This window comes from Nyctereutes procyonoides, unplaced genomic scaffold (assembly GCF_905146905.1).
Source record: "Nyctereutes procyonoides isolate TBG_1078 unplaced genomic scaffold, NYPRO_anot_genome, whole genome shotgun sequence".
In the NCBI taxonomy this organism is placed as follows: Eukaryota; Metazoa; Chordata; class Mammalia; order Carnivora; family Canidae; genus Nyctereutes; species Nyctereutes procyonoides.
This window is the reverse complement of record NW_026575046.1, coordinates 62,731,225-63,848,477: the sequence shown is the minus strand read 5'-3', so window position 1 is coordinate 63,848,477 and position 1,117,253 is coordinate 62,731,225. Positions and strand designations below refer to the sequence as shown.

The 1,117,253-nt window shown below is 38.4% G+C and overlaps 8 protein-coding genes, 4 non-coding genes and 2 pseudogenes across 27 annotated transcripts; 6 read left to right on the top strand and 8 right to left on the bottom strand.

The window, feature by feature from the left end:
- Positions 1 to 28,848: 28,848 nt before the first annotated feature.
- On the top strand, positions 28,849 to 34,736 carry PLAU (plasminogen activator, urokinase). Its single transcript, XM_055324755.1, has 11 exons — positions 28,849 to 28,930; positions 29,159 to 29,231; positions 29,665 to 29,698; positions 29,856 to 29,963; positions 30,292 to 30,466; positions 30,651 to 30,742; positions 30,928 to 31,147; positions 31,365 to 31,513; positions 32,087 to 32,227; positions 32,579 to 32,727; positions 33,607 to 34,736. Exons 2-11 carry the CDS (start codon positions 29,190 to 29,192, stop codon positions 33,781 to 33,783), a joined length of 1,287 nt encoding a protein of 428 aa, XP_055180730.1. The 5' UTR covers positions 28,849 to 28,930; positions 29,159 to 29,189; the 3' UTR covers positions 33,784 to 34,736.
- Positions 34,737 to 77,680: 42,944 nt separating this feature from the next.
- Positions 77,681 to 81,242, bottom strand: LOC129509416 (uncharacterized; annotated as a pseudogene).
- Positions 81,243 to 104,916: 23,674 nt separating this feature from the next.
- On the top strand, positions 104,917 to 223,506 carry VCL (vinculin). 2 transcript variants are annotated; one of them, XM_055325217.1, is made up of 22 exons: positions 104,917 to 105,188; positions 149,498 to 149,568; positions 176,875 to 177,025; positions 177,234 to 177,342; positions 179,258 to 179,380; positions 181,118 to 181,278; positions 189,876 to 189,966; positions 190,767 to 190,914; positions 194,153 to 194,306; positions 195,001 to 195,176; positions 198,428 to 198,618; positions 200,422 to 200,621; positions 201,761 to 201,889; positions 206,577 to 206,726; positions 209,090 to 209,198; positions 210,318 to 210,620; positions 211,870 to 211,994; positions 213,272 to 213,457; positions 216,350 to 216,553; positions 218,541 to 218,744; positions 219,150 to 219,254; positions 221,408 to 223,506. In XM_055325217.1, exons 1-22 carry the CDS (start codon positions 105,021 to 105,023, stop codon positions 221,552 to 221,554), a joined length of 3,405 nt encoding a protein of 1,134 aa, XP_055181192.1. In that variant the 5' UTR covers positions 104,917 to 105,020; the 3' UTR covers positions 221,555 to 223,506. The 2 variants fall into 2 exon arrangements, with proteins under 2 accessions (XP_055181192.1, XP_055181193.1); XM_055325218.1 differs by lacking the exon at positions 216,350 to 216,553 and having other exon boundaries at positions 104,918 to 105,188.
- Positions 112,111 to 113,484, bottom strand: LOC129509678 (voltage-dependent anion-selective channel protein 2-like; annotated as a pseudogene).
- A 1,644-nt stretch (positions 223,507 to 225,150) lies between the features above and the next one.
- Positions 225,151 to 244,183, bottom strand: AP3M1 (adaptor related protein complex 3 subunit mu 1). 3 transcript variants are annotated; one of them, XM_055325453.1, is made up of 9 exons: positions 243,903 to 244,183; positions 236,196 to 236,471; positions 235,387 to 235,558; positions 232,181 to 232,318; positions 230,969 to 231,054; positions 229,811 to 229,944; positions 228,782 to 228,989; positions 227,693 to 227,837; positions 225,151 to 227,232 (listed from the first exon to the last, which is right to left on the bottom strand). In XM_055325453.1, the coding sequence occupies exons 2-9, from the start codon at positions 236,466 to 236,468 to the stop codon at positions 227,132 to 227,134; spliced, it is 1,257 nt and encodes a 418-aa protein (XP_055181428.1). In that variant the 5' UTR covers positions 236,469 to 236,471; positions 243,903 to 244,183; the 3' UTR covers positions 225,151 to 227,131. The 3 variants fall into 3 exon arrangements, with proteins under 3 accessions (XP_055181428.1, XP_055181429.1, XP_055181430.1); XM_055325454.1 differs by lacking the exon at positions 243,903 to 244,183 and adding an exon at positions 243,509 to 243,880; XM_055325455.1 differs by lacking the exon at positions 243,903 to 244,183 and adding an exon at positions 243,626 to 243,880.
- Positions 244,184 to 244,366: 183 nt separating this feature from the next.
- On the top strand, positions 244,367 to 738,871 carry ADK (adenosine kinase). Of its 3 annotated transcripts, none has more exons than XM_055325525.1 (11): positions 244,367 to 244,468; positions 284,043 to 284,117; positions 308,010 to 308,063; positions 409,565 to 409,643; positions 481,281 to 481,453; positions 484,299 to 484,407; positions 578,825 to 578,995; positions 642,934 to 642,969; positions 652,132 to 652,246; positions 701,122 to 701,208; positions 738,050 to 738,871. In XM_055325525.1, exons 1-11 carry the CDS (start codon positions 244,404 to 244,406, stop codon positions 738,172 to 738,174), a joined length of 1,089 nt encoding a protein of 362 aa, XP_055181500.1. In that variant the 5' UTR covers positions 244,367 to 244,403; the 3' UTR covers positions 738,175 to 738,871. The 3 variants fall into 3 exon arrangements, with proteins under 3 accessions (XP_055181500.1, XP_055181502.1, XP_055181501.1); XM_055325526.1 differs by lacking the exon at positions 244,367 to 244,468 and adding an exon at positions 265,764 to 265,918; XM_055325527.1 differs by lacking the exon at positions 578,825 to 578,995.
- LOC129510058 (U6 spliceosomal RNA) lies at positions 368,670 to 368,779 on the top strand. The gene has a single exon (XR_008664500.1). It is a non-coding gene; the product is annotated as a U6 spliceosomal RNA (small nuclear RNA).
- Positions 451,606 to 451,672, bottom strand: LOC129510033 (small nucleolar RNA SNORD2). The gene has a single exon (XR_008664490.1). It is a non-coding gene; the product is annotated as a small nucleolar RNA SNORD2 (small nucleolar RNA).
- LOC129510028 (small nucleolar RNA U2-30) lies at positions 659,607 to 659,675 on the bottom strand. Its single transcript, XR_008664485.1, has one exon. It is a non-coding gene; the product is annotated as a small nucleolar RNA U2-30 (small nucleolar RNA).
- LOC129510072 (U6 spliceosomal RNA) lies at positions 734,694 to 734,797 on the bottom strand. The gene has a single exon (XR_008664514.1). It is a non-coding gene; the product is annotated as a U6 spliceosomal RNA (small nuclear RNA).
- A 67,340-nt stretch (positions 738,872 to 806,211) lies between the features above and the next one.
- Positions 806,212 to 993,366, top strand: KAT6B (lysine acetyltransferase 6B). Of its 5 annotated transcripts, none has more exons than XM_055325175.1 (18): positions 806,212 to 806,304; positions 817,372 to 817,441; positions 820,489 to 821,366; positions 923,075 to 923,183; positions 935,009 to 935,124; positions 935,366 to 935,447; positions 937,874 to 938,006; positions 940,781 to 941,712; positions 942,710 to 942,831; positions 944,379 to 944,494; positions 946,574 to 946,715; positions 950,112 to 950,273; positions 953,624 to 953,717; positions 981,268 to 981,499; positions 981,816 to 981,975; positions 982,581 to 982,922; positions 985,464 to 985,755; positions 989,493 to 993,366. In XM_055325175.1, exons 3-18 carry the CDS (start codon positions 820,746 to 820,748, stop codon positions 992,078 to 992,080), a joined length of 6,243 nt encoding a protein of 2,080 aa, XP_055181150.1. In that variant the 5' UTR covers positions 806,212 to 806,304; positions 817,372 to 817,441; positions 820,489 to 820,745; the 3' UTR covers positions 992,081 to 993,366. The 5 variants fall into 5 exon arrangements, with proteins under 5 accessions (XP_055181150.1, XP_055181154.1, XP_055181152.1 ...); XM_055325179.1 differs by lacking the exon at positions 806,212 to 806,304 and adding an exon at positions 807,208 to 807,409 and having other exon boundaries at positions 940,781 to 940,836; XM_055325177.1 differs by lacking the exon at positions 806,212 to 806,304 and adding an exon at positions 807,208 to 807,409 and having other exon boundaries at positions 940,781 to 941,163.
- Positions 993,367 to 998,041: 4,675 nt separating this feature from the next.
- On the bottom strand, positions 998,042 to 1,030,497 carry DUSP29 (dual specificity phosphatase 29). 2 transcript variants are annotated; one of them, XM_055325531.1, is made up of 5 exons: positions 1,030,376 to 1,030,497; positions 1,026,732 to 1,026,833; positions 1,019,655 to 1,019,882; positions 1,006,299 to 1,006,519; positions 998,042 to 998,637 (listed from the first exon to the last, which is right to left on the bottom strand). In XM_055325531.1, the coding sequence occupies exons 1-5, from the start codon at positions 1,030,459 to 1,030,461 to the stop codon at positions 998,396 to 998,398; spliced, it is 879 nt and encodes a 292-aa protein (XP_055181506.1). In that variant the 5' UTR covers positions 1,030,462 to 1,030,497; the 3' UTR covers positions 998,042 to 998,395. The 2 variants fall into 2 exon arrangements, with proteins under 2 accessions (XP_055181506.1, XP_055181507.1); XM_055325532.1 differs by lacking the exon at positions 1,026,732 to 1,026,833.
- A 19,576-nt stretch (positions 1,030,498 to 1,050,073) lies between these two features.
- On the bottom strand, positions 1,050,074 to 1,063,054 carry DUSP13A (dual specificity phosphatase 13A). 3 transcript variants are annotated; one of them, XM_055324757.1, is made up of 7 exons: positions 1,062,882 to 1,063,054; positions 1,060,337 to 1,060,544; positions 1,057,879 to 1,058,058; positions 1,056,769 to 1,056,863; positions 1,053,108 to 1,053,281; positions 1,051,198 to 1,051,418; positions 1,050,074 to 1,050,533 (listed from the first exon to the last, which is right to left on the bottom strand). In XM_055324757.1, the coding sequence occupies exons 1-7, from the start codon at positions 1,063,028 to 1,063,030 to the stop codon at positions 1,050,331 to 1,050,333; spliced, it is 1,230 nt and encodes a 409-aa protein (XP_055180732.1). In that variant the 5' UTR covers positions 1,063,031 to 1,063,054; the 3' UTR covers positions 1,050,074 to 1,050,330. The 3 variants fall into 3 exon arrangements, with proteins under 3 accessions (XP_055180732.1, XP_055180733.1, XP_055180734.1); XM_055324758.1 differs by having other exon boundaries at positions 1,057,978 to 1,058,058; XM_055324759.1 differs by lacking the exons at positions 1,050,074 to 1,050,533; positions 1,051,198 to 1,051,418; positions 1,053,108 to 1,053,281; positions 1,056,769 to 1,056,863 and adding an exon at positions 1,061,913 to 1,062,130 and having other exon boundaries at positions 1,057,952 to 1,058,058.
- A 1,892-nt stretch (positions 1,063,055 to 1,064,946) lies between these two features.
- SAMD8 (sterile alpha motif domain containing 8) lies at positions 1,064,947 to 1,114,951 on the top strand. Of its 4 annotated transcripts, none has more exons than XM_055325292.1 (6): positions 1,064,947 to 1,065,121; positions 1,088,925 to 1,089,517; positions 1,102,373 to 1,102,468; positions 1,104,469 to 1,104,586; positions 1,109,807 to 1,109,957; positions 1,110,338 to 1,114,951. In XM_055325292.1, the coding sequence occupies exons 1-6, from the start codon at positions 1,064,981 to 1,064,983 to the stop codon at positions 1,110,640 to 1,110,642; spliced, it is 1,404 nt and encodes a 467-aa protein (XP_055181267.1). In that variant the 5' UTR covers positions 1,064,947 to 1,064,980; the 3' UTR covers positions 1,110,643 to 1,114,951. The 4 variants fall into 4 exon arrangements, with proteins under 4 accessions (XP_055181267.1, XP_055181266.1, XP_055181270.1 ...); XM_055325291.1 differs by having other exon boundaries at positions 1,064,947 to 1,065,154; XM_055325295.1 differs by lacking the exon at positions 1,064,947 to 1,065,121 and adding an exon at positions 1,065,772 to 1,065,791.
- Positions 1,114,952 to 1,117,253: the final 2,302 nt, after the last annotated feature.

Here is a 1,117,253-nt window from a genome sequence, read left to right as displayed (position 1 = left end):
AGCGCCAAGGTCAAAAAGTCGCTGTCAGGCCGCACCCGCCTGTGCGGGGCGCGCTCTCTCAGCAGCCTTCCCTCTGGGAGCTGATAGTCTAGACCCGGGTAAGCCTCGGGGCCAATATTAGATGAAACCCTTCAGGCGCGGTTTGCTCCGGGAGGCCCGGCCGGGGCCAAGGATGCAGGTGGGACTCTGCCTTCCTGCCCCTCCCGCCTTGGAGAGGAGAGACTGTTCTCTCTCAGGCCAGTAACGAGAGGGCTGAGGCGGGACCCATCACCGAGGTTTTGTGTGGTTGTGGGCCAGAGGAGCAAGCGGAAGGAAGGAGAAAGTATCCCCATTTTCTTGCAGGGCCCCCTGCATATTTTCATTTCACGGCACTCACCACATTTTGTGACGATATGTTTTAATTTACTGCTGTGAGAGGCGGTAGAGCTAGAATGTGGTCGTCCAGACAGTGGATTCTGATGTCAGACTGCCTGCTTGGATCTCTGGGCAACTCTTGGCCCGGCCGTGTGATGTTGGGCAAGTCACTTCATCTTTGTGTGTGTCAGGACGTTATCTGAAAACTGACAAGAATGGTAGCACCTACCTCACGGGATTGTGAGTATTAAACAGGCCAAATCACATAAAGCAGCTTGAGTAGCTCCTGGCATCTAATTAGAACAGAGGTAGCTATTATTATTTGTTTAATATTTGCCTTCCCACTAACTTGTAGGCTCCAATAGAGCAGGGCCTGTGCCTCCTCTGTTCACCACTGTATACTTAGCCCTAGTCCCTCAGTAAACATTTGTGGAATGAAGGGACGCCTTGGGGCCCTGGCAGGGGGAGTTACCATCCCTTCCTCTGTCCCCACTATCAGAGGACAGTAGGAACTGAGGCACACTGTCTCCGTGGAGGAGCAATGAGCTGGGCGGGTTCCCAAGCTGCCCTGCCCAGGCAGCTGTACCCCAAGTCAGGGGCCAGCCCCAACTGGGCAAGATGGAGTTGGGCCAACTGCTGCGGCTCAGGCTTGATTACAGCAGGACGCCCACTGGGAGTCAGTCCTCCATTGTCAGCGGGCTGGCTCCCGGAGAAGGCAGCTGAGAGGCTCCCAGCCTCCCAGGCTGCCTCCCTGAGGGGGTGGGTGGAGCAAAGCTCCCAGGGAAGGCTCCCCTCCTTTCCTCACCCAACCCAGCCCTGAGAGATGGGGAGAACCAGACTGCCCAGTGGGGGCGATTAAGGGAATAGGAGAGGAAAAGCTTTAACAGATTGCCTGGGAGGAGGGCACAGAGGGCCAGCCAGAGGAAGGGGCTGAGGTGAACAGATCACCATGCCCCACCCCTCCCCAGGGCAACAGGAAGTGAAGCACTGGGGAGTAAGGCCACTTCCTATCTCAAAGCACTGGGGTGAGAGCCTGAGCTCCAAGTCCCAGCGTGGGGCAAGGCCGTGAGATTATCTGTGGGGATGACAGTTCTGAATTTCTGTCATCCACCTTAAAGGCAGAAGTGATGTCTAGTCTGCACTCCAGAGATAGGGGCTGCATATTAGTCATCGATGTGCCCTTCCCGAGCCCTCAGGACAACTTGGCTCCTGCCCTCCTCATGCTGAAACTTTGTATTCATTAACGTCAGGGGCAGCGAGAAGATGGAGGGAGATCAGAACAAGCTAGGGCTGGTGTGAAGTCCCCTAGGGTATCCCAGGGAAAAAAAAATGTAAAATCAGGACTACAACTCCCAGGTACCCACTGTGAGGGGGGCTATCTTCCTTACTGAGGGTGAGCCTTCTATGCTGGGTATTTGAGGGTAACCTTATAAAGCTCCTCTCATTGAATGTCTGGGCAAAAGGAAGAATGAGAGATGAGATGAGATGAGATGAGAAAAATAGTGGGGGAAAGCCTGGGGGATGACTCACACTACCATGTAAGTGGAACTAGCTGCCTTTCAACGAATGTTTATCGACTGCCTACTATGTGCTTGGCGATGCCTCTCATTTTGAGAAACGTCCAAATAAAGTGGAAAGTTAGGCTTTACAATTACAACAAAACTCAAATCACTCTCTCCTTTTTCCTTTCTATGTCTACTTCGCTTCCACCTCTCTCACTACTTCTGTCAACTGGTCAGACTCTGACGTGGCCAGAGTGGCAATGTGGAGCCTAGAGACACCTTTGTGTGCACACACAAACACACACCCTCCTGATCCCCACTGCTGTAGCACCCACACAACCTCCAGCTATCCCACAGCAATTAGAGGGAAGCTACATATAAATAATAACGAGTTCACTAGCTCCCTGCGCATCAGTATCTATGGCAACCTCATGGGGTCCTAGAGCTGCGCTGCTTCGGTTGCAGCCAGTCCCCTGGGCAGCACCAGCACTCAGGCTGTGCCCACAGCACAGGGAATGGGAAATCACACAGGAAATTGATGCTCTGGTAATCACCAGAGGAGCTCCACTGGGTGGGACCCTCTGTCATTCTTCCCATCCCTCTCCTTGAAGTCTCCAAAAATTACACCACAGGATTTGCCCCATGAATTCAAGAAGCTTCCCTCCCAAATTTTCAAAAGCAATTTTAGAGTATAAAGGTACTTATTCTTCAGACCTGAGGAAAATGGGGCAATTGAAAGTGAGGTGCCTTAAATGCAAGGGCGATGACACTCTTGGAAACAGAGTAATTACCTGCTTGTTGGAGGATGTTGTAAAATAAATTTGGGGAAGATTTAGTCTTGTGCCCATGAGGGGCTTTCAATCCACATTCCACAGAAACCTACAGGTTACAGGTCATGCCTCAGCAGCTGCTCAACATATATATTGGGGTTCTGCATAAGATTTTGTTGAAGAAGAATCTCTGGCTAAAAAAATGTTCCTGAAAGAAGTTTGAAACTCACAGCAGTGGCTTCTGAAGTCCCCTCCAACTCTAAGGTTCTAATGCTAGTTTTGGAGAATTCTGGGTGGTGAGGTCATGGCCTCTCTCCAAGGACTCTGAGGAAATTATTAGTGGTGAGGTACTTGAAACTAGTAACAAAATATGACAATGAGGATAAGAGTGAGAAAGGAGTACCTGGGTGGCTCTGCCAGTTAAGCCTCTACCTTCAGCTCAGGTCATGATCCTTCAGGGTCCTGAGATAGAGCCCCACATCTGCATTTGGCTGTCTACTCAGCGGGGAGTCTGCTTCTCCCTCTCTCTCTGCCCCTCCCCCTGCTTGTGCGTGCGGGCGTGCACGTGCTCTCTCTCTCAAATAAATGAAATTTTCTTTTTTTTAAAAAGAAGAGTGAGAAAGACAAATGAAAACTCTTAAATTTCTTTTTTCAGTTTTATCTGTTTAAGTAATTGCTACACCCAGAGTGGTAAATGGCATGGGGGGGGGGGTTCAATTCAGATGTGCTCATACCATCAATGGGATCTACATTGGTATCTTAAACCCAAGGTGTGGCTTTATCGCCATCTAATCTGATTCCTGAATCCAGACACTTACTCAATGGAGATACTCATTCATTAATTTCTTTAATTTTTTTATAACGTCTGTTCCAGTCACATGGAAACCTAAGAGAACAAATTGACAAAATTCTTGCCCTCGTGTAGCCAGCACCCACTCAAATTCACGACCCTGACTGAGATCAAGAGTCGCATGCTCTTACGACTGAGCCAGGCAGACACCCTGACAAATGAAAACATTTAAATAAACAAGTTCTAAACTAGGGGGCCTAGTGAGGGATGCCCCTTTCTCCCCTGGAAGACACTTCAAATCACAACCATGCACAGAATAGTTGATATGCCCCATCCTCAGTAACTATTTCCAACAGCCATTGTCCTTAGTGAGAGTGTTTTCCCATCCCTGCTGTGTTTAAGAGCTGAAAAAAAGGATTAGAAACCACAGATTTAACCCATAACTACAGTACTTCTTAAAAGAGGAGCTGAGGAATTTTAAATGAGGGGCTGAGCTCTGAAGAATTGGGCATAGGGGCTGAGATGTTGGGTTGAGAGGCTGAGGACATTGAGGGTGAGGTCTAAAAACTTTGATGTGAGGAACTGAAGTGTCTGAGGTGCTGGGAATGAGCTGAGTTCAGAATTTTGGATAAGTTGTAGTAGTATATAATGTGAGGAACGGTGGTATTAGGAGGGAGGGGCTGAGGGACTAAAAGGGAGAAATTTCCTTCCATTTTCCAGCTAGAGGACTGGTTCCAAAGGGCAGTCTGGTTTCCGCCTTCCCATCCTCAGTCCAGGTCAGGGCTCTCTCTGCCTCTCCACTGCTCCACCATCCCACTAGAGACTGTGCACTCCTTGAATACAGGGGGATACCTTATCTTTCTCCTTGTATCCTTTTTTATTTTTTAAGATTTTATTTATTTATTCATGAGACACACACACACAGAGGCAGAGGGAGAAGCAGGCTCCATGCAGGGAGCCCAACGTGGGACTCAATCCCGGGACGCCAGGATCACGCCCTGGGCTGAAGGCGGCGCTAAACGGCTGAGCCATCCGGGCTGCCCTCTCCTTGTATCCTTAACACGTAGCACAAAGCCTGGCATATAGTAGGTGCTCAATAATTATTTGTAGAATGAGTGGAGTATTGGGACACAAGACTGAGATATTTAGGACCAAGAGGGAGCACCAGCGGAGAGGTGACAAAAACTGTCATGAGAGAAAGAAGAGAGATACTGAGGTAAAGGGCCAGCTGCCTGCACCTGTGGGGTGGTCAGGGCACGGAGTGGCAGGTGGGGCCCCCTGGTGGGCAGATCTGAGGCGTACAAAGTGCTAGAGGGAGGAGCGGGAGAGCCAGAGGAAAGTGAATGAGAAAGGTGTGGTGAAGATAATAAAACCACCATTGTAGCTAACCTTTAGGGAGAGCTTCCTATAAGAAAGGTGGAGGCATTGAGTACTCTATTCCATTTAATCCTCGCCACCACACTCTGAGTGTAGAGGCCATCAGCCCCATTTTGCCAAAGAGGAAACTAGAGTTTAGAAAAGCAAAGTAGGGACACCTGGCTGGCTCAACTGATAGAGCATCTGACTCTCGATCTCAGGGTACTGAGTTTGAGCCCCACATTGGGTGTAGAGATTACTTAAAAAAAAAATAGAAAAGGGAAACAACTTGCCTAAGAGCAAACAACTAACATGTTGCTGGGGATAATGTGACTGAAGAAAAGTGAATAGAAATGGATATTGAGGTGAGGGAGTGGTAAATGGCATGGGGGGTTCAATTCAGATGTGCTCATACCAGCAATGGGATGGATCTACATTGGTATCTTAAACCCAAGGTGGCTTTATCACCATCTAATTTGATTTCTGAGTCAGATTAGACACTTACTCAATGGAGATACTCATTCATTCATTTCTTTAATTTTTGGATCACATCTGTTCCAGTCACATGGAAACCTAAGAGAACAATTTGACAAAATTCTTGCCCTCATGTAGCCAGCAAGCAATGAACCTAGAAAGTGGTCCTTTTAGCCTGCAGCATGTTCTAGAGAGAACATAAAACAAAGCGATGAGATTGAGTGGAGAGGAATAGAGAATTCCTTTAACTGAGGCACTCAGACATGGCTGCCCTTGGAAAGAGACGTTCAAGGGACACCTAAATGATAGTGTCCTTATGGTAGGAGGAGGTAGTCATTGGAGGTATGGGACAAGAGCAGCCCTGGTGGAAGGAACTGCAGCAAAGGCCTGAGATAAAAATGGTCATGGTATATTTGACGGGTGGAAAGAAGGCCTACGTGGCAGGAACAGAGTGGGCAAGTGGGAAGCCATAGGCTAACAGGACCTGGAGGCCCCAATAAACTCCATCGTCCTGGTGCAACCACCTTGAGGCTCCTTCCTAACGTGCATCACAGGGAGTCCACAGGGCAGGCTGCTTCCATGTTCACAAAGGAACACCAGCTGAAACCCCAGAAGATACCTTCATCCAGGGTGGACATCAAAATGGGCTCAAAGTTGGAAGTGACACTGTTCCTTGTCTAACAAAAAAGGAGGGTGCTGGAGGTGAGTTCAGGGTGACCTCTTAGTGCTTCTGGGGCTCGGGGGGTGCTATGCTGAGAGGTTCTGCAGAGAGAGGCAATGTCCCCTTAGTCCATTTAGGTAATCATCTCACTGCCCTGGGTAAGCTTTGGTCCCAACTCTTATAGGGGATAAAAAGATGGGCCAGAGATAGGCCCTGCCTTAAAGGAGCCTTACTCACTGGAGGCAAGAAGATAAGCATGATAATAACACAATGATACAAGAAAAGATTAGTAACCATAGTACAAATGGCTGACTGACTCACATTTCCCTCCCCTTGCCTAACCTCAGTTCTCTGTTCAGGTGTCACTTCCTCAGAGTAGCTTTTCCCTGACCTCTTGGCCAGATCAGATCCCTGAATGACAACCCCCAAAGTTCCATCCACCACTTCTTCAAAGCACTTGTCCCAAGTGTAATCTTACATGTGTTTGTGTGACTAAAGACTTCATGAGGTTAGGGTCTGTGTCTCTTTATGTTCATCCTGGTATCCTCTAAAGTGCCTGGGATATAGCAGGTACTCAGTAAATGCACAAGGGTAAAAGTAAAGAACTATGGGACTTTTAATGGGGAAACAATCAGATCAGTTGGAATAATTGGAAAACCTGGAGGAGATGAAAGGAGGGGAAGGATGTTGGCAGATGGAATTGTGGGTGAGGAGTCACTGCTAGTAGAGAAAAGAGTGTGAGTCAGGCCCTGAGATACTGAGGGATAGGCAGGTGTTTGGGAAACTGGGTGGTCAGGTGAGCTAGAGGGGAGAAAAAGAATAGAAATCTGGGGACCAGCCAGATGTTAATAGTATTTGGCTCTGGGCCAGGCAGGGATGGGTTTTAGGAAGGACCAACGCCCAACTTTCTGACCAGACTAGGTCCAGAGGTTCTTAGATCCCAGATCTTGGCTAGAGATGATTATTTACCAGATATTCCCACTTGAATGTCCTGCTGTCTCCCCAAATTCAATATGATCCAAATGCAAATTAATCAGTTTGAGAGACAGTATAATATGATAGTTAGAACAATGAAGCCAAATCCTGGCCTTTTACTAACTATGGGACTCTGCGCATTTTATGGCTTCTCTGTGTCTCAGTTTTCTTATCTGCAAAATAGGTATAATAATAATAGCACTTACCCTACAGGGGTTTATGAGGAGTGAATGAGAAACATAAAACAGTGCCTTGCATATTTAAGGGCTTAATAAAAATTAACTGTTATAATTGTTTCTCTTGCCTTGCCTATTTTTTTTCCTCCAATTCCTTTAGCTCTGATGGTAACATGACTCTCCTGCCAATGACTTATGTTCAGAATCTCCAAGTCGACTTTGTTTTTGTTTTTTAATATTTTATTTATTTATTCATGAGAGACACACACAGAGAGAGAGAGGCAGAGACACAGGCAGAGGGAGAAGCAGGCTCCATGCAGGGAGCCCAATGTGGGACTCCATCTCGGGACTCCAGGATCACACCCTGGGCTGAAGGTGGCGCTAAACCACTGAGCACCCTCCCCCACCCCCGGGCTGCCCTCCAAGTCAACTCTGACTCATCCCTTATCTCACTTAGAAAGCAGAGCCAGGTTTGAATTCTACCACTCACACTAGTTGTATGACCTTGGGCAAGTTACTTAAACTTCTTGAGCTTCATGTTCCTCACTGGTAAAATAAAGATGTAATTTTCACTCCAGGGTTGCTGTAACAATTTAGTGATAATATTTGTATGTTAGTGGCTCAATTCCTGATGCTAAAGGAATGGTAGTTATTATTATTATCATCCTGTATGCCATCAGGGATCAACACCAGTATGTCTTCCCCTTTAAATGTCTTTGAATCCATTCCTTCCTCTGTATTTTCCTCCCACCACCCTAGACTTGGCCTACCTCACTCTCCAGAGTTACTGCAGTAGCTCTCCTACCTTTGCCAACTCCATTTTATACTTCACTTTTCTTTCTCTTTCTTTTTAGAAATATTGGTTGAACACCTACTTTTTTTCAGGGCACTGTCTTAGTGCTGGGAGTAGAGCAGTGGGAAAAATAGATACTGTTCTTGCCTTCGGGAAGCCTACTTTCTGGTGAGAGGCACAAACTATAAACAAATACTTAGTATACCAGGTGGTGATAAATGCTATGAAGGAAATCAAAGTTGGGGAAGGGGATAGAGGTGCTATTTAATGTAGGGTAAATCAGGGAAGGCCCCTCTGCTAAGATGAGTATATATGCAGAGATCTACGGGAAATAATATCACTTTCAGTACATCATCACATCTTTACTGAAATGCTCTTTCTTTCAGAATTAAGTATGGATGCTCATTTAGAACTTTCTAGATCCTCTGTAATTCTAGCCAGTTTTGTGATTTCATACCACTCCCATAATGCCCTTGTTTCTATAGACATGATTAACATGTTAAGTATGTACATTGTTAGATTAATAGTATTTATCTCTGATTGTGGTATCGGTGTGGACTTTTCCCTCTTCCTTAAGTGTGATTTCTAAATTTTATGATGAACATGGATTACTTGAATAACAGCAAGAAACATAATGCCGTATTTTCTCCTCATCACCTTATTATAATCTACATATAACACTGCAAGGTAAATTTTATATCCCCATTTTACAGATGAGAAAACTGAGGCATAGAGAAGTGAAGCTGATCCTCTAAACTCAGCTCTTGAAATGTCTGGCACCCAATTTCAGGCTCACTGTGTGCTTATTTTAAACTTCAGTTTGCCTTCTCGGTTAGAGCATAGGTTTCTTAAGGGCAGAGATCATGCTTATTCCCATATCTCCCTCTTTCTCCTTCTCATGCTTTTATCAGACTACTATGTACTGTACATAATGGGTGTTTTTTAATGGATTGGTCTGTTCCATGTCTGGTCTATTGTTACAATATGGTTTGTTGTCTTGCTGGTGATGCTATTGTGTATGCTCTTGACCCTGGGCCCATGGGTGGAGAACCTGAAGATCCCCCGGGGGCAGAGGTGAGGAAGCTGGACCTCCACCCAACAAAAGGGCAGTGATTCTGCTTGTCCACTAGAGGCCGCAGTAAGCTTGGGTTTAGAGAGATGTCAGGGCTGTGGATTACTCAGCGGACCCCACCCCAGGAGTCATTTCCAACACCAAGTCTGTCCTAGAGCCCTGGGCCCCGGAGACAGCCTATCAGTGTACCTGGCTTCAGTTTCTTCCAATAGATCATCAGATTCCCAGAGCTGGAATGGTTAGCTCCAGAATAAAAGCTGCTGATGGCAGCTAGATAGCAGGAGTATGCTGGCAGGCTCCAGATGCCCCTCGATTAGCCGAATCAACAAATACGCATGGAATACCCTGTGGATTGCCTGCTGTGTACCACATAGCGTGCTAGACTCTGGGACTAGCTTGGTGAACAAGACAGACTCTATTCCTGCCCTCCCAGCTCTTATGATCTAAGGAGGTACGCAGACAAGCCTAAAAATATTGTATTGTGTGATGAGCTAACACGATTTCTGTTCCAGGGTTAGTTTTCCTTGGGTCTCATTTCAGTGTGGATTATCCCATGAGATATCTACCTGCTTTAGAGAAATGAAATAAATAAAAATGAGAGGCAGAGAAAAGAACCTTTGTCCACATTTGGAGGATCACTGTGGAGCCCCCTCCTCTCTCAAGGGAGAAAAGTTCCCAGTGGCTCTTGGCAGATCTGAGGGTGTTTGGGTTGAGTGGGTGCTGGGGCAGGGAGGTGCTGGGCCACTTCTCCACAGCTTTTTTCTCCCCTTTCTCCAAGTGGCCTGGGAGCTTTGCTTGGAAAGGAAAGGAGAGTCCCCAGATTTTGGACTACCGTACAGAGTGTGACGCAGACTGCTGGTTTTCTCACTGATTTTTCATAGCTTCTTTCTTTTCTTTGTTCCTTTTTTTCTCAGATTATCTGTCAATCAATGTATTTATCACATGAGTGTTATATCTCGGGTATTCCTTTTTGCCCAGAATCATGAAGTCAAGGAAGTTGCAACAGTTAGGGAGATAAGATAACTAGAGAGAGGGGACCAAAACACACTCATGCAATGCAGCATTTTGACAAGTACAAATTGGTAGTTGCAGACACTCATTGCTGGGGTCGATCCCTAGGGCTGATGTGGTCTGGGGAGGCTTCCTTACTGGACAATGAGACCAGGGCCTTCTAGGATGAGTCCTCAATCTATCCTGGTAGGGTTTCTCTGGGGGAGATATCCTCAGAGAACAGAGGGGAGGATAAAACATCCCCCACGCCCCAGCTGTTCATTCCACTGTGCCTGGACAAGGGGCTCAGAGGCCCATGTGCTCAACATTCCTTAGAAGCAGCTTCTGAGTCAGAGCCCCAGAAACAGCTGAGGCAGCTTCAGACTGGAGTCTTGGCTCTCTTTTCCCCTTTTCTGTCCAAAAGCAACTCCCTCCCTAGCTATTTGGATGTGACCAGAAACCCAAGCAGGGCTCTGGGGTAGCAGCCTGGCTCAGCCAGTCTATAAAGTGTATTTGGTCCCTGCATCCCCTCCAAGGCTGCAGCCCTTAGGTAAAGGTGTGTACCCAATGCCACCTCTGCCAGGAAGTCTGAGGGATGAGGAAGACTCACGCTGTGCCTACAAGTCAAAGCCCCCAATGCAGCCATTGTTGAGCTCCCTCTGGTCAGGGGTCTTAACCAGAACTTGGCTTGAGTTAAGACAGCAGCATTCCCCAGGCAATCTGCCAGCACCTCCTCACTGCCTGGGCGTGGGGCCCAGGACATGCCAGGGCAATGCCAGAGAGCTGACTCAGGGGGCGGCATGAGGGAAACAGAAAAACCCTTCTCACCCACCAGCTATGAGAGGAGATGAAGCTGCCCTGAGGCCTGCTGTGATTGCCCTTTAGTGCAGACCACCAACAGGCTCTGTGGGTAAGTCCACTCCTTAGCTACTGATCCATGAAGCACCACATTTCCCGGGGCCACCAGCAGAAAGCCAAGGCTCCCTCTCTCTCCTTTAGTTTCCCTTTTCCTATGAAGACCTCTAGATGTGCAAATCTAGGTTCCCAAACTCCTTCTGCAATTGATTTGGGCCCTGCCATCCTCACTTTCTTAAAACTGTGACCTTGAGTCACTTTGACTTTGGTGAGTTTTAGATTCCTTATATCTAAGGTGTGGGACGGGTAATACCTGTTTGCCCCATAGGACTATAGTAAGGATCAAATAAGATCCCTTCTATAAAGGGAACTTAATATAACTTGACAGCACATTTATAATAAAGTATTATTATTGTCGGGGTTATTCCTAAAATGGGAATTACAGCTGCTGGCCCCTGAAGCTCAAAGTCCTCTTCTTTGCCTCTTTTGTCTGACAAGTTGTTCTAAAGTCAGTGCTGGAATCTTAACCCAGTCCAGATCCTCAGAAGCATCGACACAGGCTTTTCTGCCTGGTGCAATGGTGCCAGCCTAGGGAAGCAGCACCAGCCCAGCTCTGTTAAACTGGTTCTTTCCCTTCTAATCAGACTTCTCCAGTCCAGTGTGCCTGCAGTGATGACAAAGGAACCTAAAATAGCTCAGGCTCTGCAAACACCGCTGGAGACAGCTTGGGGCATAAGGTGTTGCCTGTCACCCGTGAGCCTGTCTGGGCATCCCAGCCAGGTGCAGCCTTCAACCCTCCAGGGCCTGGTGTGTCTTCCTCTATGCAGTAGAGGATGACAGTGCCTCCTGTCAGCACTTTAGGTGGCTGAATTGGATGACTACCTAGAAAGTTGGCCTGGCAAAAGGTGCCAAGGGTGGGGGCTCACGGCAACCCCCCAACTGGCTCCTCACATGCACACTCTGGCTGCACCAAGAGGCCAGGTGAGCTAAGATGATGCAGAATGGCAGCTGTCTTGTAGTCCCAGGAATGGTCGCTGACTGGGAACCAGGGGAGGTTCTGAGGACCCTGCAGCCAGCAGGCCCTGGCTTGTCACTCTTGCTGCAGAACCAGTTTGGTATAGGCGGCTGCTGGGCCTGCCTCTGCTCTGAGACTTTGCACGGGCCCTCGTGTATTCAAATGAGGAGGCATGCCGGGAGCCCTGGGCGAGAGCTGCTGACCTGACTGCACAGCAGCATTCCTTATGGTGGAATTCCCCATATCTTAAGCAGTCATTTTCATGTAGCACTAGTCTCACCCTTAGAACTTTCTCATCCAACTTTGTCTTAAACACTTTTCCTTTCCTGGGTGATTGTTATAAGAAAGATGAAGTCTTAGTTTATGTCAGGAATTCCAAACCGCTGGTCTGTTGGCTAAATCCAACCCATAAACTTGTTTCTGTTGACTTGCACAGTTTTAATTGGGAAGTTTTGACATTAAAAAAAAAAAAATCCAGGGGCACCAGGGTGGCTCAGCGGTTGAACATCTGCCTTTGGCTCAGGTTATGATCCTGGGGTCCTGGGACTGAGTCCTGCAGGTTCCCCATGGGGAGACTTCTTCTCCCTCTGCCTCCCTTTCTGTGTCTCTCATGAATAAATTAATAAAATCTTCAAAAAAAAAATCTGGATTTCAGGGCACCTGGGTAGTTCAGTTGGTTAAGCACTCAACTGAAACCTCTTGGTTTCAGCTTAGATTGTGATCTCAGGGCCATTAGATCGAGCCTGGTGTGGGGCTCTCACTCTGCATGGAGTCTGTATGTTATTCTTTCTCCCTCTCCCTCTGCCCCGCCCCCCCCCCCCCCCCCCGCTCTCACTCTCTAAAATAAATAAATAAATCTTTTTTAAAAATTCCAGGTTTCAAATATTTCTTAACATTTTGTGTTCTAGGTTGGTTTCTCCCAGAACAAGTCTTCAGTTTCAAATAGTTTACTTGGAAGGTGATCCTAGGAAACTCCAGTTAGGAAGTAGGAAAGTGGGACAGGGAAGGTAAGAGGTAAGGGTAAGGCTATTAAGGGAATTATCACCTGGGGCTTGATTCTCCTGAGGAACTCAGAGAAGCAGTGTAGAACATGTCTCAAAGTTATCTCACCCGAGAGGCAAAGGCATTAGCATATTTACCCACCAAACCCAGCAGTCACTGGCTGGGAGCTGCTCCAGTGTGGGAAAGAAGGGGCAGTGGTGGTATTAATTCATAAGGAATGTTCAGCCTGTTGTACGGTGGAAAAAAGTGGGCTCCAAAGGCCAGAAGAAGCTGGAACTGACAGCATCTGGTACGGTATGGAAGATCTAGCAAAACTGGTCCTCAGTTCTCACTCGGCAACAATTAGCAGGAGCTGAATGCCAGGTGCCCCATTAAACAAGACAAGAGCTCTTCTGTCTACCATAGTCATTACACTCCCTGCCCCACATTGTCCTACACTCCACCTGCTTTGCTCTTTACATTACCTGCTTAGCCTCTCGGGTGTTTGCATTTGTGACTCCTGGCTTATGTCTTTGTACAGGCTATTCAGAGCTAGAGCGGTGAATCCCATTGTTCATGTTTCCAATAACTTCTTTCTGTTTGTGTTAAAAATTTTCTGTTTCTCTAACCCTGTACTCTGAATTATTTAATTCTCTGAGTCTCAGACCACTTTACCTCACGTTGTATAACCTGCATCAGAGTGTGTAGGATAGGTACTCACTTTGGGGGCTGACTTGGGGAGGCCCTTTGTTATCTCTTCAATATCAACCTAATTGGCTTTCAGTTCCTAAGATGTACTGAGCCCTTTTCTGCCTCTTGTCAATACCCCTGCCTGGAAAGTTGTTTTTTCCCTTTATGACGTGCTAATGGGGACTAAGCTTAAATGTCACCTCCTCGGTGAAGCCTTCCATATCACTCACTCCTCTACCCCTTACTAGGTTATGCCCTTCCACTGTGGATTCTCACAGTGCACTGTATTCCTCCTTAACATATTTAAAATAATTACATACACATTGGTATAATTTGTATTTATACTGGAGTCCCATCATTAATAAAGTTAATTTATGCAAACCCAACCGTACATACTCAGCGGAAAGAGCAAGAAACAAAGAATTTCCTTCATTCATTTAAAATCACACTATATCATTAAAGCCAGATCTTGACATTTACTATCTTAGGGTGACACCCAAATTGCAAAGAGAAATAGATGTTATTTCTTGGCTTTTGTGCTTCTAAATGCCAAGGTCCTGGCAATGTAAGGTATTTTCAAGAATAATTTTGCAATCTTTGCCTCATGGACTGATTTTAGAATCTGCCACCACCCACTAATACACACAAATGTAGAAGGTCTAAATCAACTGCATTATCTATCTCTCCCTCTAGACTGAGGCTCCGTGAGGACAGACAACATGCTTGCCTCCAACCATTACTGGATCCTCAGGGTCCAGCAAAGTGCTGGACACATAGTCGGTATTCAATAAATCTTTGTTGAATGGATGATGATGGGTAGGTGGTGGATGATGGATGATGGGTGATAAGGAGGGATGATCAGAACTGTGAGAACCAGCGCTGTTGTGCAGGACACACTTGAAGATGGGGTGATTCTTTTTTTTTAATTTTTTTAATTTTTATTTATTTATGATAGTCACAGAGAGAGAAAGAGAGAGAGGCAGAGACATAGGCAGAGGGAGAAGCAGGCTCCATGCACCGGAGCCCGATGTGGGATTCGATCCCGGGTCTCCAGGATCGCGCCCTGGGTCAAAGGCAGGCGCCAAACCGCTGCGCCACCCAGGGATCCTAGATGGGGTGATTCTTAATATGATGTAGCTACTTACCAGGCTGCAGGGAGAAGGATGAAGGGATGAGCTTGCTGAACTACTGCATTTGGACTATCTACCTAAAGGCCTACACTTTTATAAATCTCTGAGGATTTGTTAAGTCCTGTACTCTACTTTCCCCCAAACCAAATTCTCTGGATTAGAGCCTTATCCCAGGCAGTGTAGCCGCCTCTGAGTCACTGCACAGAACTGCTGTACCCCTCAGGGCTCAGACAGTGCACCATCCGGTGTGGATTCCTAGCCCAAATTAAAAACTCCACCCAACCCCCTACTGTGGCCCTGCTCATGACTCCCTCCTTATTTTAGCCCCAAACTTTGTTTTGACCCCAACTGATCTCAATCACAGTTGTTTTTATAGCTCTTGTGCTGATCCCAACCTTGATTCCCACCTGGACCTTGACCTTGGCCTGGACATAGGCTTGCTTCTGATCCTGAGTACATTATACAGCCATGCTTTTTTGGTTGTTGTTATTTATAAAAATAAATAACATCTTTACACATAGTATTTAATTTGAAATTAACAACTCTATGTAATCATCTCCATTTTACAAATGAGGAAACCAAGAGGGTGGAAAGTGCCTAAGGTCACACAGTTAGTAAATTGGGGATCCCAAATCAGATTCGGGTCTTCCTGCTCTAAATCCAGGGCTACAGGAGTGTGAGTCACTTAATGTCCAGATATAAGTCTTCATTGCCCCTGTGGCAAAGTAATCCTAGATAATCAAAGACCTCAAGGTACTGATAGTAGTCATAATAATAATAATTTTAACTTACTAGGCAATTTCTTTGTGACATGCAAAGTGCTGAGAAGCTCTTCATACATTTTCTCATCTAATGCCCACCACAAGGCTACAGAGCTTGTAGCTCTGTTTTACAAGTAACCAAACCATGGCTTTCGGAGGTTAAGTAATTTGCCCAAGGTCACACAGCTAGTTAGAGGCAAGCCAGAATATGGATTCAAGTCTCTCTGATTTTAAATGTATTTCATTTCAGGGATGCCTGACTAGCTCAGTCAGTAGAAGATGTAACTCTTAATCTCAGGGTTATAAATTAAAGCCCCACGTTGGGAGTAGAGGTTACTTAAAAAAAAAAAAAAATCTTCAAATGTAATTCACTTCAACCTTTACAAAGAAATGGGATAGCAACAGGAAGCAGCCAGGAATCTGAGTCTTGCAACCATGTACTCACCATACCTTTTGAGCCATAGTGCCAAATTCCAGGGTTTTGTGTGTTTTATCACCAAAACTGGGTCAAAAATGAGTCAAGTCTTGGTAGAACTGACTCACTGTGGTGTCTGTCAGCCCTAAGAGGAGACAGGAAGCCTCAGAGGGCAACAGCCAGATGACCACTGCAGAGTGGATGAAGGTCCCGGAAGCATCCACCACAAGCCCCACAGTGGTTAAATGTGGAAGTTCACGTGCCTGCCAAAGAAAAGACCCAGACCCCAGGCCCATTTAAAAAATTAGACCTGCCAATCCCCATTTCTTTCTCTGTACTCAGCCCTATTCCCTAACAGTACTCCATTTTGGTCTTTTCTCCGTCTTTCATCTCTGACTCTCACACTTTATCCTTCTCCTTCATGGGCGGGCTCTTTGTTTCCATCTCAGGCCCCCATCCCCACCTCATCTCAAGACTCTGAATATCATTGATGCCACCTTCCCATGCCCTGTTTCTCTGAATCCTATTCTCAGTGCCTGGTAGATCCCTGTGTCCCCCTCTTTTCTGGCAACCATTTTTTAGTAAAATATACATAAACGGTAAGATTTACCATTAATATATATCTTACCATAAATGGTAAGATTTAAAAGTATTAATTAAAAATAAATTAAAAATTATTGATTAATTAATTATTAGCATGGTGAAATATACATAACACTTACCTTTTTCCCTTGTATATATAACATGCCACGTTTTGTTTACCCATTCATCTCTCGATGGACAGTTGAGTTGCTTTGCCTTTTGACTTCACCTATTGTGAATAACGCTGCAGTGAACATGGTGTACAAGTATTTGTTGGAGGCCCTGCTTTCAATTCTTTTGAGTATATACCTAGGAGTGGAATTACTCAATCATATGGTAATTCTGTTTAACTTTTTGAGGACCTGCCAAACTGTTTTTCATAGGGGCTGTACCATTTTACATTCCTACCAACAATACACAAGGGCTTCGATTTCTCTACATCCTTGCCAACACTTGTTATTTTCCACTTTTTTTTTTTTATAATAGCCATCATAATGGGTATGAAGTGATATGTGAAATCCATTTTGAACACAGTGGTTCAAGTATTCCAGATTCCTGGGGTCTGTTCTTCCCCCTGGGTTTCCCATGAACCTCCCCTGGCTGGCAGGATTAGTATTTCCCTGTGGCAGAGAAACCACCATTGCTGATGAGCAGTCAACACACGTCTTTCTTCCTGTACCCTCTGGTCTTTCTTCCAAACTCTGACAAGGGCTGCCCATCTCTCTGCCTTTTGCTTATGGAAAGTTGGACTGAGAAATAACACAGGCTTTGGGAAGAATATGAATTCAATATCTTTAGGCCCACAGTCTTCTGAGCTCTTTTATTCATGTAGTCTTCCAGGCCAGAGGCCATAGGACTCCACAGGGACCGACTTTATAGGTTTGAACTGCCACTGACCTCAGAACTAGAACAGTATCCAGATCCTAGGGCAAAATTGTTTCATGGTCTCATTAGGACCCAAGGGAACTGCTTATATTCTAGTTAAAACCCCCAAACTATTTGAATCAAGCCCTTTCCTTTGCTGAGCCTAGTATTCGGTGGTTTAGGTCTCCAAGACAGATCCTGGGTGTGGTGATTCACCTCCTGCATAACCCTTATGACTCCTTGAGGGGAACTTGGAAACCTGGAATTTTGGTTGGGATTCCCAGTTCATATTCCCAGAACCCAGACTCTCTGGGGCAACATTTGTTTGTATTGTTTAATACTTACGTCCTCTCCATGGACTTCTGATGTCAAGAGCAGAGCACGTCAAACCTGGCCCCCATATGGTCATAAGTTCTGAGTTTTGTTACAGCTCCAGCCTTACTTCTTTGCTTATATTAGGTGCATGGTATATTTCTTTTTCTTTTGGTCTTTTCTGTCTTCTGTGAAAGCAGGTGGAAAAAACAGAGACCTAGGAGGGAAGTGATTCACCCTAGTGCATGGATGGAGTCAGCAACAGAGCTGGGAATGGAACTCTATTCTTTGAGTCTGAAACCACAGCCCTCACTGTGGGCAGTCACCCTTTTCCTCAAGATAAAGCTCTCAGCTTATGCTCCACTATATGGCTTTTGTACTTGACAGGTGCCCCTGGGATTGGGCGGTGGGGCCCTCTACCCTCAATCTTCCCACTCTAACCCATGAGACTGTTATATTGACCTTCAAATATGGATTTTTATGGTACAGCCCTTGAAAGGAAGTTTCTAAGGCTCTTTCTAAAGCAAAACACATGACCTTGCAAGTTTGGAAACACAAAAAGTTCCTGAAGACCAAGAACGAGGCAATTGTAGCTCTCCTCTCTTCCCTTGCATTCTTACTTCCCCTTCACTGTCCTGTCATTTCAATTCTCCCTTCTGCTACCAGCACACAGTCCTAGAGGGTTATCATTTCCCCATTCCCTCCAGCCCAAGCCTAGACAAAACCCTAGTTACTCTCTTTTGCTTCTTTTATTTCAATTGAGACTGGTAAGAGTTTTCAGCTTTACTAGAAACCTTATACATATCCTTGTTTAAGAACCTATAATGCCAAAAAAAAAAAAATAACCTATAATGCCATGGGATGCCTAGGTGGCTCAGCTGTTGAGCATCTGCCTTTGGCTCAGGGTGTGATCCTGGAGTCGATCCTGCATCGGGCTCCCTGCATGGAGCCTGCTTCTCCCTCTGCCTGTGTCTCTGCCTCTCTCTCTGTGTCTCTCATGAATAAATAAATTAATTAAATCTTAAAAAAAAAAGAACGTATAGTGCCTTGGGGCACCTGGGTGGCTCAGTTGGTTAAGCATCCAACTCTTGGTTTCTGTTCAAGTCATGATCTCAGTGTTATAATCTCAGGATCTTGAGATTGAGCTCTGCCTTGGGCTCTGTGTTTGGTGTAGAGCCTGCTTGGGATTCTCTCTCTCTCTGTAACTCCCCACCTTGCACTCTTTTTCCCTCTCTTTCTGGCTAAAAAAAAAAAAAAAAGAAAAGAAAAGAAAAAGAAAAGAAAAGAAAAGAAAAGAAAAGAAAAGAAAAGAAAAGAAAAGAAAAGAAAAGAAAACCGATAGCGCTTTCCTAGAGTCTATGGTATCAAGTACAGACTTCCACCTGGGTTTTAAGATCTCTTACAATTAGACCTCATCCTTTCTAGCTCTACTTCTTTCTCACTACTCTTTGGTGTAAACTCTTCCTAATTGCACCAGATTTCTCACTGCTTATATACATGTGCACACACGTACACACACATACACATAGTTAAGGACTTATAAAACTTACTCTCCATAATATATAAAGTGTTTGTTCCAGCTTCTGTCATTTTCCAGGGCTCTTGTTTGGAACTTCTTTTTTCCCCGTGTCCTACCAATCCAACATGACACATCCTTTAGGATGTGTTCAGGCCTAGGGCATCTCTAACTTCAGTGTGTCTGTTCTTGTCTTTACTGCAATTTTGGTTAGTGGTCAGATTGGTTCATGTTAACTTTTTAAAAAAATTATGATAAAAATACACATAAAACTTACCATCTTAACCATTTTTAAACATACAGTTCTGTAGTGTTAAGTATATTCCCCTTGCTGTGCAACTGATCTTTAGAACTTTATCTTACAAAAGTTAAACTTTATACCCATTCAAGAACAACTTCCCATTTCTCTCTCGTCCTATCATCTGGTAACTACCATTCTCCATTTCTATGAATTTACCTACTTTGGATACCTCTTTATCTAAAGATATGTAGAATCACGTAGTATCTGCGGGGTTTTTTTGACTGGTTTATTTCACTTATTATAATGTTCTCAAGATTCATCCATGTTGTTGTAACATGTGGCAAGATTTCCTTCCTTTTTAAGACTGAAAAATATTCCAATTATATGTATGTACCACATTTTGCTTATCCATTCATCTGTCAATGGACACTTGGGTTGCTTCTACTTCTTGGCTATCGTGAATAGTACTGCTGTGACATGAGTGTGCAAATATCTCTTTGAGACCCTGTTTTCAATTCTTTTGGATATATACTCAGAATTGGGAATGTTGGATCATATGATAATTCTGTTTAATTTTTTTGAGGAACTACCATGATGTTTTCCATGGTGGCTGTACCATTTTACAATCTTACCAACGGTGCAAAAGTGTTCTAATTTCTCCACAACTTGCCAACACTTGTTCTTCTCTTTTTTTGTAGTAACCATCTTGCTTAATGGTGTTTTGATTCCTGTATATTCATTTTGTCTTCCTTATCACATTTTAAATTTCTTCAGGGTAGGATAACATAAGTTCTTCTGCATGCCCTCAGGGCCTAACCCAGCACTAGGTACACCTTAGGTATTTGAAAGTAATTTTTGGTTGATTGAATGAAATTAACAGCTTGAGTTGAGCTTAATTCTTTTATTTTTGAATTTGGGGTAGAATTTTCTTTGCAAACAGAAATAGCAGACTGTCACAATGGACTGAATAAATCCTTAGGATGTTATGCCGTGGAGCAGAGGGTCTGCTCAGGGAAAATGTTAGTGTTGCTTCCTTCTTGACTAAAAATACAAACATCATGGTCATCCCACAAGCTGCTGGGCCCATTGTTGCTGAGGATAGTTCCCACCCTCCCTGCAAAGGAAACCCAGTTTTACTCAGGTGGAACCAGAAGATCTTAGGTGAAAAAAAAAATTGAGAAGCTCAGAAGTGTGCCAGAGCAAGATCTGTCAGGAACTATCACAGAAAGTAAGTACAGATATTCTCAAGTCTGCTTTGTTCTCACCTCTACCCAGTTTCTCCCAATTTTCCTGAGGTCCTAGGGAACTAATTTTTAATCCACTGCTGTGACTTTGAGGGTTACTCTCATTCTCCAAACTCTTTCAATCTCTATATAGAAAAGTCCCTCAATTAGCCATCCACTTGGCATTTTTAAAATGAAATGATCATTAGGATCTAAAAAAAGAACAAGACAAAAGTGCCGAAGCAATTAACTTTTTGAGAATAGATTCTTTAGAAAAGTCGCCTCAGGCTGGCTGGGTTTGCACAAGACTCTCAGGTGTACATTCCCTTCTTGATTCATCCCTGTCTGAGAAATTCTGCCCAAAAGTTGGCCTTCCAGCCCTGGATCTTTCCCATCTCCACACTGGCCCTCATTTCAAAGGATAGAGTTGGAGTGAAAGCCCCAATCAATAGAAAGTTTGCGATTTAATTGGGCACTTCCCAGGTAAAAAAAAGTAAACCAACACTCCCCAGATATGCATGGACTGACATTTTCCCCAAACTTTTTTGGTGGTAAGAATCTTGTAAGATGCGTATTGAGAATCTGATTCCTAAGCCCCATTCTGGACCTAATGAATCAGAATTTCCAAGGAAGTAACCTAACATTCTATATTTTTTAAACCTTCCATCCAGGTGATTCTTATCATCAAACAAGGTCGGAAAACATAAGATTAGTGAATATTTTATATTACAGATTCCTAGGTACCTATTCAACACAGTACATTTTTCCCTCTGTAGGGGTGGGAGTGGTAAAGAGACAACACTATCATAGTGATAACCAACACAGGCTTCAGAATCAGAAACCTAGGTTTGACCTGCCATGTATTGGCATGACTATGTGACTTTAACTTCTCAGAGCCTTCATTTCCTTATCTGTAAGGTGGGGATGGTGTTGCATTTTTGTCATTGAGAATTAAATGAGATAATGTACATGGAACTATTATGCAATGCCTGCTAAATAAAATGCACGCTCAGTAAAGAGATGCTATTATTATTTTCCCACAGAAGAACCATAGAGCATTTTCATCATTTAATGATGGGTGAATGATGGTTATGAAAAGAGAGGACTGTCCATAAATGTTTCCAGAGATCCACATGGATACATAAGCATAGCCAGAAGACCCGGTGATCACTTCTCTGACTAGACCCAGCTGTGGCTGGCTATATTAAACAAAAGGAAAAACATCTTTATTAAAATCTAGCTCAAGCTAGGTAGGCAGGAACCAACACAGACATGACTTGGACAGCTGGGGCTACCCTGGGATGTCACCAGTGGTTAGAAGTAGGAAGATCCCCAGGTATAAGGACAAGCATTCCTGCCTTCCTGAATAGAATGCAATACTGCATCAGAGATAGTTCTCCACCTCTTGGAATCAAGCAGGTATGGGTATGAGTCCCAAGTCTACCATCTACCAATAGCGTGACCTTGGGTAAACTGCTTAATATCTACAAACCTCTGTTTTCTTATTTGTAACATGAAGAAAATAATAGTTTTCCTTAAAGGTTGTTGCTAAGATTGAAAAAGAAATGAATGTTAAGCAAAAAAAGGAGCTTACTACCATTTATCTTTAACAATATCCTCTTGTAGGGAGCAGCCTCCTCCTCCTCCTCCTCCTTCTTTTAATGATTCCTTTTCTTTTTTTTTTTTAAGTAATCTCTTCACCCAACGTTGAGTTTGAATTCACAACCTCAAGATCAAGTCAAATGCTCCTCTGACTGAGCCAGCCAGCCGCCTCCAACCTTCCTCTTCTTTAACCACTGTCACACTTCCCACCATCATTGCTCTCAGAGTAAAGAGAAGCCTCCCTACTTGTCTACCTTCATGCTGTTCTTTCACTCTGCAAACACATCTATCTCAAGGGTTCTGCTTTGTCCCTGCTCCCTCCTCTCACAGACTTCCATACATTTTGTCCTATACAACTTCTTAAAGGATACTGACCTCCCCCCAGGGTTTGGCTGCCTCATCACACTGTTATCGATCACTGCTTAGAGGCAAGCAGCACCCTTCTGCAGGTGGGTAGGAAGGCGGAGAGACCGAGGGTGGGCGTTGAGGGTGGTCAGGAAGGGAGGAGTAAAGATTCAGACTGAGGAGGGGAGAGGGTGGAAATGTGTCATGAGTTTCCTCAAAATCGGCCCCAGCCCTCCTGAATTCTGAATCTCATCATTTTCAGTGAATGAATTCAGATGATTCACTTCCCCTCATTAGCCCTTTATTTTCCTCTCTGTGTAATGGAAAGGGAAGTGCTTGCACTTGCTTTAAAGACCGAGAAGCATATAGAATCCAGCTTGGGGGAGCCACGAGCACATGAAATTATGCATCATCGGGGCTAGGGATATATGTTGGTTTTCTCCTGAGCAAAGTTTTTGAATAACTAACTCCTGGCTGCATGTATGTCCTTAAACATCATTAACTTCTTTGGCAATACCTATTAGTTTCCCATTTCCATTTTCAGCCCCTTCCTCCTGGGTATCCCCTCTAGATTCCAGTTAAGCAGCCATTGCCATCCAGCACAGTAACCTAAGCAGAACTTCTGGGACCAGAACTTAGCTTTGGTTCCTGGAGGGTACTCAAAATCTAGATCTGGAAAGCCATGACCAAGACTCCTTTAAGGTCACAAGTTCCTAACTGAGGAAGTAACTGGGTTTGGGTTAACGACAAAGAAAATTTTAGCCAAAGCTCAAAATATTCAAGCAGAGATCTCAGCTAACTGTCTTGGGTGGGGCTAGGAATTGGGCCAGAGATTGTGAGGCAGAGAACGGGAAGAAAGAGTAGGGGTCAGAGGCTGAAGCTGGAGGGACCAAGTTGGCTGCTCTGTTTAGGGCATGACTGACGACAGAGTATAACCTCAGAGTGCAGTCCCTGGGCTCTTTGCTTTCCATGAGTAAGGAAGCAAGTATGTGGCTTCCTCTGCCCTACTCGTTCCACTCTTTCCACAGGCTGCTGGGGGCCTAACAGTCCTGGCACTTCCCCTATCATGTTTCAGGACCCACTGTGACAACAGCATCTTTTCCCTGAGCACTAAACACATAGAGGAACATCAGACCCAAGGAAGCTATGTGACCAGCATTCGGTGCCTCCTTCCCAGAATTGCAGAGGAATCTGTCTGCCCTGGGTGTAGGGGAAAAAGAGAAGAGCTTCAGAAAACAGACAATGGAGAAGGGGGGAGGGAATGGGAGTCAGGGTTATGGGTGGTGAGCAGCACATGCAGCTGGCCAGTTGCTGGGAACTGTTGGCTAAGGACACAGCATCCCCACTTAACTGGAATTCTGGGATGCACTCCAGAGATTGCTGGTCTTCTGGACCAGTACAGCCATAGTCAGGAAGGCAAGGCAGGCACTCAGGGTAGGAATTGTAGTTTACAAAGTTCATCCTTCTTTTTTCTTTTTCTCTTTCTTTCAGAGAGAGAGAGCACATGTGTGCATGCATGTGCAAACAGGGAAGGATAGAGGGAGAGAAAGAGTCTCTTTTTTTTAAAATTTTTATTTATTTATGATAGTCACACAGAATGAGAGAGAGAGGCAGAGACATAGGCAGAGGGAGAAGCAGGCTCCATGCACCGGGAGCCCGACGTGGGATTCGATCCCGGGTCTCCAGGATCGCGCCCTGGGCCAAAGGCAGGCGCCAAACCGCTGCGCCACCCAGGGATCCCGAGAGAGTCTCAATCAGGCTCCACCCTCCGTGTGGACCTGGGCTTAATCTCACAATCCTGAGATCATGACCTGAAATGAAATCAAGAGTCAGAGACTCAACTGACTGAGCCACCCAGGTGCCCCAGAAGTTCATCCTTCTCTCTCTAGTATCTAGAACTGTACCTGTCACATAGTAGGCTCCTGATCAATACCGGGTACATAGGGGCACCTGGGTGGCTCCGTGATTGATCATTTGCCTTCGGCTCAGAGCGTGATCCCTGGGTCCTGGGATTGAGTCCCGTGTCAGGCTCCCCGCAGGGAGCCTGTTTCTCCCTCTGCCTGTGTCTCTGCCTCTCTCTCTCTCTGTGTCTCTCATGAATAAATAAAAATTTTAAAGTCTTAAAAAAAAAAACACTGGGTACATAAAGGAGCAAACGGATGCTTTCACGCACAAGCATGATCTCATTCAATCTGCAAAGTGAGGCACAAGCAGAGCAGGTGTTGCCTCCTTTTGCACATTGGGAACTGAGATCAAGAGAGTTAAGTGTCTTGCTTAAGATTATTCAATCAGAAAGGGACACAGAACATAAAGACTCCTAACTCTGGGAAACGAACTAGGGGTGGTGGAAGGGGAGGAGGGCGGGGGGTGGGGTGAATGGGTGACGGGCACGGAGGGGGACACTTGACGGGATGAGCACTGGGTGTTATTCTGTATGTTGGTAAATTGAACACCAATAAAAATTAATTTATTAAAAAAAAGATTATTCAGCTAGGATGTGGCCCACCCGGGGCTAGACACTGTACTCTCTATATAGTAACACGCTGAGCATTCTTGGTGTAGCGACCCAGGAATATATCCTGTGACTTGACGTGAACTTCCCCTTAGGTCCTGCTGGTCAGAAAATAGCCTTTTCAGGGGCCCAGTTTCCTGGATATAGTCTCAGGGCCAAGTTTAGACTTCCTGGTTCCCTTTGCACACCTGACATCTGCCTGATCTTTTATGAGAAGCTTCTGGAAAGAGGGCGCCTCCACCAGTCTCCGTTGCCACATCTTACTGGGAAGTTTGGTCCCCTGAACCACAGAGGCGAGGGCTGGTAGTGTGACTCTGAGGGTCAGAACAGAATGAAATTCTGAAATTATGTTCCTTATTCTCTCACCCTTGATAAAAACTTCAGATAGCGAGCTCACCAAGTTAGTTCCCAGAACCTAGGCAAGCAACTAAATCATACTACACCAAGGGTTCCCCAGGAACTAGGCACCCATACCCCAGGGAGTATTCTGGAAGGCAGTCTCCAAAATCAGCAAGAGGGCTCCCTTGAGCTGGGACATTATATATCATCTGGCCCTCATCTTCACAGCATTCTGTCTTGTACCCCGGTTTTGTACCCCTCTCCATGGAGGCAGTGAGGTAAAAAGCATGGGAACAAGGATCAGAAAACCTGGGTCCTAGTACTGGCTTTGTCACACATCAGTCTGTATTTTTTTCTCCACCTCCTTCTTCTCATCAGCAAAGTGGGAATAATGCTTTCCAGCTATGCCACAAAGAGGAATAATTTGTATCAAAGTGCTTTTTAGGGGGATCCCTGGGTGGCTCAGCAGTTTGGTGCCTGCCTTTGGCCCAGGGCATGGTCCTGGAGTCCCGGGATCGAGTCCCACGTCGGGCTCCCTGCACAGAGCCTGCTTCTCCCTCTGCCTGTCTCTCTCTCTCTCTCTCATGAATAAATAAAAATCTTTTTTAAAAAAGTGCTTTTTAAAAAAAAATTAAAAAAAAGTGCTTTTTAGCACAAGACAGTACTATTTTTTTTTTTTTTATGGCAAGAAGAAAAGAGAGTAGGGGAACTTCCAGAGTGACCCAAAGCTCTCTGTTCCCACTTGTTTGCTGATCCATTCCTCATAAAGCACCTATGTGAACAAGGCACGTGCCCAGTGCTGAGAGGAGACAAAGACGTTGAGGATGTGATCCCTGCCCTCAAGGAATTGAAAAGACTAACACAGTTGTGCACCAAAAGATGGACACAGAGATTTCAGAGAGCACCAAAGATCGCAGAGTGGAAAGAAAGCGAAGATTTGGAGGCTTCAGTATTGTTCAACCAGGAGAAGGGACCACAGGGGGAAGGAAGGGGAAGAAAAGTGTCAGCTGCATAACGGTCTCCAAGCCTCTTTGTCCAGGAGGAAATGAGGTCATCCTGCTCTCAAGAATCAGCATGACAGCCTCCAGCCAAGTAATCTAGAGTCATGAGAGCTGTTGGGGGTGCTCTGTGTGAATCATGACAGTATGCTGGGAATTTCCTGATACCCAGTCTAGTAGTTTCGGGGTAAGTCCTCAGGCTGCAACATCTCTGTTTACATTTTGATCACATTTATTTGCAATTAAATCCAAACAAAACATGCTACAGTCCTCTCCAGGAACTAGCGAGGCCAGCTCTGAGACCTATCGCCTCTCTGATTCAGTCCCTTCCCTGAGATGTTGGCAGCTCAGCTGGGCACAGAAAAACTCTTTACAGAGGATAATGGGTCCCCTTCCTCATGAAAGCTGGATGGTTAACCGGCACTTTCCCCAGGAGAGGCTGGCATCCTGAGGCCTCTGACAGGAGCAGAACAAAGAAGCTTTCCTCTTCCCTCCTCTGCTGCCTTCCTCTTGCCCCTCTCAAGTGGATCCAGACACAACGTTCAGGTTTGCCAGGCAGCAAAACGCTGTAAATTCAAGCAGAAAAAGGGACCAAGCCTTGGGCCGGGCTTTAGGGCCCTAGTGAGTTATAGGGATCGGCCCTCTTTCCTACCATTAATGGGGACAGTCCTTCTGGGTAGCAGGAAGTGACCCCAAGCTCTGGTTCCCAACCTTAGGGGAAAGGGATGGGGTGGACTGAACCTCAGAGTCCCTGCTGTGCTTCTTTACCTATGTCTGAGGAGGGCAGCCTGGGTGGCTCAGAGGTTTAGCGCCACCTTTGGCCCAGGGCATGATCCTGGGGTCCTGAGATGGAGTCCCACCTCAATTTCCCTGCATGGAGCCTGCTTCTCCCTCTGCCTGTGTGTCTGCCTCTCTCTCTCTCTCTCTCTCTCATGAATAAGTAAATAAAATCTTTAAAAACAAACAAACAAACACACGTCTGAGGAATATGTGCTTGTGTACCTCTATACAACTATGTGCCCTTGCCCAGGGCAGGAAGGGCGGGTGGAGTCCTTTACACATGGTTTGTCTTCCGGGAGGCCAATCTGGTTTGATAAGCAATCATTTTTTATCTTATTAGAAGCAAGGCTTTATGATGAAGTCTGGAATACTAAGTACATATGTGGTTTTTTTTAAAGATTTTATTTATTTATTCACGAGAGACACACAGAGAGAGGCAGAGACACAGGTAGAGGGAGAAGCAGGCTCCATGATGGGAGCTGGATGCGGGACTCGATCCCAGGACTCCAGGATCACACCCTGGTCTGAAGGCAGGTGCTAAACCACTGAGCCACGCAGGGATCCCTAATACATATGTGTTTTTTTAAAAAAAAATCTGTAATTACGTTTTTGGAATGGGTGATACAAAGGTATGTTTTCAAAAATGTAAACAGCACAGAAGGGCATACAGTGAAAAATAATCTCATTCTTGTCCTCCAATTCCCAAATCCCTCCCCTCAGATGTGAAAACAGAACTTCTTACCCCTCCACAGCTTACTGTCTGGTTAATGAGGCTTTACTAGTGTCTTTATCAATAAATTATACTCTGGCCCAAGCAAATAAAAGGATTGTTTGTTATAGGAACTTTTTGAAACATCCATCAATACTTCAATAGGAAGCATTGATAGTTTGTGCCCTTAGACTTTGCTCTCACAATCCCGTATTCCTCATCCAACCCTTATCAAGCCCTCACTTTCAAAGACCACTCTTAAGTCAAACTGCAAGAAAAATCCGACCTGGCCTACACGCTGCCCCTGCCAGCCACTACCAAAGGCCCTTTCCTTCCGAAGCAATAAACTCGCTTGTCTTATCCACTGGTTGGATTGATGAATTTTGGGAAGCTCCTATTTGACAGACACATCCCTGTTAGCAAGGCTCAGCGAGTCCGTGTCACATGCATTTTCTTTCTTTTCAAAGATTTTATTTTTAAGTGACCTCTTACAGCAACCTGGGGCTGCAACTCGCAACCCAGAGACGAAGAGTCCCACGCTCCCCGCACTGAGCCAGCCAGGCGCCCCTGTCACCTGCATTTTCACGTTGAGAAAGAGACTTAGCTCTACGAGCCGCGCACTAGGTCCCTATACCCCAGGGTCCCGGTCACTCTCCTAGGCAGTGGGGGGCCGAAGGTGGGAAGACTGGAAAAGAGCTGATTTAGGGGATCTGGGAAGAGACAGCAGAGCCGGACGGAGGAGAGTCTCGCTAGTGCAGTTCCGGGCGCTCTCGGCCCTGGGGTGGAGCCGGGGCCAGGTGAACGGGAGGAGGGGGCGAGGGGGTTAGATGCCCCTCGATCCCTCTGTTCAGACCTCGCTCGTCCCCGTCCCCTCCGCTGGGGACCGCGCTGCGCCCCGCTCCCAGCCGAGGCCGTGGAAGCCCACGGGTCCAGGTCGCGGCTGTCCCCAGGGAAGCCGAGGGAAGGAAAGGGTTGGGGAGATCCCAGGCTGGGGCGGGGCCAGGGCCGGGGCGGGTCCTGATATAGATAGAGCCCCGCAGCCCGCGAGCGGCACAGCGCGGCCCCCGGAGCCCCAGAGCCTCGCGGACTGTCAGAGCCCCAGCGGGTCCCTCCGTCCCGGCTCCGTGTCCCCCCGCCGCAGCTACCGGTGAGTGCAGGCCGCCCCGACACCCCCCACCCCGCCCCGGCTGCGCGGGGTGCCCGGCCCGGCCCCGCCGAGCCTGAGTCAGCGCTGCCCGCGCCGGTGCGCCTCGCCGGGCATCCCCCCGCGGGGAGCCCCGCCCGCGCCCCGGCCCTGCCCCGAGCTGCCGGCACCCCCGGCCCACGTCCTCGCTCCCCCGCGTCCTTCTCAAGTTGACCTCTCCCTCCCGAGCAGAGCCGCTGCCCGGAGCCTCAGCCCCGCCACCATGAGAGCCCTGATGACGTGCCTGCTCCTGGGCGCCCTAGTGGTGAGCGACTCTCGAATTAGCGGCTTTCCCGCTCTGGCTCCCGCGGCCCGAGGGGGGCGGGGGGCGGCCTAGGGGGCCGGAGTGCCCCGGGTTCCAGCAACCGCGGGGCCGGACCCCGTCAGGGGGAGGAGGACAGATGTGGCCGTGAGCATCCTGACGGCTCAGGGAGTTCCCACTTTGGGGCAAGGGGGGAAGAAGCCCCAGAGACCGCGCCAGCCTCCTTGCCGGCTCTGTGACCCCAGCTCGAGTCCATCCGTTTCTCCCTGCTTGAAACCTACGATCTTGCACTTGAGGGCTAGTTAGATGTGAACAAGGAGAGGACAGAGGGACACGGAGGAAAGGGTGAGATTTGGGATTGGGGCCAGTGTTTCCTCATCTTTGAGGCCCAGGAGCCTGGGACCTTGGATGAACTTCTCGCCTCCATCTCTTCCAGGGCAGCCATGAGTTTCATCCAGTGTCTAGCGCATGTGAGTATCCACCCGTTGCACAATATCTGGCTGCACAGACCACTTGCAGAAGCCTCAGGGGGCGGCCCCTCCCAGAGGGCGCTGCAGGCCTGGCTCCCCCCTTGCCTGCTCCTGCGCCCCCCCCCCTTGCTTACCCTTCCATCTCTATGATCTCCAGCAAACTGCAGCTGTCTGAACGGAGGAACGTGCGTGTCCTACAAGTACTTCTCCAACATTCAGCGATGCAACTGCCCAAAGAAATTCCAGGGGGAACACTGTGAGATAGGTATGGGGATCCTGACTCTATGTGGGGAGGAGGGGGCAACAGAGACTTGGGGACAGGGAGGATGGGCAAGGTGCAAGAGCAGGCAGGAGTCAGGAGCTGGAGGTGGAGCGGGGAACATCTTCATCCCTGTGTGATATACACAGTGGAGCATAAACACATGCTGTTTCGTGAATCTGTGGTTGTGCAAATGTGTGATGAGGAGGGAAGGAAACCCTTTCTAGTGCTTTCTGCTGGGCCTGAAATCATGTGAGGCCTGATAGGCTCTCTAAAATACCTGTCTGAATTTCCTCTTCTTTCTAATATCTCTCATCCTCCCATTCTTCCTTAGATACATCAAAAACCTGCTACGAGGGGAATGGTCACTCTTACCGCGGGAAGGCCAACACCAACACCAGGGGCCGGCCCTGCCTGGCCTGGAACTCTGCAGCTGTTCTTCTGAAACAGTACCACGCCCTCAGACCTGATGCCCTTCAGCTGGGCCTGGGCAAACACAATTACTGCAGGTGAGGTGGGAGCAGCAAAGAGTCTCTGGTAGCCCCACAGGGACCCTGTTACCGTCCCCTATATTTCCAGAGTGCTGTCCATAAGCATGAGAATAGCAAGGCCTCTGGCTGACTTTTCCCTGGAGGGGAAGAAAATGCATTCTGGGTTGGAATGACACTCCCCCTAACCTCTCTGTGCTACCAGGAACCCGGACCACCAGAGAAAGCCGTGGTGCTATGTGCAGGTTGGCCTGATGCAGCTTGTCCAGGAGTGCACGGTGCAGCACTGCTCTTTTGGTGAGTGTCACTGACCTGTTTATGACAGTCAGGTGGAAGGGGACAAACTTATATGTCCCTTTATCCCATCACAAGAGGGTGGAGGAGGGAGGCCTGCCTGGCCTTGAAAAACTGGGAGGTCAGAGGACAAGACAGGGACACTATCCTACTTGCCTCCCTAAGACATCGTTTTCTTTCTTCTCCAGAAAAAAATCCCCACTCTCCTCCAGAAAAAGCAGAGTTTCAATGTGGCCAGAAGGCTCTGAGGCCTCGCTTTAAGATTATTGGTGGAGAATTCACCACCATCGAGAACCAGCCTTGGTTTGCAGCCATCTACAGGAAGCACCGTGGAGGCTCTGTCACCTATCAGTGTGGTGGCAGCCTCATTAGTCCTTGCTGGGTGGTCAGTGCCACACACTGCTTCATGTAAGTCCCTCCGTCTCTTCTCCCTGACCCTCCTGCCTTACCCCAAAAACATCCCATTCTCCTTCCCAGCAAAGGATTCCACTTAAATTCCACCCCCCTTAAGCCCTCTCCATGCAGTCCATGGCCTTGGGGACAAGTCGTGCTCTGAGGTTGCTGTGGAGGGGAAATGACAAGATCTCATGAGATCAGACTATCTGACAAGTCTCCCCTCCTACAGTAACTCCCAGAAGAAGGAGGACTACATTGTCTACCTGGGTCGGTCAAAGCGTATCTCCAAAACACTTGGGGAGATGAAGTTTGAGGTGGAAAAGCTCATCTTGCATGAGGACTATAGTGCTGACAGTCTTGCTCACCACAATGATATTGGTGAGTGGAAAACCCTTTTCTGCCATAAAGATGATGATTGGAGGAAGTGGGGTCCAAGAAGAGAACCAAATGGGAGATTGAGGTTGTTAGGGGGAACTGAAAATCCTGTTTTATATAATAAAGGGACATATGTGAGGGGCCTGCTGCTCCTCCGTAAGAGTTCTTGAATTTCCAAACATTTAGCCTCATCTAGATGTCAATGGCCCCATGTGCGTATGACTTGGGCTGAGAGGCCCCTTCTTTTGTTGGATGCAACCTCTGCCTGTCCCAGGATCTGGAAATTCAGCATTGGGCTGAATTTAGCCCATCTACCTCAGCCACCCATACATCTGTATATAGCAGCCCTGACTGGCCGAGTCTTATGTCAGCAGCTGGAACAAAGCCCTTGAGGCATGGGACAGGGGAGGCTTGTTTCAGGTAATAAGCTATCAGCAGACTTTCCAGGATGACCTCTGTCCCTGATTTGGGGATAAACATCCAATTCTTCAGCATTTGGAGGGGAGAGACGGTGGCCGCCTGATCAGGTAGAGATCTTTCCCCCTGACCTCTCCTGCTTCCCTCTTCCCCCTTCAGCCTTGCTGAAGATCCGTTCTGATGAGGGCCAGTGTGCTCAGCCATCCAGGTCCATACAAACCATCTGCCTCCCTCCATCACATGGTGATGCTCATTTTGGTGCAAGCTGTGAGATCAGTGGCTTTGGAAAAGAGAATTCCAGTAAGTGACATTTGGGGCTGGCTGAGAGGGTCCTGGGGGAGTCTTGTCGCCTGGAGGTGAGCTCAATTTGAACAAGAGAGGAACGTGGAGATAGAGATGGGAGCATTGTGGAGGTAGCATATGGGTTTAGGGATGGAATGGGGAGCACTGTTTAGGGAGTGATGGATCTTTAAGGTAAATAGATTGGGGGTAAGAGGCTATACATGAGGTAAAAGCTCAGATTTGGGACAGAAAGAGTAAAGGCTTTCCCTGACAGGAGCACCTTTTGGTCCCCTCCCTGGCCAAGGGTCCCAGTGGGAAGGTTGGACAGACACATCTTCATGTAAACTTCTCCTTGTTTACTCCATCTAGCTGACTATCTCTATCCAGAGCAGCTGAAAATGACTGTTGTGAAGCTGGTTTCCCACCAGGAGTGTCAGCAGCCCCACTACTATGGCTCTGAAGTCACCGACCAAATGCTGTGTGCTGCTGACCCAGAGTGGGAAACAGATTCCTGCCAGGTGAGAGTTCCAGCCTCTCTTCCTGTCACCCCCAGAACTCCCCAGGGCTCGTGGGCCTGTCCCTGCCAGCTTTGGGGAGCCTCTCTCCAGCCAGAGCCCCAAGAAGTCAGAATTAGGAGCTCAGGCCTTAGACAGTTTAAACTGATCTTTATGTGTTTACCAAACAGTTGTGAGCCTGGCTCTGTGCTAGGCACTTCAGGCTGGAGACAGGAAGGAAATAAGGCCATAAAAGAGGAGAACAATAGAAAAATAATGCTACTCAGTGCTCAGGGCCTGGTATAAATTGTAAATGATCAGATGTTTGGGAGCGAGGGGTGAGTGCCAATTAGGTGGTCAAGAGGGGAGGCTTTTTTTTTTAATTTTTATTTATTTATGATAGTCACACACACAGAGAGAGAGAGAGAGGCAGAGACACAGGCAGAGGGAGAAGCAAGCTCCATGCACCGGGAGCCCGACGTGGGACTCGATCCCGGTTCTCCAGGATCACGCCCCGGGCCAAATGCAGGCGCCAAACTGCTGCGCCACCCAGGGATTCAAGAGGGGAGGCTTTAAAGAGAATGTGACTCAGTAGGCATCTGAGGAGACAGGGGGAAGAAAGGAGAACATTCCCATTGAAAGATACAAAAATGAGAATGATCATGGCATATTCCAGGATGGGGAGGAAAAGAACCTGAGAATGCAGATGGAATTGTGGCAGATAGCTGGGCTTTGTAAGCCAAGCAGAGTATTTTAAACTTGATATGGTAGGAAATGCGGAATCACTAAAGATTTTAAAACTAAGAAACTCTTTCTTTCTTTTGGGGATGACTGGGTGATTGGGTCAGATGGGCCCCTCCTCACTTTTCCCAGGGCTCACTTTCTGTGTCTTTGGCTTAACAGGGAGACTCCGGGGGGCCCCTGGTCTGCTCTACCCAAGGCCGCCTGACTTTGACTGGGATTGTGAGCTGGGGCAGTGGATGTGCCATGAAGAACAAGCCAGGCGTCTACACAAGGGTCTCACGCTTCCTGCCTTGGATCCACAGGCACATAGGGGAACAGAATGGCCTAACCCTCTGAGGCTCCCCAAGGGGCCAAGGGAAGAGAGGGGTCCACCCACTCCCATGCTGACTATCATTTTTGCTATAGAACCATCTGCATCAGCTCTCTATAAGGAAGGAACTGAGGAAGATAGGCTATTACAGAGATGATTTTGCTTGTACTGCCCACCAGGGTGAGCAGCAATAGCTTGATCTTCAGATACAGGCCTGGGTGCTGAGTGCCCAGATCTCTTGAGGCCAGGATGGAGGAATGGCCCTGACCCAGGATGGTACTGACCAGTTGTTTGTCTTTCTCTGAACTAAAGCCTCCTGGAGTGAAAAATGCCATTTCCTGAGCATAGGTAGAAAGAGAGCCAGCTCCCCCAACAGCGGGCATTCATGAGGCCCACTGTTGGGAAATGAATAATTTCTTAATTAGGAAGTAGAACAGAACAGAGGTCTCTTGAGGGAGCGTGGCCACTGTTGAACAGTGGCTTGGGGAGTGGAGACACTAATGACTTGATGGAAGGGCTCTGACATTCCATGAATGTATCAGGAAATATTATATATGTGTGTATATGTTTGTACACTGGTGCACAGGCTGAGTGTCAGTGTGTGTAACAGCTAGTGTTCCTGAGTTTGACTGCAAGTCTAGATATTTCCCTAAACTGAGTGTACTTTGATGTCACATAAAATGGTCTGGAGAGGTCACTCCTAGGGCCTCTTGGGCCTCTCATGTGATGATGCCTATGAATGTATCATTCTGGGGCATGGCCTGTGACCAGCACTAAATTTTCAGTTTCATTTTTACATAGATGTTCTTTCTTGGCCAGTTATCCCTTCTGACCTTTCAGCTGAGTTTATCCAATCCTCACTGGGTGAGGTGAGGACCACTCGTGTACACTGAATATTTAATAATTATATTCTGCTATTTTTATTTATATCTATTTTTATAATTTTGAATAAAGATCAATAAAATGTGATTTTTCTGAAGACTTTGGTTCCTTCTTGGTACTTGTATGAGAGGAAGTTGGGAAGCTTAAAAAGTGGAAAATAATGGTGGTGGCATATACCCCAGAGTTTCTTGGGGGCCTGAATCTCTGGACTTAATGGGGCTTTGGGAAGTAGAGTCTAGAAGAGTTATAGAGTAGGTCCTCCATATCACATAAGCACATGGTGTGCAGGCTTGATATCAACTGTCAATTAGACTGATGCCTTTGTACAGTGCACATCTTGTACAGCTGTACACAGTGATCCGCTAGGATAGGCCCCACCATATTCTCTTCACCTTGTTCATAATAACCCTGGGGCTGACCTCAACCAAGCAGAACACCTGCATGAGTGCAAATTGCTGATCTAAAACCCAGCCCAGCTTGAGTGTGGCATTCAGGGAACAGAAAACAATTTCCCATCATCTGTGTGAGGGTCTGGTGCTAAGTTTTCTCAGTATGTTAATGGAGCTCATGACCAGTCACTGCTATCCCAAATATTAGGGGACTCAGAATCTAGAGCTAGGTGGTATCCTAATGGAGGTGGCCACACATTTTGAACCAAACATTGACTTCTGGAGAACTGGGGTATAGAAGGCAGGTGGGGAGATACAACTGGATGGTAAAATGTTGAAATTTCCAAGCTATGTTAATGGGTTTTGGCAGTGTTTCTTAACCAAGTCACCTAAGAACATTTTAAAAAATATATACATGCCAATGCTCCACCCATAGAGATTGTGATTCAGGTCAGGGCTGGTGCCAGGTCTTGTGAGTTTAGAAAAATTCCCCAGAGGTTTCTTTTTCTTTTTTTCACCAGATGTTTCTGATAAGCACTCTCGATTGAGATCCTTTGGGGACAACTGGCCAGATTACCTGAAGGTCCAAGTAAATTCAAGATATGGTCAGAATGTGTCCTCTGCATGAATAGTCAGTTTTTTTAGTGGAGTTTGAGGGTGCAATGTCTCGTGGGCTTCCGATTCAGAGGCTCCCTAGACCTTGGGCAACTGGCGAGCAGGAACCCAGAGTATTTTGTTTTTAATCCCTATAATATAGCAGGCCAAGTTATTTATTGTAATACAGTGGTTCAGAGCATGGTTTATAGAGTCAGGTAGTCTGGACTAGAACCCTGGCTCTGACACTAACTGTGTGACTTGGGGCTCTGTGCCAGTTTCCCCATCTGTGAAAAAGAGATAATAATATCTACCTCCCAGGAATGTTACAAGGATTCACGAGTTCCCAAATCTCTTAGTACAATACTGGCACCTAGTAAAGGCACAAAAACGTTGGCTGTTATGACAAAACTTTGTAAATTCTTAAAGAATCGAGCAGGAGCCCCCTCCTCTCCTCCACCCCAGGATTGCATGAGAGGGTTTTATGGGAGCTAAAGCTTGCCAGGAAAGAAAAGGCATGATGTGAAGCTAAGGGGCCCAGCCCAAGCTGAGCTGCTTCATAGCCTCTGCATCCCCCCCCCCCCCACTGCCTCAGGGGCCAAGAAAGATCTTGTTCCAACATGAGTAGTTCCAGCATCAGGGCTCACAGACACTGAAAACAGGAAGTCTGAGCCCCACCGGCAGGGTTGAGCAATGCTGCTGCTAACTCTTCAGACCATTTCCCAGCCACCACCCTGACCTGACACCCCCACCTCCCGGCCACTGCCGCCACTATCACCAGCACCAGTTGCTACCTCTTCCCCAATCTCTCTCAAGGCTATCCAGGGAACAGCCACTTCTCCAGCCACCAGTATTGTGGCTCTAGACACTAACGTGTCCATCCCTTTAGGGACTGCCTTCTTCTCATCCTCACTATGTACAGGGCACTGGGTTTTGTTTTGGTTTTGTTTTTTTAAGCAAATTCTATGCCCAACATGGGGTTTGAATTTATGACCCCAAGATCAAGAGTCACATGCTCTACCCACTGAACCAGCCAGGCACTCCTGTACTGGACACTGTAAGTTCTTCATATGAGAGGCACCAGGGTGGCTCAGTGGTTGAGCATCTGCCTTTGGCTCAGGGTGTGATCCCAGGGCCCTGGGATCTAGTCCCACCCTAGGCTTCCCGCAGGGAGCCTGCTACTCCCTCTGCCTATGTCTCTGCCTCTGTCTGTGTCTCACGAATAAATAAAGTCTTTTTAAAAAATCTTCACTGGTTTAATCCTCACAACAGTCCTGTGAGGAATGTGCTATCACTACCCCCATTTTATGGTAGAGACAGTGGAGGCACTAAGGTTGAATGATTTTCCCTTTTCCCAAAACATTACATCTGGTAAGTGGAAGAGTCAGGCTTCAGAGTCTGCAGGCCCTGCACTGTGACAAAGGACCTTCCAGCAGCTCCCAGCCTGGGAAAAGGAGGGCAGCCTCCTTTCAAGCTCCCTACTTCCTAGATGCTGGGTTTACAGGCTGAGTGTATCAGAGGTTCCCTGCCCCCCCCCGCCTATATTATATTATATTATATTATATTATATTATATTATATTATATTATATTATATTATTTTATATTATTTTATTTTATTTTATTTTATTTTATTTTATTTTATACTATATTACATATTCTCTTTCCTCTTAAAAAATTCCCAGGCCAAGTGAGGAGACCATACTCAGCCACCAGTTTCAAAGTAAAATTTCACTCTTCTCGAGCTAACCTCATCCCTTTTTTGCTGAAACCTGATTTCATTGAAGTGGTTTCCGTTTTCACCAGAACCCCTCCTTCTGAAATATTCTGTGGCCCGTTTTATTACAAGGACTCAACTTGATTTCCACGTATGACAACCCCCCACAACAACCACGTGCCTCACCTACCTCTCCACACTCCCAGTGTGACCATCTTCCTCAACAGCAGCAAACATTTGAATCTTCCTTTGGAATCAGACACAGTGGTGGGGTTTCTTTTTGTTTTGTTTTTTGGTTTTGTGTTTGTTTTTTTTTATGTAACAGGTGTTTTTAAAATAACAGTACTATTGAGATATAATTCACACACCATACAATTCACCTTTAGAGTACACAACTTAATGATTTTTATATCCACAGAGGTGTGCAACACCACCACAGTCGGTGCAAGAACGTTTTTACCACCTCAAAAAGAAACTCCATACTCCTTAGCTGTCACTCTTTTTTTCTTCCCCATCCCCTCAAGCTCCTAATCCACTTTCTGCTTCTGTGGCTTTGCCTCTGCTGGACATTTCACGCAACTGGGATCATAGAATATGTGGTCTTTTGTAACTGACTTCTTTGGCTTGCCATAATGTCTTCAGTTTCATCAGTGTTGTAGCATGTATCAGGGCTGTTGCTGAGTTTTAAATAGCCAGCTGGGAGAAAAGATAGCATAGGCCCCCTTCTGACCTTGCAGTCCTATTCGAGAATCATTCAACAAATTAAAAAAAAAATCAAGTACATGGACACCAGGCATTGTTGTAGATGCTGGGGTATAAGAATGAATGGGACACAGTCCTAGTCCTCAAAGAGCTCACAACTGGGATCCCTGGGTGGCGCAGCGGTTTGGCGCCTGCCTTTGGCCCAGGGCGCGATCCTGGAGACCCGGGATCGAATCCCACATCGGGCTCCCGGTGCATGGAGCCTGCTTCTCCCTCTGCCTGTGTCTCTGCCTCTCTCTCTCTCTGTGACTATCATAAATAAATAAAAATTAAAAAAAAATTAAAAAAAAAAGAGCTCACAACTTTGTGAAGGAGACAGAACCAAGACACAATTCAATGTGATAAATGCTATAATAAAAGTATGTATATTCACAGAACAGTAATAAAGAGGCAATTAATTCTACCTTGGGAAGTCAAGGAAGATTTTATAGAGGAGGTGATGTTTTACCTGGGCCTATAAAGATGCAAAGAAATTTGCCAAACAAGGAGGAGAAAGGCATTCTAGGCATAGGTAAGATCATGAAGACATGAAAAGGCAAGGGATTCTCAAGAAATGATGACTAGGGGTGCCTGGATAACTCAGTCATTAGAGTGTGTGACTCTTGATCTTGGGGTCATGAGTTTAAGCCCCACATTTAGCATTGAGATTACTTTTTAAAGAAGGAAGAAATGGGGATGCCTGGGTTGCTTAGCAGTTGAGTGCCTACCTTTGGCCCAGGGTGTGATCCTGGAGTCCTAGGATCAGGTCCCACAGCGGGCTCCCTGCATGGAGCCTGCTTCTCCCTCTGCCTATATCTGCCTCTTTTCGTGTCTCTCATGAATAAATGAATAAAATCTTTTTAAAAAAAGGAAGAAATGATGAATAAACTGCTGTGGTAGAGAAAAGCATTTGAGCATTGGCAACAAGTAGGCAGAAAATGGGAGGTGGGGGGAGCTGGTGGGATCCAGTTGGTGAGGACCCTTAGGCAGGGCTGATAATCAGTAGCAATCACGAAATAGCTATTGTTCCAAAATCCCTTCCATGTGGCCTCCTGCCACCCAGCCGCTTTCCACTTCATGATCCAGCAACCATAGGGTTAAAAGTGGGCAGAGGGCTCCCTAGCAAAAGCCTCTGAGACCCATCTCTACTCCAGCTGCCATCCAAGTGTTGGTACTCTGAAGACCTGCTAATTAAATGTTTTGAATACCACCTCTTGCCCATGGGTACTATTTTTCAAAATCCAGAAAGATAATTGAGGTCCAGAAGTCATAAAAAGTCTTTTTCCTTTTTTTAAAAAAATATTTTATTTATTTATTTATTCATGAGAGACACAGAGAGAGAGAGGCAGAGACACAGGCAGAGGGAGAAGCAGGTGCATGCAGGGAGCCCGACGTGGGACTCGATCCCAGGTCTCCAGGACCAGGGCCTGGGCTGAAGGCGGCGCTAAACCGCTGAGCCACCTGGACTGCCCAAGGGTTTTTTTCCTTAACTAAAAATTTTCCCCAGTAGGGGCACCTGGGTGGCTCAGTCAGTTAAACATTAGACTCTTTTTTTTTTTTTTTTTTAACATTAGACTCTTGATTTCAGTTCTGGTCATGATCTTGAGATTGTGGAGTAGAGCCGCATGTTGGGTTCTGCTCTCAGCAGGGAGTCTGCCTGGGATTCTCTCTCTCCCTCTTCCTCTGCCCCTCCCCTCCCCTCTCTAGAATAAATGGATGGATCTTAAAAAAAAAAAAAATTCCACCCAATTTTTAAAGTAACTGTGAAAATAAAATATTCCCATAGGATTTCATAGCTGTTGTTAACATCTCTGGTTTCTTGTGTCTCCTTTGCAATCAACCTCCTCTAGTGGCCCTGAATATCAGGTTCCCTAAGGCCTCATCCTAGACCTTCTCCTCTTCCCACCTTAAACTTTCTCTCACAGTCTCGTTCACACCCAGGCTTAAATTACCACCAATAAACAGTTGACTTGCAAATGGTTATTTCCAGCCAGACCTGCCCTTATTTTCTGTTGTCTACTTGACACCCTCTTTTGGTTGTCTCACACAGGGCACCTCAAACTCAACCTGCCCCAAATTGGCCCTTTCTTCAGACCCCAACCTGGTGAACTTATTCTATCACTCTCTGACTTGGGTGATGGCACCACCTCCATTCACATCCAGAAACCCAGGAGTCTCCTGATGCTTCTCTCCCCTCACACCCCTCATCCCATCCTGGCAATTTGCCTCATAGCTCTTGAAGTCATCCCTTTTTCATTTGCACCTGTGTAGAGCCGCCATTAGCTCCTGCTTCAACTACCACTATAGCTTCCCAACTGGCTTCCCCCATTGATTCTATCTCTACCCCAACTTCCTCCCACACACCCCACCAATCCATTCTGGGAAAATCTTTTGAAAATGAAGGCGTGCCTAATGACTCCCATTGCTCCTGGCTGGCTGTATCCGGCAGTGTCTGGTCCCTATTTTCTCTCCAGCACCACCTGGAACCAACCTCTCCCAGTCTTGCTCTACTATGCAATTCTCTTACTCATCAGCCCCTTTCTTATTATCATGGGGCCCTTGTTCATAACGTTTCTTCTGCCTGGGACTTTTTTTTTTTTTAAGACTTTATTTATTTATTCATGAGAGACACACAGAGAGAAGCAGAGACACAGGCAGAGGGAGAAGCAGGCTCCATGCAGGGAGCCCGATCCAGGACCGGATCCCGAACCCTGGGATCACACCCTGAGCCAAAGGCAGATGCTCAACCAGTGAGCTGCCCAGACATCTCATGCCTGAGACTTTCTTTGACTGGTTATCTCTTGTGCTTCAGAGATCATTTCCTCAAGGAAGTCTTTCCTGGGCTACCTCTATTTATATAAGATTCCTCTGTCTAGAGGCAGCCCGGGTGGCTCAGCGGTTTAGCGCTGCCTTCAGCCCACAGTGCCTGGTCCTGGAGACCCAAGATCGAGTCCTGCATTGGGCTCCCTGCATGGAGGCTACTTCTCCCTCTGCCTGTGTCTCTGCCTCTTTCTCTGTGTGTGTGTCTCTCATGAATAAATAAATAAAATCTTAAAAAAAAAGATCCCTCTGTCTATAATGTCATGGCAACAAAGTATCACCTCTTTAATGCACTTGTAATTGTTGCAATTTTGTCTTTGCTACATCAGTATTTGATTGATGTTTGCTTTTTCATCAGATTATAACCTCCACGAGGGACAATATGTTTTTGATCACTACTGTATCCCCAGCACCTAGCATGATGTCTAGAATATGGCAGACATTTAACAAATTTTTATTGAATGAATGCATTCTGATGTATTTCTTTTTTTCTATTTGCTTTTTACCTAGTTGTGTTCACATTCTACACATAATTTTGTATCTTGTCCTTTTCCTTTGACTGTTTTGTCATAAGCCTTTTCCTAGGTGTTACAAGTATCTCCAAGCCTTGTCCATACAATGTAGCTAATAACATTCATCCAACCTACCTTTCTGGATCCAGGCATCATAGGTAAAGTATGTGAAAGTTCTTTATAAACTGTATATACATATGAAGCAATATTATTTGCATTTAAAAGGAAATGTAGGTGCCCTCCCCACCCTTGCCTTAATACCTCCTTTCCTGGGGCTTTTTTTTTTTTTTTTTTGGTGCCCTTGTTTTGCTTGCAGTTAAAGTCTAAAATAACTCATTAACTTTAATATGCTACCAGCCCAAGGACACTGCATTTTTTTAAAAGGACTTCTACAAGAAGGATGCTCAGACCAAGCTGATGAGTATTGGGGGGTGGGAGGGCACTCAAGATACTCATTGATTCGTTGATTTATCTTTCATTCATGTAACAAACACTGAGAGTTTCTTGCAGGCCTGGCACTGTGCTATGTACTGGATGTGGAAGTTAAAGCCCCAGTCTCAGCTTCAGTGGGAGTAAAAGGTCAACTTGGAAAAGAGACAAGCAAATAAACGGGGTACAACGTTCCTATAGCTATGAGGAAGATGTGCATGATGGTCATGGATGGATAAGAATGGGGTCTTGGAGGGCAAATATGGAAGGAGGAAATGACAATCTGAGCAGAGGACACAGCATGTGCAAAAGTAAAGAGGCAGGAGAGAGCAAGGGGGCACTAAGGAACTGCAGGTTGTTCAGGTAGATGGGGTATAAAGCCAGTTTCATACAGGTGATTTGTCTGGAGGGATTGGTGAGAGATAGATAGAACCCAGAGGACCTTGCCTGCCACATGAAGGAATTTGGACTTCATTGTGGTGGAGAGTCATGTGACATGTGGTAGTAGTATAAAATATGGATTAAAAGAAGATTCTTGGGCCTAGATGATATTATGGACAGGGAAAGTGGGTTCAGAGACCACTATGCTGAGCCAAGTGGGAGCTACAGAGGGTCTGAACCAGGACAGTCGCAGTGGGGTGTGAGGAGAGTGTGCAGATATGGGAGATTTTGTGAAGATAGGATTAACTTGGCGCCTGGCTGGGGGGTGCAAGGAGAAGGAGTATCATTTGGCTTAGCTTCCAGTCTTCAGACAGGTAAGATAATTGCATAAATTTATAGCTGAGCTTCTACCATAAGTGATTTCCCTAAAGCCATATCTAGTAGGTAGTTGAACAAATTAGAGTTATTACTGGTGGAATTTGGAGGATCAGTATCTACAAGGCAAGCTAGACCTGCTGATGGCCTCTGTGACTCAGTCCACCCAGTTGGAGAACTTCTTAATCACCAGGATCACTAAGCAGTGATGTTATCCAAACCTGCAGACATTGATGCTTGTTGCCTAAACATCCCTAGTCTGTTCAGCCCTGTGACTGGGGTTCTGACTCCAGGAACTTCTCCAAAACCTCCAGTCCTGTGATGCACTGTCAGTAAGTTAGTGCATAGGCTTTTGGTACATATAAGGGGATCTGCAGACTAGCTCTAGCTGTTTGCTCTCTCGCTTCCTAAAACTGAGACATGACTTCTGGTGTTTGAGCAGGTCACATGCACTTAGCACATAGCCAATTCCTGCATGCAGAGTATGAAAATAAAATGGATTTAGTAATAAATAAAATAAATAAAGACTTTGGTTGCGTTCCCAGCCCAATCCTTCCATCCCCCCGCCAGTTGCCCTTAATTTTTCACTCCCTCTTAATAAAAGGACAGGGAATGACTTTCCTCTTTCATCTGGCTCTTCCCATCTTTGCTTTTTGGTCTCTTTAGTTCTCTTCTCTAGAGCATGTGTATAAGCTGAGGTCAATACTATTGGTGAGCAGGACTCTATAGTCTCAGCTTGGCTTTTCCTCTAATTACTTTGGTGACAAAGGTGACCTCAAATTTTCTCTTATTACTTACTTTACCTGCATGCCATCACAGGCTGAGAGACTCTGCTAGGGTAGCTGTAAGCCCTTGAGTCCCAGTAGGGCTTGACATGTGTGTGTGTGTGTGTGTGTGTGTGTGTGTGTGTGTGTGAACAGCTATTGATCATATCACTCTTATTTTTCACTGGACTTTGGCCACCATCCCTGGCCTTGGAGACCTATTAGATTTGGTCTAGGATGCCCCTATGGTGAGCTTACCAGAAGTCCTTCTCTGATAGCCTTTCTTTTAACCTCCTCAGGTCAAAACTCCTTTGGCTACTTGCCTTAGCCCTTTCTTTCTCCTTGGCTGACTCTTTCATGGCTGAATCAGGAGAAAGGATGGAGAAAGGCATATGAAGAAATAAACACTTTGCTTAGAACATCAATCTAAAGTGGTGGTTCTCTGGGGCTCCTGGCTGACTCAGTCGGTAGAGTAAAGGACCCCAGATCTCAGTTGTAAGTACAAGTTCAAGTCCCACTTTGGGCATATAGCTTATTTTAAACAAACAAACAAACAAACAAACAAACAAACAAACAAACAAGGTAGTGGTCCTCCAAGTTTGGTTCTTAAATCAGCAACTTCAGCATCACCTGGCACTTGTTAGAAATGCAAATTATTAGGCCCTATCCCAGACTAACTGAATTAAAAACTCTAGAGTTGGAGCCCAACAATCTGTTTTAAGAAGCCCTGCAGGTGATTCTGTTACATACTCAAATTTGAGAATCACTGATTTAAGGCACTTATTCTCAGACTGCAGTATGAACCCAAACCTCCTGGTGAGCTTGTTAACCATAACCTGGTTAAACGAAACTGGATTGGCGTCTGGGAAACTGTATTTTTAGCAAGCTCCCTAGGTGCTTCTGATATTCATCAAAGATTGAAAATCATTGATCTAAGGAATTCATCTTATCAATTAGCTGAGTCTCTTGGGGGAGAGAGCAGACAGGAGGCTGTGGAAATGTCTCTTAAAGTTCCAAATGCCACCTGCATCTTACCCTCTGGGGAGATTGTCAGAAGAGTAGGATGTGAGTATCTAATGTATTGAACCAGACTCTGGGCCTGAGATCCTGGCACTTACATTCAGAGTTCTCTAGGTAATTTTTATGCATATGAAAGTTTGATAACCCTGGAGCAACACGTTGGCAGGTGTTCTCAATGATAGTATGCACATTAGAACCACCTGGGAGCTTTAATAATGACATACCTGAGAGTCTGCTTTAGTCTGTCCAGGCTGGGGCTTCAATATTTTTACAAATCTTCCCCCTCCCTTACCCCCATCCCATCCAGCCACATCCAAATGATTTTAATATATTGTTTAGGTTAAACCATCCAGTTAAAGGCTAATGCAGATCTGCGAAGGATCAGGAAACAAGAGAAAGTGAAGGAGTGCCAAGGAAAGAGTTGGTGGAAGTCTGGAGGGGAAATTAGTTATAAATGTCAAGTTGGAAGTCTAGAGGAGATAAAAAGGCAGAGTGTCTCAGGTGGAAGATGAGCAGGTTGGCTTGAATGGTATGGAACTTGGTGAATGAAGAGGGTCAGTGTATTAGTTTCCTACTGCTGTTGCAATAAATTACTACAATTTAGTGATTTAAAATAACACAAATGTATTATTCTATAGTTCTTGAGGTCAGAAGTTCAAAATTGGTCAGCAGGGCGGTGTTCCTTCTGGAGGCTCTAGGGGAGCAGAATCCATTTCTTTGCCTTTTCCAGCTTCTAGAGGCTACCTACATTCCCTGGCTCATGACTCCACATCACTTCAGCCTTGGCTTCTGTCATCACATCTTCTCTCACTCTGATCCTCCTTTTTCCCTCTTGGAAGAATCCCCTTATCCATTGTGATTACACTGTCCCCTCTCAGATAATCTAGAATAATCTCCCCATCTTAAAATCCTTAACTTAATCACATTAGCAAAGTCCCTTTTGCCATGTCAGCTAACATATTCACAGATTCCAGGAATTAAGATGTGGATATTCTTGAGGGTCATTACTCAGCCTACCACCGTTTAACCTCTGGACCCTAAAGCTTCACATTTATTTCATATACAAAACACACCCACTCTATTCCAACCTCCTGCAAAAATCTCAATCCATCAGGGTATCACTCAAAGTCTAAAATCTGACCTAAATTTTATCAGCTTGGGACACCTGGGTGGCTCAGTGGTTGAGTGTCTGCCTTTGGCTCAGGGCATGATCCCAGGGTCTTGGGATCGAGTCCCACATTGGGCTCCCTACAGGGAGCCTGCTTCTCCCTCTGCCTATGTCTCTGCCTCTCTCTCTGTGTCTCTCATGAATAAATAAATAAAATCTTTAAAAAATCTTATCAGCTCAAAATCCTTTACATCTCATCATCTAAATATTCTAAATAAAATATGAGTGAGACCCTGGGTACAATCCATTTTCCCTCCATCTGTGCACTGGTGAAAGTCAGGAAACAAGTCATCAGCTTTCAGGGATAGGTATTGAATAATAGTTTTAGACATTCTTACTCAAGAAAAGGGAGAAAATGAAAGGAAAAAAGGTTACTGGTCCTAAGAAATTCCAAAATATAGCTGCGCAAACTCCTTTAGGTTTCAAGGCCTGGGAATAATCCTCTGGGGCTTGAGACTCTGACCTCTGGGCTTGCCCCTCTCTCTTAGTTGTTCCATCTTTTACTTGAAGGATAATTCTGTTTGCAACTGAGTAATTTTTATCATCTTGTTTCTTGCCTATAGAATGTTGGGAGTCTATCAGATTTCTTTCATTTTGTTTGTTCTCTGTCCCTTTCAATCCAAGTTGACATTGTTTCTGATGGTATAAAATTTCCAAGAGCCTGTAGATCTCCCATGTATGTCACAGACATTCACTTCATTAGACAAAAGTCTCCTCCACAGATTTTTCCTGGATGGTCCCACCTCTATTTCTGGATTCTACTGAGGTGGTGGTGGGGTTTCATGAGTCACATGCCTAATATTTTTGGAAGAGTCCTCTGTGTAAATGAGTACCTTTTGATCCTTCAAGGCATTAACAAAAGGTTGTCTAGTCACACGTTTGGCTTTCTCCCCAGAGTATTCATTTCTGACAGTGATTCTTCTAATTTTAGCACCCTTGCCAATCTAGATAGGCTGAGAATTTCCCAAATCACTAGTCCTACTTCTCTTTTGTTTATAGTTCTTCCCTCTATCTCTTTCTCTCACATTTTACTATAAAGAACAAAAATAAGCCAGATTGCACCTTCAATACTTTCTTTGGAAATCTCCTAAGCTAAATATCCAAGTTCATTCCTCACAAGTTCTGCTTTCCATATAACTGAAGGATACAATTTGGAAAAGTTTCCCACCACTATATAACAAAGACCCCTCCTCTCTTTCCTCCATGTTTCTTTTTTTTTTAATATTTTATTTATTTATTCACAAGAGACACAGAGAGGGAGAGGCAGAAACACAGGCAGAGGGAGAAGCAGGCTCCATGCAGGGAGCCTGATGTGGGATTTGATCCCAGGACTCCAGGATCACACCCTGAGCCAAAGGCAGACACTCAACCACTGAGCCACCCAGGCGTCCCTTCCTCCAGGTTTCAATAAAATATTCCTTACTTCTAAGCCTTCACCAGCAACTCCTTTAATTTTCATATTTTTAAAAAAATTGTTTTTTTATTTATTTATGATAGTCACAGAGAGAGAGAGAGAGAGAGGCGCAGAGACATAGGCAGAGGGAGAAGCAGGCTCCATGCACCGGGAGCCCGATGTGGGATTCGATCCTGGGTCTCCAGGATCACGCCCTGGGCCAAAGGCAGGCGCCAAACCGCTGCGCCACCCAGGGATCCCTAATTTTCATATTTTTACTAGCATTCTGTTTGTGATGATTTAGATATTCTCTAAGACAAAATAGGTTTTCTCTCTACTGTGCTCCTCACTTCCTTCTTACTCCTCATTAGCAATTTTCAACATCCATAGTTCTACTAACAAGTCTGTTCAAGGCGGCCTAGGGTTTTTCTATCATTCTTCTTAAAATTCTTCTGTCCACTGCCTATGGACCAATTCCAAAGCTACTTGGTTTTTAAGGTATTTGTTATATCAACACCCTACTCCCAGTACCAAAATCTGTATTAGTTTCTACTGTTAGTGTAACAAAAGACCACAAATTTAGTGGCTTAAAATAACCAGATATATTATTTTATGGTTCTAGAGGTCAAAAGTCCAAAATGAGTCAGTAAGACTGAAGCTCTAGGCGGAATCTCTTTTCTTGCCTTTTAGCTTCTAAAGGCTGCCTTCCGTCCTTGGAGTCAGGTCCCATTTCACTCTGACTTCTGTTTACATCGTGACAGACCCTCTTTTCACTCTGGTTCCTCTTGTTCCCTCTTATAAGGACCCTTGTGATGACATTGGGTCCACCTGGATAATCCAGGATAATCTCCCCATCTCAAGATCCTTAACTCAATTGCATCTGCAAAGTCTCCTTTGCCATGTAAACTGGGATTCATAAATTCTGGGGATTAGGATGTGGACATCTTTGGGAGGCAATTATTAAGCCTACTACAGTTAGTACAGCTTAATAGGAGTGGAAACAGTTGCTACAGGCACAGTGAAAGCCAAGTCAAGGTGAAGATTCCCAGGATAGAGTCCAGCCTCTCCCAGGGTTTGGTTGGTCACCTCTGGCCAGCTCTGGGAAGCCCCTGGCATGGTTGAGATATTAGGTCAGGGGACATCTGGGTGGCTTGGCGGTTGGGTGTCTGCCTTGGGCTTGGGGAGTGGTCCTGGAGTCCGGAGATTGAGTCCTGCATTGGGCTTCCTGCATAGAGCCTGCTTCTCCCTCTGCCTGTGTCTCTGCCTCTTTATCTCTCTGTGTCTCTCATGAATAAATAAATAAATCTTAAAAAGAGAGAGAGAGAGAGATATTAGGTCAGGTGCTGAGGCTACCTTGGAATCAGTATGCTTATTGGTACTTTTCAGGCCCTGGACTTTCTCCTCAATCCAGAGAAAGGAGAAGGCAAATAACATTTATTGAAGCCCCATGAAGTGCCTGGGACTCAGAGGCCTTTACCCCTGTCCTCTCAGGAGTGTTGTGGCTTTATCCACGGAGGTGCTGGGAGCTGCAGGTCAGGATGGCTCGTTCCCCATGGGTAGAGGGGGATGAGAAGGAGAAAGGAAAAGGTGTTAGAGAAGCAAAGGAGTCAAAGACTTGCCCTTGGCCCAGAACTCCAAAGTCCTTCACAGAACAGCATGGGTTCTTAGCACCCAGGGTCAGACTTGCAGTAGTTTCCACAAGCCCCAATGGCTAATGTCCTTCCTGGGCAAGCAGATGTGTCATATCGGACAGCACCTCTCCCTCACTGGCACCTGTGTGGTGACTCAGATCCCCAGGTAAAGCCCAACCCCATGGGAAATGACTCAGCATTGAAACTGGCTTCCTCTAATTGTGGAGAAAGGAGGAAGCCTGAAGCTGGGCCTGACCCTCCCTCTCCCTCAGATTTCTCAAGGTAGTGAGGGAGAGGATGAGGCTCTGCAGGTGACAGTGCTCCAGGGGATGTCCCCACAGCTTCTGCTTTTATTCTGGGTATGTGTACGTATGTGTGTGCGTGCGTTCATGTGTGTGTAGACAGTTGAGGAGATTTCGGGGTGGTGGCCATGCTGGGAACTACCAGATTTCCCCCTTGCTGTCACCTCTGCCATCTGCCATCTCCTATCATGCTGCCTTTGAAAAGAGTCAAAAGTTTGTTTCCTGCCCCAGGGTATCCATTTTCTTGAGTATGGCAAGTGGGATTTGGGGAATGGAGAGGATGCATGCTGGCTGCCTGGGCTGGAGTCCTGACAGTGGGGGAGCACTTAAGTACATAGTTGGACATCAGTGGAAGGCTTCCCAGTACTGTAGTGACCTCTAGGGAGGGAGACCAGGGAGCTGGAGGATGGGAGAGGGAGCCTTACTCTTCTCCATATCTTTTTTCTTTTTTTTAAGATTTTATTTATTTATTGAGAGAGAGAGATAGAGAGAAAGCACAAGCAGGAGGGGCAGAGGGAGAGGAAGAGAGAGAATCTTAAGCAGACTCTATGCTGAGTGTGGACTCTGACTCGGGGCTTGATCACAGGACCCTGAAATCATGACCTGAGCTGAAACCAAGAATCGATGCTTAACTAACTGCACCACCCAGGGGCCCCCTCCCTATACCTTTTAATAACTCGAATTTTGTTCCATTTTCAAATACTACCTATTCAAATGGAAAGATTAATGCCTGGTTATCTGGGAAGGAAGAGAAATTTTTCCATATTAATGTTGAAGCAGTTCATCAAGTTAGGCATCAACTGTACAAACGTTACAAAGTCCCTGTTGGACATCAGGCACTGAGCAAGGTTCCAGAGACTCTGCGTAGAGCAACACAGCATCCCTTGCCTCACAGAGATCCCAGTCAGGAGAGTAGTTCAGAGAACTGGGCAATGGCCATGCAAATGTCAGAAACAAAATGACAGGAGTGGAAGGAGGCTCCCTCTGCCCTGGCTTGAGAGGTGAAGCCTTCCTGGACTTGGTGCTGCCCATACTGAGACCTGAAAGGTACGCAGCAGTCAGCCAGGGGAGGGGAAGAGAGTACTGAGCATAAGGAACAGCATGCATGCACGAAGACCACAGGAGCCATAAAAAAGTTGACTGCTTCCCTGGAATTGCAAGCAGTCAATAGGTCTGGAGTGTTGAGCTGGAGGCAATGTTAAGGAAATGAAGTTTGAGAGGGAAGGTCAGAATGAAATGTTTTGAAACGTTTTATAAGGCAGTTTAAGGTCAGTTAATGGTCACTCTGAAAGCAGGTGTGGAGCCCTGGGGGGAAAGGGGTAAATAATAAACCACAGGTATTGGAATGCTCCTTTGTGCCAAGCACTTTAATCTTTCTACATGAGTTACTTCATTTAACCCTCCCAACAAGCCCATGAAATATTTATTATCATTTTCCTCTATTTTATGAGGAAATTGAGGATCAGAGAAGCTAAATTCACCCAGAAATACTATAGGGTCATTTAGGAAATATTATTGATTCTAGGCATACAGCTAGCCCAGGACAGAACTGGGGTCTCGCTCAGTCTGTCATGCTAACTCCTCATTCATAGAACCGTGGTTCTCAACAAGGAGTGGTGATTTTGCTCCTCTGGAGATGGAAGTTTCTGGAAACAGTTTTGGTTACCGTAAGTGGGGAGATGCTACTGGCATCTAGGGTTAACATTCTTCAGTGCATAGAACAGCTACACACAGCAAAGAACTATGTGGTCCCCGGTGTCAATAGTGCCAAGGTTGAGAAACCCTGAGACTAAGAATAAGCCATAGAGAGGGCAGGCATAGGGAGGTAGCCAGAAGCTGAGTGTGAGACTTTTGGAAGAGACATTTTAAAAAAGGCCTTGAACATACTGTACTCACAGTAGCAAGAGGCAGGGGTCAGCGACAACAAAGCCTGCGATGGATTTGGCATATCCTTTTCCCGGTGTGCTCATGCTGTTCCAGAGCACCAGCCTTAAGAGCTCAGAGATAGCCATTAATGAGTTATCCTCCAGGTCACCCAGAGCTAACTCTGAAGAGTTTCCTGACATCTAACAGACCCAACACTGCTAAGGAGTCCTAGCCAGGATGACACCTCCTCACCTGCATACTCTGACAGGCTGCAGCTCCCGGCTCTGGTCCCACTGACACATGGTAACTGAGCCCAACATGATTTTTCTTTTTGTTTTACCAATTTGCAATTTAAAAGAATGATAACATCCAGCTGCAGCCAGAGACCAAGATACAAGAAATATATTGGAAGCTCTTATTGCCTGAATTCGCTATTCTTACAAATCGCTCAGTATCCCTTTCACCTGGGTCAGGAGGAGGCATTAGGTGCTTAGCTGCCTCTTCACTGATTTAACACACCAGCCAGGAGCTTTCATTTCTTTTTATGTAATGCAAACTCTAGAGTGGGCGTAGGTCTTTATATTTATAGGAGGCATATAAAATCTCATAGGATGGGGCAAACGGTTAACTTAGCTTCCAGGATTTTTGTGTTGGGTATTTGGACTTCCGCGTGCTTTAAATTGTATTTCTTGCTTTTCTGATCTTCAGCTGAACTTTTATGTATTGATTTATTTTAGAATTTTATGTATTTGAGACATGAGCAGGGGGAGGGACTGAGGGAGAAGCAGACTCCCTGCTGAGCAGGAAAGTCTCATGTGGTCTACATCCCAGGGCTCTATCCCAGGGCTGGATCCCAGAACCCAGAGATCATGACCTCAACCAAAGGCAGATGCTTAACCACTGAGCCACCCAGGCACCCTTTCAGCTGAACTTTTAACTGTTTCCCTTCTGATTCTTGTATGCTCTCCAGTTTGAGTCTTGACATAGGTGTCTGTCCTAATTGGGTTTTCTAGCAGGCCCTGTCCCTGTCCCAGACCCACATGAGTCATCAGAGTATTGCCTCAGTCTGCCCTACTCCAGATTTTCTTCTTTCCCACAGCATTAGCCTTGAGAATAAGGAAAAACTCTCCCTAGGACCTAGGATCTAAGAGCTTTCAAGATGATCCACCTTCTCCTATATCTAAGCATCCACTGTTAGACTTTCCTAGTGTCCACATGGAAGTTCTGTGAGGTATTAATAGGTATGAAGTGGAACAAAGAGTTTTGTAGTCAAATAAATTTGGAGAATGCTCTTTAAGTTTAGTTTCTTGGTGACAAGGCTTCTCAGGGCCTTAAAATGCTATGGATAGGGTAAATATCCAGTCAAGGGGTTGTATGCAGTTCACAATCCAGAATCCAAAACCCTTGTGGACAGATATATTCAGAATTTGGAATTTTTCATATTTTAACAAGATAATATAGTGAATGTGCTATTTTTTCCATAGCATCCCCACCAGAGTGGAACAGGCTCTGTAATCACATACTTCTGCAGCAAAACATATGGACAGTCACACCAAGTAGGTTAAATAAAGAATCTGAAAAAAACTACACATCATTTAGGTCAAGTTTTACCCCAAGTGATGAAAAATTTTGTTTTCAGGACTTTTTTTGACTTTAACATTGTGAATAAAGGATTATATATATATATATATATATATATATATATATATATATATGATGTCCCCCAAACATATTTGACCATAGAACCCCATCTTTCAGGAGCATCCAGGAGGACTAGGGTTGCATAGACTCTTCAGGATACCTGAGCTATCAGTCTATAATATAACCTTCCCAGGAGAGAGAATATTGGGGTCCTTGCCAGTCATTCACGTCGGCCTTATTATTTCCCATGACAACTAGATCAGATGGGGATTCTGACAGTTGAAAGAGGAGGAAGAGATTGAAAGTGCTGAGCCCCAGAGCAGAAACCACAGATCTTGGTAGTGGAGTGTGTGTGTGTGTGTGTGTGTGTGTGTGTGTGTGTTGTGGTGGTGGTGGGGTGGTTCATGGTGCTCAGCCTCCAGGTCCCAGGCAAGAAAAAGGACATGCAGATAAGCAGCGCTGTGGAAATTTGGGTTGTTATTTTCTCTTCAACTGTAAAAGGTGGTTGTTCTGAGTGTTCCTGAGGAGAAGAGGCCCACAGCATTCTGAGGGCAAGATGCTAGTTCCTGGGAAGATGATTTCCTGTTGATGATGCGTCCTGTCTAAGCCCAGAGTGGAGGTGGGGTGGGTGGGGTGGGCTGCGCGCCTGAGGCCAGTGTCCCCTGGGTGAGAAGGAGGATGTTGGATTCCTGGAGAATTTCCAGGAAGACTTCCTGCTCTGAGAAAAACAACACAACCACAGGAAAAGGCTCTGGGGCCTAGGGGGTGGGAATAATGGCCTAGAGTGGAGGTTTTGGGGTGTCAGAGGCTTGTACACAGAACAGCTAGGAGCAGAGAGGCCTCCCTCTTGCCATCCAGATTCATCCCTGAAGCCCGCTGAATGCATCCCCCCATCTGAGGATGACAGGTTGGGAACTGGAAGAGGGGGACCAGTAACTTCTGACACACACACCCCTTCTCCACTCTGCACTCAGTTTAATCTTCCTCCATGGCTTGGTCCTTGGAGGGCAGGGGTGGAGAGTAGACAGTAGACTAGGAGGGCCATTTGGCTAGGGCCTCCCATTCATGAAGGGCCTTACATTCAGACCTTATATGTGGGGCTTATGTATCCATCACTCACTGGGCTCAGGAAAAACGTGCATCTCAAACCTGTCCCATTACCAAGACCATGTCAACTATATAGTGTGCTATAAATTGTTTTCATACAGCTTGTGAATGGTACCATTATGTTGCAGTATATGGGGCTGAGGGTAGGTGGGAGTATCATAAGGTTTAATTTGCTAAATATAAACACTTGAAATAAACCACAATTTTAGTAATTTGGGGGGACATTAAAAAAACATCCGGAGCCATAAAAATGGAACTAGTTAACATATTTTTAAAAATCATACAATGGAAGTACTCTGGCCCTAGCTTCACTTCTGAGAGGGGTGAGGGGAACTCCAAGCAGGAGGCTCAGAGTGCTGGCCCAGCTGGGTTCTTGGCCTAAGAGCTTCTGAAGGACAGACTATTATACCGCCCAGAGGCCCTGTTGGGAGCCCTTTCCCTGCTCCTGGCAACACTGGCTCTATCTGCATTACTCTAGCGGCCTCTGCTGGGCTGGGGGTGAAAGCAGCTAAAGATGGGGTGGCGCCCAGAACTCTGGCTGGGGGAAAGGCTTGAGGAGGGGGGATGGCCTGATGGACAGTATGTGTACTTTGCTGTCAAAAGGGGCTCAGAGAAGATAAGCTTTGGCTACCCCAAGGTTGTTTATGCCACTCTCTGGGTTTTAGAAATTGTTCTGATAGAGGTGCTGAGGAAGGGAGGCAGGTCCAGGTCTGAGAGCATGACTTAGCCCAGGAAGAGAAATGGTCTGTTGCTGGGTGGGGATTTATAACTAAATTTCTTGGACACCTGAGTGGCTCAGTCGGTTGAGCATCTGCCTTTGGCTCAGGTCATGATCCCAGAGTCCTGGGATCAAGCCCTGTGTCAGGTTCTATGCTGAGCATGGAGTCTGCTTCTCCTTCTCCCTCAGTCCCTCCCCCTGCTCATGCTCTCTCTCCCTCTTTCTCTCAAAAAACCTCTTTAAAATGACTAAATGTCTTCTCTTCTGATTTCTGCCTCCATATGGACCATAAAGGGCCTGGCCTTTCTGAGAAGGGCAGACCTCTTCTATGCAGCTGGTTGGGTCATGAACTCTCTGATTCAGAGAGAGGGAACAGGAAGCCTTGCTGAGGCCCCTTGGCCACAGCTGAGTTCTCTGATCCAGCTTTTACTAAAGAACCTTGTTGTGAGGGCAGTGGGAGCCTTACCCAGCCACTTAATAAAAGTGCTTCTTCTTGCCCATGTGGCTGGCATTCATCCCTGTGAAGTAGATGGGTGCATTCAGGCCCTCAAAACTTCTTTGCACATACTGGTGACCAAGTGGGATCCAGTGAGTATTTTGGATAAAAATAACACAAGGGAGCCCACAGCTTAGTGCAGCTGCCATGGCTAGTGACAAAAGCTGGTATCAGGTTATTGAGAAAATAGAGCCTTTTAGGTCTAGCAAAGGCTCACTTCAAACAGACAGTGGTTTTATTCATCGTGAATAAAGCAGTTTATATCACCACAGTTTCCTTCCCCCCTTCACCCTGTTTCTCATCCAATATTGCACATGGAAACTTTAAACTATAGAAAAAACAGCTTAGTTTCATACAGGCTAAGAACACTTAGGTGTGAAGTTTGGCCATTAAGTTGCTAGTAGTAGCAGCTTCCGCCAATTCTGTTTTCTTTCTCGTTTTGTATATCACCCAGGTCATGAGACAGGCTCAGCCACCCCTGAAATCATGCGTTCCTCTACTCATATGCCCAGGTCGGCCCTGGCTGGCCACTGCGTGGACCCCTGTGATTGTGGATTTCACAGGATGGAGACTATGGCTCCACCACAATAACGTGGCCAGTTTTTATCACCGGACCATAAAGAGGAAAAGTATATTTGTAACAACACAAAAAGCCATTTCTAGAGCAGTCTGTGTTTAGGAATCCAGTTTGCTCAGACTCAGGATTACTATCTGGAATGTATAGGAAACTCCCACAGATCAACAAGAAAAAGACCAGAAACCCAATGGAAGGCAGCCTGTGTGGCACAGCGGTTTAGCACTGTCTTCAGCCCAGGGTGTGATCCTGGAGACCTGGGATCGAGTCCCACATCAGGCTCCTTGCATGGAGACTGCTTCTGCCTCTCTGCCTCTCTCTGTGTCTCTCATAAATAAATAAATAAATAAATAAATAAATAAAATCTTAAAAAAAAAAAAAAGAAAAGAAACCCAATGGAAAAGTGAGCAATTGATAAATTAGGAAATCACAGATGGGAAATCAGAATGGCTCGCCAGTAGGTGAAGATGCTCAACCTTAGAAGCATCCTGAGCAATGCAAATTAAAACATATTATCACTTTGTGTTAATCAGATTAGCAAAAGTTAGACAAGTCATATGTTACCTAATATGTGTTGGCAAGGTATGGGGGAGAGGGAACCACAGGTGGAAATATAAACTTGGAGAACCATTCTAAAAGCCATCTGACTCCATCTCATGAATTTAAATATGCTATACCCAAAGAACAGCAATCCCACTCCTGAGTATACTGCCCTGGAAAAAACTCTCAGAAGGTCCCTAATGGAACATCAACAAGCAAATTTGTTAGAGGATTGTGTGCAGAGGCGACCCAGGTGTTCAACCCCCTGGAGAAATGGTGAAGTAAAATGTATGGATGCCCATTTTGCAGTACTGTGCAGCAATCAGATTTAATGAATCAAATGTACTCAAAGCCACACAACAATATTAAAAATGTATGTCACTCCCAGGTGACATAGGGAAGAAATATACTAAAACTTATGGTATAATACCATTTATGTAAACTAACATCATATCTGTCCAAAAAAAAAAAAAAAAAGAACACTGTCTTTTAAGAATGCCTGTAAACCCAAGGACATGTATTTTTTTTAATAACAATTTTTTAAAAAAGAGTTACAGGGGTGCCTGGGTGGCTCGGTTGCCTGCCTTCGGCTCAGGTCATGATCCAGAAGTTCTGGGCTGTGTCCAGCTCTATGCTCAGTGGGGAGTCTGCTTCTCCCTGCGCCCCTCCCCTTGCTCCTGCACTCTCTCTCTCTCTCAAGTGAATGAATAAAATCTTTTAAGAAAAGAGTTACATATGATGTGTAACTTTCTTTTTTAAAGATTTATTTATTTACTTGATAGAGTGAGTGGGGGAGGAGCAGAGAGAGAGTGAGAAAATCCTGAAGCTGAGTCTCCACTAAGTGGGGAGCCCAACGTGGGGCTCCATCCCATCATCGGGCTCAATCCCATGACCCTGATATTATGACCTGACCCAAAATCAAGAGTTGGCTGCTTAACTGACGGAGTCATCCAGGCATGCCCCAAGGACATGTACTAAATGCATTATAGTGAGTATCCCTTATGGGGTGAGGAGAAGGATGAGTATGCAGGGGGAAAAATAAAAGAAGGCACCTACTTACTGATGATGAAATAAATGTATAACGAACTGAAGAGATTTGTCCAACTTTCTGTACCAGAGACAAATGAAGTACCCCCCAAATGTTGGTCAATAATAAGAGCATCTAGAGCTTCCCTTAATGATTAGAATAGTTGGTGGCTATATAAAATTTGGATAGACATTTCAAAGGAAGACCCATGAAGATTATTGCAAAATGTTTCAAGCTTCTTGGAGACATTTTATTTTATTTTACTTTATCTTTTTAGAGAGAGGGGGCATTGAGGGAGGGACAGAGGGAGAGGAAGAGAATCTTAAGCAGGCTCCACGCCCCAGCATGCAACCCAGCACAGGGTTCAATCTCATGACCTTGAGATCATGACTTGAGCTGAAACCAAGAGTAGATTGCTTAACTGACTGAACCACCCAGGCACCCTTGGAGGCATTTAAAAGTGACATAGGAATTGAATGAGTGAGAAAGCAGGTAAAGGCTTTGGCTCCCAGGTGACATGCTCAGGGAAGTCATGGTTTTGGAATTGCAATGGAAGGCATAGAGAAGATGCACAATGAGGGGAGCCAGAGCACCATGGATCTAATCCAGTCCTGGGTGAGATGCTTCCTAATGAGCAAACCTCCTGGCTGGAATTACTCTATTCAGAGAAAGGGCAGTGAGCAGGATTTATCTGACCAAAGGAGTCTTTAGAGAGATCTCTTATCTATGGGGTTCAGAAAAGGCAGTCTATGGAGAAGCACGTAAGAAAAGCAGGAGATAGAAAACTGTAGGAAGGCACTCTGGACCCACATTAGTGCTACATGCAGTGGCAACTTAAGAAGCTGGTGAAAATTGTGAAAACTTGTTTGTGTCAATGCAGTGTGGTATCCTGGAATATAAAAAGGACATAAATGGAAAAACTAGTAAAATCTGAACAGTGCCTAAACTTAGGTTAATAGTACTATACTAATGTTAATGTCTTAGTTTCGATACCTTCAGGTATGTAAGGTGTTAATGTTAGGGCAAGCTGGGTGAAAGTTACACAAGAACTCTCTGACTACCTTTGCTACTTTTCTGTGAATCTAAAATTATTCCAAAATAAAATGTTTCTTAAAAAAAAAGTGAGAGCTCCAGTGCAGAGGCATATAAAAAGAAATGAAAATAGGGAAATATGTCAATCAGGCAAGTGTTTTATAAGATGTTTACATACATATGTGTTTATAAATGTGTGACTTTTAAAGTTTAGAAGAATTTACACCAAGTTGTTTCTATCTCCAGGTCCTATTATTACTAGGATGTGGAGCTATAGGTTATTGGTTCTTTGTACTTTTTTGTATTGTCTAAATTTCACAACAAAAATATGTAGATGTTGGGGCACCGAGGTGACTCAGTTGGTTAAGCATCTGACTCTTGATTTCAGCTCAGGTTAGGACGTCAGGGTCCAGAGATTGAGCCCTGCTTGGGCTCTGAGCTTAGTGTGGAGTCTGCTTGGGGTATTCTCTTTCCCTCTCCCTCTGTCTCTCCTCTCCACCCCCCTCCTCACTCTTTCTCTCTCTCTCAAATAAGTAAATAAATCTTTAAAAAATATGTAAATGTTGTAATTATGCGAAAAAACCTTATTTGGGCCTACCTGAAAGAACAGTGTGCCAGGCTTAGAAGACACCTCCCTGGATGTCTTGCAGAGATGTCTTGCAGAGATGTCTTGCAGACCAACCTCCCCTGGGTCCCAGGTTCATCCTCTTTCAGGACCAAGTTTGATCCAATCTCCTGGAGTTGAGCAGTTTTCCTCTCCCTCTGCAAGGTCTACACTGAATGAAAATGTGTGATCTTGCAGATGTTGAGGGAAAGGCTTGGATACTATCATTGGTGGTTAAAGAGCTCTGAGTATGTTTGCATGTCTGCTTGTTATTGTGCATGTATGCAGTCATACAGTATGGATTGTATATATAGACTGACAATATTTTTCTTCCTTTCTTTTTGATCTTTAATATTTCTTAATTACAAAGGTAGTTAATATATATGTGCAGTGTAACAAATTCAAAAAACACAAATGTGTAAAATATGTAAATGAAAAGGTAGAAATCCTCCATATATGGCCCAAGGACTTGTTTTTTTCTTTAAATAGATTTTTTAAAAGAACGCTTTTAAGCTCATAGCAAAAGCAAGTAGACGGTACAAAGATTTCCCATATACTCCCTACACCTATCCACATACAGCCTCCCCCTCTATCAACATACCCCACCAGAATGGTATATTTGTTGTAATCAATGAACCTACATTGATACACCCTTATCACCCAAAGTCCATAGTTTGTATTACGGTTCACTCTTGGTGTTGTACATTCTATGGGTTTCAACAAATACATAATAACATGTATCCATCATTTTTGTATCATACAGAGTAATTTTATTGCCTTAAAAATCTTTTGTGCTCTACTTATTCACCCCTCCCTTGACATTTTTCATATCAGTAATTCAGTTATTTATATATATATATATATATCCTTTTGAATGGTTATATAGTATTCCATTGAATGATGTACCACATGAGGTATTTTCTAAACCTCTGCTAATACAAATGATGCATCCACAGATACACATGCACCCATGTCTCAGGGCAGTCTTGCTGTTTCCATAGGATAGAGTCCTTCAGTAGGAGGGTTGAATCACACAGTATCCTCACATTTACCATTTTGATAGAGACTACCCTCTAAAAGCATTCATTTATTCAGCAAATATATATTGGGTGAGATTTTGTGTCTGACACTTATGAGACCCTAGGTATTCAGCTATGAGCAAAATGACACAGGCTCATCCTGTGTCACTAAACAGACATTATCACTAAACAAATAATCACGTGAATTAATATATTATGGGGATTGTGGTAACTTCTTTAAAGAAAAAGAACAGAGTTGTCAGAGAATGTACAAAGAGGAAACTAATTTGTACTAGGAGTTTAGAGACAGCCTCCCTGAAGCTGAGACATCCAGGATGAATAGGAAGACTAGAGAGACCAGGGGTCTGAGGATGACTGGGGAGCAAGGGGCTTTCCAGACAAAGAAAGCCTGTGTAGAGGCCCTCAGGTGGACAGTGTGCTAAGTTGGAGGAATACCAGAGCCAGTGTCAGGGAGAAAATCTGGAGTCAAGGCTAAAGAGGAAGGCTGGGCCCGGCCACATTTGGCTCTCTAGGTTGCCTGATTTATAGTCTCCCCAGTGGAGCCTGAAGGGTTCCATTTCCTGCACCTTTGAGAGCAGCGATACTTAGAAGTGTTCTCTTACTCCATTCTGTTACTATGTGAACATTCTTTGATAGTTGACATTTCTTAATTTTCAGTAAAAGCTTTTTTGAGAAGTGAGGAACAGCTCACGTTGAAATTGTCAGATTCAAAATGCACATCAAATTTACTTCACAACATTAACCAAATTCCCCAAGTCCCTGTGCATCCCAGCATATTTTTTCTATTTTAGGACTTCAAGTATGAGAGAAATTTCCTGTTTCTGCAAAATCAATTTGTTCATCTAAAGCAAAATGTGCTTGCTCCATTCAGCTCATGTTCTGGAAGCTCCTTCTGGGGGTCCTGGATCCTGCGTTGTTCTAGCCAATGAGATGCAAGGCCTAGATGGGAGGGAAAGTGCTCGGCAGCTGGCCTTTTAGATTCACATTTTTTGTTCCATCCTCCTTGGTTACAGATACTGTCAAACACAGGCTCCCCAGTCTGTGTGTCTCCTCTGGGCTCCCACAGCATCCTGGGATAAACGTGTCATAGTGAGCGCCACACTGATACTTAGTTTTTTTTATTGGTGTTCAATAAGTATTTAGTGAATGGATCTATTGTATCAACAGTGGGTTAGAAAACATCTAAATTGTAGTATATCATGCAAAGGAATACTATGCAAGCATCAGAAAGAATGCAGTTGATAGAGACCTTCTATATGGAAGGTTGTCCATGAGCTATTAAGAAGAAAAAAGCAACACATATAGTAAAATATTTTTCTTCTTAAAAATTTTGCATACACATATATGCATACATATATGGAAAACATCTACCTCTCTATACATTTCTGTATTGTCTGAATCTGTTACAGTGCATTCACATCACTTTTGTAATTAAAAGAACAAAGGAACTGGGTGCCTGGGTGGGTCAGTTGGTTAAGTGTCAGACCCTTGATTTTGGCTCAGGTCATGATCTCAGGGTTGTGAGATGAAACCCTGCCTTGGACTTTGTGTTGGGCATGGAGGCTGCTTATGATTCTCTTTCTTTCTCCGCCCAACCCCCCCCCCCTAAAAAAAGTTTTATTTTATTTTTATTACTTTTAAGATTATTTATTCATGAGAGACATGGACTGAGAGAAAGAGGCAAAGACATAGACAAGGAGCCCGATGCAGAACTCGATCCCGGATGCCGGGATCACGACCTGAGCTGAAGGCAGGCACCCAACTGAGGAGCCAACCAGGCGTCCCTAAAAAAGTTTTAAAAACTGAAAACAACAAAGGATTTGGGGCACCTGAGTGGCTCAGTCAAAGTGTCTGGGGGTCCTGGATCCTGTTTTGTTCTAGCCAATGAGATGCAAGGCCTAGATGGGATCTCAGCTCAGGTCTTGATCTCAGGGTTGTGAGTTCAAGTCCTTCACTGGGCTCCATGCAAAAAAAAAAAAAAAAAAGAACAAAGGAATGAATGAGTAAGGGACTTTTTAGATTTCTTAGAGATTTGAATGGAGAAGGAAACTCTGTCCTTAAGTTTCTATCCCCTACTTGTTTACAAAGTCTGAGACTTGTTCTTCCAACTTTTATTTGAATAATAATGAAGAAAGGAGACATTTCCAAAGGGTGTTCATGATATAACAAATAAAAATGGTTTCTGAACAATATGACCCCATTATTGGGAAAAAAATGTACACGTATAGAAAAAGGTCTGGAAGCAAATTGCTGATAGGGCTGTCCCTGGATGTAGGGTGGAAGAGGAGAAACCTCTACTTCCCTTGCTTGAATATTTTATAATATGCATATATATGTTTTTACTAACGAAGACAATAGTGAAAGCTTAATTTCCTTTAAAAATTTTTTTTCTATATTTCCTCTTCTTTCAAGATTTATTCATTAATTCAGAAAATGTTTATTGAGCCACTGTTATCAGTCTGACACAGGGCTAGAGTTTTTTGTTATTAAGGAACCCGCAGCCTGATGGGGAAGACTCACAAAGAACAATGTAATAGGAATGGATGTATAACACCAACTGTCATGGGGCCCTCCATCTGCCAGAAGAGACAAGGAATGACCAGAGAAGGCTTCAGAGAGATACTGCTTATGTTGAGTGTTGGAGAATAAAGAAAGGTTTGCCAGTTGGACAAGGTGGGAAAGGCTGTTCCAGAGAAAGGGAATACCCTGTCTAAAAGCAGCTTTTATAGAAATGTGGAGGACTGAAAGAATATATCCTGCTGGTGAACATTAAATAGATCAGTGCAGTAGAAGCACAGGGGATGTGAGGGAAAGATGAGCTGAGGAAACAGACACTCTAAGAACAATAAGAAGCCCTTGAAGAACCAATTGCTGCCCCCATTTAATAGTTTACAAAACTGAGTCACAAAAGGTTAAAAAACTCACCCAAGGTCACACTGGGGGATAACACCAAGCCAAAAAGTAGTTGTAGAGTTTTTATGCTTCCGGCTAACGCACTTCCTGGGCCAGGACATCCTTGAGAGCCTTCTGATGTTCTAACTTGAAGCACTCTAAGTTGTTAACAGTGAAGAACAGGCCCAACCTCACAGTAGGCTCTGACCACACTGGCCACACACTTGGCACACACCCCGGTACCAGAAGCCACAGGAGAGCTTTCTCTAAGAGAGCTTTCCTAGAGAATGGCATGTATACACTTAATCTTGAATTTGATGGGCACGCCTCAGAAATGATGGAGGAGGCAGATCTCTAAGACACTAGCTGTCTTGGAAAAGCCACTTTCCATTCTTGCTGCCAGCATGTAAGTGGTACTTAGGCCACTTATTCCTACCCAAGACAGACAGCCATGGATGAAGCAAGAGCTCAAATCCAGAACTTTATGGTGCTGCATAGGCTTTGGAATTGGAAAGAGCCCATTCTCACACTCATTCTAAAGGCAAAGATGAAAAGACCAATGACTCCGTGTGTTGGCAGGGATGTGGAGCAACTAGGCTGTTTTTTGACAGTATTAAATAAAGTAAAACCTATTCCTACCTAAGAAGAATGTTCATGGCATCGTTATTCAAAAGGGCCTTAAAACTGGAAACCACCTCAATATTCATCAACAAGAGAATGGATGAGTAAACTGGGTAGTATATTCATAAAATCAAATACTGCTCAAGCAATAAAAAGGAATAAATTGATACATACAGTGTGGACAAATCCTAGAACACTATACTGCGCAAAAGAAGCCAGATGTAAGAGTATGATATCATTCATATGAAGTTCAAGAATAGGTAAAATGAATCTATGAGGATAGAAGTCAGAATATTGGTTACCTTGGAAGTTAGGGGGAGTGGGTACTTGCTGGAGAGGGGCACAGGGGAACTCTTAAGAATGATGTAAGTGCTCTAATTTTAATCTGGTTGGTGGCCACATGGGTATATACATATTAAGTATATGCAAATGATAGTTCAATAAAGTACTGAGAGAGAGAGAGAGAGAAAGAGAGAGAGAGAAGCAAGTCTTGACTGTAGCTCCCAGTTCTACTACTGTGACCCCTGGGCAAATTACTTTAACATTTATGATCCTCTTGTCTCATCTATAAAATGGGGATAATAATAGTACCATTCTCATAGGGTGGTGTTTTTTAAAGATTTTATTTATTTATTTGAGAGAGAGAGAGAGAAAGAGAAAGCAAATGGGTGTGGGGTAGGGACACAGGGAGAGGGAGAAGCAGACTCTTCGTTGAGCAAGGAGCCAGATGTGGGGCTCAATCCCAGGAACCTGGGATCATGACCTGAGCCCATGCTTAACCGACTGAGCCACCCAGGTGCTCTCATAGGGTGGTTTTAAAATTAAATTCGTATTTTTATTTTATTGTGGTAAGAACACTTTACATGATATCTGTTCCTAACAGATTTTTAAGTGTATAACACAGTATTGTTAACTACAGGCATAATGTTATACAGATCTCTAGAGCTTATTCATTTTGCATTACTAAAGCTCTAAACCTATTGATTAGCAACTCTCCAGCCTGCCCTTGGCCACCACAGTTCTGTTTTCTGCTTCTAGGAGTTTGACTATTTTCGATGTCTCATGTAAGTACAATCATATAATACTTGTCTTGTAACTGACTTATTTCATTTAGTGTAATGTCGTCAAGGCTCAACCATGCTGTCATATATTTTTAGGCTTTCCTTCTTTTAAAGGCTGAATAATATCCCATTGAATGTATATTTCTTTCTTTTTTAAAAAAAAGATTTATTTATTTATTTGAGAGAGATAGAGCATATTTGTGGGGTGGGGGTGGAGGTGGGGGAAGGGGGCAGAGGGGGAGGGGAGAGAGAATATCTCAAGCGGACTCCACACTGAGCATGGAGCCCCGCATGGGGCTCAATCCCAGGACCCTGAGAGCAAGACCTGACATGAGCTGAAACCAAGAGTCAGAGGCTTAATGGACAATGCCACCCTGGTGCCCCTACATTTTCTTTATCCATTCATCCTTCAGTGAACATTTAGGTTGTTTCCACATCTTGACCAGTGTGAATAGTGGTGCAATGGACATAGAAGTGCTAATATTGATTGGTGATCCTGATTTCAATTCTTTTGGATAAATACCCAGAGGTGGGATTGCTGAATGACACAATAATTCTATATTTTCAATTTTTCAATTTTTTTATTTTTAAAAATTTTTATTTAAATTCCAGTTACTTAACATATAGCATAATATTAGTTTCAGATGTACAATATAGTTATTCATCTATTCTATGTGATATCCAGTATTATCACAAGTGCACGCCTTAATTTCCATCACTTATTTCACCCATTCCCCCCAACCACCTCCCCTCTGGTAACCATCCAGTTTGTTCTCTATAGGCAAGAGTCTATTTCTTGGTTTGCCTCTCTCTCATTTATCCTTTGCTCATTTGTTCTATTTCTTAAATTTCACATATTAGTGAAATCATATGATATTTATCTTTCTCTGATTGACTTATTTTGCTTAGCATACTAGTCTCTAGCTTCATTCATGTCATTTCAAATGGCACGATTTCATTCCTTTTTTATGGCCAAGTTATAATTCATTACATGTGCATGTGTGTGTGTGTATACCACATCTTCTTTATTTTGATGGACACTTGGGCTGTTTCCACAATTTGGCTATTATAGATAATGCTGCTGTAAACACAGGGAGGGGAGCTTGTATCTCCCTCCCCCTTTTTAAAAGATTTTGTTTATTTATTAATGAGAGACACAGAGAGAGAGGCAGAGACACCGGCAGAGGGAGAAGCAGGCTCCATGCAGGGAGCCCGATGAGAGACTGATCCCAGGTCTCCAGGATTACGCCCTGGGCTGAAGGCGGTGCTAAACCGCTGAGCCACCTGGGCTGCCCCCCCCCCCACCTCTTTTTTTAAAGTAGCCTCCACACCCAGTGTGGAGCCCAACACAAGACTTGAACTCATAACCCTGAGCTGAGATCAAGAGTGGGATGCTTAACTGACTGAGCCACCCAGATGCCCCAGGATGCCTTTGAATTAGTATTTTTGCATTCTGTAGATAAATATCCAGTAGTGTAATTGCTGGATCATAGAGTAGTTCTATTTTTAACTTTCTGAGGAAACTCTATATTGTTTTCCAGAGTGGCTGCACCAGTTTGCATTCCCATCAAGAGTACAAGAGAATACTCCTTTCTCCACATCCTCACATACATCTGTTCTTTCCTGTGTTGTTAATTTTAGCCGCTCTGACAGATGTGAGGTGATAGCTCATTGTGGTTTTGATTTGCATTTCCCTGGTGATCAGTGATGTTGAGCATCTTTTCATGTGTCTGTTGGCCATCTATATGTTTTCTTTAGAAAAATATCTTTTCACGTCTTCTGCCCATTTTTAAATTGGATATTCATTCTTGGGGTGTTGTTGAGCTTGATAAGCACTTTATAGGTTTTAGATAGTAATCCTTTATTATATATGTCATTTGCAAATATCTTCTCCTATTCAGTAGGTTGCCTATTAGTTTTATTGATTGTTCCTTCACTGTGCAGAAGATTTTTTTTAAAGATTTTATTTATTTATTCATGAGAGACCCAGAGAGAGAGAGAGAGAGAGAGAGAGAGAGAGAGACAGAGGCAGAGGCAGAGGCAGAAGCAGGTTCCATGCAGGGAGCTTGATGTGGGACTCGATCCCAGACTTCAGGATCACGCCCTGGGCAGAAGGCAGGTACTAAACTGCTGAGCCACCCAGGGATCCCTGTGCAGAAGATTTTTATTGTGATGAAGTTCCAATGGTTTATTTTTGCTTTTGTTTCCTTTGCCTCGGGACTCATATTTAGCAGGAACCTGCTACAGCTGATGTCTAAGAGGTTACTGCCTGTGTTCTTCTCTAGGATTTTCATGGTTTCGGGTCTCATATTTAGGTCTTTGATCCATTTTGAATTCATTTTGGTGTTTGGTGTAAGAAAGTGGTCTGCCTTCATTCTTTTTTATGTTGCTGTCCAGTTTCCCCAACACTGTTTTTTAGAGACTATCTTCTTCCCTTTGGATACACGTTCCTGTTTTGTCGAAGATTAGTTGACCATATAGTTGTGGGTTAATTCTATTTTCAACATTTTGAAGAACCTCCACATTGCTTTTCATAGTGGCTACACCATTTTGCATTCCCACCAATAGTGTAGAAGGTTCCAGTTTCTCTGTATCCTCACCAACTTGCCTTTTACATAGCACTTGTTTTAAGAGTCAAATGCTGGGCTCCTGACTGGCTCAGTTGATGAAGCATATGACTTTTGATCTTGGGGTTGTGAGTTCAAGCCCCATGTTGGGTATCAAGGGTACTTAAAAATAAAGTCTTTTTATAGAAAGAGTCAAATGAAGTAGTACCAAAAAATCTCTTAATCTAAAAGCCTGAAAAATACCAAGAGTTTGGCAAAAAATTATTCTTACTCTTGGTCTCTTACTCACCACCTACTCTTACCAGGAACAGGCCCCTGAAGCCTCACAACCCATCTTCAAAATAACCCCAGTGGCACCTCTGGTTAGTAGCACTTCCAAGCCTCACACGACTAAATGCTATCACTTGCAGAATCCATGAAGCTCCAGTGACTAGAAAGGAGTTTCATTGAATTCTGAACAGGAAGCAGCAATGGCAGCTGATAATCTGTGACCTGAATATAGCCATCCATTATCTCACTGTGGTTTCTTGTTTCTCTGACAGAGGAAACACCCACGACTTTCTTGAAGTTATTCTAAACACCCAGTTCCTTGTTTAGCTCTGGCAGGATAATGTTACCCCTGGGCACTCCTGTGCTTTGGGCTATGACCTCCTTGCCTTCCTGGGGCTCCGGGGTGAGCAGCCAACCTGTGGGGTAACTGTCCTCTCATCTTGGGGGGCAGTGATAGGAACAAACCAGGAACGAGCCCAACCGTAGGTATAGCTGTTGGAAAAGGAAAGTAAACAAAGCAAGAAACCTTAACGACAACACCCACTTTTTGTTCTTCTTCAAGAAACCAATGAGGCAGAACTGACACACTGGGAGAGTATGTGTCACCAGTTCCTTCTTATCATCACTAGTTTCTAAATTGCACTCTATCTCCAGATGCTTCTCTCTGGTTCTGTTCTTCTCAGAAACAATCTGTCCCCGTGGGTCCACCCTCTAGCTGAGGAGCAGAGCCTGGGCCCAAGTCTCAGGTTTGAGCAGAAAATGGATGTTGACTCTTGTTTTTTGTGAAACCCATTGTCCAGGAGGTTCTTGGCCAAATTGCACAGCAGGTAATTTGTTCTTTGGCTTCACCTCCCCCTGGCTGCCTCCTGCCCAACCTGTTCTCTTCCAGAAGGTTTTGTGATACCATGTCACTTACTAGTGCATCTGGGAAATGCATTCTGGAGAATTATGGATTTCATGCGTTGCCTCTCTCAGGAGTACTTATATTTTAAAAGAGAACTCTCAAGACAGTAATGCTTAAATCAAAGGACTCCAGCTCTACTTGACTTCAGGGGACCTGTGTTTGGTGGGGAGAAGTCCTGAGGACTCTCTCTGGCCCCCTGGTGGCCATCACTTCTCGGTAGGTTCTCTGGGTGTGGAAGACAGCATGACTCTCGGTTTAAAAGACTGTTCTTTTTCTGAAGAGGAACAGAAAGGTGGAACTCCTATAATTTGGTCAGAACAAAATGGGGAAGCTGTAAAAGCAGGTGGCTACAGAGCCCAGGAAAATGTGATCAAAAGCTGCTCTCACAGGCACAGAGCTCGTGCTCAGAGCTAGAAGGCCCCAGGAAGGCTGGAGGAGTAAAGAGTCACTCAGGGATTCTGGGACCCAGTGGAAGCAACACACCACATTAGCAGGGATGAAACCAGCATACTGACTGCTTTGCCACATTGCCAGCAGAGCCTTGAGCAATCCTTCACCTCAGAGCTCATTCTCTTCAATGAAAAGACGCCAGGTGGGAAAAATACACACTGAGATGTTGATAGTGGCCCATGGGTGTGGGTTGAGAGGTGAAGTTGGTTTCTTCTCAGTGTTTATTTAGAGATGAAGAACATCTAAGAATGACAGAGTCAGAGGTTTATTGTGGGGATTTGACATCATGCAACCGTGGGAGCTGGTTCAACAGCTTGCATGCATTTGCTGCTTATGTTTTTGGGGCTGGGCCTGAAATCAGGAAGGTAGGTAGTCAGGAAGAACAAAGAGACGTGAAATATGGGGGAGCGGGAGCAAACCAGAAATTGCAAGAAAAATGTGGCACCGCAAGGGTGAAGTAGAACTGTCATATCAATCTCTCACCGCCTCCACAACCTCTAGCTTCAGTGATGGCAATGATCTGCAGAAGGAGTTGGATCCTTTGGCAAGGAGCTAAACACACGTTTGACCCAGGAGGTAGACAAGTCGAAGGACAAAATCTGTTGGGAACTGTGAGTCCAACTGCTCTCCTGTGCCAACAAGATGAGTCAGCAGATCTGAGAAAACTTGTGTGAACTGTAATGGTGCCTGCCTCTATTCAGACCTCCTGCGCAAAAACATGGCTCCTTCCCTTCTGCCCTCCAAGGCCTATGCAAATCGTCTCCTGGCCAACTCTAGCCCAGAACCAGACAAGGAATAAAATTCTGAAAAACATAGTTCCAATTTAGCTAAATTGACATAGTACAAAGCCATCATCATTCCTTTCTGTATTTGCCAAATCTTTTTCAATTAGCATGTATTACTTTGATAACTGGGAAAACAAAACTTAAAAAGCCCCTAGCATATCCAATGGTTAATAAACACGTGAAAAAATACTCAATTCTCTAATCAGCAGGAAAATGCAAATTAGAAGCGCAATAGGAGGGCAGCCTGGGTGGCTCAGTGGTTTGGTGCTGCCTTCAGCCGAGGCCTGATCCTGGAGACCCAGGATCAAGTCCCACGTCAGCCTCCCTGCATGGAGCCTGCTTCTCCCTCTGCCTGTGTCTCTGCCTCTCTCTCTCTGTGTCACTCATGAATAAGTAAATAAAATCTTAAAAAAAAAAAAAGCGCAATAGGAGATGCCTACACATCACACCAGAATCGCTAAAATAAAAAAGGCAGACAACACTAAGTGTTGGTGAGGATATGGAGCAACTGGAGCTCTCAGACATTGCTACTGAAGTGTAAATTGGTTACAACCACCTTTGAAAAATATCTGACAACATCTATCAAAGTCAAAGATATGTATACCTTAAAAAAAAATATATGTATACCTTAGGATGAGCAATTACATTTCTAGAAAACATAAGTTCACTAAAAGATGTGTCCAAGAATGCTCAGTGACATTATTATTAATAGCTAAAAACCAGAAGCAATTCAAATGTCCACCAACAATGGAATGGATAAATAAATTATGGTGAATTCATATAATGGAGTATTATATAGCAATGAGAAAAATAGTCTATAACTACATACAATAGTTAGGATGAATATCACAACTATAATGTTAAGTGGAAGAAGCCAGACAGAAAAGAATACATACTTATCACTCCATTTATGTCAAGTTCAAAAACAGGAAAAAATTAATCTATGCTCTTAATTTATGAGTAGGAATTACCCTTGAGAGCCTAGTGACTGGAAGGGACCAAGGGAAGGCTTCAGGTGTGCTAGTGACATTCTGTTTTTTCATTTAGGTTTCAGTTATACGAAGGTGCTTGCTGTCTGAAAATTTATAGAGCTATCTATTTATGATTTGTGCACTTTTCTGTATATATGTCACACTTCCACAAAGTTAGCAAAAAGAAAAAGACAAAAATTAGTAATCCCTGGTTTAGGAAACTAATCATAACAACTCTTATTATATCACAAACTGAGGGGATTCAAATGTAATATTGTGGATTACATTGCTTGGGGAAAAAAACCCTAAGGAATATATAGACATGGGAATAAGGAGAGAGAGAATATATTTTTAAAAGATTTTATTTATTTATTCATGAGAGATACAGAGAGAGGCAGAGACATAGGCAGAAGGAGAAGCAGGCTCCCTGCAGGGAGCCCAATGTGGGACTCAATCCCAGGACCCTGAGCCAAAGGCAGACACTCAACCACTGAGCCACCCAGGTGCCCCAAGGAGAGAGAATATTGAACCTGGATTGGTATCTTCTTTTCAATCATAGTAAAATATATGTAATTTTTTTTTCTAAGAGAATATGTGTGGTTATATGTGTTACAGAGAAGGTACTGGTTAGTGAGAAGTGAGAAGGAAAGCAGGTTTCCTGTGTCCTTGGTTAGCTTCTGTCATGATTCATTCTGCTTCCTCAGCTAAGGCCTCATGACCAATCAGGGAAATTCACCGCCCCTTGGAGTCAGTCCTGTCATTGCCTGTGGGTGATTCTCTAGCCTCCTGAAGTCACACTAGATCTGATGACAGGAGCTCCTATGAGCTCAAGGAGTGTCATTGAACCTAGACCCCACTCTGTTCTTCCCCACTACCACAACACACACATTTAACCTCGCCAGTGACCATCTCTGCCCTCAAAGTTCTTCATTTCATCAGCAGCCATGAGAAAGACCAGGTCTACAAATTCAGTGAGGGCTTTATTTATTTATTTATTTATTTATTTATTTATTGGAGACAGGGGAGAGTGGCAGAGGGAAAGAGAGAGAGAGAGAATCTTAAACAGGCTCCACACCCAGCATGGAGCCGAATGTGGGGCTTGACCTCACAACCCAGAGATCATGACCTGAGTCACAATCAAGAGTGAGATGGTTAACAAACTGAGCCACCAAGGTGCCCCTGAGTAAGGGCTTATTTATTTATTTATTTATTTATTTTTTGAGTAAGGGCTTTATAGGGCAGTCTTAGGACAGCAGTAGTAGCATCAATTTTGCTTTCTAGAGCATGACATGTTTGCGTTTTTAGGCTCCTTGGGCAGTTGGTTCTTTTTTTTTTTTAATTTTTATTTATTTATGATAGTCACAGAGAGAGAGAGAGAGAGGCAGAGACACAGGCAGAGGGAGAAGCAGGCTCCAGGCACCGGGAGCCCGATGTGGGATTCGATCCTGGGTCTCCAGGATCGCGCCCTGGGCCAAAGGCAGGCGCCAAACCGCTGCGCCACCCAGGGATCCCTGGGCAGTTGGTTCTTTATTTGGCTCCAACACCTTTCCTCTCCAGCACCATCTGGAGAGGAAAGGAACACAAAGCTCTTAAATATCTACACCAGAGCAGAGGGCAAGGATCACAGAAAAATCTATCTTTGACAATGCCACTGGAGAGAAACAATTGAGTACCTACTGTGTACTTGGGTATGATGCTCCCAGCAAGACACCCGCGCCTCTTGGAGACCAGCAGAGGGCTTAGGACTCAGCCAAGTGCAGGTTCCCTGAACTAGAGCTTTTTAAGGGGAAGAGAAATCTGGATAAATTACAGAGGGTGACTCATTCTCCCTCTTCCTGGAAGCCCAGTCAATCTCAGATCTTATTCTACTAAAATCAGGTTAAAATAAACACCACAAACATTTATATGAAGAGAGATCTGGAAAGAATACAGTGCTTATTTCTCATACTTTTTAAGGCAGCCTGTGTAATAAACACATCACCTTTAGAAAGGAAGCACTTGGAATCAAATCTCAGCTTTGCTGTGTACTGGCTATGGGAGTTTGGGCAAGTTACTTCACCTGTATGAGCTTTAATCTTACTATCTGTAAATGGGGATAATAAAAAACCTACCCAAATAACATGATGCACGTGAAGTGCTTTCGTACAGTGTCTTATGCAAAGAAAATACTCCATCAAGGCAAAAGGAGGAGGGGCTCAGCCATGGAGTTGGGGATCGGAGTTGAATCGGACTGTGAATCTTTCTTTTTTGACCTCCAGCTGATGAGCCATCTCTTTCTCCTCTGGGTTACTGTCCTCTGCCCCCAAAGCTCAGACTCAGACATTAGAGTAATCGCCCCCAGTTAGCTCTGCTCTGGCAACATCTCTGATCTAGAGAAGCCTGGTGCACACTGGCTACCAGATGGTTTTTTGCCATGATCTGGGTACAGGGGGACCCCAGCAGCTCAACACAAAGCTCCTATCATTTCCTCTCCTGTTCTGACATGCTGTGTCTGCTTTAAAAACCTCTAAAGATTGGCCCCTGGAGCCTCTCTCTGTGTCTCTCATGAATAAATAAATTAACAACAACAACAAAAAGGAACACCTGAGTGGCTCAGTGGTTGAGCGTCTGCCTTCCTGCCTTCGGCTCAGGTCGTGATCCAGGGGGTCCTGGGATCAAGTCCCACATCTGGCTCCCCGCAGGGAGCCTGCTTCTCCCTCTGCCTAGGTCTCCACTCTACCTCTCTGTGTGTCTCTCATGAATAAATTAAAAAAAAAAAAAGATTGGCCCCTTGAAATCATACCTCTTTAGTTCCTGGTGCTGGCAACTCATTTCACTTTTTTTTTTTTAATTTCACTTTTAATAAGACATTCACTGATAGGTCATCATCAAGATAGCTCTAGAAAAGGGACATAGTCCTTAGAAGAGGCATTCTCCTTGTTTTTTTCTGGGGTTGTTCCTTTTCCTATAAGTGAATGCTTGCTCTGGCTCCCCCGGCCTGGCCTGGCCTGGCACGCAGCGCACACCCTGGGTCTTGCCTGTTGTCACACTGAGCATGCCTCCTGCAACCGTGGCTGGGGCACACATTCTCCCATATTTGGGAGTAAGCTGGAGACTTGGCGGCATGTGGGTTTCTGTTTAAAATTCCAAAGCCAGCGGGGCGTATATTATCCATTTCCTCAAATCCAACACGCTGTAAAGCATGAGTCAGAGTCGGATAAGCTTCTTCCCAGGGGAAGTTGTGTCAGTTGGTTAGTGAGTGTAATTAAACAAGGATAATGTTCACTGGCATTAGCTGCAGATTAATGCAGAGGAAAACAAAATCTCCATCTTGAGTTTCCAATCTTCCTGCCAAGATAAGACTTCACCAAGTGTCACCGATCAGAGAAGGCAATCCAACCTTTTTTTTAAAATAGATTTTCTTTATTCATGAGAGACAAAGAGAGAGAGAGAGGCAGAGACATAGGCAGAGAGAGAAGCAGGCTCCCTGTGGGGAGCCCGATGTGGGGCTTGATCCCAGGACCCTGGAATCAGGACCTGAGCCAAAGGCAGACTCTCAACCACTGAGCCACCCAGGCGTCCCAGCAATACAACCTTAATGCAATTTGAGGGGCATAGGAAGACCCTTTCACTAATTGTCTCCCTCCACATAAGTGAATAATGCAGATATTAGGAACTTTGGAGAGGAGATGTATATTGTGATTATTTTTAAGGTATTTTGCAAGGGGGGTTACATGTTAGCTAATCTCAATGAGGGTTATTTTATCTGATTTAATCGTCATCACTCAGGGCCAGGTGGTTGAAAGCAGACTCTGAGGGAATGGAACATGGGACAGATAAAATTTGATAAGCACTGGGAATGATATTCAGCTTATTGTGCTTTGCATACCACTGGGTCCTTTGGGAGGAATGACCAGGAGGAAAGTTAGGAAATGAGGGGTGTGTAGGGGATATTGGAAACCCATGGTTTCTATTGCACACTTTAGCCTAGACAAACCCTTTTCCATATTATGGAAGTCACAAAATAGAAAGTCAATTCCGCAAAGGCTGTTGAGATCATTTAGTCCAACCTCTCTTCAAAGGATAGCAAACAGAGGTCCACTCAGAAAGGTTAAGTAATTTGCCCAAATTCACCCAGCAAGTTAGTGGCAGAGTTGAGACTTAAGTCCCCTCTTTTCTTTGGTAGTGGAGCTGCTCCAGGAGCCACAATTGCTGACACTCAGGTTGACCTCACTGGCCCATCCTGCAAATATCCACTTGGTCCTGCCTTTTCAAATATAGCCTCTGCACAGGGGAGGAGAAGCAATGCTACACCATCTGAGAAAGTACAGTGTCCTGTCATTAAGGTCCCTCCTGGCTTGAACAGCATAAATAATTCTAAAATGTATTTTTTCTTTGTTCCAGTAAAAAGTGTGCTAAATTTCATATAACTGAGATATAAAGCTTACTGTTGACTAGACCAACTTCTGGGGTTAAAGAAAAAGGATTCTTGAATGTTCTTTTAGCTATCTGATGAAGCATTCCCCCCTCACCCACCGCCCTCCCTGCCCCGTACCTTCCACTTGACCAAAGTATTTAGAAATATACCGGTCATGGGCACCTGGGTGGCCCAGTCGGTTAATCATTCGACTCTTGATCTTGGCTCAGTTCATGGTCTCAGGGTCCTGAGATTGAGCCCTGCACTAGGTTCTGTGCTGGGCGGGGACTCTGCTTCAGGATTCTCTCTCTCCCTCTGCACCTACCCCACCCCCCACCCCCCTGCTTGCTTGCACATATATGCTCTCTTTCTCTTTCTCTCTCTCTCTCAAATAAATAAATAAGTAAATCTTTTCAAAAAGGGAAATATACTTGATATTTTTGTCATTTCTCTGTGTTTCAGTGTTTTCAAGTGCTCCTTCTGATGTAGGACAAAGCATTTTGTTTTTCTTAAATGTAAGATTGTATTCTTTCTGCCCAGATAGCATGGGAAAGACTTTTCCAAATAAGGAAGTTTTGCTGGATTGTGTGTGGCTCAGGCAGCAGCAGTTGCTGCCATCCTAACTTAGTCAACTACAGTAGCTCCCCTCTCCACTAAGCCAGGAAGCATTTAGAGACCCATTAGCACTTCTGCACAGCTGAACCATTGGGTTGGAGGTGCTGCCAGCAGGTGGTTGTGGCAACCAGGGGCACAGAAAAAAAAATTGTAGAGAACGGAAGGTTTGGTTTCAGTATAGCCCTGCTCTCCACATTCTCTCCTTCCCAGCCCCAGCATCTAGCAAGTATTTATTCTCTATTCAGGACAGAAAGTGGGTGCTCTGATTTTTTTGGACTCAGATAGATATGAGTTAAAATCCTGGTTCTCCATGTATAATCTGTGTGACCTTAATAACTTGTTTAGACTCTTCCCCCCTTTTTTAAAGATTATTGATTGATTGATAGCATGAATGGGGGCAGCGGCAGAGGGAAAGGGAGAAAGAATCCCAACCAACTCTGCACTGACTGAGCACAGAGCCAGACAAAGGGCTTGATTTCACAACCCTGAGATCATGACCTGAGCCCAAATCAAGAGTCGGATGCTAAACCAATGGAGTCACCCGGGTGTCTTTCACCTTTTTCCTTTCTTTTAAAATAAAAATTATACTGCTTATCTCATGGTGTCGTTGTGAGCCATAAGTAACCTAACAAATTTAATGTATGTGGTATGTTCCAATTCCCCTTTGTAAGCTATAAAATTACTTGTTTTCCATCTTTTTAAAAGCACCTCCTCTACTATCAGAACATCTTAGTTCTGTACTTAAGCAAGGGTTAAGAGGTAAGTGTAGTTATTAAAATAATTTGTGCTAAGGTGTGAGTGCCTACAATAAAAATGTATTAGCCCAGATGAATTTCTGACTTCTGTAACCAGGGATGTTGTTGTAAGCAAAATGAAGAATGTCCTTGCAATAATTAAAGACATATTTTCTTTTGTAATGCTCCTTAAGTTACACCACTATGTCTTGCTCCACTTGTCCCTAAAGCCTACTCAGGCCTTTGGGATGAGAAGAGGCAAATGCTCCATAAAAGTCTACACTATTCTGGAAATTTGATAAATAGGATCATATTTTTTTCTTTCTAGATAGAAGAATGTTCATCATCATATTTTCAAAAATGTTGAGAGACACATATTCTTCTAGACTGCAAAGTTCAGATCATAATATAGTGAGTCTTTTTTTTTTAAGATTTTATTTATTCACCAGAGATACACAAAGAGAGGCTGAGACACAGGCAGAGGGAGAAGCAGGCTTCCCGCAGGGAGCTCCATGTGGGACTCGACCCCAGAAGCCACCCAGGCGTGCTGAGAGAATCTTAAGTAGACTCCATACCCAGGGTGGAGCCTGACTCACTGCTGGATCTCACCACCCTGAGATCATGACCTGAGGCAAAATGAAGCTGGGAGCTTAACTGACTGAGCCACCCAGGTGCCCATTTTAACAATTTTAGGTGCTGGAAAATTCTGTATCTTCTCAATTTCAATCTTTTGGGTTATACAATATAAATTTCCCAAATTAAGAAAAATTAAAATCCTGGAAAATAGTCTTTCCATAATTTGAGATAGGACAAAAAACAGTGACAGAATTTAAAAATTAGACCACTATGCACAGTTTGAGCTTTCCTTCTAATCTGTCTCTTTTGCTTTAGTAGGATAAATGTAAATACATTTTGGATTAGCTTCGTGTCATTATGTGAAAAGTGGAGTGTTCTTAGTGGATATGATGTTCCTATTTAGGGTGATGGAAATGTTGTAAAATTCATTGTGGTAAGGATTGCACAACTCTGTGAATATATTAAAAATCAATAAATTGTGCACTCTAAATGGGTAAGTTGCGGAGTATATAAATTATATCTCAATAAAGCTGCTACACACACATACACACAGAAAGATAGCCTCAAGGAAAGCACTTGTTAGCTTGTAGGTACTTACAAGTTGGGTAGTTAAAGGCTATAGGACTCCTAAGGTCTGGAAAATGGCCCTGGTATCCATTTGGAGATCCTAGTGAGTGGCTACTAGTTGAGTCCAAGCATTGGTGGGTCGAGCTGGGTTGAGAATCTCACAAGCTCCCCATTTTGCATCCTGGTTCTTCTGACCAGAAACATGAATAAAGCAATAAAAAAAAAAAAAGGCTAGGAAATGGCTTCTAAAATACATTTAAGCAGTGATTTCTATCTAGTATTGCTGCTGTTTTCTTCTAAAAAATCAAATTTCTCTTTCAGTCCTATAAATAGAACACGACTTATTGAAGGGATATCATTATTTAAGATTGGAGTCGCAAGAGAAATCATATAATTACTAATTCCACAGGCAATGAATTAAAATGGAGTGCTCATATCAGCCAGAGGGAAATGAGACAGGATCTTGGGGAAAATGCTAGATTATTAACAGAGTTCTCTTGCACTAAAACAAAAAGCCTTAGGGGTCAACATGAAAGTTAGCTGGACTTGCTTTGCTTTGAAGATCCAAATGACCAATGGAATATTAAAAGGAACTCTTTGTAGATTAGGAAATTTAATACTGTTAGTAGTTGTTTCAAGATCAATTTTGGTAAAAAAAAATAGTACCACAAGTTCATTAATTTTTGTGCTCAGGAAATTTTTCTTCCTTGATTTATAAAATGGAAACAAATAACTAAAAGGACAATTCAGACCTTAAATCAGCAGCCTCCGTTTTCTCTGAAACACCAAGAGAGCAGGGTGAAAATTTCCAGCTCAAAGCATGATTTGATAATTTAAGAATGCCTTTAAATTAGTAAACACTCAAAATTAAGGTTGACTATAACATTTAAAAATAATTTTTAGAATTTCAAAAGCAATGCATGTTCATCATAAAAATACAAGAATGCAGGGGCACCTGGGTGACAGTTAGTTAAGCAATTGATTCGTGGTTTCAGCTTAGGTCCTGATCTCAAGGTCGTAGGATCAAGTCCCATCTCAGGTCCACAATCAGGACTGAGTCTGCTTAAGATTCTCTCTTCCTTTCCCTCTGCCCCTCCCCGTACTCTCTCTCGCTCTCTAAAATAATTAAATAATTTTTTTCAAAAAATGTAAGAATGCAACAGCATATAAATCATTACTAATAATTACTAACAATTAATACATGCTTACAAAGTGCCCAGCAGTAGGTTTAGAGGTGTCTAATTTAATCCTCACAATCACCTAGATAAGGTAGTTATTATTATAGTTTCCTTCACTTTGCAGACAGGGAAAGTGAAGTTCAGCGAGGTTAAGTAACTTGCTTAAGGTCTCACGTCCTGTGAATGGTAGAATCAGTATTTGATTTGATTTGATTTGATTTTTTTTACTGCAGCACTTTATTTTCCTTACACAATGAGGCATCCCTGGGGCCTAATGTTCTCACATGACAATAGAAAACCAAAACTTGGAAAACTGTGTGGAGGTTCCTCAAAGAGTTAAAAAGAGACCTGCCCTACGACCCAGCAATTGCACTGTTGGGGATTTACCCCAAAGATTCAGATGCAATGAAACGCCGGGACACCTGCACCCCGATGTTTATAGCAGCAATGTCCACAATAGCCAAACTGTGGAAGGAGCCTCGGTGCCCATCGAAAGATGAATGGATAAAGAAGATGTGGTTTATGTATACAATGGAATATTACTCAGCCATTAGAAACGACAAATACCCACCATTTGCTTCAACGTGGATGGAACTGGAGGGTATGATGCTGAGTGAAGTAAGTCAATCGGAGGACGACAAACAGTGTATGTTCTCATTCATTTGGGGAATATGAATAATAGTGAAAGGGAATATAAGGGAAGGGAGAAGAAATGTGTGGGAAATATCAGAAAGGGAGACAGAACATAAAGACTCCTAACTCTGGGAAACGAACTAGGGGTGGTGGAAGGGGAGGAGGGCGGGGGGTGGGGGTGAATGGGTGATGGGCACTGAGGGGGACACTTGACGGGATGAGCACTGGGTGTTATTCTGTATGTTGGTAAATTGAACACCAATAAAAATTAATTTATTAAAAAAAAAAAAAGAAAACCAAAACTTGTCCACATCTCTTAAAGAATTTAAAATTGTGTACAGGGCAGCCCCGGTGGCTCAGCGGTTTAGTGCCGCCTTCCGCCCAGGGCATGATCTTGGAGACCCGGGATCCAGTCTCATGTCGGGCTCCTTGCATGGAGCCTGCTTCTCCCTCTGCCTGTGTCTCTGCCTCTCTCTCTCTCTCTCTCTCTGTCTCTCATTAATAAATAAATAAAATCTTAAAAAAAAAGAGAGAGAATTGTGTACAAAAACCTTACATAAATTAAAAGGATGAATAAATTTACTGTTGGAAATGCAAACCAATTTCCAACTCAAGGCAACTAACAACCCACTGTGTTTTGGCAGGAAAATATCTGGTAAGAAAGGAAAGTGGGTTTACCTAGGCTCATACCTTCCCAACCCTGTCAGACCGGCAAGACAGAAATGACAACTGGTTCAGGACACTTGCCAGCCTCTGGCAAGATTTTCTAGAGAAATCTTGGAAGAGGCAGCCCTTACACATTAATATCCTGCACAGATCAAGAACCTCACAGTCAGGAGCACCTGGGTGGCTCAGTCAGTTAAGTGTCTACCTTCTGGGGATCCCTGGGTGGCTCAGCAGTTTAGCGCCTGCCTTTGGCCTGGGGCGTGATCCTGGAGTCCCAAGCTCCAGTCCCACATCAGGCTCCCTGCATGGAGCCCGCTTCTCCCTCTGCCTGTGTCTCTGCCTCTGTCTTTCATGAATAAATAAATAAAATCTTAAAAAAAAAAAAAAAGTGGGGCAGCCCTGGTGGCTCAGAGGTTTAGCACCGCCTTCAGTCCAGGGCATGATCCTGGGGACCCAGGATTGAGTCCCACATTGGAATCCCTGCATGGAGCCTGCTTCTCCCTCTGCCCGTGTCTCTGCCTCTCTTTCTCTCTCTGTGTCTCTCATGAATAAATAAATAAAATCTTAAAAAAAAAAAGTGTCTGCCTTCTACTCAGGTCATGATCCTGGGATCCTGGGATTGAGCCCCATGTCAGCAGGGAGCCTGTTTCTCCCTCCCCGCCTTTTCCTCCATTCATGCTTGTTCTGTCTCTCTAGTGTTCTCTCACTCTCAAATAAATAAATAAAATCTTAAAAAAAAAAAGGAACCTCACAGTCTTGCAGATTCTAAAATGAATGGATTTCTCGTCCATAAACATGTTCTCAACCTCAGGATGAAGTATGATGGACAGTGAAGGTAGAATGGAGCCCCCGGTCCACACGGAGTACTTGCGTTCAGGAGAGATGATCTCGCTCTTCATTGTGCTGGGCGTCAGAGCTGTGATCTCCTTCTTCATCCTATCTGCATTGCTGGGGTACATGGCATTCCCACCATACAGACTGTGTTAGCATAGATGTCATTCTGGATACCAACATCATACTTCATGATGGAATTGAAGGTTGTCTCCTAGGTATCAAAGGACACCATACCCAGGAAAGAAGGCTGAATGAGAACCTTGGGATAGGTGGAGCCGCTGTTGCCACTGGTGATCACCTGCCTATCTGGCAGCTCGTAGCTCTTCTCCAGGAAGGAGGAAAATGAGGTGATGGCTATCTCCTGCTTGAAATCAGGGCAATGTAGCAGAGCTTCTCCTGGATGTCACACACAATTTCCTGCTTGGCTGTGGTGGTGAAGCTGTAGCCATACTCTGTGAGGATCTTCAGGAGGTAGCCTGTCAGGTCTTGTCCAGCCAGGTCCAGATGCAGGATGGTATGGGGCAAGGTGTGCCCCTCATAGTTGGGCACAGTGTGGGTTACCCCATCCTCAGAGGCTATGACAATACTAGTGGTGTGGCCAGAACCATACAGGGACAGCACAGCCTGGATGGCCGCATACATGGCTGGAGGTGTTGAAGTTCTCCATGATCTGAATCATCTCATGATTGGCCTTGGGGTTCTGGGGGACCTTGGTCAGCAGCATGGGGTGCTCCTCGGGGGCCACGTGCAGCTTGTTGTAGAAGGCGTGGTGCCAGGTCTTCTCCATGTTGTCCCATTTGGTGACAATGCTGTGATCAATGACATTCTTGAGGGTGAGGATGCCCTGCTTGCTCTGGGCCTCATTGCCCATGTAGGAGTCCTCCTGGCCCATTCCCACCCATAAGACTCTGGTGTCAGAATCAACAGATGATGGATGGGAACATGGCTCAGGGTGCATGATCTCCAGCAAAGCTCACCATGCACATGCCACATCGGTTGTCAGTGATGAGTTCCAAACTCCTCTTCCATTGCGATTGGTGAAGGTGGTGGGAGAATGCAGAATGCAGGCCGGCTACAGCAAGTGAGCTAGAATCAGGATTTTACACCATGAAGTTGCATTCGATGTCTAAGTGCCTAAATTCCTTTATCCTTTAAGTAAAGTTCTCATCAACTTCTATAATCATCCTCCCTCAAATTAACTATTATTTACTGTTCACTGTAGATTAGAAAGATAAAGTTTGGGCAGCCTGGGTGGCTCAGTGGTTTAGAGTCGCCTTCAGCCCAGGGTATGATCCTGGAGTCCTGGGATCGAGTCCCGCGTGAGGCTCCCTGCATGGAGCCTGCTTCTCCCTCTGCCTGTGTCTCTGCCTCTCTCTCTCTCTCTTTCTCTCTGTCTCTCATGAATAAATAAATAAAATCTTTAAAAAAAAAGAAAGATAAAGTTTAATAACTGGAGAATAACCATTAGTTTTCTCATAAAAATATCAATGAATCAGATGTATTATAAAAGATACAGGGATCCCTGGGTGGCGCAGCGGTTTGGCGCCTGCCTTTGGCCCAGGGCGCGATCCTGGAGACCCGGGATCGAATCCCACATTGGGCTTCCGGTGCATGGAGCCTGCTTCTCCCTCTGCCTGTGTCTCTGCCTCTCTCTCTCTCTCTCTCTCTCTGTGACTATCATAAATAAATAAAAAAATTAAAAAAAAATAAAAGATACAAAATTAATTAGATGTATAAATGTATTTAAATGTAATTAAATATAATTAATTATATAAAATTTATTACATATATAATTAATGTATTATAAAATATAATTAAATATTCATAGACTTAGACGTCAACCCAAGAGAAATGAAAACTTATGTCTACATAAGAACATGTATCTGAATGTTCATAGCAGCATTACTCATAATACTGAAAAAGTGGAAACAATCCAAATGCCCACAAGCTGCTGATTAATAAGCAAAATATGGCATATCTACACAATGGAATATTATCAGTAACAAATAAAAGTGAGGTACTGATACGTACTATCATATGATTGAGCCTTAAAAACATGCTAATTGAAAGAAGTGAATCACAAAGAACCACATACTGATTGTATAATTCCACTTATATGAATTGCCCAGAATAGGTGAATCAATAGAGACAGAATATAGATTAGTGGTACCTAGGCCTTGGGTTAAGGGTGTTGTAATAGGGAGTGACTGAGAAAATTGGGGATAATGAAAATATTCTAAAATTGACTGTGGTGATGGTTTCATAACTTTGTAAACATATTAGAAACCATTGAACTATATACTTTAAATGTGTGAATTTTATAGTATTTATAATAAATCTTAATAAAGCTGCTAAAACTTCGTAACAGTGGAAGAACATCATTATCAAAATCCATTTGGTTATTTCAACCCATTCTTGAAATATAAACAACAAAGAAAAATATAATCAAGAACACCTTCATAAATCAAAATAGTTAGTTTACTACTCAGATATGACAAACTTTTAATGAGAAAACAGCTGTTTTAAAACCACAAGAAACAACCACAAAGTTATGTAAATGGTTAGAGGAAGAAAAGAAAGATTTTACAAGAATCTAAAGCATGTCTCAGATTTAATCTAGTTTGCATTGGTTCATATTTGGATTTTAAAGATGACTTCTCTAATATGATTTTAAAATATAACAAATTTCTGGCAGGGAGACAGGTAAACTAGCTGTGAGGGCACAGAAGCTAAGCTCTGAAGATGGCTCCTGGTATACTCTCCGTTATTCATGCATGTATGGTCCCCTCTCACATAGAATCTGGATTGACTTCATTTTTTTTAATTATTAATAATTTAAATTAGACTTAAAGTTTCATACAAAATTTTGAAGCTAGATGATGGGTGCATGAATGCTCATATACTTTTTGCAATTTTTTATGTTTGAACATTTCTCTACCTTTTTGTTTTGTTTTGGTTTAATCAAAAAAATACAATGAAAATGACATTAGGTCAGTTCTAGACTTAAGCCTTAAGAATACTCAGCAATTTTTGCTTCTGTGCTTTTTTTTTTTTTTTTTTTTTTAGAAAGAGGGGAGAGAGCACTCCTGCTGTGTGTGTCAGAGGAGGCAGTGTGAGGAGGTAAAGGGCAGAGGGAGAGGAAGCCCAGCATTGGGGGGGTTTGATCTCACCACCCTGAGATCAAGACCTGAGCTGAGATCAAGAGTCCCATGCTTAAAAAAAAAAAAAAAAAAAAAGAGTCCCATGCTTAACCAATGGAGTCATCCAGGGGCCCTGTTTTTACATTTTTAAAAATTTATTTATTCATTCATTCATTCATTCATGAGAGACACAGAGAGAGGCAGAGCCATATGCAGAGGGAGAAGCAGGCTCCTCCAGGAAGCCCCAAGGGGACAGATCCCAGGATCACGACCTGAGGGCAGACACCCAACCACTGAACCACTCAGGCGGCCCTGTTTTTACACTTTTGAAGAGAGTCCTAAAGTGCCATGTAGAAAGTTTGGCTTTACTGCAAGAGAGATTGTAGAGGCCACTTTTAGGCAACCAACTTAAACAATGGAAACCTGAGCGCGGTAGAAGGGCCCAGAGTGATCTCCCCAGCTGAATATAAACAGGCCCATTAGGTGACCCACCTCAAAATATCCATAAACCCAAGCTGACCAATGGGTTACTTACACCTGGACACAGGTATCAAAAAAAGAAAATTGCATAGTTCTTATCCCTCCTCACCTTCCTTCTTAACTGCAGCACCCCCCAACCAGTCTCCTGGCAGTCTCTCCTTTGCTCCTTCTGCCCGCTGTTCCCCTTACAGTGTATTCGATAAACTTCCATCTCATTTGTTCTGCCTCGGGTGAATTCTGTTACCACCCGCTGCTGGCCTCTGCCCAATTGGATGGCCCCAAAGACATCACATGGGAGAAGTGACTCGGGGAGGCCAGGTAGAAAAGGAGAGACCTTGAGACTGCATGGAGAAGGAGGCCCAGCTTTCCCAGCAGCCCATATATGCCCTCTCCCTCCTTCTAACCACCCTCAGCAAAGTTCCAGACATGGGACTGTGCCATCTTGGATGATCCAGCCTAGTGGAGGCCCAAATGACAGGGGCTTCATCTGAGTCACATGGAGGAGAACTCCCAAATGAGGCTGATCAATCCACAGAATCATGACAGAGAATACAATAAAGACACTGAATTTTGGAGTGTTTTTATTACGTAGCCATGAATGATTGAAATGAAAATTTTTGTTTTGTATTCCTCCAGTCTTTTAATCCCACAAGTCTTTGCTGTTCTTAGAGCTCTTTGGGGGGAAGAAACTGCCATAGTTTTTCATTTCAAAAACTTTTTATTTATAAATAATTTCAAATTTACCAAAAAGGTGGCAAAATGGTACACAGAATTTCCATAAACCCCCCATCTTGATCCTCCACTTACTATTCTTTTTTTTTTTTTAAGATTTTATTTATTTATTCATGAGAGACACAGAGAGAGAGAGAGGCAGAGACACAGGCAGAGGGAGAAGCAGGCTCCATGCAGGGAGCCCGATGTGGGACTCGATCCTCAATCTCCAGGATCATGCCCTGGGCTGAAGGTGGCACTAAACTGCTGAGCCACCCGGGCTGCCCCCACTTACTATTATTTCTTAATTGTTTGAGAATAAGTTGTAGGCACAATGCCCTATTACCCTTTAATATTTCAGTTTGTATTTCTTGAGTGAAAGGATTCAATACAACAATCAAAATCAGGAAATTAAATTGATCCAGTAATATCATCTAATCTATATACCCCATACAAATCTTACCCATGGTCTCAGTAATGTCCCTTATGGGTCCAGGGTTTGATTTTATTTATTTATATTCATTCATTCATTCATTCATTCCAGGATTTGATTTTAGAATCACATGTTGCATTTAGTTGTTGTGTTTCTTTAGTGTTCTTCAATCTGGAAGTTTCTCAGTTTCTTAGTTATCTTTCATGATCTTGATAGTTTTGGAGAGTCTAAACCAATTACTTTTTTTAAAATTTTTTTTAAAATGTTTTTAATTTTTATTTATTTATGATAGTCACACACAGAGAGAGAGAGGCAGAGGCAGAGACACAGGCAGAGGGAGAAGCAGGCTCCATGCACCGGGAGCCCGACGTGGGATTCGATCCCGGGTCTCCAGGATCGCGCCCTGGGCCAAAGGCAGGCGCTAAACCACTGCGCCACCCAGGGATCCCTAAACCAATTACTTTTGAGAATGTTTCTCAATTATGGGAACTTGTCTGCTGTTTCTTTATAATTTAGGCATTTCGATAGGAATCTCACAGAAGTAATGCTGTGCTAGTCTCTGGGAATCATATGAGGAGGTATGTGGTATCAATTTGTTCCATTAATGGTGATATCAACTTTAATTACTTAGCTAAGATATTGTCTGCCAGGTTCTCTATTGTAACATAATTAATGATTAATTTGTAGCAAAGATCTTTGAGATTATTTGAATGTCTTGTTTCTTATCAAATTTTCACCAGTTTTAGCATTGATTAATGATTCTAACCTGAATAAATTATTACTCTGATGATTATGAGATGAGAATTTTCTAGACTTATTCTCTCTAGATTTATTAAGTAGGATAGAACTTTCCTTACTCTCCTATTAATGACAGTACGGGCTCAGGATTTCTCTTTTACTCATAGGATTACAATCTGTTATTGTGTGTCATTATTTATTTTGATACTCATTTTGTCCCAGACTTGACCAGTGAGAGCCCCCTCAAGCTGATTGCTATGTCTTAGGGACATGTCTCTATCACTTTTCAAACTTTTTTTTTTACTTTCTAGTGTCATAAAATGTTCTAAATACATATATCTTATACTTCTCCTAGAGTCGGCCATTTTAGCAAGGAGACTGGTTTCTTTTAGTGGATAATGTTATCTAGAAACCAAGATCTAAACATACTCATTGTTATCAGAATGTCCTTGCTTCTAGACTTTCTTAGTGAACAGAAACACACACATATACACAGTTACATTTGTCTATCTAATCAGGTCGTAATACTGATATCTCCAATTCTTTTCTTTTTAAGATTTTATTTCTTTATTTGTGAGAGACATAGAGATTAAGACACAGAGAGAGACAGAGACATAGGCAGAGGGAGAAGCAGGCTCCCCATGGGAAGCCCGATGTGGGACTCTATCCCAGTACCCTGGGATCACGCCGTGAGCCAAAGGCAGACACTCAACCACTTGAGCCACTTGCCATAGTTGTAACACTTTTCTCCAATAGTGAGAAATCTGTATTTATTTGTTTGCCTAACCCTGGACATACCAAACTCCACTCTTACTAGATACAAGTGGAAAGCTCAGCCCCAGTGAAGAGAAAGGGGAAGAGAAAAGGAAAGCCTCCCCCCGCCCCATGTGTCAGAAACTTGAGCAACATATAGCAAATATCTATGTATATTCAACTTTTTGATAAAACAGTTTACAGTTCACACTTTCTTAAATAGCAAAAGGGACAGGGACACCTGAGTGCCTCTGTTGGTTAAGTGTCTTGACTTTGATTCAGATAATGATCTCAGGGTCATGAGATTGAGCCCCATGTGGGGCTCCATGCTCGGAGCCTGCTTGAGATTCTCTCTCTTCACCTCCCCCCTGAGCTCTTTCTCTCTCTCTCAAGAAAAAAAAAATAACAAAAAGGACAAGCAAGTTTGCTTAAAAATCCATATATCATTATTAACAAAGAGTTTAGCAACTAGATTTTCAGTGGCATCTCAAAAAGCAACAAAAAGAACGAAATTATGTGCTGGAAGGAAGTCGGTTTAATTTCTGTCTCCAAGACTCAGTGAAGCAACCTTGGGTAAATTTCCTAATTTCTCTGACATGTAGTTTCCTCTTCTGTAAAATGTAGATGAATGTAAAACATTATTGTTTTTAGAACTAAATGAAATGAATCCATTTGCAATGGATTGCCATGACAGAAACTGGAACTTGACATTTTTAAAGCCAAATAAAAACTATTACTTAAAAGTTATAATATAACTTAAAAGTTATATTAGCCCTTCTTGCTAATAAGTGAAGATTTGGATATGTATTGAAAGTTGACTGCCCTCTCTTCTGGAAAAGCTATGACTTTAATTATGCAAGTAAATACAATATATTCATCCTTTGCTCTTAGGAGGAAAAACTGAATAAAGTAAACAAACTAAAATAGTGATTTTTTTCAATCAATAAATTACATATTTGATCACGTAAATTAGGTGTTACTTTAGTGACCTTGAAGATGAAGGTCCCATTCTATGAATTTAGGCTACCTTGAAGATGAAGGTCTCATTCTATTAATTTAGATTGCCCTATATCTATAATTATTACGCATTCTTGGAGAGTAGTGTAAGATGTTTTTCCTGCTTTTTTTTTAAGATTTTATTTATTTATTTATTCGAGAGAGAGAGAGAGAGAGAGAAAGAGAGAGAGAGAGGCAGAGACACAGGCAGAGGGGGAAACAGGCTCCATGCAGGAAGCCCGACATGGGATTTGATCCCCGTCCCCAGGATCATGCCCTGGGCTGAGGGCGGCGCTAAACCGTTGAGCCACCCGGGCTGCCCCACCTGCTGGGTTTGTTTGTTTTTTTTTTTTGTCTTTTTTGTCTTTTTTTTTTTTTTTTATGAGGGAAAGGACTGCAGAAGGGACCACAGGTATGAACTTCATCTCATGTTGGAGGATTGACTGTTCATAATGATAGCCATATTTCACGTGATAGTTATTTTATTTTATTTTTTTAAAGATTTCATTTATTTATTTGAGAGAGAGAGAGCATGAGCAGGGGGAAAGGGCAGAGGTACAAGCAGACTCCTCGCTGAGCTGGGATACTGAGCTTGATCCCAGGACATTGAGATCATGACCTGAGCTGAAGTCAGAGGCTTAACTTAGGCACCCCCACATGATTGTTTTTAAGACTGAATAAACCAGAATGTACTGATGCTAATTTGTTAGTTCTGGTCCTCTGAAAAGCAAATCAAGACGCTATTGAATATGCAAGGAATGAGGGGAAATGCATGTAACAGAAAATGGAGGGAGAACAAAGAGAGTTTGGACAGTCATTTTCCAGACTGTGGATGAAAAAGTAAAGAAATTCAGACTATAGAGGGAGGAGAATGAAGCAGGTTCCCAGGAAAACAAGTGGCCCCTGAAGAAGACACAGAAATAAAAGATAGCTGCTATTGTACTTGACCAATCCCTGATCCCTTTTGTCCGGTCTTTTATGAGACTTGGCTGCACATCTTACCCTTGGATTCTGTGGGATATTCTTCTATTTGCAAAATATGGCTTTTTTGTTGAAGTTTTGACTCACCTTGACCTGCCTGTACTCCGTGCAAAACCTCCTCTACTCAGGGGTACCGGGGACTCTGGGTTCTCCTTCCCTGCATTGAGCCAGGGCAATTGTAAAGCTTGCACCCCTCATTTCCCTTCTTTCAGGGATCAATACCATGCACTGCCTATTGTCCAATGTTTGAAAATGATTGTTTCAAATATTTTGTCTTTTTTTTTATATATATAGTTTTTAGGCAAGAGGGTAAATCTGGTCCCTGTTACTCTGTCAAGGTCAAATTTGGAAATTAACTTCCTATTCATTTACGCCAGTCTGCTATTCGCAGCTAAAGCATTCTTTTTTTTTTTTAGTTTCAAAAAAATTGTATTTAAGTTCAATTAATTAACATATACTGTATTATCGGTTTCAGCGGTAGAGGTCAGTGATTCATCAGTCTTATATAACATCCAGCCCTCATTACATCACATGCCCTCCTAAATGCCTATCATCCAGTTATCCCATCCGCCTCCTCCAGCAACCCTCAGTTTGTTTCCTATGATTAAGAGTCTTTTATGGTTTGTCTCCCTCTCTGATTTCATCTTGTTTTATGTTTTCTTCTCTTCCTCTATGATCCTCTGTTTTGTTTCTTAAATTCTACATATGCGTGAGATCATATGATAATTGCCTTTCTCTGGGTGATTTATGTCACTTAGCATAATAGGCTCTAGTTCCATCATGTTGTTGCAAATGGCAAGATTTCGTTTTTTTAATGGCTGAGCAGTATTCCATTATATAATATATATGTTTTATATTCATATATATTTATATATTTATACGTATATAAAGAGGTGATACATATATCACATCTTCTTTATCCATTCATCTGTTGATGGAATCTGGACTCTTTCCATAGTTTGCCTATTGTGGACATTGTTGCCATAAATATTGGGGTGCACGTGCCCCCTCGGATCACTACGTTTGTATCTTTGAGGTAAAAACCCAGTAGTACAATTGCTGGGTCATAGGTAGCTCTATTTTCAACTTTTTGAGGAACCTCCATAGTGTTTTTTTTTTTTCTCCATAGTGTTTTCCAGAGTGACTGCACCAGCTAGCATTCTCACCAACAGTGTAAGGGGGTTCCCCTTTCTCTACATCCTTACCAACATCTGTCGTTTCCTAACTTGGTAATTTTAGCTATATCTGACTGGTGAGGTGGTATCTCGTGGTTTTCATTTGTATTTCCCTGAGGCTGGGTGATATGGAACATTTTTTCATGTGTCTATTGGCCACATTTGTATGTCTTTGAAGAAATGTCTGTTCATGTCTTCTGCCCACTTCTTGACTGGATTATTTGTTCTTTGAATGTTGAGTTTGATAAGTTCTTTATAGCTATATTATGAAGCTGTAACCATCAAAACAGCATGGTACTGACACAAGAACAGACACATAAATCCATGGAACAGAATAGAGAACCTAAAAATGGACCCTCAACTCTATGCTCAACTAATTTTCGACAAAGCAGGAAGGGATATCCACTGGACAAAAGACAGTCTCAGGGGATCCCTGGGTGGCTCAGTGGATTAGCGCCTGCCTTCGGCCCAGGGCGTGATCCTGGAGTCCCAGGATCGAGTCCCATGTCAGGCTCCCTGCATGGAGCCGGCTTCATCCTCTGCCTGTGTCTTTGCCTCTCTCTTTCTCTCTGTGTCTCTCATGAATAAATAAATAAATAAAATCTTTAGAAAAAAAAAGAAAAGAAAAAGCCAGTCTCTTCAACCAATGGTGTTGCAAAAATTGAACAGCTATATTCAGAAGAATGAAACTGGACCATTTTCTTACACCATACACAAAAGTAAACTCAAATGGATGGAAGACCTAAATGTGAGACAGGAATCCATCAAAATCCTGAAAGAGAACACAGACAGCAACCTCTTTGACCTCAGCTGCAACAACTTCTGGCTAGACATGTCTCCAAAGGCAAGGGAAACAAAGGCAAAAATGAACTATTGGGACTTCATCAAGATAAAAAGCTTTTGCACAGCAAAGGAAACAATTGATCAAACTAAAATACAACCTACAGAATGGAAGAAGATTTTTACAAATGTTTTATCAGACAAAGGGTTAGTATTCAAAATCTATGAGGAACTTCTAAATGATCTTGACTGAGAGGCGATAGGAGTACATGGGTGCTATACCTCGGATGAACATTTCACTAAATTTGTAAATTTCAAAAATTCTCTTAAATGAATTTCTGAAAATCATGGCATTCTTGTACCAGCCAAAGAAGTTTTCTTCTATAAAGAAGAAAATAGAAATTCACACTGTAGTAAATATTGTTCTTATAGATAGAGTGAACAGCTTCCTAGATTAGTGTTTTCAAATGCTAGAGCTCAGTCTGATTTTGTCAGAATCACCAAGGGATCTTACTAATGATACATATTCTTTAGCTTTAGCACAGACCAACTGGGCAGGGTTTAAAGTTTCTATTTTGAAAAAGCTCCCTTGGTTGTTGCTGAGGTGCAACCAATATTTAGAACTACTGACCTAAATGTCTGGGAGACTTTGTGCGCCTAAACAATTTGCCTGTTGCCTTACCACAACACCTGAAATGTTCATGTTGCTTTTAAATGTTTTTTTTTAATTTTTTTTTAATTTTTTTATTTATGATAGTCACAGAGAGAGAGAGAGAGAGAGAGAGAGAGAGAGAGAGAGAGGGGCAGAGACATAGGCAGAGGGAGAAGCAGGCTCCATGCACCGGGAGCCCGATATGGGATTCGATCCCGGGTCTCCAGGATCGCGCCCTGAGCCAAAGGCAGGCGCCAAACCGCTGCGCCACCCAGGGATCCCGCTTTTAAATGTTGAAGTTTTACGTGATGTACAAATGTTATCAATGTGTATTAACCAGTGTTTCTTCACTTGCCAGTGACAAAGACCTAACTTAAGCAAACTGGCTAACACAACTGAGAAAAGGGAGGAGAGATTTTGCAATCCTGGCTTGCTTGCTCCAATAATTCAAATTATGTTGTCAGGGATGGAATCTTTCCATCTCTTAGAAGGCTCTCTACTTAATGGGGAAGACAGCTGTTATTAGGCCATGATTTGCAACCTGGGGGGTAGAGAGGGAAGACAGGAGAGAGAGACAGAGGCAGAGAGAGATTGAGAGAGAAATAATTTTCTAATAGCTCAGCATGAGAGTTCCCAAGAACCTCTAGCCAATCATGGATCACACATACTTATCACTGAATGAGAAAAGGGATGTGGTCAGATTTATTTGAACCATCTCGAATAGATTCTCTTTTGGAAAGGAGGGTTTTGTCACCAAATAAAGATGTGATACTGGAAAGTCAAAATAAAAGATGATTGCTACAAAATGATACAATAGGGGCAAAGAACTCATTGCACGGACCAGTGGTTCTCAAAGTGTAGTCCAGGGACTGCTTTGAGTCTCTGAAACACTTTCGGGGGGGGGGTCCACATTATTTTTCACAAAAATATGTTATTTATGTTAACACATGATGGATTTATCATTATTTTTAAAAATGAATTAATACGTATTCATCAATTTTTTTAAAGATTTTATTTACTTATTTGAGAGAGAGAGAGAGACAGAGAGAGAAAACACAAGCAGTGGAATGGGAGAAACAGGCTGCCCATCAAGCAGGGAGCCCCATGCGGGGCTAGATCCCAGGACCCCGGGATCATGACCTGGGCCAAAGGCAACTGCTTAACTGAGCCACTCAGGCACTCCTCATCAATTACTTTAAAGCAGTAAATATACATATACATATACATATACATATACATATAAATATATATTTAAGATTTTATTTATTTATTTAACAGAGAGAGAGAGCAAGGGGAGCGTCAGGCAGAGGGAGAGGGAGAAGCAGGCTCCCCACTGCAGGGAGCCCAATGTGGGGCTCAATCCAGGACCTTGGTATCATGACCTGAGCTGAGGGCAGACAGCTGACTGAGCCACTCAGGCGCCCCTAAAGCAGTAAAGACTGATAAATATAATCACATAAACAAAAGATCTTTGGGGACCTCGATAATTTTTAGAAGTGTATAGAGGTCCTGAGATGAAAACATTTGAGAACTGCTGGCATATGCAAAAATGAGCTGTTCATCAATTTTGTTATGTAGTAGTTTTACTCACTAGCATAATTCTGGGATCTGCAAAAACATTGCTGAGAGAAGTTCTATGTACATAAAAATCTAGGATGGAAAGTTCCATTTGATAGATTTTAAAAACCCATGGGAATGAGGGAGCCTGAACTGATTCTCCACACAGCTAAGAAAACAGTACAGTGTCCTCTGGTTATTCCTTTGCCATTATACGTAGTTAAAATTTGCAAATTAAAGGCTGTTTGGAAATGTTTAAAAGGTGAGATTGAGTTTTAAGTCATTTTCAAAAGAATGGCAGGACACGCTAACAAATAAAATATCAGAGTGGGCAGTAGAATGGGAAAGTTAGAAGCAAGGGATATTACATTTTAATAATGGCTTCTAAGAAAAATGAGTATATATGTATCCAACCAAAAGACTTATATGAATGTTCATAGAAGTTTTATTTACATGTCAAAATGTGAAAAAGGAAAACAAATGTCCACCAGCAGTAGAAATGATACATTTTGGTATATTTACACAACAATAACAAAAAAACAGACTATGCTAGATGTAAGCATATGATGATTCTCGCAGATATATGGTGAGTGGAAGAAACCAAGAACAAAAGAGTACATATAGTATGAATTCATTTATATAAATTTCAAGAACAGACAAAGCTAACCTATGATGATGATGATAGGAGTCAGATTAGTGAATATGTCTGGGGAAGGGGTATATTACATATCCATTCTTAGGTAGAACATTACCTGAAATCTTAATACAACAAAAATGATTATTATCTCACATAAATGTCTGTGGGTCAAGGACTTAGGAGCAGCTTATCAGGGTGGCTCTGGGTTGGGGTCTCTCATGAGGTTGCAGTCGAGATGTCAACCAACTTGTGGGTCATCTGAATGTTAAACTTCAATATCATTAAAAAAAAAAAAGAAGAAGAAGCAGCAGCAGCGATGGTCTTGGGACCCCTGTTTGGGCCAGTCAATGGAAGGTGCAGCTCTTGATCTCAGGATTGTGAATTTGAGCCCTACATTGGAGGTAGAGATTACTTAAGGAAATTAAAAAAAAAAAAAAAAGCAATAGTCTTCCTACACATGCTGCTAGACTGGAAGCTCTGTCTTATTCACCGTTTTGGTGCACCCGGCACAGTCTAGCACACAGTAGGTTCCTTGTATCAGTTTAGTATCAAGGCTATCAATTTAGTCTTTTTTGGTTGCAAGTGAAAGAAAATCCAAATCAAACTGGCTTAAACCACAAGAGGAATTATTTGCTCAATGTGCTGATTAGTTTTGTGTCAGTTAGCCTGTGCCTTGGGGTGCCCCGATATTGATCAAACATTATTCTGGGTATTTTCTGTGATGAGTGTTCTTGGATGAGATTAATATTTAAATTGGTAGACTGAGGGTGCCTGGCTGGCTCAGTCTGTGGAGCATGCAACTCTTGATTGTGGGGTCATGAGTTCAAGCCCCCCGTTGGGTATAGAGACTACAAGAAAAATAAAAATCTTAAAAAAAAAAAATTGGTAGACTGAGTAAAGCAGATTGCCTTCTCTAACATGAGTGGATTTTTTCCAAACAACTGAAGGCCTGAATGAAACAAAAAGGGTAATCCTCCCCCAAGTAAGAGAGAATTCATTATTTCCTGACTATCTTCCAACTGGGACATTAGCTTGTTTCCTGGCTCCAGACTGAAACTGAAACATGGGTTTTTCTGGGTCTTGAGCCTGTTGACCTTTGACAGGAATTACACCATCACCTCTCCTGGTTCTCAGGCCTTCACACTTAGACTAGAACTAAAACATTGCTCTCCTGGGTCTCCAGATTGCCAGTCACCCTGCAGCTCTTGGGACTTGCCCTCTAATGTAATGGCATGAGCCAATTCTTTATAATAAGTCTCTTTGGTTCCTATTGGCTCTGTTTCTCAAGAAAGCCCTGACTAATACTATCAGTAACTGAGAAATCCTGAGGTCAGTCTGGCTTTAGGTGAGGATTGAGTCCAGAATAAAAATTTCACTGCAGATATATTTCTCTCTCTGTCTCTCACTCTCACTTCTTGCTGTTGCCTTCAAATTCAAGCTCCTATGGTATTCTTCAGAGCTTCAAACTTTCCCCTCATGAAAGCAAAATGATTGCAGATGCTTCCTATTTTCACATTATGCTTTGAGGGAAAAAGAAAGCTTGTCTTTGGGAGCTCCTATCCCTGGGAGTCACTCTTTTTCATATTGGACCAAATTGGACCAAATGCTCATTCCTGAACCAATCACTATGAGCAAGTAGATAGACAGCATTGATTGGCCCATGCCTTCAAGCACTATCCCTGGAACTGTATTCTTATGCATCAGAAAGGGGCAAGGACTTACAACAGGAAAATGAAAAGGTTTCCTGGATCTCTTATCTTAGTTTCATTAAGGCAGATTTTATCACTTGGCTGTCCCAGCTGCAAGAGCCAGGGTAAATTAGCATGTTTAGCTGGGTTCTGACAGGAGGAAGGGAAAATAAATTTTGAGTGGGCAGCTAGCAGTGTCTTTTGCACTAATAACAAAGAGTGGGATTGGCATACTTGGTTCAGACAAAGCATGGTTCACCCCTTAGGTTTGGGTAGAGTTCTACCTTTTCTGAGCATGTTTGCCTCTTAGATTTCCCAAATGTTCTCCTTAAATGTCACATTGATATTTCTCTATGTTCCCTTGCTGAAATCTGGCTAGGCGTGTGCATGACTCAGGTGGGAAATGCTATTTGTGACTTGCAAGACTAGGTTAAAAAGGTGATCAGCTTCTGCCTACCTCCTGATCTCCTGAGAGATGTGCTTTTATAGTACTGAGTCCTGTATAAGAAGTCTGACTACCCTGCAGTTGGCATGCTTGTGAGATAGTGGTGAGGGGGACTATGTACAAATGGAAAGAGATTCTTGAAAAGCTCTACCACTTAAGCCTCCAGCTCTCCTCAACTTTCCAGTCCAGGTATCTAACTTGTGACTGAAGGAGCTTTGGAGATGACTCCTGCTGGCTGCAACCAGAGAGACTCTGAGCTAGAACCTCCCAGCCACGCCACTTTCAAATTCTTAAGGTACAGAAAATGTGAGAGAGAGCAAAGGATTATTATTTTGGTGTAATATATAGACAGCAATAGATAACTAATATACCTCTCCAAACTGTGAGATTCTATAAGCTAAGGATGAGGGAGAGGGAGATGCCTATTGGGGAGGCAGCCAATGGTGTTTATCCCTCTCATAAATAAGAAATGTATTAAAATGATAATTCAATGCCTATAAAAATGAAAACTCAAGGCTATCTTTCCAAGCATTATTTACAATAATGAAAAGTTGGAGGCAACCTAAATGTCCACCAAGAAGATTTTTAAATGAACTATGATTCTTGCACACTTTAAATGTAATATGGCTATAAGCTAACCACAAAAATCAAGTTTTGAAGAATATTCAATGTCATGCGCATATGTTCTTGATATAATAATGTTGAGGTGAAAATAGCAGGAATAAAAGTTGAACATTATACTTTAAAAGGGTGAATTTTATGGTGTGTAAATTATCTCAGTAAAAATTTGTATGAGAAAAAAATGAACACACACATAAAAATATATATGAGCAGAAAAAAGCCTGAAAGGGAATATATTAAAATGTTATTAGTAGTTATCTCTGGGAGTTGAAATTTTACATAATTTTTAATAGCCTTCTTTGTAGCTTTCTCACACAATGCACAAGGTTAAGGTGCAATAAAAAAAATGAGAACATGGAAAAAGTGTGAAGCTGAAAGTGATTTAAATCCACATTGAATTTTTAAAAAATTGGTCAAAAGGGAGAAGAGCAGGATCATAAGGTAGTTCTATTTTTGAGGAACCTCACTTCTGTTTTCCATAATGCCTGTACCAGTTTACATTCCCAACAGTGAATAAGGATTCACTTTTCTCCACATCCTCGCCAACACTTACTATTTTTTGACTTTTTGATAATAGCCATCTTAACAGATGTCAAGTGATATCTCAATGTGGTTTTGATTTGCATTTCCCTGATTTTTAGTGATGTTGAGCACATTTTTATATACCTGTTGGCTGCTTGGATGTCTTCTTTAGAAAATGCAATCCCACTTCTGGGTATTTATATAAAAGAAATAAAATGTAGTTCTTGAAGAGATGTCTGTACTCTCACGTTCATTGCAGCATTATTCACAATAGTCAAAACACGGAACAATTTAAGTGCTTGTCAAAGAGAAAAGAAAACGTGGCATATGTATATAGTGGAATATTATTCACCTTTAACAAAGAAATAAATTCTTTCATTTGTGACAACATGGATGAACTTAGAGAACATGATGCTGAGTGAAAGATAAGGATAAAATACTACACAAAGATAAAATACTACATGATATGTAGAATCTAAATAAGTTGAACTCAGAAACAGAGTAGAAGGGGTGTGGGAATAAAAGGAACGTATAAGGAATATAGTCATTGATATTGTAATGATGTGGTATGGTGGCAGATGGTAGCTATACTTGCGGTGAGCATAGCATAATGTATAAACTTGTGAGTCACTGTGTTGTATACCTGAAACGAATGTGACATTGTGTGTCAACTACACTCAAATTTTAAAACTTAAACAAAAAGAAAAAGAAATAAGACTGAATGCCAGGGTGTGTGTGGGGGAAGTGAGAGAAATGGGGAGATGTTTGTCAAAGGGTACAAATTCTAGGTTATAAGATGAATAAGTTCTAGAGACCAGTCACAGCCTGGTGACTATAGTTAGTAATAATTTATTGTATACTTGACATTTTCTAAGAAAGTAGATCTTAAGTATTCTCACACACAGGAAAAATGTAACTACATGAGATGATGATTGTGTGAAATAGCTTGATTGTGGTAATCATTTCACAGTGTATATTGTATCAGAATCTTATGTTGTACACTTATATATGTGTGTGTATATGTGTATATTGTTTTGTTAATCACACCTCAATGAAATAGGCGGTAAAAAAGAAAAGAGAAAATCCACGTTCTTTCCTTTTTTTCTTTATTCATTATTCATGAGAGACACACACACACACACAGAGAAAGAGAGAGAGAGAGAGAGAGAGAGAGAGTCAAAGACACAGGCAGAGGGAGAAGCAGGCTCCAAGCAGGGAGCCTGACGTGGGACTCGATCCCAGGTCTCCAGGATCACGCCCTGGGCCAAAGGTGGCACTAAACTGTTGAGCCACCCGGGGTGCCCTCCATGTTGTCTTCAAAGTGATGGAGGAAGTGGTTGTGGTTTTGGGTGGGGGTGGAGGGCGGGATTTGGTGTTCATGTAGCATTTAGGGAAGAAAAGGAAGAAGTACTAATTAAGCTGTTGTGTGGTTCTGATGTGGGGACAGTGTGGGGAAGAGGATGGTGAGATGGTCTGAGCAGAGATGGTACATCTGTGCGACCTGAGGGATGCAGCGTGTGTGTGTGTTTGTGTTTGTGTGTAAGTTATAGATTTACTCCTGTGGGTGGGAAGTCTACTAGAAAGTATTGAGAAGCTAAAGCCAATCCTTAGGCACACAATTTAGGTAGAGCAGTCCAAAAACGAATCAGGAGGAGAGAACAGAAACTAAACAAATAAATACAACCATATACAGAAGGCTCAGATTTTATGTTCACCTCCTTCCTTGATTCAAATTTCCACAAACTGTATTTGTACTGACAGTTGCTACTGTGTCTCAATTTCCCAGTCTGTGTAATAAAAGAGAGCTGTACTTCTTGTTTTCCACCTATCTCAGAAAACTGCTGTGGACCGAGAACAATCTGAAATTTCCCATGCCATGGGGCACTGTGTAAAATAATTCCCACCATCAAAAACTATTCCTCAATTATTTTTAACTGAGAAATGCTAAATTTTTACTTATCTTACAAGGTTCCCTATCATTAGTGGCCTGAGGCTAATTATACAGCAGAGCGATGCTAAGCTGGCTGCAACCACGAGAAAAAGTCATACAGTCCTTAACCTCTGTAGGTCACAGTCTTGTGGAAATATACCTTTTTGATCCTACCTTTGAGCTGTGTGAACATTCACTTTCATCCGATGACAGTCATCCCTATCATCCAAAGTCTCACTTTCAGGGTTTCGGTTATCCATAATCAACTGTGGCCCTGAAGAAGCTGGTCTTCCTTCTGAAAATGGCAGAAGTTTGAGAGTCCCCTGCGCTTCATCACAGTGCCTGTCATTCACCTTGTTTGACCTTGGCATCTGATCATCAACCAGCATCACAAGAGGAAAGGCGAATATTGTACAGTAAGATGTTTTGAGAGAAAGACCACATTTACAAACTTTTATTGCAGTATGTTGTTATAATTGTTCTGTTTTTAAAGAATTTTTAAAGATTTTATTTATTTATTCATGATAGAGAGAGAGAGAGGGGCAGAGACACAGGCAGAGGGAGAAGCAGGCTCCATGCACGAAGACGGATGCGGGACTCGATCCTGGGACCCCAGGATCATGCCCTGGGCCAAAGGCAGGCACCAAACTGCTGAGCCAGTGATCCCCTAATTGTTCTATTTTATTGTTAGTTATTATTGTTAATCTCTTACTGTGCCTAATTTATAAATTAAATCTTATCATAGGTATGTATGTGTAGGAAAGAAACAGTGTAAATAGGTAGAGTTCGATACTATCTGCAGTTTCAGGCATCTACTGGGAGTCTTGGAATGTATTCTCCATGAGTAAGGGTAGACTATTGTACTTTAACCACTGTCCCAGAACATGCTCCCACCTCCAGGCCTTATTCTAGAATATTTGCCTCTTGGCTGCTTAACCAAATATTCTTCCTTTGAAGCCAGATTTAGTTCCACTGTCCCATAAACTCTTTCGTATCCTTAGGCCCATGGTGATCTCTTCTTGGTTGGTACATGACCACATGGTCTTCACTACATTTTCTGTGACTCAGTTTCATGATGATTCTTAGTCCAGTGCTGGCTGTGAATTGACCTTGGTTAATGCTTTTCTTGTGCTGACTATGAGCTAAGCCCTTTGTATTAAAAAAAAGACTGAAAAGATTATTATTCCTGTTTCAGAGATGAGAAAACCAAAGCTTTGTAACTTGCCATGTGTCAGTTTGGAATAGTGTGGCTAAATGCTCAGCTATAAATCTGGGGTTCTATTCCTGTGGAGAAATAACAGAACAAATATCGGGGACATCTAGCAGTCTCTATAATAGGAGAGAAATGTACAATTGGTCATGTGATAAAAGGGCAATTGCGAAAGTGTTATGAAGGAAGAAAGATTTGTATAAATAGTTTATGCCAGGGAGTCATATAGAAAGGACTAGAAGTGGGCTTTGAGGGATCCCTGGGTGGCGCAGTGGTTTGGCGCCTGTCTTTGGCCCAGGGCACGATCCTGGAGACCCGGGATCGAATCCCATGTTGGGCTCCCGGTGCATGGAGCCTGCTTCTCCCTCTGCCTGTGTCTCTGCCTCTCTCTCTCTCTCTCTCTCTCTGTCATAAATAAATTAAAAAAAATTTAAAAAAAAGTGGGCTTTGAAGGTAGACACATTAGTATTCTATTGCTATGTAACAAATGCCTCATAGCCCTCATGTATTATCTCACAGTTGTAAAGGTCAGACGTTCATCCTGCATGGTGTGGCTGGGTTCAATGCTCAGTATCACAGTCTGAAATCAAGATGTCAGATGGACTGAGCTCTTGTCTGGGGGTTCTGGGGGAAAATCTGTTTCAGGATCATTCTTCTTGTTGGAAGAATTTAGTTCCTTGCAGCTGTGAGGCTGAAGTCCACGTTTCCCTGCTGTCAGCCAGGGTCCACTCATAGCTCCTAGATGCTGCCTGCACTCTTTGACATGTGGCCTCCTGCATCTTTAATTCAGCGACAGCTTGTTAAATCCTTCTTGTGGTTCTAATTTTTACCTTCTTCTTCTTCTGTGACCAGCTGAAGAAAACTCTGCTTTAAAGGGGCTGATGGGAGCAGCCCCGGTGGCTCAGCGGTTTAGGGCCGCCTTCAGTCCGGGGTGTGATCCTGGAGACCTGGGATCGAGTCCCACGTTGGGCTCCCTGCATGGAGCCTTCTTCCCCCTCTGCCTCTCTCTCGCTCTCTCTCTCTGCATCTCTCATGAATAAATAAATAAATAAATAAATAAATAAATAAATAAATAAATAAATAATCTTTAAAAATATATCTAAAGGGGCTACTGGGATTAGGTCAGACTTGTCTGGATAATGTCCCCTATTTTAAGGTCACCCATAATAGCACCATGGAGGTAAAATCCATTACATTTGCAGTCTTGTGGATTATACCAGGGATAGAAAATCTAGGCAGACATCTTAGAATTTCCCCTACCACAGTGGGCAAGATTAGAGAGGCAGAGAGAGCTTTCTAGTTGGGAAAGAAATGTAGGCAAAAGCTCCAAAGGGAAACTCTACCAGTAATTTTTGGAGATTGTGATTATATCTCCTGTGACTGCTCCAGTAACCATAGCAGCTCCCTTTCACAAAGGATCTCCTAGGTGCTTTGCACAAACTCATTTACCAACCCTCTCGTCGGCTCTATAAGGGTGGAATTATTTTACTGCTTACAAGTGAAGAAATTCAGGCAGAGAGAAGAAAAGCCATCTGCTAGAGTTCTGTCCCAATCAAATTGTAAAGCTGGGATTATGGTTCAATCCCAAATACGGTTCACACTCCAAATTTGTGCTCTTTGAGCTATTTAACCCACTTGCCTGTGCATCTGGGCAGGGATGCAGAAGACAGAGAGGTTGGTCTGAGCCCAGACTGTGGAGGGCATTGATGTTAATTCATTAAAAGGTGCCATGGAAGATTTTAGAGGATGTGTGGAAGGAAGATGTGTGCTCATGGATGTGTGCACATGATGTCTGCAAGGAGGGGGACAGACACGGACATGGATGTGGATAGAGGGGAGCACTGACCTGGATGTGCCATGTGGTATTTTAGGGAGGCTAATATGGTTAGCCTGGAGGTAAGAACAATATATTTCAGTGAGAAGACTAGTGGATGATTAAGCCTCTGAATCTTGCTGCTGATTTGCAGGAAATACACAGGACAGAAGAATGTGTTAAACTGCACATAAGGTATATAATCATCCACCTGGAGGCAGAGTAAAGATTACAGAAAAAAGATTGTACCTAATTCCACTGCCCAAATATTACTAATGTGAAATAATAAGCAGAGAAAACAGCTTTGGTAGCTGTGGTGGGCTAGACAAAAAGTTCATTTGTTTTGATGAGAGGGTTTCTGAGAGATAAGGTGGTTTCTGAGAACTCTTTAGTAATTGAGAGTCCATTGTGGTCAGACTTGGGTTACCAGCTGTGAACTAAGGCCGGGATCACAGGCCAGGATGTCCAGTCGGTGTAGTCACACAAGCTCCGCTCTCCGAAGAGCTTCACATTTGAGGTCTAATGCTCTGTAGTCACTGTCTTGATTTTTTTTTTTTAAGATTTTATTTATTTATTCATGAGAGACACAGGGAGAGAGAGAAGCAGAGGGAGAAGCAGGCTCCATGCAAGGAGCCCGATGTGGGACTCAATCCTCGGACTCCAGGATCATGCCCTGGGCCAAAGGCAGGCACATAACCGCTGCGCCACCCAGGGATCCCCTCTGTCTTGATTTTTAACAATTTTATCTTCGAGTTTTTATTTTAGAAGTCCAATGGGACCGTGGAGCATGCACCAGGGATTTGGTGCTGCAGCTTTGTATGGTCCTGCCTCTCACCATCTCCTTCAGATGGGTTTTAGGCTGCCTGCTCCCCCAACATCTTGGTCCCCTAACCCCACCCGGGTAGCCTCCCCTTCCTGTCCCCACTGCTGTCCAGTGATCCCAGCTGGGTTCTGCTTTGTCCTGGGCAGGGTTCTGAGTGTGCTCTCCGTAGTGACAAGGGGTGAGGCATCGTGGTGGCCATTCCCAACTCAAGCTCCCGGTACCACCGTAGGTTTGGGGGTTGTTAAGGGGCAGTGGGCCTCTTTCTCTCCCTTGATTCAGTTACTGAGCAAGCCTCAGTGTGGAGGGAAAGAAGCCTTTTGTGGTCACGCATCTGCTGTGGGTTGAAGAGGAAGGCCTGTGGGAAGGAGAAATGCCTGGCTTGGCTTCCTTGCCTCTAGCTGGGAACAGTACGTCAGTTTGGCAGCTGGCAGGAGGGGGCTCCAGGCAGCCAGTGGGTTGCGTGGGCCCCCAAGTTCTTGTGGGGGTTCTGTATTCACATCAAAGGTATCTCACTGATCAGGTAATGTGACATTAAATATTAAATAAAAAAATACCATTACAAGTTGAGAGAGAGGCTGCAAAGAAGGGAATAAACCTTATATTTTAGTATCTTTTAAAAAATTGATTTACTTATTTATTTTAGAGGCGGGGAGGGGCAGAGGGAGAAGGAGAGAGGGTCTCCAGCAGATACTACACTGAGTGCAAGCCGGAGGCAGAGCTTGATCTCACAACCCTGAGATCACAACCTGAGCTGAAACCAAAAATCGGATGCTTAACCGACTGTGCCACCCAGGTGCCCCATTTTAGTGTCTTTAACAGCAGTTTTCCCCGCTCGTTGAACAAGGGGATCCACATTTTCATTTTGTACTGGGTCCCACAAATTGGGTAGCTTGACCCTTTGTGAAATTTTAGATAAACTACAGAGTTCAGATTCTTCATCTGTAAAATGGGGGAGAATAAAAAAGTACACTGCATATACCTGAATTTGAATAAGGGTTTTTCCAGTGCCTGGAACTTATAGAGTACTAAACAAATGTGAGCTTAAAATAGATAATGAATTCCACTGCCTGTAAGGATATGGAAGCAGTAACAAGAAAGTGAAGGTATCATGAGAAGGAAAAGTGCAGGATTTGGCAGCATGCACAGTAGAAACAGGTGATCTGTATTACCAGACAAAAAATAATTTCAAAAACTGAATAAGCCAGGGGTGCTTGGGTGGCATCAGATTCTTGATTTCAGTTCAGGTCATGGTCTCTGGGTTGAGATCCTAGGGGCTCCTTGCCCCCTAATCATCAGGAGTCTGCTGGAGACTCTTCTTCCTCTGCCCCTCCCCACCGCTCTGTCTCCGTCTCTCTTAAATAAATCTTAAAAACAAAAAAAAGTTGCACGGGACAACACACCCATAGTTTAGCCTCTTGCAAAATGTGGGACTTTGAGAAATATTTTCATTTGACTTGAGGATCTTCAGCTTGGACATATTAGTGCAAGTGTTACCTTGGCATGGGAAAGCTTGGGCAAAAGAGAATTTGAGATAAGGAAGACATTCACCAGACTCTGTACACAAAGTGCGCCATGAAAGGATCAGTAATTTGGTCATATCAAAATGCAAAATGTATATACTTTTTCATTTTTACTTGGGCTTTCTGGGTATCCTAGATACCTAGGTGCCCTAGATAAAGACAGGTGCACAATACAGAGGCAAGTACAATGATGTTCATGCAGAAACTTTTTTTTTTTAAATTCTGAAAACCAGAACTCAACCTGAATGCCCATTCCTAGGAAATCGGTCATATAAATGGTTTGATTTCACGCAACGGAATACCACGCAGCCGTCACCAAAGAATGAAGTAGATCCATATCCATCAATGGTGAACGAGAACCAGGGGGTTTTAATTAAGGGGGGGAGTATCAAATTCCAGGAAGTGTCTAATCCCACTTACTTAGAAGACAGTTACGAACAAGAAAACGACTAGGCAAGCCTAGAAGGCTGCACCCTGAGCTGCTGACCCTGAGCATCCCCCAGGAAGGGAGCCGGTGGGGTGCGTGCGAATGAATGGGACACTCATGCTTCTCTATGCACTTCTGTTGTCCTAATGTTCTACCCCAAACACTTCCATGTGTTACTGAGAGGAAGCGGAGAGATCATTCCGAGGGCGTCGTGCAGAGGGAAAAGTTGAGGAGGGGGCGGGGAGACCCGGGGTCTGGACACTCCTGCGCCTTGGGAGGTGAGGAGACCCCGCCCCGCTGAGGTGATTCTGCAGAGGGGCGGAGCTCTGCGGAGCCCGGGCGGGAGGCGGCTCCTGGGGGCGGGGCCCCGGCTCCACCGCTCGTTCCGCTCCCACCATGCCCTTATAAGGAGCGCCCCGCGTTAGGGCTCCGGAATCCGGTCGCAATCCCTGCGGCGCAGCCCCAATCCCAGGCCCCTCCCTTGGGAATGGGGGCGGGGCGGGGTCTGGGCGGTGCGGGGGCGGGGGCGGAGCATCTCGACGCGGGGCCAATAGAAGCGGCGGCCCCGGTCTGAGCGGTGCTGCCATTGGGTGCGGCGACGCGAGGGGGCGGGGCGCCCGCGGGGCTGGTTACGCCGAGGGAAGCCCGGACTCCGTAGTTGCTGCTCGCAGTCGGTCTTCCCGCGGGTCCCCGGTCCCGCCGTTCCCAGTTCTCTGTAGCCCGCGGTCCGCCGCCCCGCTCGCCGCCGCGATGCCGGTGTTTCATACGCGCACGATCGAGAGCATCTTGGAGCCGGTGGCGCAGCAGATCTCGCACCTGGTGATCATGCACGAGGAAGGCGAGGTGGACGGCAAAGCCATCCCTGACCTCACCGCGCCCGTGGCCGCCGTGCAGGCGGCCGTCAGCAACCTTGTCCGGGTGAGCGCGCTGGGCCTGGGGTGGGAGCGGGGTCAGGAGACGTCCCAGTGGCTCCCCTTCGCAGGCTCGCTCCCTGTGGCTTTGCGCGTGGGCTTCGGAGCCAGGTGGCCATGGGTTCGAATCCCGACTCCTCTGCTCTGTGACCTTGAGCGAGCCCCCAAGCTTCGGGGTGCCTCAGTTTCTTCAATCTGTAAAATGGGGGCAGTCGTAATAATGCCTGCCTTGCGGGTGTATTGTGAAGATTCAGCGAGGTGGTATTTGTAAAGTGCCCAGCGCAGCGTACGACCCATGGTAGGTGCTCAGTAAATGTGAGTTGTTAGGGTGTCTGATGGCCCCTTTCACCCAGCCGTCCGTCGCCCCTCACGTTGACAGCCCTGCTCTGAACCCGTTTAGGCCTCCCGGGTCTGGCCTAGGGGCTGGCGCGCTCTGCTACGGATTCCCCGCCTTTCCTTCCAGGGATTCTTCTTTGAGCCGCGTTGTTCACCTTTCTAATACCTCGGTCCCTCGCCCTGAGACCCGCCGCACGCACCACCCTTCCCCCGCGCTCCGGAGTCTGGCTCTTTTGTCCACTTGTCTTCCTGGCCACTCGTCTCCCGGCCTCCTCCTCCCTTTCCCAGGCATTTCCACTTCTGCTCACACCTCTGGCACTCTCACCCCCCCCCGCCCCCCGGCTAATTTCTATATATTTCTTTATGCAATAATTCATGACCGTAAGCCCTCTTTCCTCTTTCGTTTCACCCAGCCGCCTTTCATTTTTCTGCCCTCCCGTGGAGATTTCCACCTGGCTTTACCTGCTGTCAAACGGCGTCCTCCCCCTGGGGCCTTTCCAGCCTCCGGGGCCCTCCTCCTCGGCCCCTCCTCCTGGCAGGAAGCAAGATGGAGTGCTGGGAGAGGCCTGTGGGCTCTGGGATCTGCGGCCCCTGCCGGAGAGAAGGACGGGGCGTCTCCTCCCCAGCCCACAACTTTCGTGGGTGTCTGAGTGGCCTGCAGACCCCTGGAGCGCACAGCTGTGACTAATAACTTAGGTGGTTCCTAGGGGAGGCGGAGCTCCCTCCCCAAGTGCAAGAAGAGGCGCTGTGACTAGGCTCCTAACACTCCCCTGACTAATATCACACTTTCTTTCCCACTCTGGGTGGGTGACTCAGACCGCTGCTGCTTGTGAGGGACAACTTTGGAAAAAGTTCATGCGGCTCCCCCAGCGAGCCGTGTAAATAGTGTGTTGTCAGGGGAGTTGGCAGGTTGGGAGGCAAGCTGTGGGTCTGGGTGGGGCTTGGGTTACTTATCTGATCAGAGCCCTAAATACACTCCAGGGGCACCTTAGCTGCTTGAAAGTCTTCCTCAGCCTTTGGGGGCCCTTCTGGGGCAGTTGGAGAGACTGATAATTAGGAACATGGGCGGCGGGGGGGGGGGGGGAGCTCTACTGACCAAATTCCCCTTCTTCCTTCTGTATAGATTAAGTAAGAATCTATTCAGTAGGAACACTGTATTCATTCAGAATATCTAGTTCTACATTGTTCTTGTTCTTTTTATGACTAATTTTAATCTAAGACTCCAGAGTACATTCTTATGTAGTGTTGTCTAACATGGCTGCATTCCAGGGCTCCATTTTTCAACAAATAGGAAACAATGTAAAGAGACAGGGTAATAGTGTCCCTCCATGGAGTACTTCAGGAAATGAAATCTTAAAACCACATGTTGCTCTTGGAACAGAGCTAGTTTAGTCTAGGGGTTGATATCTGGTTAGGCTATTTAGAGAAAAGTTATTTATGAGCGTCATTGCATGAATTAATAAGAATTGAATGTTGTGTAGGGAGCATTGTAATAAATCAGTGGTTCTCAGGTTGAGGTGTGTATCAGAATCACTGGTGGGGCTTCTTAGTAATAAAGATGTCCAACTCCCATCTCAGACTTAACTGAGGAGCTCAAGGCCTTTGTATTTGTATTTTTTAAAGATTTTACTTATTTATTCATGGGAGACACAGAGAAAGAGGCAGAGACTTAGAGGGAGAAGCAGGCTCCTTGCAGGGAGCCTGGATCCCAGGCCCTTAGGATCATGACTTGAGCCAGAGGCAGACACTCAGCCACTGAGCCACCCAGGTGTCCCAAGGCCTTTGTATTTTTATTCTGTTTTTTAAAAGATTTTATTTATTCATGAGAGACACACACACACACACACACACAGAGAGGCAGAGACACAGGCAGAGGGAGAAGCAGGCTCCATGCAGGGAGCCTGACGTGGGACTTGATCCCGGGTCTCTAGGATCAGGCCCTGGACTGAAGGCGGTGCTAAACCGCTGAGCCACCAGGCAGCCTGGCCTTTGTATTTTTAAAAAGCTCCATAGGTGGTTGTGATATATGCTTTATTAGGAAACACTGCAAAGACATTGTGAGACAAATACAAAAAAAGTAAGGCTAGTCAGGGGCTGGAAAAAAAAATTACATATAGTTACATCCCAGTACATACCAAAAAAGGGACTTGGGATTGGTGGTAGATCTGAATTAGCAGAGAGAAAGTTGGGAAGATGGTGCTGATAGTCAATAATGAACAAAGGTACTGGTAAGTCATTTCCAGGTTACAACAAGTATATTGTCTGGACTAGCTCAGAAAGTCAGTTGGAGAGAAATTAGAGACGAAGTCAGCATATGACATATGGACAGTTTAACAGAGGCCTTATCTAATAAGATGAACAAAGACTGTGGGAGGGAGACTGGATAGATTGTGTTCTCTGGAGGCCAGAGGACCTACCTACAGCTTGGAATTCTCAATGCCAGTTGTGGCCATTATATATATATGCTACTGACTATTCTGCTGGATTATGTACATGTGTCAAATTCCCAACTGGGTTGTATCTGGAGGACAGGCTTCATCTGATATTTCTTTATGTGCTCCCCAGTACCTACCCTGGGCACACAGGATGGCCCAGTAAGTATTGCTGAGGGAAAGAAGAAACTATGGGAAGAAGGATAAATTGGGATACCTTTTAAAATGGTTGATCATGGGATCCCTGGGTGGCTCAGTGGTTTGGTGCCTGCCTTCCGCCCAAGGCGTGATCCTGGAGTCCTGGGATCGAGTCCCACATTGGGTTCCCTGCGTGGAGCCTGCTTCTCCCTCTGCCTGTGTCTCTGCCTTTCTCTCTCTCTTTCTCTGTTGTCTCTCATGAATAAATAAAATCTTAAAAAAAAAAAAAGGTTGGTCATGAAGATAATGAAGCTCTGGACTTTGGGTGCGGCAGGGAAAATGGAGAAGGAATTAATTAGAAATATAGTAGAAGAGTTAGTAGAACTTGACAATAGACTTACCAGGTTTTGTTAGGAAAAAATATGTGGTGTTATTGTAAAATAATGAAACTGATTTTTGAACAAATATTATAGAACTTATATAATTCGGGTTTCTTTCAGTTGCCTTGAGAAGTTACATTTTTATTCCTACATATTTACATATTTATTATTTTTATAACTAATTTTAATCTAAGACTCCAGAATACATTCTTAGGTAGTGTGTAACATGGCTGCATTCCAGGCCCTACTATTTTATGTACCATTCTTGAGTCTAAGTGATCTTTGTATAATTCCAAAATTAAAGTTTACCAGAGAAAGGTGAAATTCTCAATTGTTAAGCATAGTCATTCATTTATCAAATAGGTATTTATTGAGACCCCCTTTTAAGGTCAGAGCAGTAAGTATGATTCTAGGCAAAATAAGTTACTGGATTGAAAGTGCTAAGTGACTCTAAGGCAGTGAAATACTCTGGAAGTTCAGAGGAAGGTGAGGTTACTTTTGATGGGAGAATCCAGAAGACTTCCTGGAGGATGTAACATTTGAGACAGGTGGGATTTGATTTAAAGATGTGGTAAGAAAGGCATTACAAGTGGAAAGATCTACTCAAACAAAGGCATAGAATTATTGAGAATCTGAGGACCAAGTTTTGACTTAGGGCATCATTAAGTTGACTGCATTTGGAGGGGCAAGACTCATTTGGATTTGTAATTTCATGTATATTTGTTTAACAAATGTAGTCTGGTCACTTAATATACATACCTTATCGCAACTGAGTCATCACTTTTATTACACACTCAGGGAGGGGTAGGATGGGAATATTTATTTACATGTCCTTTGTTCAACTTGAGATCCTGGACAAGACCATTTTTTAAAAACAGTTTTGTTGAGATTTAATTCACATACCATACAATTCCCCCATGTAAAGTATACAGTTGTTTTTGTAATATATTAACAGAGTTGTGTAACCATCACTACAATCTAATTTTAAGAAATCCATGTCCCCTCAAGAAGAAACCTTGTACCCATTAGCAGTTATTCATTCTCTCCTGGGCCCCCACCTTCCCAGTCCTAGGCAACCACCAGTCTAGTTTCTGTGTCTATGGATTTGCCTATTCTGGACATTTTGTGTTAATGGAATCATAACATATGTGGTCTTTTGTATCTGACTTCTTTCATTTTGCATAATGTTTTCAAGGTTCGTCCATAGTTTGTATCAGAACTGCATTCCTTTTTGTTGCTGAATAATATTCCATTGTATGGAATAAGGCCATTTGAAACAGAGTGATTCTAATGCAATAATAAAACAATAAAGGGGGTCTAAGAGAAAGAAGGGTGGGAAAGGAAAAATAGAGGAGAGGTAAGAAGTTCCAAGGGTGGGATGCTGTGAGCAATGTGAAAAAGTCAGAAGTCTTAGACTGTCTTGTAGCATGGTATATAAATTTTTCTTTTTTTCTGTTGAAGTGGCCCATGACAATCTGTCGGTCTCTGTGACCCTGCAGTTGTGATAGTTTTATTAATGGGGTTTCAGACTCTTTGCCTTCTCCATTGCATCTGAGGGCATGTGTTGTAACCACTCCTTGGGCTCATGAAATATTTATTTTGGGAGTTTTTGTGGCCTTGACTTTTATGAGCCTCACCCATATATCATACACTCTTGAAACCAGCTCTGGTACAAATAGCAGCTTTGTCTTTACTTTAACCTGATAGATGGGAAAGACTGTTCTGCTCTTAAAAAGAGATCAGTGGTTTTGTCATTTGCAAATGATCAATATTAGCGTCTGAAATTATTTTTGCTTCAACTTTTTCTTTTTTTTGGTTGATGTTAGATTTATTTCACGTAAAATCAATAACAACAGGGGTGCTTGGCTAGCCCAGTTGAAAGAGCATGTGACTCTTGATCTCAGGGTTGTTGAGTTTGAGCTCCATGTTGCCTGTAGAGATAACTTCGAAAAAAACAATCTCAAGAAATAATTAAATACAATGAAAACAATGGTGATAGGCCTGTGGGTGAATTTTTTCTTTTTAATATTTTCCTGTATTTTCCAATTTTAAAATGAGCATGTAATTCCTACATTAAGGAAGAAATTAATAAAGTGAATAATAAGAACAGTTGTCTCATCCTTTATAGATAATAAAATACTTTTTTAAAAGATTTTATTTATTTATTCATGAGACACACACACACACAGAGAGAGAGAGAGAGAGAGAGAGAGGCAGAGACACAGGCAGAGGGAGAAGCAGGCTCCATGCAGGGAACCTGACGTGGGACTCGATACTGGGTCTCCAGGATCACATCCTGGGCTGAAGGCAGCGCTAAACCCCTGAGCCTCCCGGGCTGCCCAATAAAATACTTTCATATACAATATCATGGTAATCCCTTAAGGTAGATAGTTTGATGGTCCCAGTTTTACAGATGAGTATACTGTAGATCAGTGAAATTAATCTGCTGACAGTGGCACAGTTAGTAGTAGAGCTTGAACCCAAACAGTTTTTCTTACTCTGTATCCTTTGCTTTCTCTACTGCACTTTCTCTACTGCACTATTCTGTGTCCACTTAGAGCAAGGTTGTTAAGTATCAGTGGACATTTTCCACCTAGAATCTGAAGCAACAAGAATGCCTTTAGTCATAGAGTTTCCATGTGTCCTGAGCCTGGCAAGATTATCTGTTTAAAGCCTGGCTTTGGTATGGCCTGCACAAAGGGCCTATATGAAAGGAATGATGTGAAGGTAGGGTTCTGTTTCACAGCAACATTCAATTTTGCGGCATTTCTTTAGGAAAAAAATAAGAGTAGTTACAGATCAACATAGAAGTATTTATGTCTGCAAAACAAATAAAGGCTTTTTACAGTATATATGGCTGCTCAGCTTGAAAGCCTGTTAGAACTAATAGTATTTAAAGTACTTTTATAGGATTTCTGTATTTACATAGTATTTAAGGCAATCATGAAGTTTCATTTGAAAAATGAAAAACTTTGGATCAAAAGAGATAAATGAATGGGTCAGATTGTGAACTTTGCTCCAATAATACTTAACATTTACTCATGCGATTGAGAGAACAGAAGAATTTTGAAGATTATAATGTTTCTACAACTATGTTTTTAATTTTAGTAGAGCCCCAGTTTAAATATTTGTTTAAGGGGCACCTGGGTGGCTCAGTTGTTTAAGCATTCTGGCTTCTGCTCAGGTCATGATCCTGGTCTCCTGGGATCAAGCCCCACACACCATCTCTCTCTCTCTCTCTTTCTCTCTCTCTCTCCCTCTCTCCCTCTCCCTCTCCCTCTCAAGTAAATAAAATCTTTAAAAAAATATTTGTTTATATAGCTACACATTCAAAAGTGAATTATTCTTTTTTTTTTCTTCACAGTTTTCATAAAGGTCTATTTCATTATTGGTGGGTAGTGCATTTAACAGTTAAATATATATTAAATAATGTATAGGTGACTGCAGGACTGCAGTATTGGTAACTAGATAACCAATTCAACTAGAAACCAGCTAACAAGTAACTGTCTAAATATTTAACATATAGCTCTTGTTTAGATCATCCTTTGTTTTGATCACCTTCTTGGGTGGGAAAAAAGCCTGCTGGTCACACTGGAAATATATTAAGGCCAAATCTTCTGATATCCATTCCCAGAGGTTTCTTTCAGCTGGATTCAGCCTCCATTTCTAGGGCAAGCCCAAATTTGTGGCCTCCAGCATTAGTGCTTTTCTTGTCTACCAGAACAGACAGTGTAAGCTTAACACCAGGCCTCAGAGTCTGAGTGTAGCCCACTCCAGTTAAACTAGAGTTATTGACTTTTGCAGAAATGGAAGCAGTGGGATCCAACTGGTATTTGGTTGCAGTGGCAAAGAGAGTGCATATGGTACCTGATGTCCAAGGAAGGTTTACTGAAGTGTCAGGATCTTCACATATTTTCTGATAAATTGATCCTCCAAATTCTGGCCCATCAGTGACATGAATGTCTAATTGGAAGTCCCCAGTCCTGTAGCCCACTGCAAGGTTATTTCTTTCTTTCTTTTTTTTTTTTTTTTAATAATATCCAGAGTTCACTAGATTTTTCTTTTCTTTTCTTTTCTTTTCTTTTCTTTTTTTAAGATTTTATTTATTCATGATAGACACACGCAGAGAGAGAGAGAGAGAGAGAGAGAGAGAGAGGCAGAGACACAGGCAGAGGGAGAAGCAGGCTCCATGCAAGGAGCCTGATGTGGGACTCGATCCCGGTACTCCAGGATCACGCCCAGGCACTAAACCACTGAGCCACCCAGCCATCCCCTGCAAGGTTATTTCTTGTCAGCTTTGATTGGCACTGTCAAAAGTCATCTGGTAGCCAGCAAGCTAGCCCTCATAACCAAAGACGACTGAACCATAGATTGCAGGTCCAGCAAAATCAAAGTCAACATCACAACCAAAGTTTATACACTCCCTCTTGTAAGAAGACTTGATTTTACTACTTTTCTTTTCCGTGTTTGGTGAAAATGTGGTATCAAATGTCAGTTTCAAATCTTGGCTAATCTGGTCTTCAGTTGTGATTTCTGTTCCTAGAGTGTTATCAGTGTTCTGTTTCTGTGAAAGTCGTACCCACACCATTTATATTTGGTCTCCACGGTTCCAGTAACTTTACCAGTATCCGTATTAGATTAACCCGACGTTGAGATTTCCACAACCACTGCATAACTTTGTTTTCACATCCAGTTTCACCAACCCCAAACCATATCCTTTGTTGAAAATATCTCTGGCAGGGATCCCTGGGTGGCGCAGCGGTTTAGCGCCTGCCTTTGGCCCAGGGTGTGATCCTGGAGACCCGGGATCGAATCCCACGTCGGGCTCCCGGTGCATGGAGCCTGCTTCTCCCTCTGCCTGTGTCTCTGCCTCTCTCTCTATCTGTGTGACTATCATAAAAAAAAAAAATTAAAAAAATATATTAAAAAAAAAGAAAATATCTCTGGCAGCTTTGTCAAGGTCAGCATAGATGGAGGAATACACATTGGCCCTGCAGCTCTGTATGTAGAGCGCCATGGCGAGGCCACAGGAAGAAGTGATCTATGGGCAAAGTTGAGCTTGTCTTAAGGGTTTTATAAATAACACACCAGTGTAACTCTAAGTGGACAAGATAAAAGTGATTGTGTAAAAGGAAAAGTCTTGAGCTATTAAACACAGTATCTTAAGTTGGCTCCTTCTGTTACAGTCCACGAGTAAGGGCAGCATTAAGGGAACTGCTTTTATGGGGATGGGACTTAATTGGTTTTCAATATTTATTTCTTATATATTTGTTAAAAAAGGAGTTTGGTCATTTTATATACTTATTTAATTAATAGTTATTTATATAACAATAAAATACTTATGCTTTATATGTATCACAACTGAGAGAGTCTTATTATTCCTTATCTTTTACTGCAGTTCAGCATAGCATGTATATACGGTCCTGAGACATTCACCATACTTGATCAGTGTTTGTTTTCTCCACTAGATTGTGGGTTTCTCAGTGGCAGGGATCACATCTGTTGGATTAATTACTTTATTTCCAGTGTCAGGCTGTGACCATACATGTACAAATATATATATTTTACTAAATGAACATATATGTAGTATTTACTTTTTATGTGCAAAATATTGTAATAGAAATTTTGTGAATGAATATTCATTCTCAGCTTTTAAACATCTGATATAGCTGAATTTGAATATTCTCATTGAGTTTATTGTGGGCTTTGTCTGAAACAAGTAGAATATATACTAAGAGGAAGGAATGAATGGCTAACTGCCCATTGGTTGAGATAACAAAAGTGTTCAGGCTATTTTGGGTTGTGGATCTCTGTTTCAGAGCTATTTCAACTACACAGGCCACTTACTAAATTCATAATGTGAGAATATGTTCCTATCTGAAAGAGGCATTGGGATTTTGCATTCTTTTAAAATTAGAACTGTCTTTTTAAAGTTTAACAATTTAGACCAGGTGTTGATACATTATTTGGAGTCCTGCTGGTTACAGTGTAGTATCAGTATGATACTCTGAGTCATGAATTCCTTATTAACAGATCTTCACTTCCTTGAACCATATGGCAGGAGAAAAAGATTATCACAAAGTTAAACTGCCTCTTTTTTGCCTTTTCACTTATCTGGCCCAGTCTTTTTGTTGAACCTTGTCATGGTCATGACAGTGGGTGTATTTTTACCTAATAAGCCAGCATTAGAGCAGTATCAAAAGAAGTAGCAGTCCTTAATGAGCTAATGTCAGAGATTAGTTGGTATCACAGCAGCATTTCTTTCTAGAATAATGCTATCTACGCTCAGTATTCTTGCTGAGGAAGGGTCATTCAATCACCTCATGTTGTTTTTGGGCAGATCTGCCCTTACACCTTCTCTTATAGACAGGACTAAAAGGAGAAAACATAAATTTCAGCCTTGACTTTTTAAAGCTTCAGCAGCCTTCAGTGCTGTAGTAGTATAAATACCTCAAAGAGAGGCTTAAGGAGTAAAGTTTGAATATGTAATAAGGCTCTGAAACACCCGGAGAAAAAAGTTGATGTATTGGAGGTAGGGTCTCCTATTGGAGGCTTTTATCTGTCTTCTTATACGTTGTAATCGGAACTGTAGAATTCTTGCAATAGGTGTTTGGCGTATTGGCCCACAGAATTAAGTTCAGGTAACAGAAGTTTTGAATGATCGAGGTGGCTGCTTCTCTGTCTTTTTTAGCCATTTTAGTACTTAAATAGTTTTCATTGGGAATGGTTATGGAGGGGAAGACTGTCTTGTTTTTTCTTTTAAAAACGGTTTATTAGGGAGGGGCAAGATGGCGGAAGAGCAGGGTCCCCAAATCACCTGTCCCCACCAAATTACCTAGATAACCTTCAAATCATCCTGAAAATCTACGAATTCGGCCTGAGAGTTAAAGAGAGACCAGCTGGAACGCTACAGTGAGAAGAGTTCCCGCTTCTATCAAGGTAGGAAGACGGGGGAAAAGAAATAAAGAAACAAAAGGCCTCCGAGGGGGAGGGGCCCCGCGAGGAGCCGGGCTGAGGCCGGGGCGAGTGTCCCCAGGACAGGAGAGCCCCGTCCCGGAGAAGCAGGAGCTGCACCAACCTTCCCGGGCGGAAAGGGGCTCGCAGGGAGTTAGAGCAGGACCCAGGAAGGCGGGGATGCCCTCGGGCTCCCGGGGACACTAACAGACACCTGCGCCTGGGAGAGTGCGCCGAGCTCCCTAAGGGCTGCAGCGCACACGGCGGGACCGGAGCAGCTCGGAGGGGCTCGGGCGCGGCTCCGCGGAGGGGGCTGCGGGGCGGGAGCAGCTCGATGGTGGCGGCGGCGGCGGCTCGGGCAGAGGAAGAGGCTCCGTGCGGAGGGGGCTGCGCGGGCCGGGAGCGCGAATCCAACAGCGCAGGCCCCGGAGCACCGGGCGCCGGGACACAGCCCAGGATCCAGCCTCCCCCGGGACAGGCAGAGGCCGGGAGGGCCCAGGACAGCAAGGACGCTCCTGCCCGGGGCTGAGCAGATCAGCGGCCCCGCCCCGGAGCCTCCAGGCCCTGCAGACCGAGAGCTCTGGAGTTACTGCGGGAGCTGAATCCAGGGCTCTAGAGCTGCCGCAGCCACTGGGGTTGTTCCTCCTGGGGCCTCACGGGGTAAACAACCCCCACTGAGCCCTGCACCAGGCAGGGGGCAGAGCAGCTCCCCCAAGTGCTAACACTTGAAAATCGGCACAGCAGGCCCCTCCCCCAGAAGACCAGCTGGACAGACCAGTTCCAGGGGAAGTCAAGGGGCTTAAAGTCTACAGAATCAGAAGATACTCCCCCGTGTTTTTTTTTTCTTTTTTTTTTTTTTTTTGATTTCTGATTGCTTCCCCCACACCCCCTTTTTTTCACCTTTCTTTTTCTTTCTCTTTTTCTCTTTTTTCTTTTTTTTTCTTCTTTTTCTTTTTTCTCTTTTCTTTCCTTCTCTCTCTTTTTCTCCTTTTCCCAATACAACTTGTTTTTGGCCACTCTGCACTGAGCAAAATGACTAGAAGGAAAACCTCACCTCAAAAGAAAGATTCAGACACAGTCCTCTCTCCCACAGAGTTACAAAATCTGGATTACAATTCAATGTCAGAAAGCCAATTCAGAAGCACTATTATACAGCTACTGGTGGCTCTAGAAAAAAGCATTAAGGACTCACGAGACTTCATGACTGCAGAATTTAGATCCAATCAGGCAGAAATTAAAAATCAATTGAATGAGATGCAATCCAAACTAGAAGTCCTAACGACGAGGGTTAACGAGGTGGAAGAATGAGTGAGTGACATAGAAGACAAGTTAATGGCAAAGAGGGAAACTGAGGAAAAAAGAGAGACAATTAAAAGACCATGAAGACAGATTAAGGGAAATAAATGACAGCCTAAGGAAGAAAAACCTACGTTTAATTGGGGTTCCTGAGGGCACTGAAAGGGACAGAGGGCCAGAATATGTATTTGAACAAATCCTAGCTGAAAACTTTCCCAATCTGGGAAGGGAAACAGGCATTCAGATCCAGGAAATAGAGAGATCCCCCCCTAAAATCAATAAAAACCGTTCAACACCTCGACATCTAATAGTGAAGCTTGCAAATTCCAAAGATAAAGAGAAGATCCTTAAAGCAGCAAGAGACAAGAAGTCCCTGACTTTCATGGGGAGGAATATTAGGGTAACAGCAGACCTCTCCACAGAGACCTGGCAGGCCAGAAAGGGCTGGCAGGATATATTCAGGGTCCTAAATGAGAAGAACATGCAACCAAGAATACTTTATCCAGCAAGGCTCTCATTCAGAATGGAAGGAGAGATAAAGAGCTTCCAAGACAGGCAGGAACTGAAAGAATATGTGACCTCCAAACCAGCTCTACAAGAAATTTTAAGGGGGACTCTTAAAATTCCCCTTTAAGAAGAAGTTCAGTAGAACAATCCACAAAAACAAGGACTAAATAGATATCATGATGACACTAAACTCATATCTGTCAATAGTAACTCTGAACGTAAACGGGCTCAATGACCCCATCAAAAGGTGCAGGGTTTCAGACTGGATAAAAAAGCAGGACCCATCTATTTGCTGTCTACAAGAGACTCATTTTAGACAGAAGGACACCTACAACCTGAAAATAAAAGGTTGGAGAACCAGTTACCATTCAAATGGATCTCAAAAGAAAGCAGGGGTAGCCATCCTTCTATCAGATAAACTAAAATTTACCCCGAAGACTACAGTGAGAGATGAAGAGGGACACTATCTCATACTTAAAGGATCTATCCTAACAAGAGGACTTAACAATCCTCAATATATATGCCCCAAATGTGGGAGCTGCCAAATACTTAAACCAATTATTAACCAAAGTCAAGAAATACTTAGATAATAATACACTTATACTTGGTCACTTCAATCTAGCTCTTTCTACCCTCAATAGGTCTTCTAAGCACAACATCTCCAAATAAACGAGAGCTTTAAATGATACACTGGACCAGATGGATTTCACAGATATCTATAGAACTTTACATCCAAACTCAACTGAATACACATTCTTCTCAAGTGCACATGGAACTTTCACCAGAATAGACCACATACTGGGTCTCAAATCGGGTCTGAACCGATACCAAAAGATTGGGATCGTCCTCTGCGTATTCTCAGACCATAATGCCTTGAAATTAGAACTAAATCACAACAAGAAGTTTGGAAGGACCTCAAACACGTGGAGGTTAAGGACCATCCTGCTAAAAGATGAAAGGGTCAACCAGGAAATTAAGGAAGAATTAAAAAGATTCATGGAAACTAATGAGAATGAAGATACAACTGTTCAGAATCTTTGGGATGCAGCAAAAGCAGTCCTGAGGAGGAAATACATCGCAATACAAGCATCCATTCAAAAACTGGAAAGAACTCAAATACAAAAGCTAACCTTACACATAAAGGAGCTAGAGAAAAAACAGCAAATGGACCCGATGCCCAGCAGAAGAAGAGAGTTAATAAAGATTCGAGCAGAACTCAACGAAATTGAGACCAGAAGAACTGTGGAACAGATCAATAGAACCAGGAGTTGGTTCTTTGAAAGAATTAATAAGATAGATAAACCATTAGCCAACCTTATTAAAAAGAAGAGAGAGAAGACTCAAATTAATAAAATCATGAATGAGAAAGGAGATATCACTACCAACACCAAGGAAATACAAACGATTTTAAAAACATGAACAGCTCTACGCCAATAAATTAGGCAATCTAGAAGAAATGGACGCATTCCTGGAAAGCCACAAACTACCAAAACTGGAACAGGAAGAAATAGAAAACCTGAACAGGCCAATAACCAGGGAGGAAATTGAAGCAGTCATCAAAAACCTCCCAAGACACAAGAGTCCAGGGCCAGATGGCTTCCCAGGGGAATTCTATCAAACGTTTAAAGAAGAAATCATACCTATTCTACTAAAGCTGTTTGGAAAGATAGAAAGAGATGGAGTACTTCCAAATTCATTCTATGAGGCCAGCATCACCTTAATTCCAAAACCAGACAAAGACCCCACCAAAAAGGAGAATTACAGACCAATATCCCTGATGAACATGGATGCAAAAATTCTCAACAAGATACTAGCCAATAGGATCCAACAACACATTAAGAAAATTACTCACCATGACCAAGTAGGATTTATCCCCGGGACACAAGGATGGTTCAACACTCGTAAAACAATCAATGTGATTCATCATATCAGCAAGAGAAAAACCAAGAACCTTATGATCCTCTCATTAGATGCAGAGAAAGCATTTGACAAAATACAGCATCCATTCCTGATCAAAACTCTTCAGAGTGTAGGGATAGAGGGAACTTTCCTCGACATCTTAAAAGCCATCTACGAAAAGCCCGCAGCAAATATCATTCTCAATGGGGAAGCAATGGGAGCCTTTCCCCCAAGATCAGGAACAAGACAGGGATGTCCACTCTCACCACTGCTATTCAACATAGTATTGGAAGTCCTAGCCTCAGCAATCAGACAACAAAAAGACATTAAAGGCATTCAAATTGGCAAAGAAGAAGTCAAACTCTCCCTCTTCGCCGATGACATGATACTCTACATAGAAAACCCAAAAGCCTCCACCCCAAGATTGCTAGAACTCATACAGCAATTTGGTAGCGTGGCAGGATACAAAATCAATGCCCAGAAATCAATGGCATTCCTATACACTAACAATGAGACTGAAGAAAGAGAAATTAAGGAGTCAATCCCATTTACAATTGCACCCAAAAGCATAAGATACCTAGGAATAAACCTAACCAAAGAGGTAAAGGATCTATACCCTAAAAACTATAGAACACTTCTGAAAGAAATTGAGGAAGACACAAAGAGATGGAAAAATATTCCATGCTCATGGATTGGCAGAATTAATATTGTGAAAATGTCAATGCTACCCAGGGCTGAGCCTTCATAGTCTTACAAAAGAACAAAATTTTTCTTGTCATAAAAGTGTTACATTTTTATTGTTGAAGTTTAGAAAATCTGTATTTAGTCACAGTCTTCTCAGTTTTCTCAGCCTTTTTTAGTCTGTTTGAACTTAATTTGTCTTTCTTTTTTTTCTTTCTCTACTCCAATTTTGTATTTCCCTAGATATAAATGGAAACTAAATAATATGTATATAGATACACCAGTTCTTATCCTTTTTGACCATTTAAAAAACTCCCAAACCCTTTAACTCACTTTCCTGTTTAAAATTTTGCAAAGAAAAAAAAAAAAAGAATTTGCAAAGAAAGTGAGGAGACCAGCTGATACAATATTACAAGATTTTGTCATGTGCAGTTTAAGAAGTCATGATGTACTTGTTGGAATGACAGGACTTCAAGATAATGGACGAGGTCCTAATCTAATCTAGGTTAGATTAGAACTTCTAATCTTTACATGCTTATTAAAGATTTGGGGGCTTTAGTCTGATTAAATCTGTTTAGGTATGTGCATTATGTGTGCAAAGAGATAGAGTATGATAGAGTAATAGATAAAAGGAGACTTGGATAATTAGACATAGGAAGTTGGGGATTTGTTGCCTTCTTTCCAGTACTTTGGTAGATTTTCGTGTCCTCCTCTGTTGGATTATCAGTCTTTGATGATTGATTTGTGTTTTTTCTTTCCCCTCCTTTTCCCATTTCATTGGGGTCTCTCCCTTTTACACTGTTGATTTCTGGAGGGGAAGGACTGGGCTATAATCTTGATACTTTTGGTACTGTTCCTGGGACTGGGAGGTCCCTTGCTCATGGTATTCCTTCCATAAGCGTGTTGTGCTTTGATACTTGCTATCTCAGCTTGTCATTCTGATGAGGATAGTTCACTATCTCTTGCCTCCTTTGGAGGCATGGTGATTCTCTTTTCCTGCCTTCCCATGTTGCTATTACAAATGGCTATGTAGTCACAGAGAGAAAGAAAGATTCATAAATGACATTATATTGTGTTGTTACATATTTGGACTTTCAGAGTCCAAAAAATTTTATGTCACTTCTATTAGAAGTCACCTCATTGGATTGGTAGGAATGTGGGATATATGTGTGTACAGAGGATGAGAGGTAGTGAATCTTAGAACTAAAAATGTTTTACAAATATTGTTAAGGTGCAGAAAATAGAGTCTTTGGCCCTTAGAGAATTTCGCACTGATAAGATTTCCAGTTGAGTGACTTTTAAGAGAAAAGTGGCTGAATATCATCGCAGCTGGCTACAATCCAAGTAAAAGTGATTCCTTCTTTTGAAATAAGTTTAACTTATTCCCACAATTAAGCTTTCTGTGAAGGAAGAGAAATAGCACCTGTGTTCTTAGAGTTGGGAGGTTAGGGACTTCTATTATCTAGCTCCCTATATTTCAAGCCTTCTTTTTTTCTCTAATCCATCTCTGAAGAATGGCTCATCTTTTATCTCTAAGGCAGACAACATGTTTTTATTCATACAATTAAAGTAGATAAGGATATATGGATGGGAATATAATTCTTACATAGAAAAAAATTGAGACTACTAACACTTAAATTTCTTATCCTACACTTCTCTGGCCTCAAGTTGTTAAAATACAGATGAAATTTATAATATTTTTTTAAAGATTATTTATTCATGAGACACAGAGAGAGAGGCAGAGACATAGGCAGAGGGAGAAGCAGGCTCCATGCAAGGAGCCCGATGTGGGACTAGAACTTGGGAATCTGGGATCACTCCCTGAGCCAAAGGCAGGCGCTCAACTGCTGAGCCACTCAGGTGCCCCTGAAATTTATAACTTATAAAAGATTTATCTTATCCACATCCACTCCACCAGTGAAGTTGTTTGCAGACTTTAAGTTATTCATTTTATAAGGTTGTGCACTAGTACTGGGAATACTTTATTCTTTGGAGCCATGGAGAAAATTAGAGTGGGCCACCAGCAGAATGAGCAGGTGGTGGGCCTCATAGTGAGGAAAGACCTTTGAGCATTGGCCTCAGCTGCCATCTTCATGTGGTACTCTAGGCACACTGGGTTTTCATTTCCTCTAAAATGCAGTGCTATTCCTGTGCCTGAACTACTCTTCAGTACTTCTTTATTTGGGTAATTTCTACTAGTCCTCAACTTCCATTTTAAATGTCAATGTTTTAGGAACACTTTCCCTGACTTTATCTCTAAAACTAAGTTTAGGTCTGCCTATCATATGATTAGTATATTTTTTCTCTTCTTTTGCTTATCACAGTTATAAGTAATTATTTGTATGATAATTACTTGTTTAACATCTTTCTCCTCCCTAAAGCCCTAAGGGGCAAATATTGGTTCTGTGGTGTTTGCCACTGAATTTTAAGCACCCATCATAGTGCTTTTTGGCATGTAGTAGAATCTTGAAAAACATTTGTTGAGTGAATGAATGGGAAGAGCATTTACTGCTTCCCTACCAAAACTTTTTTATGCTTCTTTGGAAAAATATATATCATGCTGTGGGTGAATCTTGGTGAAATTTAACTGCCAATTAGGAAAGTAGCTGTAAATTGTTGCTTAGTACAAGGCATTTCGTGTAGTAGGACCATCCAGTTCCTAGTTCTTGAATGAATAAATTCCAGGCATGAAGTCCTAGAGTACAGATGAGAATAATCCTACTAACACAGGAATATGCAGAATTTGTAAGTGTAAATAAAAATATATCATGGATTTGAAATTCTCTATTAGTTTTAATCCTTTGCAAATAAACAGAACAGACAGCTTTGGCATAATGCATCTAGTATGAGTTAGCAAATACTGAAGTTAGACTTTAGATATAGATACAAGGTAAATCAGCATACAAACATGACAAGGATCTTGGGGGGCAGTAGTAGTAGTAGTAGTAAAGTCTCCAGAGCTAAACTCCTTGGGTTCAAATCCCACTATTGATTGATACATTTGAGGTATGTAAATTGGAGAAATTATTTAATCTCTTTCTCATGGTCCTCCTCTGTAAAGCAAAGCTAACCACAATACTACCTGACTCATCATGTATTTTTGTGAGTATTAATGAGTTCATAAAAATGGTTAGAACTATGCCTGACATGTAGTTGAGAGCTCAGTGACTGTTAGATATATTAATATATTTTCCATGGTATTTAAGTCATATTTTAAATGTTAGTTTAATGAAAAGGCAGTGTTCGTTTTTTTTTTTTTTAAATGTCTTAGCATAACTTCTAACTTTTGCTTAGGAAGGCAAAGTGCCAGTGAAAGCTTTCAGTAGAATTCCATATGTTGTGGAATATACAGTTTTACCAACTGTGGGGAAAATATCACTCACAGTTTAGGTGCATGAGCTTTAGACTGCCATTTTCCCATGATTAAAATCAAACATATGAATTTTTGATTGATATCTCCTTTGGTGCAATAATAAGGGGAAAAGCATATATAAGTATATATATAGCTTCTCCCCAAGTTTAGAAATAAGAAAAGGGACTTAGGATTTGATGTTTTACCCCAAGCCTTGATTGTCTTATTTTCTAAAAAAAGAAAAACTTGAAGGGATAGTCATCCACTCACTAAAATAATAAGATGGAATCAGCCTTCCAGGTAGAGTTGAGAAGTATAATCCATTTGTGAATTAGAATTCATTTAATTCTGGAACAGACAAACTAATGTAACAAATATGTAATGACTACATACTGTGCTATATACTAAGGGGGCTTAGTATCTCATGTCTGAAAGGAGGGCTAGAATTTCAAATATCCTATCAGCATGAGAGTAAAGAGACAACATGATGGTCACACTACTAGTTTGGAAGGTATACCTATTATTTCTAGTCTTAACAGTGGTTAAGTGGTTAAATTAACAGTGGTTAATTTTCTGGAAAATTTTTAACATGTATGGTTAACTTCAAAGTCTTAAATTAGTTGGCATTTTTACTGTCTTCCTGAGTAATATGAAGATTGTAAAAATACCTCTAGTTCCATTGTCCATTTATATATGGTTGTCTAAGATTTTGTTTCTGTCTTCTTTTTTCACCCCATAAATTAGATACTGTTGTCTCACACTGTTGCTTTCTTCCCCATTTACTCACATTTATGATTTTCTTTGTGATATAAGAAAAATGATGAATAGATCTTTCTTCTAGGTATATCTCTCTACTTCCTGTAGTCCACCCTACATGAATATCTTTAATGGGGTCTTTGGGTAGTATACACTCTAAGTTTTTATTTATTTAAAATACCTTTCTTTGTCTTCTTTTTTGAAAGATAATTTCATTAGAGAAACAAATCAGGGCTGATAGTAATTTTTTTCCAGCACTTCGAAAATATTATTCCAGTGTTTCTGCATTCAAATCAGCCATTGATCTAATTATTGTTTTGTTTTGCTATACATTATGATTTTCTCCCTGGGGGTTTTAAGGACCTTGTTTATTATCTTTCCTGGTTTTTTTTTTTTTTTTTTTTTGGCTCCCTGATTTTTGAGGATTGATTTCTTTTAGCAATCCTAGAGAATTCTTACACTTTGAATTTTTTAATTCAAAAAGAATCTCTTTGAATTTTAATCTTTTCCCTCATTTTATTCTTTCCCTTGGAAACTCTGGTGAGAAAAATGTACTTTCTCACTCTGTCCATCATAACCCTTCACAGTTTATATTTTTCTTTATTTTAAAAAAATATTTTATTTATTTATTTATGAGAGACGCAGAGACACAGGCAGAGGGAGAAGTAGGCTCCATGCAGGGAGCCCGACGTGGGACTCCATCCAGGGTCTCCAGGATCATGCCCTGGGCTGAAGGCGGCGCTAAACCGCTGAGCCACCCAGGGATCCCCAGTTTATATTTTTTATTTGGTAATTTATTCTGCCCATCCAGTGTGCTAATTCTCAAGCAGCTGTGTCTAGTATGTCATTTAGTCCATCTACTGAGTTTTTAATTTAAATGACAGTATTTAAAAAAAAATAAATGATAGTATTTTTTACTTCTAGAACTGTTTATATCTTTTTCAAAATCTGCTTGCAGTTTTGATAGTCTCTTGTTCTTTCACCAGACTTTTTAAAGATTACTTATTCATGAGAGACATGGAGAGAGAGGCAGAGACATAGGCAGAGGGAGAAGCAGGTTCCCTGTGGGGAGCCTGATGCGGGACTCTATCCCAGGACCTGGGATCACCACCTGAGCCGAAGGCAGATGCTCAACCACTGAGCCACCCAGGTGCCCCTCATCAGACCTTTTAAAAAAGATTGTATTCTCTCTCTCTCTCTCTCTCTCTCTCTCTCTCTCTCTCTTTTTTTTGGTTTGATAAAAAATATGTTGGAGTGTAGAAACTATAATAGCTAATACCAGGATGAGAATAGAAAGGTACTTTTGAAATCTAAAGAAATGCCAAGATAATATTGCTGTCTTGAGATTGTAGAAGTCTCTGATTATTTTCTTTTTTTTCTTTAATTTTTAAAAAAGATTTTATTTATTTGAGAAAGAGAGTGCACCAGCAGAGAGGCAGAGAGATAAGTCGACTCCCCACTGAGCATGGAGCCGGACACAGGGTTTGATCCTAGGACTCAGAGATTACTACCTGAGATGAATTCAGATGCTTAACTGACTGAGCCATCCAGGAGCCCCTTCTTTAATTTTTTTTTTATTGCAGTAAAATGATACATAATGTAGAAGTTACCATTTTAACTATTTTTTTTTAAATTTATGATAGTCACAGAGAGAGAGAGAGAGAGAGAGAGAGAGAGAGAGAGGCAGAGACACAGGCAGAGGGAGAAGCAGGCTCCATGCACCGGGAGCCCGATGTGGGATTCGATCCCGGGTCTCCAGGATCGCGCCCTGGGCCAAAGGCAGGCGCCAAACCGCTGCGCCACCCAGGGATCCCCCATTTTAACTATTTTTAAGTGTACAGTTCTGTCATGAAGTATTGTTGTGTCATCATTACCACCTTCTGCCTTTAGAACCTTTTCATTGCTCCCAGCTGAAACTCTGTATCCATTAAATCCTAACTTCTCATTTTTCACTCCCCTGAGTCCCTGACTACAACCCTATTTCTATAATTTTGAGTTTGACTTCTCTAGGTAACTCCTATAAGTAGAATCATGCAGTATTTGTCCTTTTATGACTGGTTTATTTTACTTAGCTTAATATCTTTCAAGGTTCACCCATGTTGTAGCTTATGTCAGAATTTCCTTTCTAAGGCTAAATAATATTCCATTGTATGTACTGCATTTTGCTTATCCATTCATCCATTAAGAGACTCTTCAGTTCCTTTTTTATGTCTACTGTGAATAATGCTGCTATTTCCTCACTCTTGTATTGCCTTCTGAGGTCTGGACTTTGTCCCTGAGGAGTAGAATCTTCTCATGGACTCAGTCAGGTAAGACTATGAACTTAGCCTCTGATTGCAAAGAGCAAACACGTAATCAAATCAGACCAAAGGCTCTTTTGCACAATATGGCAGGAAGACTGGAGGGGAAATTCATTCTGTCTTAGAGAGCCAGTATCGAAGCATGAAGCAGTTTGCCAGCCAGAGAAAAATGTGAAAGCTTTTGTGCAGGGCAAATGCAAAGATACAGAGTATGAATGAACAGTTAGTGAGTGGAGCAGCTTTAGTAATGAGACTAGTAACGTAGATTTTGCTAGTTTGGGAAGGGACATAGGTATTAATGAATAACTAAAAACAAAAACAAAAACAAAAACCAAAACTCCAAACAAACAACCCAACTTTAATTTTTGAATAAGTAAAAAATTCACCTGGTTCAAAAAAATTTTTTTTTAATATTTTATTTATTTATTCATTTGAGACATACAGAGACAGGCAGAGACATAGGCAGAGGGAGAAGAAGACTCCTTGCAGAGAGCCTGATACAGGACTCAATCCCAGGACCCAGGGATCATGCCCTGAGCCAAAAGACAGACACTCAACCACTGAGCCACCCAGGTGTCCCTATGTACCCAGTATTTATCACAAAGCCAGATGTGGGACTTGATCCTAGGACTCCGGGATCACTCCCTGAGCCAAAGGCAGATGCTCAACCCCTGAGCCACCCAGGTGTCCCATGGTTCAAAACATTTTTAAAAGGATTTTATATTTATTAATTTGAGAGCAAGCGAGCAAGTGATGAATAGGGAGGGGAGAGGCAGAGGGAGAGGGAGAAGCAGGAAGCCTGATGCCAGGCTCAATCCCAGGACCCAAAGGTCACTCCCTGAGCCAAAGGCAGATATCTGCTCAACCCCTGAGCCACCCAGGCGTTCTATGGTTCAAAATATTTTATTTTATTTTATTTTATTTTATTTTATTTTATTTTATTTTATTTTATTTTATTTATTTTATTATTTATGTATTTATTTAAATTTTTTTTTTTAAGATTTTATTCATTCATGAGAGACCTACAGAGAGAGAGGCAGAGACAGAGGCAGAGGGAGAAGCAGGCTCCATGTGGGGAGCCCGATGTGGGACTCAATCCCGGGTCTCCAGGATCATACCCTGGGCTGACGGCGGCACTAAACTGCTAAGCCACCGGGGGTGTCCTGGTTCAAAATATTTTAAAAAAGATTTCATATATATTTATTTGAGAGCGAGTGAGCAAGTGATGAGTGGGGAGGGGAGAGGCAGAGGGAGAGGGAGAGGCAGGGAGCCTGATGTGAGGCTCAATTCTAGGACCCTGGGATCATGACCTGAGCCAAAGGCATATGCTTTACTGACTCAGCCACCCAGATGCCCCACCTGGTTCAAAATTTAAAAGGTTTGGCAAGGGATTTAGTAAATAATCTCTCTCCCACCGTTGAACTCCAGCCGCAGTTTTAGTAGGAAACCAATGAACATAAGAAACTCAATGGCTTGGGTATGCTTCTAGACATGGTTTGTGCATATGCAGGCAATATGTTTTCCCCTTTTATACAAATGGTGACCTATCATATTGTCCTGTTCCTCGATTTTTTTCACTTAACATCTTTGGAGAACATCTCTTGTCAATATATATTGAGTCTTTTGACAATTATGTAATAATCCATTGATGCATTGATGATTGTGACATAATTTATGTAACTAGATCCTTATGGAAGGACCTTTGGTTATTTGTGATCTTTTGTTATTTCTGACTGTGGCAATGAATGACACAGTTAAATAGTTTTATGCCTGTGCAAGTATATTTATAGGATAGTTTCTAGAAAGAGACCATTCCATGCACTAGATGTTAGTCAATGGAAGGATTTTATTTAATTATTTAATTAATTATTTAGAGAGGGAAGGGGGGGCAGAGGGTGAGGGAAAGAGAGAATCTTAAGTGGGCTCCACACCCAGTATGGAGCTTGAGGTGGGGCCCAATCCCATGACTTAAGCCAAAATCAAGAGCTGGCCACTTTACCGACTGAACCACCCAGGTGCCCCAGTGATGGAAGGATTTTAAACTGAGGTATAACATGGAGAGTTTGGGGTTTGGAAAAGATAACCCTGGTAGTGGTGAGGAAGATAGATTGGAGAACGAGGCACACATTGTTGCAGTGCCATCTTTCCAAGAGAGAGTAAAGGCTGCCTTTAAGTGTTGGAGTAGAAGAAGAGGGGCAAACTCTAGTTTTGCCTCTTTATTTACATTTGGATTCACAGTATTCTCAGTTTCAGAAATGCACCAGTAAAACAAAATGACTTTAAAAATTACTAATTAGGGATACCTGGGTGACTCAGTGGTTGAGCATCTGCCTTCAGCCCAGTTCGTGATCCCAGCATCCGGGATTGAGTCCTGCATCGGGCTCCCTGCAGGGAGCCTTCTACTCCCTCTGCCTGTGTCTCTACCTTTCTCTCTCTCTCTCTCTCTGTCTCTCATGAATGAATAAATAAAATCTTTTAAAAAATTACTAATTATTTTATGAATTAAGTCATACCCATACCTTTTTGATTTTATATGGAAGAAATAAATATTAAATACAGTGGCTAGTAGAGTGGATCTACCTATATAGAAATCGTGGAAGAAAACAGAAAGAGATAAAATTGAAGTGGGAGCTCTGAGGAAAGGGTTATACTTGTCCCTGAACTCAAGTATGCAAGTGATTTTTAATCACTCCAGTATGTATTCTAGGCTGGCATGGACAGATCCCTATGCTAAGATGTTAGGCAAAAAGCAGTAGGGGGACATATTTATAGGATCCTATTCTGTATTCTCCTATATGTGGAAGAGCATGCACTAAAATGTGGTGGGAATGAGTGGTGGGATTTTAGGTTACATACTTTTTTTCTTACCGTAATTCATGTTTTCCCTCTTAGCAATGAACATGTACCACTTTTGAAGTAAAAAAAGATTAATCCAGTATTTCCGCACATCTTATTCTTGTTACTGTTTGTACTGTTCTCAATGCTTAGAATCACCCTCTTCTCTTGTTAAGATGGGCCCAGTGTTGATGTCACTTTCTCCATGAAGCCTTTTCCAGGCTGCTCAGTTGAAATTAATCTCTCCATGAGACTTGCCTATGTTTTTTTTTTTTTTTAATCAGGTACAATCATGAATTAGAGCTGCTTATGTGCACGTATGTTTGTACTCCTCTTTCCTCTGACCTCACTCACCATACAAATTTTGGAAGGCATGCAGTACTTCATAGAGTGGGATTACTTGCTTTTGGTAGATAATGTGATGCTGACTCCATTGTACTGCAGCACTGCAGGTTTTTCTCCATCAGAGGAGGAAGAAATAGATATAGATTCCAAATCACAGTCAGCAGAGTGATTTTAAAATTCTGACCGTGATGATATATCTATATACACCAGATGAATACTGTTTCCTAATTTGAGAAGGCTACAGAAAAGTCCCTGGAGAACAAGGAGCCATAAATAAATAAACATCATCTCTAAAACTGCCATATCTATTGCATCTCTGACACCAAAACACAAATGCCACATTTTACCTGAATTTACCAGAAAACTTTTATCTTTGAACTAGAAGTTCCAACTTCGACTGTTTGTCCTAAGTTTCCATACACAGGCAGATTCCTTAATTAGTCTACAGTAGTCATGTACTGATGGCACTGAGGAATGGGAATGCAGAATTCCCATCTTTCCCCTTCTTGTCCAGAAATTGACCCCTTTTATTATATTTACCAGATAAACCTTTCCTCTTCTTTTTTTCTCTTTTATTTTTCCCTTTTTTTTTCAAGTAGTGTTCTGTTGATATTTCCTTCCATGTCTTTTTTCTTCTCTTTCCTCAGCTACCAGTCTAGATTAGGCTCTAATAGTTTTCCTCCTTGATAGTTACGTACTAGTCTCTCGCTCCCATCCATTACTGCCAATTTTCATAGTAAATCTTAAGTACAGCTCTGATCTCAACACTTTTCTTGCTCAGAAGCTTGTACCTCCTCCAATTGTCTTTTTAAAGATTTATTTATTCATGAGAAACAGAGAGAGAGAGAGAGAGGCAGGTTCCTTGCAGGGAGCCCGATGTGGGACTCGATGTCTGGACCAGGATCACGTTATGAGCTGAAGGCAGATGCTCAACTGCTGAGCCCTCCTGGCGTCCCTTTATTTATTTTTGTAAAAAAAAAAAAAAAAAAAAAAAAGATTTTATTTATTCATGAGAGACACAGAGAGAAAGGTAGAGACATAGGCAAAGGGAGGAGCGTGCTCCCTGTGGCGAGCCTGATGCAGGATTCTATTCTAGGACCCTGGGATCATGACCTGAGCCAAAGGCAGATACTCACTGAGCCATCCAGGTGCTCCTAAAATTAGTTTCAATATCCATAAATACAATTTTATTGGAACAGCCCTAACCACTCATTTACATATTTTTTTATGACTGCTTTCACCCTACAGCAGTGTTGAGAAGTTGTGACAGAGGCCATATGCTCCACAAAGCCGAATATATTTACTGTCTGGCCCTTTATAGAAAAAGTTTGCCAGACCCTGACCCAGAGTCTTAGATCTACAAAGTTGGAAATAGACCTCTGAGATGTTCTAATCTAACTTTTTCATTTTTTTAAAAGTAAGCTCAGTGCCCACCATAGGGCTGGAACTCATGACCCAAAGATCAGGAGTTACATGCTCTTCTAACAGAGCCAGCCAGATGCCCTCAGCTGTCTCATTTTAACAATGAGAAAATGTATTCTCAGACATGATCAACAGGGGGATCTGGAGCAAGTACCTTTGACAGTGGAAAAGCCAAAATCAGAATCCAGTGCTGGTCCTACCCCACCATAGTGCCTTCCCTCAAAACCTGTGCTAGTCCAGTGTGACTGCTTGGCATTTCACAAGCAAATTCAGGTCCTTCTCAGTTCATTTTTTTTTGCATGTACTCCATTTCCTGCCATCTAAGATACCACCTTCCCTCCAGAAGTTATATCCATGCTTTAAGGCTCAGCTCAAATACTGAAGACTGCGTTAATCTCAACAGCTGGTTGTACTCTCTGTCCACTACCCCCAGTAGTGCTAAGTTCTGCCTCCCTGTTGGCATTCACAGGAGCCATGTATGTAGTCCTAATGCTGTTCCAGGCCATAAGCTCCCTAACTACATCTTTGTGTCACCTGCACATTACCTTACACATAGAAATCTTAGGACATAATTTAAAGAATAAATTAATCTAAAAACGTCAGGATATAAGAGATGCCTTCAACATCTCTAGTTTATGTCTATTATGAAAAAAAAAAAAGAAAATACAGCCACTGAGTAATATTTTTGATGGGATCAGCTGTATAGAAGAATTGATGGTAAATTTACCTATATAATAGCTAACTCGCAATTGATCATGCATACCATAGGGAAAACTTGAATTTGTCCTAAGGAAGATCATCTGATTATGTAATTATTATTTAAGATGAGTAGGTGTGTGTGTGTGTGTGTGTGTGTGTGTGTGTGTGTATTTTTTTTCCCTTTTTTAAGAGAGGGACGGGGCAAAGGAAGAGGAAGAAACAATTTTTTTTCCCGATATTTGATTCATTTATTTGAGAGGGAACATCAGTGTAAGGCAGTGGTGGGGGGTGTTGCAGAGGAAGAAGCAGACTCCTCTCTGCCCAATTCACAGCTCAATACCAGGACCCCAGGATCACGACCTGAGCTGAAGGCAGACACTTAATCAACTGAGCCACCCAGGTGCCCCAAAATGAGGATATTGATTACTAGGCTTATAGAAACTTGCATGCTAAGGTGGGAATTCATGCTTTAACTTCAAATTCCACACTGATAACCTTATACATTGTTGATCTCCAGGGATTCTCTGCTGTTATATCTTCCATGTAAATTTATTTTGGAAAGTTTTCCAATTATGAACCAATATAGACTTGTGTTGCTCTGTAATGAACCATTAGGAGCAAACTTGGTATTCAGTGATGACTGAAGATAAAAGGATTGTAGTTTAGCGTATAGGTGCTTTGCCAGCATTGACTTTTAATACTTTGCTTAAAACAATATTAACAATAATATGGGTAACCCAGGTGGTTCAGCAGTTTAACGCCTCCTTCGGCCCAGGGTGTGATCCTGGAGACCTGGGATCGAGTCCCATGTCGGGCTCCCTGCATGGAGCCTGCTTCTCCCTCTGCGTGTGTCTCTGTGCCTCTCTCTGTCTTTCTCTCTGTGTCTCTCATGAATAAATAAATAAAATCTTTAAAAAAGAAAACATTAACAATAATAAAATAAAAGATGAATGGACTCCCATGATAATGTAAGTCTCTCAATTCTGACTAATTCTGTTTCTTTTGCCCAACTGGAATAAGTTATCTGAGATGGTAGAGCCAGAATTACTTACTTAAAGGTTTAGTTGTCTGTGGCAAGTATTCAATAGGTAGGCTTGTAGTACTGATAATTTTGCTTTAATAAGCAAGTGAGGGATCCCTGGGTGGCGCAGCGGTTTGGCGCCTGCCTTTGGCCCAGGGCGCGATTCTGGAGACCCCAGATCGAATCCCACGTCGGGCTCCCGGTGCATGGAATCTGCTTCTCCCTCTGCCTGTGTCTCTGCCTCTCTCTCTCTCTCTCTCTCTCTCTCTCTGTGTGACTATCATAAAATTAAAAAAAAAAATAAGTGAAACGAAAGGAAATAAACAATATTCCTGTAAAAGTCTTCTGATTAAGCCAAGTCTATGTTTAATCTATTCATGTTATATGAGGAGTAGTGATGAAATACAATCTGCCAAAGGCACAAACACAAATAGTATTGCTGGGAATGTTTGACAGCTTTTTTTTCTATCTGTACATCTTGGCCAATTTGGTCTGGATGTGCTGTAGCTGTGCTCTTATTTCACTTTTCAGCAAGTTTAGAATTGAGTCTTGCTCAGCCCCTGTGCAGTCACACTGAATATATTTGTAGTCATTGAGAAGAAAAGGTAAAAGCATAAATAAGCCTAAAGGTAAAATGTTGGGGGTTTATTTAGTATAGGTACCTTCAAAAAAGTCTTTTCTATGGGCATTTTAAAGCTGGAGCCTTAACCATTTGCCACACAAATGCTTCCAAACATTGGATTTCCAGTTCTGGCTCTTTGTAAGAAATGTGTTTGTAGCTTGAGTGGAGAAATAGAGTAATTTTGTTTCTGGGCCCTAATTTAATGGGTCAGAGTGTCTTTTACAGCCTGGAGCCAAATTTAATTACTAAACTGTAAAAGTGACTGAATAATCTCTAGCTAGCAAGGAAGATGGCTCCCAACATTAGTAAAGACACTTAAGACTTTTGCCATTCGGTTACTATTTCAAAATTTGACCTACCAGTAGTTTAAAAAAAAAAAAAGTGAAAGGCAGGGCACTTTTCAGTCGGTTGGGTGTCTGACTCTTGATTTTGGCTCAGGTCATGATCTCAGGGTTATGAGATTGAGCCTTACATCCGGCTCTGTGCTCTGCACAGAGTCTGCTTGAGATTCTCTCCTCCCTCTGCCCTTCTGCCCCTCTGCCCCTATCCCTGACCTGTGCTAAATAAATAAACAAATTCTTTTTTTTTAAAAAAAGTAAAAGACTACATTATTTGTCAATTTTAAGAGATAATTGAGGCCAGGTTGACACCGTTGATTGTTCCTAAGCAAATAACAGTTATGGAGCTGAAGCAGCAGCAGCCCTAGTGAAAACCTGTGGAAACCTTCCAGCTTCTGGGCGGGGAAACCAGAACAATTGGGTATGAGTTGATAAGACTGCAGCCTGATGGTTTATAGTTGCCCATTGTGAGCCTGAAGTTTTTCTTGTCCTTGTCTTTTGATAGCTCCAGAGAATTATAACAGTAGGAAACATTACTCATCATTGAATCCCTCTCCCTCATTAAACACACACACACACACACACACACACACACACACACACACACACACACACAGTGGTTTAGAATTAGAGCATGTATCTGCTGAAGTCCACACCGTTATCAGAGTAATTTTAAGCATATCAAGTAACATCTCTGTGCCTCTGTTCATCTTCTGTAAAATGAGATTGTAATGGTACCTACCTTATAGCGTTGTTACAAAGATATAATGAGGTAATAAAGAGCTCCTAACTTACAGCATGTGCTCAGGTAAAAAAAAAAAAACCCAAACAAACAAAAAAACCCAAACGCAACTTTTTAAAAAGGAGAAAACAGAAGTTACAAATGAATACCACAATGGCAGAGGGAAAGAAAAAGGGACCAGTGTTTATTTAGCACCTATTATTTTCCAGGCCCTGGAAAATACATATGTATTAGCTAATTTGCATATGCACCACATTCTTTAGCCAGGAGAGAGATTATGCTTTTCCTGTTTTACTGGTTAGGAGAATGAGACTCAAAGAGATTAAGTTACTTGCCCAAGGACACGATATTAATAATAGCAGAGCTGGAGGGAGACTCATTCCAAAACCCCGGTATTTTTCCCACTGCTCAATGTTAACCTTTCACTAGGTCTCCAGTTTTCCCTACATATAAATGGGTTGCATTTTGAAAATGTGTCTACGAGGTAGGGACAAAGTTACAAATGGTGGTTACATACCCAGACTTATCTGCAAAAGCTACTTTGTTATTGAAATTATGCATATTTGTGAACTAAAACTGTTAGGAAAAAGTGCATTTGCATTTCTGGCTATTATAACAGAAAAACAAAAAATATCTTTTAAATTCTATGGACTAATCTTTGAGCAAAGCAGAATTGGTTAGAGAGCAGTAAGAAGATGGAGACTGTTTTGATGCTGGTGGGGCCTTTAGGATACTTTGAGGGACTAAACATTTATAGCTCAGAGACAGTCTATATTTGATAACACTTTGATGATGTACAAAGCACATTCTTATGTGTTATTTCCTTATAATAATGTATGAGCCACATAGGACAGGTGGTAGAGTCGACCTAATTTTTCTTGGCAGTAGTTAGCTTTCTTTTTTTCTTGATTTTATCCATGATTTTTTTTTAAAGAGCCTAGCTAGTCATTTTAATAGAGGATTAATTTGTATGTTGAAGAATGAATGAAAATAAAAGAATGACATTCTTCCTGAGTTAATTATGCAGAAACAGAAGGAATTAGGATGGAGTAAAGAGTGTATGTGGGCAGATACGAAAATGGTAGAATTAAATGTTTTTTTAAACGTATTTTTCTTTATTATTTTTCTTATTTTAGTTGGCACTTTTTAATTTTTATTTTAAAATATTTTATTCCTTTATTTGAGAGCGAGAGTGAGAGAGCATGAGTGGGGGGAGGGGCAGAGGGAGAGGGACACCCAGACTCCCTGCTGAAGCCAGATGCAGGGCTGGATCCCAGGACCCTGAGAGATGGTCACCTGGGCCGAAATCAAGAGTTGGTCACTTAACTGAGTTATCCAGGCAACCCTAGTTAGTACTATTTTTTGATACTTCGTCAGTCATTGTATATCATGGCTGTGAGGGAAGAACAGTCCAGACCCAGCCTCAGTGGAGGTTCTTGTACATGAAGCATCTGCTGAAGATTCTATTCAGATCATGCAATGATCTTTTACTCCCCACCAGTGTTAATGAATATGTGATAGTTACATAATTAATTATAAGACTGGTGCGACTACAACTGAGTTCCCATTTAAATAACTAAAAAAATTAGAAGAAGTAAAGCAGATTGAGTGAAAACAATCCTTTCATTTTCCCATAATTATTATTTGCTTTCCTGTTACTAAAGGGTGAGAATTGGCAAACCTTTATGTGATGTAGTATTTGTTTCTGTATGTTTCAAAACAAAATATAAATTGCTTTAAGTAGGATTTGGTATGCTGTAAATGAATAGGAATGTAGGAATATTTGTCATTTAACGTCTTGCTAGCAAGTTAGAAAGTGTACTTGAAAACACGGGAAATGAAACAAAACAAAACAAAACAAAAAAACACGGGAAATGGAGCCTAGAGGCTTGGATTCACATTCAAGTCCTGCAACTTTCTTAGAGAAATTATCTCTGTGAGCTTCCTTTCTGATGTGATGCATTTGGATTAGATCGCCAAATTCTTTTTGACTCTGCAATTCTCTGAAATGGAGGGAGCATATTTTATGTTCATTTGAGGGGGCTCAGGAGAAAGTGGGTGGTAGGAGAACTTTCCTGTGCTGATGACGTGCTTTATAGCTAAATTAGTGGTCATCAGAGCATAAGTGTAAGTAACTGTGAAGTGTACAGAGGAGTCCTGAGTTGAGGGAGAGAATGAACTATAGTATTTGCAAATTGGAAGCCTACCCACAGCATCTTCATAAATAGGAATCTGATGAGCAGGATGCTCTGCTAACATTTTTCTAGCGTTAATTGATACAGTCAATCTTATGTTGGGTTATAATAAGCAGCTGCCGCCAAGGCAACTTAACACTAGTTCTAAGGAAAGTAGGTTGCAGCAAATAAGCTTGCTTGACACAAGACTTGCCACTGACATGGTTCCTCTACTGTTTGTCTTATGTGATTGTATTACCATTGATGCACATTTAAATTCAGTTTCTTTTTAAAGATTTTATTTATTTATTCATGAGAGAGACAGAGAGAGAGGCAGAGACATAGGCAGAGGGAGAAGCAGGCTCCATGCAGGGAGCCTGATGTGGGACTCCAGGATCATGTCCTGAGCCAAAGGCAGATGCTCAACCGCTGAGCCACCCAGGCGTCCCTTATTATTATTATTATTTTTTAAGATTTTATTCATTTATTCATGAGAGAGAGAGGAGGGGGCAGAGACACAGGCAGAGGGAGAAGCAGGCTCCATGCAGAGAGCCCGACGTGGGACTCGATCCCGGGTCTCCAGGATCAGGCCCTGGGCTGAAGGCAGTGCTAAACTGCTGAGCCACCCGGGCTGCCCCAGGTATCCCTTAAATTCAGTTTTTGGCAGTTGGTCAAAATTTGAACCTTTTAGGCACTGGTGCTTTCTCATTACTTTATAGATTATTACATCAAGAATATTGTAGATACATTTTAGAAAGTTTATGTTTTTCTGTTTATGAAGGCAATACATAGTCATTTTTAAAAATGATTTATTTATTTATTTATTTTAAAGAGGGAGAGACAGAAAGCAAGCACATGTGGGAAGGACAGAGGGAGAAGGAGAGAGACGACGCCAGGCTGAGCGCCCTACCAAGGGCTCCATCTCACGACCCTAAGATCATGACTGGAGCCGAAACCAAGAGTCGGTCACTCAACTGACTGTGTCACCCAGGCACCCCCATATAGTCTATTTTTAAAAAATCTGGCAAGTACAGAAAAAGATTAAGAAGAAAATCGAGATCACCTGGAATTCTACTTTCTGTGTTGTTTCCTTCCAGTTAATTTTTTTTCAGTTAATTTTTTTTATGTGTATATGTATTTGGGGGAGAGTGGGATAATTCATTAGTGAGATAGCAAAGGCATAAGTGGAATTTCCCATGACACTCATGATGTTGGAAGTCTTGCCTCATGCACTGTGCTAATTAAGAACTGAGTGCTTTTGTTAAATTAGTGATACAAATTCAGATGCCTGAATGGCCAAGTAGATAAATGTGTGAATCAGACCAGTTAGAGGACATTGGGGAGTGGTAGGGACCATGGTAAACTGAAAAAATTCAGGACCTGATTGAAGAAAACTGCTACTATCTCCAGGTCATTGTTGTCATATGGAAATAGAGCCTAGTGTTACCAGATCTTCCTGATATCCAATAAAATCCAGAAATCTAGATTTCTTTTTAATGTGAAATTTTCCATTTAAAAAAATACTGTGCAGATCAAACAAAGTAGGTCTGTAGATTGCACCTGGCCCATACACCACCATTTTGTCATTCTTGACATAACTACTTCTCTTGGTCATTCTCATATAGCTCTCACAAGAAGAGCACTTTTATAACAGAAAGTATTTAGAGCGCTTGGATAAGGAATTTTTCTTTTCTTTTCTTTTTTTTTTAAAGAACTTATTTATTTATTTGACAGAGAGCAAGAGAGTATGCACAAGCAGGGGGAGTGGCAGGCAGAGGCAGAGGAGAAGCAGGCTCCCTAGTTGGTACTGTTTATTTTATCACTTTGTCAGTCACTGGGTATCATGGCTATGAGGGAAGAATAGTCCAGACCCCAACCTCAATGGAATTTGTTCTGTACATGAAGCATCTGCTGAAGATTCTATTCAGATTATGCAATGATCTTTTCCTCCCCACCAGTGTTAATGAAAATGTGATAGTTATGTAATTATAAGACTAGCGTAACCACTGCTGAGTTCCCATCCAGGGCTCAGTCCCAGGAGCCTGGGATCATGACCTGAGTCAAAGGCAAAGACTCAACACCGACTGAGCCTCCCAGGTGCTCTGGATAAGGAATTTCTAAGAGTAGCTTCAGGAATTTTCAGTCTCTTATAGGCACTAAGAGGATTGCCTAGTGTAGGAACGATAAACTCTGATACCCACAGGGACCAGGAAGTGACATAAATGAGTGAAATGGTCTGGATGTGAAGATTATGGGAGTGGTGAAAAGAGTATATTTTCTATATGGGACATTTGGGTTCTAGCAAATTGTTTCTTTGCTGAAATGCAGATCTGACGTGGCCAAATCTTTTGATATTTCAAAATCTTTATGAAATTGCTTGATTTCAAAAAAAAAAAGGTGGCCAAAACAAAAATTATCCTTGGTCCAAATGGTGCACAAAGTCCACTAGTTTATAACTTGTGTCCTAGATCACTGTTTCCCTAAGTATTTCCTACATATCCTAATTCCATCATAGGTTAGTAGGTATTAAGAAATAACAAATTTGGAAAGTAGTCGATTAAATGAAATTAAACAGATTTCCTGACTGAAGGTTATCTTAGATCCTTAAATAAACTAATATGTTTTGTAAATTCCCAAGGAGAGATAGCTTATAGACCACACAGTTACAATTAATATCTCTACTCCACTCATTTATCTCACCATACCTCCTGTCTCCAAAGAAGAGGTGATTTCTTGTTGGTAAATGTTAGTCTTTACCTGTTCTCCTGGTTCTTTCTCTGCCTCTTCAGAGACGTTGCTTCATAATCAGTGTCTTGTTTCTGGCTTCCTTTCCTTCAGCCTATCAACATGTTGGTTTTCTTCTATTTAAACAAAGTAGTAACCCTTTCCTTACAGCGCGCGCACACACACACACACACACACACACACACACACACACACAACTTCGAATGGACTTTGGACCTAAAATGTAAGAGCTGAAACTAAAATTCTCAGAATAAAATGTCAGGGTCGATCTTCATGACCTTGTTCTGCAAAGCCTTCTTAGCCCCAAAACTAAAAGCACAATCCACAAAAGAAAAAAAAAAAAAAAAAAAAGGCAGGCAGCCCGGGTGGCTCAGCAGTTTAGCACTGCCTTCAGCCCAGGGCCTGATCCTGGAGACCTGGGATCGAGTCCCACGTCGGGCTCCCTGAGTGGAACCTGCTTCTCCCTCTGCCAATGTCTCTGCCTCTCTCTCTCTCTCTCTGTGTCTCTCATGAATAAATTAATAAAATCTTAAAAAAAAAAGAGGCAAATTGAATGTCATCAAAATGAAAAACTTTTGTGCCACAAAGGACACTGTCAAGAATGTGAGGACAACATAGACTGGGAGAAAGTATTTGCAAAAGACACAGAACTAAAATTATAATTAAAGTATGGGTAAATGATCTGAGTAGACATTTTCTCTGAAGAAGGTATACAAATGGTCAAGGGGCACATAAAAGGATATTCAACATCATTAGCCATCAGGGATATTCACATCAAAACTACAATGAGAAACCACTGCATAGGCTGGCCATGATAAAAAAAAAAAGAGAGATAATATAATATAGCAGAGGATGTGGAGAAATTGGAACCTTCATTCATTGCTGGTGGGAATGTTCAGTGGTACTCTCTGCCTCTTTGGAAAACATCCTGACTATTCCTCAAGAATTTAAACATGGAATTACCATGTGATCCAGCAATTCTACCTCTAGATATATACCCAAGAGAAATGAAAACAAACATCCACACAAAGACATGTACACCAATGTTTATAGTAGCATTATTCATGAGAGCCAAAAAATGGAAATAATCCAAATGTCTACCAATTGATGAATGATAAAATGTAGTATAACTGTACAATGGTTATTATTTGTGAATAAAAAGCAATGAAGTACTGATAGTATGGTCCAACATGAAAGAAGCCAGTCAAAAAAAGTCATATTCTGTGATTCCATTTGTGTTATGTATAGGCAAATATGGAATGACAAAGTAAATTACTGATTGCTTATAGCTAGATGGGGCTGGAGAAGGGTTGGGGAAAAATGAAAGGAATGACTACTAATGGGTGATGAAAATGTTCAAAAATTGGTTGTGTTGATGGTTGCACAGCTCTCTTGAATATACTAGAAACCATTGACTCTGGCAGTTGACACTGATGACTATTTTTCACATTCTTGAAATGATTCCTTTTTTTTTTTCATGTCATAGTTTTTTTGTTTTTTTGTTTTCATGTCATAGTTCTACCTTTCCCTGCATTTTGCTCTCAGACATTTCCTTCTCAGCTCTTTTCACCAGCTTGCTCTTGGATGAGCTGCCATCTGTTTCTTCAGCCCAGGCAACTAAACTGAGGAATTATCTCTTCAGTTGCTTATTGAACATTTGCTTATCTCCATCTAAACACTCCACAGGGAGTAATTATTTTCCCTCCCAGATCTGGTTTTCTCTTCCTGTATTACCTCTCTTCCCAAGTCTATTTGAGTCAGGAAGCTAGGAGTCATTCTAGATTTCTCCCTTACCCTCCACATGGAGTGTCATGTAGATAGACCTCTTAAGTCTGCCCTCATATCCATCCATACTGCTGGTGCTTTAGCTCATCAGTAGTTTGTCTTTCACAAAGACGCTAAGCTCTGTGAGGTCAGGGGCCACATGTATTTTCTTCATTACTGTCTAAAATACCTGGCACATGGTATGTTATATAAATATTTGATCAAATAAATGCACTAACACATGAACTTGTCATTGTAGTTTTTTAAATCTTTGGTCCACTTTTGCTGCTGAATTTTTCTTATTGAAATGCAAAGCTAATAATGTCTTTTGCTTAGAACCATTAAATAATTTCCCATTTCCTAGAGAATAAAGTCTAAGCCCACCTCATACAAGTCTCTCCCTAATGTCTCTTTCTGCTTCTCCAACTTCCTGTCATCTCTATACCTCTTCCCTGTGGATCCATGTTCCCTGAAGTGACCCTGCCTTCACATATGCTACCCCATTACTAGAAAGCTGTCCTTCCCAAAATCCCATTACACTTGGAGAACTGTTATCAGCCTTTCTGAAGTTTCTTTTCCTCTGTGAAACCTCTCCTACCTCATTGACACAGAGCTGAAGCTTGGATTTAACTGTATTACAGCATGCATTACACTGTGTTACAGTGATTCATTTAAGCGTTTGTCATCTTTCTGTGAAGGGCAAGGACTGTGTCTCACTTATTTTTGTATTGCCATCACACACAGTGTTGTACACATAGGAAGTGCTCAATAAGTTCTTGATTAAATGAATGAGTTGGAAATCAGACTAGGTTAGAGAGTCCTATTTTTTCTAGATATATGGATATTTATTTTTTATTTTTTTAAAGATTTTTATTTATTCATGAGAGAGAGAGAGAGAGAGAGAGAGAGGCAGAGACACAGGCAGAGGGAGAAGCAGGCTCCATGCAAGGAGCCCGATGTGGGACTCGATCCTGGGTCTCCAGGATGATGCCCTGGGCGGAAGGCAGCGCAAAACCGCTGAGCCCCCCAGGTTGCCCAAGGATATATGGATTTTTAAATACCTGACTCTAGTATATCATCTGTGAATGATGCAAAAGGTACAGTGGGGGTGAATGGATCACAAGTCCATCACTTCAGGAAAACAACCAAAAATGTTGCTGATGGTGGGCTCATACATTATTATCATCCTTCTGTGGCCCAGATGTGGTGCTGCACGCAGCTGCATATCATGATGGCCATTCAGTATAATGGATTGATCAGCCTAATACTTACACTGTAGAAATAGTGATTTGAGCCAAACTAAGTACAGGCAGATTGTCAGGTCACAATCAGTTGGTTTCCCTCAGTTGGCTCCATAGCTGGCCTACTGTAACTTTAACTGTTCCTTAGGCTTACATTTTCATCATTTACATCTTCTTGTCCAAATATTAGAAACTTGTATTGATTATCATATCCCTGCATCCTTTAAATGTGATGTTCCTTAGATACCACTTATACTGTACAAATCTGTAACACAAGTCCTCTCTGATGTGTTTTGTCTTCCTGTATTCTTATACTTAGTCTAGCTAAGACATCTACATTAACATATTTTTTAGTCTGGGTAATGACTTGAACCAACCAAGCTATTTTTTTTTTTTTATTTTCTGGAGTGAAACCAAACTCTATACATCACAGAACCAAACTGAATTGATTGTGATAAAAGGAGTAATAATAACAATAGCAGAAGACAAAGGGCCTCTCACATAGAATTTTGAACTAAAGTCACATATTGAACAAAAGATATTTAAATTAACTACTGAACAAAGTAAGAGCTCTTCAAAAGAAACAGGGCTTCCTGCCAAGCCCCCTAAAAATGCCCCCAGGCCTCTTACTCATTCACTACCATTATTTCAGTTTATCTAAGGATGCTTTATTTCTTATCTCATTCTCTTCCCACCACCTAGCGGACACATAGTTGGCACTTACTGCCTGTTTATTGAATTGAGCAGAATTGGGCTTCATGAGTTAGAGGCGATTCTCTGAAGAAGAAAATAAAAGAGAAATAGTTTTAGCAGTGAATAGAACCAACAAATCTGAATTTCTGCTGTGGAATAAAGCTTTGAGGTAATAAAATGTATTTACTATAAAGTTAGGTTACTCTGAAGGGTTGTTTTGAAATAAGTGCTGACCAGAAAAACCTACTCAGAACTTAGACTCCAACTAGGACCTATTTGTCATTCTTTTTTCTGCCCTTCTTTTTTAAACCCTTTAACTATGGGTCTCTTTTCAGAGGGAATAAAATTTATTTTAAGGTTGAAAAATCAGGCATCTGCTTTAATCTCACAATCATAAAGCATATAGATAAAATATACAGGAAATGAGAGCTTTTGAATTTTGTATTTGTTAATCATTTCATACCTTGACTTGTTCTAAAAAGAATTTGAGGTCATAAAGGAGGATTTAAGGTAGAGAAGATAAAGGTAAATTTCCTTTATCAGAGAGCCAAAAGGGAATTTAGCCAACCTACAGTAGATAAGTATGGAGATACCTAAAGAGATCACATAGCTTAGAAGAAATATTTGAGTAATTATATTATTTATTTGAGGTCACATGACCATTATTAGCTAAGCTGGAACTGGAAACCAAGTCACCAGATTCCTGTGTGTGTGCTCTTAACATGTGTGTAGCAAAAACATTTGGGTTAACTAGTCAAGTGTTTTGGTGACTGGTGCCCCACAGGTTCGAGAAATATTTGTTAAAATTATTACTGACCAGGGGAGCCTGGATAGTTTAGTTAGTTAGGCATTGGACTCTTGACTTCCCACTCCTGTTGATTCTTGGGTTTATATTTTGGGGCCATAATCTCTGGTCATGGGATTGACCTGGGGGTGGGCTCTGTGCTCAGCATAGAATCAGCTTGTTCTACCCCCTGCTCACGCTCTGTCCCCCAACCTCTTTAAAATAAATATATAAACTCTTAAAAAAAATTATTACTGACCTGCTTATTTGCAAGTGTGGCCTGTATTAGGAATCATATACTTCTCCATTCTAAGGCTGACCTCCAGGAGTGTGTTTTTCTGCAAGCCATGACGATTCCCGCTAGTTAACAAAGAACATATTGTGAATTAATCCCCTTCTTAATTGTTCTACTCTTTTTATTGGAAAAGATGGGTGCTAAAAAAGCTGTTTCTGTTTAGATAGTGTGGGGAAGGAGGTGGAAAGTACATTTCCTGTCGTTTCCTGGTTGATGGCTTAAAAATGTGAAGCTGTGTCTTGGCTCTCCTAGATAGACTTTGCCAGTTGATCATAAATAGAAGATGCCTTTCTGGTCCTGCATATCTTTAGAAACTGGCTTCTTTGGAACTTCTTGAATTGATCCTTCAGTGATGGAACACTGAATTGGAAAGATCTAGAACAGAGGATGACAACCTTTGAATAAATAGGTAGGTTAAGTTACATAATCCTCTCTGCTTTTCCTTGGCGTACAAAGCCTTTCCCAGGGTGACTGGAGCTTTCCTTTCTAGCCTCATTTCTTTTGCTAGACCATACTAGCCTGTTTTTCTTGTCTAGTCCACCATGTGCTCAAATATATCTGAGCCTTTGCCTATTTCCTCCTTTCTGGTTTGCTCTCTGATCCCTCCCTTCTCCATCTGGCAACCCCTGCCTTTCCAGGCCCACCTCCTTTCTTCTGTGAAGAGACCATGTAGCATAGACAAAAATGAAAGTTAATCTAGCAGCTGTGTGAAGAGTAAATTAGAAGAAAGGAAGGCTAGTTTTAGGAGACAGGGAAAGTACCACAGACCTGAGCTGTGCAATATAGTAGCCACTAGCCACATGTGGCAATTTAAATTAAAATTAATTGAAAGAAGCCAATCTGTAAAGTCTATATCCTGGGTGATTCTGACTATATGATATTCTGGGAAAGGTAAAACTGGGGAGACAGTGAAAAATATCCGTGGTTGCCAGGGATTTGGGGACTGGGAGGGATGAATAGCCAGAGCACAGGATTTTTAGCACAGTTCCCTATATGACACCATAATGATGGATACATGTCCTTAGGGATTTGTCAAACCCATAGAATGTACCACACCAAGAGTGAACTGTCCTGTAAACTGTGGGTTTTGGGTGATTATGATGTAGTCGGTGGTGGGTTTACTGGTAATAACAAATGTACTTCTCTGGCAGGGGCTGTTATTGAGGGAGGCTGTTGTTGTAGGGAGCAGGGAGTGTTTGGGAAATGTCTATATCTTCCCCTCAGTTTTGCTATGAACCTAAAATGCTGTAAAAGAAAAATAAAATCTTAATTTAGAAAATTAAGATTAATTAAAATTAAATAAGAAGTAATAATTCAGTTCTTCAGTTGCACTAGCCATATCCAAGTGCTCAATAGCCACATGTGGCTCATGCCTACTGTATTGGGTAAGACAGTTTAAATAGAACATTTCTATCATAAAAGAAAGTTCATATTGGACAGCATTGCTAAAAATCAATTCCTCAAGTGAAATGACATTCATTCTACATAGTCATGCTTTATGCATTGTGCCTTAAAAATGGGATCATTTATTTACTGTACCTAACTTAATTCTGGACTGAATGTACTAAAGATTGGAGTGATTGTGGATATTATCACCATAAGTATGAATGCAGCTTAGAATAGTGAGTCAAATTTAGTGCCTATCATTTAAATACTTAAAAATAGCTTCTGAATAAGTAGTCTTTGAGTGTTTTTTTTTTTTATTTTAAGATTTTATTTATTTATTTGAGAGAAGGGGGAGGGATAAAGGGAGAGGGAGAAGCGGACTCCCTGCTGAGCAGGAAACCCAATATTGCTTTGGGGCTCCATTCCAGACCCTGGAGATCATGACCTGAGTCCAAGGCAGATGCTTAACTGAGTGATCCATCCAGTTGCCCACCCTTGAGTATATTTTTATTATCTATTTTTCTTTCCCCATCTACCCCTAACCTCAAAAAAAGAGACATAAAATAATTACATAAAATTCATTCTTTAGCAATTATCTCCACCAGGGTCAGAAGATTGGCTCTTTGCAAAAATGTTTTTAAGGATTTGGTTGAGTGTACTCATGATTGTTTTATTTTTTGATGATAAATCTTTGCCATATATCAACCTTCTAGCATTGCTGCCTTTGAAGACCTTTCATTGAATTGATCTAGGAGTCATTTCTGATTTTTGTCCCCTCGGTCTACTCCCCATCCATTGCTCCTCCCAGTCTAAGAGAACATCCTATTACCTCTTCCTTCAAAAGAACGAATTCCCCATTTCCACTTTCATGTCTTAAGTCTCTGCCCTCTCTCCCCTGGATGACTGCAATAGCCTCCTAACTGGTCACCCTGCTTCCCCTTGCCTGCTAAGCTCACTTTGCAGTAGAACAGGCCAAATGACTTCTGAAAAACAAAATCAGATCATTTCAATCTCCTGTTTAGCACTCCTGCTTTTTACTGTATTTAGAAAGGATTCCACACATCTTAACCTGGCCCAGAAGGCTCTTTGTGATCTGGCCCTTGCCTTCTTATCCAGCCTTATCACCATACCTCCCTTCACTGAGCTTTAGCCACTCTGGCCTCCTTCAGCTTCCTTGAATATACTCAGCCTTTCCTGCCATAGGGTCTTTTTCTTTTTTCTTCCTCTGGAGTGTTCTTTCCTGGCTCTTGCATGAATGGTTTCTTCTCAGCTTCATTCTCAACTCCAGTATTACTTCCTCAGAGAAGCCTTCTTTAGCCACTCTTTTTGAAGTAGGCTCCTTTTACTCCTACCCCATACTCTTCATGGCGTCACTCTTAACCATTATCTGGGATGATTTTGTTGGTTTATTTATTTACTTGTGTATTCTCTATCTACTACTAGAATATAAGTTCCATAAGGGCAGGATACTCAGGCTGTACCCTCAGTACCTAGAACAGTGCCTGGCTTATGTAGTTGTACTCAATAAATGTTTAATAATGCTAAATAACTGAATGTTTTCTAAAGGAGATATAAGAAGAAGAACTCTCTCCTCTTCTTCCCTTGCTCTGTCTCTGTCCTTGTCTCTTTCTCTGTGTGTGTAAAATAAATCTCCATGTGTCTAAATGTGAATATCCTTCTAAGCCCTTGATACTAGTATGAGCTAGTGACTTTATTGCTGAACTTCATTTTTTTACTTCATGGAATCATGGCCCATAGCTTTTTGAATGGTTGATTTTAGTTGGAAAATACAGTGAACAATACATCTGGAAATACTCTGTCATGTTTTGATCTGAGAAACTCTAGAGAACCAGCTGCTGATTTGAAAGGCTTTTATTATGATACAGACAGTCTATTGTCTACGAAAGCACTGGCTATTACACAGTGGTATATGTGTTTTGCTTTTTTCTGAGCTATTAACTTGAGAGAAAACACTTGTATTCATTAACTTATGCATGACTTGTATTCCCTGAGAATAATTTATCGTATTATTTTCTTTAGCTGATTTACTGTGTGCACTTAGGGATTTTTCTTACTTGTTTTCTTCTTTAAACTCAATCAAGAGTTAAATGGTTAAACAGTAGGGCTGAGATACTTTCCATATTAGGTTTTAAAAAATTTCACTGATTTCTATATTAAACTGTGATTTATATTTACGATTTAGCACTTTTACATAGCTTTACTTTATATTTATATTGAATTTCATCATTTAGTATATTCAAGTTTATCTCTTTTAGAGTACTTTAGAATATGTCATATAACTATAATGAAAGAAAAATTGACATCCAAACCCTCCATAGGAATAATCTTGAAGAAAGTGAGTGTATCTTTTGTGGTATAATAAATACATGTGCACATATATACAATCTGGTTAGTGTGACTTTTAGTATTTTGATATAGTTTTATGTTTTTAACTATTACTATTTGGAAGATTTATATGAAATGACATAATTACCATAGTTGTTAGGTAGGAAATAATTACATCTAAATAGCCCAGAGTAACATTTTAATGTGACTTTTTTTTTTTAGATTTTATTTATTTATTTGAGAGAGAGAGAGGGGGACAGAGCATGAGCAATGGGAAGGAGGCAGAGGGGGAGGGAGAAGCACATTACCTGCTGAGCAGAGACACTGACATGGGGCTCTATCCCAGGACCCTGAGATCATGAGCTGAGCCAAAAGCAGATGCTTAACTGACTGAGCCCCTTAATATTACTTCTTAAATTGTAAAATTGTATATTCACATTTTGGAAAATTAGGAAATTCTGTATCTGTATATCTATTTTCTAAGTATCATTATAACCACTGTTAACATTTTGTTTTGTATTCTTTCAGTGTTTTACTTCATGCATATGGGTTTTTTCAGTTTGTTGTAATCATTGTGTATTTATTATTTTTATTCCTTTTAAATGAAATGTAATGGCATAAACATTTTCTTGTAGTGTTGAGTCCTTATAACCATTGTTGTAATGGCCCTATAGTACACTATCTAAAGATATATCTTAATTCCATTAACTGTTCCTCATGGTTGGATTAGTTATTTAAAAAATATTTTAGCTTTTATAACTAACATGATAGTGAATATTTTCGTGAATATTGTTATTACCACATTTGGTATGATTACTTCAGGGTATATTCTCATTAGAGGAATTCCTAGATAGGACATTTTTTATATTTCCTAATTTATACTAGCAAATGCTTTTCCAAAGAGAGTTTGCCAGTTTACATTGCTACCAGAAGGGTATGAAACTATTCCATTGTAGAATTCAGCATTATATATTATTTTTTAAAGTTGTTCTATAATTAGGGGAAAATCATGTTGTTTTAGTTTGAATTTACTTGATGACTGGTGAAGTTGTGTATTTTCATATGTTTGGTTTCTAGTTTCAGTGTCATAATTGCTTTATATTTTTTTCAGTTCCAGTAACATCTGTTTTTTTTTTCCCCTGTATGGACATTTTAGCCTACTTACCTTGACTCATGTACTTCATGCATTGTTATAGAGATTTAGGGTTGCCTGGTTGGCTCAGTCTGTTGAATATGGGACTCTTGATCTTGGGGTTGTGAGTTTGAGCCCCACATTGGGTGTAGAGATTACTTAAAAATAAAATCTTTAAAAAAAAGACAGAGATAGCAGTTTGTCAGCTAAACATATACATATAAATCTCAGTGATAAGGGGCACCTGAGTGGTTCAGTGGTTGAGTGTCTGCCTTCCGCTCAGGTCGTGATCCTGGGGTCCTGGGATCGAGTTCCGCCTTAGGCTTTCTGCAGGAAGCCTGCTTCTCCCTCTGCCTATGTCTCTGCTTCTCTCTCTGTATCTCTCATGAATAAATAAATAAAATCTTATAAAAACCCCTCAGTGATGAATTTGTCTCTTTTTCTTTTACTATGCTCAGTGGGCCTTCAAATGAATTACTCTGAAGAAGGGGTAATACATTATGTTTGTACTCCATATTGTTATCCAAGTTTATTGTGGAAGCATATATGGGAACAATCTTGATAATTTCAAAAATCCAGAGATTTTCTTTGAATTCAGAAACTCCAATGATAGATTATATATAAAGCATATGTCTGAAATATGTTGAATAGTTTTTAGTCTGAGAATTTATTACTAAATTGTGAATCTTTTTCTCCTATAGGTTGGAAAAGAGACTGTTCAAACCACCGAAGATCAGATTTTGAAGAGAGATATGCCACCAGCATTTATTAAGTGAGTAATTAAAACATTTTTCTCTTGCTAAACAAAATAATCCTCTTATTAGGAAAGAAAATTAACTGATTCCAGGAGCAAACTTTTTTTTGTAATATAAAAGTGCTTACAATTGTAATTTCAACTTTTGATCTTTTAACACTCTGGTTTCCTACTGTTGATTGTATTCATTGCTGTTAGGCATTTTTGACATAATAATTTTAATAAAACTACGACTTCTGAATTTCATTGTCTGGAATGGAAAGGATTCAGAAACATTCTGACCTTAGCAGGCATGAATCAGACTTATATGCTAAACACCTTTGCTTGGAGATAAGGGAATAAAGTAGATACAAACTTTAAAAAATTAATTTCAGTGTATTTCAGTAGCATTTTAAATTGAAGTTATACTTATATGTCACCCAAACTCCTACAAGTAATTTGCAGGTGTTTTGCCTATCCTGAATAAAACCAGAGATAATAACTTTTCATTAGTTAAAACTTGTATCAAGTTTTTGATTACATGGTCTTTATTCAGTGGCTTTGTTCTATGGCAGTCAGTCCTTGTAAAAGCTGATGCATATGACCCCCCCCCAAAAAAAAAGAAAGAAAGAAAGTAGAACCTCTACAAGAGTAAGATAAGCCTATTCAGTTGCAAAAAGAAGGGCAAAGGATTTGATTAGGTGCTTCAAAAGAGAGGAAATCCAAATGGCCAAAAAATTATGCCCAGGTTCTGTATCTCATTAGTCATGAGAGCAGTGCAAATTATTCTATTATAACCCCTAAATTAATCTGATTTATAACTGATAATATCAGTTGTTGATAAGGATGTGGAGCAATTTTAACTGTTATACACTGCTATTAGGAATTGGTGCACTTTGGAAAACAGTTTGGTGTTTGTAAAGTAGAAGACAGGCAATTCTTAGAAAAACTTATGTTCATGTACACTGGGATCTATATATGAAAATATTGGTATCAACATTGTTCATGATGACCCTACTGATATATTTATAGTAGAATGGATGAAAGCAATGATGGTATAGCCATAAATTGGAATACTAATCAGGAATGGAAAGGATTTAGAATTTTTACTTCAAAATGGTTAATCTTATGTTATTTAAATTTCACCTTAATTGAAAAATGAATGAATCTCAAAAATAATTGAGAGAAATGAATGATAGATATGTAGGTAGTCCCATTTATTTAAAGTCCGAAAACATGTAGAAGTAAACAATGTTGTTTAGAGATGCCTACTTATGTGGTAAAAAAATAAAGATAAGTAAGAAAATCATGATTGCAAAAGTCAGGGTAGTGGTACCTCTGGGAGGAAGGAAGGGGGTTGTAGCCAGGGAGAGGCACACAGGGGCTTCTAAAATGGTAACAAGTAAAAACAAACACACAAGTAAATAAAATGGTAATATATCTCTTGACATAAGTATTGAGTTACATGGGTGGTTGTTTTATAATTATTCATTATGTTATACATATGTTTTATATAATTTTCTGTATGTATGTTACATACACAATTTTAAATAGAGAAGTATTCCTTTATTTTTTATCCTCCTTATGTTCTATTTTCATTGAACAGATGCAAAACTTCACCCATATTGATGTCTCCTTATTTCTAACTTACTTGAGTGGGTGCTTCTACATAACGGTGTTTCTGTTAATACTGCAAAATGTTCATGTGTTAGGAAGTAAGGGGCCAGAAGCATCTGTTTTCTGTAGAGCTTGTTTTGTGGGAGTATCGTGTCTGATTTGCCTTCATTAGACTTGGTAACCTCCAAGGTTTCTCCCAGCTTTAAACCATATGAGCCTACTTTTTTTTTTTTTTTAAAGATTTTTAAAATTTATTTATTCATGAAAGACACACACAGAAAGAGGAAGAGACACAGGCAGAGGGAGAAGCAGGCTCCATGCAAGGAGCCCGACGTGGGACTCGATCCCGGGACTCCAGGATCACACCCTGGGCCAAAGACAGGCGCTAAACCGCTGAGTCACTCAGGGATTCCTAAGCCTACTTTGTTTATGTGCCATTCCATCACCATGATAATATTAAGAGGAGTCCTATGCTGTCAGTTAAACACTATAGTTAAACATATTTATGCTACATTAAAAACACAGCTGTAGCTTTTATCCTGTTTGCCCCTCAACCTCTGGAAGGTACACAGTGTGGTAAGATAATGTACAAGGGGTTTCAACATCAGGTAGGTGGGTATTCGAACTACATGACCCTGTAGAAAGTTCCTTTCAACCCTCACATTCAAGTCTATGAATATCGTTTGACTGATAAATGAATTTCTTCAGGGAACTCATTTCTGCTCATTCCCAGAGATATATCCTTGAAGTATGCTATATGCTCTGACAGGCTTTCTTGGGGACTTAGAAAAATTAAGGAGTGTGGCTTAGTCATGATAATATTTTCAAAAAAGTAGGTAACTTTAAAACAAAATAAAACTTCATTGATTTTCTTGGTGGTAATAGGACACCAATCCCTTTCTCTGGGAATTGGATATTTATTCATTTATTGGTAATTGGTAATTTAAAGAAAAAGGTTTGAGCATTTATCTTGCCTTTCCAGAGACTGTTTGAAAAATTAAAAATAGAACTACCATATGATCCAGCAATTCCATTTTTGTGTATTTACCCAAAGGACACAAAATCACTATCTCTAAAAGATATCTGCACTCCCATGTGCATTACATTACTTAAAATAGCCAAGACATGGAAATGACCTGTCCGTCAGAGAATGAATAAAGAAAATGTGGTATGTTTGTATGTGTGTGTGTATATATATTTGGATGTGTATATATATGTATTTACATACACAGGAATTTTGGGGAAGTGAATGAAGGTGGTCAAAAGGTACAGACTTCAGTTATAAGATAAGTAAATCTTGGAGATGTAATATACAGTGTAGTAACTATAGTTCATGATACTGTATTGTATATTTGAAAGTTGCTAAGGGTGGGGGCACCTGGGTAGCTCAGTTATTGAGTGTCTTTGGCTCAGGTCATGATCCCAGGGTCCAGGATCGAGTCCTGCATCAGGCTCCTTGCAGAGAGTCTGTTTCTCCCTCTCCCTATGTCTCTGCCTCTCTCTTTGTGTCTCTCATGAATAAATAAAAATCTTAAAAAAAAAAAGTTGCTAAGGAAATCGATGTTAAAAGTTCTCATCCCCCGCACCCCCCCCCCCAAATTGTAGCTATCTTGCCTTCCTTGTACAGACTTTATCTCAGGGTAGCCTAATAACCCTAGTTGGTGAGGGGAATTCCAACCAACAAATGTGGGATTAATGACAGAATTAGAAGGTCATAATTATCCAATTTTAATTATGCATAATAAAATTATGCAATTTTAAACAGTGGATTTGTGTAAGGATCATCAATAGGTGAGACCATTCGAACTAGGGAAAAACCCTGGTCTTCATGGGGAATCAGGAAAAGACACCATGTTATGATCAACTGAAAAATTTACTGAGTAATGTTTAAAAGGTACATGACTTAATATATTATTTGAAAATGGGGGGGAGGGTGCACCTGGGTGGCTCAGCTGGTTAAGCATCTGCTTTTGGCTCAGGTCATGATCCCAGTGTGATAGAGCCCCTGTCAGGCTCCTTGCTCACTTGGGCGGGGGGGAGAGTCTGCTTCTCCCTCTCCTTCGGCGTGCTACTCTCCCTGCTTGTATTCTCTCTCTCAAATAAATAAATAAAATCTTAAAAAAAAAAAAAGGAAAATAGGATAGAGTACACATAACATGGTTGTGATTGTCAAACAAATTTGGGGGGGGAGGGGAAGCAAATATTCCACAATTTAAAACATGGCTCTTCATGCTTTTCTTTAGAGTGCAAAATGAAGCAGAAAATAACTTTAGTAGATGCTTTGACTTGAAGGGGGAGGGGACAGAGAGAGGGAAACAGATGGAAGCAATTAATGACATCCTTGGAACTGTTGAGTAGGACATTCTTTTGGGCTGTTTGGTTGATGTTTGGAGGTTTCCAGGGCATGACAGAGCTTCCTCTGTCACCCACTTTTACAAGGACTTCTAAATAGTGTCTGCTTAGGTAACACTAAAGAATAAAATGTATTTTAAAAATGTATTCTTAGATGAATTTCTACTCCTAGAATGTTAGAATGTCAGAACTAGAGAAAACAGAAGACTTCTGGCCTGTAGACAGATTTATACTAAAGCAATCTGATATATGTTTAGAGATTATTCAGGGAAAGATATATTTTCAGGATTTTTGACATTTTTAGGATTTGAGGGTTGTCAGAATCAAGTCAGTCTATTTGAGGGACTGGTGGTCATTAAGGACATGTTGATATATTGGAGAATGGGTTTAATATCAATTAAAAATTATATATTTGAGTTATAATGTTCAGTTTGCTACTTCAAATGCTTGGGCAATTCCTTATTGTAAAAGTGAGAACTTTTTAATATAGAGCAAAATTTGCATTGTTACAGAAAACCTTTCTCTTGGGTGGAACAAAAGTTATCTGATCTTTAACCGCCCTGTGAGATAGAGTTTACAATTTACTAATTTTACCCCAGATTGTAATAGCCACACTGTTGCACAGGAGGTGTAGGGTTACATGATGATTGCCACAGAAACTGTCTCAATCTTCATAAACTTTAGGAGTGTAACGGTCATGCTGTACTGTTATAATTTTGGTTAGATTTGCATAATATTGGTTAGGTTTTCTTGGTAGGAAATAGTTTGTTCTTTTAGAGACTGTCAGCAGAAGAGTATTTTGCATTATTGTCAATCATTATCAGGCAGCAGCAGCAGTGATATTTATATGTAATTGATTGATAAATGGGCTAGACACACTAGTTGGTTAATTAAGTATTTATTGATTACCTTCTACTATGTCTAGCACACTAAGTGCTACATAGAATGGCAGTTCTTACCAGTGTATTATGAATGACCACTTGTAAGATGTATTATAAGTTATTTATTAGTAGTAATAACATGCCAAAATTTGCAAATGCTTTTTTTAAAGTAAATTGAGCATATTCAAAATCACATGTATAACATCCCTCTCATTTCCACTTACTAGGTAATTGTTTTTTTTTTTTAGTCTTTATTGAGGTATAATATATTCACTTCCTTTATATTATGCTTTTTTTTTTTAGTAGAAGAGATAATAATGGAATTATAGCTGTTATGCCTGGAAATTGTGCATAATCCCAGATATGGGATTATGGGGGGGTGTCTTACATGTGGGTTTTATTCCTCTGTGTATCATGATGGAACAAATTTCTGCTGTAGAGAAATTTTTAAAAAATGCTTTAAGAAGGGGGTGCCTGGCTGGCTCAGTTGGTAGAGCATGCAACTCTTGATCTCAGGGTTGTGAGTTTGAGCCCTATGTTAGGTATAGAGATTGCTTAAAAAAATTTTTTTTTTTAGACTAAGAAAATGCTTTAAGAATTTTTAAAGAGCTGTAATGTGGAGGGGCACCTGGATAACACAGTCAGTTAAGTGTCTGACTCTTGGTTTTGGCTCAGGTCTGATCTCAGGGTTGTAAGATTGAGCTTGATGTCAGGCTTGTGCTTAGTGAGGAGTCTACTTGCGTTTCTCTCTCCCTCTGCCCTCCCTCCCCCCTCCCCCCCTTGCGCAGGCACACACTCTCTGTCTGAAATAAATAAGAGCTGTAATGCAGACTGACATTCACTGTGTAATAGGTATTCAGAGGGGCACCTGGGTGGCTCAGTGGGTTAAGCATATGCCTTTAGCTCAGATCATGATCCCAGAGTGCTGTGATTGAGACCCCATGGGGCTCCCTGCTCCCCAGGGGGGCTTCCTTCTCCCTCTCCCTTTGCCACTACCCCCCTGCTTGTGCTCCTGCGCGCACCTGCTCTCTCTCTCTCTCCTCCCTGTCAAATAAATAAATAAAATCCTTTTTTAAAAAATAGGAATTCAGAGAAAGTGCTATCATTTTAGGTAGGAATAGTAGAAAGAGGCTGCAAGTAGGACGTGGGACTTGGGAAGATAGATGTGGGGGAAAGGGAAAAACTCCAGGTGGAATGAACTATAGGAACAAGTCATGGGGCCTCTGAGGAGAGGGATGGTCGTGTTAGGAGTGGTAGGATCTAAGCCAAGGTAAGTTCTGCTAGGTGATAAAGGCCCTTGGAAGCAGACAGAGGAATTTGGAGTTGGGCAGCAGAGAAGCTTTGCAGCTTTGAGCTGTAAGATGACAAGCTGAAAGTGATTTTTCATAATTCATAGCCAAATACTGGATGAAGAATAGGTGCTAGTGAAGGAGAGTGAACTATATGAACCTATCAGATTCATTTTCTGTCAGTGTTGATTTATTTCAGATGGATTCCTTACAGGTAAAAAATGTTTATGGCAAACTATTTTATTTGCCTTGGAAAAATTGCTGTTGTAGTGTACAATGGCATTTCATTCTTATTTCTGCAGTGGAGTGGAAATGAAGAGGAAGACAGTTTTTGTACCCTATCCAAGGGTGTTCAGTATCTGAATGTCACTTGTGTCACTTGGGAGGTGGTCTTGTGGTATGAACTCCTTAAAAAGGGCATCAGTGGCTTTGTCTGTTGGCAGGCAAATGATAGTTTCATTTCGAACTACAAACTGTTGCCACTTTCTGTTCAGTGCTGTTATGAACAATCTGCTTGAAATAATCAAAACTTGGGTTGATTCACCAGCTTGTATTATTTTTGAAACATATTTTAATGTCTAGGCCTGTTGAATAAAAGAATGTTCCTAAAACACTATGTGAAAGGGTTTATATACTATTAACAATCTGCATGATTAGCATTAATCATATTTCCTAGAAAATTGCCTTCTTTTAACTCTTAAACTTCATTAGTCAAGCCCAATTGCACTAATATTTGTACAATTTTACCTTGATTGATGTTCATGTACTACAGGGAAGTTTGAAAAGGGTTGATACATGCTTATGCTTAATTTAGATCTCTTTAGACCTAAAGTAGTAGTGTCCTATTTTTGGATCACCAGCCCTTATATTTAGCTTTTTCTTTGCTTATGATCTTGACCACTCAAAATCATCTGTGGTGAAATTTATATTTTTAAACACTCTTTTCAGTCAAAAAGCCCAGAGTATCTCCTTTTAGAATTAATTCTTTGATCATACCCTTCAATGCACTTTGCTTATCTGGTGTGATTCTAATGTTTTATATTTTAACTTGAGTTTTTTGTGATCCTTTCCATTGCTATTTAAGAAAAGATTTTTGTTTCAACATAGATGGCCAAGGTTCTGTGAGACAATTATTCACATCTGCTGGCTGACTTGCTGCATTTTTGACCTAGAGCAAACACTCAAACTTTAAATAGTTCACCTTTGAACTTGCTACATTAAACATAATTGGGAACTACTGTTTTGCACAGACTTTCTCAAACAAAAATGATTTATATTTTAAGTCTTCTCAGTAATAAACTCTGAGTCACTATTACTAATTTGCAGAGGAGTTCTCAACAATTTGGTAGGGATTTGATCCTAGGTTTACTTTGTATACTCTTTATGATTAAGAAATAAACAAAACTTTAAACGTGTAATACTTTGGTTTCTATTTCTACAGAGTAATCCAAATCATATGATTGAAAGGAACTCAAGGGACCAAGGGAACACACATTTATCAAGTGCATATTATTGGGCCAAGTACTTACATATTTTCATTTTCTGAGAACATCAGCGTCAGGGTATTGATAAATTAATTCTATAGGTAAAAAACTCACCCAAGGTCGACTCTCTTTGTATGTGGCAGGACACGTCACGTTTCCTTTTGGTAGTCTCATGACTTCCAAGTCCACGTTCATAATTCATAGCCAAATACTGGATAACTTCTGAGTCCATGTACTTTCCACAATCTGACCTTCTGTGAAGGTCACACTTCTCCGTGTTCTTTTTTTTTTTTTTTTAAAGATTTTATTTATTTATTCATAGAGACACACACACAGAGAGAGAGAGAGAGAGAGAGAGAGAGAGAGAGAGGCAGAGACACAGGCAGAGGGAGAAACAGGCTCCATGCAGGCAGTCCGACGTGGGACTCGATCCCGGGTCTCCAGGATCACACCCTGGGCTGAAGGCGGTGCCAAACCGCTGAGCCACCTGGGCTGCCCCATGTTCTTTCCACAATCTGACCTTCCATGAAGTCATATAGTCCATCCTTTTCTCTCAGGCAGTGCTAATTTTATATCATTCTTCGAGGATAATAATTTATACTTTTCCTAAGCATTTCCCACTGAAGGGATATTACGGGTGTAATTTGTAATGTATGGCAGTGTCTTATAACCCTGAAACTGTAAAGAAGTTAAAGTTGTAACATTTCAATGTTAAAAGGAATCCTTGAGATTATTTACTCCAACTGCTTTATTTTATAGAGGAATGGAGGTCATTGGGCCTGTCCACCTTACTGCCTCAAACAGAAACACTATAAATAATTAGACACAAGTATTCCCTTAACTATTATCTTTACTGTTCCTGTATAGGTCAAGTCCCAAATCAAGAAATTCTCAAGATTAAAATTTTTCCCCTCATGTGTTTAAAATCTTTATTCTTCTTTCCATACTACAGCGAAAGAAACTTACAAAAATAGCTCGATTTCTTGAATATTTTTGGTGAACTGGGTACTTTGAGTTGTATTCTTTGATTCACCTCATCTTGCAGTTGAGGAAGCTAAGACCCAGAGAAGCTCAGGAACTTGTTGCCAAGTCTTCCGGTACATCAGTGACAGAGGCAGGATTCAAACCCTGCACTAACTCCCAGGCTGTTCTCATTCCAGTATGCCAAGACTGCCTTCTCTCTTCATTATGAGAACTTTTTATGACATAATAGTTACTGTGAGGCTTAAATGAGTGAGATGATATATGTGCAAAGGCTTAAATGAGTGAGAAAATGTATGTGCAAGTACCTGGGGGGAGCGGGAGGGGAAGACTTTTGGTGATTATTAGCTTCCTTCCTTAGCTTCTCAGTCTTTTTTTCTCAGTCCTCTTCTTCAAATAAAGTCAGTTTCTTCTTAAACTTTTCTCAGAATTTTCCCTTAATTTAATGTCTCCTATGGTAAGGTCTTTAAAAAAACTGAACAAAACATGATTGCTTGTTTTTATTTAAAGCTCTTTCTGTATCTATTTAGATGATAATGCAGTTTTTATCACATATAAGATAGACTCTGGTCTACTACATGAATGTAGATTTTCTACTGGTTAGCCATCTTTGCATCTCTAGAATTAATACTACTTGGTTGTGATTTTAAAAAGAAAATACAGTCCTAAATTCAATTTGCTAATGTTTTTTTTTTATTTTTTTATTTTTATTTATTTATTTATTTTTATGATAGTCATACAGAGAGAGAGAGAGAGAGAGAGAGAGAGAGAGGCAGAGACACAGGCAGAGGGAGAAGCAGGCTCCATGCACCGGGAGCCCGACGCGGGACTCGATCCCGGGTCTCCAGGATCGCGCCCTGGGCCAAAGGCAGGCGCCAAACCGCTGCGCCACCCAGGGATCCCCAATTTGCTAATGTTTTAAAAAGAATATCACTTCTTTCTTTGTTCATGAGGTATCTTGATATATAATTTTCTTGTTCTGTTTTTTTTTTTTAAGATTTTATTTATTCATGAGAGACACACAGAGAGAGGCAGAGACACAGGCAGAGAAAGTAGGCTCCCTGCAGGGTGCCCGATGTGGGACTCTATCTTAGGACCAGGATCATTCCCTGAGCCAAAGGCAGATGCTCAACCACTGAGCCACCCAGGTGTCTCTTTTGTTCTGTTCCTCCCAAGTTCTGGTGTCAAGGTTACTTTAACTTTATAAAATAAGATCCTTTTCTAGTTTTTGAAACAGTTTATAAAATAAACTTTTTTTTGAAAGTTTGGCCAAACTTGCAAATAAAACTGGGTCTGGTGTTTTGGAAGAAGAAATTTGATTACTCATTCAGTGTCCTTTTTTTTTTTTTCCTGTTGTTTAATCTAATTCTGGTCTTATGTTCATTTTGAGTCAACTTTGCTAATCTGATACTTTTCTAAGAAGTTATCTATTCATCTAAGGTCACAGATTTATTAGTATGAAGTTCATAGTAACTTCTTCTGTTACATTTCTAGTTATATCACCTTTTTTGTTAAGCATTATTTATTTCTGCCTTTTTTCTTATCACTCTTTTAGAGATTTATGTTATATTATTTTCCCTCAATGGTCTGTTTCTCTCATATTTATTAAAGTTTATTATTTATTTAGTGTTTAATTGAAGTAGAGTTGACATACAATGTTATATTAGTTTCAAGTGTATAGCATAAGAGATTTGACAAGTTTATATGTTGTGCTGTGTTCACAATATAGCTGCTGTCACCATACAACACCATTGACTATATTTCCTGTGCTATACCTTTCATTCTCATGACTTATTCCTTATTAAGTTTATTTACATACTTTGTTTTCAGCATTTCAGTATTTATGTTCAATCTTTCTTGTTTCTAATTAAGTATATTTTGAGCTCTTAATTTTGTTCTAAGCTCTACTATAAGTTTGGAAGCAGCTATAGGTATATGTTTTGTTATTATTCAGTGTATTTAAACTAAATAAAAGGACAAAACCAGTTTGCCCATTTCTCTCACCCTGGACCCTGGCCTCTAGCAACCAATAATCTCTTCTCTGTACCTATGTGTTTGGTTGGTTGGTCATCCATCCATCCATCCATCCATCCATCCATCCATCCATCCACCCATTTATTTGATTGGTTGATTTCACATATAAGAGAGATGATAAAAAAGAGAGAGAGATGATATGGTATATGTCTTTCTCTGTCTAACTTATTTCACTTACCCTAGGGCTCTTGAGGTCCATCCATGTTACAAATAGCAAGATTTCATTCTCTTTTTATGGCCAAATAATATTTAGTTGTATATACATGTATATATACATATACACCACAGTTTCTTTATCCATTTATCATCAATAAACACTTAAGATGTTTTCATATATTGTCTATTGTAATAAGTAATGCTGCAGTGAACATAGGGATGTGTATATCTTTTCAAGTTAGTGTTTTCAGTTTCTTTGGATAAATACCCAGAAGCAGAATTGCTGGATCATACAATAGTCTATTTTTAATTTTTTGAGAATTCTTCATAGTTTTCCACAGTGGCTATACCAATTTATATTCCCACCAATAGTGCACTAGAGTTGTCTCTTCTCCATATCCTCGCCAACACTTGTTATTTCTAGTCCTTTTGATAATAGCCATTCTGACTGGTGTAGGTGATATCTCATTGTGGTTTTAATTTGCATTTTCTTGGTAATTAGTGATATTAGCACATCTTTTCATGTGCCTGTTGGCCATTTATATGTCTTTTTATGGGAAAAATGTCCATTCGTGTTTTCTGCTTATTTTTAAATTGGATTTTTTTGTTGTTGTTTTTGAGTTGTGAGGTACTCTTTATATATTTTGGATATTAGCTCCTTATCAGGTATATGATTTAAAAATATTTTCTCCTCTTTAGTAGTTTGCCTTTTCATTTTGTTGATGGCTTTCTTTGCTGTGCAGAAGATTTTTAGTATGATGTAGTCCTACTTATTTTTGCTTTTGTGCTTTTGTTTTTGTTGTTAGAAAAATCGTCTCCAAGACCTGTGTCAAGGAGCTTATCACATGTTGTCTTCTAGGATTTTCATGGTTTCAGGGTTTATATTTAAATTTGTAATTCATTTTGAGTTAATTTTTGTGAGTGATGAAAGATAGGGGCCCAGTTTCAGGGCACCTGGGTGGCTCAGTCAGTTAAGCATCCGATTCTTGATTTCAGCTCAGGTCTTGATCTTGAGGTTGTGAGTTTGAGGCCTGTTTTGGGCTCTGCACAGGGCATGGAGCCTACTTAAAAAAAAAAAAGATAGAGGTCCAGTTTTATTCTTTTTCATGTAGCTGTCCAGTTTTACCAACACCATTTATTGAAGAGACTGTCCTTTCATTATTGTATATTCTTCACATCTTTGCCATTAATTAATTGACCATACATATGTGAGTTTATTCTGGGCTCTCTTTCTCCTTTTTTTTTTCCATTGATTTATGTGTCTGTTTTAAAGCCAATACCAATACCATGATATTTTAATTACTTTAGCTTTGAAACATAGTTTGAAGTCAGGGGGTATGATGCCTCCAACTTTGTTCTTCAGGACTGTTTTGTCTATTTGGGATCTTTTTTGGTTACATATGAATTTTAGGATTGTTCTATTTCTGTGAAAAATGCCACTGAAATTTTGAGAGGGATTGTGCTGAATCTGTATATTGCTTTGTGTAGAATGGACATTTTAATGATAGTAATTCTAATTCATGAATATGGAATACCTTTCTGTTTATTTGTGTCTTCAATTTATTTCATTAATGTCTTGTTGTTTTCAATATATAGGTCTTTCATCTCCTTGGTTAAATTTATTCCTAAGTATATTATTCTTTTTGGTGGGATTATAAATGGAATTGTGAATTTTCCAGCTATAGGAACTTTAATAGTTGTAATTTTGGTTGTGAATTCCTCTAACAATATTTTAAAAATTTCAAAATTCTTTTTGCTATCTTCTTATTGTTCTATTTCTAATTAATTGTGTTATGCCTATAACATGATTGTTATAATATCAATTCTTGGAAATTCTTTTGTGATGTAATATATGGTCAGTTTTGGTAAGTGTGCTATATGTGTTTGAAAAGAAAGTATATTCTCTTTTGCTTGGGTTAAGGTTTTCTTTGCATCAGTTAGGTCAACATATAAATATTATTATTTTAAGATTTTATTTTTAAGTAATCTCTACACCCAATATGGGACAAACAACCCTGAGATCAAGAGTTGTATGGTCTACTGAGTCAGCAAGGAGCCCCTAAATATTATTGATCAAACTTTTTATTGCCATACTATTTTGTCTGTTTGAAGTATCACTTTATGATGAGGTATGTTGAAATCTCCTGTAATAATTGTAGGCTTGTCAGTTTTCTCATAATTGTCAGCTTTAGCTTTATATATTTCAAAGCAGTATTATTAGTGATAAGTGGTTACAAGGTTATGGTTCTTCTGGGTCCTAAATTCTGTCAATTATTTTGTTATTTATTACCCTTTAAAAAAATATTTATTTACTCAGAGAGAGTGAGAGAGAGTGTGTGTTCATGTGCACTAACAAGGGGAGGGGCAAAGGAAGAAGGAGAGAGAGAATCTCTAGCAGACTCCTGGCTGAGCGTGGAACCCTGTGTGTCCCTATCTCACCACCCTGGGATTATGACCTGAACCAAAATCAAGGGTCAGACATGCAACTGACTGAGTCACCCAGGTGCCCATTTATTGCCCTTTTTAAAGAATGACTGTTGACTGATGTTATTAATCTACTGTTGACTTGTATCTCCAGATTTTTTTGTAAACCATATCTTAGTTTTTGGCTGTTTAAGTAAAAATATTCTCCTAGTGTGTCTGTTCTATTTCATTTTGTGTTTAGATATTGATACTTAACTCATTCATCACATTCTGCTGTAGAACAGCAATTGTCAACTTTTTTTTTTTAACATAAGGACCTTCAAATAATAGTGAGATTTTTATTATTATTTAAGAATAGATAAGAATAGGGCAGCCCAGGTGGCTCAGTGGTTTAGCACCACCTTCGTTCCAGGGTGTGATCCTGGGGACCCGGGATTGAGTCCTGTGTTGGACTCCCTGCATGGAGCCTGCTTCTCCCTCTGCCTGTGTCTCTGCCTCTCTCTCTCCCTCTGTGTCTCTCATGAGTAAATGGATAGAATCTTAAAAAAAAAAAAAAAGAATAAAAGATGCTGTGATTTTCTAATGTTTTATTTTTATTTTATTTTATTTTATTTTTTAAATTTTGCTTATTTATTCATAGAGACACACAGAGAGAGAGGCAGAGACACAGGCCGAGGGAGAAGCACGCCCCCTACGGGAAGCCTGACGTGGGACTCGATCCCATATCTCCAGGATCACACCCCAGACTGCAGGCGGCGCTAAACTGCCGCGCCACTGGGGCGGCCCTTCTAATGTTTTAAAATAAAATTTTGTTTTATTCATCACAGCAGCCTTATGACACATTAAAAACCTACTAGTATATGTAAGACACACTTGCTTCTATATTTTCTGTTTCTGCTGTAATCCTACCATGGAGGGGAAGGACCATAGGAGCCAATGGATCTACAGGGAGCAGAGTTCTTGCCTGAACCTTGCAGGCTTGAATCTCCTCTTCTTTCATAGATGCCAAATTTCAACAGGGGTGAAGGAAGTGGAGAGAGAGAGACCACGACTAATCGTTTAGGCTTTAAAGGATTCAAAGGTTATGGCTCCAACTCTAACTTTCAAATAAGCGGCCTACCAAGATTTGAAGAGCATGTGGTGTGGGCAGTAGTGACACTCTTAACTTTCCTTCGCAACATGTCACTTCCTCTTTAGTTACTCTCTCAATTCTGGCAGACTCTTGCTTTGTTTGAAGACCAAGTTAAAACTGGTTGCCAATTCTCCTACTCTCATCTGAAATGAAGTAATTTAGTGAGCCCATGGTGTTTCTGTGTGTGTGTCTTTTAGCTTTGGTTATCTCAATGTACATGTTCAGCAAAAAGAGATTGGTGTGGCCCTTAAAAGGCTTTGAATGTTTTAAATATGATTCATTGTGGTTTCTAATTTTAGTTTTGGGTGTATACATGCAGTGTCCTATGCTATCACTGAGTTAGGAAAGGGATAGGAATAATTCGTGGATGAGGCCTGTAGGATCTTTAAATCTGGGAGCGCGGGGTTGGAACAGCCTGTTTTAGTATTATCGCAGTGTACGTGTGGGTGAATTGCGACCATGTTCTTTCGACTTGAACTAGATTAAAGTTTGTCATTGTACTCTATGTTCCCAACTCCCTCCTAAAAACTGTAACTATTCTTGTGGCCTTCACTCAGGTTTCTAGATGACTAATGGCTGAGGATCCTTGACCTTTCTCAAAATGGCAACGCCAGGACCAAAGCGTATTGGCTAGTCCTAGTCCTGGGATGCCACAGAATGATTCTACTTTTGCTATTTCAAAGTAGAGTTTGTGGCAGATGGCTGGCATATAAAAGTCTCTCTGAGACTTTTGGTGATCTTCACATCTACTATTATTTTTTTAAAGATTAATTTATTAGAGAGAGAGAGAGAGAGAGAGAGAGAGAGAGGGAGCAAGGGAGGGGAGGGGTCATGGGGGAGAGGTCATGAAAGAGAATCCTCAAGCAGACTCCTGAGGCAGGGCTCTATCCCAGGACCCTGAGATTATGACCCCAGCTGAAACCAAGAGTTGGATGCTTAACTGACTGAGCCACCCAAGCATCCCATTCACACCTATTATTTTTATTATTGCTTTTTAATGCTATGTATATACACAACGAGATCTGAGGATGAAATGAATTGCTTATAGAGGTGGCACTTCCTATTGGAGGGATACCAGAAAGGCTGAATTGTCAGTTACTGGTGCCTGAAATTTCACTGGAGCTCATTCCTCAGGTTAACAGTTTAGATGCTTAAATGCCTGGTGAAGGGAGAATTTTTGAGGTCTCAGCAGTCATCTTCACTTATCATATGTTCGACTGAGACTAGGCTCTAAATATGGGAAAGCAGAGAGAGATTGAAGGCCTGACCCTTACCCCACACTGTGGCTTTTCTCTCAGGCTCAGGCCTGGGCTTTAATATTATTTTCAAATGATACTATATATGTAGTCATAGAGAAAAAGAATCTTAAAAGAAGCTGTTGGGGTGCCTGGGTGACTCAGTTGGTTAAGCATCTGTCACTTGGTCTTGGCTCCAGTCATGATTTCAAGGTCGTGATATGGAGCCCTGTGTCAGACTCTGGGCTCAGTATGGAGTCTGCCTGGGATTCTTTCTCTCTTCCTCTCCCTCCTCCTCTGTGTCCCCCCTCTCTCCAATGAATAAACAAAATGGTGTTTATCGTGCCATTAAAATTATTAAATGTAAACACGTGTACCACTCTTTTTATGACCCTGCTTTTGGATTTCTTAACTTTGAAATGTGATGGGCTTCTCAAACTTAGAAGTGATCTGGGCCTTCCCTGACCTCTGAGAGACCCCACACAGATGGGAAGAAAAGGAAAGTCTCCACAAGGATTGAGATGAGAGCAGGAATAGCCTTGACAGTCACTTTTGCCTGCCAAATAATTATGCCAAGGCCAGCCTGGTTGGAAATGGCAGTGATGGAGGTGCTGGGCACTGTGGCCACAAGGAGAAAGCCTCACAGACCAGTTGAACATGTTCTTCTTTCACCTGTTGCCTTTTTATCTTCTGTAATGTTGTTTTGTGTAATATTCCTGTGGCCTGACCAACTCTCTCTCTTAAAAGGACAGGTCCCAAAATGTAAACACCTGCTTCCTTGGGTGTGCCTCAGGGTAATCTGACTTCCATGAAATAAAATTTTCAGGTGTTCGACTTCACAGCTCTTCAGTCTTTAGCAAACAGAATGTATTTGTGTGTGTATGTGACAGTATGTATAACCTAAATGGCTATACTGATTCAGTTCAGATTTTATTAAAACAGTGAATTTGATATAGGATCATTTCCCCCACACCACCCAACATGGTTTTTTTTGTGGCAGGGTGAAGTTCAACTCGAATGTTTCAGGGAGCTTTTCAGCTTTATTTATTTATTTATTAAAAAATATTTTATTTATTTATTCATGAGAGACACACACACAGAGAGGGGCAGAGACACAGGCAGAGGGAGAAGCAGGCTCCATGCAGGGAGCCTGACATGGGACTCGATTCCAGGTCTCCAGGATCACGCCCTGGACTGAAGGTGGTGCTAAACCACTGAGCCCCCCGGGCTGCCCGGCTTTTCAGCTTTATCTTATGGAGCAGTATATGTCTAAATAGGCCCAGCAGACGGTTTCCTTTACATTATTTTATTCCACAGCCCTCTCTTCTTCCCTCTGTTCAATCAGTGAGCTAAGATTTGCTAGTTGATTTTTACAGAAGCAGATTGAGAATGTTTGGCTTCAGAGTGAATGAGTTACCTGCACTTTGTGATAATAAATGGCCCTCTCTAGTCAAACCAGGTCTCTGGCAAATGCATATTATTTTTCACAGAAAGAACTCTGTGTGTGTGTGTATGTGTGCATGCACACGCTTGTGATAGAGAATATTATTCCATTGGAAAAACAACTCAGATGCTATGCAGAGGATCATCTTTATAAGTAGTGCTAAGCTTCTGAGGCAGAAGCAACTTGTAGCCACCTTCTCCATCACCATTTTCCTAATCTTTCAGGTAAAAATGGCTATTCCTACTCTTATGTTCCCTTGGCATGTGCTGGATATACTTCTAAATACTAATTTATATTTGTTTACATGTATGTCTTTTCCTATTGAGGTGGTAACACTTTAAAAATAGGGACTTAAAAATACTTTGTATTCCTAGGACTCATGTAGCATGTGATGGGTCCTCAATACATTAGATGAACAAAAATATATAAGAATTAAAAACTAAAGGAATTTAAGATTAGATGCGGTCTAGGAGAACCTTTAAAAATGACTTACGGCAATCTTTATAATCTCTGGATCTGGTTTTCCCTTATATTTCTTAAATTAAAAATTCAGCATAAGCTTAAGCTTCTTGATTAGTGATCATTGAAATAAAATGAAACTGAGTAGTTTGGGATCTTTATATGTCTTAAATTGTATCAAGTTATATCATGTGTAATCCTGGAAAGAATGGATTAGTGGATTATGAGTGAACATATTTTGGGCCCTGTGAGGCTATTATTGGTCCACTGATCTAAAGCATAAGAATTTTCTGTTAATTTAAGTTGAAGACTCAAAGGCAGAGAGAAGCTTTTAACTTGTGATATTTGATTGATGTTAAAGTATCTAAATCAATATTATTAGGATATACTCAAGATATATAATTATTTAGGAAACAGACCTTTTCCCTATTGTCATTCTCTAAAATGCTTTTCAAAAAATTTAGATTTGTGTTAAAAAGTAGAAGATCACTTTAAGAAGTGAGGCAGCTTGAATGTTTTAATAAAATCACATTTTCCACAGACAAAACAGACTCCTATCTTTTTCTAACCACTGGTTAGTCATGGTGGGATTTGTTTGGCTTTTATGAATGCCATTAAATTTTAATGTACAGATCAGATGTCTTATTGTAGAAAAAATGCTACAGTGTCTGTTTTAGCCCTATCATTTTACCACACAAGGGAACCATTAGTGGAGAATCAAATTGATTCCTGTAAAGCTTTTTGATTTCGTCATTTTTTCTGTTTCTTTTCTCCATGATGATTATTTCTAACTTTCATTTATTTTTCATTTTGTTTCCAAATTTGAAACACTTCTGTAGTAACTGGATCATTGCACGTAGGTATAACACAACTGTACGTGGCATTCTGTGATTATTAGGTTTGCTTTAATTCCATCAATGTTCATGTTACCTGGAAATAAAATCAGGTTTTGTGACTTTTTATAAAGTTAATGATTTTTATGGACCTGTACTGGGTGAAAATTCCTGATTGACTGTAATTAACAAGATAGACAAGGTTCTTGGCCTTGCTGAATGTAGAGTCTTGTGGAAAATAGAGAAAACTAAATTGAGAAGTTGTGATGTGTCTCATGGGAGCATGTAGAAGTACTTGTAGAATTGGGATGGTTTCCTGAAGGAAGGGTCATTTATTATTTATTTATTTAAGATTTTATTTATTTATTTGACAGAACACAAGAGAGAGCACAAGCAGGGGGAGTGGCCGAGGGAGAGGAATAGCAGACTTCCCGTTGAGTGGGGAGACTGATGCAGCTCCATAGTAGGACCCGGGGATCATGACCTGACCTGAAGGCAGATGCTTAACTGACTGAGTCACCCACGTGCCCCAGGAAGAGTTCTATAAAGACAGTCTAAGAGAATAAGTAGTGGTTAGTCAAGCAAAAGTAGGGAGAGGTGTCTGAATTAGTGGGAATGGATATAAAAAATTATTGAAGCAAGACATTAGTGCTCTTTCATCTAATGGTCTTCAGTGAGTGGTTGGTCATCCTTAAAGATCTTCTGAAATATTTCTTTTGAATATTTTAAAGTTTTCATTTATAAATTTTTATTTATTTCCAGTATAGTTAACATACAGTGCTATAGTAGTGTCAGGTATACAATGTAGTAATTCAGCACTTCCATACATCGCCCGCTGCTCATCACAACAAATGCACTCCTTAATCCCTATCACCTGTTTTACCCGCCCCCCCCACCGCCCCTCTGGTAACCATCAGCTTGTTCCCTACAGTTAAGAGTCTGTTTCTTGGCTTGTCTCTCTTTTTTTCCCCCCTTGCTTATTTATCTTATTTCTTAAATTCCAGAAACATTTTTTTACTCATAAGTTTAACTAGTTGCACAGCATGTGTTTTCTGCCATATTATGTATGATATACCTGTCTTAAATATGTTTCCATGTAATTTTGGTTCATTTGATTTATGGAAAACATCTGCCATAATCATTGGCAAGGCCCGTCCTCATTGTCTTTCTAACCACCTGAATCAAATTTACTTTTTTTAACTTCATTTTTAAAAAAGTTTTTGCTTTTGTCAGTTGTCTTTTAAACATATTTAAATAATAAGAATTTTAAAAATATTTATTCACACAACATATTTGTTGTTGTTTGTTGTCATTTTTTTCCCCTGTAAATCCAAGTTTCTGTCTGGTATAATTTTCCTCCTTCCTGAAGGATTTCCTTTAGTTTATCCTATAGTTCAGGTTTGCTGCTCATGAAATCTTTTAGCTCTTACATATGTGAAAAAGTCTTTATTTTATCGTAATCTTTGAAATGTTTTTTTTTTTTTGGCAGGGGGGTATAGGTTGTGAAGTTGACAGGTTTTTTTTGTTCTGTTTTGTTTTTTTCTTTCAGTACTTTGCTTCACTGGCTTGCATTGTTTCCAATGCGAAGTTTGTTGTCATTCTTTGTTCCTCTGTGAAAGTGTCAATTTTTTCCAGTTAGTTTTAATATTTTCTATTTAGTCTTGGTTTTGAACAATTTTATGTATGTGCCTTTAAGCAATTTATGATGTGACTTGTAGTTCTCTTGGTATTTTTTGTGCATGGGGTTTATTGAGCTTCTTGGACTCGGGCTTTATAATTAGTGTTCATTAAATTTAGACACATTTTGGCCATCATTTCTTCAAATATTGTTTTCTGTCTCCCTCCTTCCTCTCTTTTGAGGACTCAAATTACACATATATTAGACTGCTTTGAGTTGTACCACAGCTCAATGATGGTCTGTTCCTTTTCTTTTTTTTTTTTTTTGGAGTCTTTTTTTTCCCTCCCTGTTTCATTTTGGGTAGTTTTTAATTGCTGTGATTTGAATTTCACTAATCTTGCTTTCATGCAATATCTTATCTGCTAGTAATTTATTCATTGCTTTTTTGTATCTGAGACACATTTCCAGTTGTTCTGTTTGAGGCTTGTTTTTATATCTTTCATTAATCTATTTAATATACTCAAACTTTCCTTTAGCTGTTGAACATATGGAATACAGTTGTAATGGTTTTTACATTCTAGTCTGTTCTGTCATCTGTGTCATTTCTGGGTTGTTCTTGAATTACTGTTTTTTCTTTTCATTGTGGATGGTGTTTTCATGCCTATTTGTATGCCTGGCAAATTTTAATTGGAGGCCAGTGTCATACTACTAAATGTTTTGTGTTCCAGTTCTGGAGTTCAGAAGTCCAAAGTGGGTTAATAGAGTTGTGTTTCTTCTGGAGATTGTAGAGAATTTGTTTCTTTGCCTTTTCTTTCTTTCTTTCTTTCTTTCTTTCTTTCTTTCTTTCTTTCTTTCTTTCTTTCTTTCTCTCTCTCTCTCTCTCTCTCTTTCGTTCTTTCTTTCTTTCTCTCTTTCGTTTCTTTGCCTTTTCAGCTTGTAGAAGCTACTCAAATTCCTTGGCTTATAGCACTGCATCTCTTACCTCTGCTTCTGCCATATTTTTTTCTGCTTCTTTTGTTACATCATAGTGAAATAATACCTTCAATATGTGGTAAAATAGCTGTCAACCTAGAAATCTGTACTACTGAAATGGTCTTTGAAGTAGGAAAACAAAATAGACATTATCAAACAAACAAAAATGGATACATTTTGTCACTGCATTCTCTTAGTAGAGGAAATTCTAAAGAATGTAATTTAGACCGATTCAGATGATTCTAGATGTAAGGCCTGAGATATAAGAGGGAATGATTAGTCAAAATATGGGACAGTTTGTTGGTAAATATAAGCAAACTTTGACTTATATGACAATGTAATATCAAGATTTAAAGACTTTTTTTTAAATTTTTATTTATTTATGATAGTCACACACACAGAGAGAGAGAGAGAGAGAGAGAGAGAGAGAGAGAGAGAGAGGCAGAGACACAGGCAGAGGGAGAAGCAGGCTCCATGCACCGGGAGCCCAATGTGGGATTCAATCCCGGGTCTCCAGGATCGCGCCCTGGGCCAAAGGCAGGCGCCAAACTGCTGCGCCACCCAGGGATCCCCAGATTTAAAGACTTAAAATAAAAGATAGAATATTTTATACATGAAAACAATGTAAACATAAAACAAAATTTGAAAACAATAGCATAAAAGTCAGGAAAGGGATGATTGAGAATTAAGTATCCTAAGATCATTCTTTGGAAAGGAGGTAAAAATATTGACTCATTTTAGATTTTTATGAGACTGATGAGCTGCCAGCTGTATTAAGAGGACAGCTTTTATTTTAGATTTTTAACATGACAAGTATGCATGCTAAAATATTTAAGGTAAGCACAAAAAGAACAGAGTATATAACCTTTAAAATTAATAAAGGGAATAAGAAAAAGATAGACAAAACTAGCAATCTCCCCCCTCTCAAAAAAAAAAAAAGGTAAGGAGAAAGAGAAAAAATAAGTCAAAATTACAGGCCATATGGAAAATAAATAATATATGAAAATAATTCTAGGGGTCATTGGGTGGCTCAGTTGGTTAAATGTCTAACTCTTGATTTCCACTCAGATCATGATCTCAGGGTTGTGGGATTGAGCCCCACATTGGGCTATGTGCCAGGTGTGAATCCTCCTTGGGATTCTCTCTTTCCCTGTCCCTCTGCCCCCTCTCCCCCCACCTCTCTCTCTTTCTAATAAAAAAGAAAAAAAGATTCTTAAAAAAAAAATGGATGAGTTGCTTCGGTGGCTCAGTCAATTGGGCATCTGCCTTCAGCTCAGGTCATGATCCCAGGGTCCTGGGATTTGAGCCCTGTTTTGGGCTTCCTGCTTAGCAGGGAGCCTGCTTCCCCCTCTCCCTCTACTCCCACCCCCACATGTGCTTTCTCTCTCAAATAAATAAAATAAAAAAAAGAAAAAGAAAATAAATATACCAGTAATATTAATAAATTTAAATGGGCTAGATTATTAAATTACAAGTTCCTAAACTAGATTAAAAAATGCATGTAGCTATATGTTCTTTATAAAGATACATCTAAAACGTAATGACAGAGATTGAAATAGTCAAAACTGATCAGCAATATTAATGTCAGATAAAATAGACATTAAGGCAACCAACATTATTGGAGACATAGGTGAATGTCACACAAAATAGACATTAAAGCAACAAACATTATTGAAGGTACAGAGAGATGTTACATAATGATAAATAGGTTCAAGTTATATAATAATTGTAAACTTATATGTACCTAAAATGTTAACTTCAATATATTAAAATCCAAACAGAACTACAAGGAGATATAGACTAATCTGTCCATATGATAGGAGATTTCATTGCTTAGTAATTGATAGATAAGGGTAGCCCCGATGACACAGCGGTTTAGCGCCGCCTGCAGCCCAGGGCGTGGTCCTGGAGATCCTGGAACTAGTCCCACATCGGGCTCTCTGCATGGAGCCTGCTTCTCCCTCTGCCTGTGTCTCTGCCTGTCTCTGTCTCTATGAATAAATAAATAAAATCTTAAAAAAAAAGTAATTGATAGATAAAACAGACAAAAAAATATCAGCAAGGATATAGAAAATTTGAACAGGTTTAATTAACAAGTTTGAGAATAAACTATGTAAAATAGTTCACTTAAAAATTGGAGCACAGGGGATCCCTGGGTGGCGCAGCGGTTTGGCGCCTGCCTTTGGCCCAGGGCGCGATCTTGGAGATCCGGGATCGAATCCCACGTCGGGCTCCCAGTGCATGGAGCCTGCTTCTCCCTCTGCCTATGTCTCTGCCTCTCTCTCTCTGTGTGTGTGACCATCATAAAAAAAAAAAATTAAAAAAAAATTGGAGCATATTTGTTCTTTTCAAGAACACATATAAAATTTATAAAAGTTGATCATGTGTTAAGCCATCACACTAGCCTCAACACATTTCAAAGCCTTGCTGTTTTACAGGCCACATTCTCTGGCACAATGCATGTGAATGGTAAATCAATAGCAAAAAGATCACTTAGAAAAGCCCCTTATGCCTTGAAGTACATTTTAAAATATCTAAACAATTCGTTGTCAAAGATGTCATAATGAAAATTGTTCAGAGCTGGATGATAATAAAATAAAAATGCTACTTGTTAAAACTCTTGGGGCCCATAAACATAAAAATACCCCTAGCCCCTACCCAGTTTCATTAGTAGCAGAGAAATGCAAATTAAATTCACAATAATTTAGCATTTCACAATCACCACATTGGGAAATTTAAAAATTCACATTGCCAAGTGTTGGTAAGGTTCTGGAGCAATTGTGAACACTGCTGGTTAGTGTTTTAAATTGGTTGAAAACTGTTTGACTTCCCTTGGTAGAGTTGAATATATGCATTTTCTGCAACTCCATTTTTCTACTACTAGATATACTATTAATGTGCACCAGAAGCCAGTGTAAGAATGTTCATAGTAGTAGTATTGATATAAACACCAGTAAAAAATAAGATAACCTAGAATACCTGTAATGTCAATCAGAAGTTGAATGGGTAAATAAATATGGTATATCCATACAGTGGAATATGTCATATTAGCTGTGGTCTTCAACATGATAGGTCTCAAAATCATAATATTGAACAAAAGAACAGTCACAGAAGCATATATAACAGTATAATTAGACTTATTTAAGCTTTTATATATAAACAAATACCTATTTTAAACAGATGCCTATTTTATATATAAACAAAACTAAATGATTCATTGTTTAGATATGTATAGATACCCAGGTATTAAAAGTATACAAAAAATCAAGAGAACAATTAACAAAATTCAGGATAATGATTAGTTCTGAGAAATACGGAACATTTGGTTAGGGTGGGGCGTCTAAAGTACTTGGTAATATTTCATTTCTGAAGTATGATTGTTGTATCTTGGTATTTGAATATAAAAGTATTACAGTTTTTGTGTGGTTTTATTTTGTAATTTAAAAAATATGAAAATATTTTTAACTTCATTAGTAATAAAAGAATGCAAATTAAAACTATGTTGAGTAAAAAACACCTACAAAATAGGAGAAAATATTTGCAAATTATATCTTTTTTGTTTTTAAAGATTTCATTTATTTATTCACGAGAGACACACACACACACACAGAGGCAGAGACACAGGCAGAGGGAGATGCAGGCTCCATGCAGGGAGCCCAATGTGGGATTCCATCCCAGGTCCCCAGGATCACGCCCTGGGCTGAAGGTGGCCCTAAACCACTGAGCCACCCGGGCTGCCCGCAAATTATATCTGATAAAGATTTAATACCCAGAGTATATAAATAATTCTGGCAACTCAACAACAAAAGAAAAACATCCCAATTACAAAATGAGCAAAGCATGTCAATAAACATTTCTCCAAAGAAGATATATCCCATAGGCATATGAAAAGATGTTTAACATCTTTCTTTGATCAGTAAGGAATCAAATCAGAATCATAATTATACCGAGTAGGATGACTTTAGCTCCCAAATTTTAAAAACCGAAAAATAACAAGTGTTGGTAAAGATGTGAAGAAATAGGAACCTTTCTACAAAGCTGGTAGGAATATAAAGTGGGTGCAGTTGCTGTGGAAAACAGTTTGACATTTCCTCAAAAAAATTAACACAGACTTCCACTTGTTGGTATATATCCAAGAGAAATGAAAACCTAAATCTGCGTAGAAATTTTTTTAAAAAGATTTTTATTTATTTATTCATGAGAGACACAGAGAAGGAGAGGTGGAGACACAGGCAAAGCGAGAAGCGGCTCCCTGCTAGGAGCCTGATGTGGGACTCTATCCTAGATCCCGGGATCACACCCTGAGCCCACGATAGACGCTCAACCACTGAGCCACTCAGGTGTCCCCCATGTAGAAATTTGTATATGAATGTTAGTAGGGGCATTATTCATAATTGCCAGAAGGTGGAAATAGTGCAGATGCCTATCAATACATGGATGGATAAGCAAATTTTAAAATTTTTGTATGTGCACATATACAATAAAATATTATTCAGGTATGAAAAAGAACAAACTACTGACACATGCTATAACCTGGATGAACCTTGAAACATTTATGCTTAGTGAAAGAAGCCAGACACAATGATATGATATATCCAGAATATGTAAATTCTTAGAGATAGAAAGCAGGTTAATGGTTACCAGGGGATGAAGGAAGAGGGAAGATGGGGAGTGATTACATAAAGGGTTCAGGGTCCCTTTCTGAAGTGATAGAAGTTTTGACTCAAGAGAGGTGATAATTGCTTATCATTGTGAATACATTAAATGCCATTGAATTGTATATACCCTTTAGAGCAACTAATTGTATGTTATGTGAATTTCACCTTAATTAAAAAACTATATTGGTCCATCATATTAGTGAAGATAAACTTAAGTTCGATTATATACCGAGTTGTTGAGATGGAAGAAACAGGTACTGCTGTCATCCATTTTGGGGGGAATGTAAATAACCTCTGTGGATGGCAATATGGCAATATTTGTCAAAATTGTAAATGTCTACACCTTTGATTCAGCAATTCCATTTCTGGCCTGTATCCTACAAATATATACATTTTACAATGATATTATTCAAGGTGATTTATTTTAGCAGGCTAATAAATTATGGACTAGTTTATGTGGATTATTAAAGAATGAGGAGGCTCTTAATGTACTTTAACTAGAACATCTCTAAGTTAAATTAAAAAAGTTTTTTTAAAGATATTATTTATTTATTCATGAGAGACGGAGAGAGAGAGAGAGAGAGAGAGAGAGAGAGAGAGAGAGAGGCAGAGACACAGGCAGAGACACAGGCAGAGACACAGGCAGAGGGAGAAGCAGGCTCCATGCGGGGAGCCCAACATGGGACTCGATCCTGGGACTCCAGGATCACACCCTGAGCTGAAGGTGGCGCTAAACCTCTGAGCCACCAGGGCCGCCCTCTAAGTTAAATTTTAAGTGGGAAAAGCAGAATGCGGAGAGTATGCCTATTATGATGCTATTTGTATAAAAAAGGTGGAAGCCTGTTTTTGTTTTTCTATGAGTAAAATATTTTATTTTGAAGAAACAGAGGAGACTCTATAACATTGGTTGCAAGTAGATGGGATTTGAAAGCCTAGGAGATAGTAGAAAGAAGGTGATTTTTCACTGACTGTGTCATAGATATGAATAGACAAATTCTATAAGTTAAAATTAAATTAAAACTTTAATTTAAAAATTAAAAAGAAACAGTAAACAACTAGTTTTCTAGGAGTGATCCACAGTCACAGCAATGAGGTCTAGCTCTTCACTGATTCATTCATTCATTCATTTATTGTTACATATGATTAGGTTGTCTATATTATTAAGCTGTATTAACATTAAACTATTAATAACTGTTTGTTATTAATGCTAGTGACATTTTAATTAACAAAATGATTTTATAGGGTAGTTTTCAAACAGTTCAGTGGATTTGTCAAAATCCATTTAGCTAGATGAATGGGAAATCTATGCATTACTTCATACTTTTTGTTTCCTCCTAATCCTTTGTATCTGATTATTAAATTTCACTTAATACAGTGCTTTGGCATTTTATTTCCAGATATTAAATCTGAAACTGTTGTCAAGGATTTCTGTTCTTAGTGTAGTGTCTTTTAATGGTGTTTCAGAGATGTATAGCAACCTAAAGTGAAAGGTCCAAACCATTTTGTCATCATTTTTTGTTGCCAGGAAATAACAAAGAACAAGGGCTTAGTGCAGTGAATGAAGTGAATGAATGAATGAATGAATGGGTGGATGAATGGACGTGCAGCCCTTTATTGTTGATTTTAAAAGCTAAAACTTAGGTCCTATTATAAATTGGTCTTGGTTATTTTCCGTATCAGAAAAAAATGTGAATATGTCCATTAACGTTCTTTGTATTTGCGTGTCATATTCTACTTGGTTCTGCCAGTGGGTTAACTCCATGTTCCTTCCCACAGGGTTGAGAATGCTTGCACCAAGCTTGTCCAGGCAGCCCAGATGCTTCAGTCAGATCCTTACTCAGTGCCTGCTCGAGATTATCTAATTGATGGGTCAAGGGGCATCCTCTCTGGCACATCAGACCTGCTCCTCACCTTCGATGAGGCTGAGGTAGGCAATCTGAGGCCCATGCAGTCCTCTTCCAGACAAAAATCTTAAAGATAGTTTTAAAGATAATAATTGGAGGATTGCTGATGTTTTAGGATGAGAAAATGTCAAAAGGCTACCCTGCTGAATTAGCATGTTTTCTACATATTGTTCTGTATATTGTTCTCCCGTATGTTCTACATATTGTTTACTCACTAAAATATGTTTACAGGTTCGTAAAATTATTAGAGTTTGCAAAGGAATTTTGGAATATCTTACAGTGGCAGAAGTAGTGGAAACTATGGAAGATTTGGTCACCTACACAAAGAATCTTGGACCAGGTTAGTTGTGTCCAGTTTTTATAATAAAATTTTTTGTGGATTGTCCATGTTTGATCAAGGTGAAAGGAGTACTCCTGCCTGCTTTTTGCAGAAGATAAATAATGATACTTTGGGCTTTTAGGTGTCTCTGCTCTGTTGATGGAGCTGACACTGTGTTTCTACTGAGGAGGTATCATTGTTTCTGAAAGCTGAATCTGCTTTCTACAAATCCTGGCCCTGCCTAATGAATTAAAGTAGACATTGCAAATGTTGCTGGAGAATGTAGGAAATACTTTTCTATTACTGTAATGCTTTAAGGCCACCCTGAATTCTGACCTCTCCATTCCACATTATACTGCATTCCTTCACTGTCTGCCAGCTGGCCCGTAGCTCTTTATGACCTCTTAGCTCATTAATTAGCCCGCCTACTATTATGGATTCATGCCCTAGCCGGAGGCTGCATAACATAATCAGACCTAAAAGGAGAGAATAGCTACTGTGACTAAATCTCATTTTGAAATGATTGTTTAGTCACCTGAGAATTGAATATTCAAAATACGTGAACAGATACCAGCTTTTTCTCTTATAGTCATATAACATGAACTCTGGAGGGTTCTTAAAGTATGATTGAGACCAGTGAAAAGGCACATCAGGTGTTTAACTTGTCAGTATAAAAGATCACCTTATAAAAATCTTTTGTCTTAGGTAAAATGATTCTCAATTAACGGTATTTTCATGAGGTTCCAATACAGTCATTCTATAAACCTCTGGCATTTAAGAATTTCTCTGAGCCATCAATGAAGATCACCAGGAAATGCCTTTAGAGCAGTATTCTTTAAACTTTCCCATAGGACTAGGGAAAAAAGTTTATTTCTTCAAATAAAATCTTACACAGAATCCCAATATATAAAAGACAAAAATGGAGCTACTCTGAATGAAGCAGGGGCAACCACTCCTTTTCCTCCCCCCTTTGGTACCCCTTGATGACCTGTGAAGCTGCTTAAGAAATCCTAGGAACAGTTTGAAAACCCAAGCTTTAGAGAATCACACAGCACCTTTGAATAATAACCAAAGTAAACAAAAAGGGCTAAGCAGACTGATTCCAAAACACCAGATGCTTTTGATTGCTGTCCTAACTATAATTATTTTTATAATATTTCTGTTTGTTTCTAATTATAAAAATAGTACTTACTTATTTTGGGCAAGTTGGGAAGTACAGAAAAATATAAAGATGAAAACAAAACGCATTATTGTAATTCTTAAGATTTTTTTCAGCCACTGGATTCTCAGTACTAGGCTCGCATGAGATTCTTATGTAGACACAGTGGCCAGACACATGACATGAGCCTGGTATGTGTGGTAACCAGGAAAAATATTTTTATTTATTTTTTAACAAACATATATTTATTTTTTCAGTATGTTTTTGTATTTGTGAAGTATTTGTGTCAAACGTGTGAAAATTATGTCATATTTAGGACTTTCATTTATTTACTTATTTACTTATATTTTAAAATTTTTAAAGATTTTATTTATTTATTTGAGAGAGCCTGAGAGAGAGTATGAGTAGGGGGGAGGGGTGGAGGCAGAGGGAGAAGCAGATTCCCCGCTGAGCAGGGCGCCCCTTGCGATGCGGGGCTTGATCTCAGGACCCTGGGATTATGACCTGAGCCGAAGGCGGACGCTTAACTGACTGAGCCACCCAGGTGCCCTAGGACTTACATTTAATAAAGTATGTTTAATAGAAATGAATGAATTTGGATTAAGTAAGAATTGTCCAGAATATTCTGTGTCATAAATGCTTACAGTTCAGTGGTTGTATCTGTTATTTAAGTGGGCATTTTGGACTTTCATCATCATTCATAATGGACTTAGGCTCAGAAAACCAGTCTGGAATGTTTCACTACTCACCCTGCACAATTTACTCCTTATGCCTCAGGAATGACTAAGATGGCCAAGATGATTGATGAGAGGCAGCAGGAACTGACTCACCAGGAGCACCGAGTGATGTTGGTGAACTCCATGAACACCGTGAAAGAGTTGCTGCCAGTTCTCATTTCAGGTATTTTCTGCTTCTACATTATCTTATTACAGGGGAAAAAAATGTCAACATACTCTAAACTCTGTTAATTTTCCTTTACTGCTTAGTTGCCTGTCCTTCAGGCTGGGTAAGAATGAGACCTGATAGATTGGGTGTTACCACATGGCTGCAGCTGATTGTCTAAGAACCAGTATTCATCAGTATTCACCAGAAGGAGAGCTCTCCTCCTTTTCTTTGTTTGAAGCTGCCCTTCCTGTTGCCCAGCTCTGTTCTCAAGTTCTAATAAGCCTGTTTTCTGGGAGATGGAGTATCTATAGGAATTTTTACATTTTTATTTGTGTTATGAAAAAAAATTAGGAGCCGGAATAGATATTATGGAGCACTGTAGGATAAAGAAGTCAGCCCAAAGCCCTTTTCAGTGTCATGCTAACACAGTTTTTCCTAAAAGACATTTAACTGTTCTCTACATTATAGAGTTGGTAGTCTATACCACATGGGACCACTTTCCCACTGGGTAGAGCCTGGTGGCAGCTGTCTCAGCTAGCAAAAGGGTGCTATATTTATTGTCTAGTATCTACCAGACACCTCACAGTTTACGTAAGTTATCTTAATCAAGTTATGGGTGAATTAGTTTAACTATCAGAAGGGGGCAGCTCTATTTTCAAAATCTTACAAGGCATGGCACAGTCATCCTCAGTTCCTGCCTTCCTGCTTTGACATTTCAGGTAGTAGCTAAAAAAGGAGAGGTGAGTATAGGAGCTCAGAACGCCCTCATATGAACTAGAAAACAAAAAAATTGTAAGTAGAGTCTTATAATCTCCATGGGAAATATGTTTTTGAGGGGCTGTTCCATGTGGTAGAAAGGTTTTGAGAGTAAGATTTCTTTCTGATCTAGGTCACTCAGTAGTGTGTCAATTAATTTTTTTTTAAGATTTTATTTATTTATGAGAGATACAGATATAGGCAGAGGGAGAAGCAGGCTCCTCAAGGCAGCCCGATGGGGGACTTGATCCCAGGACTCCGGGATCACGCCCTGAGCCAAAGGCAGAGACGCCCAACTGCTGAGCCACCCAGGTGTCCCAGTGTCGATTAATTTTTAACAATTTTAATTGTTTTATGGGAAGATAGCCTTTTTCTCCAGTGCTTCAAATTAATATTTTCATCTTCTTTACTTTTGGGGGCTAGAAAGTTCCTGCTACATGTTGAGAGAAATTCCAGAAGATAAACTCAACATTTTGGGATCTTCCATTACGATGGGATATAGCAGGATACTCCATTTAGTTTTATTGACTGTTTTCATCTTGTCCTGTTAGGTGTATGTTAGATGGGGCCAGTGTTAGGGCTAGGAAGATAACTGATTTAGAAAGACACTGGGTATTTTGTGATTGTAGGTCATCAGTATATGCATGTTAAATTAACTCCCTGATCATGTTTTAATGATGTCTTGTACCTTAAAGTTACTGATAGTGGAACTTCATTGGCAGACTTGCAGTGTTTTTTGTTTTGTTTTGTTTTTAATATTCTTTTTTGTTGTTGTTAAGATTTCTTTTTTAAATAACTTCTACCCTCAATGTGGAGCTCAAACTTAAAACCCTGAGATCAAGAGTCACATGCTCTACTGACTGAGCTAGCCTAATATAGTCTTTTTAAGACCTTAGAAACCCAAAACATGTACAAGTGTGGAACATCTTGTGTGAATGTTTTTATACAGCAAGATTAAATTCTGAGCTTAGTTTCTGATTGTTTATTTTTTTATAGCTATGAAGATTTTTGTAACAACTAAAAATTCAAAAAACCAAGGAATAGAAGAAGCTTTGAAAAATCGCAATTTCACTGTAGAGAAGATGAGTGCTGAAATTAATGAGATCATTCGTGTATTACAACTCACTTCTTGGGATGAAGATGCCTGGGCCAGCAAGGTAAATGTTATTGGAAGAGAAATAAGCAAACTCCTGAATTCTCCCCCTCACACTTTATCTTGTAATTGTGGGTAGCGTAAGACTACTGAGATATTATGAAATGATTTCTACTTCACTTTTCCTGGGTTTCATGAGTTAGTTGCTGCTTTTGCAAATTTCCTTTGCCCCAGGCTAGAACAAATAAATAGGCATGTGGGGTGAATGGCTGGTTGAAGACTGAGATGTGTAGCTTTTTCTTTAAGCTGGACACTCATTGGGCTGGTGGAGGAATTCTTGTAGGGTGTATACTCCCCTGGGTGGGAACCCTGCCTTATTATATGGGTGGTTGTTGCTAGGTGACTAAGGAAGATACAGAATATGACCATTAATTTAATTTTATGGAAACTTTTCCTTAACCAATCTTTGACCTAAGAAATCTACAGAGGAGAAACTCTTGGCATTTCTAGGTGTGTCTGTTTGTCATACCATTTTCCTTAAGGAAAGCTTAATTAAAATATTGGTTTTCATATTCGCCCTTGCGTTTGAGGGGTTCCTTCACCTTTTATCTAGAATTTCTTCCTGAACTCCAGAAGGGTTGATTCCTTCTGGAGCCTAGCAGCAGTGATCTTATGTTGATACTGCTCTGGTCTACTTTTCCCTGTCTAGTGACTGTCTGGGAGATCTGAGGCACTTAGGTTTATTCTTTCCTTATAGGAGCCCAAGATACAACCAATGGGGGAAACACACTGCCTCCAGGATCCAGCTTCTCCACCCAAATGATGTTTCCAGGGCCCCCCCTGGAAAAGAGGGGATTTGTAGTATGACTTCCATTGGGTACCCAGTATGGTTGTATAGAAAGAGGGGATTTGTAGTATGACTTCCATTGGGTGCCCAGTATGGTTGTATAGAAAGAGGGGATTTGTAGTATGACTTTCATTGGGTGCTCAGTAGGGTTGTGTTTGTTCTTCAGAACACCTCTAAGGTAAGGTCAAAGCTGGGTCTTAAAATCATATTGCCCAGAAAGTGAATCTAAATATGCAGAAGGAAATTAGCTTAACTATGGATTTTACAGAGACACAAAGTTCTTGAACAAGTTTTAAGACTGTATTTTCAATCTATATGGTAAAATCATTTTATTAAGTCTTTGATATTTTACTTAATTTTGCTTTTGCATATTTGACAACTTTCACTTCCCTGTTATGACTTCTTTATGCATCTTTTTTTGTTCTCTTGTCTGTTTTATTCTTTTTCTCACATTTAGAAGGTAAGCTTTCTCTTGCCCTCTAGTCTCTTTTTGGCTTAAAAAGAGAAAAAAGCATGTCTGTAAGGTTTTCTTGTGCTGTGTGCTGTGCCTTATTCTGTGTGCCGGTGTGTAACACTGTGCTCGAATATGTGTCAGAATGTGATTTAATAGGGCCTCGGGGCTGTGCCAGGCAAACTGACTCTGGGTCATACTGAGTTATTGCTTTTGGGAGAGCAAAATAAAAGACATTACTATGGGATATCATGCTTTCTGTATTTGGTGGATGCTTTCATCTTTTTGAACAGGCTCCTAAGCACTGTTTTGGCCTGGTCATTCCCACTGACTTCATTTGAAGGGCAAGTTTCTCTAAGTAGCTGGGTGACCTCCAAGTGACCTACGGACCCTGTTCTTGGGAAATGAAACTTGTAGCAGATGCCATCTCTCGATTTGCATTTCATATCAGTCTCTGCTTTTGGAGATGTGTCATTGAGGTTTTAAACCATAATGAAAATAAGTAGGTTGAAGAGTTTAGATGGGTCACCTGTCCTTCACAGTGACCCGAGCTTTCAAAATCAAAAAGGGAAAAAGTTAAGTGTATCTAAGATTTTTCCTAACTTCAGCCCGTGGTTCACTGCATGTTCTGCTAAGCTGTGAATCATCCATAGTTCTCCATGACCTCACATTCCCCTAACCTAATCTCTCCTTATTCTCTCTCTTTTGCTTCTAGCAGATGAGAAATAGCAAAAAAAGAGGAGCAGGTCTTACCACCCCAATGTTTTTCTATTTTTGGAGGGGAAAAGTTATCCATCATTTAGTAAATAAGTGTTGCTGAGCTTTATTTTGTACAAGTGCCATTGAGAGATGCTTCTTCTTCTTTTTTTTTTTTGAAATGTGGTCAGTTGAGTTTTTCAGGATAAGGATGTGGCACCTGGGGAGATATACAAGGGAAATGAACCTGGTCCCCACTGTGTACATTCTTGTAGCTGTCTCATTTTTATGCTGATCTGGGAGGAACCAGACTGTACGGGGTGTTGCAAAACTATCAGAATGAAAGAAAGTAAATAAAATTAGTTCAACCAAAAGAAGCTCAAGTACAAAATGACATCAGAATGAGCAAGAAGTGTTCATTTTTAAGTCTCATTTTGTTTTTGTTTTACATTTACCTGGTTCAAAAATCAAAATGCTATAAAAAGATATACATGACAAATCTTACTTCTGACCCCATCCCCATCTACTCTACTTCCAGCTACCCCTGAACTGTAATTGCTTTTATTAGTTGCAAGAATAATGAGGAAAAAAAAATTTACCTTGAAAAGGTAAATTGGTACCTAGAATTTTGGTTATTTTTCAGTTTACTAGCATTATGCATCTTTCATTGCTCACCTGTAAGCAGTGAATTAATCAGACCTTGCGTCTATCTGTGAACACTGAGTCCCTATTCTATTTAATACGTGATATCTTTTACCTCCTCTCGACCCTACCAATTAAGAATTAACTTTGTCTTACCATACTTGTTTCATGCTTCCCCATTGGTGCAGTTTTCTCCTGGAAAGTGATGGTTCCTCTAGAAAAGTGGGGGAAGAAAGTAAGTGGAAAAAATTTTTGGTAAAAGTGCGTCTTGCCGAATAAGTTAAGTTCTTAAAGAGGCAGTGCAATAGCTGATTATTTTACCTTTTATACCTACATCCAAATTACATATTTACACATTTAAAAGTACTTTGAATTTAAATGCTTCATTTTATTTTGAGAATAAAAATTTTCCCCTCCTGAAATCAATAATCTTCGTATAGTGATCATTAAAAATGAATTTAGTGTTCATTATGAAAGAAATTTGTGAATTAAACACAACTCTAATTCTGCCCTTTGTAAATTTAGCACTCTCTTTTTAAAATATTTATATTACTTGTTTCTTGATGCATGCTGAGAATTAAGAGGAAGTGAGAAAAATTTTAAGCTAAGAATTTTTTTACCCTACCTAGATGCTCCTACAACTGGACCTGAGTCATCCCATGCTGTTATTCAGAATTAGTTCTTCTCTTTTTTTTTTTTTTTTTTTTTTTTAAGATTTTGTTTAGTTATTTGAGAGAGAGGGAGAGAGAGCACACAGGGAAAAGGAGAAGCAGACTGCCCGCTGAGCAGGGAGCCCAATGTAGGCCTCGATCCCAGGGCCCTGAGATCATGCTCTGAGCTGAATGAAAGCAGATGCTTCATCGTCTCAGCCACCCAGGCACCCATAGAATTAGTTCTTGTGGATCTCCTGCCCCTGTAGGCCTAGGCTGGTGGTGGGGTAAAAGTAGTGACTGACTCACAAGATGTCTTGCACAGAAGATTTCTGTACCCTACCAGAGAAGGAAAAACTGGTTAGAACTTGTGATCTTACTTGGTCTTACTTACAGACAGCTGAGGTTTAAGTGTTGATAATTTATTTCATTTTTGAAAAAAAAGGTTGTAAGTGCGGGTTTTTTTTTTATTAGAATGTCTACTGTGAAAATGAAACATGATTTAAGATTGACTTGATTAATTAAAACGATTCTACTTTAGATGTTTTATTTTTATTACTGAAATACAGTTGACATATAATGTTATAATAGTTTCAAGTGCACGCATAATGATTTGACAATATGTGAACTTTTTAATGAGTCTTAGACTGTTTTCTTTTAGCAGCTAATACAATAGAGGACTTATCTCTTAGAGTTTGAGATAAGTAGTTAATTCAGACATTTATCATATTTTAGCCCCTCCCCTCAAACTGAAGAAGAGCCCAAAATGTTGAAGCGATTGATATTTCCCTTCTCATCCAAGTGATCTTCTACTTGGTACATCTGATTGTACACACATAGGTGGCATTGCATTTTAGAGCTGGGAAGGTATTCTTAAAGATGAGGAACTAAAGCCTAATTTGCCTGAAGTCTCAGGGGGAGACAACTTTCTCTCGTTACTTAAATGTAGTTTGTAAGATTTTGTTCTAATGCCCATTTATTCTTTCCAGAAACATTTGTTTAAAACACGGATTAAGGAGTGGAAATGCCATCAGTAATGGAACAGAGTGGGAAGAGTGGGGAGGGGAGGTGTCAGTGGGAAAAGGGAGAGTAGATTGGGCAGCAAACAAGAGGCAGTCCTTAGTCCCATATTGAAAATTTTCTAGAACATGGCGTTGTAGGACCTCACTTTTTCTATCACAGTTCCTTTTGATTATCTCTAGGAGGAACTCCAGGGTTCTCAGTACTATTCTGTGTTCCTTAGAACTAACTCTATATTAAATTTCAGGAGTGTTTCAGTTCCTGGGAGAGCATATAAAAAGTAGTTCTTTTAAGGTTGTCCTTCCACCTTTTGGTGTGCGTGAGACTGCCAAGTCAGTGTGGTTTTTTCATTTAAAATCTGAACTCATAAGAATTTCACTGTAAAAGGGACCTTGGGGAGGTGACCAGATTCCTGTTAGCTGTCCCTAAAACTGCGTGCCTAGATCTGGTCTTTTTTACACTCACTCTTCAAAACAAAACAAAACAAAACAAACAAACAAAAAAGAACAACAAAAACCCAGAGAAGAGATTAGTGGAGATTTTTCTCTTTTCCAAATTTGAGATTTTACAAAGATACTCCAATGACGATTTTTTTCTCTATTAATATACTTCTTATGATGCTTATGACAGTTCTGTTAATTCCAGAGTAAAGACTGCTCTTCAAAAGAAGTATATATGAGATTCTTAGAAGACCAAAATATTTGTTCCCGTGGACCTTTTTTATTTTGATAGGACATTAAAGTGTAATGTGTTTAAATGATTATTCAAAACTTGCTCTGTTCCAGAAAGAATCGAAAGTGGTCCTTTCGGGAACCCTGGGTGGCACAGCGCTTTGGCGCTTGCCTTTGGCCCAGGGCGCGATCCTGGAGACCCGGGATCGAATCCCACATCGGGCTCCCGGTGCATGGAGCCTGCTTCTCCCTCTGCCTGTGTCTCTGCCTCTACCTCTCTCTGTGTGACTATCATAAAAAAAAAAAAAAAAAAAAAAGTGGTCCTTTCAGTTACTGCTTTAAATCATCAAAATTGTCTAAAATTCATGCTATTAAAAACTCTGGTAACTAACTGAAATTGTCACTTTAAATAATGTAGCTTCATTTCAACTTTTAATGGATCATTTTTAGGGGCAAAATAGAACCTTTTAATTTTAACTTATTTTTTTTTAAATTTTTTTCAGTTTTTAAAGATTTTATTTATTCATAGAGACAGAGAGAGAGAGAGAGAGAGAGAGAGGGGCAGAGACACAGGCAGAGGGAGAAGCAGGCATCATACAGAGAGCCTGAGGTGGGACTGGATCCAGGGTCTTCAGGATCAAGCCCTGGGCTGCAGGCGGCGCTAAACTGCTGTGCCACCAGGGCTGCCCAATTTTAACTTATTGATGTCACATCTTCTCCCACTCAGGAGTAAATTACTCACTTCCCGAGGATTAGATTCTTTCCTTGAAGTGTGGTGGCCATTCATGCTTTATTAGGAAGAAAAAAAGCGATGATTTTTAAGGGTACTGAATAGAGCAAAGCTACTATTTCCATCATGTTTCAAATCATTTTTGGGCAGTGAAGAATAAAATAAGTCATTTATGGTAGTAAGGATTAGGATTTTGATTTTTAGAGCTTATTTTCTGGTCAGTATTAACCAAAGCCAAAATCAACAAGGCAAAGACTTACTATTACTGAAGGTTAGAATCTTTGGCAACTCTTTTTGGTAAAAGAAAAAAATTCATGAATTTCAGTTAATATAAAATAAAGAGGTTTGATGTCAGCAAACCTGTGATCAGTTGGATTTGTAGGACTGTTTCTTAGTTTGTAAAATTGCATTTAAATTTGAGGTTCAATGAAGTAATGAGGGGAAGCACTACCTAAAACAGAACCTATCATGCAGGAAATCCTCAATTAAAGTTAGTTTCCAGACTAGTAGCCTTTTTATTTATTTTTATTATTTTTTTAAAAGTAGGCTCCATGTCCAATGTGGGGCTCAAACTCATGACCCGGTGACCAGGAGATGCATGCTCTACTGACTGAGCCAATGAGGAGCCCCCAAAGAGTAACCTTTATTTTTTTATTTTTTAAAGATTTATTTATTTATTTATTCATGATATATATATATATATAGAGAGAGGCAGAGACACAGGAGGAGGGGAGAAGCAGGCTCCATGTCGGGAGCCCGATGTGGGACTCGATCTCGGGACTCCAGGATCGCGTCCCAAGCCATAGGCAGGCGCTAAACCGCTGAGCCACCCAGGGATCCCCTCAGAGAGTAGCCTTTAATGCTAGAGTAGACCCACAAAATATTTGATCTTTTGAAATGAAATCAATTTCCAGTTTTTTCACTGAAAAAATAATAGCGTGTTAGAGAAATGGTTATTTAAAAGATTATAAATTATTTTCACATGGGTATAATTTCTCCTTAGAATAGGCACAGACTTCCCTAGGAAGAGATTATGATTTTTTCTTTTCTGTGCCTAGACAAAATCCTGTAACTTGTATTAGACCCTAGGCTATCTAATTCTCTGAGGTTGGGAGTTGTCTGAGCCTCTTTTTAAATAGGTATTGATTTGGGCCTTGCTAATCTGGAATCAAGCTAAAGCTGGCTTTTAAAGACAGGGTTTGTTGTACAGATTAATGTAGAACAAGATGGAGGAGGAGTAGATATTTAAGCTATTTGAGAATACAAGCACTTAAAAAATGCCATTTGTCTACTTGTACTAATTCAAATGGATTTCAAAATAGATACTCTTATGACTCTCCCTGCCTTCTTTTGAGAGATAGCCTCCATAATTCCGTATAATTTGATAATAAAAAATATTCTATTTACATTTTTTTGGTAATTTAGTTCACTTCAGTTGCTGTGGCTGAGAATTTGTAGCCAAATTCAACAGAAGGTGAGGTGAAGACAGAAGAACAAACTTTATCTGTTTAGATGGGGAAGGAGGAAATACTAAAGCTGAAAGTCCTTATAGTTTGAATAGATACTTTGGAAAAGCTGTGGTCAGGCTGCTGACCTTACCCCACTGGTGCTTGCTGCCAGTGCTTATTTTGTACTAGTTTTGGGTCTTGCGTGGATTAGAGAAGTGGGGAAGCTCCTCGTGCCCCCATGTGGAAGAGTGGTGATACAACACCTTTAAGAACCCCACGTTGCAGGACTGGGAAGTGAAAAAAAAGTTAGAGATTCAGGGCATTGCTTAGAATTTCAAAGGTTAACTCTGTGCTTTGGTGTGTGAACTCTGTAAGAGCCAGTTCCCTAGAGCAAAAGGAGTTCAGCTGTCTTTTTTTTTTTTTATTTTTAAATTTTATTTATTTATTTATTTATTTTAGAGAGAGACAGAAGGCATGAGTGGTGGGGTGGGGGCAGAGGGACAGAGAGAATCCCAAACAGTATGGAGCTGAACATGGGGCTCCATCCCAAGACCTGAGCTGAAATTGAGTCAGACGGTTAACTGACTGAGCCACCCAGGAGCCCCTCATCTGTCTTTAAGGTGTTAAATAGAGACGAGATAGCCAGCCTGTCAGTTGAGAGGATGGATACCTGGGTACTTTTTATATTGTTCTCTACATTTTTGTGTATTTTAAAAACTTCATCAAATTATAGGTGTTATTTTTAGTGTGCTTCAGCTTTTCATGCTATGTCTTGGGAGATTTTATGGTAATTTAATACTAACTATTATGAATTCTGATTGTAAACAATTAATTGAGACCCACTTATTTTATCCTGCCTCTTCTTCCAGGTTAGGATGATAAGGGAACTTAGAATGAGGAAGATGAAGAGTATGGCAGAGAAGGCCAGAAAAACAGTTTTTTCTTGCATTACATGGAGTGGTTTATTTATGGAATTAAAACTAAATTGCTAGATTAAAATTTTCCATTTTTTTCCAGCCAGTAACTCCCAAGTTTTTCAGATTAATTAAGTATAGTGAAGCATTATCCAGTGTTTGTGTATTTCAGAACAAGATGTAAAAGAACTGTGATTTGTGGCACCACGTGCTAATGAGGCTTCCCTGATGCAGGGAGGGCTGTGCCAGGGCCGCAGTAGATGATTGTTGAGTAGAAGGCTGATAATGAGGCATGTGACAACAGGGCTTTTTCCTGCTGAAGACATTAAGCATCTTTTGGCTTGAGTGATTTTTACCAGTTTTCACAGTTTAGCAATAGATCAGAAAACAAAATAGAATTAACTGAAGATTTGCATGCACGATGCTGCATTTTGACAGAAATAAGCATTCTGGTGTGATGAGAGTATTTTTAAGGCTGTTGTAGGACTACCTTAGCTATTGTATGTTAAGTGCTGTAACTTTTTCTCTGTCTTACTTTGTATCATGGTATCTCAGTTTTTGCAAAGAAAATAACTGTATTTCTCTTCAAAAGGACACTGAAGCCATGAAGAGAGCATTGGCCTCCATAGACTCCAAACTGAACCAGGCCAAAGGTTGGCTCCGTGATCCCAGTGCCTCTCCAGGTAATCTAGTTCTGCTTCTCTGACAGATACAATAAAAAACTAAAAGTTGAGCCAACAAAAGAAATAAAGAAAAATCTTCCCATAACCTCATTCTGAGATAACTACTGCAACATTAAGGGACATACTCTATTCTCTGATAGTTTTGACTAATCAAAGCATTTACTGGTCCTTAAAAGGATGAAGGGCAAAGACCAATCACCTTTCATTCTGGAAGAATTAACCAAGCTGAACTGGGCATTCTTTGCTAGATTATTGGTTCACTTCTTCCCTGAATCAGAAAGGTAATTATTTTGAATAAAAACTCTTCTCTTTTAGTTCCCATTTATGTCAACAAAGTACTTAATTAAACAGATTAAATGATGATGCCAATAAGAATTGGAAAGCAAAATTGACTTATGTAAAGACCCAAATGGGTTATTGAGCTAGGTTTTATGGATTTTCTAATCTAATATTCAGTTTTAGATTAATATTTGAATGGACGTGAAAAGCCTAATGGAGGTTAGAGGTGCTAAGTAGTATTAAATTAGTAGAGCCTATTTTCATCATCCATATTCTTACCACAAGCTGCTTATCATCTCCAGATGGATATGGTTCCAAGTATCTTTTTTAGAAGTATCTGCGGTTGAAACCTCACCCTCTGGTTGTTAGGGCATGGTTAGCTATCAGATGTATTGTCTTCTATTCACTTGTCTTGTCATTTAAAATCATCCATTCCTTCATGAATGAAATGACTTGTGAAGCATCCTTCCTAAATAATTAATGCGTCAACAGTGTAGATATTGAATATCTCTTTATTTTAGGGGATGCTGGTGAGCAGGCCATCAGACAGATCTTAGATGAAGCTGGAAAAGTCGGTGAACTCTGCGCAGGCAAAGAGCGTAGGGAGATCCTGGGAACCTGTAAAATGCTGGGGCAGATGACTGATCAAGTGGCTGAACTCCGAGCCAGGTAAAATTCCTCTACTCTTACCTGAGTTAGGTAACAGATCGGATGGCATTCCTGACAAAGTGATTCGGAGAGTAAGGGCCTGCTAATTTTACTGTATTCTTTTTGATGAATGGATAACAGATTATTATAGTCTATGAATTCTCTTGAGATTGAAGTGAACTTTTCCTTTGATAAACTTTTAAAGTAGGCTGATGCCTTGTAGTAAAGTTGAAATTGAAATGGAAATCTGGTATCTTAGTTTCTAGCCACAGGCTTATGATGAATAAGGGGCAGTGGTGAAGTCTGGCATGGGTAGGCATATCTTTTATTAAGGATGGGTAAAAAGAAACATAAAGAGTGAAAATATTGGAATTGTTTCACATTATTTAAAAAACCACTTAAGTAGGTTATCATGTATGTTGGTTATTTCTAGGATTTTTTGAGTTTCTATTTCATCATTATTCATTTGGTTTCATAATTCTTTTACCTACTTCAAGGCTTGACTTCTAGAACTTTTCCCCCTGTATACTATATATAGTTTGTTATTAAGAAAACTCAGTATAACATAGGCTTCTTTGGAACTCACCCGTAGAGTCAATGAAGTTCTAAAAGATCCTCATTTTTATGGAATTTTATAATATGGGCATTCTTGAAACTCAATTTCAAGAATTGAAATATGGGGACTACTAGTGTGGCTGAATATTAATTTGGCTTCAAGAATGTCATGAAACACCTTGAGATAACTGGAATATACAGGGTCTCCAAACAGGCCTCAGAAATACCCCTTGACAAGTTGTACACTGTTAGACCTGGTTTCAAATGTATTAACAGAATAGACATAAGACTACAGTTCTTGGGGTACCTGGTTGGCTCAGCTGGTCGAATGTGCTACTCTTAATCTTGGGGTTGTGAGTTTGAGCTCCACATTGGATGTAGAGAGTACTTAAAAAAAGAAAAAAAGAATATAGTCCTTTTTTTTTTAAGTTTATTTTTTAGTAATCCCCCCACCCAACATGGAGCTTGAACCCACGACCCTGAAATTAAGAGTCACACGCTCCACTGACTGAGCCAGCCAGGTCCCCCAAGAATACAGTTCTTAAAGGCGTGGTTCTTAACCTTTTGGGTCAAGATAATTCTTATCTGATGAAAGCCATTAATCTGTACATAAAAAGATGCCCATAAACATGCCTGTGTAATATGTGTAATTTCCAGAGGTTCGTGGATTCATCGTAGCCCTGGAAGTTCCAGGGGTTTCAGGTCAAGAGTCTTTACCTTGTAGGGAGAAGGAACTGCATAAATAAATGTGGTCTCACTGAGCTCAATGAGCCTTTTTCTCCTGCTGTGAAGCAGTCTCCCCTGTCATGAGCATGACAAGAACTTTACAGAAAGGACAAAAAGAAGTTCTGTTCCCATTCGGAGAATTGCCAGTGCAGTTTGACAAGATTCTTGGCTCTTCTAATTTCTCACTGCTGGCTCTTTTGTCTGCAGCCTTTTCACAGTGTGGTAGACAGTTTTCACTTGGAATTCTCGAATACACAGTTGTATGTGTTTAGAGAAAGATGAATTTGAGCAAGAGAACAAGGTGGTTGCTGTATGGGATCGACTGTAAATCTGTAAAGGGACAAGGCTGCAACAGTGATGAGCTGTGGGCCTGCTTCACACTGGAGCCTGCAGTGTCCTTTTCTGATGAAAGATTAGTAAGCTATCTCCCTGTTAGCCTTTCTTAAATATGCCTAGCTATTTAACATTTTAGTGGCTGAGGCTCAGCAACAATTTCCTCATTGATAAACTTCTTTTCAGTTGCTAGGGTTTGTAGGTTGTAAGGATCTATTTTTCCTCCATGGGACCCAGTAAACTTTTATTTTGAATGAAATATTATAAATATTTTTTACATTTTCACACTTGGACTTTTGTCCTGTAAAAAGTTTCTCATCACGAATGACTAGAGTTGAAAGAAAAAAGCAAATTAAATTGTAAAAGGTCCCAAAAGCCTTCCACTCCTCAGCACATCTAAGGGGAAGCCTCAAGTACAAATGAAACATACCTGGCAATAAATATTATTGAGTTCATGACTTTACATATTGGTATAGATGAAAAACAAGATGAATTTTAGGAGAACAGATAAATGAATGACAGATCTATGCTACAATTAAGGGGAGCGATGATGTTTTGGAGTTCATCCTAAAGTCAGAAGCTTAGGTTAGGAGGATAAGCTTGCCTTTCTACCAACTGATAAAGTTCCCCACCCCATCATTGAGAGTACCAGGCGGAGTGGCTTAAAAATCTGAGTTTGTGAAACGGTGGCAAATCTTACTTTGTTATGACTTAGGAAGTCTCTTACAAAGAGAAAACAAGTGTCTAATGATGCACCTCATTTTTAATATAGCGTACCACTTCCGAGAGAGGAAAATAGTAGAATTAGTCTTTCAGGAGAATGATGGAAAAAAAAAAAAACCCAGTTTCTCACCAACAGTGCTTTTTTCCTCCTTAGTACCAACTGGTTTTGATATTTATAGATTGCATAGGAGTGGAAGGTAGACATTTACAATTATTATTAGGTTTATTATAATAATGGCAGTTAAATAGCAGCAGTAGTTATATTATTTGTATGGCTTTGTTGCCACAGTGTTCTATAGTTTACCCTTTTGCTTGAAGCCACTCTGTTGGGTAAGCTGGGCAAGTCCTGTTACCTACCTAGTCCTCATTTTATAAGTGAGAAAGCTAAAGCCTGTCATAAACAAGGTTCACAGGTCCCAAGACTAAGAATTTGAACACAGATCTGCTTGGTCCCAGTTTGGTGTGCTTTTAGTAGCACTGGGCATGCTACTTCCTGAAATATTTTCGATGTATACTTGCCCATAAATAAGACAATCTAATGGGATTTTTTTTTCTAAAGCACACATTACTATGGTAACAAACCCTCCATAGCAAGAAGATCACAAGCACATTTTCCCCCTTAAGTTCAGACTTGATTATGTAATCACCATCAAGAGGAGAATCATTATTATCAAAATTTGCAGGCTGGTCTTTAAAGTGGTTATGCAGTTCCAGGAAGCTAATGCATATTTTTAAAAGCAAAAGGAGAAAGTAGATGATTTGGGTGTTTTGCTTTATTTCTGTGTTTTCTTGTGCTACCCCAGATTTGCTGGAGGAAAGGAAAAAGACAAGCATGTTAACAAAAATGACATATTTGTGCTTCTCATGATATTTTGCCAGTAAGTATTTGAGAGAGTGCAATGACAACATCTGTTTTGAACAGAGGACAAGGAGCCTCACCAGTGGCCATGCAGAAAGCCCAGCAGGTGTCTCAGGGTCTGGATGTGCTCACAGCAAAAGTGGAAAATGCAGCCCGCAAGCTGGAAGCTATGACCAACTCAAAGCAGAGCATTGCCAAGAAGATTGATGCTGCTCAGGTAGTAATGATGATTTTCAGGAGGGGTGGGAAATAAATATCCTGTATCTCTGTCTGTTTGTCTGTCTTTCTTATTTACTGTGGGTGGATAACGAGTATTTCTAAGTGATGACTGATTCTCGGCATTTACCAATGTTAACACCTCTCCCTGTCACCACAGATTTAGACTCATGTTATCTCTATTTTGAAATAGAGATCTTAATTTTGAATACTTTGATTAGTTAAAAGAATGTACTCTGAGTACCAAGAAAATCCTAGTTCTTGGTAGAGATCACAGAATACGAAAACTGTTCTTTGTGTTAAAATTCACAACTATATTTGGTCATAGCACTGTTAAAGGGTTAGAGTTTTCAGATGCTACTCTCCTGTAAAATGATTTTCATGCATTTCACAGAGAAACACAAATGTTTGAGCAGGTGAATTAATAAGGTGTGATTAAGTCAAAGATAAGATAAAGCTTGTGAAAATATTTATTCTAACGGGGATGGAAAAAATAACTTATAAGCAGATGAAGGATAGATTTGATTTTACCTGAGCCAAGAACCTGTGCAAAACAATAAGAATCAGCATTATAAAAGTGATCACTGGTGTGCCTTGTGATTACTTTTGAGATCTTTCTGATGGCCTTGTTAAGTTTAAAGAAATAGTTTCTGAGGAGATCACAGTGTGCTTTTTTCCCTTTTCTGTGTGTGCAGAATTGGCTTGCAGATCCAAATGGTGGACCAGAAGGAGAAGAACAGATTCGAGGGGCTTTGGCTGAAGCTCGGAAAATAGCAGAGTTGTGTGATGATCCTAAAGAGAGGGATGACATTCTACGTTCTCTTGGGGAGATATCTGCTCTGACTTCTAAATTAGCAGATCTGCGGAGACAGTATGTATTTAATTTCTGATATTGCCCTTTAATCTCTCTTTTTCCCCTGGCATGTAGATGGTTGAATGCTGTAGGTTAAAGGCACATATGATGTTCTTCCACTATATTCCTGTTGATTCTATATGACATGGCTAGGTCAGATATTACTTCTATTTTATTATTGCCATCACTGAGGCTTAATGATTTATTACTGGTCAGATGGTTTTAAATGAATTAATTTAGGATGCCAAGAACTCCTTTTTTGAGATCTACTTTTTAATTTCTAAGCTAGGACTTTTCCTGCTACATCATGTTTGTGGCATAACCGATTTCCAGGCATATGAGGAAAATAATTTTTGTGGCTCTCTAAGAAAAGATGCTGTGGAGGGGGTGGGGAGGGGAGGCATAAGAAGACACTTTTTTCTTTCCCCAGCAATGTTATTTCTTATGTAACTATTATGAAAGATCCTTAAATATGACGTCCTCATCACAGCTGCTGCGTTTAAAGACTTTCATGGCATCATCCACTTTGATTATGTAGAAAAGAGGTGTAGCTTTGTTCTTTTGATTGATATTTTTCTCTCTTAAACAAACTGCAGCATGTGCTGAAAGAACATTACAAGAGTACAATGTCGAAGTAGAAGTTTCTTCTTCCCCACCTCAGTCCTCTAGCCTCTTCTCCGGGGTTACCGTAGTCAAGTATTTTGTGAGATTTGGGTTTTCATTTAACTTGCATATTTCATTTCCTGTTCTTCCATGGGAGAACCTAACCTTTTTTCTGTGACAGGCACCTTGGAGTTCTTTCAAGTCTTGTATTGACCAAGAGGACAATGGTGGTTAAAAAAAAGCACATTCCTGTCTAGTTAGGGCTGTGAAATAGGAACTGAGTGGAAGCAGAATAGACATGCTTTAGGCAGAAAATTGTGATGAGACCAATTTAAATAATAGCTCAAGTTTGATTATATACCAAGCTTGATCATTTGGGGATGACTGAATTGTTTAGACTGAGAAAATAAATAATTTGACAATTGTACAATATAATGTCTATGCAGTTAGGTCTATGTTCATTAATATTAACCTATTTATATAATCTGTTTACGTTCTTATTAGCTTAAAAATACTGAGAGGAGAAAACTATTTTAAAGACCTTAACACAGTTCCATATACATATCAGGTACTCCTTATGTTTCTTAATGATGAAGAGAGAATTGATGGTAATGGTATCAACAGCAAATGTCCCTGTGTGGCCACATGCCATCATTCCTTATTATAACATGTACATATACATAGCTTCCGGGCAGCAGGAGCAGCCATGATCAGAACCATGATAAATAACCTTCTTTGTCCAGCTCTATAACGGAGAAGGTATTGAAATTTAAAGTCACAAAGGAGTTCTTAGGAGAGTATCTAAATTAGTCATTCTGGCAGCTAGAATAATATTTTCATTTTTATTGGTGAGACAGAGAAGATTCATCTGAAGTTTTCTTTAAATAGACTTGAAATATAAAATGCATTAGACTTGGTATATGTTCATAGTGGTTAGAACCTGAAGTCTTTGGAGTAGAGTTTTGGGGGCAGTAATCTCCCTTTGTGATACATAATTGTGGTTTTCTTTTTATTTCTGTGTTGATGGTCTTGTTGAAGTTCTTTGGTTGCAAGGAACTAACTCACGTAAAAAGTGGAAGTTTATTAGAAATATGTAGAGGCAGCTAATGGAGCTTGATAGTTTGAAGTATGGCCAGGTCTAGTGGCAATTGGAAGCTCCTCCCTCCATCTCTTGATAGTTGTATGGTATGCTGTCTGCTTCACTCTGTGTGTTGACTTTATTTGGGTTCTTTGTCTGGCTTTCACCTACCTGTTCCAGGCATAGTATGGCTTTCCAGTTCCAGATCCACCACTAGTTGATTATGTAGTGTTTTTGAAGTATGGACCAAGGACAACTTACCTTAAAATCATCTGGGAAGGTTGTAAAAAAAAAAAAAGTACACCCTGGACCCCTCACCAGCATACTTGATCAGAATCTCTTTTGATGATAGATTTAACAATCTGCATTTAAAACTAAGATCCTAGGTGACTTTTAGCCATACTGGAATTAGGTACCTTGCTTGACTATGGCCTTGTTGAGTTAGATAACCAGTTTAATCAGTTATAGCAAAGATTGGAGAATTACTTGATAGCAATGTAAGTTTCTAAGAGTGAGGACTCAAAAGTTAGAGCGCCTAGGTTTGAATCCCGAGTCCACCAAAGAAAGTGATAGACCTTGGGTAAGTTGTCCAACCTTTTGGCACCTCAGTTTTGCTTTTTGAATAGCGAGGATAACTTTGGTGTTTACCTTATAGGGTTGTTGTAGGATTAAATAAGAGGAGTGTTTGCAGTAGTAACTATCAGAGTTGGAACTCAAAGGACTGTACTCCTGGGCACCTGGGTGGCTCAGTTGGTTAAGCATCTGCCTTTGGCTCAAGTCACGATCTCAGGGTCCTGGGATTGAGCCCCACATCAGGCTCCCTGCTCAGTTGGATGTCTACTTCTCCCTTTCTCTCTCCCTACCTCCTGCTTACCCCACTAGTGCTCTCTTTCTCTCTCTCTCTCTCTCAAAAAAAAAAAAAAAAAAAAAAGGATCGTACTACTACTAGTTCTATAGCTAGTTCTTTTTTTTTTTTTTTTTAATTTTACTTATTTATTGATGAGAAACACAGAGAGAGGTAGAGACATAGGCAGAGGGAGAAGCAGGCTCCCAGCTGGGAGCATGGTGTAGGACTAGTCCAGGACCCCCGGGATCACAACCTGAGCCAAAGGCAAACGCTGAACCACTGAGCCACCCCGGTGCCCAGGAATACAGTCATTTGAGTTCCAACTCTGATAGTGCCCCCTACTATAGCTAGTTCTACAGGTGCCCCCTACTATAGCTAGTTCTACAACTACTTCAACTACTGTTATACAACATACATGGCTACTTGAGCCCACCTAGTTCCTGAGGGGAGTAGTATTTTCTGCAATGGCTGAGTGTTGCTTGATTGAGCTCGGCTAACCAGATGGTTGAGCTTGATTGAGGTAGAATGACTCAATCTCATATTTAATGTTTTAACTGGGATAATGCAATCTGAATTTAAATTATTAATTTCTTATTTTAGTGCCAAATAAACCATTCTCCTTCCAAACTAAGCTAATAATAATGATTAGCAATTTATCATCTCATTAGCATTTGTATAGCAATTAAAATCATCTCAGTGTAAATAGTGTCTGTGACAGGATGGCTTTTTTTTTCTCTTCAGGGGCAAAGGAGATTCCCCAGAGGCCCGAGCATTGGCCAAACAGGTGGCCACAGCCCTGCAGAACTTGCAGACCAAAACTAATAGGGCTGTGGCCAACAGCAGGCCCACCAAGGCAGCTGTCCACCTTGAAGGCAAGATTGAGCAAGCACAGCGGTGGATTGATAATCCCACAGTGGATGACCGGGGTGTTGGTAAGGCCATAAGTGCACTTAACCTTCATTAAACTGGTCTCAGTGAAAATAAGCAAGTTGTCGATAGAGATCTTGTTTGTCTGTAATTAGGTGCAGAAAGGGTTCTTAGCTCCTGGTAAGTAAGTCATTCTACAACATGACTCCATTTCCAAATGTAGCTGATATGATTCCTGTGATTTAATCAAAAAGAATTAGCAAATAAATGATCTTGCTATGGGCAAATAGAAAGGTCCTTAGATTGGAATTGAAATTTTGAACTAATTATTTTCAGTATATAACTGTGTATACTTCTATTCTATTATATTTCTATTACAGTCATTGGAAAGTACCCAGTTAAATGTAATTTTTGAAAATAAGTAAGAGGCACTTAGGTACCAAGGTTATTTTCATTTGTAAGGGCTCTTGCATCACATAGTCACCAGTGGAATTGATACCTGAGAATTTTGATTTTTGGGAGATTTTAGGGATGAATCTATAAGAATTTAGGTCATTTTATGATAGCAAGCCATCTGAAGCTGAAAGATCTGTTTATTTCATTAACTGTATTTGTTGGATAAAAAGATAAATTTTTAAGTTGGTGATTCCCGGTGTTGGGGAATCAGACAGATGCATAATTTACTGGGGGAGGAATAAATTGGTATAAATGTTCTGAACAGCAATTTAGTATTACATGTTAAGAGCTTTAAAAAAGTTCATACTCATTGACTTAGCAATTTGACGTAGAGGAATTCATTATAAAAAGTAATTAGACATGTTTCTAAGGAATTACACACAAGAATGTATATAAATATAAATGTTTAATATGTATGTCATCAATAATTATAAGTAATATAAAATATTATATAGATTTTTTTTAGGTCATGATTTTTTTTTAAGATATTTATTTATTTATTCATGAGAGGACAGAGAGAGGGTGGGGCAGAGACAAAGGCAGAGGGAGAAGCAGGCCCCATGCAGGGAGCCAGACACGGGACTCGATCCCGGGTCTCCAGAATCAGGCCCTGGACTGAAGGCAGGCACCAAACCGCTGAGCCTTCCGGGCTGCCCTTAGATCATGATTTTTAAAGAATATTCAGTGATGTGGAAAAATGCTTCCATTAAATAAAAGAAGCAAGAAAAATTAATGTAAAGTATGATCTCAATTTTGTAAAAGAGAAATGTATATTTGTGTAGGAACATGCAATGCATCAAATAAACTAGAAAATTTACAATAACAAGGATGGATCTAGACGGTATAATGCTAAGTGAAATATGTCAGAGAAAGACAAATCATTTCTCTCATGATTTCACTCATCTGTAGATTTTAAGAAACAAAACAAATGAACCAAAAATTGAAATAAACCAATAAAACCAGACTTAACTATAGAGAATAAATTGATGGTTACCAGAGAGGATGTAGGTAGGGGAATGAGTGAAATAGGTGAAGGGGATTAAGAGTATGCGTATAGTGATGAGCACTAAGTAATGTACAGAATTGTCAAATCACTATATTGTACACCTGAAACTAATACGACACTGTATGTGAACTATACTGGAATTAAAATTAATACATATTAGTAGAATAGTTTTTAAAAAGACCAGAAGGAAATGTTCAACTGTATCAATTTCTGAGGATTATGGTGAATTATCTATTCTTATTTATACTTTTCTGAATTTCCTACAGTTTCCTATTATGAGGGGCAAAAACCCCACAAAATGTTATTAATTAAAAAACAACAACAACAAAACCCCAACAATACAGTAGTTTACCACACTTGCCTTCTTTGGGTCTACGTGAATTACAGTGCTTTCCTCTGGATCCAGGTCAGGCTGCCATCCGGGGGCTTGTGGCCGAAGGGCATCGTCTGGCTAATGTCATGATGGGGCCATATCGCCAAGATCTTCTTGCCAAGTGTGACCGGGTGGACCAGCTGACAGCCCAGCTGGCTGACCTTGCTGCCAGAGGGGAAGGAGAGAGTCCTCAGGCGAGAGCACTTGCCTCTCAGCTCCAAGACTCCTTAAAGGTAAAACTTGGAAGCATATATCATTACATCTGTGTGCTTAGCATTATTGACAAACTAGGGAGGGAGAGAGATTTTTAAAATAAATAATTTCTTGAGTCTGGTGAAAGTGAAGAGTGGATCGAGGAGGATATAAGGAAGTCCAGAGCTTATTAGGAAAAAGCTCCCTTGTGTTTGACAGCGGCTGAAGTTTCTTTCTGAGTTTCAGTCAAATGGGAGCTCTTTCGGGATGTTTGCCCTGCTGTCACCTGTACTTCTTTATTTGGTCTATATTTTTCTTAAAATGGACTCCGTTTTTAATCGTAGGTGGATTTATTTAAAAGAAAAATTTATAATAAACCTGAAATCATGAGCTTGATGAGCTAGTTATATTTTTCCTAATATTCTTTAAAAGAAAACACGGAATTATTAAAATAAGAACACCAATCTAACACCTAAAATCATCTCAGGTATCATGAACTACTCATCTTGAGAAACAGTGGGAGAGACTGAGACTTCTTTGTATAAATCCAGAACACTGAGGTCAGACTAAGTGTGATAACTACAAAAAGGAGCCTTTTCATGACTTCTAAGAACTGTCTTTAGACTCATGTTAAGAAATGGGTACATACACTGGTTATCAAGTTATTCCAGAAACTTAACTGAAAAAACATGTATCCAAAAGAAATTTCCATCATTAACTTATTTACTTGTAATGTGAGAAAATGCTTAGAAATTTGGGACTGTGTCCATCCTTACAGCTTCTGTGGTCATTATCAGGCTCCTCCAGCATTGGGAGTGGTGAGGAACTTCATTTCATTTCAGGGTCTTCTTTGGGTTCTACCCCATGAATCTCAGTATGATTTCTTAGAGGCCACCAAGAAAAGAAGTAAGATTTCTTGTTTGGGTGGAGCAGTCTCCAGGGAAATGTGGGTCCTGTCTTACTCTTTCTACCAGACACTGATCTCTTAGAGGATAGGATTCATATCTTACACCTGTTCCGTGCTGGCGCAGTACTTTGTACATAGTTGATAGTAAATACTTACTGAATGAAAGATTGAATGAATGAATGAATGAATGAATGTGTCACTGAAGTGAGGACATTGGCAGATGTGCTTTTTGGACATTTTTGGTAATTTTTATTTGTAAACAATGTTTTTAAGGATCTGAAAGCCCGGATGCAGGAGGCGATGACTCAGGAGGTGTCAGATGTTTTCAGCGATACCACAACTCCCATCAAGCTGTTGGCAGTGGCGGCCACTGCACCTCCTGATGCTCCCAGTAGGGAGGAAGTGAGTATCTGAGGTCTTCCATTTCTTCTCTTGGCCAGTTGTAAACACACACACACTCATATATATTTGTATATTTGTAAAGGCAAAATGTGATTTCCGTGTGCATCAGGGGCAGTGGTTGGGAAATTGTGGATGAAGTGTGGGAGGGCAGAAAAGGGAAGGCCTTGCCACATCCTCCTTAGTCATCAGGTGTATCAGTTAGGAATGTCTTTAGGACATGTCTTCAGTTGTAAGCTGTAGAAGACCTGACTATCAGAGACAAAAACAAATGGGTTTTCTTTTTATTGTGTGACAAGAAACATGGAGATAGGTGATCCTTGACAGGTTCAGCAGTTTGTCATCATGAGATCTGGCATACCTGTGATTTTCTTGGTCTTTTCCTAATGGTGTGAGATGGCTGCTATAACTCTGCGCATCATGTTCAGAGCAATAAGAAACAAGGGGTAGGGCCCTCCAGTCATAACCGTCCCTTTTATTAGGACATTTTATTCTCAACACAGAATTCAAGGCAAGCCTTTTAAATGATTTGATGTCATTCAGATATTCAGCCTCTTCCGATGACTCCTTCCTCTTCCAGAGTGAAGCCAGCGTCCTTAAAATAACAGTAAGGCCAGTGATGTGCTGGCAGGACAGCACTCCAGGAAAGTCTAAAGACCAGAACACCCTAATTTGTAAAGCTTGTTTATTTCCATGATGTAAATATTCCCATCATGACTGTTTGTGGAGTCACTGAAAGCAGAGTTGGGAAGGAAGAGATGGGCATGTTTGGCTCTGATGAGCTGGTGTGAGTTGTTCTCGAAGCTTCCGGGGCACCACGGCAGCTGGTTCCCGCCTACTTCTCTGACCTCACCCCTCATGCTCCTCTGTCTACATTGACCTCCTGGTGTTGTTTCCCGGGCTGCCATGTTTATGTCTACTGTGTTCTCACCTTGGGGCAGTTGTACTTGTTCTCTCTGTTCCTCCCATAGATAATTATTTGTATTATTCATTCCCTTTCTTCATCTCCTACTGAAATGCCACTTTTGGGTCACTGCCTAAGATAGCAACCCCAGCCCCGGGGATTTCCTAATCTCCATATCCTACTTTTCTCCTCAGCATTTTTCAACATTTGACATGTTTACTTCACTTTTTGTTTGTCTCCCTCACAGTAGCCTGAGAGGCCATGCAGGCAAGGACTTTGTTTTGTCATACTTTATTCCCAGTTTTTTTTCTTTAAATATTTTATTTAAAATCTTTATAAGATTTTATTTATTTGAGAGTGAGCAAAAGAGAGAGCAAGAGAATGAGAGCATGAGCATGAGCAAGGAGAGGGGCAGAGGGAGAGGGAGAAGTAGAGGGAGAAGCAGGTTCCCCGCTGAGCAGGGAGTCTGACTTGGGGCTTGATCCTGGGATCATGACTTGAGCTGAAGGCAGATACTTGACTGACTGAGCCACTCAGACCTCCCTTTATTCCCAGTTCTTTTTTTTTAAATTTAATTTTTTAAAATTTAAATTCAATTAGCCAACATATAGAACATCATTAGTTTTAGATGTAGAGTTGAATAGTTCATTAGTTGCATGTAAGATCCAGGTCTCCTCACATCACATGCCCTCCTTAATGCCCGTCACCCAGCTACCCAATTCCCCCGTCTTCCTCCCCTCTAGCAACCCTCTTTCCCATAGTTGAGTCTCGCATGATTTGTCTCCCTCTCTGATTTCTTCCCATTCCATTTTTCCTCTCTTCCCTTATGATCTTTTGCACTTTCTTATATTCCTCATATGAGTGAAACTGTGTCGTAATTATCTTTCTCTGAATGAATTATTTCACTCAGCATAATACCCTTCAGTTCCATCCATGTCATGATGTAAATGGTAAGATTTCATCCTTTGTGATGGCTGAGTAATATTCCATCTTGTGTAGTATATATCTATCTATATCTATATCTATATCTATATCTATTTATATCTATCTTCTTTATCCATTCATCCACCGTTGGACTTCTTGGCTCAAAAACAGACACGTAGGGACACCTGGGGGGCTCAGTGGTTGGGCGTCTGCCTTTGGCCCAGGGCATGACCCTGGGTCCTGGGATTGAGTCCTGCATTGGGCTCCCCACAGGAAGTCTGCTTCTCCCTCTGCCTATGTCTCTGCTTCTCTCTCTGTGTCTCTCATGAATAAATAAAAACAATCTTAAAAAACAAACCAACCAACCCCAAAACAGACACATAGATCAATGAAACAGAATAGAGAATCCAGAAATGGATCCTCAACTCTATGGTCAGTGAATCTTCTGACAAAGCAGGAATGAATATTCCCAGTTCCTAAAACAATGCCTGGCACATTGTTGGTGCTGAATGAATGGAAGTAAAGCCTTTCCCAGAAATCCCCCAGGAGACTTTTGCTTATGTTTCATTGGCTAGAACTTGGTCATATGGCTGCTCTAGCTGTAGAGGAATCTAGGAAAGCAAGTATTGGCAGCAAAGAAGAAGGGGCTGTTGGGTCAGGCACCTAAGACCAGGTAGAAGTAGTGGGTGGAGGTTTGTGTTATTCCTTTTTGCTGATGACCCCCGTTTTCCTTCTTTAGCCTAGGTCATGGCACAGTTCAGCTCATGGTCCCCTTCGACTAGGATGATTTGCTATTCTTTTCATTCCAGAGTTCTCTGAGTCTTAGACTAGTAGAAAGAGTCTCTGCTGGTTCCTTGGTATGTCAGCATGTGTTGTCCTCCTGTCCCCCTCTCTTCTCTCTCGGAAATGTGTGAGTCGCCATTGACTCTTCCCACACCAATAAATATCTAAGGCAAGCTAATTTGATCTCACAAATATTCCTTGAATCCTTTACGTTTTCCATTCATGTTGCTACAGCTCTGGTTCTGATCCTTGTCCCCTGTTGCCTAAATGACTGCACAGCTGTGACTGGTCTTCTTTGAATCTGTCACTAAGCCACCAATAAAATAAAAATACAGATTTGACCCTATTTCACTACTTAGCCCTTCGCAGGCCTTCCCTCTCGCATAGGATAAAGCCAGAGTGCCAGGATCTGCTCCTAGTACTCTCTTTATGCCTGTTTCCCACAAGCGTCTGCTTTTCAGTTCATGCCCCAGTAGCCCTTAACTGCTTATAGTTTCCTACAGACTCTGTCCTTTCTCTCTTCCTTGTCTCTGTTCTTTTTGTTTCTAATTACCTTTTCCTTCTTTTTGGGCTAATTCCTATTTATCCTTTATCCTTTTATCCTTTACTTCCAGGATAGGTTTAAGCGCCTTTCCTTTTGCTCCCATGATGTCAGCGCTTAGGTTTATGATTGTACATCATACACTCTAATATAAGTATCTGTTTATGGGCCTTTTTTTACATCTCAAGGATGTGAGCTCCTGAGTTGCAGAAATTGTGCCTTATTCATTTTTTGTATCTTTAGCACCCATTCAAGTGTTCTGGCACATAGTAGGTGCTCAGTAAATTTTGGCTGAGTGATAAGAAAAGCAGGCCAAACAGCCAGTTAAATCAGAGGATGCAGCAGACAGGGCTGGAATTGGGATGATTAAGTAGGGTAAGCAAAAGCCTTGTAGATCCAGGGGTGGGAGACCAGCCAAGATAAGAAACAAGGACTGAGGCTAGGAGATCAGAGGTTCAGACAGAAATTCTGAGCATTAAATGGCAAGAACCCAGGTGGCTGAACCCAAACAAGAGGCCAGTGTGGGCAAGAGACTTGAGTGGGTCAACCCAGCACCCTGGCGATTCGATTGGAACCTGCTGCTGAACCAGGAGACCATTAGAGCTTAGAGATGGTCTGCTAAGAGTCAGAACTGCCCTGGTGGGGCAGGTAGATCCTCGGGGGAAAAAATAGAAGAGGATGGATCCTGTCGGCAGTTTCTGACATGCAATGTGTAGAGTGTAAACCTGACCAGGCACTGGTATGCCTTGTGTTTTCAAGCACTGTTACCCTAACAAGCGACAGAAGAGCTTTTGTCATTTTATCTGAGTTAAATAGTCCCCTTCATCATACTCAGCCTTGCATTAATATCCACATCAAAGGATAAGTTAACTTTTTTTTTTTTTAATTTGAGAGGTGAATGAACAATTAAGTAGGTGGTTTTGTATTCAGGGTAATAAAAATCAGCCTTCCTTGCCCTAGTCTCAGGCCTGAGTGTGAGCACCAGCTATCATTTTTCCCGTGGAGGTCAGGAGCAGAGTTTTTACAACATTAATGGTAATGGATATGAGAGGGATGCTGCCTTGAGGCGGCTGGAGTTCAGGTTAGGACGAGGATGTTCTTGGCCTTTAATGTCCCCAGCCAACTACACTGGAGCCTGGGTGGGTTTGTCTGTCTTCCTGAAACTACAGGATAAGACAGGGAATTTTGAAGTCTGTGGACTCCTTATTGCAGACTACACGGTGCTCTGTATCCTGTCTGCACTTGGTAAGCATTGGTTGAACTGAAATTCGAAGTTGGGTAGGAAAAAAAACAAAACAAAAACCAAAGTTGGGTAGGCTGTGCACGCATGTGATGCTTATGGCCAAATCTCTGAGGACACAGAGCAAGGTCAAGACCTGGCAATCGCCAGATTGTTGTCTTATTGACTAAGGTTTGATGTCATCTGTGAAGTTGTTGCTTAAGTGGTTACTGCCTCTACTTAAAGAGAGTTTTTTCTTTGGCTTCTTGACTTCTTTTACTGAAATAAATTTTCCTAATTTCTTTGTTTTTTCCTCAAGGTATTTGATGAGAGGGCAGCTAACTTTGAGCACCATTCAGGAAGGCTTGGTGCCACAGCGGAGAAGGCGGCTGCTGTTGGAACTGCTAATAAATCCACCGTAGAAGGCATTCAGGCATCAGTAAAGACGGCCCGAGAACTCACACCCCAGGTTGAATTTTGTTCACTTTTTCGTTGTTTCAGTACTCACCGTATAGTGTGCAGTAAAGGTCAATTATAGAATAGTTTCTATACATTTTTGAACACTTATTCTACATTATCATAAAAGAAACAAACTCACAGTGTCAAAATCATTTTTGTATTGTTTTAGCTTTCTACAATGATCATAGATTACTTTTGAGAGTAGAAAAAAGTAGTAAAGCAACCCCTGCTCACACACACCCATAATTTGGGAAATATTTGGATAATCTTGAGAGGTTAAGTCTATTTTGATTGCAGAGCGTCTGCCTTCCCCACATCTCTTTGAGGATATTTTAAAAAAATCCGGTTGTGTTCATAACTTGTTTTCTTTTTTTCTACTTCATTATATAACCACGTTATAGCCAGTATGCTGTGAATAGTATACTGGTAGAGTGGGAGCAAAAAAAAACCAAATTGGGTGGGAATTGAAGTTCTAATATGTGACAAGTATTCTTAAAAATACCAGTCCAACATCTTTTAGTGTGATGTTTGCACTTTTTTTCTAATCAAATTATAGGGAATTCATTTAAAAAATTGATTTATTCAGCAGATATGTATTGTGTGCCTTTAGTATATCAGGAGCTTTACACATCTGTGATACTGGCTTTGGTGGGAACTTGCAGGAAGGGATGGAAAAAACCCACACCTCTTTATTGTTTGCTTTTTTGCCCACGTGGCATGTTAACAAATTAGATTCTCTTGAAAAATCACACATGCCCAACTTTTAAAAAATATTTCTATAAAATATGAACATGTGTAACTTTCTTTAAAAATTTCCATAAAACATAGAACATAGAACATAGGCATTTCTGTATAAAACTGAGATTCCTAAAAAAGAGAAACAGAAAATTAAAAATACCAACTATGGAAAGAGTAAGGATTCTGGAGACAGATCTAGACTTGCATCCTCTGTGACTCTGAGTTTAATCATCTGTAAAATGGAGGGAATTCCTTCCTAATGGATATTTTGGAGGATTAAGAGGATATGTGTGTAGCCTGTAACTTACCAAATATTCGGGCAGTGTTAGTTCCTTCCCCAGCTCCTCTAACTGGTTTGCCGGGAGCTCTTGAGCAAGTCGCTTACATTTTCTAAGTCTTAGTTTTTGCATCTGTAAGTTGGTGGAATTACCTACCCATCCTGTTTCCTAAGGGGTGTTGTGAGATAATGGATGCAGTAAAATAATGCATGTGGAAGTACTTCGTGAACTGTAGCCAGTTCCTTTTTTTTTTTTTTTTTTTTTAAATCTGTAAATAGCAGTTTTAAGTAATTTGCTGTGTCTGTCTTGGTGGTGCTTTTTAAGATGGAAAAATCTACATCAAGTGTTTATTTATTTCTTTTATCTTATTTATTTCTTTTAAACATCAAGTGTCTAAACATAAGTCACTTTCTTTTGAACTTTACAAATTTATTTTTTTTTTATAAATTTACTTTTATTGGTGTTCAATTTGCCAACATATAGCATAACACTCAGTGCTCATCCCATCAAGTGCCCCCCTCAGTGCCCATCACCCAGTCACCCCCACCCCCCACCCACCTCCCCTTCCACCACCCCTAGTTTGTTTCCCAGAATTAGGAGTCTCTCATGTTCTGTCTCCCTTTCTAATATTTCCCACACATTTTTTTCTCCTTTCCCCTTTATTCCCTTTCACTATTTTTTATATTCCCCAAATGAATGAGACCATATAATGTTTGTCCTTCTCCGATTGACTTATTTCACTCAGCATAATATCCTCCAGTTCCATCCATGTCGAAGCAAATGGTGGGTATTTGTCGTTTCTAATGGCTGAGGAATATTCCATTGTATACATAAACCACATCTTCTCTATCCATTCATCCTTCGATGGACACCGAGGCTCCTTCCACAGTTTGGCTATTGTGGACATTGCTGCTATAAACATCGGGGTGCAGGTGTCCCGGTGTTTCATTGCATCTGTATCCACAAATGTTGGAGAGGATGTGGAGAAAGGGGAACCCTCCTGCACTGTTGGTGGGAATGTGAACTGGTGCAGCCATGTGTGGAGATTCCTTAAAGAGTTAAAAATAGATCTGCCCTACGACCCAGCAACATAAGTCACTTTGTATATGTTCTGAAGTATCAAGTGAACGCCACTTTGTTATTCTGGTACCTTCTCAGAATCAGCCTGTGACTATAAAACCTTTTGCTCTGGTGAGCGGTTGCAGAGACCAAGTGTTCCTGCATTCGGCCTGAAAGGCTTGCCCATTTTTGGCTTTCTAGTGCCATCTGTAGGTGGAGAGAGGGGAAAGCTTCGCTGAAGGTTTGTGTCCCAGTGCAAGGGCGCCCTGGGGCTTACGGGTTGTTTTGTCATCCACAGGTGGTCTCAGCTGCTCGCATTTTACTTAGGAATCCTGGAAATCAAGCTGCTTACGAACACTTTGAGACCATGAAGAACCAGTGGATCGATAATGTTGAAAAAATGACAGGTAGGGTTGTGTGCCAAGCTCTTACCGTGGAGCCCTTGAGAAGTGTGTTTGCAGAAACTCAAGCAGGACCGGTTATGTGACTGGGCTGTAATTGGAGGAAGGGATGGTCACGTGCCCGACAGTGTACTTGGCCCTGATTAAGGCCGCAGAGCAGCGGCAGCTTCTCATTCAAGCCTTGCAACTTGTTTGAAGAGAGGCTCTTTGAGTCCCTCTTATTTTAATGCTGCCCTCCCTGTGTGATGTGTATTGTTAGGGCTGCTATCTCCTCTCTGAATAGTGCCTTTGCTCCGTCTGAACCAGAGTTTGGTTTCAGAGGCTGCGAGGCAGTGTTCGCGGACACAGTGAGTGGCCCTGTCATTTTCAGTGGGTTCACATTTCAAGGAACCACAATAGCTACCATTTAATACACCTTGTCTCAGAGTTCCCTCCAACTTATCAACTACGTGGTTTTTTAAAAAAAGAGGAGAAGCCAACCGCCAGCAAACGCGTGTCCGTGCAACTGAAGCGGCACCTCCGAATCTTCACGGTCTGTGGAGGGAGGCCTAGGAGAGGAGGGCAGAAGGGAGGGATGCGGGCTCTCCGGCTTCCCCGGCTGAACCTGTGGTGACGGGAGCCACGGCAGCCAGAGATGAAAGTGGAGCTCCTGAGGTGTCGGAGGAGAGGTAACAGAAACAAGAAACAGCTGCCCGGGGTTATTAGAATCCTCAGCGGCGTGGCTCGTCTTGGGCCCTACAAGCTGCCAGCACGCAACAGATGGCTGTGGAGTGAGGAGGGAAGGGAGAAAATGTTATTAGCAGAATGTGGAGATGCCGCAGAGGCCTGAGTCGCCATCCTCCTGATGTCGCCGCGGTTCTGGTGACCTGTGGTCGACTCGAGAAGGCCAGTGACCACGGTTGGTATGAGTGTTGTGAATCTGTACAGCCTCCTGGACTACATCTTCACTCTTTTTTTGAACTAAGGTAATCATCTGGAAGCTTTTGCTTGTTTAGGAAGGACTCGGAGCTGAAGGAGAGAATTCTGGGTGTGACATTTTCACGTGAGACTCGAGTGGACAACAGGGTTTTTGAGCCGCTGTTCTTCTAAAGTAGAAACGAAATTCCATTTCTGTTCTCCTGACAGGGCTGGTGGACGAAGCTATTGATACCAAATCTCTGTTGGATGCTTCCGAAGAAGCAATTAAAAAAGACCTGGACAAGTGTAAAGTAGCCATGGCCAACATTCAGCCACAGATGTTGGTCGCCGGGGCGACCAGCATCGCTCGCCGGGCCAACCGTATCCTGCTGGTGGCTAAGAGGGAGGTGGAGAACTCTGAGGATCCCAAGTTCCGTGAGGCTGTAAAAGCTGCCTCCGATGAATTGAGCAAAACCATCTCCCCAATGGTGATGGATGCAAAGGCTGTGGCTGGAAACATTTCCGACCCTGGTAAGTGATGCATGGTGCGGTTCACCTCCCTCGAGAGGTTAACTCGGGAAGCTGACAGGGTGCCGAGACGGTGTGCACCCACCCCATAACCACCATGTCCAGTATCTGAGAGCAAAACCTACAGATCTGTAGTTTGAGATTGCTAGATCACTCTTTTGATGTCCCCCCAAAATATCACATTGAATATTTTCTCCAATATTGGCAGGTTTTATTGTGAGTTAGTTTTTCTGGGCCATCTTTTCTGTGCTTTCTTAATGTTGTCTGACTAGATAGCTCCTGGCTCTGTTTAGTCATTGTTTTGGAAATTGCTCAAAAGATGCAAGAAAACCATTTTATCAACCATTTAGCTTATGTAACTGGCATTAACTTCTCTTCTGCTTTTCTTGAACTGTCTTTTCTCTGTAAGACATTTTCTGTTTCTGCCAAATCTGGAGGGCTTAAGTTGACCTGTAGATCTCCTTGGTAAATATCCCGATCCCACACCAAGGAATCTAGATTTTTCTTTAGCTGAATTCTGAGCACATTTCCAGTATTACTAAAGATGTTACTGCTTCTTTGGTCAGAAACATCTGAATTCCTCCGTGTTCTGAGCATCCAGCGTGTCTAGCCTTGTCTCCGAGTAATCCAGGCAGCGTAAGGGAGTGGGAAGGAAGGGCGGCCCTATTCATCCCTACCCACGCCTTCAGCCCACCGTCACTAAGAACACACTCCGTTTCCTAATTGGAGTTTCTAGTAGTTCGAGTAGAATTCCTGAATCCCAGGTGACTGGACACCATAGCAGCATTTGATCAACATAGGGGTTAATACACTTAATGCCAGGTTGAGCAATGAAGTAGGGAGAAAGGTGAGACGTCCTCCAGGGACCGTATGCCCCATCTGAAACCAGCATCTCTCCTGTTCTGACTTGGCAGCCTTATCTCTTGACTGCTTCATCATTATAGGAGAAGTGGTGAGCACCACCTGAGCCCAAAGTGATCACACCCAGGAACGTCTTGAGTACTTGTTAATTGTACAGGCCAGAAGGCACCCTGCAGCACAGGGACTAGCTGGTTTGTGACTCTTCTGGCTCTTTGTAGGCCTTATGGCATCTGCCTTGCCCTGACGTCCCTTCCACTTCAATCACTGCCTGTGATGCTTCCTGGCAGCTTCACATCCAGCTTTTGTTAATAGAAACCAGTTCTTCTGCTGGACAGACAGTGCTCCAGGGCACTGACCTGCCCAGCTGAAAGTGAGGGCGTCTTATGTTTAGGCCTGCAAAAGAGCTTCCTGGACTCAGGATATCGGATCCTGGGAGCTGTGGCCAAGGTCAGAGAAGCCTTCCAACCTCAGGAGCCTGACTTCCCGCCTCCTCCTCCAGATCTTGAACAGCTCCGTGTAAGTAAATTCAGGATGATGGGGAGAACTGAGCAGAGGGTGTTGGGACTGTAGCAAGAGGGAGGTAAGCTGTGCCCTGCAGCCGCATTTACTAGGTGTCTCTGTTTAGCTTTTACTTGAAGCTTAGGCGCACAAGTTGTTTTTCATTCCCAAATCAGTAGAGCACCTCACCCCCTGCACCCCATTCTTATGCATGGGATGTGGGTTGGCTGACTGTGCTGGGGACCCACTAGCGTGGAACAGCTGGCTTTGGCAAATGTGCGTGTGATGAGTGCTGAGGTCCTGGGTGAGTTAATGAGGAGTGGGGAAATCATCTGGTGGTGTGGAGATGTTTTGTGTTCCCAGATGACAGTGGTGAAACTGAGGTAGCTAGACGTGTGTACCTTCTTTCCTTTCCTTGACTTTTTTTTAGTAATAAAAGTGGTACAGTCTTTGTTTTTTTTTAAAGCTTATTTTTCCCCAACTATAATTTAAAGTCTTTTGATGCATCCCCAGAGTGCCATAAATTATTCTTCCATAGGTCAGTGGTTGAAGAGGAGGCTTAGTTGGGCAATATCTTATAGATACAAATCTTAGAATAGGAAATAGTGATTATTCTAACACTACTGGAAATAGCTGGACTTTGGGAATAGTTCATCAAGGCAACCATTTGATTTACTTTCCCATGTTTCATGTCAGTAAGAGATGTGAGTTTCTAGGTTGGTTGGGGACAGAATTGGGTCATTTTGCCTGAGCTAAGGCACAGTGCTTCCGTAGCCTCCAATGCTTCAGCTTCGTTTGAGTCTCTGGAGCAGGGCTGTTGGTGCGTGGTGAGGGCCAGGGTGGGGGCTATTCTGAGACCTGGCTTTGTATGTGATCAGCAGATTCATGACACTTAGACTCAGGATCTTAGAGATCATTTGATCTAGCTGCCCCTCGTTGCCAGATGGGAAAGCTGAGGCCCAGGAGAGAAGTTAACTTGCCTATGCAACTGGCTTCAACAACCGGGACCACAAATTAGATCTTCTCTAGGAATCTTCAGTCCCAGAGAAGTGGTGCTATGTGTGCCTCCCTGGGATGCATCCAAAACTGTAGCTGTTGGCTTTTTATGGAGAAGCAAGGAAGAAAGTATGCATCTGTTGAGATTGAAGCAGGTGGTCCCTGTGCTCAGTGTGGGTGGTCTTATATGGAATGAGTGTGGGTGGCTTTTCTGGGGATGCTTTTTAGAGGAAAAGGAAAGAATTCTAGAAGGGAGTAGTTCCTAGGGTTTTACTTACAACCCAGTAATTCTTCCTTAGCTGGCAGATGAGCTTGCTCCTCCCAAACCACCTCTGCCTGAGGGTGAGGTCCCTCCGCCCAGGCCCCCACCACCGGAGGAGAAGGATGAAGAGTTCCCTGAGCAGAAAGCCGGGGAGGTGATTAACCAGCCAATGATGATGGCTGCCAGGCAGCTCCATGATGAGGCTCGCAAATGGTCCAGCAAGGTAAGTAAGGAGGCTTTTCTTGTTGGAATAGGATGAAGAAGAGCTCACAGCCCAGGAAGAAGAGTCTTCTTGGAAGGTTACCCTCTCTCTGCCTTGGTTCCTGCTGTTGCCAATAACATGATCGCCCTTTTACTTGTGGTTTAGTAAGATATTTGAGAGGAGGTTCCTTTCCTCTGTCCATGCAAGTGTCTGCTCCTGTGACCCTGGACACTTGGGGTCTTTTAAAAATTGCTTTTCTTTCTTGGGATTGCTGAATGTGTTTAGATGCTCTCTTGCTAGTTATCAGTGCTCCAATCGTGAAGTAGTCTTCTGGGGGCTCTGCTCGAGTTAAATGAAGTGTTTGTGTTTTCCTTCTATTTTTCATAAAAGCAGGTTGATGGATGTCTTAGAAGGCACATGCTTTATTCTTTTTCTCAGAATCATCTTACCCCTCAATTCCAGCCCGCTGCAGGCTAACTCTAGCTCCACAAATCTCAAAGTGTCAATAATAACGTGGTTGGTGAAAATGTGGATGCTGCTGCAGCAGCAGTCATGCCCCATGAATAACTTTTGCCTCTATCCCCCTAAATGATGAAGAGTGCATGGTAGTTTTTCTAGATAAGAGCTAAACATTATTGCTAGCCTGACAGTGAGACGTAGTTCTACCTCAGTTCTAAACTGTTTGTCATATGACGCTTCCTTCTAGATCTTCATTCCCACCATTTATTTGCCTTTTCACGCCCTCAGCCGTCTCAGGCTCTTGTATTAAATGCAGTTCCCCAGGGACCTTTTGCAGGCAGCTGATCTTGGGTTTTTCCAGGCTGGGAAATTGACCTTGGTTTTTTAACTCCGTATTTTTCTGTGCTGTTAGCTGTGAGCCCAGGTTCTAAGAAGGAATGAACAGTGACCTTGCTGGTGTTGGGTCTGATCGTGGAATTATTTGCAATCATATCTTTCTACCTGGGGCATGCACACCTCCAGGAGCATTAGCAGTGCATGTGGAAAGTGGAGTGGAGGTGACAGCAGAGGTTGGTTTTACTCAAAGATTTTAAAGGGAATTTAAATTTCATTATAATAAACCCAGATATACCATGTAGCTGGACACAAAATATATGTGAATTATAAATAAACTTACAGGGCACATGGCATCAGCCTACATATTTACCCCACTCTGCTGTTTGTAGCCAGAAGTCTTGAGGCCCGACTGTCTCGGGAGGTTTGGAGCATTGCGGGATTGGCGACTTTGAGATGTGTGAAGTCAGGAGTTCCTTGAACCGTGTGCGTTTGTGTATCTGTCATTCTGACTTTGTACACGGTGAGACTCTGAACTCCAGCAGCAGCGAGCTGCCCTCTTCTCTAAGGAATGAGGATGAGTCCTGGTTGAGACAGAGTTTAGGGAAAGGGTTTAGAATGTACCTGAACCCCTTGTTTGCCCTGAATTCTGGAACTTTGTCATCGCCTTTTGGAGACAGGTTTCCTGTGCAGTATAAGAATTTTAGGAGTGACAGCAACCTCGAATAAACTTCAAGTAAACTCTTTCTTCCTCTTGGTTAGATGTGTTTGATATAAAGAACCTGTGTTCAGGGGCACCTAGCCGGCTCAGTTGGTAGAGCATGTGACCACTGATTTCAGGGTCATGAGTTTGAGCCCTATATTAGCTATAGAGATTACTTTAAAATAAATCTATTTTCTTTTTCTTTTCTTCTTCTTCTTCTTTTTTTTTTTTTTTTTAAGAAGAAACTGTTTTCACCATTCTTCATATGCATGGTTTGGCTTCACTGAGGCAGTTTCTTTAATTTTCTTTCCCCTCCGCCTATTTCAGCATCCCATCACACTGCCTCTTGCCCTGACCTTCCAGAATCCCCATCCCTGGTATTAAATGCATTCTTGCCCACTCATGGGTCCTGTTCTCTCATGGGCACTAATTTGGGCTCCTTTCAACTCAGCCTTGGTCAGTTGCCACACTCATGTGTTATCTGTGAAGTGTGTAAACTGAGGTTGGAGTGAGAATGCTAGTGAGCAACAGGAGAGATTGAGGTTGTACCCAAGGAACAGCTTTCTGAGTCAACCCTAGCAGTGGATATGGTGTGAGGTCGTGGAAGTGTTGTCTCTGAAGACCTTGAGGGGATAGAGAGAGCTGGTCTGCAGTGTGGGCTTTCCCTAAGATGGGAAGCTGGATGTGGCTTATTCTGGAGGCTCCTTTCAGCTGGCTGATTGTGGGGTATCTGATAGGTCCTCTTCACGCAATCATTGTGTTTGTTTTCTTTGGCTCTTTCCTGGTTTGCCATCCGTTGCCTCTGATGTATCATTTTAAATTCTGAGACTCTTTAACTCCTGAAGGAAATAATGATCTGTGGCCTGGCAACTGCAGTGCTGACCCAAGTCACTTCCTGTGTCCAGGAAGATAGAGAACAGTGCCCAAGGGAGCCAGCAAGGGATGATCACTTTGTTCTGTTCAAAGCAAGTTGTGTGGCTGCATTTGCTTCCTCCCCCCCCCCCCCCCCCCCCCCGCCCGGATTCCTTTTAAAGGTAATTAGCCACTATTGTTTGGTTGTTTGGCTCCTCTGAAATGTCGTGACATGAAAATTATTCTTGGCAAGTTTAACTCTGGTGGTAAGTTATAAAAAAGGAATGCCGCTTGCTTTCTTGGTTTAAATTTTTTCTCTGGAAACCTTTTGCCACGGGAGTGAGCCTTTCTTTCACTCACTGAGAACGGAGAGGGCTCGGGCTGGTGCTGGAGGCTGAGAATTCCCCTTCTGTGGGGCTCGGTTCATCTGGCTTCTGGAGAGAGGCCATTCTCCTTCCCATCCTAGGCAAGCTTTGGTTACTAAACCAGCTGATGCTCAGCTTCCCCAGTCCTACTGCTCTTACTAACACTGTCCCTGTTTCTCATCCTTCCTGCCATCGACCAAGCCGGGTAACCGAGCCGCTGAGGTGGGTATAGGCGTTGTAGCTGAGGCAGATGCGGCCGATGCTGTCGGGTTCCCTGTCCCCCCTGACATGGAAGACGATTTCGAACCTGAGCTGCTGTTAATGCCATCCAATCAGCCGGTCAACCAGCCCATTCTGGCCGCGGCTCAGTCATTGCATCGGGAAGCTACCAAGTGGTCTAGTAAGGTACTGATTAGCACCCCGGTGGGGGCTGCTCCATATGCATCCGGCCATGTGCAGCCTTGACACATTGCATCACTCATGGTCTGTGCGAGTCCTGTGAGTCTGGGCGGGCGGGCCTCTGTCTGCACCTTGTTGTTAGGACTGGCTTCACAAGTTTGATAGGTCTGCTAATGCCAGAGTGATTGGATTGCATTATGTTTGGGGCTAGAGATGGGGTCACTTTCTGAAAGGATTCCTTTTCTTACTGACCTCGGGGCCACAATTGGAACCTTAAGCCCCCTTGGGAGGCCATGGATATGTCTCTCAATGACATGCAGGTCGGGGACCATTGTAGACCGTTAAGAGGTCACCTGGCCTGACCGTTGAGCTTTGCCTGCCACCCCCTCCTCTGCTGACCTGTCACTGATGGCTCAAGCAGAGCTGGTCAGGGTGAGAAGCAGCTTATATGGCGGGGTCTCTGGGGCGGACTGCTTGCTGCCCTGCACTTGGCTGCCTGGCAGATGCTGGCCTTAATAGGAACCCACAGGGAAGGGGCTTCACTGACTGCTTGGGTGTTTCGGTGGGAGGGGTGGGGGGGTGGGGGACAGGGAGCACTCAGGGCTGCAGGACAGGCAGCCACAGAGCTTTGGCCTTGGGACTGAACCCACGCTAGTTTGGGGAGTGGAGGAAGAGGGTAATCACTTTTTTCCTTTTGAAGGTAGCATGTTGCAAGAAGGAAAGGGTTTGGAGAGTGATGGGTAATAACTAACCCTGGCACTACACTGTCTTCTAATCAAGTTCGTGAAACCCTGTAATGATCCCAGGTCTACACTGGAAGAGACGGCCTTGTCTAACCTGCCCCTGTTCTCATGACTTCTTCCCATACCTCTGTTCTCTCTGGCCCCAGTTACTGCCTGCGATGATACACGCCTCCCTGCACAGTGATCAGCCACTTCCTGATGCCTGTGGGGGTGTCTCCCAGAGTGCCCTGCAGTGGCATGGTTTGTGTATGCCTCACGCCTGGTCTAGAAATTGAAATGCATGAGGGGAAAAATGAGTAGGGCCTGACCTTTTAGGTCGTTTTGAACATTGCAGTGGTTATTTTTGGTTGTTAGCAGCCAAAAAGCTGCTCCTTTTGAGGGCATAAAGTAAATTTCATGTACATTTCTTGATTATGACCCATGAGGGTTTTAATGAATCCAGATGCCGAATTGAAGATAAACCGCTAGTAGTTGGAGTGGGGGGTTCCATTTACAGCTTGACTCATGAGTTTTATTTTTTTGCTCTTAGCTGAAGGTTTCTTTAATTGAAGCCACTTAGCTGAGAGGACTGATTCTCAGCCTTTTCAAATGTGATAAATTAAAATAACATGTTCCCTTAGGCTGACAGGACAAATAAGAGGCAGTAGACGGGAGGGCAGGAGCAGTCTAGGTGAGAAAGTAGATCTTTTCTCATCAAGGCTGATAATGGTTACTTGGTTTAAATTCTAGCTCAGCTGCAACAGTCCGTCCTTGGCTGTTATTGGCAACGAGGGTTAGGGCGAAGGGGATGATTTCAGCACCTGGAAAGGCTCCTCTGTATTTTTCCCCTCAAGCCAGCTCTACTGCTTTTCCCCTACAGAAAGAAAATGCCTGTTTAACCAACTTCTTGGTCCCGTCCTCATTTTTATTGACATGATTAACTTGGAGATGCTGAGGTGCTCGTTCATTGCCATGCCGGGGCGCACATGTTGCCCTTCCAGACTAATATCCGGGTCTTCCCTTTCTCAGTGGGGTCATCTCTTTCTTTCTGCCTCTCTCACTGAGTGCTGGGAGGAGTGTCCTGGCTCACCCTTCTCTCTGTTCTCCTGTACTGTCCATGTCACTTAAGAGCAGTCCCCTTATTCTCTCCTCACCCTTCCAGAGGCTGCTAGAGCAGCAGGCTCCCTCCTCTCTTCTCTGTGCTTCTACCTCCTTCCCTAACTTGGCCAGCGTGTGGGCTGAGCTCACATTATATCTTTGCTTCTCTCTAGGGCAATGACATCATTGCAGCAGCCAAACGCATGGCTCTGCTGATGGCTGAGATGTCTCGGCTGGTAAGAGGGGGCAGTGGTACCAAGCGGGCACTGATTCAGTGTGCCAAGGACATTGCCAAGGCCTCAGATGAGGTGACCCGGTTGGCCAAGGAGGTTGCCAAGCAGTGCACAGATAAGCGGATTAGAACCAACCTCTTACAGGTACTCAAGAGAAATGTGTGTGTGTGTGTGTTTGTGTGTGTGTGAGTGTGTCAGAGTAGGAGGTGTGGGAGGGAGAAAGCGAGAGAGAGAAAACTGGATGAGCAAGGAGGAGGTGGAGGAGCTCTGAAGAGGCAGCAGAAAGGGGAAATACACATATATATTTGGGAAAGAGATTCAGGACAATTTCCTTCCTAATCAAATGAAAAAATGATAATGGTAGCGCATCGTTCTGAAGAGAGGGACTAGACTGCTTCTGGGGAGAAAGCAAGTGGGATCCTGCTGCTGATTTACCGAATGGCTTCTGCATGCCAGCCTCAGAAATACAGCGGTGGATAAGTCTTGCCCTCAAAGAGCTGGCGGGCAAGAAGAACGTTAGAAACATACTAAATTAAGTTTCCTTTTTAGGTATGCGAGCGAATCCCAACCATAAGCACCCAACTCAAGATCCTGTCCACGGTGAAGGCCACCATGCTGGGTCGCACCAACATCAGTGATGAGGAGTCTGAGCAGGTATGTGTCCTCTGCTGCTCTTTCTTGCCAGCAGCTTCTGTGCCACTTTATAGTAATTTAATCCAGCTGAAGGAAAACTCTTGTGTGGCTTTTGTCCCTGTACAGATAGGAAGTTGAGGCCTGGGGTTTAAGCTCAGTTCTTTTCCTCCAGGAAGTAGCTTTGGCTCTCTTGAGGCCTCCAGTGCCTATTCACTCCTTTGGCTGGAGAGCATTTCTGCTTCCTAGCTCCCCGGGATATCAGTACCTCGAGGAAGAATCGTGCTGGCTTTTCAGGGGCATGAGACAGGTTGAGGCCGAGATGACAGCTCAGAGGAGGTGCTTCTCTTGCTTTCTTTGACAGAAATTGCAATAAGAGTGGCAGGAGGGTTCTCTGAAGTGATGGCAACCACTTTTTTGGAGTTTGTCGTCCTTCACTGCCTCCTGGAATTGTGGCCCAGAACTATTGGGAAAGCTCTCATGTGAGCACCTCTTCCTCTCCTTAGCTCCCCTCTGGGAGGCCACGCTGTGTGCCATACGTCTAGTGTCACCTCACAGTAGGTAGCACATCTTTTGTTGAGCTGCGCAGACAGGCTCATCGTACACGGGTGAGCATGTGGCTGTGGATTGGGCGCTGTAGAGCGGAGTTAGAGAAACAGACACACAGTCCCTCTCCTCAGGGAATTCACAGGTAGTTCGGGAGGCCAGCCCTGATCTCTGGGCCAGGAGACAGAGGCTGCTGTCTGGTGCCAGTGGTGCTGCTTCCACTGCCTTGTTTTAGTCCAACAGCTCTCCCCCTCCCCCTCCCCCTCCTTGTACAACATGGGGTTGGATCTTCACCCCTAACTTCCATGTATTCTAGGCAGGGTCTGGGCACTTGGGCTGTTCCTTGTCATGTGATCTCATCTGCACCAAGTAAAGGAAGTGGAAACAGAGAAAGAAGGATAAAGACTCATGGTTTCAGACCATATCGTTTAATTAACCAACACAAATGTATTTGGGGAATATCTCCTATGTTCCTCCTAATATTACAGTAAAAAGAGAAACTAACAGTGTGGTCGAACTGCAAAACCACAGGACTGCTAGTCAGACGTTTTGAGTCCTCATCCTGATGATTGTGTGAGTTTGGTTGCGAATCTCTGAACCTATCTGGGCCTTAGCCTCTTTGTGGACTGAGTGAAAAGATCAGCTGACCAGGAATTTAAGCCCGTAGTTATGCGTCTCAGAGCCAGTGAACCCTCAGAAACTGTGTGGACAAATTTTATACACGCGAGCATTTTCCAGGGAAGACTCTACAGAATTCCTCAAAATCCTCAAAGCGTCTGTGGCTCAAAAATGGTGTTTTTTTTTTTTTTTTAAATCAAAAATAGTTAAAGATTTTAAAAAAAAATTACTGTCCTAATAGATCAATAAGTTCTCTGAGTTTCTATGTTGGAGTATTAGTGTGTTTGCAGTAAGCTTGTGTATCTAAATTTATGTATTTAGACTTTCATGGATTTATAAGATGATTGGCTTGCTCATTTGGTTAATTTTTTCATTCATTATTAAAATATTTATGAAATACCTCTTTTTGTGCCAGGCCCTGTCCTAACACGGGGCATAGCAGCAAACAAAAGTGACAAAAATCACTGCCCTCGTGGTACTAAAATTTGATAAAATCAGGTAAAATAGCAGATAAAGCAAACAACTTAGGTAAAATTTGCATATAGCATATCAGTAATGACGGGTTCTGTGGAGAAAAATGAAGAATTGGAGGATGAAGAATGCTGTCACTTGGGAAGGTGTTTGTATTTAAAATAAGGTGATCAGGGAATGCCTCCCAAAGTGACATCTGAGCAAAGATCTGAAGGAGGTGAGGGCTAAGCCGTGAGGGAAAAGCATTCCAGGTAGAGGGAACAGTAAGAGCCCGAGGCAAGGCAGCAGCTTGTTTGAGGACCAGGAAGGGAGTATGTGCTAGAGGCCAGCTGCGGGTATAGTACATGATCATTGATGGCCGTTTTTGGATTCTTTTTGGTGAAACCTCCCCCCCCCCCCCCAACCCACCAGTGATATGACAAGTACGGGGGATGCCAGCTGTGGGTCGGGCAAACTGCAGTCCACTCCTAGCTTAAGCCAGTTCTGGAGGTAGGGCCACATCAGGGGACTCTGAGTAACGGAGCGTTTCTCTTTGCTTGCAGGCTACAGAGATGCTGGTTCACAACGCCCAGAACCTCATGCAGTCAGTGAAGGAGACTGTTCGAGAAGCAGAAGCTGCCTCAATCAAAATTCGAACAGATGCTGGATTTACACTGCGCTGGGTTAGAAAGACTCCCTGGTACCAGTAGGCACCTGGTCACATCTGGCTGGCACAGAAACCCCTACTAAACACAATGAAATGGTCTGAGTCCCAGAAGATGCTGAGAATTGCTAGGGGGTTAAAAGCCACCCACATCCTGGCCTGACATAACAGAAAGGAGTGGGGCCTCTTCACTTTAGAAACCTTGTATACTCTTGTCATGGACACTTCGAAACGCGTCTCCGTACACAGCCTATATTCTCAAACACAGTTATACTCGTGCACACTCTGTCCAATAGGAAGACTGGGTTTCTAGCCCACGGACTTCACATAAGCTCAGAATCCACGACTGAACACTAGCCAGACACCCTGCTCCACCCTCATTCCCTAGGGGACAGTTCCTTTTCTGCTTCCTTTTTACTACCCGCCCATCCCTCCCACCCTGGCAGGTTAGTTAAGAAGGAAATCACTGTGCCTCTAAAATGTGTTTTGGGCTTTCCACGTTGCCCCTGACCCTGGCTGTGCTATCTGGGTCCTTTTCAGAAGTGAGCTTTGCTGCTACAGGGGAAGATGGCCTCTGGGGAGCCCCAGCATGTGGGGCCTGGATTCACTTCTTGCCCTTCCCGTTTCATCCTTCTAATTTCCCCTAGTGCAAAACCAAATTTTGCTCTCAGGAGGAAATCGCAGAATCACATTCGTGTGCTTCTGTCTTTACCTTGCCCCTGAGCAACGTCTATGCTAGGGAAGGTTCCTGTCCTGTAGCCTGCCTTGGCCTGCCAAGGTAGTCATCCCACACACTGTGTGTCCTGGTGCTTTCTGCCACCGAGGGGCAGAGTAGCCGGGTGCAGCCCTGCCCATCTTCCCAGCAGGGCTGCGCCCAGGCGCTTCATGCTTCGTCACTGCCTGCAGAGGTCTGCGTTGAGGCCTTAGCATTCATTCTTAGCTCTTACTGTCCCTTCTGAGCTGAAATGCTGCATTTAGTTTTTAACCAAATCATGTCTCCAATCCTGGCTTTTGTATTCCTCCCTCATTACCCTTCCTAGACAAGATTTTAAAGATATGTGTTTGTTCATTGTATTCTGAAAGATCCTTTTTATCCTTTTGAAATTCAGTCCTAAGAACTGGTGCTTGCCACCCCCGGAATGTTTAATAGAAAGGCAATCCTGTCTGAAGGGCTCTTCCTACCTAAGGGAGGTTGGCACTTGCAGACTGGAATTCTGGCACCGTTGGGGATGAATCAATGGGAAATAGTCCTCAGTATATTCTTTCCTCCCTTAACCAAGCCCCTCTATCCTCTCCTCCCTCCCAAGTAATGAATGTCCGTGAGTAATGAGTATAATATTTAATTATCACCATATGTTTCCTATTAGCAAAGTGAGAGAAAAGAATTCTTTTTTTTTTGCACTTACACTGCTGTCTAAGCATTGCCCAGCACATGAAATCGTACTTCTTCCCAAAGCCAGAACTGGATGAGTAAAGAAGTAAGAAACCATTGCCTGAATGTCCTTCCTTCTCACCTCCAATGTGTTAAATCCCAACATCGAATGTATAAACCTTGTCCTCAGTTGGTACTGTACACTCAGGCTTTCCTCTATTTTCCTTTAACTGATGAATATTATTTTCAAGGCCCTCAGCATATTTGTATAGTTGCTTACCTGATATAAATGCAATATTGATGCCTTTAAAGTATGAATCTATGCCAAAGATCACCTTTTGTTTTATGAAAGATTACTTAGAGGAAATAAGAAAAATCATGTTTGCTCTCCAGGTTCTTCCAGTGGTTTGAGACACTGGTTTACACTTTATGCTGATGTGCTTTTCTCTAATATCAGTGCTCCAGACACAGTGAAGCAAATTGGAAAAAAAAAAAAATCCCTGAAGACTGATTAGAGACATCACCACTAAAAAACTACATTTATAAGCTAGGATTTATTATACGCAAATATTTTCTGCCTCTTCTTTTGTTCTGTTTAAAACAATAAAGTGCATTTGTATAAATAATGCTTTAAATGATGGGTATATTATTTTGGCAAACACGTTTAGATCAGCTTTCTCCTTTGTTTGAAAAATGGCCAATGAAACTAATCCTCAGGATCTGGAAATGAAACGCTTTTATTTAACCCAGGTGTTGTACTGGATGAACAGTGTCTCCTACTTCTGTAGAGCAGTAGTGTATTTACTTAATGAGCGAAAGGACAACTTTGGGGATTACATGCTAGAAGGAGGTGATCAAGGTGAACAATAGGAAGGAAACAGATGATATGGATCATTCCCTGGTTGAAGTGGTGTGTCTTTATCTTAATGCTAGCCAGTCATGGAGACCATCACTCCTGAGAAGCTGAAGCTTTACATGTGCAGGAATACCACAGGTCTGTTTTTTCATATTTCAAAGTCCAATATAGAACAATAGGGCTGTTGGAGATCTGCCAGGGTTATAAGGCAGACATAGCTTTGGGGGACATATTTATCTTGCTTGAGGAAGTAGGAGTAGGTACTTGGGAGTTAGAATGGGCACATCACTGTTTTTGCCTGATTTTCTGGATCTGAAAGGAGATCGTTAAAGAGGGGTAGTGCTGTGGACTACATTTACTGCTGGTTTAGAAGCATTGCTGACTAGAGAGGCCAATTTCAGACTGCTGGAGTTAAAGAGAAATGTCCAAGGCTACAGAATTAGTTCAGCAGTATCTGAAAACAGTATTCATGGTCTCATTTTTGTAACTCACCATATGTTCACGGGTACTGCCTTCCTGCTACATTATATTTTAGTTGTTTTCTCAAACCAGAGGACTCCAAGAACAGTGAAGACCAGCATCTTCCAAGGGTTGTTCTGTAACACCACTTTAGGAATGAATCCATCACATGGATTCTGTTTGGATAAATGATGTTAACTTCCTTCTGCAGAGAAATGAGCATCTACTTCATTTGCTCTTAGGGTATCTCCTTTAAGAAATTATAAAATGAGGGCTGCCTGGGTGGCTCAGGGGTTGTGCATCTGCTTTTGGCTCAGAGTATGATCAATCCCAAGATCCAGGATGGAGTCCTGCATTGGGTTCCCTGTGGGGGACCTGCTTCTCCCTCTGCCTGTGTCTCTGCCTCTCTCTGTCTCTCTATAAAAGAATTTATAAAATGGGGCAATTCTGGGATTAGCTGTAATTCTGCATTTGAAAAATATTCTACTACTAAGTTATTTGTGGATCTTTGTTATTAGTATGTGGTAGTGGTGGTGGTGATAGGGAGTAACTTTGATCACTTACTGCTCAGTCTCTGGCGAGACAGTGATGCTCAGAGAAATTATCCATGGCTGTTAACATATTGAGGTTATGAGAGGAGCACTTCCAAGTGCTTTGCTGCAACCCTTACAGCTTATGTGATGATACAGAACAAAATCTGATCATGTTGGGATCCCTGGGTGGCGCAGCGGTTTGGCGCCTGTCTTTGGCCCGGGGCGCGATCCTGGAGACCCGGGATCGAATCCCACGTCGGGCTCCCGCTGCATGGAGCCTGCTTCTCCCTCTGCCTGTGTCTCTGCCTCTCTCTCTCTGTGACTATCATAAGTAAAAAAACAAAAAACTGATCATGTTTAGGCTGCTCTGATGCTGAGGCGTACCCATCTGAGAATGCTCAATAAGCAGTCAAGCTAAAAAATCAACTTGTTGCTTTCATCTTTTTATTGACAGTATAGCCAGATTAGAGAAAGGATTTACTGGATTCAAATGAATAAATACAATAATTTAATTGTAAAAGGAAACAATCTACTTGAAAGTTTTAGCAGAAATTGCTAGAGAGGGACTCTTGGCATATAATCTGCTTACTTATATATAAGAGAAGACAGCACAAAGAAAATTGGACAGTCCAGTTATACATGGTTGAGATTCGGGATTCTGCAGAAAGAAAATGTACTGATTGTTCTTTTGAGATAGGACATTAAAAGACATTAAAAATAAAAGCAACTGGGTTGTGTAACCAACGTTAGGCAAAGACAATAAATATTTGGCAACATCTTGATTTTAGCTGCCAAGCTAATATTGGTTACACAAGAAATTTCAAATTTTGCAAAGTGCCATTTCCTAGTAGGTGAACGGCAGGCTGGGTACCCTATGGAGGCAGAGGTAAGAACGCTGCTGTCTGCTGGGCTCTCTCTGGTAGCCTCAACCACTAGCCCTTAACAGCAGAGTGGGATGAATTTAAGGGCCGTTCTTATGATATGGGAGGAGTTAGAAGCCGAGAGGAAGGAAAAGAAGGGAGTCACAAGAAAAAAACTAACAGCATAAGTAAGAACCAGTGGGAACCATGACAAACAAGCACTTGTATCTTCCAGCCTTCCTCTCTCCTTCAGGTCTAATGAGGCCAAGTGACTGGGCAAGGACTTCAAAGCCAGTGAGGTTGAGTGAAATGATACAACTCTAGACTGACTTCTCAGTCAAGACGATCAATATGGTTTCATCAGTGTCACTGAGGATCTTGTTTCTGCCTCAATATCATGTACTGTATCAGTACAGCAGAGACACTCAAGTGACAATTATGACAACAGTCTGAGGAAGGAACCTACTGACTACTGTAGTCTTGGGAAGCACACAGTATGAAACAGGAGCTTCCCTTGAAGGCAAGGGATACAGGTAAATTCAAGACCTTAAGAACAACAATAAAAAAGATAAAAGATTAAAAAAAAAGTGACCATAGTGAAGCAGGCACATTTTTTTTTTCTTTTGCTGAACTAGGGCTTGAGGCCTTTAGGCTAAGATGGTTTAAGTGGATGAAGGTGGCAAAGTTCACTTAAGTTTCTCTTCTACCCTTTAATTTGCTTCAAATCTCAAATGCTTGTGCTTGCAATAACTTCCTAAAAGCAGAAGTAGTGTTCCCTTTTATTGCCTTAATAAAGCATTTGCCCCTTTGATACGATTTTTACTATGCTATCTAACAGCTGAACTAGTGGCACAAAACTGAGATGGGTACTTACTGCAGCAAGGTCCCTGTAAATCAAAATCTGAGCTTTACATAAAAATCTTATTTATAAAAAATACAATACCAAGTACAGTGAGAATGAAGCACGGAGCAGTGGTGCTCCCTGCCAGGGCCATGTGGAAGTGGCTTTTGCTACAGTGCTTGCTTAATGGCACAAGTGAAAAGCTGAATAAGGCAAACACTTGAAGAGGCAGTTTTTTGTAAACTTCTTGGGGTGGGGAGAACTTCCTCTGTGGGGATAGATGCTGATTTGGGATGGCTAAAATCAGGTGTGATGTTTGGCTGCACTTGATACATCACATTACAGATTAAGACTGCTCCTGCTGAGACCAGTTCACTTGTTTTCGGGGAGAGGTTATCACTGTAGCCTTTTGCCTTTATTGTCATGATGTGCAGCCTCCAGCTGACGCCCCCCTATGGAAGCAGTCACCTCCAGAATCTTTCTAACTGAAAAGATATAAAATAAGCTAAGTCATTCAAAGTTTCCTTAGCTGAAAGCTCCTTCAGAACCCTACATTGATTACTAAGCAACTTCATTAGCGGTGTGTAGCATGATAGGAATGCTTTGATTAGAATATGTATTCCCACCCACTTGGTACCTAACAGTAATAAACTATAATGACACTAGAAAAACAAACGGATCTTGAGGAATTTTGGCCTCTTCTCATGTTCTCACTTGGAACTTTCCAGCTTTCGTGACATATTTGACTCCTTTAAATGGCTTATATTTCTCCCCATACATGTCCAAGCGGTTTACTTTTAAGCCTGTGTCCAAAAAAAAAAAAAAAAAAGGTAAGGAAAGGAACAAATTATTTTCCTGGCCATACCAACCAACAGTTATTTTTCTAGCAATGAACACTACTGAGTAAATCTGACATTAACCAAGTGTCCCTTCTACTATTCACAAATTATAGCACTGTGGGGGGATGGTTTTAGTTCAGATTCCCAAGTGGGCAAAGAATGTCTTTTAAGGATAAATCTTTCTGTATGAATGACTCCTCCCTTTGTGCTTGGATGAAGAGGGTGCAGAGGAAGAAAGCTGTGTGAAATAAAGTGCTCTGCAAATCACTGTACCTCGGACTGTGGCCCCACAGCACGGTGTGACAGGCAAACTGGAGCTATTGTTCTTTCTAGAGAGGAAATGCTTGTACCCTTCTAAGCTCCAAATAGTTGACCCCAGCAAAACTCAGTTAAACCGCAAACATAAGTCAAAACTTATCCTTACCAGAAATAGCAAGCTGCTGGATCTTGAACTGTATGTTGAGACTTGGATTCTCTTCTGGCTTGGGTGCTCCAGACTGTAAATTTACCAGTCCTTTAAGACTCGGGAGCTTTTGTGGAGTAATTTTTCCCACATCCCATGTTAGTACCTTAAAAAGGCATAAGAAATACAATCTGAACCATTTACTAAAGACAAATGTTCAAAGACACTATAAACTTCTGTACAGAATGACGCACAGTATCTTGGAAACAAGGGACCTGGGATCTTCACAGAGTCTTACCACTAATCAGGTCTGTGACTCTGAATGGTGAGGGCAGAGAACCAACATTTATAGAGCATCCACTTTTGGATACAGCACTGTGCTTAGCACTATTCATACATCTCAAAAAGGCCTATGATGTAGGTTTTGTCTTCTTTTTACAAAGAAACTGAGGCTCTGTGGTCAACCTCTGGGGAAGTTCTTCAAATCCTGAGGACTGGTTTTTACTTTAAAAAATGCCTTTTCACTTAGCAGGCAGCTCAATGACTCTGCTGCTGAAAAGAACCACACTTTTTACCCAAGCAGGAATCTGAGAGAAAACCATCTTTTTACAGTTTCTCTGCAAACCCTTTGCTAGAGGCACGTTTACGTATGGTTATGTATGGTGAGGAAGCAGCTATCCTAGCCAGCATTCCCTGTGGAAGAGTATGAATTGCTTGTAAATGAAAAAGAAAGGTCTTAATGATCAATTTCTACAGAAAATCGAATAATTAATAGACTACAATACTAACTTCTTATATCCAGATCATGCTTTTCTCTTTTTAAAAAAGCTTTCTACGTCTTCTTCCTTAGTGAGTATGTCTCTAGATTATCAGTGGATGAGGAAAGGCACCCTCTGAAGGAGAACAGAATGAGTCTCACGTTTCTGTTCATCTCCTCAGCAGCAGATGCGGGATTCCCTCCATAGCCAGTGGCCGAGTATAGGTTGTTCTCAGGTTTTGTGAGGAACTTTAGTTTTAACCAAGACATTAACCCTTCCTTCTGCCCTCCCTGCCATCAGAAAATAAAGACTGCAGAAACATTTGCTCACTCTTGATTAGAGCTAGCTGTACCTTGGTAACTGGATCAAATGTATAGCTGCCTTGTGTTGGTGTCAGGTTCATATTCAGCACAACTTTGGGCATATGAACTGTTACTGTGATTCCTTCAATAGTTTTCCCCATATTCTGCTTTGGTCCAATTGTAATATCAAATCTACCGCAAGAACTGTTCTCCTTAAAGCTGATGCTATGTTTCACATACACCGGTATTGCCACTAGACTGAAAAGAAAAAGACAGATACAACCACAAACATAATTAATTGTGTGAGACAGCTCCTGAGGTAGCCTGAGTATTCCACTCCTTTGACTCTACCACAGGGCCATATACCCCCAGACCTGGAGGGTCAGCATTCACTAGTACTCACCAGAGAGTTTAAGCACCACCACACTAGGAATTACACAATTTCTGAGCAAGAAGTATCAAATCAAGACAGGACTCAAGATAGGATAAACAAGTGGCACAAATAGCCCTAGTTTGAAGAAATTAATTAAGGTCCCATAGAAAAGAGAATTTAAAATTAAACTAAATGAAATGTGGTAAGAGCCAAGAAATAACTCCTCTGCTTTTGAGTATTACTGATGCTACCCAAACGCCTTCTGATATTTTCAAGGGACAAACCATTTACAACCCACAGTGCCAATTCATTCATTTAAACCTTAGTACCCGAAAGAGTGACCGGAAGTCAGTTAATTGGGCGATTGCCTAGAGAATTAGAGATGTATCTGTTTCCCTCTGTCAGATATGAAGTCTACAGACCACAGTAAAATTATGGCATGGGTTCAAGGTTTTGTGTAGGTTGTGCACAGTCCAAAGTGTTTGTTCTCCGGTATATGTTTTACTAGTACTTTATATTCTCACATTCAAGGAACACTGATTATTTTAGATACATATTTTCACCAGTTCTTCCTGAGTTTCCTAATGAGCCATGGCCAAAGAGAGCAGTGATGAATTCAAGTATCCACCTGTCAGAATGAAAAAGGTAAGGGGACTACCCATCACTGATACATGATAGCAGATTTCTAGTTGATGCATCAACGTACTTTTGTGAGCTGACACGATACGATATGAGTCGAAAATTTCCATCTGGAGGAATAAATGACAAAACTCTTTCAGATTCCCAACGCTTGAACCGGATGCAGGGGTGGAAGCTGACATCGTCGAGAAGCCGTGGGTTCTGCCAGGAAAACAAGACGGCAGTATTCACAGAGTGTGCGGAATAGGGCAAGTCTGCTAGGATACTATGAGAAATTAATATACTCCCTAAGGATAAAAGTTACATTACGAGTTTGTTACTATGACCACAATAACACAGTTAACAGTTTCACAAGGCTTTGAGATTTCAAATATATTTTGTAAAGCAGGGGAGGGGGCAGAGGGAGAGGGAGAGACAATCTTCAAGCAGATTCTCCACTGAGTGTGGAACCAGATGCAGATCTCGAACCTCACAACCCTGAGCGGAAATCAAGAGCCGGCTACTTAACCATCTGAGCCACCCAGGTGACCCGCAAATATTTCATATGTTATTTTAGTTGAATTTCAATTACTATTAAGTAGGAAATGTGAGCCGTAGTATCATTTCCATTTCACAGATGACAAAAATGAAGTTGGAAGAACTCAAGGTCAAAACGAGACAGCAACAGAACTTTGTTCTCTTTTCTTAGTAGTGTATCATGCCAAGTCTAAAATGATGCAAAAGATCAATGCCCTTTCTTATCAGTAAAGCAAATAATTCAGTGAGACTACAGATTTGCAGAAGCCATCCAGCCATTTAAGCCACTTCTAACATAGCCAGGAGAAGACTTCTCCTCAGCCTTTCCATAAAGGTCATGCTCATTACATAAGCCACTGTCTTGGGAAGCTGTGCTAAGAGATAGGGGTACCTGAGATAGGGGTACCTGGGTGGTTTAGTTAAACAGCAGGCTCTTGGTTTTGGCTTAGGTCATGATCTCAGGGTTGGGAGAGCAAACCCCATGTCAGACTCCCTGCTCAGCGTGGAGTCTGCTTAAGATTCTCTCTTTCTCTCTATCTTCCCCTCCCCCTGCTCATGCTCTCTCTAAATAAGTAAATAAATCTTAGAATATTTCTGAGATAATACTTACAATCTAAGATACAAACATCTCTCAGTATTTATCATTTCTTTCAGTACTTCATATATATTAGGCATACAAAGATCTACAGGACAGGAGAACAAAACTTACCATGAAAGAAAGAGAAAGGTCAGGCATTCCAGATAGCTTAATGCAAGCATCAATGACCCCCTGAATTTCTGCAAACACTGTAGATCCTGAAGAAAGGAAGTGATAACATCACTGGAATTGGAGTCTAGTAAAGACTAGAGCGATCACTGTCTCTGAAATAATGGAGACATCGCCTCGGTGTCAGACATAATGAAACTTGCACATCTACTAACAAGCTAGTGGGACAGAGGATCCATTGCACCAGTTATGACAGTTTCTTCACTAAACGCCCACACCTAACTGGTAGGACTGGGGTAATTCTACGGAATATCAAACCTGCCTCTGTCTTGACATAGTCAACCTTATAAGACTGCTGGATATGAAATTAAAATGTTTTTGGGGTGCTTAGGTGGCTCGGTCTGTTAAGCAGCTGACTCCTGATTTCTGCTCAGGTCACGATCTCAAAGTCCTGAGATGCAGCCCCACCTTGGGCTTCCTGTTGGGCATGGAGCCTGCTAAAGATTCTCTCTCCCCTTCTGCCTCTGTCCCTCCCAATCAACTCTTTCCCTTTTATAAAAAAAAAGTGAAGTTAAAATATTTTTAATGGAATTTAAAAATGAGGCAAATTTCTCATTGAAATGGACTAAGCTGTTAACTTTGAATAGGAACCATTATTCTGTAATAATGTAGCTATTATTCTGTATGATAGAATTTTTATAATGAAAAGGGCACTGATTGGAGAAAAAATCCTGGCTATAATTCACAATAACTCATTTTCACACAGCAACTAGCTGTGTGACCTTGAGCAGATTACTAAACCCTTTTGAGCCTCAGTTTATAAAATGTGAAGGTTGGACTAGATGTTTTAGTAAAATTTATGGTTCTAATAGAGTACAGCTGTATTGTCTGGGGTCTTCAGAAGTACTGTATGTAAAGTGGTAGCAAAAGTATGGTGCATGGTAGATAATACAATAAATGTTGAATAAATGGCAAGAGGGAGAGGCAGACAGGATAATAACTGGCTTAAAGTAAGGCAGCATGAGATCTGATTTACAAAGGTTTGGCAGATCTCAGCTAGTGGTTATGAAAATTATTATGTAGCCTCTGGGCAAAATAAACAGATTTTAAGCTATCAGGAAGTGAATGCCTTGCTGCTGAAACCATACTACCAAGAGATTTCAATTTTGTCAGCTCAACTGTTTTTCCCAAATAAGATCACATGCACACAATTACCTGATTTATCTATAATTGCATCTATTTCTTCAACGACATCAAAATAGGCTTCATTATTTGTGTACTTTACCCCTGCCCGGCGCCATGGGATGTTGGACAGCTGCCCAGTGGGGAGTGTGTCCCCAACATTACTACTGCCTAGAAACCGGAAAAGGAGAAAGCAAAGGTAATGCATAAAATAGTCATCAGGAAAGCTATTAACAAAAAAAAAAAAAAAAAAAAAAAAAAAAAAGGAAAGCTATTAACAAGGGTGATAGGCTGGCTCAGTTGGTAGAGTGTGCGACTCTTGACCTTGGGGTCGTGAGTTCAAGCCCCACACTGGTGTATAGTTTATTTTAAAAACAAAAAAAGAAAGAAAAACTATTAACAGGAAAAAAAAAAAAGAATGCTTTAGTTGCTTCTTTAATGTTTACGTTTTCTTCATCGAAGTTGTGGATGGTTTCCAGAACTACTGGAATTGCTATACCGACATGATCAAATTTCTAGGGGACAGAAATAGGCCATGTGGTCCTCTATGTGCCAAACCAGGTTAAATTCATTTACCTATCTTTTGCTTCCTGTGTGTTAACAGTAACCTAACCTAATTCTAGTGGCTCAACAACAGAATCTCGTCCTGCTGCCAGTGATGAAGAAAAGAGGCTAGTTGTTGTAGAACCTTCTGCTGATAAAATGTCTCCACTGAGAATAAGTGATAAGTAGGCCCTTTGGTATTCAGCTTAAATTCTACATGAGATGCTGCCAAGCAGGCCTCAGCAGAGTAACTGGATGAAGAACACACTCTGGCCTTTTCCCATTTTAAGGTCAGCACAACCATATGGCTGTAATATGGCTAAGGTTTAATATAGGGCTAATTTACTGGTAAGTTGACATATGTCTGAAAGTAAGTCTGATTGTCCAAAACACACCCTTGAGCTGTGACATATTTAACATTTTGGTTAATTTATATTTCTAATTCAAAAGTAGTATATGCTTAGTAACAACACATGGAAAGCTCAGAAAAGTGGCTAAAAAGAATCTATCTTTCTGTTACCAAAATACAACTACCATTAAAAGTTTGGTATAATTCTTTAAACATTTCCCTCAAAAATAGGCTGCATTTATTTTTTTCTATTTTGGTAAGTTTGTTATTTTTGACTGCACCTTAAAATATAGTTGCAATCATACTGTATATACAATATACTGTATATATATAATTAGATTTTACAGTCTAATTATGATTGGTGTTTGTGTCTCATTACTCAGTAAAAAAAACAGCTCTGCTCCTGTTAAATAATTAATACAATTCTAGGTTTTTCATGTTGTGTGTTTTTTTTCTCATATAGTTCCATCTACAGAATGCTCTTATTCCTCCCTCTTTCCCTAAATTCTGCTGATTCTTTAGGGCCCTGCATTGGGGCCAAGCACCACAGTTCAGGAGGGATTATTTCATCTACTGAACCATTCTCTTGAATGCACTGCCTTAATAACCTATGTATTTTCATTCTCTATTTTAGTAACTATAAAATACATGTTTATTTTAGAAATTAGAAAGTATTAAGCAAAAATAAAGATAGTATGTTGTTCCTTAGTTGGAGACGGTCATTGAAAATATTTTAGAACTTTTTTGTCTGTAGGAATGTTTATGTGTAATTAACAGAAACTTTTATAGTTTTATGTTGGTATTTTTTCCATTTAGTATTATATCATGTGTACTTTCCAATGTCACTGTATTGTTTATAAAGTATGGAATTGCCTTTTACAATGTTATATTATTATTTACATACTTTAATTTTTTTCTAATCTCCCATCCAGAGTCTAAGTTTTAGGTGCATACATTCTATCTTATCTTTCCTTGAATTTCTCCTAACGCTCAGCTTTGTACAGAAGATGAATAAAGGCCTCTTATAGGCCTCTCTTGTCCCATTTTTTTAGGTCAGTACACTTAGAGCGGGGTTTAAAATGGTAGACAGCATAGCTGGTGTGTTATGTAACATTTCACAGAAATCTTTCTCTAGAAGACTTCGATACTCTCAAAAAATATTGTCATCTGGATGTACCTAATTTCTAGCTATATTCAAAAAATAAAAATTACAAACTTATAACATGGAGCACCTGGGTGGCTCAGTGGTTGAGCGTCTGCCTTTGGTTCAGGTCATGATCCCAGGGTCCTGGGATGGAGCCCTGCATCAGGCTCCCCACAGGGAGCCTGCTTCTCCCTCAGCCTCTCTGTCATTCATGAGTAAATAAATAAACATCTTTAGAAAAAAAAAGAAGCTTAAAACAAAGTACAAGGTCACAATGCATGAGATCTCACTAATTTCCCATCTTTTTGTTTTTTTTTTTTTTTTTTTTTTTTTTTTAATTTATGACAGTCACAGAGAGAGAAGGAGAGAGAGGCAGAGACACAGGCAGATGGAGAAGCAGGCTCCATGCACCGGAAGCCCGACGTGGGATTCGATCCCGGGTCTCCAGGATCGCGCCCTGGGCCAAAGGCAGGCGCCAAACCGCTGCGCCACCCAGGGATCCCCCATCTTTTTGTTTTAATAAATCTTCTGCATGTATAAAACAAAGACTTGGAGGAGATAATATGTACTCTGTGGTGGAGAGTCTTAAATTTTCTATATCCTAGTAATATGGGGGTAACAACATAATGCTAGTTTTATAATGCTATTTATAATTTTAATTTTTCTCCCAGTTTTATTGAGACATAATTGATATTTAACATCATGTTAAGTTTAAGCTATACAACATGATGATTTGATATACTTATATACTACGATTATAACCCAATATACTGTTAGTTAACATCTTCATCACATCATATACAATAGTGCTAATTTAAATATTAAAATGCCAGTCTATAAATAGATTAAGTGTTCTTCTAAGTAGCTTCACATATAGGCTTTCCTTTTATAGCCTCACTATATTGGCTTCTCTAGGATTAACTGGGAAAATTTATTCAGTCTTATTATTTAGTGTTAAGTAATAGTAACAATGTTATTGTGGTCTTACAGAAAAGCCTATAATAAAAGAGTAATTATCAAGTTTTCTTTATCATTTAAGACCTAGTCTCCTCATGAAAAGAAATACACATTCATTTCAACAATACTACTAACTTTAACTCTGGCCAAACTGAACTACCTTAATTATTTGCCAGATCAAGCAACAAGGAGTTGTTTATAAAGTGTTAATTGCTTAGTTCCTAAGGCAGCACATTTTCACCTTACCTGTAATAGAGTTGACGACAGAACGTAGAATTGTTGGTGGTTTAATCAGTTCTTTCAAAATATTAGATTCAGTAGCCAGTGGAAATCCATTGTCCAACATTTCTTCCAAGAGCTCATATACAATGACCACATTATCCTTAATTGCAGCTTCCGAACACTCACCAAAGTAGTCCTTAACAAAATGTACATAATATTGTACAATGGAAAGCATGGAGAAAGGCTTGCTAAACACTCTTTGTTTAGAAGGATAAACTTACAGTAGCGTAATTAATTAAGATGTTGAAATATGTAAATTAGAAAAAACCCTCTATAGTTCTATATGCTATTTCTCAATATCTTCAGATTGAATTGAATTTCCATTACATTGAAACATTAAACTAGGATGCGAACTATTAACTTAATTTGCTCTGATTGGGTACCCCTAAAACATAGATAAGTTTTCAATTATTTGGTACATTTAGCAAGATAATAAAATGTAAATATTAAGACGATTACATAACCAATAAAAATCTTGGGGCCATTCAGAGAACTGTATGTGGAGGGCATTACTGTTTCCTGATGACACAATTTGTAATACATATAAAAAATATGGCTTCCATGACCATGAGATTATGGTGTTCTACTGAAATAGTGAATGGAACAGCCATGTATACTGCTATACACCCTACAAAGAAAGGGTTTATGAATTTATTCTTAGTTGAAAAGAAGAAACAGGATACATCCAAAGCTGATTACTTAGAGAATATAATCATTTATCTCACTCCCAACTAACTTTAACTTAAATTCAAAAGATTTGATGAGTAACCAACCTGAAAAGTGTCAGCAACTCGATGTAGGAACTCAATTACAAAGAGAGGTGGCACTTCAGTCTGTATGACAGACACAAAGAAGAGCTTATCCCTGTAGATACTGATGAGGTAGTGATGAGGTGTTGAAATGACAGGTGGTACATTTTCAACATCAGCAGCTTTCTCTTGAGCTTCAAAGAAATAATCACAGACAGACTGGCTCACAACGCTCTTCCAGTGCTTCTCTAGAAATATGTCACCGGAACAGTTTATGAGAAATAGACTGTGGATCATTTTCTAGGGGGGGGGAAAAGTTTAAATTTAGTGTACATCAAAAAGTATCCTTGTACTATTCTGATACCCAAACCAGACAAAGGCAATACAAGAAACTATAGACCAGTATCATGTAAGAATAGTTATAAAAATCCTTGACAAAATACCAACAAACTAAATCCAGCAACATATACAGATTACACACCTTGACAAATGGGATTTATTCCAAGAATGGAAGACTGGTTCAACATATGAAAATCAATCAACGTAACACACAGTATACATAAAAGACAAAACATATAATCATTTCAAAATGTGTAGGAAAATCATTTGATAAAGTCTAGCACTTGCTTATAATAAAATGACTTAAACTAGAAAAAGAAACACTTTAAAATGGTGGGTTTTATAATATGTGAATTATATTTCACTTATAAAATATTCTTACTATGACACACAAATCTACTTCCAGGCAGATTAAACATAAATGTGTAAAAATGTGCACCAAAAACACACATAAAAATGTAATGTTGTAGTGAAAACCTGGAACAACTCAAATATTTATTAATAGTACAATGGAAAAATAAACTATAGTGTATTATTAAAATGAAACATTATACAGCAATGAAAACAAATAGCCTATTGTTAAATTAAGCAAATACGGATGAATCTTACAAATACAATATTGAACAAACAAGCCAGATGCAAAAGGACACGTAAGTATGATTCTATTTATATGTGGTGCTAGAACAGACAAAATTAATCTATGATTTAAGAAATCAAATGCCATCTTTTATGGAGGAGAGAGGGAGGCAGTGACTAAGAGGGGATGGGGGATATTTCCTAAGGTGCTTATAATGTTTAATTTCTTGATCTAGATGATAGTTATAAGTTATATTCATTTTGATAATTCATTGGGTTTTATATTGTGACATACAATTTTCTGAGTATAACTTTATGTCAAATAAAAACTTTATTATCCTTGCAAATGGGGGATAGTAGAAAAATATCTAATAAACCTTAATGTGTTCATTTCTTTTATGTAGATAACATCACTTATCAGGTGTTTAGTCCCGTGGTCCACTAATTCGAAATTATAGTATTGTATAAGTGTACTCCAACTGTAAAAAACTTAAAATGAATAGTTTCTCTGCATGAAGATAAATTACAAAGAGGAAAGGAAGACTTTCCAGAATGCATTCATTCAATTCCATTGTCACAGAAGACAATGACACCAACCTAATTCTTTTGAGAGCAAGTCATTTATTTTATGAATGCAGCTGACATTTAAGGACTACCTGGTGATTATTTCCCCTTCCCATTTGGCATAGTTTCAGAAGTTTTTAAATAAATTACTAATTACTAAGATGTGTTTTAGAAGCTACTGTATTAATAAATATGAACATTAAGAGTTAGGGTTCCTGTCACTAGAAAAAAACAATGTTTCTTTGTTCAAAGCCATCTCTATTTAGTCAAGCAATCAACATGAGCTGGTAGCAATAACTCTGAAGCTTTTTACCTACTAAATTTTTCTAGATTAATACTGAAACCTATTAAATTTTTCTACTTTATCTAGTCGGATGCTCTGTTTAATAGGTTTGCTTTGTGTCAGTCTTATAGTTCTATTCAGGTGTTAAATAGTGTCACTGGAATGTAGACTTACTATGTAGAACCTACTGACTTTAGCTATAACCTCCGCTGATACACTTTTTAAAAAAGTGAAACAGGAATATCCAAGGATAAGATTTGCAACTAAATTTGTATTATGATAGCTTTTCTTGGAATGAAATCTTCATGTGAAATACAAAGTATAACTGAAAGAAGAATATTGTAATCCACTCAATGAGATTTAGATTTGAGCACTTTGGGTTAGCCGGTTGTGGAATATGGTACTCTTTGAGAAACTAAATTTTCAGCTCTATTCAAAGTGTTTATTCATTAAGGATAAATAAATATCTAAAATGTCTTCTAGGCCAGGTACTATACTAGGCACTTACTTACCTACATTATCTCATTGAATCTTTACAACTCAATGTTACAGATATTGCACTTATCCCTGTTTTACAGATAAGATAATAAGGTCTTAGAAATGTTAAATCAGATCATACAATAAGTATCAGAGCTAAGGTTCCAACCCAGGCCTGGATGAATCTTGGGCTCCTGTTCCTACCTGACTCCTGGAGACTAATTATTATGAACACACATAATGCAGAACTGTCCAGTAGGATTTCCTGCAATGATGACTGTCTTATATCCGTGCAGTCCAATATAACATCCACTGTGGCCACTGAACACTTGAAATGTGGCTAATGCAACTGATGTACTGAAGTTTTAATGTTAACTAATTTAAATTTATATAACTACATGTAGCTAGTGGTTATCATACTGGACTGAGCAGCAAATGTGCTCTTTGAGCTTATAATATAAGAAGAGCTGAAGGATATGTTTCCTATTTAGTTAAATGCCAAAATGTCTTCTAATGAATTATTTACAGCAGAAATTATATTTAAAACATCTGACATAAGTTATCTTATTAAACCATTTATTCTATAGAAAGTATAGTTCACATGGATTGGTGGTACTTTGTGCCACAGTACATCCTACAAGAGTTGTTTGTTCTTGAAGCAAGTGGCTTCATAGTTCCTTTATTTTATAGGCCAGCTTCCTAATCATCATCTTACTGGTGAAAAATTCTTTCCAGGGAGTTTGCACTCCTGGAAAGTTGTTTTTGTTGGTAACAGTTCTAATCTCAGAAGAATACAGTAAGTTAAACCAGCCATCTGGATTTACTGCTATCCTTAGTACTGGGATGAAAGCATAACACTTACAGCTCTCAACATTGCTTGGCTTTAAAACCCAATTCACCTTTCTATCATAAGAAAAGAGAGCTTAGAGGTGCTTGGGTGTCTCAGTTGGTTAAACGTCTGCCTTCAAAAAACAAACAAAAAAAAGTCTGCCTTCAGCTCAGGTCATGATCCTGGGGTCCTGGGATGGAGCCCCATGTCAGGCTCCTTGCTCAGCAGGGAGCCACCTTCTTCCTCTGCCCCTCCTCTTGCTCATATCTCTTTCTCTTTCTAATAAATACAATCTTTTAAAAAAGAGAGAGATTATTTATTCTATTCCTTTATGACCAAAGGCTAATGCATATAACAATGAAATAAATGTCACATGTGACAATATAAATTAGCCTGTTTCTTTAGTTACTTATTCTTTTGGTAGCTATAGTTACTTCTTTTCATCTTTTTAATAAACTTTCTGGGAAAGCTACACACTGCAATCACAACCATTTTTTGGTTCTTAGTGACTTTTGAATCAGAAAACAGAATGAGACCAGCTTATTTTAAAGCCACTTGAGGGACCCCTGGGTGGCGCAGCGGTTTGGCGCCTGCCTTTGGCCCAGGGCCCGATCCTGGAGACCCGGGATCGAATCCCACATCAGGCTCCTGGTGCATGGAGCCTGCTTCTCCCTCTGCCTGTGTCTCTGCCTCTCTCTCTCTCTCTCTCTGTGTGTGACTATCATAAATAAATAAAAATTAAAAAAAAATAAAGCCACTTGAGAAAGTTCCATCAGAGCTTTGACTGCAGCTTAAATATTTCATAAATCCTCTTTACCAAATGTTGGACACTCAACCTGATGATTCACAAACAATGCAATTATAATACAGACGGTCCCTGACTTATGATGGTTTAAGATTTTTCTACTTTAAATTTGTGCAGAAGTGATACGCATCCATTAGAATCCATAATTCGAATTTTGATCTTATTCCAGGAGAGCAATATAATACTCTCTTGGGATGCTGGGTAGAGGCAGCAAGCTGTAATTCCCAGTCAGCCACTTGATCACCAGAGTAAACGACAAATACACTTACAACCATCCTGTTCTTCACTTCAGTATTCAATAAATTACAAGAGACTCAACACTTTACTCCAAAATACACTTGGTGTTAGTTTTACCCAACTGTGGGCTAACAGTAAGTGTTCTGAGCACATTTAAGGCAGGCTAGGCTAAGCTATGATGCTCAGTAGGTTTAGGTATATTAAATGCATCTTTGACTTACAGTATTTTCAGGACATAACCTCATCATAAGTTGAGGAAGATACGTAGTCAAAATATCCTTCAAATAGTGTCTAAAAAAGAAAATGCATTCCTTCTACATATAACAGAATGGAGGCACAGAAGGGCCTATATGCAAGGTAAGAGAATGAGATTAGAGAAGAATCTAGCACCTCTGATTCCCAGGCAATATTTTGACCATTTACTCATTCAACAAGTAGTTCTGAATATGTTTTATATATAGTAAGCAATGGCGATAAAAGAGTGAACAAAGTAAGAGTACCTGAACTCAGAGTGTTTAGAATTCAGCAACGAAGGCAAACAATACAGTAAGATGCAATTTCTATGACAGGGGAAATACAGTGTCCTTCAGAATTCCACAAATCTTTGAGATGACAGAGAACACAAGTAAAGAAATCCAGTACAAATTTAGCAACTTTAGGAGGTGAAGGTAGGTGGCAAGAGGAGATTGGGAAGGAGATAACCAAATACTGGTTCATTTAATTGTCAGAGCAGTTTTTTATGGTAGTAAGCAGGGAATTCATGAAATCCAATTGACAGTTAAAAAAACATTGCACTGTAGAAATTTAATAGGGCACCAGTTCAGAGATGAATTATGGTGGTGGCCTAGACTACAGTGTTGACAGCAGTGATGAAGTAAAATGAAAAGATAAATATTCAGGCTTAAGCAAAGATTAGGTGGATTTGGATGCTGGAGATGAGAGGGAAAATGAGGCACTTAGCTCTGATCCTGTATATTGACCCAATTCTGGATATATTTGACCCAAATGGATATATTCGAAAAACTATTATAAATGTAGGTCTAGTGCTTCAGAGAGAAGCTGAGTTGGAGACATGCCTGTGAGTACACGTGCCTTTTGTTAATGGGAATTATAGCTACAAGAAGAAAAAAAAAACTATAAAGAGATTATGTGCATAGTAAGAAGAGAGCCTATGGAAAGAATTCCAACATCTGAGTAGCAAGTGGGTCAAGGAAGTGGGCCTAAAAAAAGGCTGAGAAGATGTGGCTAAAGAGCAGTAAAAAAGAGGGGGCTAACAGTTTTTAGTAACTAGAGGTGTTAGTCTTGTTTCCAGAGGAACAGAATACTACACATTTTAAAGGGCACAAAGAGGTCAAGCTATAAGAACTGAACATGTGGTGTTTTTTTTTTTTTTAATTACCTGCTGAAGGGCTTTTTCAGACTCCCCTTCAATTCCGTAGAATTTTAATATTATATATTTATGTATCTAATATACTGTAAAAATACTATGTTTTATATATGCAATGATTTTTTTTTTTTTGCCTCACAAAAAGCAATTCCTGTCCCTATTGAGAATTTATAAATTAACATATAGAGGACATTGGTGATCTTAGTAAAGGTAGTTTAGTGGTAGTTCAGTGAAAGGCAGGAACAAGACAGGCTGAAATGGGCTGAGAAATAAATAGCAAGAAGTGGGGAAATCAGAGATAAGGAGAGAAGATGATACATTCAAGAACTCTAGCTGTCAAGAGGCTGAAAAGATATGAAAATAAATGGGAGTATTTCACACAGTTAAGAAAGAATATTTCTAATTGCTGAAGGAAAGGTGTGAGTAGAAGGGGAAAGGTGGATGATGTAGGTGGAAAAAACTGAATAAAAGAGGCTCCTGATAGGGTAGGAGAGGATGGTATTGGGTAGATGAAAGGATCTACCTTCCCTCATAAGGGACACTTTTCCTCTTTAAACAAAAGGGAAGAAGTTTTGTACATTTGGTGGTAGGAAGATGATCGCCTCTATTCTCTCTGTGCAATAGGAGAGATCATTTGTAGAGGGAGAATTCCTCTTCTCTATAAAAGCCATCTGCTACTCATGCATTGAGGTATTATTGAGCTACTTAAAAATATCTAGCCTGGGGAACTCTGTGTATAATGGCGAATGTTTAGAAATATTCTAAAAATCCTAAGATTCAGTAAGAAAAAATCAGCCTTCCTGCAAAGAGAGTTTTCCTACCAAAGGTATGTAAATTTCAGGTACTTCCTCATTCATCTCTTTTCCCAGCTTTTCCTATAGTCTCAATTGAGAGTGTCCTCCTTCCTCCAAAACCAATTCTTCCATTTTTATTTTGACCCCACTCCCTTCTCTCTCTTCTTGGATCTTATCTCCTCTTTCTTGAATCTTTAATCTTACAAACCTTGGTTATTGTTTTCTGCCCCCAAACATAATGTGCCTTGTATTCTTTAAAACAAACTCAGGGGACAGCCCGGGTGGCCCAGCGGCTAAGCGCGCTGCCTTCAGGCCCAGGGCGTGATCCTGGAGACCCGGGATCAAGGCCCACGTTGGGCTCCCTCATGGAGCCTGCTTCCCTTTCTCTGCCTGTGTCTCTGCGTCTGTGTCTCTCATGAATAAATAAATAAAATCTTAAAAAAAAAAATAAAACAAACTCAGGACTTGACTGCCTCAATAATGACTTGCTTCCTGCTCCAAATGACGGATTAGTTTACAGTCGCAGTTAGTATCTCCTACCAGTTACTCACTATATTAAAGCAGTTCTCTCAAATAGCCTAAGGACTCCCTAATCATCGAATCTAGCTACCTAGCCTCAGACTTCAACTTCCTCCTTTGATCCTTGCAGCACTTCGTGTCACTGATAACTTTCCCCCCAACCCAAATAAATACTTCTTACCTTATTACAGGAAAACTTCACCTGGTTTAATTCTCACCTTGAAAGTTTCTTTTCGGCTTACTTCCCAGCCTTTTTTTTTTCTTTTAATTTTTCTACCGTCCACACCTAAGACACTGTTTCAAACTCGATATATCCCAATCTCCACAAAATTCCTCCTCATGTGAGGGCTCCTAATTTTAGTGGCTCCACCTCCTTAATCATATAGGCTACATATGCTTCAACTTCGGGCACGACCCAAATCCAACAAATCCTACCAGCCACAGCGCTCATCACTTTAACACCATCAGTTTGGATTCCTGTCACCTCTCCTGAAGCCCTGGGACAACCTCCTCACGGTATTCCCTACCCCGAGCTCATCTGGGCGCCACCCTCTGACTGGACGTCTGTTCAGGTGTGTCAGGGGTTTTGTCTTCCAACGCCGAAGCCTGGGGCTGACGTCCAAGCTGTCGGTACTCCGGCTCACCGTGGATGGCAAGATCTTCTCCCCGAGCCGAAGCACGGCGAGGGACCCCAACGAGTCTGAACCTCTTGGGCCTGGGGCCGGAGCAGGCCGGGCTGCAGGTGCACCTCTCCCTTCCGGCCCTGCAGGCGAGCAAGCCCGGAAGGCCGAGAGGAAGGCGCGGTCAGCATCAGAGACTCTCCCGCAGCACCGGCTGGAGTCCGGAGCCCCAGCTACTCAGACTGCTCCCCAGTTTTCGAGCTGTTCCCAGTCCGCAGACTCCCCGCCCCCCCACACTCACCCCGACACCTAGGCCAGCCAGTGATTCGGCGCCAGGTCCACTCCGGACCGAGGCTAGGCAGCTGAAGAGGCCGCGAGGACCCCGAGCTGGGCTGCCCAGTAGATTGCCTGACTGACAGCTTCAAAGTAACCAACTGGGGCTACGGTATCGGAAAGAGTACACGAGCAGAAAGACGTTGGATGAGAAGAAAGGCGTCTCCTGAGGTTTAGGATCTAAAATCTTCTCGATCACTCAGAACCCAGAAGAAAGGAGGGTTTCGCACCATGAGGACTCAGGCGCTCGGACGCAGCCTAACTCAGTCTGGGGTCCCCCCGACTAGTCGGGTGGGCGGGGCCAGAAAGAGGCTGGGCCAATGGCTGTGGGAGGGAGAGCCGCGGAGCGGAGCGAGTCGGGAGGGGCGGGGCTCGGAGAGAAGGAGGCGGTGATAAGGAGAGGGGGCGGGGCCAGAGAGCCGAGGGGCGGGGCGCACGCCGGGAGCCCGAGTGGGGTGGGCGCGCGAAGATGGCTGCGGCCGACGAGGAGCCGAAGCCCAAAAAGCTGAAGGTAGAGGCGCCCCGAGCGCTGAGGTGAGCGCTACTCGACGTCGGGTGGAGGGTGACGGCGCCTGCCGCTAACCAGGGCCCACGTGGGGTTGCGCGGCTCCGGCTGTCGGCGTGGGGCCAACGCGCAGGACCGGCTGCTCGGCGAGCTGCCCGCGAGCTGCCCGCGAGGCTGTGACCTTCTCGCCCGGCGCCGGCCCGCTTTGGCCGAGTAGCCGCCTGCTCCGGGAGGGCTTCGGCTGCCCTTGGCCAATCAGAGAGCCGGCCTGGGGGAGCCTCGCCGGCAGTGGGCAGGCTGAGGGCGCCACGTGGGAGCTGGTGCGACCCTGGCGGACCTGACCGGTCCGGAGCCGCGTCCGCCGCGGCCACCTCCTGTTCCCTTGGGGTTACGACGAGGGGGCCCAGCCACTGCCCTCCCTTGGGCCAAAGACAGAATTCCCGGGGATTTTTCGTAAAGTGTCGCGGAAGGGCGCCTTGACCTTCCTTTTTTTGTACCTGCTCTGAAAGTGGACACCTTTGAAGACCACCTCTGCAGGGACCCAGATACCCCGCCTCCGAGGCTTTGCAGGGGTGGTATTTGGCTGAATGGATAGGGAATGTTGACTTTTCTTGTTTTCTTTGCACTTTTTGGCAACAGTGCTGCTGCCCCCAACACCTGCCTCAGTGTGATTGATGTGGCAGTTTATTTGCAAAAGATAGTTTGCTAAAATGTTCCCTCCTAATAAGTACAAAGTGCAACATGCACAATCCTGGATGATTTTGAAATATTTGTTGGAAGGCATTGACTTTTCTATCTAGAAGTAGACATAAATTGATTTAAAACTGTTGGGACCTTCCTTGATAGTACAAAATAAGTCTCATTTTTTTTTTCCCCCAACATCATCCACCTTCACCTCCTGAAATAATGAAGCATTGTGAAAAGAAAAGGTCAGTTAGGGACTTGGTAGTGTTTGCAAGCTATTTTGAATGGATGGTTATCAAATCCTTGGGAGTGCCTTTAATGTATTCCTACTATCCTCAAAGTGTTAGTGTGCCTACCTTATGAAAAGAAAATAAACTTGTTTTTCTTCTGACAACTCAGGATGTTCTATTTTTAAGCTTTCAAACCATAGAATAAATAAAGCAGAGGCCTTTTGAATCAGACTTACCTGGGTTCAAGGCATGTGCTTTCCCTACTTTGCCCATTATTGGGCTATTTCTTTAAAAGGTATGTCCTTCATACAGTTTCCTCTACCAAATTGAGAGACAGATGCAACTTTTCCCTATTACCCACTAAACATCGGGCCCTTCGATTTTCCCTTATGCTAATTCATTTTCAGAGCACTTTCCTGTTTCACAGATGAGGAAATTGAGGTACAAATGGAACAGTTAAGGAAGTGAAATATCAACCCAGAGCATCTGGGTGCAAGTCCATTGGTTGAAGGTGGATACTATAATTATCTTCATTTTACCAAGGAGGAAACAGTCATAGAGACATTAAGTTGATCAAGGTCACCTATCTAGTAAGTGAAGGGGTTGGAATTTAATCCAGGTTGATTCCAGGTCTGTACTCTTAATTATCATGCTATACTTAACTAACCAATTATCCAAAAATCCTTGTGAACTGTTAAGCCAATTTTTGTTTCTCTACTTTTGCTTTTTTTTTTTTTAGTGTACATAACTTTTTCTGTTATTGCAATATGTAGGCATATCATACTTCTTAAATATATAGACTCTATTGTATATGTCTTTAGTGTTTATTTAAAACGTGTGAAAGTCCTGGGGTACCTGGCTGGTTCAGTCATTAAAGCATGTGACTTTTGATCTCATGGTCATGAGTTCAAACTCCATGTTGGGCAAGGAATTTACTTAACAAACAAAAACATGTTAAAATCTTTTTTTTTTTAATTTTTTAAACGTTTTTTTTTTTTAAGATTTTATTTATTTATTCATAGAGACACACACACACAGAGAGGCAGAGACACAGGCAGAGGGAGAAGCAGGCTCCATGCAGGGGCCCCATGTGGGACTGGATCCTGGGACTCCAGGATCACACCTCGGGCTGCAGGTGGCGCTAAACCGCTGTGCCACCGGGGCTGCCCCCAATTTTTTTTTTTTTAAAGTCTTTAGGCTAAAACTCATTTTATATAATATCTACTTAGTACCACTTGTAGACATGAAGTTAAAATATTAGACACTTGAGTACTTGAATAAATCTCTTAATTTTGTGTCAAGACCTTTTGGGATTAGCTATTCCTACTTTTATTATATTTGGGTTTAAGGGTTGCAGTGTGATAATGTACCAAGTGGTTGGATTGCATGCATTATCTGTGACTGGCTTGACAGTTAAGGGGCTAGCTGTTTTGGTTGACTTTTTTTTTTTTTTAAGATTTTATTTATTTATTCATGAGAGACAGAGAGAGAGAGAGAGAGAGAGAGAGAGAGAGAGAGAGAGAGAGAGAGAGGCAGAGACAGAAGCAGGCTCCATGCAGGGAACCCGACGCGGGACTCTGTCCCGGATTTCCAGGATCATGCCCTAGGCTCGCTAAACTGCTGAGCCACTGGGGCTGCCCGTTTTGGTTGACTTTTAAGGGGAAGGGCTTATAAAGCCTAAGCAAAGTTTAATGTGTAGAATGAATCAGTGGGGAAAAATGTATGAGACATGTTTGTAGATGTCAGAGGAAGGACTTAGGACTTCGAGAATTTCAGTTAGCTCTAGGGTAGTAGTTCTCAACCAGGTGAAAATTTGCCTCCAGGGGACACTTTGCAATGTCAGGAGACATTTTTGGTAGGGGAGCAATACTGGCACCTAGTAAGTAGACTTCAAGGATGCTGCTTAACATCCTACAATGCACATGAAACTCCCTACAACAACAAAGAATTATCTAGCCAAAATTAACAGTAGTGTTGAGATAGAAAAAAACTGCTCTAAGGGAAAGCATCTGACAAGTCTAGCTTCCCTTTTTCAAATATCCATTATTTTTCTGTTGAATTGCTTTTCAGGTTGTAGCAGTTACTAAAGTTGTGAAGAAATAAGCAGGCTCTAACATATGTTCATGTTGGGTTGGGGAATAGAAGGGGTATTAATTGAATGCCAGACATTATTCTAGGTGCCTTATATATATTAATCTCGTTTAATCTTTCCAGCAACCCCATGAGGTAGATAACAATCCTCATGTTACAGATGAGGTATTGGAGCTGAAAGAAGTTGAGAATCATTTTCAGGAACTGATCCCTAGATAGATATGTTCCATGATGAATACCTACGTTTAGGACCGCTCATTTTCTTTTCTCTCTTGGAAATTTCATACCAGTTCATTTCTTTGGCAGTCTCCTTTAAGAGGATCCTGTTCCTTCGAAAGCTTATTGAACACATGCCAAGTCTGTTTTTTCCAGTCTTTAAATGGCTGCTATTTTAGGTATAATGCTAAAAATTAGGTACTAATATGTTGAGAGGTAAGACGTAGGTACCTCCTCCTGGGAAATGAATAAGGTTTGGGAAAATGATACCTGAGCGTTCTAAAGATGACAAGGAATTAACCAGGTATGAAGTAGGGTGTCTGGCTTTATAGGAAAGCTCGTTTGGAGGTAGATCAGAGAGAGCTGCCTCTGTCGGGGAATTACAGAAGTTTGGTTTGACTGAAGCAGAAAGTAGAGGGCATCCAGGCTTTGTACTGGACATTTATTTACAGGATCACGTGTGTGATTGCTATGTCCTTAAGTTCTAAGAACCTCGTTTTAACTATCTGCTGAATATCTCCTGAGTGTCTTGCTGATCCTTCAAAGTCATATATATCAAACTAAGTCCATCTGTTGTCCTGAATCTGCACCTTCTTCCATGGCTCCTGCGTCTGTTAATGGCACTACTAACTTCTCTTCCTCCAAAATTTGGAATCTAGGTATTTGCTTCATTTTCCATTCACATATAGTTATCAAAGTTGGTCTTTTCTTCTTCAGAAATGTCTCATAAATGCCTTTCCTTTTCCATTCTGGCTGCCACAATTCAGGCGTAGACTATATCTTGCTTAGGTTTTGTTGGCTTCCTAACTAGCCTCTCTACCTCCAATGTCAAGTTCTTCCTAATCTTCAAGCATAGCTCTACTTGTTCATCATAGCAAATATTTGTAAGCTCTGAAGTTGATGTTAAGAAGGGTTGAATCCTAAGGCCCACATTATAACTCTATATGACATTAGCAATTAAAGATTGTTTCACGTCATGACTTTTAGTAATGTTAAAAAGAAAAGAAACTGCAATTTCCCAGTCAGCAAATACTAAGCTTTTCTCAAATTATTGCTTCCAAACCATTTCACTTTCCTGGATTCCTTTTATTCTTTCCCTGTGTCCTACCTTACTAAGGACTCTGTGTTTTAAAATTGTATAGGAAACAGGATAAAAAGTCTATAAGTATCTGAGGTGACTGAGTAAACAGTTTTAGTAACCACTTTTTCTAAAACACATTTTTTTTTCTTTCAGAAAATTCTCTGGAAGATTATTTTTACAAACTGAGTACACTGTTCCAGGAGTGGTCTGTTGTAAGGATAAAATGAGGAAAATATATGCAGACTGGAAAGGTGCAAAGATGATCATGTGTCCTTAATGTGTTACACAGTGCCTGGTCCTTAGGACCTATTCAGTTAATGCTTGTTGACTGAATTAGTAGCCCAGCGTAGAGTGGGAGTGATAACCTTCACTTTTCTAGACCTTTTATGTTTAATAATGCAGCCTAAAATTGAAGTTGGCAGATCTTTTTTGAATGATACCACATGCTGTTCACTTATATTCAGAAATGTAATCTTTTAAGCTTAAGGCTTTGGACTATCAAGGAAAATGGAAAACAAAAGTCTCCTGACTTATTACAATAGGGGAATTGTAATATCTGTACTATCATGTGTTATCTAAAAGAGCACCAAAAAAATAAATAAATAAATAAATAAAAGAGCACCAAGCTTGGAGGTCATGTGATCTGGAAGTGGGGTGGCCTATCTCAAACCACCAGAAAAAAGGAAGGGAAAGTTTTGAGCCTGAAAGTAAGCATAACCATCAGGAGATAAATTCACTCAAAATCTAATGGAATTAGTCAGCAATTTAAAAATGACTAAGTATTTCAGAGACTCTTAAAAAGGTAAAGTAGTAGCCATTAAAAAACATGTTATGAATAAAAAATTAACATATATGAAATAAATAGCTAGGTCAAAGAATAAATCGTTATTGAAATTAAGACAAAAAATAGGTTGATAAAACTTTATGCTAAACATATTTGAAGGGAAAATTAGTGAATTGGAAGATAGTACCAAATAATTCATCCAGATGTAGCACAGAGAAATAAATAGGAATTAAGAGATAGGAATATACCTTAACATCTGAGTGTTCCAAAGAGAGGAACTATTGTGAATGGTGGAGAGGATATATTAGAAGAGATGATGGCTGAGAATTTTTCCAGACTTAAGTTCACTGTTCTCAGGTTGAAAGGGCATTCCACTTTGAGGGGGGGCACTTGATGGGATGAGCACTGGGTGATATCCTATATGTTGGCAAATTGAACTCCAAAATAAATAAATAAATAAATAAATTTTTAAAAAAGGGTATTCCAGGTACATAGTAACATAAAAGCAAAAATCCACACTAAAATTAAAGAGATTTTGATCCTAATTAATATGTATAGAAAGAATCTGAAAATTTAGTTACTTCTACATGGAAAGATTGTAGTTATTTTTGTTTTCTTTATTTTTCTTTTTTTCGTATTTTCCAGCTTTTCTGCACTGCACATGTATATTAGTACTCTGGATTTTAAGCTGGAGAAACTTGATGTGCACTAATTATGTATCCTGGGCGAGTGCTGAGTGGCTAAATATCACCATTATGGAATGGAACTCTGGGATACTAAGTAGACCTGGAACTTTATAAAATAAGTAGTACTATGATTTTATTATAGGTTGTAATCTTTTCATCTATATTTCTGAAATTCCAAAAGCTCTGAAAACTGGAAGTTTTTTAAAAAGGTTGAGATGAATTAATTTGACAAAATGTGATATGAGACTCTCTGTAGAGTTTATCTGCCTTACACAAATGTGTATGCTTTGTTGTAGAAATGTTAGTCTGTTTGTTAATGGCATTCTGCATGAAACTCTGGGTGGTTTACCAAACATATAGTACATATAGTGTATTGTCTTCCTGAAAGCTCTAAAATTTGGAGTCTCATAAAATTCTGGCCCTAAAAATATATCTTGCCCATGGAAATCAGCAAAAGGACTGTGGACTTCTATTAAAATTTTTAATTGCTTTTAGAAGTTTTTAGAAACATTCTTATCAGTCAGTTGCTGCATTTTCCCATTCTACACATCTATGATTTTAAATAGATGTTTTTATTTCAAAGATCTCTTTTGTCTAGCCCTACCATAAAACTGGTACTGGATATGTCATCAAGTTATTAGGCTTTTCTTCCTCTCTAATACTGACTGACTAAAGATTTTTCTTCAGCTTCTGGATCTAAGATTTGAAAGGCTTATTTTACTGAAGTTTCATATACTACTTGGAGAAGATATTTTTGAATATTATCCAAAGGATATTTAAAGTTGTTGCCCTCACATATTTTATTTTTGATGTTTTTGCTTGTACTTGTTTGTACTTGTGGCCTTGTATGATTTGTCTTCATCTAAAAAGCAGTGTAATTAGCTTTCAGCATAAGAACATCTGAACATGTGAGTTTCCATTTGCATTTTGGCTTTCATTGCATGCATGCTGATTTCAATATCTTTTCTAGAATAAGACAGTATGTACAGGAATTTTCCTTTAAGAAATTTTTACCTTCTCAAGTCCCATCAGTTTGGTTACTGTAACAATAGGATCTCACTATTTAGCCACATTTAGTTACTAGTAAATCCTGCTATTTTGCTGTTACCTGCAATTGCAGGATTATAGATAGGAAGGTAACCTATGTGATCATTGATCACTGATCACTCACAAAATTAGGAATGATTAGAAATGATATTGAAGTGATTATTTGGCATTCTAGAGACTGAGGCTGGACTTTAGTGCATCCTTAGTAGAACCATTTCTAAGTCTCTAAGGGACTCAATTTAACTAACATAACTGGTAACCGCAGCCAGATAAGACTCATTCTAGGAGTGCATCCCCTGCCTCCATTGTTCTCGGGGATATTGGATTTATTTCTCATGTAGGCCATCTTTTTTTTTTTTTTTTTTTTAAAGACTTTATTTATTTGTTCATGAGAGACACAGTGAGAGAGAGAGGCAGAGACACAGGCAGAGGGAGAAGCAGGCTCCCTGCGGGGAGCCCAATGCGAGACTCTATCCCAAAACCCTCTGGATCACAACCTGAGCCAAAGGCAGACGCTCAACTGCTGAGCCACCCAGGCGCCCTAGGACATCTTAATATAACAAGAAAGATGGCATTTCTCTGCCCAAAGTAAAAATCTCCTGAGCCCAGTGGAAGAGATTTTCCATGTTCGTGTATCAGTTTTGAAAATACTGCCTGGGTTACATACCCACCATTGAGCCAGTTACTGTATCAGAGGTGGGGATTTTGGGCAGCCTGGGATATATTTTTATTCCTCATCCTGTGTGTGTTGTGTGTGCCCATGTGGATGTGGTTGTGTGTGTGAGCATGGTGTTTGTATGTATGGGGTACTAGATGGAGTTCAGAGGGACATGCTTAATCAATAACTCTACTAGGGCCTTGTAGAGTGAGAGAGGTGCTGTCATTCTTAAGCATGAGAAAAATCCATAGCATAGAAAAATCCATTTCTATAGCATGTGTAGAAAATATCTGTGAAAACAAACAATCGCCCTACTGATAATCTCATTCCTCAAGGTCCGGCCAAAAAAATTTTCCTGATCATCCACTTGGGAACACCTCCTCTGGCTGTTTATACTTTGCATTACTGCTTTGTATACTGTGCATGTTTTGCCTCATTTACTGCTGCTTGAAATCAGGAAGCTAGTTGAATAACTCTTAGTGCCTCAAAATTAATTACTTCATTGCAGTATAATAGGCTCTAAACTTTTTTTGAATAAATGAATTCTTAAGTAACTCTTTAAAGATGTTTTATGATTATGTTTGTAGTACTCAGTGTTGCAAAATGGGTTCATGTTATTACCTGTAAATTCTTACTTGAGAACACTTCATGGACCTTTCATTTTTTTTGTGTGTACAAAATAAATCCAGTGCCACAGGACAGTATAGGGAAGAGATGTACTCCTACATTGCATTTTTGTTCTTTGTGGTCACTGTAGTGAATTTTGACTATAATAATTTCTTGCATTTGTCCATGGGGAAAATTCCTTCAGAAGTAAGAAAAATACTTCTACACAAACAGTAACACTTTATTAAGGCCCTAAGGTCACTGTTTTCTTTACTTTCTCTCTCTCTCTCTCTCTCTCTCTCTCTCTTTTTTTAAAGATTTTATTTGTTTATTCATGACAGAGAGAGACAGGGGCAGAGACATAGGTAGAGGGAGAAGCAGATTCTCCACAAGAAGCCTGATGTGGGACTCCATCCCGGACCCTGAGATCACTCCCTGACCCGAAGGCAGACACTCAGCCACTGAGCCATCCAGGCATCCCTTACTTTCTTTTTTAAATATAAAATTACTTATTTGGTGGAGGAATAAATTTTCTGAAAGAATTAACAAAGAAGATCTGAGTCACCTATCAGAATGATTAATGTTTTTCCTTTGGGTTAGCAAGTACCTTAATTAGTGAGACTATTTGCAATGTAATCAGAACTCTAAAAAACATAGAGGGTTAACAATACTATTCTTAGTTTTGTAGCATACTGTGTAAGCGAATGTACTCTGTAACCAATGGATAATACCGCAAAATGGTCTTTTAAAGAAATTTGTCTCTGTTGACTCATCCAGGAGGGGTCACTTGAAAACAAAATATAGCAAAAGAATTAAATTCAGATATCTTAGGTTTTCTCAAATTCCTTTAAGCTTAATAAAGCAAAATGTTTTACTCTGAGTTCTAGAGCTGGTCTGAAAAACCATGTAAATTTTTGAGTGAACAAATTGAAATACAAGAAAATTATTTCCTTTAAAAATAAACAGTTTAAATATGTTGTCTTTGAAGTTAACCACATTAGAAATTTGAATGTTTTTTGTTTTATAGGTGTGAATAAGGGGAGTCTTAGATTCCTCCTAAAAATAGAATTTTTCACAAATTGTTTCTCCTAAACAGACGAGACCTTAGTTATAATTTTTAGTTCTTAGTTTTGTTGAAGGTTAAAGCTGTTAAGCTGTAGAAGTGATGCAGGCTTCTATCCTTAGTTATGTCTCTGTTTTCACACAAAATTAATGACTATATTGCATTTTAGCATGGGATAGCACGTTGATTCACATGAAAGTATACTGACAAATTTCTACTTTGTCTTGTTAATTTTACTTAGCACTTTCTTACCCAAATGTATGCATCTGGGTAGTGTACATTTAAAATATTAAAACAAAACATAGTTACACTATTTAATTCAGTAAGTAGTACTCAATGTTTAGTATTAAAAATAATATTTTAGTAAGAAAAAAGGAAAAGATTTGTCTTTCTAGGGTGTGGATGGGGAATATAGGTTCTTCTCTACATGGTAGGTTTGACTTCATTGGGTCTTCCCTATGTTTGGACATTTTAAGGATACTCTATAGAGAAATATATAAACTTCAAGATTTACACTCACAGATCCTTAGAATCGGGAAAGATACTAAATTTTCGTGGCTCAGCCTACTACATTAAGCAGGAATCCCTTCTTTAGCACTCCTCTTCCCCTTGTTGTGTACCATTCCTCACCTAGATTCAGCACAAATAGGGGAAGAAGAGTACATTTTCCACTAATGGAAACACATACACACCTGACCTTTGACTTATGTGAAACTTAAATAAACTATATTCCTGAGAAGACTTGCTAATATCCTGTATGTAGTATCAAGTCCAATTCAGAGCTCTTTAAATGATCTGTTAACCAAGATGTTGGATCTTTACACTTATAAAACAGGTCTGTACTTGTAAGCAGGCGCTTCTAGCTTTTCCCTTTGAGAAACTATTCCCTTTGAGAAGTGTTTCCAAAGACCTCTGGTGGGAGTGAGGGTAGGAACAGGGGTGGGAGGTGATGACAGTGCAAATTCCTTGGTAGGGTGGGCCCTCCTAAAGCTGAGGTTTCCCGCAAATTATGGAGTTGGGGTGTGAAAAGAACAGGCCTCAGCCAAGATGTGCCACTGAAATTCTAATATACAATTTCATGTGATTTTTAGGAACCCTTTTTTTTTTAAGATTTTATTTATTCATGAGAGACCGACAGAGAGAGAGAGAGAGAGAGAGAGAGAGAGAGAGAGAGAGAGAGAGAGATTGGCAGAGACACAGGCAGAGGGAGAAGCAGGCTCTATGCAGGGAGCTTGACGTGATACTCGATCTCGGATCTCCAGAATCAGGCTCTGGGCGGAAGGCAGGCTAAACCGCTTAGCCACTCCCGGGCTGCCCTTTAGGAACCCTTTGAACATGTTTTAGAATCTATATTAGTGCCTGATGAAGTACTTAAAATCAGCCTATTATGTTGTGCAGTTAAGAGAATTGAAGCCCAGAGAGGTTAACTGATATCTACTCAGGTAACACAGCTGGTTACTTAAAGCTATGAAGTATTTGAGTTGAGATTTGATCTCAAGTCATAAAACTTCCCATTGAATTTACCTTCTGGAACAAGAAATGAAGTATCTGTTTTCTTTCAAGTTTTTGGATTGTTTTGAGATAAGAATAACATGGTAAAAATTTTATCAGATGCTTTCCTTAACATTTTCTTACCGATCCTTGAAGGTAACCTTTAGCTGAGGAAATAGAGGAGACTCTAAGAAATGAGCTCTCAATTCACACTCAGGACCTAGGACTCCTATTTCCTGCTGTTCACATTACACTTATAAAGCTGTAAATTGAGCACTTATCAAAGTGAATTCTGTGTGTGCTAGATAAGCACACTTTTTTTTTAATAATTATTCCTTTTTTAAAAGTTTTTTTATTTATGATAGTCACACACACACACACACACACACAGAGAGAGAGAGAGAGAGAGAGAGAGAGAGAGAGAGAGAGAGAGGCAGAGACCCAGGCAGAGAGAGAAGCAGGCTCCATGCACCGGGAGCCTGACGTAGAATTCGATCCCGAGTCTCCAGGATCGCGCCCTGGGCCAAAAGCAGGCACCAAACCGCTGCGCCACCCAGGGATCCCGATAAGCACACTTTTTAAATAAATTCTGTGGCACTGTGTTTTTTTTTTTTTAATTTTTTTTCTTTATTTATTTATGATAGTCACAGAGAGAGAGAGAGAGGCAGAGACACAGGCAGAGGGAGAAGCAGGCTCCATGCACCGGGAGCCCGACGTGGGATTCGATCCCGGGTCTCCAGGATCGCGCCCTGGGCCAAAGGCAGGCGCCAAACCACTGCGCCACCCAGGGATCCCTGTGGCACTGTGTTTAGTAACTTTGTTTAGATTTTTGTCTTTCAAGTTCTCTCATTGACACATGTAGCCCTTCCCCCCGCCCCCCGCTCCTCAACAATACTGTATTCCATTGTGGGATATACTTAATGGTATGCTTTGCAAATGGATTAACCCCTTGAACTTGAATTTGGGGCAGATTTCTAATTAAAAAGCCTTGAGCAAACCAATTTTGCTTATGTTTAAGAGTTAAAATGTTCCAGTTAACAGAACAATTTCTAATATGTTTTAAATTACTTTGGAGATTTTACACTTTCCTCTGATGCTAATAATTTCAATCTTGTCTTTAGCATTATTAATTATTATAATACTGTGAAATAACTGTTATATTGAAAGTTTAATATGCCCAAGATTACACGGTGAGTGACAGAGATAGGATTCAAACTTGAATCTTATTAAAGATTTTTCATAATTAGCTATAATACTCAGATATTATATAACCAACAGGAATCAATGGTGATTTGTATGATTAATATTTTTAATCATTAAGCACACCCTTTGCTTCAAAAAGTATTCCTATATTGTACATGAAACAAGTACTAGTAATCCTCTAGAAAGCTATTAATGTTTTTAATACTATTAGTAATTTGAAATCCTATGAAAATGTTGTACCAGATCTGAGATGGCGCTGATGAGAAGGTCTCTGGTGTGTACGTGTTTCCATTAGTGGAACTCCTTTTCAATAAAAATGACCTGCAGTCATGATTAGCCTTGGACCTCATACAAATAATAATAAAGGCAACCTTTTAAAAGAAGTGAAACATTCAGTTAGTCTACTTTTAAGAATAGGACTACTACATTTCATTAAATTAAAATGTTATTTAAAAACTTCAGTCTCATAATGCTTGATTATCATAGGAAAAAGGAAATAGGGGAAGAGCAAGAGAGATGTGTGAACAGGAAGGGGGAGGTAAAGGGAAGTGATAAAAAAAGAAAAAGTCTCAATTCCATTTAGTTATTTTTGATTTCTGTGTAACCTCCAACCTCAGACACTTCATCTCTTTAGCTTTTCATTCAGTTCTGAGCTGTGAATGAGAATTCAGGAGAAGCTTCTTTTTTTTTTTTTTTAAAATTTTTTTTTAGGAGAAGCTTCTTGTTATGAACTAGGTGCTGTTAAGGTTTTTGTCTAGCTTTGTGTATGCACCTGTGAAGTGAGTAATATAAACTGAAATGCTTTTCAAACTAAATCATGACTCAATTTGGTTGTATCACAACTGGTATTTTATAAAAGGAAAATAGAATAGAAAATATCAGTGCATTGAATATGGTAAGCATTAGTATTGCTTTGTGAAACATTGTTCAATTAGCTGTAAGTATAGCATACTAGGTTGCAATAAAAAAAAAAAAGTATTTTTCACAGCGAGTTTGGTTTTCTATCCCAAAATGTAGTGGCTTAAAATAACAACCACTGTATTAGAGTTCATTATTTTGTGGGTCAGGAATTCAGACATGGTTTGGCTGGTTGATTCTTCTCTGTGTGGTACTGACTAGGATCACTTGGAGGTATTTAGCTGACAATAGGTCTGGTCTGGAGTGTTCAGATTGCCCTTACTTGCCTGATGTTGAGGATGGCTGGAAAGCGGGGCTCAACCCTGCTTCTCTTCCCCTCCATATAGTTTGTGAACCTCTCCATGTAGTTTCTTCAACCTCTTTGTTGGGCTTCTTACCTGGCAGTTCAGGTAACAAGACAGGAACTGGCAGTCCTCTTAAGGCTTGCCTGGAATCTGTTACAGCATCATTTCATGTACTGTACCCTGTTGGGTAAAGGAGTCCTAGGCTAGCCCAGATTCAGGGGGAGGGGACATAGATTCCTGTTTCCAAGAAATTGAGTCCATTTTTAATCTGCTACAGTTATGATAAAATAATTTTGAAGAACATGACTGAATTATATTTCCAAGCTTTTAATTCTGTTATTGCCTCTTAAAAGATGATTACTTTTGATAGTCTCCCCCTCCCCATTGGAAAGTATGTCTTTTTTTGGTTTTAAAGTTCAGAATGTAATGTGTATATTATTTTTCCATGATATACTGAGTTTTTGGTTTTTGAAGAAATGATTTAAGGTTCAAAAATATATATGAAGTCTGAAGTTTGCTGTCTCTACCTAAAAAGTCTATTTGACACGCAAAAGGAGCTGCCTTCTTACAATGCATGAAGATTACATTTGGATTTAATAGCTTCCTTCATATACAGGCCGTCTGAGGCTGTTATGTTTGTGTTGAAAACAGAAAGTGAGATATCTCCTTCTGTTCCCCACCCCTATCTCACCATCCTTCAGTATAGAAAACAAAAATGTTGAATAAAAGAAAATGTTAGAAAATCATTCCATTATTGTAAAACAACCAAATAGAAATCACTTTTTAGGACATTTTTCAGATAAAATGCATATTCAATTTGAGACCACATTTATTTTTACTCTTATAAAGAAAATGGTAGGGATTGGGAGTTAGAAAAAGGAGATACTTATGGCCTATATAAGTAAATTTGTTTTGGAACCTATTGTGAACATTTGTGATTTCAACTTCTGAGTCTTGAGAGGTCTTGATAAGGAAGGCCTCAGTAAGGCTTAAATTAGATTCACATAGCTGAATGGCTAGGATGGGGAATTTGCTTAGCTTGATAGTAAGCTTAGCCACTTGATACTCATTGTGTACCCCTAAATTTTTGCAGAGTGGTTAAAGAATGATTTTGTTAAAAATCACTCTTGTGATTTTTGACAAATGAAATTGTGGTTGAAATTTTGAAAAATAAAAAGAGATCTAAGAAACAATTCATGTTTTTTTTTTTTTTTTTTTGGAGATTTTATTTTTTTATCCATGAGAGACACAGAGAGAGGCAGAGACATAGGCAGAGGGAGAAGCCGGCTTTCTGCGGGGAGCCCAATGCAGGGCTCGATCATAGGACCCTGGCATCACAACCTGAGCCAAAGGCAGACGCTTAACCACTGAGTCACCTAGGTGCCCTGTTTTTCTTATTTTAAAGAAAAATTAGTCCTAGCAATATTCTTCCTTGTAATTAGTTACCACAATATGCCCCCCCACCGTTGACTCCAATATGGTTCCTCTTTTGGGGTGTTGTTCAATAAAACTGCATATTCAATTCTGAACATTTATTTTTAGTCTACCAATAGGAAATAGTAGTCACCACAGAGTAAGAAAGACTAGAAGGAAAAATCTGTTTTAGAAGTTTCTATCTCCAATTCTGACCTCTCCCAAAGCTCCAGTCTTCTGAGCTTCTCTTTTGCCTTCTCCATTTCTCAGTAAACAGCACCATTTATCCAGTGTAGTCCACATTTACCCAATATATTCCAAAGTCTAGGAGTTCTTGATTCCTTCCTTTTCCTTAGTCTGTCATATTTAGTTCACCAGCAAGTTCTGTTATTGTCTCCAAAATGTCCTTCTTCTGTGTCTAGCAGTATTATTTGTCATCTCTATTACTGTAGTACACTTCTAATTTGGTCTTTCTCCTTTCATGCTCCTATAGTCCATTCTTTCCACAATAACCTAAAGTGATCTTTGAAAACAAAATTAGATCATGTTATTTGTCTGTTTAAAATGTTAAAACGGTGTTAAAATTAACAGTGGCTTCTTGTCATGCTTATTATAACAAAATCAAAACTTTGTAGGCTTATAAAAGGGAACATGATCTTCCTTGTTCTCTGACTACAAACATTTCTTCTCTCCCTTGCCTTTTTTTCACACCGGTCTTCTAGATCATTTTAGTGCTATCAGTAATGGCTTTCCTCCACCTGGCTTTTCCTTGTCATTCAGTTCTCTCCTGCTGGAAGCTTTCCCTATCTAAAGGAGCCTTTCTCTCCATTGATCTGCTGGTTTTAATTTTCTGCATAGCACATATGATCATTTGATGTTCTTACTGTTGTATTATTCATCCGTATCTCCTCACTAGAATGTAAAGGCATTTCATGTGCCTTTAGTTCAGCTTGATTGTAGCTGAATCTCTAGTGTCTGGAGCAGTTGAATAGCTGTTTAATAAATATTTGTTGAGTTAATGAGTGAATAATTGCTAAAAGCTTGTTTTTAAGTACTGTAGATCAGATCTGTAGTGAAATAAAAATAAAGATCTATTCTATAGAAACTATAAGATTTCAACAAGACTTTGGGAAGAGCTGTTCTTTATTTTGTGATGTCCATATATATATTTAAAGATTTTATTTATTTGAGAGAGAGAGACTGAGAGCGAGTGGGGAGAGGAACAGAGAGAAAGGGACAAACAGACTCCACGCTGTGTGGAGCCCGAATGAAGCTTGATCTCATGACTCTGAGATCATGACCTAAGCCAAAATCAAGAGTCAGACACTTAACTGACTGAGCCACCAGGTGTCCCTCCTTCGTATATTTTTACGTTAAAATGCCCTTTCTTTAATGAAATGGTGGTGATACTCAATTGTATAATTTAAAACTGTGTTCTTGGCAGTATAAATAATTGGGTAGCACTGTTACCCAAAGCACTGGGGGTTTTCTTTGAGCTTCAGAGATTTGTAGTTCCCTGGAAATAAAGCAACACTGTGTAGGTGTTCCTGGGAGGGAGTTTTGCTAAGAATTCTTACTAAATAAAATTCAGTCAATCAAACGTTATTATATTCTTCAAATTTTCCTTGGAAATAAATGATCAGATTCCATTTAAAGATTATATTGCTTGAATATGTAATGTTTAAGTGAAATGTGACACAAGAATCTACAGCTAATAATTAAAAGAAAATAAAAATAGCCGACCTTTTATATATAATGTCTTTGAGGAAAAGAGTTAATACACTTAGCAGTGTTTCTTGGAATAGTCTTGTCTGTAATGAAAGCTAACTAAAATTGCATTAAAACTGATCAGCTCTTTAAAAAAACAACGCTAGTTGTATTGAGACACAAGTGAGCTTTTTTCTTTCCTTGGCCAATAAAAACGGAAATTTCAGGACTTGAGATGTCACCTATAACAAACTTCTTTGTGTTTCAGGTAAGAAAACTGATGGCCAAAGGTTATAATGTTCCTTATAAGGTCCAAGATTAAATAAAATTCCCATCTCTCTTTTCCCAGGCTTGAACCTTACACTGTGGCACACTACTTATTTTTAGGGAGACAAGTCTGAAGAAATTTTTTTTTTTGAAGTAGGATATAGATTGTTTTGGAAGTATTATTTTATTAGCATTTTAATTTATAGGAAACGGGGAGATGTATTTTTAACTAATATGCAGGGAAGGCATTCCACATTCAGTATTGTGACAGCTGCCCTCTTAAGGGCTATGCAGAGCTCTAAAAGCGGTATTTATACTTTTAATTTTTGTCAGTTAAGATTTAAAATTAACCTAGAAAATTATAAAGATATTTTTGTTGTTTCTGTTTAAGCAGTCTTTATACATGAAAAGGTGAGGCATGTATAAAAGTAAGCCCAGTTTCTCTAAAAATAAGTATAGCTTTGATGGATTGTGATTTAAAAAATACAATTTTAAAAACAGAAGGAATAAGTTTTGTATTTTTAAACCATTTCAGAAAGATAATTAAAATTTAATAATTATGAAAATTTTACATTAATAAAACCACTTATAGTAGAAAGTTTATAAACTGATGAAAAAAAGTAAAAATTATATACTTCCACTTTTCTGAGAAACCCATAATGCTTTATTGGTATATTTTTTTCCAATCTTTTTTCTTTGCATAATGGTATGAATTTTTTTAACACGATCAAGATCATACTCTACATTCTTTTGTTTGTTTATTTTGTTTCATTTAACATGAGTATTTTCCTACATCCTTAAAAAGTCTATAAAAACATTTTGTAATAGCTCCATAACATTCTTCTGCAATTTATTTAACCATTACCCTATTTTTGGCTATTTAGAATATCAGATATTTTCTATTATTAATGCTAAAATGAATAACTGGGAGTACAAATCCTTGTTCGCATTGTTCTATTTTATTTATGATAGTTGCCTAAAAAAAGGAATTGGTGGCACTTACTGCCAAAAAGTTTTCTAGAAATGTATTAATTTATACTCCCGCTAACTATGTATGAAAAAGCTGATTTTATAGCATCCTTTGAGGAGAACTGTGCTATCACTTTGTGCCTTGAAACATTTGTTGAAAAAATGTAGTAGGGTGGGTCTATGTATTTATTTATGCTATCTGGAGGCACTTAGCTGTTTGGGGTTAGTTATCTATTTGCTTTTAAAGTGGCTATCTACACTGTTAAATAAAATAGAATACGTATCTATCCAAGAGCAAGCTATTTGGACCCACTTATCTTGATGCAACTATTTATTTATTGGTGCAACTATTTAAGCTGTACGGAAGTTAATGAAGGATCCAAATTTTAGTTGGCTGATTTTTTCCCTAAAGTGAAAAAGAATACTGTTGTAAAAAGTTACTTGAAATATTGATCACAAAAGCTTTTAAGTAAGGGCACCTGGGTGGCTCAGAGGTTGAGAATCTGCCTTGGCTCAGGTCGTGATCCCGGAGTCCTGGGATCAAGTCCCTCACTGGGTTCCCTGGAGGGAGCTGGCTTCTCCCTCTGCCTATGTCTCTGCTTCTCTGTTTCTCTCATGAATAAGTAAATAAAATCTTTAAAAAAAAAGTAATAGTTACTCGGTAGCTGTTTGTGTGTGTATTTGCATGTGAGAGAGAGAGAGAGAAAATGAGAAAAAGGGAGGGAGGGAGAGATGGGAAAGGCTGGGTGGAAGAGAGGATAGGGAATGAGAAGAAAAAGAGTGAAAGGCCTGAGAGAGAAAGAATAAAGAGAATTTCTGTTTTTGCCTGGAAAACCATGTCTTTACTTTTGTCCCTACCTGATTGACTCTGAAAGAACAATCATACATGAGCCCTGTTTGGTGAAATAACATTTTTATGTCTATACCTGCTGAAATGGGACTGGTACCTAAAATACATTTTAAAAGAATAAACTTTTTGAAAGTTGTGTTGACTGATTATAAGTAAAAAATATTTAACATTTTGATTGTTAGATGAAGAGGATGTGATACAGTTTTATTCTGATTAAAGATTTGAATATTGCAGTCTCTAATCTTTCCTTAATGAATTCAGTGTATTTGTTAAAAATAAAATTTCAAGTCTAGCTGTTTTGGCACCAAAATTAATTTAAAAATTAATTTAAAAAACTTTTATTGTTAAAAATCAAAAGTGGGAATCACTAAGTATTTTAGGCATGAGGAAGAGTGCATTTTATATTTCATAGAGCCAAGTTCATGTTAACTTTCATATCATGTTTCGCAGAGATGGAATTTTTACCAGTGTGATTTTAACGAAGTAGTACTCACACCACGTGCCAAGGGCTCCAGTAGACACTTTACTAGAATTAGTTAAGTTTTAGTTTTCACAATGCCCTGAAAAGCATGTAATGGGTAAACTGAGGGACAGATAGGTTAAATTTTTTTTTAATTTTTATTTATTTATGATAGAGAGAGAGAGAGAGAGAGGGGCAGAGACATAGGCAGAGGGAGAAGCAGGCTCCATGCACCGGGAGCCCAACGTGGGATTCGATCCCGGGTCTCCAGGATCGTGCCGTGGGCCAAAGGCAGGCGCTAAACCGCTGCGCCACCCAGGGATCCCGACAGATGGGTTAAGAACCTGTAATATATAAGCCAAGGTCCTGCAGTTGGTAGGGAGTCAAGAGGGTTTCCAAACATGGTCTTGCTGCCTTTTATAGCCTTTCTACCCTCCTTTACAACCTTGACACTTAACATGGTCCGTTGACTAGAAGCAATTGATGAGGTCTGGGTGCATAAAGAACTGGCAAAATCTTGGCCACAGAGACTTAGTGAGTTTAAACCCTTATTTTAATGAGATCCCTCAAATCATATGTATGTATAATAAAGCAGCACCACAATACCTCCCATATTAAAAGTACATTGAGATTTTGAAATCCTTTCTAAGGATTATTACTTTTTTTTTTCTAAGGATTATTCCTGATTTGATTTTAGTTCATGTGGACTACCAACATTTTCCACAAGAGGAGGAGGGAAACCATTAAATTGTTAGTGTCTCCTCCACTTCAAGTTGGTCTTCTGCTGCTTTGATTCAGATCCTCTTTAATCCAGAGGAACAGCTGATTTGTTCTGCTTGTGGACATTTAGTCAAAGTCTCACTCAGCCAAGCATAGTTATGTTTTTAACAGTCTTTAGTCATGGACTAAACACACCAGATTTATAGTTCATGGGTTCATTCTAGATAGTCATTTACCGATTTGAAGAGAACAATGCTAAAGAAAAAAGTATTTGAATAAAACTGGAAGTCTTTAAATTTTGATGTTTAGATGGTTAGCAAGGAGCCCCAGATCTGTATAAACTGATCTCCCTAATTGCCTTTTGTGAATAGAATTATTCTGTCAGAAGGGCAATGATAGGCAAGAAAAGAAGGAAGTCTAACTTGGACAGTAGAACAGCAGTGTCTAGTGGAAACATAATGCAAGATGCATATGTTTTAAGTTTTCTAGTAGCCACATTAAAGTAAAAAGAAACAGTTTAAATTTATCTTAATATATTTTATTTAACCCAGTGTAGTAAGATATTGTTACAACATGTAGTCAGTAATACATTTTTTTCGTACTAAGTCTTGAAAAACTTGGTATTTTATATTTACAGTGTCTCACTTTGGGTGCTAAATTTTCACATAAACAGTGAGATACAGTCCAATGAAAAAAATTGTGTTTGATGGAAAATATTTTACGTTGCTTTGGATTTAAAATTTAACTAAAATGAAATAAAATTAAAAAATCAGTTTTTCTGGTCACATTAGGCATATTTCAGTATCATATGCTGGATTATGTTTCTATATATAACTGATTTCAGACCTGTGTAATTGATCACACCACCCCATAGGGTCAGTAAGTGAACATCACTGGAGACTGCAGTGTGTTAATATAAATACTACTTTACAGAGAATAAGGAGGGAATAAAGAAAGCTATTTAGGTCATAAAGCCTACAGTGATTTTGCTCCCTCTGATCTTTACCGCAGTTGAAATTTACCTGTCTCCTTATTGGTTCAGAATCAGTTTCTTAACCCTTTGGCCCCACTAAATTGTAAGGTTAGGGCCAGGAGTTAGGGTCCTTTCATTTCTGCCCCCCCCCCCCCCCCCGCTTCTGTGGCATTAGATGCTTGCTTCAGAGCTTTGCATACTTTTCAGAAAAGTGTGGTAATTTGACAATTAAGCGTGGCGAGCAGTATCATTTAAGTGGGCTAATTGGCCCAGAGGCTTTGAAACTTTGTGTACCTGCAGCACCTGGGCCTCAGGTGGGCCTCACCTTTTCTAGATTCTGAGGCACAAAGCTTACAGTGGGCCCTGGACACTTCCGCGTTAAATAAGCCGTTCTAAGTGTTTCTGAAGTCCAAGAACGCTGGGGGACCACCGGACACAGCAACTGATTCTGAGAGGCTGCGAGTTCGAATTCAACACATGCTGCTGTTGCCACGCGTTCGGTTTCCCCCGGGCCGAGGTCCCCCCAGGAGGTGGCCGCAGATGGGTTTTCCAGGCTGTTCAGTCCCATCCGCGAGGGCTGCCCGACAGCGTCCGCGCCCCAAGCCGCGTTCAAGCGACCTGAGCGCAGAGGTAGACCGTGGCCATGTGACTGACAAACCGGTTGCCAATCGGGGCGGCCATTTTTGAGGCGGGCACCCAACCTCATGCCCCACCAGCCGGGGATGGGGGGAACCTTGTTACCAAGACCCAAGATGGCCACCGCGCCCGCTAGCCACCCGGCGAGCCGGCGAGCCAGGGAGCGGACGCGAGACACGCGGGCGGCGCCCGGGGCTCCTCTCCGGCCGCCGGCCGTGGGCGGAGCGCCCGCCCCCTCGCGGCGCGGCCAATCAGCGCATGGGGCCGGCTCGGCGGGGGCCGCGGGCGTGCGGGGTGTGTGAGGACGCGCTCCCGGTCGCCGAGCGCCGGAGCCGAGGAGCAGTTGCCGTGGTACCTGCTGCCGCCGCCGCCCGTGCGGACGCCGAGCCTGAGGCGAACGCTGGAGCGAGGGGCAGGAAAGTGGAGCCATGACGTCCATCAGGTAACGAGAGGGCGGCAGCCTGCGGTGCTCGCCTGCTGGGCGGTAGCCTCCCGCCTGCTGAGAACTGCCGCCGCCTCCCTGGAGCGGTCTGCAGCCCCCGGTGGACGGGTCGCCTCACCTGGGAGGTTCTCGCTGCACTTTCCATTTGGTCATTTCTGCTCTCAGAAGTTTTTGGGTCTCGGGCACATGGCGGAGCCCTGTTAACTAGCCGCACCGCTGAGGTGACCCTCGCCCGGATTCCAGGATTTGTAGTGGATTTCTCATGGGGAAAAAAATGCAGCACCTTTAACCCCTCAGGGGTGACCCAGCGCCTGAGGAAGTGTGACGTGGACCGTGTGTGGCCATGCTTGCATGTCATACCCTCTGACAACTTCGTTGGTGTCCATGAGCAGACCAGCATATTTGGCCCTTCCCTGAAGCAGATTGATCGCCCCTAAGTTGCGAAATTGTGTGTCCCTCAAAGGTTAGCTTGTGGCTGGAATCCGTACTCTGGTTCCCCAAGGTGCCATCTGTCTACCTACTTTTATCTGAGAGTCACGAGTGGAATGACTTTGGTGAGGCGGTAGGTGTAGACTGAGAGCAGTGAACGGGAGGAGACTTGCCCCCAGTAGCTCTTCCAAAGTTGTGAAGATTTTTTTTTTTTTTTGTTAATGATGGCAGCTCCACTTTCTCGGCAGGTAGCTAGACTGAATGTTTATGCTAATGCGACTATTTATAAAAAGAGATAAATTGCTTTATTTACCCAGAGTTCTGAGCCGCTTCTTTTAAAGTAGACCTTGGCATTCATTGTCCCAGAGAAGGGGAGGCTCCAGCACAAACTGTGAAGAGAATAAAATAAATTAATTTTTGGTCTGTGAGCTTCCAGCCGTCTTAGCCTTGGTGATTTAACGGTTTCTTATTGGTAATATTGACTATATAATATTTAAGAGATGACTTGGGAACCTAATCCTCAGGTAAGACAAGATGCGACTGTGCTGATCTCAGATACACTTTCTTTCTTAAATTGTGTAATATCCGGACACAGACAACGAGTACTCACCTCATTATGCAGGAGGAGAAATCCAGGTACTAGAACTCGGAGACCCACCTGGAAAGGTTTCACAGTAAGTTATATTGGGACCTAAGAGTCTAGCTTTTATGTTAACAGCGTTTTAAGACGAATTAACATTATGCTGTCAAACCAAGTAAATCTCCCCTCACCCCACTCCCATTTCCATTCCCATCCTTGCAGCCTGCTGCTAATTAGGAGTGTGAGTCAAATACTTTCTGTGTTCAGAACCCGTTCTTATGTGGACTCACATAAGAACTAATTGACCATTGTCTTCCTGGTTGCTCTTCAGTGGAGAAACACAAATCTAAAGCTTCTACTCCTTGGCATGTGACAACAGGATGGGTGTTTTAATGTTGGGCGTCTAATGGCTGTTGTGTTCAAGACTGAATAAGGCTTCATATCAGCCTTATTTGACTTAATGGAAGGATCATAATTGCTAATAGTTAAATTTTATGGTTTCTTCAGATTTAGTTTGCAATTTACATAGTCTTGAACTATAGTGATGACCCCCACAATTTTTTTAAATGTTTTTTTTTAAAGATTTTATTTATTCATGAGAGACACAGAGATAGAGAGAGAGGCAGAGACCTAGGCAGAGGGAGAAGCAGGCTCCTTGCAGGGAGCCCGATGTGGGACTCCATCCCGGGACTCCAGGATCACACCCTGAGCTGAAGGCGGACGCTCAACCGCTGAGCCGCCCAGGCGTCCCAAATATTTTTTTTTTTTTAAGATTTTTTATTCATTTGACAGAGAGGGAGAGTACAAGCAGGGGGACAGGCAGGGGGAGAGGGAGACTCCCCATTGATCTGGGAGCCCAATTTGGGGCTCTGTCCCAGGGCTTGGAGATCATGACCTGAGCCAAAGACATACTCTTAACCATCAGAGCCACACATGTGCCCCTTAAATATGTTATATAAACCAGATACCACATTTACACCTGAGGAAACAGACCAAGAGAAGTTGGGTGCCTGGTTTGAAATCATTTAGTAGCAGTTAGGGATTGAATCCAGACATCCATGATGCAGTACACTGCATGATACTTTTATAGGAACAATATGCTACTTAAATTTCCTGAAAAAGCTGTTTCTATGAACAAAATTTGTCAAGTATTGTGAGAAACAATTATAGCAACTTTTTTGCTTTACTCTAGTCCTCTAAGGAGCTTGATAACTTAGAACTTAGGTTGATGAGTAGACAGGGAGACTACTGAAGTTGAGGCAGCTCTGCACGAGTTGGTCCTACAGATACCAGCCACTTTCCACTGAGGACTGCATTCAGTGCAATTGTGTCAACTTTAGTTTTCACCAACATGGTAATGTTAGGCTTGCTTCCATTTTGTGCCTAGTCTAATAGTGGCCCAAAAGATAGGTATTATTGATTGGCTTTTTCTGGTGAGGAGAGTGATCAAGATAAAAAATTATCCAAATCTGACTTTATGTCCAATGGTGCTTTTTACACCACTTGAAATATTTGTTCCTGGGCAGCCCCGGTGGCTCAGCAGTTTAGCACCACCTTCAGGTCAGGGCCTGATCCTGGAGATGCGGGATCGAGTCCCACATTGGGGCTCACTGCATGGAGCCTGCTTCTCCCTCTGCCTGTGTCTCTGCCTCTCCCTCTCTGTGTGTGTCTCTCATGAATAAATAAATAAGACCTTTTAAAAAAAACACTCATTCCTAAATATTGTAATATGTAACTCTTTGCAATGACAGAATGTAAGATTGGAAGCCAATGAGGACCATGGTCAGCATACCTGGGTTCTGAGAGTCTTTTTCTTTTTTTTTGAGTTAACCATTTTCCTTTTCTTCTCTGGATATTTGTTTAATGAAATACTCAGTGATGATGATACTAATATGTATCTCACTATGTTGTGAGGTAGGTATGAAAGTGCTTTTAAATTTTAGGGCATTAAAAAAACAAAAAAAAAAACAAAAAAAATAAATTTTAGGGCATTTTATAAGTTTATAAAAATTCTGTCATTAAAGCAATTTGAATCTCATAGAGAATAGTGTTATCTGAAAAAATTTAAATTTTATTTTTTCTATTTTTTAAAGATTTTATTTATTCATTCATAGAGAGAGAGAGAGAGAGGCAGAGACACAGGCAGAGGGAGAAGCAGGCATCATACAGAGAGCCTGACATGGGACTCGATCCAGGGTCTCCAGGATCACGCCCTGGGCTGCAGGCGGCGCTAAACCCCTGCGCCACTGGGGCTGCCCAAGTTTAAATTTTAAAGTAGGAAGCAAACTCCCTTACGTTTCAAGAAACTGAAGCTAGGAGATACTGTTATTTGTTTAAGCTCAACCAAACAGTTGCAGATCTTGAACTAGAATCCAGATCTCTAGATACCTGGTTCAGTGCCCTTTACAGTGTAGCATTCATCTATTCAAAATTCATAAATAATGATTTAAATCAAAAGTATTTTTTTAAACTTAAGATCTTTGAATGAATTTGGCTGTAGATACTGTCTCTTCAACTTGCTGTTTATATTCTACTCTGCTGCATCATTACTGTTGAAGAGTCTGAATTACAGCCTCTAAAACCAATAATCCTTTTGAAGAATAACTTTTGTTTTTTCTTATATATCAGATTCCAGTTGACCTTAATTTGGGAAATGATAGAACATGTTTGATAAATTGATACTTTTGTCATTTTTTAATTGACCCAATAGGAAAGTTGATGCTGGAGTTAAATTCAGGAGACATTGGGAAAATGTGCAGTGTCATGACTAGTTCAATGAGAATCTTAGAGGGCATTTTTCCCTTTTCCTGTCTCTATACTGGACCTTGAGGCTCAAAGTGAAGGGTATGTCCTAGTTAGGCAGTGGTAGAGCTTAAGATAGAACTTAGGTCTTTTGGCTCCTACTTTATGTGCTTTTCATTGAGCAACACTGTTTCAAAATACTGCTATGAATATTGCCTTGTTTTCTTAACATCACTGCCTAGTCTGATTTTGAACACTGCTTTAGAGCTTGATTTTGTGCCAGAGAAGACTAGGAAAAAGGGAGACGGGGAGAGTGTTTGCTATAGAGCTAAGGAACCCTATTCTTTGGCCTGCCTAGACAGGTCAGATTTGCTCTATTCTGGGACTTGACATGATTGTACCCTACATGATGATTCTGGAACTACTTTTGTGGATTAGGCCTACATTGGAAAATTTATGTGGGCTGTGGGTTGGGTCTTAGGGTATTTTTCTCCTAACACTCAAGACTTTTGAGATGTATCCAATAAGATCTGCCAAGCCACTCAGATGGCGAACATTCATACGGAGACTAAAATGTGGCTAAGATTGAAACTGCCTTGCTTTGTTGAGTTGGTTTCTTTGGAGCCTTTATTTTATTTTATTTTTTTTCTTTGGAGCCTTTAAATAGAATTTTCAGACTCCTTGCAGGACCTGTGTCTTTTATAAGAATTGTAAATTTCAGATTACTATGCAAACTTTTTTATGCTATAGGACTTCTTAGGTAGATGAGCTTTTATTTATTTTTTTAAAGATTTTCTTTATTTATTTGAGAGAGAGGGAGACAAAGCCTGCTGTGAGAGAGCTCAAGCAGGGTGGAGGGGCAGAGGTAGAGGGAGAAGCAGGCTCCTCATTGAGCAGGGAGCCCAACGTGGGGCTCAATCCCTGGGCCTGGTTCAATCCGAGAACCCCAGGATCATGACCTGAGTTGGAAGTCAGATGCTTAATGGACCAAGCCACCCAGGCGCCCTGCAAATGAGCTTTTAAAATAAAATGAAATTGTTTCATTTATGAAATATTCTGAAGAACTAAAACAGAAATCTTTATTTTCCAGAACTGTGCAATGTTGTCAGTTGTTAATGCTCATATTTGTAAATAGGTCATCTTTGTTTGAAAAGGCATACAAGGTTTTCTAACTACAAATCTTTCCAGCCACTGTATTGCTACATTAAGAACTGTTAAAGATAAAAGGGAACCAAAATGATTGCCTAGACTGTTTGAACTTTAACCCTTTCCTCCATCATTCGTTAACAATCATGTTTCTTTATCTCTTCATGCCTACTTGGTTTTAAATTGTTATTTTAACAATACTACAATAAAACATAAGTATGAGTTTTTATTTTTAAATAGCAAAGCTAGCTTATAAATAGGATGACCATATGTCTCAGTTTGCCCAGGACAGTCCTGCATCATGCTGGTTATCCTGGCAAAATTATTAATCTTCCTTTATTCTCAAAAGTGTCCTGTTTGGGTAATAAATTATCTGGTCACCTACTTACACTCTGTAATAGTTTTGTTGTAGTAGATTTTGGTCATTGAAATGTTCTTTGAAATAGGACCATAAGATAGTGGAATATTAGCTTCTTTTTGGTTAGACATGGGTAGTTTTCATTAGTCAGACATTTTTATTGTACTAAGAGTTCTGGATGTCTAGATGTAGTATATTAAACATGGAAGCACATAATTTGAAGTTGGGAATCATTTATTTGGCCTTTTGCAGATTATAAAATCCTTTGAACCTCCTGTTTTTGTTAAACAGAAATAATTGTAATGCCTATCCTATGGGGTTATTGTGAGGATTTAAAGACAATAACATAAAAAAAAGTAACCTATAAAAATGCTTACGCTACACGTTATATGTATTAGTCATGTTACATATGTGCTTCTGAAAATTGAATTTAAAATGAACAATTTTGGGGTGCCTGGCTGGCTTAGTTGGAAGAACATGCAACTCTTGATCTCAGGGTCATGAGTTCAAGCCCCATGTTGGTTATAGGGCTTACTAAAAAAAAAAATGAACAATTTTATCTGGTTTAGGGGCACTTACGATTTCACAGAGCATAGTCTTTTAGAAATGTTTTGCTGTAACAAGCAGCAGGGACTACTACAACTACTATTAGTTGATATATGTGGATTTTTTTGGGGGGAGGGCTGAAATTTGAACATCTACATTTATGTTGTAGAGTCATGTAGGATGATGCTGGACAGAGAGAAGAGATTTTTTTTTCCTGTCAAAAAGAGATTACATGTTAGTATCTCAGTAGAGGAGAGTATAAATTTTATTTTTGTTAAAAAAGCTATATTAAATGAGTTACTGTATCAGAGATCATTTTCTTGAGCATGCAGGAAGGTATATTCAGAATACAAATGGAAGAAAAAAAAAAAAAAAAGAATACAAATGGAAGGATTGGACTTACAGAAACTAAGGGACCCAGGTATTTCCCTGGTCTGTTCACTTGGCTAGTGAAAAAAAATGCCAGTGATATAATTTACATACAGTTAAAATCACAGTTCCCAAGTTCACTGAATTTTGAATATGAGTATATATATTTATTTATATAACTACAACTTAGGTCAATATATAAAACATGTTTATCTACTCTGCATCTTTTCAGTCAATCCTACTACCTGTCCCATCCAGGCAACATTTTTCTGACTTCTTTCAGTAATACTGGTTTGCCTGTTGTAGAACTTCGTATAAAGTTAATGGACTGAGCCACCCAGGTCCCCCACATCCTACAAATTTTGATATGTGTGTTCAGTTCAAATTATTTTCTACTTTTAATTGTGATATCTCAGATCTATAGGTCATTTAGAGGTTAGTTTCATGGCATAGCTTATAGTCTGTTCTGCTGAATGTTTCCTGTCTCTTTACTCTTTAATTTCACTCAGCAATATTTTGAGGTTTTCAGTATAGACGTTGTGCACACCTTTAATTAAATAAATGAATATAGCAGTTACCGGGTGTAGTGTTCTATATCAGATAGGTCAAGTTTAGTTGTTTTGTTCACTTAACTGTTATTAACTGTTATTTAATTGAGATAATTCACATACCCTAAAATCTACCATTTTAAACTCAACAGCTCAATGGTTTTTACTATATCACAAGGTTGTACAACCATTACCACTAATTCCAGAACATTTTCATCACCCCAAAACTAAACCTTGTATCTGTTACCAGTTAATCTCCAGTTCCTCTGCCCCTTTCCTTGCAAACCAGGGAAACTTTGTGAATTTGCCATATTTTGGATGTTTCATTAAGCAGAATCCTATTTGGCCTTTTGTGTCTGGCTTCTTTCATTGAGTATAATGTTCTCAAAGTTCATTTATGTTGTTGCATGTATCAGCATTTCATTCCTTCTTATGGCTGAATAATCTATAGTATGTATATAACACATTTTATTTTTTAAAATATTTTATTATTTGAGCAGGAAAGAGAGCATGTGTGTGAGCACAAAGTGGAGGAGGGGGAGAGGGAGAAGCAGATTCCCTGCTGAGGGGCTCCATTCTAGGACCCTGGGATCAAGACCTAAGCTGAAGTCAGACGCTTAACTGATTGAGCCACCCAGGCGCCCCCATATATATACTACATTTTCTCTATCTCTTGATGGATATTTGTATTTCCACTTGTATATTATGAATAATGCTGCTATAAACATTCGTGTATGTTTTGGTGCTGTCACATGTTTTCATTACTAGTACTTAGGAGTGGAGTCGCTGGGGCATATGGTAAATATATGTTTACTTTTTCAAGAAACTGCCCAACTTTTTTTCAAGCTAGCTGCACATTTTCAACAGCAATGCTTGAGGATTCTACTTTCTCCATATTCTTGCCAATACTTGTCTTCCAGTCTTTGCTGAGAGGCTCTGTGTGCTTGTTGTGGCATATGTTTAACACTCAGAGGGACTTAACCATTCTGCCATAACCTTTATTTCCTCCTGCTTGTGCAGAGGCTTATGGCTCAGAGATGATTGTTTAGGATCTTTCAGGTCTTTCTTGAGCATGTCACAGCTCTGGGCACATGTACATGGCCTTCTAGATTCTCAGGAATATTCAGAACTTTTCAGAACCCTTTATGGACATCTCATGCCCCCACTTTTCCTTTTAAGTTTTTCGGTTAGCTTCTTGTTTGTGCCAACTGCTTCAGACAGCTAGGATGTTAAACAATTGCAGCTGATTGTTTTTGACAAATTCTCCTGGAGAAAAGGGTGTTAGAGCTGGGCAAGCTGAGTCAGGTCAAATAATGAGAAGCCTCCGGAGTAGGGTTTTTCAGAGAACTGCCTGTAAGCTCAAATAATAGCAGTTCTCTGAAAATAGGGCTTTGAAAGAGCTCCAATCCTGTTCTGACCCCTCCAATAGCTGCTAGGCTTCTAGTTTTCACTGTGCTTGTGGGCTTTTTCTTTTTAAGGCTACCATGGAGCTAGGAAGAGGGGGATGGGAATAGGGCAAGTTAAAATGGCACAAAGCTTGCTGTTTTTAGTGAGATTTGGCTTTTTTCTTTAATGCTTCCTAGATTGTTGTAAGCCTTTGGTTAATATTTAGAGTTCTGAAAAAGTTAATACTGATTTTTTTTTTTTTTTGACAACTTGTTGCTTTAATGGAAGAGAGTTTTTGGAGGCTCTTATTTCTCATAATGTCACCCTAATTGTGTTTTAAAACATTTTTAATATACTCTTTCTTTTGAAATACTTTAAGACTCACAAGAAGTTACAGAGTTATAATAGTATATTATATATACTAATATAATAATATATTATATATAATATAATATAAGAAAATAGTACAGAGTTCCTGTGCACTCTTCACTCAACTTCTCCTAATGATACAGGACTATAAAGTTAACTACAAGTATTATTGGAATGTTACCAGTTTTTGCTCAAACAGCTTTTTATTGGTGGGGTGGTGGTGGTATATAATTCTGTGACATTTTAACATGTCTAGATTAGTGAAACCATTAACACAGTTAGGATCCCAAACTGTTCAGTCACCACAAAGAAACTGCTTTGTGTTATCTATCCCTCTATGTTCACCCCTGCTCCTCAAGTCCTGGCAATTACTGATCTGTTCTTCAACAACATAGTTTTGTCACTTTAAGAGTGTTATATAAACGGAATCATAGAGTATGTAACACATAGTACAGATTTTATTTTCACTCATGTATGTCTTTGAGACCTATCCAAGTTGTATTGTAGTTCATTACTTTTTATTATTCAGTGTTTGTCTATTGTATTGGTATACCACAGCTTACCCACTCACTTGTTGAAGGACATTTGATCATTTCCAGTTTTTTTAACTATTACAGATAAAACTGTTGTGAACATTTGTGTAAAAAGTTTTTATGTGAACTTGTTTTCATTTTTATAGGATAAATGTCCAGTAGTGTGATTTCTTCCTTATTTTGTGTTTTACCAATTACTGAAAGAGTGATATTACGACTGTATTTGTCTCATTTGTTTCTCTCAAGTTTTTTCCCCCAAGTATTTTGAAGCCATTTATTTTCTTGATGAAATGACTTATTTATATGAAATCCTTTTTATATGGTGCCACTCCATGTTTTAAAGTCTACCTTGTCTGTATAGCATAGGGATTACTGTTAATAGTATTGTAGTAGAATATGATAACAGATGGTAGCAACTCTTGTGGTGAGTATAACATGTATAGAATTATTGAATCACTATGTTGTACACCTGAAACTAATGTAACATTGCATGTCAGCTATACTTTAATAAAGTCTACCTTGTATGATAATAATATAGCCACTGCAGTTTTCTTATAATTAGTGTTTGGATAGTATATCTTTTTATTCAGTCTTTTATTTTCAAACTCTCTATGCCTTTATATTTAGGTATATCTTTAGTAAATGATCTTTAATTTGTTTTTGTTTTTTAAAATATTTTGACTATTTATTTGGAGACAGAACAGGCAAGCAGAGGCAGAGAGGGGCAGAGGAAAGAGAAAGAGAGAATCTCAAGCAGATCCTATGCTGAGCATGGAGCTTGACGCAGGGCTCAATCCCATGACCCTGAGATCACCACCTGTGCAAAAGCAAAAGTTGGATGCCCAACCGAGTCACCCAGGCACCCCTGTTTAACTTGTTTAATCCATTTACATTTATTTATTTATTTATTTATTTATTTATTTATTTATTTATTTATTTATTCATTCATTCATTCATTCATTCATTCATTTATTTATTTTTAAAGATTTTGTTTATTTATTCGTGAGAGACACAGAGAGAAAGAGAGGCAGAGACACAGGCAGAGGGAGAAGCAGGCTCCATGCAGGGAGCCTGACGTGGGACTCGATCCCGGGTCTCCAGGATCACACCCTGGGCTGAAGGCAGCACCAAACCACTAAGCCACCAGGGCTGCCCAATCCATTTACATTTAATATAATTACTAATATGGGTGGTTTTTAGAATATCATCCTTTTGTTTTTCATATGTTCTTTATATTGTTTTGTCTTTCCTTCCTTCTTAGTTGAGTATATTGTAGTTTTTCATTTTATATTCTCTGTTGGATTTTATTGTATTATTGTATAGTGATTGCTTTAGGGAGCGCAGCATTTCTTTTTAACTTATCACAACCTATCTTGAATTAATGTTCTGTCATTTAACCCTTAAAAAAATTTATCAAAGAACTTACAGAACCTGAGGGAATGAATGAATAAAACTTTGGAAGGAAGGGCAGCAATACTTAGAACTCCAGAAGCTATCATCCATACTGTGAACATCACCCTCTGGAGTTGTACAGGGGACAACTTGTGCACCTTTACGTGGGAACCTTTTGGTATGAATTGGGCAGAGAAGATTTTCTAAAAGAGGTGTCATATGTGAAATTTAAAAAAGATCAATGGGGCAGCCCTGGTGGCACAGCGGTTTAGCGCCGCCCGCAGCCCGAGGTGTGATCCTGGAGACCCGGGATCGAGTCCCACATCGGGCTCCTTGCATGGAGCCGCCTTCTCCCTCTGCCTGTGTCTCTGCCTGTGTGTCTCTCTCTGTGTGTCTTTCATGAATAAATAAATAAAATCTTTAAAAAAATTTAAAAAGATCAATGGGAATTTGCCAGGCAAAAGAATTAAGGGAAGGATTTTACAGTCAGCCTTTTTCAGAGAACAGTGAAATATTATGATTAGCAAATAGACTGTGTATGTATTAGAATGGTGAGAGATAAAGGTAGAGAGGCAATGTATTTCATTGATTTTAATATGCACATTTCTTTCCATTATAATATCTGTGATATTAGCATGAATTTTGTAACTGTATCTTGCCAATCACCATGAGAAATTGGAACATATATATTACAGTTCATGGCATCTTAGGTTTGATGAAATTTGGTAGGTTCTAGCTAGATTCAATATCTTTTATGTTAGTTAGAATTTATGTTGTAGGGGATCCCTAGGTGGCGCAGCGGTTTGGCGCCTGCCTTTGGCCCAGGGCGCGCGATCCTGGAGACCCGGGATCGAATCCCACATCGGGCTCCCGGTGCATGGAGCCTGCTTCTCCCTCTGCCTATGTCTCTGCCTCTCTCTCTGTGACTATCATAAATAAAAAAAAAAAAAAAATTAGAATGCTTTAAAAAAAAAAAAAGAATTTATGTTGTAGATTTTATCCTACATATAATTGGAAGCTAGGCTAAGTAGAAAAATACAATAGGTTTGTTTAAATAATACAATTCTGGTGATACTGTATAGGATTTATTGTGGCTAAAAAAATTAGTAATATAAGGATTTAGGCAAGATTTGTAGAGGGCCTAGTTAATAGTTAAAAGCAATGCTAGTGGGATGTTGTGGAGGTTCCTAGGTGATAAACTGGTTGAAGAACTGTTTGATAAAAGAGAAAATGCAGTTACTGGTAAGGTAGTACTTGTTAGTGGAGAGAGAATTCACATATAAAGCTTATTAGTATTTATTCTGGTACCATGGTGCAAGTAAACATTTTTGCTAGCCATAGGGCTGATCAACATTAATTTATCAATAGCCTAAACAAATTTATCTTAGGAACTTTTAGTCTGATATCTGTGTTAGTGCATAAAATTTGTTAGCTGTTGAGCAAAATAATAATTATAGGACAGATTTATGTTGGCTGGGAGCCAGAATTATTGGAATTTAAAAATTACTGACCAAAAAAAGATGTTCAGTGTCATTCATCTTAGCATCCATTCCTGGAAAAAGTCGCTGATAACATTTGAAACAAAATAGTAATCACAGTGTGGGTCAGTCGTAGTTTTTGGCCACAGCAGACACCATCTTGTTTACATCTAGTAGAACAAGATCACAATAAATGATCTTATATAGATTATTTGTATAGATTCTTTGTTATTGAAGAAGTGTAATACGTGTCTTAGTATGTACTGGCCAGGACAGTATTTTGTGTTTGTATTTAAGAAACTGGCCATTTTGAAGAATTAGTGTTTTTTTATTAGGGTTTTGTCATATTAGAATGAAATCCTGTTAATAATATGATGAAGAGTAAAGTATTTGCTTCTGGAAATAATTGTGTAATTTTTTTAAAAGTAATCTCTTCCTCCAATATGAGGCTCAAACTCAACAACCCCAAGATCAAGAGTCACATGTTCTGTCCGAGCCAGCCAAGTGCCCCAAGAAATAATTGTATAATTTTAGCTTACTGTATGAAGACACTTCTTATGTGCTATTTTACATTTACAGAGGTGTCCCTATCTCTTAGGCTAGCCATTGTTGCTGCAACAGGGTCCACACAGGCTTTGGACAGTTAGAGCCTAATAGCGTTTCTCATCAGGACCCATGCTACATACTTCTTGTAATGGGAGACAATAGTCACTGTATAAATTCTCTCTTTTGTCCTTTAGATAGGGGTCTCTGAATCACAGTTCAAAACTTTTCCAGAAAAGTTTGAGCTGTAGTCACCTGTGGTGATAAGATTGAATGTTATCTGTAATTGTGGCCAACTCGGTAACATCTTCATAGGCTTTTGCTTTTTCTTGTTTCACTCCCTCATCTCTCACCTCTGCTTTTTGGAATCACTTTTCAAATAATGGCCTTGTTTATAAGCCTTTGTCTCAGGCTCTGCTTTTGGGAGAACTTAGCCTAAGACACTTTTTTACTTATTTTTTAATGTTTACGTATTTATTATATTTTTAATGTTTACCTGTTTAATGCATACTTGTTTATTGTTACCTGTTTATGATAAAATATATAACCAGATGGAAGAGAAGCATAGGGCAAGTACCAATGTATAGGTTTTTCAACACCACCAAGCAATTAACTCAATTTTGACACTATCTATATGGAGATAGTGTTAGATGCCACAAGTTAAGGGCTCAGTCCCACGAAACTGTCCCCTCCCACACTTCACATTCCAATCATAAGTCCCGGTTGTTATATGTACTACTACTTTTTTTGTTGTTGTTTTCAAAGATATTTTTATTTATGAGAGACACAGAGAGAGGCAGAGACACAGGCGGAGGGAGAAGCAGGCTCCATCCAGAGGGCCCGATGTGGGACTCGATCCCGGGACTCCAGGATCACACCCTGAGCTGAAGGCAGACGCTTAACCCACTTAACCGCTGAGCCACCCAGGCGTCCCATACTTTTTTTTTTTTTTTAAAAAGGATTTATTTGTTAGTTTTAGAGAGTGAGCATGCATGCAAGTGGGTGGGGGAGGAGCAGAGGAAGAGGGAGGGAGAGGGGTCATAAATCTCAAGTAGACTGCAGTGTGCTGAGTGTGGAGCCTGATGCTGAGCTTGATCTCACAACCTTGAAATTATGACCTGAGCTGAAACCAAGAGTTGGACGTTTAAACCGACTCAGCCATCTATTATCTATACTTCTGACCAACCAGTTATAGATCAGAGATTCCCACCACCCTCTTCTTGGGTTCAATAATTTGCTAGAGTGGCTTGCAGAACTCAGAGAAGCATTTTACTTATTAGATTACTGTTTATTATTGTCAGATGACAAAACTAAAACAGTTTGATGTCCTTTATTCAAGAGAAAACTGCATGGATTCAGGGAGTACAGTGCCTTATATGCAGTGGAGTACTCCTTCCAAGGGATTTTGGGCAAGAGTATGTTTTATAGAGTGTTAAAAGGAGCAACAATGGAATGGTGTGATTGGCTAGGGTTGCATATCTGACCTTATTTGGAAAGATTAAGGAAAAAAAGAAGTAAGTATAGAGTTGGCTGGTGTTAGGAGAGAAGGTGACTGAATATACTACATTTCTGGTCAGTTGGACCATTTACAGAAACACGAAAGCTTAGTTTGCTCCTGAGGCACCCTGGGCAGGAAGGAGATAGCTCCATTTTAGGCCTAGAAATTATTTTAACATTATAAAAGGATATAACTGAGGAACACCCAGAAGGAAGAATTGCATAAGCCAAGCAAGGTATGTGGGAAAGGATGGGAACCTCCATGTTCTGTGGATGAGCCACTTTCCCCAAATCTCCACATATGTTTACAAGTCTGGAAGCTCTCTGAAACTCAAACTTTTGGATTTATATGGAGGCTTCATTACATAGGCCCAGTTGATAATATCTGTGGTGATTGAAGCAAGTCTCCAGCCCCTTTCCCCTCCCTGAAGGTGAGGGTGGGACTGAAAATTCTAATCCTCTAGTCACCTGAGGTTCCTTTTGCAACCAGGCCCCCACTCATCCTTAGGTTACCAAGTTTTCCAAAAGTAACCTCATTAACATAACAAGACACCTTTATCCCACTCCTCAGAAATTCCATTTTTAGGAGCTCTTTTCCAGGGACCATGATGAAGGCCAAGTGTGCATTTCTTATTCTAAATCACAGTATCACACAATTTAGGAGTGGGGAAATGGAAGTTCCATGGGCAGTGTGACCTTCCCGATAGTTGTATTCACCAGTCTAGCAGCTTTTACATCATCTTAATTTATTATGTTTTTAAGATTTATGTTAAAATGTTGATTGTCATCTTCTAGTATATTTATTGAATTAATTTTGGGGAAGTGGTTTAGGTGTACAATTTAAGAATTAGAAATAATTTTATTAAGTTAAGACATAAAGCCTCTGTGAATAAGATTTATTTAAATATATAAAACTACTATTACCATTTGTTGGAGATATACAGAGAAAATGGTAAATGCTCGTTGAACATATTTTTTCAAGTTCACTGTTTCAATAACAGTAAAAGTAAAATCCATATAACCCTTCCCACAGAGGGAAGGAAAAGAAATCCAAGAGATCTAGTATGCCTGGGTGGCTTAGTTGGTTAGGTGTCTGCCTTAGGCACAGGTCATCATCCCAGGATCCTGGGATCAAGCCCCTGCCCAGTGGGGAGCCTGCTTCTCCCACTCCTGATCTCCCTTCTCTTTGCTTGTGCTCTCTACCTCTCTCTGTCAAATAAATAAATAAATCTTAAAAACAAAAACAAAAAAATCCAAGAGATCTAAGTTAAGACTTTATTTTAGCCTCAGAGGAACTTGTGTTCCTCAGTGGAACACAGTTTGTAATGCAAATACTAACAATCTTGTGGCTTTTATAATAAAAAATGCATTACAAAATAAAGCAGATTCACAAAATGAAATACAACAGTTTATATCTGTTAGTAATAGAAAACGAATCTGAAATTGGAATCAACAAAATAACCTACCTGTAATTGAAAAGTCCAGAGAAAGTATAGATTTCAGGTGAAGCTAAATTGGTCCCATAACTTCATGAATGACCCAGTTTCTTTATATTTTTCCATTCTGCCCTCTGTAATGTTGGATTTATCCCAAGGCAGCCACCTGGAGACCTTGAGGTACTTAAAGAGGACATTACCATTTGCATTTATACCTACTAGAAAGGAAGAGATTTTGTATGTGAGCACTCTTAGAAAAAAGTCTTGGGGTCCTTTTTGATTTGCCTGGCTTAGGTTACATGCCTATCTCAGACTGATCAGTAAGAGTAGAGAAATACACTGTGCTGTTTGGCTTAGGCTTTGCTGTGCTTCAAGGTTAAACCAATCAGGCTGGAGTGGATCAGTTTCACCCAGATCTCTTGAATGAGGAAATTTGGGGTGAAAGTAGGAGAATGACAAGGAATAGATGACAAGCACACAATTCTAGTTTATTAGGAGAATGGCTTCCAATGACTTTAGGTGAATTGTAATATTTGGCAACAAGGCAAAGCCTGTTGTTTAGTTTATTAACAAATAATAAAAGAATAAATTACCAGTTAAATTTTTTCCCAATCATTACTCTTAATAATATATAAAAAATTACTTTCAGTCTTATTTTTTTTTTAACTTTCAGTCTTAAATTTGAGCAATTCAGTCCCAGCATATTCTTGTGCTTTGTGTAAATATATTCTTGTCCATTTGCATTCAGGAAAAAAAAAACTTTTGCTAGACAAACAAGTTTAGGAATACAAGTTTAAACAGGATTCTGAGATTCAGTGTGCTCCTCTTTTCCATGAATTTGTAAATTCCCATATGCATTCAACTATAGAAACCTTAGACCCACAGAGGGTGCATGGATTTATTAATATTTTACTAAAATTTCAAATGGAGTGCAATGGACTATTTTGGGAATGCAGGAGATGTTCAAAGGATTGACTTCTGAAAAAGAAATGTCATTATACTCCTTAAAACCAAGCGAGGACATGTTGGGGTAGAGATTGACATGAGGGTAGCCAGATACTTTGTGATGTTAGAAATGTGCCATATTTTGATTCTGGGGGTGGTTTCATGACTATATACATTGACCCAAACACTAAAAAAGATTGAATAAAAAGAAACAGCCAAGCATTCCAGTAACACCTTACACTTCTTTTTTAAAAGCAAATTCTGGAAAAAAAAAAAAAAAAAAAAAAACAAGTTCTGGGAATTTTTTATCGTTTGAATAACAGTACACAAATCAGGCAGAGAAGTTTCTAATGGTCAAGTTTTACTGTATTTTTATATTAAATTTTTATTCTAATTACAAATAGGACTTAGGTCTGAATAGATCAATGTATTTTCTTTTAATTCTCCCCCATTCAGCTTTCTTTAAAAAGAAAAGGACAAATATCACTATTATATATTCAGCCATAGTTGTCTAATCTGTGGTTTTATTTTGTTATTTTTTAAAGTTTATTAATTTATTTATGGTGGGGGGGGAGCAGGGGGAAAGGGAGAAGCAGACTCCCTGCTGAGCAGGGAGCCCAACCCAGGTGCCCAATCCCAGAACTATGGGATGATGACCTGAGCCAAAGGCAGATGCTTAACAGACTGAGCCACCCAGGTGCCTCCAATCTGTGGTTTTAATATGATACTGTAATTCAGTCTTCTAAATTGTTATAGACTGTAATCATAGGTTATAACCCATATTCTTAAACTCTGGGGTACCAGTTTTTTTTTTTAATTTTTATTTATTTATGATAGTCGCAGAGAGAGAGAGAGAGAGAGAGGCGCAGAGACATAGGCAGAGGGAGAAGCAGGCTCCATGCACCGGGAGCCCGATGTGGGATTCGATCCTGGGTCTCTAGGATCGCGCCCTGGGCCAAAGGCAGGCGCCAAACCGCTGCGCCACCCAGGGATCCCCATGGGGTACCAGTTTTAACTAATATTACTGATGGTATCCAAATGGTAAGGATGGTAACTGGTTTGGAAGCCACTGGAAGAGACCTTCAGCAAACTGGAGACCAATGGCAAATAAAAAGCAAATTTCATTGAAAAACCAGGAGAATTCCTCCCATCAAGGCTGACCCTACCATGGCCACCAGTTCATTTCTTGCTATCAGTTGCACTCCTGTTTAAGACATCACTTGTAGTGGAGTTCTAGCTTTCCCTTGGTTTTGAGCCATACTGTGATCATTGATTGGGAAATAGACTACTTCAAAGTCTGTTAAATGTAATTACTTCATTTTTGGTACCCATCGTGCAAGTCTCCCCACAGTCATTCCCAGTTTGTCAATAGGGCCTTTGGCTGGACTCCTGTAGGAAATTCTGTAACCTCTCTAATAACTTTTGGTAATTGTATATCTAACAAACTAAAAAGAGTTAATTATCTGTCATGTTTGTTGAGTATGGAACTTTGTTAATGCTAGACTTAAAAAAAAAAGCATTAAAAGCATTTTAGTCATTAGCTGTTGAATATTATGGAAAAAGATCACTTGATCTGATTTTCTCTTTTATTTCATCCAATTTAAAAGTCATCATTCTTTCTAAATGGCTTGTGCTACCTCTAAAATGTTATCTGAAACGTAAAAGGCAAATCAAAGGTTTAAATAAGCTAGTATGTTAGGTTTATTTTTAAAGTAAAGTGAAGGTCTTTATTTTTATATTTGTGTGCATTTTATATATCAACTTATTTTCAGAAATATTTCTAACTTATGCTTACATTTGTGTGTGTATGTTTTTTTTTTTTTTTAGTGAAAATATTCTCTTTGGAATGGGAAATCCTCTTCTTGACATCACTGCTGTAGTGGATAAGGATTTCCTTGATAAGTAAGTATTAAATTCTTCACATATACTGTGTGGAACTTATATCTGTAGGAAAACTGGTGAAAACTTTAGACTCTAGCACCTTCACTTGAAGGAAAACTCAAATTTAAACTCCTTAATAGGAAATTTAAACTCCTTAATAGCAAGTTGCACTATCATTTGAGTAACTGACCACAGTTTTCTCTGGGAAAAACTTAGGTACATTTGTTCAATCATATTGCTAGTTTCACTTGAAATTTATTTCTTATTCTGTGCAAGGAAAAAGTATATGTGATTTACCTCATGATTTAATTCCCAAATTTTTAAATTACTGTCCATGTGTTATGTCTGTCATGTACTGTAATGTAAATGGGAGAAGAAATGGGATTAGAGAAGACAAGAAGAATAAGCAGGACATAATTCAGAGGTCATGAATCTATATTCTTTCTCCTTTAAGAGTAATTTTTGATATTTTTAACTTAGCTGAGAAATCAGTTTGTATTTATTTTTCTGGCTGTCTGACCATTTGATACAAGGAAAAAATTAACTAGTAAAAAAAAGATTAATAATGAGAAAGCAAGTTCTGTACCCATAGGGCAACAATCTTAAAAAATGAGGTAAAGTTCACTTAAGATTTATAATTTTAACAATTTTAAATTGTATAATTCAGTGACTACCATCACATTTCTGGTGTTTGTAACAATTGCCTCTGTCTACCTCAAAACGAAATCTGTACAAAATAAGCAGTCATTTCTCTATCGCTGCCTGTCCTTCTCCCATCTCTGTCCTGTACCCTGGTCTTTTGGGAACTACCAATTTACTTTCTGTTTCTATGGATTTGCTTATTCTGGACATTTTACTCTATATAAATAGACACATACAGGATGTAACCTTTTATGAGTCTTAATTTCACTTAGCATGATGTTTCTCAAGGTTTCTCTAAGCTGTAGCATGTTATCAGTACTTTATTCCATTTATGGAGGAATAATATTCCATTGTATGAATATATACACACACTCTATCCTTTCATTGATTCATGGACGTTTAGGTTGTTTCCTTTTTTGTCTATTGTAAATTAAGCTTCTATGGACGTTTGTGTTTGAGTTTTTGTGTGGACATATGTTTCATTTCTCTAAGATTTATATATTGGAGTGGAATTGCTGAGTGATATGATAATTTTGTGTTTAACTTTTTGGGGAACTACTTTTTTTTTTTTAAAGCAAAGTTTATTGGGTGATAGTACAAAGCTGCTGAAGAGGGGAACCAAGGAGGTTTCCGTTGGAGTTTCCAAGTCTAGGGATTTAAAATTTTTTTTTTTTTAAGATTTTTATTTATTTATTCATGAGAGACAGAGAGAGAGAGAGAGAAAGAGGGAGAGGCAGAGACATAGGCTGAAGGAGAAGCAGGCTCCCTGCAAGGAGCCTGATGTGGGACTCGATCCCAGATCCTGGGATCACTCCCTGAGCCAAAGGGAGACAGATTGCTCAACCACTGAGCCACCCGGGCATCCCTGGGATTTTTTTAAAAAAGATTTTATTTATTTATTTATTTATTTATTTATTTATTTATTTATTTATTTATTTATTTATTTATGAGAGAGACAGACAGAGACAGAGACATGGGCTCCTTGAATGGAAGCCTGCTTCTCTCTCTGCCTGATGTGGGACTCAATCCTGGGACTTCAGGATCACGCCCTGAGCTGAAGGCAGGTGGTCAACCGCTGAGCTACCCAGGCATCCCACTACCTAACTTTTCTACACTGATCGCACCCTTTTACTTTTCTATCACTATTGTACGAGAATTCTGTTTTCTTGCCAAAACTTGTTCTTTTCTCTTATTTATGTATTCATTATTTTTAAAGATTTTATTTTTTGGGGCCACCCGGCTGCCTTGTTAGTGGAGCCTGCTACTCTTGATCTTAGGGTTTGAGCCCACATTGGGTATAGAGATTACTTAAAAAATAAAATCTTTTTTGATAGTTTACTTTGATGCACAAGTTTTAAATTTTGATGAGGGATCCCTGGGTGGCACAGCGGTTTGGCGCCTGCCTTTGGCCCGGGGCCCGATCCTGGAGACCCGGGATCGAATCCCACATCAGGCTCCCGGTGCATGGAGCCTGCTTCTCCCTCTGCCTGTGTCTCTGCCTCTCTCTCTCTGTGACTATCATAAAAAAAAAAAAAATTATAAAAAAATAAAATAAAATAAAATAATATTTTTAAAAAAAATTTAATTTTGATGAAGTTTACTTTTTCTGTTCTGTTCTTTTGTGGCTCTGGTTTTTCTGTCATCTGTGAGAATTCATTCTAAATCCAAGGTCACAAAGACATATGTGTATGTTTTCTTCTAAGAGTTTCATAGCTTTTAGCACTTAAATTTAGGTGTTTGATCTGTGTTAATTTTTGTATAAGATGCTTATTAAAAATTCAGTTGAGGGATGTCTGGGTGGCTCAGAGGTTGAATGTCTCTTTTGTCTCAGCCCATGATTCCAGGGTCCCCGGATCAAGTCCTGCATCTGGCTCCCTGTGGGGAGCTTGCTTCTTCCTCTGCCTATGTCTCTGCCTCTCTCTGTGTCTCTCATGAATAAATAAATAAAATCTTTAAAAACAAACAAAAAAATTCAGTTGATTCTTTTGTATGTGGAAATCTAGTTGTTCCAGCACTCTTTCTTAAAGAGACCATTCTTTTCCCCATTGAATGCTCTTGGTACTCTTGATGAAAATCAATTACCCTAGACTTGTAGATTAAGCCTGGATTCTCAGTTCTATTCCATTGATCTATATGTCTGTCCTTTTGCCAATACCACACTATTTTGATTGTTGTAGCATTGTGGTAAGTTTTGAAGTAGTTAGGTTAGGGAAAAGCCTGTTGATAAATAGTGTTAACACTTACTGGTGAAAGGCTGAACGATTTTCCCTAAGATTAGAAACAATTTAAAGATGTTGACTCTTACTTCACAATGTATACAGTGGTCCTAAAGATTCTAGTTGGGGCGATCAGAGAAGAAAAAGTAAAAGACATGTAAAATATTTAATAAAATCTACAAAAGAGCTACTACTAGTTCAAGAACTATTATAAAGCTAGTAATATTCAGGAATCAATTTTACAATAAAGTTTTGCAATAAAATTTACAGTAATCAAAATAGTGATATTACCATAAAGATATTATTGGCATAGAATAGAAAATCTGGAAAAAGGTCCACACAAAAATGTACAACTGATTTTTTTACAAAGGTGCAAGGCAGTTTGGTAGAGAAAGGATTATCTCTTGAAGATATCTATCTGGTGCTAGAACAATTGAATATCCACATATAAAAATCCCAACTTGGGAATCTCTGGGTGGCTCAGCGGTTTAATGCCTGCCTTCAGCCCAGGGCGTGATCCTGGAGTCCTGAGATAGAGTCCCACATTGGACTCCCTGCAGGGAGCCTGCTTCTTCCTCTGCCCGTGTCTCTGCCTCTTTCTCTCTCTCTGTGTCTTTCATGAATAAATTAATAAAATCTTAAAAAAAGTAAAATAAAAATCCCAACTTGGACCCATGTTTTGCATCATATAATTAACGGATAAAACTAAATGTCAAATCTAAAACTATAAAACTTCTGGATGTTAACGTAGGAGAAAATCTTTCTGACTGTGGTCTAAATCAAGATTTCTTATATATAAAATGAGGAGCATGTTCTATAAAAGAAAAAAAAATTGATGATTTGGACTTTATACAAATGAAAAATTTCTGCTACTGGAAAGGTACTGTAATGGGAATGATAGGACAGACTACAGGCTGGGAGAACATCTTTGCAAAGCATATGTCTCACAAAGGACCACTGATCAGACTATATGAAGAGCTCTCAAAACTCAATCAGAAAAGAAACAACGCAATTAAAAAATGGGCAAGAGATATAAACATTCACAAGGATATATGGATGGCAAGCACATGAAAAAATGCTCAACCACTTTTGTTATTAGGGAAATGCAAATTAAAGCCATGATGAAATACTACTACACATTTGTTAGAATGGCTAAAATTTTAAAATTGAGCATACTAAATATTGACCAGTTGTAAAGGAATTGGAACTTTCTGCTCATGGCAATTGTAAAATGCTGCGCTGAGTTTTATAGTCTTAATTAAAAAGTTAAACGTACATCAGCTGTTTGATCCAACCATCCCATTCTAAGGTCTTTAACAGAAGTGACAGCAGATGTCCATACAAATACTCACCAATGTTCATGGTAACTTGGTTTTTAATAGCTGAAATCTGGACATTACCTAAATATCAGCAGGTGAATCATTAAGCTGATTATTCACTCGTATGGTGGAATACTAGTCAGGAATAAAAAAGAGATGCATTGAATATTGACTGGATGAAACTCCGAATAGTTGTGTTCATTGAAAGGTGCTAGACAAAAGAGAGAACATGTTGTATGATTTCATTTATATGAGATTATGGAAAATGCAATTTAATCTGTAGTGGTAGAAGACAATATTTGTTTTATGTGCATGGGGCAAGGTGTGATAGAACATGGGAGGGAGAGATTATAAAGAGACAGGAGGGAGTTTCTAGGGATGTGTTCATTATTTTGATTATGTGATGATTTCATGAATATAAATATCAAAATTTATCAAAATGTATACTTAAAATATATAGGGTGTAATATGTTAGTTATATCTCAAAGCTTTATAAACAACAACAAAAATCAATTGAACATCAACTCATGAATTTGAAGTTAGAGCTTCTTCATTTGCTTAGTGTGAGAGATTTTGTTCAGGAAATCAATTTATTAGTCCCTATTTAAATAAAATAATATATAAAAGTACAAGGAGAAAGTAAGAAATTTGCAATTTTATGATGTGTATAACCGGTGTTACTATTTTGATAAACATGCCTCCAGATATCTCTTAGGCATATACAACCTATAGGTACATGTTTGTGTTTATGGGATAATACTGTGTATAAGGTAATTTGCTTTTTTCTTACTCTATATTTTGGATATTTGTTTTTATTTTTATTTATTTTAGATTAAATTTTTTTTTTTAGTAATCTCTACATCCAGTGTGTGGCTCGAACTCACAACCCCAAGATCAAGAATTGCATGCTCTACCAACTGAGCCAGCTAGGAGCCCTTGGATATTTGTTTTTAAAAGTTCATGCAAATGTGAGCAGAATGATTATGATCTGGCAGCTGTCTGCCTCTACTACCGGTAGCTCAAGTAGCTTCTTTGTTTCATTAGCAGCTGATCCTAAAAGGCCAGCTGAAGCTTAATATTTTTATTTTGGGAGGGTTTTTATTTTTAACCTTGATTTTTAAATTAGTACTTGGAGATAAAAAACAAGTTTTGGACCCTAATCATAAATGTAAAGACTTTCATATTCTTAACCCTAATAGATTTTTGTAGAATATACTTTGAAAGTATTGTTTATTATTTTAGTAGACTAGGTTTAGTTTACATTTCAGACTATGTTTAAGTATTTTTTACATTTGGGATGTGTAAAAGTAAATTTTTTCAGGAATAATTTCTGGGAATAGGTACTAAGTAAATGAAATAAATTTGTATTTATTAGTATCTTACACTATGAAAATGAGTTAACCATCAAAGTTTTTTTGATAAAGTATGTGTTTCTGATTTTTAGGAAAACTCTCTGGCTGTTTCAATAAAAAAATTCTTATCAATATACAACTAGTGCTAATTAAAAAATAAACTACTACTGAAGGTTTATAAGGAATAACGTTAGTTTTTTGCTGTATCTTCTACCTTTCCCCTTGCTTTTATCTTACCCCCCCATAAATGCTATTTTTCCAAAAGCAGCCATTTTTAATTGTTAGCTGTTTTTTCCTTTTATCTGGTTGGTTCTAAACAATACACTAATATTTGCTATGTACGATTTTGATAAGGATGTTTGATTGGAGAGGTAAAGAATAAATGTTCCTTTAATATAGGGAAAGGTTACAAGATCATGATTTATTAGGATGGTTTCCAGAACACAGCATTCTGCTAGAGTGGCACCCTTGATCTTCCATTCCCTGTGGGAAGGGATAACCTAATCATGTTCCTGATGACAGTGGAGAGGATTTGCTCTGTCCTTCTGAGAACTTTGCTTTTGCCATTCTTACCAGAATTTTTATAATCTCTTGATGTTTAATTTTTGAAGAGTCTGATTACTTACCTCCTTGCTGACCAGGTTTTAGTAGTTACTAACAACTGCTATACATTCCTGAATGTTTACTGTGACACTAAGTGAACTGAAGGTTAATTTCTCGTGCAAACCGTCTGTCTAGTAGTCCCAAGCTTAGGGACTGTTTGAGGTCTATCTTATTAGGTATTTCTTGGGTTTGGTGGTTTTTATTTATTTACAAATGTATTTTTAATTTTATTTTTTTAAAAACTCTACCCCCAAGGTGGAGCTCAAGCTCACAACCCCAAGATCAAGAGTAACATTGTTCTACTTACCAACTGAGGAGCCAGCTAGGAGCTGCTTGAGTTTGTCAGTTTTAGATATTGTATATTGACTCCTTATTGTGATAGCTTGTGAAAGCTTTAGCTTTCTTTCACCTACTACCATTTCATCTTCCTCATATTATTAAATTATGTCCAAACAAATCAATAATCATTGTGAACAAAATTGTGGACTGTGATTATGTATAAAACTTTTTGTTTTTCTTCCAGTTACTTAATTTTATCTTGTATTCATTTGCACCATTTTCTGTACAATTACTGAAATTTTCAAACAACTCTAATATCTGTCACATGCCTATTAACCTCTCGCCCTCTGACTCCTCATTCCTCAAAATCAGTAAGTCTCCAACCTCTTTTTCTCTGGTGACCTCCTGTTTAGAATTCTCTATCTTTGTGCTCCAAACTGGACTGATTGTAGTATTAGACATTTTTTTTTCCCTTTAAACAGCAGTTTTCCTTGAACTTCCCTGTGACTTAACCATTTTGGATCTCTTGTTTCCTACACCTCATATCTTCTTAATTGGTTTTCTGTGTGTGGGGGTGGGGTGGGGGGGAGCATAGCCTCAGTAGCTTCCTAAGAGAAAGAGTATGTGTACATTTTTACATATAGTACATTTTTTTAAATCCTTGCATATGTGTGATAATCTTTAAAAATTTTTTTCCTTCACATCTTATTGATTGGTTAGAGTTTCCTTTGCGAATTTTGAATCTATGTACCATTGCCAGCACATCAAATGCATCTCCCTCCTTTATAGATCACAGTTTTTTCTCTGTGGAAGCTTTAGTAGTGTTGTTTTGTTTTGTTTTTGCTATTAGTTAAATTATTATTATGTAACATTCTTGTGTTATGGATATAATTTTTTTTCCTGTCCAAGCATATTAGAGATGGTTTTATTTGTTTTTTGAAGGTTCCTCTTCTATTTCCTGCATTATTTCAGTTTTCTATGGATTGGTTCTTTTCTGATTATTTATCATAGTCTTTCTCCTTCACAATGGAGACTTTCCACTAGTATTAAGTGATTTTTGGCTATCAATTCATATTTAAGGATAAGATATTAAACAGTCATTCCATTTATAGGAATAAAAAATATGAAAGGATATGTTCAAAACAGTAACAGTTGTGGAAGAGTAGATTGGCTAGGTAGATATTTTATTTCAACACTCTCTACAATTTAAAATGTTTATAACATTCTGAATTGTTTTTATAATTTTTTAAAAAAGCATTTGGGATGCCTGGGTGACTCAGTTGGTTGAGCATCTGACTGCAGATCAGGTAATGATCCCAGAGTCCTGGGATCCTGGCTTTCATGGTCAACGGGGAGTCTGCTTGTTCTTCTGCACCTCCCCCTGCTTATAATCTGTTTCCCTCTCTCTCTCAATTAAATAAAGTCTTTTTTTTTTAAATGCTTTAATAAAATTATATATTGCTGTGTAACATGTTACCCCCAAACTTGACTGCTTAAAGTAACAAACATTTAGTATCTCTCAGATAGTTTCTGAGGATCAGGAATTTGAGAGTGTGGCATAGTTGGGTGGTTCTTCTTTAGGGTCTTCCATCAAGTTGCAGTCAGTCTCTTGGCCAGAGAGGCAGTCATTTCAGGCCTCAGCTGTGGCTGGTGGATTTACTTCCCAGCTGACTCATTATTGACTGGCCTCCATTTCTAAGAGCTTTTGAACTCAGGGACTCAGTTCCTTATCTCATGGACCAACATATGATTTGAGAGAGGAAGAATCATTTTCTCTAGATGGAAAACTAGTCTTTTTTTATAACCTAATCTTAGGAGTGACATGATATCACTTTTGCCAAATGTTATTGGTCATACAGACCAAATCTGGTATAATATGTGGGAGGGCACTACACATGAATATGAAAAATAGGAGGCAGAGATACTTGGAGGGGCTAACAGAAGAAATACTGTGATAGCCAGCCTCAAAGATGGCTCCCAGTGATCCCCTCTTGGTATTCCCTTGAGTAGTCTCCTCCCACACTGTGTCAGGGCTGAGCTATGTAAGGAATGACATACGGCAGAGGTGTGATGGTATGCTACTTGACAGATTAGGTTGTCAGAGACTGTGGTTTCCACCTTAGGTGTTCTCTGACTTGTTTGTATGCATACTTTTTCTTTTGAATTACTCATTCTGGGGGAAGCTAGCTGCCATGTCTTCACATTCAGGCACCCTATGGAGAGACCCAGGTGACTGCAGATAAGGCCTCCCTGCTCTCACAGGGAGTGAGGAACAGAGACTTGCCAGCAACCATGTATGTGAGCTTATAAGTGGATTCTCCATCCTCTGTTGAGCCTTGAGATGACTGCAGCTCTGGCTCACAGCTTGATTGTATCCTCTTGAAAGACCTTGAGCCAGAATCCGTTAACTAGGGCACTCCCGGATTCCTGACCCTGAAAAACTGTGTGGGATGATAAGTATTGTTTTTATCTGCCAAGTTTTTTTTTTTTTTTTTAAGCATTTTAAAAAACTTTTATTTATTTGAGAGAGAGAGCACAAGCTGGGGCGACAAAGGGAGAAACAGACTCCCCTGCTGAGCAGGGGGGTTCAGCCCAACTCTGGGTTTGCTCTCAGGACCCCAAGATCATGACCTGAGTGGAAGGCAGATGCTTAACCTACTGAGCTACGCAGGAACCCTCTTTTATTTTTACCTTTTTTTTTTTTTTTAAGATTTTATTTTTCATTCATCAGAGAGAGAGAGAGCTTGAGTGGGGGGAGGCACCAAGGGAAAGAATCTCAAGCGGACTGCACCGAGCCCAAAATGGGTCTTGATCCCATCACCCTGAGCTCATGACCTGAATCAAAATCAAGAGTTGGATGCTGAACCGACTGAGCCACCCAGGTCCCCTTAATCTTCCAGGTTTTGGGTGAATTTGTTACATAGCCAAAAGATACTAATAAATATAGCAAAAAAATGTTTTTTCTTTTTCTTTTTTTAAAAAATATTTTATTTATTCATGAGAGATACAGAGAGAAAGAGAGAGGCAGAGACACAGGCAGAGAGAGGAGGAGGCTCCATGCAAGGAACCCGATGTGGGACTCAGTCTCGGGACTCCAGGATCATGTCCTGGACTGAAGGAAGGCAGGTGCTCAACCACTGAGCCACCCAGGCATCTCCCCCAAATTTTTTTTCAAATACACAGCCCACACCCCACATTCAAAACCTCATTGAAAGGTTGGTATGCATAGGTTGAGTTTGTTGACTAATAGGACTTTATTGTGACTTGATTATACTAAAAGCCTATATTTAAGGGGTGACCCCTAATATTATTAGTATTTGGAAGTCTGTGCTCTGAGTCTCTTCAGTTTCTTTACAGAAAAGTCTTTCAAGCCTCATTACTTTATTCTTTGAGCTGGATAGGGTAAAAGAGCAAAGATAATATAATTAAGTAGGTGGTTTGATCTGACCCTCCTTATCTTTCCTGTTTTGCCTGTTGCCTCTCAGTTAAGAGATGTTTCTGTTTGGTTTCTAATTTATTTTAGGAATTATCAGTTGTTTTGGTGAGATGATAGTCTGTTTCTCTACTTTTAGCTCCATGCCTTATCCAGTTCCTATGAGACTTCGGGCTTCTGCAAGTAGCTAAAGCTTGCCTATCATATATAGCCTCTTTCAGTTGCAACTGAGATTTTAATTTTTTCAGCTTACCTAAATTCCTCATTCGCTTTCATTTTTCTTTTTTTTTTAAAGATTTTATTTTATTTTTTTAAGTAATCTCTATACGCAGTGTAGGGCTCAAACTCACAACCCTGAGATCAAGAGTCTCATGCTCTACTGACTGAGCCAACCACGTGCTCCTTGCTCTCCTTTTTCTGAAGATTGAGCCTGTAGATCTTTACCTTTCTTTTTGTACCTTTATTATTATTTTAACAGAATCTTGGGAGAAAGATTAGATAGTCTCTTTGCCATATTTAAGTGAATGTCCAAGGGGTGTATATGTGTAATATTTCACAGTCATTATATGTGTGCTAGCATATATAACTACGGATTTGTAGAATTTTTGAGATGGATTGGAATCTGGAGATAACTATACCCATTTTATAGCCAAGGAATAGACTCAGAGAAGTTCCATGTTTTGCCCATGATTATAGTTAGCAGTATAAACCTAAGATGGAATCTGTGTCTCTTGACCCTTATTCCTTTCCTGTTCCACCATTCCTTCTAACTACCTTTATTTCTTAACTAGGTTATTAAATTATTGATAATTAAAGGATATTGTATGAGTTAATAATAACTACATGCCAGGTTTTGAGGATTTTAAATGAGTAGGCCTGGTTTCTGCTTCATAAATAAACACTGGATAAATAAATGATTATCTTCCTTTAGGTTCAAATCTCTTTGATTGTTCAAATTCTCTAAGTATTTAATAATATGTTAATTTATGTGATCTTGTAATTTCTTCAACAAGCGATGTTTAGTATAAAAGAGGTTTTTTTTTTTTCTTTGTAGTTTCCTTTGACTTTCTTGGCTCTCATTCTTTTCTGCTTCCTAACTAATCTCTTATTGAAAGGGAGCTCAGTGGTTTTTTTGGTACTAGGTTTTTTTTTTTTAAATTTATTTTAGAGAGAGAGAGGGAGAGAGTGTCAAGCAGACTCTGTGCTCTGCATGGAGCCCATCATGGAGCTCCATCTCCGGACCTGGAGATCTCTACCTGAGCTGAAAGAGTTGGCCGTCTAACAAGCTGTGTGGCTGCGGTGCCCTGTACTAGGTATATGATTAAATATCCATAGTAGAAGCCTTGCATGCAGGGTTTATAAACATTGTTGAGGAGAGACACAATTAAGAAAAGTATCTTAGTAAATCTGTAAGATAAGTCTGTAAACTCTTTTATTTTAGGTACATGATAACATTGTTCTGGGTACATGTTAGGTACTTCGGAAGTAGCATCTCACTGAAAAAAAATTTTTGTGAAAAGACCTTTTTACAGTGGGATTTTAGGGCTACTGGTTGGCTCAGTGGTTGAGTGTTTGCCTTTGGCTTGGGTTGTGGTTCCGGGATTCTGGGATTGAGTCCCATATTGGGCCACCCACAGGGAGCCTGCTTCTCCCTCTGCTTGTGTCTCTGCCTCTTTGTGCCTCTCATGAATAAATAAAATCTTTAAATAAATAAAGTGGCATTTTAGGGGTGCCTGAGTAGATCAGTCGGTTAAGTGGCCAATTCTTGATTTCAGCTCAGGTCATGATCTCAGGTTATGAGATTGAGCCTCCCCTCAGGCTCTGTGTTCAGCAGGGAGTCTGCTTGAGGTTCTCCCTCTCCTTCCTTCTGCCCCCGTGACCCATACGTGCTCACCCACTCTCTCTTTCTCTCTCTCAAATAAATCTAAAAAAAATAAAGTGGGATTTTAAGTGTTCCATATTTAAAATTAATGAGGGAATTAAAACTTTCTTTTTTTGCCTTTAGATATATTTTTCATATAATGTGTTTGTCCAGCTTTCAGAGCAGTGTTTTAAAGAATCAGAACCATCATATGCTAATGATCTTTGCATATTGGCCTGCGCACTGCAAAGATCTGAATCTAAAGAATGGCCGATCCATCCAAAAAATATTCAAGAGTATAGAGAAAAATAAGAATATAATGAAATTTTAAGAATTATCTGACAAAAATAACATTTATTCAGCATGTATTAGGTGTATATGGTATCAGTTTAGTCGTCTTGACAACTTTATGAGGTAGATATCTCATATAAAGAATAATTTGGATTTTTTTTTTAAAGATTTTATTTATTTATTCAAGAGAGAGAGAGAGAGAGAGAGGCAGAAACACAGGCAGAGGGAGAAGCAGGCTCCATGCAGGGAGCCTGCCATGAGACTTGATCCCGGGTCTCCAGGATCAGGCCTTGGATTGAAGGCGGCGCCAAACTGCTGAGCCACCCAGGCTGTCCTAATTTGGATCTTAAGAAATTTGTTCCTGTCCCAAAAAAACACCTAAGTCATTGTGCGGAGATTTGAAATACAGGTTTGTCTTAATTGTAAAATCTCTATTTTTTATCTCTCAATTTTCTGCTACCTTACTATGGAAATGTTAATTTGAAAGTGAAAAATTCAATTATATATCTAGGTTTTTTCAGTGTAAGTTATGGTAGATATGTAAAGGTTTATAAGCTTAGTGAAATTGTGTTTTCCTTCAGTAGTGTATAGTTGAGAAAAACATGTGTAATTCACTCTAAAAATTATTAATATTTAGTTTTAATTCATTAGAGTAGATTAATAAATCCCGAGTGAGACTTTGAAACATTCAACAATTCTCTCCTTGACTAAGATTTCAGAACAATGCACTTCTTTTTTTTTTTTTTTTGAACAATGCACTTCTTGTATGAGTTGGTATGTTGCCTACAATTGACCTGTTTTCAGAATACAATAAGCATTGCCATCATTCTGAAATACCAATTAGATACTTATTTGTATTTAAAAAACTTCTTCAAAAATATCCTATTGTTCATTTAAAGATTGTAAAGCAGTTTTTTCCCCTGGAATTAAAAAAAAAAAAGTAAGATCTTTATCTAATTAAAAGAAAAGCAGAATTAAGTTACTCAGTTTTGATGTGTCCGATTTGTCAAAATATTAAGACTGAAAATAAGTAGGAAAACTTAAGGCAGGAAGTAGGCTATTGAAAATAATCTTTTTAGCATACTGAAGAGACACATTGGGTGTAAGGGGAGGGTGAAATGTGTATATAAATACTTCCAGATGAGTGTTGACTAGTTAATGGAGAGTAAAGGAAGAAGTATATAGATAGAGAAGCAAAGGAATGTATGACAGGTTTGTTTTGATTTTTCCTGACACTAGATAAATATCACAGAAATAAGGGTATGAAGAGAATTAATGACAAGCTGATTGGGAAGTAGAAACCATCATTAGAAATGAAAATAGTTTTAAGAAAGGAAGTTAGAATGAAGAAATATATTTTTCCTACCAATCTGAATCTTTAATAATGTAATCTCATAAACCTTGGGTAAGTCTTAATTAAGCATGAATGAAAGACATTACTTAATATTCATTCCAAAGATACTCAAGGTAATAATAGTTGTAAATTTCTGGGCTGATTATTTAATACCAAAGATTACAACTGGATAATTTGTATAAATCAAGATGAATCATTTCTATAAATGAATATATGTTAGGTTTGAAGTAAAACTATATTTGGAGTGTCAAGTGATACTCCATATATAAGATTAAAAGCAAGGAGGGGGCAAGATGGTGGAAGAGTAGGGTCCCCAAGTCACCTGTCCCCACCAAATTACCTAGATTAAAAGCTATAATTGTTTTGCTTTAAAACTAATTATGAAATGCTCTGACACTTTTGTAGTTAATTCTTTGTAAAGCTACTTTGCATTATTTCTTCTACAAGTTTTAACATTATGATTTGTATATTTAGGTCTTTAATTGACTTGATTTTGTTAATGATGTGAAGTAGGGGTCCAGTTACAATTTTTTTTTTCTTGAGGGAAATCAACTGTCATATCACTATATTGTTGATACTCCAGTCTTTACTCAGTGATTTACAGTGCCAATTTTTATTTATATATAGCTTGGTTTCTGGATTCCCAATTCATTTTTTTTTTCTAGTCTATTTGTGCTTGAACTTATGCAGCTCTATTTTTATTTTGTTACTGAAGCTTTATAATAAATCTTGATGTCTGATAGGGAAAGTCCCTATACTTTGTTCTTATTCAAGAATGTTTTTAGTTATTCTTGGCTCTTTTGTACATAAATTTCGGAATAAGATGTCAAGTTCTAAAGAAATTATGTTTGGAATTTTGTTTATGATTGTGTTGCATTTTTAGATTAATTAGGAAAAATGAGATCTTTACTATATATAAGTTTCTATCTATGCAGATATACATCTCAATTTCTTTTAGGTATTCTTTTATATATTTTAATAACTCATAGGCTCTACATACATTAAATACAGGGTTACAAAATGGTTAGGTGTTTTTTTTTCAGATTTACACATCTTATGGTACTGATCATTGCTAAATTTGTTAGCTTCAAAAATTATAGGGACACCTGGGTGGCTCAGTGGTTGAGCATGTCCTCCTTTGGCTCCGGGTGTGATCCTGGGGTCCTGCATCTGGTTCCCTGCCTATGTCTCTGCCTCTCTGTGTCTCTCATGAATAAATAAATAAATCTTTAAAAAATTATAAAAATAATTGTGTTTTGGAAAAAATCCAAACCATGTAGAAGTGATTAAATTTAAAACAAAATGTAGTGTAAGTTATTATCTCTACAGCAGATTGGCCACTAGAATTTTCTGTGATGATGGGAATATTGTGTATCTGTGCTGTCCAATATGATAACAGATAGTCACATTTAGCTTTGAACATTTGAGATATGGTTAGTGCAACTGATGAATTGAATTTTAGAATTTTATTTAATTTTAATTAATTACATTTATTTTTATTTTAAAAAGTTTATTATTATTATTATTATTATTATTATTATTATTTAGTAATCTCTACATCCAACATGGGGCTTTTTTTATTTATTTTATTTTTTTATTTTTTTATTTTTTTTCCAACATGGGGCTTGAACCCACAACCCCACAATCAAGTCATACCCTGTTCTGGCTGAGCTAGCCCCTAATTAATTAAATAGTCATATATGATTAGTTGTTACTAATATTAGTGCAGCTTAGGTTTTATTACAAAATTGTATCATTTTCTTCACAGATACACATTTTTTTTGTTAGATTTATTCTAGGTATTTTAAAAATAAAGTCTATTGTGAGTGGAATATTTTTTCAATAACATTTTTTAGATTATTGCTGGTATTTGGAAACGTTACTGAATTTTGAATTTTTCTTTTTTTTTAACTTGGTTACCTTGTTACCTTCATTAAAAGAAAATGGTCTTTGGGCTATTCTGAATTATAGGTTCTTAGATTTTGGGATGAACTGGCATTTGATTCTGAATTTTTAGATTATTTCACATACTAAGTGATTAGTCTTGAGTTGCTCTGAAGCTTCTCAAATAAGATCTAAACTATGGAAATTGAATGAACACAGACTCATTTATGGGGCCTTTATTTTGCTTCATAGATCATTAGATGATACTCCTTGTGGATTCTCTGATGTTCAGACTCGACTTTGGATATTGAGAAAATGGTATTTCTAAGGCTTACCTAAACACGAATACATTTTTAATAGTTCATTTCAACTAAATACAAATGTTCTGGAGCACGTGCTTTGTGGTCAGCACAGGCCAAGTATTGGGAGTACAGAGTTTCTTGCCTTTAAGCAGCTAGTAAGTCTGAAAAGACAATTGTAGAAAGAAATCACCTCATTAATGTGGCATTATAGGTAGAGATTTAAGAGTGTGCTTTGGAGCTACTTGCAGCTGTGTGACCTTGATTATGTTTCTTAATCTATGGAAGATCACTTTTCTTGTAAAAAACAAGGAATATTAAAATAGGATGTTATAATGTGAGGATTGAATGAGATAATTTATGTGTTTCCCAAATACTAGCTAATGTTATTGTTGGCTACTAAGGAGCTTGGAATGTCTCTCTTGTCTTTTTTATGGGCAGTGGAGAGCACTTAAGGAGTTTAAGCAGGGGAATGACTGGTCGGATTTACGTTTAAAATTATATAAAGCATGTGTCTACAGTAGATGGGTGGATTTGAGGAGATAAATTAGAGGAGGCTGTAGTGGTAGAGTTGTTGATGGATGGCAACCTGATCATTGTAGTTAGGAAATGATGGTTTGGAGAAAGTTCAATAATACTTTAGTGTTATAAAGGTAAATTTAATGATCGATTAATGAAGAGAGCAAAGGAGACGAGGATGACATTCCAACTTTGGTTTTGGTGACTGAATAGATGATGGTATTTGCAATTGAGTTAGGGAGTATGAGAGGAAGACATGTTAGAGTGGAGAGATTGAGTTCAGTTTTGTTCATGCATGCAATAAATATGTGATATCCAGGTAGACCCATTTGGGAGATAGTTTGATTTATGTTTCTGGTGGGTAGAGGATTCATGGCTGGGAGTTGTGTAATGAATAAGCATTATATTTAATTTTACTTTGATACGATGCCGTTCAATAAATGTTAGCTGTTATTACTATTACTGTCATTGTCATCATCATATCCTCATTAAAATAGATGGTATTTAGAGCAATCAGTAGGTGCACCTGGCTGGCTCAGTCACAAGAGTGTACAGCCCTTAATCTCTTGGGGTTATGAGTTTGAGCTCCATGTTGGATGTAACATACATAGATACATACACATACATATATACACAAACTAATGGCTCACTGATACACATCCAAAGGGTCTCCTGACTAAGGTTTTACTAGACAATAGTAAATGGCTCCTCAGGGTCCTAGAAACCTTGCTCCCAAATTCCTTAGAGACTTGCACTATCTGTAACTCTCTCCCAACTTAAAAATATATAGTCAGTCACTTCTCCCAATTCCAGTGCAGCTTTTTCTGTCTCCTGGTCCTAGACATCTCAAGAATTCTTTCTTGACTATGTGCTCCTGAGCCCCAACTTTTCACATCATGGCCCAGTAGCCAAGCAGGGACATGTTACAAGCCAAATTTTAAAATTTCCTTTAATGAAAATATGTAGCTAGTCATTTTGAATAATTATCAATGGTTTTTAAAAATAAAAACATAAAAATCTAATAATATAGAGTGTAGTTCTATTTAAGTGTAAATCTAGTTTGTCTTTTCTTCAGCCTTCTGTAATTGAGTTATAATCCTTATTTAGTTTACTAATGAGAATTTAAAATATTAGTTTCATAAACCTTGTAACTTTTTGCTATTATTTTCATTCTAACCCCGTGGTTTACTCTTTAATCGGTTTCTTTGTAAGCTTCTTAAATTTCAGCCTTAGTCTGAAACATTGTTGTGGTGATTAGCATTTTTGGCCTCCCCTTTTTTCCTTTCTAATATGTTTTGATGAGTTTATTCTTTAATTGCTAGGGCTAATTTAACGTGTTATTTAAAATTTTGCCACACCTACACTGTGCCAATTCCGTAAAACTTTGCATGCTACCATTAGTATTCTTTGGAGCATGTGGTAATATTTATAGATTTCTTGGAATCTTGTTTAATTCTTAGAGGGCAATCTCAGTTGCAAGTATTTATGGAATATTTTATTGTTGTGGTATGTAGCTAGTTGTAGCTTGGCATTAACTATTTGTGTGACACTGGGTTAGCCATTTCATTTATGACTGGACTGTTTTTGGATTTCACAGTATCTTCAAGGACCTTTCTAGGTTTGAAATTTTATGTTATGCTAATCTTCAGGGAAAGCACATTTGAATAAATACTCTTTGTTTCAGTCTCAAGGCCCAACCTTTATTACTGTTAGTTGCATATTACTGCTATTCTAGCATAGCTTAATAGTTATATATCATATATTGATACATTTTACCTATGTGTTCTGATATTTAATTATAAACCTAAATAACCGTACCATTTTCCATTACCCTTGATGGAAATGCCATTATTGGATTTTATTCTTTTTTTGCTTCAAGTGTGTCTTCCTTTAACAGCTCAGACAGACAGGGATGAAAGAAATTATTCCTCCTTCCCCTCTCCTGCTTCTTCCCCTCCTCCCTTATTTCTCTCCTTTCCCTCTTCCTTTTTTCCTTCTTTCTCTCTTTCTATCCACTTGTCACCTGTTGCTGTCCATATTTATACAATAAAAATACTTAAATTTATTTAAATTCTCCACAAGAAAAGTTTTTTTTTTTAAAGATTTATTTATTTATTCATGAGAGACACAGAGAGAGAGGCCAGAGACACAGGCAGAGGGAGAAGCAGGCTCCTTGCAGGGAGCCCAATGTGAGACTTGAGCCCAGATCCTGGGATTATGATCTGAGCTGAAGGCAGGTGCCCAACCACTGAGCCACCCACGCATCCCATACACAAGAAAAGTTTTGAACTAATCTTTGGAAGCTTAAATGTTCATTGCTTGAAAAATTTAAGTGAAACCTCATCCAGGTGAATATTATGACCACATTCTAAAGTGGTATATATGTATTTGTTTTTAATACATTTTTTTCTAATTTCAAAAGTAATTTGCTTATTATTTACATTTTGAAAAAGCATGAAGAAGAGAATAAAAATAATTTGTAATGCTGTATAATATTTTGAAGTTATGTTTCCAATTCTTTGGAGGAGTATATTGCCATTTTTCTTTTTTTTAAACTTAATCTTGAACCATTTCCCCATTGTGCTGTAATCTACTGATTATAAATGTGCTTTCTGTAGTATTTGCTTACAATTTTACTTTTCCATAAATAATGCTTGTACACAACACTGACATACTTGTACACAACACTGATGTTTTCTTAATGGAAATTTGTAGTTATGCATTTGTTTCACAATGTGAACACTTTAAACTTCCCTCCATATTTGAGCTAATTGAATCAGTCATTTTACAGAGGTGAAGGCATTTCAAGAAAAAGGGGAGAAGTATTTATTATATGTTCACTGCTGACACTTGAACACTTCATGTATTATCTTATTTGATACACATAGTAACCCGGTAACATAGGTAGTTTTATCCTTACAGAAATTAAGTGGCTTGCCTTCTTCAAAAGACTAATTACTAGCAGAATTAGGACAGTAACACAGGTCTCAGAGGTGTTCTGTGGGGGCTGGAGGCAAATAAAGAAGGTGCTTCCCTGTATTCTTTCCAGCTTCCTTATCTTCTGTTGATTGGAATAAGTGCTTGTCTTTATCCTCTGGTAAATTCAGGCAGAAGAAAGGTTGAGAACTGCCACTATACCATTTTGCAATGTCTGGCTTTTTAGAGGCCATGTTTATGTTTGAATTTAAGAAATAATAAAAAAGCAGAACATCTATCTCATGTTTAAGAAACAGAACCCAACTAAAAAATAGACTGTACCAATTTCCTAAAATGCAGTGTGCAAGAGTCAAGGAAGAGATAAGGAAGATAGAATTGATTTAAAAATATCCCCAGCAAAGTTGAAGGAAAGTTAAAGTTACAGAGATGTGATGAAAAGTTAACTTGGTGTGGAGCAGGAGGAAATCAGATGAGAGAAAGAAATGTTATGGGAAGAATGATCGCTTGAAGTTTGGGATTAGAGAACTAATTTGCTTGGAGAATGGTTCAGAGTGGGTCTTGCAAATTTATCCTTGAGGATCTGGAAACGTACTCTGTGAATTAGAAAAGTAAAACTTTCCTTTTAGTGTTTTGATCAAAATCAGGCTATATCCCTTCCTTGCCTGCTTCTTGCCTATGTGGACTCTTTTTTTTCCCTGACTTCCTTCATCATTCCCTTTAAAAGTCTCATCTTGAGACTTTTAGGATGTTTTAGGATATTTTTTTTTTTTTTTTTAGGATATTTTGTTTTGATTTAATGGGAAAGGAACAGAGAAGAGAGGTGAAATGGGGAAGGAAGAGAAAGTTGGGGAACAGATAAAAGCTGTCTCTTTTTTGAAAGGAAGAGAAAGTTGGGGAACAGATAAAAGCTGTCTCTTTTTTGACTGTCTTAGGAAGGAGACTTGTTACTCTGTTTTGTTTGAACATTATACATTGTACTTCACTTTATTGTAACCTCACACCACAAGCAATTATTTTTATTCTAATTCACTTACTGAATCTTGAGGTCCTTAAGTGCAGGAAATGTTTGTTCTGTATCACTAGCCAGCTGGAGAAGGAAAGTAAAGATAGATTGAGTTGCTATTGTATATGTACAAAACACTTTGCTATCTATCCAATCTACTGGTTTCAAACTTTTTAACTTTTTTTTTTAAAAAAAAGATTTTATTTATTCATGAGAGACACACAGAGAGAGATAAAGACATAGGTAGAGGGAGAAGTAGGCTTCTTGCAGGGAGCCTGATATGGGACTCCGTCCCAGGATCCTGGGATCAGGACCTGAGCCAAAGGCAGAAGCTCAACCACTGAGCTTCCTAGGTGCCCCTAAACTTCTTAACTTTCATAAAAATGTTTTATCAGTTAAATAAAACTGATAAACATTCTTTTAGTGAACTCTAAATACTATAGGGGTTTGATATCTAGCATTGTCCATTTATTAAAAAAAAATTTTTTTACCATTATCCATTTATAAAAATATACAAGCAGGCTCTTTTCTTAGCTTTTTTTTTTTTTTAAGATTTTATTGATTTATTCATGAGACACACACACACACACACACACACGCAGAGGCAGAGACACAGGCAGAGGGAGAAGCAGGCTCCATGCAGGGAGACCCATGTGGGACTTGATCCCGGAACTCCAGGATCATGCCCTGGGCTGAAGGTGGAGCTAAACCGCAGAGCCACGGGGGCTGCCCAAATCTTTATTTCTATTACACTTTTTGCCGCCAGATTTTATCCTTGTGTAATGTATTTTTGTGTGTGAATTATCTTTTTATGTAATATATTATGCATATATTATGAAGGTAATATATTTTCATGTTTTAAAGCCTTTCATGCATATTAATCACCCTATCATAGATCTCCACAACAAATTATGCCTGTATATTGAATTAAAAATATCTCCTAGTCATTAAATTATATTTAACATATAGTTAGTAAAACAACATAAATGTAATAAAATTTTGTTAAATATTAAGCAAGGAAACATTTTATTGGAAATGCATCTTTTAATGAGGTGGATGAAACTAATTTATTTCATTTAGTTCAACCTTTCTTGGATAAATAATACTCATTGCTGCAATAAGACAATGTTTAGCATTAATTTTATTTCCCTTTTTTCTTTTAGAGATGTGTAGAGGTTCAGGATAGGCCCCCCTCAGAATGTGACACTTTGGTATGTGGATTATTTTGAGCTGAAGGCGCTTGAGAACCTGTGGGTGCATGAGAAACTGTTGCCCCTCCCTTAAATGGGCAGAAGAATCTAAATTGGGGATCTTTCCCAGAATAAAGATTAACAGAGATAAATTATATCTGAGTGACACATTTATATAATAGGACAAATATCTAATTACTCACACATCTCTCTCTCTCTCTTTTAATTGAGAGAAAGAGAGCAAGGAGGGGCAGAGGGAGAAGGAGAGAGAGAATCCTAAGCAGGCTTCATGCTCAGCAAGGAGCCTGACTTGGGCTCCATCTCATGACACTGAGATCTTGACCTGAACCAATCAAGGGTCAGACTCTTAACTGAGCCACCAGGTGCTCCCAAACATCCCTTCTAATTGCCCTGTACATTCCTTTCCTTGAAATCCCAGACCCCTACCCTCTTCTCCTTATTTCAGAATGATAGGTGTACCTCATTTTGTTTGACTGTCTTTGGGATTTCCAAAAATATGTGGACTCCCCATACATACACCTATTAAATTTGATTTTCTTCTGTTAATCTGTCAATTTTGTTCTTAGACTAGCTAGAGGGACCTTGAGGGGGATAAGAGGTCTTGCTCCCTAAGAAGGGGATGAGGAATTCTTGCTCCTTATCAGGTGAAAATTCTGAAATATATGTTCACATAATTCATTGGATGGTAAATGAAGCAGAGTGTTGTTTCAGCGGCATCACTCAGTTGTTTGAGCTTCTCTATTATCAAATGATCTGTCATCAAAAATTACTTTTATTTGTCTATCAGCTGATTATTTGATTAGGTCCTTCAGTTTTTTTGGTAGCAAAGAATTAGAAACCACCTGACTTTCCAGTCATTAGAGTCGTTAAAGACATGCAATTCTAGGAAATATACCAAAAAAGGCTTTGGTAAGACTTCCTAAATAGCTAGTAATTATATCTTTTAGTGCTTTACCTATTGGCGTATGTTTACCTAAACATTTTAGGAGATGTTGGGGAAAGTTAAATATTGTTATTTTCAAAAGGATTTTTTTTGATAAAATATTTTTATTGAATGCCTTAACCATGTTTTAGTCAAAACTATTCATCTAGTTAAAGGCTGTTATTTGCCTTGGAATCATTGGTAAAATTGTTCTTCATTGTCAAATCAGATTTACTTTCATGGTAGAAAAAAGTCTGGCTTCATTTTTCAGTTCAAATAAATGATTTGACTTGTTTTTCTGTAACATCCATGTTCTGATATTTAATCATTAATAGATAAATGGAAGATAAGGAACCTTGTTTTAAATTTGTTGCTTGGAGGAAATAGTTCACACTTTCTTATTTTTTTTAATTGGAAACTCTCTTAACTTTGCTTCACAGGACTCTTCCTATGAAGAGTCTTCATTGGACTTCATAGGACTCTTCTTGACAAATAATGCATTCTTTAACAATGTACATGGGATGGAAAAGATAAACTTTTTAAAGAAAAGGGTAATCAGCTTGTGCCCCATTCCATGATATATCTGAAAATAGGACATCCTGTGACAGTTCTCCATTTATATTTTGTAGCTTCATTCTTTACAGAAATAATGTATAAAAGAGTAATCTCTGCAGTCAGTTTATGGTATTTTACTTAAAGAGGCTTTGCAGGCAAAAATATTATGAACTGTTTCTTGTTAAGGACTTCAGAGGTTTTTATACCCCAGCCACTGCAGTATGCTTCTTTTCAGGAGGGGTGAGAGATTTGCCATTCTTTTTATAGAGTAAAGGTACTTGTGAGGGGGAGGGAAGAACGGGGAATCCACGTGACGTTTCTGCTAGGGCCTCTGACCCATTGTCAGGCAGCTTAGTTTTTAGGAAAGGGTTGAATACAAGTGAAAATTGAAAACCTGGGAATTGCCACTCATTGTTTATTTTTGTCTGTGTACTCCTCAGAAATCTGTTTACCTTTAGCACTATAAATATATGGTAACTTAGAAGATACTTGTTTTATCTAGAGCAACTTCTGTTTTATAGACAGGGAAAGTGAGACTTAAAGAAATGAAATAATGCCAGTGGTTATGAAGCTAATAAGTGGGTAAGTCAAGGAACTACATTATTTTTCCTCCTATGTCACACCACCTAGGACATAATGTGGTACATAGATTTTTACTATGTATTTAATGAGTGAATAACTGCATATTGTTTTGTTAACACTTAAATACTGTAATATTTTCTTGGAATTTTGAACTTCTGGATGAGTATAACATTACAGATTATTTGCCACAGAAGAATACTGAAGATACCTTGTGTTTTTGAACGTCAGATTGATCCTACTTCAGTTCTTGGGTGGTGTCTGTGATACTGACTAATAGGACAGCAAAGAACTTAGGCATTAGCATTTAAGCAATTAAGACAGAGACCTGGGGCAGCCCGGGTGGCTCAGCGGTTTAGTGCCGCTTTCAGCCCAGGGCGTGATCCTGGAGACCTGGGATCGAGTCCCATGTTGGGCTCCCTGCATGGAGCCTGCTTCTCTCTCTGCCTGTGTCTCTGCCTCTCTCTCTCTCTCTCTCTCTCTGTGTCTCTCATGAATAAATAAAAAAAAAAAAAAAAAGAGACCTGTAACAGTGTGGTAGTGCTTGTTTACAGGGGTTAAGTAACTGTATGTTGATAGCCATAGGGAGATGTCCATGAGGCAAATGTACTTGTGTGTTTATATGACCAGTATTTTTTTGTTTCTGTGTTACAGGTATTCTCTTAAACCAAATGACCAAATCTTGGCTGAAGACAAACACAAGGAATTGTAAGTACATTAAACCCTAGGTGGTCTATAGTTCGCTCTTCTATCGAGATGTATAAACAATCTGATTTTTTTAATTATATAAAATAAAAAGGTGTAATTAGCACTATGACCTTACTTGTAGTAAGAGTAGGATAATTTACATTACATAAAGTTAACATGGAATAATTCTTCTTGTGTGCACGTTACAACATGTGGTATTGTAGTCCATCATCTAGACTAAGGGCATTTTGGGAAATATGTAATTTCATGATCTTTCCTCAGATAAAATATTAAGTTGTTAATTTTTGCTTTTACTCAATTGACTTCCCCACTCTCATGATTAAGATGGCAAAATATAATTTTATTCCTTTATGAAAAGTTAAGTGCCCAGTACTGATTGACATAAGGCAAAAACACTTTAAATATGAAGTTTGAAATATGAACAAAATTTTGTTCCTTTAAAAAATTTTAATGTTCTTAGGGTTCTTTCAGGTAAAAATAACTTGAACATAAGATTCTGGAATACCTCCATGGCTATTTTTCTACTCTGTTGTTGTATTTAAAAGATTATTATTTCATAGGAACTTTGAGGTTTTTTTTTAAAAATGACAGGTTTGGGGGCAGCCCAGGTGGCTTAGCGGTTTAGTGCTGCCTTCAGCCCAGGGCATGATCCTGGAGACCCAGGATCGAGTCCCACGTCGGGCTCCCTGCATGGAGCCTGCTTCTCCCTCGCCCTCTGTCTCTGCCTTTCTCTCTCTGTCGCTCATGAATAAATAAATAAAATATTTAAAAAAAAATGACAGGTTTGGGAATTTTAAAAATTCATCTTAATCTTTTTAGTATCATGACATTGTCCAAAGAGGACAGCTAAAAAAGAATTTATATGCTTCTATTTTCTAGTTAGTCTTTTTTTTTTCCATTTTGGAGTAAGAAAGTTCTGATGACTTTAATTATTATGCAAACACCTGATGTCAAATAATACTGTAGAATTAAGAATTTGAGGAATCTGTGGCTGGTTATACACATTCAAGTTGGACCACAAAACTTGATAATACTTAAGGTTCTGGGGCTGTGGGTGGCTCAGTGGTTGAGTGTCTGCCTTTGGCTCAGGTGGTGATCCCAGGGTCCTGGGATCGAGTCCCGCATCATGCACCCTGCCAGGGAGTCTGCTTCTCCCTCTCTCTGTCTCTGCCTCTCCCTGTGTCTCTCATGAATAAATAAATAAATGAATGAATCTTAAAAAAAATTAAAAAACTTAGGATTCTATCCAATTAATAAGTATATTGGTGAATTTTATGTGCTTCCTTGGGAATTTCCCTAATGTTTGACACTCCCTAATGTTTAAAGATATGTTAACTTTGAATACAGGTCCCTTATGGTTTAGTTTAATGCAATTTTTAATTTGTATACATCTATAAGGAGAGTAACTTTTTTTTTTGATAGAGTCCCTCAAGCATATTATTTTTAGGCACAACATAGAGAATAATAGTCAATGATATTGTAATACCATTGTGTGGTGACAGAGGGTACCTACACTTGTGGTGAGCATACAGTAACCTAAAGGTGTTATATCACTATGTTGTATAGCTGAAACTAGCGTAACATTATATGTCAACTCTACTCAAATAAAAAGTGCACACACAAAATATTTTGTTCTCAGGTTGTATAGTTTTTTTTTTTTTTTTAAGATTTAATTTATTTTTTTCATGAGAGACACAGAGAGAGAGAGAGAGAAAGAGTCATAGGCAGAGGGAGAAGCAAGCTCCATGCAGGGAGCCTGATGGGGGACTCAATCCTGGACTCGAGATCACACCCTGAGCCAAAGGCAGATGCTCAACCGCTGAGACTCCTAGGCATCCCTGTATAATGATTTTTAAAAGTACTTTTAAAACTGCTTTTAAAAATCTTTTCAGAATTATTTCATCCTTCATATTGAAGACATTGTAATAAGTGTTAATCTTAACATGATAGGACCATTGTGTAGGGAGATGATTTCTTCAAGAGTTCTTAAAGTCAATATATCCCATTATTATGCCAGCTTTTCAATATTTTCATATTTGTTCTATTCTCATTTGACTATAATCTCCCTTGATAGAGGGTTATCAAGTATACTGTCATTAAATTTTATTCAATTTCTTTTTTTACTGCCAAGTATAATCAGTGAACGTTGGTGATTGTCACTGTACCATTGATTGGTTACTTGTTGTTTATAGGTCTGATAACAGAGCTCTTTTGGTTTGGGAATTGAGTAGTCAAGCTAGAGACTCCTTTGGCCTTTCTAGACTACGACAAATATTAGAAATAACAGAAAACTGCTTTTAAAGAATATATTCATATTATTTAGTATGTAACTTATATAGTGTGTTAATTCATTTAAAATTTCATTTACCGTCTATGATATAGTTCACCCCTAAGGGTAGACTTTTTTTTTTACTTAGATTTTATTATGAAAAAATTTAAATATGCAGTATATATTCACCCATGTACTCAGCAGCTAGATTTTATCATTATCATCACCTGTCTATCCATCTGTTTATCAGTTTTTCCATGGAACTACAGACATCAGAATATTATCCTCTATATATTTTAACATGCATCAACTATAAGTCAATACTTTGTAGAGCTTTTTTCTTTATGTGAAAATTTCATGCCATGAAATGCACACATCTTAAGCATACATTTGTTGAGTTTTGACAAATGCATAAATGTTTGCAACCTGGGACACCTGGCTGGCTGAGTTGGTGGAACATGGGACTCTTGATCTCAGGGTCTGAGTTCAAGCCCTACACTGGGTGTGGAGATTACTTAAAAATAATATCTTAAAAAAATTAAGTGTGTGTAACCCAAACCTCTAGATATAGAACATTATCACCACCCCAGAAGGTTTCTATATGCCTCTTTGTATTTAATCTCTGCTCTTATTCTCCTAGAGGTAAACTGTTATGATTTTTCTAGCACAGATTAAGTTTTCTCTATTCTAGAATTTCTTATAAATGGAATCATATATGTATATGTATATACACCCTGTTTTATATAACTTTTCACTCAATATTAAATTTTTGACATTCATCCATATATCAGTTAACTTCTTTTCATTGCTTATTAATATAATCCATTTGTTTATCTGTTCTCTTATTGGTACATCTATACTGTTTCTTTTCCAGTTTTTGGCTACTGTGAATAAAGTTGCTTTTGACATTTTTGTTCAAGTTTTTTTGTGAGCATATTTTTATTTCTCCTGGATAATTAGGAGTAGATTTGCTGAGTCAATAGGATAGTAGTTTTTTTTTGGGTCTATAAGAAACTACTAGATTTTCTTCCAAAGTATACATGCCATTTTGCATTCTCTTTAAGGTACGTAGTCTTATGGTAGATTAATAGCTCAATTTTTTTCTCTTTCTTTCTTTTTTTTTTTTAATAGCTCAATTTCTTAATCTAATGTGATTGTTTGGAAAAGAAACTGTATATAGTGACAAGAAACATACGTTAAAAATTTTTTTTAGAAAAATATGTTATTAATGATAGCAGATATTTAGATTATTAGACCTTTTTTGTTAGGACTCCTTAAAAAGCAATAGAAAATGACATTTTTTAGGTTACTCTTTGCTTTAGTTATTTTATTTCAATTAAAAAGGTGGTAGAGGGGATCCCTGGGTGGCGGTTTAGCACCTGCCTTTGGCCCAGGGCGCGATCCTGGAGTCCCGGGTCCCACGTCGGGCTCCCGGCATGGAGCCTGCTTCTCCCTCCTCCTGTGTCTCTGCCCACCCCCCCCATGATAAATAAATAAATCTTTAAAAAAAAAAGGTGGTAGAAAGGGGTCTAAAATCTTATCAGGGGCCACATGACTTGTGTCTTAACACTTATATATTACACATTTTATAGAAAACACAAATTTTGTTGGCCATTGTAAAATGACATCTACTGTACAATTGGATTAGTCTTAAATGATGTTATTTTTCTTGGGCAGTTAAATTAACTCTGTGGAATATTACCCAGTTATTAAAATGTTTTTAGGAAAAGATTAATATCATAATGATTAATTAAATGAAAAATCTTGCTTGTGTATAGCCTAGAATAAAATTACAGAATAGTAGATTTTGAGGTGGCTGGGTTATGGATGAATTTTATTTTATTCTTTTGAACTTTCATGTGTATTTTGTTTTACTTATTTATTAAAATATTTTTTTAAGTACGCCCTATGCCCAGTGTGGAGCCCAGTGTGGGGCTTAAACTTATAACACTGAAGTCAAGGTCTAATCTGAGATCAAGAGTCGGTTGCTTAACTGACTGGGCCACTTAGGTGCCCCTATGTGTATTTTAAATCTTCTTTAATGGGTTGTGTTATTTATTTCTCTGGCCAGAAAAGAAAAAAAAGAACTTAATGAAAGAGATGAAAATTTCCTAAGTTTAAATTGTTAAATTAATATACTTACCTATTACGAGGTGCACTTTTTCAACTTTGTAATTGAACTACGTGAGAAAAGATAGTAAGGGTCTAAAGGGCTGAAAGGGTCTAAATTTAAAACAACAACAACAAATATTTGTATAAATATAACCCGAAGTTTTCCTTCTTCTTTCTTCTGAATAACTAGTGTATATGTAACTGAGGGTCTTATACTTGATAGTATTGTCACTTTATTGTTTTGGCATTAGTTGATCATCTTAATTCTTTGGATGTTGGCTCTCTGATATGTAGTTTTCAACGTATACACTATAGAAAACTCTCAGTTAAGTATGCCGCTGTTAGAGCATACTGTTAATTTTAAAAAATTCAACACCAAAGCCCTTTATGAAGGCTTCTCTTAAGTAATTTTATTTTTATCTTTACAATTAAAATTAACCAAGATGTCTTTGTCCTCAAGACCAAACTTTTAAAAAATACTATGAAAAATATAGATCTAAAACAATTTAATTGTTCAGTTAATAGTTCCATGGTTTGTTCTCATAAAACATTATTATTGCTTCTTAATTTTTCTGTTAAAGACAGTTTTGATTCATCACGATATTATAAAAATGCATTGGTAGCATCACATTAACCAGCATTTTGAAAATGTACTTTAGTTTTGTGTATACCAATAGGTAAGTACAGTGATTAACACTATGTTGGTATAAATTTATGTGGTAATATTAATTATATTTTCATTTAAACTATTCTTAGTTCCCCAAACGTGGTGATTCAGATTCTATATAAACTTAGTCACTTATGCTTCACAGTTACACCCTTTATTTTTCTGTCTGGGGAAATTGGACATATAACAAAACAGGGAAGATTGGTCAGCAATGTCTGTGACCCTTGTTTTTTTTTTAAGCAAAATGTTTTTTCTCCAATTCCTGTTTTTAAATGTTCTACATAGTAAAGATTCTGGAAGATGATTTTAAATAGGGAAAGCCAACCAATTTGGGATGTAATTAATCCAAAGCTATGGAATTTATACTTTGTTCTATACATGGTCCAATAATGAAATGGTTTCATTAGTCTTCCATAGATTTTTCTTTTTCTTTTTCTTTTCTTTTCTTTTCTTTTCTTTTCTTTTCTTTTCTTTTCTTTTCTTTTCTTTTCTTTTCTTTCTTTCTTTTAAAGATTTATTTATTCATGAGCGACACAGAGAGAGAGAGAGAGAGAGAGAGAGAGAGATCAGCAGAGACACAGGCAGAGGGAGAAGCAGGCTCCATGCAGGGAGCCTGACGTGGGACTCGATCCCAGGACTCCAGGATCATGCCCTGGGCCAAGGGCAGGTGCTAAACTGCTGAGCCACCCACGGATCCCCTTCCATAGATTTTTCTTAGAGTATTAGTTTTGTAAATGTAATAATTTAAAATAGAAAATCATCACTCTTTCATTTAGTAAATATTTTTTCACCTACTTATCTGTCACTCTGCTAGGTACTATTTATAGTAAAGATACTGACTTCATTTCTAAATGGAGATTTACTCTCCAATTTAATATTACCTTATATATATATTTTTTAATTTTTATTTATTTATGATAGTCACATAGAATGAGAGAGAGAGAGGCAGAGACACAGGCAGAGGGAGAAGCAGGCTCCATGCACCGGGAGCCCGATGTGGGATTCGATCCCGGATCTCCAGGATCGCGCCCTGGGCCAAAGGCAGGCGCCAAACCACTGCGCCACCCAGGGATCCCCTAATATTACCTTATATTGCAAAACAGTTTCATAAATTGGAGATTTTGTAATACTGGATTTTCTTACTGCTGGATATACCTGCAGTTACAGAAGATAGGACCGTTTTGTTTCCATGAATATTTGTTCATTTTATGAATATCTAAATTTTATATTACCTTGACTAGAATATGGAGATAAGAACATACAGATTCAGATAAGTTAAAAATTGACTGGAGTTAGGGGCAAATTGTAAAGGCAAATAGACAAATTCAGAAGTATCCATGCAGCTTTAAATACAGACAGAAGTAATTTGATCTGAGGATTTTTTTGTCAGTTTGCTGTACTGTATGAGACAGGGGGGAAAACTTCTTTAAGAGAGATTCACTTTATTTACTTGATTTTTCAAGATAGCTGCCAAGATAAAGATATATCAAGACTCAGGATAATGCCTGTGAATTTTTACAGGCATTGTATTCTGTTCTAGATGAAGGATATTTTCCCATCTCATAGTGAGTGAATTCTTTTTAATGTCAGAAATTATTTTGTCTCAATATCTCACTTAAATTTTTAAATTTTCTCCTATATGAATTATATTGTATTTAAATTTTTCTCAATTCAGATTATGATGAAGTGGGAGATAATAAATGAATATGTTCATTAAAATAAATGAATTTATTCACCCTTCAAGGGGTATGAAGCACAAGTATTGCCAAGAACACTGGGAAACCTTGATCTTTGGCTCAGTGTAAAAATATAACGTCTTAGAGAATAGCTCCCAATTTCTAAATCAGCAGGAGAGATTTGTAAGTATTTAAGTCACATGTTTAAGAACATGTTTAAGGGCACTTGGCTGGCTCACTTAGTAGAGGATATGACTCTTGATCTTGAAGTTTTGAGTTTGAGCCCTGTGTTGGGTGTAGATTTTGCTTAAAACAAAAAACAAAAAATTCATGTTCAGAGCTCTTAGAATCATTAACATCTGATATGCTCTTAAATCCATTATTAATATTCTGACTTAGCAGTTCTTTGAAAACATCAAGATTGTTTTATAAGAATAACATCAGGATTGATGCCTGTAAAGAGGGACAAAACTAGCAAATGGAAGTTGAAATTGAAATAGAGAACATTTAGGGCACCTGGGTGGCTCAGTTGGCTAAGCATCAGTCTGCCTTCGGCTAAGATCATGATCTCAGGGTCCTGGGACGGATTTCCGGGCTGGGCCCCCTGTTCCTCAGGAGACTGCTTCTCCCTTTGCCACTCTCTATCACTCATGCTCTCCCTCTCTCTTAAATACATTAATAAGATATTTTAAAAACACAAATAGAGAACATCTAGTGTCAACCATACATCCATTAAAAATTTTTAAATGTGGAAAAAAGCCACTTAGGAACAACAACAAGGTTAAATGTTTAATATTTTTTCAATATTCATAAAGAAGTTATAACATTTTAAATATCATAGATTTAAGGATTTATTTATTTGAGAGAAAGAGAATGCATATGGCAGGCACAGGCTTGCAGTGGGGAGGAACAGAGGGAAACGGAGAAAGACTCAAGCAGACTCCACCAACCGAGCATCGAGCCCACACTGGGCTCAACCCCAGGACCCTGAGATCACCACCCCAGCTGAAACCAAGAGTGGGTAGCCCAACTGACTGCATCACCCTTGTTTCCCTATCATGTATATTTTTATGGCCCCTTTCTCAAGGGCCACTTTCTTTCATGTCTTTTAAATTACAGAATTTTGATTCTAGAAATAAACCCCAGAACTAATACCCATTTTTTATAATGAGTTGGGTGGGATTTATATGACTTGTTGCAGGTTACACTGCTGCTTACTGACAGTACTGGACCAGAACCCAAGTCTCCTGATTCCTATTTAAGTGCTTCATCTGTCATACCAAGCAGCTCCCTAAGTATACAGTGGTTTTTGTTTTTGTTTTGTTTTGTTTTTGATGAAAAGAGTTGATATCCATTGCAAGACTCAGTAACTGATTATAAAGGACTCAATAGCTTTATCAAGACTCAATGATTAATTTTATTGTATAGTAATGTGGTTTTAGAAATCAGCTTAGACCAATAGTTACTACTGAGTGAGCAGAAGAAACTCAAATATTTGTAAGCCTGACTTCCAGATGCAAGTCCCTTCTCATTCTTCCAAGGAAGTGGTATGCTACAAAGGTTTTTGGCCAACTTGATTCTAAAAGCCTTGAGAGATATTATGAAATAAGTCAATTTTATAGTTATAATTTAGTTTAACTGTTACACATTTACAACCACCTATAATGTGAAATAATTTTTTTTCATTTTTACTTTTCAATTTTTTGAACATTCACAATCTACATGGTATGTGAAATAATTTTAAAGTTATTTTTTTTTATTCTTATTCCTTTGAACATTCAGAATTTTATCATTGACGTCTTTGTCACCACTAGAACCTTTTTTCTCTAGGACACATTAGTCTTCTTTGATCTCATTTGATTCCATGTATGATACTTTCATTGGACGTTTCATCCTAAGCTGTAAATGCCTCTTACATGAGAAAAGTGTTTTTTTTTTTTAATTCATTTTGATATACAGTCATGATCTTTGTAAGGTAACTGTTTACTATATTGCTTTTTAAATTGATCTTTAAAAGGGTGTAACATTTACCATTTGTGCTTATGAAGCTATGCTTCCAGGAGTACATACTAAATGTGTGTTAGATTTTTTGCTCTTTTTTAAAAATAATACTATCAGGTATCTTCTGTGAGAATCCCAAACTCGCATTGATTGAATTTATTTGAGGCAACTATAAATGATTCTCAACTTATCTGTGGCCAGAGTTTATCCTTTCTGGTGAACTTTTGACTGTGCTCTCACTTTAAAATTCTAGGATTTCATAGTTTCTTCTTATCTGTTGTTATACCTGGATTATGAAATTTATGAAAAATTTGCTTATTTTATTGTTTGGAACAAAATTATTAACACTGTCAGAAAGAAGTCATTACAGGAGGCAATTTTAGGATTTATATTCATGAATGTATGATAGATGAATGAAAAAAATATAAGATACTATTGGTGAAATCTTAAAACCTTAATCCTAACTTGCTACCTTCTGCTTTTGAAGAAATGTGTGCTGCTTTGGACTTAGCATTAGAAGAAACTTATGTATGAGTTTTCCCATAGACTACAATCTTGGTGTATCAGTTCCACTATGAGTATTAAGAAATAAGGAATTTATTATAGGAATTAAACCTTATTCAGTTGTGGGGAAAACTAGGGAGGTAAAGGCCCACCAAGGATCAGAGAAAAGCCAGTCCTGGTGTAGGTTCATGAATTGAAGCTTTCAAGAATCCACCTGCCAGAGTTAAACTGTGAGGAGCTTGGTAGGTTAGCTCTTTGCAGTTACCACCTCAGAATTTTCAGTGAAACATCTGGTAATAGGCTTGGGACTATTTAGGAAGGTGAGCTAGAAGTGGAGTAGAGAAAAATAAAAGCAAATTGGAATTCTCTGTCTTTCATACCTGTGATCAATAACTACCTTTAGAATGAAATGGCTACTGCTTTATTTGTACCCCCCCAAATTGTACACAGTTTTTTTTTGTGTGGTTAATTCCTAATGTGAAACTATATAGGGAAGGAAATTCTAGGAAATACACTTCTGTTTGACACATTGTAGAACTTGCTACACTTGGATAAATCATTAATTTTCTGAATTTAATGTCTTTATTTGTAAAATAGTAATAATTCCATGTTTGTCATATTAAGTTTAATGAGAGTTAAATGAAATTATAATATGTGAAAACGTTTTGAACTATGAAAAGGTTATATAAAAGTTACTTGTGTAATACAAGTTTTTGTGAGTGTGATGTTTATGAAAGCTCTTGAACTGGCTTTTGTTCTTGGAGTAGCTGCCTCTCAAATATCATTGTGGGATTAGATTAGTGCTTTGCCATTTTATTATTATCCATTAAACAAATGATTTCTTTAATTAGCTACTTTTCTTTTACTCTGTTCACTAATCCTATTGTTTAGTTTGAGTTTTTAGCCTGAAATTCATTAGGAAAAAATGCCAATGGACTTCTTCGTTGTTTTAAATTTATTATTATTATTATTATTATTATTATTATTATTATTTTCTATCTCTTTGATGTTTTGGGTGGAAGGTTGAGGTGTCTCCTGAAACTTTATCCAGAGCATTTTAGTCCAAGTGTAAGTTCATTGATCCTTTGTTACAAACAATTTACTTGACAGTATTTCAGGGTGTCATATCTATGGGGTGAATATTCATTATGGTCAATCTGGGATGGAGAGAGCAGAAACTGCTGATGTGTTGAATTCTTCTTTACCTTGGTCTACACCAAACAGGAATATTTTGAGAATGAAGACAAGTTTCTGCCTGAAAAATAATGTAAGGCTTATGTCAACACTGTTTTCTCTTAAGGACTGAGTCAGACTTTTTTTAGGAATAATACAGATTCGAAAGTTTTGGGGAACTTTTAGTGTTTACTAGCAGCTGATCTAATCCTTGAAAACATTTTCTTTTTACTAACTGTAAGTATTGATTTGTTTTTGGAAAGTATGAACAATTAAATAACACGTATTAAAAAACAAGGAAAAGAGGGCCTTATTTTGGTTACTTTTGTGCTCTAATTTAATCCTCATAACAGTCCTAGAATGTAACTATTATAATCATTCCCATTTTATGGGAAACGGGCTTGGAACAATTCCATAACTTCTCTTAAAGTAGAAAAGGATAGACTGATTTGATTTCAGGTCTATTTTATTGCTTTGTGCTTTGCCCAATTAGGCAAAAATTAGGAGTAAATTAGGAGAAAGAGTATTTTTGACTTTTTTGGGAGGAGTAATAATATTTAAAATGAACACACCTGCCTCACAAAGCATTTGAAGGTACTCGTGATGGATATTACATTTCATAAGTTCTAATATGGTTTAGTAGAAATTTGCCTTAATTTGTAGGTAATACTGTATTTTGGGGGGTTATTAATGTCTAAGGTAAAATCTTAGAAGATAATCTGAGCTCAAGTTGATAAATGGAAATCCGATATTTCTGGGATCCCTGGGTGGCTCAGCGGTTTAGCCCCTGCCTTTGGCCTAGGGCGCAGTCCTGGAGTCCCTGGATTGAGTCCCACGTCGGGTTCCCGGTGTGGAACCTGCTTCTCCCTTTTCCTGTGTCTCTGCCTCTCTCTCTCTCTCTCTCTCTCTCTCTCTCTGTGTCTATCATAAAATAAATAAATAAATCTTAAAAAAAAAAGGAAATCCGATATTTCTAATAGACTAGGTGATTTCTTGAAATTCAGTGTATATAAATTTATTCTTTGTGATGCTAGCTCCCTCTGTGGAACATCATTATGATTGCAACTTGACTTTTTCGATTATTTAGCAAAATGATTGAAACATTTAGAATAGATTTTAAATTTTTCTTGTAAAATTTTACTTTATATCCTAATAACTCCAAGTGTTTTTCTTGTAAGAATGGTACTTTTATAAAAACATCTCACCTCATACATAATGAATTTTAATAGCACATGCGAAGTGAAACCGCCTTGCTCAAACATTCCTGCAAGTTTTGTGCTTTTTTGTTTGGGAAAGCCAGAAATACTTGCAATTTCTAGGTCTGTAGCTCTGTGTCAGGTTAGACAGAAGGAGATAAAAAATGCCTAATAGGGACGCCTGGGTGACTCAGCGGTTGAGTCTGTCTGCCTTTGGCCCAGGGTGTGATCCTGGGATCCTGGGATCCTGGGATCCGGGATCGAATCCCACATCAGGCATTTTTGCAGGGAGCCTACTTCTCCATTGGGCTGTGTCTCTGCCTCTCTCTCTGTGTCTGTCATGAATAAATAAAATCTTAAAAAAAAAAAAAAAGAAAAAAATGCCTAATGGGGGATTTGGAAAAAAAAATATTTTGGAGTGTGGAGTTTGAATGTATGGGCTTTATTTGTATGTGTGTGGTTTGTTTTGTTTTGTTCTTTGAGTTTTTCAGTGTTGAATTGGGTGAGAAAGTATTCATTAAAGGATTTTTTTTTTTTTTTTTGGTCTCGTTGAAGAGAGACAAAATTTCTGCCTTGTAGAAAGAGCAAAGAGGTATCTTAGCAGGATCCGAAAACTCAACAAAGAAATGTAGGAAATATCTTTCATATATTTCTGTAAATTTATGCTCTTGTAAAGAAAATTCTTGGGCAGCCCCAGTGGCCCGGCGGTTTAGCGCCGCCTGCAGCCCAGGGCATGATCCTGGAGACCCAGGATTAGGTCCCGCGTCAGGCTTCCTGCATGGAGCCTGCTTCTTCCTCTACCTGTGTCTCTGCCTCTCTCTCTCTCTCTCTCTCTCTCTCTCTCTCTCTCTCTCTCTGCCTCTCATGAATAAATAAATAAATAATCTTTAAAAAATTTTGTTATTAAATCCTACTACCGCTTTCCCTCTGCAAGAGTGTGTATATTTCTTTTACCACCACTTTTTCTCATTTGTTTCCCAAACTATTTTATATTTAAATATTAAATTGTATAATTATTTTTTCAAAGATATTTTCCATTCTAGAATGAGGGCAGAGGGAATATGATTAGCTTCCAAGATGGAATTTAGAAAAATGGACAACTGATATCAACCATAAAGCTAGGGACTAAGATGTAATGAAGATAGGAAAGCACTAAAGTGTATGTGCTCTTTGAATTTATAAAAATTTGACTATACTCTTTTACTTACTAAGTAGGATTGAAGGCGTTATTAGGATCATGCATGAATAGGCTTTTAAATAATTTTGTAGGATAATTATCTTTGAACCCTTCATTAGTACTAAACATATTTATTCTGTTAAAGTATAATGTAGTTTATACAAACACAGGCATGCAGCGTGGTGGTACAAAGAAATTCATTTTTATATTTGTTTACCTTAACTGATATCAGATAATTATTTAAAAGAATAGAACTAGTTTTATTAATACAAAAAATCCATCCTTTGTTATCCTTAAAGCATATGTTATGCCCTTGAAATAGTAATAATGTTTTCTTATGTCAGTAAAAACTTCGTATCAATATATATTTTGCTGGGAATTATTAGATTTTCTTTGCCACCCGCCCACCTGCCTGACCTCCCTCCCTCCCTCCCTCCCTCCCTCCCTCCCTCCCTCCCTCCCTCCTCTCCTCCCTCCCTTCCTTCCCTCCCTCCCTCCCTCCCTCCCTCCCTCCTGAGAGAGAGCAAGGAGAGAGGAGGAGCATAGGGGAAGGGAATGGGAGGTGGAAAGAATTTCAAGCTGACTCCATACTAAGATTCAGTGCAGAGCCTGGGAGGGGTTCGATGCCACGACCCTGAGATCTTGACCTGAGCCAAAACCAAGAGTTAGATGGTCAACTGACTGAGCCACCCAGGCACCCCTTGTTTTTGTCTTTTGATCATTTACCTTCTCACAATTTTAGGGATAACTAACCCATCTCCCATGAATCTTTGGAAGAAATATGGAGTGAACTTCTTTTATATTATTATTGGCTATGTAAGTCTGTGTCATTTTGAATTTGGTTTAACCTTATGTGTCACATGTATAGTAGTAGTGCTTTCCAATGTTAGTACTTCCTGCATTATTTAAAGTATTCTTAATGTGAACTTTAAAAATTGGGCTCATCTTGTTTAATACTTGTGAAATTATGAGTTTTATACATTTATTTAAATATAGAACTATTAAAAGAAAAAATGTATGTGTGCCACTCAGTATTGTGTCAAGTAGTAGTTCACATGTGCTTCCTGATGTGATACACAGAGGACAGAATATCACATGTATAATGTTCCTACAAAAATGCATGAACTGATTATGAGAGAAACATCAGACAGACCCAAATTCAACAAAACAGCTGGCCTTTATTCTTTAGAAGAGTCACTGTGGTGAAAGATAAAGACTGAGAAACTTCTAGGTTGAGAGATGTCAAAGAAACCTAACAAGTAAATGTAGTACATGGTCCTGGATTGTATCCTGGGAGGAGAGGAAGGATATTATTATAAAGTATGTTGTTGGAACACTTGGCAAAATTGTATATGGACTGTAGATTATAGTATTATAGCAATATTAAATATCCTGAATTAATAAATGTGTTATGGTTATGAAAGACAGTGGTCTTATTTTTAGGAAATAACACACAGATATTTGAGGGTAAAGAGTGTTGGTGTCTGCAGTGTGCTCAGCTGGTTCAGCAATAACTGTGAGTAATAATAAATAGTAATATATATTACTATATATACAGAGAGAGATAAGTCAAACCATGTTATAATGTTAAGTAAATTGAGGTGAAGAATATACAGGAGTTAGTACAATTTTTGCATTTTTTTGGCAAGTTAGAAATTATTTCAAAATAAGAAATTAAAAAATGATATCTCAGCTATCACCAGGGGTACACATACTATATTCTTGGAATCACTTGGCCATATGGATTAGTAGTGGCTGTAGTAAGTACATTTTTTTATACAAGTAAAGCATTTTTATTTTTTTTAAGGTATATTTATTAGAGAGTGAGCATGACTGAGGGTAGGGGCAGAGGGAGAGAGAATCCACAAGCAGGACCCTGAGATCGTGATTTTGACCAAGACTTGGTTGCTTAACCCAGGCATCCCACCCCTATTCATCTTTTAAGGCTTAACTCAGATATTAATTCTTTTGGTAGCTTTCTCTATTGTATAGTCTGCCTGTACTCTGGGTTAGTTTGGTGCAAACCATCAGACAGACCAGAATTAAAATCCTGGTTTTGATAATTGCCAGTTGTGAGATTTTGGGTTGGTCACTTATTTGTTTAAATATTTCTTCATCTAAATTGTGAGAATGATGACACTTAACCTTATAGAATTATTGTGAGGATTAAATAATATGCACATAGAGAATTCCCTGATGCCTGGTGTGTGGATAACTACTTCTACTTTTATTTTTTGCTTACCTTCCCTGTAGACTCAGTGCTTTGAGCACAAGGTTCCTATTTTATTCATCTTTATATCCTTAGTGCCTGGCATGAAGAAGAAACTTAGTAAATATTTGAATACTTAAAGACTATTTTAGTCTTCAGAGTATCTGTGATGTTTTCAATTCATATATTTATTCATATTTTACCATTAAGTGGGTTTATTTACAGTAATTTTGGTTCTGGGTTTTACTACAAGGTTGATGATTAATGAAACAATTTTGTTTTCCAAGTTTTGTCTTCATGAATGTAATCAAATTTAACAGCAGGCTCCTTATGAAAATCAGAATCCTGAGTTAAAATGAAGTGCTTCTCTCATTATTCCTTAAATATTATCAACCTAAGTTTCGCTAGAGAGCAAACAAATTTTTTTTTTTCTAACATTTGGGTTGACTTTGTATATAAGTGCCTCTAATTCTAGAAGGCAGCTGGTGTTGGTGATTAAACTTGGAACAATTTTGTGACTGCTACCTTAGGTCTGGATTCAGAGAGAACTTTTTTAATGTCAACTTTATTTTTTTTTAATTAGATTTTTTTTTTCCTTTTTTAAAGTATGTACTAGTGAGAGGATAAACTTTTCCAGAACAACTTCTCTCCAAGATTGGGAGATACTTATACTATTTATGCCTTTGGATATGTAAGTAACAGATACCCAAAGCAAAATAACTTAATCTGTAAATGGAAAATTTAATTATTTAACACAATAAACCAGAAGTAAATATTGGTTAATTCAGTGCTTAAGGAACATCATCAGGAAGCCTTTCTTTCTGAACATAATTGGACATAATTTTCAGCCTCTTCCTTAATTTCATCCTTAGTAACCCAACAGGACAACTTTAAAAAGAAACAAAAAATTATTTACTGTCTCTAAACCAGGGAAGGCATGTAAAATATACATGCAGAAGAATGGTATACAGGCATAAAGTGTTGCCTTGGTTCATGCTTTATATTTGAAAAAATATGCTGCATATTTTTAGGGAATCACAGTGGGGAAGTGATTACATTTCTACTGTTTGAAAACATCATTATGGTATAGATTTTGGGAGTAGGAGTTTATTTATTTTTGGGAGGAGGAGTTTAAAGTCTTAGTACTTTGGGGGATTTTATTCTAGGCTCATTACTCAATAACTTGTTTAAAAAAAAAAGAAAGAAATTTAGAGTTATTTTACTCAGTCACATAACAAAGGTAGGATTAGATCTTCTCCATAAGAATATTAACACCGATGTAAAAAGGTATGGATTAGCTATTGATGAAAATTAAAAAAAAAGCTTTTTTATTAATGTGAGACTTGGAAAATAACAGTAATAATGTTGCAATTCCTTAAAGATTATAGTAGTATCTAATTTTACAATATTCCTGAGACATGGGTAATTTTCAGCCTCTCTCTAAGACTTTCATATTATTTTTAATTATTATTATTGTCATGTTTCTTATTTCCCTTGTTGATTCTAATTATGCCCTCAGGAGTTAGCATAGAATGAATTTATTTAATATTTTTTATTTGAGTTGACATACAATTTAGATTAGTTTCAGCATAGGTGTACAGCATAGTGATTGAATAACCTATCCAATGTTATGTTTTTCTATACTCATACAAGTATAGCTATTATCTGTCACCGTATTACATTATTATAGTACCATTGAGTAAATTCCCTGTGCTGTACCTTTTATTCTCATGACTTATTTATTCCATAACTGGAAGCCTGCAAGCATATTTTAAATTTATTATGTTTTCTATAAGACATCTCATCAAATACTTAAAGGTGATTAAATATTTTTTAGGGGTAGAAACTTTCATTTGTGTGTCCAGGGCTCAGCAGACCATTATATTCATGGACTTGATGGAGAACTTAATGTTTATGTAGTATATTATATAATATATATTATATATATTTTATGTTTATATGTTATATATATATAAATTCCATTCCAATTAAAAAATATATATTTCCATAATCATTTTACCTGGACTTGCATAAATCAAGTATTTATTTTAAAACTCTAATAATTTAACCTTGTAAACCCATTGTTAGTGATTGGAAAAAAATATACTGTATGAGATGAAGCCCTTTTTTTAATTTAAAATCTTTTTAAAGATTTTATTTATTTATTCATGAGAGACAGAGAGAGAGAGAGAGAGAGAGAGAGAGAGGCAGAGACAGAGACAGAGGGAGAAGCAGGCTCCATGCAGGGAGCCCAAAATGGGACTCGATCCTGGGACTCTGGGATCATACCCTGAGCCAAAGGCAGATGCTCAACCACTGAGCCACCCAGGCATCCCAAAAGGAAAGGTTTTTAAAGGCAGACAGGGAATGGAAAGAAGGAAATTATTAGCAAAGAATCCTGATAAGCACTATAAGATAATCCATTGATAGACCCCTTTTGTTCCCCCTTAAAAGTGGTTGCTGGATTGTGGAGTGCAACAGCCAAGAAAGAAATCTTGAGTGGTATGGTGCAACTTTAGTAAGGTTTACTTATGTAGCAAAAGGACAGGACCCATGGGCAGAAAGGGCTGCACTTTTGCTGTATAAAGCTGGTGATTATATGCGTAGTGCTCAAGGGGGAGGGGACACACAGAGAGTGTTAGATCATAAACTACGTTTGCAAGATTTCTGTGGTGCTTATCATTCAGTTTGATACTAACTATTGGTAAAATATACAGGCAGTCCTGAGGCCCTTTAAGAATGTAGCAGCCCTTTAAGAATGAGCGTCTACCTGGCCCAGTTGGTGGAGTGTGGGACCCTTGATCTCTGGGTTGTGAGTTTAATCCCCACGTTGGGTTTAGAGATTACTTAAAAATAAAATCTTAAAAAAAATGTAGCAACGAAGACATATTTGATCCTTATTGAAAGTATGCAGGTTTTATAGGTCAGCCTTCTGGCCTAACGGTGAACATTTTCCTGCTTTTGTCCTTCATTTTACCCCTGACCAATTTTTGGTCCTTTAATCTTTAAGGTCGTTGAAGGGCGAAAGAATCCTCTTCTGTAACTTCTTCAAGCTGACAGGAGTCATAGGAATGTTCCTACCTATGGATTGAATGAAATTGGTTACTGTATGTTCCTACAAGTAACCACTATGGAGACCATTGCTGTAGAGTCCAGAGTGGACATTGGGATCCAGAGTTTTGAGTGGTAAGGATCATCAGTTGGCTGAACGAAGGAGTCAGAAAATGCTTGCATGTATCTCGATTAATAGGAGAGAACAAAGTGAAAGAGACAACATTTTAGGATTAATATAATAAAAGTAAGAAGTGTGCTAAGAAGACTCTTAAAGGTTGACCATAGTCCACGTCCCAGCTAAGAACTAATCACTGAGAGAACTAGGAGTTATACATTGTCTTAATTTGGGTGTGTATTAGCTAAAATTTTGGATACATTAGCAGAGTCATCTGGGAATTATACAACATTTAGTCTCAATGTTGTCACAATAGCTTCCTTTTTGATTTGCAGTCAGGATATCAAGGGCCATTAGGTTTTGGAGTGCCACTTTTCAAATTTGTGAGTGACTTTGTGTTGGGTTTTGTTAAAGGTGGCTGTTGTATGCTTGACTAGTTTTTATGTAATTTTTATGTCAATAGAGTTGGCTCCCTGGACAGTATGGCTAAGGAAAAAAAAAACATTAAGAAGCTTTCTTTCTTCGCCTGATATCTAATCTTAACACTATCCTAATTATGAGAAATTGCTGGCAAGCAGAAGATGACTTGTCTTGGGGAGATAAGGGCATCCCCACATGCATTCTTTAATCCAGTTAAAAGGAAAGTAGGGTACCACTAAACATCTGGGTGTCTTAGTCTGTTAAACATCAGGCTTTTGATTTTGGTTCAGGTCATGATCTCAGGGTCTTGAGATGGAGCTGTGTTGGGCTCTGCTCTCAGCAGGGAAGTCTGCTTGAAGATACCCCTCCACCCCCTCCTCCTCTCTCCCTCTCTCACTCTGCCCCTCCTCCTGTTCTCACGTTCTCTCTCTTTTTCTCCCTCTCTCAAATAAATACTTTTTAAAAAAAAAGATAGGAAAGTGGGGGTGTCTGTTATCTGTACAAGTTAATAGCTAACCTCATAGAGTTAGGTATGCTTTGACTTTTAAGGAATTTTGTCATCTTAGCCACATAGAATCTATCAAGGCGATAATTGAGTTATGCAGTTGTTGGGGAGTCCATGAAACAAACAAGTTTCAGCAGTGGCTTGGGAATATTCCTTAAAGTCCCCATCCTGAGGCACACTAACCAGATATTTGGCTCCACTTATCATAGCCATTAACCCAGAAAACGAATGATGGTGAAAACCCTACATACAACAAGAGTCAGACAACATTCATCCAGTTCTCTCAAGATATATTTCAGATTTGACACACAAAAGAAGAAGCAAACAAAGAGGAGACAGATGACTCAGGAAAAACAAAGGGAGGCATGTACAGGATCTTGGCATCAACCTATTTACAAGAGAAACAAAGGGAGGGTGTACAAAGAGAACAGGAGAGAACATAGGTAAGGTTATAGATTAACAGTAGAAGGTTTTGAGACAGCTGAGCTGATGGTGGGTTGAGGGGTAGAGGGTAAGGAGAGGAGTGTCTCTAGGCCCCCTAGAAGACTAAAGGGCAGATTAGCATTTTGGCACAGGGCCATAAAGGCATGACTGTATGAAATTTTGATTCATTTTCCTTGACACGTACAAAAAAGTCTCATTGCTAAATAGTATTAAAGTTTAAGGGCCCATTAATGGACCCCCCCCTTTAATCATCCTACAGAGAATATTGAGGCCAGGCATTATTGTAGAAGAAGATGAAGCACTTCTTTAAATCCTGTTGTCCAAATTGACTTCAGTGTGTTATGAGACAGCCCAGAGGGAATCCTTTGAGATTGAGGGAGTTGATCTGGTAGTCAATTCCTACAAAACAAGGAGAGTACATTAAGTACCTAAGAGTCCATTTACCAAAATCTCCCTTGACTTTGAATAGTATACCATCAGGAATATTGCCAAAAGTTCCTGGTGTTCATAGTGGCTTGGGGCATTTCTCTTTCTTGATCACTTTGACACCTTTGTACTACCTGAGAAGGGATGTTGACCTCCCTTTGCTTCCCCATTATATTCTAGACTACAGCAGTTGCTGGTGAATGGACTGAATTGCTACAGAGATTGGGACTGCCTCTTTCCATTTTGGGGGAGCGAATATGTTTGGTGACCAGTAATAATACCCTCTGAAAGCCTCTGGATCTAGTATTAATTGATGAGGTAGAGGTCTTGACCTTTGTTAAGAGCAGCAGCTATTTTATATTGTATTAAGCATTGTATAGTACTTTAATTCTGAGAGCAGGACCGAGAATGCCTAACAGCCCATGGGTAAGGACAAATGAGATACATGAAAAAATGAAAGTATGGAACTCCTGTCTGATGCAGGCAAGTGTCTCATGAGCTCTATCCATGATCCAGTCCCAAGGGAATGGTCCTCCATTGGGTGAGTGCCCCAACTGGTCTCTTTCAGGAAGCACATGGTCAGACATAACTTGTATTTTATGTTCATTGAGGGGTCACACAAGGTTATTTAAGAGGAAACCTTACATGGGAGTCTTGGGAATGGTGGTCATCCTAATGACAAATGTGGCTGTCCTCTGACAAGAATATATGTGTTAAAAGAACAGGAAAAAGTAGGAGAGTCTGATTTCTGAGCCCAAAGCCATTATGGCCAAGGTAATAGTGCTAAGCTGGGTGACAGTATTCTATCTGCCCATAGTGTAGCCACAGGCAGGAGGCTCTCTCCTGAACACTTGGGTGAGACATATTCTAAAGATGTGTTCTGAAGGGTCATACTATTCAGGACACCTCTGAGAAAGGGAAAAGAACAGGTAAGAAACGAAGACGGGTAAAGATGACTTACCAAGTTGCAATGAGGCTCTTGGATTTACTCTGTAATCCCCATACAGGGCCACCAAATAATGTGGGATCTTTCAGCACAATAGCCAAGAAGGAATTCTTGAGACATTTTACTGTGCAGCTTAGCAAATCTATTTAAGTAGCATGGGGCCAAGACCTGTGGGCAGAGAGAGGGCTGCACTCTTGCTGTATAAAGCTGGTAGTTATATGCATAGTGCTCAAGGGGGAGGGGACATGCTCAAGGGGGAGGGGACATGCAAGGAATATTAGATCATAAATATCTTCGAGTTTTTACTTGTAAAACTACTTTTGCAAGGTTTCTATGGTGCTTATCATTCAATTTGATATTAACTATTGGCGAAATTCACAGGCATTCATGAGAACCCTTAAGAATGTAGCAACCGTGGGCAGCCCAGGTGGCTCAGCAGTTTAGGGCCGTCTTCAGCCCAGGGCCTGATCCTGGAGTCCCAGGATTAAGTCCCTTGTCGGTCTCCCTGCATGGAGCCTGCTTCTCCCTCTGTCTGTGTCTCTGCCTGCCTCTCTCTCTCTCTCTCTCTCTCTCTCTCTCTCTCTCTGTCTCTCATGAATAAATAAATAAAATCTTAAAAAACAAAATGTAGCAACCAGCACTTATTTGATCCTTATTGAAATTATGCAGGCTATAGGTCAGCCTTCTGGGTTAAAGGTGAACATTTTTCTGTTGTATCTCTCATCAGGAGGACAACTTTGCTTAAAACAATGCAAACTACAGGTTAGCTGGTTAAAGGTTGCATTCTTGGTGGGGTGAATGGGACACAGAGGGGTATTGTTAAAACTTCAGTTAGGTTTGGCAGTAAGTCTTGGTTTGCTGATGTGATGGCTTAACAATAAGTGACTCCATTTTGCTCTCGTGATTTTTAACAATTCATTAATTCAGGAACGAGGCAGCACCCAATCTAGCAAAAAGAAAGGAGATCCAAGGAACTATACAAAATGAAAGACTTCTAGGCAGAAGGGAGTGAGAACAAGAAAATTTTACTAGACAAAAAGCAATTTGTTTTTTTCAGTTACCTTTCTTTAGGAGATGGGGAGGGTCTAATTAGGCAGATTACCTACATAGTACTGATCAGGCCATTTAAATATTTCATTTCTGGGAAAGCCGAATCTGTAATTAAATCTTGGTTTGGTGATGTAGGTCTTAGTATAAGTTACTCCAGTTTAGGCTTGTTGTCTTCTTTTTAACGCCTCCTAAATCTAGGTTATATGCAGATTTTATGTTAGTTTAATCATTTTGTAATTCCCTGTTTACTTTTCTTTTGTCTCTAGATTATGAGCTACCAAAAGCGAGGGTACTTTTACTTTCATATCATCAGAACCTGGTACTATAGCAGACATATTCTAGGAACTCAATACATTTTAATGACTGTTTATCATAGTTGTATGTCTCCAACTCTGTTCTTTTTTTCATAGTTTTTGCCCTAAATGTTATGATAGTACCTCGTATGATAACTTTGCCTCCAACCTCACCCTTTCTCCTGTCCTTATTTTACATTCTTCTTTTAATGTTTATTGTACTTTTGTTTCTGTCCCACTGCTTGTCCAACTTTCTAGGACACTAATTTGTCCCATCACTTGACCATATTATTAAAACACTTGAGTAGTTCTCCCATTGCCTACAGTTTGAATTATAAGTTGCTAAGCATGATTTTGGAAACAGATTGAATCAGTCTTTTCTCTTTGGCACTATCCCCTGCCAACAGCCTCTACCTTTAGCCCTAGTAAGAATTAATCCCTTGTTATTGTATATGTGCCTTTATCTGTGCTCTTCTCCCCCTGCTGGAATCTTAGTTGCCTGATACTTCAAACCTTAGTTGCTTCTTCCAGAAAGCTCCCTCTTCATCTCTGATAAATTTGCTTCTAGGGGAGTCTGGGTAACTTAGTTGGTTAAGCTTCTGCCTTCAGCTCAGGTCATGATCCTGGGGTCCTGGGATCAAGCCTGACATCCTGCTCCCTGCTCAGCGGGAAATCTGCTTCTCCATCTGCTCCTCCCTACCCCTTCTGTTCACTCTCTCTCTCAAATAAATAAATAAAATGTTTTTAAAAATTCACTTCTGGGATCCCTGGGTGGCGCAGCAGTTTAGCCGCCTGCCTTTGGCCCAGGGCACGGTCCTGGAGACCCGGGATCATATCCCACGTCAGGCTCCCGGTGCATGGAGCCTGCTTCTCCCTTTGCCTATGTCTCTGCCTCTCTCTCTCTCTCTCTCTCTCTCTCTGTGTGTGTGTGACTATGATAAATAAATAAAAAAAATTTAAAAAATTCTGTTGTACTATAATTTGTCTGTGTTATCTCTTCTGTTAGACTGGACTTCTTGAGGCCTGTGACTATTTCATATCTACTTCTGCTTTTTGAATGCTGTTGGAGTGAACTGAATGGCTGTAGTTATGGAATAAGTATTACTTGAACTTAATTTTTAAGAAAAATGATGCTTTCAGGAATTTTAAGAAAATGATGTTAGTTTTTAAAACATAATCCAAAATGATGAGATTTTTATTTATAGAAGGACTGTTAGATAATTTAAAATGATTCTGATTTCTTTCTGTTGAATGTTCTGGGAAAATATGAAGAAGATTTTGATCCATAATGTAGTCCTTTTAAAAATAGAGTTAATTATTAGAACATTCTAGAGCATTACTTTATTTCCATGTTCATGTCATCCTACCTCTTATTTGTTGTCAAGTAAGGGAGAGAAAGTGGTGAAGTAGGGAGGAGGAGAGGAAGAATTGGGAAAGGCAGAAGGAAGAGGGGTAGGTTGTGTGTATGTGTGTGTGAGTGAGAGAGAGAGAGAGAGAGAGAGAGGTTTATTCTTTAGTGTGCAGACTTTTAATCTCTCTGCTTTTTAATATGGATGCATAGCCCTTGTCTTCAGAAATTTCTGAATTCTTTGGCAATTCTGCAAATAAACTTATTTGCTTATTTCTTCCTTCTCCTACCTCCTTCTCTGGTGGTCTAGTTCAGCCATCAGTATTTCTGTTACTTTAAGGACTTTAATATATTATGGATATTTTTCACCAAAAATAGGGTTCTTGAGGGGCAGCCTGGGTTGCTTAGCGGTTTAGCGCTGCCTTCAGCCCAAGGCCTGATCCTGGAGACTGGGGATTGAGCCCCACGTCAGGATCCCTGCATGGAGCCTGCTTCTCCCTCTGTGTCTCTGCCTCTCTCTCTCTCTCTCTCTCTCTCTCTCTCTCTCGGTCTCGGTCTCTTCATGAATAAATAAATAAAATCTTAAAAAAAAAGGTTCTTGTGAGTGTATTGTCATTTTACTGTAAAGAACAGAGATAAACTTAAAGTCTTTTGTATTGAAGCAGAAGTTAAAATGGTCAGCATATTTTAATGTAAAAGTTGTATAAATTAAGATGTTCAATTTTTTTTACATTAGGAAACAACAGTATAATTAAAATGGGAAAGAATTGGTACATCTGGAAGGTGCTTAGAGAATGAGGGAAAAAAAAAGCAGCTATGCCAAAAGAGAATGGTTTGTATCTTTTGTATGTTTCTATTTGCTTTGCATTGTATACACAGTGCCTAGCATAGTATAAGGTAGTGTGTGGTTAACCAGTAGTTACTGGAAAAACATAATAGGTAATTTTTATCATCGGAGATAAAAGTACATCTAAGAAATATGCTGCCTTTTTGCTTGGCTTCAGTATTTTGATCCTGCTTTCCTTTTCCATTTCACCTTGTAAAGCCTGATATGAAAATTACCAAAATAAAAGACAGCCTTTCTTCTGATTTCGTCTCCTGTTTGTTTATATTACTTCTGTAGTTGTTACATGTTTATTTGGCTCATTAAAATTGGGAGTTAATTTATGTTTTTGACCATTACCCAGTACTTTGTTAGTGCATGGAAAGCTTTTATTGTTAATAAACCTTGAGGTCACCCTTATTAATTTCAGCTGATAATTTTGACACGCCTATAAAAAAATTAACTCTAGAATAGTGTAAATAACAGACCATACTATCTTTTGTGAAGGTTATTATGTTTACATCTCATCCTTTTCATTGAATAGTATGGATGTATTATATGAAAAATATGAATTGTTTTTGTATTGAATATGAACACTTCTTTTTTAAGCTAAGACTACAAGGTTAAGTTATGAGGAGATTTTATCCTTAATGGTATCACAGAAACATTTAACTTCTTAATAATTAAGAAACAATGCTGCAACCTTGGTTCAGTTTTTAAATATATTTGTGGTTGCTAATTAACTTACTTTTCATTAATTCATAAGAATACTTAAATATTCATTATTTAATAATAATATTAAATATAATATTTAAGAATACTTAAATTTTCATTAATTCATAAGAATACTTAAATATTAAGTAATATTTATTTAATATTTAAGTAATGTCTACACTCCATTTGGGGCTTGAACTGATGACCCCAAGATCAAGTTACATACTCTATCAACTGAGCTAGCCAGGTGCCCCCAAAATTACTCCTTAGGTAACAAATAATTTAAATATTTAAAGTATTAAAATAATTCCCTATTAGGTAGTTTTTTCAAAGAAGTATTAATAAGGTAAATGTAGACAATTATTTTAAAACTAAGGTGATACCCACCAGATGGTGCTATTTTGCCGGTTTTGTTTGTGCAATTACAGAGTATGAATGAATACAGAACTAAAAAGTGTATGGAGGATCTTCTAATATTTTTAAGGCATACTTTGGGGATAGAAGAACTAACTCAGTGGAAAGTATTCAAACACAAACTTATATATATGGGGATGGCTCAGTGGTTGAGTGTCTGCCTTTGGGTCAGGGTATGCTACCGGACTTGCGCGATCAAGTCCCACATCGGGCTCCCTGCATGGAGCCTGCTTCTCCCTCTGCCTGTGTCTCTGCCTCTCTCACTCTGTCTCTCATGAATAAATAAATCTTTAAAAAAAATTTATATTCAGTACCAAATTTTATCTTAAAGGTAAAAACTATTGGCTAGAGTTACATGCCAGAGAAACTTCTATTTAATCTAAAATTAAGTAGATATACTTAAGGTTGATACAATGTAAATCCTATTAACTATCATAATTCCATATGCATAAAAATGTATTTCTAAAAGGGATTGTTTATTACCAAAATTTATGTTTTAGTTTTCCTTACATTTTCACGTAAACAATATTACTGTCTGTGTTATTTACAAATTAAGGGATTATATTGATTTTGATCAAAATTATTTTATGTCATCTTGAAATTTTCCAAATAAAGGAGAGAAAATTACACTTGAATTCATTATTTTTACAAAAGAAAAGGATGACTCTTCTAAATTAATTTGTATATTAGAAAGAAAATAGTATGTTGTACACTGTTTATTTAGATGCTACAATTGAATGACTGTCCATTATAGGCTAGCAAATGAAATACACTTTTCAGTGAAGTACGAATGATTCAGCTAGTATTCCTAGGATTCTAGTCTACTTAATTTTTCTCATCTTATTATCTCTTCTGTTTTTATTTGTATCTGCCCATGAAATTGAAGTATGAAAGTATGTAGGTACTGTTGTAACAATTTACAAAAGTCATTATTTATCAACAATGATTTTATTGGAATGTGTGAAATTAGAGATTGAAGTTGCTTTTATTTCTTAAATTTGATTTTTTTCTTTGGTGAGATGCATGTGTTACTTTGAATTCAGAGAATGAAACATCTCACTAAAGGCTAGTAAATATAGATAGATTTTCTTGTATTCCTAAACTTTGTGAATAGTTTCATCATAATTATGTTATCATCTTCATAGTACTCTTAAGATTATGAACCATCATATTGCTTTATCTTATAACATTTGTCTTTTTTTCTTTTAGTTTTGGAATCCTTTAGATCTCACCTGTAAGAGTATAAAGTTCTTCCTGCTTTAGTTTCTCTCATTCCGCTTAGAACAGTGCTTTACATATAGTAGATGATCAGTATATATTTATTACATAAGGAGTAATTTTGGGGGCACCTGGCTGGCTCAGCTCAGTTGGTGGTGGAGCATGTGACTTGATCTTGGGATCATCAGTTCAAGCCCCACATTGGGTATACGTAGAGTACTTAAATAAATAAATAGGATAAAAGAGTAGTTTTGTTATGCTAAATATTATTAGAAGTATTATAATACAAAGGAAATCGTTTTGATAGCTTTTCCTCTGTAGGAATTTCATAGTAACAAATAGTATTCCATATTCTGTTGTTTTAATCTTCTTTTCTGAGATGGCTTTTTATAGTTAGCTTAAAAAGGGTCATCTCCCTGAAATATCTCAGAGTCATAATAGTGATGCATACTATCAAAGTGAAGTTAGGCGTATTGTCATTTAAAAAAAATCAATATGGTGTCATGTGGATCTTGAGAATTACAGATGATCTAGTGTGGTACAGAGCTTCTTGGGAGGGTTCATAACACCTTTTAGGGGGTCCATGAAGGCAGAACTATTTTCAAAGTGTCCTTTCATTTGTCCTTTTCATTCTCATTTTCTCATGAATAAAGTTTTTTTCCAGAGGTTACATGATATGTGATATTGATTAAATGGATAAGCGTAGGAGGAGCTAGCTGTCTTATATTAAGCCAGACATTAAAGAGATTTCTAGTAATTATAAAACAATGTTACTCTTCTCACTAAATTTTTTTAGTTTGGAAATACTTATTTTTCATAAAATATTACTTATGTTGACATTTAATGTTTCTATTATTTAAAAAATTAATAAACATTTAAAAATTTTGTTTTAGTTTTAATGTGGTAACCAGGAGTAGGTCTAAAAGCTCTTTGAAGTACTGAATGCTTTTTGTATAAAGAGGTGTGAGATCAAAGCACATGAGATCTTCTCCTAATTCTTTATCTTCATTTCACTAGTGAGGGTATTCTGAGGCTCAGAGGGGTTAAATGGTTTAGTCAAGTATACTCAGTTGTTTTTGGCGTAGCTGATACTTGCATCACTGACTCTTGACTCCTTTGATTTATTTTATTAACTGTTTCACTATTTAGATATTCACCAACCTCATACCAATTCTGATCTCCTTAAATTGTTTTTTAGTTAATATTTTACCTTTATTAAGTACATGAACAAATTGGGAACATTAATATGATTTTTCAGCTACAATAAAATTGTCTTTTTTTTTAAACACATGAAATACCTAGTATAACCTTGCTATAAAGTATGAACTTTCTAGTAGGAAAAGGGAATTGATACGTGAAATAGTGTAGCCTTAGTGTCAAAAAAATAAAGTTGAGGGCAAAGAGATAACCTCTCGTATCTTAGAGACTCTTTTACTACCTTCTTTTTTTTTTCCCCCCCTTCATCAACAATATAACATTGGTTACAAGCTTCCCTGGACATTTATGGCAGTATACTCATAGAAGAACAAAGTATTCTATCCTTAGGTTTCAAAAATCAAGAGGATAATGATTGTATATTGCTCTTTTGTTAGCTGTGTATTATTTCTCATGTTGAAACTCATGATTGAGAGGATGGATTCTAAAACATTCTTTTTTTTTTCATGTTGAAGGAATTTAAAATCATGTCAGGAAGCTGAATTGAAAACCTGGATAGTTTTAACTTGGAAGAAAGAGAACCAGGACATATATGATAATCCTCCTTCTTCACTTGAAGAGCTTTCTTCATGTGGAAATGAGATTAGATCTATTGATTTATTTGTGAGACCTCAAGGATAAAAGAACCAATGAGAGGTGGTATAGACTGAATCATTTTAGCTCAATAAAGGAAAACTTTCTAGTAGTAAAGAAATACAAAAATAGGATAAGCTTGTTTTGGAGGTAATGAATTTCCTTTCTCAGGAGCTGTTTCAAATATGGACCAGGGCCAGTCCTGGTGGTGCAGCGGTTTAACGCCCCCTGCAGCCCTGGGGTGTGATCCTGGACACCAGGGATCGAGTCCCACATCAGGCTCCCTGCATGGAGCCTGCTTCTCTCTCTCTCTCTCTCTGAATAAATAAATAAATAGTCTTTAAAAAAATAAAGTATGGACCAGATGGATTACCTGGTAGAAATTAACTGGGTTGGCACATGAATCAAGGAGACACGATTAATTTGGTTAAATGACTCTTTTTCTTCCTATTTTTATGTGCTTGGGTATAATTTTTGAAAATAACTTTTAATTTTAAGAGTTTTATTAATTTTTGAAATAAGAGTTAATTTTAAAAAGACGGTTTAGTAGATATATTCTACTCTTATATCAATGAGTCAATAAACCTGAAGACTGGGATGCCTGAGTGGCTCAGTGGTTGAATGTCTGTCTGCCTTTGGCTCAACTCATGATCCCAGGGTCCTGGGATCAAGTTCTGTATCGGGCTCCCCAAAGGGAGCCTGCTTCTCCATCTGCCTATGTCTCTGCCTCTCTCTCTGTGTCTCTCATGGATAACTAAGTAAAATCTTTTTAAAAAATTAACCTGAAGACTTTTACGGATCTGTGATTTTACCATGAGCAATTTGATTTTCCTAAGAGTGTGTATGTATTTTATTTGTTCCTTTCGTTGCTGGCCATTTGAGGAAATGATTGATTGGTAGCAAAAATTTGGAAGAGAAAAGGATGATAAGCACCAGAAAGGAAGATAAAAGTCATTTTAAAAAAGATTTTCATTTTTAAGGAACTTTTTATTTTAAGTAGGCTTCACGACTAACATGGGGCTCAAACTCCCAACCCTGAGGTCTAGAGTCACATACTCGGGGTCCTGGAATTGAACCCTGTGGCAGGTTCGAGCTCAGTGGGAAGTCTGCTTGGGATTCTCTCTCTCTCTCTCCAGCCCCCTGTTTGCACTCTCTCTGTCTCTCTCTCAAATAAATCTTTAGAGAAAAAAGAAAAAAGAAATCATAAGAATTAATGTATGTTATAGACTGATAGTAGTTAAAATTTATTGAGTGCTTGCTATGAAGCTTAGCTAACATGCTAAGTATTTTGCATTTATCATCCTATTTAATTCTCATACCAGTGTATGTTAAATATTACTACTCTTTGGATTTTTAGGAGAGAAGGTATCTTGACCAAGATTTTATAATAAATAAGTGGCTGAATGGGTAGTGAAACAAATGTCAGTAATACTTTACAACCTAGGCTTTTAACCACTATGCAATTTGTCTGTCTTGTAGAACATGAGAGCTGAAATGGATCTGAAGACATCTAGCCCTGACCTATAATTAAATATATGTCATAGCTGAAATCTGTAATTTTTGTCACAATTAACTATCCAGTTTAGTTAATAAAAAGCTAACCCAGCACCATTCGTTACTGCTGTTGTCCTTGCAGCAGATCTGGTGTGTGTGTGTGTGTGTGTGTGTGTGTGTGTGTGTGTGTGTGTGTATTTATGTAGTAGGCTGATCCCTCTACCATGTGAGTTGAGTAATTCCTTATCAGTCTAGTCTAATTATGGTTGTCCCTTTTTTTTTAAAGATTTCATTTATTTATTCATGAGAGTCAGAGACAGAGAGAGAGAGAGAGAGAGAGAGAGAGAGAGAGAGGCAGAGACATAGGCAGAGGGAGAAGCAGGCTCCATGTAGGGAGCCTGATGCGGGACTTGTTCCCGGGACTCCAGGATCACACCCCAGACTGATGGCGGCGCTAAATCGCTAAGCCACTAGGGCTGCCTTATGGTTGTCCTTTTTTTTTTTGTTTGTTTAGTTTAGATATAGGCAGATGATTCATATCTGGCCAATGAGACGTGAGGGGAGGTTTAATGAAAAACTGCTGGGAAAGGCTCCACCCACCCCAACCCCCCATTTCTAGATGTTCTCCATCTAAGTGGGTGCTTGGAATTGTGAGACCTACTTTGTAATCATATGAGGGCTAGTTGAGTATGAAATAAAAACTCTATATAGCAGAGTGAAAAGATGGAGAGAACCTTGATCTTTAGTGTTCTTGTTGAGCTAAATTACCCAATCCTAAATCTACCTTGTTTCATGACTAAATCTTATGTGAAATGGGAGGAAATTTTTTAGGCCATTTTGAATTGGATAGATAAAAAAATAAGTAAGTAAGTAAATAAATAAATATTTACAACTGAAAGAAACTTAACTGGGGTCTAAAGTATTTACCCTTGACCTGAGATATAATAAAAAAGGTATTGTAAGGCTTGCATTATTATTAAGGTGCACTTAAAATGGGAATAGTAGACAGTTTTAGTATCAATGTGCCTAAGTTCATTGGGGTATAAACTAGAAATGATCATGTTCTAGAAAATAGGTATTATATGTTAAAGTAGCAAAGTGTCATTGAGGAAATAAGTTTGATTATTTTGATAATAGCTGAATAGATAAAAGGAATAGGAGATTTTTTCAAATTAGGGTAGGAAATAGATATGGATTTCATTTGTAGTCCGTTAATAAGTGTCAGGATTCCTCACATAGACCCTTCCAAAGCCCTGAGAGGATTCCAAGCTATGTGTTTACCTAGCTATATTTTTTGAGAGTGAGGTTTGCAAAAGTTAGATATTTTAACCAGTTAATTTTCCCTCTATCATACCGTCATGTTGGGTAGTGTTATAGTGGCCAGAGGCATTTTTTGGGATCTGGTTAGGGGGAAGTTTAAAAGGGGATACATTTAAGTGGAATACATGCTTTGCAATTGCTTCTGTGTATTGTCAAGTTCTTACTAACTGTTTCTGGCATAGTAGGACTTGTAGGAATATTTCTTTTTTAAAAAAAATTTTTTTTGTGACTAACATAGGTGAGTGAGTCTGCAGGGGCAGGGATAGAAGGAGAATATATTTTTAAAAGAATTAATTAATTAATTATATAGAGTGAGCAGGTGCATGATGGGGCAGGGGTAGGGGGTGGTGAACAGAGGGAAAGGGGCAAGCAGACTCCACTCTGTGTAGAGCCCAACTTGTGTCCTGATTCCACAATCCTGAGCTCACCACCTGACCTGAAATCAGTAGTTGGTCACCCAGCCAACTAAGGCACCCAGGTGCTCTGGGAGGGAGACTCTACATCTGACTCTCAGACTCCATAGTGAGTGTAGAGCCTGATATAGGGATCACGTGGCCTGAGTTGAAACCAACACTCAAGTGACTGTACCGCCCAGGTACCCTTCAGGAATATTCTCTGCTGATGGCTTTGCAATATGTAGCTACAAGGCCATGGGTCTTAGACCGATCTAAATATGTTCTTTGGGTCTAGAACCAGAAATATTTAGGCAGAGGATGTGAAACATGGTTTAAATTTATGTGGAGTCAGAAGCTAGTTTGGAAAATTTTTCTAGCTCTTAGAATTCATAAATGAAAGAAACTTAAGAATTCCTATATAAAAGAAGCTTTATAGGAGTTTTCATAAATCTGACAGCATTCCTAAGAATGTATATGACTTTATCAGTAATAACTTTTAAAACTGACAAAAACTTTTCTTAACTATCAATAATAAAAACTGATCAAACACATTAGCAGAAAGACCAAATTCTTTTTATTTTCTTAATATTATAAAATTTTTATGTGAAAAGGCAATCAAAAGTATGCAGCCAGAAATGTAGGAAAATATGAGCATTATAGAAGTTGGTCAAGCAGTTTGTAAAAAAAATGCCAATCTTTTTGGAATTTATCGTGTTTGTGGTATTTGTCAGCTTTTAAAAATTTGTATTTTTTTGAGTTTTATTTTCATATTCTAAATAAGTGCTTACTTCACATCTAATTTTGTATCCTTTTCCTTAAAGAGAGTTCCCCCAAGTTGTAAGATACTGGTCCACAAAACCTAGATCCATTCCTCAAAGGAAACAAAAGATTTGTTTTCTGTAAGTGTTGAAATAGTTAAGTGACAGGTAAGGGAGTCCCAAGTTATAGTATTTTTTTTTCCCCCACATTTTAGTATTGTGATAGAAGAAAAAAATTGAAAAGAACAGAGATTGGGGGGAGGATAGAATAGAATGTAGCCATTTGAACATCTACAATGGGCTAGAGTGATAATATCTTAATCCCTTAAAATTTTATCAGATTCCTTCTGGTACATGACTAGGCAGCCTTGATGATATTTTCTTCATTAATGTTCTTCAGAAATTAGAATGGGAGAGATTTGATGAGGGGAAAGAAGGCCTCCACTGTTTGCCAGCTAATGAAGAACGGACTCACTCCCTATTGTATAGTAAAGAATTTGGTTTTTGCCCTGGGTTCCTGGTACGAGCAACTAAAACCCTTGGAATTTCCCAAGTGACAGAGTGTCTTTGTTATGTACGAGCTACTTGGATAACTGTGCTATCTCTGTCATTATGCTAATGAGGTGACTTATGGTGAGCCCTAGGTCACTTGAGGGCAAACTGGTCACCCAGGATGATCAAATCATGTGATTGTTTAGAGGGTTGGGACTTTGAGCCAGCCTAACTTTTGGGAAAGGGGTTTGGAGATTGTGTGGCCAGTGATTGAGTCAGTCATGGGAGTGAAATCCCAATAAAAACTCTGGACATTGAAGCTCAGTGAAACTTCCTTGTTAATGAACAGATTATTTGCCAGTAATGTATTGTACTCTGATTCCACAGGTAGAAGACTTGGAAGCTCTGTGTTTAGGACTTTTCTAGGCCTCACCTTATTTGTGTCTTCATGTGGTTGTTCTTGAGTTGTATCATTTACAATAAAACTATAATTGTAAATACAATTGAACCCTGAACAATACAGGGTTTTAGGGATGCCAATTGCCCATACATTTGAAAATCCATATGTAACTTTGTATATGACTTAACTACTAGTAGCCTACTATTGTCAATTAACACATTATTTTGTATGCTATATGTATTGTAGACAGTACTTACAATAAAGTAAGCTAGAGCAAAGAAAATGCTATTAAGAAAACTGTAAGGAGGAGAAAATACAGTACTGTTTTGTAAAAAAACTCAGGTCTAAGTGTGACCTGCACAGTTCAAACCTTTGTTGTTCGAGGGTCAACTGTATAGCACTTTTCTCAGTTAATGTGAATCAGTCTAGTAAATTATTGAACCTGTGAAAGGGTAATAGAAACCCCCAAATTTGTAGGCAGTCAGAAGTGGAGGTGGTCTCATGTGAAGGAGTCATGCTGTGAATTGTGTCTATTAACTTGTGCAGTTTGTGCTAACTCTGGGTAATCAGTACCAGAATTGAATTGCAGTATACTAGTTGAGGTTGGGAAGAAATACCTTTGAAAAGACAAATACTAAAATTAATTGCCAAGATGCTGAACACAATTTAGGACTTGGTAGTTTGTATTACTAAACAAAATACATATACAAACACGTGAAGATATTCAACTTTATTCATAGGAGGTAGAACATTTTATTTTTTAGGCCTCTAACGTGTTCCAGTGTTTCATTATCAGAAGATGTTAATCTCCTAATTCCCATCGTTGTGTCACTTAGGATTGGATTTGTTTATACCAAAAAGTCCAGAATCACAGCAACAGAAACAAAGTAGAACTTTATTTTTCTTTCATGTAATAGAAATCTGGAAGTTGGGAGCTCAGATTGGTTTAACAGCTTTATAGTCATCAGGAACTGAAGCTCTGTCTCCTATGTGCTGGTTTCCATTTTTAGGGTCACTTTATGGTGACTGTTACTTCAAGACATGTTAGGTCTTATACTAGGTTTTATTTAGTCTATAACAAACAAACCTAGTCCCTGACCTCATGGAGTTTTTAATGTGTGAAGAAGCATCTTGTAAAACAATGTGTAGTAAGCTTCAAATAGTGGTTTTTCTTGGGGAAGGATAGAGGTGATTTCTGAACAGGATAAATGAGTAGCAGTGATGATATCATCATTATATGATATAATCAGAAAACTGTGAATGAATTTTTTAAAAAGATTTTATTTATTTATTCATGAGAGACACACAGAGAGAGACAGAGACACAGGCAGAAGCAGGAGAAGCAGGCTCCCTGCAAGGAGCCCAATATGGGACTGGATCCTCACACTCCAGGATCACGCCCCAAGCCGAAGGCAGACGCTCAACCGCTGAGCCACCCGGGCGTCCCAACTGTGAATGAATTTACTTCAAATTGTTAACCTTAAAAATAAAACTGCCAGTTACTTTACCAGCAAAAATGGGTTTATTTGGGTATAATAGATAATTGCAATTCAATTCAAGCAAACTACAGCAAGACCATAGGTGAGTCCAGGGAACAAAGGAGTTATGCTCTTTTATAGGGGAAAGAAGGAAGTTGGGAAGACTTTTATAACAAAAAATTCATTGGGGGTAAACTGGGAGTTCAAAGTATAGTGCCTTTCATTGGCTGAGTTGTGACAGTCTCTTGTTGATTTGGCTGTTGCCTAGGGAGGAGAAAAACCTTTCTTCAGCTGGATTAGTAAAGTAGTAGCTAAAGTAGTATGAGGGCTCCTGGGTGGCTTAGTCAGTTAAACGTCTGTCTTTGGCTCAGGTCTTCATCCCAGAGTCCTGGGATGGAGCCCCGCATCCATCTGGCTCCCTTCTCCCTCTGATCGTGCTCTCTCCCTCTCACTTTTCCTCTCAAATACATAAATAAAAAAAATCTTAATAAAGTAGTATGGATTCGCAAGGTACATCACTTCCTGTTGGGCTTGCAGTTGACCATGAGAGGTCCCCATCTGTCCTCCTGGCTTCATTTTAGTGAGGTTTCCCTTTATGACTTTTTACAAAATTGATAGATAATCATATAGTATGCTAAAAGAAATAATAAAAGAATTTATGTAAGATACAGAGCTAGCTTAGGGGATGGAATGATTAATTTCCCATAACATCAGTATTGAAGATAACAAGATAGTCTTATGCATGACTTGAAAACCTCTATCTGGTTTCTTCCCGAACCTTCTTTTTATTCAGGCTTTATTTATTCATGAGAGACAGAGAGAGAGACAGAGACACAGGCAGAAGGAGAAGCAAGCTCCCTTCAGGGAGCCCTATTTGGGACTGGATCCCAGAACTCCAGGATCACACCCTCCAGGCTCAACCGCTGAGCCACCCAGGTGTCCCTCTTATTCAGGCTTTAGTTTTCTGGTTAGGCACAGGTGTTCTTTTTACAGTTTCTTGATTGTGCCCTGCCTTCAGTGCTTACTTATTTTCTCATCTGGAAGTTTTTGCTCTGGCCGGTATGCTAACTTCGGTTTGCCTTAAACTCAGCATTCCTTAAAAGGTTATTGAGAACCTTTGTGATCCTCCTTTCTCCATCATGCTAATTAACCTCTCCTGAGCTCCCATGTTAGTATTTTTTGCATTGTATTGAAATTATTTTCAGTTTGCCGTTTCCTCTAAATTCTATATTATTTGAAGATAGAAACTGTGTTTTCTTTCATTGCTACTGAAAATAATAAAACATTTACACACAAAAAATTTTTTTTTCTTTTTTTTTTTTCACACAAAAAAATTTTAATGTAGCGTGTTCACCTGCACATGTGTTATGGGATTGTTAATGGCAACCGTCAAGAAAGAATTCTTGAGATATTTTACCGTGCAACTTAGGTTTGTTTAAGTAGCACAAGGCCAGGACCTGTGGACAGATGGGGCTGTGCTTATGCTGCGTGAAGTTGGTAGTTAAATGATTAGTGTTCAAGGGGGAAGGGATATGCAGAGAGTATTAGATCATAAATATCTTTTGTGAGTTTCTACTTGTAAAACTACTTTTGCAAGATTTCTCTTGTTTATCATTCATTAACTATTGGTGAGATACACAGGTAGTTAGGAGACCTTTAAGAATGCAGCAACCAGTACTTTTTGATCCTTATCAAAACCATGCAGGCTATAGGTCAGCCTCCTGAACTAAAAGTGAACATTTTTCTGCTTCTATCATTCATCACATGCTCTCTTGCTCTGTGTGCCTAAATATATAAAAAACTATAATTTTTAAATATTTAAAAGTATAATTTTCCTTAAATCTGGACTTTTGGATCACTTTGTTCCACTTAACTATGTTACATAAATTTATAAAATTTATCTTATGTTTTTGAAGATTTTTTTTAAATTTTTTTTAAATTTATTATTTATGATAGTCACACAGAGAGAGAGAGAGAGAGAGGCAGAGACACAGGCAGAGGGAGAAGCAGGCTCCATGCACCGGGAGCCCGACGTGGGATTCGATCCCGGATCTCCAGGATCACGCCCTGGGCCAAAGGCAGGCGCCAAACCGCTGCGCCACCCAGGGATCCCTGTTTTTGAAGATTTTAAAGTAATCTCTACACCCAACGTGGGGCTTGAACTCATGATACTGAGACCAAGACCCACATGCTCCTCTGACTGAGCCACCCAGGTGCCCCTAAAATTTATTTTAAATGCATTTGTACTGAACATGTACATGAAAGTTTTGCTCTACATTTGAAAAATACTAATATAACTAATAAAATAACAAACTTTTAGCAGCTTTTTCTGGAGGCTGTAACTTCAGTAAGCTATTCTATTTCATATTTTTTAGTTATTATCAATTTTCAAAATTATAGAATTCATCCTTTTTTGGTTCCATGTTCCTTTCTGGTTCATGTTCCTTTTAAAGATCAAAATGATTCATAAGTATATAGAAAACAAGTATTCCTCACAGTTCCATACTGAGATAATACTAATAATTTGGTGTGTGTTTTTCCAACATTTTCCTTGAAGAGTATTTGATATAAGCAAAAGAATTTGTATCATGTGTGAAGCATACCAATGAAACTAACCCTCATGAAGCCATCACCCAATTTAAGAAATTTAATGATATTAATAGCTTTGAGACTTCTTGTGTACTCTGCCTAGATCTCGTTCTTCCAAATCTGCCACAGAAGTAACCATCCTCCTGAATATAGATTTGGTGTTTTTTTAAAAGTATATTTTCTTTATAAATATGTATTCTCAAACAGTGTTTTTCAGTTTAGTTTTTAAACTGTATAAAATTAATATATTTTTGTATATTTCTAGATTTTTCCTTGTTGATACATATAGCTATAGTTCATTTTTATTGTTGAATACTAATATTCCACTGTATTAGTATACATCATTTTATTTTTCTGTTCATCTTTGGATGGACATTTATGTCATTTCCAGTTTTGTGATTATGAACATTCTTATATGTGCCTCTTATACATATGTAAGAATTTGCTTAAGGTAGTGGTTATCAAAATACTGTCAATTGGAACTTTTTTTTTTTTTTTTACTATATGTGCTGCCGAAGCGAGCACTTGTCAAATGGAACTAATAGCAAGAAATATATTTTACATTGACGTACACATACAGACACAAACACAGACCCTCCTCTGATTGAAACTCATATTTCAGGAAATAGTACTTTTAATACTAAACATAATAATGAAAATATGAGAAAGTTAATAACAAGTACAGTTTAACAATCTTTAAAATAGCAATACAAATATGAATATTTAGAAATACTTTGTTTTGGAAATATACAATTTTGGAAATTTTTGTGAAGTGTATTGTCTGTTGATAAATTCATTTTAGTTCACTGCATGCTCAACAATGCAGTGTGTTTATCTGGTATTCTGTTGAGCCTTTTGCTTTTCTGTGTTTTGCATTAAGTCATTAAATCACATTTGGAATCCTGTATGTACTAGTAGGCTGTTGTCTATGGTAATATATCTTTCTATTTGGCAATAGAGATTTCCTAATCCAGGGACGCCTGGTGGCTCAGTGTTTGAGCATCTGCCTTCAGTTCAGGGCGTGATCCTGTGGTCCCAGGATCAAGCCTCGCATTGGGCTCCCTGCATGGAGCCTGCTTCTCCTTCTGCCTCTGTCTCTGCCTCTCTCTCTCTCTCTCTCTCTCTCTCTCTATGTCTTTCATGAATAAATAAACAAAAATCTTAAAAAAAAAAAAAGAAATTTCCTAAAGTATTTAGTTCTGTTTGATTGGGCATCAATTCTAATATAATTATTGATTCATGGTCTAAAAATTGGATTTTTAAATCTAAATGTTTTTCTTTAATGTTTCAAGTTTCTCTTTCAGAAATTAATCATGAAATGTTTTACACAGAGAAGTTAGAAGTTACAATATATTTTATTTTTTGCTTAGTTCAAACCTGTCTTTATTAGTAATATTCTCTTCGTTAAGCTTGGGAACATACAGTGACTACAGTTTTTAATTTTAAGTTTTATTTATTTATTAAAGTCTTTTGGTATCCTTGAGTATGTCTGATGTATTAAAATATAACCTTATTACCTATAGTTTCACATTTATTTCTTTTAGAGCATTAACATAATCACTTAAATATGCTTATTTTGTTCCCCAATTTTTCAACAGTATTTGCCAGTTGAGACTTTTATTCACCTGAATAAAAAACTGTCTTTTTCCTGCATTTCATACCATCTCCTCTGTTTAGCGTTCTTTTTTCTGAACAACCAATAAATGCACTTCAATATTGTATTATAAGAATGATTAGTTCCAGTCTCTGAGCAAAATACTTTAGAAAGTCAGCTATTCAGTGAGTTTCTTTTATTACATTAACAGCTTTTATTACATTATACCCATGAGGTCTGGTGGAATTTCTGTGCTAAAGCTTTATTATATAAAACAATGATCCTAACCAACTGTTTGTTTTAGTAGCCTCTTAATATTTAAGAATGACTCTACCCTTTTCTTGTCATATATGCTGTTATATCACTTAAAATTCTTGTAAATTTTTTTAGTTGAATTTATATTGCTCAGCAGCATACTTCATAATTTTATAAATATATTTAAGCCAGTTATATGAGAGGTTAAAATTTCTACAATGTAGAAAATCTTATATGAAATAGTCTTCACACATGTATTTGACATAAATTGAAAAAAATCCCTATCAAATTAGGTTCTGAAATTTATATGACGAAAAATGAGAAATAAACATTGTTTCTTGTTATTTCTACAGTAGCACAGATATTACGTAATAGTATATCATCACCAAATGATAAAGCTTTTAGTTCATCAGATCTTTTATTATTATTTTTTAAAGATTTTATATATTTATTTGACAGAGACCGAGAGAGCACAAGCAGGGGGAGAGGTAGAATCAGACTCCCTACTGAGCAGGGAGCCCAGTGTGGTTGGTGCTCTATCCTAGGACCCTGGGAACATCCTGCACTGAGGGCAAATGCTTAACCCACTGAGCCATCCGGGTGCCCCAGCTCTTTTATTATTAAAACAAATATGCTCTTAAAAAATACATTCTCTGCACAGTGCTACGTAAAAAAATGTTCAGTGGCTATGTGAGTCACTTTCTTTTGCTATGTGTTAGGCAACTAAATGGTGATGACTAGAATGACTAAGTATTGGGCTGATAACTTTGTCATTTTTCTTTCTCTGAAACTTTCAAGAATGTAGAGCATGGGGATCCCTAGGTGGCTCAGCGGTGCACCGGCCTTTGGCCCAGGGCATGATTCTGGAGTCCCGGGATCAAGTCCTGTGTTGGGCTCCCAGCATGGAGCCTGCTTCTCCCTCTGCCTCTGTCTCTGCCTCTCTCTCTCTCTATGTCTATCATGAATAAATAAATAAATCTCTTTTTTTTAAAAAAAAAAAGAAAGGAAAGCCTTAGAAGCACAATAAAACAAAATTAAAAAAAATGTAGAGCATGCTGTTTTTCCAAGTGTCTTGTTACTTGTGAAGATTTTAATCTTTCATTTGTAAGGTATTATTACAAATAATACCTGGTTTATAATTTTTATTTTTTGTGTGTAGCATTTTCAATATTTATCCTTCCCAATCCAGCAACTCCATTTGAACATGCCTTTGTAGTTTTTACTTCCTCATTTTTCTTCTTAAAATAAAGTCATCTATTTTAATGTAACAATTTGCTCTGTTTAATTAAGGTGTTTAATATTAAAATTGTGAACTTGAAATATGTTCTTCTATAATATACCTCAAAAATAGTTTTTTTCTAAAGATTTTATTTATTTGAGACAGAGACAGGATGAGCACAATTAGGAGGGTTAGAGTGAGAGGGAAAAGCAGACTCCCCACTGAGCAGGAGGCCCAATAACGGGGCTCGATCCAAGGACCCTGAGATCATGATAGCTTAACCAACTGAGCCACCCAGGCGTCCCTCAAAAAGATTTTTTTTTTAAAGATTTTATTTATTTATTTATTCATGAGAGACACACAGAGAGACAGAGGCAGAGACACAGGCAGAGGGAGAAGCAGGCTCCGTGCAGGGAACCTGACGTGGGACTCGATCCCGGGTCTCCAGGATCATACCCCCGGCTGAAGGCGGTGCTAAACTGCTGGGCCACCAGGGCTGTCCCCAAAAAAGATTTTTAAGCTAAAGGTAGTTGACACTTTTATGGCCAACGGATAATATTTGTTCCAAAACTTTTGATAACTGCAGTGAATTAGGTTAATATAAATACACTACGCAATATTAGCCCTCCTGTTATGGTGATGGTAAAGTGGACTATGAAAAAATTAGATGAGACATCAGTGAGTGAAATATCAAATCAACCTATTTTTGTCTCATTGATAATAATAACTCCACTGACAGTTAATGCCATCTCTATAAACTCCACAGTTCTTAGCATTCAATAAATCTTAGTTGAATAAATTAAAGGCTAGGGAATGGATGAAGGAAAAATGAACTGAATGTCCTGTAACTTTAGGTTAATTTTATCAGAATTGCCACCAACAAACTGACTCTAGTATTTAGATACTAAAAGGATCTCAAATAAGCAAACTTATTTTTGCAATTATATCTTCATGAACTGACAGGACCCTTATTTGTCAAAACATGTTGCTTCCTTCAGATCATTCATTTGAGACTGTTGGATGTTAGTTATTTTTCTAGACATTTATGTGTTGATTAGTCAGTATATTCACGTCAGGGGCAAGGGATTCAGAGGTAAATACGACAGTCTGCTTTTGGGGAGTTCATAATCTAGTGTGTAGCTGATGAAGAGTCATAGTGGAGACGTGGAGTACAAACTGGGTGCTGGCATCAGACTCAAGTGAACTTTAAACTGTGGTGACGGGCTTAAGCTTAGTTGGAGAATGAGTAAGATTTCATCAAGTGGAGGTGGCAGAGAAAGACTTCTGACTTGGACAGCATGTAAGAAGATGGAGAAGCCTGAGTATATCACATTCGTTAGTTTCTGTCTTTCTGGAGCATTCTGTACGTTGTATTGAGTGTTCTGAGATGACAGAAAAGCAGGCAGGGATCATTTCATGGAGAATGATTAGAGGATTTTAAGCAGGTGGTCTGTTCAAATTTGCAGTTTGAAAGAATGCTTGATAATTACCGTGGTTATACTTTTGTTGGCAGATTTGGCAAGAATAGATTGTTTTGATATGATAGTGAAGTAATGCAAAAAGGAATTTGGAGTGCTATTTGTATTCAAAGTTCTTTATGAACACTAACCTATCTTTGTAACTATTTTAGAGAAGTAGATATCTTTGGGAAATTTTTTCAAGTTTTTGTTTAAATCCCAGTTAACACACAGTGTAATTTTAGTTTCAGGTGTAGAATTTTGTGACCCAGTGCTCATCACAATAGAAATTAAAACCCCCAAATATTGGGGGGCGGGGCATCTGGCTGGCTCCATTGGTGGAGCCTTTGACTGTTGATCTTGGGGTTGTAAGTTGGATCTTGGGTTGTAAGTTGGTTGTAAGTTGATCTTGGGGTTGTCCACATTGGACATAGAAAGTCCTTAAAGATTTAAATCTTTTTTTTTTTAAAGATTTAAACTTTTTCAAGGTTTTACTTTCTCAGATAATTGGACTAATGAATTAAGAGCAGAAGTGGAAAAAAAAAGTGAAACGTGTTTTTCTGGGTGGGAGCATTTATTTAATGAGCAGTGCAAGACTGTCCAGAGCTCTCTTTCCATCTGCTGTGATGACTGGTGGAATTTTAGATGATGACTGCTCCGTCATCTTGGCTACTGAAATAAGAAGACATAGAATAGAACCCTTAGATGGCCCATGGGCATACAATGTAAATGAGGAAAAGACCTTATTGTTTTAAGCCACTAAGATTTTTTACTTGTTACCTGATAAATTATTACCTAAACCTTACCTTACCTGTCTTCATTGATGCAACCTGCATTTTAAAACATTCTTGGGATGCCTGGGTGGCTCAGTGGTTGAGCATCTGCCTTTGGCTCAGGGCGTGATTCGAGAGTACCGGGATTGAGTCCCACATCGAGCTTCCTGCATGGAGAATGCCTCTCCCTCTGCCTGTGTCTCTGCCTCTCTCTCTGTGTCTCTCATGAATAAGTAAATAAAATCTTTAAAAAAACAATAAGTAAAACATTTTTTGCTTAAAAATAAAGTTAGTTTAGATGGAATAAAAGTTATAGAAGTATAAATTTATAGAAAAATTTTTACCTGATTTGATTTAGAGACATTGAAACCACAGTAGTTCATGTATATTATAATGGAAAAATTTTCACAATGTGTGGAGTTTGTGAGGTGAGTTATTGCAACTATCTATAAGAAAGTCATTTTGAAAGAGATCAAAATTACTTATAATTTGTTGACGTAAATACAGCAAGTGTGGTATGAATCCATTATAAAATTGGGTAAAAATTAGACTACTGTAATTGTATAGGTCACTGAATTTAACCTTACATTATATTTTAGCATATTATTTTACAGTCGGTGTTTAATAAGAAACCCAAGTGGTTCATTTGTACTTTGATATTCACAGGTTCTAAAATAATATATATGTACATATTTGATAAGGAGTGTGGTGATATCACTTTATTTGAAAATATGAGTTACTAAAGCAATTTAGAATTTATTGGCATCAGTTAATTGTTTTGGGTAATCATCATTATCCAATATCATTAGAATAATCATCTATATAACTATAAGTACCTTAATCTTTCTATAAGATTCTCTTTTGGTGTTTTGATTATTATCATGTCTAATTATGAATAATGAGTAAAAATCACACTACAAATATACAAACCAATATATGCTTAAGTTTGTTACCATTTGCTGATAGTAAATTAGATTTCCACACTAAATGATCCCTGTTTCTCTAGGCAATAAATTTAAACTATAGAAAAAAATGCAGTGTAACTTGTACTGTAAATAAACTATTAGCAATGAGCATCACAGTGAGAGCTGGTAGTATATGAATTATTCACTGCAAACTTATTATCTCTCTGTCATTAGCATGTAAGATAATGAACCTAATTACCATGGCTTTAAACTCGGGGGGAGTTAGCAATTTATGTGTGGAACTTTCTGGGCTGTAGTTACCAACCACAAGGGGACTGATAGAACTGCAGACATTATTTTTGTATTTTGTGGCTGAAATATTCTTTCTCCTTACTTCTTGTTGGTGAATTAGTTTGTATTTATTTTTAAGGTAAGACTTACGGGTTTTTTTCTCTTGCTTGAATACCTTTTAAAGGAGTTAAGAGAAATATTTAAGTGTTTTAGTATGTGTTCTTTTTAGCCTAATTTAGTACTGTAGATAGACAAAAAATTATTGGTATGCTTTCATTTACTCACATAGTTAACATCACTTATTGATAGTAGATTAACATAAATAATGTGATAACTTGAAAAATCTAGGCTAAAAAGGTTAATAATCAATTTTCTTCTGTTAAAGGATTTTGGACTAAAATGATTTACTTTGAAAGTACTTGGTATTAGCATATAGTTCTTTCTAATCTATAATATTGTATCTCTGATCTTAATTTAAGGTTTTGATGAACTTCTTGATTCTATTTTCTCTCTTAGGGTGTAAATTATCTGTAATAAGACATCCTAATTAAAGTTGGTAAATCTACAACTGCTTCAATTATACACTAATCAATTATACACTAATTTAATTCTACTTATCTGGGTACAGTGCATCATTAATTGGTTTCAGCCTTAATACAACAGATTTAGAAATGATCAAAATTTGAAGCATTTTATTTAGCTAGGAAACAGTAAAGGATCATAATGTCAAGTAATTCACATATGAACTCTGATAAACTAAGAAATTAATCTTTTTAAAAATGAAGGTCTACATCTGCCATTTATGTTCATTGTTGAGTGCCATGGGATGAAATGGTGATTATATAATATCTTTAGATATTAATAGTATAGTTTTTATTCTATCTTTTAAATTTTTACCTTTAAAAATTTTTTATTTATCTATTTTTAGTTAAAACAAAAAAAAAAGTAGGGGATCCCTGGGTGGCTCATCGGTTTGGCACCTGCCTTTGGCCCAGGGCTCAGTCCTGGAGTCCCGGGATCGAGGCCTGCATCGGCCTCCCCGCATGGAGCCTGCTTCTGCCCCTCTGTCTATCTCTATCTCTATCTCTATCTATCTATCTATCTATCTATCTATCTATCTATCTATCTATATCATGAATAAATAAATAAAATCTAAAAAAAAAAGTAGACTCTACACCCAGCACGGAGCCCAACACAGGGCTTGAACTGATCCAGAGAATAAAAACCTGAGCTGAGGTCACGCGTCAGACGCTTAACTGACTGAGCCTACCATGTGCCCCTTTACCTTTTTTTAAATGTTACCGGCTTTGTTTTCTATAGCACAGTTGTATATATAATATTGTATGGATATATATATACCTTCATTGCTTTTCAACTTTTTCCTTGTCATGACTCACACAGAATATTTAATAGTAGTTTGTTTTGAACATGTAAACATATGTTCAAGTATTTATTTTTTCAGAATTATAAGAAATAAGATGATTAGGTATAATTACCTTGAAAATCTTTAGCAAAGTGATCTATTGTTAAGGTTTTATTTTTGTTGAGGTGGTGACTTAAGTGTGCCTTAGACTGCTTAGGAATGAGTTATGAACTCCGTGTGATAATATTTCTCAAATAACTGCTCATTGAATTGATTCAGATTAAAATTCATTACTCATTCTTTCTCTACATATATATATTACTAGGAATACTCCTTGGCCTACCCCAGTTTCTTCTCAATAAAATAGTATCCTTTAGTGCACTTACCTTTATTTCTTTATAAGAACGTTCTAGGTGGAGTTTTTCTAGGTTGTGATGACTAAATGTATTTCACCCTTTTGAGGAAGTTATTCTTGGTAACAAATTTCAGGGAACGCCATGGCCTTTGATTCATGGTATCTCAGGGCCACTTTTTAAAAATTCAAAGGTGATAGATGTGTACATGGTTAGAAATCAAATAGAATAGATGGTCTTATAATGAAAAGCAAGACAAATCTTGCTCCATGTTTCCCCTCTGCCATTCCCCTAAAGGGAGCCACTTTTAACTAAGTCTGTTTGAGTGCTTATTGTGGTTATCTCTACCTATAATAAGATTATATAATACTTCTTGATATATCCGCTTTGCTGTGCTCTTCTATGATTAGATGAATCTTCATCTCATACCATCTCAACCTTTTTTTCACCCTGTTTTGATCACTTTCAGTTTCTAAACTGTTTATTTTACATCTTCAGATTATGTATTTCATGTTTTATTAACTGTTTCCTGTTTTCTGTCTCAGCTTTTAATTTTAGCGTCATCAAAATTGATTATACTAGGAACTTGGGGGATCCCTGGGTGGTGCAGCGGTTTGGCGCCTGCCTTTGGCCCAGGGCGCGATCCTGGAGACCCGGGATCAAATCCCACGTCGGGCTCCTGGTGCATGGAGCCTGCTTCTCCCTCTGCCTGTGTCTCTGCCTCTATCTCTCTCTCTCTGTGTGTGTGACTATCATAAAAAAAAAAAAAAATTAGGAACTTGGTCATGTAGCCCCAAAGGGGCATCAGAATTTTTAAAATTAATTGTTACATACGGGTAAAAAACAGATTGTCCTGCCCTTTTCTTGTTGTTAGTGAGCCCTCTTGCCCCAACAATAGACCCCATCAGCTAAAAACAGAAATAGAAAAGATTGCTTACTTAACTCATGCTCAAACTAAAATCCTTTGTTGGTTTATTTCTTATTGCATTCTTTTTTAGGCATTGATGGTGTTTGCAGTGACTGTAGTATTCCAGTCACCAGACCAGAAAAGCCCTGATAGCAATAGGATGCCTAGAAGACTACACCCTACACGTCCTATTCCCTGCCCCTAGTCATGGGCTGAACACATACCACCACCTCCCCCCATCATGACCTTTGCCTGCTCTTTTGCATGTACCCCCTCGGCCTCTCCTCATAAAACTTTAGTTGTCCCTCTTGCTAGTGGAGAGGTCTCATGTTAAGGCTTGAGCCTGCCACTTCTCCTGGCTGCTGGTACCTGAAATAAATTTCTACCATTCTCTTTTCCAAACCCTTGTCTCTTGAGTTACTGACTTTTCGTGAAACAAGTTTATCCTCTGGCAAAAGTGTTGGCAAACCCAGCCAGGAGCTGTGCTTTGGATTTGACCAACCCTTTTAAGATTCCCAGGGATGGAGCAGTTAGCCATGGTGGCACTCTAGTACTTAACCCACTCATTTCCTGAGTTAGTGACTGTGGTAGATCATTCAGTAACACTCTCAGTTCTCTTAGAAACAGCCACTTTTAATATATTAGTTTAGTCCTTCTGATACTGCTTCTGTCTAATATCGTTATTCAGCTTTCCTTGAGCCAATTTTAGATGTTATCTGTTGACCTTTTTATGGCAATTTGGGATTCAGATCATATTACATACCTACTCTTGCTAAAGTTTGGGAAGTTATATAATAATTTTGGTTAAACCTATAAACAATCTTATTTATTATAATGACTATGTAGGTACTAAATAACATAATGCATTATATTGCATTTATTTACTTAAATACATTTTTTTGTCCTTTCTCCTATCCTGTATTATTTATTGCCTTGCTTATTCGTTTGCTTAGTTTTCTATGGGCTAAAGTGCTAATTTCCCTCTCTGTTTCATCAGCCTTCTCAGGCACTGCTTATTATTTTTTTTGGAGTACTTAAATATAGGCCCCAAAAGCTTAATTAATATTTTTCTTTTGATTTCTTTCCCTCAATCCTGTTCTTTCTGTCAACTTCTTTCCCTTGATTCTGCTTCAGTCAGTTTTTGTTTTGTTTTTCACTCTCCACAGCTCTCTGATTACACTTTTCTTTTTGCTCTTTTGTTTGAAAAATTACTTTTTATTTGTTTTTCCTTTTACTAGTTTATTACCTCATTTTGCTAAAGCATATCTTCCAGAGATTGCTTAAGGAAGAAAGAGTGGAAAATAAAACTTTTGAGTACTTGCAAGTGTATAAAATGTCTTTATTCTATCTCACATTAGATTGGTATTTCAACTAGGTATGGAATTGTAGATTGAAAATAATTTGTCCTTAAAAATTTGATGATGCTCCATTAGTAGCCAGTGATGTCCATGAGAAGACTGATGCACTGATTGCTGAGGTTTTATATGTGATTTTTTTTTCTCTTTGGAATTTCTTAGATAGGATTTTCTCTTTCCCTGGGTATTTTAAGAGATCTTTATGTAATATTTCTTAGAATAGCTCTTATTATTATTATTTTTTCACTGTGTTGAGCCTGTGATTGGCCCTTACAATCTGGAAACTTGAGTGTCCTTCCTGCCATTTTTGTTGTACATATTGGATAATTTCTACTTCACCATTTCTCTCTTCTTTCTCCCTAGAACTGTGAATTCTTTTTATTCACCAGTTCCTACTTAATGAATACTTTGGGTTTTTCTAATTTTTCACTACCAAAACTACTTAAACTTCCAATCTTTTTGCATTGACTTTAAAAAATTGTGCCAGTGTATTTAAGTATTAAGTATATTTATTTACATGTGTTACAATGTAATAGGTGCAAATATGACATTTAATAGTTCTAAAAAGCTTTGTATTCTCTGATTATTGCCGAGATTGAAAGAATTGTTGTCTTACTGACCATTTGTAATATATTTTGCAAAGACTCCTTTTGTATTCATTTTGTAGACAAAGCTGTTTGGTCATTTTCTCCAGCATTCCTACCCTGATATTTGTCTTTCCAATTTTAGCATTCTAATGGGAGAGACATAACATGAGAAAATCAATTCAAGGGTTAATGGGTCAAGAAAAAGATCTCTTTTCCTTTAGGCTAACAGTGATTGGCCTTAGTCATCCACTCCAAGCCTTTTTCCTGGTTTTGACATTTTTTAGATGGGCTTGTTCCCAGCCATATGGAGCATTGAGAGAAGACCTTGCTATAAGACACGAGATTTTAATCTTAAAATTGGGATTTGGCCTTCATCCTCTTTATCCTCTGAGACATGGAGAGAGTGGGTTCCCTTAAGGCAGAGGAAAGAGGAGCTTTGAAGTTCTCCTATCTGAACTTCAAGTTCTGATACGAAGCTTCAAAGTTTAGAACTGCTTTTTCAAGCAAGTTTATTTCCAGTTTTTCATTTTACTTTGTCTTATTATTGGTTTGTTAGACTTCATGAAGTGAAGTTCATGTGGAACACATTAGATACTCATGCTAAATGTAAATAGGTAGTTTTATTCATTGAGTCTTCATTTACTCATCCATATTATTTTAATCTTTGGGGATATAGTGTGACACTATACTTGCTCTCATGGAACTTACAGTCCCAGGGATTGTTGTAGGAGTCTAATTGATAAAACATGTATTTTGTGCTTCTCAACAGTAGGATTGAATAATTCAAGAAGAATTTTGAATTCAGAGACAGGCTTTCTTTAAATGGAATGCTATGTTTGTTTCTGTTTTCATGAACACATTTATTAGCTTTTGATTTTTAAAACTAGAAGAGAGCAGGATGTTTTGGCAGAAAGACCTAATATGTGATCCTTACGAGTTCTTCAATTGTTGCAAAACATAAACATTCAATAAGGGGTTCAGCAAAGTAGATTAAATGTTATTTAAAACATATGTTTTAGTTGACCTCATGGCTGAATGGCCTGGTTCAGGAATCCATGAATTATCCCAAGGGTAATTCTTATATAGCAAAGTTTTTTGTTTTGTTTTTTGGTCTTTGTTTTTTCATGCTTAAATACTTGATTTGCACAAACACTGCATAGGGGAATTGAATAAGAAGTCAAAAAGTCATAAGAAAAAGAGAAACCTTGCAATTTTACTGCTTTTACAAGGAAGTAGAAAACTTTTTTTTTTTTTTAAAATTTTATTTATTCATGATAGACACACAGAGAGAGAGGCAGAGACACAGGCAGAGGGAGAAGCAGGCTCCATGCAGGGAGCCCGACGTGGGACTCGATCCCAGGTCTCCAGGATCAGGCCCTGGGCTGAAGGTGGCGCTAAACCACTGAGCCACCGGGGCTGCCCAGAAAACATTTTTAATGATAGGCTATGCTTCATCATGAAAATACAGTTGGGTTTTTTTAGATCTTCACAAATTTGACTTCATTGTCTTTAGTAGTGGATGTTAGTAAACTGAATGACAGGGAGAGAAAGAATAAACTGAATCTCTAAAACTTCAGGTGGTTGTGTTGTACAGTTTGGAGCATGGATTTTGTTGTTTTTAGACTTTGTGACATTTTTAAATACATAGTAAAATTGGACAATACCAATACCCCTGTACCCAATATCTTAACACTGCTATATTTGTTGAGGGTTTGAGTGTGGTGGGGGTGGGAAATAAAACATTACAGTACAGTTGGGGGCCTTCTGTCCACTCTGCAATCCCATTCTCCTCCACATTCCAGAGGTGACTGGTAGTTTTAGCTGTTTTTGGTGTTTTTAACTGTAATACTTTTCTTAGTGCTTAAACTATATGAATGCATTCATCAACAATATGAGGGATTGATTTGCAGGTTCTAAAACATTATGTAAGTGCTTTTTACTGTGTCTATCCTTCACATTGCTTGCTTATTGATTTATTGATTGACTGATTTTTATTTTTTTAAATATATTTATTTATCTATTTATTTATTTATTTATTTATTTATTTATTTATTTATTTATTTATTTATTTATTTATTTATTTATGATAGAGAGGCAGAGACACAGGCAGAGGGAGAAGCAGGCTCCATGCCAGGAGCCTGACGCAGAACTCGATCCCGGGACTCCAGGACCGCGCCCTGGGCCAAACTACTGAGCCACCCAGGGATACCGATTTATTTATTCATTTTTAAAGATTTTATTTATTTATTCATGAGAGACACAGAGAGAGGCAGAGACACAGGCAGAGGGAGAAGCAGGCTCCATGCAGGGAGCCAGATGTGGGACCTGATTCCGGACTCCAGGATCACGTCCTGAGGCAAAGGCAGAAACTCGACCACTGAGCCACCCAGGCGTCCCTGTGTTGCCTTTTTAATTGCAGTATAATATTCTTGAGATTTATATATGGTAGCATATTTATTTTTAACATAACTATTAACATGACTTCTTTTTTCCCATATAGTACTATATGACAATGCCAGTTTATTCTGTTGAAGACTTATAAGTGTTTCAGTATTAGGAACACTACTGTAATTAAAATTCATGTATTTATCTCTATGTGCATATGTGAGTGATTTTCTAGGCTGTATTGTTCAATACAGTAGCCACTAACCAGATGTGGGTTTATAAATTTAAGTTAATTAAAATGTAATACAATTAATTTTGTTCCTTAGTTACACTAGCCATATTTGAGGTGCTCATTGGCCACATGTAACTAATAGCTAATGTATTGTATATTACAGATAAAGGACATTTCTCTTACTCCAGAAAGCTCTGTGGGACAGTGCTGCCTGGGATTTATATGGGCCTGTGGCATTGTTGGTCACATACCTCTTACATTTTACTAAATTGCAAAATTGTGCTTGCCAACAGTATCTGAGCATTCACTTTCTCAATTGTCTTGCTAAGAATTAGTATATGTAAAAATTTTACTTTATTTCAGTTTTAGTAGGTGTAAAATGTATTTCATTGTGGTTTTAACTTTTATATGCTCAACTCACATTTTAGAAATGTGAGTTGAGCATATCTTCCTGTGTTTGCCTAAAGATTCCTGTTTTGTGATTGCCACTTATTATCTTTGCTAAATCTTTTTTTCTGTAGGAATATTTTAAAGTTACTATTTGTAGATGTTCTTTATATTTTATGCATACTAATTCTTTGATATCTGTGTTCTCTGTGTGACTTGTCTTTAATTTTGTGGTGTCTTCTGTTTCATACAAGTTTTACAATTTGATGTAATCAATTTATCAGTCTTTTCTCTTATGCTTTTATGCCTTAAGAAATACCTTCCTATCCCAAGTCAAAGAGTTTCCTATATGTGCTCTATAGAGTTTGATCTTTTCATCCAATTGAATACAATTTTTGCATAGAGGCAGAGTTTGAGACTGAAGTTCTTTGTGCATGGATAACCAATTATACTGCCATTTTTTGATCAGTCCACTGTGATTTGTTGAGTTTTCTCTATGTGTATAAGTTAGTTTCTGGGCTCTAATTCTGTTTCATTGGTCTCTTTATCACTATGCCATTATTTCATTTGAATTTTCTTAAGATAAAAAGAACAGTCGTGGCTAGGCCTCTGGCTCCCCCCCCCCAAATGATTTAACTGATGATAAGCTGGAGGATTATAATTCATAATCCAAAATATTAGCAAATGATATTAGTACAACTAGCAGATGTGAACAAGAATATTTTTTTCTGTGATGGTATTTGAGGAAAGCTTGGCTTAACTTTGAAGGAATAAAAAAACTGTTACGTATTTAATCCAGGGCTTTTTTTTTTTTTCTGTGTCTAAAGACAGAGGAATCTGTTCCTTTCCCTCAGTACCATCCTTCCCCACTGCCAATTTACAGCATCCAATGTGGACATTCTTGGAGACCATGTCTCCATCTCTCTTGCTGTTCTTTTTTGCCTTTCTCTCTGTCTTTGTTGTTTAGAAGCTGTTCAGTTGGCCCTCAGTTCTTCTTCAGGAGGAATCATTTTGTAAATAGGTATAATCTTGTGTGTTCCTTGAAGGAGATGAGTTCAGGGTGTTCCTATATCGCCTTCTTGGACTAGAACTGGATGATTACTTTTTGAAAAAAAAAAAAGTGGTTTGGCCATAGTATGAAATGAAGAATTAAGGAAAAGCAGCATGAGCTTTATGAGTAGTAATTAGGAAAATGAGCTTTAAAGTCACACTGCCTGTCCAGTGATCTGTGAGCCTTGGCATGTGAATGGGATACTCATAGTAGTCACTTTAGAAAGTGCTTATGGAAAAAAAAAAGAAAGAAAGTGCTTATGATGACTGATGTTAAACACCAGTTACCTGGCATAGACAACTGGACAGTTGTTGAAAGAGGCATCAGAGGAGAGTTAGGACAATGTATGTACAAGTGAATAAGAAAGAATTGGATTTGGAAAGATGTATCACTAGCAAAAGTGAAACAGTAAGTCTAATAGTGACCAGTACAGGACACTAGGTGGTGCCATTAGCCTAGACTGCTTATTTGATATAGCATGGGGCTGAATAGCCTCAGGGTAGAAAGACTGATAGGCATTCAGAAATTAAGACGTTAGTCTGGAATTGCTGATATATTAAAGGTGTGAAACTCCTTAAAAAAAAAAAAAGAATCAAAGATGTCTTTAGAAGCTGCCTGAGAAGACTGCAAGGTTCCCATCAGGAATGTTGTACTTAGTGGAGAGACTGCTGAAATAAGACAGGCACTGAACTGACCATCTTTATTAAAAAAAAAAAAAAAAAAAAATAGAAGTACACATCAGGGCAGCCCTGGTGGCGCAGTGGTTTGGCACCGCCTGCAGCCTGGGGTGTGATCCTGGAGACCGGGGATCGAGTCCCACATCAGGATTGTGTGGAGCCTGCCTCTCCCTCTGCCTGTGTCTCTGCCTCTCTCTCTGTGTCTATGAATAAATAAATAAAATCTTAAAGAAACAAATAAAAGTACACATCAATTTGTTTCCAATTTAAAAATAAAGATTATATATAAAAACCTATTTCTCTTTAGAACTATTTTAAAACAAGATACCTGATGTTTCCATATTGAAATGATGTAGTCAGAAAGAGCTTAGTCTTTTTTTTTTTTTAAGATTTTATTTATTTATTCATGAGAGACAGAGAGTGAGGCAGAGACACACAGGCAGAGGGAGAAGCAGGCTCCATGCAGGGAGCCCGATGAGAGATTCAATCCTGGAACTCTAGGATCATGCCCTGGGCCGAAGGCAGGCGGTAAACCGCTGAGCCACCCAGGGATCCCCAGAACTTAGTGTTTTATTAAGCTGCAGGTGCTTTATTTCAGGTCTGTGTGCAACTCCATTAAACTTTTTGAAATACTAAAAATAGTTCCTTGATTTCTGTTAATTTTTTTATGTTGCAGATTGAGAATAATTAAGTACATCATTTGATTTTTGCAGATGGTTTATACCGTTAAGTTTTTATTGATAGGTACATTGAACAAGTGACAGAAATCCTCCAATTCAGACTGGCTTAAGCAAATGGAAATTTATTGGGTTACATAATTTAAAAGATCGTGGTATGGCCAATTTCAGGTGAAGCTTGATCTAGTGGCTCAAATAATGTTTTTGGACCTTCTTCAACTGTTCCTCTGTTTATCTTGGTATTGGCTCCTTTTGCAAGTAGGCTCTCATCTCCTTGGAGGTAGGGTAGCTGCCAGCAGCTATCAGTTTACATCCTTTTCACTTTTTTGCATCTGTTCTAGTGGCTCCAAGAAAAGTTATGGTATTAGATTATATTAGGTCTGTTTAGTTTGGCTTGAGGTACATACCTACTTCTGTAGTTGGAGATAGAATTAGCAGTGCTGGAAATATATGGATTAAGCATGTTGGAGAGAAAAAAATCTCTTAACACAAGAGGAAAAAAAAGAGTGTTGGAGAAATGGTTCCCCAAAAAGCAAATTTGGAGTCTTGTTTTGGGAATAAAGAATAGTTGTGAAATGACAGTCATTTATGTAAGAAAGTTATCTTAAAACTGTTTTCACTTTTTAAATTTCATTCTTTAAAATTTGTCTTTACTTTGATCCCATTCCTGCTATTTATTAGTTACGTGACTTTTCAGGCTCCATTTCATTATTGGCAAATTGTGGTTATAGTTATTTTGATGATGAGATAAGATAATGTATCTGAAATACCTTTCCTAGTGCCTGGTATATATTAGATATTATAGAAATGTTAATTTACCTCTGAGTATGACTATAAGCCAGATACTTGGGTTTTATCAACAGTGCTATGTTTTATATTTGCCTATAATCTGTCAGTATTTCAAATGTAGTAGCTATTATGGTAATTTTTAAAAATTACTAATTTATTTTTTTAAAAGTATTTATTTATTTATTTATTTATTTATTTATTTATTTATTTATTTATTTGTGAGAGAGAGAGAGAGAGAGAGAGAGAGAGGCAGAGACACAGGCAGAGGGAGAAGCAGGCTCCATGCCAGGAGCCCGACGTAGGACTCCGTCCCGGGACTCCAGGACTGTGCCCTGAGCCAAAGGCAGGCGCTAAACCGCTGAGCCACCCAGGGATCCCCCTTAAAAATTACTACTTTATAGATTACTATTATCACAGCTTAATATGACAGTTGAAAGATACTGTCCTATTCATGCCTTATTTAAATTTTTATACTTGTACTGAATGTGTAGATTTCATTCATACAGTATTTTGTAATTAATTATTTTGGGAAATATAAATTTCTTTAACGACAGCAATAAATATCATAAAATTATGATAAATGGTTTTACTGTTTAGACAAATAATATAAACGGCTTCGTGTGTTTGAGGAATAGAAGGAAGTTGGCAGTAAGAGTGAAAGATGAATGATTAAATATTGTTTAAACTTGTTTTTTAATTAAAGTGCTTCATTGCCATGTATAATATTCAGAAATGTATTTTAAATGTAACATTAATTTTTCAATTATCATTTATCTTTATTAGAAAATATTACTTATATTTATCATAATATTTTTCACCAACTATAAGGCTTTTATAATCCATTTATGTAACTGGTGTATACTCTCAAGAAAAGAACCCTTATAATGGTTTTTAAACTATTTGAACATTAGATATTTGGTAACCCACATTTCCAATAACTAGCAATATACATGAAACTCTTGATAATGATGGAATAGAACTATTAATTTTCCTTATAAAATAATATAGTGGTACATCATTATATGACTTATTGCATATTTTAATGTGGTTAGCTACAAGTTATGTTACACTGGTATCTTTTATTCATAATTGACAAATATAAACGTGGAATGTAAAAAAGTTTTTTTTTATCAGATTTCATCATATAAAATGTTATACACAAAATAAAGCCATATCAGACCAAAGGATGTTGTAAACAGCTGTGACCCTGTCATTTTATTATTGGTTATTGTGTTTCTTATTCTGTACTATGTTTGCTTGTGTTTTAATTGCAATTTATTTTTAAGAATATTGTATTTGTGTGAAAGCAGTAGGGATACACAGTGCTAATAAGGAGAAGAGGTATCAATCTGATGGTTATTAAAAGTAGAGAATTTTTTTAAAAAATCACAAATGATGAAAAATTGGTTTATGCAACAACAGAAATTATTTTGAAGACAAAGCCAATGTATAAAGTAGTTGCCATTGCTGCAAAGGTATTGCTTAATGGGTTATATCTATTGGTATTTACCATATGAGAAATTAAAAAAGGGGCACCTGCCTGGATCTGACTCGTGATCTTAGAGTTGCACATTCCAAACCCATGTTGGGTATAGTTACAGAGTTTAGTTTAAAAAAATTATTTTAATTAAAAGTTTTATTTTTTTAATTAAAAGTTTTAATGGAGACATTTGAAAATATTAATACATTTAAAGGTAATTGTCATAAACCCATTATTAACATGAGTAGCATAAGTAACATAGGTTTGTGAAAAATACCTATATTTTCCAAAACCAAAAATATTGTAAAAAGACTGGTATTTTTTTACATTTTTCCAAATCTCTTTACTGTTAATGTAATAGAAGGCAGGTGGAGTCTCATCTGCTTCTGCATTCAATCTGTTGCAATATACTAATATACTGATTGAAATATAGGATGTAGGGCAGCCCCGGTGGCGCAGCAGTTTAGTGCCGCCTGCAGCCGGGGGTGTGATCCTGGAGACCCGGTATCGAGTCCTGCGTCGGGCTCCCGGTGCATGGAGCCTGCTTCTCCCTCTGCCTGTGTCTCTGCCTCTCTCTCTCTCTCTCTGTGTGACTATCATAAATAAATAAAAATTTAAAAAAAAAGAAAGAAAGAAGTTGAACTGTAATTACTACCAATTAAAATAGAAAGGAATATTACATAACGATTTTTTTTAAAAGTTCAGTATACTAGGGACACATAGTAATTCTAAAAGTATATGTACTTAATAAAAGTCTCAAATATATTAAGCAAAAATTTAAAAATCTTAAAAAGAAATTGACAAATCTAGCATCCCAATAGGTTTCTACACACATCTTTTTATTATTGACCAGTCAAGGATATAAACAAAAATTGTATGCAAGAAATAACAATTTAAAAGCCAGATCATGAGAGGATCATATATAATGACCTAATTAAATATATGGAATTCCTCATCTAACAATTAGAGTGCCTATTCTTATCAAGAACACAGAGAACATTTCAAAAATAATCAGTGTAATGGGATATAAGACAGATTTCCAGAATTTTTAAAAGCAGATTATCACATGGAACCTGTTCTCTAACTACAATGATGTGCAATTTTAAAAAGACATCCTTTTAAAAGTCCTTACTTCAAATTTTCAAGCAATTCCCAAATAATCAACAGGCCAAAAAGAAATCTTAAGAGAAATTTAAAATACTTAGAAATGAATGATAAAACACTCTTGCAAAATCTGGATGATATAAAACAGGTGTTTTGAGAAAAATGTATAGCTTTCATTGCAAATCTCAGAAAAGAGAACCTAAAGCTGTAAACGTGTAAGCTAAGTGTTCATATTAAGATTTTAGAAGAACAACAGATTTAACTCAAAGACTGTAAAGGAAAGAAAGAACAAAAATCAATCAAATAGAAAGTAAAGGTAAAACATCAATTTAGAAACACACACGTTAACTACAGATACAGCAGAGATTAAAGAGATAAAAGACCCATGAGTTGCAAGCAAGCAAACAAATGGGGCCTCAGTCCTACAATTCCAAATAACTGAATTTGGCCAACAATTTGAATGAGTGTGGAAGCATTCATCTTTAGAACCCTCAGAGAGGAATGTAATCCTGCCAACATTTTGATTTCAGCCTATGAAACCTCAAGCAGAGAACCAGCAGAGTTAAAGCACATGGTACTAACTCTGAAATTATAATTGCTGTTTTAAGCTGCTAAATTCATAGCAATCTGTACAGCAAGAACAGATAACTACTGCATCATCCTCACTTGACAGTTAAGAGCTGCTCCCCAGCCTTTACTACTCTAGAATCCATTCATCCCCTTTGCTATTAGACTCCAGTTTTCTAAAGGCATCTTCCACCATCAGCTTCCCTCTACAATAAACAGCCACTCTTGAGGCTTCTCTCTATGATGCTGGTGGCTCCCTTCACTCTACATTTCCTTATTGCATTATTGCATTATTGACAAACAAAATGTCTTTCTGGTCTTAATACAGTAGATCCATTCTAGCATGCTCATTTCTCTGAGCCTTTTGATTCCTTGCTCTACTATCTGCCAGACAGCCCTGACATCTTTACTTCATTTCATACAGGCCATCACTTCTCCAAGCTTCCAAGAGTCATCACAGCAGCATATTATAACCAGCGCCAGAGGCCTTTGCCAGGAAGTTAATTGCTGTGTCATTGGAGAATGCTCCCATATCAACAGAGCTTTGGCTTGAATGCTCACCAAAAGCAAAGGTTTACAATATTTGACCCTAAATCCAAAAAAATCAAAAGCCTTTCCTTCTTAAGTCTTTGGTGAGAAAGACCTGTCATTTTCAATCTATCCTTAAGAATTATTGTGAAAGCTACAGACCTTTTCAGAATAATGCACATTCACAAGGGAAAAAAATTGTATAAAATTTTACAAAAGATTTATAAAAACCTCCCTATTACAATCTGGATTCTCTAAAAGCAGACACTGCAGTAGTTTTGGGTGCAAGATGTTTATTAGGGATCAGCCCCTATAAAAAGAAGAGGGGGAAGCAGGACTGTAAAACAGAAGTCAGATTACAGTACAAACCTCACAAAACCTCAGGCAACCTGGCAGGAATCTCTAGAAATGTATTAGTTATCTCAGGTGTGAACAAAATAGCTGGGACCTTATACCTCCATCTTGATCAGTTGCAGGATGGGAGCTGCCCTGGGAAGGCTGGGGTTTACTTAGGCAAGGGAGGCTTCCAGCAAGAGAGGCAAACTATGAAGGAGCTGACAGATGAAACCTTTCTGAATTCTTTTCTCCCCACAGCCAGGCTGCAATTCCTTCTTGAGGGAGGATCTGAGCTGCACAACTCTATGTCTATATGCTCTATGTCTACTTAGGAACACGTTTTATCCATTCTAAAAATCCTCTCCTCTTTTGTACTTTCTACTTCTACTCTTTTCTACTTCTTCTGATTATACCACTGAACTTTCTTAAGGCAAAAGCCCAAACATTTGTAGCCAAGTATGTGCACTATAAAGACCTCACAAGAGGTGTTACTATAAATCACGGACATACTGAAGCTGGATGTAGGTAGAAGCCCCACTCCAAGCACAGGACCTCAATTTATTTATCAATTGCTGAGACTGTAAATGAAATAATTAAATAGGAATACTGCCAAAATGATCTAACAGCAAACCAAGTAGTACACTTCCACCAAACTAAACTGGAATTAAACGCAGAATGTATTATAATTCATCCATCACAATAAGTAGTAAGATGTCACTATTTGAGGGTTATAAAACTAAACATTTATAATATTATCTTTTAAATTATAATCAATTAGAAAATAAGGCATATTTTTAATGGTTTCATGATACATTGCATTTAAATACAATCCTCCTTCATATGATAACATTTAAGTTCCTACTGTGTGCCAACTGCTTCTTAGGAGCTGGATATAGAAGTCAATAGGACAAAGCTCCTGCCATTAAGGAGCTTCTACATTGTACTTAGAGGAGTCGGATAATAAACAAGAAAACAAAGTCATTTCATATATAAGTGCTATGAGAAGTGTCATTTGAACTAACTATAAGAAGTCCAAAAGAACCAATAAGGAAGAGCATTCCAAAAAGAATAGACAATATATGCAAAAGTCTCAAGGTAGGAATGAGTACCTATTGAAATAACAAGATAAAGACCAGTGTCATTGAAACATTATGAGTAAGAGTACTCTTCCAAGAGGTAAGAGTTATACTCAAAGTTTCAATGTCAGGATCATCACCTTTCCTCTTACCTAATCTATTTATTGTTGTTTATTATTAGAGAATTATGAAAATGCATGAGATGTAGAGTTGATAAGCAAACACTTTCAGATCTTGCCAGTAACTAGTAATGTTTCCTATCATTTGTTCTACTCCTCTTATATTAAAAAGATAAATCTATATTTTCATAGAAACTGAAGAAACAGAAATAATGAAAAATAGATCACATCCTTTATAAGGAAAATTAATTTTATATGTAACATTCAGTAATGCAAAAGATATTAGTAATACTTCCCCTTTATGCAAATTACCTACACAGATTTTGACTGAGTCACATTAAAGACAGTAAACAAATCATTTACACATCATAACATGAGTATAGTATGAATAATTAAGCTTTCCCTACACGTTAAATCTCTCCAAATAATGTAGTATCAGTGGATTTGCAGTGTTGGTTGGTTTCTACTCAGAAGAAATAAGTATTTGTTTGCAGGACTTAACAAAGAGAAGATGAAGCTAAATATGACAATACCAAGTGGTTTTGTCATACCAAATAACCACAATTATTAGATAAACAAATGATATATTTAAAACAAAACTGCCTTAAAATAAGCCTGAATTAAAGTGTAAAACAAATGCTTTTAGTTTCTGAGCAGGAAAATATAAATGGCTACTCTTCACTTTGGCAGCACATATGCTAAAACTGGAATGATACAGAGAAGATAAGCATGGCCCTTGCACAAGGATGACACGCAAATTCGCGAAGCATTCCATATTTTTGTTGTCTCTCATGAATAAATAAAATCTTTTTTAAAAAAAAGAAAAGGAAAATGTAAATGGCTAAAGTACATGATCAGTAGAATTAGACCTAAAATTTCCAACATAAGAAATGATAATTACTACAAGATACTGTCTCCATGCTTCACGTTAACAATTGTCCATGTGGGGGATCCCTGGGTGGCGCAGCGGTTTGGCGCCTGCCTTTGGCCCAGGGCGTGATCCTGGAGACCCGGGATCGAATCCCACGTCGGGCTCCCGGTGCATGGAGCCTGCTTCTCTCTCTGCCTGTGTCTCTGCCTCTCTCTCTCTCTCTTTCTCTGTTACTATCATAAATAAATAAAAATTAAAAAAACAAAACAAAACAAAACAAAAAACAATTGTCCATGTGGAAGTATCCAAAAAGCCCACAACTTGCTATCAGGGTGAATATGTGGTATACTAAGAAAACTTCTAAATATAGAAAGAATCCCTATTTATAAGTAGGCTAAATCGCATTAGTTCCTTAATCTAACATAACCAGTCCCTATATATAGTTCTATTAGATAGAAGATTACAGAGTTATCCTCTACCCCTAACTTGATGGCACGCACATTCTATCAGGCTTCTTTCTCCAAAATATTACAGCTTTGTTTAGGCTAAAAATTGGTTATGAGAGATTATTTCTCTCTTCTTGATGATCTCTGTACAAGTGTCATAAGAAAATTTTAGCAGTGATGCTATCCAAAATTGCTGCCCTGCCACTTACTTGGTTCTCACATGGATTTGAAGGACCTTAACCCCAAAGAACTATCTCTGGCTGTGGCAAATTTGATCATCAGCATCTATATGCTGCTTTAGACTTTAGAACTCTCAAACACTCGAATTTTTAACATGGAGTCAATAGACATCTATAATTATAATTCATGACGCACAGACAATGATACTCAGACTCTGCTGTAAATTCAAAAGAATTTCTATCAATATTTGTTACTGATTACTTTCGATTGCATAGACCAGCAGTTCTCAAAGCATGGTCCAAGAATCACATGGATCTCTAAAATTCTTACAGGGAATTCACAGATGAAAACTGTCCTTTTTCAATGTTATTTTTGTACAACTAACTGTCCAGTGAAGTTTTCCAGAGGGTACATAACAAAACATCATTCTAGTGCCTAATGGAATGGATGCTGGTGTATTTTTGTCTTGTTCTGTTTTGAAAACGTTTAAGGTAACATATCTAGAGTATTAATAAGCGAGTTTTCAGAGATTAAATTTGTTCTCCAAACTTCTACTGTCCTCTTACTAGCTATACCTGCTATACTCTATCTGTGTGAGGTAATATTTCATTCATATATTTTAATCAATATCAATATTTCAACATGTATATTTACATCGTATATTTCTTTTTTTTTCCCAAAGATTTTATTTATTTATTCATAGAGACACAGAGAGAGAGAGAGAGAGAGAGAGAGAGAGAGGCAGAGACACAGGCAGAGGGAGAAGCAGGCTCCATGCCCTGGGCCAAAGGCAGGCGCCAAACCGCTGCGCCACCCAGGGATCCCTTCTTTCTTTTCTTTAACATTCGGCCAGTACGTCCTTTTTTATCTTCTTTCACTTTAGAACATTAGGTGTCGGGGATCCCTGGGTGGCCCAGTGGTTTAGTGCCTGCCTTCTGCCCAGGGCATGATCCTGGAGTCCCGGGATTGAGTCCCACATCAGGCTCCCTGCATGGAGCCTGCTTCTCCCTCTACCTATGTCTCTGCGCACCCACCCCCCATGTCTCTCATGAATAAATAAACAAAATCTTAAAAAAAAAAAAACTTTCTACAAGGTTATAATTTGGATTTTTCTCTGCTAATTTTATTTTTGTTATATAATAGAATGTATTATTTATTTAAAGACTTCTGAATTTGGTTTTTACTCTTAATTATTTGATCCATCCTATAGTTTATTTTCATACATAGTATGGGGTATGGATCCTATTTTATTTTATTTTATTATAAAGATTTTATTTTTAAGTAATTTCTACGTCCAATGTGGGGCTTGAACTTCCACCTAGAGATGAAAAGTTGCATGTTCTACCATCTGAGGCAGCCAGAAGACCCCTGTTTTATTTTTTATAGTAGGTTATTTGGTTGTTCCAGACTGTTTATTGACTACTCCATCTCTTTCTCATTATTTTGAGATACCACTTTAATTATATGTTTCTGTCATATCTCAATTTACATGTTTATTATTGCTTGTTTTGGACTTTTTCTCATGTTCCATGGATATGGCTTATTGTGTGACAGTTTAATTATTGAAACATCATGAAAGTTTTGTTTTCAATTGGGCTATTGTTCCGTATTTCATTATTTTTTTTTTTAGAGCTTCCTAGTTTATTGTTACTTATTTTTCAACATTTTATCATGTTGTTTCATGTATACCACTCATCCCACAAAAACAAACAAAACCTATTTCTATTCTTCTTGATAGGATTATTATATTAAAATTAGAAATTAAGTGAAAGTAAATTGATGTATTAATACTGAGTCTTCCTAAAGAAGAGCATGATTTGTACTTTTATTACTTCAAATCTTCTGTTAATGCCTTCAGGAGTGTTTTAAGTATATTTTCTTATAGGTATTATATATTTTTAAAGCTTTGTGAATCAAGATCTTTTAAAAGTGATTTTGGTTTATATAAATGCAATTTCCTGACTTCTATGCATTATTTTTCTTACGTCCTTTACCACCTTTTACTGTTTGTAAAATTTCTGTTAAATTTTTCTGAAAACATTTTAAGCTCTGCAATAATAACAGTTTTAAGTAGTAATAGATTTATTTCCTGATTCTTAATATTTATTCCTCTAGTTTCCTTCATTTTGTTTAATGGCATTGGCTGGTGGTATTCTAGTGTGATGCTAAATGGTAGTGGTGATAATGGAGTTTCTTGTCTTAGTTCTCACTTGGCAAATTAGTAGTAGAATTGTGCCTTTCATAGTACTCCCCTCATCTTCAAAAAGTGTATTTTGTGGGCTCTTTTTAGTGAGTTTCTATCACTGGACTCTCACAGTGTACACTTATGGTTGACCCATACCATCATTGATTATCCCATCTTTTCCTCATTAATTTGTAATACTTCCTGATATGTCCCAAATTTTACTGAAAATAAAGTGCAATTTTCATTTTCCTTGATTTTTCATGATTTCCAGTAGGAAGAAAGTGTCCCATGAACATTAAATGTTCTTGTCAGAAATTTCAAACTGAAAATTGGAAGCATCCTGATTTGAACTACAACTCCTTTTTTTTTTTTTTCCTTTGTGTAGAACTGAAATATTTTGAGTTGCTCAGATTTGAGTGATCTTACTATTATTGCTTAGGGTCTTGGCTATCGTAAAACCAACTTACCTAAAGCAGATTTTTTTTTTTTTTTTTTTTGGTGCTAAGCTATTTTAAGTCTCAGTAGTTAATTTCATTTTTATTTTTTGTCAAAATTGAGTTTGTATTTTCAAGACAATGCTCTATTATCTTCTAGCTTTCAGTGTTGCTGTGGTGAGATCTGATGCCCTTCTGATTCTTTATCCTTTGTTTGAAACATTTGTTTTATTCTACAAAAGCCAAAGCCTTTTAGGCTCTTTGTCCTGATAATGTCTTTGTAGGGGTCTCTTTTCATCCATTTTGCTGGACACATTGGTGATGGATTCTTTTGACATGAATCATGTCCATTAGTTCTGAGAAATTTTCTTGAATCATTTGATTTCTTCCTATTTTCTTTGCTTTCTCACTCTTTGTTTTTTTTTTTTTTTTTTTTTTTTTTTATAGGCAGATTTTTTTTTTTTTTTAATTTTTTTATTTTTTTTTTTTTTATTATTATTTATTTATGATAGTCACAGAGAGAGAAAGAGGCAGAGACACAGGCAGAGGGAGAAGCAGGCTCCATGCACCGGGAGCCCGACGTGGGACTCGATCCCGGGTCTCCAGGATCGCGCCCTGGGCCAAAGGCAGGCGCCAAACCGCTGCGCCACCCAGGGATCCCTCACTCTTTGTTTTTTGAACTTCAGTTATTTGGTCATTGGACATCTTGGATTGGTCCTCTAAATTACTTTTCTAATTTTACTTTGGTTTTTGAGAAATACACTGTCATTTTTATTTCAATGGTTTTAAAAATAATGTTTTGTTTTGTTGTGCCTTTTAGTAGCATCTGTTCTTGTCTCATGGATGCAATATTTCTTGTCATCTCTCTGAGGATATTAGTAATAAGATAAAGTTTTTCTCAAGCTTCTTTCCCATTGTATATCTCTCTTTCCTCCATGTTGTCATTTTTAATGTTTGTTTATTTTGGCCTTCATCTTTCACAGTAGAGATTTTAAATATCTGGTGATATTTGTCTCTTTGCTTATTTTTAAGAGTGGCAAATTGAGGGCTGCCCAGGTGGCTCAGCGGTTCAGCGCTGCCTTCAGCCCAGGGTGTGATCCTGGAGCCCCGGGATCAAGTTCCACGTCGGGCTCCCTGCATGGAGCCTGCTTCTCCCTCTGCCTGTCTTTGCCTCTCTCTGTCTCTGTGTCTCTCACGAAAAAATAAATAAGTAAATAATAAAAAAAAAAAAAAAGAGAAATTGAAAGACAGTAAATGTACTGTGGGTGTGTAGGAGTTGCAAACTCCTGGGCTTGAAATGATCTGACTGAGCTGTTTTGTAGCAGAATTCCATGTTGATACCAGTAGGTGGTTTCTTAAACTAGTTTGGTTATAGAAAGGTTCCTTTCATAACTGCCACTGGAATCAAAAAAGAAAAATATTAGAAGATCCCAAAGATTTGTGTGTCAGCTTGCAGTTTATTCTCATATTTTCAGTAGATTTTTTGCCTTCTTTTTATCCTCTCCAGAAAATGGACCTCCAGTCTTTTGCCTGGATAAGAAAGAGGGTATTTGCTTTGATGTGCTGTGTAGAGAATGGATTCTGGAAGTCTATTTCCGTCTTAGAGTGTTATGTCCTGCCTTCATTCCCATTCCCAGAGATTCTTAATGCCAATCAGTGCCTTTTTAGGGGTATGACAGCATAAATTTGATTGCTGCCCAATTTTCTTCTGCCTTTCTCCATTTCTGTTTATCATTCAGCTTTCTTGGGTGTGTTGAGTTAATCATTGTTCTTCACTCTGCTTTACAGTATCCAGATTTTTGTCACCATTGTTTTCATTTTGTCTTTGAGAATAGTTTTAGTGGGGTTCAGGAAGAATCAGAAGTTTGTGTATGTATTTAATATCTTGGTTTCCCTTAAGCTTTTAAGGATTGCAAGATTTAGTTTTGTGTGACATATTTTAAATTATTGCTTTTATCTTATTTTGTCTTTCTTAATTTAGATAGAAAATTATTGCATTACATAATAGTTTTCTAGTAAGTTATTCAGTTGATCAAAATTGAAATATTAATGGTTACAAAAAGAGTTGGCCACATTGGCATATGTAATATTCATTCGAAACATGTAAAGGAAATAATGACTCTTGTGTATTATTATATGCAATGTATGAAAATAACTGATTTGATTCTTCATTTTTGATACAATTAATTTGATACTTCAGCTTTTATCACTTACCATATATACCAATGTGCTTTTCTTTTTTTTTTTTTTTCTTTTTAACCAATGTGCTTTAATGGAAGCTGGGTTATTCTTTACCTTCAGGGACTGAATTTGAATTAACCTAAACCAATCATGGTAATTTAATTCCCTTTGTTAGTGATTGATTTAGTAAAAAGTGGCCAGCAACACTTTAAGTTTAATGAAAAAGTTTTCCTTACTATTTTTTTGTTGTTGTTCTTAGATACAAAGAAGGGGCAGTCTTTCTTAACTTTGGATATTAGATAAAGTGATACTTGCAACAATTATAGCTAGTTTTGAACCATTAGGGGACAAAGGTCATCACATTAAGGGTGGCACAGGGAAGACATGGATAAAACCTACGCCTCTACTGATGTGTTGTAAATTAATCCCAGAACTATTGTAGCCCTGGATGTTTTGTTATATGCGGTAATAATTCTTCTGATTGTCTTAAAAAAAAAAACATCAAAGTAAAATGTTACTTGTATCTAGCTAAAAAAATTCCTAACTAAATAAATGTTTTCAAGTTCAAATTACATAAATATTAGCTCAAAACTGCAGTTTTCTGAAAAGTTAGTAATTATTGTTTTTTATTAAAATGAGCCGAATTAGATATTTATATCATGTTCTTTGATTACTGTTGTCTTTGTCCATAACTTTTGTGGATCTGACATCTTAGCTGTTTGGTAAAACTTGTAATTTTAATCTTTTGTTTTGGTATGATTCTGGTTGACCTGACATTTTAATAAGTCTGGCTCTTAGGACTGATTAAAGAAACATTGTATTTGTTAAAATATGTACATTTTCTTCATGAAATTGGTTTTTCTTTTTATCTGTGATGCGTCTTGCCAAAACTTTGAAGCATATGTTTTTGATACTGGCATTACATTTTTAATTAATATTTTAGATGCAAAAGGTGACAGTTTAAAAGATTGTTTTGTTAGTGGCTTATCCTTAAAAGCAAGTGGCATTTGGTTTTATTTTACAATAGAATTTAATCTTATATGTTTTTTGTTAAAGTAATGTTAACCAAAAAATCTCTTATTGAACTATTTGTGGTGAGCTTTTTAAGGATGTTTAAGATTTCACATGGAGTTTAACTGATCACAGATGAAGTTGTAAATTAATACCTCATGAGTGTATTTGACTTCAGGGCATTGTTTGTGAATCAAAACTGCTTTGTTCCTGTAAACTGTGAAAGAGGTTTAAGCATATGGATTAAAATTGCATGGTGATTCCAATGTACTTATGAAAAGACACTCTAGTTGGATCATTTAAAATGTACTAAAATATTATCAGTGGCTATAAATTGTAATAATTCCCTTAAGCTTTTAAGGATTGCAAGATTTAGTTTTATTCCTTTATTGGATTTAACCACGTTAATAAGAAATTGTTTTGTTGCTTTTAAAAACGGTACATAGCAATAAGAGTAATCATTGATGTATGATGATAATAAACTAAAGTTTCCCAGATAACATATATTTTTATGTGTTCACGACTATCAAATATATACATGAAATTTTTTTCTTGTTTTCACTTAAGTCATTCTCTTAACAGAGCTTATAGAATGATTGTTCATTGATATCTTCTATATGTTTATTAAATAAGTGTTGTTTAGTGTCAAATCAGATTTTTGTTGTTGTTATTTTTATTTTACAATGTATGAAAGTCACCTCATGTAGAATGTACTCTCTGGCCATGACAAACTGAGGTTTCTATTGACAAAATACCAGAAAAATAGAGAAATCTCGTTCCAGAAGACAATGGTAAACTAGAGAAAGCAGAAGCAAACTTTAATTAATTTCTTAAGTCAGTAAGACAGGTGCTAGTGTTAGGTCATGCTTAAAGAAAGGTTGTTGGGAAGCATTTTGAGTGTCATCCTTTTAGACCCCTTCACATTCTTTGAAAACTTTGGTAACTGTTTTCTTCTATCTTCTTAGTTCTCATGTGGATGGTATTTCCAGCACCAGTTATCACACTTCCTTAAATTCCTCTATTATAACTGCCTTTATCTCCATTCCACTTGAGCAACCCACTTTCCACAGTCTGAACCTAGTCCATGCCCTGTTTAAAAAATTTTTTTTTGTACCAGCTTTCTGTTTAGCTCCTTTGTGTTTTTCCTTTGTATTCTCTTTATTTAGCCTGAATGGCATGGTTGGTTGTTTCAACTGCATTTTGTCATTGCCTTCAGTTCTCTCTCCCTTTTGACCTTGCCAGTTTCTAAACGTGGGTCAGTTTAATTGCATACCTTGCTTCTTGACTTTTTATCACAATTAAGGATTTTTTCAGTCATACTAGACATTTCAGTCATCTTTGGTTCTACTCCTTAAACCTTCACAAGCAGATTGTTTATCAGGTATTATTTATCATCTGAATGTCTGTCAGATCTCACCCTTCTTTGCTACTCATGTTTATTGCTCCTATCATGATCTCTTGCATTGAGTCCTATAGCCCGTTCTCTGGCTGCATTTTTCCAGTGCCTTTCCTATCCCATCAACACATGAGGGATTGGATTCCCATCCAGCCACCTCTACCCCTTCTTAATTAAGAGAAGCTCCTTTCAATAGTAATTCTCAATTGAGGCACCAAATACTGAGTCTCTGTGTAGTACATATTTAGTTTTGAAAGCACCCTAAAATGATTCTTTTCCTTTTTTCTTGAGGTTTTGCAGGACTTCCTCATTTGTACCTTCTCTAGTGCTACAGGAGTCATTCTTCTGAAATATAGATTTACTCACTTGACAAATGTATAGCAGCTTTTTGCTAAGTACTGGATTAGTTGCTAGAGTAAAGAAGATGAATGCTAGCTAAGGTGTTTGTCTTTGAGAAAAATATGAATGTCAAAGTACATCTGTCGTTTACTAGAACTTCTTTTTTTTAATTCTTTTATTTATGATAGTCACAGAGAGAGAGAGAGAGAGAGAGAGAGAGAGAGAGAGGCAGGCAGAGACATAGGCAGAGGGAGAAGCAGGCTCCATGCACCGGGAGCCCGATGTGGGACTCGATCCCAGGTCTCCAGGATTGCGCCCTGGGCCAAAAGCAGGCGCCAAACCGCTGCGCCACCCAGGGATCCCCGTTTACTAGAACTTCTGTTAAGTGTTAGGCACTTCCTGGATTCATTCTTATAAAAGTCCTTCAGCGTAGATATTATTAGTCATTGTACAGATGAATGAACTGTATCACAGAGAATTTTGAGCACTCACACAGCTAGTGATTCTATAAACAAGTGGTAAGTGTTATGATAATTACTTTAAAAGGGACCTCTGAGAGCATAGAGGAGAGATATCTAGTTTAGGATTGGAAGATGAACAATTAAAGTAGGCTTCATTGAGACGATGATGCCTTAAGTGGTGTCTTTAAGACAAGTGTGATGCTAGTTAGAAAAAATGATACACAGAGAAGTGCCTGGGTGGCTCACTTGGTTCAGTGGCTGACTCTTGATTTCAGCTCAGGTCATGATCTCTGGGTAATGGGATGGAGCCCTGCATCAGGCTCTGAACTCAGTAGGAAGTCTGCTTGAGGATTCTCTCTCTTTCCCCATCTATTCCTCCCCCAACTCATGTGTGCACTCAATCTCTGTCTCTCTCACCCTCTCTCAAATAAATACATAAATAAATAATAAATAAGTACAATTTTAAAAAATGATACACGGGAAAGTAAGTGTGTAGCATGGTTGTACTTGTGAACAGTCTCTGCAAAAGATATGCAGAGACACAAGAAAGCATTTTATGGGAACACCTCATTGTGACTGAACCATAGTGCTTGAGTTGAGGTTCAGCAGATATAAAGTCATTAAATCAGGTTTATTATACACACACACACACACACACACACACTAAGTTTAGATTTGTTTTTAGTAGAGTTGACTTTAGGGGAGTTAGTTGATTAAACATTATGAAGAATGGATTAGAGTAAGACTTTTCTGAAATCATAAAGGCCTATTTGTTGGAATAGCCTAAAAATAAATAAGGAGGTCCTAAAATGTGCCAGTGATATTGAAGGAGGAAAAGGGTGGAACTCGAAGGCTCTTTGGGAGGTGGAATCAACCGATTTAATGGTCTAAAAAAGTGAGTGAGAGGAATAATGACTTTTCAAGTTATACTCAGCCCAGAAGAGTAGTTGTGCCAATCCAAGAGATAGATAGATGTAAATTTATCTTATTTTGAAGTGTGTTTTTTAAACATCTTGGCCAACTTCTAGCTTTGAGACCTTTTCGTTTATCAAGCCTTACCTGAATACCCAACAGGTCAAGTTATATTTTGGGAGGGAGCATAGTGGAAGTACTAGAACTTGCCCATCTAGTAAAATCTCTTGAGTTTAAATACCTTCTGAACCTTCAGTTTTCACATTCTGCAGCACTGAAGATAAATTTTGGCTAGAGGTCATGTAAATCAGTATTGTGGGTTATAAAACAAGTGGCCATAGTAAATAGAAGTAAACTTTAAAAACTTGATTATGGAATTCTTCACCTTAGTCTGTGTTTTGCCTATTTATTGTCTATTAAAATATTTTTGTGAGGTTAAGCTATACTAGAGATATCTCTTTATATACCTTTGGAGTAGAATCTTGATAACTATTTAATACAGTAGAAAATGGGAAGTAAATTGGGTAACATTGTCACCTCACCTTCCTTTCTTAATATCCACAGAAGTTATTTTGCCTTAAATTCTGTAAAAGATTATTTATATGAAAATTTTTCTAAGCCTGTATTGCAACTGAATGGGGGAGGATGGGTACTTTGAAAATTAATGTCAGTAGCTAGGAAATGAAAATATCAGAATGAAATAGCTCATACTTCGTTGTTGAGTTAAACCATGAAGTTGTGACATAGAGCCTGGATTAAGCTTTATTTCAAGTCAGCTATCACACACACACAAATACAACAAATGTCTATACTACCTAAATTATACATTCCCTGAAGTCTTTCTCATGGCTTCTTTCATGAACCATGTATGATTTTTGTTATGACACTTTGCTGTACACATAGTAGATATTTGATATATATGTGTTGAATTGAACTGAATAAATATTTTACTCTCAAAACTGTGTGAAGATGAGACCTCAAACAGATATATCCTTTAAACTGAGATGAAGGTTAAAATTACTTAAAATTTATCCTTATTTAAAAATAACATGTTTCTTTCTGATTGGTAAGAATTTGGAAAATATATAAAAATAAAATAAAAAATATAAAGATCAGTAATTCCACTGAGAATAAAATATGATTGTCATTGTGTATTTCCTTTTAACTAATTTGTTAAAAACAGTACTGTATTTTTTGAAGAAGTGAGTACTTCAGGAAAGTTTGCTATCAGTTTACTTTCTTAAATTGGTGCTTTTCAAAAACTTTGTCTCTGAAGTGATCTCCTGTAATGGATCTGCCTTTTTTTTTTCTTTTTTAAGATTTTATTTATTCATGAAAGAGAGAGAAAGAAAGAGAGAGGCAGAGACTCAGGCAGTGAGAGAAGCAAGCTCCTTGCAGAAAGCCCAATGTGAGACTTGATCCCAGGGCTCCAGGATCATGCAGGTGCTCAACCGCTGAGCCACCCAGGTACCCAATGGATCTGCTTTTGAAGATTTTTTAAACGACCTCCACCCCCTAAAAAAATAGGGAAGACAATTCTCCTTTATTGAAAAAGAAGACAAAATGTATGATGTCATAGTATACCTGAAAATTGATGTATTTCTATAGATAACATGGACAATTAGTAGTTTTATCATCCTTAAGATAATATTTCTAAACTCTTTTAGAATTCTTGGCTACATGTGACAAGAAAACTAACTAGCACTAGCCTAGGCTAAAAAAGGAATTTAGTAACTCAGATCACTGAAATGCGCACAGAAAAGTACCAGTAAAGTTGGGCCTTAGGGGGAACTAAATCTAAGGACTCAAAAGCTGTCAGATTTTTTTTCTTCAATTTTTCTCTTTGTCTCTGAAAAGTTATCTTTAATTTGTTGAACTACCTTTTCTTTCCTTCAGCCTTTTTTTTTTTTTTACTTTGACTTAATGTGTTTTCTTGGTTTTGTACTAGTTTTTCTTCTTGCTTTTTTGAAAAATTATTAGTACTGTTGATTAGTAATTTTGTATGTTTTTACATTTTTATTTATATGCAAGATAAATATCCAACAAAAAGTGGTTTGGTTTAATATTTTTATAAGATTCACAAGGTATTTCTCTATTTTTCCTCAAAAGAGTAATCTCAAATGAAACATCTGTGATAGGATTGTCATTTAATGGCTAAAAAAGCCTTTCAATTTATACTAGGGACCAGTAGATGAATTTTAATATTTGTGACCAGTATTCATATTCTAAGGCTTTATATGCTTTTATGAAAGAGGTGTTTTACCTACAGGAGAAAAATTAATTTCATTTTTTTGTGATTTACAAAATTTCCACCATTTTTGCTCAATGCTTTCTTTTGAAAGAACTCTGTATTGATTTAGGCTTTTCTTGTTGATCACCTAATGTGCTAAATGTGTTTTGTTAAGGTTACCCTTTAAGATTGCTCTTATAGACTAAAGAGAGGCACTGCATTTTCTAATGTTGTGGAAGAGGTTATATTTAGCTGTTGGTATTTCAAGTTGGAACACTTCATTCTACTGTGACTTTTGTTAATGAGTCATCTGGAGAAAATGGGCTGCCTCTTGCTTTTAGGAAGAGTCTGTAGCAAATAATAATAAGTTAAACACTGTAGGAGATTTTCTGCCAAATAGCAAACTTAAAATGGAAACTGTTTCATAATACATTTTATTGCCCATATGTAAAATATATGTTAAAGGATGCAAAAGCATTTTGTGATTATTATCTTCAGCTGATAAAAACAAGATAATAATCATGATGGCACATATAACAAAAAGTAACCACTTTCTACCAAAGCATTGTATATAGATTGTTACAACTTCTAGGTAGGTGGGAAGCTAGCATAAACTCAATGAAATTCTCTTATATACAGGACATATAGCAGCGGTCAAATCTTTTTTAAAAAATTTAATTTACTTAATGTATTTATTTAAAAATTTTAATTCCAGTATAGTTAACATATGTGTTTTTATTAGTTTCAGGTAACAATTTGGTGATTCAGCAATTCCATATGTTACTTGGTCCTCATCAGGTTGATACCTGTACTCTTAATCCCCTTCATCTATTTTACTCATCTGTCCACTCATTTGCTGTCTGGAAACCATCAATTTGTTCTCTATATTTAAGAGTCTGGTGTTTGGGTTTGTCTCTTTTTTGTTGTTGTTTATTTCTTAAATTCCACATATAAGTGAAATCACATGGTATTTCTGTGACTTATTTCATTTTGCATTATAACTTCTAGATCCTTCCATGTTGTTGCAAATGTCAAGATTTCTTTCTTTTTGTGGCTGAGGTAATACTCCATTTTATATATATATATATATATATACACACACACACACACACCACATCTTATCTATCAGCGGACACCACTTGGGTAACTTCCATAATTTGGCTGTTGTAGATAATGCTGCACAGGGATCCATATATCTTTCCAAATTGGTGTTTTCATATTCTTAGGATAAATGCCCAGTAGTGGAATACTGGATTATATGGTAATTCTGTTTTTAATTTTTTGAGGATCCTAGCAGTGGTCAAATCTTTTTTTTTTCTTAAATTTTTATTTATTTTATGATAGTCACACACACAGAGAGAGAGGCAGAGACACAGGCAGAGGGAGAAGCAGGCTCCATGCACCGGGAGCCCGACGCGGGACTCGATCCGGAGTCTCCAGATCGCGCCCCGGGCCAAAGGCAGGCACCAAACCACTGCCCCACCCAGGGATCCCGCAGTGGTCAAATCTTAATGATAATTTTTAGTAACTGAGGAAAATTTTATGATTATTAAAGTAGTAACTTTTTAAGGTATTTTTATTTTACATTTACTTAGCTTTTTCCCATTTTTAAATTTTGGTAAGATACATATAACATAAAATTTACCTACTTAACCATTTTTAAGTGCAGATTTAGTGGTATTCAGTGTGTTCATACTGTTGTGCAGCCATTACCATCATCCATTTTGTAGTTCTTTCTTTTATAAAGCTGAATGTCTATACCCATTAAACAGTCACTCCTCTTTCCCTCTTTCCTCTAGCCCCGGGCAACTACTATTCTATTTGCTGTTTCTTTAATTCTGACTACTCTAAGTACCTCATATAAATGGAATTATGTAGTATTTGTCTTTTTCTGTGCTTGGCTGATTTTACTTAGCATAATATTCTCTGGGTTCATCTATATTGTAGCCTGTGTCAGCATTCCATTCCTTTTTAAGGCTGAATAATATTGCCTTGTACATATATGCCATATTTTGCTTATCTGTTCATCAATAAACGGACACTTGAGTGGCTTTTTGAATGATGCTGCCTTGAAGATGGATGTACAAATATCTCTTTGAGACCCTGCTTTCAGTTTTTTTGTGTATATACCCAGAAATGAAATTGTTGAATCATATGATAATTCTACTTTTAATTTTTGAGGGAATTGATATACTATTTTTCACATTGGCTATGCCATTTCACATTCCTACCAACTGTGCACAAGGGTTCTAACTTCTTCATATCCTCACCAACACTTGTTGTTTTCCGATTTTTTGATAGTAGGGTTTCTAATGGGTGTGAGGTAGTATCTTGTAATTTCGATTTGCATGTTCCTAATGATTAGTGATGTTGAGGTTTTTTGTTTTGTGCTTATTGGCCATTTGTGTATGTTCTTTGGAGAAATGTTTATTCAAGCTTTTACCCATTTTGGATCAGGTTGTTTGTTTTGTTGTTGAGTTTTAAGGGTTCCTTTTATATTCTGGATGTTATTTTCTTTTTCAGATATATGATTTGTAAATATTTTTCCCATTCTGTGGGTTGTCTTCTTACTCTGTTGATACTATCTTTGATGCACAAAAGTTTTAAATTTCCTGAAGTCCAATTTGTATATATTTGGTTTTGCTTGTGCTTTTGGTGTCATATCCAAAGAATCATTGCCAATTCCAGTGTCTTAAAGCTTTTCCCTTATGTTTTTTTCCTTTTTTTTTTTTTTTTAAGATCTCATTTATTTTGAGAGAGACAGAGAGTGCAGATGGGAAGGGGCGAAGGGAGAGGGAGAGAGAGAATCACAAGCAGACTACTCACTGAGTGGAGAGCCTGAAACGGGGCTTAGTCTCAGAACCCTGAGATCATGACCTGAGCCCAAACCAAGAATCAGATGCTTAACTGACTGAGCCAGCCAGGTGCCCCATTTTTTAAAAATATTTATTTATTTATTTTAGAGAGAGAGATAGAAGAGCACAAGTGGGAACGGGAGAGGGAGAGAGAATCTAAAGCAGACTCCATGCTAATAAGCACAGAACCTGATGCAGGACTTTATCTCAGGAGCCCAAGATCAGAACCTGAGCTGAAACCAATAATTGGTAGCTTAACTGACTCCATCACCCAGGCACCCTGCCCTATGTTTTTTTCCTAAGAGTTTCATAGTTGTAGCTCTTAAAATTTATACCTTTAGTCTATTTTGGGTTAATTTTTTCTATTTGTTGTTAGGTAAGGGTCCTATCTTATTTTTTGCATGTAAATATCCAGTTTACCCTGCACCATTTGTTGAACAGACTTTTGTTTCCCATTGAATAGTCTTTGCATCCTTGTCAAAAATCATTTAACCATATATGTGAAGGTTTATTCCTGGATTCTCTAACTATTCCATTGGTCTGTATGTCTCTCTCTTTGCCATTACACATTGTTTTGATTATGCTATGGCATAGTCCTTTGTATCCTTAATTTTAACAATTTTGTAGTATTGGAGAACCAGTTGTATTTGAGAGATTGATTGGCTGATTTGTTCTTTCAGCATTTATGTAATGAGTGTGCCTGTATTTGTTATATTCTAAACTCAATAAATTCAAGCTTAACTCCCTACTTTTTCCTCACTCCCTATCCCCAAACCTCTTCCACTTGCAGTCTTGTGTTTCACTTGATGGCAACTTTATCCTGGATGTTTCGGCTAAAAACCTTAAAGGTAATGTCAGTTCTTCTCTTTTTCTTATAGCACATATCCAGCCCTTCACACATTATCCTGGATTACCTTTGAAATATATCCTGAATTTAATCACTCTGTTCCATGCTTTGTGCCACTGTCATCCTTTGCCTGAATTATTACAATGACCTCTTACCTAGTCTCTCTCCATCCACCCATGCTGCTTTCCTCATATTCTCAGCCCAGCAGGCAGGTTGACTTTTTAAAAACATAAGTCAGATCATGATACTCTGATAAAAATAGGCATAGAAGTGGCAGAGAAGGAAATATTATTTGCAGATGAAATTATTGTATTTTTTGAAAAACAAAAAATAGAAAGTAAAAAATAATTAGAATCCAACATTGGTGTGGTGAGTTATTACAGAATCAACATACAAAAATATATTTTAATACTTTTCTAAATACAGAGAGTCACAAATGATAAATTAAGAGCAATATAAAAATATAGTCAGATATCAAGAGACTAGTACAAGTCGGGTTTATTCCAAAATGAAAGGATAGTTCAGAATTAGGGAATCTATTAATATGATTTACCATGCTTCTCCAAATGCTTCTCAGGGGGGTTTTGTTGTTTGCTTAGCAACTCCAGACCAGCTAAACCAATGAACTCTGCTATCTGGTGGCTGAGCCATACTTTCTCAAATGAGGTCTGATCCTTTATAAATTTTTCCTTCCTTGGGTACTCTTTATTTACTCAGCCCTGGAGTACCAAATGGAGTTTTCTTTTTTTATCATAGTTAATAATTCTTTATGTTAAAATTTTTCTGTTTAACTTATTGTGTGGTTTTAATCTTGCTGGGTCCAGACCAGTGTATCATTTGATTTTTGGAGAAATTTTATATGATTATTTTCATAGATGCTAAAAATGCATTTGCAAAATTCAACATTCATTCTTCTTTTATTAACTTTTTATGAATTGAAGTATAACACACATAGAAAAGTATACAAATCATAAGTGTACAGCTGAAAGAATTACCTCAAAGTAAACATACTTGTTTAACCACCAACCAGTTCTAGAAATAGAACTTGGCCAGCAGCCCAGAAGCACCCTTGGCCCCCCTTCTTTTTTCCCCAGAGGTATCTACTATCCTGACTTACAACACCAGAGATTAGCTTTGCTGTTTTGAACTTTAAATAAATGGAATCATATAGTGTGTATTTTTTGTCTCTGGCTTCTCTGGCTCGTCTCTCTTTATGTGATTTATCCACATCATTGCATGTAGTAGTGCTTTTGTTCATTTTTTTTTCTTTATCCAATTCCACTCTACAAATCCGTCTGAATTTAATTTTATATTCTACTGTTGATGTGTATTTGAGTTGTTTCAGGTTTGACTTTGTTACAAATAATACTAGTAATGAACCTTCTTGTATGTGTCTTTTTGTGTTCATGTGCACACAATTTCTGTTGGAATTATAGGTAGCAATGGAAATACTGGGTCACTAGGTATGCTTGTCTTAAACTTTACTAGGTACTACCAAAAGATATTTCCAAAGCTTTATATTCCTATCAGCAGTTGTTCTGCTGGTATTTTCAGTCTTTAAAATTTTTGTTTTAGCCATATTGGTGAGTGGGTGACTAGTGGTATTTTAATTATACTTCCTTGACCTCTAATAAAATTAAGCATATTCTTATTTGTATATTGACCATTTGGATATACTTTCTTTGTGAATTGCAAGTTTAAGTTTTTTTTTCCAGTTGTCTATTAATAATCTTTGATCAGTTCATAGGAATTCCCTATATATTCAGATTATGACAAAATGCCTTCTCTAACTTGGTTCTTTCACTCTCATCATTTTATCATTTCATGAATAGATGTCTTCATTTTAATGTGAATATTCTTTATGGTGTTCCTGTCCTTTTTTACTCTCTGGACTACCATGCCTATGTTTTGTGTATTCCTTAAATATTTGGTAGAATTCAATGATAATGCTATTTAAACCTGGCGTTTTCTTTCGTAGGAATATTCCATTTAAAAAACTAAGCACTTTTTAAAACTTTCCAGTTATTCTTGTGTCAGCTTTGGTAAGATTTGTATTTATAAGTATTTGTACATTTTGTCTAAATTTTAAAATGCATTGACATACTCCTGTTCATAATATCTTTCTGTGATCTTTTAACATTTAAATGGTGAATGGCGAAAAGTACCATTTTACATTTCTACTAATGTTTATTTGTTTCTTCTTTGTAAGGAGATGCTTATCAATTTTTTTTTTAATTTTTTTTTATTTATTTATGATAGTCCCACAGAGAGAGAGAGAGAGGCAGAGACATAGGCAGAGGGAGAAGCAGGCTCCATGCACCGGGAGCCCGATGTGGGATTCGATCCCGGGTCTCCAGGATCGCGCCCTGGGCCAAAGGCAGGCGCCAAACCGCTGCGCCACCCAGGGATCCCAGATGCTTATCAATTTTATTAGCTTTTTCAAAGAACCGGCTTTGGCATTGTCGTTTCCTTATAGAGCAGGCTTGCTTGTTTTCTGTTTCTACACATTCTGCTTCTTGTTAATTTCTTCTTTCTACAATCTTTGGGTTTATTTTGCAGTTCCTTTTGTTTTTACATTCTTGCAGATGATTGCCCATATTAAAAGTATTTTTTATACATGGCAAAAAAGTGCATAAAGTCAGAAGACATTTTATCAGCTGATAAAAATAATTGTCAAGTACATCAGAGTCCAAGATCTTTATATGTAAAGAACTTCTAGAAATCAATAAGAAAAACAATTACATATTAATGAACAACGTCTGTGAAGTGATGATGGATAGAAAAGTTAATATTAATGGCATGTAAACATAATGAAAGAATGTTCATCCTTGTTCATAGGAGGAATTGAAAATAAACCTCTTATGATAATTCTTATATTGGCAAGGAGTATAGGGGATAGGCAGTTTCATAATGTGGTGGGAGCATAAATTACCACAGCCTTTTTGAAGGAATAGTTTATATTACTTATCAAACTCATAAGTCTTATATGCCCTTTGATCTATAAACTGTATATATGTGTAAGGATGTTTGTTTTTATATTACTAAAGACAAACAAAATTAGACAAAGCCTAAATGTTTATTCTACAGATTAAGTTGTAGCTATGCAATAGAAAACTATGAAGCCATTAAAAAGAGGTAGACTCTAGGTGCTGGTTGTATGGAACAAGCTCCAGGAAAGACTGGTTGCTAACATAAAAAATTATCAAGAGGAGTTTGTAGGTAAAGTGTTTGTGTTTTGTGTGTACGTAGTGTATTTCTGAAGTGCCTGTATATTTTACAGGTAAATGCTTAGAGTTTATTTTGTTATCTTCATGGAATTGAATTGACTGCATAGTGCCTTGAATGTTGTATAATAAACATTTTGTAAATGTAAAATAGAATTATTTTTTTTATGATTCAGAACCTGTTCACATATTATGTTTGATGATCCTTTTCATTTCCCTTTATGGTAAATAGGTTTAAAATGATCATTTTATTTACCTATTATAGAAGAGTGAACTGAGCCCAAGAGAATACATGACTTCTTTAAAGCAGGGGTTGGCAAACCACAGCCTGTGAGCCAAATCTGCCCCACCACTTGTTTTTATATGGTCTGTAAGCTAAGAATGGTTTTAATATATATATTTTTAAAGATTTGCTTATTTATTTTAGAGAGAGAGAGTGCTTTCACACATGAGTTGGGTGAGGGGCAGAGGAAGAGAGAGAGAGAATCCTCAAGCAGACTCCTTGCTGAATGTGGAGCCTCACGTGAGACTTAGTCCCAGGACCTTGAGATCAGCCAACTGAGCCACCCAACTGTGCCCTGTTTTCTTATATTTTTAAATGATTGTAAAAAGAAGAATATTTTATGATGTGAAAGTTATTTGGAATTCAAATTTCACTGTCCATAATTGAAGTTTATTAGAAGATACTCATGTTCATTTATTTATATATTGTCTATGGCTGCTTTCCCACCACTATGGCAGAGTTGAATAGTTAAAACAAAGATTTGATGTGACATTCTCATTGCTTCACACTGCTACTGGGCATACTACACATTACAGTGAAACAGTTACAATTCAACAGTGTTTTAAGTGTCACATGTGTTACTGTGCTGTAACACTTTTTTATTTCTAGTGCATACCCACTGTGTCAAAACAAGAAAAGGAGAGACAAAGAGATTTTGAATCTCATGGTTTTTAAGGGGTGGTGGCCTATGGGTTATTTTATTAAATTAGATGGTAAAACATTGGGCTTATTAAACTCTATTAAAAAACCACAGTATGAAAAAAAAAAAAAAACACAGTATGCATTGCTATTACAAGGCTAAGTAAGCACTTACTTACAGTATTCCAAACTCACAGGAAAGCAGTTCTTACAAAAATTAGAAAATGTAAAGTATAATACCTTATCACAACAGAATTTTTTCACACATATAAACAAAAAAATCAAAATGAGACTACACCCAAAGTAAGGTTTAGGAATGTCTCATTTCTCAGCCAAGAAATGAGAGCCATTTACCAATGGTGACTTATAAACTGTGTTTTATTGTAGTAGAAATGTGTTTAGAGAAAATAGATTTAAGACTGTCAGTTTTTTGGTGGCAATAGTTGCTTTAACAATTGAGGGCATTGGTAGCAACATCAGTAGTCAATTAAAGAAGAAGATTATGATTTTGAATGGTTTTCTTTAGCTTTCGGTGAGTCAATAGGTATTTACTGCATTGTTCACTAGTTTTTTATTCACAGAGGTGATACTGAGTTTCAAGTGATTTGAGAATTAATTAGCCTCTATGAAAAGTCTCTATCAAACAACTGCAGGGAAGACTGTTTTCAAAGAAGTTAACAAAATGCGATTTCAGTATAGAGTCTAAAGTATAATCTATTAAACTGTTATAGGGGATGATGTGTAAAGATACATGTGGAACAGAAAAAGAGAGTTCATTAGACACATTTACAAGGTTTATGAAAATGTAAGGCTTTAAAGCCTATGACTATTCATTGTATTATTATAATTACAAAATTGTAGAAAATATTTGGATCTGTCATTTATTATTGAACTAATAATGTAAACCGTGAGCTTCAGGGATGCCTGGGTGGCTCAGTGGTTGAGCGTCTGCCTTTGGCTCAGGGCGTGATCCTGGAGTTCCAGGATCGAGTCCCTCGTCTGGCTCCTTGCGAGGAGCCTGCTTCTCCCTCTGCCTGTGTCTCTGCCTCTCTGTTTCTCTCTATGTCTCTCCTGAATAAATAAATAAAATATTTTAAAAAATTGTCTTAAACCGTGAGCTTCATTTGACCTCATGAAGAGATAGTTCCATAGGTTTTTGTCAGAAATTTGAAATGTTTTACTTGCCCTACCATTTGATTGCTGCTGTTATTTTGAGTTCAGAGTCAAGAATCAAAGTTTTCAAGATAAGCCCTGTTAAGTGATTTTGTAGAATATGAAATGGCTTTGAAAATTTCCTGTTGTTTCAGTCTTATTGTTTCTAAATGATACTGATAGTATTTCTTAATTGTGAGGTCTATAGCACTTATACATTTGAAACTTAGACCATGGTGGTCATTTGACAGCAACTATTGTAGCTTGAATCATGAATAATGTCAAGCTACTTTATATTTGTCTCATTTTATCAGAAGTTAAAACAAGAAGTAATATCTCCATTCTCACACTATTTATAGCAGATATATTTTTCAGGCTGAAACAATATTTCCAAGAGTATTTTTCAGATCTTGATGGTCTGAAAGTACAAAGGATGCTTCCTTATTTTAAATCTTCTAACAATGCAGTTGGGGAGCCTCTATCTAATTTTGAGTTGGAAGTGATTAATCTACAAGGTAGTGACATGCTAAAAGGCAAATATTAAGAGACTCCTGTAATAGAATTTTATAAATGCCTTCTATGTGATGAATATACTCAATTAAAATCATATGCTTGTGGATTGATATCAGTATTTGGCAGTATCTATTTGTGTGAAAAGACATTTTCAAAGTTGAAATATGTAAAATCTCGTAATAGATCAATGTTAACAGATGAACATTTGCAGTCATTTTTACTCATAGGGAACAGTAACTTTGAACACCAATTAAAAGAAATGTTATTCTCCCTCAAAGAATTAAATTTTTCTTCCTAGTAGGCCTAAATTACAAAACAAACTAGCAAGCAAAATACAAAACCCTATTCAATTATATTTGAAATTTTATCAGCAAAAATATTTTTGGAAATTTGTTTTCTCCCTTGTTTTCCAACCACCTAAAAGGTATCCTTGAGTTCCCTCTTTACTGACAAAAGCCTAAATTATTTACTACCTGGTCTTTTATAGAGAATGCTTTCTAACCTCCCCTCCTCTCCAGAAAGAATAACTGTAGGTCTAATTAAAAATCAGTTATGCATTGGATTAATTGTCCTTTATTCTCATTTTAGAGTTACTGCATTTAGAAAGTACTAAAAATATTCAAAAATGGTAAAGTTTATTATCACATAATGTAATTTAAATCTTTGAAATATAGGAAACAGATTTATCTATAAATTATGTATCAGTATATCCTGTAGGGTATACTGTAACACTCTTCTGTAATAGCTAAATAACTTTGAAATTCAGGGCTTTGCCTATTGTATGTTGCTTTTTTTTGCTTTTGCTTTCAAATTGGTTGAGGATAGTTTGTTCAGTTTTTACTTTTGAAATTCAGTATGTACTAAAAAGAATATATTTCACGTTGTATTGAGTCAAGTGTTAGTGGTTGTTTTAAAAATAGTATGAATATGTTTTTCGAATTAATAAGCTTTATTGGTAGTTTTATTGTAAATTCTGTAAAAAAAAGATATGAGTTTTTGGGGCGCCTGGCTGGCTCAGTTAGTAGAGCATACTGACTCTTGATTTCGGGGTCATGAGTTCAAGCCCCATGTTGGGCGTAGAGCTTACTTTAAAAAAAATACATGTGAGTTTTAGGATCTCATGTATCGTGCCTTGATATAGTCTATATTGTTTATGTTGGCAAATAGTTTTTTAATGAAACAAACTTTTGCATTAATATTATCTTAATGTAAAAGAAAGCTACCTCTTCAGTTTTTTAAAAATATAAATTACCCCATTTCTTTCTTACAATAGCTGTCTGAGAGTTTATTATTATCACATAAGAATTTACAGCTGGGGAAACATCTTTTACAAAAGAATATTTGTAATCTGAACCCATCACCCAATACTCTACAATAGCAATTACAAAGGATTATTGACCATTGCTTTCTGGTTGCTAATAACTTAAAATCATTATATTCTCATGATTTTTTAATAATTAAGCTCTTTATTTTATAATTGAGCCCTAGTGTTTATTTTGAAAGTTTCCTTTTATGGAGCATTTTTGTCTCTTGGCACTTTGCTTTCGAATTATAGTTCCTTTTTTCTTTTTTTTAAAAAGGTCTGTTTATATTCAAAGGGATTAAAAACACACTTCCACTTTTAGAGCAGATTTATCATCTACCCTTCAGGCTGTTCTTTAACATGGAGCTCTTAAGAATGAATATCTTAAGATATTCCCCAGATGTTTTAAACTTCAGCAAACTTGTGGTTTTCTTTATTGGAATCTCTGTTTGTAGTATTCAGAAGATGAAAGAAAACATCTCTTTAGTTTCTAAACACTTTTCATATTGGTTTTAATATCTTTTGCTGCAAAGGCATGCATAAGATAAAACTTTTATACCGATAATTTTTCAAAAACCTTGTTCTTAAAAAATACACAAACGAGAATTCCATTAACAGTAACGTAAAAAACAGTATTGTATGGCTCTATGTGCATTTGAATCAACATTGTTACGTGGTTAGTATTGGTTTTGTATGACTTTAACATTCGGTTATGCAATAGATTTTATTTATCATTATTTAAAAAGGTAGAGATTGAGAATATTTTGCATCAGATGTTTTCCAGGATTTGGGGAAGTTTGAATTTAAAATTGTAAAGATGTCATTTAGTTTTTTTAGATGATAGCCAAATTGAACATTTTCTGCAAAATCAGCAAGTTTTCCTTCACAATTAATTGGTAACATTTATTAAATGTTTACTGTGTTCAAGGCACTGATAGTCCTCACAATCAAGTGGTAATGTTTTGGATTAATTGAAAGAGAAGTTTTAAATGGAAGAGTGAAATAGTACACTGCGTGTGCACACACACACTTTTTCTCATCTTGAGCCTGTTGTAGAAGCAACTTAGAGCACCTTAATCTAATCTCAGTTGTTCAGATATAATTTGATTTTCTTTTTCTCTCTAGACGCCATAATGTCTAATTATTAACCTAAAATCTATGCCTTAATAAAGTTTTCATTAATAACAATGTTCTACATTCTTGTTTTTTTAAAAGTTCTTTTGCATTAATTTTTTTAATCTAGTGTCCTGTAGGTAGACGGAGGCAAAATTCAAATCAATGTCAAATTCTTTTTTAAAATATTTAAGAAAAGCTTAATTTTTTAAAAATGTGTAGAGATTGGTAGTTTGCAGTATCTTAAAAATCCAATAGCAGCAACCAGCAGCAAGAAGACTGTCACTTAATCCTTCCATAAGTCTTCTGTCCATTCATTCATTTATCAAGTTTAAAAGAAATTTTTTTAATCAAGTTTTTCAGCATGTATGTATCCATTATCTGTTAGGCACTGTACTTAAATATAGAATGCAAAAACAGATATGGTCTTTAATACCATGTTTTACAAATGATGAAACCTAATCTCAGGGGGATTTAAGTTACTTGTGCTATGTCAGATAATTGGATGAACATGAAATTAAAGCCAGGTCTGTCTGACACCAGAGCTTTTGCTTTAAACCATTAAGGAATGCTGCCTACCCTAATGACTTGCAATATGAAATCCTACTTTGATCCTATTGATAACAAATTTGCCTTTAATGTCCTTTAGTAAGGAATTTAGCTATGCTAGATATTCCTTCCTTCTTGATATCTCACTCTCTCAAGGCTCTTTTTTTTTTTTTTTTTTTTTTTTTTGCGAGGGGTGCAAGGGGTAGGTGGTGTTTCTCTTCCTCTCTGTTGGTCCTTTTCCTTATATATAGTGATATTCCATCCACTTTCACACTCTGGGTTCTTCTTATATGTCTGAAGAATAGGTTTCTGTGAGTTTATACTACTTGGGGCTTCTGAACTTCTTGAGCCTGTAGGAGTGTGTGTCTTTAATCAAAATTACTAAAATTTTTCTGTGGTTTTCTTTATATCTTCTATTTCTTTGTTTCATCTTTTGAGTTTTGCAGATGTGTCAAGAGCCCTACGACTCTGGAGTTCTCTTCTTGGCTCCTCTAGCCAGAGAACTGGGGCTTTATTTTCCCAGTTTTGCCACATCCTTCCATGACTGATACCATGTCTGGGGCTAAGTAATAGGAAGATTCAGGGAGAATAGTTTAAATTTAACCTGATTCATGAATTCTTTTTTAAAAAAGTTTTTAATTCCAGTTAGTTAACATACAGTGTTATATTAGTTTTAGGTGTGCAATATAGTGATTCACCAATTCCATGATCTGGTGCTCATCAGAGGTACACTCCTTAATCCCTGTCACCTGTTTAGCCCATCCCCCCTTCCCTCTCTTCTCTATAATTAAGAGTCTATTCCTTGATTTGTCCTTCTTTTTTCCCCTTTGCTTATTTGTTTTGTTTCTTAAGTTCCACATATGAGTGAAGGTGTGGTATTTGTCTTTCTCTGACTTATTTCACTTAACATATTCTCTAGCTCTGTCCATGTCATTGCAAAGGCAAGATTTCATTCTTTTTTATGACTATTATACATATACACATATTCCACATCTTCTTTATCCATTCATCAGTCTGTGGACACTTGGGCTTCTTTCCATGATTTGGATATTATGGATAATGCTGCTGTAAATATAGAGGTGCATGTATCACTTTGAATTAATGTTTTTGTGTACTTTGGGTAAATACCCAGTAGTGCAATTACTGGTTCATTTACTAGTTCTATTTTTAACTTTCTTGAGGAGCCTCCATACTGTTTTCCATGGTGCCTGCACCAGTTTGCATTTCCACCAACAGTGCAAGAAGGTTCCTTTTTCTCCACATCCTTGCCAACACCTGTTGTTTCTTGTGTTTTTTATTTTAGCCATTCTGACAAGTGTGAGGTGATAGCTCATTGTAGGTTTGCTTTGCATTTCCTGGCTGGTAAGTGATGATGAGCATATTTTCAGTTGCCTGTTGGCCACTTGTATATCTTCTTTGGAGAAATGTCTCTTCATATCTTGTGCCCATTTTTTAATTGGATTGTTTGTTTTTTGGATGTTGAATTTTGTAAGTTCTTTATGTATTTTGGATACTAACCCTTTATCGCATATGCCATTTGCAAACATCTCCCATAGTGTAGGTTGCCTTTTAGTTTTGTTGGTTATTTCCTTTGCTCTGCAGAAGCTTTTTATTTTGATGAAGTACCAATAGTTTATTTTGCTTTTATTTCCTTTGCCTCAGGAGACATACCTAGAAAGAAGTTGCTACAACCAATGTCAAATAGACTCTGTTCTCTTCTAGGATTTTTATGGTTTCAGGTCTTTAATCCATTTTGAATTTATTTTTATGTTTGGTGTAAGAAAGTGGTCTAGCTTCATTCTTTTGAATATTGCTGTCCAGTTTTCTCAACACCATTCATTGAAGAGACTGTGTTTTTCCCATTGGATATTCTTGCCTCCTTTGTCAAAGATCAATTGACTATATAGTTGTGTGTTCATTTTGTGTTTTCTCTTTTGTTTCATTGATTTGTGTGTCTATTTTTTAAAAGATGTTTATTTGTTTATTTATTCATGAGAGGCATAGAGAAAGAGAGGTAGAGACATAAGCAGAGGGAGAAGCAAGCTCCATGCAGGGAGCCTAACTTGGGGCTCGATCCCGGGACTCCTGGATCATGCCCTGAGCTGAAGGCAGGCACTTAACCACTGAGCCACCCAGGCATCCTGATGTATGTCTATTTTTGTGCCAATACCATACTATCTTGATGACTATAGCTGTGAAATATAGCTTGATGTCCAGAATTGTTATGCCTCCAGCTTTGCTTTTCTTTTTCAAGATTGCTTGACTATTCAAGATCTTTTGTGGTTCCATACAAATTTTAGAATTATTTGTTCTAGTTCTGGGAGAAATGCTGTTGGTATTTTGGTAGGTGTTGCATTAAATATTAAACTTATTCAATGAATTATTAAACTCAAATATCAAGTTAAGTTTTGATGTGTACTTTATTTTCTTTATATAATTTTATTTCTTTTTTAAAAGATTTATTTATTTATTCATGAGACACACAGAGAGAGAGAAATAGAGAAAGAGAGAGAGAGAGGCAGAGACACAGGCAGAGGGAGAAGCAGGCTCCATGCTGAGAGCCCTACATGGGACTGGATCCCGGGTCTCCAGGATCACGCCTTGGGCTGAAGGTGGCGCTAAACTGCTGAGCCACCGGGGTTGCCCTTTCTTTATATAATTTTAGTTTTCTGTTGCAATTCTCCATTTTTTATCTAGTTATGTATTCTTTCCTTGTTTCTTTGAAAATATTAATCATAGTTATTTTGAAGTTTCTTTCTTTATTTCCAGTGTCTATATTATTTCTGAAACTTTTTCTCTGTTTCCTTTTTGTTTGTAGTCAAATTATTTTGCCTCTTTGCATAACCATCAGCTATCCATAATTATTCTAAGAGCTGTAAATCCTTTAAATTGTATGATCTACCAGAGTGTTTATTTACCCTTTTCTGTATGAGTCTGATATGGAGTGATGAGAAGGCTGATTGCCTTAATAAAATCAAAGATTATGCTAGGTCAAAGTTGATTTTCAGTTTTGGTAGATTCAGTCAATCCTGTTTGCCTCTGTTTCAAGAACTTGCCCCTCTTGGACTTTTATTAATTTTTTTAATTTATTTTTTAATATTTTTTAATTCATTTATTCATGAGAGAGAGAAGCAGAAACATAGGCAGAGCAAGAAGCAGCCTCCCTATAGAGAGCTGATGTGGAACTTGATTCCAGGATCCCAGGATCATGGCCTGAGCCAAAGGCAGATGCTTAACCACTGGCCACGCAGGTGCCCTCCCCATCCTCCCACCCCCCCACCCCCGCTTGGACTTTTAATTGAGGCTATTAGGTCTTTGTCTTGTCAGCTCTGAAACATGGCCCCAGAAGTGCTCTTGGAGATTTCCAACTTAATTCTTTATCCTTCAGCCTAATCCACTTGAAAATTCGGCAAATATCTCAAGTGGGAACCTGACCTTTCATTTTAGACCCTCAGTTTCCAATTTATCACTTTAGTACTAATTGAGTGGCTGAAATCCCTATCTTTTTTTTTTTTTTTTAACCTCCTTGCCCTCCAGCCCCATCTCAGTGTTCTGTTAAACCCAAGGTCTGAATTTTCAGCTTCTAGATGTAAGCAATATAGATGTGTCCTCTCCCATTCCCCAGGGTAAAAGTATCTGTGTTATCCTTAGATTTTATTCTCCATTCCTCCTAGGGATTTCATTTTTTGCCTCTTATGTTTTTGATCTTTCTCTGTTCCTGTCTTTGTTTTTTAAGCCCTGCCAGACTTGGAGAACATTCTGCTTTTCAGGTGATTTTGGTTAACCTTCTTAGCTTACCATTCAATTTCAGAATTCAGCAAATGTGTTATGGGACAAACCAACTGTGTGTTTGAGGTCCTTGAAATGTCAGATTTTGTCTCTCTAACCCCATGCTATTGACTATAAATTCAGGCAGGTTGGACGGACAATCATCTTCCACTTCTAGGCTGCCCTCTGAACAGTTCTCACCTCCTTGGAAATGTATTTATTCGATCCTGTTCCCTCTGTAGCTTTCTGATACCTTTAATGATTTAAGATTTATATTTTATAATTTATATGATTTTTCTAGTTGTTGTCAGTAGGAATGCTGGCTGTGACCTGCTATATGCTATTCAGAATCAGAAGTTCCATATGTTATGTTTTGATAAGAGATTTAAGTGTCTGTTTCTGCTGAGTGATATATTTTAAAATTTGATAGAGAAAAATGATTAATTATTGTATGAATACTTTGTCATTGTATCTGTTACACATGTTTCTAGAATTTTTCTATGATCAGAGAAATTAAAGCCCCCTTTTAAACCATGGATTCTGTGATAGAAATAACAGCTGAACCAAACCAATAAAGGAGGGAAAAAATATAATTTGTGTTTTGGAACTGCTCGTGGACATATGGATGGCACTCTAGGTTTACCAGGAAGCTACATGTTTCATTTTGAGAACCGCTGTCCTGCACTATTTCTCTTTTTCTCATATGGCTTTTTCTGGTATGGTTTAAAACTGTCAAGCAGTTTTACTATTTAATGAAAATTGTAAATTGGTTTAGTGAAATTTTGTTGTGTTTTTATAATGAGTAGAAAATGAATATACATATGCATCTGAGTTTAGGAATAATTCATTTTATTGTAATTATCTATACTTAAATACAAAGTGCTTTTCAACAGTATATTTGATTATCTTACGTGCAAAAAATCTTCAGTTATAAATGAAAAGAATTAAACCTTTAAACATTTTAGAATGGAATAAATATCTAAGCAACACATGCTTAAAAGTGCATTCTTATCAAAGAAAATAAAATTAGAGTTTGGAGAAATACCTTTAAATTACAATTCATATGAACTAATAGCTTAACCTTAGTTTTGAATGACTGTTACTTTTCCAACTTTTAAAAATATGGTTAAATATAAACACATGTGGGAAATGTTCTTTTGGCTTTTATCAAACTGACATTTAAGCAAATTTTTTTCAACCTTACTAAACATTTGTGGTAAAAGATTTCAAAGCTTTGACTCTTACAATTTGCCTATGGATTTGCCCCCTCCCCTGCATTATTCTATTAACATTTGGTCTTAATAAGTATAATCTGTTTAGAATTACTGATTTTTTTCATTTTATTATTTGTTTAGATGAGAAGTTTGGGAAAGAACTTCATCAAAATCCTACTTGGCAGTTATGAATGCTTTCTTAAGGAAATTAAATTTTTTGAGTTTTTCTATAAAGGTTTTATTTGTCTTATTTTACTTTCTCTGTGAACTATTCAAAATTGTTGATGTTTGTTTCTGTGCTATGATGATGTTAATACGATGTGAGATCTTTTTTATCTCCTGGTATATGCTGACTTCTTTTTTTCCCCCAAGAGTAGGGGAAAAAGAGGCTTTAGTTACTGTGGAAGTGGGAAGCAGTTACACTAGGTTAGAATTAAAGGTTGTAACGGGTGCTTTTGTGGACATTTTCCTGTTCATAATCTTACCACATCTTTTTTATAAGTTTTTTCCATATAAGAATGACGGGTGCTCAGTTACAGGGTCTAGTTGTGTTATTTTTCTCATTTTAAATAGTACTTGCTTCATATCAGCTAGAAAAAAATTGCCCATTAAAACTTAAAGAGCTATTTCTTTTTAATTTCTCCTCTCCCTTTTTCCTTTGTCATCATTCTCATTTTCTTTAATTTTTCTGGCTTTATACCACCACCCAGGCGCTTCTGAATGTATCTTGACAATAATTAAGCTACAACAACTTTGAATTAAAAAGAAATTCATTCAGTTTTGTGCCATGAGATGTTTTATTCTAAATATTCTTATTTTTATTATATATGATTGTAATGTTTTCTTAATTATTGGCTGGAGCTCCTAGTCCTTAGTGTGCTGCTAACAGTTGTGAGAAATCCATCAAATGTCAGTTAAGCTAGGCTTAGAGGGTAATGAATCTGAACTTCCTCATCCTTAACACAAAAGATAACAGGGGCGCCTGGGTGGCTCAGTTGGTTGAGCATCTGACTCTTGGTTTAGGCTCAGTTCATGATCTCAGGGTCTTGGGATCAAACCCTGTGTCAGGCTCTGACCTGAGCTTGGAGTCTACTTCAGATTTTCTCTTCCTCTCTTTTGGCACCTCTTACTCATGCTCATTCTCTCTCTCTTAAATAAATAAATAGATCTTTATTTAAAAAAAAAAAAAGAAAAGGAAAAAACAAGGGATACAAATAGAATCACACATAACCTGCACCTTTAGAATTGCTAGAAGATAGAATATACTAAAAATCAAATTTCATATAAGTAGAGGAAGAAACATCACAATCCGGTAGAGCTCTTCTGTACCTTTGGAGAGCAGGGTGTTGGTGGGCGTGCTTAAAAGACTGTGAAAAAGAAGAGAAAGATGTGGAAAATGTAGTTCCAAAACAGACACAATCACTCCTGAAAAAACAATGCCTAGCACAGATCCCAGACAGTCTCTCCCTATTGCACCATTCCCAATCTGTTCCAGTTAGATTTCTCTTTTTTTGCATTGTAAGGGTCTTGTCCCATATAGGACTGAACCATGTGCTGGACTTCAGAGCAAAGGATCTCAGTGTAGAAGAAGGGAGAGATGTGTAATGGAAAAAGGATAAGGAAGGAGAGAAGACAATAGCTTTGAATTGAGTTGGATTAGAATTGAAGGTAGCCATATAAACCCATAAAATTGCTTTCACAGATACAAGCTTCATCTTCTTAGGAAATTTTCACTGAGATGTTATAAATAATAAAAGTGCATTATATACAACCTATTCCAAAACAATTTGTAAAGACTATAGAGCAATAGAGAAAAAGGGACAAATGTTCAAAATGTTAAAAAATTGATGAATCTTTATAAAAGGTGTACAGGTGTTCTCTGTATTATTCTTGTAGTCCTTCCATGGTTTGAAATTATTCCTAAATCAAAAATTTAAAAAGCATGGGCACCTGGGTGGCTCAGCGGTTGAGTGTCTGCCTTTGGCTAAGGTCATGATCCCGGGGTCCTGGGATCTAGTTCCGCATCGGGCTACCTGCAGGGAGCCTGCTTCTCCCTCTGCCTATGTCTCTGCCTCTCTCTCTCTCTTTGTCTCTCATGAATATATAAAAAAAAATTAAAAAGCAATTTACTAAAACTCTAAATTTGTGTCTTAGAAAATTGGGGTGTTTCCATGAATCTTACTTGTCTCATAGTCTTGTTTTGAGTTTCAAGTGTGTTTCATGTGTATCTCTGTGTATATCTTTTGTAAGTAGGTAGGCAGACTTATGCACATACATGCAGAGTCTTTTGGAATTGCCTTGTTTGTTTCTCTAGAGATTATATTCTTTTTTAAAAATTCTCTATAGACATACCATATCCAGAATATCGAATAAATGGAATCATATTATAGATAGCCCTTTTATGTCTGGCTTCTTTCACATAGCATAATACTTTGGAGATTTATTCATGTTCTTGAATGTATTGTTTGTTTTTATTGTTTAACTTTGCATAGATGTACCATAATTTGTTTATCCATTCACTACTAGATGGACATTTAGGTTGTTTCAAGTGTTTGGTGGTTATAAATAAGGCTGTTCCAAACAGTCATGTGGCTGAGTTGCATTAAGTGTATGTTTAATTTTCTAAGAAATTGTCAAATTGTTTTCTAAAGAGGCTGTATCATTTTTACTTCTATCAGCAATTTATGATAGTTTCAATTGCTCCACATCCTCATCAGCACTTAGTATTGCCAGTATTTTTTAAGCCATTCTAATAGATACATTTCCCTGTGCTTTTCAGCTGGACTTTCCCTGATGACTGATATTAAAATCTATGCTTACTTGCCATCTGTATCTTTTCTTTGGAAATGTTTCTGTTCATCATCTATTAATCTTTTGCCCAATTTTTACTGGATTTTTTTCTCTTGAGTTTTGAGAGTTTTCTTTTTCTTTTTGGGATAGTATCTCTTTCTCTAAGTTAATATTTCATAGTAAATATTAAAATTTTATATAATAATGATACTTTTGAAATATTAGGTCAATCATATTTAGGTCAGAATTTATGAACAGTAATGGTACCCTTACTTGCTAGATTCACTATGACCTGTTTAGAATGAATATAGGTTGTCCGACTTGTCAGGAATTAATGTTATGTAACATAAAAAAAAACTCATAGCTTGGTAATAAGTCACTGTTTTCAGGAATGTCAGAAAATAAAAAGTTTATACTTCTAAAATTTCCTATTAAATTTCCCACATTTATGTAAGTTTGCCATTTGTCTTGCCAGTTTACGATATTACCGGGTAATTTATTTAGGCTTAAAAAAAGAGGTTATTTGAAAGAAATTTCTTAACCTTTTAAAAACTGAATGAAGGTAAATTTTGAAACTTTCTTTGAATGTTTCAAATTGAACTGGAGTAATTTTATCCTTTGATTACATAAGTAGGGCTTTACTTTTTCATTTAGATTGTGTTTGGATCATAGTCTTTGGAGTCCTGGGATTGTTTTTCTTTGGTATAGTGAATATACATTGTTTCATTGTTATCTTCCAACAAAGGTTATCCTCCTTACCCTTCATTCCCCTGGTTTTCTTTACTCTTGTGTACTGTATATTCTTTATTCGTGAATGCTAGATTTTCTAACAGAGTAGGTTTATCACATTATATATATTGTGTTAGACATTGTGTTTTTATGCTGTTACTAATCTACCTCTTAAAACCCATTGAAACATCAATTACTGTCTGTTCCTCATTCTGAAGTTGAAACTGTTTGGAAACTTAGCAAATAATCAGTACACTTTAATGACAAGCAGCAAAGTCTAGCTGCTTTCTTTTCAGGATAGCATTAATTAATTCTGTTCCACTAAAATTTTCAGTTACTGACCTTCCCATAACTTATCCTCACATTGTACTTAGTACCATTACTGTTTTTGTAAAGGTGAATCTCTGTATTATACCATCGTGCACTTATTTCTTTTAAAAGTTGTACCTTGATTTTAGTGCTTAAAGGGTCTTTTGGTCTCATGGACAGATTATGTTACTTTGCTTATGTTTAAGTTACTCATTTAGTTGCTGCCCACCTTCCCACAATTGGAAGCTGTGTGCTGCTGCTAGCAGCATGATTATGGTCATCAATATTATTTTCATTTTTACCAGAAGGCAGTGTTATCTTTTAGTAGACTTTGAATTTCCGTATTTGATCATTTCATTTGATACCTTTTCTTGTGTATAGTACCAGGCTGAGGTGATACTGTATCTCAAAAGATTTAATATTAAACCTAGCATCAGAAGACTAGTGGTGGGATGCCTGGGTGACTCAGTGGTTGAGCATCTGCTTTGGCTCAGGGCGTGATCCTGGGGTCCTGGGATCGAGTCCCACATCAGGCTCCCTGCATGAAGCCTGCTTCTCCCTCTGCCTCTGTCTGCCTCTGTGTGTGTGTGTGTGTGTGTGTGTGTGTTTCTCATGAATAAATAAATAAAATCTTAAAAAAAAATAAAAAGACGAGTAGTGGTTAGTCATAGCTTTGCCTGCCAGATGTTAGTGTTTGAAAGCTTCTCCTCTTCCTTGCATTTTAGTTTTTTCTCAAAGAGCAAAACAGATACATAGATAGCTATCATATATTAGTTGTCAGAAATTATCAATTGTTTATAAAGTATTCAATAACATGTGATGTGAGAGTGAAAAGCATTGCTTAGAATTTAAATTCTCCTATTCATTATCAGAACAAGTATTAAAACTTCTTTAGGGGTATGTGGCATATTGCTTTTTGCTTTTTTTCCGTAAGGTTAGTTCACAAGAAATTCTGAATTACATTCCAGTGACATTAATTTGTATTTAAATTTTTCTTTAATAAAAACACTGTCATTATAAAATGAATATAAGCACATGATTAAATTGTAGGAAATATAAAAAAGGAAAAAGGTTTATATAAAAAATACCATTGGCATGTTAATATATTTTCTTCTGGCCATTCTGTTAATAATTTCTAAAGAAAAATAATGAATGTGTTAAATACATCTCTGTTTTGATCATCTATCATTTTTCTTTTGATTTTTTTGTTCATTTATAGATATCTGAGCCTTAACATTTCTTATGAGAATATTAAAATAACATTTCAAAATTGAATTAAATTATTAATACTAAAATATGTAAAATATCTTAAAATATTTTAAAAAATATATAAGTAAATATGACCATTTTTCATATTGCTTAATATCTTTATATTTAAATTTTTTTATTTGTTCAGTTTTGCTTTTATATATTAAAGTTTTAAATACTTCTATATATCAAATTTGTTTTTATTCTCTTTGTTTCCATTATCTGGAAACTGTTGTGTAGAAGTTTGATAAGTACTGAATCCAGTTTTTCCTCTGGCATTTTATTTAAGTAACATTTCCTCAAAGTTTTTAAACATTATGAAAACTATATATTTTATTAATTTGGGTTTTACAAATAGACTACTAGTAGGAAATGGATCAGCTACTGTTCTTTCACTGTCAGTTGTTTGACTGACATGTTTGATATGCCCATTCCATTCAAAGAGATTTAACCAAAAGGAGAAAGTATGAATGAATTGATCAAGTACTAATGTTGCCAGATTTTATTCCCTATAGAAAAAATCACATAATGGAGGGGCACCTGGGTCCCTCAGTTAATTAAGAATCTGACTCTTGGGGGCACCTGGGTGGCTCAGTCATTGGGCATCTTCCTTCTGCTTGGTTGAGGACCCTGTAGTCCCAGGATTGAGTTTTGTATTGGGCTCCCTGCTCAGTGGGGAGTCTGCTTCTCCCTCTCCCTCTGCACACTTCACCCCAGTTCATGTTCTGTCTTTTAAATCAATTAAAAAAAGAAAAAGAAAAGAATCTGATTCTTGATTTTGGCTCAGATCATGATTTCAGGGTTGAGTTCAAGTCCCCGTCAGGCTCTGCATTGGGTGTGAAGCCTTCTTAAGATTCTCTCTCTCTCTCTCTCTCTCTCTCTCTCTCTCTCTCTGCCCCTCTCTTGCTCCTTCTCGTAAAAAAGATATATCACATAATGGAAATATGTTGAAATTTCTCATAACATGTAAAGCTATTAAATAGTTTTTCATCCCTAAGCAACTTAGAAAGTACTTAGTTTTTCACACAGTTGCTTAGATTATTTACTTATCAAGTTATACGCCTAGTGTCAAAGCTCACTGGTATTTTAGCCTGAATTTTTGGTTTCATTCATTAAAGATACTCAGACCTTCTTTCCTCAGCATTTTCCATTGGCTACATTGATAGTTTTGACCCAGACAAGGTAGATCATTCACAGTCAAACAAAATTTTGTATCAGCTAGAAAATTGTACAGAGAAAATCAGGATGTAACTTATGTGCCCATTGCCTGCAAGAGATAAACAAAACAAAATAAAACAACAAATTTTGCCTCATTAAAATCATTTCCCTAAATAGAAATGTTTCTTGGTTTGTCAATATGTAGAAATTCCCTTTGCTCAGTACAGTTTTTCTTCTCTCTTGTATTTCCATTCTCAATACCATCCACCTGCTCATCCAAACTGGAAATCTCAGAATTGTCATCTCTCTACCACATCTTCCACTTCCAGCTATTTATCACATGTTATGTCTTAACCTCAGAATTGCTTCCTCACTTCAATAATTTCTCTCTAGTGCCTTAGCTCAACATCTGATCTTTGGTATGAACTATTTGAAAGGTGGCAATCTGCCTCCTTTTATTCTATATTGTCCTCCAAACAGTGCTGTCATCATTTTTAAAAACAAGTCTGCCTTTTACATTATTAGCAGATTTTAGTAATTCCTGCCCGCCTACTGAATAATGTCTAAATTTATTAGCCTGGCAGAGAGAGTTACCTTTCTGTTGTCAGTTTTTACTACTTTGATTTTGGCCTATATTTTATTTTTTTTTATTTTTTTAATTTTTATTTTTTAAATTTTTTTTTATTTATTTATGATAGTCACAGAGAGAGAGAGAGAGAGAGAGAGAGAGAGAGAGAGAGAGAGAGAGAGAGGCAGAGACACAGGCAGAGGGAGAAGCAGGCTCCATGCACCGGGAGCCCGACGTGGGATTCGATCCCGGGTCTCCAGGATCGCGCCCTGGGCCAAAGGCAGGCGCCAAACTGCTGCGCCACCCAGGGATCCCCTTGGCCTATATTTTAGTCTGTGTTTAAATTGTTTCTCCGAATATGTCATGTTTTTTTTTTGCCCTCAGTCTTGAATATTTTTTCTTCCTTATCTGTCAAACTCGGTTCAAATGTTAAATTTTCCCTGCCTTTTTCATTCAGGATCACTCACTTCTCTCTAAAAAGCTCTATGCTTTTTATTCAGCTTTGTTCTATATGTAGTTCTTTTTAGATAATTTTATGGAAAATTGTTATGTTCTTCCATTTTAAAATGTAGATTAAAAAATGTGTTTGTTGCAAAGCAGTTTATATGCTTATTGCAAGGTCAAAATAAATGTGTACAAGATCCATAACTGCTCCAACTTTGGAAATAACCACTGTTAACACCTTGGTTGTACTTTTCCAGATCCTTTTTAATATATATATATAAACAATATATTAATTAATATATATTAAGTATGTGTTAGATAATTAGATAATTGTAATATACACATGTATATTGTAATTTTATTGGATTATATTGTGTGTTTTGGTAACAATTTAAAAAATTTAACTGTTTAGTAGAAGTGCATATACACAGTAAAAATAAGGTGAAAAATTAAACACTTCTGAGACTTGTAGCTTTGGGAAATGGACCTACCCTGCCTTTCACCAGTCTTGGTTAGAATTTATTAGGTCAGGGGTGCCGGGTGGCTCAATGGTTGAGCACCTCACTTTGGCCTTGGGCATGATCCTGGAGTTCTGGGATTGAGTCCCGCATCGGGCTCCCTGCATGGAGCCTGCTTCTTCCTCTGCTGTGTCTCTGCCCAACGCCCCCTGTCTTTCTCTCTCTCTTTCTCTCATGAATAAATAAAATCTTAAAAAAGATTTATTAGGTCAAAATTTGGAATAAGACTGTTTGCCCACTTACACTATTACTACCCACTATGATCTGTGCATGTTATGGAGACCCTCAGTTTCTGCACTAAGGCAAGAAAAAGAAAAAAAATTGTTCACGAATGATGATTATGTGTGTATGGCAAAACAGGTCAATTATTGGAATTAATTAGAGATGTTAGCAACTTGGGTAGATAAAAATTGTTATATAAAGAATTATATTTCTGGGGCGGCTGTGTGGCACAGTTGGTTAAGCATCCACTCTTGGTTTCGGCTCAGGTCTGATCTCACGGTGGTGAGATTGAGCCCTTTGTTGGGCTCTCTGCTCACTGTGGAGTCGGCTTGGGTTTCTCTGTCCCTCTGCCCCACCACCTTGTGCACATATACTTGCTGGCTCTTTCTCAAATAAATAAATCTTAAAGAATTCTATTTCTAAATATCATCAACAAATACAAATTAGGCTTAAACAATATCACAGTTGTACTAAAACGTAGAAAATATGAAATAGTGACTAAGAAAAGATGTGTAAAATTAATGGCAAAAATTGTGAAACTGAGAAATATTAATGACCTAAATAAATATATTGTGATGTACACTATGATCAAGGATTAGATAGTTTACTATTGGAAAGATTATTGCTTTCTCATATATATGAAAAAAAAAATTTTAAGCAATCTTAGTCAAAATTTCTACATATTGTGTTTTGGAAATTGACATCTTAGTTGTATTGCCTTCTTTATGCTTTTTATATATTTTAATTTTTCTACTGATTGATTTTATGACTTTAAATAATGTACTTAAAATCTCTTTTGAAAAGTTGATTGTTAACATTTGAGATACTTATGGACTCTAACTGAAGGCCAGAAAGTTAGTAAACATTTTCTTTCATCTCTCCCTTCTTCCATCTTCAGAATGTCAATGTTATATATAATGGTTTTACATTTTGTAAATGTCATTAAATGTTACATGCTTTATCTCAGCATAGATTCTAAAATTGAAAACCAAACAAAACCTTATTGCCAAATAACTAGTAACTAATATTTTCTGTATAGTAGCACGATTGGAAGAATTCATAGAATAGAAACTACATTCCTTTATTAAAGTTTTTGCTACTGAAAGGAGAATTTTGCATGTAATAAGATATAACGGGCCCTCTTGAAATTTCTTTTTGGATTCTTTTATTTACTTCCAAAGTCATACACAGTTCTTACCCTTCCTTTCTTCCTTCTTTCCTCCTTCCTTCCCTCCCCCTTTCTTTATTTTTTAACAAGACATGCTATCTTCTTTCTTATGTTTCTTTTTGGTTGTTACAACTCCAGCTTAGTAATTTTTCTCTTATAAATGCTAGGCAAAACAACACCTACATGTGAAGCTTATATTTTCCCATACGAGTTAGTAATCTGAGTGGATATTGAATTCTATTTGGAGAATCTTTTTTTTCTTCTAGCATAGAATATAATGTTTTTTTTTTTTTTAAATATCCTATATTTTTTAAGAAGTCTGGTGTGTTCTGATGCTTACTCCTTTTCAGGTAATCTTTTATTTTTCATTCTAGAAGATCTTAAAGTTTTCTCTTAATATGGAGAGTTCTGGAATTGAACAAGGTATTGTTCAAGTATAGATCTTAGTCCCCTCCCTAATAGAATTGCTTCATATTTGGACAAATCTGACAATTATGTTTTTTTTTTATCTCTTTTGAAAACTTTTTCTAGTATTTCCTTCTTACTCTTCATTATCTCTAGTCTCCCCCTCATTCTTCTTGAATGGATCTTGGGCCACCTAATCTATTCTCTGTGCCTCTTAATTTTTCTTCCATATTTTTCATCTCATTTCCTACTGATTTTGGGGTATTTTCCTGGGTGTTTTCAGCTTTCTTACCTTCATCTTATTTTTTTATCCATGTCCATTTTTATTGCTCATATCATTGATTCATCTATTGATATTTATAAAAATATTTAAGTTTTGTTTTTCCAAATAAGGTTACATTCACTGATTCTGGGAGGACATATCTTTTTGGGGGTCACGACCTATTTGTAATTCAACCTATTATAAATATGATCCAAAATCTTTGGAAGAATTGGTTTTTGAAAGTGGTGGTACTTCAAACGAACCTTGTATTTGATCACTGTATGTTTACTTTACCCATTTACTCTCCTTTTCTCCTCTAATCTCTAACATCACTCTTAACTGATATCTAGTTTAGAAAGTAAGTAGAAGAGGAACTTCCCTTGAAGTGCTGCAACTAACCACCTCTGCACCTGTGGCTATATACTTTGTCTTCTTTACTGTTATTACATTAGTATTATTAGTGGTATACAAATACTGCTGTCAAAGTTCTGGGAGGTGCTAATTATGTTTTTTGGCATCTTAAGAGTTTTATAGATAGAATCACAAGGCGTTTGGAGGTATGGGAGTGGGTATAACTCCACGTTTCCTATCTCTAATGTAACCATATCTGTATTTGTCTTTTTTTTTTTATTTTGAGGGTCTGTGAAATGTTTCATTTTAGTGAAAGGATCTACTTCTACACTTACAGTTTTTAAAGGTTTAAAAATACTTTTCAAGACTCAAACATTCCTTTAATATTATACTCCTATCCCAATCTCTTTCTTTTTTGACTGACCTGTATCACTTGCTGTCTACATTGCATGTATTTTGTTATTCAATAATTTGATGTTTTCTCATTTTCTCTGTTTTCTCATGTGTATTCATCCTTTTGTCCCTCCATGACTTCTTAGTCCTTTGAAATTAAAATTATATACTTATGCCCCTTGGATTTCTCCCACAGACTCTAACATGCTAGAGATGATATGAGTATTGACTTGATATCCAGGTTAATAAATGCCATCTATTTTGAGATTTATTCAGTGTCCATAGCCCTTTGGCTGGGTATGTGTATTAGCAGGGGTGTTCATGGATCATCCATGAAAAGCTTCATGTGTAGTGAATGCATATATTTTCCTGGAGAGAAGTTCTATAGGTTTTATCACATGTCAGAGCAGCAAAGCTTTAAATCACTTCTCTTTATTTTTATTTGGCAGATACAGAAATTATGTCGGCAAGCAGTTTGCCTAGAATTATACAACCCACTGTAGTTTCCCAGTTTTTTAAACTATAAACTAATTGTCTTTATGATATCTAAAACTTTAAACTCATTAGAATATACACTTGTAAGAGTTCTAGAGATCAGCACTTAAAATGGGAAAATATGCATTGCTTATAATTTATAAATTTTTATTTTTACCTTTTTTAGTTTAATGGTTAATTATGGACAGTTTATATATTTTAAATTTTTATAATTGTACATTTGGAAAAAATTTCATAAGTATGGAAATTCAGCAAAGTTGTTTTTCATACATAATTCATTCAACATAATCATGTAACTCAAAATATTTTACTAATTGTGATTTAATTTACTTCTAATCAGGAAAATTAGATTGTGACAACTGAGAGATGCTAACTTTTTTCTACTGTGATTTCCTTGTAGGTTTGATGAACTTGTAAAAAAATTCAAAGTCGAATATCATGCTGGTGGCTCTACCCAGAATTCAATTAAAGTGGCACAGGTTGGTTAATTATTTTAAAAGTTATAAACAAATGGATTCAAAATAATTCTAGACTAAATTTTATTGTTATAGAATGGTTTTTTTGGTTTTGAATAAGATTTTAGCAATCACTGCCCATCTAATTAACAAAATTATTTAAATTGTTGTTCATTTGATTATTGGTGAGCTTGAACATCGTTTAATGTGTTTAATTATCAAATCTATTGTGTTTATTTTATAATTTTTCAGGTGTTAATGACTTATAGGAATTCTTTATATTTTATTGATATTATTCCCTTTATCCGTTGAAAGTATTTCTTATTTGTTTTTTGTACTTTAACTCTGATTAGTTAAATTTTAACTTTAACAAACTTTAACCCAGATTACTATGCAGGAGTTCTTAGTTTTTATTTTTCTTAATTTTTATTTATTTAAAGGACATTCCTATAACAAGATACCACAGATTTTCTTGTGTCATATGCAGATATATAAGCATATCTTTTCTATACATATATACATACATAAACATGTTTTATGTATGTGTAAATTCATATCTCTGTATATATACCCATATCTTTATTTTCCAGGGGATAATTGGATAAATTTATTTTGATATATATTCTTCAAGTCAACAGCCTAATCTAATCTTGAATGAGACTGTGTACTTTTAATCACAAAGGACATAAAAAGCTTTATCTACCTCTGGTTCTTACCTCTGCGATTTGAAAACTAGCTCAAAATCCTACTCACTGCAGTTGTAGGTCATCTCTGATGGTCTTAGGTCATTTTGAGTTTTCATTGATTAATGTTTTCCTTTTGAATTTTAAGTAATTTTAAAGACTAGACAACTGGAAAATTGACAAAAGTTGAACAATTTCTGATTTTTTTTGAACTAAATCTTTGTTTATTTAGACATACAGTGTAATTATCCCACATACATTTTTTTTTTTAAGATTTTATTTATTTAGTTCACGAGAGAGACAGAGATGCAGAGACATAGGCAGAGGGAGATTTAGGCTCCCTGTGGGGAGCTGGAATGCAGGACTTGATTGCAGGATCCCAGCATTACGATCTGAGCCAAAGGCACCCACTCAACCACTGAGCCACCCAGGCACCCTTCCCACATACTTCTAAAGCTCATATTTCAGCATACTATTAAAATATTTTCAATTGTAAAAATTCATCTCCAAAGTAGTCTGGTCATTTGTGTGGAGTGGCCTGAGGAGAAGGTCTTTGTGTTTGTCAGTTGATTTGTATTGTTTTTGTAAAACCTCTTCCTGCTAGTCCTTTGTGAGCTCAGGTTAACAGAAAGAGGATAATTTATTTTTTTGTCCTTAGGTTATGTATTAATTGCTTGAGCTGCCATAACAAAATACCATAGGCTGTGTGGCTTAAACAATAGAAATTTATTTCTCACAGTTCTGGAGGCTAGAAGTCCAAGATCAGGGTGCCTGAATCAGGATTGATTTCTGGTAAGGACTTCTTCCTGTCTTAAAGATGGCTACCTTCTCACTTTGTCCTCACATAGCCTTTCTTCTGTGTCCACTCAGAAACAGATCTCTTGTATTTGTTTAACTTCTGGTAAGGACACCACTCCTATTGGATGAGGGCCCCACACATGGGACCTTATTTAACTTTAATTAAAGGTTCTGTCCAAAAACAGTTACATTGTGGTTTAGAGCTTCAATATATGCATTTTTGGGGAGAGGAGCAGTTCTATCCCTAACCAATAATTCTTTTAAAGATGCAATCTATCAAAGCACAACTTTCATAATATTTTATGTGTCCTGTAATAATGTATCCTCGTAATACTTTATTTGTTCCTAGGTTTAAAAAAGGAAATAAGTGGAATTTAAAATTTGAGGCAATTCATCCAATATTTTTATTTTGTTACTAGTGGTAAATCTGAGGTTAAATCCAATCCTGATTGCCAGACTATTCATTTTCTTTTTCACCATATGCAAAGCAATTCACCTGACATATATTGCTATGTATAAAGCTCTGTGCTACATGATAGACACATCAATAAACAAGAAATATTCCTTGTTTACAAAATTTTGGGTTAGATTGGGAAACTTACCATTTCTTTTTTTCTTTAACCACTGTCCTAAATTTTCCTCTTCTGTTCTTCCTCTTTTTCTTTATTACTTATTAAATTCTTACTAAATGTCAGGTAGTGAGATGTTAGTTAGAAGTTAGTAACACACTCAGTCCATACTTTTGAAGCTTTCATTATAATGAAAATATATATGGGGACACAATGGTGAGGTGCAGAGAGGGAATGGTAAACTATTAAGTACAATATAATTTTATAGGAAAAATCCTCTCTATCCCTAAAAGACAGATAAACCCATTTACAAGAACCAAAGTAAAAAGACATCGATACTCACATATGAGATTTTTCCAGTTACTAGAAACCTAAAGGTAAAACTGTCTTTCCAAGTATACCTCCAGTATAATATTCAGTTGCTAGTTGAATCACAACAATTCCCATTTCTCAGTAGGACTTTTATCTCAAGTTCTAGATTTTAGGGAGGCTTTTTTTTTTTTTTTTTAGATTTTATTTATTCATTTGATAGAAAGGGATAGGGCACAAGTAGGGGGAACGGGAGCAGGAGAAGCTGGCTCCCCACTGAGCTGGGAGCCTGATGTAGAACTCAATCCCAGAACCCTGGGACCATGACCTGAGCTGAAGGCAGACCCTTAACTAACAGCCAGCCAGGTGCCCTAGATTTTAGGAAGTTTTAAATTTGAACTAGGAAAACTAAAAGAGATACCCATGGATAGCAGTTTTTCTCTATGTAACTTGAACCCTTCCTCCCCTGGCATGAGATTGACTATTATCAGTCTATTTTGTGAGATTTTTTTCAAATTGTTGGTGGAACATCTCAGAGGCTGCCACAAGGAGGCAAGGGTGATGCTTGATTTGTTCTAGATTTGTTGCTTTAAAAGTAGAGCTGTTCTGCTTTTTATTTTGTACATTAGCTTTGATAAAAGATTTAATTCTTTTAAAAGTTATACTGCCCACTTGTACCCATCAGGATGGCTATTGTCACAGCAACATTTTTTTATGTTTATGTTGGCAAGAATATAGAGAACTTGAAACTCCATACACTGTTGGTGAACATGTAAAATTATGTATACACTATGGAAATTGTATGCTTCCTCAGAAAAATTACAAGGAGAATTATCATCTCATCTAACAGTTCCACTTCTGAGTATCCTATGGACTGAATGTTTGTGTCCCCTTCCAAATTTATATGTTGAAGCCCCAACTCCCAATGTGATGGTGTTTGGAGATGGAGCCTTTGAGAGGTTATTAGGGACTTAAATGAGGACATGAGTTATTTAATCATGAAGAATTAGTTCCTTTATAAGAAGATACACCAGAGAATTTGCACTGCCCCTCCCTTCCACCACCACATGAGTATACAGTGGGATGGTGGCCATCTACATGCCAGGAAGAGAATCATCTCCAGGAACCAAATTGACTACTCCTGGGATCTTGGATTTCCTATCCTCCAAAACTGTGAGAAATAATTTCTGTTGTTTACACCATCTAGTGTATAGTATTTCATTATGGCAGCCAGAGCAGACTAAGATTATGTACTCAAAAAATTGAAAGAAAGGTCTTGAAGAGATAGTTGTATGCCTGTATTCATAGCAGCATTATTCACAGTAGCTAAAAGGAAAATATTGAGCTATTAGAAGGAAGGAAATTCTAACACATACTATAACATGAATGAATCTTGGCATTATGCTTAGTGAAATAATCTAGTCACAAAAGGCTGACTACTGATGATTCTCCTTATACAAGATACCTTGGGTTGTGAGATTCATAGAGATGGAAAGTAGATTGCCAAGGGTGTTGTGAAGGAGGGATTATTGCTTAATGGTTATAGAGTTTCAGTTTTACAAGAAGAAAAGCTTCTAGAAATGGATAGTGGTAATGGTTCTTGAACAATGTGAATGCCACTGCACTGTGCACTTAACTGATTAAAGTTTGCATATGTCTATTTTACCTGAATTTAAAAAAAAAAAAAAGAAAATTTAAAAATAGATTCTAGGGGAGCCTGGGTGGCTTAGTCGTCTAGTCCTGGGGGGCCTATGGCTCAGGTCATGATCCTGGAGTCCTGGGATTGAGCTCTGCATGGGGCTCCCTGCTTAGCAGGGAGTCTACTTCTCCCTGTTCTCTGCCCCTCACTCTGCTCATGCTCTCTCTCTCTCTCTCAAATAAATGAATAAGTAAAAATCTTTTTAAAAAGTAGATTCTAGAAATGCTTCTGTAGACAATGATATCTGTGTGATTCAAGTGACAGATTTCATTTGCTTATTCAGCAATCAATGAGGCAACATAACAATTTAAGAGCATGGGCTTATTCTTGGGACCATGGGAGTACGTAAGAATGGAGTTTGAAAAAAAAAAAAAAGAACTGAGTTTGAGTTCAAGCATTGTCATTCTAATGGCCTTGAAGCCATGAGAATTTATTCAGCTTTTCTGGGTCTTTCATCTGTGGGTTAAAGCTTATCTTGGATGTTGTAAGGATTAATGTGATAATATTTATAAAAATTATACTATTTTTTTAAAGGAAAGTTTGGAAACCACTGAAGTTGAAGGCCTTTTGTTTTTGTTTTTTTTGCAATTTTCTAAATGTTCTTTATCTTAACTTAAATTTACCCAGTTATGAAAAAAAATTTACCCAGTTATGGATAGGACAACCAGAATTGTGGTTCTCATCTACTTAAAAATAGTAATTTCAGTCTAGCCCTTGACTGAATGTCTTGTTTTGCTTTTCATTTCCCCTAATATTTTGAGACTAGTTTTCCTTTCCATCTGACTGATGATCCAACTACATAATTGCCAAATTATAATTTATGTCTAGGATAACCACACAGTTTTAAAAAATAGTACATTAGAAGTACTTCCCTTCAGAAGGTCAATTTCTCAGACTTTCCTTGGTAGTCAGTAATAGGAAGAACTGATTCATTTGTACACAAAGCACATATTTATTGAGCTTCTGCTATGTGCTAGTCATTGTGCCAGGTAGTAGTTGGTAACTTAAGCTCCCTTGTCTAAATTTTAAGAAAACCATGAAAAAATAGTTAGAACTTTAGAGTGAACAATCCCAATATAGTCTTAATTGTATCTAATTTTTTTTTAAGATTTTATTTGTTTATTCATGAGAGACACACGGGGGAGGGGGAGGGACACAGGCAGAAGGAGAAGCAGGCTCCATGCGGGAGGCCTGATGCGGGACTTGATCCCAGGTCTCCAGGATCAGGCCCTGGGCTGAAGGCAGTGCTAAACCACTAGGACATCGGGGCTGCTCAGTTGTATCTAATTCTGATACAGTTTTGTTAAGTGAGGACATTGAGGTTGAGCTTACAGCTGTCTAAAAAGTCTAGGGAAATACAATAGAAAGGGGTTGAAAGAGATAGCCCACCAGGGAAAGTACTGAGTTTTGTTTTGTGTTTAGTGCGTTTGATTGTTTGGTTCAGGACTTTTCTTATCCATTTGAGTTCTCCTTCACTCCATACAGGTTTGTATTTTTCTATCACTCTATATTATTAAAGAAGCAAGTATTGGACAGCAAGTAACAACCCAATAGAGCTATACTAACTAAATGTCTGCCAGATGCTATGAACTGGAGATCTGAAATAGGATGAGATCTATTCTAAGGGATAAAAATTCAATGATCATCTAAGTTTTCATAGACTGCTTAATTCTGCATGTTTCTTGATGGTATATACCATGTGAAATATGTATTTTCTGTATCTCTGTGTGTTTTATGTAATATACATTTTGAAAATACTCAGTTTTTCTGTATACACAAGAAAAAACCAGGGGATGGAATTCATAAATAGTAAACTGGTACCATAAAAGATTGAGCCAGAAGTCATCAACATTTTTAAAAACATAGATAGTAAATAATCCAGGAAATAGGCAAATCTGATCTGCTATATATAAGCAGCAAATGAGCTTATAACCTGTAAGACTGCTAAGGATAGACTAAAGAAAAACTGTGTAACAAATAAGTGTATTACTTACAGAAAGGGATAGAAAAACCATTTCATGATCATATACCAATGGGCTAATACTTGTATCATCCCAAATTGTCCACTCATCAGTGACACTTAGTATGTTCTCATTCTGGCCTCCCACACACTACCCAGGAAAGGCAAATAAAACCTTAACTATTTAGCAGGTCATTTTTCAAGCGTTATCATCTTTGCTCTTGAGTTTCTCTCAGGGAACATATGCAGTGTGTATGTGTGGTACTAAGCCCTACTGTCTGTGGCACCCTTGCTTAAACTGTGACCCTCTTAAATATACGTACACCATCATCATCAGGGAAGGATGATGAGATGAATGGACAGGTTATTTGAACATTCAGCTAGTGAGGTCCTTAACTTGTTTGCACCCTAATGTGTTACACTGTGATTTTTAGTTTCTCCCACTGCTTCTTGCTGTTTGTTTATTTAAATGGATAAATGTGTACTATCAACATCTTAATTTGGTTGATAGGCCCTTTTTGTTCTCTGCCTTCTGGGATAGCTGGTGTGTTTATGTATTTGGAGACTACTAGTACATTGAGGTAATTTCCCCACACAATAGTAGGTTTAAGTGGATTTCTCCTTGTTCCATGGTTTAATAATACCTTACACGGTAGCTATGGAAAAATATGCAGAAATAGTGAAAGAGAGGATTACTTGCAAACATCCTCACTTCTATGAAAGAAGAACTAAAAGTCATACAGAAAGTAAAGGTTAACTTTCTAGAGTTCATTTTGTCAGATCTGACCAACAATCATACTTTGATACATAAAATAATGTGGAAATGGTGTCAACAAGAAAATGTTCCCATTACTTCTGTGATACTTTGATTTGTTAAATTATGTTCTTGAAGATTTTAACGTAACCACAGGCAACATAAAACAATGTTGTCAAGATGTCCATATACAATTCTAGACTTCTCTCATCTGCATGTTTGACAGTGCAAATTTAAATTTTGGAAAATTTTATTCGGTGTAAACTTCTTTTTAATGAAAATTTTAAAATCTTCTCTGAAAAGAATTCTGAACCTCTTATATAGAACACTGCTAAAAGGTGGTATAATTTGCTTACCTGTGAAATTGATGCTTTCATAGTGAGCATTTTGAGACATTCTATTTTTCTCAATATGTACAGATGCATTTAATGTGATTTTTGACCATAAAGGAATAGAAGGAGGTAGCCTCCTTGGACATGTGCCTTAAAAATGGCTATAATTGTTGTTGGACTTAGAAAAGATATCCTGCAATAAAATATTTTTAAAGTGTGAGACAAGAATGTCCTGTCTAACCTAATTTGGCAATACATTTAGGATGAGAGTAGAGGAAAAGATTATACTAAAACAAATTTATATGCCATTTCTTCAAAAGTGTTCAGTGGTATTTGAAGAAGCTATAAGGAGACTAGAAAAAATTTACACAACAAATGTCTCATTTTTGTATAATATGATTACTTTGTAACTCAAGGTGGAGGGAAAAAAAATCACCTCACCACAAAAGGGCAGCCAAGTTAAATAAGACCTTCTCGATTTCTTTACTAAAACCGTAACTCATTTGGAATGCAACTTTGACAGCATAAATTGAAATTACTAGTGTCCTTCTGAAATCATGCTCATTTTACACATGGAAGCATATATAAGTAATCTGTCAATACAAAACATGATTGATAAGCAGTTGGAATACTAAAACAAGCATTTAGATTCAAAGGAGATGGATATCTTGTGCAATTTGAAACTAATTCTTATGTATCTAAATACCTGTCATTGCTATTAAGTACAGTCCTAAGCATTCTGTGCTCAGATGCTTTTATTGAGAGAAATGTAGTATGGTATCATCACAGGACTGACACCAAGAATTTGGACTTGATACAAGCAGAGTGGTCAAAATGAAATTTAAATTTAACCATATTCAGTTTTACCACACTAAAAAGAAGGCTGTCCTAATGGTTCTACCCAGTTCAGAAAAGTATTTTGGAAAGGAGATACAAAGAGTAAAACTATTCCATTTTCTGGAACAAAAAGAAACATGTTATTTTTTTCTAAATACTGGTAATATCTGTTTAATCCAAGTGTCCTTACTCTTCTTTTTAAAAATTTTATGTTTATATATATTAAGAATATACAATATGGCCTATAAAATTTAAATTCTGACAAAGAGTTTAAAAAAGGTAAAATAAGTTGCTGTATTTATTTTAACAGAAGAAACTAGTATCATATTTTCTTCATGCATATTATTTAATTAGTTCTACTTTGATTATTACTAATTAGCACTATTAATTGTTCCTATTGATTTGTTTAAATAGTAGCACTTTTATAACAGAATAATACATACTTTCAAATAGGTATTTTATTGGTTTACTCAGGCTGCCATAACAATATCACAGACTGAGTGATTATCCAAGAGAAATTTATTTTCTCAGAGTTCTGGAACCTAGAAGTCCAAGATCAAGGTGTCAACAGCTTTGATTTCTTCTTTTTTAAAGATTTTATTCATTTGAAGAAGAGAGAGAGAGAGAACGCATGCTGGTGTGCCCTCCCACATACACACAGGAGCATGGGGAGGGGGAGAGGAGGAGGGAGGGGGAGAGAAAAATCCCAAACAGTCTCCACGCTGAACACGGAGGCCCAGCCCCACGTGCAGGGCCCATCCCACAACCCCAAGATGATGACCTGGGCAGAAACCAGGAGTCTGTCACTCAACTGACTGAACCACCCAGCTGTCCCAGTTTTGATTTCTTCTGAATCCTCTCTCCTGTTGCTGTCTCTTTTCATAATTATCACTCTGCACACCTCTGGGTCTCTCTATGTGTTTGTGTTTATTTTTATAAGGATAAGTGGTCAAATTGGCTTAGGATCCATCATAAGGGCCTCATTTTAATTTACCACTATAAAGGCCCTGTCTCTAAATAATGGTAGCATTCTTAAATTCCAATACTTAAGGCTTCAACATATGAATTTGGGTAGGACACAATTCAGAGCATGTCAAGTACTCATTTGTATGTTTTTTTTTTTTTATTTTTGGTAGTGTACCATTTTGATTTTCTTATTTACTTTTGTGTATGTATTTTAGTTATTTTCTTAGTGGTTACTTTGGAGATTGCAATTAACATACTAAACTTTTAACAGCCTAGTTTAAATAGTACCAACTTGGTGTCAATGCCATATAAACCTTCCTCTCCTCTGGCTTTCCATACTCCACCTTTATATTGTTATTATCAGTAATTACCTCTTTATATATTGTGTGCCCATTAATATGGATTTATGATTATAGATTTATTCATTTGCCTTTTAATTCCTAGAGGAATAAAAAAGAAGTTGCAAACCAAAAGTGTGGTAATGCTGGCTTTTATATTTGTGCAGTTACCTTTGCCAGTGTTCTTTCTTTTTTGTTATGTCTTCAGGTTACCATCTAGTGTCCTTTCACTTCAGTCTCAAGGACTAAAAGATCATTTTTGTAGGACAAGTCTTAGGGGATATCTTAATTTCTCCTTTATTCATAAAAGATAGTTTTGCTGGATATAGAATTGTTGACATTTCTTTAAGCAATTTATATATCATCTCACTACTTTCTGGCCCCCATGGTTACTGATGAAAAGTCAGCTTTTAATCTTATTGAAGACCCTTTATTTATGAAAATTCATTTCTCTTTTTCTGGTTTTAAGATTCTTTGTCTTTAATAATTTGGTTGAGGTGTGGTATGAATCTCTTTGATTTTATCTTCCATGGAGTTCTTTGGGCTTCTCGACATGTAAATTTATGTATTTCATCAAATTTGGAAAGTTTTAGGCCATCTTATTTTCAGGTATTTTTTTCTATGCCTCTGTCTCCTTGGATTTCCATTATACGTTTGTCTGCTTGATAATTGTTTTTTTTTTTTTTTTTGATGTTTCTATTGAATGAGTTTGGAACTGTCTATCAGTTCCATAATTATTTATTATATCATTATCTATATATTTTGTCTGGTATGTCCATTCTTGAGTTAGCATTCTAAAAGTTTGGTTACTCTACATGAAGGCCAGTTGCCTGTTGTATTTTTATTCCCACACCAGAGCTTTTGATTTTCTTAAACTTGGCCTACTTAACTTACCTATTTTACCTTTTTGCAATCCTTATTTATGCTACTGTTGTATACTCTCAAACGTTGAATTCTCACAGCGGCTTATGAGATAGACAAGACAGTGTGGTCTCCATTTTAATAGGGAAAGATTCTGATTAAATTAGACAAAAATGCCATGATGAGTAAGCAAAGCAGAATTAGATCAGGTGTTTTAACTGAAACTTCTGATTGCTCTCCTTAGTGAGGATTTTTCTCTCTTCCTTAGAAAACTTCAGTTCTGACTTGTGTATATGTTTGAAGTTTTAGTGTTTTCACATACCCTCTCCACTTCTGACAGCTTCAATTTAGGAAGAATTGGAGGTTGTCAGGGAAAATCAAGTGTCCATTTTTTAAATATAGTTCTGAAGAAACCAACTCTTTCTTTCATGCTTCTTAGGGACATCAGTTTTCCTTGATGTTTAGATACCTTTTTGATCTTTGGAAATTTATGCCTTTTTCTGAGTTATTGAATTTTTCAGAAGTCTGATGACCATCTACATGTGGTATTCTTATGTTGTTTCAAGTTATATAATTTCACTTGTTTTTATGTTTCCTGAAGATTGATTTACTGATTTTTCTAATGTTCTGTAGTTGTTAAAAGCTTGTCATTGTTTGTTCAGGGCATCTAATCAAATGTATTTGATGTTTTATCCTTTGTTAACTATAAGTAGATCATCATTAGCATTGTTAAACAACAAAACTGAAATTGAGGTCTAATTGACTTTATTTAATGATTTGTGAATCAGGCAGCATCCCATCTCACAAGTAGAAGAAAGCTCTGTTGAGTTGCCAGGAAGGAACAGTTTTTAAAGGCTGAAAGGGTATGGAGAAAAGGAAATTATCAGGAAAGAATGTTGCCCTCCGAATGAAAGGGATCTATCAGTATGTTTCCTAATGTTCATCAGGAAGTTCCATGTTGATTGGTTAAAAGGTTACATTTTGGGGGGTATTGAAATTGCAGTTAGGTTAAAGTCTTGGTTTGCTGATGTGGGGCTCTTGACATAAGTGACTTCATTTTGGGCCTGTGCTTTTCTTTTTAGTAGAATAAATTATTACTTCTCCTTGTCATCCCCCAAAATGTTGGGGTTATGTGGATTTTATGACTCTATTAAATAATAAAGAATAACCTTTTTCTATTATTTTAGTAACTACCATCTTTGTAAATAAAATATATTTTCCTGTCATTTAAAGCAAAGATCTTTGAAATAAAGTAATGCTTCTTTCTTTGCTGTACTCTAAATCATTTTATAGAAGCTACTATAAATATATATGTGTATATTCCTTACCCCATTTCCATTTGTCTTTAAGTAGTAGAGATGACACTATGCCTCTAATTACAGGGTTTTTTTTTTTTTTTTTTTTTTTATTTATGATAGAGAGAGAGAGAGAGAGAGAGGCAGAGACACAGGCAGAGGGAGAAGCAGGCTCCATGCACCGGGAGCCCGACGTGGGACTCGATCCCGGGTCTCCAGGATCGCGCCCTGGGCCAAAGGCAGGCACCAAACCACTGCGCCACCCAGGGATCCCAATTACAGGTTTTCCTGTAATTGTGTATATAAAACCATCAGCAGTGGAACTGAATTTTTTTTCTTCAGATAACATTAAACATTTAGCTTGGATTCTTCTTGAATTCTTAGATCCTTAGTCTTTTTTGAAGTCCTAACCTGGTTCTCTGATCATTAGCTTCCTGGTTTTCCAATTTCTCAGGTCTTTCGTAGGTAGATAAGTCTCCATATTTATATTTAGTTACTATTGAAATTTTAACCACATTTTTAATTAAGTTTTGAGAGAACTAAATACCTGTATGTTTATATTTTTATACGTGATTTCACCTGGAGGATAGGGGAAGTGCTTTGTTTTTTCTTTGATGCAAGCATCATGTAATGAACAAGTTTTCAGAATTGTTTTTTAAAGCTTTCCCAAACTATGTACATTGAGTTCCTAAAAACTTTTTTTAAAAAAAGTTTCAATAATTGTGTTTGAATGAGTAGAAACATGTTGAACCAAAAATTATAAAGCTGGCATTTCAAGAACCATGTAGCATTTCCAATGAGTCATAGTATTTAGAAATTAAAATTGATGAAAATCAAGAGCTTCATATTTGTTTTCTTTTAAAAAAAAAGTTAATTTGTATGGCTTTTCTGTATTAATATATATTTCCAATTATCTCTTTTTTGTGTGTGTGTGACCTATTTTACCTTAAAAAAGAGATTAAAAGGATTTTTATTAGATATACTTCTGGGAATCTGGGAGCAGTCCAGACTGCTTACATTTAAAAAGAAGAAATGATATTGGAGTGATCAAAGAGAATTCTCCATTCTAATGTCTTACACCTGGAACAGTTATAGAAACGTCACTAGCACAACTGTATTTATAAATATCAGAGCAGGATGTAGCAGATGGTGATGCAACACAGAGGCTTGTCAAACCTTATGTCATTAAAAAGGAGGATCTTCTTGGTGCCAATTTTAAGATTAATGAATAATTTTAAGTAAATTTGGGTCTTACAAAATAAAGTTGACTATTTGAAGTGATTTCCTTTTGCAGTTGAAAAAAATTTAAATATGAATCAATACCTCCTTTCTTTGGTAATCTTATCTCTTTGTTGGATTAGTTTGTGAGAGACTTCAGTAGCTAAAATAAGGTGAAAACAGTGTTTTGTTTTCCTAAGTGATATTTTGATGGATTTATGGATTTATGACATTTTGAAATTTATGTCAGATTTTTAGTTTTTTTTTTAATTTATTTTTAATTTTAATTATTAATTTTTTATTTACCCAAAATCTATTTATTGAGAGTTTCCCACTCATCTCGATTTGGGTACTTTTAGTGTTGCTTCCATCAGAGGAGCATCCTTTTGTAAGCCTTGCTTTTCCTCCTGTAGGCTGACTGATGACAGTGGAATAGCGAACACACAAAACTACCATTTGTGCATGGCTATAGACAGTAGTGATTTTGTATACTTGGGTACTTCATGTCCATGAAGTAGGAGTTGGGGGCTCAATCCACACTTATTCTTGTGCTTCCTCTTCTCCTTTTTCCAGGGAAGGGTGGAGAAGGTCCTTTGTGAAGGGCATGTTCTTGTGGGGAGATCATCACCATAAGAGAGGCTGTAAGGTTTATTAATGTAAAGCAAAATTCATATATCTTCTCCTTCCTTCTCTTTCTTCCTTATGTCCTCAATCCTTCCCTTTCCTCTTTATTCTTCCTTCTTTTTTTCCTTTTTTTTTGTTCCTTAAACTATTTTATACCTTATATTAAGATTACAACTATAAACCTTATAAATTTCATTCAGTGTGGTGCATTATTCTTTTGTATGACATTAAACTTGGGTATGATTTGAGATTTTGTTTTTCCTGCCTAAGAGGAAAACAAAAAGACTTCTGTAAGAAATAATACAAGTGATAGTTTCTAATTTCATCTAAAACTCTTGCCTTGGTTCCATTCCTTTTCATTCAGTTTTGGAATTAGAATTCAGAAACTTTAAATATCTTATGTATAATGTTTGAGCTGAAAAATAAAGTTAGACCTCTTTGGGAAGAGAAAAGTCTCATTTGTTTAGTTGGTTGGACAATGAGGATGGTCTTTGCCAATTAAATTATATAGTTGTACTGTCAAGCCACCCGTTTTTTAAAGAAAAGCTTTTCTAGAGTATTTCTGTGTTCTTTGGTACTTTTGTGTTTTTTGTTTGTTTGTTTTTTTGTTTTTTTAAAGATTTTATTTATTCATTCATAGACACAGAGAAAGAGGGAGAGACACAGGCAGAGGGAGAAGCAGGCTCCATGCAGGGAGCGTGATGTGGGACTCAATCCTGGGACCCCAGGATCACACCCCAGGCTCAGGAGGTGCCAAACTGCTGCGCCACCGGGGCTGCCCTTGTTTTTTTTTTTTTTTTTTTTTTTTGTTGTTTTTTAATTTTTATTCAGGAGAGAGAGAGGCAGAGGCACAGGCAGAGGCAGAGGGAGAAGCAGAAGCAGGCTCTATGCAGGTACCTGATGTGGGACTCAATCCCAAACCCTGGGATCAAGCCCTGAGTCAAAGGCAGATGCTCAACCGCTGAGCCACCCAAGCGTCCCTCATTGGTACTTTTGATGTTGAAATACTTGAGATAACAAAGTAAAACACCACATAGTCTAAATTTTAGCAAGGCATAGTGATTAGGGGTGTAGAGGATGTGCTGTGGAATTAAGCAAAGCTGGGCAAGCAAAAACTTGAGCAAGTTCGCTAACTTCTTAAGTTTCAGTTTCTTTTTTTGAAAAGTAGGAATAATCACAGTGATTTTATAGCCTAATATTTTTAAAAGCATAAAGTCGTAGGATGCCTGGGTGGCTCAGCAGTTGAGCGTCTGGCTCAGGGCGTGATCCCAGAGTCACAGGATCGAGTCCCACATTGGGCTCCCTGCATGGAGCCTACTTTTCTCTCTGCCTGTGTCTCTGCCTCTCTCTTTGTGTGTCTCTCATGAATAAATAAATAAAATCTTAAAAAAAAGAGTAAAGTCATAACTTTTACAGAAAATAGACACATCAACAATTTACTTAGTTCATAATTAGTGAACAGATAAGATATTGCAATTGATTTAAAAGAAAATTTGAAGTCCAGAGACAAAAAAAAAAAGACAAAAAAAAATAAAGTCCAGAGACATGTGTGGTTGATGAAATAAATCTAGAAGTATTACAAAACTGACTTTTTGATGGGGTGGCAGGTTTTAATTCTCTTTATAGTGTCAGATTTTATTTACTGATTTATAGACGACAATTATTGCTGTAAGTAAGTATAGACTTATAAAACAGCTTAAAGATGATAAAGGGTATACATCCCATATAATCAGAAATCTAGAAAGCTGTGCTCTAAAAAAAAATGCATAGGCTTCTGCAAATATCTACAATCATTTTGTCCATTTAAAAATCTTTCAAAGTTTTTTTCTTTGATGGTACTTAGCTCCATGTGGTGTGATGTTAGAATTAGATGATATAAACAACATACCTAGTTTGGTACTTACACATAATGAGAGCTTAATAAATTGTAGCTGTTTGTATGCGATAGACATTCCATTAATTGAATTAAACTTAATTTTAATTCCAGCAATTTGATGAGAATGTATTTAAAGCAATAAAATATAAAATGAAAGGCACCCTACTGAATGGGAAGAATCATTTGCAAATCTGATAAGGGGTTATATGCAGAATACATAAAGAACTCATAAAACTCAGTAGTAAAAATAAAAACAAAACAACAAATTTGATTTAAAAATGAGCAGAAGAGAGGGGTGCCTGGGTGACTCATTTTGTTTGTTTAGTGTCTGGCTCTTGATTTTGGCTCAGGTCATGATCTTGGGGTTGTAAGATCAAGTCTTGAGTTGGGCTCCATGCTGGGCATGGCTCCTGCTTGCAAGTCTCTCTGACTCCCTCTACTTCTCTCCCCCACACCTCAAATTGCTCTGCTCGCTCTCTCTCGAAAAATAAAAATGAGCAGATCACAGGAGAAATTTTTGCAGAGAAGACATACAAATGGTCAGTAAATATATGAAAAGAGGCTCAACACCACAAATCATCAAGGAAATGCAAATCAAAACCACACATCACGTATCACCTCCCACCTCTTGAGTTGCTATTATTAAAAAGACTAGAAATAACAAGGGTTGGCAAGGATGTAGAAAAAGGGAACTCTTGTGCACTGTTGGTTGGAATGTAAAACAGTGCCACCTCTATGAAAAACAGTATGGAGTTTCTTCAAAAAAAACAAAACAAAACAAAAAACTAGAATTACTATATGATCCAGCAATTCCACTTCTGGGTATTTATCCAAAGAAAATGAAAACACCAATTGAAAAAGTTATATATATCCTTCATGTTCATTGCAGCATTATTTATAATAGCCAAGATATGGGAACAACCTAAGTGTCCAATGGGAGATGAATGGATAAAAAAGGTGTGGTGTATATGCATGTGCACACACATATTGAACAAAATGTTATTCAGCCATAAAACAAATGAAATGTTGCCATTTGTGACAATATGGATGGACCTTGAGGGCATTATGTAAAGTGAAGTAAGTCAGAGAAGGACAAATAGCATATGATCTTGCATGTGGAGTCTAAAACACACACATACATAAAACCAAGCTCATAAATACAGAGAACAGACTATTGGTTGCCATAGACTAGGTTGGGGGAGTGGGTTAAGGGTATCAAAGGTACAAACTTCCAGTTAAAAAAAGTCATGGGGGTATAATGTACAATGTGGTAACTATAGTCAACACTGTATTACATATTTGAAATCACCAAGAGAGTAGATTTTAAAAGTTCTCATCATCAGAAAAAAATTTTGTTAACTATATATTCCATCTAGATGTCAACTAGACTTACTGTGATGATTATTTCCTAGTGTATACACATTTTGAATCACTATGTTGTTCACCTGAAATAATAATGCCATGTCAATTATACTTCAGTAGAAAAGAAATTCTACCTCTTGCAATTTGTAGTTTTACATTTTAAACATAAAGACTCCAAACGGTCACAAAATTAAAAACAAAAGATATTTTTTACACTCTTTTGAATACATGCATTCATAAGATAGTCACCATGCCTAAGAAAATAATGTCCTGACTCATTTTGTTACATAGAACCCAGCTGACAAATTAGTTGATTTCTGAGGGTTAAACCAAAGATTTGAATTTTACTACCACATTCTTTGTTACATAAAGTAGAAATTTAAAAATATTTCTAGGATGTACTCATTTAAAGTCATCCTTAAGCCATAGAATTCTATTGAGAGTATCCAGGACAAAATATATAGGAAAATAGTGTTTTTCTAATTTTAAGTTAAATATTTTAACAAAATTTTCTTGGGATTCCACTGGGGAAGAAATTCTAAGTATATCAAAAAGAAAATCCTTACAGCAGAATTTGTTTTTTTTTTTTTTTAAATAACAGTACTTTATGGTTAGTCTTTTGACTGTAATAGCTTATTGATAAAAATCTTGAATAGTAAATGATCTATGCCTCTGTTAAAATATTTAGAGTTTACCTTAAATCTTAGGAAATTGCTCTTCATTTTTCATAATATTGTCTGGGTATTGTGTAATATCAAATTTTGTAATCTGTAATAATGAATTGTCTAACTCAGGATCTATGATATTACTTTCTAAGTTCTTTTATTTGCCTCATACTCCTCTTTAACTGTGAGAATGTGAGCCAAAATATTGGCATCTTACACACTATCCTATGCATTGCTGTGTAGAGGTAACCAGATACTTAGAACTCCCATCTCTTTTTTTGTCTCTCCTTTTCCCCCTCAGAGGCATTGTTACCTCCCATTCAGAGTCCTGAATGGACTGAAGTTCAGACTTCCATTTTCTAGTTTTACTCCTTTAGCAGTCAAGAATCTCATTCCATCATTGGCATTTTCAAGAGAATATATTCAAATTGATTTTTAAACTTACTTAAATATGTACCTGTTTAATATTTATATTATGAAATATAAAAGGCCTGATCTTCTGTTAATGGAATTTGAAGTAATTGCAAAGGTGTGAAGTAGGCCGAGGTACTACTTCTCTGGTTTTGAAATTAAACTCTGGATATGTTTGGACCTAAAGACGGATATGTGTGTGCGTATATACAGGACATTGTGAAGTAGAGTGAAGAATTGGTCCAAGGAACCCTATCACTTTCTACTCTTCTTTTTGAATCCCTCCCATGTAAAACATTTACAATTCAGTATATAGTGATACAATCCTTGGCCTCATTTTCATAGGTTTTACCTGGTAGTAATTGCTGTTCATTCCATCATGGACTGGAATTTTCTTCTTTCTCAGAAGTCTCTGTGAGAAAATTAGCAGCTATATAGCAGGCTTGAAATAAGGGAAAAGATTGGTTGGGTAGGTATTATCTGATCACTGAGAAACTCTGTTCTTAATAAATAGAGGTGGGTTGTAGATGGTGTAGATAGTTAAAAAAAACTTTGCCATTCAAAAAACAGAACTTTGGGGATGTCTTGGTGGCTCAGCAGTTGAGCGTCTGCTTTTGGCTCATCCCAGGATTGAGTTCCACATCGGGCTCTTTGCGTGGAGCCTGCTTCTCCCTCTGCCTGTGTCTCTGCCTCTCTCTCTCTGTCATAAATAAATAAATTATATCTTTAAAATAAAGTAATTATAGTATTTAGAAATGATTTAACAAGATGTAATAGAAAACTGAAAATATTGAGAATTTGGAAATTAAAGATTGGTAGAATAAACTTAGATTTGGTTTTATAAAAGCAATATAGTTCATTTCTTTGTGAAGATGAGATACCACTTATGCAAATAAGAATTACACTTGTATGTTTTATTAAAAAGATCAGATTAGGGGGATCCCTGGGTGGCGCAGCGGTTTGGCGCTTGCCTTTGGCCCAGGGCGCGATCCTGGAGACCCGGGATCAAATCCCACGTCGGGCTCCCGGTGCATGGAGCCTGCTTCTCCCTCTGCCTATGTCTCTGCCTCTCTCTCTCTCTCTCTGTGTGACTATCATAAATAAATTTAAAAAAATCAAATTACTTTTCACTTACATTAAAAATAGTAATTATTAATATTTATTGGCCAGTAGGGTTTTGTACTTTATGTAATAGTTCGCACCTATTCTGTATTAAAAATCAAAGGAAATGTTCTTAAGGTAGATAATGTAACTAATATAGGAAAATAATATTTGAAATTAGAGTTATTTAAAAGTACTGGGGAACTTAAAAGTAGCATCTCCATGAAGCATTTATGTAAATGTGTCATGTTGACTTAAATGATGAAAAATTTTAAAACTTTAAATATGTAGAGCACTTCTTTAAATTATTTAAAATGGGTCATTTTCCGTTCCCAAAACTTACAGATTTAATCCTACCTTGAGGAAAATTTTACTAAACGTGAAAGATCATAGTCACTGATAGTGTAGTTAGTGTTGCAGTTTTTTTAAAGCAAGAACTGACCATTCTTAACCATCTCCTTTATGTACCTCAGAGATGAATCTTAATTTTGTAGCCACATTGGCTAAAAGTTATGTACAGAACTTGGGACATGTACAAAATTTCTGACTTGATAGGGCTTATATTTTTGGAGAGACTATGTGGTAGGTAGGGAAGCAGGTTCTGCTGTTGGGCACCTTTACAGGTAATTAAACCTGGCATCTTAGAAGTTGTGGCAGATTTACACTTTAACGTTACACACCCGCAGATATGTAGGATTCCTTAAATTTTTTAAATTGGTTTTAATTGTTAAACTTATGCTAGAAAATTGAAAAGTAAAGAAAGGAAAAATGACCAATAACCTCTTCTTTTGTTTTCTTCCAGTTGTATGTAAGTCAGTGTATGTGTTTATTAATAGTTCTACAATTTTATATTTGTTTGGAGGAGAAAACATTTTGCTTTGTTTTTTTTGTAAAACAAAATTAGGTAAATTTAGTTTGTACATGTAGTTTTACAGAGCCACCAAAACACAGTCTCAGGGAAAATAATGTAAAAATAGTATTCCAACTAAAAGAAAATAGACTAAGAACAATATATTTCTTGACTTACGTGCTTAGTTCTGGGAGACTTATAATTAAAATATATGACAGACTTCTTACTGTGTGTGATCTTGGGCACATTATATAGCCTTCCTATGCTTTACTTTGCTCATTTGTACACTGTAAAATGTACATTATACATTTGGGGATGTGTGAGTAAAGTATAAAATAAAGGAATGAATAGTAGGTAATGTGCTTGCACAAAAAACTTTGTTATGATAGGTGTTATTAGGTTTCAGTGTCAACCACATTATCAAAGATTATGTGACCTAATTCTTCAATATTTTCACAAAATATTTCTATGAAGTAGGTGGTGCACATTGATAAATTGTATGGACAAAGTCAGTTTCGAAAGAGTCCTGTATTCATATTTCAGACACTTCTATTTTTAGTTATATATTTATTAAATTACTGATCTACCTACTGTAACTTTTTAAAAAAATTTTTTATTGGAGTTCAATTTGCCAACATTTAGCCCTACTGTAACTTCTTAGAAGCACATATTATGGGTTGAATTTTAGATATCAACATATGTTCATCCTGGATTGAAATGTATGTTACCATTTTATAAAAGTTAAATGTACCAGTCCTCTCCATCATTCTTTTAATTGATGATGAAAGCTTGTCTTTAACAAAATTAAGTGAATCTTTTGCTTCAATTTCATAAAATTATTCTATTTGTATTTTCCAAAATGTGATATATACATTTTGGATATTTAAAAGTATGTTCACAAATTCTTTGACATTCCTTCATTTAGAAGGTAGAACCTAATTTCTCTGCTCTTGATTATGGGCCAGATTTAGTGACTTGCTTCTAAAGAAAAGTGTGGCAATGACGGTGTGCCATTTCTGAGGTTAGATCATGAAACACATTGTTACTTCCACACTATTTTCTTTTGAAATGCCTATCAGGTCAACTACCATGTCATAAGGACATTCAATCAGTGTATGGGAAGTCCCACATAGGGAGGAACTAAAGCTTTCTCACTACCAACCAGCACCAAATGTTAGCCATATGAAAGAGCCAGCCCTAATCAAATCTTCATGATGATTGGAACTCTGGCCAACTTATTCACTACTGCAGCCTAATGAGATATATTCAGCCAGAACTGCTCTGCTAATAAGCTACTTTCAAAATCCTGAGCCATAAAAACTATGTAAGATTATATTTCCACTATGTTTGGCAGCAACAGATAACTGATGTGTACAAAATCCAAAATTTTAAATGTACAAAGGGATGTATCCTGAAAAGTAGAGGGATTCCCCCCCCCCCCCGCCCTTTGGCCATATTTGGCTTGCCCAGTTGATTTCACTATATGGGATTCCTATAACAAGTTTTTTATACATGCTTCCAAAAATACTCTGTTCCTTTAAATCTATGTGTATATATCTGTTGATGTGTATTTTCTGCATGTATTATACTATATACATAGTTTTGTATCTTGGGTTTTTGTCTTACCATGTATTGGAAATCATTCCACATCAGCATAAAATAGATCTGGCTAATTCTTTTTAATGGCTGTAATGGACTATTCTATGACAGCATTATCATTTATTCAACCGTCCTCTATGTTTGGACATTTAAGTGGCTTACCAAAGGCATTTCAGAGAGTACCTTAATATATATATCATTTTCCTTTTGTGTAAGTATATATTTATTGTTTATTCTTAGGAATAGAATTGCTGACTCAAAGAGCATAGGTCTAGTACTTTTTTAGAAGTTGCCAGCTTTTTCCATGTTAAAGTTTTACCAATTTTTTAAAAAGATTGATTGATTGATTGATTGATTGATTTGAGAGAGAGAGTGAGACAGCACAAGTGGGATGAGGGGCAGAAGGAGAGAATCTTCAAGCAGACTTCCTACTGAGCATGGAGTCCCACATGGGACTCAGTCCCAGGATTCTGAGATCATGACCTGAGGCAAAATCAAGAGTCAGATGCTTAATCAACTGAGCCACCCAGGTGCCCTGAACATGTTTGTTTTAATACATCCTTACTAATTCAGAATGTTATTCAGAATATTCTTTATCAATGTGGTATGTGGAAAATATCCCATTGAAGGTTTGCATTTTTATGGATGGAGTGAACTACTTTCCAAGAAAAATAAATTGCCAAAATTTGCTCTAAAAAGAGATGAAAAATCTAAATGGAATAATGTCCATACAAGAAATAGAACAGATTATCAAAGAACTTTTTCTCCACAAGAGTAATAGCCCTAGTTGCGTCATTGGGAAAATATACCAAACCTATGTGTGACAGATAAAATTTAAAAATTTTTTAAAAAACTTGGGAGCATAGGAGAAAAAAAAGTTTTTAGATTTTTTTTAAACTAGTCTCACATTGATTCTATAACCCCACGTGGATAGCAGAAAGAAAAATAAGTGAGCATAAAGCTAAGAGGAAAAATATAGATTCTCTTTGTGACTATTACGAAGATCCCCAAATATTTGGAAATAGAAACTAGTACCACATTAGTAATAATGACCAAGTTGGGAAGTAGGGCTAATTCTGGGAATGCAAGGATGGTTCAGTAATACAAAATGTATTATTTTGGTCATATATCAATAAACAAAGGAGCAATAGAATCTTTTCTAAAGATTCTAAAGCAGCATCTGTTGATGATGATAGATATGATTCTTTAACATGATAGATTTATCTCTCTCAATTTCAATGCCAGCATCATATTTTATAGATAAAATGGGGAAATAACACTATCTTTAGTGATTCTATAGTGGAAAACCCCAGTAGAATACAATCAAGAGTTATAAACAGAGAATCAATAAATTAGCTGGATTTAAAATTATTGAGGCACTGAAATTAATAGACTGTATTATACAAACTACAAACCTCATTTACAATAGCAAACAAAAGATAAAGTACTTTTGGACAGATTATTATTATCATTATCATTTCTTTATTTAAGTAATCTCTACACGCATTGTGGGGTTCGAACTCATGACCACTGACTCTGCCAGCCAGGTGCCCCTGGATATTATTATATTTAACCCTGTTTGTCAATTATGTCTCTCTTCCCCGAACATTTATGTTTCCTGTTGAAACGTTATTATTCTTGCCTCTTGTTTTATTTCTATTTTCTCTCTGTAATTTTATATCTTTATTGTTTTGAGCTATAAGAATAATTTAATAGCAGGAACATTACAGATTATTTATTTCAATGTATACAGAAATAGTATACATTAATATTGTAGCTTAAATAAAAAAGTACAAAATAACTAATTTTTGGCTCTTGGCTAACTTATAGTTTTTAAACAGATGCAGGCCAGTGCCTAAAATTTAAATGTATAAACCATCGTGTGTTTTAAAATTTTTGAATCATGCTTCTGCTTTGCAAACCACTGTTGATTTTTATTTCTCACAAATGTTGTACTCTTAAATTATTGGAGTGATAAGTGATTATACAAGATATTTTACTTAAATTGAAAGCATGGCCAGAATAATTTGATCATGTTTCCCAGAAGAAAAACAAAATAAAAATCAATGGCAATTCTATATTAACTTTAGCTTATATGTGTATTTCTATTTCTTTAACTTCAAATCTTTTGTTGCTGTTAACTGGATCATATATCTTGTATTTTAGCTTAATAGTAATTTTGCTAAAGTAAATATCATTATAATGTGTTTAGTAATGTCATAACTCTATTAAGCTGATGCTCTCTTAAAAATTGTTGATGATAACAATATAAGATGAGGGGTGTATAGTTATGAAAGACCCTAACATGATTGTGTATCTTTTTATTTAAGTACAAAGCATACTCATATTGTTTCTATCACCAGTATTTTTTTTAATGGCATAGCACAAAGAACAGTATTATGGTGGGAGACTATGAAAAGGTAAATTTATGGTTAGCTTCCAGATCTGCTCTAGAGTTTATTACCATCTGGTCTCTTTGGAGACTATTATAATTATTCATGGGAATGTTTTCAACACAAAAAAAAGCATGATTTGTGTATTGGCAGAAAGTAAAAAATACCAGTGGTTTAAACCATATGTAGTTTTCTTAGAGTTAGGCAGGGGAAATGAACTGAAGAACTAATTGAGAATCATCAGTAGTGATGTGGTTTGTCTCAATTTTGTCAGAATTTATTCATAATGAACAAAATATTGCAAAACAAGAAAAACTAATGGTACTATAAATACAATAATAACTCCATTTGTCCTATTATTTTACCTTCATTTTAATGAAATGTAAGATGGCCTGAGATAAATCTTGGTGTGAATCTCAGAAACAAAATGAGGAAAATACCAAATTTTGAGAGCTTTTAAAAATGAAAACAAAAACATTCATGTTAAAATGATTTTGGAGCTGAGCACTGGAACAATCCCTCTCTGAAAGGTATTTGTTATGAATTTAATGCAAACATTATTTTAAACAATTTTACATGCCTTGGACTAGTGTAAAATTTTTCTGAAGCTTGAGTTGATATGTTTTTTTTTCTTGAGATGATTTAATAGTAAAAGCATAAAAACAAATATCTTTTCACTTTTCCATTCTAAAAGTTGGAAAGAGGTCTATAAAAAATGAGATGACAAATCAAAAAATAGAGATCATCTATTTTTATTCAGCTGTTTTAAAACAAAAATGCCTGGTGGGCTGGGAATATACAGGAAATTTAAATTTGTGATTGAGAATAAGAAACGCATTTGTGGTTTAAAAAAGAAATACCAGTATGTCACATTAAAGTTATGATATCCACGGTATTGTGCAGTTAGCAGGAAAATGTATTACATCAGGGGGTATGTTGCACTTTAGAGAGCTAGTGTGGGGCTGCTGAATGAAGAGAATAACTCCATAGAAGGCATGAACATTAATAATCCAGTCAGAGAGGAAGAATTTTGCTGTCTCTCATGTAACATAAAACAGATGTTACATTCTATTAAAAACCTTCTTAACTAAAATGAATGTTTAGATCACTGGTCAATAGGAGAAACATGAACAATGGCAATTTAATGATTTTAAAATTTATTCTGTTTGTCAGTTAATACTGGTGGTAGGGAGGGTGAGGGGAAGCTTGCCAAATGTTAATATATTTTGGATATCTTAATTTAGAAAGTTGAAAGGCAACAGTAAACTGTATTAGTATTTATGTGGTTTTGCAAGTTTAAACTGTTGCCTTCTCAAGAATTGTAAAAACGAGATTTAGAAACACAGTCCAGAGTCAGTAAGTTTGAATAGGTTAAGTATATCTAAAAGTATAATCAATTAACTGTAAATGAGTATTGCAAACATTAAGTGGTTGGAAATTGAAAGTAGACATACACAAAGGGCTACGTGGGGATGTTAATACAAAGTCCCTAAGTATTCTTCTTTTTTCTTATTCATTCATTCATTCATTCGAGACAGAGAGGCAGAGACATAGGCAGAGGGAGAAGCAGGCTCCATGCAGGGAGCCTGATGTGGGACTTGATCCCGGGACTCCAGGATCACACCTTGGGTGGAAGGCAGATGCTTAACCTCTGAGCCACCCAGGCATCCCCCGCCCTCTTTTTGTCTTTTAGATTTACTTTTTTTTTTCAGTGTTTTTTTTTTTTCTGTTTAAAAAAATTAGGTGTAATTTACATACAGTTAAACTGACCTTTTTAATGCACAGTTCCATAACATTATGACACATGCCATGTAACCACTACCAGAAATAAGCTATAGAATAGTTCATCACCATAGAATTTCCCCATGCCCCTTTGGAGTCACCCCCCCCCCCAACCTCAGCTCTTAGCAATCGCTACTCTGTTTTTGTTGGTAGAGATAGTAGTGCTTCTTGGTTGGTGCGCCAAGAATAAGGCTCTACCTGCTTATTTTCCTGGGAGATTTCTGAGCATTGTTTATACAGCTGATGGACTTAAGATATGAGGTAACAGACTTCATTACTGTTTGCTGTAAAATTGGTGGATTCCCCAGGCTTGATGTTCCTCACCTGCCCGTGCAAACCCACTGCATACATAGCCATCTATCTGAACCATATCATCTTCCCCCTGTAGGACATGGAGGAGGGGTAATTGGTGCAGATATGTTTATATTCTTATACTTTTTTATATATATATTCTTATACTTTACCATGAGTAATAGTCTTTTGTGTTTGACTCAGTTGTCTCATGTCTTCTGCCTTCATCTGTGAATTTAGTAACAGACTTTTTTGTTAGCCTTTTTAAAAAGTGTAAAATCAAATCCCATATCATATTTTTCTGTCCCTCTGGTTCTGCCTTTTTCAGTGTTTCATATTGAGGAATCCAGCTCCTGGCCAAAAACTTCTATGTGATTTTTCAGGCCCAATCAGAGGCATTTATAAAGGTTTTATGTACCTGGTTTTAGTGGGAAAGCCTGGTACAAACCCAGTACATTGCAGCTTCTGAAGGCAGTTTCAGTCAAGGACTTATCCCTCACTGACCAGCTATGTTCTTACCTATATCTGCATTCCTAACCCCTGCATCTTCATTTGAGGACCTCTTTATTTGGGCCTTTCAGAGAGGTCTGCCCCTGTCTACACACCTTCTTACTGGGGAAGTGAGTGAGATTGTAAAGACCCCTTTCTCTGCTGTAACGTAGTACTCGGGATTTTTCCACTCCTAGCCCAATCTTTCCTGGGTCATAAAGCTGCAAGAGCCTTTTATTGGGATCTCCCCACATCTGTGCTGATACACTTGATCCTTGACTAGTGTGCGGGTCCTTGAGGGAAAATGGAAGTAGAGAGCTGGTACTTCCTCTGATTTAGCCTATAATTGTAACATAGTAAGTGATACATTTTGTCTTGTCTAAATGGACTACTGTAGGATCTGGCAGCTTAGCTCTCTCCAACTCATTGGAGTTCTTGACACAAATGAATGGAATCTTGTAGTGTATAGCTTTTGAATCTGGCTTCCTTCACTTGGCATAAGTGCATCTGAGATTCATCCATTGTGTTGTGTATCAGTAGCTTATTTCTTTTACTGCTGACTAGTATTCCATCATATAGATGTGCTGCAGCTTCTATATTCATCCCCAGTAGAGGAATATTTGGAATGTTTTCATTTCAGCCATTTTGAATAAAGCTGCTATAAACATTTGTGTGTAAGTTTTTGTGTTTACATTGTGTTGTTTATTTTCATTATTACTGAGTTTTGAGAGTTCTTTATATATTCTGAATCCAAATCTTTCATCAGATAAGTGATTTGCAAATACTTTCTCCCATCTGTTCTTATCTTTTCATTTTCTGAACAGTATCTTTCAATGAGCCAAGGTTCTTACCAATTTATCAGTTTGATTTTTATTGATTATGCTTTTATATATTATTAAGAACTCTTGGCCTAACTCAGGGTCAGAAGGATTTTCTCTGATATTTTCTAATAAAAGCTTTATTGTTTTAAAACGCTTTTTTTCTCTGATATTTTCAAATAAAAGCTTTATTGTTTTAAAACGCTTTTATGTTTACATCTCTGATCCATTTTGAGTTAATTTTTGTGTGTAGAAGATGAGATATGAATAAGGTTCCTCTTTTTCTCCCACTTTGGCTTATGGATATCTAATTGTTCTAGTCCATACCCTTTCCTGAGTTTTTTAAAAATTGTTTTAATTGCCTTTATGCTTTTTTTGGAAATCAATTATATGGTTGTATTTCTGTACTCTCTATTCTGTTCCATTGATCTGTATGTTTATGCTTTCTCCAATATTATGCTGTACTGATAACTACATCTTCATAGTAACCCTTGATGTGTTTGGGATTTTTTGTTTTTGGTCTCTATAATCATGTTAAAATGAGTCTGAAAGTTGAAATTATTACATTTTACAGGCTGAGAATGTCTTATAGTTACATATAAATTTTCACTGTTGTTGGATTTTGATATAATGTATATGTTAGAAAATGTGTTTTCAGTATGCATAGAAGAAGTGCTATTAAATTAGTTGAAGGGGGGCAGCCCCGGTGGCGCAGCGGTTTGGCACTGCCTGCAGCCCAGGGCGTGATCCTGGAGACCCTGGATCGAGTCCCACGTTGGGCTCTCTGCATGGAGCCTGCTTCTCCCTCTGCCTGTGTCTCTGCCTTTCTCTCTCTCTGCATCTCTATGAATAAATAAATAAAATCTTTAAAAAAAAATAGTTGAAGGGGATTTTGAAATAAGACTAATAAGAAAAAGTAAATAGTAAAAAGAAAGCTTATACATCTTACTGTCCCTACCTTTTTGTTTTAAATATTTATTTTTAAAGGAGACTTATTTTGTTCTGGTGAGTGGTTTAATTTTATAGATTTTTTCAGCAATGTAACCTTGGACATAGATTTTAGAACAAATGGTCTATATGATAGATGTAGGTAATGCTGGCAGGGGTGGCACGGAGGTGATTCAGGGAAGACAATGCAACTAATGAAAAGTAATTAAGCCAAATACCCTGCTAGGTTGTTTTATCCTGTGGGGAAATTTTGAGAAAAATCGGTGTCAAAATTGCTTTCAGAATGAACTGACAGGAAGTGTGAGTATATTTCCTGTTAATGGTTGTGGAGTGGAACCCAGAGAATTATTCACCTGCCTCGTGCTCAGGTGGGCATAGCAGCTTTCACCAGTTCAGGAGGAAAGCTCTTAGGCATAGACAGGCATAGCTGTTCAAAGTAACCTGGAACAAGAGCAAATGGTTAAGTCCAAAGGATATAGGAGGGGCACTGACAGCATTTGATGCATACCCTTATTACTTTTAAGTTCCTTTCCTGGATTATTATAATAAACAACTTTAGTGAAATCATCCCTTTAATGATATTTTCTAGATAAATTAGATTATAGTTTCTATACTTAAGCTTGTCTCTACTTTTTATTCATACAGCTTCATTAATTTCTATATATTTATGCCTGTTGTCATACTATTTAATTACCTAGAAGAGCTTCCTAACTGCACATTTAGAGTTGTTATTGTATATTCCCTCTTCAGATCATGTATTTTAAAATGTTAAATGATAAGAGGGTATATAAGATGACAGAAAAACATATAAAATGTTTTCAATATCTTTAGCCATCAGAAAAAGTATGAATTAAAACTACATGTGAAATCCCTGCATATATATTTGAATAACTAAAAATTAAAATTGCTGACAATAACATGTGCTAGTGGGAATGTAAAATGACATAGCCACTCTGGGAAACAGTTTGGCATTTCTTATAAAATTAAACATTCATTCCATATGACTCCAAATTCTTGAGTATTTATCATAGAGAAATGAAAACTTATGTTCACACAAAAAACTTGCTACACAAATATTTACAGCAGCTTTATATGTAATTGCTCCAAATTAGAAACAATCCAAATAACCTTCAACAGGTGAATGGATAGATGGACTGATACATCTATAAGATAGAATATGACTCAGCTTTATTTTTATTTTTTTTTTTGAAGATTTTATTTATTTATTCACAAGAGACACGGGGCAGGGGGGGGGGGCAGAGACACAAGGCAGAGAGGGAAGCAGGCTCCATGCAGGGAGCCCAACGTGGGACTCCATCCCGGGTCTCCAGGATCACACCCTGGGCCGAAGGCAGACGCTAAACCGCTGAGCCTCCTGGGCTGCCCTATGACTCAATTTAAAAAGGAAAAAAGTATTCAGACAGACAGCAATATGCATGGATACCAAGGGCATCACACTGAGTTAAAAGAGCCAATCTGAAAAGTTGGTGTTCTGTATGATTTCAGTAATATAATGTTCTTGAAATTTAAAATATATGTATAGTTTTGGAAGACAGAATAGTGGTTGCTAGAGGCTAGGGATGAAGGGGAAAGGAGAGGATAGTGTGAATATAAAGTTGTCATACAAGGAGTCTTCTTGGTGGTGATGGAACAGTTCTATATATTGAATGCGGTGGTGGTCTCATAGATCTATATGGCTGATAACATTGCATAGACTATAAATACACTCAAGCAAGAATGTCGATAAAATCTAGTGAAACCGGAATGGATTCAGTAATTTACTATTATACCAATGTCAGGATCCTGAACTTGAAAATGGACTGTGATCATATAATATGTTATCATTAAAGCAAGCTGAGAGAGGGTAACATGGGAGCCCTCTGTATTATTTTTGCAACTTCCTGTGAATCTAAAATTAGTATATGGCCATTGCATAAGTCCTCTTTATTCACATACTTTGCATCTTATATCTAAGCTAATTCTCTTTCCATGACAGAATAATCCCATGGTGTGCAGTTTTTTTTTATACAAAGCAAAGGCTTAAAAGACTACAGAACTAATTGCATGAAAATAAATTTTGTTAACTATTTTGCATTGGTCTATTTTTTACCTTCTTCACAAAATTCCAGGGATCCAAATGTAAATAAAAGTTTTATTTTCAAAATGATCTGCTTTATAAACAAAACTAGAGGGCCTTCCTGATTTCAGATTCTGTGCTATAAATTGAAACTTTTGGTGGTCACCTATCTCATAGACATAAACATAGTATCTTCTCTGTCTGTAAAATTATTTTTCTTCATTTGACCAATTTGTACCCATTTAATGTGTCTCAAGCTTAAACCTTGTGGAGGTCTTACCTTTGATACTCCTCTTCAAATGTATGTTTAGTGCCACTCATATGCTCTTATATCAGGCTGGATTCATTTTACAAATGTACAAAATGACCAAATAATAGGCAAGTTAATCACCCAATTGAAACAGTGGCATTTGGTGTAAAACCTCAGAATACATCCTAAATCTTAAATGTACAAATAAATTATTCAAAACATGAGACCACCCAACCCATTCTAGTGATATTTAACAGAGATATATTTGTAACTGGTAGAAGAAGAATCACTCCCTGGGTACAAGATCAATTGCTGTTCATTTTATTCACCTGAAGATAAATCACTTTCACAGATTTTGCAGACTTCTCTTTTTCCTGAAAAATGATTTATTAAAGTGGAGGTTTCTTTATTATATCAATGCTGGCTTACTCTCCCCTTTATAATACTTCTATATTGAAGGAAGCCAGAGGCCAATCATAGTCTTGTCTGTTCTGCTATTTCATTGTTATTTTAAAACCCGTTGATGAAATTTTTCTCCATTTTGAAGGCCCATTTTTCTCCTACATATGAGAAAATTTTAAATATTTGAGATGATGTTAATGTATTTTATTACTTTAAATTGTCTTTAGTTTGATTTTTTTAAAAACTTACTAATTTATATTCATTTAGCATAATTTTAGGATTCAGCCATATTGACCAGAAAAATAGTATTTTTGGGGTGAATGGGAGAGAAGGAAAAAGGTGTAAATAACTGGTTAAAAATCTAAGGAAATGTTTTCAGTGTTTCATCATGTATATACATTTGCATTGTTTATATTATTATATGAGAAGAACTCACTTGTATCCCTATATTCCCATATACTGTTTGACAGTTTGAGTAATGTGACAGTATTCATTTCTGCACCTCGTGACTTTTCATTCTTAAAATATTTTCTAAACCAGATTCCAAAACATATATTCTGATTTCTGGTTTGGAACTCTTAATGTTACTATTCAAAACAGTAAGCAAATGAGGGGGTAGTACTCTTCTGCTTCGAAAAAGTAAGTAGAAGTTTGGACTCATTTGGAAAATTTAGGATATGTAGCTTTAATGTATATATATCATCTGGGTATATAGGTTGACAGATTAGGGGATCAGAATAGAGTGAAGAAATAAACCTGAATAGAAATGGAAATTCAGAAGAGTATGTAAAAACTGGCAACCAGTGTAGGAAAACTGAGGAATTGCTATTTCAGGAGAATTACTTTCCACTCACTGTGCTTTCTTACTGTGTTAATAATTTTTATAATGTGCTGTGTATTATCAATTTAAATACATAATTTTAAGAAATTAAAATGGCTGGCATATTTATACAGTAGCAGTTTGCTCAATATTTAATTATTGCCAGTTTGTAGAATATAATGGTACTGGTACTAGTACAATATATAGAACATTGGACTGTGCCTTTCAAATACTTTTTTTTTTTAATAAAGATTTTATTCATTCATTCATGAGAGGCACAGAGAGAGAGGCAGAGACACAGGCAGAGGGAGAAGCAGGCTCCATGCAGGGAGCCCAATGTGGGACTCGATCCTGGGACTCCAGGATCACGCCCTGGGTTGAAGGCAGACGCTCAACCGCTGAGCCACCCAGGGATCCCCTCCTTTCAAATACCTGTAAAGAAAACACAAACTTCTTCCCTAACAAATATTTCTTAGTGATTTTTAATATTAACTCTTGGTCTTTCAGTAAGCCCTGCTTATCATATCCTTTGCATCTTTTATCTAAACTAATTCAGACATATGCCCTTTTCCTTTATATCAAAAATTTAGAGAGACACAGTTTATGCCTGCTCCTATTCATGAATACTTGTCCTCATTTTCTTGTGCTGTATATAAAACCCTGTGAGATCAAACTTTAGTTTTCTACTTATATTTCCTTCTCCTTGATAGAATACCAAGTATATTCAGTGATGTCCTGGATTTGTTTCTTTCACACTTAAATTAATTTTTACTCTGATTTCACCAAAATTTCATATACTTGCCATAGTCTACATTCAGTGGATTTTTATAATCATTACCCTTGTTTCTTGCTGTTTCTGTTTTTGTTGGTGTTTTCTTTTGCTTTCTGCTTATGGCTTCTTCAAAGTTTTTTATGTTTGGATGTCCTCAATCCAAAATCCACCATGTGTTGGCTCTTATGTAGTTGCTTACATAATACAAATAACTATTCTTGGAGTTTTGTGTATTTATTTGGCTGTCATTGTATTGAAAATTGTTTTGACAGTTCATTTATGAACTTTCCTAGCGCAGAAATGTGCATTGCAAGATCAGCATGCCCAGGCTTGTGGTGTTATGGATATATGTGTATTTTCAAACGTTTAAAGATTCTTAAAATGTGTAAAGCATATAGTTAACACAAATGTCACCATTCCTTGGTTTTGTCTATAAACTCTACTCCCCTGAAGGAAATTAAACTGTTATTTCGGGACACCTAGGTGGCTCAGTGGTTGAGTGTCTGCCTTCAGCTCAGGGCGTGATCCTGGGATCTGGGATTGGGTCCCACATCTGGCTCCTAACAGGAAGCTTGCTTTCCCTCTGCCCCCCTCTCTCTCTCCCTCTCTCTCTCTCTCTCTCTCTTCTCTCATGAATAAATAAATAAAATCTTAAAAAAAAAAACCCTACTGTTCCAATTAGCAAAAACAGTTTCTAATATAGGTCTTTCATAAAAGTGAAGTGGTATAACACAAACTTTCATGAAGTGAGGAATATTTCTTGCTTCATGCCATTTTGACTTTTGGAAGGTTTCATAGGAACACTCCACCTTCAGATCCTGGGAGAAACTTGTATTTTTTTTCTATCTTTTAACTTTTAATCTATTTGTAACTTTTCATCTAAAGTATGTCTTCTATAGACATACATACATGTCTTCATTTTTAAGATTTATTTATTTATTTGAGAGAGGGAGAGAGTGTGCACACAGCAGGGGGAGGGGCCAAGGGGGAAAGAGAATCTCAGGCAGACTCCCTGCTAAGCACAGAGCCAGAACAAGGAAGGGCCTGTTCCCTCGACTCCAGGACCACCACTCAAGCTGAAACCAAGAGTCAGACACTCAATCATCTGAGCCGCCCAGGCACCCCCATAAATGTCCTTTAGATATAATTATCATAACTATTGCTATGACACTGTAAAATTTGTCCCTTTATATTACTTACATGAAGTCAGTTTGCTCTTCCATAAAACATCTTCTACTCTGTATATAAAGCACAGCTTGTTTTTTTACTAAGGCCTTTGAGAAAAACATTTGAGTAAGCTTAAGTTTCATTGCATTTGGGATGCTTGGGTGACTCAGTGGTTGACTGTCTACCTTTGCCTCAGGGCGTGACCCTGGTGTCCTGGGATCGAGTCCCACATTGGGCTCCCTGCATGGAGCCTGCTTCTCCCTCTGCCTATCTCTCTGTCTGTATCTTTCATGAATAAATAAATAAAATCTTTTAAAAAAATGTTTCATTGCATTTAAAAATTCCCGTTATCTAATATGTCAAAAGTTCATGTTTATTTCCCTTATTTTCATGACATGGGTCATATCACAAGAACAAATAAAAATAGTTATTTGTAGTTTGATGAATACTAGTTTTAATCTTATTATATAGTAGATATATTCTGTAATGGAGATATAAATATTAAATATAACATTTTAGTTAAATTTATGTACCATTAGATTTTTCTCTGAATATTAAATGTTTGTATTGGTAGTTTATTGCCATTTACAATTGTATGCTACTAATGATGTTAATAAGTGCTTCACAGTTACAATAAAATGTAATTATAAAACATGGGTGGGCATACGATGTCCTTCGACAGATGAATGGATAAAGAAGATGTGGTGTATATACAATAGAATATTACTCAGCCATCAGAAAGGACAAATACCCACCATTTGCTTCAACCTGGATAGAACTGAAGAGTATTATGCTGGGTGAAATAAGTCAGTCAGATGAGGGCAATCATCATATGGTTTCACACATACGTAGAATTTAAGAAATAGTGAAAGATTATAAAGGAAAGGATGGGAACCGAATGGGGAAAATTAGAGAGGAAGACAAACCATGAGAGACTCTTTTAACTCTGGGAAACAAACAAAGGGTTGCGGAAGGGGAGATGGGGGTGGGGATTGGGTAACTGGGTGACAAATACTAAGGACACTTGATGGAATAAGCACTGAGTGTTATACTATATGTTGGCAAATTGAATTTAAATTCAAATTTTAAAAATTAAAAATAAAAGGTTCCATTAAACTTTAAAAAAATATGGGTGGACATCATCTATAATTGATTAATTAGCTTATAAATAATGCAAACTAATCTAAACTGTTGATTTCCAGTTTCTAATCAATCTGACTTGAAGTATTATTTTTATGTATTTTTGCCTTAAAAATATCTTAAATGTGGAAAGAAAACACTAATATTTTATTTTTTAAAGATTTGCTTATTTATCTATCTATTTACTTATTTACTTACTTATTTACTTATTTACTTATTTACTTATTTATTTATTTATTTATTTATTTATTTATTTATTTATTTATTTATTTATTTATTTATTTATTTATTTATGATAGAGAGAGAGAGAGGCAGAGACACAGGCAGAGGGAGAAGCAGGCTCCATGCAGGGTGCCTGATGCGGGATTCGATCCCGGGACTCCAGGATCGCGCCCTGGGCCAAAGGCAGGCGCCAAACCGCTGAGCCACCCAGGGATCGATCCCCAGAAAACACTAATATTTAAATGCAAAGTTAAAAGTATTCTATAATGTAAAAAAAAAAAAAAAGCAATCTTGTTTTTGAAATGTTCAGTTTATTTGATTTTCTGTGTATAAAAGTTCTTTAGGGATTTAAAAATGCTTTTCTAAATTAAAAAAAAGGCATAGAACAGAAATAAAGCTTTAAAAATGCTCTAAATCCTTATGCATTAAAAAGTTTTTATTTTTTTAAAAAAGCGTCACTTTAACACTGTGTAAACTACATATTCAACAAATTGGTATATGGATTATAATACAAGCACCTAAATCTCAGGCGTTACCTAGTCTCTCTACTGATTACTACTGTTGAGTATAAGTTTCATATGAGAATAGGAAAAAGGGAGCTCATCATTCCCCTGAGCATCTGGAATAAGTTCCAGCCAGAGGCAAGATAGTAATTTTTGTCTTTTTGTCAGTATAGCAAACCTAGTATTGGCTGAAATGAATCACATGCACAGACTCAAATACTCTCACAGAAAGATTCCAGTGTTTGTGTGATTTCTTTTGCTGGAAAAATTGCATGTTTTTGACTCCTACATAATTCCTTTATCAATAGTAAAAATTTCCTCATGACATAGATCCTTCAATCTTTTTTTTTTTTTTAAGATTTTATTTATTTATTCATGAGAGACACAGAGAGAGAGGCAGAGACACAGGCAGAGGGAGAAGCAGGCTCCATGAAGGGAGCCTGTGTGGTACTCGATCATGGGTCTCCAGGATCACGCCCTGGACTGAAGGTGGCGCTATACCGCTGAGCCATCAGGGTTGCCCCAGATTCTTCAATCATCACATTTTTTGATAATTAACCATTAAGTCCCTGAATATTATATTATTATTATCATTATTATTAAAACACTTATTGTTTTGAATGAATATTACCTCTGAATACTGGTAATCTAAAAACATGAAGTTTACTTCAACTCTTTTGTGGTTCTTTGGAGGAAGACATCTTTTTGTATAGTCTTAAGAAAATCTTTGTAAACCTCTTGGATGATAGAAGCACTCATAACAAGTGACAGTTACGGTGGGAGCTCACAAGATAGATCTTCTCTGTGCTCTACCATCAAGTAGATAAGTGATCTTGGGGAAGTGCTTCAACTTCTTAATCTATTCACTGATTATTTTAATCTTGATTACTTAGGCTCATTATGGTTCCAAAATTTCATGGCATCTTTCTATTTTTAATTATAGTTTTTAAAATCTAAGTAAAAAACCCATGTCGGATTCAAAGGGAAAGTTCTATTAGCACTTAAATTAAATTTGAGTTGCTAGATATCTTACTGCTTCTCACTTTTCACTCACGGCTTCCACTGTGTGTGATTATGATTATTTAAGCCATATGCACTTAATGCATTAAGTCCAAGCAGAGGACTGTGGTAAATCAGTAAAACTTCATTCTGAGTATTTATTCATTCTGTGGATTTGGTTGTACTGTGGTCAAATTTTTTCTAATTTTATATGCATATCTTGGGAGTTTGTTATTTGGCCACGCTCACATGGCTTGATACACTGATAAGTAATGCTAAGTGTTCAAGCACAGCTTTCCAGACTAAGTTTATTTCTACAGGTTAAACCACCTAGTTGCTTTTTTATCATTTCACTTTTTAAAATTATTAACAAAGTATGTATAAGTCAGCTTTTTAAAAACTTCTGCCACTTGAAGGATAATAAAATGACCCAAGGAAAGGAAGAAAAACATATTAGATGATATATAAAGTTTATACTTAGTCCTATGCAGTCAACAGTTAATGATACAATGTTTGTAGGCTAGGCTTGCTTTTGTTTTATTATAAGCCCTTTTGGTGTAGTGGTGTGGCTAGAAATGTAGAGTGTGGATCCAGATGAGTTGGGGAAAATTTACAGATAGAATTTTCAGAAGCTGAACAGAAAAGCATATTGTCCTTAGAAGGTTTTAAAAAATTATTCAGATTTTCCATTAAGCTTTTTAGATCTCTCAACCATCATTTTTTTCTATTACAATTTTAGCCCGTTCCTTTTATATTGTCTTCAGTTCAAGTTGGACAGCTGATCCATATTCTTTCTAATTTTCATTATATTTACAACTGAAGTTTTCTCAATTTTATTTTCTTAAGCAATAATTATTTGTTAGTGGACATTAGGTACTATTTATAAATTCCCAATTCTTGGTTATATTTATATATCTTATTTAAACTTATATATTTATTTAAACTTATTTATTATTATATTATTATAATAATTATTATATTATTATTATATATCTTATTTAAACTTATATATTTATTTAAACTTATTTAAACTTATATATAAGATATTTATATATCTTATCTTTTATAAACTTGGTTATATAAATATATCTTATTTATCTTATCATATAACTAAATACATATGTTTGTCAATCCACAGTAAGAAATGCAGTTTACATCACTTCTAAAGATGCTTTGTGTGTGTGTGTGTGTGTGTGTGTATAACTAAAATTTTTCATTAAATAATTTCTACCCTTAGTACCTTGCAGGGCACTTTGGTTTTTTTATTCTGTTAGATATAAAAGTGATGGCTGTGACCCATTATGATTATCATCATCCATTAGTGCATCACAGACTACTACTTGAAAATCACTGAAAGATGTTGATTAGTATAAATGGGGAATCTTCTCCATCTTGATCACATAGTAGATATATTACTTAGTTATTTTATAAAATACTCATTTCATAGGATAGTTTGCATCTTGTTATATAAAGGTTTTTCCTTTTTTTAATTTTGTATCAACTGAATCAAGAACTCTAATGTTCAGTACATCTTTAGCAAGTCTATTTCAAGTCTTTCTGTCTCAAATAATTGCTCTATATGTTGGTCACTTCATTGGACACCTTACCTCTAAACCTTAAAATACTTCAATATAGCTTCATTTCATCTGTTATTACCCCCATTTCAAGATGGAAAACTGAGTGTTGGGAGATAGTTCATGCATTTTTCACATGCCTGCACAGTATAAGTCTTCTAAGCAAAGGCATTTACATTGCGGGTGTTTTGTATAAGGAGAAATTACTGGGTAGTGAAACTAGTAATGTGTCCATCCTTGGAGACATCCCAAAATTAAAATTAAAAGACCTCACCTCCCCCTTCCTGTAGGAGATCTGCCTTTATACTAGAGTAAGGCACTATCTTTCTTTTCTGGAGCAGAGCAGAAACCTTTAGAAGATCAGAGTTTCTTAGTTTTAGGATTACTCTGTGCTGCTCTCTGCTGCATGTGCCAGTAATATCCAGCCTTCACTGCATTGCCCCATGAGGATTGGAACTCAGGGAAATAGCGCTAAGTTATTGCTCTGGCTGCTGTTTTTGCCATGAGCAATAAATTTTCTTTGTCTCTGATCCAGAGGTCTCATGTCCTCATGTCACTGTGTGTGTGTGTGTGTGTGTGTGTGTGTGTGTGTGTGTGTGTGTGTGTAGAGAAAAAAGGGGAAAAGAGATAGGCAGATACTAATTTAATTATGTAGGACTATCAAATCCTTGATGGTTTCTGAATTAATACTTGTTTATAGGAAGTGCAGGGCTGTGCTTTTAGTAAATTCAAAACTGCAATTTGTTAAGCCTTACATAGGTGGCTAACAAAACTAGACAATACAGTGCCAATGACTAGAATTTAGCATAAGCAGATAATATAAATATTTTCTGTCACATTTGAGTGTTTATGGTCTATGACTCTGAATATTTTTCTCCCCACCCTTATATGTTAAACTAAAAAAAAGTGCTAGACTGGGATTGGAGTATCTAGGATGAAATCCTATTTATATGGATAAAATTTTGTAGCCATATGTATATATTTCATAATACATTGAAAAATAAAAGTGTAATAACCTTTAATAATAAAATAAATTACTTATTAAAAAATCTACTTAATGCACAGAATAAAAATAATTCTAGAATTTTTGAAGTGAACGTATTTCTCAGTAACTAGAATTATAATGTAAACTATAAAACTGGACTTAATTTGCCATTTATTTATAATAGTTTAAAAACGGAATCTATCTCATAATTGTGACAGATGCAAAATTGGAGTATACATCTATATTACCTGTTATGGAATTCACTCATATCCATAAATGCTGATTTCAAATGACAGGGTTTATGTAATACTTTGGGTATTATTAATCCTATGTTTTAAGGCATAACTCATAATGCAAGTTGACCTTATGGAACATTTAAGGGAAATTACTTCATTTAGCATTATATAGGTTTCTATGTGATATATAGGACAATTGATTTAATATTAACATCTGTGTCTATTACAAGCCTATTGTCCACTTCAAATTTTTATATATATATAGAATATAAAATAGTTTGCGCAAACGCATATGGATTAGTTTATTAATATAATTTTATATTAAAAACCCTTTATACCCACTTAAATGTATATATAATTTGCATTACATGTATTTCATAGTAGGGATAAGAAATAGACTAAACCTTCCATTCTCAGAGGTAAAAATTCTTTATCCTGTGTTTGGCTACATGAGGAAGATGAAGGTATTTTTGTTTTCCATAAGTTATCAAGAAACACTTATTATAGATATATCAGCAGATGGTTACTACATCTCTACAGATCCATTCATAAATATAACCACATTTCCTGAAGTATAGTTAGAACTGTCTGACATGGATAATTATGAGAAAATAATTAGCAACATACAAAATTTGTAAATATTAACTAGTTACTTAGGATATTCTGAATCGTAGTTATTCCAAATTGCATATCATGCCAGAAGAAATCAAGATGATAACAGAATAAGCAGTGGGTAGAAACTTGCATAAAATCATATTGTTTGTACAGAGGCATTATGACCCAGTTTGTTTCCTTTATTCACTTTTCTTATTTTCTTCAGAATTTACTTAAATAATTTATTCCGATCTTCAAATTCCTGCCCAGTCTCCTGTCCCTTTTATCAGAAGACAGTTTCTCAACTTTTCTTACTAAGCAATCATTTTAGCCATTAAGAAGTATTCTCAATGTCTGAACTCTCTGTATTTAAATGTAAAAAGTTATTTTTTAGTCTTCATACTAAATATCCAGTACCTTTTGAAATTTTTAATATAGAACATTTCCACTTAGCAATTCTTCATATGATAATGTATAATTATAGAAAGTATAATTTCCTTTGTTGATTAACTGTTACTGGTTAATGCTGAAGTAATTGCTGATATTTGTTTTCTCTGTTCTCTTTTTTTAAAAAATACCACTTGCTTTCTTGTTAGTACTTTGCAAACATTTACCAAGTTAATGTGTCAGTTGTAAAACAGATATAAAATTGTTTTTGGAAAAAAAAATTTAAATGGAAGTGTTTTTGGCAGTAAAACTTTTTCTTTGAGAGTGAAGGGATACTGGATTACAATCAACATTTTTAGATATTTCATATGTAGAGAACCAAATAAAATTATAAAGTTGATATAAATATCAATGTGCTATGCAACTTCACACTTTATATGTTCATGTCCCCAAATTGGAGTGTTTTAAGAAGCATGAAGAGTTCTCCAAATTAGTTTATGTATTGCTTGTCTGGTTATGTTCTGTAGATTTTTTAAAATAGTAATTCTGCAAGAAAGGCAAGGAAAATTTGCTTTGGAAAGAGTGAAAACTGCAAATGCATTTTATGTTCTATGACACTGTATATTGTATCTAGCTGGTAAACTATAATCATTGTTGTACTATGCATTCAGAAAATGTAAGCTGATAGGCATAATGATAGCTATTTTGTAAATATGAATATTTAAGCATTAGTTGAAATCTAAAATAGTTACCAATGGATGTTTTAAAAATTTGCCTATAATCTTTAAAACTGGCATTTTTATTTATTTTTTTTAATTTTTTTTAAAATTTTTATTTATTTTATGATAGTCACACAGAGAGAGAGAGAGAGAGAGAGAGAGGCAGAGACACAGGCAGAGGGAGAAGCAGGCTCCATGCACCGGGAGCCCGACGTGGGATTCGATCCCGGGTCTCCAGGATCGCGCCCTGGGCCAAAGGCAGGCGCCAAACCGCTGCGCCACCCAGGGATCCCAAAACTGGCATTTTTAAACTGTGGTTCATGGATTATCAGTTGGAATGGAAGTCTGTTTATGGACCTATAGGAGGCCCATAAATCCATTAAAGGATTACATTTAAACATGTGGGGTTTTTGGAGAATACTTAACTTTTATCATAGTCTAAAAAACAAAACAAAAAAAAAAAAAACAAAAAAAAACAACCAAGACCCACTGATGTAAAATCACCGATGAAGGCCATAGGGGATCCCACTATATATACAGTTGATCCTCATTATTTGTAGATACTATGTTTGCAAGTTTACCTACTCAGTAAAAATTTACTTGCAAATACCAAATCCGTACTCAGGGCACCTTTGCAGTCATTCACAGTTATAAACAGAACAGGAAAAAAAAAAAGATGATGTGCACATTACCATCTGAAGTAACACTTTACCTTCTTGTTTCATGATACTCATAAACAATTATCCTTTACATGGTATATTTAGTGCCATTTTCCCATTTTTGTGCTTTTGTGATTTTGTTGTTTAAAAAGGCCATCAAGCATAGTACTAAAACGAAGTCTAGTGTTCCTAGGTGCCAGAAGGCTGTAATGTGCTCTAGAGAAAATTTTGTTAGATGTGCTTTGTTCTGGCATGAGTTATAGTGCTTTTGATTGTGAATTCAGTGTTAACAAATCAAATATTATGATGTGTGTATGTATGCTTATATATAGCTATATATACAGCTTTTTATATCTGTATATATAAATAAAATAATGTCTCTCTAAACAAAACACAAAAAACAAAATTATGTACTGATATTAATTGGTTGAAAAATAATGTAACCAAGGCATTGCAGGAACCTAACCCTGTAGTTCCCATAGGTACAATGTTTCCATATTCATAAATTAGAGCTAAGGAAGCTAATCTCATTGATCTTTTGAAGTCTTTTTCTCCCCCCCCCCCCCCCCCGTTTCGCCAATCCCACATCAAACCACAATTTCTTGTTCACACCATGTATTCCATTTGGAACATTAATTATGTCTAAATAATTAAGTGTTCAGCAATGAATATTCTCTTCATCAGGTCATTTCTGAAAGATGATTGCTATCATTTCACTGAAGTGTTTCTTTTTAAACTTAATACTTCATAATGTACTTTTTTATGAACATTTACTGATGTTAGATCAGGCTATGTATGCATCATTCATCTCTTAATATCTTACATCACATGCTTTTAACATAACCATGATAACTGCTGTTGATTTAAGTGGACTTCATGTTTATACTTTGTAGCTCTGCTAGAATTCATTGATCTGCTTCAGATTTCTGCCTGAAATGTTTTTACTGCTCATTATACCATATATTGGAATATAATACCATATATTGCTCTAGGATATTTGTAACCATTTACACTGAGTTTAGTCATTTTATCTGAGGGCTTGCTAATTTGTTAATAGATGAAGAGTTAGAAACATCCTTATCTAACAGTTATGAGCTATATATTTACATACTTGACCATATTCAGTGAATCAAAGTGTATTTTTCATTTTTTAAAACTAAAGGAATTTGAGGCTCCCTCTTTCTGACAAATGGAGTAACAAATAGTAGATTAATTGTCTCACCTGAAATATTAAGACAAGTTCTATGGTCATGTCTATAGATGCAGAAAAAGCATTTGACAAAATCTAACATTGATTCCTTATAAAATCACTTTACAGACTGGGAATATTGGGGAGACCTCAGCCTGGCAGATAGCATTATTAAGAACCAATGGTAACATTGTATTTGTTGCTGAAAGGCTAAATACTTTCCCATTAAGATTAGGAACAAGACCAGAATGTCTGCTTTCACCACTATTTAACATTGTAGTGGAGGCTCTAGCCAGAGTTGTTAGACAATAAAAAGGAAAACATCTAGATTAGAAAAGCAGAAGTAAATCTGTCATTATTCACCAGTGATATGATCTTCTATGTATATTATCCTAAGGAATCTACAAAAAAAACCTAGAGCTAATAATTGAGTTTAGCACATTAACAGGATTCAAGATCAGTATTTTCAATCGAGTGTATTTTTCTTTAGCAATAAAAAATTTGAAATTTAACAAAAAGCAGTGTTTACCATAACATCAATAATATAGGGGACAAATCTGACAAAAATATGAAACTTGTTTACTTAAAACTATGAAACGTCACTGAAGAAAATTAAGTGGACAGATTGCTGAGATAAGTCACCAGTAGAATGATCCATAAAAGAAAAAAAAAACTAATTGTATTTTGGGTTATAGGTAGGTCAAAACTTACATAATTTTATATCTTAAATTTGTGCAAATAATTTGGCATTATTTAAACCTCTATAAAGCTATTAAAACATATCAACAAACAGAAAAACTAAGGAAATTTGTGACCACGTAACACAAAATGATTTGTCTTTAGACTTTAGTCAACTCAATTTTTAATCGCAAGATAACCTCTAAAAATGACAACATCACGGAACAAAAGTTAATGAGTGTGGTATATAGATTGTTAGATGCCAGTTAGCATTATTTCTTTGAAAACCAGATCTAGCTTAAGGATTCATAAGCTTGACCAACTTTTTTACTTGTTAAAATACATTTGCCTACAATGTCTGGAATAGCATTTGAAAATCTGGGCAACATCTTTTGAACCTTTTTTCTACAATTGCTCCAATAGATTATGATTAGAAATGAGTTTCCGTGTTTAGGGTAGAAAATATTTAAGAATTATTTATTATTAAGAATTTTTTATTAATATTTTTAAAGATCATATGGAGTAATGTTAACATATTTTAAAATATTCTTGAAATTTTTATTGTGGAGATACGGTAAACTATTAGTTTCAGGGTAGCTTTTTAGTCATGTTTCCTTTTTAAGTACATTATTGTTTTCTTCAAACAATACATTATTATGAAAAATTCACAATGAAATGTGTGTAGAAGTTGCAAATTTGGGGTTTGGTAAAAATGTAAAATCAATCACATTTATATATTAGAAAAATCTTAAACTTTGCTGCCCCACTCATGCCAAAAGATAAAGTCAATTCCCCTCAACTTTCTGAAATGGTTTAGATTTCTAACATATGTAGTTTGAAAGGATATGTATTTGTTTTTACTTATATTCTGGAAAAACTGGGAGGTTTAGCCATAATGCTGACACATCAATGTATGAAATAATTGATAATCAATGTATGAAAGAGATTGTTTTTTTGCAAGAGAGAGTTCATACATTAAATTAATTGCATTCTTTAATTATGTACATGTCTTGGCTATCAAGGAATTTCCATTGTGTACCTATTATTTCTTAGAAATGAGTTATGAATTATCCTGTAATTGAAATATTCTATTTTTTGTGGACCTTACAAAATAATAGTTTCTATGAATAATGAACTTTTTTGTGTGTCTCTTAATAACTTGTAATTTTTAATACCAGTTGACTCCTTGGGGGTGAGGTCCACATAGTGTTACAGCTGTTAAAAGTGAACTAAATGAAGACTTACAGTTCTTAAAGTAATAGTTGCATGTGTTTTTTACTATATATTTTGTTACTTAGTGCCTGTATGATCATTTGTTATTGTTATTTAAATCCCAACTCTGTCTAATAAATGGGGCATTTATGATAATCAGTACTTTTTATTTTAATAAAAATTCCATTCATATTTTCACATCAGTTATAGTCTCAGTTATTGTTTCTACTTGCTCTCCTCAGAACAATGACTTTATATTAAATCTCAGCATGATTTTTACATGTACTTCAGATCCTTCCATGCTGAGTTAGTAGGCATTTATTGAATGCTTAATATTTCTTTATAGCATTGATTTGGAATACGTTTCTTGAATTTTAAAATATTTCAAGTCACTTATCTTACTCTTTGAAAACATAAAACTTTTATGAGTAACTCATTTACGTTACTTCCATTTCAAGTTAATAATACTAGGCGTTATTTGGAAAACTAAGAAAAAATTGTGAAATGACAATTCTGCTCCAATATTCTCAGGATAATTTAACATTTCTTCTTTAACACTTTTTTTGTATGTGTTATTTATTTGGGTCCAACAGAAGTTGGATAAAATGCCCTTTTTAATAACTTTTATATCTTAATAGTCTAAAGATGTTTAAGTGAATTGAATTGTGGCTAGTATAGGTATCTATTAAGGATTCCCAAATTGGAAGGTAAGGAATAATCTAACAGGTGGTGGCCTGACTTCATTGTTGTAACTTAGTAATCATCCTAATTTCAGAGTTTGTTGAATGTGATTCTTTTTTAGCCCCATGCTCTCATGTCTACATGCTCTACATTATCATCCCTTATGGTTTTGTGTATGAAATCTAAAGTTCTAGCATTCTGCTGTTTGGCTAAAGCTTCTCATCCTTTGTAATCTTTCCCTGACTTTTCTCGTATTATTTCAGTTCTTTGATTATATAGAATTCTCCTACCCCTTGTACCTCTTAAGTTTCAGCGCCTTCCAATCTGCCTTTCTACTGCACTTAGATAATGCATCTGACCTCACTTAAATTTTTCCTCTCAATTTTTGTGTCCTATAATTTCACAATGGCTGTCCACCAATTCTAATTCAGTCTAACTTTCTATCTACCACTTTTTTATACCTTAGGATATTAAGACTATTAGGTGAAAATCATAATACATTATACAGGTGAGTCTTTTACAAATTCTTGGTTTTCAGACCCTCACTTTGCTCATCCTAAGTAACATTTTTGAAAATTGTAGATTTTCTCTAGAAATTCTTTTGAAAATTAATGTCTTATATAATTTTAAATAAATACGTTATTATTCATCCACTTGAACGAGACTCATTTCCAAAATAGGAATGCATTCTAGAAAGTTGAGGAATATAATTGATAGGTGAAAACACTACTGTATGTTCTACTCTGCTTGCAAATAGAAATGTGATTCTTTTATTTATCACCCAAAATAAGTAGAACAAATCTTGTCAAATTTTGCATTGAAAACACTGCTTTATAATTCAGATTTTTACAATTATATACAGGATAAGCACTTCAAAATATAAAAGCAGTTCCATGATTTTGATAATTATCATTGTATAACATGCTAATATTAGGGTAAACTGTGTAAAAGGTATGTGGAAATTATCTTATTTCTGCAACTTTTCTCTAAGTATAAATATCACATCACAATGTAGTTATATTAGCATACTGGTTACATAAAATTTATGTATTAAAAACTGATATAAAAACTAAATTTCCAGGGCTAGGAATTTGGGTGGCTAGGTGGTTGAGTGTCTGCCTTTGGCTCAGATCATGATCCTGGGGTCCTGGGATCAAGTCCACATCCTGCAAGGAGCCTGCTTTTCCCTCTGCCTATGTCTCTGCCTCTCTCTCTGTCTCTCATGAATAAATAAATAAAATCTTTTTTTAAAAAAAAACAAACCTAAATTTCCTAAAGCATATGTTCTTTAATTATCCAAAATTAAATTATAAACCTATTCAATGAGTCCATCTATATGCAAGACATTTTCTAGGCATTATAAAGGAATGACACATGTCTGCATCTACAGTACTTTGTTTCTTACCCAATTGTCATTTTTCTTTGTATTTATTCAAATTTTTATTTCCTGCATTATCTTCCCCTACCCTCACCAAGCAACTTCATATCCTGCTCTGTAAATATAATAGAAATCACCAGGTTTCCACTTCATCTTCTCTTCAAATTTGTTTATATAATTTTATCTTTTTAACTCCATTATGACGTCTTTTTCATTCTCTAGAACCTCAAACTGTTATCCTTTTCCCCCTTTCCCTTCTCTATGAGATGTATAGACAGAATATTATAAAAAATTTTTCAAGATTTATTTATTTATTTTAGAAAGAATGGATGAGGCAGAAGGATAGTGAGAGAATCCTAAGAAAACTCCCTGCTTAATAGAGAGCAGACACTGGGCCTTATCTCGGGACCCTGAGTTCATGACCTGAACTGAAATCAAGATTTGAACCCTTAACTGGCTACCCAGGCACCTCTGTATTTTAAATTTAGTACGAGGTTACCACTCATTGTTTATTCAATACCTGCAGTCTAGGGTCTCAATTTTACCTCCCTTTGAAACATGGTATTTTTTTTTTTTTACAAAGGTCACAAAAAATATAGTTGTCAAATCCAATGACTGTTGAAAATCTGGATCGTAATTGACCCACTTGTTTAATTTGTTGATTACTCTCTCAATTTTGAAACTTATTTTTCTTTCTTCCATTATCTTTCAGGAGAAATGATACTCTTTGTTCTTTGCTTATTAACTCCTTGATGTCCTTTCTCTGTACCCTTTACTGACTTAGCTTTTTCTGTCAATTTTTATTGTTTCTAATCTCATAAATTATAAAGATATAAAATAGATTAAAAGGCCAAAGGATTGTAGGTGAAGGAAAATAAAATGAAAACAAGGAAAATATTTGCAAGATGTATCAGAAAAAGAGGTAGTATGTCCCTTATATGAAAACAGATTCTCGGATTCTTTGCATTGGTTAAGAAGAAAAGAAAAACCCAACTGAAAAGTAAATAAAAAATATAATGAGTAATTCAGTTTACCTAAGAAATGAATTGTTTATAAGTAAATGAAAAGCTCCTCACTTTAATTAACAATAAAAAATACAAGTTAAAATAAAAGTTACATTTGTTGTCACATTGTATTAAAAAAACTGATTAGAATTCAGTGTTAGGAAGTTAGAAAGCAAAGAACTCTTTTATACCCTTCTATACTATTTTGTATGGCTATGAAAACATGCCATGATCTCATGGGTCATGGGATGAGCCCCACTTCAAGCTCTGCGCTCAGTGGAGAGTCTGCTTGAAGAGTTTCTCTTTACCCTGCTCTCCACTTGTGCACGCCCTTTCTCTTTCTCTAAAATAAATAAATCTTTAAAAAAACAAAACAAGATAGTGCAGCTGCTTTGGGATATAGTCCGACAGGTCTTCAAAAGGGTAAAGCTACAGTTACTATATGATCCAGCAAATCTGGTATATACCCAAGAGAAATGAAAACATGTGTTCATAAAATCTTGTATACTAATGTTCATATGTTTGTCATAATAGCAAAAACATGTAAACAACCCATGCCCATCAACTGATTGAATGGAGAAGTAGATGTAGAGTATCCATCTGATAGAATATTGGCTGTAAAAAGAAATGAAGCACTGATTCATACCACAATGTGGAAGAACCCTGAAAACATTATGTTAAATGGAAGAAGCTATATACAAAAGCCCATATATTTTATGAAACCATCTCTGAGAAATGTCCTGAATATGCATATTTCTACTGACAAAATATATTAGTGGTTGCCCAAGGATTCTGGGTATGAGGTGTGAGTGTGACGACTGTGTTAAGAGGTTCTTTGGTGGGGGGTTGAAAATATTCTAAAATCAATGTAGTGATGCTTGAACAACTCTGAATATACTAAAAGCCATTGAAGTGTACACTTAATTTTTTAAAAAGATTTTATTTATTCATGAGAGACACAGAATGAGAGGCAGAGACACAGGCAGAGGGAGAGGCAGGCTCCCCACAGAGAGCCCCAATGTGGGACTTGATCCCACGACCCCTGAGCTGAAGGCAGATGCTCAACCACTGAGCCACCCAGGCGTCACTGAATTGTACACTTTAAATATTAATTGTACATGGACTATATCTCAACTAAGCTGTATGTTTAAAAAAAAATCTTTTGATCTGTTTAACTCTTCTATCCATACATGACTTTTACTGTGATGCGTTGGTCATTTGCAGAGTTTTTGTTTATTACGCAGATCTTGCAAACGTTTGCAAAAGGTCTCATTTTTCAATATCACTATGAATCGTAAGAAAATGGTCTTTTATGTATTGAGAATCTCCCTGTGGTGTATACAAGTTTTACACAATTATAATTTTCAGTTAAAAGCTCAAATTTTATTATTAGCAATATTCTTGACAGTTATTTTTTTAAGTGACAGTCTTACTTTTTTTTTCATTTTCAAGAAAATGTCTGCCAAATACCCAAGTCTGAATAACTATCATTTGTCTGTCAATCAGTTTTTTCAAATAAAAATTTGTTTTTTTTTTTAAATAAAAAGAGCAGTTCATATAGAAACTCAACTGCAAAGGTGCTTTTTCTCAGGAAACCATTGTAATCTATTCATACACAGAATTAAAAAGATGTATATTTAAGGGTCATTGTTTAATAAAAACCAATGATTTTTGCTACTTCCTTAAAAAATTCTTAAATTTATTTGGTATCTTTAATATGAGCACAGGGTTGTGATAAATCCAGTACAACTTGATTCCATTGCCCTTTTTTGTTCTTAGGTAAGAGCAGTCTCATAATGAATTTGCAGTATGAAAGCAAATGTCAACATAGTAAAAATGCAGATAACAAACATCTCAATATTGTGAAAATTAAAAATTAAAAAAGTTGACTTTGTGGATACCCTGACAAGTTCTCAGGGTCTTCCAGCAGTCTTCTGATCTTTTTTCAGTAGCTGATTCTCAGTAATTTTTCTTTATTCCTGACTTCTTTATGGAACTACAAACCTAATTTGCAATAATCCAGTAGGTATCCCTACATTAATATCTTTTTAATTCTATATGTTCAAACTCTATTCACAACTCTCTGGCCTGTTACATTGCACTTGCTCCTTTTGTTCTTATCTTTTCCTGTTAACGACATAACTGTCCATCATTCATCCAATGAGAGACATTATAGTCATACTCAACCTACATTCTCTCACACCTCTGACATTTAATCAGTTCCAAATCTTGTCCTTTTTGCCTCTAAAAAATGTTTCTTACATCTGTTTCCTTTCCTGATAATACTTAATATTGAGATCTTTGTTTCTTAATACTGCATGGCTTAATAATTGGTCTTCCTGTGACCTGCTCTGGTCTCCTCTTGTTTTTGTCAAAAACAGTGAAATGTCTTGGATTTTACCCTACTTGCAAGCTAACAAGTTAGTCTTCCACAGTTTCATAGATGTTGACAGAAGAGCCTACTGTGTCAGAGACAAATGAATTTTTCTCAAGGCACAGCAAGCAGCATGAGTTTCATATTTCCATTGGTTCTGCTTGTCCCCCCAGTGACCGAGGGGCAACGTGGAGATTGACCCAGGTGGAAGCTGTTTTCATAGTTTATATCACAATTGAGTAATCTTGAACTTGAGAAATCCTTACCTTTAAAGGTGCTTCTTGGAAATCTACCCAACCTTTACCCTAAGATAAAGTCACTATCTTTATCTTTTAAGACTGTTCGCTAAATAAAATCTTAAAAAAAAAAAAAAAAAGGGCAGCCCCGGTGGCGCAGCGGTTTAGCGCCGCCTGCAGCCCAGGGCGTGATCCTGGAGACCCTGGATCGAGTCCCACGTCGGGGAGCCTGCTTCTCCCTCTGCCTGTGTCTCTATGAATAAATAAATAAAATCTTAAAAAAAAAAAATAAGACTGTTCGCTATTTAAAAAATAAAAACTAAACTAAATTTGTTAAGACCTATAGAGACAGGATAGACCCATAGAGAATTTTCTCCCAGCATTTTTTGGTTAGTTTTCTGAACATCGTTGCCAAAATTATCTGCCTAAAATACATTTTTATCATGTAACTCTCATCCCAGCTTGCTTTTCAGTATTATGGATGATTAGTCTATCATAAAATATGCTGATATGGACTCTCTGCCTTACTAATTCTAAGTAAGCTCTCAACATAGTATCCCTCTGTGTTTTTATACATATTTTTCCCTGTGTGTAATTTACTTTTCTTTTACTTGTTCTCAGCCTGATCAAATCTTCAACCTTCAGCAACCAGCTTGTCATTTTCTCTTTGACGTTTTTATTACCCTCAAACTTCTTGGTGCTCTCAGAATATTTGCATGTCTCTCTTATAATGCTCATTGTATTTTAGTAGTTTCCATGCTGTCTCTTCCAGTAGACTGTGAACTCTTTAAGGTCCTATTTGAGCTTGTATTCCCTCATAGAGTACCTTAGATATAATAAGAGCTTAATAGAAGTTTATTGGATTAACAGGTATATAATTACATGGTGTGTGCCCAGTAACATTTTTATTCTGATGTTATAATTGAGCTACTGATAAGATCCTCCTTGAATTCTTTGCATGTAAATCTTTTTCCTGAAAGAACTGTATACATTTTAATTGTCAGATGTTACTATGTAATTATCTGATATTACTTTGCAAAAAAATATACATGATTATTTTCCATTGCTGTTTATATTGTTGTAAGAATAGATTCAGACAGGCTAAAGTGTGGGCCCACCAGAGATACAGATATGCCTGGGAAATTGTTCTGTGATTCACCTGGTCACAAATTAACACTTGGTACTATGATCGAGTTATTACCACTTATTTACACGTGGTAGATTCGCAGGCTCAAAGCTAATGTCTTTTAGATTCAATCAGGAAAGACCAGAATAGCATAAGCACCTCAACAGTATGATGAGAATGGCAAAGGGAGCTTCTTGAAAGACATATGGCATCCTCACTCTGAATTGGAAATAGCATCAACACATCCTTAATACAGATATGAAAGCCAATGAAGATTGTTTCTGTATTTGCAAAGTGCTGTAGTTTTTCTATGTATAGCTCTCTTGATATTTTAAAAGCTTATTTTCTCTATCTAAATTAAAGGAGTATCTGTATTATTGCCTATATCTATGGTCATTATTCTCTCAAGCACTGCCATCCTTGTGACAAACTTTCAGATCTTTTTCTTACTGATTTTTGAGAGTGCTTCATACATTAAGGATAATTCTTGTGCATCCTCTACTCTCTGCCACAAACATACTTTTTCCTGGGTTGGTGATCTTAGGTTTATATCTGGTCACAACTAACAATATTTTCCTTTATACTATTTGGCATTCATTTACGAAATATGTCCATGTTTTAAGGTTTTAAAATAAGTTGCTGAATTTTGTACATTCCTGGTTTTTTACATTTTTGGTTAAAGGGTGAGGGGGAAGAGTTTTCCCCCCCAAAATGACTTATGTACTTATCCTAACTCAATGTATTGAATAATTTGCTCTTTTACCATCTCTACGAAATGTCATCTTTATCCTTTACTGCTATCGGTAATTACCACTGGATCTATGTTTGAATTCTGTCTTTTCTCATTGATTTCTTTCTGTGTCAGTACTAAATTGTTTTAATTGTGGTTGTCAAATAATACATTTTAATACCTGGTAGTAAATCCTTCCCTCCAGCTCTCCCCACAGTTGTTTTGTTAAGTAAACTCTATACCCAATGTGGAACTTGAACTCAGAACCCCAAGAACAAGAGTCCACTATCATTACTCACTTTTCAGAATGTACATTCATATTATCCCTTCAGATGAATTTAAGGATCATACTGAGTTTTCAAACTATCACATGGGAATTTATAGGTTCACTGGAGAGGAAATAACATTTTTATAATAAACTTTTTAGAATAAATGTTTGTCTTCTTTTTTTCCTACATCAAGATTTCATATTAATTTCCCACTTTATATGTGTGTGTATTACTTTTTATTCTAGAAAATTTCAGTCTTACACAGTATAGAATGGTATAGGGGCATCTAGGTGGCTCAGTCTCTTAAGTGTCCAATTCTTGATTTCAGCTCAAGTCATCTTCTCAGGATCCTGAGATTGAGGCCCACATGGGGCTCTGCACTTAGCAGGGAGTCTGCTATAGATTCTCTCTCCCTTTGCCCCACCCCCTAAGTAAATAAATAAATCTTAAAGAAAAAAGTAGAATAGTGTAATGAACCCCATGAACCCATTATCTAGCTTCAATAAGAATCAACATTTGGCCCAACTATTTTTCTTTTTCTCATATGAGGCAAATCCCAGTTCTCTTGTCATTTTATCTTTAAATCCTCAGATTGCCTTTCCAAGAATGACACTTAAAAAGAAAACCATCCGGGGCAGCCCGGGTGCTCAGTGGTTTAGCACCACCTTCAGCCCAGGGCCTGATCCTGGAGACCTGGGATCAAGTTCCATGTCGGGCTCCCTGCGTGGAGCCTGCTTCTCCCTCTACCTATGTCTCTGTCTCTCTCTGTCTCTGTGTCTCTCATGAATAAATAAATAAATAAAATCTTTTAAAAAACCGTCCTATTACCTTAAAATATTAATTTCTTAATGCTATTTAATATACAGTTCTGATTTAGATTTTCATAGTTGTTTCAAAAATACACATTTGTGATAGGTTTATTTGAATTAGGATCTAAATAAGAATCAAACATTGCATTTATTCTTTGTATCAGTAATCCTTTATCCCCCCCTTTTAAGGTTTTTTTTTTAAGAGAAATGGGGTTATTTGTAAAATATCTCACTCTGTATCTCAGTTGCTTCATATTTAGTATTTGCTTATAGTTAGAGCTAGATGTTTGTGGGTTGTTGTTTTTTTGTTTTTTGTTTTTTTAAGATTTTGTTTATTCATGAGAGAGAGAGAGGCAGAGACCCAGGCAGAGGGAGGAGCAGGCTCCATGCAGGGAGCCCTATGTGGGACTCAATCCCGGGTCTCCAGGATTATGCCCTGGGCTGAAGGCAGCACTAAACCGCTGAGCCACACAGGCTGCCTGAGAATGTTTTTAAATACATTTTTCAGTAACTGAACATCTTACCAAACTCTCTTTACTATTTCTAATAATTTTTTAATGGATCTTCTTCAGGGATCATTATAGAATAATGGTTTGAACTTGGGCTTTGTTTGTAAAATGTTTAGATTCAAGTCCTGGGTTATTTACACTTTCTGTGCCTCAAATTTTCATCTGTAAAAGGGAGATTATAAGTGTACTACCTCATATGGTTTATAATGAGTTATTTTCCATAATATGCAGAAATTAAGTATGTAAATTTTCCTTCTGCAGATTGTGACATTATGCTTTTACCTTTTCAGTGTTTTAGTGCTTTATATAATTTTAGGATGTAATTATAGTGGTATAACACTTTAAATAATGGCAGTGGTAACATGCATCTTTCAATAATATTAATAAGTAATTTTGGAGGAAGCATTATTTTATTCTTGTTTTAAAATAAATGATAGCATAAAAATAAATGTTTGATATCTATTGATCTCTCTTTTGTTATCTCTTGATTTCTTATTAAGATAAAACTCATCAAATACTTATTGAGTATCTACTTATTTTGCAAGTGCTGGCATTGGTGAGCAAAACATAAAAATTCTTGCCTTTATGGAGTTCATACTTTAATAGAAACAAGAAATATAATGAATGTAATATATGAGGAAATTAGAAGGTGATAATGAATTGGAATAAAAAGTAGAATGTGGTATTGGGAATGTTGGAACAAAAGAAGCGTTTTACAGTATTAAATGGGGTGTGTGGGAACAGTTTCCTTGAAAAGATGAGATTTGAATACAGACTTTCTAGATGAGGGAAGAGCCATCTGGCTAGCTGGGGAAATCCAGTCTGGTAGAGATGTCAGCAGTTGCTAAGGGAGAGCATGTTTGGCATGTTTCAGAATCCTACAAGGAGTTGAGTTTGGTTGGAGCAGAATACGACAAGTGCAGGAGATGAGGTTAAAGTGACAGCAGGGGGTAAAGGAGATTGACTTGATCCTGTAGGGCCTCATAGACTAATGTAAGGATTTTTGCTTCTTAATCAGTGATATGGAGAGCATTATAGGATTTCATCATGGCATTCACTGATTTAACATTTTAAAAGGAAAATGTCGAGGATGGAAGCAAGGAGATTAGGAAACCATTACAACAATCCAGGCAAGAAGTTATCGTAACTTAGATGGTTGGTAGCAGTGGAATTAATGAAAAGTGGTTGAAGAAAAAGGGGTTAAAATCTGGAAATAATTTAAGAGTAGAACCAATAAGCTTTATCAAAGGACTGGGTAGGGATGTGAATAATGTCTAATTGATTTACTTCCTCTACTATTATATACAGTAGCAAAAGTGATCCTTATTTAAATTTGATAATTTTGCTTTTTTTGTTAAAGATCCTTCAGCGACATCCTATTGTACCCTGAATAAGATTTATTCTCCTTCCCATCACCAACAAGGTGTGCATGATCTGAAACTTGAATGTTTTTCCTAATTTATATTAGCTACTCTCCATCCTTCAGAGTTTTAGCCACACTGCTTTTCAGTTGTTTGAATATGCCAACCTCTTTCTTGTCTCAGAAGATTTCCTTATTGTTATTCCTTTGGTTATTGTCTATACAAATTCTTATATTTCAGAAAACTATAGTTTTGCTATTTGTCAGGGATATGGGTCAAAGGAAATCTGAAAAAGTAGCTTCAAAGATATCTTCTACCCCTACCCTGTTTTTCCCTTATCCTAAAGTAAGAAAGGGTAAAAGAAATCTATGGTGTGAGTGCAGGTTTACTACCATAAGTGTTTAAGAAAGGTCCCTGTTACCATGACAACAAATGCATGAATTTCAAGATGAAAATTTTCAGCATATGGTAGTGATAAAATTGTAGCATTCCTATTCTCTTAGTATAGAATTGCTCTTTGTCAAGTTAAAAAATATACTATGAAAATCCCTATTAAAATTAATTTTAAAATGTTTATTTTCCAATCATTTATTGTAATTTGAAATTATACCTAAAGAATATACTTTCATAATTCTGTCATGCAGAAAATTAAGCATTTGGATTGACATTAAAATTTTTTTTCAGTCTGTATTAGATTTTGCTTAAAAATTTTTTAAAAAATCTTTGCTTAAGTGGTAAATAAAGTGGTAAACAGTTTAATGTATTGGGAGTTTTTGACAATGGAAAACGACTTGCCACTTTATAGATTCCTTTGCCTTAAATGCTTTCTAACTCCAGTGGAGGAAAGCTGTTAAGCTTTAAGTGCTCTGTCATATTTGCAGGCTTTTATAGTAGAAGAGAACAGCAGTGAGCAATGATGATGGAAAACGATGGCAGGTAGAGTTAAAACACCATAAAGCACAGACGATTGTGTGTAATGCCTTGAATTGAATCCTTTTTGAATGAAATGATCAGCCATATGTGCCACCCTTATGGACCCTGTAAGAAGAGGAGAAGAAATGTGCCCTAATGCTAACTGTGCATGAAATTGCAGTGTTAGGAGATATTGACCAGATGTTTCAATCTCAACAAATAGCTTGTTATGTGACTGAGTGAAAATATCTTTGCTGCTTTGATCACATACACCTTGAAGGAAGGGGTAATTTAATAGAGGCTGTCATAGTTCATCATTGTCAATAAACTTTGACTTGACCTTTGCCTTATGTTTTTGATGTTGCTGCTGATAGGTGTTGATGGGCAGATGTTTACTGCCTTGAGGGATTTTGCTTTTTACAACATGTTAGAAATAGTAAAAGAGAAGGATTTTTCTCAATTCTTTTCTTGCTCTTTGGTTGGTTGTTGGCATGTTTCTCTGTGGATTTTGTAAAATTTCTGGGCAAATGCACCTGAGTAACATTCTTACCTCTAAAAACCACTGTGTTTTCTATATAAAGGTTTCTTACCCTCCTTACCTCTTTGTCCCAGTTTTAATTTGCCATGATAAAATTCTATTTAGATTTTTTTCCTTGATGTATATACCATATATTCTTCAGTTCTTTTCATAGCTTGAAGTGATGGGTCTTTCAGAAAATCACTATAACTTTCTTTTACAGTGAAGGACAGTGATAACCAGAGAAATTAAGTACTTCCACAAGGTTACAGTTATTCTTTTTCAAGCCAGTTAGTTCTGACTGAGGTCTGATGATACCCATTCCATGATTTTCTTCACTTCCCTTTCTTTCCTCATATCCAAAGTAATGACTGAGTATAGCTTCTGAAATTATACAGACTGGTGTTCTGCCACTGACTCACTTTCTCTGGCTTCCTCATTTGTGAATTGGAATAATATTTACCTTGTGCATGGTGGTTAAGATTAACTGAGAGATAACTTAGTACGTAAAGAACTGGCATAATGGTGGGCATATAGTAGGTACTTACTAATTTAGCTCTTAACTCTTTGTTCTTTCTAATTCGCCTTTGGCTAACTATAGTATCTTTTTCGCTAACCTTTAGGTTAATTTTTTTTTGTAAGATTTTATTTATTTATTCATGAAAGTCAGAGAGGCAGAGACATAGACAGAGAGAGAAGTAGGCTCCCTTCAGGGAGCCCGATGCAGGACTCGATCATAGGACCCTGGGATCACACCCTGAGCCGAAGGCACATGCTCAACTGCTGAGCCAGCCAGGCATCCATAATTTGGTTTTAATGCATTTTTGTTAAGTTGCTCCTTTAAGAAGTTGCTTAGGGGCTCAGGGAGGAAAAAGTATTTTGTAGCCCTCTCAGGGTCCGTAGCTGGGTCTGAAAATTAAATGGGTAAAATATACAGACTTATTTAATATAAGTTTGTTGTGACAGAGCCTTCATTAGGATGTGAAGACCGGACGAAACAGTTTCACCTGAGTGTTTTTATGCTAGATCTGATGAATAGTGGGATACTTAGTAGAAATACGATAGGTCAGAGAGTATGAGGCAAGTGTAGTAAAACCGAGGGAAATTTAGCAAGGCCTTTTTGTTAAGATTCTTTTGGTCCCTTTGTCTTCAGAGATGAGGGTGATCTTTTCCTCCAAGTATAGGGAGAACATCTCTCATGTGTTCCAGGGAAGAAGGAGAAGGTCAGAGTGACTGTCCTGCTTCTGCTATTTTCTCAAATTCCTCCAGCCAGTGTGCCATAATTTGGAGTATGTCCTGAACCCCCATCAGTGTATTGCCACATATTTACAACATCATTTCATTGCAAAGGGGGATTTAGTAATTTTGCTTAATGTTATGGAAGTGCTGTATTGAATTCTGAAATGTCTGAAGGTACTTTCTAAGACTTTTCCTAAAGATCAGATTTTTCCTTAAGAGATCTTCTTCTAACATAAAAGATGTCATTGCATATAAGCAATAGATTAAAGGAAAATATATGAGATTTTTAAAACCTTGGGAGAATATGGAAATAGAATGTATACTATCATTTGTTAGAAATCTTGTTGCATAAAGGCTTCTGGTGAAAGGCATATTGAATAAAAACCAGAGGCCTTTTATAACACCATATTTAGTCACTGTGTTCTTTTTTGTCATCTGGTTTTGGAGACCTTTGAAAATAAATCTAGGCTACTTATTTTTTTTTTTAAGATTTTTATTTATTTGAGAGAGAGAAAGCAAGCATGCAAGAGAGAACAGGAGCTGCGGGGAGGGGCAGAAGAAGAGGAAGAGGTAGACTCCCCAGGCAACAGGGAGCCCAATGTGGGGCTCAGTCCTAGGACTCCAGGATCATGACCTGAGCCAAAATCAAGAGCTGGTCACTTAACTGACTGTACCACCCAGGTACCCCTTTCCTACTCTTTTCGATGTGACCTTCTCTCTAAGATCCTTAGGATCCTCCTATACCATCATCTTCCCCAAAACTCCTTAATAGTAATGTACCTTTTTGGGTAATTTTTATATAACCCTAAACTGTAAGCTTAGAAGAGAGGATTATACCTTTTCTGTTCATTCATTCATTTGACAGATACATAGGTATATGGAATATGGAGACACCCTTCTAGATGTAGAAATGTACCCAATAGGTTTCAGAGAAGTCAGGAAAACAAGTGTGTTGAACAGAAAATTATAATTAAGTGGAATTGATATAATTTCCTGTGACAAAATAAAACATGGCATTTAGTCTAGTGTTCAAGAATAACTCACCCAAGAAAGTGAGGCCTAAAGCCTAAGTCAGAAAGAACAAGAGATAAAATATGAATGGAATATGAATGAATGGAATGGTATTGGCACATTGCATTCCAGAGAGTGAATACCATTAGATGAACTTGGAGAGACAGTTGATGGTTCAGTCATAAAATTGTTTATGTTTGAACTCTGTTTAATAGAAATGGGTAACTATTAAAGGACATTTTTGAAAGATAACTCAAAGTATAGTGAATTGGAAGGAAGCAGAGATGAAGGCAGGGAGTTGAATCGCTATATATTGTACACCTGAAACTAATATAACACTGTTAACTGGAATTACAATAAAAACTTTAAAAAAATAATAAATATAAACACAAAAGAACTAAAGGCAGGGGACCTTTTGCAGATTGTCATGTGGTTAGATTGGGGAGAAGAATGGGGCATGATTGCTAATGGACACAGGTTTCTTTTTGGAGAGATGAAATATCTTGGGAGTGAGTTAGTGGTGATGGCTATACAACCCTGTGAATATATAGGAAACAACTTAATTATACTCTTTAAAGTGGTAACTTTTGTGCTATGTGAATATATTTCAACAAAACACATTTTTAAAGCTTTCACAGTGAGAGAAGATGGTGGCTTGCATTTGGGTGGTAATAATGGAGATAGAAGTAGAAATGTGTAGGGGCAACCTGGGTGGCTCAGTGGTTGAGCGTCTGCCTTTGGCTCAGGTCATGATTCCGAGGTCCTGGGATCGAGTTCCGCATCGGGCTCCCCACAGGGAGCCTCCTTCTCCCTCTGCCTGTGTCTCTTCCCCTCTCTTTGTGTCTCTCATGAATAAATAAATAAAATCTTGAAAAAAAAAGGTAGGAATGTGTAGATTTAGGGTCATAGGCATTTGGATATTCAGGTCAGTAATCTGAAGGCCCGTCTAAATTAAAAATAGAAGTGGGGAGTCTCAGCATATAGATAGAATTTAAAACGTAGGGATAGATTAGATAATATCCAGAAAAAGTATATAGTGTGAAAGGACAGATAATCTTTGGATCCAGACCTGCAGAACCTCAAGGATAGGGAAAAGAAAGGAGGCCTACGAAAGAGAGAGAAATGCTGCTTTATCCATTATTTACTACAATAATGCCCAACACCTGGTATATGATCACAAATATTTATGGAATGAATTGAGTGACATCAGGCTAAAATGTTTTTAAATCATATCTCAGTGTCCTGTTACCATCATCATCATCAGTACTGTTTAACAGGCACTAGTATAGGCACTTTGCTTACATTATCTTAATTAATCATTTACTGCCGTACAACTGGATGAATTTATATTTACCTGAGTCTAAAGTTTATGCTTTTTCTTACTAGGCTGAAGTTTCGTAAAATTTCCTCTGAGAAATAGATGTTAACAGGTATTTAACAAGAAAAATAACTAAAGATTGTTAGGAATAATAGTAGGATTCTCATGAATCAATTTTTATTAATAGGACACCTGTCAACAAGGGAAACCGCAGTTTTGTCAGGAAAGAAATATACTAGTTACTGAGAGAGCATAGTTTCTTTAATAATATTTATGAAAATTTTGTGTTTCACTGTGTCACTTTGTAGCATACCAGTCATCTGAGACAATCAGCCCTTTAAGCCATGTGATATATGCTGTTTTCCTAACCAACTACTTCAATTTTGATTTCCTCATAGACCTTTGCATTCTGCTTATTGTTATTTCCCAGTTGACATTTAATTTCTTTTCATTGTGGTTTACAGTTCTCCTGAAGTTCCTTATTGGCTTTTCTGATCTAAAATTGCTTATCTTTATTTATCCTACAACTATTTTAGTATCATTATTTTAGTGTCATTCTTCATTATTCTATTATGAATTAAAGTATATAGCATTATCTTAGAAGTGACTGGCTCTTAAGCATCATTGTCAGTTATATTGTCCTAAATACTGCATTAGGTGGCAAAGAGGAAATTCATCTGGAAGGTAAAGTTAATATTGATAGAAATCTTCCTTTTTTTTTCCTTTTTATTAAAAAGATTTATTTATTTAATTCAGAGACAGAAAGCATATGTAAGTTGGGGGGAGGGGGCATAGAGAGGAGGAGAGAAATCTTCAAGCAGACCTTACATTGAGTGTGGAACCAGACCCAGGGCTCGATCCTGGACCTTGAGATCGTGACCTGAACCAAAACCAAGAGTCAGATACCACCTGACTGAACCACCCAGGCACCCCCTAGAAGTCTTTCTGTATGTTGTTAAAGACTCTTAATATGAAACTTAATATGTCATTTATTCAGCACCTATTTAAATTCAGTTGCAAATTTTCTCCTCCTGCTTCCTTACCTTAATAAGGCATCTTATCTCATTGCTTTGTTCAAAAATCCTCACATGCACCGTTCTACAAAATGCTGCCTCAGCTTCTTTTTTTAAAGGTTTTATTAATTTTTAAAAAAATAATGGTTCATCATTTCTCCTTTTCATTGTTTTTGTTAACACTTTGCTCTTTTATTTTCTAATCTTTGTGCTAAGGCCTCTGTGTTCTATAACAAACCCACATCAGGTCCACAGGGTATTTTATATTTTCTAGCAAAACAGTGACATCTATCAGAAAGAGCATGAACCACTAGCTCCAGATATTTCTGTTTTAACATTAGATTGAGAGCACCTGCGTGGTTCAGTGATTGAGTGTCTGCCTTTGACTCAGGTCATAATCCCAGGGTCCTGGGATCAAGTCCCACATCAAGTTCCTGTGTGGAGCCTACTTCTCCCCCTGCCTTTGTCTCTACCTTTCTCTGTTTCTCATGAAAAAATAAATAAAATCTTATATATATATAAAAAAACATTAAATTGCTACATTCCTTTGGTGGTATCATAATACTCTACAAAAATGGGTTTTAGGTGGTAAAAAAGAATCTAAGATTCTTTACTTAAAGATTACTTAAAGCACTGCACAAGAATCAGTGTGAAACAGGAAATGGGACTGGTGGCACTTGATCTGATACCAAGGTTTGAGAATTTTACAGTGCGTGACATGTGCTAAATTGTTAGGAAATAAATAACTTATTAAGTTGTTTAGAACTAACTACTTAATACATAGAATTTCTTTTGCCTTAGGGACACCATGATAAAATTCCTAAGATAGGAACAGAGGCATGTGCTCTATGCCTCTACTTTCTTTCCAGGTTATAGTCATTTTTTAATATTTTACCCATTCATCATTGATGAACTGATCATGTCACCTGTCTCTGGAAGACTTTACTGATCCTCTCAGCTGCAACTAATCTCCCTCCTGGGTCTTTTCTGTTGACATTCTGCCCTTATCATTGGTTTTTAAATTGAGCTCAACTAATTCACATATTTATAAAAGGTTACCAATTATGGCCATGGCTTTCTTGATCTCCATTTAAGTGTACTTCTAGCATAGTGTGAGCCCTTTCATTCTCTGTATAAAAGAGATCCAACTATAATAAGTATCATTTACTGAACTAAATTGCATGGCTTGTTACTCTAATTCTTGAAACATCCTTCTAAGATCAGAGATTATATTATCCACATTTTATATTTGAAGAAATTGGAGTTAAGCAATGTTGGGTTACTTCACCCTGACATATCTACCAACCTTTGACTCTTCTAATTCCCTTTCCTTTACTGTTGATTTGTAGAATCAGCTTTTTGATATCTTCAGAAATCCTGTTGAGGTACCAGTTGTGTTGCAACAAATCTATGAATCAGTTTGGGGAGAATTACTATCTTAAGAATATAGAGTTTTCTAATCCATGCATATAACATAGCTTTCCATTTATATAGGTGTTTTTTTCCCCTTCAGCAAACTTTGTAATGTTTTATGTATAGGTCTTATACACATTTTCTTAAATTTTGTCCCAATATGTTTTGTTTTTTAATGTGATTGTAGATGACAATGTTTTCTTGATTTTGATTTTCAACTCTTCCTTCATAGTATGTAGAATTATGTTAGATTTTTATATATTGATACCGAATCTTGAAGCATTTATGTAGGTTCCCTATGATCTCATCTATTCCTTAAATATGCAAAGATTGGAGTTTAGCCAGAGCCTCAGGAGTTTATAACACACTACTCGCTGAAACTTTTTTTTCACAATTTCTAGTCTCTTGACTCTCCTTGAACACTTACCTCTGGCTCCTCATTTCACTAGAATGCCTGGCTTTGTTTGGCTTCTTTCTCCTGGCACCACAGTCTGGAAATTGCCTACTGGCAGAGAGCCTACATGATGTAAGAGCCTACCTCGTTTCTTTTCTATCACAGATCACAGTCCTGCTATACTTGTGGTCCAGTATCTGAAAATTCTGTGCTTGTTTTCTTCTAGTCTTGTTTTCTAGTTACAACATACATGTAATTCTGGACTCTTTTAGGAAAGTTAAAGATAGGTGTTTAAGGATGTACTATACATATATTAACAAAGACAAGCTGAGCAATTTGTTTTAGCTAAAATGAGAAACAATGAGAGGTTATGAGAAGAGTTGAATCTCTTCTGGAGAATCTGAAAATATAGTGATGTGACTGTATTAGCGACACTGTCACTTTCATCTTCTTATCCTCTACTAAACATGCATGAAATACTTATTGACTGAATGTCAGAATGGTAGGAAATTGATTGGTTAGGTATTGGGAATGTGAGATAAAGAAGTACTAAAATTTTAATAAAACTCATCAAATTTATTTATAAACTTTTTTAAAAATTATTTTTACTTTATTTTAGCTCTCTCATTATAGCATCTTTAATTACTCAGCTAGGTTATTAAGTGCTTTGAAGCAGTGAACCTGGCTTCTGTTAGTTCTGTGTGTCTACTTTAGCCTAGTAAGCTCTCACAGTGGATTGACAAACTTAAATGGAAATCACTGATCAGTAGTAAAGTCCTCATATTTTGTCAGTTTCCCAGTACACTAATATCAGAAATAAGATGTTAACCAGTTTCCTGTGATAAAATATTCCATAATAGAATTATTACAAAGCCTGCTGAATATTTGTATTGTTTTTCATTTTTTTGTCTTGCAGGTTTTAGTAATATTGATTGGTAATGGAAGTGTTGTAAGTCAGATTTAAGCCTGATAGTGAGTTGGTATCCTCCCTTTTTCATACCATACTTTGAACATGTAAACTTTGATTTAATTAGGCTTAATTACAATATAATGGCTTCTCTTTCACTGAAGTTTCCTATTTTTTGATGGCATATTAAGTTAAATAATCATACTAAAATTTGTTATTGATTTTGTTTTTGTATTTTACCACATAAAACAGACATGGTTGATCATTTGGCATGCTTTCTACATGAATAAAAATATATGTATTCATTTATCCATTGACAGACACTTAAGTTGCTTCCATATCGTGGCTATTATAAATAATGCTGTTAGGAACATGATGTATATAAAAATATCTTTTTGAATTATTGGGGTTTTTTTGGAGAATATTCTCAGGATAGAACTGCTGGCTCATAAGGTAGTTCTATTTTTATTTATTTATTTTTTTACTTTCCTTTTTTTTTTTTAAAGTAATCTCTACACCCAACATGGGACTTGAACTCATGACCCCAAGAGGTCAAAATTCGCATGCTCTACCAACTGAGCCAGCTAGGCACCCCCTGTTTTTAATTTTTTGAGGTACTCCAAACTGTTTTCCACAGTAACTGTACCAACTTAATTTCTACCACTAGTGCATAAGAGTTCTCTACATCCATACTATTATTCTATTATTATTATCTCCTGTTTTTTTGATGATGACCTTTTGTTTTTTGTGTTTTTTTTTTAAGGCAGGGGAAGGGAGAGGGAGAGAGAAAATCCTAATCATTTTAGGGCATGGAGCCCAGTGTTGGGCTTGAGATAATGACCTGAGTTGAAATCAAGAGTTGGGTGCTTAACCAACTGAGTCACCCAGGTGCCCCAATAATAACCATTCTAACAGGCATGAGGTGATATCTCAACGTGGTTTTAACTTGCGTGTCTCTAATAATTAGAAGCATTGAGCATCATTTCATATACCTGTTGGCCAGTCATATATTTTCTTGGAAAAATGTCTATTTGGGTGCTTTGCCCATTTTAAATTTGATTGTTTTTCTGCTATTGAGTTTTATGGGTTCTTTATATATTTTGGACATTAATCCTTATCAGATATATGGTTTACAAATATTTTTCCCCATTCCATACGTTGTTTTTTTCTCTTTGTTGATGGTTTCTTCTGCAATGAAGATTTTTAGTTTAATGTAGTCTCATTTGTTTATTTTTGATGTTGCTTGTGCTTTAATTGTGATTTCTGAAAAATCATTTCTAAGACCCATGTCAAGGACGTTTTTTTCCTAGGTTTTCTTCAGAGTTTCATGACTACTGGTCATGCATTTAATTAAGTCTTTGATCCGTTTCAAGTTAATTTTTTGAGTCTTGTAAAATAGGGGTCAAATTTCATTCTTTTATGTGTGGACAGCAGATTTTCTCAGTACCATTTATTGAAGAGACTTTTTTCTCCCTTGAGTATTTTTTTTTTTAAGATTTTATTTATTCATGAGGGACACACACAGAGGCAAAGACATAGGCAGAAGGAGAAGCAGGCTCCCTGTGGGGGAAGCCTCATTTGAGACTCGTTCCAGGACTCTGGGATTATGACCTGAGCCAAAGGCCAGATGCTTCCCCAGTGCCCTCTTGACTTCTTTACCAAATATTAGTTGGCCATATATGTTGGGGTTTATTTCTGGGCTCTTGAATCTGTTACATTGATTTGTCTTTTTATGCCAATACCATGCTGTTTTAATTATTATAACCTTATAGCATAGCCTGAAATCAGAAAATATGACATCTCCTGCTCAGACCTTTCTTCTCAGGTTATTTTTGGATATTTGGGGTCTTTTCTTGTTCCATCTAAATTTTAGGATTGTTTATTTATGTAAGAAATAAAAGGCCTTTGGAATCCTAATAGGGATTGCATTGAATCTGTAGATGGCTTTTGGCAATATTGACATTTTAACAATGTTAATTCTCCCAACCCATGAACATGGGATGCCTTTCCATTTATTTGTGTCTTGTTGATTTCTTCATCAGTATCTTACAGTTTTAAGAGTAGAGATCTTTAACTTCCTTGATTAATTTTATTCCTAAGTATTTTATTGTTTATTTGATACTATTGTAAATGGAATTGATTTTTGAATTCTCTTTCAGAGAATTTGTCTTTAGTGTATAGAAATACCACTGATTTTTATGCTAATTTTGTCTTGCAACTTTACTGAATTGATTGATTAGTTCTAGCTTTTTTTGTTATGATTTTCTATATATAAAATCACACCATCTGCAAATAGAGATGATTTTAATTTCTTCCCTTTCAATAATGATGCCTTTTCTTTCTTTTGCCTGATTGCTCTAGGTAGGATTTTCAGTACTGTGTTAAATAGTGGTGAGAGTGGGCATTCTTGTCTTGCTCCTGATCATAGAGAAAAAGCTTTTAACCTTTCAGCATTGAGTATGTTGTTAGCTTTGGCCTTATGATATATGACCTTTATATTGTTGAGATATATATATTTTTTTACTCTCCGTTTGTTAAGTGCTTTTATCATGAACAGATACTGAGTTTTGTCAAATGCTTTTTCTGTGTCTGTTAAGACGGTTCTATGATTTTTTTCTTTCATTCTATCATTTGTATATGTTGGACCATCCTTGCATCCTTAGGATATATCCCACTTGATCATGGTGAGTGATTCTTTCAATGTGGTGCTGAATTCAGTTAGTATCTGGTTGAGAATTTTCCATTTATATTCATCAGGGATATTGTCCCCCAGTAGTGTCCTTATTTGGCTTTTGTATCAGCATAATGCTTGCCTTATAAAACAAATTTGGATGTGTTCCCTCCTCTTCTATTTTTTAGGAGAGCTTGAGAGAGGGATTGATGTTAATTCTCATTTAAATCTTTGGCAAAATTCACCACTGAAGTCATCTGGCCCTAGGCTTTTCTTCATTTAGAGAGTTTTTGTTACTGATTCAATCTTCTTACTAGTAATTGGTTTATTCAGATTTTGTATTTTATCCTTATTCAGTCTTGGTAGAGTGTATGTTTCTAAGAATATTTTCATTCCTTTTAGGTTGTCCAATTGGCTGGCATATAGTTGTTCCTAGTAGCCTCTTATGATCCTTTTCTATTTCTGTGGTATCAGTTATAATGTGTCCTATTTTGTTTATAATTTTGATGATTTATGTTCTCTCTCTCTCTCTTTTTTTTTTTTTTTCCTCCCCTTTTGGTTAGTCTAGCTAAGGATTGCAAATTTTGCTTATCTTTTCAAAAAATCAGCCTTCAGTTTGGTTATCTTTTTTATTGTTTTCTGTTCTCTATTTCTTTCATATTCTGCTTTAATCTGTATTATTTCTTGCTTCATCTACCTTTGGGCTGTTTGTTCTTCTTTTTCTAGTTTCATAATGCATAATGTTTGATTCTTAATTTAGGATCTTGCTTGTTAATGTAAGCAATAATTAGTATAAATTTAACCTAAGTTCTGGTATGTTGTTTTTCCATTTTTATTTGTATCAGAAAAACTTTCTTGTTTCTCTTTAATTTCTTCGTTGAGCCATTGGATTTTCAGGAGAGTGCTGGTTAATTTTCCAAGTATTTGTGAATTTTCCAGATTCCTATTGTTACTGATTTCTGGTTTCATGCCATTGTGGTCAAAAAAGATACTTGGTATGATTTCAGTCTTATTGAACTTGTGAAGACTTCTTTTGTGGTCTAACATATGAACTATTATAGAAAATACTGTATATACACTTGAGAAGATATGTATTCTGCTCTTGGATAGAATGTTCTATATGTATCTTTAGGTCCATTTGATCTGTAGTTTTGTTGAAATACGCTATTACCTTATTCTCATTCTCCCATTCTCTCATTCTCTAGCTGGATGATTCATTGTTGAGAGTGGGGTATTAAAATTCCTAACTATTATTGTATTGCTTTTCATTACTCCTTTTAGCTATGTTTCTTTCTTAAATATTTAGATGCTCTAGTTTTAGGTGCATAAATATTTATAATTTTTAAATTTTATAGATAGATTGGCCCCTTTATCATTATGTAATGACTTTCTTTGTCTCTTTGTACTGTTATTAGTCTAAAGCCTATTTTGTCTGATATCAGCATAGCTACTCCTGCTTTGTTTTGGTTACCATTTCTGTGAAATGTCTTTTTCCATCCCTTCACTCCCAGGCTATATATGTCTTTAAGGCTGAAGTGAGTCTTTTATAGGCAATCTTGTTGGATTTTTATTTTGTTTTATTTTATTTTTTATTTCAGACATTCTGTGTCTTTGGATTAGAGAATTTAACCTGTTTATGTTTAAAGTACAGTATTACTGCAGCACCCCCCCACTCCCAGTCTGTAGTTTCAGTTACCTATAATCTGGGTGCAGATGATCCTTGTCCTGTCATATCATTAGAACATCAGTAGTATTATAATGCTATGTGTCATAGTGCCTATGTTATTCACCTTACTTAATCTCATCATCTAGGCATTTTATCATCACTTATCATCCCAAGAAGGATGAGTAAAGTGCAATAAGATATTTTGAGAGACCGAAACCGTATTCACATAAATATTGTTACAGTATATTGTTACAACTTTTCTATTTTATTATTAGATATTCTTAATATCTTACTGTGCCTAACTTATAAGTTAAACTTTATAATGGATATATATATATAGAAAAATTGTATATGGGGATCAGTACTATCTGCAGTTTTAGGCATCCACTGGGGATCTGAGAACATACCTTCTGCAGATAAGGGAAGGCTACTGTAATAGGTAATGACTTACTGTTGCCATTTTGTTAATTGTTTCTTGATTGTTTTGTAGATGTGTTGTTCCTTATTTCTTATCCTATAGTCTTTGTTCATGTTTTGATGTCCTTCAGTAACAGTATGCTTTGACCTTTTTGTCATGTTATTTTGTGTAATTGCTGCAAGTTTTCACCTTGTGGTTACCATGAGGCTTACATAAAGTATGTTAAAATTATAACACCCTATTTTAAGCTGATAACAACTTAACTTGATTAGAATTCCTAACTTTTACACTTTTACTTCTCTTCTCCCTCACACTTTAGGTTATTGCTACTAAAATTTGCATATTTTTATATTGTGTAACTAATTACAGATTATGGTGTTTATGGTTATTTTTACTACTTTTATGTTTTTACACATAAACTGAAGATCTAAGTGGATTGGTTATACATTCATAATTACCATATTACAGAATCAAACTTTGACGGTATATTTATCATTACCAGTTTTATGCTACCTTCTTATATTATTATGATACTAATTAACATCATGTCTACTCAAAGAATACTATTTAGCATTTCTTATAAGCTAGGTATAGTGATAATGAACTCCCTCTGCTTTTGTTTGTTTGCGAAAGTCTTTATCCCTCCTTCATTTCTGAAGGACAGCTTTGCTAGATGTAGAATTCTTGATTAACAGGTGTTTTTTTCTTTTAATAATTAACTTTGAATGTTTCATCTCATTTTCTCTTAGCCTGTAAACTTTCTGTTGAGAAATCCACACATAATCATATGGGGGTTTTCTTGTATATAGCTTCTCTCTTTCCTTTTCTACTTTTAAAATTCTTTTCTTTGTCTTTAAACTTTGACAATTTAATTATAATGTGTCCTGGTGTAGCCCTGTTCATATTCAGCCTGTTTGGATTTTCTTGGGCCTCATAGAACTGGATGTCCATTTCTGTTTCTGTGTTCAGGAAGTTTTCAGCCATTATCCTTTAAATATACTTTCTGTCCTTTTTCTTTTCTCCTTCTGGAATTCCCATAATGCACATATTACTTCTTTTCATTGTATCTCCTAAATTCTGTAAGCTTTCTTTTTTCTTTTTATTTTATGGAGGGAGGGGAAGGGGAAAGGGATAGAAAAAGAATCTTAAGCAGGCTCCATGCCAAGTACAGAGCCTGACTCAGGGCTTGATCTCACAACCCTAGGATCATGACCTGAGAGATGAAATCAAGAGTTGGACACTTAACTGACTGGGCCACTGACATACCCAGTTCTGTAAGTTTTCTTCACTCTTTTTCATTCTTTTCTTTCTTTTTGCTCTTCTGAGTGAATGATTTCAAATGTTCTACCCTCCAATATTTTTTGGGTTCGTTCATTAAATGAGTATATTGAAAAGTAATAGTATATTGAAAGTTACTTGTATTTTTTCCTATGGGGTTATGTTAAAATTTTATATTTTCTTTGATTTATTGATTTCTATTTTACTCAACTTTATCATTTTTCCCCAAATAAATTTAAAATTCAATTTGAATTGCACTTTCAAAAATTTATAATTTTAGCATTTCAAACGGACACTTTATGTATAGTGGCACATTCAGAGGAATTGTTGTTATTTCTATTTCTTTATTCCATTCCCACCCACCCTGATAGAAAACCATTTTTCTTCAATTCATGGTTTATGTTTCTGTGTTTCTTTTTACAAAATAAACAAACTTAAAATTAAATATAAATTCTGAAAGAGTATGAGTATGTACTATAAAGATATCTATGATTTTAATTTCCAGTCTCCTAAAACACATGCACACATGAAGACACACACTTTTGAACTCTGCTCTTTAAAAAAAAAAAAAAAGAATTTATTTAATCATGCGACACACACACAGAGAGGCAGAGACGCACAGGCAGAGGGAGAAGCGGGCTCCTGCTGGGAGCCCGATGCAGGACTCAATCCCAGGACCCTGGGACCACAACCTAAGCCCAAGGCAGATGCTCAACTACTTAGCCACCCAGGTGCCCTGCTCTTTTTTTTTTTTTAATCTTCATAAAAGATCCTGGCAATTACTCTATATAAATGGATTACTCTGTATAGTCTGTCTTTGATTGTTTTTTAAGTTGCTGTGTGATGTTCCATTGAGGAGATTAACCAGTTTATTCAACCAGTCTTCTATGTATGGGTGTTTAGGTTGTTTCTAACATTTTGGTATTACAAATGATGTCTCAAAGAGTACTTATGCATATGTTGCATCATATTTGTGGACATGTATCTTCAGAACAAATCCCTAGGCAGTTATTGTATATTTATCTTACAGTTTTCTTTGTTATTTTTTTGCCCCTTCATCCCTTTAACTCTCAAATATACATGCATTTCTTTTATATTTTAAGTATTTGAGAATGTGGTAAGATTTTTATGTCTTTTGACTTAGTATGTGGGGTGTTTTGTTCATATAGGTTTTAGGAACAAACAAATCGATGGCAGTTTTATTATAGCTAATATAAGTATTACAAATCTTAAGAATTTGAGCTAATTATGAAAAATAATAGTTCATAGTATTTTTAAAATATGCATTTTAAAAGCAATCTACTGTTAGTTTATAACAGAGATACTAAAGCTTGAGACTACTGAAAGACTGAGATACTAGAATGAGAATTAACACTACTTTTGAATTTTTAGAACAATTTAGTAGACTTAATCATAGTTTAGCTTAATTTACTTATGAATTACAAGTGTAAAAATAATAGTGACCACCACAGCTAGCATACATTGTTTACTGTGTGCTGCATACTATGCTCAACACTGCATATACATGAATTTAAGTTATTTAGTTTAATTCTCAACAACCTCATAAGGTGTACTTCTATATTTTTCCATATTTAAGTGAGGAAAATGAGGTATAGAAATGTTAAGTGACAGACTTTTACTCATATAGGTAATAAGTAGCAGAGGCAAGATTTGAACCCAGATGGTCTTTAGTATAGATTCTGGGCTTTTAAATGACAATGCTACTCTACTCATTTTGGGACTCACTATTATTTTTCTGTATCAAGTTAGCATTGACCTAAAGTCTATGTGACTGAATTTTGAATTCTTAACCACTACACCCTATTTCTGTCCCTGAATGTAGTGTAAGATTTTATGTGGTTGTTATATCAAATTTGTTATCATAAGCATTAGTACAGGATTGGAATTCTATTTGTAACAGTCACAGCATCTAACAAAGCATCCCTTTTATTCCACCATTCTATGTGTACTATATTTCTGAGCCATTAAAATTATTTATGTTCCTGTTTTTCAGTGGATGATTCAGCAGCCATACAAAGCAGCAACATTTTTTGGATGCATTGGGACAGATACATTTGGAGAGATCTTGAAGAAAAAAGCTGCTGAAGCCCACGTGGATGCTCATTACTATGAGCAAAATGAGCAAACAACGGGAACTTGTGCTGTGTGCATCACTGGTAGCAACAGGTCAGTTTAATTCCAGGGGAAGGTTTTTTACTAACTGGATATTTTCACAGCCGTAGACTCTGAATTCTAATCTGAATTTGGAATTTAGATCTCATGTTTTAAATTGCTTTTAGTGTTTTAATAACTCTTCTTTCTGATTTCATTTTCCTTTAAAAGAAAAAAAAAACCTTGTACCTGTTTTTGTATTCATGAGGCATGTGAAATGAAAATTTTGAGATTATCTATTCCAGTCTAATTTTTGTAATTAGATCAGAAAAGGAAAATAAGGAAAACGTTTTATTCAGTGTCTTGTGGTTTCTTGCTGAAACTGGGATGAAAAGAATGCTCTTTTTACCATACCCTGAGATTGGAATATTCAGATACAAGGACAGATACACACATGTATTTTACAACATATATAAAATACTACATTCTATTTAGTGTCATATGAATTAGGTCATCTAAAGCATTTCTGACAAATAGTCATCTCTCCATATCAGACAACCTCAGTTATGGGTAATACACCAGTCAAAAAACAATTCACTACATTTCTATACAATTTTACTTTTTAGAAAATTCTTCTTTATATAAACTTGAAATCTCTGTCTCAGGACTTTCCATATATTAGTTGTATTTATGCCTTTTGCAGCCACATGGAGGTTTTTCTTTAGTATATCCTTGCATTGTTACCACAGTGTTCATCAAACAGCCTTTTTTATCCTTTGCAAGGGAAAAACAAAATAACTTTTCTAGCTATTATATTATTAAAATTGGCAATGATGATCTCTTTCTAAATAGTGATTCACTAGAAATTTCACTTTCCTGATACATAGAAATATTTAGTGTGTCCTCCTCCATTCCTTGCCCTTCTTTCTCTCCTTTCTTATTTGCCTCTTGTCTTCCTTTATTTCCTCCCTACTGTCTCTTCCCCTTATTCCCTTCGTCTTTCTTTGCTCACTCCTTGACCTTTAGTAGATGTATGCTAAGGACCTGACACTCTCCTGGCCAGTAGTCATTAAATAACTAAAATATAGCTTTTTAAAATAATTAGGGTGCCAAAGTCATTTTTAAATCTTTCCTGTGATTTTATTTTTTGTGTGTATAGGGAACTTTATCATTTAAGGTTTTAATAAATAAAACCACTTATTGTTCAAACATTGAAATATACTTATTTAGACCTTCTCCCTTTTCAGTTTTCCTAAAACCAACTTTAATATGCAGACACACTTTTCTGATTAGTGAGAAATAGGTCAAGTTTTGCCTGTTATCTCTCAGGCTAGTGTAAAATGGCTAAATTGTTTTTGTGTGCTAAATCGCCCTTTTAGAGAGAAGTTATGATGATATTAGGTTTCCCAGATGTCAAAAGCTTAACTAATATACTAATATTATGATTATGGTGATTAGTAATGTTCAGGTTGTATTGGAAGTCAAAAACTGGGGGGAAGCTCGCACTATCAAATTCATCATCAATCAAATTATAGAACCTCATAGATACGGATAAATTGTTTTGGATAGGGCTGATAACTCTTACTATTACTATCCAAAACCTAGGAATCAAAGAATTGGGATAATGCAGTATTCTTTTTATTTGAGGTTCTTGCTCTCCAGACTCTGAATCACATTCATTTCGATAGTGAGAATACTTATATGTTGGAGAAACTATCAAAGGATAGTTTTATTATCAAAATAGAATTTCATAACTGGTACCAGAAGTGTTTGCCTTTTATTTTCATATATACCCATATCTGTCAAAATTTTGCTAACATCATGATTACTGAAATGCTTTTTATAAATTAGGATTATTATTCTTAACTTTGTAATATGGTAATACTTGCGTATAAATATACTGATTCATATTGTTCTTATTTTTAATAATCTAATGAGCATAAATTGAATTGATATCTTTCAGTAGTCATTTGGCATGTGGATGAGTAGAAATATGTTTTGGAAGAGTATCAATTGTTTTTCTTAACAGAGGAACCAACCATATTATAAAAATCTCAAGGGATAAAATGTACCTATTTTTGACCATGATTGTTCCCTTTTGATTAGAAAGAATGAAAAAATGGCAAGTTATTTTCTAATTTCTGGGTCAAAATGAGAAAGAAAATATTTTTATTAATTTGTACTTAGCATAAATAATTACTTTATTAACTTTAATTTTTGAACAATAACAAAAATTCCAATCTGGCACTTGTAGCAAGATTTTAAATCCAGTATCCTGCTTAGATTTTTCAGCTGCAAAACTGGACCAATATTGGGAGTTTTCAACTATAGAAAACTAATTTTAATGTATTCTAGTCTTTAAAATGTTTTGGTTTGCAAATTAATACCTCATAGTAAATAGGGCCTACATTTCTTAGGTGTGTTTTGTGAAATTAATCCTATACTTAGCTTTTCAAGCATTAGGTTAAATAATCAATGTATATAGTATGTTGATACTCAAAAACTGAAGTGTTCAATTGTATATATGAATGTATATATCTTTTTTGCATAATTTTTTGGCATAGCAACATAATAGTTTAATTTCCCAACTGCATTTTGAACTACTAAAACGTAGAAAATAGATAATCTCATCATTTTAGTACCAAAGGAAACATAAATTCCAGTTTCTCAAAATACCAGATGGTATTTAGAGCAAGGATTGATATCTCTGTTTATCTCAAAGGCAACATAGAAGTCTCAAAAAGTGCTCAAAACAAATTTAATCTTATTTAATTTATTAATATCAGTGTATAGCAGTTTTGAAAAAAGAATTAAAATGTAAAACATAATTTGCAAAAAGTATTGCTAATTAATTGTAACGAAGTACATGACAATTTTAGCTGCAGTATGAAAGCCTACTTGCTTTTTGTTGTTGTTTTAGGTCACTTGTAGCCAATCTCGCTGCTGCCAATTGTTATAAAAAGGAAAAACATCTTGATATGGATAAAAACTGGACACTGGTAGAAAAAGCAAGAGTTTATTATATAGCAGTAAGTATTTACCTGTTTCATATTTCTGGTACATAATTTATACTGTTAATTATAGTTTGTAATTGGATATACATTTTTAAATAGTTGTATTTTAGTTACCCTGCAAATTATTTACAGCATATGGTAGCTTCTCTATTACAAATACAAAACAGAAACATGATCATTCTATGGTAACATTATTTGTATTACTTAACATTCAAATCTACCTCCTTTTGGATACATTACACATAGATATTTCTTAACTAATTATCAGATTCCATATTAAATCCAAAGATCTTAAGATCTTTTGAGATAATTCTACAGATTCTGTATTTTTAGGCCGCTTGTTGTGAATGGTGCATGCATTGTGTGGGAAAATATTAGTAGTATAAATATGCACTGCAAACAATTTGAGCTTATTTGCCTAAAAAATCTTAATTGCTGTTTATTCCATAGTAATTACCGTGACACGTTTTAATTTAATATTTCAGAAACATTGATCGTGACAAATCTCTTAAATCTGGGACTAAGGGCAGCATGTAATTTGAATTATTAAATATTCTGACATAAAAATAATTGGTTTAAGAATTCTCTTCTAAAATAAGATGGTACTAAAAATCCTCCTCAATTTATCATCCCATGAATACTTTGTTTTTATTTAATATGAGTTAAATGTGGCTAATCACAGATAAGTAGATACCTATGAAAAATTAAAAGTACCTCATATGCATATAATATATGCTTTTGATATAACAGCTGCTGCCATTCACTACCTGAGCTGTGAAACAGCTGCAAAGACGTGTAAAAAATTGATTATCCAGTAGGAGCATGTTTATTGAAAGTATAATTATTTCTTTGAGTCTAATGTTAATGTCTCCTACAGCATGTTTATGTTCACTGCTTTAGGCTTTACAAGGTTGTTATTGATTCTTCTGTATAGCAAATCCTACCCCTTTATAATGTCAAGTAAATACATTGAGGGGATTTTATAGAGGAAAGTCATATTAGCTCTTTAGACAGCATGTGAGAAAACATTTCAGAAAATTAAAAAAAAAATTCCCTCTTGATTATTTTCTATTTTATTTCTCTAAATGGTTTAATTTTTTGTTGTTATCTTGGGAGTGTGTTTTTGTAGTGTGTGTCTTTCGGGGGGATTTCTGTGCTATTTCAAACCATTATACATTTGAAAGTCTGATTTTCATAGAACACATGGTCTAAAATTTGATATTATTTATATTGGCTATGAAATAGGACAATAATTATGGTAGAAAACTATATTTACCAGGCAATTATATTTCTATTTAGATATATGGCAGTTGGACTCCAAATTATGAGTGGGAACACTCAGTTTTAACAGTTATGTATATCTACCATTGGCCAAGCCTGGATGAATAGGATGAATAGAATTTTTATAGGAGTATAGACCTATCTTGCAAACAATTTAGAGTTTCAAGAATTATGTATCGAGCCAACTTCAGGTAAAGTAGAATTCTTACAATAGTAATAACTACTTATATAAGTCCAGTTTTATATAAAATATAGAGTGATTAATTTGGGTCAAATTAATAAAGGAAATTGAATTATTTTTGAAACTTGTCAAAAAACAGCCAGAAACAAATATCAAAATGGATTCCAGCTGATATCTTTGTTAGTGCTTAGTTTCTATTTCAGCGATTTTATAAAAAGAATGGTGTTTCACATTGCCAAGTAAATAGTTTGTGGAGAGTTTGACTATTAAAATAGTTTATATAGGATACCTTGGATGCGGGATCCCTGGGTGGCTCAGCGGTTTAGCGCCTGCCTTCGGCCCAGGGCGTGATCCTAGAGTCCCGGGATCGAGTCCCACGTCGGGCTCCCTGCATGGAGCCTGCTTCTCCCTCTGCCTGTGTCCCTACCTCTCTCTTTCTGTGTGTCTCTCCTGAATAAATAAGTAAAATCTTAAAAAAAAAAAAAAAAAAAAAAAGGATACCTTGGATGCTGTATATTCTATAACTATTTTGCTATTTACTAAGAGCATAATTCTTATTAAAATCTGTGTACTCTCTTCTGAAGTGTAATGATATTTGTATAAAGATATTCTGCCATTCTTTATTCTTAATTTAATTTTTTAATGTTTTAATTTTTTATTTAAATTCTAGTTTAAAAAACAAATTCTAGTTAGTTAAAATATAGTATAAAGAGAGAGAGAGAGAGATGCATCCTCTACCAATGGAGCCTTCACATAATGCTATAAACTTCCACATACAGTAGAAGAACCTTACAATAGCATAATTCAGTTTCACCTCTCCAAGCCTTTATGCTATCATTGTCACATTTTCCTTTTTTTTTTAATTTTGATTTTTTAAAAATATTTTTTATTTATTCATGAGAGGCACAGAGAGAGAGGCAGAGACATAGGTAGAGGGCAAATCAGGCTCCCTGAGGGGACTCGATCCCTGAACTTGGGGATCACGCCCTGAGCCAAAAGCAGAGCTTAACCACTGAGCCATCCAGGCACCCCAAATTTTAATTGTTTTTGAACAGCTTTATTAATATATAATTAACATACCATACAACAGACAAATATTACTTTTACTTGTGTTATAAACACTATAACACATAATTTTTGTTTAAATTGTCAAATATCTTTTAAAGATATTTCAACAATTAAAAAACATATTTACTCATTTAATTACCACTTCCAGTTCTCTTCATTCCTTTGCTTAGAATTAGATTTCCATCTGGTATAATTTTCCTTCTGCCTAAAGAACATTTTTAGCATTTTATATATTTGGGTCTGTTGGTGATGAATGCTTTCAACTTTAGTATGTTTGAAAACATCTTTATTTCACCTTTATTTTTAAAAGAGATTTTTGCCAGTTCTAGGTTGACAGTTTTTTGTCTTTCAGTACTTGAAAAATGTTGCTTTACTGTCTTCTCATTTGAGTTGTTTTTGATGAGAAATCTGACATCCATACCTTTATTCCTTTGCATGTAACAATTCACACACCCCTAACCCTGGCTGCTGTTAAATTTTTTTATTTATTACTGGTTTTGATCAATTTGATGATATTGTACCATAGTGTATTCTTTTTCATGTTTCTTATACTTGGGGTTTAACGTATTACAGCTGTGGATTTATAATTTGTATTATGTTTGGAATCTTTTCAGCCATTATTTTAAATATATTTTCTGCCCAGCTGCCCCCCACCTTTGGGTTTCAAGTTACCCATGAAGTTGTCTCATAGCTCAGTGATACCACCCTTTTCCTTTTTTTGTATTCTTTTTTTTTTCCTCTGTGTTTTACTTTGGATAGTTTTTTTTGCTATGCCTGCTAATATTTTCCCGTATAGTATGAACTATCATTAATCCCATCCAGAGTATTCTTCATCTCATTTGTTATTTTCATATCTATAAGATTGATTTGGGTTTTTTTATTTCTTCTTTTTCTCTACTTTGGACACATAAAATACAGTTAAAAGAACTATTTTGATGTCTTTCTCTGTTACTTTTTACATCTATGTTGATTCTGGAGTAGTTGTAAGGATTGATTATCCTCCTTATTGAGGATTGTGTTTTCCTTTCTCTTTGTAGGTATAGTGATCATTAGCTATCATGGATAAATCTTCTTGAGTTTTTTTTCTGGGATGCAGTTATGTTACTTGGAGCAAGCCTGATGCATTTTGATCTTGCTTTTATGGCTCGTTAGGTGAATCCAGTGTAGAATTCATTTAGTGGCAATCGTTTCTTAATCAGGAACAATTCCCCCCCGCTTAGGGACATTTGGCAAAATCTGGAGATATTTATTATAGTGATGAGCGAGTGTTGCTACTAGTAAATATAGGACAGGAATATTGCTAAGTATCCTATAGTGTATGAGACAGCACTCCACAATAAAGGATTATCCAGTTCTAAGTATCAGTAGAGCCAAGGTTAAGAAACTCTGGTCTAAAGCTACATGTTCCCTACTACTGAGGCAAGACTTTGCTGTGCTCTATGCAGTGCCCCGTTAGTAATGATATTTCCTGCTCTAGATGGTAGAAACAGGCACTGTTCCCAGAATTGCATATGCTTAGGCACTGTTTCCTCTAATTCTTTTCCCTCTCATTCTTTTGGATGGCTCATTCCTAGGTTCTGATCTGATGAATGTTGGAGAGGAATCTCTGCAGATTTCCACTTTTCTCTACTGTCCTAACCTCTGCACTCTAACTTCTCTATTCTTCCCATCATTAGCTCCATCTCCCTAACTCCCTGGGCTCTGCCCTTCCCAGTGCTGGGGTCTGGTGCTTTTAGCCTGGGAACTCTCACAAAACAATACTTATCTAGTGTTAGGGATCACCTAGATGGTTTCCCATCTCTCAGAGATCACTATTTTTCATCCTTGATGTCCCTGGTTTTAAAAACCATTGTTGCATGCATCATGTTTGTTTTTGTTTCATGCTGGAGGATATATATATATACACACACACAATCCCTGTTTCTCCACTGTCTTCTGCCTTGCATTGTTTTTAGAAAGGAAGTCATTCCTATTGTTTTGCCATATCTATCCCTATCTATCTAACTGCTTTTAAGATTTTCTGTCATTGGTTTTAAGCAATTTTATTATGATGTTACCTTGGTATTGTTTTCTTTCTATTTCTTGTGAATGTGGTTTATTCAGTTTAGGAATTTTTCTGTAAATATTTTCTCTCTCCAACCCTATCTCTTCTTGGAAAGTCCAAGTAATATTAAGCCACTTGAAATGTTCCTTACCTTAGTATACTCTTTTAATTTTTTTTCTTTCTCTTCTTCATTTTGTATAATTATCATTACTGTGCCTTAAACTTAATCATTTCTGTTACAATGTCTAATCTGCCATGAATCCCATCCAGTGTATATTTTATCTTCGACATGATAATTTTCGTACCTGGAAATTTGATTTGGGCCTTGTTCATTCCTGCCATGACTACTTTACATACTCATGTTGCCATCTCTCTCTCTCTCTCTCTCTCTCTCTCTTAAAGATTTTATTTATTTGACAGCGAGAACACAAGCAGGGGGAGCAGCAGAGAAAGAAGGAGAAGTAGATTTCCCACTAAGCAGGGAGCCTGATACAGGGTTCAATCCCAGGACCCTGGGATCATGACTTGGGCTGAAGGCAGGTGCTTAACCAACTGAGTCACCCAGGCACCCTGCCATCTCAGTTTTAACTTAGGTAGTATAGTCATAACAACTGTTTTTAATGTCCTTGTCTACTAATTTTATTCCATGGTGGTTGTTTATTTTTTTCTGGTTCTTACTTTGACATTGGGTTTTTTCGTTATGCCAATATACTGAAGACTCAGTTGGAAACCCCTGCAGATCTCAAGTTCTGATTTCACATCTCTTCCTTTTATCACCTCTGTCCTGTCCCTATCTGGACTAGCATGTGCTGACCTCCGTAGCCTCTCCAAGTGGAGACAAATGACTCTACTTAAAGCTCTCTCCTTCTGAACTACAGGTTAGAAGTTGTCTTTAGGGAGTTTGAGCAATTGTAAGAGTCACCTTATTTCATTCCGTGTTTGATTATTATTCAGTGTCTAAAGATTGTTTCAAATGGGTCCCCCCAATTTTTATAATTGTTTAAGTTTAAATTGTTTAAGTGTAAATCCATTCCCTATTATTCTATCTTGATTGGAAACTGAAATCCCCACGTTGATTTTTCTTTTACCTTTCTTAGATGACTCTCTTTTTCTGCAAGATTGCCTAACTTTCTTTCACTTTGAATTTGAGTATGTTAGTAACATAACCATGATTTATCTCCCTCTCTATTGTTCTATACCAACTTTCATGGAACATGATATTTATTTCAAACTGCAGATTTAGTTCTCAGTTAACCTCTTTAGTTTTTTGGTTTTCCCTGTCCCCAAATTTTATTTTTCCTTCCTTGAACTATTTGAAAGCTAGATTGACAAAAACTATCACTCATAAATGTGTTACAGGGAATAATCAAGTAACAGCAAAACTTTCATGTTTTGGTGAGATGAGTTTTACAATTTTTTTTAGGGAGTGGGGAGCAGAGGGAAAGAGAGAGAGTCTGAAGCAGGCTCCATGCCCAACACAGAGCCCCACATGACCCTGAGATCATTACCTGAGCCAGAATCAAGAATTACAGTTAATGACTAAGCTACCCAGACATTCTGAGAAATGAGTTTTAAATTGGTCTTGAGGTTGATTCAACTTCATAAGTTCCCCCAAACTATTATTCTAGATTCTTTAAAATTCTTCCGTTACCATTTTATCAATTAAAAATAATTTTTAAAATTCTCATCTAATAAATATATGGTAGTTTATGTATAATTACTAATGTTAGTAATTTTTTCTAATCTTTTCAGTCAGCCCTTTATAGTGTTTTAGACTACATTGTGAATACAGTGAGATTTTACATAGAAATCTATGCATTATTTCTAATAACATTCCAACTTTCAAATACCAGTCAGCTTGCAAGTTTAGACTGGTATTTAGACAAATACCAGTCAGCTTGCAAGTTTAAGGAGAGTTTTAAACTTCAGAGTTTGGGACATCTGGGTGGCTCAGCATTGGAGCATCTGCCTTTGGCTCAAGGCTTGGTCCTGGAGTCCCAAGATTGAGTCTCACCTCGAGCTTCCTGCATGAAGCCTGCTTCTCCCTCTGCCTATATCTCCGCCTCTCTCTCTCTCTCTCTCTCTCTCTCTCTCTCTCTCTGTCTCTCATGAATAAATAAATAAAATCTAAAAAAAAATAAACTTCAGAGATTAACAGATATTTAAGAAATATGTTTATCAAAAGCTTTCAGTACCTTGTGACTTATCTGACATAAATTTAACTAGATGTGTGCCCTTTTTTACTGATTAAAAATTAAGCACTTTAAATGAAAGAATAAAGAATCATAGTTTGTCGATCTTTGTCTGAGAATATGGGATTTGTAGTTTGAATTTTCTTTCGGCAACGATGTTTATTTTCTTCTTCCTGTGATTGTTCCAGTCCCATGGCTGATTACAGATCTCCTTTTCCTTCTCTATTTATTTTATAACTCTGTCTTGACCACTTATCTCTTTACAGCCTAGAATCCTACCATTTTGAGGAATATGGTTTTTGTGAGAGTAGGGTGTTCAAGAAAGTGCTACTAATGTTTGCCTCTGGAATAAAAGAAGGTATGATTATAAATGAGTGGAAGGCACATGTTGGAGAAGTTTACAGCCTTGGAAAAATGGAATAGAGTTCATAGTTTGAAAAAAATAGGAGCATTTGTATATAAAGGACAAGTAATAATCACTATTTGAGTTTTACATCTCTTATTTTGTTTGGCCTCGTTGGGTTTTCTACGGGCAGTGCGGGTGGCTCAGCAGTTTAGCGCTGCCTTCAGCCAGGGCATGATCCTGGATACCCGGGATCAAGTCCCACGTCGGGCTCCCTGCATGGAGCCTGCTTCTCCCTCTGCCTATATCTCTGCTTCTCTCTCCCCCCTCTCTCTCTCTCTCTCTCTCTCTCTCTCTCTCTCTCTCACACACACACACATGAATAAATAAATAAAATCTTTAAAAAAAAATTAATGTGCCATGAGTAATAATTTATCTTAGTAGAACTGTTGTTTAGACTCAGTTACACTTAAATATCTTTGTCAGTTATCTGAAAGCAATGACCAACATCCTTAAAATGAGGTATTATTTGATAAATTGTAAGAATTATAGTCTAAGAGATCATATATTTGAAAATTTTCTTTTAGAAATGTTTTCTATGAATGTTTGTTGACAAATTAGAACAAATGTTTAATAAAATACGTAATTACTATTTTTTTAGGTTTTTCTTATCTTTTGATAATATTTACCAAAAGATGTTTACAAGTAAAACTTTGTTAAGAATTTTAAAATTTATTCTGATTATGCTCAAAATTTAGTATGATATTCCTAGCTCTGTTGTGAAAAGATTTGAAAAAGGTTCTAGGGAAAGTGAGTGGATTTGTCTTACAATGATAACTTAATAGATACCTGAAGTAATATAAAGAGAAATGAAAGATAACTATTACTTTAATATGTATGTTTGAGATTTTTAGTCCTCCCCACAAAAGAAAAAACATCTGGACAGTTGAAGATACAAAAGTTTTACTGACTTGTGGACAGTTACTTAAACTCATTGTCTTAAATATTTAATAGTCCCTGGCAAAAGGCTTTATAATATTATCTATTGAAGCTGTACTTTTATAATGAATATACTTTGGCAGAGTAAGTAAACTAATGGAATTAAAAAAAAAATAAAGCTGTTTAGTAAATGACAACTGATTTAATGATATCACAATTCTTTATGAAACATTTAGTTAGAATTCAAAACAGTTCTTGGAATTTATTAATTAATCTTTATAACATTCTTCTGAGATTATTGCTCAAGGAGATAGGGCTGAACTACCCACTGACTTTTCATTTTTTCTGTGTTCTAAATGTAGTTTTCAACCTTATATATTGGAACTCATGATATTGGTCAAATCAGTGATCATCATTTGGATTTGATCTTGTATTTTTTTAAGATTTTATTCATTAATTCATGAGATACACAGAGAGGAGAGAGAGAGAGAGAGGCAGAGACAGGCAGAGGGAGAAGCAGGCTCCATGCAGGGAGCCCGACGTGGGACGTGGGACTCTATCCCAGGTGTCCAGGAAGGCCCTGGGCTGAAGGCGGTGCTAAACCGCTGAGCCACCCCTGATCTTGTATTTTTTACTCAAGTTTTTGACCATCCTATTCTGCACTGCTTCATTAATTTTATTAGGGGTTACTTTGAATTGTTAAGTCTTTATTTGGAAACACCCTTGCAGATGCCCTTAAATATTATAAACTCAAAAGAGAGAGAGAGAGAGAGAGAGAGAGAGAGAAGAAATATGTAAAGGGTTTCTTTTCCCCCTCTGTTGAGCATTTTGTGTTTCGTATAATTCCTGACACTTGGAATACCCAAATCTTTGTCATACAGTGGTTTAAAACTTTATGTGCCAACTATGTGGTAAAGACATTTTTCTTTGCCTCAGATATAATATAGAGAATACAAGAGAAAGATTAATTATGTTTCTTTTTAAAAATTAGCATTAAAGTTCAATTTTTAACTATAAAGAATTTTCCGTGTGTGTATTGATGTTCAGGGAACTGCACAAATGATTAATGTTTTTACTTCTTCCTATAGGGACAGTCTTTGATTCTTGCTAGAAAATTTTTCAAATGAGAGTGTGATTATAGAAATCCTATTTGTATTCATTTTTAATTTCTCTAGATTTAGGGGGGGGCATGTTAAATGCTTATAATATTATCACTTTTTTAGACTAATATTTTGTGATTTTTATAGATTAATATTTTCTCCAAGTAGTGTAATTTACTCCTATATTCCTGTAATTTTTGTTAAGTCTTATTTTGGCAAGTTATCAAATGTAAAACTCTAATAAGGGGAAACAATCTATGGAATATTACAGTAAGATTATTGTTAGATAAATAGAATAATCTTTTCACTCTGTAGAAGTAAGATAGTATTGGTTAAAGAAGTTAAAGATAAAGATCGGACGTTTTTGTGTTTTGGACTTGTGGCATTATAATGAGGCCCTGGAATTTTATGTGAGGTTAGAAACCACACTATGTGCTAATTGCCGTAGAATGGCAAGAAAATAAACATGTGTATAGCACTTAGTTGTTAAGACACTAGGCCCTTATACAGAGCCCCAAATGAATTAACAAACCATCTACTGAAATGTTTCCACTTCCATGTACTTTATTTATATATTTCAGACCAGTCAGCAATTGACTGAGAAGATGAAATGTTTACTAAATCTCTTTAATAAACATGATTAAGAGAGGGAAAACTTATAAACATTATGATGGCAGTATACATTTTTATGTGTTGTCATATCTTTGAAATTTTATGTAAGTTGGACATAAATAGTCTAGTATCTGTATGTATAAGTCTGTTTTTCAACATATTTTTCTCTACACATTATAGAGCCTTTATAGCTTACATAACTTATGTGTTCTGTTGTCTCTATTCTAGATGAATAAAATTGACTTTAATCTTTTTATAAAAGCTTTACTAAGATATTTATATACTGTAAGTTCACCTCTTTAAAGTGTACAATTCAATGATTGTTAGAATATGTACAGAGTTCTGCAATCATTACCATAATCTAATTTTAGAACATTCACATTACCATAGAAAGAAACTTTGTACCCATTAGCAGTTATTCCCCATGGCCCCTGGATTCAGTCTTATATCTACATCTCTCATAATAATTTCAATGATATTCAGGTATTATGGCTACAGATGATATAATTGTTCTTAAATAAACAAATAATCTATGTCTTTGTTCTCTGACGTATGTAATGGAAGTCATAATAAGTTTATTTTGATTTCTTGCTGCTATTTATTTCTCTTTTGCAGGCACTGTAAAAAGGGTCTTTCAAGCTTTTGTTATTTATTTGTTCTAGATATAACTGTTTTGGGGTCAGTTCTTTAAAATGTCAATTTTTTTATTTGGATGGATGACATACAGTAGATGAAGTTTTTAAAATATATATATTTGGTAAAGTGGGATGAAAGAATAAAAAGCATTTCCCTTCCAGTACTTAGGAAGGCAAGTTTATATATAAATTCATATTTGCTGTTACCCAATTTGAGACCAATACAGGTTTCTCAGCTGTTAAGTATAGCACATTTGTCTTTAACCTCTTGTGTCCATCATGTGTTTTCTCTTTACCCCTTAGAACTAGCTCCTGGAAGCAGGAAGGGACTTCCCCTCTAGACTTCTAGGACATATTAATACTATCTTTTTCTCTGACATTGTCCTGATATTAGCAAATCCTAGATAGTTGGAAGATGTTATAAAAGACAGATTGCTGCTTTTCCAAATTGTGTTCCTCTTGTCCTCCATACAGATTTCTGGCGCCAGTTTTTCTAGTCATTTTGATATTCTTTTTTCAAAGTATTTCTTTCTTCATTCTATAAAGAATTTAAGATGATATTATATCATTATAGTATTGTTAAGTTTAAAGGAATGTCAAAAACAATCAAATAGAACATAAAATGTACAAAAATTTCTTAGTTCAACTATTGTAGAAAGATACGCATGTAATAAAGTAAAAGAGCATCATCTATTTCATTATTCATTCCTCAAAAATATTTTTACACTTACATAGCTTCTTGTAAGGTTAACATTTATTTATTTAATTTGACAGCTGTAATAAACTAAATTGAATCCTTAAAATATTATTTTGCTTGTGAATATAGAGCTAGCATTTCTCAGATTGATATTCTTAGAGTGGTAGTTTTTAATCTTGTCTTAGTTTTGAACCCTCCCAGAAAATTTATTTACTCATAAATTGTTCATTTAATTTTTGGAAGTTTATAGATTTGAAAAGACTTTTTGCTAATTCTTGGAGACCAGGTCAAGAACCTCTGTCATAGTAAATAGTGAATTAAATTGATACATAGTCTAGTTACAGTTCCATATTAAAAATTGTCTTTTCTGAATTTCTAAAACTTTTCCGATTGTGAATATATATTTACTTTCTTCAATTAAGAATTGATTTTTGTAAAAATATATTAGAGTGGGGAGTCAGATTCAGTAGTGAGATAATGTGGTTTCAGGCCAATGATAAACAGAATTCTGTAACATTCAAATATCTTCATTTGCTTTCTCCTAAGAATATGTGTATATTTCGACTACCTTAATTAACCAACAGCCTTTAAATACTGTTACTCTTTTATAAATATTCCGTTATGTCTGTCATGGTGGTCATTGTGATATTTTTAGGTAGACTTGTAGCATTTTCTCTTTCTCAAATGAGCTGAATTGGGACTATACTTTGTGGGAAGTTTTTTATAAAGTATGTAGACATTGCTAAGAATTGGAATGTCCACTGACTTATTAGTTTCACAGATGCTTCCATAATACTTAGTGTACTCTTGGGTATATTAAATTATCATATCCTGACAGGAATTCTGAAACATGCCATTCTTATATAGCCATATTTCTGAGAACTAATGCAAGGTATCAGCGAACCATATCTGACATGCCATGTTAATTTCCATAACTATTATTACTGGAGTTGGTAGTATTTCTAAGGCATAAAAAATCTTAATAAACCTACCAAGTAAAAAAGGTAAAATATCTGCCTTATCATTAGGTTTCCAATTATGACTTCCTTCAAGCTCAGTTAACTCATTTCAAAAATAATCAGAAACATCTTTTTTCTGCTGTCATGGATTATAAAATAGTTATTTAAGTATCCAGTGTATCAAAACACAATATTTTGATTTATTCTATTTTCATTGTGTCTAGTGTTCATATTGTGAATGAGAACCTCATTCTGCCATCTCATAACATATTTACATATACATATGATTTCTGCCATAAGTAGAAAAGAAGCAGCTGACAGATACATAGGTTAATTTGCTTTTTAAAATTGCAGCAAGTTGTTCTGTGATTCTTTTGTGTGTTTGGGGCTATTTCGTAGAGAAAGAATTTGTCAAGCAACATTTAAGGAACATTGGCCTTTTGTACCCTTTTCTAAATAAACTTAAACAGAAACCTGTCAACTCAATAATAAAATATTTCTTTGTAAATTCTCACCTGTAAATTATTGATAATGGAAGGAGCACCTTTTTCATCCTTACATCCCCTTCCCCTCCACACAGCTTTTAGATTGTAGATAAACTTCCCAGCTCAGTAATTAACTGAGCTCAGTCATTGCACCCCATATCATGTGATTTTTTTTTCCAGTGGAATACATTATTAGAGCACTTACCCAGCCAGTCTAGCTGCAGCAGCCCAGGCGGCAACAGCAGTGCCATTTTTCACAAAGAAAATGTTGAACAGGAGCCAAATGTTTGGTGGCAGTCTGTTGCTAGGAAATCAAGGTCCTGAGGCGATTAATGACAAAGCAAGCAATAACAAGAAGGCAGAATTACAGATTTAAAAGAGAAAAAAGTGGTTGGTGTTATAATTACCCAAAGAAATCCGCACTCATTAAATTGGCTGTTTTTATGATTGACTTTAATTGGAGGTTAGCTCAGATATTTAGCTCCTTTCCCACCCCTTTAAACACACACAGGCACATAATCTGTAGAACTGCAGACTTGTTTTTCTAAGCATTGAGAGGAGCTTGCCCTGTAATTTGATCCCCACTGACAGATGCATTTTCTATGCTGCCATTTTGAATTAACCTATTGTAGAACAATTTTCTTCAGCCCTGTTGAATAAAACATCCAGTCTGATTACCTCCGATGGATTTGATAGAGTAAAAGAATGTACTTCTCATTGAAGTAGATTGTTTGCATGGACTCTACTGATTTTGAACTTTGCCAATAAGCACAATCATTTGTAATAAATGTTCAAAGAAATTTGTGGGGAGAAGGTAATGAGAGTCACCGTTTCATAGTTTAATGTTTGGGCACCTGCATCAAAACAGTACTATGCTTACAAGATTGTTATTTTTCCAATAATATGTTCATAGCCATTTAAAAAATTTTTTTCTGAATCTCCATTTAGACTGTTGATATTTTTAGGAAAAGAATCTTCTATTTATGCGCTGTAAAACGATCATTTCCTCCCCACCAACAGTGTTTTAATTACAGGACTCAATGTGACTCAAAGCCCTCAATTATAAAAAAATATTTTATAATTTTTTTAATTATAAAAAAATATTTTAATATATAACATATTTAAAATGATGTTAAGATCTCATTTCAGTCTGTGACGTGTTTAAAAAATATTTTTTTTGAATTTTCTGGGATTTGATAAAGCATATTACCAAAAAAGCATTGATTAGTTTTCCTGTACAATACCAGAGGAAGCATCACAGTTTTTTTACCTTTCAGAAGCCTTAAGAATAAAGTTACATGATGCCACTGTGCTCCAGATTTCTAATCAAACCCTGGAACAAAAGAGCCAAGCACATTCTATCTGACAATACACACACTGCTAATCAGATGCCAATGCCAAGCTGTCTGCTTTGTTAAATACTTAGCTTCCTAGAGGCAAGAAGACAGCTGCTATAAGTATGATGAAATTTGGTAGTTCAATCTATTTTTACTACCCTTGGGCTACTAAGATAGTGTTAATTTAGACCACCCCAATTTGTACACTTTAGGGAGTTTTTTAAAGAGTTTGTAATTAAAATGATAAAACATCATTATTACGTTGAAGACCTTCTGTAAGTTTTACATTTGGCAGTTACCTACTGAGATAACCCCAGCATGTAATTTACAATGATGTAATGGTTGTAATTGCGTTTTGGAAAAAAAGAGGAGCTATAGGAGACAAGTGCTTCCTTCAGAAGTGTTTTGATATCTGCTTCGATATCATTTAAGTCTACTTCTATCCCAAAATTGCCTACCTATAATTGACTGTAGCAGCCATAAACATTTAGATACTATACAAATATTTTTTTAATGTTATCAACACAGATACTACCACCAGGGGGAGAAAGCTAAACTTAAAAGTCTTTAACTGATGTTACTGCCAGCAAGTAAATTGTACTGCTTAGACCGATATAGTTAACCACCTTACCAGATGACACTGCCTTTGGGGACATGATTCTAAAATTGTACGTGAAATCTGTACAGACTTTTAACACACTATTTAAGTGTAAGTAAAATGGAAACTTTCCTACCTCATGTTTTGTTGTGTTTTGTTTTTTGTTTTTTTATTAGAGTACAAATTAGCAGTCTGAAGATTTTTATTGTTCTTGTATTATCTGTTGTTCTGTTTGAGGAACTATCCTTCTGAAATTGAATCTGTGATACTGGGCAGCTATCCTATATTTTTTTAGTTTATTGTCATTGCAATATAGTTTTGTTTTAATATCTCTCTAATAAACCATTAACAATTCAATCCTAAACATAATCTGTGAGCAAAGATTGTGGATTCTTCCCTTGGAGAACATTTTATAAATGTAGAAAACAGGTGCTTGGGATGAGAACCCAACTCTAAACCATGAACAATGTCAAAATTAATCTCATAGTCTCACATGTTTTATAGTAATGCCATAAAAAAGCTAATTAAGAACATAGGTGACTTTCTCCAGTCTAGAACTTTTAAGTGATAGATTATAAGCTCTCAATTCTAATAACTTTTAAGCTGTGACTCTCCTTACAGCTTATTCTGTTAGGCTTTATTCTGTGAAGAATCATGATATTTACATTTTTAATCATTTTTAATGAGTTTCGTTTCAGTCATTTCAGATATTAAAATTACAAAAGATGGGTAAGGGTAAGGAAAATAGTTGACTACAAAGAGGACACACAGATTAATTTTTAGGGTTATAGAACTATTCTGCATACTACTATAGGGTAGATACTTGATACTGTGCATTTTTAAAGTCAGTAGAACTGTACATCAAAGGAGTTAACTGTAATATATGCAAAATTTTTTAAATGTTGTGAATCCTAGGATGTAGTACAGTCTGTGACAAATGACTCTACCTCTATTACAAATATGTAACATTACCTCACTTGAAGGGGTGGGTGAGAAAAAGGAGCCATCCTAAGTAAGTTTGGAAAATGGTGTCTTGACTGGAAAATGTGAAGCTGAAGACAAAAGAACATTACAGAAGCACTGTATTTTAGTTGGTAAATTTGTTTCTTTCAAGGGCATGGGTTAATAATTCTGAACCTGCTTTGCATATATACTGAGGTTGAACTAGTATCTAAATAAATGATGATGTTGGGATTCACGTTTCACATGTAAGAGTGGGAAATTACAGATAAACAAGAGAAGCAAGGGGGAGACTTGGAGTAAAATCCTGTGTTACTGGATTAGAGTTGGCGATAATCTTACAAATTTATGTTTAGGGCAGCCCTGGTGGCCCAGTGGTTTAGCGCCGCCTTCAGCCTCGGGTGTGATCCTGGAGACCTGGGATCGAGTCCCATGTCAGGCTCCCTGAATATTTTTTTTAAATTTTTTTTAAATTTATTTACGATAGTCACACAGAGAGAGAGAGGCAGAGACACAAGCAGAGGGAGAAGCAGGCTCCATGCACCAGGAGCCCGACGTGGGATTCGATCCCGGGTCTCCAGGGTCGCGCCCTGAGCCAAAGGCAGGCGCTAAACCGTTGCGCCACCCAGGGATCCCAGGCTCCCTGAATAGAGCCTGCTTCCCCCTCTGCCTGTGTCTCTGCCTCTCTCCTCTCTCTTTCTCTGTGTCTGTCACAAATAAGTAAAAATCTTTTTTAAAAAATTTATGTTTAGCTTAGTGTATATAAATGGATAAATGCAAATATGATTATAGATACATATTTATACATGGATTAGATGCAGATATATATTTCCTAGTTCTGTCCAATGAGAAGGCTTAGAAGCAGTGATATGCCAATAGTGACAAACATACCTCACACCTTCATCTGGGTTTGTAAATACCATTCTTCAATAAAAGGATCTAGGGTTCTTTGGAGAAGTGGCTGATTCTAGGGCTAGGACAGGGGAAAATGCAACATGAACACAGTGTCTTATATTCTTCCCCCAAACACATAGTCCTAATCTAATCATGAGAAAAACATCAGACAAATCCAAACAGATGGACATTCTACAAAATACCTAAAGAATATTCCTCAAAATTGTCAAGGTCACAAAAACAAGGAAAGACTGAGAACTAGTCACTGACAAGAGGAGGCTAAGGAGACATTACAGCTAAATACAAAGTGGTTTCTTGGATTGGATCCAGAACAACAAAAAAGGGATATTAGTGTGAAAACTGGTGAAATCTAAATTGAGTCTGGACTTTAGTTAATAGTAATGCAACGAAGGTGTTTTCGTAGTTTTGACAAATGTACAGTGGTAATATTTTAACATAGGGCAAACTGGTATATGGGAACTCTATTTATTATGTTTGGAGTTTTTCTATAAATCTAAAATTTCTTCCAAATAAAACTTTAAAATAAAAAATATGTGTACCTCACCTAACTTAAGAAACAGAACTTTATTAGTACCTTTGAATCTCTATGTGCTCCTCGTGATCCCATGTCTTTTTCCACATCAAAGGTAACCATGGCATCTTGAATTTTGTGGTTATTATTACCATACTTTATAGCTTAACCACATATGTATTCCTGATCATTCTATTATATCTCTTCAGCTCTTCAGCTCTTATATAGTTACCATATCTTCATCTTCTTCACTATATTCTTGATACTTTCTCCAGATCTCCTTTATCATGTTTATCTTTGTGGTGGTGTCTAATATTCTGTTTTATCTGTCCACTGAGTTTTAATATACATTTCTTTTTTTTAATTCTCAGTTCTTTCTCTCCTATCTGCTTCTTTCATGATTTTGATAAACTCTTCACTGCTTTCTATATTTATAATAATTTTATTTCTTTAAATACATTAAACTTACTATTTTCTATTTTGTGCCTAGCCTAATATTTAAACTTTTGCTGTTCTGATTTTGTTGTCTGTTGTTTTTCTAGCTCATACTTCAGACTGCCTCACTTTTTGTATGTGAGCTCATGTTCATTATTTGTGGTACTTTTCAAGGCTGACATGAAGATATGTTTCCAAAAAGGATCTGCATTTGAATCTGCCAAGAGCCTGGGGATACTGTCAACCTGGGAACACAGTGAAATAAATTTTAGGCTTGAGTTTTGTAGGCTGCATAGGTATCATGAGTTCCAGATCCATAAACTTTCATGAGGGTGGGCTTCTATTAAACTTTCAGGGAAGATATTTTTACTTCTACCCAGCATCAAGTTTGAAACAGGCAAATTACCTTGCTGATTCTTCTGTGGGATAGGTGTAGTTCTAAGTTCTACTAAACATGCAACTTTATATAGAGATCTCCAATTAGACTCCCTGTGTTCAGTATACCTAGGATTTCTCTCCTCGATCTTGGGCTCAGTAGTATGCTGGTAAATATTTTAAAAACTGGTTCTCCAAAGGGCAAAAAAAAAGTCCTAGTTTGTACTATTTTTGAATTTTACATTATGGCTGATTTCAAGCTACCAATGTGAAGTCACTGAACATGAGTTTGGGTAAAGATATGTATAGGTAGTTTTCACAAGCTGGCTCCAGCATACCACTGCCAGCTCTCTGTACATGGCTGTGAAAACTGTGCTCAGTTCATGGGTTTGCCATATCCCCTGAATGAAAGACATCTGAGTGTTTGCTTACCTCCCTGGATTTCCATTTTACTTCATTTTAGTTTTCTAAGTATTCTGCGTCAACCAAGTAATATAATTAAAACAAAAAAGATTCTTACCATTTATTGATGTTTTTAGCAGAGGGCTGTGTTATAGTACTTAAGTCAGCTTTACTGTCAGAAATGAAATTCCTTCCTCTTGTTTGTGAGTGTAATTTATTGTTTTTTAATTGTAAATATAATACATGATGATTACATTATACTTGAGAAATATTTTTTAAAAAGTATATTAAATTCCCGCACAGTTCCATCATACATGTTTATATTTTGTGCACACTTGTGTCTTTTTGAGTTTTTATACAATTTGCATTGTACTTTATCTACTATTTCATATGACTTTCATTTCATAATTTTAAAGGATGTTTGCTCATGTCACTAAATATTCCTCCACAATATCCCACACAAATTATACATGAGAATAAAAATAAAGGTCTATACAGATGAGAATTAATTCAACCAGGAATCCAATCTTTTCATCATATAAAAATAATTTTCTTAGATTATTCATTGCAGCATATTAATGATTGCAAAATACTAGAAACTATATAAATGGCCAACCATAGGAGATTGGTTGAATAAGCCTATGGTACTACATACAATAGTCTAGTATGGCATGATCTGGAAATGTTATATGAAGAGAAAAGCACAAAAGAGCATATATAGTGTTACCTTTTATGTAAGAAAAAGGAAAATTAAAACATGCATATATGCAGAAAGGATAAAGCAGAAAGCAAAATCAGTAACCTTAAGTGGTAGACTAGAAAGTGCAGTGGAAAAGATAATGAGGGGGCATGACACTTCTTGGAGTATTTTTTTGTGTGTGTAATTATGGTAGCACATTAATATCACCTATTCAGAAGGTTGAATAAAAATATTATCAGTAGGGTATGGGACCTAAAACTGTAAGCAGACTTAAATGAACTTAATTGGCAAAAGTCAAATGAATACTATAATCACAGTGAGGATAAGAAAGAAAAGAAGGAAGAAGGGAGGACTAATCCAAGTAATTTATGTGCACAAAGTTGGACTATATAGATCTTCAATTTGGGGCAGAGTAGCAGAGGAAGAAATTATTAGAAAAACAAATACTAAATCCTTTTTAGTAGATTTGTTTAACGGGCAAACTAATTCTAAAACTTTTTTGAGCACAGGAGTAAATGAGTTGATATCCATTAGAGACCTGTGTTCTTACTGTGGAAAAAGACATGCAATGTGGAGTGGGAGACCCTGGGGGATGGATTATATTAGAGGTGTCTGTAAAGATATAATGAATTCCTCTTTTGGATAGTTTGTTATTGTATAGAAATGAATCAGATTGTTGTATATTGATATTGTATCCTCCATCTTTATGGATTTTTTTAAGAGCTTTTGGTGGAATCTTTAGAGTTTCTATATAAAATAATTGTGTTACCTGTAAATAGTAATAGTTTTACCTCTTCCTTTGGATTTGGATGCCTTTTATTTCATTTTCTTGCCTAATAGCTCTGGCTAGGATTTTCAAACTATTGAATAAAAGTAGTGAGAGTGGATGTCTTTGTCTTATTTCTGATCCTATTAGAGGAAAAGTCTTCAGCATTTCATCATTGAGTATGATGTTAGCTGTTGACCTGTCATATATGGCCTTTATTATGTAGATATGCATTCCATCTATACCCAGTTTTAGTTTTTATCATAAATGGTGTTGAATAATGTCACATGCTTTTTCTGCTATGAAATGATTGTATGATAGTTTGCCTTCATTTTCCTAATGTGTGTAATGTTTAATGATTGGTAGGTGTTGAACCATATTTCCAACCCACTTAATCACCATGGATGATCCTTTCAATGCCATATTGAATTTCACTTGCTAATATTTCACTGAGGATATTTGCATCTATTTTCATCAAGAATATTGGCCTATAATTCTTTTCTTGTGGTTCTGTTGTCTGATTTTGGTGTCAGGGTAATACTGGCCCCATAAAATGAATTTTGAAGTATTTCCTTCCTTTTTTTTTTTTTTTGGAGAAGGACAGGTATTAAATCTTCTTTAAATGTTTTGTAAAAGTCACCAGTGAAGCCATCTGGCTTTAGACTTTTGTTTGATGGCAGGTTTTAAACTACTGATTCCATCTCCTTCCTAGTAATGGTCTATTCAGATGTTTCATTTCTTCATGATTTAGTCTTGGAAAATTGAATGTTCCTAAGAATTTATCCATTTTTTTCTAGGTCCAATTTGTTAGCTATACTTGTTCATAGTAGTTTCTTCTAATCCTTTCAATTTCTGTGGTTTCAGTTGTAATCTCTTCTTTCCTTTCTCCTTTTATTTATTTGAATTCTCTAGCTCAAGGTTAGTCAATCTTGTTTATCTTTTCAAAGAACTAGCACTTGGTGTCACTGATATTTTCTATTATCTTTTTCATCTGTTTCATTTTTTTTTAGGTTCTCTTTATGCCTAACCTTGGCTTGAGCTTACAACCAGAAGAGAGTTGCACGCCCCACCAACTGATCCAGCCAGGCACCCTTCTCCTGTTTTATTTATTTTCACTTGGATCTTTGTTATTTCATTTCTTCTATGAACTTCAAGCTAATTTTTTTTCTATTTCAGGTGTAAAGTTAGATTATTTGATATTTTTGTTAATTTGAGAGGTAGGTAATGAACTTCCCTCTAAGAACTGCTTTTCTTTCATCCCACAGATTTTGGAAGCTGTTATTTCCATTTTCATTTCTCTGCAGGTATCTTTGATTTCTCCTTTGATTTCTTTGTTGACCCATTGGTTATTCAATAGTTTAATCTGCACATACTTGTGACTTTTCTAGTTTTCTTCCTGTAACTGATTTCTAGTCTCACACCATTGTGGTTAGAAAAGAGGCATGACATGATTTCAGTGCTCATAAATTTGTTGAGACTTGTATTGTGACCTAACATATGATCTATACTGAAGAATGTTTTCTATGTGCACTTGAGAACAATTTAGATGAAATGTTCTGTGTATATCTATTATGTCCATCTGGCCTAATGTGACATTTAAGGTTGATGTTTCCTTATTGCTTTTCTGTCTGAAAGATCTATCCATTGATTGAAGTGAGGTATTAAGGTTCCCCATTATTGTATTGCTGCCAGTTTCTCTCTATAGGTCTATTAATATTTGCTTTTTGTATTCAGGTGCTCTTAGGTTGCATGCATAAATATTTACAAATGCTGCATCCTTTTGTTGGAGTGACCTCTTTATAATCATGTAATGCTATTCTTTGTCTTTTATTATATTCTTTGTTTTAAGACCTATTTTGTTTGATATAAGTATACCTACCCTAGTTGTCTTTTGATTTCCATTAATGTGGAACACCTTTTTCCATCACTTTACTTTCAGTTTATGTATGTCCTCACATCTTAGGTAAGTGTATTATAAGCAGTATATAGCTAGGTCTTTTTCCTTTTTTTTTTTTTTTTTTAAAAAGATTTTATTTATTCATGAGAGACACAGAGGGAGGCAGAGACACACTCTGAAAGAAAAGCAGGCTCCCTGCAGGGAGCCTGATGCAGGACTAAATCCTGGGTTTCAGGATCAGCCCTGAGCCAAAGGCAGATACTCAACCACTGAGCCACACAGGTGCCTCAGGTCCTTTTTTTTGTTTTGTTTTTTTTAATTCATTCAGTCCTTGTCTTTTGGTTGGTGAATTTAGTCCATTTATATTTAAAGATACGTTCTTACTGCCATTTTGTTCATTGTTTTCTGGCTGTTTTGTACTTCCTCTGTGTTCCTTTCTTGTGCTGTCTTCCCTTCTGGTGATGACTTTCTTTAGTGTTATGCTTAGATTCCTTTATATTATATTTTATGTATCCACTACAATTTTGCTTTGTGGTTACCATGAAGCTAATATATAACAGCCCAGATATATATAGCAGTTTTTAAAAAATGTGATAGCAAGTTAAGTTGAATGCATTCTAAAACTCTATATTTTTATCTGGCCCCCCAAATTTAATGATTCTGATGTCACATTTTACATCTCTTTATTTTGTGTATCTTAACTGATTATTGTAGTTATGGTTATTTTTACTAATTTTGTATTTTAACTGTTATAATAGTTTTGTAAATGATTAATCCCCTACCTTACTTACACTTACCAGTTAGATTTCTACTGTTATATGTTTTCTTACTACTAATTAATGCTTTCCATTAAGCTTAAAGAAGTAACTTTAACATTTCTTATAATATCAGTTTAGTGGTAGTGAGCTCCTTTAACTTTTGCTTGTTTGGAAAACTCTTTATCTTACCTTCAATTCTGAACAATAATCTTGCAGAGTAAAGTATTCTAGGTTGGAAGTTTTTCCCCGTCAGTACTATGAATATATTTTGCCACTGCCTCTGGTCTGCAAAATTTCTGTTGAAAAATCTGCATAAAGTGTTATGGGGGTTTCATTGTGCAGAACAACTTGTTTTTCTCTTGTAGTTTTTAAGATTCTCTCTTTAATCTGTAACTTTTGACATTTTAATTATAATGTGTCTTGGTGTGGATCTCTTTGCATTCTTACCTGGACCTCTGTGGGCTTCTAGATCTGGGCATCTGTTTCATGCCCCAGTTTAGGGACATTTTCAGTGATATTTTTTTCAATAAGTTTTCTGCCCCTTTTTCTCTCTTCTCCTTTTGGGACCTCTATAATGCAAATGATATTCCACTCAATATTTCCCTTAAGCTAGCCTCACTTTTTAAAAATTCTTTTTTCTTTTTGATACTCTGGGTCAGTTCTACTCTCCTGTCTTCTAAATCTTTGATCTTTTCTTTTGCTTCTTCTAGTTTATTTTTCAGCTCAATTATTGTATTCCTCAGCTCTGTGAATTCTGTTTGGTACTTTCTTATACTTTCTGTCTCTTTATGGAAGTTCTCACTGTGTTCATTTACCCTTTCTCAAGTTCATTGAGCATCTTATGACCATTACTTTGAATTTTTTATTGAATAAATTACTTATCTCCCTATCATTTTTTCCCCCTCAGATTTTATCTAGTTCTATTGTGTGGAACTTAATGCTCTCTTTCCTCATTTACTTGACTTTCTGTTAGTTTTTATGTGTTAGCTGAAATAGCTACCTCTCCCAGTCTTGAATGAGTGACTTCCTGTAGGAGATGAAACTTACCTTTGAACCTTGCCCAAGCTTGTGGTTATCTCTCAAACCTTTGTGATTGTGTAAGCAACCTGATTTATTCTTGATAAGTCCCAGTTATTGAGGGTGTGCCAAGATCTGTCAGTGTTCAGAAGAAAGGATCTCAAATCTGTGGCTTTAGATGAGTGTATAAGCTCCTTTTGGAGAGGTACCAACAAGCCAAGGGAGAGTGTGAAGATGGGGACCCCTGACCTATTTTCCCTGAGACTACCTCTATAATATCTAGTTGTGTGGCAAGCCTGAAGCCTGTTGCTCAGTCTGAAACTCAAGGACAAGTAAATAAGCCTTTTCAGAGAAAGATTGGGAATGTGTTTCAGTCTGTTTTCTGTGTGCCTTGATGTGGTAGCCTGCCAAAAACTCTCTCTGATTATTAAAGTCCCATGGAACTAGAAATGCAGGCCTTTTTGGCCACCAGAGAGTGTTCAGGGAGTGTCCCCTGTGTAGTCTGCTCATGCCTGCTAATCTCAGTGAGGCAGCAGTAAAGTGCAGGGCTAGAGCTTACCTGCTGGCTTTCTCAGTCAAGAGGTACGTGCTGACACTGTCATTGCAGAAGAGAACAAAAATGGCACCTATCAGAGTTTCCATCCTAAAGAGAGTCCCAACAGGCCCCTACCCCTCCAGCAGGCACTCTGAGATTAGCAAATGAATTTCCTTTACATACAGACTGTATTTTTAAACTACTGCTTTGCAGTGGTCATAGGGGCAGGTCAGTTTGCTGAAGAGCCTTTTAAGAAAAATATCTAAGTTCCTTTATTGTCCTTTGAGCTTCCTGGACATGAACCCCAGTAGTTTTCAAAGCCAGATGTTCTGGGGACTCATCTCTCCTCTGCAGGTCAGGCACTGGGGTACCTATGTGGTACAAACCCATCAGTCCTCACAGAAAAATCTGTTTTTCAGATCTTCTTGATCTGAAACCCAAGGATGGGTTTTTGGTGAGACTACATCTCTGCCTCTACTACCTGTCTCAGTGTGTCCCTTTACCATTTGTTGCAAAAAAGTTGTACAGCTAGTTTTCAGGCCTTTTTCAGATGGGATTTTTCTATATTTAGCTCCACATGTATATTCCATATGTACTTCCATGTGTAGATTCAGTGTGTCCATGGGGAAAAAGTGAATTCAGAATTTTCCTGTGCCACCATCTTGGTCCACCCTTCTTCCAGCCACTTTTCTAAGAGAATATTTTTGAAACCATTTAGGAAACTGATTTTGTGTTGTGTAATGTCTTATTACATTGACTATATGCCTCTTATAGTACTAAATTATGTTACCTAATACCTAATATTACCTAATGTTACCTAAAATCACCTTCAGATTTAACACTTGATAGTAGTTTAATATATAGTTATATATATATCGCTCATATGCATATTATATAGTTAATGTATACATACACATGTGGTTTATACATAGTTTTGTTATAATTGCATCTCCCTTTAAATTTCTGTGTTCTTTCCATTAATTATGAACTATTTTTATATGCATGCAAAATATGGTTAGAATTATTTGAAAATATCTGCAAATTCTTCAGACAAGTGTCTTTATTACCATAATTCATATCTGTTGTAGAAGTAGAGAAGGAAGAGATTAAAAATATATCTATCAAAAAATATCAGCTCTTTCAGTCAAATTGAGTGTAATATTAATGTATTTTAAGGCAAGAAAATTTTCATGAGAAGGGAGGAAAGAGGAGAACTGAAGGAGGAACTCTTTAATACAGAGAGAAATGTTTTGTTGTCAACCATAATTAAAGCAAGTTTGACTAGTGGTATTCTGAATCTCCAAGTTTGAGATTGAGATTTGAGGGGCAGACTCCACTGAGCAGGGAGCCCAACATGGGGCTCAATCCAGGACCCTGTGATCATGACCTGAGCTAAAGGCAGATGCTTAACCAACTAAATCACCCAGGCATCCCAGGTCTTTTTTTCTTTTTTAACTAAATTTTTATTTTGAGATAATTAAAGATTCACATGCAATTGTAACAAATAATACAGAAAAATATCACATAGCCTTTACACAAGTTTTCCCAAAGATAACGTGTATAATACTATATAGTAGAATATTACAACTATTATATTGATGTTGATATAATCCAGAATACCAAACATATCCCTCACAAGGGTCCCTGATTGTCTTAATTCAGGCTACTATGACAAAATACTGTAAACTGTAACTTAAACTCTATAAGTGTGTTTCTCACAGTACTCAAGGTTGGGAATCATGCACTATGTCACCTTTTGATTGGCTTTTTTTTTACTCAGCATAGTCCTCTGGAGATTCCTCCAGATTGTTCCATGTATCAGTGGTCCATTCTTTTTTATTGATAAATAGTATTCCATGGTATGGAAGTGCCACAATTTAAGTAGTCCTTCATTAAAGGACATCTAGGTTGCTTCTTGTTTGTGACTATTACAAATTAGCTACTATAAATATTTGTTTATATTTGTTTTCATATTTCTGATCTTCTAAGCTTCACCCATCACATTCTGCCCATCACTCAATAAATAAAGAATGACTTGCTGGTAAGGTGACATTGAGAAGAGATCTAAAGATCTAAAGTAAGTGAGGGAAAAAAATCATTATATACAGTATGTTAGTTATTGGGCTTTTATGTGGGTCTATTCTATGGTACCTTTAGTTCCTTTTATTTTAGTTGGCTCCAAACTACTATATCTTTTGAATACATATAGATATTTTGTAATCATTTTATGACTTCTAGAGCTGGTATATATCATCACTAACAACCTTCTAATTTTTTTATTTCTAATTTTTTAGCATGTAAAAAATTTTATTAAGTATGTATCAGTTTTAGAAAAGAGTATATAGGAGCACATGGGTGACTCAGTGGGTTAAGTATCCAACTCTTTGTTTCAACTCCAGTCATAAGCTTGAGCTCTCTATTGGGTTCTGAGCTCAACATGGAGTCTGCCTGAGTTTATTTCTCCGTCTGACCCTCACCCTGCTCAAGCTCTCTATAAATCAATCAACCAATCTTTAAAAAAAGAAGAAGGAGAAGGAGAAGAAGAAAAGAGTAAATAAGTCAAGTACTAAATATTTTGGTGCTTGACTACTCTGGGACCTTTTCTGCTTCCTAATTTTCATTTGTACTCTGCATTCCTGAGGTTTCCTTTCATTAACTGTAAGGCTTTATTCAACAAGGTGACTCATCAATACCATGTATTTTCTAGTTGGAAGTCCTTTGGTTCAATGCAAGCAAACACTGCCCATTAATTAGCAATCCAACATAGAATTATTCTGTTGATGAGAGAATTATCAAAATGGATCATCCATAAGTGTTTATACTGCAAACAGTGAATCAGAAATGTCATAATCTCATTTCATTAAGAAATTTACATACACATCAGATTTTAGAGTGCTCATTCAAGATGAAATTCTACTTCCACACTGTTTGTGTTTGGAAACATTCAATAGCCAGTCTTGAATTTAAAAATTTAATTGAATGCTTAAAGAATTACAAGTGTTCCTTTCCTTAGCTCTAATGCTAACCAGAGTGCTTTTCTAAACTGCTGAGAATGGACTGAAGATTCTGCTGAGGGCTGTAGATACTTATCTGCCTAATTGAGCCATCATTTGTTGACATGAGGAAAACCACGTGACCTGCTTTAATGCATTTCTCAGTAACAGCAGGAGGCAACAATGTAGTTCATCCAAAAGTAAAACCAGCAGCAAAATTATTAGACATGTGAAAATAGCATTGGCTATAGATGGTTTTAGTAAAAGAACAGTAATAAAAAAGCATATAATCATATAAACAGTGTAGAGTGATTTTTATTCTCAATTATCTTGAATCTAAATGTTTTCATCATTTAAGTTAGTCATTCAATAAATATTTACTGATGTTTATAATTGCTTGGATTGTTAAGGAAATTGTTGGCTTGTCAAACTTAATTCACATAAGTTAATGGTAAAATGTGAAATTAGTGCTATATCATGGAGTGCTAAAGCAATGCAGTATTTTTGAAAGTTTTTGAATAGGTAGAGTGGTAAGATCAAAACTGTGCTGGCTATATTAACCTGACCCAGGTTGAGAGAGATTACTTAGAGGAACGCCAATTAGAAAAGCATTTCGTTAGTGTAGGTCAAGGCAAGAGAGATAAGGGCCTTAACTAAGATACCGGTAAGAAAGAAGAGAACTCAAGAGCTTTTGGAAAGGAATGTGTTTGGCAGACTAAAATAAGTTAGAGGTTATGGTCTTGGATGAATTGAGAGAATATGGCTCTATTAATAAATCCAGAGGAAGAAATGACTGTCTAGGTATAATGAGTTTTTTTTAGGACATATTGAAATAGAAATGCCAAGTTACCCATAGGTTATCTAGAATGTAACTCTGGCTCTTTAGAACTGACTGCTAAAGGCACAGATTTAGGAGTCTGCTATCATGATGGATTTGATAAAGTTTTTAGAGTATTGAGATTATCAAGAGGAAGAATATAGGAAGAAGACTATCAAAAGCAATACTTTGAGGGATGTTACCTAAAAGGAGAAGAAAAATTAAAACCAACAGAGGAGATAGAGAAGGATGGCTGTGAAAGATAAGAGTTCATCACTGAGTGAACTAAGTAGTAGACCTGATTATAACATTGGCGACAGTTAAAAAACAAAACACTAGACCAAAGTGTGGTCTGGGAAAAATTTGATCCCAGCCTGCAGTGAGTTAAACACGGAAACTGAGAGTACATATTTAGAAACATTTTAGCAAGTGGACATGGCCCCCAGCATCCAGGTGCATGATCACTGGATTCCTCATTAAACAGGGAATGGACAACTTCAAATGGTGGGAAACACCTGTAATGAGCTTCTTGTGGTATAATCTGCACATGAGTCATGCACAAAAGTACCATATTATTAGTCCAGGTTTGAATAGCTTAAAATAACCAATTTGTCCTTTACCACAGAGAGTTTGAGAAGGACTACATCAAAGAGATGATGATAGTAGCAAATTACATAAAGTTAATGAGTGCTAGTGAGAGGGAAGTTTCACTTAAAGACATAAGAGATTGGCATTCGTATATTGGCTGAAAAAAATATGATAGAACAGAGGAGTATAATGATACAATATGGAAAAATGATAACTAATGGATAAAATTAGGTCAAAGGCATATAGATAAAGACCTTATCCTTTTTTAAAAAAAGATTTTATTTATTTATTCGTGAGAGGCAGAGGGAGAAGCAAGCTCCCCAAGAAGCAGGGAGCCCAGTGAGTGGGACTTGATCTCAGAATCCTGGAATCGGGATCCCTGGGTGGCGCAGCGGTTTGGCGCCTGCCTTTGGCCCAGGGCGCCATCTTGGAGACCCGGGATCGAATCCCGCATCGGCCTCCCGGTGTGTGGAGCCTGCTTCTCCCTCTGCCTATGTCTCTGCCTCTCTCTCTCTGTGTGTGTGTGTGTGTGTGTGTGTGTGTGTGTGTGTGTGTGAGACTGTCATTAAAAAAAAAAAAAGAATCCTGGAATCATGACCTGAGCCCAGGTGGCTCAGCCGTTTAGCGCCACCTTCAGTCCAGGGCGTGATCCTGGAGACCTGGGATCAACTCCCACATCAGGCTCCCTGCATGGAGCCTGCTTCTCCCTCTGCCCCCCCCCCTTCTCTGTGTCTCTATGAATAAATAAATAAAATCTTTTTTTAAAAAGTGAAGACATCCACTTAACCAACTGAGCCACCCAGGCACCCCAAGGCTTTATCCTTGAGAAAATATATGTACACTTATTCAATATTTTATGTGTTCTAGATACTATTTAATTTGATCTCACAGGAATCCAGTGAGTTACGTGGAATATTATTGGTATAATTTATCCCACTCTACATGTAAAGAAATTTGAGACAACAAATTTTAAGTGTCTTATCCCTGATCACATGGTGAGAGGATGGAAATATTTTCATGCCTAGTTCTATACTGTATCTACTATGATGTCTGGAAATAAGGACAGGAAAATATTTGAGGAAATAATGACTGAAGACTTCCCAAACTTATTGAAAAACATTAATCTACACTGCCCAGAAGCTCAATGAATGCCAAGTAGGGTAAGTGCAAAGACACATAATAGTCAAATTTTTGAAAGACAACAGAGGGAATCGTGAAAGCAGCAAGGAAAAAAAGTCATCACGTAAAAGGGGACATCAGTAAGATTTTAAGCTGACATCTCATCAGAATCAGTGAAAACTAGAAGGCAGTGAGATCACGTATTTAAAGTGCAGAAAGAAAAAAAATATCCACAAATAACCTTTTGTCCAGCAGAAAGATCTAAAAAATGAAGGCAAAATACTTTCCCTGATAAGCAAATCTAAAGAATTTGTTGCTAGCAGATCTGCCTTATAAGAAATGCTAGTGAGTTTTTCAAGCTAAAAGTGACAACAGACAGTAATTCACATTTATACACAATAAAACAAAGAGTACCAATAAAGGTAATTATGTAAGTAATTATGGAAGACAGTATCATTGCATATTTCTTTTTCTCAACTCATTTAAAAGCAAATGTATGCAAAAAAAGCAAATGTATGCAAATATATAAATTAAAATTATAAACATTTTATATATACATTTATATGTATTATAAACTATATATTGTATATAAAATTGTATTCTTTATAATTTATCAGAATGTAATATATATAACAATAACAGCACAAAGGAGGTGGGGTGGCAACAAACCTGTATTAAAGTAAGAAAACGACATTAAATGGTGACCTAAGTCCACAGGAAGAAATTAAGAGAACCAGAATGATAAATAAAAAAGTCGGTGTAACAAACTCTATAAATACATATTTCCCTCCTTTCTTCTCTACAAGGCATAAAATTATATAAAATAATATATGATAGCAATTCATGTAGACTTAAATGATGTATGTTGTAATATATAGACTTAATATGTGTAATAATAGCATGAGAGAGGAGGAGATAGTGTTATATAGGAATTGAGTTTCTATATCTTACTGGAATTAAGTTATATAAATCTTAAATAGATTATGATAAGATGTATATTGTAAGCCTTAGGACACCCTGTGAGAAAATAACAAAAAATAAGAATTAAAAATTATTAAAGAACTCATACAAATATGCTCAGCTGATTTTTTGACAAAGATAGAAAACCAATTCAATGTAGGAAGAATGTCTTTTCCAAAATGTTGCTTCCAGAATTGAATATCCATAGGCAAAAAAATGAACCTTGACCCAAACCTCACACAATACAAAATCAAAGCAAAATACATTGCAGGCTTAATAAATGTAAAATGAAAACTATAAAACTTGTAGAAAAAGACATGGGAGAAAACCTGGATCTAGAGCTAAGCAAATTTCTATTCTCCGTTGTACTAGAGTTTCTAGCCAAAGCAATTAAGCAAGAAAAATATATCTAGATTAGAAAGAAAGAAGTAAAATAGTCTGCTATAAATTGTGTCCCTCCAAAATTCATATGTTGAAATCTAATCCCCATTGTTATAGTATTTGGAGTTAAGGTCTTTGAGAAGTAATTAGGTCTTGAAGGCAGAGCCCTCATGAGTAGGATTATTGCTCTTATCATATTATTGCTCTATGATTTTGCATACAGAACTTATGATTTTGCATACAGAAATAGAAAATGAGACCAGGAGACTTACATCTAAAACCTAACTTCTTAAGACAAGGGAACAAAAGCAAAAATGAACTATTGGTATTTCATCAAGATAAAAAGCTTTTGCATAGCAAAAGCAACAGTCAGCAAAACTAAAGGGCAACCTGTAGAATGGGAGAAGATTTTTGCAAGTGACATATCAGATAAAGGGCAAGTATCCAAGATCTATAAGGAGCCTATCAAACTCAACCCCCAAAAGCCTAATAATCAGGTCAAGAAATGGGTTGAAGACATGAACAGACATTTCAAAGAAATACCAATGGCCAACAGACCCATGAAAAAATGTTCAACATTACTCAGTATCAGGAAATATAAATCAGAAACTTTAATTTTAATTCCAGTGTAGTTCACATCCAGTGTTATATTACACTAGAGTGATTGAACAATTCTGTATATTACTCAGTGCTCATCATGATAAGCATACTCTTTAATCCCCATCACCTATTTTACCCATTCCCTTACCCACTTTCCCTCTGGTTAACATCAGTTTGTTTTCTATAGTTAAGAGTCTGTTTCTTAGTATGCCTCTCTTTTTTTTTCCTTTGCTTGTTTTGTTTCTTAAATTCTACATGTGCGTGAAATCATATGGTACTTGTCTTTCTTTGACTGATGTATTTCATTTGGCATTATACTCCATAGATCCATTCGTGTCATTGCAAATGGCAAGATTTTATTCTTTTTTATGGCTGAATAACATTCCATTTTATATATATGCCACATTTTCTTTATCCATTCATCTATTGATGGACACTTGGACACCTTCCATAATTTAACTATTGTAAACAATGCTCTAGTAAACACAGGGATGCATGTATCTCTTTGAATTAGAGTTCTTGTATTTTTGGGAGTAAATAGCCAGTAGTGCAATGATTGGATCATACGGTAGTTCTTTTTTTATTTTATTTTTTTAAGATTTCTGAGAGAGAGAGACAAGATAGTGCAAGAGAGCACAAGTGGGGAAGAGAGAGAGAAGCTCAGCAGGGAGCCCAATGTGGAGCTAAATCCCAGGACACTGGGATCATGATTTGAGCAGGAGGCAGACTCTTAACCAGCTGAGGCAACCAGGTGCCCCTGGTAATTCTAGTTTTAATGTTTTTGAGAAACCTCCATACAGTTTTCCACGGTGGCTCACCAGTTTGCATTCCTACCAACAGTGCAAGATGGTTCCTTTGTCTCCGCATCCTCATTAACACTTGCGTTTCTTGTGGTTTTGATTTTAGCCTTTCTGACAGGTATGAAATGATATCTCATTGTAGCTTTGAGTTGCAGTTCCCTGATGATGAGTGATGTTGAACATCTTTTCATGTGTCTGTTGGCCAACTGGATATCTTCTTTAGAAAAATGTTTCTTTATGTCTTCTGCCTATTTTTAAATTGGGTTGTTTGGGTCCTTTTGGTGTTGAGTTGTATCAGTTCTTTATATATTTTAGATACTAACCTCTTATCAGATATGTAATTGGCAGTATCTTTTCCCATGTCATAGGTTGCCTTTCAGTTTTGTTGATTGTTTCCTCTGCTGTGCAGAAGGTTATTATTTTGATGTAATAGTAATAGTTTATTTTTGCTTTTGTTTCCCTTGCCTCAGGAGACATAACTAGAAAAATGTTGCTGTGGCCAGTGTCAGAAATTACTACCTGTGCTCTCTTCTGAGATTTTTATGGTTTCAGGTCTGACATTTAGGTCTTCATTCTATTTTGAGTTTATTTTTGTGTCTGGTGTAAGAAAGTGATCCACTTTCATTCTTCTGCATGTGTCTGTCTGGTTTTCCCAACACCTTTTGTTGAAGAGACTTTCTTTTTCCCATTGGATATTCTTGTTTCCTTTGTCAAAGATTAATTGACAGTGTTATTGTGGGTTTATTTCTGGCTTTTGTATCCTATTCTATTAATCTGTATGTCTGTTTTTGTGCCAGTACCATACTGTTTTGGTCAATACAGCTTTGTAATATAACTTGAAGTTTGGGATTTGATACCTCTAGTTTTATTTTTCTTTTTCATGATTGCTTTGGCTGTTTGGAGTCCTTTGTGGTTCTATACAAATTTTAGAATTGTTTGTTCTAGTTCTGTGAAAAATGTTGGTGTTTTGATAGGGATTACATTAAATCAATAGATTGCCTTCAGTAGTGTAGACATTTTAATAATACTCCAATCCATGAGCATGGAATGTCTTTAATTTCATTATGTCATTTTCAATTTATTTCATCAGTTTCTGTGGTTTGCAGAGTACAGATCTTTCACCTCTTTGTTTATTTCTAGGTATTTTATTATTTTCGGTACAATTGTAAATGAGGCTGTTTTCTTAATTACTTCTGCTGTTTCATTACTAGTGTACAGAAATGCAACAGATTTCTGTACATTGATTTTGTATCCTGCAACTTTACTGAATTCATTTATTCCAGTAGTTTTTTTTTTAATTTTTTTTTAATTTTTATTTATTTTATGATAGTCACACACACACAGAGAGAGAGAGAGAGAGAGGCAGAGACACAGGCAGAGGGAGAAGCAGGCTCCATGCACCGGGAGCCCGACGTGGGATTCGATCCGGAGTCTCCAGATCACGCCCTGGGCCAAAGGCAGGCGCCAAACCGCTGCGCCACCCAGGGATCCCTATTCCAGTAGTTTTTTGATGGAGTCTTGGGTTTTCTATATATGGCATCATGCCATCTGTAAATAGTCAAAGTTTTACTTTTTCTTTACTAATTTGGATACCTTTTATTTCTTTTTGTTATCTGATTGCTATGGCTAGGACCTGCAGTACTATGTTGAATAAAATGGTGAGAGTGGACATCATTGTCTTCTTCCTGACATTAGAGGAAAAGCTCTCAGTTTTCATCATTGAGTGTGTTGTTCACTGTGGGTTTTCTGAACCTGCTTTTTGAGGGTTTTTAATCATGTAATATATCAAATGCTTTTTCTTCATCTATTGAAATTATTGGTTTCTATCCTTTCTCTTATTGATATGATGTATAACGTTGATTGATTTCCGAATATTTAATTACACTTATATCCTGGGAATAAATCCCATATGATCATGGCAGATGATTTTTTTTTAATGTACTTAAGGTCTCAGTTTCTTAGTATTATTGAGAACTTGGGCATCTAAGTTCATCAGTGATATCAGGCTGTCATTCTATTTTAGTGGAATCTTTATCTGGAGCCAGGATAATGTTGACCTCATACAATGAATTTGGAAGTTTTCTTCCTCATTTTTTTTTTGAATAGTTTGATGCTGGTAGATACTAAGTCTCCTCTAAGTGTTTGGTAGCATTCACCCATGAAACCATCTTGTCCTGGACTTTTTTGGGAGTTTTTTGATTACTGATTCAGTTTCATTGCTGGTAATCAGTCTGTTCAAATTTGTTCTTTCTTCCTGCTCCAGGTTTGCTAAGTTATATATGTTTCTGAGAATTTATCCAGTTCTCCTAGGTTTTCCAATTTGTTGCCATAAAATTTTTCATAATATCTTCTTGCAATTATTTGTATTTTTCTGGGATGCCTGGGTGGCTCAGTGGTTGAGCGTCTGCCTTCAGCTCAGGTCATGATCCTGGTGTCCTGGGATCAAGTTCCTCATTGGGCTCCCTGCAGGGAATCTGCTTCTCCCTCTGCCTAAGTCTCTGCCTCTCTCTCTGTGTCTCTCATGAATAAATAAAATCTTTTTAAGAAAGCAACAACAATTATTAGTATTTCTCTGATGTTGATTGTTATTTCTCCTCTTTCATTTTTCATTTTGTTTGGGTCTTTTTTGCTTGTCTTTAATGAGTCTGGCTATATAGGTTTATCACTTTTGTTGATCTTTTCAAAGTACCAGCTCCTGGCTTCATTGATCTGTTCTGTTGTTTTTTTAGTTTCTATATCATTTATTTCTGCTCTAATCTTATTATTTCCTTCCTTTGATGGTTTGGGGTTTTGTTTGTTTGTTTGTTTTTAAGTTGCTTTAGGTGTAAGGTTAGATTGTTTATTTGAGGTTTTTCTTCGTTCTTGAGGTAGGCTTATATTACTATAAACCTACCTCTTAGAATTACTTTTGTTGCATCTCAAATATTTTGGACTATTGTATTTTCATTTGTTTCCATGTAATTTTTTATTTCCTCTGATTTCTTGGTTGACCCATTCATTGTTTAGTATCATATTATTTTGATGTTTGCTCTTGATCAACCATCTGTTGCATGGTATCATTGTAAGGCTCAGGATTATCCTTTTTCAGGAAGTCTCAATCTTTAAAGTATATCTGGAATTTATTTATTCTTCTTTTATCAGTAATTATTACTCTGTTATCAGATATTATTATTTTATTCCTGGCCTACTGCATTAACTAGTCTCCTCAATTTTACTTTCTAACTCTTCTAAGCTATTCTCCACAGAAGAATAGGAGTGATCTTTTAAAAATGCACATTGGCATAAGGCACTTTGGTTTTAAAATCCCTTGCATAGCTGCTAGTTGCTCACAGAACAAAGTCTACACTTCATGCAATGATATATAAGACCCTAAATATCTTCTGTCTTTTTTCTTATAAGTCATATCATCTTATTCTACTCCTTCCCTCATTGACAGTTCCTTAAACATCAGTATCTTTTCCTTCTCAGGTTCTTCAGTCTTATCACCCAAGTGTTCTAAGGGCTGACTTGTTGAAACCCTTCAGCTTTTTAACTCAGGTATCATCCTCTCAGCAAGACTTTTTCCGGTCAGCTATCTAAAATTGCTTATCCTGCTTTCTATGAACTGTTGCCATTGTTCACTTTCAACCCACCCACTGCCTATCATATAACCATGCTAGTTGCCTTTATTGAGTTATCTCATTTGGCATTATTTTTTGTCTAGTCCTTCCTTGAATGCTAGCTAGATGAGAGGGTGTAAAGTAAGTCCTTGCCTGTGTTAATAACCGCGTAACCTGTAGCACCAAGTATATAGTGTTCAGTATTTAATATACATTCAGTGTGCATTTGTACATGCTTTTTTCTTTTTTTTTTAAGATTTTATTTATTGAGAAAAAGCATGAGCTGGTGGGGGAGGGGGATAGGGCAGAGGGAGAGGGAGATGCAGGCTCTCCACTGAGCAGGAAGCCTGATGCGGGGCTCCATCCCAGGACTCTGGGATCATGACCTGAACCAAAGATCCTTGACTGACTGAGCCACCCATTCTCTACAATGCTGAGCACATTGTAAGCAGCCATAAATATCTGTGTGTGTGTGTGTGTATGTGTGTGTGTGTGTGTGTGTGTGTATAAATACATAGTTGTTGTATTTCTGTTTTTCTTTGTTTTCATTGTGTTCCAATTACCTCCTTTCTCCCTTCTGTTTTAGATCATAATAATTATATTTTTCTTAACTTTCATGTGGGCATATTCAAGTATATACATATAGCCAGTATTATTTTCTCCCTAAGTATATGTCTTCTGTATAAAATTTTCTTCTTCATACCATGATCGCTATTTTAAAAACTATTTGATATGTTCCACATAATGCTTCCTTTTTTTTTTTTTTAATGTTAGGTTAGACTGCCAATAAATGTTAACTGGATTTGCTACCTTTGGTACATGTTCTGAACCAAAATTTAATTCTAGAGCTTGGGGTCAGCAGTTTTCCAAATGTGTTAAACTATAATCCTTTGTAAAATGTTATATGTAAAATAGTGAGCAATTTTGTATGTGCTAAAAGCTGAGAAAGTTATTACTTCAGCTTTCACCACGATGACTTGAAGAAAGTTTATCAAAAAGGATTATAGAAAGAGCAGATTTATAACAACTGTCTGATATATAACCAGAATCCCTATGTTCAACTAAAACAGACTTGCCCTAGGCTTTCTAGAGCATAATGCCCTTAGCAAGTAGCTTTCAACAGCTTTTTCAGGAAGCAATATTTTCCTTCAGTAAAAGGGTCACTGTACTGTTTTTCTTTTTCCTTCTCCTGTCTTATCTTTTGAATTCAGGAAGTACTTTAAATTTACAGGCAGCTTTGAAGGCATGAAGCAAGTTCAGCCCCAGAAGTATTTCCTGTTATGGCATTAATCTAATTCCATGAAAGTAGAGCTGATTTTTCATCTGTAAAGTAGATAAAGTGCCTAGAGCAGCCGACCATTATTCTGGGTTATCATGATAAAGAGGCTTAGTTTTGACATGAAAGAGTTTATCAGCCTAACCAGTGGAAGATTTCATCCTTTTTGTTGAAAGATATATTAATGGATTATAATCTGTCTTAGCTTCCAAAAGAAAGTTTGCCTTTATATTAAAAGTGTTTACTTAAATCAGTAAATATGGTTTTCATGTTAATAAAGTATGTAATATACAATAAATCAAACAAACATACTAAGGGCATCACAAAAATTAAATCTCTAGTGTTAAACCATTTTATGTTCATTTAATGTTCAAATTAATGTCCCAATTTGAAATAATCACATATTTGCTTTAAAAACCAACATGGCTGAATTTCAGTATATCTAAATGTGTAATTTCTAGGGCACCTGGATAGCTCAGTCAGTTAAGTGTCTGTCTTTGGCTCAGGTCATGATCCCAGAGTCCTGGGATAGAGCCCAGCATTGAGATCCCTGCTTAGCAGGGACTCTGCCTCTCCCTGTCCATCTGCCTCTCTGTCTCTCAAATAAATATATAAAATCTTAAAAAAATAAACAAAAAACAAAAAAATGTGTAATTTCCTATAAGCCTATGTGTTTGGTATTAGTGATTCATGTTATTAGGTCATATAATATAGAAATAGTTTTTCATAACATATTTCTTTTAATAAATAATTAAAGCTTTTTGGTTGTTTTGTTGACTAACTTGAATACATAATATATGGAAATAATATGTAATTCAAATGGTACAGGTTCATCTCTTGCCCATCTCTCACCTAGTTCCCCACCAACCTAAGATATTTAGATGAATCTTAGTGACTTGTTATAGGTTAAGGAATTCTTTTATTTGGAAATGGATTCCACTTTGGATATATATGCAATGTTTCTTGAATAATAAGTATTTCAATACATGCTTGCTACATGTCAGTACATTACTTATTTAGTCCCTTCAGTAACTGAGTTAAATTCTGTTTTCCACTTGAAAAAGAAACCAAAGCTCAGAGAGGTTAAATAATTTGGTCAAGATTATCCAATTTATAGGTTGTATATTTGGAACTGAAATTCAAGCCCTCATTATAAGTTCATCAAAGTAAACCAAGATTCCCCAATTTTGCCTCTTATACTTGTGAGGAACAAAAGACCCATTGTTCAGTCATTTCACAATAAGAAAATTAAGTTTTATTATTATTTTTTTAAAGATTTTATTTATTCATTCATGAGAATACACAGAGAGAGAGAAAGAGAGAGGCGGAGACATAGGCTGAGGGAGAAGCAGGCTCCATGCAGGGAGCCCGACATGGGACCTGATCCCAGGTCTCCAGGATCACGCCCTGGGCTGTAGGCAGTGCTAAACCGCTGAGCCACTGGGGCTGCCCAAGTTTTATTATATTTTAATGAGGTGGTATTTTTTATTTTGTTTAATATATGTGAACTACTTATCATGTTCTTAAACCAAAATAAGGACATTACTTTAGGGGTGCCTGGGTGGCTCATTCAGTTAAGTATCTGACTCTTGGTCTCAACTCAGGTCTTAATCTCAGGTCATGAGTTCAAGCCCCACATTGAGCTCTACGCTGGGTTTGGAACCTGCTTTAAAAAATAAAAAGATATTGCTTTACTGTAGATATTAATACTTTAAAACTTAGATTATCTAAACGTGAAGAGTCTTGCCTAATCAAAGGCATACTGAGTTCTAAACTTGGGATTAGGAAATTTGGAGTTTTGTAATAGTCTCACTGATTGAAAGCATAATTATTTATGATCATTATTTTTCTAAAGGGTATTGAATGGGGCACCTGGGTAGCTCAGTTAGTTAAGCATCTGCCTTCAGCTTGGTTTGTGATCCTGGAACGAGTCCCATATTGGGCTCCCTGCTCAGCAAGGAGCCTGCTTCTCCTTCTCCTGCACCCCCCCCCAGTTGTGCTCTCTCTCTCTCTCTTTCTTTCTCTCTCTCATTCTGTCAAACGAATGAATGAATGAATGAATGAATGAATAAATAAATAAATAAATAAATAAATAAATAAATATATATATATATATATTTTAAGAATAAATAAATAAAGGGGATTTTGAATACTACCAGTCCATTCTGTCTTAGGGATTTGTTAAAGTAATGAGATCAGACATTAAAGGTATCAGTTAAACATCATCGAGACTGCCTACTCTGTGTATCCTATTAAGTAATGTAGCAGATACAAACATGAAGAAAACATGGGTTCTGTCTTTATTGAACTACCAATTTTTTTTGGAAGGTTAAGATCTATTACAATATAAATTAGAGTTACTCGGTATATGTGAGAGTTTCCTCAGCTAAGCTGTCAAAGCAGACAACTGTAATTTCATCACTTTGTACTAATTCTGTAGCCTTACAAACTAACAGACTTGTCAATATACACATGAAAATATGCACATATCTTTAGCCGTCAGAGAAAAGGAAATCAAAACTGGAATGTAATTCAACGTCACACTCACAGATAGCTATAAACAAAAGACAGATAATAACAAGTGCTCACAAGGATGTAGAGAAAGTAGAACCCTCATGTACTGCTGGTGGGAATATTTGCAGTTCCCCAAAAGGCTGAAAAGAGTTACCATGTGACCCAGCAATTTCATTTTTAGGTGTATACCCGAGAGTAATAAAAGCCTGTATCTATACAAAAATGTGTACGTGAATGTTCATAACAGCATTATTCATAATATCCAAAAAGTAGAACTGTGATATGATTATTGCATATCTCTCTGAATATTCTAAAAACCACTGAATTGTGCACTTAAAATTCATGCATTGTGTGATATGTGAATTAGACCTCAATAAAGTTGTTTAAGAAAAAGATGGTGGGCAGCCCCAGTGGCCCAGCAGTTTGGCGCCGCCTTCAGCCCGGGTTGTGATCCTGGAGACCCAGGATCAAGTCCCACATTGGGCTCCCTGCATGGAGCCTGCTTCTCCCTCTGCCTGTGTCTCTCCCTCCCTCTCTCTCTCTCTCTCTCTCTCTGTGTGTGTGTGTGTCTGTCATGAGTAAATAAATAAAATCTTTAAAAAAAAAAAAAGATGGTGCTAGAGAACTTTTAGACTACTTAGACTTTTTGGTATACTAAGAACAAAGCATCCAGGAAATTAATATTTAGAAGTATATTTATTTGTAGTATTACAGGCATAAATTTAGAGAGCGACACCCTGAAGAAATTTATAAGGTAAAAGTATTACTGCTGTTTTGTTATTATTTGTATCAAACATCACTGATATTGTTAACTTAATTATTTCACTGAAAGTCCTTATTGGTTAAATATATTAGAGTATTTAGAATGAAACTCAAATGTTGGTAATCCAATGAGGAAGAATTGATATCAGAAATCCATACATCACCTATTTCTTGCCTCTCCATTTCAGGTATATACAACTGACCTACCAATTAACATCATTATCTCTTGGGCACTTCATAGACCATCCAGTGTGAATAAATGAGCAACATGCCCAAAGTTTATTGTAATTTAGTTATTTGAGCTCAAAATTCATTTCCCCACAGAAATTGACCCCATGTACAAATGTGGGTTAATTTCCCACAATTCTCTGTAAACGCTTAACACTTAAATGTAGCTAAATTGAAGCATTAATTAGTTAGGAAGCAGGGGACCTGTAGTGAAAGCGGAGGAAGAAGAGAAGTCTCTTGATGGTAAATCCTGTCTTGAGGTTTTGTACTGTTGATGAGGCATGTTTGTCCGTTTTGTGATGAACACATATTTGGGAGTTAGTAGTAGACTCACTTATCTTCTCTTTAATCATGATCATATAATAGATAGGAACCTTTAAAGAGTAAACATCTTTCAGTTGCTTTCTAGTCTTCCCTGTTAAAAATAAAGAGGTTGTTACTAACCTAAGTAACTAGATGTGGAAAGCAATGAGAGATGTAGTAGTATCCTCCAAGGCAGCTTCTCCTCTGGCAACATCTACAACTGCAGTATAAACATATAACTTATAATGTGGAATAAAGAAGATTTTGTTTTTTAAAGAACCATGCCTTCTTAATTCAGCCTGAACGAGTTTAGCATCCAGTAATGATTTTAGGAGTGTTGGTCATTAATATCTTGATCCAATATTTTTCATAAAAAAATAACAATTTTTTTTCTCTAATGCTTTATTTGTCTGATTGCTTTATTTCTTGCCAGGAATCACAAAATCTATTTACTGTGACAGTATAATAATTTTCACAACAGCTGATTATAGTGCACATACACTCAGAAGCTTAAAGATATAGTTTAGAAAAGAAAAAGACAGTGAGAATAAACACTCTGGTAGGATTTATATTTTAGTGTCATAATCGCTAATTTAGAAAAATAAATGTAAATAATGGGTTGTAAATAGATTGTTTAATATTTTCATAAAGAATTAATTCATTACATACACAATTAGTTTTTATACACTTTCACAGTAGATTTTTCAAAAAATTTTTTTCTTTCCCTAGTCCAACATGAAATTTACAGATGGTTATACACAGCCTCTGCGGAAAGATCTGTTAAAATCAGCTGTCCCTGGCTTGACAGCTCTTGAGTACTTAGTGATGAACATGTGAATAACAAGTGTGAATGTCATTAATGTAAATAAAATTTCATTACTAACACCTTATGTTTCTTATTTATTCTTTAAATGAAGAATTTTCCACATAACTAAGCAATTATTATATAATTTTTATTTAATAAAGAATAAAGCCCTGATGATCATAATAATAAAACCTATATTTGTTTATAGCTTGCTTTCATATTTGTTCTTTTATATATTTTTCTATTATTACACAGTATTTTTTAAGTGCCTTTGAGTGAAAGAAAGTGGTTGTGATATAAAAGAAGCTTCTTGGAATGTCAGTAATATCACATGTCTTAGTATGTTTACACCTGCTTGAAGGAAAGAGTAAATTATTTCCTGAGAACCCCACAGTTATATAGCTAGTTCCACCTCTGATCTGCTCTGAGGCATTTAACCTCTCTTAACCTTGGTTTCCTTATTTAGAGGAAGTGGCTGTTGAGCCTTACCTAAATCATAAAGTGAGTGCAAGTAATTGTTTACTGAGAATTCTAAGAAAGGGTAATGGAAAATGTCAAGTATAAGTGAAAGAGTTATAACTGCTCTCATCTCTCAAAGGGATTGCAATTCACTCAATGAACTTCTATTATTTTTTAAATGTCTACCTTTCTAAAAAGCTGTTTAAGTATGAATACATAAATGAACATATATAGTATTTTGATATGTTACCTTCGTAGTGATTTTGAATCAATCGAAGTATGCAGCTTAAACGTATTTTTTATTACACTTAAATAGTAGGTTAGCCAAAACCCAGTAAATAATTTGGGAATAGATTCTGCAAGGGGAGAGCTAAAGTGGGTGGTTTAAAAGGCTTTAACTTTTTCTTTTGTGCTGATTTAAAACTGATAATTTAGCTCCTTATTCTAATTACTTGAACTTTGTTGGGGAGGGGTGGGGAGTGGTCTGCCACTAATTGTGTAACCCAGGTGTAATTTACTTATTTTCTCAGAAATCCTTCCAACCTGCCCCCTCCCCTTAATAGGCTGATGTTCATTTTTAATTTCCCAGAGAGAGATATGATATGCAGCTTTTAAAAATCTATTTGCCACTCAAGCTATTTTCAAAGAGAACTTATTAACAGATTGTGAAATACTAAGGCTTGGTTGCATGTGGAAAAATGGTACTAGATGATGGTAGAAAAGTTAAAAAGTCAGAAGGACCTTATATTCCATGCTTAGAAGTATAAACTCTATACTGTAAGCAGTTGGGAACCATAAAATCCTTTTAAGAAAGAGTATGATATAAAACTATAATTTGGAAGAATAGTCATGAAAGGATGGATAATATACATTTGCATTTAGCCCTTTATGCTAGTAGTTTCCAGGTGCATAAAGTGAATGAAATAAGAAAAACAACAATCTTCAAATAGTCTTCAGTTTCTTGTTACTTTTGGAGCTTTGAAGTATGCTGAGACAATTGTAAATTTATTTCATCAACTATATTTGCTAGTCTAGTTTATGTATTACGAAGATTTTAAGCAAACTTCTACATTGATTCTGTAAGTATATGTGATTAGTCTTAAAGCAACCCATGTTCCTCACTGTTATCTATCTATCTATCTATCTATCTATCTATCTATCTATCTATCTATGAGGGTCTCATTGAAGGGAGAAGGAAACCATCTCAAGCAGAGTCCCTGCTGAGCGCAGAGCAGTTGCGATCCCATGACCCTGAGATCACAACCTGAACTGAAATCAAGTCAGTCCCTTAAGCCTACTGAGCCACCCAGGTGCCCCCTCAGTCACTGATTTTTATTAAGGAAGCTTTGGGTTTAGGTTTTTATTTTTGTAATGCTTTACTGAAAGCATTTCAAATCTACCTTTCCAGCAATAATTTCTTTTTTTTATTTAAATTCAATTTGCCTCCAGTAATAGTTTCTGTCAAACATATTTTATTATGTTCACACTGATTGTTAAATTAGCAGCTATAATATTTGTTGTATTTACTTAAATATCCCTCCATTCTCCTATTCCCCCAGAATGTAAATTGTCTATGGACTATTCCAAGGTTTCACTGAATTGAGATGACTCCTAAGTTTTGATTAATATCCTACTACTCTGTTAATTTCCCACCTTAGTTCCCTCATCTGTTAAATGGAGGTTATGACGGTACTTACCACAAAAGACTAAAAAATCCAGAGGTGCCTGGGTGGCTTAGTTGATTGAGTATCTGACGTGGTTTCAGCTTAGGCCATGATCTCAAGGTCATGAGATCAAGCTTCTCATGGGACTCTGCACTCAGCAGGGAGTTGGCTTGAGATTCTCCCGCTGCCCCTCCAAAAGTAATTTAAAAATACATTTAAATACTTAATAAAATGGTCTAACATTATAAGTGCTCAAGGAATGATTCATTATATTGTTAGGGAACCATTTCTTTCTAAGAATCTATGATGCAGATGAAAAATTAGAGCTTTAAAAATAGGCTTGTATTCAAATGCTGATTCTGCTACCTATTAGCTGTGTGACCTTGGACAACTCCAAGCCTCAGCTTTTCCATCTGGAAATGGGAATAATAATGTTTACTTTATTTAATTATGAGGATTAAATGAGACACACACGCGCGTGCGCACACACACACACATATATATAGTTTCTGGCATATGATAAATATTCCTTTTATGTCCACTCCTCCTCCCTATGGACTTGCTTGACCTCTTGTCTTGCCCCAGGAACTTCTACATAAAACCATGTCCTCTTTCATTGTGATACCAGTACAAAGATCTTTTTGGAAATCACCAGCAGGCTCTTAACTCCATAGGCAGAAGCCAAAACTATCTTATATAGGTAGAATCTATTCTCTCAGGAAAACTTGGACTATGATTTTAAGGCCTTCCAGCTGATTCAGTCTGCCTTTCCAGATTATCAAGGATACTCCTTTACTAGATGTCAACTGATTAGGGCTTTTTAACTACATTTGAAAAATACCTTCAGAGTAACACCTAAATTAGTATTTAATTGAATAACTGGAGTTTGTAGCCTAGCCAAGTTGTTACATCAAAAACATCACAGAGGATAAATTTCTGTGAAAGAAATAGCAGGGCCAGTGTATTTGGTCTTTGTTTTTATGTATTATGCATGTTGCAACATGTCGGGGTTTATTTAACTCTTAATTTTTTAAGAATCCATTATATACCTAGTATTTTGCTGAGATTTTAAAAGGAAACAGAGGGTATCTAAGTTTTTTTCCCAAATCTTAAATCTTAGTTCATTCAAACACTGCCTGAAATCATTGTAAGGATTGATAGAAGAAGTAAAACTTGAATCATAAATATTGTTGCATTGACAGAAAAGGATGATCTGTTCCAGTGTGTGATTAAGCATAGATTGGGGCAGGAACATGTTTGGTGACTAAAAGGATAAAGAGATAATAATATCAAGAATACACTAGGCTGTGAGCTTTCTAAAAGCTAGTATTGTATGTTATTTATCCTTGTATCATCCTGACCTGACACAATACCTAGGGAAAAAAAAAAAAAAGGTGTTCAAAGATTGTTGTTTAAGTGGATTAAATAATGAATAAAAGGATAACTTCAAACCTGTCTGTGTTAATAGTGTGATTCATCTATATGCATTCAGTGATGATTGTACCTGGAATCAAAGCACCATATTTAACTTAGTTAAGAATCCATACAGTCCAGGGGTAACTGGGTGGCTCAGTGGTTGAACATCTGCCTTTGGCTCAGGTCATGATCCCAGGGTCCTAGGATCGAGTCCCACATCAGGCTCCCCACAGGGAGACTTTCTCCCTCTGTATGACTCTGCCTCTCTCTGTGTGTCTCTCATGAATAAATGGATATAATCTTAAAAAAAAAAAAAAAACCCACTTAGTCCAACTCCTAAATTAGAGAAAGCCATTTTCTAACACATCTCACAAGAATGTGAACCTTCTGAGGGCAAGAATTACTATGCAATTTTGGATTTCTTCTTAGTGCTTTATTGCTTTGCGTTTTAAAGATATTTAATAAATATTCCTTGTTGAGTTCACTGAAAATGGGATACAGAAGAAATCCAAACTAGTTTTGCAATATATCTCCTTTGAGACTAAAAAAACAAAAATATTTTAAATATATTATGTAATTGATCAGTAAGCTGATTTTTTTCAGTGTTCTTACTTTTCTGTATTTGAAGTTTATGTTCACTTATTTTGTCTTAAAGCATAAAATCTCTCTGGTTTGGTAACTTTCAGTGAACAAGACATCTTTATAGCTTTTCTGTGGAACAAGGCAAAGCGATTGAATATAAAGGAAAGCTGCTATAGTTTTATCCTACTGAGTACAAATATTTGTTTGGGGATTAAAGGTTTATGAGATAAATGGTTTAAAGATTAATTAACTGTGCTATCTTTTTTACCTTCCTATCTCATTTGTAGGTCAGTGGTCTGTTAATACACAAAAATTGCTTTATTTCCCACTGTGTTTCTACTTCCAACTATGTATTAGAAAAATGTCAAAGGAACAACTGGACATCCTTTCTCTTTTTTGTGCTTTAAAATCTGTAAGAATTATGGCTCTACTGCTTTTTTTTTTCTTTCATAGTTAAATTTTTTTTCCTGGGATTTTATGTAAAAGATAAAATAATAGTTCTACTTATTTTATGATTTTTTTTCAATTGATCCTAATTTTATAATTCCAACCAATAAGATGCAGACATTTCCTTGTAGGGAATGGGAGGGAGCAAAGGATATCTTACTCTGATGGCTTATTAGTGAATTTATTACTAGAAAGATAAACACTGCTTTATTGTTTATTTTTGCCAGTAAAGTTATCTACAAACTAGGTAACAAAATGCAGAGCAGTGTATTTACTTTTTCACCTTTTCCCAAAGAGATGATAAAAGCAGTGTTCCCGTGGAACACTTGGCTAACTGCACTCTTTGTTGGGGAGTACTGGTAGCTTTTATTACATGATTATAGATATGGTGAAAAATGCTAATGATGAAAGATGAGTATACCCATTTCTTGAAATGTGACGAAAAATTTAGAAATGAAACCTATTTTTCTGAGGTGACATCTAGATTAGCAGTTCATTTTCATTACATATCGTGATCCACTTTTTCCAGTATTTCAGAATAAAAGATGGAAGTAGAAGGGCTAATATATAGCAAAGCTACTAAAGTGACTATTTGAGTATTTTATTCCATCTGTGAAAGCTTCACTGGCATGAAGAATTTGGCACAAATGGACATAATTCATTGTCTTTTATAAAGAAGTAAATGACAGAACAAAACTATCCTAAAATGAAAGAATAAAGTGCTAGGAAGTGTGAAAGGGAGAAAACGAATACACAATTCTTTGAAAGAATATTAACATAACTCTTAATATAAAATAATGACTATATTAATACTTTTTAAGAATTTATTTATTCATGAGAGGCATGGAGAGAGAGAGAGAGAGAGAGAGAGGCAGAGACACAGGTAGAGGGAGAAGCAGGCTCTATGCAGGGAGCCAGATGTGGGACTTGATCCCGGAATTCTGGGATCACACCCTGAGCCGAAGTCAGACGCTCAACCCCTGAGCCACCCAGGCGTCCCTGGATTGTATCAATACTTATTTATTTTTTCCTGTATCTTGGGAAAAGAAGCATGAAAGAACTTAATCAGAACCAGTATATTGATTAAATATTTCAGTTGCCTGTTTGCTTATTCATGATGGGCCAGCTATAATTAATTGTCAATAGTGTAGACATAATGTGTTACAGAAAAATTAAGTTACATATAGTCATGCATGATTAAAAGAACAGTATACCTTATTTTGAACAAATTGTATTTTAGTGACTTTGCAACTAAGAAAATAGACTTGGTTGACAAGAAAATATGAAAGACATTTTAGATGAATGAATTTTAAATTTTCAGATTCACCTATAATTTTATCTGTATTTGGATTATATGTCATTAGCTAGAATGTGGAAATAGGCATTCATTCTATTTATTGACTTCTCCTGAAGTACTGAATTTATGGTTTAAAAAAAAAAAAAGCTTTGTGGTACTGCCTTCTTTAGAACTGTTAATGATTTGCTGTTTGTTACAGAATTTTTAAAATTAGTCTAATTGATCACATATGAAAGTGGTAGGAAGAAATAAGGTTAGATTTTTAAGTTTTCTGTTTATTTTAACATTATATTATCCATGAATTTATAAATAGATACAGAAACACAATCCTTTTGAGATATATCAGGAAATTTACAAATGAGAGCTTCATATTACTTCAGAACAGTAATAAGACTTTTATTCTGTCTTGTATTTTTGAGAACAGTCTTTCATGGTAAGTTGATTCTGGTTGAACATTTTCATCCTAGTTTATGTCATAACCACAAATTTTTTTTTAAAGATTTTATTTATTTTGAGGGAGAGAGATAGCACGAGTGAGCTTGAGCCAGGGGAGGGGCAGAAGGAGAGGGAGAGACAGTCTGAAACAACTCCATGCTTAAAGCAGAGCCCAGTAGGAGGCTTGATCTCATGACTCTGAAATCATGAGCCAAAATCAAAAGTCAGTTTGAGCCACCCAGGCATCTCTCCACTAATTTTTAATATAGATATTTTATTTTGACTGCCTTATGCACTTAGCAGTTATAATTAGAATAGCTCTTAAATTAAAAAATTCATTTGGAACAAGTAATAGACAAATTTCTGTTTTTCTTTTTGCCATAGACTATTAAGAATTTTTCCCATTTTTTTTTAGGTTATGATAATCACTGAAGTTTTCAACAATGATAGTGGTAATATCCCCATAGAAAAAGAAATGCCTAGGTTTTACTATAATGAAATTAGAAAAACTTACGTAAGCTTCATACTTTATAGATGTTTATACACAGATATTTAATCAGATGTAATTCTAAATTCTTTATTTTGCAGTTATTTAACTTTATACTTATTTGACAAACTATGGTTTAACATATGGGCAAGAGAGTAGTCTTATGGTAATAGAGATAAAATTCAAGCAAAACTTATAAATCTTCCTGAAAATCATACAAATGAGATGATTTCTTAAAGGGTCAAGAAGTTATTAAATTTTAAAAGTATGAACACCTGGTACCATGCAGTTGTTTTATTTGTTTGTTTGTTTGTTTGTTTTATTTTTTACTTTTTTAAAGAAAAGTCCAACCAGTGAACAGCTAATTTGCTCAACATTTAGGATGCAGTTCTTAGGACTAAGAACATTCATCCCATCTTCTTGACTATGGCTCTAATTACCTCAGCTTGGACTGATCAATATTTGATCTTTTTCCCACTGTGCAAACATGTTACTCTGACTGTCTCTTTCTCTTCCTTTTGGATAATTTGCAGCCATGTGAGAATGGTTCGTTTTGTTTGTTCTCTCTGGCTAGAGGCCAGGGGTCTCTTATTAGTATAATGCAGTTCATTGATGTGAATTTGTTGATCTCCTGGGTAGTTTTTCACAAATTTAAGGCAATTAAAAGCTTTTATATGGCATTTCACTTGAAGTTATTAGTGGTCATTCAGTGATTTTGCTTTTAAAAATTACTTCATCATTTTATGATTATTTCCTTTTCTTCTCATTTCTCTCCCCTCCCAACCTATAAAATTCTAGAAAAAAAAGGATTGAAACAACCATTTCATTGATTGATTTCATAAAAAGTAGCAACTCATAAACTTGTAATTTAATAACTTAATATTTTAATTAACACAATTTTTAGAGGACTAATGAAATTTTTGGCTTTGTTTATAAGACCTGTTTTAAACTTATGGATATTCATGATAGAAGCCATAATGAATTTGGAAAACAATGACAAGAATTGAATCTAAAAATTATTTAGTAATTGCCAAAACAACTTTAAAAGTGTGCATATATATATATAACTTTATATATATAATTTTATATATATATAATTTTTCTTTTAGCGAGGCAAAACACTTTGTCAATTGGAGTTTTATTAATGCTTAAAATTTTCTCATAGGTAGCAGATACCTATGTGTTTGGTTTCTTAACTTTTGCAGTGAATGGACCTTTCTTTAGCACATCAGAAGTAAGTAAAAGTGTTAAATGAAGACCACCAAAGTTTTTGGGACTGTTATAGCTTTGATAAAAGATAAAAATTGTTTGGCTTACTTTATACATACTGGAAATCATTGGTGCCATTTCTTTATTCTTTCCTCATTTAAAAGAATTGTTTATTAGAATTGTTTTCCTGGTGTTTGCTAATGGTATAGTTTCATTTACAGTACTTGATTCAATTTGTTTCATTAGTGTACTTGATTATTTTGGAGAAACCATCAGTAGAGTACATTTGAGGTAAGGATTTAAAGTTACTGCAATGAAAAAAAACTTAAAAAAATAAAGTTACTGCAGTGAGTGTATGAAATGTAAATAATATATAGAAACATTCTTGATATTTTATATTTTTTCCTTTAAAATATGTGTAAACCATTTGCTTCAACGTGGATGGAACTGGAGGGTATTATGCTGAGTGAAATAAGTCAATCGGAGAAGGACAAACATTATATGGTCTCTTTCATTTGGGGAATATAAAAAATAGTGAAAGGAAATAAAGGGGGAAGGGGAAAAAATGAGTGGGAAATATCAGAAAGGGAGACAGAACATGAGAGACTCCTAACTCTGGGAAACGAACTAGGGGTGGTAGAAAGGGAGGTGGCCAGGGGGTGGGGGTGACTGGGTGACGGGCACTGAGGGGTGCACTTGATGGGATGAGCACTGGGTGTTATTCTATATGTTGGCAAATTGAACACCAATAAAAAATAATTTTATAAAAAATTAAAAAATATGTGTAAAAATAATGAATATTTATGAGGAACTTAACTTTCTGCTGTTTTAAGATAAGAATATTGTATTGGTTAAGAGAGGATACCTTGGAGTTAAACTATTAGGACATAGAATCAAATTTTAGTACTTACTAGTTGTGTGATTGGGAAGTTAACTTTGTCACTTTTTTCATCTGCAATAAGGGGACGATGATAATACCTACTTCATAATGATAAAATGAGGTAACATGTTTAAGTTGTCAGAACAGTGCCTAGCCCACAAGAATGTTCATCAGCTATTTGTTATGAAGGTATTTTGTTATTCGCCAGACTCGATGTTAAGTTTTATATATTACATATTTATTCCAAAGTTAAGTCAAAGGAATTCCAGCGAGAGAAATTGGATCCCAATGAAAAGACAACCTATATATAAGAGAAATAACATTTGACTTCTGCTTACTTGGTATAATAAAGACAGTTATTTATAGCTCTCTGGAACAGAACTATGTATAAAGCAACCTCACAGTTCAGAAAAGGTGGTTAACGTTCGCATTTATGGTTGAGTTATACTGAGTAAATAGCATCGGCCTATTCCTTGGCTGTTCAGGAACACCTTAGAGAGCTAAAGTTCTCATTTATATAAAAAGAAAAGTGATTTGTTAATTCAAGTGATAAAATAAGTGACTGTCACTTGTGTAACGTAGGAAATGTTTAACTTTCTTTTTGAAAAATACTGCTTCACCCGAATTACATGAATATTTCTGAAATGATTTTTTTTTATTGTTGTATATTGCAATGACCTGGCTTTCTTGCACACAAAACTATTCTCTGCCTTTTCCTCTAAGTAAATCTTTAAGGGAGAATTTAATTATCTTTTTGACTACAAAATGGCCTTCCTTTGATTTTTTGCCCTGCCTATCTTGCCTGTCTTCATGCAGTGTTCTCCTAGCTACAGCCACTCTGGACTTCTAGATTTCATTCTTCTTTGCTAGAACAACTCTCATATTCCCACCTTCCGTTACCTAATTAACTCTACAATTTCATCAGATTTTGTCTCAGTCATCACTCCCTGATGGGGTCACTTCCATTTAATACACTCTCTCTCCTAAATCCATTTGGCATTCACAGATTCAACAGCAAATACTAAGTGAGTCCATACTCTATGCAGGATACCAGTTATACTGCAGAAATAAAAATCTTTGCTTCATTCCAGAGAAGCAAAGGAAAGGAGTAGGGTATAACAATTATGTAGTATGTACTTAGGTGGTAGTAAGTACTTTATGGCATTCCAGTGGCAGTAAGTACTTTATAGAAGAATAAACCAAGAAAATCAGGTAGAACTTAACTGGTGGGGAACAGGAATAGTCTCTTCTAAACACTGTTCTGGGAAGATCCCTTTAAATTCTAACAAAGACAGAAATTGGGGACAAGTCATGTATATATCTGAAATACCAGTGTTCAAGACAGATGGAATAGAGAGTAAAGAATGCTTGATATTCTAGAGAACCAAGAACCATTTGTGAACAGAAAGAATATTTGTGGCCCCTAGAGAACCAAGAACCATTTGTGAACAGAAAGAATATTTGTGGCCCTAAAAACACTGGTTAGCACATAACATGTGATCAGTAAATTTTTATTGAATTACAGACTGATGCTTGAAATATTGACCCAGATCATTGTGTTATTCTCTTGGCAAAACAAGCAAACTGTTTATTTATTAGCTGTTTTCTTAATTGACCTAAGTCCTTGCCTTTCAAACCGGCTTGAGAAATATCATGGGGATGCCACATCTTCTTGAATGTAAAATTGGGAGTAATTTTTTTTAATTTTGCGTGAAAACATTTTAATGTAGTATTTCCGTGATTTTTTTAAATTGATGATTAAGAAATGCTCACTTCAGATTTATTCCTCAGATCTCTCATGTTCCCACCCACATCCTGTTTGAAGTTACTGCTCTTTTCTATCATTCAGCTGTGGATACTTTGAGACCTATTCCAAAGAAAAGTTGTGTATTCTCATTTGTTTGGCTTTGGGGGAAAAAATTTTTTTTAAGATTTTATTTATTTATTTATGAGAGACACAGAGAGAGAGGCAGAGTCACAGGCAGAGGGAGAAGCAGGCTCCATGCAAGGAGCCCAATGTGGGACTTAATCCCTGGACCCCAGGATCATGACCTGAGCCGAAAGCAGGTGCTAAACCACTGAGCCACCCAGGCTGCCCTCGCTTTGAAAATCTTATTATTGCTCCATTCTTCTAGTAAGGTGATGCAGATGCAATTTGGTATAGACATTCTACATCTTACACCTGTACTACAAGCTCCCATTTGTCTCAGTCCCCAAAATAAGCAATAATAAATAATCTTTCTTTGTCATACTGCTTTTGGAATTCCTCATGGACCTAAACTTTAGGACCAGACCACAGACCATCTAGTTTTCTTCCGTAATCATAGAGTTCTTTTGATTAGTTATGTTTAATAGGAAAAAAAAATATGAATCCCTAGGGCACCTGGGTGGCTCAGTGGTTGAGCATCAGCCTTTGGCTCAGGGCATGATCCTCAGGTCACGGGATCGAGTCCCACATCAGGTTCCCCACAGGGAGCCTGCTTCTCCTGCTGCCTATGTCTCTGCCTCTCTCTCAGTGTGTCTCTCATGAATAAATAAAATCTTAAAAAATAAAAAAACATGAAATACTTAAACAAATCTTGATTAAAAGATTTTTTCTTTAAATATGCACACGTATACTCTACCTTAACATATGGTGAAAAGTAATTTTTTCCCAAATTATATTTCATAAGAAAAGAGTTTCATTTCCAAAATAGCTGGCAAATGTAAGGATAGGCAAAAATTTCTTTACAGATTTCTTTTTTGTGGGACAAAACCCTTTTTTCATAAAATATCTTTTTACATCTCAGGGGACACTAGGGTTTAGCAAAACATAGTTTGGAAAATACTCATACAAAAAGTCAGCTTTCTGTAGTCAGGAGTCATACATTTTCACTGCTAAAATAAGGCAGTTATTTTTTCCCCTCCTTGCTTAATTGCCATGCCAACCTTTATTGGTTCTTTCTTGTCTCCCAATGATTTAAAAAGAAAAAAATATCTAAATATGTTCCTACCCACACCTCCACCCCCATGAGCACTTCTTGCTTTTAGCGTCCCTCTAAGAGTATTTCTCCCCATAATTACACTTTAAGAAATACAAGACAGTCTGTTTTGTTTTCAAATTTCAAATTAGTAAGAGATTTGGGTTTGGGAGCTTGTTTCTCTCTATGGCTACCTAACTGTTCCTTTACCCCAAGGGGAAAATACTGTGAAAGAACACCTGCTATTGAGCACTCTTTGAACATTATTCTCTCAGGCTTACCCCAGATAAAGTAGTTTTTGATGGAAAAACAAAAAAGTCCTTGTGATACCTCTGTATACCAAAAGGTCCTTTTGACATAAGCTGTGTGATACTAACACACACACACACACACACACACACACACACACGCTTGCGAAGTCATTTTGGTTGCTGGGAGTAGTGGGGAGGGTGGAGGTTATTTCATTTGTTGTGTTTGTGCTTCTGCTGCTTTGCAATTGTGAAATTTCAGACATTAATATACCAATATGTGGGTTGTATTTTTTATTTCACATGTATATTATTGTTGCTAAAAAAAGTTATATGAATGTTAAAAAGATTGTAGTTTTTTCAGATGCTCATTAATTCCATTTGATTTTTTTATAATACAAGTAATGGAGAGATTCCTATTCAAAGATGCTGAGTTTTTCCTAAAATTTCAGTTAGGATTTTATATTCAATGTAACTTTTTCCATCTCACTCAGAGTGCCAGATTATCCTGTTTGTCTTATCCCTACTATGTACAATTTACAAACTCTGCTGCAAACAGTGTAGGATAAGCACAGTTGTCCCTAAAAAACATGATATCTGCATGATTTTTGTGTGTTTATGTCTTTTGCTCTGTGAGGTTACTCCTTCAGGGTGACATGATGTGCTGTGTATATTCTAGTGAAGTGTTCCTTTTATTCCACTAATTACAAACAGCTTAAGAAAATATTTAAAGTAAAACTATAATTATTAGTCCTGGTAGTCTCCATTTTACTGAGAATGCCTTTGTCAGAAATTATGTCATCACAATGGACTGTTAGCCAGGAAGTTCTGTCTAGCAGATGAATGAATTAGGAGTACTCAGTTTCTAATAAAAGACACTATTGTAATATTGAAATACTGCTGATGAGGCTTGCCAGTTTTCTGTCTTTAAATTTACAGAACATCTTCTGTGATTAAACTGAGGAATACTTAGAGTAAGTCCTTGGAGTAAACCAACTATAAACTTGAGAAGCCAGAAATAGAAAATGATATTTCCTTTTAACAATGTCATTTAAGTTCCCAACTTTTCTTGGTTCAGCTGCCAGACACTTGTTCCTTTGTCTCAAAAACTGTTAGCAAAAAACAGTAAATATACTTCTTCCTTTACTCGGCTAACATCTGATTTTATCTGTACATTGGTTACATTTTAAAACTTTTCTCACCATCCTAGTCTGAAGGGCTTATGTAACCCTCCGTTATGATTGTCAAGACAAAGACTTTAATTATATATGTTGGAAAAGAATAAAGTCTTGGTAATTCTATTTGCACTTCATTTAATTGTTTCCTTCCAGTTTAAAATGTGTAATATTTTAGGTATATCACTGACCCTTCTGGATCTCAGTGCTATGTTTTTTGCGAATTACCCCTACTACAGTGGTAGAAAGTCTTATAAACGTATTCTTTTTATGCCTGGCATACAACTCTACTAATAGTAGGTGTTCAATATAATGAATGATGATTTGGAACACCTACATTTTCAAAGCAAATATAACTCTCCTGCTGTTTCATCAGCTTTCTTAGCTAGATTTAACAGTTCCTAGACTTCGTGACTTTTTACAATTAATCATAAATTCAATATGCATTATCTGTAGTAACCACAGAAAAATGTTTCAAAAATATTGCTCCCCAAGACTTAGCTTCCTTACCAGTAATAAAATATCTTATCTGTACTAGAGGTTTATTGTACAGTAATTACAGCATTTTCATATGCTGTATCATAGCCTGTTAACTAAAAATAAATGGGTACTTAAAATGGAAAATGAAATTATCCTGTTGCTTGAAATATCTTAACTCAGGTTTTATTACAGGTTGCATATGGTATCTGTTAGAACTTTGAACCTATCTTGGTTGTTGAATTATTATGTGGATTAACTGTTGCATTTGAAAGTTCTTGACTTTAAAAGCATGTCTGTTTTAAATCTTATACAAATGTCTTACAGGTTTTGAGAACAGTCTAATCTCTTTGTTGTGTCTTATTTGTTTATTTGTTTTGTTTTTATACTAGAACTCCAAGTGCTAAGCCCCAGCCAATTTGCATTCAACATTGCTTTGGATAGGTTTATGTTATCATTAATATATTTTTAAAATTATTGAACTATATTATAAGGAACATGAAAATGTTTTTAACCATTGGGAAATATAAGAAGTCATGCAACATATTAAGACACTCATTTATCATGGTACTCCCACAAAAACACGTTTTTTTAAGAGTATGTTTGAAGAGTTTTTCTAAAATTCTGATCAACCTGTAGAGGGAAAAATGTATAGGAAGCAAAGTTTTAAAAAATATAGAGACCACATTTTCTCCTAAAACTGACTATTGAAGTTTTGGAAAATAATTCAATAACTAATATATATTTTGTATCTAATGTAAAAAATCCACATAATTTTTATGTTTTTGCCCTCGGGTAGAGTCTTAGTTTAGTCATACCTGAGCCATCCACTTCAAAATGAAGAACAAAGTAGTTCATTACCATTCACAAATTTAGTTTTCATAGCTTGACTTGCATTTGCCATGATCTTAGGTAATGAATGAATCAAGTTAATGTTTTAGCATCCATTGTGTCATATTTTTTTGTTCTCTACAGCATATCAAATAACAGTTGCCCTTCTGAAATGATAAGAACTTGGATTCTTTCTGAATATTTACATTTAAATAAGAAGAACAAGCCTTTGTGGGAATAAAAAACTGATTAGCTTTAGGTTTAGATATAGGCATGAAGGAAAGATGACTCTCACATAGGATAAAAACAGAAGTTTAAATTAGCATATCCATAATTTATGGATACAGGGATTTGTGGTATTTCTCAAAGCTGTCTTCTCGAATTCCAAGATGGTGATGACTCAGATATTATCAATAAACATGGGGGAGAAAACCTAGACAACTAAACTATAAAGTTCTTGAGAAATTTCTATCTAATGTGATTATTTTATCTTTGTACATTTTTTAAGCACAGAACCTCCATATACTCTTTAGCCAGATACCAATCTTTTGTGCATTATCAGTTGAATCTCTGTACTTTTCCTTATTCCCATGGTTATTAGGCTAAAAGCAAATCTTTTTGTGTAGCTCATGGCATGCATGAAAGGTTTATTCTGTTTCCCTCTGTTTAGTCATGGCCTTACCTTTTTACATCCTTCTAAATCACCTTAATCTTTAAGGAATTAGGCAAACTATAAATAAAATACTAATAAAATTCAAGGAAATGATCCTAGCTTATTATTTGAGAACATATAGATCCTAAATGTGTTATAAGAGAAAAATCAAGCAAAACCTCCTAAAGAGACGTTTACTAAATTAGAAAGGACTACTCCTTTTATGATTAATCTGAATTGGTGTTTTCTTTGGACATCCAAAGATTCATGTAATGTGTTACTTGTATGCTTTGAAAATTATACACATGAAGCATTTCTGCTAATGAGTAATGACTACCAAGAAAAACTTCAGGAATATACATATGACACTCAACTTTTTCTGTATGCTTTGTGTTCTGATTTCTGGAAATTTTCATCTTTGTGAAAACAAGGTCAGACTGTGCTCTTTCTGTCAATTGAAATAAGAATTTATAAATTCATGGAATGATACTGTTTTAGAGTTTCACTGTATATTTGTTTCCATCATACCTTGAAAGAATATTTCATGAACTTTTAATCATTTTTATTCAAGAGGTAATAGAAGCAGAAGTTAAAAGATAACTTATCTTTAGAAATATGCTCTTTAGGGGCACCTGGGTGGCTCAGTTCAGTAAGTGTCTGACTCTTGGTTTCAGCTCAGGTCATGATCTTGGGGTCATGAGATCTATTCGTTGTATCAGGCATAACGCCTGCTTAGGATTCTCTCTCTGCCTCTCCCTTCCCTCTGCCCCTTCTCCCACATGCACACTTGTGCTCTCAAATAAATAAATAATCATCTATCTTTTAAAAAAAGAAATAAATTTAAATGCTTTGTATGCCTAATTGATTTCTATTAAAGGCTTACTTTGTGCCTGGTACTCTCCTATGTGCTGAAAATATAGGAGTGAACAAAATCATTAAAAATTGCTACCCCCCAGAAATTAACATTTAATGGGTAAAGACTTAAAACAAATAGCATATTATATGATAATAAGAACTATGGAGAAAAATAAAACAGAAAAGCAGGCTTAAGAGTGCTGGTGTTTGGAGAGAGGAGTTACAGTTTCAAATAGGACTATGAGGAGAATGTCTTACCCAAAAAGGTAACATTTAAGTAAAAATTTGAAGACGTTAAAGGAGCCAGTCATGCACATGTTAGAAAAAAAAAATCGAGTCCCAGGGAATAAATAGCAAGTATAAAGGCATTATGCCAGGAGCATAACATATTTAAAAAGCAGGGAGGCTTCCTGAAACCAGTATTACACTATGTGTTAACTAACTAGAATTTAGATAACAATTTGTGGGGCACCTGACAGTTCCGTTAAGCCTCTGCCTTTGGCTGGGGTCACGATCCCAGAATCCTGGGATCATGCTCTGTGCTCATTGTGGAGTCTGCTTCTCCCTCTCTCTTTGCCTGTCCCCCTGCTCTCTCTACCAAATAAATAAAATACTAAGAAAAAAAACTTTGAAACAAACAAAAACAAAAAGGAAACAAGGAATCTAATACAGCTTGTGAGCGGTGGGAAAAGTAGTAGAAGATGTAGTTACAGAGGGAAAAGAGTTTAGGGGCATACTGATTAAGACTTTGGAGGCCATTGTAAAGACTTTAGAGGGCTTCATGTAGAGGAGAAAAATAACCTGACTTGTATTTATTTAGTAGGGTTATTCTTGCTGCTCTGTGGACAAGGAACTGAATGGGGCAAAATATAAAAGTTTGGAAATCAATTTAGAAGCCATTGCAATGATCCAAGTGAGAGAGATGGTGGATTGGATTAGGCCACTAGCAGTGGTGAGAATGATTAGATTCTGAATATGGTTTGTAGCTAAGTATGAAAGAATTTTCTGTTGGACTAGAAGTAAGGTATGTGAGGAAGAAATAAGTAAAAATGAAACCTCTGTTAACTGAGGTGAGGGAAATAGGGAGAATTTGTTCTAGTTTTATATAAATTATGGGAATTATGGGAAGGTCAGTGAGTGATAGCATTGACTAATTTAAAATTTCTCTTTGAAAAAAAAATAAAATAAAATTTCTCTTTGTCTCAGACTCCATTTGGACATAGAATATGATACACTTCTATATTTGTAATGAGTGAATTGACTTATTTTTAAATTCATTGATTTCATTATTTATATTATAATGAATTATGAAGAACATTAATGGAAATACAATTTGAAGTTCTTTTCTTTCCTTACTAACATTTTTTAAAAGCATATATAATGTTTTTTGTCTCACTAACATATTTGTACACCCTCCCCCTTCTTGGCAAACTTGTTTGAAAGTATAATGTTACATGTTATGTCATGGGTATACTGGAGCACATGTGTTCAATGCAGTTCATAAATGGAAGCAGCTGGTTTCCTGTGTAGTTAAGAGAAGGCATGCACACAGCTGAGATCTTCAAACTTCAGGATTCATTGGATTCGGTTTCTGTCCTATATAATCATGCTGTGATTTCAATTAGTACAAATGTGTAACAAGCTACCTTAATGGCTTGAAAAAATTATTTTGTTTCAATAGTTTAACTGCTAAACCTGGTTAATGTTCTTTCCCTCTGCCTTGTCTGAACTCACCCATCCTACTCCTAAAAAAGAACATTACACCTATAGTCTTAGTTTTATACTCAATTCTGAAAAGACCTTGGCAAGGGAAAAAAAAAGTTATCATCTCAAAGGGAAAAGCTGAATTCATACACAGGAACTGCAGGATTACTTTGGCGTTTTACTAGTCCCTTGTAACACTAGCAAGTCCCATAAATACCTAATGGAAAAACAGCAGAAAATGAGATCTGCAGCAGCCTTTTGAGATCGAATTTATGTTGCTGAACATTTTTTTGAGGTTGAGTGTAAAGGTCAAAAGAAAGTGGATAGATTAAAGTTGCTGATTTTTGCAAACTTAAGGCCACGTTTAAAGGTTTCTCTTTCCACAGCAAGAAAATTTCAAGATAAATGGCTTTGCTTCATTAGCTGAAATGTCGTATCTTCATTTAATATGTTACATCAGACATCTAGTGATTTAGGAGTATTTACATGAAATAAATAAAATCCTCAATCCAATTTAACAAATCTTGATAAAGAAATTAATTTATGAAATTGCAGATCTTCCCAAGAGTAAGATGATAAATGAATATATATGGCTGTATTACTCTGTATGTATACATATTTTTGAGATGATTAACTTTAGGTACTTTCGGAAAATATAGAAGGAAAATATATACATCAAAATTGTATCTTTTCTAAGTATAGATTATTCATTGATCCAGCAGTGTAATTACCCATCTCTCTCTCTCTCTCTCTGTTTTTTTCATTTATTTTATCTAGCATAGTATTTCAGTGAAAGTAATGACCTCAGAGGAAGAACAGTGGCTATCTTTTAGCATTAAAATAAAATTCATAGGTAATTTTACTGGTCCCTTTACCTTCTGAATAACCCAACACTATATCACTGTTGTAAGTCTGTATCAAAGAAACTGTGAATTACTATGGTACTTGAGACTTGGTGCAGTGAAAAACAATGAACTGCCATTTCTGGACACCTCATCTTGAGTTGATAGGACATAAAGTCACAGCAAGTGTTAACCTGAAGTTAGGGATTATTTATATCTCGAGGGGTTTCCTTGTGTCTTTGATTTCACAGTCCAGATTGCCAGTCATTAATACTTAAATCCAAAAGAATGAAGCAAAATTTTTTACTTACTACGTTCAATGCTGCACTACAGTAAATGGAAATTATCCAGATAATTTCAAAGTAGAATAAATTAAATCTTTCCTTTTTATGGTAGTTAAAAAATAGTAAAACCATTTTTACCTCTAGGAATTAGGCTTATAGATAACTCTTCACTTTGTTTTCCTCTATTTGAATTTTTCATAACAAATATTTCATAAGGACAATATTCTCATTCATTTTCATATACAACTATATGTTAAAGTTTATCTTATAGTGCCTCAGAATCACAATTTATATAAAAATTTATTTCTGCAGGATAGTTGAGCTTGCAATCTCAGTTTATTTCAGTTGAATAAGGTAACTGTCATCTTTATGGAACTAGATAGAGGTCACATACCTCATTAGTCTCTGACAGCCAGTTTCAAGTTCAGGTACTACCCCATCTTTTTTCCCTTATACCACATTTCCTCATTAGTTCTCACTACACTGTATAGGCAATTTCCTCCTCTTAACTTTTTGTATTTTATTACACTGTTAAAGTATAACTATACTTCTCTTCTCAAGTGCCCTTTTCCATTCAGTACTGTTTCTATTCAAGGGTCCCAGGTGGTCAATGATTCTGACTGGAGAGAGGGAGATGGTGGTATTATAGCCAGTGGTATTAAAAGGCCCTTAGGAAAGTAGATAGATGTACAGTTATGACCCTTAAAGAGAGTCTCCCTTCACCCTCTCAGACAAAGGCTGTGCCTTAACTGACTTATTGCCATTCTTATTTTTGAGGCCACTCAATAGGGATGTCTTTGGAGTATTTTTGATGTTTTTAAGGTGAAAAACTCAAATAAAAATGAACCAAAGGTCCTTTACCTTCATTTAGTTAAGGCCTTTATTTTTATTTTTATTTTTTTAGTTTTTATTTAAATTCCACTTAGTTAACATAACAGTTGTAATACTAGTTTCAGGTGTATAATATAGTAAATCAACACAATTTTAATAAACTTATGTTCTCTAAGCCTTCATAAGTACTGTCTAGTGATCCTTTCAAATATGACATTGCTGTCATGTTGATTTTTAATGAAAATTGTTAATGGAATGGTTTTTAATATTTTAGCTAGCTATAGAGGCAGCAGTAAAATTTATGATATATATTCTGTGTTCATTGATGGAGCATTCATGAGGGAGTCTGTATTGTGTATTTAGTAGAGCACTAGATGGCAAATCAGGTCTCAAATGTTTTTTTTTTTTCATTTTTTTTTCAAATGTTAATCATATTTTTTCTGCTAATGTTCAAGTTTAATAAATTTTCTGGGCATACACTTCTCCTAAAATGGAAGATTATTTTTAAAGTCTCTTCTAGCTTTAAAAATCTATAGTTTTTAGGGCAGCCCGGGTGGCTCAGCAGTTTAGCACCACCTTCAGCCCACGGTGTGATCCTGGACACCCAGGATCGAGGTCCACGTCAGGCTTCCTGCATGGAGTCTGCTTCTCCCTCTGCCTGTGTCTTTGCTTCTCTCTCTGTGTCTCTCATGAATAAATAAATAAAGTCTTTAAAAAAATAAACTATAGCTTTTTTAACAATTTTATTATGGAAAATATGAAATCCTAAAAATATATGGAGTAGCTAGCATATTGAACCCCTATGTACCCATTACCCACCTTTTTATGTTTTTGTCACATTAAAAAAAGATAACCAAGGTGATACTTGTATTAACTAACCTTATTTATAGTAATCATTTCATAATATATATGTCAAATCATGTCATGAAACAATCTTACACAATGTTACATGTTAATTATATCTCAATAAAGCTGGAAAAATATATCAATATGGATAATGGATGTTTATTTAGTTTTGGGGTATAATCCAATACTCCATTAATTTTATTGCCCAAATATTGGCTTTGACTATTAGGAGCTCTTTCAGGCTGGCTTCTGTATCCTTGTGACAGACCTCCTACTCTTTTTAGCACTTCTTTACCTTCTGGTACTTGCCATACCTCAGCCTATTTATTTTTCCAAGAAACCCTGTTTCCATTTATTGAAGAATGGTATTTTAAAATTGACATCTGGACATTAGGTTTGCTACTAGTTGTCATTGCTTCTGGGTTCCCTCAGCAAATAGAGCTAGGAAATGTATTTATGTGTATTTGCTCATGTATTACATACACAGTATATTTATTTCCTGTATATATGTGTGTGTGTGTGGCATTTCTTTTTCCTTATTTGTAACGTTTTTCTCTGAGAGTGAGAAAGCTGGTAGTCACTGACATATATTTACGTTACTTGCTCAACCCTGGTATACTTGCAACGTAGTTTCAAATTGCTACTTTCATACTCCTCTGATAAATTTACAAATTAAAGTACAGTGTTTATATACAGTGCTTTTTTGTTTTTGTTTTAGCTTTATAGTATCTAAACAAAGTACATTTTGTTCAGTTAATTCCTTTCTTCCCTACCACCTTCAATAAGATTACATCATACATATATAATATAGTTAGACTAATCTGTCACAGTTGGCATTCCATCCTAGGTTTTCCCAGAATTCTAATTGATATTTTAACATCTGCATTCCCTAAAAGTAACTTATTTAGACATGCAGTTCTCTAGGTTTTAACAAATAGTCATGGATACACCAGTGCAGAGCCATACTGAATAATTTTTCTCTTACCCTAAAACTTCATGAGTGTGGCTCCTTTATAGGTAGCCTCCACCCCATCCACAATCCCTGGAAAAGCAATCAGTTTTTCATCTCTAGTTTTGTATTTTCTATAATGTCACTTAAATGGAATCATCATACAATATGTAGCCTATCGGAAGTGTCTTCTTTCACATAGCTAAAAGCATTTCCGATTCATGCATGCTGTATGAATCAAGAGTTCATGTTTATTATGTAAAATATATTTTGAGGGGCTGAATTATGTCATTTTTTATTATGCTTTCTGTTTTATAAGGGGTTTTTATTTGTATCCTTAACAATGGCCTCCCCTCCCTTTGGCTCGTGTTTGCATTTCTTCCAATAATTTATAAGGCTTGTGTTTTTATTCTAAGATTACCTTTAGATTTATAACTTTATATAAAATAAAGCTTTTTAAGATATTAACTATTAAGCTTATGAGGAATTCTTCATTTTTTTTAAGATTTTATTTATTTATTCATGAGAGAGATAGAGAGGCAGAGACATAGGCAGAGGGAGAAGAGGCTCCACGCAGAGAACCTGATGTGGGACTCCATCCCAGGACTTCAGGATCATGCCCTGAGCTGAAGGAAGGTGCTACACCACTGAGCCACCCAGGTGTCCCCATTCCTTTTTTTTTTTTTTAAATTTTATTTAAATTCAATTTACCAACATATAACACCCAGTGCTCATCTCATCATGTGCTCTCCTTACTGCCTGTCATTTATTCCTTTTTCCTACAAAATGTTACTTTCCTTTTGTACTTTTAAGTATACTTAGAACTGCAATTACATGATTTATCAATTTTTCAGAATCTCTTTGACCTTAGGCTATAAAAGATAAGGAAATCTCATACTCTTACCTTTCTCTCCCAACTACTGTATTTTATATATATCTTTATTACCCAGGTGTATAACATTTACATTCTGTTCTATAACCATAACCACTCTGGTCCACTCATATCTTTTGGTCTTATTCTTAACAGTTAAAAACATTCATTGCCAAGTATTTTATAATAGTTAAGTCACTTTATCTCTGTTTTGCTGAAGTTTATTCTCAGTTATTTTCCTCTGAATGCCACATAGAAACTATATACCCCAAGGTCTTTTATGTTCAAAACTTTTATTATTCATTTATACTTAAATGACACTTTAGTAAGATATAAAATTCTTAGCTAGGTTTTCCTTGAGATGATCAGAATTGCTTCATTGTCTTGTGGCTTTATGTGATGATTTGAATAGTCTGAGCACTCATATATATTTATTTCCTCTTCATTGATAACTCTGTTCTCTTATCTAGCTACACTTTTCTACCACCTGATAGATATATTCCTTGTTTATTTCTTTGTTGTCTCTCTCTATCCAACCAAATGCTAAATCAGTAATAAAGGGATTTGATCACTATCCTCAAGCACGTTATATCATGTTTCCTTTTCATTAAACTTTGTTGATATCTAGGGAAAATTTGCCATACTTTCTAGTGACATTCAGCTATTGATGTAATACTCTTATTTTTGGTTACTAAATTTTAAGTCTAATATCAAAAATATTCTTAAATACATTCATAAGGTGAAAATTTTAATGTCATTAAAATGTCCATTCTCCCTACACTTAGCTGTAAAACCAATGTTGTTCCAATGAACATGCAAATGAGATTCTTGGAAACTTTACTGTAAGTTTCCGTGGAATGGCAAAAAGCCAAAAAAATTTAGATACTCCTGAAGAAGCACAGTAAGAAAAGATGGGACATATCTACAATATGTGCAAATATTTTACAGCTGTATTATTTAGACAATGTGCTATTGGCAGTGGTAGACAGACCCCTCATACAGAGTAACTTGATTAATGAAAGAGCTAGCATTGCAAGTGAAAAAATAGTTCAGCAACTAGTGATGCTGAGTAATTATTTTTTATAAAGAAAAAAACAAAACTGAATTCCTGTTGTATACCATTCACAAAAACCAATTTCAAGTGCCCTATCGATCTAAATAAGTTAAAGTGTTTCTTGAAGGTAACATGGAGGAATATCTGTGTATGACTTTCGTGGTAAGGAATGATTTCTTGAGGAGGACACCCAAAGCATGAAGGAAAAGACTTTTAAAGTTTAATACTTTTGAGACGCCTGTGTGGCTTAGTGGTTGAGCGTCTGCCTTTGGCTCAGGGCATGATCCTGGGGACCTGGGGTGGAGTCCCACATCCAGCTTCTTGCAGGGAGCCTGCTTCTCCCTCTGCCTATGTCTCTGCCTCTCTCTCTGTGTCTCTCATGAATGAACAAATAAAATCTTTAATAAAAAAAAACATAAAATAAAGTTTAACACTTCGAAATGCTGCACAGCACTAAGTTTAGTAACTCTTACTTTGGAAAACAGTATTTCATTATTTGTTACAGTTGAAGATATGAATTCCCTACAGCCCAGTAAATTTTATTACTTTTGGACACTAATTATATTATATATCTGCAACTTTATCTCATGAGCTATGTACAAGAGCTCTGTACAAAAATTATAGGCATAATTAAAAATTAATAAACAGAACTTAAAACTTAAACATACATTTTAAAGATGCTCATGAGTTAGAAGACTCAATATATATATTTTTTTTTATTTGAAGTTCGATTTGCCAACATAGAGTATAATACCCAGTGCTCATCTCATCAAGTGCCCTCCTCGTAGAAGACTCAATCTTGTAAAGATCCAATATCAATTCTCAAACTGATCTATAGATTCAATGGAATTCTGGTAAAAATCTTAACAAGTAGCATTGTGTATATGTGTAGTTTGACAAATGGATTCTTAAATGTTTTGGAAATTCAGAAGATCAGTACTATCCAAGACCCACTTAAAGACAAACATGATGAGAGCCCCCTCGTGGCTCAGTTGGTTAAGCGTCTGAATCTTGATTTCAGCGCAGGCCGTGATCTCATGGGTGGTGAGATCAAGCCCCATGTCCAGCTCTGCACTCAGCAGGGAGTCTGCTTGAGATTCTCTCTCCGCCCCTCCACTCATTCACTCTCAAATAAATAAATCTTAAAAAAAAAAAGTCAAGATGAGGGAAGCTAATTTCCTATGTATAAAGAGCAAAAATAAAATAATAACAAAAGTAATGAAGATACTCTGATAGTGATGCTTCAATAGTGGAAGGGAGTAGAGAATCAGAAACACACCCACAGATATCAGGCTTTCATTTTGAGTAGTGTGTTGAAGCTAATGATACATGTTTTAAATGAAAGTCCTTTCAATAAATTGTTAAAACTTTATCATAAATATGTATATATTCTTTTAATCAAAATCTATTGCCTTGAGAGACAAGAGTGTTGTAGATTATGGCCTTTGAGGTTAAACCAGAGTTTAGATCCCAGTTCAGTCATTCACTTACTGTCTACTTGTTAGAAGGCAGTTATTTAACCATTGTGGTCCTTAGTTTCTTTATCTATAACCTGAAATAATAAATTTTCTCTCTCAGGATTTGGATGACAATTAGAAATAACAAATGTAATCCTGTCAGCACAGGCTATGCCCTTGATAATGTATCCTTGTTATTATGTTTCTCAGGAACAATAAGCACTCTTTATTTTTATAAGAATTCACATTTTGCAAATCTGTGACGCACTATTATATTTAAGCTTATCAAATTGTGCCTTATGTCATCGTTGCCATTGGATCTTTTTTTTATTATGTGGAACTCCTTATTCAGAATGCTTCCTAATCAGGATTAGTTTTGCAGTTTGAGAAGAACCCTATTGTTGCCTTGTATTTTTTTTCTATTTTTTAAATTTTTTGAATGTAGATACACAATGTTATATTAATTTCAGGTGTACAACATAGTAATATGACAACTTTATACTGTGTCTTGCTCACAGGTGTAGCTATCATCTTTCGCCATGCAACACTATTACATTATCCTTAACTGTATTCCTTGTGCTGTGCCTTTTATTCCTGTGACTTCATCAGTCCATAATTGGAAGCCTGTATCTCCAATTCCCCTTAACCCATTTAGCTCATCAACCTAGACCCCTACCCTCTGGCAACCATTAGTTCACTATATTTACAGGTCTGATTCTATTTGCTTCTTTACTCATTTGTTTTTTATAGTTTCCACATATGAGTGAAGTCATATGGTATTTGCCTTTCTCAGTCTAATTTATTTCATTTAGCATAATACTCCAGGTCCATCCATGTGTCTCAAATTGTTGCTTTCTATTCTTGAAGTGGGTTTGTAAACATTGACTATCATAGCTTGATGAAAGATTGAAAGCTCTCAAAATTAATATTCTTGAAAAAAATGCAGTTTGGTTTAGAAAAGGGTCAGGTATAAATATTTTATAGTAAGCCTTTTTTAGTAATTCTTGTACATGCTAAATGTATTATTTGCTATAAAGAATATTTTCTTGTGTGAATTTATGTTTCAGTTTAGGAATGAATAGTTGCTAACACACACACACACACACACACACACAAGATAACTAATCTTAGGCCAAGATTGTCCAGATTTATAGCCTGATTTCACCACTAGCAAATGTGTGGTCTTAGATCAGTCATTTGACATATCTAGGCCTCACTCCTCAAATATCAAATGGGGTATTCTTCTACTTTTATGGTTCTAGGTCTCACATTTAGGTCTTTCATTTATTTGGAGTTTATTGTTATGTATGGTACAAGAAAATGGTCCAGTTTCATCCTTTTGCATGTAGCTGTCCAGTTTTCTGAATACCATTTGTAAATTATCTTTTCCCATTGTACATTCTTGCCTCCTTTGTTATTCATTAATTGACCATATAAGCATGAATTTATTTCTGAGCTCTCTGTTTTATTCTACAGATCTGTGTGTCATTTTTGTGCAGGTACCATATTGTTTTGATTACTCAAGCTTTATATCTTGGAGTCTGGGATTGTGCTATCTTTAGCTTTGTTCTTCTTTCTCAAGATTGCTTTCGCTATTCAGGGTCTTTTGTGATTCCATACAAATTTTCATATTATTTTGATAGGGATTGCATTAAGTCTATAGATTGCATTGGATATTGTGGTCATTTTAACAATATTGGTTCTTCCAATTCATCAACATGGAATGTCTTTCCATTTGTTTGTGTCATCTTCAGTTTCTTTCATCAGTTTTTTAGTTTTTGGAATATATGTCTTTACCACCTTGGTTAAGTTTATTACTAGATATTTTATTGTTTTGGGGATAATTTTAAATGAGATTATTTTTTAAATTTCTTTCTAGTACTTCACTAATGGGGTATAGAAATGCAATACATTGGGCATCTAAGTGGCTTAGTTGGTTAAGCGTTTGCCTTTGGCTCAGGTCATGATCCCAGAGTCCTGGAATCAAGCACCACACCAGGCTCCCTGCTAGCAGAGCCTGCTTCTCCTTCTTCCTCTACCTGCTACTCACCGTGTGTTTCTCTCTCTCTCTCTCTCCTCTCTCTCTTTTTCAAATAAATAAAATCTTTGTTTAAAAGAAAAGAAGTGTAACACATTTCTGTATATTAATTTTCTATCCTATGACTTTACTAAATTTATCTATCAGCCCTAGTAGTTTTCTTGGTGTGGAGTCTTTTGGCTTTTTGTATATACAGTATCATGTCATCTGCAAATAGTGAAAGTTTTACTTCTTCCTTACCAGTTGCATGCCTGTTGTTTCTTTTTCTTGTCTGATTGCTGTGGCTAGGACTTATGGTACTGTGTTGAATAAAAATAGAGTAGACATCCTTGTCATGTTCCTAATCTTACAGGAAAATCTGTCTGTTTTTCACCATTGAGTATGATTTTAGTTTTGTTTTTCTCATATGGCCTTTATTATGTTGAAGTATGTTCCCTCTAAACCTACTTCGTTAGAGTTTTTATCATGAATGGGTGTTGTACGCTGTCAAATGCTTTTAATGCATCTACTGAAATGATATACGGTTTTTATCCTTTTCTTGTAAATGGGATGTATCACATTGATAGAATTGCAAATATTGAGCCATGCTTGCATTCTTGAAATAAATCCCACTTGATATTGGGGAATGATTTTTCTTTTTTTTTTTTAAGATTTTATCTATTCATGAGAGACAGAGATTGAGAGAGAGAGAGAGAGGCAGAGACACAGGCAGAGGGAGAAGCAGGCTCTATGCAGGGAGCCCGACATGGGACTCAATCCCGGGTCTCCAGGATCACTCCCTGGGCATGAAGGCAGGCACTAAACCGCTGAGCCACCCAGGCTGCCCAGGAATGATTTTTCTTAAGGGTACTTTTGGATTCAGCTTGCTAATACTTTGTTGAGGATTTTTGCATCTGTGTTCATCAGAGATACTGGCCGGTAGTTTTCTTTTTTTGTAGTGTCTTTATCTGGTTTGGGTATTAGGGTAAGGCTGGCGTTGGAGAATGAATCTGGAGTTTCCCTTCCTCTTCTATTTTTTGGAATAGTTTGACATGAATAGGTATTAACTATTCTTTAAATGTTCTGTAGAATTCACCTGTGAAGCCGTCTGTTCCTGGACTTTTGTTTGTTGGAAGTTTTTTGATTACTAATTCAATATCATTGCTAGTAATTGGTCTGTTCAATTTTCTATTTCTTCCTGATTCAGCTTTGGGACATTACATGTTTCTAGAAATTTACCCGTTTCTTCTAGGTTGTCCAATTAGCATATAATTTTTCATAATATTTTCTTATAATCCTTTGTATTTCTGTGATGTTGGTAGTCATTTGTCCTTCACATTTGATTTTATTTAAGTTGTCTGTCTCTCTCTTTCTTTTTTAATGAGTCTGGCTAAAAGTTTATCAATTTTGTTGGTCTTTTCAAAGAACCACCTCCTGGTTTCATTGATCTGTTCTATTGTGTTTTAGTCTCTATTTCATTTATTTCCACTCTAATCTTTATGATTTTCTTCCTTCTGTTGGCTTTGAACTTTGTCTTTTTCTGTCCTTTAGGTGTAAGTTTAGGTTGCTTGAAATTTTTCTTGTTTGTTGAGGTAGGTGTGTATTGCTATAAACTTCCCTCTTTGAACAGCTTTTGCTGCATCCCAAAGATTTTGAACCATTGTGTTTTCATTTTCATTTCTCTATGTATTGTTTATTTCCTCTTCGATTTCTTGGTTTACTCATTTGTTGTTTAGTAGCATATTATTTAACCTCCACATATTTATGTTCTTTCCAGATATTTTCTTGTGATTGATTTCTAGTTTTATACCATTGTTGTCAGAAAATATGTATGAAATGATTTCAGTATTTTTTAATTTCTTGAGACTTGTTCTTTGGCCTAACACTTGATCTGTTCTTGAGAAGGTTCCATGTGCACTTGAAAAGAATGTGTATTCTACTGTTTTTGAATGAAAATTTCTGAAAATATCTATTAGGTGAGAAAATAGGCAGTGATTTCTTTGACACCAGCTGTAAACATATTTTTTTAGATATGTCTCCTCAAGAAAAGGAAACAAAAGCAAAATTAAACTATTGGGACTATACCAAAAGAAAAAGGTTTTGCACAGCAAAGGAACCATCAACACAACATAAAGACAACCTACTGAATAGAAGATATTTGTAAATTATAAGAGGTTATTATCCAAAATACATAAAGACTTACACAACTGAATATCAAAATGGGCACAGTACCTAAATAGGCATTTTTTGGAAAGAAGATTTATGGGTGGACAACAGACATTTGAAAAGATGCTCAACTCATCATCAGAGAAATGAAAATGAGAACTACAATGAGATATCACTTTACACTTGTTACATGGCTAAAATCGAAAACAAGAAACAAGTGTTGACAATGATGTGGAGAAAAGGGAACCCTCATGCACTGTTGGGAATGCAAACTGGTGTAGCCACTGTTCAAAACAGTATAGAGTTTCCTCAAGAACTTAAAAGTAGAAGCAGCATATGATCCAGTAATCACACTATTGGGTATTTGCTCACAGAATACAAAAAGACTAATTCAAAACAATATTACATCCCTATGTATACTGTAGCACTATTTAAAATAGCCAAGATAAGAAAACAACCGAAGTATCCATCCATAAATGAATGGATAACAAAGGTGTGGTGTGTATATATACAATGAAATATTACTTAGCTGTAAAAAAAAATGAGATATTGCCATTTGCAACAACATGAATGGACCTAGAGGTATAATGCTTAGTGAAATATGTCCATGAAAGATATATCCTTTATGATTTTATTCATGTGTAAAATTTAAGAAGAAAAAGAAACAAGAAAAATACTCTTAAATACCAAAAACAAATTGATGGTTGCCATTTATATATTTATTATAAATATATATAAGAATATATATATTTTTATATATATTTACTTTAATAGGCACCTCATAATGTATAGAATTGGTGAATCATTATATTCACCTGAAACTAATACAGTACTGTATGTTAATTATGCTTTAATTTAAAAATATATCAAATAGGGTAATAATAGTACCTATCTCTTAGAGTTTTGGTTATGATTAAATGAATTAATATATTTGAAGCACTTAGGAAGGAGCCTGTACCATATAATACCTTAAAAAGTATAGCTGCTACTGTAGTTACAGTTCTTGTTCTTGTTATGTGGATCTTTGCTAAGTGACTAATAGTGTAAGGCTGAGCTGCCACTGAGTTCACAGTGTAATAGTTTGGATCACAGAGAAGATAATTACACATTTTATAGTAAGAAAGTTCATATAGAACACTTTGCTTATATGTGGGGTACCTGGTGGTTCAGTTGGTTGAGCATCTGACTCTTGATTTCAGCCTTGGTTGTGGTCTCAGGGTTGTGAGATTGAACCCTGCATCCATCTTGTGTTGGGCGTGGAGCCTGCTTTGGATTCTCTCTCTCCCTGTTCTCCTCCTCCCTTCCTCTCTCTCTCTCTAAAAATATAAAAATAAAAAAAAACCACTTAGCTTATATGCCTAGTCATCTTTTCTATCATATTGAGTTCTATAATATAAAAGGTAGATTTCAAAAACACATTAGAGGGGCACTTGGGTGGCTTAGTCAGATGAGCGTCTGCCTTCTGCTCAGGATGTGATCCCAGGATCCTGGGATTGAGTCCTGTATCAGGCTCCCATGAGGGAGCCTACTTCTCCCTCTGCCTCTGTCTCTGTGTCCCTCATGGATAAATAAATACTTTTTTTAGAAAAAAGACACATTAGAATATACTTAGGAGAAAGCTTATATGATGAGCATCCAAAAAAATACTACTCAGATAAATTCAGCAAATTTGTATCAGTAAAGGAAGGTCATCAGTTTTGGATAGAGATTAGAAAAGTGAGGAAAGGAGACTTATTCCTAGCTGAGATAATTACTTGAGGAAGGGTTACAGGTACCCTTAGTAGGTATATGGTATATTCAGTGGACTAGACTGTATATGTATGTGTGTGTGTGTGTGTATATATATACATAAATTTTAAAAAAAACCTTTGGAATGTTTAAATTTGAATTAAATTCTGATGTTATGAAATCATTTCCCTCTGCACCCTGTCTTTGATAGCACTTTTTGAAATAGGGATATATCTAGTTCTAAAAATGCTGCTGTTAACTGTGCCAGACTCAGAGCAGGATGAGATAATTTTCTGATTTCTGTGATCCAGTTCGATCACAATGTCATGGCTCACCCTAAGTTCTGTGTAGAACTACTAAATGCTAACTCACAGAATTAAACCAATTTCCATTTTATCCGGTTAAAATGGAATGCACAGAATTTTTTTAGGCCTAAGACACAATATTATATCTAATTTACTGAAACCACTAAATGTCAGGTAGAGAAAAGTCTTGTGTAAGTAGGAATAATATAGTGGGGTTTGAAATGCTTTTTTAAAGAAATTCTATAAAATCATGTAAAATGATTTGCGTTTTATAAGTTTGTTAAATCACAAATAGCCCACATCATTTTTAACATAGTATAATATTTGAGCCCATATTTTTGAAAGCATTAGAGCATTTAACCAGTAGTTCCGAAAATGAATCATTTTGCCGGTGATAATCTATATACTTAAAATTCTTTCCCTTTATCTTTCTTTTTAAATTTTTTCTTTTCTTTATTCTGAATTTGGAAAATATTTCAATAAGTAAAAATAAATAAACATGTTTTAAATGTTTTAGAAAAGATTTTCCAAATTAGGTAAAAATGTTTGAGGAAATAAAAGCTTCTTTATGCATTCATTGCAATATTGATTTTATCAGTGTGTTTCTGTAAAGATTCTTAAATACTAACTCTAAATAGGTTCAACACATGGTATATATTATGTAATTAATGATAACGTAGAACTATGTTAACCCACAAAATATTGCCAGGGATTTACCAACAGCCACAAATTTAATTATACAGAAGAAAATTGCAGTTGAAAATGTAGTCTTTTGTCTTTTTACATTCTTTCTTTATATCTAGATGGTACCGTATTATATCCCAATGCAGCATATGATCTCCAGAATACATTGCCACAATTAGAAACAAAGCTTCAGAGCCTGACTTAAGCTTTAATGGTTACAGTTATTTCCATAATGCTAGGGAAAAATAAATCTTTGATCCAGTATCCCAGCTTCAATCCCCTATTCAAAATAATCCAAAAGGCCAAAGATTTCAATACCTTTCATCTCTGCCTAATAACAAAAGTTCTTTGTTTTTGTTTTGTTTTTGATCCTTGGGCAAGTCAGTTGGTTGATGTTTGTCTTCATTTTCTCCTGGTAGGATTCAAGAAGATGATCCCAAAAGCTTCTTTTAGTTTGAAACTTCCATAGATTTTTCTCTTAGTAACTCACAGATTGCAACTCAGTGTATCCATACATCTGTGATTATTTTAATTTTTATCTTTTATTTATAAGAAGAATTATGTATTCTCAATGGAATGGAATGTTATCTTTTTATTTTTAAAATGTGATACATTGGTCACTCAAAATAATGACTTTGAAATTCTAATAGAGTTTGATAACATACAAGCATTTATCAATTAAATATTAAATACTATAGCAGCTTGAAATGGGCACAAGAAAAATCTGTTATTACTACTTGAGCTATTTACAAAAGTCTTGATGGTTCTAATGAGATAAACATCCTAATGTTTCACTTTTATCCTGAAATTCCCTTCATTTCTGATTTGTGTTGAATACTTGGTTTTTAGAATACCATGGATTCTTCCTTTTTTTTTTTTAAGATTTTATTTACTTATTCATAGAGATGCAGAGAGAGAGAGAGAGAGAGAGAGAGAGAGAGAGAGGCAGAGACACAGGCAGAGGGAGAAGCAGGCTCCATGCAGGGAGCCCAATGTGGGACTTGATCCAGGGTCTCCAGGATCACGCCCTGGGCTGCAGGCGGCGCTAAACCGCTGCGCCACCGGGGCTGCCCCCCATGGATTCTTCCTTAGTTAAATTCTAGTTTTGAAGTTAACATCCTCTATTAACTTTCTGAGAAAGAATACCAGAGAGATAAATATTTAGAAACCTAAATATTTCAAAATATCACTATCAATTATTCTCACTCAAGATTAATAGTTCGGCTGCATATGGAATTCTAGGGAAAAAATCTATTTAGAATTGTGAAAAATTGGTATACTATAACCTCAAGCGTTGCTTTTGAGAGGCATCTAAGTGACGCAGTCAATTAAGCATCTGCCTTCAGCTCAGGTCATAATCCTGGAATTCTGGGATCGAGCCCCCCGTCAAGCTCCCTGGTCACCAGAGAGCCTGCTTCTCCATCTCCTCTGCTGTCACTGCGTGCTCCTCTCTTTCACTCTGTCTCTCTCAAATAAATAAAATCTTTAAAGAAAAAAACTGTTGCTTTTGAGAAGTCTTTTTTTTCCTAACCTTTGTATGTGATCTGATTTTATTTTTTCTAAAAGCATTTATAATCTTCGTCTCTGGTTTTCTAAATTTTCCTGACCAATAAAATGATATTTTCATTCCATATATTTTGTGCCTTCAGATATTACAATCCATGATGTCATTATCTTCTAGTTATATTTATAAAGGAATTTTGTTTTACTTTCTCATTCTCTGTATTGTTTTCAGGTGATTTTTGAGAAAAGAATGAAAATGTCTCGCATTAGAAATGCTGTCTGAAAACCAACTCTACATATTTTAATTATTTCTCATTAAAATCTATCAATAGCTAGTAATAGTTAAAATAAATGAAATTTTCTTTAATCTCTGACTTTTAAATAATCTAATCCATTTAAATAAGTATTTAAGAATCAATAATATTTTATGGTCTGAGATAGATTGATTACATTCTATTTGATTAGAGAAAAGTGTGACTTTTTTTTCGCAACTTTCTAAATAAAAATAGCAATACTGCCAACATTTGGCCAAAAATGAAGATTTATCTCATTTCATGTACATTTATTAATCACCTACTATTTGCCAGAAACAGTGGTATTTGTTCTCATTGAGCAAATATAGTCCTTCTTAAAGACAAATGACTTCAGATTTTCTCAGTTCACTAAAGTTTGCCTGTGAAAAACACATTTTGTTTTTAAATTTTAAAAAAGTGGTCTGTGTCTTTTGAAGAAGGTCTATGTTTTTATTGTAGTGGTTACCCTCATACTTACACTTTCACCCTTCTTTTTTTTTTTTTTTGAGTTTTATTTATTTATTTGAGAGAGAAAGAGAACAGGAGCACAAGCAGGAAGGAGAGAGAAAGGGAGAGGGAGAAGTCGGCTTCCCGCGGAGCAGGGAGCCTGAGCAGGGAAGCCTGACACTAGGCTCTATTCAGGTTTCTGGGATCATGACCTGAGCTGAGGGCAGACACTTAAAGGACTGAGCCACCCAGATGCATGCCCCTACTTATTTATACCTTTTTAAGTTATCTCTTAAGTCCCTGTTACTTTGCTTAACCTTTTACTGTCTGGTTTGTCTGTTTGGGTTGGTATGCTTTAACTCTCATTTATTGTGTATGTAACAGCCCTTGATTTTATTCTGTTTCTTCCTCTATCATTTTTAGTAACATTTACTTACATTATTTTTACTTTTCCTAACATAAAATTTGCACCTTACTTTTTTACCCTATTTTTATTCTAATCATAGATGTGCATAGTTTTAAATGTTTTCCATCATTTCAAAACTCCTCCTCTAATAGACTCCTCAAAACAACTCAAGGGCACAGAATTATATAAACTCTATATAGTAAAATCTTGTCTTGATATTTTTTTTAATATTTTTTAAAGATTTTATTTATTGATTCACAGACACAGAGAGAAAGAGGCAGAGACACAGGCAGAGGGAAAAGCAGGCTCCATGCAGGGAGCCCGATGTGGGACTGGATCCCGGGTCCCCAAGATCACACCCTAGGCTGCAGGCGGCGCCAAACCGCTGCGCCACCAGGGCTGCCCTTGTCTTGATATTTAAAGGAAAGCTTGTCTGGATATAAAAATCTTTGGTATATTCTTTGTTTCATTGAATTTTTTAAAATTTGCTGTTCGTTTGTTGCCTTGTTTCATTAGTTGGTTATGAAAAGTATGATATCAGTCAAATTATTTTACCTTTATCAATTATTTGATTGCTGTACCTGGAAATCTGGGTTTTGTTCTTGGCATGTAATCGTTTCACTCTGATACATCTACAGCTTGCTCATTATAGATTCATTTTCCAAGGTATCCAGTGGACCCTTTCAGTGTCTAGATTCAGGTCTTTCTTATTTTTTAAAAGTTTTCTGGGCTATTAATTTTAAATATTAACTTTGTTCTCTTGTACTTTGGCAGAAGGGGGTTATTCCTCCTTCCACTGTCTTATATTTCCATTATTCTTCTCTCTTTTTACCACCTTATTATCTCATTTTCATTTTCTTTTAGCTTCCTGCCTTTCTTCAGTGTCCCTTATTAAATTTTCATCTGAGTTTTTTCATCCTTGAGCACCCTGTAATTTATTCTTCACTTCTGAATTGATTTTATCTTGGTCTTCCTTTCTCTTTGCTGAGTTCAGTCAACTCTCTTTTTGTTGTTTTGTTTATTTCTGTTCCTAGTTTTGGAATTTCAGATTCATGATGGGTTTTCATATTTTCAAATGCTTGTTTGACTATATTTCATTCCATTTGTGGTATTGCCTTGTTATTTTCTTCTGCATCAGATTGATTTTTCCCTGATGGAGTTCTCCTCAATTGATATGTATTGATTTTCATTTCTGATGTTTGGTAGCTAACTGTTCCTCTTTCTCTTGATCAATGTGAGTGTATGTATGTGGTGGGGGGCGGGAGGTGCTTATTATGGTGCTTTAAGTGATTCCTAGTAAAAACGGTACCCTCTTCCATCAGTGTATCAAAGTGCAGATTCTTTGGTAGATTTGCTTTGTGGAATGGGGATAGGAGTTGTTTTCAGTATATTTTTCTTCTGGGATAGGTTAGGGATTGTGATTTCTCCAACTTTGTACTCTCTTTCAAAACCCTAAAGTTTCCCCTTTCCTTCTTTTCATCTTCATTGCTCAGTTGCTAGAGAGGCTTATTACCTTCTTTCTGTCAGGAAATGTGCACTTTAAAGAACACTCTTTTAAAGTAGTGTACTTTGAATTTCTTACTCTGATCTTCTCGGATGGATACCTGTTGAATATTTTCATATTTAGGATGGATATCATCATTCTGGCAGTAGTTTTAGTTTGACATTAGGCCCAGTTACCAAATTCTCTTTACCCAACTGTTTTTCTCAAACTACCTTTCCTCTCCATAATGCCTAATGGTAGAGTAGAGATGGGTCATGAATGTGAAAGACCTTTATATGGAACATGGTAATTTTTCTCTTTCTAATTGTAGTTATTTTGATGTTTGGGCATTCTTTGTAGCTTCACATTATGCTGAGGGCATGTTTTTTGTAGATTTATTTTTCTGTATTTCCTTTTTCTGTTTTGTCTTGGAGAGAGATAAGACTTAGATGGCAACCATTGCTTCAACTACCTGGTATTCTCAAATTAATATGTTTTAACTTTATACCATGTTTTTTTCCCAGCCCTCTCTCCAGTCTAAGTAAACTTATTCGTTCAAAAAATATTTAAGACATTTTTCTAACTACATACCACGCATTGCTCTAGAGATACAATAATGGATAAAACAGATGTTCTTGCCCTGCTAGATACTATATTCCAATAGTAGAGAGTACAAATAAAATAAATAAATGAATGTATAAGATAATGTTAGGTAGTGATGAATGCTGTGTTTAAAAATAAATAAAGCCATATAAAAGTGACAAGTTTGGGTAAATTGTAGTACTACCTAGAATAGTTGGGAAGATCTCTTTGAGCAAATTATGTTATAGAACAGTAATGTATATCTTCTTATATTAACATTTACCTTATATAAATCACAAAGATTTTACCACTGAGCAGATTTCCATGACAAATAGAATGGGTGGTAGTGGTATTATGGAACATATACCAAATGAGAAGACTCTAAGGGAGTACAACCTCAGATCGTCTGCTCTTCAGTTGTTTTCTCACCCTGCTTTAGAGAATTGATATTGATAGAGGATTATTTAAGGAACATAGAGTCTATCCTTTCTTCCCCAAAACTCCCAAGTTTTAAGCTCAGACCTCAGGGAATGATTTACTTGGTCTTTTTCCCATCTGCATTGCTTTCACTGACTTGCTTTGATATCAAGGCTATAGTCTTTCACTGAAAAATGGTACAGTGAATAGACTGATCCTGCTATGAAGAAGTTGTAGACTGCTTAGTCTTCTGTGTTAGTCAGTGTTCTATGTGTTATGCACCATATAAGAAGTATATTTAATAACCAAATATTTCTCATACAAAATTGTATTTTTCATCTCTTCAAGAATGGAAGCTAGGAAGCTAGAAGTCTTACATTTTGCTTTGGCTCTCAAGAAACTTAACAGCAGATTCTGAGTTAATTCAAGACTCCTGTACTGTGTATTTCATTTTACAGCCAAATTTAACCTAATCTGAGTTATATTCTCCCTGAGAATTCTTCCAAGTTGTCTCATTGTTTATAGAACATGGCAGGGGTGTCTATATCAACAAGTAAGCAGGTATATAAGGCAGTAAACTAGAATTCTAGTGCTTCCTCAAATCTTTAGTTGTATGACTTTGGACAAGTAGAGCAACCTCTCAAGAAGTTTAATTTTAAATATTTTAGCTGCAGAACACTGTTTTCATCAGGAAACTTGGAAGCTTAATAAGTGGACCAAATAGTAGCAGAATCACTGTGTTCAGGCCAATGTCATAGTTACAGGCAAACTAATCCTAATTTAGGAAAAAATAATTTATTTTAATTCCATTATAGTTAACATAGAGTGTAATATTAGTTTCAAGTGAACCCTATAATGATTCAACAATTCTGTATATTACTCAGTGCTCATCAAGATAAATGTACTCTTCATCCCCTTCATCTGTTTTACCCATCTACTCACCCAGCTCCCCTCTGGTAACCATTTGATTGTTCTAATTAAGTGTCCATTTTTTGTTTGTCTCTTTTTTCCCCCTTTGTTTTGTTTCTTAAACTCCACATATGAATGAAATCGTATATTTCTCTTTCTCAGACTGACTTATTTTGCATAGCATTATATTCTAGATCCATCCATGTTGTGGCAAATGGCAAGGTTTATTCTTTTTTATGGTAAATGATATTCCATTGTGTATATATATATGTATATTGTGTATATATATATTTATGTGTGTGCATCCATATCTTTGTCCATTTATGTCAGTGGACACTTGGGCTGCTTCCATAATTTGGCTATTAAAAATAATGCAGCTATAAACATAGGCATGCATATATCATTTTTTTTTGCATATATCATTTTGAATTAGTTTTTTCATACTGGGTAAATACCCAGTAGTATGATTACTAGATCATACATACAGTAGTTCTGTTTTTAATTTTTTGAGGAACCTCCCTACTGTTTTCTATGATAGCTGCACCACTTTGCGTTCCCATCAACAGTACACAAGGTTCCTTTTTCTCTACATCCTCACCAACACTTGTTTCTTGTGTTTTTAATTTTAGCCATCCTGACAGGTTGAGGTGCTACCTCATTGTGGTTTTGATTTGCAGTTTCTTAATGATGAGTAATGTTGAGCATCTTTCCATGTGTTTGTTGGCCAACTGGACTTTGGAGAAATGTCTGTTCATGTCTTCGGCCTGTTTTTTAATTGTGTTATTTTAGGGGGGTATTGAGCTGTGTCAATTCTTTATATATTTTAGATACTAACCCCTCCCTTATCAGATATGTCATTTCCAAATATCTTCTCCCATTCAGAAGATTATCTTTTAGTTTTGTTGAATTTTTCCTTTTGCTATGCAGAAACTTTTTATTTTCTGGTAATCCCCAAAAGTTTATTTTTGCTTTTGTTCCTCTGGCCTCAGGAAACATATCTAGAATTAATCCTAATTTTTGATCTAGATTGAATTAGAGCTACTTCTTGGAACAAAAAGATACAACCTGTTTTTCCTCCACTACAGACTGGTTTTATTTTACTTTTTTAAGATTTTATTTCTTCATGACAGAGAGAGAGAGAGAGAGAGAGAGGCAGAGACACAGGCAGAGAGAGAAGCAGGCTCCATGCAAGGAGCCTGACGTGGGACTAGATCCCAGGTCTCCAGGATCACACCCCTGGCGGAGGACCACGCTAAACCGCTGGGCCACCGGGGCTGCACAAGTTTTTATATTTTTAATGGGTCCCCTGTTTGCAGTCTTCATAAAGATTTTTAGTTTCTCTATGTTGAATAAGAGTCTTAAGGATAATGAATGGCTCTTTTATTATACTAGATCAGTGGCTTTCATACTTTTAACAAATACATGAAAATCACCTGAAGGACTTGTGAAAACAGGTTGTTAGGCCCACCCCAGTTTCTGATTGCATAGGTCTGGGGTAGGACCTAAATTTTTAATTTTTACCGACTTCCTAATGATACTATAGCTGCTGATTCAGCAATTATACTTTGAAAACTACTGCCTTAAATCAGTATTTAAAATGCATTTTAGCTACTTTTCTTATCTTAAAAATTATATCAAATCATATAACCTGGGCAGCCCAGGTGTCTCAGCGGTTTAGTGCCGTCTTCAGTCGGGATGTGGTCCTGGAGACAAGTCCCACATTGGGCTCCCTTCATGGAGCCTGCTTTTCTCTCTGCCTGTGTCTCTGCCTCTCTCTCTCCCTCTCTGTGTGTCTGTCATGAATAAATAAATAAAATCTTTTTTAAAAAAAATCATATAACCTAATAATAGCTGGAACACAATGTTTAATATATGCTCTGAAAAATATTTCATTAACATACAAACTTTAATGTCATAAAGTTTTCATAGCTAATATCAAGACTTATCTGTACCTTTTTGACTTCTTGTGCTACTGTTGTAAGTAACTGGATACTAAGCCATTAGCAATCAGGGTTGGCTTCAGCAATAAAGAAATTATTCAAATCTAAAAGCAATCCTTTGCTTTTGACATCCTGGCAGCACCTAAGGAGAAAATATCAGATTCAATATAAGTGCATTTATTGACTGTTTAGCTCTTTTTTATGTTTAAGGTGCACTTTTGATATATACGTGTACATTATTAATTGCTTCTAAAAATATTATGGAAAAAAATGTGTTAGGAATTAAGTCAAATGTCCCAAACTAGATAGATGGACAAACACATTGTGAGGTATCTTTGCAATGAAATATTATTAAGCCATAAAAAGTAATAAATATATAACATACTACAATATGAATAAACGTTAGAAATGTTATGCCTAGTAAAAGAAGCCAGACATAAAAGATCATCATATAATGTGTGATTCCATTTATATAAAAATCCAGAATACATAAATCCATAGAAACAAAAAACAAATTAGTGGTTGCCAGTGGCTAGGAGTAACTTTTTAATGAGAGGGAGTTTCTTTTTGGGGGTGATGAAAATGTCTTGAAATTAAATAGAGATGATAGATGGTACAATATTGTTAATGTACTAAATGACATTGAATTGTTCACTTTAAAATGATTAATTTTGGGGTTCCTTGGTGGCTCAGTTGGTTAAGTATCAACTCTTGATTTTTGCTCATGGTCGGGTGATTGAGCTCTGAGTTGGGCTCTATGCTCAGCAGAGAGTCTACTTGAGATTCTCTCTCCCTCTCCCTTTACCTCTCCACAATGCACATGCACTCTCTCTTGCTCTTTCTCTCTCTCTCAAATAATAAATATTTTTAAAAATAAATAAAAATGGGTAATTTTATGATATGAATTTCTTTTTTCTTTTTTTTTTAAAGATTTTATTTATTTATTAATGAGAGACACAGTGAGAGAGGCAGAGACATAGGCAGAGGGATTAGCAGGCTCCACGCAGGGAGCCGATGTGGAACTCAATCCTGGAACTCCAGGATCATGCCCTGAGCCAAAGGCAGACACTCGGCTGCTGAGCCACCCAGGCGTCCCTATGATATGAATTTCACCTCAAGTAACAGTTGTTCATTTTAAATCTGAGTTCTATTTTTTTAATACCCCTTTTATTTACTTATTTAAGTAAATTCTGTACCTACTGTATGGCTTGAACTATACTCCATGCTCTACTGTCTGAACCAGCCAGGCACTCCAATTATTATTTGTTTTTAAAAATTCAAAAATTGTCTTCAGAAACATTGGTTAGCTTTATTAACACATTCCACCACTTCCTCTACTTCTAGGGAGAAGCTTTGAGTGAGATTGAGGGGAGGAGATGGGGAGCAACAACTAAAGCTAGATACCAGTAGCCTATGGAAATTGGATGTAATACTCAAATGTAAGCAACTTGTGTTGTCTTAGTGCTAACCTCAGAAAATAGTCAGATGTTCTCAATTCAAGATAGGACATTAGGAAATGTAATTATAGTTTCATTCTCTCTCTAAATCCACTTTAAACTTCAATTTCTTCATGTTCTTTATAAAGAGGAAGCTAACTCCCATTACTGTTCTACATTGGATTTCCTGCTAATATCTCTCCAACTTTCTTTTTATCTTAGTGGTTGTTTTCATTTTCACTTGCTGTGTATTTCTTTCTTTTCCTTTAGTTCAAGAGTCAGCAACGCATGACCCTTGGGCCAGATTTCACCCACCGCCTATTACTGTGAACAAAGTTTTATTCAAACACAGCCATGCTCAATCTTTTATGTATGATATATAACTGCTTTAGTACTATAACAGCGGAGTTGAGTATTGCAGTAGAAATCATCTGCACCACAAACCTAAAGTATTTTCTATTACACCTTTAATAGAAAACATTTGCCAATCTTTGCTTTTATTGACTAAGTAGAAGGTAAAGAACAGATTCTAAAAAATGAATAAATATCACCACAAATGAAAGTATATACAAAAGTATAGGATTTCTACTTAGGTTAGCTAGAAGACCCATGTGGTCAGGGTAAGAGTTTCATGAAGGTGAATCATCAGAGGTAATATAGGAAAGATAGATTACTCTAGAGTATTTTTAATGCCATGTCAGGAATTTAAATGTATAATTAGAAACTGAGCCATTTAAGGTCTTTGAGCAAAGGAATTTTGCCAAAACAGGAAACTGTTGCAGTAGTGTTTACAAAGTAATGAGAGTATATTAATGAGAAGTTAATACTAATGTATTAATGAGAAAGATCACATTAAAGAGTTACTACAGGCTTAAGAATTGATTGGAAATGGGTGCCTGGGTGGCTCAGTCGGTTAAGCATCTGCCTTCAGCTCAGATCATGATCCCAGGGTGCTGGGATTGAGCCGGAGTCAAGCTCTCTGCTTAGGTGAACCTGCTGCTCCCTCTCCCTCTGCCTCACCCCTACCTGTTCATGAGTCCTCACTCTCTCACGCTAGCTCTCTCTCTAATAAATAAATAAAATCTTTAAAAAGTGATTGGACATTAAACATTGGGTTTTGGGAACAAAGAATAATAATTCTTAAATTGAAACTTACTGAGCATAAAATAAAAAATTGTTTACACATATTTGGATGGTGAAGAGCTAATTTTTATGGAAGGTTTAATTAAGTTAGCAGAGAGAGACTATAACACTACGTAGGTTAGAAAACAAATGCAAATTGATTACTAGGTATCATTATTACTAAAGTTGTTAGGGCACAATAGCCACAGGCAAGTTTTCATTGGTTGTATTTTATTTCAGGATACCCCACTGCCATCAACTAGTCAGGGTCCATCTCTATAAAATCCTCTTACCTCTGCTCCCCATAATGTCATGCTTATACCCCGATTTACTTATGTTATTTCATGCAGAGTAAATTATTTCCATTTTCTAAATACTCTGAATCATACCCAAGAAGGATTCTAGCTCTTTCAAATAAAAATGCTCATCAAGATATTTTCTTCAACTAGATCCATAGTTCCCAAACTGTGCAATGAGACCCCTCAGAGTACTGTGGCAAATTCACAAGAGTGCTATAGAATATTTTATCTCAGAGTAATGCACAAGTTCAACATTATTAGTGATACATTCCTTTCGGATAATATCCTATCTTGGAATTGGTTGCCATAATTTAAAAAAGCAAGTACCTCCTGAAAATCAGTGCAGAACAGGAAATAAGGGTTACACTATTCAATTAGAATCTGAGGCTTAAGGAGTTGTGTGATGCCCAAAGCACATATCCCATTAATAAGTATTGTGGTTATTTTTGAAGTAAAAAATATTTTGTAAAATTTATATGTATTATTTTCTCAAACCAGCTATTAAGTTGTTAGGCTTATCAGTACTTACTAGGTTATTTGAACCTGTTAAAAATGAAAAAATAAAAAAAACCTAGAACTGTTAGGAGCCTTAGAGTACCATGAAAAAAAAGTTGCTTATACCCTAAGGGTCCTGAGAACTGAGAAAGTTTCAAATTCTCTAATCTGAAGAGTTGTCCAACTCTAAAATGAATACATTCTTCTCTTAGCCTGTGAAAATGCAACAGTCCTTTTTTCTTTTCTTTTTTCAAAATAGCATTTCAGTTACAGGGGATCTAGGTAAAAAGCTAACCAGATATTTTTAAATTATTTGTACAACATACATACGGTGCTTTGTACTGGAGCAAACATTTAAAAAGTACACTTAAGGTTGCATACAGTCAGGTAAGGGAGATAAGGCAAATGCAAGTTGTTTAAAAATAAAATAGGGTGCCTGGGTGGCTTAGTCAGTTAAGCATCTGCCTTCAGCTCAGTTCATGATCCCAGGATGCTGGGATAGAGCCCCATATCAGACTCCCTGCTCATTGGGGAGCCTGCTTCTCCCTCTCCCTCTCCTGCTCCCTCTAATTATGCTTGCTTTCTCTCTCTCTCTCTCTCTCTCTATATATATATATATATATATATATATACACACACACATAGTATTTATATGATATTAAATATTTTTTAAAGTAAAAATAAAATTCTTTTGGTTATTTCATAATATTACATATTAAAGAGGTTCAAAGAGGAATGAGTGCATCTTGGTGGAAACGTAGTAAGTCTTTGTAGGATAAAATTTAGATTTCAGGGGGCCTTGATGGAGGGTCAAAATTCCAACAGGTAGAACCAGTGGCTATTTCAGATAGAAAGAACAACATAAAGACCCAGAAGACTTATTTTGGGAGAAGCAAATCATTCTGTATGATTGAAGCAAGGACATATGTTGTGGAGTAATATTTGGGAGAAGCAAATCATTCTGTATGATTGAAGCAAGGACATATGTTGTGGAGTAATAGAGGTTACAGCTGGTTTACTGTGGAAGTTGGGAGTATTTTGTGGAGAGTTTTGAATGCTGGGGTGTGAGGCATTTGGATTTAATTTTCTAGGAAAAGAAGAGTGATTAGGGTGATTAATCTGTCAGCAGGATATAGGATGATTAAATCAAGGAAAGAACAGAGGCAGAGCTTTTGGAAAGAGAATGATGGATTTTGTTTTATGTATTTATATTTCGAAGGAAATACCAAACTGTATATTGTTAAAGAACATACTTTGGTCAGCATTGCAACTAAGAGTTATAACTGTAAAACTCACCATTCATACAAAAACAAAACTTTTTAATATTCTTCATATTACTACAGAAATAATAAAATGGAAATATTTGTGAAGTGCATATAACACAACAAATATTGTATTAAGCACTCATTTAGTTCTTATGATGACTTTGATAGTATCTACTATTCCCATTTTTCAAATGAGAACAGTGAGGCCTAGGGAAGTTACATAACCCAAAAATCACAGTTAAAGAGTAGTCAGATTGGCAAAACTGTTAAAAATAAGTGTACTGTTGGGGTGTCTGGCTGGCTCAGTCAGTAGAACATGAGACTCCAGGTCTCAGGGTTGTGAGTTCAAGCCTGACATTGGGTACAGAGTTTGCTTAAAAATTAATAAGTGAGTAAGTATACTGGTTTGTTTAAACTCTCTGGTACTGAAAATTGAGTAAATCGTATCAGATTATTTTCATTGGCTTGGACGTGGCTCCTCTCTTATTATTTTATTTTTCATATCATTCTTGATCCCTAATCCCATTCCTCTTCTCACTATGGGAACTCTAATGTATTTGATATGAGTTTTACCTTGAAAAATGTATCATTTTTAGATGTGTGTTTACATTATACACAATATATAAAAAAGTATGAACTATATAACTTGTCCAATCTGATGTATATATTTCTAGTTTATTGCTTTGAATCTTTATATAATAGTGTGCATTTACCACATTTTCCTTATCTTTTCCCTTAGAGATGGACTTCCAGGATGCCTAACACTGCCTTTCACTTCCAGCAAAGCTATGATTAACATCCTATGAAAAAAAAAAAAAAAAAAAAAAAACATCCTATGTATGTCCCCCTAAAACCTATCTTCTTTCCACTATGTCTTGCTGCCTCCTATTACATGCTTTTTCAGGGGATTATTTCAGATGGAAGAAAGGCTAACTTCTACGTTCATGGAATAGTTAAGATTGCAGGTATTTTAATCCCTAAAAAGATTAAAATATATGTGGAATGAGCGATTTCATTGGTGCTTCAAAAGGAACCATCTAGGCAGGAAGACCTAGGTAAATTATTTGGTTCCATTGATGCATTAGGTTCAGTCAGTGGTAACAAGCATTTGCTAGTGCATTTGTTCTGGCTTTTTTCTTTTAGTGATTCTATTGCTGTCATTGGCATGAAGTAGTGCATATCATAACATTGTAATTGTAGACGATTTATACATTATCTTAATGGTTGTCAAAGTCAGTATTTTTCTTGACAAGCACATAGGAACTATACTTTGTCATAATTCATATTTGATCCTCCCTCTCCTATAAGGAAATACATTTTACACTCTCTGGGAGATTTACGAAACATATAGATCCTATTAAGAAGGAAACATATCATTTGGTTGTTGTATTTGTTTTTTGGCTTCTCGATTATTCATTCTTTCATCCTCATTCTCTGACACGTATTACTATGGCATCTTCATCAAGCTATGGAAAACAGACTAAACATGTTCTTTAGAATAGACAACAGTGGTGTGCCTTGAAACACAGCATCTGGTACTCTCAGCCCTCTCATCATTGGTTGTCTAGGTTTGGGGGCACTCTTTGGTTGTCTAAATATTTTTCTGTTACCATACTCCCTATTTAATTTTCTTCTTTGCTGTTATGAATAGTGATTTATATTTACCAAAGTCACCAATCTCCTATTTAGTTTTTTCCTTTATTCAGCCATGTACTTGAAGAAGTAAAATAGACTTACTATTTACTTACTTATCTGCTTTTGCTCTTACTCGTTTATTGAATCAAGCTAATCACCATTTATAAACATCTCTTATTTGTATAAAGATTTACTTCAAGTAATAAAATATTTTCTTTTAAATAATTTTTATCAGAAGAGAATTGAATATCACCAAAATTTGAAAAATAAAAAATATATATTATAATTACCCACAATTTTTCTACTCACATTTAACCATTTTTACTCTGTGTATATTCTCTTCCACTTTTTTCCTTTTGATTTAGTGCAGTTTGTAACCATACTTTGTACACACCATTTGTATGCTTTATGTATCATTTAACATTTATGTGGTGTAAACATTTTCCATTTTTCCACTTAGTTTTCATAATTATAATTTTTTCCATAATCATAATTTTAAAAATTTTCAAAATATTCTCTAGCAATGTCCAATGGAAATATAAGTCACAGATAGTTGAAAATTTTCTAGTAACCACATTGAAAAAATAAAAAGAAACAGGTAAAATTAATGATGTAGTCTATTTAATCTGTGTAAAATATTTTTCATTTTAACATGTAATTATATAAAATGATTAATTATATTTTTGACATTCTTTTATTCATACTAAGCCTTTAAAATTGATGTTTATCTTAAATTTATAACAGTCGTTTCAGTCACTAAATTGTCAGTGATCAAAATGAAATGTAGCTGTACCAAAACAATAAAATGATGTTTAGCAGAAAATTTTTTTCCACTGTTTCTTTTTCTAAATGATTAAAGAAATTAAATTAAAATCAAGCCCCACAGTCACATTAGTCCATTGCATGTGCCCATTAGCTACATGTGTCTTCTTACATTTAAATTAAAATTAAATAAAATTTGAAATTCAGATCTTCAGTTGAAGTTGCCACATTGTTCTTAACTAGCCACATTTTAAATGATCAACAGCCAGGTTTAAAGTAGGTGTATATGCCAATTCTTTCTTGACTGTTGTTCCTCAGTCATTAAGTACATTGTTTCCAGGTTTTCCGCAAAATAAATAGTATACCAATATGTTCATGAATGAATATTTTCCCATATTTTAGATTATTTCCTTTAAAGTAGACTCTCAGAAAGAGAATTATTGGGTCAAAGAGTGTGAATTTGTTTATGGTTCCATATGTGTATTTTCAAATTATTTTCTGAGAAAGTGTCAATTGCGCTCCCATTAGCAGTATTAATCTATTAATTTTACCAGCCTTTCTTCATCACTAAAGAATCTTTCTTCCTCATGTTGTTTCTTTAATTGTTAGAAAGAAATACTTGTCTATAAATTTGTTAGTATATTGTTGACTTTTAATGGAATGCTTTTTCGTGTTCTTGGCTAATTTATTTATTGATGTCCTCATATTTAATTTTTAATCTATTTTTAAAGTTCTTTATAGACTACAGATATTAACCCTTTGTCATATTTACTCTCGACATTTTTTCCTGATCTTTTGTTTGCTTTTATATACCCCTCCTAGTATTGGAAGAGAATCAACTGAAGGCTTTGATTTTTCTAAGATAATTTTCTCTCTTTAGGCTCTGAAGTCATTCCCACTCCAGAAGTTTGATATTTACTTGTTTTATTATAGATTGTCTATGTTTTTTTTTTAAAAGAAAACTCGTTAAACTGGAATTTATAAACTTCTGTATTTGCAAGAAAGAACTTATAACTAAATTGTAAGTTCTTAACCTTTAGTCAAAATCCAGTGCTTACTCACTACTTATAGATAAAACTCAAAGGGTTACTGACCCTACATCTACAGCTACAACTGTGTGTGAAATTTTACCCAAATAAATTCAAATAGACTGGTTTGAATGCTTGAAAATAATATCTATTTCTACCCTGTTATATTCTAATTAGAGTACTTTTTTAAATAAAAGTTCCTTTCCCCCCCAATAACTGTGTGCTTACATTTGATAATTATAAGGCATGATACTCTATGTAGCTTTAGTCCCATTTATTTATTTATTTATTTATTTATTTATTTATTTAAAGATTTATTTATTTATTTAATTTTTTAAAATTTTTTTTAATTTATTTACGATAGTCACAGAGAGACAGAGAGAGAGAGAGAGGCAGAGACACAGGCAGAGGGAGAAGCAGGCTCCATGCAGGAAGCCCGATATGAGACTTGATCCCCCGTCTCCAGGATCACACCCCAGGCTGCAGGCGGCGCTAAACCACTGCGCCACCAGAGCTGCCCATTAGCCCCTTTTTAATCAATATTTTTATATTTTGAAGAGTTACAAATCCCTAAAATTTACAATCACATGAACACGTGCGCACATACACATAAACACACACACCTCTTTTCTTCAGATAATTGTTAATGGAAATAATAAAAAGAATTTGTGCTCTTAGGTAAGGACAATTAAAAAGCCCAAATGAGGGCAGCCCCAGTGGTGCAGCGGTTTAGCACCGCCTGCAGCCTAGGATGTGATTCTGGGGACCCTGGATCGAGTCCCACGTCAGGCTCTCTGCATGGAGCCTGCTTCTCCCTCTGCCTCTCTCTCTCTCTGTGTGTCTCTATGAATAAATAAATAAATAATCTTAAGGGAAAAAAAAAGCTCAAATGATTTTCCTCAATTAAGATACATAGTGGTAAAGAGCAAGAAGAACAATTCCTTTCCTTATCTTTTTTTTTTACTTTTATTTTTTTATTATTTATTTATTTTTAAGATTTTATTATTTATTCATGAAAGACACAGAGAGAGAGAGAGAGGTAGAGACACAGGCAGAGGGAGAAGCAGGCTCCATGCAGGGAGCCAGATGTGGGACTTGAACCTGGGTCTTCCAGATCACACTCTCGGTCAAAGGCAGGTGCTAAACCACTGCGCCACCCAGGGATCCCTCCTTTCCTTATCTTTTAGTATATTAAGGAATTTAATTATTTTACATCCTCCTATGTAGCATCTAAACTACACCAAGAAATCCTCAGAGTAATTGGATGACAAATTTATTTACAGTTGATTCTTGAAGAATGCAGGGGTTAGGGGTACCAGCACCTCGCACAGTCAAAAATGTGCATATAACTTTTGACTCATCCAGAACTTAAATACTTAGTAGTAAACTATCATTGACCAGAAGCCTTACCCGTAACATAAACAGTCTATTAAATACATAATTACAATAAATAAAGTAAGCTAGAGAAAAGAAAATGTTATTTAAAAACTTATAAGGAAGAGAAAATACATTTATAGGACTGTATTGATTGTATTTATCAAAAAAAAATCTGTGCATAAGTGGACCTGCACAGTTCAATCTCAAACACACATATTAGATTTCTAAGCATCAAGTGTGGCTATGCTAAAATGGTTCTTTGGCTCTGCCTTAGTCTTTCCCCATCCCTCCTACTCCTTTTTGTTCTGTTTTGTTTACCTTTTTTTTAAGATTGTATTTATTTTTTCATGAGAGACACAGAAAGAGGAGGCAGAGACACAGGCAGAGAGAGAAGCAGGCTCCATGCAGGAAGCCCGATGTGGGGCTTGATCCCGGGTCCCCAGGACACACTCTGGGCCGAAAGCAGGTGCTAAACCTCTGAGCCACCCAGGGATCCCTTGTTTACCATTTTAATGAATAAAATCATCTTGCCTCACATTCAGTACTGATTAATATTATCAGATCTTTTAAGTGTTAGAATATGCTTTGCTTTCAGTTGCTCATAGGGACAAAGAGTAATAGGATTAACTGTTGTATAGATTGAAATCCCAAATTAGAAATTACAAAATTTTCTTGATTATATACTTTTCTAAACTAGAGCCATATAAACGATTGGCTTGTTTTTATTGTAAACCTGACACTTGAAAAAAAAAATTTCTAATGGCACTGTTTCCATTTTTAGTGATAATACAGTCTAGAATGTGTGGCCTAGCAAAGGATATAAATCTAGGAAGAAAAATTATGGTTGGCATCAATTTTAAGTCTTTGTACTAGAACAGAACACAAATCCTAAATTGTTTAAATACTAAAACATTTACTTTAAGTAAAACAAGAGACTATTCAAAAATGGGATTTAATTGTGAATTTTCCTCGTTTAAAAGCTGATAGTTTTTTGTATATTCTTTATAAAATTAACAAAACAAAATGGAAGTTATATTGTCCACATCACAATACTCTTGTGTTGCATTTTAAAGTAAAACACACATACACACATTTGGAATGAGGCCAGATTTAGACTCCAGGGGCATACTGTTCAGTACCTTAAATTACAATCAGATGTATTTTAGTACAGATCAAATTTTCAGTCCGAAGTTGGTGAGAAGCCTAATTATTTGACCAGGTTACTATTTGTGTAGGCCATTCTATGGCTGGCTGTGGTTAATCCACAGCTGGCAGAAGGCTAGCTCTGGGAGGTTTTTATTTCATGCTGGAGCAGTCTGGGGAGAAATGGGGGGGTGAGGGGTTTAAACACTCCTCATTAAATGAAAGACTAAAAAGCAAGTACATACTTATTACTATGGAGACAAGATGCTATATAAACTGTTCATTTTAATTCCCCAAGTGACAAAAATAGCAAAGGAAACAGCTTGGATGTTCATAGTTTGCAAGTGACATGGCAGTCGATTAAAATAAGGTGAAAACACTTAAAAAATAATGTTACCTACAACTAAGACTTGTTACCTTTTAGAACGGTTGAATATTGCTAAAGAATAAATGGATTGGGATTTTTAAATAATGAGAAAATATGTTATTATAATAAGGAAACATTCTTATGATGATTTCATTAGCAATCCTTTAAAGTAATAAGAAACAATTATACTATAAAATTCTTTCTTAATATCTCAGAGCTTATAAGGGCAATAAACCCCTTCATATCCAAGTGTACATGACTCCTGCCTCAAAATTAATTTTTTAGTATCCTCTTAATATTCAATTTGAAAGTAATAGAAAAAATACTTTTTTCTTTTTAAACTTTTTAGAGTTTACATGATGGATGTGGTTAGTTCCTCAGTTACAGTTGAACATTCCAATAGCCTTTTTGTAATTTTAAAAGAAATTTAATCCTATTAGATTAAATCTGTATGCCATAAGTACTTCCCCTTAATCATCAAATCCGGTGGCTTTCGCTCATCTTTTCTTTCCTACCCATTGATAGTATTGGGTACCTTTAAGTATATTCTTAAAATTTCCCTTTTGGATTTCTCTGTCGTCATTTCTGCTGTCCTCAATTGCCTTCCTCTGATTATTTATGTTTTTCTTTTCTGCTTTTGACTGTTATGAATTGTTGCTGTCCAGATTAACATTCTTTCAAATTTCACACAAGCTTATTAGTCCTTTCTTTCAAGGAAATCTTCATTACCCTTCATCTATCCTCACCCTGCCTGAGAGACTCCTAATGTGCCACTCAAGGCCTTTTGTGGTGTTGTTGTTGTTGTTGTTGTTGTTGTTGTTGTTGTTTTCAAGTTTTTATTTATTTATTCATGAGAGACAGAGAGAGCAAGAGGCAAAGGGAGAAGCAGACTCCCTGCAAGGAGCGTGATGTGGGACTTGATCTCGGATCCTGGGTCTTACCCTGAGCTGAAGGCCGACTCAACTGCTGAGTCACCCAGGCATCCCTGCCTTTTGTGTTCTTAACTGGCCTTTTTGACTTTACCCTCTGTTGCCCTTTGTGTAGTCAGTCTTTACTCATGCACCATTCAAATCAATTTCCTATATAAGCATCCATGTCTTTGCTTACTTTTTTTTTTAAGATTTTATTTATGCACTCATGAGAGACACAGAGAGAGAAAGAAGCAGAAACATAGACAGAGGGAGAAGCAAGCTCCCTGTGAGGAGCCTGATGAGTGACTATCAGAGGACCCCAGCATTACAACCTTAGCCAAAGGCAGATGCTCAACCACTGAGCCACCCAAGTGTCTCACTTACACTGTTTTTTATCTAGGAAGTACAAATCTTTTTTTTTTAAAGATTTTATTTATTTATTCAAGAGAGAGACAAAGAGAGCACAAGCAGGGGGAATAGCAGAGGGACAGGGAGATGCAGACTCTCCACTGAGCAAGAAGCCCTGCTCGATACTCGATAAGTTATAATTAAAATATTTTTCTATTACTGAATTATTTTCTCATTATTTGAAATTTTCAAATCAGAATCTTCCCTATTTTTTTTAAAGATTGTATTTATTTATTCATGAGAGACACAAAGAGAGAGACAGACAGAGACACAGACAGAGGGAGAAGCAGGCTCCATGCAGGGAGCCTGATGTGGGACCTGATCCCGGGACTCCAGGATCATGCCCTGGGCCGAAGGCAGGCGTAAACCACTGAGCCACCCAGGGATTCCCTCAAATCAGAATCTTCCTAAAAACTTCACCTTAGGTGTTTCATAAGCTAATAGACTAATGATCTTAGTAAACTAACTTAATTTCTAAACTAATTTCAGTTTTTAACAAGTAGTATATTACTTACAAGAATCCAAACTATTTATAAGAAGCTAAAAGGATCCAATCTGCCTTTACGGTTTCTCTAATTTAAATGTAATCATTGTCTCAAATGAGACCTTTGAAATATTTTTTCTTCTGTGGATTCCCAGAATTCTTTCAGTATTGATTATAGAAATCTAATAAAAAATAAGTAATGGATTATACTCTGACATAATGGCACATATTAAGCATATTGTACTCAAATGATAGATTTTTCTAATCAAATGCTGCTGTTTTCTGCCTTGCATTTTATACCTGTATTGTAAAGTTCATAATACATAGACTTTTGCATTTTTTATAGGTGCCTTTTATTCTGACCAAGAATGACTCTGTGGAGATGGCATTTTTAATTTCCCGTCCTTTTTTCTTTATCCAGGGCTTTTTTCTTACAGTTTCCCCAGAATCGGTATTAAAAGTGGCTAGCCATGCTTCTGAAAACAACAGAATTTTCACTTTGAATTTGTCTGCACCATTTATTAGTCAGTTCTACAAGGAATCATTGATGAAAGTTATGCCTTATATTGACATACTTTTTGGAAATGAGACGGTGAGTTGCTTTTAAAAAAAAATAAGTGCCTGATGTTTTTCTGGGCTTTTTTTGGGTTGGGGGAGGTATTTTTTTGGTCTGTGTGTAAGTTTAGAAATAAAAACAGAAATACTTGAAAAAATATAATTGAAAATTACACAACTCCCTCAGTTTAAACCCCTCGAATTTAATATTTGTAATATTTTCTTCACTATACACTAGTTTTCTTTCATAGTAAGAAATTGGTCTTTTAAAGAATTATTGAGGTTTATAATTTACATACAGTAAAATTAACTTTTTGCTATACATTTCTGTGAGCTTTTGCAAACACATACATGACATGTAGCCATGACCACAATCAAATCACTTCTGTCAACCTTTCAGTCAACCCTTCCCCCCTTATCCTGATCCCTTCACATCAACTGATTTGTTTTCTGACCAGTTAAATAACGTTATCCTCTGCAATTCTCATGGATTCAGGTAAGGGACATTTGGTCTAAAATGAATGTTTATAAATTTAAATATTTATTAAAAGTGTGAGTCTACTTAATAAATTGTGAGTAAATGTTGATATATTATCATTTGTATTAAATTTGTTATTAATATCATTTTTGCTAATATTTGTATGTTGTATTTGAACGTGATAAAATAGTTTTTTTTTAACTTTCATCGTTTTTTCTTTTTACCAAGATTATACTTTCTTTTATTCAAAATTAGTGGAAAGTAATTTTTTTTTTTTGCTCATATAGTATTTATAGCCTCTGTTTAACCTATAGACCTTAAACATCCATGGAACAGAAAAAAAAAAAAAAATAGAGAGACCTTCAGTATATCTTCTTGTGACCTGGGCAGTATCACTTACCTTTCATGAATCTCAGGGTCTTTATGTGTAAAGTGAACATATTGTACTGTCTATCCCAGAAGTCCATTTTGACTCAAAGTCTATTACTATAACATAGTTTGATTATATTCACTAATCTTGTATCCAAATAAGATAACTGTGTTGTCTGTATAGAATAACATAAATTTGACCTGGACATAATTATGAGATTACCTTGGTGATTTGTAGAAATAATATGGTCTGAATATCTTCAAAGACACTTTGAAGAATTTAAATGCTACATTTTTGATGATTCACAAACTGACATAATGGCAAGAAATAGTGGTAATGGCCTAAGTATCTGCTAGAAGTCTCATTTGATTAAAATCTACATTTCACATTTTCTTTATCTCTAGTTTTATTTTCTGAAGGAAAAAGGAAATAACTAGGAAAAGTGCTAATCTGGCCTTTTAAAATAACATGAAAGTATTGGTCATCAGTATGGTGGTGTGAGAATCCTTGGGAGAAATTTCTATTTGAACTCAGTTCTTTGTTGTCAGGAAAGATCAAATGGCAATAGTTAAATATATGCTCTGTACTTTAGAAAACAAATTCTTAAAACTTTTAAAAAGATAACTATCATTCCAAAGAATGAGCCTTTAGAATTAAACTTGAGGGAATTAAATACCATCAAAAGTTGAATACTAACTTTATAATATCAAATGACCACAATTAAGAAAGCAATGGGAGGAGCCTTAAAAACAAAACATTGGAGCACGCAGAAAATTGTTTAATAAGAGCTCACATTTGGGGCATGTGCGTGGCTCAGTTGGTTAAGCATCCAACTCTTGGTTTCAGCTCAGGTCATGATGTCAGGGTTATAAAATAGAGTCCCATGTCGGACTCCTTGCTCAGTGCAAAGTCTGCTGGAGATTCTCCCTCTCCCTCTCCCTCTCCCCCTCCCCTGACTTCTGTGTGTATGCTCTATCTGTCTCAGAATTTAAAAAAAAAAAAAACATTTGTTAAACACGTGTAAAAAAGATACAAAGCATTTACAGAACCAGAGAATAACACTAAAAGTTTGGCATAGATTTGGAAGAATAGAAAAGAATAGAGGCCCAGGATTATTAGGTTTGCAGAAAATGCTGATATCAAAATGGTCCTCACTTTAAAAAAAAAAAAACCTCCAAATGCACAGCAAGAACAAGAAAAAAATATTTGGACTTCATCAAAATTAAAAACTTTTGTGCATCAAAGGACACTATCAAGAAACTAAAACCTAAAGCCAGCAGAAGGAAGGAAATAATAAAGATTAGAGCAGAAATAAATTATATAGAAACTAAAATTAAAAAAAATATAACAGATCAGGAGCTGGTTCTTTGAAAAAATTAATAATATTGATAAACCTTTAGCCAAACTTATCAAAAGAGAAAAGAGAAAGGACACAAAAAATAAAATCACAAATGATAGAGGAAAAATAATAGCCAACACCACAGAAATACAAACAATTAGAATATGATAAAAACTATAAGCCAACAAATTGAACAACCTGAAAGAAATGGATAAATTCATAGAAACATATAAACTACCAAAACTGAAACAGGGAGAAATAGAAAACTTGAACAGACCCATAACCAGCAAAGAAATTAAATCAAGGAACGCCTCGGTGGCTCAGCGGTTGAGTGTCTGCCTTCACCTTAGAGCATGATCTCGGTTCCTGGGATCAAGTTCCATATCAGGCTCCCTGCATGGAGCCTGCTCCTCCCTCTGCCTGTGTCTCTGCCTCTCTCTCTCTCTCTCTCTGTCATGAATAAATAAATAAAATCTTAAAAAAAATATTGAATCAATAATCAAGAACCTCCCAACAAACAAAAGTCCGGGGCCAGATAGTTTCACAAGTGTATTTTACTAAATATCTTTTAAAAAGTTAATACCTATTCTTCTCAAACTATTTCAAAAAATAGAAAAGGAAAGAAGGCTTCCAAATCCATTCTATGAGGCCACTATGAGTGTTGAATGTTTATAATGTACACCTGAAACTAATATACTGTATGTTAACTAACTGGAATTTAAATAAAACTCAAAAAAATAATAAAATGAAAGCCTGGAATAAGAAGAAATATTTACAAATGAAATGTCTGGTGAGGGGTTAACATCCAGAATATATATCTCAACAAGAAAACAACCCAATTCATAAATTGTCAGAGGACTTTAAATAAACATTTTTCCAAAGAAGATATACAGATGGCTAATAAGCACATGAAAAGATGTTCACCATCACTAACCATTAGCGAAATGCATTTAAAAACCAAAATGAGATACCACTTGATACACATTAGGATGGTTATTTTCAAAAATATGGAGAGGAGAAACATTTTGCCAAGGAGGTGGAGAAATCAGAACACTTTTGCATTGCTGATTGGAATGTAAAATGGTACTGCTGCTGTGGAAAACAATTTGGTGGTTCCTCAAAATGTTAAACCTAGAATTATTACCATAGGATCCAGCAGTTCTCCTAATAGGCATATACCCAAAAGTCCTGAAAGCAGAAATTCTAATATTTGTACACCACTATTTATGGCAGCATTATTTCCAGTCGCCAAATGAATAGATAAAATTTGGTATATACATAAAATGAAATATTATTCAGCCTTAAAAAGAAATGAAACTCTGGTGAATAATACAACATGAATGAATTTTGCAAACATTATGTTAAGTGAAACAAGCCATACACAACTACTGGATTTTCCTTTAAGGACTCCACTTAATATGAGGTGCCTAGCATAGTCAAATTCAGAGACAAGACAGTAGAATAGTGGTTGCCCAGGCATTATGGGAAAGGGGGAATTGAGTTATGTTTCGTGGGTACAAAGCTTCTATTTGGGATAACGAAAAGGTCTGGAAATGGATAATGGTGATGATTGTACAGCGTTATGAATGTACTTAAGGTAACTCCATTTGAACACTTAACATGGCTAAAATGGTAAAATTTTATCTTATATATTGATATGATTGATTCTACACACCAGTAAAGTTAGACTAGCACTTACAGAATAGGAGAGAGATTATGCTATTGTAACCTATATATAGTATGGATTTTTTTTAATATTTTATTTATTTATTCATGAGAGACACACAGAGAGATAGATAGAGGCAGAGACACAGGCAGAGGGAGAAGCAGGCTTCGTGCAGGGAGCCTGACATGGGACTTGATCCTGGTTCTCCAGGATCACACCCTGAGCTGAAGGCGGCACTAAACCGCTGAGCCACCAGAGCTGCCCTATAGTATGGATTATTGAAGGAATCGTTTTTCCCTACTTAGAAGAGGAAGTTGTAAAATTACAAGCTATAAGTTATGTCAGAATAGCTTTTTACTTTGTTGGTGTAATTACTATTCATTAAAATTCATTTCAATAGATATGTAGTATCTATTATGGCAGACCAATAAACAATAGATGTATAGTATATTTGAGACCATGTCATAATATGGATTATAGGATAATAAATGTTGAATACAGGGCAATTAGATATATTTGGTATTTTATTGAACCAATCTCAAAATAAATAGATTTCTAGTGGTATGCCTCAGTATTTACTCTAAGCTTTGCTCAGCTATCCATGATTCAGATAAAGCTGTATTTGCAGATAATGCAAATGCAGAGAATGCAAATAATGCAATACTTTAACAAATATCAAGTAAGTTGAATGTCAAAAATGAGACTTTGGAAAACTTTAATAGACTGGAAATATCAGTTGAGTGATGAAATTTAATAAGGATAAATGGAAATGATTCCATATTGGATTATAAAAAGCAGTTGTGGCATTGTTTTATTTCTTTAATCTCATCTTTCATTGTTCTCCTTGAATACTTTAGTAATAATAAACTATCTTTAGGTATCCAGGAAAAAAAGGGATATTTTATTTCTAAAATGCAATGAAATGTAAAATATTTTCCTCAGGGAATACATAAAGGATTGTTTTGTCTTTCTTTCTCCCCCTCATCCCCAAAACAACAATCAAATTTGTGTTTATTGGGTTGCCTGGGTGGTTCAGTTGACTAAGCATCTGCCTTTGGCTCAGATCATGATCCCAGGGTCCACACACACACTCTCTCTCTCTCAAATAAATAAATAAAAATAATAAATAAATAAGGTCTTTTTAAAAATCTGTGCTTACTATAAATTTTCAAAATATCAACAGTTAGCAGAAACAAACTTAGCTCTTATTTTCTACCTGATACCACCTTCCGTTTTACAGAAGTTGTACACTACTAATGATGCTTTAAAACTTTCCTGATAGCCTTAATACTAAAAATTTGAAAACACCTTGTCCACCAAGGTTCTCTCTTCACATTGATCCTTGTGAGACAAGAAATGAATGAGGTGATCCCTATGATTACCTCAGCTTAGTGCTTGGAGAGAATTTCCAGGCTAAAGCACAAAGTGGGGAACCCTCTGGGCAGTCTCTTTTGAATTGAGGAGATGGAACTAAAAATTTGGGAAATCTAACAGCTGGATAGCTAGAGTTTGCAAGTCAGAGTATCAGGGAGAAAAGAGCTACATAGAGAACAGAGATTTGCAGAGTCCCACCCAAGTCTTCAGCTGAGAACTAATCGGCACATATTTGTCAGGAAACTGGTGAAGTTGGAAACCACCTGAAAAGATTAGAGAGAATAATCCTCAGAGTGCATGTAGAATCTGTAATCATTCTTGTTCTGTGAGCCAGAGTAAATAACCCCATAATTCATGGGGCTCCAGGTAGAGTGCTCAGAACACTAATGCAGCAAATTAGACTAGAATAGAAGATATTGCGGTTCCTCTCCTAACAGTATTATTCCAATATAATTTAACCAGCTGTATGTAATGGACAAATTCCTTGAAAAACATACGGTAACCAAAGCACACTCAAGAAAAACTAGAAATGGGGCTATTCAGGTTATCTATTAAAGAAATTGAATTTTTAGTTAAAAACCTTTCCCACAAAGAAAATCCTAGTGCCAAATTGCTGCTAACACAAATTTAAGGAAGAAATAATAACAGTGCTATACAAACTATCTCAAACTGTTGAAGAAGAAATCGTACCAAATCAAAGAATTAAAAGCTTCAGACCAATATCCCTCATAAAAATAGATGCAAAAATTATTAAGATAATTTCAGCAAATCAAACCCAACAATATATAGAAAGGATAATCATGACCAGAAATGCAGAAATCAATTAATATGATCCACCTTAGTAAAACTGAGAAGAAAACATAATCATCTGAATAGAGACAGAGAAAACAATTGATGAAATCCAACATCCATTCCTGATAAAAAGCCCTCAGAATACTAATAGAAGAAAACTTCTTCAGTCCAACAAAGGACATCCACAAATAATGTAACACTAACATCAGACTTGGTGATGAAAGACTGAATATTTTCCTTATAAGATCAGGAACAAAACTCTAAACTTCTATCCAACATTGTACCATGCTAATAAGGCATAAAAAACATACAGATTAGAAAGGAAAAAGTAAAATTATCTCTATTATCAAACACCATAATTGGTTTTTTTTAATTCTATAAAATCTGCAAAAAGCTACTTACAACTAAAAGAGTTTAGCAAGGTTGTGGGGTACAAGATAAACATACAAAAACAAATTGTATTTCTATATGTTAACAGCAAATACTCAGAAATTGGTATTAAAAATACTATTTCTGGGGCTTCTGGGTGGATCAGTCAGTTAAGTATCCAACTCTTGATTTCAGCTCAGATCATGATCTCAGGGTTACAGTGGGGCCCCACATAGGGCTCCATGCTCAGCAGAAGTCTACTTGGAATTTTCTCTTCTGAGAAGAGAAATAAATAAATAGGAATTCATTAATTAAAACATACTTTTCTGAAACCAGGGCGCCTGGCTGGCTCTGTTGGAGGAGCATGCTACTCCTGATCTCAGGGTTGGGCAATTCGAACCTGCGTGTAGTGTAGAGATACTTAAATAAAACTTTAAAAAATAAATGAAAAATAAAAATGTTATTTCTGATATCATAAAAATGTATGACATATTTGGGATAAATCCAAGAAAAGATGTGCAAAGTTTGTATATACTAAACACTACAAAACATTGTTGAAAAAACTTAAAGAGAATTAAATGAAGATCAATAGCACGTTTGTAGATTTTAAGACTATTGTTAAGTATCAGTTCTCAAATTGGTGTAAAAACCCAACATAAGTTAATCAAAATCACAGGAGGTTTTTTTGGTGGAAGTCAACAAACTTATTCTAAAATTCATATGGAAAAGCCCTGGACTCGAATAGCCAGGCCAACTTTTAAAAAAACAAAATCAGAGGACCTATATTACATGGTTTCAAGACTTACTATAAAGCTATAGCAATCAGTACATTGTGGCATTGGCCTGAAGATAGACAAATGGATCATGAAACAGAAGGGATAGTACATAAATAGACCCATAATTGATTTTTCAACAAAGTTTCAGAGGTCATTCCACAGAGAATAGTCCTTTTAACAAATCATGCTGTAGCAGTTGAATATCCATATCCAAAAAAGCATACTTAGGTCCTTGCAATTCGAGTGTCCAAAATTAAAAAGTGGGACCATACCAAATATTGGCAAAATATAGAGCTAGAATTGTCATATACAGCTGGTAAGAATGTAAATACTACAACTGCTTTGAAAAAGTTTACCAGTTTCTTAGAAACTTAAATATCCACCTGCCATATGACCTTGCTAGTCCACCTTTGGGTATTTTACCCAAGAGAAATGAAATCATATGTTCCTATAGAAACATAAACAATGCTCATAGCAATTTTATTTGGGGTGTTTTGTTTTGTTTTGTTTTTAGCAATTTTATTTGTAATACCCAATGTCAGGAAGGAACCAAAATGTCAATCAACTGGTGACTGGATGAACAAATTATTACATATCCATACAGTAGAATACTACTCAACTATGAAAGAAGTGAATTATTTTACATGCACCTTACATGGTTGAATCTTAGAATATATATGCTGAGTGAAAGAAGAGATGCCAGACAGAGGTATACTCTATGATTCTATTTAAATTAAATTCTCGAAAATTGAAACTAATCCATAGTGACAGTAGATCCATGGTTGCCTAGGGATAGAGATGTACTGTGAGGCAATGATCACAAACAGATGTTAGGAAAATATTGAAAATAATGGATGTGTTCCTTATCTTGATGGTAGTAATGGTTTCAGGACTTGATTCATGTGTCAACACTTAGCTACCTACTTTGTGCAGGTTAGTATATGCAATTATATCTCATAAAGCAATTTTTAAAAATATATACTGTAATTCCATTGATAATAGTTTAAAAATAGGAAAAATTATGTAGAGTCACTCAGATAAAAAGTTCCAAAGAACCAATGTTAAAATGAATAAGTACCAGTTTATTTTTTTAGCCATGTATCAAATTTCTGTTATTTCCATGATAGATTTCCTTATATTTCGGTGGTGTTATCAAGCCAAAGGAGGAGTTCTTTGATAGTCCTGGGTTTTAATCTTAACAGACTATTAAATATTATCATACCCCACCATTGAGTAATGCTTTAAAGTTACATATGTTTTCCACAAAAACCATCAGTTAGGGCCACCTGGGTGGCTCAGTCAGTTAAGTGTCTGCCTTTGGCTCAGGTCACAATCCAAGGACCTGGATTGAGCCCTGCTCAGTGAAGAGTTTGCTTCTCCTTCTTCCTCTGCCTCTCTCCCCTCCCCATTTGTGTTCTCACAGGTGAACTCACACTCTCTCTCTCCCAAATAAATAAATCTTTAAAAAAAAAAAAAAGCTGTCATTTAATCTACACAATCTGTGGCTGGTTTTTAATGCATAGAAAGTACTCCTTTTTTTTAGGTGGTATTGGAAGTGTTATTACAAATGTTGATCTTGTTCCTCTCTTAATTAAGTTTTACTTAACTAGCTTGCTTTGATAATACGCACTTCTCGTTCCCTTGATTAAACATAACAAGAAGTTCTAAGTAAATGAGGTAGAACTCGTGGATATTAGGCTCTTCTCTAGTATACCACCTTACTTCTCCCACAATGTTCTTTATTTACAGAGAGTCTATTTATTTGTTTCTAAACCTTTTTAATGCAGTTTGTCTTCATTATTAATTATTCAGTTATATAATCTGATAAAATGTGAATACAAATAGAATGAGGATTTGTTTAATGAATGAAATTGGGGTACAAAATTCAATAAAGATAATTTTTTTTTTTAGATTTTATTTATTTATTCATGAGAGAGAGAGAGTGTGAGGGAGAGAGACACAGGCAGAGGGAGAAGCAGGCCCCATGCAGGCACTCCATCCTGAGTCTCCAGGATCAGGCCCTGGGCTGAAGGCGGCGCTAAACCGCTGAGCCACCTGGGCTGCCCCAAGAGAAGTTACTTTAAAAAACTGCTCTTGAATTAGATATGGGCATGAAAATTATAAAATATTAAAAGAAGCAAAAATTTATAAATATCTACACCCAGAAGTAGCTTTATAAGTGTCTACAAGTTTTCACTCTGCTTAAAAAAAACTGAAACTGGAAATTATAAACTATGAATCATGAATCTGGTTCTATAAGAAAGATTCTAGAATATCAGCAGACACTCAAAAATTTTGACCCTCCTTTAAATATTAGCAAATGATATATATTTATATATTAATAAAATGCATAACTTTAATCAACTTGTTGATTTATTAGTCAATTACTATTCCTTTAAATCTTCATGTGTAAAGTGAGGGATTTGTACAGAAATACTACATGATTCTTTAAATTTCCTCTTAGCAGCTTAAAATGTTTTTTAAAACCTAAGTATTCATTTTCTCACACATACTAATATTTAGTAACACTGACCAATTTTATTCTAAGTCAGCAAAGCTCTTGTTCTGAAATCTAAAATAAAATGCCTATCATATTTAATTTTAGATACTCTTTTTTCATGGTTAGTATTTACAGGCTAACCTGTAGTTAAAGGCTGTAGTACCTTTTGAGTTAGATTTTTCCCATTTCTTAATCCTGTTTCTTTAATCTGATTTGCCCAGAGAAAAGGATATTCTTCTCCAGGGAATATCTGAAAATATTTGGTTGGGCAAATCCAGGTACAATGTAGAAGTGTCCACAGGAATACCTTGCTGCATTAATGTGATAAAAACAAAGTATAATTATTAAGTAATATAATTTACTTTTTTCCTTTCTTTTCTTTCATTGTGGTAAAAAACACACAACAGAAAATTTACCATTTTTAAGCGTACAATTCAGTAGCATTAAATATACCCACAATGTTGTTCAACCAACAGCACTATCCATTTCCAGAACCTTTTATCATCCCAAGCAGAAACTCTGCATATTTAACAATAACTCCCCACATCCCTGATAACCACGATTCTATTGTCTGTCTCTATGAATTTGCCTCCTCTAGGTTTAAGTAGGATCACACAATAGTTGTCTGTATATGGTTTATTTCACTTATGTTTTCAATGTTTATCCACGTAACATGTCTTTATCCATGAATTTTGTCTTTGTTTATTAAGTTATCCGTTAATAGACATTCATTTATTTTTGCCTTTCGGTTTTTGTGAATAATGCTGCTATAAATAGTGCTGTACAAGTATCTGTTTGAGTACCTGCTTTCAGGATTTTTAGGTATTAACCTAGAAGTGGAACTACCAGATTGTATGATAATAATTCTGTCTTTAACTTTTTGAGGAACTACCAAATTGTTTTTCACAGCAGCTGCACCATTTCTATTCCCACTGGCAAAGCACAGTATTCAATTTCTCTATATCCTTACTAACACTTATAACTTTCCCCTTTTTTTGACAGTAGCCATCCTAATGGATGTAACCTCTCTTTGTGATTTTGATTAGCATGGTTTACTTTTGACTGAGATTCAGAAATGCATGGAAACAAATTTGTCAAAAAACTTCAGTGACCTGTTGACATTGCATTTTATACTCTTAAACTGCACACCTGAATTTAACAATTTAAGGTAGTTTTGAAACTAGTATATAACTTCTTTAAATGTCATATTTTTAATTTGTTTCTGACATTGTCAAAGTTTAAAATATTTCCCTTCAACAACAAACATTTGTTAGTAGAATCACATGTAGTCAGCTTAATAAAGAACTTTCTATACGCAGATAATTGTATCTATTGATGCTTGCTAATGCAAGCTGCTTTGTAGTCATTATCTAGCAATACATGACTAAAGAACTTGATTATTTTTCTTGTTTTTCATTTTTATTAAATTAAGTTTTTTTTTAATAGTGTCATTTTGCAAATGGTTCTTCAGAGTAATACCTTTCAAGTCTCCATAATCACTAGATAATTAACCTGCCAGGATTAAGTACACTCAACTTTGCCTCAGGAAGCTTAACTCTCAAATAAGGTCAATTATCTCATGATAATAACTGCTTTGTCAAGAATTACCACTTAATTCCACGGTGAAACGTCACATCACCCATACAATGCACTTCAAGATTTTTTAAATAGTAAAATACCGCTTGAAAATTGGGCAGAAGAATTCAGCTTAATTATTTCAGACAGATTAAGAATGATAACATTCTAGATAAAACTCCCTCTCCTATACCTAGTATTTTGAATCTCACAGATGATTTCTGTTTATAAGGATTATATGTTACTCTGTTTCATCAGTCCTTTTGCTGGCAACATTCCCATATCTTACATTATCTTGCAGGGAAATCCATTTTAAACCTCTTGACCCTACAGAGGTTTCACTATATTAAAAATCTCTAGTATAGGCCAGGAAACTAAAATTACTCTTTCCTGAATGATGATTTAACCTTTTTTTAAAAAAAAATCTGTTTTATCAATGAATGAGTCACAAAACAGTGAACATAATTCTACAGTTTGTTGATGTGATTGTGTTGTTGTTGAATAGCTCTTCGATCTCATTAGGACAGTGAAATGCAGCTAAAAACAGGAATGCTACTGGCAAGAACGCATCAGGACATTTTGAAAGAAATGTATAATTGGCTTTAGGTATTCAAACCCATGTTTTCTAAACCTGACTAATGGCTGTCTCCTTATTAGTAAACCCTTATAATCTTTTTACCAAACCAGATGGTTATAGGTTAGGCTTTTTTTCTCTGTTTATCTTTCGGGCGGGGGCGGATTTCATTGGTATGTGTTGTTTACACTGTTAAGTCCATTTTAATCTAATATCTATTCTTTTTAAATGATGAAAGTTAATAATTTAAAAAATAATAGTGCTTTTAATTGTCATTAACCTTTGATAAGCTCTGTCTTATCTAAATTTTTTGTCAGTTTTTGTACATCTGTAACATGGAAGATATTTGCGATTTCAATATGAAATTTGTGTAAATCTATAAATTATGTGTGAAAATATGTAAAATATGATAAGTGCTATACATGAATACATCTTCACTCAGATCATTTCTTTGGTTAGAAAACTTTCTGTTCTTTGTGAAGTTATTATTTTTAATTTTTGGAAGTTCTTTGTCTTTCAAGTCTATGCATTTTTTTTAAGATTTTATTTATTTATTCATGAGAGGCACAGAGAGGCAGAGACATAGGCAGAGGGAGAGGAAGGCTCCCTTTAGGGAGCCTGATGTGGGACTCTATCCCAGGACCCCAGGATCATAACCTGAGCCAAAGGCAGATGCACAAACACTGAGCCACCCAGGCACCTGTGCATATTTTATTATAAGGGAATTCTTTTTTTTTTTAATTTCTACATCTTTCTGTCAAATCTAAGCCCTTAACATAAATGATTTTCAAACATTTTCAGAGCCAGCCTGTCACCAGATCCATATTCTGACACTAGAAGAGATGGCCTTGTTTTATATATATATAACTTGTATCAAGGTATTCCCATCATTAATGTGGATAATAGGACTGTATCTAAAATGGTAATGCTACCCTTTTACATATACAGAAGTGCCTTGTTTCTTCCAAGGAAAAGTAGAAGTCACCTTCCTTAGACTGTTCATACAGATCTTTCCATTCCTCTTTCTTTGCTACAAGCAGCAAGAGGAGCCTTTGACACAGACAAAATCTAAGGTTGTTACAAGATCAGTCAAGGAAGGTGGTAAGAGTTGTTTTTGGAGAAGATACATAACCCCTTCAAAAAATAAATAAAAACTTATGGTGCTCTTATAAAATTCTCATATATTTATATTTTCTGCTGGGGATAATGAAATTTCAATTAAGACAGTACTATGGCATTATAAGATTGCTATTTAGTTCCTAGATTTAACTTTCTCCTTAGGGTCTTTCTGATATATTTTACTGGTCTGGGGGAAAAAAATGAGATTCAGAGTAACACAGGGGAGGCTCCTACTGTCAATAGCATGTTGTAAAGATGTGCGATAGGAAGGATTCAGAAAGAGCCAAAGGCTATGTAACTGTGTGATTTACATCTCCCTTCCTTTCTACTTAACTCCTTTTCTCTTCTGATTCCCACCTATATACTCTTCCTTTCTTGCTCCCTTTCACTCCATCCCTTTACCAACTATATTGCCTCTCTATAGAGGAAGGTTTTTAAGTCATTCCCAGACCACCATCCATTATTGGTGAAAAGCCCAGTAATTTTAAATAGTTTGAATTGTTTTAGAGATAATCATATTTTATCTAATGCCATAAATACCACGTTACTCAGTATTTACATTAATCTTTTTATTTGTTCCAGTTACTGTACTACAAATTTGTGACTGTTGTACTAATAACTATCTAGTATGCCATGATGTAAAAGTAATGTGTAAATATTTAACGTTCTTATTTAATTCATTTTTAAGTGAAATTGACTTATCCTTGTATATTAAAATTTTAAATCTATATGACAGTGGAAGGAGCATTGGACTTTATTCAGAAAATCTGGTGTTTTTGACTCAGCTTGAATTTTTTCTGTGCCACCTTTGACATTAAGAGGATAATTAGCAAAATTTAAATAGGTTCTGAAATTAGTAATAGTATATTATCAACAATCACTTCTGAACTTTGATGATTCTGCAGTGGTTGTATAAAATGTTCACATTAGCAAAATTCCTAATGTCCTTATTCTGATTCAGACCTATCCCGGGATCCTATATTGCATTTAGTTTTCATATTTTCTTCATCTCTTTAATCTGGAACAATTCCTTGGTTTTCCTTTGTCTTTTATGACCTTGACACTTTTGAAGAGTACTGGCCAGTTATTTTATAGAATGTCCTTCAATGTAGGATTGACTAATATTTCCTCTAATTAAGGCTTTTTTGGCAAGAATATCTCAGAAATGCTGTTGTAATGTTTTTTCATACTGTATATTAAGATTTCAACACTTTTCATTATTGGTCATATTTTGATTACTTAGTTAAAGAGATGTTGACCCAGTTTATATACTTTAAAAGTATTATTTTTCCTTTTGTATTTTTTTTAAGATTTTATTTATTCATGAGAGACACTTGGAGGCAGAGACATAGGCAGAGGGAGAAGCAGGCTTCCTGTGGGAAGCTCAATTTGGGACTCAATCTCAGGTCCCCAGGATTACACCCTGAGCCAAAGGCAGATGCTCAACCGCTGAGCCACCCAGGTGCCCCTCCTTTGGTAATTTAATTATATAAATATCCTGTGGGAAAATAAAGGGGATTACATAAATATTTTGTTCTTTTGTCATATTTTACCCATGACTTTTAACATCTATTTGATGATTCTTGCCTCCAATAAATTTTGTGGTCTTTGCCAAATGATTATTTTTTTCATGTAGGGTGATTTTTCTGTGCTGCACCTTCTCCCCCAGTTATTAATTTCTTATTTATACTTATTTTTTTTACTTCAGTATAATTTATGGATGTTTATTTTATTCTATGGGTTATGATCCATTGCAGTCATTGTGTTGTTTCTCCAAATATCCTGATTTTGGCCATTGGGTGCTTCTTCGTGTTGGCTCATCTGTTCTTTTGATGTTCCCTCATTAACTTTTGAGCACTATACTTTCTGGTACCACAAGTCATTCCCCATTCATCTTATCTTTTCTTTGTCTCAGCCCTGGAATCATCCATTTCTCTATAGAGTCCTGGAGACTGATTTATTAGAAACTAACATTTAGACACCAAGACCTGGGAACTAGATATGTTCAGTGCTGCTGGTTGGTTGTCTTACTTCTGGGTCCTCTCAGCAAACAGAACTAAGAAATGTTTATATATGAATATACACATCTATATCTGCCTATCTGTATCTCTATTTATATTAAAAAACATGACACCATAATGATTCCTCCGATTGCAGTCCAACACTACAGGGTTAAAGGTAACTTTCCTTCCTTCCTTATTCCTATTTCTTTTCTTCAGCAGTAAGAAACCTGGCTTTCATCATCTACAATTTAATGACTTATTTGCTCACATCTAAAGTATATATAAGGTAGTTTCAGAATTGCAAAAGCACCCTTGGAGGAAAGTGAGCATATTTTGTATATAGGAGGGGCATGAGTTGTGAACTAGAAAACAGACTGTGATAAACAACCTATAAAATGTCCCCCATTGCTCCCTTCCTCCTAGTATTCATGATCTTATGTAGTCTCCTCACCATGCCTGTGGGGCTAGATAGAGTGACTTCTAACAAATAGACTGTGGCAAAAGTGATAATAGATCATTTCCAAAATTACATTACAAAAGTACTGTGACTTCTGTCTCATTATCACTCTTTCTCACTTTCACAGGCCTTACTCTTGGGAAAGCAAGCCTCCATGTTTTGGGTAACCCTAAAGGCTCATGTAGCAAGAAACGGAGTCCCCAGTCAGTAGCCAGGGAGGACTTGAGGGCTACCAACAGCCATCTGAATGAGCTTTGAAGCACATGTTCCCTTACACATGAGATGACTGCAGCCCTGGCCTACGCTGTGGTTGTTAGAACGACCTTGATTAAGAGGTGCCCAGCTAAGCCAGCCCTGGTTTTCTTATCCATAGAATCTATGAGATAAGTGTTTCTTGTTTAAACCACTAAAGTTTGGAGCAATTTCTCATGCAATAATAGATAATTAATACTTGCTGTGAAAAAGAGACTTATGAACTAGACTTTACTATTTGTGTATAGCTCTTTTTGTCTTTAGCTTTAGACTATATTGTCAAAACACTTTTTTTAGGTTACTTAGGTTAGTTCTTTTTTTCCCCAATCCCTCAGGATGATTATGATACTTAATTACAATAAAGTTCATTTGTTACTATTTGCATTATATTAGGATTCCCCAACATTCTGAATTATTTTAATTTTTTCAAGTGTGTGAAACATTTACATGGTTTTAAATACCAGAACTGTGCAAATAGCTTACTTAAAAGCGTCACTCCCCAGGACCTCACTTCTCATCTACTTCTTTCTTCCTTCTCATTCTTCCTACTCTGTCTTCCCACTTACTCTCTGCCTGTAGATAATCTCATTAGTTTCTGGCTCACATTCTTGTATTTCTTTTAGCATAACATTGGAGAAACATGTATATTTTCTTATATCCCTTCTTTGTTACATGAAATGCAGTACACTGTAGGTTCTCTTTGTATTTAGCTTTTATTTGTTGTTGTGAATTTTATCTTGGAAATCATTCCATAAAAGCTCAGAGAGATTTTCCTCACTTTTTTTTTAAGTTTTTATTTATTTATTCATGAGAGACACAGAGAGAGAGAGAGAGAGAGAGAGAGAGAGAGAGAGAGAGAGAGGCAGAGACACAGGCAGAGGGAGAAGCAGGCTCCATGCAGGGAGCCCGACGTGGGACTCCATCCTGAGTCTCCAGGATCATGCCCTGGGCCAAAGGCGGCACTAAACTGCTCACCCACCCGGGCTGCCCCCTCACTTTTTTTTAATAGCTGCATTGTGCCTCATTTTTTGAATATACCAGAGTGTATTCAGTCAGTCTCTTGTCTATGGGCATTTGGGTTGTTTCCAGTATTTTACAGTTAAAAGCAATCTTTAATTGAATAACTTTATGCACTCATATTTTCATGATCTTAGAGGTGTTTTTTTTTTTTCAGGGTAAATTCCTACAAATGGGACTATTGGGTCAAAGGATACATGCATATGTGATTTTGTTAGATGTTGCCAAATTGCTCTCCAAAAGAATTATAAATGTTTTCATTCTCAACAACAATGCATGTGAATGCCTGTTTCTAATGGAGTTATTTTAATGTTTGGTTATCGAATGTTTATAAGACATTCACTAACAGGGTTAAATACTAGCCTTATTTAAAAGGGGCACCTGGCTGGCTCAGTCAGTAGAGCATGTTATCCTTGATCTTAGTCATGAGTTCAGGTCCCATGTTGGGCAGAGACCTTCCTTAAAAAAAAATTTTTTTTTACGTGCTGTAAGAATTAAACTGAATTAAGACTAACATGATTTAACCCTACCAGCCAATTCATTTTAGCACAATAAAAATAATTCAAGAAATAAAAAGTGATCTTTCTTTAAGGTATAGACTTTAAAGACTCATTTCATTTTTGCTAATGTTTAAAAACATTAGATGAATATGAATGAATCCCCATTACATACTCTTTAGTTTCATTTTCTAGCCCTTTATTTTTATCTTTATGTCTTAACTTGTATCCCACAAGCTCCTCTTTTTCCTGTACTACATTAACTGTTTTCCAGAAGGCACTGTAGTCACTTTTGGCTTTGTGTCCTTTCATAAGCCACTCTCTCAGTCTTTATCCTCACTCCTCTCCAATTCTATCTGGTAAACTTGTACTTATCCATTAAAATTCAGTTCATATATTGGAGTGCCTGGCTGGCTAAATCAGTAGAACATGGGACTCTTGATCTTAGGATTGCGAGTTCAAGCCCCGCTCTGTGTATAGAGATTACTTAAAAGTAAAATCTTTAAAAAAATAACCTCAGTTAATATATTACCTCCTTCACATCTTCTCCCCTACCTTCTCCTACCCCCTCCACCATTACTCATCTAGTTTCTTTTTTAAAATGTGATTCTGTAATATTTTGTGTCGTTATAATAATGAGTTTGTTTAGTAATGACATCTTCTTTTTTAAGATTTTATTTATTTATTCATGAGAGACACACAGAGAGAGAGAGGCAGAGACACAGGCAGAGGGAGAAGCAGGCTCCATGCAGGAAGCCCGATGTGGGACTCAATCCCAGAACTCTGGGATTACGCCCTGAGCCAAAGGCAGGCACTCAATCCCTGAGCCACCCAGGCATCCCAGTAATGACATCTTAATGGGTTTTCTTTTATACTAGGATGTGTTCCTTCAGCACACTTTCATTCTTCATTAGAGTCCCACTCCCTAATATATATATATATATTTATTAAATATTAGATAAGTAAGTGTATGAATTTTTTCCTTTGTATGGAGAGTTTGAATCTTTGCAAATTATAGAAAATAATTATCTTTACAAATATTTATGCTCATACTTAATCACTACTTTTGATCTTAGAAAGATCTAAGATTTAAGATTCCATCTTAAATCTGAATCTACCAAACTAAATTTTATAACTACTTTATATTTGACAACATTTAAAATATTTTTTAGAAAAAAAATATTGACCCTTGCTTTGACAATTTTATATATTCTATGTAACATAGTAATGCAAAATTAAAATTAACCTGTAATGAATTAACTTTGAATTTCCTCTTCACTACTAACTTTTACTTTTCTTTTCCCTTCATAAAATAGAACATTGGGGCAGCCTGGGTGGCTCAGTGGTTTAGAGCTGCCTTCAGCCCAGGGTGTGATCCTGGAGACCCAGGATCAAGTCCCACATCGGCTCCCTGCATGGAGCCTACTTCTCCCTCTTCCTGTTTCTCTGCCTCTGTCTCTCTCTGTGTCTCTCATGAATAAATAAATAAAATCTTTATAAAAAAATAAATTAAATAGAGCATTGTACATTACATGAGCTATTAAGTTGGCTCTTGAATTTGAATGACAACTCTAAAATTCGTAACTCTTGGAACCGTGTTAAGAAATGTTTTGTAGATATGTAGAAAGTAAAACTGAAAAGTACTGAGCCCTATCAATTTTTTGTTTAAAAACACATACATCTTTCTTGCTCTCTAGCCACTAGCACTGGGTAACAACATGGACAATGTATGCTTGCTTGTGTACTTTGCTTTTACTTGATCATTACTTTTTACCTTAGTTTTGTTTCCACCGCAACAGGGTAGGCTGCAATTCAATTCTGATAGTAACTACCCAAGTTTAGTCAGATTATATAGGTTTAAGAGCTTAATTCTCCATAAGTCTGACCCTACTTAAGATTCCAGCTGAACTTGAGCCACCTACACTTCTGACCAACTAGGCTACAAGTTCAGGGATTCCCACAACCTTCTCAGGTTTAATAATTCATCTAGATGACTCACAGAACCCAAGAAGGCACTATACTTACAGCTTTTTTATAAAGATACAATTCAGAAATAGCCAAATGCAGACATGCATAGGGAGGGGTCTGGAAGGATCTTAGAATGCAGAGTTTCTGTGACCTCTCCTCTTACACTCAAGGCATATCACCTTCCTACCACATCAGTGTATTTGCCCACCAGACAGCTTCACTAAGCCTGTGTCCAGAATTTTTATTGCAGTTTTATTACATAGGTATGACTGATTATATCATTGGCCATGTGATTAAACTCAATCTCTATTCCTCCATCTTGGGAGGATAGGTAGACCCAAAGTTCCAACCCAATCTTGAGGCTATCTAAGGACCCACAATGAGTCACCACATAAGGAAGACAATCCTATCAGTCAGAAGGTTTTAGGACAAGGACTAGATACATTCTTTATTATACTATATTAAAGGTATAATACTGAATAGATTATTATTTGGACTAGCTTTGTAATTAGGATAGGAGAGTATAGAATCTTATAGTCTAATCCATAAAAAAATGAGATAAAGTACAAATACACGGAATTTGAAATGACAGATGGAAATAATGAAAACTGAGAAACTTGTAAAAAAGTTTATTTCAAGACCACAGCCTGGGTGGTAGAGACACTCACTGCTACAAGATTGTTTCTTTATTGAATTAAGAAAACAATCTCATTTACAGTTGCATCAAAAATAATAAAATACTGAGGAATAAACCAAAAAAGTGAAAGACCTATACTTAAAAATGATAAAACATTGATGAAAGAAATTGAAAATGACACAAAGAAGGGATCCCTGGGTGGTGCAGTGGTTTGGCGCCTGCCTTTGGCCCAGGGCGCGATCCTGGAGACCCGGGATCGAATCCCACGTCGGGCTCCTGGTGCATGGAGCCTGCTTCTCCCTCTGCCTGTGTCTCTGCCTCTCTCTCTCTCTCTCCCTGTGTGACTATCATAAATAAATAAAAAAAAAAGAAAAGAAAAAAGAAAATGACACAAAGAAATGGAAAGATATTCTATACTCAAGGACTGGAAGAACAAGTATGGTTAAGATATTCATAGTAAAAAAAAAAAAAAAGATATTCATACTATCCCAAACAATCTACCGATTTAATGCAATCCCTATGAGATTACCAACAGCATTTTTCACAGGACTAGAACAAATAATCCTAAAATTCATATGGAACCACAAAAGACCCCAAATAGCCAAAGCAATCTTGAAAAAGAACAAAACTAGAGATATGACAATCCCAGATCTCAAGATATACTACAAAGCTATAGTAATCAAAACATTATGGTACTGGCATAAAAATAGACACATAGATCTATGCAACAAAATAGAAATCTCAACATACCAGAATAGCTAAAATTAACAAGTTCCGAAACAACAAATGTTGGTAAGGATGTGTAGAAAGGGGATCCCTTTTACACTGTTGGTGGGAATGCAAGGTAGTACAGCTACTTTGGAAAACCATGTAGAAGTTCCTCAAAAAGTTAAAAAGAGATCTACCCTTCAACCCAGCAATTGCACTATTAAGTATTACCCAAAGGATACAAACATAATGATCTGAAAGGGCAGATGCACCCCAGTATTTATAGGAGCAGTGTCCACAATAGCCAAATTATGGAAAGAGCCAAGATGTCCATCAACAGATGAATGGATAAAGAAGATGTGGTATTATATATATGTATATATACAATGGAATATTACTCAGCCATCCAAAAATGAAATCTTACCATTTGCAATGATGTGAATGAAACTAGAGGTTATTATGCTAAGCGAAATAAGTCAATCAGAAAGATAGTTATATGATTTTACTCATGTGGAACTTACGAAACAAAACAGAGGATCATAGGGAAAGGGAGGGGAAAATAAAATAAGATGAAATCAAAGGGGAAGACAAACCATAAGAGATTCTTAACTGTAGGAAACAAACTGACAGTTGTTGGATGGAGGGATGAGTAACTGGGTAATGGGCATTAAGGAGGGCATGTGATGTAATGAGCACTGGGTGTTAAATGCAAAAGATGAATAAGTGAACTCTACTTCTGAAACTGATACACTATATGTTAATTAGTTGAATTTAAATGAAATAAAAAATTTAAAAAACAATAGAAAGCCCGGAAATAAACCCACAGATATATGGTCAATCTAAAACAGAGGATACAAGAATATGCAACGGGAAAAATTCTCTTCAACAAATGCTGTTAGGAAAATAGAACAGCTACATGCAAAATACTGAAATTGACCACTTTTCTTATTCTATACACAAAAATGAACCCAAAATGGATTAAAGACCTAAAGTTGAGACCTAAAATTGTAAAAATCCCAGAAAAGAGCAGAGGCAGTAATTTCTTTGACATTGGCTGTGGCAACATTATTCTAGATATGTCTCCTGAGGCAAGGGAAACAAAAGCAAAAATAAACCATTGGGACTACATCAAAATAAAAAGCTTTTGCACAGTGAGGGAAACAGTCAACAAAACTAAAAGGCTACCTACTGAATAAGAGAAGACATTTGCAAATGACATATCTGATAAGGGGTTAGTATCCAAAATATATAAAGAACTGATACGGGCAGCCGGGGTGGCTCAGCGGTTTAGTGCCGCCTTCAGTCCAGGGTGTGATACAGGAGACCTGGGATCGAGTCCCATGTTGGGCTCCATGGATGGAGCCTGCTTCTCCCTCTGCCTGTGTCTCTGCCTCTCTCTCTCTGTGTCTCTCATGAGCAAATAAATAAAACCTTTAAAAAAAAAAAACTGTTACAACTCAACACCAAAAGAATAATGCAATTAAAAATGCATAGAAGACATAAACAGGCATTTATCCAAAGAAGACATACATATGGCCAATAGACACGTGAAAAGATGCTCAGCATCACTCATCATTAGGGAAATGGAAATCAAAAAGACAATGAGATATCAACTCACACCTGTCAGAATGACTAAAATCAAAAATACAAGAAACAGCATGTGTTGGCAAGGATGTGGAGAAAAAGGAACCCTTGTGCACTGTTGGTAGGAATGCAAACTGGTTCAGCCACTATAGAAAACAGTATGGAGGTTCCTCAAAAAATTGAATATAGAACTGTATTATTAGGCATTTACCCAAAGAATATAAAAACACTAATTCAAAACAATATGTGCACCCCTTTCTTATTGTACCATTGTTTACAGTAGGCAAAATGGAAGCAACCCAAGATGAATGGATGAAGATATGATGTGTATATATACACACAATGGAATATTTAGCCATAGGAAAGAGTGAAATCTTGCTATTTGCAACAAGATGGATGGATCTAGAGGTGTAGTGCTAAGTGAAATAAGAGAAAGACAAACGCCATATTATTTCATTCATGTGGAATTTAAGAAAGAAAACAAATGAACAAAGAAGACCAAAAAGAAAACAAAAAAACAGACTTTTAAGTATAGAGAACAAACTTGCAGTTACCAGAGAGAAGGTGGCTAGAAGGAGGGCTGAAATAGGTGAAAGAGATTAAGAGTATACTTAGTGTACTGAGCACTGAGTAATGTGTAGAATTGTTGAATCACTTTGTATCCTCACCTGAAACTAATATAACACTATGTTAATTATGCTGGAATATAAAAAATAATTTTTAAAAATGTTTAAAGATTGTTTCTTTATTGTCATAGGCCTCTTCAGTGGATAGTGTTAGGAAATATGGTTGTTGGGATCCCTGGGTGGCTCAACAGTTTAGCGCCTGCGTTCAGCCCAGAATGTGATCCTGGAGTCCCAAGATCAAGTCCCACACCTGGTTCCCTGCATGGGGCCTGCTTCTTCCTCTGCCTGTGTCTCTGCCTCTCTCTCTGTGTGTCTCTCATGAATAAATAAATAAAGTCTTTTATTAAAAGAAAAAAAGGAAATATGGTTGTTATATATGCACATGCGCACACACATACTTATAAATGTATATACACATATCTGTATGTGTATTTAATATTTTAACCTAACCCATGAATTTGTGCTGTTACTTCCAGTTCAACTTTCAGGCTGTAGGGTTTTACCTCACATCTCCTATAGTATATGTTTTATTCCCCTTCTTTCACACTAAGAATGCCGATTCTTTAGAACATAGGACATGAGGGCAGCCCGGGTGGCTTAGCGGTTTAGTGCTGCCTTCAGCCCAGGGTGTGATCCTGGAGACCCAAGATCGAGTCCCACGTCAGGCTCCCTGCATGGAGCCTGCTTCTCCCTCTGCCTGTGTCTGCCTCTCTCTGTCTCTGTGTCTCTCATGAATAAATAAATAAAATCTTGGGGGAAAAAAAAAACTGTTCTCTCAAAAAAAACAACAACATAGGACATGATAGATTTAGAAATTCACATACTTGCTAATTTGCTTTATGCTATTGAACTTACACAACAGTCTCATAATACTATTCTTTTTTATTTTTATTTTTTTAGATTTTATTTATTTACTAATGAGAGACACACACGGAGAGGGAGAGAGAGAGAGAGAAGGAGAGAGACAGAGACACAGGCAGAGGGAGAAGCAGGCTCCATGCAGGGAGCCTGATGTGGGACTCGATCCCGGGTCTCCAGAACCACGCCCCAGGCTGCAGGGGGCGCTAAACCGCTGTGCCACCGGGGCTGCCCCTCATAGTACTATTCTTAATGTTACCACTACCAATGTGATTACCGAAAATATTTTTAATTTTTTTTACTTACGATCTCCATATTTTCTCCCATTTTTACAAGTTGTACTATATTTTTAGAGTATATAGTCATTATGTTATTCTCTCATTGTTAAATTCACATTTATTCTTAGTTCTATAAGTAACTATATATTTAATTACTGCCCTTTATGCTGTGTTGATTTTTCTTTAGTAGTTTTGATCTGAAGCTTATTGTATAGTGGCTTCCTTTTTTTAATATTTTATTTATTTATTCATGAGAGAGAGAGAGAGAGAGAGAGAGAGAGAGAGAGAGAGGCAGAGACACAGGCGGAGGGAGAAACAGGCTCCACCTGAGCCACCTGGGCTGCCCTGTATAGTGGCTTCCTCAGGAAAACCTCATGGGAGGGAACAATATTCCTTGTGTTATCTCATGTTGCTAACAGTTTGTAGGCTTTATACATGAAACTTAGTCTTACTGGATATAAAATTCTTGCCTCCTTTTTTCCTTCTGTGTTTTAAGCATATTGCTTCCATTTCTTTCCTGTCACAGTCTGATAATAAAATATTTTTTCCCCTTCTAACTTACTTGCTCTTTGTGCCTTCTTGTACATTTTTTTTTCCTCAAAGTGATTAAGTAGAGCATGTCTTGGTGTGTTGTTCATTCTGGGTCTAAACGCTTAGAACATAATCTGCATGCCTTTTCAATACATAGTTTTAAATTTTGGGGTTTGTTTTTTTCCAGGAAAGTTTTCTTAAAATACGGGTTTTAGTATTTGTTGTATTTTCTTGCTTTGGTTTTCTTTTTTCAGGCACTCTTTATCCACATGCTCCTTCTTTGCCTGGCTTCCAGAATCGTTTCTTTTAAAAAATGTTTATGTCTTCTATAGTTCCATTTTTAAACTTTCTCTTTTTGTCTTCCTTTTCTCTTAAAAAATGTTACTTAATTCTGACCATTCTAGTTTTCTCTTCATTTTTGAAATTCTTTTTTTTATTGTAATTCTCTCCTAAATTCTGTTACTTTATTTCTTCATTTTTCTCATTCTAACATATTTTTTTCATGGTATGTATAAGTTTCTTAATCTCTTTTAGATTGTCTTGAAATAGTAAATTATAATTTTAGTCTATTTTATGAACAATTTCTGGCATGCTTTCGTTATACGTAGAAATTCTATTCAGTCATTATGCACCATCTCTTGAAACTATACAATATCCTCTGTGTAAGTCTTGGGAAAAACAAAAATGAACTTGAACCTTAATATAAACTCTGCAAATCTTACTGCCATAGTAAATATAAGAGGCAGAGAAAGATGCTAAATAACATCACTTGAGATGTATTCAACACTGAGACATTCTACAGGCAGATAACTCAGTTCTAAGAGAGGAAGAGAGAAAATGTAGAGGTTATAAGAAACATAACAGATATGTCAACCCATGACAAAGCATAGACTTTGCGTCCCAATCCCAGTTGAACAAATTGGAAAAAAAAAAAAAAGAAAGAAAGAAAGAAAAGAAAAGAAAAACGTACAAGGCAATGGGGGAAGTATAAACAGTGATTGGATTATTTGTCACTACTAAGGAAATACTGTTAATTTTTTTAAAGGACACCTGGTGGGGATCCCTGGGTGACTCAGTGGTTTGGTGCCACTTTCAGCCCAGGGCTCCCTGCGCGGAGCCTGCTTCTCCCTCTGCCTGTGTCTCTGCCTCTGTGTGTGTGTGTGTGTGTGTGTGTGTCTCATGAATAAATAAACAAAATATTAAAAATTAAAAAATAAAGGATGGTTAGTGGTTTGTACTTATGTTTTTAAAAATAATAATCTTTATTTTAGCCTCCCCTAAAATGTATCTAAAACATACTTATATCTGTAGGGTGATTAGAGTATATCTCACTGAAAAAGTAGTGTTTGAGCAGAGATCTGGAGGACATATATCTGAGGGAAGAGCTTTCCAGGCAGATGGACAGTAAATGGACTTCAGTGAGACTAGTGTGGCTATAAAGGGAAAATAGTAAGAGATGAGATCAGACTGTATGGTGTGCTAGATTCTTCAGGGTCTTGGAGGCCAATTAAAGGACTTTAACTTTAAAAAAAAAAAAGGACTTTAACTTTTATTTAGATAGGAGGGAAATGGTAAGACTTGCCTCTTAAAATGATTATTCTGACTGCTATGTTTATTAGTTAAATAAATACTTTTTCAGTGACTCTTATGTGCTAAATTCTGAGAATCAAAACCCAAAAATACCTACCTTCCTTAGTAAGAAAGACTACACTAGAAAGGGGGCAAAGGCAAAAGCAAAGAGACTCATTGTTAGGTTATACCAATAGTCTAAGCAAAAGATGATAGAGGTTTAGATCAAGGTTTACATCAAGGTGGCAGTGGCAGCAGTAAGAATTGTTTAAGTCTGGATATATTTTGAAGATGGAACCAACAGGATTTACTAATAGATTGAAAGTGAGATGGAAAGAAAAAGTTAAAGGGGTGCCTAGGTGGCCCAGTTGGTTAAATGTCTGACTTCAACTCAGGTCATGATCTCAGGGTACTGGGATTGAGCCCCGCATTGGGATTCCCTCTCAGCAGGGAGTCTGCTTGTTCCTCTCCCTTTGCTCCTCCCCTTCCTGCTCCTGCTCACTCAGGCACGCTCTCTCTCTTTCCCTTTCTCAAATATAAATAAAATCTGTAAAAAAAAAAAAAAAAAAAAGTCAAGAATGGCTACATTTTCCTGTTAAAATGGCACATGCATCACACCTGAGCCAAAAGCAGCCATTCAATCACTGAGCCACCCAGGTGTTCTTAGATGTACATATTATAGATTTATTCTTTTTTTTTAATTTTTTTAAATTTTTATTTATTTTATGATAGTCACACAGAGAGAGAGAAAGAGACAGAGACATAGGCAGAGGGAGAAGCAGGCTCCATGCACCGGGAGCCCGACGTGGGACTCGATCCGGGGTCTCCAGAATCGCGCCCTGGGCCAAAGGCAGGCGCCAAACCGCTGCGCCACCCAGGGATCCCTTAGATGTACATATTAATACCATATCTCTTTGCTACATGTACTCTCCAGTTTAATATGTTTATTAGAGTGCTAGCCTATGATCAGTGGAACCTCTAATCTGTTAGCAGATTAAGCTGTGTGGCAATGACAAGTCCATTTACTTCTCTAGCCCTTAATTTTCTCATCTGGAAAATGGTAATAAGCATACTCTTGTTTTGTCAGGATTAAGTAAAATATGTTAATGTGATTTCAAAAATACAAAATGTTATATAAAAACAAGTCAGTGACACTCTATTTTACTTCTCTCTGTTAATGCAGAATACCATGGAAGTAAAGTAGAATCTATATGATCCTAAGCACAAGCATAAGTCTAAAAGAATATCTTTCACAATTTTGATAATAACCAAATTGTGTGCTTTGGTAAAGGGATCAGTATTAAAACAGAATTTTGGGGTGGTAGATTTTGAAAGGAATAGAATTGAAAGTTTGCTTTCTTCCTTTTAGTTTAAGGTACTCTCTTAGAGATTTCGTGTCCTTCAATTTGAATAGTTTATTGAGAGCATATGCTGTGTCAGGCATGGTATTCTGTACTAGGTATTCTAAAATCTCTTAAGAATGTTAACACTGGGACACCTGGATGGCTCAGTAGTTGACCTTCTGCCTTTGGCTCAAGTCATCGTCCCAGTGTCCTGGGTTTGAGTCCCGCATCAAGCTCCCTGCAGGGAGCCTGCTCCTTCCTCTGCCTATGTCTCTGCCTCTCTCTCTCTGTGTCTCTTACGAATAAATAAATAAAATCTTTTAAAAAGAGCAGGGGGGAGGCGACACCTGGGTAGCTCAGTGGTGGAATGTCTGTCTTTGGCTCAGGGTGTGATGTTGATGTCCAGGATCGAGTCCCACGTCGGTCTCCCTGAGAGGAGCCTGCTTCTCCCTCCGCCTTTGTCTCTGCCTCCCTCTCTCTGTGTCTCTTGTGAATAAATAAATAAAATCTTAAAAAAAAAAAAAGTATGTTAACACTGCTATTATATACAGTTACCACAGTCTCTCTCTTTTCAGAATAGGAATCTGCAATATGTTTTCACGTATTAAGTTCAGTTTCAACTTAAAGGTCCCAGCTAATGTAAATAGTTTAAAAAGCCTAAGTTTTGGGCAGCCCTGGTGGGCGCAGCTGTTTAGTGCCGCCTGCAGCCCGGGGTGTGATCCTGGAGACCCGGGATCGAGTCCTATGTCGGGCTTCCTGTATGGAGCCTGTTTCTTCCTCTGCCTGTGTCTCTGCCCCTCTCTCCCTCTGTCTCTATGAATCAATAAAATCTTAAAAAAAAAAAAAAAAAGCCTAAATTTTGTGGTAACCCTGTATACTAATTTAACAAGCCCAGGGACTCTGGTTTCCACCAAAAGCATTTGGTCAGCTTTTTTCCTCTCTGATTTTAATCCATAGTGTAGAGAAGGCTAGGGGACTAGGACTTTAGCTCCCAGTTGTCAAATTTTCTACCTAAATAACAGAAGACTTTTTTTTTAAAGATTTTATTTATTTATTTATTCATGAAAGACACCGAGAGAGGGGCAGAAACACAGGCAGAGGGAGAAGCAAGCTCCCTGCAGGGAGCCCGATGTGGGATTCGATCCTGGATCCCAAGATCATGCCCTGAGCCAAAGGCAGACACAGCCACTGAGCCATCCAGGTGCCCCCAGAAGACTTAAATCTATCATCATTTCCTATATGCAAGAGCTGATTAACTCCTCCTACTTTTTAAATTCCTTTTCTTTGGAAAAATGTTCTAATGTTCATTCAAAAATACGATTGCTCATAGGATTTGTGTTAGGTATTTTCAAGCCCAGCAGATATGCTGTTTTCATTACTGTTGTTTTATTATCAAACTACTGTTCCTTTTGAACTATATGAACTATTTTTAAACAATAATAAATGATTCATTTTGACAGGCAGTATATTTTTTCAGTAATTGATCTGGATAAAACTAATCTTAAAAACATTAGTTAATACAGTAGATACTAGCAATCATTTATTCAAATTAAGGCAGAATTCTTAATTTGATAAGTAGAATTCTTTTATTTATAGCATCAAGCCAACTTGGGTTGATAGTAATAGGAAATTAATTTCTTACCATATGAGGAAATACATATTATCTTTCTCTCAGCATGGTATTAATACAAAAATGACCTCTTCTGTTCCTACCTTTTCCAGGGAGAACATTGTTTACCCCTTCATAATCAAACTTCATCTTGGTTATGCTCAAGTCAGAGTTTATATGTCTTATTATGTGGATTAGAAATGCACCACAAAGAATACTACAAAATAAATTAGAATTTTTGCTTATTGTTGAGGACATTTTGACAGGTACAAAATGGGTGAAAAAGATATGAATTTACCAGAAACATTATCACAACTGAATGGTGCTTAGTATTATTTTTCAAATAGCAAATGGAAGAAGGGGAAGATCTATGAGGCAGGGTTGCCTTTGAAACTGTGACTAAAAAAAAAAAAAAAAAAGAAAAGAAACTGTGATTTAATGGATTAATTATTGTATGGCAAGCATATAGGAAGAGTTAGGCCTTTTCTATAAATATTCTCATCTCTATTTCTTTAGATACTCTCAGATTTATGTTAACTGATCTCAGGATTTTTATTTATTTATTTTCTAAGCAATAGAAAAATAGTCCCAAGACACTGCTGATTTTAGTTATCAGATTGCCTTTGTCTATGTAAGATAAGTAACATGAATATTTCTGGAAAGGTTACTTATGCCTATATCAAATTCAAGTTAGAGCCTTTAAAAACTCCCTGTATTATAAAATAATAGAATGTTCTGGATAGTAGGATTAAAGAGTAAACTTGTATTAGTACATGGACAAACTGTTTTCACACTCACTTTTTGGTATTTCTAATTCTTAGGAAAGTAATTGAGAATATATTCAATCTTCTAATTTATTTTATAATAATTTAATAAAATGTTTAAAATGTTTCTTATCTTGGAAGATTATAAAACATCAACATGGGACATCAAGATAGATAAACTTGACAAATTAATGATTTGTGAATTATATATATATTTCATCGAAGTACCTTTAAGTGACTCTTTTTTTTTTTTAAGATTTTATTTATTTATTCATGAGATGCAGAGAGAGAGAGAGAGAGAGAGAGGCAGAGACACAGGCAGAGGGAGAAACAGGCTCCATGCAGGGAGCCTGATGTGGGACTTGATCCCGGGTCTCCAGGATCATGCCCTGGGCCGAAGGCAGGCACTAAACCACTGAGCCACCCAGGGATCCCTTTTATTTTTTTTTTAAAGAATTTATTTATTTATTCATGAGACACAGAGAGAGAGAGAGAGGGAGAGATGCAGGCAGAGGAAGAAGCAGGCTCCATGCAGGGAGCCCGATGCGGGACTTGATCCTGGAACTCCAGGATCATGCCCTGAGCCAAAGACAGACGCTCAACTGCTGAGCCACCCAGGCGCGTCCCTAAGTGACTCTTTTAAATTTCCAGCTTTAATAATAATAATGCATGACATTGTAGAGAATGAAAAATATAGAAACATGCAAAGAAAATCAAATTAACTTTCATCATATCATGCAGCATTATCAACTCTATATTTTTCATGTGTTTTCTTAGTGTTTTTTTCATACATATTTCTAAACTGTTTAGTTGAAATGATTCACGTCTTAGAGAAAAGTTGTAAGAAGAGGACAATTACATTTCTCCCCTATACTTTGAGTATTCCCTCTCTCTGCATATATGCATCTAACCACAGTACATATTCAAATGTTTTTAGTTCTCCCCAGAATACCTTTTGTAGCAATTTTGTTTTCCTACTCCAAAATCCAATCCAGGAGCATTCATTGCCTTTATATACCATAGCTCTTGATTTCCTTTAATCTGGAACAGTTCCTTGGTCATTCTCTCTTTTTCATGACCTTGGCACTTTAAAGAGTAGAACCAACTGTTCTATATAGGCAAAGTTTCTAGAAATTGAAGTTATTTCTATTATTATAATTTTATATCCTTTTTCTCATTTAGTATTACATTTTTAGCATTTTCCAGTTTTTTTTTAATTTTATTTATTTATTTATGATAGTCACAGAGAGAGAGAGAGAGAGAGAGAGGCAGAGACACAGGCAGAGGGAGAAGCAGGCTCCATGCACCGGGAGCCCGATGTGGGATTCAATCCCGGGTCTCCAGGATCGCGCCCTGGGCCAAAGGCAGGCGCCAAACCGCTGCGCCACCCAGAGATCCCGCATTTTCCCGTTTTATTAATTGCTTTCAATTATCATTTTGTGTAGCTATATATATATATATATATATATATATATATATATATATATATATATTGCTGTATATTTTTTATTTTCATTAGTCTTGTATTGGACATTTTTACATTTTCTCATTTTTTTAGTATTACCAATACAGTTGGGAGGAACATCTTATAAATAAATCTTCATTGTAATTTAAATTTCTGAATACATCTATGAAGTGTTTAAGTGCTTACAATATAGAGCAATAAAACAAAAATCCTACAGAAGACAATAATTAAATGTTAATCTCTATGATTCTGAATATAATTAGAATGGAAATTTGGAAACGGGAGAAATTACCAGATAATGAGGTTGCCCAATTTAGTGAAAAGAAATATGAGATATCCATTTAATTTTGAATTTCAGGTATGACACACAATATTTGGGACATCCACTAAAGAATTATTCATTGCATATCTCAAATTCAAATTTAGCTAAGTATTTTGTATTTTATCAGTTGACCATACCAGAGGACTAAGTGTTCAGAAAAACTTCATGATAGTGATGGAGAGGAGTGAAGACAATGTTTCATAGAATGAATGGCTTGAGAATGCCACTGAAGCAAAAGTGAGTATAATATGTATGAGCTTAGTCCATAAGGATAAGGACTTTGTGTCTCATTTGCTACTGCATCCTCAACCCTTTAAACAGTGCCTTCACTTGGTAAATATTTTCTGAACGAAATAATGAATGAATTTACACTATGAATAAAATCAGGCCTTTTGGAACAAAGGTTACCTGTTGTATCGAAGTTAATAAGAATCAAATTTCCATGAGTTTGGAATACCTGGCAGATGAATATGGGCTTCTTGCCTTTCTTTACTTACCTGAAATAGAAATGTGAAATATAAAGATTTTTTTAAAAAGAAATGTAATGATTTATTAAGTTTCTCAGTGAACAAAAATAGACATGATTTCTACCCTCATGGATTTTACAGTCTGGTGGAAGTGACAAACATTATTTAATTAAACCATTCATTAATTTATAATTACAGACACAAGTTATGAGAGGGAAGTACTTTGTTTTGAAATCACACAAAATGACGGTATATTCTTAAAAACCTGAATTGAGGATGGGTTATGTTGTGTCATGAGGGATAGATCCAGTTTCTTCTGGCAGCCTGGGTGGCTCAGCAGTTGAGCACTGCCTTCGGCCCAAGGTGTGATCCTGGAGACCCAGGATCTCGTCCCGCGTCGGGCTCCCTGCATGGAGCCTGCTTCTCCCTCTGCCTGTGTCTCTGCCTCTCTGTCTCCTTCTGTGTCTCTCATGAATAAATAAATAAAATCTTTTTTAAAAAATCCACTTTCTTCCATGAACACTTTATTCGTTCACTAATTTTCCCCTCGTTTATAGAATATTCTTTAGACTATCACACTTGGTTCTGCACAGCTTTGGTTTTTTATCTTAATATATGGGTCATTTAATAGATTACAAATTCTTTGAGAAAGAAGAGATAAGAGTAAGCAAAAAGGTGTTTAGATATGTATCACCAATGTTTCATGTATGTAGTAGGTGTAAATTATTTACATGTTGACCCACTGAAATTATTATGGAGCTTTTGATAGTAGTAGATATGCCATATACATCTAAGAGATTATTTCTTGATTTTTTTGAGCATCTTGAAGAAGTTTATGATGTCTAGATGTCATTCTTAGTTTATAGACCTTGAGTGACAATTTTAGGTTGGAGATAGATGTCCAGTGATTTGTAGTCAGGGAGCTTCAGTAACCATTGTCACATACTAACTTTAATCAAAGCAGTTGCTTTTGAATATGCCTACAACATATATTGAAAATCTGACTGCTTCTCAACCACCTCTGTTGTCTTCTTTCTGGTTCCTAATGTTATCACTTCCTTGAATTACTATGGTAGCCTCATAATTGCTCTCCCCCAGTCTTGTCCTGCTTGCAACAACAAAAGGAAGATAGCGAAAGTTTTTAAGCAGTGGTGGTAGCATTACAAGTTCTGTGCTTTGGCATGGCCTCATTGTGTTTAATAGATTGGAATAGAGGCATAGTAAATGTGTGTGGACTTGGCATAAGAGGGAATTCTGATGCTTTTTTTTTTTTAAGATTTTATTTATTTATTCATGAGAGACACACAGAGAGAGAGAGAGAGAGTGAGGCAGAGAGAGAAGCAGGCTCCATGCAGGGAGCCTGATGCAGCACTCCGTCCCAGGAATCCTGATTCTTAGCACAATCAATTCTTAAAGACTTTATGTTCTTGGTAGTTAAATAATATCTGTTTGCCAATATTAATACAATTGACCCTTGAACAACATGGGTCACTAACCTCCCTCATACTGTACTTTTGTAGAGAATAAATTAATAACTTAATAAAGCTACTTTTTTTCAAGGACACTATTAAGATAACAAATAGGCCAACCATTGATTAAGAGAAAACACTAAAAAAAAAAAAAAAGAGAGAGAGAGAAAACACTTACAATTCATATGTCTGACAAAGGATTATATACAGAATGTATAAAGAACTCCTACTGGGGATCCCTGGGTCGCTCAGCAGTTTGGCGCCTGCCTTCAGCCCAGGGCGTGATCCTGGAGTCCCGGGATCGAGTCCCACATCGGGCTGCCTGAATGGAGCCTGCTTTTCCCTCTGCCTATGTCTCTGCCTCTTTGTCTTTCATGAATAAATAAATAAATCTTAAAAAAAAAAACTCCTACAAACCAGTAAGACGACAAACAGCACAATAAAAAAATTGGGCAAAATATGTGGACATTTCACAAATATAATGGCCAATGAGCACATGAAAAGGGGCTCAACATCACTAGTCATGAGTGAAATACAAATTAACACCACAGTGAGGATACCATTGCCTACCCACTTAGTGGTTTAAGTTAATAGGACTGCCAAGTGTCAACGGGGATTATGCAAAAGAAAATTTGCATTCTATATTCCATTTAAACAATCTGTGATGGAAGTCAGTAGTTTCTTCTTTATTAAGGAGGCATAAGGATTGACTAGTGAGAGACTGTAAAGTACTCCCTGGAGTTATGGAAGTGTTCTGTATCTTGTTTGGGGCAAATATTTAAGATCTGTGCATCATATTGTGCATTTATTATATATACCTCGATAACAAGAAAACAAAATGCTATAAAAGCCAGTTGCAAGCCAAGTGATTGTATTAATGTCTCACTGTTTTTTACAAGAAAAATAAATTTTGCTTCTCTGTTTCCAGAGAAAGAAAAGTTTTATTTAATTCTATCTTTTATATATTTATATATGGCATACAAATTATGAAAAGATTATCTAAACAAATTGACTAAAGTTTACTTCTGGGAAAGGGTGAATATTTTCCCTTATTGCATATGCATTTTATTGAGGGAAAAAGATGATTTTCCATGGTAGGCTCTTCTGTTCTGTTACCGTTTCTTGTGGTAAAATGTGAACTATGATGTTTTAACAACATAGAAAAGTAATTATACATTGATGAGCTCTTTTTCTCTTCTTGTATTTTTTCTTCATAATGAAATATTTAATATGTATCAAAGAATATATGTAACATGTTACAAAACAGATGCCTCTGCCTCCCTCTTCATTTGAAGTATTTAAGGCTTTTAGCAATCCCTTGCAGAGATAATGCCTATTCTAACTTTTGTATTTTTATTTCCTGTGTGTGTATGTATATATTCCCTTTCATATGTACATATATATGTGTAGGCATACATATATATGTGTATATATACATATATATTTTTATACAATATATTATGGGCTTTTTTAGCTATATAGAAATGTATTATGGTATTGCTCTCTTCATTCAATAATAGATTTCTGTGATTCATCCATGTTACTGCATGTAGCTAAAGTTTATTAATTTACATTGTTATATAATTTTCTATTGTTGAAATATCTTTTTGGTCTCAATTCCTTTCTCATCCTTTGACCCTACCTGTTAAGTCAGCAATATCATCAGTGACTTCACATGTATGGAATGCTTCTAACAAAGAGTTGTAATTATGACTTGGATATATAGATGCCATTAGAAATTCCTTCTCTTCCTATAAGCATAGTAAGTTATGTGATTTGCATTTTTATAGTAGGGTATGAATTATATAGTTATAATGACAGCTGCAGGGTAGAAAGTTTTAACACACTAGAATGAAATGTATCTTGGAGACATTTTTGGTATCTGAAGATCCACATGCCCCATATGGTGCCACTGAACCAATGAGTTTGAGGAAAATATTCTTACTGCTGAAACAGCACAAAGTACAAATTACTCTTTTTTATACAAACTTATTATCTTTTCAGCTAAATTTCTATATGAATAATTATATGTATAAATATATTGATTGTAAATATAATGTGCTTTATTTAACATGAGATTTTCCTCCACATTCCAATAAAGTGGTACTGTATTTTCGAAATTCAAAAGTTGTAACAAAAAGAAGTTGTAAGTCAAAGTTAATAGCAAGTTATAAGATACAAAGCTTAGAACATTGCCATACACTATAAAGAATAACCATAATTCTGATGGGTTTTTTTAGTAGTCCATTTTGATATTAACATTTGTTGTAGTGAAGAGTGTTTAATTTCTCACAGAATATGGTCCTTTATAAAAGAACCCCAAAGTACTTACCTAAAAACATAATTTTATATATATTTAGATAGAGTTTATTTTATTAATAACCATAGTGTCATAGTCATTGTGATAAGCTATTTTATTAACTTAAGATAGGCTTAAGATAGTATGATATTTTATAGAAATTTAACTTTTTAATATAATTTGTATTAGAGGCTGCCTTTTTTTTTTCTTTTTTTCTTTCTTTTTTTTTTTTATTTTTTATTTTTGAGAGATAGAATGTGTGTATGAGCAAGGGGCTGGGGGCAGAAAGAAAGAATTCCAAGCAGTATCCCCTGCTTAGGGCTCCATCTCATGACCCTGAGATCCTAATCTGAGCCAAAACCAACAGTCTGACGCTCAACAGACCTGAGCCACCCAGGCGCCCCTTATTACATTTTTAACTCATTCAACTAATTAACTTTTTTTAAGTCGTTGATGTGATATCCCTTTAGCTGTTCCACAAATCAGAATCATGGATAAAAAGAGGAAGAGAGGGAGGGATGGGAGGATAGAGTAGATTATTAGAGAAACTTGTTATGACTTCTGTTCCTAAGTGGCATCATACAGAAAGGAAATCAAAGATAATCAGGTGTTAAGAAGATCTTTTTAGGTTGCTCTGGTGAGAAAGGACATGGAAGTGAAATAACTCTGATGTTAAGTCAGAGATTTTTTCCTCCCTAAACCAGCCTAAAAACTTGACTGAGTTGGTCCTAACAGTAGACTCAAGCTCCTAGAGAAAATAGGCAAACCACTGTTTTTCTGTTGACCAGACTGAGACTCCATTCATCTCTGTATCAAATGGTACGTTGCACATACTTTTTTAGAAGGCTAGATCTCTAATAACAATAACAGTAGTTCTCTATGAAATAACTGAAACCCTGTATGAAAGACATTATGCATTTGTTTTCTTGAATGGGAAAGGCATTATGGGGAGTGAAGGCTTATTAACCTCATTTAAAAAAAATGGGAGAGGTGGAATTTTATTTTAATAAGTCATGCAGTAAGGAAATTTAAGTTATTGCAGCTCTAGGACAGCAATTACTTAAATATTGACAACTTATACATGTTTTACATGCCCGTTTGCTCTCCTGTTCACTACTGAAATGTAGTTACCATAGCAATGAACACATCACATGGTTCCTGTGCTAGTTCTAAAATAGAGAACAGCAATATGCCATATGAGCCATGCTTATTTTCTACATAAGGACTGCATATACAACTTGAGGCTATTCCATACCCTTCTCAGTGCAGATAGCTTGTCATTGATTTAGAAAGCTTTTAAAGTAAAAAGCAATTGGCAAGAGTACATAGCAAGTCTCCAACCTTTCTTGTACTATATGGTATATATTCTTTGCCACTGAGCTAAAAGAACAGCTGTGACCAGCAGGGACTCTGCTATTGTATATTTATCCAAATATCTTCTACTGGAATATCACTACCACTCAGAAGATTAGACAGGAGGGGCATATATACTATTCGTGGAAACATTTTCTCAGTCTTATTGACCAATCCTTAACCAATCTGAGCTTTTCTCCTACTGTTTCCTTTTATGTATCAAGATTTAAAGAAAATAGGATTCTTTTGAGAATTTGGGGAAAGGAGGATGCCAGGCACAGTTGGAGATATGCTATTAGTTCCCTTTTAGGACCATTATTGCTCTATAAGTTTTTAAGTATAGGTTACACAGCAGTGTATCTATAGAAAAAGACTTGAGATTTCTGTGATTGGTGCTGTCAGGTCCCCACTTCAGCATTACTCTTGCATTCTTTTAGAGTATGTATAGACTGTCAGACCTCAAGAAATAAAACAGGAGCATACCCCTATTACTGTGGATCTTACATATTTACGTGAAATAGTCCCAAGTGCTATGACATGTTAGTGAATGATGCTACTCTGTAACTATTTCTAACATGTATAAAATAAGGAAAATAAATTTCAGTTGAGCTGCCAGTTATACTACACCTATTGTCACTAAAACTACAAACTAAAATTTTTAAATATTGTGTATGGAAACTACTAGAAACAGCAGCACTATTGATAGTGGATGACTCCAGTGCTTTGTTCCCTCATTACCTTATACTCTTGACTGAATTTTGTAAGAAGTAAGTCACAGGTGTTCACACACAAATTAGTAAATTTAAGAAGCTAAATAGGCATATATATTGGGCTGCCTCCTGCTATGTTGATTGCTTCATATTTGTGTTTGCTTTTTCATCCCCTTTATAATTTAAAAAACATGTAATTTAGTATTATGTAAACTATGTTAGGGGCACCTGGGTGACTCGGATGGTTAAGTGTCAGACTCTTAATTTATGTTCAGGTCATGATCTCAGGGTCCTGGTGTCGAGTCTTGCATTAGGCTCCACGTTCAGCAGAGAGTCTGCTTGAGGATTCTCTCTCTCTCCTTGCTCCTCTCCCTGCTCGCTCTCACTCACCCTCTCTCTCAAATAAATAAATAAATAAATAAATCTTCTGAAAAAAAAAAAAACTATGTAATATGGGTACTTTTATATCCAGATAATTTACAACAAAGTAGAACAAATGACCAGAGATGTCATTAAAATCTTGTACTTGAACCTTATTTTTTTTTCTTGGTCATTATTTAAAAATTATAAACTACACTGATGAACATAGGGGAAGGGAAAATAAGATAAAAACAGAGAAGAAGGCAAACCACAAGAGACTCTTAACTATAGGGAATAAACAGGGTTGCTGGAGAAGTAGTTGAGTATAATTGCTAATTGGGTGATGGGCATTAAGGAGGGCACTTGATGGGATCCCTGGGTGGCGCAGCGGTTTGGCGCCTGCCTTTGGCCCAGGGCGCGATCCTGGAGACCCGGGATCGAATCCCATATCGGGCTCCCGGTGCATGCAGCCTGCTTCTCTCTCTCTCTCTCTCTCTCTCTCTCTCTCTCTCTCTCTGACTATCATAAATAAATAAATTTAAAAAAAATTTAAAAAAAAAAAAGGAGGGCACTTGATGTAATGAGCACTGATGAATCACTAAATTCTACCCCTGAAACTAATAATAACACTATATGTTAACTAGAATTTAAATAAAATCTAAAAATCTTTTTTTATTTAATTAAAAAGAAATAGATAAAAGACTTTCTAAAAAGAAAGATTGTACATTGCAGAAAAGAAACTCATTTGTAATCCCACCACATCTCATAGTGAGACAATCTCTTAGTTTTCGCTATGCTCTTCCAGATTATTTTTTATTATAAAAAGTATTTAAAACAATTCTTTTGAGAGCATACTATACTTCTGCATTGCATTTTTTTCTAACAAAAAACCTAGTCACTTTTCTTGTTAATAAAGACTATATCTTCCTTATTTTTATAATAGTATTATTATATGCCTGTACCATAGTTTGTTCTCATATAGAAGGCTATTGGGATGTTTTCTATTTTTTGTTATTGTAAATAATTTAGTGCTATGTTAATATATGCCTGTGTACCTTTATGTAAATTTTTCTGTAGGCTCAATTTTTAGAACTGTAATTTCTGATTCTTATGAAATGAATATTTTAAATTTTAATAAATTTTGTCTAATTCCCAAGAGTTTCTACCAAATCATATCCCTAATTTAAATGTGTGTTGTTAAGCTTTGCTGAAGTGATCGATTTTAAATGACATCTCGTTGTTTTAATTTGCATTTCTAGAGTTATTGTTGAAGTTTCACATATTTTCATGTTTCCAAGCCGTTTGTCTTTTCATCTTCTGTTTGCTCCTTCGTTGTCCATCTTTCTTTTGGATGGTTCAATTTTTTCCTAACTTTTTTGTGTGTTTCCTTTTTTTGTTCACTAGAAAAAAAATTCCTACCTAACTTGTAAATATTTCTTCCAGCTTGTATTTTGTCCTTGTTTTTGGTGCTTTCTGGTATATAGAGGTTTTTAATCTTAGATTTGTTAGTCTTGTTTTATAGCTTCTAACCTTTATTAATTTTGAACTGTACATTTCATATGGGTCCCATGTACATATTTGTTCACTTGTTTACAGAATCTAACCACATCTGAGTCCTATAGTATATCAGGTGCTTGCTAGATGATGAGTCAATACTCTATGTACAGTCTAAGGACATAATCATATTTGCAACAATGTTTTAGTGTAGCAACAGATCAAATTCTCTAGAATGGTTAGCAGGCACTTCTGAATGTTGCTGTAAGGTAAATTAACATAACATGACCAAATCCTCTAGAATTATCAGCAACTACTTTTAAATATTGCTATAAAGTGAAAGTAATGTGTAACATGTAAAGCAAAAGTAAAAAGCTACATATAACAAACAAGTAGTCTGTCCTTTTTTGAAATTCAATTAGTCTTTTATGTGTCTTAATATTTACTTAATTTTGTGGCTTATATATCTACACCTTTCCTTATTACGATATTATGAAAAACATGGCTACTGGCATTTCACACAGAGCAGGAAAAAAATCCTTTATATAAAAGCCAAACTACAATTATCCTCATTCTGTATACTGTTCTAGAAATTATTCAATCAACAAATATTTATTGAGTACCTGTTTTATTGCTAAACTCTTGCAAGGAAAAGAAGTGGTGGAATTTTTTTAAAATTATGGGGCTCAAACTCATGACCCCGAGATCAGGAGTCCCATGCTCCACTGACTGAGTCAGCCAGGTGCCCTGTAATTTTTTTTTCTTAATGTGTGAGTTATGAGCCTATCTTCAAAGAGTTCATGATGATCTAGTTTAGAATACATAGCATAAGTACTTTAAAAGTTAAATGATGGGGCGCCTGGGTGGCTCAGTCAGTTAAGCATCTGACTCTTGATTTTGGCTCCGGTCACAATCTCAGGGTTGTGAGATTGAGCCCCGTGTTGGACTTCGTGCTGGGCATAGAGGCTGTTTAAGAGTCTTTCTCCCTCTCTCTCCTCTCTCTGTCTCTCTCTCTCTGCACTCCCCCATCCCTTAAAAAGAAAAAAAGTTAAATCATAAAATAAATTATAATTATCCAATGACATATAAAGGCCCCTTCCCCAAACCAAAATAAGACAATAGAAAAAAACCTGTCTTGTCTCTTCTGGAGCAGTAGTCAATGATATTGTGATAGCATCGTGTGGTGACAGATGGTAGGTAAGCTTGTGGTGAGCACAGCATCAAGTATAGACTTGCTGAATCACTGTGTTGTAACATTGCATGTCAATCAAACTTTAATTTTAATAAAATGATATTTTTTAAAAAAGAAATCATCAAGAAACCTGAATATGGCCAGTTTACAAGTACGCAGAATGCACAGTCATCTGAGAGTTTATGAATTTAAATCTGCTTTTTCCACCACTTGCCAGTTACTCCTTTGTGTTAAACCTTTCACTCTTATTAAAGTTGAAGTACCTTCTGGAAATTTTAGCATTCTAAATGTTGGCAAGTATTACCACAGTGTGAATAAGTTTAAGATTCTTTCCTCATCTCAATTTTGGACAGAAGATAACAGACAATGAGAAGACTATTAGTTTGAGGTAAAGGAAGAAAATGAACAGTGCAAATCTGGGGATAGGGCATCAAAGATAACCTTTGAACACCTCAAAGTTTCCTCTGAATATAGACTTCATCTGCCCAATATACATGTGTCTACTTTTCAGCTCCACTCATCTTTTTTTAAGATTTTATTTATTTATTCATGAGAGACACAGGCAGAGGGAGAAGCAGGCTCCATGCAGGTTGCCCAATGTGGGACTTGATCCTGGGTCTCCAGGATCACACCCTGGGCCGAAGGCAGAGGCTAAACTGCTGAGCCACCCAGGCGTCCCTCAGCTTCACTCATTTTATTGAAATTGATGGGAATTGTTAAAATATTTAAAAGCATTTCCTGTTTATAATTTATATAGCATCATTATATGAGTCAGAGTTAGAGAAGCAGAACCAGTAGATATAGACATAGGAATTTGTTACAAGGAATTGGCTTATACAGTTCTGGAGGCTAACAAAGCAAACCCAAAATCTTGTCAAGAAAGGAAGATCATAAATAGGTTGAAACCTGTGGACATAAGCTGGTTAGTCTCTCAGCTCAGGGAAAGCCTAAGCCCTTTTATAGGGTTCACCAAGCCCACGTGGGATAATCTCCCTTTGATTAACTTAAAGTCAGCTGATTAGGGTATATAATTACATTTGCAAAATTCCATCACAACAGCAGCTAGATTAGTGCTTAATTGAGTAGCTGGGGAAGATAGGTCAGCCTAACCAAGTGGACACATTTGGGGGGAAAAAAAGCCATCATCATCCTTTAGGCATCATCTAAACAATAATTCTTTCCTTGATCATAATTCACAAAAAAATACCTCTCCTACAAATGGTAATTCCACAAATATTTTCATTTAATGTAATCATACTACAGTAACCCCAGGTCACACTCAGAAAATAAGCTTTGTCCGTGGTCATAAAACAAGACTTAGAACTAGAAGGGTCAGGGATGCCTGGATGGCTCAGCAGTTGAGCCTTTGCCTTCGGCTCAGGGCGTGATCCCGGGATCCTGGGATTCCAGGGTCAAGTCCCACATCAGGCTTCCCACAAGGAGCCTGCTTCTCCCTCTGCCTGTGTGTCTCTGCTTCTCTCTGTGTGTCTCTCATGAATAAATAAATAAAATCTTTAAAAAAAAAAAAACAAAACTAGAAGGGTCCTAACTTTAAGAGATCATCTGAATCTATCCCTTCATTTAACAGTTATAAAATCTGAAGTCCATTAAAAACTGTCAACTTAATTTTTGTTTTTTAATACCACAAAAGGAAATACCTCACTTAGGAATATATTTTAGTTGACTTAGGCTTTCACTTGAGGCCCTATAAGAATCATCTAAGAAAGTGGTGGAATACTGAAAGTACTCCATTTTCAGTTCAATTAAACTAGTTGCCACTTTAGATTCCTATTCTATATGAGAGATCTTGACATATAGAAATATGTTTCTTAGGGTACAAAACTGAAAATCTAGATATATAATGAGTTTTGTATACATTATCAGAATGAATTTTGTACTCTTTGAAGGGTTCAAAACATGTTCTAAGAGGTCTTGTATTTGTGACACAGTTTTACCCTTTCTCCATTGCCTTGCCTCCCAACTTTACCTAATAATTTTTTATAATGGATCCCTAAAGTTTGCCCTCTAATATTATGGTCTACAGTTAGGTTCAAGTGACATTTAGCTATGAGAGGTTTTTTTTGTGATTAGTCATTTTATATCTGATGTCCTTGAGCACTTGCACAAATTTCTTACCATTAAAGGTCCCTAAAAAAACATTTATTAATACAGAAAATATTTAAATGCCTGCTATGTGCCAAGCACTTACTTCTCCTGCTAAAACAGTGAACAAAATAGATAGTCTAGGAGGAAAGTAAGATAGTGAAACACCAGCATTAATTGTGGAGAATATCATCACAGGAGAAGTGTAAAGATACAATTCATGTCTTCTTTATGGCCCATTGCCTGACACATAGTACATACCTAATAAATGCTTTTTGAATAAATAAGGGCTATATGGCATTTTAAAGGAGTCTAGGCTTCTTAAAAATATGTCTATCAGGTACTTTGTACACAACTAGGGTAAGTACAACAGGTAGAAAAGCAGTAAAAAAAAGTTCTGATTTGGGAATGGATTCAAGGACTAGAGTATATTGGAATAGGTGCAAATCCATTTCCACTGATTAACAATTTGTCTCATTTTCTTTAGAGATGGTCTTATTCTCCTTGTCAGTGACCTTTAACCTTTGTTTAAAATTAGTGCATCAGTTTGTGCTAATTGGAATTGCCAGTGACCAAGTGAATATGACATATCTATAAAAGAACAGAGAAAATTAGGTCCTTATTATGTTACTGCATCACTAATCCAGGCTTCCAGCTAAATGCCAGAATATAAATTAGATCCCTTATCAAATGTGGCACATAAAATTTTAGGATCCTTTTTAGTGTAGTACATGTGCTTTCAATAAATGCCTGCTTTGGCAAGAAATTAAATCAGTGTTCTTTGTGTCAAGTACACTTGCGTTATATTTTATGCTCTATAACTTTAAAACTGTCCTTGCAAACCAGGTCAAGGGCAAAATTAAATTTTGTTTCTGGATTTAGTTTTACATTCAACAAATACCATTTTTTCTTTGGTTATATTGTGTTATGGGTATTTGCTTTATTTTGTTTTTTCACTTAGAACAAAGTTCAGAATCCGTAACACTGTCTCTCTACTATTCTCCTGCCACACTGGCCTATTTTCAGTTTTTAAAACCATTGAACTCTTTCTCCTGTCCTCGAAAGCTCTTTGCAAATGCTCTTCCCTCTGCCTTGACCTATTTTTTCCCCACTATTCAGTATTATTCACCCAGTTAACTCTTAATCATTCTTTAAGCCTCAACTATCATTCTCTTTGAGATTCCCTCTTCATTCACACCACCAACCAACTTTAAAATACAGTTTTAAACATCTCCCTTAATATTACTATATTACTAATTCTTAGCAATCCCTGGCATATAGTGGGTGCTTATTAAGTGAAAGGATAGCTTAATATATTGAGTACTTATTGTGTTCTAGTCACTATAAAATCCCCTCAAGGGGCAGTCTGGTGGCTCAGCGATTTAGCACCGCCTTCAGCCCAGGGTGTGATCCCGGAGACTAGACTCAGGATCAAGTCTGGCTTTGGGCTCCCTGCATGAAGCCTGCTTCTCCCTCTGCCTGTGTCTCTGCCTCATTCTCTCTCTCTCTCTCTCTCTCTCTCTCTCTCTCTCTCTGTCTCTGTGTGTGTCTCTCATGAATAAATAAATAATCTTTAAAAAAATCCCCTCAAGGAACTTTCTCAAGTCTGAGTTTCAAAGGCCCATGTTACTTTGTAAATGACATACTTACTTTCACTTTAGGAGACAAAATTAACAGTTCTGAGTGAAATAAGTATAAAAGATACAAGGATATACATTTATATAAATGCATGTATACAAATGTTTGTGTATGGCAAGTTGCAAAGTAAAGTGAATATTTTACTGTGGTTACTGTCAAGAAATCTTGTAAAGCTACTATTTTAGTTAATACTGTTGTACAGTAATTTCCTAACAAGTATGTCTAGAAAAACAACCTGTTTCACATATCAACTTCCCCATGCATTTCTCTCCTGTCTGTATCTTTGGCTTCTAATAGTCTTTGCTTAGAATCAAAAGTTAGAATCTCTGAAATCTCCCAGAAAAGACTGTTTAAATTAAATGAGTCCATCAAGATTTGGAGGAAAGCGATTTGAAAAAAGAAAATATATTACATTCTACCTTTAATTTTCAAAACCTGAAAACAAATGGTATCTCATCTATTCTTTTTGATGCGCATGTGCCCCAGTCCTGTGATTTCCTTAGCATCCTATAATAGTTTTTGCTTTTATGCTTTTGGTGTTTTTCTTCCCAAGATGCTCTTTCAAGGTCCAACACAGAAATCCTGTTTCTTTAACAAACTTTTCCTGACTAATCCTATTCCATTTTTTTTTTACTCTGAATTTTTTCACCATGTTAGTATATATTTCTCAACTTTTGTACACTATTCTATCATATATTTGGTCAAATGTACATTTTTTTTCTTGCAAATAGCCTTTTTGTATGTGTGTCTTTGCTGTGTTCTTGCTCCTTAATCTCACATGACCCACACACAGAGCTCACATCACTTTAATCTTATTTTCCTTGAATTAAACGAAATACAAATTTAAATCCCTCTCCTGGGGAATTAAATATGTCATTACTGGGCTACTTTCCTTCACCTCTTTGGGGTTCTGACAAAGTAAAACATTTGCATACATACACACACATACACACACACTCACACATGCTGAATTTTCTGTCCCCATTAGCTCTACAGAGAGACCAGTGTTATCCCTTAAAGATCATCAGCTCTGCTGTGTCTTAGAATGTGAGAATCTTGTCCAAAGCTGGTAGCTATAATAGCTTAGATATGACTTCCTCTATCCAATATTTTCTGTTGGTCCTTCAAGATTGACATTTTATGGGGCACCTAGATGACTCCATCAGTTAAGTGACCAACTCTTGGTTTCAGCTCAGGTCTTGATCCTGGGGTCATGGGATAGAGCCCTGTTTTGGGCTCCACACTCAGCACAGAGTCTGCTTGAGATTCTCTCTTGCCCTCTCCTCTGCCCTTCCTCTCATGCACTCTCATGCACTCGTGCTCTCTCGCTCGTTCTCTCAAATAAATAAACAAAATCTTTTTTAAAAAAGAGAGAGATTGACTCTTTTCCTTCCCTATTCTGTCCTCGAGGACCCTAAGAAAATTTCTTAGCATGAGCAGAAAAGGTATATAGACCTTGTAGCGCCCTAAATTATTTAAAATATGGTTTTAAAGGCCTGGGAGTCTGGGACACCTGGGTGGCTCAGTGGTTGAGTGTCTGCCTTTGGCTCAGGTCATGATCCTGAAGTCTGGGGATCAAGTCCCCCATGGGGCTCCCTGCGGGAAGCCTGCTTCTCTCTCTGCCTATGTCTCTGCCTTTCTATCTGTGTTTCCCATAAATACATACATACATACATACATACATACATACATTTACATACCTTTAAGAAAAAAAAAAGGCCTGAAAGTCTGAAGGTCAGGTGAAAATAAAAGGATTGAGAAAAGTTAGAGCCTGGAGAGTCAAATTTTAGGTCTTAGGATTCAGCCTGGCTCCAGTAGTGCTCCAGGAACATTACTGTATCTTTAACATGTGCTAGTGGAGTTGATGAAACAATATTTGCATAACTATTCCCTACAACTGAATTTTGAGAGTTAAAGATTTTAACAATTCAAGATTACTGCCTATGATACTGGTGATCTTTTATACAAGTGGTCATGTCAAAAACAAAACATAAACCTTGTTTTAGGAAGAGGAACAATGTTACAAGACTCCACTTGGAATTCTAGTTTTCAGATTAATGAATATGATAAAATTAAGATGGAATAAAAATTTTAGGAGACAGTTAAATAAAATCCAAATTGGATGTGGAATAAAGGCCAAATTGTTATTTTCAGTCATGTGGTGCATATTTCCATATGTTCTGAAAATCCTCAAGAACTTGGCACAAAGTTCTGCTGAAATAATTTCTTCTTAAATGACAGGTGCCTCATCTTTTATTGTACTATTAATCCAGAATCCCATCAAGTAAGAAAATGCAGAACATAAAAGATAAAGTTATAAGCATTTGCCTAACTTTAGCCATAGAATCATTACTTTCTATTTCCTTCCTCTCCTTCACCTTCTGGCCTCCTTATGTCTTTATTTTCTCCTTCTTTTCGTTTTAACCACAATCACTTCTCTATCAGATGGTTCTTGTTTCTACTTCTGAATACATTTAAATGCCATTTATAAAATCATAAATTCTTATTGAATTTATGTTTAAAAATCTAATGGGATTCAGCAGTAGTTTGAAACTGCAATATAATTATTAAATGTGGGTTTTAATACCAGTGATGATTCACATTTTCCAACCTCCATATTTTACAATTTGTTTTCCTTGGCAAGCGTATAAGTATCCATGAATAAGGCGAAAGGTTTCTTGAATTTTGGCTTTTAAAGAAGGAATGAATCTTTTACTGTCTTCTAAAAAGTTACTTTACCATTTACAAAAAGATACAAGCAGTAGAAAATGACAGATACTTAAATCTATTCACTGATTTATGCCAGTTAGAGTCGCTGGACTTTTTGCTTCTGAAACCCTCCCTGATAGGAGGCTGTCTGTGGTTGTTAGGGACCTTCCAAAAAGTCATTTTTATGATCACTGAATTTTAGAATTAGAAGAACTTTAGGAAGTATCAGAAGCTTCTCATTTTCGAGATGAGGAATCTGAGACAGTTTGTGTCTTGCCCAAAGTCACATGAGAGGTAAAGTAAGAGACAAAGCAAGAATTGGAAATCAAGTTTCTTGATTCCAGCTCTAGGACTGTTTTTATACTATTATTTTATGAACATGGAAAGCAAGCTGATTGTTTACCTAAAATTCATTATATTTTGTGTATCTTAGAACTTGTCATTTCTTTTTAAAAGATTTTTAAAGATTTTGTTTACTTATTTTAAAGAGAGAGATTGTGAACAGGGGGATGAGCCAAGGGGTATGGAAAAAGAATCTCAAGCCTACTGTCCATTGAGCGTGGATCCCAATGTGGGGCTTCATGTCACAACCCTGAGATCATGACCTGAGTCGAAACTAAGAGTCAGATGCTTAACCAACTGAGTCACCCAGGAGCCCCAGAACTTTTCATTTCTATGCTTTATTCTTTGAGTTAAAATATTTTGTATTAGTCATCTGTTTTCTGATTTGCCATCTAAGAATCATTTGTCTTCCCTTTTCTATCCAGTCTACATAATACTGCTATGTAAGCTAATCTTTCTAAAATGTGGTCCTAACTATGCCACTTACCTGCTCGAAAACCTTAATTATCTCTCACCTCTTCAATCTGCCTACCACATAATTAAATGAATTAATAAATCCATTGTCCTAACTTATTAAAGACTAACACTACCTTTCAAATCTTAGTGCTTTCTGCTCTTCTACTCATCCCTTATGATCCAGCCAAATTGGACCACTTGCTATTCTCAGAATACATCTTTCATTTTCTATACCTTTATGTCCTTCTTTATTATGTCTTCACCTAGATTTTTACCTGTCTTTCTAGATTTATATCAAATTCTGGGGCACTTGACTGGCTCAGTCAGTAGAGCATACAACTCTTGATCTTGGGGCTGTGAGTTCAAGCCCCATGTTGGGGCAGGGTTTACTTAAAAAAAAAAAATTCCCTTCCACTATAAAGCCTTCTTTTGTTCTCTTTCCTTTTAATTTCAATTGTAACCTGCTACACTCGGACTTTAGTTTTTGCTTTCATCTTAATTATTCTTATTTTTGGTTAATCAGATGAGTTTAGCAGGGTGCCATATAACCGTGGAAATAAGTGGTATCTAATATGTTCATTGGTTGCTAAAGTTCTTGAAACAGATGGAAGATAGTTATTACCACCCTCTTTTATTCCTACAACAGATAATCAAAAATCTGCCTAGATCATCACAACCAAGAGAAGTCCTACAAGTATATATTAGGATTTATTTACTAGAGAAAATAGAAAGGCTTCATTTTAAATTTGTGAAGTGTACCATAGTAACTTATTTCTGGTTATAAGCTCATTTAGACTTCTGTTTTTATCCCATATGCTGTAAATTTTCTAATTATCTTGCATGTCAGCAACGTAAAATAGTAGCTTGTCATAAAAGTGCTTAGTTGGTAACTTACCAAGTCCTCAGACTGAATCATGTTTACTATTTACCCCTGTTACTTAATCTGTATGTAGGGTGTTTTATGCTTTTTGTTTAGTTAACTTGTTTGTTTGTTTTTTTGCTGTTCTTGCCCACTTCTATCATAAATGTTTTGACACTTACCTTTATATTGTACTCTGATACCCAGTATCTTCCAGTGTTGTCTGGACTCTATCTATCTTTGAAATATAATTATAGTTTTAAAATTCAGAATAAGGGGCACGTGGGTGGCTCAGTAGTTGAGCATCTGCCTTTGGCTCAGGTTGTGATCCCAGGGTTCTGGGATCAAGTGCCACATCAGCTCCCTGTGGCAAACCTCTGCCTATGTCTCTGCCTCTCTGTCTCTGTGTCTCTCATGAATAAATAAATAAAATATTTTTAAGTAAAATTCAGAATAGGATATTCTTTTAGGAAAACTATCACCCTGATTATTTGTGTATTACTTGAAAGTGAGGCAAATGCCAACATCCTTTATGGTAACTTTCCAGAGCAGGACAACTGCAGATATGGCCAAGATATGAATTGTATAAATACTCTCACAGAACAGAGCAGACCAGCAGTTTATGAAATATTTAGCCAAATTTTACATCTCATTCTTGAAAATCTCAATACTCATACATACAAAGATCTTTTCCCTTTTTAAATAACATTCTTTTGATCAGTTTAACTGATTCCAGTGCACATTTATTAATCATACTATGTGCAAGGTAGAGTCCTAGGATAAGATATAAAACCCAGTTCTCAAGAAGCTCATAAACTAGGAAAGAAAATAGACCATGTAAATAAATTATAACGTGATGCAAGAAATAGCATAAAGAGGCATATACAAAGCACTAAGTCAATGAACTCTGATCCCCAAAACAAAGTATGAACACAAGAAATCAAGTCAATATAAATCTACTGCAGAGGTATTTCTTCTTTGCTTAATGTAGGCAAGTGCTTTGTCTTTATCATTTGATAAATCAACAAGGATTTATTATCCTGTGCAGAGCAATATGTTAGATGCTTTGAGGATACAAAGTGAGAAAGAATTTTTGCACTAAGAATTTATAATCTAGTAGAAGAGATAAACTGTCTATACAAATAACGGTGTTTCCAGTATGCACATAATTGCCGCAAGAAAAATCTTTACAAATTGCGCAAAACTCTTCTGCAATGCAGAAAGCCACTTCTGGAGATAGGGAAAGGAGAGGCGATGAACAATTCAGGAAGGCTTCCATTAAGCAGAAGATAGCTGAACTAACCCTGAAGGGATTGGTAGGATTTTGACAAGGGTGGTTGAAGGATATTCTAATTCATTTAGTGCCTACATGTGCAAGGTAGCATGAAGGCAAAAAAGCCTGGGGCATGTTCAGAGAATAGCAAGTATTCTAGTTTGAGTGGCATCTGGTACATGTATAAGGGAGTAGTAAAGGCTAGACAGGAAAAGTAGGGACACTTTATGGAGGACCTTTGAAAGTTAGGCTATGGAACTAGGACTTTTATCAGGAAGCAGTAGTAGGTAGCTTTTTGGGCAAAGGCTAATCGAAGTTGATATTTAGGAAGCTGAATCTAACGGTCATGTGCAAGGATACATTCAAGCTGAGAGTGACTGGTACTAAAGACTGGTTAAGTGACTATATAATCTAGGCAAGAGGTAGTACAGGACTGACCTAGGGTTGTGTTGGTAGGAATGGAAACAGAGTTCCAGATATTATAGGCCTTATAGTTGGTAGAATTTGAAACCATCAGAGGCAAAGAGAAAGTGTCAAAGGAACTCTGAAAGTGAGACAGAATATATGATGATAGCAAATCAAAGTAGTAAAGGAAACTACCCTCCCAAAAATGTAAAGAGAAAACAGATCAGAAAATCAGTAACTGAATTCTAGAGAAAAATTGTCTGTAGGGAATTTAACCAATGAGAAAGACGATAAGCAACATTAAGAGAAGAAAGGGAAAGAAGTGATTGGATGGCTCAGTTAAGCCCCTGATCTTGACTTCAGTTCAGGTCATGATCTCAAGGTCATGAGATTGAGCTCTGCATCGGTTCCAGCTCAGCCTGGAGTCTGCTGGAGATGCTCTCTTTCCCTCTCCTCCTGCCCCTCCCCCCACTATCTCTCTGTCTCTAAAATAAATTAAATCTTTTTTTAAAAAAGGAAGGGAAAGAGGATATGTAACCAAAAATTTGGGAGGAGAGTTTCTAGGAGAGTGTAGAAAATTCAAACTCTGAAATATCAGTTAAGTCTTATTTCTCATCTATTAAATTATGCATTGATATTGGAAAATCCAAACAAAAAGAATTTGAATGTACCGGAGTAAGTTGGGGAAAATTGTCCAAAGACCCAAAGGAGGTGAAATATTTACTCAAGAAATGAAGAAATTGGCAATGCAAAGATATTTGGAGAGATTGAAACTCACCCTCTGAAAGACTAGAAGGAAATGAGTACTCATTTTATTTTTTAAAATAATTATTACTAAACTTTACACTATGCAGAAATCCTTCTTTCCTCAAGAAAAGCAATTAAGTCCTATTCAAAAGAGTCAAGAGGAAAGGCTAAGACTAGTGAGAACACAGTCTCTGAAATGGATGTATATAGAAGCCAACTTGTAATACAATGTACAATAAGTCAAAATTGCTGTTAACAAAATCCCATGTTAGCCCAATCACTTTATAACATTCAGTGTAATAAAAATGCCAGTATTTTGTTACTAGCTCTGTGCTGTATTACCTTCAATTACCAATGTGTTGATGATACCCAATGAAAACTCATCCTTTGTCATGGAGACTCCAAAACTCCACAGGCAAGCACTAAGATTGGATAATGTGTTCTTTCAGATTCTGACAAGAGGTAAAAAGATAGACATTTCTTGAATTCTAGTTTTTAGACTAAAATAATTGTCTCCCATTTCATTATCAAATGCAATATGAGCTTTTCAGAAATATTAATCTTTTCAAACCTATTTCTTTTTCATACAGCAAGGGTAGGTGAAATCACACTTTCCATCTAACATTTATTGAGTACCCTGCTACATTCTCTGTTGAGTGTTTTCTACCATTTTTCTGTGATTTTTTTTAATAGCCTGACACTTGGCTAATTTCTTTTTCATGCACATTGGATTTTTTTCTTTGACTTCTTTGTAGTTTTTGTTTTTTTCCTGAAGAGACCTGTGTTGATCATTACTTCCATGTTATCCTAGCTACTTCCCAATGGCCATTGTGAAATTTTAAGTTTGTTTATATGTTGGACTTCTTTCTAAAGCACACATAATTATTATCTGTCAGCTAGCAAGAAGGAAGGAAATAATGCTGGTTATTGGTAATAATATTGCTTATTGGATATTTGAATGTGATGTTTTATATACATATCCATAGGTTAAAACTCAGACCTGAGGAGAAATTATGTTTTTCTTGTTTGGTTGGTTTTTTTCTACTAGAGAGAGGAGACTAGATGCTTTTTTGTTTTTACTATATTTTGTTATTAAATCACAATGTAGTCCTATAAATTCCTTTTTTTACTTAGTCTAGTAACATTTTGGACTATGAATATTAATATTCTGTCTTCTTCCTCAGCAGACAGGAGATCCAAGGAGTAGGGAAGTTTTTGTGATAGGTCCAAACCTAAGATCAAAACAACTAGAAACTGATCTATCTCTGTATTCTTCTGACATATCTCACACCTTACCCTCACCACTTTGCTCACAGTAAGGTTCATAAAAACAACTCTGCCTGTCCAGTTGTCCAAATCTGTGTTTTACGTATTGTTTGCATTTTATTTTTACCTACTTTCTAAAAATTATTTTTTTACAACTTCCAAACTAGAATAAGTTGAGCCATTAGCATGATCCCAGGGAATGGGCTTTATAAGCAGTGATATCACAACTTGACAGTTTGGGATTGGGAAGGATCATGCATGGAATATGGAAAATATAAAGGATACTGGTACGCCTTTGAACTGAGAGAATCCTTAGGCAGTTAACAAGAATGCTAATCTCTCCCCACTGGAGATCTTCCTTTTTTCTAATGCTTAGCATGGGGTCCATAATGCCTTTCTTGTTGTCCTGCATGCATATTTATCTAAGTTCATAAGAATTGGTTATTTAGCTGACTTTTATTGTCCTTTTTTTTTTTAACATAGGTGATTTGAGTTTTAGGTTGTTGGGTTTTTTTTCCCAGTGATTGAAAGAAATAAGATCTGTCAAAAGATGCACATTTTACTTAAGGCTAATAAGCTAGAGCCTACTCTCCATAGGGCCTTCAATTCTTCATTGGTAACTTAAGAAAAAAATACATAAATATCCTAATAGCATAACTCAGGGGTCAGCAAACTTTTTCTGTAGAAGTCCAGTTAGTATGGTCTCTGTTGAGCTAGTTAACTCCACTGTGGTAATAAGCAGAGACAATCCTAGACAACATGTAAATGAATGAGCATTGCTGTGTTCCAGTAAAACTTTATTTATAAAAACAGGCAATGGGCTGAATTTGTCTTACAGGCTGTGGAACTTGGGCACAAAGTATTGATCATACATTATAATAGATCCCTCTATTGGGTGAAAGAGAGGATCAGGGAAAACATTTTTTAAAAAAGGAAAGATGGGGATGCTCAGCAGTTGAGTGCCTGCCTTTGGCCCAGGGCATGATCCTGGAGTCCTGGGATCGAGTCCCACATTGGGCTCCCTGCATGGAGCCTGCTTCTCCCTCTGCCTATGTCTCTGCCTCTCTCTCTGTGCGTCTCTCATGAATAAATAAAATCTCTGAAAATTAAAAATAAAATCAATAAAAATAAAAGCAAATAAAAATTAAAAAAGAAAGATGTTAACTACCTACCTGGAGCTTTCTAGTTGGTAATCTAAAAAAAGCAAGAGGGGTAGCCCCGGTGGCACAGCGGTTTGTCGCCACCTGCAGCCCAGGGCGTGATCCTGGAGACCCTGGATCGAGTCCCACGTCGGGCTCTCTGCATGGAGCCTGCTTCTCCCTCTGCCTGTGTCTCTGCCTCTCTCTCTCTATCTCTATGAGTAAATAAATAAAATCTTTAAAATATATATATATATATATATATATATATATATATATATATAAAGCAAGAAAATGACAATTATATAGGATATGTAAAGTAAAAATGGGTTTAGAACTAGAGTTATTCTTCAGAGGGCTTCAATTATAGATTACTGATAGAGTGTTTATGATTTAATGCAGCAGCTCCAAGTATAGGAACCATATCCTTTGTACAATAACATGCAAAAAGCAATGTATAAGATGCTTAGGATAAGTGATCAATCTGATTTGTCTTTGGCTTGGTCATAAGCTGTTTTAACCAATAAATGGAGAACTGCAGATTTGTTAACGTGCCAGGATATTTTAAGATATGTACTTTAAGACGGATCCACATTGAACCTCTGCTGGACTAATGGAGTAAGCAAGACCAGACTTATCTTCTTCCTTAAACAACCAGACAAAATATATAAAACAACAGTCTCCAGACATTAGACAGCAGGCAGCACGAGACAGTGATCCCTCAGAGAAGGTCAACAAATGAGAAAATCCTACAATTGCCATAGCATTCCATTTAGACAGAGTTTCTAGTCTACAATGTGAGAAGGGGCTCCCAAACCTAGAGGTCCAACTGAACTGAAAGAGTTAAGCACTGAAGGATGCCAAGATGGCTAGAATTTATAGCAAAAAGAGACTCCTGGGTGGCTCAGGAGTTGAGCCCCAGCCTTTGGCCCAGGGCATGATCCTGGAGTCCTGGGATCGAGTTCCACATTGGGCTTTTTGTGGGGAGCCTGCTGCTTTTCTGCTTCTCTCTCTCTTTCTCACTGTCTGTCCGAATAAATAAGTAAATAAAATCTTTTTTAAAAATTTACAGGAAAGAATTCCAGAAAAAAAGTACAGAGATAAGGCACACACACTAAATATCTGCAGAGAGTTCCCTAGAGTCTTCAGCTGAATACTGATCAGGATATGTGTATGAGGAAAGTATACAGAGTGAAGGATGAAACATTGGAGAGAAGCAGAGAGATTATTCCCCCAAGTTCACATGGGCTGATAGCAGTTTCTGTCCCCAATAGCCAGAGTGGAGAAACTGCTAATGAATGGTGTGTTTTATTGAGTAGTCAAAAAGATTATATCAATAGGGTACCAGGTTTGCTCTATATTAAAGGCTGCTCTCATATAACCTACCAAAGCTTAAAACTAAGGCTAGAAAGGATCAAACTATTCCCAAGTAACCTGAATTTCAGAATAAACCTCAAAAATGTGTAAAGTAGTAGAAAATATCCAGCACCCCAAAATGTAAAATTCATAATGTCTGGCATCCAGTCAAAATTATTGAGAGGCAAAGATGTTGGAAAATGCAACCCAAAATGAGGAATCAATCAATAGAAACAGGTTTAGAAATGGCACAGATGTTAGCATTATTTGACAAAGATTAACATTTTTATTTTTATTTTAAGATTAACATTTTTAATATATTCTGTATTTCAAGAAGATAAAGCATAAGCCTTAAGAAGAGACTATACACATATATACATATATGTATGTATTTGTATGTATGTATAAAGATTGAACTTCCAGAGAGGAAGAATGCACTGGATGAAATAGACATTGCAGAAGAAAAAAATAGTAACTAGTGATCATTAGGACAGCATCAGAAGCTATTCAAAATTAAACACTGACAGAAAATAATAGTCTTTGAAAAAACAAACCATGCATGAATGAGCTGTGGGACAATATCAGGTGATCTGATATACATATTTGGAGTCTTGGGAAAGAGGAGAGTGAATGAAAAAGTATTTGAAGTCATAAAGGTTGCAGATGTTCCAACTGTGATGAAAACTATAAACTCACAAATCCAAGAAACTCAACAGATTACAAGCAGAAAAAACATGGAGAAAACCATACCAAGAAACATCATAATGAAATTGCATGAAGTCAGTGATAAAATCTTAAAAGCAGCCAGGTTAATTTTTTTTAAGACACATTATATACAGAGAAACAAAGATTAGAATGACAGCAGTCTTAGCATCTGAAACAGTGCAAGCTAGACAGACCTTAGAGCACTGAAAGAAAAAAAAATTGACAACCCAGAATTATATACCTAGCAAAAATATCTAAAAAAAAAAAGAAAGAAAGAAAGAAAACAAAGACTTTTGTTTTAGACATATAAAAGCTGAAATAGTTAATCAGTAGAAAACCAGCACAAACCATTTAGGAAGGCTCAGATCTAAGTGCTACCTATAACAATTACTGCTATATAGTCTTGGACATACATTAATTTCTCTGAACCTTCAGATATTTATCTGTGATATGAGAAACCTATTTTGGGGATTTTTATGAGGATCAAATGAGGTAAGGAAAATAATTTACATTTGTTGAGTGTTTCTTTTGCGCCAAGCATGTGCTGTCTCATTAAAATGGAAATACAGTATCCAATAAGAGGCCCACTGGTCTGAGATTTTTCTTATGCTATCATCTCTCCTCTTCAGTAACTGAAAAACGTGGGTTATTCTAGAATTTACCCAAATAGCTAGTCAATCAAATTTTGTTGAAGTACTTTTCCTAACTTTGTTTTCCTTTAGTTACCACCATTAAATATGCTTTAAGGTGGGAATGAACAACTCTCCTTGCTATAATAGACTCATCAGCTAATAAATCACTTTGTGAAAGGGTTAGGTATGTCCTAAGCTAAACCTAATTTTTTTCGCTTGTGTTTTGACCGCTAATGTTTTTTTTTTTTTTGGTCATGTTTATTGAGGTATAATTTATATACTGTCTATGTAACTTTTATTATAAACCTATTGGATAGGGGCCATGAATGTCTTTATAGTTTATACTTTGCCCCACTGAGTTTTTGGCACTCCATAAATGTTAAATAATATTTCTATTCAGCATTCTGCAGACAGGAAGCATGTGGTAATAAATGTCAGAGCACAGGTTGAAAATCCCCCAAAGTTGTGTGTTATATTTCTTGGAAAAGCCAGTACAGAAATTTTTGTGAATAAAACTTATTTTAAAAAGCAGTTCCCACGCACATATTTTACTTAATGATTTTTCTCTACCCTTCTTTTACTTTATTTTCAAATTACTTTTCCTCTTCAAAACTAGTATATTAAAAATAGTATAATTTTAATGGAGTCCTGTAAATATATATAAATGATTTTTTAGATAACATAAAGAAAAGGTAATTCTTAGTCTGAAGGACAGCATGAGGAAATATTTAAAAGCTTAAGCAACATAAGTCTTTATGATATATTGTATGAAAAGAAATAAACAGCAGGTAGTTTTTTATTAAATATCAGCATGACTTATAAGTGTATCACTGCTACAGCTGTTGCAGACCTTATAATAGTATTAGACTTTGACTCAGAAATATTTTTCTCACCTGAGGATCTGGCACTACTTAAATATCATACTCTATTCTCAGTAAGGTAATCATTGCTTCAGAATAATGAAAGACAGGGATGCCTGGGTGACTCAGCAGTTGGGCATCTGCCTTCGGCTTGAGGTGTGATCCTGGAGATCCAGGATTAAGTCCCACATCGGGCTTCTTGCATGGAGCTTGCTTCTCCCTCTGCCTATGTCTCTGCCTCTCTCTTTCTGTCCTCATGAATAAATAAATAAAACCCTTTAAAAAAAAAAGAATAATGAAAGACTTTGTAAATTGAAACTAAACCTGATGCCAAAAAACAAATCTTATGTGAAAAATAGTATATCCCAGTTATCTGTGTAGAAGAAATGGTTAACCATAATCAGTTATGCAAAACCATTTTGAAAGTATGTATCTTTGCTCACCCTAAGATTGATGTGCTGACCACACTTTGATTTGATTTCTGTGAGGATTTTTGTTTTTATTTTTTGTTTTTAAGATTTATTTATTCATGAGACACACAGAGAGAGAGGCAGAGACATAGCAGTTAAGCCTACTTCTCCCTCTGCCTATGTCTCTGCCTTTCTCTTTCTGTGTCTCTCATGAATAAATAATTAAAATCTTCAAAAAGAAAAAAAATACTGCACCCTTAGTGTAGGTTTTCTGAGTCTAAACACTGTACTCTTTTTATTTTTTTTAAGATTTCCTTTTTTTTTTTTAAGTAATCTCTACACCCAATGTGGGGCTCAAACTCACACCCCAAGATCAAGAACCTAGGTTCCACTGACTAAGCCAGCCAGATGCCCCCACCCCTGTACTCTTTCCATTTGGCCCACTGACCAGTACTATCTTAAACTTAAGGCCATTCGAAGAGAGCATTATGCATCTAAATATGTATACAAATATGTGAATTTTATTTATAGAAAGACAGATAACATTCTTAGGCTCTCACCTACACCATACCATTTAGGATTTACAGCATTGTTTCAAATATTATGGAATCAAAGTCTAATACCATTGTGAGGTCTGCAATATATATCATAGTGACACACCTCTAGGTTGATAGTATCTGTTAGCCTTAACTATATGTAGGAGAATGCAGAGATAACATGTTGAATGGAGAGATAACAAAGTAAAAACATAACTGGTTTGGTGGCTCCGTTTACCCTTGGCTTTTCCCAAATCTCTGAACTCCTGTGACTTGAGTAAGAACCATCAGCATCCCCCTCCTGTCCCCTTGGAATTTTCTTCTTCTCCCGTGCTTTGGAGCAACAAAGTAGTTTATTTGGGATGGATGGTTTACTTTCTGTAGACAGTCAGAAGTTACCTTTCTTTGGTCCTGAGTTGGATTTTCTCCTTTTTTGTTTCATTCCGTGAAGTTTCAACCTATACCAGGACCCCTCATATCTGAGATCAAAAATAGTGGTAACATTAGCAAGCAGGTAATGGTTCTAGCTGGGTTCAGTGACTTCAGGTACAGAGCAGGAAGTGCAAGGGCAAGGGCAAAAGAGAGGTAAATTTTGTTTTTAAAGCCATTTGCTAACTTCTCAAAATAACTTCATGATATGTTTAATAGGACCATAGAAACCTATCTTTCTTAACAGAAGCTAAATAATAGTTCGTACAACTAAAAAGTAAATTTCACAAAGTCAGAGGGTACAAAGTCAATATACAGAAATCATCTGTATTTCTATATAACTAGTAAAAAAACAATTGGAATTAAAATAAGAATATGGACAACTTATGATTTTAGTTTAATATTGTTTATAGATCATTCTACTTTATAAATTAAAACTGCAGTATTATCAGACAAACTGCAAAAACAAAACCCAGCTTTCTCTTCAATTGAATAAAAAGGAAATAGCTCTTTGATAAACAAACATGCACCCAAGTTTCTCCTTCCTTTCTGTATAATCTGAGGATTGTGCTTTCTAATAGTGGCTTGCTAATCCCTTTAAATAGCTCATAATGTAAGTATTCCATAGTTTTCATTAACCATGAATTTCAGCTTCTTTTTTTTTTTTTTTAAACCTTAAAACCCATATTTGGTGGTTGTTTCACTAGCACTCTTTTAGCCTGGCCGATGAAGCAGCAAGCCTACTGCAAATCCTAAATAGATGAGAGTCTGAGACTTTAATTATATGTCATTTTATTCACAACACTCAATTCCAGGAAGGAAAAAATGACTTTGCTGTTGTAAAAGACATATTATGTGAGTATCATTCATTGTAAACCAAAAATGATACTGTATTAGAGCACAGACAACAATGGGAACTAATTCTGAAAATGTGACCTGTCTAGGAAACTGAATAATAGTGAAAGTTATCAAAATGGAAAGAAGTGTTAATGTGAAATCCAGCCTTCTCAGAAATACTCTTTCCTGGCCTGTTTGGTTTTGCTTTTGTTGCTTGTCATGCATGAATGAAAGTGCTACACTCTCAGGGGAGCAGGAAAGCCTCTGTCGGTTGTTTATTTCCTTAATCCCTCCTCCTTTGTGATTTTTGATGTCAGATCTAAAATGGAAAGCCTGTAAATATAATGATTATCACATGGATAATCACCTGCATTAGGAACCGCCCTGCTTCTCTATTCTAACCCTAGCTGTTCTCCACACGTCACATCCACTCTGCGGTTGGATTTTAACCTGACTGCTTCATTAGATTTGTGAGCTCAGTACGTGGCGCCCTGGGGCAGCACAGATGGGGACGTGCTTGTTTTCTTTTCTCACTTTTACTGCAAAGACACACTAAAAAGTCCTTTTCAATTTAGTATTATCAGTTCACTTGGAATTAACCCTGATATTTGGAACCTGCCTTACTCTTCTGCCAACCGTCTATACCCCTTTTTGCTTCCCTACTTTCAGACCTAATGCCTTTTCTTTCTGTCCCTCCATGCAGTGAATCTGAGGACTAAAATTCTGGCTAAAATTCTTACTAGGTCAAACTGTCCCCCTATGTTGTTGTGTTATTTGTTTTGCTGGGAGGGAAAAATAAATGTTGTTTCATCATTGTATCTACAAACACCTTCAGATCAGAGGTTAGCTGTGGGAAAGTCTACAGTGATGTGAGCCAGCTGCCTTCTCTAATGGAGTGACTGGGGGCACCAGCTCAAGATCAAAAGAAGGTGGGAGGAAGTCAGGAGATAAGATCTTAGCTTTTCAATGATAGGGCACAGCTCTGCAAACCTGTATGAGGGGGCGCTAAGATAAAAAATTGGGTTGACTTTTCTTCAGCATGTCCTTCCTCAATCAGAAATATATTGGTGCTTCAAATAGTTTACAGATGTGCAAGTGTCCTAGGTCCTGGTTTCCTTAAAGAATAATGATCTGACATTTATATATGTGTCTTCTTGCAATTAGTCCATTCCACTGTACCATAACACATCAAAGTTAATTGCTTCTTATATCTGTGTGAGCATAACTGGACCTTAAAAAAGCATTTTAACTACTGTATGTTGAATTTTGAGTTTTTATGTCTTAGTGTGAGTTTTCATCATACAGATTCTTCATATTAATTTTGTCTTATAGTTCTCTGGGCTTCTTTCTTGCCTCTGATGAAGCTCTATATAAATAAGCTAGCAGAGCTTTTCAGTTATCTTTTTTTAAAGGATTTCATTTATTTATTTATTTATTTATTTATTTATTTATTTATTTATTTATTTATTTAAGAGAGAGGGAGAGAGAGCACGCATGAGCATGGGGGATGGGAGCAAAGAGAAGCAGACTCTCCACCAAGCAGGAAGCCCGACATGCGGCTGGATCGCAGGACTCTGACATCATGACCCAAGCCAAAGGCAGACACTCAACCGACTGAGCCTTCTAGGCACCCCATCAGTTATCTTTTTGATATAAGGATTAGCTTGATCAATTCTTGGGTTGGACAGCTTGGGAAAATATTACATTGATATCTTTTGAGACTTACCCTTTTCCTTAAAATCCAGGCCAGCAAGTATTATTGACTATATGGTGTACGAAGTTCTATTATAAGTAAATTGTCAAAGAGGCCAACGTTGGGCAGCCCGGGTGGCCTAGCGGTTTAGCGCCACCTTCAGCCCAAGGTGTGATCCTGGAGACCCAGGATGGAGTCCCATGTCAGGCTCCCTGCATGGAGCCTGCTTCTTCCTCTGCCTGTGTCTCTGCCTCTCTCTGTGTGTCTCTCATGAATAAATAAAGTCTTAAAAAAAAAATAAAAGGCCAACCTTGCATACACCAATTATTAAGATCATAACTCCGTTTTTTCATTAATCTGTATCACCAAGGCTAACTCTATCAACGTTTGCTAGTGAACAGCCTAAGGAATTGTACTTTTAGCTTATCTCTTTCTATTAACTTCAGGGGTTAGCTGTAATCATCCATTTTGACTTTTTCAAGCCCTCTCACAAGGGGTCTTTAAATCTATATGTCATTAATATATCGGACCATAAGCACATACATACTTCTTTCCCCAGTGTTTTCCTTAACACGTAGATAGTACCCAAATTTGTGCTGGAGACACTGACTTACTTTCTGCCTTACATGGTTTGGTGCGGCAGTCGTTTCAGTTGAGTTGGATCTGCTCACTACTCAGGCTCAAATCCCATCCTTCTATTAATATCTCTTGGCAAAGATAATTTTGGAGGAATGTAAGTTAAGATGTAGAGGCTCTTGACAGTTGTCTGCAGTATTTTTTTTTCATTTTCGAGAGGGAAGTTTAGTTGAAAAGTATTATTGCTTCTATTTTCTGTATCAGTCCTAAAATTAAAATATAAGCAGAAAGTACAAAAAGGGAAAGGATCTGGTTACACAGATGTGTTTTTTATCATTTGATAGTCTGTTTTAAGAGCATTAGTAGATATGGTAATGTTCATCAGATTGTGCCCTTAAGATATTTAGGAACCTAGAAAAACATTGTGAATTTAAAGTTTTTAACTAGGGGTGCCTGGGCAGCTCAGTTGTTTAAGAGTCTGACTCTTAATTTCAAGTCAGTTCATGATCTCAGGGTCATGAGATCCAGCCCCATGTCAGATTCCACACTCAGGGTGGAGTCTGCTTGAGATTCTCTCTCCCTCTGCCCTTCCCTGCTCTCACACACACACACTCTATCTCTAAAATAAATAGATAAAATCTTTTAAAAACAAAATAAAAATTAAAATGTTAACTATTCTTTAATGTTCATCTTCTGTTACACTGTCATCTATATAAAAGAGAAATTGGGGAGGAGGAAGATCATGTGCTATAAAAGTTTTCATACAAAAATTAAAAAAAAAAAGTTTTCACACAGACAGACAAAATAGAAATACTAAATGCATCTAGATTTTTTTTTTTTAGGAAAATATCCCCCAAATCTGACTATGTAATTCTGAACAACCTCAGTGAGAAAGAAAAAAATGGGAGAATAGCAAATATCCCAAAAAGTGGCACAATTTTTACCTCCATGAAACACTTAGGTTGGAAAAAAAAAGCAACAAAATACAAATTTAAAATGTGCATCAATAAAGACAGTGCTAACAGGCAAATGATATGACAATATCTTGAAAATTTCAGTGATAAAATACATCTAGATTTAATAGTTGGTAACATTTTGCTATTTTTACTTCACTTTAATTTTTTGAGTATTCTAAAGTAAATTACATTATCATGCCATTTTATCCCTAAATACTTCAGAAGAAGCTTCTAAAATTAAGAACATTTACCTTATCAAATTACTAATTCCTAATGTTATCTCAATCCTGTTTCTTAATCAAATTTATCTGATTGTTCCAAAATGATGTCTTTCTTAGATGGTTTGTTAAAAACAGGATTCAGTTAAGGTCTGTACATTGCTCTTCGTCATTTTTCCCTTCCCCAAGTTATCATGACATTGATTTATTGAAGAGACCAAGCTGTTTGTCCTGTAGAATGTCCTACTTTATGGATTTGTCCATTTATTTTCTCATTGTACCATTTAACTTGTTCTCCTATCCTCTATATTTTCTGTAAACTGCCAGCTATTGAATTAAAGTTTTAATTAATTAATGTTAAAAATGTGGTCAGAAAACTCTATAGATGGTGTGTGTCCTTTATATTGTATCATAATGGAAGGCACAGAATATTTGGTGATTCCAGTATTAATGATGAAAACTGATAGATCGATCACTGGGTTATAGGTGATGACAGCTTGATCCTTCCATTATAAAGTTATACTTTGCTCCTTGTGACCGGCATATAATCTCTGATATTTTGATTCCATGAAATGCCCAGCTTCCCATCATCCTTTCACCTAATAAATTTAGCATCCATTGATGATCCTTGCCTGAATAAATTTCATTAGGGATTGCAAAATGGTGATTTTCTGACTCTATACATTTATTAGCAGACATTCTTCTCTGCAGAAGAGCTTTCTGAAAGGTATTGTTTCAATTAAAAACACAACCACCAGTATGTTCCTTAGGTTTCAAATGATTGTCTTTCTTTGCTGAGGTCAAAACACCTGCACTCACTGTGACAGCTACAGTAAAAACATGCACTACATCTTCTTTATTCCAACTTGTGAAGTGTGTTGACATTATGCTGCCTTTTTTTCATGCCAAGGGAAAAAAATCTTTTTTAGTGTAAGAATAAAAATTGAACTATGTGGGTATATTGAGATAATTGTGTAAAAAGAAGACTGTTTGAATGAGTTTCAAAATGGATTATTTCTTCATTACCTAGCACTTTATAATTAACTGTTCTTTTTTTTTATTTCAGGAAGCTGCCACTTTTGCTAGAGAGCAAGGCTTTGAGGTGAGTTAACCCACAATTGCACACTAAACAGATCCTAAAGGTTTTTTCTAGCTGATAATGAAGTTCTTTTGGACAGTGATTGATGTGCTATTATACTCTCAGAGCCTCGCAGCAGTTGCCATGGAAACTTGGCAGTCGTCATGGTTTCTTTGTTCTGCCAGCACAGTGTTATGACGCACTCTGCTAGGTCTGCACCCAACATCGCCTACAGATGTTATTTATTGAATTTTGAAAAGCCTCTTGGGAAGCCAAGAGGTTGGGCACGGTTTCAAGCTGCCTCTGCAGATATGGGGCCTGTCAGTTTGTTCAGTTAAAAAGCTACCTCATTAGCTGTATTACATTTCATAAGGATTCACTGCTAAAGCAGTGGTGGAGCAAGACTAAATAGTGAAATATAATGTCATTTAAATAATTTCACCCCTACCACATGTAGATTATCATTATGCAAATTAATTTCCAAAAGGTTGTACTTAACAGTTGTTATGAACTGATTAATCTAAATCCTGCTCATATAAACTTCCTATTTTAATCTTTTTTTTTCATCTCTATCTCTCTTCTTTTTTTTTTTTTGGATAGCATGAAACATATATAAATCTTCTGAAACCAAATATCAATAATTGGCTTTGTTTCCAAGTCCTAATTCTGTTTTCCTAGTGGAAGTATTAGTTGTCAAGATTCAAAACTCCATGTGGTTGTTGTTGGCAAAATTAGGACAACAGACAAGACCATGATTTTATCTATGTAATATCCATCTTCTAGTTGATTGTTAGAAAACACTGACTCTAATCTGAGCCCAGGTAACTGACACAGAATTCATAAACTGAGTTTATAAGTTTTATAAGCATCATATTTATTGAGGCAGAACTATGGAGAATGCTGTGTTCTGTACAGCAACTTGCAATGTTGCATGGTAGTAATTTTTAAAAATTAAACTGAGTAGAGCTGGAATATAGAAATTCTTTCTTTACTTACCTGCTCAGTATTGTCTACCATCTAGAGAATCTGTGAGCATTGATTAGATATATCAGTAAGCTAACTTTGAACTCTTTAGAGAAAAGTGTTGTATGAATTTGTGATGGAACTATTATTTAAATGTACTAAAGACAGATTCATTATCGAGCAACAAAGTAATACATGTGCATGTTACCCATGTCATAGGACTTGACAACCAGATATAAAGCTTCCTCTTCTTGGAGGAAGACAATAGCTTGTGTTATAAGTATTCTATGAAAAAAGCTAGATCCTATGAAAAAAACATATCAGGCAGGAAAGCTTGCCTCAAAATACTTGATTATTAGAACTATGATAGCTTCTTGGGAGTTTTCTTTTTTGGTTTTAATATATTCTTATAAATACAGGGTTGAGTCACATGTAGAAAGAATAAAGATTTCCAAGTATTTTTTTTTTATCTAATTTAAGTTTCACTTTGTAATTTCCCAAACTGGCATTTGGTATTCACAAGTAGATATACTCGGGGTAATATTCAATTTAAACATTAAATGTTTGATCATGAAAATATAAGTAAATGTTTTCAGTCATGTCTTAAAATTTCACTAATGTTAAGTTTTAATATTAACAATTGATATTCTCTTTTGTTACATCAATATTTTCCATAGATAAAAGCTAGTAAAATGTAAATTTATAGCCATGTTGCATAACAAATGATCATGATTCTGTAGTACCTGCAGATAATAATTTTTAAATAGTTTATTAAACCTAATTCATACTTTTATTGCCCACTTGAGCTACATGCTTTGAATATGCTTGGTTTAAATTCAGTCTTAGCAACAAACTACTTTTTCTATTTTCTACTAAGTGGCACCATATTAACCTATCCATTAGTTCTTATTTACTGATTCTAGATTTTTTTTAACCATAAATCTGCCATAATTGATTACAGCATATAAACAAAGTGATGATATTTATAATAGTATGTCTTATTACATTCTAACATAGCAAAACTACTCTTGGTGATGCTGACAGTGATATGTTAGATTAGGTAAAGCATACCATGTCTTGATGTGTCCCTTCGTGAATTCCCTAAAATACTACAAGCATTGAAGTATATATAAGAGCCGTGAGTAGAATATTTTTATTAATCCATATATGGAATGTTATCTAGAGGAATTCAATGATTTTAAAAGGTCATTAACTTTTTTTCCTTAGCCCATTAGACGGTAATAGGAAAGCCTAAGTTTAAATTTGGTGTTTTTAAATAATCAAACAAGAATAAATCACTTTATCTTAATGGTTTAATACCTATAGAAATGTGTTAATGCTCTCAGATCTACTGTGACAAACTAGACAAAATCTGTATTTTATCCCTCTCAACCTTAATTTTGCCTCTAAATTGGGGCATGAATGAGGAAAGAAATGAGAAGATTAAAAAGAAAGGTGAGCATTTTTTTTCTTTCCACCAGCTCTGCTGTCCTACCCTCATTTTCTATTATAAATCCCAATCAGTTCCCAAAGCCACTGAGTATTGCCACTAGTGATATGTCTGTTAACAGACCAGTCCAAATGCCTCTAAAAATACCAGTGTTTATTCATCAGGAAATATCTTCAGTGGCATTGTTTATGATATTCTGGTTAGCTTCTCTGCAAATTTTAGATAATCTTTCTTTTAAAAAAAAATCTTTAATCTTTAAAATGAATTGGGCAATTTTCAGTAAGAAGAGGCAGCTTAGGAGGGCACTGGAGAATGAGATAAAAACTGGAGCTGGGCAGAGCACAAAGCAGGAGAGGATATATATATATATATATATATATAATAGAAAATTGCATAGTGCCTGATTTAAATGACAGACCTGCTAAGAATTTAAAATGACAATTCTTGAGGTAAAAAGTTTCATGAGGCCTTTTATTATTCTGTAAAATCAGTTCAGACTGCAGTGTGTTTTTAAATCAACTTTATCTTGAACTGAACCGATTAAAGGCTTGTATTTTTAGAACCTAAATAAAAATAAGGTTACTTAAAAATGTTTCATTATGAAACCTTTTAAAAAGCTGTATTGAAAATTGATTTATTAAATAAAGAAAATATCTCCATAAACCTAAATATAATATACTTTGTATATTCTTTGTGCAATGGACTCTGCCAAATGATGAAGATAATTCAGACCTTCTCTACTGGGTCATTTATTCAGTTTTACTCCAAGCAACGAATTTTAATTTTATTTTAGATCTCTAAGATATATTACTTCTGACCATCGAGGAAACAAAGCAGTCCTTTTCCCAACTTTCCCCCACAGCCCCTGACTCTAACCAGAGGATCCTGGACTTGAAATCTTTCTCTGACCATTGATGACTCTATCATCTCATACCACTGAGACAGGAAAGTATTGAATTGTGCTATCCAGTATGGCATCCATTAGCCACATACGACTATTTAAATTAAAATTAATTAAAATTAAATAAAATTTAAAACTCAGTTCCTAAATCTCAGTGGGCACATTTCAAGTGTACTCTGTAGTCTGTGTAGCTAGGGACTACCATATTGGACTATGCATATATAGAACATATCCATCATCACAAAAATTCCATTGATCAACACTGGATAGAAAGTCCACAGAGTATTCAGGAGATATTGATTCCCAAAGTAGTCTCTGAGATTTTTCTAAGGTTCTTGTGTTCCTCACAAATACAAAGAATACAATGAATGATCACCCAGAGTTTCTGGAAATAAGACACTATGTTAGGTCCTGCTGTCTAAGAGAATACAATGCTGCTTTTCTAGGTGACCGAGTCCCAAAAGAAGACCGTTTTTTTTAAAAGAGTAGGTTAACAGAAAGAGAAAGGTCATCTTTTAAATCTCTTCATTTAATCATTTATTCATTCAGTAAATATTTACTAAGCACTAACTCTGTACCTGACACTTTGATAGACCCTGAAACAAGACAGAAATGACCAGAAAATATACTGTGAAAGAGAATGTGGGAGAGGTTTCTATGTTTTAAATACAATAGTCATGTAATGACTCTCTGAGGAAAGTAAAACTTGAAAAATATGGATATCTAGCATTGACAGAAAAAAGCAAAACAAACAACAGGGAAACAAATTTCAAACAGAGAAAACAAGAGTACACAGGCCCCCAAAGGAGAAAGAGCGTAATGTACTGTGAACTCCAAGAACTGACAAAAGGCCAATGTGACTGGAATGAAGTAAGTGAGGAGGAGGTGGTAGGAGATAAGACTGGGGACTGACACGTCATGTGAACACCATAATTACAGGAGTTTCTATTTGGAAAACAAAAGAATGTGATATGGTTAAGTGAGGCAATGTGTGGGAACACCACAATTGGTATTCCATAGAAATAGGTAGATTATAACAGTATTAACATTTGTATCATCAGCTTGTTAAAAATGGAATGAAGAGAGTGTATTCTTTAATTTGGAAGACAATGCTAAATTTAAGGTGTGTGATCACCAGTGACAATAAAAGCATAATTTAACATTTATAAAATGCTTCACAGTTGATAAAACCTTTCCAACATATCATTAATGCATTTAATACTCACACAAACCTTTTGGGAGTTAGCATGTTATGCCTTATCAGTTCAACAGATAAAAAATAGGCTCCATGACTTGTTCAAGGTCACACATAGCTAATACATCTGGAGCCAGAACCAGAGCCAGCTCTTTAAGTCTCGTACTCTTTATAAACTACACTTATTTCTTTCTCACATCCTAACATTTGGAGGAGGAGATTTGATTTCCAAATGACCTTGGAAATGAGAAATATCTTGGAAGTCAAAAATTGAGAATCACTGGGGTAATATACAAGCCAGAATAATTAAGGGGGGCGGGGAGCAAACTTAAATACAAGATCAGCAATGATTTGTGCATGTGGCAGAAAAATTATTTCAGTTCAACATGCTATAGTTTTGTGATAACAGAAAGCACACTGCCGGAATTCAAAAAAGCAGTACAATCTGCAGATAGCATGGAATATCCGTTAAGAGTGTAATTTCTGGAGTCAGACTCTATGGGTGCTAGCCCTGCCTGGCACTAGCACTTAGTATCTTTATGATCTTAGGAAGCTTCTTAACCTCTCTGTGACTCAGTTTATTCACCTACAGAATAAGTATATGGTAATAATACCCACCACCTATAGAAATTAAGTTTAGTGAGCACTTTAGAGTTACATACATGGCTCATAGCTAAATTGTATGAGCTTTCTTCTACTCCTCCCCCCTTTTCCTTTCTCTCCTCCCTTATTAGATACCATAATTGAATTCCCAATACACAAAACTCTTGAGGCCCTTTTTTTTTTTTTTTTTTTTTTTTTTTTTTTTTGAGGCCCTTTTTAGAGATTTGGGGGCAACCTCAGGATATAACAGTTTTGGAGAGTATTAAAATGATGGTCATTAGAGGAAAGAAATTAATATTTATTAACTGTTTAGCATGTGCTAAATATTGCATTAAGCTCTTTCACTTACCTTCTCTCTTCACAACAATTATGTTCAACTTTTTATTTTGAAATAATTTTACACTAAGAAAATGAGCAAAAATAGTACACTCAGCCTTCCCTAATGTAACATTTTACACAAATAAAGGTATAATTATCCAAACAAAGAAATTAGCATTAGTATGATACCAGTAACTAAACTACAGTTTTTATTCTGATTTCACCAATTTCTCCTTAATTTCCTTTTTCTGATCCAGAATCTAATCCAGGAAAACAAATTGCATTTATCTGTTATGTCTCCTTAGTTTCTTCCTATCTGTAACAGTTTCTTATTCTTTCCTTGTTCATGATCTTGATCCTTTTGAAGAGTACTTGTCAGGGCACCTGGGTGGTTTAGTCAGTTATTCATCTGCCTTTGACTAGCGTTGTGATCTCAGAGTTGAGCCCCGCATTGGACTCCCTGCTCTGCAGGGAGCCTGCTTCTCCCTCTCCAGCTCCCTCTGTTTGAAATAAATAAGTAAATCTTTTAAAAAAAAAAAAAAGAATATTTGTCAATCATTTTATAGGATGCCCCTCAATTTGACTTTTTCAGATATTTTCTGTTATTTAAGTTGAGGTTATGCATTTTTGCCAGAAATACCACATAAGTGATTTGCTCTTCTAGTGTATCATATCAGGGACATAGATGACATCCCATGCCTTAATGTTGATGATGTTAACTTTCATCACTGGGTGAAGGTGGTGTATGCCAGCTTATTTTTTGTAATGTTATTGCTTTCTTATTGTATTTAATAAATATCTTGGGGGCGATATTTGAGGACTATGAAAATACCTCATTTCACCTACTAATCTGTAATGAGAAGTATCTTGGAGGAGATACTTTGAGACTATGCAAATATCCGAATTCTCTTCAAACTTTTGCCCACTAATTTTGGCATATTTCTTTCCCAATGTCATTTTTTCAAAATATTTATTTGAGAGAGAGAGAGCGCGCGCACGGAAGGGAGAGAGTCTTTAAAGCAGACTCCACTCAGAGCATGGAGCCTGAGGCAGGGCTCAATCCCATGACCCTGAGATCACAACCTGAGCTGAAACTAAGAAAAAAAGAAAAAAGAAACTAAGAGTTAGACACTCAAATGACTGTTCTCCCAGGCATCCCCAAATGTCTTTCAACATAATTATTTTCTTAGTTTTGTAGATAAGAAAATGGACCCTCACAAAGGTTTATTTACCTCCTCAAATAGCAGAAATCCAGGTGTGTCACACTCTCAAGTCTCCTGTAATTCATAATTCTGTTAAGTGTTAGCCCAAGTATAAGGAAGAAGAGTCTACAGAGAGATGGAGGTAGCAGCAGAACTAGAAATATCTAACTTTGAGAAGACAAAATGGAGGTTTTAAGAAAAGATTCCATACTAGATGGGGATCAACTATTGAGGCCAAAGCAATGGCTTCTCAAAGACATAGTAAGAAATTTAAATTTGGTGTTCACTGACAGTGATCCCCGAGTGACAAAGGAGTTTTGTATGAACTGTGGATATGGATACAACTAGAATAAAGCTTAACCATTCTGTAAAGATTTGTGTTTTATATTTGAGAAGTTTATTTCAATCTTGAATTGCCATTTTTGTAAGATTTCATTTGAGAGATAAGATAGGTTTCTTTGAGGGATGCCTCCGGGGCTCAGAGGTTTAGCACCTGACTTCAGTCCAGGGCATAATCCTGGAGTCTCGGGATCGAGTCCTGCATCGGGCTCACTGCTTGGAGCCTGCTTTTCCCTCTGCCTGTGTCTCTGCCCCCCCCGTGTGTGTGTGTGTGTGTGTGTGTGTGTGTGTGTGTGTGTCTCATGAATAAATAAATGATCTTTAAAAAAAAAAAGAAGAAGAAGAAGAAAGTTTTCTTTGATTAGATTACCAAAACTCCCATTAAAAAAATATATCTTTCCACTGGCTTGGTAAAAGACAACCATGAATTTTCATTCTTAAATAATTCCTTATAACACATTGAAGAAAGACCTCTATTTTTAAAATATCCACTACATGCAATGGTATTCTGTTCCCAAGTTGATAAAATGAATGTGTTTCTGGGGTTTACCCCTTTATCTTTATTAAATAGGAACTGTACTCAATCATAAGCAAAATGCTGACAGTTGTGAAACTTAAGTGTGGTAAAGAAATTGGGAAAATATATGTCAGTCATTTTAATTTAATATATATGTTTATTTGAGAGAATGAAAGTATCATCATTATGTGACTTCTTTTAATTTTAATTTTCTTTTTTTGGGGGGTCCTTTCAGCTGTTACTAGTCATTTCTAATAGTTTTTCCCTAAAGATTTCTTTTCTCGTATTATCAGGCTTAGTTTTGTTCTAAAATGAACAACACAAAGTGAAATACTCAGCATGTTTGAAAGGTCAGCAGCATTGTCTTACCACACATGGCTATTCTTTTCAGAAACAACGGTTGTCTAGAATCATCATGTTAGGTATAGTAGAAGCTTAGCTTCATTTATCATCTGGAATTTCTTAAGTATGTAGTGAACAAACAGCATACAAATATTTCACTAAAGATTTTCATACCTTTAAAAATATCATAGTTTCTGATGTTCTTTGTAACCATTATGATTTGTCTACCTCTGTTCTAATTAAACATCTTGATACCACTCAGATATATTTCTCCTCTGGTATGTGTTACTCTCTCCATAACTCTTTAAAACTACACAGTGATAGACTACCAGTAAAGCCCAAACTATGGATGGATTAGAGGCCCACTGAATTCAGACATGGATTTTTAAATTATCTAAAATAGTTGAAAAGATGATTCTAAAAACCCTACTGATAATAGCTCAAGAATTAGATTTCAAGTCAGAACATTTATGATTATGATGTAAACTTCATGTTCTATATGATCTGACAAGTAGTATCAAGTTCCTAGAATTAGTTTGGATTTTTTTTACCTTTAATCTTTTTTTTTTTTTAAGATTTTATTTACGTATTCATGAGAAACACAGAGAAAGAGAGGCAGAGACACAGGCAGAGGGAGAAGCAGGCTCCCCACAGGGAGCCCAATGTGGGACTCAATCCAGGTCTCCAGGATCACGCCCTGAACCAAAGGCAGATGCTCAACCACTGAGCTACCCAGGCGTCCCTACCTTTATCTTTTTTATTTTTTTTCCCTTATCTTTTTTAAATAAAATAAAGTCTGTAGGAAACAGCATCTCTTTCTCTCATTTTAGAACTTGGAAAAATTTGGCAGTTTAGTAACATTATTTCCATTGTCAGCATAATTCTCTAAACCTCTAAAATAATTAAGTATTCCTTTTTTTTTTTTTACAAATCTCTCTTTAGTTAGAAATTGAAAGTTGGCTATTTGCTGATAATAAGAAATTATTGTTAATTTTTTTTAACTACAGTAGTTATGCGGTTATGTGTAAGTCATTACCTTTCAGAGGTACATAATAAAACATTCACAGATAATATTATATTGTATCTGGGATTTGTTTCAAAATAATATGAAAGGCGAATGGGTGAGACTGTAGATGAAATAAAATTTATCATAAATTTAAAATTGTTGCAACTTGATGGTGGTCTCTTGGAGGCTATTGTACTATTTATTTTTGCATATGGTTAAAATTTTTAAATAATAACTTATAATAGGGGGTACATATTTCTCATATTTTGAACATGACAAGCTAAATCCTTAATCTAAGTTTTGCTTTCTTGTACTAGTTATGAAAACTTTTCCCTCCTCTCTATTAATAGACTGAAGACATTAAAGAGATAGCCAGAAAGACACAAGCTCTGCCAAAGGTGAACCAGAAGAGGCAACGAATCGTGATTTTCACCCAAGGGAGAGAAGATACTATAATGGCTACAGGTACATGTGGAAATTGTATGCAAGCACAGTATAATGAAGATTAGTCATTTATAACAGAATTCTATACTCTCTTATAATTTATTTGAAAATAACACACCCTTCTTTTTTTTAACCACCTCCATGCATTTTGCTTACCCCACTACCATCCCTGTGTCTGGCAACCACCAATCTATTCTCTGTATTTATGAGTTCAGTTTTGGTTTGTTTGTTTTAGATTCCACATACAAGTAAGATCATACAATATTTGTCTTTCTCTCTCTGAATGATTTAACTTGGCATAATGCCCTCGGGGTTCATCCATATTGTTTAAATGGCAGGATTGTCTTTTTTATGTCTGAATAGTCTTTCTGTGTGTGTGTGTGTGTGTGTGTGTGTGTGTGTGTGTGTGTGTGTGTGTTTCACATTTTCTTCATTCATCCGTCAGTGGACTATTGTCTTAGCTATTATAAATAATGCTGCAATGAACATAGGGGTATAGATATATTTTTGAGTTAGCGTTTTTGTTCCTTTCAGATAAACACCCAGAAGTCATATGGTAGTTCTAAAATGAATATGAAGTAAAGTTTTCTTAAATATATAAGCCTGAGGGGTGCCTGGGTGGCCCAGTCAAACATCTACCTTCAGCTCAAGTCGTGATCCCTGGGTCCTGGGATCAAACCGTGCATCAGGCTCCCTGCTTCTCCCTTTCTCCCTGCCTGTACGCTCTCTCTCTCTCTCTCTCTCTCTCTCTCTCCCTCTTTCACTCTTTCTCTCAAATAAATAAAATCTTTAAAATGTATGTGTGTACACACACACACACACACACACATACATATATTCCTGGAAAGGGTCAAAGAAAAGATTATTGTCAAATTTTGGGGAGAAGAAACCCTAGAATTCATTTATTCCAACTTTCCTAATTTAGAATTGTCAAAAGCAACATTCACAGACTTACTTAAGAAAATATCTATTTCATATTAATTCCCTGAGTGACAAATAGTGGAGTTATAGATGAAATGAGATTCATCATGAGTTAATAATTGTAGAAGCTGGGTGATGGGTATATGAGGGGTGATCATTATATTATTACCTCCACTTGTATATATGTTTAAAATTTTCTATGATCAAAATTATAAAAAAAATAACAGAAATAAAAGTAAAAAATAATTTCCAATCAAGAATCAGATACAGGGATGCCTGGATGGCTTAGTCAGTTGAGTGTCCACCTCTTCGTTTCAGCTTAGGTCATGATCATGGGATCCAGCCCCACATTGGGCTCCATGTTCAGTGGGGAGTCTGCTTAAGATTCTCTACCTCGGGATCCCTGGGTGGCGCAGCGGTTTGGCGCCTGCCTTTGGCCCAGGGCGCAATCCTGGAGACCCGGGATCAAATCCCACATCGGGCTCCCGGTGCATGGAGCCTGCTTCTCCCTCTGCCTGTGTCCCTGCCTCTCTCTCTCTGTGACTATCATAAATAAATAAAAATTATAAAAAAAAAAAAAAGATTCTCTACCTCTACTTCTGCCCCTCTTCCCACCCATGCTTGCTCACTCTTTCTCTCTCTCTAAAATAAGTAAATAAATAAATCTTTTTTTTTAAAGAAATAAAAGAATCAAGAGATACTAAGTGATTTTCCCAAGATATATTGATATGTTTGCTCAGCCTTGAATTCTAGGAGGGAATTAAAGAAAGGAGGGCAATCCAGTTGTATTAGCAAAGAGGATCATATAAGCAAAGGCATCAAGTACCATGTAATCTTTTATTACTGTGACAGAAAAAGCCACGCTGTTAATTTGTGCAAGAGAGAAAAGAAATGTCATGAAAAGACATCCCTGCGTTGATAATAACTATCTGGATTGCTGTCTTCATATAGGATGTGGCCTGTTCCTGTCTTAGCAATGAATACTGTTTAGAAAAGTGAAAAACATGCAGACTTCTTATCTTAGAGGAACTGTAGTACTGCCTTCAGATTCATAAAATGCTATTTGGTTGCTCTTTATAGAGACATTTATTTTAAGGCTTTATATATTCCAGATATACATATTGTACAAGTGTCTTCTTCATCATGAATTTGCACAATTTCCCCAAAGTTGAAATCTTTAAAATTAGCCCCCCCCCTTCCTGTGATTCAATTTCTTTGTCAACTCATTTTGGTCTTTATTAAATCTATTAAACCATTCTTAGGAATATTTACTAGCAGGAATTTATTTGAGGAGAGACATTGGCTAATCTTTGCTCTTCCTACTATATGAAAATGAACTTAAATTAGAGGATGCACTATATCTGCAATGCATGATAAATACAAGATGGATAGAGAATCTGTTCAGTGGTGTCAGCTACAAAAGCAAACATGATAAATGTTAATGCAGTTTTGAGCCCTGGGATAAGCTATTCAGTGCACAAGCATAGCTGAATCTCTTTGCTATGTTGTTATTCATGGCAGCCAAATAAATGTCAATAATAAAAGAGAATTAAAGATTTTCATTTCCCAGAGGCAATCCTCTAATACGGCTTGATCTTTCATTTCATTTGTAATTCGTTCTCATGTCAGGATGCAATCATTCGCCAGGCTCTGGGTGTCATGTTAAGTCATTTAATAATGATTAAGAACATAAAAATGCTTGGCCTGTGGGGCAATTCACAGAAGAGATGCCAATTTGTTATTGTTTTTCCTCCTTTGCTCTTGAATATGGATCAGCTTTTTCCCACCTCCTAGCATTAAAATACTAATGGAAGATGGGGAGGGAAAGTGTCCCTTAATTTACCATAAGTGACATTCCAGAATGGCACAAGGCAGTGCTAACACACTTATTAAAACACTAATTAGGAATCGTTGTTCCTTAAACCTCACACTGTAGAGTATTTTTAAATGATCATTGCTAAGTTTGTGGCATTTAGCAATAATGTAACAAAATCAGTTTTCTTAGTATTTAATGCTAGAGACCTTTCTCCTTTTGAGATTTTGCATCTATAAGCCACTTTCTGTTATTTTATACATGTAGTTCTTTGAATCCCTCTTTACTAAACTGTGGATCTGAAGTCTTTAACACTTATTTTTTTGGTTGACTCTATTTCAGTTGTGTATCCACTTTGTATATCCATCTAGCCCAGAGGTTTTGTCACATATCAACCATTGTCTCATTGCTTGCAAGCTAATTGAGTTCCAAGCTTTTTTGGGGGTGGGGGTGGAAGGTGGCAAGGAGTGCTGGAAAGTAGTAAGAGTAAGAAGCCAGAAATGACAGGCAGGAAAGAAAATATGATTTTGTACATTTTGATCCTTTTTAATAAATGTTGAATGAACTTACTAGGTAGCATAGGAGTCAGGTCAAGGAAGTCATTCTTGTGTCTATAAATATAGAAAAACTTAGACTAAAGATTTGTATTACCTACTGGACAGCAACTACTAATGAGGTCTTCATGTATTAACACCTTATTATATTAACAATTACAAAAATAAATATTTTATATACATGCATATGTACATACAGCCACATATATAGATATATGTCTTTACAGAAAGTTTACATTTCTCCAACTTTCTGTACAAAACATGTCCCTAAAAATTGGAAAAAGCAATAAGATTTTTATTCTAAGTTGAAAATAATGCATTTCACACTTTGGCTCTTATGTGACACAATAAAATAGGTCCATTGAAGAATAAATTGTAGACTTTTCTGAATACTTTGAGAATTCTTTCTGGGCTGTTTGAATTGTAATTTTGCCCAAAAGGAGAAAATAGACTAGGTCAGAGGTTTTCAACTGGAAGACAGGGGCTGCCATGTCAGACAGAATCACCTAGTAGACGTTTGGTAAATATAGCCCTGCCTTCATAGAAGTATGTTTACTTCAACCTGATACATCCCTGTGAAGAGGACTAGAGTATACATCCTCGAAACGATATATGAGAAATATGGGATGTAGAATCTGGGGGAAGAGCAGTATAGGGTTGTGTATTTGTTGAAAAGGTAAAATAGCAATGCTGTCTATCTGCCATCTCACTTTGAGAACCACTGGATTAGGTGATTTGATGTTGCCTCACTTTTATGCTTTTGTGGGATGATAGAAACAAAACTTTTTAACAACTAAGCGTCTAGTACTTCAATAAGTCAAGTCTTGGTGAGTGCTTCTCTCTTTTGATAAATTACAAAGTATCATGTACTCATCTAGTATTACTAGCAATCTATGTTTATCATTTTAAATAATCATTGCATTTGATTGCTTATAATTTAAGATAGTCACATCATAGTGCCCTTGGCATTTCCTTATAAGTAAATGGGGTTATTGAAGTTACTTGTCTTCATGTTCCTGAGACCTGAAAGAAACTTGTCACTCCATTTGCTAGTTAAGTTTTCATGTTCTTTAATAATACTCAGTGCTGCACATTACTCTATAAGAAAAGGTCAATGTGCTTTGCAATCTAGTAGACATAAAGTACAGAAAATGTGGAATAGGAAATGCAAACTCTAAAGGAAAACAACTTCAGCAGCTGGAAGAATAATGTCAGCACATCATCACAACTCCTACAATATATTGTTACAAGTCATTTTGAAAATGTTATTATACTATAGCCAAAGTAATTTTAAATGATGATCTTGTTGGCATAGTTTGGTGATGGTGTGGATAGAACAAATTAAGTAGCATTCTTTAAAAATGTCTATGTATGACATTCATAGAAAAAAGTTCTTTGGATTTTTGAAGTATTTATTTCTTAACCAGGAATATAAACAACTAAGTTATTAACTCATGTTCTGTTTTAGTTTTTTATAACCACAAAAGACAAAGTCCTTTAATTAGGCAAGGAGGTAAAAAATTTTAGAATAACATATATGGAACTGTTACATTTCTGACAAAGGAAAGTCTTTGGGGAATGGTTTCTGTAGTTTAGTGATCTCAGCCCTAGCCCTGGGAGATTAGCCTAGGCAAATGTTAACTATTATAGCATTGTTTTGGAAGGACCTTTAGTCAGATTTATTGAGGTATAGATTACATAGAGTGAAATACACATATATTTTACTAAATAATCACCATAATCAAAATATAGAACATCTCGTATGGTTTGTTTTTAAGTTTTATGCATCTGAAGTTGATATTACTAGTTATTAAGTGAACACACCTGTGTCACTACTACCAGATCAAGATAGAACACTTGTTGCACTTTAGAAGCAACTGTTATTTTGGCTTCTACTACTGACACTTAGTTCTGTCTCTTTTTGAAATAGAATCACCCAATATATAGACTTTTTCATCTTGCTCTGTCTCCATCCTTTTTTGAGCGTTATCTTACTTTTTGACAACCTATGATGCTTTAGGTGCTTGTCTTTTTCCTTTTCATTCCTGGAATCAACCACTTCTTCAAATAATCCTGGTTCCTTTAATTAGCAAACGATATTTAGAAACCCAGATCTGCGTGCTAGACATGCTCATTGATAATTGAGGATCATTGCTTTGGGACCCTCTTAGCAAATAGATTGGCAATATATGTACGTATGATAACTCATGCATACATATCCATCTGTATTTATTTCCATATCTATCTATCTATTTATATATTTGAATTCCATGAGTTGAAACTGCTGATACCTTTGATTCTGGTCCAACAACAGAGTTCATTCTCGCCTACACCCTTTCCTTCCTTTTAACTTCTTCCTCTGTCATTGAAAGTTTTGGCTCTCATTATCTAAAATATATTTACTTATTTGTTCCATCCTAAAGTAGTTTTGAATTACTTACCCACACTCTTGTGCACAATATATTTACTTTCTAGAGTTCACTATTTGTTTATAAAGTTCTTTTCATCTTTAGCCCTCTGATGTCCGGTCAAAATACTGTTCCAGAGTCACTTCAGATTAGTGCTTTTATTCCATCCACTTCAGTGTGTTTACGTTATTCATTTGTAATAAAGTTTGGTTTGTTTCTAAGAGTTTGTATTCCATTTTGGTTTCCTTTCATATCTAGGTTGGTTTTGTTAGTAAGTACAGTTCACCCCTCATGGTGTCAAGGTTCTGTGTGCTTTAACAAATGCACAAGATCATGAAACTACCACCACATAACCACAGTTATGCTACAGAAGAGTTCCATTTTTTTACTTCTAGTTTTCTGAAGTGGTGGTACCAATTGATATGCCCACCATCAGTATATAGAATGGCTTTTATTTTTCCACATTTTCATCAGCATTTTCTACTGTCCATGTTTTTTATTTTAACCATTCTGGTGAGTATGCTCTGGTTTCTCATTGTGTCTTTCATTAGATTTTCCCTAAGTTAGTGAGGTAGGGCCCCTTTTCATTTGCTTATTAGATTTAGATATCTTCTTTTGTAGAGTTCCTGTTGAAGTCTTTTGCCCATATTAGATTGTCTTCTTGATATATAATTCTATTAGCAGTCTGCATACAAGTCTTTTGTTAGATAAATGTATTGCAACTATATTCTCCCACCTTGTGGCTTTCCTTTTCATGCCCTTCATGGTATCTTTTGAGAAATAAAGCTCTTAATTTTAATATAGACCAGTTAATAATGTTTTTCCTTTATGGGTAATACTTTTCATATTCTTATAAAGAAAATCTTTGCATATCCCTAGCTCATTAAAAGGTTTTCCTATTGTTCTTTTTTCCACTAAAAATTTATGTTACTCTTTTCATCTGCATTCACAGTCCTGGAATTAGAATTAATTTTTATATATGGTATGAGGTAGAGGGACAATTCATTTCTTTTGCCCATATGAATAACCAGTTGACCATCATTTATTAAAAGGAACAACCCTTACTGCAGTAAATTGATACCTTTGTCACATTTCACATTACCTTATATCTGTCAGTCTTTTTCTACACTATTCTATTCCATTGTTTTCTTTATCTTTATAACCAGTTTAGACTCTTATTTACTTAACTTATAATTAGTCTTTTTATTTGGTAATGCCAGACTTCCAACTTTGTTCTTCAAGCTTATCCTGGCTTTTCTTGGCCCTTTGCATTTCCGCATAAATTTTAGAATCAGATTATTGTTTTCCCCCTGAAATTTCTTAATTCCTACTAGAATTTTATTGAATTGAATTATATATCGAATATCTTAGCCCATTTGGAAAGAATTGACATCTTTACAATATTGTGTCTTCCAATCCATAGAGTATTTTACTCTATTAATTTAGGTGGTCTTTAATTTTTCTCAAAATGTTAGTTTATTTCAGTATAATGGTCTTACATATATAACTTTTATGAGATTCCCTCCCCCCCCTTTTTTTTTGTATTTTCTTTATGTGAGCTCTATGCCCAACATGGGGCTTGAACTCACGACCCTAAAATCATGTGTCACATGCTCTACCAACTGAACCAGACGGGCATCCCCATTTATTATTTATTTTTTGGTACTATCCTTTTTTTTTAATTCTGAGCTCAGATCAAGTATAGAAATATTCATAGTTATAAAGATCAGTAGAAAACCTTTCCATCATTACTAATTAGTCAGAAAAACTGATTAGTCTTTTATATACACACAAATTCACCCTCCAGTCTTTTATCTATCAACAAGTCCTCAGTTATCCACTGTCACCTTTATACATACAGGTACATCATTTTTAAATGACATACTTTAAGTTTCCAATTGTGTTTTACTGGAATATGGAATTTTTATAATTGCTTTGTTTCTACTTATTAATTATAATAAGATGTCTGTTGATTCTTTTGGATTTTCTGTGTATATAATGATATCATCTATGAATAATAACAGTTTAATTTCTTCTTTCCCAGTCTTTGAATTTATTTTTTATTTTTCTTACTACACTATTAGCACAGTGAAGCACAATGACTATGAGTATAACTGAAATGGTTATAGTGAGTATCTTTGTCTCATTCCCAATCTCCCGTGGAAAATCTTCAGTATTTCATCAAAAAGGATAAAGTTTGCTGTAATCTCTTTATAGATACTCTTTAACAGATTAAGAAAGTTTCCTTTCATTAATAGTTTACAAAGAGTTTGGTTGTTGATGATGTTAAGGTGTTTTTAGTCATAAAGGGAGTTGAATTTTATCAAATAACTTTTCTATATCTATTAGAGATTGCTATATGATTTTTCACCCTCCCCCTTTTTTAATGTGTGAATTACTGCTTGATTTTGGAATGGTAAACATTCCATTTTTCCATGCATTATCGGGATAGTCCCAGTAGAGTCATGATATTCTTTTAATACATCACTGGATTTTATCTGATTATATTTATCGCAGATTTTTGCAGTGTTATGAAAGAGTTTGTTTCTTAATTTTTCTCTCTTGTAACTTCCTTGTTAGTTTGTGCAGGAACATTCTAATAACCTTATGAAGTGAATTAGGAAGTGCCCTTTTTCTGTTTTGGGAGAGTTTTATAAGCTTGGGGTAATTTTTATGTAAATATTTGAAAGAACTCACCCATCAAAATATCTGGGCCTAGAGAATACTTTATTGGATAGTTTTTCATTACAGATTCTTCTTTAATTGAATAGGAGTGCCCGATTTTCTATTTTTCTATGTCAGTTCTGATAAATTGTATTTCTCTCAGGGTTTGTATATTTCACCTAAGTACTCAAATTTAATAGCATAAAATTATTTCTAGTATTCTTCCATCTTCTTAATTACTGTAGGATCTATAGTGATGTTCCTTTTTAGATTCCTAATCTTGGAATTAAATGTCTGCTCTTTCTCTTTTCCTTGATCACTCTTCCTTTAAGTTTATGCTAATTTGGATTTTCAAAGAAGTAGATGCTAAGATGAGGCTTGACACTCAAAAGATTAATGGAAGGAAACACCTATAACAGAAGATAAATTAGAAGCCGGAGGAAACAGGGAAACCCATCAAATTGTTGTACAAGTCTGACCCTTGTGTTAGCAGGACCAAAGGAAGGTTGGACAGGAAGACACATAGATTGCAATGTAGTTAGGTTTTGACAAAGCCAGAGAGGAATCCACAAGCCAAAGTTGCCCAACAAGCAAAGTTGCCCAAAGGAATCCCATGTATCTCAAGAACAGGTCTCTATGCTACTCCTGTTGTGCTCAAGGGAAGCATGGCCTCAATATGAATGCAGTGGTGAATTTCAGACCATAGTTCCACTTGGAATATCTGAGAGGCACATTTTCATGGCCATGACAAGATTTATCAATTTTATTAGTCTTGTAAAGAACGAGGGCACCTGGGTGGCTCAGTCTGCAGTAAGCCAAGGTCATAATACCAGGGTTCTGGGACTAAGCCCCATGTCCAGTTCCCTGCTTACCATGGAATCTGCTTCTCTTGTGGAGTCGTGCTCTCTTGCTCTCCTTCTGAAATAAATAAAATCTTTTTATGAAAAGAAAAAAAAGCCAACCCTGCCTTTGTTGATTTTCTCCCTTGAATGTTTTATTTTTTTAATTTTGCATACTTTTTCTTTATTCTATTTTCTACTTACAAAATTTCTAAATTTTGATATGTCTATTTTATTATTTTTAGTTCAAAACATTTTCTACTTACTATTGTGATATATTCTTTAGAAGTTATTTAGGAAGTTCTGCTTAATTTATAAATATGTGGAATATATTTAGATATTTTCTAATTATCTTTTTGTTTCTGATTTTTGGTTTAACTTTATCGTGGTCAGACAGAATGATTTTATTTAGTTCTTCAAAATTTGTTGAAACTTTGTCTTATTGAACATCATGTGATCAGTATTATACACATTTTTTGTGCATTTGAAAACAATATATATGTTGCCATTCCTTTTTTTTTTAATATACCAACATTCTTAAATATAGTCTTACTATATACAGAAAGGTCAGTTTTGTTGAGTTTGTTGTCCAGATCATCTATACTCTTGTTTAGTTTTTGTCTGCTTGTTTTATCAGTTATTGAGAAATGTTTATTAAAGTGTCCTCCTATGGGGAGCCAGTGTGGCTCAGTGGTTGGGCATCTGTCTTTGGCTCAGGTCATGATCCTGGGTCTTGGGATCAAGTTCTGCATCGGACTACCCACAAGGAGCTTGCTTCTCCCTCTGCCTATGTCTCTGCCTCTCTCTCTGTGTCTCTCATGAATAAATAAATAACATCTTTAAAACACAAAATAAAATAAAAATAAAGTGTCTTCTTATGATTGGGATTTTTATATATCTCGTTTTGGTTCCATCTAATTCTGCTTTATATATTTTGAAGCTTTCATTCATGTGTAAGCTATATATATATGTATGTAAATGACGTGTATAAGTTTAAAATTTTTCTATCTTCTTGATGGATTGAACCTTTTATCATTTGGAAATATCCTCCATTACCTCTAATGATGAATATCTTTTGCATCTATTATTAGTTTAACTGCCAGTTTTATGTTGTTGTAGTGTTTGCATGGCTTTCCAATCCCTTTACTTTCAACCTTTCTGTTCTTAAATACAAGATTTTTTTTGGTAATTAGAATGCACTTTATTGTATTTTTTTATTCATTCTATCTTTTAATTGGAGTCTATTTATATTTAATATACATTACTCATATAATTGGATTCCTATCTCACATCTTACTCTTTGTTTTCCTGTTTGTCTCACGTGTTTATCTTCTTTTTTTCTTCTTTCCTGCTTCTTTTGGAATTGAACAAGGTTTTTTTAATTCATTTCCTTTTCTATTTGCTTGGCAGTTGTATATCCTTTTGATGTTTGCCCTAAAGATTACAAAAATGTATCCTTGACATATTGAAGTCAAATATAAACTATAAGATTTGCCACTTTTCATACAATGGAAGATCTTAGAAGATTTTAATTCCATTTAAGACCTCCAACCTTCTGTATTATTGTTGTCAGTCACCTTAATTCTACATTTTAATGCCTTGTAGTGACAAAATACTCTTATCATTTTGTGCAGTTGAATTTTACTCTTTACATTGTTGTTCTTCTCCTCCTGCATTTCCATGTTTTCATCTGAATAATTAAGAATTATTTTATCATTTTTCTTCTGCCTCCCCTGCTTCTTTTATTATTTCACTGAGAATGTGGATTCTCTTAGTTTTCGTTTGCAGATTTTTTTTTTTTTTTGAGAAAGGGGAAGGGAGCAAGCATGGGGGCTGCTGCAAAGTGAGAGTGGGGAGAGGGAATCCCAAGCACTCTCCATGTTCAGCACAGAGCCCAACGTAGGGCTTGATCTTAAAACCCTGAGATCATGACCTGAACTGAAAACAAAAGTGGGATGCTTAACCAATTGAGCTACCCAGGTGCTCCTGCAGTTATCTTTTACTTTGCCTTTCAGTAAGTATAGAACTCTGTATTAGACGGTATATTCTTTGACTCTTTACAGTGACTTCCATAATCTTTGGATTCTTTTATTTTTGTCAAGAAGTCAGTTGTTAGGGGATCCCTGGGTGGCTCAGTGGTTTAGCGCCTGCCTTTGGCCCAGGGCGCGATCCTGGACTCCCGGGATCAAGTCCCGCATCGGGCTCCCTGCATGGAGCCTGCTTCTCCCTTTGCCTGTGTCTCTGCCTCTCTCTCTCTTTCTATATATATCTATCATGAATAAATAAATAAAATCTTTAAAAAAAAAAAGAAGTCAGTTGTTATTCTTGCTTCTTTAGATATATTTCCACTTTGCTTTTTAGAATTTTTCTTTGACTTTAACTTTGGACTTGGTTCTGGTTTTCTTGTATTTATCCTGCAGAGTTTTTAGTACTTGGATCTGTGGTGATGACTCTTAACAGTTTTGGAGATTTTCCAACCTTTATCTCTTTGGATACTACATTCCTCTCTTTCTAATTGGAACACCAGTTACACATATCTTAGTGACCTGGCATTTAGTTCACTATCCTCCCCTCTACTTTGTCCAATCTGCATTTCAACACCTCATTGAGTTCTTTATTTCATTAGTCACATTTTTTATTTTCTATATTATTAGATCCTTTTTTTTATTACCATCAGTTCTATACTATAATCATCTATCTTGTCATTTATTTTTTTGAACATGTTATTGACAGTAATAATAAATTGCATATCCAAAAATTATATCTTAGTCATCTATGAGTCTTTTTTTGTCTTCTTTTGGGAGGGCCTCATGTCTTGGTTTGCCTGATATATTTTCATTAAATACTATATATTGTCCATTATAAACTATAGCATTTCTGTTGGTGGTATTATTTTCCTATAAAAAAACAGCTAGAACAGATAGTTTGAGGACTGAACCAACTCCAGGTTGAGTTACAGCTTTTCTAAGGCTTTTAATTTGCCTCCACTCCTATGCTATAGCTCTCCTGAAATCTCAACTGAAATTCTACAGTATTTACTAGGGCCCATACTTGATAGGTTGTTGTTGGCACCATATGAGTGCTAAAAATGCTACTCTGCTTTTAGAGGCCTTCTGCTTAGTGTCTTGCCTTCTTGTCCTGTAACATTACAAATTTGGCAAATACCTTTCCTTCTCCTAAAGAACATGATACCTCAATTCTGACTGCCTTGGCAGCCCCAAAGTCCAGTTTTTGTCTCAGCATCCTGGAGATTGTCAAAAGCTCTGTTGACTTTTCAGTCTCTTATTAAGAGCCCTTTTCCTAGATTCTCAACCTCTAACCCAGTGCCAAAAATTTACAAGTGCCCTGAGGGGGAAATCAACTTTTTAAATGTCACCCTAGCTCCTTAAGGTTTTCTACTCCCAGCAACGTTATCTTACCAAGTCTTGGCTACCTTGACAGTGCTCTCATACCTGCATATTTTTTTTTATTTTTATTGTATAGCTTCTCTAGCTGCTTATCGTATAGGAAGTGATTTATCACAAGCTATGGCATTAGAGCCTAAATTAAAGTTCCTAGTCAATATTTTTAATTGTAAAATAGAAAAATATATGGCCCAAGAAAATTAAGTGGATTCATCTGTTATATAAGGTTCTTAGCTGATTTAGCAATACTACTATCCATAACCTACTTTGAGAATGGCTGGATGCAATAATTTACACAAGATCCCAAAGTTAGAGCCAAAAAAACTGGATCAGACCAAAAACTCGGGCCCAAAAAAAAGTCAAACAGCCCAGGTGGCTCAGAGGTTTAGTTCCACCTTCAGCCCAGAGTGTGATCTTGGAGACCTGGGATCAAGTCCTGCATTGGAGCCTGCTTCTCCTTCTGCCTGTATCTCTGCCTTTCTCTCTCTCTCTCTCTCTTTCTCTCTCTCTCTCTCTCTCTCTCTCTCTCATAAATAAATAAATAGAATCTTAAAAAAAAAAAATCCCAGCCTCTTGAATCCCAATCCAGTCTAATCTGTCCTATACTACATTGCCTCATTTATTTACAGCAGTGGTTCTCAACCAGGAGCAGTTTTTCCCTTCACTTTTGGTTGTTACAGTTGGGTGGGCAGTAGGGAATGGACAAAAGCCAAAGATGCCACTTATATATCCTGTAATATACAGGACAGCCATCAACAACAGAGAATTATCTGGCCCAAAATAACAGGAATGCCAAGATTGGGAAAACCCTGGTTTATAGCTTATAGTGTATCTGAGAATGTATATTTAAAGGATCACTTTCTGCCTCTTCATTACACTTAACCATTAGAGCAATACCAATAGATTTTTGTATTCTAAATTTCCTGTAGGAATACATCCAGAGACCTTTTGACTCAAGAAAATGTACATATATGATCTAGTATGTATTTGCTTAACTCTGTTTCTCAGAGCTTCAGCCATATAATCTCTAATTTAAGACTTCTCTCCAGTTAGAATTTTTTAGAGCTGGTTAAAACAGTCCCACGTAGAGGTGTGTGTACATATCTTATAAATGCATTATGTGTATGTGAAGGATATCTAATGATAGCTACATTTACCTACATGTTTATAGATATATATACACATTAACTTAAATGGTTCTTAGATAATGTATCCATCTTCTTTTAAAACTCCAAAGTCAATTTCTATAATTGAAAACTCTTGAAAATATATTATAAATGGATATTTATCTGAGAAGTATATTACCAAATGTTTTTCAGAATAATTACTGTTTTTGCCCAGTGAGTGATTTTTCTAAAATTCAGTTAGACTCCAAAATTTATTTTTCAGAACATTACAGCTTGGCGGCAGAATTTTATTTTGGCTGAAACATGGCGTGTATGTCTTTGGCTCAGATAAAAGTCTTCGGAGGTGTAGCAGAAAAATCTGATTCAGATCATTGAACAGTTAAAATTTTCTTAGGTTAAAAGAAAAAAAGTGGTTGCTCATTGGATATTAAAAACTGCTTAAATGAAGACTTATCTATTGCTTTATTCTTTTAAGCCTTAGCCAAGACAGTTTATCCTAATTAAATTTCTTTAGAAGTGTACATCATTTTTTATATTCATTGACCTTTGAAGTAGCCAAAATAGAAGCCACTATTCCTAAGGATTTTCCCCTGTTGTTTAATCTTGGCCCATGAAGTTTATTTAGCTTTTTTCTGCTTCCATTAAGCTATTTTAAGTTCTTATATTCAGTGCCTTTCTGGTTTAATAAGCAATCTAAAGCCCTAAGAAAATGTCCTAATTTGTTGTCAAATTAATCATTTAGCACTTAGCCCAATATTCAATTTATTTATCTTTTTTCTTTTTTTTTTTTTTTTTTTTTTGAGAGAGAGAGAGAATGCAAGTGCAAGCAAATGGGAGAAGGAGAGAGGGGAGGAGAATCTTAAGCAGGCTCCACACCAGCATGGAGCCCAATACAGGGCTTAGTCTCACAACCCTGAGATCAGGACCTGAGCCAAAATCAATTCAGACACTTAACTAATTGAGCCACCCAGGTGCCCCTGATTTACTTATATTAAATTTTGCCTGTATTTTTATTTCATTTAGTTCTAGAAAACTCTACCCTTACCTACCTATAACAAAGGGGAAATTTTTTTTAACTGTTCTCTGAATAGGCAATACATCCATATGGTTCAGAATTCAAAAGATACAATAATTAGGACTGTTCAACTGTCCAGTACTTATGAGGAAGTAAACAGTTTTTCATTATTAAGATGACCATAAAACATAACAATACTCAGATATATTTGAGAGTGAAAGAGGGTACCATTAATTATACTAGGGCTATCCTGAGCAAACCAGTCCATATTGTCATGCTCCTTATTATAGATAGTAAAACAAAGATATTTAGTAAAATGAATTCTTGTATTGCTTAAGTTTTTGTGCTGTGCTATTTCTAACATTTCTTCCAATCAAAGATCTTTGATTATGTGCTAAGAATATGCCAGGTAATATAGAACTTAAAGAAATGTGAGACTCTCTAACAGGACAAGTGGGAATGGCAAAATACCAATAGATAAAACAGTAAAGTAGCAGTACAAATGAATTCAGATCACTGTGGTTTTACTGAGCACCTACTGTGTGTCAAGAATTATGGTTATAAAAATAAATGAGACAAAAATTCTAATTCTTGAAATCTAGGGGAGGCATAACCCACTAACACAGTAAGAGAAGTAGTATATGACTTTAATGAACTACCCTTTATAGGACCGAAGACACAAGGAATTGGAGAAAGTTTCACAAAGAAGTGGTGTTTTAATGAGGCTTTGAAGAGTACAGTTCATTTTTGGCAAGTTGAGATTCCAAAGGAATATAAATTGATGGAATAACAAGATAAAAATGCAAAGAGGCCTTAAAAGGTATAATGTATCACAGAGAATGTCAAATATTGGGGAGAGATTTGTGGGTAAACATGAATGATAAGTTGTGATAGGTTTTTTAATGCTTTGCTGGGCAGTACATGATTAAGTGCTTAAAGTACATACAGAAGGAGCGATGCCTGAGTGGCTCAGTGGGTTAAGCATCTAATTCTTGATTTCAGCTCAGGCCATGATCTCAAGGTCATGAAACTGAGCTCCGCATCAGGCTCTGCACTCGGTATGGAGTCTACTTGAGATTCTCTCCCTCTGCCCACCCTCCCTGCTCGCTCTTGTTCTTCTCCCCGTCCCCATTAATTAATTAATTAATTAATTATCTTGAAGTGCATACAAAGGAAGAAGAGATCATTTGGGCTGAGAAACATCTTGTGGTCAGTTTATCATAATGCACTTTTATTTGTTTATAAAGCCCTGTTTCAGATGGATCAATGAATACTAAACGTGAAGATATTTTTATTTTCTAATTAAATGCCAAAGAATAAAAACTGCAATAATCCCTCTAAAAGGTATTAGTAATGAATAAACCTGTGGGGTTAGAGTGAGACAAATTTGATAGGGTTAGGAAAGTTGTAGAGAAAAAGAGCTATATATAAATCATGGTAAGAGCACTAGGGAAAATGCCTTAGAAAATTAATAAAGATTGGTTTGGTTTAAAAATGATAAAGACTAATGTGAAAGGGTAATGAATTCAGCCATGGAGACAGTTCATACTAAAGTGCCTTCTAAAAGAAGTGCTACTGGACTAGCTTTATTAAATATTTTCTTTCCTTAAATTAAGGAAAAAGAGTCAGTAACCCATTAATAAAATTTGTAGTTGACACTAAACTAGAAGATAATATATCTATTAATAAAATTATAGAAATTCTGATACTAGAAACCAGAAATAGAAGTTCAAAGTAACATTTAAAATTAAATAAATATATTCATCCCATTTTAAATCTACATAGAAGCAGCAGGTAACACTAGAGAAATGTCTTCATTTTCAGGAGATAGTCATGGTTTAGTGTTTAATAAGTGAATGATAGACTCCCCTAAAATTGAAAGTAGTAGAAATATGTCTTCACTAAAGAGTCTACATTTACAAGCTGTATAATGTGATTATAGTCTATGATTCAAGGTGTTTTTCTGTGAAATTTTTCATATATAAATCTTTGTCATTGAACTTTCTAGAGAACACTGTTTCTTCTGTGACTCACATTTTAATGAAGAAACTGTTCTGTTTTAAAATGGTCTTATTCCTTCTAGATGTTGCTTAAATATGTAGAGTATAGCTAGGTCTTAAGGAAGATTGGATGAGGAACAATGAATGGAGGCCTAGACAAAAAGTCTAGTTCCCTGAAACAGTTACATGGACCCCTAGCAAGGTTCATGTCGAAACTCCTGGTTAATATGAATATGCCCCTGAGTCCTAGAAAGTAAACCGTGGCCTTGACCATCTGTGACTTACAGTACTAGGATTAACCATTATATTTCCACCATAAATTCCACCATAAAATGATTATTGTGAAAGATCAACAGTGCTCTTTGTTATGATCGAATAGTTTTGCAGTCAGCTATTCTGGAATCTGTTAAGCCATTATAACAAATCCATATAGGCTTAAGATTTTTAGAGCCTTGGCTATAGCTACTTTGAGAATTTGACACAAAGGCTAATCAAAAAGCTTTATTTTGAAATAACCTTCAATTTATCCATTCCTATCTTCACATTCCTCTATAAAGAATATCTACATTTATATTTTTTTTAAGATTTATTTATTTATTTATGAGAGAGAGAGAGAGGGGGGGGGGGCAGAGACATAGGCAGAGGGAGAAGCAGGCTCCATGCTGGAAGCCCGACGTAGGACTCAATGCCGGGACTCTAGGATCACGCCCTGGGCCAAAGGCAGGCGCTAAACTGCTGAGCCACCCAGGGATCCCCTCATTTAGATTTTTTTAATTGGATGTTTTATAAGTACAGAGAACTATTTAGAGGGAAAAAGATAAAATATTTATTTATATAATATATATTAATGAAATATATTACTATATTGATTTATATTATATATTATATAGATATATTAATATATGTTTAATATATATATTAAACTTTAACTGAACATTCCGCTGCAGTAAACTTTTAGAAACCTACTCACTGGTATGTCAGCATAAGAAGTGGATCATAATAGGGTCATTAGGTTTCTTTGACACGTGAGAGCAACAACCCAACCCAGCATACACTTGTATGCTTATCCATTAAGCATAAAGGCATTTGTCACCATTGACAGTACTGACATTTAATCTGGGATCTGTTCACAGCTCAGTTTTCCATGTGTTACTATATGTTATTTGGTGGTTTCAATTCAGAATCAAAGCATAGCTAGATTTTCTCTTCGAGTTACGCTAAATTTTACCTAAACAGGGGAAAATGGAAATATTATATAGATCTTGTTGGGGTGATAATTTTCCTCCAGATGAATCATGCCAATCAAGGTTTCGAGAATTGACCTTTTGTGCTGTTTCTATAGTTTACAAGCCAAAGCTGTGATAAAGTAGATTATAGTAAGTTAGATTAATGGGCGAGGAAGGAAGCATAGCGGATCGGTAAGCATAGTGGATCGGTTAAATAGGAAAGTCAGGAAAGCAGAGCCAGTGGGGACTGGGAAAAAAACTTAATTCAGGTGAGGCAGATGTTGAGATAAAGTAGATCCAGGAGTTGGTAGCAACTCATTTTAAGTACAGTTTCCAAGGGTACAGCAGCCTCAGCAGTTCTGGTATGAACACACCAAGTTATTATGTGAGGTAGGAGTGGTTGTGGAAAAAGGAAAAAAGCTCTTTCTCAGGAGGCTATCGGTATCATTCAGAGAAGTCTATTCGTATATAAAAGGAGCTGTATTGGTCTTCTAAGAGGAAAGGTTGCCAGAAACTGGCAAACACTAAAATGCTTAACAAATACATTGGAGTTAGAACAGTTTAGTTTTTAGAAAGTGGAGCCTAGAATGCTAGGAAGGATAATCACTCAGGGCTAAGGATAGACAATCTAGATTGAAGCCCAGGCCAGTTCTAAGAACTGATTAGTACAGAAGACAATTTGTTAAAACAAAAGCTCTGCAGTTCCAGTTGGGCTGGAACTTACATCTTAACGTCTAAAGTAATTCTATGCTCTACTCTTGATACATATCCTGTCCTTGTTAGGACTATCTTAAAGTTGGGGTACCCAGCTCTGCAAGTACAGCCTGAACTGTAAAGACCCAGGAAAGTATAAGGAAGGCAAAATGAGGAAGGACTTCATGCAAAAATGATACAGGACTTGAAATATCAGGTATCTGAACATGTCTATGACAAGAACCAAGTTGCAACTTAACTGAAATGCTATATTGAACCACTGCTGTTTCTAACATATACTGTGCTGGAGTTTTATTGGAAACAAAGGCATATGGCCCTTTAGAGAGCTTATACATAAATAAAGCAGGTAGGATACACACTAGAAAACTATACATAGAAAACATTATTTGAATTTTACCAAGAAATGGGCTGTAGAAATAAAATAATGCAAGCATGAGTTCACTTTACATAGTGATCATAGTGATTTGTGCAATATAAGTGAGGTTTTGGTGCAGACAAGAACTAGAAATGACCTTAGAGATCATTTGGTACATCTTGAAGTTTGAAAAATAATTGAGACCCACTGCTGGTGGGAGAAATTTTGTACAGCTTTCCTGGGTGACAGCTTGAGAATACATATCAAAAGCCTTTAAAATATGCATATCCTTTGACTCAGTAATTTTAGTTACAGGAATTAATCCTATGGAATAATTTAGCATATGCACAAAGATTTACATACAAGGATATTCATAACAGCATTGATCTTAAATTTTTAATGTTTTTAACTTTTCATTTTGCAGCAAAGAGATTGCAAAAATACAGATCTTCCATATATCCTTCACTCAGCTTTCCTAAACACTAACATTTTATATAACTGTAGTACAATTATCAAAACCAGGAAATTAATATTGAAAGAATATTATTTAAAAAGCTACAGACTTTCTTCAGATGTTACTAGTTATTTCACTAATGTTCTTTTTCTGGTCTACAATATACAATCCAGGACCCCACACAATGCATTAGTAGTTAGTCAATTTCTCTTGTTTTTTCTTCTAGGTTTCTCTGTGAATGGAATTTAAAAATACATGAATATATGCATACATCTATACCTATTTCTATATCTATTTGTCTATATCTGTGTGTGCATGTATATATGTGTGTGTATATATATATATTTTTTTTAATATGAGTTCATACGGATATTGCCTACTCCAATATAACACAACAGCATTTCCCCCCACAGTTAATTTTAACTTTCTAAATGGTGTGTATAATGTTATCATGGCTCTGTAGATACTGTGGTGTCTCTTTACAAAGATATATTTAGTGAGTTGTCTCCCCACATCTCTTCTCCATTCCCATTTTCCCATTCTTCCATCCTTTTTCCACCTACCACTTTTTTTTTATCTTTACTTTTTATTTTTATTTTTATTATTTATTCATGAGAGACACAGAGAGAGGCAGAGACATAGGCAGAGGGAGAACCAGACTCCATGCAGGGAGCCCATTGTGGGACTCCAGGATCGCGCCCTGAGCCGAAGGCAGACGCTTAACTGCTGAGCCACCCAGGCGTCCCTTCACCTACCTTTTGAAGGCAACTGAATTCATTAGTTTCTGATTTATCCTTCCTGTATTTCATCTTATTTTTCCCCAAACAGCTTTATTGAGATATAATTCACATACCATATAATTTACGCATTTAAAATGTATAATTCAGTTTTTTTGTATATTCACAGTTTTACAACCGTCACCACCGTCAATTTTAGAACATTTTTGTCACCCTAAAAGAAACTCCTCAGTTTCTCTAACTTTTCCCAGCTCTTTGCAACCAACATAAATTTATTGTCTTTCAGTTCTAAAGGCTGAAAGTCTCTAATATCATCATGTAGAGTGATAAAGATATCATAGGGCCTTGTTTCCTCTCAAGTCTATAGAGAAAAATTCTTCCTTGTATCTTCCTATCTTCTTGTGGCTCTTGACAATCAATCCTTGGCATTTCTTGATAGTCCTTGGCTTATAGCTGTATCTCTGTATGTCCTCACTTCTTATTTAAGGACATTCTTAACTCATTACATATGCAATTACATCTGTCTTATTTTTTTTTAAGATTTTATTTATTTATTCATGAGAGACATACAGAGAGAGACAGAGGGAGAAGCAGGCTCCCTCTGGGGAGTCCGACATGGGACTTGATTCCAGGACACCGAGATCACAACCTGAGCCCAAGGCAGACACTCAACCATTGAGCCACCCAGGTGCCCCTCAACCAGGGCTTCTATTGGAAAACAATTATACATTTGACGGGATGAGCACTGGGTGTTATGCTATATGTTGGCAAATGGAACTCCAATAAAAAAAATATACAAAAAAAAAAAAAAAGAAAGAAAGAAAAGGAAAACAATTATACATATTTTTCCACACCTTGCTTTTTCAGTTAATACATCTTGGAGATCGTTCCATGTGTTTAGAACTATGTAATATTCCATTTCATTAATGTACCATCCTTTAACTTAACTAATCTTCCTGTGTACATCTTGGTTATTTCTAGTCTTTTACTGTGACAAATAGACTAGTGCTATGTGTAATGACCAAAATAATTAGAAACAATACAACTGTCTATAAACAGTAAAATAAATAAATGATACACTAATACAGTGGGATATGTAATGAAAAGAGAATTAATGAATAATATTACACTTAACAATATGAATGAATATAGCAAATACAATGTTGAGCAAAGTCAGGCCTGAAAAAGTGAATCCTGACTTTGAACTTAGATAGTAAAAATAGCTCCTATTAGACCATTCTTTCTTCAGGTAGCAATATAATGCTGAACAAAATATAAAAGCCACAACCTGGGAACACTAGAAAACAAGGAAAATTAGGCAGAAACTGAAGCAAAGGTGTAGTCTTAAGTTTTCTCTTTTTGTGGCTTTTATCTGTAGTGCAAGCCCAAGTTGGCATTAAGTGGCATGCCTAAAACTTGATAGAAAACATGCAGTCTGACTGACAGGTTAGAATTTGAGTCTAGCAAAGATTAACTGCTTATTTTATGGGGGAAAAAATCAACTCTCTTCATGGAAACACAGTTGTCTGGTCTCTACAACAGGGGTCAGCAAACTTTCTTAAAGGGTTTAATATTAAATATTTTAGATTTATAGGCCAAGTGGTCTCTGGTGCAACTACTCAACTATGCCATTTTAATGCAAAAGCATCTATAGACAATACATGCACAAATAGGCATAGCTGTGCTCCTCTAAAACTTTTTTCACAAATCAGGTGACCTGCCCACTAGCTATAGTTGGCCAACTCCTACTCCACAACGTCTCATTTATAATATTCATGGTACAATCCAAATTATAAGACATACAAAGAAACGTGTACAATGAAGAACAAAAGAAATCAGTGGAACTGGGTATCTAACCAAAGGAAACAAAAACACGAATCCAAAAAGATATATGCAGCTCTATGTTCATTGCAGCCTTGGCATTATTTACAGTAGCCAAGGTGTGGAGGCAGGCAGCCCAAGTGTCCGTTGATAGACAAGTGCATAAGTAAGATGTAGTGTGTACGCACACACACACTGGAATATTACACAGCCATAAAAAAGGATAGGGTTGTGTCATTTGTGACAACATGGATGGACCTGGCAGATACGATTCTGTGTGAAATAAGTCAGACTGAGAAAGACAAATACTATATGATTTTACTCACATGTAGAATCTAAAAAACAAAACGAATGAACAACAAAAAAGCAGAATCAGAAAACAAAAACTTAATGGAAAAGAAGAATTTATTTAACCCAATATAGGTAATGAGGTAACATCCTACTGTGTTCCAGGCACTAGTAACATACTCTATATGTGGCAGTGTCTATCTCCAGGGAACTCACAATATATGAAATAGAGATATGTAAAGAAATAATCACAATTTGTGGTAATAAGAACAGTAGTAGATGAATACTTAAGGTGTTAAAGACCTAAGAAGAAGCAACAATTGCATGGAGAAGTCTAAGAAGTGCTTTCTAGAGATTTAACATTAGGGGTATTTGAGACTTGATAAGCAAAGAAGGAAAAAAATTCTACGCAGAAGAAACAATGTATGCCAAGGCATAGGCAAAGAAGAGTAAAGCATCATGCACTGGGGAACAGATTTTATATGCCTACAGTGCAAGCTAAACATAGATACAAGAAGATAGAGAGATAAAGAAGGACTGCATTACTAAAGGCAAAAAGACATCAGGAAAAAAGGTTTAATAGGACTTAGCGATTATGTAACAAGACAAAAGTGATCGAAAGATGATAATACAAAAAGATAAGAACTCAGTATTAAGAATTACATAGTGAATAGGTAGTTTTCATCTGAGTGATGCATATATCTAGAAGGTCTTTTTTAAGTATGTATGATGAAAAACAGTAAATCAATGAAAGTCTGAATATAAAATACTCACATAGATTCTTAAAGTCAACCAACAACATAGAATTGATTATTATGCCAGTTGACCATTGGAATAATTACAAACTGTAAAAGAAAGGAAAAATTACCTGAATGAATATTTTTCTCAGGAGAAAGAAAAAAATTTTAGATACATATGGAATAACTGAAGAAGAAACAGAATTGCTATCAATGTTCCAAAGGTTTGGTTTTAAATAATCAAATTAATTCCTCTTTCATTTGTTTTAAAATACTGTTGTTTCAAGAACCACTAATTATCAGCTAATGCTGGAAGTCTGTAATTATGTGTTAATATATGACAAGACTGGCAATCTCCACAGAAGACTGGCACTTAGCAGAATGCTTAAATCTGCTAGTAGTCCAATGAATCTGTAGCTCAGAAATTTTCCTAGAAAGTAACCTCTGTTGTTCAAATTATATATCCATTTGTAGAGGAAAAAAACCTACTGAGTACAGGCAGTGTTACCTGAATTACTATAGAGTAATTGATTAGAAATCCAAATCAAAATTCAATACTATGGATTAAGATGCATGGCTGCTTGAAGCCTGGAGAGCAGGAAGAGGTAGGGGCTTACAAAAAAACACAAAGAAGGGATGGATATGTTCATTATCTTGGTTGTGGTGATGGCTTCATGGATGTATACCTATTCAAATTTGTCAAATTATACATTTTAAATATGTATAGCTTATTGTATGTCAGTCTTACCTCAATAAAGCTGTTAATAAAAGAAACTAATTTAATTTTAGATTTGTCAGATATATTTTTTAGTCCTGCACCATTATCCATATAAAAAAGTTAGCCATTATTAAATACATATACACAACTTGAAATCTAGGCTGAGTTATGATGAATTGAGTGTAGTGATTTTTTTTTAATTTTTTTTTTAAAGATTCACTTATTTTATTTATTTATGATAGACATGGGGCGGGGGGAGAGAGAGAGAGGCAGAGACACAGGAGGAAGGAGAAGCAGGCTCCATGCTGGGAGCCCGATGCGGGACTCGATCCCGAGACTCCAGGATCGCGCCCTGGGCTAAGGCAGGCGCTAAACCTCTGAGCCACCCAGGGATCCCCGAGTGTAGTGATTTTTAACTAGAGTCCTAAAGGAATATACTTTATTAAGCTGTACATTTGCACGTATGTTTTTGAACCTATGTTGATTCTGGTGATTATTTTCCTTGAGAGTTGGTATCTATAGAATGGATGTTAAACTAGCTTTTTATTTTTTTTTTTAAGATTTTTATCTATTGGGCAGGCCCGGTGGCAAAATTGTTTTAGCACCGCCTGCAGCCTAGGGCGTGATCCTGGAGACCCTGGATCGAGTCCCATGTCAGGCTGTCTGCATCGTGCCTGCTTCTCCCTCTGCCTGTGTCTCTGCCTCTCTCTCTGTGTGCCTCTCTCTCTCTGTGTGTTTCTATGAATAAATAAATAAATAATATTTTTAAAAAATTTTTAAAAGATTTTTATCTATTAGAGCATGCACATGAACAAAGGGAGCAGGAGAAGCAGGCTCCCCACTGAGCAGAGAGGCTCATGTAGGACTCAATCCCACAACCCCCAGATCATGACCCAAGCCAAAGGCAGACGCTTAGCCCACTGAGCCACCCAAGCACCCCATTAAACTTAAGATGTTTAAGCAGCTTTTAGAATATATCAATATCACATTAGTTTGAATATTTTTTCCTTGTGAGAAATGCAGAATGATCAGTGTTTCAGGTGCCCCAATCCTAATAAACACTTTTATTTTTTTTCTAATAAACACTTTTAATAAAACTTTCTTCTAATCTTTATATACTGTTGCTTTATTAATGTGCTTTTAGAATCAGACTATTTAATAGCTTTCTGACAATGTCATCCTGGCTGTGGTTGAGACCAATATGAACTCTAGTTATTAAAGATTAATTTTGTAGGTAGAACCTAGATATGTTAGAAAATATAGGACTTTAATAAAGAAGTTCAAATTGGGCTATGAGATGTAAGAGAAACTTTCAAAAGAATTTGCTATTTGGTGCTTGGAGTATGGTCAGTCAGATGCCCTTAAAATATTGCTAGAGTATAAATAATGAAAGTATTTATACCCTTTTAGACAGTAACTTTAGTTCCTGGAATTTAATCTAAATAAAAATACAGGAGCCACTACATGTGAAGATATATTTGTTTCATTTTTATATATCATAGTAAAAATTAAATAATGGATAAATTTAAAATAATGGATAAACTATGTTATTTATTGATACTACCATTAGAAATAGTGCAACAATTTGAGACTATATGTTTGTTAGATGAAAAATAAACCAAAACAATGGGTTCATTTATTTTGTGAAGCTTTGCTACTAAAAATTTGAGGACTTTTCTTTAAAAGAATCAGAAGATAAAATTTCCATTACCATCAAAATAACAAGCATGGTTATGGTAGGGAGTAAGATAATAAATACTATGTGTTTCCCATATCTTACTTTTATTTTTTTAATTATTAGTCATTTTTAAAAGAACATGCTCCTTTTAATTAACAAATTTAGCTACCCTAAAGTAACATAGACAACTAGTGGCTGAAGCTCTGGGGTTTCATTAGTGCAGTGATGACTTAATTAACAAATCCTCTATGAACAAATCCTCTTTCCCAGGACTGGCCTTGGTGCAGCAGGCATGAGGGAAGGATCAATTTTCTCTGAGCTAGATTGGTGGCAGCAGGGACTAATGAGGCAGGGCCTTGAAAGTGGCTCTCTCTCAGATCTAACTCCTCAGGGGTTGGCTAGAACTGATGCTGAGGGCACTGCTACACTCCTGGGACCTACACAGCCTGGTTACCCAGGTGTTGAAAAAACGATTTCTGTGCCAAGACCATATGTGGCTTTTAAGAGACTCCACAGGATTCTTGCTTTAGGCAGAGCATTCCTAGTGTGGAATGAGTAGGCTAGAAAATAGCAAAGAAGGAATCCCATGTGCTAGGGCGCTTCCAGTTGTCTTGTGCTCACTGTACTGCTTTTTCAATTCTCGAGGCTTCATTTTATTCAACTGTAAAATGAAAGGACTGACTAGAAAATCTCTAATATATCTGGCAGTTCTAATGGACTATGTATCTAGATCACGAGTCAGTGAACTTTCTGTAAAGGGCCAAATAGTAAATATTCTCAGCTTTGCAGTACAGGCAGCCTCAGTCACAACTACTCAACTCTGCTTCTGTAGCATGAAAGCAGCCATATATAACAATACATAGAAGCAAATGGATGTAGCTGTGTTCCAATAAAACTTTATTTATGGAAATAGGCACTAGCCAGATTTGACACACACCACAGTCGGACAACCCCTGGTCTAGATATTAATATAATGGAAATGTAATTAAAAGAATTCTTTAGTGGATAGGATGTAAACCTTATTTCTGTGGCACCATTCTTTCCTTCATTTCTCTTTTAAAGATTAGTCGAATATAAAATGATATTTCACTATCAGGGTTTCACACCATGAGAAAAGGATAAAAATATCCTGTCACCAAACTGTTGTATTAAATTGTCTGCAATAGAGAAACACTGAGGTTTCTCAACTAAGGAAGAAAATGGTGTCCACAACACTTAGGATTCATTTCAGTCTTCAAAATTCTTTGGTCTAGTAGGACAGTTCAGTGTTTGCTCATTTTGTTTCTGATAAAAACGGCTAAATCATGCCTTTCATTAAAATGTAAGCTGCACGGTTTAGCACCTGCCTTTGACCCGGGTGCAATCCTAGAGACCAGGGATCAAGTCCCACGTCGGGCTCCCTACATGGAGCCTGCTTCTCCCTCTGCCTGTGTCTCTCCCTCTCTCTCTCTCTCTCTCTCTCTCTCTCTATCATGAATAAATAAATAAAATCTTTAAAAAAAAATGTAAGCTGCAGACCCTGTGGGGTGTGTGTGTGTGTGTGTGTGTTTCAGAAAGGAGCCACTGCCTTGCTAGGCCAACTTCAGTTCTCCATCTGTCTTAGATTGGGCTTATATCTTGGTCTTAAGTTACCAGGATTCTAATGTGGAAATCAGCCTGTCTTCACTTTGGAGACCTTTGTTAGTTCTTCTACATCAGGCTTCAGCTATTTTGTCTAGTATATTTATATCAAACTTTACTTCTGTTTGCTGTAACAACAAAGCAACCATGGTTAAGATAGTTAATTCAGGCCTATTATTACATGAAGAGATCAGCACAGCGACACTTTATCTGCCTAGAGAAGTCTAAAATATTCTTGTTTGCCAGCTTGCTTTCATCTCAGCACTGTTTGGACTCTGTACTTTTTAAGCTGCAGTGCATTAATTCCTTAATGGCCTATCCCACTAAACAGAGCTATAAGCCCAGCAGAACTGACATATTTGTGTACTTACAACTTATCCAGAGTAAGCAGGTCCACCATCTCAGCATGGTGACAACTATAACCCTTACTTTAATGCAGCGGTTTTCAAAGTATGGACCTATTAGAGGTCTCTGAGACTCCTTCAAGTTGTCTCTTCCATGAAGTCAAAACTATTTCACAATAATATTACAGTATTATTTGCTTTTTTAACCCTCAATTTCAGTAGAGTTTTCCAGAGACTACATAATGTGTGATATAGCAACAAATTGAATACTAAAACAGATATGAAAACCCAGCTGTCTTTTATTAAATCAAACATTAAAGAGATCAGAAAAAATATAAATGGCACTCTTTTCACATTTTTGTTTAGAATATATTATTACTTTTCATAGAAATATGTTGAAGTGTAACTGGTTTCCCAATATGTCCTTTTTAATTTCTAATACAGTAAATATTTATAAATATAACTCACATAAACAAAAGCTATTTGAGGTTCTCAATTTTTAGGAGTATAACAGGAGTCCTAGAATTAAAAAATTTGATAACACCTACTCTAATATAATACTCTCAGTTGCAATGCTCTGATTTCATGGCTACCAATGCCATCCTCAACATAAGACCATAAATAAATATCCACTGAAATTCCCCCAGTCAGAGATTATGGATGTTAACAATTTAGTTATTATCCTTCCAGACCTCTTTCAACTGAGGACTTCCATGCACACATTACATAATTTTACATATATAGGATTATACTATACTTTTCCAAACTTCATTTCATGAGACACTTCCATTTAATTAGTAAGTCAAAAACCTAAGGTCTTGAAAAGGGAATAGATATCATCTTATCATATTCCCAAATCAATGCAAGAATCCTCTTTAAAATACTCACTACCTAGCAGATCTATCTATTCATTTCAGTTTTATAAACTCCAAATTGTTAGAAAGTTTTTCCTTGTTGAACAGAATTTTGTTTTATCATTTCTGTCCATTGGTCCTAATTCCACTTTCAGGACTGTGTAGAATATATCATAGCCATCTTGGCTGTGCTGCATTCTGGATATCTTCTTCTATTTTATTTTATTTTATTTTATTTTATTTTATTTTATTTTTTGGGGGGGATTTTTTTTGATATTTTCTTCTGATCTGTCTTCCAGTCACTGATTCTTTTCTAAGCTGTGTCTAAGTTTCTGTTGAATATTTATCCACTGAATTATTTTCAATTTCCATTTAAATCTATTGATGCTTAATTTCAATTTTTATACTTTATATTCCCCTGCTGAAGTTCTCAATTTTATTTTTAACACTTGATCAGTAAGCATAGTTATTTTTTTTTTTAAGCATAGTTATTTTAAAGTCTCTCTTTGATAAATTTACTATCTGGAACTATTTGAGACTACTTTCTATTATACAATTTCTGCTGGTTTTAATTTCTTTCCTTGCCTCCTTATATTACTATTTATTTACAATTTATTTTTTATAGTGAGCAAGACGGTGTATTTGGAAAATGCTTTGCAGAAATAATTTAAGCCATAGGGTGATTCACGTTTGTTTTGGCAGTTACGGAAACACTGGCAAACTAGAGTCATCTTAATCTAAGTTTAGGAATTCAGTATTGCAAACTAAGCTATAGTCCATTGCGTAGTCCTGTCTACTTCCTGTTCACCCTTAATCATAGATGCAGCCATATGGGTTTCCTTGCATAAGGAGGTTTTACCAAGGCTGTTTGTCTTGACAGCCTCTAGATTCCAACTTTTGTCTCCTACTAGTATCAAACACCAGATTCCTTGGGCTCTGGAAGGAATCATCCTTGATATCCCATTCTGATAATTCTTCACTCTTTTATTAGACCCTCAATGCCTTGAAGTACATTTTTAAAAACATTTTACCCAGATGTTCTAATTGTTCTTCTTGAAATAGTTGGCCTAAATTATGTAATCTGCCATTATCAAAAGCCCCTAGAACCTTCTTAAATTAATATTAATACTTCTCTGGCTTTCTGTGATACTTAGGAAACAGGGTCAGGATGTCTTACCAGGACATCCTTGTATGCACGTCTTATCTGTATCACATTCATCCAGGTACTCTTAAGGGTACTTCTTGAATGTTTAGTCTGGTATTATACTTCGTTCAGACAAAGAGAAGGCATTATTCAAATAAGCAGTTACTCTATAACCTTCATCTCATAATTTTAAATTGTTTGGATTAAAAGTCAAAGTGCTGCCTTTTTTATATTTATTAAGTAGCCTAACAACCCTCAAAATCTTAATGACTTTGATTAATAGATACTTATTTTTATGTTACATTCTTGTTCTATACTGGGTTAGCTGAGTCACCACTCCATGTTGTTTATTCTAGGACCAAAACTGAGACAGCCCAATCCAGAACATGCTAATTATATTAGAGGTGAAAGGATAAGAAAACTACATAGTAGTTCTTATAGCTCTTGCATCACTTCCCCTCATATTTCATTAGCTGAAGCAAGTCACGTGGCCAAGCCTGATACTGATCAGAAAGGAAGTATAATTTTTAACAGATTACAGTTCTGCCACAGGGATAAGCCCAGTAAAGGCGGGGACAGTGAATGCAATATACATTGGCTCCATTTTCCTTCACCGGTTTATATGTATTCTGGTCTTCTTGTTTTAAAACTAATGCTTGAAATAAAAGGTCTTGTTGTAATTTAGAATTTCAACCAACTGAAAACAAAACATCAAAACAAACTATTGTTTAAACCTTGAATTAAGCTAAAGAATTGGGTTTGTTTTAAAAACTACTCTAGGCTCTTTTTTAAAATATTAATTCTGTGTGTGCCCAGTTTCTTTCATCTGGTATTTCTCTAAATTCCTTTATCTCGTCTCTTATCCAACCAGTCGTATGGGAATTAGCTCTTTGGGTAGTTAAATCTTCAGTATTGCCCTCTAGAGTGGCCCAGTTTTGTTTTCCATTTTGTTCATCTACTTTCATGAGCACTAAATTTCCCATATTAGCTTTCCTAGGATATTTATTTAAACAATTTTGTTTGTTCGAACTTTACATTATTCCCATTTATTTGCAATTCTTCTGTCTTCTAGTTGTTTTAATTGCCCACCCACCAAAGGTACATTTATTGTCTCCTACCCTGTCATTCATTATATATGCCCACAATCTAAACTCAGAGTTGTCCCTTATAATTGTGACACTTTTCTAGCTGTTCTCCTATTACTTGTTCAAAACATTTTTGGATTTTTGGAATGTATGGAGATTTTCTTCAGTGTTTGAGGTTTTCTAGTATTGTCATTTCATGGATCAGAGCAATTCCTAATATTCTTGTATGGGGTGTCTTACATAATTTTTTTTCATGACTAAAGAGCAATATTAAGCAACATTGGAAATTTTATTATTTCTTAACCTAAAATATAATCGTTATTTAATGATGGGATGCGAATATATGTTCTGTGAAAGGGAGAGAGAGATACTCCAAATAGAATTCCAGTGTCAAAAAGCAGCAAGTGCTACCACTGTTTTGTGACCCCTGAATGTTGTCGGCTCTCTTTGTACTAAATCTAATAGTAATTGATCCCAAAGATCACAAAATTCCCCATTGTTGGCTTTAGAAATGCATTGATGAGTACCTTGTTTGATGGGATAAAAGCTTCAATAAGTGATGCCCCCACCTGAGTGGTTAATTTCAAAATATTGTTTGTCTAACATATTGTTGTCAGTGACAACTGAACAAGAACTTTTAGGAGCAGTTGGCTGTGCAATAATAGCAAATTTCAAGGCTATGCAAATTGTGCCAGTTCAGCCCCGCTCTTTTCTCTATTATCATATCAATTGAGTCAGTTCATAGTAGACAAAGCAAGGTTATGGGAACCACCTAGAGCATCATGCACCATTTAACATCAATGCAGCATACATGAACATCTGCAACTTCAGTCTTATTAACAGAGGATAGAATAGAAGGCAATAAACAGCTTTCTTCATCATTTAATTGCAAAATAGTATTTCCTAATGTTTGCATTGTTTATCAACAGGAACTTCATCAATAATTGTATAATTATGGCTGCCTAGATTACAGTGGTCTCGTACATCTTGTCATTTTTTACAGAAGTCTAAATTTGAACACACGATTCAAGACTAATTTCAAGTCCCTTGAAATGTGAATTGCATAATACAGATATTTTGTGTACCAGAAGAATGGCAGTTTATGATTCCTCAGTCACTTTGGGGATTAAGTTAACACAGAGAAGAGAAAGAAAGGCAGCAAAAAACATGAGGAAGCCACTAGTTAGATTCAAACACAGACCCACTGAACATGAGAGTAGATTATGTTCTTTAGAATTAATCACAAGTAATTAGATGTTTGCTTTAGGCCAAAATTGGGCCAAATTAAAACACGATTATTATGCCGAGGTCTTCCCCTCAGCCTCTATGTTTAAAGGAAGAAAATGGCAGAAAATCACGAGAATAGCGAGAAAAAAAGCAATAGTGGCCAAAGCTAGAAATTCCAAATGGCAGAGGAAAGGCTTAACACACCTGTTTAGCCTCTACCTCTGTTGATTTTTAAAGCCTGATAATGCCACTACTCCTAACTAGAAGAACGTGAGCATTTACCATAAGCAGCCAAGTGTGTTCTTTAGGTTCTGTGGCAGCAGAATTCCTTTTTTTGCACACAATGGGATATATCCATGAAAAAAATGAAGGGAAATAATATAAGTAGAGTAAGTTACTGGTGTAATCAGTGGGAGTTTGCTCACAATTGAGCAGGAGTAGGAAAATACAAAAAACAATGGATACATGGAAAGCAAATAAAGCAAGGGGCTATTCTGAAAGCTTGTCTCATTTAAACAAGAAAATCTCATATTTTTATTTAAATTAATTTTATCTTTAGGGAAAATCTGAGGCCTGTTCTAGAAATTGCCTTTGAAATGCTTTAATTGGTGATTAAGATTCCTCTCCCTCACAAGAAAATTAAAAATCTTAAATTGAGTGAGCCCCATTTGAACTGTTTCTTCCCAAATGATCAACGTAGTTATTTCCTTTAGAAAAAAGAAGAAAACTCTAGAGTTAGACTATTTCCTCCACCTGATTAGTCTGTTCTTATGCCTTTAATAATTCTTCATTTGTTTTCTAGCAAGAAATCTTTCTTCCCTTCTCAGATATTTTTAAAGATCATAAAAGGAAGGGGGGAAAGCACTTATCTAGTAAAGTATCCAAAGAGTAAAGGAAGATAGAGTTTTCACCCCCTTTTTTGTGGTTCTTGAGTATAATGAACATAGCAGAAGCTTTTGAATATGATAAGTAACCTATCATTTCCTCTCTCTGAGGGATGCTAAGAACTGGTTTGTTAGAGGTAGTAGTTTGACTTGTAATTATTTAACACTGCAAAAGATTCCTAAAATAATTGCAGCCTTTACTATAAACCTGAAAAAGTTCTAGCTCTGTGCAGAATGAGGGTGGAGATTTTATATACATATATACATATTTATGCCTCTCAACCTGAATACTTCAGAGAGCACATTTTTCTAGGCTGAGGCTTTACAATAAATGTGCAGTACCAGTTCTGACACATGTATACCTTTCCTTTGAAGAATTTATATGCATTTTTCAGAAACCCTTTCTAAAAAAATTAAAAAATTAAAAAAAAAAAAAGAAACCCTTTCTAGAAGCTATTTATCAAAACTGCTAAGATAATAACTTTGTCCTAATGAGTCCCAGTCTCTGTTTAGGGAATAATCGATAAACTACAAATTAATGTTCCATAATTCACATTACAATGCACATGTAATTATTTTGAGATGAGGCAAACTCTATGCATTTAATTTACAGCTGTAATTAAGTAAACTCATTTGATACTAATTAGGTGAGCCTAAAAGGATCATAGGCTCATATATTTAATTATCAAAATATAATCAGCAACCAGTTTTTGAAAAGCTTTCCTATCTTGAGCTTAACACTGAGCTTTGGCCACACTACAATTTTATCTTCTTGGAACTTCAACATATTAAAATGCATTGTGAATAAGAGATCTACTTAGTGAATTTGCTTTTTTGACAATTATATTTATAATTTAACATCTGAAAAAAATGGGCTTCAGAATACAGAAGTTCTATATCTGACAAAACTGTCCATCAGAAGTGAAGGAAAAATTAAGACATTTCCAGTTAAACAAAAGCTAAAGAAGTTCAGTAGTAGGAGTTCAGGCCCTATGAGAAATACTGAAGGGAATCCTTCAGCTGAAATGAATGGCTGCTAGAGTCACTCATAGCCATATGAAGAAATAAAGAACTCAAGCAAAGGTAACTACATTGGTAAATATAATAGCCAGTACTAATGTATTTTTGGTATGTAACTCTTCTTATTCACACATGATTTAAAAGACAAATACATTGAATAGTAATTATAAATATATGTTAATTGGCACATATGTATAAAGATGTAATTTATAACAACAGAAGCAGGGAAGAAGCTGTATAGGAAGAAAGGTTTTATACCCTTTCTTGAAGATTGAAGCTAAGTTGGTATCAATTCAAACTAGATTGCTGTATATTTAGGATGTTAGTTATAATCCCCATAGTATCCACTAAGAAAATATCTAATGAATACAGAAGTTTTCTCTCTTTTATTAAAATAATATATAAAATTTGGGGGCAAATTTTACAGGCAAACTCTATAGCTCAGTTGGCTGAGCGTCCAACTCTTGATTTTGGCTCAAGTCATGATCTCAGGGTGGTGGGATGGAGCCCTGCATCAGGCTCCACACTGAGTGTGGAATGTACTTAAGATTCTCTCTTCTTCTCCCTCTGATTCTGTGCTCTCTCTCTCACTCTCTCTATAAAAAAGAAAAAATAGTATATAAAAATCAACTTATTATAAAATGTACTTGATTTCTAGAAGTCTTATAAATTCTACTGGCAGTCAATCATCAAGTATTTATTGAATACCTAAAATAAGGGGCTTTCTTCTAGCTTTAAATAGTGTCCCTGTTTCTTCCCACTAAATTCATAAACATATAATCAGGAAAGAGTTATCTGATATCTAGAGTGACTTCCTAATGTTAGACTATGCTAGATAAAATGTTCACTTTTTCATATTCTCCAGCCACATCTGTGCTTTAAGGAAACATGAAAGCTTGTGCTCATGATTCCCTAAAGGGATAAAAGTTATGTCTGTCTCCATGTGTTTAAAACCAAGACACCTGGCTATGGTGAGTAGAAGCAACCTATGTGGTCAAGTGTATGTTCCCTTCATTCTCAAAGTATTTAGGGTATTGTCATCACTATCAGAAATGTGGAACTTTCCTCAGACACTCAAATTTAGACTTTTAGAATGAGCAAACCAGAACATGGGGTATTTTCCCTTTCCTTAGCAGCAGCCACTATAGTAAAATAAAAAATAATTGCCAATACTTTCATTATATATTATAGCTGACATAGAACATTTACCTAAATATTATTTAAAATGAGGTATTATCTACTTGATGAACAAATGGTGCACCTAAGTGGCTTAGTCGGTGAAGCTTCTGACTCTCAGGTCATGATCTCAGGGTCATGAGATCAAGCCAAGCCCCACATCAGGCTCCACACTGGGTATGGAGCCTGCTTGAGATTCTCTCTCTCTCTCTCCCTCTCCCCCTGCCCCTCCATCCCTGTTCATGCTTGCATGCTCTTTCTCTCTTTTCCTCTGTCTCTACCTCCCCCTTTTCCTCCCTGCCTCCCTCAAAGAAAAAGAAAAAAAGGATGAACAAATGAGAATCTGACCTGTAAGGCTGTTGTTGCTTCTTTTACTTCTTTGGGAGTACAGGACTTTGTCTTTTCAAAGAATTAACTAATACAGCACAAATTTCTTCTGTCCAGATATAATCAACATTAAAGCTTCACATACTACACAGTTAAGACACCAGCCTTGCTACACTGACTTCTGTAGCCTGACCAATTTGTATATTGTTTCTGGGTCAACTAAGGAAGTATAAATAGTATTGTCATCTATGAATAGGCCAAATCTAGCAGATGCCATTTACATAGACTAGAGTATAAATAGCTATGTGATAGAATAGCTATATGATGTGGTGTTACTAAATTGAATTGTCTACCATCTTCTTCCAGTCTGAGAAACAAAGATACTGATTCTTAATATTGTTTGATGGAAAAACTGTGAGTAGTTCAAAATAACTAGCAAAGTATAAAGACTTGACACCTAATGGCTTCTCTTCTCTCTGAGGGTGAGAATTATTTGGTGACTTGAGATGACATTTAAAATGATACCTTGGAGAGGGAAACGGGAGCACCAGCTAAGGATCATTAGACCAATTCTAAGAGGAATTGCAGTGATTGGCACAGTATTTGGATGACAAACACCAGCCTGCTTTGACATGGGGTCTTTATCATTTTTGTTTGTTTGTTTTTTCTTTATCATTTTTTTAAATAATGTTATGCCATTCTTCTTAATCTCCAAAGAGAGATGAGTATGATCATTAGACTATTCCTGCAACTTTTTAAAAATCTGATGCTGCAACTTCCATTCATAAGGAATGATGAGAAGTACAACCAACTTTTAAAAGCATTGTAAAATATGGTACTTGAGAGGGTTTTTTTTAACAGGTAATTAACCATACATTTACACATTTTAATCTACTTTTAAGTGCAAGAGAGATTGGAAAATGACTCAATAAAGAAAAGTATTCTGTTTAAATTGGGTAAAATGGTTGTTTACTGGTATTTATCGCTATACTACAAGTAGTCAAGTTATCTGCGATTCCAATTTAGTTTATTGGACAAAAGATAGTACTCATAACTTTTATCCATGTTTGTCAGAGCACCCACTGAAAATGACCCCATACTTTAGGGAACTTTTATCTTTATTGTAAAGTATAGAGTATTCTAAAAATATTTTTCTTTCAGCATAAATCTGTGACATTCCCTTGAAACATTACCATGCCTACAAACCAGATTGCACTAAAACATCAGTGATATTTCAGCATTGCTTTCTTGCTCTAAGATTTCTTCTAATCCATAAAAAAAAAGAGAGAGAGAGAGAGAGAGAGACACTGGTTCCCTCATACTTGATGCAGTTTTTACTTTGTAAACTTCATAAACATTTGTGATTGCCACCGCCAACAATTCAAACAGAAATCTTACTGATGGGAAGTCCATCAGTAGGTTTTCCTTTAATAACAGAGCACAACTTTGCATGTGCATATCATTTTGAAAATCTTTACTATTGTACTCAGAAGGAAATACATGACATTAAGAAGGGGTACATTTAGAATATCAATAATGTCTTATATCTTCCTACTGCAGTGATTAGAACTAAACCATACACAAAAAATTTAAGAAAGCTGTTGCTGTTTGGTCACTCAGTGTTTTTCATAACCATGACGCCTTGGTTCAAATTATGTAACAAGTGCCTATTCCTGTTCTAGTTTTAACAGCCTACAATTTCTGTATAAGGAAGAATCACATACATATAGATGTTGGTTGGACTTATATGGTATCTTTATGAGGTGAATCCCACCCTTGTCACTGTGATCCATTTGATTACCCTCATTTGATCCTTAACCTAAGTGTTAACTCCAAGTCCCTATTATTAGAACCTTCTATCCTTAAACAAGATCTGAACCTAGGTTTATTGAATCATAAAAGTGTCTTCAGGGGCAGCCCGGATGGATCCGCAGTTTAGCACCACCTTTGGCCCAGGGCGTGATCCTGGAGACCTGAGATCTAGTCCCATGTCAGGCTCCCTGCATGGAGCCTGCTTCTCTCTCTGCCTGTGTCTCTGCCTCTGCCTCTGTGTGTGTGTGTGTGTGTGTGTGTGTGTGTGTGTGTGTGATGAATAAATAAATAAAATCTTTAAAAAATAAAAGTGTCTTCATTTGTGAATGATGGAAAACAACTTGCTTGAATGTACCATTCATATATTTTTATGATTTCTCCAGGATGTCTTCAGCACAGTTAGATCTGGAAAGGTTTTTAGAACAAATTAGGCAACATTGAATTTATTCACTATTGAAATAGCATATTACCTTATGATTTTCAAGTATTCATATGATTTCCTTTCATACAAGCATTTAGAATACATGATTAAATCCTAATAACTCTAAAAAAGACAGGATCATGGACAACTAGAACCTTTAGTTTACTTGGTTTACTTATCTAACCTAGAGAAGCATGTTATAATTAGGTATCACTTATTCAGAATCATTAAGAAAATATATATTGAGCTCATACTCTACTACATGAGAAAGAAACTAGTCTTAAGGAAGTTAAAATTTTGCAGAAATAATCATTCAGTAAAAAGTGTTTATTGAGCACCTACTGTGTACTAGGACTTGGTTAAGTTATGATTCCTACCTACAAGGAGTTCGTAGTTTAGTAGAAAAAATTCATATGAATAAGTAAAACTATAAATATGATAAATCCGTTCTTAGAGATATATAAAAGTTATAAATGATGGCATAAAAGAGGAAACAGTCATCTCTGCTTCTAAGCAAGACCCTGAGAAGTCAGGGACTGCATCCAAGAAGACAACCTTATCTGGGATTTGGAACTAATAGGGAAGGATGATTTGAGCAGTAAAGCTGGTATGATACAGGTATAAAAAAAAAAAAACATGACATGTTTGAAAAATTATGAGTATGAGAGAGACAAAATCACAGCTCGGGAAATGGCAAGAGATAAGGTTAAGATAAGATAAGAGATAAGAGGGATCCCTGGGTGGCGCAGTGGTTTGGTGCCTGCCTTTGGCCCAGGGCGCGATCCTGGAGACCCGGGATCGAATCCCACATCGGGCTCCCGGTGCATGGAGCCTGCTTCTCCCTCTGCCTGTGTCTCTGCCTCTCTCTCTGTGTGTGTGTGTGACTATCATAAATAAATAAAAAAAATTTAAAAAAAAAGATAAGAGATAAGACTTCAATAGAGAACCATCAAAGGGCTTTTAACAGGAGAATAACATGATAAGATTTGTATTCATGAAAAACTAGTCTGTTCATTCAACAAATGTTTCCTGAGCACCTATAATGTGCAAAGCATACCTTTGGGTGCTAGAGAACATCAGACAAATTGCCTTTCCTGTAGCCCTTCTTACCTAAGTAGCCAAGGTTTGTGCCATGAACCCTAGCTGCTTCCTTGGGCATAGCTGAATGAATCAGGGTTAAGAACCTCAACAAGGTTAGGCAATCTATAGATGGCCAGTGACCTATGATGAGCTAAGCCACAGAGGAAGCCAGTTTTTATAAACCTGAGAATGAGCAAGTGCATAGAAAAAAGCATAGAAAAAAGCAAAAAAGTTCAGGTTGAAATGAACTGCTTTAAGGTTAAAAAGATAGACTTCATATAGTGAACCTATTAAAGGTATCAGAAATCTTGGAAGGAAGGAAGGAAGACACCAAAAAAGGGGGAAATAAGGTTTTAAGGCAGTAATTCCATTTATCATTATTTTCTTGGTCACCTTTCTTACGATTTTTTTAAATATTTATTTATTTACTGAGAGAGTGTGTGTGCACACACATGAGTGGGGAGAGGAGCAGAGAGAGAGAATCTTCAAGCAGAATCCCTACTGAGTGCAGGAGCCCAATGCAGGGTTTGATCTCACGACCAATGAGATCATGACCTGGGCTGAAACCAAGAGTCGGATGCTTAACCAACTAAGCCACCCAGTCACCCCTTCAGTCACTTATCTATGGAAAACTATTTTCATATTCAAAGCAAACACTCTTCTACTCGTTACCTGTCCATATTCAGCACTGAAGATTTTAACTGATGTTTACTTGAAACATTTGTAGAAAATTCAAAGAAAACATGAACAAACTGAGAGGCTTTACTGCAAACAATGATCATAGTGCTCCATATCAAAACCATGCCTTCAGTAGCAGCAATTTCAAGTGTGATCTCAATCTCCCATACCCAAAAGTCTTATTTTAAGATTAATAATTCTTGTTCATTTATTCATTAAATGATTACTTTGTGCCAACTTTTGCTCTAAATGCCTTATATGTGTTAAGTGATTTAGCCTCACAGAAATGCTATGAGATAATTAGTGTTAATGTCCCTGTTTTGTACATGAGAAAATTGAGGCATAGAGAGTTTGGCTTGATTATGAGCTAGTATATGGGAATTTACTAGTAATTGGGAATATGAACCCGAGCAGTCTGATTTATATTTTTAATACAGTATTATACTGCCTCTATTCTCTGTGGAGTATTTACTTAATTTGGTCAAATTTAGTTATCAGTACCCAACTTAGAAAGGGAATTTAAGGGACGCCTGGGTGGCTCGGCAGTCGAGCATCTGCTTTGGCTCAGGGCATGATCCCAGGGTTCCAGGATTGAGTCCCGCATCAGGCTCCCTGCATGGAGCTGACTTCTCCCTCTGCTTGTGTCTCTGCCTGTCTCTCTGTGTCTCTCATGAATAAATAAATAAAATCTTTTAAGGAGGGGGAGAGGATTTAAATGTCAGTTAAATGCTATATACTGCTTAATCAAAATCTTGCTTTTTTCCCATGCTCACCTTTTTTTCAGAAAAAATGATAGCAACATTGCTCAAATGGTCACTTTGGAATCCCATTTTATTTTCTCTCTCTGTCTCTGTCTCTTTCTCTCTCTCTCTTTGATCCCAAAGTACTTTGCTCCAAGACCCTGAGCAGTTGACAACCTCTATGAGCCTCAGTGTCTTCACTTATAAAGTCAGGTCAATTTGTGGGATTGCCATGGGAAATACATGATATGAAGTATATAAAGCACTTGCTGTAGTAGTTAGTGCACAGTAAGCACTTGAATGTCACTTTGCTAGCTCACAAACTGCAATTGTATCCCATTGTTTGATGTATTAAATCCAAAGATTTGTCTTCCTAGAGATGGCTGGACCCTACCCATCTTGCATTATTTCTTTCCTTACCTAAGCTTATTTCTTTCTCTGTGCCTCCTGGAATATATATATATATATTTTTATTTCCTCTCCTCTTCACTATCCATATCTTCCTAGCTTAAGTTCAGTCTTCTCCATGAAACCATCTCCAGTTAATTAAATTCACATTGTTTCTTTCCTTTGAAATCCTGTTGCAGTTATAATAAATATTACATTGCATGATACTTCACAAATTCTTTCACATGTGCTAGATTTCTTTCAGTATAGATTATAAGTTATTTCAGAAGATAAATCATGTCTTAATATTTCCCCTATATCTCCCCCAAAGGATCTAAGATATAAGGAGCTCATGGCAAGTGTTCAACAAATACTTGTTACCTGATTGAAGAAAATAAGCTCCTAAAAACACCTTATAAAATTGTTTATCAGTATATACCAATATGTATTACATTTATACATACAAACACATAAGAGGAGGTGAAAGCCATAGCCTTTGCATTCTCTATAATCTCTATAGAGAGATCCATCAGAAATGGACAAAAGTAATAAACCATATTTAAGAATTTTTAAAAATTGTATAGGGCTTTATATTTGAAAGGGTACTTTCATAACATTAATACTTAATCCATATAAGAATCACAGAAAATAGCTAGAACAAGTATTATGCTCATTTTTCTTTTTTCTTTTTTTCTTTATTTTAGGAGAGAGAGCACATGCGCAGTGAGGGGGAGGAGACAGAGGTAGAGAGAGACTCTTAGGCAGACTCCCTGCTGAGCACAGAGCCTAACGTGGGGCTAAATCCCATGACCCTTAGATCATGACCTGAGCCGAAATCAAGAGTTGAACACTTATCTGACTGAGCCACCCAGGCACTCTTCTCCATCTTCTAAGTATAATAAAATTGTGGTTATTTGTGCAAGGTCTTGAAAAGTAGCATCATTGACTCTACTCCCAACCCCCACCATTCTGTCCATTCTATATAAGGCTGCCGTTTTTAAATCAAAGATGGGACTATGTCACTCCCCTGCTTAAAATCTTACAGTGGGGACACCTGGGTGGTATAGTCAGGTAAGCCTCGACTCTTGGTTTTGGTTCAGATGGTGATCTCAGGGTCCTGATATCAAGCCCCACATCAGACTCCATACTCAGCACTGAGTCTGCTTAAGACTTTCTTACTCTCTCCCTCAGCCCCTGCTCACCCCTACCCCCACCCCAGCCTCACTCCCACATGCATGCTCCTTTCTCTAAAATAAATTTTTAGGGCAGCCCGGGTGGCTCAGCGGTTTGGCACCTGCCTTTGGCCCAGGGCATGATCCTGGAGACCAGGGATCGAGTCCCACGTCGGGCTCCCTGCATGGAGCCTGCTTCTCCCTCTGCCTGTGCCTCTGCCTCTCTCTGTCTCTCATTAATAAATAAATAAAATCTTTTAAATAAATAAATATAATAAATAAATAAAATGTTTAAATCTTAAAAAAAATTTAAAACCTTCCAATGGTTTCCCATTCTATATAGGATGAAATTCCACCAACACCCACACACTCTTGATCTCTCCACACTCACTACACTCTAGTGACAGTAGCCTTCCTAAACTTAAAAAGGGTTAGTTCACCTAGCTTGTTGCTAGCCCAGAGCCTCTGCTCTTGAATATTCTGCACCTGGATCTTCACAAGGCTAGCTCTTTCTTGCTATTGAAGTCTCAATTCAAACATCACCTCCTCAGTAAAGAAGTAGCAACCATCTAAATTAATTTGCCTCCCCAGTCATATTTTATCATATCATCCTCTTTTATTTTATTTGTGGCATTTATTATCTCAAATTATCTTTCTCATTGTTTGTTACTTGTATACTGTCTGTCCTCACTAAAATGTAGGTCCCATGAGAGCAGGGGTTTTGTGTGTCCTATTCACATCTGTATTCCCAGTCTGGGTGCCTGACATATGATAAGCTCTTAATAAGCATTTATTGAATAAAGTAGCTGAACCAAAAGCAGACTAAAACCATGGGTCTTTTGAGTCCTAATCCAGTGTTCCTCCAACCATTCCATTTATCCTGCCTTTCATGAAAGCACTTACACCTTTGGAGCTACAATAAGAATTGATGTTCAGAATAATGACATTAACATGTGCTCTAGGATTCTCTATTATCAAAGAAAATTTTCATTCAGTTCAATAAACTAAACTAATTAAAGCAGGGATGTCATGGTATATTATTATATTAATACATTTAGAAAGATTTCTAACTAAAAAGACTTTCTGCTTTTTCTTTAGTTAACCAGAAAATTAAATTAACCCAGAGCTCTTCATTCCCCAAAAGTCCTTGTTAATTAGGATTGTTCTATAAATCTCTATTATTAGTAGAATTTGTCATCTGTTTCATTACCCTGTTTATTAGGGCAGGCTGAGCAGGGTGTCTTTGCTCATATCCTGGTATGTATATCCTAATGAAAAGAAAAGCATTTCCTGCATTCTCACTTTTTTCTTATTCTTTGACACAGGCATATTTCATGCTCTTGGTATAACAATTTAGTTTTCTTATGTCAGTTCCCTATAAAAAGTAGGAATGAAATTATTGACTTTGGCTTTTAAATAAAGCCAAATATTTAAATTTAGGATCTACTTAAAATAAAAAGCATTAGTGCTTTGCAACATTGTGTATAATAGCAGAAGACTGAAAACAACCTAAAAGTCCATCAATAAAAGACTGCTTTAATTTATTTAAGTATAAGAATAAGAAGGGAGGGCAGCCCGGGTGGCTCAGCGGTTTGATGCCACCTTCAGCCCAGGGTGTGATCTTGGAGACCCGGGATCAGGTTCTGCATCGGGCTCCCTGCATGGAGCCTGCTTCTCCCTCTGCCTGTGTCTCTGCCTCTCTCTCTCTCTCTCTCTCTCTCTCTCTCTCTCTCTCTCTCTCTCATAAATAAATAAATAAATAAATAAATAAATAAATAAATAAATAAATATCTTTTTTAAAAAACTGGTAAATCTGGATAAACATTATATGGGAGTTCTCTGTATTTTTCATCAAATTTTCATATTAGTTTAAAATTATGTTTAAATAAAAGGTTAATAAAAAAACAAGCAAACAGGGCAGCCCCCGTGGCTCGCAGTGGCTTGGCACCGCCTGCAGCCTGGGGTGTGACCCTGGAGACCCGAGATCGAGTCCCTTGTCGGGCTCCCTGCATGGAGCCTGCTTCTCCCTCTGTCTGTGTGTCTGCCTCTCTGTGTGTGTGTGTCTATGATAAATAAATAAAATCTTTAAAAAAAAACAAGCAAACAAAAACATTAATACTGTGGAAATTACATCATTATAAGGAATGGCCATGGTAGAGGAGCCACTTTTAAGAATTTCAAGAGTTCTGATTTTTACCTAGTCATATTTTTCACTTTGGAGTGAAGATTTTGCCATCACTTTTCAATATTTCCCATGCCTGGTGATGTTCAGTCAGAGGCAGTGGCAGAGGTTGAAACAGCTGCTTGCAATTGAAAACACCTGTCTACCTTGAGATTGTAAACACCTCATCCTGCTATCTATCTTCCAACAGTTATATCTTTCCTACAATTTAAAGGTGACATAAAAAAGTGACCAAAAGAAGGGACAAAACATGGCATTTTAAAATATCTTGAACAAAATTTTCTAAGGATGTTAATTATCATGGGGTTATATATATACAATGCTAAAATACATAGTTAATTTAGTAGCAGTAGGGCTACAGAAGCATTTAATCTAGTAGTTTGGCATTGAGCGACTGAATTTTATCATTTTTTCAGGTAAATATTGCATGAACTTACTATTTCTACTATAATTGACTTAGCATTATAGACGTGAGGATGTTTTGATTCTAGACAGATAGCTAATAAATAATACCAAAGAAATCTGTTATCAACTGAAGTATCCTTTTTTGTTTCCTGTCTGCTTAAGGAAGCTCATGATCCTGTAGTTTTATAGAAATCTGGAAAATAGGAATAATAATTATTACCAGTCCTTTTCCTTCTCACTTTACAAAATGTTTGGAAAGATTTGAGAAACAATGGCTCTGACTTACCTTTTTTTTTTTTTTTTAAGATACAAAAAATCATTTCGGGTTCTTGGCTGGCTTAGTATAGCATGCAGCTCTTGATCTTGGGGTTGTGAGTTCAGGCCCCACACTGGGTATAGAGATTACTTAATAATAAAATATTTTGACAACAAAAAAGATCATAAGCTATTTTAAAAGTCACTAATTCTTTTTATTAGTAATTCCATGTATAATTAGCAATATTCTTCCACATATCATACATTTACTACTTTTTATGTTTATTTTTTTTTAAGATTTTATTTATTTATTCATGAGAGACACAGAGAGACAGAGGCAGAGACACAGGCAGAGGGAGAAGCAGGCTCCATGCAGGGAGCCTGACATGGGACTCCATCCCAGGTCTCCATGATCATGCCCTGGGCCGAAGGCAGCGCTAAACCGCTGAGCCACCCGGGCTACCCACACTTACTACTTTTTAAAAGCTTTTTATCTGACTATAGTTGACACTCAATGTTACATCGGTTTCAAGTGTACAACAGAGTAATTCCATAGCCCTATACATTATGCTATGCTTGCCACAAATGTAGCTACAATCTGTCATCATAAACACTATTCCAGTACCATGGACTATATTTACAATAGCCAAGATGTGAAAACAACCCAAGTGTCTATGGATAGATGAATGGATACAGAAGATGTGGGAGATATATATATATATATTTTATTCATGAGAGACACAGAGAAAGGGGGGAATATTATGAAGCCATAAAAAGAATGAGGTCTTGTCATCTGCAACAACATAGGTAGATCTAGAGGGTTTTGTGGTACATGAAATAAGTCCTACCAAGAAAGAGAAATATTATGGTTTCACTTATATGTTGAATCTAAAAAATGAAACAAATGTATCAAAAAGCAGAATCAGACTTAAAAATATAGAGAACAAACTGATGGTTGCCAGAGGAGAGGGAGATAGAGGGATGAACAAAATGGGTGAAACAGAGTGGGACATACAGGCTTCCACTTATGGAGTAAATAAGTCATGGGAATAAAAGGCTCTAATGTATCTTAAGCTCTTATTTAGAAGCACTTGATCAGAGCTAACAGTGTCATTTTTCTAGAACTAAGACAAAGCTATTATTGCTACTTCAGGCCCATTTCACACCTAAGTGAGTCATGAAAGTGTCCTGGGCCTCATTGGCTGAATAATGTTCATGCCTATAAGTGTATCTTAAGATTTAGTGAGGTATTTCATATGTTCATACAACAGATGGTCTAGAAGGCTATGGAATAGGTCATGCTTGTAAATGCTGTCTAGTTAGTTGTGTGAGTTTTGTTTTTTTTTAGATGTATTTATTTATTTGAGAGAGAGAGAGAGAGTGCGTGGGGAGAGAGGCAGAGGGAAAGAATCTCAAGCAGATTCTATGCTGAGTGCAGAGCTCGAGGATGTGGGGCTGGATCTCACAACCATGAGATCATGACCTGAGCCAAAATCAAGAGTCAGACACTTAACCAACTGAGCCACATAGGTGCTTGATGTGTTGGGGATTTTTATTTATTTATTTTTAAAGTATTTTTATTTATTTATTCATAAGAGATACAGAGAGAGAGAGAGAGAGAGGCAGAGACATAGGCAGAGGGAGAAGCAGGCTCCACGCAGGGAATATGTGGGACTCGATCCCGGGACTCCAGGATCACACCCTGGGCCGAAGGCAGGCGCTAAACCACTAAGCCACCCAGGTGTCCCGTGTTGGGTTTGTGTGTGTGTGTGTGTGTGTGTGTGTGTGTGTGTGTGTGTGTGTGTGTGTGTTTTGGGGGTTTTTTAATAGCTCTGTAAACAGATCATTTCATTTCAAAAAAATATCAGAATGTCCCAACAATATAATTGAACCTAAATATTATTGAATGTTGTTAAATCCTTCTTCAGTAATTCAGAACACATTTCAGGATCTTGGAAATTTTCAGGGTATTTTGAAAGGAGCTTTCATAACATAAGAGCTAGATACAGAAGGTAATAGAGACTAGACTATATCCATTCCAATTCATGACAGCTCTTTTACAGTCTTAGTATTCTTATATATTTATTTGCATCAATAAGCAGAAAAGGTGAAAAATAATTCTTTATGTTACAAGAAATTGAACTTCTATGTCATCTAAGGATAAAACATCTCAAAGATATACACATATATCCAGAAAACCATTCATTTAGAATTTTTAGTAGTTAAAAAAAAAATTTTTTTTTTAGTAGTTTAGACTAAGAAGTCCTGATTCTTAAGAGCAAAGTTCCAGGTAATCTCATCCATTTTGAATTAGGTTCTATTCATAAATAAAGATTTATCCAACCAAAAATCCATGACTTTTTCAAAGAATTCAAAGAATTATATCTAATTATGGCTTACTTACCATTTATATGTAATTATTTTTCAAATCTACAATCCAATAGTTAATCCTTCTATTAACACTTACATTACCTGAAGTGTTTTGTAGACCTCTTTTATTATTACATAATGTAACCCTATTATAAATGGTAATGGCATCATTAATTTTGCTCATTTTACTAATTTAGTGACTGTTCCTACTTTATATTATGACTTATACTTGGAAGTAATAAAATCAGATTTCTTTATAAATATTTATGGTATAGTCCTTTTTCCTAAATCAGATGGTAGCCCTTTCCGAATTATTTCTTTTTTTTATATATATAAATAGAGAGAGAGAGAGAGGCAGAGACACAGGCAGAGGGAGAAGCAGGCTCCATGCAGGGAGCCCGACATGGGACTCGATCCCGGGTCTCCAGGATCACACCCTGGGCTGAAGGCAGGCGCTAAACCACTGCGCCACCCAGGGATCCCCCCCGAATTATTTCTAGTAAAGTCTAGTTACTTTTTTTTTTTTTGACCTGTGTAGCAGTATGTACTGCATACTCCTTAGAAAATTTAATCCTGGGATCCCTGGGTGGCGCAGCGGTTTGGCACCTGCCTTTGGCCCAGGGCGCGATCCTGGAGACCCGGGATCGAATCCCACATCGGGCTCCCGGTGCATGGAGCCTGCTTCTCCCTCTGCCTGTGTCTCTGCCTCTCTCTCTCTCTGTGACTATCATAAATAAATAAAAAATTAAAAAAAAAAAAGAAAATTTAATCCTAGATATTTATGCCTTAACTTTCAATTAATCAAAATCTTGCTAACTACCATGTAGGTCCTGGTGTTACAAAATGTGGAAAGCTAGTTACTTAAAGGGTTTAAATAGATGCTTCTCAGCATCTGCAGTCATATGGTCAAAGGGAGCACTAAATGAAGAATCCTCTTCTTGAATATCAATCTTTCCAGTAGGATTTTATTTTCATTATCATATCTGTATTTATCTCTTCTTGAAAATATCCATTAGGGATGCTGGGTGCCTCAGCAGTTGAGCATCTGCCTTCGGCCCAGGATCGAGCCCCACATCGGGCTCCCTGCATGGAGCCTGCTTCTCCCTCTGCCTATATCTCTGCCTCTCTCTCTCTCTCTCTCTCTCTCTCTCTCTCTCTCTCTGTGTGTGTGTGTCTGTGTCTCTCATGAATAAATAAATAAAATATTTTTTAAAAAAGAAAGTATCCATTAGTACCAGGTAACAGACCGCAGACAGAAATGCTTTTTGAGATTCTTATATTCTTTATTGAGACCCTGAGGTGCTCAATATCTCCTTTTCCCTCTCTCTTGATCTTAGAGGAGATTGAAGTTCACAAGTCTTTGGCCACATCTCTCCCCATAAGTGATGCAAATTTGTGATTTCAGAAATTCTGGCCACCAATAAAAACTACTGTCCAATCTTTTCAGATGTCCTCTGGGCCAAATTTCATCACAAATAACTCCATCACAAATAACAAGCTTAAAGTTCTGTATTTGGTTACTTTATGGTCAAAACAATCAAGCCCTAGTCCAGACTACTATAAGACAAGAACCCATTGCACTGTCCCTTTTGTTCTACCTAGCTTTTCCTTTTGCTAGTTGACAGATAGTTTAAAGGAAATAGCGACTCCTTGTAAAAAGTAACCAGATTCAGTTACTTGTATAAGCCAACTAAAATCAGCAATTCTTAACATTGGCATGAAGAATTATAACAGAATAGTAGTTATATTTTTATTATGCCATTGTGATTTTATGTAGAGAAACACCCAAGACTCGTTATTTATATATTTTAAATTTACAGCTCTTTAACTCTATCCAATATTTCACTGCTAAGAATGCAGTCAAGTTTGAAGCTTTATTAGAGATCCAGGATCCAGTCCTTACAAATATTTTCTTTCATCGTAGTTTCTGTTCAGGTATTTGTACTGTCCAAAAAGGTACTGCTGTGGTTTATAGTCATTCCCAAAATATGTGATCAACGTAGGTATAACTCTAACAAAACACATACAGTATGTGTATGCTGAAAATTACCCATAAAAAGTGTTGTTTACAGATGAATTTGCACCTTGGTTCCCAAGTACTCGTGTACAGAATATGGAACTCATGTTGCCTCTCTCTCTGAATGATGAATGATGAAAGAGTTTCAAACTTTACTAGGTGAGTTTGTGTATTGAGTGTTACAAAGAAAAGTCAGTCTGCCTTTCTTTGGCTCTACTTGCAGAAAATGAAGTCACCGCTTTTGCTGTCTTGGATCAAGACCAGAAAGAAATTGTTGATACCAATGGAGCAGGAGATGCATTTGTTGGAGGTACAGATTCATTTATTTCATACTTATAAGTTAAACATTTCCTTTAACCCTTGCCTTTACCACATAGCCAAGGTTTATGAATTTAATAGTTTCTTCTTTTAAATAATTAACTCCTAATGTTCTTTCCATATGCTACTGTCGCTTTGAGTATTATGAGGGTATTTTACTATAGGAAGAATACTTTACTTATTTTTGACTTAAATATAATTTGCTATTGTGCTGTACCCCAGTCATCTTCACAAGATTGTGTCTGTGAGAATATTACATAAACAAACTGTATCAAGTACAGTATGTAGTATATTCTTAGCCCTTCAGGCTTAAATGTTAACACATTGCTTTTCTTTAAAACAAATTTTGGTAAATATTAACTAAGAATGATGTCTTTGGATTATATCATTTGGTTAAAACATCTAACTCAATAGTTAAATGTTTATAAATATACTAGGAAGAGTTAAATTTTTGTCTCATCAAGGCTTAGTAAGAACTGGTGCAATTTATAAGGACTGTCATTTTTGGAATGAGTACTCAAAAATAAGATGAAGACAATAGGAGATTCTTAGCTTGATGAATTGGATTGATCTAAAATCTGGTTCAAAGGTTCTTTTTTTTTTTTTTCAAAGGTTCTTTTGATGTCTAAACCCCTTCTAGTTAAGTGTAGGTAAGCTAGACTCTCTAGAAAGCTTTAGATTCCTGAGTGGTAATCCAGAAGAATCCCTCTCAATCTTTCTTTATTTCTTATAACATCAAGCTGAACAAGGAAAAAAGGCAAATAGAATTGTTCATTGTCCTCCTTTCCTTAAAAGATAATTTGAATCATGGGAAACTTTTTTTTTTTTTCAAAAAAAAATTTTTAAAGATTTTATTTATTCATGAGAAAGAGAGAGAGAGAGAGAGGCAGAGACACAGGCAGAGGGAGAAGCAGGCTCCATGCAGGGAGCCCGAAGTGGGACTCAATCCTGGGACTCCAGGATCAGGCCTTGGGCTGAAGGCAATGCTAAACCGCTGAGCCACCCAGACTGCCCTCAAATTTTTTTCTTAAGATTTTATTTCTTTATTCATGAGAGACACACAGAGAGAGGCAGAGACATAGGCAGAAGGAGAAGCAGGCTTCATGCAGGAAGACCCATGTGGGACTCTATCCCAGGACTCCGGGATCACGCCCTGAGCCAAAGGCAGATGCTTAACCGCTAAGCCACCCAGGCGTCCCATGGGAAACTTATATTATGTGATGGTTTTAACATTGTATTGTTTCAAATATAGATGTTCTTTTGTTTTAATGATCTTTTTCACCAACATGCCAACTCTTCAATGAGCTGTTAACCAGTATACTTATAGCATGCCCCATGCCCTATTCTTTAGAAACAGTACATACTGCAGATAACATTCTACTTTACTGTCATGTTTGTATCTTTTGTCTTTGCTTAGGGGCTTCATCATTGATTAGAGTGTTTTCTAGCTATTTTTTCCTATGCCATATTTCTTCAGAGCTATAAATCCACGTAGGCTAAAAATATCTTATCCAGAATCGGGCTAAATTCTGTAATACATTAAAGAAACACTATGGATTTCTTGCGTAAAATTAGTTAAACCAGGAACACCTGGGTGGCTCAGTGGTTGATCACCTGCCTTTGGCCCAAGGCATGATCCTGGGGTCCTGGGGTCAAGTCCCACCCACATCGGGCTCCCTGCATGGAGCCTGCTTCTCTCTCTGTCTGTGTCTCTGCCTCTCTCATGAATAAATAAATAAAATCTTTTTTTAAAAGAATTAGTTAAACCAGAAATCTTAGTACATAGCTTTTAAACCTACCCCTTGTGTGTGCGTTAAGTACTTTAAATATTTAAAATAGTAAGTATTCTTTTTTTTTTTTTTTAGTATTTCGTAGGGCATATCATGAGGCCATCATAAATAAGATGGTGACCTAATTAGTCAGTACCTTGGGTCCTGGGCCACCTAGCCCTGCAAAAACAGGCTCCTTTATGAATGCCTAACTACCTATAATGTTCCCAGACTAGGTAAGAATATATGGACTTTCTGAGGGAGAGAGAAGTCATTCCTAGGGTACTAAAGTAGGAACAGCTAGCTACCCATTTGTACTATGGTAAGAATAATAAATGAACTACCTCATGAAAACACTTGGGCTGTTAGAGAATTTTCAGCCTCTTTTTTATCTCACTCTACCTACCTACATATTTACTGTTGGGGTACAGTGAAGTAAGTAGTAAGGGAAGAGTGTGGAACAGGGATCCACAACATTTTTTTTGTAAAGGGCCAGATAGTGAATATTTTAGGTTTGCGAGTCATATACAAGCTGTATTGCATATTATTCTTGTTTTGTTTGTTTGTATGCTTGCTTGTTTGCTTTTGGTTTTGGTTTTTATAACACTCTAAAAATGTAAAAACCTTTTGTAGCTCTCAGTTATACAAAAACAGGTCACAGGCTGGATTTGGCCCTCAGGCTCTAATTTGTCAACCCCTTGTGTAATATGTTGGCAGCTTCCTCACTTTATTCACTTTCATCATACCCTGGATCCAAACACTGGGTTTCACTACATACTGTTGAAATCACTATAAAGTGGAAGGTAGGCTGACACTAGGCAGGACTTTACTGGTAGCCATTTTTCTCACTTTAACCCTACTCTGATCAGTTTCCAGGATAATTAGATCCTGAAAGACTGAGTCATGTAATGACATGAACACTCTAATGTCATTTTAGCACTGAAATACCTATTTTGGCATGTTTAGCACATTCATGTAAGTCATGCTCTACAGTATAGTAATAGATAACATTTATACAGTACCTACTAGCCAGTAAGCATCTTAAGCATTTCACATATGTTAACTTATGTAATGTTCATAAACACTCACTGAAGTAGGGGTGTTTTGTTTTGTTTTTAAGGTTTATTTATTTATTTGAGAGTGACAGCAAGCATGTGTGTGCGAGCAGGGGGAGGGGCAAAAGGAGAGGGAGAGAAGCAGACTCTCCTGAGCCCAAGCCCCATGTAGGACTTAATCTCACGACTCTGATATCACAATCTCAGCCAAAATTGAGAGTTGGACTCTTAACCACCTGAGCCACTTGGGCTTATTTATAACCCCATTTTACTGATGAGAAAACTGAGACAAAGGAGTTGGATAACTTGTACAGTCTCATAGCTAGAGAGTAGCAGAGCCAGATTTGATCCAGGAAGTCTGGTTCCAGAGTCAGGGCTCTTACTCACTGCACTATATTGCTTCTCTAAACTTTTAGGGAAATCTCATCATTGGGACTGAGAGCGACAGACCAGCCTTACTAACAAAAGCTGGGTTTTGCCAAAGAGAATCTTTCTGTTATCTGAATAGATGATTTCATATATTGAACAGGAGCTTTTGTTATCTGATAGGATTCTGAGGACTCTAGGGTAAGATTGCTGCAGAAAAGAAAGAAAATGAAAGGGGAAATAATCGAAGGACTATAGTCCCCGGTGAGTTTGAACCAGGAGCTTTTTGCTAAGCAGTAGAATTGATTGCACTACAGAGATACAGAAAGACAGATCATAAACTTGCTGGGTCAGCATGGAATCTAAATACAAGGAGCTATATTAATCAACCATTTAATAGCACCAGGCTAATGCATTCCTCTTACAATAGAGATGGTCTTTTCCATTGGAAATACTAAAAAATCCATTGGTTAAAAACCCCTACTTCCATCTCTGCACTAGGGAAAGCCTTTCTAGTAGGATTGGAAATACTCCAGCTGTGGAAACATACTTCTCTACCTTGAACATGAATGGAGAGGTGATGGCAACTCTTACATTTACTATGTAGTTTCTTTGTCTTCACTATTTTATTACCTGATTAACATATCTCCTCTCTGATTGACACATTCTATCTTTAGATAGATAATATATTCCTCCTATTACTTTTAAGTTTTGCTGGTTTTAAGAGTATTTCTGTCTTTTGTGACTTTGCATAACTGTATTCCAGTCCCAATTTCAAGTTCTTGGATAAAGCCTTACTTCATCTACCCTGTGCTAATCACATATCTCAGTACCAGAGTGCCATGTGTTCTTATTAGCCACATAAGAGATATAGAACTACAGTACATCATAAATTTTCATGTATAATGTTAAAATGAATACCCCAAATGTACATAAATTAAAATCATAGTTCCATCTCAGGGGTTCAGTAACAGTGACAATTCCCTCTAGCCTCTACAAGCATGCCTCCTTGTTCTATTTGGAGATCTTAAGCACTCTGTAACATTTGCCCTTTATTTGTCCGTAGCCAGGCCTGATGGAACTACCCTTTTCACATTTTCCCTCAAAAGCCCAAGTGCTACGATTGTACCCTTGGAAATGGAGACAATTCTATAATCTCTAAGTGTGATTTCCTAATTTCCCAGGTCAGGAGAAAATTTCTTCTTGTTGTCCTGCTGTGCTTTGTCACAGCAGGTCTGCCTTTTCATTTGGAACCCTCTTTGTCACTGCCATAGTAACAAATGGAAACATTGAGAACATTTTGTGACAGGCACTGTCATTGTTCCTGGTGAAATCTCTTCCCCTGTGTCTTCCCAGTAAATGAAACTGAGAAGAAAAATCATAACAAATAACATGAAAGGGACCTAATCAATATGTTCCCAGTGGGCTGTCAATACCAGCCTGTGTTAATCTAATATGATTTAGTTGTATGTTTTATGGCAGCTGTAGGAATATGGACTAAATCTACAAATCATCTTTAGACTAAAAGTAAGTACACCTTTGACAGATTATACCCAAGCACATATATATAGCTCTCAGATAAAAGACTGAAGACCTCACCCAAGGACCAACATTCTTAGGATTAAAAAAGCTTCGTTAAATGTGGTTAAGAGCCATATATAGCTTAGAACAGTTTCTTTTGAATGACAGTAAAGTAACTCTGCTACCTGTAATACTTTTTAAGTTTCTCATGGCAGGTTTAGCAGGGAATATGTATTACCCTAAAAGATAATATCTACAGCATATGCATGAACTATTAAAGCCACGTAGCAATCACAACATAATTATCCTATTTCCCCATCTAATAAAAAGAAACATTAATTATACTTTCTAATTCATGTTCAGAAAAGAATTTGGGGGGCACCTGGGTGACTCAGTCAGTTAAGCATCTGCCTTCAGCTCAAGTCATGATCTCAGGGTCCTGGGATTGAACCCCCCCTCCCCACATTGGGCTTCCTGCTCAGCAGGGAATCTTTCTCCCTCTCCCTCTGACCTTCCTCCCTACTTGTACTCTCTGCCTCAAATAAATAGATAAAATCTTTAAAAGAAAAAAAAGAATTTTGGTCAAGGAAAAAAGATTTAAGTTTCTAAAACAAAGATGCTACTTCCTTCTCTTGTACCATATGTCTATACTTATGAGAGTCATGGAGATTGTCTAAATTATCTTTGTATTTTCTGGTCTCACCTTTTTTTTTCCCAAGCATGTGTGGCTTACTCCCCCATTCTTCTTAATGGCTGCTAAACTGTGCTCTGCAAAGAAGTGGTACAGAATTCTTGTGGGATTTTTTTTTCCTCCACCACCTCTTTTCTTAGCTTCCAACTCAGAAAACTAGAAAATAACTTAAATATGTTATTTCTAACACTAATTCACTCAAAAATCAAAACTTTCATAAGACCATTGTATGCAGAGGATTTATTTGATGGTGACCAAGATGAGAGCTGCATACTGCTACTCACCCCACCCCCACCACACCCCTACCCCCAAGGAAACAATAATACCTTTCCCTATCTCTTAACTGTAGTAGGACATCTTTGGTATTTTATTTCTTAAGTAGCAATTTTCCTTAAAATCATCAAATGATGTATGAAATTGACTTCGTCATTAGGAATATGAATTCACCACAGCAGCTCAAGTTCATGGGGGTGGAAGGGAGATTCACACGATACACACTCAGAGAATACTTCATACATGCTATTCTAGTGTTAACATCCAGACATTTAGAAAAGCTGATGGGGACCAGGAACAAATTTCAAGAACATTGGCTAAGATTATTTAAGCTTTCGTTGGTTAAAAGAGGTAAATACGCTTCTCAAGTCATGACCAAAAAAAGAGAAATAACTTTAGTTCACATGGAATACTGGATGATTTTTAAGTTATGAAGTCTGGAACTTCTCACAAACATGAATGTTTCCTCAAAGATCTAATATACTGGATGGCCTCCACTTAGAAGCAATTATAAATAGATAATAGAATTCAAAAGGCTTTGTCTTCAGGAGATTTGGGTAAGATAGAGATTGTCTGAGCCATATAGACTCTCAGACCCTGAAGTTCAAATATGAACCTAAGTTTCCTATATTTGAAGATTACTAAAAAATGTTTATTCCAAGAAAACAATGTTGATATTTATAAGACTGCATTTCGTGGCAGAGGACCAGAGGAAATGTCATAAATAGTTAATTTTTTTAGAATTGTGACATGGCAAAATATATGTGTATCAGTTTCCTGGGCTAGAATATTTGGGAATCAAATGGAACTAACTTGAATTCATTAGTGGCCCCAGCTGCTATTACATGGATTTGGTCAATTTTACCTGTGCTACATGTCTAATTAATATACCATGTATTAATTGTATACATAATCAACTACCCTCAAAACTTAGTGACCTAAAACAACAACCATTTACTTAGCTCCACAAATCTGTTGATTGGCAACTGGGTCTAGGCTCAGCTGGACAGTTCCTCTAGTCTCAGAGGTACAAGAGACTAAATATGCTCCATATCATAGTGAAAACCTGGATTAAAACTCAAAGTTTGACCCCAGAGTTCTTACCCCTAAAATTATTTTGTTATACTCTGGTCTATTAATATATCATCTTATCTTCCTCTCCGGGGAGGAGAAATAATAAAAATGGTTTTCTAAACACTAGTCTATAGACTGATACCTATCTATGACCCAACATTTTATCAGTCAGTACCAAAATGAAAAAAAAAAGATAGGAGCAATATAGTAAGTTTTCATGAAGCTAAAGTATTCAGCTTTAAAACTTGTCTCAATTATGTTTGAATTTGGTACAATATACCTTTTATTGGCTTTGTAATTAATAAAATCAAAATAAAATCAGATTAGTAGTACTGGCTAATCCAGGGACCCAGCAGAAGTCTTAAGTCATTAGAAACAATTTGCCAGACTCTTTATATGGAAATTTGTAGGGGTGCCTGGATAGCTCAGTCAGTTAATCATCTGCCTCAGTCAGGTCCCAGGGTCCTGGGATCGAGTCCCATGTCGGGATCCCTGCTCAGCAGGGAATCTGCTTCTCCTTCTCCCTCCTGCTCCTGCTCACTCCTGCTCTCTTTCTCAAATAAATAAATAAATAAATAAATAAATAAATAAATAAATCTATCTTTTGTAAAAAAGAAAATTTGTGTGAAACATAACCTCTGATGTTATAAAGCTGTTTACAATCAGTAGGTCTGAATAAACAAAAATTAGCTACACTGTTACTAAATTCACAACTCTACTTACTTCAGAATATGAATTCCCAAATCTGTGGTATGAGTACAAGCTCTTTATTTTTCTTTTAATTATCCAGTTAACATTGACATTTTATAGAGATGAGACATGTTTGTTTTATTTCTAGTCCATGAAATAGATGGCAAATTAAAAACCAGTTTCTTTCATCAAATGCTCTTAAAATTTTAGAACCACCCTGCTGTGAGGAATTGTCAGTTGATCAAATAACAGTTTTTCAGTTGAGTTAAATAATAACAATATGAGTTATCTTGCTTAATGAATTAGAGTGTAAATAAGCTCACATAAATAAGCTTGCTATCATCTCCTTATTCGAGGAGCTATGACCTTGTCCTGATGAGTCTTTGTTTTAAACTATATCATTTAATATGTTAGTGCTGAAAGGGAATATTTTTAAAATCACATATTTTGGTTTTCAGGTTTTTAAACTGTTTTCAGTCACAAGACTATGTTCAAAGGAGGTCTTATCTGAATCAGAATGAAATGAGATTAAACAAACCCTTATGTGGCCTTATCTACATTTTATTTGGTGCCTCATAAAGTAATTCCCTGGAATAACTCAATGTTGGGTATGAAAACCATTTTCTGTTCAGAAGTCCCCATTTGATGGATGAGGAAAGTGAGTCCCAAAAAAGGGGATGCAATACTGGGAGCCAGATCTCCTGACTCATTAATTCATGGTCCAGTAATTACACTTATTAATAACCCAAATGAAACTGTCCATCGAGCAGTCTGTTATATAGGTCACTTGGAAATATATAGGTAAGAGTCAATATCCCAAGTGGCTAGAAGCCTTTGATGTACTTTTTCTTGGCATGTGGGTATCCAAGATGTTTAACTTCAACTTAAAAACAGAAGCAAATCCTAAACTTTTATTTTGAGAACCACATGAAGAGATCACACATTAGGTTGAAAATTCAGATTCTAACCTGATCTTGAACATTGCTGTTTCATGATTTTTAAAGCATTATTTTGAAAGGGGTTGGGGCAGATGGACAACTTATCTATAGGAGTAAAACATACTGTTTGGTGGTCCTCTTCAGGGTCTTTCCTGAATTGGGAGCATTTAAAAGTGTTTGGGTTTCGGTGTTTTGTTTTGTTTGTTTTAATTCAAATGCAGTATCGCGTGCCATGTTAATAGAATTTGACAGATTTCCATAAAGAGGAAATAAGTTATCCTTATAGTCTAGCACCGGCCACTTTCTTATAAATTATACTATGCTGCTCAGTTGCTCACTTTCTGTGGGAGGATGTGTGGTGCTGAGCTATTGCAAAGGAGCCTTTGCTCTGAATTGACTTCCTGTCCATGTCAGTCACTGCACCATCTGACACCACTTAGGCTTTGGTTTTCATTATGCAAATATCTACTAAGTCAGACCTTACCCTGGCAGGCAAAGTAACTTTTTAAGTTATTTCAAAATTTAATGTTTGTTGACTTTCTTTTTCCAGAAAATCTGTGTTTTCTAGCATATGGGTCATAACTTGTTACTTGAGTTCATGACTAGTTGGTAATCAACATGAAGTCAAAGCATAACAAAACAAAATTTTACTAAGTAGTCTACATAGAAAATGAAAGAAAAAGAGTTTACATGTAGAGCACTTTTCTGCTGGGGGAAACCATTACTTTGTCACATCTGGGTAGTCTAAGCTAGCCAAATTGAAGTGGGAATTTCCTGCCAGATGTTAGTCCTTTGAGCAACCTGTGAACATCTAAAAGAGGGTATAAGAGTTCTTGTTTGGTAGGACTACAGTCACTGTGGAATCTCGCTCCTAATAGGTAGCAGACATTTTTATGTACTATCACTAGTCAGGAGGTTGTGTGGCCTGTCTAAAGCTAACACTGTTTGGTCTTGCTAAATACATAAATATGGAAGGCCTAATTTGGAAAGTACAACATCAGGTCTCACAGATATCATAGCAAGAGGGAATACTACATTGCAGTGACCTCCCAAATGTAGATGATAAAAGTTTTGTTTAATTAATAAAAAGAAGGTAAGACTGAGCCACCCAGGTACTCCAGATAACTTGAATAAGGTCATTTTACAAAGTCACTGAGGACCAAAATAAGCCTCTAAATATGAAGGAAAATAAAGAATCTGAAACAGCAAGGAGAATACCAAATATTTACATCAGCTTCCTGTTCCAGATGCGTATGGGAATTAGGAAGCAAAAATTTCATTCAGAAGAGTTGTGCACAAAAAAGTAGAAATGCTTTTATCCAATTGAAACAAGAAACATTTTTAAGGGGTTGGGAGACTTTCCACATGATCTCACTGTTTTTGTCATCCTCTGTAAAGGAAAATATTGACATTTACCAGACTGTTTGCTCCAGCTTTCTGATCTCCTGCAGTTTATTTTTATAACAACCTTATCGATGGGCCTCTTACCCAGCTCTCTAGGTTTAACTGAGTTGAGTCGATTTGTTACCACAGCTTCAAGTAGCTGTTACAGAACAAGCAAGACATCCTAATAAAGCTGTAAATGTGTTTACTCAAACAGAGTATTGATTTAACTTGGAGAGGGAGAAACCGGTGCTTAACACAGTGTCAGGGTGGATGAATTTCACTGCAGCTTTTCATTGTCATCTGTCATGGTTGTGAAACACTAAGTAAAGCCATCAGAGGATAATTAGAAGTACCAGAAATTTAGCCCCTAAAATCAGTTAACCGCTTGGGAGTTTTGTGGCTTAATTAGCTTTTATTAAAAATTTCCTCTAGAAATAATAGTCAAGCACTTTTAATGGTGCTTTCAGGTAGAGCAAGATTTCAAAGTTGTGACTTGTTAAATATATGAATTTAATGGGTAAAGGTTTTCCAGACTTTTTCTCACTCTAGTAATTAGGCTAACAGCAGAACACAATGTAAAGGGACGTGATCTATACTCATACCAGCAGGAGAAATAGATGATTTTTCTGAAAAATCAACTTTAAAGAAGTAGTAAAATATTTAAAACACATGTTGTTGTAGAAAAAATATCCTGTTAACATCTTTATTAAACTTAAATGTTTTTGTAGCACAACATGACCTAGACACATAAAACTGTCAATGCCACCCTTGTTTCTAAATACCATTCTTCATTAAAGAAGAATCTAAAATATTCTAGCTTGCTATGAATTAGTCATCATCTTAAAGATAAAAGTTGATGCACATCTGTGTAAAGGGAAAGGTCAGACTGAGGGGTTGCTTACCTTCTATAGAAACCGAATTAGCTATTGAATATGATGAAAGGTATTCATATAAACACTCTGCCAACCCTCTTGCAAATGGCTAGAAAAATGTCATGGTTGAAAAAAATCACTCAGCTAGGATGATGAACACAAAACTGAAAACTTATTTAAAATAAGTTTGGCCATTAGATTTAAAATTAGTCTTCCTCTCATATCTGTAATCCTTTATTCATTGCAGTGTAGTAAACTTCTCATGCCTTTTGGTACTACTGCCCCAGCCTGCCTAAATGACTAATAAAAATGATGATAATCTGAAGGATGACCTCTTCTAAAGCCTAGAAGCAACAGACTCTGTCAAAAAGGACAGTGAAAGATGTTGGGGGGGTGCAATTCTTTGCCTCTGAAATGCTATGTAGTTATAAGCCAGATTCTACCCTGAGTTAATTAAGTCTTTAAGCCACAAAACAGTAGATTATAAAGTTTTGTTACATAAGAGAGTACCATGAGAGCTCTTTCAGAAGACAGAGGAGGAAATTGGATTTTCACAGTTGTATTTATGTGTTTATAATTTAAGTAAGCCCAACATGAAGCTTGAACTCAAGAGTTGCATGCTCTACCAACTGAGCCAGCCAGGCGCTCCTTCACAGTTATATTTAGATCTTTATTCTATATTAAAGTATTCAAAAGCAGAGGAAAAAGAAAGGATATAGACTTATGATTGTAACATATCATCCTATTTCCTACATGTACACTTCAAAATCCCCACAATACAGCCATATATTTTGTTCTATTCAATCTTCTTTAAGAATGACAAGTATGTGAGGGAGCTTGTTTGGCATGGAAGGGAGGGCAAGAGATAGTTAGGCAGCCATACTTTGGAATTAAGGCAGTTTCATCTAACTCCTTTGAACAGAAAGATCAGAAACCCATTTCATTTAGCTCAGGATAAGGAATTTTTTTTTTTAAGGAAGACAGTATAAAATAATGATTAAGACAGTGGGTCACAAGATACAGGTTTGAGTCCTGGTACTGCTATTAACTAGTTGTAGGCTATGGACAAGTTACTTAACATTTCCTAAGCCTTAGTTTTCTCATCCATAAAAATGAGAATAATGAGTACCTGGCCTCATTTAGGGTATCATGAAACTTAAATAGTGCTTGTAAAGAACAGTGCTTGACACATCATAAGGCCTCATTAAGTGTTATCTGTTATAAAAGGAATTTCAAACAAAAGCCAGAACTGGACAGGTTTTCACTGAGAGTGGAGCTAGACGGTAATTCTAGATTCAAATCAGTTCTAGAGACCTGAACAGCATATATTCGTGGATCTTCACTCCAATGCTTACACAGTAATGTTACTCAGCTGCCGTTGCATTTGTGCTTCCTCCTACCTCACAATCAGCTTTCTGGTCTTTCTTTGCTTTCTGTTCTGACTCCTGAAAGAAAACACTAGGTTAGCTCAATTTTTGTGCCATTCATAAGTAGGACACTGGCAGAATCAGAATTTGTTTGCTCTTGGGTCAGATGCCCTCCACTTGGTTCAATTAGTAGTAGGGGTTGATTTACATGCACAAAATACATCAACCGACCTCCTCAGCAATGCTAGAGGGGAGGTGATTTTTTTTTTCTTAAAAGGGTAATGGATGGATGGGCTTTATAAACATATATGTTTGTATGCCAATCTACACCCTTTTTCTCATATTTATGGTCCTGAAAGTCTGTCTACAGTAGAATCTACCTATCACACAATACATGAGACATCAAATACCCCGAATCTCAAGCTAGAAACCTAGGATTCAATTTTTTTAAGTTTTTATTTTGATTCCAGTATAGTTAACACACAGTTTTATATTAGTTTCATGTGCACAATGTAGTAATTCAACAATTCCATACACCACCCAGTTCCATACATCACCCATCACAAGTGCACTCCTTAATCCCCATCACCTATTTCACCATCCCCCCACCAATCTCTCCTCTAGTAACCATCAGTTTGTTCTCTGTAAATATGAGTCTGTTTCTTGGTTTGTCTTCCCCCTTTGCTCATTTGTTTTGTTTCTTAAATTCCACATGCAAGTGAAATCATAAGATATTTGTCTTTCTCTGACTGACTTATTTCACTTAGCATTATACTCTGTAGTTCTATCCACATTTTTGCAAATGGCAATATTCCATTCTCTTTTATGGCTGAGTAATATATATACACAATGAAATATATATATATATATATATATATATATATATATATATATATATATATATACACATCATATTTTCTTCATTCATCTATCAGTGGACACTTGGGCTGCTTCCATATTTGGCTATTGTAATTAATGCTGCTATAAACATAGGAGGACATGTATCGATTTGAATTTGTGTTTTTGTATCTTTGGGGTAAATACCCAGTAGTAGTAGGGGTAGTTTTCTTTGTAACATTTTGAGGAATCTCCATACTGTTTTCCAGAGTGGCCACACTAGTTTGCATTCCCACCAACAGTGCATAGGTGATCCATTCCTTTCCATTTGTTCATTCCTTCAGTGAGTTCTTTGGTGTCAATTTTTAGAATATATCTCAAATCATCTTACCCCAAATCCATCCACTTTTCTCCCATCACCTGAGATCAGGCCTGTTTTCTACTTACTATAATGGCTTCTAACTGATCTTCATACTTTCACTCTTTTTTGCTCTCCATTGCATTTTCTACACAGTAGCCAAAAAAAAATCTTTTAGGAAGAAACTGAATTACTTCACTTCCTTGCTTCAGTGGCTTCTAGTTGCACTTAGACTAGAAATCTAAACTCCTGTAGTGGCCTGAAAGGGTCTATATAATCTGCTATCCATGAATCTGTATTTCATGCTGCTCTCAGCTTTGCATATGTGCTCTGGTGGTACTGATCTTTCTCTTTTAGGTCTTAGACACTTTGCGTGTAGAGGTCCTTTAGCCTAGAATTGTCTATCCCTACTCTTTACATGGCTCTTTCTCATCCTCAGTTTCAACTTAGATGTCACCTTTTCTCTAATTATCCTGTCTAATGAGGGTCCCTTTACTATTCTCTACTGCTACACACAGTTATTTTCGTTATTAGCACTTAACACTCTTCTCTGGAATTATCTTATTTACTTATTTATTATCTTAGTTATCTTAATTACTAACTTATTACTTGAGTTTTTTTTTTTTTAATCTCCCTCATTAAAATATAAGCTTCAAGAGAACAGGGACTCCATGTGTCTTATTCACCAGTGTATCCCTAGGACCCAACAGAGTGCCTGGCATAGAGTAAATACTCAGTAAATATTAGTTGTATAAATGAATCAGTCACATGGCCACCTGCAAGCAAACTTGCACTGTACCATTAAATAAAAACCATTCTAGTCAATATAGCTAAGAAACTGATTAAAAAAGATTTTGTCAGAAGGTGTGGAATGGGAAATAGCAGAGTAGGCCATACTTTAGTATCAAGTCGCCTTGATTTAAGATTAACCCATGCTAAAAAAAATTTTTTTTTAATTTAAAAAAAGATTAAGGGCAGCCTGGGTGGTTTAGCGGTTTAGCGCCGCCTTTGGCCCAGCGCAGGATCCTGGAGACCGGGGATCGAGTCCCACATCAGGCTCCCTTCATGGAGCCTGCTTCTCCCTCTGCCTTGTGTCTCTGCCTCATTCTCTGTGTCTCTCATGAATAAATAAATTAAATATTTTAAAAAATAAAAAAGATTAACCCATGCTAACATCTGTATGTAACTAATCCAGTAACAGAGAGGCTGATCACAGCTACCTATTTCTTACTGCTAGTTAAAATAGAGATAAATATGGAGGGGCTCAGTATGTAGAGCATGTGGCTCTTAATCTCAGGGTCATGAGTTCTAGCCCCATGTTACATATAGAGATTACTTTAAGAAAAATAATAGAGGTAAGTATGGAGAGTAAACAAACATATGTTAGGAAAGAAGGCAACATTTAATATCAATTGTCCTAAGGATTTATAATACAAATAAGAAAACTCATTCTCAGGGTCATAAATCTATATATCAGTTCCTGCTATAATAGGCAGTGGCATACAAGTCAGAGGCCCCACTCAAGATTTCACAGAATATAGTGAAATTCTTCTGTAGATCTTTAAATTTAGTTTGCCAAAATGCCCAGTGAATATCCAGTACATCAAATAATAGCGCCTCTGTCCTGTTCTACCTGGGATCTTTGCTGGTATTCCTCCACTGACAGGTTATAGGAGTGGAGTTAAAAGTAACTCCTCCCCAGAGAAAGCAATAAGAATCTCTACGGAAGAGCACTTGACATGAACTGAGCCTGAGAAATACCCCATGTTTCCTTATCCACACAGTTTCCTCAGCTTCAAGCCACAAAATTGTCCTTAACTGCTTAACTTTTCATCAGTACCCACATCAGATCACTAAACCTGTTTTTTTCTCCTTCTTGTCCTTATTATCTATCACCTAGAATAGTAGTTCCCAAACTTGAGCATGCATCAAGATTACCTGGAAGATTTGTTAAAAGACAATTGCAGGTTCCTATGCAATTTCTAATTCAGTAGGTCTAGGGTGGGACTTAGGTGATCCAGAGACCACACTTAGAGAACCACTTCTAAAATACTGCACTAGATTCCAATTTGATCTCTCTGCCAACAGTCTCTTTCCTAGTATGTTCCTACTTCACACTTTTGCTAGGATTATTTTTAATGTATCTACATAGCTTTCTCTCCGAAAACTATAAAATTCTCAAAGACAAAGACTGTGTTTTATCCATCTTTGAATCATGATGTCTAGTAAGCATTCAATAGCTGTTGACTGAATAAATCAAAGTTTTTTGTTTGTTTGTTTTTGTTTTTTGTTTTTTTTTTTTATCTATCTATGATAGTCACACAGAGAGAGAGAGAGAGAGGCAGAGACACAGGCAGAGGGAGAAGCAGGCTCCATGCACCGGAAGCCCGACGTGGGATTCGATCCCGGGTCTCCAGGATCGCACCCTGGGCCAAAGGCAGGCGCCAAACTGCTGCACCACCCAGGGATCCCAAATCAAAGTATTTTTAATAGCATTCTAGATTTTTACTTCCTTTTCACTTCTTATAATAAAACATCAAGTATAGGAGTGGTAGTAGCATGAGTCTAATAAATTCAGGATTAAACTAGTCAAAGTTTTAAGTATGTATCTTATTTTCTAAAGCAACTATATGTAATAAAAATACAGTCTTTAAGTTGACTTTCTCATGTGCTGTGTGGCAGCATGTATCTGGTAACTATTGATCTAAAAGGTATAGCAGGCCAGTTTAAGAAAGCACATAAATCATCACTAAAGTATAGATATCTAAGAAAGATGGAAAACAAAGAATTAAAAAATCAAATTGACCCAGAAATGACTGAGAGCAAATATTTTACAGGGAGAAGGATAGGGGGAATATAGAATTCAGCACGGTTAGTTGCTGTAAAATATTATATCAGGTTTGCTTTAATTACATGGTAATGTCTCAAAGAACAAAGGTAAATTACATGATAACTTATGTTACTACTCCCACATTATCTCTTAATAACTATGTAATTAACTTGTCACTACTATACACTGTGTAGTTTGATATTACTCATGTATAAAGAACATTGATAACTTAAATGAATGAGCTGAGGTCGGGCAAGGGATGGAGACAGTAGGGAAATCATAGTATTGTAACAGACAAGAATTCAAATGACTCATTAGATCATTGACCCAGTCCTCAAGGATCTGAGCCAAAGCCCTCAAAAGTACCCACAGAATCTGAGGTGAACCATGTAGCTTTCTAAAGACAAAAAACATACAATAAAGTAAATAAATTTACCAAACAGTGGAATAGATAAGTGAGTTTGGTATAATGCATTTACTTTTAAACAGTCCATTTTGTTTGAGGAGGTTTTCTTTTTAAGTAAGGCTTAAGAATTGTTTTTAATGGAAAAAGCACTCTTTCAGCCATATCATTTTACCAACTTATTGGGTTTATAGGTATGACCCATGAAGTGAGGATGTGCAGCACCAGGAACTCTCATTCATTGCTAATGGGAATGCAAATAGTACACCCAGTTTGGAAAACAGTTTGGTAATTTCTTTTTTTTTTTTTTTTTAAGATTTTATGTATTTATTCATGAGAAACACAGAGAGAGAGAGGGAGACAGAGACACAGGCAGAGGGAGAAGCAGGCTCCATGCAGGGAGCCTGACATGGGACTTGATCCTGGGTCTCCAGGATCAGGCCCTGGGCTGAAGGCAGTGCTAAACTGCTGAGCCACCTGGGCTTCCCCAATTTAGCAATTTCTTACAAAACATCCCCTTACTGGGATGCCTGGGTGGCTCAGCAGTTTAGTGTCTGCCTTCGGCTTAGGGTGCGATCCCGGGGTCCTGGGATCAAGTCCCACGTTGGGCTCCCTGCAATGGGAGGGCTTTTATTTTATTTAAGAATAAATAAAATCAAAAAAAAAAAAGATTTAAAAACACCCTCTTAGGGCAGCCCCAGTGACGCAGCGGTTTGGCGCCGCCTGCAGCCCAGGATGTGATCCTGGAGACCCGGGATCGAGTCCCACATCAGGCTCCTTGCGTGGAGCCTGCTTCTCCCTCTGCCTGTGTGTGTCTCTGCCTCTCTGTGTGTGTGTGTGTCTCTCTCATGAATAAATAAATAAAATCTTTAAAAAAAAAAAAAACACCCTCTTACCATACAACCCAGCAATCATACTCCTTGGTATTTACCCAAATAAACTGAATGTTTATGTCCATGTTAAAATGAATACACATGGATGTTGATGCAGCCTTAATCTTAACTGACAAAACTTGGAAGCAACCAAAATGTCCTTCAATAGGTGACTGCAAAACAAACTGGCACACCCATAGAGTGGAATACTGTTCAACCACAAAAAGAAGTGAGCTATCAAGCCATGAAAAGACAGAGGAAACTTAAACACATAGTACTAAATTAAAGTCAATTTGAAAAGTCTGTATGTTGTGTGATTCCAACTATAGGACATTCTGGGAAAGGCAAAACTATGGACACAACAAAAATATCAGTGTATGTCAAGGGCTTGGAGTCGGAGTAGGGAGGGAGAAATAGGGCATAGGGTTGTTTTGTTTTGTTTTGTTTTAAAGATTTTTATCTATTTGAGAGAGAGAGAGCATGAGTGAGAGAGAACACGAGCATGAGCAGAAGCAGACTCCCCATTAAGCAGGGATCCCAACATGGGACTCGATCCCAGGCCTCCAAGATCATGACCTGAGCCAAAGGCAGACTCATAACTGACTGAGCCACCCAGGTACCCTGGCACAGGAGTTTTTTAAGGCAGCAAAACTATTCTGTATGATACTATTACGTGGAAAATAGATCATTATACATTTTTCAAATCTTAGAGAATGAACAACACAAAAAGTGAGCCCTAATGTAAACCATGGACTTTAGTTGTTAATAAAGAACCAATATTGGGCCACCTGGATGGCTCAGTCAATTAAGCATCTGACTCTTGATCGTGGCTCACATCACAGGGTCATGAGATGGAGCCTCGAGTGGGACTCAATGCAGATTATAGAGTTTGCTTAAGATTCTCTCTCCCTCTTCTTCTGCTCCTCATCAGCTTGTGAGCACTCGCTCTCTCTATTAAAAAAAGAAAGAAAAAACAATGAATCAATATTGGCTCATTAGTTGTAACAAATATACCACACTAATGCAAGATGTCTACAATAGGGGGAAACTGAGAGATGAGGAATATGAGGGTATAAGGGAACTCTGTAAACTTAAAAATGCTCCAAAAAATAGTTTGTTATTTTTTTTTTAAGTACCAAAGTTGAAAAGCTTTTTTCCCACCTATCTCATTTTATCAGTATATTTGGAATATGTGTGTGCCCAGTGTTTCTCAGCTTCATCAGCTATGGAGTGCTTATGGTGCTGAGTGTCCTATGGCCAGTGACCTCACATTTTTTACAAAAAAGCTTGTTTTCATTGATATCACATAATAGCCACTCTATCCAAGTACAGTGATCCTTTCTGCTTAATTCTGTAAGGAATTTTCCCAGCAACCCCTGCTAGGGAAGCATTGGTCCTTGAATTTCCATTTCAAAAGATGCAGACTGATTTACTTGGCGTATAGTTTCTATAGATGAAGACTTCATTTGGGGAAGAAAGACTCCGCTAAAGTCTCCTCAGAAACTTTCTAAGATGTGCCCCCTAACACAGCCTGTGTTTCCCTAAGTGTAAGAATACAGAAAGTAGTTAAGATCTTTATGTCCTTGAGGAATCTTCTGAGAAGAGTGACCAATTTCATTGTACTTACACTGATACTTACACTGATTTACTTTGTGGAAAGCTCTATTCCCAAGTGGCTGTAATTATTAATGAACTCTAAAGGCATAAGTGGAAAACTGTTAGAACAATATCACTTAGCTGAAATTCTTGAGTGTTATTCTTTTTTTTTTTTGAGTGTTATTCTTAACTCATCTGAATAGTCAAATATCCCCATGTTATTGTTTAAAATAATATTTGTTGGCTTTTTTGAATTATAAAAGTAATATTGCTTATTATAGAATAGGAGATAAGAAAAGCAGATAACAAAAAATCATCCTTTAAAGCTGAAAATGATAATTGTCTTTTTAGATGCACATAAAATTTTTGCCTTTTTTTATTTTGAATAAAAATGTTTCTAAAGTGGGGGCACCTGGGTGGCTCAATCCATTAAGCATCTGACTCTTGATTTCAGCTCAGGTCATGATCTCAAGGTCATGAGATTGAGCCCCTCTCGCTCATTAGGCTCCACACTGAACATGGAGCCTGCTTAAGATTCTCTCTCCCTAAAAAAAAAAAAAAGGTTTCTAAAGTGTATTGCATGGATCTGACCAAAGATGAAAAATGGAAAGAAAAACATAGTATAATTGCACTCTGTAAAATCTTTGCAATTCTTCTATAAATCTAAAATTATTTCCAAATAAAATCCAATTGTTTAAAAACAACTGGAACAGGATGGATTGCTTAAGACATGGTAGTGGAAGGGATCCCTGGGTGGCTCAGCAGTTTGGCATCTGCCTTTGGCCCAGGGCATGATCTTGGAGTCCCAGGATCGAGTCCCACATCGGGCTGGCTCTCTCTCTCTCTCTCTCTCTCTCTCTGTCATTAATAAGTAAATAAAATCTTCAAAAAAAAAAAAAGACATGGTAGTGGAACAAAAATACAACTTTTTGGAAAAAACAAAGATTGGTCTCTACCAATCATCCTACTCAAAAAATTTCCAGATGGAATAAAGAGTTAAATGACCACAAATGAACTAAAAGAAAAGGTAGTCTAATATTTATCTGATATCATGGTGTGGAAGACCTTTCTCAGCCTAAATTTAGTGGGAAATTTACTAAAGAAAAGATTAATATATCTGTATCACACTAAAAATAAAAGGCAAGTGTCAGAGTAAGGAAAAGTATTTGCAACATATACAGACAAACTGGGAATGTCTCCTAAAAATCAATAAAAGAAGAGAAGTATTCCAATAGAAAAAGAGGTAAAAGTTATCCTCAGTTGTATTTCTATAAAAAAGAAATACAAATGGCTAGTAGACATATGAACAAAAAAATTTTCAACCTCCCTTATAAATAACTGTAAATTAAAACAAGATTCTGCCTTTAACTTTTCAAATTATCAGAGTTTTTTTAAGATTTTTATTTATTTTATTTGAGAGAGAAAGAGCACAAGCAGCAGGGAGAAGCAGAGGGAGAGGGAGAAGAAGGCTCCCCACTGAGAAGGGAGTCCCATGTGGGGCTTAATCCCAAAATGCTGAGAGCATGACTTGAGCCAAAGGCAGACGCTTAACCAGCTGAGCCCCCCAGACGCCCCCAGACAGATTTTTTTAATAGCAAGGATGCTATTGAGAGTGTACATTAATAAAATCTTTTTGAAAAGATATTTGGCAATATGTATGTAAAGCCTGAAAAATTATTAATTATCCTTAAAGAAATTTATCCTAAGGAAATTTAAAATGTGCACAATGATTAATGCCATAAGAATGTTATAAAAATATTCATCACAGTATTATTTATAATTTAAAAAATAGAAACAACAGGGATGCCTGGATGGCTCAACAGTTGAGCATCTGCGTTTGACTCAGCGCATTATCCTGGAGTCCCAGGATCGAGTCCCACATCGGGCTCCCTGCATGGAGCCTGCTCCTCCCTGTGTCTGTGCCTCTCTCTCTTTCTCTCTCTCTCTCTCTCTCTGTCTCTGTCTCTCTCTCTCTCTGTCTCTCATGAATAAATAAATAAAATCTTAAAAAAAATAGAAACAACCTAAATATCCAATAATAGGATTAAGTAAATTATGCCATATCCACATTTAAAATGCATGGTCTCTAGGAATATTTAAAGATATGGGAAAATGTTCCTAATATACTTTTTATTGCAGAAATAATAAAATAAGTAGAAAATACAACAGTTCAAAAAGATAGATACATTACAGAAAAGTAATAGATACAATTAAAAGTAAACATTGCTCCTACTCAAATCCTCTAATTCTCCTCCTTGAGGCAGCTTTCTGCTAGTTTCTGTCAAATCCATCCAGAAATATCCTGCATATATACAAGTTTGTGTATGTGTAAGTATCCCAGTTTTTATCAAATGAGAATACTATATACTGTGCTTAGTGTTCTATACCCTTGATCTTTCATTTACTTATATCTTGAAGATTGTTTTATAGCAACACATAAAGATCTACCTCATCCTGGCTAACTGCTTTATATTATTCCATTCCATGGATTTAACCACTCCCCTCTTCAAACTGATGGACTTTTTAAAAAAAGATTTCACTTATTTATTTGACAGAGAGGGAGAAAGCAGGTAGAATCAAGAGACTAATTGAGAAGTGGAAGCCCAAGGTGACAGCCATCACTGACGTGAGCCACAGTGGCTGTCAGAGCTCTTCACTAAAATGAAGAAGTAGGGAGAACTCAGCCGGTGCGGTGGGACTGATGAAAAGTGCAACTGAGTTGGAAATTCAAGTGCAAGAGTCAGATAGAGGTGGGCAGTGGGATTACAGAGGGTCAAAGCTCAGGGGAGGGAACTGGCCGCTATGGGGTTCTAGGAGTCATCAGCCCGGAGATGTGAACTGAGGCTCCGGGGGCAAGGGGACTTCCTCCCTGTGCGCCGCCGCCAGCAGGGTGGGGACTCTGTGGGGGAGAAGAGGCAGTGGTCAGAACCCCGAGAAATGTTGAGATGTAAGGGGCTGGAAGAGGTAAGCACTACATAGGAGCAGCTGAGAAGCCAAAGGAAGGCCAGCCCGTTTCTGTATGTATGTATATATGTGGGGTTTTTTTTTTTTAAGATTTTATCTGTCCATTTGACACAGAGAGAGAGAGCAAGCACAGTCAGGGGGAGGGACAGAGGGAAAGGAAGAAGCAGTCTCTGCACTGAGCAGGGAGCCCAATGCAGGGCTCCATCCCAGGACCCTGGGATCATTACCCAAGGCCAAGACAGACCCTTAACCTACACAGCCCCTTGATGGATTCTTTTTAACATAAATCATAAAACCTTTGTAAGAAGAAAGAGGGTAGATTTTACCCTTGCCAAGTAATCAAACTTAACATTACCAAGGATGGAACAAATCAACATCAGGTACCCCCAATGGAGTACCCTAAGAAGGACACAGTATCATTTTTGTAACACTCCTACCAAACTTGTTAAAACTGAATCTAATTATGAGGAAATATTAGACAAACCCAAATTGAGGGGTATTATGCAAAATAACTTAGCCAGACTCTTCAAAAATGCCAGTTTTGAAATGCTGAATAGGAGGGGAGTACTTTTCTAGATTAATACAGACTAAAGGAACACAGCAATTAAATGGAACTATGGATCTTGGATTAGATTCCAAAGCAGGAAAAAAATCTATAAAGGATATTACTGCAACAAGCAAGGATATTTTAATATGTTCTATATATTAGATATAGTATAGTATTAATATTAAATTGGTCTTCTTTATTACAACAATGCTGCAGTGAATGCATTATACATATGCCTTTGTACACATATATGCATATATGTAGTTTAGAGGCCATTTCCAATTCTTTTTTTTTTTTTTTTTTTTATGATAGTCACACAGAGAGAGAGAGAGAGGCAGAGACATAGGCAGAGGGAGAAGCAGGCTCCATGCACCGGGAGCCCGATGTGGGATTCGATCCTGGGTCGCCAGGATCGCGCCCTGGGCCAAAGGCAGGCGCCAAACCACTGTGCCACCCAGGGATCCCTATACATATGCCTTTGTACACATATATGCATATATGTAGTTTAGAGGCCATTTCCAATTCTTAGAAGAATTGCTGAGCTTGAAGGCTTTGTACACTTCGTTTTTTTTTTTTTTGTTTTAAGTTTATTTATTTAAGTAACCTCTACACCAATGTGGAACTCGCACTCACTACCCCAAGATCTAAAGTCACATGCTCTTCTAACTAAGCCAGCCAGGCACCTGTACACTTAAGTTTTGATAGATATTGCCGAGGTGCCCTTCAAAAAAAGTGCTAATTTACACTCCAGTATATAATTATGTTTGCTCTCTTTGATAATACAGTATATAAACTAATTTTATCTTTACTAATCTCTTAGGTGAAAAATAGTATCACATTGTTTAGATAATATCTTAAGTGGAAAAAGGCTACATGACAATATCTGTAGTAAGATATTAAGATATGATATGCGTGATTAGTACTAACTAGATATTAGTATCCAGAAAACAAAATTGATTTGTTTTTTCCCTTTTCTTTGAGGTATCTTTGGAGAAACAAATGTTTTTATTTCAACATAGTTGAATTTTTTAGTCTTTTACTTTATAGTTTGTGCTTTTTGTGTCTTATTTCAGAAATCCTTCTTACCTCTACAACATTAGTATATTCGTTGTTTTCTTCTAAATGCCTTACAGGGATCCCTGGGTGGCGCAGCGGTTTGGCGCCTGCCTTTGGCCCAGGGCGCGATCCTGGAGACCCAGGATCGAATCCCACGTCGGGCTCCCGGTGCATGGAGCCTGCTTCTCCCTCTACCTGTGTCTCTGCGCCTCTCTCTCTCTCTCTGTGACTATCATAAATAAATAAAAATAAAAAATAAAAATAAAAAATAAAATAAATGTCTTACAGTTTTGCCGTTCACATTTAATTCCTTGATACATCTGGATTTTTTAAAATATGGAATAAGATAATTTTATTTTTCCAAATCAAAAACTAGTTGCCTAAACACTATTTTCTAATAAACATCCTTTCACCATGGATTCACAATGCTAATTCTATTGAAGCTTAAGATTTCCCATTTGCATAGGCCCACTTCAGAATTATCTTTTCTGGGACACCTGGGTGGCTCAGTGGTTGAGTGTCTGCCTTCAGCTCAGGGGGTGATCCCAGGGTCTGGGGATCGAGTCCCACATCAGGCTTCCTGTGAGGAGCTTGTTTCTCCCTCTGCCTGTGTCTGTGCTTCTCTCTGTGTCTCTCATGAATAAATAAATAAAATCTTTTTTAAAAAATATATTTTCTTTTCCTTTGCACTATTTATCTATACCTATGCCAATACCTGTATTTATTATTATTTATTATTTATTTATTTATTATTTTTATTATTTATTATTTATTTTTAATATTTATTAAAATATTTATTTATTATTATTATTTATTTTTATTATTATTAAAGTTTTATAATAAATGTTAGACCTGGGGAGCACCTGGGGTCTGAGTGGTTAAGCATCTGCCTTTGGCTCAGGTCCTGATCCCAGGGTCCTGGGATCAAGTCCCATGTCAGGCTCCTCTAGGGGAACCTGTTTCTCCTTCTGCCTATGTCTCTGCATCTCTCTGTGTGTCTCTCATGGAAAAATAAATAAAATCTTTAAAAAAATAAGTAAATAAGTGTTGGATCTGGTGAAGCAAGTCTTTCCTTTATTTTTCTTCAGTAGAAATGTTTGGCTGTTGTTGCTTCTTTGTTTTTCTTACAGATTTTAGGATCAACCTTTGCTGACATTTTGTTTTGTGATATATATATATATGATCCCTAGGTGGCTCAGTGGTTTGGTGCCTGCCTTCGGCCCAGGGCGTGATCCTAGAGTTTGGGATCGAGTCCCACGTCAGGCTCCCTGCATGGAGCCTGCTTCTCCCTCTGCCTGTGTCTCTACCTCTCTCTCTCTCTCTCTCTCTCTATCTCTATCTCTATCTCTCATGAATAAATAAATAAAATCTTTAAAAATAATAATTATTATATATATATAGACTTTTGTATATTTCTCTTATATCCAGTAATTTTTCCAGAGTAGAGTCTCCTAAGTCCAACAATTTATAGATTATTTGGAGTTTTCTATATATAGTTCTCTTAACTAAAAATAGCAAATTTATTTCATTTTTATACTATTTTTTTTCTTAGTCTTATTGCTCTTAAGATCTCCATGGTGTATTAAATAGAACTGATTATTGGATGCCTAGGTGGCTCAGTTGGTTAAATAGACTGATTACTCTCTATAATGAGACTATGTGTGTTTTATGTACTTATTAATTCTACTGTTTGTCCTATATTTATTAAAGTCTTGTACCTGAGATAATACTCTATTTCACATTGTTAGTTTTCTCTGATGTTTAAATTATATGGCTTAGAAAAATTATATGGCTGAAAAACTACTTCAAACACATATGCATTTGTTTATATTGTCAGGTAAATGAAGTACTATCCTTTCTAAATGTATAAGAATTTAAATTTAGGGGATCCCTGGGTGGCGCAGCGGTTTGGCGCCTGCCTTTGGCCCAGGGCGCGATTCTGGAGGCCCGGGATCGAATCCCACGTCGGGCTCCCGGTGCATGGAGCCTGCTTCTCCCTCTGCCTGTGTCTCTGCCTCTCTCTCTCTCTCTCACTGTGACTATCATAAATAAATAAAATTTTTAAAAAAAATTTTAAAAAAAGAATTTAAATTTAGCCTAAAATGTGATTTTTAAAGAAAATTATATATACTCTGTAACTGCTTTCAAATGTTTTACTCTCCATATACATAATGTGGTCTACCATATATAAAAGAGTTTGGGGACTATGTAAGAAATAAAGAGATAATCAATGATATGTACTTATGCAGTATCATTAGAGAAACAATTTGAGAATAATACAAGATGCTAACACTTGTAAAAGGTGAATTATTAAATTTCATTCTTCCATTGTGTTCAGAAAAGATGTATGATATGATTTTGGTCCTTTTATATTTATTGAGACTCGTTTTGTGGCCTAAAGTGTGACCTATTCTGGAGAATGTTCCATGTGCTCTTGAAAAGCATGTGTATTCTATTGTTTTTGAATGGAATGTTCTGTATATATGTTACATCCATCTGGTCTAACGTGTCATTCAAAACCACTATTTCCTTGTTGATTTTTCTGTCTCAATCTATCCATTGATGTAAGTAGGATGTTAAAGTCCCCTACTGTTATTATATTACTGTCAGTTTCTTCCTTTGTAGTTGCTTTATGTATCTAGGTATAAATAGCAAGGATAAACTCCTGTTTGGGGTGCATAGATATTTACTGTTGTTCTTCTTGCCAAACTGTTTCCTTTATTAGTGTGTATTGTCCTTCTCTGTCTCTTGCTTTTACAGTCTTTGTTTTAAAGTCAGTTTTGTCCAGGGAGACCTGGATGACTTGGTCAGTTGAGTGACTCTTTATCTTAGCTCAGGTCTTGATCTCAGCCCCACATCAGGCTCCATGCTGAGTATGGAACCTACTTAAAAGATAGATGATAGATAAATAGATAGATAGATAGATAGATAGATAGATAGATAGATAGATAGATAGATAGAGTCTATTTTGACCAATGTAAGTATTGCTACTGCAGCTTTCTTTTTGCTTCCATTTGCATGGTGTTTTTCCATCCTTTCAGTTCCAATCTGCATGTGTTTTTATGTCTATAGTGAGTCTCTTGTTGGCAACATATAGTTAGGTCTGATTTTTTTCATCCATTCAGTCACCCTGTGTTTTGATCAGAGCATTTAGTCCATTTTCATTTACAGTAATTATTGATAGATATGTACTTATTGCCATTTTGTTACTTATTTTCTGGTTGTTTTTGTAGTTCCTCTCTGTTCCTTTCTTCTTTTCTTGCTTTCTTCCCTTGTAGTTTGATGGCTTTTTTTTTTTTTTTTTAGTGTTATGCTCAGATTCCTTTCTACTTATTTACCTTTTCTTTATTAAACACAAGAAAAATCTGGAAAAACAAATACATGAAGTAAATAACATGCTACTAAACAATGAATGGGTCAACCAAGAAATCAAAGAGGAAATTAAAAAAATACATGGTGAAAAATGAAAACACAATGGTCCAAAATTTTGGGGATGCAGCAAAAGCTGTTCTAAGAGAGATTATAGCAATACAGGCCTACCTCAAGAACCAAGAAAAATCTCAAATAAACGACCTAACCTTATACCTAAAGAAACTAGAAAAGAAAGAAACAAAGCCCAAAGCCAGTAGAAAAAAGGACATAATAAAGATTACAGCAGAAATAAATGAAATAGAGACTTAAAAAACAATAGAACAGATAATGAAATTAGAAGCTTGTTCCTTGAAAAAATCAACAAAGTTGATAAACTCTTAGCTAGACTCATCAAGGAAAAAAGAAAGAGGACACAAAAATCGAAATGAAACAACTAACACCACAGAAATACAAAGGATTATAAGAGAATATTATGAAATTTTATATGCCATTTTTTATAACCTAGAGCAAATGGATAAATTCCTGGAAACATAACCTCCCAAAACTAAATCAGGAATAAATCAAAAATTTGAACAGGCTGATTACTAGCAATGAAACTGAATCAGTAATCAAAACAACAATGACAAAACACCTTAATTCTTTCAAGCTCATAAAGTCTGTGTGGTACAGCTTTCTTGATGACAACCAGAAAAGCTTAGTCATTCTTTTTGTTGTGAATTTGAATGAACAATAATGGAGCCTATTGGACTTTTAGTTCTACCCACCATGAAAACTATTGGAGAAGGAACTATATATGGAAAAGAAAAATTGACTTACAGACTTTGTTCATTTCCTTCTAAAATATCCCTAGCTCTTAAGTGCGTTGATTAAGGCTTTCATACCTACTGACAATATTTCTTACCTTTCTGTAAGTGACAACTGAGAAAATTCTAAGTATTATATCTCTTATACAGTAACTACATAAACTTTTTTTTAAATTTTTATTTATTTATGACAGTCACACAGATAGAGAGAGAGAGGCAGAGACACAAGCAGAGGGAGAAGCAGGCTCCATGCACCGGGAGCCCGACGTGGGATTCGATCCCGGGTCTCCAGAATCGCACCCTGGGCCAAAGGCGGGCGCTAAACCGCTGCGCCACCCAGGGATCCCTACAGTAACCACATAAAATGGACAAATTAAGTCAGGAAATGATATTGCCATTTGCCCACACCAGCCATTCCACCTTTCTGTGCTTTGAGGAAACTAGCCTAGCGCCTCCTCTCTGCACAGTTTTAAACATGTTTCAGGTCTCATCACAGATACTACATTCAGTTATCCTAAAATTGATCACTCTCCTTAACATCAGTAAAGGAAAAATCCAAAGGAAAGTAACCAGAAGGTAGGGTGCCTGAGTGGCTCAGCCACTTAAGTGGCTGCCTTTAGCTCAAGTCATGACCCCAGAGTCCTGGGATCGAGTCCCACATAAGGCTTCCTGCTCAGTGGGGAGTCTGCTTCTCCCTCTCCCTCTTCCTGCTGCTCCCACGGCTTGTGCGCTCACGCTCTTTCTCTCTCTCTCTTTCTCTCTCTCTCTTTCTCTCTCTCTCTTTCTCTCTCTCTGTCAGATAAGTAAATAAAGTCTTGAAAAAAAGAAACCAGAAGGTAATAAGCTATACTAATTGCTCAGGGACAGAGGTTCATTCTGATAGTTCTGGATCTGTGATTGTTTCAAGATTCAGAGCCAGCCAGTACTAGCCCTAGGAACCAAATTCATTGTCAGTGAGAAGCCTTAACCCACCATCTGCCTCAACAGCTTGAGACCTAAGGTCCATGACATGACCTAAATTTCAGAAAAGTCAGAGGAGCTGTGGGATAAGCCTATCAGCAGAAGGATTAGAAAGGAGTTACACAGATCCCACAGAAAAAGAACCAAAGTAGAAAGGCAACAACTGGCTCAGCATATGAGTTCCTGACTGGAAACCTATGTTGATGTTTCTTGTTCTCCAGTGTTATACCTCCTGTTTCCGTTCTCTTGACTATGTTGAAAGGCATATATGCAGAATGTTATCCTTCGATTTCAACATAATGTATTGATGAGGACCATAAGAACAGGAAAAGAACCATCAACAAAAGAGGGTTCCTAGGGAACTTTTTCATGTAGAACACATATGCCAAGTCAGTCATTTAAGATTTTTCTTGTTGAACTCCTGATAGACCCACAATCTTTACTAAAAGAAAGCAAACTTTTTTGATATGTATCTGTAAGCCATACTTATCTGCTGTAGTGTGTGCTAACCACACTCTTTAAAATTCACCACATTCATTGACTAAGCTGTGAATAATCACTTTGTTTCCATGCTGACATAGCATTTCTATATATTAAATACATACCTAAAAAATACTTTATTAGAATAATATCCCCAAAATGCAAATACCTTTTAAAAATAGAGGAAGATCAGGACACCTGGGTGGCTCAGTGGTTGGGCATCTGCCTTCAGCTCAGGTCATGATCCCGGGATCCTGAGATCGAGTCCCACATCAGGCTCCCCGTGTGGAGCCTGCTTTCCCTCTGCCTTTGTGTCTGCCTCTCTCTGTGTCTCTCATGAATAAAATAAATAAATAAACTGTATTTTTTTTAAATCACGAGGAAATAGACAAACCCAAAATTAGAATCACTCTGTTAAATAGGAAGTAGGGAAAGACTATATGCTTCAAAAATGTCCCTGTCACAAAAGTCAAAGAAAGTCCGAGGAAATGCTCAATATTAATAAAAGACCAAAAACATAACAAATCCTACATTACATTCTATCTTAGAAGGGGGAAAAAGTGCTATAACGAACATTGATAAAACTGGGATATGGGAGTAAGATTAGACAACAGTATTCTAACAGTGTTACTAAAGTTAATAACTGGGATCCCTGAGTGGCACAGCGGTTTAGCGCCTGCCTTTGGCCCAGGGCGCAATCCTGGAGACCCAGGATCGAATCCCACGTCGGGCTCCCGGTGCATGGAGCCTGCTTCTCCCTCTGCCTATGTCTCTGCCTCTCTCTCTCTCACTGTGTGTGCCTATCATAAATAAATAAAATAAAATAAAAAATTTAAAAAAAATAAAGTTAACTGTGATTATGTAGGAGAATAGCCTTATTCTCAGGAAAGAAACATTGTATTTAGAAGTAAAGAGGAATGATACATGCAACTTGCTCTCAAATAGTTCAGGGCAAAACCTGTATAAAGAGAGAGTATATGTGCACTAAAGGAGCAAAATGTTAACAGTAAGTGCATCTGGGTAAAGGATATATGGGTATTTTTCACATTATTTTAATTCTTGTGACTTTTCTATAAATTTGAAATTATTTCCAAATAAAGGGTTTTATTTAAAATACACTTTAGGTCAGTTAATAATTAAAAATTCTAACTTAAAAAAATTGTTTTGGGAAACATTTCCAGTAAGTCAAATAAGCCAGACACAAAAGGACAAATATTGTATGATCCTCCTTACATGAGGTACCTAGAACAGGCAAATTCATAGAGACAGGAAATAGAGTAGCAGTTGCCAGGGGCCAGAAGTGTAGAGGAATAGAAAGGTATTGTTTAAAGAATATAGAGTTTCTGTTGAAGTGATGAAAAAGTTCTGGAAATCGATAGAAGCGATAATTACACAACTTTGTAAAATGATCTTAATGCTATAAATTGTTCACTTAAAAATGGTTAAAATGGTAAATTAGGTTATATATTTTTTACACAATAAAGAATTAACCTTAGAATGTTTATTCATGTTATCATGGGATTCTTTATGATTCTTAAAATATAACCTCCCTTTGTTTAAACCACTTTTACACAACTTTTAAGATTCCCATCAGCTTCTTTATGAAGGTTCCACTTACAATTGATTATATTACATCTATAGTTTGTCTTGGTTGGTTTTTCAAAATAGATTATTAAAAATTATTATTCACCTGGGGCAAAGGTCTTAGCTTTTTTCTGCATTCAGGCTTGCCACTTGTCAAAGCAAATGTCTCTTCAGAGTACTTCACTTCAGTCATCAGCTAGCTCTTCTCTTAGAAAGAGGATGCTGGTACTTATGCTTCACAAAAATATTTCATAAACATAAGCTTTTCTTTTTCTCACAAAGATCATACCAGAAGGAATGAGGAAAACAGATGTTGCTTATAAGGCTCCTCATAGATGTGTTTCCATTGTAAGTTGATCTGAGTCTGAATTTGGCGTCTGCTCCATTCACTGTGTGGGCTGAGCATTTTTAGTCTCACAGTTTGGCTGAAAGTTAATATTGACCTTTGACTGTTACCTGAAAACTCAATGATAAAATGCTCTTACTAAACCTCTTGAGGGAGTGATTTCACATTCTAAGCAAATGTCTTCAAAATATATCACTCCATTAACCAAATTAATTTTATTCTTTGGTTGGGAATACTTATTTTACTAGATACAGAGCATTCCCCAAATTTGACAGGGAAAAAGCTTGTGTGGTCAGAATGGTAGAGAAGAGAAGACGTAAATCTCTTATAATGTTCTCTGCAGGTCATTATACCACAGCTTCTCAATTAATCTTCACCCCCATCAGGCTGCCAGGGCCAGGGAAGTCTGGCTACAGAACAGTTTCTCATTATCTGTTCTTCTGAGTATGTGCGTACTGCTAAGCAGTTCACGTTTCCCTTCGAGGGAAAGTAGCCCCAGATTCTTCTGTCCTTGACCTGTCTTATTTGTAACTACAACACTTTTTCCCCTTTTTCTCCTTTTACAGTTTTATTGTACTATAATTGATATACAATGAACTGCACATATTTAAAGTGTACAATTTTACCATTGTTAACATAGTCATACATCCATGAAACCAGCACGGTAGACATATCCACTACTCCGATGCTATTTTGCAATCCTGCCTTCCTGCCTCTTTTCCACATTTGGATCATTTCCGGTTTGGGGCTGTTACAAATAAAGCTGCTGTGAACATTCACTACAAATCTTTGGGGTGAATGTATGCTTTCATTTACTTTGAGTTAAATGCCTAGAACTAGAATAACTGAATTATATGGTAAATCTATGTTTTTAAGACACTGACATACAGTTTTCAAAGTGGTATTATCATTTTATGTTCCCACTATCAGATGAGAGTTCCAAATGACCCACACCCTTGTCAACACTTGTATTGGTTAGTCTTCTTAATTTTAGCCATTCTAATGGGTTGACAGTAGTATCTGATTGTGATTTAAATTTACATTTCCTAATGACTAATGGTGTTGAACATCTTTTCATGAGTTTATTTGGCATTTGTTTACCTTTTTTGCTAAAATATTAGTTTCAGCACTTTTGAACCCATTTTTAAATGGGTTGTTTCTTGTTATTGAAGTGTAGATGTATTTAATTTGGCAGAGTCCAGTTATTTTTTTTTCTTTAGAAAAGCTTGTACTTTTTATGTCTTAAAAGATTTTTGGCAAATTCAAAATCATTAAGATTTTCTGTTTTCTTCTCAGAATTTTATAGTTTTAGCTCTTACATTTAAGTCTAGATCCATTTCAAGTAAATTTTTGTAGGTGATATGAGGTAAGGGTTGAAGTCGTTTGTTTGCTTTTTCAAATATGCCATTTGTTCTAATACCATTTGTTTGAAAGATTATCTTTTCTCCACTGGATTATTTTTATACTTTTGTCAAAAATTAATTGACGATAGGTTTATTTCTGGGCTCTCTTTATGCCAATAGCATAGTGTCTTGATTATTTTAGTTCTGCAATAAGTTTTTTTTTAAGATTTATTTATTTATTTATCATGAGAGATGGGGGGAGGGTGGAGCAGAGACACAGGCAGAGGGAGAAGCAGGCTTCATGCAGGGAGCCTGACGTGGGACTCGATCCTGTGTCTCCAGGATCACTCCCTGGGCTGAAGGTGGTGCTAAACCACTGAGCCACCCCGACTGCCCTACAATAAGTTTTAACTCAGGTAGTCTTGTTTTTCAAAGGTGTATTTGACTAATCTTAGTCTTTTGCATTTACACATAAATATTAGAATCAGCTTGTCAGTTTCTATAAGAAAACCCTGCTGGGACTTGATTGGTATTACATTAAATCCATTGAAAATTTTCTTAGAGCTATTAACGATATTGAATCTTCTGATCTGTGAACACTTGATATCTCTCCATTTTTGTAGGTTTCTTTTACTTTTTTCAGCATTGTTTTGTCATCATCAGTGTGCAGGTCTAATACTTTTATCAAGTATTACACATATTTGACAGTGTGGTAAAAGATATTTTTAATATCAATTTCTAACTGTTGCTAGTATATACAGTTACTATATACACACACAGCATGATGTATATATAGTATGGAAATTCAGTTGATTTTTGTATCCTGCAACTTCACTAAAATCACGTCCTTGTTCTAGTAACTTTTTTCTAGAATCTGTAGGATATTCTCTAAAGACCAGTAATTTCTCAATCTCAGATCATAGGCATTGTAAGATATTTAGCAGCATCCATCACTCTACTCACTAGATGCCAGTAGCACCTTCTGCCCCAGTTGTGAACACCAAAAATTACCAGACATTGCCAGATGTCTTGGGGTGGTGGGGGAGCTATTGAAAACTATAGACAATCATGCCATCTGCAAATAAAGACAGCTTTACCTCTTTCTCCATCTTGATGCCCTTCTTTAAAATATGAGGCACTTCACAAATTTGTCATCCTTGTGCAAGGGCCATGCTAATCTTCTCTATATTATTCCAATTTTTAGTATATGTGCTACCAAAGTGAGCAATTGATACTTTTTATTTATTTATTTTGTTTGCCTTATTGCACTGGCTAAAGTGTCCAGTACACAATTTTAAGAACAAACATTTTTTCTCTTGTTCTTGATCTTAAGGGGAAAACATTACATCATCCATCATTTTTTAAAAGTTTATTTATTCATGAGAGACACAGCGAGAGAGAGGGAGAGATATAGGTAGAGAGAGAAGCAGGCTCCATTCAGGAAGACCAATGTGGGACTCAATCCCAGGACCCCAGGATCACGCCTAAGCCAAAGGCAGGCGCTCAACCACTGAGCCACCCAGGCATCCCACATTATACACCGTTTTAGCTGTCAAGTTTTTTCCCTTAGTGCCCTTTTTTTTAAAAAACATTTTTATTTATTCATTCATGAAAGACACAGAGAGAGAGAGGCAGAGACACAGGCAGAGGGAGAAGCAGGCTCTACGCAGGGAGCCTGATGTGGGACTCGATCCGGAGATTCCAGGATCACACCCTGAGCCAAAGGCAGAAGCTCAATCACTGAGCCACCCAGGTGTCCCTCCCTTAATGCCCTTTATCAGGTTGAGGAAGTTCCTTTCTATTCTAGGTTGCTGAAAATTGTCATTAGAAATGTATGTTGAGGGCAGCCTGGGTGGCTCAGTGGTTTAGCGCCACCTTCAGGCCCAGGGCGAGATCCTGGAGACCTGGGATCAAGTCCCACATCGGGCTCCCTGCATGGAGTCTGCCTCTCTCTGCCTATGTCTCTGCCTCTCTCTCTCTGTCTGTCTCTCATGAATAAATAAATACAATCTTTAAAAAAAAAAAAAAAAGAAAGAAAGAAATGTATGTTGAATTTTGCCAAATGCATTTTCTTTATATTAAGTGATCTTATGGTTTTGTTATTTATAGTAAATTACACGGATTAATTTTCAGATTTTTTTTTAAATTTTTTTTATTTATTTTTGATAGTCACAGAGAGAGAGAGAGAGAGAGAGAGAGAGAGAGAGAGAGAGAGGTAGAGACACAGGCAGAGGGAGAAGCAGGCTCCGTGCACCGGGAGCCCGACGTGGGATTCGATCCCGGGTCTCCAGGATCGCGCCCTGGGCCAAAGGCAGGCACCAAACCGCTGCGCCACCCAGGGATCCCAATTTTCAGATGTTAAGCCAACCTTGCATTCCTAGAATAAACCCTACTTGATAATAATTTATTATCTCTCTTTTTTATCTCTTTTAATATACTATTGGATTTGACTTGCTAAAATTTTCTTTAAAATATTTGCATTTTTTTGTATCAGAGTAATACTGGCCTCAAGGAATAATTTGGGAAGTATTTTCAGTTTTCAGTTTTCTGAAGAGGTTACTGTATTCAAGGGCCAAATCTTGATGCCCAACATTGGTTACGGGAGCAACAAGAAAACAAAGCACATGCTGCCCAGTGGCTTCCGGAAGTTCCTAGTCCACAATGTCAAGGAGCTTGAAGTGCTGCTGATGTGCAACAAATCTTATTGTGCAGAGATTGCTCACAATGTATCCTCCAAGAACCGCAAAGCCATTGTGGAAAGAGCAGCCTAGCTGGCCATCAGAGTCACCAATCCCAATGCCAGGCTGCGTAGCGAAGAAAATGAATAAACAGCTTATGTGTGTGTCATATTTGTGTTAATAAAACCATAAAACTACAAAAAAATGATATTGATATTATTTTTATTCCATAAATATTTGGTAGAAGTCACCAGTGACACCATCTGGACCTGGAATTGTCTTTATGGGAAGCTTTTTAAGTATAGAATCAATATATTTAATAGATACCAGGCGGGCATCCCCGGTGGCACAGTGGTTTAGCGCCGCCTGGAGCCCGGAGCATGATCCTGGAGACCCGGGATCGAGTCCCGCATCGGGCTCCCTGCATGGTGCCTGCTTCTCCCCCTGCCTGTGTCTCTGCCTCTCTCTCTCTAGCTGTGTCTCTATGAATAAATAAATAAAAATCTTTATAAAAAAAAATAGATACCAGGCTAATCAGGCTATCTGTTTCTTTCTGAGCTTTAGCTTTGATAGTTTGTGTCTTTCCAGGAATTTGTCCAATTCGTCTAACTTGGCAAATCTATTGGCATTAAGTTGTTAGTGTTTCTTTATTATTCTTTTAGTGTATATAGATTCTATAGTGACATCACCTCTCTTATTCCTAATACTGGTAATTTATGTCTTGTCTCTTTTTTTACTGATCATTCTGCCTACATGTTTAATTTTGTTCTACTTAGACTCCCAAATCCACCTTTTCAACTCAGTGAGACTGTCGAGCTCTGCCTAGGTTGTTGCTCCTTGTGTTGTAGCCTGGTAACTCTCTAAGGGGAAAAGTACATCAGTTTTACAGTTTATCCTGTTTATTTTCCTTCTTTCATGGATCTTTTACAGTATTTGAAAATCTTTGTTTCATATATTTTGTCCTTATTTTAGTTGTTTCTGGAGAAAGGGTAAATGTGGCTCTTTTTATTTCCTCTTGGTCAAAAATAGAAGTCCTCAACACTATTTTCTGCTTTATCACACTTATTTTAATGTCAAGTTGGTCCATGGTGTTTGACTATAGAAATCATTTCACTGTTGCTTCTGGGAGTAAAAGGGAGATGTAAGATCCTTTGTAACTCTTCAGTTCTTAAATCTGTACTTGGAGAGACATCCAGATGATAGAATTTTGTCCAAAAGCAATATGCTAGGAATAACAGCACATAAGGAATCCAGAGAGATGGATTTACTGTCTCAACTGTAAAGACCCAAGGTAATATTATTTGGCCAGTACTTCCTACTCAGAACCTCTTTATCTCAAAACTGAAGGAAAGTGTGGTGATGTTTTAGGTGTACAAAGATTAGAATGACTGATGGTGAGTGGTCCTGTCCCAACTTGAGCTCTTAAAAGAAATATTGAGGGAATGGGACGCCTGGGTGGCTCGGTGGTTGAGCGTCTCCCTTTGGCTCAGGTTGTGATCCCGGGGTCCTAGGATCGAGTCCTGCATGAGGCTTACCGTGGGTAGCCTGCTTCTCCCTCTGCCTATGTCTCTGCCTCTCTCTGTGTGCGTCTTTCATAAATAAACGAATAAAATCTTTAAAAATATATATTGGGGAAGCTCATGATGTTTGGAGGAAGAACTCTCTAACACTTGAGGTTTAACATTTAATATCAACACTGAAGAAAGGGATAGGTACATAGACCTTTTTTTGGCCTGACTCAGTATGATATTTCTGATGCCGTTACGCAATATTCATGTTCTTCCCTTTTGTCTGTGTTTCAGGTTTTCTGTCTCAACTGGTCTCTGACAAGCCCCTCACTGAATGCATCCGTGCTGGTCACTATGCAGCAAGCGTCATAATTAGGCGGACTGGCTGTACTTTTCCTGAGAAGCCAGACTTCCACTGACAGAAAAGCAGGAAACCCAAGCCCAGGAGTACAGACAGTGCTCTGATTGCTTCCTGAGAATTCCCATATTAATAAAGAAGAAAATTATCTGCCATCTTTTCCTACTATAATAATATTCATTCTTAATTTAGGGAGTATAGTAATGCTCAGTAGAATCTTTATTCTCTCAACAACCTAAAAAAATAATGTCTATTTCCGTGGTTTGATAGTGCTACTTAAATGTTGATTAAACAGGAATACAGCATTTCAATGGAAATTTTTATTTCATTTTCAATTACTTTGTAAATTCATGTGTATTTAGCAAATTGATCAGTTTTTTTACATTTCTGCTTTGAATGCAGATGCAATTTAATATAATAGATTTTTAAACAGGAATTAATGCTAACACATCGATCTTTAGCTTTTTATACAAGTATATTTAATTTAGGATTGTGTGTATGTATATATGTATGTGTGTATATGTATACATACATATATGTGTACCACATATATAAATAATAAATGGTCAAATAAGGTACGGAAATATATATCTTGCCAAGTTATGCCAAATAATCTCTTTAGCACATACTCAAACATGTAATAAACTTTGGATAATTAAATAGTTTGCCAAATTATGTTATGATATTCAAATTATAATCTTATATTTACCTATGATACTCTGTGATTTGATACAAATAAAAAACTTGTCATATGGGAATTTTTTCTGTCTTTGCCCTGTGCTCAATAAACTAAGGAAATAAGATCATTATTTAATATTGGGCCCTGAAATGATATCTAATTCATTGATGGTGATAGAAAGAACAACATAATACATTGAAAAATAACTTAGTATTTGAGGCAATGAGTCACTGTTTTAGGGAGACAGAATTGCATAATAGAACCTCTTGAGTCAGATTTAATTATCTTTATATACCCTGGGGCAAATTACTCAACCTCTTTTATCTTCCCTTCTATAAAATGGGATAGTACAAGATTGTTGAGATGACTTGAGAGAGAATACCAAGTATATAATGCTAGCTACATGCCTAGTAAGTGCTTAATAAGTACCTGCTATTTTTATCATTATAAATATTATTGTTGAGTAAGAAAAAGATGAGGTACCTGGGTGCCTCAGTCGGTTAAGTGTGAGACTCTTGGTTTCGGTTTGGGTCGTGATTTCAGGGTTGTGAGATCAAGCCCAGCATTGAGCCCCACATCAGGCTCCATGCAGAGTCTGCTCGAGATTCTTTCCTCCTCTCTCTCCCTCCTCTTCTCCTCCCCCGACTTACACACGTTCTCTCTCTCTCTTTCTCTCTCTCTCTCTCAAATAAATAAATAAGTAAATAAATAAATAAGTAAATAAAATCTTTTTTTAGAAAAAGAAAAAGGTGGGATACCTGAGTGGCTCAGCGGTTGAGCATCTGCCTTCAGTCCAGGGCGTGATCCTGGAGTCCCTGGATCGAGTCCCACATCAGGCTCCCTACATGGAGCCTGCTTCTCTCTCTACTTGTGTTTCTCCCTCTCTCTCTCTGTGTCTTTCATGAATGAATAAATAAAAATGTTTAAAAAAACAAAAAACGAAGACAAGCTGGGTGCTTGAGTATATTACGAAGTAGGAGAGAAATTTTAAAAAGCAAGAGTAGCTATTGTGTTTTCTTATTTTTCTATCTTTTTTGTAAGATTTTATTTATTTACTCGGAGAGAAAAAGGAAGGCAGAGGGAGAGGGAGAGGTAGGCTCCCTGCAGAGCAGAGAGGCCCAGTGTGAGACTCAGTCCCAGGAGCCTGGGTTCACAAACTGAGCCAAAGGCAGACGCTTAACTGAGCCATACAGGCGACCTGATGTACCTTTAAATACTGCTTTATTTCTCTGAAAAAATCAAAGTTAAGACTTTTTTTTAGATCAGGGTAAGGGAAATACATTTTTTATCTTAACTAAAGTCAAAGCAACTTTACCTAAAAGCTATTATTCTTACCAAGTTTTGCAAAGCAAGTATTGTAATTTTTTACCCTTCTGAAACAAACATGCATAATGGAAAGATTGTTTTAGACACAAGCTACAAAGGAAGCATGTGTTTGGCTGGCGGTCTGAAACTACCACCAGTGTTGAAATATAAAAATAGGCACGTATGGGGATCTCTGGGTGGCTCAGCAATTGAGTCCCTGCCTTTGGCCCAGGGTGTGATCCTGGAGTCCCAGAATCGAGTCCCACATCAGGCTCCCTACATGGAGCCTACTTCTCCCTCTGCCTGTGTCTCTGCCTCTCTGTGTGTCTCTCATGAATAAATAAATAAAACCTTTAAAAAAAGATAGGCACTTATTCATTTATGTTACTATATCACCTTCAGAAAAGTGTCCATTTAGTAATAATTCCATTAGATAAAGTAGGTTTAAAATGTAAACTTCTTTTAATGATTCAGTAGTAGTTCTATGTTCTAGTCCTCAGCTTTGTATCTCCTTGGACAAGTTCTTGAACTCCTCTGAGCCTTGGTTTTCTCAACTGTAAAAGGAGGAAAACCTATCCACCCCTAGTGAGAGGATGTTAAGAGAATGCATATGTAAAAACATTTTATAAATGGCTAAATAAATTTAAATATGAAAAGCAGTTTGATATCTTTCAAAGGTACCAAAGCAATCTAGTGGGGAAAGGAAAGTCTTTTCAATAGACAACACTGTAACAATTAAATATCTATATAAGAAAAAAAAAATGAACCTTACCTCACACCATACATAAAAGAGATGGATCATGGCCATAACATAAAAGCCAAAGTATTCTGCTATTAGAAGAAGATATATGAGAATATTTTCACAACTTGAGTATAGGCAAAAGTTTCTTGGAGAGGGCTTTGAAAGCACTTACCACAAAAGAAAAAAATACTGATAAAATGAACTCGAAAAAAATTTTTTTGTTCATCAGGACATCATTAAGAATATGAATAAACAAGCCACAGGCCAGGATAAAGTATTCACAGCACATACATTTCGACAAAGAACTTATATTTTAGACTATATTAAAAACTTTTACAACAATGAAAAGACAGATGACCTTACAAAAGAAAATATATGAATGGCCAATAAGCTCATGATAAAGTATGTAGCATCATTAGTCATAGAGAAATGAACATTAAAATTTCAATGAGTTCTGTAGTAGAATGACTAAAATTTAAATGACAACACCAAATGTTAGGATGTGAAGCAACATTGCTAGTGGAAGTGTAAAATGGAACAACCATTTTGGAAAAAGGCCTGGAAGTTTCTAATAAAATTAAACACACCTATTCTTTGAGCCAACCATTCCACTCTGGTATTTACCCAAGAGAAATGAAAGCATATGTCCACAAAAAGACTTGTATTAGACTATTTATAGCAGTTTTATTCATTGTTGCCAAAAACTGGAAACAGGGTAGTTGTCCAACAGCAGGAGAATAGATAAAAACTGTGGTATATTCAAACAATGGAATAATACTCAGCAAAAGAAAGAAATTACTGACAAAACAACATGAATCAATCTCAAAAACATTTTATTGAGTGAAAGAAGCCAGACATGAAAGAGCACAAACTGTAAGATTCCATATAAAGTTCTAGAACAGGCAAAAACAAACCTATAGTGAAAAAATCAGACCAAAGATTGGCTTTGTGGGAGAGAGAAGTGGAAACTGGGAAGGGAGATGAAGGGCATTTTACCTGACAGTGAGTTTCCATGTCATAATAGGGGATACACAGGTGTATGCATTTGTCAAAACTTGGAGAATGTCCTACTTAAGTTCCATGATTGTTTAATCACACATACAAAAAACTCAAATAATGAACTCTAGTTTATCATTAATGATATACATAAAAAACAGAGATGAAGTGCCTTGATGTCTTCAACTTACAGTGGAGTGCAGCAAAAAATAAGATGAATGGAAAGAGGGATGAAGAGATATATAGCAAGTACACCAAAATGTTAAATTTTGTAGAATGTAGGTTGTAAATACGTGTTTGCTTTTCAACATTTCTGTGTGGTTGGAATTTTTCCTAATTGGAAAAAATATAAAGTATTTAGGAAAACCTATGAAACTTGATCAATAGCAGCATCTCAGGAAGAAGATAAAACAGAACATAATACAAAATCTTCCTCAAGTTATGATGGGATCACATCCTAATAAACCCATCAAAAGTTGGAAATATTTTACTTACAACTTAAAATGCATTTTAAGTTGAAAATGCATGTAATACACCTAACCTATTGAACATCATAGCTTAACCTCACCTACCTTCAATGTACTCAGAATACTTACATTAGCTAGAGTTGGGCAAAATCATCTAACACAAAGCATATTTTATAATAAAGTTGAATAGCTCATGTAATGTTTGAATACTGTACTGAAAGTAAAACACAGAATGAATGGTTGTAAATGTTTTGGTTGTTTGCCTCATCTGTTTAAAACCCTCTGCCCCCTTCAGTGTCAAGAAGCCTCCACCCTCTTTGACTATCTACCACTTAACCACTTTAACAGCCTTCCTACTGCTATCCCTCCTTGTAACCCTTCACTCCAGCCCAAACATATAACTATGCTCATGCCTCTGTCTGGATTACTGTTTGTCTTCTACAAGATCTCAGCTGTAGATCTAATCCAAAAGTCAGGTCCTCTAAAAAGTTTTCTCTAGGGATGCCTGGGTGGCTCAGCGGTTTGGCGCCTGTCTTCAGCCAGGGCTGATCCTGGAGACCCAGGATCAAGTCCCACATCAGGCTCCCTAGATGGAACCTGCTTCTCTCTCTCTGCCTGTGTCTCTGCCTCTCTCTCTGTGTTTCTCATGAATTAATAAATAAAATATTTTTTTAAATAAAAAAAAGTTTTCTTGAAACCTCCAGGTTAGGACGCCCAGGTGGCTCAGCGGTTTAGCCCGCCTTGGGTCCAGGGTGTGATCCTGGAGACCCAGGATCGAGTCCAAAGTCAGGCTCCCTGCATGGAGCCTGCTTCTCCCTCTGCCTGTGTCTCTGGCTCTGTCTCTGTGTCTCTCATGAACAAATAAAATCTCAAAAAAAATAAAAAATAAACCCCCAGGTTAGTTGCTAGTATATGCCTTCTTCTAAGGTAGGACTATCCACTGCCACAGAGTAGATGCTGAATAAATGTTTGCTCATTGAAGGCCTCTCTCATTTCTCCAGATCCCTGTGGTGAGTTAGAGACTTGGGGATGGCAAAGTCACCAAACATTTTAGCTGCCAGGACAGCTATAATTGTTTATATTATCTGCCTATATTTTGGATCACATTCTCTATGATAGAACCCTCTTTTCTTTCCTATTTATCTTCATTCTTAAAAGTCTGTTCCCTGAGTTGGCAAGAGAAAAGGGTACCCAGGGTATGACAGCTGGACCACCTTCTCTTCCCATCCAAACTACATAATCTATATGCACATAAATGAAGCATGATTGTGTGATATGGTGCAATCTTTTATCCTTTGTGACTTCTTGATCTTTTCCTATGTCAGGAAAATCTGGGATCCCTGGGTGGTGCAGCGGTTTAGCACCTGCCTTTGGCCCAGGGCACGATCCTGGAGACCCAGGATCGAATCCCACGTCGGGCTCCCGGGGCATGGAGCCTGCTTCTCCCTCTGCCTATGTCTCTGCCTCTCTCTCTGTGTGTGTGTGACTATCATAAATAAATAAAAATTTTAAAAAAAGGAAAATCTATAATGTGGCCAGAATTTGAGAACCAGGCTCTAATTTAATCCCTGCACTAATTAGCAACTAAGGGGGAAAATTATTACACCTTGCTGAGCTTCAGTTTCCGCTCTTTAAAATGACTTTGCATGAGACATTTTGGAAGACCTAGTACAATGTATAAATATGCAGGAGTCATTCATTCGTTTAGCAAACATTCACCACTTAAATGTCAAGTAATGTGCTAGATGTAAGTATATAGCACACAATAAAAATGCAAGGTTTTTTTTCTTGCAAGTGTGTTTTGGACTGTATTATGTTTTTAATATTCTATATAGTGGTGTTTCTTCCCCACTCCGCCCTCATTTGGTCAAAATAATTTTCTCTGATTTCCTTCTTTAAGGTCTGCTAAGTAGCATAGAGTGGTGGTTAACAGCATGGGCTTAAACCAGACATTCAAGGTTTGAATCCTGACGCTGCCACTTTTTAGCTGTGAGACATTGGGTAAGTCGCTTAACTTATTGGTCCTTTGCTTTCTGAATCTTTAAAGTGCAATAATACCTACCGCATTAGGTTTTATAAAGAATAAAAGTGTTAATATGTATAAGTCTTCAAATGTTATTGAGCATTAAGAAATGTACTTAATAAGAAATGGTGGTTATTATTATTTGGTACCTATGGTTCATAGAGTACCTACTTACCTTGCCATGAAATCATCCTGTCCCAGGTACAAGAAAGCAGCTAGATTAGAGACCTTGTTTCTCATCTATATTTTTAAAATAAGTATGTGATTATATTCTTATAGGCCTGCTCTACCCAGTATGGTAGCTACTAGCCTCATGTGGCTATTGAGAACCTGAAATGTGGCAAATGGGAAGAGTAGTGCTGCAAGTATAAAGTAAGCTAAATTTTAAAGATTTAGAAGAGAGGCATCAGGGAAAATAACTGAGAAAGGAATGCCATAAGTCTACCTCTCTATAAGAGCAACTAAAAACTAGCAAAAACTATGAGAATCAACTTTTTCAGAATTTTGAACAGTAATAAAAAAAAACTTGAAGCAACTTGGGAGCACAAGACAAATGGCTGCATACTCTACTCAAATTAAAAAAAAAATTAAATGGCTACATCTTGATAATGTTGAGCTACATGGCATTTTACCTTGCCCTACTCCCATCTTCCACACTCAAAGGAATGCAAGAAAGAAGAAGAAAGTATTGGCCTATACATAGAAAAAAAGCAACCAATATAAAACTGTCTCTGAGGAAGCCCAAACATAAGACTTAATGGACAAAGACTTTAAATCACCAGTTTAAACATGTTCAAACAGCTAAAAGAAAACATGTCTAAAGGAAAGCATAATGTCTTTCCAAATAGAGAATATCAATAGGGAGATAGAAAATATAAAAAGGAATCAAATAGGGGCACCTGGTTGGCTCAGTCTATAAAGCATGTGACTCTTGATATTGGGGTTGTGAGTTAAAAACACCACATTGGGTATAGAGATAACTTAAACATAAAATCTTAAAAAAATTAGGCAGCCCGGGTGGCTCAGTGGTTTAGCACCACCTTTGGCCCAGGGCGTAATCCCAGAGACCCGGGATCGAGTCCCACATCAGGCTCCCTGCATGGAGCCTGCTTCTCCCTCTGCCCATGTCTCTGCCTCTCTGCCTCTCTCTCTCTCTCTCTGTGTGTCTCTCATGAATAAATAAATACAATCTTTTTTTTTAAGATTTTATTTATTCATGAGAGACACACAGAGAGAGAGAAAGACACAGGCAGAGGGAGAAGCAGGCTCCACGCAGGGAGCCTGATGTAGGACTCGATCCCCAGGACTCCAGCATCACGCCCTGAGCTGGAAGGCAGATGCTCAACCACTGAGCCACCCAGGCGTCCCAAATAAAATCTTTAAAAAAAAAAAAAAACTTAAAAAAAATATAGATACTCTGAAATTAAAAATTACAATGACTGAAATGAAATCACTAGAGGGGTTCAGCAGTGCATTTGACAAGGCAGAAGAAAAAATCAGAGACTTGAAGTTAGGCCAATTGAGATTATCTGAGGAACCTAAAGAGTAAGAAGACAAATGAAGCCCCATGGTACACCATCAAACATACCACTATACTCATAATAGGAATCCCAAAAGAGGAGAAGAGAGAAAGAATATGTGAAGAAGTAATGGCTGAAATATTCCCAAATTTGACAACAAACATAAATCTACCTGTCCAGGAAGATCCACAAACTCCAAGTAGGATAAATTCAAAGAGATTTGCAATCAAACATATTAAATCAAACTGCCAAAGGACAAAGACAAAGAATCTTGAAAGCAGCAATAAAAGAAGAGACTCTCACATACCAGGAATCCTCAGTAAGGTTAACAACGGATTTCTCATCAGAAATCAGGAAAGCTCTCCCTCTGCCTGTGTCTCTGCCTTTCTCTTTCTCTGTGTCTCTCATGAATAAATAAACAAAAATCTTTAAAAAGAAGAAGAAGAAGAAGAAGAAGAAGAAGAAGAAAGAAGAAATCAGGAAAGCTAGGGTGCCTGGGTGGTTCAGTCAGTTGAGAGTCTCCCTTCAGCTTGGGTCATGGTCCTGGGGTCCTGGGATTGAGCCCTGAGTTGGGCTCCCTGTTGGGCGGGGAGTCTGCTTCTCCCTCTGCCTCCTCCTGCTCATGCTGGCTCTCTTTCTCTCTATCTCAAATAAGTAAACAGACAAACAAACAAATAAATAAATAAAATTTAAAAAAAAAAGGATTCAGGAAAGCCGAAAGATAATGGGTCAAGAAAATGAAAATATAAGCCACGGTGGGGGGAGGGGAGAATCCCTGGGTGGCTCAGCAGTTTAGCGCCTGCCTTTGGCTCAGGGTGTGATCCTGGAGATCTGGGGTCAAGTCCTGCGTTGGCCTCCCTGCATGGAGCCTGCTTCTCCCTCTGCCTGTGTCTCTGCCTCTCTCTCTCTCTCTGTGTGTCTCTCATGAATAAATAAATAAAATCTTAAAAAAAAAAAAAACTCAACAATAAGAAAACAACAGCTTGGTTAAGAGTAGGCCCAAGACCTGAACAGACATCCTACCAAAGTTATACAAAGGAAAATTAATTATATGAAAAGATGGTCAACATCACAGATCATCAGGGAATTGCAAATTAAAACAACTTCACACCTATTATAAAGGCCAAAACCCAAAATACGGAAAACACAAAATGCTTCTGAGGACGTTGAGCAACAAGAACTCTCATTCATTGCTGGTGGGAATACAAAATAGCGCAGCCACTTTTGAAGATTGTTTGGCTATTTCTTACAAAACTAAACATACTCTTATCATACTGACCCAGCAATCACAGTCTTTGGTATTCCACCCACGAGCTGAAAACTTACACCCATCCTAAAACCTACACACAGATGTTTATAGCAGCTTTATTCATAATTGCCAAAAGTCGGAAGCAACCAAGATGTCCTTCAATAGGTGAATGAATAAACTTGTACATCCAGGCAGTGGAATAATATTTGGTGCTAAAAAGAAAGAAACTATCAAGCCATAAAAAGATATACAAGAAGCTTAAATGCATATTACTAAGGGAGAGAAGCCAATCTGAAAAGGCTACAAACTATATGGTTCCAATTATATAACATATTGGAAAAGGCAAAACTATGGCAACAATAAAAAGATCAGTGGTTGACGGGGCACCTGGCTGACTCGGTCAGAAGAGCATGCGATTCTTGATCTCAGGGTCATGAGTTCAAGACCCATGTTGGGTGTAAGCTTACTTAAATAAAAAAGAAACTTTAAAAAAACTAAAGATTATTGGTTGCCAGAGGTTGAAGGGCGATGGGATGAATAAGCAGAGCACAGAGGATATTTAGGATAGTGAAACAGTTTCTGTATGATATTGTAATAATGAATACATGTCATTATACACTTATTCAAATCCACAGAATGTACAACACCAAGAGTGAGCCCTAATGTAATATATAGAGTTGGGTGATAATGATGTGTCAATGTAGGTTCGTCATTTGCAAAAATGTACCACTCCTGTGTGGAATATTCATCATAGGGGAGATGGTGCATGGAGGGGAAGCAGGGAGTATATGGTAATTCCCTGTACTTTCTATTCAATTTTGCTGTGAACCTAAAGCTGACCTGAAAAAAAAAATATATTAAAAATAAAAAAGCAGTGGGCTGACATATTCAAACTGCCGACAGAAAAAAAAAACAAAAACTATTAGCCAAGAATCCAGCAAAAATATCCTTCAGAACTGGAGGTGAAATTGAGATTCCCAGAAAAACAAGTTTGGGGTGTTCATTGCTGGCCAAACTGCCCTAAAAAATACCCTTTGTCCTTCCAGCCGAAATGAAAGGACACTAGCCAGTAGCTTGAATCCACACAAAGAAATAAAGAACGCTGGTCAGGGTAACTACATGGGTAAATATTTTTTAGATAATGTATTTTTATTGTAACTCTTAACCTATTTGATTTAAAAGATAACTACGGGGGATCCCTGGGTGGCTCAGCGGTTTGGTGCCTGCCTTTGGTCCAGGGCGCGATCCTGGAGACCCTGGATCCAGTCCCATGTCGGGCTCCCTGCGTGGAGCCTGCTTCTCCCTCTGCCTGTGTGTCTGCCTCTCTCTCTGTGTGTGTCTGTCATAAATAAATAAATCTTTAAAAAAATAATAAAAAATAAAATAAAAGATAACTGCATAGGGGCTTTCAAGTCTGTGTGGATTCTTTGTAGGTATGCCTATTAAATTTTATTTTCTCCTGTTAATCTGTCTCATATCAATTTGATTCTAAATCTAGCTAGAAAAGGGCACCTGGGTGGCTCAGCGGTTGAGCTGAGCCTTTGGCTCAGGTCGTGATCCTGGGGTCCTGGGATTGATTTCCGCATCAGACTCCTCACTGGGAGCCTGCTTCTCCCTCTGCTTATGTCTCTGCCTCTTCCTCTGTGTCTCTCATGAATAAATAAATAAAATCTTAAAAAAAAAAAAACAGAGTAAAATGGTGGTTACCAGCATATGGGTGGGAGGAGAAAAGAGTGATGATGTTTAAGGGCGCAAACTTGTAATGAGTAGTAAATAAGCCATAGAGAGCTAATAATACACAGTATAACGAATATAGACAATAAATTTGCACTATATGTAATATGAATATCACGACATTGGCAGTCATATATAATGTATGAAAGTAACGTGTTGTACACCTTAAACTTAGACAATGTAACCTGTCAGATTTATTCAGTTAATAAAGTGCAAATTAAAACAAGACGTATCTCTTCACACTGATTGGAATCAATAGAATTAAGTTAAATTAAATCAAATCAAACTAAAACTGACCATAACATATATGTATTGGTGTGGGTGTGGTGGAACTAGACGTCTCATATACTCCTAGCAGGATATAAAATGGTAACACCACTTTAGAAAGAATTTTGGAAGTTTCTTAAAATATTAAATGTATACCTACCACATAATCCAAACATTGCATTCAGGTATTTACCCGAGAAAAATGAAAGCACACATTCATACAAAGATTTATGCATGAATGTTCATAGCAGCTTTGTTTATAATAGCCCTAAACTGGAAACAATCCAAATGTCCATCAATAGGTGAATGGATAAACAAATTGAAGTATATACATACAAGAGAATACTACTCATCCATATATATGAATGAATTATTGATATATTCAAATAACAAGGATGAATCTTAAAATAATTATGCTCAATGAAAAAAGCCAGACACAAATCAGTACATATTGTGTGATTTCATTTATGTAAGATTCAAAAAAATGCAAACTAAACCATCATGACAGAAATCAGTTTACCGGTTGCTTGGGAATAATGGGGTGATAGGGAGGGGGAAGTGGGAAGAACGGGTTTCAAAGAGGCATAAGGGAAATTTCGGAGTGATGGATATGCTCGTTATCTTGATTATGAGATGGCTTCACAGCTATATACATATGCCGAAACTTACCAAATCATATACTTTATGTACATTTCATTGTATGTCACTTACACCTCAATAAAGCTATTTTTTAAATTACATGTGTTGATAATATAAAATGGTATAGCTGTTATAACAAAAGTGGAGCAGTTCCTCAAAAAGCTAAACATGGAGTAATCATCAGACCTGAGCAATTCCACTTCTACATATCCACCCAAGAGAAATGAAAATACGTCCACACAAAGAAACTTGTGCGTGAATCTCCATAGTAGCATTAATCATAATAACCAAAACTCAGCAGCAGCTCAAATGTCCATCAACTGATGAATGGTAAATAAGAATGCTACATCCACCTAATGGAATATTATATTCAGACATAAAAAGAAATCAAATACTAATACATGGTACAATAGGAATGAATGTCAAAAGTGTTATGATGAGTGAAAAAGCCATCACAGAACACCATATGCTACATGATCCCATTTATATGAAAAGTCCAAAAGAGCAAAATCTGTAGAATCAGAAAATGAATTAGTAGTTGCCTAAGCCTAAGGGTGGGAGAGACCGGGAAGTGACTACTGATGGATACAAACTTTCTTTTGGAGATGATGAAAAAGTTCTAAAATTAAAATATGGTAATGGTTGCACAATTCTATAAATATACTAAAAACCATTGAATCATATGCCTTAAACACGTAAAACTAATGCCATATAAATTATATTTCAACCAAAAGCTGTGAAAAATTGCATATATGGCTGGAATTATATTTTTGTTGTATAGTACCATTTCAGAGAAACACAGCTTGGTGCAAAATATGGGCCAGAGTAAGTAGGACATTGTAGTGCTCATGATATGCCTCCTCTGCATATAATAAGCACTCCATGGAAATTTGCTCATTATTAGCATAAGACAAATGTTGCTGCCAATAAAAATTATTAGAGGTAATTTTTTGACCCCAGGATTTTTAAAAATCATCATGTGTAAAAAATTTTAAATAGCCTGTTTACATTTTCTAAGTAATAATTAAACTCTCTAAAGTTAGCTTGAGTGTACAAATTACTTTCAAGTCTAGAATAGTTTTTGTCTTTAATGATTTTCATGTAATGACTGAGGATGCCATCCCCCCCTCTGCTCCATTTACATCAGAGTTTTCTTTCCATCTTGTCAGATTGCTGCCTTGGGAAAGTTCAGACAGAAGCAAGCTTTCTAATCAAGTGCCACCTAATGGTACGTCAATATTTGGCTGTCTCAGTCCACCAAATGAATTTTACTGAGTTTGATGCCAGAATCAAATAACTTTATGGTCATAAACTGAAAGCATGAGGTCTGTGTGTGTTTGGGGCATGAAGATGACTGGCAGTTTATTTTTTCCAAAAGGATGGAACTGTCTTCCTTTCCAAGGGAAAAGATGATCCTAAAATATCCTGTATGGAAAATAAAGAAATGAAAGCTTTGATAAGCATAGCAGTCCCACAGATGTCCATGTCCTAATCCCTGAAAACTGTGAGCATATTATGTAACGTGGCAAAAGGGATTTTGCAAATGTAATTAAGGTTACAGACTTTAAAATAAGGAGATTATTCTGGATGATCTGGGTGAGCCCAGGCTGATCTGGGTGAGCCTTTAAAAGCAGAGAACTTTCTCTAACAGGAAGTAGGAGAAATGAGGCAGAAGGAGAAGTCAGGCAGATTTGAAGCATGAGATGGGCGCAATACACCATTGCTGGCTTGGAAGACGTAGGAGCAATGTGACAAGGAATACAGGAAAGCTAAGAAGCTGAGAGGGGCCCCAGGGCTCCAGGCTGATGGCCAGAAAGGAAACAGGACCACAACCCTCAGCCCTACAACCATAAGGAACTGAATTTGACCAACCACCAGAGTGAACTTGTTAGAGGATTCTTCTCCAGAGCCTCCAGTAAGGAAAAAAGCCTTGCAGATATCTCAATTTGGGCATTTTGGAATCTGAAGGAATGTACCACCAGACTTGTGACTACAGAACTGTAAGATAACAAACGAGTATTGTTTTCAGCTGCTAAATTGTGCCAATTTGTTACATGGCGGTAGAAAACCAATACAAGAGTTACTGAAGGGCAGCCTGGGTGGCTCAGCGGTTTAGCGCCGCCTGCAGCCCAGGGCGTGACCCGGGGTCCCGGGATCGAGTCCCGCATCAGGCTCCCTGCATGGAGCCTGCTGCTCCCTCTGCCTGTGTCTCTGCCTCTCTTTCTCTCTCTGTGTCTCTCATGAATAAATAAATCTTTAAAAAAAAAAAAAGTAAGTTAAAAAAAAAAGTTACTGGAAAAAAATTCAGGAACCCTGTGTGCTTAAAAATTCTTTGCCAGGGAAGATAAGGGGAGTGGTGCTTAAATTTGAAAATTGGAAGACACATTCAGGGATATAAATAAAAATATTATGGGAGGAATCATATCACAGAACCAAGGCTTTGGGCTCACAAACTGGCTCTGACATCGGGCTCTGCAGCAAGCATGGAACCGGTCTGATAGATTTAGCTACGGTTGTGCAAATTCAGAAAGATGCAGAGGATAAAAAAAAGAAGTGGGCAACATTGGACTTTTATTCATGTCTGATGTCTGCAATTCCTATGGGGAGGTTCTATGAGAAAGGAATAGCCTTGATGCTGCTTTTTGCCCCCTGCTTGCCATCACTGGAGTTTTCTACTCCATACAAAGCCAATTGGTCATCCCTGCCTCCAGTCATCAGCCCAGCCTGGCACCAACCAAGAGTATTGGAAAGCTCTAGAATGGGGTCATACTTGGTGGTCCTCCCTGGAAAAAGAAAGCCAGTCCTTCTGAGAAATGCACATACAAGGCCACAGTTCCCCAGAGAAAAGGCAGGACCAAAGCATGAAATACATCTCTTGCCATTTGGCTTGTTGCTGTATAAATCTTCATTCTGTCTTGTTTCCATAAATTCTTCAAAGGTCTGAGACTCAGGAAACCTGGGGCATTTGCCCAATTTTAGTCTTCCAGCTTGAACATGATGATTGTTCAAGTCATTGCCAAGGAATAAGAGTGAAACAATTAATTCCAAAGCTATATATGCTATAGAAATAATGGTGAAGTTTCCAATTTATTTTACAAAGCTAACATACACACATACCCTCCACAGGCTAGACCAGACTAGTCTCACTTATTTATATGGAATTAATACACTTACAGCCTAAATGGAATACTACTAAATCTAACCCATCAGTACAATATGTTAAATAATATTCCATTACCAAGCAGAACTTGGCCCAGAAATGGAAATATAATCAATATTTTAGAATTTATTAATACTATATACAGTGTCTGTTTGGTACATAGCATAGTCTTGGTATCTAACAAAATGACTGGCATGCAGTAGACAATAAGTATTTGCTGAATGAATATTCACTATCGATAATTCATTTGAAAGTAAAATGAGTAGAAAAAGATCCCATTCAAAGTACCAATTATAGCAATTCTATATAAGTATATAAAAATGTATATATGTGTATATATATATGTGTGTGTACATGTATATGTTTCACCCAAGAATAAACTTAACAATATGTATTCAATATTTACTTGACAAAAAAATTAAAGAGCAAAATTTTACCAAGGTACATAAAAGGAGATAAATGCATGTGCAACAATGTGACTACACTTAAAAAATACTGTATTGTATACTTAAAATTTGCTGAGAGTAAACCCTAAATGTTCTCATCACAAAAAGAAGAGAAAAAAAGAAAAAACAGAAAGGAAAAGAAAAGAAAAAAGAAAATGTCAACTATGTGAAGTGATGTGTATGTTCATTACCTTCATTGTGATGATCATTTCACAATGGATATGTGTATCAAATCATCAAGTCATACACCTTAAATATATACAATTTTAAATTGTCAATTCTCCCTCAATAAAGATGGAAAAAGGAAAGAAATATTTCTGAAATAATCCTGAAAACAAAAAAATAAAACATGTTGTATTAAAAAAGATAAAGATAAATACACAAGAGACATGCCACATCTGTGGATAAGAAAATGCAATTATTATAAAGATGTCACTTCTTCTCAAATTAATTTATAAATGTAACGCAGGTCCCATTAAAATCCAAAAGAGATTTTTGGAAGAGGTGAGTCAATGAATTTCGGGAGGAAAAAAGAAATATGAGGGGATATTTTAAGTACTAAAACCTATTATAAAGCCAGAGTAATTAAACATCGAGATTTGGCATATATCAGTAAAATAAAACTTAAAACCTTCCAACAGACCCAAATATAAATAACTATTTAGTGTATGATAAAAGTAGCATTTAAAATCAGAGGGTACTCTCTCTCTTTCTCTCTCTGTGACTATCATAAATAAATAAAAATTAAAAAAAAATTAAAAATAAGGGGATCCCTGGGTGGCGCAGCGGTTTGGCGCCTGCCTTTGGCCCAGGGCGCGATCCTGGAGACCCGGGATCGAATTCCACATCAGGCTCCCGGTGCATGGAGCCTGCTTCTCCCTCTGCCTATGACTCTGCCTCTCTCTCTTTCTCTCTCTGTGACTATCATAAATAAATAAAAATTAAAATCAGAGGGTGAAATAGGTGAAGGGGGTCAAGGGGTACAAACTTCCAATTATAAAATAAATATCATGGGGATATAATATACAGCATGGTGACTATAGCTGATAATACTGTATTACATATTTGAAAGTTGCTAAGGGAGTACATCTTAAAAGTTCTCATCACAAGAAAAATAATTTATAACTATGGTGACATTAACTAGACTTAATGTGGTGATCATTTCACAATATATACAAATATCAAATCATTATGCTGTATGTTTGAAATTAATATGATATTACATGTCAATTATATCTCAATAAAAAAATCAAAGGGGGAAATATGCTAGCAAATAGGGCTAGGATACTTGGCTTCTGTTTGGAAAAATTAAGCTTGAGTTCCTACTGTATGCCAATCATCAAAGTAAAGTTCCAAATACATGAGTTATTTTAAAGATTAATTGGTTGATTGATCGATTTTAGCGGGGCAAGGGACAGAGGGAGAGGGAGAGAAAATCTTAAGCAGACTCTGCACTGAGCACAGAGCCTGGCACAGTCTTGAACCCATGACCCTGAAATCACAACCTGAGCTGAAGCCAAAAGTTGGAAGCTTAACTGACTTTGCCACCCAGACACCTCTATGAGTTAATTTTTTAAAAAGATTTTATTTATTCATGAGATAGAGAGGGGGGGAGTGGGGGAGAGAGAGAGAGAGAGAGGCAGAGACACAGGCAGAGAGAGAAGCAGGCTCCATGCAGGGAACCTGATGTGGGACTCGATCCTAGGTCTCCAGGATCACACTTTGGGCTGAAGGTGGCGTTAAACCGCTGAGCCACCCAGGCTGCCCGAGTTAATTTTTTAAGATACCTTAAAATAGCTGGAGAATATGGAAAGTGTTTATATCATCAGGAGTCATAAAGGTTTTTCAAAGCATAGTACCTAAAGCAAAAATCATAAAAGGGGCCCCTGGCTGGCTCAGTTGGTAAAACCTATGAATCTTGATTTCAGAGTTGTAAGTTCAAGCCCCACATTGGGTATAGAGATTACTTAAAAATAATTTTAAAATATTTTTTTAAATTTTATTTACTTATTCATGAGAGAGAGAGAGGCAGAGACACAGGCAGAGGGAGAAGCAGGCTCCATGCAGGGAACCTGATGTGGGACTCGATACCAGGATTCCAGGATCACTCCCTAGGCCGAAGGCAGATGCTAAACAACTAAGCCACCCAGGGACCCCTTAAAATATTTTAAAAATCAGGGACACCTAGGTGGCTCAGAGGTTGAGCATCTGCCTTTTTGGCTCAGTTCGTGTTCCCAGGTCCTGGAATCGAGTCCCACATCTGGCTCCCTGCATGGAGCCTGCTTCTCCCTCTGCCTGTGTCTCTGCCTCTGCCTCTCTCTGTGTCTTTCATTAATAAATAAATAAAATCTTAATAAAATGAAATAAAATCTTTTTAAAAATCATAAAAGATGCATAGTTTTGCCTATATAAAATTTTAAAACTTATATTTGATTTTTAGATGAAAAAACAAACCACAAACAAGGGTAAGATATTGGCAATATGATAGATAGACAAAGGCTTATTATCTTTAATTTGAAAAACAGTCTTGCAAAGCAGAAGGAAAAATACATACAACCTTTTAAATAAAATGAACAAAAGACAATTCACAAAAGAACAATACAAATGAAAAAAGTGTTTATCCTCACTAATAAACATGAAAATACAAATCAAAATAAGTTATCTTTTTATACTTCAGACTGGCAATGATTTAAATAATGATAATATAAATAATGGGAAGCTAGGACTTCAGATGCTGTAGAAAGTGGTTAAAAGCTTTTAAAACATGACCTAAAAAAATAAAATAAATAAATAAATAAATAAATAAAACATGATCTAGAAATGCTGTATCTAGAATTTTTTTCTGAAGGAAAGATCAAGCAATGTATGTAATGATTTTTGTTCAAAGATATCATCATGGAATTCCTTAAAATATTTTTAATGGAAATAATTAAAATGTTCTGCAATAGAAAACTGCTTTGGTAACTTATGGTCAAGTATATGATGGAATACCACAGAGCCCTTAAAAATCATGTTCAAGAGGGGCACCTGGCTGACTGAGTCAGTAGAGTATCCTGCTCTTGATCTTGGGGCTGTGAGTTCAAGCCCCACATTGGGCCTAGAAATTACTTTAAAAAAAAAAAAAGTCCCGTTGAAGAGTGTGTTCTCCTTGGTAAATATCAGAATGTTCAAGCCATTGGGCTCTGGAGTCAGACCTATATTCAAAACCTGTCTCTTCCCAGATTTGTCTCCCCAGGCAACTGTGTAACCTCTCTCAACTTCGATGTCCATACCTACCTTTTAAAGTTGTTGTGGGGAGGGGTGCCTGGGTGGCTCAGTCAGTTAAGTGTCTGACTCTTGATTTCGGCCCAGGTCATGGCCTCAGGGTTGTGAAATCCAGCCCTGTGCTGGGCTCTGTGCTCCACAGGGAGTCTATTTGATCTTCTTTCCCTCTCCCTGTTCCTCCTCCCCTCCCCCCACTGTGCTCATGCTAGAGGGCACACAGGGTCTGTCTCCCTCGCTCAAGTAAATAAATCTTTAAAAATTAAATAAAATTCTTGTGAGGATAAAATAAATAATTTTCTATGAAATGCTTATAAACACAGTGACTGGCATTCAATGAGTATTCACTGCTCTTATATATGGTGTGACTGGATTCTAAATCTTGAAGGCAGTAATGCTAGCATACAAAAGACTTTTTTTTTTAGGATTTTATTTATTTATTCATGAGAGACATAGAGAGACAGACAGAGGGAGAAACAGGCTCCATGCAGGGAGCCCGATGTGGGACTTGATCCCGGGTCTCCAGGATCACACACTGAGCTGAAGGCAGTGCTAAACTGCTGAGCCACCCAGGCTGCCCACAAAAGACTTTTAATAACCATCCTTTTAAAAGTAAAGTATGATAAATATGATGGGGAGGGTTGACTGGGAAAGTTATACTTAGGTCAAAAAAGAAGATGTGACTGTAAAATAATGACATTGGTTTTATTTCATCCTATTTTCTTTAAAAATTTTAAGTAATCTTCACATCCAACATGGGGCTCAAACTCACAGCCCTGAGACCAAGAGTCACATGCTGTATAGACTGAGCCAGCCAGGTGTTCCCCCCCACACACACACTTTTTTTTCTTTTTGACATTGGTTTTGTATGACTTAATTCAAACACTCAGGAGAAAATGCCAAAAAGAGAGCTTTCAAAAGTTTTAAACAGTAGCAGCATATTGAAATACATGTAGATAGTCTCAGGAGGTGAATTCTTGGAAAGACAAGATTCATTTAGATATAAATGTTCTGTTCAAGGGTATGGGTCTCTTTATTTTCATGCTGTAACCCTACAGCCTTTTCTACATGGTCCACCTCAAAATACCTTTAGTAGTTGATTCACTCAACAAATACTTTCTGAGTACCTAGTGTGTACTAAGGACTGCCACAGGTTTAAGGTCTTTGCCATTGGGGAGTGATTTATTGTGGTTGGATGACGTGGTCTCACCTCCCCAAGGTTCACAGCGCCCTGGAGATCCTGGTGCTGGGTCACCCAGGAAAACCCCAGGCTTACCTCCTTGGGAATAAGGAGGCCCTGGCTCTGTCTGCCACATGCCCAACTGTGTGATCCCAAACTGGCTTGTGAATCTGTATCACAACCTCCTCATCTATAAATGAAAGTGTTAGGAGGATGACTTTTGATTTTGTTCTTTATGCTACAAGCACAAAGAAACTAGTGACCCAGGACACACACACACACACACACACACACACACACCTGAAAGATGTTTCACAAATGCCAAGGCCACTCCTAGCTCTGTTTTTCAAAAAAGGTCTGGCAGAGAAATAAAGGCTAAGGTCGTTGGTGGCTGCCAGCCTTTGGGTTCTTAGGCAAATTGTCTTACCTCCCCTATGAAATCAGGTTCTTGGCGTAGATGATCTCTGAAGTCCTTCCATTTTTGAAATTCCGTTTTGCGATCATTCGATTCTATTCAACAATCATTATTGAGCACCCTGTGCCAGGCACTTTCTAGGCCCAGGGGAATGACTCATAGACTCCATCATGTAATGACTCACCACCTTATTGAATCAGACAAAGGGATGTAGCACAGAGATGGAAATAGGTATGTGTATGCTTGTTCCAGGGTAGGCTTATAATATGCCGGGAGGTCCTTAATAAAAGGCCATGATCTTTGCCTGTCTTCTATATGGGCCTTGGCCATTTTTTTATGAGCATTGAATATCCTAGAAGTCATCAAACACATACTCTCACCACATTTCTGTCCCCTGTTTTGAAGGAGAGGTGGGAGCCTCTGTCCATTCTCTGTGGCCAGAACCAGCTTACGGCAAGCTCTGGTGTCAAGGACAAATGCTGCCTATGCTGAATGTGATGAGGGACAAATACAGAATACAAAATACAGCTAATGGCTGAATTGATTATCTTTCTAAAATCTAAATGTTGTTTTTTAGCCCTCACTCCCCCACTTTGGGAGGGCTTTACTTTTTTATCAGTTAGGTCTTTCAAATCAATATCATGCAAAACAAAATTACAGTCATCGAAATCCAAAAATGTTTCCTCATTTAAGATCCACAGCTGAACCCATTCGACCACTTCCTATCAGAAGATACTCCCTGAACTGTCAGCCCCAAAGTTCCCACTGCCCAACAAGGCCAAACGCTACACACACACACACAAAACAAACCCTCCAAGCCAATTGACTTTATTTCTAATGCCAAACACAGCTTTGAAATACAGGTTTAGACAGCACGCGGACTGCTGGTGAATAATTGCTTCAACAGGATCAGCCCTTTAAGGGCCAAAGGAGTAAACATGATCTTCCACATGAGTAAAGTGCAGTAGCTGTACACAGATGAGACACATTAAAGGTCTACCTCCAGCTGCACAATCAGAAGTAGACTCTTTCCTTGCTCAAGTGTGAAAGCCCATCTATAAACAGCCTTCACAGCTCTGTGGTGCCAGACAATTGGACCATTGAAAGACAGGACCGGTAAGTGTTCCCCATTTCCAGGGATTATTCTGTGAGGCCCCGTAGAAATAGGGCGCTTTGTCCTGCTTCCCCTTTATGTGAATAAGTGTCTCATTCTTCCAGAAGCCACTGCTCCTGCTCCGTCTCTTGCTGTTACTGTTTACCTTCAGCAGCAGCAGGGAAGCCAAAGTAAGGGAGCCAATCACAAACCAGTAACATTCCGGTGCTAGGGGCCTAGCATTCTCTCCCTAGGCATTGCTATTTGGCTCATAGACCCATTACTCAGAGAGGACTCAGGATGGTTTGGGGTAGAGGTTTTCTGGAAAGCAATAAAGCCACCCAGAAAGCCACAGTAAAGTACCCAACCCGAAAACATCCATTGAGACCTAACATACACCAGCAGTTTCCAGGCCCTGGGGCAAGAGCTCTGTTTGTGACCAAGTCCCTGCTCTCATGGAACACCCATTTAGTGAGGCCGCAGAGATAAGAACTAATTACATCATATGTCAGGTGGTGTTCAGGGCAAGAGAGAGAAATCGGGACAAGGGGAGAGATGCTATTCTAGATAGCTGCTCAGGGACGGTTCCTCCAACAAGGCAATATTTGAATGAAGAAACAGATTGAGTCATGCGCATTTCTGAGGCAAGAGAGTTGCAGCCAGAAGAACCAGTAAGGAAAAAGGCCCCAGTCAGGGTGTGCTTGGCATTTTGAGGACCTGTAGGTGGCACTTTGAGGAGCTGGTGAGAGAAATTCCTCCCACAGAGCCTCTTATAGGAGATACTGAGGTAGATGACGAGTAAGGAGCTTCCTTTTATTTTTTTAATTTTTGAAGTTTTTATCTTGAAAGATTTTTTTAAGTAAGCCCTATCCCCCAACGTGGGGCTTGAACTCATGATCCTGAGATCAAGAGTTGCAAACTCTACGGATGAACCTGCCAGGCACCCCGGGAGCTCCCTTTTAAAATTGCTGGTGACAAAAAAAAAAAAAAAAATTAAAAAAAAATAAAAAAAATAATAAAAATAAATAAATAAAATTGCTGGTGACAATCTCTGTGTGAACAGCGGGTTGATCCTGCCCATAACTGGAGCTCATGTCTTCTAATCCCTCCATCCAGTCTCCTCAACACATGTTTTCTCTAGAGGGCCCCAGCTGCTGAAATCCAAGCAGCCTCACAGACCAACCACAGCAGGATGAAAATGAGAAAAACAGGCCGATCTTAAAAATATTCATAAAGAAAAACAAGTCTTTGGCTAATTTCTGTTGATCGTTTACTAAGTTAAAAACACTTTATATAATATCTTGTATGTAGATGTGATTATCTGCCTTATACACATGAGTTACCTAGAGCAGGATTTGAACCCAGGCTGTCTGACTCCAGAGCCCATGTTCTTTTCTGCGGCATAGCATCTTCTCCTGTGCACTGCAGTCGTGTGTTAGATACAACAGACCCATTGCTAACCCACTGGTTACAAAGTGTTGCCAGGGAGCAAACCTCCGGATTTGGTTTGAGATTGCACAGGGACCCCTGATAACTAGCAAGTTGTTTGTATACAGTGGCTGTCACTTCCTCACCGCCTACGTGTCTCCTAAATGTGTGCCATGTCTCCATTGCAAGTTTGGCCATTCCACAAACCTACGAGGTAGCAAAATGCCATCTTCAGCCCAACTCACATCTGAAGCACCACGGTGGGCCCTCCAGTGATGAGCCTAAGTGCTTTCTGCCAAACTGGTGCCATATGTGTAGCTGGCACACATGATATGGCCCAAAGAGGTTAATATTCATTTCCCTTTCTCCAAAAGACTTTTAGTACATGGAATCGGGGCAGCCCAGGTGGCTCAGCAGTGTAGCGCCTGCCTTCGACCCAGGGCATGATCTGGAGTCCTGGGATCAAGTCCCACATCAGGCTCCCTGCATGGAGCCTGCTTCTCCCTCTGCCTATGTCTCTGCCTCTCTCTCTCTCTCTCTCTCTCTCTCTCTCTCTGTGTGTGTGTGTGTGTCTCATGAATAAATGAATTTTAAAAAAAAAATAGTACATGGAATCATGGAATGTCAAGGTCAAAATGGACCTGAAGTTCTCTGAGACCAATCTTCCTTTGATCATTCCAGTCTACTACTCCATATTTTTGCCAAGTGGTCATCCTGTTCGTGCTTGAACACTTTAGTTTCCAGGGAACATACCACCTCCTGAGCAGCTCTTCAGTCTCTGGGCAGCTCTGGGCAGCTTCCTTACACTGTGTCAATATCTGGCCTCCCTCAGTCTCCACCCTGTGAAATTAATTTGTACTCTTCCCGGGAGGCTATGCAGTATACCTCTAATCCCTGTTATGAGGAAGCCAAACATTTGCTATATACTTCTGTTAATATAGCCTAAAGTCACAGCTTTTTTGACACTTACATCATACTGTTGACTCACATTGAGGTCTTCTTCAACTAAAACTTGTGGGGGGTTTTTTTAGTTTATTACTGTTAAGCCATATCCTTGTGTCCCCACTAGCACGCTTGATTTAATGGGTTATAAGACCTTATATTTATCTTTATGAAACTTCCACTAGATGGGCATTTATTGATTAAGTCTTTCTGGATCACAATGTTACGCATTTTCTTGCTATTCCTCCCACTTTCACTTCACCTATGATTATTTAGGGAAGCATCTGTCAACAAGGTTTCAAAATCAAATACCTGTGGAGACCAAGGAGGTGACATAAGTGGATCAATGAGGCTGGAGAAGTGCACACTCTGTGTGAGTGCTATGGGCTCCGTGAACAGGGGAGCAAAGCCCCTTGGCCTGGGCGGGGATGGGGGGACAGCTGCTGCTTACTCCAGCTGACTATTGCTCTGCAGAAATGCAAATGTACTCTTGCCAGATTTCCAAATTGCATAAGAAAATTTAGAATTCTGAATTTTTAAAAATTACTTGATTTTAAAACATTGACTCTATTTTTTTAACAGCATGTGAGACAAAAATATCCTTAGAACAGATACCCTGTGGGCCACCAGTTAGCAACCAATTCATTCATTTGTTCACTCATTCATTCATCGTGAAGCTAGTTGAACTATAATGATGGTGGTTAAACCTGTAATATGCACTAGAAACCACCTTCCAAGACGATCTGAATTCATTCTCCTTCAGCCTCTGGATGTGGTCCTTCCACCACCTGCAAAACCACCTGCTTGGGTTGAAATCCAGCCTTCTTTTCACAATCTTGCCCAGCTATCCTGGGGACTCCTCCACAGAGAAAGTGACTCATCTCAGAAGAGAATATATACAGTGTAGGAGGGCAGAGCTCAAGCCCTGGAGTCAGACAGTGCTGCGTTCTCATCTTCCCACTGTCACTTCTGTCTGTGTGGCCTTCGGCAAATCCCCTCACTTCTCTCTGCTTTAGTTTTCTCATCTGTAAAATGGAGATAAGAATAGTATCTACTTCATACAATTGATATAAGTACTTTACAAAATCAGAGTAGAGTGCTTAGCTCAGGATCCAGTGCAGAGAAAGTAATCAGTAAATTTTACCTATTCTTGTTTGTGGTTATCATTATTATTATGGATCACCTTATTATCTCTGATATCTACTTCAGATGGTGACCAGACGAGAAGAGCCTAGTGAGCAGAGAAGAGACGTCCTTAGGAACCCATCTTTCTTCCATCACTCATGACCTCCTCAGCCCAGCAACCTCAGAACATCACTAAAGCTCCTCTTAGAGAAAATACCTCCAATGGTGAGAGCAGAAATTTTAACTTCGTTTGACACAAACCAGATCATGCCACTCCTCTCCTTAAAAACTTTTGGTGAGGGGCGCCCAGGTGGCTCAGTTAAGCGTCTGCCTTCAGCTCAGGTCATGATCTCGGGGTCTTGGGGTCGAGCCCCATGTTGGGCTCCCTGCTCTCAGCAGGGAACCTGTGTCTCCCTCTCCCTCTGCCCCTCCCCCTGCTTGTGCTCTCTCTTTCTCAAATAGATAAAATCTTTAAAACAAAAACTTTCGGTAAGGGTTTGTTTCCTACCAAATGGAGTTTAAATTCCTTTGCCCATCATTTGCAGTCCCCTCCTTTGTGGCCTCTGCCCACATCTCCAGCTCTTCTCTCAGGAGACCTTCCCCAGGAGCAGCCTCAGGAGTTGCGTGCCTACCAGCGGCCTGGCCTTCCAGACCCATCCCATGAGCTCTTCTTCCAGGTGAAGTGCCTTGACCTTGTCCTTCACTGACTAAATCCTATCCATCCTTCAGACCAACCTTGTGAAGGATTTTCTTCAGAGTGATGAAAAATGTTTCCTTTGAAAATCTTTAGCGTTTTCTGTTTCTACTACTTATTTGGCATTTAGCATACTCCTTTTTTTAAAAAAAAAAAGCCTTCATTTTATTAATTTATTTTTAAAGATTTTATTTTTCATAATCCTTACATCTAGTATGGGGCTCGAACTTACAACTCTGAGGTCAAGAGTCACACACTCCACCTACTGAACCAGTCAGATGCCACTATGCTTAGCATATCCTGCTTTCTATTGTTGCTCAACCGATAAATCACAGAAGAATGACTAGGGCTTGGTCTTTTTTGTGATTCTTCTCTCAACACACACCCACACACACGCGCGAGCACACTCCACATAGCACAAGGCTGAGAACACTGAGAATGCTCAATAAAGAAACATTTTTGGCCTCAATGAATGGCCTGGAGGACTATTCCTTTCAACAATTATGGCCCAATAAATTATCCTGGCATTGCCTCCTGGAGGGAAAGGCCACACCAAGGCTCCCACAGATGGAGAAACTGCTCTGTCTGCCAAAATCCAGATGCAGGGCAGCCGTGGCTCTGTTTGGCTGTCTACCTGAATCGGAGTTTAACAACTTGGCCTGCAATTTTACAGCCTGAGTCACCAGGATCAGCACAACAGCATGACTTCTTTGTCCACATGCTGGTGCCAGGTGTTGAAGGAGGACATGGTGGCTCCTCCAGCTCAAGGAGACCTGTAGGGGAGGGGGTAACTGCCCCCCAAGCTCGGAGGCCAGGGCACTTATCTGCAAAAGGACCCTAACTGGGAAAAAAGAAATGGGGAGAGTTTATAGCATGAGGATTCTGGGCTGGATACTGCAGGAGGAAGTGCACCAAACTGGAGGTTGAGATGGTGGGGCGGGGAGGGGGGATATAGAATCACCTTTAAAGTCATGACTAAACTGGACAAAGCTAAGAAAGAGGGCCTAGACTCAGTCAGATTTTATGTCCATACTGTAAGAGTATGTTCCTAAGAAGGTAAAAGAATGCAAGAGCCCATTAGATTTACCCAGATTTTTTTTTAAGTTTATTTATTTAGTTTAGTCATCTCTGCACCAAATATGGGACTCGAACCTATGACCCCAACATCAAGAGTCTCATGCTCTACCCACTGATCCAGCCAGGCACCCCAGGAATCCACCAGACTTAAATCTTTAGAATTGAGGTTACCTATCTTAAGAGCCAAAGAAATGCAGTATCCAAATAAGCACTATAAGGGTTGAAGACTTCTGCAAGTAGAGGTTAGAAGGTCTCTGGCTTTGTCAGTTGTCAGCATTCCCTTTTTTGGATTATAGAGTCAATGGCACAGCAACTATAAATAGGGTTCATGGCAGTGCTATGCTGGTTAAGATTTAACAACCAGTTCTCTAAAAAAGCCCTGACTTGTAGCATTTGCAGATTTCCATGGTGTAAATACACCCAACATAGCCAATTTCAAATTACTGACACAAGGCCCAGAACATGGAGCTGGGAAGAGACAGCACAGCTGGCTCTTGTGATCCTACGCGAGTGGCTCCAGCACTAACACACGGATTCCCTGAATCCCGTCAAGGTCATCAACAAGAATCTCATCAGCCGCCCACTTCTCTGGTGCTTTTGCAATCTTAAGCAAGTCAATGCATCAACCTTAAAAAATACATGCGAAGATAACTCCAGAAATTGTGTGAGATACTAGAATCCCCTTAATGAATAATTATCTTAGAATTAAGTATGGGAATGTTGAAAAGAAGAATACTCATGGTATTAATATGTTCAAGTTGAGATGTTTGTGCTTATTTGGTTTTTTATGTACTTACCATGCTGAAAGGAATTTGGCCTGTTCATGTAACAGCTCAGCCTTGTGACTGTAATTTCAAGTAAGCAGTCAATCTTTCTCTTCCTTCCCTTCCCCGACTGTCCAAAAGCCATTAGGTGAGGCAGAGCAAAGTAGATTCATAGTCAGTCCTCATTATTTGTGTATCTCATATTTGCAAATTCACCTACTGACTAAAATGCATTTGTAACCTCAAAATCAATACTCATGGTGCTTTTGCAGTCATTCACAGACATGCACAGCGCGGCAAAATATTTGAAACACCGCGGGAACACCTTCCCAGCCAAGGCCAAACAAGGTGACACCCTGCCTTGTTTCAACTCTCGTACTGTCAATATTACTGTCCTTTTCTTGTCTACTTAGTGCCACATGTTTCACATTTTTGTTATTTATTGCTGATTTCACTATTTAAGATGACCACTGAGTGTAGTCCTGAAGTGCTGCCCACTTTTCCCAAATGTAAGAAGGCCGTGATGTTACAGAGAACATGTGTGTTAGATAAGCTTTGTTCAGGCATGGGTTATAGCGCTGTTGGCTGTGAGTTGAATGTTAATGAATCAACAATATCTATTAAGTAAGATGCCTTAAACAGAAATGCACATAAAACAAGGTAGGTTTGATTGGTTAACAAGAAAGTGGCCGGAGGCCCTCAGGAACCTAACTCTGTATTTCTCTTAGAAGCAAAGATTGGGCATTCACTAATTCAGTGTTTGCAACAACTTTATAGAACAGAACTACCTCAAATGAGAATCTACTGTATCTTCAGAATGAGTGAGGAGCCACAGCCGACCAGGGCAGGATGAGGAAGGGATCCATGCAGGGGGAGGGGAGAGGGTCCAAGCAGGGAAAAGAGGGTGGCAGCCCCGGTGAGAGACTGATTGACTAATAAATACATAGCTATTGACCAAATAAGTAAACATATGAAGGGTAATGGAAGCTAATTTCCTCTTTGTTTTCTGTGCCATGGAAAGACCAGGAGCAGCATTACCCCAATGGCAATGCGCATACCCTAAGGGTAGGTCCTGACTTCTACATAATCTTTTTCATGGCTCCTTGGAGAAATGGATGATTCCAGGGCTAGGGTAGGGAAGGTGCAATATAAACCCAAAACATCTTATTGTGTCATGTAGCAAAGGAATGCTCAAAAAATTACAGCAACGTGTCAAAAGAAACAAGCCAGCTTGATTAGAGATACTACAGGAATCAAAACAAAAAATGGAGGTAATGGATTATAACCCATTGAACAAAATAAGAAACATGGAGGCATAAATAAACAAACAAACAAGGAGTTTTATAAAACTTTAACAAAATCAGGATATTTGCATAGCTTCAAAATATTAAGCTACAAAGGAACGAAAAATTAAGTCTACAGTGAACACACCACCGTACTCAAGTAATCAAGGTGAACATGATAAAACAATGCGAAAAACTGAAATCACACAATTGATAGAATGCAGTAGGAAGAACACAACATTGCTTCTGTAATATTCCTGCCCAAGATACATAGCCTGAACCTACATGAGGATCAGATATACCACACCAGGGAATATCCTGCAAAATAACTGGCCTACAAGCTTCAAAAATATCAAGGACATGGAAGTCAAAGACAGGCTAAGGAACTGTTCCAAATTGAAGGAGAACAAAGACACATGACAACCACATGAACACATGATGCTGAACAGGATGCCTTTGCTCTAAAGGACATCGTTGGGACTAGAGACAAAACTTGAATGGGGTCTGAGGGTTAATAATAGTGATGTGTCAGTGTTAATTTCCTGATTTGAATGGCTGTGTTATGGTTATATAGGAGAATGTCCTTGTCTGTAGGAAAGCACACACTAAAAGATTCAGGGGTGATGGGGCATCAGATTGGCAACTACTCTCAAATGGTTTAGAAAAAGGTCTCTGGGGATCCCTGGGTGGTGCAGGGGTTTGGCGCCTGCCTTTGGCCCAGGGTGCGATCCTGGAGACTTGGGCTCGAATCCCACATCGGGCTCCCGATGCATGGAGCCTGCTTCTCCCTCTGCCTGTGTCTCTGCCTCTCTCTCTCTGTGTGTGCCTATCATAAATAAATAAATAAATAAAAAGAAAAAGGTCTCTGTATTATACTTTCAACTTTTGTACAAATTTGTATTTGTTTCAGAAAAATGTAATCAAATCATTGATTTACATTTATGATTTTTAAGTAGAAAACTTACCAAGTTTATATATGGTAGTAAAACATTTCAGAGAAATTAGGTTCACCATATCTGTATGTTTAATTTATTAGATTTATTAAAATTACTTAAGTCCTTAGGGAGGGTTTGTCAGTTAGACAATTGAAGTACTTTTTAAAAGGAAATAGAATATATTACATTTATAAATGCAGTTTTAAATGGCTGAAAGTATTTAACTGAATTTGTAAATGGGACCAAATTATTATTTAAAAGTTCCTTAAAAGAAATTGCTAAAGTATTCCAGACTTATAAATAGAACAGCATCCTCAACTCAACTTAAAAGTCTAATGAAGAATGACTTGTGAAATCCACAGTAAATACAAATAGTTTTTTTCTGGTTATTATAGATTTAACAATTAACAAGCATTGCTTCCACACTAATTTTGTGCTTACTGCTCCTAGGATGAAGAAGAAATATGAAACATAATCTCTGACCTGCTAAGAAGATCATAACTATTCCATGCCATGAGATCAGCACATGGGAGACAAACACAAATAAAATGATGTAGCAAGTGTCAGAAACTGATATTATGTGGCATATCCTTGCCTAGAAGGCAGAACTGCAATCAAAAGGAAAATAAATGGAGGCAATTATAATATGCAGCTCTAATACTCAGGATGGGAGAGTCTACATTACAAGAACAAACAAACCTTAAATTCTCAGAGGCTTAACACCTAGAGTTTGTATCTTGCTCATGCAAATTAAATGCAGGTCAGTTAGGGATCCAGGCACCTTTCATGTCAGAGCTCCACAATCTCATGGCTCCCAGAGTTACTGCAACAGGGAAAAGAGAAAGAGAACTTACACCTGTTCTTAGATGCCTCAGCCTAAAAGCTCCAGACTAGAAATAATACTACAGTCCCACCTAATCAAAAAAGCTCTGGGAAATGTAGCCCTTCTGCGTGCCCAGAGAGGGGAAGAGAACCTCAAATCTGTTTTCTACCACAGCCACATATTTGGAAAAGGAATGGTACTTAGCAACACAGGTTTTCCAGTCAGATGGACCTAGTTTGAACCTAGATCTGTATCATTAAAATAATAGTTTGACTTTGAGCAAATAAGTTCTCTGTGCTTCCCCGTAAAATAGACTAATAACAACTACCTCAGATGGTAGTTGCAGGAATTAAAAGAAAATAATATATCTGATCTTGAGGTAAAGGCCCCAAAAATAGTGGCTGTTGCTGTTACCATTATGACCAAGTCAACCATTAACTGAACTTACTACTTAAAAAGCAATGATGGAGAGCCCCAGTGGCTCAGCGGTTTAGCGCCGCCTTCAGCCCAGGGCTGATCCTGGAGACCTTGGATCAAGTCCCACGTCGGGCTCCCTGCATGGAGCCTGCTTCTCCCTCTGTCTGTGTCTCTGCCTCTCTCTCTGTGTGTGTCTCTCATGAATAAATAAATAAAATCTTAAAAAATAAAATAAACCATTAATAAAAGTCACAGCATGGATGAACCTCAAAAAATTATGCTAAATGAAAGAAGTCAATTTCAAATGATCATATATTATGCAATCTTATTTATCTGCAAATGTCCAGAATAGGCAAAAGTATGGAAATAGAAGGTAAATTAGTGACTGTCTAGGGCTAGAGGTGTTGGGGGAACATGAGAGTGTAACTACTAATAGGCATGGGTATCTTTTTTTTAAAATTTATTTGTATTTTTTAGTAATCTGTATATCCTACCTGAGTCTCAAACTCATGACCCCAAGATCAAGAGTTATACGCTTCCCTGATGGAACCAGCCAGGCACCCCAGCCATGTTTGTTTGTTTGTTTGTTTGTTTGTTTTTTGGCAACGAAATGTTCTAAAATTGATTGTGGTTATGTTTGCACAACTCTAGATATACTGAACATTATTAAAATTTTACTTTAAAGGGTGAATTGTATGATTGTGAATTATATCTCCATAAAGCTGCTATATTAAAAAATACTGGGTAGGGATCCCTGGGTGGCGCAGCGGTTTGGCGCCTGCCTTTGGCCCAGGGCGCGATCCTGGAGACCCGGGATCGAATCCCACGTCAGGCTCCCGGTGCATGGAGCCTGCTTCTCCCTCTGCCTATGTCTCTGCCTCCCTCTCTCTCTGTGTGTGACTATCATAAATAAATAAAAATTAAAAAAAAATACTGGGTATTTACTCCAAAAATACAAAAACACTAATTCAAAGTGATACATGTACCCCTATGTTTATTGCAGCATTATATATAATAGCCAAATTGTAGAAGCAGCCCAAATATCCATCAAGAGTTGAATGGATAAAGAAGTTGTGGTATATATATACAATGGAATGTTCTTCAGCCATAAAAAGTAATGAAATTGTGGGGCACCTGGCAGGCTTAGTCTGTAGAGCATGCAACTCTTGCTCTTGGCATTGTGAGCTCAAGCCCCACATTGGTGGAGAGATTACTTAAAAATAAAATCTTAAAAAAAAAAGAGTGAATGAAATCTTGCCATTTGCAACAACATGGGTGGAGCTGGAGAATATAATGCTATGCAAAATAAGTCAAAGAAAGACAAATACCATATGATTTCACTCATATGTGGAATTTAAGAAACAAAACAAATGAGCAAAGGAAAAAAGAGTGAGAGACAAACCAAGAAATAGACTCTTAACTATAGATAACAAACTGATGGTGGCCAGAGGGGAAATGGGTGGGGGGATTTGTAATAGGTGATGGGGATTAAGAAGAGCACTTGTGATGAACACCAGGTGAAATATAGACCTGTTGAAACACTATATTGTAACACCTGAAACTATGTTAACAGTAGTGGAATTAATATAAAAACGTTTTAAAAATTGCAAAACACATGGGGGATCCCTGAGTGGCTCAGCGGTTTAGCGCCTGCCTTTGGCCCAGGGCGCGATCCTGGAGTCCCGAAAAGAGTCCCACATCCGGCTCCCAGCATGGAGCCTGCTTCTCCCTCCTCCTGTGTCTCTGCCTCTCTCTCTCTACGTCTATAATAAATAAATAAATAAATAAATAAATAAATAAATAAATAAATAAATAAATAAATATTTTTTAAAAATTGCAAAACACATATCTGATAAAAGACTTGTATCCAAAATATACAAAGAGCTCTTAAACTTGATACAAAACAAACAACTCAGTTAAAAAATGGGCAAATTAAAAAAAAGGGGGGGGGCAAATTACCTGAATAGACTCTCACCAAAGAAGTTATGCAGATGGAAAAAAAGCATATGAAAAGATGCTCCACATCACGTCATTAGGGAGTTACACATTAAACAACTACATGCTTCTTAGAATGACCCAAATCCAAAGAAAAGACAATACCAAATGCTAGCAAGGATATAGAGCATCAGGAACTTGGATTCATTGCTGGTGGGAATGCAAAAGGTACAGCCACCTCAAACCACAATTTGGCAGTTTCTTACAAAATTAAACATAGTCCTTTCATACAATCCAGCATTGCACCTCAAAGTATTACCCAAGGTATTTATATCCACACAAAACCTACACATGAATGTTTATAACAGCTTTATTCATAGTTGTTGAAGACTGGAAGCAACCAAAATATATTTCAAAAGATAAAGAGGTAATAATTTGTAGTAACCCACAATAGAATAATATTCCATGATAAAAAGAAATGATCTATCAAGCCATGAAAAGACCTAAAGGAACCAGGATTTGGCAGGGCTACATCCCAAACAGCCCTATATATTGCCCATTTGTACACAGGTGCTGTTTTTGCAAGTGTCAAAGCAGCAGAGTGGTTGCACAGATGACTTTGGAGCCCCTTTGTGGGTAATAGGGCAGCTTTCTAGAAAAGTCACCCCTTATGTATGGAATGCACTTTGGAGACCAGGGCCTCTTGGGAGCCTCTGGGGTGGAAACCCTGAGCACGGATACTTCTGCTGGTGGTGTGCCTGTGTCCCATTGACACCTGCATTTGGGGACCCTCCATAAGGTCTCTGCTGAGGACAGAGCCCGAAATGCACGTAGACACCCAAGAATTAGTTGCAGCTCTGTCTCCAGCCTGCAGAGAGCTGTCACCATGTTCACCTTCTATGGGCTGCGGCTTCACCGGGGAGGTATGCAGACTTTGTCTCCCTCTATGTGGCTGGCCCTTGTTGGGTGAACTGTGCTGAGCCCTCATGCGGGGGAGGGGGGGTAAGGGACCCCAGGGAAGGGGGCAGCTTTGTGGTGCCTTCATGTAGAGACCAACATGAGATATCCCATGAAACGTGTTTTCCTGACGAATTTCTCCCTGACTGGCCTTTTAAAAATAAAAAATTAAAAAATCCCTATTGCTCTAAAAAAAAAAAGTAAGTGCTTAGTAAGAGAAGCCCGTTGGAGAAGTCTATGTACTATATGATTCCAACTATATGACATTCTGGAAAAGACAAAACTATAGAGGCAGTAAAAAAATCAGTGGTTGCCAGGAGTTCAGGGAAGAGAGGGAGAGATTAGTAGGTGGAGCGCAAAGGATTTTTAAGGCAGTGAGAAGCTACTCTGTATGATATTGTCATGGCGGATACTTAGGATCATGCATTTGTCAAAACTCATACACAACATGCAACATGAAGAGTGAACCCTAATATAAACTATAGACTTTAGTTAATAATAAGGTATCAATATTGGCTTATCAATTTTAACGAATATGCCACATTAATAGGGGAAACTGTGTTAGGCGGCCATATATGGGAACTCTCCCTACTATCTACTCAATTTGGCGTAAACTTAAAACTGCTCTAAAAGATAGTCTATTGATTGAAAAAAAAATCCTAAGGAAAAGAATGTGGCAAACAGAAGACAGAGAAAAATACACAAGAGCATAATACAACTCAGACAAAAAAATAAAGAACAAATGGTACTCTTTAAGTTAAACAATTTTTTTAAAATTTTGAGTCCATGTGCTTGCCAACTATGATGTTTCCTCTCTTGCAGAGGCCAATGTCATGGTACGATGTCTCCCTGGTGGTACTCTAACATTCAGAACAAGACTGATGCCACCATAGACATCAGATGCTCTCCTGACAGCCACAGGGAGCCGGGGAGACCTCTCCTCTGAACATTTAATTCAGGAGGAAAAAAAAACATGTCCTCCACTTCCATCCCAAATTTAATAGTCACTAAAAATTATTCTGTATCCCCATGATTTATATTCTTTTTTTGGTATGTGCCCATTTAGAATAATGAGCACCAAGAGAAGCAGCCACCATGGGCTCACACAGAAGCCACCCCATTTCCTTTCACTGCCAAGGCTGTGGGCAGGATGCTGTCCCTGACAGGCAGGAATAAACCAGAACTTGCTTGACCATTTAGGTCTCAATCGAGAAAAGAGCAATAGCTGCACGCACTGTCAATGAACTAGGGGCTATGGGGCAGCAGTTCCTCATCTTGCTCCGCAGCCTGGCTCGCATGGGATGTCTCTCAAAGTCACAGATGCCTGGCCCCACCCTGTTCATTCATTCAGCAGATACGTATTAAACAACTTTTTTGTGCCTCGCACTGTTCTGTTTACTTGGGATACAAGACTGACAAAAAAAAAAAAAAGACAAAATTTCCTGCTTATGTGGAGCTCACGTTCTACTGGAGAAAGAAAGAAAGAAACAACATACACACGAACTTAGATGATGTGGAAGTTACGTGGAGTTAAGGGCTGTGGATGAAAGACAAAGGCCAGGCAGGGACAGGAAGAGTGTTAAGGAAGGTGAGAGGAACTGGTTGCAATTTTAAATCCAGGGCTCAGGGTTGACCTCATGGCAAGGATTACATTTGAGCAGAGACCCAAGGGGTGAGGAGGAGGGAGTTCACCACCAGCTTCCGGCAGAGGGAGCAGCATTTGAAGGGGAGGGGATGAGGTCTATTGTAGGATCTGCAAGGACTGGCCTTGGCTAGACCCCCGGGGCGTCCATCCTCTGCCACTTGGAGGTGGTACTACCTGGTTTCCCTTTCTCTGTGCTGGGGTTCGAGGATTGGGTGTGTGATTACGAGGGGCGCTTCTGACTTGAAACTCTGGGTGGCAGGTTAGAACAGGGGTGAGAAAGAATGGAAGGGTTGACACCAGTGGAAACCCCTCTTCTGACTTGTCAAAGGGAGTGACAGTGGAAACGAAGGACCTGAGGCAGCCACCAGACTCCCAAGCAGAGCGAGCTTGTGGTTAGGGCAAGTTGGGCAGTACGCATAGGCCCAACAACTTGACTCATTAAGTGCATTACACAGTCTGATTTTACACAGGCTCGGTTTGGGTAAAATATGTGCTATTTATTAATATGTACATATTTTCAAACATTGTTTGGAAAGAAAGGAAAACCTATTGCTTTGGGGAATTGTATCTACAAAGTTCATGGAAATTGATATGTCAACTCTTTACTTATAAAAATTGGAGGATGCATGCTTGAAATATAAAAGGTGCTGAATATGACTTCATTTCACACTAGTAGAATGCTAGTCAAGATAAGATACATTCCAAACAACCCAGACCTCTGTGATTCATAACAACAAAGGTTTATTTCTCACTTGAGCTACGTGTCTATCATGAGCCGGCTGGAGCCTCTGTTCACATCTCCTCATTGAAGGGCCCAGGCTGGGGAAGCAACTGTCCTTGCAAATATTTCCAGTCACCATGCAAAAGGACGGATCTCAGAAGGGTCTTGCACTCACAATTAAATGCCCCAGCCGAGGCACAGCACTTCCCCGGAAGGACTCTTGAGCTTTGAGTCACACACATGGCCCCACCCAACCACCAGGGGGCTGAGAAATGCAATTCTCTAGCAGGGAGCTGGAAGCATTTGGTGAATATTGGAAATAACCCCCCTAAACTAGCAGTACTGACTGGTATTCAGACAACTGGCCACAAGCAAATCCAACCAATGGGGAGCTCAGCCCACACCAGTCACATCTGAGAAGGAAGCTATTGGCTGGGGATGCTTGACCCAGCACATTAGAAACACTTACCAATGACTAGAGACAAAAAATAAAATGGTATGGTTGTATTTGTCACAAAAGAATGTGTCTAATTGGGAGAGAACATGACAAGAGTAGACTTTGTATCAGTTATCGAAAAAGATAAAAGCAGGTGGCACCCTGCCTCCTACCTGGTTCCAGCCTAAAACCTTCAGAGAATAACCACGACCACCTGCCTGTCTCAGGAGCAGTTACTCCAAAGAAAAATGCCATGTTCTGTTCGGTGCAGAGTTTGAGGATGTAGCAGGGTATCTGTAGCAGGCTGGATCCACCAGGCAGGTAGCAACGTTTTTCAGGCGAGAAGACAGGGCTTAGAGACACACCTTGAGAAGTCATCTGCATCCAGGTGAGGGCCCAACCGGGAAGAAGGGGAAGAACAAAATCTTGCCAATGTCATCAGACCCTGAGAAAGAAAGAGCAGGATGTCAGAGGACCAAGTGGGCAACCATCTGGAAAACTGAGGGAGGAACCACCTCCAGGAGGAGGGTTTGGAGGGGAGAGAACGGTATGGATTTGCTTTCAGGGGATGAAGAGACTACTTCCAAGCAGAGGAGATGCACAAGCAAATGCCAGGGGTTTCAGCTTAGACACTGCAGCCCTGGAAGGCCTCCCCAACTTCCCTAAACTGCATCAGTGAGTTTAAACTCGCAGTTAAACTGCATCTAGAGTCTAGAAGTGCGCCCTTCTCTCTTCCCTGTCCCTTGCTTTAGACTGGGGCTTCTTGGCCCCCGGGGCAGTATTTTGCTTGCTGTGACCTCCCCAGGGCCTACTCCAGTCCCTGATACTTGGAAGGCACACAAAGATGTTCTATGAATGGAGAGTGGATGAACAGAAAGAAAGTACATCCAAGAAACTAGTGAAGACTAAAGCCAAGGGTTCAAAGAGGGGCGGGAGGGGATAGAAAATAAAGAAGCAAAGAGAGATGCCATTTGATTTCATTCAATAAATAATGTAGTCAGCCCCTCCAGGTGGTCGGAGTGGGTACAGGATGTGAGGTGACACAGGTGCTGTTTTCACGGGGCACACAGTCCAGTGGGGGGGGGGGGGCGGTGAGGGAAGCCCGAGGAGAAATGCACCGAGCGCTGTGGATATCTCAAGCGGGGAGAGATGGAAAAGCAACCTGGATGACTTGGCATTTGAGATGGTCAGTTAAAAATGCAGGTGGCTTTCCAGGGAGGGGAAACGGAAGGATGAAAGGCTCCAGGCCGGTCAACTGCAGCCTCCCAGACATACAGGATGTTAACATCTAACCGAGAAGCAGGAATCACTGGTATGTTAATGGTGGAGAATGAATTCTTCTTCATAGGAATTATTCTGTGTGAACCTGAAAATGTGAGCACAAGGGAATGACTCAGACCAAAGGCAGAGCCTCTGCTCTTCTCTGTGTGGTCACTGAGCTGCTGTCACCAAGAAACAAAAATGCTCAAAAGAACAAATGCAAACAGAAGGTGTCAAAAGACACCTTCCTTCCCCTTCACACCCACTTAAGAAGACAGACACAAGGGAAGCCAAAAACCACTTTATCATTGACTTCGCTGGAGCCCTACAAGAAAAACTTGTAGCTAATATTCTTTCAGAGAATCTGGATGGGATTTTTAGACTTTATATTTGGAAATTAGTGACTGTGATTTATTTGCCACAGTCACTTATCAGCTTGGGATCCTGGGGAACTAAACAGTCACTTGGATTAGCCAGAGGACCAGTCCCTCTCACAAGGGCCCCTAAAATTCTTCCTTTTCTTTTTCTTTTTCATTTTTTTTTATGATTTATTTATTTGAGAGACAGGGAGCGAGCGTGTGAGATTGAGTGGGGAGGGGCAGAGGGAGAGGAAGAGAGAGACTCTCAACATACTCCCCTCTGAGGCGGAGCCCGAGGCTCCCAGGACCCTGAGATCATGACCTGAGCCCGAATCAAAAGTTGTTCACTCAACCGACTAAGCCACCCGGGCACCCCCCCCCCTAAAATTCTTCTAATCAAATTCTGCAGGAGGTTGGGACCAAAGATTGGGAGCCTAGAGGCCTTCTCAGGCCTGCTGACACTTGGGGCCAGTTCAGTCAGCACTGAACTGTGGTGACCACAGTCAGGCAAGAGGGGCACAGCTGGGGGTGGGACATTAGTGGAAGACACAGCTGCAGGCAGGCTTGGGCTGTCCCCTAGCAGAGCACAGGGGAACTGGGTTCTAGCTCCCTGTCGCCTGGCGGTTCCACCCCTCAGCATCCAAGAAGGCAAAAGGCCTTCCAGTTTTTGGTAGTACTTAAATGTGAACCTAGGCAACCTTCCCCAGCTTCTCCTTGTAAAACAGCCTCCTATAGCTGTGGGAAGTGGCAGGATCAAAAAGTATTTGTACCCTCTCCAAAAATAAATCAAAATCCCTCCTTGATCTAAATAAAGTGACTTAACAAGTTTTCACTTAATTTAGAGAGAAGATTTGCATCCAATTTAACAATCTACCTGCCAAAAAGATGCTTTATGGAAACCAACGCAGAGTTATGAACCTCTCAGCAAATTTGTTTATAATGGAAATCACAAATCAGTAGCAATGATATAATTATGTAGGATATTTTACAAAAAAATAAATTCTCAGAAAAATAAAATGATTTCTCCTAGCGTGTTTAGAGATACTTTATGTTCCACAGACTCAAAACCAATCCTGGACTATTGGGAGACCATGACATGGTGTGTAATAATGACATATTTCTTTTTCCTGGTGGGTCTAAGTATTCACATAGGCCCTTATCTTCATTTTTGGGGGGAAATCAGATTTACAGGTCATTAAAGTCTAATGCCTTGTACGTAGGGGCAGGTCATGCCAGCTTCCCCCTGGAGTGGGCACCACGGGCATGCAGTGAAGAGGAGCGATGGACAGCAGACTGCAGACTGGAGCACCAAGGCCTGATGGGCTCTGCTGGACCATCCTGAGATGACCCCAGATACATTCAAAGCCAAATACATTTAAGCCAAATACATACATTTAAGCCAAATAAATGTTTGTTTTCTATAGGACACAGCATTTCAGCCCCTGGGAAGGCAAAAGACAGGGAGAAATCAGAAATTCCCACATGCCAAGTAAATGGACAGTGCAGAGGATAGGAAGAGTGCTGAATGAGAAGTGGTGTTTCCCAAAGTATGGTACCTAAGACCACTTTACAGGACACACAAAATAGTCTTTGTAAAAATTAGTATACACACAGGGATGCCTGGGGGGCTCAGTTGTTAAGCGTCTTCCTTTGGCTCAGGTCATGATCTTGGGGTCCTGGGATCAAGTCCCGCATCGGGCCTCCCAAGAGGAACCTGCTTCTCCCTCTGTTTGTGTCTCTGCCTCTCTCTCTGTACCTCATGAATAAATAAAATAAAATAAAATAAAATAAAATAAAATAAAATAAATTAGCACACACATATATACAATAAATATATATAAATATGTATTTATATATGTATATTTTTAAATGAAGGCAAGTGAGGCAGGATTTTCGACTTATGATATTGGTATAAAACTTCTGTTTGGGGGCACCAGGGTGGCACGATCAGTTAAGCATCTGACTCTTGGTATAGCTCAGGTCATGATCTCAGGGTTTTGAGATCAAGCCTCCAGTCTGGCTCTGTGCTCAAGCCTCTGCTTAAGACACTCTCTCCCTTTCCCTCTGCTCCTCCCCCACACTCATGCATGTGCTCGCTCTCTCTCATAAATAAAATCTTAAAAAACTACTTCTGTTATGAGGACATTTAAGTAAAAGAGCAGTTCATTTATGTTATTTTAGATTTTATTTATTTATTTGAGAGAGAGAATGAGTGAGAGAGAGAGAGAGAGAGAGCAAGGAGTCCGATGTGGGGCTCCATCCTGGGACTCCAGGATCATGATCTGAGCCAAAGGCAGACACTTTACCCACTGACCAAGCATCCCAAGAGTAGTTCATTTATTTTTTTTTAAGATTTTATTATTTATTCATGACACACACACACACACAGAGAGAGAGGCAGAGACACAGGCAGAGGGAGAAGCAGGCTCCATGCAGGGAGCCTGACGCGGGACTCGATCCCGGGTCTCCAGGAACACATTCTGGGCCAAAGGCAGGCGCTAAACCGCTAAGCCACCCGGGCTGCCCTGAGTAGTTCATTTATTATTATTATTATTATTATTTTTAAAAATTTTTTTAAGATTTATTTATTCATTCATTCAGAGAGAGCGAGGAGAGAGGCAGAGACACAGGCAGAGGGAGAAGCAGGCTCCATGCAGGAAGCCCGATATGGGACTCGATCCCGGGTCTCCAGGATCACACCCCGGGCTGCAGGCGGTGCTAAACCGCTGCGCCACCGGGGCTGCCGGAGTAGTTCATTTAAATAAAGCTTTTCACAAATAAAAGTACAGCTCAGCTAATGATAAGACAGTAATACTGATACCCCATTGTAAATTTTTTTTTTTTATTTTACGATAGTCATAGAGAGAGAGAGAGAGAGAGAGAGAGAGGCAGAGACACAGGCAGAGGGAGAAGCAGGCTCCATGCACCGGGAGCCCGACGTGGGACTCGATCCCGGGTCTCCAGGATTGCGCCCTGGGCCGAAGGCAGGCGCCAAACCGCTGCGCCACCCAGGGATCCCTAATACCCCATTGTAAAGTCTGGAAAACACTGAGCAGAGAGATAGGTGTCCTGGGTCAGCTGGGCACTTTTTCTGTCCCAGAGTGAGAAGAGTCATTCATTTAATATGTGAATTGAGGGATCCCTGGATGGCTCAGTGGTTTGGTGCCTGCCTTTTGCCCAGGGCATGATCCTGGAGTCCTGGGATCGAGTCCCACGTCGGGTTCCCTGCATGGAGCCTGCTTCTCTCTCTGCCTGTGTCTCTGCCTCTCTCTCTCTCTCTCTCTCTCTCTCTCTCTCTCTGTCTCTCATGAATGAATAAATAAAATCTTAAAAAAAATGTGAATTGCAAGGGTGCCTGGGTGGCTTGGTTAAAGAGCAACCAATTCTTGATTTCTACTCAGGTCATGATCTTAGGGTCCTGGGATCAAATCCCACATCAGGCTCTGTGCTCAGTGGGGAGTCTTCTTGGGGATTCTCTCTCTGCACCCCCTCCGCCCCCTTGTGTGTTCTCTCTCTGTCTCAAATAAATAAGTAAATCTTTAAGATGTGAACTGCCATCCCCCAGGGAACCAAAATGACCCAAAACACCATGACTCAAAAAATATAGTGAAAGAAATGACAATGAAATTAGAATGCCACACTAGAAAATATCTACTTAACAGAAAAGAAGGCAGGAATGGAGGAATAAGGAATAAAAATGACTTAAGACATGTAGCAAATAGCAAAATGACAAATGTAAATCCTATATTATTAGTAATTAAATTAAATGTAAATGGGTTGAACACTCCAATCAATAGGTAAAGATTTTAGAAAAGATAAAAAAGAATCCAAATATATTTTGTCTACATCACATTTTGTGTTTTAACTTCTTTTTAAAAGATTTATTTATTCATGAGAGACACAGAGAGAGAGAGGCTAAGACACAGGCAGAGGGTGACAGGCTCCCGTCGGGAGCCCGATGTGGGACTCGATCCATGATCCCAGGATCATGCCCTGAACCAAAGGCAGAAGCTCAACCGCTAAGCTACCCAGGCACCCCATTTTTTTAACTTTTTTTAAAAAAGATTTTATTTATTTATTCATGAGAGACACAGAGAGAGAGGCAGAGACACAGGCAGAGGGAGAAGCAGGCTTCATGCAGGGAGCCGGATGTGGGACTCAATCCCAGGACTACAGGATCACGCCCTGAGCTGGAGGCAGGCGCCAAACCACTGAGCCACCTAGGGATCCCCTTTTTTAAACTTTTTAAAAAAGACTGTATTTACTTATATGAGAGGGAGAAAGAGACCGCAAGCAGGGGGAGGGGCAAAGGGAGAGAAAGAAGCAGACTCCCTGCTTAGCACAGAGCCTGACAGGGAGCTCAGTCCCAGGACCCTGACATCATGACCTGAGCCAAAGTTAGACATTTAACCAACTGAACCACCCAGGTGCCCCTATTGTTTTTAATTAAAAAAAAATTTAAGAAATCTCTACACTAAATATGGGACTAGAACTCGACCCTGAGATCAAGAGTTACATGCTCTTCCAACTGACCTAGCCAGTTGCCCCTACAAGAGACACGTTTTAGGGACGCCTGGGTGGCTCAGTAGTTGAGGATCTGCCTTTGGTTCAGGGCAGGATCCCAGGTCTGGGGATGGAGTCCCACATTGGGCTCCCTTTGAAAAGCCCATTTCTCCCTCTGCCTTTGTCTCTGCCTCTATCTCTGTGTCTCTCATGAACAAATAAATAAAATCTTTAAAAAAGAGAGAGAGAGACACATTTTAGATTCAAAGACACAAATTGGTTAAATGTAGAAAGATGGAAAAATATATGTCACGCAAACAGTAACTAAAAGAACTGGGATGTCTACAGAGGTATCAGATAAAATGTACTTTATAATAAAAATAGTTACTACTGACAAAGAAGGTGATATAATTATAAAATGGCCAATATATTAAGAAGACAAAACAATTAAAATAAGCATATATCTATGGATATATATGTGTGTGTGTATATATATATAACAAAGCCCCAAAATATATGAAGGAAAAACAGAACTGAAGCAAGAAATAGACAATTCACTAAAATAGATGAAGACTTAATATCCTATTTTCAATAATGGGTGGAATAACTAGATAGAAGATCAACTAGGAAATAGAAAAATTGAAAAACACTATAAACCAACTATCAGACATCTATAGAATACACCAACAATAGCAGAATATACTTTCTTCTCAAGTGCACATGGAATATTTTCCAGATTAGACCATATGTTAGGCCATGCAATTTTTTCAATAAATTTAAAAGGATTGAAATCATACAAATATGCCTCTGATCACAATGAAATGAAAATACAAATCTATAACAGAAGGCAATTTGGGAAATTCACAAATATTTTGAAATTATACAATACACTCTTAAACAACCAGTGGGTCAAAGAAGTCACAGGGGAAATTACAAAATACTTTGAGATGAATGAAAATGAAAGGCCAACATACCAAAACTTAGGAATGCAATGAAAGCAATGCTTAGGAGGAAATGTATGGCTTTAAGCACCTATATTAAAAAGAAGAAAGATCTCAACTTAATAACTTAAACTTTCACCTTAAGAAATGAGAAAAAGAAGAGCAAACTAAACTCTACACAAACAGAAGAAAAGAAATAAAAAAATTCAGAGCAGAAATAAGTGAAATAGAGAATAGAAAAACAGAGAATATTAACAGCCCAAAAGTTAGTTTTTTGAAAAGATCAATGAAATTGACATTTAGCTAGACTGATAGAGACAGAGAAGACACAATATCCAAGTTATTAAAATCAAGAATGAATTGCTACTTGTACCCAAAAAAATGTTCTATGAATAATTGTATGCTAATAAATCGGCAAACTAGATGAAATCAACAAATTCCTAGAAAGAATCAACTACTGAAACTATTCAAGAAAAAATAGAGAATCTGAATAGAACTATAATAAGTAAAAAGACCAAATCAGTCATCAAAAACTTTCCAACAATGTAAGGTCCAGGACCAGATAGATGGCTTCACTGGTAAATTCTATCATCTGTTTAAAGAAGTAACACCAATCCTTCACAAAGTCTTCCAAGAAATAGAAGAGGAAGGATTACTTCCAGACTCATCCTATGAGACCAATGTTACCCTCATTCCAAAACCAACATAAAGAAAACTACAGACTAAAATCCCCTAAGAATATAGATGCAAAATCCTCAACAACACACTAGCAAACCAAATCTAGTGACATATCAAAAGGATTATATTCCACAACTATGTAGGATTTATCCCAGGAATCCAAGGTCGGGTTAACATACAAAAATCAACATAACTCACTTACTTATAGAACAAAAGACCAAAAACAAATGATCTCAATAGATGCAGAGAAAGTATTGACAACATTCACCACTCTTTCATGATCCAAACACTCATCAAACTAAGAACTTCCTCACTCTGATAAAGGACACCTATGAGAAACTCTCAGCTAACATCATACTTAATAATGAAAGATTGAAAGCTTTCCCTCTTACATTAGGAACAGACAAAGATGTCCATTCTTGCCACTCGAATTCAACAGTGTAATGGAGGTTGCAGCCAAGGCAATTAGGCAAGGAAGGAAATAAAGGCATTCAGATTTGAAAAGAAAGAAAGAAAACTATCTCTTTCACAAGTGATAAGATCTTGTATATAGAAAATCCTATGGAGTCCAGAAAAAAACTATTTTTACTAATAAATAAGTTCAGAAAGGTTGCAGGATACAAGCTCAATATACCAAAATCAATTGTATTTATATACACTGGCATTGACCGATCCAAACTTGAGGAAACAATTAAATTTACAACTTAATATTTTACTCAAAAAGAACAAAATAATTTAGAAATAAGAGTAACAAGGGTGCTTGGGTGGCTCAGTCAGTTAAGCAGCCAACTCTTGATTTTAGCTCAGGTCATGATCTCAGGGTTGTGAGATGGAGCCCTGCGTCAGGCTCCCAGCTCAGCTGAGTCTGCTTGTCCCTCTCCTGCTCTTTGCTCTCTCTTTCTTTCTTTCTCTCATAAATAAAAATAAAATCTTTAAAAAGAAATAAAATTCACAAAGAAGTATGGCACATTGAAAACCACAAAGTATTGACTTAACAAAAGGATACCTAGGGACACCCGGGTGGCTCAGCGGTTGAGCGTCTGCCTTTAGCTCAGGGCGTGATCCCAGAATCTGGGATTGAGTCCCACATCGGGCTCCCTGAGAGGAGCCTGCTTCTCTCTCTGCCTCTCTCTCTCTGTGTCTCTCATGAACAAATAAATAAAATCTTTAAAAAATAAAAATAAAAAATAAAAGGATATCTAATTAAAAACAAGCAAAGGATCTGACTAGGTATTTCTCCAAAAAAAGATATACAAGTGGCCAATTAAGCACATGTTAAGATGCTTAACATCATTAGCCATCATGGAAATGTGAATCAAAACCACAATGAGATACCATGTTGCACCCACTCTGATGGCTATAATAATGATAATAATATTAATAAAACATAACAAATGTCAAGAATCTGGAGAAGTTAAAACTCTTGTACATTGGGAATGCAAATGAGGCAGCGTCTTTACAAAACAGTCTGGCATATCCTCAAAGGTCCATCAAAGAGTACTATATGACATAGCCATTCCTAGAAAGAAAGCAAGACAAATGAGAATGTATGTTCACACAAAAAACTTGCCCACTAACTCTATAAAACGTTCTCCATCACAGCCAAAAGCCAGTGTATGTATTTAACGTAAAAAAAAAAAAAAAAGTGCTCTTTATGGGAGTGTTTCATTAGCACTGCCTGTAGCATGAGTCTGTAGGTCCCACAAATGTCTGATTTTGTTCATAACTGTATATCCTCATGTAGCAGAGGGCTCAACACAGGGGAGGTATTTTTTTTTAATATTTTATTTATTTATTCATGAGAGACAGAGACACACACACACACACACACACACACACACACAGAGAGAGGCAGAGACACAGGCAGAGGGAGAAGCAGGCTCCATGCAGGGAGCCCGATGTGGGACTCCATCCCGGGACTCCAGGATCACACCCTGGGCCGAAGGCCGTGCTAAACCGCTGAGCCACTCGGGCTGCCCGGGGAGGTAGTTTATAAATAGTTGTTGAGTTAATGAATGGATACTTTGCAAAGAGGGGTGCCTGGCTGGCTCATGTAAAAGCATGTAAAGGATGTTGCTCTTGATCTCAGGGTCATGAGTTCAAGCCCCTTGTTGGATGTGGAGCCTACTCATAAACAAACAGACTACTCAAAAAAAAGAGGAATAACTGCAAAGAATGGGAAAGCCAAATAATGTGGCTTGCTCTTTCTCTCCCTTTATTTATTTAAAGATTTTATTTATTCATGAGACAGAGAGGCAGAGACACAGACAGAGAGAGAAGCAGGCTCCACGCAGGGAGCCCGAGGTGGGACTCCAGCCCAGGACTCTGGGATCACGCCCTGGGCAGAAGGCAGGGGCTCAATCACTGAGCCACCCAGGCATCCCTTTCTCTCCCTTCAGAACCAAACCATATTCATGGGGCACCTGAAAGGAGAGAAAGGAAAAGTAGAACAGGGCAGGTGGACTTGAGCATCCAGGGTAGAAGCATATTTAACTATAATTTATAATTGTAATTATAAATTGTAAATTGAGTGGTTGGGGTGTGCCTCGCATTAAAGGTGACATCTGAGCCAAGGCTTGACGGAAGTGAACGAGGGAGCCATGGAGCACATTGCAGGTAATGTCAGAAAAATAATAGTTGGGCTGGAGGATACCAATCATGGAGAAGCTTGTCCGCCATTGTGAGGGTTTTTCTTTCCTCGTGAAATGGGGAGCCACTGAAGTGTTTGGAAAAGAGGAGGGGTGCAATGATCTGACTTACATTTTAAAATGTTGAATCAGGGTGCCTGGTGGCTCATTTGTTTAAGTGGTTTGCCTTAGGCTTGGGTCATGATCCCAGGGTCCTGGGAAGGAGGCCCAAGTCAGGCTCCCTGCTCAGTGGGGAATCTGCTTCTCCCTCTCCCTCTGCCCCTCCTCCTGCTCAAGCTCTCTCTCTCAGATAAATAAAATCTTTAAAAAAAAAAAAGTTGATTCATGTATTTGATATTTATTGTTACATCTGGTTCATTCATTTTAACTTCTGCATGGTGTTCTACTGTAGGATATACATTTATTTATTCACTCTATTAGTTTAAAATGTCTCCATTTTTATCATACACCATGATACAGTGGACTTTTTTTATTTGTCCCTTGAGCCCATGTGGGAGAATTTTTCTAGAAGAATTACCAGATCGTGGGGTATTTGCCTCTTTAAGGTTATTAGTTCTCGCCAAATTTCTCTGCAAAGAGCATGTCCCACTTTACATGGGTATCGGTGTGTGTGAAGTTTCATTCACCGCTTAGCCTCCTCGGCCCTTAAAATATCTCTCTGTGGTTTCAGTTTGCATTTCTCTATCCCCGGTAAAGTTGAGCACCTTTCCACACATTTATTTGTGGTTTGGGCTTTTCTTCTAATCACCTGATCATGTCCTTTGGTCAATATTTTAAGATTCTCCTCCCCTTTTTAAATTTTATTTTTAATTTTTATTTTTTAAATTATTTTATTTTATTTACTCATGAGAGACATAGAGAGAGACAGGCAGAGACACAGGCCAACGGAGAAGCAGGCCCCATGCAGGGAGTCCGATGTGGGACCCGATCCTGGGTCTCCAGGATCAGGCCCTGGGCTAAAGGCGGCGCTAAACCGCTGAGCCACCCCGGCTGCCCTCCTCCCCTTTTTTTAAATTGATTTTTTAAAGTTCTTTATATATCCTAGATATTGAGCTTTTGTCAATTGTACACAATCTGTTGTTGATTATATGTAATGTAAATATCTTCTCCCCTCTCTGGCTTGTCGTCACTTTTTTTTTTTAAGACATCTTTTGTTGTACAGAAGTTTCTAATTTTTATGCAGTTGAATATTTGAATCCTTTTAAGGTTTGTACTTTTTTGGGCCTCATCTATGCCAGGGTCATAACATTTTCTCCTATGCATCCATCCCTTATTTTGTTAGTACAATCAATCTGGTTAGTGTTAGGAAGGAAGAGGAAGACTGATCTGTCCCTTTAGAGGTGACTGCATATCTTGCTTGGATTCTTTAATGCTGATTTCATGGTTTAACTCTCAGTGGGCCATTCCCCTCACTTCCAGGCTCCAGGGAAAGCTTTCCTGAAATATCCAAAGCCTAGGCGGATTTTTATTTAGTGGGTCCGAGGTGGGGGTCCTGGGGTCTGCATTCTCATACTCACCCCAGGAGATGTTGATTCAAGAGGTCTCCTTTTAAGCTGTTAGGCAGTGCTTAAACACCCTTCCAGGTGTCTGACAACTGGAGGGTGATCCCACTTTTCCCTAGCTGATGATTTAGCTTCACTCTGCCCCCTGTGCCTCTTTGGTGAAAGTCCCTCCCTGAAGAGTTCTTCCACTAATGATGAGCCTCATGATGGGTCCCATGTGTAAAGGCTTAGCCTGGGCCTGGCTTGTGGCAAGACTCAGGAAAAGGCAGATGTTCATTAACCCACAGGTCTGGCGAGCTGGCACTGTTTCCCTCCTAGACCTATCTCCTACCTTGCCCCCATCTTGGACAAGTCACTTAACCCCCACAGAGTCTAGATTTCATCATCTGTACACTGGGATTAATCTCTACTTTAGAAGGTTATGGTAAGGATTACAAATGGCAGATAAAATGCCCGGGCCTGTGCCCGGCATGTGGTGCTGTTACAGAGTCCAAGCAAGCTGAGCACTCATGTTTTTAATTCAGGGTAAAACTTGACATTCAGAAGCTGTTCTTACTGGTGTGCCACAGCCCCTGGGCTCTGCTGGGCCATCTCCTCTGTCCACTTCCAGTTTCTCAAACAATCCTGGACATACAGGCTTTCAGGAAAGGTTTGCTGAACTGTTTCTTTCCAGTGTTATATACAATTCTTACATTCCATCAATAGCTCCAAAGAAGCCACAAAACTGGAAAAACATTCTTATTATTTTATTTAACGGGTTCTTACACAGAGCTTATGATATGCTAGGCCCTGTTCTAAGTGCTTCATATGAATTAACTCATGTAAAAAACTGATCTAAAGAGCAACTCTAGGGCAGCCTGGGTGGCTCAGTGGTTTGGTGCTGCCTTCGGCCTAGGGCATGATCCTGGGGACCCGGGATCGAGTCCCATGTCGGGTTCCCTGCATGGGGCCTGCTTCTCCCTCTGCCTGTGTCTCTGCCTCTCTCTCTCTCTGTGTGTCTCATGAATAAATAAATAAAATCTTAAAAAGTAAATAAATAAAGAGCAATCTATATGGAGTAAACTGAACCGGCCAGTGTGCTGTATTCAGGATGGTGGGGTTAGGCACCTGGCAAGAAGGTGACTCACTGCTGGTCCTTCCCAAAGCTTTCGGCCTCTGATTGTGGCAGTTTAATACAGTGGGAAGGACACTTTTGAATCGAAAATCATATATCCTGGAGCAATATTAGTTGTAAATCAGTTTTATATTTTAAAATGTATCCTGCTACTTCATACTTATTAGGATGGCTGCTGTAGGGGATCCCTGGGTGGCTTAGCGGTTTGGTGCCTGCCTTTGGCCCACGGTGTGATCCTGGAGTCCCGGGATCAAGTCCCACGTCGGGCTCCTGCATGGAGCCTGCTTTTCCCTCTGCCTGTGTCTCTGCCTCTCTCTCTCTCTATGTCTATCATAAACAAATAAAAATCTTTTTTTTTTTTAAAAAAGGATGGCTGCTGTAAAAACAAACAAGCAAACAACATAAGAAGTATGTGAGGATTTGGAGAAATTGGAACCTTTGTGGTTCACTGTTGGTGAGAATGTAAAATAGTGCAGTTGCTATAGAAAACAGTACGGCAGTTCCTCAAAAAATTAAAAATAGAATTACCATATGATCCATCAATTCCACTTCTGGGTATATACCTGAAGACCTGAAAGCAGAGATGAGAAGAAATATTTGTACACCCATGTTCACAGCAGCATGATCACAATATGCAAAAGGTGGAAGCAACCCAAGACAATATGGTATATACATACAATGGAATGTTAATTCAGCCTTAAAAAGGGAAAGAATTCTGACACATGCTACAACATGGATGAACCCAAAGGACCATATGCTAAATAAAATAAGCTAGACACAAAAAGACAAATACTGTATAATTCCACTTATCTGAGGTACGGATCTAATCAGAGACAGAAATAGAATAGAGACAGAAAGTGGAATGTGGTTGCTAGGGGCAGGGAGGAGGACTGGAAGAGGAAGCTATTATTTAATAGGTACAGAGTTTCAGTCATGCAAGAATGAATGTAATTAATGCCTAAATGTATATTTAAAAATGGTTTGGATGGTAAATTTTATGTTATATGTATTCTATCTCAAGGATAATAATAATTTTTTAAAGGAGAAAAACAAACAAAACTACTTCTGTGATGGGGGAAAATGGGTGGGAAGTTCCAGAGGACCAGTGACTTGTCTATCCTATTCAGCATGGTGTGTACTTGAACACTGTCTGGGCTTGTAGGTACTTAAAGACACCACATGAATAAATGAATAATATAACACACACGCACACATGCACACACGCACCCACAAAACCTGGCTAACGCCTATAGCCAAATAGGGAATCCTAAAAGAAATGGAAAATGGTGTTGGGAGGAACAGAGAGGGAAAAGGTGGAATAAAGGTAAAGGCCAGTTGTTCAAACTCTGCTTAATCCAGGCAAGAGCCAGAGCTGAAAGGCAGCTGGAGAGGCTGGGATGCTTTCCTGGGTGGGCAGCGCGGGCAAAGCGTCTGGAGGGTGGTCCTCAAAAGACAGATGGGTCCCTAAGGCTGTGGATGGCCCCACCAGCCTCCCAGGTCCTGCGAAGTAGGACTGAGATGTTAGCTGGGACTCCTCTCACACCTCCCCACCCTCCAACAGTCACCATGACTTTTTTTTTAAAGTTTTTTTTTTTTTTTTTGTCATCTCTGCACCCAACACAGGGCTCAAACCCACAACCCCAAGACCAAGAGCCACATGTTCTTCCGACTGAGCCAGCCAAGCACCTTGGCTTTTCTTTGTGACTTCCATCCTACCTCTTAACTGATCCTTCCTTTCTGCCTTTTTGCACCGGCCTGTGGCAAATTGATTTCTAGTCAGCCTCCTCATCCCTAATCCTTCTCTTCAGCTCGATTTATACAAAGTAATCTTTCTGAAAGTCAGTTTTCATACTTTTAAAAAGTCAGTAATGCACCTCCTTCTCTACCTACTAAGATCTAAACTTAGATGTTTAAAGAACTCTGTAGAACTCTGCCCTTACGCAGCTGACATACAGCCTGTGCTTGCTCTTCCCCAACGTATCAGGGCTTTTTCATGGGTTGTTTTGTTGTTGTTGTTTTAGTTTTTATTATGAAATATTCTAACATATAGGAATTTAGAGATAGAAGGAATCTCTGCGTAGCCCTCTTGTAGCTTCAGTTCATGGTCAACACGTGGTCAGTCTTGCTGCATCGGTTCCTCCTGCCAATTTCCTGGTCCCACACACTACCATTTTTTTTTTTTTGACTGATGGGCTTTTTCAAAATCTTTGTGGGTTCTTTGTCTGATTTTCAAATAACATTCCTTTTTTTTTTTAAGTAATCTTTCCCCATCATGGGGCTCCAACTCCTCACCCCAAGATCAAGAGTTGCATGCCCCACACACTGAGCCAAATGCCCTTCAAATAATATTTCTTATAAAACTTGTATCACAAATGTACTGAACAGAGAACGTGAAAGCCTCCCATATCTCACATTCCTGAGCTAATCATTGCTTGTAGTTTAGGTTTTCCAGATTTTTAGCCATGTGTATATTAAGATATAAACTAATTTTTTCACAATATTAAGAACCATATTTAAGCTGCTTCACAAATTGCTTTTCCCATTTGACAATACATCTTGGGCATGTTTCCTAGTAGATCACACAGATCTACCTTGTTCTTTTTAAGCTGATTGACAGCCAATTGTACCATCCCATCAGCCCTTTTGGAGGACAGTTGAGTGAGCAGTTTCCATGTTTTCCTTATTACAAAAAAAGGTACAGCAAACATGCTTTGACATATTTCTTTTTGCACTTCTGCGAGTGTTTCTACAGGAGAGTCCCAAGGTGGACTTGTTTGATCTGCAGGTAAAGACACCTTAAATTCAAACAGATGTCATAAAATATATGAAAGTGTATAAAAAGTATTTTGGGCCACATTCCTGGGCATAATGAATCTCTCTGCTCTTTGCCAGTCTGATCAATTTAAACGGATATTTCATTCTAGTTTAACTCTGTATAATTCTCTGTGAGTTTGAGCCTCTTCTCATCCATGAAGCAAACACCAAGAGGGATGAGAGGAGAAGAGAAACAATGGTGTGGGAGAGGCTGAGCCCGGAGAGGTGGGCAGACGCCAGCCCGCCCAGTGCCCAGAGCTTCTGGCTGACGTGACTGTGAACCATACTTTGAGTTAGAAGGTTCAGACTAAGGAGTGATTGAGATCACATTCTCTGCATTCAGGCTTGGTGTCCTTCAGTAGAGGCTGAAAGCCTCTGGCCTGTCTCTGCCTGCATTTCTGGGAGGAGTTTTTCCTCTGAGAAACCAGGCTCCTGACCAGCCAGCTCCCCACCCCCAGTCACACTGGGCCTTTCCTTTTCAAATGCACCAGTGCTCAAGTAGGGTTTCCATCAAAGATGGTGGACTTTGGGATACTTGGATGATGGAGATACTTAAGTCATCTATGGAAGAAATTTTTGTAAAATTGGAATACCTGAAGTTCCCTATTTCTCAACGTGTACAGTAATTGATAACAACCAGCACCACTTGCTGCAGAGGACCTGAATTCAGAAAATCCAGTCCGCAGCCACAAAATCAACTCCCTGAGTCAACCAGCATTTCCCAAAGGCTTCCTGACTGTTGTCAGGTAGTATTGTTGCTAGACACAGGGATGCAAAGGATGAAAGACACTTGGTCTGGGGGCGGGGGGAATGACTTTTTAATTTTAAAATAAACTGTCAATATCCAAATAGTCTAAACAGATGCAAAACACAACTGACAAAAAGAGAGTGAGCCAAGCAAGAGAGACACCCTGATCGGTGTTCAAAAGAATAAACACTAGGGGCATCTGGCTGAGTTAGTGAGGCATGCGACTCTTGAGTGTGTGGTGGTGAGTTCAAGCCCCATGTTGGGCCAAAGGATTATGAAAACAAACAAATAAAACCCTCCCACCGAATCCAAGACAGAAACAAAAAAGGATAAACACTATATGCAAAAAAATTCGTTTTACGTGTTGGAAAGTTTCCAAGATAGTACAAAAAAATGTAGAAAACAGTGCATTAGAAAGTAAGCTGCAAATGAATATGAACTATAACGCAAAAACTTGTTTCAAAAGGTGACTCACTTGATAATTTGGTTACACTATACAAAGAAGCATGAGCAATTAAAGGTATTTTTATAAAAATGCATAATCTGAATCCAATCAGGAGAAAACATCAGAAAGCCCAAACTAAAGGAAATTCTACAGAACTGGCCTGTAATCTTTAAAAATATCAAGGTCATAAAGACCAGTTTGAAGGAATTCTTCTAGATTAAAGGGAATTAAGAAGACAAAACAACTCAGTGGAGCCAGGATTGGATCCTGGTCTGGGAACAAAAAAGCTATTAAGGGCTTTATTGCGACAATTAGTGAAATTTGAATATGAACTGCAGATTATATAACAGTAATTTAACAATGTTAAATTTTCTGAATTTGATAATTGTACTGTAATTATTTAAAAGGCTGTCCTTAATGTTAGCAGCAAAGATAGAAATATTTAGGGGTAAAAGTCTAAATTCACTCTCATGGTTCATTAGAAAGATACCAACAGTATATATCATATACAGAGAGAGAAAGCAAATGTAGCAAAAATAATAGGCGAATGTAGGTGAGGAGTGTACGGGAGTTCATTGTTTTTGCAACTTTTCTGTAAATTTGACATATTTTTTCAAATAAAAAATCTGAAGTAAAAAAAGCCTTGACGATATGCAAAAATATGAAATTATCTCCGCTGTCTCTGGTCTGGTTGGAGTCGTAGTGCAGACTGGCTTCTTTGTGCTTTCTGGGAAGAGGGGGCGAAACCATGAGAGTAGAGTATCAGACGCCTGAACACATCCCTTCTCGTGTCACAACGAAGTCCCTCGCTTGTGAAATATGACTCTTAGAAAACCCATACTGATGGCTAAACTCCAGAATGCAGTCAGTCCAAGGACAAGGTTTAATTTCGTACCTCTGCTCAATTTTGCCCCTGATCAGCCAGGAGTATCTGGGACCCAGGCAGCATGGCCTAGCATGGCCCACCTTGGCTAAAGGCTATATAAATAGTTCTGTACTCTCTTCCTCTTCCATTTTTTTTTTTAAATTTGAATTTTCTTGGTTCTTCCTGGTGAGGCCAGGAATGCTCCAAAATCTCCATAGATTAGAGTTAAACATTTGCATGACACAATCTGAGCCACCTTGTTCTCTGCTGTTGGAAAGGGACTTTCCTTTTCCTTCCAGGCCCCTGAGACCAATTAAGGGTCTTCCAAAGCTGATCCAGGCTCCTTGGATGGGGTCTTGCCTGTCAGCCCGCTCAGTGGGGACCCAGAGCATGGTGAGTCGGCCAGGGGCTGGGCTGGGGCTGAGCTGGGTGGGAGGCCGGGGGTGGATGTCTCAACTCATGTGCTCTTGAATGTTGAGGCTGTTGAACTCTGAGGCTGAGATATTACTATGAAAATTCACTATGTTTTTGTCAGAATTTGAATGTGACTGTCTTGTGGCAGGGGCAGATGTTGGTAGAAATTGAGAATGTTTCTTCCTTGTGTATATGTAAATTTACCTACAAGGGCACAGGTTCTTGGCACTCATTCTCAAGGTGGGACTACAGTCACTGGTGGGTGGCCACTGGAGCTTCACGGGGTGAACTAGATGAGAGTCACGGTTCCTTGCCCTGTAGGAGCCCAGAGAGAGCGAGAAGTCAGCGGCTACAGACAATAGAGTGTGTTACAGCACAGGAAAAGCAATTGTTTACAACCTAGACAATTTATTTTTTTAAAGGTGAATGGCAAAACGACCAAAAGAAAGCTTAAAGATAAGTGATAACTGGAGGAAAAATACATTTGCATATGTGTCTGAGGGCTAAAACAATGCAAAAAAAAAAAAAAATAAGACCCACTACTCAATAGAAACTGAGGCCAAAGGTACTTGAGCCGACAATTCAGTGAAAAGGAAATACGAATGGCTCTTAAACATATGAAAAGGTGCTCAACATCACTCATTATAAGAGAAATGCAAATTGAAATTTCAATGGGATACCACTTTCACCTTGGCCAAGAATAAAAGGTTGATAATTTTATTGTGGAGAGCTGGGGAAACAGGCTCTCCAGTATTTGTTGGGAGTGTGCATTGGAACAACCTCCCTATGGGGCACGTTGGCCATAGCTTTCGAAATGTAAAATGCACATCCTTTGACCCGACAATTCCAATGCTAGGCACTTATCCTGCAGGCACACTTAAAACTTGCAAAATGTCATACTACTCAGTGAAAAAAGCAAGGTGCAGAACAGTGGATATCGTGTGCTATCACAGAGTTTATATATGAAAAACTATGTGGCTGTAGGAGAATTTTCTTAACTTTTCCCCTAATGCTGAGTACATGACTGGTTTCCATGTTTTTATAAGTAATGTTAGATAGACTTCTTTTGTACATGAATCTCTTCCAACATCTCAGATTATTTTCTTGGGACAGTCCAGATTGCTGGCCCAAGAGAATTTTTTTTAAAAGATTTTATTCATTTATGAGAGACACTGAGAGAGCGGCAGAGACACAGGCAAGGGAGAAGCAGGCTCCCTGGAGGGAACCCAATGTGGAACTCAATTCAGGGACTCTAGGATCACGCCCTAGGCCAAAGGCAGGTGCTCAACCGCTGAGCCACCCGGGTGTCTCCTACCCCAAGGGAATTTGTAACAACCATTGCAGCAAGCATTACTGTCAAGCGGCCTATATGTTTTTCTCTTACCTACAACAGCCCTGTGAAGTAGGGAGGAGCAGCCCCATTTTTCTCCTATTTGAGGGAATTGATTTAAAAGAGGCTAAGTTGGGGATCCCTGGGTGGCGCAGCGGTTTGGCGCCTGCCTTTGGCCCAGGGCGCGATCCTGGAGACCCGGGATCGAATCCCACATCAGGCTCCCGGTGCATGGAGCCTGCTTCTCCCTCTGCCTGTGTCTCTGCCTCTCTCTCTCTGTGACTATCATAAATAAATAAATAAATAAAAATTAAAAAAAAAATAAAAGAGGCTAAGTTGAGCCTGGGTGGCTCAGTGGGTTAAGCATCCACCTTTGGCTCAGGTCGGGATCCCAGCATCCCAGCCCCCTGGCACTGGGGCTCCCTGCTCAGCGGGAAGCCTGCTTCTCCCTCTCCCTCTCCCACTTCCCCCATTCGTGCTTTCTCACTCTCTCATTCTTTCTTTCTCAAATAAATAGATAACATCTTTTTTAAAAATTTTTAAGAAAGAGGGAAAGTCACTCATCCTGGGGCACACAGCTGGAATGATGGGTGGGTCAGGACTCCTATCTGCTTGGCTCCCAAGCCCCTGACTTAGAGCTCCACTTATCTGAGTGGATCATTGGTAAGGCTCTAGATAAACTTTGTCAAATTATTTTCCGGAAGTCTCCTACCAGGTTACACTTTCAACTGAGGGCTAAATTTGTCACACTCAGGCCAGTGTTGGGGATTCCATATTTTCATCTTGCTATTTTTGGGATGGGGAAAAAGAATAGCATCTCACAGGTCTTCAATAACTAGTGAATCTGAGCATTTTCATACATTTATTAGACGTTTGTATTTTCCCTCTTTTGTTAAGTGTTTGTGGTCGACTATGTATTTTTTGAAATCTATAAAACTTTCTTGGGACGCCTGGGTGGCTCAGCCGTTGAGCGCCTGCCTTGGGCCCAGAGTGTGATCCTGGAGTCCGGGGATGGAGGCCTGTGTCGGGCCCCCTGCATGGAGCCTGCTTCTCCCTCTGCCTGTGTCTCTGCCTCTTTCTCTCTGTGTCTCTCATGAACAAATAAATAAAATGTTAAAAAAAAAAAAACTTTCTTAAAAATGTAACCTGTCAATTCTTATCTAGTCTCAGTTGAGACACCGGCTGCTGTGGGCAAAAGCAGCAGGGGAGGCAAGCAGGTGGGGCGTTCTGGTTCCGTGTCCTTGCCTTTGAGCTGCAGACCCAAGATGAGGAGACCTGGGACAAACCCCCCTGGGAGAATTGGGGCACACTGGGCCAGGTGCCAGCAGGGACTTGGGTGTGGTGCTTAAATAATACCAACACTAGGCTGTCGCATCTATGTATCGCTTTCTGCTAGCGCAAGGAATGGTGGTGATGGTCTGGGGCCACCATCCCCGGAACGTCCCTTTCCTTCCGTTTGGTGAGGTCAGGCTGCTGATGGCCTTAGGACCCGCGCGCCGCAGGGCCCGGAGGCAGGCTCACATTTTCAGCGCAGAGCAGAGCTCCTCCAGGAGCAGGCCTGTCACTTCCAGAACCTTCTGCACGGCCACCGGGCTGGGCGAGGGCTCCCGGACTGCGAGGGGGTGCAGAGGCCACGCCGGGCCTGGCTCACTCCTCCCGGCTGCAAGGGCGCAGGCCTGGGGAGGCGGAGGAGCCGGTGGCCCCTCGGGGGGGGGGGGCGGGGTTGGGGGGGCAGGCCCGCGGGGAAGGGAGGCCAGGGCACCAGCCGCGGGAGGGCGAGCGCAGGCTTCGCCCTGGGGATCTGGGCGCCCAACACGGCCCTTCAGCAAGGTGAATTCTTTCGGAAAGGGTCTCATTCACGCGCTGCCAAGACATCCGCGACCTATTCTTGAATTCGCACAAAAATTAAAAGCAAAACAACAGCCCGGCTAATTTAGCAACTTGCGGGCTGCAGCTGGTGCTCCTTTGCTCGCCGCAGCGCCCGGCCCCCGCCCCCGCCCCCGCCCCCGCCCCAGGGAGGTCTCGCCGGAGTTATTTTGTATCCCGCAGCTCCAGGCCGGATTGTGACAGCTGAGTGACTTAGCTGGCACCGTGGGATGCGGAATGACAAAGGCGCGCGGAGCATCGCCCGGCGCGGGGGCGGCGGGGGCGGCCACGGCGGGCGCTGGGGGGCGCTGGGGGCCTGGGGGCCTGGGGGCCTGGGCCCTCGCCCGCTCCCTGTGAAAGGATTCTGGGAGGAGTGGAGAGGCCTCTGCACGCCCCAAAGCTCTGAGGGCAGGGCCCCTGCAGCCTGGAAGGGGACGCGCCCTGGGCTCCAACCCCCCCCCCCCCCCCCCCCCCCCGCCGGCCTGTCCCTCTCCAGCTTCTGCCCCACACCGCGCTGCCCTCGCTGGCCTCCCTCCTTCGGTGGCGCCAAGGGCCTGGGGCCTGTGTGCCCCGGGGAGGCCGGGGGTCTCGGGGTTGCGCCTGGCCCGCGGGCCCCCGGGGCATAGGACGGGCTCGTTGCTCCTAGGGGCGCCCACACCCGCGGCGGCCTCCGGGCCCAGCCGTTCTGACCTCTGGCGGCTCAGCACCTCCAGGCCACGGTTTCCCGGTCTGTACAATGGGCGATAAGAGCAGTATTTAAGAAGAAATATTGCGATGATCAAATGAGCCAGTTCAGGGAAATCACTTAGCACTCTAAGTACTGCCTAAGTGCTAGCTATTATTAACAATATAGTTACACCGAGCTCTCGGAAGCCGTGCTCAGCGAACATGCTCCCTCAGGACACTGCGACACGCCGTTTCCACGCTGTTTATCCTTAGGGGTGTTGCGTGGAGCCACAGAATCCTACAACCCAAGGACCAGAACAGTCCCCCTACTCCTTTAATTGGCAGGGAGAGAATGTGCTTCTCCTAGCCACGTTCCCAATCAGCTCCCAGGTCATTTGTCATTCCTGGGAGCTCCAAGACTAGGCTGAGGAGATGCAAAGGCGCTACTGCATGGGCTGAGACAGAATTTCCCTCTCTGAAGAAGCAGCTGTCTTCCCAAGGAATGTCCGTATTTCAAAAAAGCTCAACCCAGGTGCAGCCAGGGTGGCTCAGTGGTTTGGCACGGCCTTTCCGCCCAGGGCCTGATCCTGGAGACCTGGGATCAAGTCCCATGTCAGGCTCCCTGGATGGAGCCTGCTTCTCCCTCTGCCTGTGTCTCTGCCTGTGTGTGTGTGTGTGTGTGTGTGTGTGTGTGTGTGTGTGTGTGATGAATAAATAAAACCTTAAAAACAAAAAAAAAGCTCAACTCATACGGCGTTGAGAAAGTTAATTATTTGGAAGCCAACCAACATGGTCACACTGAAGAGCTAAGGTTATTCTGGCTTGCTTTTCTCTCAGGTCAGAGCAAAGCAGTATTCTAGCCTGAGAATGACACTACTGCTTCTGGCTTTCACAGCTTTTTTTTTTCCTTTTTCTTTTTCTTTTTTAAAAGACTATTTATCAGAGACATAGAGAGGCAGAGGCAGAAGCAGGCTCCATGTAGGGAGCCCGACTTGGGACTCGATCTGGATCTCCAGGATCAGGCCCTGGGCTGAAGGCAGCGCAAAACCGTTGAGCCACCCGGACTGCCCACTTTCACAGGTTTTATTCACATGGAGAAACAAATCCGCTTTTTCAGTTCTTTCCATCTCATCAATAGTTTTGCTGAAGTACTATGGGGAAGTTCCAACGCAACTTGGTAGAGTTGATGTATCCATCACAACCATGACCAGTGGGCAGTCAAGTGGGGCCCTTGAAGGATAATTAGTGGGGAGGGAAGTGCTTTTATCTCAACAACATAGTCATTGAGATTCAAGGAAGGTATTTATTTGTAAAGTATTGTATTTTTGGGACTATATTAATTTAGATTTTGGGACAGTACTGTTTACTGTAGTAGACAAACTTCAACATCACTTTGGCTTCACATAATGCTTATTTCTCCTATTACATGTCAAACCAAGTGGTGGGGAGTGTGTAGAAGGCTGGAGAGAATCTGCTCCATTCAGTCACTTAAGGATCCAGGCTAAAGGTGCCTCTGCCAACTTGTAGCTCCTCATCTGGGACCCATGGCTTCTGAGATGCTTCTGAAGGGAAAGAGGAATGGAGAGTGACTACCCTGGTTCCTTAACTGCCTTGGCCCAGAAGTAACGCATGCCACTCCAGCTCATCATCCACTGGCCAAAACTAGCCACACCGTTCTAACCTAATTGAAAGCAGGGCTGTGAAATGGAAGGGAGCACAGGGAATATTTGGTGAACATGATCTCTCTGCCAGAGATTGAGATACTACAAACTACAAATAGAGACTGAACTTGGAATTGATATTTCAGGTAATCTGTTATGATTCAGGAAACAAAATCAGGAGCCCATTTAGACTGTTTTAAAGGTTATCACTCATTGTGTGGCGTTACAATGGAAAGGAAACAAAAGATCTCAGTCTCAGCTAATAGATATATGTCAAGTCACATCAGCCACTGAAGAGCCACATGGAGCAGATTAATAGGTCACAAACTCTAGAGGAGGGGGGCAGTTAGAGCTTTTGTGGGAATAGAGAGGAGCTCCTTAAACATGGAACTCTTGGTCTTAGGTGGGACTGGTTCCAGTCTAAGTATATATGTATATACATAGTAGCAAAAAAAAAAAAAAAAAAAACACAACAAAAACCCAAATAGCAAATGTAGTATATGATAAATAAAACACACTTATTGCTCAAATGCTAAAATGTTAAATGTTTAAAGATACTCTTCAACAAACATACTAGGCTTAGAAAAAGTGGTTTTAGATTTGGTAACAGAAGTACTGTTTTACAGTGGTTAGGAAATGTACCTATCCAAATGTCATGTACCTAATGAATGCCCATGATGTGTAAAACACTGCCTAAGAAATCTTTAAGCTTATGAGATTTACAGTCTAACTTACGAATTTTAGAACATAGGCTTTAGATAGGCAGATAACAGATTTCTTTTTTTTTTAAAGATTTTCTTTATTTATTCATGACACACACAAGCAAAGAGAGAGAGGAGAGAGAGAGAGAGAGAGAGAGGCAGAGACAGGCAGAGGGAGAAGCAGAAGCAGGCTCCCTGCAGGGAGCCGGACGGGGGACTTGATCCCGGGTCTCCAGGATCATGCCCTGGGCTGAAGGCGGCGCTAAACTGCTGAGCCACCCGGGCTGCCCAGATAACAGATTTCTAACCTCTATTTTATTCAATATCATTTATTATTACCATGTGCAAGGCAAATTGGAGAATATAAACCAAACCCAATCGCAACACTGAAGGAATTTCTGGCCAAGGCTGTTATGATCAAGCTCAACCATGTTTTCCCACAAGCAGTTTGTTACTAATACCAGGAAAGGGGGGGGGGGGGAAGAAAGGCATCAAACTGGTAAAATGGTTGACCAGGCTGATCCCTTTGGCCTTCTTTGGGATGTTTTAGGTTTGCTAAGTTGAATGATGGGAGGTTGACTGCATTGAGCTCCCAATGGCTGGAAAGACTGTATCAGGCTCTGTAATTCCATTTAAAAATTGGTATTTTTTCAGACATGGAATAATAATAAAAACCTTCTCATAGGCTCAACATTCTTTTTCTTTTCTTCTTCTTCTTCTTTTTTTTTAAAGATTTTATTTATTGTGTGAGAGAGAGGGAGAGAGCACAAGCAGGAAGGAGGAGCAGAGGGAGAGGGAGAAGCAGACTCCTTCTCCCTCTCCTTCTGAGGGAGCAGGAGCCTGAGCAGTGAGTCTGCCACTGGGCTCCATCCCAGAACCCTGGGACCATGACCTGAACTGAAGGCAGATCTTAATCCACTGAGCCACCCAGGTGCCCCAGGCTCCACATTCTAGTAAGTTCTTTTTTTTTAAATTTATTTATTTATGATAGTCACAGAGAGAAAGAGAGAGAGGCAGAGACACAGGCAGAGGGAGAAGCAGGCTCCATGCACCGGGAGCCCGATGTGGGATTCGATCCCGGGTCGCCAGGATCGTGCCCTGGGCCAAAGGCAGGCACCAAACCGCTGCGCCACCCAGGGATCCCTCTAGTAAGTTCTTGTAAGTTACTTTTTACTACCTAATTTCCTTAGCTGAAACTTTTATCTCAACCTCCACTAAAAATACAAATATTGGCTTCTAAAAAGTTAGAAGAAAATGTCCCAAAATATTGTCTTTCAGTGTAAGGACCTACAACTAATGTTTCTCCTTATTTTCCTTCTTTTTTTTTTAATTATCCATACTTTGCATAACAAATATGTATGACATTTTTACAATACAAATGCAGTAGGAAAAAAAGTTATTCAGAAGTTTCCTTCTTTCATCAATCCTTCAGGTACTTTAGGGATCTCTGGGTGGCGCAACGGTTTAGCGCCTGCCTTTGGCCCAGGGCGCGATCCTGGAGACCCGGGATCGAATCCCACGTCGGGCTCCCGGTGCATGGAGCCTGCTTCTGTCTCTGCCTCTCTCTCTCTCTGTGTGTGTGTGTGTGTGACTATCATAAATAAATAAAAAATTAAAAAAAATCCTTCAGATACTTTACATACAAGAATAATGAGCTTTTAGGAATCACAGGGTAAGTTAATAATACATTAATAAAGGTAGAAACTTGTACTTTACTTTTTTTTTTTTTACTTTACTATTTAAATAAGTTGTAGAATTTGGGGCCTTAGCTAAGACCATTTTATGTATATGATGTAAAATAACCTCCATTTAATCTCTTCATAATGTCTCAAATACTTATTAAGCATCTACTATGAATCAGGCACTGTGCTGAGCTCTGAGGATACATATCCCATGCAGAGCAGACTGTCCCAGAAAACTCAAGTTTTAAGGCAATGCTACTTCGTGATTTGCCCAAGAACACACATTAGTTGGTGGCAGAAACAGGTAAAAATCTGGTGTCCTACTTTTAACTTGGTGCCCTCTTCCATATTCCCTTGCCCCTGGCCCTCTGAGATGTATTTTCTTTCTGTATTGAAGACAGGATAAGGGAAAACCACCTTTGATCAGTTGAGCATATTGTGTAGGGTCTATTGGGGAAAATTGTTAGTGGTTAGACTCAATGTGATCTATAGTTTCTTAACCCCTGGAAAAGTGTAGCTTAGTGATTCCTAAATGTACTCAGGTCAGCAAGCCAGACTCAGAGATAAGGTTTCACTGTCTGCATTGAAACAGGGGTGTGGGGGGGAAAAGAGGAAGAAAGAAATTGTACTTGTTCATGTAAAGCTGCCCACTTTCATTTCATGGGGGGCGGGGGAAGCTACCTTTATTCAGAGAGTATGTTTTTCTTATTATTTTGGGGGCTAAAGTGACTTTTTTTTCTATATGATGATGCAGATAGTGGATGACAGTCAGTTCTTTAAAAAAAAAATGCTTTTATTACCAAAATGAAAAGTTGGCAACTCTGTCAGTTTCCTCCAAATTTCAAGGTCCAAATAACTGGGAATAATTAAATTAACTATTGGGGTAGTTGAAATTTTCTCAGGTATAGCCTGGTGCTAAAAACTGAATCTTTATTAAGACTCTTATGATTAGTTAGAGGCCACCACTTCTTTGAGTCTCAACAAAAATGAAAAGATCCCCGAGAACTCTGCCCTCTCTAAAATTAGCAACATTTAGCGAATTTTGAGATCTTGTACCACCCTCCTCTCTTCTTCAGTTTCGCACTTAATGTTCAGGCATCCTGCTGGTTTATATAAATCATGGTTTTTTACCCTGCCAGCACAGGGTGCTTTAAAAAAAACAACAACATGACGACTGAGGAGCATCAGGCTTGGCTTAGTCAGTAGAGCATGTGACTCTTGATCTCCCAGGCAGGAGTTCAAGCCTCACATTGGGCGTGGAGTCTACGTAAACAAAACAAAACAAACAACAACAAAACCCCCCTGATGAATGGGCCACACCCTCGGGTATTTTTATTTAAGTGGCCTCAGGTGGGACTTTGGCACTAGGCTCTTTGAAAAATTCTTCAGGTGATTCTAATGTGCAGCCAGGCCTGGTAACCACAGGTATGTATGCATCCTGTTTCTTTATTAAGTAGCTTCTGTGTGTCAGGTACTAGGGCAGTTACACAGATGATTCAGCTGATCTGTGCAGTAGAAAAGCTAGTGAGGAAAACAGAAGGGCAACATGTGACAAGACAGTGTGGAAAGCACTTTCATTTATTCCATAATTCAACAAATAATAACAGTGCACTTAACAAGTGCCAGGGCTGCAGTTAAAGTACGCTCAAAGTCCTACCAGCTACCTGAAAAGAGCAGGAAAACTTCATAGAAAGGCAGCAGCCAAGCAGGGATTTGGAGGACTCCTTCAAGGTCTTCATCAGATAAGGTAGGGAGGGCAGGCATGGATGCATGAGGGAACAGCGTGTGCCGTGTGTAGAGGAGTGTGCTGGGCTGGGAGAAGCTAGAGATGAATAACTGGTTGTGTGCAGATGTACACAGCCTTAGAGGTAGATTAACAAAGGAGTGTAGACTCCATCCAGAATGCATTTGAGAGACATTAAGGGTTTTTAAGCAGGAACGCACAAATGGGAGGTATGTACAGACACCGGTATTTGGGATAATATAGGCGGTTCATTACGTAAAGCTAGAGATTAAATTTGCCACCTGATTTAAAACTGATGATTTGACCAATCGTCCCCCAACCCCCTCTGCCCTTGACTGACATAACTAGCCACTGTGATCCTAAGGGGACACAGTTTCTGGTCAATGAAGAGAGGGGATTCCATGTGGCACTGGAAGTGGGGTGCAGACCAGCGCTTTTTAAGTGACCAACTGAAATAGGTTCATCATGCACTGAGGTCTGGACAAATCAGTTGGGGTTCCCTACTCCTGCCTCCCTACCTAATTTCCTTCAGAAAGACCTGTTAGTGTCTGTAGAGGTGATACTCTTATCACGCTGTTTGTCTGACTTGCCTCAGAGCAAGTAAACAAACCCAACAGATCAAAACCCTCCAGGTTCCCTTCAGCTCCTGAAGCATCTCTGCATTCTTTATCCTTTCTGAGGACTCAAGGACAAACAGATCTGACCATGGAATCATCCCAGTACTAGGGATGTACTTAACCTGGTTAGGACATTCACAGAATAAACATTCCTTTCCAGCTGGGGAAGAAGAGGATTCAGTTTAGCAGTGGTTCTCAAACTCTGTGAGCACAAGCTTTAGTCAAGTCATAGGCTAAAAATGTAGAGTTGGGTGCCCCACTTGACACCTACTGGATCAGAATCTCCCGGGTAGGTCAAAGAAACTGTGTTTTAAGCACTCATTCCCAGATCATTCTGATACCCACGATCTATGGACTTCACCAAGCAGTATGAATGCAGTTGTTGGTAATTCTGGCCTGTAATTTGGCCAGGTGGCCCCTGGCAGCTGTTTTGGGGGAGGGAGGACGGGTTAAGTGAGCCCCTGGATTCATAATCCTCAGCACAGTTAGCTTGCAAATTCTGCAGGATGTTGGTTTTCAGTTCAAGTTATTTCTAGGTTAACTTCTTAATTGAGCTGTTTAGCTCAGCAGAGGACTTGAGATACCACAGATAAGAGAAAGGTTTAGGAGTAAGCATTAAGTATCTCTGGCTGCGTCTCTGTTATCCTTTCCAGTTCCACTTATCTGAAGAGCCAGGATTTCTCAAAAGACAAGTAACCTTAGAGGGAAGTATCAAGGGGAAAGCAACACATTCCCTTTCCTTGCCGTGCCCATTAGAAAACTATGTTAAGAAAAGAATCTCCAAAAACACATCAAGATGTTGAATAAAGATATGTCTTTCTTCCGTGGTTGCCAGCCTCTGGGGTTAGTGGAGCACAAGCTTAGAGAAATAAGGCCCATTTCTCTCTAAAGGTGTCTCTTCTTGAGGTGTCTCCCTGGAAATTCATGTGGCTAACTCATTAGTGATAGTGGGTGTTAGATGCTCATAAATCTCCCAGAATTCACTGGCTGAAGACATCTTAAATGTGGACTTTTCGGCTTTTAATGTCTTTGGTTGCTTCTTTACCATACTTCAGTTTGAGTGCTCAGATTTGAGGTTTTGAAACTTGTTTTTAATTAAGACATGGTTTATTTTTATTGCTTGAGATAAAATGCCGTCTGGGGGACTCAAATCTAAGTTACAAAATAAAGTGCATCTGGGCAGACCATGGGGGAAAAAAAAGAGCATAAAGGATAGTGTCTGCCAGGATTCTTAAGTTTACTTAGTAACTTCTTGGAGAATAAAAACCCCAGCACCTGCATTATAAAAAGAGTATACCTTATAAATGTCCTACTCTTTGAAATACCTAAATGAATTAGGCTGAATTATGAACTAATGGCTTGTAAAAATTCACCTTGAGCCAGCTACTGAAGATACTAAGTAAGAGATAGAGACGGAGGAAACCCAACCCGCTGTTTGTTTGTTTTATCAGTAATGTAGCTCAAAAGTAGCCAAGCCAGTGGTGGATGGGGGAACTTTCCCTGTGTTTTGTATCCCTGAGCTGAGCCTGTGAATGCCAAGATTTAATCTAAAGAGGTTTGTGTTTTAAAAACTAACAACCAAGTAATAAAACACCTATAAAAGGGGTTTATAATGGAACCGGTGACAGTTTTGAGTGTAGTATTACAACTCTTCTGCTCCCCTCTCCCTTTTTCTATCCTTTCATCCAACTCTGTGCCCTTTGTCTTCGCTCCTTTCTCACCTTGTTGCCAAGAGGCATGTAAGTAGGGGCAGCTCACACCCCAAAGGAGCAGACATCTTTAAAAAGTGAAGTGTGTATTGTGCTCTGCATTTGTTGACACGGTGGTGCCGCTTGTTTTGTTTGAGATAAGTTGCTCTAACAAAGTACCTCCCTAGTTTGCACAGTGGTTTTGAATGGGGAGTTGAAGATGCTGCTGCAGTGTCAGTGGCATGAGGATGGAGGATGTTGGAGTCAAAGAGGGCAGGAAGCTGGGGGGCCTCTCCTTGGCACCCTGCCTCACCCTGCCAGGGCCCAAGATCTGCCTGACTCCAGGGGACAGACTTCAGTCAACAGGTGGTTTTCCAGCCAGGCCACCAAGCCTGGAACTTGGTTCTTTTACATAGCCATAGCCCCCCCCGCCCCCCCCCCCCGAAGAAATGGCGCCTCGGAAGGGAAACTTCGTACTCCAACTCTGTAGGAGCCATTTCTCGAGCCCACTTTTGCCTATTTTCTGGAGTCTCCCCTGCCAGCATCCCATCCATCCTCGGGAAGAGCGAGGGACGCTCGCTGGAGAGTCTGGAGGGCGCTGGGAGGCATGTGGGCAGCGTCAGAGTGGCCTCGCCTGGGCGGCCAGAGGAGCCCCAGCCTCCCTCATGTGGGCCTCAGGAACTCGGGGGGCCCAGGGGAAGCCTGGAAAACCGAACTTCGCCATCAGCCTTCCTTCGAGCGCTGGCTAGAGGAGAGGGGGGAAGGGCCCCCCAGCGGTCTTCCCCCCACTCCCCCCGCCCCCAGCACCTCTGCCATCCGGCTGCACCGCCCAAGAAAGCACTCAGAACGCAGCTCTGAGCTCTCCAGCTCCTCGCAGGCCGGGAGAGGGTATCTGGAGGGGGCAGTTTCCCCCTCCTGCCCGCGTCTGACATCCCCACTCCCACCCAAGGATGCTGCCGCCGTGCCCTGTCCGCGGTCGCTGAATGTCACTGCTCCCTCTTCCTCCTGATCAGGGTAGACACAGCTCCCGAGGCATCTCCTACCCCCAAACTGCCGCGATCACCCGAGGGTGCAAGGCCCGGGTGGAGGACGAAGTTTGGGGCCCGGAGCGGCGGGAGGGGGGGCGCTTTGGCGAGGACCGCACCTCTCAGTCCCAGCCCTGGCGGGCACACTCCCCGCCCCAAACGGCCCAGGCTTCCCCACCCTCCCGCGGACACCGGCATCCCCGCCCTCCCCTGAGGGCAGCGAGCGGAGCCCCCCAGGGCGGAGGCAGGTACCCCCGGGGCGGGGACTGGGGCGGGCGGGGTCCAGGCTGCGCCCCCGGCCGGGCCGGGCGGGCTAGCTGGCGGCGCGGGGGGAGTGGGGCTGGGCGGCGCTGCCTCGGGCTCTGTGCGCTGCAGCCCGGAGCCGAGGAGGAGGAGGCGGAGGAGGAGAAGGAGGCGGCGGCGGTGGGTCCCGGGCGGGGGGAGCGCGGCGCTGCGGACCCGGGCGGCTGGCAAAGGACGAGGCGGAGGCTGAGGAAGGCAGCGGGGAGACCCGGGCTGCAGCAACAAAGGGCAGCAAGCGATTGGCCGGGCTGCAGGCGAGGTTAGCCGGGGACCGGGGTGGCTGGAGGCAGCGGCGAACGGTGCACGTGCTTGCAGACACGGGCGAGTGTGGAGCCGGGGGGTGCACGCCCGGCGGGTAGGGGCTTGCTCCCCTTCGGCACGGGATGGCGAGGAAGGCTGCAGCGACATCGTTCTGCCTGCACCGGCCTGGGGCTTGCAGGGTAGGGGCGTGTGGGGGGTAAGGATGCGAGCCAGGGGGCGGGCGAGTAGTCGCCCGGGACGGGACGGGAGAGGGTGGAGGAGGGGGCGGGATGGAACGCTCCGGGCGGCGCGCCCGTCCGCGCGCTCCGCCGCGGGAGCTGGCGACTGAGAACCTCGAATTTTAACTTCGCGTGCCCGCCCGCGCGCGCCCGCCCGCGCCCACCCCTAAATCCTGCGGCCGCCGCCAGCGATCAGCTCTCACACAAACTTTAGCTGCGGGCTAGGGGATTTGGGGTTGAGTGGGGGAGGGGAGAGGGAAAGAGCCCCCTGATTGGCGTCGTCCGCAGCCTGTGAGGCCGAGCGCCTCTCCTGCGAGGAGACCCAATCCATGGCCAGAGGTAGAGGGGGCGGGCAGGGGGAAGTAGAGGTGGCGCGGTGTCTGGGAGAGAGAAAAAGGGCTGGACCAATAGGTGCCCCGGAGAGGCGGGCCCCGCGGGCTGTTGATTGGCTCTGGCAGTGGACCCGCCCCCGGGGTGGTTCCGGAGGGGGGATGATGGGTCGAGGGGTGTGTCTATGCGGAGGCGAGATGACCGGCAGGAACCTGCCCCAATGGGCTGCAGAGTGGCTAGTGTGTGCGTGACGGACAGGCCCGCAGGCCAACGGGTGGCCCTAAGTGTCTGCGGTCTCGTCCAATGGAGCAGCGCTGGGGCGGGGCCGCGGCTCGGGTTTAATGAGACTCCATTGGGCTGTAATCAGTGTCATGTCGGATTCATGTCAACGACAACAACAGGGGGACACAAAATGGCGGCGGCTTAGCTCCTACCCCTGGCGGCGGCGGCAGCGGTGGCGGAGGCGACGGCACCTCCTCCAGGCGGCAGCCGCGGCTTCTTTCTCAGGCAGCGGCAGCGCCCCCGGCAGGCGCGGTGGCGGTGGCGCGCGGCCAGGTCTGTCACCCACCCCGCGCATTCCCAGGGGGAGGAGACTGGGCGGGAGGGGGGCGGAAGGTGGGGGGGGGCCGGGGGCTTGTGACGCCCCTCCCACAGGCCTCTGCGCGAGGGTCACCGCGGGGCCGCTCGGGGTCAGGCTGCCCCTGAGCGTGACGGTAGGGGGCGGGGGAAAAGGGAGGAGGGACAGGCCCCGCCCCTCAGCAGGGCCTCCAGGGCAAGGGGCGGGGCCCGATGGTGGAGGGGGCGGGGCGATGCCGGGGAGGGGGCGGGGCTCGAGTGGTTGGAAGGCGGGGGTTCGGAGGGGTTTTCTGAGTGGGAGTGACCGGGTAGGAGCTGTGGGGGGCCAGTGAGCGTCTGGGCTGGGAGAGACTGGTGAGGGGGTGGGTGGGAGGGAGAACTGGAGGTGTGCAAGCAGGTGCAGAGTGAGGGGAGGGAGAGGTGCAACACTGGACACGGGGAGGGGGATCTGAGGGGTGTGTAAGGGCAGGTGGGAGGCTGCGGAAGGGGGATGCAGTTAGGTGGGGGCAGTAAGAATGGGTTTGGGTGTGGTAGGTGTGGAGAGGAGTGGAACGCAGTGCGGAGTAGATCCCTGGATAGGGGGGAAGTATTGGAGGAATGTGAGGAGCAAGTACAGGTGCTGGGGTGGGAAGCAGGTATCTGGGTACGTCGGCACTGGAATTATAAAGGAGATCTGGGGTCTATGCAGCATTAAAAAAAAACATGGAAGAATGACATGGCTATGTTTGGAGTCTTGAAGGATAGTAAGACAGCAGAGCAGAACTTGAGCATAATATCTGTAGCCGAAGATCTTATGGGGATGGGGGATTCAGGGGACTGAGAAAAGGAGGCGGGTGTGACCAAAAAAAAAAAAAAAAAGGGTGGGGCTGGCAGTGGTTCTGGGTGAATGTGATTTGGTGAACTGCTCCAGGAGTGGGGGCCCCGGGCAAAGAAAGGTGTTCGTTTGGGAGACCAGGTTGTTGACTGGCTGGATTTCTTGGGTGAAGCTTGAGCTGGAGTCTTGAAGGTGGGGCAGGCTGTCTGTGTCAGGGGGAGGCCCGAGCACTTACTACCTTGGGAAAGGACACTGTGACTTTTTGAATTTGTGAGTACTTTGGTACGGGTAGGCTGCAGGAAGTTGTGGGAGAGGAGGGGCTAAATTACAGATGGTTTCCTGTGCCCCAGGAAGGAGTTTAAGCCCTGCATTTGGGAGAAGGCATTGGGATATGATAAACACAGTATTGGGCAGAGGTTGTGAGAGAATAGTGGTAACGAATTACAGATGCGGAAAATAAGAAAAAAGAACCAATGAGCCAAGTATCAAGTGTGTTTAGGGAGGTACCAAGAAATTCAAGGTAAAGAGTATATAAAGACTTCCCTGTATATGGACAGGAGGCGAAAGTAGTAAATGGGAATTAATTATATTGGGATAGTGTAAGTTCTGTGGTGCTGCAAAAAAGTTACTGTTATTACTGTAAATGAAGTACATTCTTCTTTACTTGTGTAACCCGGAGTTTTCTGGGATAGCCCCGAAATAAAATACTTCGATCCATTCCATTCTTACCCATTAATTCTTCACATATGTATCAAAATGGATTGGGGCAACCTTTCTATGTTTTTAAGAATAGGAAAATATTGCATGTTTCAGTAAAGGATAAGATTTTTACCTGAGAACCTCGACTTAGGGTTGAAGGTTGGGGAGGTGAAATGATGACTTAAAAAAAGAGAGAGAGAGAGAGAGAAGCTAGAGGAAGGTGGTAACATTAAAGCAAGAATTTAGGGGAATGACTTGGTGGTGATGACATGGTCAGTAGTAAGTTTTGTCTACCAGCCATACCCAGGCCTCTGAGTAGAGTGGAAGTTCTGTTGTTGCCGTTATACCAAATGCTTATCTCATGCACATCTTGTGAAGATAAGATTGAAACTGTCAGACATAAGGCATAATGTGAATGAAAGGTAAAATAGGGTAGTATGGGAAGGTAGCTGAGGAATTTTAGTAAGTAATTTTAATGTACTTCAGAAATCTTCATGGATTTTTACATACCAGTTAACCAACTGGTCTGGCTTTATTAAATGCCAGGATTCCTAACAGGTGACTTTTCAGTCTCTCAGATCATTTTCTATAAAATACCTTCAGTTTTCCACATGCATATACTTGCTGGTATTTGTATAAAGTAAGCAGAAAGGAAATTGTTTTATGGAAGTTGGGGATGTGTGAGCTATAGTGATCAGTCTGCTTGAAGAATGGTAATACATGGATGGGAGAAGTGGGATGAAGGGATATTTTTCTTCCCTTCAAATGCTTTAATTTGCATTTCCAAAGCACCTTTTTTGTAAGACTCACAATCTTGCACAATTCTTTCTTCTTCTTCTTCTTCTTCTTCTTCTTCTTCTTCTTCTTCTTCTTCTTCTTCTTCCTCCTCCTCCTCCTCCTCCTCCTCCTCCTCCTCCTCCTCCTCCTCCTCCTTTGTTTTTAATCATCTGTTCTACTGTTGCTGAATATTTGAGTTGTTTCAGTTTGGGGAAATTGTGAATAAAGCTGTTATGAGTGTTTTGTCGCTGTCAACTGGTAACATACGTGCATATATTTCTCTAAGGCCTACACCTATGAATGGAATTGCTATTTCATAGGCGGGGTGACCATTTATAACCATTTATCCTAGGTTATGCCTGTTGTCGCAGTGTAACCACTGATATAACATCTTTAATTCTCAAAAGTGTCTGGATGATGAGTTGTGTGTCACTCTAGTCATGAGGTATGCGTATCTTCAACCTGACTAGATACCAGTCAAACTGTTTTCCAAAGTGTTGTACCAGACCACACTCCCTTCTGTGATCTGTGAGAATTTCTATTGCTTCTTGTCCTCTTCAAATCTCAGATGTGCTAGCTTTTCAAATGAGCCAATCTGATAAACTTTGCATTTAACTGGTTAGTAACCAGGTTGAATAGCTTTTCATATATTTATTGGCTGTTTGGATTTCCTCGTTTGTAAAATTTCTGTCCACGTCTGTCCTTTTTATTTATTTTAAAAATTGGGCCTTGTGTCTTTTATTGGTATTTCGAAGTTCTTTATTTACTCTAGATACAGATCCATCGTCATGTGTGTATGTTGCAAACACCTACTTCTATTCTGTGGCTTGCTGTTTCACTCACTTTATGGTGTCTTTTAATGAACAGAAGTTCTTAATTTTAATGGAGTCAAATTTATTGGTCTTTTCTTTATGGTTAGTGCTTTTTGTGTCTTGTTTTAAGACTCTTTCCTACCCTCAGGTCAAGAAGATATTCTCCTATGTGGTATTCTCTTCTAAAAGCTTTATTGACCTTAAAAAAAATGTTTGAGTAAAATACATCGTTCTTGACCTCATCCTTGCCATTACAAATCTATTTTTGCTTTTGTTCACTTTATTCTGAACTCTGTCTTGAATTTTTACTTGTCTGCAACTATAACTAAGGACCAGGTGCTGACTTCCCTGTCTCTTAGGAAAAAATGGTCAGATAGACAGAAGTTCAGCCAGATTAGATTTTACAGGTCTCCAGCTGACTGTATTGCCCTTTTTCTTTTTATGAGCTAGCATTTTATTGTGTTCCTGCTATGTGTCTGCCACCATCTTTGGTTCTTTCATATTTGTTATTTCAATTATTTCTCTTAACAGTTCTGCCAAACAGGGGTGTATAATCTTTTTCACAGAGGACAAAACTGAGACTTAGATTAGATTGATTAACGTCCAGTATTCCACAGCTTAGTTAGCTGGCAAAGTGGGGACTTGATCCCTGAACTTTCTAGGTATGTCCCATCACAGCATACCTCCTTATTGAATGAAGATTTCAGAAGCCGATTTGATGAGTATCCAAAACCAATGAGGGTACCTTTCTTACTTGTAATGTAACATGTCCTCATTAAAGCACACAGAGGGGCTCCTGGGTGGCTCAGTGGATTAAGCATTTGCCTTCTGCTCAGATCTCATGATCTCAGGGTCCAGGGTCCTAGCCCTAGCTTAGGGCTCCATGCTCAGTGAGGGGTCTGCTTCTCCTTTTCCCTCTAACTTTCTACCCCCACCCCGTGGTGCTCTCTTTTGTTGTCAAATAGAATCTTTCTTAAGAAAATAAAGCACACATAGTTTCTTTGAAACTCCATAAAATTATTGACTTCTCCATCTATATTAAAGTAAGTAAAGTTAGAGTAGTTAGTGGACCTTAAGGAGTCTTGGGATAGGTGATAGAGGTCCTGTAAATCCTTGAAATTGTATGCACATGTCTGTATGTACATGTGTTCATTTTTAAAAATAGATCTATAATTTTCTTGGGGTCCTAAAAGGGGAACCCTAATTGGTTTTCAGGCTATATAGTATATTCTGTTTGAAGACGTTTGTAATAAAGGTGATGCAGAATTTTCATATGATCTGTATTTTCAAAATAATCTTGTAAAAATTCAGAGGTCAGATTCTTTTTTCTCAATATGTTGTTCTCAGTCTTTGTCATTAAAGCCTGGTTAAAACTAATTTAAAATTAGGAAGAAATCTAGGGTTGAATAGGAATTTTTATTTTTATTTATTTATTTTTTTTTAGGAATTTTTAAATGCCAAAAAAAGACATTCTAAATTTAGTTGATTATTTCTTAAGTGAGAGTGCTTAGTTATAATATCATCATTACTAATCAGTGTACCCTGGCTCCAAAGGCCTGATGACTTCAAATGACTTTTCATCTTGTCTCTAAAATCCTCTGTTTTACAAGGGATCAAATTTCCTGTGAGGCTTCTAACAGTGTGATTAAAGTTTAGAGACTGAAACTATTGAGCACTTAAATGTAGGGAGACTATACAAACCTAATTCTTGGGCTTCACCAGGAGATTTGGGGCATGTCTCAACTAATTTGTGATGATGATGTTGAAACTAATCTTTGCTAGGGATTATGGAAGCCATAATAGTTTATTGATGGTTCAGTTATTGTTTGTTGAAGCAGATTTACACAATTATAGTTTAATGACATAACAAGGATATTGTCAACTAGGAGAGCATGACATGAAAAATTAAACTTCCAATTAATATAATATGTATTAGTTGAAATGATAATTTTCATGGTGATTTAGCCTCTTAGAAATCCTCGGAAAACATTATTAGCTTGTGAATTGGAAACTCTATGTTAATGAGTAGTGAGAAAGAATTTAGTATTATTCCAAAAAAATGGTGAATTAAATATTCAATTCAATTAACATTTATTGAGTGCCTACTCTGGGCTTGCTGATGAGTTAGACTCATAAATATACGTTGAACAAGATTGATGTTGGGAGAGATGACGTACTGGTTGCTTTAGTTTGTTCAGTCATCCTTCCTTCCAGCTTATCCTGGACGGATGCTAGTGCCAGAGTGAGTCAAACATTCAGCAAATTTGTGCATGTGTGTGGGTGCACTTGATGCTGTATTGTGTCACTGCTCCTGCACGGGCTTCCTGTTACTTCATCTGTCATGTTCACACGGCTCAGCCTGGTTTTTGTTAATCCAACTTTATTTCTTCTCTTCAACACGTACTGGCTCTAGGCATGCATGTGGACTTGGTGTCTCTTTTGTTAGGCTCTTTCATGCTTAGCTCCTGTGCTTTCTGCTGGTTTCCCTTCATTCATTCACTGATGCATTGACTTAGCAAAAAGGCACAGCTCCCCTCTTACTTTCAAGCGGTGGTCCTGGGAAATCTAGGGACGTGCAAAGGTGAAACCAAACATGAATCCTGTTTTTAAGAATTTTCACAGTTCTAGTAAGGGAGATGAAGTCAGTACATGAACGAGCATAATACAAAGTGGAAAATGAATGCTAAAATATTAAGATCATAAAAAGCGACCTGAGACAAAAGGGATGTAGAGCTTCTGAGAAGGTGTCAGTTCTTACTGGACCTGAAGGATTTGAATTTTCATTTGGGTAAAGAACCCCAGGTGGTTATCCAACTTCTGCCTTGTCTTTCAAGGTCCAGTTTGTGTCCCATCCATCCAAGGAGTGTTGTACCCACTCAGATAAAGTCACGGTGATTTCCAGACTTTTTTCCTTCTGTAGCCAGGATCCCTTTCTGTGAAGTGAATCTTAAGGAGAAACCTATTATGAATGGGATAGTTAAAATGGAGCTCTTTTGTTGGGTGCAAGGAGTTGTGTGGCCCTAGTGTTTAACCCCCAGGGGCATCTGCGGGTGATACCCCAGGCACTTTCTCTTAAGAGATCCAAGGAGGCTAATTTAAAAGCCAGTGGAGACACAGGAAAGAGTTTAGGTTTTAGCATCTCAAGTAAAATCCTTTATGATTTGGTGGTCTGAAGCCTTGACCAAGTCATGTTTCAGTTTTCCTTTTGCAAAACAGGGCAACAGTGCTACTTCGCAGAGTTGTTTTATGGTTTACTGATAATCTGTGTATAGGTACTGATAATCTGTGTAAAGTGCCTGGTCTACAGTAGGTGTCAGAAAATGATTGGTACCAGGTTAGTGCTTTTTATTTTTTAATGACCTTTTTTTTTTTTAAACATTCTTTTTTTTTTTAATTTTTTTATTTATTTACGATAGTCATACAGAGAGAGAGAGAGAGGCAGAGACAAAGGCAGAGGGAGAGCAGGCTCCATGCACCGGGAGCCTGACGTGGGATTCGATCCCGGGTCTCCAGGATCGCGCCCCGGGCCAAAGGCAGGCGCCAAACCGCTGCGCCACCCAGGGATCCCGACCTTTTTTTTTTTTTAAAGATTTATTTATTTATTCATGTGAGACAGAGAGAGAGGCAGAGACATCAGCAGAGGGAGAAGCAGGCTCTATGCAGGGAGCCCAATGTGGGACTTGGTCCCAGGACCCCAGAATCAAGCCCTGAGCCAAAGGCAGAGCCGTAAGCCAAAGGCAGACTCAACCACTGAGCCACCCAGGAGTCCCTTTTTATGATTTATTGAGGTGAAATTTACATAACGTAAATTTAACCATTTAAAGTGAACAACTCAGTGACATTTAGTACATTGCCAATGTCGTGTCACTACCACCTCTATCTAGTTCCAAAACATTTTCATTAATCTAAAATAAAATCCCTTACCCATTAAGCAGTTTCTCTTCATCCCTCCACTCCCCAGACACCACCAATCTATGTTCTACATATGGATTTGTCTCTTCTGGAGGTTCACATAAATGGAATTATACCATATATGACTTTTTGTTTCTGGCTTCTTTTGCAGCATGTTTTTACAGTTCATCCACACTGTACTATGTATCAGTATTTCATTTCTTTTTATGACTGGATAATATTCCACTGCATGGATATACCACCTTTTGTTAATCCATTCAACTTTTTGATTTTTTTTATTTTTTACTTATTTTTTTAAAGAATTATTTAAATTCAATTAATTAACATAGAGTATATTATTAGTTTCAGAGATAGAGTTCAGGGATACATCAGTTGCAGGTAACACCCAGTGCTGATTCCATCATGTGCCCTCTTTAATGCCATCACCATTTTCCATTCAACTGTTGATGGACATTTGGTCTAGGTCCATTTTCTGGCTATTGTGAATAGCGCTGTTACAAACAGGTGTGTATGTGTACTTATTTGAGTACCTGTTTTCAGTTCATAAGAGTATATGCCTAGATGTTGAAGTGTGAGGTCTTATGGGAATTTCTTATTTAGCTTTTTGAAGAACTGCCAGTGCTTTGTTTCTGAATTGCTTCTTATGCCTCTAGCACCTATCATAGGGCTGCATAGAGTGAATACCTTGGTAAATTTTGTTGCTTGTTCTTTGATTAGTATTTGTAACCTCTCCTTCCAGTTCATATAGTTGAGGCCTCAGGCATCAATTTTCAGGGAAATAGATGTATCTAGGACTTGGAAGTTAACAAATACCACTGTATGGATTGATGTTTGATGTCGTCAGATAGCAGATACTTGTTAACTGAGGACACCCTTTTGAGCGAGTGTGCCAGTAGTCTGTGCTGGGTGGTTATACAAGGAAAAAAGTTAAGGTCTCTTCCCTTCAGCAGTGTATGTTCTGTTTCAGAAGATTTGTGGTTCCTCACTCAGTTACATAAAAGGCTGTGAAAAAATCCAGGAGCATATAAAAGTGAGAGAGCTAAAAATAACCTAGCAAGTAAAACCCAGAATGACAAAAGAGTAAACTCTATTGTTAATCTTTATTTATTTATTTTTTAGCCACTGTTTTTGGCTCATCTATAACATGACTCGAGTGTTATGACATTGATTTTGAAACAACACACAGCGTTAGTGAGAGCGTTGAGGAGGTTTCACAAAATATTTATGATCCAGGGTATTTTGACTCCTCTTATGCTGACATGAATATTTCTGAATAGTGTTGATATTTATATAATACTAATGAAGCCAAAAGCTCGTGTTGGACTAAGCATTTCTCTAGATCTGTTTAGAATAGTTTGTAATAAATGATGTAAATACATCCATACAACCGTATAATTTACTGATATTATTTTGTAGTTAAAAATAAAGTGATTCAAAACCTTAGAAAATAGAATAATTTAATTTGATGTAACATGAGTCCCCAGAATTAATTTGGAATGGTTCACTCTCTTTTTGATAACCTTTTAGTCCAACTTTAATTTTATAGAAAAAAGATGAAAAGAGAATAATGATTTTTAGGGTTGTACTTCTGATACAATGTCCTATCTACATGTGAAACAAATCCTAGTGCTCTAAAAAAGAGAAGTGGTGTGGATAATTCCAAATCAGGGGGGAAAAAAAGCATTTCTAGTTGGCTTTTGAATGAATTATGCGTTTTTTTTCTTTTAGATTTGTCTTTTTAGTTAGATACTGTTTAGACTAAAATTAAATTGGTTTTCAAGCTATTAGAGTATACCAATTTATAGTGGGGCCAGTGGGATGTCAGTAACAAACTCTCCTAAGATTAAAAAATTTGCAGTGGATAATATACAAAGTAGGTAATATACATATGTTTGGTTGAGAATTGGCTACAGATAAAAGACTACTGATTTTGTTCCTCTCCTGGCTCTGTGTATGTGTGTTTGTGTGTGTGTGTGTGCGTGTGCACACGCGCTTTAACACTGATTCTGGTTGTAGCATGGAGCTGCTGAGTTACATCTGCTTCTGCCTAATTAACTCTGTTGGTTGGTGTCAGATGAGAGCTAATTTTGAGATTAAATTGAGGAGTGGGGTGTGTGTGGCTGGGGGCGGGGAGAAGAAGGATCTAAGGTTGCTTGATGATTTTGTATAAGATCAAAATGCAATTATTCATAATGTTGTTTTAAATTTATTTTTTTGACTTTGAAGTGAAAATGATCAATATTGTCCTAAAATGTGACCTGTGTCAGTACATACTCTCGTGGAAACTGGTACATCCTTCTCTTAGGTGCAGTTATTGGCCATATCTTGATTATCCAGTCAGCATGTAGATGCCAGGTGACCTTTGGGACAAATAGTGAATGTTTCCTGGAAAGTTAATAACTGAGCCTCAAACATCACTTGACTTTTTTGTTTTCAGACAAGATATTACACCTGCCTGGCTATTTGAGTAATTCCAATATTTTTCCCCCCCCATGATGCGATTATTTCTTAGACTCTAACACAGTACTGGTGTTTTTTTTGTTTTGTTTTGTTTTTTGTTTTTGTTTTTTTAAAGTAGGCTCCATACCCAACGGGGGGCTTGGTCTCACAACCCTGAGATCAAGACCTGAGCTGAGATCAAGAGTCGGATGCTTAACTGATGGAGCCACCTAGGCACCCCTGTCACAACCTGATTTTTAAAATTTGGAAAACATGTCTGTTCTGAAAAGTAGAACAAAATTTAAGTACTGCTTTGGGGCTTCATTTCCCGTCCTGATTTCCATGTTCTTAAATACCCTTTAGTGAAAAGTGCCAATAAGTTCATTGCAGTTATTTGTATTAGATAGTTGTGAAGATCCATAAACTGTCCCTGGATTTGAGGTATGTCTTTATGCCCAACTTAACATTTACTCTTTTTCCTTTGGCAGATTTGTGTGAAGATCTGGACAATCCTCTTTTTTGTCATGGACTGTTAATACATTTGGAGTTCCAATTCTGGTATTTTCCCTTATCTTATTATATTTTTAAGATATTGAAATATGTTGGTAAGGGATACAAACGATTCTGTTGATTGTGTGTAACGATTGTGGTAATAGCTTGCCATGAAGGTATATTTTAAGTATTTATTAGTTTTTATTTTAAGGTTACTTGTGTAACCCAGATGCCTGAGAGCACCTTTGCAATATTGGATACTTTTCTGTGACCTTTTCTCCTGCTTCCTACAGTTGTGTTTTGTGCAATCAAATTAAATTGGTTGATTCATCCTAAGTAAATGATGAAAGATGAAATAATTATTTGGACATAGTGAAATGTCCTCTAATGAAATTTTGCCCTAAACCATTTTACTTTGGAAAGATGTGTCCTGTTCTAAACTTACTAACACACAATGATTCCCATGTTCTATCTTGAAAGTTAGTTGCACTATGAAAGCCAGTGATTTCATTCCTAAACACACACCATATTCCAAGTCCAACATTTTTTCAATTATTTGTATAATGACACAAAAGGGAGCACTTCTTGGGTTTGCAGATGACATAGATGACAGAATTAAGATTCAGAAGGATCTAATACGTTGGAAGAGTGACTCAAAACAACAAAATGAACTTGAACTATAATAAATTTTAAATCCCAGCATTTATATTTGCACAAGGAAGGAAATGGAAAGACTCAGCTTGACAGCATTTTTGAAAGAAGGTCTGGGATTTTTAGTTGGACTCATGCTTAGCATGAGTCAATTGTGTGGCAACACTGTTAAGAAAGTTCATGTAACTTTGGATAACATTTATGCTTGAATAATGCCTGGACTGCCAGATTTTAAGATGGGCATTAGCCCAAACTAGTAAGCAACCAGAAGAAGGAAGTACTTGAAAACCATGTGATGTGGAGGTGTTGAGGCATTGGAATATGAGTGGTCTAAAGAAGGGCTGGAGGTAGAATAGAGTTCAATTTTAATGGTTTTCCAAAATTCTCATTTTCAAATATTTGAAGGCCTGTCATATTAAATAACTAATATGAGTTTCTTGAGATTGTTCTAGGGAAATCAAGACTAGAGGGTAGAAGTTCTGGGAAGACAGTCTTTGGCTCTTGTGAGCAAGAAATATATTACAGTTAGAGCTGTCCAACAGTGGAGTGAACTGCCTCAAAAAGTGACAAGTTCTCCATCCCTGGAAGTATTTTAAGACTTGATGGCCCATCTGTTGAGGTTATTGAACAAGGGATCTTTTACTGGATAGCTAGAGATTAGATAGGATGACCTCTACAGTCCTGTTAGCCCCAAGTTTCTGAATCCAAGGGGAAAAAATGGAGTGAATCTACAGTTTCCTGACAGCAAAGAGGACAGTCCTTTTTAAACCGATTCTTTCAAGCTGACTGAGCAAGTATAGTTCAGTGGCCCAGTTTTTCAGCAACAGAGCAAATGTTATGTTTTTCATTATATCTGGCTAACATTTTGAGGAAAGATGTTATTTCTCCCTTTTAGGTACATTAAATAAATAACCAGAGATAAGTTTAATTTTTTTTATGAGACATTTTTCAAAGTGTACCTTGCATGAATGGAAGTGATGATAGCTATGGTATGTTGAATATTAGATATATTCACTTAATTCTCTTAACAATCCTCTGTGAGGGTTATACTATTATTGTCCTACAGGTAAGGTAACTGAAACTTCACTTACCCAGGGTTTCTCTGCTAGTGGTTGGTAGAGCTGGTATTTATATCATTAGTCTGATTGCAGAGGCAGTTGTGGCTCCTGTGGTGAAGACAGCACAGGACTTGGATTTTAGGTAATGGCATTTAGCTTTAAGTTTACTATAGACTGTTACCTTGAGTGAATTCCATCTTCCCCTGGACCTCAGTTTACACATAGAATTGTCTTGGCAGATTAGATGACAAATTCCATGTGAAGAGAGTCTGTCAACTTGAAACTATAAAAAGAGTTCAGATGTGGATATTATCAGTGGAAGGTGAGATTGGAGCCCAGATCTGACTGAACTCCCCAGCCAGGGCACTTTGTTCTGGTGTTCTTTGCAGGAGTACTAAATATAGATTGGAGATATAGGGTGGTTTTGGTGTTCACCAGGAGGCTTTCAGAGAGCCATACCACTGTTTACCTGGAATCAGATTTGTATGAACTTTCCTTTAAAAGGTGAAGGGTTAAGTTACCATATTAGTTTCAGTTTTCCAACCTGTGGGTTAGAGAGTGTCACAGACCCTTTGGCAGATACGATTCCATGGAAGTGGCGAGATGGGAAATTTTCTTACATGTGAGACTTGGGAAATATAATATCTAACTGAAATAGAAGAATCAGGATTACTGCCTTTTTTTTTTTTCAAGTTTAAGATTTCTTGAAGTAAGGTTAATATACAGTTGACCCTTGAACAGCATGGGTTTGAACTGTGTGGGTGCTCTTATACGTGGAATTTTTTTGATAAATATAGTACTGTAAATGTATTTTCTCATCCTTAAGATATTCTTAACAATATTTTCTTTTCTCAAGCTTACTTTATTGTAAAAATACAGTATATATTATAACATAGAAAACATGTGCTAATCAACTGTTAATGTTGGTAAGGCTTCTAGTTAACAGAAAGCTAGTAGTTAAGTTTTTGGGGAGTCAGAAGTTATATGTAGATTTTTGACTCTGTGCTCAAAATTGTTGCGTTGTTCAAGGGTCAATTGTACTTTCACAAGATTTTTTTGTTTCATAGACTTGTTCTTTGAGGTTGGTTTTATGTTTATGATAGACATTTATCTTGAACCACTCATGTAAACTTACTCATTTCAATAAGTGTTAATCCATTAAGTAACTTAGATGTGATCTTTTAAATGCCCCATAAGTGACTTCATATAAATAACTAGTGAAAATCCTAAAAAAATTTCCTTCTCAGACTGTGACCCAATTTCTGGTTAGATGTGGCTTTGTTACATAATACCTGCCTGTCATTACTTCTGTGGTCCTTTTGCATCTGGAAGGTAATACTGAAGAGTCTTTTATTTTTAGCAGTTCCATTATTAAGAACATTTTCCCCCTTTTTATCCTTTAAGGTCTTGATTTCCTTGTGAAAGATGTTCTTCACCCGAATGCAGTCTTTCCCGTTGGTCAAATAGACATCTATCAACATTACCCGTGTGTCCTGTTTTTAATCTCTTAAGGATGGATGTTTGTGAGGTTTTGCTTAATAAGGTCTGGAATATTCTGCCCATTTGTTGAGTTGTAAATGACTTTTAAATGTTCAAGTTCTGTTAAATACAAGGAGAACCTCTATGGGTAATTTTGGTATTGAAGAAGTCATTTGTCAACCATGGTAAAACTTGCAAACCCACTTTATACAGAGTGGATTCTTGAAGCTATACAGAAGATAAAGAAGCAAAAGCAAAGGCCCTCTGAAGAGAGAATTTGTCATGCAGTCAGCACTTCCCATGGGTTGGATAAGAAGACAGTCTCTGAGCAGCTGGAACTCAGTGTTCAGGATGGCTCAGTTCTCAAAGTCACCAACAAAGGCCTTGCCTCCTATAAGGACCCAGACAACCCTGGGCGTTTTTCATCAGTTAAACCAGGCACTTTTCCTAAGTCAACCAAGGGATCTAGGGGATCATGCAATGATCTCCGGAATGTGGATTGGAATAAACTTTTAAGGAGAGCAATTGAAGGACTTGAGGAGCCAAACGGCTCCTCCCTGAAGAACATCGAGAAGTATCTCAGAAGTCAAAGTGATCTAACAAGCACCACCAACAACCCAGCCTTTCAGCAGCGGCTGCGACTAGGAGCCAAACGCGCAGTGAACAACGGGAGGTTACTGAAAGATGGACCGCAGTACAGGGTCAATTATGGGAGCTTAGATGGCAAAGGGGCTCCCAAATATCCCAGTGCTTTCCCATCCTCGTTACCACCTGTCAGCCTTCTACCCCATGAGAAAGACCAGGTAAGTGAAGAGAAGGTCGTTAATGCCCATCTGACTTGTACAGTTTCAGTTAAATTTTATATGGATGGAAGTTCCAAGTGAAGTTGAATGAAATCAACTGTTTTGCCTTACAGGAGGCTTTTATATATTTTAAAATGTATATGTTGTTGATAATATAAATTGTTCTGTATTGTTTTACCGTGTATGGAGGGCTTCCTCCCTGGGCAGTTAAGAATTGAATATGATGATTATGTCATTTGTTTTTTAAGCTTTAATTGGTGAGTGCTTAAAGGGACCTGGATAGATAATTTTACTCCTCCTTCATCAAGGCAGGACCATATATATTTTAAAAATCTAAGAAAGGCCATTGTACATTTTTCTTTTTTGAAATTTTATTTTATTTTATTTTAAGATTTTATTTATTTATCAGAGAGAGAAAGTATGCACAAGCAGAGGGAGCGGGAGCAGGAGAAGAAGAAGCAGGCTTCCAGCCAAGCAGGGAGCCTGACACAGGGCTCCATCCCAGGACCCTGGGATCATGACCTGAGCCAAAGGCAGATGATGCTTAACTCACTGAGCCACCCAGACAGACACCCCCCTCTTTTAAAATTTTAAAATTATTTATAATTTATTTTTTTCTGCTTTATTGAGGTATAGTTGGTAAATTTTTCTCTTTATTATTACTTTTAGAGAAGAAGACTATAGACTAGTTATGTTAATACTGATAACCTGTGCATTTCTGGAATTGGTTTAATGTGTGACCCAAATCCTGCCTTTGTAAAGTCATTTATTATTGTCCACTTCTCAGTGGGTGAAAGTGAATATTTATTTTGTCTCATCCTGTATCTTTTCTGATACTCTTTGGTTTCTTTGGGTCTTATGTTATTTCTGTAGTATTTATACACACATGGGAGATTTCTCCTTAAGTGACAGCTCCAATTTTAGGTATTGGAGTAGGGTTTTTGTTTCGTTTCAAAGCTATTGAAGATACTTCCCAAACTAAAACCAAAGTAGAGCTGCAGCAAATTGTTTGTAATAATTCAGGCCTTTCATTGTGGTTAGAAGAGGGTGGTTGTATGTATTGACTACATTTCTAGGAGTGATGGAAACACAAGTGTTAAGAAGAAAGTTGTGCAGCTGATGTCTTGCTTTTCCTTTTTGGATACTGCTAGCTCTTGAGATGGATTCTGCTTCCCTCCATGCTTTGAGCTGATAGAGGCCCAGCTCCAGAAACTGGGTAGAATCAGGTGATTTGCTTTCTACAGACTAATCTAAATCTTAGCATTTGTTTCTTAATCATGTTTTTATTTTATTAGTTTTTCTCAAATTTATTTTATCTTTTGGTGGTATTTGTGTTTGTGTAACTAGCCCTCAATTCTTTGTAAGAAAATGTGGCATACAGAAAGAGTAAGTAAACCTGCAAAAAGAAAAAAAATATTTTAATAACATTTGTTTCAAAAAATATATTGAGTGACTCAAATCCTAATTCCTGTGTCTGACACAGCCATGTTAAGCACCTCTGTTTCTCATTAAATGTTTTTATAAAAGCTTATACGCCATGGGGAAATTCCTTAAGGGAATGCAGAGCCATTTCTTGATAGATTTGGATATCTTTGTTTTTAAAACCTGTATATTACCCTGCGGTGTATTAAGGTTTTATAATTAAATTACCAGGTACATGGACTAATTCAGGCAGCTTTAGGCAACTTCATAGTTTGTTTCAGTAAATTTGTGATCCAGGGGATATCTTTACTTGAGATAGGAGTCACTACAAATTTTCCACAGCCCCTTTCCTATCCTTCTCTTTAACCTTGCCCATCATTTCTTGCTAACCTTATTTTTTTCATGCAGCATCTGTATGGATGTATTTTTAGTCTAAAGGAAAATTCATGTCTGAAAGTATCTAGGATTGAGAACAGAGTGATTTATTGCTTAGCATGCAGTTGTTACTGTTCTTTCTATGATGCTGATCTTTTTATATTGTCCAGTTAGCATCATCATAGGACAAAGAAAACAGAGAAAATGTATCCTAAAATTTTTTCTTAATGGAATTTGGAGATGAGCTGCAGGATTAATTTAATCATCTAATTCTTTTTTTTAAATCATCTAATTCTTAAAAAAGAACAAATAAATATCATTTCAAGTCCATTTGACCAAAAGCTGTTGTATTGTTTGTATTATATATTGCAATGTCATTTTTCCTTGAAAATGTAATATTGCAGGGCACCTGGGTGGCTCAGGGTGGCTCAGTGGTTGAGCGTCTGCCTTCGGCTCAGGGCGTGATCCTGGGATCTGGGATCGAGTTCCACATCGGGCTCCCTGCAGGGAGCCTGCTTCTCCCTCTGCCTGTGTCTGCCTCTCTCTATGTCTCTCATGAATAAATAAATAAAACCTTAAAAAATGCAATATTACCCTTTGAGATTATAAATGATAGTTTACAACCATGTGGATTTGCTAAGTAAATGTAATAGAAATTCTTAACCTGGGCCCATGAATGAGCTTGGGATAGAGAGACCACAGATCCCCAGAAATTCCATATAAAGCCGTCTGTAGTCACATGTTTTTCTAGGGTTAGGGTCTGTTCTGGTTTTTTGTTTGTTTTGTTTTTATCTTGTCAGATTCTCAAATGGACCCAAAATGTCAAATAGCCAATGTGAATATTTTAGTACTGTAGAAAATATTTGTTTCTTTTTTGTTGTTGTTGTTTCTTATACTAAAACCATGCTAATTGTTGACTTTAATGATTATTCCTTTATAGCTGCTGAACTTAGTTCTGAATGTAGACTGTACTATGGTTTTGTGCATATGGGACTTTCTCTAATATATTCAAAGGGCAGATTATCATCGTTCTTGATGTGTTAGAAATCTGTAGAGTTTGCATTGTGGGAGGACATTTATGATATAAATGACAACTGTTGGTACAGAGTTGGAGTAATCTCACAATTTAGCCAACTGATGTCTCAGAGAAGCTGTTACTCTAGTTACTTTTGCTGAGTAGTTTCATTTAATTGTGAAAATGAAACCAAAAATAGTACAAATAATAACTAGCATTTCTTAAGTGTTAAATGCTGGCAGTATTCCAAGTGCTTTACATTTATTATCTCCTTGACTTACACAATAACTGTGAGGGCCATTGCATTATTATCCTTATTTTGCACATGAAAAACTGAGGCTCAAAGCCTAAGTAATTTGCTCCAGATCACTCATAGAGCTGGTAAGTGGTGAAGCCAAGATTCTAAGGAGACGGTGTGACTCCAGAAGTCTTTACTGCTGGGCTGTGTACTGGTCAACAGTGTTGGCTTTTTATTAACAATAAAAATATCTCTTCCATTTCCTCAAATGCTTAGAAGCGGTTTTTCCTCAACAAGTAGATTTCTGGGATTTTAAATTTGGTAGCTGCAATGAGCTTATTATAGTTTTTAAAGCAGGTACTATTTTATAATATTAGCAATATGGGAAAGCAGTAAGGAAAGTAGTAAATCTGTGTCTAATTAGATTTAACATCATCATCATTCCTATGCATGGCTGCTAGGAGGAATACAATGCAAGTTAAAATAGAAGGGCTCCTTCCTTTCTGAAATGTAATTGCACATCTTCTGATAGTCTAGAATTCAAATTGGATATTACCACACTGGCTCCTTAGCATAACTTCTTTGTATTTATTTAAGAAAGCTCTCTTTGGTGAGGTGATATGGAAATGAATTAAACCACTGAAGATAAAACTTTATCTTTGACTTGGTGAAGGAACTCCTAAAGGATAGTATTAGTGTTTCTCATTAAAAGTGGTAAAGCTCAATTAGGTAGATTATGAGGACTTTGGAAAGTCAAATAATCTAAGAGAGACTTCACTTATCACCACACACTTTGTAGCATTAAGATTCCATTTGAATATTTGGGCGTTAGCATTTTTATGAAATCAGTTTAGTTCTGTTTTAAACAGATTCCATGGTATTTCACTTTATTGGGGATATTTTGCTATAATTTATTAAATATCAAATATTGTTTCCAGTATATCCATACTACAGGCACTCTGATTTTAGGCTGCTATAGTTGAAAAGGGAGATGCTTCTCAGGTAGGGCTTTTGATGGTTTATTTCCTTGAAGAAATGAAATAACTCTATCAGAATCTTGCAGAAGCCTTCAAACAGGATTACAAAAACAAAGATACTGTCCATAAGAAAAAAGATGAGTTTAAAAAGGAACACAGATGACCCAAAATGGGGCTGAGAGACAATACTGTTAAAAATCACTTGTGGTCCTGGCTTGTTCAGTTGTTTATTCTGCTTGTCCCCCTCTCCCTTTTAGGGAGATGTTTTATTAGGGCTTTTGGCAATGTTATTAGTATGAAATATTTCCGTAAATATAAGATTAGTGTTATACGTTACTTTCTTGTGTTGTGTAAATACCATAAATAAAAGGACATTATTTTTAGATCCCTTACTTTGGTGTTCTATACTTTATCCTCGCCTCTCCAGTCCCATTATCCCTGCCCCAGAGAGAGACCCTCCTTGTCTTTCTCTGGGACTTTTCCAATCGCTTGTACTTTGTGAAGGACCATTCACTAGTCCATATTGTTCTTTGATGTGGCAGGCTTCCAGAAGTCTCTTGGCCCTAGGGGAATTGTTCATAGTCTCAGACTCTGGATCTTTTTTGGCAGAAATGTGTGTATTTTTTATCTGCTAATTATAGAGAATCCAAGTGTCCTCCTCTCTGTTGACCTTCTTAGTTTTCCTTTGAATTGGTGTCCTTTGTATTGCAGATGTCACATTTCTCAAAAGAGTGCTTAGCTATGTGTATTCAGCTGAAAGTTGGATAAGGTCCTAAACATTGCCAAATATACTCTTCCGTATAACCTGAATTTTGGAACTGGTATGGATGAAAGTCAGTTATTTTAGAATGACTGAAGTCAGACAGACACCTATGACAGTGTAGAAGAGTAGATGGACCAAATACCTGCTGTTTCAGGGTCAGGGAAGGAAAAATATTGGAAGTTTATGTTGTTTCTGCAATTAAGCCTCAGTAGTTCTTCCAAATAGCAGACTATCTGAGGACTACTTTTGTGCGCAGATAATACCAGTTGTTGAGGCATTATTGAAAGAGCACTTGGATTGTCTCAAACTAGTTAGTCGGGTCAAGGGAAAGATAAAATGAAGAGTGAATGAGTCTTTCTGTTGTACTCTGAGGCATGACAGCTTGTTCTACTTTGGAGCTTTTATCAAGATGGGACTTGTCTAGACTTCTAATGAAACAGGCTTCAGGTGAGGTAGCAACATTATGTCAGAGGATTTTTGACTGTGAAAATGAGTCTTAAACATTCTTTTTAACTCTTTGGATCTTAGACATATTTGATACTGGAGCTGCCCTTTCGACAACACATGATCCTGTCTGGAATGATACGTATATGTACATCTGTCTGCTTTCCTCTGATTTCCTAATGTCATTTTCTTCCAAACATCAGGGATGCTATGGGTGTGAGTTTTTTACTAATTCTGGAAATTTTCAGGAATTTACTGTTCTATTCCATGTACCTGTTTGGCTTATAACAGTCACATTTGTTATATTGGCGGTGCCAACAAAATCTAGGTTTTATAGCTTTGAAGTTATTTAGCAGTTAAGTGCTGTTTGCTGATTCATTCTGACAGGATCTGGAATGGCAATGGTTTAGATTCATTCTTTCTCATCAAACTTTATTTTAATAACTAGTACATTTTAAGGTTTCTATATATATATTTTTAGGTATTTTCTTTGTGCATTAATCACGTACAAAGGGTACATGAGAATGCCATTGTTGTATCATTGTGCTGGCAAATTTTGATTGTCAAACCCACGACTTTTTGTTTTGTTTACAAACTGTTTTCTTGGCTGATACGTAAACTACAGTAGATTTGATGAAACTCCTCACCTCTAGTTACACCAGCATTTCAAATGTGAGTCGGCCTCTTCAGGTACCTTGATCTCTCTGATCTATTAATGTTTCTGAGTACATAAACATCAATTAGCTTACTAAAAGTTAGCAAATGAGTCAGCCATGTAATTTGTGACATTGTGAGTTAGCAGGGCCATGAAGAAAACATGTTTTTATTTGTGTGTAGGTGCCCTTATCTCACGGTCCTCAGGTGGCGATGGGGAGTTTATACATGTAAAAAGAAGAGGTATGACAGTACATGTTGTGAAGTGCTAATCCATTATTAGGCTTCTGCTTGGGGCTGGACTGCTTTCCCAGAGATGTCTCCAGGAGTTGCAAACTGTATACTATTGTTTTTCCTTTTATATGTGAGCCTTTTAAATCACAGATTATTAATGTAGAGTGTAACTTTTTGCTTTCTGAAAGGTAGTACTTTGAAAAATCTGCAAGACAAAAGCTCTAGAGTGAATGTTATTAGATTTAAACTGTAAGTCTGGTCTTTACAAAGCTACAAAATAAATACTAATCAGTGGCCTAAGTAAAATCCAGGAAGGATTTGTGTTAATTTGACAAGTAGGTTTAGAATTTTTTAGCCATTATTTTTTAGAAACCAGCTTTGTTCAGACATCCTTTCTCTAATTTGCTTCACTTTTGATCTTTGATAAAACCAGCTGCAATTTTGTTTCATTAACAAACTTAACTGTTTAACAGATGTTTGTTTTGGCTTGATTGTGTCCTTTCTATTAGAAACAGCATAACATACATAGAAACCATGCTGGGCCTTTTCCTGTCTGTAGCTAGACAGGCGTTTCAGAAGAACAACTTAATTTTATTTACAAGTTCAATTTTTGTTCCTCTGTACTATTATGGTAGGTATACAAACATTTTAGCTCTTGTTCCCCCTGTCAGGGAGGTCCTTTGTTCTTAATCCTCCATCTGTTAGTCCAGTACCCGACCCCCTCCCCCCCTTTTTTTTAGCATTGCAAAATCTTACCATGCAGGGGAAAAAAGGTATTGCAGAAGAGGTAATTGAGATATCAGTGACTCTTCTACAGTTTAAGGGAGGGAATGGGACTAGCCTGGTGAATTTAGATAATTTCTTCCATCTTCTTTGATGTCAGTAAGCTGCCATATGGACAGCAATGAGGCCTACAGGAAGGAGGTGAGCTCTGGTCTGTGCTGCCTGGGATACTCAGAGTGATGTGGGCTGGGAGCCAGAGGCAGGCAGCACTTGAATGTTTCTGTAGTAGTTTCTGATGCAGCCAGTCCTGATTTTTGTCCATGGTGTACTACCATGTTTGTGACTCTCTCAGATCATAAGTGGGAATGATGAAATTCAAGAAATAGAATATGAGGTAGGAGAAACAATCGTAAGCAGAGAATGCTCAGACTCAAAGCCAGTGTTAAGGACATCGAATGATGATTCCTGTTTGATACTTGATCACCTTGTTTCCAAAACTGTTTTTTTTTTTTAATATCATATAGAAGCTTCTATCTGATATCAAAACTCAACCCTACCTATTGAGCCCTGAGATGTGAGTAACTGCAGAAAACAGTCTGCTCATGGAAGAGTGTGGACTGTTTGAAGAACATAAGCTATTCCAGTTAGGCTGTAAGCAGCTTGCTAGGAGACTGGGAAAGGTAGGTAGTGAAGGGAACCAACCAGGAAGGTATTTCCCCCTTAACTTTGTAACTTGTGAAATTGCAATATTTCAAAAAGTTGAAAGAGTAATACAGTAAGCACTGTATATCTTTCACTTAGATTCACCAGTTGTTAACATTTGTTCTTTCTCTCGCTCTTAAGTTGTGTGTATACAAATATGTACATAGTCATAATTTCTGGCTGAACTATTTGAAAATAAATGACAGACATCATAACATCTTAATACCATAACGTCTGCCATTATAACATCTTGATATCATAATATTATCATAATAATAATTTTATGGACCATTTTCCTATACAACCACAATACTATTATTTCATGTAAGAAATTCAGCAGTGAAACAAGAGTGTTATCCAGTACACCATATTTTCCCAAGTGGTCCCAAAGTTTCATTAATAACTTTTGTTTTTGATCTGGGATCCAGTTAAGGATTTGCATTGCAGGATGCTTGGATGGCTCAGCGGTTGAGCATCTGGCTTTGGCTCAGGGCATGATCCCAGAGTCCCGGGATTGAGTCCTGCATCAGGCTTCCTACATGGAGCCTGCTTCTCTCTCTCCCTATGTCTCTGCCTCTTTCTCTCTGTGTCTCTCATGAATAAATAAATAAAACCTTAAAAAAGAAAAAGGATTGTGCATTGTATTTGATTGTTATATCTTTAATAGAGAACAGTTTTCCCTCTTTTTTTTGCTTTTTACATCAGTGGCTTTTTTGGTATTTTTAAATTTTCTTACAGTTTTAAAAAAATTATTATTTGAATATAAGTGTCACATAATACATCAGCAACATTTCTTTTCAAAAATATTATTTATTTATTTATTTATTTATTTATTTATTTATTTATTTATTTATTTATTTATGAGAGAGCAGGAGCAGGGGGTGGGGGAGAGGGAGAAGCAGGCTCCTCGCTAAGCAGGGATCCCGATGTGGGGCTTGATCCCAGGACCCTGAAATCATGACCTGAGCTGAAGGCAGTTGCTCAACCAACTGAGCCACCCAGGCACCCCCAGTCGGTGACATTTTTGATAATTCCAGCCCAATTGTCTTATGGGATGTCTTACAATTAGTGTTTATCTGATTGTGTCCTCACGATCAGATTCAAGGTTAATAATTTTGGCAAGAATACTATTTGGGTGGTGTCATGTCAGGAGATACATCCTTTTAAATTGTCTCATTACTGGTGGTGTTTATTTTTTATTTTATTATATATATATATTTTTTTACTGGTGGTGTTTATTTGATCAGTTGGCTAAGGTACTGGTAGATCTATTAGTTTTGTATTTTTGCTGTAATGAATTACCACAAACTTAGTGGCTTAAAACAATGCAAATTTATTGTCTTAACAATTCTGTAGGTCAAAAGTCCAGAGTGGGTCTCACTGAGTTAAAAAAAAGTGTGGGCAGGGGAACCTGTAGAGGAGAATGTGTTTCCTACCTCACCTTTTCCAGCTTCCGTGTGCTGCCTGCATTCCTTGGCTCTGGCCATCCCCTTCATCTTCAGAACCTGCAGCATGGCATCTCTCAGACCATTTCTCCATAGTTAGATCTCTCTCTGACCACAGCCTGAACAGCTTTTAAAGGATTCATGTGATTAGATTGGGGCCATTTAGATAATCCAGGATAATCTCCGCATCTCAAAGTCCTTAACTTAATCCTGCCTGTTAGGGTCATTTTGCCATATAAGGTGACAGATTCACAGGTTCTTGGTATTAGGAAGTGGACACCAGTTGGGGGATGGGTGATGCTGGTGCATTAATCTGCCCACCAGACAGTGGTTTCAGTATTCTCACCTAAATTAGTTTTTACATTGGAGGTTGTGAATTTTGAAAGGTGTGGTGGCAATGATGTAACATGGTCTATAAGTCTGTAGAAAAGAATGAATCACAGTTTATGGGGTTAATGCTAGCTGTAGGCTGGGAGTGAAGAGGCTTGAGCTCTAGGTCTGATAGTACCTCCTGAATCATTTCCATAAGAACAGGAACAGGGGCTGCCTCCTGCTTCCACTTAGTGTTTCTTGACTCAAAAGTCAAACTGAAGGATGAATTTGGCAGTAATAGCTTGAGAGTTTTTCACAGGAGGAGTTTGGACATCCAAAATGTTCCCTGAGAAGTGCATTTAAAGTTGTAGAGAAGGGTCTTTCTTTAACTGCCCACAGAGTGCATGAAAAAAATATATGAGACACTTAATAAGATAGGCTTTTTGGTGACATTTTAAATACTGTCATCAGAAGAAATTTACGTCTGTAAATTTTAATCCTTAATTAGAAAACTCTAAATAGGCTGAAAAAGAAACTGACTTACTTGGATAAGACCAGCATCATGCTTATTATAATGTTATATCAATTGTATCTCAATTTTCCCAATAAAGTTGGGAAAAAGAATACACAGGTGGATATATATTATATTCTTTCAGTTCTTAGTAAAAACTCAGAAAAGATAAATATCAAGATTCACAAAGGCAGTTAACCTCAAGGATTCTTTTCCTTCATTTCACAGTGTTTTAGTAGAATCTTCCATAGTAGTTGCACTTAGTTGGAATGTTTTGGAAATACCGACTGTTCCAATTTTTAAAGAATAACTGTTTAGTTATCAGCCTGTAAATGTGCTTTCTAGAGCTGATAAAAAAAGATGATCCTCTCATCTGATGAGCTCTGACCCTCTGTAAACCTTCCAACTTATCTCATTTTCCACCAGCTATTGAAATATAACGAGATGCCAACAATTACATCCTCACAAAGCATTTATGCCAACTTATAAAATTACTTCTTTATTGGAAAATTGTGTAATATCTTGATTTCAATTTAGCATGGCATGTTGGTTAGCAATAAATCTTACTGGTGTATGAACACAATCCTGCAGGCAGTTTGCAGAACATTGATCAGGTGCAAATTGTATATATTTTTCTAGCTTCTGAAAATTTCAGAGCAAAATGAAATAAATAGATATCACCAAGACCACCACTTTTTAGGTCGTTTTTAATCTGTCATAGTAGAACCTTACCACGTATCTTGCAGGAAGTGCCGTGACTCTCCTAAAATTCATTATTTGTGTTTTTGACTGTTTTTAAGTTCCCCATTTTGTCTGTGATGTCAACAGAAGCAAAAGAACGTGGCTAAAACGTGTACCTTGTAAAGTGTGCATAATAAACAGTTCATATTAGATTTGAAGGCTCTATAGAAAACATGCAGAAGATATTAATATTAAACAGTGCTTACTGTGTACCAGATAACATTCAAAGTATTTATTTATTTAAAAATTTTTTTTATAATTTATTTATGATAGTCACAGAGAGAGAGAGAGAGGCAGAGACACAGGCAGAGGGAGAAGCAGGCTCCATGCACCGGGAGCCTGACGTGGGATTCGATCCCGGGTCTCCAGGATCGCGCCCTGGGCCAAAGGCAGGCGCTAAACCGCTGAGCCACCCAGGGATCCCCATTCAAAGTATTTATTATATACAAAATAATATTATATGAACTCTGAGAAATAAGTACTGTTATTGATGGAATTTTGCAGATGAAGGAACAGGCTAGAGAAGGTACCTTTCCTAAGAGTACAAAGGAAGTGTTGGAGCTGATGTTTTAATCCTGGCACACAGGTTTGAGTATAGCCACATCATCACTTTCTAGGTGTCTCATTTATTTGGATGAAATCAACACGTATCTATAGAATTTTAAAATATAAAGCACTGTACCAGGCACTATAGGAGTTATAAAATATAAACGATATTCTTTTTTTTTTTTTTTAAAGATTTTATTTTTTTTTTTAATTTTTATTTATTTATGATAGTCACAGAGAGAGAGAGAGAGGCAGAGACACAGGCAGAGGGAGAAGCAGGCTCCATGCACCGGGAGCCCGATGTGGGATTCGATCCCGGGTCTCCAGGATCGCGCCCTGGGCCAAAGGCAGGCGCCAAACCGCTGCGCCACCCAGGGATCCCTATAAACGATATTCAAACGGTAATCATGATTATCAGTTGAAACCTGCCAGGACACGCAGCTATATGATTCCTTCGCAAATGACCAGTGGGTAGTGTTCATTTTCAGAGTGATTGAGGTCTTTTTTTATAGGAATGTATAATAACCACCAACGTTTCTGTATTGTTTACTCTGAGGCAGGTACTACGTAAAGTGCTTTAAATACAGTTAAGTTACCTATTAGGTGGTACTTCTTTTCGTACGAAGGGAGGAATTGAGGCATGTAGGGTAAAAGACTTGCCCAAGGTCACAGAGCTGTTGTGTAGTAGAGCTAGGATTTAAACTCAAGCATCTTGGCTCTATAGTCTGTATACTTAACCACTATGCAATACTGCCTCTTATTTACCTCATGAAGAAAAACTTCTTTTAAAGATATTGAAGAGTTACATGGATTCTTATAAACTTGGACTTCTAAGGTCCTTTTAGTGTTTATAAGAGTCATTGAGAAAACTTAAATTTTTTTTTTAAATTTTTATTTATTTATTCATGAAAGACACAGAGAGAGAGGCAGATACACAGGCAGAGGGGGCAGGCTCCATGCAGGGAGCCCAATGTGGGACTCATCCCAGGTCTCCAGGATCACACACTGAGCCAAAGGTGGCACTAAGCCACTGAGCCACCCGGGCTGCCCTTAAAATTTATAGCATAACATCACATACTACATTTGGCTTTCCCCAAATGATGTTCTGAGGTAGAATGAAGTACTCTTTTTTAAGATGTTCATGTTGCTAATAATGTTCTGAGTTTTTTTTTTTTATTGGAGTTCAATTTGCCAACATATAGCATAACACCCAGTGCTCATCCTGTCAGCTGCCCACCTCAGTGCCCGTCACTCAGTCATCGCATCCCCCCTCCCCTAATGTTCTGAGATTTATTTATTTATTTTTCCTTTTAAAGATTTTATTTATTCATTTGAGAGAGAGAGAGCACAGCATGGGGAGAGGCGGAGGGAGAGGGAGAAACAGACAGATTCTCTGCTGAGCAGGGAGCCAGGCATGGGGCTCAATCCCAGGACCCCGGGATCATGAGCTGAGCCAAAGGCAGATGCTCAACCAACTGAGCCCCTCTTCTGAGATTTAAAACTCCTGAGAAGTTCTGAAATTTAATTTGCTTGACCCTCAAGTTTCCCAAGATGATTTGATATGCACCACCCCCTTCTCTTCACAATAGCCGTTCACTTATCTAGACATCTTTGCATTTGGTTAAACTAGAATTTGGATTGTGCCAAAGTAAAGGTTATATGACTAATCTCTTTTCCTTATTTTTTTCCCAAATACACATCCCAAAGGAAATCATTGATTAATTAAAGTTGTAGTTTATGGCTCAGAGTAGAAAACCAAAAAGCATCACATTCATTTCTTGTCTACCATGAATTCAGTAAAACTATTGTATGATAATTTAACTGAGGAATAAGGTTTTAGAATTGCAGGTGAACTTTAAGATCACCAACTTCATGTATTGTTTTTGAAGATTTATTTATCCACTTTAGAGAGCATCTAGGGGGTAAGGGCAGAAGGAGAGGGAGAGAGTCCCAAGCAGATTCTGTGCTGAGTGCAGAGCCCAATCTGGGGCTTGATCCCCTGACCTCAAGATCACAACCTGAAGCTAAACCAAGAGATGGATGCTCAACCAACTGCACCAGCCAGGTGACCCCAAGTTTATGTGTTTTAAGGTAAGGTCCAAGGTCTATTTTCAGGGGGTTGTGAACCTCTGAAATTTTATGCAAATTGTTGGGCTTTTATGCTTATGACAATTTTTCTGGAATTTCTCCCTCTCCCCTCCTTCAACAAATCATTTGACTTAGGCCAGTGGTTCTCAGACTTTGCTGTACATTTGAATCGTCTTTGGAACATTTAAAAATTCTGAAGCTCAGATCATACCCCATACCTGCTGAATCAATGTTGAACATGGGAGCCAGGCATTAGAACTTCTTAAAGTTCCTGATGAGGGAGCCTGGTGGTTAAACATCTGCCTTTGGCTCAGGTCATGATTCCAGAGTCTAGCATCAGACTTCCTACTCATTGGGGAGTCTGCTCCTCTCTCCTGCTTGTGCTCTTACCTGCATGTGCTCTCTCCCTCTCTCTCGCAGGAAAAAAAAAAAAAGCTTCAGGTAATGCCAACGTGCAGCAGAAGTTTGGGAATTGCTGCCTGAGGCTAACTTTCTTTTATAGATGTGCAAGAGTCAGGTGATTGAGGAAACAGCCTCCACGTGTTAATTGGGTGAGGCCCTGATTTCTGCTGAAAGGGATCTTTTTTTTTTTTTTTTAAAGATTTTATTTATTTATTCATGAGAGACACAGAGAAACACAGAGGGAGAAGCAGGCTCCCTGCGGGGAGCCCGATGCGGGATTTGATCCCAGGGCCAGGATCATGCCCTGAGCCGAAGGCAGACGCCCAATGGCTGAGCCACCCAGGAGTCCCTGAAAGGGATCTTAAAGATCATTCTAAAAAAAGAGGCTCTGGAAGTTCAGATCCTGACTGTTCTGCTGGCCAAGTCCAGTCTATGTCTTAGTTTCCTCAGCTGACAAATTTAGATAAAACAGATGAATGGGGGTGGCTTGCTCCAACTGCATGGCCCTCAGATGGCGAGGTAGTGAGCTTTTCCTAGGCCATGATAGGTTGTGGAGGGGCCAGCAGCAGGGCTTCTGCTTTGGGGGCCAGGTGGGGGGAGTGTGAATAGATGTCTGTATCACCTTCTAATAAAGACCTTCTTTCCTTTTGGATACTTGCTCTAGTTACAGAGGCTAGGGGTGGCTAAAATCTACATTTCTGTAGATCTGCTTCCCCACTTCTTGTTATTTAAATAGTCTGAAAAAGAGTGTATTTTTGTAACATGTGTTCACTGTTCAGTCTTTTGAAAAATACAGAAAGGTTTGGGGGTGATACACCAGACTGTAGGTTTTACCCCATAGATAACTACTGTTAAAAACTCTTTATGTTCTTCCAGTCTTTTTTTTTTTCCTATGTGTATATATTTGTTATATTTAAATAAGAAGAGGAATACATTATTTATATGTTGCTTTCGACATTTAAAATCTATTGTGAGGCTTTTTCTGTATTGTTGATTATCCTTTGCAGTGTGACTTTAAATGGCTGGAAGTATCTCCTGTGACTTTGTTTTTCAACATACAGGATGTTCCTATTTCGCCCTCACAGATAATATTGCTACTAAAAAATTGTGTATACGGAGGTAATTCTTTCCCGTAGGAGAGATTATTGGAGGAGCTATACTGGGGTGTAAACATGAATTCATTTCTAAGACCTTTGGAACATATTGTCACAAAGGAGGTAGAGTGAGCATCCACTTGGCTTCCTAGTAGAGGAAGAGTGAACCCCTGTTATTTTCCTTTGCATTTCTTTGATTATGAATAACTCGAACATATTTAATGTTTAATGGTCATTGTTCAATAACTGTAGTGTGATTATCTCCTCATCCTTCTTCATGTACCCTGGAGGCAATCATCTTCAACTCTTTGAACCATATTTACTCATTTTCTTCTGGAAGGTAGAGTTCTGTATTAAACAGCATTCTTACATCCTGTTTCTTAAATTTCAACCTTAGACATTTTCTATTGATTTCTTGCCAAGCAGAAATAAGGATAAAGGTCTCTTACATGCATATTCCCTTCCCTTTCCCATTGCATCTGTGTTAAACCTTTATTTTTGCTTATGTCAGTATTTGTATATAGTGTTTATATTTTTATAAGTATGCAAATATTCTGGCAGAGCTGTGAAGTGTACTGTATGCTATTCTCAATTTTTGTGATTTTTCTTGGTTATTTTTAGAATGTTCTTCTCTGTCCTGGGTTCAGAGAAGGCATTTACTAATATGTTCTTTTGTTTTTTTTGGATTGTGGTTAGTAGTGTTATACTTATTAAAATAGCCTGTAATTTTTCTTTTGGTAAAATGGTGTAAGGATCTGTTTTTTGTGTGTTTGCTTTAATAGCAAACTGATTGTTTCAATATCATATATTGTAATTCTTACTTTTCCCACTAATTTATGGTGCCTTTAGAAAATCATAGAGTGAGAAATCCAGAAATCTCTTACTACAGTTTTGCTTTTGCCCTTAAAATTTTAATTAAAGTAACTTTCCAACTTTTATTTCTTTTTTTTTTTTTCTTCCAACTTTTATTTCACTTAACCTTATTTAACCTGTGGAGCTCTCTGTCTCTGCTTTTACTTTGGAATGTAGGAGAAGAGGGAGGAAGCAAGATGCAAGTGACCTCCATGATACAGTATTTCCATTTCCAAAGATTTATGGAACATATTTATTGAAATCATTTTTTTTAAAGATTTTATTTATTTATTCATGATAGACACAGAGAGAGAGGCAGAGACACAGGCAGAGGGAGAAGCAGGCCATATGCAGGGAGCCTGACTTGGGACTCGATCCCTGGTCTCCAGGATCAGGCCCTGGGCTGAAGGCGGCGCTAAACCGCTGAGCCACCCGGGCTGCCCCCCTTGAAATCATTTGCCCCTAAAAGGGGTACTAGAGGGTCTTTAGCTAGCCCTGTATGTCAGCCAGCCTGTTTCACTAACTTCTTATGATCATTTTGTGAACCTGGGGGTTCTGAAAAGGGTTTATTTTAGCTGATTAGCTCTTGGCTTTAGTGATGTAAAAGCGCATTTGTCAGAGATCCTTGCTGTATTAAATCTGACACAGTTGGTAGGGAATGGGTTTCTTGTTGGGCATGCCTTGAGCTGTTGCCTGTCAGACTCTGGCCCCTACCCTGCCACCTGACCTTACCAGTTACCTCCCTCTCATTCAGCGTTGCTCAAAGCTTTACACTGGACTGTACATTTTCTAAATTGACTTTTTTTTTTTTTTGGCTGGGTACAGTATACTTTATTGATGGTATATGACAAGGTAGGGCTCCCCAAGCCCCTCTCCTTCCTCAGGGTCTAGGATGTAAATTGGAGGTCAGGAGATTCTCAGTGTGTTGGGGGATTAAGTTGGGGCAGGACTCCCCAGTAGCAGAGGGCCTCTCTCTTCCTCTTGTTCTTGCTGGGGACTTTTTTTTTTTATACTGGTTTCTAATTTCATTCAGTGTGGTCAGAGAGCATAGTTTGTATGATTTCAGTCCTTTTTCATTGATTGAAGTTTGCTTTATGGCTTAACCTGTGTTCTATCCTGAAAAATGTTCCAAGTGCACGTGAAAAGGTGTATTCTCCTGTTGTTGACTGTTAGATGTCTGTTAGATCTAGTTGGTTTGTAGTGCTATTCAAGACTTATGTTTGTTGATCTTCTGCTTGATTATTATTGAAAGTATAATATTGAATTGTCTGTTCTTTCAATATTGTCATTTTTTTCTTAACCTATTTTGAGACCCTGTTGTGCTATTTTATAATTGCTATGTTTTTTTCATTTATTGACCCTTTCATAATTATATAATGTCCTTTTTTTTTCTAGTAACAACTTTTTTTTAAAAAAAGATTTATTTGAGAGAGAGAGAGTGAGCGAGCTGGGAGGGGCAGAGGGAAAGAGACTCTCAAACAAGACTCTACACTGAGTGTAGAACCTGACGCGGAACTCAGTCTCATGATCCTGAGATGATGGCCTGAGCCAAAACCAACAGTCAGACTAGACTTAACTGACTGCACCACCCACGCACCCGTCTAGTAACAACTTGTATGTTGAAGTCCATTTTCTGATATTAACGTAGCCATTACTGTTTGCATGATATATTGTTTTCCATGATGTTAATGAATACTAGTGATAGTGAATATGCTTTGGGGGAATACTTCAGTATCTCTGGATTAAACCTGATGCTGGCTTATGTATCTGCTATGTTAATGAAATTTTACCAGGTGTGGATTTTTAATTTTATCAAATATCTTTCCACATTTTATGGAGATATGATTTTTCTCCTTTAATCTTTAATGTGACTAATCATAATAACCAGTTTCCAAATATTTAACTATCCTTGCTTTGTGAGTATGAATCCCACATGTTCATGGTGTATTATTAGCTTAATAAGTAACAGTCCTTTGGTAAATTTTCCTGGCATATTCTAAATATTCAGTCTTAATAAATATACCCCCAACATTTTATTAACATATGTCTAATGAGTAAAGAAGTGTTCTTATTAGTAAGCTTGTTCCCTGTTGCCAATCCTTTTGTTAGCTTATATTAGAGGACCAGATTGTGTGTGTGCATGTGTATGTGCATGGGCACTTTTGTGAGTGTGTGTGTGTGTGTGTGTGTGTGTGTGTGTGTGAGAGAGAGAGAGAGAGAGAGAGAGAGAAGGGCAGGAGGAGGAGAAAGGGAGAAGGGAAGGAGGAGAAAAGAATACAACATTATACAACATTATACAAGAGAGATAAAACACTATACTGGGTTTTAGAAGCTGTGATGTAATGCATGATATATCCAAATCTGTGCTGGAACTTATTAAATAATTACATAGTTTCTTATTAAATAATTTAAACTAAATATTTTTTACCATTAAATTAAAACCAAATATATTTAATGGGTGATAATACTGGAGATAATATATGTGGCAGCATAGTATGATTGAAAGTATGTGCACATTTAAATTTAAATTTTGCAGTTTTTGACATAGGAAGTTATATAAGTAATACTTAATGTCAAATTTTACCATCTAAAGTAAAAAGTTGTTCTTCATTGGCCCTGCATGTTCTTCCCCTAAAACAGCCTTCCAGAAATAGCCACAGTTAATGATTTGTCTTTTTAAGCACTTATAAAGCAGTTGTAAATAAATGTGATATATAGATTTGTATATGTATTTTAACAAAAAATAGTTTCATAATTTTGGTGGTTCTTTTGTTTTTTTGAAATTTATTTTTTTTAGGTATATAAGAAATGTAAGAGTATATTCTTCTTGGGAAAGTTCTAGTGATAGAAAGAAAACAGTGGCCTATACAAACTCCCTGAGTTTCAGTCATCTCATCTGTAAACTAGGAATAAAAAAAATATTCTTCATGGAGCTGTCAATTAGGATTTAATGAGATAATGAATTTAAGCCCCTAACACAATGTCTGTTTAATAAAAGAGATGAACTAGTTATTTTGAACATGTATCATATTTTATAGGGCCTTCAATGAAGACAGTGTATGATCTGACAATGATCTTTTGACTTACTTTTGTCTTCTTTGAAGGTCCTCTAAAAAAGAGATCCTCCATATTTTCCTTCATAGCTTTGTGTGCTATCAGCATGAGTTTAGTTTAATAGTAGAGGTCTTTTTTTCTTGTTAATTATTTACATTATTCCTTCCCTCATTCCTCTCAAGCCATTAATCAGTTCATTGTTTTCAAACCAAAATGTGCCTCCTTCACAGTTTTTTTTTTAAATCTTTTTAATAAAAAAAAATCTTTTTAATGTTTATTTATTCATGATAGTCACAGAGAGAGAGAGAGAGAGAGAGAGAGAGAGAGAGAGAGAGAGAGAGGCAGAGACATAGGCAGAGGGAGAAGCAGGCTCCATGCACCGGGAGCCCGACGTGGGATTCGATCCCGGGTCTCCAGGATCGCGCCCTGGGCCAAAGGCAGGCGCTAAACCGCTGCGCCACCCAGAGATCCCCATCCTTCACAGTTTTTGCCAGTTTCATGCACTATCGTATTAATTATATTTTAAGTATATATATTTTAAGATTTTATTTATTTATTCATGAAAGAGAGGCAGAGACATAGGCAGAAGGAGAAGCAGGTTCCCTGTAGTGAGCCTGATGTAGGACTCGATCCCAGGACCCCCTGGATCATGACCTAAGCCAAAGACAGATACTCAACCACTGAGCCACCCAGGCGGCCCATATTCTTAATATTTTCTTTCAGATTGCCCCACTAAACAGGTATAACAAATGAAATGCAATGCATGAACCTTGGTTTCCGTATCAGGTATTGGGAGATAATTAGGGAATTTAAATTTGGGCCAGGTATTAGGGGAAATTAAGGCATTAATGTTCTTTGTATGATAATGGCATTTTGGTTATCTGAGATCATGTCCTTACAAGTTAGGATATGCCTTCTGAAATACCTAATGGTGAAGTGTCATGCTGATGTAACTAACATTTAAATGGTTCAACAACCATAACAACGGTGTATGTCTGCAAATACATATGTATGAGTATAGATACAGATCTGAATAAAGATATGAGGCAAAAATGTTAATTGGTGAATCTAGATGAAGTGTATACAAGCATTGATTGTATTACTTCAACTTTTCTGTAGGCTTGAAATATTTTCAAAATGTAAATTTGGAAAAATAAATGTAATGAGCATACTTATTAAAATTAAATTGCCTCACTTTCTTTAATAGATCTACTGAAAAAGGAAACTTTGTTATTACCATAAGTAGAAAACAAGCATTCCTTGTCATAAATAGAAGGTAACTGTAAAAGTCACTTTCAAAAGTTTTATTAAAATGTGGCTGGATACTTTTATCTGCCAAGGCTCTGAGCCTGGGGCTTGCTCTCTCAAAGGAACATTAGCAAACATTATAGAGGTGTTAAAGACATATTAGCACCAAACTGAGACTTTCTCCATAACTTAATGAGAGAGTATGAAAGAAAATTGAAAAGGGAACAGCTTTTATCACTCTGTGTGATTCAGGTCACCTCAAAGCATCACCATACTTGGGAAATACTGCCTCCATTGATATAAGTATAGTGTGTTAGGAAGAAAATAAACTTCTATATTGAATTCTGTTTATAATGCTCTTCTTGTGTTGGATCATCATCATTATTATTTGGTAGTTCTGATCACTACAGATGCATGTTTAGCTGAATGGTATCCTGGCTGAAGGCAGATGTCAGGTTTTTCAGTCTAAATTGTCACTGTTTTTTTGCTCTGAAGTTGCTCTTGTGGTTGGGGTTTTGCTGTTTTTTTTTTCTTTTTCTTTCTTTTCTTTCCTGCTATATTGTTCCTGCTGTTATTTGGAAGCCACTAGGTTGCTCTGCCTCTTGAACAATGAAAGGATCCAGATCGAGTCTGCCTCACATTTTGTTATCCTAGTATAAGACTCAATTGAATAAAACATATTACCCATCTGGCCTGGAAATCTCAGTGGCACTCAAAATAACTTACTAACAAGTTGTTGGATCATGATATCTTGATTTTCTGAAAGTTCAGCTTCTTTTTAGCTGTTGCTAAGAGAGAAATTTCATTGACATGAGGGACACGAGGACATGTCTGCACGCTGCCAGTTGTTTTATAGGCATTTGGCTCTGCCGCCTTGCAGATGGTTAGACTCTGGGTGGTGGGTAAATGTGTGCTGATTATCTTATTGAATTAAGGTAACCTTTTGTCGTTCATTGAATTCTGCAGACCAGTTGGTCAGTGAGCAGCTGCTCTGTGTGGCTTGGTTTGAGTTTTGAAGTACACAAAGACCATCTTAAAGGGTGGTCAGTCTAATCCAGGTATTCAACAAAGCAATAGTGAAAGCCTTCTTCTCTTTTGACACTGTTTTCTGTTCTGATGGAAGCGAATGAACAAAAACGTTTTTACTTTTTGCTCAATTAACTAAATGATTAAAGCAATGGTTTTTTGAGTATTTGGCTGAATGCTTCAGAATTTTTTTTACCTAATGTTTTAAGTTGAAGAAAATATCCTAATTGATGTTAGAAGCATTCTAATTTAATGGCAGAGTCTATGTTTGCAGATGCATGATAGACTGATTGGAATTGTTGTTTTTTAAGTTTATTTTCACAAATAGTCTGGAAACTAAAGCATGCCTCAGTGATGTCATTTCTTGGCAGATTCCAGCTTTGTAAATCTGCCATTTTTTATATGGATTCCATCTCAATTTCTGGAAACTGTTTCAAGAGGCTTCTTCTATTTTCTTTCTTTTTTTCCCCCCAACTCTACCCCCAGTGTGGGGCTCGAACCCATGACCCCAAGATCAAGAGTTGCATGCTCTACTGACTCAGCTGCCCCAGGAGGCTTCATTTTTAATAAAGATGTTCTTAATTGTTTTTAGTAAATGGCTGAAATGTTGTGGCTCATTTCTTTAGGAAGATTTTTTTCTTGGAGACTGATCTTTTTGGTTTTATTCTGGGTACAGTGTAGGTGTCCTCAGAAAAAAATGAATGTAGTTACTCATTGATTTACTTATTGTCAGAGAGAAATCATTTAATATGATTAGTGATAAGCCATCTGATTTCTCTAGTTTGCTCATCTGTTGGGCCTGGGAGATTTTTGATTCAGAGCCCACTTTTTTATTTGGATTGATATGCTAGTAATGGTCATAATGCCTACCAACATTTGTAAGCACATATTCTGTGCTAGGCACTGGACTAAGCCCCTTACATATGTTCTTTCTTCTATACTCACAACAACTTTATGGGGCAGGTTTATTAGCTCCATCTTAGAGATGACAAAACAGTCTCCCAGGAAGGGTAAGTAACTTGTCCAGTATCACACAACTATTTAGAGCCGGGGCCATATTGGAGTCCAAGGCTTTTAGCTTCCAAGGCTCATATTCTGTTCTGCCCTGCTGTTGTCGTTTTACAGACTGATTTATTGATTTGAGAGAGAGAGAGAGAGAGAGAGCACAGAGGGAGTGGGCAGAAGGAGAGAGAGAATCTCGAGCAACTCCCCACTGAGCAAGGACCCTGACTGACACAGGGCTTGATCTCAGGACCCTGAAGTCATGACCTGAGCCAAAAACAAGAGTTGGACACTCAACTGACTGAGCCACCTAGGCACCCCTACCCTGCTGTTGTTTTCATGAAGATCAGTCTTACTACTGAGCCAGTTTTTTGGTCAAGCTTAAAGGCAAACTAAAAATTCTCTTATAGGGTTTCAGGTTCTTATGTCAATGCTTTTCATAATTATGGTAAAAATAATGGAACAACATTAAAAACTTTTTTGGAGTATGAACACTGTCCATAATCTTAGCACTCCAATACAACTATTTTGTTTTGGTTTTCTTTTCTGTGTTTGTCTATGTGCATGTCCTTTTCCATAATTATAATCAAGGCATATCTGCAATTGCCTTTTTTGCTTTTGAAAAAAACTATAATTTCATAAATATTTTAGTTTATTTCTAAAGTTTATTTAAGTAATCTACACCCCACATAGGGCTCAAACTCACAACCCTGAGATCAGGAGTCACATGCTCTTCCAACTAAGCCACCCAGGCACACCAATATTTTCCATTTCAAACGTCATCTTTTATTTTTTTTTAAATTTTATTTATTTATGATAGTCAGAGAGAGAGAGAGAGAGAGAGAGAGAGAGAGAGAGGCAGAGGGAGAAGCAGGCTCCATGCACCGGGAGCCCGACGTGGGATTCGATCCCGGGTCTCCAGGATCGCGCCCTGGGCCAAAGGCAGGCGCCAAACCGCTGCGCCACCCAGGGATCCCTAAACATCATCTTTTATTTTTTTTTTATTTTTTTTTTTAAGATTTTATTTATTTATTCATGAGAAACACAGAGAGGAGAGAGAGGGAGGCAGAGACACAGGCAGAGGGAGAAGCAGGCTCCATGCAGGGAGCCCGACATGGGACTCGATCCCAGGTCCCCAGGACCACGCTGTGGGCTGAAGGCGGTGCTAAACCGCTGAGCCACCCAGGTTGCCCTAAACATTATCTTTTAAAAAGGCTTTTAAACCTCCTAATCTTTTGAACCTCCCATCTAAATGAGGTCTCTTTAGTAATTACAAGAAAGTGCTCTATACTTCTTATTAGCCTTTTTACTGTCTATAGTTATGTATTTGTCTAGTTACATTTTAACTTCAGTTGTCCTTTCTAGATGAAAAAGATCCACAAACACAGGGAACTTATCTCTTTGCTTACCTCTGTTGAATGAGTGCAAGTAGTTCTATTATTTGTTAGCTAAAATTAGGTTTTCGTTTGTCTCTTAACTGCAGCACAGAAATACACAATCTGTCCAGAAACTATTGGACAGATTTTCACTAAACTTGGAGGGCTTTTGGAGAGTGTGTTTAGGATGATCAGGAGACATGTGTCATATGTTTTCTGATCCTGTGTTAGAGGTAACAGAGACATTTTAATGTGAGACCTTAATTGAAAGTCCTAAGGGCAGGTTATTGGAATGGCAGACCTTGGTTTGCATTTACAGTTGAAAGCTTCTCACTTGGGCTACTCTGTATCTTGATCTAGGATGAGCAGCAGCAAGAATCTATTTAATGATGACCAGTGGGTCTCCCTATCAGATAACAGCTGATTTGAAATAGATACATTTGATCTCTTCATTTTCATTTTGCTTGTTAGAACTTCAATTGTCTACTGAAAGAGTTTACTTTAATTGCTATTTCCTATGAAACACTTTTATGAGCTAATGAAACAAATTAAACAATTGCAAGTGTTAGTACTACAAAAGACATTAGGATTTGTCATTATTTGAGACTAGAATTTGGTTGAAAGAAGAGACGGTGTTACATGTAACCCTGTGGGGTATGTAGTGGTTATTAGGAAGGTCTAAAATAAATCAGATGCTTGAGGTGTGTGAGAAAGCCAATTGCCTGATATTACAAAAATCTTACTAGAATAATGTGTACCTATCTGCAGATGGAAAAAAAAAAGAATCAAATTAAAACAAAAGTCACATTTAATATCTGACATTTTAAAACATAGTTTTGAATGGAGGGGGTGGAAGATCAGCCTTTGAGCTGTTGGAGAGCAAATGGAAATAGGAGTTAATTTCAGTCACTTAATTTCATTTCAATTCTGCAAGCTTTGTTCCTCTGTACCCTCTGCCGCCAGGGCCTGCTTGTTTCTTCTGGAAGCTTACCCTTCTCCTGCCCCCTTGGATTCTTCTACAGACCTTCCTGTCTCCTTTTTACTGTTCCATGTCATGATCTGCGTAGCAGATGTCTGTGCGTGGCTGTGTGTGTCAGGCCGAGGCCAGAACCAGTGGCTTGAGAAGAATAGTACCACTAATGTTAATTAGCACGGTACAGAGCATAATATCCTAGTAGCCTTTTTGCCTCTTCTGCTGCTGCTGCTTTTTCTCTTTTAATTGAAGTATAATTGGCATACAACATTATATTAGTTTCAGGTGTTCAACGTAATGTTGGGATATTTGTATATATTGTGAAATGGTCACCACAGCAATCTGGTTAGCCTCTGTCCCTATGTGTAGTTTTACAGAATATCCTTTTTTTTTTCAACTTTATTTTTTTTTATTTGTTTATGATAGGCACACAGTGAGAGAGAGAGGCAGAGACATAGGCAGAGGGAGAAGCAGGCTCCATGCACCAGGAGCCTGACATGGGATTCGATCCCGGGTCTCCAGGATTGCGCCCTGGGCCAAAGGCAGGCGCTAAACCGCTGCGCCATCCAGGGATCCCAGAATATCCTTTTCTTGTGGTGAGCACTTTTTCACCTCTTCTTGGACAGTCTCCCTGCCATTAGGAATTTCTCCTCCTCTGAACCCTTGTAGCATTGTGATCTCTATTGTCTGTCTTCCTCATTGGTACTATCTGTAACTCCTCAGTTCTCCAGGCCTTGACGTTCTAGACTAGTTGTAAGCTCCCTGGAGATGGGGGTTATGTCTCTTTAAAATTTTATTTTTTAAGTTTTCAAAAGTTTTAATTTTAATCATTGATGCTTATCATAACAAGTGCACTCCTTAATCCCTATCACCTGTTTCACCCATCTCTCCCACCCCCCTCCTCTCTGGTAACTGTCAGTTTTGTACAGTAGAGTCTGTTTCTTGGTTTGTCTGTCTGCCTCTCTCTTTTTTTCCCTTTCACTCATTTGCTTCTTTTTTTTTTTAATTTATTTATTTATGATAGTCACAGAGAGAGAGAGAGAGAGAGGGGCAGAGACACAGGCAGAGGGAGAAGCAGGCTCCATGCACCGGGAGCCCGATGTGGGATTCAATCCCGGGTCTCCAGGATCGTGCCCTGGGCCAAAGGCAGGCGCCAAACCACTGCACCACCCAGGGATCCCTCATTTGCTTCTTAAATTCCACATGAGTGAAATCATATGGTATTTATCTTTCTCTGACTTACTTCACTTAGCAAAATATTCTCTAGCTCCATCCATGTTGTTGCAAATGGCAAAGTTTCATTCTTTCTTACGGCTAAATAATATTCACAATATCACTTCTTTCTCCATTCACCAATTGATGGACACTTAAGCCGGTTCCATATCTTGGCTGTTGTAAATAATGCTGCTATAAGCATAGGAGTCCTTATATCTCTTTGAATTGGTGTTTTTGTATTATCAGTGTTTTTGTGTAGGATGATTGCTCAGTAATAGGGTAGTTCTATTTTTAATTTTCTGAGGAACTTCCATACTGTTTTCTAGAGTGGCTGCACCAATTTGTGCATTCCTACCATCGGTACAAGAAGGTTCATTTTTCTCCACATTCTTGCCAACACCTGTTGCTTCTTGTCTTTGATTTTAGCCATTCTGACAGGAGTGAGGTGGTATTTCATAGTTTAGATTTGCATTCTCTGATGTAAGTGATGCTGAGTATCTTTCCATGTGTCTGTGGGCCATCTTCCTTGGAGAAATGTCTGTTCATGTGTTCTACCCAATTTTTAATTGGATCATTTGGAGGGTGTGAGTGTTGAATTCCATCAGTTCTTTATATATTTTGGATAGTAATGCTTTATCTGATGTCATTTGCAAATATCTTCTCCCATTCCGTAGCCTTTTAGTTCTGTTGATTGTTTCCTTCTCTGTGCAGAAGCTTTTTATTTTGATGAAGTGCCGATTTTTGTTTTTGTTTTTGCTTCCTTTGCCTCAGAAAACATATCTAGAAAAAAGTTGCTACAGCTGATGTCAGAGATGGTACTACCTTACTACAATGGAGTAAGAAAGTGGTCCAGTTTCATTCTTTTGCCTGTAGTCTTCCAGTTGTTTCCCAACACTTTGTGTTAAAGAGACTTTTTGCCATTGGATATTCTTTCCTGCTTTGTTGAAAATTAATTGACCATATAATTGTGAGTTTATTTCTGGGTTTTCTCTAGTGTTCCATTGGTTTATGTGTCTGTTTTTGTGCCAGTACCATACTATTTTGATTACTACACCTTTGTAATGTAATTTGAAGTCCAGAATTGAGATGCCTCCGGCTTTTCTTTTTCAAGATTGCTCTGGGTGTCTAGGGTCTTTTGTGGTTCCATGCAAATTTTATTTTATTTTATTTTTTTTATTTTTTTAATTTTTATTTATTTATGATAGTCACAGAGAGAGAGAGAGAAAGAGGCAGAGACACAGGCAGAGGGAGAAGCAGGCTCCATGCACCGGGAGCCCGATGTGGGATTCGATCCCGGGTCTCCAGGATCGCGCCCTGGGCCAAAGGCAGGCGCCAAACCGCTGCGCCACCCAGGGATCCCCTCCATGCAAATTTTAGGATTGTTTGTTCTAGTTCTGTGAAAAATGCCATTGGTATTTTTGATAGGTATCACATTAAATCTATAAATTGGTAGTATGGACATATTTATGGACATATGGAAATATGGACATATGGTAGTATGGACATATTTAACAATATTTGTTCTTTCAGTTAATGGGATTTCTTTGTTTCATCTTCAATTTCTTTCATCAGTGTTTTATAGTTTTCAGAGTAGAGGTCTTTTACTTCTTTGGTTAGGTCTGTTCCTAGGTATCATTATTTTTGGTGCAGTTGTAAATGGGTTTGTTTTCTTTTTTTTAAAGATTTTATTTACTTATTCATGAGAGACAGAGAGAGACAGAGAGAGAGAGAGAGAGAGAGAGAGAGGCAGAGACACAGGCAGAGGGAGAAGCAGGCTCCATGCAGGGAGCCCAACGCAGGACTCGATTCTGGGTTCCTGGGATCATGCCCGGGATCGAAGGCAGATGCTCAACCGCTGAGCCACCCAGGGGTCCCCCGGATTTGTTTTCTTAATTTCTCTTTGTGCTGCTTCATTATTGGTATGTAGAAATGCAACAGATTTCTACAGATTGCTTTTGTATCCTGTGATTTGACTGAATTTGTTTATTAGCTCTAGCAGTGTTTTGGTGGAGTCTTTCAGGTTTTCTGTATCATGTCATCTGCAAACAGTGAGTTTTACTTCTTTACCAATTTGAATGCCTTTTATTTCCTTTTTTTTTTTTTTGTCTGATTGCTGAGGCTAGGACTTCTAGTATGCTGTTGAATAAATGTGTTGATAGTGGATATTCTTGTCTTATTCCTGACCTTAGAGGTAAAGTTCTTAGTTTTTCCCCATTAAGGATGATGTTAGCTCTGGGTTTTTCATATATGGCTTTTATTATGTTGAGGTATGTTCCATTTAAACCTACTTTGTTGAGGATTTTTTATCATGAGTGGATGTTGTACTTTGTCAAATGCTTTTTCTGCAGATAGAGACTATGTCTTAAACTTAATTTTTATCATCTATGCTGCCTATCACAGGGGCATAATTGATTCAATTTTTTAAAAAAATTATAGAATATCAGAGTTGAAAGAGATCTTACAAGCCGTGTAGCTGAACCCATGTTTGAATCCCTTCTGCACAATCCTCACAAATGATCATGTTGCTTCTGCTGAAACGTTGCAAGGTTGGGAGCCCATGTGCCCAGAAGCAGCTTTTGTCTTTAGGGTGTATTATTGTCTACTTGTATATTTGGAGCTGCTCTCTGCTCTGGGTCCAAATAGAGCTAAATAGGAGGGAGAAGGGAAGTACTGAGTATCTAGACTGCCAGACACAATCCTGGAATTTTTGTTTTTGTTGTTGATTGGTTGCTTGTTTGTGTTTTTGTTTTTTGTTTTAGTTTTTTATTATAATTCCAGATAGTTAATATACAGTATTGTATCAGTTTCAGATGTGCAGTATAGTGATTCCAACAATTCTATACATTACCCAGTGCTCATTATGAGAGGTGTTTAGGTGGTTCTTTTTTTTTTTTTTTTTGAGAGCGAGGGAGAGAGAAATCACACGTGCACACTCAGGGGCCAGGGGGAGGGCAGAGGGAGAGAGAATTTTTTTAAAAAAATATTTTATTTATTTATTCATGAGAGACACTGAGAGAGAGAGAGAGAGAGAGAGAGAGAGGCAGAGAGACACAGGCAGAGGGAGAAGCAGGCTCCATGCAGGGAGCCTGATGTGGGACTTGATCCCGGGACTCCAGGATCACACCCTGGACTAAAGGCAGGTGCTAAACCGCTGAGCCACCCAGGGATCCCCCCGAGAATTTTTTTTTAAAGATTTTATGTATGTATGTATGTATCTATCTATATCTATATATTTTTTTAAATATATATATATTTTTAATTTTTATTTATTTATGATAGTCACACAGAAAGAGAGAGAGAGAGAGAGAGGCAGAGACACAGGCAGAGGGAGAAGCAGGCTCCATGCACCGGGAGCCCAACATGGGATTTGATCCCGGGTCTCCAGGATCACGCCCTGGGCCAAAGGCAGGCGCTAAACCGCTGCGCCACCCAGGGATCCTTCTATCTATCTATCTAAAAGAGAGAGAGAGAGAGAGAGAGAGAGAGAGAGAGAGGCAGAGACATAGGCAGAGGGAGGAGAAGCAGGCTCCATGCAGGGAGCCGGATGTGGGACTTGATCCCAGGATTCCGGGATCATGCCTGGAGCTGGAGTCAGATGCTCAACCATTGAGCCACCAAGGCATCCCAGGGAGAGAGAATCTTTAGCAGGCTCCACCTTAGCGTGGAGCCGGACTCACAGCCCTGAGGTGATGAGCTGAAGTGCAGAATCAGATACATAACCGATTGAGCCACCCAAGCGCTCCAGTAATAAAGGATTGTTTACTGCTGCCTGGTTATATGCCATAATTTACTTCCTCCTCACTTCTGTTCAGAAGCCTATTTTCCTTTTAGGTTTAAAGGGCCTGCCACTCACTGTCTTGTAGCACCCTCTCCTCTCAAATGGGCTGAGGAATGGACATTATCCTCACTGAACATCTGAGGAGATTGAGGTCCAGAGAGTTAGGGTCAGACATTGAGGGGTCCCATCTCATCTTCTGACTGCAGAGCCAGACCTTTCTTTATACCACTGTGGGCTTTCCTTTCAAGTTGAGGATGTGTATCTTTCCAGACTGTACAACTCCTTGTTCTTGTCTGCTAAACCATTAGGGTGAGAGTTAATGGTGAATGCTTCCCAGGTGTGACTGCATACTGTACTGTCCTTGTGGGAGAGAAGGGGTTTTACTGATTTGCACCTATCAGCATGCAGCCTTACCCAGTGATGTCATTTACATGGCCACTTCTTTTTTTTTATTTTTAGCAGTTTATTTATTAATTCTTTCCTCTATTCATTCAAAAATATTTATTGAATGCATACTCTGAGCCAAGCACTGTTCTCAGAGACACCCCTCATCTCATAGAATTTTTATTCTACTGGGACAGGTGACGATAAGCAAATAAACCAAGAAGGTAATCACAGACTGTGTTAAGTGACATAAAGGAAATCACGAGCCAGCTGGAAGAGAAAAACCAAGAAGTGAGGCTGTACGCATCATGCTCTGGAAAGTTCCGGAGGAGAGATGAAAGGATGAGAAGGGGTCAGCTGTGGGAAGAGCTGACGAGCTCAGGGAGGGAAGACTTCAGTACTTGTGTTTGAGGAAGAAAAAAGCATCTCATGTAGCTAAAGCAGAGAGACCCATGGCAGGGCAGCAGAGAGTTTAAAGCTGGCGAACAATACAATCCGGTTTGTGTTTTTAACATCACTGAGAGATGTGACAATTAAGTGAAACGTGTGTTTCTGGAGTGTGTGTGGGGGGGAAAGTTGCTTTAAAAGACAGAATTAGGATAAATGGCAGAATTTGACTATGCACCGTAGTAGCATCATATCAACATTACATTTTCTGAATTTGATAGTCCATTGTGGTTATGAAGAGAATGTCCTTATTCTTAAGAGGGGTGAAGGTTCATGATCTTTGCAGCTTATCTCAAATGGTTCAGAATAAAAAGGAAGAATCAAAGGTGGCAAATTGTTAAGGGCATATGTGTATTTATTGTAATCTTCTTGCAACTTTTCTGTAGGGTTGAAAGTTTTTCAAAATAAAACTTTAAAGGTCACTGAAGCTGCTGTGTGTGGGAGAAGTTATGGGGGTGGGAGAGGCAGTCCTGCCGGCAGGAGGACACTAGGAGGATGGCCATCCACTGGTGTCGCAGTGGAGAGGGAGAGGGGAGGACAGATCGGAAATGTGTTGTGGAGGTGGAACCGTCAGAGCTTGCTAATGGATTGGATGTGGTGGCCAGCGGGAAGAGGGGGACATAGAAGTTGCCCTTTGGGGCTCCCGTTATGGACTGAATTCCAACAGCTCTCCCCCCAATCCGTTTAGTCCAGTCAGCTCCTCTATGGGTGCTTACCACAGGGATTTGTCTCACAGGTGAGGGAAGGCTTGGGGAGAAGCGATTCATTTGGAGGTAGCAAATACAGGCAGAAAATGTACTTTTTAAAAAAAAATTTTTTTTTTATTTACTTTACCCAGAAAAACCAAAATACAAGCGTGAGATCAGGGCTCTTCACACTGAATTCTTTCCCATTAGGTGGTTGTGAAATCAATGTAGCGAATAGCTACTTTATCTTTAAAGAAACAAACACACTGAATAAACAGCTTGTCCTGTGTAGAAAGGGTAAGTAAGGTCTCATGCAACTTGTTTTAGTTCAATATGTATCTATGTATATACTAGATCACTATGTAAAATGCAGTTTTTACTTTGAGTTACAGTCAAAAGTTGGAAAGCCATGCAGAGGATTATTGTAAACAGAGGTTTTGCAGTTCCCATGGGAATAAGAAAGCAAAAGACAAACTCGCATGGGTGGCTACTGTTGGCTGTCTTGTGTTGTTTATTTCTGTAATGATTGATGGGCTATAAGTCAGTGTTTTCTTAGTTGACCTCATAGTCATCCTTTCAGTCTTAAGGTCAACATGTGTTGAGTGCTTGCTGTGTGCCAGGCATTGTTCTCGGTAGAGGAATGAGCAGGACAGATGTGACCCTCAAGGAGCTTACGTTTAAGCACATTACTGAGTAAAACCATAATATTCCTTCAGTTGTATTAAGTGATAGGTGCTCTAAAGATTTAGTAGGACTGGTCTGGGAAGGTAGCATTGGAGTTCAGACCCGAGTGAAAACTGAAGATACTGCTTTGCCTCAGGGAAGAGTGTCTCAAGCAGAAGCAACAGCCTAGGTGAAAGTGAGCTGAAAACAAGCCACAGGTACTGGGACCTCAGAAAAATGGCCCTTGAAACTGTAGTGTGTGAATCCGAGGAGAATGAAGGGAGAGGAAGTCAGATCTAAGATATCTTCTTTGGAGATAAAGCCAACAGGACTTAGTAATGGATTTGAATGTAGGATATAGAAGGAAGGACTTAAGGATGAATCTGGGTAGATAATGATGCTGTTTACTGGTAGGGAGGGCTGGAGGCTGATGCATAAATGTGATTTGAGAGAAAAAGAAATCTGTAGTTCTTTTTCTGGTCATGAAGTTGAGAGGCCTCTTGGACAACCATATAGAGACTCCGTGTGTTCAGTTTGGTAGTCGGGATCTTGGGTAAGAGGTGTGAACATAGAAATATAAATCTGAGACTCATGAGTGTATAGCTGGAATGGGGCTGATGAGCCTACCTAACTAAGCTTAGCTGGGGAAAAGTGCAGATCAGAAGAGCAGAGGCCCGAGGCCAGATTCCCAGGATGGGTAAGAGAAAGGAAGACAGTGACAAAGGAGGAAAGCCATGTGGAAGCCTAGAGAAGGTGCTTGTGGAGGGGAGAAAGGAGGGCTTAATATCAATTTATGTAGAATTGACTCCCCACTTTTGAGCTCTGCACCTACTAGCTGTAAGGGAAGTTACTTGAGAACTTACTCCTCGTAAGATATATGTGTTTTTAATTTATAATGTTTTATTTAATAAATTGGTGATAATAGTACTCATTTCACAGAGCTGTTTGGTAAATTAAATTAGTTAATACACAGAGTGCTTCAAACAGTCCCTGGCACATAGTAAAAACTCAATAACTGTGACTTGTTTGTGGCAGTGGTGCTTATTATAAGAAATCAATTTGGGCCTAAGGTCTAGATTCCAGATTAGTAGAGAAGAAAGATAGTGGCAGTGCTGGCTATTCATCTGAATGTGTTATGTGATAATCAATGTTGTTTAGCTGGTTTCCTGAGTAGCATATTAAAGCGATATTGAACAATTGAGGGGACCTTGTTACTAGATTGCCATTAAATGGTGATAGTAAGTGAGCCTAAAAATAAAAATAATGGAAAATGGTCTCCTTTTTAAAAAACATTTAATTTGCTATTTCTTGATCACACATCATCCTTCTTTACTTTCAAGGTCAGGGAGAAACAGTCATTTTTACTAAACTGCCACATCTTCACACAAATTATCATCTGAAGGAGCTTCTTAGAATTGACAAATGAACTCTCTTTTCCTTCCCAAGAGGAACTTGTTAAACCAATAAAGTTCAAAATTCTAATTCCCATTTCTTACTAGTGTGTACCATTTTATTCATCTTGAATAAACATACAACCTCAAGCATCCTACTAGGCAAATAGATTCTTTTTTAATTAGTGGCTCTATACACAGAATTTTATCATTGTGAAATCTATAAACCAAAAGGGAACAAATATTTACACTTGGAACTTCATGTCAACAGTACTCCGAAAATGTAAATGTATCTCCCATGTTTCTGCTATGGCAGTAGAAAAATAAGCTCAACTTCTTAGGAGCGTGTCTCCTCTGTTATTTAGGGAATGTGGAAGATCTATATAAGTGTTTTTTCTTTGTGACTGGCGTTACTTTTTTTTCACACAAAGACTTGTTTTATTAAAAGCTGATCTTCACTTTCTGTCATTTTTTTTGTTTTGTTTTGTTTTGTTTTTTTCTGTAGTGCTATTTCATAGGCATCTCTAAGTACCAAGACAGAGTTTTATTTTCAGGAGTTACTGCTTTTGTAGTTCTCACACAGAATTATTTCTCACTTTAAGTAGACCTTTTATTCCAAAGCAAAATTAAGCTGACCACAAGGGTTTCTGGGAAAAGAATAATGTAGAGCTAAGGTTTTGTGTGTCAATATGGGTAGTCTACTGCTTTCCACAGGAAGATTTTAAATGATGTTTAAATATCTAATGGTTTAAAGATCCCAATTAATATGAGAAAGCTAGTTAAAATTCATTGAAATAATTTAGAAAAGGGGGGATGATTTTGCCAAGATTTCAGAGATAATTTTTTTTTTCAAGGCTTTACTGCAGTTTTGATCAAGCTGCATTAAGTGTCTGCCTAATTTCAGCTATTACATAGTGGTTATACTATGCCTGCATCCCAAAATGATTTTAGGTCACTTAGGTTATTAAAATATATTTAATATACTAATCTGTTTTTCAAAGCATCAAAAATAATTAAGATGAAGGAACAGATAAGCCCTGTGTCTGGAATGAATAATTTGGTTCTAAATATCCTAGAAGCTAAGGAGAAGAGAGAATGATGTGGTTTAAGACTTTAATTCTCAGACGGGGAGACAGAGATTTGAGAAGATAATTTTTTCCCTGCTTTTTCTGAATTTAAAGGCAATTTATTTTGAATTCTAATCCTATATAGTCAACAGTGAGTAATACAATTGACAATCTTTCTTCCCTCTTCTCTCCTCTTCCCTAAAAGGGAAATACCTGATTGTTCAAAAAAAAAAAAAAAAGCATGCTGTTTATATAAAAAGAAAAATTTCAGACAACTCAGAAATACATGTATTGAAGTTTCCTTCAATGATGTTATTTCTCAGTTCACAGAAAATGGTGACATTAAATCATAACTCAATGGAGATGTGTTGTTTTATTTACTTATTTATTTATTCATTCATTTATTTATTTTTAAGTAGCTCCATGCCCAACAGAGATCAAGAGTTGCATACTGTACTGACTGAGCTAGCCAGGTGCCCCAATGGAGACTTTTTTTTAATGGAGACGTTTTTGTAAGGGTCTTTTATTATAATAAGTTTAGCAAACATTTATTGGGCATCTCAGATTTGCTCATGTTAGGAATATAGAAATGAGTAAGAGAACTCTTTCCCTTAAGCTTAGGATTCATGGGGTTCACTTACAGTTAGTAATTCATCAGATATTCCATATTTATTCACTGAGGACCTAATATGGGTATAGTAGAGTGGTCAGCTGGGGTCTAGTAGGGTGGATGTATCAGTAAATGAACCATACAGCTAATGGTAATGTTGTATGCTGAGTGCCTGGGCTTGTGAACGAATCACCTTGAGAGCACAAAAGAGAATTTTGTATTGGGGGGAGGCTTTGCAGAGGGAGGAACTTTTATGTTGCAAGTTAGTATCAGAGTGCACCAGATAGCCCAAAAGTGGGGAGGACGTTCTAGGCAGAGGGAACAGCAAGCTCAGAGTTTTGGAGATGTGACCCAGATTGCGTGTAAGAGCAATGGTAAGTAGTGGATGGCCAAATAGAGTGTATGGCTCTGGGAACTTGTGTGGGAGATGCTGTGAAGACAGTAGAGTTGTGTCCAGGAAAAAAAAAATGGACCTTATTCTGTAAGTAGGCTTTTAAGCAGAGGAGGAAGGATTTATGTTTTAGTTACAGAACAGGTGGAAGCATGAAACATCAATTGTGGGTTGGAGAGATTGGTGGCAGGGATTGGGATGCTAAGTGAGGTAAGGGAGAACCGGTGTAGAGCAGCATCTGTGTGGGTTGAGAGGATGGATCAAAATGCAGAGACATTTCTAATCTAAATTGTGTGGGATGAGAGCCAGGAGTCTGTGAGGGATGACAGTTGCAGAGGAGAGAACCAGTCTCTGGGAACACTGACGTCAAGGAGTAGCCTAGGAAGTGGGCCTGTTCGTTGTTACTGTGTATTTGAAGCAGTTTTACTTCTCAATTTGTTCCCTTTAAGTAATAATTGTATTAGTAAATAGTTTTTTTCAAATAAATTTTTATTAAATATGGAAATTGTTACCCTCTTGGCCTATTCCAGGGATCAAACCCGTGATTTAGCTGAGCAAACCAGCCACCAGCTAGCCCCCTGTATTAGTAAATATCTTAATAGAAATGTTACTTTTGGGATCCCTGGGTGGCGCAGCGGTTTGGCGCCTGCCTTTGGTCCAGGGCACGATCCTGGAGACCCGGGATCGAATCCCACGTCAGGCTCCCAGTGCATGGAGCCTGCTTCTCCCTCTGCCTGTGCCTCTGCCTCTCTCTCTCTCTCTCTATCATAAATAAATAAAAATTAAAAAAAAAGAAATGTTACTTTTATTCACAATACATCTCATTATCTTATACATATAAATCTTTAGTCTTTAAGAGTAAAAAGCCTCTTTACAATGCAATCAAACTTGTTTAAAAACACTTTTTTTTTTTAAAGAAATCATGATGAAATTGTATCTGCCACTGTGTAGTCTCCACTTACCCTCTCCTCAGTCAGGCAGAGTGGTGCACCTTTCAGGGTGTCCTAGTCCATGTTCCACATGCCCCTGCCAGAGGCAGGGGGAGGGGGAGTCTTTGGGCTCATGCTAGACTGGATGCTGGCTTTTCCACCTTTGAACTATGTGATTCTGGGCCTTTTACTTTATCTTGGAGTCACAGCCTTCTCATCTGCAAAGTGGAAAGATTAGTATGTATTGTAGCTTCAAAAGAAAAAGTATTTGTTGACTCAAACAGGAACATCTCAGGAAAGCTCCTTGGCATTTTGAAGAGGCCATTTTGCGGTTTGTAGCGTTGACATTCACACCTGGTTTGGGGCCATGGAAAACAAAATATTCCCTTACAGCTTTTAAAAAATTACCCAGCTGTTATACCCAGCAAACACCCCTATCCCGTGTCTGACCCAAGCCTTATTCATCCCTGATCGCCTCCCCCCACCCTTTATTATTGGTAAAATATACATACCTGCTGGAAAAAAAAAAACAATTTACTCTTTTACGTTGTTTCCTATGAGTACCTTTTAAGCCTGGAGTGGCCTGCTGACTCTTAAGAAGTCTCACAGGTGATATAAACTAGGGATATGTTCACTTCAAATAATGAAGAACTTCAGGGGAGATAGAATGTGTAGGAGTTCTTTGTCCTCTTGCAGCAGTCGTGGGGAGGAACCCTGGGGCACACAGCCAGCTGCCTGTGCTGCCACAGTGCCATCCAGACACAGGGCCTTTGCATAAAGGCTTTTCTTCTGCTCATCTCCTGCTCTGTCTCCTTCACACAAAGTAACTGCTTTGTGTTTAGGCATCACTTCTTCGTGGGAACAGAGGGAAAGGGCCAAGGGTAACAGCAAAAGCCTTCTCCTGGTGAGGCTTTTCCTTCTTATTCAGGAAATGAGGCAACCCCCTTCCCACCAGGGGCTTCTGCTTTTATTTCATTATCCTGAGCGGAGTCACATGGCCATCCCCTAGCTGCAGGTAGTCTGGGAGGTCACGAATTTAGCTTTCCAGTTTTTTGTTGTTGTTGTTGTTGTTGTTGTTGTTAGAATGCAAAGAAGAAGGTGGTGGGAATGGGTCTGTATTGGTGTTACATTGTATGTACTCTTCTTAGGGCAATATTATCTTGGTAGTTACCAACTTCTGGATCTTATCTAGGGTGGCCAGTGTCCTGGTTTGCCTGGGACTGAGATTTCCTGGGATGCAGGACTTCCAGTGCTATCACCTGCACAGTCAATAGGAAAACCAGGATGATTGCCACCTTAGCCTTGTCATATTCTCTTTGGTAAGTGTGTCATCTCTTGAGGATGGACCCACCTTGACTAGGCTGACAAAGACTGAAAAGCAGTTTAATAATTGAATTTGAATAATAGCTTAATATAGGATAATAACTTAATTATAAATTATACAAAATATTGACTAAACTATTAAATAATAATTTAATAATTTACAATGAGAAATAAGTGATATTGAATCCATGGAGCATATTGGAAGCAGAACTCCATGGAGCTGCTTAGCGCATGTGAGATTTTGACCAGGTGTCTTAGGGCTGCAATGTTACCCAACTCTAGGGGGCTCTGTTCACAGCAGTCTGGGATTGATTCCGTAGTACTTGTGATTAATTGACTGATAATGATACTGAAAAGAATTGTATGTTATCTCTGGCAGGGTATGCATGTTAAACCCTGTGTTGCAGACATGCACTAGCTAGCACACATGTGGGGGTAGAGTATTAGAACCAGAGGCCCTCCTGATGCCAGGCTGCCTGCTGAGTTAACCTTGAAAGCAGTCTTTTTTTTTTTTTTAAATAAAAATTTTATTTATTTGAGAGAGAAAGCAGAGAGAGAAGGAGCATGAGCAAGGGGAGGAGCAGGGGGAGAGGGAGAAGCAGACTTCCTGCTCAGCAGGGAGCCTGACACAGGGCTCTATCCCCTTAACCTGAGCTCACAACCTGAGCCAAAGGCAGATGCTTAACCGACTGAGCCACGCAGGTGGCCTGAAAGAAGTCTTAATCCTGCATGGAGCCTACTTCTCCCTCTGCCTGTGTCTCTGCCTCTCTCTCTCTCCTCTCTGTGTATTCTCATGAATAAATAAATAAAATCCTTAAAAAAAAAAAAAGAAGTCTTAATGTAGACCCTTCGTGGATGACATGGTTGAGAGAATGGATCAGAAAGAACCTTTTTCCCTTCTCCCCCTCTCTACCTGAAGCTGAGACCTGGGCTGGATGTGTCTGCTGGGACTCCCCGAGTCTAAAGGATCCTTCACTTCACTTAGAGCCTAGAGCTCTGACCCTTCTTCAAGATTTTCCTCTGCCGTCCTCCCCTGTTTGAACAGAGATTAGTCTTTTTTTTTTTTAAGATTTTATTTATTTATTAATGAGAGTCACAGAGAGAGAGAGAGAGAGACAGAGACACAGGCAGAGGGAGAAGCAGGCTCCATGCAGGGAGCCTGATGCAGGACTCGATCCCAGGACTCCAGGATCAGGCCCGGGGCCAAAGCCAGGTGCCAAACCGCTGAGCCACCCAGGGATCCCAAACAGAGATTCATCTTATCGTTAATAGGAACCTGGCTGTGTGCCTCTTTTCCTTCGCCTCATCCTAACACTGTGATGCACAGTATATGTTTTCTTGAGTGTGTGACTTCTGGTTAATATTTAACGATAATTTCATTCTGTAGCCATCCTCTTATCTTATATCTTGGAACTAGTCCATATGCCTCAATTCTAACCTCTATTGATTAAGTTTTGTAGGGAAAGAAAAAAAAGTGTACTATATTCATATTCTCTTATTAGTAAGGGCATTACTTAGTATGTGACTAATGCTGTGCATCTATAACCAGTTGTTCTACCTTGTGAGTACCGACGTAATTTAGAAAGAATTCTTTCTTTGTTAAAGACCTTTTCTACGTGGGCCACATGTTTCCAGACCTATTTCATAGTAATTTGTGGTTTTTAAGGTATGTCAATAGAGATGCTGTAGCCAGTATGCCTGGATTCTGTTAGATAAACATTTTGTAAGATTGCTTACTTTAAAAAATTGTCTTTGTTTAAAAATTTAATTTCTTCTCTAATGTCTCAGTGAATAAATTTTTAGTAAGTCTGATAAATTCCAGTTAAAATATTTTGTTTTTAATATTTTAAGCATTTTAACATTTTGTTTTAAATATTTTAAACCTTCTAGGGGTGCCTGGGTGGCTCAGTCGGTTAAGCCTCTGCCTTTGGCTCAGGTCATGCTTAGTAGGGAGTCTTCCCATCATCCCCTTGCCCCCTTGTCCCCTGCCCCTCATGCTGTCTTTCACTCTCTCCCAAATAAATAAATTTTTAAAAAAATATTTATTTATTTATGTATTCATGAGAGAGAGAGAGAGAGAGAGTGAAAGGGAGAGGCAGAGACACAGGCAGAGGGAAAAGCAGGCTCCGTGCAGGGAGCCCGACGTGGGACTTGATCCTAGGTCTCCAGGATCATGCTCTGGGCTGAAGGCAGCACTAAACTGCTGAGCCACTGGGACTCTCCTTTTTTTTTAAAAAGAAAAGAAAAGAAAAGAAAAAGAAAAGAAAAGAAAAGAAAAGAAAAGAAAAAACCTTTTAACTCTTTTCTGAAGGCTGATACAGTAATTTTTTTTTGGTCCACATACTTTCTTCTGAATTTTAAGAGATCTACTAGAATCTGTAACATGCCTAAAGTATAGATGATCATAGGGGTTTTTATTAAAAACAGCTAAATAAAAATTTCAATGAATGATAGTGTGCATATGATAATATATATATATTTTTTGATAATATATTTTTCATCATTTATATGCTGTTGGGAGAATGACTCATGGACTGTTTTCTGTTGAGTTCCTGAGAGTGTATAAAAAGATTACAAACAGTTGGCAACAGAATTGAAATAATGAATGTGTAGAGTAGAGGGAAAAATGTTTCTCATTTATTCCACTCTTACCGTGATGAAACTTTTACCACTTAAAATTTTCCAGTAAAAAGTCAGGGTCAATAGGTGAGTCTAATATGGTTCTACCCATCATGGTCTAAGGATTTCTTGCCTTGTCATACAACATGTATGTACAAAGGAGAAAATACAGTTTGATTTCATGAGAATAAATAGCTTTTGAAGGACCCTGGAGTCGGGTATGAAAGGATAATCACTGTTTAAGGACCAGGAGATATTGTGGAGGAGAATGGGTAAGATGAAAGTTAAAAGTTGACATCACTAAAGCTCCCAATTGTTGATCGATCGCCCATTATATCTCTAGCTGCCCTCCTGGCAATATTTTAGGGATGTTTTTCCTTTGATCTTTATGTTAGTAGGATGTCCTAGGCCTTAGGATCCAGCATTAAACTGAGCTGAAAACAAAGTGGAGTTGTGATCCCTGGGAGTAGTCCTTAAGGTAGAGCATATCTCAGGAGAGAACTGGTGAATGACCTTGGGCAATTAAAGCCTAATTTATTGGACAGTATCATGGACAACCCAATGAAAACACACAAATACTTACAAAAATGTGTAAAATTCAAACTCCAGTGCATTGGTTTATACCTTGACACTCTTGGATAAGTTATCTTGTTTTTCTACCCCTGGGCTTCCCTTTCTGTATATTGTTATCCATCTGGGTTTTGATTTATTTTTCATTGCACACTTGTTATCCTTCTCATTGCTTCACTGGGAGAAGATCTTTTTTATTCCAGAGCTGTAACTGCTGCCTGGGACTTTTACCTGGGAGTCTCAAAGTCCTCAAACTCTATAAAAGAAATAGAAGATCCCTTTTCTTTAACTCCCTATATGTGTGTTTAGTCTGTTAAGGAATGTTGGCAGTTAGTGGGAGGGGGAGGGAGGATGCTCACCTAGAAGCTTCCTTTGTTCTAATTTACATAGTTTCTTAACATATTCATGGTTCCCTTCTCCTAGCTTAAAATTTTGAGCTCTTAGAAGACTTAGATGTTTTGGTTTTATATGCATGCATTTTAATTGAAATCCCTGGGTTGAAAATTTCCTAGATGTTTGCACACTCTACTCAGCCTAGGACATTAAGGGTTATGTAAAAAATTAGCTCCCTAAATGACCATTAACCAGAAATGTTATCTGTCCAAAGAGAGGATTCATATGACTCCAAGTATGCATTGCCCTCTGCATAGCATATTAATTTTGGCAACCAGAGATAGATGAGAATTTTGCTGCATTTAAATTTTTCATTGTGATGAGACAAATCTATTATTATAAAAGCTCTCTCTACTCATCAGTGAGAGTGGTTCCTTCTGTTGTTTTAATTAAAGGAGCAGTGTATTTTTAAATTTAATTATGGCACTCTGATGATCCGATACTGGCTACAAGCTAAGAATTCTTTGGATTTTCAAGATTTATAATGCATCAGGAGCAGTGCTGACCAAAAGAATGATGGAAATGTTCAATACCTACATTGTTCAGTAAGATAGGCACATATGGCTGTTAGGCACTTAGAATGTGGTTAGTGAGAGTGAGGAATTAAATTTTAAATTTCTTTAATTAAAATTTAAATAGTCGCATGTGGTTAGTGGTTACCATATTGGATAGCAGATATCTAGAACATGTAGAAAATTTCCATTTAGTTGGAATAGTGTCCTGGGATTTCAGATTTCTTTGTTTTTGGTTTGGAAGTTGAGGCTGGTTAAATTTGAAATTAATAACGGATAGTATTGCTCTTAGCCATAGGGAGAGACTTTAACAAAGATGTGAGTTTATCAGACTTAAATATATTAGAAGTGAACTTCTTTGAGAAGGCAAGTATTCATTCCAAAAATAATTCCAATATAATTAATTGAATAAATATTTGGAAAATATTCCCTGTGTATAAAGAAGTATACTAAATGGGAAGGCTAGAGGTGAGTGGAACTTAGGTGGTCCCCTCAAGGAGCTTTCCATTTTTTTTCCTCCAGAGGCCATGAGAGGCCAACTTTTGTCCTAAAGCAGAGAATGCCCAGTGGGGCATTATCATCAGGATTGGCTTCACTGCTTTCAGGAGTGCTGGGGCTTAACAACAGCTCAAGGAGGAACTGTTTATATCCCAGAACATAGAGTTGCGTATCAACTCTAACACACAAGATTAATTTTGGTTGAGAGAGGGTTGAAGTGGGTTTGGAATTTCTTCAGGTGTGTGCTGCAAGAAGCTCTGCTGCTGAGTTCCAGATGTGTTTGAGCAGGCCCCTTGGGTGCACCCCACTTCTGGGAGATGGACTTTCCCCCAGACTCTGGGATGCTGGAGGTAGAGACATTGAACATAGCTGCTTCCCCATCCACACTCCCCCTCACCTGGACGAGGAGAAATTATTGATAATGCTGAGTTTCGCTCAACAACCAGGAGTGTCTGATGGAGACAAATGTTCTCTTAAACAGAAGTATAGGGACTGTTAGGCAAGCCAGCTTTTTTAAAGTCACAGTAAGAATTCAGCTTTATTTTTTCCCCTCCAAACTAGTAAGACCCCACCAAAGTTCACTTGGCTGTGCTCTTAGTTGGAAACCCAGGGGCCAAAGAAAAGCCACAGAAAAACAGGCTACATCTGCTCCCACTTGTACTACTTTACCACTTGTACTCCCACTTGCTCACTGAGTTTGATGTTTTTAGCTAAATAAATCATAAACTTATATCAGAGGGGTGTGTGTTTCCCCCAGTCTGTTACCCATCCACACCCCCATGTCTTCCCACTGTGCCACTAACCAGAGCTCACTTAACACTGCTTGGAATCAGGGAACTCGGAACCTAACTGTCCTGGGCCCTCTTTCTGGCAGTTGGGTGAGTCATGAGGGCCTGAAGGGTGAAGCTCAGACAGGCTGGAGCAGTAGCTTATGGAATAAGAAAGGGAGACCGTGTAAACAGGGGTGAGCTGGGCACAGCAATTACTGATCTGATCTCATGGTGCAGATGTGGAAGGAGGAGATCCTCAGCTCCCTGGGATAGGGGACTTGTGTCACATGGACTGTGTCTTGGCAGCTGGGCCTGTGAGGATCGAATCAGCAGAGTTCTGATTTGTTTTTGCCAGGTCAGGGATAAAACAGTTCTTCAGGCAGCCTGTTACATCTGAGACTGAGGGAGAACGGGGAGATGGGTTGACAGTCTTCACAAGAGGTGTCCAGACACTCCTGGCTCAGAACTCAGCCATGGATAGTGGGATGCTTGCCTGTCTGTGTGCTTGGGTCCTTGGTCTCTGGCCTTGGGCCATGATGTCAGCCTGACTAGGTTGGCACATGTAGCCTGGAATGGTTTGGCACACAGAGCCTGGAATGTCTTCTGCTTCAGACATTAAGGAAGGGAACTGGCTAGTCCTTCCTGAAATAGTGCCTACAGGCTGGCAGAGCACTGACTGGCACCTGCCCCTTTCAGAGGTGGGCTCAGGATAACTGTGTGGAAATTTTCCAGTGTGTGGGTTGTGGGAGTATATCCCATCTCCCTCCAAGCCCTTCCAGGCCAGAACATCAGTGGAGTTTGCAAAGAATGGGTTAACTATTAGAGGAAAATATTTCCAAAAGTAAGTAGTCTGGGTACAGATGGGAAAAGATGGGTAAATTTGACTTTCTGAAGATTTGAAATGTCTGCATCACTAAGAGCAAAACTGCAAATATAATTAAAGGACAAATGGGAGACTGGGAGAAAATAGGCCACATGTAATAGACAAAGGATAAATACATAAAATATAAGGAACCTTCTGCAAAATAATAGGTATGATTTTCTCCCATTAGATTGGCAGAAATTAAAAAGATTAACAATCTGACAACAGTCAGGAAAAGTAAGTATCATTTACATATGTAAATGTTCAGACCTTTTTGGGAGGGTAGTTTGGCAATATCTATGAAAATAAGGTCAGATATCTTTGATTCAGTAAATTTTGTGTCAAACAAGATACACATGGGTACACTCTTATTCCATCATTGTTAAATAATGATAAAGTACAGAATAACTAACTGCACAGTGGTACATCTAGTGTATGGAGTAGTGTGCAGCACCCAAAAATGTGGCAGATCTGTATGCAATTGATGTGGGAAACTTCCTGATAAATTTTTCTTGAGAAAAATTATGAAATTATCACATTTATGTAAAAAATTCCTCATAACTAGACACTTCTATATGTATTACATTTTATAGATTCTGTATGTGTTGTGCATATGAAATCTATATATAAAATCATTGAATTCCAAGTGTTTTTTGTGGATTCTGTTTTTTTTTTTTTTTTTAAAGATTTTATTTATTGGGCAGCCCTGGTGGCTCAGTGGTTTAGTGCTGCCTTCAGCCAGGGGCGTGATCCTGGAGACCTGGAATCGAATCCCGCGTTGGGCTCCCTGCATGGAGCCTGCATCCCTCTCTGCCAGTATCTCTGCTTCTCTCTCTCTCTCTCTGTGTTCTAATGAATAAATAAATAAGATCTTAAAAAAAAGATTTTATTTATTTATTCATGAGAAACACACACAAACACACACACACACAGAGAGTGAGAGAGAGAGGCAGAGACACAGGCAGAGGGAGAAGCAGGCTCCCTCTGGGGAGCCAGGAGCAGGGAGCCCGATGTGGGACTTGATCCCGGGTCTCCAGGATCATGCCCTGGGCCAAAGGGAGGCGCTCAACTGCTGAGCCACACAGGCGTCCCTTCATGGATTCTAAAACATGTTTTTCACATGTTAACATTTCTAAAATCAGTGTATCTATCAATTGGTGGCATAGTTTAATAGTAGACTTTTTCTTTCTTGGTGAAGTATAATGTATATTATAAATGATAAGATTAGATTTAATGACAAATGTTATATAAATGCATTACTAAAGGACTCTAAGGAAGAACTGGGATGGGATTGAGGAGATGTCAGTAGAGACTTGAGTTCATCTGTATCATCTGTATTATCTGAAAAAAAATTTTTAAAAATGTATTTACTTGAGAGAGAAAAGAGAGAGCATATGCATAGTGGGGGAGGGCAGAGAGAGAGAGAGCATCTCAGGCAGATTTCCTATTGAGCATAGAGCAGATTTGGGGTTCACTGTCTATGACCTTAAGATCATGATCTGAGCCAAAACCAAGAGTTGGATGCCCATCTGACTGAGCCACACAGGCACCCCTGAAATTTTTTTTATCTGTGAAAATGAATTCATTCCTGAGCCATTTCCATCTACGGTTGCCATTAGGTACTCTGCTTCATCTGAGAACTGTAAGTAAGGCCCAGGTGACTGAGGGATTGTTCAGCTCACTAAGAAGTTAAATAGCTGTAAAGAATCAATGGGAGAGAATTGTGTGCTGAGGTCTAAGGGGACCAGGACTCTTGTGCCCAGGGCTGGTTACTCTATCTTTACCCTTCCTGCCTATGTGAAAAGATTGAAAGCCTCAATCTATAAGGTGGAGCCTGGTTAGCCAGGGGTAATTACTGCAGGGTTACTCATCCACCTGCTTGGGGGTTCCCTAAGGCACACCCAGTCCGTGGTATCCCATCTACTGTTTGGATGAAGGAATTCTAAGGTGAGGCAGAAACTAGGTCAAACCAAGGAACATTACCTAACGACATTGAAAGGAGAATGTCTGGGTGAAGAACTAAGCGTTAGTGGGGAAGAGCGAAAGGAGTAAATGGGCTTTAATGTCTGAAGGGTATAACGAAGCAGGTAGGAGATGACCTGCCATAGGTGGGAGGTTGGGTTTGTTCTGCTCTGGAGGCTGGGCCCTGGGATCCTTCTATGTAAACAGGGCATAGTGTGAGTGTCTTGTCATAAATGAGAGCTGCATTGTGTAGATACACACTGAGAGTGTACTAATGAGACTTTAACCAATGATGACTATTAAAAAGCTACAGAGTGAGGGCACCTGGGTGGCTCAGTGGTTGAGCCATCTGCCTTTAGCTCAGGTGGTGATCCCAGGGTGCTTCTCCCTCTGCCTGTGTCTCTGCCTCTCTCTGTGTCTCTCATGAATAAATAAATAAAATATTTTTAAAAAGAGAAGTACAGAGTGTAGTTTATTGTAAGATGACAGGCAGAGCTGTGGGAGCCAGAGGAAAGAGAGAGCAGTCCCTGGAGACTTCTTGGCCAAGATGTCATTTGTGGTTGTAGAATTTGGACCTGTGATTTGGAAGGAGGGATGCAAAGGAAAGAAAGGAGGGCTCGCCACTGAACAAAGGCACAAAAAGAATATGAGGAACTGTGAGCAGTAGCTTCCTTGGTACAGGCATACAAACAGGTATATAGAACAGGTGTATAAAAGGGAAGCAGTAGGAAGTAAGATTTAAAAAGGTAGCTTATGGCCAGACCACAGAGTGCTGAGAATGTCAGGTTTAGGAGTTTGACCTTGACTCAGTAGGTTCATGTTTTCTGTTTAATCTCCTGGTTACCAGGTATTTTTGTAACATCATTGGTTTGACTTTTATTTAATTCACTCACTTCAAGTTTATTTCCTAAGGGTTCGTGATAGAGGCTTGAATCTTGTGTTAAAAGTTTGTGAGAACATAGGAGTTTTTTGCACATAAATGGCTGAATTTCAGAATTACATTTGTGTTAAACACTTTGGTTTTTCTCTCTGCCTGCCAGCATTTGCAAAGAACCAATTCACTTTCAGAGGAGGTGCTATTATTTACCCCTATCCAGTGAAAGTGTAGAGCTGAGTCCTGCATGAAGAGGTAAAATTGAACAGGACAGATTGATGGATTAAAGTTAGTGAGAGATGAAAATGGGTGAACGTTGTTTTGGGCAAAGCGTGATTCTTGCTCTCTTTGCTGTAGCATGATTTGGGAAATATTTTGTTCTGGTGGTTCCTTACAGCCTTTCTTTTAAACCTGGCCACCTTTCCATTGCCAGGTCAGCTTCCATGTTAGCTGATGCTACTGCTTCAAGTACTGCCTTTGGTAGGAAGCTTCCAGTTAGCTTTCTGGATTCTGGCTTTGGCTCCCCCAGGAGTCTTGCTGAGCTGACCTTAGGAACCTGAAATGTGGAGGGTCAGTTTGCAGTAGGGAAATGCCGTAGCAGCTCTTGCTTTTTCTGCCGTGATGTAACTTAATCAGATCCTCTTGTTTTTCCCTGAATGGTATAAGCAATTGCACTGAAATGGTTATTCATCTGTGCCTGTGATGCTTTAAAAAATAATAATTTCACTAATATGTCACAACATGCATTATTTATTATTTTAGTAAATGGATTTTTAAACAAGCAACAATTTACAAATTTAAACATGACAATTAACATGATATGACATAAAAAATTAAATAATCTCAAATAATCTCCTGGTGTCTTTGTTATCAGCGTTGCATTAATGATCTTAGCCCTTCTGGGAGCTTTCATTTTTTTTGTTGACTCTGACGGATGATGGCAGATTGTGGTGGTGATACACTTTTATAAATTAGTTTTTAGATGAAATGATACTGGCATGTAATGTGGACTGCCAGAAATAAAATTGTTTCTCATTGCTAGTATCATTTTGACTCACATTCTGAGTTCTTTAAGGAAGATGTCCACTATAGGTTATGCATTGGTGGGCCATGGTAGGGTTTACCTTCTGCTGAAGCCGGTGTAAGTCTAATGAGTGTTTCCTGTTCTTTCCTCCTGGGAGTTATGGGGTAGGCTCACTATTTAGGCTCAGCCTGCTGACTGCTCTTACTCTGGAGTTTGAGCCTGGACAGAATGTTCTAAGATGCAGGGACAGTTAGGAGTGGCAGAGTTGCTAAAATTACCAAGATTTCCTTCCTGGATAGTCTTAGTTGCACACATTGGTGTTAATACAGTGTTTATTTTTGTACATTTTGCACTGGTACCTCTAACCACCTTTGTGCAGAGAATCAGAACGTTCAGCATTGGGTGACAGACAGTCCAAGATTTTGCATGGTGACACTGTCTGCCAACCAACAGCTTGTATTCAGTAGTGTGGATATCTTCTGTGCTTAATTGTGGTGTTCTTTGAATATTTAATAGAGCTGAATTTCAGACTGTCCTCTGAGGAATTTTAGGCCTTGCAAAAGTACCTTGGGCACCGGATAACTGAGTACCTCAGTAGGATGGAATCTTCATGGTTTTTCTCTGTGATTACTATGCAAATATATTACAGTAGGTTACATGGAAGTTTTCCTGTTGTTTAAGATTTTGATGCAGGCCCCAAAACTGTTGCCAGTAGGTGGTAAATACATTGTTTGAAGAGAGACTCTAGAATCTCTTTTGCAAGATTTGTCAAGAGGTGGCCAAATGGGTCTACTAACTATTATATCCCCCACCCTATAATCCAGGCTGTGCCAGGAAGACTAGAAAGGATTCTATGCAAGGAACTCCTGGGAGCAGTAGAGTGTGCTCTTCCTGGAGGAAGTGAGAATTCTCTCTATCCTCCCTCCAGTCCATTTGAGAGAGGCCCAAACTGGTATGAGATTAGAATGAAATCCTAAGGAAGAGTTCTTGAGATTGTGGTGCGTGTCTCCTGGAGTTTGGGGATGTCTGTGAGCACAGAGATGGAAAACAACCACGTGACTAGAACTACCCTGGTGTGGGGGTGGGGGATGTGTGGAGAGGGGATGGCAAATGCTTGACCTTAACTACTAACCATGAGGTCAGCCTGAAGGGGAACTGTGAGTCATCTTGAAAGACCTTCCCCGGTACCAGGACTGCCCAGCAGGCCAGCTGTTGGACCCCAGCAGAAAGCGGGTATAGGTGAACTACAGGGGCAGGAGCTCAGAGAAGGAGGTGAGAGATGGGCCAAGGACAATAAGCAATTGCACCATTCCCTGCATCAGGCCAAATAGAGGTCCTAGTGAAGGAGTCACATGCATTTGAGCTCCTTCAACTGGCAGCTCTTTTACAGGCCAGAAGATCTTAGACAAGTGAGTGGATAGGCTTCTCCATTTTCTTTTCCTCACACTTGCCTCTTTTCATCTCTGACCCCTGCCCTCACCTCACTGCTGGTCTGAGGAGGGGAAAAGCTTCATGTTGGATGAAATCAGTTTTGATTTAGACTAGATTGGACTTTTTAATACCTGGAAATTTGGTTATATTCATTTGAGATCATGATTTCTTTTTTAACTTCTAGCTACCAATCAGTAGTTTTAGGTTACAGAACCCTGAAAAATCCTTCCATGATGGCATAGTCAACAGTCTCCGTGCCAGTTGACTAGAGCTGAGTTTTATAATTACGTGCAGTTTCGTTTATTTTGTACGCTGCAGATTTTAGGCATCCAGTTTTGCCAGCAATTACTGTGTCATCTGAGAAAGTTGAAATTTCCCTATAAATGAAACACTGTAAATTTGGTAACTCACTATACAGCTAATACAGGTCATGTCTACATATTGGCATTAGGGACTCCTTATGGATTAGGCTGGAACTTTGCAACCTTGAGTTGTAAATTTTTTTTGTTTTTGTTATTGGTTTGTTTTATAGTGGTGAAAAACAGGACGTAAAATTTACCATTTCAACCATTTTAAAATTGAGTATATGATAGTACAGTACATTTAAAAAACTTTTCTTAAAATAGATTTTTTTTTTTTTTAGAGAGAGAGTTTATGCAGGGGGGCAGGGAGAGGGAGAGAGAATTTCAGGCAGACTCCCCACTGAGCTTGGAGCCCAACAAGGGGCACCATTTCATGATGCCAAGATCATGACCTGAGCCAAAATCAAGAGTTGAAGCTTAACCAGCTGAGCCGTCCAAACATCCCATTAATATTTTTATTTTTTTAAAGTAATCTCTGTGCTGAACGTGGGGCTTGAACTCACGATCCCAAGACTGAATGAGTGAGCCAGGAGCCCCTTATCATTCTACTTTCTAAGAGTTTGATTACTATAGATATTTTATGTAAATGGAATCATATAAGAGTTGTCTTTTGTGACTAGCTTATTTCACTTATAATATTCCCAAGCTTTATCCATATTGTAGCATAAGGCCGAGTAATATTCTAATATAAGTATGTACCTCAGTTTTTTTATTCATTCATCTATTGATGGACATTTGAGTTGCTTCTACCTCTTAGCTATTGTGAATAACACTGCAGTGAATGTGTTGCAAATCACCTCATTAGGATCCTGTTTTCATTTCTTTTGGGTACATTCCCAGAAATGGGCTTATTGGATCCTATGGTAATTCTATTTTTAATTTTTTGAGAAATCTCTGTATTGTTTTCCATAACGGCTACAGGAAATTACCTTCCCACCAACAATGCACAAGGGTTCTGATTTCTCCACATCTTCATCAACACTTGTTCTTTTCTGTTCTTTTGATAGAGGCCATTCTGATGGGTGTAGGTATGTTTCCCATTGCGGTTTTGGTTTGTATTTCTCTTAAGGTTAGTGGTGTTGACTTTCTGTTCACGTGTGTGCTAGCCATTTTTCAAGTCCTTTGCCCATTTGAAAAATCATATTTGGTTGTTGGAGTTGTAACAGGTCTTTATATTTTCTGGATATTAGTTAACCTCCTATCAGATATATAGTTTGAAAATACTTTCTTCTGTTTCATAGATTGTCTTTTCATTTTGTCCTTTAATTGTATACATATATATATATACACATATATTTTTTGTTTGCAGTGTTTGCAGTTAAAATAGTATAATTATTAAATGCTTTGGAAGACTGAAAAGCTTAGTAGATAATATGATAGATTTTGATCAGGTCTTCAGTTATCTTCCCAGCAAGCCCTATTGAGTAAGGCATAAACCTTGAATTAATTCCATAGTTTGACTGAAACACTCTTCTTCCATAATCGTGTTGCCATCAATCTTTCCAACTTTGTGCACCCCATCATCATGCCTTCTTATTGTCTCCCACTCCTTCCTCATCTGTCCAAAGGTTCCCATTTCATCCTTGGTATCCTTTCCCACACTGTTGTTTCTTTTGCATGGGATATGGAATGCCGTACCTGCCCTCCGGTTTTACCTTGTTGTTCAGGTTCATTCTCCTCCTAGAAGGCACTGCTTAAATGTGGAGATTCTCCACTCAACTAGCTTCCTTTTCCCAAAGCTTCTTACATGGCAGCTCATGTTAGAACACTTGTCTGGAGATAGTGTGTGGATTTTTTTTTAACCCTCCTCCCTCCACCCCAGCACTGTGAGCTGCTGGAGCATCCAGCTTGGTCTTCTCCTTTTCTCCCCCTTCATTCCTGAGGACCTGCCACAATATCTGGCCCATGATATTTCTCTCCTTTAAATGATTATGAGTGGAAAGAAAGAGCGAATGCCTTTTTTAAAGGAACAGCAGAACTTTTTACCAATTGTGCTTCTAAATATCCTTTCTCTTCTAATTTTATCCGGTAAGATTTTGGCAGCTAATTGTGGATTTTATGAACTTACATTGGGTTGCTTTTGTCTTCTGTTATAAAAGCAATAATTAGAGGAAATGATCCTTTTGAGAGGTTGCTTAATGAATTCTGCTTCATTTAAATATGCTGCTTTAAATCTTATTTCAAGTAAACTGTACTAATGCCCAAATTATTTCACTGTAGCTGAGTATTGAACCAAAGTATTATGATGATTAATTTCCTTCTGTTAAATTCCTCATAGTCTTCTGGTGGTGGAGGTGGGGCTGAACAATCAAAAAAGAATTTATTGACTTTACATTTAGTATGGTTTACTCTGCTTGATTATATCGTTCAAGTATGAATTTGTGTGTGGTATAAGATTGTGCTGTATTGGAGTTCTGTTAAACAAATTACTTTGTATTTTATTAACTATTGGTGTTTAAATTTAATGGTTTAAGATTTCAAAAAGCCTTTTTTCCCCCTAAGTATTTGAATGCTTTTATTATAATTCCGCCTAACCTTCTGGTTTCACTGCATCTTTCTCCACCCTTGAAACAAGCCCAGACATACTCTGGCATACACATCAGGGAACCTCCCCTCTGCCTCTCCTCCTCACCCCAACATGACATGAAGTGTCTGTCCCAGAAATCATCAGATTGTATACCCAGAGTGTTGGCCCAGCCTAGTAGCCCTTGGGCTACAGCCCTCTGCCCACTGTGGCAGCCCCACGGGCATCCATAACTCTTACCCTTGGCCCAGTAGGTTGATTACTTCCTTCAACTTCCATCAGGCCTTGTAGGCAGAGAGCACCCAGTGAGTCATGACTACCTGGAGACTCTCTTTTTTTCTGTAACCTTCTAACAAGGTGTGTTGCTCACATCCTACAGAGGATAAAAGATGTGGTGAGCATCTCTTTTGCATCTTAGCAATGAGCTTCATCCAAGATGCATTTAATTTTTAAATGATTTCTACTTGCGTCATGATATAAGTCACTAGTCAGGAAATTTCAGCTTTTCTATAAAAGATACATCTTATTAAAAATGTAAATATATTCATCACGGTTTACATTCAGTAAATGAACACTATGAACCTATAAGTAGGGATCTATCTATGTTGCTTTTTTGGCACCCAAAGTTGAAAATTTGGGAACTATTTTATTTCTTAGAACTTGAAAATTCCATAGGAAGTTAGCTAGAATTCAGTTGCAGATATTTTTGCCGTGTTAAATTAGCTTCATAACCATACCAAGCCTAGCATAGATACTGTAAAGTTTTTTTGTTCAACAAAACAGAATAGGGCCTTATGTATATTTGCTGGACGTTTTCTTTGTTGATAATAAACTGTATTTAATAAAAATGGACAAATAAAGTGCCTATTATGGAACTTTTATCTTCTCAGCAAATGTGAAATGCAATTGTAAATCAGGCAAAGAGATCTAGAACTAACTTGGATCCTCATGAGTCGGGGTGTGTAGCTTCCTTGTTTTGTAGTTATTGAAGGCAAGGCTTTGATGGGGAGCAGTATACTCCATGAACAGACCTGTCTTTTGTACCAGTTCTATGGCTTTGTACAAGTTAGGATTAACCTCTTTGAGCTTTGTTTTCTCGTTTATAAAATTGGGAGAGGATTAGGATCATAGCACATGATATTAACTAATTTATTTTTTCTAGACAGCGACTTCTATTTGGATATTACTCTTCAGATGTTGAAATGTCAGTGGGTCTATTGCCTACTTATATCATGGGTAAGGTGGGCATTACTCTTGTTGTACAGCTAAGACAATGCAGGTTCAAGAGAAGTTTTGTCTATTTTGTCTTCACATGGTCAGCTTGTGGCAGAGCAAGAACTAACTCCTGCTTGGGTCTCCTAGCTTCACATCCCATGGTCTTTCCACTGAAAATGCGATTTACCATGGCAGAAAAAAAGAAGCATAAGACAATTCTCTACATTTAGTCACCTTCATTTTCCAATGTTATTATACCTTTGGGGGGAAAAATGAACCTTTGAATTTTCACTTCCCAAATTATTCTTCAAATTAGATACTATATCACCATTTTAAGTGGGTTCTAAAAATTCCATTGGTTCTTGAATAATTTTCCTTTAGCCTCAAATTGGATTGTGAAGTTTTTTTTTTTTGTGAGGGATCTATGCACTATAACCTCTCTTTTTTTGTATGTGAAGTTGATCTCTTTTCTTGAAAAGAAACTTGAATGTCCAAGATATGGCAATATTGGAGTGACAGAGACTCCACACATAACATTAATACCAGCATCTTGGGATCCCTGGGTGGCGCAGCGGTTTGGCGCCTGCCTTTGGCCCAGGGCGCGATCCTGGAGACCCGGGATCGAATTCCACATCGGGCTCCCGGTGCATGGAGCCTGCTTCTCCCTCTGCCTATGTCTCTGCCTCTCTCTCTCTCTCTCTGTGTGACTATCATAAATTAATTAAAAAAAAAAAACAGCATCTTCATTTTTGGTCAAATACTACAGAACTAGAATTTATCATCCTTATCCTAGCTTATCTTGAACTAACAACATAATTTAAAATATCTTAGATTTAAGCTGTCTTTATATTCTTTTTTAATAAACAGCAACAAGAAATTTTGGGGATCCCTGGGTGGCGCAGCGGTTTGGCGCCTGCCTTTGGCCCAGGGCGCGATCCTGGAGACCCGGGATCGAATCCCACTTCGGGCTCCCAGTGCATGGAGCCTGCTTCTCCCTCTGCCTATGTCTCTGCCTCTCTCTCTCTCTCTGTGTGACTATCATAAAAAAACAAACAAACAAACAAACAACTTTAAATCATTTATACATATGAAACCATAAGAAGGCAGTGCAAGGTAAAATCTGCAGGTAATGTAGAAGCTGAAGTTCTGTGGAATCTAAGGAAAGAGAGATTGGTAGGATTTTCTAGAGCAAGCATGTGTTCAGCTGTACCTTAGGTCAGAGTAGCAATGTTAATATTATCTAGACACATCTAATATTCAAAACGGAAAGTGGAGGTGGACTAAGCTCAGTTGGCTCCTGTTGCTCAGAGGATGTGGTCAGGGCTGTTTCTCTGCATCTTAAGCTCTGCTCCCTCTGTATACTTAATTTTCATATCTGCTCTCTTCTTGGGGATGGGGACTTGTGTGTCCATACATCCTGCCAGGTGAACAATTCCAGCCTCCAAAAACTTTTGTCTCTCAACACGCATATAGAAACATAGAGAAACAGCCTGCCCAACACATGTGCCCAACCCTTAGACCAGCTACTGTCACCAGAGGCCTGGGAACTGTGGTTTAGGGGTGTGTCTATCTGTGTGAATAGGGGGCGAGGGCATTGTGAGTGACAGCTCTCCAGGACCAGGAATGGAAGTAGCATTCCCCAGAAGAAAGGGAATGGTGTACCAATGGAAGGGGAAAAGGTAGGAAATGTGCATAGCAGCCACAAAGTATAGCTGTTACAATCTATGGCATAGATAGTACTGCGGTTTTAAATTGTTCACTGGGTTCAGTTATAGGGGATGCATACCCATCTCCCAAACACATACCTATCACCCATGACACATACCTCTCAACTGTGGGGGACACAGAAATACTTGAAGTAATTCTAGACTGTCCAGGTATCATTCCCTGTTATATAGTAGTTTTTAAAGTAGCAAATCTTCAACTGCTCTTTTACCTAATATACCAGGGAAGTTATACTCTGAGTGTCCCAAATATTTGTGCTTTAAAGTGTTCTTGTGTGCCTTTATATGTGTGCTTTTGTAAGTTAAAAAATGTGGTCACTGTGGCCATCTATTTGGATGTGACAGCCCTCCATTTTATAAAATAATTACTGTTGAATCAAAATTTTTTTGCTCAACATGTGCTATCAAGTTACCTATCAAAGCCAACTGAATGGATGATTAAAAAGTTCAGATCAAAAGCAACTGGCTTAACTTCATGGAGGTTTTCATCCTTTAATTTAAAATGTGTCTATGTCTAACTGATTATCTCTCACATTTTGTAAAGAAGTATTGACGTCCTGTAAAGTATGCAGTGACCTCACTTCTGGCTGTGTGAGCAGGCTTCACTGCAGGCCTCGGAAGCATTGATATTCCTGTAACCTTTGAGGCAAGATGTGTGTATAGTGTATTAATGAGCTGGTTGAAGTGATGTACAGTAATTTCATCCTTGGGTAAAAACAGATGTGAAAGATTCTGTTTTAATATTTAATCAGGCTCCAAGCCTCTGTTGGCTTGTTTAAGTTGACCTGACAGCATTATACCTGGAAACACTTTGAATTAAACTCTGAGTGCTTGACCTTGTTCAAACAGTTGTAATTTAATAAGGCTGCTGTCTTGGTGGAGATAGCGTGGCTAATAGGCAAATCCTTTTCTAGCTGGGATTGCTCTGTTTGTGAATACTGGGGGTGGGGAGATTCAGAGATTCCCAGATTCCCACCAGCTTTTGGGAGAAACTAGATTTGAAGAAGCAGGGGAAAAAAAGAAAGAAAAAGAAAAGTAAGAGAACCCCAATCTAAATGAAGAAATATCTTTTAGAAGATGTTTAAAAACTCACCTTTCATTTTAGTTTTTAGGCTTTACAAGTAATATATTACAAGTAATATATTTTTTAAGGATTTTATTTATTTATTCATGAGAGACACACAAAGAGAGAGAGGCAGAGACACGGTCAAATGGAGAAGCTGGCTCCCTGCAGGGAGCCGGATTTGGGACTCCATCCTGGGACCCTGGGATCACACCATGAGCCAAAGGCAGATGCTCAACAGCTGAGCCACCCAGGCATCCCTAGAAGTAATATTTTTTTTTATTTTTTATTTTTTAATTTTTTAAATTTATTTATTTATGGTAGTCACACACACACACACAGAGAGAGAGACAGAGAGACAGAGAGAGAGAGAGAGAGAGAGAGAGAGAGAGGCAGAGACATACGCAGAGGGAGAAGCAGGCTCCATGCACAGGGAGCCCGACGTGGGATTCGATCCCGGGTCTCCAGGATTGTGCCCTGGGCCAAAGGCAGGCGCTAAACCGCTGCGCCACCCAGGGATCCCCCCTAGAAGTAATATTTTTAATGTCATCTTAGTGCTGCTCATTTTGGTCGAAAGGAATGAAAAATCATTTTTGAAAAAGGAAGGGCTGGAAAATTCTGAGTGATCAAAAGCGCCTTAGAAGAACTGGACTCTAGCTAGCTCTGGCTTTCTGTCCATTTGTCTGTCCATCTCTCTCTGCTGGTCTGTCTGCCATCCGCCCATCTGGTTTGTCTCTATCTTTGCCTTCCTCTGCACCTGCTTTCCTCTCTGTTCCTTCTTCCCTCTCCCACCCGTAGCGTCTATTTATTCATCATTTCTGTTCTGTGCTGTTAATTTGTTGTGGCTCTTCCTAGTTTCAGCTATCTTGTATCCTTTCAGCTCTTGTTTCTGCTGTTGACAAGTTTGATTTTCTTGTTCAGGTTTCAGATAGTGGTGGGCCTCTACTTACTCATCTTTTTTGTGCTATGTGAAAACTGCCTGTTTTCTCTATCAAAGGCCTATGTGCAGGACAGGTTTTGGCTGGAAGGAAATGTTGGTTGGACCAAATGCCATGACTTGCTCAATACAAATATTAATATATTTCCCCTGGTTATAAAAGTGCTACATACTTATTGAAAAAAAAAAGAGACCATTAAAAATTAATAAAAATATAGTTAATCTCCTATAATCCCACCAAATAGCTAACAGCTTTTGCATATTTCATTTTGTATTTTTTTCTCATTTACACATAAAAATTGTATACACATTAAACACTCCTCAAAGTTTAGAATCCTATTGGCATTTTTTCCTTCATATTGGTAATATTTTAAGGGTCTTCATATCTACTAGTTACCAGTGATGTTTGTAGGAATACTTCTGGCTATATGCATTGTTTTAAAAGCTCTGCAGTTTGATATGAATATTTTATTAATTCTTGGACTTCTGACTAATATTAAGTGTGACATCATTAGTCATTTCATATTATCTTCTCTTTGACTTGCATTACTTATCAATTCCTCTGAGGGGAGTTATGTATATTTCCTTTTTTAAAAAGATTTTATTTATTTGAGAGAGCGAGAGTGCATCAGTGGGGGGTGGTGGAGCAGAGGGAGAAAGAGACTCCCTGTTGAGTGGGGAGTGGACCATAGGGCTCAATCCTGGGACTCTGGGATCATAACCTGAGCCAAAGGCAGGCACTTAACCGACTGAACCATGCAGGTGTCCCATATACATTTTCTTATTCTTATTCTTATTCTCAAAGGTTTTGTTTTTTATTCATGAGAGACAGAGAGAGAGAGAGGCAGAGGGAGAAGCAGGCTCCATGCAGGGAGCCTGATGTGGGACTCAATCCCAGGACTCCAGTATCACACCCTGGGGCTAAAGGCAGCACTAAACCACTGAGCCACCTGGGCTGCCCTCATTTTCATATTATATATATTTTCATGCTTAACATAGTGCCTCATAGTAAGTGGTTGTCCAGTGTTTGGTCTGTGTTATTTGTTTAATTTTTATTAAAGATAATTTCTTTGTGTACCCAAAATATATGAATGGAGGAAATATCCTATTTGCTTTGAGATGAATGTGAATTTTGACAGTCCATGGGGTATATGAGATACCTTCTTTAGGAAGCTGGCTTCCTCTTTCAGGCACCCTCCCAGGGTAGCCTTTATTATCTTGTTAGATTTGCCATGGTGTAGTGTGCTGAGCAGAATTCTAAGAATGAGCCCCCAAATGACCCCTGTACTTGGTGCAACCCTTTGAATTTGGGTGGAACCTGTGACTATGTTGAGATGGCACTCCAATGATTACATTTCCTTGAATGGCAAAGGGAAAGTATCCAGGTAGGCTATTAAAAACAGAGTTTGTTATGGTTACTGGAAAGAAAAAGATTTGAAGCATGAGTAGGATTCGATTCATTGTGTTGCTGGCTTTTTTTTTTTTTTTAAGATTTTATTTATTTATGAGAGACACAGAGAGAAAGAGAGGCAGAGACACAGGCAGAGGGAGAAGCAGGCTCCATGCAGGGAGCCTGATGTGGAACTTGATCCCGGGTCTCCAGGATCACTCCCTAGGGTGAAGGCAGGCACTAAACTGCTGAACCACCCAGGGATCCCTGTTGCTGGCTTTGAACATGAAGAGGTCATGTACCAAGGAATGTAGGTAGCTTCTGGAAGCTGAGTATGATATATTTGCTTTCCTGAGAAGTAATTGTCCCAAGGTCCAAGATTCTCAGTTTGAATGGTCAGTATGTTATTTCTGTGAAGGGAGACCTGAGTATGAAAGCCAAACTCGTGTTAGTGAACATGGGATGCCTTCCCTTATGTCCTGGACAGTGTTTAGATGGGCACATCCAACTTATCTGAAGATTTGCTGTATTCCTTTTCAATTACTGTATTAGCAAGTCACCACAATTTGACATCTAAAACCAACACATTAATATCTCTTTCCTTATAGGTCAGGAGTGCTGGCATAGATTAGTTGGGTTGTCTGCTCAGGGCTTCACCAAGCTGAAATCAAAATGTCTGCTCAGGCTGTGATCTTGTCTGAGGGTTGGGGTCTTCTTTGAAGCTCACTGCACTCACTTTGCCAGTCCAAAGTAGGCAGAGTTCAGTTCCTTGTGGTTGTAGGACTGAGGCCCTGTACTCCTAGAGGCTGTCCTGCCACATGACCCTCTCCACAACATAGGTTTTTGATTTTTGAAGGTTAGTTTGAAGATTTCTTATATGCTTCCAATCTTTCAAATCTCTGATCCTTTAAAAAAACTCCAGTCTGATTAAATTAGGCCAACCCTGCATGATCTCCCTCCTGATGGACTCAAAATTAATGAATTGGGGGGGTTAATTACATTAGCAAATTCCCCTCACCTTGATCCTATAACATGACCTAATCATGGAAGTGAAATCATTTTCATGGTCCTCATGTCACACTCAAGGGGAAGGAATTCTAAAGGATGTATATACTAGAAGGCCATCTTAGAATCCTTCCTACCACTACATTAGTCTCTGCATCCATCACTGACTGACCACCTTGCTGTCTGACACTTTGTTTTTATAGCCAGGTTAATATACCCAGCACTTAGAAGTCCAGGCTTGCAAGCTATTTTGCATCTCTGAAGTTACTACATAGTTCTACACATATGTAGAATGTGTTGATCTTAAGGTTTAAATTTGTCAAGGCAATTTTATTTCTCTTTCTCCTCTAGTAGTTGGGTGATGTGATGATGCACAGTGTCCTCACTGTAATTTCCAAGGTTCTGATAGCAGTGACCTATGTTTGTAGTTTTATGGTCTAAAGATTTTAGATTATTAGACAAATTCTACCCTCACTGAACTTTTGAACATTGTAACTTAACATTCTACTTAGTAGATAGAGAAATTGACAAGAAATGAGTTGCGTGCACAGTTAAATTTTTAACCATTGAAGAAACGCAAATACATTGTTTTTTACTTATTTATTTCCGGCATTTCCTCAGTGTGGTGACTTCCATTAAAAGGCATGGTCTAAAATTGAAGCAATTAAGAAAAAGGTTTTCTATTATGGGGATTCTGACAGTACATAAACATAGATGTCTTTGCCCATTAAAATGAATGCTAAGGAGTCCAGAATGTTTTCATGAGGTAGATTTTTACTGTTGCCATCTGTTGTGAGAGATCATTGCCTCAGGCCACAGTGGCCAAGAATGTTGCAGAGTTAACGTGCCTCATTCTCTAGGGAAACTGTCAAGAAATGGGCAACGAATTAATAAGTAAAAAAGTGTTCTGTGAGCTATAGGCAGTCAGTTGTTGATTGACTGATGGAAAAGTAGGAGGTAGGCTAATGGAAGGTGACATTCAAACTTGGCTGTTGACTCTCAAGGTGAGCTGAACTTGGGATATCTGCTGTCTTTTTTGTTATTTTCCTGGAGTGGTAGTAGCTTATACGTTAAACATGCAGACCTAGGAATCAGACTGCTTGGAAAAAATCCTCATTCTCCCAATTGCCCCAGTTTCCCTGAGCCTTTCATCTCATGTCTGTGAAATGAGGGTTAAAAGAGACATGCTATAAAACCCTTTACACTGAGCCCTGGTGCTAGTGGTGAACCAAGGAGAGGTGACTGTATGGGAGCCATCTTGCTCCAGCAGGGAGAAGTTAGATAGAATTGTTTAGAATTGCCAGTGCAAAGTGATAATAAAAAAGCAGACTGAGGGATCCCTGGGTGGCACAGCGGTTTAGCGCCTGCCTTTGGCCCAGGGCGCGATCCTGGAGACCTGGGATCGAATCCCACGTCGGGCTCCCGGTGCATGGAGCCTGCTTCTCCCTCTGCCTATGTCTCTGCCTCTCTCTCTCTGTGTGTGTGACTATCATAAATAAATTAAAAATAAAAAAAGCAGACTGACTTTGAGTCAGTTTATTACTGTTTTTAAATTCTCTACAGACAGGGATCCCTGGGTGGCGTAGCGGTTTAGCACCTGCCTTTGGCCCAGGGCGCGATCCTGGAGACCCAGGATCGAATCCCACGTCGGGCTCCCGGTGCATGGAGCCTGCTTCTCCATCTGCCTGTGTCTCTGCCTCTCTCTCTCTCTCTGTCTCTCTGTGACTATCGTAAATAAATAAAAATTAAAAAAAAATAAATTGTATTTAAAAAAAAAATTCTCTACAGACAAGGTACCCCTCATTGCCTGTACCATGGGTGGACCACTGCTTCCACCTACCCATTGAAATGCCACTGCCTTGCATGCAAGTTCAGAATATATGCTGTTATTGCCCTTCTTATATTTGAGCTCAGCTCAAATGTTTTCATTAATAACTTTTATTGTATTTTCATTAGAGAGGAAATGCTGGGTGGACATGGTCTAATAACACGTGTGATAGAAATGTGTACAAAAATTTGTGTCAGGGATCCCTGGATGGCACAGCGGTTTGGCGCCTGCCTTTGGCCCAGGGCGCGATCCTGGAGACCCGGGATCGAGTCCCACGTCAGGCTCCCGGTGCATGGAGCCTGCTTCTCCCTCTGCCTATGTCTCTGCCTCTCTCTCTCTCCCTGTGTGACTATCATAAATAAATAAAAATTAAAAAAAAAAAGAAAAATTTGTGTCATAAAAATGAGACATTTTTAATATGGATTGTAAATCTTAAGAGTAAAATGCAGCAAAATCTGACTTGAAAAATAGAAAAAAATCAAACAACTGATAAAACATATTTTTGCTTTTCTCTTTGTCAGATTCTAAACATTGTGAGACTTATGTTTCAGACATGTACATGAATACATGAAATATATCCTTTAGCCTTCCATTTTGTCTATAAACTATGCTTAAAAGTCTTTAGTGAACAAACTTTAAGTGTAAGCCTGAGCTTGGCAATCAAGATGATTTCCAGTCTTGGCCTCAGCCCACTTTCCTTGACTCACCGTCCCAGCCTCTCTGTTCAGTGAAGCTTCTTGTCTGTCTTCTTCACTGCTGCTTGAACTTCAGCCCCTGGAGTGTTCTCCACTGTGCCTGTCCCATACTACCCATCCCTACCCAACTACTCAAACCCGCCCACTCACAGTTCTACAATTTAAAGTCCCTTTAACTCATTGAAGCCTTCCATTCCAGACCCCTTAACTGCATTTCAGTGGTGCTAAGTCCTGACTGTACTAACAGGCCTCGTTCTTTCTGCCTGCAGATGTTGGTGAAGATTTCACACCATTCAGGGTGAGATGATGTACAGGTTCTGTAGAGGGTGGCACCTGAAACTGCCGAAAATGGTTATTTGCTTGCCTTCCTGAATTTCTCTTGTCCCATTCTCTTTTCAGGACACTCTCTTCACATTTGCCTGTCTTCTCCACTCCCAGCTATAGACAGAGCCAAAGCTGCCAGAATTTGATTAGACTCAATGGACAGGCACCTTCAGAGTAATTCAGAAGGGATCTTAAGGATCACTCACTACAGAAGTTTCTTGAGAGAGGGTTACCTTGTTGTTTGCACACCTCCAGTTTCCAGTTTGGCTGCCCCATTTGTCTGGTGCAACCTTCACATTGAGGCTAAAGCTTCTCTTCCCTCTGGTGCTCTCAGGGCAGTTATACCGAATAAGTCAGTCTTTCCCAATGCGAAGTGCGTTATAGCATATATTCATTTGAATCTTGTGAAGTTGCTGAAATCTATTTTTGACCTATAAAAATGGCAATTTTATATGGGTCGATCAAATGTATTTCTCCTGATGATCCGGTTTATATATTCTTCTAATTAAATAATATCCTGTCATTTAAGTCCTTAATGTAAATTCTTAGTTCCTTCTTTCTTTTTATATGTCTTTATTTTTTTATGTTTATCCCTACTCTGATAGGCCCTAGGGATTTGGCTCACTGCAGCTCAAATTCTGCGTTGGCTCGTCTTCTCCAGATGACCTATGAATTCTTCCCCCAGTTCTTGGGTTTATGGACTCTGAACCAAGATTTCTTCATTATGTCTACAAGTATATATATGATGATGTCAGGGATGGTGCGAAGTAAGTGATGGGCACATGCTTGATTACATTGTCCTTACTTAAAGTAATAAGGTTGGTTATATCACAGAAGAATTGGTTATATTGGCCTTACTAAAGTGTAAGTGAAGCCAGGCCTGTTCCCTAAAATCAGTAATAGAATTTATCCTCTTGATTGTGCAGAATATTGGTTCCTTGTCCAGTTGACCGGATACCAGCTCTTTCCCTTTCTCTGTTTCAAATGAAATATTGTGGAGTAGTTGTAGTATTCATACAATGAGCAGAGTGCCCAGCTTCCAATCCTCACCCTGAAAAACTTAGATCCCAAACCACTTAAAGGGAGGAGGGTTATCTACTTTCATATGTTGCTGTCAGTTTCCCCTCATGTTCTCACTGTTGTGTGCTCCTGCTGTCCTCCTGAGGTCCTGTACATATCGAGTAGGATGAGACAAAGGAAAGACCTCCCATTGTTGTGCCTCTGTTCAACAGTCTACTTTGGTTATACTGCAGTTTCTCAGTCAATTAGTGAGATCACCGGTCTTTAAGCTGATTTTTCTCATTTCTCCATAATTCTAGCATGAAAAGGATGTACTAACTGCCTTCTTGGGGTGGCGTTTTCTGTAAGTCCCAACAACCTCATCAAATGGGGGAGGGAGCTTAGTTTTTGAGGTATAATGCTTAGTTGATTCCATGTTAGCTCCTAAAGAGTACTCAGAATTAATGTGTTTAACTTTTCTCTAGTTTTTGCAGAGTAAATGCAGTATTTTCTTGTCTGTTATTGTCTAAGTTTTTGTTCTTCATGCGTATGTGTGCATGCACACACACACAAACCATCTGCTCCCGTTCAGACTTCTGGCACCTTGACCACTCCCCTTGACTTTTCAGACTTAATGGGCTACAGATCTGCAACCTCCTTGGTAAGTCTTCTTGGATTTAAGAGGAAGTTTGTCTAGGCCTGGAAACTTGAACTTCCATAAAGCAGGTAGTACTATCATTGTTTATGGACAAACAGGCAGAGAGTATAAATACGTATATACATAGACACTATGTCCTCTCTTAACCATTTCTTCTCCCATCTTGGGCTTGAGTTTATCTTCTCTAGCCTACTCAGTGCCATTTTTAAGACGCTTTTCTTTGATTCTTAGAGAGAATTTTGTGTATTTTTGTCATTCTTAAAAGAACACATTTTTTTAAATGTACTTCATTTATAAAACATCTTTATACTAAATCTTCAAAGTAATATTTTTCTTTGATTTCCACAAGTAGCCTAGCAGTACGAGATGTGTGAGAATATTCAATAAACACTATTTGGATTCTTCTGGGATTCATGCTCTTAAGTGGCCACATATATGTGTATGTGACTGTGTGAATGTGGGAACATTTTTTTAAATTGATTGAACATAATTTGTAACTGTTTTCATGCACTTTAGGTCTTAGTCTACCTGGTGGTTTATGCCATGTTTATAGGACCATGTCACTGGTTTCTCTTGATGCTTTCTCTTCTCATTATAAATTATTATTTTATAATATTTGATTCTTGCCTCTATTTCAAATTATATTTCCTTTAAGATTTTTTTATACATTTTCTAGATTATGCCCATAATATGGGGGGAAACATACTCTTTGATTACCTGTGATTACCTATTTTTTTTTTAAGGATGTATTTATTTATTAGAGAGAGAGAGAGACTGTGCATGTGTGCAAATGCAAGCATGCATGAGCTGGGGGAGGGGGCGGGGGAGAGAGAGAATCTCAAGCAGACTCCCCACGGAATGTGGAGCCTGATGTTAGGCTGTATTTCACAATCCTGAGATCATGACCTAAGCTGAAATCAAGAGTCAGATGCTTAACCAACTGAGCCAGCCACATACCCCACTTATTTTTTTAAGATTTTATTTTTAAGGAATCTCTACATTCAATGTGGGGCTCAAACTCAACCTCAAGATCAAGAGTTGGCATGCTTCACCAACTGAGCCAGCCAGCACCCCTGTGATTATTTTTTAAAAAGCAGATTGTTTTCCAGAATTGTATTTCCTTTTATATTACAAAGGATTTCTAGACTTGTTTCCTTTTCAGTATATCCTTAGTAGCTATTGAGTTCACCCTACACATATCCTAATTTCTAGGCTGCTTGATCATGTTACTCAAATGTCTTGCATATATATGTATGATAGTTAAAGGTTGAAGTAGGGGAAAAGGTTGGAGGAGGAATTTATCTGTTTTATATTCAATCTATGTTTTAATATATTTTCTATTAAATAGTCAATCAGATATATAACTTCCTGTATTGTGAATCTGTTTACACAGAAGTTCAGCCATATGTCTTCTATTTAGGTCTCTGCCTGTATTGTAGAAAGGTTATTTATTCCGTAGACAGTTTGCTTTCTCCTATTTCTCTCTCTTTAACATCAGTTATATTACCTGTGAATGCAGTTTATAATATGGGCAGCCACATCCAAGTTTTTGGCTTTCAAAATTGCAAGTACAAAGGAAGCTGTGATGTATTGTCTTGTATTTGTACATATCATTGGGACACTTTCCTTCATTTCTTATTCTGTGGCATTGCCTAGTTCTGGCCAAGTTAATTAATGACCCATGCGATTTGGTGCTCTACCTGATGTCTAATGTCTCTGTGATGGAACAAGCAGAGTGATCATGTTGTATTGTGCTGGCCTGGCAGGAGCTCTTTAACGTGGCTCCCCAACATCGACCCTGGGGGAGCCAGCAGCTGGAGCAGCTGTCAGCTTTTGACAGCAAAGTGTCCTTGTTGCTATTGATTGGGGAGTTCGGTCAAGTGCAAAAAAGGGATCTAGCCATAAATGGTAGTTATATGATAATCCTAGAGATAAATAAGTGTCATGTGAAGTATTACTTGAATTTGGGGTCTAAAGAGAGGGAAAAGAAGGCAGAGTAGTTAGAGAAGGTTGGCATAACAAGCTATTCAGTGCAGTTATTTTGTATGTTGGGGAAGTCTGCAGATATCTTTTATTAGGGGAATCTGTAGTTAAGCATCCTCCTGGTAAACTTTCAAATAGATTCTTAAATACTCTCATAATGGTAATTGCTTCTAGAATTTACAAGGATTGAATTAGACTTTGATCATGCTAAAGCAGCACATTCCCTGACATTAGTCAAGCAAAAATTTGCTTTTTTAAAACAGAGTATACAAGGTGAAAGAAAACTTGTATGCCCAGGGCTTGCTTATATATCTGCTTCTGGAGACATGAGGCAACCTGACCTGTGGGGATCACCTGGGCTTCCCCAGCAGAGAGCTGTGCCCAACACCTGTGTCTCTTGCTTCTCCAGTTCTCTCAGGCCAGTACCGTGCCAGTACCATAGACCTCTCCTCAAGCCTAGCATCATGAGCTTTAAGTGTTACTTATTTAGCAAGACTGTAGCATTTTCTTTTTACAGTGTATCACTGTGCTTTCTCAAAGTACAATTAGTTAATCCAGAAATGAAAAGTCCAAGGACAGAAAACAGATGCTGTTCTCACACACAAAAAATGAGAAATAAAATTCAATCAGATTTATTATTTAAATGAATTCTTTCTAAATTGAAGAGTTGTTATGTGGGTAGCTTTCGACGTAGTTTTCCTGATATTAGATGCTTAGAACTAACACGGATTTAGTTAATTCAGTATTTATCATGTTTCATTTTTATTTACTCAAAGATTAAAGCAGTTTATTTCTTCTGGAAAATTTTAGGATCTTATGAGTAAGGGACTTCAGCCAAAATTGGTAACTTTTCCAAGCAGCTGGCTCAAGAAATTAGGAATTTCTTTAATAATGAGGCATCCATTTCTGTATTCAACAATTTAAAAGGCCTGCATAGCTAGGTTATGATTCCAGCGTATACTCAGTACAAATTGATTAGTTTTTCTGTTGACAGATTCTGCTTTGTATTCAAAGCCTAGTTTGTGCAGATTCCTTAAAAGCAAGGCAAACATATTTGAAAATACAGCTTTTCATTAAAACGTATTCTTACTTTGGCAAAAGTAGTGGTAGTCATAATGATAAATTATTACTATGTGTCGCTGAAGAGAACCAGTTGTATAAAGCATCCGTGTAAGTCTGTATGTATTTTTGAGAATCATGCTGCAAGCTGATCAATTCATATTCTATTCCATCCCACTGTACATGGCTGATTTTCCTTACTTCCTCGAAGAGGCCATGCTCCATGTACTTTGAAATCTTCCACATAAGATGCCTCATCTGCAAGAACCCTACCTCACACTCCACTCCTTTTGTCTAGCTAACTCTTAAGATCTAAAGACTCTTAACTCAGGCTTTAGATCCCGATGTAAATGTGACTGGCTTCTGTTTTACACTAACATAACACAGTCACATTTACTGGTCTCATTGTAAACCCGGTAAAGCGAGGGCTTTATCTTTCTGTATACCCAACTCTCCCACGGTGCCTGACACATAATACATTTCAGGGAATATTTGTAGAACGAAAAGAGTGTTTCCTTTCTTCATCATAGGTCTTTCAGATAAAGAATTATCTAGTTACCTTTTTCTGAAATGGAAACGGTTTCAGAAGATTACACTTGCGGGTGGATCCGTCCAAATCCACCAATCCAGTATTGCTGCCCATTGACGCTGTTATCAATGTTTCAAAGAGGATTGAAAATTAACTTACATTGCTTGTGATTGTAGTATTTTTTTAAAAAAAGATGTATTTATTAAAAAAAAGAGATGTATTTATTTATTCAAAAGAGAGAGAGAGAACACGGGGGAGGGGTATGCAGAGGGAGAGGGAAAGGGTGTCCTAAGTGGGGGCTGGATCTCTGACCCTGAGTTCACAACCTGAGCTGAAAACAAGAGTCCAACACTTAACCAGCTGTGCCACCCAGGCGCCCTGTGATTGTAGTATTTAAAATCTCTAATTTTTTATATTGGTGTTGCCATCGTAGTGACCCTGTGAGACATCATAATGCCTTAATGGTAACTTGTCTTGTACATCACTTTTGCACTTTCACTTATGTCTGTAGTTCCAAATGTTTTTCTGAATTGGTGCTTTCCCTGATAATTCATATTTTTCCCTAAGTTAAACTGACCCCTCACACTTGTATTTTTACAATCTCAGCAATTTTATCAGTGGCATAGTTTTCTTTCTTTTTTAATTTTTTTTTTTTAAGATTTTATTGGGATCCCTGGGTGGCTCAGCGGTTTAGCACCTGCCTTTGGCCCAGGGCGTGGTCCTGGAGTCCCAGGATTGAGTCCCATATGGGCTCTCTGTGTGGAGCCTGCTTTTCCCCCTGCCTGTGTCTCTACCTCTCTCTCTTGTGTCTCTCATGAATAAATAAATAAAATCTTTATTTTTTTTAGAGTATCTTTATTGACTGCATTGGCCATAGGCATATTTGTAGCTATGTTAAATTTGCTTTGTACTTCTCACATAATTTATTTGCTTGACTTGGTCTTTTAATTATACTCAGTGTATGTGTACATGAATTTATTCTTGGTAAAAAGTCAAATTGTATAGATTTGGCAGTGATTCCTTTGACCTGTCCCATTATTTATTTACATTGCTCACCTGAGCCCTTTGTATAAAACTGAACATCTCCTTGAAACATCTATAATTTCATAATTCTTAACCTTTAAAAAATCATTTTGAAAAAAATCATTTTGAAAATAATACAGAAAAACTACAAAAGTAGTAGATGGATATATACCCTTTACCCAGCTTACCCCAACATTAACCACTTATATAACCATAATATAGTTATCAACCAGAAATTCACTGGTGTAATGCCATTAAATAAACTACAGTCCTTACTTCAATGTCACCGGTTTTTCTCCTGCTATTTTTCTGTCCCAGGATCCATTTCAGGATCTCACATTGCCTTTAGTTGTTGTTTCTTCTTTATCTCCTCCAATCTGCTGCGTATTTCCTTGTTCTTTTCTTTTTCTTTCATCACCTTAGCCAACAGTTCACAATGCTTGCTATGGTCTACTCACTGAGATTGGTGCTTAGAGGTAGGGAGATAAAAGAATAGAAGAGACATGACCCTTATCCTGTAGCTCTAATGAGGTAGACGACATATATACAAGTAATAGCAACACAATTCCTTAAACTGCCTGCTGGAGAAGGCTCTTATACTCTCTGAATAGAGAGAAGAGAGTTACTACCTCACTGGGCATCAGTGTGAAGGCAGCTTTTGCAGAAGAAATGACCTTTGATGTAGGTCTTACAGAACGAGAGAACTTTTATTTTCAGAGAACTGGCGTGGAAGAGGAGGACATTATGGACCAAGGGAGCAGTATTTGGCATGAATACATGAAATGCTGTGGTAACTTTGTAGACAGGCAAACCACTGAAGAGAAATGGAGGCAAGCATAGTGAGGGATGAAACTAGAAATGTAGTCAGGAATCACCCTTTTCATTGTTTATTTATGTATTTAAAATCAATGAATTATCTTAAAGTGTGTTATTAGTATCAGAGATAGTTTACTGATTCATCAGTTGCACCTAATACCCAGTGCTCATTCTATCAAGTGCCCTGCTTAATACCCATCACCCAGTTATCCTATCCCCCACCCTGCCCTCCAGCAACCCTCAGTTTGTTTCTTATAGTTAAGAGTCTCTCATGGTTTGTCTCCCTCTCTGATTTCATCTTATGATATTTTTCCTTCCCTCCCCCTGTGTTCATCTGGTCTGTTTCTTAAATTCTACATATGAATGAAATCATATGTCTTTTTCTGACTATTTCACTTATTTGTATAGTTTAGTTACATAAATTTGTTACATTTTATGGTTGACAGTTGCCAAATTTTTAAGCTTGGTTTTTAGCTCTGAATGTAGTAAAGGTAATTGTATTTTAATCTTGGCCTGTGTTTTCAATATTTGATATTTCTGTGGGTCTGGTTCTGTTGTTTATTTAGTTTCTGCTAATTCTGACTCATGGTGCCTCGTCACTTCATTAATTGATTATATCTTAGATTATATGCCTTATTTTATGTTAGTGTTTTTTTTTTGGAAAAATATTCATAGAAATGGTTTGAAGCCCAGCATTTTCATGTGCTTCTACTTTATGCTTGTGTTGAACAGGAGCAGTTCAAGACCTTCTCAGTCCAGGTTCACAATCCAGGTGCTATGATTTGAGCTGCTAATCCATGTGTAGGCTGGTTACTTAGAGTTCATCCCCCCACTTAGGAGTGGCCCAGCTCATAGTAGGGGTTAGCCTAGTAGAGACCTCCAGCATTTTAGGCCTTTAAGGCCACTACAATTTCATCTCAGCTTTTCTTCCTGGGTTGGTAAATAACCTCAGGACAAAAATGGCTCTGACTATTGGATTTATTGCTCCAGCCTCCTTTCCTCACCAATCTTGACAGAGAGTTAAGTCCCATCTCAGCTCTTTGGTGCTTATGTGAAGATACATTTACTTTGTTCAGCTTGTTACATTGTCTTTAGCAGGAGGGTTGGCATGAATTGCCTATTTGGTCATCACCAGGAGAATGCCTCTAGCATTTACTGTCTGTACTAGATCTGTATTTTAGTTGAATTGTTTTTTTGACATTTGTTAATCTTAAGGTTTCAACCAGATGGTAAACTTTGTGGGTATGGGCTCTGTCTTGATACTTCTTATCCATGCTGCATAGCATTTATTACAATGGTAACTGGATAATTGGTTCTTTATATCTATCTCTTGGTCGATTGACTGATTAAATCAGATTAAAGCAGCAATTTTCCTACCTCTGGTGTTGTCTCCTCATTGTTCATAAGGCTGCTTTTGTTCTTCAGAAAGAGATTTGTTGCTATTTGAAAATAGCCATGTCTACTTTTCTCTTCGCCTTTACTGTCCCACCCCAAGGTGTGATAACCCCAATTAAAGTAACCACTAAAAACCTTGCATAAAGTGGTACACAGGAAACCTTTCTTAATATTAATTTGTGTGTGTCCTAAAAGAAAAGATTATTTGGATGTTTTAGAAATCAAAACATTTCATTTTGCTAATGAAATATTTGTATAAATTTCTTTTGAGCTTGATTTGCTGTTGATTTATTTTTGTTTCTTCCATTTTGCTTTATATCAAATGGTTTCCTCATGTAAATGGGTTACAGTAATCTCAGTATTTTTAGACCAGAGCATCTACCCAAGTATGTCCTAACTGCTGAGTAAGAAGGGTATTATCTATGAAGCTGTAGCTGTGCTTCTCTCACGATCTTCCGTTAGCATGCGCTGAATACTTGGTATATTCAGAACGGACTTGCCTATTATATTCTTGCTCCTCTTCCAAATTCATCATTGCTTTGGTAAGGGGCTCCCCAAACCAGGACTGTAAAACCCATGTAATTCTTCCTCACTAGTGGTTCTTCTGTACTTTTGGCAATTCTCTAATGGCTGTTTGAACTATTGGTTGTCAGACTAACCTGATTTGTTTCACTTGTAGACAAAATGGCTTAAGCCACTGTTGATTTTTGTGGCAGCTCAGTTGCTTGGAGCAAGGTGCTAATGAGACACGGGTCATAGGTCCAGGCTCAGAGTGAGTTGGTAAGCTTTGCTCTGGCCCATGGCCACAGACCCTGACTCCCCCTTGCCAGCTGTCTTGCACATGTATACCATGGCTCATTATGGGGACAGAGCAGGGGGTGTAGATAAGACAAGACAAATCTATCATCTCTGCCAGAAAAGACAACTCCTACTGATAGGTCGGTAACCTTTTCGTTGGAAGAACAGCACATTAGTATTAGCTTCCGTAGACATGTCCATCTGAAGCTTTTTCTTAAAATAACTCTTGTTATTGTATGGGGTGTCTGAATCAAGTCTGGAATACTGCTCAACATTTTAAAACATTTGAGAATAAGGATGCTATTTTAGTTTGTAAAAGATCTTTGTTCTCAAATCAGATATTTAAGTCATTTGATAAGGCACTAGAAATAAACTACAAAATTGGTATTATGAAGAAATCCATCAAGTTTAGGAACTGTCTTCCAGGCACTTTTACTCCCACTCTTAAAAAGGGGGGGGGCCTTTGCCCCTTCTAAAAGAAAGGAAGGAAGGAAGCAACTATGGAGGAAGGAAAGAATATGGATACATATATAGGTGAATGGAATGGTGCTCAAATAAAGAACTTTTCTAGGAAAATGTGCAAGTTTGGTCTTTACTGGAGCATTTTATTTTTTATTTTTTATTATAAAATATTTATTTATGTGAGAGAGCACGAGTAAGCATGAACAGGGGAGAAGGGGCTAGGGGAGAGGGAGAAGCAGATTCCTCACTGTGCAGGGAGCTCGACACGGGGTTTGATCCCATGACCCCAGGACCATGACCGAAGTCAAAGGCATTAGCTCAACTGACTGAGCCACCCAGGTACCCATAACAGAATATTTTAGCAGATAATATCTTGCAAAAGGACTCAATAGGTAATTGAACAGATTTTCCCTTTAGGTGCTTAGCTTTGGTGTCCTAAATTAATTTGGCTAGGAAACTAGACATTTCCTCATGATATATTTAACTCCATAGAGGATCTGATTCTATTGTGATTTGAATTCTTGCATCGTGTAAAGCAAAGGCGGGTAGTGGGGAGTGTGCACGTGTGTGTATGTGTGTGTGTGTGTGTGAGAGAGAGAGAGAGAAAGACTTACGAGACTTACTAAAGGTACTTCAGGCTCCATGGTAAACTTTTTGGTTTACATCAGTGAATCCAAGGTATGGTTTTGTACCACTGGTGGTAGGCTATGAACAAACACTGCATTTTTATGTCAGTACTTTTATATTAATAGTATTGGGGTTGGGTGGAGAAAGCCTGCTTCAAACCTGTCGTTTGAAGGATATTACTACTTAAGATGAGTTTCTTTTTATATGCACTTTTAAAAAGAACAGAAGTGAGTCAAGTTAAAAAGACAATAATAACACAGATGATGTGTGGATGAAGCAAAATCACTGAGGGGGTCTGGGAATGACTGAGAATTGGGAAACACTTAATTTTACCTTGTAACAGAAGAAAGTTCAGGCCCTCAGAAGCAGGCAGGGGTTATTGGAAAGAATCAGGTCCCTAAGATTAGCTAGAAAGTGACTAAAGTTGGTTTCTCAAGTTCCTGTTTATTGCATGCAGGGTCAGGATAATAAGAGTTAAATTTAAAACAGATCTTTGAGATACAAACTCAAGACAATTTTATTGAGGAATTATGGGCTAACAATTCCATTGTTAGAAGTAAGTAGAGAAGTGGGAGAAGGCTAGCATTCATTCATTCAACCAATATTTCCTGAGTACTTGCTGTATGTCAGGCATTGGTGTAGGTACGGAGGATCCAGTAAGGAACAGAACAGGCCTGTGCGCTCCTCGAAATTCATTTACATTCTAACATTCTAAGGGGAGGAGACAGATAATAAGTAAATGTATAGCATGTCACTTGGTGATAATTACTATGGAGATGAATAAAGATGGGTTAATGAGTGACAGGGTTGGGGAGGGAAGATTGATATTTTAATTAGTTTGATTAGAAAGCCCACTCTGAGAAAGTGACATTTGATTCTGAAAGAAGAGAGGGAGCACTCTGACATGTTTGAGAAACAGAAATGGAAAGGAGGCTGGTGTGGCTGGAGTGGTGTGAGAAGGAAGAGTAAAAAGGGATGAGGTAGAGACAAGAAGGAAGGGCTCTGGCTTAGCTTGGGAGTGAGATTGGAAGCCTTTGCAAGGTTTTGAGCAGATGAGAGACATGATCTGACTGATTTGTCTTAACAAGGCTGCTGTGCTGAGAATAAACTGTAGGGTAGCACCAAAGAGGCCAGCTGAGAAGGGTATTTCAAGCAAGAGATATGAGGGTTAAGACTAGTATTGATGGTGGAGAGGGTGGTCAGATTCTATATATATTTTGAAGTAGAGCCAACAGAATTTGTAGGTAGACTTCAGTGTACAGTACTATAAAAAGAGAAGACTGGGGCTTGGGTGGCTCAGTCAGTTGGGTATCTGAGTCTTGCTTTCTGCTGGGGTCATGATCTCGAGGTTGTGAGATCAAGCATTGGCTCCATGCTTGATGGGGAATCTGCTTGAGATGCTCTCTCTCCCTCTTCCCCCTCCCCCACTCATGGTTTTTTTTTCTCTCTCTCTCTCAGATGAATAAATCTTTTAAAAGAAAAGAGTGAGGGTAGCCCCGGTGGCCCAGCGGTTTAGCGCCACCTTCGGCCCAGGGCGTGATCCTGGAGACCCGGTATCAGAGTCCCGTGTCGGGTTCCCTGCATGGAGCCTGCTTCTCCCTCTGCTTGTGTCTCTGCCTCTCTGCCTCTCTCTCTCTCTCTCTCTCTCTCTCTCTCTCTCTTTTTCTCTCTCTCTCTGTGTGCATCTGTCATAAATAAATAAATAAAATCTTAAAAAAAAAATAAAGAGTGAGAAGATTTCAAGATTATTGGCCGGAGTAGTTGGAAGGATAAAGTTATCATTTACTGAGATAACAGAGGTAGTAGTGAGAGTAAAGGGGAAAGCCTGCATGTGGTAGAAGGTGGGCAGTACCTTTAAATTTTTTAAAACTTATTTTTATTTAAAATGGTCTCACTCCTTATGGTAGTGCAAACAAGGGACGTGTACTTTCTTTTCTTCTGAATTTGTAACTGTAGTTCTCCTGGAATATCTTTAAAAACTATAAATAAAGTCCTAATATAGCTCATTTTGCTCAGATTTTTTTTTAAACTTCCTTCATAAGCTCTTGGCTTCCAAATAGCAATGTTTTCTGCCAATTTGGTGACTAATTGGGTTAGAGGTTAATAGCAAGACATTCTTATAAACATCAATGGGAGTGGTGTATCCAAATGAAAGCTTGTGTTAGGCAAAGATTCAAAGAATGGGAATGACTAAAAAACATGTTCTAAGCCAAGTGGATATTAAGAGTTTTAACTTTGAAAGAAAGGGACATTACCCTCGGAAATATCTATCTTAGTTGGATGTTGCTGATTTAATTCTATGGTCAGGTTTAAAAATGAAAAGGTATTCATTACCATTGAACACCACATTTAAACCATGAAATTGACTTTTTAAGATTAGAAATTCTTGCTCCTCACTGTGCTGATTGGACATTCTGATCCTTTTGCCAAAAAAACAGAATGTTGGATTGTGTGCCTTCCAGCCAAGAGAACCACTCTTCTATCTCTCCATAAGCCAGTTAAATGTTTCCTACTGCTCTGTGATGAAATCAGATGATGGAATCTGTCAGTTTGCTCTATTGAATTATTTTTTTCAACTTTGTTTTAATTGAGCCTTTGGGACATAAACTATTTCTTAACATCTGAAAGCTGAAGGTCTACTATTGGAATTTATGGGATGCTAAAGGAGATCTTTTAGCCTCTGTATCCAAACCAAAATATAAAATCTCTTTTTTTGTGTGTGTGATAATCATTCTATACTTACCCCTCTTCCTAGGCTTCACCCCTCTTCCCCCCAACCCACAAAATTTTCAGTGAAGAGTATTTCCTAAGTAGGTCTAGGTTTAGTCTGTTCTTCATAATAGCATTTCTTTTTGATAATCCTTAGGCGTTGGTAATCACAGTGGTTGGCAGAGAATAAAGCATTTTGTGAAACCTATACCTGGAAATTGAGTCACTTTTATTGCTTAAATTTCCTTCACAGAATAATATAGGTTCTGTTGGATGAGTATTTGTTATAAAAGCAAATTATTAAGGGGCAGAAACTGTCGATATAGGGTGATGTGTAGGGGGATATCTGAACTGGATTATTTGTTCCTTTATCTGTGTTTTCAAAGCTCCTGAACAATAACTCTTACAGCACTCATTACATAGTGTTATCATTAGTTTTTGGATGTTGTTCTGTCTTCTAGAGTAGGACTTCTTTTATAATACAGTGCCCGATAGACATTTATTCATTCACTGAAAGAATGCATTGAGTGCTCGTTATGTGCCAGATGTGGCTATGGCACGTGTGTAGGCATAGAGCAGTAAGCAGAACAGATGCAGTTTGTACCACATGGAGCTTATATAGCTCATGGCAGGGTGGAGGGCAGGGCAGCCAGTGCAGAAAACATCACACAAATAACCATGCAGTTATGGTGGCAATAGGTGCAGGGCACAGTGAGTATGTGACTGGGTGCCTAATACTACTAGGTATATTGTGAACACAGTGAATAATTGATTCTGCGATTAGATGCGCACTTGAAGATTTAGACTAGTCAAAAAAGGAACGTGTGATTAAAAAAAAACAAAAACACCATTGTATGTCTGTTGCTTAGAAGAGAGAATACAAACTACTTATTTTTATGTAGTTGAAGTAAAACCTGACCCAGATCCTTTCTTGGGTTCATGCCTCTGAACAAGTGTTCTAGTCTTCTTCACCTACCAATGCCTGCATGCCACCTCATTCCTTCCATGTCGTCTCAAATCTCCTTTAGGTCAAGGTCCATGTTATATCTTTGAAATTCTAGAGTTTTGGCCTTTATTTCCCATGGAGGCGTCAGACAGAAGTTTCATGAAGGAATGTATCTGTTTCTATAGCTTCCTCAGGATACATCGAAGACCTCTGCTTGGCTCTCCCAGGAAGGAGTGACTTCTAGTCAAGTCAGCTCTGTGTCTCATTCCTTCATTTTGGGATCTCTGTCCTTCCTCTTCTTAGGCAGGGTTGTGAGGATTGAATGTAATAATGAAGTGAGAGTTAAGCATATTCAGTAGATGAGAGGCAGTGGAATCTTCATAATCAACAGTAATTATTACTACCGTACTATTGTTCCTTAGAATGCACATTGCAGGAATATAAATTCCAAATCTTAGTAAGGACACCAGTGTTCTAGGTTTGACCTAGATGTTGATGTAATAAACAGTTCCTACCAATTAGTGTGTTGGCCCAGCATAGGTGCTTGACAAGGCCCCTTTCAGTCTTGTGTACATCGCTTCAAACCCCCACCCCAGTAGTACAGACTGCTAATGAATTAGGAGTCATATCTGTCAACTGGCAAGGGACTGCCTAGAGCAGATCCCTGCGGAGTGAGACCTCACTGTTTCTGTGAATATAAAGAAACCTCTCAGGAAAGCCTGAGTGATTCAGGAAATCTGAACTGGGGAGCCAGCGGCTCAGCAGGAGGCACCTCTCCTTGGCTGACTAGAGGCTGCTGTAAGAAACGTTTTTTTGGCTGTCACAGACTTGTTGAGGAAATTGAAAATCTCCTTTTTAAAAAACAGATCATTTAGAATCCTTTCTGATGCAGAATATCAGGAAGTAATGATGGGCTAGATTATTCACTGTGGGGTGGAGGGGGGATGAGGAAGGCTCCTGGAGCTCTGGGTTCTCTCAGTGGCTCATCTCCACAGCCCCTCACCTCTCACCTTTCCTCAGGTATCTTTCTCTTCTGGGCTTGGAGTGGATGCTGTGTTATTTCTTAACCCACTTGCCTTTGTTGATGTCCTTGGCTGTTTGCAGGCATCCAGTACCACTGAAGTTTGTCTGAAGACTGTTTGGCAGCTTTCATATTGATCTTTGCCCCTGGACCCTGTTCTCTCCAGCCTAGGAAGCATGCAGATCAAGTGGTCACATGCTGCTTTCCAATGCAGGTAGAAGAGACCCTCTGAGTTTAAACACTAGAGGACTCTCAGGCTTATGCCAGCCAACCCAGATCATGAGTCAGACATCTGAACTCATCCCCAAAGAGTACTCCAGGAAAAAGAAATGGTCTACCTGGCATTTGATTATTTGGAAATTTCTTTTAACTGGCAGCCCTCTATTTCATCAAGGGTATTAATGCAAGAGTGTACATTGCAAAAGTCGAGGAAAGTAAATTGTGTTTTGAATAGCTGTAATATTGTATTCTTTGCTCAAAATGTATGAACTAGGATATTTGAATCAAGCAAGTATCCCCTGCTTGTGCCAGATGCAAGAGTTTATTTTCTCTTTGCCTGGTTAAATTATCACTTGCCTGATAAGTAATGTTTTGGAAGTCTGTTATATCCTGATGATGCATTAAGCCCTGAAGAGGATATAAAAAGTGGAAGACCCTCTCTCAAGAAAGTAGTGCTGTGATTGAGTGGATAAGACTCATGCATGTGAAACAGAGAATGCTAGATAGTTTGAGTGGGAATCAAATGTAATAGTGCATGATTTCAGTTCTAAGTACTATGTGTGCAAGAAGGAAAAAAGATGAAAAGTAAATATTATTTAGTAAAATCCAACAGGAGAAATAAATATTTGTAATATTTTCTATTCGTCTCTCTGTAAGAAAAACTTGAATTACCTCTTTAATCACTGTGGAGAGCCTGGATTTTATTCTGTACCTTAAAATTCTTAGCTCATTTATATCACTTGACATATGAACTTAACCTTTTTGGAGAAAGACATCTTTAGTTTTCATACATAGCTGTTAAAACTTCAAAAGATTTCATAGCCCCTTTCTTGAAAAATTAAGACATCAAGTCAGCAAGTACTTACTGAGCACTGACCTTGGGCCAATGAATGTACATTTTTTAGATTTTAGACAACATTAGAGTAACCCTAGAATAATGACTCTTAAGATGACTTTGATAAGTACAAGATGGTGAGTTGAGCATTTAGCCAAGAACCTTGGTTTTCCCTTGTTGACTGTTTTTCTCTTTCATTGTGTGATAGTACTTAGAAATGTTCAGACTGTTTTTGTCCAAGGTGTGTCCTCACCCTTGTCAGGATATGCTCAGTGATTTATAATCAGATAATTTGCGAAGCTTTGGGGGCTCTCTGATGGCAAATGCTACATAATACGAGGTAGTAGTGATTTGGGTCTCGTCACATATCTGATATATGTCTTTCACTATTTTATGCCTATTTCTACCAGAGATTCTTTCCTTATAATGGAATTTGAAAGTAATCATTTATCTTGAATGAAATTGGTTTCTTCTACCTATTGCTGGGGAATTTAGTTTTCTAACTGGAATGTCTGATCTATTTTATGTGCCTGCCAAAAAAATCCCCAAATACTGGCCGCCTGAGTTCTGGCTAATGTTTCCAGGCTCTCTGTTTTGAAAACATTCCGTTTCTACCCTGTGTTACAGATGCTCTTGCATACAGTGAAATCCTGTGATAAATATTTTTCAGTGAACATAAAGTATTTGAAAAATAAACGAATGGCAGTGTTATCATTAGTCATACATTGACTGAGCGCCACCAGTGTATTCATCATCATGTATAGGACATAGTCCAAGACACAGTCCCTATTTGGTGGTTTTATAGTCTAATCATCTGTGAAATGGTCATGTCAAAAAAACCAAGGAGCTATCAGTTGGACAATTTGTTTGCAATTATGATTAATAACCTGCTCTGGGTAATTAATGGGAAAATATATGTGGCTTTTACTGGGCTGCTAGTTTCAGATACATAATCAGTAAGTGTGTACTCAAAATAATTAATTGTAAATAAAATAATTCTTATGAATATATCCTAGGTGTCATTCTTACCTATGTTTTAACCCACTCAAGGAAAAAAGGTGAGGACAAGTAGGTAGTTTTGGCATTCTTTATGGTAATGTTATATAGGTCTTAAATATCTGTCAATAACAGGGCAGCCCGGGTGGCTCAGCAGTTTAGCGCCGCCTTCGGCCCAGGTTGTGGTCCTGGAGACCCGGGATCGAGTCCCACGTCAGGCACCCTGCATGGAGCCTGCTTCTCCTTCTGCCTGTGTCTCTACTTCTCTCTCCTTCTTTGTGTCTCTCATGAATAAATAAATGAAATTTTAAAAAATGCTTTTTAAAAAAAATCTGTCAATAACATATTATTTGAAAATTGATTGTTTTTCACAGAGTGATCATTCTTGTATTTATCCTTTCTTGATTATTTTACGATACTGTGAAAATACTTAATATCTATTTAGACTTATTTGTCCTACACATAAAGTGTTTATTTTGCATTAGATAAAATGAAAACATATTAAGGTGAGTCTTGACAATACAAATATCTGTTTAATTTCAGTATTAGGAGTTTTATGGGCAAGATATTTAACTTTTTATGTAAGTTTACCTGTTATTTTGGCTCATGTAGACTTAGCTGAAATGAGAAGATTGACAATGAGTATAGTTATAAAAATTTATGCATTTGTTTAGATTTTTCCCCTACTTGTATTTAGATGAAGTTTTTGGTAATTTTTTTCCAAGAATGATTGTATGGTCCACTTGATTTCATTATAGGAGCTTTTTAAATTTAATGTGATAAGAATTGGTAGGTTAATAAAAATGTATGTTAAAAGGAATTGAAAGTTACATATATAGACATTTATTTATTAAAAATGATATATTTATGTATTATGTAGGCTCCATGCTGGGCAGCGTGGGTGGGGCTTGAACTCATGAAACAGTTGATAGATCAAGAGTTGAACGCTTAACAAACTGAGCCACCCATGCGTCCCTATGAAACATTTAATTAATATTTTAACTTATATATATACTCTCTTAGCCAGTTATATAATGGAGGCTCCAGGGCCTTTCTTTGAGCATGAGTTGGAGTTTCTTTTTTCTCAAGAATTTTCAGTCTGAGTTTCCTTAGAGGCACCTGTGAAGCAGTCTGAATGCAGAATTCTTCTATATTGTAATTTTCTCCAAATCTTGTAATAATTTTTTTCACTGTTAGTCAAACTGATCTGAAAACATCCGACTACATGTCTGTAGAGATTACAACTGTTGTTGTACACATAGGTTATTGGATGTTGGAGAACAGTGTTTGCTTAAGGTATTTAATTATAGTAACAAGCATAACTGACATAAATAGATTTGAAAACAAACATGATTAAGCACAGAACTCAACAGGTGGAAGCAGAAGTGCACAGGTGTCCTAGACAATAGCTTATTAGCCACTAGTGTTGAGCATTTTGTGGAGAAATAAAGAGCTCTCTACTGCTGAGGCTGTCACATAGTGGTCATTTAGGGAGCATAGGCTTTTTATTCATTTGTTTTTTAATTTGAGGCTCTTGCCAAATTGGCTCTTTATCTGAAGGACCTCCCTTTTTCTCCAGTCCCTGCCTGAATCCTTGCTCAAGTACATATATTTTAATCACAGTAGCCACCACCTCTCCCTTTTCCATCCATGTCCTTAACCTGTGCAATTTATTTCTAACTAAAATCTCTCCCACTGTCCATTTAAAAATTTGCATCAAATTCACCTCTTTATAAAAGCCCTATGGATTGACTTAACTCAACTTTTATACTTCTATTGATAATTAATGTTCTTTTATACAACTTCAATGAAATAAAACTTTAAGAACCTGAATTTTAGCATCAGGTCTGATGTCATGTATATAATAAGTGTGCACGTATTTCTTTAGCCATATGGACTTATTAAAGAAAACAGGACAACTTTCCCCCCTAGTTTTATTCAGATACAATTTAATATAACAATTCTTGTGATATTTAATTGTCAAATTGTTCACCATACCTTTCTTTTAAAAGAGGTGGTGTGGGGGGGAAATGTGGTCAAGGAACTGGCCTTTTAGAATGTGACTTTCTTGCGTGTGCTCTCTCTCTCTCTCTGATAAGTAAATAAAATCTTAAAAGAAAAAAAAATTTAAAATGTGACTTTCGAACATTCCATAGGATATACTATTAAAGAAAGCAAGAAACGTGTTTGTGAGATTTTGTTGTCTGAAAGCATGTTCTGGAATTATGTATTTATGATCTTTCCCCAAGTAATGTGTAAATCCTTCAAGGCATTGGTCATATGTTCTCATTCTTTGAATTATGTATGGCATAATGGATAGAGAGTCTGTGCTCTTGTTCCATTTGAAGTAGTAGGTATTGTGAAAAAAAAATTGGCCAAAAAGTTACCACATGAAAAAAAAAAGTTACCACATGCTCTACACTGTCTTAAGCACTTTGTATATGTGATCTCATAAAATGCCACAACTGTTGTTATTCCCATTTTACAGATATAGAAACTAAAGGAAGAGTCACATACTTGGCTGAGGTCATACTAGAAAATGGTAAAGCTGGGAATCAAACCCAGTGAGTCTGATTTCAGATTCTGTGCCCTTAATTCCTTTACTACAATGTAGGTCAACAATCTTTCAGAAACTTTCTACAATAAGTTCTAAAAACTTAAGTAATATATAAATTTTCTTTTAATCAAACTTAAGGAAAAGCATCAAAATAATCCTTAGTGGAAGTAGATTTATTCCAAATAGGAAGCCTTGGAAACACCTCTTGCTAACAAATGAGAGAGACTAGGGATACCAAGCATAGTATTGTCTGCTACCCAATGAGAAAAATATCTACTTATACTGTGAACCCTTTCATGTATACATATAACACCTGAATGAGGCTGGTATATTTATCAAGCTCTCACATCTCATTGCTGGGCAACATCAGGGAGCTCTTTTTTTTAGGATAGCTGTCCATCTGTTCTCCTCTAGGAACTCCTGGATTTCTGCCACTGCCACTTGGCTGCCGGCTTTAAGAGAGCCTAAATCAGTGAGTTGCTCACACCAGGGAGAACAAACAGGCTCTTCTCCTTAAAGTGTCTGTAATTATATGACCATAATTAGAAATAAAACCTTCTTTATATAATTTGCAGCTCATGAGGAAAGACTTTCTGCTTACACACCATTTTCTCCTCCATTGTCTCACAGGCTGATCAGGAAATAGGTTACTTGGCCTAACAATAGACCATTGAATCAAGTGGAGAGATCCACATTCCCCACACCCCCTTATTTTGCCACGTGGCCTTGGGGTTATCCCTGGCCTTTTCTCAGCTTTTGGTTTGTAGCGTTACATGATGTGCCTAATACAGCAATGTAAGAGTGTTGCATGTGGCAACACTTAATTTCTGGTCTTCGTCCTTGGAAAAAAAGAGGTAACCTGAAAATAAATAACTCATGAACAGAGGTACTCGATTTGCTGCCTGTGGTTGGGATTTGAGTTTGTTGTCATTGTAACCAGTAACATCCATTTGGGTGATTCTACAGTGCTCATAGAGATTTAGGTCACTGTTGATTTTTGCCTGATGCTTTGGGTTTGAGTAGATGCTGATTAATTCATGAGCCCCAACTGCAAGGTAGATGTTCAGTATTGATTAGATATGCCCCTGGTTTTATGCTGTTAAAAAGGACTCAGTGTGAAATACTCTTAAAGCTAAATCAATAGCCAGTAAAATGTCCCCCCCCCCCCAAATGTTTGTATTTTATCCCTTTCATGAAATGAGAAGGACTGGTAGGAATTCTGTGATCTGGACTGTTAAGAAAACTGGCTGTATCTTTGGAACAGTATGCACATATGTTAACCATTCCAGGTGAGTATAAATTATTCATATGTACATTTTAGCTGAGGATAACTGACTTAATGGAGGAGACAACATAACCGTTTTCTTTGGAAAATGATCATCTTTTTTCTGGTGACATGGGTAAAGAACTTTGCTCAGAGCACGCCCAAATACCACTAAAAATTTCAAGGGCTTTGAGACATCGTTCCTCATGGTGTAAGACTTTTAAACTGTCTACAATTTCTGTAATGATCATGGCCAGTAACTGCTAAGCAATTAGCTGTACTGGCAAAGGCATTAGGAAGTTTTCTGCCTTGGCAATATTTTCTGAAGATTTATTGAATTTTGAGCAATTTCTGGCTGACTTTTTCCCCTCAACATACAGACGTGTCCAGAATAACAGCAGTCTTTATGAAGTCATCATGGAATCCACTAAATTCAGTAGCTTCTAGACGAGTCCATCTCCTCTCCTTGCCTTCTCTTCCAAGTTCCTAGAATGGGCGGTTACTCCTGCTGTGAGGACTTCCTGACCATGCCTACCCAGTCCTTAAATCTTTACAGTGGTTTCTCATTTCCTTTTGCATCTACTCTAGCTGTTCGCCCCATGCATCAAAGCCAGTCACCAGCAGGCTCTGGATTATCTCATTACTCTCATCTGCTACTTAGGTCTCCAGCTTTTTTATTCTCTCTCTCACCTTGCTTGTGAACTCATTACATTAGTCTTTTGAGCCATCTCCCAAGCACTGTCATTTTCTTAGACTCTCGTTCTTTTTTCTTCTGTTCTAAATAACTCCTGAAATCCCATCTTCTGTAAAAGTCGGTTTGAATTAAGCGGAGAATTGCTGATGGTCTCCTCTTCATCTTCTCTCACAATAATAGACCTCCCATAGCTTCTTCCTCTAATATCCACCCCCATTATAAACTCACCTCTGCTTCCCACTTCCAAAATGACCCTTGCCCTTGACTTATGTGTAATAACAGTATATCCCATCCCTGTTCTGGTTACTGTTCCTAATTTAGAGACTCATACGGGGGTGAACAAAGCAGGTTCTAAGGTCAACTGCCTGACTTGGAATCTGAGCTCTGCCACTTGCAGCTGTGCTCCTTTGGGCCCATTATTGGAGCTTTCTGTGCCACAGTTTCCTGCTTAATAAGATTGGGAAAATAATAACACCTACCTGAAGTTGTTGAAATAATTTAAGCACTTCCCACAGTACTGGTGCAAAGAAGTAGGCAATAAATATTAGCTGTTATTATTATTATTTATTAGCTGGGGGGAGAGAGTGAAGGGCATAATGCCATATTTTATATACACACATTTATACACATGTGTGCATACACATCTACACAATCATAGTCACATAGTTTGGGAAAACTTTCAGAGTGATATAACTTTTTTTAAGAAGTGAAAAAATACATTGTCAACTCAAAACACAAAATAGTTAACAAAATCCTAGCTGAGGCAAGGGTTTAGGAAGCACTGTCCCAGTTCTTTGTGCACATCTACTAAATATCTGGCATTGGTAGGTTGGCCTTTGCTTTTAGCACCAGAGTCCCATATATATGTATGGGCATTTGTATGCTTTGGAGTGATCATGATTAGGGTGACAGATTTTCCTTGGGAAAGTTTCAAAAGCAGCCAGTAGTCCCCAAATTTAAGTAAATGATAGAGAAATTACTTAAAAAAAAAAAAAAAAAGATAGCGTGAAGGACAACACCTTTTTTAAAAATGACTTGTCAGGACTGTTCAGATAAATGTGCATCTTTTTATGCGTCCCTTTAGAGCCAGATATAGCTTCAGTACAGCCTGGTATCTGGCGTGGGGATAATTAATTGCTTTTGTTTTCCCAGTTTTGTTGCCTGTAAATATTCTGTTAAGGAATTTTATGAACATGCTGAAGGTAATCCTGGGCTGATAGCTATGTCTATCTTTCTTTATTTCCTTCTAAATTTTTAATATTTTTATTTTTTTTAGAGTGAGAGAGCACATGCAAGTGGGTGGGGGGAGGGGCAGAGGCAGAGGCAGAGGGAGAGGGACAGAGACACTTAAGCAGCTCTAAGACCTGATCCGAAATCAAGAGTTGGAAGCTTTACTAACAGAGCCACCCTGATGGGTATATTTTCTAAGTAGAATACTTACCAGCTTATATTGATTCTTTATATTTTAAAATATTGGCTGTAGATGTTGGTGGATTGCTTTTAAATTAATCTCTTATTCCTGATTTACCATGGAATGTATCAGTGAAACACTTATTTAGAAAACAGAGATAATTTTAGGTGGGAAAATGGAATCTTCTAAAAATAACAATAAATGATTTAATACACCGGTGTTGTTTGGGTAATACTGAAGGACCAAGAAGTATGAAGTGTGCATATGACTAATAAAGTCATAATAAAAAAAGTGTGCATATATATGTGTGTGTGTGTGTGTGTGTATTTTAGTGAGATTACTCATACCTGAGAAGTTGCTACTCTTGTTGGTATAAAAATTACTTGGATCTCCTTATTTTACTTTATTTATGTGATTTCACAGCTTATATCATTTTACATTTTATTATTGCATGTTTTATAAAATAAAAGTATTAGAGAAATTATGAAGGAGCATGGCATGAAAGAGGTGACCAGAGCTATTTCATGTTTGTAACTTTCATTTCTTTTCAAATGTAGATTTATTCCTAGTGATACAAATTGCTGTTTTCTTTGGCAGGCACTAGAAGCAAGTCTATGTGAAATTATGTAATGTCTGAAAAGTTATATTCATGATTAATTGGCCTATCCGAGAATGGTATTTGTGTGGAATAAGGCGATCATACCTTTTATTTGGCATTGAGTTAATGCGCCCCCGTTCAGATCAGATTACACTACAGGGCTTTTTGACTGAGAACTGTATGTTTAGCTTGATCTCTGAAAAGCGTAAAATGTAGATTCAAAGCCAAATATGCTGGAATTCATATTGTAGCCAAAGTTAGTCTTCAGATAACTTCAAAAGCAAGCTCTTTCCCTCTGTCACACTGTAGTTAACCAATAGATCCGAGAGATTAAAAAACAACAACATGATCATCTCTGGGACCTCTGAACACACAGCCAGTCTTGATTATCCAGGGGTATATTATCTGTAGTGTCAAATAATAGTTTAAAATTCTTCCTGACCTTAACCCAGAGTGATCAGTTACAATGATCTATTTATTTATCTAAGCCAGACTTTACAGGAACTAGAAAACAAGGCATTTAAACAATTGTCCCCTCCCTATGTGTCAAGTTGAGAAATGATGACATCCATTACTACACAGTGATGGCAGACTTGATAATCAGAGACGAGGGTTCTGCAGTGGTCTTGGAGCCTAATTGTCTTGGGAAAATTAACTTCCGTCTTCCTCATCTGTAATGTGGAAACAATAGTACTTACCTTCTGACATTTAAATGATTAATTAAGTACTTACCCGAGTATCTGTTCATGGTGAGTACTCTTCACTGCTGCCAATGACTGTTGCTACTACTGCTACTATTATTAACTACAACTTACCAGCTACTACTATGATAATAGCTTCTCCTTCAGGGCATTAATACCAGGGGTTTGCTCCTTGGTGAATCCTCAAATTGAAATGGAAAATCCTATCCCAAAGTGGTATATAAGTAATTTGGGGGTTACTGTTTAAAGGTATCTATTCTTATTACTTTAAGGTGTGGACCACAGATCGGTGGTATCAGTATCACCAGGGAGCTTGTTAGAAATGTGGAATCATTGGCCCTCCCCAGAACTGCTGGATCAGAATCTGCATTTTCACAGGCTCTCTAGGTGTTTTGTTTGCATATTAAGGTTTGAGAAGCACTAATCTACATATTTTCCTGTCACCCTTGCCTCCCCCTTACCCCCAAACTATCCTCAAAACCATTTGAATAATTTAGATATCACTACCAACAGTGGACTACCAACAGTATCATGTGGCCTGTGCCTTCCAACAGACATGTGGCAGGTAATTGGAAAGAGGGAGAAAGGAGGGAGAGAAGAACCATGCTTGACAATACTAATATAATTCCCTAGATGGGTCTGTGCTCACTGATTTCAGATTGTTCTTTGTCATGATACTGAATATGAAAAAGAACACTGAAATTTTACAGGCTGGTATCTATCAAACTTGCTTTAGAGAGTTTCCTTTTTACTTGCAGTATCAACAATTGTTATATACACCTTATTTTCTTATGTATACACACAGGACAGTACTCTTAAATCATACTTTAATTGATTATTTGGTATTAAGATGATGTCCTTTACATACTGATCCTGCAAAATCATTGGATGGGAGAGTAGCATTTCATTTACTGTTCTCTTTGGCCGGTGCCTCTACCTTGATGTAGTTTGTTTCTTCCAAAATAAAAGTTCTGAGGATATCCAAGAATGCTGATTATGAATCACAAATTATGCATGATTGTGAAGGCACAGCTTTGTATTATCATATACTAGGTGGTAAGGATAATACTCATTTTTTACTCAAAGTATGACCTTTGAATCTACTTTTTTCTAAAATGATTTGAAAAACAAATTTAAGCTAAACTTGACAAGGAAAAAAAAAGATTAAATGTTAGCACTATACAGTGGTACAACCTCATGCAGTTAAAAGTACCCATGTTCTGTGACTCTGCAATCTCATGTCTAGGAATTTATCCTACCGGGTTTTTTGCACATGCAAATCCTCATATGTATGTTCTGGTAGAAGCAAAAGGGTGGCAATAACCTCTATCTGGTAGAATGAAAATAGTGTAACTCTTTTTTTAAAGATGTTATATATTTGTATGTGTCAAGCCTATCAAAGGAAGTTTAGAAAGGGGATTTGGATGTCCGGGGGTTAGACATAGCTGGGAGACTACTTTCCCATTCTGTATATCTTTGTACTTTATTTTTAATAAATGTATATATATATATATATATATATATATATATAATATATTATATATACACAATTTTTAAAATTTATTTTTAAGATTTTACTTATTTGAGATAGAGAGCAAGTGAGTGATCCCAAGTCAAGGGAGAGGCAGAAGGTGAGGGAAAGGCAGAGAATCTCTCAAGCAGACTCCATGCTGAGTGTGGAGCCCAATGTGAGCCTTGATCCCATAACCCCAAAATCATGACCTGAGCCAAAAACCAAGAGTCAGATAGTCAGCTGAGCCACTCAGATGCTCCATATGTAATTTTAAAACCAACAAAATAACCTTGCATTGAAGAGATTTAAAACATTTTTTTAAAGTAAGCCCCACCCCTCATGTGTTTCTCAATCTCACAACCCCAAGATTTAGAGTTGTATGCTCCACCTCCTGAGCCAGCCAGGTGCCCCTTAAGCCCGGCTTATGTCTTTTAACATTTAAGTATTTTTTTTTCTTACCTTTAAAAGCTTGTTCAAGAGCTCTCTTATGTCTTTGGGGCCCTTAGACCTACATTTGTTAAGAGTAGGCAGTGAATATCAGTGGCTGCATTGCTCTGTACTTTCCCACACCTTAGACTCTCCTGAGCATGCACTCCTAGATGCCCTAATCACTCAGCTCTGATTCTTTTTTTTTTTTTTAAAGATTTTATTTATTTATTCATGAGAGAGAGAGAGAGAGAGAGAAGCAGAGACACAGCACAGGCTGAGGGAGAAGCAGACTCCATGCAAGGAGCCCGATGTGGGACTCGATCTCGGGACTCCAGGATCATGCCCAGAGCTGAAGGGAGGTGCCAAACCACTGAGCCACCCAGGGATCCCCAGTTCTGATTCTTAACCTGGATACCACTGGAATCTTCTTGAAGCTTTTAAAAAATTAAAATGCCAATGTCAACCCCAGACCTGTTGAATCAAAATCTGGGGGTATGACTTGTGTGTGTGTGTGTGTGTGTGTGTGTGTGTGTGTATTTCAAAAGCTACATAGGTGATTCTGATGTTTCCTCCTGATTAAGAACCACTATCTAGAGAAGAGTTCTTAATAGGATTCCTCTTATATTAAAACACTAAGTGTTTTGTATGTAGAATACTTATTAAGGGATGCCCTTAGTATTATCACTGTAGTGGGAGGATGGGCAACGAAGCTGCATCCTATAGAGGGAGGAGCAGAGCAGTGATGCAGCTCAGTATCTGCTTTGGCTGACTTCATATGAAGCTCTGCAGCTAGATTGATTCTTCAGGGTTGGACAGAATTGGGATAAGAATTGGGTCAAGTTAAGCTTCCCTTTATATATTTATTTATCAGTCAGTGATGAGGACTTGTACCACTTGGGACATGGGCCACTTCAGGAAGGGGCATGTCTCATGTCCTTGGATGACATAACTCTCTGCACCTGAAGAGAGTGGCAAGTGAAAACATCCTGTAGCATTCTCACTAGCTGGGACAACACATTTTTCACTGTAGAGGGTCTGGCAATATATTGCATTAGACCGTTGTGATGGGCAGAAGAGTTAACAGAAATTGCACAGAAGAAGATATTTGAATGTCCATTCAGTGCATGAAAATATATCTAACATCATTAGCAATCAAGGATATGCACATTAAAAGCAACAACAAGACATGCCCATGCACTGCTCAGAATGGTTAAATTTAAAAGACTGGCAATATCAAATGCAAATCCTGGGAGTGTAAAATGGTACAATCACTATGGAAGAACTGACACTTTAGTTAAGCATGCACTTAGCATTATGACCGAGCAATTCCACTCGTAAGTATTTACCAAAGAGAAACGAAAACATACATACGAAGAGACTTTTACACGAATGTTCATATTAGCTTTATTCATAAAGCTCAAAACTGTAGATTGCAAATGTCCATCGACAGGTGAGTGGATAAGCTAAGATATATTTATTCAGTGAGATACTATGCATTAAAAGGAATAAACTACTCACATGCAACAACATGGATGAAGATAAAAAACATGCTGAGTATAAAGAAGTCACAAAAGAGTATATATAGTATGATTTCATACATGAAATTCTAAAAACAGCCAAAATAATGTATGACGTCAGAAAGAGATAAGTAGTTGCCTGGGTCTGCAGAGGGAATGGGCTGCAGAAATGTTTGAGGGAACTTGTCTTTTGATTTTCGTTTTGTTTTGTATTGTTTTCAATTCCGGTATAGTTAATATATTCTATTCATTTTAGGTATAAAATATAGTGATTCAACAATTTTATACATTGCTCAGTAAAGTGTATTCTTAATCCCCTTCAAATAATCACTCTTAAAGGAAATTTTGAGGTGATAAAAAGGTTCTGTTTCTCTATTGTGACAATTGTATAAATATATGTATTTAACTTTAAAAGAGTACATTTTATTATATATCAATTATACCTTAGTAAAGTTGAGATTTTTTTTTTAAAGTAAAATTTAAGAAGAAAACAAATAGGAGCTTATGTTAATGAGGGATACTGGTTCTTTTAATTTTCTTTTATGGTACTGTTTTCATATATGATTTTGGTATCAGACTTATGCTGGCCTAATAAAATTAGTTGAGAAATATTTCCTCTTTCTCTGTTTTTTTTTTTTTTTTTTTTTTTTTTTAAATAGATCATGCAGATTGGTATTCTTAAATCTTTGAAAGATTTCACCAGCAAAGCTGTCTGGGCCTAGAGAAAATGACTCATTTTCTTTAATGGATTTAGAGTTATTCAGATGTTCTGTTTCCTCTTGTGTTGTTAATTCGATCAATGAAGTTGCCTATTTATCTGAGTTGTCTCATTTATTGGCAGAAAGCTGTTGTCACCTCCCATCATTTTAATGATTTCAAGATTTGTAGTGATACCCCTTCTTACCTTTTATTTTGGTAATTAACTTTTCTCCTTTTCTCGATTAATCTAGTTATAGGTTTTTAGTAAAGTTAAGCATCTTCCTACCTTATGACCCAGCAGTTCTACCCCAAGATATTTACTCAAGAGATGAAAACATATGTCCACAAAGGTACTTACATAAGAATGTTCTTAACAGTTTTATTCAAGAACTGAATGAAATGAATTACTGATATATGCGGCAATATGATAAATATGACAATACAGTTAGTTGAAAGAAGCTCCACTAAAAGAATTCAGTGTTTGGTTCCACTTACATGAAGTTCCAGACCAAATCAAACTATGGTGGTAGAAATCAGAGTAGTAGCTGCTTGGGAAGGACTTAACTGGGAGGGGGCAGGAGAGAACTTCTGCAGTTATGGGAGTGTCCTAAATCTTGAGAGAGATGTGTGTTTACATGAGTGTATGCATTTTTTTCTAAACTTTGAGCTGTCCATTTCATTATATGTAAAATACACATTAACTTAGTTGTACAACAATGTGAATGTACTTAGTGCCACTGAACTTTACAGTTAAAAATGGTTAAAGTGGTACATATTATGTGTATTTTACAATTAAAAAAAATATAAGGGTGGATGTGAAGGTTCTAAATGGGCAAACATTCAAAAAGTATTTATTGCTGCCCATAACCATATGCTGTTCTATTATTTCTTCATTTACCATTTATATACTAAAGTAAAAGTGTAATTTATGAAATGAGGAGAAAGTACCAGGTATGAGAAATAATGTTAAATTTATATATTCGACAAATATTTATCAAACGTCTACAGTGTATAGTTCTTCATTATGTATGGTGATTTAGGTAAACAACAAGGATCTCCTTCAAAGAGCTCATAGTGTACTAAGCTTTAACTTAAAATATACAAAAAAGAAAAAAGATTTCACAAAAACAAAGAGCTTTCCTTTACCTCTTGCATATCCTTTAGTAGGCTTCTGTAAGACTTAAAGTTCTAGGAAATTGAGCTTAAAAATCTTTGCCCCTGGAGGGAAAGCCTGTGACATCTGGTGTTTCTTCCTGGCCTTGCTGTAGCTTGCATTGTTAGGGGGAGAGGTTTATGTTTTGTGCAATTCCCACACAGCCTGCAGGGATGCTGGAGCACCAAAGAGCAGAGAGTCACCAATAACGTTCATTTAAATGCTCGTGTGGTGCTTGGCCTAAGACATTAGATATAGACCCTCTATCACAAAGAGGTTAGGGAAGAGTCCAAAAAAAACAAGATCAGAGCTCTTGACGTTCAGATAGTAATTATCCAAACAATTCTCTTTTCCTACCGCTTATGACTACTACAGTTGAAAGGGTCAGAGGTAGTCTGAAAGTGAGGAAAACAAAAGCAGAAAAGTCAAGGGCGTGGAAATTCTGTACACCAGATGGTTTATGTGCCCACAGGGCAATTGAGAATTAAGTGTGGTAATGGAATTACACTACTTCTGTTGGTTCTGTGATAACAAGCACTTGGAGTACCAATTATAGTCTCTTTGGCATAGTTGGGTGCTGAGTAAACATTAGTAACTTATTGAACAGTACATACCATCTTAAGTGGCATAAGTCTCTGTGAATGCAGAACATTGTCAGGGGTGGTGCTGATGGTGATGATAACATTGAGAAACTAACATGTGACTTTTCTAGTTTGTTAATATCTATCTACCTGTGTCTCTTCTTGTCATTTTGCTTCCCTGTTTGAATCTAATTACAACAAATTCAAAGCCTGTGTCTCTGAGCAGTTAACACAGGTTTCTCTTGGTGGAATTGGTAATGAGAATGGCTGTAATTCACTTTGTGCCTATGTGGGGTAGTTGGCACCACATCTAGATTAAAATGGATGCCTTAGGGCACCTGAGAAAGCCGGTTTTATTATTCCAGCTATATAACATTCTGGAAAAGGTAAAACTATGGATATAGTAGAAAAGATCGGTGATTGCCAGGAATTAGAGGGCAGGGAGAGACCAAATAGGCGGATATTTTAGGGCAGTGAAAATACTCTGTATGATACCATGTTGGTAGATACATGTCATCATAAATTTTTCCAAACCCACAGAATGTATAATGCCAAGAGAGAACCCTGATATAGTCAATGGGCGTGGGTGATTTGATGTGTCATTATAGGTTCTTCACTTATAACAAAGGTACCTCTCTGGTGGGGGTATGTTGATAAATGGGGGAGACTATGCCTGTGAGGGCAGGGAGATAGGGGAAATTTTTGTACCTTCCTCTCAATTTTCCTGTAAATCTAAAACTGCTTTTAAAAAATAATAAAGTTTAAAAAAAGAAACATTAAAGATTTGTGACACTTGAATATGAATTGATTTTAAAATTCCATTTTTCAAAACCTAGAGTAGAGTTTATATTATATTGCTAATATTGTGACATGCTTGCCAAAGAGAATAGTTTGTAAATCCTAAGCAGACTTCCTGTAACCATGTGTTGAATTTCCAGCTGTGTTGAATCAGACTTTGATCCCTCTTAAGAAGATAAATGCAGTATCTGCAGTTTCTAATGGTAGGGGTGGAGGAGAGACGTTCAGATGAAATCTTAAAAGCCAAGTCCCTGTCCAGATAAGAAATTAAAGATGCTGGGGAAGGCAATTGTTCCATTGGCTTCCCCACCCTCTGCAAATTTGTAGGTTTTATCTCCAAAAACCAAAACAAATAAATAACACCCCCCAAAAATGAGATGCTATTGTTAAATGCAGTATGCCAGATTAGATTTCTTTCCTTTCAATAGAATCCCTTTCCTTAATCAGCACTCTTATAAATGGCCCACCTGCCTAATTAGAACAAGTTCTAGAGTACAGATACAGTGTAAGCATTTCAATTAGCTCCACACAATTGATAACTGTTGGGGCTGATGTTCTTAGAAAGTCTTCCCTTTTCTCCCTTTCTTATTTCGTTGAGGCCAAGGTTTTACTATTTTTCCGCTTCTAAATCAATCTCCGACTGCAGGCATTTCCCAGTATTGCTCATTGATATTGTTTTTGTTTCGAAGTGATTCTTTAAATGAAAAAAGCAGTGACATATTTATAAATATGTATAGGGATGCTTTTAAATATTTTTATTTTATTAGATTTAATTTACTTGCCACTCTTAAAATACAGAGAACCCTCTTCACTGTGACAAGGAGGTAAAATATAGCAGTCACATTTAAGATCTCCATACATTAGCAATAATAAATCCTTTTGCCCAGAGTAATGCAGAAACTCAATCCAAAGCCAGTGGGGATAATGTGGTGCTCCCTCACAGAACCAATTACCCACAGAGAAGTATAATGAGCAGGGAAGGTGATATAACAAAAATCTATGTGGCGAGTGTAAAATTATGGTCAAATTGTTGCCTGTGAGAAGTCTTATAATAAGTGTATCTCCAATTATCTTCTGGAAGAAATTATTTAGGCATCTGTTCAGGTCAAAATTCATAATAGAGTTGCACGAATAAATAGCCTTATAATAAAACAAATTTGGATCTGTGAGTGCAGAGAAAATGGCAACAGACATGTCACAAACAAGGTTCTCCTGTGCCCCTGAAGGATCTGAAGTGGCCCCACCACAGCTACGAGGTGAGCCAGTCACCAAACCTTCCTGCAGAGACATAGCTATACTGACCACAGTTACAGCACATGCCGACAGGAACAAGATAATGCTCCTCAAAGCCAGGACAATTTAGATCATCACGAGAGTTTCTACTTTTAGAGTTAGTGTATTTTCAAAGACTACATCTTACAGCAGATTGCCGTAAAGGGAAATGCTGAGTGTGTGTGATCTATATCCTAATTAGGAGTGGGCTTGATCAGTGAATAAGTGGGTTAAGTGGTAAGAAACAAAGTCAGTTCTTTATTAGAGAAGTGTCAAAAAGTTACCCTAAAAACAAAACATTTTTTAACCTCCCTTGTACCTGTGTAATCAGTAGTGAAGTTTGTGGGAAATAATTCACTAGTGATAATAAACCACCAAAATTTGTAAACTATTTTTAATAGATTGATTGTCTTCTTATTATAATTTTGTTATTCTCCCTCAGTGGTATTCATCTTCCTTGACTATCACTACTTTTTTTTTTTTTAAACATGATTTTTTTCTTGAGAGAGAATAAAGAGGTAAGGAAGCTGACAGGTTACTAGCAACTGGGCACATCCCCGGATCTATTTTACATACAACTTATAGTGACTATCACGTGAGATGATTTCCTCCCAGCTGATATTTAAATGTTGGTTTTATCTTGTCGGGTTATACTTAGAAAAGTACAATTATACCCAAATGGTCATTCATTATAAGTGGTCAGAGTAAGAAAAAAGCCTTTAGATTGGACAGCCACGGAAGTCACCTTGGCATTGATGGTTGCTTTCCACGTCATATTATGGTTATTAGGATATGTGTTAAAGAACAATCGTCTCTAGGACCTGTTGAACCAGAGGAACCGCTTCCTCACCTCAAAGCAGTTTGTTCATTTATTCAACATATGTGCTTTGAAGCTAGAGCTGCAGCAGTGAACAAAGTCTCTGCCCTCAGAATGGAGCTTTGATAGTTGAGTAACTGAAACAAAATAGACAAACGATACAGAATATGTCAGGCAGTGATGAATGCGATGCAGAAAAATAAAGCAAGGCCTGGGGGATCCAGAGTGGTGCTGGTGGAATGCAATTTCAGAGAGAATGGTCGGGGATAAGCCTCTCTGATAAGGTGATATCTGAATCAAGCTCCAAAGGAAATGAGGGACCAGCCATGGAAAAGCGCAAGAGCAAAGGGCTTGCAGTCAGCAGACTGGGTCCCTCTGTTCTTGATAGCTGTGTGACCTTAGGGAGGCACTTAACTTACCCTGTAAAATGGAGACAGAAAAAGCCACAATCCTGTCTCACAGGCTTTGTGTTTGTCACTTGTAAGACACTTGACAAGAGCATTCTGGTAAACAGCAAAGCATTACTTAAACTTCAGATTGCGGTACAAGATGATAAAAGGGTGCAATTTAAAGAGATGCATTCGGACAAGCCTTAAAACCCTTTTATACAACTCACTTTGGAGTTACCAAATTAAGTTGTCTGAGCTAAAGTGTAGAAAACGCTCTCTGAAGATCAACTGTTTGATACTTGGGTATAAAGGATTTATATTCATCTTTGTTTATTTTTGTGGTATTATTCATTTACAATTTTATATTTGTGCTTTTCCTCCTTTGGTATCCATTTCTTTGACCTTTCCTTTTATTAAATCAAGCCTCTTGGCTCTCAATCAAGACATTTAGACATTTTCTATCCTGTTCTTTTATTCCGTGATTAATTCGTTAAAAAAAAAAACCTCTAAGATTAATATTTATCATGGGGACTCAGAGTCAGAGTCTATTATAGAATAATTCTAAACTCCACAACAATTCATTTGTGCCGATGTTTGTTAAGGACTTGAAGTTGTTTGTTCTTTTTATTTTTATAGCCAAAGTGCATTTTGCAATAATCATAATATTTGATTAGAGTTTTATAGTGTACAAAGTACTTTCACACACTCACATTTATTTGAGCCTTAGGAACCCCTGAGTAGACAACATGGACACTATTGTGCCCTTTTATGGTTGAGGAAACCTGTGGCTTAGAGATCAATATTGAAATCCAGGTCATACAATGATACAGGTATGAATATATGAATGAAAAATGCTGAGTTTCTTTTAACACTAGGAACTACTAACATGGTATGTCTTTTAAGTAGATTCAGGAAAGTTCTAGATGACTCAAGGAGATGAATCCATAGGGGATGATGGGACGAGAGGGCTATGTTGTATCCCTGATTATGCTGAGTAGAGATCATGGAGACAAAACCTCTTTTTGTGATCGTCAAAGAGGATGTGCAGCTGGCTCCAATCTAGCATGAACGTTCTTTTTCTCCATTTGCTTAGACTGACAAGTTAACAAACATGTTTCCTTCTCGGCAGAAACAAAAGTAACCATGAACAAATATAAACCTTCTGAAAGTGAATTGTCTTGGAATTAAAGGGATGTTTTTCTCAGAAAAGGTTATTTAATTTCGAGGTTGAGAGTCCTGCGGACTTTTAAAATGTCTTAAGTATAATAGAATTCAATAAAAAATTAAAGCAGAGTTGGGAAGAGCCTCAGAGACTATCCAGCAATGGAATCATTAAAATATGTGACCTGGAAAGGACTGTTGAAGGGTCCCTGATCCCCAGCTTGTGTGAGGTTGCTTTGTCTTCTGTGGCATCCTCACCATCCTGATCTAGCCTCTCCATGATCTATTCCATGAAGACTGTATGATTCCACTTATATGAGGTACCTAGAATAAATAGTCTAATTCATGGATGCAGAAAGTAGAAGGGGGACAGAGTTTTAGTTTGGGAAGATGAAATAGTTCTGGAGATGGATGGTGATATTGGTTGTACAACAAATACATAATGCCACTTAACTATATGCTTCAAGATAGTTAAGATGGTAGATTTTGCATTATGTATATTTTACCACAATTTTAAAAAGAAAATAAAGGAAGCAGGGAAAAACAATTCGTTCAATTTCTGGACCTTTCTGTTGGAAAGTTTAATTCCTCTAGAGTAAGCCCTGTTCAAGTTTTGTTTTTTGTTTTTAATTTTTAATTATTTATTTATTCATGAGAGACAGAGAGAGAGAGAGAGAGAGAGGCAGAGACAGGCAGAGGCAGAAGCAGGCTCCATGCAGGGAGCTCGAAGTGGGACTCGATCCCGGGTCTCCAGGATCATACCCTGGGCTGCAGGCGGTACTAAACCGCTGCGCCACCGAGGCTGCCCCCTGTTCAAGTTTTGTACTCTGGAGCCATGAAGAACAAATCTAACCCTTTCCCTTGGATGAAGACATCCAGCTTGTTCCTTTCCAATAGTCTTTTTAAGGCTGACTAGCCCCAGTTCCTTTAGTGGGTATTCTATTTTGTTTTATTTTATACTTTATTTGAATCCTTATCAGGATAAGGCCATACACTGTGATCAGCACATTAGCCTTTTAAATCTCTCTTAATCTATTGGCTCTTATCCTGTATCTGTTGTTCTCTCTTCCTTGCTTGCTCACTCTGTCTCCCTTTTAATTTATTTGTTGAAGAAAACTGGGTCATTTGTCCTCGAGAGTGTTGGTATCCTACAATATGGATTGACACATCCTCTGTCCTCTGTATTGCCCATGAATCACTAATTGGATTGAGATACTTTATTTTATAAATGCTTGTAACCCAATTATATAATAATACAATCCTTTGTAGATCTTTTTTTAAGAGTGGAGAGGGGTACTATTTTATTTCCTTTCCCCATCCCCAGTGTTTTGCTTGGAAAATTGTATATACACTTAAGTTATAGACATCTTGACACTTTACTCCAAAATATTTCAGCACATAATTGCCAAGAATGAGGACAATCTCATATAAATACAACTTCAGTGTTGACCAAAGAAATTTGTTCTATCCAGTTTATTATATATTGTCTACTATTTAGTATTTCCCTAATTATCCAAATAATGTCCTTAATAGATGTGGGTAAATATTTTTAAAGATGTTTTGATTTATTCTAGAGGGTGCAAGAGAGTGTGGGGAGAAAGGCAGACTCTGCACTGAGAGCCAAGCCGGGTACATGGCTTGATCTCAGGACCCTGAGACCCAAAGTTTGATGCTTAACCAACTGCACCAACCAGGTGCCCCAGAGTAATTTTTAAATAATCCAGAATCCATATTTGTATTTAGTTTTCAGGGCACTTTAGTTGCCTAAATTGGTTCTGCCCTTTATTGAGTCTTAGGTGACATTGACATTTTTCGAAGAGTCCAGACCAGTTGTTTTTCAGAATGTCCCTAAATTTGGATTTGCCTGATTTGTTCCTTATGGTTAGATTTGAGGTAAATAATTCCAGCAAGAATACTGCATAAGCTGTGCTGAGTCCTTTAATGCCACACTTGGGAGACACATAATGTCAATTTGTCATGTACTGGTGATAGGTTTGATCATTTCGTTAAGGAGGTGTCTCCATTGTTAAGGTGCCTTTTTTTGCTGTTGTAATTAATAAATAATCTATAGGATATTAGTGTTTGCTTTTTAAATAGTTTTAGAAAGATGCCATTGGTCTTGGGAGAAATTGAATGGAGAAGATTATGAGCACATTAATAAAGCATTATTCCCACTGATGGAAAGATAATTTTAAATATTTGTTTTTCTGAGAGGAGAGAAGTAGGGGGCAGGATAGTAAGTACTGAAGGTGAGAAATGGGCTTTAGTGAAGACAGACCTGTGTTTGAATCCCAGTTCCACAGTTGAACTTGTACAACATTAGAAAATGGACATAATAATAAACATTCCTGGCAGGATTGTTAGGGTGATTAAATGAGATAGTGTAATGTGGCCTCTAACTTAGCAGCTACACTGGGACCATCGCATGGGAGATGAAGAGGAGTTGCTTCCTGAGCAGGTTGCAGAGTTTAAACCTATCCATCATAGGTGTTAATTCTTGAGATTAGTTTGAAATATTTAATCATGTTGATAAGAAAATGTGATCAACAGGTTAGGTGCCTTTGTGAAATTTCAAAGAAAGTGATTTAAGAATTAGGACATGTTTTGTTTCATTTTCAGCCCTCTTAAATATGATTTGTCTGTGGTGGACTTGTGTAGAATCGAATTGCCATTTATTTGGACCTCTTTTTTATTTTTTTTTTATTTGGACCTCTTTCTGACTACAATCCATTTTAATCTATTACCAGGGATTATTTTTTGAAACAGTTTATATGAAGTCTGATTGAGAGTAGTGAATCATAATAATTTTGTGACCCATTTACATGCATTACTGTAAAAGTTCCATTTCTTACAAGTGACAATTTTTTAAAGTTAATTAGACTCGGCTGTACTGAGGTTAGCAAAAAGTGCTTTGAATTATCAATAATTCAGCAGGGCAGACATTTCTGTATAATGCAGTGGTTTTATAGAGTATTGTGAGATAGTTATCCTTAAAATAAATGGTTGTGAGCATACATCAGCGTGGTGGTGGGGTTCACTTGAATGTAGCATGAAGTGATAGCATCTATGCTTTCTATTATTGGGCAGAGTGTGGGACATCAGTCTTTCTGGCCATGAACTACTAGCAACCTTTGTCCTTTGTGTTACCTTTAGTTAAAAACGAAAAATGAGCACGAGTGCTGGCTGATGGCCATGTCTTTCTTACAGCTAAAAATTCATTGGGGAAAGAAAAATGGGATTGCGGATTTGGATTTGTTTCATTGCATGAATGATATGTGACATTTTGTAAATTATTTATCACCACAAGGGTGGCAGCAATGGCTTGAGCATTGTTATATCAAATGAAAGCAGGAATCCCATTAGTACAAAGACTGGGTTTTAGCTAGAATCTATCAGGGGAATGTTGTCACTTTAAAACCAGATTGTTCTTTTAATTGCTATTTAAAGGAACAAAAGTGTTCCCAAGGTACTACAGTTGAGCAGTTGCAAGTAATAACTATGGATCCATAATTATGCAGTGCTGATTATCTGGCATTTAAAAAATTGTGGCTAGAGTCAGTGACCAATTTGTTGTAGCTTGTCTTTTTGGGTTTTTCTAGTACAAAGTGTTTTATACTCTGCTTTTTAAGTGGGGCTACAAAAACACATTTGCATAGCTACTTCAGAAAGTAAAGCCTGTGCATATTAAAAGAACAAATTAAACTGAAAATAAGGGCAAGATAATGAACACTCATATTGTAAGATGAAATTAACAATCATATTGAACAATTTTGCAAATCCTCAGTCATAAGATGAATTCTGGTTTCTGATGACATGTTTTCACAGTGAACCAAGACATTTGTTGGAATCATTATAACCATTTGAAATACTATCTTAGAGATGAGGGTTTCTTCTTTCAACTAGCATATGTTTCTTCCATTTATTCAGTTAACATATATTTTGAGTGCCTACTGTGTATCAGGCGATGTATTAATTAGGCATTTGGGATTGAGTAGCTGAAAAAATGAGAGGTTTATTCTATGCTGATGTGTATTTTAAAAGTTAGACCTTGCAAAGTCTTGTTTTTAATTTACATTAAAAAAACATGTATGATTATGCTAACTTTTCTTGCCTTGAATTTTTGATTCATGATATTCAAATATAAATACGTTCTAGTTACATTCAGATGGCTAGAGACAACATGTGTGAAGGCTTAGAATATGCAATAAAATTTTAATTTTCATACAGTTTTGGCTGTTCAGAATAAATGTGACCAGATCTGTAGGCACAACTATTCATATGAATGGAATATTAGCATCGCTGGTAGCCATAAATAACAATGGAGACACTGAGATGTATGCAGACATAATACATTGTTAAAAGCAACTTCCTCAGTGAGAGCTAGAGTACTGGGGGTTAGACAAATGTTTTGTTGTTCTTTTTATTAAAGTGGGAATTTCAGAGATTGAGAGTTTATCTCCTTTGTGTGTCATGTTGTGGTTTACGTTTAAAGACCTTGGTGCCAGAAAGTCCTTGTTAATGATCTTTTGAGCCTCCTAGGTGACCCTACAGAATTTTAAAGCTCTTATTCAGTTCCAGCTCTGTTATTATATCACCTGAAAACTTACCGATATTTTACGTCAAAAATTTAATAGATGAAAAATAGTAACCTGCACTAAAACATTTGATGAAGTTTTGTTTTTTAAAAATATTTATTTATTTGAGAGAAAGAGAGAGAGAGAGTACATGAGCAGGGGGAGGGGCAGAGGGAGAAGCCCACTCCTGGCTGAACAGGGAGCCCAACACAGAGCTCCATCACAGCAGCCCAGGATTAAAACCTGAGCAGAAGGCAGATGCTTAACTGACTGAGCCACCCAGGTGCCCCAATTTGATAAAGTTTACTTGAACAATCTGAAATGACAACTAGGTGATATTCATAAACTATAATGCTGAATAGATGAATCAATGTATTATAGGCCTATAAATTATGGGAATGATTGCGATTTCCCATAATTTCATTTCCCCTTTTTATGTTTTTTTTTAAAGTAATATCTACGCCCAACACGAGGCTCGAACTCATGACCCTGAGATCAAGTCGCATGCTCTACTGACTGAGCCAGCTAAGTTAGGCACCCCCGAAAGAATCTTTAATAATAATGTTCATTTTAGCAAGGTTATATAATATATAAAGGCCTTAGATTTCATTGGTTTAATAAAAATTACTTCTGTATCTTACATATTATCCTTAAATGCATTATTTAGGTAATAGTTTAGCATCAGATAATTAAGGAGACTTTTTTTCTTAGAAAATGTTGATTGGAATACCTTATTCAGCAGTGTTTTTGCCTTTGACTGTAATGTTTTTTAATTTTGAAATGGAAAACTGACAGTATTTTTCCATTTTAATTTTATCATAGCCCCGTGCTGATCCCATTCCGATATGTAGCTTCTGTTTGGGGACTAAGGAATCAAATCGTGAAAAGAAACCAGAAGAACTCCTCTCTTGTGCAGATTGTGGCAGTAGCGGTAAGTTGGTATTGTTTTGTATGTCTGTACAGTGCCTCTTCTATAGCTATGTTATTTATATTTCTATCACACTTGCATTTGTTTTTTAAAGCAATTATCTGGTTATAGCATAGGTTGTAAATTTTAAAAGTAAGTGCAGGTAGAGGGAAGAAAGGTAAGTATATTAGCAGTGACAAAGATATTATATATGTTTGTATAACACTATATATTAATATTTATAATTAAGCTTTGATTTCATACCAGCATTAGTAATTCACTAGGGAGTGTTTTATATTGCAGGTAAATTCAGTATAATGAATTCTAAGTTTTTAAGCTGAATACAACTAGAACACTTGTTTTCTATAACCCTTGGTCTGTTTATGAGACACTGGAGTTGGAAGATGTAGTGTTTCAGGTCATGACGCCTACTGGTGAAATCTAGTATTACAACCCAGCTCTGTGTGACTAAATGAAAGGGGCAGTGTCCTGGAGAACTGCAATGACAGAATCAAGAAATCATCAGGCATGAAAAAAATTCAAACCGCCTACAATAAGATAGGAAAAGAGTCGTCAAATAGAAAGTGATGTTGAAATCAAGGAATGGGTAGGTGGGGACACGGGACTGACCGTTGGCAAATTGCAATATTATTCAAAATACTGTCAAGGTACTGATACCCCTGCCTTTTTCTCAATCTAAGATTTTAAGACCAGCCTTTAAAATGGAAAATAAAAATAAAATGGAAAATAAAAGTCAAATTGTGCTTACATGGAAAGACTTTGTCTTACCAAGCCAGTCTTCCTTTTAGCTGATCATGTGCTATAGTTGCCTAGGTTATATATATGTATGTTATACTTATATAAAATTTTTTTCTTTATTTAAGAGAGAGATAGAGAACATGAGCAGGGGGAGGGGCAGAGGGAGAGGTAGATGAGCAAACTTGCTGCTGAATGGGGAGCCTGATTTGGGGCATGATCACAGGATTCTGAGACCTGAGCCAAAACCAAGAGTTGAATCCTTAACTGACTGAGCCACCCTGGCCACCCTATATATAGTTTAATATGTAGTTATACATATGTGTATATATACACACACACATACACACACACACACACATATACACCCTCAACAGATTGAATAGTAGTTAATTGAATTTTTAAAATGTAATCTCTTTGTGTTAATCTTTACATTTTCTTCTCTCAGCCTACTGAAACTTTTCCCCAGTGTTATTTTAACATTCACAACCAAATATTTCTTTAATTTTGGGTATCTTTAAAAACAAAAACAAACCTGCAAAATACCATATAGCATACTATCATTCAGGAAGTCAGTATAGTGTAGTGGTTAAGAAAAACTCAAGAGCCAGCCATAGCCCAGTTCTTTTGCCTGGAGTTAATTACTTAACTATTTTGTGCCTTGATTTCCTCACTAGAAAATTAGATGCTGGTAGCACCTACCTCTTGGATTTTGTGGACGTAATAGCCTAGGACAGGGTCTATAACACTATGGCAAGTGTGCTATAAACGTCAGCCATTGTCATTATTTGGCATGTTGGATATTGTCCTTGATTGCCGCAAGCAATTCCAAAGCTTATCATCATTTTTGACAGCCACTTGATGGTTGGCTAGAGGAAATGTTTCATACTGAGGAATGCCAGTGTTATGTAATGATTCTTCCTCCTCTTAAAAAGGTTTAACTGGATGAGCTCTGTGTGGTTCTGCAGCTTTCAGGACCCAGCTAGGAGAGGAGAGCCTTGGAAATAAGACATTTCAAACTCTGCCTGAGAAATGGATTCTGACACTCTTTTTGATGGGCTTTACAGATTCATTAAAATTTTCTACCTGCCCATGGTATCATGGATAGTGACAAAAGGGCATGGAAACATTATCTGTATGTTCAGTTTAATAAATTTCAACCCTACAATCTCTCTGTTTCATCCTGGTGTGCTAGCCTCTCACTCATCAGTTCTGACTCTGGAGTTATCTTTTGGGTTTTCTCACGAGGCTCACTCTGAATGAATTATTCTTTTGTTTAACTGCCTGATCAGTTTAGCTGTGTTCACTTGTCTAGGGTTTACCCTTTGTGATTTTTAAGGTAATACTTTAGAAACTACCTTCACTGCCTTATTTATTTATTTATTTATTTATTTATTTATTTGTTTGTTTGTTTGTTTGTTTGTTTGTATCTATGTGTCTGGGCTCCCAGACAGATTAACAATGCTCTTAAATGTGGGAAGAAAAGTTCCCTTCATATATTTCCTTACCTCTGCTGATACACTTACTTGAGTTGATAAGGAATTTGAGATCATTATCTACTAGATCATAACTCCAAGGCCTCCTTCACAAGATATAAAGGTGTAATTCTAAACAGGTAGATCTTAGATTTTCTGATGTAATCAATCTCCCTTCGTCTTTCCCAAATTGAAAACCTGCCAAAGGAGAGGTTTGATCTCCTTTATACTTTGAGGTCACCGAAATTTTTTTTCCCTAAAGTTTCTTACTTTACCAGGGTATGTAGGTATAATGTTATGTTTTCTCTTTTAACAAATAGAGAAGAATGCACTAATGATACTGTGTTGGAAGGCTTATATAGCTAGAGTCATTTTGTGAGCCAGTCCCCCCTCTCCTCCCTCCTTTAGGTCGAAAAATGCTGAGGCTTTGGAGTCAAGGTATGGGTCATGACAGAAATTCAATCCCTGAGGGCATCATGTCCCTTTGTTTAGGGTAGAGGATGGCTAAGAGAACTTCTCTGGACTCCACCTTGGGATCTGGCTCAGTGTCGAGGTTCATTTAATACTCTCTTGAATATACAGTGCCAATCTGGATTTAGCTACTTTAGTCAAGAAAAAAACCATTGTTCCTATCTCAGGAAGATGCATTGTAGACATTCAGTTCATCTGGTAGATCAGAGGAGTAGACCTTGCTTTGTACTACTCTTTAAATAGAAGAATGAAAGTAAAATATAGTTGTTCTTTGGAGAGCTTGGGAGGGAATTCTTGTAGTTATGATGTTCCATTGTGACACTTGATGATTATTGAGCAAAGGTAATAAAATAAGGTGGCATGGCTCAATAGTACCTTCTGATAATGGTGGAAGCCCAATGGCATGGTCCAGTCCAGTTTCTATAGTGAGAATTACAGAATGGGTCGTACCCCTAGTTGCCCTATGGAAATGGCCACTATCTCACACTCAGAAGAGTCCATTGGTTCTAAGATTGAATTGAAATGCTTTGTAATGATCAAAGGACTCCCTAATATAAAATGTTTATGTGAAAAAAATACCCGTAGCCGTATAAAACCAGAAAAAGGAAATAGAGATGGCAACCCACAAGGAGGATCATTCTTAAATGTGTTTCCCATATGTGCCTGTTGGTTTGTAGTCGCCTGTGTCTGAAGTACCATTTGTATGATGTCACACTTAGACTCTGCTTAGATTTCATAGATGTGAGTAATAAATGTTTCCTTCTCCTTACATCATAAAGTAAGCCAATTAGAAATGTCTCTATTTTTAAGGTGGCTCAGTGCTACAAATGGGCAGTATTTTCTTTTAACTATGTTTTTCCTGCTGAAAGTTCCTTTGAAAAAATAATTCAAGTTTGCAGGTAGTAAAAATATGAGGTGAGGTGCGGAGTGCACAGCCTCAAATACGGTTTTCCAGGCTTCTGCTTACTGGCTGTGTAACTGCAGTTTTCATATCTATAAAATGTGAATGCAGATGCTATATCCACATCCCTGCATCCGTAGGGTAGTCATGAGCATCCAGTGATATGAGGATTATCAGGAACTATAAAACAGACGTGAAGGATTATTCATTCTAACCACTAATAACGACTGTGGGAATCATCAGATAGTCATATTTAGGTCTTTGGGAATGTTGGGCCTAGGAAGTGATTTTACTTGACTTTCATGGATCAGCCTACTTTGAAATTAACACTGTTATATTCTCTTTGCCTCATTAAGACCAAATTATCTTTAATTAGCTTCACATAAGTATTAGATATTATACCAAATGAAATTTGTGTCTGCTGCTCAGATTGCTGGGTGGTTAAATCTTACTTACAGATGAGTTGTGTGCATGTGTGTTTTCAAATTAGCAAATCTAAGATAAGTGTACAGTTCAAAATTACAGCATCATTCTAAGTGGAAGCTCATTGAAACCGGCAGCAAGAGAGAGGCTGCTGTGATGCAGCTGGAAAGGTAAGAAAAAAACACCTTGTGTACAGCAAAGGGCACAGGATCTGTGGCGCCAAATCTCCGTCTGCCCTCAAGACACCTGAAGTCTCTTCTGGGTTTGTCTTTATGTGTGTAGTCAGCCTTGGACAAAACTCTGCTTTCTGATCAGCTGTGAGGTGCGGTATGCTGATGAATAAGCCTAGTTAAAACATGGCCTAGTGGCTTAAGGTCACTGGACAAAAGTCCTCAGAGATTTGTTGGCTGGTTGTCCAGGATCACATTGAGTAGACACAGATTGAATGGTTAGGTTGGGAAGGAGACCCATGACCAGAGAGAAACATAAGGATGGAACCCAGAGAGGAGGAGTACAGAGGTGGGAGATGGCAGGATCGGTGAGCCCCAGCTTCCTCGAGCCCACAAGCGGAGAAGCAGGAAGCAGAAACCTGGTGCCTGGCCTTTTGTTGCACTGACATCATGCAGGGTGGCAGCAAAATCTAGAGGTCAGTTTTCTGTCTGTATCAGACTCTAGTGTACATCTTTCAGGTCACACCAGCTAGTCCTCAGCTCTGTTTGGTCTGTTGGAAATCTTCTGCCTTAAATGTTCATTTCCTTTGGCTTTTCTGATACTGTATTGTCTTCTGTCACCACTTCCTTTCACACGTCTCTTGTTAGCTCCTTTGTCTCTACTCTTCAGGCTTCTGTCCTTCGCACTCTCTAGGTATCTCAGAGTTAAGTATCCTTGCAGGATCCCTGCCACCCCAAAGCAACAAACATGACAGCAACAACAGAAATCTCAGCAAACTAACCTTGTACTTCTTAGGGATCTCCTGTTGCAGCCAACAGCACATGACTGGCCACTCACGATGGCCACAAGCCATCCTCTGTCCTCTTCTCTCACACCAAGGAATCACCAAAAGTATCTTGATTGTATGTTCTCATGTATATCCCACATTCTCTACATCCACACACTCCCACCAGACCCCCTCAGGTCTCCTATTGTAATAACCTAAATCTAATCTTGGACCCCCTACCCCCCACCTCTCATCCATTTTTCCATGCTGCAGGCTAAGTGAAATCTATTCACAGATTTACTTGAGTGGCTACCAGTTACCCTTAGGAAAAATTCAAATTCTTTACTATAGCCTCCAGACCCTCTCTTGGTTAGCCCTCTTCTGCATCACTTCCCCCTCATATTGTGCATAGTAGTTCTACTGAACCCTTCCTCTGTGAGTGTGCCATGTTCCCCCTTTCCCCAGCACATGCTACTCTTCCATCTTGCACCTCCACTGGCCCCATCTAATCCCACTCATCCTATGGATTTCTTCTTGAGGGAGCACTTCCTCTAACCTCCTGCTAGATTTGTCCATATCTCTGAGCCACCTATTGTCACACGTTAGTTCTAATTCTGATTTAATGTGTCTCTTTCCTGCTAGAAACTATGTGATCTAAAATGTCTGTCCTTTTCCCTTATTGCATCTCAGATGGATAGATGGTTGGTCAGATAGCCAGTCCGAGGGACCCAGTGTTAGAGTGGTCATTAGTTTTCCCTTGCTGCTGTAAATGACCACAAAGTTGTTGACAGAACTCACTTCCTCTGTTTGTAGGACCAAGCCCTCCATTATCTATCTTTTTCTTTCTTTCTTTCTTTCTTTCTTTCTTTCTTTCTTTCTTTCTTTCTTTCTTTCTTTCCTTTTTTCTTTCTTTTTCTTTCTTTCTTTCTTTCTTTCTTTCTTTCTTTCTTTCTTTCTTTCCTTCTTCTTTCTTCTTTCTTTTCTTTTTCTTTTTCTTTTCTTTTCTTTCTTTTCTTTTTCTTTTTCTTTTTCTTTTCTTTTCTTTTCTTTTCTTTTCTTTTTCTTCCTTTCTTTCTCTTTCTTTTTCTTTCTTTCTCCTTCCCTCTCTCCCTCCCTCCTACCCTCCCCTTCCTTCCTCTTCCTTCCCCTTCCTTTTTCTTTTCTTTAAACAGATACTTGTATATATTTCAGAAGTCATAAAGATGGCAAAGGGGGCAGCCCAGGTGGCTCAGTGGTTTAGCGCCGCCTTCAGCCCAGGGTGTGATCCTGGAGACCTGGGATCAAGTCCCACATCGGACTCTCTGCATGGGGCCTACTTCTCCCTCTGCCTGCCTCTTCTCATCTCTGTCTCTGTCTCTCATGAATAAAATCTTTAAAAAAAAAGATGGCAAAGTTATTTTCCAAGATAATATTTCCTGATATTCGAAAAAATATCACACAAGATAGAGAAAATAGAATCTAATCTAGTAGAAATTAATTTTAAAATGTCCAAAGAATTTGCCTCTCTTGCTCTTCAGGGATCCAGTCTGGATTTCTTCTCCGATTCCACTATGAATGTGCTTTCTCAACTCAGGATCAGTAACTGGAAGCTTTCTATATTATCTCTTCACCCCCTATACATTTGGGAATCTCTTTTACCATGAAGCTAATGTGAATATTATTTATATTATGTATTATTATATATTATATATATATCTAATTCCATATGGTTAAGGTACGGTATTATATTAGTTTCAGGTATATGATATAGTGATTCAACAACTCTAAATATTACTCAGTGCTCTATCAAGAGAAATGTACTCTTAATCCCCTTCACCTATTTCACCCATCCCCTACTCCCCTCCCCTCTGGTGACATATGTTTGTTCTCTATATAGTAAAGTCTGTTTTTTGGTTTGACTGTCTTTTTTTTTCTTTATTTTGTTTCCTAAATTCCACGTATGAATGAAATCATATGGTATTTATTTGTCTTCCTCTGATAGACTTATTTTGCTTAGCATTATACTCTTAGATCCATCCATGTTGTTGCAAATGGCAAGATTTCATTCTTTTTTATTGATGAATAATACTCTGCTATACACACACACATACACCACATCTTTATCTATTCATCTATCAGTGGGCACTTGGGCTGCTTCCATGATTTGGCTGTTATAAATAATACTCCTATAAACATCAAGATGCGTATATCCTTTTGAATTAGTGATTTTGATTCTTTGGGTTGATACCCAGTAGTGCAGTTACTGCATTATATGGTAATTCTATTTTTAATTTTTTGAGGAACCTCCATACTGTTTTCCACCAGTTTGCATTCCTGCCAACAGTATACGAGGGCTCCTTTTTCTCCACATCTTCACTAACACTTGTTGTTTCTTATTTTAGCCATTCTGACAGGTATGAGGTGATATTGTATTGTATTTTAATCTGTATTTCCCTGATAAGTGATGATGAGCATCTTTTCATGTATCTCCTGGCCATCTGTATGTCTTCTTTGGAGAAATGTCTGTTCATACCTTTTGCCCATTTTGTAATTGGATTATTTGGTTTTTCAGTGTTGAGTTTTATAAGTTCTTTATATATCTTGGATACTAACACTTTATCTGATATGTCATTTGCAAATATCTTCTCCCATTCGGTAGCCTGTTTTTAGTTCTGTGTATTGTTTCCTTTGCTATGCAGAAGCTTTTTAATTTTCATGAAGTCCCAATGGTTTAATTTTGCTTTCATTTCCCTTGCCTCAGGAGACATATCCGGAAAAAAAGTTGCTACAGCCATTGAAGAGAAGTTACTTCCTGTGCTTTCTTACAGGATTTTTATGGTTGCAGGCCTCATATTTAGGTCCTTAATCCATTTTGAGTTTGTTTTGTCAGTGGTATAAGAAAGTGGACCAGCTTCAGTCTTTTGCGTGGAGCAGTCCAATTTTCCCACCACCATTTGTTGAAGAGACTAGACTGTCTTTTTCCCATTGCATATTCTTGCCTTGTTTGTCAGTGGTTAATTGGCCATATAATTGTGGGTTTGTTTCCGGGCTTCTTATTCTGTTCCATTGATCTATGTGTCTATTTCTGTGCCTGTTCCATAATGTTTTGATTACAGCAGCTTTGTATATAACTTGAAATCTGAATGTGATACCTCCAGGTTTGTTTTTCTTCTTCAAGATCGCTTTGGTCTTTCAGGATCTTTAGTGGTTCTATACAAAGTTTAGGATTGTTTGGTCTAGTTCTGGGAAAAATGCTACTGGTATTTTGATAGGAATTGCATTAAATTTGTAGATTGCTTTGGGTTGTATAGACATTTTGACAATATATATTCTTCCAATTCACGAACATTGAATGTCTTCCTATTTCTTTGCATCACCTTGAATTTCTCTCAATGTTTTATACTTTTCAGAATGTGGGTCTTTCACTTCTTTGGTTAAGTTTATTCCTAAGTATTTTTATTATTTTTGGTGCAATTGTAAATGGGATTTTCTTAATTTCTCTTTCTGCTGCTTCATTATTGGCCTATAGAAATGCAACAGAGTTCTGTAGATTGATTTCTATATCTATTGACTTTACTGAATTCATTTGTTAGTGCTAGTAGTTTTATGGTGGTGGTGTCTTTGTGTGTTCTATACAGTCTATCATGTCTTCTGCAAGTAGTGAAAGTTTTAGTTTTTCCTTACCAGTGTAGCTGCCTTTTATTATTTTCTTGTCTGATTGCCATGTCTAGGACTTCCAGTATTCTTTTGAATAAAAGTGGTAAGAGCAGACATTCATGTCTTATTCCTGATTTTAGGGATAAAGCTCTCAGATTTTGTTTTTGTTTAAGATTTTACTTATTTATTTTTTAAGCATAATCTCTACCCAACATGGGGCTCATGACCCTGTTACCAAGAGTCATACACTTCATCAGTTGAGCCACCCAGGTATCCTGAAAGCTGTCAGTTTTTTACCATTGAGTATGATGTTGGCTGTGCCATGATCCCCATTTTCTTGCTGGATGTTAGGTGAATGGCATTCCTGGCTTCCAAAGGCCACCCATATTTTTTGGCTTCTGGTCTCCCCTTTCTTCTATCTTCAAAGCTATCAAAGCTGGGTGGAATCTTTCATGTTCTTCCTTTTTCATCTCATTTTACTAACCCATCTGGAAAAGATTGTCTGCTTTTAAGTACTCATGATTAGATTGGGCCTACCCAGATAACCGAGGATAATTTCCTCCTCTTAAGCCCTGTGCTCTTAGACATACCTGCCAAGTCCCCTTTACCATGTCAGGTAATATAGGTACAGGATACAAAGGATTGTGGCATAGACATTGTTCTATCTACTACAGAACCCATGTTTTTTTTTCTCCCACAGTACTTCCTCCAAAAATTATTTCTACTGGTTTGTGGTTTCATTGGTACTTGTTAAATTTTAAACAATATTCCTTTGGTTTTGCTGGATAAAACTACTGAAAGTGACTAGTGCTTCATATGTGTTTGTAATAAGAATGAATGAGTGAATAAATACATATTATGCTCTCATATCTGATAAACTACACATCACAAAAGTAAAACAAACTCTAAAAAGACAAACCAGTATGAATTGTGTCAGCAGAGAGATCCTACATTTTAGAGGGAGTTGTTGAGTTTTGGAATGGTTAAATGAGAGATAAGGAATTTTATTATTAGTACCATTTTTATCCTTTATCTAATTAGTAAAATTGTGTAGTGGTATATCAAGACTCAGTCTTTTGTGTTATTTAAAGTGGTCATAAGAAAATAAAATGGAAATGGTTCTTCATCCATCAGCTTCCTTTACAAAATTATAGAAATTTAGAGCTGGAAGGGATCTATGGCCAATTCTCTTGAGTTAAATAAGGGTAAGATTGCTGCTTAACAGAAAGATAGGCTGAAGATTTTAGAATTTGATAGGGTAGCTTAAATGGTTGTTTTGAGATATAATACTGCTTAAAGTGAGAAAAAGCAATAAGAGGAAGACTATATTCCTTGCTCTTGATTGACAGTGGCTGAAATCCATTAATTTTCAAAATGTGTTATTATTAAAAAGTATTTTCATAGGATCTCTGTGAGAATAAATAGTAAACTATATAATAAGATGTGAATTACCTTAGTTACTAAATATTAAGCTACAAAGTACAAAAGCACATTTAAATGTAGAGAAAAATGTAGTGCATGAAATTGAGGTCATATGTGCCAGTGATGTATGACTTACAGGAAGTAATAAAAAGGGGGAAAAAAGAGAAGTAAATGGTATACTTTTAAGCTGATGGGACCTATTTTAAGGGTGGAATTTAAATTGCTGTTCTTTAAAACTTGAGTTCTTACCCCCATAACTATATAAAGGGCGGGGGGTGGAAATCCGTGATCAAAGTAGATCTCTCTGCTCCCCCTTCAGAGTATACTTCTTAAAGTAGACAAGCAAGCTGTCTTTGTTTGCTGTTCCTGAGCAGAAAGAGGTGATTGATACCATTTTTATATATTTCAACTTCCTCCCTCTGTACTTCTCATTTGAATGAGAGGAGCCCTTATAAAAGAATGGTGTCATAGGTTAAATGGATCTGCCTGGGTGTCTCTACAGCCCGAGGTTGTAATCCTATGACAACATTTTATTTGCTCAACATCTTAAATACAGATGTTTGGATTTTTTTTTTAACTCAGGAATAGTATGCTTTATTAACGGTATTGATGATTGATTTTGAATGTTTTTACTTCAAAAAGCCAAATCTCCTAGTGGGTGGAATTTTATGAAGCACCTGTTAAGCTTTAGGGAGGAGGACCTTTTTGGCAGCAATCCAAAATACATATTTAAACAATGAGCCTGCCAAAGTCAGGAAATTATAAAACAGTTTTGAAATAGCAGAATCTGCTTTTTTTATTACCCTCAGGTTTCTTTTGCAGCTTGGTTATAAGTTCTTTCACATGGGATTTACTAATGTTCTTACTATTTTAAGACCAGATTTAGAAAAATAAAATGAAGTTTAGAAACCTCAGGTTTGTGTGATAAAAGACCATCCCATTTTAAACTGAACTGTCTTCCAAAGAGTCTAGGCTCACAGTCTCTAAACCTTTAGGAGGAATCTCTGACTCAGTATGGCCCAGGTAGCTTTGTTGAATGGTGTTGTCCCCCACCCCGCCCCCCTGGTTCCCAGTTTTCTTCCTTGATATGGGTGAAGCTAGATGAAAAATGTGCTCAAAACAGTGTGAAAAAGTTGAATACTCAGAAAAATGGGGGAAACCTGCCAAGGGTATGCTTCTTGGATCATTATGGCAACTTCTTAACTCCCAAATCCAAATTTCTGCTCCTACTTTTAGAATTTAAATTCAGGGACCCAGGGGCAAAATGGCAATGGTATCTTCTCTGTATATCTCAGCAATGGCATATTCTCTGTGTAATATTCGTTTTTTTTTTTTTTGCATTTGTAATTGTATTGTTAAGCAGCCTTTTTTTTTTTTTGTTAGCTGTCGTTTTAAGTTTTATGATTTCATTACATAGAGCAGGATTTATTTGGACTTTAATACTCTTCTCACAGTCCAGTAAACCAGCAAATTTTGGATAAATGGTGGTTGATGAGGAGGCCAGGCCAGCAGCTGAACCGAAGGCACAGGGATGAGAACATGCTTGGAACATACGTTATCTTCAAGTTCTCCAAGCCTTGTGGTGGGAACTGGTATAAATTTCCCAAATTTCTCTTAGGGAAACATCTGTATAGTCACTCAGTTACATGTGGGGGTAGGGTGGGGGAGGTAGAAAGGAAAGTATAATTTGAATTTTTTGATCTTTTTGCATTTTCAAGTTCTTGAGGTCTTTCATGGACATTGTCGCTATCTATCAAACATGAGGGAATGAGAGTTTCAAAACCCTAAACACCATTCCCATAAAGCAATTTGCTTCTTATTCTTATAGGACACCCATCCTGTCTGAAATTTTGTCCTGAATTAACAACAAATGTAAAGGCCTTAAGGTGGCAGTGCATCGAATGCAAGACCTGCAGTGCATGTAGAATCCAAGGCAAAAATGCAGTAAGTATGGCTCTCCGTAATCCATCAGGTAAATTGCTGGTTTTCAGTGTTAAGGTTTTTCATTTTTGTAGACTGGTGCTCTTTTCCTTTTAAAGATTTAAATACATCTGATGTCAAATTTCAACACAGATCGTTCTGCCCCTTCATTATATTTTATTATTGTTAATCAGATAATAGAAGAATTTGTGGCCTTTTACAGCTGGTTTCAGGTTCAGTTACTCTCTAATATGTTATCTTACAGGATAATATGCTTTTTTGTGACTCCTGTGACAGAGGATTCCATATGGAGTGCTGTGACCCCCCACTTTCCAGAATGCCAAAAGGTGAACTTTTAAACCATAGTAAAAATGTGTTTTATTACATACTCATTAGCCTTGTCCTGCTCAGAGGTATACAGGTTCCGTAAGCATTTATTCATCCCTCCCACCTTCCTTATACTTGTGGGTTTGGCACAGGTTGTAAACAGAGGAGTGTAAAAGCATTTAGTTTGCGGGTAGTGTATATAATAAAGACTCGGATAATTCTGGCACGGGGGGGGGGGGGAGTGTTCCTGTCCCAAAACCATTCCCTTATTGGAATAAATTTAGATTAGGTAGGTCTGAAGTTTAGAACATTCTCCATATTATTCAGTACCGTGTTCAGAAGTGAGAACTTACCTAGTTTTGTATGATAGTTGTAATGATGTCTCCAAAGTCCTACTACAGGAGCCATCTAACTTTTCTTAGCCATTAGTTGATAATTTGAACTTGAGCATCTGAAGTATTTTACATGAATATATTCATATGGCATATGGATTTTTGTCTATTGTGTAAGTAAGGCTAGCTTGGCCTCTTTTTCACTTTATAATCCATTCAACATTAAAAATAACTGCCTCTCTATAAAATTTATTTATTTTTTATTGTGAAAGTTTTAGTAAATATAGATTGACAAAAAGGAATAAGAATGATCAATTAGAAATTCCTTCCCAGCTCTCTATACACCTTTTTTAAAAAAGGACTTGGAACATTCTATACATATTTTTGTAATCTTATGTTTTTTCCATCTTTATGAGATTCTAACAACCCCACATCATTAAATCTTCTCCTGAACACAGTTTTTAACGAGTGCAAAGAACTCCAGAGTATAGAGCAGGGTTTACAAACCTGATGACTATGTACCTCAGTTAGGCATTGTTGGTACTACGTATATTTTTAAGACTTCTAAATGTATGACAGGCGAGCTGCTACAACATTTTTATAATTTTTAATTTGCGTCCTTTAGGTGGAGGATCCATGTTCAAACTTGCCCCAATCTCACTCCTCCCTCTTGTCTTGAATTCCAGCTTGCTTAGTCATATGTATTATTGCTGGGTGGCTTCTGAATATATTTGATTTTGCAACCCCGTGTATAAACAAACCCTAACTTACCTAACCAAGTCCCTATGGTGGACATTACAAATGTTTTCAATTTTTTCCATACACAATTATTTCCTTAAGGTAAATGCCTAGGGGAGGAATTGCTGGATCAAAGGCTATGTACATGAAAGGTTGTATCAGTTTTCAGACCGACCACCAGTGTGTGAGAATACCTGTTTCCCTGTATTATGACCAACACTCACCATTACTATATTTCATTGAGTCTAAGACACATTAAAAAAAAATCAGATACTGTTTATAGTCAATAGTGTCAGAATCGATGAAATACAGTGCTCTTATTTAAATGTTTACCAATTTGATAATAGAGAAAAAAGATGTCTGATCATTTTTTTCTTTAAGCGGTGAGATTGAACGTATTTTGTGTTTGATTATTGGCTGTTCGTATATCATCTTTGTAAAATGCTTGGTTTTACCCATTAATCATTTTTCTCTTGATGTTTTCACCTTTTTCTTACTGATTTGTAGAAGCTTTTTATATTTTTATGTAGTCCAATCCATGAATCTTTGTCTTTATGGCTTCAGTCTTAAATGTCAGTCATGCTAAAATTAAATAAATATCCACATATTTTTCCTGGTACTTGTAACATTTAATTTTGTCATAATATTCATCTGCCCAGAATTTATTTTTATAAAGGATAGGAAGTAATTCTTTTCCTTCCATATAGATGGCTGTTTGTTCTATTACCACTTCACTGAGTCATTTCAACCTTTCCCCACTGACTTGAAATATGACCTTTGATATGCTAAACTTTTCTATAGGCTTCAGTTTTTTTTATCTAAAAATTCTTGTCCAGTGACTTATTTCCCTATGCCAGATGTATAGTTTTAATTATTGCAGCTCCAGAGTACTTAAAAATTCTGTTTTAAATCATAAATTATATTTTATACTGATTTTTTTGTTGTTGTTTTTTGTTTTTTAGTGTGGAAGATTTCCAGAAAGAAATAAAACAAAAAAAAATTTTTACCAGAAATTCCAAAAACGTATTGGCTTGAATATGTCTCCCTCTAATCGAAAGATATATAATATCTGACAGGATTGGGTTTTCCTGTGTGTTTATGTGGTGGAGGGAGGTTTGGTGACATGTTGGGAAAAGCTTCTAGGAAGGGTTCGGGATAGGGGCACCCTCTGCTCTCACCACCGTGACCCTGGAGGGGAAACTGATCTTTAATGAGGGCTTCCTGAGGAGGATGACACAAGGGAATGACCTACCTTCTGGAATGAAAGTTCTACATACAGGCATCCTTGGGCAGCTTGTTTCAGCTGCAGTTTATATATAATATCTTCTCCTAAAATGAAACATTAAAATATTTTTCTCATATATATATTAATTCAGGGATGTGGATTTGCCAAGTCTGCAGACCAAAGAAAAAGGGAAGAAAACTACTTCATGAGAAAGCTGCACAAATAAAACGACGATATGCAAAACCCATTGGACGACCGAAAAATAAATTAAAGCAACGATTGTTGTAGGTTGAGATCTTATCAAAAGAAATCTTTTATGTTGTGCTTTAAAATATAGGCGATTGTAACCCCCTTAGATTCCATTAACTTTTTAGCATCATTCTACAAACTCAGGGGATGAGGAATAGTTTTCCTTTTATATAAGATGTGGAAATTTTTTGAAAATAACATTTTTAATTACAATTGGCATTTGGGGATCTTCTGTTGGCAGTATCTGTGATGCTAAGTGACATTTTTCAAGCAGCAGGATGGAATCAGAATGTAAGAATTGGAAACAATCATTCTGCTTACTTTATTACTGGCTGAGCATTAGAAGAGCCTAATTATATAAATATTTTTATGGAGATTTTAAAACAAGAGAGGGATTTGTTCACATCTATCTATAAGTGAATCTCCTGTCACTCTGGATAGCATTTTAGAAAAAAAATACTTCTTTTTTCTGGTGCTAATTTAGAGTTACAGCATTTAAGATCCCTTTTATGAAATAGGAGCTTCTGAGAAACATGTAAATGACTGTCCCATGTTTGCACACAAAGAGACAGAACCATTCGGTATATGCACATGTGTGCAGACATACATATGAAATGATATATTCGCAGTGGCCTACACATCTGCTGTGATAACCTCATTTCTATCAACCTGTTACCATTAAAGCCCAGTAGAACATTTAGCAAGAATTAGAAGTAGAGAATGGATAAGGGGAGAAATGGATGTGTAGGGTTGATGATCTACATGAAATAAGGAGTTGAATACCTAAAGTAGTTCTATCAGTAAGACCATCTTAGTTCTATCAATAAAAGCATCATCTTTTCTTGAAGCTTAGGGTCATTGTGCTGTAGAAATGAATAGATGCTCTGCACACACTATGAACAAACACCAGGTCTTCCTTACTTTGCTACACTTATCCCTAATTTTATCTGAAGCAATTCACTACCTTACCTGCTCTCAGAAAAACCATCTTCTCCTGCACCTTTGTCTTCCAAAGGAGAAATAGAAAATGCATGTTCCTTCATAGTGTTGTTTTTTTTTTTTATGAAAGCCCTTTAACTGGTGGACATTTTTAAATGGAATCTTTGTTAATTTCTCGAGGCAAACATGAAACATTTATGAATAAAATCTTTCATATTAGCATCATTTGAAGTAGAAATTATATGTTTTTGCATTCATCCTGTGTAAGCATTGTTCTCAAAATGGGACTGTATCCTCGGGGCCCAATTAAAAAAACCAAATTAGGATATAAACTTTCTAAACAAAGGACACAGCTGAAAATTGCATCTGGCACCAGTCCTAACTTTTTGTTTGTCCAAAATTGTCCTTTGAGCTTAGGAATTTTTAAGACAGTCTAGGGAGCTTTCCTTTTTACATGCTTTATAAGCATCTTATCCTTTCTGGGCAATCGATTCCAGATACAGTCCAAATGCAGCATTCTAATGTGAAACATTTTAGCTCGGATGATTGTTTATTGGTAACCCTCACTGTGACACCAGAAATCTCCAGTGTTCACCTGATTTGGCTGTATCCGTGGTGTCAGCCAAGGCTCCTGGCAGCAGAGCTGCCTCACATGAGCCCAGTAGCTCACCCAGCTGATCCACACCAGAATCCACTGCAGTTGACTACTGATGCTGTTGTTAATGTACACGATGACCACTAAAATGCGCTCTTCTATTTGTAATTAAGATATTTTGATAATAAATCTCATATCATTTTCAGGCTTCCATTTCTTCATTACGAGCCTTCAGCTAAATTGATAATTTTTAAAGTGAATTCTTGGGCCCCAGCACTACCATAATTCACATGCAAATGTTTCTATTGAATAAAATTCTGCTGCAAGATGGGTAGCTTTCCAAGCCCTAGCCTGAGGTGAAGGCAGGCAGCTGCTGTTCCTCTAAGCAGCTGTGGTAGCGGAGGCCTCTGGTCTCTATTGACCACACAGCTGGATGGGTAGAACCAGCCTCCAATGAGCTGAAATAGTGTATAAAGATTCTGATGCCAAGTATCTGATAATGACCATGGTAAATGTGCTGCTTCTTCACCAGACTTTCCATGTCATGTCTGACCTGCTGTAGCTTTTCTTTAATCATTTCTTCAGTTTTTGCTATTGTTGTCCTTTTTTCAGCAATATTTTATGCTGTAATTAATTGTCTCCTCTACTTAGAGAGTATTATTGGCTATCTTATCATCCTAAGCATTAAACTGCTGAGAGGAAGAGGATATCTTTAATGTTTTCTTTAAAAAAAAAAAGTATTAATTTATAGACCTACCCAAATTCTATTTATATAAATTTTCCAATTGAGTTAAAATTGCTTCACACCAGAGATTAGATAAGCTTATTCTTTCACTTCTAGGTAATGCTTATGACTTATGTCCTTTAATACTTTTTAAAAGACCTAAGAAATCATAATTACTTGTGACCACACAGGGGGTAACATTTTTATTTAAGTATAATGAAAGCATTGCGTTGTTCTTTTAGTCTCTTCAAGAATTTCTTCTTTCTCTTGCCCTTGGGTCCATGTGGCTTCTTCCAGGCCCTCTTGGATGGGCACTGGGAGAACCATGACATGCACATGTAGTGGCTGCTACCTGTTTCAGCAGAGAAACACGTAGACAGAGGTGGGGACACACACACACACACACACACACACACACACACTTCTTAGGGTTGCAGTTCAGCTTCTTAAGTTTAAGCACATTGAATGCATCAAGTTGCTATAAATTTGTTTTAGCTACCTTTATAATTCTATTATTAAATGCTGATACTATTCTCTAAATTTTTGCCTAGGTCTGTAACCAGTGATGAAGGATCCATGAATGCATTCACAGGAAGGGGGTCACCTGGTAGGGGTCAAAAGACTAAAGTCTGTACCACACCTTCATCTGGTCATGCTGCATCTGGGAAGGACTCAAGCAGCAGATTGGCTGTTACAGACCCCACTCGGCCTGGTGCCACCACCAAAATCACCACCACCTCCACCTACATTTCTGCCTCTACACTTAAAGTTAACAAGAAAACCAAAGGGCTCATTGATGGCCTTACTAAGTTTTTTACACCATCACCTGATGGTCGCAGATCACGAGGTGAAATAATAGACTTTTCAAAGCACTATCGTCCAAGGAAAAAGGTCTCTCAGAAACAGTCATGCACTTCTCATGTGTTGGCTACAGGTACCACACAAAAGCTAAAACCTCCACCTTCTTCACTTCCACCCCCAACCCCCATCTCTGGTCAGAGCCCCAGTTCACAAAAGTCCAGCACTTCCACTTCTTCTACCTCTCCCCAGAGTTCTTCTAGCCAGTCCAGTGTGCCCTCTTTTAGCAGTCTTACTAAGAACAGCCAGCTGAAGGCACTCTTTGATGGACTTTCTCATATCTATACCACTCAGGGACAGTCTCGGAAAAAGGGACACCCAAGTTATGCACCACCCAAACGTATGCGTCGTAAAACTGAATTATCTTCCACGGCAAAGTCTAGAGCCCATTTCTTTGGAAAAAGAGATATTAGAAGTAGGTTTATTGCTCACTCCTCCTCCTCTAGCTGGGGGATGGCTAGAGGACGTATTTTTAAAGCAATTGCTCACTTCAAACGAACAACTTTCCTTAAAAAGCACAGGATGCTAGGCAGATTAAAATATAAAGTGACCCCTCAGATGGGGACCCCCTCACCAGGGAAGGGGAGCTTGACAGACGGAAGGATTAAACCTGATCAGGATGATGGTAAGCAAAAGGTCAAAGCTCCAACCAAACCTGCGTCCCGTCCCTTTCTCCCCAACCCCGAAAAAAATCAATCAGTCAATTCCTATTTGTCACATAGGTCTTAGCTATTTCTCTTGTTCTCACTTCACTTTCATACAGAAGCAGTGAAACTTTGACCTTTTCCTGATGCTGACTAAACCTCCAAAATGTTTTTTCCAACTAATACTCTCCCCCCTTTTATTATTTATTTCCATCCGTAGTGACACTAGGACCCCCCAGATGCCTTCATAGTGTCGCTGATGGCTTTGTGGTCCCGCATGAGTAGCCACTGTCACGCTTCTTCCATGTACTTTGCCATGCCGCCTCTTCAGCCACAGCGCTGCTTGCTTGTGTGCTGTCAGTGATTCCAACAGGGGGGATCCAGCTCCTCATCTCAGCCCTCTCTGCTCCATCGCTTTCTCATGACCAAGTTCATTCTGCTTCCTTCTCAACAGAGCGCGATCTGTGATTCTGTGAAGTGTGCTTTTGGGTGTGAGTGTGTCTGTGTGTGTATTCACCGTAGGGAGAAAACTGATTTCATTGAACAAATTGGCCCGTTACATTTGCTACCCTTTATAAAACAAAAAAATAAAATAAAAAATAAAAAAAAAATATGTCATTTCGACAAAGTGGTAGATTTTTTTTTTAATCTCGAAAGGGATAATGGGAATTCTATAGCTAGACATTGATATAACTTCTAATATCGGTTGAAAAGATTTTGCTTTGTATGGCTCTTACTTTCCCTCATTTATTTATTGAAACTATAAAAAGATGACAGTGGTAACTCAAATAAAAATTTGGGTGCAGCAGGGAAAGGGTACTGCTGGATCTTTGAGCAGTGCTTAGACATAAAGCTTATAAAGCTTAAAAAAAAATCCCTATTTGCCCACTATGCTAATTTGGTACCATTTTGGTAATATATGGTGGTTACTCAAGATTCAAGTCAGTGAATGCACTTTCTGCTGGTTTTAAATGACAGATACTGAAATCAAAATAAGCATCAAACAAGAAAGTACAGATATAAATGTGATTGGAAACAAGGATACCGTTACGGAAGAGGATTTGGATGTTTTTAAGCAGGCCCAGGAACTTTCTTGGGAGGTAAGGCCAGGATACCACATATTATAGTAATAAGTATAATATGTCATTTTTATATATGTGAATATTGATGAATTTACTGCTTTGATTTTATACAGAACCCCTCCTCAAAATCCTTTGCGGTCCTTTATTACCATGATTGTTTTTGTTGACTGTAGATTCAAAAACAGTGACTTTATAGAGTTGTCTCCATGCTCAGAAGTTGGTCAGGGCTCAGCTGGTCTCACAAAATACAACTAGCAGTAGTTGAGGCAGCTTTGGAAAAATCCTTCTCCGTGTGAAGAAACAGATTTCTGATGACTTATGCTGAAATTTAGAAAATAGCAGTTATAAATGGTTAAAAAGAGCATCACTTTTAAATTTACCAATGGTTCTTCCAACACAGATGGCCAGCCATATGAAAAATGTCTCGTAATTTTAACACTTTGGCATTAAGACAATATTGTGTTGGATGATCAGTTATAATCACTTTTATTTTCATTGTCCAGTAATTTGTTTAAATGCTTCCACTTAAAATAGTAACTCTAGTTAGTTTATTGTCACCAAAACAGGGAACAGGTAAGGCTTTTGGACTTTCTGAGGACAGATTTATTATGGAGCATGGATTTGCTATGTCAGTAGACCACATTCTGTTTCTATGGCAAACTATTCACAGATAGTCCTCTCTACTCAACGTCACTTTCTTTTTAGTGTGAGGAGGGGGCTATCTGTAGGCTCTAAGGCTTTATTTTTAGTAGCAGCCACTTGGGCTAAATATTTGTGACAGTTTCTAATTTAAGGGGCTATTGGATATTTCCATTCCTCATTCTGTCCCATCAGTATACTTTGTAGTGTTTTCATTTGGCAAAAATAAATGTCAAAAATTCCCCTAGTTTTTAAAATTGGAAGTCCTTAAATATTTTCAAATTTTTAGCCTACCTCTGGCATTCTTAGGTAGACTTTGATGAACAACATGCCATTATCTGAAAGGCACTGTTAAATGTGAAGCCCCTTCTTTCCAGTGCAGTAACACTGGCATTTCACTCAAGAACATTTCTTGTCTGTAGCAGTCACTCTGCTACACACGGGCAATAACACAGTGAATCGGGCAGGCAACATTCTTAACCTCATGGAGCTTACTGCTTGGGAGACAAGATGGATAGTAAACTGCAGACTTCCCCAGTTGATGATACAAGAACAGTTGGGATCACTGTTACTTCACAAGAGTGTCTAACAGCCGGGTCATCTAATTTACTCAGTTTTACTGCATTGCACCAGGCCATTAAATTCAGGTCAATAGACATTTGCATGTATTTACCTTGTACTCATTTCCTGTCTTGGTAATACTGTTTCATAGGGTATTTGTTTATATATGAATCTTCTGCAAAGTTGATTGTTATTTTACAAGGCCCTCTAATGTGTTTTCAACAACATGAAAATTCCCCCATGAAGATGAATGTTCTGTCCTTGATAGGTTTTCATGTCCACTGGTGAAAGAATCAAAGTATAAGTGAAGAAATCTTCTTCTAATACATATATTTTATTTCCTTCCTTTTCTTTTTCTCTGACAGAAAATAGAGTGTGAAAGTGGAGTGGAAGACTGTGGCCGGTACCCTTCTGTAATAGAATTCGGGAAATACGAAATCCAAACCTGGTATTCCTCGCCTTACCCACAGGAATATGCAAGGTAATGGAACAGCCCAGAAGGTATATAACTTGAATGTCATATGTGAGGAAGGGGAATTCTCAGTTCTGAAGCAGGAATTAGATGGTTTTCAGGACATAAATTTTGATAGTCAAGTATAAGCGCTTCCAAAACTCTTACTTTTGCCAGCATCTTTTTATAGTAGTGTTCACTAGTCTATGTAAACTCCTTCCACTCCTTGTTGCACAGGTGTTGTAAATTTTGTCTTTGAGCTTCTAAGTCCATGCTTTCTCTCTCGTTAATTGGACAAATATTGTTTGTGTATGAAACCAAATAAGGAGAAAAAACACTGGCCATTGTAAAATATTTGGTGGTTTCTTCTCATTTCCCTGTTTATTTTCCTAATTAGGCCTGTTCGTTTTATCTCTGATTTCTGACATTTTGTTTTCAAGTTTTTTATAGAAATGTAGCAGAGGATGGAAAAATGAAAGGAAGTAGGTGGGAGTGGGTAGCCTTAAGAGACCCTTCCCCAAATCCTTACTTTTAGAGCCATTTGTGATACCTTGTTAAAAATGAAGAGAAAATAATGATCCTGGAGTTTTCTTTTGTCTTGAACTAAGATTAGCTGTGAAATTGTCTTGAACTAATATATCTAAAAATGGGTAACTTGTGAGCAGATTTCTTCCTTCAGATACATCAAGATACACTTTATTAGTATTTTCTCAAATGTTTTAGCCTACAAAGTTTTGGCCATCACAAACTTGCTTTTCTTCTGGAATAGATAATTGTCCTTTCCTCCACCATGAAGGTGTCTGGCCCATCATCTCCTGGAGGAAACAGGGGAGTGTTTTAGAAGTTAAGTGGCAGAGTAAGATTAGTCAGGAGCCTTGGTTTCTCTTTCTAGCTTGTATCACTTGTCTGTGTCTTCTTTTTTTTTTTCTTTAAGATTTTATTTATTTATTAATGAGAGACACACACAGAGAGAGAGAGAGGCAGAGACACAGGTACAGGGAGGAACAGGCTCCATGCAGGGAGCCCAATGTAGAACTCGATCCTGGATCCCAGGATCATGCCCTGGGCGGAAGGGAGGTGCCAAACCGCTGAGCCACCCAGGCATCTCCTTGGCTGTTTGTTCTTGAACAATTTTTTGAGAACACTTTTGAGCTTCAGTTGGTTTGGGTAATCATAAGTCAGGTGTTCTGAGAGCTTTGAGTAAAATTTGTATATAACTCCAAGGTTCGAAATTACGGTTATCTGAGTCTGTAGCTAACTCTCCCCAAAACCATCCTACCAATTTATATACCCCAAAGACTTCAAAAAGTGCTTCTAAACATTTTCTTATAATTCTAGCAATGTGTTAAAGTGTGATAGGGCACACATTAAAAATGTTATAATTTTAAAGGTTCTCAGAAAAAGTCATCACGGGGGAGAAATCTGTTTGTATAATGTTATTCAGAGTCAGTAGAATTGGTAGAAACAAGATCTTTTGATTTTTCTACATTTATTGCTTCAGATGATAGATCAGAGATAAATGATGATAGATGATAGATAGATAGATAGATAGATAGATAGATAGATAGATAGATATAATTATGATAAAACTTTAAAGTTACCTCATCCATCAATAGATGTGTTAACTAACTTCTAGGACTTCTCTGCCTTATATGTACACAGATCACTTTTGAAAATAATGAACTCACTTCCATCTGAGTAAAAGATGATTACAGTTACATCATTGACCATATATACTACTGACACTATGACATTAAATTTGAAATTTGAAAAATATTCCTGTTTAACTGACAGCAGGCCATCCTTATTGTTGATTTTTCAAGTAATGGTTCCAGGTCTGAAAATCTTTTTGTCTGTACAACATTTCTGAGGAAACAAATGATTTGTTAACCAAAAAATGGCAGCAAATATTATTATATTGAAAAATAACGTAAGGTTTGATGTTCTCTTTACTGCTGACTTTCTGTTTTTCTTTTTTTGAAAATACTTATTTTCAAAAAAATTATACAGGCTTATTATGACTTGGAGAGAATTGAACAATATTTAATAATTTTTTCTTTGAACACTATAACCAATCTGATAAATTCTTTGATTTTAAAATTTTAACAGATTACCAAAGCTTTACCTGTGTGAATTCTGTCTTAAATATATGAAAAGTAAAAATATTTTATTAAGACACTCAAAGAAATGTGGATGGTTTCATCCTCCAGCAAATGAAATTTACCGAAGGAGAGACCTTTCAGTATTTGAGGTAAGCATGTGTAAATAAAAAAACTCCGCTTTTGAGACCTAGTACTTCCAATTGTTGATTATGTACTAATTTGTTTCTAGAAGGTGCACAGTATATTTGATTTTGGCATTCAAATTTAGACTGCTCTTTAAACTATCTCCATGTTTTGGAATGTTTAACCATACTGAGCAACCATTTAGATTGATGATGAATTCCTACTTCATCACATTAACTTTTTTTGTCTTTCCCCAAATCCCTGTCTGCACCAGATATATTCACCAGTGAATTTATGATCTTCTCAGCTCTTTGTAAATTCTACTTTCTTTGGCAGGAGAAATTAGCTTTGTTCAACAGCTCCAGCCAATGTCTGGCAGGTGCTCACTCTTCCAGGGAATTGAGCAGCTGTACATATCTTCTCAATACACAGCCACCTGTGTTTCCATCCATTTCTTGGCAGGGTGGATAATCCTTTTGGTGAGACCCCAGCAGATGTTGGGACTGCCCCCCTCATCTGGGTACATGGCTACCCCTGGAGAACTCTGCTATTCACAGGAACCCCTTTTGGCCACGTGTTTGTCATTGTGGTGTCTTATAGACAGTTTGTGTGTTCAGAACTGATTTAGTAGCAAAAGGTCTTTGCCTGGGTATAATTTCATTGTTTAATCATGTTCTATTGTCAGTTTCAAGGGTCCAGTTTAGTTGTGTCACTTGTACCTTGAGGGGGCTGTTCCTTTTGTGTTAATTGCCTCTTCTCAGGGATTCTTAATTCTCACCTTTATTCTTGTTACTCCATTTGAGCACTTCTGTTAAACCTGCCTAGTTCCCTTCTCCTTACCCATCGTGGCCCGTTGTTTTCATGCATGGGTGCTCAGAACAAGCCTCCCTTGCACAGCAGACATGATGTCTTTGTTTCTCTGCGATACAGTTTTACTTTCAGTGTCTCTATTTTTGAGTTGTTCGGACTGAAATGTAGTGTTCTGCCCCACATCTTACTTTAGTTCTGGTGTGTAATGTCTTGCATTATTATATTTGATAGAGGGGAGGGTCATACATAAGTACCTCTCACAGAGAAGCCAGGGCCCGCTACTTTTTCCAAAGGCCAATTAGAAAACCTAGTCATTCCAGCTGCATCTTAGGATTGTTTTTTTAAAAGACCCTCTTCCGGGATCCCTGGGTGGCGCAGCGGTTTGGCACCTGCCTTTGGCCCAGGGCGCAATCCTGGAGACCCGGGATCGAATCCCACGTCAGGCTCCCGGTGCATGGAGCCTGCTTCTCCCTCTGCCTATGCCTCTGCCTCTCTCTCTCTCTGTGTGTGACTATCATAAATAAATAAAAAAAAATTAAAAAAAAAAGAACTGTTTAAAAAAAAAAAGACCCTCTTCCTGGTTTTATTAGGATCTTTTGATAAGCTTGAAGGAAGAAGGGTATTGTTGCTGGGAAGATTTAATGATATATTAGTTGTTTCTAAAGGATAGGCAGAGTTTCTCAACCTGGACACTATTCACTTCTCACACTAGAAAATTCTTTGTAGTAGGGGCATCCTGTGCATTGGAGAGTGTTCGGTAGCATTCCTGTCCCCTACCCATTAAATGCTCGAAGTATCACATTTCTTCCAGTTGTAACAAGCAAGATTTTCTCCAGACATAGTCATTGTTGCTTAGGAGGCACAGTTGACTCCCATTGAAGATCCCTGGGCTAGAAGGAAAGCTGAATGCAGGTTGTTTAGCTAGTCCTGGGATGCTACTCAGTCAGCCCCAACTAGGTGAGACAGCAGAGCTATTCTCATTCGAGGTTTAACTAATATCACAAGTTCAACTTTCTTACTGGCTCCTTCCTCCACACCTTGGATCCTTTCTTATAACCAAAATGAAATGAAAATCACTGTTTCATTGTTTCCTGAAGGACAAAACATATTGTTGCCTTTAAGTAACAGTTATGTAAATCAGCATGAATCTGCTTGTGGGGTTTAAGGTCTCAAAAATCCTGGGAGAGACTTAAGAGTCAGTTTTGGTAGTCTGATAGCAGTGGTCCACTATTTCAGGGCAGGTGCTTTTGAAGCATAACAGAGATCAGGGCAGGAAAAATGAAAAAAAAAATTAATAGAATTTGTACATAAAAATATTTGAAGGAACTGGATTATCTGTGCCCAGGTCCCTATTCTAGAATCTGAGTTAATATTTAGAGAACAGCATATAGGAAACTTTTTTCTTAGCAGTTTCTTGGGTAACCTCTACAATTAATGAAGAGTAATCATAAATTAATACTTTCCTGTCTTTATCTCTGTTGAAAGCATGCGTATTAGACCATACATAGTTGTTAAGAATTTGCTTCAGCATTGTCCTCTCTCTGTTTTTCTGGCTCATGGACACATACCTCTCTGTCTTTCCCTTTTTTGTAATGTACTGCCATTTCCGAAAGGACCATACTCTCAAATACATAAAAACTTCCTTTAATTAAAGTGAGAATTGTATCCTCTGTGTCTGTTGCCCATATTTGATTATGTTGCTATGTGTGGGACCTAGGTTTCATCCAAGGGAAATAGTTATATGAAGTCTAAAAATAATTTGTGCAATATGAGAACCTGTATGGTCCACATGAGACTGGTGAACGGTCAAGTTCATTGTTATAGAGTTCTGGTTAGCAAATATCCATTTCCCCTAAGAATAGTGCTAGGGAAATTCTTGAATCTGCTGTGCTTTTGGTTTTCAACAAGTAACTACATTTGATCAAAGAAATTGGCATCTGTGCCTAGCCTCCTGTCTATAACCATCAGTATCACAGCTTGATTCTTTTATTTTGAAGAGAAGTAGACTGTAATCATGGTACTTATTGTAGGTTGAAATTCATCTCACTTTCTCTGTAAGTATTCCCAACATAGAAATTTTATCTCTTCCAATTATATTTAAAATGATGCTTGGGATAAAACCAGAATGGAATCCTCTTTTTGCTAATCTACACTTCTGAGGAATCAGAATAATACTGTTCACCCACCTACTTTTACGTGAAGTCCTTTTGAAGACAAAGTTTAACTTACTTGAGTGGTATTTTGATGTGTTTACATTTCTTTAATTCAGATTTACTTTGTTCAAACAGAGAGGACATGCCTGATTGTTTTTTACTTGTAGTAAATTGCAAATAAGAATGACTCTTTTGTTAGTGGTTTCAGCTTTCTTTAGGTAACTTAAAGAGATTTAATCTAACTTAAATTTACCCTAATTTAAGAGAAAAAGTGGAATTCTTATTTGCCAACTGACAGCTGTTTTCTGATTGACTTTATACTTGTTGAATGGAATATTTTAATCTCTCAGTTTGGGATTTGGAAATAAAATTATATACTTTCCAAAATACCGTATAAAAATAATTTTATATTGAGCAGTATTTTTATGTTAAATAATGTTGTCTGTTTCTCTTTGCTAGGTTGATGGGAATATGAGCAAAATTTATTGCCAAAACCTTTGCTTGTTAGCCAAGCTCTTCCTGGACCACAAAACGTTGTATTATGATGTTGAGCCATTCCTTTTTTATGTCCTTACAAAAAATGATGAAAAGGGCTGTCATCTGGTTGGATACTTCTCTAAGGTAAAACAAGAGCCAGTATGACCTTCATTTTCTTACTCAAAATGTTTTTGGTAGAGCCCAATTCTTCGAACAGGGCTTTTTTTTTTTTTTTTTTTTATGACTATAATTTGAATGACTGTTAACATGTTTCTGAAAAGCTCAGGTTCTTGTTCAGAGCTTATTTAAAAAAACAAAACAAAAATAGTAAACATCGTGCCTAGAAAGTGTGTAAAGGACCTCAGCAGTATTTGCTGTCTTGACTGTCAGCAACCATGTAACATTATAATTGCTGTCTTGCAGACCACCTAGCATCTTTGATTTTTTAAATGTTAAGCTTATCCCCCCCAACCCCCCAGTGATGTCAACATGAAGGTTTTCAGTGTAGCATAGCATTTAAGAGATGGTTCTCATTTCTCTTCACTGTATTCCCTCTGTGATCATCAGTTTCTCAGTGAGTTGGAACGTTGGCATTTGGACAGTCAAGGTGATATAATGTCTGGGTTTACTCTTTTGTCTTTTACTCTATGCCATTGTTTTAAGATCTAAAGCAGCCTCACCTTTTAGAAAGCCTAAGTATCTCCAATGGTTGGCATAGGGAAGCCCTTGACATACTGAGTGGATAGAATTTCTTTTTTACTCAGAGGCTTCTGATAATAACTCGTGTAATAAGGAAAAACTGAGTTTGGAGATATTTACTGGGTAATAAGCTTAATTTTTCATAGTCACCTGGGAGATAGTTTAATGTGCAAGGATGGTAACTGTAAGACTTCCATGCACACGGTTAAATGGTCTCAATCCTATATTTTATTTATTTTATGATATATTTTTGCATATGAATTTTAATGAATCTACTCTTGCATAAGGTAAATGAAATGCCTTATGGAAGTGTTGTTTTCATGGAATATCAAAAGAGAAGAGTATATAAGAAGGTTCTTTGCAGTTTTACTAAATTTTAGAATCCCCAGAGGTCATAAACAAAAATAGGAATAAATGACAGCATTCATGAGAAATAGCCTCAAAATTTTAATCCACACATTTGGTAACAAAACAAAAGTTAATTTGCACATAACAGATTAAATGTTAGAGAATTAGCATTTAATGATAGATGATAGAGATGATAGAGAATTAACACAAAACAAAACAGTAAATAAGAAATCTATTTATATAATGTATAAAACTTCTTACCTTTTGTATCGGTTTATAAAGTTTTTTTTTCCAATGAGTTAAAAATGAATAATAGTCATGAGGCATCTGCCTGGCTCATTTGGTAGAACATGCAACTCTTGGTGTCAGGGTTGTAAGTTTGAGCCCCATGTTGGGTATAGAGATTAAAAAAAAAGAATGGTGTTCATGATTGGTCCTTCTTGTTAGAAAATGGCATTTCTTGGTTGGTTCAGTTGGTTTAAGCATTTGAGTCTTAATCCCAGGGTCATGAGTTCAAATCCCACGTTTGGCTCCATGCTAGGTGTGGAGGATACTTTAAAAAAAAAGAAGAAGAAATAAAATGGTGTTTCTTTAAATGTGTCTGTGTTTAAATGTAGATGCTTAATGGTGCCTGCTGTCCTTATCTCAAATTGGCCTCTGGGTCTTCAGTTGATGGTGACTTAATGGTTTCAGTTTCTGCCTCTCTTCTCTTAGGGGACCCAGCATTTTACTTGGTACAAGCAAAACTTTTCTCACGTTGCCACAGTTTCTTTTACAGCAGGGCAGCAACTACCGTCATTTCTTACTGTGCATGGGAAATTCATTCTTTGGCAGTGTGGTAAAACAAAAATTCATCTTTTAAAAAAAACAATTTTAAAGTCTATCTAGACTAGATAGATGCAAATTAAACCATATTGTAATGTGTCAATTGGAGTGTGAAGGACTATGGCCCTTTCGTGTCATACTTAAACCAAATTCTAGAGATTATAGCTAGAGAATGGCCAAGATGACCTAGAAAAGTTCAGCGTAAGTCATTACATACATATGACTTTCCGAGCAGAAAGTAGAGGACTCTAAAAAGGAGGGAAAGAAGAGTTATTTTATCCATAGATTAGAATTTAGCTGTGGTTAACACGTGTTAGAGGATAGGAGTAGGGTGGACCGGAGGGTTGGGTTGGCTTACAAACTCTAAAGGTAGGAGGAGTTTGGGACAAAGAAAAGAGTAGCAGAACGCATGAATCCTTTCAACCCAGAGTACATTACTCTTTTTAGGTAGAGTGACTTATTTGTCTAATGTTGCAAAGAAGACTAATTATTTGAACACTTGCCTCTGATGTCCACATCCAGTGGACAATCCAGTTTCTTAGGGAAACTAACACACATTATTTCTTCCTTCTCATTTTTTAGAGGCTCCAAGGACAGCTACAAATGTGCAAATGTTGGGAGCACATCTTTTTCACAAAGAACTGTCTAATTCTGCCCTGTAGGGTTTTTTCCACAATTTCCTGTGATCTTTCAAATAGGTTCATTAAAGATCTGGGTGTTCTGAAGTATTTCTTTCATGTGGTTAGTACCATTTGTGGTCAATCTTATTTGTGGTTTATATTTGGCCAGAGCATTCACAACCTCAGAAGCCTTTTCCAGATCGTCTCTGTGGAGGCTTTGGCTGCTTCTGTGTACTCTGAATAAAATATTGCTGCTCTGATGCCACATCCCATGAAAATTGCAAATTTTTCCTTAACTATAAGAGCTGTTTCCCACCATACTCTTCCTAGTCTTCCTCCTGGTTTCATACTGTTGGTAATATTTTGGCCTCACATTTGTGCAGAGGCTTTGGGCTTTCCTGTTGCCCTTGTCTTTTTTTGTTGTGATTTGTTTTCCTGTTTGAGATGCCAATAATTTCTCTAGCTTTTTCTACTTTGACTTTTTATCCATAAGAGAAATGTATCTCTGCAGATCTACCTACACATATACAATTTTGGGTTCACTGGGGCATTTAGTCAAAGGCGGAAGACAGATTGCTGTTGAAGACTTGAAAGTTCTTTAGCAGGGGACCAAGCTAAGTCTTACCCTACCCTGCTGGTGACTCTGCGGATGTTTTTTTTCTCCCCCATATCCCAAGGTGTTTGAGCAAGGAGATCATTTCTTGCATACTGTCTGCATTCTGTTTCATTTGGCTCAGATTTACTTGGATTCTTTATTCATGTTTTCTGCGACCAACTTCCAAGTGTAAAGATATAATTGAGAGGTATGCCTGGAGTGGATGGTTGGTTCTTAGCTCATAGTTTGATTGATCATGATCAACACAGTAGGATTATTCTGCTTGATTCTGACCTAACACATTGGCTCATCTTTGTGGACTCGTGTACAAGCACGGTGGCAGGTGTTGGGGAATTGCCCACTTCAGCAGAGCTCTGACATACTTGATCTGTTTCTCCTTCCCTCAGGAAAAGCTTTGCCAGCAGAAGTATAATGTCTCCTGCATAATGATCATGCCGCAGCACCAAAGGCAAGGATTTGGACGGTTTCTCATTGATTTCAGTAAGTGAAGTGCTTTACTTACTTTCATGATCCAGAGAGCTGATGGCTGTTAAAGGAAAAAGAGTTAACACATAAAACTTTATTTAACACACTTTGTTGTTTTTATCAGTAGATAAGAGGTTTTCTCGTCATATTTACATAGGTTAGAAAATCTTCCTCAAGTGAAAAATTTATTGCTGCTCATTTATTGTGCTCTAGGAAATTGAGACTCGATTTCTCGGCAGTGTCACTAGCTCACAAAGCCATTACCCTGAATGAACCTGCAGAATTACATTCCATTCCATGGTGCTCATGCTCATTAGCACCAGAAGAGGCAATTATTTGTGATTAAAGCTAACGGAAGTATTATTTAAAAGGATTTTCAGCTTTCTAAAATTTTACTGTAATCTTATCAGTACAGAGCAAGAAAGGAATATTTCTACATAGGAAAACAATCCTTTAGGTGGCTTATCCTTTGAGTCTTTCTAATAGAAATAACTATCTCATTTTGTTAATTTCCCTTTTTCTATTATGGAAATTATTACAATGTTTTACCTAGAGGTTGCCCAGGAAACATTTTTTATACACATTTGCATCTTCAGAATCTCTTCAATTAAAATTAGAATGGTATTTAAAAGTATGCACCTTATAGGATAATGTAAAAAATATTGGTAGTTTTTTTTCCCCCTTGTTTATATTATATGGTTATATTATATGGGGTCTGTAAATGGAGCGCTGAGGTTACATTGAAGGAATTCATTTCAAAATACCCAGATAACATGAAGGCCAAGCATCTATGATAATAGTAATTTCTGACCATATAAAAGTCTGTCACCAAGAACTGTGTGCTTCTTCATTACCAGACTGTAGTTTGTCTGACTTTAAATTGAAAGAAGGAAAACCTAGGAAATTACATAATCTTTGTAAGGTACATCAAATGCAAAAACCACAATGTAAAACGTGCTCTAGGAAAATCATGAAGACATGTGTTGAGTCCAAATCTATATTTCTAGATATTGACATATTATAGTTGGGGTATAAAATGACTGTATAGCAGTTTTAGATGGATTTGCACAATCTATTGACATAGAGGAGGTTCTTTTTTTTTTTTTGAAGTATTTTTAGTGACTTTTATATTCAATTAACATTTCTAGTTATTAATTCATTATCTTAGTCTTATTTTTCATTTTCTAATCCAGTTCTCCCATGGAGGGCCATCTTACCAGGAAGTCACTGTTTTTATTTTACAGAGTTCTAAATGTAATCGGTTCTATGGGCAAATCCCTTTTTTTGTGTGTGGCCACCATTTATAAGTTGTGCATAAACATTATGGTTTCTGATGTGCATAGCAACCATCCAAGCCCTAAACTTTTGATACTTTTACCATTTGCATACCTACAGAATAAGTCAAACTCCTGAGCTCAGTATACGAGGTCTTCTCATACCTACTTCAGCTGATTTTTTAAGGCTTTTTCATCTGCCCATCTTTTTTTCCTCAGACGTGCTAAGCATGTTTCCGTAATTCCCCTCTTTGTTTATGCAGTCCTTTTCCTGAAGTGACCACTTCCTCCTTCCCCAGCCTCAGTCTGTTCAGAATCCTACCCGGTGTTCAGAGCCAGCTCAGGAACCTCTCCTGTTTGTTTGATCCTGCCTCCTGGAGATCCATCTCATTCCCTTCTTAGCTCCATTAGTCTGTAACATAGCACTCAGACGCAACTCCTGTTTTTGTGGTGATAACTGATGTTTCCTACTTCTAACTGTCTATAAACCCCTTGGATACCTTCTTTGTTTTCAGTAGAACAGTATAATCAATAATCTGCATTCAATGTACTTTTCTTGATTTGAATGGAATCTCCAAGGTGATACACGGTACTGCCCATAATAATTTTCTACGTAAGGTTAAAAATAAAAACGGACAAGTACTAGCAGATAAAAACACAAGTCTCTAAATACAGTAGCATGTTGTTTGTACAGCATGATCTGGTACCAAGGCCTTTTCCTTAAGTAAGCAACCCATGAACAAAGACGTTCCCTTTCAACCTTAATCTTTATGTTAAACATTTTAGTGAAAACTGTATTTGAGTCTGCTGTGTATCTTTAAAGAGGAACTGTGGAACCCATTGAAACCTTTTTGGATGGCCCCAAGCCATCCAGCCTAATGGATGATCATCCATTAGGGTATGTCTGGCGAGTACAGTGCTGAGGGTGTAACTTTTAGATTTCCTCTTTCCTGTACCCTTGACATTGCCCCTACATTGGGTGGGTGAAGGAGTGGGGTGGATGATTTGAATAAAGTTGAAAGGGGCTTGATATTATTTCTTCAAAGAGAAGAAAACTGGGGAAAGAATTTTACAATACTCCATGAAAATGGGCACTGGTGTAAACCCAATAGAAATTCCATTTAAAACCAAAAATATATCTGGGGGCATCACAATGCCAGATTTCAGGTTGTACTACAAAGCTGTGGTCATCAAGACAGTGTGGTACTGGCACAAAAACAGACACATAGATCAATGGAACAGAATAGAGAACCCAGAAGTGGACCCTGAACTTTATGGTCAACTAATATTCGATAAAGGAGGAAAGACGATCCACTGGAAGAAAGACAGTCTCTTCAATAAATGGTGCTGGGAAAATTGGACATCCACATGCAGAAGAATGAAACTAGACCACTCTCTTGCACCATACACAAAGATAAACTCAAAATGGATGAAAGATCTAAATGTGAGACAAGATTCCATCAAAATCCTAGAGGAGAACACAGGCAACACCCTTTTTGAACTTGGCCACAGTAACTTCTTGCAAGATACATCCACGAAAGCAAAAGAAACAAAAGCAAAAATGAACTATTGGGACTTCATCAAGATAAGAAGCTTTTGCACAGCAAAGGATACAGTCAACAAAACTCAAAGACAACCTACAGAATGGGAGAAGATATTTGCAAATAACATATCAGATAAAGGGCTAGTTTCCAAAATCTATAAAGAACTTATTAAATTCAACAGCAAAGAAACAAACAATCCAATCATGAAATGGGCAAAAGACATGAAGAGATATCTCACAGAGGAAGACATAGACATGGCCAACATGCACATGAGAAAATGCTCTGCATCACTTGCCATTAGGGAAATACAGATCAAAACCACAATGAGATACCACCTCACACCAGTGAGAATGGGGAAAATTAACAAGGCAGGAAACAACAAATGTTGGAGAGGATGCGGAGAAAAGGGAACCCTCTTACACTGTTGGTGGGAATATGAACTGGTGCAGCCACTCTGGAAAACTGTGTGGAGGTTCCTCAAAGAGTTAAAAAGAGACCTGCCCTACGACCCAGCAATTGCACTGTTAGGGATTTACCCCAAAGATTCAGATGCAATGAAACGCCGGGACACCTGCACCCCGATGTTTCTAGCAGCCATGTCCACAATAGCCAAACTGTGGAGGGAGCCTCGGTGTCCATCGAAGGATGAATGGATAAAGAAGATGTGGTTTATGTATACAATGGAATATTACTCAGCCATTAGAAACGACAAATACCCACCATTTGCTTCAACGTGGATGGAACTGAAGGGTATGATGCTGAGTGAAGTAAGTCAATCGGAGAAGGACAAACAGTGTATGTTCTCATTCATTTGGGGAATATGAATAATAGTGAAAGGGAATACAAGGGAAGGGAGAAGAAATGTGTGGGAAATATCAGAAAGGGGGACAGAACATAGAGACTTCTAACTCTGGGAAATGAACTAGGGGTGGTGGAGGGGGAGGAGGGCGGGGGGTGGGGGTGAATGGGTGACGGGCACTGAGGGGGACACTTGACGGGATGAGCACTGGGTGTTATTCTGTATGTTGGTAAATTGAACACCAATAAAAATTAATTTATTAAAAAAAATAAAAATAAAGGTCCACACTTTTCCGTAAAAAAAATAAATAAATAAAATAAAAATAAAAATTAATTTATAAAAAAATAAATAAATAAAACCAAAAATAAATAAATAAAAAATTCCTTAGCCACAAAGGTTTTAAAGAAGATAGAGTAGGCTGCTGAAAAAATTGATAGCATCTCCTTCTTTGGAGTTACTTAAAATAATAGTAGATAAATATCTTTCTAGAATGATTTATTTATTTTTTTTTAATTTTTATTTATTTATGATAGTCACAGAGAGAGAGAGAGAGAGAGAGAGAGAGGCAGAGAGGCAGAGACATAGGCAGAGGGAGAAGCAGGCTCCATGCACCAGGAGCCCGACGTGGGATTCGATCCCAGGTCTCCAGGATCGCGCCCCGGGCCAAAGGCAGGCGCTAAACCGCTGCGCCACCCAGGGATCCCTCTAGAATGATTTAGATCCAATCTTGCAGAGTAAGGAGATAAATCCCATGACCTCTCATAATCCTTGTCAACCTCATAATTCAGAACTCAGGGCAAAACAGATAACCAAGGTTACTGGATTTCTAAAATGTGCTGTTTTTTTTAAGGGACCTTTTAATGGTTAGATTTATTTTATTTCTATTTTGTACATGAGCCTGAGGGTCTTTTGGTCTGTGGATGCATTTTCAGCAATTCAAATAAAGTTGTAAGGCAGGAAAATAATCTTGTCTATAGTAACTGCCAGTTTAGGAAACTGAGACAATAGAGCAGTAGGAGGAAAGCTGTAGCTGCCCAGCTGCCCACTTGTACACTAGAGTAGAGACATGGGTGCAGTATAAGTGTGTATATAAAGAATCACAAATCCCAAAGTTTTGAGCACTGTTCTCCAGGACAGGCCAGAGGGGGAATGGTCACCCATGGGACCAAATTCTGCCCTTGGAATTAGTTGTTGTCTCACTCTTCCTGGAGCAGCCTGTCTGGGGTTTGCCCGAGCTCGAGCTCCCCAGGAAGTCATTTGCAGAGCTTGGCCAAAGTGACAAACAGGTGCTAACTCCCAGCCCACTCATAAACCACCTCTTGGGTTTTGTGACTCTTTGCTTAGAACTCAGGTGGGTGGTAGATGGAGTAGCTGTCAAGGTAGAAGTTGATAACCATATCTGTTTTCTTCTGGAACCAGAGACTTCCTCTCTTCTTTAGTCAGGAAATTTTTTCAAGTCCTCCCCATCTCTGTCTAGACATGTGCACGCACACGGGCAACATGCACACCCCAAACCCCACGCTCCAGTCATGAGTTCATGCTGCAGCCTTGCATTCCAGGTCAGTACCACCACAAGATTTCATCCTGTCTTTCCACATTTCCATATTTGTAACTCTTTTCTCTGACAGTGAGAAATTTGACTTCCGTTATCCCAATCTGTTTCCTTATGAACTCGGCCCTAGACTACAGAGTAAATAGTTTCATAATGGCTCACTCATACCACCTAGAAATCCAAACCTCCTAACTAGAGGTCAGTATTTGTATTTTTTTTTTAAGATTTTATTTATTTATTCGTGAGAGACAGAGAGAGAGGCAGAGACATAAGAGGGAGAAGTAGGCTCCTTACAGGGAGCCTGATGTCAGACTGGATCCCCGGACCAGGATCACACCCTGAGCTGAAGCATCTGCTCAACCACTGAGCCACCCAGGTGTCCCTATATATGTTTGTTTTTAACTATCCAGGGTGTCTTTAGTCAAGATACTGTGTTCGAATGTTACTTGGCTTATTAGTTCTTTTCATTTCTCCCCCTTCAGTGTGGTTATATCATTCATGTAAAATATGGTTAGGATTGTTTGTTAACCACTTTAGTTTTCCTATATCCTTGTTGCCTTTCGTTTTTGAAACATAAAACATGATTCGCAAAGTTGAAACTACATTAAAGGGTGCACTCCGAGAAGGGTCATCCCCCTCCCCCAGTCCCTCCCTGCAGGTCACTGACCTCACTGGTTTTTCACGGATCCTTCCCGTGGTTTTTTCGTACAAATGAGAAGATGTGTATTTTCTAATTCCTCTTCTTTTCTTACATGAAAGGGAGCATACTATAGATAGTCTTTTACATTTTGCTTTTTTCCACTAAACAGTATATCCTGGAAATCACTCCATATTACTTCTTACAGATCTTATTGTCGTCTGTGATGGCATTGTACTCCACTGTGTAGTACAGTTTCTGTGTCCACTATCCTAGGTGTGGGCGTACAGGATGTTTCCAATATTTCATAGTTTTAAAAGTGCTATAGTGAGTAGCCTTGGACATATTTTGACTGATACATTCTTATGTAGCAGGTTTGGTTTATTATATATGCTTTTAGTTGTTCAGGACTCTTCTTGGCTGGGCAGTAGATAAACTGGTAATGAATTGTCTTTTACTCAAGCCTCCAGAACCAGAACCCTGCCTGGGGAGCAGGATGCAAAACCTATCCTCAGCTGATCCAAGGAAAGCAAATTGATTCAGCAGTAGGTTGCAGAACATTGTGCCAGGTAGTGGTGAAAGAAGTTGGCTTCAATAAACTCACTGGTGTGTTTATTGTAAATACATTTATCTGATTCTAAACTGGATAATGGAGGAGGATAGCGAAGAATGACTTCATTCATTTCTTTACCTCTTCATACAACCTTTGTTGACAAAAGTAGAAGAAAGGATATACAATCATCTGGTCTTTGGATGGTCAAGGACATCTTAGCCCTAAACATTAAGGAAATGGAAGAAATTGCAAAAGAATACACAGATGACTTAACTAGATAAAAAAAATGTCTGTATGCGGAAAAGGATTAATATTTCAAAGCAAACATAATGGAAAAGATGTTTGCAACAAACATGCCAGGCAAAGCTTTGACAGCTCTAGTATTTAAACAAATATTTAAAAGGAAAGATTTGATAGTGTTAAAGCATAAACCTTAATAGAAAAATGAACAGAAGACATGAATGCAGAATGCTCAGAAAAGGGAGCTCCTTGTGGCAGCACCATTGCTGACATTGACTGAGGGCCTATTATGTCCCAGCTACTTTTCCAAAAGTCCAGACTCATTCAGCTCATTCAGTCCTTACAACATGGATTGAGACCTTTTAATCTTTGCTTTACAGGTAAGGAAACAAGGCACAATTACACGAACAACAAATGACATAGCTGTAGTTTGAGGCCGAGCATTTGAACTCTTAGCCACTATGCTCCAAAGCCTGTCAAGTACAAAAGGCTAATTAGAATGCGAGAAAAAGGACGCCTGGGTGGCTCAGTGGTTGAGCACCTGCCTTTGGCCCAGGGCATAATCCTGGAGACCGGGGATCGAGTCCCACATCGGGCTCCCTGCATTGGAGCCTGCTTCTCTCTCTGCCTATGTCTGTCTCTCTGTGTCTTTCATGAAAGGATGAATAAAATATTAAAAAAAAAAAAAAAGAATGAGAAAAAAATAGTTGGTGATTTAAAAATGAAAAAATGAAAATTCAAATAACTGTAAGACTTTAATTTTTGGGGGCTACCAAATTAGCAAAGACTTTTAAATATAGCCAAATCTGAGTTGACAGAGGTAGACTGTTATATTTACACTGGAGAAAGTATAAATTGGTAGACATTTTCTAGAACTTTGACAGACTATATCAAAACATTGGAAAGGAATTTATTCTAAGGAAATCCATATACTTTAATCAGTATGCGTTAATTTCATATTTAATGTTATAACGTGTTTTGTGTTAGTGTTTTAAATAGTGGACTTTCCTTTTCCTTTCACCCCCACCCCAAATATCGCAGTATAAACTCATAGTAGAAAGTTAGAAAAACATAGATCAAATACCAAAAGAAATTTAAGTCCCTCACACTTCTTTTACTCAAAGAGTTGATGTTTTGGTACATTTGTCTATCACAGTGTCCTTTTTTATAGCAGAAACAAAAATCTCAATATTCAAAAGTAAGACAAAACCATTCCCCTGACAAAATTATGGTACATCCATATAACAGAATATTATTAGCTATTAAGAATTATGTTCTAAAGAATTTTTAATCAAATAAGATGCTTATGATAAATACATGGCTTTCAAAATTATATATATATATGTTCTCAGTTACATAAAAAGTATATGCAAAGAAGGGGAAGAAACAGACTTCTGGAATTAGAATTAAAGGCAATTTTTATTTTCTTATTCATACTTCCTGCCATAAATAGAACAAAAACTAATTTAAGAAGAATCCGCAAAGGCCTGACCTGGGGAGAAGCAGTGAGGATACGCAGAAACAAGGCAGGTATTTCCTGTTCTGCAGCAGCCTGACACATGGGGCTGCTCAGTAAATGCTAGATGAATGGATGGATGAACTGAGCCTGGAAAGGTAGTGACTGCAGCTTTGGCCATGTTGCCTCCACTGTGATTTTGAACATCCCTATGTAGCTTTCTTTCTTTTCTTTCTTTCTTTCTTTTTTTTTTTTTTTTCCTTTCTATGTAGCTTTCCTTGGAGTTTGGAGCTCAGTAGGGGAATTCATTAAAGAGAGCTCCTGGGAGTGGTGGGCGTAATGTGGCAGTGGAAACCTTAGGTATGGGTGAGGATAACCGGGGAGAATGTAGGGAGACAAGACTGAGGATGGAGTGCTTGAAGTTCCAACATGTTAGCAGCTAATAGAGGATAAAGGACTTATCAAGGAAACCAAAAAGGGTCCAGAAGGAGGAAGAAGATCAGGGGAGAAAGGTGTCAGGGAAGCCAAAAGAGGTCAGCATTGCAACAACAATAATCGTAATCCCAGCTGACCTTTCTAGGGCACTCACTGTGTGTCAGGCACTGTCCCCTGCATCACACAGGTTAATTTGCTTCATCTTTGCAAAGACCTTAGGAGGTTGGTTACTCTTATCACTAAACTTGTCCAAAAATCAGTCCCCAGCCAGTGTTTGGTGCCCACAGAAGAAGGTTAAGATAAGGTTTAAGAAGTATACTTTGAAGGACTGTGGTGTATGTGGTTTTTTAAAAAGTGAATTCAGAAAGCTCAACCATCAAGGGCTGGGGGCACAGGAGCCTAGTTTTTGTCTTTTAAACTACAGAGGCTGGAGCCCTGGTGGAAAGAAGACCAGGGAACAGTGATGGGAAAATCAAAAAGTGATAATCCAGATAGGCTGTTTCATACAAATTCAGAAGAGGCATTTGATGAAATTCAACATTCTTTCCTAATTTAAAATAATCAAACATACTAACTAGAATTCTAGGAATTCTAAATCTTCTCTTAACTTTTTTTCTTGTTTGTTTCAGCCTTTGCATAATCTTGGGGAAGCTTTTATTAAGGGTAGATGACAGTGGATCCAAAAGTCTACAAACTTATACATTTGGTTTTCTGAGACTCCCATATAGGCAAGAAGTTGATGAGTTATATAAATGATCCATTAACTGTACATTTAGGCCTTTTTTTAAAAACTAGCATCTGTTTATTTGTAGATTAATCATGAAAGTTTGTAAGCAGATTCAATTCTTGGCTTCCTTTATTCATTATTAAAATATATACAGTGTCTCAGGATTGTCCTTCATGGACTAGAACTCGAGAGGAAGTAGGCATGATTGAATGAATTAGGCACTCATTTCAGGAAGTATCCTTTGCTGACCTTTTCAGAGATTTCTGTTGAAATCTGGCTTTCAGGAGGCATGGATACTATTTAATAACTTGAGTCTGTGTTTGGTGAGTGCTGCTAGAAGATAAGACCCGCTTTGTGCCTACAAGTTATGACTTTGGTCATGCTGTAAGTGTGGTCAGTAATGTCCTTTGACTTCTTTCTTTTTTAAAATGGCACACATACACACATACCTGGATTTAAGAAAAATAGGAAATAGAGGAGACTTTTGAGGAAGGATGCCTCTGGATATCTAGTTTCTTTCTCCCTGAGAATTAGTGGGTTAATCTTCCACACCTTCATTCTTTTCCCCTTCTAGTTCTAATGACAGAGATCTCTCAGGTACCTAGAGAGGCCCAGGCTTGTCTTTTCTTGTAATTCTTGGCTGGTTTCCTGAGGAAGCACTCCTTAGAACAAGAAAGTGTCTTGTCTGGTTTCCCGCTTCTAGCTCTCAGAGCTCTTCTAAGTTCATCAAGCAGAATTAGAAAGAAAACCATGTACCTCATCTCTACCTAGAAGGGAGTGATGTTCAGAGGGTAAACCCATATCCACTCTCACAAAGAGAATACTTCTTCCCTGCGTCTTAGATGCTAGCTGCTGGCTTAAATGTTGTAATATATGGTACCTGGATTCAGGAATACATGTCATAGTAGTTGAGATTGTCAGCAAGTTCCAGTTTTAATAGTCTGCCTTGAACAGACTACTTTAAAGGGCTGCCACTTATAAAGTTTTCAAAACATAAAACTAAAGCCTACCTTTAAGCAAAGATTTAGAGTTATTTCATCCTACCTGAAAATTGCTTGTTTGGAGCAAATTTTTTATATTGGCAGGCCTATTTGCAATGAAGTAGGCATTTTAATTTACGAATCCACTTGTCTGTGTACAATATAGCCATGTTTCCCCTGACTGTTGGTGAGCTCGAAGATGCTGAAATTGTATATGGGTCACTGACTTCTCTCTGAAAGCAAGTTGAGTCTAATTTCATGGGAAACCAGATTCTTTCCAGGAGCTGGGTCCTGGCCTGACAGGCCCCGGTGACACATCCCACTTCTCTAACAAGGGAATGTCTGGATATCGCTGCACTTCCCAATGGGCAACCCGGGAATGGTTCTAGGTAGGCACAATAATACTGCCTTCAGCCTCCTGATGGCCAGCCCACCTCCTACTCTGAGCAGCCTCGTCCTTTTACCCCAGCGAAACATGTGAACTCTGTCTTCTCCATGATGGGGTGGAGGCCGTGAAGCATGCACTTGGCATCAGTTCCCTCATAGGTAGGTCGCACTGTGAATATTTCACTTTCCCCCATTTCTGAGCCCTACAAGCCAAGAAGCGAAGGTGTGTCTTGAGGGACTGTGACATTGTCTCTTGGGGACATATTAAATGGTTGAAACCCTCTGGTTCCCTGTAAGCAAATTGAATGAAGGGGCTATAAATTTGACATGTGGTATTTATTTACTTATGCAACTTTTATTTAATGGTTTTCTCTTTTGTCAGTGGCACTGACCATAAAAAAAAAATTGCTAAAGGCCAAACACATGTAAAGCCATTTAGAAAGTTTCATGTGTCCTTTATGTATGTATTGGTTATTGCCAATTTCCTTCACCAGAAGTAAGAATCCTGGGATAGAGACTTTGTTCTCTGGAGCAATGTCACCTCCTGGAAGAGCCTGGCACTTAGTAGGTCCTTATTATTTGTTGACCAAATGTTGAATGAATTACCGTGCGAAAAGCTTTCTCTCTTCACACGTGATTCTTACGAAGAAGAATTGTATTTTATTAGAACATAATCAGTCAGCTGTGGTTTACTTACTTCCATATGATGTCGGGTGTGCCCTGCTTCCTTTTGAGGGCCCGTGGTTTTGTTCAGGCACAGCTTCTATCTAAGGATCGTTTAAGCTGCATCCGAAAGAAGATTGCCATTATCTACTATAACCTTTGAGCGGAGAGATGAGAGCTGTGACCAAATTCACATTTACACACAGTTGATTGAAGAGAAACTTATCTTTTTCTGACTTTTATCAGATAATTCATTTCTTCATGCGTTTATTTTAGAAGGAAAAGTCCAACTTTAGCGTTAAGGAACTGTCAAGAAAGCTTTTTTCTTTGCATAGCTTTCCCGGCAGCTCTCCTCCGTGGGTGAGCACAGTCCAGGCAATCATTAAAGAATAATAAGTTATGCTTTTGAAATGGGGCTCCAGTCCTTTATAGCCTTTTCTAAGATAGGAACCCTTCCCACACCTCTGCCCTGACACTTGTGGAAAGATAGGACCAGCAGCGTGTCCTCAGACTTCTGCTGGGTTTTGGAAGACATGTTTTGACTTACAGAAGAATAAGTATAATGGTGACGTATATTTTAATAGGATTCCAGTTTATAATATAATAAGGAAAATGGCTACTTTTCCTTACTTTCTCATTATAATATGTTGTGCTAAAAGCCTTTGTCGTGACTGTTTTATGACATTGGGCTGAAGTGCAATATATTTTAATACGTTAAAGATAACATCAAGGTTGAAAATTGAGCTCTCGGTGATTTATTCAGAGGTTGACTGTTCCTGAATGCATAGAAATGAGTTGCATGAGGCAGTGCAGCTAACAATTTATTTATGTATCTTTTTTTTTTAACAAAGCTTGTCATAAATAAGAGCAAATAAATAGCTCTTATAGAATAGTTTGTATTCATTGCTTCAATGAAAACGTTGTAAATAAGAAACATACGGTCTACAGCTACTGTTTCAGCTTACATAGCTTAGAATATTTTCAAGATTTGGCATGCAGGTGGATTGTTTTTGCAAATCTTTTGTCTGTTTGGATTTCGAATGCTGACCAGCATTTGTAGTGAGTCATTTTGAAACCCTACTACTGGGCAAATTCTATTCACATAATTAGTACGGGAAAACCTACCTTCAGCAGCAAATGGAAGCTTGACGGCACTATCATGAGGGCCAGGTGGTTCACTGCAGAACTCCAAGCCGTGAGCACCGTGGGATGCACGTAGTAGGCAAGCCAAAAAAGTTTATGTTGTGGGAGTAAGTGAATAAAGGAATGCCTAGACCTCCTCATTGCTTTTCTCTGTGTCCCTGACAGCACCTCCCACAGTCACTTGGCTGGCTTGACCTGAAATCTCTTCTCAGTCTCTTTTTTTCCACTTCTTTATTCTACTTCATCACTTCCTACAGTAAACATGCTTTACACAGACTGTGCCAGAGTTGGCCTAGGTGAGGAGAGCATGAGGATATAGAGTCCCAGCCATGCACACAGATCAGCGGGTAGTCAGACACACGAAGGATTCATCCCAGGCATGTGGTGCTGTATGTTTGGGCGGCACACGTGGCTGTGCCAGTACAGAAGAGGATATGCAGGGGCGCCTGGGTGGCTCAGTCAGTTAAGTGTCTGCCTTTGGCTCAGGTCATGATCCTGGGGTCCTGGGATCGAGCCCCGCATCAGGCTCCCTGCTCAGTGTGGGGAGTCTGCTGCTGCTTCTCACTCTTTCTCTCAAGTAAATCAATAAAATCTTTAGAAAAAGAGAGAGAAAGAAATGACTCCAACTCTCTTTGTTTTCCCAGTTAAGGTACCTGCAAGGGGCACATTTGTACATTTTCAACAAACAAGGTCAAGAAAGATTCTGTTCTGATGGGTTGAGATTAGTACAATACCTGATTTTGATTTCAAGGGAGCCATTCTCTTTAAACATATTTTCCAGCTTGTATTATGTTTGTAGCACAGTATTCGAAGATAATAGTTGGATAATGTCCTCTCGTGATGGTATTTCTAACCGGCACATTTATAATTTCAGCTTGTCCATAAGGCAGTATTTTTTTTTCCACATCAATTTGTTTTGGGTAAAGCAGAAGATTTTCTCTCAGTTGTTTAGAATTCTGGTAGGAAAATACTAGTTAGGAATCTGATTTCTTTTTTTCTACCCCATCAATTTGTGGTTAGCTTATTCTTACTCAAGTATTAGTGGTACATGTTCATGTTTACTAATATAAAAACCTCTGTTTTGTAATTTCTATTGAGTTCTGCTTGGGGTGAACATCATAGAGGAGCTACTTTTTTTTTTTTTCAACAAAGTTGTTTTAAATTAAAGTTTATAAAGTGCTTTAAAAGAGTTGAGTGGATTAAAAGCGATTCAGTTACACATGTAACTATTTGTCCACATTGAAAAAAAATGAAAATGTGTTGGTGAAATCTTGAGGAAATGTGATACCAGTAGACCTCACTGTATGCAATATATGTCGCATATGCAACAACGTGTATGTTGTTTGGCGTGGGGGTGGGGCGCAGATCGAATCATTTAAAAGGAAGTAGAGAATTCTTTCTGTAAAAAGGAGTGTTTTTAGTGTTTCTTCTTTTATACTAGATAGCAAGGAGGCAAAAATTATTAGGGTCTTATCAAAAGGACTCAGGATTTACCTGAAGAGGCTCCCACGGGACAATAAATATAGAGACAACAATTCCAATTGATTGAAACTCATCAAATGTTTAAACTCACACATTCATAAAGACATTTAAAAACAAGTTTAGAGGATGATAGGAACCGGTTCATTATCTTAAAAATGAGTAAATAGAGCATTTAGCTTGCCTATGCTATATGAACTCTACCACTAGATAACCAAACAGTAAATGAGGGAAAACAGCTTTTCGTAAACATATTCCAGCTAACGAATGAAATGATAGAATTGAAACATGGCCACTTTGCGCGTCTGCCAGTGGATTAACTGACCTAGACTCTGATCTTCAACAGCAGCAGAAGTTACGTGCCTCCTGAACAAGGGGCCTATAGTTTTGCCACAGGATTCAACCCAGAGTCTGACCAAGCCTCTGGATACAGCTGCCATTTTGCAGAAACACAGAGGAAAGAGGGATTAAACTGCATCATGTGTATGAAATCAGCAAAATCCAGATTGTGGAAACTCTGTAGGTCCGATGGCTCCAGTTCATCAATAGAGAAATTATAAGGAAAATAAAGGGGGTGGACAGAGGAACCCATAGACTACAGGAAACTTAGGAGATATATTTTTTAAATGGACAAGACTATATGGTAGTCCCTGGGGACATCTTGGTGATAAAAGTATAAAGACAACGGATTGCTTTGAAAGTTGGGTTAGTAGTTACCTGTGAGGAAAAAAGGAAGGGTGACTGGGATGGGATGAATGGAAGATTTTTCAGGGTGGCTGGAAAACTTCTGTTTCTTGATCCTGGATGATGATTACGGGGGCAGGTGCCTTGTAATCATTCTTTAAGCTATATATTTGTTTAATATCATTTTCTAGATCTGTGTTTTGTTTTTGCCTTTTTTATTGTTTTTTAAGAAAGTGATGGTCTTAAAATATGTGTCTTAGAGCTTAGATCTTTGTAACTCCTAAAATGGAAACTTTTTTGATTTATTGGTGGCATGAATGTTAATGATGTTTTTTAAAAGAGAGAGTTTTTCGGGCGCCTGGGTAGCTGACTGACTTTTGGGTTCAGCTTGGGTCATGAACTTTGGGGTCCTGGGATTGAGCCCTGCATCAGGCTCTACACTGGGCATGGAGCCTGCTTAGGATTCTCTCTCTTCCTCTCCCTCTGCTCCTCCTCCCCCCACCTCTCCATGCACCCCCCCCCCAGCGACGCTCCCTCTCTCTCCCTAAAAAATAAAAAATAAACAAAATAAATAAAAAGTTAAATAAAAGAGATACAGTTTTTCACTTCTGCTCTAAATCAAAATGCAGTACATGGGTATTTGGTGTATTGGGAGCTGCATCAGACTTTGCAGAACTAGTTTTATGTGAAGGAAATGTACTGCAGTGTACCAGAATCCTATCCTCTTGAGTGTTACCTCTAGTCTATTAGAGAACTGCGTTCCTGTAAATTGTGTTTCCACTCTTAAACCTGGAGAAACATAATTGAAAGGTTGTATGTTAACAGAGTGGTGATAAAATAGTGCAGTCAGACAAAGGATGGCAATGCAGGATAGGTGTGGATGGGAGAGAAGATAACGATACAGAGAGGCCACGGCAGCATTGGAACTTCTCGTGTTCCTTGTCTATCTGTCTCTCCAGTCTTGCCCTCTCCTCTCCCTCCCTTTCTTTCTCTTTTTCTTTTTTGATTTAAAATTAGGAAAAGCACCACTGTAGCTTTCTTCCTCTAGAACGCTGGATGTTCAAAGTTCTGATATTTGGGGCAATTTTTGAGGCACCAGAAGCAGTGCTTATAGAAGAGAAACGATGTTAAAAGTTAGGCTTTAAGAAAGGGAAAGAAAACGGCTAAAATGTCTTAAAATGCTGAAATGAAGTTTTTGCTTATTATTTATTGCAAAAAAAAAAAAAAACACAGGCTTCTTTCTTCTTAAGAAGATGATGGTCCTCTGTTCATAGGTTAGAAGTCCTGCCCTGTGGTTTGCCCAATGTTGGAGCTTTTCTCCATGAATTTAAGGAAATTAATGAGATTTTTTTCCCTACCAAGGCAGAAGATCTTTCTGAGGACTCTGACAGCCTTCTACTCCTGCAGCTTTTCAAGTTGGCATCTAGTTAAAAACGTGGAGACCATAACGAATGTTGTTAGAGAGAAAATAAAATGAATGACGTCTGTGAATTTGTTTTAAATGTTGTTTATTTTACCCAATAATTTAGATAAATCTTTCCTGAAGAGGAAGAGAAATCATCAGGTTTCGTTAATAATCTGGAGCTTTTCAGAGGATTACTTTGAAATACCCCCCTGCCAACTTTTCATAAATTAAGCATAAACTTTCTTTGACCTTATCACACATAATTAAATAGCTGTTGAAGGGTTAAAACCAACTAAAAAGCAATTCCATATCTTGATCCCCATTCTCCTGCAAAATTATACAGGAAGTTTCTTTTGGTTCTCAAGCAGAGTAATTACAAGAGACAGTTACATAATTTACAGTTTCAATCTGCTCGTCCATAATCACACACTTCCACCTAGTTGTATATACCCCCATGAGTATCTGCCTTGTACTTTGATTTGTAAATGATGATTGCAGTGTGATTGATTGCTTGCATGTAGCATATTGAATTGATTCTTAAAAATGAACTTTAGCTGTTAACATGTCTATTTGAGTTCCTGTTATTTATGTAGTTTGTGGTTCTTGCGTTCAGCAGTTGCATAGTAGTTAAGAAATTAAACTCCCAGAGCTTTTTTCCTTATTAAATTTAGAAAATGGAGTGTCTGTGCACACCCCTAACTAGAAAAGTGCCTGGAACACAGGACACACTCAGCTGTTGAACACACAACTAAGCCGTTCCTGTCCCTGGAAAGATGAACGGAGATTCTTTGATTAACAGTGACCCCACAGTAAAAGGCTCACGGGGATAATATTGTGGCCCAAGCTGTGCTGATATTAATATATTATTACTGACGTCTCAACTCTAAGTGCTGCTGGTATTAGGGAGGCAGTGTAAACAGTGGACTCTGAGGAAGCTATCACCTACTAACTGGCATCTTTTAATAAATACTGCCAGCAATGATACTGCTTACTTTTTTTTATTTTTCCAACAGCTAACATCTAACTCTAGCCACTTTGGACTTTAAGATTCCTATAGGATTAAAGGCTAGATACCTACCTGACACCAAATCTACCAACAAACCAGACAGCCACTTAATGGAACACTTCATCCCGCCCCAGCGTCCACCCCAGCCTGCATGTGTGCTGCATATCTGTCAAAATGGGCTCATCAGTAACCCAGTGGGGACACCACTATTTATTGCCAGAGGCTTTTTACCTCAAATCCTGTTGGAAAGCATATGGAAGATAAAAAATAAGTGAAAAAAGAAGTTTTCGATTTCTATAGGCCAGTGGGATAGAAATGTTTGCCTCAGTAGCCAGAGATCGTTTCTCTACCTTGCATTCTCAACATTAATTGATCAATCAGATTGGGTGATGGTCTGTGCTTTGATTGTTCAACATTATCTCAAAAACTGACAAATTCCTTTTGAAATGTAATTTGAAAACAAAGAAAACTTATTTTTTTTTAAGGATTTTATTTCCTTATTTGAGAAAAAGAGAAAGTATGAGCAGGGTGGGGCAAAGGGAGAAGCAGACTCCCCGCTGAGCCAGGACTCTGATACTGGGCTCAATCCCAGAACCCTGGGATCATGACCTGAGTCTAAGGCAGATGCTTAACTGACTGAGCCACCCAGGCACCCCCAAAGAAAACTTTTAGACAGATTTATATTCCCCACTTTTTTCTTTTCTTCAGTCTTGCTTTAGATTTGTATTTACTGTGTGAAAGCTTATAACTCAGAATTAGGATTACAACATTTTTTTGTTCTGTTTTTAGAAAATTATAGATGATACATACACATACACAATTTTGCATGGGTTGTGGGAGAGCAAGTGGAAAGGAGAGTTATTCTTCTAACCATTCCTTCTCCCAGAGCTTGGTTCTGAAATCAGGGCCAGTGTCCATGCTGATAGAAGCACTTCCCTTTAGTCTGCAGGTAGGATTAGACCAGATAACTAGATGTGAACATAGCTCAGCTGCCCCCACAGAACCTCAGACCTAGAATAGTGGCCAAAAGAAATTCCAGTTTTTGCTTTTATTAGTTTATATAAGGAAAAGTTGAGTTGTAATATTTTAGCAACAGAAGAATAGTCTTACAAGTGAGGCATTAAAAGTATATGCAGTTCTTTGCTTGGAGCAGATGCTTTATTTGAAGTGTGTATGTGTTTAATGCAATGTTTGAAATCTCACAACTTCTCAGTGGTAAATTCTTGTTACCAGGATTTTGTTACTTAGATGTGAAAATTTTATCCAAGTTTTAACTTGGAAGAATTGAATTTGTTTCTGAAATAGTTTTTCAGATTAAATCTCTAACAGTGAACTTTTTCCTACTTAGAGGAAATAATTTTAAAATGCCAAATTACTTCATCTTAAAAATGTTTTGTATTTGTAAATTTGTTTTTCCCAGAATTTCCAGAATTTAAAACTGATGGGAACTGTGGAAAATCAAAAAAGCTCAAAGCAGACGGCATTATTCTAACATGTCTAATTTCTGGCACTTCAGAGGCCGTGGTACTAGTGCTTTATCATAACCTAACTGGACTCCGGGTGATAGATCAGAGCTTTAGTTAGATTTGTCATAAGCAGTGGGCTTTCTGAAGGATGTAGTTACTCCCCAGTTATATTTAAGGAAAGATATTTTTTAAAACTTCTTCCCCAAATGATTGAGTTTGGTAGGAAGTGATACTAACACATCTCTTGTTCCTCGATCTTTTTAACCTTTTTTCAGAAGTGGCTCATTTTCATTCATAACTAAGAAGTTGAGAGGCTGAATTGATTTCATATATGATCATCTTCTTAGAAAAAATTTCTTCTCCTAATACACCGACCAGAACCATTCTGGTGTGGTGACATGCCAATACAGAAGCAAATATTCCTCAGTTGAACATCTAAAGAAATAAAACTCCTGTGAGTTCTTGTTACTGAGTGACCATCTCCTGCCTTAAGCATCAACTCTTAGGTCCCTCCATTTTCCCCAAGATTCACCTTCCACTTTGGATTTCTCATTAGGCACCACTGCTACCACCACCGCCCTTTGGGGTGGCCATAATGAAGAAGTAGTATTGATGTTGCACCCCTATTTAATATTCTGGCCATCGTATAGTACTCAGGACTCTTTGCTTAATATAACCCGTGATACGTCTATGACCAGGTTGGCCTGTGATAAGCATGAGTTGAAATTGGGTAGGGTACAGACATCTGTAGTTTTTAAAAGCCCCTAAGTGATTCTAATGTATAGCCAGGGTTGAGAACCACTGGGATAGAAGAGAAGTTAAAAAAGGGAGAAAGACATTCTCAGTGAAATAGATGATCAGTTATAAAAATACCATTGACTCACTTTTGGCCTATGACTATCTCACCAAGGTCTGTCTCTTGCCCTGGTCATCCCCAACTCAGAAGCTTGTTCACAGGTGTTCACCCTCCTCAACCCAAAGGTACCAGAGAGGGAGGAGCATCTCCTTGCCTGATGCCTGATGCCCAATTTGTGAGTTCTCATATAATAGGTGAGTTCATATATTCTCCGGATGACTGACACACAGAATGACTACCCCCTTCACGCCTAGTCACAGAATCATGGAACTCATCTGGTAAGTTCCAGCGTGGTCTGTAGGTTTTTACATTAACATACAGCATCAGGGGAATCATGCCCCTACTATAGCCCTTCCCTGGGGGAAAAGTTGAAGGAGCATCGTTCCTCTCCCGAGTAGACTTGGCCAAGAAGTAAGGAAGTAGAGAGGGTGCCGGGTTCAGTAAGAAAGACCAGTATTACCTCCGCATAATTGAGCCAGAGCTCAATATCCTGAGCTGTATGCTGAGACGCTTGTGAGAAGGGAGATCTTAGAAGGGGGCTTAGATTGAGACAGTAGATGACTCAGAGCAGCCAGCCTTCCTTCCCCACAAAGAGCTGCCGTCTCCTGTCTCTGGGTTTCACTGGCTCAGACCATTTTCCCAGGGACAAACGGGTCTTCTAGAACATGTGGGTCTTTGTTTCATCTATCCTGGGACTGTCTCTGGGTTCTTCTGATGCCCTCAAGCAGTCATTGTTATTGTGGTTTGAAGGCCTTGCTGTTTTCTGAGGATAGTCCTTGAAGTTAAGGACTTAAGGGCCAAAGGGAATTTGGGGAGCACAGAACTGTGCTCATTGTGAACTGCAGTCACCAGTTTCTTAAGACCATTCCTGAGGCAGATTATGGTGTGTGTGTGTGTGTGTGTGTGTGTGTGTGTGTGTGTGTGTGTTTCATGGCTTCTTTCTTTAATTAAATTTATATTTGAGTGGCTAGCTGGGGGGCAGGGGTAGGAGAACTTTTGTGTGAGGCACTGGAATACATGGAATGATTTTTAGGTGCCTGAGGCAAAAAGTAGGAAAAGAAAGGTAGCTATTCTCGATCTGATCCCATAGAGCAGTTGGTCATCTTCTTTCTGTCCACATTTTCTTCCATGTTTTCTTTCTTGCCCCTATATTAAGTGTATCTAGTCACCCAAACAATCTTGAGATTTCATTCATTCAGTAGGTTGAGTAATGATAATAACTAACATGTTACATTTCAGCACCATTCCGCATGCTTTGTATTTATTCATTTAATTCTCACGACATCCCTAAGAGATAGGTATAATTCTACTCCAAATTTTATGGATGAGGGACCTGAAGTGCAGAGGGGTTAAATAACTTGCCCAGACAGGGTCACGTTGTTGGTACTTAGTGGGCCCTGGATTCCATTCCAGGCAGTCTGGCTCTAGCACTTTTGCTTGTAAGCTACCTGTAGTGCTTCTTATGACCTGTCATGCTGTATTTAATAAGTGCCATATTGTTTTAAAATACCTATGGCCGGGATCCCTGGGTGGCGCAGCGGTTTAGCGCCTGCCTTTGGCCCAGGGCACGATCCTGGAAACCCAGGATCGAATCCCACATCGGGCTCCCGGTGCATGGAGCCTGCTTCTCCCTCTGCCTGTGTCTCTGTCTCTGTCTCTCTCTCTCTCTCTCTCTGTGACTATCATAAGTAAATAAAAATTAAAAAAAAAAAACTTTAAAAAAATAAAATAAAATACCTATGGCCTTGTTGCCCAACTTTTAAAAATTCTTGTCATTTTTTAATTTAATGCAGATGGTCTCAAAGTATGATCCAGGGGACACCAGGGGATCCATAAGGCCCTTTTCAAGGAGTCCACAAGGCCATAACTATTTTTAAAGTAATACTGAGATGCTGGATTATCTCTCACGAGTATACATTGGAGTTTTCAAGTAGTTTCATGACCTGTGGTTATCACAACAGATTGAATACCAAAGCATATAGGAGAATCTAGCTTTTTCTCTCAAGCCAGCCATTGAAGAGATTTGCAGAAATGCAAAAACGGTGCCACTTCCCTCACTATTTTCTTTTGTATTTTGGGAAATATAAATTTTTTTCAAAAAAAAATATGGTAACACATAATGAGTTTATCGGTTAATGAATTAATAAATATTTGTCAAATTTCTCTATAAAATTAATAGATATAGTTCTTATAAAGAAACTCTTAAATAACATTTTTTAGATGTAAAAAGATCTTGAGACCAAAAAGCTGGAGAACCACTGATTTAATATATAAACCCTTGCAATGCAAGTGTGGCCCATAGCATAGGAACTTGTTACAGATGCAGAATCTCAGGTCCCATGCCTAACCTACCAGTTCAGAATCTAGTTGTAACGAGAGGTAGTTGTACAATGAAGGTTGAGAAGCACAGACCTAGAATTTATGGACAAAACCATTTAGCAAATCAATGACCTCTTGTTAAATTTCAGTCTGAATTTCAGGTGGGACTTTGGAGATTCCTATCCCCAGTTCTCTATCATCAAGTTGCTCGGTGTGGTCTACTTGCCCATCTGAGATTCTTTAGTCCCACTGTCTATCCAGTGGCTCTCCTACTGGAAAAGGTGGTTTTCACATCCTCATCAAAACCAGCAGCTCCATAGCAGAGTTTTTTATAGCAGTGGTCTTCAATTTTGTGTGCATCAGAATCACTTGGAGGGCTTGGTAAAGCGGAAGTGCTAGGTCCTGCCCCAGGTGTTTCTGGTTCATAGGTCTAAGAATTTGCAGTTCTAACAAGTTACCAGGTGATGCTGATACTGCCAGTCTTTCAAAGACTGGTCTCCCAGTCCAGTCTCCCAGTCCTGGTCTCCCAGTCTTTGAAAACCACTGGTCTACAGGAAGACATAGAAGTCTGTAGAAAGGTCAGGCAATATTTATTCGAAATCGGGCAGCCTGGGTGGCTCAGCGGTTTAGTACCTGTCTTTGGCCCGGGGCATGATCCTGGAGACCCCGGATCAAGTCCCATGTCAGGCTCCCTGCATGGAGCCTGCTTCTCCTTCTGCCTGTGTCTCTGCCTCTTTGTGTCTGTGTGCGTCTTTCATGAATGGATGAATAAAATCTTTAAAAAATATATTTATTCGAATTGTTTTATAAGGATTTCAAGCCCATAGAATTATGGGAGGAAAAAAAAGAATTATGGGAGAGATGCCACATTCACATTTTCAAGACCAATCTCTTAAAAGCATAAAATAATCCAAAAATTCAAAATCTCCATCTTTGCTAGGGATGCATCTATGTCTTTTAATAAATGGAGAGTAGTAAGAAATCTGGCAGGTCACGGGTCATTTGGAATGCTCAGATTCTCTGAAAACAGTAGAAAGACTCAGGTTCAGCTTCCTTCCTTACTAATTGCAAAATCACCACAAGATTTCAGCAAGGAGACATAAATAGCCTGTCAGGTTCATTTATCACTATTTAAACTGATAACACACCATTCATCCACTTGGTCACAGGGCTGCTTAACCCCAAAAACTAGTAACAGATGAGCACAGACCAGTGAATTTCGGTCCCTAGCCATGAGATACACGGTTAGAGCCATCGGATTTCCTCTGCTCAAGAGCTGCCATAAATCCCTGGCCTGGTGTCAGTTCCCAGGCTTGCAAACCCAGTGCTGTCTACTGATATGAACTTTTCAGCAAAGTTTGCTGAGCTAAACAGGTGTCTGATGAAAGGTGTGTAATCCTTGAAGATTATCTTCCCCTAAAAGCAGCTAGTAACCCCAGACTCACATAATCCAGACAGCTGGGAATTGGGAGTAGCTTGCCAGAGTTCACACTTTGTATTTGAGGAAGTTTGTATGGTTTGGTTCCAGATGGTAGAGATGAAGGTTGCAAGGGTGAGGGATGGCTGCCTTTGTCGGGGGGAAATCCTTACCCATGAACATTATTATTCCACTTCTGGTCCAGTCTACAATTTTGAAATATTACTAGGTTAAAAGGAAGGCATGTTTTGTATTAAACAAGTTAACCTTGCAGTTAATATGCTGGGAGCTCAATTAATTTGGGAATTTAGGTCTGTAAAAACAAATCTTGACCTTGTCTAGATAGTTCCCTCCTTATCCTAATAGATCTGTCCACACAGAGGCAACTTTCTACCAGTTTGTTGTTGTTTTTTTCCCTCTCCCTAGAATGGAGTTAACCTTTTCAAACACATGGGATCGGGGCTAGTTAACATGAGAATTGACTCCCTTACTCCAAGTACGTCAGCCTTAACAGAAGTGAGGTAAATTTGGGTCCTATGCAGTCAGCACAGCTTAGAAATGCTACTTTTTGCAGACATCACATTGCTCTTTACTTTCCTTTTTTTTTTTTTTAAGATTTTATTTATTTATTCATGAGAGATGGAGAGAGAGAAGCCGAGACACAGGCAGAGAGAGAAGCAGGCTCCATGCAGGGAGTCCGATGTGGGACTCGATCCCATCTCCAGGATCACGCCCTGGGCCAAAGGCAGGCGCTCAACCGCTGAGCTACCCAGGGATCCCCATGCTCTTTACTTTCCCTTTAAGCAAGCACCTTGATACTCTTTTGAATTAAGAGTGTGGTCCATACACTGAAGCTCAGAACCTCGTCTTCCTTTGGATAAGTAGTTCTAGTGAAGCAGAAGAGAAATCCAGCTTTCAATAGTATCAAGATAGTTAGTTGATGCGGCTGAGGGGCTTGTGGGCCAGTCAATTTCCAATTACAAGTCTCCTGATCACAGAGTAAGTGCTGTTCACCAGCACCTCTGCCTCACAATTTAAAGGGAATAATTTCATCAGCAATTAATTATACTCCAGCTACCAGAATTTGCCCTCCAAACACCACTTTGTTTTTAGTCTGAACAGCCAGGTTTCCCCAGGGATGGTTCAGGTTTTCTGATTGAAAGTATCCTCAGTTAAGAAAAGGTGTTCGAGCACCATGGGAATCTATTCACCAGGGGTGTATTGTACTTGTTTCAGATCTTTCAGGATCATTCACCGGGTTTCAAGATAAGTGCTTTTTATTTCCCTGCATCTTAGATCAATTATTTGGAATCTTTTTGGTAAGTTAAAAGTTTAAGAGCTGTAACATCAAACCACCGCATATCTCAAATTACTCAATAACCTAGATGTTCTCACCAAATATTATTCTCTCAATTGGCTTTACAGTGATTAGGATCTGGAGGAGCCTAAAAAAGAGAGAGAAGGAAACAAAAGATAGCAAGACATTCATTATTTAAATCATTCCATGTCAGGAAGGTCAGCGTAGAGGGCACCTGAGTGGCTCAGTCAAGCATCTGACTCTTGGTTTCAGGTCTCGAGGTTGTGGGATGGAGCCTCATGGCAGGCTCTGTGCTCAGTGCAGAGTCTGCTTTGGTTTCTCTCTCCCCCTGTCCTCATTCACTATCTCTCTCAAATAAATAAAATCTTTAAAAAAAAAAAAGAAGAAAAGAAAGGTCAGAGTACTGAAGTGCTACCAGCTACAGTTTTTTTGAGGGAAAGTGCCTGCTGCAGGTGAAGCTTAAATTCTTTATTCTTTATCCACGTAGTGCACCCATGGAGTAAACATGACAACTTTTTCTTCTAAGCCATACATTTTAACATATTACAAGTGATTTCACTTAGGTACTAAGGAATCAGAAATTTACCTTTGGTCCTTTTAATTGTGGAAATGGGATCCGTTTAATTTAAAAATTTCTCCTTCAGGAAGAGACCGTGGACTTACAAATGCCTTTCAGCTTACGTGCAGATTCCTTCCATTGGTATAAGCTCCCTGAGGGTCTCAGGAGTCAGAGCAGGAAGACCTAACTTCAGGCAATGCAGGGACAGCTTTGGACAGTGGCACTGTGTGGTCTGAAATGTTGGTGCACAAGAGCCCTGAACACCAGCCTTCCTGTTTTCTGGTTGGAGTTTGGGTTTGCAGTTTTTCCTCCCCAGCACCTGGGAGAGTTTCACTTGCTGGCAGTTATTGGTAGCCTTCCTGCCCTGTAGCCTTCACTGGTGCAGGGTGGAGGGCTTGCTGCAAAAATCCAGTGGACCCAACAGGCTCAGTGAGTGCATGCTTGTTGCTCTGCTGCTGCCTCCCAGCCTGCCCTGGGCCTCAGGACTCTCCTATGGCAGTGGCAGTCACAGGGTGTGTCCCAGGAGACTGCCACTTACCCTGGTGGGAATAGCAGGCACTGAAACATTAATGCCTAAATGCTCTCCCCAGACCCCAGGTTGCCTGAGAGTTCCAGTGGTCCGACCAGTTTAGGCGGAGGCCCTGATAAGGTGTGCATGTGCTGCCTTAGAGTGTGAAAACATGAACAGCTGTGGAAAATATGTTTTTGGGGGATTCTGACTGGGTCCAGGGTGGGAATTGAGGGAAGAGAAGACAGAACAAAGAAATCTGTGTGCTTTCTGGGTAAGGTTGCTCGTAGTAGCGGAGAACAGAAGGTAGGAAGGGCACTTACCACCTTCTGACTCCTTGGGTCTTACAGAAGTCCTCCTTCTACTGAGCTGTGGGAGTGGGGCTTTCTGTCCCTAACTGTGTGGTTCAGATGAGAACCAGTGAGGGACTAGGGAATTGCACAGTTGCACAGTCATTGCAGGGGACTTGTAGTTGTGGGATCTCATGGTCACAAGGGTGTCGTCCCCCGCCCCCCCCCCCCCCCCCGCCTGAGGTACAGAACTCCGTCCCCCAGCCAACTGAGTAAATTTCTCAGCATGTGCCAAGCACTTAGGAGGCAGGGGACGGATGTGCCAATTATCTGTGTTGTGAGGTCTGGGCACCCTTTGTACTTGAGCGACAGAGAGCTCTTCTCCAAACTGACAGGGCATGCTCTGGGCTAGCTTGAACACCGTGGTCATCACTGTTAGCATTCCTGACACACTGCTCTTGAAAGCCTCTGTATGCAGCTGAATGACGCGTCAACGGTGGTTTGACTGTAATATTTTGTGGTGCTTGTTGCATTCAATCAAATACGTTACACTTACACATGAGTTAAAGACCCAAGTAAGTCAAAAGACTTCAGGAAAGCCTAAAGTTAAATATTTGCTCATTCTTTACAATGGCATTCGGATTAAAACCGTCAAAATGCAAAATGCTGTGGTTACACCCCTCTAGGGCCAGGTTGGATATCTTGTTCTATATTTCTGCATTATTTACAGTGATTTTTGAGAGGCAGGAAAATGCATCAGAGGCATGATTTCTCCTTCTAAGAAAAAAATCCAAAATTGAGAAAATCCTTGAGTGCAGCCATTTTGGAAATGTAGATAAAGAAGAAAAATGCTGAAGATTTGGGTGGTTTGCAGAGCAGCATGATTTTGTAATTGCTGCCACCTACTGTATGTGGTTGATGTTTGTTTAAATTTAGTAAGTTTGGGAAGGTGAGGCTATTGAAATTGATAATTAGAGCAAGGTAGACATCATTAGTTTATAACATTTCTTCTCTGCTCCATAAGTGGCTCTTAATTACCAAGACAGCCACAGTTTTCATTCATTACCTTCAAGTGGATTTAAAGTTTTAAATCATTTTAAAGTCCCTTTGCCAAAGAACCTTCACTGTAATGCTGTAGAATGCACATTCAGAAGCTTACCATGCTCAGGGATTTTTCTGAATATACATGAAACAGTTTGTTTTAAGGAGGATGTTTTGTTTTAATTTGCAGAAGCAACGTTCTGGGGTGGAATTATAAATTAATTTACATGAAAGAGGTGAAAATAGAGCTAGCGGAGCTGTTGTGAGTTGCAGCAGTCAACTTAAAAGACATTCTTTTATTAGTCCTAAAACAAAGCTTCAGATCAGCCGACTAGTTAAATGTAACAAGCAATATAGAATCTGAGTCAACAGAGACCCTTCTCTTTTATTAAGACCCAGCTGTCAAAGGGTCATTAGGTCCTTCCTGTGGAAAACAACTTGCCCATTAATGTTTGGGGTGGTCCCTCGACAGGATTTCTGAGTAAGTGCCTGACATTTCGTTTTTTGAAAGAATCTAAAGCTGGTGGGAAACTTGGATGTTGAAATTTATCAGAAGTAACGTCCTCAACCTTAGCTTTGTTTAATATGCCATGACGTATATTTGGAATGCTGCCGCTAGCTATGTGAGTTGACTTACAGTGCTACTATAAAAGGTTCAAAGGCATAAACTTCATGGAGATCAAATCCCTACAACTGGGAAGAGACTGCATACGTAAAGTCTGGTGTGCCATTTTTACCTCCTTGCTACTTCCGTTCTTTCCAAGTGGCCCCTGTTCCAATGTCTGAAAACACCACAATGAGGTCGACTTTGGCTTTTTCTGCCCTAGGCTATTTGCTTTCTAGAAGAGAAGGCCAGGCAGGGTCTCCTGAAAAGCCACTCTCTGATCTGGGCCGCCTCTCCTACCTGGCCTACTGGAAGAGCGTCATCTTAGAATATCTCTACCACCACCAGGAGAGGCACATCAGCATCAAAGCCATCAGCAGAGCTACGGGCATGTGCCCACATGACATTGCCACTACTCTGCAGCACCTCCATATGATTGACAAGAGGGATGGCAGGTGAGTACCAAGGCCTGGGCGTCGCTGGCTGCCTTGCAAGCATCTTACACCAGAAAGGGTCCCTGACATGGGGCAGGGGATACATTCTAGTTTAACATAAGAGGTTGATAAAAGACAGTATCAAAAGCTTTCTCCTAAATAGGAAACAGGAAATGATACTTTTTTGCTGGTCAGATTTCAATTTGCTATACCTTTTCATTGATGAGCTTTCTCATCAATTGTACCCTGGGTAATAGTGCTAGCATTTGTCAACGTATGAAGGTGAAATGAAATTTCAGCTTTTGATTGCACTTTGTTCTGCTTTGTCACATTACAGATTTGTCATCATTAGAAGGGAAAAGTTGATATTGGGCCACATGGAAAAGCTGAAAACCTGTTCCCGGACCAATGAACTTGATCCAGAAAGCCTAAGGTGGACCCCAATTTTAATTTCTAATGCTGCAGTTTCTGAAGAAGAGCGAGAAGCTGAGAAAGAGGTAATGATTGGCTTCATCTGCCTAAGTTGTGTGACTTCAATCTTGCAGCATTCTTAAGCTAAGCTAAGAAAGTCATTACCGTCGTTGTCAAAGGCTTGGTTATGTAGAGGGAGCTTGTGAAATGATATGGCACTAATTTATCCTAACTGAGGTTGCATGGTAAGACATGATAATTTTATTGAATTGAGTATGAAAAATGAAACATTTATCATTGATCACAAAGCAGCATTTTTCACTACTGACAGCATGTAATCAGATCACATTTGGTGCTGAGCTCCAAGGCTGCAATGTCAATCGATTCTTTGTGTTTATGAACTTGCTTAAAGTGCTCCATGCCAGTGAGCATGTAATGTAGTGATAAAGGACTCAAATCAATTCGCTGCATCATTAATACTGCTAAATATCCCATGAAACCCAATCTTCTTTGATTTGTTATCCTAACTGATGCAAAAGAGTCCTAAGATGATGCAGCTGGAATGTTGCTTGGCTGGCTGACTGTCCTGATCAGAAACGACTTAAGAGATCCTTTGCCTTTGATCCTTAGAGGCTCTGGCTTAACTGCCCTTTCACTGGCCCACCATTTTTACCCTCCCCCCCCCCCTTAGGCTGAGCGCTTAATGGAACAAGCTAGCTGCTGGGAAAAGGAGGAGCAAGAAATCCTGTCCTCTAGAGCGAACAGTAGGCAATCACCTGCAAAAGTACAATCGAAAAATAAATATTTGCATTCCCCGGAGAGCCGGCCAGTGGCAGGGGAGCGAGGGCAGCTGATGGAGCTGTCTAAGGAGAGCAGTGAAGAAGAGGAGGAGGAGGAGGAAGAGGAGGAGGAAGAGGAAGAAGAAGAGGAGGAGGAGGAGGAAGAAGAGGAAGAGGAGGAGGAAGAAGAAGAAAATATTCAGAGTTCTCCTCCAAGATTGACTAAACCACAATCAGTTGCCATAAAGAGAAAGGTATGTGTCTGTTTAGAGTTTCAGTCTGAGTCCATTTCAATCAAATTTTGTCATTGCGAACTATTAGTATTTGTTTCACTCTCTATTCTTTAGATGTAATTTATTTGTATTCAGTCCTCCAGATCATATATCATCATCGTTTCTCTTACAGTCATGATTGTGTTTACTTTTTGAGGTTTGTTAGTGGCCCCGACAGGAAAATAGGGACAGGCAGGCTTCCTAGTCTAGTAGTTACTGCCACCTGCTGGTTTGTAGGACTAGAGTAAGTCAGGGTGTGGAAGCAGAAAGGGGCCTTGGTGAGCACTTAAAACCACCTTCAGTGCATTTTGATGAAAACACCAAGGCCTAGGGGAGGCTAGGAGACTTGTCCAAGGTCTTACAACTCCTTAGATATGGAGCCAGAACCAGATGACTGCCCTGAGTCCAAGCCCAGTGCTATTTTTCTTGTTCTTGCATAGAATTGTTAGAAGGTATTTCAGACTCTCCGTGTTGATGCTGATATTTTGAATTTGTGGCCAAGTCACATTGCTGAAATTTCTTATAGCCTGGTGGTCTCTCTAGATATACCTTGTGCAGAAAGTTAAAAAAACTGATTTTGTCTTTAGGTAATTGTTTAACCCAGATCTGATATCTTTGTCTTCACTATCTGTGACTTAGTGAGGGACCAGATACTGTTAGTATAGCCAAGACTTAAAGAAATAGCACCAGTTGAGGGATGCCTGGGTGGCTCAGCGGTTGAGCGTCTGCCTTCAGCCCAGGACGTGATCCTGGAGACCCAGGATCGAGTCCCACGTCGGGCTCCCTGCATGGAGCCTGCTTCTCCCTCTGCCTGTGTCTCTGCTTCTCTCTCTCTCTCTCTCTCTCTCTCTCTCTCTCTCTCTGTGTGTGTGTGTGTGTGTCTCATGAATAAATAAATAAAATCTTTAAAAAAAAAAAAAAAAGAAATAGCACCAGTTGAGGCTTTGCCCCAAGGTCATCCCGTGTACTGCCTGTCAAAGAACCTGCTGTTCTAACTCCCAATTTGGTAGCCTTTTAGTGGAAATGCAGCTGTGGGAAGGAGTAGAAAAGAGCATCCCATAAAGTGAACTTCAAGCTTCTGAGTAATCTTTTGATTTCTTACGAGGAAAATGTATTCAGGTATTATGTATATATTACAAAGAAATTTGTCTTAAAAATATCAAAAACCAGAATTATCCAAGGCATGCTATGGACTCCCATCATATAAGTGGATTCAATCTGGAGAAAACCAGTTCTTTTTTTTTTTTTTTAAGATTTTATTTATTTATTCATGAGAGGCACAGAGAGAGAGAAAGAGGCAGAGACACAGGCAGAGGGAGAAGTAGGCTCCATGCAGGGAGCCCGACATGGGACTCGATCCTGGGTCTCCAGGATCACACCCTGGGCTGAAGGCAGCGCTAAACCGTGGCTGTACTCATGTTTGGGAAAATTATAGTCGGTTAGGGAGGGCAGGCCAACCGGCGGTGTTGATAATCATAATTGTTAAGTTACAGAATATGATTATCAGGTTTATATGTGAACATTCAGAGAGTTAATGTGAGTCAACAGTAATTCTTGGATACAGTTTATTTACAGTTTTAACCCAATGTATTGAACCTTCTTGGCAGTGTATTTTAAATAATTTTTCAGGCCCATTATTGACAGATTACATTTTAGCAGCAATTCTGTTATTCCTGTATTTTAATTTTGTTTCATTAAATCCTTTTTTGCTTGGGCAGAAGTATTTTATAATTGCTATTATCGAGAGTCATCTGTGCCAGCCTGTGGTGCAATTAGAAAAAAAAAATTCCTATCTTATATAAATAAGACAGAATTGACATGTCTTTTAATTTTTTAAGATGCCTTCTAAAATTAAAGATTTTGTAAAATTATCAGTTGCTGACATCCCTGCAGTCATCAATACATGACTCTCTTAACCTTTTAAACAGAATAATCCTTTCTTCTCCTACCCTGTCCTCTTCCTTTTCATCGTTCTGAAGCCCTATGAAATGGGGAGCAAATAGGTTAGCCTTGTACACCATCAGATCTCCTCTGGTGCTTTGATGATAGCAGGTGCTCCTTGAACAATTATCAAGTATTAAATGAGTGACCCAGTGGCTAGTCGATTATTGCAACACTTATGGAAACATCTGTGTCTGTGATGATTGAATAGCTATGATATACAGGATATTGGAGTCTGCAAGTACCAATGTACTTGGAAAATGTATGCTAGAAAAGCAAACCTTAGCTTTTAAAATCTACAGTTAAGCTGAGGCGATGTTCCCTCTCAAAGCATCTTCTTGAGTAAACAACTGTTTTATTTGGAAAACACTTGCCTGTGTAGTTTGAGCCCAAGAGGGATGTTAAACATCAAATGGAAGGTTAAGTACAAAGGCATCACAGAAGTCTTTACGTGTAAAAAAAAAAAAAAAGTCTTTACGTGTAAGATTCTCAGACAGGCCTTCCGTACATGTTTGCTGCACATCGACTCAACCATTTAATTTCTCATGAGCTCTTATGTATTATGTTTGGAATTAATTTCAGAGGCCTTTTGTGCTAAAGAAGAAAAGGGGCCGTAAACGCAGGAGGATCAACAGCAGCGTAACAACTGAGACCATTTCTGAGACGACAGAAGTACTGAATGAGCCCTTTGACAACTCAGATGAAGAGAGGCCAATGCCACACCTGGAGCCTACCTGTGAGATTGAAGTGGAGGAAGATGGCGGGAAGCCAGTCCTGAGAAAAGCATTCCAACATCAGCCTGGGAAGAAAAAACAAACAGAGGAAGAGGAAGAAAAAGACAATCATTGTTTTAAGAATGCTGGCCCTTGTAGAAGTAAGTGGAGGAATTATAAAAATCTTATCCTTGTGCATATCTTGTATATTAACCGCCAAAAGGCAAGTACCTGGAGTTATATCCAAAGGCAACTCTGAGGTTGTGTTGACCCACCAGGAATAAGTGCTCATCTGTCCTTTCTCATTCATAAAAGGATCTCTCCTTTCTTCCTGGAATTGGATTTTATTTTAAACAACCTCTAAGGCCAGAACATTCCTCCGGGTGGGTTCATCTTTCTTTCCAGAAATTGGCTTATCCTCAGAAACTCTGAAGTCTCTCAATAAGAAACACACAGCATCTCCTTGATTCTAATAGGTACTTTTTTTTCCCCACATTTAATATTTCCGGAATCAGGGTTTGTATTACTGTCTGCGTAAGCATTGAATGCGGTAGTTTCTTTCTTCCTGAAAAATAAATTTAGTAAATCGATGATGCAGCTTATAATTAGTGGTGTCTTAGGATACATTATTATCAAGGATCATTTAAACTCACCCACACTATCAGTATTAGCTTTGATAATATAGGATAATGTGGAAATCAGGAAATTGTCCTTCCTTTTAAATTACTATTTTATAATTTGCCGTTGGCAGGGACATCCCACCCCATCCTCTACCAAAAAAAAAAAAAAATACTAACACCAATGAGTAGTCTTTGATGCTCTGTTTAAAAGCAACCATTCCTTGCCTTTTGGCTTGGATACTTAAGTTTCTGGCTGAATCATAAGGATCTATGGACAGTCTCTGCTCTGTGGCTGAAATCACTCTACTTAAAAATTTATTCTAATATCTTTTATAATCTAAAAACAGGCCATCTCATTTCCTTGAGAACTACGGTGTCTCTCTTGCTTTTAAGAAGCCACAATTTGGGGTGCCTGGCTCAGTGGGTGGAGCATGCGACTCTTGATCTCGGGGTTGTAAGTTCAAGTCTCATGGTTGGTATAGAGATTACTTAAAAAAAATTTTTTTTTTCTTTTTACAAAGTGGGGGCCCTTGGATGTCTCAGTCAGTTAAGTGTCTGACTCTTGGTTTCAGCGCAGGTCATGATCTCAGGGTCCTGGGATTGAGCCCTGCATCAGGCTCCCTACTCAGTGGGGAGCCTGCTTCTCCTTCTCCCTCTGCCCGCTACACTTGCTCTCTCTATCAAATAAGTAAATCTTTAAAAAGGAAGAAAAAAAGAAAAGCCATAATTTTAAGGGCACGAGCAAGCATCTTCTGACTTTCATAGTTAACAGGAATACTGTTGCTATATACAATAGTTTGCTGAGAGAATGACATCTTACCCTGGTATAGAGTCCAAACCTTGTTCTTTAGTTTCTTTTTTTTTTTTTTTTTGTTTATTTATTTATTTGAGGGGCAGGGAGAGGTGTAGCAGGAAAGAATCTTTCAAGCTGGGCAGCTCTGGTGTCTCAGTGGGTTTAGCGCCACCTTCAGCCCAGGCGTGATCCCGGTGATTGGGATCAGGCTCCCTGCATGGAGCCTGCTTCTCCCTCTGCCTGTGTCATCTGCATCTCTCTCCCTCTGTGTCTCTATGAATAAATAAATAAAATGTTTAAAAAAAAAAATCTTTCAAGCTGATATCCCGCTGAATGCAGAGCCTGATTCGGGGCTCGATCTCATGACCCATGAGATCATGGCCTGAACCAGAACCAAGAGTCGGACACCCAACTGACTGAGCCACCGAGGCACCCCAGTTCTTTAGTTTCTTTAAACAAACAAACAGCAAACTGCAGCAAGATACCATTTTTTTGTGTGGACGTTGAGCCTTATTTCCACTTCTTAACTTTCTTCTCAGGACTGTGTAAACGAATCATCACTACCTTTATTGTCCACTCTGGGCCATTTGCCTTTAAAATTTTTAGTGGCCATATTCTACCTGATTCCTTTCAGGATCTTCTTAATTACCAGAAAAAAAAAACATCTTATTTAGAGAAGTGTTCCTACAAAAGCTGGTAGGTCCAGCAGCATGTGGAATCCAGAGGCACTGGCATGGCCATTTCCTGCCCATGTGAATAGCAATAAAACCATTTGAGTACCTTGAAGTGACTGTTAAGTGGGTATTATACTTTGTACTTCTGAAGGAATCAGTGTACATCACTTATGTGTTCTTCTCAGCTAGCCAGTTTGAATGTAATCCTTGCAGGTAAGTTTATGTGTAATCCTTTTACTATGTAAATGTACTAGGAGCTTACCCTGCTCTGCACTGATTGGATTAGAAATCATTCCATTCGGGCAAAGAAGGATCTCTGTTCCACATTGAATGTGAAATCTTATGTTTGTTCTCCAAAGTAATGTTTGTAATAGAGGCTGTTTTTCTTTGTAAAGTTTTTCCTTTACATTGACCCCTTCAGGAGATCAGTGTGACCTTTAACTTTCTAAAGATCTCCTGAAGGGCAGCCCCGGTGGCACAGCGGTTTAGCGCCACCTGCAGCCCGGGGTGTGATCCTGGAGACCCGGAATCCAGTCCCACATCGGGTTCCCTGCATGGAGCCTGCTTCTCCCTCCACCTGTGTCTCTGCCTCTCTCTCTCTGTGTGTGTCTCTATGAATAAATAAATAAAAATCTTTTAAAAAAAATAGAATAAAGATCTCATGAAGACTTAGGTGTTTTCTATTTGTATTTATTCATATGTTTGTTTGCTTGCTCATATTTAGATAAATATATTTACAAATTTGTTTATATTCACATGTGCATAAAGGTACAGTAAAAATAAGATTAGCCAAGTTAAAATGAACATGACAATTATGGTTTGTTTCTTATTTACTTTAAAATGTTCAAACCTTATATTTGAGCAGCAGATTGATCCTAAATACTATGTGGACAGAATTGGTGATAAAAAAGAATACCTATCATTTAAGTATTCGATCATTTCATGGCAAAGACATTACAGTTTGTGTCGTTCCAAAATGATGGTGCTCTAGTAGATTACAGATGCATTTGTATCGGGGGTATCTAGGTATCTTTTCATTTGTTTCAGAGGTACCCGGTTTATTTTTATGCCAGAGAGAACATTCAAATCAAAGTAAATAATGTCATCTGAGATCATATAAATCCAGTAAATGTCTACAAACAGAAATTTGTATTCTCAGGATAGATATGAGAGTTAGGCTTTTATTCATTTTGCCAGGATAGTGGTGCTTTGGATAAATGAGCTAGCAGGAGCCCCTTTCCCCTGTAGTTTCTAATGTGTACATGTTCAAATTAATTGATTATTTATTAACATTGTGGAATTCTGGACTTTTACACCAGAGAATGTCTTATTTGTTAAATTCAAAGCAGTTTATTATAATTGTCAGCATCCAAGTGCCTTTTTTTTTTTTTTTAATTCATGAGAGACACAGAGAAAGAGAGAGAGGCAGAGACACAGGCAGAGGGAGAAGCAGGCTCCATGCAGGGACCCTGACGTGGGACTCGATCCCGGGACTCCAGGATCATGCCCTGGGCGGAAGGTGGCGCTAAACCACTGAGCCACCCAGGCTGCCTTCCATGTGCTTTCTATAAAAAGCACAGCTTTCTGTTGGGGGGAGAATAAGTGAGACATGTATTCTTTTCCCAGACCTAGGTGATTGATTCACTAGGTTTATAGCACAATATGAATCTCTGTTAGTTTTGATGGTGTCTTTATCATCAACTCTTGACCTTGAAATCAGTGTATACTAACTAATTTAGAAAAATGAATTCAGGTGTTCAAAGAGATGCTAAGACTTTGTTTTTCTTCCTCCCGTTTGTCTCCTCGCTAAGACAATATGGATGATGATACAGATACCTTGAAAGAAGGCAGCAGAGACAATCCTGAACCTCTAAAGTGCAAACAAGTATGGCCAAAAGGAACAAAACGTGGTCTATCTAAGTGGAGGCCAAACAAAGAAAGGAAGACCGGATTTAAACTGAACCTGTACACCCCGCCAGAAACACCCATGGAACCTGATGACCAGATAACAGTAGAAGAACAGAAGGAGACTCCAGAAGACAAAAGCAGCCCCACTCCCACCAGGATTGAGGAGGAGGTCAAGGAAGCCATGGAACCCCTGCTGCCTCGGGATGAAAACAGAAGGGACGAAACATGTGCACCTATAAGTCCGAATAAATCGCCAGGTGATAAAACAGAAGATGATACAATCAAACCTGAGGAGGAAGAAGAAGAGGAGGAGGAAGAAGATGACGAAGAGGAAGAGGAAGAAGAGGAAGAGGAAGAAGAAGAAGAAGAAGAAGAAGAAGAAGAAGAAGAAGAAGAAGAAAATGTCGCAAAGGACCCAGGTGGTGCTAAAAGTCAAGAAAAAGAAGAACCAGAAGTCTGCCTGGGCAAAGAAGACCCTGTTGCCCTGGACGATCATGAAGAGGAGGAGGAAGAGGATGAAGAGCCGTCTCACAATGAGGGTCATGATGCAGATGATGAAGATGATAGTCACATGGAGGGTGCGCAAGCAGAGAAGGAAGACCGGCCAAGAGAAGCCTTCAAAGAAGTACTGGAGAACCAGGAGGCTTTTTTAGACCTTAGTGTCCAGCCTAGCCATTCGAACTCAGAGGTCTTAATGGACTGTGGCGTTGACCTTGCAGCTGCTTGTAACGGTGAGCCCAAGGAGCTTGCTGGAGGCACCAACGCTGCGCCTGAATCGGACGAGGAATCACCGGAAGAACAGGCACCGAAGCAGGACCAAAAGAGCAACGAAGGCGTGGATTCCGAGTTCAAAGAGAGAAATACCGCAACCATGGAAATAGATTCTGAGACCGTTCAGGCGGTTCAGTCTTTGACCCAGGAGAACAGTGAGCAGGACGACACATTTCAGGATTGCACCGAGACCCAAGAGGCCTGTAGGAGCCTCCAGAACTACACCCATGCAGACCAAAGTCCACAGATCGCCACCACTCTGGACGACTGCCAGCAGTCAGACCACAGTAGCCCAGTTTCGTCTGTCCACTCCCATCCCGGCCAGTCAGTACGTTCTGTCAACAGCCCCAGCGTCCCTGCCCTGGAAAACAGCTATGCCCAAATCAGCCCAGATCAAAGTGCCATCTCCGTGCCATCTCTGCAGAACATGGAAACCAGTCCCATGATGGACGTCCCGTCGGTGTCCGATCATTCACAGCAAGTTGTGGACAGCGGATTCAGTGACCTGGGCAGCATCGAGAGCACAACTGAAAACTATGAAAACCCGAGTAGCTATGACTCTACCATGGGCGGCAGCATTTGTGGAAACGGTTCCTCCCAGAACAGCTGCTCCTATAGCAACCTCACCTCGAGCAATCTGACACAGAGCAGCTGTGCTGTCACCCAGCAGATGTCCAACATCAGTGGGAGCTGCAGCATGCTGCAGCAAACCAGCATCAGCTCTCCCCCGACCTGCAGCGTCAAGTCTCCCCAAGGCTGTGTGGTGGAGAGGCCTCCCAGCAGCAGCCAGCAGCTGGCCCAGTGCAGCATGGCTGCTAACTTCACCCCGCCCATGCAGCTGCCTGAGATCCCCGAGACTGGCAACGCCAACATCGGCCTGTATGAACGGATGGGCCAGAGTGATTTTGGGGCTGGGCACTACCCGCAGCCATCAGCCACCTTCAGCCTTGCCAAACTACAGCAGTTAACTAATACACTGATTGATCATTCATTGCCTTACAGCCATTCCGCTGCTGTAACTTCCTATGCAAACAGTGCCTCTTTGTCCACACCACTAAGTAACACAGGGCTTGTTCAGCTTTCCCAGTCTCCGCACTCCGTCCCCGGGGGACCCCAAGCACAAGCTACGATGACCCCGCCCCCCAACCTGACTCCTCCTCCGATGAATCTGCCACCGCCTCTTCTGCAACGGAACATGGCTGCGTCAAATATTGGCATCTCCCACAGCCAAAGACTGCAAACCCAGATTGCCAGCAAGGGCCACGTCTCCATGAGAACCAAATCGGCATCTCTGTCACCAGCTGCCGCCACCCATCAGTCGCAAATCTATGGGCGCTCCCAGACTGTAGCCATGCAGGGTCCTGCACGGACTTTAACGATGCAGAGAGGCATGAACATGAGTGTGAACCTGATGCCAGCCCCAGCCTACAATGTCAACTCTGTGAACATGAACATGAATACTCTCAATGCCATGAATGGGTACAGCATGTCCCAGCCGATGATGAACAGTGGCTACCACAGCAATCATGGCTACATGAATCAAACACCCCAATACCCTATGCAGATGCAGATGGGCATGATGGGAACCCAGCCATATGCCCAGCAGCCAATGCAGACCCCACCCCACGGTAACATGATGTACACGGCCCCTGGACATCACGGCTACATGAACACGGGCATGTCCAAACAGTCTCTCAATGGGTCCTACATGAGAAGGTAGGCAACAGGGGCAGTCACGAGATCCCCTGGGCATCACCATTGGATCGAATCTGCACAAATACCTTCGAAGAGTACGATTTCAAAACCAGCAATTGGTGTGAATGCAAAAACATTTGTTGGCACCATTTATTTAAAAAAAAAAAAAAAAGCTGTATGCAGCAGAAAGCCTTATACAAGTTGTTTTTTCTTTCTTTTTCTTTTTTTTTTTTCCTTTTTCTTTTTTGGTATCTTTGTTTCTGTTACTTTTATATGAAATTCTCTGCAAAGGAAGGCCTCTCTGGACTACAATTTGAAGGCAGCCACTTGTTGTGCCTGCTTCCATTAAATGATGTGGATATCAAGCCCCACCCCACCAAATTATCTGTTTTAATACTGAACCTGGAACTTTTTTTTTCCCCCTTCCCTGTCCACTCCATGTAAATGCCTTTAGCATTTCAGTTCTTGTATATTTTGGTTAAGGTGACACTTGAGCATGCCGCTAATGTCTTTGTTAGTGACAGTGCATTTTGTAGTACTGTACAAGTGTTGTGCTAACAGTAAGCCATTTCTTAAGTTTTTTGCCTTGAGTAGGGTGCCCTAATTTGAGGGTTTAAAAAAAACTATATTTTTGTTAATTATAAAACTGTAAAGAGCTATAAAAGCTATTCCCATTTGGTTAGTCAAAAGGGTTTTATTGCTCAATGTTTGGTGTAAAGTTGAGACCCTTTTCCATTTTGGTGACAGATTTCTTTGGGGAAAAAAGGCAGCTTTCTGTTTTATAAATGCAGACTTCTGTTTATTGAATGAAGCATATCTCAGTGTTTATCTGTCAGGTTTTGAAACATTTCATATATGTCCAAATACTTGGCAGGATTTAAAAAAAAATAGTGAATTTGGTGTAAAGTTGCTATTTTATGGAAATGCCTCTAACTTTACATTTTCATTCCATCTGTAGATTTTTCTATCTTTATAAAATATTGGAGTTATTTTTTAAGGAAAAATAGAGAAGTAGCTTGTGAATAGCTCAAACTAAGCTTACAGAACCGCATGTAAAAAAGCAAAAAAAAGTTATTTGTGTCTGTTTATATTGCTTCCTTTTTTGTAGCCTTTGTACCTGTACAGGGTGACTGTAAGGGCCAAGCAGGAGAGGCGTAATCCTTGTATAAAATAGGAGCCAGCGACACTCTTGTATTTATCTGTTCTCTTTTTAGTCAGTCACTTCAAAAAAAAAAGAAAAAAAAGAAAAAAAAACAAACAAAAAAAAGCTGTACATTTTAACATAAAATAAATTATGATGAGCCATTTTTAGCCTCTTGTGTCCTGTCATATTATGATTGATAGAGAATGACCAATGGAACTGTATCATGTGTCACATCTCAGAACACATACACATTTTGGGAAAATAAATTATTTAGTGTAAATTGGAGTTATGAGATTTTTCTGATTTGTTTTGACTTTGGGGGAGGGGGTTGGCAATAAATAAGAGTAATATCTAATAAAAACCATCACATATACCAAATACCTATTTAATAAATTAATTTATAATGGATTTTAATGCTTTTCATGAAAGTTTATTTTATGCTGGTGCATACCTTCTGTATGCCAATCATTGTCTTTAAAATAAAGTGAATTTGTTTTTTTCTTTTTGACTTGGATCTTCATTTGCAAAGGGATCCTGCACAAATGTCCATTTGCCTCATTTGTACAGTCTGTTATAAACACCCCTCAGCGCCTTAGCACAGTGATAGCCAACTTCATTTTTATAAAAGTTAATACCCAAAAAAGCACCCAATCCGGGATTGTGTATTTGAGAAATAATTTTCTCAAAAAAGGTGTGAAAGTTTTGCTCTGTTGTGAATGAGTTGATTGGATGTTTTCTTTAGAGTCTAAAGTTCATACCCCCCCCCAAAAAAAAAATGTTTACAAACATTATGGCATTCGGGGAAGGTTCTGTCTGTTAAAACATTTTATTACTCAAACTCCAAGCCTAGAAATAAATGCTTGACTTGGTACCCATGTGAAACTGGCCCGCTAAGCTCTCAGCGTATCTGAGTGGGTGCTTACAACTCTCCCGTCACTTCTTTCATACGTCTTGGAGGGAAAGCATTGCCTTTCCATAAGTGGTTTAACACAAGCAAAGCCAAGTGTAGAGACCTCGGACACAAACTTTAAGGAGACTCAGAATAAAACTGAAAAGGCAGGCCGGGTGCACACACCCCGGGATCACAGGCTCCTGCAGACGGGGGATGCCCGCTGGTGTTTGGCCTGGTGCTCTCACCCTTCCTCCGGTTCTTTCGCGCTTACAGAGCATCCTGGGCTGAGTGGCAAGACCATGGATAATAACAAAAGACCAAGTCTTTTGGTCCTTTCCTTCTACAAATGCAGCCAGTGGATGAACATCTGTAGTGGCTGAGGGAGAGCTTACAGGAAGAGCCTTCTGCAAGGGCTGTCATCACGAAGGGAAGAAGAGAAACTTGGAGGCGCTGTGCTGGTTGCCAAGGGAAACTAACCCTCCTCCAGAGCCCGAGGTGATGGTGTGCCGCCTGTTTGAAACCACAGCTGCCTCAGTGCGGCAGCGTCTAGAGTCTTAGCAGCCCAGTCTTGCACCTGTCAGGCAAGAGGCTGCCCGAGCCGGGGGGCTGGAGTGGGGGCCTGCTAACAAGCTGATCTGGAAGCTTCCACAGGCTCCATCTTGAAACCTTCCCATAGGTAGTCTCTTCCCTCCTCTGTTGAGGTTCTTTGGGAACGGAGATGTCCCTGTTTTCCCTTTCACAATGGCTTGTTAATCACACCCTATGGTCTGTGTGACACTGGGGTTCCAGCCCCCTGGTCCTCTGGGGAGCTCATGGGCAAGTTCTAGTCACTGCCCCAGACCTGCCAGACCAGCATCTCAGTACAGTCCTGGGGACTTCCTGTGTCACAGGCTCCCAAATGACAGCAGGGGAGCCAGGGACAGGACCTCCTCTGCCAGCCCCCATCTCAGGATCTCAGGCATTCATGGGTAGAACAGAAAGGCTCTGGGGAGAGAAACTGCTGATCTGAGGCGGCCTCAGAACACCCCACACATTCCTTACTTACCCATCCTCACTAGAGAAAGCAATTCCAACCTAAATGTGATGCCAAGGATCCTGGAAAACAGGAACTTGGATTTGTTAGGACTGAAATGGGGTCATTGTTAGGTTGAGATTCATTAACAAGCCATGTTTTTTAAGCCCAGTAATGTGTTCTTCCCTTTACCTTCTAAGAGTCTCAAGTGGTCATCAGCTGTCGATCATAACTTTTGAATAGTTCGAGTGGTGCCTCCCCAGGTGTGAAGGCATTGGCCTTCCTTGCCGACATTCTATTTTAGAAATAATGATATTGTTACCAGGCTCTCATAAACAGCCCTTTCTCGGGATCCACACGCCCACCCTGTGCAGGAGATGGAGCAGTTGTCTCCAGCGTACAGAGGAGATTGGGCTCAAAGAAGCTAACTTGATTGCTCAAACTCGCTCGGCTAAAATTTGTGAGCTGGAACAAACTCTGTTCTCCAAATGGCAGCTCTTCCTACAACACTTGACTCTGAGAAGGCCCTAAGTTTTCATCGCTCTGATTCAAAGGCTTAGCTAGCAAATCCATGATGCTCTAGGAACTGGTAAGTACTATACGAGTACAGTTTACTTGGTTGGTACAAGCCAGCGTTGTCTCCAACGGTCTACAGTCAAAACTCAAGAGTACCAGTACTGTTAGGTGGGGAAGCAGTACCTTCAACCTCTCTGTGTCCAGGTGCCCATAGTTCCACACTCCTGGCTTTCCTTCTGCCCGTCCCCGCTCCTGGATTTCCCCCTGCCACCCAGGCCCAGCTCTAAACATTGATGTTGAAGTGCTCAGGCCTGGGGCTCCTCTTCTCATCTCATTCAGTACTATGGGGAGTCAAACATCACTAATGTACACATAACACCTAGAATTATGTCTGCAGTTGTGAACACTCCTCTAAGCTCCCTCTAGATTCAAGGTCAAGTGACATGGGACACCTTTTGTATGTCTTACAGACCTGATATAATGTCATCTCCAGCCCTCTCCCACATTTCTACCCTAGTCAACCCGGTCTCCATATCCAAGCAAGAAACTGAATCATCTAGATCAAACGAGAATGCTCCCTCCCCTTCGGAAAGTGTGATCCGTCAAGTTTCAGCTCACCCCATCTCCTCAGAGAGGTCTTGACGGCCAGGTCCGCAACTGTTGTCCACCTCAGTACCTGTTTCCCTCATTGCACTTGATTACAACCTGCCGTTTTGTTTTTGCTTTTTGGCATGTGGTAGGATCTTGGTGAATACTTGACCAAACAATTTACCTCTGAAGACTTGAAATGTTTTTGCAAAAATTTCTGTTCCTACTTTCTTCTCCCTCTGGTTCCCAGGAGCCATCTTGAAGAGATCAGTACTCTGCTTCTGCCATCCTCAGTAGGACTCACAGCCACACAAAGGGGTGGAAGCATATAGAAGGGCGTAGAGAAGCTCAAGAGATTACCAGCATTACATCCTTCCTACATAGTGGACTCATCTAAATGTAAGTATTTATTATTATGTAGTAAATATAATATTATGTGTAAAATATATTTCATTAACGTGGAAATATTAATTTCTCTCTGGATGTGGGAGATAAATGAGTTTTGAGTGGGTTATTGGGATCCTGTAAGCACCTCTGTGATCCTAGAGCCCCTTTTGGTCTGTATCTCTTTCCCAGGAGCCTGAGAAAAGCTCTCCTCACACTCCAATCTGAGTCGTCACGAGGACCTGACTTCTCTTGGGCTAAGATGACTCAAAGCAGTCCCAGGAAGCCCGGCGCAGCCACAGGGGCCCAGGCCACAAGTCCTCCCCGCCCCCGGTACGAAATCAGGGCAGCCCACCTAAAGTCACAGAGTAGCTTTACAAAGCTGCTGAGCCCCTGGACACTATCTTCCCTCCATGAAGAACTTCATGTGGTTTCCTGCTGCAAACCACAACCAAATTGGACATTGGGCCCCTTTTCATATTTTTCCCACAGGCCTTTGCTTTCTCCAGGCAGTTTTGGTTCCTGGTCCTTGATCCCGGGCATCTCCATCAGCACCTCTCTTTGGGTCCTGTCTAGTTTAGGGCTCCTGGTTCCAGAAGCCATCTACCTGCTTGTTGCCACCTGCTTTTATCTCCTCCAGACTGAAAGTCACACAGGGGCGCCTGGGTGACTCAGTAGGTTCAGCATCTGCCTTCAGCTCCGGCCATGATCTCAGCAGTCTGGGATCGAGCTCCGCATTGGGCTCCCTGCTTCTCCCTCCGCCCTCTGCCCCTCGCCCTGTTTGTACTCTCACCCTCTCTCTCAAATAAGTAAATAAAATATTTTTTTTAATAGCTTAAAAAAAAAAGAATGAAAAATCACACCAAGTCTGGCTTAGCTCTCAGGGGCGGGGAGAGTCCACACCCCAGCTCACCTGCCCTGCTCTCCCATTAAACAGCAAACAGGTTTGCAAACACTTTACGGTGTGACTGAAAACAAGACTGTGCTGCTTTGACTAGAATCCAAAGGAAAGGAGCTTCTCCAAGTAGTAGCCTCCTCCTTTTTTCCAAAATTCTAAAGTCAAGCAATTCCTTGCTTGTCTGCAATTCCCGGGTCGAGGCAACTCTGGCGAAGATCCTGAAGAGGCCTGGCTCCTGAGGAGGGTGGAAGCACACACGGCAGGGGCCTCTGCACAGGGACTCAGGACCCCCACCCCCAGCCCTAATAAAGGGCCTCGCAGAGAGCAGCGTCTGTGGGTGGTGACCCATGCCTGGGGATTCCGTGGAAAGGAGGATGCGGGAGCTGCTAAGGAAGTATGGATGCTCCCGAGAGGGGACCCACTAATAAGCTGTGCAAACTCTCCTCTAACACAGCTCCCCAGGGTGCTATTCCGCGAGGCTAGGGAAAAAAAAAACAACTTGTATTTTAAAATTATTTTTTAAGAATATAACTTTCAGACAAAGCCAGCACATTTAATCACAGCACAATGCCTACACATTTTCCAATCCTTTTCTGCTTCCATCTTACTAGATTTAAAAAAAAAAAGAGAGAGAGAGAGAGAGAGAGATAAAAAAATACAGGCGCCTTTGTGCAGAACTGTGTGCTCATCTGTAACCAATTTGCTGAGTAGACTGCTCCATTCTGCTGTGAAGCCAAGTGCTCCTCCGGGAGGCAGCCTTGAATCCTCCCTGTTCATCAGCACACACCTGGAGGTTTAAGATGGGAGAAAGTCAAGCTTTGGTTTCACCCTCCCAAGCCACAGGGCAGGGCTCTTTGGGACTTCTTTCTCCGTTCCCGAGTGTCTCCACGTGCCCTGCAAGAGGCCCTACGGCTCCTCATCAGCCTTCTCACTGTTGTCACTGTGCTCGGCCTGTCGCCTCTGTTGCACCAGCTGCTTGTCCAGTTCCCGGAGCTGCTTCAGAAAGCCCCGGTTGGGTAGGACACAGCGGTTCTTGGCCACTTGTTGAATGGCATCCACCAGGGTCATGTTCTTGTGAATCATCAGGTAGGCCAGGACCAAGGTCGCCGACCGGCTGCGGCCCATGACACAGTGAACCAGGATCTTACCTGAAATGCAGTAGGGAGAAGAGGCACCAAACTATACTAATCATCATTGCATTCTTCACCACCATGCACTCTTGGGGGTGGGGACGAATGGCAATTTCCCTTAAGATTATCCTTGATGAAGCAGTAAACATCATTTTTATCAAATTTCAGACTTTGGTTGCACATCTACTTAATACTCTGTGTGATGAAATAGTACATACATACAAAGCACTTTGGCCAAGTACCAACGTAAGATGGTTATCTCAAGAGAAAAACACATGGGAGATTGAGTTGCAAGCTGAATTAGCCACTGTTTCATGGAAACACTGTTTTTAGCTAAAAGAACAAATGACAGAAAAACCATAATAATTCACACGTGGATACTTGGCAGACTTTGTCTCAAAAATGAACAAAGTAAGCCTGTCATTTCAAAGAAAATAACCAATGGCATTCGTTGCCAGTAATAAAATGCAAGCTTTTGAGCAAAAATTAGAATTTTTGAAAACTCATATCTATTACTTTGAGGTTGACAGTTTCCCCATACTTCTAGATTTTTCAGTTAAGATTGGTGGTGATATTAACAAATGTGTCCTTTTGATAATGTATAGTGAAAAGTGTCAACATTTGGAAGATCTACATAACTTAGGAACAAATATTTTCCAAATGACCAATGTGGGATATTACAAAATCATGCATGGATTAAAAAAATCATTCAAAGTGCCAGGCACCCCAACAGAGTATGTCTGAAGTTTATTGATATGGTTTCAGATTCCAGATCGCAGCTCGCCTTTAAAAAACTATTACTTGTAAAGTTTTGGTGTAGTATTAAAGAAGAATATTCACAATTATCTGAAATGGCTATTAAAATATCCTTCCCTAAAAAACAAAAATAAAAATATCCCTCCCTTCTCCAACTACATATCTGAATGAGGCTGGATTTTCTTCATATACGTCAACCAAAACAACATATTGCAACAGATCAAATGCAGAAGCTGATATGAGAATCCAACTGAATTCTAATAAGCCTCACATTGAAGAGATTTGAGACAAAAAAAAAAGGCAAAATAATGCCCCTCTTCTCCCTAGCTTTATTTTAGAAAATAGAATTTTTCATCAAAGCATGCTATTATTTTAACATGTGATGGGCTTTTAAGTTTTAAATATCCTTAAGTTTTTCAGCTTTTATTTCTTGTAGGATAAATATGGATAGATATAACCTACACAAACCAAAGCTCTTTGAAGACTTCAGTACTTTTTAAGAGTGTCAAAGGGTTCTGAGACTAACGAATTTGAGAACCAGAGATCTTGAAAAATCTCTACAAACAAAAAACTCCCTTTGGACTCTACCATAGATAGCGTCACCTGGGCCCAGCTGAGAAGCACGATGCGAAGCAGCTTGTGCATCCTTCATGTCTGCATTTGGTGATGCCCTGGAGCCCTGCAGTACACCAATGTGCTTTATCTCATTTTATCCTTAACAGAACCTTCAAGCTTCATTATCATCATCCCTCCTTTATGGATGGGAAACGGGCTCCGAGTGGTGAAATGTCATACCAGAGGTCACCCATAAAGCAAGTGCCATCACCAGAAATACTTTAAAGCAACTTGTTGAGGCCCTCTGTGTACTGGCCACTGGCCTCTGTGCTCTTCAGGTAGAGAAAGTGGTAAGATTAAGCTCTCGGCGTGTCCCCACCACTGCCATCCCAGTGGCTGTCCTCTCCTGTCGTCGTGGGATGGCTCAGCTGGGGACGAGATGGCTGGGGCCGCTTGCACTGTGTGGCTCGTGACCCCAGGGACGCCTCTATTCCTGCGTCTCGGGCCTGAGGCTCAGAAGGATGACCACAAGGACTCACAGACATCACAGGGCTCGGGGAACACCGGCAGGGTACGAGAACAGCTTGCTTAAAGAACGTTTCTGAGTGGATATGGCTCCCCGTGTCCCTCCACCTCCAGCCCCTCACCTGGGCCAGGGGATCGCGCCCAGGGCGGTGGTGATGGTCAGCAGCCCAGGCAGCGAGAGAAATTCAGGAGGCCCGACCTCCGGGCACAGGGATCCTCTCTTGCCTGCCCCTGCAGGGGAGGCCTGCACCCCTCGCGCAGCAGCAAGGATCCACTCCGGCCTCCCCACACGCACGGCTGGCTCAGAGCGGTGCTTCCTAAGGAGCTCCTCACGTTACCCCCATTTGTTTCCCGGAGCCTGACAGCGGACCAGGCGGCCCTCCGTCCACCGGCCCCTGGCTGGGCCGCCTTCTCCCGCGCGCCTCGGCCTGAAGGGAGGCGAGAAGCGGCCGCCGCCTGGGGGGACACGCTCTGGCCGGAACGTGCCTCCCGCCTTCCCATCCCCGCAGACTGTTCCGGAGGCCGCCGGCCCCTCGCCAGCTCTGCTGATAACTAAAGCGTTTCTTCCTCTCCTGGCCAAAAGGGTAATTCTTTCTGTCATGACTAAACGCTCGAAACAGACGAAAGCTGTAGTTCATTAAGTCTTCGGGGAGCCTGAAGTCTGTTAAGCGGGAGGAGGGGAGATGAAGGCCAGAGGGAGCCGGAGGGGCTCGGCCGCCAGCCCTTGAGCTTGGTGGGTGCCCCCCGGACGGGCCCTGGCTCGGCCCACCCCAGGGACTGGGGAGGCTCCCTGTGTGACCCCAGCCGGGCCGGGGCCTGAGCGCTGGCAGCCGCGTCCCCCGGCATTGGCACTTCTAGGCCGATGCCTTGGGCCCAAGCCAGACGCCCAACTGCTGAGCCACCCGGGGGCCCCTCAGTTCTTTCCTAATCTGTTCATTTTCTTAAAAGGAATGCTGTTTGCAGCCACTAAATTGACTTGATGGCACACTGATAAGTCTCAGTCTATGTTTCAAAAACGGTGATTTCAGTGAAACCGTTGCCCTTAGCCTTTACCAAAAGGCGAACTCCCACAATCTCATAAAGAAGACCGGTGTCCAGAACCTCTGCTGCTCCCCAGTTGCATATTGGGCTGCGTGCCCCCAGCAAGCACAACATGCAGTTCGCAGCTGACAAGTCCAGAGCCTCACCTCACCCCCATAGCTTCCACACGCATTTTCCATATTTCACCGCAGGCTGATCGGCACGACGCGCTGATGAGGTCGATGGAATCATCATCCTTGCAGAGAGGAGGTGTGAAGAGGTGGGCTGTCCAAGTTGCCCAGCTGGCAAGTGACCGAACCGTGACGCCAGCCCGGGCCACCCGATGCCAGACTCAGAGCTCGGACATGCCGCGTGGCTCCCAGGTGTGTGGACAGCAGACAGAAGTTCCACCAGGTAACACGAACTTCTACTACATGCAGCACATGCCGATATTTTCAAGTCTTCTCTGTTTTCCTTTTTCTACGGTTTTATTTATTTCTTCATGAGACCCAGAGAGGGAGAGGCAGAGACACAGGCAGGAGAGCCCAATGAGGGACTCGATCCTGGGACCCAGGGTCACGACCTGAGCCGAAGCCAGACACCCAACTGCCGAGCCACCCAGGTGCCCCTCAATTCTTTTCTAATCTGTTCATTTTCTTAAAAGGAATGCCGCCACTAAATTGATTTGATGGCACACTGATAAGTCTCAGTCTATGTTTCAAAAATGATGATTTCAGTGTAACAGTTCCCCTTAGCCTTTACCAAAAGGTGAACTCCCACAATCTTATAAAGAAGACCCGTATCCAGAATCTCTGCTGCTCCCCAATTGCATATTTTCGCTGGTGACCAAAAGATAGGCCCCTGTCACTCAAATCAGATATACAGGCCAAGCCTGTTAACCCATCAACCCTACCACCACCACCCACCCTCAACTCAACCCCGCCCCTGCCAGGTGCGTACTCTCACAAGCGACCTCCTTCCTTGGTTTTGGGGGTCACCCTTTGCCTGTCTCTCCCTCACCTAACCTTCCTCAGCAGCGTGCAAAGGCAGAGTTCCTACTTCTCCCAAAACAGCTCTGGGTATGTTGGAAGTCGTCAGAAAAAGGGGTGCATGTTGTATTTTGAACTGCTAGGGGCAGGACTGTGTGTGCTGCAGTGAGGTGGGGGACCCCTTAAAATACCCTGAGAATCTGGTCTGGTGAAAGCTTAGAAGTACCAGAGAACCAAGCTCCTGCTCAAAAGCAGACTTCATTTATTTATTCATACCTGCTTTATCCATAATAGATTTTAAGGTGGCTTCAAAAGCAGGCTATGGACCGTTTAAGAAAAAGAAAGAAAGAACAAAAGGAGAGCGGTGATACTAAAAATCCGATCTTTAGAGCCTCACAGTATCTGCCCTGGGATTTCTTAAATTAAAACCACACTGCTTTCACCTCTGAGGATGCCATGCCAGGAGCACTTAAGGCCATCCAAATGGGGTTTCTGTGGCAGTATTTTGTCAGTACTTCTTTCTCTGCTGAAGAATGACACGTTCAGTTGCTTCAGATCTTATAACCAGCTGGAGTGCCTGACCTTTCCTGATTTTTGGTGACCTCTTATAGAGTAAAGTCACCGGATGCTCAAAAAAAAGGGCAAAGGACTCTTCTGGGAGGCCTAAGTGACAGAAGGAATTCCTGCTGGCCTCTGATTAGCTCTGTGACCTGGACACATCACTTGCCTTCTCTGGGCCTCTGTTTCCCCAGCTCTCAGGCTGGGACACTGGACTAGATTATTTCTGAGACTTTTCAAGAGTGACTAGAGTTGCCTGGGGAGTCCTTTCGGAAGAGATGGGTCAGGGTAGGATAGGGGTAGGAGTGGGTCCCTCGGGGCTCACTACAGGCCACAGGAACAGCTCTAACAGCACTACAAGGAAGGCTTTCCAGCAAGAGTAAACAAGACTGGATGTGAGGGGCAGTAGTGGGAAAGAGCGTACACTTGGCTGGAACTAGCCAAGGAAAGAACAGGAAAGATGAGAGAGGGGAGAGAGAGATGCCTTGCCTTAGGGCCAGACTGTCCATCAACACCTCTTACATCAAGAGTATAATAAGAAACATATGAGGGAGCCTGGCTCTAATATGCTGTAGTAGCGTCCCCTGGATTTCCAGTGAGTGACTAGACATCATGTGTCCACTGCGTGTGTGCATGTGGCATGAAGGCTGAGAACATGCCATCCCCACTGGATGGAGTCTGTGACCATGCCATCGCTGGACCAATGAGTATTTTATTTTGTTACTCTGACTACTCAGCATAGGTGACAAACTGACAGCCATTGGGCTTCTTCTGTTTGGCCTTTGCAGCATTTTAAGACATGTTCAGTGTGTTGCCAGCACTTAAAAATTAGGCAATTTCACATTAAAATCCAGGATTGAAGACTTTTCCTGAAAAATTAGCTCTACATTTGCACTGATTCTCACAAGACACATGTTGGCTGAGACTGAGTAGCAGCTGCCCCCATGGAGAGTATAGGGGGCTCTTGACTTGGCTATAGGCACTCCCCACCCACACCCCCATGCCTTCCCCACAGCCGGCTTCATTTGTTTACATTCCCCGCCAGGTTCTGTAGGGTTTGCATTTGATTTGAGCCCCAGACTTGTGGCTATTCAAGTGCAAAGGGCATTGAGAAGGGACCCCAGCCTCCTCCCTGGCAATGGGGTCCTGTCCTGCTCCCCTTCCCCCAGCCAACTGTCTGGTCCCACACCCCTGCCCATCGATTCTATCCCCTGCACGTTCTCTGGCCTGGGCATATACTTTTCTCCCTTGACCCTTTCTTCTTTTCTAGGTGCTTTTTACACATGGTCTAATAGTCAGGACATCTCCATATTCTGTGATCTGGCCAGTCCTAAACATGACTAGAGAGCCCCCATTCTTTCCCATTTCAGCAGAGGGGGGAAAGACGCTAAAATGGTGTGCCAGGAACTGGAAACAAGCTGTCATGGGAGTCTATTGTGCGAGTTCAAAGTTGGAATGTCTTTTTTCCTTTTTTTTTTTTTTCCTCTTTTCGGATTGGAAACTTTATTATGATGATGCACACATGCTAGTGTGGTTATGTGTTTCATGGTGCATGACCTCTCTTTATCAAACACATCTGAGAACCCGCTGTGCACCAGGTTCTGTGCTAAGTGCTCCATGTGGGTTGCCGCTGATCCTCATTATAACCTTTCAAGGTAAATATTTTCATCACTAGATGGAGAAAGCAAGGCTTAGAGAAATCACATTGTTAGTAAGTTATATGGCGTCTTCTCCAAAGCCTGCCAGACCCCTTCCATTAAGAGAAAGTCTGAAGATACAGTAATGGCGAAAGAGTACATTAAACAGAAACTGAAGGACTGGGTTGTTGCAGCTTTGTGTTTTTTTCTTGTCAAATACATTTTCAGTTAACTTCAAATAATCTGAGGAGAATTTTTCCTCATGTTGATGAGTCTGAGTCTCATTGCTTTTTGATACTGCTAAGAAACCCATAATGTGCATAAATGCAAGAGATGGTCCATAAATAACCTCATAAAAGCATGACTTTGAAATGAGGCATCCCCTAATATAAGCACTTTGGTTCTGTGAGGTTTTTTTTTTCTTTTCATTGTGACATTGCTTTCTGAACCAAAATAATGACAAATTGTTGGTGTCTAGCTGTGGGGCCAGCTAGCTCGGGGACTCAGGCCATGGAGGGATGGCCATCAAGGTCTGGGACTCGACCTATGCCCAGCTACAGCCCGCAAGTTCCTGAGGCAGGCCAGTCAGCCAGTCACTGAGCCTCCTAATCCCAGCCTCTTGTGGCAAGAAAGGCTTTCAGTAACTGGACACACTGAATTGTGCAATGGCCCCAGAAAGGGGTATGACACATGTGCCTAAAGTCAGAGCACAGATTAGGGAGTTGAAGTTCCTCTGGCCTCTATGAAATGCCCCTGAAACACCCCCTTGCAGCAATAACTGCACACTGTTTTATGCCAATGCAGACCTAAGCCATGCCCTTCTCTCCAAAAGAGCCTTGTAGCCTTTACCCAGATTAGACCAGCTAACACTGCATTTTGAGTGCAAGGACTAGCCCTGTGACTTTAAAAATGGATAATTAGCCTTGGGAAATTTGGACATCACAGATGCAAAACTCAGATTCTCAAATATAGTTCACCGTTCAGAAGGCTAGGTTGTCAGCTTTCTCTAGGAGGCCTCACTAGACTGTGTGTATGTGGGGGGCGGGGGTGGGTGCAGAGGCAGGGGTCGGGGAGGCCACGGGTTCGGTTGGCTGGCGGGAGATTCCGAAGTCTCTCCATGGATTCCCAGTCAAGTCAGCTCCCTGAAGGTTTTCTGGCACTGAAGCCCCTAGCGGTTAGTCAGGTCTGGGCCCAGGCACAATTAGCGTCTGGGCTGCAGTCCCAGCTTTGAGGCCATCCAGACGGCCCTGCTGTTCCGAGGATCGCTGATGAGCCTTAAGGAATTGGGATTCAGGCCAAAGGCCTTTCCTCTGAACCCTCCCGATCCCCACTCCCCACAGCGACAGCCGGGGGGGCCCGGACCCCAGCAGCAGCGCGCTCTGTGTGGCCCCCAGCCTCCTGGGGCTCACGGTCCCAGCTCAGTCGCACACACACCCAGCAGAACCTGCGGTGAAGGTGCACAGATCCCGGCTCCGGCCAAGGTGAGGGGCGGGGCCAATACGAGGGGCGGGGCCAAGACGAGGGGGCGGGGCCAAGACGAGGGGGCGGGGCCAAGACGAGGGGCGGGGCCTCGTGCGGCGGGGGCGGGGCCTCAGGCGGCTGCTTGGGGCTGAACTCCCAGGGGTGGCGGGTCTCTTACTGTGGTCGCGGCTGAGCGCGGCGTCGATGAAGGCGGCCGCCGGGTAGAAGAAGACGCTGAGGTCGAAGGTGGGCACGTCGTCGGCCTCCACGCCGTGGTATTCGATGGCCATGTCCCGGTAGTAGTCGGGCCCAGTGTCCACGTTCCAGCGGCCGTGGGCGGCGTTGAGCACGTGCGTGAAGCCCGCCTTCTGCAGCCCGTAGCGGTCCAGTGCGGTCGCCCTGGGTGGGGGGAGGAGGTGGGGGGGCTGGTTGGCCGGGCGCTGCCTTGGCCTGGATCTGGGGGGGACGCGGCGGCTGCCCTGCCCCGGGTAAATTAATTTCTTTCTTTCTTCTTTCTTTCTTTCTTTCTTTCTTTCTTTCTTTCTTTCTTTTCTTTCTTTCTTTCTTTCTTTCTTTCTTTCTTTCTTCTTTCTTTCTTTCTTTCTTTCTTTCTTTCTTCATTCATGAGAGACAGAAACATAGGACAGAGGGAGCCTGATACGGGACTTGATCCCGGGTCTCAAGATCACGCCCTGAGCCAAAGGCAGATGCTCAACCACTGAGCCACCCAGGCGTCCCTCTGCCCCGGGTTTCCGCCATCAGTTCCCAGGTAAGGCCTGGTCACCGAAATGAAGGCCTTCCCTAGTCCGGGGCCCTGCTCTTCCCGAGTTCCTGGTGCCGCCACTTTGAGAAGCAAGAGGATGGAGCGTGCGGGAGGTGAGCTACTCATCGGCCCATTCATCCTCCCATAGTTCACCAAAGATAGAACCCTTGGTGCTAGACACTATCACTAGCCAAATCCCCTAAAAAGTCACAGAGTTACCCGTTCATCTCACCTTTATTTTTTTAAGATTTTATTTATTTATTCATGAGAGGCACAGAGAAGCAGAGACACAGGCAGAGGGAGAAGCAGGCTCCATGCAGGGAGCCCGACCTGGGACTCTATCCCGAGTCTCCAGGATCACGCCCTGGGCTGAAGGCGGCCCTAAACCGCTGAGCCACCTGGGCTGCCCTCATCTCAGCTTTAAAGTAGGCCTCTCCTCTGAACCTTCCAGATATTTATAGGGGTTGGGGCTCAAATGAAGCTTTAAGATGCCATTTCAGGGATCCCCGGGTGGCTCAGCGGTTTAGCACCTGCCTTTGGCCCAGAGCGGGATCCTGGAGTCCCGGGATCGAGTCCCGGGATCGAGTCCCACATCACGCTCCCGGCATGGAGCCTGCTTCTCCCTCTGCCTGTGTCTCTGCCTCTCTCTGTCTATCATAAATAAATAAATAAATAAATAAATAAATAAATAAATAAATAAATAAATAATCTTTAAGATGCCGTTTCAGTGCAAGGATTTGATGGAAATGGGCAAAATTCTTGTCGTTGATGTTCACAGGGGTGGTGATGTAGACCCCCTTGCTTTGATGAGTGAATCCTTGCCTACTTGGGCAAAGCATTTTTCTGAGGAGAGGTATTTGAGCTGTCTGTTGTTTGAGTTGATGTCAGCGAGTGCCTGGAGCCAACAGTGAAGTTATTTTCTGATTAATAGCCTTCTCTTTCGAGGCAAGAATTTCCAGGAACAAAGAATAAAGTCATGTTGAAGAAGGTGGCTTTGGAATATAGGGCAGAGGTAGGTTGTCAGAGGAAGCAGGAGTTATTTCTGTCCAGAGGGGCCAGGGGAGACTGGGGGAGGGCCCTTTGAGTTTGCCTTACTACAAATGTCAGCTCTTGGTGATGGAGGGGAAGAGGAAGGCAAGGGCAAGGAAATAGCACAACCCAAAGGATGGAGGCTGGAGATAATGAGGGCCTTTCAGGAAACGTTTATTACTTCCCATAATCAATCATTTATCACAAATAATGACTTAGAATCTAGTGTGTGCCAGGCACTGTCCTGGGTGCTAATGATGCCACAGTGAACAGGTCAGTCAAGGTCCCTTGGGAAGCATGGATTCTCACGGGGAGAGCAAATAAACACCAAACAAATAAGATAATTTCAGATGGCAGTAAAAGCTGTGCTGAACGACTGTGGCCCTGCTTTAGGTAAGGTGGTCAGGGAAGGCCTTGCTGGGCGGTAGTATTTATGCTAAGACTGAGGGATGAGGAGCTAGCCAGAGGAAGAGTTGAAGGAAAAATGTTTCATCCAGGTCGAGGATACAGCAAGTGCTGAGAATGCAAACAAGTGTGGCTGTAGTGGCAAGGCGGGTAGTGGTACAAGGGCACATTGGAAAGGTAGGCAGGGGCCAGGTCATGGGAGGCCCTGTGGGCCTACAGGGGAGAGCTTGCATCTTACTGTAAGTGTGGTAGAAAGCCCAATGCTACAGAGGATTTTAAGGAAGGGATGAGCATTGTTTATTTTGTAAAATATCAGTCTGTAGATGTGTGGAGAGGGAGTGGAGCGGGGAAAAAATAGAAGCAGGGAGCTCTTTTGGAGGCTATTGCAGTTGTACAGCCAAGAGAGGAAGCTGCTTGGAGCAGGTGGGGTCACAGCAGGGCTTGCTGATGGATTGCTCAGGGGGCAGGGAGGAGGAAGCTGGTTTGGGCCAGAGCATAGGGTGTGAGAGGAGAGGAAAGATCTGGAGAGGAAGTGTGGGGTTGGATCAGGAAAGTGCTTGGATCTGTATTTGGAGGGCTCAAGGACAGTTGTTTTGTTTCGTTTTTAAGATTTTATTTATTTATTCATGAGAGACACAGAGAGAGAGGCAGAGACACAGACAGAGGGAGAAGCAGGCTCCGTGCAGAGAGCCCAACGTGGGACTCGATCCCGGGACTCCAGGATCATGCCCTGAGCCAAAGGCAGACGTTCAACCACTGAGCCACCCAGGCGTCCCTCAAGGACAGTTTTTGATAGTGTTTGAGGAGGGGTGATCCTAACTAGGTTTTAGGACACCATCACCCCTCAACAGCACAAAGACCAGTTCTACAGCTCAGGACAAAGATGACAAGGGTTCTGGAACCAGAATGATAAGAGGCCAGAAGTGGCATTGTGCTCCAGCTAAGGGCTCATCTCAAGGTCACTGGTAAAAGGATGTAGACAGAGGGACCATACTGAATGCCAACATTGATCAGTATCTTGGGCCAAAAGGAGCCTTGCAGTAGGAAACATATGCATGGCCCCTTGGCCAAGGGCCACATATCTGTCGCTGGTTTCCTGGTCATGAGAGGAACCACGATGGAGTCCAGTGTTTGGGAAAGAGAGACCCAAACACAGGCATTGAGCTTTTAGAAACATTTGCAAACAGCCCATTGGAACTGAGCCATAGGATGGTGGAGAGTTCCACCAAGCCCCCCAGCTGGTCTTTGGTGCTGCCATCCTGACCATGGACTACATTCTGCTTTCAATATTTCTTCAGAAAGACCTGTTTTTCATTTCTCTTCTTGTCCCAAAGTATGTATACAACAAACATTTTGCTTTTGGGACATAGATCTGCGCTCAATTAAAACCTCTGCTAATGCAGTCCATCTTGCTGAGTAGCAACCAACCTCACTTTGAGGTTGAGCTCAGTGGAAAAATTAAAATTAACTGCCCTTGACAGGAAGTTCTTACCCACCATAAAGACTGTTCTCTCTGAGTTCGGCCACTGGGTTTCAACATAATCAAATGGCAGTTTGAATACATAGCAGTTTGCACTTTGCTGCTTTGGAGGTCACCAAAGATCAGGGATCTATGTGACAAGACTTGTTGCATGACACCTCCACATTCAGGCCACAGAGCTGGTTTTAACTATGTCTGAAGTAGAGAAAAGGGCTTCTGGGGAGGATCAGACCTGGTGGGTGTCTGAGGCCCACTGCAGGTTTTCGGGGTCTCTGTGGCTGCGTGAGCCAGGAAGGGGACGTGGTGTCCTTACACACCACTCTGGGGATTCCCCTAGCTTGATACTCAGACTCCAGCTGAGAGCTCAGAAGAGTGTCCATGGCAGCATGGGAATCTGCAAATAGAGCAAACTCTTCAAACTCTTGGTATACAGCTGCTGTGATGGAGGCAGTTCCCGACTGGCCCAAATGCCTGACTCAGCAGGTACTGGGAGTAGGGTAGGTTAGAGGGTGCTCCCTGACACTGTATGGTTGTTCTCTTAAATGTCAGGGCCACCTGCTTAGGTGACATGGGAAAGAGACTAAGAAATGTGCTTCTGCTGAGGAAAAAAGCTCAGGAGAAAAACAGACTTAGGAATTTACCTCCAGAACCTAGATGATGCAGGAGCTTTAGTTTCTGGTTATTTAATTAAAAAAAAAAAATCCTGATGTAAGCAAGTTGTTTATTTAAAGAATAATATGTCATCAAAATATGTCAACTAATTATAAAAATAACACATGCTCAGTGCAGAATGTGAAAAACATATTCCCTCACGCACACGCACAAATCACCTGCATTTCTACCCCCTAGAGATAAAGTCTTTTTGCTTTTGGATATGAGATTCTCCAGTTGCTTTTCTATGCGTTGATTTATATATCTTATAGAGAGATTTGTTTTTGGGTACAATAGATGTTTGGGGCATGTAAGGGTTTTGAAGGCTTTGACATGGTGATATATTGTAAACACCTTCTTCTGTCAACCTACAGCCTTCAGCAGTGGCGTGCCTTTCCATTCTGTAGGGAAATCCTAATTTCACCTCGCCAAGCTTCTATTTTTGGACATTTGTCTTCTCTCTCTCCCTCTTGCTTTAACTCTAGCTCTATCTTTATCTCTCTCCAAAAGGGGGAGTGGTGGGTATTATAAGAAACACTATAAATGAACAACTTTGGGCAGCCCAGGTGGCTCAGCAGTTTACCGCCGCCTTCGGCCCAGGGCCTGATCCTGGAGACCCGGGATCGAGTCCCACGTAGGGCTCCCTGCATGGAGTCTGCTTCTCCCTCTGCCTGTGTCTCTGCCTCTCTCTCTGTGTCTCTCATGAATAAATAAAATCTTAAAAAAAAAGAGAGAGAAAGATGTACAACGAAATGTTATCAGCGGCTATCCGTGGGTAAGGGGATTCTAGAGAAGTTTTCATTTGTAAATTTTGGTAACGATTATGTCATATATTCATTTCATAAGCCAGTGAATGCCACGATTCTTACGGATGTTTCCTTAGTCCTCGGGAGACGCTGGCTACTCAAAGATGCAAGGTGGCCCCAGCATCTTTAACTCTTTAGAAACCTCTTTATCCGGTGGCACAGCGGTTTGGCGCCTGCCTTTGGCCCAGGGCGCGATCGAATCCCACGTCAGGCTCCCGGTGCATGGAGCCTGCTTCTCCCTCTGCCTGTGTCTCTGCCTCTCTCTCTCTCTCTCTCACTATCATAAATAAATAAATTTAAAAAAAAAAGGCTGAAACCCATTCTCCATAAGGAGGCAATAGAAGGCCTTCTTTAAAAAAAAAAGAAAAGAAAGAAAGAAACCTCTTTATCATCTGCCCCAGGGATGGAGGCTAAGAGGAGAAAGAGAGAACACCCGGAAGCCTGGAACCCAGAAGTGATGTTGTGTTAATGACTAGACTAGGCCTTTTGCTCCCTGTGAAAGGAAGTGGTTGATGTTGCTGAAGCACCCCCCAACCCTCCCACCCCCGTGAGAAGCTGCTGGAAGAGCCCAGCCTGGTCTCCCCATGGACTCTGCCCACCACCAGGACCCAGCTGTATCTAAGTCACCTCTGGTGCCTGGAGGTTCAGAATCCAGGTTTTCTAGTTTTTTCCATAAACATTCAGCAGGTTAAACGGTGAACCGTGGCTGTGTTTTCACTGCCTCCTGAAGCAGCCGTGGCCCACCCTGGAGAAGTGGGTCAAAGTGTTCACTCCGCTTGGTGCCTTAGGGCTGAATTAGTTCCTTCCTTTTGGAGGCGGGCAGAGGGGCAGCTGTCCAGGTGCACCGGTGACAGGCCCTCCCACGGGCTGAGGGCCATCGCTGCTGGCTGATTTGCTTTCCCCTCACCTTCCAGCCTCCTTGACTACAGGCCAGCGTGGAGATGCCTCTGTTTTTGAGGCTGTTGGCCCAGTTGGGAAGAAAAAAGCAGAAAGGGCAAGAGAGCAAGACCCCTTGAAAGCAAGCTCAGGCGAGCAGGGCTGGCCACGGGGAGGAGTCAGGCTTCATGGGGAAGGGCAGCTGGCTGTTGCTGGCCCCAAAAGCCAGATGGAGGTAACTGGAATCTTAAAAATGGAGAGCTGCTTAGTGGCCCTGCCACTCACGAGGCCGAGCAGCCCAGCACCATGGGGTTAGCTCACAGGGATGCTCCCCCTGGGAGGGAGAAGAGGGATTTCCCCATTTTCTTGCTTCAGCCAAGCCTACAGAAGGCCGTCTTGCCTGGGAATTTGCAATCACTTTGACAGTAGTTTCCCCTCCTGCTGACTACAGGGGAAAAAAAAAAAAAGAAAGAAAAAAGAAAAAAAAAAAGATTTTGCTAAGCAAATGAAAGATGTGAATAAGATTAAAGGGAGAATATTTAAATTACAGAAACTTAGTGCTTTCAAGCGTACTCAAGCACTTTTGAAGCACCCATTTAGGGGCTGCTGATTGATAAGAGGCGATGAATTATTCTTATCTCATCATTGACGCCAGCCCCTGGCTCTCTGGAGGGCAACACTTGGTTAACCTAATTTGAATCTAATTTGAATGACTTAAAAGTAATAAAACAAGTATGTGCTTGAACCTAATAAAGCCTAATTTATTTAATAGCACATTTCTTGAAAGATTTTATGTTAGAGCTGGAAGGGACCTTTGAAATCATCCCTTTATTTTACAAATAAAGAAACTGAGTCCCAGAACAGTAAAATGTTTTGCCAAAGGCCACACATAATGCCCACTCAGCCCTGGGAGCTTGGACTCTGTGCCCTGAATCCCGTCTGAGGCCTTCTGCTCTGCCCTGTGCTGACCCTGCAGTTCATGCTTGTCGGGATTGAGACCCCCTACCGAGCTATGGGAAGTGGCTGAGGGGAGGGTGGCTGTTCCTTGAGCCAGAATGACTTCCGGGTGAGAATGTCTGATACATGGCTGGTGGGCCTGGCCCAGCCCCTGCCACTGACCCATCACACTCCATACCAACCAGATCTCCCTCCTGTCTGTGGCTTCTTCTCACCACTGCCATCAGCTCTGCCCTCCCCAGGCTGTAAGCAATGAGGACTTAGAGGCAGCTGGCACTCCACCTGGTGAGTCCCCTTGGGATAAGCTGAGCTTCAGAAGATGCTTTAGCCGTTGTGAAATGCCCAGGCCCATAGGGTTTTGGTGTGGCACTGCCTCCCTAGGCTATAGGCTGCCTGGGTTCTGGAAGGCCAGGACGGTATCTGTGGAAGCGCTGGGTGTGTGAGCCCAAGAAAGCCCATGAGGAGGGACCTTCCTTCCCACCTGACCTTGGGTTCATGATAGAGTCTCGGGAGAAATTCGACCAAGGGTGGATTCCATCTCAAGGCTGCCCTTACTTGGCACAGAAGGACCCTTAACAGCAAAGCACAATGACTGTTCCTTACTTAGGGAGTAAGTAACTCTCACCCTGGGAGTTGAGTTTCGAGAACCTGTTTGATCCATAGTAGTTCACACTTACCGGATGTGCCATGCACTGTGCTAAGTGGCATATGTATTAACTCACTGGGTCCATCTCTTGTAGGTAAAGCAATAGCATGAGTGACTTGCCCAAGGCCACATGGGGAGCAGTATTTGACGGGCACTGTGGCTTCGGAGCAGATGCTCAGCCTCTGCCTCTCTCCACAAAGAAGCCCTTGAGGGGAGATGAGGGAGGAAAAGTGAGCTGCTACTTTGGGCTAAGTCTAGTCTCCAGGCTTCACCGGTCTAGGCCAGGGGTTCCCCAGGACATCCATCCTCACTCTTGGATCCCGACCACCCTAACTTCCAGAGCCTTGATACTTGCCTTTCAAAAATCTTAGGTGCTTTTAAGGAAAGGAAAAATTCAACCGAAATGCAACCATCAAATTAAAACTGAGGCTTTGTGCATGAGGAGCCAGCTGTGAGCTTTTTGCTGCTGCTTTGGGCAACACCTACAAAGAGACCCAAGAAGCACAGACAGCCTCACCTGCTCTCAGCAGGGTTATAACCTCCATGTGGTTGCATTGGCAGTGGAATTAATTTCCCTTTCAATAAGCATTTGGGAGTCTCATTACCCTTGTAAGTGGGTGTCTAGAAGGGACCCTGAGCAGAGATGAGGACAAGCACCATGCCAGGCCGGCTTTAGCCCCCTGCCCCTGCTGAGCACACAGGTCATACACTGACTGTGGATTTTGCCTAGACCGTGCATGTGTGTGTTTGTTTTGGGGCTCGACCAGGGAGAGCTGGAATGAATTGAAAGGGCAGGGGCATTTTCTTGATTGAAGGAAGCAAGATTGTGGTCGGATGTCAAGGAGGCAAGCGTACCTTACTGCATCACACCCTGTGGTCTGGCACTCTATTAACTAGGATTTGTCTGTCCTGTTCAGACACTTGGTGGCCTCCTGAAGAGAGTCCCTTGGCTAGCGTTCGGTCTTCCACAAGCTGGCCCTGACCTATCTCCTCACGCTTCTTTCTAAGTAACAATAATGATAATATTTGTATTTGTCTATACGAAATGTTCTTACATTCCATATTTCTTTGAATCGTCTTAGGAATCGTTTTTAGGGATAAGGACACAGGCCCAAGAAGTAAAAGGGACTGCCCAGAGCCACTACACCTGGAGTAGACTGTGGCTGTGGTAGATTGTATGTTACCATTTGGAATAATTGGTGCCCCTCCCCAGGGACAGGTTACACTTTCCTGCCCTAATAACATGAAGGTTTGGCTTGGACTTGCTTTGGCCATTGAAATGTGGGCATAAGTGGCATGTGTCACTTCTGAGTCCACTTGTGATTCTCCATGTCCCTTCTCTCTGCCAGGAGACTAGCAGAGTCCCAGATGGGGGCTGCTCTGTCAGCCTGGATCCTGAGTCCGAGAGGGACATTGATGTGGAGCAGAGATAGAAATGGCCCGTTATGGATGTTCACGTGCGTAAGAACTAACCCACTGCTGTGGTGGGCCACTGAGGTGCTAGGGCCACCTGTGACTGCAGCACAGCTAAATCCGAGCTGACCGTGTGGTGGTCAAACATGGATTAGTTCTAGATCCCCTGAGAGTGGACCTCAACCATATTTATCCCTTGCATTCCAGACAGACCATCCTGCTTATTCTCACCTCCATTCATGTCTTCATCCTGCTGCCTCTGCCCAGAACTTTGTTCAAGTCCTACCCATCTTCCAGAGTCATGCTCAGAATTCGCCTCTTCTGTAACACTTTCTCAGAATCATCACAGTACCAAATACTCAGTAGCATCGCACTCTCTTTGTTTTAATCCATCTCATCTTCACCCCATGAAATAAGCCCTATCTTTGTTGCCGAATAAGGTGAAGAAAGGTAAAATAAATTGTCTGAGATCAAAAAAAAAATAAAAAATAAAAAATAAAAATAAAATTGTCTGAGATCATACAACTGGTGATTGGTAGAGCCAAGACTCAAATCCCACACTCCTTCCACTCTACTCCCCATTCTCCTTCCATTCCCTGTTACATTTCTACACATCTCTTCTCCTGAGCTGTAAAGGGCTTCTTTATCTGATTGATCACATTTTCTTGATCTGAGTTTAGGTATAAATTCTGTCTCTTACTGGTGGTATGACTTCGAGCTGGTCACTTAATTTCTCTGAGCCTCAGTTTCCTCTTTGTATCCCCCACAGCACCTAGAAAGGTACCCAGTAAATACTGACTGACTGAGCAGATGGATGAACTCTCGGAGCCCTCATTTGCCCATTTGTAAAATGAGAATAATAATGGAACCTCCTTCATAGGGTTGCCTAGCACAGGGCATGGCACTGGGTAAGATGTATGCAAAACAATGTAGTTGTTATTATTATTATTATTATTATTATTATTATTATTATTTATTAGCTATAGGGAATGTAAACATAGTATATACAGAGAAAGAAACCTTACGTCTCACTATGGGGATTAGGGAAAGCTAGCTTCACGACAGAAGTGATTTGAGTGGTCTTTGTAGCACACATAGCCTCTGGACACAGAGCTGACTGAAGGGCAGGGCATTTTAGGCAAAGGGGTCAGCATAGATAAAGACACAGAGACAGGGGATCCCTGGGTGGCTCAGCGGTTTGGCACCTGCCTTCAGCCCAGGGCATGATCCTGGAAACCCAGGATCAAGTCCCACCAGGCTCCCTGCATGCTCCCTGCATGCTCCTTCACTCCCTCCCTCCCTCCCTCCCTCCCTACCTCCCTCCCTCCCTCCCTCCCTCCTTCCCTCCCTCCCCACTTCTCCCTCTGCCCGTGTCTCTGCCTCTCTCTCTCTCTGTCTCTCATGAATAAATAAATAAAATCTTTAAAAAAAAAACAAGGCACAGAGACAGTGTAAGTCTTAAAATCTTAATTCCTCTTCCCCCAGTTTTACCATTGTTAGGGTCATATCTAAGGAAATAATCCTACATATGAAAAGATATGCATAAAGATGTCCACTGCAGTATTTATAAAAGCTAGAACAGGGCAGGCCCGGTGGCTCAGCGGTTTAGTGCCCCATTCAGCCTAGGGCATGATCCTGGAGACCTGGGATTGAGTCCCGTGTCCGGCTCCTTGCATGGAGCCTGTTTCTCCCTCTGCCTGTGTCTCTGCCTCTCTCTCTCTGTGCCTCTCATGAATAAATAAATAAATTTTAAAAAGCAAGAACATAGAAATAACTGATAAGTCTAACAATAGGGGAGTGGTTAAATAAATGACCTTATATCCACTTGGTATATTATTATCTGATAGGTAGTATTATAATTAAATGTATGAGAAGTAATAAGGGAAAAGTTTATGAATGATGCTATGTGGGAAAAGATAAAATGAATAATCAATGTGGTTACAACTATATAAAAGCAAATCATAAACCAAAATAATAAATAAATAAATAACGCAGAAAGTCTAGGAGGAAATATTAATAGAAGTGGCTTCAGAGTAACGGGGTTTGGTGATTGCTCTCAGAGATTTAACTTTTCTTCCTTATATTGATCTTATTACTAGAACTAGCCTTTATTGAGCACTCACCATATACTAGGCACTGCACTAATATGTTACATACAGTATCTCACTTAATCCATATAACCCAATGAGTTAAAATTCTCTACTTATAGAGAACCTAAGACTTCTATATTTATACAATAAGCATGTATTACTTGTATAATAGGAAAATCATATATTTACTGTATTTATGTAATATTTTATAAGAGATTCAGATTCCCCCCTTCCTTTTTTTTTCTGCTACTTCAGGGATAAAATACACATTGTTCTGTGTATTTCTTTATGTACCTCTTTATGTACTGATATTTTAGTAAATTACATTTCTTAAAATGATAGTAGGGTCAAAGTATATGTGTACCTTTTTAAATTTTGAAGTCATTTTAGAATTACAGAAAAGTCACAAAAATAGCATAGAGATTATTTGGCAATAAAAAAGAATAAAATACTAGTACATGGTACAACTTGGATGAACCTTGAAAACATTAGGATAAGTGAAAGAAGCCAGACACAAAAATCATATATTATGATTCCATTTATATGAAATGCCCAGAATAAGTAAATCTATAGAAACAGAAAGCAGATGGGTGGTTGCATGGATACAAAGATGAGGAATGGAGAATTTTGAGGTGGTTTCCTTTTGAGGTGATATAAATCCTTTCAAATGAGTGGCGCTGGTTGCACAACTTTGTAAATGTAAGATGGCCACTGAATTGTGCACTTTAGAAAGGTGAATTTTATAGAATGTGAGCTATAGCTCAATAAAGCTTTTATTTTAAAAAAGAAAACAGTACAGAGAGTCCCAGATACCCCTCACTGAGGTCCTCCTAATGTTCACACTGGGAAATGATTGGATAAATTGCAGGACGGCACTACTACGGAATAGTAAAAGTATAGAATAGTATGATTTCTTCTCCCCCCTAAAATTGTTTAAAAGAAATGAAGATCTTTTATATGTGTGGATATGCTACATTTGCAATAACATACAAGTAATGCAAGTATGCAAGTGAGCGTAATACTGGCTATTCGGTGACAAAATTAAGAGAAGAAAAAAAAAGAATTAAGAGAGGACTGAGGGAGATTATGCAGTTTGTTTTTACAACCCTCTCTTTAGTTTACTTTAGTATATAAGGGCATGTAATTTTCAATTTAAAAGTATTAAGGAAAAAAACAAAAGGACGAGATGCTGTCCCTGGATTTCCCATGACTAGACAGTTATCTCTAGGTTTTTTAAAGTTTTTTTTTAATATTTTATTTATTTATTCATGAGAAACACAGGAGAGAGAGAGACAGAGAGACAGAGACACAGGCAGAGGGAGAAGCAGGCTCCATGCAGGGAGCCCGACATGGGACTCGATCCCAGGTCTCCAGGATCACGCCCTGGGCTGAAGGCAGCGCTAAACCGCTGAGCCACCCGGGCTGCCCTATCTCTAGGTTTTAAGCAGCAAAATGTTTATTAATGTTACACAGGCAGGGGTCCTGCACTACCATCAGCTCCAGGGAGAGATGGAACCTGAGTCGGAATCCTGGGGAATGGAAGGAGGAGTAGGAGTGCTGGTTAAGATGAAAGCTTCTGGGTTAGACAGAACTGCGTTTGAATCCCAGCTCTCTGCCACCTACCACACTGTGGACCTTGGGCCAGTTGCTTAACTGCCCTGGGCCTTGTGGGAGTAATTAGATGCCCTCTTTCCCAGGGCTATGGTGAAAATAAAATGAGATCATTTGAGCAAGACACTTAGCATGGTGCCTGGAACACAGTATTCAATAATGATAGGCATTATTATTTTCAATATTATTTACAGATGTTTCCCAGTTGTTTGAGGAGTGAGAAGTGGTAGCTCTAAAAATCTAGAGGAGGGGAAAATGACCTCAACTTTGCTGGGCCTACCATGCTTCCTGTGCCACTAATCTTGAGAACTGACTTTGTTCTTGCTGGTATTATACCCAGCTAAACTAAAAGGCTCTGTTTCCCAGCTTCCTTTGCAGCGAGGCCCTCTGGAAAGATGCCCTTTTGCTCTTTCTTTATGTTTCTCTGGCCTGGATGCCACAGATGGTAGTTGGAGCCCCATCAGCACTCTTGGACCAGGCCACAATTTCCAGGAAGGAAGCCACACTCTCAGGATGGTGGGGCGGGAGCACAGGAGCCTGAGACCCCGATGACCCTGAAGTTGCCATGCCAGCCCCAGCTTACCTTCCTCTGGAATTCTTTTATATGGAAGAGAAATAGACCCTTATGTTGCATAAGCCCCATCTCTGGGTCTTCTATAATATGAAGATAAACCCAGCCCTAACTGAGTTCTCACAATATAGCTAACCTAAAAAGCAACGACTCATGGCTAGGAGAGGGTGGAGGGTGTGAGGGCTGCTGCCTTCCCCCGGGTGAGGCCAGAGGTGGGGCTTGGCCTGGACACTTACTCATCACCGATGTAGAGTTGGGGCCACACCTCGTTGACGTGGGTATACTGAGGACTGCCCTTCCAGAAGAGACGCTCCAGCTCGAAGGCTCCGGGGGTACAGTAGTCATCTGCTTCTACCTCCTCCTCCCCCCTTGGCAACAGCCTCTTGGCAGGTGGGTAGGCGTTTGGGAGGCTTGTCTTCGTTTCTCTGGATGTCATTTTGGAGCCGAGGGGTTTTCTTTCCTTTCTGCAGTTGGTCATGAGAGAGGGTCAGGATTTGGGTTAGTACAGGACAGAGGTAGGGAATGGTCTTCACAAAAAGAAATGGGAATAAGCTGATCTTAAGATTCTGCAGGCATTTCTCCTGCCTGCTGTGCTCCCATTTCCTCTTCCTGGGCCACAGAGGTAACCAAGAAGGGCCATCATGGCAGTTAAACAACCTTCACCAACATTCCAGTCTCCTTTGGGGCAAGAGGGCTGGCAGCCCTTTGACTTGGGTCAAGGAGGGTTTGCAGCAGACCTACAACAGGCTTCAAGCCTCAAAAATCTCTGTAGGCTGCCAGGCCTTTGCCTCCTTCCTTTTAGCTTTTACCCCTCCTTTGGTGCCTAGTTTTTCCTTTTTCTGATTGGAATCTGCTGGCTCTGGCCATTGGTTCCTGCCATTCGAGGCCTGTGATACTCCACACCTGCAGGGAGCTGAGGAAAGGACACACCTGTAAATCCAGAGCCTGTTTGATCCGAGCAGCCATGCATATTCTGGGAGCTTCAAGAGCCCTGGGGTGGAAGGAGGCTTAGCTCCCTGAGGGTTCCTCAACGTGTTAGGACAGTTGAAGGCAATGTTGGCTGCACACTAGGGGGTTGGCAGTTGTGCTAAGGTACCAGGGGTCAGAAGAGATGTTCTAAGCTGGAAAGCTGTGTTTGCAGATTGAAATGCATATTTGGAGAGCTTGTCAGGCTCTGCAAATGGAATGCGGGAGAAGAGTTTCCATTGTCCCCAAGGAAAGGAATTTGCTGTGGAATTGGGCAGTGTTTGTTCCCCCCCAGCTGAGTGACTGGGACGTCTACACTCAGGCAGCCTGAGGGGAAGTTACAGCTCTGAGCCTGAAGGGAAGAAGAGACTGAGAAACATGGAGGTAAGTGATGAGGAGGGAGTGGTCTTTATTTAACGAACACTTATCTGGCACTTTGTGCTAGGCACTGTTCCAAGTGCTTGACAATTATTAACTCATTTAATCTTCTTAACAACCCTATGAGGTAGGCATTATTTATTATTATTATTATTATTATTATCTCTATTTTACAGACAAGGAGAATTGTAAGTTGAAGATGTCTGTAACACATGGTCTTAGTCTTCTGAGAAAGAAATAGCTGCTGGGAGGTGGGGACGGAGTGCAGTGTGATGGGGACAGGCCAGGAATTTGAAGAATATTAAAAAAATGTTTGCTAGCATGAGGTGCCTGGGTGGTTCAGTCAGTTAAGCCTTCAACTCTTGGTTTCTGCTCAGGTCAGAGATCTCAGGGTTGTATGATCAGGCCCTGGGTTGAGCTCCACATTTAGTGCAAGAGTCTGCTTGGGACTCTCCCCCTTCCCTCTCTCTCTGCCCCTACTCTCATGCTCTCTTTCTCTTAAAAAAAAAAAAAAGAGTTTGCTAGCTTCAAAGACCACTGGGATCATGTCAAAGGACTTAGAACACAACTCAGAGAGGCTTCCACTTGTCAAAAGGGGACAAGTTGAACATGAATAGTAAAAATAACTGCAGTGGATTGAAACACATCAAACATTTAAATCGTAATGATGCTTAAAACAATTACTCATGGTTGGAAGATGTAGGGGACCTGCTCATTATTTTGAAAATAGGTAAGTAAAGGGAAAGAATGTAGCATTTATGGTTCCTCTCTGATACAAACTGTACTACTGGGTAGATGAGGGAAATTTGCTCTTTTAGAGAAATATTCCGGGTAATAAAGAGGGAAGAAAGCATCATTTTGTGACACTTGATGGACTAATGGATATAGGCATTCCCCTCTGACTGTTCGCAACAGGAGAGGAGAGGATCAGACCTTATGGGCCTTCTGTGGGGAGAATTCACCATCGCCGTGAGAGTCTTGCCAGAGAAAAACCCGAGTCTTAAGAGAGTCCTTAGTGTCTAGATCTAACAACCAATTTGCAGGAGATTCCAAGGACAGCTAAATTCTAGCCTAAGTCCTTAACTTTTAGAAATACATATCAAAATATTCACAGATGAAATGATATAATCCCTGGGATTTGCTTCAAACATAATATACTTGAAAAAAATGTGACAATATTTGATGTATAGGATGGGGAGTGGAGGTGGAGGTATGTAAGGGGTAGGATTGGCCATGGTTGGTGGTGGTTGGGGTTGGATGATGATTGCAAGATAGTTATTGTTTCTCTTTGCGTATCTTTGATATTTTTCATTTAAAAATGTTAAGAAGAGGGGCGGCAGAGTGGCTCAGTCATTTAAGCATCTGCTTTCAGCCCAGGTCATGATCCTCAGGTCCTGGGATGGAGCCCAGCTGGGTTTTGGGGGATCATGGGAAGCCAGAATTTATGACTTTTCCCCCTGCAGTTAAGGTGAGTTAAGGGTGGTGGCAACGGAGACAACCCTTTTTTTTTTTTTAATTGTCTTTGGATCTGGACTACTTCTCTCTGAATCATCTGGCTGTTGCAAGACATACAGATTCCCGAGTTACATCCGGACTGGGGCTGTGGGCCTAGGAGTCTGTACTTTAACAAGCTCCCACGTGCCTCTGGTGCTCACTGAAGGTTGATAAGACAGCCCAAGAGTGTGGCTAAGAGTCAAGGAGCTAGTGAGTCAAGACAAGGGGAGTGAAGGAAAGAGAAGGCTGGAAGGCCTTCAGCATACTTCCTTCTCTTCTCTTTGAAGTAGAGGCCATATCTCTAGCTCAGAATAAGGTGCAGGCCTGGTGGTAGACAAGAGCTGGACGACCTTCGCCAGGGACTCTGTGACAATGGCTCCCTGGTGTTTAATTCTCGAGCCCCAGTGGCGGTCATGTAGTGAATGGGGGGGGGGGGTGAGGGGGTGAATGGCTGAAGTGGGGGGTGAAGACCTGTGCTGGGGCCTCAGCCAGAGCTGATGAGGCAGGACTCCCCTTTGGCTCCTGGAGGAGGGGCGGAGGTGAGTCCCAAGGCAGGAGGCAGGGTCTCCCGTGGCTGCCCAGGCCTGGAGCCTGCTGTGGCGCCTGCCTGCTGGTGTTTCTAGTCACAAGGGGGAAGAGGATGGCCAGGGATGGGCAGAAACTTCCACTGTGGGAACCAGCCCAAACAACACTCTCTGCCACCAAAGGAGGCTTCGGAAGAGGTGATTTTAGCGAGGCCTGGAGTAAACTGCATCCTGAACCCCCTGCCGGCCTCCTTTGATCACTGAAGCTGACCTCACCCTTGCGGGGCTGTTCCTCCTTCATTATAGTGGGGAAGGAGCCCCCCCAGCCCCATCTCCGTGCTGAAAGCCTCGGCTGGATTTCCAGACAGAAGAGGAAGTGGTGCGGTCTACCCAGAGCGGCTTGGCACGCAGAGGGAGCTCTGGGATCTATTATCCTCCAGTGTGCAGATTTGATGGGGGGGAGAGAACAAAGCACAGAACAGTCCAGAAACCACAGACCTGTAATCTTTCCAAATCCTGAAGGCGGCTTGTGTGCATCCCTCTCTGCACGGCTCCCAAATTTCTGAATCTCAGAGAGGCTGAGAGCGTCTGCTTCCCAGACCACAGCCAAAATGGAAGGGGAAGACAAATCTGTTCTGTTTGGTTTCCATAGATTCGACCCAGAGATTAACTGCCAAGGTCTTGATGACACACACAATATCAATCACGGGCTAAATGTCATAATGAGAGCTGGGCAGGTTGTCAAGAGAGGCCTCCAGGTTTCTGTTACAGCTTCATATTTAAAGGTTTGGTCCCAGGAAACTAAATGCCATCCTGAAGGCTACTTGGCCTGTCTCTGCCCCAAAGGAGAGCAGGCTCCTTCCTGGAGGGGCCAGGCAGGTAAGATAGAGGAGGCAAGTGGGTTGGGTGTTAGAGAATAAAACCAACCAACCAACCCTCACTGTTGGCCTCCAGCAGGAGAGAAGAGAGGAAGAGGAGTGGTGGGGACTGTGGCAGGGAAGAGAGCCGATGTTCCCCGGAAGGCCACAGCAGCTTGCCCTTCCCTGTGCGAACTCAAGCCCAGATTCTCTGATATTTTTATGAGAGGTCAGAAAGCCAGAGTTTTGTGAGAAATCTGCTGCTGTTTACATGTAGGCCGCCGAAGGAGATGCTATCCATACCCTGTTCCGTTCCTCAGCTCAGATGGCTGCCATGTAAGCGGGCAGTCCCTTACCCACAGAAGGCCTCCTCCCTAAGCCCCTGGTTCTCCCCTCGGGATATTTTCTGGTCTCTGTGTTGGTCAGGCCTACAGTATGAGGAGTTACCCTCGAACGTTGTTGCTAATGAAGGGGGCCGTTGGAGAGGTACCCTGGCTCCCTCCGCCCTCTGTGGGACCTCCGTGGGGAGTCTGTTCTATGCGGGGTAACCTGACGTGTCCTGTGGGGGCTCTCTTCCCTCCCAGACCCCCCTCCCTGCACCCTGGTCTCAGGATGAGCTCTGGAGGGAACCTAATCTGCTAATTTTAAGACATTTAAAGACACTGTGGTAACGGAACGTGCAGAGGCCAAGTGCTACTTGACGGCTAAAGCCTAGAGCAACCTTTCCCTCTGTGAAACAGTGGCCTTGACTTCAAGATGCTCTTTCCAGGCGGAATGAACACAGGGGCCCGTTGTTAATTCTGACTCCATTTCAGAATTTTCCATGGTACAGCTCACGTTTGGTGAAAGGTTTCCCCTGCCCAATGAGGGAAGGCTTTGGATGAATTTAAAACTGTAATTTCGACACCATAGTTTGACTTCATATAAAAACAAAACAAAACACCTTACACAGTTTTGTTTTGTTTGTTTGTTTTTAACTAGAAGAAAAATATCAAAATGTCAATGCTGTGAGCAAGTGGCAGGACTCCAGGAGATTTTTTTTTTTCTGTTTTCTATTTTGGGATTCTTTGAATAAATAATCATATTTTATAGTAAATCACCATGTCTATATTTTTAAACTGTGCTGACCAAGCAGAACAGCTGGGCAGGAAGCTGCCTGTGACTTGTAATTCGTGATTCCTATTCTATCTTCCTTGCTCCTGGACCTGGCACTTTCCTGGGGGCCCCTCTGCCACCCTGTCCCGATCTCCCTGCATTCGCTGGCTCCAGGCCCTGCCCTGATCTGCTCTCACAGCCCCAACAATCACTGAAGACTCTTGGATACATCGCATCCTCCCTGGGTGTCACTTTCTTCTTGATAAAATGGAGCTATAACAAGAAGGGTAAAGATAGTTTTGAAAATAAACAAAAAACCTGACCCGAGCTCTTTCTAAGGTGGCTGAAGGGAGAAGCCAGGTGGCGAGATGCATTATTTATTTCGCTGGGAACATTAAATCGCTAAGTAGGCCGTTGAGCCTGCAAAGACTGGCCAGGTAACCGTGGACTGAGAGCCACAGAACAGGCCTCGACAAAAGATACCATTTGAGGACCCCTTGGATGAGAAAAAACTAAGTCCTGAAGTATGAGTGGGAAGGTGGTGGTGCAAGGCAACAAGAGCTAAATTATTCTGTACAAGGAAGCAAGGGGAGTTCTGAGGCTCTTCGAACATCCCCCGAAGGGGGGATAGAGAGGGAGGGGGGACGTGGGCCGCAGACAGTCAGGTGTGGAATGTCCAGGGCATAGCATTCTGCGGAGAACAGGATTCCCAGTGCCCGCCAGCGAGGGCAGCCCTCTCTTCTCAGCCTTGAAACCATTAGATGCAACAGGCAGCCACATCGGTGGTGGTTTTGAGAAATCAAAGTGAAAGAGGCTTAAGCAGGTGGAGAGAAGAGACCACAGGTTTATGAAGCAGAACGTACAGTATCCACTAACCTAATCAAAGCTGGCTATCTGCGTATTTTAGGATGGTGGAATTATTTGCAATTCTTCTTTTTGAGGAACAATCTATTCTGAACTTTCCGTTTTGAACCTGTATATGAAGTATATGAATAGGGTGGGGGAAGCCTGTGAAAGTTCTATTTTAGAATTAATTCTGGACGGGGCGCCTGGGTGGCTCAGTCGGTTAAGCGTCTGCCTTCAGCTCAGGTCGCTCCCAGGGTCCTGAGATCCTGCCCAGTGTCGGGCTCCCTGCTCAGTGGGAAGCCTGCTTCTCCCTCTCCCTCTGCCCACCCATGCTTTCTCTCTATCTCTCTCTCTCACTCTCTCTCTCAAATGATAAAATCTTAAAAAAAAAAAAAAAAGAATTGTTCTGGACAAAGTAGATGCCCACCCTAAACCTTTGGGCTAAGGCACAGGGGGGTGACCATCAGGACCAGGCCTGGCTAGGTGTTCCTTACATCTCACGAGGCACCGCGTGCCCTCCCCATAAGTGTGAGCTCCCCGAAGGGAGCCATGCCCTCCTTGAGGCCTCTGGGAGCAGAGTCAGGCTTAGGTCATGTCAGAAGTTCACTCTAATCCCTCAGTGCTTCCAGAAACCAGAGGAGAATCAAGTTTTGTGTGTCCTGAAGCTTATACAATTTCTTTAAGGACAGGAAAACCAAACAGGTACAGGGCCTTGGAAGAGGCCCATGTAAGTGTGTGGGTCTTGAAGCTTTGGGGGCAAATCTACCTCTGAGGGAAGCCTCCTTCCCCTCTGACTGGAGACAGACCTTGGGTGAAGAGGGCAGCATCGTTCCCTTGCCCCATGGTGCCAGAGCCAGCATCCTTGATTCCCCTTCCCCGGTCTCGGTTTAGTCTCAATCAGCCAACATCAGAGGTGCTCCAGGAGGTCACGAATGAGTGCGACCCATTTTACCTTCTAAGTCAGGCCTGGCCCAGCCCTCCACACCCAGGCTTTCCTCACCCATTCCTCCATTAAGCAACAGATATGGGCTGGGCCAGAGAAGTCTCTGCCTTCTAGAAGTTTTTGGTCTAGTAGAGCAGTTTCTACAGTAGTCTACAGTCTCCCTTCTGAAGTCCTTCTGTATCTGGGCGTATGTATACGTTGTGTATTTACCTTCCTACTGCATCAGGATCTTGGGGGAAAGTTAGTCTGTGTTGAAATGCATGCACACCACATTTCTTCCATGACACCACCCAAGTCGGGCTTGGAATGCGCCTTGAAAGAAGAGGGAAGGTAAAAATGTTACTGTGGTTGGATAAATTACTCTATTAGGAGAGTAATACCTTCTGCTCGGGTATGCAAAGGGGTGGAATTTGGCAGCAGTGTATATATATAAATAAACATATTTTTAATTTACTGCAAGTCAGTGCTTGTCTTTACGCATCTTAAGCCTATAAAAATGATCCCAACTAGGAAATAAAAGTTGTGGATTTAAAAAAAATTAAAACCTGGACGTGAAAACCTGGGAATTTTTGTTGTTGCCCTATAATTTAATTCCTAACGTATTTGACACAATCCAAGTTTCACAGATTTTTTTTTCCCCTTTTCAATTCTGGCAAGCATGTTAACAGGAGGCAATTATGCGAATTAATATAAAATCCTTTTATTAAAAAAAACAGAAAAGCCTTCATTTCAAGGGGTAATTTAATATTCCTTCTGTGATGGTGTTGATGTCATAACTTGTTTGATTAACTCTTCAAATGGTTTCAAAGCACTTCAGGGTGGTAATTTATGAACTCCTAATTGATCTCCCCCATCTTGGTTTGGCAGAGTGGGGCCTCCCGGAAACCGTGAGGAGGCTGGAGGCCTGAACCCAGCTTCCCTCTCAGACAGGGGAGCAGGCTGAGATGGACTCTACCTCTGCGCCTGGGCCCCGTGGGGAAGGAGAGGCTCTGGCGCAGGGCACTGGGGACCATGACGTGTGACCAGGCCAGCTGTGGCTCCTGACTCCTGAGCAGCCGGGCTTTGGCCTCCTCCGAAGATGTGTGGAAATACTACAGGCAATTTTACAGCTCATGAATTCAGGAATAGAGGGCCTCGGGCCCACAACTTTCAGGAGCTGCTTCCCACTGTGCGTCACCTCAGAACATGAGGCCTCGGTGCGTGGGGCAAACGGGAGGTGGGGTAGACTGAGGGGCGCAGCCCTCACGGTGGGCCTGCCACCTCCCCTTCCCCGCCTGGCCTCCTGTCTCGGGACTGTGCAGGGGTAGCTCTGGGCCTTGGGAAGGCGTTGAGCCAAACACTCGCTTCTTAAGCTGCCATGAAAGCTCACTTGAGTGGCCAAGGCTGGGCAGGACCCAGGGCAACGGTCATACAGTCGCTACCTCTACTGTGCGCCCAGTGACCATCTACTCAAGCCCCCAAGACACGAAAGAGCTGCCCCTGCTTCACAGATGAGCAAAATGAGAGTCAGGGGTTAGTAACACAACACTAGGCGATGTGACTGGGCGTCACCCAGGCAGCCAGGCATGCCACCCCAAGTCATGAGAGGGTCACTGTATTCTTGGTCACAAGGTTTACGCTCCCGAGGGCAGGCCTGGGCCCTTCGTTTTTGTGTCTCATCCCTTATGTGCATCCCAGCGCGGTGTGCAGTCGGGGAAAGAGCTCTCACTGGCCTTGGAGTCTAACAAACCTACCTGGGCTTCGGCTTCCTCATCTGTAGAATAGGGATCATGTCCACCTCATGGGTTGTAGGGTCAAATGAGAGGATACAAGTCCTCGGCACATCGACAGGGGCTCAGAAAATGTTTTATGAAAGAGGACAAGCAAGGAAGCAGTGAGGAGGCTGGATGGAGAGCTCCCAGTTGTGTTGGGAGCTAAATTCTGAGCGCGGGGTCGAGGGTCTCTGTAGAGTAATTGTGGCAGATGGGTTGGGGCGTGAGTAAGCCTGAACATTCTCCTATGGGTGTTAGGGCTCATTTGCTCATGTGCAAAGTATCCGCGAGGCTTTGGGGAGGAGGAGAAAGGACTCTCTCCAGCTTGTTTGACATCTGGTGCCCGTGCCAGGCAGGGTAGGCCCAGACCATCAAGAGTCCCTGGAGGCCAAAATTCACACACTATCTGCTCTGGAGTCAGGCTGCAGAGGACAAAACAGAGCTGTGACCCCTGGCACCAGTACCTGGAGTGGCTGTTCCTGGGGCCTGGTCCAGGTTGAAGTCCAGGCATCAAGCAGGGGAGTGAGATGTCAGCCCTGCCCCCGCGGAGGGGCACCAGGGCACATGCCATCAGACTCTAAGGTACACCTTCCTACTGTCTGGGCTTTGTGATGTGGACAAACCATTCCACTCCTCTGTGTCTCAGCTTCCTCATCTGAAAATGGAGGTGATGAGGTACTTCCTTCATAGGGCTGTTTCAGTGCTGAGTAGTAAATGAGTTCATACTTATAAGAAAAGTTTTTGGAACCACACCTGACACATCGTCAGCACCAGGAAACATACAGATTCACAAGGGTTGTGCAAAGCCCAACCTCGTTGGGCCTCGTTCCAGGACATGCTAAGGGCCAAGCCTCCAGCCTCGCTGCCCCTGCTCTGCTCCTCATCGCTTGTGGGGCAGACAATAGCCACAGGGACCCCACCCTGAGACAGGACTCAGCGTCCCCTCCAACCGAGTGCCACCCTGGGACCGAAACGTTCCCAGTGAGGTCTTCCAGCTAATCAGATGGCCTCCCTTGTCACCCTTAGCACAGATGTGCTTTTGCCCCCGAAGAGCCCCTAACTCTTCAGACTCTCTCCCATATCCGACCCCCTAAACCCAGGCCCAAGTTTCTTTCCTGGTACAGGTCTCAGCTCAGAGGCCCTGCAAGTGTCGTTTATAAATGCTATTTGGTGGAACCAAAGAAATTTTCTCGTGAATAGAACAAGCAGGGGCCACACGTGAAAGGGCAGGCAACTGGACAAACACCAAGGACACTCGGGGGCTGGGGCCTTAAGTGAGGAGGCCTCTCCGCACACGCACCTCACGCCCCCTCCCTTCTCACTTGGGAGCCTTTCCCTTTAGAATGTTTTCAACTTTCCTGAGCAGTCAGAGCTCCCAGTCCCCATCGCTCTCAGGTTCCAGGCTCATGAGGAGCCATTGGGCCACAGGACAAGAGCACCAGGAGAGCCCCAGGCTGAGACGCAGGATGGCTTCCCACCTTCTTATCTACACACGCTGCTGTCTTGGCCAAGTGGCCCTGTCCCTTGGTGACCCAGTCTGCCCATCTCTACCAGGGCAGTCATCCCCACCCTTATCCTCCCACCAGGCCTGGGAAAAGCTTTAAAAATGATTGCTCTTTCCAAATGATGCTTCGCATTATCCAGGACACCGAAAGAGTTCTCCTTCCTGGGCTTTTGAGTGCTACACTTGTCATTTGTGCTGCCCTACACATGATGGGAATCACTACGGTGTTTCTCTCTCCCCTCCTGCTGAGAGATTTTTCCCCTCTGCTGGCTAAATGGACCAATGAAGAACCTAGCTGGAAAATGATATGTAATACGGTGCATCCAATGCCTCAGGAGGGCCTGATGGGCTTTGACCCACCCTATTATCCTTTAGAAATGGTCATTGAACTGGAAGCTCAGATTTGGAGGGAGGGAAGTTGAGAAAACTCTGGAGCCTCTCGAAAAAGATGGGGCAGGCCTGTCATACTAAGAGGATGTCAGCTGTTCTCTGCCACGCTAGAAACAGAGTGGAAAGGAACCTTCTCACCCCCACACCCAGGCCCTCAAAGAACTTGACTGGACCCAAGAGGCATCGGCCTCCCCACCAAAGGGCCTTACCTGTGTGCGTTGGGGCCTGGCCGGGGCAGGAGGTGCTGGTCTGTGGGGCGTGTGGCAGCCGCACACCCGGCCACCTCCACTGGCATCCAAGAGCCTATTTTTAGGGTCAGATCTGCTGACGCTGACCTTGTGTGCTGCCCAGTCTGGGAAGAGACCCGTGGCATCTGCTTGCAAAATGATGTGCTAGTGTGACCTGAAAGCCTTGACTTTGGGAGCCCTCCACCTGGAGCCCACACGCCCGTCCGGGGCCCGGCGTCGGAGGCAGGGCACGTGGCCGACCAGGGCGGGGACAGGCAGGGGGGTTTGCCAGCTTTGTTTTCTGGGGATTGACAAGGCCAGGTGTCTGTGGGGCCCTGCCCTGGGCTTTGTTCCAGAACAGCTGGAACAGGTTTGCCAGCTGATGCAGAGCCTGTGTGAAGCCTGGGAGCACCCAGACTGCAGAAGGACTCTCCACTCCAGTCTTTTCCAGGAGTTTGGGTAGCCACCCCTGGGGGCGTGGGTGGAACGGGGGTGCAGCACAGCGAGGGGGCGGCGATCCGTGAAACACAGCCGACAGAGACTCTGTAAGCTTGGGTTCATTTGCGTTGTGTCATCTCACGTGAGACCTCCAGCAAGCGTCCAGTGGGGAAAAGAATCATAATGCTGTCCTCTTGTGATTATGAGAGTTAAATTAGATGAAGTGTGGAAAAACACTTGGCAAACATTTAAAAAATACCAGATGATACTAGGATGCCCCAAAATATTTCCAATTCAACAGTCACTTCCAGGTCTTTCTTCCTGGTGGGGCCTTCTCTCAACCTGCTGCCTCTTTAGCTCTAGGCTTCTTTGCTCCAGGAGCGCCCCCACCATGCCCCCTACTATGATCCTCCTTTTTAGTGCTGAGAGCCATAGTCCTGTCAAGTCTCCTCTAACATTCTACTAAAATCTTTCCAGATCTTCCCACAGTTCCTTATAATTGAGTGAGGTGTTTTTCCACCCTTCCCCACCCTTGTCACTCTCTTGGGGGCCTACTTTAATGTGTGAAGGATCAGGGGGAGGGACAAGGGGTCACCAGTCTCCCCATCTGCTTCACTTAACAAAGTCTTCTTGTGTTGGGCTCATCACACTGTCTACTGCAACCTTGTATTCAGCAAACCAAAGATCCGCCTCCCCATTTGCGTGTTTAGCTATGGCCAGTTTTATCGAGGGTGATTGTTTCTACCAGAATTTTTCGTTGTGGAACTGCTGAAAGACTCAACTTTCATTGATTTCTTGGTGCAAAGAATATTCACAAGGCAGAGACTAAGGACCTGAGTGTATAATAAGGTCAAAATGTCAGGGTCCAGATGTCCTCACTGTCAAGTGCTGGAGTCAGAGTAGCAGAGTCAAAGGCCCTTCTACAATCACCCCAAGAACTAAAGGAGTCAGAAACGCTGGAACCGACAAAGGTTGGAGGATGATTTCTGTCTGGTGAGGAGCCTTGAAGGTCCGGTCCCAGCCCATACCAGAACCCCAGCCAAGTCAAAGGTTAAGGAAGCAAAAGGGGCCTCTGAAGATGTAGGTTCACCAGGGGACAAAAATCAAATATCTAAAGACATATGGGATAGATGATTGATAAGAATGGGGGGTAATATTTCACACTGTCTAGGAAGGATATTCAAGTAAATAAAGCCAAGAAAAGAATTAGGTGGGGGCAACCCGGGTGGCTCAGCAGTTGAGCGTCTGCCTTCGACCCTGGGCATGATCCCAGAGTCCCAGGATGGAGTCCCACATCGGGCTCCCTGCATGGAGCCTGCTTCTCCCTCTGCCTATGTCTCTGCCTCTCTCTCTCTCTCTCTCTCTCTCTGTGTGTGTGTGTGTGTGTCTCTCATGAATAAATAAAATATTTTTTAAAAAAAGAATTAGGTGGGTTGCTGGAGTATCACCTGCATAGGGTAGACCCCACATGTAGTTAATCGAAGACTACTCCCCACTGAACGGGGAGCCTGATGCAGGGCTCGATCCCAGGACTCTGAGATCATGACCTGAGCTGAAATCAAGAGTCGTTTAATTGACTGAGCCACCCAGTTTCCCCCCCTTTTTAAGATTTTCTTATTTATCTTATTTGAGAGAGAGAGAGAGAGAGATGAGGGAATGGGAGTGGGAGTAGGGGGAGGAGCAGAAGGGAAGGAAGGAGACAGAAAGAGAAGCATGGAGCCCGACTCAGGGTTTGATCTCACAACCCTGAGATCACAACTCTGAGATTACGACCTGAGCCAAAATCAAGAGTCAGAGGCTTAACCGACTGAGCCACCCAGGTGCCCCGACAATAGCACTTCCTGTACAGCTCTAAGGGCAGAACTCAGGCAATGGGTTCTCCTCCAGGTCGTCTTCTGTGGACTCAACACCCATTCCGCTGGATTGGGAGTGGGCCAGGTAACCATCAGCTGGACTTGTGGGTGTCTCCACCTGTTCCACCTGTTCCAAACTCCGGGGCTAGTCCGTCAGGGCTCTGTGCAATGGCAGGCCACACTTGTGCAGGTAAAGTACGATCTGTAGAAACAGTTGTCATGTTCCTTGTAGCTTCTTGGGAATTTCCACGTCAGCCTTTGACATGGGTTTCCCCCCACCACCACCACCACCACTTCTCTGACCCATGTTACTTTCATTAGCAAACTTCTTTTCCCCAGAATCTCCCAGACTTTCTCCACTTTCAGATGCAGGTAGGCACTGCTCTTGTCCCAGCTCCTCTGGATCAGAATCCCACTTAGGGCCAGCGGCAAGGTGTGGTCGGCCCAATGCCCTCCCCAGCCAAAGATGTCCATGCCCGAATCCCTGGGACCTGTGAATGTATCTTGTTACAAGGCAAAGGAGAATTAAAGTTGCAGATGAAATCAAGGCTGCTAATCACCTGACTTTAAAATAGGGAGAGTGCCCTGGACCATTCAGGTGGGTCCAGTGTAATCCCCAAAGTTCTTAAAAGTGGAAGAGAGAGGCAGCAGGGGAGGCTCATGTGATGCGGTATGGGAAGAATTCAAATCCCTGTGCTGGTTTTGAAGATGGAAGGAGGGGCCACAGCCAAGTTGGAAAAGGCAAGGAAATGGATTCTCCCCTAGAACCTGCAGAAGGAAGGCTGTTCTGCTAACACCTTGATTTTAGCCCCGTGAGACCCATGTCGCCCTTCTGACCTACAGACTGCAAGATAATAAATGTGATGTTGTAAGCCACTGAGTTTGAGGGAATTTGTTACACCAGCAACAGGAAACCAGTACATAAGATTTGATTCATACATGACTTTCCTGAGTCCAGAAGATCCAGAGGCTCCTAGTGCTCTTTGGACACCTGAGTTTACATGGACACTGAATCCAGCTAGAGTCCGGGAAGAGGGCTCCCACCCAGAAAGGTGGAGGGCGCACCTTCGTAACAGATGTGTGTAGTCTGATGACCGCAATAAGTCCTGTGTCCTCCCAGAAATCTCTCTCTTCTTTCCTGTTAAACAAAGCAAAATAGGGCGCCTGGGTGGCTTAGTCGTTAAACTTTTGCCTTTGGATCAGATCACGATCCTAGGGTCCTGGGATCCCAGGGTCCTGGGATCGAGTCCTGCATCAGGCCCCCTGCTCTGCTGCTTCCCCTGCTTGTGCTCATTCTCTCTCTCTCTCTCTTTCTCTCTCTCTCAATAAATATAAAAATAAAATCTTTAAAAAAAACAAACAAACAAAGCAAAGCAAATAACCTACCCAATGCCATTGTGTGCAGCAGAAGAGACTGTGGCACAATGCAGGAGACAGCTCCAAATTCAGTATCCAGCCTCCTGCTCTTAGAGGGTGGTTGGCTGGACCCCTTCCCCAGGGAATTTCTCCCTCCACAGACTTCTGTCCCTGTCCCTGCCCTGTCCACAAGGCTCCTCCCTGTAAGTGCGACCCCAGATTTCCTTCTTTTCCATCCCTGGTCTCTCACCTTCCTCTCTCGAGCTGAGTCTTTCAAGGGGCTCCAGATTCCTCTTCCCTTCTGATTACGCAGAGCAGGTAATGTGCTCCCTCTCAGTCTCAACCTCCCAAGCTAAGCCTGGGACCTCTGCAAGGTGTTCTCCTGGATACGTCATCAATCAAAAGGGGAATTTTTTGACTCCCCTAAATAATAGTGTCCATTTGACCCTGGAAACAGGAGGCCCTGCCCTGAGCTTGGTTTTTAGAGGTCCCTGCATATCACAAGCGTGTAATTGTTGACACACTACTACATACCTATTGGAAGGGCTAAGAACAAACAAAGGCCCAACAATACCAAACTTTGGTAAGATGCATTTGTCTGTAAAACCAAGAGGAGTGAGTTCTGTTATACGTAACTTTAGGAATAAAAAGGATACATGGGTGGGGCACCTGGGTGACTCTGTTGGGTGTCTGCCTTTGGCTCAGATCACAACCCCAAGGTCCTGCGATGGAACCCAGTGTCATTTTCCCTGCTCAGTGAGGAGTCTGCTCCCTCTCCCTCTGACCCTCCCCACCCCCAGTTGTGTATGCTCTCTCTCTCTCAAATAAATAAATAAAATCTTAAAAAAAAAAAAAGGATATGTGGGCACCTCTTTCACTTGGCTTCGGCACTGGTCAAGTATATGACACGAAGCTCTAGCCACTTTTGTGATTGACACCATTCTTGCTCTGTGTTCTCAAAACAAAAGGTAACTGAGTCTGAATTCCATGCAGGTTAGTGGATTGTGTTGCTGCTAACCTTGGGGTATGGGGAGGATCTGAGCTGTGGAAGTGCTTAGGTGAGAGAAAAGATGGCTTATTTGGCTTACCGAGTCGTCCACCCAATACAAAAATCTGGTAGTGGTGAGTGCCTATGTTATCTCTATGCTCTGCTTCGGGGTTTTTGAAGGGATCCAGAATCAGTGTGATAGTCACAACTGTTACACAATAACTGAATAATATGTTGGTATCTTAAACAATTCATAATATTCTTTTAGGTATAGGTAGGTACATCCAGATGTAATAAGTGTGAAGCATAATGTCGATTCTTTACATTGGCTACTAGAATTCTCAATGATTTTATTTTATTTTTTAAATAATTTTATTTTTATAACAATAGTTTAGGAGAACTTTTGAAGACATCAGCTAAGGCTTTCAGGTACATTTAGATAATTTTTATTTAAAACTTTTGAGATTCAATAATTATGTATTCATCCTTTTATTTTAATAGCAACTTTGGATGTTTTAGAAAAAGAACTATCTTGAAAATATACATGGAAGTAATTTTGTTTTTCTATTGTTTTCATTTAATTTGCATTTTGATAAAAATATTTACATTTGTTCACTTTGAGTTCGATTGCATTTCATTTTTGATCCTCCAGAGCAGCACTGTCTGACAGAAATATAATGCAAGCCATGTATACAATTGAAAATTTTCTGGTAGCCACATTAGAGAGTAAAAATAAACAGGTGAAATTAATTTTAATAAAATATTTTATTTAACCTACTATACCCCAAATATTATCATCTCACCATGTAATCAATATGAAAACTCAATGAGATTTTTGACATTCTTTCTTCCGTACAAAGTCTCAGATTTTAAAACACTTGCAGCACACCTCAACTTGGACTGGCTATATTTCAAGTGCTCAATAGTCCCAGGGGGCTGATGGGTTGCATGCCAGACAGCCCAGGTCTAGATCTCTGAGGATGAGACAAGGTGGTGTGGGGATGGGAATATGGGATGGAACTTCCATCGCCCTTCTTCCCAGGCCTGACCTGCCTCCTTCCCATTGGATGACCACAGACCTTCCCTCCTCCCAGCATGACTTGTCCCCATTTCCTGAAGCCTATTGTACAGAGGCCTTAGAGGTTTCTGCGGCTCGCCCGGAGTTTGCAGGCAGCTGGCCGTCCACATCAGTTGTGAAGCTGTCACTCTTGACTCTGATAGCCAAGCAATGTGAGGACATTGTGTTTGGAGAGAAGGCCTAAGCACCAGGGATGTTTAACTGAAACCGATACCTCTGTTTATCTCCCTGGCTGTCAAAACACTGAGCATGCCTGCTGCCTGCCTCCTGCTGGGGGGCTCTGGAGCCCTGAGGACCCAGGGCCTGGGCAATGGGCAGGGGTCCCCCAAACTCCTCCCTTTCCCAGAAGGCTGAATGCCATTTGAGCCCCATGCAAGTCTGTCAGTGACCTTGGCAAACGGGGAACTTGTGTCTCTATTAGCACCTCTGTCTTCATGCCAGGACTTGTTGATTTTACAGATAGATGGCACTTCCCTCTTCACGGCCCGTTAGTAGATCAAAGTGACATTGATGAGGCTTGACAGTGTGATTACTCATGTGTGGGAAGCAGGAAAGCAAAAGAGGGAAGAGCATGTGCTTTCAAAGCATAAAGACTTAGGTTCAAATCCTACCCCTGCCACTGAGCCCTGAGCTGGTGCAAGTCCCTTAACTTCGCTGAGCCTGTACATTGGAAATAATAACAGGACCTTACCTATAGGTTATTGTGCAGGTTATAGAGGATAATGCATACAAAGCTCTTGGCTTAGAAGAAGCAACGAATATGTTCTAGTCATTGCTGTTCTTGTTCTCATTCTCTAACTGGTTAATTTTATGTTAATGCTCACCGGATGGATTAAAAAGTCCTTAAAAAGGATTAAATTAACAAAATGTTGGGAGCCAACATTTACTGAGGTGACACCCTACTCTGTGTCCAGACTGTTCTAGAAGCAGGTGGCAGAACAGGGAGGCTGGGAATCAGGACCTTCCTTAGGTGAATTCACTGTCCAGTAAGAAAGCAGAGATCCCAGTGAACGCTGACAGCTCAGTGAGTAAGGACTGTGATGGGGTGCGCAAGGGCCAAGGGTTGCCCAGAAGAGCCAAGGAGCTGTAAAAATGCTCTGAGAAGACCCACTTTGGCACTGGGGGAAGAAGGCTGGATGGGAGCATCTCATGATAATATGCTTGTCAGTTATGGACCCAGTAGGCACTCAATAAATACTTGTTGCCTGAGAGTAATGTGACCTCATACCGTTATGAAGTTTTGTTCAGTGACAGGCATTAGCCAACCCACAACAGTTTAGTCAAGACAAGTCCCTTGAGCTAATCCTATCAGCTGGAGTGAGCTCAATTTTAGGAAGGGATTGACTTTGACACATTGTGTACCCTGATCAGTCAGGGTCCAACAAAGGGCAGAGTTCATCAGGGATGGTTTACATGAAAAGATCGGGGGGGGGGGCGGTTTGCGTGTGTGTGTTTAAGATTTTATTTATTTATTTATTTATTCATGGGAGACACAGAGAGAGGCAGAGTCATAGGCAGAGGGAGAAACGGGCTCCCTATGGGAGCCCGATGTGAGACTTGATCCCAGGACCCCAGGATCATGACCTGAGCCAAAGGCAGATGCTCAACCACTAAGCCACCCAGGTGCCCTACATGAAAAGATGCTAAGGAAGGGATTACATACAGAGTGTGAGCAGGATTAAGGGAACATATAAATAATGCTGAAGTACCTAGGAAGTAGCAACAGTGGAAAAACATAGAACATAGAGGTGTTCCACCCAGCAGACGAGAACAAGACTCTCAAGGATGGCAGAGCAATGAGGTGGAAGGAACCTGGGTCCCTATGTGACCTCTTGAAACCAAGTCCCCTTGCCCATCTGGACTGCCCACTGACCTCTGTACAATGATGTGAGAGAGAAAGAAACAGCCGTTCACTTAAGCCATCGTATTTGGGGGGTGGGGGTGTTACAGCAACCTACCCTAATACATTCAAAAGCCAGAGTGCTTGCATTATGGAGAGTGAGGGAGAGAGCATTAGCAGATGAGAGAGCCTATAACCACAAAGCCTTGCAGCCAGGGTGAAAGAGTTTGGAATTTATTCTAGGGAGGGTGCTTACGTGATCTATTTTTTAAGAACATTTTGACTGGTATATGGGGAGTGGAATGTGGTAAAGAAAAGGTGAACCAATGAGGGGGCTATTCTGGTTGTTCAGGCAAGAGGTGCCTGTAGCTTGGTCAAGGATGGTTGTGGCCATGTGTGAGAAGTGAGCGAGACTCTAGATTTGTTTTGTTTAAAGATTTTATTTATTTATTTGAGAAAGAGTGAGAGAAGACGAGCAGAGGGAGAGACAGAGGGAGAAGGAGAAGCAGACTCCCCACTGAGCAATGGCTTGGTCCCGGGATCCTGACCTGAACTGAAGGCAGATGCTTAACCGACTGAGCCACCCAGGCGCCCCTCTAAGGACATTTTGATGGTGAATTATAAAGGATCACCTGAAAGCTTTGACTTTGAGGGGTTAGTGTGTTCAGGAATAAATGAATGATATAAAGTGTTTAACACAGACGCTAGCATAGAATGAGTATTGTTTCAACAACGGCTTTCTGACCCTGGTGATGTAACTTATCCCAGCATAAGGCGCTAATAGACTGAGTTAGGAAAGAAGTTCATGTTTTATTAAGTAACTTACTCCTTCGGTGCCTGTGTACATGGTCTCACACTGTCCCCGAGGCACATCGTGGGGACAGAGTACAGCCCAGACCCAGGGAGACCCTCATCACTGTAGGGGGTTTGAGTTACAGTGGGTTGAAAATTCACTCACTCTGCCCATCCCCATATAGCACCTGCTATGTGCTAGGTGGTGTTCTAGAAAGTGAAGGAAAAGTTACAACAAGATATGCTATGTCACTGCCCTCAGATTGCTGTCCTTCTTTTCACTGGGATGTACAAGGAAAGTGAGGGACCTTTATTGTCCATTCTCTCATCTAATCTCCCCCACAAGGCACACCCACCCTGCTGGGAATTCAGGACTCTTCATTTTGCTAAATAATAATATCTCAGTCTCTTCCCAGTTAAAAGCTCAAGTTCTCAGAATTCTCTCTTCCCCGACATGGATAATGGATGTACCTCAGGGCTTACTGCAAGAGGCAAGGTGGGGTGGGGGTCTTCATGCTGTGGGACCCCTTGAGCCTGGCTGCTCCTGATGTTGGATGAAATGATTTCCTTCTAGATGCACAAGTGGGTAAAAGAGTTAAGTGCCCCCCTTTTCACTTTGTCCCTGGGACACTGTCTTACCCAGTGGAGGTCCCCATCTGTAGGCCTCACTGCCAGCTCCCCTTCCTCAGTCTTCTTCAACCATCCACTTGCTTTGCTTTTCTTACCAGAATATCTTCTGAGCCTCCTCCTAGAGGATTTGGCCTGCCTTTCCCATTTCCCTGGGGCCATACTGACAAAATGACTTCCAGGTAGGGTTTTTGGCATAAGTACGTTCTTTGCAGTATTTAGGACATATATATATACTAAAAAATTATTTGTTGCTTATCTGAAATTCAAATCTAACTGGTGTCCTATATTTTCTCTGCTACTTCTACTTCTAGGGAACTTGGCAATGGCAGAGAGCAACGAAAAACGCAGCTGTATAGTATTTTCAAAATATTAGGCCCCAAATAATATGCCCCTGCTGGCCTCTCGGCTGGACAGACTTAAAGAGGCTTCAGAAAGAAAGCTTCCAGGATGCCTGGGTGGCTCAGTGGTTGAGTATCTGCCTTTGGCTCAAGTCATGATCCTGGGGTCCTGGAATCAAGTCCCGCATCGGGCTCCCCACAGGGAGCCTGCTTCTCCCTCTGCCCATGTCTCTGCCTCTTTCTTTGTGTCTCTCATGAATAAATAAATAAAATCTTAAAAGAGAAAAAAAAGGAAGCTTCCCTCTACCTCCTCCCTAGCATAGGCTGTTCCCCGTTCCTTAGAGAAATTTGTTGTGTGTGTGGTATGTGTGTATGAGGATGAGGGGGTGGAGGGATGGTGAAGGAACCACCTTTGGCTCCCTGCCCTTCACCCCCAGTCTCACCAGGCAGGCCTCTCTGGGATGTGGGTAGCCCCATCCTGCTGGCAAAGCGATTGCTTACCTAGAATTTTTATGAGGACATTTTTATTGAGCTATAATTGAAAAGAAGCAAAATTCCAAGACATACCAGATTTTTTTCATAAGCCTCCTTCAGAAATGTGTGTGCACACACATGTGCATGTGTGTGTGTATGTGTGTGCATGAATACTCATAGCCTTTGGCCAGACCACATCGGAGTTTTTGTTGAAAAAATGAGGAAGTGAGTGCATGCATGTGTGTGTGTGTGTGTGTGTGTGAGTGAGAGAGAGAGAGAGAGAGAGAGAGAGAGAGAGAGAGAGATTTTTCTCTCTTCTTCTCTAAACTAAGGACCAGAATAAAGATGAGCTGGGAGTCTGGAGAGCCTGTAAAACTCTTTTTATTAAGCAAATATTCTACTGTTTGGAGAATTGGGGTTTTATGTAAGAGGGCTGCATTTGTCATTACAGCCTAATATCCTAATGTAAGTTTACAACCATACTTAAGAAACCTGTAATAGAATGCAGAGCCTGTTATGTATGTAAAACTGCTTGGCAAAAGTTTATAAATCATACACATTTATTTTAAAGAATGTGAAAGTAAATCCAGATGATGCCCTTTTAGAAACAGGCTGGCTGTGGCGGCCTCATTGTGCCCTACTGCTGTTCTAGAAGCTGCAGGAAAAGACTACGTGTCTCCTGGGGTCTGTGCGACCAGCCCTCTCACCCTTCCCGTTCAGGAAGGATGAGGATCCAGATCTTCTTTCCCAACCCCCTGGAAGGAAAGACACGTAAGCTTTGGTGAAGCACCTACATGTACTAGGCACTGGGCTGCTTCCCTGTCCTCATCCTTGCGCGGACCTATGCGATGCTGTGTCCTCCTCAGGTTTACCCTTGAGACATGTGAGGTCCCAAGGCTCAGGCAGGTGGTGAGAGGGTGGCGTCCGAGTGAAAACCCAAGGCCACGTGTGTCCAAGGCTCCTTCCTGTTCCCCTGTTACTCCATTCCCACCCCAGGCAGCTCAGCTTGGTGGCACTAGTGGGATGTGTCATAGTCTCGCCGTGGGTGGCTAGGTGCCCTGCTACTTCTCAGGAGGGACAAAGCTAGATTGAGAGTCAGGTCGGCCAGGCACCTCTGTGTGGTGGTCATTTCTGGACCTGTCCTGAACCCACTGACCCATTGTCCTGCCAAAAGGGCTCATTCTTGTCTGGCAATGGCTGTGGTCTGATTAACGTGCATGAGATGAATAGATGCCAAAAGGTAGACTGAGACTCAAGTGACCTCAGAGACTCATTGAAAGAACATACCTGAAAACTAGGATCTCTAGGAGAATGAGAATGATGCCCAAAACATACCATGACTCTGGTGACCAGGTTAACCTGGGGTCTCCTCAAGTGCCAGCTGCTCCTCATCCTGTGGCTCTGGTTTTCTGCAGATTTGGCTTTTCCTTGCTTGGCTTCTGATATTCTTTTTTTTTTTTAAGATTTTATTTATTTATTCATGAGAGACAGAATGAGAGAGAGAGAGAGAGAGAGAGAGAGAGGCAGAGACACAGGCAGAGGGAGAAGCAGGCCCCATGCAGGAAGCCCGATGTAGGACTTGATCCCGGGACCCCAGGATCATGCTCTGGGCCCAAGGCAGGCACTAAACCGCTGAGTCACCCCTAAACCGCTGAGCCACCCGGCTTCTGATATACTTGTAGCTACCAGCTGACTCCCTCTGCTTCTCTCCTTTGAGATTCTGCTGCCTTATGGCTCCTGTTTCCCGACTTCTCTCACACTACCTCCCCACTGATCCTGATCCTGTCTCCCGCTCAGCCCCTCCAAGAGAGGACCTCACTGGGTCAGCAGTCTTGTCCGGGATAGAGCACCCATCACTGGTGGCCTCTCACATTAGACCACCCCACAGGACTCTAGCTCGCTCTGAGTCAGGAGATTTAACACTTAAGACCACGTTAGGCTGCAAGGAACAAAGACTTGAAAAACAGGGGCTTCAACAGGATAAGCATTTCTGTTTTTGGTAAAGGAAGTGTGGAGGCAGAGGCAGACCAGGATGAGCCCATCCTCTTCACACTTCAAGCAGCACTGTGAAGAGGACAAATCAAAGGGCACTCCCCCTTTCCCCTGTAAAGAGACTTATCAGAAGTTCCACACATGAATTCCACTTACATCTCATTGGCCAAAATATAGTCACTTGGCCACGCTTACCAGCAAGTGAGGTTGGGAAATGTTCTATGTTAACTGGGTACATTGCCAGCCAGCTAATAACTGAGGTTCTTTAACAAAAGGGGAGGATATTGGGATCAAGTAGAAGTCTGTGCCCAGGTGCCCATCCTGGTGCAACCAACTATGGCTAGGACAGCAGAGCCATATAGTAGAGAGCGTGTGACACCAGGAATACCTGTGAAAGAAAACCATGCCAATACCGGCATGATGGGAGCCTTGCGTGGATGGTACAGAGAAAGTATTTTTATCTGTGGTGTGTGGTCTAAAAGGTACTAGAAGCATCCCTTCCTTCGTCCCTCCCCCTAAGTTTTCCCTTAGTAGTCCTGTCTGCTAGTTCGTCATTCCAGGAAAACCAGTGCCTTCCCCAGCACCCCCTTTTAAAGCATCCACATGATCCTGGGGAAATCAACCTGTACCTCTCATTACCTCTCATTTTTTCTCAAGTTGGCCTAAGTAGCAACCCCCATCCCCAGTCACTACCAAAGTCAGGATGGTCCTAGCGGTCAGCAGCACTGAGCCAGAGGCTTCCAAAGCTTGATAGCTAGTCTTTTGGGTCTCAGTTGTGGGTCCCAGGAGTCCCATTTTTAAGCCTAGAGGGTATAGAATGCAAAGCCTGAATATCTGTACAGGAATGTGAAAAGGGGAGGGCTTTGAGGGAGGGAGGGCACACAGATGGGCTGATGGAAGGTTCTGAAGGAGCAGCTGAGGTGTAGGAAATCACAGAGCAGGGGAAATTCTAACAGCTCCCCAGGACAGAGGACCAGGCTGACCAGACCTCAAATGGCTCAGGAAGCATGGATAAGGAAGCTAGTGAAGAAGTCTGGGGGAATAAACTGGGAAGAGCAGAATGAGCTGAGGAAAATGAGAATACTGAGAACTGGATTCTCCTACCTGCCAGGAGGGGCACTACCTGGCTAGGGACCGGGTGGGTATTTCCCTTTGAAATTTCCTCGAACCAGGTTTTCCCAAGGCCCCAGTGGCTGCAGAGTCCATACTGTGGCTGCCCTCCCACCTCACCCCCATCCTCCCGTGGGGGAGGAAATGGAGGAGGCAGCTGTCAAGACCAGACTGGAATCTAGAGGCCAGCAGACCCACAGGGGTCCCTTGGTAGCCAGAGAGTCTTGGGGCTTCTCAGTAGGCATCTGTTGGCCTGGATAGCAGGCTAGTTGGAGCTTAGAACAGAGAGAGGTGAGGAGGGGGTGTTCCCTTTCTGGCAGCCTCTCCAACCTGCCCACCTCAAGGCCTTTGCCACCAGTATCCCCCTAGAGCCCCTAACTATCTTCCAATCTTGAGTGGGGGCTCTGAGCAGAGAGAAGCCAGGGCCCTGTTGCCCTCCGTATTCCTCTGAAATGTGGGAGCCCATCTTCTTGCGCTCTGTCAGCAGTGGAGTGGATGGATGTGGCTGCTCTGTCCTTCCCTCATTCCTCCATTCCTCCAGAGGCGAATCGGGTATTGAAAAGCCAGGGCTTTTGGTCAGAGCTGAACCTGCTGCTGTGCTGGGTGTGTATTCATACATAATGGACTACCCCAAAATGCAGTGACTTAAAACAAGAGACATTTTCTTCTAGCACAGGATTTTATGGATCCTTAATTCAGGCAGGCTCAGATGGACTATTCTTCTGTTCCATGTGGCATTGATGGAGGTCACTCCATGGTAGGGGTATTAGCTACCAGACATGTTGGTCTGGAGAGTCCAACATGGATTCATTTAAGTAGCACCTTGGAAAGAAGCTGGAAGGTTCAATTCAGCTGAGACTGAATTGACCAGTTGTCTACACACAGCCTCTCTAGCATGGTGGTCTTAGGGCTGTGTGGCTTCTTGTATGGGGGCTCAGGGCTCCCAGGGTGTTCCCAGAGACCCAGGGAGAAGTTATAAGGCATCTTCGGACCCAGCTTCAGAAGTCACAGAATACCATGTCTGCTCCAAATTCTATTGCCAAGCAAGTCACCGAGGCCAACCCAGAATGAAGAAGGTTCAGGAAGTGTATTATGATTGTACCACTACTGGCTAAGCCACCTTGAGAAAGCTTACTTAAACCCTTTCAGCCTCAGTTTTCACAACTGTAAGATGAGAATAATGCAATAGCATCGACCTCTTATGGGCTCTGAGACTTAAACGATGACATATGTCTCACCAATAACTGCTGTATTCGTGATCACCAGGATCTGCAGTATCCTCGGTTTCTTGGGCACCCTGGTGGACTACATTTCCCAGCCTCCCTCGTAGTTCCGTGTGGCCATGTGACTGAGTTCTGCCCATGTAACCAGAGGGGACATAATACTTCTGACCTCTCCATCCTCCATGCTTGCTCCTTCTACCCTTACCCTCCATGCCCCCACCAACCTAGGGTTGCTTGTCAGAGCCATTAGCCTACCTTGACTAGTTCACTGGTACATACTAAGCTCTCAGTTAGGGTTTAGGGACTCTTTGGCCTAACCTCTCTACAGCTGTGTTCTCATCTCTAAAGTCGGGGTGATGTTAGGAACCTATCCCATAGGGTTGTGAGGATGGGATGAAATAATCTATAGTTTGACTTAATAGTGGCTTAGGGCCTCTTTGATCACAGTTATTTCATCTAAACACTATACACTATAAACTGGGTCATCATTACCTTTTTCTTTTCTTAAAACAAAATTATCCATAATAAAGCCTCTTGAAATTTTTAAAAGGATAATGTGTGAATTTGCTGTGTTTTAGGCCTGAAGCCAATAAAAATGGTATGATTTACATTCAGAATACTTCCTTAAATCCATTTGATACAGGTTTCAAAACCTAAATATATAGAATAGGACATTTCTAATTTTAAATGGTAATCAAATTAGTTTTGATTTTTAATTTATTTTTTTAAAGATTTTATTTATTTTTTTATTTACTTACTTACGACTTACTTACTTGAGAGAGAGAGAGCAAGAGCACAAGCAGCGGGAGGTAGAAGCGCAGAGGGAGAGGGAGAAGCAGACATCCCACCAAGCAGGGAGCCCAACATGTGGCTTTATCCCAGGCCCCTGAGATCAGGACCTGAGCCAAAGGCAGATGCTTAACTGGCTGAGCCAACCAGGTGCCCCTATTTTCGATTTTTTTAATTAGGAAATATATTAGGAGCACCTTGGTGACTCAGTCGGTTGACTGCCTTTGACTCAGGTCTCGATCCCAGGATCCTGGGATCAACCCCTGCATCAGGCTCCCTGCTCAGCGGGGAGTCTGCTTCTCCCTCTGCCCCTCCTAACCCTGCACACCCCTTGCTTGTGCTGTCTGTCTCAAATAAATAAATATACATTTTTTAAAATTAGGAAACATTTTAAGAAGGGGCACCTGGGAGACTCAGGCATTTGAGTGTCCAACTCTTGGTTTCTGCTCAGGTCATGATCTCAGAGTCGAAAGATAGAGTCCTGTGTCAGGCTCTTGCTCAGCAGGGAGTCCACTTGAAATTCTTTCTCTCCCTGTCTCTCTACCCCTTTGCCCTGTTCTCATGCACACTCTCTCTAAAAGAAATAAATCCATCTTTTTTAAGAAAAAGAATATAAAAGAAAATATAGGCATAATAAGCACCTATATTCCCACAACTCATAACATTTTGCTATGTTTAATTTGTGTTTTTTTCTAAAGAAATAAAACTGGGGGGGGGGTGGCGGAAATGATGTATCTAAAGCACTTAGCATAGCCCTTGGCATATACAAAGCAGCCCTTAATTGTCAGCAAGTTTTTTTAACCCTTTATTTTGAAATAATTTTACATTTACAGAGTTATAAAGAAAATAGAGACATTTCTTGTATACCCACCACCCTGCTTCCTCTAACATTAGTCTCTTACATAACCATGGTTTATTTATCAAAGAAATTAAAATTAGTGTCACATTATTGACTAACCCACAAACTTTTTTCAGATTGCGCCAGTTTTTCTACTTAACATCCTTCTTCTGTTCCAGAATCTAATCCAAAATGCTATGTTGCATTTAGGTCAGCTAATTTTTAATCATTTGTTCAACACTCAGAGCACAGCCACCTTTTAGTCCAAGATGGGACTCTGTGCGGCAGACGATGTCAGGAGCCCACGTACTATGTCCTGTGATAATACAGTCCTCATTTTGGGGAGCATTCCACATGTTGCACAAAGCCCCTCTTCTATTGCCCATGTCATCATTACATCAGTCCTCTATGTTGAAAAAAAAATCCTCTATGTTAGGCTACCATTACTCTCATGTTACAGATGAGGAAACTGAGTTGCAGGGAGATTAACTGAGGTCACACACCTCAGGTAAAGGGCAGAGGTAAGATTTGAATCCAGGTAGTCTGGCTCCAAAGTCATGCTCTTAACACCATCCCCACTTCTTTCGTGAGACCACTCTGGAGAAGAAGGGGAGCAGACACATCATCACAGACTTCCCAGGGCAAGCATGGCAGGCAGGAAGTCTTCCTGATGGGGATGCCAGTCTCAAGCTCAACCTCTGTTTTCTCAGATGCTCTGGGGGACCTTTGGCCAAAGCCTTCCTACCCTGTGCCTTCTCGGGGCTTCCCTCTCTCTTCTCCCTACAGCCCCAGATTCTGAGCCCGAACCTCAGAGCTCCGAGAAGGTGACCTACTGAAACTCAAGCCCCAGGGTGTGGCTCTGTCCTAGATTCTGGGCACTGTAGCCCAGCGAGTAGAGACAGGCTGCCCACACATAGGCCTGGATGTTGATTTAGAGATTGACTTCTGGAACCACTATTTTGGGTCCTGCTGACGATGCATGAGCAAGAAATAGCAACAAGGGCTGAGTTGTCAGGCAGAGGGGGTATCCATAGGAATTGGGGGTGGGCAGGCTGGTCTGCTTAGCAGAGACTAGCTTTGTCTACACTGGGAAAAGGTGCCACTAACCTGAGGATGAATTGAGAACAGTTTTCCATCCCCAGATGGGAGAGGGGCCCTGCCTGGTTAGGTACCGCAGCAGGAGCCCTTCTGCAATCCTCCAGCTAGGACATATGTTTACCCTTTGGAAGAGGCACAGAGAACACTGTAGGTAGCCAGCAATCAGCTGGGATTAGGACCAAGTGCTGGAGGGAGGAGACCAGGGAGCTGGCTAGGGAGCACCTGCCTTTTGAGGCCAGAGTCCAGAGAGCCTACATCCCTGAAGTGACATTCCAGCCTCGTTTTATCTTCTCTGAACCTTGAGTTGTTCAATTATAAAACAGGGATGTTAATCCCGACATATTAGACAAGAAGGCATATGTTTGTGTAGTTTATGAATTCCAGGAGGAAGAATGAGGCTAAAACACAGCCTGTGCTCAGCTCACTCAGATGGGCACCCCGATTGGAGCTACATCTGCTTGTGAGGAAGAGACATCTTTTCCTCAACCAAGCCCAGGAGTGATTAAGCCTGAAAGGTGATTTCCTCCAATGGGGGTTCCCTTTTTTGATTCATGCAAAGGAAAAGCACTTGCCCTCTGAAAATAGACCAGATGGCAGAGAAGGGCAAGGACCGCTCTGCCCAGAAGGCAGAGCTGGCCCCAGAGAGCGTTGGTGGGGAGTGAGGAGGAAGCATCAAAGGTGGCCAAAGAAGAACGAGATGTGCTGGGAAGAGGGTGTCAGGGTGCCCACATGGTGAGCATGCAGGTGGAGCTAGGGAAAGAGGAAGCACCCTCCAGAGGCAGGCCACTCCCAGGGCCAGCTGGGATCCACTCCCCCGGAGTCCTCTGTAGAGAAGGCCTAGTGGCAGTGGTGCCAACCTGTAGTTGTGGTCCGTACAACCACAGAGCTCCACCTGAGGGCACGATCATAGCTAGAGTGTGGGAGCCATGGGGACCTTGAAACCATGGGAGGCCTGATCAGAGACAGCCAGTTGAAAGACAATGATGAGGCACCAGCAAATTATGATTCAGAGTGATAGGTGACATCACAAAAGGTGGATGGACATTTTGGTAGCCTGAGGAGGAACACCTCTCTCAGGTTTGGAGGTCCAGGAGGGCTTCCCAGAAGTAACAGCTAAACTGAGATTTCAGAGACACAGAGACAGAGAGAGAGAGAGAGACTCTGGTAAAAATGAGTGAGGGCAGCGGATTCAGTTGGTACAATCAGAAGCATGTGCAAAGTACCAGAGGTAAGAGAATGTGGTGCATTCTGGAAACTGCAAGAGCATTTAGCATTTCTTAATTACACAACGTGTGTGGGAACAGAATTACAAGAGATAAGGCTAGAGATACAAGCAGATTTTCAGATAATGAAGCATCTTTATACTTTCTCAAGGTGTTTGTCCTTAGGGGGTTGTAAGCAGAGAGTGACATGATCGGATTTCCGTTTTATTAAGATGTGCGTGCGGAGACTGGATGGGCAAGGCTGGGAGCCCAGAGACCAACAGTGGGCTGCTCTTGATGATCCAGGATCCAGGGGAGAAGTGAGGGTGCCTCGAAGTTGTGTACTCACAACAAAGATGAAGCTAAGTGAGCAAATCAAGAGACTAATTGAGAAGTGGAAGCCCAAGGTGACAGCCATCACTGACATGAGCCACACTGGCTGTCAGAGCTCTTCACTAAAATGAAGAAGTAGGGAGAACTCAGCCGGTGCGGCGGGACTGATGAAAAGTGCAGCTGAGTTGGAAATTCAAGTGCAAGAGTCAGATAGAGGTGGGCAGTGGGATTGCAGAGGGTCAAAGCTCAGGGGAGGGAACTGGCCGCCACGGGGTTCTAGGAGTCATCAGCCCGGAGATGTGAACTGAGCCTCCGGGGGCAAGGGGACCGCCCCCCCCCAGCAGGGTGGGGACTCTGCGGGGGAGAAGAGGCAGTGGCCAGAACCCCGAGAAACGTTGAGATGTAAAGGGCTGGAAGAGGTAAGCACTACATAGGAGCAGCTGAGAAGCCAAAGGAAGGCCAGCCCGTTTCTGTATGTATGTATATATGTGGGGGGTTTTTAAAGATTTTATCTGTCCATTTGACACAGAGAGAGAGAGCAAGCACAGTCAGGGGGAGGGACAGAGGGAAAGGGAGAAGCAGACTCCCCACTGAGCAGGGAGCCCAATGCAGGGCTCCATCCCAGGACCCTGGGATCATGACCTGAGCCGAAGGCAGACGCTCAGCACCCAGGTGCCCCACGGGCAGCCCATTTAGTTCTCATAATACTTTGTTCCAGGTGAGGGATCTAGGGGGCTTTTTGCAATTGCTTTCTTCGGGCACATATACGAAGAAATTCAGAACGAAATGTTTCATTCTGTCATATAACCATCCTTTGCCTGGGATTTCTGGGCTGTCTCCTCCCCAGATCCCTATCCTCTTGGTTAATGCTTGTGTTTTCCAGCCGCCTCTCGTTTTAGTCAGTCCTTCTGGAAGAACAGCATAAATGAAAAGATTCAAGAGATGCTACTTGCACAGCAAGTTTTGACGATCGCTTTTTGCTAGGGTGGGCATGGAGAGGATGCTGACGCATTGAACATCGGTCTTGATTCAGATGACCTAGCTCTTGGGTGATGGTATGAGGGAGGACAAGGCGAGGAGAAGGCCAGCTGATTCTCAGCACTTGTCCCCTCTCTCCTCCCTTTTGTACCAGAGACTGATACCGCTAATTGATCCTCACTTGCCCTGTGTCTTCACAGAGACTTGACATGGACTCGGACTCTTTCTGCAGGCTGCCATCATGCTGACTCAGAGCTGGCAAGCCTTCTGGCCCCTCACGACTATCATGGGAGTAAGACACCACTCCACAAACCACCAGAAGATCTCCTGTCTTCATCATGATGAGCCTTTTATTATAGAGACAGACTGAACTCTCTTTTGTATAAAGAATCTCTGGATTGGGTCAGGGAAATCCACCTGCTAAAGGTCACCACTCAGTTCTCCCTGCTTCTGCCTCAGCTAAGCCCCCACCTGCTATTTATACCTCAAGGTCACTGGAACAGCAGAGGCTGCTGTCCCCAGGGCCGGGCTGGTTGGGTTGGGCCATGCGGGCCAGAGGGAGTCAGGGCTCCCGGCTGCTCACCAAGTCAGAGCCGCCCCGTCTCCCGCCCCAGTCGGTTGTCCAGAACCTGGAGCTGCCGGAGGAAGCCCGAGTTGGGGCAGATATCACGGTGGGCCTGCACTGTCTGGATGGCCTCCACCAGTGTCATGTTCTCGCAGATCATAAGAAAAGCCAGGACAACTGTAGCAGAGCGGCTCACCCCCATAGCACAGTGTACCAGCACACGGCCTGTAGGAAGACCCAGTCTAGTGTCAGCTACCTGCCCTCACCCTGACCACCCCACTGGGAATTGGGGCTCCTCCTGGCCATCCTTCAGCCCACCTGTCACTGCACCCTGGAGTACTGACACTGTTCTCATGGTCAGATGGGGCAGCTGAGACCCAGAGAGGCAAAGGGACTGGCTCAAGGCCACCCAGCAAATTAGTGGCCTAGCTAAGGTTAACAGTTGGGATTCCTTTCTCTGGGTCCAAGATGCTTCCTCTGGCATCCTCTGCGACTCTGCCAGGGTGGGAGGGGTACAGTATTTCTGGAGTCCCCTGGGCTTGTGGCACAGTATAGGGGGCGTTCACCTGCCTCCTTTCCCCCCAGTCCTGCACCTTCCCCTGTCCCTGCAGCCCTCTGCCAAAGCCTCATCTTAGAAGATCCTTACCTTCTGCCCCACACCACTTACTGAGGGATATGGTTACACAGACCACCATACCGGACCTTAGCTACGTCTGTGATTGCTGGTCCTTTGAAGAGGATGCTCACTAAATGGTAGTCGCTATTTGCTCTATGGGGTGGGAAGGTTGTTGAAGAGGATCATAGCTCTGGACACCCGACCCACCAGTGCTACTGGAAAAAGTATCCCAGATCCCACGTCCCCGCCCCAGTGCTTTCCCCAGCAGCTCACCTTGGGGAACACTGAGGGCAGTTCGGATGTATCGAGCAATGGGTAGAAAGTAGACACTGAGGTCAAAGAAGGGGTTGTCATCAGCCTCAATGCCATAGTACTCCAAGGGCATTCCACGGTAAAACTTGGCACCTGTGTCCACTTGAAACTTGCCTGCAGCCACATTCACAACATGGGTGATGCCCAGCTGGGTCAGCTTGCTCTTGTCCCGGGCTGTGTACCTGGAGGAAAGGCACAGGGAGCTGAGAGGTGGGGCAGGTCTCATGGGGTCACCTCTGGCTGGCCTGGAACTTATGGCTTTCCCTCCTTTGCCACTCCCCTCCAAGTGTGAGACTGGCAAGAATGAATAGGCCTCAGAGAAGCGGCTCCTCTAGTTGGAGTTCAAGACTCCTTTTCACTCAGACCACATGCATCAAAAGTCTTAAAAATATGCAAAACACATGCATACTTTACCTCAGCAAGTGTCCTTCTAGGAACTTAAAAAAAAATTCAAAATGTGCCCACAGACATTTATAAACCGGATCTAATGATATTCAAGATAGAATTGAATGAAATTGGGAAGAAATTGGGAAAAAAATCACTAAATATCTTATAATAGGAGACTGAGTATGGTATAGCTAAATGAAATACTATGCAACCCCTAAAACGTTTGCAGTTGCAGGTAAACAAGGAAAGGTGTCTGTGCTGTATTAAAAACCTATGAAAAATGCAGGATACAATACCGAACACGGCTTACAAATTTTTTCAAAAGATGTTATGGTTCCATTTTAAAAACTTAAAAAAAAAAGCTTTCTACATAAAGTAGATTATGAAATGGGACTAGAAGGTATTGTTTTTGTTTTAAAAAATGTGAAAAGACATTTATGTTTGTATGCATTTTTTAAAAAAATCAACAAGGATTTTATTACTGGTTATCTGATGGGGGATAGCAAATTTGCCATACTGTTAACAAGATATTGGACCGTATTTTCTAAATATTAAGGAAAATTTCTAAAATTCACATAAAATTGATCCATATGTTTCAAATTTGAGGAAAACTTTTGGGAAAATGACTCACAATTCTACTTTTTTAAAATTTTTTTTTTGTTTTATTTATTTATGATAGGCACACAGTGAGAGAGAGAGAGGCAGAGACACAGGCAGAGGGAGAAGCAGGCTCCATGCACCGGGAGCCCGACGTGGGATTCGATCCCGGGTCTCCAGGATCGCGCCCTGGGCCAAAGGCAGGCACTAAACCGCTGCGCCACCCAGGGATCCCCCAATTCTACTTTTTTAATAATTGCACACCCTAGAGAAACTTGTGTGGCTGTTCCATGGACTAATTCCTAGGATCACTGTTCATCATAGCCAAAAAGTGAAAACAACTCAGATGTCCATAATCAATGGAATGGATAAACTATGGTATATTTATACAAATGAATAGTATACAGCAGTGAAAAATGAGTGAGCTGCAGCTGCATAGAACATGGATGAATCTGAGCAAATTATTGAGCACAATATTGACTAAATGATCTAGACACAAAATGCACACAATATGATTCCATTCATGTAACTTCAAAAGACAGGCAAAACTAACTACATTGTTAGGTACGCAGATGTTAAAACTATAAAGAAAAGCAAGGAGATGATTATTTCAACACTTAGTAGTTCTCTACAGGGAAGGGGGTTATGTTGAGAAGGATCCAGTTACTTCTGGGGCATAAGTAATGTCCTGTCTCTTGACCTGGATGGTGAAACTGCTCATATGTGCTGTGTCTGCTTGTCTCATGTGTGTTCTCTTTCCACAGTTAAAACTAATCATAATATACAAGGATAGGAATGTGTGGAAAGAGATGGTGGACAGCCCCTGGAGGACTCCGGGAGAAGCTCCCCTTCTGTTCCCTCCACCTCTCAATGTCGGTGGTTCTTACGCATCTCCTAGGAAGAGGTTGGGCCAGACTTCATTGACGTGGCTCAGCATGGGAGCCCGACGGACCCACAGCAAGCGCTGGAGGTAGGCCAGTGTGGGCGGCTGGTACTGGGGTACCCGGGCTGCCCCGTGGATCTTGGGCCTCTGGAGGTCCTGCTTCTGCAGCGAGTCCATCCTGAAACAGAGTGGACACTGTGGTGGTTGGGGGCAGGATCCCGCGGGTGGGTCCAGCTGCTGGGGAGGCCCAGGCATGGTGCAGCACCCAGGTGCCAGTGGGATGCTACAGGAAAGGCCACAGCTATTTTGGATGAGGTTATTAACCAGCTCAGCTGGGGCTGAGGCCTAGATCCTTTTCCCGGAGGAACAAAGGAATCAATCCCTTGTCACTGCTGTGGAGCTGGGAAGTTCTCCCCTGCCCTTTCCAAGGGCCCCAATGTTGGGAGCTTTGGCCAAGGGGCCCTTGGAGTACTCTGTCTGTAGCAACTAGTCAGCACAGAGACCCCCTCTTGTCACTGGTGCTTGAGACTTTGTAGGGATGGGGACCTCAGATGGCTGTGGCCCTCAGAGTGCACTTAGGAAGGCCCCCACGACTTGGCAGTTCATCTCAAGCTCCCTCCCCTGCTACTTCCAGGGCTGGTCCCCAGGTCCCTGTGCCCTCCCAGTTTCATATGCTTGATGCCCAGAGCCCATCTCAGGAATGAGGGGCCCCGGAACCATGAAATGGCATTTGTTAGCATCTCCATATGAAGTAAGCTGATGCCTCTTAAGGGCCTGAGGCCTCCCTCGGGACAGGTCCCTATTTCAGAGAGGAAGAAGCTAAAGGTCAAGACAGATGTTTTAAGTGATGCCCAAAGCTGAATGGCTCATAGAGAGCAAGGCTGGGCTTTCTATCCAGCTGTGCTCCTTCGGTTCTCCCTCTAAGCCTTCCAGTTACCACCTCTGGGGACTCCAGAGAGTGGTCACTGGTCCATCTTGTCTCTACAGGGGAGCCTGGGATTGCTGACACACATCTACCTCTAGGCCCTGGGATTTGCCTCCTTACCCGCATGATTCAGGCCAGTGCTGCAGGTCAGGCCTCACCCAGGTGGGGTGGGTTGTGTCAGGAGACAGCTGTCTGAGGGTATCCGGGACCCTGCAGAGCTGGGATGTCAGTGGCACCAGAACCTGCGTCTGGTGCTGGGCTGGGAAGGAGTTCCTCTCTTGGCTCATTGTCCCTGGCCCCCTCAACCAGTAACTAGGGAAGGTACAAACTGGAAAGAACATCTTTTCTCTTTGGTAGGCAGCGGCAGAACCAGGAAGAGAAATGGGCACCCAGGAGGCCACTGGCTTGGCCAAGCTCACCCAGTGGGCAGCCGGCGGGCAGGGTGGAAGTGAAGACCCAGCTTTCCCCTTCATCCCCCACTGTGACCTGTCAAGGCAGGCTGAATGGCCTGCCACCTACCTAGGGCATGACCTGGGGCTGGGAATGGGGGAGTGGGTACTGGGACAGGACTCAGCACATAAGCGGAACCTGCCCTGGCCAGGTTCCGCCCAGAACACAAACGCTGTGAAGTGGCTAGAATTCCAGGTCTTCTCCTTGGAGCTGGTGGGGGTGGGGTGTGAGAGCCACCCAGGCCGCTGTGGACTCAAGGGCAGTCCTTCCAAACCCCCAGGCCATCTCGGCTTGGCATCTCTTTGGGATGAAAGACTCTTGGCCCTGGAACTCCCCGTGGACACGGGAGGCCACTTGAAGTGGTGGAAAGAGAACTTCAGAGGGAGGGAGGGAGGGAGGACAGCGTGGCCCTAACTCATTCTGTAACTTCCAGCAAGTCTTTGCTCTTGGGCGGGGCGGGGGGGGGTGTCTGACCTGAGAATGAGAGCAGTGGCTGGATTTGTGGTAACTACAGGGTAGGGAGCAGCGTAGTGTGTCGGGGTGAGGAAAGCCCCAGGCTTCTCCAACAGCCACGCTGGTCTGGAGCCAAAAGCTGGAGCTGAGTGAGCGCAGGTGGTGGAAATGGAGCCCCGAGAAGCCAGGCGGGCCCACCCGGCCTCTGAGCTTGGCGTGGGGTACGGCCGCCACCCTGTGGCCCGTGGGCACATTGCAGCCCAGCTGTGCCGGGGCTGGGGGAGCCAGGGTCTGGCTGGGACAGAGCTGGTCCCAACCAGCTCCTGGGAAGAGGAGGAAACCGCCTGGGGGGCAGGGGGCAGGGGGCAGGGCTGCTAGGCCACAGTTTCAACCTCGGAGGGGCCTCAGGTCCACGTCTGGAGAACAAGGCGTTTTCCTTGGACTTAGGGGCACTGCTTGTCTGGTCCCACCTAGAGCCTCACACCTGATGCTCCCGGAGGTACCCCCACACCTGTCTGCTCTAGCCCATGCGGGGGAGCAGCCCCCTGCCCAAGGCCTCCTCCTTCAAGCTCCGGATGCACCCTGGTTTCTGCGGCCTGACTCCTCCCCCCGCATCTCCTGGGCCACCAGAGTGAAGCCTGGGCCTGACATTTGTTGGGCCGGGCCTGGCTCCTCCTCAGTTGCTCTGGCCCTCATGCTGCTGCCTTCCTGTGTCTCCCGAAGCCCAACAGCTGCTTCCGTAGGCCGCAGCGGCTCTGCTGTCACGCTGCCGCTGTTTACAAGTTTGGGCACTTGTTCTGCGTCCCTCGTCCTCTCCACGTGGCTCTCCGCAGCCCCTCCCAGGAGCTCAGGCCCCTCCACAACCCTCCACACACCGCCCGCAGGCCTGCGGCCTCAGGCCAGGGCCCCGGCTCCTCCGGGCAAGGGGGCAGCTGCTGTCCTCTCCTGCGCTGAAGCTCCAGAGGTTCCCCCTGGCCTTCCCTCCTACTCAGTCTCTCTGCTTCCCCCTCCTCCTCCCGAGCAGCCCTGAAGGGACAGTGGCCACAGGACCTTTGAGGCCAGAGATCTCGGGACAGGACGAGTGAGGGGCCTGGGGAACTCGGGGCGGGGGCAGGTGGGCAGCCCCTGATGAGCTGCCGGTGGGCCTCCGCTGCCCTCAGCATGCAGGCCTTGGAGGAGGACGGGCCTGGGCAGAGTTCTCGGGGCTGGTATTTGTGTGGACTTCTCTGAGCCACTTTCTTCATGGCGCTGCTGTGAGAATTTCACGAGAAACTAAACATAAGGCACATTCCACAGGGTCTTAGGGTAGATGCCCCCAAAATGGCACATCTTACTATTATTACCATTATTATTACTGTTACTCATATCCTTCCAAGCCTCAGCCATATCCTGTGGAGGGGAACCGCCCCACAGGACAGTGACGCTTAGTCGCTATCTCTCTGTTTCTTGAGGGTTCTTTCTCTGTCCAGCAATAATAATTATTACATTCTCCACTTACTAAGGATGTACTATGTACCAGACAGAGCCAAATGCCTACATTTTCTCCCTGGATCCTCACAGTACCCTTAATGAAGCAGATAATATATTATCATCCCCATTTCACAGATGAGGAAACTGAGGCCCAGAGGGATTAAACAATATGTTCAGGGTCACACAGCCAATAAGCCTGGGACCCAGGATTCAAGACCACATCTTTCTGACTCGACTGTCTTTAACCCAGTCTGTCGTCCAATCTAACCCAATCCCTCCACACCACACAGAGGCCCAGGCGCCCTGGCCCTCATGACCCAGCATGCTCTGTGGCCACCCCCCCCCCGAAACAGGGGCATGCACCCACCTGTGGGGGTATATGGCCCAGGCTGTGGTCTTCTCTGACAGGCACTTTGTACTGCCGGCTTCCAGCTCCCGGTCTCTACACACTTGATGCTGTTTCTATTTTTTGATTTGAGTTTAATTATAAAACATGATGTGCTGCTCCCCTCTTCTGGCCTCCCCCTGACACTCCCAACTCACCCACTGGTCCCTGGCATGGTCAGTGCCAAGCCCAGCCAGGCACCTGGCCTTGCTGGGAGGGGAGGCAGCCCGCAGGGGTCTGCTTGTGGTCTGTGCGGATGCATATGTTGAGTGTGGGGCAGGGAGGAGGAGGATCCCATAAGCCATTTTAAAAGCTCCCTTGGCCTTCAAGAGTGGTGCAAAGCATGGGCCGGAGGCTAGAGCTGGAAGGATCATCCATGGAGGAGGACAGAGAAGAGACTAGCCAAAGCCACACACAAACTGGCAGCAATGCCAAGATCGGCGCCCAGGTCCAGGGGAGCTTAGTTGAGAGCTGAGAATTATAGGACTAGGATTCAGATCTAGAAGACTTGGGCTGAGGACAGTGTGGGTACGCTGACGAAGGTATAGGTAAGGTTCAGAGCAGGCCTTTAGACCTGCCCTGGCTCCAGTCAGAGCTGCGTGTCCAGAAGCCACTGGCCCTCTGCCAGGCTCCTCCCTCCCCCAGAAGGCATTCCTAGCCCAGACATCCCTGTCCCTTGAGGCCAGCAAGACTGTCTTTTAGGCACCTCCCAAGACCTCTGTGGTCAGTTAGGGACCTTGGACTTGGGGCTGTTAAGAACCCCTCTTGCTCTCCAGAGACCCTCCTCATGCACTCATGTACTTCGGAGCTCTTCTCCACTCACACTCCCAGAGGACTGACACACACAGGCGTATGCACACCTGCAGCCATACCTACACGGGGTCTGAAGACTGAGCTCCTGGGAGCCAGGGCTCAGCCCCTACTGGGGCTCCCTAAGCCCTGGGGAGAGTGGGTGGAGGCAGCTGTGGCCAAGGTCTATCATGGACACTTAGAATCCCCTCCTGTGCTCCCCCCCATCCTCACACCTCGGGGTCCTCGGAGTCCCTGGCTGAGGGGCTTTAGGGATTGGCCGAGAAGGCAACCCGTTCCCACCTGTGGGAACTGAAGACAGGAGCCGGCAGGGAGTGCAGGCAGCAGGAGGAAGCAGATGGAGTAGCAGGCTCTAGGGCGAACCACACACTGGGTTCTTACCATCCTCTTGGTGTCCACCGGGGCCAGAGCTTCCAGCAGCACCAGCAGGGCCAGTGCCGTGGCGGGGAGGAAGGACCAGCTCTGGGGGAGAGATGAGCTCCCTGTTACGGGCTGGCAAACCGAGGCCCAGGTCAGCTGGGACTTGTCAGGGTAGGGGCAAGAACTGCCACCTGTACCTGCCTCTGCCTTGAACCCTCTGGGGAAGGTCAATTGGGTATGGGTGCTGAGAGGTAAGGCAGGTTTGGGGCCCAGGGCTCATGGAAAGAATTGGCCTCTGCCCACAGCCCCCTCATCCTTCAGAGTCCCCAGGGCTGCTGTGTATGGCCACATGGATGGCACACTGCATAACTCCTGGGGGCTCCGGTCGCATAGGCTGCTTGGTGGATGGCACCTCCAGGAATTGTGCAATGCTGTAAGCCCGACCGATTTCTCCCAAGCCAGCTGCCTGATGGGAAAGATGCTGAGGCCGGAGGTCAGGGTATTTAAGCGCTCCAGGCCAAGGAAGTGGGGCAACTGGGCATCATCAGAGATCTGCTGTTCTACTTGGTTCCTAAAACCTGTTTAGAGGAGAGAGCAGGACGGGACCATGCCACTCCTGTCTCCCTCTCGGCTCCCCATACCCTCAGAGCTCCCCACAAGTTTTCCACCCAGCCCAGCCCTCTGCCTAATCCCCAACCCAGCTATAACCCTGATTTTCTTCCAGTGCACTCACCCCTGAACTCTAAGCCCAGCTCTCCTTCTTGCTCTAATCCCCATCCCCAAGGCGCTCACCCTCCAGAGAGCATCAGGAAGGGTCGGAGTTACTAAAGTGCTCCCCCTTGGTGGCCTGGCTGTGGATTCAGGAACAAAACCAGCTTTTGGTGGTGGCTGGGTAGGGGGGAATTCAATCCACACCCTGGGAGGCTCCTGGTGGGAGACAGCTGCCACTTTCCCAACTCTCCAGTGAGCCTAGGCCAGTCACCCACCCCTGGCTTTCAGACCCTGGGAGCCGGTGGGTGGTGGGCACACCCCCTAGTCTCTGAGGATAGGTGAGAGAAGGAGGAGCATGGGTGGGAGCTGGAGGTGGGCTAGGGGCCGTGGAAAGCAGCTCTGGGCTTACACCCCCCCCCCCCCCCCGCACATCCCCGACCTAATGGTCCTCAAGGGGGAGGTGAATGTGAGGAAGGCAGGCTAGTGGAGACAGGCAGGAAGAGACCCAGCCTGGGCGCGGTAGGAGAAGAGCAGTGGACACTGTAGCTCCCTCACAATGCTGGTACCTGCACAGCCACTTGACCACAGGAAGCAACACCCTATCTCCTCCCAGCTGAGCTGGAGGAAAACACAGGGCTGTTGCCAAAGAAACTGAAGCAGCACTTGGTGGCCATTTGTGGTCTGGAAGCCCGAGAAGCAGGGTTTTTGCTGGGGGAGCCCAACTCCTCCTAGTAGGCAGCTGGGGACACTGGGGCCTCCAGCAGGAATGGGGAGGCCTCGGGGGGGTAGGTATTAAGGATTTGTTCCTTAAGGGACAAATGCACACAGAGCAGCAGGGCAGGGGTACATGGGAGCAGAAAGGAGCTGGATTGACTTCAGGAAGACCTCTATGTCCTCCAGGGATCTCCAGATGGGGGGGGGGGGCGCGCCTTCTGCACATCTCTGAGATGGGACCGACCCGAGGGAGGGGGCTGGGGGGTAGGGAGTGGGGGGCAGGGTCCAAGGCAGAGAATGGAATGGTGTGATGACAGGAGAACCATGTATTGGCCGAGCTCCTGTGAGGAGGCTGTGGCTGGTAGCAGGAGCACCCCCAATCTCCTTCCCCATCGTGAGAAGGGTGAGGCAGGGCTGACCTGAAAACAACCTAGCCGAGAGTGACAGCTCAAGCCACACTTTCCCTGCAGAGCTGCAGTTGGGGGTCTGGACCTGAGGGGAGGGTGTGCAGAGGCCTGGGAAGGTCAGACAGCCCGCAGGTGTCAGGACTGGCTGTGCTACTGCTTGGCAGGGTTCAGGTGAGCCCGCACAGGCTTCTGGCCAAGGAAGCAGGGCAGGGCTGTGTCACAACCAGGTAAGAAGGTCTCACCTCTTCCATTTTCTGCTTTCTACCCTTTAACTTCCTGGCCTTTCCATCCTTTGGGGGGGGGGGTGCTGAAGAATACGGATGGGCCAGGGAGAGGGGGTCCTTCTGGAAGGTTGCCTCAACCAGGTCCTGATGAGGCCTTGAGTTGGCGAGTGAGCCCAGCAGCTTGAGGAGGGAGCCAGGCCCCCTTTTCAATCCTCACTCCTGGCCACACAAAACCCTGACAACCCACCTCCAGACTAGTCCCGTTCCACATCCCCTGCCAGTCCTCACTGGCCTTCCCCTCCCCATGCCCTGCCCAGCCCTCACCTGGCCCCTCAGCTCCGGCCTGCACCCCGCAGCTGCTGGTCCAGCTGGCAGAGCTGGTGGAGGAAGCCTCGGTTGGGGAAGACCCATCGGTGTTGCCTCACGGTGATCACTGCCTGGCGCAGGGACAGCTGCTGGTGCAGCATGAGATAGGCCAGGACCAGTGTGGCAGAGCGGCTCACCCCTACCACACAGTGCACCAGGACCTTGGCTGAGGAAGACATCCGGTGAAAGACCCTTTCCCACCTGTTGGTACCCAGGGGTAGAGGTAGGGACCCAAGTGCCTTTCCCTACTCTGCCTTGGGTATAACTCTGAATCCTGGGTAAGCTGTTCAGCCTTTACCCGTCTCAGTTTCCTGATCTGTCAAATGGGTATACCAACACCTCTTTAACCTACTCTTAAGATAGGGTGCAAACTCCTCAATGTGGCTTACAAGACCCTCAATGGGCTGGCCCCTGCTGACCCTACAGCTTCATCTCAGGCTGCCTCACACTGACCTTTAGCCCGAGGAACCCTGGGTCACTTTCAGTTCCTTAAAGCTTTCCTGGTCTCTGGCCTCTAGCCTTAGCACATGCTATTGCAACTACCTATAAAAAGTCTCCTGCTCTTGGTCTGACTAATGTCTATTACTCATCTGTCAGGTTTCAGCTAAGACATGGTTTCCTTGTACAGTCTTTCCTGACCACTCATGGTATCACTTGAATCACAGAGTAGCTAATCTTTTTTGCATATGGCCTAGTGAATACTGTTGTTAGAGGGTAGGCCCCTCATTTGCCAGGTCCTCTGGATTGAGCACCCTTATCCTGCTCCCGTTCTCCTCTATCTTTTTAAATTTACCCATTCATATGAAGAGTACTCATAATTTTGACTGTCTTTCCACAAAACATATAGTGGCAAGCTCCATGAAAGCAGGGACCCTGCCTTGTCTGAGTGTGGATTCAGTATCTAGCCCAGCGCCTGGCACCGAAAAGGTAATAAACAGCTGGTAAATGAATGGATGGTGAACAAATGAATGTCAAAGCATTCTGAATGTTAAAAAGTGCTGGGACCCATAATCTTGTCTTTCCTGTCACATAGATGAGAAACTAAAGTCCAGAGAGGGACACTGGCTAACCCAGGGTCAGGACACAAGGGGCATGGCTCTCACCCATGATGAACGCAAAGCAGGGACTCTAGCTCCGCCAGGCTGCTTCGTTATACCCTTAGTAGTAGAAGTTTTTTGGTTTTGTTTTCCATTTGAAAATGCTTTGTGGGGAAACCAGACATCTAGTTACTAAATCGTAATTTCTCAAGGCTGAATGATGGAGAGAAAGAACTGTTTTTGCTGTTTGGGAGGCTTGGCTTCTTCCAGTCCCAGGACTGCTCCTAACTCATGACACGACCTTGTAGTCTAGGCCTCCACTTTCCTGTCTGTGAAGCAACAAGGTTGGAAAAATCGCTGCTGAAGCACTGAATTTTTTAAAACCGGAAGGCTTTTTTAAAAACTAGAGATGGGAGGGCACTGGTATTTGAGGGGAAACTGGGCATTGCCCCCCATGAGTGAGAAGGAGGGGATATGGGTTCAGACCCAAGTCCTACCCCCAGGTGTGCTGAGGGCACGGTGGATGAAGTCGGCTGCTGAGGAGAAGTAGGCACTGATGTCGAAATTGGGGAGGTCGTGGGCTGGTACCCCCAGGTAGCTCACGCTGCTGCCGTAGAAGTCAGGGCCGCCCTGACAGTAGAGTCCCCCATGGGCTGCGTTCAGCACGTGGGTAATGCCCAGCTTCCATAGCTCAAAGCGGTTATTTGCCGTGGCCCTAGGAAGGGGAGGAATAGGGCTGGGTGCTGGCTGAGCCGTGGGGTCCAGGAAGAAGGTTTTTGTCTGGTCCTCTGCTTCAGAGGGACAGAGCCATAAAGGTCCACAGGGAGCCACAGGAACCCAGTAGGCCCCACCCTCAGAGCTTTCCTGTAGAAGAGTTGGTGGTAAAGGGAGTTATCTTTAGACCCTCTTTGCTTCCTGAGGCTATCTGCTCCTGCCTTGGCCAAGACAGGAAGGAAAGAATTGCTTCAGCCCTGGAATCCAGCTGCCCCTCCTTTCCTGCCTCATGCCTTCCCACCCACATCTGGCCTCTACTGGCCACGAACACATACCTGCTTCTAGTTTGCGAATGTTCAATGGTGACACCTTCCCTGATTCACCTTTCTCACCCACTCTGTGCCCAGAGGAGGGAGGCTGGGACCAGGGAGGGGAGCTCCCTGTCCATCCCATGTCATAGCTGAGAGTACCATATCCCAGACTCGCCCTTTGTCCTGGATAAAGCCCAAGACGCCACGATCCTCTGGGTGCACCACCCATCCAGGCTGGCAAAAGCCCTGCCTCCTGGTGATCACACCTGATCACTGCACTGTCCCCAGCACACCAGGGTTCCTGCAGGAAGTCCCTGGCTCTGGGATGTGCAGAGCACAACTATTTCTCCGAGTCCCACCCTGTTCCCATCTCTGGAAAGAACCCAAGAACTGTCTCTCCTTGTCCCCTTCCCCACACCCCTTTGACCAGCTACCACTCACGCATCTCCTATGTAAAGGTTGGGCCAAACTTCGTCCACGTGGCTGCAAGAAACCTTCCCTGCCCTCAGGAGCTCCTCCAGTTCCAGAACGCTGGGGCCAGGCGTGGCTTCGGCATCTCCCCTCAGCTCTGGAACTGAGGCTTCAGCCATGGGCCAGCCCACCCACTCCACCGATTCTGCGGGTCACTCCTCTCTGCGTCTGCAGTGTCATTTCTCCTTCCCGGAGATTGGCAGGGACAGGTGGGGTAGAAGCAAGTGACTCAGCAGGTCACAGAGGCCTCCAGAAGGAATAGGACATTTTTCTCCCCAAGTCACCCCCCAACCCCAAACTCCATGACGACGTGGAATTGGTCATATCTCTGCAAGTTGCTTTACCTTTCTACCTCAGTTTCTTCATTTGTAAAGTAAGGATAATTACACTGACCTCAAAGAATTATGAGGATTAAGTGAAACAAAGGATGTTCTGGGTCTAACATGATGGATGCCTAAGAAACGTTTGTTCAACTAATAGGCTTAGGGCCCTGAGTTAGGCTATTTAGTTCTTTTTTTAAAAAATATGTTATTTATTTATTCATGAGAGACAGAGAGAGAGAGAGAGAGAGAGAGAGGGAGGCAGAGACAGAGGTAGAGGGAGAAGCAGGCTCCATGCAGGGAGCCCGACAAGGGACTCAATCCTAGGTCTCCAGGATCACACCCTGAGGCAAAGGGAGATGTTCAACCATTGAGCCATTCAGACGTCCCTAGGCTATTGAGTTCTTAGGACTGAGCTACAATGGAGATCCAAGGTGGAGAGGGGGTGGATGATTCCAACAATGAATGATAAAAAGCTCTACAGCTCCGGAAGAGCCACAAACTGGATGGGTGGGAGCCGTGCCTCTGGATTATGTGGCTGGGGCGGAGGAGTTTCCTGCATTGTAGCGTCAGAGAAATGTAGAGAGGAGGCAAGGAAGACCTCATCTCAAGGGTGCCCACGGAGTTTGTGGGGGAAGGCTTGAATAGTGGTTCAATAATGAAAACAGCTGATTTCTCAAAAGAGAAGGCTGAAATGGGCCATTGTCTATCAAAGTGGGGAGAAGGGAAGTAAATGTTGCCCTAGACTTTCTGAAAAGCCAGAAAACTGTCGAGAGAAACATTTCTGGGGTGGGGAGGGAGATTGCTCTGCTTCTAAGGCCTTTTGTCCCCACAACAGACACCGAGAAAGGTCTTTATCTGACCTGTCAGAGCCAGTTATCGGCACAGGAGGGAAGATGACTTGCCTACTCTCAGGTGACTTTGCAAAGGCCCTGATGGGATGCAAGGTGTACGAGCTGCAGAGGGAAGGCTCCCAGCTGCTCCTGGTCCAGAGTCCAGCTTGAGGGTAAAGGATACACCAGGGGATCCCGTGGGGAATGTATGGCCTCCTGTCTATCCTGGGATCTGTCTCCACCCCCATCAGAGCCAATGAAGCCTGCTCTGTACTTGATGGGGAAGCAGGTCAAGGAGGGCTTGGAGCCCAGGTCGCAGGTGGTTTTGGATTTGGTTTAAGCCAATTCTAGGGCTGGTTGGGGACTTTCCAATAGTGAGTGAGAAAAGAGCACAGTTCCGAAGTACGAATCCGGACTCTGGGACGTGTTAACTGCGGTAGGTCTGGCAGGTGTCTCGGTCCTCCTGTGTTAGAATACCCTGCAGATGTGGCACAAGGATTGAGATAGATGTTCATAGAGCATTTGAAGGAAGCACCGTCGGACAGTGGAGGAACAAGGAATGTAACAATGATCGTTGGATGCTGGCTCTTGCAGAGAGGCTGGCTCCCTCCAAAGGAACCGGGCACCTCCTCCCGCCCCCGAGCCTCCCTACCCAGTCCTACCGGCCGCCTCCGCCTGCACCCGCCTGCACCCGCCCCCTGTGCGCTCGCGCTGGGCGGTGGGCCCGGCGCATGCGCTCTCGCGCCGCCTCGCTGCGGCTTTCCTCCGCTCGCGGGTCTCGAATGCGACGACCCTTCCGGTTTGGGCCCCGCCCCGCCCCGTAGGGCTCCGCCCCTCGGCCGCGCGGCCCCGCCTCCCGAAGCAGTTCCGGTTCGGCTTCGGGCGGCCGCGGGCGCGGCGGAGACCGGCCGAGGCGATGCCCGCGCGCAGCCGCCACCGCCCCCGCCTGCACTCCGGCTCGCCTCCCCGGGCTCCGCCTCCGCCGCTCGGGGCGCTGCACTCCGGCGAGGCCCGGAGGGCCCGGGACTCCGACGGCGGCTCGGACGCCGACTCGGAGGTGGGTCGGGGGAGCCCGGCTGGGACCGCGGAGGTGAGCGGAAGCCGCGCCCGAGGCGAGGGGGAGTTGGGGAGGCGCCCGCCGCCGGGGATGTGTCGGGAGGCAGCGGCGGAGCCTGGCTGCGGAGGGCGGGGACGGCTGAGGCTGCCTGGAGGGTCGGCCCCAGAACGGAGCCTGCGGGAAGCGGGGGCTGTGGAGCCGAGGGCCTGAGGGGGGCGAGGGCGGAGGGACAGGGGCTCCGAAGGGGCGAGGGCTCGGAGGGTCGGGGGAGCCGAGGAGGGGCGAGGCCGACCCCGGGGCCCCGCGGGAATGCGGGGCGGGAGGAAGGGATGCTCGGGGATTTGGGGGGGAGGGGGGCGGAGCAGCCCGGTCCGCGGCCGGCTCACGCGGCGGCTAGCCGACCGAGGGGTGGGGGTGGGGTGGGGTGGGGTGGGGGGTGCCAAGGCGCAGGAGGACTTAGGTGTGATTGGGTCCGTCCGACCTAAAAAATAGGGCCAGAAAAAGAGAAATCGGGTCAGAAAAAAGAAAAAGGAGCCCTTGGGGAATCTAACGTCGGGCTTTGGCGTCTTCACAGGTGTCTGCGAAGCCACCACCAGAGATCACGAGGGTAATAGGCTCGGATTATGGGGTCCTCTCGTTTGTGGACGGTGGATCCTTTAAAGAACCTGGGGTTGGTGTCGAGCACTGATTTGCTGAAACGCCTGGCGGCGCGTGGTGGGAGGGCGGCGGGGGAGTGGTAAAAAGGAAGGGATGTTCGCGAAAGAGTGAAAGGACTGATTCTGACCATCAAGACGTGGTTTAGTTTTCTCACAGCCACAGAGCGTGGGTTTTTCTCTTTGTATTTTTTCCACCACCACCTCCCTCCCCAGCTTTCCTGGAAATACCAGGCAAATTTAGATCTTTAACAAAAGATGAACACGTTATCTTTAAATATGAGACTTTAAAACAAGACCTCAGGCTCTTAGGTTTTACAGGTACTGGGGTATGGACTGTTGCCGCCGCTTTGACAACTTGACACATATATTTACTGCAGGTTAAAAACGTGGTTCAGGGCAGGTGTCTGGGTTAAAAGGATTCTTACAACTACGGTTGACCCTTGAGCAACAGGGGGTTGGAAGCGTGCAGTCCTAATCCCCTATAACTGTTGACTCTCCAGAAACTTAGCTAACAGCCTGTTGATCAAGAGCCTTACCGATGACATAAACCGCTGATTAACGCATTTTTGTGTGTTAACAGTGTATCATATGTTGCATTCTCATAATAAAGTAAGCGAAAGCAAATAAAATGTCAAGAAAATCATATGGGAGAGAAAATAAATTGACAGGACGGCACTATAAATACAGTAAGGACTGAAAAAAATCTGCATATAAGTGGACCTGTACAATTCAAACCCCGTTGCTCAAGGGTCTGCTGTATATGTGAAATCACCACAGGCTAGGTGTGCCACCTCTTTTTCTCACCCTTAACTCCAGGACTGAAGTCTCTTGTGAATTGGAGGGGTGCTTTGGACGAGTTTGCAGGACCAATATGAATGCAATTTTGCATATATTGTGTGAATATTTTTAGTAGAGTGATGTAGAAAAATAAGAATAGGGAATACTTATAGTTGCAGTAAACAGACCTGGGATAGATGGGTACACAGATGCTTTTTATAGAAGACATAGTGCCGGAACAATAACTGTGCCAGAAAAATGATGATTGGAATACTTAAGTTCACTTTAGTAAAAATAAGTTAATTTCCTTTTGTATTATTGTTAAATAATAACATGACTTCACGCAGTCTTTAGCTATGTTAAGATTACTTTTACAATTTTTTGTTTGATTGTATGTTTTGCAAATTTGTTGGCTATTTCAAAACAAACTTTGATTTTTTATTTTTATTTTATTTTTTTTAAATATTTTATTCATTTATTCATGAGAGACACAGAAAGAGGCAGAGACACAGGCAGAGGGAGAAGCAGGCTCCATGCAGGGAGCCCAACATGGGACTCGATCCTGGGTCTCCAGAATCACGCCCCGGGCTGCAGGCAGCACTAAACCGCTGCGCCACTGGGGCTGCCCCAAACTTTGATTTTTTAAAAGATTTTATTTATTTATTCATGAGAGACACACAGAGAGAGGCAGAGACACAGGCAGAAGGAGAAGCAGGCTCCCTGCAGGGAGCCTGATGTGGGACTGGATCCCAGGATCCTGGGATCAATCATGCCCTGAGCCAAAGGCAGATGCTCAACCACTGAGCCACCCAGGTGCCCTCAAAACAAACTTTTAATTGAGTGTTTCTTCTCTAAACAGATACCTACTGTTTAATCTTTATGCAGTGAAAATGTACTGACTGCAAAATTGTGTAAATTAGTTTATGTGTATAGACTCTCATATCTTCAGATGCTCAGTGGACTAGTAATTATTTCTTTAAAAGAGAGATGAGTTCTCTTTGCTTTAACTGTTGTCAGAAGATTAACTATGCTTTCTTTAACTTAATACAAATGATCTTTAGTTGGAAGTTACATAGTATTACTATTGTTTCTGTTTCCCGGCACCAGATTGAGATTCTCTAAAGACCTTGTCTTTATACTTAGCTCTGAATAGAAGTCTCAGCCTTTGAAAATTTATGGAATTGAACTGAAATAGAACTCGCTGTTCAGGTTACATCATAATATTACTATGAAATTAAATAAACCATTAAAAGGAGTTGTACAGTTAATGTTTTAGCATGCCTAATAGTTAGTTTTGTTTCCCTTTGACAGTTCTCACAGTCACTTAGTTGTAAAGAAAATCAGTTTTATGGTAGAGCAGTTTCCCTGAGAAGAAATGCCAGCATGACCACAATGGCAGCACATGTAGATATACTTAGATAAATCAGTTTTGATTTCAGTAGTACTCTCTCCATTCTCTAAATACTCTAATTCACATTGCACAACTACTTGTAAACATTCTTATTTTGTTAAGCACTAAATCCTCACTGCTTTTTCAAAACTTTGCCATAACTGATTTAGAGACATTTTCATGGCTTTTCTGAGAATTGAAATTTTAACATTGTTTCTGAGAAATTGTATCACAGATGTTCTAATGAATAATATTGTTATTTTATCTTATAAGAATGGCCATATTGGGCACCTGGGTGGTTCATTCCGTTAAACATCTGCCTTCCGCTGAGGTCATGATCCCAGGTCCCAGGATTGAATCCCGCCTCAGGCTCCCTGCTCAGCAAGGAATTGGCTTCTCCCTCTCCTTCTGCCCCTTCCCCCTGCTTGTTTTCTCTCTCTCTCTTTTTCTCTCTCTCACTCTCATTATCAAATAAAATCTTTATTATTTTTTTAAGATTTTATTTATTTATTCATGAGAAACAGAGAGCGAGAGAGAGAGGCAGAGACACAGGCAGAGAGAGAAGCAGGCTCTGTGCATGGAGCCTGACTTGGGATTCAATCCTGGGTCTCCAGGATCACACCCTGGGCTGAAGGTGGTGCTAAACTGCTGAGCCACCCAGGCTTCCCTCAAATAAAATCTTAAAAAAAAAAAAAAAAAATTACCATCTTAATTAGATATTCATTGAAAATTCATACATCCAGGCCTAATGTAATATATGGTGGGTTTTTTTTTTTTTTTTTTTTTTTAATTTATGATAGTCACACACAGAGAGAGAGGCAGAGACACAGGCAGAGGGTGAAACAGGCTCCATGCACCGGGAACCCGACGGGGGACTTGATCCCGGGTCTCCAGGATCGCGCCCTGGGCCAAAGGCAGGCGCTAAACCGCTGCGCCACCCAGGGATCCCAATATATGGTGTTAATAGTGTGAATCTAACATGGCTATTAATCGTGACAGTGATTCTTTTTAGATCTTACTGTCTTCTTAGCTTTGAGAAATCATCAAAGCTTTGAGAAGTTATCAAAAAATTGGAGAGCACTGACCAGGCACGTTTGGAGAACAATTCGGTGTTTTCGTGCTGCCTCTTGTCACTGGTTGGTAATTTGTCATATGAGTATGGGATGTGGATTTGTGACAGACTTGTGGTGTGAATATTCCTCCCCCATAGGCACAACACCATCATCACTGGATCTTAAGCCTGACCTTCTAGCTAACTCTAGATTTCATGCCTTCATATTGCAATGTTTTTTATATCACTACACACTGGGTCCTCCCATTAGTAAAATCACTTCAATACAGAGTATAACATGAATCTATCTTGGCTCTTGCTTAGGATAGTAGAAAGTAGGAAAACTTGGTTACAATAGTTTCATCACAGTGTTTCACCACAGAATAGTTTTTTTGACATATGTACCTCAAAAGAGTGTTGTGAAATCAGTGACCTATATTTATATTTGTCTGAAATTTTTATTGTGGGTATAGTTTTTTTTTTTTAAGACTTTATTTATTTATTCATGAGAGAGAGAGAGAGGCAGAAGGAAAAGCAGGCTCCATGCAGGGAGCCCCATGTGGGACTCGATCCTCAAGAGAGGCAGTAATGTATTATCTTGACCCTTTGTTCTCCTGACAGGTAAGAGATTCTAGGAGAAGATGAGAACCATGAATTCTAGTTTCAGGTCTTCTTGTAAGTTAAACTGTATCACTGAGTTACTGAAAATGCTTTCAAATTGGTTTTAGTTTAGTTTGAGACTAAATTAAATCAATGTCAGTTTCATAAATATTGTCATGAAAGTCAAAAATTGCCAAAATCATAGATTAAATTTGGGGTCCAAGTACAGCATATTTTTACAGTAATGTGATGTATTTTGAAATCTTGAGCCAGTTTCTCATTTTCCATTATGTTGATTTGATTTGGAGATGTAGCATATTTAAAAATAAAAAGATTTTACTAATAAGTATGTCAAATCACTAACCTTTCTCAATATCATTTTAGTGGTTAGAATAAGAATTAATTTTATTTATTTATTTATTTTAAGAATTAATTTTATATGCTTTATTACTTATATATGCTTCTTTGTGCCCTATTTTTTTTTTATTGGCATGGAGCCAGAACAAGAATCCTTCATCAAACTTACTGCTAAATTTTCATCATTTCACCATTTTCATCAAAAGGAAAAGCTTTTACTGTAACTGAGTTTTAAGTGGAGAGTGTTGTCTATTAGATTCTTACTCATTGAGCTCAGATGGTTCTGAATGTGGTATAGAATTAGGTGCAGCCTGCTAGTGGAAGTCTTAAAGGCAAATTTGGAGCAGCAAAAAATATCTAAGAACTGAAGTACAGCCTTTCTTCAAATGTGCTGCCCCAAACTCTTACTGTTTAGAAGTAGAACATAACTAAACAGTGGAGAATCACTATTGGAGTTTCAAAAATAGATGGTAGAAATTGGTTCAGGGTCTTTGTAACTGTAACTATAGATTTCATAGATTCTACAGAATTCATTGTTTGGAAACAATGCTCTAATTATTAAGAAAAGTAAAATAGTTTTTGATAAACATAAAGAGAAAATAATAGTGTAGTTTTGTGTTTGCTCCTTGGAAAGATTTTAATTTAGGATTAAAAAAAATAAAAATGAGGGCAGCCCTGGTGGCACAGCGGTTTAGCGCCGCCTGCAGCCCGAGGTTTGATCCTGGGGACCCTGGATCAAGTACCATGTCAGGATCCCTGCATGGAGCCTACTTCTCCCTGTGCCTCTGCCTCTCTCTCTCTCTGTGTGTGTCTCTATGAATAAATAAATAAAATCTTTTAAAAAAATAAAAAAAAATGAGATTAGGAAAAACAGCTGCGTAGTCTTGAATACTACAGACTACAGAGCTAAAAGCCCAAAGTAAACTTTGTCCTTCTGCCTTATAGTTTAGGCTTTTTACTTTGATGAAAATTAAATTTTATGCCCTGGTTTATGGATCTACAAACGGGTATAATTTGTCTCTATTGTGTGCATGATAAGTAAGCTTTATTAGGTGAAATTAGACTTAAGCTTATTTTAGTGTGAGCTCAACTATAATGTATGATTGCCTTAAGGGGAATTTATTAACATTAACTTTATATAATAATAAAAAAAATCTCTTCCCTCTTTTTTTCCTCTTGGAATATGCATATTATATTTTAGGGTTTTTTTTTTTCTTTTTAAAGATTTATTTAGGGGCAGCCCAGGTGGCTCAGCAGTTTAGCGCCGCCTTCACCCCAGGGTGTGGCCCTGGAGACCCAGGATCGAGTCCCATGTCAGGCTCCCTGTATGGAGCCTGCTTCTCCCTCTGCCTGTGTCTCTGCCTCTCTCTCTGTGTGTCTCTCATGAATAAATATATAAATATTTTTTAAAAAAATATCAGAGGGAGAATCTATGCAGGGAGCCTGATGTGGGACTCGAACCCCGGACTGTGGGATCACACCCTGAGCCTAAGGCAGATGCTCAATTGCTGAGCCACCCAGGTGTCCCATGTTTTAAATTTTATACATCACTTGGAAATTATAATTTTTAAAAATTTTACTGTAGGGGTGCCTGGGTGGCTCAGTTGGTTGGGCTACTGACTTTAGCTCAGGTCATGATTTCAGGGTCCTGGAATAGGGCTCTGCATTGGGCTGCATGCTCACAGCGAGGAGTCTGCTTGTCCCTCTGCCCCTTTTCCTACTTGTGCTCTTTTCCCTCCCTCCCTCTCTCTCAAATAAATAAATAAAAATCTTTAATAAATAAACAAAAATTTTAACAGCATACCAAATCAGTAATAACTTTCAAAAATAGCACAGATGAATCAAGTTTCATCACTTGTTCTAAATTCCTTAAGAGACAATTTAATGTATGGTTTTTAAAGAAGACCATTGCTTCCGGCTATACTTGTATTTTAGAGTATACACAATCAAGTGAAACTGCCAGAAAAATCCAGCATATTTAAATCACTGTCACTATATGAACCTAGACACTGGTTCTATGAAATGTATGAAAGTAAAGTTTTCATTTTAGTGATATATCCTTTGTGAGTTTTTAGGTGTTTTTTTTTTTTTTTAAGACTTTTTTGTTTATTTTAGAGAAAGCAGGTGTACATGCACACGGGAAGAGGGGCAAAAAGAGAGGGAAAGTATCTCAAGCTGACTCCCTACTGAGCACTGAGCCTGTGAGGGGCTCCATCCCACAACCCTGAGGTCACAATAGGAGCCAAAACCAAGAGTTGGCTTAACTGACTGAACCACCCAGGTGCTCCTGTTGATAAATCTTTTGTATTCTAAAGATTGCATAATGATAAATTAGAAACCATTTTGGTCTCTTATGTGTTTGCATAATTAAAACCAGCAAGATAGTTTGTCACTTTAGAATCCTAATTTCCCCAATTTCTTCCCAAATTGTTAGAGTCCATTTTTTTTTTTTAAGATTTTATTTTTAAGTAATCTCTACACCCAACATGGGGCTCAAGCCTCCAACCCTAAGATCAAGAGTCCCATGCTCCACTGACCGAACCAGCCAGGCACCCCTAGAACTACTTGTAGAATCAACAATCATCAATTGTATCAACCTGTAATGTATTTTTTTTAATGTTGGTATGTTCCTTTTGAAATATTTTTATTTAGTTAAGCTTGATATTAAATGAGTCTTTTTATGAGGAGCTCCTTTTGACTTGAATTCTACTCTGATTAATTGGAATCACTTGTTATTTTGTTTTTTGGTTTATGTTATTTGATTACATTGTTGTTTTCCTGAAAGGTAATTGCACTTGAGCAAAACCTTTATAAGATTTTACAGTTGTTTTCAAATACTCATAATTCATATTAACCCAAAGATTTCAAGAGTTAAGAGTGGGTTTAACTATTAGTTGATAGATGACTATCCTAATGATTTAATTTCAGGCCTAGGACAACACTAGCAGAAAGAGGAGTTGATGATGATAGCAATAGTAGCTTACATTTACTTAGCAGTTTGTAATTGCCAAGCATTATTACAAATGCATTACATGTATTATTCCATGTAATCTCCATAGACAATAAGCCTGTGGAGTAAGAACTAGTGTTCTCTTCATTTGCAGATAAAAATAATGAGGCCCAGGAAGGTTAAGTAACTAATGCAAGGTCACATAGCTGTGAGTGCTAAATCCACAATTTGAATCTAGGCAGTTTGATTCCAGAGCCAGCATTCTTAACTGCTATGCTTTCTGGGTTTATTTTTATTTTATTTTTTTAAAATTTTTATTTATTTATGATAGTCACACACACACACACACACACACACACAGAGAGAGAGAGAGAGAGAGAGAGAGAGAGAGGCAGAGACACAGGCAGAGGGAGAAGCAGGTTCCATGCACCGGGAGCCCGACGTGGGATTTGATCCCGGGTCTCCAGGATTGCGCCTTGGGCCAAAGACAGGCGCCAAACCGCTGCGCCACCCAGGGATCCCGCTTTCTGGGCTTAATATCAAATTCTGTTGCAGAATAACTGTCTGAAATTTATTTCTTTCTCAAGTCTTTGTTTCTTTAGCTGTCAATTGAGGAATTCTGCTACAGCTTTCAGGTCACTCCCAATCCTACCATTTTAAGAATTCTGTCATCCTGATTTACAAAACATTATGCATTTAATATTTCTGATTAGTTTCTGTTCGTAATCTTTTGGTCTCTTACAGTATAAAGGTTAGGTCACACTGTTAATGGATGTTAGGGCTGGATCTATAATCAGATGTTCTTTTGGACTTCTCGGTCTTGTTAGTTGCCTCACTATTTCTTATCTTTTATTTAGTGTGTATATGCATACAGGGTTAATAGTTGAATTTAGTTGATTTTCTTAATCTTCTATTGACATTTGTGTGATGTGCTTTAAGTAGTAAGAAATACTGTTTTCAGGGGGATCCCTGGGTGGCTCAGCGGTTGGGCGCCTGCCTTTGGCCCAGGGCACGATCCTGGAGTCCTGGGATCAAGTCCTGCAAGGGGCTCTCACTGTGGAGCCTGCTTCTCCCTCTGCCTGTGTGTCTCTGCCTGTGTCTCTGTCTCTCTCTGTGTCTATCATGAATAAATAAGTAAATCTTTAAAAAAGAAAAAAAAGAAAGAAATATTGAAGAAATATTGTTTTCATTTTCTTAAAAGAATCTTCTCCCTTTGAATATCAAGTATTTCATACTTATTGTATAAAATTTAGAAATTTTAGAAATATTTAACGTAGAGAGTGAAAGAGTTCACTGGAGTAGTAGCTATTAATAATTTGATGTTTTACTTAAAGATGTATACATGGGCTACATATGCTATTTTTTAGGACATTTTGCTCCTTTAAAGATTTTTTTAAACTTTAATTTTGAAATAATTAGATTCACGAGAAGTTGTATAGATTGTACAGAGAGATCCCATTTACCTTTCACTCAGGGTGCCTCACTAGTTATATCTTACATAGTTACAGTACAGTATCGAGACCAGGAATTGGTTCAAAACTGCATATATAGTTGTGTATCATTTTATTATGAGTAGGTTTATTTAAACATCGCACCAGTCCAAATACAGAGGGGAACCTGGCTACCTCAGTTGGAAGAGCATGTGACTCTTCATCTCAGGGCTGTGAGTTCAAGCCCCACATTGGATTTAGAGATTTTTTTTTTTTTTGCTTAAAAACATGTTTAAAACACATAGAATTATTCCATCACAATAAAGATCTCCCTTGGGGTAACCTCCATACCCCTGACACACACTTTCTAACTTCTGGCAACCTCTAATCTGTTTTCTACCTGCATAATTTTATTATTTTGAGGATATTATAAAGGGAGTCATATTGTATGTGACCATTTGAAATTGACTTTTTTCACTTAGCACAATGCCCTTGAGACCCGTCGACTGTATATATATCCATAGTTTATTAATTTTTATTGCTGAGTAGTATTCCATGGTATGGATGTACCAGAGTTTAACTGTTCACATGTTTTGAGATATTTTATTTTTATGCACGTTTTGGCTATGACAAGTAATGAAGCTAAGGGGAGGCCTGGGTGGCTCAGTTGGTTAAGCATCTGCCTTTGGCTCAAGTCATGATCTCTGGGTCCTGGGATCGAGACCCACATTAGGCTCCCTGCTCAGCGTAGAGTCTGCTTCTCCCTCTGCCCCTCCTGCTGCTCATCTCTCTTTTTCTCCTCTCTCTCAAATAAATAAATAGACTCTTAAAAAAAAAAAAGGTAATGAAAAGTAAAAAGTAATGAAGCTAGGGACATTTATATACAGGTTTTTGTGTGAACCTTAGCTTTCATTTCTTTGGGATAAATGCCCAGGAGTACAGTTGCTAAGTTGTATGATAAATATATGCTCTGTCTTTAAAGAAATTGCCAAACTATCATCCAGCATGGCTGTACAACTTTACTTTTCCCGAGCAGTATGGAAGAGGTCTAGTTTCTCTGCATCCTTGACAACATTCCATATTGCACAATTTATTTTAGCTGTTCAACAGGTGTTTATCAGTACTTCACCGTGGTCTTAATTTGCATTTCCCTAGCAGCTAGTGATGGTGAACATCTTTTCATGTGCTTCTCTGCCATTCATCTATCCTCTTTTTTTTTTTTTAAGATTTTATTTATTTATTCATGAGAGACACAGAGAGGCAGAGACACAGGCAGAGAGAGAAGCAGGCTCCACACAGGGGGCCCAAAGTGGGACTAGATCCTGGGACTCCAGGACTACGCCCTGGGCCGAAGGCAGGCACCAAACCACTGAACCATCCAGGGATCCCCATCTATCCTCTTTGATGACAAACCATTCATGTCTTTTGCCTATTTTTTCACTGGATTTTTTTTTTTTTTTTTACTGTTGAATTTTGGCAATTTTTTATATGTTCTAGATATGAGGCCTTTTTCAGGTATGTGGTTCATCCAGGGAGTAATAGGAAAAAGTATTTCTACTACATCTTTCCACAAACAGAAGTCCACATATACTGTTTTTAAAAATGTATTTGTCAGAAAGAGTGCAATCACTGCCATTTTTTCATCTGCTGTAGTATTTCCTTCATCTCTTATCTGTTTTTTAGAAGCCGTTTCCTTCCTTCATTCTGTTAAATAGTTTTATGCTAGCTTCAATCTTCACAGTGTGTTTTACATTTTTCTGACAGTTACTCTCTTTAAAGCACACTCATGATGTCATCTTGTTCAAAAATCTCTAGTGGCTCCCCATTGTCTGTAGAATGTCCTGAACTTGACAATTAAAGATTTTCATGATCTAGCCCCAAGTTATATTTTCAGCTTAATATCTCAATACTCCCTTATGCCCTATTGACACTAATGGTTCTCCAGTGTTTTCTTTCTTTGTACCTTCACTCATGCAGTTTTCCTCTACTAGTGTACTTTTATTTCTCCATCTCTATCCACAGTTTCAGCTCTCCTTAAAGGCTCAGCTCAGATGTCACTTCCAAGAACTCTTCTGAGCTCACTAACTGGAAATAACTTCTCTTTTCCAACTCCTTTAACTTTTCTAATTTTTAAAACATGTTTCATAAGTAAACTATTTTGTTTGTATTGTTTTATGAATTAAATGAGCTAGTGTATATAAAGAACTACAGCTGTAATTCATTTCACCTTTTGAAAAAAAATGACTTTCTTTAATATCCCTTTTAGATTAAAATCAGCAAGGGCAGGATCTGTTTCAGATTCATCTAGGTAAGTGCCACTTGCCTAGTGCAATACCCTGCACATGTTATGTGCACAATAAATATTTAATAGGTGAACAAACACAACATGAGGGCATTTTAATACTGTCTATATCCCCAGTGCCTTATTACCTGACATCTGTATATAGCAGGCAGTAAATGTTTGAGACTGAACAGTAGTGTAAAATTTGTGATGCAAAAGCTTTCATCATTAGGCAGTCTCATTTATGTAATCTTTATGTAATGTAACTGAAGACCTTTGATAAATTCCTCTGCTGAAAACTAGAAAATGTTTAGTATTTATGAGATTCAATCCCTATAGAATTACAAGAGCCTTCAGCTTACATGAGATGGTTTGGTGTAGTAAGAACATGGACTTTGAAATGAGATTGCCTGGGTTGAAAACTTGTCTGTACTAATTACTAGTACACATTTATCTTGGTAAGTTATTTAATCCATCTGTCTCAGTTATCTCATCTGTAAAATGAGGAAGATACTAATACCTACTTTATATGGTTGTGAGAATTTGAGCATACAAGTAAAACACTTAGAACACTTCCTGGCACTGCTTAAATGTCTTAAGATGTTAGCTAATCTAGCTATTGCCTCTTGTTACTTCCTGAAAATGCACTGAACACAGTTCAGAATTTAGAGTGTGTGAGTTGGAATATAAAGATTACTTAAGGGATCCCTGGGTGGCGCAGCGGTTTGGCGCCTGCCTTTGGCCCAGGGTGCGATCCTGGGGACCCGGGATCGAATCCCACATCGGGCTCCCAGTGCATGGAGCCTGCTTCTCCCTCTGCCTGTGTCTCTGCCTCTCTCTCTCTCTCTGTGTGTGACTATCATAAATAAATAAAAAATAAAAAAATAAAAAAAAAAAGATTACTTAAAAATAAAATCTTAATAAAAGATGAAACAGGTTCAGCCAGGCAGAGTCCCTAAAGCAACTAGGCAAAAATCAAGCAGGAATTATTATTGCTATTATTATTATTGTTATTATTATTAAGTGAAATCACCCTGGATGGTGTCTGACATATAATAGATGTTCATAAATGTTAGTTTCCTTCTATTAGCTCACTCTTTCCTACCTCATTTTACAGATAAGGTATCTAGATGCAAAAAAGTTTAGACTGTTTTAAGTCATCTAAGGAGTTAATATTATTGAAACTAAGCTCCAAGAATTTTGACAATCAATTCACTGCTCTTCACCATATCATACTGTTTTTCCTTAAAGTTAAAGGATGGGTTAAAAATAAAGCTCTTAAATCCTGCCAGGGTTTAGATTTAAAAATGTTTATTATAGATTTTTTTTTTACCATTCTTAATATATTTTGAAGACTTATTTCCTTATTCTAGTTATCAGAAACATAAATTGTGGATAAATTTGATCGGTTATTTAAAATAATAAAAATTCTCACGGTGTCTGGGTGATTCAGTGGTTAAGCATCTGATTCTTAATTTCCATTCAGGTCATGATCTCATGGGCTCCCTGCTCAGCTGGGAGTTTGCTTAAAGATTCTCTCCCTCTGCCCCTCTTCCACTTGTTCTTTTTCTCTCTTTCTCTCTCTCAAATAAATAAGTCTTTTAAAAAATAAAAATTCTCTGTTTTCTGGGTATTAGTTTTCAGTATTATAAACAGACTCTAAAGAAATATTTTTAATGTGAAATAACTGCAATTTTTCTTAATATTGTGAGCAGTCATCCCTAGAATGTGATCCTTTACTGTTTTATGTATATGTTTCACTGTTTCATTCAGGTGTATCATGTAGATTATAATATAAGAGAGACAGCTACTCAACACAAAATCAACACATAATGGATGAAATAAGATGTCTATGAAAGGACTTGAAAGATTAAATGTAAAAAAAAAAAAAAAAAAAAGAAAGAAAGAAAATAGATTAAATGTTAGCCAAACCAGAAATAGAAGAACAAGCAGAATTAGACTGGATGGTCTAACACCATGCTTCAGAATCACTTGAGAGGCTTTTTAAAAATGCAGATGTCAAACTTCTATCCAGGCAGGGATTGTGATCCAGTTGTCTTGGGGTGGGCATGGGCAGTGAAACAGGTATGTTTTTAAACTTCATGTTATTCTAATACGTAGCCAAGTTGAAAAGCATTGTATATATAAATTCCTTGGAGCATAGGCAAAGGAGGAGTCAAAGGCTTTTTTTATATCCCTCTTTGTGCAGGAGATAGAGAACCTGGGAGATAGGAACAACTTTTTCTAGACAGATACTCTTTGAGGCACAGACATTTTACAGTAAGTCTCAAAAGAATCTGGATTAAATTTTGCTTAAAATCATCTGCTTTTCTTTGCTTGATTGCTTATTCTATAAGTAACATTCTGATTATTAAATTAGCTTAATTAAATTCTCTCTCTCTGTCTCTCTGTCTCTCATGAATAAAAATAAATATCAGTCAATCAATCAGCTTCCTAAGACTTCAGAGTTTTGAAAGAGTCTGCCTGGAACAAGATTCTTGAGTATTCCTTCTAGACACTGAAGTAGCATTCTAGTTTATCTATCAGTACCTTCTAGATTGCTGTTAGTCTCCCTTGGTTTGATCAACTCTGGGGTAATGACAAGATCAAGTTTTGAATCTTTGAGGCTGGTTACCAGATCCTGATTCCTTATGAATTTATCAAATTAGTAACCAGGGGTTATCTCTTGGCATTTAGACATTCTGAATTTGTTGGTGTAAAACTGTCTGAAGACCTGAAGAATTAAGATCTTATTTTTAAGCAACCTCTACACCAAACATGGGGCTCAAATTCACAACTCCAAGATCAAGAGTCACATCCTCCACTGACTGAGCCAGCCAGGCACCCCAAGAGTATACTCTTAATGAAATAACTAGTGTAAAGGGAGAGGTTTTTGTTTTGTTTCTAATAATCCTGTTTAAAGGGCATTGGGGCATTAGGTTATTATTTTGATTGCTACTTCATTTTTTACACATTTATTTATTAAAAATTTTATTTATTAAAGAGAGAGAAAGTATGAGCAGGGGGGAGGGGTAAAGGGAGAGAGAGAGAGAGAGAAGCAGGCTCCCTGCTAGTAACAGAGAGCATGAGCTGTATCTCCCCTTTCTTTAATTTGTAGTGTGCTATTTGTCTACTTTATTCCACGCTCCCACCCCACCATGGGTAGTCTGGTGCGACTGGGCCCACACCCCCTTCATTTTCCCCATGCTCCTGGGAGACCTGAGGCTGGCCGGGAGCCATGGGACACTTGTCTACTTTCTTGTTCTTGATAGAGTTGAACCTACTTAATAGATGAAATAGCCAGATGAGAGTCTTTGTTGTGTTTATATTATTAACAGGACATTTTATTGTTTAGTCTTTTTCCACTGGCACAATGTGCTTGATTGAGAGATAAATCATACAGCTTACTGAAATAAAACATGTCATTCATTCCAAAGATAATGCAAGATTATATGCATATAATGAAAAGAGCAGATGAAACCATATCCTGCTTAATTAGTTTCCCAGGACATTGAAGGAAATAGCATAAATTTACTTGCCTTACCTAGAATTGAACTAAAATGTGGAACTTATGAGAGAGGTTGAAACCTTGGGTACTTCACTTGCTTTGAAGGATAATAACTTGGAAGACTGAAGGGCCCATACTGGTATATTCAGTTAGGGTTCAGTTGCAAGAGATAGAAACTCCTAGGCTCTGGGCTGGGTTGCTAGGAATGACTTCTATAATAAGATTTGAAATGGTGTGCCAAAAGTGCTACCTTTGCCATAATCAGCAAAGGTATTAGAATTAGACCAGCTTGGAACTGTTGGTTTAAGAACATACCACTTCACCAACAACAAAAACAGACAACTCAATTAAAAAATGGGCAAAGGACTTGGATAGACATTTCTCTAAAGAAGATTACAGATGTTTAGTAAGCACATAAAAAGATGGTCAACATCACTAATCATTATGGAAATCAAATAAAAACCATAATGAGATATCCCTTTATATCCATTAGGATGACTGTTGTTAGAAAAGAAACAAAATAGCAAGTGTTGGTGAGAATATAGAAAATTGGAATACTTGTACATTGCTGGTAGAAATGTAAAATGATACAGATTCTTTGAAAAATGGTATGGTGATTTCTGAAAAAAGTAAGCAGAATTACCAAATGACCCAGCAGTTCTACTTCTGGGTATATACCTAAAAGAAGCAAAACAGGACTTGAGCAGGTATTTGTACTCTCATGTTTATAGAACCATTATTTGCACTAGCCAAAAGTTGAAAGCAACCCATGTCTATTGAAGAATGCATGGATAAACAACATGTGATCTATGCATACAATGAAATACTATTCAACCTCAAAAAGGAAGGAAATTCTGTCACATGCTGCAACATGGGAATCTCGAAGACATTATGCTAAGGAAAAAAAGCAGACAAAAAGACAAATATGTATGATTCCACTTATATGAGGTACCTAGTATAATCAGATTTATAAAGACAGAAAGTAGGCTTGTGGTTGTTGCAGGGTGAGGAAAGAGGAGATAATGGGTTATTTAATGGATACAAAATTTTCATTTAGGATGATGAAAAAGTTCTGGAAGCAGATGGTGGTGATGGTTGCACATCCATGTGAATGTACGTAGCAAACACACACAAAACAAAGAACATAGCATCATATCTGATGCAGGTGTTGGAAAGCCAGTATTGCTGCTCCACAACTAAAGCTGCTTCCTTACACCCAATGGTTAATGAAAACCGGAGAATTATGTGCACACACACACAAAACCAATATTTACATGGTCTGTCTTGTAAATAGCCAAAACTTTAAGGAAAATGGCTCCTACTTTCTGCCTTCTATATCTAATGTCAGAGCTTCTACTCACATTTAGAACACTAGTTGCAAGGGATCCTGGGGAATAATTTTTAGCTTTTCAACCTCTGTAGTAGCAGAAAATGAGAAGGAAATTGGAAAAGATACTGAGCGCCAAATTCATCATATTTGTCACGGATATTGAGTCACTGGTGATTCACAGAAGGTAATGTTCCTTTTAGTTAAGTTGTTCTCAGTGGTGGCCAGATTGTCCTGCAGCTGGTGATACAGAGGTAGGGTGGAGCACAACAAATAGCTTCAACAAGGAGGAGCGGGGGAAGAAGTTTATTGATATTCATTATCTCCTTTTGCTATTTTGGACTGGTTATACTCAGTTTGTCAGAACTAACATACATATTTGCAATTTTAATATAGTAGAACATACCTGGTTTATTTATATTTTTGCAGAGACTTGGGTCACTCTAATGGAATGCATTAAAGGCATATTAATTAAAGAATAGCTACACTACTGTTAAGAAATACCAGATTTAAAGTTCTTATGATGAGCTTTTTTCATTTTTTTTTTAAAGATTTATTTATTCATTCATGAGAGACACAGAGAGAGAGGCAGAGACACAGACAGAGAGTGGAGCAGGCTCCATGCCGGGAGCCCGATACGAGACTCAATCCTGGATCCCAGGATCACAACCTAAGCCAAAGGCAAGCACCCAACCACTGAGCTATCCAGGCGTCCCTCATTTTATTAAGTATGGCGATAAGGTCATTATAGGAAATGCACTAAGCTCTTTTGCTCCCAGGCTGGTGAAATTTCTAATTAGTATGAACTAAATTCAGAGAGAAAAGAAATAAACATGCTAGTAAATAAAAGAGTTGGGCTGAAAATTACATTTTTTTTTATAGGTTTCAAAAATTTCTAACCAGAGTCCACCCATAAGATAGCTTTTGTTCCACTCGGTACAGAACAGTCAGCTCCTTTTGTTTATCTGTCATCTAGGACTTGGAACTGTTTGACTAATGCTTATTGATAGTGAGATTCTGCAGGAGTGGACTATTTATTCTCTCCGTGCCTTGATGACAAAACACTTTGATAATTAATTTCTTAATAGCTCATGATTTCAGAATAAACTTTAAAGTTTTATCTCAAATTGAAATGTTTCCTTTATACATACTAATTACATTTTAGATAAGTACAAGCTTCGCACACAATGCTTTTTAATGTGAATCAAGCTTTAATGACATTAGTATGTGAGCGCTTAGATTTTTTTTAACACTTCAGATTTTTTGATAACAGTTATTCCACTCCTAGAAATTTAATGTAAGACTCAGCAGTCCTGTTTGTAGTAGTAATAAAATTGTGAACAATTGCCAACAATGGAGAGATGGACAAACTATTGTATAGCCATAGAATGAAATGTCCTTTTCAAAAGATAATTTTTTTTTTTTTAAATTTTTATTTATTTATGATAGTCACACAGAATGAGAGAGGGAGGCAGAGACACAGGCAGAGGGAGAAGCAGGCTTCATGCACTGGGAGCCCGACGTGGGATTCGATCCCGGGTCTCCAGGATCGTGCCCTGGGCCAAAGGCAGGCACCAAACCGCTGCGCCACCCAGGGATCCCTCAAAAGATAATTTAATAACATTAGATAGAATTCTTATAATAATGCTAAGTAAAATGAAGCAGAATTATTTGTGGTATGATTTCTCTTTATAGGAAATTCTGTGTGAAAGAGATCTATAACAAATCATAATACTTCTCAAAGGTAATTTTAAAGTTACATTTTATTATTTATTTATTTATTTATTTATTTATTTATTTATTTATTTTATTTGATTAATTAATTTATTTATTTGAGACGGAGAGAGAGAGAAACAGGCAGAGGAAGAAGCAGGCTCCATGCAGGGAGCCTGACGTGGGACTCGATCTGGCGTCTCCAGGATCATGCCCTGGGCTAAAGGTGGCGCTAAACCACTAAGCCACTGGGGCTGCCCTAAAGTTACATTTTAAATGTTCTTCAATGGGGATGCCTGGGTGGCTCAGCGGTTGAGTGTCTGCCTTTAGCTCAGAGCGTAATCCCAGTTCGGGGATCGAGTCCCACATTGGGCTCCCTGTGGGGAGCCTGGTTCTCCCTCTGCCTATGTCATTGCCTCTCTTTGTGTCTCTCATGAAAAAATAAATAAAATGTTAAAGAAATTAAAAAAAAAAGTTCTTCAATGAATATATATTGCTTTTATGTATTTTCTTTTTGTATTATAGAAGTACATTGCTATAAAAGATTCAAACAGTGCAGAAATTTGCAGACTAAAAACCATAAAAGACCTTCAGTCTCCTGCCTAGACAAATGAAGTACAATTTATCAACTTATTCTTTTATAGTATCATAGCTAAGAAATCTTGACCTAACCTAAGATCAGAAAGATTTTCTCTTATGTTTTCTTCTAGATGTTTTCTAATGTTAGATTTTTAGATTTGGTTTATAGATCCATTTAGGGTTACTTTTTATATGTGGTGAGAGATATGGATTGATTTTTCTTGCATATGGATATCCATTTTTTCCAATACTATTTGATGAAGACTACCCTTCATTAAATTGTCTTTGTACATTTGTAGGAAATTAGTTATTTTTTTATGTAAGTCTGTTTCCAAATTCCCCATTCTCTTCCATTTGTTTATCTTTATGCCACTACCACTTTGTCTTGATTTAGGGTAGTATGATAGACAGAATTTTAAAATGACCTCCAATGACTGTTGTATAATAATGAACGGGACCTGTAAACTGATGGGCTATCAGTGCTGTAATTAGATTATGTTATATAACACAGTTGACTAAGAAACAGAGATTATTCTTGGTGGACCTGACTTAATCAGGCCAGCCCTTAAGAAGGAATATGTTTTTCCTGGAGAGATTCCGGGCACAAGGGGAATTCAACATAGGAGAAGCTGCTGGTTATCAGAATAAGAAGAGGCCACGTACAAGAAATGTGGATGGCCACTAAGTTTAAGGTAATTTGCTACATAGCAGTAGAAAATAATGTATGGTAATTCCTATTTACAGTTCCCTTATTTATTGTATGGTAATTCCTATTTACAGGTCCCTTCCCTTAGCAAATTACCCCAAGTTGAATGAACTGCTGCTTTAGGATTAATTTTGCCCCACTGCTGTAGCAAGATTTTCCTGTGCACTTTACCCCAATGCCCCATGAATTGTGAGGTTTTTTTTTTTTTTTCCAGTCTTTGGGGTGGACACTTTTATTGGTCTTGTATATATACTGGGTGGTTCTTTTTTTCTGTCCTGTTTTGTTTCCTCATGTATATGTGATCAGTATTCAGCTGCATATTCAAGGGAGAGTCTCTGCAGATCTCTTGGGTTCTGTCTTAGTCTTTTTGGCTTATTATAACAAAAATACTGTAGACTGAGTGGCTTAAACAAAATACGCTTATTTCTCACAGTTCTGGAGGCTGTAGTGTCCAAGATTAAAGCCCAGTAGATTTGGTGTCTGGTGAGGACCTGCTTCCTTCTTCGTAGTCATATCCTAGCTATGTCTTTAGATGGTGGAAGGGTGATAAAACTCCCTAGGATATCTCTTATAATAGGGAACTAAACCCCCATTTATGGGGGTTCTGCCCTCATGACTTGATCATCTCCTAATTTGTAGCCTAGGATTTCAACATTCGAATTTTAAGGAGACACAAACATTCAGTCCGTAACTAGTTCTGTGCATCTTTCTCCTCTCCGGTATTCTATTTCATGAACACTAGCCACCTGGATCTCCCCAGACTCTCAGCTCCATCTTCTCAACTCAGCACGTCTGCCAGGCCTCACCCATTTTGTGTCTTGTGCCACGCATGACTTGGAAACTCTGAAGGCAGTAAGCTGGAGCAATAGAGTTCACTTTGTTTCCCATCTCTCAGCAATCTTTTTTGTCCAGTGCCGAATGTCTTTTTTTTTTTTTTTTAAGATTTATTTATGATAGAGAGAGATTGAGAGAGAGAGAGGCAGAGACACAGGAGGAGGGAGAAGCAGGCTCCATGCCAGGAGCCTGACATGGGACTTGATCCTGGGACTCCAGGATCGCGCCCTGGGCCAAAGGCAGGTGCTAAACTGCTGAGCCACCCAGGGATCCCCCCAGTGCCAAATGTCTTGAAGCTGGTGTTTCTCCCACCATATATTTTGTTTATTATTTAGTTATTTGAGGTTGAAGGGTAATTATGTCCCTCTTATATCTTGAACAGAAAGAGTCCCTTTAACTGATAATTGATTCATAATAATTATTGATTAAAGCTGAAAATGTTCTGGGGCACCTGGGTGGCTCAGTCCATTAAGCTCTGGCTCTTCATTTTTGGCTTGGGTCATGAGATAGGGTCCTTCATTGGGCTCTACACAGGATGTGGAGCTAGCTTGAAATTCTCTTTGCTCTCCTTCTGCCCGTCCCCTCATCAAAAAACAATAACAACAACAACAACTGAAAGCTGAAAGTATTCTTAAAAATTTAACTACTAACCTATTTCTTAATTTTTTGGATTTGTGTGAAACTTACAGCTGTCATAGGTTTGTTCAAAGTCTCCTGTTTGATGTAGTTTCTATGGCACAACATAAATATTAAATTGACCCTAAAGCCTTTTATCATCTTTTTAATATACCTCTTTAGTGCAGGTTTTCACAGGGTTAGCTAAATATAGTCTCTAACTATATGCAGTAGCATACAATTAAAGGACATGTCCTGACCTGATGAAGCACATCAGTTGAGTGTGTCATGTTCTTAGGCCATTGCCACAGCAGCCTTAAAGACTTCCAGAAGGCTTCCTTGTGTAACTCATATTTTCTAGCAGCTAAAACACCAGCTTCAAAGCCTATTTGTTAGCCTGATTGAGGATATAGAGAACTGGTGATATAAGACAGCAGTGGCAGCGAGGCATGAAAGAGAAGATCATTTTCAGCAGTGTATGAGACATACTGAAGGATAATGCTACAAGGATGGGAGTGACTTGGAATCCGTTGGTGGTAAGCTATTCGAGAACAGAGAAAGGCAGCAGAAGAAATCGGGCCTTTTTGTGTGAGATGAGCTTCCCAAATTTACACATTGTAACTGCTGCAGAGTTTGTAGCATGTGCTTATTGGATATTCAAAGATAAAGTAATGTATTCAGAGCATATCTTGGGGAAAACACATGTATGTAGTAAGTGGGATGAAACATCTGAGTATATATGTATGAACTAAAACATAGCAAAATCATATTTTAATGGAATTTAGTATATATGTAAAATGATATGCATTAGTGTGTATAAAATTCAATGTTAAACTGCATAAAATGTGTAATTCCATGGCCTTGGGGATGGCAATGTAGCTAAAAAGAGCTGGATAAAAGCTTTTTGTAGTTCTACAGCATATAAGAATTAGCCTTTTAAAACATACAGATCCTTATAGTCGGATGTGTTAATTAATTTCCTAAGACTGAAAAGCTGTTGTGGATTGATAATATGAAAACTCTGTTTGGAAACAAAATATGATTTAAGGCTTCCAAGAACTAGGATTGCTCTTTAGTAATTAAGAAATATTTAGTCAGTGTTTCTTGCTGGCTGAATATTTCTGATGGTGTAAGTGGTACTCCTGTAGTTAAGTATCTGCGTTTTTCAAGTGATTATGAATCTTCATGGAAAGAGTTTGTGTGGATATGGGAAGAATGTAGAAGAGTAGCTGTTTTTTTTTTTGTTTTGTTTTGTTTTTTGTTTTTTTTTTACTTTTCTCAGCATAAGTAAGCATAGAAGATTTTTCATAGCCAAATATGCATGTTAAAGGAAATGATAAACACTAAAAATCAAGAATTATTTCATCTGGGAAGAGGAGGTGGGGATGATATCAGAGTCGTATTCACTTGTATTGATGTTTTGTTTTTGGCTTTTTAAAGCAAACTTTTAAAATATAGTTTAACTTATTTAGAGAAAAGTGTAGATTGTAAGTATATAGTTTCTTTAATTTTTACAAAGTGAACATACCTGTATGACTAATAACCAGATTAGGAAATAGTACATCTGTATTGGAATTATTTTCTATTTTTTCAAGCTGGGTAGTGAGCACATAGGTATTTCTTGTATCATTCTTTATTGTTGTTGTTTTTATGCTTTAAAGTTTGCCTACTGTGTATTTAAAAAATCATCTCAGAAGGAAATATGATCTTTAGAAATCTGGAAAATGTCAGAAAACCCACATGCTTTAGTAATTGAGAAAAGTACTTTAGGGAAATAGGTTTTTTTGTTGTTGTTGTTTTTGTTTTTTTTTTAATGTAGGCCTTTGTCTCCTGTGTATCTCATAAACTTGATAGAGGCCCAAGTTGCTAAAACTTTTAAAATGGAAAAAGAAACATAAACAGAACTATGTGGATCAAAGTAGTAAAAATTATTAGTACTTTTTTGAAACAGTACATTATTGACCTTTTATAATCACAATACAAAGTTTGGGTCCTCAAATATATGAGTATATCGAAATGACAGTTTTCTTTTGAAAATTTTACCACTGAATTCTCAGTGGTAGTTTAAGAAGAAATTGATTATTCAGTTCTATAATGGTATATTCAAAGTATAGAAAGAACTGAGCTATTAAGATATTTATAGATATGTATATCTAGTTTACAGGCTTTGTGTTGTAGAAATCATTTGTTTAGTGGATAGAAATATATTTAAGGGGTTTCCTAAAACTAGTTATCTATCTGCTTTTGTGACATTTTTTGTTTTTGTTTTTGTTTTCTCATTTTGGAGGAGTGGGAGATAATTTTTCCATCAAACATGAAGATTTCTGAAATTTGTTTGTTTGTTTGTTTATTTATTTATTTATTTATTTATGATAGTCGCAGAGAGAGAGAGAGAGAGGCAGAGACACAGGCAGAGGGAGAAGCAGGCTCCATACAGGGAGCCCGACGTGGGACTCGATCCTGAGACTCCAGGATCACGCCTTGGGCTGAAGGCAGGCGCTAAACCACTGAGCCACCCAGGGATCCCCTCAACACTAGGCTTTTCTAATTTGTGATTGCTGTGGTATGGAAAAGCCATTTACAGAGTAATTTTTTATAAAAATGTTTAGTCATTAGCCTTCCTTCTGCTGTTGGGGTTATATGCATAAAATTATTAGAATATTAATTACTGAAAAACAATCATCATTGAGTAATTTTTGTTCTTTTTACTTTCTTCTAGAAGCCAATAGATCAATGTAGATAAATTATTTTTTCTGATATGTTTACATATATTTGGTCTTAAGGAGTTCTTAAGACACACTGAAGTTTTTTTTTTTTTTTTTTTTTTTATTTATGATAGGCACACAGTGAGAGAGAGAGAGGCAGAGACACAGGCAGAGGGAGAAGCAGGCTCCATACACCGGGAGCCCGAAGTGGGACTCGATCCCGGTTCTCCAGGATCGCGCCCTGGGCCAAAGGCAGCCACTAAACTGCTGTGCCACCCAGGGATCCCAACACACTGAAGTTTTTGTTTTGTTTTCCCTGGACAGGCAGTGGAGGAGGAAATGGCTGTTCCTAATCACCTCTGCATTCGTCGCTGGACTACCAAGCATGTAGCTGTTTGGCTGAAGGATGAAGGCTTTTTTGAATATGTGGACGTTTTATGTAATAAGCACCGACTTGATGGAATCACATTACTAACTTTGACTGAATATGATCTCCGGTCTCCTCCTCTGGAAATCAAAATCTTAGGGGACATTAAAAGGTTAATGCTCTCAGTCCGAAAATTGCAGAAAATACATATTGATGTTTTAGAAGAGATGGGATACAACAGTGACAGTCCCATGGGTTCCATGGCACCTTTCATCAGTGCTCTTCAGAGCACAGAGTGGCTCTGTAATGGGGAGCCTTCACATGACTGTGATGGACCCATCACTGATTTGAATTCTGATCAATACCAGTACATGAATGGTAAAAACAAACATTCTATTCGAAGATTGGACCCAGAGTACTGGAAGACCATATTGAGTTGTATATATGTTTTTATAGTATTTGGGTTTACATCTTTCATTATGGTAATAGTCCATGAGAGAGTGCCTGATATGCAGACCTACCCACCACTCCCAGATATCTTCTTAGACAGGTAAGTTTTGTTTCTAGTTGCCTGCCAAGTTTGTAGAAACTTGCTGTAACAGCAACAATGGTAATGTATTTATGACAATTATATTGTTTATTATTTTGGTTTACACATACTTTCCATTTACTTTATCTGGTAATATATGAAGGTATGCTTTGAAGTTGCCTTTTTGTAATTTAACAAATTTAAAATTTGTAATTTAAACCTTAAGCCTAGATGAGTGGGAAAGGCTACTGCTTAATTTATTTTTTTATAGCTGTATTATAGCTCCTTGATCATTTCAGGTTATAAAAGGTTTTCCTGGAATGTTGTCTATAATAAATGGAATTTGGTTACCTTTTTTTTTTTTAGTTTTTTCTTTTAATTTTTTTTATTTATTTATGATAGTCACAGAGAGAGAGAGAGAGAGAGAGGGAGAGAGAGAGAGAGAGAGGCAGAGACACAGGCAGAGGGAGAAGCAGACTCCATGCACCGGGAGCCCGACGTGGGATTCGATCCCGGGTCTCCAGGATCGCGCCCTGGGCCAAAGGCAGGCGCTAAACTGCTGCGCCACCCAGGGATCCCTTTGGTTACCTTTTTTAATGATGAACGGGTTTCAGCTTTTCCAAAAATGTGGGGAGGGCTCCTATATCACCAAATCAATTGGAATTATCAAAAATAATATACACTGAATTATTGATAGTATCTTCTTGTTATGAAATGCAGAATACATTAAAAAGAATATAGTATATGCATATGAAAAATAAGAATAGAATGAAATTCAAAACTCTTAGTTTTTATTTTGGTAATTTTTAAAGCTTTTAAAGTTTGTAGAGATTTGTTTTTATAAAATATTTTATGCTTCTGAAAGTGTCCTATTGTATATGTTTTTTATTTTTTGTATATGTTTTTTAAAATGAAATGAATTAAAGTATGTGTGTTAAGATGGCAGAATGACATATATATATATATATATATATATATATATATATATATATATATAACATTTTGTTCCTCAAACCTACATTTCTGGAAGTTTATTTTTTTATTTTTATTTTTTTCATTTCTGGAAGTTTAAAAGTAGATGAATGAGTGACAACTAACAGACCTAAAATAACTTAATTCTAAAACAGCAGTTAGGAAAACTGAGCCCAGTCTATGTTGCAGATTTCTCAAAGCTCTGGATACTGCAGGTGAAAGGATGGTGCTAAAATAAGAAGAATCAAGTGAAAACTAATGTTTAAGAAACTATTAGATCCCTTTATCTCCTCCCCAACTATAAACAGAAGAACTTAAGGAAGTAAGGAAGAAAGCATGTGGATATCTGAGGAAAAAAATATTCTAGGCAGAGGAAACAGTAAGGTGGAAAAAATCCTGAATTGGTAGTATACTTACCATGTTCAAGAAACAGCAAGTGAGAGATAGGGAGATCAGTTGGAGATGAAGTCTGAGAGGAGACAGGAATTCAGATAGTATAGTGACTTGTAGACCATTGTATGGACTTTAGCTTTCATTCTGAACGAAAAGGGAAGCCTTTGCAAAGTATTTAGGAGAAGGGTAAAGTGATCTAACTTCATTTTAAAAGGTAACTCTAGTTGTGTTGAGAATAGCCTGGGTGTGGATGTGGTGTGGGGAAAGAAGGGATTGAATTATTGAAGTCATCTAGACAGAAATAAGGTGAATTATATGAAGAGTAGTGGGAGAGATGATGTGAAAGAGTCAAGTTCTCTGCATATATTCAGAAAGCACAGACAACAAGACTTGCTGATAGATTTGCATATAAGGTGTAAGAAAAAGAAAAGTCAAGGATTAGTCTAAGGTTTTTTACCTGAGCACCTGGAAAGATGGAGTTGCCCTTTATAGAGATGGGAAGACTGTGGAAGGAGCTGACTTGGAGAGGAAAATAAGGGTTTGGTTTTGGACATGTCAAATTTGAGATACCTTTTAACTAAATCAAATGTCACAAAAGAAATGGAAAGATAAGTTGGAGTTTAGAAAGATGTAAGCTGAAATTTGGAAGTTGCCAGAATAGGTAAAGCCATGATGTGAAATAAGGTCTTCTAGAGAATGAGTTTTGAAAGGGAAAAAGATTGAAGGTGGAGCCCAAGAACATGATCGTGTAAGTCCAGAAGTAAGGAGAAAGAAGGTAGTATCCTGCAAGCCAAAAAAAAAAGTATTATAAGAGGGTAGAAATAATTAATAATTAGCTGTGTCAAGTGCTGCTGAGGGATCAAGTAAAATGCAAATAATTGACCACTGGATTTAGCAACATGTGACCTTCACAAGAGTTAATAAGAGAAAAGCTAATTGTAATATGTTCAAAAGAGAATATGAGACTTAGTGGAATTTACCTAGATATATATCCACAAATATGAAATAACTTATGTATAAAATTATTCATTGTGACATTATTTGTAGTAACTATAAATATTGGAAATAATCTAAATGCTTATCCATGGAAAACTGGTTGAATATAGTACATCTATATAGCAGAGTACTATTTAATCATAAAGAAGAGTAAGGAAGATTTCTCAGAACTGATATGAACTGGTTTTAAGTGTGGGGCAAGGAAAGTATAAAATGAGTGAAACAACTCTTATTTCATAAAGCAGGGGAGTGCACAAAACCAATGAAAGCATGTCAAAAGAGCCAAACTGGGACAATTAGAACATCAAAAAACATAATGATGGTAATGGATTCTAATATATTGAATAAGAATCTGTGAATACATAGTGATAAAAAATGGTGGGGTAAGAGGGGAAATTCCTCAATAATAATACGAATAAACATAGCTGGCCTAATTTGGAACATACAACATAGTAATTGATTCAGGCAAGTTATCAGTGGATGCTAAAAGCTTTAGGTAAGGGCAGCCCCTGTGGCTCAGCGGTTTAGCGCCGCCTTCAGCCCAGGGCGTGATCCTGGAGACCCAGGATCGAGTCCCGCGTCGGGCTCCCTGCATGGAGCCTGCTTCTCCCTCTGCCTGCGTCTCTGCCCCTCTCTCTCTCTATGTCTCTCATGCATAAATAAATAAAAATCTTAAAAAAAAAAAAAATAAAAGCTTTAGGTAAAAGGTCAAGGATATTCACATAATCTGAAAATATCTCACATATTAATTAATTACAGGGAGAATAATTAAGTATTCTTAATTGATGATCTGGCATGCATCATTTTAGCCAAATGATCAAATGTTAGCATTACAGTGTGACAAACTGACATGTGCATTGGATGTGATGTTCACATTACCTAATAATCTTGCTCCCCAAAAATATAACCTAAATCTAATCATGAGGAAATTATCAGACAAATCTTTGGACTTTCCAAAAATGTCGATGTAATAGCAAACAAAAGCCAGACAGAGGGATATTGAAGAACTGTAACCAAGAGCATTGGATTCTATATCAAGAAAAAATGAAAGCCATTTTGGATATAGTTAGGAAAATTTGAATATGGACTGCGTCTTAAATGATATGTAACACTTAATCAGTGTTATAGTATCCTAGGTGTAATAGTGTATTGGGTTATGAAGAGGATATCCTTGTTCTTTTTTTTATTATTCAAGTTTGTTTATTTATTTATTTATTTATGAGAGAGACAGAGACATAGGCAGAGGGAGAAGCAGGCTCCCTGTAGGGACCCTGATGCAGGACTTGACCCCAGTACCCTGGGATCATGACCTGAGGCAAAGGCGGACACCCAACCACTGAGCCACCTAGGTGCTTCAGGATATCCTTGTTCTTAGGAGATACACGTTGGAGTATTTAGGAGAGAAGTGTCATAATTTCTCTACCTTTTTTGCAGGGGGTGGGGCCTGTCTCTTCTAAAATTGTGTGTGTAAGTATGTATATAAAGAGTGAAATAAACAAATATGGAAAGGTACCTGAGTGGCTGAGTTGAGTTGGTTAAGCATCTGCCTTCAGCTCAAGTTATGGCCTCAGGATCCTGGGATAAAGCCCCACATCAGGCTCTCTACTCATTGGGGGAGTCTACTTCTCCTTCTCCCTCCCCCTGTTCATGCTCACTTTCTTTCTCTCTCTCAAATAAATAATTTTAACCTTAAAAAATTAACGTAGGGGCACCTGGGTGGCTCAATTGGTTGAGCGTCGGCCTTCAGCTCAGGTCATGATCTTGAGGTCCTGGGATCAAGCCCCATGTCGGACTCCCTGCTTGCTGAGGAGTCTCTAAATAGTTGATGCATTTAGATGAAGGGCATAAAGTATTCTTTCAACTTTTCATACCCCCAGAAAAGTTTTAAAAAGTGGGCAAAGAACTGATGAGAGAGAACAAGAGTGGGAAAAGAGAAGTTGGAAATAATCAAGTCTTACAAGTTTTTCTGTAAAGGTAGCAGAGAAATGGAGCTGTAGCTTGGGAAGAGGAGGGAAAGGATGTAGAGTCACCAGGGTTTTAGTTTTGGATGGGCTATGTTATATAGTATGTTCTATTGATGATAAGAATGAACCCAATTTGAGGGGGAGGGAAATAGTACTAGAGGAAAGAGAGGATATGGTTTTCATGTCCTTGAATAAGTGAAAAGAGATGGGATCTAGTGGGTGGGAGAGGCTGATTTTAGGCAATGGGCTGTTCATGACCGTTTATCCATGGCAAGGAGAAAGATAGAAAATATAGAAGCGGAAGTAAAAGTTTGCTAGGATGGTGGTGGTGGAGCATGAGGAAATGCTCTCCTGATTGTTTTTATATTCTCTGTGAACAGAGTTAGAAAATGGAGAGAAGGATGATGATTTGAGGAAGAAGAATGAGGTATAAAATAGTCCTCTATAAGAGTGAATAGACTTGTATGATATAGTAGCAGCACTGACAGCCTCCTTGAAGTTAGTAATCATATTGGCATTGTGGGTTTTTCCTTCCTCAACCGCACACATACAAGTATGGAGTAGGTAGATGATTGAATTTAAGCAAGATTGAAGTTTTGCTAGGCAGTATAATGAAGGAAAAACAGGCAAGGGAGTGATTGTAATGACTGACCATGGACTCAGGTGGCTAAGAAGGAACGTGAGGATATGAGATAGGTGAAGGACAGTGAAAATGTTATAAGATCAGTGGGTTTTAGGGCTCAAAATTATCAGTGTTGGAGTACTAGAAGACTTAAACTGAAAAGAGAAAAGGCATTGGTTAGTATAGGATTCGTTGAGATATAATTGAGATTATGAAAGACAATCTTCGGATAAGATCCAGGTTATAATCTTGGGCATGGGCATTGAAGTAGAATAAAAGACAAAGTCACAGGAGGGGAAGGAAAAAGAAGTGAGTGAGAAGAATTCAAGTTAAAATAGAAATAGAAGTTTTGGAGAGAGTGATAGTGAACTAGAAGCTGGAATCTTGAAGAAATGAGAAAATAGATGCTCAGGTTCTATAGATGACTATAACTGTGGCGTAGTGGGAGAAAGGAGGAAAACTGCCCTGAAAGAGAAATGAGGATCTTATTTGTAAAGTGTTCAATTCAGTAGTTTTTAGTGTATTTACAGAGTTGTGCAGCCATCACCACTAATTCCAGAACCTTTTCATCACCCCAAAAAGAAATTCCTATCCATTATCAGTCCCATTCCATTCCCTCCTCCCTCTGTTCCCTAGCAACCACTAATCTACATTCTGTCTCTGAATTTGTCTATTCTGGACATTTTGGAATCGTACAATATGTGGCCTTTTTTTGTGATTGACTTCTTTCATTTAGCATGTTTTCAAGATTCATCCATATAGTAGTATGTTATCAGTAGTTCATTCATCCTTATTACAGAACAATATTCCATTGTATGATAATACTATATCTCTTCATGAGTTGATGAATGGTTAGTTGTATCCACTTTTTTTTTTAAGATTTTATTTATTTATTCATGAGAGATACAGAGAGAGAGAGAGAGAGAGAGAGAGAGAGAGAGAGAGGGAGGCAGAGACACAGGCAGAGGGAGAAGCAGGCTCCATGCAGGGAGCCTGATGTGGGACTTGATCCTGGGACTCCAGGATCAGGCCCTGGGCTGAAGCCAGGCACTAAACCGCTGAGCCACCCAGGGACCCCCTGTATCCACTTTTTGGCTACTACAAATAATGCTGCTTGTTAACATTTGTGTACAAAGTTTTATATAGACCTATATGTGATTTTCAGCTTGCGATGGGGATTTGAAGCCAAATTTTGCCTCTCTACAATGCTGCCCACTACAAATCTTCATGCTCTTAAGCATTTAAGCTTTATTCATAGGAGGATAGTAGCAGGTACTGTCAGTGTTCTCTCTATACACTCCCAGATCTCTTTTTCATTTTCTTGCACACGGATACTCCCAAAATCCAGCAGATGTGTCTGTTGGAGAGCTGCATCCGGGCTGTTGAACACATTTTGCCTGCTTGCAGATAGAGGCAAACGTGCTTAGGAGTTTACATCCCTCCAGCAACAGCCCTTAACCATTGACTGATGAGTTGAGACAAAGATTTTATTTCTCTTCACACTAATTGGGACAACTTTTAGGTCAGACCTACACTGTCTCCCAAATTCCACACAGGATTGAGCCGTAGTTAACCTTTAACATAGCTTCTCCACTAGACTTTAATATCTCACCCTTGCCTTGCTTCCTTTGCCTTCCTGATCTCATTTCCTCAGTATACTAAGGTTTTCTCTTGGGAACATTCCTACTCCCTTTCACACTGATCTTTATTTCAGAGTCTGCTTCTGAAGCTATTGTCACACACTTCCAAGACCTTTAGCACATCATGATTAGAAAATTAGAAGGAGATAGGGATGTGTCTGTAGGCAGGCCCACTTAAAATAGTGACAAGAGAAGAACCAGAAGCACTTAAAAAAGCAAACATAAATAACGGAAAAACTAGTCTGGAGCTTAACCTTCATTTCTCAGTAGTCCCTGAAGTCATTACCATGTTCAGTGTAATAATCAGTGTTCACAATCATGATTGAATTACCAAAGAAAATTAAATTTTTATCCAGAAAAAAGAGGCATATACATGTATAATACATTTTAGAAAACTTTGCATCAAAATAAATGAGATCTTGAATAAAAATTTCCTCACAACACTTCACTAAAACAACAGTAAAAGGAGATGAAGGGGAATCCTATAATCCCATTAATTAAGAACAGTGATCATGAAAATTTGGAAAGTAGAGAGCTGTAAGTGCCTATTGTAAGATTAGGGATGGTGACCAGCAATGTCCAAGAGGTGAGTTTATTTATATTGCAGAGTTCTAGAAAAACTCCCAAAATAGGTGACACCAAGCATCTTTCATGACCAGGTACAGATAAATATGGGAGAATTGATTGAAAAGCAATTTAAGAAACTTAGACCTTCTCTATTTTTTTTTAAGATTTTATTATTTGAGAGAGGAGTAAAAGAGCACGAGCTGAGTGAGGAGCAGAGGGAGAAGTAGGCTGATCCCAGGACTCCAGGATCATGAACTGAGTTGAAGGCAGGCGCATAACTGACTGAGCCACCCAGGCACCCCAGCCCTTCTTTATTCCAACAGAAGATAGGTGGTAGATTCTTAAGACTAGTTAAATGTGAGGGACTCTGGACTCTGGGACACCATGCCCAGATGAGAAAAAAGATGCCTGTTTTCAGTATATTTTCAATGTAAACTTACATACTGATCACTGAGATTTCTAGCTCCCTTAAGTAGCCAGACTTCCTATATGCAAGTCCTCTCCTTGGAAAACCTGCACAAGTGAAAGGACTAGAGATACCATGATAGGGAAGATATTCCTATCTCATCAATCAGACTTCTGCTCTATTCTGCTCCATCACTCTACAGTGAAACCCAAAATGTGACAAGCTCAGTCTATGCACACAGAGCATCAAATTATTATTCTTTAGTACTTGACTGCCAAATATGAATGGTCAGTCAAGAATGACCAGACATTTAAGGAAAACAAACCAATGCAAACAGAAAAAAAGCAAAGTAGAAACACAAAATAGAAAGCAGAAGAACACTTCAAAAAAAAAAAAAATAACCATATTCTGACAGTTAAGAGATGTTGTATTTTATAAGACAGGAACAGTAGGCTATAAAAAAAGGAAAATTCAGAGAAAGAAATTTGGAAAATAAAAAATGAAAGTAGAAATTTAAAATCCAACAGAATAATTAAAACATAGATTTGACGAAATTGCCCAGTATATAGAACAGATGAAAAAGTAGAGGAGAGGGGCTCCTGGCTGGCTTATTCAGTGGAACATGCAACTCTTGATCTCAGGGGTTGTGGGTTCAAGCCCCACACTTGGTATAGAGATTACTTTTTTTAAAAAAAACTTTAAGAAAAAAGAGAGAAAAAGTAAAATCAGTCCAGTTGGCCCAACAGTGAACAAATATGGGTTCTAGAAAGAATATGTAGAGAAAAAAGGAAGATAATATTTAGGATATAATACAAAGAAATTTCCCAAATTCAAAGGATATGACTTTGCAGATTGAAAGGGCCCTTAACTAAGCACCCAGTACAAGAAATGGAGAATTTCAGAACACTGATTCAGAGTGAAGATCCTAAAAGCTTCTTTTTTTTTTTTAATTTATTTATTTATGATAGTCACACACACACACACACAGAGAGAGAGGCAGAGACACAGGCAGAGGGAGAAGCAGGGATCCCTAAAAGCTTCTTAAGTGACAGAACAAGTAACATACAAAGATTAGAAATCCGAATAGCTTCAAACTTCTTCTTTACAACAGTGGAAACTAGAAGACAAGAGCAATACCTTTAACTTTCCGAGAGAAAGCAAGGTCTAACCTAGAATTCTCTGTCCAGACAAGCTACCAGTTAGTTAAGGCTAAACTTACCAAGGAAATGTTTAATTTTGCAAGTCTCAAAATATTTACTTCCCGACTCCACAGAAAAAAACTGATAACACCTGACAAGGATCCAGAGCACCTGATACTCTCATACATTGCTGGTAGAGATGCAAAATGATAGAACTGCTTTGAAAACAGTTTAACAGTTTCTTAAAAAGTTAAACATATTCTTAACATGGGGCACAATAGTTTCATTCCTAAGTGTTTACCTAAGAGGAATAAAAACATAATCCATGCAAAGACTTGTAATGGTCTTTATTCAAAACCACCCAAAACTGGATATATCCAGATATCCATCAAATATCCAAAAATCTACCAACCAGTGAATGGATTAAGAATTATACATGGATTGGGGATCCCTGGGTGGCTCAGCGGGTTTAGCGCCTGCCTTCGGCCCAGGGCGTGATCCTGGAGTCCTGGGATCGAGTCCCGCATTGGGCTCCTTGCATGGAGCCTGCCTCCGCCTGTGTCTCTGCCTCTGCCTCTCTCTCTCTTTGTGTCTCTCACGAATAAATAAAATCTTTAATAAATCTATAAAAGTTATACATGGAATAACATGGCTGAATCTGAAATATATTATGTGAAGTGAAAATAACCAGCTACAAAAGGTACGTAGATTCCATTTGTATGCCATTCTGGGCAAGGCAAACCAATATAGGACAGAAATCAGTTGAGTGGTTGCCCTAAGACTAGAAATGAAAGGGGATTGACTATAGAAGGACACAGGGGAACTTCTTTGGAGTGATGAAAATATTCTGTATCTTTATTGTGGTAGTTGTTCCATGACTGAATGTTTGTCAAAACTCATTGAACTGTATAGTTAATGGGTGAATTTTTCTGGTTGTTAATTAAATCTCAATAAAACTAACATTATTTATTTATTTTGAGAGAGAGAGCATTAGCATGGAGAGAGGCAGAGGGAGGAGAAGCAGACTCCCCACTGAGCAGCGAGCCTGATGCAGGGCTCGACCCCAGGACCCTGGGATCATGACTTGAGCCAAAGGCAAACACTTAACTGACTGAGCCATCCAGGTGCCCCTTAAAACTAACATTAAAAACAAGTTTAAGGGTGCCTGGGTGGCTCAGTCAGTTGAGCATCCCAACTTTTAGTTTTTGCTTGGTCATGATCTCAGAGTTGTGAGATGGAGCACAGTGTGGGTCTTGGAGCTGGGTGTGGAGCCTGCTTAAGGTTCTCTCTCTGCCCTTCCCCTTGACTTAAAAAACAAACAAAACAACCAAGTTTATTCTTCATCTTGTCTTTCTCAGAAAGTGGAGGATATACATCATCAAAACTAATGAGTAGGGGTGCCTAGGTGGCCTTCAGCTCAGGTTATGATCTCAGGGTCCAGGGATCAAGCCCAGCATTGGGCTCCCTGATCAGTGAGGAGTCTGCTTCCCCCTCTTCCTCTGTTCCTCCCCCCACCTGTGTATGCTCCCCCCTCCCCAAGTAAATTTAAAAAATCTTAAAAAAACAAAACTTAAGAGGTAAACAGAAAAAGAGAACATGGGTTCAAGAAACAAAGAGTCTAATACAGAAAGGAATTTCCAAGACGAAGGTCAAGTTTTATTTCAAAAAGCCATACAGGAAAACTAGAAAATGCAGCCATACAAAATTGGAAAAAAAAGAACTCTAGGAGGAGAAATTTACCTTAAAAGGAAAAATTGAAATTGGTAGACCAGTTTGAAGATGAATGGTGATAGGCACACACAAGAAACAGCGAACTTAAAAATATATATATATATTTTTAGCTGTAGAGAATATAAGAATTTCTACTACAAGAAAGAGATTTGATCATTGTTCTCTCCTGACTCAGCTACAAATGATATATACAAACTTACGTTAAGTGAAAGCCAAAATTATTATTTTTTAATGGTGAAACAATATTGAGAATAGGGGAGAAAAAATGAAGTGGGGGGTAGGGAGCTGCCCAAATAAAACACATGAATGAAAGTGATTGCCTCTGGGGAGCAATAATTAGGTAACGAGTGGGTCAGAAAACTTATTTCCATACTAAACGTTGGGAAATGTTTTGCATATATTTATATATATATACACACATACACATTTATAGATATACATATATATATTCATATACATCTATTTTAATGTTCATTTTTATTTATTTAAATAGTTTATTCATGAGAGACACAGAGAGAGGCAGAGGGAGAAGCAGGTTCCTCACAAGGGAGCCTGATGCGGGACTCGATCCCCAGACCGGGATCACGCCGTGAGCCAAAGGCAGATGCTCAAGCTACCCACGTGTCCCTTAATGTTAATTTTTAAAGTTTATATGGCTAAAAGTCATTTAAAGGAAACTTTCTTTTAAAGATGTATTTATATGGGAACATGCAAAGGATGAATCTCAAGGAGGCTCCACCCTTAGCATAGAGTCTAACTTGAGACCCAATCTCAAGACCCCAAGACCTTGACCTGAGCTGAAACGAAGAGTCAGATGCTCAGCCGACTGAGCCACCCAGGTGCTTCAGGAATCTGTTTTATCTGAAAATTTCTGACATGTGAAATAACCCTTCCCCCAGTTATACCAGATATAAAAGGCAACAGTAGATTAAAAATACAGAAGAGGTGTCTTTTTTCCTGAGGTGTAATAGGTAAAAGACAAGTCCCTGACTAAAAATGATTAGCTCTCTTCACTTACTCTGATTAAGGTTTGGAGTAGACTGTTAATATCTTTCTTTCAGGTTTTATGTTTTCTTTTTAATAAATAACTTTCCTTAGCTATAAAATTACACATCGTGTAAGAATTTTAAGTGGAGGGATCCCTGGGTGGCGCAGCGGTTTGGCGCCTGCCTTTGGCCCGGGGCGCGATCCTGGAGACCTGGGATCGAATCCCACGTCGGGCTCCCGGTGCATGGAGCCTGCTTCTCCCTCTGCTTCTCCCTCTGCCTGTGTCTCTGCCTCTCTGTCTCTCTCTGTGTGACTATCGTGAATAAATAAATAAAATATTTAAAAAAAAAAAAAAAAAAAAAGAATTTTAAGTGGAAATGTACAAAGAATAAAAATAAGACAATAATCCTACCACCTGAAGATGACCTGTTTGTACTCCTTGCCACCTTTACCCTGTTCCATCCTCTATCTTCTTTTTCTCCTTCTCCTTCTCTTTTTATGTATGTATTTAGTTTTTAAGATTTTATTTTTAAGTAATCTCTACATGCAACATGGGGCTCAGACTTACAACCCTGAGATCAAGAGTCACATGCTCAACCAACTGAGCCTGCCAGATGCCCCCCCCCTTTTTTAAATTAAGAAATGTGACATGTATTTTACTAGTGAATAACCACAGGAGCTGTGAAGAAAGATTTGGTGAAGAAAGAGGAATCAATGGAAAAAGAGAAGAAAATGGATATAAAACAAAGGAGGGCAGAAAGTAATGAAGGAATAAATCAAAACAAAAACTCTTTCTATTTATTTATTTATTTATTTATTTATTTATTTATTTATTTATTTATTTATTTATTTATTTATTTATTTATTTATTTATGATAGGCACACAGTGAGAGAGAGAGAGGCAGAGACACAGGCAGAGGGAGAAGCAGAGGGAGAAGCAGGCTCCATGCACCGGGAGCCCGACGTGGGATTCGATCCCGGGTCTCCAGGATCGCGCCCTGGGCCAAAGGCAGGCGCCAAACCGCTGCACCACTCAGGGATCCCCAAAACAAAAACTCTTATTTACTACCTCTAAAACAAAACCAAATTTATTATAAGAAAAAAAGAAAAGAGGAGTCAATTTCAAGCCCTGATTCTTCAATTAGCAAGAGTGAAACTTTTCCCATTGATGTTGATGTTTGTGGGCAGTTCTGTATTCTGGGATACCATACTACAGGGAGGAAGAAAAGGGTTGTTAACTTCTTCACAGAGAATCATTATTTGGGAATCACAGACAGCAAAGAGGTTTTGGTAAATGGAATACTTTATGAAACAATCTTTCCCCCCAGTTTCTTTAAATATCATCTCCTAAAAGAGATAAAAGTTATAGAAGGCAATTTAGAAGAGTTCTTACTACAAAGAGTGTCATTTACGTAATACGCTTCTTGTCAGTCCAAAATGTAATTTTTTTCTGTTCCAGTGTTCCTAGAATTCCATGGGCCTTTGCCATGACAGAAGTATGTGGCATGATTTTGTGCTATATTTGGCTCCTGGTTCTTCTTCTTCACAAACACAGGTACCTCAGTTACTCCATTAAAAGACAAAATATTTTGACTGTCTTGGATAAAGTTCATCAAACCTTGTTTCCCCCTTTTGTAGTTTCCTTGTTAATTTCCTTCTTTCTTCATTATGAAAAATGTTTTGGGTTTGATCAACAAGAAAGTCCCTGTGCAGTAATACCTGCGTATTTAGCAGTATTCTGCAGGCAAAGATCAGAGATGGTGATGTTCAGCCATGAGCCAACAGCTGACAGTCTAGCCGTAACTTTCTTTGGAAACAAATCGGAAATGTCACTTTCTGTTGAAGAATAGAAACTCCTCCAAGGACAGTCTTTGGTCAAGGACAGTATTTGGGTGGAAGAAATTCTCTGCTTGGAGGAGGTCCAGTAGAAAAGGGATTATTTGCACACCATGTACATCTAGTCAGTGTGGTTTAAGATGATACAGGAAATTGCTGTGTGGGGAAAGTGCTTCTTTGGCACTTTCATTAAGAAATATAAAGGAAAGAGTTTTTTTTTTTTTTAAATTAATAAGTAGTAAGGGGAGGCTTCTTTCCTGTGCTAATGAGGGGAAATTATTTAAAAAGACATAATGAAAAAATTTCAAGAACTATAAAGTTTGTGGATCTGCTATCCATTGTCTGTGGACACTGATGAGGAATAGGTACACTTTCTTGAATTTTTTATCCTTTCTCCTCAACAGGGAATGCTTTCAAGTAAACCAGTGAGGGGCTTTAGGTCCTAAGCAGCAGGTATTCCGTTGCTTTGAAGGTGAAAAGAAAGGTTGATGATTGCTATTATTGCCAAACTTTTAGGCTGTATAATGCTTCGTTCTTTCCCATTTTCCAGAAATATTTTAAACTCTGGATTACTTAAAACTAGAGGTGGTTTAAAAACGTATAATATCACTGTTGCTTCCTGGTTTAACTTTGGCTCACAAGATGCCAATGAATTTGAATTTATCTACTCTTCAAGAATGAATTTACCATAGAGGAAACTTTGGTAGATTTAGCAAAGCATAGCAGTGGCCAGTTAAATGCGAGTTTTGGCATTTGATTAGTCAAAGAAAGGCTTCTTTAGGTGTGGCCTTTATACTGCTTTCATTAGAATCACCTGGTTTCTTGTTAAAATGTAGATTCCTAGGCTCCATTCCAGATGTACACACTAAAATTTAAGATCTTTTAACCTGTGTTTTAATACTTTTTTGAGGGATAGAAGAGCATTTTGAAAATGGGTAAAGCATAGTCCCGGTGTTTAAGAATATTATAGTCTGTTTTGGTTTGGAAGTTTTAAAAAATAATATGACAGTACAAGTGATAATCACAATGCAGTTCAAAATTTTTGCTAAAAAAATTTTGCTAGGTATACTTAATATAAAACTTGTATCTAAAAAAACTTAGTATTTTTATAGTTTAAGAGAGATTGGAGAATGTTTAAGATAGCTACTATCAGTAACCAATTTACAAAATTATTAATGAGCAAAAAATTCCCTAGAATCATGTTTAGTTTTACCTCTCATAAAGTAAATAATTTATGAGCAATATATAAATAATAGCACTAATATTAAGCTGAGAGGCAGACTAGGTACTAGTCTTACTTCTTTCTTGCATAATTCCTTTACTTTCTCTTAGCTGTGTTTTCTTATCAATGAAATGATGCCCTTAGGTCAGTAGTGTTTAACATGGCAGATCCTAACCACATATGTCTATTTAAATTAATGAAAATAAAATAAGTTAAAATTCAGTTCCTTGGATGTATCAGTCACATTTCAAGTGCTCAAGAGCCACATGTGGATACCTTATTGGACAGTGCAGTTACAAGATATTTCCAGTATTGCAAAGTTCTGTTGGACAGGGATGCTTCAGATCTAAGATTTCTCTAAGATTTGTGTCTTCTTCAAAGAGCCTAGTTCTAGTGGTTTTCCTACCTGCTCTCCTGTTAAGTAAACACATGATGCTTGGAGTTTTGGGGTTTGCTTTCTTCTGATCTTTCTTTCTTTTTGGTCGCTCTGTTCACAGGTCAATACTTCTTCGAAGGCTCTGTAGTCTGATGGGCACTGTATTCTTGCTTCGCTGCTTTACCATGTTTGTGACCTCCCTCTCCGTGCCAGGACAGCACCTGCAGTGTACTGGAAAGGTAGCCTGCTACCTTCTTTATCATTCATTCTTATTCTTGGGGGGTTGATGGCACCATATATATATAGTAGGGCTAAGACTCTACTTTTAATGGTAAAATGTCTTTTAGGGGTGCCTAGGTGGTTCAGTTGGTTAAGTGTCCGACTCTTGATTTCAGCTCAAATCATGATCTCAGGGCTGTGAGACTGAAGCCCCTGCATCAGCCTCATGCACTGAGCATGGAGCCTGCTTAAGGTTGTCTCTCTCCCTGTCCCTCTCCCTCTGCCTCTCTTTCTAAAGGATGGATGGATGGATGAATAGATAAATAAATAAAATGTTTAAAACGTGCTTTTCAGTATTTTTCATTATCTGTAATAAACCTCTAGAAATAATTTGGTAGAAATCTTAAGCCAGAATCTACCTTCCTATTAACATCTGTCCATTGATACTGGTTCTGTGCTGTGGAGCTGTAGAAAACAAGTTTCTTTGAATTACCATTTTTCCCTTTCTCACCATCCTGAGCATCTTTAGTTCCTCATATTGATGTGGAAATGTTGGAATTTGGAGCAAGCAGTCATGAAAGAATTCTTGAGACATCTTCAGTGCAAAAAGGTGGTTTTATTAAAGCATAGGGACAAGTCTCATGGGCAGAAAGTGCTATACTGGAGTTGTCACGGGTGACTGATTGATTATATACCTTCCAAGTTGAGAGGGGGTTAGGGACTAGTATAATTCTTTAGAGAATTTTGGAAGCAAGGTTTCCAGGACCTTGAGCGGGCTAGCTATTGTCAGGAAAAGGTCATTTATTACTGTCTTGTTAAACCTTAGTCATGAGACCCTTCGGATATATATCAGGGGGCCATTATCTTGGAAGATGACTGCTAACATGTATCTTGGGGAATAGAGATAAAGTTTCCAAAGGAATTTGTATATGTTAAAGGAGAGTTACAGGATCTTGGAGATTAGGATAATGTTAAGCTAAAATTGCCATTGGCCCTTAGCAAAGTATTAATGTAGAGGCAGCTGAGTTCCTAGAGGAAGGTCACTCTGCCTGTCTCAGGGACTTGTCAATGGGCTGTAAGTTGTAAAAAAATTTAATTTTTTTCTTTTGCCGTTGTTCTCCACATCAATATGACATGACTGTGGTCCCTTCAATATCCTTACCGCTCCTTTTAAAAAAGTTTTCCGTTTGACCATATTCCATTTAAAATAAAGTACCCACTATTCTAAACTTGCTGTTTTCTAGGATATACTAAATAATGGCTAATTTATTGTTTTTGTTTTAAACTTTGTAGCTTATTTTGGTATGTTATAGACAATATCTTCTCTTCTGATTATATTGAGAGGGGAGAAGTTATGCAGATGGGAACAAAAAGACAAAACAAAAAAACAAACACTTCTAGAAACTTGAAAATCACCTGTACTTTATATACAGAATTGGCCTTTGTGACTCATTAAATTTGGACAAAAGAATTTATTATTTTACTTTTCTAAGCCTCTGTGCTTTAGTTATATGTTGCCAAATATTCAAATATATGTTAGCACCTTTGTTGTTATTTTAATATTGTTTGTATAAGTGTTAAACAAAATTGTCAGTTCTATTGTAATAGAAATAGTTGAAATGCCAACAAGGGAAAATTAAGCAGCCAAGGGATCAAGAACTAAAAATACAGCCGTGAGCTAAAGGGTGACAAAACTTTCTCCAGGTATTAGGAAACTAACCAGTAAGCAAGAGAGAAGGATTAATATAACGCTTAGGATTATTTATTGTAAAGGCAGTATTTTATATTTCTAAAAATATATAAATTGAAAAGTAAAAGCTCACATAATCCCCTCTTCTTTCAACCATCTCATAAATAATCCTGTTAATAGTGAGTATATAGCCACATACACTATTTTTAAGCATGCTTACACATTCACATAAATTTATATAGTACTTTCTTTTTAAAGACTTATTTATTTATTTATTAATGAGAGACACACACACAGGCAGAGGGAGAAGCAGGCTCCATGCAGGGAGCCCGATGTGGGACTGGAACCCGATGTGGGACTCGATCTCGGCTCTCCAGGATCAGGCCCTGGGCTGAAGGCGGTGCTAAACCACTGAGCCACCCGGGCCCGCCCTAGTAGATACTTTTTAAATAAAAGATAAGATTACATTGTAGACATTGTTTTTTAGTTTATATTTTATTTAATAGTATGTTGTTTACTTAATTCTGAAGAAATACATATGGCTGTACCTCATCTTTTTAATAGCTGCAGTGTTCCACTGTATGATTTACCAGTTTCCAAATGATGTACATTTATGTTGTTTCCAAATCTTACTATTTATAAAACGTACCGTCATGAATGTTCTTGTGTGTTTATGCATTTTCATTTATTTAATGGTCTACTTAACATAAATTCCTGGAAGTAGGATTATGAAATCAAAGAATATACACATCAAATACATTTTGTACAAACATCCAGTAGAAAAAAACAAACTTTTCACTATGACCAACACTGTATATGTGTCAGTTTCCCCAACCCCTTGCCAGCACTCCTTATCAATTTCTGGAGTCATTGCCATTCTGATTAATGAAAGATGATGATATGAGACTTTTACAGTGTTATGTTTTAAAGATTTTTATTTATTTATTTGCATGAGCAGGGAGAGAGAGTAAAAGAGAAAGAGACCCCCACTGGGCAGGAAGCCCAATATGGGGCTCAATCCTAGAACCCTGAGATCATGACCTGAGCCAAAGGCAGATGCTTAACTGACTGAGCCACCCAGGTGCCCCTACCAGTCTTACGTTATATATTTAAATCTTTACTCTTTTGAATTTATTTCTGTACGTGCTATGAAATAGGGGTAGAATAATTCCCCCAAAATAGTATGGTAATTGATTAGAAGAGATTTTTTTAAAGAAGAAAAATAGAAGCTTACTCCACTGAAAAGAGAATTTCACGTAGCTGAGGGATTTAATTGTAGGTCAGCCACTAAGAGAATGATATATGTACATAGGGCTGTAATGTGTGCTACAAAAATAAATTAGACACCATCCCTCTACAGTATGGATAGCTCCTTTTCTGTCTCTAAGGACTGTTTTTCATTATCAGTTAGTTATATATGGACATTTCTATTCAAATCTGCCCTGAATGCTGTTAATTGCTTTACATTATAATATAACCTACTTATTGACCTGTATTATTTGTAGCAGTTAAAAATAGAAAGTTAAGGTGATAGTAACTAGCGATCACATCCCTTATAGTAAACTCCATAGGGCATTTTCATTGAAATAAAATAATTGCTTGAAATGTCATTCTCAGAAGTAGAAGGTTTAGGCACAGAACCAAGAACCTACCTGTTTTTAAAATGTAGAATGCCCACCTTAAGTAAAGAAGATACAGAATATTTGGGACATTTAAAACTGGAAGGGATAGAAAGACTTGAGTAACTGAACGATGATTGCTTTCTTTTGACTGGCATCACTGCCCTTGGCTGAGAATATTTTCCTAGCAGTCTCTATTCTTCACTGCCTGATTTTTTACTTTCACAAGAGTACCATCTCCATCCCTATTCTCATTAGAGGTCTTAGAAGAACAAACTATGTGTATTTTAGTAACTTATCTTTCCTTTTCTCCAATAATAAATTCATCTTCCTGTCCTGCCCTTCACTGAGGCAGAAAGGGAAAGTTCGGTGTATATAATTAGCAGGTGAGATTTCTAATGAAATCATGATACCTAATAAGGTATGTCTGTTGTTAATTAGCCATAGTAGAATCTTTAAAACATAGGACTTTTTTTTTTCTTTGTGAGTTTTTTTTTTTTTGAAGATCTAATTGACATTATTAAATTACTTTATGAATTGGGCAGTACCCCATCTAGCAAGTAGAAAGGCCCTGAAAGACAGAACTTTGGGGGATGCCTGGGTGGGTGGCTCAGTGGTTGGGCATCTGCCTTCGGCTCAGGGTGTATTCCTGGAGTTCTAGGATCAAGTCCCACATCGGGCTTCCTGCATGGAGCCTGCTTCTCCCTCTGCCTGTGTCTTTCTGCCTCTCTCTTTCAGTGTCTCTCATGAATGGATAAATTAAAAAAAAAAAAAAAAGACACAGGACTTTGGAATTGGATTTCCTGGATGTGCATCCTGGTTAAGTTACTTATTAGCTGTTTGACCACTCTAAGCCAGTTTCCTCAGCTGCATAATTAAATCACTTCACAGGATTGTTTTAGAAATTAAATAGAGTAACACATAAGCACTTAGCAGCATGTCTTACACATAGTAAATGCACATAACATGTTAGGATTTTTTGTACTGTTATTGTATGTTAAATGCCATTTAAAAATTAAATGCCCATGCTTTTTAAAAGAGTGACTGTTACTCAAATTCTTAAACTCTTCCTCAAAATAGATTACTTTCTTACACTTATGTACAGGAGTGGGGATTAGGTCTGACTGGTAATAATAGGAAATTCAAGATGGCATGGTTTTAATAAACAATGATTTGTTCTGTCTCATAAGAGAAATCTGAAACTAGGTCATGTGTAACTATATGTACTTATCAAAAACCTATGATGCTTCTCTCTTTCTCCTCTCCTGTCCTAACACTTGTCTTGCATCCTCAAGGCCACTTAGTGGTCCAGGATGGCTACTGGAGCTTCAACTATCAAGTCTGAGTTGTAGGCTTTCAGAAGGAAAGGCAAAAGAGACTTCATCTGGTTGTTGTCCCTTTGCTTTATAAGTCACCTTCCCAGAAATCTTTTACACTTCCACTTATGTCTTATTATATAGAACTTAGTCACAAAACCATACCAAGCTGCAGTTAGGCTAGGGAGGCAGTGTTTTGGTTGAGTTCGTTATTTCAAATAAATCTGATATTCTGTTACCAGTGAAGAAGGGAAGAATAGAGATTGAATGGTAGCCATTGTCTCTGTTATAGTTTATTTCTTATTGGCAAGAACTGCCAGCAAATACTCCTGTATTATTGGATTAAAAACTTGAAAATATTTTGTGTAATAGTGACTTTTTTCACTGTAAACGAATCCTTAGTAGAGAAATTTGTATTCTACTGATTACATTTAATTACCAGAATATATCTGACCATCCTTTAATATCTGGAATTAATTAAACTGGGAGTCTGGTTGCTTTTGTTTAGATCTTATTTCTAAGTCATTCAGCGTTGGAATTTCAAATGTGAGTGGATGTTTGGAAGCCCCTACCTCTCCAAGCACTTGAAACACTAATTTGTAGCTTTCTTTATAGATATATGGCAGTGTATGGGAGAAACTGCACCGGGCCTTTGCCATTTGGAGTGGCTTTGGGATGACCCTAACTGGTGTTCACACTTGTGGAGATTACATGTTCAGTGGCCACACAGTCGTCCTAACTATGCTGAATTTCTTTGTCACTGAATGTAAGTATTTCTTTAGTGCTTCCATATATATTAGATGACTGGCTGCAGAGGAGGCTGTTGGAAGGGTGTCAAGTTCTATGAAGAATGAGAGTGACAGACTGACCTAAGAAACATGTGACTTGGGATCCCTGGGTGGCGCAGTGGTTTGGCGCTTGCCTTTGGCCCAGGGCGCGATCCTGGAGACCCGGGATCGAATCCCACGTCGGGCTCCCTGTGCATGGAGCCTGCTTCTCCCTCTGCCTGTGTCTCTGCCTCTCTCTATCTCTCTGTGACTATCATAAATAAATAAAAATTTAAAAAAAAAAAAAAGAAAGAAACATGTGACTTAGAAGCATTGGAAAGAATGTGGTTTTAAAACGATCTTTCTGTCCTTTTCCCAGATACACCAAGAAGCTGGAATTTCTTGCATACTTTGTCCTGGGTTCTCAACCTCTTTGGAATCTTCTTCATTTTGGCTGCCCACGAACATTATTCCATTGATGTGTTTATTGCCTTTTATATCACGACAAGACTCTTTTTGTACTACCATACTCTAGCCAATACTAGAGCATATCAGCAGAGTAGGAGAGCAAGAATTTGGTTTCCCATGTTTTCTTTTTTTGAATGCAATGTTAATGGTACAGTACCTAATGAATATTGTTGGCCATTTTCAAAACCAGCAATAATGAAAAGATTAATTGGATAAAGTCAATCTTTATAATGGGTTCATGATTAAATATACTGTAGTTGAAAGTGAATAACTTTGCTTTCTCCCCCTAAGCTGTTCCTGGATTCCTTGCTTTTTGGCTTATATGTTGACAAAGTGAAGTTTCATGTTTTGAGCAAGGCTGTGATTATAGAAATCAAGAAAGAGCAGTCAAGAGTCCTTACATATTCGTTTGAATAGGAAGCTTAAGTAGATGTTTCTGACTCTTCTCTTTTGGCAGATTTAATGTTGTGATTGAAGTCAGGCTGTTACCCTCGCCTGTTGAGTACTTGTATTGAACTTAAGCAATTTGCTGGTTGAAAGTGTTTTTGTTTTGTTTTGTTTAACTTCATTAGGACTCTAGTCAAGAAATAATTTTTTTAAGCTCCTCATTATCTTCAAAGAAAAACCTCCATCAAATGAGCAGTACTTTTCTTTGAACTAATCTTTTTAAAAATGCAACTGTAGAAAGTGATCTGTATTACTAACAAATAATTTTTGCCTTCTGAACCATCTTTAAGAAAAGTATACTGAACATACCAGGATGCCTGAAAGAAGAAGAGAATGGAAGAGGCTGTACATGAGGTGACAAAGTACAAATATAGTACTGGCATTTTTCTCCAAAGGTGCAACAGAAGATGCAGTTCTTATTTTGTTCTGAGGGTTTAGTGTGACCATCAGTAAGTGTTTATGAGGGAGAAATGGCTGCATCCATAATAATAAAATTGGCTTAATTTTAGTCAGGTAGGTACCTGGAACAACTTTGTGCTATAGTTAGCTAGACATATGACAGCCCAATTTTATGCCTTTAAGTGATGTTATTTAATGAGCAAAATAGTGGAATGTTTTACTAAATGTTAGATAAAGTTCTAATGTCCGTGAATAGGGAGGTATGCATGCAAAGAATATTTTTTCTGTGTTCGAAAAGAACTTTATTACAGGTTGCAGGCATAATACAACTTTTTGGTTTTTGAAATTTGTCATTCTTGGCCATCAGAAGTGAACAGTGTCAGACATATTTGGATATGAAAAGGTTTTGTTATTTTTCATTTTTAAATATAATTGTGTACATACATTCTTTGGTCTTAATTTGGCAGTCAGAAAGTGATACAACATAGTTGCTGTTTACAACACTAGAAATTTAGTACCTTAAGTAATTTGACCATTGTGAAAACATTTGTCACTTTACTTTTTAATGATTTTGGTTAATAGTTATGACAGTAGAACAGTTATGGAATTGGATTTTGAGCCCCAACTGGTTGAGCTTAGCTACTTGGCATATTAATTGTATAGTTTTTACATTCCATTTTAAAACAAGGAGTCAGAAAAAGTGCTGGCATATTGAGGTCTAAAATTAGGCCGCTTAGAAGCCCACTGTAATGTGGGTGAAATATTTTATTTTTGCACTTTGAGTCATATTCCCACCCCTGTATAAGTTACAGAGGATCCTGAATGGATTGGACAGGAAAAGAATATTATGCAAACAAGTTTCAACCAGTGCTGAATGACCCCAATTTGAGTCTACTCTTTTTTTTTGTTCTTGAGTCTACTCTTAACATTATTTTTTCTCACTTGAGAAATGGTACAAGGCAATTCTAGTTTTATTATGCATTTAAATCTAATACTTTAGAATCTTATAATATCTTAAATTGTTGATTCTAATATATGCAAGAGACAAAAATGTCAATGTTTCACTAAGGAAACTGCATAAACATGAGGGATGTTTCCTGTGCTACCTAGAGTACTTTGACCCTTGAGATAAAAAAATGTGTAACTGCCATTCTTTCTAAGGGACAAGTAAGACTGTATTTAGCTAGGGAGGGACGAATGTTGGCTTTTGGAAAAATGTTTGAAAAAAATCTGTGGCAACATTAATTCAAGAATGTCAGATAGTAACTTAATGGTAAATTTCCTAACATCAGTGTTCTTTCCTTCTTATGGATTCTATTCTAGAACAAAATAGAAAAAAAAAATTGCAACTAACTTTGCAGAGCTAATGACATTGAGAGTGCCTAACAGTAGACTGCAATGAAGATTATAAAATAAGTTTTCAGCTTTGCATTTATCATATTTGATTTGAGGTAAAGGTAAGGTAAATTTACATTTTATTGTTATAACTAATACAAGGCAGTGTTTACATAAATTCATCATCTCCAAGTCTCTTTCTTGGAAAACTTTGACACAAAATTATTTTCCATTTTTTTTAATGTGAAACCTATATTGTAGTTGTTTTTTGTTTTGTCCAGAAATTTCCAGATTTTGTCTTTGTATTTTTTTTTTTCTTGTCAAAGTGTAAACCATTGGAAGAGTGGTATTTATATTCACATTTTGGTGTGAATGTGGCCAGGTAGAAAAGCTCCATGCCTTAGATCTATGTATTTTTTGACCCTCTCTACAGCTGCAGGCTTATGAGAGGCTTATATCCTTAAATACTGAGACCTCAGTATAGAAGGAACCAAGAAGGCTTTTGGTTTGGGCATACAAACTGGAGATTATATTGAAAGTCCTTGATTCATTTCTCTATACTCCTGGGGGCAATATAGTCTTTTTATTCTTTTCTTTTTTCTTTTCTTTTCTTTTCTTTTCTTTTCTTTTCTTTTCTTTCTTTCTTTCTTTCTTTCTTTTTGTCTATGCAGGACATTGTTACTGAAGGGTAATTGAAGTTCACAAGGAGTAGGAGGTTTTGAAGAAGGCAAGTGTGCTGTTATCACTGAATAATTTGGGAGAAATTATTTGGCTGTGCTGCAGAATTCTCAAATGGCTATCCTCTCCATAGTTCTCTATGGCCAGAATTGCTAGGGTAAAAATACAACTTCCATATGCTGGGTCTATTTAGTAGTTTGTTGATGTTTGTTTGTTTTAAATCAGAGAGCAATGAGAATACCCTTAGAACCAATCAGCTAAAGAAATGTGAATTGTTCATGAGAAAAAAATCTGTTGACTGAGAGACCTTCTGGTTGTGTAACTCTGACACTGCAAGTGGTATGTTTTCTTACTCTGTACCTGCGTGTTGTTACTTAGAATTCCAAAAATCTTATAATTTGTAAACAGAACAGAGAAGCCAAGTCCTCTTATAGCCAAAATGAAACAGTCTGTTGGAAAAGTGTTATTTATATATTCAAAGTCACATTCATAACAGTAACCTGCTTTGAGTGTATTCAGCAAAAGGCAATGCATCATGAGTTTTTTAGTAAACATTTTTTAAAGATTCTTATTCCAAAATGCTTGAGAACGTTAACCATATTCTTGTTTTAAGTTCTGTGATCTAATAAATTTAATTTTTTGGTAGTCTTTTTGTAGACTTAAGTTATCCCTTACTAAGAGTAATTACAGTAATAGTCCTGTGTCAGTTCTTTCAGGTATTCAGGCATTTGAGACAAGAATATTCTAATAGTCCAATAGCTTTCTTAAACTGTATTGGTTTCTTTTAGATAGTTTCAAAGCCAACAAAGCATGTCAGTTTTAATGCCATCTTCATTTGGCAGTTAAAGATGGTTTGCATTTGTAAAAAGTGTAGCCTGAATTATCCTCATACCTCTCTAGAGACTTGTTAGTAACATCAAGTCAGACTGCTTCAGGTGACCAGTGAGAAAAGAGAGAGGTTGAGGGTTTTTCCCTCTTTGTGTTTGAGTGGCTCTGAATGACTGAAATTACTGTGAAAGTAGGTTTTGGTCTTCCCTCTCACCTTTCACATCCAGTAAATGCTACCAATTTCAAGTAAAACGTGGCTTATATGAAACCTATAAACCATAATTCAGCTACCAGTAAAGGTGTTTTTAGAATGTGTTCTACCCTAAATTAGCCAAAGACTTTTTATTCAGTATTCCATGTTAAGCATAAGGAAGGGGAGAGAGATGGAATACTATGATCATTTTATTATTTCAGATGTTTCAGTATGAACTGGGTTGTCTGAATGGCTGCCAAGCCATGTTAATAATGTCATCTTAAAAATGCTTAATTTTAATAATTTTTTATCTGGAGAATCTATGGACTGTTAGGACAATTGAAGTATTTCTGATATGGAACAAAAGAAGAACTGGTACTTAGTGGGGGAGGCAAAATTAGCTTGGACTAAAGTGGGCATGTTTTGTTTTAAGAACTCTACCTAAATGTAACTCTGTCCACAGAGAAACTAGTATTACTTGAAGATGTGAATGTTCCTGTGGTAGCCATATCTTGAAGCACAGTGTTGTATATAAGTAAATATATTGATTCTAAATTAAATCCAGATTTAACTAATATATTATTTTATATCTTTGTTGTATTAAAATGTTTAAAAACACTAAAAATAAAACATTTGAAAGTTGAATTGCAGTCTCTTATTTGAAAGTCTTTGCATTACTAATGCAGCTCGTCTATTTTTTATACGGTAAATTTTTGTTTTTAAAGATTTTATTTATTCATGAGAGACACAGAGGGAGAGAGAGGCAGAGACACAGGCAGAGGGAGAAGCAGGCTCCATGCAGGGAGCCCGACGTGGGACTCCAGGATCACACCCTGGGCTGAAGGCAGGTGCTAAACTGCTGAGCCACCCAGGGATCCCCTACAGTAAATTTTTATTTTTGTCAATGATTGGGCCCAGCAACTTTAAATCTTAATATAGTATCTAGTTCCTGGCATTTACAAGTTCTTAGTTGTCTATTAGATAAGCCATTTGCCCTTTCTCCTTTCTATTGTGTACATTAGAAAAGAAAAGTAATCTTCGTGAGACCACTAGAAGAATAGTGGATTGAGGGGGAGGGAAAAGAAGCAAAAAGCTAATTATTCCTGGACACATTAAAGTTTTTGTTTGTTTGGTTTTGATTTAATTGTAGATTATATAGGAAGATGCCACCATCCTGGCAGGTCAGCTTTGGAAATAATGATGAACGGGGAAAGAAGGGAAAATAGCTCTTAGGAATAGGGTAGCTCCATAGCCCAGAACCATGGAGTAATTGAAACACTAAGCATTGTCATGGGACCTTATGAACTTAATTGTGACTGAACTTATTTTCATGACCATTAGTAATTGTAGCCTCTCTGGTGGTGGCCCCAGCTAGTTTCTCTTGGGAACTCTGGGAAAGAATAATCCAGGATAGACCTAGAGGCTACTTGGTGGAATAGAAAATGCACTGGATTTAGACTAGGAGGGCTTGGGTATGGGTTGCATCTCTGCCGCTGATTAAATTAGGCCTTTACTTCCAGCATCACTTAAATTTATGTGTAAAAAGGGGAGAAAAAAATGCCTATCACATAGGTTGTATTAAAGACCAGATATGAAATACTATATACCCTTGCTGGCTTAGTAGCAGTTATATAATGCTGAACTATTAGTTGAATTGAGGTCAATAAAACAGGGCCTATGCCTCCAGGAAATTAGTAATCTACCTGGGAATTTGACATGAAAAGGTAGCCAACATTCATTGGTAGAATAAACCCATAGTTTTAAAGCTGCCTGGTTGAACATCTTCAGGGATAGAGGAAAGGGAGTTGAGGAGTTTGTACCATTTTCACACAGAGCTGGTGCTGTACATATTTAGTTTTCCTTGTAGGCTTTCCCTTTGAAAAAAGAGCTGAGGATAGGGGAGGGAAATGTTTGGAAACAGCTGAGTCAATAGATAATTTTCTGTCTTCATTTAATGGTAGCTTGGGAGAGGAAGACTCAGTGGGGACTGAGGGTCCAAGCAGAATTTAGTGTGTAAAACTTGAACTGAGCCCTCTCTGAAGGAAGAATTCTTAAGGACATGATGAAAGGTTTAGAAGACTCCGATTGTCATGCAAAAAAATGGATTTGTGTATGTATTAGGGAACTGTTGACAGGGTATGTGTTTAAAAAAAATAGTTTTAAAGATTTGTTATTTTAGAGAGCATGAGGGTAGGGGGAGGAGTAGAGGGAGAGAGAATCTCAAACAGATTTCCCCACTCAATGTGGAGCCCAACACAGGGCTTGATTCACAACCCTGAGATCATGACCTGAGCTGAAATCAAGAGTCAGACACTCAGCTGATTGAACCACCAGGTGCCCCAACAGGGTATGTGTTTTTAATAGAAGCATTGGAATGCCTGTTGACAAGGTCTAAATTGTTGGGACAGGTGTAAGTAGTTTTATAAACAGGAGTTAGTAAAGGGCACAAGTGTAAGTCAAAAAAAAAAAAAGGTAGGATGATGGAAAACTACACAAAAGGTCAAACTGGAGATGAAAGAAAGACTACAGACCCCAAGATAGGTCAAGGAACCAGACCTGGGTACAGTTTGTAGGAAGCCTCTCTACCAGCCAAGGAAGATTAATACACCCCAAAAATGAACTGCCAAGTGCTACTGGCTTGTGTAATATGACTGTAGGATATAATATACCCTGTATCCAAAATTGTCTTTTTTTTTTTTTTAACAAAGATGATCCTAGATAGGATTTTCTTTCTTTTTTATTTTTTTTAAGATTTTATTTATTCATTCATGAGAGACACACAGAGAGAGAGGGAGGCAGAGACACAGGCACAGGGAGAAGCAGGCTCCATGCAGGGAGCCAACGTGGGACTCAATCCCAGGACTCCAGGACCCATGCCCTGGGCCGAAGGCAGGCACTAAACCACTGAGCCACCCAGGGATCCCCAAAGTTGTCTTTTTTTTTTTTT

What these genes read in the sequence shown, in the direction of transcription:
- SAMD8 (XM_055325291.1), top strand. Translation starts at nt 1,064,981, where the DNA reads ATGCCCGCGCGCAGCCGCCACCGCCCCCGCCTGCACTCCGGCTCGCCT. An exon ending in ACCTGCAGTGTACTGGAAAG is followed by an intron (nt 1,104,587 to 1,109,806) that starts GTAGCCTGCTAC and finishes CTTTCTTTATAG; the next exon opens with ATATATGGCAGTGTATGGGA. An exon ending in GAATTTCTTTGTCACTGAAT is followed by an intron (nt 1,109,958 to 1,110,337) that starts GTAAGTATTTCT and finishes TCCTTTTCCCAG; the next exon opens with ATACACCAAGAAGCTGGAAT.
- AP3M1 (XM_055325453.1), bottom strand. Translation starts at nt 236,468, where the DNA reads ATGATCCACAGTCTATTTCTCATAAACTGTTCCGGTGACATATTTCTA. An exon ending in TGTCGTCAACTCTATTACAG is followed by an intron (nt 232,319 to 235,386) that starts GTAAGGTGAAAA and finishes TCCGGTTTCTAG; the next exon opens with GCAGTAGTAATGTTGGGGAC. An exon ending in CCAGCAGCTTGCTATTTCTG is followed by an intron (nt 227,233 to 227,692) that starts GTAAGGATAAGT and finishes TTTTGGACACAG; the next exon opens with GCTTAAAAGTAAACCGCTTG.
- ADK (XM_055325525.1), top strand. Translation starts at nt 244,404, where the DNA reads ATGGCTGCGGCCGACGAGGAGCCGAAGCCCAAAAAGCTGAAGGTAGAG. An exon ending in GAGGCGCCCCGAGCGCTGAG is followed by an intron (nt 244,469 to 284,042) that starts GTGAGCGCTACT and finishes TTTTTTTTTTAG; the next exon opens with TGAAAATATTCTCTTTGGAA. An exon ending in GAAGACAAACACAAGGAATT is followed by an intron (nt 308,064 to 409,564) that starts GTAAGTACATTA and finishes ATTTCCTTGTAG; the next exon opens with GTTTGATGAACTTGTAAAAA.
- DUSP29 (XM_055325531.1), bottom strand. Translation starts at nt 1,030,461, where the DNA reads ATGCCAGTGGAGGTGGCCGGGTGTGCGGCTGCCACACGCCCCACAGAC. An exon ending in GATCCTGATGCAGTAGGAAG is followed by an intron (nt 1,019,883 to 1,026,731) that starts GTAAATACACAA and finishes GACCAACTGCAG; the next exon opens with AAAGGAAAGAAAACCCCTCG. An exon ending in CAACTCTACATCGGTGATGA is followed by an intron (nt 1,006,520 to 1,019,654) that starts GTAAGTGTCCAG and finishes CCCCCCACCCAG; the next exon opens with GGCGACCGCACTGGACCGCT.
- VCL (XM_055325217.1), top strand. Translation starts at nt 105,021, where the DNA reads ATGCCGGTGTTTCATACGCGCACGATCGAGAGCATCTTGGAGCCGGTG. An exon ending in CAGATCTTGAACAGCTCCGT is followed by an intron (nt 211,995 to 213,271) that starts GTAAGTAAATTC and finishes ATTCTTCCTTAG; the next exon opens with CTGGCAGATGAGCTTGCTCC. An exon ending in CTCGCAAATGGTCCAGCAAG is followed by an intron (nt 213,458 to 216,349) that starts GTAAGTAAGGAG and finishes CCATCGACCAAG; the next exon opens with CCGGGTAACCGAGCCGCTGA.
- DUSP13A (XM_055324757.1), bottom strand. Translation starts at nt 1,063,030, where the DNA reads ATGGCTGAAGCCTCAGTTCCAGAGCTGAGGGGAGATGCCGAAGCCACG. An exon ending in TGGGCCATATACCCCCACAG is followed by an intron (nt 1,053,282 to 1,056,768) that starts GTGGGTGCATGC and finishes ACTCTGTTTCAG; the next exon opens with GATGGACTCGCTGCAGAAGC. An exon ending in TGCCCTCAGTGTTCCCCAAG is followed by an intron (nt 1,050,534 to 1,051,197) that starts GTGAGCTGCTGG and finishes GTCTTCCTACAG; the next exon opens with GCCGTGTGCTGGTACACTGT.
- PLAU (XM_055324755.1), top strand. Translation starts at nt 29,190, where the DNA reads ATGAGAGCCCTGATGACGTGCCTGCTCCTGGGCGCCCTAGTG. An exon ending in TGCTCCTGGGCGCCCTAGTG is followed by an intron (nt 29,232 to 29,664) that starts GTGAGCGACTCT and finishes CATCTCTTCCAG; the next exon opens with GGCAGCCATGAGTTTCATCC. An exon ending in AGTGCCACACACTGCTTCAT is followed by an intron (nt 31,148 to 31,364) that starts GTAAGTCCCTCC and finishes CCCCTCCTACAG; the next exon opens with TAACTCCCAGAAGAAGGAGG.
- KAT6B (XM_055325175.1), top strand. Translation starts at nt 820,746, where the DNA reads ATGGTAAAACTTGCAAACCCACTTTATACAGAGTGGATTCTTGAAGCT. An exon ending in AAATTAAAGCAACGATTGTT is followed by an intron (nt 938,007 to 940,780) that starts GTAGGTTGAGAT and finishes ATTTTTGCCTAG; the next exon opens with GTCTGTAACCAGTGATGAAG. An exon ending in TAAACCTGATCAGGATGATG is followed by an intron (nt 941,713 to 942,709) that starts GTAAGCAAAAGG and finishes TTTAAATGACAG; the next exon opens with ATACTGAAATCAAAATAAGC.